This window comes from Corythoichthys intestinalis, chromosome 22 (assembly GCF_030265065.1).
Source record: "Corythoichthys intestinalis isolate RoL2023-P3 chromosome 22, ASM3026506v1, whole genome shotgun sequence".
Classification (NCBI taxonomy): Eukaryota; Metazoa; Chordata; class Actinopteri; order Syngnathiformes; family Syngnathidae; genus Corythoichthys; species Corythoichthys intestinalis.
Genome location: NC_080416.1, coordinates 13,334,168 through 14,454,420, shown reverse-complemented (window position 1 = coordinate 14,454,420; position 1,120,253 = coordinate 13,334,168). Strand labels below are relative to the sequence as shown.

Genomic DNA, 1,120,253 nt, shown 5'->3' with positions numbered 1-1,120,253 from the left:
TCCATTTGGACAAGGAGTGGTTTGCAGTGAATGATCTCTGTAATGACGCATATCCCGAACAAAGAAGTCTGAATTGTGTCACTTGAAGAATGTGGCGTAAATCCATCCTTTGTTGCCATAATCACAAAACAAACGCCGGAACCCCCAAAAACTGTGGAGCCTGGCAGCCTTGTTAGCGCAGCGCTGTTAGCTGCTTGGAGGAAAAAATAGCTTGAGTCCAAAGTTCACCTTTAAAAAGTCAAAAAAATTGCGAAATCCTATCATGTAAAAAAAATGGTTACAAAAAAATTCATGCGTTGGAAGTAAAGTTGTAGATTTTTGTTGTTCTGCGGGCGGTCAAAATGGTTATGTTTACATTTTGAAAATGTAGCAAAGAAATGAAGTGACGGGGAGAGACTGGAGGGCTTCTTTTTTAGATGTTGGATGTCTTGATTCTGCCAACCCTTTTGTCTGTAAAGGTCGCTGTCCAAGTTGTGGGATGTTGCGATTCTGTTGTTTTCTTAATTTTTTTGCGTCGATAAAATTCACATGAATGGCATTTCACGTTAACGTTTACATTCAGGCCTTTGAGCGTTTTAGCAAAAAGTGGTGGCGTCGCTTTACATTTCATTGCGAAGGGACGACACAAATGTAGCTTAGCATGCAGCCAACGGTACGATCGCGACAAGAAGGGAGCTTCAAAAGGCCAATTTGGTCCAAAACATGCATGGGCAAGTGTACATTTAAGCGTTTTTTGTTAGTAGAATTTTTTGTCTCTGTCCTTTAGTTTAATATAAAATGGGATTTTTGTTTTTTAAGGTAGTTTACTGTCATGTCTTATTTTATTCTGTTACCTTTCCGTATGCTATTTGTTAGGTTTGCAAAAATGGTATCTCGTTTATTTTGTTTTTTTGTTTGTTTTGGACGGCCAAGAAAGTTTGTTATGCAGCTAAACTTGAAAAAAAAATATTATTGATAATGATAATAATTAATAAAAGTAACAAATATACTGAAATTGTCTTGTCTGATTTTTTTCCTTGCTGTTACTCTATTTTCCATCAACAGCCATTCATCCAGAGGTGGGTACTAACGCGTAACATTTACTCCATGACATTTACTTAACTTTTTGAGAAAAATGTAGTACTTCTCAGAGTAGTTTTCCAACATAATACTTTTTACTTGAGTAGATTTGTGAAGAATCACTACTTTTACCTCGCTACATTTTTCCTCTTTATTCTAAATATTAGATTTGACTTTATTTGTGCCAGAGATGCCGCATCACAACAATAACCATATGCTCCATTATACCAATCAAAGGTAAGAATATTTTTTCTTTCCACTAGAGGGCGCGCATGCTCTTTGGATGGGTGATTTTAAAAAAATGTTTTGTCTTTTTTCAAATAAGAAAATTATATTTCAGTCAAAATTCGATCGCTCGACTGTGCATAAAGGAGGGAAAAAGGAATCAAAACAGTTCCAAAAGTGGTTCAAAAAACTGTTCTCAGCATGGTAATTTGGTCCCAAAAAACTAATGGTTGACATTGTTATCTCATTATGTATATAAAATGATTACTAATGCTTTACAATTAAAGGACGGGTGATGTTTCAGGTGTTGTTCTGGTCTGAATTTGACGATTTTTGTGTAATGTTTTTGGCCTAAAATGGTCACGTAATAGGTTATAGTACAGTATAATAATAATAGTTCATATAGATAAGGTTGTGCTGAGGAAAAAAAACTTTTAAGCTATTACGATGTTACTCATTACTTGAGTGTTCTTTTCAACTCATACTTTTTTTTTACCTGTTCTTGAATAAATTTTTGGATGGCTACTTTTTATTTTTGAGTAAAATTATTTGGAAGTAACGCTACTCTTACTAGAGTAAAAAATTTGGCTACTCTACCCATAGACTTCTTAATGTATTGACGGGTCAGAACGGCCATGCACTGCGACTCGCATTCAAGTCGGGGGCTGCCCACATCAAGAGGAGCTATTCACAAACCCACGCACACAGCGATTTAATGCCAGAATTTTGTTGCAAAAGTACGAAAGCTTTACCGCATACAAACTGGAAGGATTATCTCAGGAGTGATTTGTTCGAGGATTCAAGGTAATTATTATATGTTTCATACCATGCATGCATTTTGAAACGTTGTGAAGAAAATTAATGGGATTAGACACTACTGCATTGGCATCATAGTTCGCAATATTTACGTAAAATAAATGCTATACCTGCCCGTTTTTTTTTTTTTTTTTTTGCTGTTAACCCAAAATCGTGACTGTTTTACATCCATATCTCTAAAGAATTCGGGGATTTAAGCATTTATTCACAAGAATTTTCACCAGAAAAGCTCTCTTTACGTCAGGCGGCTGCTAGCTACATTCACTAACAAACTAGCATTGTACTTCGACATAGTTACATAAAATAAATGCAAACTGCACGTTTTGGGTTTTTTTTTTTTTTTTTTTACTTTTGACCAAGAATCGAGACTGTTTTACGTCCATATCTATAAAGAATTCAGGGATTTAAGCATTTATTCACAAGAATTTTCACCGGAAAACCTCTGTTTACGTCAGGCAGCCGCTAGCTACATTCACTAACAGAGTAGCATTGTACTTCGACATAGTTACGTAAAATAAATGCTAACTGCACTTTTTTTTTTTTTTTTTTTGTTTTTGCTTTTAACCAAGAATCGAGACTGTTTTACGTCCATATCTATAAAGAATTCAGGGATTTCAACTTTTATTCACAAGAACTTTCACCGGAAAAGCTCTGTTAACGTCAGGCGGCCACTAGCTACATTCACTAACAAACTAGCATTGTACTTCGACATAGTTACGTAAAATAAATGCTAACTGCACGTTTTTTTGCTTTTAATCAAGAATCGAGACTGTTTTACGTCCATATCTACAAAGAATTCAGGGATTTAAACATATATTCACAAGAATTTTCACCGGAAAAGCTCTGTTAACGTCAGGCGGCCGCTAGCTACATTCACTAACAAACTAGCATTGTACTTCGACATAGTTACGTAAAATAAATGCTAACTGCACGTTTTTTTGCTTTTAACCAAGAATCGAGACTGTTTTACGTCCATATCTATAAAGAATTCAGGGATTTAAGCATTTATTCACAAGAATTTTCACCCGAAAAGCTCTGTTAACGTCAGGCGGCCGCTAGCTACATTCACTAACAAACTAGCATTGTACTTCGATATAGTTACATAAAATAAAACAAATGCTAACTGCACGTTTTTTTGCTTTTAGCCAAGAATCGAGACTGTTTTACGTCCATATCTATTAAGAATTCAGGGATTTAAACATTTATTCACCAGAATTTTCACCGGAAAAGCTCTGTTAACGTCAGGCGGCCGCTAGCTACATTCACTAACAAACTAGCATTGTACTTCGACATAGTTACATAAAATAAATGCTAACTGCACGTTTTTTGCTTTTAACCAAAAATCAAGACTGTTTTACGTCCATATCTATTAAGAATTCAGGGATTTAAGCATTTATTCACAAGAATTTTCACCGGAAAAGTTCTGTTAACGTCAGGCGGCCGCTAGCTACATTCACTAACAAACTAGCATTGTACTTCGACATAGTTACGTAAAATAAATGCTAACTGCATGTTTTTTTTTTCTTTTTTGCTTTTAACCAAGAATCGAGACTGTTTAACGTCCATGTCTATAAAAAATTCAGGGATTTAAGAATTTATTCACAAGAATTTTCAACGAAAAAAGCTCTTTCTCATTCCACTCGGTCAGCTGTGACGTCCTCGCCAACAATGCAGGCCGCCTATTTATCGGATCCGCCCCCTGTCAATACTCTATGAAGTCTATGCTCTACCCACCTCTGCATTCATCATAAGCTGTAAAAGTACTTTGGTCACTTGATGGTTTGTCTTCTTTTCCAGACTTGAGCTTCTCAGAAAATAGAGAGAAAATGGCAACGCACTGTAAATCTGAAGGCTAGGTCCTGCTTGAACAAAAATGTTTGTGGTGATCTTCCAGCTTGCGCCACAAAAATAAGATTCAAAGGTAACAACGGATTATCGTCATTTTTGTTTGTCTTTTAATAAAATGGCTGCCATTGAAAGACTTCTTAAGCTCCAAGGCTTCCCAGTTGATGCTCCAATAGATTCTCATTGAAGACTCCCAAGTTTATTTGGATCTCCACCAAAAATGTAAGTAGCTCTTGATCTTTCAGTCGCATTTCATCTTTGAATTAATGATTCAACCGTTTCTTAGCGAGGCACTAGCAAACATGAAAGTGCACCTGTAGAGCCTGTAACAGAATTGACCATGTTGTTAGGAACGCTACATGCTGAGGTAAGAGAGATGAAAGTCGTATCGGTTTTTGCGCTTTCATGTTAGCTAGCAGGCTACTTCTGGCAAAAGTGTTTGTTAGCTCATGGCTAATTCGGAGTAGCTTCCCCCCGCATAATTAACCAAACAACCCCTTAAATGTAATTCTTTTAGACTTTCAAATTGTTCCGACACACTTTCCCCCGTAATAAAAGCACTTCTATCTCGAGTGAACCCCTGCCTAACCTCAATCTTCTTCACAGTCGCTCAATCATTCTCACTTTCCCCGCACGTCTCCCCCCGCGGGGGTCAGGAACTTTGACAATCAGCGTTACCGGAGCCATCTTAATCTTGTGTTTAGCATTATCAATTTATCTGTGTGTTTATTATATGAACATTGATTAGAGTTTATTAACTCGGCGCCTTGAGTGAAATTAAGAGGCAGTAGGGTATCGTTTGTGTGTGTGTGTGTGATGATGATGATTTAGCACAGATAGAGCTTGTCAGAGTGGAATACTAAGCAGCCTGGTGCCTTTGTACAGAGGTCATCACAAACTCATGGATCGGCACCTAATTATGAGCACAAGCAGCAAATTAATAAGTAACGTAAATAATAATGTTACTGTTGGAAAAAACAACAGGGAGGGCTGTCTGGGAATTATCATGTTTCAGTGCCATTGACGGCCAGAGATGTTTTTCAGAGTCGATGGCAACCAATGAGTTAATAAAAGCCGTTACGTGCGCGAAAGTAAATGTAGAAAATTTAGAAAATTTGGATGGATTTTACTTTTGAATTTTTGTTTAGGGCAGTTTGGGAAAGTTTGTTGCTGCCAACATTAGAAAAAATATATATATATAAACAGTGTTGGCCAAAAGTATTGGCACCCCTGCAATTGTGTCAGATAATGCTCAATTTCTCCCCGAAAATGATTGCAATTACAAATGCTTTGGTAGTAATATCTTCATTTATTTTGCTTGCAATGAAAAACACACCTAAGGGAATGAAAAAAAAAAATTATTATCATTTTACTCAAAACTCCAAAAATGGGCCGGACAAAAGTATTGGCACCCTCAGCATAATACATGGTAGCACTACCTTTAGACAAAATAATTGCGAACAACAGCTTCCGGTATCCATCAATAAGATTCTTACAATGCTCTGCTGGAATTAGAGACCATTCTTCTTTGGCCAACTGCTCCAGGTGAGATTTGAAGGGTGCCTTGCCTTCTCCAAACTGCCATTTTCAGATCTCTCCACGGGTGTTCGATGGGATTCAGGTCTGGACTCATTGCCGGCCACCTTAGAAGTCTTCAGTGCTTTCTCTCAAACCATTTTCTAGTGCTTTTTGAAGTGTTTTGGGTCACTGTCCTGCTGGAAGACTCATGACCTCTGAAGGAGACCCAGCTTTCTCACACTGGGCCCTACATTATGCTGCAAAATTTGTATGTAGTCTTCAGACTCCATAATGCCATGTACACGGTCAAGCAGTCCAGTGCCAGAGGCAGCAAAGCAACCCCAAAACATCAGGGAACCTCCGCAGGGGTGCCAATACTTTTGGCCAGCTCTCCACATTATTGGAGTCAAAAAGTACTTGTAATGTGATTATTTCAGTGTAAATTTAAATCGATAATATATACAGTGTATCACAAAAGTGAGTAATCCCATCGCATTTCTGCCGATATTTACAGTAAGTATATCTTTTCATGGGACAACACTGACAAAATGACACTTTGACACAATGAAAAGTAGTCTGTGTGCAGCTTATATAATAGAGTTAATTTATGTTCCCCTCAAAATAACTCAAAATATGGCCATGAATATCTAAACCCCTGGCAACAAAATTGAGTTCACCCCTTTGAAAAAACGTACATCCCTCAATGTCCAAATTGAGTACTGCTTACCATTTTCCCTTCCAAAACGTCATGTGACTCGTTACAGGAGTGCTGTCAGCTTTGCTGCAGAGATTGAAGAGGTCGGGGGTCAGCCTGTTAGTGCTCAGACCATACGCCGTACTCTACATCAAATTGGTGTGCATGGCTGTCACCCCAGGAGGAAGCCTCTGAAGACGGTACACAAGAAAGCCTGCAAACAGTTTGCTGAAGACATGTCAACACAGCACATGGATTACTGGAACCATGTCCTATGGTCTGATGAGACGGGCGGGCTTTGGACATTTAGGGATGTACGTTTTTTCAAAGGGGTGTACTCACTTTTGTTGCCAGGGGTTTAGATATTAATGGCTATATTTTGAGGGGAAAATAAATGTATTATATAAGTTGCACACAGACTACTTTTTATTGTGTCAAAGTGTCATTTTGTCAGTGTTGTCTCATGAAAAGACAGGCCGTATTTTTTGGACTACAAGTCTCACCTGAGTATTAGTCGCACCAGCCATAAAATGCCCAACGAAGAGAAAAACATATAGGTCGCACCGGAGTATAAGTCGCATTTCTGGGGGGAAATTTACTTGATAAAATCCAACACATAGAACAGACATGTCATCTTGAAAGGTAATTTAATATGAAAATACAATAGAGAACAATATGCTGAATAAGTGTACAGTGCACAGTGCATGAACAACAAAATGCGAATATACTGTCCTCACCAGGACGCTACGGCTCGGTCCGGGCTATACAGCGAACTAAACTCCCAAATGACGATGCTGGACGTTCGTATAATTTGCTGAATCAATTTCGTCCTCGATACCAAACAGGTTCGCATCAACGTAAATAAATGACAATTAGGTGCTGTTACAACAATGACATAAACGGTTAGCATGCGTTCGCTAGCATTAGCACATCATTCAAGCAACCACACAACTGGCTCTATAAGTGTGCGAACGCAGGTGGAAAACACACAACAACAACAGAAAAGATGATACACACAGGCATTGCCTCTGTAGAGATATTTTACAAGCATGAAAGATGAACGTAGGTTTGCAGCCGTGTTTCTCTCTCGCTAACTCGCCCACTCACTCAGAGCCGCGTAGCTGTCCGTCTTCTTCTGGCGTGTGAGCGCTCTTCTTCACGTAAACAAGTGCGAGTGCGCCCCCACGTGGGCGTGAAAGCGCCACAAACTAAAAGCATGCATTTCAATATAAAAAAGTCAATAATACAATTGAACACACATTGCCAAAGGCAGAACGCGAACGTGGCCATAGCTATTAAGAGTTATTCAGATAACTATAGCATATAGAACGTGCTAACAAGTTTACCAAACCATCAGTGTCACTCCAAAACACCAAAATAACATGTGAAATGATATTATAATGTGTTAGTAATTTCACACATAAGTCGCTCCTGAGTATAAGCTGAACTCTGGGGGAAAAAAAAAAACTGCGACTTATAGTCCGAAAAATACTGTACTTAAATATCTGCAGAAATGCGAGGGGTGTACTCACTTTTATTGATACACTGTGTATATATATATATATATATATATATATATATATATATATATATATATATATATATTCTAAATTTTCTAAGTGTGTTTCTCAAAACTTGTGTTACCCTGACTCATTCTATGATGATGCTTAAAACTCAAAACTTGCCATTCATAGACCTGGCTGCCATTGAATGATCAAATTTCCCTGCCATTGACAGCGATGGACGTCCAAACCAATTTGATTGGGGGAACGATCGCTGCCATCCCTCCCAGTTAAAATGGATTGGACGTCCATTGCCTTCACTGTCAGCCAATGAGTTAAAAAGCAACATGTTTTCAAATCTAACTTGCTGTTTCTACATGTTCTAACACTCGGAACGTTAGTAACAGCTCTCAGTATGGCTGCAGAAAGCAAACAAAAATCAATAGCTGCGAATGAGATGACGACAGGTTTTACTTGTGCTCACTCTCCTCTTGGTCCATCCATTATTGAGTATACCTTCAGGTCAAACGACACCCCCTCTCCTCCTTATAGTCTCCACGGTCCACAAGTCTGCGTCTTTGAGCTGTCCTCCATCTTTGTTTCCAACTACTCCTAAAATGGCCGTACAAAATTGATGATAGAATAATGGTTACGGTGTTTATTTCTTTGGAGCGCCTTGCAGCCCGGAAGCTAGTTCGATGTAGAAACTTGGAATTTGGGAGTAGACGTACAAAATTAAAAAAAAGACAAAGCAAGTCTGTGACATTAGCAGCCATTTTAGGTTCAACTTGAAGCACGTACACAAGAAAGAAAATTGTTAATGGCTTTTATTCTTCCAAAAAAATGTTGAAAGAGCATCCACCTTTTAACTGATGGCTCTGTCAGAGATCCCCTATGAGACCACTGACCAGATTAGGGCGTCTATTTCGTTAGCACTCTGAGATAAGTCCAGCTCCTCAGCCCTAAAAAAAAAAACAAATATCGACGGTCTCAGAGCCCATTAAGAGGTCCATGATGGGTGGACACATAATCGATCATCCTTCAGGCCATTTCCCACATTACCGACAAACACTAAAATCGAGACTTACTGTATTGTCATTTACGTATTTTCTGCTCTTCTAAACTTGTTTTTATTGTAACGTAATTTTAATGGCATTTATGTGCATGTAAACAAACCGTGATGGAGAATTTATCAGCTTTCAGGCTTTTTATTATTCCTTAGTCATTAAAAAAATGATTATTTGTATACTGTTTATATTATTAGGTGGGAAATAATTTTACAAAACAACTACTAAACAGAAAAAAAGCTATTTTCATCCTTCTGCTATGAATTGGAATCACTTCATCAATAGTGGACGTCCAATCCATTTGAAGTTGGAGGGATGGCCATTCGCTGCCACCCTCCCAGTTTAAACGGACTGGACTTCTACGGTGGGCAATGGGATCCAGTGAGTTTAATTTTGGGCCATTTCAGGTCATTTCCTCTTGATTTTCAGTCACTTCCTGTTTATTTCGGTGTCGCTTCCTGTTCAGTAACACAATTACTTCCAGTTCAGTAATTTTGTCATTGTGCGTTACTGAAAATTTACTTCTTGTTCAGTAATTTTGTCATTTTGAGTTACTGAACAGGAAGTGTCCCAAAATGAACAGGTCACTTCCCATTGTTTTTGGGTCACTTTTTTCATTTTACAGTTCAGTAACCCAAAATGACAAAGTTACTGAACAGGAAGTAATTATGTCAATTTGGGTTACTGAAAAGGAAGTGACACAAAATCAACAGGTCACTTTCTATTGATTTTGGGTCACTTTTGTCATTTTGGGTTACTGAACAGGAAGTGACCCAAAATCAACAGGACCTTAAATGGCCCAAAATTAAACTCACTGGTTGCCAGTATGACAAAATTCCTGAACAGGAAGTGACCCAAAATCAACAGGAAGTGACCTATAAAAGCACCAAAATCAACAGAGTAACCCATAAAGACATCTGAAAATCAAAAGGAAATGACCTGAAATGGCCCAAAATTAAACTCACTGGTTCCCATTGCCCACCATAGAAGTCCAATCAGTTTGAACTGGGAGGGTGGCAGCGAATGGCCATTCCTCCAACTTCAAATGGATTGGACGTCCACCAGTGATAAAGTGATTCCAATTCACAGCAGAAGGATGAAAATAGCTTGTTTCTCTGTTTAGATCGTTGTTTAGTTTTTCTGTTTTTTCTGTTTGTCTATTAGTTGTTTTGAAATATTATTTCCCACCTAATAATATAAACTGTATACAGATAATCATTATTTTAATGACTAAGGAATAATAAAAAGCCTGAAAGCTTATAAATTTTCTTCTTCTTCGGTAGGTTAACAGGAAGTGACCCAAAATAATTGGGTTTAGTAACCCCAAATCAACAGGAAGTGACCCATTAAGCCACCAAAAATCAAATGAGTTTAATTTTGGGGCATGTCAGGCCATTTCTCGTGATTTTCGGTCACTTTCTGTTGATTTTGGTGCCTTTATAGGTCACTTCTTGTTCGGTAATTTTGTCATTTTGGGTTACTGAACAAGAAGTGGCATTTTTTTGCCATTTTAATTTTTTTGGGGGGTATAAGGCAAAATGGATTTTGGGAATGTGGCACATTTTTGGCCGTCAATGGCATGGACGTGCATGGCCTGCAAAAGTGCCATATAAAAAAATGCCACAAGCCAAAATCCATTTTGCCACATACCCCCAAAAAATGCCACATACCAAAATCCATTTTGCCACATACCCAAAAAAAAAGCCACATACCAAAATCTATATTGCCACATGCCAAAAAAAATGCCACATACCAAAATCTATTTGCCACATGCCTTAGAAATGCCACATGCAAAAATCTATTTTACCACATACCCAAAAAAATGCCACATACCAAAACCTATTTTGCCACATGCCTAAAAAAATGCCACATGCCAAAATCCATTATGCCGCATACTCAAAAAAATATCCACATGTAAAAAAAAAATGCCACATGCCAAAAATCAATTTTGCCACATATTAAGAAAAAAGTGCGACATACCAAAATCCATTTTGCCACATTCCAAAAAAATGCCACATGCTAAAATCCATTTTGCCACATACCAAAATCAATTTTGCCACATACCCAAAAAAATGCCACATACCAAAACCTTTTTTGCCACATGCCTAAAAAAATGCCACATGCCAAAATCCATTTTGCCGCATACTCACAAAAATATCCACACGTAAAAAAAAAAATGCCACATGCCAAAATCAATTTTGCCACATATTAAGAAAAAAGTGCCACATACCAAAATCCATTTTGTCACATGCCAACATCAATTTTGCCACACACCAAAAAAGCCACATGCCAAAATCCATTTTGCCACATACCAAAATCAATTTTGCCACATGGCCCAAAAAATGCCACATGGCAAAATTATTTTGCCACACACAAAAAAAAAGCCACATACCAAAATCCATTTTGCCACATACCAAAAAAATGCCACATGCCAAAATCCACTTTGCCGCATACCAAAAAATGCCACATGCTAAAATTTATTTTGCCACATACCAAAAAAATGCCACATGCCAAAATCCATTTCGCTACATACCAAAATCTATTTTGCCACCCCCCCCCCCCCCCCAAAAAAATGCCACATGGCAAAATGAATTTTGCCACACACCAAAAAAAAAGCCACATGCCAAAATCCATTTTGCCACATACCAAAAAAATGCCACATTTAAGAAAAATGCCATATGCCGAAATACATTTTGCCACTTGGCAGAAAAAAAATGCCACATGGCAAAATCAATTTTGCCACACACCAAATACCACTTTTCTTTCTCGGCCCTGCTGCCCCATTAACCGCGAAAAACTCACAAAAGCCTGTATCATCATTTCGATATATTGTCACACCCCTAACATATACATACATATACAGTGCTGCTCAAAAGTTTGTGAACCCCCTCAACATTTTGGAATTTTCTATTATTTCAACCTGATTTCTTAATCAATCAATTCAGTAGTTTTTTTTTGTTTTTTTAACAGTTGTGTTGTCGAGACTAAATTAAAAAGAGTTTTCATCAACTGATGTAGGTGCAAAATTGAACTGTTTGGTCACAACCAAAACCGCCATGTCTGGCGAAAAGTCAACACTGCATACCACCAAAAGAACCTTCTCCCAACAGTGAAGCATGGAGGTGGGAATGTCAAGATCTGGGCTTGCTTTTCATCCTCAGGACCTGGACAACTCCACATAGTCCAGGGAATCATGAATTCTGAGGAATATTGTCAAATCCTAGAACATAACCTGACGCCATCTGTTTTGAAGTTAAAGCTTGGCAGAAGGTGGATCATGCAACATGATAATGATCCAAAGCATTCCAGCAATACAACCAAGGAATGGCTGAAAAAGAAGAAGATTCGTGTTCTGGACTGGCCCAGTCAAAGTCCTGACCTAAATCCCATTGAAATGCTGTGGCGGGACCTGAAGCGAGCAGTTCATGCCAGACGCCCATCAAACCTCTCTCAACTGACTGCGTTCTGCAAGGAAGAATGGGCAAAAATCCCCCAAAGTAGATGTGAGAGGCTGATTAGTCACTACAGAAACCGTTTGGTTGAGGTAATCTCTGCAAAAGGAGGCGCAATATCCTATCAACTGAAGGGGTTCACATACTTTTGCACACATGATATCTGAGTTTTTCTTAAATCAACCACTTTTGTTAAATAAAGAATGACAATATAACTATTTCTTTTGTTTCAGTCCATTATTTGGAATGTCAGTATTGTGGATTTGGGTATAACTTAACATTTAATAAGGTTATTTTAGTTTTTTTTACAAAAAATCTGACCATCGCTGTGGGGTTCACAAACTTTCGAGCAGCACTGTATGTATACATATGTGTACATATTCAGTTAATTCATTCTATTCTCATTCATTGTATGACACTACTTTGACTCTTGAGTTCTTGGTCATGAATTACACCCTGTCGGGAACAGAACACACGCAGAAACACGTAAGCTCTCTTGCAGACAATCAATAGCTGACACTTCTTCCTAACCTTTAAATATGAGCAAATAAGTCTGCGACACAAGGACACGCACACACAATGCCTCCCTGTAATCAATGGCCATCGACCGAAACTCACACACGCAATTATATGATGGGTCTTGTGCTGTGTAGTCCTAACCTAGATGTGAACAGACACTAACAAACCACTAAGGTTAGACACACAGGCATCGAGGGAGAATATGTCATTTTCCATGATGACGTGGTCCGTTTGACGCCCTGTTTTTTGTATGAAGTGTGTGTTTGTCTCTGTGGCCACAATATGTGTTTGCATGTTTGTGTTTTGACCTTTTGTCAGTGATTAGCATCCACCACATTGAGAATAATCAATTCGCTGTCAATCAGCAGCGTCGACGTGGACGTCACAGACATTTGAATGACTGTGCCATTTGTTTTTATAGGCAGGCATGGTAGCGGGATGGAAACGTGCGCTTCATTACGAATTCCGAGCAAATAAATACTTTGAATATTCATTCCATGTATGCTAATAGGTGAAATTCAGAACTATTAAAATAATAAATAATAGTTTATTTACATTAATGCTATAAAAGTTAAAGCTTTGCCTTTGACAGGTTGAGTAATTGTTGCTCTCGTTTTGGTCATTGTACATTATAGAAATAGGGGTGCTCATCTGGCTCTCATTTGAGCTACGTAATGGATCTATTCTCCTCCTAATGTGTCACAAATTGAAAATCTATTTGCATTACTCATGTCATAAATATCATAAACTGGAGTGTGCATGCGTGTTCGTACTGTACGCCGACATTAAATTTATATTTTATAATTTATTGGCTTGCATCGCCATTGTGCTTGTTCCATAATTAATGCATGGCAGAGGATGTCACCATTAAAGCTTTATTGAATGTTTGAGTCTCAGTGGAGCAATAGCATTGGTTAAGAGGGAAAGGCATGCCATTGGTTCTTTGCAGCCAACCTCCCGCGGGGCTAATACTTGTTTCCCATTTCAAGCGACTGCCAAAGGTGGGAATTGAATAAACCGCTGACACACATTGGAATGTATGCATCCAGCAATGAGAACATTACCTTGTTAACTCATTCACTGCCATTGACAGTGATGGACGTGAATTCCATTTGAACTTGGATGGCAGGCATTGAGTGACTTTTTGGGAAATCCCCCCCCAAAACAAACACTTTCTAGTTCATCACATCAGCAGGACATCACTATTGTGAGCCCTTGCTAGCCTGGCACGCATAGTCAAGGCAACTAATTGGCAGTGACGGACCATCTCTGCCGGCTGTCGTAAATCACTTGTGTTCTTGCTGACACGTGAGACAATTTCTGCCGCTCCGTCAGTCGTACCTGATTCTGCAAAACTTGTGGTCGCAGCGCGGCCCTTAGGCGAGCATTCAAAGAGAGCTAATGGACGTACATGACCCGCGTTTAGTCACCGATGCCCGTCACTCGTCAACGAGCACCCAAATGTCCGTGTTACTTTTCATCCAGGCGCCAAAGCACACTTCACACTTTGCCTATGATGTCGTCAAGCCAGTGGGAGGGAAAAAAATAGACAATGTGGCTTGACAACTTTTTGTCAGGCAGAATACAATCAACGGAATGGAATAATGATGATTTTGTGTTTGAAATGAATACTCCTAAATACTCGTCCTTAGTCCTTAGTTTACGTCCTTAGTCTTACCTGTTGTGGGCAAGTCGAGACGAGTGAGGAGGTTCTGTCGAGTTGAGGTTATGTCAAGTCGAGCTCGTGTCTAGTCGAGTCACGAGGTCGAGTCGAGTTTCGAGGACGTGTCGTGTCGAGTTTCAAGGAGTTTCGAGGTCGTGTCGTGTCGAGTCTCAAGGTCGCGTCGAGTTGAGTGTCGAGGTCGTGTCGAGTCGAGTCTCGAGGTCGAGTTGAGCCGAGTCACAGGTTCACCATTGTTCCCCAACCTATCCACAAAGCACTCAGGTTTATCTTTGAGGAAAACCTAACTATCAATGTAAGTCAATGTAAAAAAATAACTACGCAGTATGGTCTCCCAAATTTTTTGAGTCAGCTTGTCGAGTCTCGAGGTATTGCCTCCTGAGTCAAGTCTTGTCTTGAGTTATTGCCTCAAGAGTTGAGTCGAGTCTCGATTCTCGGTCCCTCCCGGCTCAAGCGAGTCAAGTCAGTCTGCTTTTTTTTTTCTTCAAATCCGAGTCATCAAAATTGCAATTCGAGTCGACTTTCCGAGTCCGATCCCTTGTGACTGGAGTCCAATTGTCTGCTGTCAATCTAAGTCAGTGTAAAAAAAAAACTATGCAGTATAGTCTCATAAGTTTTTCGAGTCAGCTTATTGAGTCTTGAGTTATTGCCTCACGAGTCGAGTCGAGTCTCGAGTTATTGCCTCACGAATTGAGTCTCGAGATATTGCCTCACAAGTCGAGCTGAGTCTGGAGTTATTGCCTCACAAGTCGAGCCAAGTCTCGAGTTATTGCCTTACAAGTCGAGTTGAGTCTCGAGTTATTGCCTCACAAGTCGAGTCAAGTCTCAATTATTGCCTGACGAGTCGAGTCTCAAGTTATTGCCTCACGAGTCGAGTCTCAAGTTATTGCCTCACGAGTCGAGTCTCGAGTTATTACCTCACGAGTCGAGTCGAGTATCGAGTTATTGCCTCACAAGTCGAGTCTCATCTTGAGTTATTGCCTCACAAGTCTTGTCGAGTCTCGAGTTATTGCCTAACAAGTTGAGTCTCGTCTCGAGTTATTGCTTCTCAAGTCGAGCCGGGTCTCGAGTTATTGCCTCACGAGTCGAGTCTCATCTCGAGTTATTGCTTCTCAAGTCGAGCCGGGTCTCGAGTTATTTCCTCACGAGTCTAGTCTCGAGTGACGGTCCCTCCTGGCTCTAGCAAGTCAAGTCAGAGTCTGCTTATTTTTTTTCCTCAAGTCCGAGTCGAATTGCGGGCCATCAAATTTGCGAGTCGACTCTACTCTATTTCTTTTGACTCGAGTCCAATTGTCTGCTTACAGCCCTAGAGTATATATTTACACAGTATATTCCCCACAGCGCCATCTGCTGAATCTCACCCCTCATTTTAGCAATCATTGGCACTAATAAACACATAGGTTGGCCTAACAATCCTCAACTGGCGCCCCAACATATATTCCCATTGCCCCCGAGGATTCCGGAGCTGCTGTATAATCACAGGTGCACACGCTCAGCTCGCCGCCCATAAAAATCCTGCTTTAATCATCTCCCCTACCTCGCTCCAACTGTGGCAAACAAGCGCTCGCAGCCCACGTGGCCTTTTTCCTTTCCCTTTTCCCTGCCCTCGTTAAATATGAAACATCCGAGGGAGCCGTAACGCACGAGGACAAGGCTGCTCTTGCGTTCCAGGAAGGAATCCGCAACACCTTTACGAAGGTAGCATAACCGGGCCACCGTTCAAATAAATCCAACACAAAGGCGTAACACTTTTTGAGACGAAATCCTCCGTAAGCCGACGGCACCGCGCCTCGGCCGCGTGTCAGACACCTGAGCAATAGAGCTGTCGGAGCAATTAAAAGCGGCTTAAATGGAAATATTAATTATGTCAGGGACCGGCGGCCTAAAGATTGGCCTTTTTCCAGGCAGCTGCGATAATGAGGTCTAAAATTCACAGTTTCTGGTGTATTAGCAACGTGACACTTCTCGGCAATGAGATAGACCCATTACACCAAAGTGCCGGAAAGGACAAGTTCTACTGCAAAAACGAGGACTCATTTGGGTGATAATTGCAACTAATTCAGGAGAAAATGTTGTAAAAATGTCAGCTAATTTGGTTGAGACTCTTACAAAAATGTTGACTGATTGGTGGTTGGACAAAATAATTGAAACACCTTAAAATATCAACAAAAACTAATCTAATATGGTGTAGGTCCATCTTTTGCAGCAATTACAGCCTCAATTCTCCGAGGTATTGATTCCTACAACTTGTGAATTGTTTCCAAAGGAATTTTAAGCCATTCTTCAGTTCGAATACACTCTAACTCTTTTAGAGACGATGGCAGTGGAAATCGACGTCTTAATTTATTCCTTAAAACTGACTATAGATGCTCAATAATGTCTAGGTCTGGGGATTGTGCTGACCATACGAGATGCTCAACTTGATTAGAATGTTCCTCTTGCCATTCTTTAACAATTATGTTCAATGAATATAATGCCAAAATGTTTGGTGTTTCAATTATTTTGTCCAACCCATGTAAATTCACTAATTACACCGAAATCTGCATTTTTGGAGGGCGTGCCGTTGCATCATTGATGGTATCTTTGCATGTAATGCAAAAGCTACCATTGATAGTAATCAATTATTTTTTTTCAAAGGAGTTTATTTGGCGCAACCCCCAGCCAAAATCGTTTGATCCACAGTAACATTTACTGACCACCACAATGTTTTTTATTCATTTCTTTTAGTGTTTCTGAATGCTACAGAGTTGCTGTTTTGAACTAATTCATTATTTTTTTCAAGCTTCTTATCTGAGTTTTTTCTACATGATAAAATGTCTGAGTGAGTGCTCGTCCGAGACTGGTGATTCCATACTTTTTGCTAGGGGTTGTATGAGGTATAGATATCCGGGACCTATTTACAGACACTATTTTTTTCATTGTGGCGTAGTTTCAAAGTTTAAAATATGCGAGTGAATCATTTTATGAAGTTGTTTTTCTTTTTTTTTTAAACTAAATATTAGACATAAATATTAGACATCAATTAATGATTCTAAGCTAAAAATGATAGACATTTCGATTAATAAATATAGGGTTTGGGTTAAACAAACAAAAGCGGTTGTGCAGTGTCTGTAAACGGGGGTTATCAGGGTAAAACGGACAAAATAAAAGTAGTTCTGGGGCTCAATGCGCCATTAACTGCTATGGCAGCGTATGGACATATTGTTCTATCAAACACAACAGTTCTTTTGGCTTAAAATACAGCATATTGTTTTAAAGAGGGGTGCAAGAGCAGAAACTGCTTTTTCAGCCTTGTCTGCGTTCTCGGCCATATATATATATATATATATATATATATATATATATATATATATATATATATATATATATATATATATATATATATATATATATATTAAAATTTTTAATCTAGTTAATCACAACTGAAAATTTAATTAATCGTAATTAATCGCAATTTAAACCATTTCTAATATATGCCATATTTTTCCGAAAATTCGAAAATTATTGTTGGAATGGAAAGATAAGACAAAAGACGGATATGTATATATATTCAACATACTGTACATAAGTACTGTATTTTTTTATTATAACAATAAATCCACAAGATGGCATTAACATTATCAACATTCTTCTTGTGAAAGGGATCCACAAGAAAGACTTGTAGTTCTTAAAAGATAAATGTTAGTACAAGTTATAATTAATGTTTTTGTTTTAATAAACTTTGTAAAATTTTCTTTAAAAAAAACAACAACTAGATACACTAAATACACCCCAAGATGTCAATGGCGAGTTTCAAATTAAATTAGAAATCAAGCCAAATAGTTTGTTTTGTCCCTCGACTGACGCCGTAGTTTCCTTTTCCTGGTCCATCCATTGTAATTCACGTCATTTGAGTGCTGGCTTCACAACGTACTTGACCTCTGATAGTTTGTATATTGTGAATAAATATTGCCATCCAATATATTTGTTGAACTAAACGAAATGTTTAAATAGAGTTTGACCAAAGTCTTGAGTAAGTTTTATGTGTATGTTGCGTAGCTATTTTGATTGGGAATGCCAGTTCTCTTTGCAGTTGTTTAACTGTGTGAGAATAGGGCCTCATTAATACAGGTTGAAGTGCTTTTCTTTTTGTGATTATTTTTTTTGAGAGATATTATTTTTGTTGTGCTTCCACTAAATGATACTTATGTTTGTTGTGAAGGAGTTGCCGAAGATTATGCCAATAAACGGCGCGGTCCAAAGAACGCCTGTGTCCACTCACCTTTTGTAATATTCTGATACGGAATTATCCGAGGCACCTTGAAGTGCACGCGGCGCCAAAATGTTGTTTACTCACATGATGCAGGAGTGAGTTAGAGTTATGGCCTGCGGAGAGCCGTAAGCTGTGTAAATGTTGAACCTGAATGTGCGAATAAAGAAACAAAGTGCCAGCATTTCGCGTGTGGTATACCTTTGTTAAGAAAAAGCACAAAACAAGACACCTTTCTCTGCCTCTTAGCTCTCAAGTGCGTCATTGTAATCTGTTTGAGGCAATGCATGAGCGGGTCATTCCGCACGTGCGTTAAAAGCGTTAAATATTTTAACGTGATTAATCAAAAAAAATTAATTACCACCCGTTAACACGTTAAATTTGACAGCCCTAATATATATACTATTTTGCGCTATTGGTCAATTGTATACAACCTGTTTTGACCATAGTTTGTGGAAAGGCCAAAATCACCTATGACCATACCTGCTGTTTGTGTTAAATTGTCAAATATAAAACTACTCGGTCTCATCTTTTAAAACAAATACTATCAAGCTTCAAAACGGTTCGTAGAGCATGTTTGGTTGTCAATGGCATGAATATTACAAATTTTGACAAAAGATTATGGTATTTTTTTTAGTCTTTTGGGTTCAAAAATCTTGATTATAATTGGTCAGTGAAGAAAACAACAATTTGGACATGATGGTAATGGTGTCCTGAAAAAAAATGGGACCACATTAGGCCATTGTGAACATTTTTTTCTAATATAAAGGCAACATCAAAGGCATGCAAATTCGGACAAAATAGGCTCAGGTGTTAAAGAGTTAAAATCACAGCAGAATGATGACGAGAACCACATGATAGGATGTCTATCATAGTCAATGGCAATTTAAGTTGCGGTCCTCACCAAGAAAAAGGAACAAAGCGAGTGAGACTTTGAGCCCTCCCTCCAGGCAGTCCTAAAATCACATCACTGATCCTAAATACATTCAAGTGTCCCCCCGCAGATGCTTGTCCAAATGAACACATCCTTCTTTGTAAGCACCACTCTTAATTGACCGCCATTTGACCAGGAGGGAGCAATGTGCCGTGTATAACAGAGAAGTGGTGTAGGTGGGGTCATGACCAGTCCCAATGGAGTTCCTCTTTTGCATGATAACACAGCAAGCACACACACCTCCAATTATTTAAGGGTCAAGTTACAACATTGTGTCAAGAGGTCAGATAAAGATCAGAGTGAGACTTCCAGGCCGAGGTAGATCAAAGATCCGCCCCGCACGGCTTCAACTTTTGGTGTTTAACTTCGAAATACTTTATCCCTGACTACAATGGATTGGGCCAGAAGGGAAAAACACAGAAAACTGAAAACACATTTATGTTTGGGAAGAGAAAATATGAGAATCGGGGGAAATGGTAAACGTTTTGTACATTTGTTTTGCTTTTACAGTTTGCAAAAGTGTTTTAGGTTATTAGTTTTGCACCTTTTTGCTTCTCAGCCAACATGACTTCATTAAGGATCATGTATCAGCGTCATTGTTGATGCTAGATGTCCAATCCAATTCGACTGTGGGGGCGGGAGCAATCATATGGGCCCACATCTGTTTACTGTATAGTGGGGCAAATAAGTATTTAGTCAACCACTAATTGTGCAAGTTCTCCCACTTGAAAATATTAGAGAGGCCTGTAATTGTCAACATGGGTAAACCTCAACCATGAGAGACAGAATGTGGGGAAAAAACAACAGAAAATCACATTGTTTGATTTTTAAAGAATTTATTTGCAAATCATGGTGGAAAATAAGTATTTGGTCAATATCAAAAGTTCATCTCAATACTTTGTTATGTACCCTTTGTTGGCAATAACGGAGGCTTACGTTTTCTGTAACTCTTCACAAGCTTTTCACACACTGTTGCTGGTATTTTGGCCCATTCCTCCATAAAGATCTCCTCTAGAGCAGTGATATTTTGGGGCTGTCGTTGGGGAACACGGGCATTCAACTCCCTCCACAGTTTTTCTGTGGGGTTGAGATCTGGAAACTGGCTAGGCCACTCCAGGACCTTGAAATGCTTCTTACGAAGTACTCCTTTGTTGCCCTGGCTGTGTGTTTTGGATTATTGTCATGCTGAAAGACCCAGCCACGTCTCATCTTCAATACCCTTGCTGATGGAAGGAGAGTTTCACTCAAAATCTCTCGATACATGGCCCCATTCATTCTTTCCTTTACACAGATCAGTCGTCTTGGACCCTTTGCAGAAAAACAGCCCCAAAGCATGATGTTTCCACCCCCATGCTTCACAGTGGGTATGGTGTTCTTCGGATGCAATTCAGTATTCTTTCTCCTCAAAACATGAGAACCTGTGTTTCTACTAAAAAGATCTACTTTGGTTTCATCTGATCATAACACATTCTCCCAGTCCTCTTCTGGATCATCCAAATGCTCTCTAGGGAACTGCCAACGGGCCTGGACATGTACTGGCTTCAGCAGGGGGACACGTCTGGCAGTGCAGGATTTGAGTCCCTGGCGGCGCATTGTGTTACTGATTTGCCTGGTATACCAGACTCACCGCTGTTCCAGCGATTGAGTCTGGCGACCGTCCGGCGGATCAAATTCCAAGGGTGGAACAAGCCACAGCAAACAGACAGTGGAGTGGACCAATCAGCGACGGGCAGACGTGACTTTGTTAAAGCAACAAGTAATTAGCGTGAGCGGAGAATGGAGAAGTTTATTCAACATGGCTAGCGTGAGCCATGTTGACTGTTGTCAATGACTTGTTTCGATGTGTTTTTGGTCATTTAAAACTGGTTTTACTGTGGATTGGAACATATTCTCGGCTCTCCCGTTCGCCATCTGTGTTGTTGTAGAGACGACTTTCGGCGCGCAAGAGTGACGTTACTCGTTAAGAACACGTCACGCAAATAAACGAATCTGATTGGACGGTTGATTTTGTACCTTGCTCGAGAGGCCGTTAATGGGCTGGGTCCCAGACTATTTCTCACAGTGTTTGAAAAATACAGGGAGAATAGTCTGGCCGTGCCAGGCAAGTTACTCATAGTAGCCTTTGATACGAAGCCTTCTTACGAAGCCACTCCTTTGTTGCCCTGGCTGTGTGTTTGGGATAATTGTCATGCTGAAAGACCCAGCCACATCACATTTTCAATGCCGTTGCTGATGGAAGGTGATTTTCACTCAAAATCTCTCGATACAAGTCCCCATTCATTTTTTCCTTTACACAGATCAGTCGTCCTGGTCCCTTTGCAGAAAAACAGCCCAGAAGCATGATGTTTCAACCCAATGCTTCACAGTAGGTATGGTGTTCTTCGGATGCAATTCAGTATTCTTTCGCCTCCAAACACGAGAACCTGTGTTTCTACCAAAAAGTTCTATCTTGTTTTCATCTGACCATAACACATTCTCCCAGTCCTCTTCTGGATCATCGAAATGCTCTCTAGCAAACCACAGATGGGCCTGGACGTATACTGGCTTCAGCAGGGGGACACGTCTGGCAGTGCAGGATTTGAGTCCCTGGCGGCGCATTGTGTTACTGATAGTAGCCTTTGTTACTGTGGTCCCAGCTCTCTGTAGGTCATTAACTAGGTCCACCCGTGTAGTTCTGGGATTTTTGCTCAAAGTTCTTGTTATCATTTTGACGCCACGGGGTGAGATCTTGCATGGAGCCCCGGATCGAGGGAGATTATCAGTGGTCTTGTATGTCTTCCATTTTCTAATAATTGCACCCACAGTTGATTTCTTTACACCAAGCGTTTTACCTGTTGCAGATTCAGTCTTCCCAGCCTGGTGCAGGTCTACAATTTTGTCTCTGGTGTCCTTCGACAGCTCTTTGGTCTTGGCCATAGTGGAGTTTGGAGTGTGACTGACTGAGGTTGTGGACAGGTGTCTTTTATACAGATAATGAGTTAAAACAGGTGCCATTAATACAGGTAACGAGTGGAGCCTCGTTAGACCTCGTTTGAAGACCTAGACCTCTTTGACAGCCAGAAATCTTGCTTGTTTGTAGGAGACCAAATACTTGTTTTCCACTCTAATTTGGAAATAAATTCTTTAACAATCAAACAATTTGATTTTCTTTTCTTTTTTTCCACATTCTGTCTCTCAGGTTGAGGTTGACAATTAGAGGCCTCTCTAATCTTTTTAAGTAGGAGAACTTGCACAATTGGTGGTTGACTAAATACTTATTTGCCCCACTGTATGTGTCTCATACCGACATGGGCATACATATTCAGCATCCGACTTCCAACTTTAGTTTTATATACGAGTACACTATTTATCCTCAATAGTTTGACAACTACTGGTAAGCCAAAACTACTAAAGTTGTAGGATATTTATCCTCAGCAAGAAGCTGAAATGATTGCTTTTCCTTTCCCCCACTTTCAAATACAGTATGTGTAAACATATGGACTTTAGCGGCCTTCGCCATCACTGAAGGAGTAAATGGTGCTGAATGTGCATTCCGATAGCCTTGCTTACCTTTGAATAAAAAGACTTTCTAATGGTTTTGGTCTTGGCCAAGGTAAGTCCACGCTCGACTGCACGCTCACCATAAGTGGTAAATGTATGTGTATGAGACACACATTGAAAGGACAAATAAACAATTTCCAGGCATTTCTGATGATGCAGCATAAACTGGAATTCATATATTGGTATTTAGATATGATGCAAATTAACAAATACCGCAATTTTCGGACTATAAGCCGCTACTTTTCCCCCTCATTTTGAATCCTATGGCTTATAGTCCAGTATGGTTTATTTGTTGATTTATTTGAGCTCATAGGTAACTCATTATTTGACAGTGGCGTGTGTCATGTCATAATTATGATATTCTTACGACGCCGCTGTCAAATAAAGCGTTACCGGTTAATCTTTTGGTAAATATAGTAATATACTAAATAAATATCCAATAATACAGTGAGAACAGCTGCGGTTTATAGGCTGGTGCGGCTTACCTATGGACAAAGGCTGTTTACGTATCAAATTTGGTGGGTGGCGGCTAATAGTCAGGTGCAATTTATAGTCCGAAAATTGAGGTAATCTACAGTATTTCCACCTATGGAATTCAGTGCTGTGCGATATGGAAAAAACATCTATCATGAATCGGGCCATTCTGTCATTATTGAAATACCACTGATATAATCATTTTTAAATTAATTAGATTAATTAATTTTAATTAGACCCCATCATCAGTTGACAAGACAGCTCCCACAGACATTGCGCCACGCCTTCCCGTAGGAGGCCGACCCTATCAGAACGTTGAGTTGGCTTTCACTGTGATAAACTGCGCTCTAACACCGGATTTAGGTGGAAATAGGACGTAGGTTTTACTGCATACAAGCAGTTTGGAGTGTCTCAAGAGTGATTTGGTCGAGGATTCGAGGTAATACTATAACTTTTGCTTGAAATGTTTAGGTAAAATGAATGGTAACTTCCTGTTTTTTGGCTTTTAACCAAGAATCTAGACTGTTTTACGTTCATATCTATAGAAATTCCACTATTTAAGCATTTATTTACAAGAATTTTCAACTGAAAAAGCTCGTTTCGTGACGGCTGCCATGTTGGATTACACAATACCGTAACTTTTGCTTGAAATATTTACGTAAAATGAACGATAACTGTCTGTTTTTTGCTTTTAACCAAGAATCTAGACTGTTTTACGTTCACATCTATAGAAATTCTGCAATTTAAGCATTTATTTACAAGAATTTTAAACTTAAAAAGCTTTGTTTCGTGACGGCCGCCCTGTTGGATTAGACAATACCGTAACTTTTGCTTGAAATATTTACGTAAAATGAACGATAACTGCCCATTTTTTACTTTTGACCAAGAATCTAGATTGTTATACGTTCATATCTATAGAAATTCCACTATTTAAGCAATTATTTCCAAGAATTTCCAACTGAAAAAGCTGTTTCATGACGGCCGCCATGTTGGATTACACAATACCGTAACTTTTGCTTGAAATATTTACGTAAAATGAACGATAACTGCCCGTTTTTTACTTTTGACCAAGAATCTAGATTGTTATACGTTCATATCTATAGAAATTCCGCGATTTAGGCATTTATTTACAAGAATTTTCAACTTAAAAAGCTCTTTGTTTTGTGACGCCGTCTTGTTGTATTTTGTATCTCTACACAATAGCGGAAATTAACGTAAGGAGGTTGTTATGGTATATAGAAAAATCAATTTTTTAAAAATTAAAATGATTTTGTATGCTTTACTCAAGTATTACCGGTGCGTTTCTGATGTGAAAATTGAGTGATTTATTTGCTGTTGAAAACTTGCTATTTGCTGTTTTGGGCAAAAACCTATATGAAGTGTTAAATATTGCTATTGATCCTGGAAATATAGGTGTTTATCTCTGCATTTGGTGATTTTTGTGCATCTAGCGTAAAATTTTAGAATTTTATAGCCATTTTAAGTTTTGTTATACTTCGAAAAATATTAGTTCGGATTTTATTAGTGAACGATTTTGAATTTTTTGATGTCGCTGCTCATGGAGACTCATATATGCCTAAGTTAGGTTCCTGTTTTGGTTAAAGGCCACTAGTGGCTTTGGTTTTGAAATTATTTGATTTTTACGTTTTTGAAATTGGCAGATCCCAATATGGATCGGCCCCGTGTCCCGTCAACTGATAGTGAAGTCTATGTTGGGGAAGAATTACACAACAATTATACTGACCTGCCACAAATGTTAAATGAATCAAGTAGTGCTGCGATCTAAAACTATCCAGTGTAAACATTCATGCTCAGATGTAAAGATATCCTAATTATTAGTTAGCTTAATGCCATTAAAAATGAATTAATTTTGTTATCGGGACAAATTGTGTTGTCTGTGATCCTTGTGGATTTATATGTGTTGCTATTTTCAACTAATGAATGGAGTTTGGTAGATTTTGAGGCCAGTTGGTGGTACGTCAGCACAAATTTGGCCCCATCTGCTGATGAAGATGTGCATTTCAGGAACAGGACGATATATGGCGATCATGACGATAGATATGTAAAATGTCGATAGACAATGTAATATCGGTTTGGCTATTTATCTCCGCATACTTTACTGCACTACAGGCAAGGGTGTTTATTTACTTGACTGAAGATATCTAAAAGTGAGGGAGGTCTTTAAAGCGATAGACCCTGGGTTACGACATTCTCGACTCTCGTCCGCCACATGTCTCCCTCCTCCAACACACCTAACTCAAATAATCAGGATCGTTGTCAGGCTCCTGCAGAGCTTGCTGATGAGCTGATCATTTGATTCAGGTGTGTTAAAGGAAGGAGACATGGGAAAAAAAGCTAGATAGGGGCACTCCAGGACTGGAGTTGGATACCCTTGCACTAAGGTTAATTGAAGATTTACGTGATGCGCAACTTTTTTTGCATGGATTTGTTTTTTTTTTTTTTTTTTCCTGTTGTCATTGTACATATCTTATCTTGGGACTATATTGTTAATAATAACTGTTTACAAGTTAAATTATTAAGTTTGATTACACACCTACTCAGGTCGCTTTGTTTTCTACTAAGGAAGTAGAGTCCGATGGAGCAAGCAACGGTGTAGCATAAGCAGCTCGTTCTCATCTAAGTTGCTGAAATTCAACTTTAAATAAGCCTTATAAGTCACATCGACCAGTTTGTCCACTCACAGGCCAAAGTGGTCTGTGGTTTAAACGTCGAAACTACAGCAAACATCAGTTAAACAAGAACTCTTGTCTCCAATTGTGAACAAGCCTGCATACCCAGTGTACCTTTTTGACCATCCAACAGCATTGATGGTAAGTACAGTATCTTATTTTTTATGTTATTAATCTGATGTATAAGACATGTTTTTGATAGTTGCAGTAAGGAAAATAAGTATTTGAACAGTTAGTTCTCCCACTTAGAAAAGATGGGCGGGTTTGAAATTTTCATCGTAGGTGCTTGTCCACTTTGAAAGACGATCTAAAAAAAAATATCCCGAAATCACAGTGTATGATTTTTTTAAAAGCAATTTATTTGTATTATACTGCTGCAAATAAGTATTTGAACACCTGAGAAAATTAATGTTAATATTACAAGGTACAGTAGCCTTTTATTACAAATACAGAAGTCAAACATTCCTGTAACTTTTCACCAGTTTTGCACATAAGCGGATTTTAAGGGGGGGGGGGCAGGCAGCCCCAGTGGCCGAAAAGTGTCATTGCATGAAATTGACTTTCCTATATATATAAAAGTTGTAAAGCAATAAAACTGCAACAAAAATGAATGAAATGAACAAACGTATTTTTATGATTCGTCAAAATTATTGTTCGAACAGATCATGTAACTATCACCTTAGACGGTCATGTACTTTGCTCCTAAAAAAAAAAAAAAAAAAATAGGGGAGGGCAATTTTATTTCTAAAATGATTTTTTTTCTTTGATTGAAAATATTTGAAGCAACTTTTTTTGGGATTGAATTATTTAGACACAAATGCCCTACCCATAATATGGCCCAAACACAAAAAGGATTGCTTCAGTCAAATAAAACTTTTTAAATGAAAAATTAAGTGTTCAAATGCAAATTTTTCAATTTCAAATATTTTTTCATATTCAAAAACATTTTATGATTGGAATTTTTCTTTTTTCGATTGAAGTGATTTTTCTTTTTGGAAATATACATTTTTTTGAAGCAACTTACTGTTTGATTGAATAATAAAGACAAAAACGTCCTAGCCAAAATGTGACCCAAACACAAATCAACAGTACTTCAATCAAAAAAGTTTGTTCAATCCCCCCCCCAGAAATTCAAAGAAAAATAGCTTTCACATGCATTTTTTTTGACTTTCAAATTTATTTTTGCGCTCACTTTTTTTTTTTTTTTTTTTTTGATTGATTGATTGGAGCAACTTTTTACTACTGAAGCAACTTTTTTTAATTGAATAATAAAGAGATAAATGAACCTTCATATGGCTCCGCCCAGGGGATACTATTTTTGACTGGGGTAACTACATTGGCACAACACCGGCGGGTGTACCAGATTCAATGGTTGATGATCTTGGTGAAAAATATTGCCTAAGCAGCCTGAGTTAAAATTCCCCTCAAGAATGATGGGAAACAAAAACCGCTCATTGTCAACTTATTATTATAAATATTCTTGTAAGTTAATTTTATTGCTGACACTGTGTTTCGGGGTCATCAACATGTTGTGCCCCCCCGCCCCAAAAGTCAAACTCCACCTATGGTTTTGCACAGACTGCAGCAGGGATTTTGCACCACTGGTCCACATCGATCTTCTCTACATCAATCAGGTTTCTGGGCTGTCACTGAGAAACACTGAGTTTAAGCTTCCTCCAAAGATTTTCTATTGGGTTTAGGTCTGGAGACTGGTTAGGCCCCTCCGGAACCTTGATATGCTTTTTAGGAAGCCGCTCCTTGGTCATTCTGGCTGTCTGCATCAGGCCGTTGTCATGTTGGAAGACCCAGTCACTGCCCATTTACAATGTTCTAATTGAGGGAAGGAGGTTATGCCCCAAAATCCCACGATACATGGCCCTGGTCATCCTCTCCTTAATACAGTACAGTCGTACAGTCCCATGTGCAGAAAAGCAACCCCAAAGCATGCTACCATACCCCACGCTTCACAGTAGGGATGGTGTTCTTGGGATGGTACTATTTGTTCTTCTTCCTCCAAACACTATTAGTGAAATTAAGACTAAAAAGTTCAATTTTGAACCCATATGACCACATGACTTTCTCCCATGACTCCTCTAGATCGTCCAGATGGTCATTGGCAAACTTAAAACGGGCAAGGACATGTGCTGGTTTAAGAATGGGAACCCTCCATTCCAAGCAAGATTTTAAACCATGACGTCTTAGTGTATTATCAACAGTAACCTTGGAAATAGTGGACCCAGTTCCTTTCAGGTCATTGACCAGCTCTTCCTGTGTAGTTCTTGGCTGGTTCCTCACAGTTCTTAGGATCAATGAGACCCTACGAGGTAAATCTTGCATGGAGCCCTGGTCCAAGGGAGATGGAAGGTCATGTTTAGCTTCTTCCATTTTCTAATAATTTCTCCAACGGTGGATCTTATATCACCAAGATGCTTTGCAATGGCCCCGTAACCCTTTCTAGCCTTGTAGAGTTCTACAATTCCGTCTCTGGTGTCGTTGGACAGCTCTTTGGTCTCAACCATGTTAGTAAATGGAGTATTTCTGTAAGTGGGAGAACTTGCAAAATTGCAGAGTGTTGTAATATACTTATTTTGCTCACTGTATTTTGAGATTAGGGGTACTTATTATCGTATTGGCCAGAATATAAGACGGTGTTTTTTGCACTGAAATAACACTGAAAAAGAGGGGGTCGTCTTATATTCGCGGTCTAGACATTATACCCATTCACGACACTAGATGGCGCCAGATATCATTGAAGCGATGTTCTGTCATGACAGATCTCTGCTACTCTCCCCATTCACGACGCTAGATGGCGCCAGATATCATTGAAGCGATGTTCTGTCATGACAGATCTCAGCTACTCTGAAGTTTAACCAGTGTGCATTATTTTATTGCAATGTTTTTCCTTAATCAGATTTGTTTCAAGACTACAGTTACAGTTAGACTTCACTTTGATGGTTAATGCAGTTATTGCAATTTTGTTGTTTTATCACAATAGATTGGTTTATTTACATTTCAAAAACCAGAAGCCATTCGAATACGAATGTGATTGCACTTTAGTTTACATATTTAAATGTTCAGATATTAACATTTGAATGAGGCAAAATAACATTAGTTTTCTCTCAAATATATTGTTATAATTTCTTTCGGGCGTACTGTAATTATTTTCTGTATAAAAATTAATTTGGTGTTCAAAAAGTCTTTTTTCAAACTTAAGTCTTGAAAAAGAGGTCTTATAATCAGGGCCATCTTATATTTGGGCCAATACGGAAATTCTGATTCACGCGGAAATTCAAATTATGTCACCAGCGTAGCAACGGGACTCATCCGTAACCCGGGGACTTGAGCATGGAAACATACAAGAGTGTTGAGCGTTTGAATAAATTATGTTCACAACAATGTGGAGCTTTCACATTCATGTGGAGCATGACAAGTTGAGATCATATTAAGTGTTCACAGTTTTGTAGAGTGTTCACAACAATGTAAAGCATTGGCAATGATATATAAATATTAGGGCTGCCAAACGATTAAAATTTTGAATAGAGTTAATTACAGCTTTAAAATTAATCGCAATTTAAACCATCTATAAAATATGCCATATTTTTCTGTAAATTATTGTTGGAATGGAAAGATAAGACACAAGACGGATATATACATTCAACATACGGTACATAAGTACTGTATTTGTTTATTATAACAATAAATCAACAACATGGCATTAACATTATTAACATTCTGTTAGTGATCCATGGATAGAAAGACTTGTAGTTCTTAAAAGATAAATGTTAGTACAAGTTATAGAAATTTTATATTAAAACCCCTCTTAATGTTTTCGTTTTAATAAAATTTGTAAAATTTTCAATCAAAAAATAAACTAGTAGCCCGCCATTGTTGTCAATAATTACACAATACTCATGGGTGCTTCAGTCCATAAAATCAGTCGCACCCAAGCGCCAGCAGAGGGCGACAAAACTCCAAAAAACACAGGTAACAAGTTGGCATTGCACTGTGCTGTCATTTTAATCTGTTTGAGCGGGGCATGTGCGTTAATTGCGTCAAATATTTTAACGTGATTAATTTAACAAAAATAATTACCGCCCAGTAACGCGATAATTTTGACAGCCCTTATAAATATTCACAGCAATTCAGAGCATTCAGAGCAATCTGAAGCAATAGCGCACATTAAATAACTTGTGGACAGTTGAACAGCATTGAAAATTGTAACTTCATCGTTAACATTATGCTGGAAATTATTTACACAATGCTCTATGTCGCCACTCTTGCTGCTGTTTTGGTTGGCGACGGAATAGAAATGAGCTCAGTTGGTCAGACTTGAATAGTTTATGCTCTAAAATAAATAACAGCTTGTTTGTATGTGAAAAGCCCCAATTTGTAGGTTTATTTTGCTAAGTTGACTGTGCGACTTAGCTTTTGGTTCTTTTCTTCGAGTTCCTCCCGCCGCCAAGGAGAGCATAAAAGCACCGTATCACTTTAAAACGTCCGTCTGAACATTTGCTTGATGTCCACCGAGCGCCTGTTCTCTGGGCAGCATTTGTTGAATAATTCATCGCGTCTATCAGTCAAGCATTTTGGTAAATATTACGCAGCGGCAGTTCTGTCATTGAACAGAATGATGCACACAATATCCATTTGTTGCCAGCGCCGCATCATAATCACCTCATCTTCCGGCCCCTACACCGAGAGGCGAGTTGTCCCAGCGCCGTGCAGGCTGCTATTTGTTGTTTAATAGCGCAGTTCTCAGCGAATCATCAGTATTCTTATGCATGAGGCCTTTTGCTGCTGTGCTGATGACCTCCGCCTCTTATTACACCCTCTGCTGCATTTGTGTTGGTTGACGTCGACATTTTTTAGAACCCATACATATACAGTATATCTAATAAAGTATTTCCAATTGTTTGAATTTGAAAAAAAAATATCTTTAACAAATCTTGAGTTGTACTTAGCTCGCCAAAAGGATCATACCAGATACCCAGATCTCGCAGTAAATTATATATTTTGCTCTTAAAAGGAAATGTTTGTTCTCAAAGACAACACACGTAAGACACTGAAACGCGTGACCGTGTTCAATAATGCACAACACGCCATCTTTTCCCCCGAGCTGTCCATCCAAAGTAACGTTGCTGATTGTTTCGTCTGCACAATGCGAGACAACAAGATGTCCTCACATGGCTTGTTTTGGCAAGTGCTTAGAGACTATTATTTATGAAAGAGCTGTGTTGTCTCTGATCTGCTTTCAAACACAAAATAACTCCTAAGCGATGCACGTGTGAATAAATTTCCTTGACCGATGTATTATTTTACTATTTAGAAGGTTGAATACTTTTATAATTGCCTATCTATTTCACAATATGGAGGCTAATACATAGACACCACCATCAGTTGACAAGACAGCTCCCACAGACATTTGCGCCACGCCTTCCCGTAGGGGGCCGACCCAGGCAGAAAGTTGAGTTGGCTTTCACTGTGATAAACTCACACGCTGCGTTCTAACGCCGGATTTAGGTGGAAATAGGACGAAGATTTTACTGCATACAAGCATAAAATTAGTGTAACTTTGGCTTGAAATATTTACGTAAAATGAATGATAACTGCCTGTTTTTTGCTTTTAACCAAGGATCTAGACCAGGGGCGTTACCGGGGGGGGGGGGGGCAGTGCCCACCCACGAACACTCCCTTCCCACCCAAAGAAAACTGGATGTAGTACTGACGGCAGTCTGGGCAACACGTATGGTATCCCATTCATATAGAACTGATGTGTTCTAAGTTTTAACCGTTGTGTTGTCCCAAAGGCTTCCAGTATTGGTCACCCAATCTTGATAATTCGTCGTAGAATTTACTAAAAGTAATTTTTAAGGACAGAAAATGCATGAAAATCATCACTTGAAATTGCGAGGTGGTAGTAACAGTGTTTGTCGTTTATGTTTGCTTTCTTGGAAAACAGCTTCTGAGTCATTTAAATGCAATATTGCAGCATGTGTCACTGACAGATAACTAGCAAATGAGATGCCTGCTGAATTCCTCAGACCATGATTTTCATCTTGCCTTCGTCCTATGCAGTTGTCATGTATGTATGTGTGTACTCATATATTATCAAACAGTCTCAGCGGAATATGTGGACTTGGGTCATATGGAAATGTCCGCATGTTTGTGTCATACCAAGAGGTTAGTTGGAGGTCCACACACAAGGGAGCTTCTGCTGGTGAAAGTAGCACGTGTGCATCATTAAAAACAATCTGACAGGAAGAGGAAGGAAAGGTCAGAGAAGTCCAGGGCTAAGAAAAGAGCGGTTGAGATTATCTTGAAATCTGAAGAATTTTTATTTGGCTCAGTCCTCTTACTATTCTCACAAAGGAAAGTGACTATCTTGGGAGGAAGAAATCATTTGTTTTGGTGCATACCAGGAAATTACTTTTCATTTCGGGTCACAAGATCCAGAAGATGCCGCTGACGTACATGCTGCCACCTATGGGATTAAATTAAAACAGTCTTTAGTTCTTTCTTTTTCCCCCCCCTTTAAACCTGTCTTGTTCAGCCTCTACTGGGAATCTGAGTGTCCTTATGGTCTGAACAGTTTTAATGTATCACATGGGAGTGTGATATACACCTATTTTGGTTATTTATTATTTTGTTTATTAGGAGAAAACGGCGTGCAGGAAGGGATTATGAGGGAATAGAAAATAGAAGTCAAGAGAAGAACAAACAACAACAAGAAATACGTTAAACGCCGACACTACCTATGAATATATTGTGCGATTGTTATCGATTTGTATTTCTCGTGGACACCATGTGGGGGGCCTGATGACCGAGGAGGAGGGGTGAGTCAGAAAGAGATATGGTTAGGCGCGGTGGACCACACACAAATCAGCAATATGAGGTGTGGAACTTTATTATATGAATGACATATAAGTGTGGGTATCTTGACATCCTATTCGGTGATGCCTAATCGCTAATCCTGACATCGACAATTTCTCTACTTGAGGGTATATAATTGCACCCAGTCATGCGTGAATCCCATCAGACGTGTGACAGTCTTGCAGGGAAGTAGAAGGGCGCACGGGGGCCAGCCCAGGGCCACGGCCCCTCCCCAGCCAATCGGGGCGGGTGATAAGCTAGCGCGGCCCATCCCTCCTCCCGCAGCTCCAGCAAAAAAATGCCACCGTAATTGCCCCGGGACACCAGACCATCTGCGCCCCCAGTAACTGGCCTTCAGGGAAAGGATGAGATGCACCACCGTGCCCAACACCCGCAACCCCCCAACCGACACGGCACACTGCGGGACCCTCACAGTCCACTAGGCCCGGGGCAGGACAGGATCCGCACCCTCAGGGTGCGATACCCCGTCTTTTAAAACCTGTCCTGTTCAGCTGTTTGAGACGGAGAATGGAAGTTTAAGTGCCCGGTTGGTCTGAAAAGTTTTAATGTTTCACATTGAGAGTCTGACATATTCCCATTGTGATCATTCAACATATCTCGTTTATTATGACAAAGCAGCGAACAGGAAAGGGTTATGGGGGAACAGAAGAAAAGAAACACAAACTACAACAAGAAATGCATTGAACGTCTAACCTAACTACTAATATGTTGGTGTCAACCGGAAATACATCTAGCTGATGATAGCACCATGTGGGGGGCCTGTTTACCAGGGAAAGAGGGGGATGGGGGTGGGGGACTCTATAAGCTAAATGATTGAAAGGGGTAAAGTGAACACAAATCAGTTCTGTGATCTAGAACCCAGTAATCGTGTGAATCCCTTGTGAGTGTAAGCCCATTGGTGACCGACCCTACGCCGCCCAATCGCCAATCCCGGGACCCCCCACCCGAGCGCGCACCATCACATCCATCCGCATGCGAGCACCACTAGGCGCGCGACAGCCACGCAGACAAGCGGAGACGCTATGCGGGCACCAACCCAGGGCCACGGCGCCCACCCAGCCAGCCCTTGGGGGGTTCAGCGCAGCCCATCCCTCCTCCCGCAGCCCAGCAAAGGAGCCATTGTCCCCTTCCCTTCCCCGGGATCCATGGTGGTCCCCCGGGCCACCCGCGCACTCATCAGCCGGCCTTCAGGGATGGCAAGAGGGGACGCACCACAAACCCTACGCCCACCTCCACCCCCACCTGCCCACGAGCCACAGCCGCAGCAACCCCAACCGGCACAGCACGCCATGGGACCCCCAGCTGCCCTCCAAGCCCAGTGCAGAGCAGGTGCAATACCTCTCTGACCCACCGGCACTCAGCCAGCAACCTGCGCTTGGGCCCAAGGAGGATACCCGGGTAGAAAAAAAATGATGAAGACGGAAGCAGGAGAGTGCCGGGAAGCCGCCCCAGGGCGGGGCGGAACCAGAGCTCTGACCCCCTGCCCCCGCAACCAGCAGCCCAGGCGAAGAGGAGGCCCTACCCCGGGAGCCACGCCATGCACAACAGGAAAGTGTAGGACCTACCTACTGCCCTATTACTGAGGCTGCCAGGTCCCCTATTGCCATTACCCAGCACCGTGATGGGATTGTGCGGGGAGGGTAGTGCTGTGTATCTATTAGAATAGGCTAGCCAGGCTTAGGGCAGTGGGAGTGCCGCATTGAAGTTCTTCCCAGCCGAACACCCCATCGCCCCTCGTCGTAGCTCCCCCGTGGAGTATAATGTATGTGGTGCGGGACTGGCGGGGCCAGCGGCAGGGAGGCAACTGTCATGATACCTCATGCATCCTCAGTGTATGATGCATAACAAATCAAGGGGGGGCCGGCCCAGGACTGTAACACCCCGTTCCAGCTCTCCCCGAAGACCTGAATGAGTGTAGGTGCCCAAGGTGAAAGATATATACAGCGCAAAGTGAAGAGTGCATGAGTACGAAATGGATTGGAAATGAACGCAAAATTCCAAATCCAAGATTATGCAATTTATCTGTAAGATTTCTTCGTCCACTGTCTGTGGTACTTCTGTGCTCACCTTATACCTACTCAAAAATTCCCAAACATAAAGTTTGAGTTTCCTGCCGAGTGACAACAGCAGGGAAAGTTTCTCAAGTAGTCAAGTCTTGGCTCTCAACGTCAGAACAAGTTCCTGGAGAAGTTGTCAATCGTAGAAATCCTTTGTTGGAGTGAAAAGTTCCGGTCTTCAGTCCCAACCACCCCCTTCTTGTTGAATGTACTGCAGAACCACCAATGTCATTGTCTCTGTTAATTCTGACTTACTCCTCTATGGATTAGTCACATATTCCTTAATGTGAACATCAGTAGTAGGTAACCAAGGTCATGCCACTACAAGTTCCCGGCACAATCAAGGTTTGTCGTTTATCACATCAAGATGTCTATTGATTTTTGGATGACATCTGGGCACGTTCACCTGTGACATTCTTGATGTCGAGTCAATTGTCTTCGTTCTAACAGGAAATCCTGCATGTGAGAGGCTTATTGATTTCGATACTGATCAGAGCCAGGATTATTCATTTTCAATTACGTTTCTGCCAATTGTAAAGATGCAAAAATTTCTCAACTTTTTTGCTTCTCACCCCATTTGTCCATTTGGTTATCAATAGAAATGTGATTTTTTTTTTTTTTTTCTTTTTGTCATTTTTGACGTCAGAAGGCAAACTACGAAGCGGTTCTATCTCTAGGGGGAAAAAGGGAGCACTGAAATGCAAACGGTCGTCACGGGAATCAGGCGGTGAGATGAAAGCACAGCAGAACAAAAGGGAACATGTTTGAAATTCCCATGATTATTCCGCATACAGAATGACTGGAACGGCTCATCCATACATGCATATGTTAACAGAGCTCAGTGCTTTAGTAGGGCACTGCATACATTGGATCAGAAACGCATTTAGCAACATACAAGGCAGTACTTGGATTGATGCTAGTTACCTCTTTTTGCATGAAAGTTCATCTAAAGTTCTGTGAGTATACACAAAATTACTGAAACGCGGTAAGACGTTTCAAGGTAACAAAATTAAACCTTCGTATTAGTCCTGACAGAACAGGTAACCGGCGATGCATCGTGACATCATTTGACATGAAGTTTTGACTCTCAAAAGCATAATTTGAAATTTCAGAAATTGTCCCTCATCTTTTGTATGAACAAATCAGTCTGGATGAGGACATTGCTATGCAATACTCTTGCGAAATCTTAACGAGCACACTTTCTGTTCCCGCCTCATTAAGACATATTAGTGTCATCAGAACACCCAAAGCGGACGAATTTAGTCTCTTAGTCCTAGCAGTCAGGTCACCACTAACATACCAAAGATTCGGACGAAAATGGAAGTATTCAGAGACCCCGAGGCTCATTACAGCATATTAGTACCTTTGTCATGTTTGGGGAAATAGACGGTCAGAACCTGTTTGGATCCTCACCTGTGGTTTTAGGGGTATTATAACACCTGTACCCTGAACTCTTGCCCTGTTGCATTTGGATTTCTCTTTTTTTGTGAAAACTATGCTCAAATGTTTGCTAAAAAAAATAATCTATTTACATTTTTGGTGATCTAAGTTGTCCGATCGATCGATCGAAAATGTCTTGCACTCATCCAGAGTCTTTAGTTTTGGCTTAAAATAGGGCTATCAAATTTGTCACGTTAACAGTGGTAATTAATTTTTCAAAAATTAATCACGTTTACATATTTCACGCAATTACCGCATGCGCTGCACGACCCACTCACACATTGTCGCGTTCAATCTAAAATGGCGCCGTTTTATCTATATATAGAGGTAAAAGGCAGCGTAAAATGAGTAGAGTGAATTTTGGCAGTCTTTGGAGCCTTTTTTTTTAATTGACTAAAGCCTTAAAATCCCTCTCACAACAATTAAAAACATCGTGAGAAGCAATGAGGGGAAGAAAGGTAGTGGGCTTTTTCTTAACACCCTATGTTATTTCCCAACGGAGAGAAGATATAGCAATTGGTGCCACTACGCACAGTCATGGTTGCACTTCCCATCATGCATTTGGGCAGAACGGTTAAATGGCTACAGTATCATTTACTGAAAGCTCAACAAATACACTAGATGGCAATATTTAGTCACAATATACAAAGTCACATTTATCCTTTAAGAATTACAAGTCTTTCTATCCGTGGATCCCTCTCACAGAAAGAATGTTAGTAATGTAAATGCCATCTTGAGGATTTATTGTCATAATAAACAAATACAGTACTTATGTAATGTATATATTCGTCCGAGTTTTATTCATTTTTTTCTTAATGTATTGCCAAAATGTATATGATCGGGAAAAATTATCGGGAATGATTGGAATTGAATCGGGAGCAAAAAACAAAAAGCAATCAGATCGGGAAATATCGGGATCGGCAGATACTCAAACTAAAACGATTGGGATCGGATTGGGAGCAAAAAAACATGATCGGAACAACCCTAGTTGTTAGTGGATAAACGGAATTCAGAAGTGCTCGCAGTTAGAGCTGAAATTTAAAGAGGAATCGTTTAATTTTGCCAGCTCTAAGCATGATGTTTTGCTCGGTCTATTTTTAATGTGCCACATCACACTGACGTCACTTGCGTAGAAGGGAGAGGCGGCGGATATATTTGATTTCGCCCACACATTAACTCATTTGTTCCCAAAAACGTATAAATACGTGCTATTTTTAATTGTTTCAGTGTCCCAAATGCGTATTTATACGTCTTTTACGTTTTTTTTCATAAGAGACATCTCTGGGTTCTGATTCAACTGAGCTCAAAGCAAAATCCATTTTAAAGCAATAAAACTGGCCACTGGAGGGAAGTAGCACATTTGGTAGGACCCGCAACCCATTTCAATGGCAACGAACGGCCGGGCAGCACGGCGGAAGGATGCCAGGCGGCGGACGGCTGCGCGGAACAACAGAGAGGACGCCCGTGATGCCAGGCACTGGACGACCGAGCAAAACGACCGGGACCACCAGTGCAGCGGATGAATTCGTTGAGTCTGTACTGCTTGCCGAGCAGACCCCGCTGAGACTCAAAAAAATCCATCTTTATGCGACAGGCGGCGATGAGGGCAAAGTTTACGTCGCTGTCTCGGCAACAACGGCGTCATCTCTGTTAGTTATTTGTAAATAAATTGTTATTTTGCTATCAAAAGCTCTATTTGTCTTGTTGTTTGTTATTTTGTAAAAGGAAAACATTATTCAGATGCTTAGAACGTAACTAAAGCAAAAAATAGCGGTGTTAAGTCAAAAGTTATGTTTGAAATGTATGCTTTCACAAAAAGCTCAATTTCTCTGTTTTTTCATCAGAAATTAGAAAATTGCTCAAACTAAGCTATTTTCTAATGCTGATTCCTAAAGAAGGGAAAAAGATATGAACTAACTTTTTTTCCTGCTGAAAGAAGAGAGTAATCTTTTTTTGGTGGGTTCCATGTTTATAAAGCAATAGAACAGAAATGTCTGTGGGCCTTGCAAAATCAGTCAAAATACGGCTGGGAGTGAAGGGCCTTGCTCCAGTGAAAATGGCTGGGAGTGAATGAGTTAATATAGAGGTAACGACGAAGAAGCTGACGAAAGCGAAAAGAAAGGCACCAAGAAAAAGCAGAAATGTCAAAAGTGTGGCAGCATTTCAAGCTCGAGGCAAAGGCGAACACTGTTTCATGTATTCACTGTAAGACAGCGCTTGCATACCACTATACCCACCCGGCCCCGCCTACCTGCGACCCCGCTGACGCGTCTGCTTTCCATATGATTAGGGTATACATTGAAACACAGCAGTCTTGATTATTTTTGCTGATAGACCATGCATCACAGCACACGAAAACGTTGATGGATTTTGCCTCTACCGAGACATCTAAGGGGCTCCGTGACCGAGAGAATGCTGCCTTACCTTAATTTTGTCACTTAAAAGCAGATGTCCAGATTGTCGATCATCCCACCAGTGTTCTCAGATTTATCAGACTTATCAGATGTTGTTACCGAAGCTTGCTTCCCGGTGAATAAGCAACACGGAAAATGAATTTATCTATTAAACTTAGTTTGATTGCTGGCTATACGTATCATTTTCTGCGTCCAGAAAATGGACGCAGAACAGATTGTAATGACACCTTATTTTGTACATTGAGATCTAAGATGTGGACACAGGCTTTCAGATTCGTAGCTCGGACCACACCGTTTATTGGCATAAGATTCAGCAACTCCTCCTTCACATCATACAATTGAAGATAAGTGTCATATAGTGAAAATACAACAAAAATAATATTTATATCCTCAAAAAATAATGTTCACAAAAAGAAAAGTGCTTCAATCTGTATTAATGAGGCCCTATTCACACACAGTTAAACAACAATGGAAAGAGAACTGGTATGCTCAATCAAAATAGATATGCAAAATACACATAAAACTTACTCAGACTTTGGTCGAACTGGGAGCCATTATCAGGAGTCTTTCATTTAAAACATACAATTGAACATATGGCACATTTGGCTTACGGGCGCCTGCACTGAGCCTTCAAAGGAAAACTATGGCAACAATCAAGGGACAAAACGCACTCATTGGCTTGATCTCTGATTAATTTAAAACTCTCCACTGACACCTTGTGGCTTATTAAAATCACTATCTTGCAAAGGTAAAGAGTGACACTGTGGAGGTACAGCAGCTTGGCCATGTGACGTCAACAACAATGTCCACCTACTAATTTTTTTGGTTTAAAATTTTACAAATTTTATTAAAACACAAACATTATGAGGGTTTTTGATTTCACATTATTATAATTCGTACTAACATTTGTTTTAAGAACTACATTTCTTTCTATCCGTGGTTCCCTTTAACTGATGTGTGTTATCAAGCATAATGAAATTTTTAGGTAAGAAATAATTGTTTTAATAAGATCTTAATTTTTTTTGAGTGAAAGCAGTGATTTTTTTTTTTTTTCTAGTCACATCTTATATGGAATTGTTGGCTGTTTTCAACAATATACATCTAAAATAAAGACATTGATTGTCTAAAAATGGTTCAATATTAATTGAAAAGTCTCATGTATATTTATAATTGCTCTTGACCTAATAAAAAAAAAGTTTTGTCCGATTAATCGATGGAATTTTCAGTAGAATATTCGATTACTCAAACCTTGATAGCTGCAGCCCTATTCGCAGTTGTCTATAATTGTGTGAGTTGACTGTAGTTCTTCCCAGGGTTGAACTCAGGTCCTGAAATATGAGTCACTTGTCTCGTTCACTTCGGCCATTTAAGGTAGTGTGTCATCGATCAATGCAAGATGGGTGGTTAGAGGATCACAATCAGAGTGTAGTTGAAGATCTCATGCTCTCTCCTTGCCCCTGAATTTGCTGTGGTTAGGTAGCAGTATAATACCAAAACTAAATAAACAATAGCACTATGGTGTAATACTGATTAGCATGTTTGCTTACAGTCAGGTTTGGCTCAGGTTTCAATATCCATTGGAGAACTCAAAATCCCATCTTAAAAAATGTTCCAAAGTAGTCAACAAGAGACTCAGAAAGTTGAGGAATGGCCAAGAGCACTTGGAAGAAAAATTCCACACATGACAGGTTTGATTACAAACAACTCTGTGTAATAATTAATTATAAAAGGAGCATTTAGGCTAAGGATGGAGTGAACTTTACCACTTTGTGAACAACTGCATGCGGAAAAACATGTTTTTCAAAATACAATTAAAATGAATCCATCATCTTTAAAATAATAAAACGATTGCAATTACCCAAACAAGACAAGAAAGATGCACTCTGAAGCTGTTCCCACTAATGAAGCCAAATGACTACGCAAGGGTTAATAAGGTGCACCAAGGTGTGTTTGGATATAAAATATGCAGTTCCCGATGGCGTCAAATGAGACCCGGCTCTATCTCCTTCCTTTATCGTCATCATTTGACTACATTTCTGCCACAAGTCATCCTGTGTCTAATTGCGTCCCCAAGAGGGGTTCACCTCATAGGTCACTGGAAAGTGGGATGATTATCTTTTTCCCCCCTACTATTCTGTCATCATCTTTCATTTCTCTGCAGCTCTTTTTTTCTGATTATATTTGTCGGCTCCCTTCCTCGCTCATCCCTCGTTCTCCAGTGTTCTCTTTCCAAACCGTCCTTACCTTTTTTTCATACCCTTCCATCTTCCATTAATCACGATATCATTCTCCTATAGAAAATGTAGTTAAGAGACAGATGACTGCAATCAGCTATGGTTCACCATGGGGTCACTCAATACATACAGTATATACAGTCTGGTGTGTTTGTGTGTGCATGTGTGGTTGTGCTTTATATGTAGGCTATGATTGACGTGTTCTTTCATGAGAGGTGCAATGCAGACTTTTCACACATTGGCTGCCATTGACTGCGACAGAGGTCCAATCGATTTATACTAAGAGTGGCTGGCAGCGAATTATCACCGTCAATTTTAGTTCACATATGCTATATTTTCCTTGGTTATGTATGCTTTTGACCTGAAAAGGCTACGCGTCCTTTATAAAATAACTGTATATTTAGTGATCGTAGACCTAGTGTATAAAATTTCAAAGAATTTAGTTACATTATACATATATACATACATACATACATACTTTTTTTTTTCCCTCTATAGTCCAGTGCGGCTTATTTATTGATTTATATTTTAACAGGTCTTTTCTAGGGCTGTTAAACGATTGCATCCATCCATCATCTTCTGCTTGCTCCGGGGTCGGGTCGCGGGGGCAGCAGCTTTAGCAGGGAAGCCCAGACTTCCCTCTCCCCAGCCACTTCAACCAGCTCCTCCGGCGGGATCCCAAGGTGTTCCCAGGCCAACCTAGAGACAGTCTCGCCAGCATGTCTTCCTCGGGGCCTCCCGCCAGCGGGACATGCCCGGAATACCTCTCCAGGGAGGCGTCCACGAGGCACCCTAACCAGATGCCCGAGCCACCTCAGCTGGCTCCTCTCAACGCAGAGGAGTAGCGGCTCGACGCAGAGTCCCTCCCGGATGACCAAGCTTCTCACCCTATCTCTAAGGGAGAGCCCGGACACCCTGCGGCGAAAACTCATTTCGGCCGCTTGTATCCAGGATCTTGTCCTTTCGGTCATGACCCACAGCTCCTGACCATAGGTTAGGTTAGGAACGTAGATCGACTGGTAAATCGAGAGCTTCGCCTTTCGGCTCAGCTTCTTCAACACTACGGACCGGTGCAGCGTCCGTATTACTGCAGACGCTGAACCGATCCGCCTCTTACCCTCACTCGTGAACAAGACCCCAAGATACTTGAACTCCTCCACTTGGGGCAGGATCTCATCCCTGACCCAGAGAGGGCACTCCACCCTTTTCCGACTGAGGACCATTATGTTAAACGATTAGAATTTTTAATCGAATTAATTACTCGTAATTAATTGCAATTCAAACCATCTCTAAAATGTGCCATATTTGTCTGTAAATTATTGTTGGAATGGAAAGATACTGTAAGACACAAGACGGATATACAGTATGCATTTGACATACTGTACATAAGTACTGTATTTGTTTATTATAACAATAAATCTACAGGATGGCATTAACATTAATAACATTCTTTCTGTTAAAGGGATCAACAGATTGAAGGACTTGTAGTTCTTAAAAGATAAATGTTAGTACAAGTTATAGTAATTCTACATTAAAACCCCTCTGTGTTTTCGTTTTTTCAGTCAAAAAATAAACTGGTAGCTCGCCACTGTTGACGTCGCCAAGCGGTGACGTCACATGGGCTCCCTGCCGTTCTTCCACAGTATCTTTAACTACGTAAGGTAGTGATTGAAATACACCACAAGGTGTCAATGGCGAGTTTTAAATTACTTAGAAATCAAACCAATGAGTGTGTTTTGTCCCTCGACTGGCGCCGTAGTTCCGTTTACTGGTACTTCACGGTCATTTGAGTGCTTACCTCATAACGTACGAAACCTCTGATAGTTTGTATATTGTGACTAAATATTGCCATCCAGTGTATTTGTTGAGCTAAACGAATGTTTGAATAGTTTGTCCAAAGTCTGAGTAAGTTTTATATGTACTTTGCATAGCTACTTTTTTCTTTTTGTGAACATTATTTTTTTGAGGAATAGGCATATTATTTTTGTTGTGTTTTCACTGAATTATACTTAATGTTTGTTGTGAAGGAGTTGCTGAAGCTTATGCCAATAAATGGCACGGTCCAATGAAGGCCTGTGTCCACTCGCCTTTCTCTGCCTTTTAGCTGTCAAAGTGTAAAAAACAGCGTCATTGTAATCTGTTTGAGGCAATGCATGACCGGGTCATTCCCCGCATGCGTTAAATGCGTCAAATATTTTAACGTGATGAATTTAAAAAATTTATTACCGACCATTAAAGCCATAATTTTCACAGCACTAAGCTTTTAATGTAATATCGTATCACACAACTTTTACACCTGCCACGTATTATATAGCCCAGTGAAGTTTTCATAATGAAGGGAGGAGTTTCTTTTCACGTATTTACCGTTCGACTGTTTGTATTACTCCAACACACTTAATGTAATCATTCAGGGAATACTATCTTTTCTCGTATTTACTGTTTGTATTACTCGTACTCAATATAAAATAAATAGCATTTATGTCATAGTTTAAGGAAAACAAGCAGAATATATTTGAGATAGGGCATAAGAGATACATGACACCTTCTGATCACGGAAGCCCAACGCGTGCGTCATGCAGCTGACTGAGCAAGATTGACACTGACAACCAAGTGATAGGCAAGACATCTACAAGCCCACGTCTGTAACACCAAATTCTGCAATCAGTTCTTCAGGACAGTCCAGAACAAACGGCGGCGTGTCCTATAAGGAACACCGGCCCGATATCCCACTAATAACACGACCGATAAGACTCCAAGCACCCCTTTGACGTTGAGGCGGGTCAAATCTCTCAGTCCGGTTGCCTCAGTAACGGTGACTCAGCAACTGTTATGCACGAACTAAACAGCCCAAATTGCAATAGAAGATAATCCTAAACAACGCCCAAACACACCTGTCTTCCTGCCCATAGCCCGCCCCGCGAGAGCCTTCAAAAAGACTAAATGTTTAACTAATCGTTGTCATTTTTTCCTCTGGAAACTTTTGTTAACTTGTGTGTTAACTTGTCTGGGTCTGTCACTGTTTTGCCTTGCCGTTTGATCGCTGTCGACCTGAATAAAACTCGTTTCGAAGCCTTCTTCCAGCTTTCAAAATGGAGTCAGTGCAAGGGGTTAAGACTAAGGTGAATGCGTGGAGTTTGGCCTTTTGGCCGGGTTGTTGGGTTACCGCTGGCCAGGGTCATTGGAGCAGCACCAACGCGGGTCCGACTGTTCGGCTGGCGTGATTCCGGCAATCTGGCTAAAAGGTCAGATACCTTCAATAGGAAAAAAATAGTTTTTTTTGTGAAAAGTTGGTGGGGCTTTATAGTCCAAAAGTTATGTTAATTCAAAAGAATATATGTTTGTAAATACAATATGTTCCACAGGAATCTATTATAATTTCTATCCTAAATTAATAGATTTAGTGTGTAGGCAGTAACTTTAAAGAAAGGTTTATCTCATATCTACAGTGAGGAGCAGAAGTATTTGCACCCTTTGTGATTTTGCAAGTGCATCCACTTAGAAAATAGGTAGAGGTCTGAAATTTCAATCATAGATGCATTTCCACTTAGAGACATAAAACTCCGGAACTCACACTGTATGATTATTCAGTAAGTTATAATTTTTTGGGGTTCATAAGTATTTGTACCCCTGAGAAAATCGGTGCTAATTTTTAATGCCTTTGTTTGCAATCATAGAGGTCAAATGATTTCCGTAGTTCTTCCCATGGTTTTCAAATATGGAAACTGGGAATTTGGCCAATTTCTCCACACAAATCTTCCCAAGATCTGTCAGGTTTCGGGGCTGTCGTTGAGAAACGCAAAGTTTCAGCTCAATCCATTTTCTATTGGCTTGAAGTCTGGAAACTGGCGAAGCCACTCCATAACCTTGATATGCTTTTTCACCAGCCACTTCTTGGTCAGCTTGGCTGTGTGCTTCGGATCATTGTCATGTTGGAAGATCCAGCTTTATTTCAAGATATTTCACAGTGGGGATGGTGTTCTTTGGATTGCATTCATCCTTCTTTTTTCCTCCACACACGGCGGGTAAAGTTTGCACCAAAAAGTTCCATTTTGGTCTCATCTGACCACATGATTTTCTCCCATGATGCCCCTGCATTATTCAGATGGTCCCTGGCAAACTTCAGATGGGCCTTCACGTGTACTGGCTTCAACAGGGGAATCTTCTGAGCAATTCATGATTTTACACCATTGCACCGTAATGTTCTTCTGACAGTAGCTTTTGAAACTGTGTATTCAGCTCTCTTCTGGTCATTTAACAGCTCCTGCTGTGTAGTTCTAGGCTGAGCCCTCACTTTTCTTATCATGAGTGATGCCCAACGAAGAGATTTTACATGGAGCCTCAGTCCAAGGTAGATAATCAGTGATGTTTAGCCTTTTCCATTTTCTAACAATTGCTGCAACTGTTGATTTCACCAAGCTGCTTTCTAATTGTCCCATAGCCTTTTCCAGCTTTGTGGAGCTCAACAATATTTCTCTGGTGCCTTTTGAAAGCAGTTTGGTCTTGCCCATGGTAGTAGTTGGAGTATGACTGACTGTGGGGTGCACAGGTGACAATAATGAGCTCAAATGGGTGGTGGGTGGGTTGTTGCTCATGGGGTAAAGGTGGACTTTTTTTATAGGGTAGACTGACAACTCTTTGAGTGTCATAATTATTGCTGATTCTCAGGAGTACAAATATTTATGAACCCCAGTAAATTACATTAAAATAAATACATTATTTTTGAAAAATCATACAATGTGATTTCTGGATTATTATTATTATTTTTAGATCATGTCTCTATGAGTGGAAATGCATCTATGATAGAAATTTCAGACCTCTACCTATCTTCTAAGTGGGTGCAAATACTTCTACTCCACACTGTATTTTGTTTTGGTGTCCCACAAGGCTCTATTCCAACCCCCAACTACAAACCTAAAGGTGTTGGAATGCAGTATTTTAAAATATTTCAATTTTTACTAGTGATAAACAGTGAATTAAAGTTTCCAAATATATCTCAGGTGTCCGAATGGCACACAAAATTAGAGTGATGATGATGATAAGAAAGAACAAGGGAGCAGGTGATGTCCCAGTAGATCTGAAAAGAAGGATTGATGAGACGGAAAGCGCAAGCAAGGTCACAAGTAGTTGAGTGAAAACCAGTTAGATATGTGGAAGCCAGCTAGAGAGATGAAAGGGCTACAGGCTGCGAGTAGTGCGGGCTTACAAACAAGGTTTGCAGCTGAAATGGATGATGTGACGCTATCAGGCCAAATGTGGCCTATTTGAGCGTAGATGAAGTAATTTTGTGCAGCACCACACTTCATGACGAAAAGCGCTACAACACGAAGGGCCAGTGGAGATAATGGGAAATAAGATATTTCATCTGCACCACAAACAGGTATAAAGACAAATGGATAGATGTATGTGGTTTGGTGTAATGGACTCCCTTTGCCAGCGGCATATAATATTCTGGTGAAGGATTTGTTGAAATATGTAAGTTTTTTTGCAGCTCAAAAGTGGTAGCAGTGTAGCCTTTTTATCATTAGTTTTAATATACTTTATGAAGTTCTCAAAGAAACGTGAAGCTAAATTCAATCACTTGTTTTCCCCTCCAATTGCTTGGATTGATGAATGCAAATTGCCTTTATTCGCCACCTTATTCAGCTGGTTTTCATGTTTGGAATAAGAGCTAGAAATGGAAGGGGTAAAGTCCTGAAAGGATGGCGTTAGAAAGCTGAAGTAAGATGGGAGTAGTGTGGTTAAAAATGCACCTGAATGTGAACGTGAGGAGAGAGGGGATGACATGACGCATACTGTATGTCAGCGGCGTAATTGAAAGCTGCAGAGCTGAAATGCGGAACAGAAGGAAAGAGTGGATGGAAGAGAAGGCGCAAGGTCATACGTGCCGGGCTTGCTGGTGTCATGTGTCAGTGTGGAGGTGGCAGTAGGGAGGGGTAATAAGGAGAGAGAAAATGTCACATGCAAATTATGCATTGTAATGTAACTTAATGAAAAAATTCTCACAGGCCAGAGAGGTTTTAATATGGTAAAAATATGCAATTGCTAAAAAAAAGCAAAAAAACAATGAGTGATGCTGAAGTCTGGTGTATTTGTCTGAAAATAGCAAGAAATATAAGCGGGGTCTAATGTTTCATAGGAATCTAACAAATCAAGCATGTATTTTGGTCCAAGCCCATTAAGTGTTTTCTAGACAAGCAGTAGTATTTTATAGTCTATCCTTTGACTCACTGGAAGCCAGTGTAACGATTTCAAAACTAGTGTAATGCGGTCCAGTTTCCTTGTATTTGTGAGGACTCTGGCTGCAGCATTCTGTACTAGCTGCAGCTTCCTGACTGATTTTTTAAAAATCAAGACCTGTAAATATACCGCTGCAATAGTCCAATCTGATGAAAATGAATGCATGCATAACTTTTTCCGTGTCTTGTTGAGTCAGAAGCCCCTTAATTCTGGCTATATTTTTAAGGCGGTAATAAGCAGATTTAGTGACGGACTTTAGATGGCTATCAAATTTTAGGTCTGAGTCAATAATTACGGCAAGGTTTCTGACTTGATTTGTAGCTGTAAGTGACATTGTGCTAAGGTGCCTGCTTATCTTTGACCTTTCCTTTTTTGGCCCAAAAATGATCACTTCTGTCTTTTCCACATTTAACTGGAGAAAATTCTGGCACATCCATTCATTAATTTGATGGATGCATTTTCTTAGGGAGACTAAGGGACTATAATCATGTGAGGACACAGAAATGTAGAGTTGTGTGTCATCTGCATAGGTGTGATAGATGTCATACTGTTCTTTAATATGAGCTAGGGGAAGCAGATAGATGTTAAATAAGAGTGGTCCAAGAATTGACCCTTGAGGGACTCCACACGTGAATTTGGTTCGTTCTGACTGATGGTTTCCGATTGACACAAAGAAATCCCTGTCATGTAAATAAGATGTGAAGAACAGTGTCAGTAAGCCCTACCCACTGTTCCAATCTGCTGTTAGTAGTATGTTGTGATCAACCGTGTCGAATGCGGCGCTGAGATCCAATAGTAGCAGAACAGATGATTTGCCTGCATCGGTATTCCGACGAATATCATTTAGGACTTTGATAAGCACGGTCTCGGTGCTGTGTTGTGGCCGAAATCCAGACTGAAATGAGTTAAAAAGATTGTTTTGCATCATAAAAACCTGGATCTGTTCGAACATAACCCTCTCGATAATTTCCCCCAGGAATGTCAGATTTGATATAGGCCTATAATTACTAAAGGTTGAGGCATCCAGATTACCCGTAGGTTTTTTTTAGAAGAGGTTTTATTACTCCAGTTTTTAGTCTGTGGAAACGCTCCTGTTTGGAGAGAAGTATTTATAATCGGAAGTACGTCTGGGGCGATGCAATGAAAAACAGTTTTGAAAAAGTTTGAAGGAAGGATGTCAAGGCAGCATGTTGTGGGCTTTTTGTGACACAATTTCAGTTAAAATGGCATAGTCCAAGAGAATAAACTAAGATTGCTGTGGGGACATTTTGGGAGGCATTTAGTGTAACAATTGTTAATCTGGAGTTGCACACAGTCTGTCTTATCTTTAGTACTTTGTGTGTTAAGAATGATGCGAAATCATTACATGACACCTCAGATACCAATTCCTGAGGTACTGATGCTTGTGGGTTTGTCAGTTTGTCGACAACAGAAAATAGTGTGATGGTATTGTTGGTGTTTCTGCTAATGATCTCTGGAAAAATATGACTGTCTCGCATTTTTCAGTTCCTGGTCCTCGTCCATACACGAGGTTGAGACATTTGCTCCCACAAAGAAGAGGAAAGAGTTGCAAGCCTGTGCCACATTTGTTGGTTGTGAAGCATCCACAGAGGCAACACCTGTATATAACACCTTTTGTAATGTTTATTGCGAATTTTCAATTGTGGTCGAATACCTGGGGCGAGTTGATGTGATTGTTTTTGATGATGTGCGGACGCTAACTTATACATAATTGCTTGTGTTGATTCTTATTGCTGTATCAGCAGCTAGTTATAAACGCAAATTTATTTGCTGTTATTGGAGATGAAACTGATTTAATTTCATTTTCGTTTTAGTGTCGTTCTGCAAGTGTTGATGTCATGAGCAACTGAATAAAGTCAGCAAACCACACGATGTCTGACATCGTCATTTCGGAGCTTAGCTCGCTGTCTAGCTAGGACTTAGCGCCAACATCTTGGTGAGGACCGTACAATGACTTATAATACATGTTTTTGGATAGATATTATGAGATTTAGGGGATATTTAGGGGTACTTAAAGGGTTAATTCTGACTTGCGCAGAAATTCGGGCTATTTCGCCATCGTAGAAACAGAACCCATTCGTAACCTGGGGACTACCTGTATTATAGATGTTCTAGTATCATAGGATCATAGTATCACAGTATCAGTTTGACATAACCCTTCTAAATGTCAAGAAAAATGTTTTCGCTTGAAAACTACAGCATTTACCGAGTACGTTGCTAATGTAATTTAATGTGCTTTGACTCCATACTTGTTTTGAGGGTGCCTACATTTTGTGTGTTTAGTAACTGACCTAGAAACATTCATCATCTAGTATAAAGTTACTTCTAGTTAGTTTGCTGATTACATTATTATCAAAGTAACCAAGTTACTTTAAAAGTAATCTATTGGTTACTTTTGACCATTTTTTGTCCCTTTGCTGCCTCAACATACGAATGACAACAGAAGAATGTCAACACATGTAATTGACTTTCTGATAATTTTTTTAAAGCGGAAGATCAGAATTTTTCACATAAGTTTAACCAGTTTGCATTATTTTATTGCAATGTTTTTCCTGGTTCAGATTTGTTTCAAGACTACAGTTACAGTTAGACTTCACTTTGATGGTTAATGCAGTTATTGCAATTTTGTTGTTTTATCACAATAGATTGGTATATTTACATTTCATAAACCAGAAGCCATTCATTTATGAATGTGATTGCACTTTGGTTTACATATTTAAATGTTCAGATATTAAGATTTGAATTAGGCAAAATAACATCTGTTTTCTCTCAAATATGTTATAATCATTTGTTTCAGATGTACTGTAATTATCTTCTGGATAAAAAATAATTTGGTATTCAAAAAGTCATTTTTTTCAAACTTGAGTCTTGAAAAAGAGGGGGTCATCTTATAATCAGGGATATCTTATATTCGGGCCAAATAGGTACTTGTTTAGAAAAATTAACACGTTAGATTGCTCGTTACTGAAAGAAAGCAAGGGCGTAGGGTTGGTCTCAACATTGGTAGGGACAACATAACGATATAACCCACATGTATACTTTTTCCTGGGGACGGGACATTAATAAAACCAAACACATTATTGAACAGGCTACATTTCTCACGAATAATAACTGATAGGCTAAATGATCAATGCAAAATAAATCTGTATTGACATACGTTCATATGTATTGGTTCAGGTGATAAAATGTTCAATTCAAACATTTGTTTTCAAAAACTACTAAAGAAACATTTTGAAGTGAAAGTCCCTTTATTTAAAATAAATAAATTAATTAATTAAAGAAAAAAACGGGGAGCTATCCAAGAATGGGTCCACTTGTACTCTTGTACTCAGACTGAAGCCACTGCATTGCACTCCCGTAATGCACATAATGCAAACAATGATCGAAATGAGGGGCGGCGAGCTTGACTTTGTTGTTCCTTGGGAAGGCTGGCCTGACCGCAGTAGTTTTGCAGGTTAGCAGGTTCACACAGTTTAATGTTATGCTAATTCTGATGCAGGTCGGACTTTCAGTAGCAAAATTAGTAGAGATGTCCCGATCGATCGGCGTCCCGATCGATCGTGGCCGATCACGTCATTTTCAAAGTATCGGAATCGGCAAAAAAAATATCGACCATGTCTTTTTTTAATAATATATATGTTTTTTAATTAAATCGTTTTCTAAATTTATTTAAAGTTACAGACATATGTTACACTCAACCAGAGTCTTTAGTTTAGGCATAAGGTACCAATAACGGCGGTAATTAATTTTTAAAAAATGTATCACGTTAAATATTTAACGCAATTAATGCATGCGTTGCACGACCAACTCACGGATTGTCACGCTTAATCTGTAATGGCGCCGTTTTACTCATTTAGAGATATAAAAGGCAGCGTAAAATGAGTAGAGTGAATTTTGGCAGCCTTTGGATCCTTTATAATCGGTTAAAGCCTTACAATCCCTCTCCCTACGATTAGAAATATCATGGGAAGCAATGTGGAGAAGCAAGGTAGCAATTGATCTTTTTCTTAACCCCTTATGTTATTTCCCAACGCAGAGAAGATATATGAATTGGTAGCACTACGCACAGTCATGGGTCCACTTCCCATCATGCATTTTGGTTGAATGGCTGCAGTATCATTTACTGAAAGCTCATCAAATACACTAGATGGCAATATTTAGTCACAATATACAAAGTCACAAGTCTTTCTATCCTTGGATCCCTCTCACAGAAAGAATGTTAATAATGTAAATGCCATCTTGAGGATTTATTGTCATAATAAACAAATACAGTACTTATGTACTGTATGTTGAATGTATATATTTGTCCGAGTTTTATTCATTTTTTTCTTAATGCATTGTCAAAATGTATATGATCGGGAAAAATTATCGGGAATGATTAGAATTGAATTGGGAGCAAAAAAAAAAAAAAAAGCAATCGGATCGGGAAATACTATAACTAAAACGATCGGGATTGGATCGGGAGCAAAAAAATATGATCGGAACAACCCTAAAAATGAGTGTTTTCCACACCTCCACAATATTGACGCCTTTTTACATTACTTACAGTGGCTGCTGCTGGCCAAAAAAATGTCTAATATCCCTCATCTTTGAAGGGGGCGGAGGAGGAGAATTTGAGCATCCTGAAAAGTTAGTGTTTTGTCCCTACCATCCCTATGCAAACCTACACCTTTGAAAGAAAGTAATCAGATGACAATAACGAGTTAGTTAGTAACGCGTTAGTGACAACATTGTTTACTTATCTGTGCCTACCTTCATGAATTGATTCAAAAAAATACGGAATCGCATAGAACAACAGGGCGACTGCTCTCTCATCAACTCAATTTGCGTCAAATGACTCGCCACATGCTGCACGCGCTGAAGACACATTTACCGAGGTGATAATGTAGTTTTGGTTCACCGGGAGGACACGCTTTTGGAGATAGTTAAGGGAGAGAAGAGATGAAGAACGAACCTCAGTTCCTGCCTTTTTTTTCTCCCCCATTCCAACCCTGTGACCCTTCACGGCTCTCGCTCATCTCATCGTCTGCATTAAATGTTAAACAACATACATTAGTAAAGATGGTTGAATGATCCTGAACGTGATGAGGACGCGAGATCATGACCGACGGGGCCGCAAGGTTCATTTTCTTTTGATTTGCGAATTAAATGTCACAGTTCTCCACTCTGAATGCTACTTGGATGCAATTTCTCAAGTATTCTTCCAAAAAACATGAGGTTGCGCCCTCACAGATGCGGCAACATGAATGAACAAAAAGACAACACATTAAATCAAAGATACTGACTACAATATCGCTTAAGTCAGCATTTATGGGATGCGTTATTTTCCAAAGAGGCTTGCTTGATATGGACATCAATCACTGAACAAGCGGTTAAGCTGCTTAAATCCCCGCGAGCACGTTGCATCTCAGCGGAGCGAGTTAGACGACTTTGTCAAAGCTCGCGCGCATCCAATAAGCAACAAAGTGCGCGTTTGCCTGATTGTTTGTCCTCCGGAATTCCTCCTTTGTTCCAAAGTTGAACTGACAAGGCATGCGAGGAGAGCTTAGCGGGGCTACATGCTGCTAATTATCAGGTTAAAGCTTTTAATTTGAGGGTTTTAGTAGCAGGGCTTTTAGTGATCAAAAGCATTATTATCAGGCTTGTGCTGTCGAGTTGCTGCAGTGGTTGTTAATTGTGAGCAGAGAACATACAGTCATGACCTGCGAGATAATTGCTGCCAGTTATTCGGAGTGATATGAATTTTCCTTTACTGTCAGGTAACAAGGTGTCACGGGGGCGCACTCAGTCATTGTCACACGCTCACAACTTTAGTGCACCTGAGTGGCATAATAAGCTTAATGATTATAATACTAAACTGCAATGATGGAGGCGTTTTTGTTTCTAATAACAGACAGAAGGCTATGAATTTATAGACAAGTTTCCGAGGAACAGTGGGGCAAATAAGTATTTAGTCAACCACCGATTTTGCAAGTTCTCCAACTTGAAAAGATTAGAGAAGCCTGTAATTGTCAACATGAGTAAACCTCAACCATGAGAGACAGAAAGTGGGGGGAAAAAAAAAAAACAGAAAATCACATTGTTTGATTTTTAAAGAATTTATTTCCAAATTAGAGTGGAAAATAAGTATTTGGTCACCTACAAGCAAGATTTCTGGCTGTCAAAGAGGTCTAACCTCTTCTAACGAGGTCTAACGAGGCTCCATTCGTTACTTGTATTAATGGCACCTGTTTTAACTCATTATCGGTATAAAAGACACCTGTCCACAATCTCAGTAAGTCATAGCCTGGTACTCCAGACTCACCACTGTTCCAGCTATTGAGTCTGGCCACCATTAAGCGGATAAAATTTGCAGGGCGGAGCAAGCCACAGCAAACAGGCAGCAGAGTGGACCAATCAGCGACAGGTGGGACGAGGGACTTGCGCGCGGAAGTAAACATACGAGGAGAGCGGACTTTATTCAACATGGCTAGCGCGAGCCATGTTGACTGTTGTCAATGACTTGCGTCGATGTGTTTTTGGTAATTTAAAACTGATTTTACCGTGGATTGGAACATATTCTCGGCTCTCCTGTTCGCCATCTGTGTCGTTGTGGAGACGACTTCCAACGCGGAAGAGTGACATTGCTCGTTAAGAACATGTCACGCAAATAAACGAATCTGATTTGTCGATTGATTTTGTACTTGCTCAAGAGGCCGTTAATGGGCTGGGTCCCAGACTATTCTATCAGTGTTTGAAAAACACAGGGAGAACAGTCTGGCCGTGCCAGGCAAAGTCCGTCACACTCCAAACTCCACAATGGCCAAGACCAAAGAGCTGTCGACGGACACTAGAGACAAAATTTAGACCTGCACAAGTTTGGGAAGACTGAATCTGCAATAAGTAAAACGCTTGGTGTAAAGAAATCAATTGTGGGAGCAATTGGTAGAAAATGGAAGACATACAAGACCACTGATTATCTCCCTCAATCTGGGGCTCCATGGAAGATCTCACCCCATGGCGTCAAAATGATAACAAGAACGGTGAGCAAAAATCTCAGAACCACACGGGGGGACCTAGTGAATGACCTACAGAGAGCTGGGACCACAGTAACAAAGGCTACTGTCAGTAACACAATGCTCGGCCAGGGACTCAAATCCTGCACTGCCAGACATGTCCCCCTGCTGAAGAAAGTACACGCCCAGGCCCGTCTGCGGTTCGCTAGAGAGCATTTGGATGATCCAGAAGAGGACTGGGAGAATGTGTTATAGTCAGATGAAACCAAAATAGAACTTTTTGGTAGAAACACAGGTTCTCGTGTTTGGAGGAGAAAGAATACTGAATTGCATCCGAAGAACACCATAGCCAATGTGAAGCATGGGGGTGGAAACATCATGCTTTGGGGCTGTTTTTCTGCAAAGGGACCAGGACGACTAATCTGTTTAAAGGAAATGATGAATGGGGCCATGTATCGAGAGATTTTGAGTGAAAATCTCCTTCCATCAGCAAGGGCATTGAAGATGAGACGTGGCTGGGTCTTTCAGCATGAAAATGATCCCAAACACACAGCCAGGGCAACAAAGGAGTGGCTTCGTAAGAAGCATTTCAAGGTCCTGGAGTGGCCTAGCCAGTCTCCAGATCTCAACCCCATAGAAAATCTGTGGAGGGAGTTGAAAGTCCATGTTGCCCAACGACAGCCCCAAAATATTATTGCTCTAGAGAAGATTTGCATCGGGGAATGGGCCAAAATACCAGCAACAGTGTGTGAAAAGCTTGTGAAGAGTTACAGAAAACATTTGGCCTCATTATTGCCAAAAAGGGGTACATAACAAAGTATTGAGATGAACTTTTGGTATTGACCAAATACTTATTTTCCATCATGATTTGCAAATAAATTCTTTAAAAATCAAACAATGTGATTTTCTATTTTTTTTTTCACATTCTGTCTCTCAGGGTTAAGGTTTACCCATGTTGACAATGACAGGCCTCTCTAATATTTTTAAGTGGGAAAACTTGCACAATTAGTGGTTGACTAAATATTTATTTGCCCCACTGTACTTACGCTTTACAAACGCATTTCTGCTCGCGACTTCCGTTTTATACTTTCTCCATCGAAAAAAACAGTGGAACTAGCGTGAAATTACCGTATTGGCCCATATATAAGACGGTGTTTTTTGCATTGAAATAAGACTGAAAAAGTGGGAGTTGTCTTATATTCGGGGTCTAGACATTATACCCATTCACGATGCTAGATGGCGCCAGATATCACTGAAGCGAATGCTGAACTTGAGGAGTAATGTTCTGTCATAACAGACCTCAGCTACTCAAGTTTAACCAGTTTGCATTATTTTATTGCAATGTTTTCCTTATTCTGATGTTTTAAGACTACAGTTACAGTTAGACCTCACTTTGATGGATTGCAATTTTGTTGTTTTATCACAATAAATTGGTTTATTTACATTTAAAAAACCAGAAGCCATTCATCTACGAATGTGATTGCACTTTAGTTTACTTATTTAAATGTTCAGATATTAAGATTTGAATGAGGCAAAATAACATGCTTTTTCTCTGAAATATATTGCTCTAATCATTTGTTTCAGATGTACTGTAATTATTTTCTGTATAAAAATTAATGTTGTGTTCAAAAAGTCTTTTTTCAAGCTTGAGTCTTGAAAAAGAAGGGGTCGTCTTATAATCAGGGCCGTCCATCTTCCATCATTACGACATCTGAGGACAACATGTTCATGAAGGCAGATGTGGAATCAAGCCTCTGCCACCACAAAGACCCAGTGTTTATGTAGCCATGTTGCTGCTGGTGTTATGGAAGGTATGTTCTTCCTATCCCTGCATTTTTATGTGTCTGGTGCTCAAAAAATACTAAAGCAAAAATCTTGCGCATGAAACGACTTATGTCTTTGATATTGATATTACGATGATGATTGTAATTATGTTGATGTTTAATATTATTTACTACAACTACTGTACTGCTGTGGCTGCAACAAATGCTATCTGCTGCTAGCCTGTTGCTAATCAGTACGTGTAGGATAGCACAATTATTTTATGTATAAATGCAAATGTTTAAGGATTTTTATTCAATTGTTTACAGGTGGAAAACGCTGTTAGGCAAGGGAAAACAACTTGATGTGCCTCACAATAACACTGTTCGTTGATGAAGATCTATCGAGACTACGTGCGTTCAACTTTGATGATGGAAGGCTCGACTTATGCTCCACCTTTGTTAATATTTTTCTAATAATTCTATAAATTCTGATTTATTGACCTGTTTTGCACATGCACCAATCGTTTCAAATAAAACAAGAAATTGAATCATGCTGTCCGGGTCAGTCCTTCTGCAATCGACAACTGTAATATTGTAATTTACCTCATTTTGGTCACTTGCTGGCATATCAATCTACACATCACGTTAACACAGGCTGCACAGGCTGTTATAATTTTGTCCACGAATGATCAATAAAGTGATAAGAACAAACATACTATCTTTTAGGTAGATCCATAGTTTTAAAGCACATCCTTAACTCATTGTATGCAGCTGGTTTCGATTTAAGGTGGATGGCGAGGTAGATCTACACTGGCGCATTGGTCACTGATCAAAACATTCCACTTCCTACCATATCCTAGTACAGTATATAGGCGCTTCCAGGAGTTCATGCACAGCACAGAAAGTCTCGGAGTCTCATCTACGTCGTGCTGAATCCATTTTTGGAGTTTCCGTGGGTTCCTCTGGTTTGATTTTGCAATTTTAACTTTAACAACACAATGCTTGCTTCAACCGCACATCATGATGTTTTGTCTAAACTGGAATTTCGGAGCAGAAATGGCGCCGCCCATGTTTCGCTCAGGAAACTTGTTTATAGCAGTGTTTCTTATTTGACTATATTTGTGATAGGAGTGGGAGCCTCTGGGTACCTCGCGATATGATTTGCGATACAAGGCTCACGATATTGTTGATCGCACCATACAACAATTATCGATACATCGGTCAGGAAATCATTCTAGAATATTCTACAAAACAACTGATAAATAGAAAAGCAAGCTTTTTTTAATCCATCTGCCGTGAATTGGAAGCGGTGTTCGTTCATTCTCACTTTGAACGGATTGTACGTCTATTGCCGCGAGTGGCAGCCAATGCCAGGCAATGAGTTAATTTCGGTGCATTTCATGTCAGTTCTGTTCGGGCCAGACGGGGAAACGATGACAGCTGTGCACCATCATCATCAGCCGCCTTCTTTAAACCTCCTCGTCGTTGCCACTCGACCAACTCTTTTGGCATCCAGCATTCAGGTATTCCCAGTGTTTGGAATAACGCCGGTTTAAATAACGCTGTTACATAATGGCGTTATTTTTTCAGTTACTGGGTAATCTAACTATTTTTTCCGCCGTTACAACGCAGTTACCGTTACTGACGGTCAAAAGCGGTGCGTTACTTTGAATAAGTTGAAGAAACTACCAGCCGTAGCGAGTCTGCTCTGTTTATTTGTCATCCAAGACTTAGGGTGCGTTCAGGTTCATGGCAATGAAAATAGTAAGCACACATAGCCTACCTTTGCAAGAACGATGGAGTTGCCGTTTGATACGGTCATAATGTGCAGGTCCTGCACCCATCCGCAGCAAAACTGTTCGTAGCTTTGTAATTTCGGAATTGCTGATGAGTTTATTAAAATGCACCAAACAATAAATACAGCAGAATGTCCATTTTGCGTAATTGTGGAAGCCCGTCGACATCTTTACTCCATTTGTCTTCGGCTTGCTTGTAAGGGTCAACATTGTTCACATCCTTAAGTTTGAACACATATCTGTTCTTCGCCTTAGTAACAAGTTCGTCTCTTTATCGAACTGGCAAGTTAAAGTTTAATGTCCCACGAGCCAGACCTGCTTCCAATACGGGTGCGTTGTTGTCAAATTCTCACGTGATCCCCCATTCTGTGACGTAAACGCTCGAGCCTAATAGTGCACGTACTTCAGAGCCGGTGTTTTTGCACACAAACCGGAACAGCGCGTGCGGCAAACACACATACGCAAAACAGATGCAGAGGGATATGATGGCAGAGCATTCAGAGGAAAATTTCTCCCTTACGAGGTGGAGATATAAACACTATTTCAAGTTGGTTGAAATTAAAGGAAAGAATGAGCATGTAAAGTATAATTTATGTCCCGGAGCAAAGGTTTTGTCGATATCTGTGGTAAGCAATTCAAATCTGTTTATTTTTTGTTGCACTTCAAGTGTAGGATAAATCTGTTGCTGGTGAGGTGCAATAAATATTACAAGGTTCTATAACACAACTACCTGTCTGTTCTTCTTTATTCAACTGACTCGAATACTGCTCAGAAAATTTCAAATTCTTTGACATACAACAATTTCTTTTTAAAGTAACGGTAATAGTTACTTTCCCTGGTAACTAGTTACTTTTACGGTAGAGTAATTCAGTTACTAACTCAGTTACTTTTTGGAAGAAGTAGTGAGTAACTATAACTAATTACTAGGGTTGTTCCGCTCATGTTTTTTTGCTCCTGATCCGATCCCGCTCGTTTTAGTTTGACTATCTGACGATCCCGATATTTCCCGATCCGATTGCTTTTTTTTTTCTGCTCCCGATTCAATTCCAATTTTTCCCGATAATTTTTCCCGATCATATACATTTTGGCAATACATTAAGAAAAAAATGAATAAAACTCGGACGTATATATACATTCAACATACACTACATAAGTACTGTATTTGTTTATTATGACAATAAATGCTCAAGGTGGCATTTACATTATTAACATTCTTTCTGTGAGAGGGATCCACGGATAGAAAGACTTGTGACTTTGTATATTGTGACTAAATATTGCCATCTAGTGTATTTGTTGAGCTTTCAGTAAATGATACTGTAGCCATGCCCAAATGCATGATGGGAATTGGAACCATGACTGTGCATAGTGCTACCAATTGATATATCTTCTCTGCGTTGGGAAATAACATAAGGTGTTAAGAAAAAGATCAATTGTTTCCTTGCTTCCCCACATTGCTTCCCATGATATTTCTAATCGTAGGGAGAGGGATTGTAAGGCTTTAACCAATTAAAAAAAGGCTCCAAAGGCTGCCAAAATTCACTCTACTCATTTTACGCTGCCTTTTATCTCTCTATATATGTAAAACGGCGCCATTACAGATTGAGCGCGACAATGCGTGAGTGGGTCGTGCCGTGCATGCATTAATTGCGTTAAATATTTTAACGTGATACATTTTTTTAAAAATTAATTACCGCCGTTGTCGGGATAAATTTGATAACCCTACCTTAAGCCTAAACTAAAGACTCTGGATGAGTGTAACATATTATTTCTGTAACGTTAAATACAGTTAGAAAACGATTTCATTTAAAAATATATATATATATTAAAAAAAGGCATGGCCGATATTTTTTTGCCGATTCCGATACTTTGAAAATGACGTGATCGGACCCGATTGATCTGGACATCTCTACTAATTACTTTTTTAAAGTAACGTGCCCAACACTGCGTATTCCGCCATTTGTATCCTACCCGGGTAATCTGACTTCTTGTTTCGTCCCAGGATTCCCAGTGTCTGACCCCTTATCTGTACACGTTGATGGACTGACCTCAATTTTTTTTTTTTCAAGATGTAGTATGTGAAAGAAACTTGTAATCAAGTTATGATCCAAATTCCTTCTTCCTTGGTTCACTGAGCCAGCTTTGGAGACGTCCCAATTTGAAGCAATATGTGAGACACTAATACAGTATCTGTTTTTCAGCATTAATTCGTAAGCACATCAGAAGCAATTCATTTTACGTACATACAGCATACAAGCCTCTATAGATCCCCAAAACAATATCACCAACCCGCTGTACCGCACTCACGCCCACGCGGAGCTGCCGAACATTAGTCAGTCTGGTGATATGCGGCGTCCGGGCGTCGCAGTGCTCTGACTGAAGATTTTTGGTGTTTTTAGCTGTGTGCTGTTACCCGGACGACCGGCTGGCCGGCTTGCCGTGGAGAGTTAAAGACCACTCAGTGCTCGCGGGAAAATAGATTGCCTTCCCATCGCTTCACCTGTGTCTGCCTCGGTACACCGGGGCCTGCTGTAGACCTTTATTTGTCCCCCAGGGCCAATTCATTTTTCTCTCTTAGCAATAAAAGCGGTCAGCTCCACACTCACGCACGAAAAAGACGGAGGCAGCAACAAGCACGCTCGAAGATGGTGGCGGGTGCAAAAGAATTTATTAGTTTTGACAGATGGTTGTCTGAGACGAGAAGCACGGTGCAGGAACTTGAATTCAAAGTGCAAAGGATCATGGGTACTGTCAGATGAAATGATACTCAAAACAAAAAAATGTTGTTTTTTTTTCCTACTAGGGAACAGGTAGTTTGTTTAATTCTTCACATGTAGATTTGTGTTGACTGCCGTTGACGGTGATAGACGTCAAATCCTTTGAGCAGAACTACATAAAATGACTGCGATTTGCATTAGTGCGAGTCCGCTCATTAAAACCCAATTTGGATTAAGCTGTGTAGAGCATTTGAGATATAAAACTCCCTGAAATGATTAAGAATCATGAAAAATGGATTTTTAATTGAGGCGGCTATCCCCTGATGGTGAATGCCGATAGAATGGTTCACTTTGAAATCTAATCAGAATATAGAGGTGTTCATTTTAATGTTGACACCATCATAATAAGTTGCCTTTCAGACTTAATTATCACAAGGAAGTTATTTTTCAATATAACATACAGTATTTACTGTATTAACTCATTCGATGCCATTGTTCCCAGTTCAAATGGATTCAGGGGCGCTAGAAGTCACTCAAAGTAGGGTTGTGCTGAGGATTTTTTTTTTTTTTTTTAGTTTTTCCCATCCAAAAACAGCCATTGAATATTTCCCATCCAAAAACAGCCATTTTTGGTCCAAATTTTCACCATGGCAGTACACAGGCATGCTGGATAGTTTACGGACTACTACCAAGCTACCGCAAAAACAGCGTTCTAGTTCACCTACAGTGTGTGTTGGAGTTTTTGTCTTGGAAATAAAAGCGCCCGTGTATTACAATGCAAATCCCCGCAGCTAGACGACGCAATGACATACAAACACATTTGAAAAGTAAAAGGGCCTTCAGTCCCAGGACAACTCGAGCTACCAACTGCGCTACGGCCACCCACCCATGAGGCTGTGATGTGATGTGATGGATGTTCCCGTGGGGGGTCCCGGTGCTGGGATTGGCGGTGGGGCGGTGTAGGGTCGGTCGCCAACGGGCTTACACTCACAAGGGATTCATACGATTACTGGGTTCTAGATCACAGAGCTGATTTGTGTACACTCTACCCCTTTTATTCACTTAGCTTATAGACTCCCCCACCCCATCCCCCTCTTTCCCTGGTCAACAGGCCCCCCACATGGTGTCAACTGGAAATACATTTAGCTGATGATAGCACCAACATATTAGTAGTTAATGTAGACGTTCAATTTATTTCTTATTGTTGTGTTTCTTTTCTTTCTTGTGTTTCTTTTCATCTATTCCCCCATAACCCCTTACTGTTCGCTGTTTTGTCATAAAAAACGAGGTATATTGAATGATCACAATGGGAGCTGGTCATACTCTCAATGTGAAACATTAAAACTGTTCAGACCACATGGGCACTTCCATTCTACATGTCAAACAGCTGAACAGGACAGTTTGAAAAAAAAAAAAAAAAGTAAAGGGCCAATTAGCCTCGGTTATAAATTGCACACGAAAATCCAACAGCGCTCAGCATAGCGACAGCTCAAAAGCAACAATAAATAATAATATGGCTACAATGCATGCATGTCTTACCATAGGCGGAGTTTGACTTTTGGGGCAGGGGGAGGCACAACATGTTGATGACCCCGAAACGCAGTGTCAGCAATAAAATTAACATAAAAGAATAGTTGAAAATGAAGGTTTGTTTCCCGTCATTCTTGAGTGGAATTGTAAATCAGGCTGCTTAGGACAGCTATACTTGAATATGGTATTCCCAACGGTGTCGTGCCAATGTAGTTACCTCCGTCAAAAATTGTATCCCCTGAGCGGAGCCTCTGTGCTGCACTGATTTGCGTGTTTTGATGAGTTATCTACAACGTTTTAAAACATGGCCCATTTCTGTCAGTTAACGTAACATACGTACTGAACAGTTAAAAAAAGGCTATGTTTCACTGTTTTACTCGTAGGATGACCTATAACTGTTATTACTGTAATTTAAATCCTGTATGCAGTTTCTCCAGTTTAATAAACATCTATGTCAAAAATATAGAACTGTGGTTCTTTTGTGGCTTCAATTAATTAAGTTGACATAACTCATAACTAATGTGTGTGTGTGTGCGCAATCTCGAGGCCAGGGGGTAACTACATTGGCAAGACACCGGTGGTAGCGCTGTTGAACAATTAGTGTCTTTAGTTGGGCAAACTGAAACATACATTTTTGGCGGTGCTCTCTGGTGTTTCATGGTCCACTTTTTCAATTCTTGAAAGCTCAGGTTTGAAAAAATTACGTATATCCATCTTACCTCTTTGGTCCTCGGGTGGTTTTGGCTAAGCAAAGCAAATGACCGTCTCAGGTGCTAGTCACATGATTTGTTTGAAAAATAAATTAAATTTAATTAAAATTAATAATAATAATTATTATTAATTATAAAAAATTATTTTTGTTTATTTCAATTTTTTTTTTCTTTTATTGTTTTACAACTCCTATAGACAACATTTCACCGGAAAACTCAAATTTTAAAATCATGTTTAGGAAAGTCAATTACATGCAATGACACTTTTCGGCCACCAGAGAGGGGGGGGTCCCCCGCCTCCCCCTTAAACTCTGCGTATGTGTCTTACCTATTTGACGACACCAAAGGACGATCATCTTCATTTTCAACCGCAACTGAATTTTCCATAATTTCGCTTTTTTTGGAAAGAAAAAAAAATTGCTAATTCATTTTTGTGCCATGCTAACACTTCGCTTGTCAACAGTGTACTTTTCTGTTGCAATAGTGCCTTATTCAAGGTGTCAGGTGGTGTTATTGACAAAAAAATCTTTTTCAACATATCCTTCTAATCCCCAAAAGTTTTGGCAGATTCCTTTTTTTTTTTTCTTTTTTTTTTTTTTTTTAATTTCCTCCCCAACACTAGGGGGTGCTGCAACACCCTCAGCACCCCACTTCCTACACTACTGAATGGATTGGACATCTATCGGTGTCAATGGCAATGAAACAGTTAAGTGTGACCTCGCAAAATATTTTTCAAATATCTCGAACTAATTGAAAATCCAGAGAAAATGATCAAAAAGTTTTAGTCTTAATAAAATGTCAAAGATCAGCTTCACTTCATAATACTAAACTTCATAAAACACATTTTTTTATGGTTGCCGTTTATGAGATCGTAATTCTAATCGTCTGGACCTTCAAAGTAACAGGAACAAAGCTTCCAACGAGTGGATTTATTAAAAAAAGACTACTGCATATTTTTATTGCTCTTTCATACCTACCTCAAATGACCACATATAGCTCATATATCCTGGTAAAAATTTTACAATGGTTCGACCCCCAAACTCCTACTAGGCATTTGTCCCAATTGGAAGCTATGTTCTCTAATTTCAGTATCAAAGTTTAATCATCACTTCGACCATTTGCCGTGAAAAAGAGATTGCGGGGGCCCTATTTGCAGCGTTTGATGTATAAGTGTACTTCTGCCCTCCTCCCTCCTCTTCTCCCGCTGCCTGCTTCTGGCCTTGGACTGCCTTTCACAGCTCCAACCGTGCGCGGATTAGGGCTGGCTGAGCGGTCATACTATGAGAAGTCTAATCCATCATTAAGAGACAAGAGGAGTTTGGCGGGATTTGAGAGAAGACGACCTGAAATGTAGCGTGACGTGCCGAGAGCGACATGCAAATGTGCCGCACGCACGTTTGTCGCGACGGATGTGAATGAGGGTTGGACTGATACATGTTGTTATCATTAACTACCAGAGGTGGGTAGCTAAGTGTTACATTTACAGTGGGGCAAATAAGTATTAAGTCAACCACTAATTGTGCAAGTTCTCCCACTTGAAAATATTAGAGAGATCTGTAATTGTCAACATGGGTAAACTTCAACCATGAGAGACAGAATGTGGGGGAAAAACAACAGAAAATCACATTGTTTGATTTTTAAAGAATTTATTTGCAAATCATGGTGTAAAAAAAGTATTTGGTCAATACCAAAAGTTCATCTCAATGCTTTGTTATGTACCCTTTGTTGGCAATAATGGAGGCCAAACGTTTTCTGTAACTCTTCACAAGCTTTTCACACACTGTTGCTGGTATTTTGGCCCATTCCTCCATGCAGATCTCCTCTAGAGCAGTGATGTTTTGGGGCTGTCGTTGGGCAACTCGGACTTTTATCTCCCTCCTCAGATTTTTTATGGGGTTGAGATCTGGAAACTGGCTAAGCCACTCCAGGACCTTGAAATGCCTCTTACAAAGCCACTCCTTTATTGCCCTGGCCGTGTGTTTGGGATCATTGTCATGCTGAAAAACCCAGCCACATCTCATCTTCAATGCTCTTGCTGATGGAAGGAGATTTTCACTCAAAATCTCTCGATACATCGCTCCATTCATTCTTTCCTTTACACAGATCAGTCGTCCTGGTCCCTTTGCATAAAAACAGCCCCAAAGCACGATGTTTCCACCCCCACGCTTCATAGTGGGTATGGTGTTCTTTGGATGCAATTCAGTATTCTTTCTCCTCCAAACACGAGAACCTGTGTTTCTACTAAAAAGTTCTATTTTGGTTTCATCTGACCAAAACACATTCTGGGATTTTTGCTCACCGTTCTTGTTATCATTTTGATGCCACGGGGTGAGATCTGGCACGGAGCCCCAGATCGAGAGAGATTATCAGTGGTCTTGTATGTCTTCCATTTTCTAATAATTGCTGCCACAGTTGATTTCTTTACGCCAAGCGTTTTACCTATTGCAGATTCAGTCTTCCCAGCCTGGTGCAGGTCTACAATTTTGTCTCTGGTGTCCTTCGACAGCTCTTTGGTCTTGGCCATAGTGGAGTTTGGAGTGTGACTTACTGAGGTTGTGGACAGATGTCTTTTATACTGATAATGAGTTAAAACAGGTGCCATTAATACAGGTATCGAGTGGAGCCTCGTTAGACCTCGTTAGACCTCGTTTGAAGAAGTTATACCTCTTTGACAGCCAGAAATCTTGCTCGTTTGTAGGTGACCACATATTTATTTTCCACTCTAATTTGTAAATAATTTCTTGAAAAATCAAACAATGTGATTTTCTGTTTTTTTTTTGCACATTCTGTCTCTCATGGTTGAGGTTTACCCATGTTAACAATTACAGGCCTCTCTAATCTTTTCAAGTAGCAAAATTGGCGGTTGACTAAATACTTATTTGCCCCACTGTAGATGACATCCGTTAAACTTACTTGAGTAACTTTTTGAGAAAAATGTATTACGTTGAGTTGTTTTACTGAGCCATACTTTTTACTTTTACTAGAGTATACAGTGTATCACAAAACTGAGCACACCCCTCGCATTTCTGCAGATATTTAAGCAAACAGTTTGCTGAAGACATGTCACCAAAACACATAGATTACTGGAACCATGTCCTATGGTCTGATGAATCGGGCGGGCTTTCTTGTGTACAGTCTTCAGAAGAGGCTTCCTCCTGGGGTGACAGCCATGCACACCAATTTGATGTAGAGTACGGCGTATGATCTGAGCACAAACAGGCTGACCCCCCACCTCTTCAATCTCTGCAGCAATGCTGACAGCACTCCTGTAACGAGTCACATGACATTTTGGAGGGAAAATGACAAGCAGTACTCAATTTGGACATTTAGGGATGTACGTAGTTTCTAAGGGGTGTACACACTTTTTTTGCCAGGGGTTTGGATATTAATGGCTATATTTTGAGGGGAAAATAAATGAACTCTATTATATAAGCTGCACACAGACTACTTTTCATTGTGTCAAAGTGTCCTTTTGTCAGTGTTGTCCCATGAAAAGATATACTTAAAAACCTGCAGAAATGCAAAATTTCTGCAGAAATGCGAGGGGTGTACTCACTATTGTGATACCCAGTATTTGTGAAGAAGAAACACTACTTTTACTACACTTACTTTTCCGCTAAACTAGTTGTTAATTTTTTCCCCCTATTTATTCTACATAATAAATTTTACATTTCACCTTTCTGCTAGTTTCACCAGTGAGACGTCGCAATAATAATCGTGTGACTCCATTATACCAATGAGACTCAAGCTTGCCGTTCTATGATCACGCCAGCCTGTTTAATCACATGGCATCTTGAAAGCACCGTAAAAATTATTTTACATAGAGCACTGCCGTCAACATGACTCAAAAGCGCATATTTTAACCTCTCTCCCAGGTTTTATTTGGCACCGATTGACCACAGGAAACCAGAGATATAATCCTTTTAGTTTCTTAATTGGAATTAGGTTTTCTCCAGAAGAAATCACTTATGCTCTTTGGACGAATGATGCTTTATTTCTGTATTTTTTGTCTCTTGACAGAATTCAATGAATTTTCTTTTCTTTTTTTTTTTTTTTTGTATTTCTTTGGCTTAGTGTCGTTATGTAGTAGGTTATAGTCTTCTTCAAAGTATAATAATAATTCATATAGATAACTTTGGTATTTTTTTCGCTGCACATTGTTAAAAAAGCAAAAACAAAAACAAAACATAAGCACTGACGTTACTCGTTACTTGAGTATTCTTTTTTATTTGTATTGAGTCCATTTTTTGGATGACTGTTTTACTTAGGTAATATTATTTTGAAGTAACGCAACTCTTACTTTATTGTAAAATTTTTGGGTACTCTACCCACCTCTGTTAACTACTCTGTATTAAGTCATTGGCTGTCATTGACGGCGATAGACGTCCAGTCATCTGAAGTGGGAGGGCTGACAATGAGTGATCAAGTTTCAGTGTCATTGATGGTTAATGGCAGGCATTGAGTTAACCTTTTAAAGTACACTAACACAATCTAGATTTATTTTTCAGTTCCATCTGTGTGCTAGTCTAGACCTGCCAAAATTAATCAACAACTAATCTGTTTAACTAGACTACTACAGTGTTGTTGATAATGGCGTTAGAATATAACGGCGTTACTAACAGCGTTATTTTTTCAGTAGTGGGTAATCTAATTAATTACTTTTCTCATCTTGGCAACGCCGTTACCGTTACTGAGGCGGGTAAGGAGTGCGTTACTCTGCGTTACTATGTTCGTTGACATGAGAAAAGCCTGAGAGAGACGGACTCATGGAGACGAGAGAGCAGAGCCAGGAGTGGGGATGCCGTTGCAAACGCGATGCTAGGTGGCTCCAATAATACCTGACTGTAGCCCATAGCCGACAAATTACGCCCACATAATGCTACGGTAGAAATCCTATATTGTACAACCAGATGCAAATGACAGACACAGTGGAATTGGCAACATATCTAAAGAACTAGATGCGTCAGTAAACGGCCGCCATCTTAAAGCAGTAGACCTCTTAGGAAAGCTCTGTTGTAGAGAACCTTCCTAGCGAACCTAAGTAGCCTTTTATCTAGAATGCTCCTAAATCGGCAAAATCTTGACTTAAATCTATCTTTAAATAATGAAACAGTTACTTACACATGTCGAAAGTAGACAGAAGGGAACTAATGCAATAACAGGAGCCATTTTAACAACTTTAACGGTTGATTCAGAACATTAAATGACTTCCACACATAGCAAACGTTACTATCTACTGTAGTTACCCCAATATCCGCAATACCCCTGTGTCTAGTTAAGTTTAGGGTAAAGAATTGGGCTAGAGCCAATTGTCCCAAAAACCCTTTAAACTTCGCATTGTGTGACCTGTTTTTTTTTTTTTTCCTCAAAAAAAAGAGAAAATTATCACCAGTTACTTTGCTAAGTAACTAATTACTTTTACTTTCAGGTAACTGAGTTACTAACGCAATTACTTTTTGGGAGAAGTAATTTGTAACTGTAATTAATTACTTTTTTGAAGTAAGATTAACAACACTGCTACTGAATATTCCATAAAAAAAAAAATAATAATAATAATATATATATATATATATATATATATATATATATGTTTCTTAAATAATAACAGAAAAATACATAAACTAATTTTTAAAAATGATTTAAAACAACATTGATATATATTTTTTCACCTGACGTTTCAATGAGTTTGTCAAAACATGAATTATATATGTATATATATATATATATATATATATATGTACACCTGTGTCAGAAGTAATAAGGAAAAAAATCCGATAATTAATCAACTTTAATTTATTCCTCATTTGGAGACATTGCTTACCTAATAATTGTCCGAATTCTCTTGTTTTCTTAACACTAAATAATAATTAATTAATATTAATTAAATAAATAAAAAAAGTAATTATATATATATATATATATAAATTATAATAAATAAAAAAATAAAATTAATGAAATGAAATAAAATTTAAATAAAATCATTTCTGTCGTCTTTGGTTAAAGCAGAATAGTTATAATTGTAATTAATCAAAATGAGATATTTGCAAACAAGTCATTTATTTAGTCATTTATAGTCTAACTTTTCTCAGAGCAGTTTTGCAAAATTATGCAGTTATGCAAATTCCAATTCATATTTACTGCTAAAATGTAAAGCCCAGAGTATATAACCATAAATAATGTGATTTATATAGGAGCCAACCAGTCAACTAATAGATTATATGACGAACAAAATAATCATTTATGATAGATAGCCTTACCATGTAATTAGCAAATCCCAGTTCTTAACATGTATTTTGATCTCGAGTTTAATGCATGAACTCTCAATAAATGATATTTTGCAAAAACACCACTGTTGTAAAGAACATAAGTTTTTCGCCAAGGAAGAGCTGTTCCATTAGCTTTTCTTTTTATAGGAATAATAAACCGCCAATGCCATTTTGAGACTTGTTTATGGGCCGCAAACTCCACAAAGGTTGGAAGGATTTTGGAAGCCCATTCTCCACCCTTGCAGTGTTTCACCATGTTTTGTGTGCGTGTGTGTGCACACGCTTGTGTCTTTGGGGCGTCCGTGAGAGGATTGCGCATGTGAGCTGTGTCACATTGTGGCCTTTAGAGAAAGGTCGGTCCGTTTGGAAGAGGAATAGAAAGATCACGCCATGACAGACACACATGAAGCATCCACTGTGACATAGATACAAAACAAAGAAACAGGAAATTGTTAACCTTTATCTATACAGGATGTGTACGTCTATATAAGTACAGAGCATCTTGGGGAAAGCCATGATTCAGTGTTCTGCCTGTACACGTGTTTGAAATGCCATTTTGTAATATTGACGTCCTTTCCATTGCAACATATGTAACTGTCTGACCTGTTATCAATCACTAATAATTGCATTAGACCGGGGGTGTCAAATGTATGGCCCGCAGGCCCGAAGCGGGCTCTGTCAATTCAAGCACTTTTTAGGAACTTTCAATACCAATTTCCCAGGTTTTCCAGTAACTTTTGAACAATATCTCAATGTTTTTTTTTGTTTTTTACAATGAAGCAGAAATAAAAATATTAACGTCACATCATTTTCATATATATATGTATTTTTTATTTAAATCGTTTTCTAATTGTATTTAACGTTACAGACAAAATGTCTTACACTCATCCAGAGTAGTTTTGGCTTAAAGTAGGGCTATCAAATTTATTGCGTTAACGGCGGTAAATAATTGTTTTTAAATTAATCACGTTAAATAATTAACGCATGCGCTGCACAACCCACTCACGCATTGTCGCGGTCAATCTATAAAGACGCCGTTTTACCAATAGATAGCGCTATAAGGCAGCGTATAATGAGTAGAGAGAATTTTGACAGCCTTTGGAGCCATTTTTTATGTGGCTAAAGCCTTACAATACCCCTCTCAGCAATTAAAATTAACGTGGGAGACAATGTGGGGAAGAAAGGTAGTAGTTGATCAGTTTCTCAACACCCTATGTTCTTTCCCAACGCAGAGAAGATATATCAATTAGTGCCCCTACGCACAGTCATGGTTGCACTTCCCATCAAGCATTTGGGCAGAAGTTAAATGGCTGCAGTGTCATTTACTGTAAGCTCAACAAATACACTAGATGGCAATATTTAGTCATAATATACAAAGTCACATTTATCCTTTAAGAATTACAAGTCTTTCTATCTGTGGATCCCTCTCACAGAAAGAATGTTAATAATGTAAATGCCAGCTTGAGGATTTATTGTCATGATAAACAAATACAGTACTTATGTACTGAATGATGAATGTATATATTCGTCCGATTTTTATTCATTTTTTTCTGATTGCATTGCCAAAATGTTAATGATCGGGAAACATTATCGGGAATGATTGGAATTGAATCGGGAGCAAAAACAAAAAACAAAAAAAGCAATCGGATCGGGAAATATCGGGATCGGCAGATACTCAAACTAAAACAATCGGATCGGGAGCAAAAAAACATGATCGGAACAACCCTAAAAAATATGGTACCTTCTCACAAGTACGCAAATGTCTTCCAAAATGTTCTATGACCCAGCTCAAGAATGTTTTTGGGAAAGGGAGACAAGGTGGTGAGAACACATTAGCCATGTTTACATGCTGACTTTTATTCATACCGATTCAAATCATTCCGAATGGAAATTTCACATTAGCTGTTTACATGTCACTTCATCTATTCCGATCCAGCGTTTACATGTGACTGCCTTTATTCCGAAAGGACGTTTGACAACTGCCGTCTGACATGCGCAGATTAATCAAAACAAACCGTCACGTTGCAAAACATGGAGATCGATCATCAGATCAGCTGCTGTTTTAACTTTTCGAGTGGAAACAAAACTTCAGAATGATACGCCGTTCATTTAAAAAGTTGTGTGGGTGCGCTGTGCGTGTGCTTGAAAGCCATGTTGCAAGTGACGTTACTTACGTCACCAAGTGACGTCACCACGTCAGTACGGAGCATGCGCAGAAAGAACGCAACCAGACACCATTCCGCTTCCCTGTTTACATGATATAATTTTACTTCTAATCGGTTTGGGAAAAGGAATATTCCACCCCTGTGAATCGGAATGAAATTCCATTCGGTTTGGGCCTGTTCATTCTGAATGAGGTGTTTATATGGAACACATTTATTCGGTTTGAACAAATATTCCGATTGTAATTGGAATATTTGGCTCCATGTAAACGTGGCAATTGAGAACCTAACACTTCCAAGGATTTTCAAGGGCATTTCTCGAAATTCAAGCATTTTTATAAATCTCGGGAGCACAACGGTGAAATCCAGGCATTTTTCGAGGATTTCAAGGACCTGTGCGAACCCCGTGTATGTAAAAAATCCCATTGGTGCTGCAAAGTCATGATCGAGGGCGTACAGTACCGCACTTGGCTCACTTACGTGTCCGCAGTTACATTCGTTCGTCTGCCGTGTTCCAGTCAAAATGGATTGGACGTCTAGCACCGTCAATGGCAGCCAATGTGTTGACAAGGACGTGACCAAAAACCAACAGGAAGTAGCCTGGAAATGCCCGACAAAGCAACAGTAACTGATCCAAAATTTAAAGAATGTGTGCCTGTAAGTATCTTAAAATGAAATGGAAGCGACCCAACATTAACTCATTTCCAACCTTTGACAACACTAGACGTCCAATTCACTTATACTGGAAGGACATGCTGTGAATACTCATTTCAAGTGCCATTGACGGCGCTCAACATCCAATCGAATCGTTTGTCCCCTCCCAGTAAAAATGGACTGGACGTTGAGCGCCGTCAATAGCAGCCAGTGAGTTCACTTTTTGGCTAAGAAATAAACTAGTCCGGCCCAGATGAGATCTAATTGCCATTAATGTAGCCCGCGAACCAAAATAAGTTTGACACCACTGCATTAGACCCTTGGACAGATATGACCTACATTAAAAATGATGAAATCCTTTTTCTTGTATGTATTTTTTACAGTGGCACTTACAGATGATATTGGATGATCATGTTTCAGTGCCATTTACGGCGATACACGTCCAATCCATTTGAACTGGGAGGGATAACAGCAATCCTGTCAGAGGCAGAAATCATGGGTGTGTGACATCACCCGTGCCTGGGTCTCTACGGCTAGGTCAGGGGTCGGCAACCAAAGATGTTGAAAAAGCCATATTGGACCAAAAGCAAAAAAAACAAATATAAGTGGAGCCGCAAAAAAATTTAAGCCTTATATAAGCCTTGCAGTGAAGGCAACATATGCTGTATGTATATTATCTATATTGGCCTACTATCAAAATGACTGAATTGGCTACAAATACATAATGAGCCTTCTTGATTAAATTTTTAAATTTATATTAAAAAAAAAAAATCTCTTCAGTGCATTTTAAGTTCTATGTCAAGTAAATTTCCCCCAAAAATGCAACTTACTCTCCGGTGCGACTCATGTTTTTTTTCCCACTTCATTGCGCATTGTTGGGCTGGTGCAAAATAGTCCGAAAAATACGGTATCTCACTGGACCCAGTTCAAATGAATCGGACATCTATCTCCGTCAATGGCTACCGATGAGGAAAAGAAGACTTTTTAAGTGCAGAAAAAACTGTCAAATGTTTGTTTTTCGTGGTTTTTTTGTTTTGTTTTGTTTTTTTAAACTTTAAACAAAAAGTGCAATTGCAAATCTCCCTGGTCAAGCGAGATAATATTCCCTTCCGGTTCTTTTTTTGCTCAGATATGAAGTTGACCGGTTGTTGTCACATGGAAATATTTCAATAATCCATTGCCACCTCCCCCTCCCCCTAACTTCTCCGTACTGCTTCTTCCTCATTAATAGTCTCCTCTTTTGCTACATCACTCCATTCCAGCTCATTTCTTAGTCAGATGGGGCTTTGCGAGGCAGAAGGTCACAGAAATATCTCTCTTGCATACATACAATCCTTCTCGCGTTTTTATTCACTCTTGGATTTCCCCATTTTAAGAAAAAAAAATTTTTTTACACACCCTCATACATACATGATTGAATGTCCATTTCTATCCACCCCTTTGTCTCAACGGTGTTCTGTCCTGGATGGATTGGATTGCGCATTTTTATTTTCATGGAGTACAGAGGAACACGCTGCAGTGCCCTTGAGCAAAGCATTGGCCATTTTATAATGCTCTGAAACATTTTAGTCAAAATTTTTATTACGCCTCTTTTATGTAAATTCAAAATCATGCATAAATTTACACTGTTTAAAAAGTGCACTGTTTCCTGTTTTACTTTGAAATCCGCTCTGCCCACACAGTTTTCAATTTTACTTCCTATCATCAATTTAATTCCTTTCACCTGCTTGACACTTCTAATGACTGCAAGTCAACCAAGTTAGTTTTCTAAACGTTTTTTGGCTTTATTGATGGATTTAAGTGCTATAAATAATATTTTTTTTTCTTTCTCTTTAGTTTTAAAGCTAAGCATCCATTTCTTCACTCTGCAATCGAGGACATTGTGTCAACTAAAAACTGGGAGGTAAGAACTTAGCAGTATTTGATGTTCATACTATTTTTTTTTTTAAATTAGATATACAAGCTAATCAACACTTGTAAACTGTAACAACTGTACACTATCATTGAAGTTATTGTTTATATTATTTTGTTTTACTAACCCAAAAGACATATATTTTTTAATGATTTATTTTCCCATATTGAAAATACAAAATGGTAATTTGAGGTTTTGTTTGAAGTTTAATTAATTTTGTGAGGTTTTTTTTTTTTTTCCCCTACCAAAATTTTCCACTAGAATAATGTCTACGTTAACTCATTGGCTTCAGTTGACGTCAAATTTATTTTGACTCGTCTAGCGACTTCAACGGTGCTCAAATATGAACATTCAAAGCTAGCCCTGCCAGTTTAAATGAATTGGACGTTCATCGTTGTCAACGGCATGCCATTATGGAGGACCAAGAGTGCAAAAATTAAATAAATACACAATTATTAAAAGGGTCATTTAAAATGCTTGTATTTCAATATTTATTTCATTTAAATATTTGTTTTTCAATTTTTATTTAAATTTATATTTCAATTTATATTTAAATATGTTATTTCCATTTTTATTCAACATTTGTTTATTTCAACAGTTATTTCAATATTTATTTCACTTTATATTTCATTCTTGTACTTTTGTTCCCCTTGTACAGCATGAAATAATTTTATATGTAATTAGCTCATAAAACTCATCAAAATTATTTAAATAAATCATGAAATAAATATTCAAATCAATAAATGCTGAAATAAAATATAAAATATAAATATTTATTGGAATAATTAATAAATGTTGAAATAAAAATAGAAAAAAAATTGAAATATTTTATATACATTGAAAAATAAAAACAAACAAATAAATGAAAATGTGAATAAATATAAATTGAAATAATTAAATATTTAAATACATTTCTAAATAAATACATATTGCAACAGAAGCATTTTAATGAAACATTTAATGGTTTATTAAATTAAGTTTTGCACTTGTGGTCCTCCATATGCAATGAGTTATTTTTTAAAATTTTATTATTTATTTATTTATTTTTTTAAATAAGAATGCTTTATGATGTTTTGTTGATGTGTTTACAGAAATATTGCACTGAAATATTTTCCTTTTCTGTGAGGAAGACACTGTACGCCACAATGCAAAAAAAAAAGTAATTTTTCCATTTATGAACAGCTTGTTTTTCATTTCAATAGTCGTATCGTAGAATATCGTGGATTAATTTCCTCAGCCATTAATCAATATTTGTTGTATCGTGATATTTCGCTTGCCTTGAGCTGTAGGGACCTGGAAAAAAAGTCAGTTATGACATGAATGGCTGTTAATGAGTTAAAAATATACACAAATTACATCATTAAAATACTTTAATTTCATATTGTTATTAGCTCATGTAAAGTTTAACAGAAAACATCCCACAGAGCTGGAAAAAACACACTTTCATAAAGTATAACCCGAATAGTTGCATCATATTTTTCCACAAATTTAGTATGGCATTCGGACTTTGTTTCAGAGACATTGGAATTCTCTACAACTTTGTCTCCCGGGGAGTAAACAATGACTTGGATGCTACCAGATGCAGACAGAGTAAATATACATAGACAACGAGTAAATATGTTTTCCGATGATGCAATAAACCGTGGGAGTTGCGTTTGCTGCCTGGCTTCACTTTCCCTCCCGCACATGGACGGATCTGCAGCGGCCCGCTGCCGTCTCTGTAACTGAAAGCTGATTATTATTATTATTATGAGAAGCGAGGCCCCGCGGTGATTTCTCAATACGCTTTTTGCGCAATATTGTTTATTCGATGTCGTTGCCACCACTCGTTAGCAAACATTTTTGTCGCTTTTGAATTTTTCACATAGGTTATCCGGTCGCTCGGTCATTGAAACTTATCTGCATAAATTACCTTTGACCTATAGGTATACCCGGATTGGCCCGAATATAAGACGGCCCTGATTATAAGACGACCCCCCTCTTTTTCAAGACTCAAGTTTGTAAAAACTTTTTGAACACCAAATTTTTTATACAGAAAATAATTACAGTACATCCAAAACAAATGATTATAACAATATATTTGAGAGAAAAAGCATGCCATTTTGCCTCATTCAAATATTAATATCTGAATATTTAAATATGTAAAGTGCAATCACTTTCGTAAATGAATAACTTCTGGTTTTTGAACTCTAAATAAACCAATCAATTGTGATAAAACAACAAAATTGCAATAACTGCATTAACCATCAAAGTGAAGTCTAACTGTAGTCTTGAAACAAATCTGAATAAGGAAAAACACTGAAATAAAAAAATGCAAACTGGTTAAACTTGAGAGAAGCTGAGATTTGTCATGACAGAACGTCGCTTCAATGATATCTGGCGCCATCTAGCGTCGTGAATGGGTATAACGTCTAGACCGCGAATATAAGACGACCCCCTCTTTTTCAGTCTTATTTCAATGCAAAAAACACCGCCTTATATTCGGGCCAATACGGTACAACGTTGTAAGATTAGTCACCAATTCGTAAGGGCATACGTCACTATTTGTAAGATTGCCAATGGCCTCGGGTTGACAGGTTTGGGTTGGGGTTTTGCTGTTTGAAAAAAATATTTTTTTTCTAAAACGCCCTCCTGTTCAAAGGTTTTCTTTCCCCAGAAAATTGAGATTTTAAGCTTTCAAATGATGTATCACACATGCATATAGGACAATTTTGAAATGTGGCCAAATTGGGGGTCCCAAAGCCGAACTTCGTCACCTGAGTGTTTTTCGCCATATACCGTTTTGACCTGAATATAAGACTGTTTTTTGCATTGAAATAAGACTGAAAAAGAGGGAGTCTTATATTCGCGGTCTAGACGTTAAACCCATTCACGACGCTAGATGGCGCCAGATATTATTGAAGCTGCGTTCTGTTAGCCTGTACTCCAGAGTCACCGCTGTTCCAGCTATTGAGTCTGGCCACCATTAAGCGGATAAAATTTCCAGGGCGGAGCAAGCCACAGCAAACAGACGGCGGAGTGGACCAATCAGCGATGGGCGGGACGAAGGACTTGCGCGCGGAAGTAAACATACTTATCTCTCAATAGAAGCATTTTAATGAGACATTTAATGATTTATTCATTTTACTCGCGGAGTTTATTCAACATTGCTAGCTCGAGACAGACTGTTGTCAATGGCTTGTGTCGCTGTGTTTTTTGGTAATTTAAAACTTATTTTACCGTGGATTGGAACATATTCTCGGCTCTCCTGTTCGCCATCTGTGTTGTTGTGGAGAAGACTTCCGATGCGGAGGAGTGACGTTGCTCGTTAAGAACACGTCACGCAAATAAACGAATCTGATTTGTCGATTGATTTTGTACTTGCTTGAGAGGCCGTTAATGGGCTGGGTCCCAGACTATTCTCTCAGTGTTTGAAAATCACAGGGTGAACAGTCTGGCCTTGCCAGGCAAGCGTTCTGTCATGACAGATCTCGGCTTATCTCAAGTTTAAGCAGTTTGCAATTTTTTTATTTCAATGTTTTCCTGATTCAGATTTGTTTCAAGACTACAGTTACAGTTAGACTTTGATGGTTAATGCAGTAATTGCAATTTTGTTGTTTTATCACAATACATTGGTTTATTTACATGTCAAAAACCAGAAGCCATTCATTTACGAATGTGATTGCACTTTGGTTTACATATTTAAATGTTCAGATATTAAGATTTGATATTTGCGTTCTGCCAACAACTCCTATTTAAAGGAGACATACAGTATTTTCCAACATGCTGTTTTCCTCCTACAACACTATGTCCACCTTTTTTAAAAAAAAAAATAAAAAATAAAAAAAAGGTCTCTGAAGAAATCGAGCTTGTTTGAATCTCCTGCCGAGACCAGAGTGACCATCAGGTCACCAACTACAGTCATCCCCCTTTTATGTCATACTGTGCTGCAAATCCCAGTTTTTCACAGAGTGTACATTATGTTCCAGGAACATCCACCATAGGTGAAAATCCACAATACAGCAAGACAAAAACATTTTTAACACCCTTCCCACATGTTTGTACTTAAGGCACACTTTTTAAAATATTCCAGCGCACCTGTTCTCACTCTCGTTCGCACAGTTCTCCAAATAAGAAGCAAAGTGTCCTTGCTGTGATCTGTATATATGGCAAATTATGCCTACATTTCAGGGACAGTGGTCACTAATGTGGACAGCTGTTCAAAATTTGACACTTAAGACCTTCATGGCTTTTTAGGACAAGTGACTGTTTTTCTAATTATAAATGAATTTATAAATTTATACAATGTTAATAAAAAAAAAAATCAAATTAAAATGAATGGAAAACAAACCAAATACCAATAAATCGTTTGTAAAAAGTGTCACTTTCTAACAAAACAAAAAGAACCAAGTCTATTGTAGACATGTGTCGTTTACCTGTTTTGGGGTATACAATGGTAAGAAAACGTCAAGGTTTCAAAGCAGAAAAAATTTTGCGTCAAACCGTCCCTAAGGTATTAGCTGTTTTTTTATGTTCCAAAAATGCAATGAGAAATACCTCGCTCACAGCTGCAATGCTCAACCCTCCCTCACCGGTTGTTGCTCAGTGTCAATGAGTCAGCTGTGCTACACGATGGCTGGAGGAGGTGAAACTCCTGAACTTTTTCCCCCTATCAAAGAAAATCACTGGTATGGGAATACTTCGGCAACAGAAACATAACAGACGGCCGCGGCTTGGAGGAGGGCCAACCAACATGTGAAACATGTTTGCGGAGGATGGCTGCCTAGGAGGCAAGACCTCCAACATGATTTCGCATTTATACAAAATTAAAGCTTAGTAAAAAAATGAAGGTTTCGCACCAGCTACGAGAGTTAACTCGAGCGTGTTTAGTGTCTAGCGGTGGTAAAACATTCAGTGTTTTTTTTTTTTTTCTCCTCTGGCAACTGTCTGTGTTGAGAAATGGAGTTTGTGTATAATGTAAACATGATATGAGTCATACACACGTGCTTTTTATGAAAAATAATTCAATTAACCCAGATATAGCAATGTATAAAATGTGTTACTTTGAGATACCGTGAAGCTGTGACATTTTGGCATAAGGTTATCATACTGTTAGAATATCATACCAGCCATGCCTAGTCGAGTGTCTAGGTTAGCTCACCAGCTGCCATCGACACAGCTAGACACCCAATTTATTTTGACCGGATTAGACATCTAGCTCCGTCAATGGTACTGAAACTAGATCATTCAGAACAAGGCTTGTGGGCATCTACTCGTCACCTCATGTTCATTTTGAGTCATTTGGGGACATTCTTGAGTCACTTCCATTTCAGTAACCCGAAATCGATAGCAAGTGGCAGGAAATGCCCCAAAATCGACAGGAAGTGACCGGAAATCTACAGGAAATGATGTGAAATGCCCCTAAATGAACTCCTTGCCTGGCATTGATTGCCACTGCGTTCATTCGCTGCCATCCCTCCCACTTCAAACGGATTGGATTTACTGGTAACACTTTATAATAACTATCCGTTTTACTAGTTAATAGATCATTAGTAAACTGTTGATAAATGATTTATTGTTGATTTGTGAAGTGTTTTTTAAGCATTTACAGGATGTTCCAATATGGTTGACCCCATTCTAAATGCCCAAGCTAGTTGATGGATCTTAATAAAACTATATACACTTTACGTTGAAGGTCATAAGTTTTACTGGTTAAATATACAAAGAAAAGTAAAGTACAAATATTTATTGGTTCTATGGCAGATTTTCATAAATGTGCACCATGAGCGCTGCCTGCAAAATGCCTTACCGAAATGGCTTTTCTTTTGAAGTGAACGGCATTTCTTAATCTGAAAAGATAGAAATGCCAAACGTTACACACAAAAACTCGAAACGTTTCTACACAAACTGTGTTTCAGGTTAAGAACACCCTGTAAATGCTTAACAAACTGTTAACAAATACTTCACAAATCAACAATAAATCATTTCTCAACAGTTTACAAATGATCTATTAACTTGTAAAAGGGATAGTTATTATAAAGTGTTACCGATGTACTCATTCCAGTTCACAGTAGAAGGATATCAATAACTTATTTTTCTGTTTACTAGTTTTATCGTAGAATGATTTCCTGACCAATGTATCGATAATTGTTGTATCGCCATATTGTGAGATCGTTATCGTAAGCCTTGTATCGCAAATCGCATCATATCGTGAGGTACCCAGAGGTTCCCACGCCTACTAGACGTCCAATCCATTTTGACTTGGAGGGGTGAATGAATGAGCCTTCGTTCGCCCTTTTACAGTCAAAAGGAATTGGACGTCTATCATTATCAGTGGCAGCCAAAGAGTTAATATTTATAGCTGAGATTTTTCCAATGACTTTTAGAACTTGGACTTTTTATTTTTTGTTTTATCTGCTATTTCTTTGCCTTTTATTGACAAAAAAGTTTGTGCAAACTCAGCTGATTTGCATCCGCCACTCACTTTGGTGTCACCGCCGTCCTAATCTTCATGACGACAAGTGACGTCCGACTATGTGCGTGAAAGTGACCTGCTTTGATCAGACAAGGGTCTCATTCTTCTGTTTGCTGACATAGCCTCCCGCCTATGTTGCTATTGTGTACTCCTTGACATGCGACACAATGTAATGTAAATAAATCATCTGATAGCATGGATGATTCCCTCCATTTCGTATGCTGAAGCTAAATAATAGATAAATGAACGAGATAGGGGAGGTAGTTGTTGTCACAACAAGGTGATAGGTTCTTCATGCCCCTGATCTGACTTCTAGGTATTGGAAACCTTGTTTCAAGATCAGGTTAAAGGAGCCACTTATTTTGAACGATAGGTTAATAATTTTCTTTGAAAATTTTTTTTTTTTTTTTTTTTTTGCATGAGTCTTTCGCATTTGACCTTTTAGCCAAATGTTCATGTTTTTGAACGACTATCTCACTCCGAGAACACTAACTTTGATAACTTGAAGAAACGCTCTAACGACAAGTAGACTATATAATTTGAGAACAGAAACAAATAACGAGAACAACAATGAAAACTGTCAGGCAAAAACGGAGGAAAAAACTGGGCCCAGGGTCCCATTCTCGCTGCACGCCTCTCGGCATCCTGAGAAGTGACAGAAATCTAATGGAAATGTTCAGTGTTTTTGAAGGTTCCAGGAGGCAGATCGGAGGGGCTTTCAGGGCAATGCCCAGGGGTATTGCCAGTCTTGGATTAGGTAAAACTAGGGATGTCCCTGATCTGATCACGTGATCGGAAATCGGGCTGATCGGGCCATATTTCAGATGATAGTAATCGTTTGAAAAAGATTGGGTTTAGAATTTAAAAGAATTTTTTTTACGCTTAAAAAGTAACAAAATAATCCAGAAATACAAGGGCAATGCAAAAATAAACAAAATATATACGGCGGAAAACACTCAGGTGACTTGAAGTTCCGCTCTGAGACCCCCAATTCGGCCAAATTTCAAAATTGTCCGATATGCATGTGTGATACATCAATGGAAAGCTTAAAATCTCAATTTTCTGGGGGAAGAAAAGTTTTGAACAGGAGAGCATTTAAAGAAAAAATAAAATAAAAATTTAAACTGCAAAACACTATCTGGAGGTGAGAGCACGCCAGAGCAGAATTAGACGCCATGACTTTAACGAGATATTATCGCGTACTTACCTCGTTTCGATGCAAAAACTCCATGTAGCATGAATCACTGAGCGTAAAGATTCAATTCTGAATGGCCACAGCTGGATTTTTGGGGGATTTTATGGGTGAAACATGGTAATATAACAAGGGTCGCGATGCAGAAATCGCAGACATCAATGAGTGGTCGAGATTTTTTCATATATTTACCCTTTTAAATGTTTTTTTTTTTTTTTTTTTTTCTTTCTTTCGATCAATTATTTATCATCTAACATATCGGAGAAAATGCCACAGTAACAAAAAAATACAATTAAGCGATAGTTACGAGGTAGATATCCGTGACATTTAAACAGACCCCATTTTTTTCATTGTGACGTTATTTGTTTAAAAGTTTAAAATATGCGAGTGAATAATTTTTTAGTCGTTTTTTTTTTTTTTTTTTCAAACGAAATATTAGACATCAAATGATGATTCTAAGCCAAAATGACATTTTTGAATAATATATATAATTACTTACCTTCGTTTTATGGCTGGGTTGAAACAAAAGCGGTTGCGCAATGTCTGTAAATGGGGGTTTCCAGGGTAAAACGGACAAATTAAAAATAGTTTGGGGGCTTAATGCGCCATGAATCTGCTATGGCAGCATATAGACATATTGTTCTAACACAACAGTTGTTTTGGCTTAAAATACACTAGTTTCTTTTAAAGAGTGCAAGAGCAGAAAATGCTTTTTCAGTCTTGTCTGTGTTTTCCGACATATGTTTTATAGTTCGCAACACTCCCGGAAAAATTGGTATATCAAATACTGTAAACAGTACAGTACTGTGACTTTTTTTTCAAGGGTTAAAAAAAACTAAAACTGAAAATAAACTTTTTTCAGTGTCAGATCGGACTCTGTATCGGCAAATTCTCAAAATCGGGTGACTTGAACTCGGGTGCAAAAATGTGTGATTGGGACATCCCTAGGTAAAAGTTTGCCGCAACTGCTGTCGGGGCGTCACTGATTAACTTCTTTCAGCGTCAGCCAGGAGTGGGAGGCTCGGTGCACGGCGTCAGCTTAGAACTATTTGTACGTCCGTTATCATGTGGCGAGGGTGTGATGAGGATTGGCAACTATCTGCGTACTGGCCTGTTCAAATCACTTTAGGCTAGGTTCATACCGCAGGTCTTAATGCATGAATCTGATTTTTTCGTATTTTTTCCGACTCGAGTGAGGAATTAACTTGACAGTCTGAACGGGACAATTTGCATAGAAGTGGACCATTTCAAATCCGATCTGAGTCACTTTCGTATGTGGTTTAAATCTGACCTGGGCCACATTTTTCCAGAATGTGGTGGAGGTCTGAACTGTCAAGTCTCTCAAATCGGAATATATACAGCAATTACGTCAGCAAAGAGCGAGAGCGGCAGGCAAGACGGTAGCGATGTAGCTTTCATTAGCGTTAGCGCCTAGCTTGAACTCGTCTTTTACTACACAGGAGGCGGGCTTGACCACAGTCATTAAAGAAAAAATACAATGACGAAAAGGACAAGCCTAATGATGCTCGGTTTTTTACCGTGCGCCAAATGAGAAATATTTCAGTATTGCTTACATGGCCGAGTCATGGAGGCACAGTGCGAAGTTATTTGTTTTGATGCTTCTGCGCATGCGGGTCAGTTTGCTCAGCTCGTGTCAGACTGCGAATTAGTGCGCATGCGTAATACTTGAACGGGCTCAATGGACAAAGGCAGTCTGAATGGGCACGCCAAAAAAGCATATGACATTGTGTATTGAGACCTGCAGTATGAACCTAGCCTTAGTCATTAATACATTGTCTGCCCACACAAATATTCTCATGCACTGATATTTTAGATGTATTACATTTTTGGTTACATTATAGTTGAAATAGCTTTATTTTATACTAAAACAATAGCAGGCATGTCTACAATTAGCCTTTTGCATGTTAGCAAAAATATCATTCAGTTGTAATAACGTTTTTGCGACATCATTGTGACATCAAGAAAAGCCTGTTTTGAGGACGTGGTTATGAAAATGAGCTATTAGCCATCACTCATCCACCTGGAAATAATGTCGAGTATGGCTTTCAAACAAGGCAAAGTTCACAGGGAAATACTTACCCGTGCATACTTCCAACCCCGAAAAATCTGACAAATATCATGCCTGTATTTATTTTTAGATAGTCCAATTAATCAAGTGTTACATTTTAATTTTTGGCCTTACTGATTTTCAACACACAATACCGTGATCCCTGGCTACTTCTCGACTCAACTTTCGCACCCTCAGTGCATTTAGGATTTGAGTTAACTTTTTATTGCCGAATATATCACATTTGATACACCTAATGATTGTGAGACTAATTCAGAATTTTGAAATTTTTTTTCAGAAAAAAAAGATGGATGCAAGTCAAAACATGCATCTGTAGGTTCCATGAGAAAAAAAGGATTTAGCAAGGGGTTATAGATATTAGAGCGCTTATTACACATATTCGTTTTGACCTTTCTTTTTACAAATTTGAAAAAAGTTTCATTAGGACCTTATTTTTCAAATTTTTGGATTCTCTGATAATTGCTTCATGTTGCAGGTTTTTAAGGGTTAAGTATCTTGTTATATGAATAAAATGGCTCTAAAAACATGTTTATGTACACTTTACATCTACATATGTACAGTAGATACACTTGCACATGTATCATAAAGAGATGATGAATGTACATTATATATATTTTTACATGTAATTTATATTTTGTATGTTTCAAACCAATGTTCTAATGATAAAATATGCATTTATAGTTTTTTATATGCACAATAGCACATATTGAAATTTTATACACAAAAAATGTATGTTACAAATGTGTGTGTGTGTGTGGGGGGGGGGGGGGGGGGGCGGTTGACGGTACTTCGTGGTTTTTCAATTTCTTTGATCGGCTCATGTCCCCATTAACAGCGATAATCAAGGGATCACTGTATGTGACAAAGAAGGATTAGAACCTTTTTTGATTGTAAATAATGTAAAAAAAATTTTTACATCTACTGGTCATCATTTGCCACATAGTCCTATAAATACGAATTTTCATTAGTACTACTTCAGCTTTGACGTCAAACTCTCCATCGAGTTTAGCATGTTGTCATCTTCTCCGGAGTATCTTCCCATGAAGACGATATGGAACTAATTGCCGCAGTGGTGCTGAGGCACAAGCGTTGCGTGCCGTAGCCTAGCAACAAGCGACTCTGCCGTTTCCTCAATGTGCACTCAAACTATTTTTCCAGAGATTGCTTCTTAAATGTTGTCTCTTCACCCAAAAAGTCTGAATGCAAATCGCAGTAGCGTATCATCGTGCGTGTCTGTGTATTCTTGGCGCGGCCGAGCGGTGCAGCTAATTGGCTTCAGCTGAGAGAAGCGAGACAATAGCTTGGGATGCGCACAAATGTTGTCACAAAGTCACCCAGACACACGGCTACGTCTTAACTTTGGGGTGTCGCTCCACTGGGTCCAAACAATTGCAATTGATGATTTGATTCACTAGAGGCAGAATCTATTGTCACTTCATGATTCCGTTGCAATTCTAAGGGCTAGGATTCAATTTGTTCACTGAATATCAATACATCTTGATGTGCCTTTCTATTTTCTTTTTGTTGAGTACTACCGTAATTTTCGGACTATAACACGCTCCTTTTTTTCCCCTTGTTTTGAATCCTGTGGCTTATAGTGAAGTGTGGCTTATTTGTTGATTTTTTTTGTTTGTTTTTTTTTGTTTGGGTTAATGGGCAACACTTTGACAGCGGCGTCATAACACTGCCATAAGAACGTCAATAATGATATGACACTATGATGGGCATGAATGAATGCTTATGATCTAAGTCATTATGTGTCATCGGGCAAATTATGTCACTAACTCCATTTGTCCAGCTCTGATATTTTACATCCATTCAAAAGTTAATTTGCTGGATGACACGAAATTACATCTGTTATAAACATTCATTAATGCACACGGCATTGTCATGTCATAATCATGATGATGTTATGACAATCGCATGGCGCCACTGTAAAAAAGTGTTATCAAATACAATAACTAGAAATTAATGATACAACTGGAACAGTAATTGAAGAATTGGCACATAACATGAATTTTGGTTAAGTACATCTGTAGTGCTGCAATGCATGCTAGGAAGCATGTTAGACGGCAAGAGTGTTGACAGCAGGTGTCAGCAGAGGTTGACTGTCTCACCCAAGGGAGCAGTAATGGCCAAATGAAGCTTCCTGAAGCAATGACGCTTTGCAGCCAATTGGTTCAAAGCTTCATGGTGGTTCATTTGTTCTTATGGCAGTCTTATGATGCTGCTGTCAAATACAGTATTATCGGTTTATATCTTTTGGTGTAAAGACCCCATACCACAGTGAGGACAGCTGCATCTTATAGTCCAGTGCGGCTTATCTACGAACAAATGCCGTTTTCGTATCAAATATGGTGGGTGGCGGCCTATAGTCTGGAAATTACGGTAACTTTTAAAACTGTATTTTGTATGTTTTTGCTCTGTTGAATAGGCCAACTGTGTGTAAACTGGAAGCACTTCTTATGTCGAACTACTACCTTTTTTTTTTTTCTTATCCAGGTTTTGGACCAGTGATGGCTGTTTTTTGGGGAAATTGGCAGAGTCAAACTTGGCAGCAACTACACAAGACTATACGTCCTACACTACCAAAGCCTTAAGACGGTATTTGATTTTTAAAATTTTTTTTTTTTTAATTCCCCCTTTTATTATAATAACTCATAGGCTGTCATTGATGGAGCTAGACGTCCAACCCATTAGACTGGGAGAGGGTGGCAGCAAATGACCGCTACTGGACATCCCAGTCAAAATGGATTAGACATCTAGCGGCATCAACGGCACTTAGAGGTCGACTCGTATGGGGTTTTCAAATACCGATTAAAATAAATAAATAAATCAGCCGATCGCCAATGTCTAAAGCCGATTTTTTTTTTAAGCACATTGATTATGATATTATTATACAAGTTGAAAAACTCATTAGATAAATGTCTATTTTAGAAGTTAAGTGTTTCTTCCGCAACTTCCTTTTTCCAGTGGTGGTGCAACATCACAATGGTGTACCGCAAGCAACACGTCACTTTTGCTCATTAATATTCATGACGTTAGCAATTGTTACTAGGCGGGTCAACCTCTCGTCTGTCCCTAATAGTAAATGCGTGGAAATAATGTACGAACAAGATGTTTACTGAGCTAAAACTTTCAATTCTGTACAAAAATGATGTCCCTGGTGCCAAATTAACTGGTAAAGATGTGGAAGAACATACAAATGTTCAGTTAGAGATGTACTGAGTGTCGAGGGCTGAAAAAGACTGGAAAAAGTCGTTTTTTATGGACACCTTTTTCTTGTGTGCAGTGCCTTACGCCACTGACAGTGACATTCTCCTGTTTCAACAATCTATCCATTACCACCATATGCCCTGTCTTTCTTATGTATTATATCCACTGGTTGTCTTGCGTCTGACTGTTCTCGGGGGCAATTTACATTGCTATTTTTGTGTAGCGATCGCAAATGCTACTCAGTGACAGCCAACGAACACTTTTAATTTTTTCATTAATAACAAATCTTAATTTATTTACACTTCCAGACACAAACAGCACGGCAAAACGCCACACTAATAAATAAGTAAAAATATCAAAATGACTGACCTCTTAATCTTCTGTAGGACCATGCCCCGCAACAGAAGGTTTTATCCATATGAAATGTTAATGGTTTCACCTTACTGGGTCAAACTGGTCTTTTGGACGTCCGCGCAAGTTGATCCATTCGTCACATTTTTTCCTCAGTTTTTGGTTTCGGGAAATGTACGAAGAAAACATCCTTCATATGTCGTAATTTCTAGAGTCGTTTCTACAAGTTCAATAGCTACAGTCTTTCATCCGCATGTTCTTTTTTGAAAGATTACCGGAGAAAACAAGCAGAAATAACATGGATTGTATGCGAGGGCGTGTCTATAATGACCCACTTCCACGTTACGATGGCGACATCACGGTCTAAAAATAGCATTTGTGTGGTAGACTTATGACAAAGATCATCAACCAACATGTTCATAATCATCATGTCAGTTTATATCGACCTTTTCATTCAGTGTGTTTCCAGTTTATAGTAAATTACTTTGTACATCTCAAAACATTGTTTCACTGCAACCTTGTGAACCAAAGACCCTCTTTAGTAATTGCATTACTCGGGCTCTATGACAGTGTAATCACACATTCAGTGAATCTATTCACACATCAGTATTGGATTTTGCATTGTGATAGTTTTGATTTAAACAGATTCACTTAATAGGTCTGATTCACTCAGGAGTAGATATATGTGTGGTAGATGAGTTGATTGCTTTTGTTGAAGTAATTCCAATACATAGTACTCATATATAATAGTAATAAGCACCTTTATTTCAGAGCATCCATTCCCTCTTTAGCTCTGGAATACAAGTTATCACAAAATTAATGAAAAATGTACCAAGATCAGAAGGAATCTGCTTTCTTTTGACAATGTTTGTGCCACTTTATTTGCATTTGCAATTTTTGTTGCACTCATTTTCAACCCCCCTGTGTTTCGTGTTTGTCTGGGGCTGAAGGAGATGGTTGGCTTCATCTCTGTGAAACCAGAAGGGCATGCTCAAGCACCTGTAGTCAGAAACTAATTCCAAACACACGCTCACGCGCGGTCTTGATCTGGTACCGCAGCCTCTCAGGCACTCTTTGGCGCGAGGTGGTGGCAGAGGAGGAAGAGAAAGTGAGCAAGCTTGCAAGAAGTGAATTTGTAGTTGAAGTGTTTTTCTTGGTTTCCTCCAGCGGGCTTCACTCTCCATCACACACGGACACATTAAAACACACACACACATACAGTTGTAAACAGTCTTTCTATTTCTCACACACACAGAAGTCATCGGGTGGAAATGACTTTGAGATTGTCTTTCCACAAACATTTCCACTGGTGCAGAAAGCAAACATTTGTCAGGGGGGTCAAGATCCAGTTGGGTTTATTTATTGTAAATTCAACTTTTTTTTTTTTCCTATGGCCAATGATAAACATTTAACTTTTGGTGATGAAATTTAGTTAACTGTATGACACAGTAAAGACTTCCCAATGAAACGTAAAAAGGGAATTTGCTTATGAATTATGTTTATAATGATAGACGTCACAATATTGGGCCTCTAGCACCGTCAATGGCAGTCAATGAGTTAATATGAAAGAAAGCACTCAGTAATATTTATTGCAGAAACAAACTAACAAGTATGCATAATTTGTTTTTGTAGATAAGGAATATATTTTGAGTATTGTTATTCGTATTATGTAAATGCTTTTTATTAAGGATCGATTCCGATCTGTTCATGTGATCGGAAATCAGTCCCGATTACGTCTTTTTCCAGGGATCGGATTCAGGTGAAAAATCGAGATTTGTATTTATTTAGGTTTATTTTTAAGATTTACAAAGCAACAAATTAATCGATGTACAAGGATATTATCAAAAGAAACATTCTTTTTTTTGTACTACGCAACATGGCAACACAGAAGAAAGTGAAGTTGACACCACCTGTAAGATAATGTTGTACTAGCTTACAGTAAGATAGCATCGTGCAAGAGCGCTCATTTCTGTAATATGGAAATATTATACATTTGGATGTGGCCCCCACCCCATCGCCTTAATACATTGCTCCGGTATTAGATCAGTACTTAAAATTGGCAGATCATCAAAATCGGATGACTCTGAGGCAAATTCGGATGTAAAAATATGATTGAGACAAACGTATTTATTACTTCCAATTTCCCTACTACAGTGGTACCTCTACATGCGAATTGAATTTATTCCAGGACCTGGTTTGTAAGTCGAAATGGTCGTATGTCGAGCAGGATTTTTCTATTAGAATACATTGTAATTCCATTAATTTGTTCCATTGCCCAAACACTTAAATGGTAAATGGTGTTATACTTATATAGCGCTTTTCCACCTTTCAAGGCGCTCAAAGCGCTTTACACGATCTCGCCATCTACCTACTGGTGACTTAAGCTAAATCCTTAATAAATATTGCTGGTAAATTTACAAATAGCAATTACACATACCAAAACAATTAAATTATAAATACAAATTGGAATAATAATGTAACGAATCGGGTTCTAATGTGGATGTTGTGTTTTGCATGCTGTTCCTGAACGCACTGTGTGACTGACGAGACAGAAGTGCGGTAGAAGGGGGAAGTTTTTACTTTTTTTTTCCTGTTGTAAATAGCCAAGTTGTGTTGCACAAGTTCTGCAAAAAATTATTAAAAACTTGATGAAGCTGGTGACTTCCTTGCCGATGTCACAATAATAATAATAAGTAATCGGAACTAAAAAAAAAAAAAAAAGCATTTTTGTCACATTAAGTTACTGGCAAACGGAGGTCAGAGGAGACTGGCCATATTGCCGAGCTAGTTCACTCACATGCACAAAAAGCAATGGTAAGCATTACCTTTTTCCTTTGGTCACCGCTTGCACTAACCTTCTTGAAACCCATGTTGATTTCTCTCACAAGAAAATCTGCCGTGCGTCCGTCTTGCGGGAAAACAATGAAATTGCGAGGCTGTCATAAACAATTGTATTTTGAAGGGGAAACGATATCGTCATCGCACACACCATATAACTGTTTGCATTAGTCTAACACATATATAGTCTAACACATACATATGGTACAGGTTTTCGTAGGCACCGTCTAACTGTTTGCATTAGGCTAACACACGTAATATAATTAATCAGGAAATGTGTATCATTTTCATATTTGCGGTAGGACTACACTACTAATATAAAATAAATAGCACACCATAGTTTAATGAGAAGAAATAGAGATACACAATGCCGTCTTATCATGAGTGACGCACATACTCGGGGAATCTGCTCTCAGCAAACTCCAAGGACAAAGCGTTTTGTCCTGGAACAAGCACCACCAGCCCGGACAGCGAAGTGGATAGCGGGCGTCCCAAATCCGCGCACGAACCTAAACCGCCCAGGGCCGGCCACAGCGGGGGCGGCCCCAAAGCAACGCCCAGAAACGCCTTCGACAAGACCCGCGTCAGCAAAGACGTTAAAAAGACTGAACACTGATAACAATTTGTCGCTCCTCGGAAACATTTCCTATGTAACCGTTGTGACACGACCCTGGATCCAGCCTCTGTACCTCCGTCGTCTGTTTTTGCCTTGTTCTTTAGACCTCTGTGAATCATTAAATTGTCAACCTGTTTTCCGGTGAGCCTTCTTTAGACTTTTTGGAGCTTGGAGTCAGAACAAAGGGGTAACACAGGAACGCGCGGAGTTTGGCTTCCTCCTGGCCTGGCTCCGCTCGGAGGGGTCGGGTGGCGGAGCACATTTCCGTTCTGTTGCCGGCCTCCCCGTGCGCTTCTGGGCCGGGAGGTCCAAATTCCTTCAATTTCAAGCATGTTGTCATATGTCGGGACAAATGAGGAGTAAAATTTTACTTCTGATGTCGAAACGATCGTATGTCGATGTGATTGTATGTCAAGGTACCACTGTATACCGTTATGTTAGAATTATTCAACTCCCATGGCAGTACTGTTTGAGAAAGTCTGATTTCATGTTATTTTTGTAATCATTTCATAATCCACTCAAATAAGGACTTAAGTGTAATAGAGACAAAATGGATTTGTCGATTTTACGAGTCTTAATTTGATCTGACTCTAAATAAGAAAAATAAAATACTACTACCCAACACTGCAGCGGAGGTTAAATTATTCTGAACACAACTGTATGTGATTATTGAGCTAGATGACTTTGAGAAATTAGCTGGTTGTTTTAAAGTGCCTATGACAGCAAAAAGCATGTTTATTTTATATTTTACGCGATATTTTATGCCCCTGAATGAAATGGACCGCTTGGATGTGTGTGGAAGCAATCGATTTATATATTCAATTTTTTGAATCCCGCACCATGAAAATGAATAATTTCCTGTATTGAGGAGGAATGTGAATGAATGTGACATCACCCGGGTCAGCATGTCACAATAAAACACAGGTGTCAAACAGATTCCAGAAAGGGCCAAGTGGGTGCAGGTTTGCTTTCCAACCAATGAAGAGGACACCTTTTCACCAATTAGATCTTTTACACGTGTAATCAGTTAAACTTTGTCAGGTGCTGCTTGTTTCAGCAGGAAGTTCATTGGTTAAACTCTCTGCGCGTTATCGGTTGGAACAAAATCCAGCACCCACTTGGCCCTTTCTGGAATCTGTTTGACACCTGTGCAATGAAGCATGCTTTATAGCATCCAGATGGACTGCGGATTAGCTGATTTTGCGAATTAATTCGTTTTTTTTTTTTTAATCACGTCAGCCAAATGTGCTGCAGGGTTTTGTTGCTGCACAAAGGAGAGGCTGGGGAGCCTTTTTTGGTTTCAAAAAGTTCCCGTTCACCCCGAGATTGGCCAAAAAAGTCTGACAACTGTGGGACCATTGGACTTGCGAGGAAGTGAGTAAACATTCTTTCGTATTAAATCAAATACTGGGATCATGGCACACGTTTAAATAAGGAGGTGGCTAGCATTTTGTGGCTGACAATGCACCTTGTCTACCGAGAATACCACTCGGCCGACGACCGGCGGCTTGTCGCACATCCCCCTCTGTCCTCTTTGCGTGCCCGCCAGGACAGCGTTATACTTGGCTTTTGCTCATCTGGTTCTCCATATTGTCTAGACTTCCAGCCCCCTCGGCGCTTTTCGTGTGCCCAGCAATAGACCACGATCCTCTGATTGGGCTCGGGCAGCTACGCATTCCCCCGATGCCGCTCGGCGAAGACAATCGACAACCCCGCAGTGTGATATGATCCGGGGTAGTTTTGCATGATTTTTAGCTTCGAAAGGCGAGAATAAGACTTTGAAACGCCGCTCCAAAGGCGAGAATAAGACTTTGAAACGCCGCTCGGTTCGGGTTAACATGTCTGCTAGTTGTCACACCTCCTGGTTTGTTTACGCTCTCCGAAGCCGGGCAGGGAAATGACAAAAGCCGGACTAACTCCAGTGGCATAAAATATCGTTCGGGAGGTGCAAGTATTCGTCAGTTTTGACCATTATGGAGTAATTTTGCCACGTCGTACTGAATAACAGCATTTTAAATATTTCATATTCCATTTAACCCAAGACTGTTATTTTTAATGACCATACCATTTATTTAGCTATTGGGGAAAAATACTTAGATAAAAAGAATATCCTGTAAAAATATTGGAGTAGAGAGACTGAAACAATGAAATTTTGCTGCTCTTTGTCGCATTTACTCGTTCTGAATAATTCCCCCTCAATGAGCTGAATTCTAAATCATGAAATCGTGACTCTGCTCACGTCATCCTCCAGCTGGGGACGCTAGAGCGCTATAATGACAGGTGGGGCTAAGCGGCAGATTAAAAGAATGATTTCTCGTCATCTGCGGATTGCTAAATTGTAGTCGAATTCTCAAAATATGATTCTTATTCACAGAATAATGCACTTGATTTTTTAAAATGCTGTCACAGGCACTTTACATGTTGTGTGATTCTCTATTAGTTTGACCGTGAACTTCAAATGTTTCCTCTCGAGTTGCCGCAAATAATTGGCCAACTAATTTAACTCAAACCCTTTCGTCATGTCACTTGTATCTGTCACAGTAATTCCAGTCTGTCACCGCGCCTTGGCGTTTTTCTGGTTTCTGATTGGCAGAAATATGCTTTTAGTGCATCAGACGTTTGAAAAATGACTAAAGTGCTATTCAGCACATATATGAGCATCCCAGGGACGTGAATTTCAATTCACATTTGAGTGCGTCATGTTTGTGCTCATTCATAAAAGCGGCGTGCAAATGAATGTGATCAATACCTGATCCACTTTAGGCATTGATCAGGACTGCTTCTCCAACCTGCGGGTTGAGCACTAATCCCTCCATATAAATCTGCCAGACCCAGACTGTGGAAATCAGCGCTTGATGAGCCCGCACCGGGGTCTTCACGGGTTAATATAGATGACTGCATTCTGATTAGTTCTAAGGGCGATATATTCAGGGCTGTAAAACTGGAGCTGTCCACTCTACTAGTGAAATACACTACAACGGCGTCTTTGACATTAACATGCTGTTGCTTACCATGTCCTGGACATGTTAGTATTGAGCGGGGCTGCTTGGTTTTGATGCCACCTGATACGAAGCTCAACTGCAGCCTTATCATGGATAGCTTTAGTTTGGTGCAGCAGGGCACTCTACTCTGGCCTGACATTCAGATCTGCTTACAGAATGACAAGTACATATTCACTTTAAATGCAGCATTAAACCAATATACTGCCTGCAAGATTGTGTGCGTGTTTGTGTGTTTGAGGTATTACTGCAGACATGCTCGGAAGGTTCTTGAGTCTGTTGCCTAAATCCTGCAGAAATGGATAAAACAAGTGGGAGGAGGAGAGTGAGGGTGGGGGAAAGAAGTGACAATGTTCAAAGTGAAGACGAGAGAGAGGTGTTTTTAGCGGAATTAAATTGTTCCTCGGGGTGACTTGGGCTCTCCGCTCCAACCTAATGGTGATGGATGGTACTCGGCTGTGAAACAATGCAACGTGCGGCGATGCATGGCACTCGCAATGTACTCCTGTGGCCCTATAGATGGCTTTTAATGCACACTTTGTGATGATGGGAGTGGAGAGAAGGAGCGTTGTTAGACAATAAGTCAAAGAAAGGAGCCGCTATGTTTTCATGGCACCCTAGATGCGGATAAATCTCGGTGCATATAGTATGCATACATCTGCCAATTATTGTAATTGAATGCTATAATAAGGCACCCTGTTGAGTTGGAATATTATGTAACCCAGGATACCATGCTTTGGGTAGCTTAGTTAGACATGAATTAATCTATTCATCCATTCTTTTTCACATTCGTCCTCATTAGGATGAAGCATATCCAAGCTGATTTGTTTTAACAGGGAGGAATGACAGTGTATGATTATCAGTGCCATTGACGGCAATAAACGCCTGTCATTTTGACGTCATTTTGACCGGGAGAGGCTGATGGCGAGTAATCGTGCCAACCCTCCCAATCAAAATGGGTCCAATTTCTGTTACGGTTAAAATCGGCGAATTAATTGACATCCTAAAGTTTTAGCCAGTCAGGCGCATAAATACAATACAAAGACATCGATTCACACTCACATTTGCTAGGAATGTAAATCATAACTTGTAATACCAATTATTTGAACAACAATACAATATTTGCCAATATCACAATCTGCCAGGATTCGATTTGATTAAATGGATCGATTTAACACAGTATGTGTGGAAGAATTTTTTGCAACTGAATCTCATTGCTGACAAAGTTTTGCCTTCATATTCAAACACCGATGGAACAGAATTACTTCCATAAATAAGCTTCACCTGTCGCAATAAATATATAAAGCTGTTGAAGCAATCTGACGTTTTAGCCAGATTGACGGAATCCTGCCAGCTGAATCGCCGGAACCGCGCCAGCGCAATTCCAATGACCCGGGCCATAGGAAAACCAACAACCCGGCCAAAAGGCCAAACCCCGCGCGTTCATCTTTGTCTTTACCCCTTGTATTGACTTCATTTTAAAAGCTGCAAAAAGGCTTCGAAACATAACTTTACAATTTATTTTAAGTCGGCAGCAATCATACAGCACAGAGAGGCCCAGGCGAGGAGGTAAACTGAATCCAGGGTCATCATATCACACGTCAACAAAAGATTGCCGAGAAAAATAACAATTAGTTAAAAATGTCTTTTCAAGGCTCTGGTGAGGTGGGCTGTAGTCGGGAAGAAGGGTGTGTTTGGCCGTTGTTTAGGATTAGTGTCTGTTGGACAGTAAAATTCAGGCGTTACTGTTGTCAGGGCAGCAAGAGTTAAGGATTTTGCCATCCTCAGCACCACGTGAGTGCTGAGTGTTGACTTCTCGGTCGCGGGTTCCTCCGTATCAAATGTTCCTTGTGGCAAGACAAGATACCCCACCATTTTTTCTGGACTTTCCAGAAGAGCTGGTTGCGGGATTTGGTGGTGCAGACGTGGGTTTGTAGATATCTTGCCTATCACCTGCTTGTCAGCGTCAATCTTGCTCAGTCAGCTGCATGACGTGCGCGCTGGGCTTCCGTGGTCAGAAGGCATCCTGTATCTGTTCTGCCCTTATCTGCCCGTTGTCTATCAAGTCCAACTGTTCATAATATCAAATACCGTTTTGGCCCGAATATAAGACAGCGTTTTTTGCATTGAAATAACACTGAAAAAGTGGGGGTCGTCTTATACTCGCGGTCTAGACATTATCCCCATTCACGACGGTAGGTGGCGCCAGATATCATTGAGGCGATGTTCTGTGATTAGAGATCTCAGCTACTCTCAAGTTTAACCAGTTTGTATTATTTTATTGCAATGTTTTTCCTTATTCAGATTTGTTTCAAGGCTACAGTTAGACTTCACTTTGATGGTTAATGCAGTAATTGAAATTTTGTTGTTTTATCACAATAGATTGGTTTATTTACATTTCAAAAACCAGAAGCCATTAACGATTGTGATTGCACTTTAGTTTACAGTTAAACGTTCAGATAATAAGATTTGAATGAAGCAAAATAACATGCTTTTTCTCTCAAATATATTCATTTGTTTCAGATGTACTGTAATTTTCTGTATAAAAAATTTGATGTTCAAAAAGTATTTTTTTCAAAATTGAGTCCTGAAAAAGAGCGGGTCGTCTTATAATCAGGGCTGTCTTATATTCGGGCCAATACGGTATATTCTGTTTGTTTTTCTTAAACGATGACATAAATGCTATTTATTGGGTGTGTTAGAGTAATACAAACAGTAAATATGAGGAAAATATACTATTCTTTGAATGATTATATTAAGTGTGTTACAGTAATACAAACAGTCGAACAGTAAATACGAGAAAAAATACTACCTTCAAAGTTTTTGACAATTTTGTATCTGAAACATTTCAGAACCATGAAACAAAACATATCAATGATGCTTTGCTTAACCAATTGTGTATCATTACAACCCTGATATTCACACCATCACTCCGTGGGAACTGCTGTGCAAACTAGTCCATGGTGTGCTGTTCACAACCAAGAATCCTTACACAGTATATCAGGGCTGCCATAAACTTAAGATCCTGTCTGTAGTTGATAAAGGTTTTATGGTGGTGACTTTTTAAGCCCTCATTCACATGATTTCCTATGGGGAAGATACTTGGAAGCCAACCAGCGTAGTGGAACAGATTGTGTTTGGCAATCATAACGGTTCAAATGTCATAAACCTAGGACCATTAGATGTCAAGATTATGTTGAAATGTAGGTTTACATATGTTTCGGACTGCTCAATACCATTCAGCAATAACTGTACATATTCGACACTTATGTCACTATTTGTCTGCCTAGTTACCTGTACAGCTCTTCTTCTGCTTGGCTCTTTATCTCCCCTCCTAATTCTCTCTCACCAGCGCGCCAATTCTCCCTCAAACTTGCCCTCGTTTGCTCTCATCAGTACCTCAGACTCTCGTTGACATTTTTCCCATAATCCTTCACGACCAGGAAGTTAAGCCCTGCGGGGGTTGGGCTGACATTTAGGAACTGCTCTCCGAGCTGGATAGCTGAACTCTGGATTTTCACACAGACACACACACACATGCAGTGAACACCATGTCTAGGTATAGACTTAATCCGCTGTTTAAATGTGGACTCATAGCAGAGTTGTGCTCGGAATGCATTCTTTTTGAATTGGTGGGATAGTAGACATGCGAGTCGTTTATTGGCTAAAGTCAGCTGGGAAAGATGATTATGACACGTTTTTGCGCTTGACATTGTCGCCAAAATTTGTGGTTTGCGTTCACTTGATGAAAGTGCAGAAGTTGTCAAGTGTAGCTTTGGTCTGTTCGGAAAAGTCGTGACTACCACATGTGGATTTTAGATGAATGAAATCTGTCGTAGGACTTTGCCCCAAATTTTCGGATGCTTCTATGACTGGTCGCCACCTGCCAATCATTCTTCTCACTGCCTTGCACACTGCACGACAGACTACACCCAGCGGAGCTAGAAAAGTGAGTTAAAATCGTTCTTGATATGGGTGTAATTTGCTCAGTGTTGGCCCATCTTAATTAAAACCAAAGTTTTAAGCCTTTTTGGGCTTGATGGATTCCCTCGCGTCTTACCTCTTTCTCTCTGCCTTTCTTATTGATTCTTCCATCCGTCCAGAATCCCAACAGCTTTCTGCTTTTACTTGTAAAGGTTTATTAGAAGCCTTTCTAAGCGTGTGTGTTTGTGTGTTTCATCCCTGATTATCTCCCTGCCCATCGTTCCCCGACTTCCTGATAACAGCCTGCGGTCATGAAAAGTTTTACAGATGCGAGTTGGCAGATATTGTTGGTGGGGTTTCCGCATGTGTGTACTGCGTAAGTGTGTATGCCTTTGCGCTGGCAGACCTTGAGACCCGTCGGCAAGTCAGTGTGTCAAAAGAGGACACTGGCATCCTGCCTAACCCCTCATATCCCCACATCTCCAACACATACAGAATTAGCAATGGCTCGCAAGCTAATTGGACCATCTCACGCGGAAGCAGCAGAGCAGTCAGCTCGCCCCTGCTGCACCTGCGCTGCCTTTTTGCCGGCGGTCATGCCCTGCATTGTTAGCCTGCAATGTCACTCAGTTGGAGGCCTCTCTGTGTTCACGCGCGCCATCGATCTTTGGAAACCACAAAATGGGGTCCGGATGCTTGAAACTGAGGATTTGCTGGTCAAACTGTGCCCTCCATGCCGTTTTGACGCTGGATGGACGGCAGGGAAGATGATGTTTGTACCCTGAAAGCACCGCGTAGATTTGATTTGTTTTGGCATTTCCCCTCCAAAATATATAAATCTATAAAAATAGGAGTGCACTAATGCCTACTGTTGGCAATCTTGTTCCTTATTTGATGGTCTGCAATATGCACTTCTAATCCAGTTTTTCCCCCTACCTTTACTTTAGCCAAGATGCGTGTATTTTAGAATAATGGGTTAGACCATGGGTGCCCAAGTCCGTTCTTCGTGAGCAACTTTCCAGCTTGTTTTCCATGGCTGCGTTTCAATAACAGTTTGAGTCGCCCTTGCTCACTTGCCCTAGGCCAGGGGTCGGCAACCCGTGTTTTGAGAGCCGCATGTGGCTCTTTAGCGCTGCCCTAGTGGCTCCCTGGAGCATTTTCAAAAATGTTTGAAAATGGACAAAGATGGTTGAGGGAAATATGTAACGCTTGCTAAGGGGCAGTTTAAACGGTGACTGTCCGAGAAGACGAAACATTTTGAATTTGCATACAGTATATATGGTTCCGTCTCCATTCGAACAATGTCGCAATTCCACAGGAAAACGATGTAGTATTCATGCCAGGCCCTAGGGGGCAGTGCAGATTTACAAGGCGACAGCGAATGATGCACTTTGACCTACTCAGCCCGGAAGACAACATGACCGCCCTCTCCAAGCAATGGCATTTTCTTTTGTTCAAAAAGGCACAAAAATGGAAACATTCAACATATTTAAATTTTAAAATACTATTAAAACAGCAAATTAAAGCCAACGTTCCGCCATTAGCTTTTTTTTTTATGTTTAGTCGCACCGCTGCGCTTGCCCAATGTGACGTGTACGAGTGCTGACGTTATCGGCGCGGGTCCCACACGGCAGGAGCTTTTCATATTCATGCGGAGCCAGCCCCCCTCAAGCCCCCGTAATCGAATTCTTCCACTTTGGAGGCAGGATTCAGAATTTTTCATCTTCGCCGACACCATATGCATGCAAGGCGATTCGGCTACTCAGTCAGTGTGTCTTCGTGTTGCAGAGTCGCCATGTAAACTGCCCCTAAGTTTAAGCTTGTCAGCGAAAATAACACAGGAGCCTTAACGTTTTCCACCTCATTTATTTCTCTTTCCGCTACCACACCAATGCAAAACAACTACGATATACACTGGCGGCTATGCAGTCCATCAACCGGAGCGTCGCGCTGGCGCACCAGTACACAAAGAAGAGCCCGGCGTTGGCACGTAAATTACTGTGCCGATGACAGCCCCGGTGATGCTACAATATATTTGGTTTTGATATGGTTTCTGTAAGAGGACAAAAATGACACATTCTTAACGTTTTCCAATGCTGCAAAAATGTGTAGAGTAAATATTTCAACATTTCTGTCAATGAAGATTTGTGTCATAGCCTGCGACATACGTTTCTATCAGCAGGGCGGGATGCTATAACGTTAGATTGCCGCCTCTATTCTGAGCCAGCAATAATGGATTTTGAGCACAGAAAACACCCCTCCTGCTCTCGCTCAATTTCTGCACACCTGTGCTGCCTCTATTCTGAGCGAGCAGTAATGAATTTTTAGCACACCTCCTAAACTCGCTTAATTTCTCGACTTCTGCGCTCGTCAGATTTGTTTTTCTCTGCGCGTTCAGTTGAGCACACGCTACTAACGTGTCACGAAGCCAACCAATCAGAGAGCTAGCAGAAGTACACTGATTGGCTGTTTGTCCTCCAATCAGATCGCTTGTTACATTTGCCCGGAAAAGGCAAGGAGGATGGACGACTTCAACGGGAGAAGGGTGACGTCATCGAAAAAACGTACGACAGTATTTATTATCATAATTATTCTTATCACTAAAGTAGATGAGACAGTATCATCACTAAAGTACTGCCACAGACGGTCTTTTTTTTTTTTTTTTTTTTTTTTTTTCACAACAATGATGAATTTTACAATTGGAAAGGAGTTTGGAATAACATCCAAACACCGTGCTGGCTCCTTTATTCATTTTCTTCTTCTTTGGTGGTAAATAGACAGCAGCTAACTATATTTGAGCTTCATTATCACCACCACATGGACATATTTTCAGTGCACCACTTGTGGGATATAGGGTGCTCTGACGTGACCATCGTTGTTGACTCGATCACTAAGCCCTAAAAGGGTCTTGATCTTTTTCCACTGCAGCAGAGCTCCACGAGACATGGTCACCTGAAGTCCCTGTGTCAACCAGAACAGTTCGTTGAATTCTGTCTAGAAATGGCCTCCATGGTCGATTTAGTGCCCAGAAACCAGCATTAAACAAAAGACAATTAAAAAAAACGTATGGCATTTGCCAAGGCCCATATTCTGTCAAAAGGATGGACGCTGGAAAAGTGGCAAAAGAAGGGATTTTTCAGATGAATCTTCCATTGAATTACACCACAGTCGCCGCAAATATTGCAGGAGACCTACTGGAGTCCGCATGGATCCGAGATTCACTCAGAAAACTGAAGTTTGGTGGTGGCAAAATCATGGTCTGGGGTTACATCCAGTATGGGGGTGTGCGAGAGATCTGCAGGGTGGAAGGCAACATAGTCTGAAATATCAACAAATCTTAGCTGCCTCTTACATTCCTAACCATAAAAAAGGACAAATTCTGCAGCAGGATGGTGCTCCATCGCATACGTCAATCTCTACCTCAAAGTTCCTCAAGGCAAAGAAGATCAAGATCCTCCAGGACTGGCCAGCCCAGTCACGAGACATGAACAGGATGAAATAAGAAGCATGCAAGACGAAACCCAAGAATGATGATGAACTCTGGGAGGCATGCAAGACTGCTTTCTTTGATGTTCCTGATGACTTTATCAATAAATTGTGTGAATCCTTGCCGAACCGCATGGATGCAGTCCTTCAAGCCCATGGAAGTCGTACAAAATATTAAATTTTGATTTCACAGCACCACTTCTTAATTCGCTTATGTTATGTAACATATTTTGTATTTGAAGTACATTTTGTTCAATTTTCCCCACTACTTTCAGTAGACACAAATTTGACAAAATTTCGACAATTTTTGTCTTGCCAAAATTTGACCTTTATGATCTTTTTTCAGTGAAACATAATTTTGTACATTCAACATCAATTGGGAGGATCTTAGCTTTCATATGAGCCATCTTTGAAACCAATTGAATAATTAAAAGTCAGGTTATTAGCAATTGTTTCTACAAAATGGATAAGCGATAAGACTTGTCAGGGACTGTATATATTAAAAAAAAAAAAAAAAAAAAAAAAATTCTTGTACTGTTTCCGTGAAATTTGTAAATTGGTAAAAATCTACTTTGCCGACGTGAGGGTGTGTAAAACCAATATAAAGCTGATGAGGTCTTCCTTTTTTGAACCAATGTGCAAAATCTACCCGGCTCCCTAGGTCGGAGCGACATGTCAGCTCGCCCCACTTCTCGGCACCGAAGAATGCTGGGAACACGTTGAGTCGTTTCGTTCTAACTGCTGCTTCAAGCCTTTTTTTCTTGTCGCCCTCATCATCCACTGTTCCCATGTTGAAATTTGCTCCGCTAAAGAAACGGGACAAATGAAATGAGTTGTGTCGCTTTGAAGAAAAGCCTGAGCAGCATTCTAAGCGAATTCATAATGGTCGATACAAGATCACTTTAAGTTGATTTAAATCAAATCTATTCAATGGTACTCATGAAATTGATTTTTTTTTTCTCTGAAAGATAAAAAAGGGGATGAGTGAGGCTACGCTAGGATGCCAGCCAAGCAGTGTTTAAAATGCAGCAGCAGGAGCCTCTACAAAAAATGATTTTTTCAGCTGTTTTAGGTGGAATTTTAAATATTTTCCAGCTCATGAATGGTAGTATGTAAAATTTCTCTTCACTGACTTAGACATTAGGTTCATCTTAATCAGTGGTTCTAAAAATACGGTGAAAATACCATTCTTGATATACAGGCTCCCTCTAGTGCAGAAGGGTCAAACATATGGCACCTGGGCCAGAACCAGGCCAGCAACCAGTTCCAATCAGGCCCTGTTTTTCATTTCTATTTGAGAAAACTGAATTAATATTCTATATGACATGAATGATGATTAAATTTTGACGTTTTCAATTGAGTTTTTAGGGATTTTAACATAAAATCATGGTTGAACTTCAGTTTTAAAGTTGTTTGAATGTGGAAAAATAGTCCCAAACATGGCTTTTATTCAGGTTCACCCCTACTTTAACATCATGTGACACTTGCCTGGTGATGTGACCTTCTTGTATAAATGAGACAATTGCCTCGAGGGCTAGAAAATGCATAGTCATCACTGTCCTCTTTATCATGTCTGTTTTGTTTACGTCGCTTGCCTTCTCCTCGCATATGGCTTTTTCTCAACTTGTTCTGTCACATTTTCTCTACCGGTCGTCAACTTCTCAATCTTGCTGGCGGGCGAGCAGATGGCAGTGATCCATATTAACAAGGTTAAGGCAGCGGATTCCTAACAGGGAAGGACTAATATACATACAGAAACCGAAAAAGTGGCTCGATGCAAGAAAGAGGATTATCAACATGCTCACTGCTCCGTTGGACAACGTCTGCAAAGTTCATACTTAAGAGAAACGTCTAGCTTTCAACTTTCTTCTAAAACCATTTAGTTGTATGGCATAATCATCATACAGCTGTGCTCGACAACTCTGTCTTCTGAGTTGTTCTCCCGGCGCTTATCAATATGTTGGAGTGATTGTAAAACTCTGACAGGAACAATGTGTAATGGTTTCTGGAACAGTCGTTACTTTTATCTTCCATTAACTGATGTGATAAGGCGAAAGAGCCAAATTTTTTGCTATTTATTGCCTTGTCGACGGCAGACCAGAATAACTTCACTTGGTGCTAAAGTAGACAATGTGGAGCAAATCATCTTGTTTCACTCATGACCCCTTCATTCCAGCCAGTGAGTTAATTGCAATGGATACAAGCCACTTGATTATGGACATCTATGGCTTAAGCTCTTGATGTTTAATTTACATTTGACAAATGTACAGTGGTACCTCTACTTATGAAATTCATTCATTCCAGGACCTTGTTTGTAAGTCGAAATAGTCGTATGTCGAGCAGGATTTTCCCATAAGAACACTTTATAATTCAATAAATTCATTCCACAGCCTGAAAAACTACACTAAATCCTTAATAAATACTGTTGGTACTACTACTAATGGCAATTACACATAGCACAACAAATAAATTATAAATAAAAATAGCAATAATGATAGCAATAATTCCTGTAATAATGTAACGAATCGGGTTCTAATGTGGCATGTGTGCTGTACCTGGGCGCACCACGTGGCTGATGTAACAGAGCGAGAAAGTTGCGGTAGAGATTTTACTTTCTTTTAACATTCTGTTGTTGTTGGCGTCAATTGTATGGGTTTAGAACAAAAACAAAAGCAACCACCTCCATGGCAATTAGGGTAGTACAAGAAATCACAAATGCATTGGATGAAAAAAGAAAACAGTAATTTACTAATTTAGATATTTCTGCGTCCATACAACAAAAAAAATGGCCTTTTACGTGTTTTATTTTATATAACATTTCAATCTAAAAATGACGATCAGATAGCCGGCAAGACGTGCCTCCGTGCTGAGACAAAACATCGGCATTCACCCTGAATAAGTTGTGATTTTATATAGAAAAATGCAAATTCTGCTTTTGTTGAGTAAAATTAAGATGATTCTGCATGCTTTCCTCAAGTATTAAGTTTCAGATGTGAAAATCGAGTGATTAGCTTTTAAAAACAAAAATTTAAGTTGCTATTTTGGGCAAAAACTTATGATAACTATTGCTATTGATCCTGAAAATATAGGTGATTACCTCTGCATGTGGTGATTTTTGTGCATCGAGCCCAAAATTTGAAAATTTTATAACCATTTTAAGTTTTGCTTTACTTATGTATATTTAAAAAAAAAAAAAAAAAAAAAAAAAAAGAATCGGGATTTTATTAGGGAACAACTTTGAATTTTTTTATGTCGCTGCTCATGGAGCCTCATAAATGCCCGAGGGAGGTGCCTGTTATGGTTTTAGGTCGCTAGCGGCTTTTCCGAGTCAGTTCAACTTTTGTTGTCTTTTGTGGAAACTAAAACTAAGTTTGGCGGGGGTAGAAATGTGTACAAACTATTTGGATGGTTTAGCATCCAGCAAACTGTAGAATTGCTGATGTAAGCGATTACTGACTACTTTATGAGGGGCAGCTAAAAAACAAACAAGTTGTGTTGGCTTCCATCTGTCAGTTTTGTCTTGAAGTACTTTTAATCTCAATATCAGGAAACCGTTCGGGGTTTTCAAGCACTGCAATGCCCGTAAAGGAAAGATAAAAATCGAGGCCGATTCGTTTATACCCTCTAACTGGATGTCCTTGAAATAGAAAATTTAGTTGATTGGTTGGCCCAAAGTCTGGATAAAATGAACACAACAGATCTTTATTTTTTTCCTGTTCTCATTTAATTAAGGTGCTCTTGCTAAGTTTTATAGTCGGAATGGAAAGCCCACGGCACCCTTGGAATTGAATTGATGGAACCATAGCGACTGAGATCTCTAATGCCTGGACCCCGTCGCTAGGATTTACAGTGCAGTCCCTTGGGGAGTGAATAAATAAAGTCCCGCGTGTCCTTTGGATCTGGTATGTTATACTGTACACTATTGACCCAAGTTGTTTTCCTGGGATTTGGCTAAACCGCAGTCCCCATTATCTAATCAAAGCGTGGGTCAATACTTTCATCATGAGATTAGACACCGACTCAGTGTTGTAGAGGTTTTCTTGTGCAGTTATTTTTACAAAACGTACAGGATCACTTCCTTAATAGCAAATGGTTACATTATCTTATTGTTGTATAGAATAATGGGTGCCCACATTCAGTGTCTTGAAAGTTTCACTATACCAAATTCTGAGTATCTTTCAGAGATTGTTTGTCTATTGTGTCATTTTGTATGTCAATTCATTTGCATTTCTTCGTTGTTGTTTTAACCTTTCGATGAGTGCTGCAACTAATGATTGTTTTTATAATAATTGCGATACATGTAACTTTTTTCAATTACCTTTACAATTTAGTGTAAAGTTGCTTTAGGCATGTTGTACATTAAGTAACAAAGACCGGAGGACTATTTATTAAGAAATATTTTATTAAATCTTCCTGACTTAACTGCAGCCTACAACCGTACTGTTTTAAGTACATAAAACCTGTTAGTTTTTTTGTATATGGCGGAAAACACAGACAAGACTGACAAAGCAGTTTCTGGTCTTGCGCTCATCTTTAAAAGAAACTGCTGTCTTTTAAGCCAAAACAACTGTTGTATTTGATAGAGCAATATGTCTATTTGCTGCAATTGCAGATTCCTGAGCTTTAAGCCCCCAAACTATTTATTTGTCCATTTTACCCTGGAAACTCCTGTTTACAGACATCGCGCAACCGCTTTTGTTTCAACCCAGCCATAAAACGAAGGTAATTAATTATATTTCTTATTCAAAATACCTGTCATTTTTAGCTTTGAATCATTAATTGATGTCTAATATTTTGTAAAAAAAAAAAAAAAAAAAAAAAAAAAAAGACTTTAAAAAAATTATTCACTCGCATATTTTAAACTTTTAAACAAATTACGCCACAATAACAAAAATGGTGTCTGTAAAAAAAAGTCACGGATATCTACCTCATAACTGTCGGTTAATTGTATTTCCCCCCCCCCCAAAAAAAAAAATTGGAAAAAAAAAAAAAAATTTTTTAAAGGGTAAATAAATGAAAAAGAAAATCTAGACCACTCCTTGATGTCTGCGATTTCTGCATCGCGACCCTTGTTATGTTACCATGTTTCACCCATAAAATCCCCCAAAAATCCAGCTGTGGCTATTCACAGCTGTGTCTTGACACTCGGTGATACATGCTACATGGATTTTTTGGATTGAAACAAGGTAGGTACGCGATATTGCGTTAAAATCATGGCGTCTTTAACTCTGCTCTTGCGTGCTCTCACCTCCAGATAGGGTTTTGCTGTTTAAGAATTTTTTTTTTTAAATGCCCTCCTGTTTAAAAAATTTCTTCCCCCAGAAAAATGAGATTTTAAGCTTTCCAATGATATATCACACATGCATATACGACAATTTTGAAATTTGGCCAAAATGGAGGTCTCAGAGCGGAACTTCAAGTCACCTGAGTGTTTTCCGCCATATACATATATTTAATAAATGTTCTGAGTATAAACCAAGAATATTTCAATCTCCAAATCAGACCAAAGTCCTGTTGATACAAATTAAAGTGCTGCTGATTGACATTTTGTTTTTCTTGTGGGCAAAGTGCTTATATAGTCTCAACGACTCATTTGTTTCCTTTTAACAAACTAAACAACAAAATCTAATAAGGAGGATGCCGTATAATGAATCCGTTTTCTTTATCAAACAGCTTTTCATAAATACAATCCAAATTCAAAGCACATTCTTGTATGACAGTTTACAGTTTGAATGGGAGTTCTATTCAATCCCTGCTGACCGCCAGAGGTGGTGCTGTAAGCACTGAATGATCCCTTCACGCATGCGCAGTGCGAGTAATAATACCAAAGTAGTCACCTGTGACCCCAGGTTGACCCCCAGCAAAGGTATAAGTTCCGGTGTCAACTGAGTTCTAGTCTTTTTTTTCTTCTGGCTGTTTGTGTCGCATATAGCATTGTTGACTGTGTGTCGGAGCTGCGAATTTGCCCTCCTCAGGCGGTGTCACTTTGTTAGCAATCAGGATATGTTGAGCTTTTTGTTTTGTTTATTTTCTCCTTGGAACTGCTGACAGCTCATGCCGGTGCAGCTTCGTTCGTGACCCCCCCCTCCCGCCTAGTGGCGTTGGAGTTGGGTGAGTGATACCGGCTGGCTCACCGCTTGCAGGGCTGCCGGCGTGTGTTCTAGCGTCGACGCTATCAAACGCTTTTTCTGTTACCGCTTTGCTTGACCTTTTATCTGTGCCGGGGGTCAACCTGGGGTCACAGGTGACTTCTTTGGTATTATTACCCGCAATGCGCATGCGCGACGGAATCATTCAGTGCTTACAGCACCGCCCCTGGTGGTAATTCGGGATTCATAGAACCGTAGTTGTCTGCGTAACTTTCGTTTATATTGAAAGGAGACTATAAGCAGTTATATGAATGGGTTTATGTGTGTGGTTTTGGGTATAAAAAGAAATGAGATCGCTTTGCTCTCTCGCAATAACTCAAGTTCTAATATGCTTCTACAAAATGGATGCCTAAGACACTATGGCTACGTTCATACTACAGGTCTTAATGCACGAATCTGATTTTTTTTCGTGTTTTTCCGACTCGAGTGAGGCATTAACTTGAAGGTCTGAACGTGACAAGTCGCATAGAACTGGACCATTTCAAATCCGATCTGGGTCACTTTCGTATGTGGTTCAAATCCAATCTGGGCCACATTTTTTCAGACTGTCGCGGCGGTCTGTACTGTCCATTCTCTCAAATCGGAATTCATGCAGCAATTACGTCATCAAAAAGCGAGAGAGACGCTACGGTAGCGGTGTAGCTGTGCGTCATTAGCGCCTAGCTTGCCTTGAACACGGCTTTTAAGGAAGGGTCGGACTTGACAACAGTCATAAAAAAAATAATAATACATGGGTTGAGGATAAGCCTGAGAATGATTGGTTTTCTGTCTGCTCCATATAAGCAATATTTCAACATTGCTTACACGGCCGAGAGTCGGGGCAAACTGCCCGTATGTGTGTGTGTGACATGCACGGACAGTGCGTGCATGCTATCGATCCATATACTTAGAATATAAGACTAAACTGGGATTATTTATGTCTGTTATTTGTGTCCTCTTTATAAAAAGCAAAATATGATATCCCTGGAATGACTGATGACAGCCAGCATGTGGTCATTTGTTTTGACGCTTCTGCGCATGCGGGTCGTCTTGCTCAGCGCGTGTCGGACTGTGAATTAGTGCGCATGCGTAATACTTGAACGGTCTCAGTGGACAAAGGCAGTCTGAACGGGCCCGCCAAAAAAAGATATGATAAAAAATCGGATTTGTGCATTAAGACCTGTAGTATGAACGTAGCCTAATTAGCATAATCGCGAACTAGCTTAGCGCTCCGTGCTTAGATGTAACATCTCGTCATCAAAGACAATCTGCTTCATTTACTCTGATGAAGGCACACTAGATCTAACAAAACAAAAGACGATCTAACTTATCAATTTTACTGGATTGATTCAGCAACCCAACCTGAGTGCAGCAGTGAACTCTCTTGCTTTAATCACAGGCGCGCGTGCGTAACCTCTTTACACCCAACCAAGGACCCAAATGGAACTGCTCATAGCTGCATGCAAAAATCAATTCTCAAATTAGTTGACAGTTAATTTAATAATCGATTTAATCGATCATTTGTTACAGCCTTTCATTTTAACTCGCTGAACTCTAGAAGGACGAAAAGAGCCACAGAAGGCAAGCAGCTCGAGTGCCTCAAGTCATTGTTTTCTGAAGAAAAAAAAAAAAAAACCTCTTAAGCATAGTAAACTATTTTGCTCACTGCCTGCAGTCTTTAAACGATAGGATGTAGGGGTGAATTATGTACAAAATATGTCTGGACAGTGGCCAATCTGGCACCCAGAAATGCTGCTGCTGATGTAGCTGCAGGAAGAGGCCATTGTAAGGCAGGGCCAGGAGTTACAGCCCGGTGGCGGGTTGACAGCGCTGTCACAGAAATAACGTTGAAGGACATCGCCCCGCACAGCGCAGATTTTTGCTAATGTTCTTTGCTCCGGCGCTGCCAGCAAAGCCCGGGCTCGCTCCAAATTTCCGGGCTTCCGGGCTCCCATTTGCGCGCCTGTTTGACGCTGCCAGCCCTGCAGTAGACTGAGCGGTCACACAAAGAAGGAATAAGGGCTGCAACAATGCGATAGAACATTATTTCGTACGGAAACGCGGGAGAGCTGCCTTGAGATGACAAGCCTTTCCTTAAAACAGAAAAGTGCATGCGTTAATCCATTTTTCTCTTTACCTGCTCCTTTAGAAATTTACCCTTCACTTTAATAATTTTTTTACCCCCCCCCTCATACACACACAATGTTAATCTCTTTTACAGACAAGGATAGACACACGCACATAAAAACTTCAAGATAAGTATGCCCCTTCCCCAAAAGCTGAAATTGCTCTCAGCTGGGAGCAGCTTACTCTGAGGATGTCGCATGTCGACAGTGCGAAACCGATAAAATTCCATTCCGTTGAATTCCCCAGCCAGCTCCTTTCTTTTTCCAACAGGAGTCACAATAGATGTTCTTCATTTCCAGCACTAATATTTGTCTACTCACCTTGTGTGCCAAACAGTGAGGCATGAGATAAGGCACCACTGAAAGCCCGTGGACGACCGTGATGTCCTTGATGAGTCCAGTTGGGAGGTAGTCAGATATCTCCTCGTGCACTGTAACGATTCAGTCAAAGGCTACAGCTACACTAGGATGAATAATTTTATACAGAGTACTTCACAACTAGCATAAAAAAATAATGACTTTAGATTTTGAGTAAATCCAACTGATTTAGTTCCCATCAGAAGTAGGGTTGTTCCGATCATGTTTTTTTGCTCCCGATCGTTTTAGTTTGAGTATCTGCCGATCCCGATATTTCCCGATCCGATTGCTTTTTTTGCTCCCGAATCAATTCCAATCATTCCCGATAAATTCCCGATGAATAAAACTCGGACGAATATATACATTCAACATACAGTACATAAGTACTGCATTTGTTTATTATGACAATAAATCCTCAAGATGGCATTTACATTATTAACATTCTTTCTGTGAGAGGGATCCACGGATAGAAAGACTTGTAATTCATAAAGGATAAATGTGACTTTGTATATTGTGACTAAGTATTGCCATCTAGTGTATTTGTTGAGCTTTCAGTAACTGATACTGCAGCCATTAAACCCAAATGCAAGATTGGAAGTAAAACCGTGAGTGTGCGTAGGGGCACCAATTGATATATCTTCTCTCCGTTGGGAAAGAGCATAGGGTGTTAAGAAAAGGATCAGCTACCACCTTTCTTCCTCACATTGCCTCCCACTTTAATTTTAATTCTTGAGAGAGGGAATGTAAGGCTTTAGCCAAATAAAAAAAGGCTCCAAAGGCTGTCAAAATTCTCTCTACTCATTATACGCTGCATTTAGCTCTTTATATTGTTAAAACGGCACCTTTATAGATTGAACGCAACAATGCGTGAGTGGGTTGTGCAGTGCATGCGTTAATTATTTAACGTGATTAATTAAGAAAAAATAATAACCGCCGTTAACGCAATAAATTTGATAGCCCTACTTTAAGCCAAATCTACTCTGAATGAGTGTAAGACATTTTGTCTGTAACGTTATATACAATTAGAAAACGATTTAAATAAAAAAAAAAATATATATAAAATAAAGGCATATCCGATATTTTTTTGCCGATTCCGATACTTTGAAAATTACGTGATCTTACCCGATCGATCGGCATCCTGATCGATTGGGACATCTTTAATTATAACGCCTAAACCCTTGCATTTTTTTCCCCCGTTGCTATTAAGTCAGTGGCTGCCACTGACGACGATGGATGTCAGATCCAGTTTGACCAGGAGGGTTGGCGAGTCCAATTGGATTTGATGTCTATCACCGTCAATGGAAATGAAACATGATCACTGAATGCCAGTATTCACAGTTAACTCATTCACTCCCCGCCATTTTCACCGGAGCAAGGCCCGTTCCCGGCCGTTTTACTGGATTTTGACTGATTTTGCAAGACCCATAGAAAACTGTTCTACTATAAACATGGAACCCACCAAAGAAAGATTACTCTCTTCTTTCAGCAGGAAAAAAAATTCATCTCTTTTTCCATTCTTTAGAAATCAGCAACAATTCAAACATTGACTTTAACACAGCTATTTTTTTGCTTTCGTTTCATCCCAAACATCTCAATAAAGTTTTCCTTTTACAAAATAACATGAACAACAGGACAAATAGACCTTTGATAGCAAAGTAACAATATTTACACATAACTGAGAAATGACGCTGTTGTGGCGGCGACAGCTGTGGTAAACTTTTCCCTCATCGCCGCCTGTCTCATAAAAATTGATTTTTTTTTTTTTTTAGTCTTTCTTTTGTGGTGACCACTGCCTTATGGCAGAGTTTGCCTGGGGAACTTGTGTTCCTGGGAGGGAATGGGTTTGGCCGTGTGCGTTTCCGTGCGGGACACTGCAGGGTGCAGGGGATGCGAGCGGCCGAGCACGGTGGCGTGGGCTTTGCTCGGCGAGCAGCACGGACTCAACGGCACAGTCCGTTGCACTGGTGGCCCGGTCGTCCTGCTCGGTCATCTGCCGCCTGGCATCCTGGGTGTCCTCCCGGTTGTTCTGCTCGGTCGTCCGCCGCCTGGCATCCTGGACGTCCATTCGGTCGTCTTGCGCTGGTGCCCCGGTCGTTTGTTCCGTTGAAACGGGTTACGGGTCTTACCAAATGCACTACTGCCCTCCAGTGGCCAATTTTATTGCTTTAAAATGGATTTTCAGCTTTGTGCGTTGGAGCAAAGTCGAATCAGAACCCAGAGATGTCACTTATGGAAAAAAAAAAAAAAAAAAAACGTAAAAGAGGTTTAAATACGTCTTTGGGACACTGAAACAATTAAAAATGGAACCTATTTATATGTTTTTGGGAGCAAATGAGTTATAAAGGATTTCATGACTGTCAATGGCAGTGAATGAGTTGAGAAAATTTACCTGTGTATTACAATCCCTCGAAGCAGTTCTAACGAAACTACACTTTAATGGAGAAATATGTCTTGTAGAAATAGGCATGTGCCGGTATGACATTCTGACAGTATGATAACCTTAAGCCAGGGGTCGGCAACCCAAAATGTTGAAAGAGCCTTATTGGACCAAAAAAAAAAACAAAAAAACATGTCTGGAGCTGCAAAAAATTAAAAGCCTTAAATAAGCCTAATAATGAAGGCAACACATGCTGTATGTATCTGTACTAGCTATATTAGCCTACTATCAAAATGACAGTCGGTTAAAAATACATAATGAGCCTTCATGATTTAATGTTTATTATGTTCTGTTGATGAATGTCTCCTTCATGTACTTACCATCTGTGAACGGTTTTCCACGCTTTATTATCTCCCGAGTATCAACAAAACATGCAGCAGTAGTGGAGTTTGGCGATGCAATCCAATTTTTTAATTTTGCGCTCCTCTTTCTTCAGAAGTAATGGAATCACACTTTTTCCTCTCACACCCAACAGGATACTCGGCTGCCGCTTTACAATAGCTACCTGCCTGGCATCCCACTCTGCTGATAGAAACGTGTGTCGCAGGCTATGACGCAAATCTTTGTCGACAGAAATGTTGAAATTTAATATATATTCTATACATTTTTACAGCATTGGAAAACGTTAAGAATGTTTGTGTCATTTTTGTCCTCCTACAGAAACCATGTCAAAACAAAAAATATATTTTCCTCGACCATATTTTTTTATTATCAAACATTTTCGAAAATGCTCTCGGTAGCCATTAGGGCAGCGCTAAAGGGCTGCATGCGGCTTTCAAAACACAGGTTGCCGACCCCAGCCTTAAACCAAAATATCACGGTATCACGGTATTTCAATTAGAGCTTTAAAAATGTTTTACTTAAAAATGGGATTGAAAAAACGTTTTTTCCATTGAACAGGATTTTTATTTTTCAAAACATTAGTACATTGGAACACTTAAAATAATAATCTAAAAAAAATATTCTGAATAAAATCAAAATAAATGCATTAGTATATACGTAAGCCTAAACCTAGCGCCACAACTCATATTACCATCAGAACAAAAATAATTGAATTATTTTCCATGAAAAGCACATGGTTACATGTTGGTTGGCCCTGCTCCTCCATTCCGCGGCCGTCTGTAACTTTTCTGAAGCCGAAGTATTCCCATACCAGCGACTTTGTTTTTTTCAATGGGGGGGGGAAAGTTCAGGGGTTTCACCTCCTCCAGCCATCATGTAGCACAACTGACTCACTGACACTGACCAACAACCGATGGCGGTCGGTTGAGCCTTGCAGCTGCAAGCGAGGGATTTCTCCCTGCATTTTTTGGGACATGAAAAATATTTAATAACGTATGGTATGACGGAATTTTTTTCGAGGTTTTCAAACCGTGATGTTTTCATACCACGGTATAGCTTGAAAACCGGTAATCGGCACACCCCTATGTAGAAATAACATTTGAGAAAGTAAGATTTTCATGATTCAAAGAATAGAGATGTAAAACAAAGTCCACCATGATGTGTACTCGAGACTTTTGGTCAGCTAGAATAAGCATTTTTATTGATTATGGCACCCTTAGTTCCCCATGAATCTCAAATTTTTTCTCCTATTGAGAGACGAAAAGGCTTGTTTTACAAGTATTTAAATGACATGATAAAAGATTCTTACATGATGTGCTTAAGATTATTTCCAGGTTTTTAAATAAGGTGTGATACTAAATCTTGGTGGAAGACTACGCTTTTGATCACCAACACAAACATGGCTCAACCTTGAAACTTTTTTTTTGTAACATTCAGTTCTTTATTCGAAGCTGAGAGCCAGATGCTGGGTTAATTGAGTAGGCAAATGCCCTCGCCACATTATAAACTGACTGGAATACATCTAAGGAGATTTTAATGGTGCAAATTATCACTGTCAATCGGGGGGATAATGAGGCGTGAATATTGGGAATCTGCAGAATTTGAATCAATTGTGTTACAGTGGAACAAATGAATATAGGAGTAATTATCTAAATGGCCACTTTTCATTCAAGTGTCACTGACACTGAAAATGGGCATTATGAATAGCGTGTGCGCATCACAATCAAGGAATGATGAATGAATGAATGAATTCTTTCAGTGAGAACGAGCAGCTATATTGATCTATAACCCAAAGTGATATACAGTGGGGCAAATAAGTATTTAGTCAACCACTAATTGTGCAAGTTCTCCCACTTGAAAATATTAGCGAGGCCTGTAATTGTCAACATGGGTAAACCTCAACCATGAGACAGAATGTGGGAAAAAAAACAAAAACAGAAAATAACATTTTGATTTTTAAAGAATTTATTTGCAAATCATGGTGGAAAATAAGTATTTGGTCAATACCAAAAGTTCATCTCAGTACTTTGTTATGTAGCCTTTGTTGGCAATAACGGAGGCCAAACGTTTTCTGTAACTCTTCACAAACTTTTCACACACTGTTGCTGGTATTTTGGCCCATTCTTCCATGGAGATATCCTCTACAGCAGTGATGTTTTGGGGCTGTCGTTGGGCAACACGGACTTTCAACTCCCTCCACAGATTTTCTACGGGGTTGAGATCTGGAGACTGGCTAGGCCACTCCAGGACCTTGAAATGCTTCTTACGAAGCCACTCCTTTGTTGCCCTAGTTGTGTGCTTGGGATCATTGTCATGCTGAAAGACCCAGCCAAGTCTCATCTTCAATGCCCTTGCTGATGGTAGGAGATTTTCACTCAAAATCTCTCGATACATGGCCCCATTCATTCTTTCCTTTACACAGATCAGTCGTCCTGGTCCCTTTGCAGAAAGATGGCTCCAAAGCATGTTTCCACCCCCATGTTTCACAGTGGGTATGGTGTTCTTCGGATGCAATTCAGTATTCTTTCTCCGCCAAACATGAGAACCTGTGTTTCTACCAAAAAGTTGTATTTTGGTTTTATTTGACCATAACACATTCTCCCAGTCCTCTTCTGGATCATTCAAATGCTCTCTAGCGAACCGCAGACGGGCCTGGACGTGTGTGGCTTCAGCAGGGGCACACGTCTGGCAGTGCAGGATTTGAGTCCCTGGCGGTGCATTGTGTTACTGATAGTAGCCTTTGTTACTATGGTCCCAGCTCTCTGTAGGTCATTCACTAGGTCCCCCCATGTGGTTCTGGGATTTTTGCTCACCGTTCTTATCATTTTGATGCCACGGGGTGAGATCTTGCATGGAGCCCCAGATCGAGGGAGATTATCAGTGATGTTGTGTGTCTTCCATTTTCTAATAATTGCTCCCACAGTTGATTTCTTTACACCAAGCGTTTTACCTATTGCAGATTCAGTCTTCCCAGCCTGGTGCAGGTCTACAATTTTGTCTCTGGTGTCCTTCGACAGCTCTTTGGTCTTGGCTATAGTGGAGTTTGGAGTGTGACTGACTGACTGAGATCGTGGACAGGTGTCTTTTATACCGATAATGAGTTAAAACGGGTGCCATTATTACAGGTACGAGTGGAGCCTCGTTAGACCTCGTTAGAAGAAGTTAGACCTTTTGATAGCCAGGATTCTTGCTTGTTTGTAGGTGACCAAATACTTGTTTTCCACTCTAATTTGGAAATCTTTAAAAATCAAACAATGTGATTTTTTTTTTTTTTTTTTTTTTTTTCCACATTCCGTCTCTCATGGTGGGGGTTTACCCATGTTGACAATTTCAGGCCTCTCTAATCTTTTTCAAGAAGAAAACTTGCACAATTGGTGGTTGACTAAATACTTATTTGCCCCACTGTAGCACCCCCATCTACAAGGATACGTCACTCTTTACAATGAGTAACCTGTTTTTCCACAGACAAGCTAGGTGAGATCCACACAACGTCTATGTGAACAAACAGCTTTAAAAAGTAAAAATAAATAAATAAACCTATCCTTGTATAATCAAGGGAGGTGTGTATTTTCCTGCTTGGAAAGCTGCTTCCCTTCTTTTAAATATAATTATTATTATTGCCGGCTGTTGCAGGGTCTCCAGAACAACAAGAAAATATTTTCTGGACCTAGTCGTTTTTCCATTAGAGTAAGTGATTCAATTCTAGGACACGCATTAAACAAATGACAAACACACTTTTTGTATGTGTATGAAACCCACACAGCGAGAGTCAAGTACATTTTATTTCAGTGATGAGTATTGTATTTGGGCTTTGCCCTAAGGGATGTGAGCACTGTCATCTACAATCGGCATTTTCAACTTGGCACCTGCTGTTTTTATGTGAAAACAGCACTTTAGGTAAAGAAATGACGGGCCTGTTAGTTCACGAACCACCGATTTGTGCGCCTCATGTACATATTTCATCCTCCTTTATGGCTTGTTGCACTCCAAGATTAAAAGTCAGGACCATTCTTGTGCGAGAAGCCATTAGATACAATGTACAATCAGCAACTCCAATTGCCTTGCAGAGTTCCTATTGCACCCTTCATGTCCGCGTAGCGTGGCAATTTGCTACCGCCTAATGCTGCACGTCATACTTTGAAATTCTACATCGGCCATTTCAAAAATAAATAAACGGGACGCAGTGCTTTCTGCACCTTCTGCATCTTGACTTAGCGGTCATCTTTTACTGTATATAATCTAATCTGCTTTCTTGCAAATGACACCATTCAAATTGATCCGGAGCAGCAGAATTGTTTGGTGAAATGTTAAGAGTGGGAATAAAAAGCTTTTCTCTTCTCTCGGTGTCCTTTGAGGGAAAATATCGGAGGGGTTCTGTTGAAGATTGTGGAAGAACTTATGCCTAAATATTAGAGATGTGATAGAAAATTCGGCCGAAAATAGCTACAGATGCATTATCGGCAAAGGCGTAGGTTTGCGTAGGGACATAACACTATCAACTTTTCAGGATGCTCAAACTGTCGCCACCAACTTTTAAGCAACCTTAATGGCATAAAATAATGAGTCCAGTTTTATAGGTAATTTTGTGTAATTTTGTCTTCCAAATTGCTGTAAAGATAAAATGTACCCTACCATTATTAAGTAAATTATTTTCATTATGTTAAGACTTACATTTACCACTTTTCACTTGCTGAAAGTGCCGGTGTTCTGACAAATTTTGCTCCCCATTAAAAAATGCAACTCTGTGGTTCTGCGCATGCGCGTAATGTTAAAAATGGCCGCGAATGCAGCGGTTCCAAAGTAAACACTACAAACTTTCTTTAAACGTGAGTAAATATTTTTCTTTAATCTCAGACACATCCTGCCATGTTAGCCGCACACAACAACTGTACGCTGCTCTCTCACTGTTAACGTCTTCGCTGTGTCGTTAAGCATTAATTTATGCATATTCATGTTGCACATGTATGTTTATGATGTAACCTGTTTATTTAGCACCTTTGGATAACATTCAGAGTCCAACTGAATGTAAAAGAGGGCTTATTCACCACTACAACAGCTTTGGTTGCAAAATCTGATGAGGGAGCAAAATTTGTCAGAACACCGGTCTATTTTTTCTCCAAATGGACGTTTGATTGGCTGATGACTTGCATTTATTTAAAATGTATTTTCTACATTATTTGAAATATTTGCAGCCTATGCAGACATTTTTTCAGAGAATCATACATTAATCATAGTTGAGGTAAAAAGTATGTACGCAAGAATGTTAACGTCATTTATGTTCAAATATTGCAATTTAGCAATTTAAATTTGCTAATAAAATCACAACATTTATTCTAGAAGTTTTCAAAATGTTTAAGTAGTTTTTAAAAACAAAGGTTTGAATCGGTGTATCACCTGACCAATACACATGACAGCTGGTATTAGTTAGGCTAAATGATCAATGCTAAATCTATCTATTAATTAGTTTCATATTTGTGACAAATATAGCCCTGACCCCCTGTTCACCCAATTTGTTTGGTCTTTTTAATGTCCCGTCCCAAGCAAAAAGTGTACAAGCAGGATGTGCTGTTATAGACCGTCCCTACCAATGTTAAGACCAAACCTTCGCCCTTGATTATCTGTTTTCAGTTTTGAAGACCCAAAGTTTACCACTGAACAGTGTGAAGGACCTTAGTCCTCTTGTGATGTCATCAAAACATGGCGAGAAGCAACACGCTGGCTGACGCTATCGCGCTAACACTACTGGCTCACAGTCAACTTGTCCGCGGTTTGGAAAATACTTCCAAACTGCAGATTGTTGATCTGTTGACCACATTAGTCACGTAGCATATTTAAACTACTCTTATTTGATATTGATGTTTAAGTATTTTCTTAAGCATCTTTAGTATGTTCTGTCTGTATGCATCTAAACAAAACATGCTGAAAATGCACGGTAGTACTTTGTGTGTCAAATTCCCCTCTTGTCGGACGTTTCACCGGTAGCACATTTTGGCAGAATGCCGTTTTTTCCCCTAACATTGTCTCATCCTGTCTTTCCTGTTCATTTTGGTTTTGCTACGCGTTTTGTGAAATATCGACAGTGCTGTCATGCTCATTAATGTTCATCTCGATTTCAAATTGAAAGGGTTGAACAGATTACATGTTTATGTCGCTAGAATCATACTCTGGAAAATCGACAGTGTAACCATGTGACGTCACTACCCTGCGACGTCAACAACAATGGCGACCTGCTAGTCAAACTAATTTTACAAATTGTACAAAAAAGGAAAACATCAAGAGGGGTTTCAAAATCAAATTATCTTAACTCACAATAACATTTATCTTTTAAAAACGACAAGTCTTTCTCAGAGGCGTCGCGTCCCATTAGGGAAACCAGGCAATTGCCTAGGGCCCCCAGCCAGCAGGGGCCCCCAGAGGGCCAACAGATTTAGCACACACAGCTTTACTGCACTGTCGCAGCGACAATTGTAGGGAGTGTTTCAATACCATTGAATCATTTGGCAGATTATCTAACGATACTGTTATCAATTCCAATCAGCACTAACCAAGTCACGTAAATTATACATGTTTAAGAAAGTCCAATCAGTTATTAATACCACATGATTTTTTTAAAAGAGTGACTCACCAAATCGTCTATGGAGAGTCCTTGCCGGGTTGTTTTACGTTGATTTTCACAGGTGACCTCATTATTCATGTAACTACTTAAAGAAATTGTGATTTTTTTTTCCAAAAAAGTCTATTAATGGGTCTATCGTATTCCTCGTCGAATACGCTATAAGGAAAATATAACATATATGCATCTAAAATAATTCTAAATGATTTTATTAGCAATTTTAAAACTTTTAGCAAGGTTCCTTGGGTATGCGTACGTTCCCATAGCAACCAGTCCTGTTATTGTCCTACGTCACAAGCGAGGGAGCGAGAATAGGCTTAAGGTGCCCATTTCGAGCAGAGGACGGCCACCTGTTAAAATGTGTCATTATGTGTGCGTCCATGAGCGAATGTAAGTACATCCTTATGAGTCAGTGTGTAAAGTGCTTAGTTTTCGCCACTTTTATGGCCAAGATGACCGCACGTGCACGCAGAGCACACTCACACCCCCCACCCCGACCTTTGTGTTCATTACATACATACTGCGCGAGTATGTATGTGTGTCACGTGACTTACATACATACTGCGCGAGTATGTATGTGTGTCACGTGACTTACATACATACTGAGCGAGTATGCATGTGTGCCACGTGACTTAGAGTGAGAGTGGGTCTGGCCTTTTTTTAATTGGCAAAATGAAGAGAAGTTATCCTTCTGGAAGCGAAAAAAGGGGAAAAAAAAAAGCAGAAGAGAAAAGAAAGCAAGACAGCGGTGAGTCTACTATGTTACTGTAGTTTTATGCCCAAATGTAGTAGAAGCACTGCAGACTAGTAGTAGTATTTTTATGTCCTAAACCAATTAACTGCCTTGACTTGTTGTGACTAGCTTGTTAGCGTTTGCTAACAGCATTGTAGCATGCTAGCGTTTCTTCATACATAAAGATGTTACCTAGAACATAAAATCAGTGTTCAGAATCAACATACACACACATTTTCATCTGGGAATTTTTTCAGAAGGTGTCAGTCTCCCCCAGGGCAGCTGTGGTTACAATAGAAGCTTACATCCACTGAGTGTGGAGTGAATGAATAATGCAATGGGGGGGGGGGCACTTTGAGTGTCCTAAAAAGCGCTCTATGAGAGCGAGGGGTTATTAGACTTTTATTAAATATGCTATAGCTCCAAGTCCAACTGTCCCCCTTGCTTGCACACGCTCGAAGGGCCCCATGTTGCCTGGGGCCCCCAGGGACCCTTGCTACACCTCTGGACTCTTTCTATCTGTGGATCCCTTTAAAGAAAGACACAGCAAACACATTGTCGAGATTTAGGACCAGATAACACAATTCAATATTTTTTTCTCATTGCATAATGGATAACAAGGTAAAACGACATGTTCCCACAAACCTTATGATGCTTTGCATTGAAATTTTACTTTGAGATCAAGATTCATCCCAAGTAAAATGATAAATTTAACAACCCAATTCTGAACTGCAGACTGCTGAAGGAAAATGGTAGCTTCCATCTGCTCAAAAAGATAAGTGTACACGTTTTATTTTGTAATATTTCCCTGGATTTTTTTCCTGACACATTCCATACCTCATCTTGTCATTGGCTACGTTTGTTGACATGCCGCCCCAATCATTTTGCGTCGTACGCTCCGCCACAACCAATCACACTCCATTTCCAACCACAGCAAGAACCCACACGTCCTGTACACACATGGAAACTAAGCGATGTTTTATTCAGAACAATACAGAAGGCAACAGAAAATGCAAATGGAGAACTTTCCCGCCCCGCCGCCAAACACATCTTGCATACTGTGAAATGGATCGTTTTGTAATGAGACTTTGTAAGTGTGCGCTACTTGTTTTGCCTTTGCATGGCATTATTCAAATGGAGAGTACTCTGTGGGTATTCAGGGGAACTTTGTTTTAAAGGACTTCGCGTGGTCTTTAATTTAAAAAATGTGCGTGCATTGGCAAGCAGGCATGGCAGAGTTTTTCCTCGATGTGTATATGAGAGGAATGCTTCAAACTATCACTTGTCGCACTGACTTTCCAAACCTGTAGCGTGAATGGCCATTGATACTTCTTTCAGTATCGACCATAGCTTTGGATTATTGTATGTTTAGTCCAAATTGTACTAGTCCTTCTGAAAAAAATAGTATATTGGATATTTTCTGTAATGTACTGATAAACATTAGACTTTCATATATTTCAGATTCATTACACACAACTGAAGTAGTTCAAGCCTTTTATTGTTTTAATATTGATTTTTGCAAAAAACAAGAAAAACTAAAAATCACTCTCTAAAAAATTAGCATATTTCATCTGACCAATACAAAAGTGTTTTTTAATACAATAAAAGTCAACCTTCAATTAATTATATCAGCTATGCACTCAATACTTGGTCGGGAATCCTTTTGCAGAAATGACTGCTTCAATGCGGCATGGCATGGAGGCAATCAGCCTGTGGCACTGCTGAGGTGTTATGGAGGCCCAGGATGCTTCGATAGCGGCCTTAAGGTCATCCACAGTGTTGGGTCTGGTGTCTCCCGACTTCCTCTTCACAATATCCCACAGATTCTCTATGGGGTTCAGGTCTGAAGAGTTGGCAGGCCAATTCAGCACAGTAATGTCAGTAAACCATTTACCAGACTCAGTCCACTGTTTCTGCAGGTCCCCCAAGGTCTGGAATCGGCCCTTCTCCACAATCTTTCTCAGGGTGCGGTCACCTCTTCTGGTTTTGCAGCGTTTCCTGCCACACTTTTTCCTTCCCACAGACTTTCCACTGAGGTGTCTTGATACAGCACTCTGGGAACAGCCTATTCGCTCAGAAATTTCTTTATGTGTGTTAGCCTCTTCCTTGAGGGTGTTAATGATGGCCTTCTGGACAGCAGTCAGGTCGGCAGTCTTGCCCATGATTGCGGTTTTGAGTAATGAACCAGGCTGGGAGTTTTTAAAAGCCTCAGGAATCTTTTGCAAGGGTTTTGAGTTAATTTGTTGATTCAGATGATTAGGTTAGTAGCTTCTTTAGAGTATCTTTTCATGATATGCTAATTTTTTGGGATAGGGATTTTTTTTTTTTTTTGCCAAAATCATCAGTATTAAAACAATAAAAAGCTTGAACTACTTCAGTTGTGTGTAATGAATTTAAAATATATGAAAGTCTCATGTTTATCAGTACATTACAGAAAATAATTAACTTTATCACAATATGCTATTTTTTAGGACCTGTATTTGTCTATAGGGCTTCTCAGATAAACTTTAAAATATTCAGTAACTAATTAGCAGTAAATAAACCAAGTTTTAGTCCATCCAACATCTTCAACAGGTCACCAATTCAATGCCTGTCAAATCTTACTTTTCGTGCCAGCGAATAATGCGAACACTATTTTCCATATTTAATCACAGCCATCTTTTTATGTTTCGTACTGGAGACTTTTTCTATTTTATTTCTCGTCCCAGTTCGTAATTACCTGCCAGCGAGGAGATGATGATTTTCACGGCACTGGTTTGTCTGTGAACACGGGAACACTAAAGGTTTTCGATTTATCATTCTGTCATTCGTTGAAGTGGTAATTTATCATCCTCAGATCAGGTTTTTCTTCTTTTGAGTTAAATCAGGTCAAGGTCAAGGTTGCAATGATTTAAAGCCAAAGAAATATAACAGCCATGACGAAAAAGTAAACATCACAGTATCATAAGTGGCCTCATTAAGTGTTCGTGCGTCTACTTATACTTTTAAATGTATTAACTCATTGGCTGCCATTGACATTGATAGACAATCAATCCATCTGAAGTGGGAGGGCTTTGTTCATTTCCTGCCAGCTCCCTGATTCAAATGGATTGGATGTCGACTACAAACTAATTTAAAATTTAAAACAGATGTAAAGAGCCACATGATTGGAAATCCATCGTCAATGGCAGTGAAAAAGTTAACATGATAAAACTAGATTCTACTTCGTGACTGCTTTGAGCAAGAAGCAGTGATTGACGGAAACGGACAACAAAAATAAAAAAAATATATCCGATGGTAAATTTAGGGCTTTGATATAACTTAGCTTAGATTTTTAATTAAAATTCACCAGAGAGGGGAAAAAAAATATTGCATTAGCCAACCCAAAATAACATCAAGAGTGAACTCCAGTTTAGGCGAGCTAGGAAAGCATGCTGAAATTCTGAGGCGTCAATCACAGCACCACTTCCTGTCAGCTGTCACATGACATATTCATCAGCAACCACAGCTGTGCATGAATTTAGAGGGGATTATTTTGACTTTAGTCTGTATTTTACCCGCCGTCCACTGTGCTTGCTGTCTTTGGAGTTGCCGCATGAGCTCATATACAGTGGAGAAAATAAGTATAAGTAAAGCTATTTTGCAAGATCTCCCGCATAGAAATCATGGAGGAGTCTGAAATTTTCATCGCAGGTGCATGTCCACTGTGTGAAAATCTAAAAAGAAAATCCAGAAATCACATTGCATAATTTTTTAACAATTTATTTGTGTGATACAGCTGCAAATACGTATTTGAACATGTATCCGCCTATTAAAAGTCCACATCCACTCCATGTATTCTTGAATTAGATGCACTTGTTTGAGGTCGATAGCAGCATAAAGACACCTGTCCACCGCATACAATCAGTAAGACTCAAACTTGTAACATGACCAAGACCAAAGAGATGGCCAAAGAAAGCAGAGACAAAATTGTTCTCCTCCACTAAGCTGGAAAGGGGTACGGAGCAGTTGCCAAGCAGATTGGTGAAAAAAAGGTCCACTTTTGGAGCAATCATTAGAAAATTGAAGAAGCTAAACATGACAGTCAATCTCAATCGGAGTGGAGCGCCATGTAAAATATCACCTCGTGGGGTCTTAATGATACTAAGAAAGGTGAGGAATCAGCCCAGAACTACACAAAAGGAGTTGGTCAATGACCTGAAAAGACCTGGGACCACCGTTTCCAATGTTACTGTAGATAATACACCAAGATGTCATGGTTTGAAATCATGCATGGCACTGAAGATTCGCCTGCTGAAACCAGCACACGTCAAGGCCTGTCTTGAGTTTGCCTATGACTATTTAAATGATGCCGATGAGTCATAGGAGTAAGTTTTGTGCTCAGATGAGAGTAAAATAGAACTTTTTGGTCATAATTCCACGAACCATTCTTGGAAAAAGAATGATGAGTACCATTCCAAGAACACCATCCCTACTGTGAAGCATGGGGGTGGTAGCATCATGCTTTGGGGATGTTTTTTTTAAATATGGGACTAGACGACTGCACTGTATTAAGGAGAGGATGACCAGGCCCATGTATTGTGAGATTTTGGGGAATAATCTCCTTCCCTCAGTTTAGCATTGAAAATAGGTTGTGACTGGGTCTTCGAACATGACAAATGCCCAAAGCAGACTGCCAGAAAAACAAAGTAGTGGCTTCCTAAAGAATATATCCAGGTTCTGGAGGGGCCTAGCCAGTCTCCAGACCTAAACCCAATGGAAAACCCTTGGAAGGAGCTCAGTGTTTTTTCAACGACAACCCAGAAACCTGACTGATGGGTGGGCCAAGGTCCCTCCTGCAGTGTGTGCAAACCTGGTGAAAAACAACAGGAAACGTTTCACCTATATAATTGAAAACAAAGGCTATTGTACCAAATATTAACATTTGTTATCTCAGGTGTTAAAATACTTATTTGCAGCTGTATCACACAAATAAATCGTTAAAAAATTCATGCATTGTGATTTCTGGATTTTTCTTTTGAGATTTTCTCTCACAGTGGACATGGACCTACAATGAAAATTTCTGACTCCTCTGTGATTTCTAAGTGGGAGAACTTGCAAAATAGCAGGGTGTTCAAGTACTTATTTTCGTCACTTTAGCTGCTAGGTGTTGTGGTGTTTCAAGAGTTTACCTGTAATCTAATTCAAGGAATATCTCTTTTGTATCTGAAATGTGATATATAATGAATTTCCAAGATCTTACATTTGTTAAAACCATTTATCTCTGTGATTCTCCATCAAGATTGCCAAATTACAACCTCCCTTTCAAGATAAAAGGTTTCCCTTGAAAAATTCCATGTATATTTTCATATTAGAACAGTTGAGCTAGAACCTGCACAATCTGTCTACACAATTCTAAATACATTTCTAATGTGGATACTAGAACGCAAGCACGTTAGCAACAGTTTCTGTTACAAGAAGACCTGGAAACTAAACCTAGAGGTCTCCCCCAGTTAAGTAAACACTTAAATTCCATGTATATTTTCATATTAGAACAGTTGAGCTAGAACCTGCACAATCTGTCTACACAATTCTAAATACATTTCTAATGTGGGTACTAGAACGCAAGCACGTTAGCAACAGTTTCTGTTACAAGAAGACCTGGAAACTAAACCTAGAGGTCTCCCCCAGTTAAGTAAACACTTAAACCCGGCCAGAGTCATGGAAAGTAATGTAACCACTAGTAATGCTTTAGGCCTTTCGTGTGGCCCGATCTAATCTAAGGGGCCAAGAACTGAGCAGAAGAGCTGCTTGAAGTGTTGGCTTCAATGTCAGCCTCTCTGGTGTACCAACCCCTGCCCTCCCTTCAAGTACTGGCAACAGCTTTGTTCAGTCAGTGAAGGCTGGTTCAGAGGTTCTTTGCGAGGGCTTAGCGGCAGAATAGCGGTTCAAAAACATCTACCCGGAGGAAAGGAACAGTCGAGATAAAATCTCTTCTTTGTCGTGCAGATTTATCCCAGACTGAGCGCGGTTTAACATCGGTATGGTTTCCCTGTGCGTCTTAAGTACAGCTCCCTTGACGTACTACATCTTCGACTGCTTCTACCTACACGTGCTCTGATTCCGACGTGTGAGTAATCCATCTCTTACATTGCTTGATCTCTTTCACGGTCACTAGAAATCAAAGTAAAATCCTTTTTTTTTTACATAGATATGAAATTAACTGCAACTATTTCCTTTTCTATTAAGCCTAATTTGACCTCTTTCACCATGATTAACTGACACACTTTTATCTTCAGTGTCTACAGTTCCATGTGTACTAGTTGAGATATAAACTACTGCAATAGTTATGATCTCTGTTCATGGATCATCAAAACTAACAAGCTGATTGCGTTAATCAGGAAAAATAGTAAGGAAGAAGCACTAATTATAGATCATGGATATTGTATATTTCGCTATGTAAAGCAGATAGTACAGCAGGATAGCAGTTTCTACGATAATTGTAGCTCAATAAAATGCCAGCATCCTGTGTAAGAATCACATTACCACAAAATAGCAAACTGTATATGCCAACAGTATCAGTTCCCTCCATTTCCTCCCTGTATTGTCTACAATATTATGCCAGGTTAAATCCCTTAGAATGGATTATGGCTTTCAAGATTGACTTCTGAATTAGGTGATAGATGCTGTGTTACGCCAACCTGGCAGCATAAGCGGGGAGGCGAGGCCGAACTGTCAGTGTTTGCTCGGTCGGAACAAGCTACAAAGGATTTGCCGGCAACACCGTACAAATTCTTTTCTATTCCAAGATGAAAGGTTCACGACCTCCCTGAGGGAAGGCCACAAAATGATGCACCCACCGGTTAGGACTCAAAAGAACCGTTGTAACCTCACAGGCCAGCAAATGGACACCAGACATGGACAATTTGGGCCCATAGGCCTGCTGACAAAAGTCTTAGGCTCACTTTCTGGTTCTTTGTGCTTTTTGGCTGGATTACAGAAGGCGGATGGCTACATAGGTTTTGTCAGTTACCGGTAGTCGAACCTGGCTACCGCGCCACTTTGTCTTCACTTATTTAGCTCAATTGTCAGTTTGTTTTCCCCCCCAAACTGTTCTCTTAACACTCTTCCTGCCTAAGAGGAGATACTGTGACATTATTTCTAAGCTACCAATGGCTGCCTTCATGTAGAAACATGCTCACCCCAACCTAGCAGTATGCATGTACTGGTCCTTCTCCAAAAATTAGCACATTTTGATAAAGTTCATTATTTTCTGTATTGTACTGATAAACATTAGACTTTCATATATTTTAGATTCATTACACACAACTGAAGTAGTTCAAGCCTTTTATTGTTTTAATATGGATGATTTTAGCAAAAAGTCAAGAAAAAACAATCGCTCTCAAAAAAATTGCATATCATGAAAAGGTACTCTAAAGAAGCTGCTAACCTAATCATCTGAATCAACGAATTAACTCAAAACCCCTTCGAAAGATTCCTGAGGCTTTTAAAAACTCCCAGCCTGGTTCATTACTCAAAACCGCATTCATGGGCAAGACTGCCGACCTGACTGCTGTTCAGAAGGCCATCATTGACACCTTCAAGCAAGAGGCTAAGACACAGAAAAAAATTTCTGAGCAAATAGGCTGTTCCCAGAGTTCTGTATCATGGCAATTCAGTGGGAAGTCTGTGGGAAGGAAAAAGTGTGGCAGGAAACGCTGCACAACCAGAAGAGGTGACCGCACCCTGATCAAGATTGTGAGAAGGGCCGATTCCAGACCTTGGGGGACCTGCAGAAACAGTGGACTGAGTCTGGAGTAGAAACATCCAGAGCCACCGTGCACAGGCGTGTGCTGGAAATGGGCTAAAGGTGCCGCATTCCCCAGGTCAAGCCACTTTTGAACCTGAAACAGCGGCAGAAGCGCCTGACCTGGGCTACAGAGAAGCAGCACTGGACTGTTGATCAGTGGTCCAAAGTACTTTTTTCAGATGAAAGCAAATTTTGCATGTCATTCGGAAATCAAGGTGCCATAGTTTGGAGGAAGACTGGGGAGAAGGATATGCCAAAATTTCTAAAGTCCAGTGTCAAGTACCCACAGTCAGTGATGGTCTGGGGTGCCATGTCAGCTGGTGTTGGTCTACTGTGTTTTATCAAGGGCAGGGTCAGTGCAGCTAGCTATCAGGAGATTTTGGAGCACTTGATGCTTCCATCTGCTGAAAAGCTTTATGGAGATTTCATTTTTCAGCATGACCTGGCACCTGCTCACAGTGCCAAAACCACTGGTAAATGGTTTACTGAACATGGCATTACTGTGGCCTGCCAACTCTCCTGACCTGAACCCCATAGAGAATCCGTGGGGTATTGTGAAGAGGAAGTTGAGGGACACCAGACCCAACACGGTGGACAAGCTTAAGGCCGCTATCGAAGCATCCTGGGCCTCCATAACACCTCAGCAGTGCCACAGGCTGATTACCTCCATAACACGCTGCATTGAAGCAGTCATTTCCGCAAAAGGATTCCCGACCAAGTATTGAGTGCATAGCTGATCTAATTGATTGAAGGTTGACTTTTTTGTATTAAAAAACACTTTTGTATTGGTCGGCTGAAATGTGCTCATTTTTTGAGATCGGGATTTTTGGTTTTTCTTGACTTTTTTTTGCCAAAATCATCCATATTAAAACAATAAAAGGCTTGAACTACTTCAGTTGTGTGTAATGAATTTTCTGTCATCGGTCTTTTCGGGCAAATTATTCCATATTTTGTGACTGTCAATGATTCTTTCTTTGGCCAAAATATTTGAAAGTAATTTTTAATCAGTACATTACAGAAAATAATGAACTTTATCACAATATGCTAATTTTTTGAGAAGGACTAGTATCTTGTTAATCCTTTTCCTGCTGACCTCTACCTGCTGCATTCAATAAATGCTTCAAGATAAGGCGAAAAATGTCGCTTAGAATTGTACCGTTAGCTTTAATTTCCACATGATTCATAATCACTTCTCCCAGTGAGCTTTCTTAACATCTTTGCGATTTGGAGCTGAGACTGCAGTATATCTTGTTCTGATGTCTATGTTGAATGCAAGCTAAATTTGTCAATATTGCTCATCATTTGACGCTTTTAAAGATTACATAAGGGTGTATTTATTATGATTGGAGATGATTTTGACCTGATTTTGAATAAGTGTGCCCAAATTGTTTTCATTATCAAAGCGTTAAATTGAACCATTCCAAACACACATACATGCACCCGCTTTAACCTCACTACAGCCACACACAAAAAGGCTTCTTATTTACGAGGCTACAGCTGTCAGCTTGTACGTTTGAGCAGGATTAACGGCCCACTGCTACCGAAGGGGTGAGATGTAGATGAACTGCTACAAATTATTTCCTGGATTAAGTGGTTGAACCTTTAGATTGGAAACCCCCCAAATCCATTGGAGAGGGTCTGCTCCTCTAAGTCTTTTCACTGTTATCTCACCGCTTGCGATTGAGGATAAGGTGGTGGTGGTGGGGTTTTTTTGCTTCCACAGGCAATATGTGAGACTTAAAAGTAAAGTGCGATAAACTGGATTGGAAGGGGCAGACCAGAATGGAGAGAAACTCGGAGAACACTGTAATAATTCAGTCTAGAATAGCTGCACTGAACGTTGTATTACTTCTTTATTGGAAATGATGAGAAACACACTTACTTACCTACTTAATACTTTCATTTCCCAAGGATTGTTCGTGTCGATTTCATAAAAGCCCACAATTCTAAAATACACATTAGGCGGCCAATATATAACATCTAAAATCATATGAACTATATGCAAATCAATTTTTAAACTTGCACGGACATAAACCAACAACTTTGCAATGAAAAGTGTGCAGTAGACCGACTGAACGGCCTTTAGAAAAAATGTTAATGTCGCAAATCTTTCAACAGAAGATATTTGTCAAATTTCTTATCTGGACCCTCAAGGTTCCTCCATTACATCATAGAGGTCTGGCAGTGACAGAATATATTTGTCAGGAAAGCAGTGTCTGCTCCAGAGACAATTTGTAGGATTTCATCTGAAATGTAATATTTTGTAGTTTGTAGAAATGGATGTCAACTTTTTGGACTTGAGGGTTGTTGTATCCCGGCCTGTTATGGACCAAAATAAAGAAATTAGAACTGGGGAAAACAAGCGAATATCTTAAATAATGGATTGTTCTAGTTTTGATGCAGCCAACTAGTATTCTGTCTGAAGAATAGGGGTGTGCCATTTCAGGCACCTCAAGATTCGATTCGATTATGATTCAGGGTGCTACGATTCGATCATTGGACAATGATCACGCCATCACGGTATTGACGATGGTCAAGATTATCAATGCATCATACATTATTAATAAAGTAGCCAAACATTTTTTCCCAATATTTATTTAAAATATCCCAATGATTCAACAGGAACGATGGAAAGATGCCCATACAACAAAAAGCTGCCCTTAAGCTGCTTGATTTAATTTTTTTGACAAGAAAGTGAAAAAACATTAACCATTTTAAAGGCAGTACTTATTTCTCAGTACGCCTATACAACACAAAGTTGCCCTTAAGTTGCACTTTTTCACAAGAAGGTGCAAAAACATTAGTTGTTTCATAGGCAGTACTTACAGTGGGGCAAATAAGTATTTAGTCAACCACTAATTGTGCAAGTTCTCCCACTTGAAAATATTAAAGAGGCCTGTAATTGTCAACATGGGTAAACCTCAAACATGAGAGACAGAATGTGGGAAAAAAAGAGAAAATCACATTGTTTGATTTTTTTTTTTTAAATAATGTATTTGCAAATCATGGTGGAAAATAAGTATTTGGTCAATATCAAAAGTTCATCTCAATACTTTGTTATGTACCCTTTGTTGGCAATAACAGAGGCCAAATGTTTTCTGTACTTCTTCACAAGGTTTTCACACACTGTTGCTGGTGTTTTGGCCCATTCCTCCATGCAGATCTCCTCTAGAGCAGTGATGTTTTGGGGATATCGTTGGGCAACACGAATTTCCAACTCCCTCCACAGATTTTCTATGGGGTTGAGATCTGGAGACTGGCTAGGCCACTCCAGGACCTTGAAATGCTTCTTACGAAGCCACTCCTTTGTTGCCCTGGCTGTGTGTTTGGGATCATTGTCATGCTCAAAATTGTCACTCAAAATCTAATGATACATGGCCCCATTCATTCTTTCCTTTACACAGATCAGTCGTCCTGGTCCCTTTGCAGAAAAACAGTCCCCATGCTTCACAGTGGGTATGGTGTTCTTCGGATGCAATTCAGTATTCTTTCTCCTCCAAACACCAGAACTTGTGTTACTACTAAAATGTTCTATTTTGGTTTCATCTGACCATAACACATTCTCCCAGTCCTCTTCTGGATCATCCAAATGCTCTCTAGTGAACCGCAGACGGGCCTGGACGTGTACTGGTTTCAGCAGGGGGACATGTCTGGCAGTGCAGGATTTGAGTCCCCGGCGGCGCATTGTGTTACTGACAGTAGCCTTTGTTATTGTGGTCCCAGCTCTCTGTAGGTCACTCACTAGGGCACCTCGTGTGGTTCTGGGATTTTTGCTCACTGTTCTTATCATTTTGACGCCACGGGGTGAGATCTTGCATGGAGCCCCAGATCGAGGGAGATTGTCACTGGTCTTTTATGTCTTTCATTTTCTAATAATTGCTCCCACAGTTGATTTCTTTACACCAAGCGTTTTACCTATTGCAGATTCAGTCTTCCCAGCCTGGTGCAGGTCTACAATTTTGTCTCTGGTGTCGTTCGACAGCTCTTTGGTCTTGGCCATAGTGGAGTTTGGAGTGTGACTGACAGAGGGTTGTGGACAGGTCTTTTATACCAATAGAGCTAAAAAAGGCGTCATTAATACAGGTAACGAGTGGAGCCTCTTTAGAAGAAGTTGGAACTCTTTGACAGCCAGAAATCTTGCTTGTTTGTCGGTGACCAATTACTTTTTTTCCACTCTAATTTGGAAATCTTTAAAAATCAAACAATGTAATTTTTTTCCCCACATTGTCTCTCATGGTTGAGGTTTACCCATGTTGACAATTACAGGCCTCTCTAATCTTTTCAAGTAGGAGAACTTGCACAATTGGTGGTTGACTAAATACTTATTTGCCCCACTGTATTTCTCTCAACAATACAATAATATTTACACTGGTGGAATGAATTCCACATTTTCTGGAAACAAACCAAGTGCCTTTAGAAATAATACTTCTTTTAACCAATATACTTTGTTTTCACAGATTTCTGTACTATTTTGCATGTTTGTAGTGTTACCGCTGTACTTAATCCTGGTTTGCCACGTTCTGCATCTAGAGTAACTTTGTACACCACCAAAGAACGCATAAATGGACATGGAAATGCACGTTAGCGAATTAACTAATTAGCATAGCGCTCGGCGCAAACTAATAACATCTCAAAAACAACAACCATAAAGGCTAAACATTACAAGAGGGTTCGTGTACTCACCTCACATGGGACTTAGCAACACATTAGGGACATTTTCAATTAACACGACTTGAATCTACTGCTGGACAACTGAAAGGCAAGGAGCAACGTACTATCTCTCTTCCCCTTTCGCTCTAAGAAATAACTTGCGCACAAAAGAGGACCCAATGCGCGGCCGCCGGGTTCCTGCCTGTCTCATACACAATTTTTTTCCCCGAGTTTTTTGAACAGGAGTAAATCTCTCGCTCAGTAACTTCCGCTGCAGCCATCCTCACCTTGTACGTCCCTTAAGGTGTCCGGGCGGCAGACGTGCCTTGAATTTTGTACCGTTAGCTGCGGCTGTCATTATGTTATTAGGGAAAATCGTTTTTGAAAATTTATGAATCTTAGTCGAATTGTCACGTGTCGAATCTCAATGAATCTAATAATCAATGTATTGGCACACCGCTACTAAAGAACAATAACCCATGAAGCCATGGTGCGAATGGTGTTGGAATTGACTTGAAAACATTCTACAAAGTTCTCCTCCAAACTGCATGTCATGTAACCCATGTCCAAGTTTTACAGTCAGGATACCGAGCATAATGACATCCCAACCCTGTACCTTATCAAATCACGTCTGTCTATCTTCTATCATGCTAGCTCGGTTGATATCGTCTCGACGCGTGAAAGCAATCACTCAAACCTGCGTGTGTGTATGTGTGTTGGCAGTAGCCGCCGGCATCTTGTTGAAAAGTCAATGACGTTGCTTCTATGTGCAATGAGCCTCTCCGCAAAGACACAGACACACACCCCAACAATCTGTCTCCCGACGTACCCTCCCCGCAAGCGACAATGGTTGTAAACAGGCAGCTGGGGACAAACAAACATTGTCAGCCCTGTTGTGTGTGTTCGTTGGAGGGTGTGAGCATGAATGTGCGTGTTTACAAAATGGGAACCAGAATTCCCGTCGACACCCTGCAGCCCCCCCAAGCATTGCAGCTTCTTGTCTATTAGCTTATTGGTGGCTGACCCATGATGTTGTCGTTCAAAGGAGGCTGGACTTGCAAGCCACCTGAGCATGGAACGATCTGGAATTTCAGAACCATCTTTCTCTGGCTTTCGTTTCATGCGCCACAACTTAATTTGCTTAATGCAGAGCTGGCCTATGAACCAGTGGGCTGCCTTTGTTGAAAAATCTGGCAAAAGCCCAATAAGACTCTTTTATGCACTGTTACTCGTTTTTCTGGCAGTCTTGCCTTGTGTCCGAGTGCACATAACTCGATGAGTGTCAACAGAGAGGTCGGTGTAAACCACAAATTGCTTGTATATGCAATGCGAAAGAAAAGCCTTTGTCATGGCAGCTCGCTTGTCTTTTAGTATTGTGCGGTGAAATGTTTGTTTCGAAGGTGAACTTTGTAATGACCCTATCTCTCTGATCATGTCTTATAGCATAAACATGGAGACAATTTTGCTTTAAGCTGGCGCAATTGTTGAAATTGTTTGTGAGGTAGAAATTGTAAATGGAAATGGAACTTTATGGCTCTTCGTCATTGGCCATGCCCTTCAAATACTGCGGTTCCAGAGCTGGTTCTGACAAGGTCCTGTCAGCACCCTGCTGTGAGCAAAGTGGAAAATCTGCTGTTCATCACTTGAAGGCAACCTTGTCTGTCACAAATGTTTTAAATTTTATTAGAATCTACGAATGGATAGCAGAGTGGATTTCCAGCAGCACGTCTAGCGTTCTACTATAGATCCATTGCTATTCTTCTATGATTTGAATCCATTTGCGTGTTCTCGCTTGCGTTTTTCCCAAGACACGCCTGATCCCTTCCCTCCTACATTTGTGTGTGGGTTGTTTGCTAGTACAGACTGCGAATGACCGACTAATCCATGGTGTGAACCAACTTCAATCGGCACCACCCGACCTGTAATTCTAATAAGGACTAGCAATGTAGTATAAAGATGGACAGAGTCCAGGATCTTGTCACACAAGTCTTTTTCTATTATTCACAACCATGTAGAGCCCCCCAGCAGGTTCTTTGTCTCTCGTGTATTTAAAGTAAGGTTCACTTCAGTGGGTGGCTAAGCTAGAAGAGCGCTCACACCTGGAGCACATTCTCTAACAGCTATGCTAACACATAGGCAGCTTTTTTCTCCTCCCGTGTCACAACAATTTTTGGAAAGCCCGTGAAAAACAAGAAAACAACCATCACTGCTGCTCTGCATCCACGATCCAGCGGTTGTCAAGAAACGCGGCAGGTTTTAAACGCCTTCCACTGGTGCCATTTCACATTTGCTTTTGTCACCGGTCCAATGCCTCATAGCAGGGAGTGTTTTTGCATTTCCCTCTCTTTTTATAAAGGATCTTGTTTCTCTTGTCGCCACAGTAGAAGTCTCTACATTTTCAGCTAGGTTATGTGATGCAGGGTGCGACTTAATAATTTCACACATATGTCAGTTCTGAGTTTAACACATTATTATACAATTTCAAATTTTATTTTGGTGTTTTCGAGTGACACTGATGGTTTGGTAAACTTGTTAGTGTTAGCATGTTCTTTATGCTATAGTTAGCTGAATAACTTTTAATAGCTATGTTAACATACCGGCCACGTTCGCGTTCTACCTTTGGCAATGTGTGTTCAATTGTATTGACTTTTTTATATTGAAGTGCATGCTTTTAGTTTGTGCCGCTTTCACGCCCAAGTAGGGGCGCACTTGCACTTGTTTACGCGAAGAAGAGCGCTCACACGCCAGAAGACTGACAGCTACGCAGCGTCTGAGCGAGTGGGAGAGTTGGAGAGAGAGAAAAACAAGGCTGTGAACCTACTTTCATTGTTTATGCTTGTAAAATATCTCTACAGAGGTAACACCTGTATGTATCATTTCTGTTGTTGTTGTGTTTTGCACCCGCGATCGGACACTTAGAGCCAGTTGTGTGGTTGTTTGTATGTGCTAATGCTAGTGTGAACGCATGCTAACAGTTTGTGTCATTGCTGTAATAGCAGCTAATTATCATTTATTTATGTTGATGCGAACCTTTTTGGTCTCGAGGACGAAATCGATTTGTTTTATTTCTATTTTTAGCTTCACTCTTCAAATGATGGCGTCATAACGACAGCCAAGATAAAGTCAGCAAAGTATACGGACGTCCAGCGTCGTCATTTGGGAGTTTAGCTCGCTGGAGAGCCAGGACCGAGCCATAGCGTCCTGGTGAGGACAGTACATTCGAATTTTTTTGTTCACGCATCATGTAACATTATCATACTGTGCATTTATTCAGCATGTTGGTCTCTATTGTATTTATTTTAAATTGCCTTTCAAGATGACATATCTGTCCTATGTTTGGATTTTATCAAGTAAATTTCCCCCTAAAATGCGACTTATACGCCAGTCCGACTTGTTTTTTTTTCCTCTTTGCATTTTATGGCTGGCGCGACTTATACTCAGGTGCGACTGATAGTCAAAAAAATATGGTATATTTGTTGTCACCTTTAGTGCAGTCCTGTGATTTTCTCTTTTCATGAAACGTAAAACATGAATATTTTCACTCATTTGAACAAAAATTGGCTTTGAATCTTATGTGACCTAAAAATGATATAAATTTTCTTTAAGCAGCCCATACTTGGTGCTTTGGAGGTTATTGGCGTCTCACTGAAAGCATGGCGAAACCTTTGACTTGATCGCCACTTTGTCAGGACTTGCTGCTTTGTGAAACCACACTCCAGATAAACAAACTACATGACTACAGTGTAGAACAGATGAGGAATGAGTTACTCTTCTCGTGATAGAGGTAAGATCGGGCCTAAAAAATCCAGCCCGGCCCGAGCTTAATAATTGACATTTTGGGCCCGACTTTCGGGCCGGGTCTAGTTCAGACTCCGGTTTACGAGCTTAACTCGACTCGAGGTGCTCTTATGACAGCAAAGCGCCACATTCGTTACATTCAGCGAAGCAGAGAAAAGTTTATGTGGCATCTTTAAAGATCAATTTAAAGCCTTTCCACATCCCACTCTTACCGGTGCATGTTTGTCTTTTCAATTCCCCCGCCTATAGTTTGTTTTTAACTTCTTGCGGCTCCATATCAAAATACCCGGTCAAAAATATGTAATGGATGCGGAGGGGAAGATTAAAAAGAGGGTGGGGCCACGGCGTTTACGTGTGCAGGGCATGCCCGTTTACGTGCGCGGAGCATGTGCTGGCTCTGCGGCTTCTGTTTGCATTTACCATACAGCGCCTTCTTTGTTTTATCCAAATAATTTGTCATAACAATTATTCCTTAGTTTAACATCCATACATCATTTTAGTATACATAATATATACTGTAAATATAGTAGGGCTGTCAAATTTATCGGGTTAACGGGCGATAATTAATTTTTTAAATTAATCATGTTAAAATATTTGACACAATTAACGCATGCACGGAATGACGCTCATGCGATGCCTCAAAGTCCAGGGGTGGGCAAATTAATTCCACAAAGGGCCGAAGTGGGTGCGGGTTTTTGTTGCAACCCATTAAGAGGACACCTTTTCACCAATCTGCTGTTTTACAAGTGCAATCAGTCGATTGCAGTCAGGTGCTTCTCATTTCTGCTGGAACCGCATTGGTTAAACTATCTGTGCTGGGTCAGTTGGAACAAAGACCAGGACCCACTGCGGCCCTCGAGGACCGTTTTGCCCACCCCTGCCTCAAACAGTTTACAATGACGCTGTTTTAGCACATTTAGAGTGAAAAGGCCGCAAAATGAGAGTGAACACAGGCGTTCATTGGGCCGCACCTTTTATAGGCTTAAGCTTTGGCAGCCACTACTAACAGTCATGGTTGCCCAACTTCCCATCATGCATTTGGGCGGAGCAGGAGACGATATTTTTCTTAACAGGCGCAATTGATCACAACGCAGAACATATTGTCTACCATTTGCAGCCACAACTGCAAGTCATGGTTGCCCAACTTCCCATCATGCATTTGGGTGGAGCAGGAGACGTTCTTTATCTTAAATTTGAGTATAAGTTATAGTAAGTTTATATTATCTTTTAAGAACTACAAGTCTTTCCGTGGATCCCTTTAACAGAAAGAATGTTAATAACGTTAATGCCATCTTGTGGATTTATTGTTATGATAAAAAAATACAGCACTTATTTACAGTATGTTGAATGTTTTTGTCAGTCTTCTTCTTTCCATTCCAACAATTTACAGAAAAATATGGCTATTTTAGAGATGGTTTGAAGTGCGATTAATTACGATTAATTTTTAAAATGTAATTTACGCGATTAAAAATTTTAATCGTTTGACAGCCCTAAAATATATATTTATTAAAAAAAAAAAAAAAAAAGTTGGCGAGAGAGAAGCCCCGCCCGGCCCGACCCAAACGTAATAATTGACATCATGGGCCCGACCCGGCCCGATGGGCTTAAGATCTTACCTCTATCTGGTGATCCTCTGTTGAATCCCATTAAATATCTCCTAAACCCCAAACTAGATAAAGGCTGGATAAACCGATGCTCTTCAAGCGAAACATTTAAATGCGTCAAAACTTGAAAAAGCTTGTTTGCCCCAAGGTAAGCAATGTTCTTCTATTATCCATTAATGAATAATTTGTTGTTGTTACATTATGCTACTAATTTGAGACCTTGTAAAGATCCTTGGTGTTTATAAACTTGCCTACCTACCAAGGTTAGCTACCTGCCCCTGACTGCAACATTTGCATGTGTCTATTAAATTGGGTTGTAAAAGAAGCAGTTTTCCTCCCTAATTGTTTAATGTCGCTCTGCTAGCTGTTCCTTCTTGATTAGATTTGAATTTTGTTGTGGTATACTTTAAAAGCTGTGCAAAAAGCTTGGTGGTCTTCATCACCGTTGTCTGGCAAGCTTGGTCATATTATCAATCGTCACTACCAGTTTTCATTTTACAGTGGTAAAGTGACTTTTTTTTCCCCCCTTGAGGCTTTACCTGCCGCAGGTTTCACTTTGGCTCTGATTCCAGAAAATGAAATCGACTTTAAGGCAATAAGAAAATAAATGTTCCATCTTGACCGCTACAAACCCAAGCGGTTGTTTGACTCGAGTGGGAAGGCATCAAACCAAAGCTGATCGCCGGTATCAGAGCAATTGCAAACCTAATGGCGGCAAATAAATGGGCTGTTGGAGGAGTAGAGTTCATAAATTTAAACTCATTTGATGCAGCGGTGTTGCACTCTGCAGGCTAACAGCTTCTGTCAGTAGCATCACTTTAAACAAGTTTGCCGCACTGAAGCACAATCATAAAATGCAGCGTCCATGGAGATCTTTATCAGACATGTTTTTTTTTTTTTGCTAGACTCTCCATTCAAGTCCCAAATCCTCATGTCCGTCCTCTCGCTTTCATTCTTCGTCTCCTCCTTATTCTGTTTTAATTGCCTCGTTCCTTCCTGCCTACCTCGTCCCCACTCCTCGTCTCATCTGATATTCTTCACCCGAACTCGATGTCTGCAACCTCCCTTCTCGCCAATCTCCCTCCAGCGCCTCTTTACTCTCCTCTCCTTCGTCTTTCCTCCTCTTTCTCTCTCCCTCTCTAAGGACGTGAACCTCACACATGGCTTATTGATTTCTTTGAGCAGGAACAAGCAGACTTTATAGGGAGAAAAGGGGGGGGGGGGGATCAGTCTAAGACTAAGGAAAAATTAGTAGTGGAGGTGTACATGTCTTATTTTTTTGCATACAGATGATGAAGCAGAAAGATACAGTGCAGATAGTGCTAAGATCAGGTTGTTGCGGGGAGGCATGCAAAGGGAGAGGGAGTGCGCCTGTAGATGGCAGAAGAGGGCTACATGAAGCTGACACACGCTTACGCCCATTAACCCACTCACATTTATGTCGATACACCTGTTTGGATATTCCTTGATGAAATTCTCTCATTTGTGTCAGTCAGTGTAGCATGCGTGCATAGATTACACCAAAAAATGCATGCATTACTGCATAAATGAATTAATCAAAAGCAGAGGCATCAATAATGTATCCCTAAAATGATTACTCCAGGGAGAGAAATCGACTGTTAACTTGATTGGTTTAACCAATGATGCCTGCGAGTGATCATTCTAGCCGTCTTTCTGAACTCAATTCAACCGTTGATCAATCATGTGCCTATTTACCTTTTTTACTAAATTACCTGCCTAGCTCAGTCTTTTAGTTCACGTTAAGTACAGATGCTGCATGCATTGAATGGTTTAAAAGTATCACTATCCCGTGTATTCAGGCGAAAGATTGAGTATTTTTTGCAATTTTAATTCCAATTTCTGTCCTGTAAGAGCACAGCTATCTGGATAAGTTTTTAATCCAAGTCTTTAATTCATTGCCTGCCAATGACAATAATAGACGCTCAATGAACATTCGCTCATTTGGCGCCGAACCTACCAGTTAAAAGGAATTGAACATTTACTAGTGATACACTAAAGGCAGCCACATGACTAATATCAATAGTAGCCAATGAGATAAAATCTCACAATATAACCGTCATTTTCAGACTTCAAGGCGCACCTGACTATAAGCCAGCACCCATCAAATTTGACACGAAAATGGCATTTGTTCATAAATAAGCCACACTGGAATATAAGCAGTAGCTGTCCTCACTGTATTATGGGATATTTACATCAAAAGATATGAACCGATAAAACTTTATTTGACCGTGGCATCTGAAGGGAATAGTTACCTTTCTCGCACACACACCATATAACTGTTTGCATTACTCTAACACACTTAATAAAATCAATCAGAGAATAGTATTGTTTCTCATATGTACTGTAGGATTGTTTGTACTACTCTAACACACCTAATATAAAATAGCACACCATAGTTTGATGAAAAGAAGCAGAATAGATACACAACGCCATTTATCACAGAAGCCCAACGTGTGCGTCACGAGCAATATTGACACACCAACTCTCGCAATCAGTTCTCCCGGCCACTCCAAGGACAAAGAGCAGGGCGGTCTGTCCTAAAACAAGTAGCATCTTGCCCAGCCAGGATAACAAGTTGATAGTGGGCGCTTGGGACGTCAAGACTGGCGTCTGTTGCAACCAGGTCCCAGCCACAAAGGATGACACACGAACCTAACCGGCCACAGAGGGATGATCCCAAGACAACACCCAGCCACACCTTCGGCCCGGCCCACTCCACCGCAGCTTTCAAAAAGACCGGACACTGAGATAACAAACGGTTGCTGCTTGGAAACATTTCTATATATCCTTGTTTTGGATCCAGCAGGGTCCCTCCGTCATCTGTTTTTGCCTTGTTTTTTGACCATTGTCGACGAATAAATTGTCAACCTGTTTTCGGTGAGCCTTCTTCAAACTTATGGAACATGGAGTCAGTACAAAGAGTTAACACAAGAGGTGAACGCGCGGAATTTTGGATCCTCCCGGTTGACTTGCGGAGTGGTCTCAGCGGAGCACCGTTTCCGTGCGGCTTGGCCGGGAGGTTGAATTTCTTCACATCACAAGACTAAGATCAAATAACCCACCATTAAGCTTTAAACCAATTGGCTCCAAAGCTTTATTGCTTGAAAAAGCTTCATTTGGCGATCGCTGCTTCTTTGGGGGCGACAATCAACCTCAGCTGCCACCTGCTGTCAGCACTGTTGTCATCCAACATGCCTCCTAGCATGCACTGCAGCGCTACAGATGTAAATAACAATTAGAATTCATTAGATGAATGTTTGATTTTTCAGACAATTGTTTTATGTTGTTTCAATTACCTGACATGTTTCGGCGGACACTTCCATCTTCATCAGAGAGTCACTGGTGTTGGTGTGATGCGTCTTTATCAGCTGATGGATGAAGGCGTGACTCTCACGCCAATTGTCTGTGATAAAAGAAAAATTCAACTAATCTATAAATGTAGACAAAATGAACTGAATACAATGATCATAACTCATTTTCTGTGCCAGTTCTTTCTTCAGTTACTGTTGCAGTTGTTTGATTGATTGTGAGTTATGGTATTTGATAACTTTCTTTACAGTGGCACCAAAAAGCTCATAAGACCATCATTATTATGACATGACATTGGCATCAGCATTAATGAATGCTTATGACAGATATTTTGTGTTAACCAGCAAATTATCTCACTTTTGAATGGATGTAAAAGATTCCGAGCTAGACATACTGTAAATGGACTTAGTGACATAATTTGCCAGATTAATGACGTCTGTCATAAGCATTCATTAATGCCCATGATCGTGTCATGTCATAATTGTGAAGGTCTTATTTCAGTCTAATGACGCCGCCGTCAAAGTGTAATCTATTAGTCCAAATAAATCAACAAATAAGCCGCACTGGACTTTATGCCGCAGGATTCAAAACGAGGGGGAAAAAGTAGAGGTTTTTGGTCTGAAAATTACGGTGACTCCACTCTAAAACAAATTGTCATCACTAAACTACGAGACCGCAAAAAGGCATGCTTAAAATGTCTATACGCCAACCTCGCAGGAGGAAACTGACCACATGCCACGAAGCAAGTAACGGATGGTTGGTGATGTCTTCTGATTCGACAGCCTCCTCGCGGGCTAAGATGCAAAATTGATGTGTGCGAAAAGACAGATACCCCAAACAACAATACTGCATCATTAAATAAATCATTTTAAAAGATACCTCCGCTTTCTAGAGTTATACTAGCAAGAGGCATATTGCATTTGTTACCATTTGTAACTTTCAAGCACTGTGTTTTGTGCAATACTAACACTGAAAAGCCACTTCTGATTAGGTGGAATTACTTTCTGCATACTCACTTTAAAAATGTATGTTCTCCGGGGACAAAATACTGTAGAAGCTAAAATTGAAGGTGTTTTGCAATTTCAATAAAAAGCCAGTTAAATATGACATTAGAAAGTGTTTTCTTGCCCTGTCAGAAAATGTATCAATCTCTTATTTGACCCAAACTTGTGTCCTAAAATGTTACATCTTTGGAGGGATATACACATATATATATATATATATATATATATATATATATATATATATATCAGGGGTCGCGTTAACCGGAAATTTTCTGTCGTTGACCGGTTTTTTAAAACGGTGACGGAAAAAACTGAAGTCCGTCAGTCATTTTGACAGGTTGCAATTCACACCCCAGACCACAGGGTGGCGAGTTAGCATATTATTTAGCTATTGTCTCTCTTAATGCATGACGTCGTTGGCTATTCTGTCAGAATATTGTAGCGTAACCGGGGTCTGGCGGCGGCACCGTGATTGACACATCAACGCGAGGTTCTTATTGGTGTGCCAGCGCGTCATCCAATTGATGGACAAGATTGCCGCCTGTGTATAGACCCCAATCACATGACGTCACAACTCCGCCCCCCTGACCGGAGCCGCCATATTGTGTGACAGCCCGTCATGTTTATACATTACCGCTACGTACATGCCTCCTATTACGGCGTGTTTTTCTGCTCGTTAATATTAATAATCAAAATGGTGAAGGCGTGTGTGGCGGTTGGTTGCTGTAACAGAGAAGATAGACGGAGAGACTTGAAGTTCTACCGTATTCTGAGAGACGCGAAGATGAGAGCGAGATGGACTGCTGTAATTCGACAAGAAATCTGGGCACCAAACGATCACCACAGACTATGTAGTAGTCTTTTTATATCTGGTAAGATGCATTTAATATATATTTAGAAGATTTTGGGCTGACAACCACAATTAAGATCATTGTGTGACGTTGGTGATTGGGGTCTATATCGTTGCCTCCTTTTCTTTGGGGGCGGAGTTGTTGGCGGTAAGCAGAGTAAAAAGGGAGAAAAATACCACGACTTCCGTGTCTAATTTTTCGCCGCCAAGCAAGCGTTACAATATTAATTAAAAATGAATGAAAACTAAATACTATTGAATATGTCATCATTATCATTTTAAAAATTTAAGTGATGGGTAAAAATAGACTATGACCGGATTTTTATGACCCTGTCAGTCAAAATGACAGACAACGAAAATGTCTAGCGCAACCTCTGAGATATATATATATATATATATATATATATAAGTTGTACATCTACATATGAAGTTAATTCGTTCCAGGGCCTTGTTTGTAATTAGAAATGGTTGTACGTCGAGCAGGATTTTCCCATAAGAGTACATTATAATTCCATGCATTCATTCCACAGCCCAAAAATCTAGACTAAATCCTTAATAAATGGTGCTGGTACTATTGCAAATAGCAATTACACAGAGCATAACAAATATGAATGAAAATCTGAATAATATAATAATAATAATACCTGTAATGTAACGAATCGGGTTCTAATGTAGCGGATGTGTTTTGCGTGGTGTAACTGAACACACCGCGTGGCTGACTTGACATAGTGAGAGAAGGACTTTTAACTTTCACTTTGTTCAGCTGCGGTGGACAGTAAGCATGTTGTGTTGCACAAGTTCGGAAATGATGGAAAAACATGACACAGCTGGCGATTTTTTTTTTTTGGCGATGTTACCACAATAAATATCATTTAACTTATAAAGACTGGTGAAAAGAGGTCAGCGGAGGACCGTCGAGATTGTAGATATTCTACGGTCGCATTGTTGAATCAGTTCACGGACGAGCGCACCAGGCTCATATTTTTCTATCATTTCAATGGTAAGCCTCACCTTTTTTGACACCTGCACTAACATTCTTGGAACTCAAGTTGATTTCTCTTGCAAGTAAATCCGCCGAGCGTCCGTCTTGCGCGAATACTAAGAAACTGCGGCGCTGTCATAAATCGTCGCATTTCGAGCATGTCGTCGGATGTAGAAACAAATGGCGAGTCAAATTTTATGTCGAAATGATCGTGTGTTGAGGTACCACTTCATATGGCGGAAAACACAGACAAGGCTGAAAAAGCAGTTTCTGCTCTCACACCCCTCTATAAAATAATAAACTGCTGTATTTTAAGCCAAAAGAAGTGTTGTGTGTGATAGAACAATATGTCTATATGCTGCCATAGCAGATTCATGGCTCATTAAGTCCCCTAACTGTATTTAATTTGTCCGTTTTACCTTGAAAACCTCCGTTTACAGAACTGCTTTTGTTTCAACGATACGTATATTTATTTTTCGAAATGTCTGTCATTTTTAGCTTAGAATTAATTGATGTCTAATATGTCATTTAAAAAAAACTTGCATATTTTAGTTTTAAACAAATTACGTCACAATGAAAAAATTGGCATCTGTAAAAAAGTTGAGGTTGATATCCATGACTATCACTTGTATTTTTTTTTTGTTACTGTCACATTTTCCCCAATATTTTAGATGATAAATAATCGATCCAAACAAGAAAAGAAAAAAAAAAAGTTTAAAGGGTAAATACGTATATGAAAATGAAAATCTCGATTTCTCCTTGACGTCTGCGATTTCTGCATCGCGACCCTTGTTATATTACTATGTTTCACCCATAAAATCCCGGAAAAATCCAGCTGTGTCCATTCACATCTGTGTCTTGACACTGGATGATACACGCTATATGGAGTTTTTGGATCGAAACAAGGGAAGTACGCGATAATATCTCGTAAAAATCATGGCGTCTTTATTTCTGCTCTCGCGTGCTTTCACCTCTAGTTAGGGTTTTGCTGTTTAAAAAAAAAAAATAAATAAAAAATTAAATGGCCTGCGATTGGCTGGCAACCAGTTCAGGGTGTCCCCTGCCTACTGCCCGTAGTTAGCTGGGATAGGCTCCAGCACCTCCGTGACCCTTGTGGGGAAAAGCGGCATGGAAAATGAATGAATGAATGAATAAATGGCCTCCTGTTCAAAAATTCACCCCCCCCCCAAATTGATGTTTTAAGCTTTCCAATGATGGATCTCACGTACAAATCGGACAATTTTGAAATTTGGACAAATTTGGGGTCTCAGAGCAGAACTTCAAGTCACTTGTGTTTTCCGCCATATATATTCTTTCAGAATAATGTAAAATTTGCTCAATTATTCAATATTAATAGACAGTTCAAATGGATTGGACGTGTGTCGCTGTAAATGGCAATTAATTCTTGAAAGAAAATCCAGTTATCCGGTCTCTTCATCATTCTGCTGTGAATTTAAATGAGTTTGCCACGAGTAGATGTCAAATCCATTTGAACTGGGAGGGAAGGCAGTGAATGAGCATTCGTTAAAATGTATCTGACGTCTATCGCGATCTATGGTAGTCAATTAACACATTTTTAGTGGCATTTTTTTTTTTTTTTTTTTTTTGGGCCAAATCTTTCTAAATTCAAATGTTGAATTTTCATCAACTATATGACCTTTAATCGTGATCTAATCACTTCTATTTAAGTGATGCGATCAATTTACAATACAGCACTTGTACTGTCTGACTGTACATGCGAGAATTGCCGCATCACTTCCACTGCCAATCCTCTGGCCAGAAGTCACACCCACGCAGGCGGCTGGGGAGCTTCATTTGCCACCAACTCTTAAACTCCTTCCTCTTTTGACTTCATTCCACGAGACGAGCAGCACAGAGGAGGAGGAGGATAGTGGAGTGATTCGTGCGAGCTCCATCCGTTCATAGAACCAGCGTCCCCCTTACCCCCACCCCTGTGTTCGCGCCGGAGCGGTTTTAATCACGGAGCCGCTCGGGCTGTGACTCGCGTGCAACTGACGCGCGTGACTTACGACGCGGCAGCTTCCGAGGAGCACTTGAAGGCAACATCTCGCACCAGTCAGGCAGCCCGCCTCACTCGCAGGAGGAAGACGAGGCAGAAGGATGGAGCGGGATACGTCTCCCCTGTTTTGTGACTAAAGGGATTTTTCCCATTTTTTTAAAAATCCCGGTGGACAACTTGAACACCTCACAGCAAGACTGATCATTTTACTCTTTTTTTTTTTTTTTTTGGCCCAGGAAAGAGTGAGGCTGAATCTTTTTGTGAGACAGCAGGGATCAGGATGCAACAATTCCAGCATCCGCACTCTAGGAGAAAAGAGTAAGAGAAGCTGTGAGAGGCTGAAAACAGGGGGGGAAAGGATCTATTCATTCTTTTTGAGGGAAAGAAGGGGGAATACTAACCATCCAGGGAGCTCGGATGCATCCCAGTGGAGGAAAAATGTGGATTTGACACATCAAGTCTTCCTCAACATTGATGGCTGATTTAGAAGTCACTTCTCCTCTCGCCGTCGAGCGCCATTTGATGGATTTATTTAGTCTATGTTAGACGGAGGAGGAGGAGGAAGGAGAAAACTCAAGCACCCCCTACCCTCACCCTCATCCTCTCTCCCTCCCTCCCCCCTCTCCTCCCTTCCCGTGTTCTGGATGTGAAGCAGCATGCGGCCCGGTGAGAGCTCAGAGGGCTCGCGCTCACCTCGCCGCGGAGGATGCGTCGGAGCCCGCAGTAGCGGCACGGAACGCCGTCTGACGGGAGAAGGAGGAGGACGGCGACAGATGAGCATGACGGTCGGAGTGATGACGGCGCGTCGTCTCCTGTGGATCGTCGTCCTCGGCTCGCTCTGCACGCACGCGCAAGGTACAGCCGGGGACAGACGCACACTCATGCAGGGTCGTGGCACTGGTTGATCCCCCCCACCCGCTTTCCATCCCTCCCTTCCTCATTTCTTTGCTGCTTCTTTAATGTGCATGCATGGAGTGTTGAATAGGAATTGGTGAAGAGCTATTGAGCTGTAGCTTCTTCTTTGCTCGTTTTCTGCCTCCCTCCGTCCAAGCCTTCGCCTCAATACAGCCATTGAGCCGGTAGCCAATAAATATTCTTGCGGTAGCTCTTGGGCTGTGGCAAAGTGAACGTGAGCTGATTATTCCAAATTCTGCTTGTGCTAGTGTGTGTGTGTTGTTTATAGCAATCATCTCCCAGCCTTCCTTACGCAGCACTTTCCCCCGTAGATAAAGCTCAACCTATTTTAGCCCAAATTTGTTATATAATGAACAGGGTGCCCCCCCCCCCCCCAGCCTTCTGTCCTACACCTTCTTTTCCCAAGTGAAATCAAATGTTCGACTATTCGCTGCGTCGCATCACACTGCCACTTCTGATCATCCAAACTCATCACTACATAATGGGGAAGATGTGTCGATATTAGGAGAGAGGGTGTAAGAATGGACCAGCACCTTGGACCGACTTTCAGAACTTGCCAGTTGCGGGTGAGAGAGTCTGAAAAGGAGGGGCTTGTACAGCAAGTGGGTAGCTAAAGGATGGACGCCGCTGAGGAGAGTTTGTCACTGTCACGGCCAAGTGGAGGGCGACGCCGTTTGGAGGCTGACTGAGCCAAAAAAACAGATGGATTTTTGCTCGACAAAAGAGCAAAATCGACTCACCCACTCGTGCTCAGAAATCATGAAAAGACTCCACTATATCGGACTGAGTTCGTTAAATTCCAAACATGATTTTCAGTTCATTTTAACTAATCTTGAAGGTTATTTAAAGGTAGTGGAATTTTCTTGGAAAGGTGAGCCAAGAGTATTTTTATCAAGTAGATGTAAAACCTCAGTGGCAGTGAAGCAGTTCCTCAGCCTACTTGAGACTTGTACCTCAAGGTTTGCTCTTGACAGTGTGAGAGCGAGACGGAGCAAAGAAACGTGGCATCTAATTTGAAACCTTCCGATCTCGTCCTCTCCAAGTTGACTGGGAAGAGGAAGAGAAGCGAAAACCTTGGAGCACATTAAAATGAAGATGAATAAAATGTCAAAGGTAAATGGAGAACTTGGCGAGGCAGCCAAGCAAGTAAAACCCATTAACATTCGGAACAAAGAAAAGGTAAATAATGAAAGCGTTTGATTCTTGATGACATTTGCTGACATTTTGGGCAGACTGTGGCTTAGAGCACAAAACCTGGACCAATTTTGGCAAAGGTAAATGAATGTAACGGATAGGCAATTATATGGAGCTGCATTTCTCTTCCGAACCACAATAGGGGCAGTCATGCAGACCTTCCCTCAAGGCCAAACAATCCGAATTTGGATGAGAACAGCAATGTTCCCTTAACAGGTGTCTGTGTGTTTGGCTTTTTATTCTCACTGTCACACAAGAATATACATTGTGGAATAATTTGTCTATTCCTGATCAACTCTGTTGATGTTCGAGTTCTAAGATTAAATAGTTTTGCCTACACAGTACACAGTATTTGCCTTTGTACAGGTAGTCCCCGGGTTCCGATCGACATGAACCCAATTTCGACATGTCAGAATGAACCCTTCAAGTACCCCTAAATCCCTGCTAAATCTCAAAATAACAATCCAAAAACATGTATTATACATCATATTATTAAATAATGTAAATTACCGTATTGGCCCTTTTTTGCATTGAAATAAGACTGAAAAAGTGGGTGTCCTCTTATATTCGCGGTCTAGAAATTATATCCATTCACGACGCTAGATGGCGCCAGATATCACTGAGGCGATGTTCTGTCGTGACATTTCTCAGCTACTCTCAAGTTTAACCAGTTTGCATTTTTTTATTGGAATGTTTTTCCTTATTCAGATTTATTTCAAGACTAGTTACAGTTACACTTCACTTTGATGGTTAATGTAGTTAATGCAATTTTGTTTATTTAAATGTTCAGATATTAGAATTTGAATGAGGCAAAATAACATGTTTTCTCTCAAATATATTGTTATAATAATTTGTTTCAGATGTATTGTAATTATTTTCTGTATAAAAATTTGGTGTTCAAAAAGTCTTTTTTTTTTTTTTTTTTTCCAAACTTGAGTCTTGAAAAAGAGGGGGTCGTCTTATAATCAGGGCCGTCTTATATTCAGGCCAATACGGTACTTCCCTCTGGTAACATCGATCACACCATACTTCTTACAGCTGACATTTATTATTTTGTCACAGTCAAACTATGAACACACAATTACAAAATACAATCATGACAAAGAGCGTACAATAATGCTATAAAGCAGGGTTCCCAAACCACCGGGCCGGGGACCGGTCTGTGGCGCATTTGTTACCGGGCCGCAGAGAAATAATAAATTTGTTAATGACCACAATCCGGCATGCGCCTCTTGATACATCAATATGCTTGTCTACTCTATTGACTAATCCGAGTAGATTTGTGTACATTCCCCTCAAGTGGTTGGCTACCATTACTGGGGTGTTTGCACAACTATAGCAGCCCAGCGTCAGTCAATGTAAACAGCAACGTTAGCTGCTGTTGGCTGTGTACTGCAGGCAGCACACCTCAGCAATGGCAGACGGGGTCATTCCGGTAGTTTTCCTTGGCCTTTAGCTTGTCCTCGATAATGATGTAGGCGCATCTGATTTGTTCCCGGAAATAATAAGCCCACACGTTAGCGAAAATGACTGAAAAACAGACGTCTTTGGACAGCTTTTTTACGGGGAGAAGGCCACCTGCTGAGCGAGATGAGCCTACAACCAAGTCCATTCTGCATAATGTGAGGCTAAAAGCTATTAAAAAAAGGTTGATTCAGTGTAAGGTGAGTTACTTCCCTGCACTCAATGCTTGGTTTTAGCCCAGTCATGTTATTTTATATTTACCATAATTTTCTGCAAAACACTGCTGGTCTGTCAAAAAAAAAAAAAAAAAAAAAGCCCACATAACACCGGTCCATGGTGCAAAAAAGGTTGGGTACCACTGCGTATAAAGTAGATCAACGGAGACTTATTTGCTTACAAAAACATATCTCAATGGCTGCACAATAATAACAAGGGAAGTAAGGTCCAAATCTTTTCAACAATTCAACATGGAAAACGGCAGCTATGAGTGGCACCAGTCCAACGGTGAAAATGAGCGCTGCTCAATAAGCTAACGGGCTAACGGGAGGCATCACCAAGTCTGCGCCGTTCATGGTTTCTCTGCCTTGAAATGTTAACTGGCATTCACCCTCACTTCCCAAAGTGAAAGCAACTCTCGAGACTCACAGAATAGTAGCGCTGGAGTGATGTCAAACAAGTCCGAGTGCAACAAAGAAAAGCGGGACGCACATATGGTATGATATACCAGATAAGCATTGCAATTAGAGATCAAATTTAGATCTAGATTAATTAGGCCTATTATATGACAAATAATATACTGTACTTACTATCAATACTGAGAGGTGGCTGACAAGACACTGTTACGCTACAAAAATAGAAAAACAAGACAAAATGGCGTTGTGAAGTTGAAATCACATGAGTTATAATACATCATAAAACAGGGACTACGTGTATTTGTTTGATTTCGAAAAGCATTTACATTGAGATTTTTCATCTGCAAGGGAAATTCTAAATTATTGTAAATATGTCCTTCTGAATAGACAGAATTTTGTCGTTTAAAATTCACTTTTTTCCTCTCGCCTGGCCTTCTTTCAATCTCCAACCCCTCCAGAGGCTTAATTTACACAACGCTACATCGCCTTTGCACACCAGGAAGTCCAACTCCAGTTTACACGTATTTTTCACCATCTACACTCCTTTAACTCATTCCCCTCTTGTCCAAAGAAGCCAAAACCCGATATAAAAGGATAATTTACCTCAGACTGTTGGCCTTAGCTACCTACCGACGAATTGGTCTCTAGTAAATGACAAAACGATTAAAACCGGCGGTTCAAAATGAGTATTTCAATCCATAACAACGAGGCGTGAAAATATAACGCTTTGTTCTTTGAGAACCTGGCCCGATTGCAGTTTAGCCTTCATCCTTGGGCGGGTAATTGAATGCAGGTTTCTCAGTGTTAAATTGGACGAGCTGTCAGTTGTGGTGAAGCGCTTGTGGAGGCTGCCTTTTATGTAAGTCATCGGCAAATATGGAAGACTGATGATGAATCATAGATTGATGTCGTCCATCAGCATGCCATTGCTCATCATTTCCCTTTTTTATTTCATTGGTTTGTAGCGTAGCATCTAGGTAATGGATTGTATTCTGGTGTAAAATTATGGATTATAACTTGACACGAGCAAAACATGATCATATTTTTGTGTTTTCGCATACACACTCGCACACATAAGCATACACCTAATTCGGTGGCTTATGGGCTTCTTGCTATGAGAGGGAGATCATATACTGTAAATAGTGATGCTGTGCCGAGGAAGAAGAGACACATGGCGCAGAGAAGGGATTTGGGGGATAGTGAAGCAGCGTGCCTGAGGAGGGCTGCGTAATATACTGGCGTGTGAATGTAGCGGCCAGCGAGGAGGCATTTGTAATATTAACGTCTGCCTCAATGCTTGTCATGGATACTCTTAAATCAGCAAGACGATTCTTGCTTTTTGACTGATGAATTATCACTTAAAAGTCGAAAGTTGACGCATGAAAAGAGGGATAGATGGGGATTGATTAATAATTGCAGCAGAGCAACCTGTCACATCCTTTCAAATCTCTGGCCTTCTTACCTCCACCTTGAAGGGTTTGATTCTATTGGAAGTGAAGTTAAAGACCATTTGAAGATTGAAAGATATGCTGATTTGCATCAGACGTTCAGCTTTAAGTGCACTATTGGGTTAAATCCTCGACAGAAAGGAATACGTTAGTCCAGACATGTGTGTTTTTCAGTGGTAAGCATGGAAGAGGCCTTGTTTTTAGCAGAGGTGGGTAGAGTAGACAAAATTTTTACTCAAGTAAGAGTAGCGTTACTTCAAAATACCGTATTGGCCTGAATATAAGACGGTGTTTTTTGCATTGACAGAAGACTGAAAAAGAGGGGGTCGTCTTATATTCACGGTCTAGACATTACACCTGTTAACGACGCTAGATGGCGCCATATATCATTGAAGCGATGTTCTGTCATGACAGATCTCAGCTACTCTCAAGTTTAACCAGTTTGCATTATTTTATTGCAATGTTTTTCCTTATTCAGATTTGTTTCAAGACTACAGTTACAGTTAGACTTCACTTTGATGGCTAATGCAGTTATTGCAATTTTGTTGTTTTATCACAATAGATTGGTTTATTTACATTTCAAAAACCAGAAGCCATTCATTTACGAATGCGATTGCACTTTAGTTTACATATTTAAATGTTACGATATTAAGATTTGAATGAGACAAAATAAAATGCTTTTTCTCTCAAATATGTTGTTATAATCATTTGTTTCGGATGTACAGTAATTATTTTCTGTATAAAAATTTGGTGTTCAAAAAGTCTTTTTTCAAACTTGTCTTGAAAAAGAGGGGGTCGTCTTATAATCAGGGCCGTCTTATATTCGGGCCAATACGGTAATATTACTCAAGTTAAAGTAGTCGTCCAAAAAATTTACTCAAGTACAAGTAAAATAGTATTTGGTGAAAAGAATACTCAAGTGATGAGTAACATTGTAACTGCTTATATTTTTTTGTTTTTTTAAACAATGGTATTTTCTGAGCACAGAGCAGTTATCAATATGTCCTGTTGTTATAATGATACTGTACAATAACCCATTATTCAACCACATTAAGCCAAAGAAATACAGACAAAAACAAAAAAAAATTGAATTCCGCCGAGAGAAAAAAAATTACATAAATGAAGCATTATTCATCCAAAGAGCATGACTGCCCTCTGGTGGAGAAAATAGTTCTTAATTTGAATAGCCAGGGGTTCCTTCATAATTACAAATTTGAAAATAAAAGGATCATATTTCCGGGTTTCCGTGTTCAGTTGGTGCTAAATAAAAACTAGGAGAGAGGTAAAATAGCACTTTCGAGTCATGTTGAGAGCAGCGCGCTTTATCAAATACTTCATTTTTTTACGGTGCTTTAAAGACACATGATTTAACAGGGTGGCGGGAAGACAGAACGGGAAACTTGCATCTAATTGGTACAATGGAGTCATGTGATTATTGTTGCGATGTCTCATTGGTGAAATAGGTAGAGCTACCCTGGTAATAGACCGGGTACGTATCTACTCTTGGCATTGCTGGCAACAACAAAAAAAATCTAATATGTAGAATAAAGAGGAAAAATGTAATGACCGTTGTGTAGCCCAAAGTAGGGGAGTAAGAGTAGCATTTCTTCTTCACAAATCTACTCAAGTAAAAGTAAAAAGTATAGCTTAGTAAAACTAGTCTTGGAAGTACATTTTTCTCAAAAAGTTACTCAAGTAAATATAAGGGAGTACATGTAACACGTTACTAGCCACCTCTGGTCTCTACCCTCTTGTCTGTGAAATTCTAGTTTGTAAATTACAGTGATAACTAAAAGATACCTGTGGGGGTCCCTATTGCATCACTTTGGATTTGAGATTGGCACAGCTTTTGAGTAGCAGATATGGAATAGGTGTTTTTTTGTGGCGATTAGGAGAGGCAAGTTTTAAATGTTCACACCTGAACAGAGTATTTATACGCATGTTATGAACAAATATGTGTTTCTATAGACACAAAAGATTTTGTGAATAAAGAATAGCATCTGACAAATGTCACTGAAATGTCAGTGACATCATACTTGATCCATGCCGCGTAGCTCACATTGTTCTAGGTTGTATATCTGAAAAGACAAAAGACTTTTCTTGCTTTTATTTTATAGCTTGAGGTGTTACAAAAGCAGAAATCTACAGTGTGTTTCTACTGTTGATTAATAAAGAATGGGAAAAGTTGGAAACAAACTTTTTATTTTCCTGGTGAGTGGGAGTCTACTCATTCTTTTGGTATGTTCAGTGCTTACAGTATATTGTCACAGAACACAATATTCTTTAGGTTTTGAAAGATCAGTCAACTTGCTCCAATAAAGCTGGCAAATAGGGGACCTCTGCCAAGAAAACAGCTTGCAGTGAATAAGTCGGTGGATTTATCAACGTTGAGGAACCAAAAGGGATCCCTTATTTCTCTTAACGACATTTGTGAAATTAACTTAACCTGCTCGTTGTCAGCTTTATTTTAATAGATGCGATATGCTGATGGAGAACATTTTTGCTAAATTGATATATTCCACATGAACACCTGCACACGTTGTAATTCTCTTATTGGATTAGGATCTTGCCAGATATAGATCTAAATTAAATTAGCCCCTGTGGCCTTTAAAATGAATCATATTTCCTAGGAATCTTTGGATGATAACTTCCTTTGATATCAGTGATAAGAGAGCATGGTTCCTGGATTTAGTGCATTTGATATCCATTGGAGTTACTGTGCCAGTATTCCTCTTTCTGTATGTTGTCTTTATCTGTGTCAGTGAGGAAGATGGATACTTACAACCTGGCCTTGTCTTGTTGCTTTACCCTCTGAAAAAAGCAGTTTATCACTGCGTGTTCTTTTGTTTATGTAGGACACGAGGATCTAGTGGCACATTAAACATTACGAATCGCGATTGCAGGTAGTCCCCGGGTTACGAACGAGTTCCGTTCCTAGGCTGGCGATGTAACCCGAATTTCCCCGTAAGTCAGAATTAATCATTTAAGTACCCTGAAATACCCACTAAACCTGGAAATAACTGTCCAAAAACATGTATTATATGACATATTAATAAGATAAAGTGAAAATACGATACCGTTAGGTTCTTTGTGTTAAATGCCATTATACTGTATTCAATGACTATTCAGGCTTAAAAAAAAAAAAGTTTCTGGCCTATTAAGCGCACTTGTTTATAAGCCACAATGGCCAAATTTCACAAAATTTTAGAAATCCACATATATGTCATACCTGACTATAAGCCGCAAGTGTCCATTTCTTAACATTGGAGATTTACATAGATGTTAGACACAAATAATTGATTAAAAATATATATATATTAACCAAATAAACATGCATCAACATCACCAACACGTGTTGTCTCAATGCTTAAAAACTAACTTTAAAAAACAGGTCGCCATATTTGCAAAGATATTTACCTTGCCTTCTAAACTTGAAGTGAATGAAATCCTCTTAAAAAAGGTTAACAGCTAGCGCTAACCCTTACACAGCAGCTTTGTTGTAGCATACAATAAAGTCCTCCGAGTGCCAGTTGAAAACCGATAATCAACACTAGCATCGCGTTATCTTGTCGTAGCAAATAGTGGCTGCCCATCAATTTCAAATTGTTATTTTGTAGCAGCTTATCAGATCGACCCATATACATCTGTAAAATCCTGAGTTTTTGAGTAAGTCTAACAAACTTATGGCAAGTTTTATCGGTGCTAGTGCAGCGGCTGAGAGCTATGTCATAGCAAAATTTGGAAAGCCATTTTTAAAATGTTTTATTTTCCAATTTCGTTATTTTTAACAAGAAAATATGAAGCCCTAAATGAGCCTCTTCCTTATAAAAGTCGCAGGGTAGAAATGGTGAGAAAAAAGTCGCGGCTTATGGTTCGAAAAATACAGCATTCGGGCTTTATTCTCGAGTGAGTCACCTTGCTGAGAGATAAAGGCGCTGTGGAAAGAGGAGGGAGGCATGAGAGGGGCGATATCATGGCCGTTAAGGTCACCGGCATTGCCTCTCTTAACGTGAGCCTGCCGTCCGAACTCAAGTAAACTGCTCGAGACTCGCAAGAAGAGTCTGTGCCGGGCGAGAAGCAGCAACGGCATCTTGAGAACAAGGAAGTGGGACCTGACACCGTCATGAATGGCAGGATGGTGGTGATGCTGCTGAGGGAGAAGAATTCTGGAATGGCGAAAACTAGATACTGTTTACATGACTAAAAAAAAGACTGGAGACAGAATGGCGGACGAGACTCCGGCGTCGTAAAGTCGGAATCATGCAAGTCGGGTACGACGTAACTCCTGGACTACCTGTCTTCTTAAAACGATTGGAATTTTGGACTGATGTTACAAAAGATATACGGTGATCCCTCGCAACTTCGTGCCCTCAGACCATCGCGGATTGTTTTTCCCCCAATTAAAAAAAATATATATATACAGGCGAGCTTTTCTGAGCCAATCATGTAGGCTCACACTCCCGTCTTCCCTCTCTCTGCTCTTTGTTGGTCAGGCAGTGAGTGCACTGGAGTTGTTAGTTAACAATGATTGACAGATGTTGATGTTTTTTTATCTTGCCAGAGAAGCGAGCTTTAAAGTGCCGCTTCAATCATCGTTTAACTTGTTAAACAGTTGCTGTGGCAACTCATTGTGTGTCAGTGAACAGCTGGAGCGGATTTGAGTGGACTTAATGAAGCATTTAATCAAGCCAAGCATTTTCCAGCTTTATTCTTGTTTAAAAACAATTCGGTGGGACAGTAACATGTTTAAAACCCATAATAATTATTACATTTGAAGTGGTTAAAAACCATTTATCAAAATATATACCGTATTTTTCGGACTATAAGTCGCAGTTTTTTTTTCATAGTTTGACAGAGGGAGCGTCCTATACTCCGGAGCGACTTATGTGTGAAATTATTAACACATTATTATATCATTGTTGCTTGTTAGCATGTTCTGTATGCTATAGTTATCTCATTAATTATGTTACATGAAATACCAGGCAGGTTCTCAGTTCGTTGTTTATGCGTCATGTAATGTTAGCATACCGTACACATATTCAGCCTGTTGATCTCTATTTTATTTTTATTTTAGATTGCTTTTAAAGATGACATATCTGTTCTTGGTAGTGGATTCTATCAAATCAATTTCCCCCCAAATTGCGACTTATACTCCGGTGCGGCTTATAAATGTTTTTTCCTTTTCATTGCACATTTTTTTGGCTGGTGCGATTTATACTCAGGTGCGACTTAGTCTTTTTTTGGGGGGGAGCACTACGCTGTTTTTCCACTTATTGCGGTGGGTTCTTGTCCCCATTAACCGTGAATAACGAGGAATCACTGTATTTCAACGTGCGAAAACCAAAATGGCTGACTTCCTGTGCTTCTACAAAAGTGAGATGAAGCCACATTGAATCCAAGGATTCAAAAGCTAGCTTTTTAGTCATTCATTTGCACGGTTTTCGTTTGCCTTCAAGGACATTTGCTGTCTGCCAGAGTGTTGGTATGAATACAATTAGTATAATGCTAATTCCTCATAAATGAATGAAAAAAAGGACGGCGGGGCTTCCCGCAGGAGCCATCATGAAATATGGCAACTTCTCCGAGTGGACAGGAATGGGGTCGACAAGAGTCCAAAGTATGAATCTTGATTTTTTTTTTAACGTCACATTGTCAAAATCGACTTGATTAGTCCAGAGTTCTTGTCTGCTTGAGAAGAATAGTGCAATAACTTCTGCCAGGAAAACTGATAGAATTAGGAATCCAAGAATTTTTTTTTCTTTCCCCACCAAATATTTTAAAATGCGACATATAATTGTTCAGTAGGAATCTGAATGGCAAAATTCCTGTTGCCTGCCATTGACGGCATTCATTCACTGCCATCCCTCCCCCTTCAAATGGATTGGTTATCTCCTACTGACAAACTAATTTAAATCAAAAGAAGTATGAAAGAGCCACATGATTGGATGTATTTTATATTCAATGTCAATGAAGGAGTCCATTTCACTGAAGTTATACATGACACTAACATTTTGTCTGTGGGCGCTCACACAATATGAAAATAATAAAATATCTCAAAATATTCAGGTCGCGTCAAGATAGCACATCCCCGCGGGCGTGACCTCAAACTTTCCCATACATGACAAACTCAGCGATGGGAAATTAACATGGACAGTTTCATATCCAGCTGGTTCCATCTCTTGAGGTATTTTGGGTTCCTAACTCAGAACCACTGCTGAAATGTGGTGGACGATGCATGAAGAAAGTGGGGAGCCGAGATGGATGGACGCGTGAAGGGCAGCGTCGGTCAAAGGTTCGATCCCCGCTGACAGCTGGAGTGTGTCGCTGTCAGGGTGTCCTTGAGTAAGACGCCTACGGACTTAATGATGGCGTGCTCACCCTTTTATCCAGCACACTTGGGGAAATACATGACAAGAATTTGTACAAGACAAAGTTCAGACTTGAAACTTTAAAGTGCCTATCACACCAAAATGCATGTTTATTTCATATTTCACGTGGTATTTTATGCTCCAGAATGAAATAGAGCGCTTAGATGTGTGTGGAAGCGATCATTTTATCAGTTTTTGATCAGTTTTGGAATCACGAGCCATGAAAATGAGTGAGTTTCGGCTCCGGTCTCTGTTGAGGACGAACGCGAATGTGACGTCACCCGGGTCAGCATCTGACAATACATCATTGCTTTATAGCATGCAGATGGACTGCGGATTCATCTGGTTTTACGGATTAATAAGTTTATTTTTTGCATCACGGCAGCCAAATGTGCTGCAGGGATTTGTTGCTGCACCAGGGAGAGGCGTGTGAGCCTTTTTGGGTTTCAAAAAGTTCCCGTTCACTCAGAGATTGGCCAAAACAAATCTGACAATTGCGGATTAATAAGTTTATTTTTCGCATCACGGCAGCCAAATGTGCTGCAGGGATTTGTTGCTGCGCCAGGGAGAGGCGTGTGAGCCTTTTTGGGTTTCAAAAAGTTCCCGTTCACTCAGAGATTGGCCAAAACAAATCTGACAATTGCGGATTTAATAAGTTTATTTTTCGCATCACGGCAGCCAAATGTGCTGCAGGGATTTGTTGCTGCACCAGGGAGAGGCGTGTGACCCTTTTTGGGTTTCAAAAAGTTCCCGTTCACTCAGAGATTGGCCAAAAGAAATCTGACATCTGTGGGACCATTCGACTTACGAGGATGTGAGTAAACATCGTATTTTGTATTATTTCAAATACTGGGCTCACAGCACACGTTTTAATATGGAGATGGCTTGCATATTGTGGCTGAGAATGCTCCTTGTCCACCGAGAATGCCACTCTGCCGACACCCGGCGGCTTGTTGCACACCCACCTCGGTCCTTCGTGTGCCCGCCGGGAGAGCGCTATACTCGGCTTATTGCCCTCTCCGCATGCCCGGTGTTCTGTCAAATTTTCCACCCCATCAGAAACAACTTTGTGTTAAAAATGGCCGCGAATACAGCAATTACAAAGTAAACACTACAAACTTTCTTTACATAAAGGACTATTTACATACGTTTGATCATGGACGGACATGTAGGAAAGTTCTCCTCTGACACATCCTGCCATGTAAGATGCACAACTGCACGCCGCTCTCTCACTGTTTACGTCTTCGCCAGGTCGTTAAGCATTAATTTATGCCATATTCATGTTGATCATGTGGCAGTTAAGCGCTCCTCCGACGTCAGCTGGGTTGTCCGGCATTCATTCTCCTGCTGCTTCCCCGGCAAACAAGCTCTCCAGCCCGCGGCAGGGGAATGACGAGCTGTAACCATGACCCTGCCGACATCATCCTCCTGTTGGGGATGCTAGAGCGCTATAATGACAGGCAGGGGTTAAACGTGAGATTAAAAGACTCATTTCTCGTCATATGTGCTTTGCCAAATTTTTGTGTATACCGTAATTTCCCGAATATAACGCGCACTTTTTGTTCCCCAAAATAAACTTGTAAAATCATGGTGCGCATTATACACGGGTACAGGGATGGAGACAGAAATATACAGTATATACATATATATATAAAGACCGATTAAAAAAAAAAAAAAAAAAAAAAATTATTGACACGGCCATGTATTGTTGAATAAACATATGCGGCGATCCATTGCCAACCATTATGGTACGTGACGTCACCATTTTGTTTCGGTAATGCTTCACTCTGATTGGTCGAATGATTTAGTCTGTGTTAAATTCTGCTTTTTTTCACTCTTCATAAAGCACAGAAATTAATTTCTTGAAGTCATTTATGTCAACGTTTATTGCAGCTCCGCAACTCGGACCATAACAAACGTAACACAACACAGACTTCCTGTGTCCGTCAATAATATCTGTCCCTCGGGAAACTCAAACCCAAATAACAATAATTCCTATTGTTACAGTTTAGCGTACAGCGATGCGCTTTCCGATTTCCGACGTAAATCCTCACTTTCATTTTACCGTATCAATCCATGGAAGAAACATTTATTCATCATGATGAAACGAGCAAGTTATTTAAAAGAAAAGTCACATCTGTTTTGTTTTCTCCTGGATTCTGGTAAGTTGAAGAAGTTGTCAGATCATATTCTTACGTTACATATTGTCAGTTTACGGTAATGTTTTGAACTACCAATGTGCTATGCGGGTGCTGTGTTTCACCAGTCAGTAAAATGACATTTCTGTATCTGTACACGAGCTCTGTTTTCTTGTATTCTTCTATTTATTGGTGCTAAAATTAGGGTGCGCGTTATAAACGGGTACAATAATTTCCCCTAGATTTTACAAGTAAATTTGGGATGCGCGTTATACACGGGTGCACCTTATATTTGGGAAATTACGGTAGTCGAATAGTCTCAAAATATGATTCTAATTCACATAATAATGCGATTTAAGATTTTTATCCTGTCATAGGTACTTTAAAGAAACTGCATGCAGTATTATTGTGATCATTGATTGCGAAAACATTGACCCAACAGTACTAGTCCTCCAGCCTTTCTGAATTACATTAGTAAAAGCTAAACCACATACGAACTGATTTCTCATGTTTTTTGCTGCGACAAAATGTTCTGCAAATAATCCCAATCCAACAGTTAAAATCATCCAAAAGGAATAAGTAGAGCCAACTTGGTGTGCATCCTCTACTGGTCATGCTGCTATCTTGTTGGCTGCGAGTGAGTGTCTCGGGAATGCTTCCTTCTGCGAGTGATGGCGTATTTTCTTCCTGGCTTTTCTTTTTCTCCTGCCTTTGGAGACGTTTTGTGTTCCTATGCCATGCGCCTCTGTATATATGTGTGTGCGCCCTGCATTTCCAGCGCACACTCATTCCCCCCGCAGGCTCTGTCAGGCTGTTTGGAGGTGCACTCAGCTCACAGCTTGAGGCTGCTGCTGTCACCTTCTTACCTAACATCCCCTTGCCTTCTTTTGGATGGGATTTTAACCCATCTGAGTCAGGACACAGGGATGAATAGTCCTTTTATAATAAGATTAGGAGTGAACTGTGAACAATTGTTTTGGCAGGAGTTCAATGAAATGGTCGCATGTGTCTGATAAATACAGGTGATGGTTATATAATTAATAATGCTTATTATCTCCAGAATTTTATGTAGTCAGTTGCATTTGTCTGTGTGTCAGTTTGTTTTCCTGTTAACTCGAGAACAAATAAAGGGATAATCACATTTGCAGGATAGGTGATATGAAACGAAAAAGGTGATTCAATTTTGGGGGAATGAAATCAAAGGTCACAGAGGTCAGAAAAGGCATTTTGAGGTAACTGATTAGCCTGTTTAACTCAAATACACAACTGAGGTTTTGTATTTGGCTGCTTAGGCTGAGTTCTGCTCTCTGAGTGCTTCTCGAGTTTTTATTGTATTGAACTATAGTTGATACATTTAAAATTTTGACCGTTTTATTTTCAGTCAATGTGGGACTAGTGATTTTTTTTTTTTTTTTTTAATTTGTCAAATGGCTATACAGTGGTACCTTTACATAATGAATTAAATCCATTCCAGGACTTGTTTTGAAAGTTGAAATGGTACATACCTTATACTAGTAAGTATAATATAAAAATGCATTATAATTCGATTAATTTGTTCCACAGCCTAAAAACCTACGCTAATCCTTCCTAAATGCTTGTGGTACCATTACATATAGCAAAACAAATAAATTGTAAAGACATATCAGGATGATAATAAAAATGTAAAGAATCAGGTTCTAATGTAGCGGTTGTGTTTTGCACGCTGTTCCTGAACGCATTTTGTGACATCTGAGTGAGAGGTGTTAAAGTGGGAAGTTTTTACTTTTCATGTTGTTTTGGCTACGGTGGACAGACGTCTTGTGTTGCACAAGTTCTGAAATATTAAAAACCTGACATTTCCTTGTCACTTTGAAAGACTGGACTGCCTAGATCATAGACATTCCATATTATTGTCGAGCCAGTTCACTGACGCGCACACCTCGAACATATTTTTCATCATTTCCATCTCAATTTCAATGCTAAGCGTCACCTTTTTCCTTTTTTTCATCACCTGCACTAATCTTGAGACACATGTTGATTTCTCTCCAGTGTTTTTTTTGGCAGCTATTTTAATTTTTGTCTGTCTTTTGGACGAAAATATCAATTAGTCTTAGTCATATTTTCGTAATTTTAAAATAATTTAGTCTTTGTTTAGTTTTAGTCAACAAAAACTCAAATTTCGTCCAGTTTTATTCGACAATTCTAAAAATATTTTCATCAATAAACTTCAAGATTTAGTCCACGAATAAATAAATGAAAGGATTCCAACAATTTCGAATGAACATGACAGACGAGCACATAACTGTAGAGTCTACAAGGACATTAGAACTTTCATGATGATAATACACAGCAGGAAAACAGCACTAATTCGCAATTAATTAAACTCATCTGGATGCCACAAACTGTTTACGGAACTGTAAAATGTTTTCCAAGAGTTTAAGAAGACAGTCACTGCGCTAAATGCTAACGTGAATGCTAATGCAAATGCTATGCTAACGCTACAGGTTAGTTTAGTGCAGGGGTGGGCAAACTATTCCACAAAGGGTCGCAGTGGGTGCGGGTTTTTGTTGCAACCCATTAAGAGGATACCTTTTCACCAATCTGATGTTTTACAAGTGCAATCAGTCGATTGCAGTCAGGTGCTTCTCATTTCTGCTGAAACCGCATTGGTTAAACTATCTGTGCTGGGTCAGTTGGAACAAAGACCAGGACCCACTGCGGCCCTCGAGGACCGGTTTGCCCACCCCTGGTTTAGTGTGTGATGATCACTCAGCACAAACCTTTAAAGGCTAACGCAACATGGCATATCTAGACAAGATTAGAAAGCAAAACTTACCAAGAAGCATCTGACACACAAGTTTCACAAGAGGAGCCCGGAATGGGCACAGGATTACTCACCTGCTCATGAGTAAGCGTGTGTGTGGGGCGGATCAGCTTTACGTCACATGAGTAACATGACCAAACACTGCAAAATGCATGCGAACTAAACATAAAATAAGAATATATGGACGGAAGCTATGGCAAATTTTCATCTCGTTCTCATGTCGTCAGACGACAACTGGCATCCATCTCGTTATGTTTTAGTCTCCCGAGACACAACCATCATCGCTGACGAAAACAACAGTTTCTCTCGGTTTTTCTCTTGTGGGAAAATAATGAAATTGCGCCACTGTCAAAAATCGTATTTCAACTATGTCATCGTACGTCGAGACAAATGATGAGTCAAATTTTTCGTCAGATCGTATGTCGAGGTACCACTTTAAACGTGTAGAAATGAAACTGGTAGGACTGTACATTCATAAATATGAATACCCACTTGATCTTATTAAAGGTATCACTTTTCCAACATATCTTAGTTTGAATCCCATTGTACAGTACTCAATATTTCTGCATTCTTCAACTTCCACCCACTAGAATTTTTGACTGTCACCACATCCTTTGCTCCATTTTACTCATCCAGTTTTGATGAAAAAAGTGCCAAAATGGCTTCCTACTACATGAATGTAGCTGAAGTGCTTTTCGGTCACTGGAATTTTATTTATTTTTTTACATTACCTTTCATAGAGCTATTGCCAATATTTAACATTTTATATTAGTTGAAAAACACACCATTACCATAGCAGATGGCCATTACACGCTTAATACCTTACTTTGGGAATATCTGGCATATACAAACATTTCATCATTCAAGTATGTAAAATATCCAATATTTGGCTGCAAAACAGGCTCAGCTAACAACCAGAAGGTCAGACAATTGTGTTATTAACATAAATGAACAGCTGCTTGGTTATGACCTAAATGCTATTCTTGGCATTTGTTTGTATGCATAGACGTTGCAAAAGCTGCTTTCGAGCACCACTGGCCTTTTTTTTTTTTTCTTTGTCCCTCGCTATGTTGTCACCCTTCACGCTCACCGTCCCCCCTCACCTGCTTGCTTGTGGGTCAGCGGGTCAGACAGCGAGCAGATGCTTTCACGGCTTGACTCCAGCCAATACCATGGCACGCTTACTTCTGTATGCTCATTTCACACACAAGCAATGTGTTGCAGCGCTTTTACATAGGAGTCAAAGCTAATTATTTTAACAACATATTGTGGGCTTTTCCATCACAATTTCTGCCTCTGGGCTTGTTTCCTCAAACAATTGACATCACTGAAATCTGTTTGTCTTTGTTTTTCCTTGTCAAACAGATACAACAGATGGACTCAAATGCATTAAATCAGTCACAGAAGATCCAAATTGAGTAATTTATTCACAAAACATTGGTGACTGAGAGTCTTGTGCAGCCAATGGGAATGGGAAGAAAAGCAGTAAGCGCTGATGTACCAATGTTAGGGCCATTCACTCGAGCCACCTTGAAATTTGGGCCCTAAAATGTGAAATAATAACAAACAAAATATTCAATATTCCTGCCTTGTGCATAAATGCCTGAAAAAGCCTCTCTAAATTCCCCCCCGAATATTAATTCAAGATAAAATTGGTTGGCTTTGCTGCAAAAAAAGTATATTATTCCACTTGGTGCAGTAGACATCCCTGGATAAATCAAGAAATACTAAATGTCAAAGCTACTTTGGCGTCGCTGCCGCAGTCTAGCAGAAGTAATTTACTGTAAATTCTCAAACACAACACAGGAAATAAAAAGGCCGCTGTGTCTGCTCGTCACAATCCCAAATACCTGGTCGCGGCTCAGCTCAAATGAGTTTGCCGGATCAAAAGACGGCGGGGCGATAAGAAGGGAGAGAAATAAAAGGATTTGAGTTCGACTCAGAATGCATTCAAGCGGGCCGGGCAATGGACTCTGCTGGTGTCACCTGGGCCACATCTTCAACTTCGCTACACTTTATCACTGCTCTGTGCTCTCGGAACACTTTGCGCTTCATCCCTTTTTTTTCTTCTCCATTAATTCACATTGCTTTGAGTTGACTTTTAAAAATGGTTTTAAAAAAAAAAGTTCTCAAACTTAGTTTTGTTTAGTTTTCAGTTGACGGGACACAGGGCTCGGGGCCGATCCGCAGGGGGCCTATTTTATAAAACATCTAAAATTCAAATATTTTCAAAACCAAAGCCGTTATCGACCTAAAAGCAAAACGGGCACTTCCCTTAGCAATATATGAGTCTCCATGAGCAGCGACATCAAAAAATTCAAAGTCGTTCCCCATAAAATCCTGAATATTTTTTATATACAAGTATAACAAAACTTAAAATGGCAATAAAATTCTCAAATTTTACTCTAGATGCACAAAAATCACTAAATGCAGAGATAATCACCTATAATTTCAGGATCAATAGCAATATTTAATATTGCATATAGATTTTTGCCCAAAATAGCTTAATTTAATTAATATAAAGTTTTCAACAGCTAATAAATCAATGTTCACATCAGAAACTTAATACTTGAGGAAAGCATGCAGAATCATCATTTTGCTCAAGAAAAGCAACATTTGCATTTTTCTATATACAATCACAATTTATTTAGGTTGAATTCCCCTATTGTGTAGAGATACAAAATCCAGCATGGCGGCGGTCACAAAACAAAGAGCTTTTTCTGTTGAATATTCTTGTAAACAACGCTTAAATCGTGGAATTTCTACAGATATGAACGTAAAACGGTCTAGAGTCTTGGTTAAAGGCGAAAAAACGGGCAGTTAGCGTTCATTTTACGTAAATATTTCAAGAAAATGTTACAGTATTGTGTAGTCCAACATGGCAGGCATCACAAAACGAAGAGCTTTTTAAGTTGAAAATTCTTGTAAAAAATGCTTAAATTGTGAAATTTCTATAGATATGAATGTAAAACAGTCTAGTCTTGTTTAAAGGTGAAAAAACGGGCAGTTATTGTTCATTTTACTTAAATATTTCAAGCAAAAGTTACGGTATTGTGTAATACAACATGGCGGCCGTCACTTTTTAATTTGAAAATTCTCGTAAATAATGCTTAAATCGCAATCGGGATACACTAATTTTATTGATTTTTTTTTTTTCACATTTCCAAGTGGTGCTATTTTTAATATAAGAATGACCTTGAATCCTCGACCAAATCACTCTTGAGACACTCCTTCCTGCTTGTATCCAGTAAAACATTCGTCCCATTTCCACCTAAATCCGGCGTTAGAACGCAGCGTGTGTAACTTTGAGCTTATCACAGTGAAAGCCAACTCAACGCTCTGCCTGGGTCGGCCCCCTACGGGAAGGCGAGGCGCAATGTTTGTGGGAGCTGTTTTGTCAAATGTTGGTGGAGTCAATGCGGCAGCCTTTTTAATTTTAAAAACAGACACATTTTCAGAATAAAAAATCTTGTGTGATTTCACTACTTTCCAACTATTAATATCTAAGCAATTAGTTTTCCATAATCAGTTCCTGCTTGTCCCAAAAGTAAAATGCTATAGTCACTATTCCGTGCTACTTTATTGGTTTGTTTGTCTCTGGGCTCTTGCTTAGAAGCAATTTCATTAAAGGTACCTCTCAATAGACCGCATGCTGGAGCTCATCGTGATCATCTCAACAGAACACAATTTCGGGGACAATTCAGTGAATAAAATGCTTCCTGTGTGCGTCACAATTGCTATAGTTGACTTCAATTGGGGACCTGGATGTGAGTAAATACACCCGCAGTGTCATTCCCTGAGAAAAGGAGCAATGCGGGAAAGATTCTGCAAAAAAGCAAACTAAAACTGCCATTGTGAGATGTTTCTTTAGCGAGTCATCATTGAGTTTAATAGCTTGAAATGTGTTAATTGTTGACAGGGGAATTAATTGATTCACACTCTTGTTAAAAAATGGGAATTAGCACACCACTTATTACAGAGGTGCCAAGTCTTGTTGTGGATTTTTTTTTTCTTTCTTTAATGAATGCATTTATTTTGACAGTTTGTGTTGTGCTATAAAAATGGTTAGGTGATGTGAAAACCGGCAGAGAATTAACATTTTTTCATTCGCTGCAATTCAAGTAGATTGGACTATCACTTTTAAAGGGATCCACGGACAGAAATACTTGTAGCTCTTATAAGATAAACATTATTGAGTTAAAATAATTTGTTATGAATTTGATGTTTTTGTACAAGTTGTAAAATTTAATTAGTACCGTATTTTTCGGAGTATAAATCAATTTTTTTCATAGTTTGGCAGAGGGTGCGTCTCGTACTCTGGAGCGATGTATGTGTGATTATTTACGGTCGGGTTGGGCCGACTTCTCTCTCGCTAACTTTTTAAAAAATATATATTCATATATTTATCCTAAAACAATGTATAGATGTTAAATAAAATAAATAATTTGGATAAAACAGAGAAGGCGCTCTGCATGCCTGCACACGTGAAACAAGTGGCCCCGCTCTTTTCAATCTTCCCCTCCCACCCTGGCACCCTCTGCGAGCATCCTGGTATTTCCTTTTCGATATGGAGCAGCGAGGAGTGAAAAACTAAAGACAGGGGAACTGAAAAGCAAACAACTGCGGAAGGAGTAGGATATGGACAGGATTCAAAATGATTGTTGAAGATGCTATACAGAAACCTGTGTCGGCTTCGCTGAATGTAAACAATGTGGCGCTTTGGTCTCATACGAGAAATATATCTAACACTTTTCCAGCGTTATTTTGTTGTTTAAATGCATTTATAATCATCATAAAAATATGTAGACTATTTAAACATTGAGAAAACAAAATGCAACCATGCATCGCATCCCCACATTTCCTCCTTCTCCTGAGTCCTCACAAATAAAACATAAAATTTGTCTTTTTTTTCGGGCTAGTGCCTACAAATAAAACATGCAATGTCGGGTTTTTTTGGCCCCGGGCAAGCAAATCAAGTTAATTGATCGGGCTCGGGCCGCATCGGGCTTTAATACCCAAGCCGGTCGGGTCGGGCTGGATTTTTAAGGCCTGATCTAACTCCTAGTGTCATGTAATGTTAGCATACCGTGCACCTATTCAGCCTGTTGTTCTCTACTGTATTTTAAATTGCCTTTCAAGATGTCATGTCTGTTCTTGGTGCTGGATTCGATCAAATAAATTTCCCCCCAAAAATGTGACTTATACTTCAGTGCCACTCATGTTTTTTTTCCTTTTCATTACACATTTTTTGGCTGGTGCGACTTAAACTCAGGTGCGACTTATAGTCCAAAAATACGGTAGATCAGATTGTTGTTGACGTAGCAAGGCGGTGACGTCACATGGTTATGCTGCCGGGCTTCCAGAGTATGACTTACTTACTTTGAATAAATTGAAGAAACTACCAGCCGTAGCGAGTCTACTCTGCTCTGATTATTTGTCATCCATTGGGGTGCGTTCAGGTTCATGGCAATGAAAGTGGTAAACACACATAGCCTACCTTTGCAAGAACGATGGAGTTGCCGTTTGATACGGTCATAATGTGCAGGTCCTGCACCCATCCGCAGCAAAACTGTTCGTAGCTTTGTAATTTCGGAATCGCTGTTTGAATGAGTTTAGTAACATACACCAAACAATAAATACAGCAGAATGTCCATTTCACGTTATTGTGGAAGCCCGTCAACATCTTTACTCCATTTGTCTTCGGTTTGCTCGTTAGGGTCAACATTGTTCACATCCTTAAGTTTGATCACATATCTGTTTCTCTTTATCGAACTGACAAGTTCAAGTTTAATTTCCCGCAAGCCAGACCTGCTTCCAATATGGCTGCGTTGTTGTCAAATCTCACGTGATCCCCCATTCTGTGATGTAAACCCTCGAGCCTAATAGCGCACGTACTTCAGAGCCGGTGTTTTCACACACAAACCGAAACAGCACGTGCGGCAAACACACACACGCAAAACAGATGCAGAGGTATATGATGGCAGAGCATTCAGAGGAAAATTTGTCCTTTATGAGGTGGAGATATAAACACTATTTCAAGTTGGTCGAAATTAAAGGAAAGAACGTGCATGTAAGGTGTAATTTATGTCCCGGGGCAAAGGTTTTGTCGACATCTGTGGTAAGCAATTCAAATCTGTTTATTTTTGTTGCACTTCAAGTGTAGGATAAATCTGTTGCTGGTGAGGTGCTATAAATATTACAAGGTTCTATAACACAACTGCCTGTCTGTTCTTCTCTATTCAACTGACTTGAATAATGCTCAGAAAATTTCAAATTCTTTGACATACAACAAATGTTTTTAAAGTAACGGAAATAGTTACTTTCCCTGGTAACTAGTTACTTTCACTATAGAGTAATTCAGTTTCTAACTGTTACGTTTTGGAAGAAGTAGTGAGTAACTATAACTAATTACTTTTTTAAAGTAACGTGCCCAATACTGCCAATTAGCATGTTAGCAAAAATACAATTTTCCTTCATGTACTATAATGTATATATCACGTCTGTTTCAGTAGAGGCGTAACACATGCCTTACTTCACTAGTTCATCTCGTACGAGCAAGAAATCTCCCTGTAATTACAACCTTAGCAGCCCTGACATTTCTTTTTCTTTCTTAACACCAGACTCCCCCAGGTAAGTGCGTGTGCGAGTCAGACAGCCCTTTTGTCTTATGGGGATGAAACAGCTGGTTGCGCCTTGCTAATTAACTCAAAAACCACATGATTACTGTTCGCTGGTGGTGTGCTGGAGCTGACAGAGGGAGGGAGCATTAGGAAGCCCAAAGAAAGGATTGCCGAAGAGGGACACTTCACTCGGACGGATGTTTATTTACTGCTCAGCCTCTAATAGTACGTTAAAAAAAGTACTGTGGTTTGAAATTACTGTGGAGTCGGTTTTAGATGCCATTGTCACCTTACCTGTCGCGATTTATCAAAGGCAAGATACTGTTTTAATATTCAACACTGGTTAAAACTTTTTTCGTAATGTTCCCAAGACGTAATTCAGTGACGCTATTAAGAAGTTTGACAGTCGTCCCCGCAGTTAATTGAAGTTTTATGACTCTGACAGCAGACATTTTGAAATCACTAAACTTTTGGTTTTACTGTCGGTAAACGAGTGCATTTAAAAGAAAGCCTTCCGTTTATTTGTATTTAAAGCAGGATAGACAATTGTTAAGCTTAACATGACGGACATAAAAATGCAAGCTGTTGTTCATGTACAGCTCCCGAGATAGACTTCAGACACATTGTCTTTCAGTCTTTCAACATAGTGCATAAAGAAGATGGATGGAACTCAAAACAAGATGACAAACCAACAAATGGAGCATAATTAAGACTGTTTGAGATGTTTGTTTTTCCATAACTGACAATCCAATTATGTGTGGCAATTTTGTTGTGTCCCTCAAAGCTGCTACATAATGGGGGGGGGGGGGATGTTTTTCTACAAAGCACAGACAATCATTTCTAGCAACAAAGCGACAAACATGAGGCTGTCAACCAGGAAGAACACCAGAACGTTGAATGCGTTGTTGTTTCTCCGCAGGCGAAAGGCCACCCCTGCCACGACGCTACATTCAGCGAGCGCGTGTTCGTGCGCGCGATTCTGACAAACATGTAACGTCGGGTTTATCTGACTGGCTCGCCTTGGTCGACCTTACAAGCTTCTAGAAGTCTGTCTTGAAAGGTCACGTAAATCAGTTGGGATATGAACACACTACATGACTTCTACACGCTCCAACATGTTTTATATCATGCTGTACACATACGGTCTAACAATACTTTCGATTGCTGAACATAGTTTAATTTTATTTATTGGTACAGTTTTTTTTGCATGCCCACTGTGACAAGATGCTCCATATTATGGCCACATACATAAATTAGGTCCCATAAGACCCAGTGTGAAAGTGTTTTCCAATCATTGTTGGATTCCTCTCATTTTAAAAAGGTGCAACCGTGAAAAAAATAAACCCTGTTACTGTAAAATACTGTCAGCTGCGGTTGCCACAATTAGACCATTTAAAAAAAAAAAAAAAGGAAAAATGTAAAATATCTTAATTTTCCGACTGTAAGCCGCTACTTTTTTCCCTCACTTTGAAAGCTGCGGCTTATAGTCCAGTGCGGCAACACTTAATTTGACAGCAGCGTCATAAGACTGTCATAAGACCGTCATAATTGTGACATGACACTATCATGGGCATTAATGAATGCTTATGACAGATGTCATTTAGTATCATCCGGCAAATTTTGTCACTTAACTATATTTATGTCCAGCTCGGCTCTTTTACATCTATTCAAAAGTGAGATAATTTGTGGATGACACAAAACGACATCTGTCATAAGCGTTCATTAATGCTCATGGCAGTGTCATGTCATAATTATGATGGTCTTATGACAGTTTTATGGTCCCATTGTCAAATAGTGTTACAGAATACGAGAGCTAGTGATTAATGAAACAACTGGAAGACTAAAGAAATAATTAACACAGAACATGACTTTTGATTATTCACATCTGTAGCGTTGCAATGCATTCTAGGAAGCATGTTGGATGAGAACAGTGTTGACGGCAGGTGGCAGTAGAGGTTGGTTGTCCCCCCCCCCCCCAAGGGAGCAGTGATGACCAAATGAAGCTTCTTGAAACAATGGCGCTCTGCATCCATTTGGTTCAAAGCTTCATGGTGATTAAATGTCATGATTATGATGGTCCTATGACAGTTTTATGGCACCAATGTCAAATAAAGTGGTGCGGAATATCAGAGCTAGCGATTAATGAAACTGGAAGATTAACTGAAGAAATAATTAAGAACATGAATTTTGATTATCTACATCTGTAGTGTTGCAATGCATGCTAGGAGGCATGTTGGATGACAACAGTGTTGAAAGTAGGTGGCAGCAGAAGTTGACTCTCCCCCAAAGGAGCAGTGATGGCCAAATGAAGCTTCTTGAAGCAATGACGCTTTTCAGCCATTTAGTTCAAAGCTTTATGGTGGTTAACAGTTAATATCTTTTAGTGTAATTATTGCTCAGCCTTCACCGCGTACAGACACACTCTGAGCGTGGATTGTGTACAGTTTTGATGTATGTTCCATGCCTGAATTTGCGTCTTTAGTTGTATGGGGGACGGGAAACTGATAAGCATATGCTTCATCTCATCCGCCTTTGTCTTCTTCTTCGGTTCCTTCGGGCAAATCATATCACATTTTGTAATTGTCAATGATTATCAATGATACCGATGATGATGACAATAAAATTCCATTCCATTCCATTATCCCAAAACACAGTGAGGACGGCTGCGGCTTATAGTCCAGTGTGGTTTATCTAAGAACAAATGCTATTTTCGTGTTAAATTTGGTGGGTGGCGGCTAATAATCAAGTGCGCCTTATAGTCCGAAAATTACGGTACACATAAAAACGGTATAGTGATTCAGTCTCTAAATATTTCAGTAGATTTTTGCTGTATTTTGGTTTTTAAACTGTGAATCATGGTCGTAGAAGATTTTAAGATTATTACGCTTCATTCAATAGTTTAATTAAACCAGTCTTGATGGTAGTTGCTGCATGTATTTTACTGTTTACTCGTTTTAATGTTCTTTTTTGAACTGTGTATGTTGTGGAGTTTTGTTTTTAATTGCTTGTGTACAACAGTCATTCCAGTAAGTGCCCTGGCCATTATGTGTGAAATTACAAGTAGTGTAAATCTCCATTTTAATGATGATACGATTCAATATCGGTTATTGGACAAACAATACCAATACCAATGCCGATCCTATGGATTCCGTCCGGATTCAATTCAACGGCTTTTGCTCGAATAAATACATGTATTGTTCACATTTACCTCAAATACAAGATGTTTTTGAACAGAAATATTTCAGATATTTGAATGAAAATCATTGTTTTTGACAAAACGTCTGGAATATGACCATGTTCATCCATTTTTTTTTGTGTGTGTTTTAATTGATTGGCTTGTTCAAATTGCTGTATTGGATTGATGCATGGTTACGCATGGTTACGCACAGAGTAATTACTCAAATTAATTGTTTTGCAAAATATTGGTTTTAAATACTGCTGTTAAATGACCTCATTAATGGCTGTCATCGATTGCGTGTTCATTTGCTGCTAGCCTATCACTGTCAATGGCACTGAAACATAAAAATTCACTGCCAGCTCTCCTAGTTGAAAGGGTTCATTCTAGGGCTGCAGCTATCGAATATTTTAGTAATCGAGTAATCGACTGAAGATTCTATCGATTAATCGAGTAATCGGATAAAACAAATATATTTTTAGGTGAAGAGCAATTATAAATATACATGAGAAAACAAGACATTTCATCTAATCTTGAACCATTTTCAGTCAATCAATGTCTTTATTTTCGATGTATATTGTAGCTAGAATTAAAAAAAAAAAAAAAAGACTAATTCACTGCTTTCACTCAAAAAGCTTTTAGATCTTATTTAAAAAAAAAATATATATATATATAATATATATATATATATATATATATATATATATATATAATTACCTAAAAATGCCGTTACGCTTGATAACACACATCACTTAAAAGTTAGGATTTTTTCCCACGTGTTTCAATTGAATTTCTCTTTGTGTCAAGCCATTTTTAAGTTCTAGTTAAGTTTTAAGTTAGTCTAAACTGTAAGTCCTGATAGGATTTTGAGTTTTTGCAGTGTTTAAAATAAATGTATGATACAGGCTGTACTGGAGCACATTAGGGACCAGTGCTACTTGGTGTTTTATCCAGCAATGACTACTGAGCTAAAATTGATAGTTAGCATGATTAAGTTTTTATTTTACACCCTCATCACTCCACAATGCTATGTTATGTTAAAGCCCGTATGTAAGACACGTTAGCCACGCAACGACAGTGGTCATAATTAATTGAAACCTAGTCCTCCGCAGGGCTAACTTTACGTGAGCTAGTAGCGACAGTAACGTTAATCTTATATATTAGCGCTTAGCGCTCTTTATTAGCGCTTAGCGCTGTACTGCTTTAAGATGGCGGCTGTTTGATAACGCTGCCCAGACGCGGCCGAGTCTGTCATTGCGCATCTAGTTCAACATACATGTGATCTTTATGAGACGCATCAGACGCTAGCTGTTACCAACTTAGCATCGTGCGGGCTAGTATTTGGCAACGTCAGCGTCGTTTGTGGCGGCTGTCAGCTGCAGTAAGTTTTTTTTTCCCCTTCTTCCTCTCCGCACGTGACAGCGCGTTGTCCCGCATTAAAAGTAGTCCGAGCAAAATGTGATGCTTAGAGCTGTCAAAATAAACGATTACTCGAGGTGAATAAAATTACTCGGATCAGTTTTTAAACTCGAGTTACTCGAGTTGCTCGAGTACTCGTTTCAGCTCTAGTTCATTCATATAGTGTCCACTGTCGTCATTTTCAGCGAATTAGTTAGTTGCTATATTGATGGACTGAAAAACAATGTTGTGACATACTCCCTGATTATGACTGCGAATAATACGCAGCCATATATTATCTCATGAATGTCAGCCTCATGGCATAATAATATCGAGTCATAAAGCCAATAAAACGCCTCCAAATTCTTCAGATGTTATGATTGAAGGAGAATAATCGTCCTTGACGTGCTTTTTTTTTTTTTTCTTCACGAGTCTGCTGTAGTCTTAGCAGCTGGCTATTTAGATGTGTGTATAATGGTGTCGTCACGGCGAGTTGATTTTCATGTCAGACAGCGGCGTTCTTTTCTCCACTCAATTACTTCACGTGCCCACGGGGCGTCACGGCCCGGCAACAGAGTGGCTGTCGGGTAACCTGATTGCCGGTTTGATTCCCACAATTGTCCAAGTGTCTCAGAGGAAATATTGAACTCCCCAGTCGATCCCAGTACCATGTCATCATTTTAAATCCCTCCATTGTGGCCGCACTCATTTTTTCCCTCCATTCTGTAGCATCTCCCCCTTGTGATTTGTAGCCCTAGAACTGTTTTTGTAATTCCTTTCTTTCCCTTCCACACTAAAGCTCTTTAATTGCCACTTTGGCCCGACTTTGACACAACACAATTGCTCACAATAACAATAATGTCAAGTCAATGAAAACCCACCCCAAAAAATACCAGCGCTCTGCATCATTTTTCAGGCTTGAGCTATGTCACTGGAGACTTAAGGAAACTGCTGAACTAGAACCATTTCCTAACACAAACAAGCAATTGTATACAAAAGACTGTTTTAAAATTGTGTTTTCCACAGAGTAGAACAATCATTCAAAAAGCTTAATTAGTGCGCGGAACACCTGACTTGTCGTGTCTTGAATAAATCAAGTACAATTTCGCTAAACAAGGGGAGTCAAGTAAGATTGATGATGATAAACACATTTAATGCGGTTGTAAGGAATAATAAAGGAGTAGTGAGGAGTCATTTATTTTTCAAGTCAGTTTGGTGAATATAATTCAACAGAGGTGAATGTAAAGTGGCTTTGTCTTGGTGTTTTGAGGTTTTCCAGCATGTGGTTCATACTGCAAGGTTGTACTGTTTCTCTCATTGCAGATTTCAGGGTTAGAAGACAATGTATACTTCATTCATGTACGATTTTTCTTTTAAGTTCTGAGAAATATCATACTGATTTCAACTAAAATGACACGAGGAAAAGCCCACCTTTATTCCTAGCGATTCTAGTTGTGACGTCACGGCGAAATTGATAATCATCCCTAGCTTTCTAGTGCTTGGCTACCTAGTACATGTTGACTGAATGGTCACATGGCAACAACACAAAATAACACCGATGGACTGCATGCTAGCTTACTACAAAAATGTGATGCTTATTCTTGTTCTGACATCAACTTCTGTTTGGATAAGGCGAAGGCAGCTGAGAAAAGATTAATTAGCATCTACTTTTCACGTTTTTTGATGGATTTGTGTCAAAAAGTATGGTCTATCATTTTAAAGTAAGAGCGAAGTTGTGTCTCAATATTGGTAGGGACCATGTCATAGTTTGATTTTTGTGGCAGGGGGGGCAAAAAGGTTTATGACACCGAAACACGGTGTCAGAATTAACTGACAAGATATATGCTCGGATAGTAGCTTAGCCCATGCTAACACATACAGGTATCCCAGCTGTGCGTGTGTGAGCGTGTGCATTTTTCTGTCTTACTTAGTGGAGAAGTACCGCATCTGTTTTGACTGAATTTTCCAGCTAGGAACATTTATAATAATACGTTGAAAATGAGTGGGGTTTTTGTTTGTTTGTGTGTTTCCAATCATTTTTTACGGTTAACGTCTTCAGTGGAGCAAACTGAAATGCCCACCATACCGGCGGTGCTTTCTGGCATTTCATGGTCCACATCTTCAATCCTTGGTTCTCGCTCAGTAGTTGTTGTGGCTTTTGAAAGCTTAGGTTTGAAAAAAATTACCTATATCCATCATACCTCTCTACTCAGGTGTTTTTTTGGGGGGGGCTAAGCAAAGCAAATGACTAAGGTGCTAGTCACATGATCTGTTTGAAAAATAACTGACCCATTATTGAGCCATAATAAAAAATAGTGCTGTCAAATTTATCGCGTTAACGGGCGTAATTACAATTTTTAATCACGTTAAAATATTTGACACATTTAACGCATGCACGGAATCACCCCCTCATGCATTGCCTCAAACAAATTATCACGCCGTTTTTACACATTGAGAGCTAAAAGGCCATGAAATGCGAGTGGACATTCTTTTAATGGCATTAGCTTTGGCAACTCTTTCACAACACGCATAACTATTGTGGCGAGCGACGTGGGGACGAAAGACAGGAGATTATCTTTTTCTAAACACACGTTATTGAACACAACGCAGAACATATACTATTTGCAGCCACCACTGACAGTCATGGTTGCCCAACTTCCCATCATGCATTTGGGCGGAATAGTTAAGTCGCTACAGTATCATTTAGTGAAAGCACAACAAAAATAATATCCCTATCTCTCAAATTAATGTTCACAAAAAGAAAAGCGCTCAATGCAAAGAGAACTGGCATTCCCAATCAAAATTGCGATGCAATGTACACATCAAACTTACTCAGACTTTGACTTGGCTAGATCTCTAATTAATTTAAAACTCTCCATTGTCACCTTGTGGTGTATTTCAATCACTACCTTACGTAGTTAAAGACACTGTGGAAGAACGGCAGAGAGCCGATGTGACGCCCTGCTCGGCGACGTCAACAATGGCGAGCTATTACTTTTTTTTTAGATTGAAAATTTTTACAAATTTTATTAAAATGAAAACATTAAGAGGGGTTTTAATATAAAATTACTATAACTTGTACTTACAATTGTCCTTTAAGAATTGCAAGTCTTTCTATCCGTGGATCCCTTTAACAGAAAGAATGTTAATAATGTTAATGCCATTTTGTGGATTTGTTATAATAGAGTACTTATGTACACGATATTGATGTATATGTCCGTCTTGTGTCTTATCTTTCACTTCCAACAATAATTTACAGAAAAATATGGCATATTTTAGAGATGGTTTGAATTGTGATTAATTACGATTATTAATTTTTAAGCTGTGATTAAGTTGAATAAAAAATTTTCGTTTGACAGCCTTAATAAAAAATTTTTGTTGTTTTGTTTACAACTTTTATAGAAAACATTTTTCCAGCAAAGTCTTAATTTTAAATTCATTTATTGGAAAGTCAATTATATGCAATGACATTTTAGGCTATCATAGGGGGCTATGCCCCCCGCCCTCAATCTTTGCGTATAGACGATAAAACATTACAACCTGCATGTACACTTTTTGCTGGGGACGGGACATTAATAAGACCAAACAGACTGTATGAATGGGGATCAGGGCTACATTTCTCATGAATTTGAACGTAATTAATAGGCTAAATAATCAAAGCAAAATAAATCTGTATTGACTTATACCAACTTTCATATCTATTGGTTCAGGTGATACACCGTTCGATTCAAACCTTATATTTTCAAAAACTAAAACATTTAGAAAAAAAAAACAGAATAAATGTCTGGATTTTATTAGCAAATTTAAATTGCAATATTTGAATATAAATTAACATACACCATGAATACAAACTGAACCCTAACCCTAAAAATCTCTTAACTATGCTAAAAAATAACACCACTCAACATTGTGCAAGTAGAGAATTTAATTCTAACTGAAAAACGTATAGGGAATAACAAAAATAAATAAAAACGGAGCCTTCTTTCCTCTACTGCTTTTGTCCACAAGCAGAGCCAAACTCAACAAAAAATTGACCGCATACTGTAAATAAAATAGAAATCAAAATTGGGAAGAAAGGGGGTAAACCTCGGTTCATTCCATTTCTTACAGTTTGAGTAACGTTAACAGTAGAAAACACATTGAGGAGGACATTTGTCGGTAAGCAGCTTCTTACTCGAGTTTTGCAGGTTAGCAAATTCACACAGTTTGATGTTATGCTGACTCTGATGCAGGTTGGACTTTCAGTCGCAAAATTAGTAGTGTTTTCCCCACATCCACAACATTTTTACATTGCTTACGGTGGCAGCTGCTGCTGGCCGAAAAAAATAAAAATAAAAACCTTCTCTTCAAAGGGTGCGGAGGAGGCAGCATGTTGTCGACATGTTATATTTCCGTCCGGACTGAGTGAGTGTGTGTGTGTGTTTGGGGGTTGCGAGGGAGGGGGTTGACTCAACAGCCAATCAAACGTGCGTTTGATGGGAAAAAAATGGACCGGCACATTCAGTAAGTGAAGAGGGGTAAAATGTATTATTATTATTATTATAGGGTCAAGTTCTATCCTTACAACATATGGTAAGACAATCTAAATGACCTATATAATTGAGGTTATTCTATAATGCAAATAAGGTTGCTTAAAACTTGGTGGAGACAATTTGAGCATCGTGAAAAGTTGGTAGTGTCATGTCCCTATGCAAGCCTACGCCCTTGTTTTAAAGTTACTTCATTCACTGGCATTGACCGTAGACGTCCAATCCATTTTGATCTGAGTGGGCTCGCAGCGATCTCAGTCGTTGAGTTATAATACAGTACTTGTGAGTCAGTAGGCAGCCACTTTATCATTTGTGCGGCACAAACGGCATTTGCCTTATGGGTATGCCACTCCTCTTGTTTTTTTATCTCATTGTGCACTCTGATGGCTTTCAAAAGTTCTGTGATGAAATATTGTATTTTACTTCTTATAACACTCATACTTTCCTTTAACTGGCCTTGTCTACTCCCACGCCACTTAGCGATCGCCTACACAGAATGCCTTTCAACAATCCCTAGACACTTGGGGACCCTGAACTTTTATTCCGGCGAGGTTTGCACATGTAGGAGGAGAGCTGAGAAAGCTTTTTTTTTTTTTTTTTTTTTTTTTTTTTTTTTTTTTTTTTGCTGTGGTCAAACTCCAAACACCTTCTGCAAAGCAACAAGTCTCCCTTTCGGATGCTTAAATCGACCTGCGGTTTCATTGATCTGCGGAGTGCTGACTTGAAATGTTAGAATAACCGTGTTATTTTAGGACTTGCCCTTGCAATCAGATACTCACTGTGCCAAAGCTTGGGATGTAAGGCTCTATTTACACTCTGCTGTTTGAAGTATCTGATTTTAATTGAGTTGCATGTCAGTAAACTGGAACAATATGTAAGTAAATATGAATAAGTCAAGAATGAATTACATGTTATGATTTATTTAATTGGCCCCGACTCTTTTCCTTATTGGATTAAAGATAACCCTGACGTGATTCTGCTGACTGCCGTCAGCAATGATTTGCCTTATTTAATAATCCATACGCCTAATGAACCGTTTTCACACATACTGTAGCTACATATGAGAACCAGTGCATCAAGCTGTCTGAGTAAATAACTCTTGAGTCATATCGACTTATGGTAAACACAAACTACTATGAGCCAAATTAATATAGTCGGTCATATTGCAGTTCATACCTTTGTTTGATATAGAATATTTTTCATTGTACTACAAATACTTAAAAATAGAAAAAAAATTGTACTGTAGCTCTCAAAGATTCCAAGAATCTCTACGAGTACATATAAACTCCATTTTCTTTCACTCCCATGGCGCACGTCTGAATTGTGAAAAATTATCTTTTGAACCACATTGAAGTAAATCTAATCTAAGAGCTGCTAAAACAGGGCCGCTCCTGACCAATTTGGTGCCCTCGGCAACGTATTTGTTGGCACCCCCCCGTATTTTCACCACATATATTTAAATACTCACACTGAAAAAGCACGTTATCTCTTTGTAATTTATTATATAAAAAAAGACAACGAACAAGTGCAGAAATTAAAAAAAAAAATGCTCTAATAACTATTCAAAAGCACCAATAAAAACACTTAACAAATGCATTAAATAAATTACAATTGTTATTACAATATGATTAACACCCACCCACACGAACCTATATAAAGACACAGAGAACACTTTAAAATGCAACTTTTTTTTTTCACCTTGACCTATAACTAGGGTTGTTCGATCGTTTTAGTTTGAGTATCTGCCGATCCCGATATTTCCCGATCCAATTGCTTTTTTTTGCCCCCGATTCAATTCCAATCATTCCCGATCATTTTTCCCGATCATATACATTTTGGCAATGCATTAAGAAAAAAATTTATAAAACTCGGACGAATATATACATTCAACATACAGTACATAAGTACTGTATTTGTTTATTATGACAATAAATCCTCAAGATGGCATTTACATTATTAACATTCTTTCTGTGAGAGGGATCCACAGATAGAAAGACTTGTGACTGTATATTGTGACTAAATATTGCCATCTAGTGTATTTGTTGAGCTTTCAGTAAATGATACTGCAGCCATTCAACCCAAATGCATGATGGGAAGTGGACCCATGACTCTGCGTAGTGCTACCAATTGATATATCTTCTCTGCATTGGGAAATACCATAAGGTGTTAAGATAAAGATCATTTACTACCTTGCTTCCCCACATTGCTTCCCATGATATTTCTAATTGTAGGGAGAGAGATTGTAAGGCTTTAGCCAGTTTAAAAAAGGCTCCAAAAGCAGACAAAATTCACTCATTTCATGCTGCCTTTTAGCTCTCTATATAGGTAAAACAGCGTCATTACAGATTGAGCGCGACAATGCGTGAGTGGGTTGTGCAGCGCATGCATTAATTGCGTTAAATATTTCAACGTGATACAATATTTTAAAAATTACCGCTGTTATTGGGATAAATTTGATAACCCTACCTTAAGCATAAACAAAAGACTCTGGATGAGTGTAAAATATTATGTCTGTAACGTTAAATACAATTAGACAACGATTTAATTAAAAATAATCTATATATATTAAAAAAAGGCATGGCCGATATTTTTTTGCCGATTCCGATACTTTGAAAATGACGTGATCGGAGCCGATCGATGCCGATCGATCGGGACATCTCTATAATAAATGTTTGCATTTATATCCGTGGACTTTTTAGTCCCCCATACCACATAACTTATTAATTGCATATTTAATGGTGTATTTATCTAAATAACCTTAGCACTTTTAGGCAAGCCAAATTTATTTGAAAAGCACAATTTAACACAAGGTGTAAAAGTGGTTCACATCACATGAAAATAAGCAAAACAATTTTAGTCCCCCATAGACTTGGTCCAAATTTCTCAAACATTGGAGGGGGTGTAAGTTTAACTGAAACTAATCAACAGCTGGCTGAATACTGAAAATATTTCTAAAACCACAGCCTGGGTAATGATACAGTACAATTTTGCTTTAGCACTAAGTCATAAAAACTCTTTGTAAATAACCGCTAGCTTGCAGTTGCGCTAATTCTGCGTGCTTATGCTGTTGAAAAAAAATCACAACAAACCTCAATTTTTCTTCACGTTTATGCTCTCTTCTTTCTTCTGACCCGGAAGGCTTTTGTGTTTTCATGAAGTTGACTTGTCACTGTAACGTCGCTCAATTGCGGAGGCTAAAAATAGCACCTTCAGGTAGCTCGCTGGCCTGTTGGGTGGTGAGCGAGACTAGAGTCTGTGGTGAAATTATCGCATCACAGGAAAAAGTGAAACGGGCAGAAGGCACACTAGAAAAATGATTTAATTATTATTTAAAGACTTATTATTAATGTTTTCTTTGTTCTTTTGTTTTATTGTTTTTTATAATTTTTTGAATACTGCAATCATCAAATATTATTAGAATATTTTTCTTGACGCCCTTTTGGATGCTGCTGTGCCCTTAGGCAGTTGCCTAGCTTGCCTTATGGGTGGCACGGGTCTGTACTAAAATCATGCAATTTTTATGTACATAATTATCCCTGTCATTTTCAAAGAGTCAACACAATTGGAGAAAGACTGTAAAGAACCATAAACACTCCGTCTGGAACAGATTCATAGAATTGTGAGAATGGACATATCGGTTACTTTTTTGATGGAGTGCTTGTAGTTGAATTTGGAAACCTCCCTAGCGGTTGAACTTCTGACAGCTGCAGGGAAGCAGTAGTACCTGGACACTGATATCTGTGAATAGAGCTCCGCTAATGTATAGTGATCCCTTGGCTAAGCCCTTTATCGCAGCAATTAGTGAGGTGCCTCTTAATGGCTGGAGGAGGATAGGGCTTTAAGAACTGTTGAGAAGCTGGAATGGAGTGTATATGAGTTGGCAAATAAGGCTAGGTTCATACCGCAGGTCTTAATGCACAAATCCAATTTTTTGTGTTTTTCTGACTTAGTCAGGCATTAACTTGACGGTCTTAACGGGACAGGTCGCATAGAAGTGGACCATTTCAAATCCAATCTTAGGTCACTTTCGTATGTGGTTAAAATGTGATCTGGGCCACATTTTTCCGGAATGTGGCTGCGGTCTGAACTGTCAAGTCCCCCAAATCGGAATTCTTGCAGCAATTACATCAGCAAAGAGCGAGAGAGACAGGGCGCTAGGTTAGCGATGGAGTTGTGCATTAGCGTTAGCGCTTAGCTTGAATGCAGCTCTTAGGGAAGAGGCGAGCTTGACAACAGTCATAAAAAAAAAATGAGGGGATATCTGTGCTCCAAATGAGCAGTGTTGGGAATAATGCCGTTATAAATAACGCCGTTACATAACGGCGTTATTTATTCAGTAACGGGGTAATCTAACTATTTTTTCTGCCGTTACAACGCCGTTACCGTTCCTGACGGTAAAAAGCGGTGCGTTACTTACTCTGAATAAATTGAAGAAACTACCAGCCGTAGCGAGTCTACTCTGCTCTGTTTATTTGTCATCCAAGACTTGGGGTGCGTTCAGGTTCTAGAATAGCTAACGTGTTTTGTTTTGTGCTTTTTCTTAGCAAAGATATACCACACAGGACGTGCTGGCACTCGGTTTCTTTAATAGCACCTATAACTCCAACATTAAACACAAACATACGGCTCTCGGCAGGCCGTGTCTCTAACTCACTCCCGCATCATGTGAGCAAAACAATATTGGCGCCGTGTGCACTTTAGGGTGCCTCGGATAATTCTGTATCAGAATATTACAGCACGTACTTCTTATGACTCCAGGCTGTTTGTCCCTGCTCATTCAATTAGACAATGCTTTCCAAAGCTTGCTAACGTTTCTGTTTTTGCTACACCTGAATGCTAGCCTCGTTCCCATCCCCCACTGTCAGCCAGCAAGAATGCTGCTTCCATCTTGAGGATGGCAGACGCTTTGAGGGTGACGGGAGGAGTAGGGGGATGAGGCTACCTGAATGCACCACCTGGATAGATGTGATGGAAGTGATTGTGATTGGCTGAGGGTTAGTCATGTGTCATGGTAAGCCAATCAGACCCGGTGTTTTCACACACAAACCGGAACAGCGCGTGCGGCAAACACACACACGCAAAACAGATGCAGAGGGATATGATGGCGGAGCATTCAGAGGAAAATTTGTCCTTTACGAGGTGGCGATATAAACACTATTTCAAGTCAAAATACTTGAAGTACAGTAGGCTATGTCTACTTGACCAGTTGTCTCAGGTTGTGAGAGTTAGATTTAATTGATTAAACTAACTTTATATTGTTTACTGCTGATTGTTATTATATTGTTTACTGTTTATTTTTGTTGCACTTCAAGTGTAGGATAAATTTGTTGCTGGTGAGGTGCAATAAATATTACAAGGTTCTATAACACAACTACCTGTCTGTTCATCTCTATTCAACTGACTCTGATACTGCTCAGAAAATTTCAAATTCTTTGACATACAACAACTTCTTTTTAAAGTAACGGAAATAATTACTTTCCCTGGTAACTAGTTACTTTTACTATCGAGTAATTCAGTTACTAACTCAGTTACTTTTTGGTAGAAGTAGTGAGTAACAATAATTACTTTTTTTAAAGTAACGTGCCCAACACTGCAAATGAGCAATATTTCAAGATTGCTTACACGGCCGAGAGTTGGGGCAAACTGTCCGTAAAGGTGTGTGTCATGTGTGAATTTTGCATTAAGACCTGAAGTATGAACCTAGCCTCAATGATATGTCTCCCTGATATAGCAAAAAATACTTTTCACTAGGTTGTGATTTTTTCGATTGGGTACTGTAGTAAGCGAATCGATCCTGTTTTATTCAGCTGTTAACAGCATGGCAATGTAACTTTTTTTGTTGCTGACTATTATGGATTCGCCAAGTCTCTCTGATCTCTTAAGTAGCATATTAAGCTCCAGCATTGGAGTCGCCCCTCAATCAGTTGCTGACAGTGGCGACGCCAAAAATCCAAACAGGCTTTTGGTGTTTTGGCCTCAGGCCGTTTCGACATGGCCAAACTGGTATCTGTCCATTTGAGAGATACTGTAGCTTCGATGCCTTGTGAGCTGTGACAGGATGACAGTTTAATCCATCCACGCAAGTGACACAACAGTGATGACTCATGCGAGGGCAAGCAACTTTGAAGAGGATATGGATGCATTGCTGTATTAACCAGACAGTCATGATGTGTTAGGTAAAACCCAAGGGGGCATATTGACAAAATAGAGAGCTGATAAGGTGTTTTAATTTTTAAATCTGATTGCGCATATGCGTGAACTTATACATGCTGTAGCCCACCCAATGGAGGACCTTTTGTTGGGACAACACAAAATCAATGACATTTTGATACAATGTAAAACTCTGTTTACAGCCTATACAACAGAGTTAATGTACGGTCCCTTCACAGTAACTCAATGCGCAGCTTTAAAATGTCAAAGCTACTAGAAGGATCTCCCCCAGTGAAAATGTCTGAATTGGGTCCAATTAGCCATATTCCCAGCCACTGTGACTTGTGGCTTGTTAGTGTTACAAGGTCTCAGGTGTGAATGGGGAGCAGGTGTGTTAAATTTTTATATTTGCTCTCACTCACTTTAACAATGGCTACATTTACATGCATCTAGGGCTGCAGCTATGGATTTTTGTTTGTAGTCGATTAATCTATCAACTAGTTAGTTGGAATAATCGCGTAATCGACTCAGGAACATATAAAGCGTTACAGAATAAATTTTAGGAGATGTAAAACAATGGCTTGCTGAGATTGCACTTTCAAAAGAGCATTAAATGGGAGCACAAAATAAAATTTCTGAGTTTCTTCAAACTATGCATTGTAGTGGTGTGTGAAATTTCCGATTCTTAGATTATTCGGGATACAGCCGTGGAAGATTCGAGAACGATTCACAAACATCCAAATTCCGATTATTGAAATATGCCAAGTAAAGCAGAACTAAAACACAGTTCGCGCGGTCTTCGGGACGCAATGAGGAATGGACCGAGAGTAAACATGCTTAACTCACGGCTCTGGCTCAACTCATGCCGCGAGCTAAAAAAACAGTAATACCTGACTGCGGCCGACAGCCGCTTCAAACTCCGCCCACATAATGCTACGGTAGATATCACATGTATAAAGAACTAGATTTGAAATTACAGACTCTGCGGCGTTAGCAGCACATGTATAGAAAATTAGTTGCGAAATGACAGACTCGCCGGTGTTAGTAAACAGCCACCAGCTTAAAGCAGTAGACCTCTCCGGAAGGTTCTTGTAGCGAACCTTCCAAGCAAACCTAATGAACTTTTTATCTAAAATACTCCTAAATCTGCAAATCTTGACTTGAATCTATCTTTAAATGATGAAACAGTTTTAAAACTTGTCAAAAGTTGACAGAAGGAAAATTATGGAATAACTGGAGCAACAACTTTAACGGTTCATTAAATTAATTGAATGTAGTTTAAAACTGCTGATACAGAATGGGGACTTGAGTATTTTATTTACTGTTTTGAACTGTTAACTTGATACTGAAATATTAGTTTATTTAAGCCTAAGAGAATTTTTGTACAATTTTTGTAACTAATGTATGAAATAGGGTTGTTCCGATCATGTTTTTTGCTCCCGATCCGATCCCGATCGTTTTAGTGTGAGTATCTGCCGATCCCGATATTTCCCGATCCGATTGCTTTTTTTTTTTTTTTTTGCTCCAGATTCAATTACAATCATTCCCGATAATTTTTCCTGATCATATACATTTTGGTAATGCATTAAGAAAAAAATGAATAAGACTCGGACGAATATATACTGTACATTCAACATACAGTACATAAGTACTGTATTTGTTTATTATGAAAATAAATCCTCAAGATGGCATTTACATTATTAATTCTTTCTGTGAGAGGGATCCACGGATAGAAAGACTTGTAATTCTTAAAGGATAAATGTGACTTTGTATATTGTGACTAAATATTGGCATCTAGTGGATTTGTTCAGCTTTCAGTAAATGATACTGTAGCCATTTAACTGTTCTGTCCAAATGCATGATGGGAAGTGCAACCATGACTGTGCGTAGTGGTACCAATTGATATGTCTTCTCTGCGTTGGGAAATAACATAGGGTGTTAAGAAAAAGATCAATTACTACCTTTCTTCCCCACATTGTTTCCCACGATATTTCTAATCATAGGGAGAGGGATTGTAAGGCTTTAGCCAATTAAAAAAAGGCTCCAAAGGCTGCCAAAATTCATTCTACTCATTTTACGCTGCCTTTTATAGGTAAAACGGCGCTATTGCAGATTGAACGCGACAATGCGTGAGTGGGTCGTGCAGCGCATGCGTTAATCATGTTAAATATTTTAACGTGATAAAATTTTTAAAAAATTAATTACTGCCGTTAACGGGATAAATTGATAACCCTACCTGAAGCCTAAACTAAAGACTCTGGATGAGTGTAACATATTATGTCTGTAACATTAAATACAATTAAAAAATGATTTAATTAAAAATATTCCGTATATATATTAAAAAAAGGCATGTCCGATATTTTTTTGCCGATTCCGATACTTTGAAAATGACGTGATCGGGACATCTCTAGTATGAAACATTAAAAGCAGCTAATAACGGGGGGGGGGGGTGCATCAATAATCGATTTATAATAGAATCGTAGCCTCTGAATCGTAATCAAATCGTTAGGTGCTTCCCACCTCTAATGCATAGTGTAGTTACTTCACTTAGCATAGCATTCCATAGTTCGCTAGCATAAATGCTAGAAAATGCTAACTTTTTTTTTTAACAATTCTCTTAGCAAATCGTTCAAACACATGTTCCTACAAAAAATAGTGAAATACTAGTATACCCATAAACTAAATTACGAATGCATAAAAAATTAGCTTATGTTGGTCTTAACAGGGAGCAGCTGTTATGTCATATTCACTGTTGCCACCAGAGAGCAGTGTATCCACTTAAATCAGTAAAAACCAAATGCAAACACTTTCAAAACGAATCATTACTACGCCACTCGAATTAAACGAATACTCAAAGCAACACCATTTAATTTGAAGCTTTTTCTAATCTAATTCTAATTAATCGATTAATCGTTGCAGCACTAAATGCATCCAATGACCCTTTCATGATTGGACAGTAATCCGGTTACTGAGGTTTTTAGGGGTGCCACATTTTTGTTATTATCCTATATATATTATTTATTGAGATGAATGAGATGAGTCGAAGCATTGAGGCATTTTGTCTGTGTAAAACATCAGTGTGTTGCCGAAATCCCATTGTTTTCAAAGCAATGAGCTGCATTCGGCTAAGAGACAATGTTTTCAAAACATAACATCACATTGCTGTTAGCGCATGCAAACTTTCACCAGTGTGTTACTATAGTAAGAGTTTATAAGCGTGTTTACTCCTGATGTCGCAAAGCTCTAATGTGCTGTCTACAATCTGACAAAGTCTATGCAAATTGTCCTAAGGGACGCACTGTCTCGCTCTCTCGCACACATAAACACACATTTGTTTTTACACACCACTTCTTGAATGCAAGTCATCCTGAATGAAACGTATTTGGATGTGCACAATGGGACGACCAAAGCAGCCATTTGGTTTAAAAATGTAGGTGACTCTCAGGCAACTTGCCCTCAGGATAATTTTGCAGGAAAATAAGGCTACGTTCACAACGGAGGACATGAATTGGATTAACAGGCAGTGTGAACGTAGCCTAAGTGAAATATCACACAGCATGATTTTTTTTTTCCAGTAGGGAAAATATCCTCAACAATTTAGGATAAAACATATTTCTTGCTGTAATCGTGTTTCTTCCATGAATGGTATACCGTAATTTTCCCGAATATAACGCACACTTTTTTCCCCCCAAAATCAACTTGTAAAATCATGGTGTGCATTATAAACGGGTACATGGATGGAGACAGAAATATATATATATGGCGGAAAACACTCAGGTGACTTGAAGTACCGCTCTGAGACCCCCAATTTAGCCAACTTTCAAAATTGTCCGATATGCATGTGTGATACATCATTGGAAAGCTTAAAATCTCAATTTTCTTGGGGAAGAAAAATTTTGAACAGGAGGGCATTTTTAAAAAATATATATTTATTAAACAGCAAATCCCTATCTGGAGGTGAGAGCACGCGAGAGCAGAATTACAGACGCCATGACTTTAACGAGATATTACCGCGTACTTGTTTCGATCCAAAAACTCAATGTAGCATGTATCACTGTGTGTCAGGACACAGAGGTGAATGGCCACAGCTGGATTTTTGGGGGATTTTATGGGTGAAACATGGTAATATAACAAGGGTCGCGATGCAGAAATTCCAGACATTAGGGGTGGTCGACATTCTTTTTCCATATAAAATATATATATATAAAAAAAAAAAAAGTTTAAAAGGGTAACTTTTAAACCTTTTTTTTTTTTTTAAATATTTTTTTCTTTGTTTGGATCGATTTTTATCATCTAACATATCAGAGAAAATGCGACAGTAACAAAAAATTACAATTAAGCGATAGTTATGAGGTAGATATCCGTGACTTCTTTTACAGAACGCCAATTTTTTAATTGTGACATAATTTGTTTAAAAGTTTAAAATATGTGAGTGAATAATTTTTTTAAGTGTTTTTTTTTTTTTTTTTTAAACGAAATATGAGACATTAATTAATGATTCTAAGTTAAAAACGACGGACATCTTGAATAATAAATATAATTAATTACCTTTGTTTTATGGCTGGGTTGAAACAAAAGCGGTTGCGCGACGTCTGTAAACGGGTTTTCAGGGTAAATTGGACAAAATCAAAAATAGTTCAAGGGCTTAATGCGCCAAGTATCTGCTATGGCAGCATATAGACATATTGTTCTATCAAAAACAACAGTTGTATTAGCCTAAACTACAGCAGTTTCTTTTAAAGAAACAGAAACTGCTTTTTCAGTCTTGTCTGTGTTTTCCGCCATACATACATATATATATATTATATATATATATATATATATATATAATATATATATATATTAGAGATGTCCGATCACGTCATTTTCAAAGTATCGGAATCGGCAAAAAAATATCGGACATGCCTTTTTTAAATATATATATTTTTTAATTAAACTGTTTTCTAATTGTATTAACGTTACAGACAAAATGTCTTACACTCATCCAGAGTCTTTAGTTTTGGCTTAAAGTAGGGTTATCAAATTTATCACGTTAACGGCGGTAATTAATTTATTTTTTTTAATTAATCATGTTAAAGTATTTAGCAATCAACGCATGCGCTGCACGACTCACTCACGCAATGTCGCGTTCAATCTATAATGGCACCGTTTTACCTATACATAGAGCTAAAAGGCAGCATAAAATGAGTAGAGTGAGTTTTGGCAGCCTTTAGAGCCTTTTTTTAATTGGCTAAAGCCTTACAATCACTCTCTCAACAATTAGAACTATTGTGGGAAGCACTTTGGGGAAGAAAGGTAGTACTTGATCTTTTTCTTAACACCCTATGTTATTTCCTAAGGCAGAGAAGATATATCAGTTGGTGCCACTTTGCACAGTCATGGTTGCACTTCCCATCATGCATTTGGGCAGAACAGATGGCTACAGTATCATTTACTGAAAGGTCAACAAATACACAAGATGGCAATATTTAGTCACAATATACAAAGTCACATTTATCCTTTAAGAATTACAAGTCTTTCTATCCGTGGATCCCTCTCATAGAAAGAATGTTAATGTAAATGCCATCTTGAGGATTTATTGTCATAATAAACAAATACAGTACTTATGTACTGTATGTTGAATGTATATATTCGTCCGAGTTTTATTCATTTTTTTCTTAATGCATTGCCAAAATGTATATGATCGGGAAAAATTATCGGGAATGATTTGAATTGAATCGGGAGCAAAAAAAAGCAATCAGATCGAGAAATATCGGGATCGGCAGATACTCAAACTAAAATGATCGGGATCGGATCGGGAGCAAAAAAACATGATCAGAACAACCCTAATATATAAACAGATTTTTTTTTTAATTGACACGGCGATCCGTTGCCGACCATTACGGTACGTGACGTCACCATTTTGTTTCTGTAATACTTCACTCTTTTTGGCCGAATGATTTCGTCTGTGTTAAATTCTGCTTTTTTCACTCTTCATAAAGCACAGAATTTACTTTCTTGAACTCATTTGAGTGACTGTTTATTGCAGCTCCGCAACTCGGACCATAACGACGTAACAACACAGACTTCCTGTGTGTGTCCGTCAACTATATCTGTCCCTCGGGAAACTCAAACCCAAATCACAATAGTTCCTATTGTTACTGTCGTGTCGACAGCGATGAGCTCTCTCGGATTTCCGACTTACGTTCTCACTTTCATTTTACCGTATCAATCCATGGAAGAAACATTTATTTATCATGATGAAACGAGCAAGTTATACAGCAGCCTTTAAAAGAAGTCACATCTGTTTTGTTTTCTCCTAGATTCTGGTAAATTGGAGAAGTTGTCAAATCATATTATTACCTTAAATATTGTCAGTTTAAAGTAATGTTTTGAACTACCAATATGCTATGCTTGTGCTGTGTCTCACTAGTCAGTAAAATGACATTTGTGTATCTGTACACGAGCTTTGTTTTCTTGTATTCTTCTATTTATTGGTGCTAAAATTGGGGTGCGCGTTATAAACGGGTACAATAATTTTCCCTAGATTTTACAAATAAATTTGGGGTGCGCATTATAAACGGGTGCGCCTTACATTCGGGAAATTACGGTAGTTTTTTTGAGAGAGAACTGAATTCTAAATAAGAAAATAATGGCTTAACAGATTCCAATTACGTCAAAGACACCATTTTTGGACTCAGGTAAAATCTCAGGTACATATGCAAATGCAGCAAATTTGAATGTTATCCAAAATAGCGACAGGGCGCCCAAACAAATCTGCAGCAGATGACTATGCATCAGGGGGAGAAAAACTGTGGCATAAATAGGGGATGCAGAGATGGTGAACAAGGGTCGTCCATGGAAAGTAAGGGGAAATGGAGAACGAGCAAAAAAAGACAATAATAGAGTGGCAGGGGGAGACAGAATGGCTCTTATCAGTGTGTTGCAGGAGGCCGAAAGACGCAACTGGGGAGTGTATGCGTGCGTGTGTGTGCAAAAGTGTTAATGAATTGACTTTGGTCAAGTTTAAAAAGTGGAAAGTCCAGCAGACGGACGCAGCGAGAGCCATCGGGTCCACCGTTGTCCTCCTTATCGGTAGGTGTGTTTATACGGTGCAAATGGCAGGTGTATTTTACGTGGTCGCGCATTTGTCAACATCCGTCTGGCATGTTTGCGATGAAGATTGGGGGCCTGGAGGAGATTCAAAGTCAGACAGCCCCAAAAAAATCGATAGACTTCTCTCTGAAGACTTCTGTTGCACTTTGCATCAAATGAGCCAATAAAGCCAGTAACAACGCATGAAAAGCCTGCCCATCAATGACCGCCTGTTCAACCTCTTATTTCATTCGACGAACAGTGTTTTGTTTGATGGTATCTGCTCAAGTAGGAACTCATTAATTTATACTTCCTATGATAAATGCCATGAGCGTGATTAATGAGCAAAATACGTACATATGCGCATACAGTGCGGGGAAAAAAAGTATTTAGTCAGCCACCAATTGTGCAAGGTCTCCCACTTAAAAAGATGATAGGCCTGTAATTTTTATTAGAGATGTCCCGATCGATCGATCGGGTCCGATCACGTCATTTTCAAAGTATCGGAATCGGCAAAAAAATATCGGCCATGCCTTTTTTTAATATATATACTGTATATTTTTTTAATTAAATCGTTTTCTAATTGTATTTAACGTTACAAACATATGTTACACTCATCCAGAGTCTTTAGGTTAGGCTTAAGGTAGGGTTATCAAATTTATCCCAATAACGGCGGTAATTAATGGAAGTCAAAGTGCCCGGGTTGTCTGAACAGTTTTAATGTTTCACATTGAGAGTCTGATATACTCCCATTGTGATCATTCAAAATATCTTTTTATTATGACAAAGCAGCGAACACGAAGGGCTTATGGGGGACAGAAGAAAAGCAACACAGAAGAAAGAAAAGAAACACATACACAAACAACAACAAGAAATACATCTAGACTAATTATTAATATGCTAATGCTATCGTCAGCGAGATGTATTTCCGGTTTACACCATGTGGGGGTCTATTGGCCAGTGAAAGAGGGGGACGGGGGTGGAGGTGTTTATAAGCTAAGTGATTGAAAGAGAGTGTACAAAAATCAGCTAGATGCAAAATAACAGACTCGGTGGCGTTAGCAGCACATGTACAGAAAGCTAGATGCGGGCGTTAGTAAACGGTCGCCATCTTAAAGCAGTAGACTTCCCTGCAAAGCTGTTGTAGCGAACCCTTCAAGCGAACCTAATTAAGTTTTTATCTAAAATACTCCTAAATCGGCAAAATATTGACTTGAATCTATCTTTAAAATAGTTTTAAAACTTTCACATGTCGAAAGTAGACGGAAGGAAAATTATGGAATAACGGGAGCAATTTGAACAACTTTAACGGTTAATTCACAACATTAAATTAATTGAATGTACTTTAAAGCTGCTGATACAGAATGGGGATTTGAGTATATTATTTGTTTTTAACTGTTAACTTGATACTGAAATAGTCGATAATTTAAGCCTTCAAGGTTTTTATTTTATTTTATTTTATTTATTTATTTATTTTTTTACAGTTTTTGTAACTAACGTTTGATTTATAATGTAATCGTAGCCTCTGAATCGTAATCAGTAATCGAATGATTAGGTGCCCAAAGATTCCCACCTCTAGAAGGTATGGTGTTCTTTGGATACAATTCAGCATTCTTAAATTGCCTTTCTACCAAAAAGTTGTATTTTTTGTTTCATCCGACCATATGACATTCTCCCAGTCCTCTTCTGGATCATCCAAATGCCCTCTAGCAAACGTGGATGTGAACTGGCTTGGACATGTATTACTTAAGCAGGGGGACACATCTGGCACTGCAGGATTTGAGTCCCTGATGGCACACTGTGTTATTGATAGTAGCCTTTGTTACTCTGGTCCAAGCTGTCCCCTGGTCATTCACGAGGGCCACTGTGTGGTTCTGGGATTTTTGCTCACTGTTCTTGTGATCATTTTGACCTCAGGGTGAGCTCTTTCCTAGAGCCCCAGATTGAGGGAGATTATCAGTGGTTTTGTATGTTTTCCATTTTCTAATAATTGCTCCCACAGTTGATTTCTTCATACCAAACTGCTCACCTATTGGAGATTGTCTTCCAAGTGAGATTTAGGTCTACAACTTTGTTTTGGTGTGTCCTTTGACAGTTCTTTGGTCTTGGCCATAGTGGAGACTGAAGTGTGACTGTTGGAATTTGTGGACAGGTGTCTTTTATACTGAGAATGACTTCAAACACGTGCGAGTAATACAGGTAACAAGTGAGCACAGAGGAGTCTCTTAAAAACATTACAGTTCTGTGCTTGTTAATAGTGACCAAATACTTATTTTCCACCATAATTTGCAAAAAAAATTCTTGAAAAATCAGTGATTTTCTGGCTTTTTCCCCCTCATTTTCTCTCTTTGTCGCTGACTTTTTTGTCCCACTGTATGTGGTGTGGGAGTGTTTAAGATAGGACTATGAATGGTTAAAAATCAAATTGATGCACACATAAACAGGAGTTCGGGTCTTTCTGGGGACTTCACATCTAATTAGGGTTTAGTGAAAGAAGAGAAAGTAACTGTCATCTAGGATCATTTGAATACCAGCTCGCGGGAAAATTGTTACCAAACACACCTATTTCATAAATGTGCAATGCCAAAAGCCTTCATGTCAATCAAAAGAAACATATCCCCGGGCTTAAATCAAGTGTGGGTGTGAGCTTGTTTCTTTTTAATAAGGTTATCTAGATTGACAGGGGACTTTTAAAAATAAGTCTGCTCACGCCAATTGCATGCAAGTCAATCAATTGGGAGAACACCACTCTGGGAATATTCCATGTATGAAACCTTCAGAGATTTGAAGATACACATGGGGCTGTTTCTGTTACTTATCCAGACATTTTAGGAATCCAAATTCCAAGGTTCTGCCGTATTTCTGCACTTCTGGTTTCTGTAAAAGTAGTCCATATATGTATAAATGCAAGGGGGTTAATTTGTGCCGGATCCTGCTGGAACAAGATCTGGCACCTGTTGATTTTGTCCCGGGACTTATTTAGGCAGATCCACTTGTGTTTTGAAAATAATAATGTTTATAAAAAATATATAAAATATGCACAAATTCATTTAGAGAACAAATCCCAAGAATTGCATGTTGCATCTTTATAGAAAATTAACATCATTTGAAAGAGTCGGAGATTTGTTGATGCACTTAAAAGCTGGACCAACAAATCACGCCCCTGACATAAAAAAAAAAAAAATAAATAATAATAATAATAATAATAATAAAAAATACTTTGGAAATGTGCAGCATCTGGAGATCAAACGGTATTTCAACATGTCAAAAAGACAGTTCAATTTACTGTCTTTTTCCAAAAAGAAGGAAGATGATGCTGTGCAGAGTAGAGCCTAAATACTTGTAAATTGTTATAACATTTATACCATGTATATTATCTGAAACTGAGGCTTGTAAGTCCCACAGCATGGCAAGTGGGCATCTGCGTGTTGTTTTCAGCACCATTTTCTGCGTATGTTCCGGGACCTGGGCCCGTCTTGTTATCCCTGCGCTGTCATATGTAATTTGCGTTCCGGCACCTTATGATTTACTAAGCACTGCGTAAATGTGTATGATTTTCATTATAGTTGTCTGCTAATGACTTTTTAACAGATAAACGATATCCCAATATTGTCCAACTCCAAAAATCTGATACCGATATCAAACCGGTACAGCTATGTGGGGTCATGGACTTAACATATTGTATTGTAATTGTAATTGTATTGTGATGCCCCACTGGATGTTTGAGTTTGATTTTTTTAATTGTATTTTATATTTTTGTACAATAATAACAATATTATTGTAATTATTTGAATTTTTAGTTTAGATTTTTAGTTATATTAAAATAATATTGGCCCAAAACCGATAATAAAAAACCTATGTTGACAATATCCAATACCATTTTAAAATGTTTTAATCAGATATTATTGGCTACCTGATAATATTGAACAACTCTAATTTTCATGATAGCTTTTTTTTTTGCCTATTTGAAAGTCACCACAATCATCTTTTTTATTACTGTACAAAAACTGCAGTTTTCAAATATGTCCAAGAACATTTTGCTTGCTGGAAAGAACAATTAGGGCAATTTTTATTCATTTCTTGTAAGTTCTTATGAAGACATTTCCTGCAGGTAAGTACCTGTTGGAATGTAATGTAAGGTATGCATTATTCAAGGAATAGCATATATCTGCTTTTGAAAATGGGTTACTATGGAGACAATAATTCTGTTATCATTGCATTTAATTTCACTGCTAAATGGTCTAATGACCCAGTAAAGTGCTTGTTTCGCGACTTCTGCTTTGTTGGCCTTTAAAATTAGAAAGGGGCCCAATGATATACGCATTTTACTGATTTACACGAACAGTTATGTATGCATCGTAAAAGCATTTTCAATCACAAACAAACACATTAGGGTCTATGTGCATACTGTGCTGTACATGGCCATAATTGTACTCTAGCGTCATGTGCCCTGCGGAGGTCAATAGTGTCTGTGTGGGACTAAAACCTGATGTCAATGGGGTGCGTTCACACTCTCTTAACCACCGACAACTCCACTTATACCACCCGCCTTTTGATGAGCTCTCACACGTGCATGCATAGAGCTAATTATTGTCGGCTTATGTAGCACTGCTTCACAATTGCCTGGTTTTCTTTATCAGGAAACGTGAAGACAAAAAGGCCTGTTTAATTGGAGTAACCTCTTGATTATTGTAATTTTGATTCAAATACATTGATTTTTTTTTTTCCCCCAAGGTGCTTTTTATGTATTTTTGTGGTGTGGTATGGCAGGAAAATAAAACTAAATTGGGATAATGCATGCCAATAGAGTATTTTAAACTATGTTTTGCTACCATACGATGTCAATGACGATCTGTCTTGTATTTAGTCGTGTCTATGCCAATTTTTACTTCACTGACTGCTCCCTTCCCTCGTGTGTACTCTTGCAATATGCTTGAATGACTTACTTGATCCATCCCTTTATCCCTCACTCATCTCTGAATCTTGCTGCCTATTTACATCATCGGTCCAAACGATGTTCACATCACTCATGTTGCTTTTGATCCCCCCCAAAAAATAAAATAAAATTACAACGAGTATCGGAGAGGAAAGCTCACCCGGCAGACCTCGCCTCGGATAAGACGACCTCCGTATGTATAACACGAAAGGATTTTTCTCACGCAGAGACGCTAGGCTGCCCTGAAGGTTGCTGCAGTTAAAGAAGTGGGCTCACTAGGTGGCTGGTGAAAGGGAAGCACTTCAGGTCTAAAAAAAAAAATAAATAAATAAAAAATTACTGTTTTCACAGCTAGCAATATTATTTTCCTGCATTTCGGTGTGCTCTTGATACTATGTATTGTCTTTTGGATATTGTAGGTATTTTCATAAATCATAATGGAAAAATAAGCTACACTGGTGAGCATCGAAACAATTAGCCTTTACTCTGTCGATTGTTTTTAGCACTGTTGTCACAGCTATTCTTATTTTATCATCCAACTACCGTTTATGAAAGCTTTATGTGCACATAAAAATATTTTTGTGTGGGCTTGTTGCCTATCGGAAAGACATCCCATTCAGTTCATACATGTGTAAGAAATGTAGGAGTTTTTACAAAATTGTCATTGTCAAAAAAAGCTATTTTTCTGCTTGAGTTACCCAAAGATGTGAATGTGAGGTCTTCAATCAATCTCAATCTGTTCTTGGTACTAAAAATTTGGCCGAATTCCATTTGACTCGTGATAGTCCTTTCTAGTCATTCCAAATTGGTACTTTAACATTGGACATGTCTGGACAGGTCAAAGTGGATTCTTCCAAAAATTCCAATTCAATTTTGGCGAGCTTTGACGTTCAGAGGCAAAATTAGGAACCCAATGTGATCTGTAAGGTTTATTACAAATGTGGCTTTAACTTTAATAAAGCACTTTAAAAAATGTTGTTTTTGGCAGCCCTTTCAATTTTGGTCTCAGTATGTCTTTTGGGTGAAAATACTTGTATTAGTCATATGTTAGTCATTTCAAAATGTGTTCATCTTTGTCCAATTTTAGTCAAAAACTACTCAAAATGCTTTTGTCTGTAAAATTCAAACATTTTAGTCCGATAATAAAGGTTTCCAACAATTTTGAATGAACATTGACAGAAAGCACATACAAGGACATCTCCAACTTCGTGGAACCACACACTCAGGAGGAAAATGGTACATCATTTTCAATTAGTTAAACCCAACTGGACGTCACGAACTGTAGGTTAAAAAAAACATTTAAAAAATCAGAGTTCAAGAGGATGTTCGCCACTAATGTTTACACTAACGCGAATGCTATGCTAATGCTACGAGTTACATTTCGTTGTGATGATCACACAGTGCAGACCTGTAAGGGCGAAATCAACTTTGCATAATCTTTGTCAGAAACAAATCTTACCATGTGTTTCAAAACTAGCAAAATTGAGTTCAGCCTAGCTTGAAGAGCACCCTAACACCAGTGAGGATGGGGGTGCGAGGGGAGTGGGCGCGGCACAACTGACATGAGTGACACGGCCCAGACACTGCTACGATCAAGGCTGACGTACTGCACGTACAATACGAAAATGTCACGCATTGTTAACATATGACGGAAACTAGACGGAAAACTGGCATTTGTCTCATTATGTTCTATGGGCCAAGACGCAACAATTGTTGCGGAATGGCCTCACCTTTATATCGTGACAGTGAAAACGGAAGGCGAAGACGCAAACCGCTGCTACTAAACATAAAAACAGCAAACGTGGCGGAACGTCTGCTTTAATTTACTGTTTTTATAATTTTTGAAAGAAAACTGCCATTGCTTGGTGTGGGCGGGTATGTTGTCTTCTGGCCTGAGGAGGTAGTTCGTGTCAATGAAGTGCATCATTGGCTGTCACCTTTTAAATCTCGACTGTCCCATAGAGCCTGACATGAATACTACATCGTTTTCACGCGGAATTGCGACATCGTTCGAATGGAGACGGAACCATATACCGTATCTTTCGGATTATAAGTCGGTTTTTTTTCATAGTTTGGCTGGGGGTGCGACTTATACTCAGGAGCGACTTGTGTGAAATTATTAACACATTATGATATCATTTCACATGTTTTGGGGTGTTTTGGAGTGACACTGATGGTTTGATAAACTTGCTAGCACGTTCTTAATGCTAGTTATGTCAATAACTCTTAATAGCTATGGCCACGCTCACGTTCTGCCTTTGGCAATGTGTGTTCAATTGTATTATTGACTTTTTGATATTGAAATGCATGCTTTTAGTTTGTGGCGCTTTCACGCTCACGTGGAGGCGCACTCGCACTTATTTTCGTGAAGAAGAGCGCTCACACGCCAGAAGAAGACGGACAGCTATGCAGCTCTGAGTGAGTGGGCGAGTTAGCGAGAGAGAACCACAGCTGCGAACCTACGTTCATTGTTGGTGCTTGTAAAATATCTCTACAGAGGCAACGCCTGTGTCTATCTTTTCTGTTGTTGTGTTTTCCACCCGCGATCGGACACTTAGAGCCAGTTGTGTGGTTGTTTGAACGATGTGCTAATGCTAGCGAACGCATGCTAACCGTTTGTGTCATTGCTGTAATAGCACCTAATTATCATTTATTTACGTTGATGCGAACCTGTTTGGTATCGAGAACGAAATTGATTCGGCAAATTATATGGATGTCCAGCATCGTCATTTGGTAGTTTAGCTCGCTGTATAGCCAGGACCGAGCCGTAGTGTCCTGGGGAGGACGGTAAATTCGCATTTCGTTTTTCATGCGCTGTACTCTTATTCAGCATGTTGTTCTCCATTGTATTTTTATATTGACTTGCCTTTCAAGATGACATATCTGTTCTATGTGTTGGATTTTATTTTTAAGTAAATTTCCCTCAAAAATGCGACTTAAATATTTTTTTCTCTTCGTTGGGCATTTTATGGCTGATGCGACTTATACAGTGGTACCTCTACATACGAAGTTAATCCGTTCCAGGACCTTATTTGTAAGTCGAAATGGTCGTATGTCGAGCAGGATTTTCCCATAGGAATACATTATAATTCCATTAATTCGTTCCACAGCCCAAAAACCTTCACTGAATCCTTAAAAAATACTGCTGGTACTATTACAAATGGCAATTACACATAGCAAAGCAAATAAATTATAAATCAAAATCGGAATAATAAAAATAATAATAATAATAATTCCTGTATTAATGTAACGAATCGGGTTCTAATGTGGCGGACGTTTTTTGCTGACCCTGAACGCACCGCGAGGCTCACGTGCCAGAGACAGACCGGTGAGCTTGAGTTTCACTTTCACTTTGAATGTTTTCTTGAGAACACCTCAATTGCGGCAGACAGAAGGTGTTTTGTTTTGAATAAGTTGTGAAATAAATGATAAAAACGTGGCGAAGTTGGCGATTTCTCTGGAGATGTTACCACAAAAGGAATTGTCAGCTTAACTTATAAAGACTGGCGAACGATGGTCATAGGAGGACCGTGGAGATGTATTTTTGAGCCATTTCACGGATGCCCACCCTACGCTCATATTTTTCTGTCATTTGCATCTTCATTTAGAAGGTAAGCGTCAACTTTTTCCTTGTTTCACCACCTGTACCAACCTTTTCTGAAACCAGTGTTGATTTGTCACACAAGAAAATCCGCCGTGCATTCGTCTGCAGTGCTGCCATTGTCGTCGTATTTCGAGCATGTCGTCGGATGTAGAAACAAATGGCGAGTCAAATTTTACGTCGGATGTCGAAAAGTTCGTGTGTCGAAGCGATCGTATGTAGAGGTACCACTGTACTCAGGTGCGACTCGTAGTCCGAAAAATATGGTAAATGCAAACATCTCTCAAACTCTCCCAAGAACACGTTTTTAGCTCATCATCGTCACACCTTCATGAAACAATGTTCGTCGACGAAATATTTTCGTTATCGTCATCGCTGACGAAAACAACAATGCACTAAAATACGTATATCTTTGCAAACACATGCTCAAAGCTTCTTACTAAATAAAATCAAGGTTGATGTATGGAAAAACCCCATGGTAGATGTCGCTAAAAGCTTTCATTTGTTCAGATTACAAGCTCATCCAATAAACATGAATTTGTTGGGGAAAGCCTTGCATTTTCAACGCGTTTCACTGGATTTTAATCGAGTCAACAAAAGCAAAACGTTTTGATTAACAGCATGAGTGAATTTTATTACCATTCTAATTAGCCATACGCGACCCTATAAGGATCATATACAAAATGAGGGACCTCTGCAGCTGTGCTGGACCAATGGTGCAGTTCCTTGCATATGTGTGTGTGTTTCTGTTGAACCCTCAGGTATCAGCTAGCCTAGTTTTAGGTGATGCACACACACACTTGAGATAGCATCCACCTCCTGAGGGCCAATGTTTCGCTGACCACATGAGTTGTTTTCCTTTCATGTAAGGAGTGTGTGTCTTGGCCGTGTGCTATTTTTGTTTTGTTTGTACACGCTTATGTGGCTCCTATATAGCCACAAAAAGTGACTTGCAACGAAAAAAATAGTCGCCAACGCAATAAAGTTGGAGGTTTTTTTTCTTGCGTACAAACAAAAGTATGTTTCATCTCTGCATCGTGTTTGTTTCACTTGGCCTTTTGCTGCACTGTATTTGCGTTTCCGCCTTTGCGTGCCTTCAAAGTGAAACGCTGCCCCCTCTCTCATTATTTGCGAGCCTGTGTGCGCATGCTTTAAACAAAGAAATATGGCCGGCGAGTCAGTCCCGCTGACCTCACGCGGTTATGCCTCTTCTCAATTCATTTTTTGGCAGAGCAGAAACGCCGACATGTCCACGCCCACGCACACGCATTTTTGATTTAGCGAGAACACTATAAGCCCCTTGGTAAATATTCATTGACTTTCCGATTTACATGGAGGGCCGGAGTTTGGGTGGTTAGGAGGAGGCACCGTGTGACTGTTTGTTGATGCTTGTCAGGGAGCACTCTTGACTTTTATTTGTATTACTGAGTAGGGATTGCAGAAATGTGATGAACGAGTGGAAGTACTGTATTTTGGTAGCAGCTGGTGGTGGTTATTAACACAAATGCAGATGGCTTGAATACTTCAAATAGGTGGAAGCTTTATTTCAAAGCCCAGCCAACGCATCCTTTCACAAACCATCCTCCCACCGGCTCATTTATCACATAACACTTTATAGAACACCCGTTTAACTCATGGTCTGCCATTGACGGTGCTAGATGTCCAATTCATTTTAACTGGGAGATCTGACCTCAAAGTCAAAATGGATAGAACATCTATCGCTGTCCATGGCACTGAAAGATGATTATTCACTGTTGGCTGTTCCAATGAAAATGATTCTAATTGTCTATATTTCTGCCAGTGACAGCAATTGAGGTTCTACCAATGTACCTATACCTCTATAAATAAATTTGACCTAAACCAACTGCTTATTCCACAAACGGTCTGTCATAAACCAACACATCTACCCACAAACCAATCTATTCATAGACCATTCATTTACCTGTATCCTTATAATTAGTTATCTGATATTTAGACATATGCCGATTCATGATTTAAAGTCACACCGTGGCATGAAATCGTCACGGTTCCATCCGTCTGTCCGTCCGTCCACCGGCCCGCCCGCTCGCTCGCTTGTTCTGGGGTCGGAAGCCCAGACATCCCTCTCCCCAGCCCCTTCAACCAGCTCCTCCGGCGGGATCCCAAAGCGTTCCTAGGCCAGCCTAGAGACGTAGTCTCTCCAGCCAGTCCTGGGTCGTCCCCGGGGCCTCCCGCCGGTGGGACATGCCCGGAACACCTCTCCAGGGAGGCGTCCAGGAAGCATCGAAACCAGATGCAGGAGCCACCTCAGCTGGCCTCTCTCTACGCGTAGGAGTAGCGGCTCGACGCTGAGTCCCTCCTGGATGACCGAGCTTCTCACCCTATCTCTAAGGGACACCCCGGACACCCTGCGGAGGAAACTTATTTCGGCCGCTTGTATCCGGGATCTTGTTCTTTCGGTCACGACCCACAGCTCGTGACTATAGGTGAGGGTAGGAAAGTAGATCGACTGGTAAATTGAGAGCTTTGCCTTTCAGCTCAGCTCCTTCTTTACCACTACGGACCGGTGCAGAGTCCGCATTACTCCAAACGCTGCATCGATCCGCCTGTCAATCTCCTGCTCCCTCCTACCGTCACTCGTGAACAAGACCCACTTGGGGCAGGATCTCATCCCCGACCCGGAGAGGGCACTCCACCCTTTTCTGACTGAGGACCATGGTCTCTGATTTGGAGGTGCTGATTTTCATCCCAACTGCTTCACACTCAGCTGCCAACCGCTCCAGTGAGAGTTTGAGGTCACGGCTTGATGAAGCCAACAGCACTACATCATCTGCAAAAAGCAGAGATTCAATGCTGAGGTCACCAAACCGGACCCCCTCAACGCTTCGGCTGCGCCTCGAAATTCTGTCCATAAAAATTATGAACAGAATGGTTGACAAAGGGCAGCGTTGGCGGAGTCCAACCCTCATTGGGAACGAATTCGACTTACTGGCGGCAATGCGGACTCTAACACCGCAAAAAAATTCCGGCATAGCGTCCTTACGGTATTAGTTATTTATAATGTCCCAAAAAGGCAGGGAGAAATCCCTTGCTTGCAGTTGCAAAGCTCAGCACTCCCCCACCGGTTGTTGCTCAATGTCAGTGAATCAGCAATGGTACACGATGGCTGGAGGAGGTGAAACTCCTGAACTTTTTCCCCCCATCGAAAGAAACGAAATCGCTGGTATGGGAATAGCTACGCAGCTTAGAGGATGAGGGCCAACTGACATATAAAACATGTTTGTGGAGGGTGGCTGCTGAGGGGGCAATACCTCCAATATGATTTCGCATTCATACAAAATTAAAGGTTAGTAAACACTGTCATGAATGTTTCCCACCAGCTACGAGAGTTACCTCCAGCGTGTTTAGTGTGTCTAGCGGTGGGAAAACCTAATGTTTTTTGTCTCTCTGGCAACTGTCTGTGTTGAGAAAGAGTGTGTGTGTATCATGTAAACATGATACAAGCCATACATACGTGTTTAATGGAAGACATTTTTTTGTTATGATGGTAATAATGTTGAGCTGTGGCTGTGGGTTTAGGCTAACCTAAAGGACTGCATTAATTTTATTAATCACGTGGCGTCTTTAAAGCCCCGTAAAAAAATGTAGTATTTGACATAGAGCACTGCCTTCAACATGACTCGAAAGCACCGATTTAAAACAGTTTTTATTTGGCACCGATTGACCACAGAAAACCGGAGATATGATCCTTTTAATTTTATGATTTTAACTATAAATAAACTACAGTATTCACTATTCAAACTAGGAACTATTTTCTCCACTAGAGGGCAGGGCACTCATGCTATTTGGATAGGACAAATGAATAATGCTTCATTTCTGTCTGTTTTTTTTCTCTCTCTTGCCGGAATTCAATGATTTATTAAATTTTTAAATTTGTTTTCCTTTGGCTTAATATGGTGATGTAATGAGTTATTGTACAGTATCATTATAACAGCAGTTCATATGGATTGTGCTGAGAGAAAAAAAAATACCAAAAATTTAACATTGTTTAAAAAAATAAAATAAATAAAAAGCAAACAAAAATAAGCAGTTACTCACAATGTTACTCATTACTTGAGTATTGTTTTCACTGGATACTTTCTGACCTGTACTTGAGTAGAATTTTTGGATGACTACTTTTACTTGAGTAATATTATTTTGAAGTCACGCTACTCTTACTCAAGTAAAATTTTTGGCTACTCTACCCACCTCTGATTAGCCATAATATATTAAGTCCAGGACCGCATCTATCTGTTTTGGTTTGATATCGGTATCAGATTTTTGGAGTTGGACAATATCAGGATGTCGGTTATCATTAAAAAGTCATTATGGGACAACACTAGTAAGTCCACCCAACCAGTTTCTCCTTTCGCTCACTGAAAAACAACCCACCCTCAACCAAATCACCATTTCAGCAAAACATTCATCCGTTTAACCAACCAAACAACAAATAATTTTTAGTTGTTAAAGGTGTTAAAATCCTTGAGGATCTGTTATTTTTTTTGCTTATTTTTTTCCACCACCCACGCATATCTCATTATTTTTTAGCATGTCCAATTACTGCAGATGGCTTTCTTCCTTACTATATGCTGCCATTGCTGCTTAGTAGGCCTCCAATTATTCACCAGCTTCGCTCTCCATGACCTCGATTCACAAGTCGCTTCCCATGCCCTCGCTGTTGCTTGCCAGGTGGCGCTGTTAGCACTTTGCAGCTAATGCGTGTCGACTTACATGTTTTCTCTGTGCGTGATTGTGTGCATATCTTGTTTATAGTGTGAATGTGTGTGTGTGGGAGACCTTCCGACCACCGCCACCGCTCTTTTTTTTACCTCTCTCTCTGTCCTCAATATCTAGGCATTTGATATTTCTTCTTTTCCCTTTCCATTTTTGTCTCTTTTTACCCCATATGTGCGTCACTCTCACCAGGTGTATTTTGTGTTGCGCTCGAGGCTAGTGTACGTGCATTTGTGTGTGTTGGGGTAGAGCGAGAGAGAGAGAGCGCGAGGATGCCCTACTTCCAGCAGTAAAAACTACAGGAGGGGGAGAAAATAAACTGCAATCAAGGCAATAACAATAAAATCCTGATGCGGGAAACTGTAAAGAAAATAAAAGGTTTCGCGCCTTTGAGTGTGCGTCAATGAGTGCGGTTGTAATCATAATTATGAAGGACGAGCGCACCTCCTCCCCTCCAATCCTCCTTTTACTCCTACGGCGTCACCAACGCAGCTGCAGAATCACTCGAAAGACAGCCAGCGACTTCAATGACGTTCATCGTACGATACGGAGGTTCTTTTGAGGTTATGGCGCTCAAATCTCACCGATCCATCCCGGCTGGAAAGCAGAGAAATTCCCTCCAGCTGTCACATCAAACGTAGCAGTTAAAGAAGGAAATGAAATGACATCTGACGAAGGGAAAGGAAAATTAACAGCACGACTGAGGATGAGTCGATCACGTTTATCGTGATTCATTTGTTACGCATGGTTCAAAGGGGAGCCCCGTCTCACTACTCGAAGGAATTAGAACTGGCCAATCAGTGACAGTTTTAATTAAATAGTCGGCTTGTTGTCCAATCACCCAGGGGGTCGTTTGGCCTTGTCCGCGGCTTTGGTTGAGCCAACTTGTGGTTGACTCGTAATGAGCCGACAAAGGATGAGATAAGCTTGGGTGTATAGTGGACACCGCAAATGGCAAGACGCTAAGAAACATTGAAGGAGGAAAACAACTGTTGTGGGTTGGATTTCACAGCGATTTCCTATTCTTTTCATCACATCAAAAAATTCTTCCTGAGACAAAAACGTGAGGAGACTTGTGCTCTTTAGGCGAAGACGTCGAGCCAACAAAAACACTGTCGCGCCTGTGCCATCGTCATCATACTGCGACACCCAAATTGAAACATAATTAACAATAGGCCAGTAGAGAGGAATACTGAAGCATGACCGGAAAGATTACGACCAATAGGGCTTATGGCGCAACATTTAAAAGCAGAAAGAATTAGGGAAAATTTTTCCGTTAAGGTATTTTGGAACCTGAAAACTTTTTCGAGACGCCGTAAGTAGAGGTACCACTGTACAGTGATCCCTCAATTATCCCTATTAATGGGGACAAGATCCGACGGCGTAAAATGAAAAACAACAAATATTTTTATGATACATTTTTTAGTGTACAGCAGACATGTCCAAAGTCCAGCCCGGCGGCCAAATGCGGCCCGTGGTCAAATTTCATCCGGCCCCCAGCCTCTGCCATAAAATCAATAACGTCTGGCCCGCACACAGACTTAATGAATTGGTCAGCAGTACTGCTACCAGCATATGAAGTAGCTTACACACTTAATGCAGCTCCTCATTTACCCACTAAAAGGCAGCAGCACTCTAAGCAACATTATTATTATTAGCATGTGACCCTTCCAATTTTCTAAAGTGGCGACAATCAACAAAAAAAAAGTTGACTGCGACGGCTGACACCTCAAGGATAGGTGGGAATTGGACTATTTCTTCACTAAAATACGCAACAACTGTGTCTGCATCATTTGCAAAGAGACAGTCGCCATTTATAAGGAGTTCAATGTGAGGCGATATTACCAAACAAGACACGCTGACATGTACGACAAGATTACAGGGAAGAAACGCAGCGAGAAATTGAAGCAACTTGAAGCTACTTTAATTTCACAGCAGTGGTATTTCGCAAGAGCCTGAGTCGAAAGAGAACGCCACAGAGGCTAGTTGCGAGATTGTTGAAATTATTAATTTAAAACAATAATAAAGCAAATCTGACACACAGAATGGCTTGCTGAAATTTGCTTAAATATATTGTTATACGCAAAGGACATCAGCCAAGGTCGTCCCCCCACATTTTTACTACAACAAATCGTGCCCCCTTTGCAAAAAGTTTGGACACCCCTGGTGTACAGTGATCCCTCGCTACTTCCTGCTTCAAATTTCGCTCTATCCTTCGCGGATTTTTTTCAATTTAAAAACAAATAGAGATGAGCTGTCCCAAGCTGATCGCGTAGTCTCACTCTCCCTTCCTCCCTCCCTTCCCCCTTCTTTGATGGTCAGGCAGTGTACTAGAGTTGTTTATTGAAGTTAACGATGATTGACAGATAGTTAAGCTTTGATCTTGCCAGAGACACTGGTAAACCGAGACTTAAAAGCACCGTATGCGTCAACATCGTTTAACTTGTGAAACAGTTGCTGTGGCAACTCATTGTAAGTGATCAGCTTGAGCAGATTTGGGTGGACTCACTCAATGAAGCATTTAATGAAGAAGCATTTTTCAACTTTTTTAAAATTGGATTGGGCGGCTACATTTTTTTCTCGTTTAAGAATTATTTGGTGGAACAGTAACGTGTTTAAAACTTGTATGCAGTAATAATTGCATTTGAAGTGCTTGAAAAACATTTATTAATATATATATATATATATATATATATATATATATACAAACATTTTTTTTTTTATTTGAGGGGAAAAAAAGTGAAAAACATGTAGTATGTGTCGCTTTCCAATGATAAAACTGAATACATACATTAAACACATACACAATTTATTTTTTCCAAGGGGGCTACTTCGCGGTTTTTCACTTATCGCGGCGGGAGGGATCACTGTATGTGTAATTACTCATGATTACTCCGATACCAGTATCAGTATCAGCAGGGGGGGCCGATCTGGCACGAAATGGGCGTATCAGTATCGGCGAGTACCAACAAACAGGGCGCCGATACCATTTACCGGTCAAGTGCCGATGCCATTTACCGGTCTAGTATTAGAACGCTTGACCGCAGCCTTTTTTCTCCTGACGCTCACTAAACTCTGTTGTTGTGTGATCTCACGTGATCACTTTGCATGGCCTGCTCCAGACCAATGTGAGTGGGCCAATCGCCGCTCTTAACCAATGCCGGGGCAGCTTTTTTATATGGAGGAAAAACAAACCAGGAGAAATGGTGGCGGTCTGGAAATATTTTCACATAGAAATTCCGTCGATTGCAATCAATGGCTGCATGCAAGATTTGAAAGTTTCGCGAGGTGGACTTAAATCGGCCAGTTTCAATCTCGATCCTGATAAAACAATTGAAGACGAAACATGTGAAAGAACACAAAGAGTTTGAGGCTGCAACAGCAGGACAGCTGTCCAGAGGAAGGGGGCTGCACCGGAGCAACAACCCCTGGTCAGTTCACTTCATCTACTTTACTTTTATTGTCTTTTACTGAAAGAAATTTTTATTATTTTATTTAATTATATATATATATATATTAAATATTAAATATTTATATATATATTTAATTATTTTGAGACCTGTTTCCAATAGTGGCTAAGTGTGTGTTGCTGCTGGTGCACAGAGAGGGAGGCTAATGAAGAGACAGGATGCTGTGGTCAATTATTATTATAATTTTATGAAAGTTTTATGAAGGTTTGTTGCAGTGTGAGCAATTTATTTATTCCTTCATGTCTTGATGATGCTCCCAAGTGTAGGCATACAGTGGTATGAAAAAGTATCTGAACCTTTTGGAATTTCTCAAATTTCTGCATAAAATCACCATCAAATGTGATCAAATCTTTGTCAAAATCCCAACGGTGTCTGATTTAACTATGACCACCCAAATATTTATAGGTTTTCATATTTTAATGAGGATAGCATGCAAACAATGACAGAAGGCGGAGCAAATAAGTAAATGAACCCTCTGCCTATGGAGACTTAAAGAGCAATTGAAACAAATTTTTACCAAAGAATTTCAGTCAGGTGTGTGCCCAATCACTGATGAGTGGTTTAAAGCTGCCCTGCCTACTATAAAACACACACCTGGTAAGAATTGTCTTGATGAGAAGCCTGATGTCTGATGTGCATCATGGCTCTGTCAAAAGAGCTGTCTGAAGACCTGCGATCAAGGATTGTTGATTGTTATAAAGCTGGGAAAGGATACAAAACCACCTCTAAAAGTCTGGATGTTCATCAATCGACAGAGAAGTTGTCTACAAATAGAGAGAGACTGTGGCACTGTTGCTTCTCTCCCAAGGAGTAGCCATCCACCAAAGATGACACCGAGTTCAGCGCAGAATACAAAGAGAGGTAAAATTGAACCCTAGAGTGTCTACTAAACTTATAGAAATCACTGGCACAGTCCAATATCTGTGCACACATCAACTATATGTAAAACTATGGCCAAGAATGGTGTTCATGGGAGGACTCCACGGAGGAAGCCACATCTGTCTAAAAAAATTGTTTCTGGTTTAATGTTCGCAAAACGTTTAAGCAGACACTGGCTTTTCATCTGTGTGATTTTGACAAATATCAGGTCACATTTGATGGTGATTTTATGCAGAAATGTGAGAAATTCCAAAAGGTTCAGGTGCTTTTTCATACCACTGTATAATGTTCGAAAAATGACTGTCAAAATTTAGCATTGCTCGACTTTGTGCCATTCTAGCTTTAATGATATTTATGTAGTTGCAAACTGGAATAGATAAGCTTCTATTCTGAGGACACTTAGTTTTAAATTATGACCAGTGTGAGTATGTGGTTTCCCAGGGTGCAACATACCTTCTCCACTGTGTTAGATGATGTAACCCTGAGAAATAACTGTGATATGAAGGGAGCTCACATATCCTAGCATATCAACTTGTTTATTCCTTGAGTTCCATCATCTCCTAGTTCAGCGTTTTCATCATTTTTCCCCCCTAACTTGGACCACTCCTCGCAATGTCTGCTCCCCTTTTCAGTTCATTTATCTCCCCTGTTTCTTCTGTTAGTCACCTCATAAAGCTTTTCATTTTCTCTCAACGTCATTACTTCTTTGTCGCCTCCTTCGCGTTCCACCTCTCTCGGAGATGCAGGCGGAGAGATTGAGAGAAAGATGAGCTTGAAAAGAGGTTGAAAACCAGGCAAAGGGTAGATCTAAGGCTTTGGTGGCAGGCGGGCGGTGAGGGCATTAAAGAGGAGGAGGGAGTGGGACGGAAACGTGAGAAGGCGATCAAAGGAAAGAGGACTCAGGAGAGTAGCTGAATTAAATAGGAGGATTCAATCGAATTAGCATTGAATGGAAACACGGAAAAGATGGTGTGGTCCTCGGTGGAGCATATGTGAATTGACTGGTTCATAAAAGCGAGTGTCTGTAGTCAACAAAGTCTACACTACCTGGCCACGACAATGTTGCATCACCTTCAAGCTTCCCGCTTCCACATTTTTGAGAACATTTTGAAAGATGTTTCTTTGTTGGTGTTTTTAAAGGGATCCACGGATAGAAAGACTTGTACAGTTGTTCTTAAGAGATAAACGTTATTATGAGTTAAAATAATTTGATATGAAAACCCCTCTTGATGGTTCATTTTTATACAGTTTGTATAATTAGTTTAGTAGCTCGCCATTGTTGTTAACGTCGATGGGCGGTGACGTCACATGGTTAAGCTGCTGGGCTTCCAGAGTATAACTCTAACGACATGTATTCTGTTCAACTCTTTCAATTTGAACCCGAGAGGAACATTAATGAGCACGACAGCACTGTCGATATTTAACAAAACGAGCAGCAAAAGCAAAATGAACAGGAAAGACGGGATGAGACGAGACAGAAGTTGGGCAAAAAAAACGCTTTTCTGCCAAAATTTGCTATAACGGCGAAACGTCTGCAAGATTAGAATTTGACACCCAAAGTACTACCGTGCGCTTTCAGCTTTTGTTTGGATGCATACAGACAGAACATACTAAAGATGCCTTAAGAAAATACCTAAATATAGTAATATCAAATAAGGGTGGGTAAAATTCACTACCTGATTAATGTGGTCAACAGATTAACAATCTGCTTTAAAGCTACCACAAGAAAACACAATGCTTAAAAGTATGAGAAGGAAACACATGCAGAAAGTATTTTGAGGCCATGAAAAGGTAATAAAAGACTCAAAAACACAAGTAGTAAGTACTCGCCACTGTTAACCGATGTGCGCATGTGTTGGACATCTCGCCGCGTAAAAGGAATTTCAGTAACCCGGTAGTGTTCATCTCGTGACAGTGACAAAGTCAACACCCCGAGCGTCCATTGCGCGCATAAAATATGGCGCCAACCGTAGGTCAAAAAATGTACTAAATATTAGATTTTTAAATTAATATGAATATTTTATGTGTTTCTGATAGCATATTTCACTAAAAGAGAACAATTGTGGGTTATTAGAGCCTACAAATCTTTGAGTCCGAGGTTCCCTTTAATGCTTTTGATGTAGTCACAAGAAGTTACCAATTGATTACTCAAATCACAAGAAAATGACTATAATCTGATGCAGTGGGGTTTACTACACTTCTGTCCTTTTTGTGATTGTATTTACTGTAAGTAATCAACATTTGAGTCGGTAACTTCTGTTTATACAGTACATGTATGTTTAAAATATTTTGGAGTTCCAGGACTGCAATGGAAAATGTGTGCATCCTTTCACAGACAATTAGGGGAAAAAAACAAAACATCTATACATTTGGCTGACCTTATCGTCCAGGCTGAATGCCAAGCAAACAGGCAATTTTGGAATATGTTGTTCGTAGAGATGTGACCGAAAATCTGGCCGAAAATAACTAAAAATGTCGTATCGTTTTTTTCTTCAACCTGTACTGTTCAGCTGCTAGACACAGAGAATGGAAATCTGAGTGTCCGAGTGGTCTGAACAGTTTTAGTTTTAGGGGAAAAGAAGAAAAAGGAGAGAAAGTACAAACAACCACAAGAAATACTTTGAACGCCCACACCAACTATGAATATGTTGGTGCTATCGTCAGCTAGTTGTATTTCCAGTTGACACCATGTGGGGGGTCGAGAGGGATGGTGGTGTCTAAAAGATAAGTCTGGGAGGGGTGGAATGTATACAAATCAGCAATGTAGTCTAGAACCCAGTATTTGTGTGAATCCCTTTTAAGTGTGAGTATGTTGACATCCTATTCTATGCTGTCTCATCGCTAATCCTGACACCGACATTTTCTACTTGAGTGTGTCTAATAGCACCTAGTCATGCGTGAATCCCATTAGACATGTGATAGTCCCGCAAATGAGTGGAGGTGCCGCCCCAGATCCATGGCCCTTCCTCAGCCAAATTATTATCAGTTTTCGGTTATGAAGACCGAAAGTTTACCAGCAAATAGTGTGAAGAACCCTCGTCCTTTTGTGTTGACGTCATCAGAACACTGCGAGAAGCAACACGCTATCGCACTAACACTACTGGCTCACAGCCAACATGTCCGTGGTTTGGAAAATACCTCCAAGTAGAAGTATGTTTGTTGGTACGATAACCGCCGATAGCTGTCAGCGCCGAATATTTGGTCACACTTCTACCGACAATGGATTTTCAGCTATTTTTAGTCAATAGTTGTCAACACCGAATTTTCGGTCACATCTCTAGTTTAGTTCCTAGTTAATGGGTCAAACGTTGAAGTGAAAGTTTTTATTTATTTGGGAAATATATTTAAACATAAAATGTTTAATAAAATACAGAGGTCATATTTCAATTTGACACGATCCGAAAAGCGTCTGGTATCGGTGGAACGGCTCACATTTCGTTTTGATTCTTGACCTAATCAAAGTTTAACGACAGAGCACAATTGTAGTCTGTGGTACATACCTGCAGAATTGGTTGTTGGATCTCATTCAGTTATGCAGGTGTGTTCACCGATAAGTTTATGCACCAAAACTACGTGAAAATCCTCCATAGCCTCCTCCGTGTCCCCGCTTTCATAAACACAGCAGGTGACACTTCTTAAATCTGCAGACGATAATGCTGGCAAGAGCTCCCGTGTCGCACAGACGCCACATTTTGCTTGAACCCTGTCGGGCTGTTGCGCATCCTGAATTCACTGGCAGCTGCCGCGCCTTTGCTGGCCAACTTTGCAATGCCGAGGTAGCTGGCAGAGCAACAGTTAGAAAGAAAAAAAAAAAGTACTGTCGATGTTTGCCAAGCTTTTATTTGGTGACGTCTGCAAAAAACTCCCACTGCGCTTCCTTAAGATGCAACACTTTTACTATTGACAAGTGGGTATTAATTAAGCGTGGTGAGGGACTCTACTTGACAATTTAGGGATTGACTGCACCAGCTCACTTATAGTGAGAATTAGCAAGAGATGATCAGGATCGTCCAGTGTATGAGAGCTGTAGCTTTCTCTTAACACACTTTACATCACTCGTTAATCGCTCAGGATAATCATTTCGCCACCTGACATCCAGTCCTTGGCCAACTTTGATCATAAGGGAGAATCCACTCGCAAATTAGGCTCACTTATCGCTATGTACCTCTCTTCAGGCAAAACTGGAAAATGAACGGGCCGTCAGCTTCACCGCCAGAATTTGCCGAACAAAGCGAAAGCATTCATCTCTCGCAGCGAAAGGGAACGTTCCCGCTGGCAAGCTCGTCGGCAGCCAAAGGAAGAACGACCTTTTGTACTGGCTGTTTCCCCGAGGGGTGCACACACAAATACCTGTGACTGAAAACAGTCTCCAATGTGAAGATGCTGTAGATCGCTTGATGACTTTTGGGATCACTGGTCCCCGCGGCGATCAGATAGGTGTATGTTCTCAGTATTTTGCACATTATGTGTGCGGAACCTTCAGCCAAATCAGCCTAACTTTTTGATACCTTTGCTGTTTTTCAAAGCACCTTTCCTAATTAAGCTTTTTAACAACTTTAAATGTACAAGAGTCCATTACTATTCATGAATAGCAAGACAGGAAATGGGTCCAAGAGATAAAGGGATTGGTAGGGAACAGGAAACGAGAGTAGTAGTGACTAGAGCATGAATTATTTTGGAAATCCTGCGGGATTCCTACGGGAAGGGAGTCAAAATTTTATGAATCCTGTGATTGGGACGGGATGGGAATATTAATCAACGAGAGGGAGCGGGAACACATGAATGGATGAAGATTTTCACCTGTGTTAAGTAATCTAGAGGACCGAAGTGTCCATTGTTTTACTGGGTGACACACAAAAAAAGAAATGGTCATCACCTAAACTTGAATAACTTTTGAACAATTCATCCTTTTTATTTTTTGGATTTACCAAGAAGAATTAATGCTCTAAGAGTCTGCCAAATTTGACCTTAGAGGTGCCATGGACTACTGAGTAAAAGACATTTATAGTTGAGGCATGTTTTTGGCTGAAGTCTATCCTCGCGGCTTAATTGCCATTCAAAGAACGGTTCAGATGTCCTGAATTTCCTGCCCACTCAATGATCAACAGATTGGTCAACAAGTTCAGAACCCATGGGACTGCGCATGACATCACTGGTAAAGACACTAACAGACAATCGCACTCTGTATGACCGCGGAAGGGTCATCGATAACTTTGCCAGCCAGATCCAAATGTGCCTGAAGCTCCGAGGAGCTCATTTGGAGCACATTTTTTGACCGCCAGTGGAACAAACTTTTGTAGTACAGACTTGAAACTTGGAGATGTCTGCTACATAGGCTTGACCTAATGTCGCTCAAGTTTTGTGTCAATCTAAATAAAATTTGGGAAGTTATTCTATTTTTGGTGAGGACCGTCTATTTTTTTGTGTAACCCTGTAGTTTTATTTTCGTGGACCAAAACTATCTCGACTTGCGTTGGCACGTCAAAAGAACTACTCATTCTTTTATCCCAAGTTTCCAACGTTTCGACTTCGGCTGCTATATTTGCGCGAAGTCAACGTGGCAAACGGTGGAGATGAAAACCTAGGCGAGAACTACACTTGAAACTCGGAAATAATAATCCATCGGTTATACGAGAGTTGTTAGAAAACTTCTTGAGGGTGGAATGTTAAGGAGGGATGGGCTGCGCTGGCTCATTTCTCATTTCTGGCTCATTGATTTTTTTTTTTTTTTTTTGTCTTAATGTGGTTATGTAATGGGTTATTGTACAGTATCATTATAACAAGTTCATGTAGATAACCTTGTGCTCAGTATTCATCGAATACTTTTTTACTTGAGTACATTTTTTGGACGACTACTTTTTACTTGAGTAGTAGTATTATGAAGTAACGCTACTCTTAAGGCTGAGTTATGCTTCTGCGGCAGACTTACGCCGTCAATGCAGACCCTATTTACGACCCTCCGTAAATTATTTTATTAATTCATTATTTTATTGCAATGTTTTTCCTTATTCAGATTTGTTTCAAGACTACAGTTAGTTAGACTTCACTTTGATGGTTAATGCAGTTATTGCAATTTTGTTGTTTTATCACAATAGATTGGTTTATTTACATTTCAAAAACCAGAAGCCATTCATTTACAAATGTGATTGCACTTGAGTTTACATATTTAAATGTTAAGACATTAAGATTTGAATGAGGCAAAATAACATGCTTTTTCTCTCAAATATATTGTTATAATCATTTGTTTCAGATGTACTGTAATTATTTTATGTATAAAAATTAATTTTGTGTTCAAAAAGTCTTTTTTTTTCCAAACTTGAGTCTTTAAAAAGAGGGGTCGTCTTATAATCAGGGCCGTCTTATATTTGGGCCAATACGGTAAATAGGTTTAGAAAAAAAAGTAAGAGTGGGAGTAATTTTGACCGGGAGTGGGATGGGATTGGGAGTCATTCTCCTGTAGTCAGTCGGGATGGGATTTACTTTTTGACTCCTCCCCGAGATTGGAATGGAATGGGAATTTTTCTCTGAGAGCTGGAGGGAATGGGATTGAAAATCCACTCCTGATTCATGCTCTAGTAGTGATGAAATGGGGCCATCGATGAAGAGGACGTAGACAATTGGCTTTTTGTGCAATGGCCGCCGCAGTTCTAACATGTCTAAATTAAATGAGAAAATGTCACTGGCTGTCGAGGGAACGTGTGGACGATAGGTGAAAACTCAACCATAGTTGGCGTGAGAGACCGACTCAATTGGGAAATGTCAGCAACATCTTCTGCACTAATTGGCAACCGAATAGTTGACGGCTGTTTTGATGTTAAATAAACCCTCATTGGACGATGGGTTAAAAGAGCAATCTGATTGGACACATCCTAATTGCTCAGTAAAAGCGAAGACTTGCAGGGAGAGTTAATTCTGTTTGACATTTGTAGGAAAATAGTCTAATTGGAAAATAACATTTCTTTATTAATTGTTATAAATGTGATCAAAATATCTACTTTAGCAAACCGCCAATTTCCAATAACGTTACAAAAGCAAGGAAAGAAGCACTCACACTTTGTTTGCTTAAAAGCCTTCACAGCACCTTCCAATTAATGTCAAACCGCTGATTATTAATTACATCGCCGACTGAATCGTTAATGAAATGGAGCTTGTTGTAAATTAGCCCACTCACGGTCTCTGAACATTTACAAAGACTTTTTTTGTTGTTGTTTTAAAAGGATTGATCATTTTAATGTTCACCTCAGCCTTTTGTACTACGGGCGAGGCTATTTTTAGCCTCCATTAGAGGCTTTTTCGCTTTAAGCCTTCTGGGGAAACAAACGCAGATGAATCGTCGAAATTAAGCATCCGCTTCAATTACAAACGGTCTGAGATGTCCTTAATGCTTTTTTATTTCCCGTTGTTATTTATCTGCGTACCATCACAGTGCAGTTTAACTCAACGTTTATTTGGTCAACATACACAATAATTTCCGGCAACCAGGGAAAATGCCACATTGCACACAGGCATATAGTAGCCTTCCCTGGAATAAACACCTTATTTTCTTCCATTGAGACAAATAATGGCAACTGGTCCTTTCTGCACTTATAATACCCATTAAAAAATATTGCCCAAGGTCTCAAAATCCTTCCTAAAAATAGCTTTGGGCACCTCTCAAGATGTTAACTCGATGCTAACCCTTGACATTTATCTGTATGAGTGACTCACGCTGGCGAAAAAGACACACACATACACATTTTAAGAAAACACACGAACATGGTCTTTGCAAGGCCTTGTGGTTTTAACGCAAGCTGTCAGCTCTGCCACATTGTTGTGACTCGTTACACGGGATATCGCCGCCAGCGTGTCTTCTTGTGTGTATCTTTGTGGAGAAAAATAACACTTTTGTATACATACTGTAGTATTGTGTGTGTGTGCTATGCATATCTGACAGGATCAAACAACACAAATATGTTTTGGCAACATGTCAAATGTATAAAATCAAAACGCAGCGCATGGGGTTGAGCGTGTTTGCTCTTTTCATCATTTGTGCTTGGGTGAAGAGTGAACCCCCAAAAAAAAAAAAAAGCAGTTTGGACACTTCCATGTCTGGCATACTGTACACGTTCGGGTGCCTGAAGGCCGATTAAATCAGATTTCTTTCAAAGAGAATTTAAGTCGGTGTGCACAAAATCTCGAGGCGTTCAAACAAACGTTCCAATAATCGGCCCCCATCTTTGTCCTCCTCCGTGTTCCCTTTTCCAGCTTCCCGTCGTTTCTCCATCTGCTCGCGCCACAATCTGATCCAGGTCTTTCCCCGTAACCACCTCTTCTTTGCAGTTGATAATAAAAAACTGAATAGAATATCACCCGGCCCCTCCAGGCGAGTCGTCATCTGATGCGTGGTGATGCTTTTGTGGGCGACGTGTTTAGGGTTGACACGGGCTGATGCTGGAGATTCTGAAAGATGCTTGAGTTGTGATGCTCTAATTTCAAGATTTGCAAAGATACAGCTTGCCATCAGAATGTGCTTCACACAAGAAATTCCACTTATTCTTTTCTTTATGCAATCAATGGAACATATTATGGGAAAATGACTTTTTAATTGCTTGTGTGCACCTAATTTGCGCTCTTGAGTCGGTAAGCACTTTTTATCGGAAAACGTGTTATGAAATAGTAGAGTAGTAGTGGTAACGCATTACATGTACTCGTAACTTTCTTAAAAAATGTATTTTTGAGTAGTTTTACCACGCCATACTTTTTACTTGAGTAGAATCTAAAAAAGAAATGCTACTCTTACTCCGCTACTTTGGGATTTAATAGTCGCTACTTTTCTCTATTTTTACCAGCGATGTGGCTCACCCAGTCTCACCAGTCAGACACAGCAACAATAATCAAATGACTCCATTATACCAATTAGAGGTAACAATACAGATACATTACCATACACAACACATGCTTGCAGGCCAGCTTATGATCATGTCGGTGTTCTAACATCACAACAAGTGGCGTCTTTAAAGCGGCGTACAAAAAAAATAAAAGTATTTCAGATAGAGCGCTACCGTCAAAAATTAAGTGCGCATTTCAAATTTAGTTTTTATTTGGCACCGATAGACCACAGAAAAGCAAAGCAAGTTTTTGTTTCATGTTGGAAAATGTGTTTATCCACCTGAGCAGGGATGCCTGTCCGTGGCGCTTTTGCTACTGGGCTACAGAGGAAAAAATAAATCATTTATTAACGACTGCAATCTGGCATGTGCCTCTTGACACATCAATATGCCTGTCTACTCTATTGACTAATCCAAGTAGGGATTTGTCTTCGTCACCCTCTTGTAGTTGGCCACCATGTCTGGGGTGTTTGCACACCTATAACAGCCCAGTGTCAGTCAAAGTAAACAGTAATGTTAGCTGCTAATGGCTGTGTACTGTGAGCAGCACACCTCAGCAATGACGGAAGGGCTACTTTCGGTCGTTTTTATTTTTGGCATCTAGCATCAATTTTTAAATCTTTTTTATATATGTGTACTTGTCCTCGATAATGATGTAGGCGCTTCAGATTGGTTCCTGCAAAAAATAAGCCCACACATTAGCGAAGATGACTGTCGTTGGACAGCCACCTGCTGAACCAGATGAGAAGCATACAACCAAGTCCATTCTGCACAATATGTGGCTAAAAGCTAGAGAATGAGGCAACAAAAGCGAATGCACTGAGAGCATCATACCTCGTGGCGAACCGTACTGGTAAAGCCAAGAAACCTTTCACGATTGGAGAAGAACTCATTATGCCTGCGACCAAGAATATTTGCCATCAAGTTTTAGGAGATGCCACTGTTAAAAAAGATTTATTCAGTGTATGGTGAGTTACGAGCATTAAGTGCAGGGAAAATGTTTTTAGCCCTGTCGAGTTATTTTATTTTATTTTATTTTTTTATTTACTGTAACTTTTTGCAACACATTGCCGGTCTGTGAGAAAAGGCCCACTTCACACCGGTCCATGGTGCAAAAATTTGGGGACCACTGCCCTAGAGGACAGGCATGCTCTTAGGAGGGGTGATTTTCATGTCTATTTTTTCAGTCGGAGTTTAATGATTCTGGTATATTTTTGGCCTAATATGGTCATTTAATACGTTATAGTATAATAGTGATGGTTCGTATAGAAGACCTTATGCTGAGAAAAAAACAATGCTATCATTTTATGAGACATTATAAGGAATCACGCAGTACTTGAGTAGTTTTTTCATGGAATGATTTTTTCCTTGGGTATATTTTTTGGATGACTACTTTTACTTGAGGAATTTTATTTTGAAGTAACACTACTCTTGAGTACAATTTTTGTCTACTCTACCCACCTCTGTAAAATAGCCATGATGATTTTTAACAGGAAAAATGCATTTTGTCTAACGAGCCTTTGAGATTCTGAACTCATTGGCTGCCTTTGGCAGCTAAATCTGACCAATCGGGCTACAGTCGTGAATTGCGAGGGTTAATTGCTCCCCCATTAAAATGGATTGTACATCTATTCTTGTAAAAGGCAGTGAATAATACCACCTCCACATAGTTGTCAATCCATTACTAAAATATGCTAACCCGGTTTTAGTCATGATTATTGTACATACATAGGTGAAAATAATAACTTCCGTTTCTGCTTCTGAAGTCATTATTTCTTTTCCCTCATTCACACTTTTAGTACAAACCCACTTGTTACAATATGACATACTGTACATACAATTATATACAGTAGGTGACATATGGGTAGACATCCCATTAACATTTTGCCTTCCTAGTAGTAAGTGAGTTGTCTTATTATCCCATTCTTTGCAAAATGCTGTCTGAAGTGGAATTTCTGTTTGGAAGACTTATTGGCATACACCGATAGGGTTGTGATTGCTTGCGAGTAAATATGCTTAATCAGCCATATTTCCTGTTGTGTGCTTCCATATTGCACCATTTACAAGAATAGAAGACTTGACCCGAGTTGCCCGTTGGTGTTTGGCGACATCACAGACTGCATTTAGTCTCTCGGAGATGACAGTAATGGATGCAGTGGTCCATATCGCTCACTGCCACCCGTTTGGTCCACCTCACTCTATCTGTGTGCAAATTTTTTTCTCACTGACGGGGCCCAAAATTTCAGCTTCTAAACCGGCAATCGTCACACTCGGTCTGCCTCTCCTTTCTCCGTCAATTGCACCCATTTACACGTCTAGCACCTCGTGCCGCCGCGGGCAACATAGCATGCGCTCTCCTGTTATGTAGCTTGATGTGAAATGTGTGTGTGTGTCTGTGTGAGGAATCTGAAATTAAAGCTGCTCGTGTGTATCCAAACTCACTCTCACACCCTATCTGATAATTGCATTAAGTCTCTATTTGAATATACGCTCATCACGCAGTGTAATTCTGCCCGTTCCGCCGTGTCCTCGCATGTAATTGAAATGAGTGCGTAATGAATGCATATCGGAATTAGAAGACCCTCACTTCATTGACTTTACTGGCAATGCCATAGAAAACACCGACCTCAAATGCTCTCTTTAAAGTAATATTATTTGGCTATGCAATTTAATGTCAAGATGAGTTTATATTTCTTCACCAATTGGAGCGAAAATATGGTGAAAAGCAAATTTTCAATAGTCCATTTAAGGTTTTCAGACAAATGTCATTCGAGCCAACATTTTTTAAGTTACTTTCACAAAATAGTCATGTTTACAATATAGGGAATCCTGAATTCGCTTATGAATTGCCATACTGACTGTATTTTGGGGGGGTCGGTGGTGCGTCCCCTATTGCCATCCCTGAAGGCCGGTTGATGGGTGCGCAGGTGGCCAAGGGGACCACCCTGGATCCCGGGGGGGGTTGATGGCTCCTTTGCTTGGATGCGGGAGGAGGGATGGGCTGCGCTGAACCCCCCCGCCCCCACCACCCTCCCTCCCCAGGCTGGTTGGGTGGGGGCCGTGGCCCTGGTTTGGCGCCCGCGTGGCGTCTCCGCTCGTCTGGGTGACTGTCGCAAGCCTGGTGGGGCTCGCGTGCGGCTGGATGTGTTCGGGTGCGTTCAGGTTGGGGTCCCGGTGCCGGGATTGGCAGCGTTGGGTCGGTCGCCAACAGTCTTACACTCACTAGGAATTCACACGATTACTGGGTTCTAGATCACAGAGCTGATTTGTGTACACTCTACCACTTTCAATCATTTAGCTTATAGACTCCCCCACCCCTGTCCCCCCTTCTCCCTGGTCAACAGGCCCCCCACATGGTGTCAACCGGAAATACATCTCGCTGACGATAGCACCAACCTATTAGTAGTTAGTCTAGACCAGGGGTGCCCAATCCCGGTGCTTGAGAGCCCCTATCCAGCTTGTTTCCGTGTCTCCCTCCTTTAACACACTGGAATCAAATGATCAGCTCATCAGCAAGCTCTGAAGCAGCCTGATAACGATCCTGATCAGTTGACTCAGGTGTGTTATAGGAGGGAGACATGGAAAACAAGCTGGATAGGGGTTCTTGAGGACCGGGATTGGGCACCCCTGGTCTAGACGTTCAATGTATTTCTTGTTGTAGTTTGTTTGTTTTCTTTGTGTTTCTTTTTGTCTGTTCCCCCATAACCCCTCCCTGTTCGCTGCTTTGTCATAATAAACGAGGTATGTTGAATGATCACAATGGGAGTATGTCATACTCTCAATGTGAAACATTAAAACTGTTCAGACCATCCGGGCACTTAGACATCCCTTCTCCGTGTCAAACAGCTGAACAGGACAGGTTTAAAAAAAAAAAAAAAAAAAAAAGAGTATGGATTATAAGCTGCCGGTGTGGCTTATTTGTTTATTTATTTGGGTCAATAGGTAGCTTTATTTGACAGCAGCATCAAAAAACTACCATAAGCCCGTCATACTTATGAAATGACACTATCATGGCCATTAATGAATGCTTATGAGGGTTGTCATTTAGTGTCATTTGGCAAATCTTTTACATCCATTTGCCGGCTGACACAAAATGACATCTGTCATAAGCATTTATTAGTGCTCATGGCAATGTCATCTATTGTTATGATGGTCTTATGACATTTTTATGGCACCACTGTCAAATAAAGAGTTACCAAATACCCGAACTAGCAATGAATGAAACAATTAGAACAGTAACTGAATAAATAAATGGCACAGGACATGAATTTTGATTGTAATTGACATCTGTAGCGCTGCAATGCATGCTAGGAGGCATGTTGGACGATAATAGTGTTGACAACAGTTGGAAGAAGAGGTCAACTGTCTCCCCCAAGGGAGCAGTGATGGCAAAGTTTTTTGAAGCAATGAAGCTTTGCAGCCATTTGATTCAAAGCTTCATGTGGTTCATTTGGTCTTATGACAGTCTTATGATGCCGCTGTCAAATAAAGTGTTACCGTTTGATATTTTTTAGTGTAAATATCCCATGATACAGTGAGACAGCTGCATCTTATACTCCAGTGCGGCTTGTCTATGAACAAATACCGTTTTTGTGTCAAATTTGGTGAGTGACGGCTTATAGTGAAGTGCGCCATATCGTCCGAAATTTACGTTAATAACTAGCAGTACTGCACGGTGTTGCTCGGGTTTGTGTAACGTGAACGCACTACAACCGAATGGCAGGTAAAACATACTTTCCTTAGAGATGCAGCTGTAATGTATTAATAGTAAAAGGACAACATAAAGGGGTTAATGCACAATGGCTTTTCCATCACTGTGTATAGTATTGTGGCGAGCAAAGTGGAGAAGAATGAGAGCGAAAGTTTGTTTCATACTTGCTGCTGTTTCACACTGCCCTTTATTGATCAGAAAACACCAGAATATAATTAAGGCAACCACCACTCTCAATCAAGGATGCCACAACTACCCATGAACCATTGCATTGTAACACAAAATAGAACGGTCGCTACAGTATTGAATATCGAGCCGAAGTGAATCCTTTGGTAATATTCCGGAAAATTGCACATTTTCTTTTTAAATCCAGTGTCTTGTTGTGGAGTACTCAATGCCACAACGTATCATCACATTTAAATTTGTAAAAGAAGCATAAAGTTTGAAAGCCAACTGCGACATTGCAATCACAAGAGATTCATCTTTTGTTCCAAAGAAAGCGTTGTCGCCCCCACAATCAGGGATTTTCTCAGCAAAAATTTGGAGTTTTGAATTTTCCGCATTTAATGGAGGCCTACAGAGATCAACGTATCTTAGAACACTCCCAGAAACATAAAGCACTGTGTAAAATTTCGACAAAATCCGCCCAGCTATTTCGGAATCCATAGGGAACAAACACCCACACAAAGACAAACAAAATAATAAAATCATAATAATGCAAATATCTTTTTTTGTTTTACTTTTTTATATTCCAAAACTCTTGTTACTCAATGTGTTGTTGACATTGGCGTGACAAATAATCCCATTATCTCATTTTCCAAAGGCTTTGGTTAATTGGCATCAGTGGAAAAGTTGAACGTGTAATTGAGAGACATTCATTAGCATTAGCTCCTCAAAGGGGGGGACTTGGTGACACACGCCTGATGTTGGAATCTTACCTCATTAGTTTTTTTAAAGTATTTTTTTCATTCTTGTTTTTACAGCTACTTTTAAACCAGCTAAATTGCACTTTTTTCTGTAGATGTTCCATAGGTGCATTAAGGCATCAAACAAACAAGGTCAAATGGCTCCCGGCCCATGTTCAGGCAAAATTGTACATACAGTGGGGCAAATAAGTATTTAGTCAAGCACTAGTTGTGCAAGTTCTCCCACTTGAAAATATTACAGAGGCCTGTAATTGTCAACATGTGTAAACCTCAACCATGGGAGACAGAATGTGGGGAGGAAAAAAAAAAAAACCCAGAAAATCACATTGTTTGATTTTTAAAGAATTTATTTGCAAATCATGGTGGAAAATAAGTATTTGGTCATGCCAAAAATTTATCTCATTACTTTGTTATGTACCCTTGTTGGCAATAATGGAGGCCAAACGTTTTCTTTAACCCTTCACAAGCTTTTCACAGACTGTTACTGGTATTTTTGTCCCATTCCTCCATGCAGATCTCCTTTAGAGCAGTGATGTTTTGGGGCTGTCATTGGGCAACACGGACTTTCAACTCCTTCCACAGATTTTCTATGGGGTTGAGATCTGGAGACTGGCTAGGCCACTCAAGGACCTTGAAATGCTTCTTACGAAGCCACTCCTTTGTTGCCCTGGCTGTGTGTTTGGGATCATTGTCATGCTGAAAGACCCAGCCATGTCTCATCTTCAATGCCCTTGCTGATGGAAGGAGATTTTCACTCAAAATTTCTTGATACATGGCCCCATTCATTCTTTCCTTTACACAGATCAGTCGTCCTGGTCGGGTGAGAAGCTCGGTCATCCGGGAGGGGCTTGGTGTCGAGCCGCTATTCCTCCGCATTGAGAGGAGCCAGTTGAGGTGGCTTGGGCATCTGGTTCGGATGCCTCCTGGACCCCTCCCTGGAGAGGTGTTCCGGGCATGTCCCACCGGCGGGAGGCCCCGGGGTCGACCCAGGACACGCTGGAGAGACTATGTCGCTCGGCTGGCCTGGGAACGCCTTGGAATCCCGCCGGAGGAGCTGGCTGAAGTGGCTGGGGAAAGGGAAGTCTGGGCTTCCCTGCTAAAGCTGCTGCCCCCGCGACCCGACCCCGGAATAAGCGGAAGATAATGGATGGATGGATGGTCGTCCTGGTCCCTTTGCAGAAAAACAGCCCCAAAACATGCTTCACATTGGGTATGGTGTTTTTCGGATGCAATTCAGTATTCTTTCTCCTCCAAACACGAGAACGTGTGTTTCTACCAAAAAGTTCTATTTTGGTTTCATCTGACCATAACACATTCTCTCAGTCCTCTTCTGGATCATCCAAATGCTCTCTAGCGAACCGCAGACGGGCCTGGACGTGTACTGGCTTCAGCAGGGGGACACGTCTGGCAGTCCAGGATTTGAGTCCCTGGCGGCGCATTGTGTTACTGATAGTAGCCTATGTTACTGTAGTCCCAGCTCTCTGTAGGTCATTCACTAGGTCCCCCCGTGTGGTTCTGGGGTTTTTGCTTACCGTTCTTGTTATCAATTTGACACCACGGGGTGAGATTTCTTACATTTTCTAAAAATTGCTCCCACAGTTGATTTCTTTACACCAAGCGTTTTACCTTTTGCAGATTTAGTCTTCCCAGACTGGTGCAAGTCTACAATTTTGTGTCTGGTGTCCTTTGACAGCTCTTTGGTCTTGGCCATATCAGTTTGGAGTGTGACTGATTGTGGACAGGTGTCTTTTTTCCCGATAATGAGTTAAAACAGGTGTCATTAATACAGGTAACGAATGGAGCCTCATCAGACCTTGTTAGAAGAAGTTAGACCTCTTTGACAGCCAGAAATCTTGCTTGTTTGTAGGTGACCAAATACTTATTTTCCACTCTAATTTGGAAGTAAATTCTTTAAAAAGTCAAACAATGTGATATTCTGTTTTTTTTTTCACATTTTGTCTCTCATAGTTGAGGTTTACCCATGTTGACAATTACAGGCCTCTCTAATACTTTCAAATAGGAGAACTTACACAATGGGTGGTCGACTAAATACTTATTTGCCCCACTTTGTTTGTTTTTAGTATATGCTACTGCCATGCACTCTCAACCTTAATCATTTTCATGTTCTTGGAAAAGCACATCTATCTCAAAATTGTGACCTCTATTCTGATCGAAGCTATAAATCCAGCAAAGTACTTTTCAGTACACTTGGAGGTTTAGTTTCCAGCTGAGCAAGCAGCTTCTTATGGGCCGGGTCTCTGCAGAATGCTCGGCGTACTGAGAACAGGTGTTATCCGCAGGTGGGCTTTTTGACGTGATTAGGTTAAGTATGCAAATTGGCTAATTAAACAAATAATCATCCCATCATTTTATCGTGTAAGCCATCATGGTCAGTGCGCAGCACAGTCCAAGTTCTCATTTGAGGTTTTTAAACGGCTGAGGAAGGAAGAAATGATGAGGGAACAGAGGTGCGTCGAAAATGATGGATGGGATCAAGCGTTGATGAATGTTAGGAATGAACGGATGTGTAGATTAGGCCAGCACAGTTTTTGCGAATCTTCTTTTCCATCCCCCCAAAATCTGACACAATTCTCACAAACTAACCTTTTCTCTCCCGCCGATGTGACATCTCGCTCTCTTCGCCGTTCTACGGTTAATTAAAATGTCACAGGGCGTGTGAACAGCTTCCCCGCTGATTCTACATTTAAACGAACACCCACATGCAGGAGCGCTTTCTTCCAGGTTTAGTTGTAAAAATAGCCCAATATTTGGTTGTGCTAATAGGATGTTACACACATGGATATAATGATGAAAATAATCTAGAAAAGGTCATCTTTTTTTAAAAAAAAGCAGTCACATTTAGGCGCAAACGTTTTGATGTGAATCTTCACAAAGGTTAATCTATATTAAGACTAAAGTGGTCCTTCAACATACGATCGCTTTGACACATGTTCGTTTCGACATCCGACGTCAAATTCGACTCGCCATTTGTTTCTACATCCAACGACATGCTCGAAATATGTCAATTTATGACAGCGCTGCAGTTTCTTTGTTTTCCTGCAAGACAAACGCACGGCGGATTTTCTTGTGAGAGAAATCAGTGCAGGTGGTGGAAAAAGGTAACGTTTACAATCGAATTGAAGATTGAAATGATAGAAAAATATGAGCGTGGTGTGCACGGTCCTCCTCCGACTTTCGTTTGCCAGTATTTATAAGTTAAGACAATTATTATTGTGGTTAGGCTTAGGCCATCTAAGGCACCCCAAGATTCAGGGTGCTACAATTCGGTATTGGCGATTATCGCGATTATCGATGCATCAAACGTTAATTTATAAAGTAGCCAAACAACTTTATGTCCATTATTTGTTTAAAATATCCTCATGATTCAACAGAAAATATGAAAACATGCCCACAACAAGGTGCCTTTAGAAATAAAGACTTCTTTTAACCAATACAGTATATGTTGTTTTCACAGATTTCTGTACTATTTCGTATGTTTGTAGTGTTACCGCTGTACTTAATCCTAGTTTAGTTTTACACATTCTGCATCTGTAGTAACCTTTGTACACCACCAAACAACTCGCAAATGGACATGGAAAAAAATACACGTTAGCCAATTTGCTAATTAGCATAGGGCTAGTCGCTAACTAGTAACATCTCAAACACAACAACAATGAAGGTTAATCAGTACATGAGGGTTCGTGTACTCACCTCTTAGACACACACAGGATTTAGCAACAAACTACGGACATTTTCCAATTAACACTTGAACCTACCCGGAGCTTGCCTGTCTCATACACAAATTTATTTTTGAGTCTTTTGTACAGGAGTAAATCTTTCACTCAGTAACTTCAGCTGCTGCCATCCTCACCTTGTGCATCCCATAAGGTGTTCGGTCAGCAGAGGTGTCTTCAATTTCTGCTAGCAGCGATTGTCATTAAATTATTAGGGAAAATCATCGATTTTGAACATTAATGAATCATCATGTGTAGAATCTCAATGAATCTAATAATCTATTTATTGGCATACCGCTAACTGTAGTAACATTGCCAAAGAAATCGCCAGCTTCGTCAGGTTTTTAATTATTTATTTCAGAACTTGTGCAACACAACACGCCTACTGTCCACCGCTGTTGACGCCAGCAACAAAACTAAAAGACAAAGTAAAATGTCTACCGCACCTTTCTCGCTCTGTGACATCAGGCTCGCAGTGCGTTCAGGTACACGTTCGCCACATTAAAACCCGATTCGTTACATTATTATGGTTTTATTCTGATTTTTATTCATAATTTATTTGTTTTGCTATGTACAATTGCCAGTTTAACCAGCAGTTTTGTGGAACGAAGTAATGGAATTATAATGTATTCTAATGGGAAAATCCTGCTCGACATACGACAATATCGACTTGAAAACCAGGTCCTGGAACGAATTAACTTTGCATGTAGAGGTACTACTGTATTTGGAATTGCTAGCTAGATTAATACTTCATGATCTTGACATTTTTTTGATACATAATACAATTTTGCAGATAACTGCTGAAGACATATGAATTAAAACATGAGCACTTTAGAGCACCTTGTTGTTTTGTGATGGGATCATAGGCAGATTTTAAGGGGGGGACCAGGCCCCCCCTGGTGTCCGAAAAGTGTCATTGCATGTAATTGACTTTCCTATATATATAAAAACTGTACAGCAATAAAACTGCAACAAAACTGAATGAAATAAACAAAAAATATATTTTTATAATGGGTCAAAATTATTTTTCGAACAGATCATGTGACTAGCACATTAGACGGTCATTTGCTTTGCATATAATTTTCATTAAAAAAAAAAAAAAAATTATATATATATATATATATATATATATATATATATATATATATATATATATTAGGGGAAGGCAATTTTATTTTTCAAGTGATTTTTTTCTTTGATTGAAAATATATATATATTTTTTTTACCGAAGCATCTTTTTTAGGGATTGAATGATTGAAACACAAATGTCCTACCCTTAATATAGCCCAAACACAAAAAGGATTGCTTCAGTCAGACACTTTTTCAATGAAAAATTAAGTGTTCAATGCAATTTTTCAATCTCAAATATTTTTTCGCATTCAAAAACTTTTTCTATGATTGAATTTTTTTTTTTTGTGATTTCTCTCTTTAAACATATATATTTTTAAGCAATTTATTTTTGATTGAATACTAAAGACAAAAATGCCCTAGCCAAAATATGACCCAAACACAAATCAACATTACTTCAATCCAAAAAAAAAAAAAAAAAAACGACTTTAATCCAAAAAAATAAAAGAAAAATAAAAAAAATAAAAGAAAAATAGCTTTCACATGCATTTGTTTTGCTTTGTTTTTTTTTTTTTTTTTTCAAATTTATTTTTACATTCAAACACATTTTTTAATTGAAGCAATTTTTATTGGGTTGAAAATATATATTTTGATTGAATAATGAAGACACAAATCTACCTCCATATGGCTCCTCCCAAGTGATACAATTTTCGATGGTGGTAACTACATTGGCACGACACCGGCGGGCGTATCATATTCAATGGATGACGATCTTGGCGAAAAGTATTGCCTAAGCAGCCTGATTTAGAATTCCCCTCAAGAACGATGGGAAACAAAAAACGCTCATTGTCAACTTATTATAAATAATCTTGTAAGTTAATTTTATTCCTGATACTGCGTTTCGGGATCCTCAACATGTTGTGCCCCCCCTGCCCCAAAAGTCAAACCCCGCCTATGAATGGGATACAACGTATATTCCAGCCACTGGAGGCTTCAACTCATTGACTGCCATTTATGGTGATAAACGTCTAAATCAATTTGACTGGGATTGCTGCTAGACTCTCCCAGTCAAATGGATTTAGACATCTTTCACCGTCAATGGCAGCATATGATTAAAATTTAGATACATTTGAGCGCTGTGTGGAAATTGCTTGGCTTTGTATTGAACCAAAGCACTTTGAGTTAATGCAACGTTGAAATGATGTAGACAGCACACATCAAGTCCTCAATTACATAGCTGCCCTCTCTCGTTAACCTCTCTCACTCCCGCTAGTTTCTTACCTCTTCACGCCCACAACATTGTGCGAGCTCCTCGTTTCCGCCGCTACCGATTTCAGCCCTGCTTCATGTCACAAATGACAACAACTGTTACTGTGCTATAATCACCAACCAGCCGGGCCCTCTGCTCGGTCTACTCGTCAACATGCATGTTGTATGTGTTGCCGCTTTGGAGGGGGAAAAAAAACAAATCTTTCCACACACTTGTCACTTTCTATAAATTTCTCTCCTCACATCGCCTACTTGTTTTTCCGGCTCTCTCACTCTCTTTTTAATACCATTATTGGAACCATCAGCCAGAGTGGTGGCATTTACTGGCCCTGATGCTAGCCCACTCAGACAGGCTAACACGCACACGCGCGCACACGCGAATACGGGCGGGCTGCCCACTGCGTGCTAAGCTAATGAGATTGGCGAAGCGCCACGTTGCCAATATCAGCAGCACCAACCCCACCACATACACACATTTTTTCCTCCCTCTCAAATGGGCACAAAGAGATTTACGCCTTGAGACGCGAAATGGGAAGAACTCAAAAGACATGGGTGTCATGCTTGGAGTACAAAAAGAAGGATGTGTTGTCTGCTAGATATGAAACAGGCAGATGGGAGGAAAAATGGCAGCAAATGTAACAACCTGGCAACAGTTTATATCACGTGGAATGCAGGCGAGTAGATGATTGACGTTACTGGGAGTTTTATCATTATGTTGTGCGGATATAAATTGGGGTTAATTATTGGATTCAAGGTCAGAATAAGTATCATAAATTGGTAATTACCTGATCACGAGGTCTAATTCGTATTACTATTATGGTAGCGTACTTGAATTTACTAGTTGGCTGCAACCAGCAAAGACTAAGCGCCTGTTCAAATGACAACAATGATGGGGGGGGAAACATGAAAAACCATCTGTCAATGGCGGAAAACACTCAGGTGACTTGAAGTTCCGCTCTGAGGCCCCCAATTTGGCCAACTTTCAAAATCGTCCGATATGCATGTGTGATACATCATTGGAAAGTTTAAAATCTGTATTTTCTGCGGGAAGAAAAATTTTGAACAGGAGGTGTTTAAAAAAAAAAAAAAAAAAAAAAATTATACAGCGAAACACTATCTGGAAGCGAAAGCACGTGAGAGCAGAATTACAGACGCCACAATTTTATATTTTACAATGAGATATTTTCGTGTACTTGTTTCGATCCAAAATCTTCACGTAGCATGCATCACTGAGTGTCAAGACACAGCTGTGAATGGCCACAGCTGGATTTTTGGAGGATTTTATGGGTGATACATGGTAATATAACAATGGTCGCGATGCAGAAATCGCAGACATCAAAGAGTGGTCGAGAGTTTCTTTTTCATATATTTACTCTTTTAAACGTTTTTTTTTTTTTCAGTTTTTCTTTGTTTGGATCGATTATTTATCTAACATATCGGAGAAAATGCGACAGTAACAAAAAAAAAAAAAAAAATACAAGTAAGCGATAGTTATGAGGTAGACATCCGCGACTTTTTTACAGACACCATTTTTTTCATTGTGACGTCATTTGTTTAAAAGTTTAAAACGTACGAGTGAATAATTTTTTAAAGACGTTCTTTTTTTTTTTTTTAAACGAAATATTAGACATCAAATAATGATTCTGAGCTCAAAATTAGACATTTTGATTAAATATAATTACCTTCTTTTAATGGCTGGGTTGAAACAAAAGTGGTTGCGCGACGTCTGTAAATAGGGGTTTTCAGGGTAAAACGGGCAAAGTAGAAATAGTTCGGGGGCTTCCTGCGCCATGAATCTGCTATGGCAGCATATAGACATGTATTTCTATCTAACACAACAGTTCTTTTGGCTTAAAATACAGCAGTTTCTTTTAAAGAGGAGCGCAAGAGCCGAAAATGCTTTTTCAGTCTTGTCTGTGTTGTCCGCCATTTGTATTTGTGTGAACAAAGTTTAAAAAAAAAAAAAAAAAAGGTGCACTTCCTGCTTTAACCGTGTGCTCTTACATTCATAGAATGCATGCGCAAACCGAACAATCCTCTATCAACCCAATGCGCTCCACTCAGCAGTATATGTGGGGCATGGAACAGATTATTAATCAATGTAGAGTACCTTTTACAATCCGATCTAAAATACAATACAATCCGATTGGCTCAGGTGTTTGTATAAAACATTTTTAATCGTATTGGCTTTTTAATCGGATTATAAATAGGATTGTTGGACCCATTTAAATAAACGTACCCATTGACGTAGAAAGACGTCCAAACAATTTAATCTGGGAGCCAATGAGTTTAAAATGTCACCAAACTCAACTGTTTGAGTTCAAGATGCCCTCATATTCTTTTCCATCCACGTGAACATCTGTTTGTGCCCATGTTATAATTTCATAAACGCATATGTTCCAGATGGATGAAGCTGTGAGCAAATTGTTTCATTTTTAACCTTTTTTCCCTGCGTTCCTTTTTCTTTCAATTCTTCAAATATACTCCCTTTTCTTCTTTGTGCTTGAAAGTACAGTACAAGTGTTTTAAATTGTTAATGATGTGGCAGAGAGCCGTGTGACGCTAAAAGTTTAATTGCGAGCGAAACACCCAAAACCGCAAACATCTGAAGAAAACCCAAATGTTGTGTGGTCTTGGTTCTTTGTTGTCTAAAAACATGTCATTCAACATTCATCTGTGCAATCAAATTTGCCCAAAAAATAATCCTAATTCTTAAATGAAGTTTACCGGCTTTTACTTTTTTCCATCAGTTCCATGCAGTCGTTTATCATTCATGGAATGACGAAGGGCATCAATATTTTACTGTGTGAAGGGTTGGGGCGTTAAGGGAGGATGCTGCAAAACTGACAGGATATTGTTCAATTTGGGCCGCAAGACTCACAAATGAGTCCCAACATTTTAAAATTTGCATAAATTCATCTTTGGTAAAAACAGCTGGGTATATATTCAAGGTCTTCTTGTTTTGTCAGTTATTTGCATTTGTTTGATATTGCATTAAGTGCACTTTTGATATATTTGCAGCTGAGTAGAATAGCAGGCGCGAGAGGCTAAATGGAGTTGCTGTCCATGGTCCTGAAGTAAGGTTGTGCTGTGCAAATTTACAAAGCAAATTTTGCCCTTGAATTAAAGGGCAGTTCGAGGCAAATTGATGAGTCAAAGTGTAAAAATGTAAAATAATAAGTGAAATATTTAGATGGGGCTTTGCATTTTTTTGTTTTTTTTGTTTTTTTGGAATGGCGCTTCTTCGGCGCGCCGCGCACCCAAATCGTTAGACCGACAGTCACCTTTCAAATGTCAAAATGGCTGGAATTTGCGCGTGACGCAGGCAATTTTTCGAACGACCCCCAAAATTTTCAATTCGACCGTAAAAAATTTTTTGATAAAAATCACATTTCTCAAAACGCTACTTGTCCTCCAATTTTTGACCGAATCGCTTAATTTACACATTAAAAATTCCAGGACGGTAAGTTGCATAAATACAGAATTTGGCAAAAATGTAGGGTTCCCCCAAAAGCTGTCTCATTTATTTCTAATGGGATGCCATTGACAACCATGTACCGTAATTTTCGCACTATAAGGCGCACCTGACAATAAGCTGCCACCCACAAAATGTGACACGAAAACAGCATTTGTTAATGGATAAGCCGCACTGGACTATAAGCCGCAGCTGTCCTCACTGTATTATGGGATATTTACACCAAAAGATATTAACCGGTAACACTTCATTATACAGCGGCATCATACGACGGTAAGAAGACCAGATAAACCACCATGAAGCTTTGAACCAATTGGCTCCAAAGCTTCATTGCTTCAAGAAGCTTCATTTGGTCATCACTGGTCCCTTGGGGGGAGACAGTCAACCTCTTCTGCCACCTTATGTCAACACTGTTGTTGCCCAACATGCCTCCTAGCATGCATTGCAGCACAACAGATGTAAGTAACAATCAAAATTCAAGTTCTGTGCTAATTATTTATTCAGTTGCTGTTCCAGTTGTTTCATTATTTTTAGTTATAGTATTTGGTAACATTTTATTTTAGAGTGGCGTCATTAGACTGTCATTAGACAATCATAATTATGACATGAGCATGAATGAATGTTTATAACAGATGTCATTTAGTGTTATTCGGCAAATTATCTCCATTTTGAATGGATGTAAAAGCTCCAAACTGGACATAACTGGAGTTATTAATTCAATTTAACATAATTTGCTGCGTGACACTTAATAACATCTGTCATAAGCATTCAGTAATGACTTTAATAGTGTCCTGTCATAATTATGACAGTCTTATGATGCCACTGTCAAATAAAGTTTTACCAAATACCATAACAAGCAGTTAATGAAACAACTGGAACAGTAACTGAATAGATAATTAGCACAGAACATGAGTTTTGATTATGTCTCTAGTGCTGCAATGCATGCTAGGAGGCATGTGTTAACCTATTAAGCCTATTAACCCAAATAAATCAACAAACAAACAGCACTGGACTATAAGCCGCAGGATTCAAAATGAAGGAAACAGCCCATTGACATTTTGTGACCTGATATCAACAGAACGTGTCCCCAAATCCCCCAAAGTGACCTGCTATCAACAGAGAGTGCCTTCAAAATGTCCCTAAATCAACAGGAAGTGACCTGATAACAGGATGTGTCCCCCAAATGTCCCTAAGTTTACAGCAAGTAACCTGATATCAACTGGACATGTCCCCAAATCAACGGGAAGTGACCTGATACCAACTGAATATGTCCCCCAACTGGATATCAACAGGACATGTCCCCCAAATGTCCCTAAATTAACAGGAAGTGAACTGATATCAACAGGACGTGTCCCTGAAATGTCCCCCAAATCAACAGGAAGTGACCTGATAGATCCGTATCCACCAATTTCTCCAGATATTGCAGTTTCTAGCTTTTTTTAAAAAAAAAATATTTAACCTGTTTACATCAATCAGACTAATTAGCTTTTCCACTTTTCCCATCTCAACAGCAACAAAGTACACATGAATTGTAATCAATGCTCTGAAATGTAAAACCAAAATGCGCGTGTTTTTGAACCTATAATTAGAACAAAAGCTTCCGCCTGCATAAACTATTTCTAATTATATACTTATGTGGCGACAACTCCAAACTTGATTAGCAAAAAGCGACTCTCGGAGGTGCTTTGAAACTCAACATGTCTCCTCAATATGCGTCCGGTAATTACTGTGTTTCTTAAATAAGACTCGCACATAAACATAATAGGCTACTCTGCAACAAAGGTTAAGCATGTGCCAAATCCCTCATGTCTCAGCAAACCCTGATTTACGACTTTGTGTTTTCGTTCCCATGCAGGATGTTTGCATGCGGAGGTGACATTTGTTCCGACAATAATTCAAGCTACTTGACATTTATCATGCTAACACACCCCAACACTAGTAAAAGCAAAACGGTGTGACCTTATATTTATATTGAAGACTTGCCGAGCGCGGAACTGAACACTATTTTTGCAAAGCTCGTTTGGACATTTTAAAAGAGACATTCATCGACATGCAAATGACGCTAACAAACTCTGAATGATCCCTCATCCAGAAACACATTTTCCTCCAATTTTATTCAATTTATACACCTCCATCATCGTCTTGTTGTGTTGGCAAGTGAAAAGGATAATTAGGTTGAAATGCTCTCTGCATAATCTACTTCTTACTTTCCCCCCCCCCCTCTTTTTCTATTCACTGTGATTTAATATCTAGTTCTGCTGCATGAAAAACTGGCAATGAGCTGAAAGAACGTGGAAAAAAGACCGGGAATGGTTTCCAAAAAAGTCTTAGCACTTGCCAGATTAGATGCTCGCACAGTTATGATAGTTCAAATTGACTCAGAAGCAGTGAAAAAGGAAAACAATTTGTCTGTGTTATTGTGATTTCCCATTACTGTGTAATGGTAATGTATGTTATTTGATAATAAGCGATTTTAAAGGGAAATTATTAGGGTTGTTCCGATCATGTTTTTTTGCTCCCGATCTGATCCCGATCGTTTTAATTTGAGTATCTGCCGATCCCGATATTTCCCGATCAGATTGCTTTTTTTTTTGCTCCCGATTCAGTTCCAATCATTCCCGATAATTTTTCCCGATCATATACATTTTGGCAATGCATTAAGAAAAAAAATGAATAAACCTCGGAAGAATATATTCATTCAACATACAGTGCATAAGTTTGTATTTGTTTATTTTGACAATAAATCCTCAAGATGGCATTTACATGATTAACATTCTTTCTGCGAGAGGGATCCACGGATAGAAAGACTTGTGACTTTGTATATTGTGACTAAATATTGCCATCTAGTGTATTTGTTGAGCTTTCAGTAAATGATACTGTAGCCATGGCCAAATGCATGATGGGAAGTGGAACCATGACTGTGCGTAGTGCTACCAATTGATATATCTTCTCTGCGTTAGAAATAACTTAAGTTGTTAAGAAAAAAATCAATTGCTACCTTGCTTCCCCACATTGCTTCCCATGATATTTCTGATCATAGGGAAAGGGATTGTAAGGCTTTAGCTAATTAATAAAAGGCTCCAAAGACTGCCAAAATTCACTCTACTCATTATATGCTGCCTTTTATCTCTCTATATTTGTAAAACCGCGCCATTACAGATTGAGCGCGGCAATCCGTAAGTGGGTCGTGCAGCGCATGCATTAATTGCGTTAAATATTTTAACGTGATACATTTAAAAAAAAATTAATTACTGCTGTTATCGGGATAAATTTGATAACCCTACCTTAAACCTAAAGACTAAAGGATGAGTGTAACATATTATTTTTGTTATGTTAAATACAATTAGAAAACGATTTAATTAAATATATATATATTAAAAAAAAGGCATGGCCGATATTTTTTTGCCGATACCTTGAATTGCGTGCCCGCTTGTGCAGTCCGTTTTTTCACCTCTTTTATCAACACCATTGTCGTTTGGGGGCTTTTTGAAGAAACTTGGGACACTCAGTTGCCTTGACATTTTTCAAAAGAAGGGCAACGACGTCATGCAGCAAGAGAGACAATAGCTAATTAATATGCTCATTCGCCACCCTGTGGTCTGGGGTGTGAATTGCAACCTGTCAAAATGACAGAAGGACTTCAGTTTTTTCCGTCACAGTTTTAAAAAATCGGTCAACGACGGAAAATATTCGGTTAACGCGACCCCTGTTCTGGACTCCAAAGGCCATCCCAGTATCTTGCTTTAATTGGTGTGCCACATCGACTCCATTGGCAGCCATTGATTTATCAATACATACATGTGCATAACAATGGTACCGCTACAGTGACTGATTACCGAGTCGAGACCGGCAATAGATTCTTTCAAGGTGATGATTAATCTATAAGAAGCCAAGCCCTGAAGACGAGCGTGTCTCACCAATTAGTTATGACATGGACACGCTTGATGAGTCGGGGGGTGCGGTAATGAAAACGAACAATTCGGCGGACAGAATGGGATTGAGTTACCTCTGGCCGTCGGAAGCTCATTACACAGATGGGAGAAATCTTTGATGTTATTGATCTCGGACAGAAAAGGAATCAGGATTTTTACCCATGACGCTTTTGCAGTGAGAACAGAAGCATTGAGTTATGTTTGTTGAGTCAAATCCCCAGATTTGGAAATAGTGACCCGTGAAATGACGATTTTCTATAGTGTTTACCCTTTTTGTTGTCATTGTGATTAAAGACAATTTATTACCTTTTCGTGCGCAAAGGGGGCCCTAATCCCTAACTGTGGAATGCCTTAGATACATGAAAATGTGAATCTATATTTGTCAAGTGTGTTACAAACAGGAACATCGAAAAGAAAAGTTACATACATGAGGAAGAAAGTAAAAATTTAGGTGGAACGCAGCGGTGGATGCCAAACGATGATCCTATGGACAAGGGACGCAGTGTGGGATTAGGAAAAAGCACCTCAACACATAAGCAACATAAACAGTTAATAAACTTAAAGAATATTATTTGTAGGAGGTAGATATTTAAAAAAATGTCGGTCTCAGACAGGAGTGTCAAACTCATCTTTGTTGTGGTCCTTTTCACAGCTATAGTTTCTTTTTTATGTCAATTATGCAGCCAACCCATATAAATATTTTTAACTCGTTGGCTTCCATTGGATGGCTAGCGCCGTCAATGGCACTGAAATGGAAGCATTTACAGCCAGTCTTGCTAAAGTTGTTCTTCAAAAGCACACAATAAGGAGAGTTAAAAATCACATTTTTATATTTTTGGCCCAATCAAAGTGTTTGGACGTCTAGCGCCATCAATGGCAGCCAAATGAGGATTGCCAGAATAACTCGATATATGACTATAAGCCTCTACTTTATTTACTTATTTATTTACCGTATTGGCCCGAATATAATACGACCCCCTCTTTTTCAAGACTCAAGTTTGAAAAAAGACTTTTTGAACATCAAATTAATTTTTATACAGAAAATATTTACAATACATCCGAAACAAATTATTATAACAATATATTTGAGAGAAAAAGCATGTTATTTTGCCTCACTCAAATCTGAACATTTAAATATGTAAACTAAAGTGCAATCACATTCGTAAATGAATGGCTTCTGATTTTTGAAATGTAAAAAAAACCACTCTATTGTGATAAAACAACAAAATTGCAATAACTGCATTAACCTTCAAAGTGAAGTCTTACAGTAACTGTCGTCTTGAAACAAATCTGAATAAGGAAAAACACTGCAGTAAAATAATGCAAACTGGTTAAACTTGAGAGTAGCTGAGATCTGTCATGACAGAACATCGCTTCAATGATATCTGGCTCCATCTAGCGTCGTGAATGGGTATAATGTCTAGACCATGAATATAAGACAACCCCATCGTTTCAGTCTTATTTCAATGCAAAAAACACTGTCTTATATTCGGGCCAATACGGTATTTATTTTTAAACCTGTCCTGTTCAGATGCTTGGACATGGAGAACAGAAATCTGAGTGTCCTTATGGTAGAACAGTTTTAATGTCAAACATGGGAGTTTGATATACTCCCACTGTGGTTGTTCATTGTGTTATATTCATTAGGAGAAGCAGCGAACGGGGAGGGAATATAGGGGGACGGAAAGGAAGGAAGCAGACAGAAGAGAGGAAGATCAAACAACAAAAACATTTTTACATGCTTATGCTACCTATGAACATACAAAGGACTATTTTTCTCATGGTTAGTCTTAAGACTTTTTAAACGATTAGTCAACTAGTCTAATAATCTTTTAAAGAACTTTTTTTTTTTTTTTTTTAATCACAAAAACATTTTGGAACACTTAAATTCTTAAAGTACAAATAAACACATCAATAACAATCAGAAATAAACCATGAGGTCGAATGCTGATAGCATTAACTAGTGCAAAAGAATGGAATGTAAACTGATTCAGAACGCTGTGACTTTTTCCAACAGGATTCAAAACAATTCTCTTTTTGTGGTATTTCTATATTGTTCTCAGCATTAGAGTGAGCACCAGCAGAGTAGATAAAGAAATGTCACGTATCACTGACATGATGCACATTGATAAGACTCTACAATGGAGTATTAGGGCCGAATAAATAATAAAAAAAAAAAAAAAAAAAAAGGGGGGGGGGGGGTTAAAGTCGTAATATTGCTACGAGAAACAAGTCGCATTATTATGTAGGAGTAATATAGCTGTGAGCCGCGACACACTTTACATACATGTACCTACGCTGCGAGCTACGACGAAGCATTAGTATAAACTCTTCTCCTGATTATGATTTGATGTAGATGAAGCAAAATAAGGATCGCCTTATTTGTAAAACAGACTCTAAAACACAAGATGCTTTTAATATTGTTGATTTTAACGGATGCGGCAACACGCTGCGTAAAGCACGTAGCTGCCTATTCAGCTACATTAGCCCCTAATACTCTGTCGTACGACCCACTGAAAGGCAACTTCAATCAAAAATGTCGTTATATGGACTTACGATCGGCCAGCTTGTTGTCTCCTGTCGTCTTCCAAAATTTTACCTGGGTGACTGCGCTTCAGGTCTTCATTCACGGCCGAGGTACTGCTGTGGTATTCCAGCTTAGCATTGTAGAGACTGCACACGACAGTGTACCCTGCTTTGTTTAGTTGAAATAAGTCCATGGTTAGGTCACTCTGGTGTACTTTTTTGGCTTTGTGCCGCTTTCCCCACTTGAATCCCGAGCGTCCACCATTCTCAACTTTCCCCGCATATATTTTATCCAACCCTTATTAACCGTCAACATGATGATGTGCTGGATGTATTTACATCATCGATGATGTCGACTAGTCAGGACAGCTCTAGAACATAGTGGGGCTATCTTTAGCTAAGATTATTTACCCGTGGACACCATGTGGGAGACCTGATAATTGAGGAAAAAGAGGAGGTCTGGCAAGTCAAAGAGGACGGTGGTTCGGTGGGTAGAGTGTCCACAAAACAGCAAAGTGAGGAGTGGAACCCAGTATTATGTGCATCACATGTAAGTGTGGATATGTTCACATCCTTTTCTATGCTACCTGATCACTAATCCTGGCACCGAAAATCTCTCCACCTGAGTGTAATTGCACCGACTCCAACATGTGATATTCTTTACTTTTTCCATCCACTTTAAACTATGTGGCACAATTGTTTTAGTTTACTTTTTTTTTTAAACAAAATAAGATAAAACAAAAATACTAAATATTCTACGATGAATCTAGACCTTACTGAAAGATTTAAAAAATCTGGATCCCGGGCCTTGAGTTTGACATCTGTGGTCTGGTAAAATAATTGCCATTGGTTATACACCTTGTTGATAATCTGTTTATTGAGATTTTGTGGGTGCACCAATTCTTACTTTGTGCTTGCACACCCATTAATTTGTGTTTTGTGTTCACTTTTTTTTAGGGTTCGCTAATTTCGTCTGCATGTGAAATGGAATGTGTTGTTTGAAAAGTATTGAAAGGGACTTTGTTAGGGTATGCCAACTCTTTTTGGGACGCCAACAAGGGAAGAAGCAGGTTTGTTCTTGTTACCTGGTTGTTTTGCCGAAAAACACCTATGGATCCCTATTCTCTTATGTGTCCAATAGCTTCTGATTTTTGGACTCTAAATAGGATTGGTTTTGGCTTTTTTCCCCTCTCTATTTTTGTGTACGTCCTTAGTGTCCTCCTGCATTTGCTCTTTATTAAAGCCATACTTGTTTTTTTGGAGAGGCTATTGACTAAATTCAATGAAATGTTAAAGCCATAAACATATTTTGAGGAATATATGGAAATGGAGTCTGGTTTGTGCTGCAGACCTCTCCAGTCAAAACAAATAGTCATCTGAGCATTAGATCGGAGCGTCATTGGGTGGAAACTAAATCTAATATTGGCCTGTAAAGTGGTCCGCTTTATGAGGTTTGCTTCTTTCCCGCTGAGCATAACCATGCATGCTGAGTGTGTGTGCGGATGTATTTGACAGCCAGCTCTTTTCCACTTTTATTTTCAAATGACAAAAAAAAAGGGGCAAGAGCAGGAAGGGAATCTAATCATTTGTCTCAGACATAGCTCTGTTTTATTTTTTCCACCAACAGTGAAATTAAATGTACAGTTGTGACTTGTCAATTAGTTTAGATGTTGACTTTTCTATTGTATTGCTTCAAATACATTGATCTTCAATCACATCTTGAAGCCTGAATAAAAGACTCGCTATAATCAACAGGCGGTCAGTCGGTCCACACTTCGAACTCTGTCACCTCACGATATATCCTAAATATAAAGCGGGTAATGCTAGCTGACAAACAGTCTTAAATCCTCACATCAGCTGTTAGTGCATTCTAAAAATTCCTTCCTGTAACAATGGGAAGACAATATACTTTCATGTCTGCTTCCAGGATGAAACCAAGACAAATGTTGGTCGATCAATAATCTTTTTATTATGAAAACTGTCATTCTTCATGTCACGGACACAACCTTGTAATCATCTTCCGTCTCCCACTGGCACTAGCTTTCCTATACACTCACCAAATCACTGACAGTGTCTTGTACTTATTGACCAGGGGTGTCAAACTCACCACATTGTAGCTATAGTTTCCTTCGGAGGGCCATTATTTTGGCAACTCTTATGAATGTTTAAACGGTTGGCTGCCCCTCCAAGTTAAAATGGATTGGACGTCAATGGCAGTGAAATTTGGTTTTCCACGACTGTGATAGTCAGTCTTTAAATGATTCAGTCTTAAAAACTGTCTAAAACCTCTTTTTTGAGCATTTTAGTAGCAAATATTTTCCTATTTTACATTATTTAAATAAAATAAAAAAATCAGTACTGTTTTATTTCTTTTATCTTTTAATAAAAATGATCTTTTTATTGAAAAAGTAAATATTCTGATTTCTGGAGTCCTTGATGTAGATTTTATATACAGTGGTACCTCAACATACGATCGCTTAGACACAGTGTTGGGCCCGTTACTTTAAAAAAGTAATTATAGTTACTCACTACTTCTTCCAAAAAGTAACTGAGTTGGTAACTGAATTACTCTATAATAAAAGTAGCTAGTTACCAGGGAAATTAATTATTTCCGTAGCTTTAAAAAGTTGTTGTATGTCAAAGAATTTGACATTTTCTGAGCAGTATTCGAGTCAGTTGAATAGAGAACAGACAGGTCGATGTGTTATAGACCCTACTCACCTACGTCACAAAATGATGTGTCGCTGTATCCGCCATATTGTCCGTATTTTTTAGACTTATTCTCATTGTTTTCAATTAGTCGTGCAAGTTATAGAGCAATTCATGGAAGCCCCGGTGTTATCTGACGCTGTAAACTCATTGGATGCGTTGCATAAAAGGCGTTATGTGGAAAAGCTTCAGTTTATCCATTCGCCAGATCCATATTTGATGCTTAAATCGGTTTTTCGACCCGCTGTCTTCGCCGTCTTTGCCTGACATCTGCTAGCTACCCTGATATTTACAACTATCTTGTCCACACAAAATCAGCCTATTCTCACGAAAGTTTTTATAAACTTTAAGAGCTTGGAGGCTTATAAATACTTCGTTGCTGGTTGGGTGAAACAGGTCCTCGTCCACGAAAATTCGGCAGGAATGTATCGTGTGCTCGAGAAGGTGAGTTACGAAATGTTCAATTCAAAATCTTTTGTTCTTGCTAACATCCACTGTCAAGTCTAATGTATTTCATGTCATTTGTCAATGGAGCTAGGGCTTTTAATGTTTATATGGTTTAGCGATAGCACTCTCACTACATACATATATAATATGTAATAAATATGAAGTGCGATAGCACTACTCCAGATTGTCCCTAGTTGAATTTATTTTTTGGCTTTTGACCTCAATAGTGAAACTGTAAATTAATTGTATGATAACTGTCTGATTATCCCCTTATAATTATGTTTTCAGGTAGTTCATTCACAACGTCTGAGTGTATGTTGTCGGCGATTATCCTAGCGATGATCTTAATTGTGGTTGTCAGCCCAAAACCCTCTAAATATATATTAAATGCATCTTACCAGATATAAAATGACTACTACATAATCTGTGGTAGTCGTGTGGAGCCCAGTTTTCTCGTCGAATTGCAGCAGTCAATCTCGGTCTCCTCTCCGGGTCTCTCGGAATACGGTAAAACTTCAAGTCTCTCCGTCTATCTTCTCTGTTTTTGCAACCGACCGCCACACACGACTTCACCATTTTGATTATTAATGTTAACGAGCAAAAAAACACGCCATAATATGAGGAATTTACGAAGCGCTAATGCATTAACATGACGAGTATACGTACAACATGGCGCGGGGGCGTGGCTGTGACATCACGTGAGTAGGGTCTATAGAACCTTGTAATATTTATTGCACCTCACCAGCAACAGATTTATCCTACACTTGAGTGCAACAAAAATAAACAGTAAACAATATAATAACACTCAGCAGTAAACAATATAAAGTGAGTTTAATCAATTAAATCTAACTCTCACAACTTGAGACAACTGGTCAGGTAAACATAGCCTACTGTATTTCAAGTATTTTGACTTGAAATAGTGTTTATCTGCACCTCGTAAAGGACAAATTTTCCTCTGAATGCTCTGCCATCATATCCCTCTGCATCTGTTTTGCGTGTGTGTGTTTGTCGCACGCGCTGTTCCGGTTTGTGTGTGAAAACACCAGCTCTGATTGGCTTACCATGACACATGACTCTAACCCTCAGCCAATCATAATCACTTCCATCGCCTCTATCCAGGTGGTGCATTCAGGTAGCCTCGTCCCCCTACTCCTCCCGCCACCCTCAAAGCGTCTGCCGTCCTCAAGATGGAAGCAGCATTCTTGCTGGCTGACAGCGGGGGATGGGAATGAGGCTAGCATTCAGGTGTAGCAAAAACAGAAACGTTAGCAAGCTTTGGAAAGCATTGTCTAACTGAAAGAGTAGGGACAAACAGCCTGGAGTCATAAGAAGTACGTGCTGTAATATTCTGATACAGAATTATCCGAGGCACCCTAAAGTGCACATGGCGCCAATATTGTTTTGCTCACATGATGCGGGAGTGAGTTAGAGACGCGGCCTGCCGAGAGCCGTACATTTGTGTTAATGTTGAAGTTATATGTGCTATTAAAGAGTGCCAGCACGTCCTGTGTGGTATATCTTTGCTAAGAAAAAGCACAAAACAAAACGTGCGCTATTCTCGAACCTGAACGCACCCCAAATAAACAGAGCAGAGTAGACTCGCTACGGCTGGTAGTTTTTTCAATTCATTCAGAGTAAGTAACGCACCGCTTTTGACCGTCAGTAACGGTAACGGCGGCGTAACGGCGGAAAAAAGTTAATTACCCCGTTACTGATAAAAATAACAACGTTATTTATAACGGCGTTATTCCCAACACTGCTTAGACACTCGATCTTTTCGACAGCCGACATAAAATTCAACTTGCCATTTGGTTCTACATTTGACGACATGCTCGAAATATGCTGGTTTATGACAGCGCAGCTGTCTGACGCATGTGGATTTTCTTTTGAGAGAAATCAACACGGGTTTCAAGAGGGTTAGTACAGTTGGTGAAAAAGATGACGCTTACCATTGAAATGAGGATGGAAATAATAGAAAAATATAAGCGTGTTGTGCGCATCCGTGAAATGGCTGAACAATACGGTTCCTACGATCTTAACGGTCCTCCTCCGACCTCCGTTCGCCAGTATTCATAAGTTAAGGTGACAATTATTATTGAAGTAACATCGCCAAAGAAATCGTCCGCTTCCTCAGGTTTTTAATCATTTATTTCAGAACTTGTGCAACAAAACGTGCCAACTGTCCGCCGCAGTTGACGCCAACAACAAAACATTAAAAGAGATATTAAAATGTGTACCACACCTTTCTCACTCTGTCACGTCAGCCACGTGGTGCGTTCAGGTACAGCACACAAAACACGTCCGCCACATTAAAACCCGATTTGTTACATTATTACAGGAATTATTATTATTCTAATTTTAATTTATAATTTATTAGTTTTGCTATGTTTAATTGCCATTTGTAATAGTAAGATCAGTGTAGGTTTTCGGGCTGTGGAATGAATTAATGGAATTATAATGTATTCTTTTGGGAAAATTGGGTATTATAAGTCTGACTTTTATAATTTATTTGTTTTGCTATGTGTAATTACCATTTGTAATAGACCAGCAGTATTTATTACGGATTTAGTGTAGGTTTTTGGGCTGTGGAACGAATTAATGGAATTATAATATATTCTTACGGGAAAATCCTGCTCGAAATACGACCATTTCGACTTCCAAAGAAGGTCCTGGAACGAAATAACTTCATATGTAGAGGTACTTACAGGAATTATTATTATTCCAATTTTAATTCATAATTTATTAGTTTTGCTATGTTTAATTGCCATTTGTAATAGTAAGAGGAGTGTAGGTTTTCGGGCTGTGGAATGAATTAATAGAAATGTTAATGTATTTTTTGGGGAAAATTGGGAATTATAATTCTGATTTTTATTATTTATTTGTTTTGCTATGTGTAATTACCATTTGTAATAGTACCAGCAGTATTTATTACAGATTTAGTGTAGGTTTTTAGGCTGTGAAACGAATTAATGGAATTATAATGTATTCTTACGGGAAAATCCTGCTAGACATACGACCATTTCGACTTACAAACAAGGTCCTGGAACGAATTAACTTCATAAGTAGAGGTGCCACTGTAATTCAAAATTTTAGGGAGAGACATGAAACAAACACGTCAACAATTGTAACTATTTTTTTCTTTTTTGTATATTTGATTTATTTACCTTAGTTTTTGGATTTTAAGCCACTAGTTTTTTTGTTTTTTTTTGCCTATATATATCTCTCCGGCTTAATTTTTTTTCAAAAAGTAAAAAAAAAAGTGACCTCAGGTAACATACCGTTTTGCCGTACTATAAATAAAGTATAATTGCACGTCCACTCAGTGGGTGGCAGTGGCGCTCTCAGTGTGCGCAGTATTTTTGAACCAAACAAGCACACAGCAAAGAGCACTGGAGAAATGAAGAGCTGAGACGAGGACAAATGACGAAGTGTGTTACGTTTGGCTTTTGGCTTTGACTTTTAATACAGTGGGAGACGAGGATTGATCAGTCTGTTTACTGTGTCTAAAAATGTTTGCAGCGGACAGCAGGAAGGCAAACCAATTAAGACGCCACTTATAGACATTAGAGCCCAATCACATTGATAAGCCGCTTGATTTTTTTTTCAGCGAAAACGTGCCGAATATTGCCAACAATCGTCCCGCTTAGTCAGTGTGACATCAGTAAACCAGCGAGCACTGTTAGCATCATAATAAGATGGCATGCAAAGTTACTCATTGCAAAATAACCCCACACTATAGCAAAGGAGCTGATACTGCCTGCAGCAAAAATAAAAAATTGTCCGTCTGTCCAATGTCGTTTTTGATCTTTTTTTGTTTTTTTTGGGGGGGGGGCAAATTGTTTGGCATATTGTCCTCATGAGTTAATGTTGCTAATCAATTTGAATTTATTATTATTTATTGATTTTATTAAATGTTTTTTTCAGTATCAAATGTTCAAAAAATGTACCTTTGAGTGTAAAAAAATAAAATAAATAAATAAAAATATTCAGGCAAATTGATGCGCTTTCTTTTCTGTTGAAAACAAAACAATGTCAATAAAGTTGATCTTTATTGTAGGTTGATCCATATTGTTGTCTTTCTTATTAAAAAGGACAATGTTATACAGAGGTGTACTTTTAATTTATAGACAAATTATACTATTTAGAGTGGGGGCGGGGGGAGGGGGGTGTCAAAACTTTTGTCTTCCTGTAGTAACAAAAAATTAACTGAGAAGCGCTGATTTAGATCCAAGAACAACGTAGACCTTTTATGCCAACGTATGGTAACCGTTTAAGATGATAAAAAACGTAACCGTACAATGACTTCCTTTTAGCATTTCCACTGATGTCTGTTAAGCTGATGACGGTCTTAAAAAATAATGGAGACAAAATGTAATTTTGAATCATGGAATCATTAAACCCTTCCTGGTGCAAAATAGGAAGAGCAAAAAAAAAAAAAAACTGACTTGGATCCAGCATATTTAGGACAGCGGGGATTGTTGTATTTCTAATGACTGTTCAGCTCCTAATGGAGCCTCCTTTTGTTTTTTAAGCAAGGCTCTGTCTCCGAACAGCGTAATGAGAGCAAGTGTGTGTTTGCGTGTGTGTGTGCAAGTCATTAAAGCAGCTTCTAGGCCTGCCATTAAAGAAGAGACAAATGGGTAGGGAAGATTGTGGGTTTTAATACCTTTGTTTATTTGAAAGTGCACTTTTTGGGGGTAAATAACCACTTGGATGAACCATACACCAACCTCAGCTTGAAGCTCCCATAGACGCCGAAGAGGGAGCTACTGCTAAGTTGTCCAGACAGATGTTAGGAGATTCAATATTAAGAAGCACAGTAAAAGGAATAATTTCATGCTTTGATTGAGTCACGCGGTGTCCCAACATGGCACCAGCTTGCTTGGCTACCCCACTTTGCGTTCCTTTTTCATTTCCAAGACTTTTGGGCTGTTTAAAAGAAAATAGGTCGACTATGCCATATAATATTCATTTTTTAAAAAGTGGTTAGATTGTTATTTCTTTCTTATTAAATTAGCTGAAAATGGAGAAAAAAAAAAATTGAAATTACTATATATTTTTTCTCCGATTATCGTTATAAGTCAGTTGCAAATGGGATTCAAGTCATCAACTGTTTGTGAATATTTTTTTTTTTTTAAATGAACACTTTTAGTACACTCCACTTAATAAAAGGTATGCTTCAGGATGATACAAATGTTTTCAATAGGGTTTAGTTCTGGTAAGGTTTTCATGCCATATTTTATCATTTTTGCTTTAACCAAGTTTGTCTCATAAATGTACATATAGATATGTGCCGGTATAAGTTTCTGATGGTATGATAACTAGGGTTGTTCCGATCATGTTTTTTTGCTCCCGATCCGATCCCGATGGTTTGAGTTTGAGTATCTGCCGATCCCGATATTTCCCGATCCGATTGCTTTTTTTTGCTCCCGATTCAATTCCAATCATTCCCGATAATTTTTCCCGATGATATACATTTTGGCAATGCATTAAGCAAAAAAATGAATACAACTCGGATGAATTTATACATTCAACATACTGTACATAAGTACTGTATTTGTTTATTATGACAATAAATCCTCAAGATGGCATTTACATTATTAACATTCTTTCTGTGAGAGGGATCCACGGATAGGAAGGCTTGTGACTTTGTATATTGTGACTAAATATTGCCATCTAGTGTATTTGTTGAGCTTTCACTAAATGATACTGAAGGCCATGCCCAAATGCATGATGGGAAGTGGAACCATGACTGTGCGTAGTGCTACCAATTGATATATATTCTCTGCGTTGGGAAATAGCACAAGGTGTTAAGAAAAAGATCATTTGCTACCTTGCTTCCCCACATTGCTTCCCATGATATTTCTAATCATAGGGAGAGGGATTGTAAGGCTTTAGCCAATTAAAATAAGGCTCCAAAGGCTGCCAAAATTCACTCTACTCATTTTACACTGCCTTTTAGCTCTCTATATAGGCAAAACGGCGCCATTACAGATTGAGCGCGACAATGCGTGAGTGGGGTCGTGCAGCGCATGCATTAATTGCGTTAATTATTTTAACGTGATACATTTTTTAAAAAATTACCGCCGTTATTGGGATAAATTTGATAACCCTACCTTAAGCCTAAACTAAAGACTCTGGAAAAGTGTAACATATTATGTCTGTAACGTTAAATACAATTAGAAAACGATTAAATTTAAAAATATATATATATATTAAAAAAAGGCATGGCCGCTATTTTTTTGCCGATTCCGATACTTTGAAAATGACGTGATTGGACCCGATCGATCGGCATCTCTAATTATAACCTTTAGCAAAAATATCACGGTATCACAATATTGCAATTACAGTGATCCCTCGCTACTTGACGCTTCAAACTTCACACCCTCAGTCTATCGCTGATTTTTTTTTCAGTTTAAAAAAATATATAATACTAATCAGGTGAGCTGTCCCAAGCCGAGAGCCCGCTCACACCCTCCCTCCCTCTCCCTGCTCTTTGTTCGTCAGAGAGTGAACTGGAATTGCTTATTAGCGTAAACAATGATTGACAGACGGTTAAGCTTTGATCTTGCCAGTGACTCGACTTTGAAAGCGCCTCATGCCTCATGTTTAACTTGCTAAACTGTTGCTGTGGCAACTCATTGTGTGTAAGTGAACAGCTGGAGCGGATTTGAGTGGACACTCAATGAAGCATTTAATGAAGACTAGCATTTTTTTTTTTTTTTTTTTAACTCTTTTTATATGGATTGGGCGTCTACTTTTTTTTCTTGTTTAGAAATAATTCTGTGGCACAGTAACATGTTTAAAAATTATTACATTTAAAGTGCTTAAAAACATTTATTAAAATGCATATATGTATGTTTTTTTGTTTTAAATATACTTTGAGGAAAATGGTAAAAAAAAAAAAAAACATCTCTACAGTGGTAGATCTGAATAAATACAATGAACAACAAAAAAGTATGGGTGCTACTTTGCGGTTTTTCACTTATGGCAGCGGGTTCTGGTCCCCGTTAACCGCGAAAAACGAGGGATCACTGTATAGCTCGAAAATGTGTTACTTTGAGATATCTAGGTAAAAAAAAAAAAATTCCATTGAGCAGAATTTTTATTTTTCAAAACATTTTCAAATTGGAACATAAGTATAATGTTAAAATATATATTTTTTAAAAATAACAAAAACATTCTGAATAAAATTTCAATAAATGCAATTCTTTAGGTGAGCGTAAACCCACAGTTTTGAAATTGTGATGTTTTCATTTCCTACCTTGAAACTGGTAAACAACACATGTCCAAGTACTGTACATATACTGTATATTTTCGGAGGTTTAAAATAAATAAATAAATAAATAAATAAATAAAAGATCGCTGAAGTAACATGTGTTTATCTACCATTGATTCGCTCTATTAAAGTAGCAAAAAATGCTACTTTTCCAGCAATGTTTGAGGGTATAAGAGTTCTTGAGTGTGATGCAACAACAACAACAAAAAAAAAGACCATGGCTACTTACAATCACTTGGGTTTCCTCGGTGATAAGTTGTCAACATTCCTAAAGATAAAAAACAAAAACAAAAACAAAAAAACACTTGAGTAATCAAAAGTCCCCCTTCGCGCTGTCTTGTCGATGTTGGTCATGCGGAATGTTCCTTTGCGAGGCAATCGTTAAGCAGTGTACCATAAAAAAACATTTCAACATGAACATAAGAGCTGCATGAATCTGGGCCAAGATGTTCGACCAATGAAATCAATCAAAAACTCAAGACTAGGCGATTGCTGTCCTATATAATTCGACTTTTAAAAACAAAACAAAATAAACACTTTCGTTCAAACGTGCTTAACAATGACCGGAAGTTCCTTTAAGTTGACCCACTTTTACAGAAACCACAGAACAAAAAGTTAAAAAATTAAGCATTTCTCCACCCGCCATTACCAAAAAGGCCAGCATTCTGATAAAAGCGCCCATTATGGCTTATTATTATTCAAATAGTGCATTTGCTCACTTTGTGTCTGGTTTCCATTAGCCCTAAATGGTAATTTGACTCTATTAGGATATCTCTTCAATTCGATGATGTGGAATTGAACAGAATGGCTGGATGATACGCAAATGAAGACTGCGTAAAAAGACTTTAGTTGAATTAAGACAGACAACTATAGGCTTACAGTGGGGCAAATAAGTATTTATTCAACCACCAATTGTGCAAGTTCTCCTACTTGAAAAGATTAGAGAGGCCTGTAATTGTGAACATGGGTAAACCTCAACCATGAGAGACAGAAGGTGAAGAAGAAAAAAAAAACAGAAAATCACATTGTTTGATTTTTAAAGAATTTATTTCCAAATTAGAGTGGAAAATAAGTATTTGGTCACCTACAAACAAGCAAGATTTCTTTTAACGAGGTCTAACGAGGCTCTACTCATTACCTGTATTAATGGCACCTTTTTTAACTCATTTTCGGAATAAAAGACACCTGTCCACAAACTCAGTCAGTCACACTCCACTATGGCCAAGCCCAAAGAGCTGTTGAAGCACACCAGAGACAAAATTGTAGACCTGCACCAGGCTGCGAAGACTTAATCTGCAATAGGTATAACGCTTGGTGGAAGAAATCACCTGTGGGAGCAATTATTAGAAAATGGAAAACATACAAGACCACTGATAATCTCCCTCGATCAGGGGCTCCATGCAAGATCTCACCCCGTGGCGTCAAAATAATAACAAGAACGGTGAGCAAAAATCCCAGAACCACACGAGGGGACCTAGTGAATGACCTACAGAGAGCTGGGACAACAGTAGCAAAGGCTACTATCAGTAGCACAATGCGCCGCCAGGGACTCAAATCCTGCACTGCCAGACGTGTCCCCCTGCTGAAGCCAGTGCACGTCCAGGCCCGTCTGGAGTTCGCTAGAGAGCATTTGGATGATCCAGAAGAGGACTGGGAGAATGTGTTATGGTCAGATGAAACCAAAATAGAACTTTTTAGTAGATACACAGGTTCCCGTGTTTGGAGGAGAAAGAATACTGAATTACATCCGAAGAACACCATACCCACTGTGAAGCATGGGGGTGGAAACATGCTTTGGGGCTGTTTTTCTGCAAAGGGACCAGGACGACTGATCTGTGTAAAGGAAAGAATGTATGGGGCCATGTATCGAGAGATTTTGAGTGAAAATCTCCTTCCATCAGCAAGGGCATTGAAGATGAGACGTGGCTGAGTCTTTCAGCATCACAATGTTCCCAAACACACAGCCAGGGCAACAAAGGAGTGGCTTCGTAAGAAGCATTTCAAGGTCCTGGAGTGGCCTAGCCAGTCTCCAGATCTCGACCCCATAGAAAATCTGTGGAGGGAGTTGAAAGTCTGTGTTGCCCAACGACAGCCCCAAAACATCACTGCTCTAGAGGAGATCTGCATGGAGAAATGGGCCAAAATACCAGCAACAGTGTGTGAAAAGCTTGTGAAGAGTTACAGAAAACGTTTGACCTCCGTTATTGCCAACAAAGGGTACATAACAAAGTATTGAGATGAACTTTTGGTATTGACCAAATACTCATTTTCCACCATGATTTGCAAATAAATTCTGTAAAAATCAAACAATGTGATTTTCTGGGTGTTTTTTCCACATTCTGTCTCTCATGGTGTTTTGAAACAATTCCGATACTGCTTATGATCAATCACAGTATCAATGAAAATGAATAGTAGCGAGGCTGATACCCAATCACCAGGCTACAATGAGTTAATTTGTCTGTTATATCCAATCAGACAAGCATTCTTTGAGTAGACACTGCTTATAATCAATTACAGTATCAAATAATATAATAGTCACAACTCATAATCAATTGCTATGACTTATTATTAACTTCAGGATCGCAGATCGTCGGCGACTTACATGGACAGCAAACAATAACACTTCACTGCGTTAAACAAGCGGCACATTTTATTTAACCCACAGTATAAAGTGTACAAGCAAACAAGCAACAATTGTATTTCAGCTCATAGATTACATGCAATAACATAAATCTCATTACCGTGTGCTGGAAGGACGGAGAGCCGGGCGTCCTCGGTAAAGCGAGCAAAGAAATACCAAGGCTGGGCGTCCGCGCACGTGAACCCACAGCAGACTCTGATTGTACTTGTCTCCGTCGCTTCTTTATAGCAAGTACCGCGCCCCGTAACTTCCCCTCCCGTTCGAGTTTCACGCGGCTTTTGAGAATATTTGGATCTCCCTTAGATGTTTCGCACGGCCTACGGCCTTCGAGAATCCTTACTCCCTTTTTGGTAGCCAACTGGACGAGGTGACCTTACTCCCTTTTTGCATTCCGATTCGCGCGGAAAACATGTTATGTTCCTTATTTTGCGGTATCGGCGGTACCTTGCTCTCCTTTTCGCATGAGTCAGCTTGATAAGGTTGAAAACAACACATTCCGATTTATGTTACCTTGCAGCTTGATGTCAGTTGATGAGGTTAAAAACAACATTCCTTTATATAAGGCTTTGGGGCCTTGTCTTACACATGGTTAAGGTTCACCCATGTTGACAGTTCCAGGCCTCTCTAATATTTTCAAGTAGGAGAATTTGCACATTTAGTGGTTGACTAAATACTTATTTGCCCCACTGTATGTGTCTGCCTGATAGAATGCAAAATGTTTACATTCCTAGTCATTTCAACATTCTATTATTGCTGCAAAAATGATCACAAAATGCTCACAATAACAAAACTGTCCTCGGAGAAATGATCTGTTCCCTTTTTCGACTGTATTTGTTCAGCACGTTCACCTAATCAATAGCAATGTGATGTTCCGACAGGCATAGCCCTGGGACGCTACTGGGATCATGAGGTTCCTTGGAAATGTTGATGATCACTGTGTGTGTTCGGGCAATTAACAGCTATCTTTTTATGGAAGCACCGCAATTACTTCCTCATTTAAATGCATTATGGGTCACGTGGGCCAGCCAACCAATTAGTAAGTTTCTTCTCAGGTCACATGAGTTATGGGGCCAATAAGGTGCATTTTTATTGGACTCTTAGATTACAGTCCTGATTCACAATTTCAACTTTCCTGCCTCAATCTACTGTTCCCCTCAATCTCATTCCGTCTACTGTTCTCTTGTTTTTCCCCTTCTCTTTGCCCCTCATTTTTATTCACATCCCCTTTCGCTCACCGGTGACTGACAGCCCTAGAAATTGATTTTCAGCCTGGTGTGTTCCCTCTGTCTCGCTCTCTCTCTAGGCATTTCCCTTATTTAGCTTCCACCACTCCAGGGTATAGTCGAGACCACGGGTTTTGACGGGAGACGTCTAATTCTTGGGCTGACGAGCGCTCTGTGACAAACCCCGGCGGCGACGGGCAGCTTTTGGTTCCACATTGGCTTTTGCGACTGTTGCTTGTTTTTTCATCTGGATTGGCTTTTGACACTTATGATTTTATCCTTGATAAAAAACAAACAAAAAACAAAAACGGGAGATCATTAAATTAAACCTTCAGAAATTACTCTGATCCAAACCCCAATGAGACAATTTAAGCGTCTTTGTGTGGCTTGAAAAGCGCTCTCAAACCTGTCAAGTTGTACGGTTTTGGCGTAATTTGTAAAAGTGAACACTGATTTGTGAATGTGTACGCCATGCGTTCAAAATCAGTACGCTTTTCGTGCATTACGTTTTTTTTCTCTGTTCTGATTTTGTGATTGATTTTGAGATAATGCACGGAATTGGTCTGTAGCCGTTTGCTCGCGAGAATTGTGCGTTGAGCTTAGCGTCTGCTTTTTCCCGATTATGTGACTGCTCTTGCACTTCCGCTTTCCGCCACTATTTCGTGACTCGTAGTCTACAAAGTTGATACAAACATGATAAAAATATGTATGAACCAGCTTGTAAGAAAAGAAAAACTGTTGCCCACGGACGCCATTTACCAGAATGGGAGACACAAACTGGTGAATACGTTGGATGCATAAAAGCTTCTTCGAAAGGACCACAGTATTCATTTTGCGTGCTGTGTGGAATAAACATCAAAATTCCGGCATCAGGATTCTACGATCTCAGAAAGCACTTTCAGACAAAAGGTCATACAGATGCAGTCTGCAGAATGTAAAGCTACAAGCCTATCAATGAACAATTTTTACCGCAAAAAAACAAACCACGCACTTATCGGATGCTGTAACGAAAGTGGAGGTTTTATTCTGCCAGTTTGTTACCGAACACAATTTGCCTGCAACTTATTGCTGATCACTTCTCAGAATTAGCAAAAGAAATGTTCCCTGACTCAACGATTGCATCGGTTAGTTAATTTTATCAATTGACCTTTTTAATTTCGTCTACCAAAATATTGTTCTGCACTGTAATTATACTCAAGCTTATGAAAGCGTATGAAAAACGCATAAATATAGTTTCTTGGATTTCTCTAGTTTTAAATGTTTTAATAAAATAATAATATAGTTAAAATCTAATAATCATGGTGTAGCTGAAAAAATATTGATTGTTCTTTGATTGCACCTGTTTATGTGACAACATTACCAATAAATTAGTATTTTAAAAATGTAGTTTGATTTTTGTTTCAGATTGCGCGCTATATAAAACGTAATATTAGTCACAATTTTGTATGGGCATAAGTCACTATTTTTAAGATTGTCAACGGCCTCGGGTTGACAATGACAATGGCTCTAGAAATAAAATAAATGTACTGTGATCCCTCGCTGCTTCATGCTTCAAACTTCGTGCCCACAGTCCATTGCAGATTTTTTTTTTCGATTTAAAAAAATTAAAAAATACAGATGAGCTGTCCCGAGCCGATCGCATAGTCTTACTCTCGCGCCCCCCTCCCTCCCTCCCTGCTCTTTGTTCGCCAGGCACTGCGGCACTAACCTGGAACTCCAGACTCACCCAGCTCCTTATTGGCCTCTCGAGCTCGAACGAAATTGTCCATGCAATCAGATTTGTTTATTTGCATGACGTGTTCTTAATGAGCAATGTCACTCATGCGCATCGGAAGTCGTCTTCGAAACAACATAGATGGCGAATGGGAGAGCCGAGAATATGTTCCTATCTGCGTTAAGACCAGTTTTAAATGACCAAAAACACATTGAATCACTTAAACCAGCAGTCTGTCTCACGCTAGTCATGTTGAATAAACTTCTCTGTTCTTCGCTCTCCTCATATGTTTACGTCCTCGCGCAACAGTTTCTTGTCGCTTTACCAACATCACGCCTGCCCGTCACTGATTGGTCCACTCCGCTGTCTGGAACAGCAGTGATCTGGAGTTCCAGGCTACTGCGGCACTGCACTGGAGTTCCTTATAAAAGTTAATGATGTTGACAGATGTTTGTGTTTGATATTGCTAGAGTCACGAGTGTCAAAAGCGCCGCATGCGTCAATCATCGTTGAACTTGTTAAACAGTTGCTGTGGCAACTCATTGTGTGTAAGTGACATGATTTGAGTAGACTCACTCAATGAAGTGCTGCCTTGGAACAGACAGGGTCTCTGAGCGCATGCGCGGGCGGGGTGATAAGGAAGCAACCGCTGGAATGAATGTCTGAGGTGACGTTCGAGGCAGCCGGACGTGTTGTGTTCACGGCAGTTAATGCCACATGTTAAAAGTGACCCTGAGTAGTTTGTAATTTCCACATGTCACTCCAAGAGTCACAGCCAAGGGACGTAACAGAAGCATTTGATAAAGCCAAGCATTTTTCTATTACAGTGCTTTATTCTTGTTTAAAAATAATTCGGTGAGACAGTAACATGTTTGAAACTTATTATAATTATTACATTTGAAGTGCTTAAAAGCCATTTATTAAAATAAATATGGTGGAAAACCCAGACAAGGCTGAAAAAGCCGTTTCTGCTCTTGCACCCCTCTTTAAAATAAACTGCTGTATTTTAAGCCAAAAGACCTGTTGTGTTCAATAGAACCATATACCTATATGCTGCCAAAGCAGATTCATGGTGCATTAAGCCCCCGAACTATTTCTAATTTGTCCGTTTTACCCTGAAAACCCGTTTACAGACGTTGCGCAACCACTTTTGTTTCAATCCAGCCATTAAAAGAACGTGAGTAATTATAATTATTAATTAAAATGTCTGTCATTTTTAGCTTAGAATTATTACCACTAATTGATGTCTGATATTTCGCTTAAAAAAAAGACTACACATTTATTCACTCGCACATTTTAAACCTTTAAATAAATTACGTCACAATGAAAAAAATGGCGTCTGTAAAAATGTCACGGATATCTACCACATAACTACTGATTAATTGTATTTTTTTTGTTTCTGACGCATTTTCCCCAATATGTTAGATGATAAATTAAACAAACACAAGAAAAATTGGAAATGTTGAAATGAACATCTCGACCACTCTTTGATGTCTGCGATTTCTGCATCACGACCCTTGTTATATTACCATATTTCACCCATAAAATCCCCCCAAAATCCGGCTGTGGCCATTCACATCTGTGTCTTGACACTCGATGATACATGCTACATAGAGTTTTTGGATCTAAACAAGGTAAGCCGCGATATCTCGTTAAAATCATGGCGTCTTTCATTCTGCTCTCGCATGCTCTCGCCTCCAGTTAGTTTTGCTGTTTAATTTTTTTTTTTTTTTTTAAATGCCCTCCTGTTTAAAAGCCCCCCCCCCCCACACCCCCACACCCCCACAGAAAATAGAGATGTTAAGATTTTCAATGATGTATCACACGTCCATATAGGACAATTTTGAAATTTGGTCAAATTGGGGGTCTCAGATTGTCTGGCTCTGCCAAACTATTCTCCCTGTATTTTTCAAACACTGAGAGAAATAGTCTGGGAACCATCCCATTAACGGCCTTTTCGAGCAGGTACAAAATCAATCGACAAATCAGATTCGTTTATTTGCGTGACGTGTTCTTCACGAGCAACGTCACTCTTGCGCGTCGAAAGTCGTCTCCACAACACAGATGGTCAACGGGATAACCGAGAACATGTTCCAATCCGCGGTAAATTCTGTTTTAAATGACCAAAACCACATCGACACGAGTCAATGACAATAGTCTGTCTCGCGCTAGCCATGTTAAATAAACTCCGCTCTCTTCGTATGTTTACTTCCGCGCGCAAGTCCCTCGTGCTTCCGTCGTCAGTTAATAACGTCACGTCTGCCCGTCGCTGATTGGTCCACTCCGCTGTCTGTTTGCTGTGGCTTGCTCCGCCCTGGAAATTGTATCCGTGGGAATGGTGGCCAGACTCAATAGCTGGAACAGCGTTGAGTCTGGTGTACCAGGCAAGGTCTCAGAGCGGAACTTCAAGTCACCTGAGTGTTTTCCACCACATACATAAATACATTTATGTATTGTTTTAATTATACTTTGGGGAAAAAAAGTGAAAAAACATGTCTTGTATCTCTTTCCAATGGTAAGTCTGAATATATAAATTTAATACACTCACACACACGCAAAAAAAAAGTGCTACTTTGTGGTTTCTCACTCATCGTGGCGGATTTTGGTCCCCATTAACAGCTACAAACGAGGGATCCCTGTATTAATGTCCCTTTGAAGTCAGTCTGCTGGTAAATAAGAGATGGACAAACAAAGTGAATGCATTGTAGTCGTTACAGTGGTTGAACAATGCCTGGTTTCATCCCCAAATGAGCTTATTGATCACAGGATTACTACCTACTGTGGAAAATGACAGGCCCCGTAATCGATTTCCCTGCTGGATGTGTATGCATTGTGACAGTCCTAAAGCATTTGCTTCGCCTTGCTGTCACGGTTTTCGTCGCTGGCATTAAGTGCTGCCGGCGATGTCTTAGCTTGTAGCTGCGTCCCATCGAGGATGGTGGGATAGCGGGTAAATTTCTGCTCATCTTTGGCAAATTCACTCTAACAGTATTCACATTTTCTAAGGAATAGTCCATTGAATGATCACTGTTTGATGAAAAGCATGTACAGCCCGCTATTTATTGGTAATGGAAAACGAGCCATACTGCAAATAGTGGAAGTTTGTTTAGAAACCTGCTGCTACTTTCTCCCTCCATGAGGTAATTCAGTCAAAACTGAGTTTATTGGATCAATGGTTGTTTTCGAGGTAAATATCCTTTTTTTTTTTTGTGATGAAACGCTGTCAACTATAATTAAAATGCTGAAAATAATTCCTCAAAATAACTCCTCAAGGCACTGCCAGCTAACCTGCTGAATCACATTTTACTTCCATCTCAAGGCAACTGACGCTGGCAGTCGCATTCGTGCGCCAAGTACATTTTGAATCCTACACACGCGCTTTTGATGTTTTAACTCAAATAACGTTTTTCTTCACTGCTCTTCACCTATATGTGTTAAGTCGCCAGTATCTGAGCTCCTCCATATGACTTTATTGCCATGGAAGTCATTAAATCCACTCAGTTCACACAGAAAGATTTCCTTCTCTTGGCTTCTTTTCTCTTAGTGTGTTTTTTTTTTTTTTTCCTGCTGAGCGGACAGGCTCTTTTCCGGCAAAGTCTGATTCCTCATTAGCACTGTTGCATTGGAATATATTCCTGCTGCAACCCTTAGACAGTTTTCCAATTAGTGTCTTTGTATAAATTCTCTCGGCATATTCTCGTAGATGTCATGATAGACTAAAGCACCGCAGACAAATCCATTAAGTGAGTATATTTAATTGCCATTGACAGCGATAGACGTCTAACCAATTTTAACTGGGAGTGATCATTCACTGCCAGACTCTGTCGAACGAATGTGGCGGGAAAACACTGACAAGACTGAAAAAGCAGTTTTTGCTTTTGCACTCCTCTTTAAAAGAAACTGCTGTATTGTAAGCCAAAACAACTGTTGTGTTTGATAGAACAATATGTCTATATGCTGCCATAGCAGATTCATGGCGCATTAAGGCCCCGAACTATTTTTAATTTGTCCGTTTTACCCTGGAAACCCCTGTTTACGGACGTCGCGCAACCGCTTTGGTTTCAACCTAGCCATTAAAAGAAGGTAAGTAATCGTATTGTTCGAAATGCCTGTCATTTTTAGCTTGGAATTATTAACTGATGTTTAATATTTAGTTAAAAAAAACAACTTTAAAAAATTATTCACTCGTTTATTTCAAACTTTTAAACAAATTACGTCACAATGAAAAAATTAGCGTCTGTAAAAAGTCACTATCTACCTCATAACTATCACTTAATTGTATTATTATTTTTTTTTTGTTACTGTCGAATTTTCACCAATGTTTTAGATGATAAATAATCGATCCAAACAAAGAAAAAAAAAAATTAAGGGTAACAATATGAAAATGAAAATCTCGACCAGTCCTTGATGTCTGCGATTTCTGCATCGCGACCCTTGTTATATTATCATGTTTCACCCATAAAATCCCCCAAAAATCCGGTCTTGGCCATTCACAGCTGTCTTGACACTCAGTGATTAATGCTACATTAGGGTGACCATATTTTGATTTCCAAAAAAGAGGACACTCAGCCCGGCCTTAAGACTTGAATTTTACTCGAAATTCACTCACTGATGCCTATATCGCTTTAATATATTTAAAGTGTGCCCCTTCACTCTGGATGGAAAAATGCCATTTGGAAAAAAAAAATAATAATGACGAAAATATATACCGTAATTTTCGGACTATAAGCCGCTACTTTTTTCCTTCACTTTGATACCCGTGGCTTATAGTCAAGTGCGGCTTGTTTGTTGATTTATTTGGGTTAATATGTAACATTTTATTTGACAGTGGTGTCATAAGACTGTCATAAGATCGTCATAAATGTGTCATGACACTATCATGGGCATTAATAAATGCTTGTAACAGATATCATTTAGTATCATCTGGCAAATGATGTCACTAACTTCATTTAGGTCCAGCTTGGATCTTCATCCATTCAAAAGTGAAATAATTGGCCGGTTAACACTAAATGACATCTGCATTCATTAATGCTTTTGACAGTGCCATGTCAAAATTATGATTGTCTAATGACAGTCTTATGTCACCACTGTCAAATAAAGTGTTACCAAATACCATAAATAGCAATTAATGAAAAAACTGGAACAGTAACTAAAGAAATGTTTAGCACAGAAGGATTTTTTACATTTTTTTTACTGATAAAGATGATTTTTGTACTTTTTTTGATTATTTACATCTGTAGCACTGCAGTGTATGCTAGGAGGCATGTTGGACAACAACAGTGTTGACAGCAGGGGGCAGCAGAGATTGCCTGTCTCCCCCCAAGGCAGCAGTGATGGCCAAATAAAGTTTCTTGAAGCGTTGAAGCTTTGCAGTCAATTGGTTCAAAGTTTCAAGGTGGTTAATTTGGTCTTATGACAGTCGTATAATGCCGCTGTCAAATAAAGTGTTACCGGTTCAAATCTTTTGGTGTAAATATCCCACAATACAGTGAAAACTGCTGCGGCTTATAGTCCAGTGCGGCCTATCTATGAACAAATTTTGTTTTCGTGCCAAATTTGGTGGGCGGCGGCTTATAGTCAGGTGCGTCTTATTGTGCGAAAATTAGGGATATATATATATATATATATATATATATATAAATATAAAATGCAGACCCATGGAAATGTTGTCCAGTCAGTACACATACACACAGTAGGCTATGTGCCAACTAAACATTTTTATAAATTACTATCACGACAATTGTCCTTGAAAAATTGTTATTCCCATTCAATTGATATTTTCGTTCAATGTTTTAGATTGCACACAAACAATAACTGAAATAAACTGACAAACTATTCAACCAGCATGTTTCCAAATGTAGCAGTTCAAAACTACGTTTCCCATAATGTCTAGCGTGTTTTAGCTTACTGATAGCTAGCTGAGGCAAAAATCAAACTTTGCTACAAAAGTTTACAATCATCGGCAGCGCAATGATGCAACACCAAACGGGATTTTATAGTCAAAGCTCCGACAGAAGTCAACAGTTGCCATTATATACGTATTTATCGTAAAAAAATTAACTACTGGCCAGGCGTTGTGACCAAATCGTCAACCCAGTAGATGGCGGTAATGCCTCATGATAGGGGTAAACTGCCGACAAAAACAAGAAGAACTACTCCTTCCCTCCCTACTACTAGGAGCCATGTCATCACAGGCAGGCGCTGCCATCCAGCGGCCGGAGGGATTCTCTTCAAATTGGTCCCGTGAAAAATCATAAAAACCCGACATTTTTATGAATTTATAAAACTCGCCCGGACGACGAGGACACTACGTGAAAGTAGGACTTGTCCGGGCAAAAGAGGACGATTGGTCACCCTATGCTACATTGAGTTTTTGGATTGAAAAGAGGTAATTACACGATAATATCTCGTTAAAATCGTGGCGTCTTCTGCTCTCGCGTGCTCTCACCAGTTAGGGTTTTGCTGTTTAAATTTTTTTTTTTTTTTTTTAAATGCCCTCCTGTTCAAAATGTTTCTTCCCCTGAACATTGAGATTTTAAGCTTTCCAATGATGTATCACACGTGCATATCGGACAATTTTGAAATTTGGCCAAATTGGTTGTCTCATAGCGGAACTTCAAGTAACTTGAGTGTTTTGCACCATATACTGACCTCATATCCATGCACGATAATGATGCTTTGTGCCGAAATTTTGTCATGAAATGTTTTCACTACACGATCGGGTTAACAATTGGCATAAACCACCCCTCTCATTTGGAATAAGTCTTGACCAGAATGGGCTGGGTCCATGAAGCATTTTTATTCTGATCAGGCTTTTAATCCGAATAAAAATGTCTATGTAAATGTAGTCAATGTTTCTTTTGGGGTAGGGGCCATCATGCGGAGAGATGGAAAGTTGGCAAACAAGGTGGATTGAGGTTAGCGATGAAACGACGCGATGAGTGATGGGTTCAAACGGTCGAGGACAATTATATTCTCTGTGTGGTTATTTGTAGCAGTGTGCGTCGTTTATTTTGGTTTTTACTGTTTGTGTGCGTGTGTTGAGTAGTGCTGTCAGTTTCGGTCTAGCAGTCAGCATAATTAGAAATCTCTTTTACCGCTGTGTCCTCTTCATGCTCTCTCTCACAGGCTTTCTTTCTCCCTCCCGACTTCCCACCACTCCTCGCACTGAGTGATGACTTTTAAACCCCCCCCCCCTCCTCCCTTTCTCCCATAGTGACAAACGTCACAAGAGGGTCTGAGGGAGGAAAAAAAACAGTCCTTTTCTCTGTTTGCTCTGCGGTCCGTCTGTCCCCTATTCACCCACCGATCCGATTTAATGACTCCACTTCATCTCAGACCAAGACATCCTCTAATCTATTAAGTTCGGATGAAGCTGATGGACTTGTCAGCGAAACCGCCCGAGCGTTACCTTAAACACAGCGAGGGGAAAAGGGGGGGGACGAGTATCGGCTGCTGCTGTCTACTTTTTGATGCTATTAGGGCTGAGTACAGCCTGGTTCAAATATCCGCTTTGAACTGGTATTTACCTTTCTTCGGACGACTGAATGGTTTCGGGGGGGCTCCTCCCAATCAACATGAAAGAGGCTGTCAAACGATTAAAATTTTTAATCGAGTTCGTCACAGCTTAAAATTTAATTAATCGTAATTAATCGCAATTCAAACCATCTCTAAAATAAGCCATATTTTTCGTAAATTATTGTTGGAATGCAAAGATAAGTAAAGTTGTGATTAAAAATACACCACAAGATGTCAATGGCGAGTTTTAAATTAGAGCTCTAGCCAAGGCAAAGTCTGAGTAAGTTTGATGTGTTTTTTGCATAACTATTTTGATTGGGAATGCCAGTTCTCTTTCTATTGAGCGCTTTTCTTTTTGTGAAGATTTTTTTTTTTTTTGAGAGATTGGAATATTATTTTTGTTGTGCTTTCACTAAATGATACTGTAGCGACTTTTCCACCCAAATGCATGATGGGAAGTTGGGCAACCATGACTGTCAGTGGTGGCTGCAAATGTTGTAGACTACAGCAGGGGTCCCCAAACTTCTCGCTGTGAGGGCCACATAACTTTTCCCTTCTCTGATGAGGGGCCGGGGTCAGTTTGTAACAGAAAAAGTGTGACGGTTGCAGGAGTGCCTAAATGTAAAGTTTTTCAGAAATCCACACTCAAATAACCCTTTCTGGATTCTTCACGGAACAAAAGTAAATAAAATAAAAAATAATAATATAATAATAATAAAAACACTATTAATTAGTTAATAACCAAATAAACCTCTCTTGAGTTCTTCACAGAAAAGGCCAGTAAATAAATAATACTATTGAGAAAAAAAACAATTTTAAATGCTCTCTGGTATTGTTCAGGGGGCCGGACCAAATGTGGAGGCTGTATTTGGCCCGCGGGCCGTAGTTTGGGGACCCCTGGCCTACAGTATGTTCTGTGTTATGTTCAATTATGCATTTTAAGAAAGTCTCCTGCTCCGCCCAAATGCATGCTGGGAAGTTGTGCAACCATGACTGTCAATAGTGGCTGCAAATGGGATACAATGTTGTCCGCGTTGCGTTCAATTAAGCGTGCTATGAAAAAGTCTCCCGCTCGGCCCAAATGCATGATGGGAAGTTGGGCAACCATGACTGTCAGTAGTGGCTGCAAATGGGATACATTGTTGTCTGCGTTGTGTTCAATTAAGCGTGTTAAGAAAAAGATCGTCTCCTGATTCGACCAAATGCATGCTGGGAAGCTGGGCAACCATGACTATCAGTAGTGGACGAAATGGTATACAATATGTTCTGTGTTGTATTCAATTAAGCATGTTAAGAAAAAGATCTGATCGTCAATGATCGCCTGTGTCCACTCGCAAATCGTTGCCTTTTCGCTCCCGCTGTGCTTAAATGGTGTCATTGTAAACTGTTTGAGGCAGCGCATGAACGGGTCATTCCGTGCACACCTTAACTGCGTCAAATGTTGTAAAGTGATTAATTAAAAATATTAATTACCGCCCGTTAATGCAATAAATTTGACAGCCCTAAATTAATGATTGGTCACAAGAACACATGCACAAAATTCTCAATTTACTATACGTTTGAGTGCTCTTATGTTGATGAAATTCAACTCTCGACTTTGCTCAAATGACAGCCAATCGAAAGCATGTATCCTAGACGGATAAATTGCCAAGCTTTTTTGTCTTATGTGGGCGGAGTACAGTGTTGCAGTTTGATGGATTCACCGTGAAAAAGCGGGCGAGAAGGCCCGTTCATCACTGCTCACAGCTTTAACTCTTGTACCTTGTTCTTGAAATATTGTCCATTTCAATAAGATAAAATATGAGGTGCACCTCTGAGAAGAATAGAATCATGTTCAAAATGTCTATCTGAGTGAAATGAAACAAGGCTCGCATTATACGGAAAAAGTTTTCAGTATCAAATCAGCAGACTGCAGCGTTTCCGAACAAGTTCACTCAAGCAAAGAAAGTCTTACTCTGACAAGTCTTTAAATGTTGATGCCTGAATTTCCATTTAACACTTTCAGTACCATTGACGATGCTAGACGTCCTATTGCGTGGCGTCCAATTATACTTCTGCTGCAAATTGAAATGAGTTTGTCACTAGTAGATGTCCAATCCATTTGAAGTGGTAGGGTGACAGTGAATGAAAATGTGTTAAAAATATATATATATATAAATAAATACAAATTAAAATGTTTTGAAATAATTTATTCTGATTTTCCAATTTTTTGTTGTATATTTCAATGTAATTATTTTACAGTATATATGCTCATGTACTTACAGTGTATCACAAAAGTGAATACACCCCTCGCATTTCTGCAGATATGTAAGTATATCTTTTCATAGGACAACACTGACAAAATGACACAATGTAGTCTGTGTGTAGTCACCTCTTCAATCTCTGCAGCAATGCTGACAGCACTCCTGTAACGACTCACATGACATTTTGGAAGGAAAATGACAAGCAGTACTCAATTTGGACATTCAGGGATGTACGTAGTTCCCATGTTGTGTACTTACGTTTGTTGCCAGGGGTTTAGATATTAATGGCTATATTTTGAGTTGTTTTGAGGGGAAAATAAATTAGCTCTATTATATAAGCTGCACAGACTGCCGTACTTTTCATTGTGTCAAAGTGTCATTTTGTCAGTGTTGTCCCATGAAAAAATATACTTTAAAGCGGGAGCAAAACTGAGTTAAATTGTACTTTATTCAAGAATTTAACAAAGAACTCACATTAATCATAATCCACAAAACACTCATCGGCTAGGTTCATACTGCAGATCTTAATGCCCGAATCAGATTTTTTTGTGTTTTTCTGACTCGGGTGAGGCATTAACTCGACGATCTGAACGGGACGAGTCGCATTGAAGTGGACCATTTCAAATCCGATCTGGGTAACTTTCATATGTGGTTTAATTCCGATCTGGGCCACATTTTTCCAGAATGTGGCGGTGGTCTGAACTGTCAAGTCTCCCAAATCTGAATTCATGCAGTAATTACGCCAGCAAAGATTGAGAATAGCACGCAAGACGGCAATGATGTAGCTGTTCATTACCGTTAGCGCCTAGCTTGAACTCTGCTTTTACTACGCAGGAGGCGGGCTTGACTGCAGTCACAAAATAAATTTTAAAAAATACAATGAAGAAAAGGATAAGCCTGATAATGCTTGGTTCTTACTGTGCACCAAATGAGCAATATTTCATTAATGCTTACACGCCGAGTTGGGGAAAACTGTCACACACACATAAGGCTTATGTGTGTGCGTCGGGCACGCACAGTGCGCAGTTATTTGTTTTGATGGTTTTTCGCATGTGGGTCAGTTTGCTCAGCGCGTGTCAGAATGCAAATTAGTGCGCATGCGTAATACTTGAATGGGCTCTATGGACAAAGGCAGTCTGAACGAGCACGCCAAAAAAACGGATATGAAAAAAAAATTGGAATTGTGCAATAAGACTTGCAGTATGAACATAGTTCATCTTCTGTATCCGTATTGAACTGCTAGGCTCTGTTTCCATCCAACACAGCAGCTCAACTTTTTTTAGGCAGCATCTTCCTCTTAAAAATCACTATAGGTGGCAGTTTCGCTTTGTTTCGCGTAGGTGATAGCCGTGAGTTTGATTTGGGCTTCGGAAGCGTGTCTCTTCACAGTAGACGTCATTTCCGAGGGTCCTTTGCCAAACCAATGTTGTTTAGCCTAACGCACACACTAAAACATTACAGCTACTGGGGGCACGCCCCCTATCACATGCAGCCTTCTCTCTTTAAGGTTCTCATGCGGCTCTCAATTACGTCTGCCTTTTCAAAGATTGCTCAAGTCGAACAAACACATTTTGGTACTCAGTCCACACAATAGGTGCCCCACATGTTTAGGCCCACCGTCCATTTGGAGAAAATTTTTGACTTTTACGTGCACCTTATGGACATGAAAAACAGTATATTTTTTAATGTCAATTTTGGCATCAAGAGGGTTGAAGGAAGTGGTTTTGCATTTTTCTTCCCACCTATTTCCACTGAAAAGAATGCAACGTTTTCCCGCAAAAAATGTTTCTGATAACATAAACAGCAATAAGACTGAACATGTTCTTCTGTTCCCAGGTTTTATCTACACTTGCGGCGGCACCCTGAAGGGCCGAAACGGCAGCATCGAGTCACCGGGGTTCCCCTACGGCTACCCCAACGGGGCCAACTGCACCTGGGTCATCGTGGGGGAGGAAGGTAGTCGCATCCAGCTCATCTTCTTGTCCTTTGCCATCGAAGAGGAGTACGACTTTTTGTCCTTGTATGACGGACACCCTCACCCGGCCAACTTCAGAACCAGGTAGGCCGACACTCAGCCATGCTTGGAAGATTTTGTATCACTGCGTCAAGATAACAAGTAGTGAACGTAGCTCGGAAAGCTTGAGTGTAAAAACTGAGCAGCTCCACCCAGAAAAGGAGCGCAGATTGTGTTCTAAAAACCTCACCAAGTTCATTGGCAGGGTACGCCAACGATGTAAACTTAGAATCAGATCATAATTCTCAACTTTTTTCAGTTTTAACTTGTTTTTTTGTCAAGAAGTTATGCAAACACCAGTGCGCCACGGCCTCAGGAAATAGGTCTGGAGTTGCGTTGTCAACATGAGTCAGCCGAATCAGCAGTCGACGGGGTCCAAGCAAAGGTACAATTTATTTACTGAGATTAGGCAAGACGTGGTTGTGAGATGAGGGGAAGCGATTTAGGTCATCAAGAGATGCAAATGAGTCCTCCTGATAGTTGCTGGAAAGCAGTCCTCACACCATGGGACGCCTTGGCTCGCATCCGTTAGAAGCCTGACGCAATAAGCATTCGCAATCAAAAATGTGTTTATTGTTCAAACCGTGTGAAGACGCCAACAATGAAACGGTGAATGTGGGATTTGGTTGTGGTTCGGGATGCCCAGGGAGAAGATAGAGCAGTTAAAAGCGAAGCCAAAGTAAGACGTCCTGGGTTGACTCATATTTTTCTGCTCTAACTTGAGTAGTTTTTATACACATAATTTTCACATCCTGCAAATGCAAATGTCAAGTTAATACTGATGTTTTTACATTTTAGTCTACATATGATTTTTTTCCAGGCCTAATTGGTCACTTAACGGCGTGACTAATGTAAGCTTCGAAAGTAAAGAAAAGAGCAAAAAAATAAAGCAGTACCTGCATTAAGAAACACCATTAGAGAGCATTTTTTGAATGGATGTAAATGTCACCACAGGACTTGGTGTGAGGTATACATACGTACAAGTAGTAATCCTGTCCTTTTGTAACTCACCCATACAGTACCAACACTGGACACAGTTTGTTTGAATATCGGAATAAATAAGCAAGACAAACATAGAGCGTTGCCCGATAACGACTTTTTAACCAATATCCCGATATTGTCCAACTCAAAAAATCTGATCAAACAGATACCAACCACGACCAGAGCGGTCGTGGACATATTATGGCTAATTATATTGTAATGTGCCACTGGATGCTTTACTAATGATAAATGTAACAACTTCCAAGGTTTTCCAAATTAACATTCTTTTAAAAATAAGAGCACAACTTCGACTGAAGTTATGGAAAAAGTGCCTATATTGCATCACTGTAGTGCTGCAACAAATACTTGATTAACTCAAGTAATTCAATTAGAAAAAGCTTCGAATCATATTTTGCTGCTTCGAGAATTCGTTTAATTAGAGTGGCGTTGCAATGTTTTTTTTGGAAAGTGTTTGCATTTAGTTTTATTGATTTGCATGGATATACTGCCCTAAAGTGGCAACATTAAATATGACACAACTCATCTAACATGGCTGAATCCATCTGCTCCCTGTTAAAACCAACATGAGGTAAGTTTTTGTTTGAGCTTATTTGTGGGAATAAATGTTTGAACGATTTGTTAAGAGCTTTGTTTAAAAAAAAAAAAAAAAAAAATGCTTTTTATAGCATTTAAGCTAGCGGACCTTTGCTATGCAAGTTAGCCAATTGTTCTTTTGTTGTACTTAGATCCACATTGTTTTTTTGTTTTGTTTTTTCTGTTTGGGGCTAAGCGCAGGTATTTTAATTTATTTTTAAGTGCATATATTTCTCTTGTGAGATAAAAGTTTCATTCTACATCGTCACTCAGGTATTTTATTTTGTATTCACATTAATGCTCTTTTGAAAGTGCAATCTTAGTGAGCCAAAATACATACGATTGCAAGCATAAACACTTGTTTCATTGTTTTACATCTCCAAAAATTTACACAATAAATGTTTGTAATCCGATTACTCGATTATTCGAACTAATCGATAGATTAATCAATTACGTAAGTAATTGCTTGCTGCAGCCCTACACAACTATATTTATTGTTGAAATCAAAATAGTGCAAACATATTTTTTTGTCTCAAGTAGAAGTGCAAAGTGCCAATAAAGCTGTTATTCTGCCCTCAATGTGATTTTGTGTACACAAATCAACAGTTAGCGAACAAATCAGGCTATGAAGAGAAGTCAGACGCTGGAGTAAAGTTGAATCTGTGATCATCTCTTGACCAGAGCGCTGATTATTTTTTTTTCTTTTGTAAAACTGCAAGCAACAAAAAAATGTGTCAATAATATGAAATGAAGTCACAAAATAAAGCAAAGTATACACCTCATGTCAGTTTGAACACCAACTAGTAGTACAGCTTGCAAGCAACGAAATAATGTAACCTCATTTTACCACAAGTGAATACAATCCCCCCCCCCCCGAAATATACACATCTCCACTATGCTGCACAACGCTCATTAATATAAAACAAATGAAAAATATAACATACAAGTGATAGTTGTAAGGCAAATAATGTGGCAAGAACTGCAATGCTACACTAGCTGCAGACGTTACCTTGTCCATTTAGCTTTCTCTTCGCAATGAGCTCACGCTGACATATAAGTATGTCAGCAGAAAGTGTTGGAACTTATGAAAAGTAATTACACATAAATGCCAGTGGGGGACAAAAACAGCAGAAACACATGCAGGCGATAAGTAGACATGACAGTGCTGCCATATGCATATTGGCTCAAAACCAATAATGAAAAAAACAATGTGAGATTATCATTTTAAAATGCTTTTACTAGCTGATATTATCAGCTACCCGATAAATATCTGACAACTCTACAAATATTAAAAATGTAGACGTCAATAAAGGATTTGTCGTCAGTGACAGCCAATGAGTTACGTGTGTAACTGTACATATGTTAGTGTTGTGTTTGTGTCAGCAACATACCCAGTTGCCGTACTAAAAAATACCAAGAAAGGGGCAGGAAGTCTTAACTCCCTCCCACTGTAATCCGTAAACAAATACATTGAAGCTCAGTCTCTGGCTCACAGACATCTTGGCATGTGATATGTTTTTGGCGGTACATCAAACTAGCAGCCAAAGCATTAACAAATGCCATCTGTGGTTTTGGCACAATAATTGCGACTGTAAGAAATACTTTTTTTTGTCTGTATTTCCTAAACTTCCAATGTCCAAGGATAACAGTTATAATTGAAATATTAGCATTAAAATGAATGTTAAAACCAGTGTTACAAATAACTGCGTTACAGTATAACGGCATTTATAATGGCGTTATTTTTTTCAGTAGTGAGAAATGTAATTTATTACTTTTCCTATCTTTGCAACGCCTTACAGTTACCGTGGATGGTAAGCGGCGCGTTGCCGCGTTACTACACACAGCTCACAACTGCCTGGAAGAGAAGAGCAGAGAGAGAGTGGGAGGAGAGATGGGGGTCATGTTGCTGTTGCAAATGCGATGTTTATTGGCTCAGAGCATTAGCGTAGCATATTCGTTAGTATTAGCGTTTAGTGAGATGAGCGTCGTTTTATACTTTCAGGCAACTTTATTTATTTATTTTTATACATACAGTCCATGGTGTCCAGGTGAGTAAAATTAATTGAAAATAATGTACTGTTTTGCTGCTGTTTGTGGATTATCACCACCAAATTGGTTATGTACGGAGCCCCCTGGGTGCCAGGGTAGAAAAAAAATAAAAAATCATAGCTAATCTGTACCCACAGTTTACTAATCTGTACCCACAGTTTAGCAATCTGTACCCACAGATTACTAAACTGTACCAACAGTATACTAATCTGTACCTACAGATTACTAAACTATAACCACAGATTACTAATCTGTACCCGCAGTTTAGCAATGACCCGGAAACTGTAGTCGGGGGGACCTGCAGAAACAGTGGACTGAGTCTGGAGTGCAAACATCTATAGACACCGTGCACAGGCGTGTGCTGGAAATGGGTTACAGATGCCGCATTCCCCAGGTCAAGCCACTTTTAAACATGAAACAGCGGCAGAAGCACCTGACCTGGCCAGCACTGGTCTGTTGCTCAGTGGTCCAAAGTACTTTTTTCAAATGAAAGCAAATTTTGCATGTCATACGGAAATCAAGGTGCCAGAGTTTGGCGGGAGACTGGGGCGAAGGAAATGCCAAAATGCCTGAAGTCTAGTGTCAAGTACCCACAGTCAGTGATGGTCTAGGGTGCCATGTGAGCTGCTGGTGTTGTTATCAAGGGCAGGGTCTGCTGAAAAGCTTTATGGAGATGAAGATATCATTTTTCAGAACGACCTGGCACCTGCTCACAGTGCCAAAACCATTGGTAAATGGTTTACTGACCATGGCATTAGTGTGCTCAATTGACCTGCCAACTCTCCTGACCTGAACGCCATAGAGAATCATTTGGATATTGTGAAGAGGAAGTTGAGAGACACCAGACCCAACACTGTGGATGAGCTTAAGGCCGCTTTTCAAAACATCCTGGGCCTCCATAACACCTCAGCAGTACCACAGGCTGATTGCCTCCATGCCACGCCGCATTGAAGCAGTCGTCTTTGCAAAAGGATTCCCGACCAAGTATTGAGTGCATAGCTGATATAATTGATTGAAGGTTGACTTTTTTTGTATGAAAAAACACTTTTTATGTATTGGTCGGATGAAATATGCTCATTTTTTGAGATAGGGATTTTTGTTTTTTCTTGACTTTTTTGCCAAAATCAATCTTAAAACAGTAAAAGGCTTGAACTAGTTCAGTTGTGTGTAATGAATCTAAAATATATGAAAGTCTAATGTTTATCAGTACATTACAGAAAATAATTCACTTTATCACAATATGCAAATTTTTTTGAGAAGGACTAGTATATTTCCTAAACAGTGTTGTTAACAACGGCGTTGGAGTATAACAGCGTTATTTTTGTCAGTAATGAGTAATCCAAATAATTACTTTTCCCATCTTTCCAATGCCGTTACCGGTACTGAAGATGGGAAAGCGTGCGTTACTACAATTTTGTTAAATGACGAGAGATGTCTGAGAGACACGGAGAGAGCAGAGTGGGAGAGGGGAGGAGGGAAGGAGGTTTTGACACCGTTGGAAATCTTGGTGGCTCGGAGAATTAGCATAGCATTCGTGTTCTCGCTAGCATTAGCATTTAGCGTGGCAAGCGTCATCCTAAACTCTCGGGCAACTTTTTTTTTTTTTTTTTTTTTTTTTTTACATACAGTTCGTGGCATTCAGGTGGGTTCAATGAATTGAAAATAATGGACTGTTTTCCTGTTGAGTGTGCATTATCATCACCAAGTGGGCGTTATCCTTGTAGATGCTACAATATAATAATTGATTGTCATTTGCCCTAAACTTTTCTTGAATGACGTATCCATAAACCATGTGATTTTTTTTTTTTTTTTTAATCAAAACGACGAGAGCAAAGATAGAAGAGGGAAGAGATTCAACGGCACACACAAGTCAAGGATCAGCACGTACCTCGGTACAGGGGTCATGGTTTGGTGCGGGTTCAGTACAACAGAAAAAACAAAAAGGCTTTTTTTTGACAGCATTTGAAAGTTAAAGTTTGTATACCATTACACACATATATAGGTGCAATTTAAGAAAATATAAAAAGAGGTACCCATGTTTTTTTGGGCAGGGGGATGAAAAAGATGTTCAATATACCGTAATTTCCCAGATATAAGGTGCACCCGTGTATAACGCGTACCCCAAATTTACTTGTAAAATCTAGGAAAAATTATTGTACCCGTGTATAACACGCACCCTAATTTTAGCACCAATAAATAGAAGAATACAAGAAAACAGAGCTCGTGTACAGATACAGAAATGTCATTTTACTGACTGGTGAAACACAGCACAAGCATAGCACATTGGTAGTTCAAAACATTACCGTAAACTGACATTATGTTCGGTAATAATATGATTTGACAACTTCTCCAACTTACCAGAATCCAGGCGAAAACAAAACAGATGTGGCTTTTCTTTTAAAGGCTGTTGTATAACCTGCTCATTTCATCATGATAAATAAATGTTTCTTCCATGGATAGATAAGGTAAAATAAAGTGAGGCTAGAAGTCGGAAAACCGAAAGCGCGCATCGCTGTAGACTAACAAGAGGAACTATTGTTATTTGGGTGTGAGTTTCCCGAGGGACAGATATAGTTAACGGACACAGAAAGTCTGTGTTGTGTTACATTAGTTACGGTCCAAGTTGCGGAGCTGCAATAAACGTTGACTCAAATGAGTTCAAGAAACTAAATTCTGCGCTGTATGAAGAGTGAAAAACGCAGAATTTAACAGACTAAATCATTTGACCGATCAGAGTGAAGTATTACCGCGTAACGAGTTATAACAGAATTCACCGGTGGAACGTAATGGTCGGCAACGGATCGCCACATACGTTATTGAACACAACATGGCCGTGTCAATAAAAAAAAAAAAAGGTCTTTATATGTATATATATATATATATATATATATATATATACATACAGTATATTTATATTTTTGTCTCCATCCCTGTACCCGTTTATAATGCGCACCATTATTTCACAAGTTGATTTTGGGGGAAAAAAAGTGCGCGTTATATTCGGGAAATTACGGTAATCAGTTCATATAAACATATTTGATGTGAAAGACGTTATAGAATTGATCATGTAATAACATGTAGAACAAGTAAAGTTACTTTGCCGAGAAACTAATTACTTTTACGTTGAGGTAACTGTTAGTAAATCACTTTTTTGGAGAAGTACTTTGTAATTGTAACTGATCACTTTTTTAAAGTAAGATTAACCACACTCATCAGCGCGACATGTATTCACTTCAAACACTGCAATTTGTTGTAATTACAAGTTTTCATAATGAACTAAAGGGCACCTCGCTTGTGCCGCATGTTCCGTAGAGCAGTTCCAAGTTGGCCTGCTGACAGCCGTTGGTATTATGTGAAAATCTGCCTGGCCCACTGCACGGCAACATTGAGCCACTTTGACAAACACTCATTCAAGGACGTGGCAATTCAGGCTCGTTATGTTTGTTTTTGTGATGTTTTTGGTGTGGAAGTTGGGAAAAGTTACATAGAGTTAGCCATGCATGTATTCATGTGATTCTAGGGGAAAAGTTGCACATTCGAGCCTCTCGTGGGATTGACAGACGGGACGATGCTTCCTCTCAGGTTTCATGCTAATTCAGCCTGACACATTTGCATAAAGTTTCCCGCATTTTCTTCTTTTTTTGTATCTTCTCCTGAAGTCTTCCTGTTTGTGATTTGATTGAACCAGAGACCCGTATTTTGACCGCACACGGAATTACTTGGCAAGAAATTGATCACAAATTGATCTTTGGAAGGATTTTGGCCTGTAAAAAACGAGTTAACCACTGTGTGAAGTGGCTTCAAACCAAATAGTGAAACCATCCTTAAAAAATTGTATCATTTTGGCTTTCATACTCTCAAAAGCAGAGAACATTTTTCAAAAAATTGGCAACCTAACTCAGGTGATCACAAGGCTGTTAATGTTCAGGGAAACTAATTTGAAGGTTTTTTTTAATTTTTAAACAATATCTTTTTATGACTCACACCAGCATTTTAGGAAAAAAATAACCCTGGTCATGGTTCAGTTCACCTTTGGTATGTCAAGGAAACTTCTTATCTTTTGTGCACTTTAATGGCATTTTAAAATTAGAAGAAAAAAAGCACCAGCCATGAACTGACAAGCAGGGCTGTAAAGTTTGAGCGCTTTATTCGCAATTGTGACTAGAAATAATTTGATGCAAGTTAAGAAAATACAATGGGAGCACGAGTGCGAGCACTGATTTGACCCCTTTAATTCGTATTTTGCTCCTGTAAAATATGAGAGATTTAAAGATGTCTTGATGTCTTTTTTTAGCTTACAATTAACCATTAGTTAATTTAGAGCTGACAATTCAGGCTCCCTTTTTCCAAAAACAAACAAACAAACAAACAAAAAAAAAACCTTGTGAATATTCTCCTAATTTCAGTGGTCCTCAATCAAAGTTTGAATCTTACTTGAAATATATTTACCGTATTAGCCCGAATATGAGACGGCCCTGATTATAAGACGACCCCCTCTCTTTCAAGACTCAAGTTTGAAAAAATATTTTTTGAACACCAAATTAATTTTTATACAGAAAATAATTACAGTACATCTGAAACAAATGATTATTACAATATATTTGAGAGAAAAAGCATGTTATTTTGCCTCATTCGAATCTTAATATCTGAACATTTAAATATGTAAACTAAAGTGCAATCACATTCGAAAATGAATGGCGCTGGTTTTTGAAATGTAATTAAAGCATCTATTGTGATCGATTGAAATCTATTGGGATAAAACAATAAAATTGCAAGAACTGCATTAACTATCAAAGTGAAGTCTAACTGTAACTGTAGTCTTGAAACAAATCTGAATAAGGAAAAACTGCAATAAAATAATGCAAACTGGTTAAACTATGGCTGAGATCTGTCATGACTAGGGCTGTCAAACAATTAAAATTTTTAATCGAGTTAATTACAGCTTAAAAATTAATTAATCGTAATTAATCGCAATTAATCACAATTCAAACCATCTATAAAATATGCCATATGTTTCTGTAAATTATTTTTGGAAAGGAAAGACAAGACAAGATGGATATATACATTCAACATACGGTACATAAGGACTGTATTTGTTTATTATAACAATAAATCAACAAGATGGCATTAACATTAACATTCTGTTAAAGCGATCCATTGATAGAAAGACTTGTAGTTCTGAAAAGAAACATTTTAGTACAATTTATAGAAATTTTATATTAAAACCCCTCTTAATGTTTTCGTTTGAAATTTGTAAAATTTTCAATCAAAAAATAAACTTGTGGCCCGCCATTGTTGATGTCAATAATTACTTACACAATGCTCATGGATGGCTGAAGCCTATAAAATCAGTCGCACCCAAGCGCCAGCAGAGGGCGGCAAAACTCCATAAAACACAATTAACAAGTGGTGTTTCACTGTACCGTCATTTAAATCTGTCTGAGTGGGTAATCTGCGTTAATTACGTCAAATACTTTAACGTGATTAATTTAAAAAATTAATTAACACCCGTTAACGCGATAATTTTGACAGCCCTAGTCATGACAGAACATCGCTTCAATGATATCTGGCGCCATCTAGCGTCGTGAATGGGGAGAGTCGATGAGATCTGTCATAACAGAACATCGCTTCAATGATATCTGGTGTCATCTAGCGTCGTAAATGGGTATAATGTCTAGACGGCGAATATAAGACGACCCTCTCTTTTTTAATCTTATTTCAATGCAAAAAACAGTCATATTCGGGCCAATACGGTATATAATCAGTGTTGTCACAGATTACTTGAAAAAGTAATTTAATTACTGATTACTCCTCAAAAAAGTAATCTAGTTACTTTACTGATTACTTTGTTATCAAAGTAACTAAGTTACTTTAAAAGTAATTTGTCAGTTACTTTTCCCAATTTTTCTCCCGTTTGATGCCTCAACAGAAAAATTTCATCGCATGTAATTGAATTTTTTGATAAGGCTTTATCTTCGAGTTAGCAGGGGTTTAGTTAGCCGATGGAGTTGATTTCAACCACCATTGACTTGCGCTAGCTCAGCCACTCCGGAGCCCTGAAACTAACAAATAACTGACAAACTGCACGAAATTTGTTCAAAACAACTCCAACGACTAATTAAACCCCTGCTAACTCGAAGATTAAGCCTAATGTCAAAAATTCTGAGCTCCCTCTTTAAAATAAAGACCTAGCCGTTAAAATGCTGTTTTTAAAAGTTGTAAAGCAATAAAACAAACAACAAAAACAAATGAAATGAACAAGAATCCTACAAAGTATTGCATAATGCATGCAGTATAGGCCAAAAGTTTGGAGACACCTCAATGGTGGATACTTTGAAGAATGTAGAATATAAAACCTGTTTTCAAGTACATAATTCCTCATGTTCATTCATAGTTTTGACATTTTCAGTGAGAATTTACAATAGTAGTAAAAATATATAAAAAGCACAAATGATGAGGCGTGTCCAAACGTTTGACTTTTGACTCGCTCTTTTGCCGCCCCCCCCCCCCCCCCACACACACACACACAAAGTCACACTCCGCCTATAGTTCCAAACTATAAAATGTACGTAAAGGCTGGTTACAAACTGTAAAAGTGCTGGCTGTCTCGTTACCCGATGGCTTTGTTTTGATTTTTGTCGCGTTGTGCTGTAATTCCAAGTGGTTCCTTGAATTAGATGTAGAGTTATTAGCGGTCGACTGCCCTTTTGAGCCAGCGCAAAGTTTGAGATATTTTTGGTCATCTTTATTGGAGAGAAATGTGAAGTCATGGCTGTATGTCCAATAAGCAAATGCAGCCGTTTGTGCTTCTTTTCCTACGTCTTCCACTGTAAGCATCCTGAGAGGTAGCCAGTTGTTTTTTGGCCGCCAACAGCGCTCATAGCATGGTAATACACGTGACCCGTTTTTTCCCCCGATGAGAAAACGTGACATCCGATGTCACTGCCAAACTCAAGAGCAATATTTTCTATTCAGATTCTCATCGTACATGATTACAGTATTCTTTATTCTACATACATCATGAGGAAAAAAAATGGTAACGCACAGACACTAAGGAAACACACTTTAATCAGATTACTGGCTTCGAAAAATGAACGCGTTAGATTACTCGTTACTGATCGAAAGTAATCAGATTACAATAACGCGTTACTTAGTAACGCGTTACTGAAAACACTTTATATAATATATATGTAATAATAAAATTGATGCAAATGATTTAGTCTAACAAACCGAATCTGGCCCCTGATCCTCGAGTTTGACACCTGTGCATCAAAACAACAATTTCAAAAAAGCTATTTGTCCATTTCGTTTCATCTAATGGTTTCATTACAACAAATGTGAGCGTTAGACACAGTTTGAAACTCCTGCTGTGTGAATGTCTTATCAGCGTGTGTGTTTGCGTGCACATGTTTGCGTGCTGTAACTGGTCATATTTTTTTCTCAGCACCAACTCGATACATAAGAGGCTAATCTTAGGGGTCCTCAATGCAAACCGCGGCTTCTGTTTAGCGTCTGATTGGCTTCGATCCTTCGCGTCTCAGGCGGGAATCTTTGGAAATGTGTTTACGGCGTCTGGTATGAGTGTCAGCATACGTATTTGCGAGATAATAATGCAGGGTTTATAGCAAAATATGGCTGAGCAGAGGTTTGTGAAAAATGCAGGAGGCAAATAATCAAATGTCATTACTAAATACAATGAAGAAAAGTAAATAAAAATATAGTCAAAGATCTTAATCTGAGAGACAATTACTCAATAACTTTCACTAATTGATATATTACTATAACTCTCAGACTACAAGTCTCTACTTTTTACTCATCATCTAAATATCCCATTCTAGTAGGATGGCCCGGCGTTGCTCGGTTTTGAGTAACTTGAATAAAATACAAAAAAATCGCAGCTAAAACATACTTTCCTTAGAGATGCCACTGTAATGTAGTAATGGTAAAAGGAGACCATAAAGGGGTTAACGCGCAATCACTTTTCAAGCACTGTGTGCAGTATTGGTGCGAGCGACATGAAGAACGAGAACTTTGTTGAACAGAAAGCACAAGACGGGGGCGGACGTGTTTCCACCCTGCTGCTTTCTGCTATCTTCGTCAGTCTTGTCTGTCTGGTTATTTTTTTTTTGGTATTTTTTTTAGGGCTGTCAAAATTATCGCGTTAACGGGCGGTAATTAATTTTTTAAATTAATCACGTTAAAATATTTGACGCAATTAACGCACATGCCCCTCTCAAACAGATTAAAATGACAGCACAGTGTCATGTCCACTTGTTACTTGCGTTTTTTTGTCTCCCTCTGCTGGCGCTTTGGTGCGGCTGATTTTATGGGTTTAAGCACCATGAGAATTGTGTACCGTAATTATTGACATCAACAATGGCGAGCTACTAGTTTATTATTTGAAAATTTTACAAATTTTATTAAAACGAAAACATTTAGAGGGGTTTTAATATAAAATTTCTATAACTTGTACTAACATTTATCTTTTAAGGACTACAAGTCTTTCTATCCATGGGTCGCTTGAACAGAATGTTTATGTTAATGCCTTCTTGTTGATTTATTGTTATAATAAACAAATACAGTACTTATGTACAGTATGTTGAATGTATATATCCGTCTTGTCTTATCTTTCCAATCCAACAATAATCTACAGAAAAATATGGCGTATTTTATAGATGGTTTGAATTGCGATTAATTACGATTAATTAATTTTTAAGCTGTGATTAACTTGATTAATAATTTTAATCGTTTGACAGCCCTAATTTTTTTGTATTTCCTCTGTGGATCAACTGTGCTGGTCTCTCATACAAAATGAAACGAAAATGGATCTGATTAGTTGGTTTCTCAGCGCAATTCACAAGATTTTTTTCAACAAGACACGGTGCACCAGAAGAGCCGTCTTGCCCAGACGGGACCTTTGCCGCTGGATATGTGAGAGATTCATGGGATGACTGGAAGCTAGCGTGTCTTACTGTCTTATCTGTGGAAGATATCGAGGATATGGAAACGGCAGCTTTCAAGGACATCAACAAAGTCATCACCGATCAAATGGTGCGATTGAAGTTATTGGAAGACCGTGTCGAGGCTCTGCTCGAGAACTGTCTCCGTGGACTCACGGTTCGGTGCGAGGAAGGATGGAGAAAAGTGGATGCTACCTTGCGCCAGGTGACGGAACTGTCTGGGCAGGTGACTGAACTGTCGAGGCAGCCCCCGACTATTGGCAATGACTTAAGGGACCGCGAGGAGCGCCAATTTGACTGAAGACCAACCGTATTTGGCCATTTTAAATTCTTATTCGGCTTAATTTGATTATAATTTTCCTTTACCTTTCTCGAACACCCTTACCCCACCCCTCCCTTCTCCTAGAGAGAGCCGCGCAGAAGGCCCTATCTCTTGCTCTTGATCTCTTCCCAAGGCTGGTCGCAGGGCCCTGCGACTCTTATTTTGTCTACAGACACTGATACACTTGTGCATACACACACTCACACACAACCTTGCCCCCCCCAGTCCGCCACCGCCTTTTTCTTACTATCTTTTCTTACTATCACTGAACCTCCCCCCTCCAGCCATGAATGGTAGTTCTCCTGTTTTTCATACAAAAAAATCCCTCCACATGACCTGTGCGTCGTGTCATACCCATGCTATGTTGTATGATATATGTGTGTCTACTTGTAACTTGGTCTGTAATTTCTGAAGACGAGAGAGAAGTCGTGGCGCAGAACAAACAAATGGAATTTCATTGCATCTGTTGTCATCTTGTGAGATCTGGTGTCAATGACAAATAAATCTCTGAATCTGAATCTGAACGGCAACCACCACTCTGTCATGGTTTCCAACACTACCCATGAGCCATTGCGGGCGTAACACATAATAAATAACAGTCGCTACAGCATGAATATCCAGCTGAAATGAATCTCATAGTAATATTCCGGAAAATTGCACATTTTTTACTTTTAAATCCAGCGTCTTGTTGTGGATTACTCAAAGCCACAACACATCACCACAGCACATTTGAATTTGTACATGAAACCGTAACGTTTGAAAGCCATCTGCGACATTACAATCGCAAGGGACAGGTCTTTTGCACAAAATATGGCATTGTTGCCTCCACAATCAGTGATTTTCTATGCTAATTTTTGGAGTTTTGAATTTTCTGCACTAAATGGAGGCCTACAGAAATCGTAGCCATCTCAGAATAAATTTTTGTCAAAATCTACCCAGCCCCGGCAACCCAAAATGTTGAAGTAGCCACATTGGACAAAAAAAAAAAACTAAACAAAAACCAAATACGTATGTCTAGAGCCGCAAAAATTAAAAGCCTTATATAAGCTTTAGAATACAGCATGTGTTGCCTTTATCATATCTATATTCGCTATATTAATGGTAAATGGACGGTAATTATTGCACATTTATAGCCTACTATCATAAAAAATGACTAAGTTGGCTACAAATACTGTACATAATGAACCTTCATGATTAAATGTTTATTTTTCCTGCAGTGCACCCTTTAGAGAATAATGCACCACGTGACTTCATTAAAATGCTAATGAAATAGAAGAATGTGTCATGTTTACAGGTGTACACAAACCATATTAAAACAAAAGATATATTTCCCTGCCCCCATAGTTTTCCATTTTAAAAAAATGTATGAAAAAGCTCCAGGGAGCGACTACAGCAGCGCTAAAGAGCCGTGGGTTGCTGACCCCCGACCCAGCCGTTTCGGAGGGAACAAACACTCACATACACCCCCACACACAAAGTTCCATTTATATATATAAGTGCGGTTTATAGTAAGTTGCACTCTATAGAGCGGAAATTTAGGTTGATTGTAGGCATGTGCCGGTATGAGATTCTGACGGTATAATCACCTTAAGCAAAAATAACACGGTTTCACGGTATCACAATATTGAAATTACAGCTCTAAAATGTGTTACTTTGAGATATCTAGGTTTATTAAAAAAATAAATAAATAAATAAAAACATACCGTAATTTTCGCACTATAAGCCGCACCTGACTATAAGTCGCCACCCACAAAATTTGACACGAAAACAAGATTTGTTGACAGATAAGCCGTAACGGACTATAAGCCGCAGCTGTCCTCACTGTATTATGGGATATTTACCCTAAAAGATATTAACCTGTAACACTTGATTTGACAGCGGCATCATACGACTGTCATAAGACCAAAGGAACCACCATGGAGCTATGACCTAATTGGCTGCAAAGCTTTATTGCTTTAAGAAGCTTCATTTGGCCATCACTGCTCTCTTGGGGGAGAGAGTCAACCTCTGCTGCCACCTGCTGTCAACACTGTTGTTGTCCAACATGCCTCCTAGCATGCATTGCAGCACTACAGATGTAAATAACAATCAGAATTTATGTTCAGTGCTAATAATTTAGATGTTTTTGTGTTATCCGGCAAATTATCTCACTTTTGAATGGATGTAAAAAGATCCGAGCTGGAAATATATGGAGTTAGTGACATAATTTGCCGGATGACACTTAATAACATCTGTCATAAGCATTCAGTAATGCCCATGATAGTGTCATGTCATAATTATGACGGTCTTATGACGCCGCGGTCAAATAAAGTGTTACCTATTAACCCAAATACATAAAAAAATAAGCCGCACTGGACTATAAGCTGCAGGATTCAAAATGAAGGAAAAAAGTAACGGTTTATAGTCCGAAAATTAAGGTAAGTATAATGTTAAGTTAAAATAAATAGAAAGAAATTTAAAAAATAACTTATGTATTCTAAATTGAAATAAATGCAGTCCTTTAGGTCAGCCTTAAATCAACAGCCACAGCGCAACATTATTACCATCATAACAAAAATAATTGAATAATTTTCCATAAAAAGCACATGTGTATGACTCGTATCATGTTTATACACACACTCTTTCTCAACATAGACAAGTTGCCAGAGAGAAAAAAAAAATGTTTTACAACCACTTGACACACTAAACACAATGGAGTTAACTTGTAGCTGGTGGTGTTTACTAACCTTTAGTTTTGTATGAATGCAAAATTATATTGGAGGTATTGCCTCCTCGGCAGCTACCCTCCGGAAACATGTTTTCCATGTCGGTTAGCCCTCCTCCTCTTAGCGCGGACTTTTCTGTAGCCGAAGTATTCCCATACCAGCGATTTTGTATTCTTCGATGAGGGGGAAAAGTTCAGGAGTTTCACCTCCTCCAGCCATCGTGTAGCACAGCTGACTCCGACACAGAGCAACAACCGGTGGGTGAGGGTTAAGCCTTGCAGCTGCAAGCGAGGGATTTCTCCCTGCATTTTGGGACCAAAAAAATGGCTAAAACCATAGGGACGGTATGATGGGAAAATGTTTGTGGTTTTAAAACCGTGATGTTTTCATACCACGGTATACCTTGAAACTGGTGATCAGCACATGTCTAGCTGATTGTCGACTAAAGCCTGAGTTATGCTCCCGCGACTACGGCGTCATTTGACATTCGATGGTTCTCCGGCCAGGTGACACGTTGCTCTGTAATTTACCGCCAAGCCACTAGAGGGGTGTTGTGTTATGTGTGTACGGTTTTGGGGCATGCTTGTTGACTTCCTCTTGTCTAGTTTAACGGAGAAAAAAATAAACAATGCAAGATGGAACACTTGAATGTGGATCTTCAGCTCATCAACATTGAAAAAATGTTGATCCTACAAATGTTGAGGCGCAGGCGACGCAGAAGACCGTTTCGAGGCGGTCTGTCCAACTTTTGATGCCGCATAGAGTTCGTCTAGCCTCGGGTGAAAACCAGCTAGCTGTGGCGGCTAACTTCAAACTGGCGTCAAGCACTGCGTCCAGCGTTTTGTCCGAGGTCTGCAAAGCCCTCCAGCCTGATTTGTTTGCCGTTTCCTACAACCAGCCAGTGTGAAGCCATAGCAGATTTTTGGCATCTATGGAACTTCCCAAACTGCGATGGAAGCCTTGATGTTAACGTTCGCATAAAAAGCACCGAGGCACTCTTGATCAGTGATGATGTATCGTGTGTGAACTGTCTGTTATTGAAAAGATCAAAACAACTCTTTTGACACCAAACCTGTGCTTTATTCTTCATATACTTGAAGTGTGACACGTAAATAAGTCACTGACTCACAGCAAACATATGTACACAATAAATGATGAAGTGTACTAACCAAAAATACGACATAAGTGATAAAAAGCTGGCAGTTTTCATCATTTGATGGCGCATAGAGTTAGTCTAGCCTCGGGTGAAAACCAGCTAGCTGTGGCGGCTAGTTTCAAACTGGCGTCGAGCACTGCGTCCAGCGTTTTGTCCGAGGTCTGCAAAGCCCTCCAGCCCGATTTGTTTGCCGTGTCCTACAACCAGCCAGTGTGAAGCCATAGCAGATTTCTGGCGTCTATGGAACTTCCCAAACTGCGTTGGAAGCCTTGATGTTAACGTTAGCATAAAAAGCACCGAGGCACTCTAAATCAGTGATCATGTATCGTGTGTGAACTGTCTGTCATTGAAAATTAAAGATCAAAACAACTCTTTTGACACCAAAACTGTGCTTTATTCTTCATATACTTGAAGTGTGACACGTAAATAAGTCACAGACTCACAGCAAACATATCTACACAATAAATGATGAAGTGCACCAACCAAAAATACGACATAAGTGATAAAAAGCTGGCAGTTTTTGGCTGACTGGGTCACCGCTTCGTAGGCCTGTCGCGATAACAAATTTTAGTGTGCGATAATTTATCTCATAAATTATTACGATATACGATATTATTGCGCCCCCCACCCTCCCAATTTTTTTTAAAAAAAACAATTTACAATGACACAGTGAAAATACAGTATACCGGTATATTAATAGATCAAGTACACCCGTATAAACGTGATAAATATTTACTCTTAAATTCAAAAATACTTGACTACTATAAGGAATCACAAATAAAAACAATAGACCATGCCTTTTAAGTAAAAGACAACAATATTAATACCGCACAGAAACAGAATAAATGTGTTTTTAAAGAAAAAAAGAAAATTGCACTTAATAACGTAAGCATTTAGGCAAATGAAAACTTTTCCCCTCATAGCTTCTGCAATGGTGTTCCATAGGGATGCAACATTACAGTTAAGTCACGGTTCGGTATGATTTTCGATACTGGGGACATAATTTTCGATCCGATTCAATACATTTAATGCTTTTTTTTTTTTGCCAACGAGCAAAAATTAAATTGCCATCATATAAACATGCATTTTAGTGCATAATATTTATGTGCTTACTTATAAAAGTGCTGAGAACAATCTTTACTGTTTGTAAAGTGAGGCGGGGCACACTGTTGATTGCTACAGCTCTCTTAGCAGCTAGGTTTACTACATGAGCAAGATATCCTATTTGTGGTCCGAATCCATCAGTGTCACGTACTGAATTAATAATATTTGCACCATTATCCTTAGTAACTGGTATGGATTGATTTGGCCTTCTTAACTTCCATTCAATCATGGCGGTTTATAATTAATCGATGTACTTTTTGGACTACGTGTCCCATAATCACTCTGGGCTCACGTAGCCAATGGCATGGAACATAGCACATCTAGTTTGCCATTTCATGATATCTAGTGTGCGCGCGCATTAAAAAAGTTAGCAAATGCCACAAAAGTCACATCTGCTCATTACTGCACAACACCAGCATATGACAATCGACTTTCAGAAACAGGAAAAGCAACAATGTTTTGGCAGACTTCTTTGTAAATATCCGGTGTTGGGCCGAAAAATAGCCGCCCCGCGTGAAATGGCACCCCTGACGGGAGCGCCCACACGTCAACAACACCGGCGCGCTGGAGATGGTCCGCAGTCAAACCGAAGCACTGACACGGCCAGTAGGTTATACGTTGAACAATAGGACATAACGGGAACGATTGGCTCCGGCGCTATTTTTTGCCAGACCTGGAACGAAGATGCATTTTGCAGAGTTGGTAATAAGGAATCCGAACTTTTAACAGCACGTCTGCCGCACGCGCGCACGCACGTGCACGCGAGGCGATAAATCGCAGCGGAAAAATTACCGCCTTCATTTTTATTAATCGTGCGATAAATGGAATTATTGCATATTGCGACAGGCTTACCGCTTCGTGTGGATTCCGAACACGCACGTCTCGGTGGTTCTTCCATTTTTTTATTCAATAGCTGACCTTGCCATTTGGCAAACTTTATGATGTCTTGACGAGACTTGCTCTTCGATGATACTCCCATCGGCTTGGTCTATTTTTGCGTGTAGAAAAATATTTTACAATGGCGGTGATTTCGCGCTGAACCGGAAACAACAGTCTGAGCGAACCAATCACAGTCCCTTTCCGCCACGTCATATGCGTTAACGTGACGCTAGGGTTTGAAAAATCAATAGGACCGCGTCAGGCTAGGGAGCAGGGTCGTAAATCGGGTGTTCCTTGACGGCGCAGGTCTGACGTCGAAGTATAACTCGGCCTTTATCATGCCATATTTCTGACTCATTGCCTGCCATTGAAAACAATCGACATCCAATTCATTAAAACTGGAAGGAATGTCTATACCATTGAATGTGTGACTAAAATTTAGAATATTTTAGTCGCTTAGACGATGAAAAAGTTGCACATTCAAAGTTTGCAGTTTTGAAGTCATCAAGAAGCTGTTTACTGAATCCATGTCGTTTCTTTGCAAAATAGCTCATTTACGCAAGTCAGCGTCGCAGAAAGTCTGCTTTGTTAATAATTCACCTCAAGAATTTACTGCGGGAAGCATTTTGAACTTGATTTAACTGTGTCATTCGCTTTTGAAAGCGCACCTCTGCTTGTCGTCAGTTCATTATTGTCGTCGTGAGTCACTCTGCGAATTCATTGTGGTGGTATGCGATCCACCTGGCAATGAGGAGTACAATTGAGGTCAGAACAGGGGGAAAAAAATAAACAGGAGGAACTTCGGCGCACGGAGAAAAGCAATCAATGCGAGGGAATATATGCCGGAGTGTAGGGCATATGTCTTTAGGTGGGTCAGCGGGTGAACGACAAGGTTACAGGGGCTAAAGATGAGATTGTCGGAGAGGGGAGAGGCCGAGGAGTTTGCTGCACTCGGCTACTAAGTTAAAGTGTCGTGATGTGTGTCTTCAATTACATTTCGTTGGCTGAACTTCCATTTTGGAAGGGGAAAAAAAAGGCATTTGAAAGAATTATTGTATTTGGGGTGAAGAAGGTGAGCTGAGTTTAGGCTGCTTGTCTAAAGTGATTTATTATTAGCATTTTCACTCAATGGACTCCTAATGGGAATATAATGTTTGCGGTTCATTTCGATTTCAAGCCTCTGCATTGTTCGGGGCTTCAGTTGCCGCAGTCTAATGAGAGCCAATACAAGAACGGAAAGTTCCACCTTTGCTAATGACATAATGCTCTCTTTGTCTTTATTATTAGATGGAACCTGGAGGTTTTGTCATATATTGCACTTCAGTGTTGTTAAACACAAACAAAGCTTTGATTTCAGCTTGGGTTGGACATTTTGTCATGTTGTAATTTTGGTGTCTGTGTATTTTGCATAGTTACAGCGAGTTTGCATTGGCTTTAATGTTTCAGTGTCATTGACGGCGATATATGTTCAGACCTTTTTGTCCATTCCATTTGAACTGGACTGATCCTCAACGCAGAATACTTTCAGCTGTGAGATGTTTGAGGGGTTTCTTGCATGTACAGCCCGTTTCAAGTCACTCCACAGCATATCAACGGGATTAAGATCTGGGATTTGACTCGGCCATTCCAGGACTCTCCATTTCTTCCTTTTCAGCCAGTCCTTGATGGGTTTATTGGTATGTTTTGGGTCATTGCCATGTTGCAGTGTCCAGTTTTGCTTCAGCTTTAATTTTTTTCACAGATGATCTCACATGTTCCTCAAGAACCCTCTGATAAACGTTAGAATTCATGTTGAATTCTATGACGGTGAGCTGGCCAGGTCCTGCTGAAAGAAAGCATCCCCAAACCATTACACTTCCACCTCCATGCTTCACAGTTGGTATGAGGTTCTTTTCCTGTAATGCTGTATTGGGTTTACGCCAGACGTGTCCTCTGTTCTGGTGTCCAAATAATTCAATTTTAGAGTCATCTGTCCAAAGTACATTATTCCAGAAGTCCTGGTCTGTGTCTGCATTCACTCTGGCAAACTTCAGTCTGGCCTTCATGTGCTTCTTGGAGAGCAAATGTTTCCTCCATGCACACCTCCCATGAAGGTTAAACTTGTGAAGTCTCTTTCTGATTGTCGAGGCATGCACTTTCACATCAACATTAGCAAAAGCCTGCTGTAGGTCCCGTGATGACATTTTAGGGTTTTTGGAGACTTCTTTTAGCATCTTGCAGTGTGATCTATGGATGAACTTGCGTGGACGGTCAGACCTGGGCATGTTTATCTTTATTTTATCAGGCAGTCTCATTGAGATATCTCTTTTACAAGAGAGGCCTGAGCACAAAGAAACATTCACAAATATCAAACAACACGAAATACACTAACGGAAACAGTTACAGTAATCAGTGAAAACATCAGACAAAAGAGATTTAAAATCACCAAGATGAATGATAGACTGTAGTTTTTTTGGTTTTTTTTTAACTCTGTAGTTTAAAAGTGGTTTGCAATTCGTTCCATTTAAGAGGAGCATAGTAGCGAAAGCCAGTTCTGCCAACATTAGTGCGAGTGGATGGAATGTTTAGGGTTAAGTAGTTGGATGAGTGTGTTTTGTAGTTACTGGATTTGAATGACAGCAGAGATGTGAGGTAGTTCGGAAGTGTGTACAGTAAAGCCTTATAGATGATGTACAGATGTTGGCACTTGTTTTGAATGTCCTCCACTTGTAGACTATTTTCCGGACAGTGGAGTGGCTGATTTTATATTCTTTTGAGATCTTTTGAAATCCCTTACCAGACTCATAAGCGTCTACAAACTTCTTTCTGAAGGCCTGAGACAGCTCCTTTGATATCACTATGGTGTTTTCTCTCACTTAAACAGTCAGGGGCACACCAAACTAAATGTGAGGTTTACATCAGACAAGCCTCCTTCAAAACACTGTGTAATGATGTTCTAATCGTGGGCACCTGATGTGATACCCCTCTGTGTGATTTTAGCCCTTTTAAGTGGGATTGGATTTGTGGGTGTCCGAATTTATTCCTCAACAGAAATTGCATTTATTTAAAATTAAATTTTTCAGAAAGTTACACAAAATCTTTTTAAGTTTTAATTGTTTAAGTTCTATTACTTGAATCTCTCAAGTTTTTTAAATTGATATCAAATATCCATAAGACCAAATATGTTAGAAAATACACGGGCTTCCATTGGGTGTCCAAATTTTTTAGGGTGTCCTAATTTTTGTTACCTTTTTCTCCACTGTTACAAATCGGAAAAATTGTCTCCACTGAATTAAACCAAGTTCTTTCCTCTTGGATGCACATGAGAAGAATGAGTCTTGTTTATCTCTTTAAGTTGAATAACTAAGCAGTGCCTCACACCCCAATTTCATAGGGAATCATCAAAATGGTCATCAAACTTTGGTGCCGTATGCTGCCCACATTAGAAAGTGGAGGGGAAGCAGCTGGACACTTCTGCTTGGCCCATATGTCTACTCGACATGCTCTTCACTGGGCCATCCATGGAGTTCACCAAATTAAAATGCCTGACTCTCGAGGTCTTGGAAACTTTTTTTTTTTTTTTTTTTTTACTCGGTGCATCCTATTGAAATAGAATTATCCACACGATTTTGGTGAAACTAGTTTTCGGGTGGCATTCTGCCCCGCCAACTTTACAATTGCGGAAGCTTATTTGACTTTTGGGATACCCTACATTTCATATTTCCACCTCAGGCTTTTTTTTGGCACCATCTCTGTCAACCTCAATGTTATACTGGTGACAGTTTAAATACTATATTTTATTTTAGTGTGCTGCTAAGTCAAATTGGTGATCATTTTGCAAGCACACCACAAGACCCTTTGTGTTCCATGCCGCCATCCAAGGTGGTTCTTATGTGTTCCGGTCTTGACCTGCTTTGTTGTGTGTAATCTTCTGCAGTGCCCTCTTTACACTTCATAAGTCACTCTCTTATTTTCCTCTGCAGGAGGACACGCAGAGGTCAATCAGATAGAAGTAACACAGTACACAATGTATATGAAAACAACACATTGGAAGGGATAAATACAAAAAGGTCATGAAAACACTTTTGATGTCGGGTCAATATATTTGGGGGTAATGCGTGCGGTGTGTATGTAGCGGTATACTTAATGTGTGTGTGTGGAGTTCTAATGGAGGTGTGTTTACCCCCGAGGTTGTCATATTTCATCTCCTGCCGCATCAGTTCTGCCCTGCAGGAGGGTAAGAGGTGTGTGTGTTTGTGCCTGTGTTTGTTTGTGCCATTATTGTGTTTGTGTATTCGGGCTCAAAGACCCACATAACTTTGCCTATGGGTTACAAAGATGGAAGAGAAGAGATAAGGAGCTGCTTTATTTTTATGTGTATTCTTTTGCTGCACTTATTTGACCGGCGTCATCCCTTTTGTCGAGAAGCGGAAAACACACAAATCAATTGTATCGCTTTATGGGATGATGAACCATATTTGAGAGAAGCAGACCCGGCTGCAGAAAGAAATTACAGAGGGGGCATTATTTTTTTGGGGGGGGGGGGGCACTTCTTCAACGTACAGTTGTGGTCAAAAGTTTACATACACTTCTGAAGAACATAATGTCATGGCTCTCTTGAGTTTCCAGTTATTTCTACAACTCTGATTTTTCTCTGATAGAGTGATTGGAACAGATACTTCTTTGTCACAAAAAACATTCATGAAGTTTGGTTCTTTTATGACTTTATTATGGGTGAACAGAAAAAAGTGATCAAATCTGCTGGGTCAAAAATATACATACAGCAGCGCTAATATTTGGTAACATGTCCCTTGGCCATTTTCACTTCAATTAGGCGCTTTTGGTAGCCATCCACAAGCTTCTGGCAAGCTTCTGGTTGAATCTTTGATCACTCCTCTTGACAGAATTGGTGCAGTTCAGTTGAATTTGATGGCTTTCTGACATGGACTTGTTTCTTCAGCATTGTCCACAAGTTCTCAATGGGGTTTAAGTCAGGACTTTGGGAAGTCCATTCGAAAACCTTAATTCTAGCCTGATTTAGCCATTCCATTACCACTTTTGATGTGTGTTTGGGGTCATTGTCCTGTTGGAACACCCAACTGCGCCCAAGACCCAATCTTGGGGCTGATGACGTTAGGTTATCTTGAAGAATTTGAAGGTAATCTTCCTTCTTCATTATCCCATTTACTCTCTGTAAAGCACCAGTTACATTGGCAGCAAAACAGCCCCACAGCATAATACTACCACCACCGTGCTTGACGGTAGGCATGGTGTACTTGGGGTTTGAGGCGTCACCTTTTCTCCTCCAAACATATTGCTGGGCATTGTGGCCAAACAGCTCGATTTTTGTTTCGTCTGACCACAGAACTTTCCTCTAGAAGGTCTTATCTTTGTCCATGTGATCAGCAGCAAACTTCAGTCGAGCCTTAAGGTGCCGCTTTTGGAGCAAGGGCTTCCTTCTTGCATGGCAGCCGCTCAGTCCATGGAGATGCAAAACACGCTTGACTGTGGACACTGACACCTGTGTTCCAGCAGCTTCTAATTCTTGGCAGATCTGCTTTTTGGTGATTCTCAGTTGAATCTTCACCTTCCTGACCAATTTTCTCTCAGCAGCAGGTGATAGCTTGCGTTTTCTTCCTGATCGTGGCAGTGACAAAACAGTGCCATGCACTTTATACTTACAAACAATTATTTGCACTGTTGCTCTTGGGACCTGCAGCTGCTTTGAAATGGCTCCAAGTGACTTTCCTGACTTGTTCAAGTCAATGATTGTTCAAGTCAATAATCACTCACAAGAAATTGCTAATTCATGTTGCTGTATGTGTATTTTTGACCCAGCAGATTTGATCACTTTTTCTTAGGGCTGTCAAAATTATCGCGTTAACGGGTGTTAATTAATTTTTTAAATTAATCATGTTAAAATATTTGACGCAATTAACGCACTAGGCCCGCTCAGACAGATTTAAATGTCAGTACAGTGAAAGGCCAACTTGTTAATTGTGTTTTATGGAGTTTTTCCGCCCTCTGCTGGCGATTGGGTGTGACTTGCATATGTTATGTGGCGTAATGTCGCCCTCTGCTGGCGATTCAGTGCAGCTGATTATTTGGGTTTCGGCACGCTTTTCTGACGTGATTATATGTCGACGCGAACTCACACTAATAGACAGTGCTATTCAGACCAGCTAACGTCCGCGTCCAGTATTCAGTGGCAGTTCTCATAGCCCCATCACACTGTTTGTGTCTAATACATGCATCGCTTGTGAGTTATATTCCTCCTTTGTTTATATTCATGAGCATTAGATAGTTATTGATGATGTGTATTTGAATTTGTTCACATATATGGTGAAATGCAGTTACATTGTTAGATGCTTGTGAGCTAATTGGCTAGTGCTACTGCTCAAATGGACACGTGTGTGTACATTTTATGTTATTTTGTGATTTATGCAAGTAATTGACACATTGCCTTGTTATTTTCAGTTTTACAAAAATACAAGAAACGTGCTCCTGTCAAAAAGAGATGACTTCAGTAAAGCCCATGCAACTTTGCCACACCGTCTGATTTCTTTTTGGAACTTATGTTCGCTATCTGTCAATTTGTGTACTCACACACATTGAGGACAGAATAGGGCTACTAGTTTATTTTTTGATTGAAAATTTTACAAATTTTATTAAAACGAAAACATTAAGAGGCGTTTTAATATAACATTTCTATAACTTGTACTAATATTCATCTTTTAAGAACTACAAGTCTTTCTATCCATGGATCACTTTAACAGAATGTTAATAATGTTAATGCCATCTTGTTGATTTATTGTTATAATAAACAAATACAGTCCTTATGTACCGTATGTTGAATGTATATATCCATCTTGTCTTATCTTTCCATTCCAACAATAATTTACAGAAAATTATGGCATATTTTATAGATGGTTTGAATTGCGATTAATTGCGATTAATTACGATTAATTAATTTTTAAGCTGTAATTAACTTGATTAAAAATTTTAATCGTTTGACAGCCCTACTTTTTCTGTTAACCCATAATATAGTCATAAAAGAAGCAAACTTCATGAATGTTTTTTGTGACAAAGAAGTATCTGTTCCAATCACTCTATCGGAGAAAAATCAGAGTTGTAGAAATAACTGGAAACTCAAGAGAGCCATGACATTATGTTCTTCACAAGTGTATGTAAACTTTTTACCACAACTGTAAATTTAGCCTGAACAGTGGCGTTATTACCCGTACATTACGACATCAGTGCACTAAAATATTTTCTGTCACTGAAGTCACAAGTGGTAGTTCATCGTAAAATCTATAAGACAAACGAAAACATACCTGTAAACCCAAGGCCGTTGGCAATCGTACAAATAGTGACGTGCGCCCTTACAAATTGGTGACTAATCTTACAGTGTTGTATATAGCAAGGGTGTAGGTTTGCATAGGGACGGTTGGGACAAAACACTACCAACTTTTCAGGATGCTCATATTGTCCCCACCAACTTTTAAGCAACTTTATTTGCATCATGTAATGACTTCAGTTATGTAGGTCATTTATATTGTCTTATGTTTTAATTGTTGTAATTGACCCCACCCTTATTAACTGAATTATTTTCCATTATGTTTAGGTTTACATGTACATCTTTTCACTTGCTAAATGTGCTGGTCCATTTTTTTCCACCTAAACGCACATTTGATTGACTGATGACTTGACCCTCACACACATACACATTAGATATTAGAGATATGAGAAGGTTTTTATTATTTTTTTTCAGCCAGCAGCAGCCATTTTTAGAAATGTAAAAAGACATCATTGTTTTGGAAGTGGGGAACACTCCATTAATTTTGCTTCTGTAGGTCCGACCTGCATCAGTGTTAGCATAACAATAAACTGTGTGAACTTGCTAACCTGCAAAACTCAAGTAGGAAGTTGCTTCGAGAGACATGTCCAGCTCTTTGTTTTTTCTACTGATAACATTAAATAAACTGTGAGAAATGTAGTGAACTCTGCTGGAAACTATGGAACTAGAAAAACGTTAGCAAGAAGCTGCTTAGAGAGAGAGGGGTGCTGCATAACCTCGTATGTAGCTCACACAACACAACATACACACAACAATCATAATTATGTACATTAAAAAAAAGTGTTTTGGGGGGGGGGGTTGCTGCGAGCTACCCACACTAGCTTTGCGATTGAGTGGTTGATCATGATCGACGTCATGAGCACCCCTGATTTAGCGTATCAATTAATTAGGTTCATATGCGTAAAAAATGTAGCCCTGAGCCCCGTTCACCCAATCTGTTTGGTCTTATTAATGTCCCATCCCAAGCAAAAAATGTACATAAAGGTTATGCTGTAATATCGTCCCTACCAATCTTGAGACCAAACCTACGCCCTTGGTACTGTATATACTGTAGCATGCAATATGAAACAAAAATAAAACTCAATTTTTAAAATAATATGAATTTATTGGTATTATTGTAACATATAACCTGGTGCAATCAAAGAACAATCAATATCTTCAGCTACATCATGATTACTAAAATTTAAGTGACTTTTGTTATAATTGTATGTAGCACTTTTGGCAATTTCTATGATGTCTTGATGGTTGCACTTCATGGACCTTCAGCTCGCAATTCAGTTTGACTTGAAGGTAGTTCGTTAGTGTGTCCAATTATAAATTAAAAAGGTCAATTGATAAAATTAACTTATCGATGCAATCTTTGAGTCAGGGAACATTTCTTTTACAAATTCTGAGAAGTGATCAGCTATAGTTGCAGGCAAATTGTGTTCGGCAAAAAATTTGGCAGAATGAAATCTCCGCTTTCGTCAGTTTTCATTCTGCCGACTTCATCTTTATGACCAGTGTTGTTAATCTTACTTTTAAAAAGTAATTAATTAGTTACAAATTACTTCTACCCAAAAATAATTGAGTTATCAACTCAGTTACCTGATGGTAAGAGTAATTAGTTACTTGTCAAAGTAACTGGTGTTACCTTTCATGTTTTTTTTTTCCCATTTAAAAAAAAAAACAAAACAAAAAAAAAACAGTAACCTTTGCTATGTTTGGAAATCATTTAATGTTGTGAATCAACTGTTAAAGGTAAAATTGCTACAGTTTTTGCATTAGTTCCCTTCTATCTACATTTGACATGTTAAAGTTTTAAAACTGTTTCATCATTTAATGATAGATTCAAGTCAAGATTTTGCCGATTTAGGAGTATTTTAGATAAAAACTTAAGTTTCCTAGGAAGGTTAACTACAACAGAGCCTTTCTACTGCTTCAAAATGGCGGCTGTTTATTAACGCCGCCGTCTGTCATTTTGCATGTAGTTCTATAACCGTGTGAGGCGTCTAGGCGTAGATTGTAGCCTGTCGGCTACAGTCAGGAAATATTGGAGCCGCCTAGCATCGCATTTGCTACAGCGTCACAACACTCTTCTCTCCTAGTGTCTCGGACTTTTCTCGCGTCATTCAACCAACGTAGTAACGCATTGTAACGCACATTGTCTCTTTGCCGAAACGGTGACAAAATCTGAACGGAGAAAAAAAAAACGTACTGCACAAAAAATGTACAGATTTTGAACGTACGGCATACACATTTAATAATCAGTGCTCACTTGTACAAATTACGCCGAAACCATGCAACTTGACAGGTATGCGAAAAACAGTGGTGCATTTCTGTGTGCATTTATTCATCTAAAGTGCTTCAGCGTAAACATAACATGCACTGATAAACATGAGCACCCAATGGCCGGCTACTCGGCCCGCCCCCCTTATGATGTGAATATAAGCCAACTCATGAATCTAAATATGAAGTGCCACTGCATTTTCTACTGCCGTATTTTTCAGACTATAAGTCTTTTTTTTTTTTCATAGTTTGGTCAGGGGTGCGACTTGCATCTTATGTGTGAAATTATTAACACATTTTTATATTATTTCACAATTTAAAAAGTAATTGAATTGTTTTCTATAAAAAGCACGTATGTATGACTCGTATCATGTTTACATTATACACACACTCTTAACACAGACAGTTGCCAGAGAGAAAAAAAAAAACTCTGTTTTACCACGGCTAGACACACTAAACACACTAGAGTTAATTCTCGTAGTTGGTGGGAAACGTTCATGACAGTGTTTACTAACCTTTAATTTTGTATATATGCGAAATCATGTTGGAGGTATTGCCTCGTCGGCAGCCACCCTCCGCAAACATGTTTTACATGTCAGTTGGCCCTCCTCCTCTGAGCCGCAGCCGTCTGTATCTTTTCCGTAGCCGAAGTATTCCCATACAGTGAAATTGTTTTTGTCAATGGGGGAAAAAGTTAAGGTGTTTCAGCTCTTCTAGCCTTCATGTAGCACAGCTGACTCACTGACACTGAGGAACAACCGGTGGAGTAGGGTGGAGCCTTGCAGCTACAAGCGAGGGATTTCTCCCTGCATTTTTGGGTCATAAAACTAGCCACTACCATAGGGACAGTATGGTGGAAAATTTTTGCGGTTTTGAAACCTTGACGTTTTCAGGCCATGGTATACCTTGAAAACGGTAATCGGCACAAGTCTAATACCGATATTGTCCAACTCCAAAATTCCGATACAGATATATACGGCCATGCACTTAACGTGTTATTGCTAATTGTATTGTGATGCCCCATTGGATGCTATTATACTGATAAATGTAACAACTTCAAAGTTTTCCCAAATAAACATTCTGTGAAAATCAAGAAAACAAATACAACTAAAATTTTTGAAAATCAATTTCCCATATGAATAATATGAATTGAAATGAGCCAAAATGTCCATCATTAAATAAAAGGAATCATTTACAATTAAATCACGTTTACAGTAGTTAACTCAAAAAAAGCCACTGAGGGGCGACCAAAGCCTCACAAATACAGGCAGGCAATTATAGGACATGCCAATGCAATGACAATTTCCAAGATATATTTTGCTGGGCTTTTCCAAAGATTTTTGTATTTTATTACTTTTCTAGTTTTAGTTCTAGACTATTTCTTTCTGGTAACGCTGTCGTTATATGTAATGAGTTTATAATTCATTATTTTTCAATCACTTATTGTTTATTTAATTTTAGCACCATGAATGCAAATGATCTGCTCACATAACAAATCCCAAGCATCTTAGTTTGGAGACATCTAATGGTCAGTTCACGTAGCTGCTGTGCTAAACTTTGACCAGCCCTTTTCAGAAGGGACTGAAGGCTTCTACATTCCCTTTGAAGGTAATATACATATTGGCCCAAACCCGATAATGAGAAATTGATACCAATATTATCCGATATCAATTAAAAATTTATCGGCCGATATTCTTGGACAACTCTAGTTAGCATACCGTACACTTATTCAGCCTGATGTTTTCTATTCTATTTTTTTTTCAAATTGATTTTCAAGATGACATGTCTGTTCTTGGTGTTGGATTTCATCGAATATATTTCCCCCAAAATTGCGACTTATACTCAGTTGCAACTTATAGTCCGAAAAATATGCACATTGTTTTTTTTTTTTTTTGTTTTGTTTTTTGTTGGGTTTTTTTTTTTTTTTTTTTTGTGTTTGTTTTGCAATGACAGAAATGACTGAAATGAGAATCTATGGCCACTAGATATTAATATTTTAGAGAGAAAATGGTGATGCACAGTAAATCAGATGGTTGTAAGTAGCTCTTTTGTTGAAAGGAGAAATTCCAATATTTAATTGGTTTTCTTAATGTTTGCATACAAAATATCCTGTGGGCTTTAAAGTATCAGTCAAGATTAGTAATAGACAGTGAGTTACAAGGTGAACTGAGGAGAGCTGTCCAAATCAGCTGAAGCAAAACATTGATTTGTTGTAATTGGCCAGCAGGAAGATGCAGCTGAATTTTATTTAAGGGGAATGTGTTTGAAATCTTTACGGGAAGTTTCTAAGCTGCTCACGTCCATTTAGGAAATTACTTTCTTCGTGAAGTGTTTTCTTTGAGTGTGCAGCCTCTAGTCTGGGATTTCCCAGCTTTTGCTGTAGAAATGAGATATTTCAGCTTTTGCATTGTGTGTGTAGAACTTATCACTTGGCTTCCATTATCTTCTATCATTCTGTGCAGAGTCTCTGTTGGCACCTGTAATGCACTCCTTCATCTCCCCTCTCTATTATTACACATGTTTCGACTCATTTTGTCAACGTCATTTATTCGTGCCCGATAAACGGCCCTCAGTTCGTTCAACCACAGATTACAATTGTAATCGCGGAAGAACGGCATACATCGTTCAAAGAGTCAAAGGCGTATCGAGTCATTGTCATCCTTTTTAACGTTTATTGGGAATTGATTTCGGGTTGGTGTTGCCGTGGAGACTGTAGTTTCTCATTATTCATTGGTATCTTGACTTTTGCAATGGGTAGAATCTGGTTTTGGAAATCAATTATGCTCTCATGACCATCGCAATAGGTCTATTGTCAAAAAAGTCTTAAAAAGGGATGGTTTTATTTGTTTATTACTTGAGTCAACCTCAAATTATATTAGCGCTTGCGTTATGTGAGATGTTTTTTTAAACTTTAGCGACTGAATAATTTCATACTTCTAAGGCATGTGCCGGTTACCAGTTTCAAGGTTTATCGTGATATGAAAACCTCACGGTTTCAAAATCACTAAAATTTTCCATCATACCATAGTACGGTATTAGCCATTTTTTTATGTCCCAAAAATGCAGAGAGAAATCTGTGGCTTGGACCAGCAGCACTCACCCCTCCCCCTCCGGTTGTTGCTCTGTCCTATGTCTGTCAGTGACACTACACCTTACCCCCCACCCACACCCCCAATAACACAAAGTCAATAGTATGGGAGTACTTCGGCTACCAAAAAGAGGTAAGTAAACGCTGTCATGAACATTTCCCACCAGCTGCTAGAGTTCATTTCAGCGTGTTTAGTGTGTCTAGCAATGGTAAAACAAATACATTACGTAAGCTTGTTAACGAGGCAGATAACGTGGCTAGTTAGCATGCCAAGAAGGCTAACTAGTTTCCTCTCTACCATTAGCCTACTTTTGTAAACTCTTCCACCATTGTAAACATCCGTTCAAAATAACATTTTCAGAATACAGCCTTTGTTTTTTCTCTCTGGCGACTTTCTGCGTTGAGGGAGGGTGAGAGTGTGTATAATGTGTAAATAATGATACGAGTCATACACACGCACTCCGTCTTACTCTCGCTCTCCATTAATATTCAACTAATTAGTATTAATAGTAGTAGTGGTATGTTTTACATAAAGTCAATTTGATCATATATTGTGCAAGTCCAGTTCTATATTCTGTTGTTTTCGTCAATGATGACTATCACTAAAATATTTCGTCGATGAACACTTCGGAGACTAAAACATAAAGAAACGAATGCCAGTTTTTATCTGACGAAACAAGAACGAGACGAAAATGCGCCATAGTTTTCGTCACATGCTCACAATGTGTGACATTTTTATGTGCAGTTAGCCTCCATCGTATAAGTGTTTGTCAGTCATGTGACGTGCTGCCCCCCAACTCACCAGTGTAATCTCCAGTCTTCCCATTGCTTGTTATGAAACACACACGGTAAGATTTCTTTTCTTATCTTGGCAAGAGAGAATATGCAATGTTGCTTTAGCCTCTGTCCTGGGTGATGAATATTCACTAAATGTAACTCATAGCGTTAGCATAGCATTGCATTTACCATTAGGCTAATGCTAGCGACTCGCCTCCTCTCGGACACCTTTTTTTTTTAAACATACAGTTCGTGGCATTCGGTGGATATATTAATTGTAAATAATGTTTTCCTGCTGAGTGTATTAACACCAAGTTTGTGTTACATTTGTTGTTGCTGGCAGAAGCTCCAATATGATATCATCTGTCAATGTTCATTCGAAATATTTGGAAACCTTCATTTTTTAGTTTTACAGACGAAAACACTGAATATACATAAACTAAACCTAGACAAAATTGGTCTGAGTTTTCATCAACAAAAAATAAACGAAGACAAAGACATTTTGAAATGACTAAAATATGACTAAGACTAACAAGTATTATTGTCCAAAAGTCTAAGACAAAAATCAAAAGGGCTGCCAAAAACAACACTTGTTCTAATGTTGAGCAACTTGAGCTATGGCATTAGTCTATAAATTCTATTGATTTCAATTTTATTTAAAATGTTTCTGTTATTTATTTTTTATTTATAAATTTTAACATTATATTCATGTTGGTGATCCAATTTGCAAATATATTGTGAAAAATCCTTTTAAATGGACATTTTTGTTGTTGTTTTTTTAACCCATACATCTAAAAATAACACATTTTAGAGCTATAATTGCAATACCGTGATACCGTGGTATTTTTGCATAAGGTTATCATACCATCAAAATCTCAAATCGGCCCTTACCTACAGTACTGTATATATACTGTATATATATATATATATATATATGTACTGTACTTCTAAGTAAAAAAAAAAATAAAGAATTAGATGCGGAATGTGTTGAATGAAAATATAAAACTGTCAATGTACGTACAGTTAAAAGATATTCACAGTGTTTTTGTTTTGTTCCCTGTATTTTGCTGACAAGCGTGTGATCTACAGTGAGGCGTTGTGATTGTAAAAAGCCTGCCTCAAAAAACGGAAATTAGGAATTATGTTTCTCTAATAAAAGTGCATAATGTTGTTCGCACCGAATCATGAATGGCAGATCTTAAGAGTTTTTGGCAGTGCTCGCCGTACATTTGAAGGGCAAAGATAAGTACCCACTGTTCAGCTTTCATAAATATGTATCGCCAACTTTACATAATGGAGCGAGGAACAGGAAAACACTTGTTGGATGCCCTGTTGTACAACTTCTGTCTCTACGACAGGAATCTATGACGTTTTTAAGTGATGAATCCGGGCTACCTTGTGTCAGATCCCCGACGGGATTGTGTTCTTGAACGGGATCGTTTTGGATTGCGGGCCAGTGAGAGCCAGCGCGCCAGTATGCCTTGGATGACTTTCCCCGTCTGGTAAATATACTTGCCAGTGTGTCTTTTTGTCAGAGTGTGCATGTGTGTGGAGCGTCCCAGTAATCCCAGCGGCTAAACTGGTAATCCCCTCAAGCTGCCCATTAGCCTGGAGACGCTCAAAGCCCCCTTGTGGGTCGTCACCTAGGTGTCAGGCGTGCTCTTTCCCTGGGGAGGGATCACTTTGATGAGCCACAGAGCTGGCTTCTACCCTCGTCCTTACTGGAGGGATGAGCGCAGATGTTTTGGGGAGCCTCCTGACAATTGCAGGTGGGGGTCGGACCAAGGTCAGGCAGAAAATAGGTGACAAGGAGGCAACGGGAAAACCATGTTTTGCCAATTTAACATCTTTCCGCAAATTACTTTATTGAACGTTCGCTGATTCGTTACACGAGGGCTGCAGTATTCGACTGAAATTTCTATCGATTGATCGAGTAATTGGATAAAGCATATTTTGGGTAAAGAGCAATTATAAACATACGTGACAAAACACACAATTGACCTAATATTGAACCATTCTCAGACAACCATTGTCTTTATTTTTGATATAGCGGAAAACACAGACAAGACTGAAAAAGCAGTTTCTGCTTTTGCACTCCTCTTTAAAAGAAACTGCTGTATTTTAAGCCAAAACAACCGTTGTGTTTGATGGAACAATATGTCTGTATGCTGCCATACCAGATTCATGGCGCATTAAGCCCCCGAACTATTTTTAATTTGTCCGTTTTACCCTGAAAACCCCCGTTTACAGACGTCGCGCAACCGCTTTTGTTTCCACCCAGCCATAAAACGAAGGTAATTAATTATATTTAATATTGAAAATGTCTGTCATTTTTAGCGTAGAATCATTAATTGATGTCTCATATTTCGTTTAAAAAAAAAAAAAGACTGAGTGAAAAAAATTTTCACTCACGTTTTAAACTTTTAAACAAATGATGTCACAATGGAAAAAAATGGCGTCTGTAAAAAAGTAATCTACCTCATAGCTACCGCTTTATTGTTTTTTTGTTTTTTTTTGTTACTCTCGCATTTTCTCCGATATGTTAGATGATGAATAATCGATTCAAACAAAGAAAAATTGGGGGAAAAAAAATAAACGTTTAAAAGGGTAAACATATGAAAAACAAAACCTCGACCACTGTTTGATGTCTGCGATTTCGGCATCCCTATTTTTAATTTGTCCGTTTTACCCTGAAAACCCCCGTTTACAGACGTCGCGCAACCGCTTTTGTTTCCACCTAGCTATAAAACGAAGGTAATTAATTATATTTAATATTGAAAATGTCTGTCATTTTTAGCTTAGAATCATTAATTGATGTCTCATATTTGGTTAAAAAAAAAAAAGACTGAGTGGAAAAAAATTTTCACTCACGTTTTAAACTTCTAAACCAGTGCTTCTCAATTATTCTCTGTTACGCCCCCCCAAGGAAGACGTAAATGTTTCGCGTCCCCCAAACTCTATCACCACTGTAAATAGTATCATTTGTCTATAATATTACTATTATAAGTACGCCTCTGCCTCACATTGTATCCTTTTTTTCTATTACAGAAAATAACCGAGATCAACTTATAAAGTATAACTTTATTAACATTGTTTTGTTTGTAACAGAAAAGACTTAACACGCATCAATTTGCCTGAATTAAAAAAAAAAAAAAAAAAAGTCACATCCAAACTGGAAAAATACACTCAAGGTACATTTTTGACCATTTGATACTGAAAAATAAAATCAGTAAATAATAACAAATTCAAATTGATTAGAAACATTAACTCATGTTGACAATATGCCAAAAAATTTGACCGAAAAAAAAAACTGAATAGAACAGGGGTGGCCATTACGTCGATCGTGATCGACCAGTCGATCGCAACGCTAGTGTGGGTAGCTCGCAGCATCAAAAAAAAAAAAAAAAAAAAAAAAAAAATTTTTTTTTTTTTTTTTTTTTTAAAATGTACATAATTAATTATGTTTTGTGAGCAAACATAATTTACCGTCCATTTTTTATTTATATTTTTTTAAACGTACACAGTTATTTGTGTTTTGTGAGCAACATAACGCCGTATGTTGCTCTTAAGGTAGATCGCGGGAGGTTGTCTCATTTAAAAGTAGATCTTGGAGCAAAAAACTTTGAGCACCCCTGGAATAGAAGAAGGGAAAAAAAAAAAAAAAAGTGTCTTTGGACAGAAGGACAGTTTGTCTTTAAGTGGCATCTTAATTGATTTGGCTTCTGGCTGTCCGCTATAATCATTTTTAGACACAGTAAACAGTGGTCTTTCCTGATCTACCATTGTATTAAATGTCAAAGCCAAAAGGCAAACGGCCCGCAAAAAGCGCATTCTCGGTGGCCGAGGGAGAACCGTAGGTGAGGGCGGCCGTCGTGACAATCCCAAGCCGAAAATGGCACTTCTCGGGCGGACACGTGAGAACCGGAGAAGACAGTGGGTCGCTGCATGAGTCCGGCCGGAAAAAGGCTTTCGAAAACATGAGTCTCTTCCGTGTGCTCTTGCTTATTTCAAAAACACTGCGCGCACTTTGAAAATGAGAGCGTCACTGCCACCCACTGAGTGGATGTGCAAGTACACTTTATTCTAGTACGGCAAAACAAAAAAAACAAAAAAAAAGTGTTCCCCGAGGTCACACGCGCCACCCCTGGCATCTGGGGCGCCCCACTTTTTGAGAAGTAGTGTTTTAAACAAATGATGTCACAATGGAAAAAAATGGCGTCTCTAAAAAATTAATCTACCTCATAACTACAGCTTAATTGTATGTGTTTTTTTAATGACGCATTTTCTCCGATATGTTAGATGATGAATAATCGATTCAATGAAAGAAAAATTGGGGGGGGGGGGGGGGGGGGTTAAACGTTTAAAAGGGTAAACATATGAAAAACAAAAACTCGACCACTGTTTGATGTCTGCGATTTCGGCATCGCGACCCTTGTCATATTACCATGTTTCACTAATAAAATCCCCCAAAAAATCCAGCTGTGGCCATTCACAGCTGTATCTTGACAATCAGTGATACATGCTACATGGAGCTTTTGGATCGAAACATGGTAAGTACTTGATAATATCTCGTTAAAGTCATGGCGTCTGTAATTCTGCTCTCACGTGCTCTCACGTCCAGATAGGGTTTTGCTGTTTAAAAAACATTTTTTTAAATGCCTTCCTGTTCAAAAATTTTCTTCCCTCAGAAAATTGAGATTTTAAGCTTTCCAATTATGTATCACACATGCATATCGATAATTTTGAAAGTTGGCCAAATTGGGGGTCTCAGAGCGGAACTTCAAGTCATCTGAGTGTTTTTCGCCATATACAATGTTGAAAACAGCCAACAATTGCATCTCAGATGTGACTAGAAAAGAAAAAACAACAACAAATTCACTGCTTTCACTCAAAAAAGAAGAAAAAAAAAAACTGGCCTAAAAATGTCATTACACTTGATAATACTTAAGATAAACTTTTCTTCTGGTACGTACGTGACGCCAGTGCATTGTCCCCATTAAAAGTAGTCCGGGCAAAACGTGATGCGTGATGGCAAAATTAAACAATTCCTCGAGGCGAATAAAATTACTCAGATCACATTTCAAACTCGGTTTACTCGAGAATTCGTTTCAGCTCTATTGCCAATCGTCCCGCTTCAAATAGATCAGACAATGAGTTAATAGACATAAAGCATTGGAGGAATACACACAATAACGACATAAAAGTAGGATAAAAAACCTGTAAAAATGGAAAATTAAATTGAAAAATACAACTGCAAATTTGAAATTCCTAAAAAAAACAACTACAAAAAAGTAGTAAAAAAAAAAAAAACCCTGTAAAAATGGAAAATTAAATTGAAAAATATAACTGCAAATTAGAAATTCCTAAAAAAAAAATCATAGAAAGATGAGAAATACAGGTAAATATAGAACAGTAAATATAATCTTTGTCTATAGGTATTTTAAATAATAAAATAGTAATTAATAAATACCTTTTCAAAAAATATTTATTTTTCAAAATATTTTAAATGTTTAATTTTTGATTAATTTTCTATTTCAAGTTGTTGGTTTTACTCAGGATTTTAAAAACTTTTTTTTTTTTTAATCATGAGCTTTTTGTTAATTTTAGGATATAATTATATATATATATATATATTTTTTTTGTAACAGAGTTTTTTTTATATGTATTTATTAAATGTAAATTCAGGTGTCAACGGGTTACCTCAAGTTCATTTTTACCTCAAAACTGCAAATTTGTCTCTACAAGAGGCAGCTCTTGGTTAAAATGTAAATACATTTCCATATTTTGGGGGTAACAGGCTGTCAGGGTCTATCACTGTTAGTTTGTAATCTTGCCAAAAGACGAACATCAGAAAGGTGGAAAAACGGATTTTCCACATTTTTTTATACGGAAGAATCAGGATTTTTTTCCTTTCTCCATTCAACGTTTGGTTCAGCGTTCTTTTCTCTAGCCTCACGCCCACCCGACTTCCCACCGGGTGTTTAGCGGTGAGCCGCGTGGGCAGGGATCGACGCGCCTGTCTCGTTATTGAAAGACAACTGCGTTCAAGCCCGAGGTTCTCCCGCATTGATGTTGATGTGAAATTCTTTCCTCAGAGTGTGACTCACAACTACGGGGTGACTCAATCGTACGGAGAGGTTGCGCCATTCTTTACTGTCCACCATCTTAACCAAGAAATCTATTCAATGCTTCTTTTATGGTCTTTTAGTTTTGGATGTTCAGTTTCTCCGAGGACGAGCATTGGGTAACTCTGTTTAAAAGATAAAAGCTAATTTTGCTTCAAAAACGACATCCAAAGCACTTCCACTTCAACATTATGTATTTGATATCCCTTCCTGCCTGCTGTTGCTTTAATTCACTTCTCTTCAATGGCTGCAGACTCAATAATTTAAACGACACCAAAAATGCAATTGTTCTGTCAATGTGACATTTTAAAAGAGGTTGTCGCCGCCTACAGCTTTGCTTTTATTTTTCTGCCTTCGAAGTTTTCGCCAATTTGATTTCGGCAGAACTTAATTGCGTCACGTCGTCCTGTTTGAATTTCATTTGTTCCTGTTGGCCATCATTTTACATATCTTTGTATACTGAGCCTTAAATAGTCACCGTGCTGTAATTAGCTTGGCTAGGAGAAATAAACACATCCTTCAAATAGACATTTTCATCAGGGATATGAAAACTAATATGTAGCAAAGTTGAACTTCCTTCCTAAATTACAGGTGTTTTTTGAGAATGGGCGAATCAATCCCAAAGTTTTTTTGAGATTCCCCTTGTATTTTATAGATACAAGCAGTAAGGAGCGGCATTCCCCGGGTTTGTGTAACGTGAACGCAATACAACCGAATCCCAGATAAAACATTTTCCTTAGAGATGCAACTGTAATGTAGTTATTAGAGATGTCCCGATCGATCGGGGTCCGATCACGTCATTTTCAAAGTATCGGAATCGGCAAAAAAATACCGGCCATGCCTTTTTTTAATATATATATATTTTTTTGAATTAAATCGTTTTCTAATTGTATTTAACGTTACAGACATAATATGTTACACTCATCCAGAGTCTTTAGTTTGGGCTTAAGGTAGGGTTATCAGATTTATCCCAATAACTGTGGTAATTTAGAAAAAAAATGTATCACATTAAATATTTTTTTTGACGCAATTAATGCATGTGCTGCACGAACCACTCACGCATTGTCGCGCTCAATCTGTAGTAGCGCCGTTTTACCTATGTAGAGAGATAAAACGCAGCGTAAAATGAGTAGAGAGAATTTTGGCAGCCTTTGGAGCCTTTTTTAAATTGGCTATAGCCTTACAATCCCTCTCCCTACGATTAGAAATATCATGGGAAGCAATGTGCTTTATGAAGAGTGAAAAAAGCAGAATTTAACACAGACGAAATCATTCCACCAATCAGAGTGAAGTATGACTGTGTAACGAGTTATAACAGACTTCACTGGCGGAACTTATGTTGGCACGTTGTATGGTTCCCGGGGGGAGGTATTTTGTTGAGGGAACAGCCGGAAAGATAGTTATATTCCGCGAGTTGCATGTGAGATAGACTTTGCTACTAGAGATGTCCCGATCGATCGGTATCCTGATCGATCGGGCCCGATCACGTCATTTTCACAGTATCGGAATCGGCAAATAAATATCGGACATGCCGTTTTTTAATATATATATATATATATATTAATTAAATCGTTTTCTAATTGTATTTAATGTTACAGACAAAATGTCTTACACTCATCCAGAGTCTTTAGTTTTGGCTTAAACTAGGGCTATCATGTCGCGTTCAGTCAAAAATGGCACCGTTTTACGTATGCATAGAGTTAAAAGGCAACGTTAAATGAGTAGAGAGAATTTTGGCAGCCTTTGGAGCCTTTTTTAAATTGGCTAAAGCCTTACAATCCCTCTCCCTACGATTAGAAATATCATGGGAAGCAATGTGGCAATTGATCTTTTTTCTCAACACCTTATGTTATTTCCCAATGCAGAGAAGATATATCAATTGGTAGCACTATGCACAGTCATGGTTCCACTTCCCATAATGCATTTGGGCATGGCCACAGTATCATTTACTGCAAGCTCAACAAATACACTAGATGGCAGTATTTAGTCCCAATATACAAAGTCACATTTATCCTTTAAGAATTACAAGTCTTTCTATCTGTGGATCCCTCTCACAGAAAGAATGTTGATAATGTAAATGCCATCTTGAGGATTTATTGTCATAATAAACAAATACAGTACTTATGTACTGTATGTTAAATGTATATATGCGTCCGAGTTTTATTCATTTTTTTCTTGATGCATTGCCAACATGTATATGATCGGGAAAAATTATCGGGAATGATTGGATTTGAATCAGGAGCAAAAAAAAGCAATCGGAACTGGAAATATCGGGATCGGCAGATACTCAAACTAAAACGATCGGGATCGAATCGGGAGCAAAAAAAACATAATCGGAACAACCCTAGTAGTTATAGTAAAAAGACACCATAAAGGGGTTAATGCACAATCACTATTCCATTACTGTGTACAGTATTGTGGAGAAGAAAGAGAGAGATTTTTTTTGTTTCACACTTGCTGCTCCTATGCCCCATACACCTCACAACCCCAAGAGGCTGCACCTTTATTGAAGAGACAACACCAGAAGGTAACAACGGCAACCACCACACTGTCATGGTTGCCACAACTACCCATGAACTATTGCGGGCGTAACACATAATAAATGACAGTCGCTACGGTATGAATATCCAGTGGAAGTCGATCCCTTAGCGATATTCTAGAAAAGTGTACATTTTTAGCGTTTTGCTGTGGTGTACTCAAACCCATTAGACTTAATCTTCGAGTTAGCGGGGTTTAATTAGTGGGTGGATTTGATTTCAACACATTCTATGCAATTTGTCAGTTATTTTGTCAGTTTTTAAGTTTCAGGGCTCCGGAGTGGCTAAGCTAGCGCGAGGCAATGGTGGTTGAAATCAACTCCATTGACTGATTAAACCGCCGCTAACTCGATGAGTAAGCCTTATGTGAAAAATTCTGATACAGTGCCCTCCATAATTATTGACACCCCTGAAAAAGATTTTTTTTAGCTTCTAATATATATATTTTTTTAATTCAAATAATATGGGACCTTAATGGAAAAAAAGAGAAAAATCCAACCTTCTATACAAGTGCACTCATTCAGTGGGGAAAAAAGGTCAATCTTGGTCTCATCTGACCAAAACACACGATCCCAGTTGAAGCCTAGGACCGTGTGTATTTTTGTGTGCGACCAAGATTGAGATTTTTGGCAACAAACACTCTAAGTGGGTCTGGCGTGCCACGAAAGATGCGCATGCTGAAAAGCACCTCATACCCACTGTGAAGTATGGGGGTGGGTCAGTGATGCTGTGGGGCTGTTTCGCTTCCAAAGGCCCTGGGAACCTTGTTAGGATGCATGGCATCATGAATGCTTTGAAATACCAGGACATTTTAAATCAAAATCTGTTGCCCTCTGCCCGAAAGCTGAATATGGGTCATCACTGGGTCCTTCAGCAAGACAATGACCCTAAACATATGGCCAAATCTACACAGAAATGGTTCACCAGACACAAAATCAAGCTTCTTCCATGGCCATCTCAGTCCCCAGACCTTGTTTTTTTGGCAAAAGGGGGTTGTACAAAGTATAAACACCAGGGGTGCTAATAATCGTGACACACATTATTTGATGTCAAATAATTTTTTCTTTTTGTGAGATTTTTTCCCCACTGAATGAATGCACTTGTATTGAAGGTTGGATTTTTCTATTTTTTTTCCATTAAGGTCCCATATTATTTGAATAAAAAAAAAATATTAGAAGCTAAAAAAACACATCTTTTTCAGGGATGCCAATAATTATCTTTAAATTTAATTATCAGTAAGTCAATTATACACGATGACATTTTTCAGTTGTCATTCTTATGTTGAGGCGGCTTAGGGAGAAAAACTGGTAAAAAGTAACTGACTTACTTTTAAAGTAACGTAGTTACTTTGATAATGAACTAATCAGTAAAGTAACTAGATTACTTTTTTGAGGTTTAATCAGTGATTAAAATTTTCCAAGTAATCTGTGACAACACTGTTCTTAACTTAGATTGTTTCTTTTCCAATTGCAGTGTCCCTTTTTGAACCCTATGCTACTAAATCCTGGAAAGGGTAAAGCGTCCCTAATGCTGCCCTCATTAGCAGGGAGAGGTTTTTAGTAAAACATCGCTCTTAAAGCATCGTTAATCGCTCAGGTGTGCGCACATATTTACGAGGACGACCGTGTTTAAAGATTTTGTGTCGGCGGCCTAATGACGTTGAAACGCTGCCACGGCTCGGGCGACCAACGGTGGCAAAACAGCGGAACGGTACCGACGTGTGTTCTTCTCTGCTCTGGTGCTCGGCTCCATTATCCTCGCAGACACAAATACAAGAATTCAATTAAAAAGAGTGTGTAGTGACCTTAGCACACGGACACAGCGCCTTTGTTGACGTATCAATTAATCACCGTCTGTCACTTGACCATTATAGACTGTGTTTCCTCACTAGACCGTGGCCTCCTTTCGTAGTTTGTTGTGTGTGTTTGTGTTTACTTTGTAAAGACTATTGTTATCCCCAATCTCTTAAAATGTTGTTAGCGCCACACTAATAAGTCTCTTCAGGTCTTTATGCATGCAAGTGTTTACGCTGTGCAACACTGAATGTCAGCTTCGTGTTTTTAAACATTAAAGCAGGATGACAGAATGTGGTTGAAATGCCTCGGTTGAAAGGAAACAAACAGTAATATACACAGTAGTACAAAATAATAGCATAAGACATTTGAGCAACCACTCTGTGCAAATATTGAACGGCAAAAAGAAGCGCTGATGTTGTTTTTATACAGTGACATTGCTGGGGACCAAATGATGACTAGACAAAATTTGAAGGAAGCAGAATTATTGTATCAATACATTTCTGCTAGTAGTGGGCACCTATGAATCCAAAGAGGGACCTTCACCGTGAACAGAAGACATTTGGTCAAGCACTGACCTTGTGGAGTTATTAGTTTCATGTTTTATGGCTAAGCATCGCACATTCTCTCCGCCCACACACAATGGCGCAAACTCAAATCTTTTGCAGTTTAGTGTCCATCTGTCTAGTTTACATGGTCCAACTTGGTAGTGATCAGACACAAGTTCATCTCTGAAGCACCTCTCAAAATGGACAACATGACACTGAAATGGCAGACTTCCTGTGTTTTTTTTCACAATTTTTGTTGGTTTTCATTATGTAATACCCTGAAAATTGCAATGGATTTACACCAAGATGAACGACGGCAACATTTTTTTTTTTCTGCAGTAGAGCAAAACGACTGCTACATTGAAACTATAGGCTCCACAATCCACTTTGATAAGTGAAGGGACTCTCTGGCTTTATGCCTGATTTCCCCACTCGCTCGTTACATTTTTACAACATTGTCAATGTATTGTTTGCTTGTAATGTGCAAACGTTCACATGCCCATTCATGCTCACAGTTTATGGTTTACGCCATTATGGGGGTTTACGGTCAGTCAGAAACAAGAAATGTCAGCATAATGTAAATTCGCTGTAAAACATCAACAACAAAAAAATGCATTTCATAGAGACTAACTGTAGCTTTACGTACAAATCCGGTGTGAACTTATAAATGTTAATTTGAGAGTAGAGAGTACTGCAAGGAATATTGTTTTAATCAAAAGCTCAAGGCAATAATACACTTAAAGTGCCTGCAACAGCATTAAAAAACAAACCTTAAATAGCATTATTACCGTAATTTCTGGACTATTGGGCGCCCCTGATTACAAGCCTCACCCAGTACATTTTTAAAGGAAAAACCATTTTGTACATACAACAGCCTCTCCTGCCTATAGACCCTACCCACGGACGTCACAAAACCACGTGCTCGCTGTATGGTTCCGCCCACTTGTCCGTCATTTTGTCTCTGTATTAGCATTGGTTTCAATTGATCGAGGAATTTAAAATGCATTTCATGGAAGACCCGGTGCTTTCTGATGCCGTAAACTCACTGGATGTGTTGCATAAAAGGCGTTATGTGGAAAAGCTTCGTTCTATACAGTCGCCAGATCCATATTTGATGCCCAAATCGATGTTTTTCGACCCACTGTCTTCGCCCTGTCTGCCTGACATCTGCTACGCTGATATTTACAATTATCTTGTCCACACAAAATCAGCCTATTCTCACGAAAATTTGAAAACTTCAAGAGCTTGGAGGCTTATAAATACTTCGTTGCTGGTTGGGTGAAACAGGTCCTCGTCCACGAAAATTCGGCAGGAATCTATCTTGTGCTTGGAAAGGTGAGTTACGAAATTTTCAATTCAAAATCTTTTGTTATTGCTAACATCCACTGTCAAGTCTAATGTATTTCATGTCGTTTGTCAATGGAGTTAAGGCTTTTAATGTTTATATGGTTTAGCGATAGCACTCTCACTACATACATACGTGTATGTTGTCGGCGATTAGCCTAGCAATGATCTTAATTGTGGTTATTTGTCAGCCCAAAACCCTCTAAGTATATCTTAAATGCATCTTACCAGATATAAATAGTCTGTGGTGATTTTTTGATGCCCAGTTTTCACGTCGAATTGCAGCCGTCCATTTCGCTCTCCTCTTTGGATCCCTCGGAATACGGTAAAACTTCAAGTCTCTCCTTCCATCTTCTCTGTTAGTGCAACCAACAGCCACACACGCCTTCACCATTTTGATTATTAATGTTAAGGGGCAGAAAAACACGCCGTAAATAGGAGGAATGTACGTAGCCGTAACAGGTTAACACTATGTTTTGACGGACAATTGGGCGGTACCATTCAGGAGAGCGGAGTTGTGACGTCACGTGGGTAGGGTCTATAAGCCGCGTGTGCCCACTTAGTAAAATGAGACATTGACAAAGAAATACAGCTTTCAAACGTTTAATAACACACCTTAACTTTTCATTCCAAACAGCGCCGGCAAACACGGCAGTTATATAGCAGCGGCACGGAAGTTGCATAGCATCAGCATGGTGGTGCAGCACTAATTGTGCTAGTTAATAAAAACATAAAAGTCTTTGTTAGCAATCTTCATCTTCCTCCTGTGCATTCAAACCATGAAAGTCTTCACCCTCAGTGTCGGATATGAAGACGCTCAGATGCACTTCGTGACGCACGCACCTACTCAGTCTGTCCTTCGCGTCGCCTTCAATGTCTCCCATAATGAGGCATATTCACTCCCAGCCTGTGCCGTCCTCCTCGCAGCGGACTGGCCCCTCAAAGCCCGTTGGTGATGGCGGACTCTTTCACAGCGCTTCACGCTGCCAGGCTCCCCCGGCAGACTTGTACAAAAGCTGCTTTTCGCATGCGGCGAGTCTTGGCAAACGATCTCTCGCCGCTCGTCATCAAAGCGTCTCATACAACTCGGATGGCCAATTTAATTTCTTCTAGCATTTTCCATGATGCAGGTCTGCCAATTCTACTCATGCACAAAGACGAGGGTTCGCCACCTCTATTCATACACAACGCACAAAGTTAAACTACCGGTAGTAGTGCAAACTAGCGCCTTCCTCGACACATATATTCCACATGTCTCACTCCCACATTCCATGCTCGAGTGCCCCTGGCGGCCGTCAGAAAAATACACAAATTGCATCATTGCACACGCGGCAGGACCCAAAATGAGAGAAAAAAGTAGTGGCTTGTAGTCCGGAAATTACGGTATGTGAATTAGAATCATATTTTGAGACGATTCGACTATGCACAACAGTTTGGCAAAGCGCAGATTACGGGAAATTAGTCTTAATTTGCCGTTTAACCCTGCCTGTCATTATAGCGCTCTCGTTTCCCCAGCTGGAGGATGACGTCAGCAGGGTCACGATTTCATCTGATTTAGAATTCAGCCCATTGAGGGGAATTATTCAGAGGAAAATGCGACGAAGAAAGCAGCAAAATGTCATTGTTTCAATCTCTCTACTCCAATATTTTTACATGATCTTCTCTTTTTTTCTAAGTATTTTTCCCCAATTGCTAAATAAATGGTATGGTCATGAGAAATAACAATTTTGTGCTAAATGGAATATGAAATATTCAAAATAATATTTATTCAGTACGACATGGCAAAATTACTCCATAATGGTCAAAACTATCGAATTCTTGCATCTCCTGAACGATATTTCATGGCCCCAGAGTTAGTCAGGCTTTTGTCATTTTCCTGTCCCGGCTTTGGAGAGCATAAACAAACCAGGAGGCGTGACCGCTTAGCCGACATGCTAACCCGAACAGAGCGGCATTTCAAAGCTTTATTCTTGCCTTTCGAAGCGACACACAAAACCACCCCGGATCATGTCACGCGGCCGCGGAGTTGTCGATTGTCTTCACTGATCGGGAACTCCTCCGGCGGTGAGCAAGTTACAGCTCGTCGTTCCCCCGCTGCGGGCAGGAGAGCTCGTTTGCTGGGGAAGCAGCTGAAGAATGACCACCGGACAAACCGGCCGACGTCGGAGGAACGTGGAGCTGCCTGAGCCCAAACCGAGGATAGAGGTCTATTGCCATGCACACGAAGAGGGCAGAGAGGGCTTGAAGTCTGGACGAGATGGAGAACCGCGCGAGCATAAGCCTAGTATAGCGCTCTCCCGGCGAGCACGCGACGAAGACCCATGGGGCTGCGACAAGCCACCGGTCGTCGGGCGAGTGGCATTCTCTGAGGACAAGGATTATTGTCACCCACAAAATGCAAGCCAACTCCGTATTAAAACCTGTGCCATGGTCCCATTATTTGCCATAACACAAAACACAATGTTTACGCACTTCCTCGTAAGTCCAATGGTCCCACAGTTGTTGGACTTGCTTTGGCCAATCTCGCGGTGGGGGTTTTTGAAACCCATAAAGGCTCACACACCTCTCCCTGGTGCAGCAACAAAACCCTGCAGCACATTTGGCTGGCGCGATGTGAAAAATAAACGAATTAATCTGCAAAATCAGCTGAATTTTCAGTCCATCTGTATGCTATAAAGCAATGCTGTCTTGTGGGATGCTGACCCGGGTGACGTCACATTCGCATTCCTCCTCAAAACAGGAAGTTATTCATTTTCATAGCGCGGGATTCAAAAAATTGAATATATGAATCGATCGCTTCCACACACATCCAAGCGGTCCATTTCATTCAGGAGCATAAAATACAGCGTAAAATATGAAATAAACATGCTTTTTGCTGTCATAGGCACTTTAAAACATAGACATGACATGTCAAAAATTAAGCTGTCAAAAAAAAAAAAAAAGTTTCACAACAAACTTTTGGTTTTAGTGAATTAAAATAAAATTTAGGCCGACAATAAACATGGTTAAAATGTAGTTGTAATCAGGCAAGGCCACCTTTCATAAGGTAATTCAAAGGGCTATATCTCACATGAAAAGCAGCAAGACACAATTAATGAAATGCAAATAAAAGTATGAAAGAATACATAAAAGTCACATTAAAGTTTGTAGGGATGTCCCGATCGCATGTTTCTGCCTCCGAGTCCCACTCCGATACTGCAAAAAAGGGGAAAAAGGACATTTTTTTATTCTCAAATATAATAATTATGATAAAAATGTTACTGTCCCACCGAATTATTTTTAAACCAGAATAACGTACAAAAAAACTTTATTCGATACTTCATTGAGTGAGTCCACTAAAATTCGCTCAGGCTCCTAAGAACACTTAAGCTAGGTTCATTCCGCAGGTCTTAATGCACAATCCGATTTTTTTTTGGTGTTTTTCCGACTTCAGTGAGGCATTGAGTTGACTGTCTGAACGTGACAAGTCGCATAGAAGTGGACCATTTCAAATCCGATCTGGGTCACTTTCGTTTGTGGTTTAAATCCGATCCGTGCCACGTGTTTCCAGAATGGAGCGGCGGTCTGAACTGTCAAGTCTCCCGAATCGGAATTCATACAGCAATTACGTTAAGAGCCCGCAAGACTGCAGCGATGTAGCTCTTCAATAGTGTTAGCGCCTAGCTTGAACTTTGCTTTTACTACGCAGGAGGCTGGCTTGACCACAGTCATAAAAAAAATACAATGAAGAAAAGGATAAGCCTATAATGCTCTGTTTCTTTCTCTTCGCCAAATTAGCAATATTTCAGTATTGCTTACAGGGCCGAGTTGGGGCAAACTGACGCACATACATAACCCTGATGTGTGTGCGTCATGCACACACAGTGCGTAGTTATTTGTTTTGATGCTTTTGCGCATACGGTCAGTTTGCTCTGCGTGTGTCAGACTGTGAATTAGTGCGCATGCGTAATACTTGAATGGGCTCAATGGACATGGGCAGTCTGAACGGGCACGCAAATAAAACAGATATGACAAAAAAACAGAGTTGTACGTTAAGTAAGTATGAACCTAGCCTTAGATAGAACACGCTTGTGTTTAACAAGCTCAGCGATGATTGACAGATGCGGCGTCTTTCAAGACAGCGCTCCCAGGCTTCTCTGGCAACATCAAAACTTCCACAGCTGTCACTCATTGTTAACTTTAACAAGCAGCAAACTGCAATGCACTGGTGAGCAAGAAAAGCAGCTGGAGGGAGAGTGAAGGCTGTACACGCATGAAGTAGAAAAACATATTTCTTTAATAAAAACCCTATCCTTTTCAGCTGATTCAGATACTCTGAAAAATGGCGCGATCGGCCTGATTTTCGATCAGGTGATCGGATCGGTACATCTCATAAAACTTTGGTTATTGGGAGACGATTGTGAGAGAATTTTATTCATGCTTAAAACACAACCATCATACATCATGTTTTGTATGCTTTTGTTATACTTGCATGAGAACATTGTAGCATAGAGCATCATTGTTATAATAACCTGTTTGAGTGTGGCTTCCCATAGCCTTCACTATTGTAGACTATATCACAATATGCCCAAATATGGACTGTTATGTTCCTGTCTTTTACAATATGCCCTGAATGAATACAATGGGTGACTGTGGCTTATCAGACTGAGCTCATCATTGTTCTAGCCAGAGCCGATGTTCAAGGTCATAACTTCAGGTGTTTTTTTCCCTACTGGAGATGTTTTTCTTTGGAAAACCACCAGAGTTTATACTTATAAGTAGGGTTGTTCCCATCATGTTTTTTTACTCCCGATCCGATCCTGATCATTTTAGTTTGAGTATCTGCCAATCCCGATATTTCCCGATCCGATTGCTTTTTTTTTTGCTCCCGATTCAATTCCAATCATTCCCGATAATTTTTCCCGATCACATACATATTGGCAATGCATTAAGAAAAAAAAGAATACAACTCGGACGAATATATACATTCAACATACAGCACATAAGTACTGTATTTGTTTATTATGACAATAAATCCTCAAGATGGCATTTACATTATTAACATTCTTTCTGTGAGAGGGATCCACGGATAGAAAGACTTGTGACTTTGTATATTGTGACTAAATGTTGCCATCTAGTGTATTTGTTGAGCTTTAAGTAAATGATACTGTAGCCATGCCCAAATGAATGATGGGAAGTGGAACCATGACTGTGCGTAGTGCTACCAATTGATATATCTTCTCTGCGTTGGGAAATAACATAAGGTGTTAAGAAAAAGATCAATTGCTACCTTGCTTCCCCACATTGCGTCCCATGATATTTCTAATCGTAGGGAGAGAGATTGTAAGGCTTTAGCCAATTAAAAAAAAGGCTACAAAGGCTGCCAAAATTCACTTTACTCATTTTACACTGCCTTTTATCTCTCGATATAGGTAAAACGGCGCCATTACAGATTGAGCGCGACAATGAGTGAGTGGGTCGTGCAGTGCATGCATTAATTGTGTTAAATATTTTAACGTGATACATTTTTTTTAAAAATAATTACTGCCGTTATCGGGATAAATTTGATAACCCTACCTTAAGCCTAAACTAAAGACTCTGGATGAGTGTAACATGTCTGTAAAGTTAAATACAATTAGAAAACGATTTAATTAAAAAATATATAAATATATATTAAAAAAAGGCATGGCCGATATTTTTTTGCCGATTCCGATACTTTGAAAATTACGTGATCGGACCCGATTGATCGGCATCTCGATCGGGACATTTCTACTTATAAGTTTCACTTTCGTTTTCATAGGTATCGTTTCACAGTAAGCATCCTTGGGTAACGCCCTTTCAACAGGAAAAATGTCCAGCCTCTATTGTACTTCTGGGTGATCACAGCTCCTCACTGAATCACATCATTTTGTACCCTTGATATATCATGTTTATAAAGTCTTCAAAGCAGGCAATCTTTGGTTGGTCGTATTCATTTCTCTAATCGAGCTATTGAGGTAACACTTGTCTTGGAGTTCAAAATTTCTCTGACAACAATGAAATGTAAAATGTATTTCTATTTTTTTTTTCGTCTTGGTTGCCACTATTCCAGAAAGTCTTGCTTAACAAAAGATAAATGGCAAGGGATTCAGTGCTTTGTATCCCTCTGGATTCTCAGTCTTCATTTTAATCCATTTTAATCCATGTGCCAAAACATTTTTGAAGGCTTCATTACCTCATTTTCTAGCCTGTCAACACACAGAGCTTGCTTAGTCCTTGAAAATCACCTGTATGTAGCAATAATAAATCTCTAGTCTAAGTCCGGATGTTAATTTTAAAAAATTAACCTCCTTCTTCATTTGATGATGATAGACCTTCCATCATGTGGCTCTTTTTATCCTTCTGCTGCGAACTGAAATGAGTACGTCTAGCAGTCTCAATGGTAGCCAATGAGTTAAACTCATTTTAGACTGATAAAATATGTATGGCCATTACACCGGTTCCCATCTGTGCCAAAGCAAACCTTTGTTGAACCGACAGACTTTGGTCCAAAGACATGTTGCATGTATCTTGGCTTCGATTGAAAAGAGCACTTTTCCCAACAATATTGCCTCATTCACTGCTGTGATGATAGCGATATCCATCACATCTGTTCCCAATCCCCCAGTAGGCGTGCGATCGGGCTGATATCATACGAGGGTTAAGGCCAAAACCCATCACAGGCGTCACTCCCGTAATCATCCGATCATTCAGTTACCCCTGGAGAGCGTGGCGGCTGTAGGACGGGAGCACGGCCATGCGTTTTATTCCTTTTAATTCGCCACCTGTCTGTCCGCGACGCGCTGCGAATGTCACTGGTTTTATTTAATCGGCGTATTAATGGTGTGTTTCGCAAACAGCAAGCCCCACAGAACAGGCCCGGCTGGCAAAGGTGGCAAAAGTATCATGCTGTGTACTCAGCAGAAATACTGATATCGGGGAATTTGTCAAAGCCAAAAACTTGTGTTTTTTTAGGGTAGCGGAAAACATTACACATTCACTACGAATCATTCTCGGAGCCAACAAGCTGAAAAGATTCTGGTGATTTAATGCAAACTCATGTTACCACAAGCAGGGTTTAGATATAGACATTTTTGTGGTTTTCATTCCAGTTGAAGATCTCTGCTCATTTGTCTCCATCATTGCTTCTCAATTATTTTCTGTTAAGCCCCCTCAGGAAAAACTACCAGTGAATGTTTCGCGCCCCCCCAAACTATCTGCCGCCACTGTAAATAGTATAATTTGTCTATAATATTACTATAAGCACACCTCTGCATAACATTGTTTCCTTGTTAACAGTGAACAAAAAAAAAAAAAAAAGATCAACTTACAATAAAGTATGACTTTATTAACATTGTTTTTGCAACAGAAAAGCCTTAAAGCGCATCGATTTGCCTGAATAAAAAAAAAATATATATATACACTCAAGGTACATTTTTTGACTATTTAAAACTGAAAAATTAAAGATTTTAATAAAATCAATAAATTATAATTCAGATAAATTAGCAACATTAACTCAGAGCAAGATATGCCACACAAAAATTAATTTAAAAAAAACAACTGTCATTGAACAGAATGACAGTTTTTATTTTTCCAGCACTTGCTTCATCCAGCATGACCCAGATCATGTCTAATGGTGCAGGCATTATCAGCCCGGTAACACTTTATAATAAATATCCGTTATAACTACTTAATAGATCATTAGTAAACTGTCAATAAGTGATTTATTATTGAGTTTCTTTGCTAAAGCAATCTCCGCCGTGAACTGCCATATGTAACACCATCACCCAATATTTATTTACATGCAATATTCTAGGTGTAATACTTACCCACGTGCAATATTCAATGCCTTCACTGTCCAACTGCTGCTATTTCACTTCTATTCACACATATTCCATGTGCAATACTTACTTACCTGCAATATTAACGTGCAATATTCAATGCCTTCACTGTCAAACTGCTGCTACTTCACTTCGATTATTATTTATCTTATACACACTTTAAACTTATATGTATTTCGATATTATACTTGCAAGTCACGTTTACGATTTTAACTTATCCTGCAATGTAAATGGAGGTACTCCACATTTTCATTGTACAACTGTAAAATGAAAATAAAGGGCTATTGTATTTTATTCGATTCTACTAAGTGTTTGTTAAAAGTTTGTTAAGCAGTTATAATGATGCTTATAGAAAGTTAATATAGTATCAATAAACTTATGTTTAATGAGTAATAAATGACTTGTAAACTCTATTTCAATGATTTATACCTACACCTTTAATTAGTAATACGTCATTAACAAGCTGTTAATAACTTGCTAACTAATGACTTACGTATCATTTGATAGTCTATTTATGTTATTGGGACATTATTCTTAAGTTGCAGTTGTTCTTCATTTACTAACAATTAAGAAATGAGGAGTAGTTGTAACTTTAAACCGGTCATAAATAACTAGTAAACTGTTCATGATTTATTGTTCATCTATTAATTTTAACAGTTTGTCAAGCATTTATAATTATGCTTATAGTTAATATATCATCAATACACTGATGGTTAAACTGAATGTCAATGATTTATACCTACACCTTAAATTGGTAATATAACTATCATTTTATTGATGATATATGAACTATCTATAAGCAAAATTATAAATGCTTGACAAACTGTTAACACTCAGCAAATCAACAAAAAAATCATTTATTAACAGTTAACTAATGATCTATTAACTAGTTATCACAAATAGTTATTATAATGTAGCACTCACAAAGCTGGACGATTGTTGGCAATATTTGGCACATTTTCGCTCGCAAAAATTCAAGCTGTTTATCAATGTGATTGAGGTCTAATATCTTTAAGTGACGTCTTCATTGATTTCGCTTCACGCTGTCCGCTGCAAACATTTTTGGACACAGTAAACATCCTGGTCTTTCCTAGTCTCCCACTGTATTAAAAGTGAATTCAAACGCTACGTACACTTTGTCATATTTCCTCGTCTTAGCTTCCTGAGACTTCAGATATCCTGCTCTTTGTTGTGGGCTTTTGTTTAATGCAGAAATCTGCGCAAACTCTGAAAATGTGAGCACCACTGCCACCCATTGAGAGGATGTGCAATTACACGTTATTCTAGTATGGCAAAAAAGTATGTTCTGCGAGGTCACATGCGCACCCTTTGGCATCGATTTGCGCCCCACTGTTTGAGATGTACTGTACTGGTCTACATGAATTTAGGTCACTTTAAGAAAATTCACAACATTTCATGATTAAATAATTTCCTTTTATTGTATTTCTTAACTGCTTTTCAATGTCAAAATAGGTCAAATTTGAACAGTATAGGGTAAATAAGGACATGGATGTTGAATATCTTGCTTGTCCGAGTCAGTTGCCATCATCATTAATGCTTCCCGGTTACAGTTCTTCCATCTGGCTGCTGTCCCTTTTATTTCCATGAAAAGACCCCTAATTTTATAGTAATCAAGATCTCAACTACATTTGACCTACCTGTCATTTTTAAAAATGTATCTGTCATTAGTGGCACATGTTAACAAATTTACTGTTTTTATATATAGTAAGGGTTGGAGACAGACACCATTTTTATATGCAAGGAATTATAATCCTATATTCTAAATTGGGTCTCTTGGCACCGTTAAGCCTCATCTAAAATGGTGAAAAACTGTTTAATGCTCCCCGCAATTTAGTAAAACATCATTCTCAGTTTTTGCACGTTTTCAGCAATTATTTTTGAACATAATGAATTCACTTTACCGTAATTGTACTTTTCTTGTTCCCTCTATTGGTACCTAAGTTTTCCTCATGGAAAAAAGTCTTTTTGTGTCTTAAAAAAGCGCGACACTGCATCCCCGAGTGGTGTATTGCGCCGGTATATAGTGGGAGTTGAGGTAGTTGCGGCGTGGCCATTCATCACGCTCAATGTTGTAAAAGCGTCCACTCCGATTTGCTCCACTTTGCGCCACGCTGCCGCCTGAAACCGGACTTGGAAGGACATCCTAAGTAAAAGTGATTCATGACGCCGAGCCGGGGAATATATATGGCCACCTTCCTGATTAAGCTATCTGCCATTTCCAAGGTCAATGTTTACATTTCCATGCAGCATTTTAGATTGGAATGCTGTCTCCAGCTTGGATTTAGTGTTTAGTTTTAAGACATCAACAGCATCCTCTGAAATGTAACACATTTCCTCGTGATGTGCATCTGTGTCATGTGTAAAGACGTGGAAAAAGGGCCTTTGGGTGCATGTGTGTGCGTGTGTCTATACATGGGCGGGCCCGATGTTTAGCGCCACTGTGTTGTCGGCGACAAGTCAAAGAGGTAGTTATTACCGCAGGCGATGTGCACTTGACTGAAGACAGACACAAACACAAAGGATTACAAGTCTGCATCGGATTTTTTTTTTTTTTTTTTGGGTGGGAAGGCTCCAATGGAAAACTCATCTTGAAAGCTTGCAGAGTACGGGGGTGTGACGAAATATCAAAATGGTGATATATCTTAATACTTTGTATCCTAAACGGTTATCGACAGTGTTGTTAATCATTCACTCCCAGCCATTTTCGCCACCGGCCGTTTTACTGGATTTTGACTGATTTTGCAAGGCCCACAGAATTTTTTTTTTCTTTTTAACCTGTCCTGCTCAGCTGTTTGACACGGAGAATGGAAGTCTAAGTGCCCGGATAGTCTGAACAGTTTTAATGTTTCACATTGAGAGTCTGACATACTCCCTTTGTGATCATTCAACATACCTCATTTATTATAACAAAACAGCGAACGGGAAGGGTTTATGGGGGAACAGAAGAAAAGAAACACAGCAGAAGAAAGAGAAGAAACACAACAACAAGAAATACATTGAACGCCTAACTACACTAACTACTAATGTTGGTGCTATCGTCAGCTAAATGTATTTCCGGTTGACACCATGTGGGGGGGCTGTTGACCAGGGAAAGAGGGGGAGGAAGGTGGGGGAGTCTATAAGCTAAGTGATAGAAAGGGGTAGAGTGTACACAAATCATCTCTGTGATTTAGAACCCAGTAATCGTGTGAATCCCTAGTGAGTGTAAGCCCGTTGGCGACCGACCCTACGCCGCCCCACCACCAATCCCGGCACCAGGACCCCCCGCCCGAGCGCGCCCAAAAACATCCAGCCGCACGCGGGCCCTGCCGGGCACGCAGCAGCCACGCAGACGAGCGGAGACGCCACGCGGGCGCCGACACAGGGCCACAGCCCCCATCCAGCCAGCCCGGGAAGGGAGGGCGGGCCCTGAGGGAGTAGGGCAGCGCGGCCCATCCCTCTTCCTGCAGCCAAGCAAAGGAGCCCTCAAGCCTCCCCCCCCAGAATCCAGGGTGGTCCCCCAGGCCACCCGTGCGCCCATCTACCGGCCCTCGGTGATGGCAAGAGGGGACGTACCACCAACCCCACGCCCGTCCCCAAGCCCGTCCACCCACCTGGGCCACGAACCGCCGCCGCAGCCCCCCAGCCGACACAGCACACCAGGAGGCCCCCAGTGGCCCACCAAGCCCAGGGCAGGGCAGGGCAGGGCAGGTTCCCCCGCCGTAGCAGGCAACATCCAGCCGATACGCTGCCCAGGCAGCAATCCGCTGCGGAGCACAGGGCGGATACCCAGTTAGAGAAGAGAGGGGAAGGCGAAAGCAGGAGAATACCGAGGAGCCACCGTGGGGCGACGCGAGACCGGAGCCCACAGAAATTTCTGTTCTATGGCTATATAAACATTGAACCCACCAAAAGAAAGATTAAACTCTATTCTTTCAGCAGAAAAAAAAGTCCATAAAGCAGTTGTAAAGCATTCTAAATTACACACGTTCATTCTCAGTTTACTGTATCTGTGGATTGCAGTAATAAATAAAAAGGATGCCATATTTCGGTCTAAGAAAAACAAAGTTACGTTTCACTGGGCAAGGGCATTTCACCCTGATTCTTCCTGTGCTTTTGCCTGCATGTCGGGCATCTCAGGCGGCCACGACAGCTGCACAACATGGCGGTAGGATCAATCGCTTTACTTTCATCCAAACATGCTTGAAAACAACCATAATGGGTCGGCGCCAACAGCCGGAGGGGTTCACGCTCGTCACGCTGCCTTAAAGTGCCTCATTTCGGCCATTAAAACCTAAAGTTAAGTTTCACCAGGATAAAGTCAATAGAGCTGGCGGCATTGGGAGCGTGTCGCGCGGTCTTGAATTCCAAACTATGGGATGCTAGAAGGGCCATAACTTATCGAGCAAAGGGGGTTTGCGTTAATGGTGTTATTAACGGGTTTAACTGACAGCTTCATTAGAAACGTATATTACGACTGGCACAAACGTCAGGTCGGCCCGCCGGGAAGTCTCCTGGTTCTCTTGATTACCCACTCCGGGCCTGGTCACTGCCTATTTATTTGGGGAGATTCCTGGGTCATTTCCTGTTCCGTAACCGAAAATCAACAGGAGGTGACCCAGAAATGGCCCAAAAACAACAGGAAGTAACCTAGAAAGGCCCCAAAATCAAGAGGAAGTGACTGAAAATGAACAGCAAATGACCTGAAATTCCAACAAAATAAAACTCATTAGTTGCTATTGACTGCTATTGAAGTCCAATCCATTTGAAGTGGTTCAAATCACTAATTGGCATCCAACCCATTTGAAGTGGTTCAAATGGATTGGATGCCAATTAGTGATAAACTCATTCCAATTCACAACATAAGGATGAAAGACCTTATTTTACTGGTTGTTGTAGATTACCGATTACCGGTTTCAAGGTAAACCGTGGTATGAAAACGTCACGGTTTCAAAACCGCAAAAATTTCCCATCATACCGTCTCTACGGTATTAGTTTTTTTGTTTTTTTTATGTCCCAAAATGCAGGGAGAAATCCCTCACTTGCAGCTGCAAGGCTCAACCCTCCTCACCAGTTGTTGGTCAGTCTCAGTGAATCAGTTGTGCTACATGATGGCTGGAGGAGGTGAAACTCCTGAACTTTTTCACCCCATCGAAGAAAACGAAATCGCTGGTATGTGAATACTTCGGCTACAGAAAAGTTAGACGGCCGCGGCTTAGAAGAGAGCCAAACGACATGTAAAACATGTTTGCGGAGGGTGGCTGCTGAGGAGGTAATACCTCCAATATAATTTTGCATTTACCGTATTTTTCGGACTAGAAGTCACGATTTTTTTTTCATATTTTGGCTGGGGGTGCGACTTGTACTCAGGAGCGACTTATGTGTGAAATTATTAACACATTATGATATAATTTCACATGTTATTTTGGTGTTTTGGAGTGACACTGATGGTTTTGTAAACTTCTTAGCATGTTCTTATGCTATAGTTAGCTGAATAACTCTTGATAGCTACGGCCACGTTCGCGTTCTGCCTTTGGCAATGTATGTTCAATTGTATTATTGACTTTTTTATTTTGAAGTGGATGCATTTAGTTTGTGGCGATTTCACGCCCACGTGGGTGCACTTGCACTTGTTTACGTGAAGAAGAGCGCTCACACGCCAGAAGAAGACCGACAGCTACGAACCTCTGAGTGGGCGAGTTTGCAAGAGAGAAACACGGCTGCGAACCTACGTTCATTGTTTATGCTTGTAAAATATCTCTACAGAAGCAACGTCTGTGTGTATCATCTTTTCTGTTGTTGTTGTGTGTTTTCCACCCGCGATCGGACACTTAGAGTGTCAGTTGTGTGTTTGTTTGTACGATGCGCTAATGCTAGCGAACGCATGCTAACCGTTTGTGTCATGTCATTGCTGTAAAAGCACCGAATTATCATTCATTTACGTCGACGCGAACCTGTTTGGTATCGAGGACGAAATTGATTCAGCAAATTATACGGACGTCCAGCATCGTCATTTGGGAGTTTAGCCCGCTGATTAGCCAGGACCGAGTCGTGGCGTCCTGGTGAGGACCGTATATTCGCATTTTGTTGTTCATGCACTGTACACTGTACACTTATTCAGCATGTTGTTCTCTATTGTATTTTTATATTAAATTGCCTTTCAAGATGACATGTCTGTTCTATATGTTGGATTTTATCGAGTAATTTCCCCCAAAAAATGCGACTTATACTCCGGTGCGACCTATATATGTTTTTGTTTTCTCTTCGTTGGACATTTTATGGCAGTGTGACTTACACTCAGGTGCGACTTGTAGTCTGAAAAATACGGTATACAAAATTAAAGGTTAGTAAACACTGTCATGAATTTTCCCACCAGCTACCAGAGTTAACTCCAGCATGTTTAGAGTGTTTAGCGGTGGTAAAACATGTTTTTTTTTTTCTCTCTGGCAACTGTCTGTGTTGAGAAAGGCAGTGTGTATCATGTAAGCATAATACGACTCATTCACATGTGCTTTTTTTGGAAAATAATTCAATTATTTTTGTTCTGAGGGTAATAATGTTGAGCTGTGGCTGTGGGTTTATTCTCACCCTAAAAGACTGCATTTATCTATAATTTTATTTCAAATATTTCAGTTTTTTTTTTTTTTTTTTTTTCTCGATTTTAACTTAACATTATACTTATTTTCCAGTTTGCTCATGTTTTGAAAAATAAAAATCCTGCTCAATGGAAAAAGTTTAATTTTTTAACCCAGATATCTCAAGGTAACACATTTTAGAGCTCTAATTGCAATACCGTGAAACCGTGATATTTTTGCTTAAGGTTATCATCCCTTCGGAATCTCATACCGGCACATGAATATCGTAGAATAATTTCCTGACTAATGTTTGGATAATTGTTGAATCGCCATATCATGAGATCGTCATAATCGTGAGTCATGAACAGTGATCCTGTCCTTTTCAAATGAACGGTTACCGTATGTTCAAAAAATATATTCTTAGCACTACCGGTGAATCAGGCATTGTCACTCTACCATATTATCAGAATGTCTTGGACCATCATGGCTATCTTTTGTCCAATTTTCTCCAACATTCCCCTGTAGTCGTGTGGTATATGACAGTCTTTCACTACTGTCAAGTTTGTGACCTCCCACGTGTGTCTGGCACGCGTGTTTAATCCCTCGCCATCATATTTCTTCTCTTGCGCGCTCCCTCTTTCTCTCAGCACCACATCTAATCTCCGCTTTCCTCCCTCTGGCTCGTATATCTCTCTAACGACTGTACCTTTAAGTCGCTGTCAGCCCTGACACCTCCCCTTTGAATGCCAGCGGAGGCATGCAATCTGTCTCTGCCTATCTGCCCAACACAGGTGTGTGTGTGTGTGCACCAGCATGCATGTCCATTTGTGTTAGTACCCGTTCCTTATGTGTGAGCGTGTGTGTCCCTTTCATTGCATGTGCTGATGTGTGTACCCTTCCCTATGCCGTCAAGTGTAATAGAAAGCGATGGGATAGCCTGAAGCCTAAACAAGCTTTAGCTCTGGGAGTGGGGGGTCAGTAGTCACTATCTATCTGGCTTGTCTAAACGAGAGAGGGTGGTTGCGGGAAAGGCGAAGGTACACAACATTCATTATTAAATAGTGCAGTGTTTACGGATGTTGTTGAAAATACCGTTAGGAAAATCAAGTTTCCTCACGGAGGCTCGTTGCAAAAATCCGAGTGGGGGAGGGAGGGAATGGTGTCGCACCTGTTGATACTTTCAGGATGTTGCATGCTTGTGTTATTTCAGCACGGCAAAAGAGCAAATATATAAAAGTCAATGGGAGTATCGTGTCATGATAGTTTAGCATTAGTCTGCTTTGAAATCTAGTGGATGAAGGGCATTGTTTTCCATGTAGAACTACTGTGGAGGCTTTAAGTCACTGAAATGTCATAAAATTATTTCATGAATGTTCTACCTTACCAGAGGTGGGTAGAGTATAGAGGTGCACGATAATTATCGGTCCGATAATTATGACGATAATTATGAGGAATTATGACATCAGCCCAATAACTGCAATAACATTATACAGTATATTATCAGGCCCATTTTCACCGGAGCAAGGGTTGCTCCCGGCCGTTTTACTGGATTTTGACTGATTTTGGAAGGCCCACAGAAAATTCTGTTCTATGCTAAATAAACCCACCAAAAGAAAGATTAGACTCTTCCTTCAGCAGAAAAAAATGTAAGTTCATATCTTTTTCCATTCTTTACAAATCAACATTAGAAAATAGCTTAGTTTGAGCATTTTTCCAATTTCTGATGAAAAAACGAAGAAATTGAGCTCTTTGTGAACGCATACATTTCAAACATAACTTTGACTTTAACACAGCTATTTTTTGCTTTAGTTACATCCCAAACATCTGAATAATGTTTTCCTTTTACGAAAAAACATAAACAACAAGACAAATAGAGCTTTTGATAGCAAAATAACAATTTATTTAGACATAACTAACTGAAAGATGACGTTGTGTTGGCCGCGACAGCTGGTTAAACTTTTCCCTCATCGCCGCCTGTTTATAAAATATGAATTTTTTTGAGTCTCTGCGGGCTCTGCTCGCGAGCAGCAGGGACTGTACGACATCTAGTGGTTCTGGTCGTTCTGCTCGGTCGTCCTGGCATCCCTGGCGTTTTACCGGTTGTTCTGCTCGGACGTCCGCCGCCTGTCGTCCATTCGGTCATCTTCCGCTCTCTCCCAGGCTTTGCGGCTTGGCCGTTGGTTGCCGTTGGATAGGGTTGCAGGTCTTACCAAATGCGTTACTGCCCTCCAGTGGTCAGTTTTATTGCTTTAAAATGGGTTTTGAGCTTTGTGCATTCTATCTGAGATACATGGGAACCTACAGATGCCAATTGTGGAAAAAAAAAAAAAATGCAAAAGAATAAGTTTTTGGGACACTGAAGCAATTAAAAATAGAACGTATTTATACGTTTTTGGGAGTAAATGAGTTAATAATATTTTTGGCACGGTGTCTGATTGGGATGTGAGCGTTTGTTTCCATTCCTGTTTTGCCAGTGTGCAAAGTTTTGTTCGTGTTCTAGAGGCTGTATTTTTCCTTCAATGAGTTAAAAACCTTACTATGGCAATTAGCAAATGTTTGCATTTTACAGTGTTATGTTTACAAGTTCTTGAGAGGCCTTTTGGTTATTGATAGGCTTGCTGATCTATAATTGCCAGAAAGTTGTTTCATGGACCAAGACGACAAAAGTCTCCTCTCCGGTTGCACCGAATGTTTGATCTGCTGACAAAGCACAATACATTTTGGGTTTATGTTTGTTTTAGATCAGTGCTCATTGTTCAGGGGAACACATCGTCAATGATATTGATTGATTGATTGATTGATTGATTGATTGATTGATTGATTGATTGATTGATTGATTGATTGATTGATTGATTGATTGATTGATTGTGATAATCACCTATAGTTTCAGGATCAATAGCAATTTTTAACATATTTAAGTTTTTGACCAAAATAGCAACTTTTTTTTTTTTTTTATTTACTGCAAGTTTTTAACAGCTAATAACTCACTCAATTTAACATCAGAAACTTAATACTTGAGGAAAACATGCAGAATCAATTATAAATACTATGTAAATAGATTATTAATAAATTCTATATCCAATCACAACTTATTATAGAATAGAATAGCCCTTTATTATCATTATACACTATACACTGTTAGCGAATGAGGCTAGCGGCCGCCTGGCATAACAGGAGCTTTTCTGGCAAAAATTATTGTGAATAAATGCTTAAATCGCCAAGTTCTTCATAGATATGGACGTAAAACAGTCTCGATTCTTGGTCAAAAGCAAAGAAACCGTGCAGTATCGTTTATTTTACGTATATTGACAAAGCACCATGCTACTATGTTAGCGAATGAGGCTAGCGGCTGCCTGGCATAAAAAGAGCTTTTCTGGCAAAAATTCTTGTGATTAAAGGCTTAAATCCCCAAATTCTTCAACGATATGAACATAAAACAGTCTCGATTATTGGTTAAAAGCAAAGAAACCGTGCAGTTAGCGTTTATTTTACGTCTATTGACAAAGTACCATGCTACTATGTTAGCGAATGAGGCTAGCAGCTGCTTGGCGTAACCAGAGCTTTTGTGGTGAAAATTCTTGTGAATAAATGCTTAAATCCCTAAATTGTTTATAGATATGAACGTAAATCAGTCTCGATTCTTGGTTAAAAGTAAACTATGAGGCTAGTCAGTTACGAAAATTAGCTGCCTCCATGTATAAACAAAAAAGAAAATTCCTGTGAATAAATGCTTCAATCAAGCATCCATGGTACGAAAAATATAATATTTACCTTGAATCCTCGAACAAATCACTCCTGAGACAATCCTAAAACGTTCGTAATTAAATCCAACATGAGCGTGTGCAGTCTTCGGCTATTATTAAATGAAGCTCGGCAAAGAATGACGAAGTGACACGTCAATATTGATGATGGCTATGATAAGAGTTGTTGGGTTGCGGGATATTGTCGGGTAGCCGATAATATCAGCTGATCAAAGAGTTTTAAAATTATATCGGATAATAGTGACATCGGTTTTTCATTGAAGTTTATGGGCCAACATGCATGTTGCCTTAAAAGTGAATGTACAAACCTTCTGCCTTTTTACAAGTGATGGTCACAGCTTAGCACAGCAGTTATGCATATTGACCATTAGATTTCTCCAAACCCAGAGTGTAGGTTTGGTCTTAACATTGGTAGGGACGATATAACAGCATAATCTGCATGTATGTACACTTTTTGCTGCGGCCGGGATATTAAAAAGACTAAACAGATTGGGGGAATGGGTCAGGGCTACATTAACCTAATTGATTGATAGGCTAAACGATCAATGCAAAATAAATTTGTATTGACTTGTATTTTCATGTGTATTGCCACAGGTGATGAACAGTTCAATTCGAACCTTTGTTTTCAAAAACTAAGAAAGAAACATTTTGGAAACGTCCATAATGAATGTCTGAATTTTATTAGCAAATTTAAAATGAAACATTTGAACATAAATTACAATACATACACACTTGTTAATCATCTCTTCACTGTCCAGGAATGCACAAAATAAACATTTGTCTTAAGACCACTCAAAATTGTCTAGATAAATAAATATACGTGGAAAAAAAACTTCTCAGTCAGGGTATAACAAAAATAAATTAAGTGGAGCCTTCTTCCAGGTAAAACACTACTGCTTTTGTCTACAAGCACAGCTAAACCCAACAAAAAAATGAAAACTTTTTACCTCGACTATGATTAATGTATTATTATCTGAAAAAAATGTCTGCATAGGCTGCAAATAAAAATATTTTTAAATAGATCATGTAGAAAAGAAAGGAATACATTTTAAATAAATGCAAGTCATCAGCCAATCAAACGGAGGGAAAAAATAGACCGTCACATTCAGCAAGTGAAAAGGGGTAAGTCTGAGTGTAATGAAAATAATTCACCTAGTAATGGTATGGTTAATTCTATCCTTACAATATATGAGATGACAATCTAAATTACCTATATAACTGAAGTCATTATATACAGTAATGCAAATAAATTTGATTAAAAGTTGGTGGGGACAGTTTGAGCATCCTGAAAAGTTGATAGTGTTATGTCCCTACCGTCCCTATGCAAACCTACGCCCTTGGTATAGATCCCAATCAAGTGACGTCACAACTCCGTCCCCCTGACTGGTGCCGCCATATTGTCCGTCAGCTCATCGTGTTTACATATTACTGCTACGTACATTCCTCCTATTACTCCGTGTTTTTCTGCTTGTCTAAGGAATCGCCGCCTAGTACACGAACCCAAATACCTTCCTGACAATCGTTAACAATGATTAATCAAAATGGTGAAGGGATGTGTTGCGGTTGGTTGCAGTAACAGAGAAGATAAACGATTATTTTAGTAATTGCTGTGTGCCCATTGTTAAAAGGGCAAATCTCGAAAGCAGCACGGTTTGTTTATCTCGGTCGGCGTTTGTGTCGACAGCCGTTAGACAGCGGCGAAAACGTCAATATGATGCCAACACGATCGCAGACATCATCAGACAGAGACTATGAAGCTCGTCGCCACGGTCACGCAGCTAGAAGGTGAGCGCAACAACAGGTGTTGTGCCGAAAAATAGCCGCCCTGCGTGAAATGTCCCCCCTGACAGGAGCACCCACACGGAAACAACTTTGTTGTACTGTGAATATGTATTATTTTACTCTGCTTGAACTAATAAATTTCATACCTGTGTGATTGTCATTGGGATATGGTCGTGAAAACCTTTAGACTAATACATTTCTGTTTAAATATGGTTATGTGGCCCAGTCCACGATTTGTTACTAAAATACATTACTCATATTTTGTATAATTTAATTATTTAAAACTGATCTTACAGTCGTAAATCCATTACTATAATGCGTCCATGAAAACATTTCAATAAAGCGTTATAAATAAGCGCTCCCGGCAGGGGGAACATTTCACGCGGGGCAGCTATTTTTCGGCACACACCGGCCCGTTGTCGATCAAATATCATTTTACATTCGTGACAACGGGGACGCTCAGCTGACCAAATGTTGGTTTATATTCGGGCCAGTGCTGATTATGGGTACCCGACTTCTCATCGTGACATAAACTGGAGTATGATTGGAAATTTTGTGGTCTCAGGACGAGCTCTGACGCACGGGACCGGACCGGACGGGAGGAAACATCGGTTTGGGCATCAAATATGGATCTGGCGACTGGATCGACCGAAGCTTTTTCAAATAACGGCTTTTATGCAACTCATCCAATGAGTTTACAGCGTCTGAAAGCACCGGGGCTTCCATAATTTCCAAGGGAATCCACCTTTACAAACTACGATCATTGACAATACGACACACAATGACAGACAATATGGCGGCACAATACAGCGATCACGCTATTGTGTGACGTTGGTGATTGGGGTCTGTCTATTGGTCTGACATTGGAGTTGGGCAATATTGGTCATCGGTTAAAAAGTCATGATCAGACAACTGTAATATAAATGCTCATTTTGCGAAAATTTTTACTTTTTTCAGTGGCAATTTTTTTTTTAATGTAAAAGTAAAAGTATCATTTTTGAAGAGGCATTTCTTCCATTGTAATCTCTGGTGGTTGCCATTTTGTCCAACGAACTCACCCTCGGCTTTGATGCGGATATGCGAATGGCATGTGATCAAAACCGAAAACCGTATTTTTCTGAAGAATGTGTAAAATGTTAGTTTGTTTTCCTTGCTAGACCATAGAAAATGCATCGCCAGAGAAGTAACGGCTGTCTGGGTGTTTAACTTGCATCACTACTTGTCAGTCTGAGTCACAGCATGTTCCCCCCTAAACCTTTGGGGCTGACAGCGAGGTTAATGCTGTCCGACCCCCCCGTCGAAGTGCCTCGCTTCCTGGTTGGGGGAGCTTCGCTCTGCCGAATCCCGAATGTGGCGGATTGAACAGTACAATGGAATGACTCGTTCAGTGCCATTGGCGATGATAGACGTAGAATTATGTGGTTCTTTTCCGTCTTGCGCTGTGAATTTTAGATGACTTTATTACTAGTAAATGCCCAATCCAGTTGAACTGGGAGGGTTGGCAGCGAATGAACCTCCCAATTCAAATGGATTAGACGTTTATCACTATCAATGGAAGCTAATGAGCCAAAAGCATGTCTTCAAGAACTCTCGACTCTTAGCTTCTCTATGATCATTTTTTTAATTATTGATTTAAAAATTTCATGTTTATGTTGTTTATTGTGACTAATCAATGACTGTTTTACAAATGACTCTAGTGCCTATTGACTACACAAACTGAAAAGTGACTTTGTGTATGTGAACGCACATGTCACTCATACTAGTGCTGTTAATCAATCACGATTTCAGACCCTCAGACATGACTGGAGAACATAAATCAAGATGCAAAGACCATCAAGGAGATGACGTATCTTTTCAAAGCACGAAAAATGGTCTCGTTTTGAACAGATAATTACAAGAGATTCATCGCCTTTTCCTCAGTGCCTAAACGAGAATAAAAAATGAAAGAAAATAAATGCCCTTGACTCTCCAGCCAACCTGAACAATTATGACCTCTGGACCTCCCCTCCTCCTAAGTGTGCGCGCGTGTGCGCGAGCGCTTGTGTCAAACAGAGTTTATCTGATGATTATGTGAATGCTAACGAGATGCCGCATGATGAAACGTCGCGAAATAACAGAAGCAGACGTTTGTGAGCTCAGATAAAAACACCATTAATGGCCTCAACGAGGGAAGCCTGTGTGTTTGTGGAGCTGGTGAATTAATGTGAGGCGATTGGAAAGACGTTCGAATGAAGTGGATTGTCGTGATAATTATATTGTTAAAAAAAAAAAAAAAATCCACAATCGGTAGGAGATTAGAATAGATTTGAACATGTCGTTAAATAGCAATTAACAGCATCACAAGTGGAATAGTCATGGTTATTAACCAATCAATATGTTCTTAAGCAAAATAACATTACTAAATACAGACGTGTTGTATGGTTCTTAGAGGAAAGCTTGAAATATTGGGTGTCGTGGAGGACCTATACTCAGAGGCGGTGCTTGCGGACAGGCAACCATGGCAGTTGCTTGGGGCCCCTGCCAATAAAGGGACCTCTGAGCGCTGCAAAATGTACTTTACATAAACGACAAGAACTGGCCGTTTGAAATTATTTCCCCGGTGGGCCCCGTGGTCAAATAAGCCGACCCCAAAATTAGCGCACCTGCGTAATCCAAGCATGACGGTAAACGCAGCGAGCGACAAGGCAATTGACTTCCCTGTACTCTTAAAAAAATCTCAACACTCAAAAATATATAACACCATCATTGTCATCATTTAAAATTGAAATAAAGTTGCCTGATCTTAAAATTGCTCCATCTACATGTTCGCTGTCACGTCAGTACAATACAGTGATCCCTCGCTACTTCGCGCTTTAAACTTGGCGCCCTCAGTCCATCGCAGATTTTTTTTCAATCAAAAAAAAAAAAAATGAATAAATACAAATGAACAGTCCCGAGCTGATCACGAAGACTCACTCTCCCTCTTGCTGCTCTTTGTTGGTCAGGCAGTGCACTGGAATTGTATATTAAAGTTAACACTGATTGACAGAGGTTAATGTTTGATCTTGCCATAGATGCCTGGAAGTTGAAGCTTCGACGCGCTACATGTGTCAATCATCGATTACCTTGTTAAACACTCGCTGTGGCAACTCATTGTCTGTAAGTGAGTGGATTTGAGTGGACTCACTCAATGAGGCATTTAATAAATACAAGCATTTTTCTACTTTATTGTTGTTGAAAAACAATTAGTTGGGACAATAACATGTTTAAAGGTTATCGTAATTATTAAATTTGAAGTGCTTAACTCATTTGCTCCCAAAAACGTATAAATGTGTTCTATTTTTAATTGTTTCAGTGTCCCAAAGATGTATTAGTACATCTTTCACGTTTTTTTTTTTTTTTTTCACAAGAGACGTCTCTGGGCTCTGATTCAACTTAACTCCAAAGCACAACGCTGAAAATCCATTTTAAAGCAATAAAACCGGCCACTGGAGGGCAGTAGCGCATTTGGTAAGAACTGCAACCTGGTTCAACGGAATGAACGGCTGGCTGCACAGCCAGGGCGCTGCCGGAAGACGACCGAATGGACGCCCAGGATGCCAGGCGGCGGACGACCGAGCAGAACAACTGGGAGGACGCCCGGGATGCCAGGCGCTGAGCGACCGAGCAGAACGACCGGGACTAATAGTGCAGCGGGCAATGCCGTTGAGTCCGTGCTGCTCGCCGAGCAGAGACAGGCGCCGATGAGGGAAAATGTTACCCCTGCTGTCGCGGCCACAACAGCGTCATCTCTCAGTTAGTGATGTGTAAATAAATTGTTACTTTGCTATCAAAAGCTCTGTTTGTCTTGTTGTTTGTTATTTTGTAAAAGGAAAACATTATTCAGATGTTTGGGATGTAATTAAAGCAAAAAATAGCTAGTTAAAGTCAAAGTTATGTTTGAAATGTATGCAATCAGAAGCTCAATTTCTGTTTTTTTCATCAGAAATTGGAAAATTGCTCAAACTAAGCTATTTTCTAATGCTGATTTCTAAAGAATGGAAACAAATATGAACTTACTTGTTTTTCCTGCTGAAAGAAGAGAGTCTAATCTTTCTTTTTGTGGGTTATATATTTATATAGCAATAGAACAGAATTTTCTGTGGGCCTTGCAAAATTAGTCAAAATCCAGTATAACGGCCGGGAGCGAAGGGGGTTGCACCGGTGAAAATGGCTGGGAGTGAATGAGTTAATAGGCCTGACAATATATATAATGTTTTTGGAGTTATTGGGCTGACGTCATAATTCCTACTATCGGACCGATAATTATTGGACCGATAATTATCGTGCACCTCTATACACTACTCACCTCTGGTAAGGGAGAATATTCATGAAATAATTTTATGACATTTCAGTGACTTAAAGCCTCCAGTGAAAAAACATTCATTAAAATATTGATATGTTTTTTGTTGTTGTTTTTTTTTAAATTATTATACTTTGGTGGAGTAAAAACATGTTATATGTATCTTTCCAATGCTAAATCTGAATAAATACATTGAACAAAAAAAAAAAAAAAAAAAAAAAATTGTGAGCGGGGAGGGCGATACTTCATGGTTTTTCACTTATGGCGGCGGGTTCTGGCCCCCATTAACCGCGAAAAATGAGGGATCACTATTGTGCGAGTAACGGAATTTTTTACTAGATGGTGGATTACAGTTCTCGTTTTTGTGGCACTATAAATCCACAAATCTGAAAAAGTACTGGCTAAGGTTTGTGATTATTAGTACTGGACCTTTCTGATTACTCCCATACTCAAAACTGCATTTTTACTGTACCAATATTTTGAAAATTTGAATTAAATGTCCTAAATGTAGACTTTAAACTGGTTACTGGTTACAGTTCTCATTTTTGTGGAACTGTAAATCCACAATTCTGATTAAGTTCTGGCCAAATTAGCTGTGGACCTCTCTGTGTTGCTGGAGGGATGGCTTCCAATACCATCCATGAAGTGGGCTGGTCTTTCAATCACTCCTATGCCACTCCACCCACCCCTGATTGGACCCCGTGTATTTCGCCTGCTAACTTTTTCTTTTGGTATGGCCTTATACATTGTTTACTTATTTTTTGCGTATTTATATGTACAAAAAACAGATTTTTGCCATGTGCACTATTGGGGTGGGCGTCCTCCCAAGATGCCATAGCAACGCCACTACCTGTACTCTACACATTTTCACATCTTATGTTGTCACAGGCAAGATGGGCTATGACAATGCCAACAGTTGCATTCTTCACTCAAGGACGCCACTTAGCAGTTCAATCATCATGTCACAACGTTAGAATGCAAAAAAAACAGCCGTAAAACCCTAACCCTAACCTGCCATGTAAACTTATTTAACGACATAGACGCTTTTTTAAAATTTTCTTAAGTGCCTCTTCTCATAACACTGGAAGTCCTGGTTTTTCGGGGGGGGGGGGGGGGGGGGGCGCTATGGCTTTGTCAAAGAATAGACCACACAAACAAGCAATTCAGTAGACCACCACCCCTACACACTCCTTTGGAGACGCTGCCTAGGTGTGAAGGGGGGGTTTAGCTCTGGATAGCTGCAATTAGCATCTTGAATATTTACCAATTCATGGCTCCCTTAGCTTTTTCAAACATGGAGAAACATGGAGATGGCCACTCGACGTGTTGTACAATATGATCGACATGGCAGCACTGAATGCATGTGTAAAATTTCAAATTCTTTGACACACAACAACTTTTTAAAGTAACGGAAATAGTTACTTTCCCTGGTAACTAGTTACTTTTACTATAGAGTAATCCTGTTACTAACTCGGTTACTTTTTGGAAGAAGTAGTGAGTAACTATAACTAATTACTTTTTTAAAGTAACGTGCCCAACACTATTTATCAGGAATGCACCGGAAGGCAAGAGAGATGGGTGGACTTCTTGGAGGGTCTTGCAAAGGAATTGGCTCACTCTCATGTGGGCGCAAAGAAGGCGCAGAAGGAAAAATTGCTTCAGCAACAACCTCCAACACCGAGCCCCTGGAAAAGGGCAAAGTGTCATATGTCACCACATAAAAAAATGTTTTGGTTTGTTTTTTATTACACAGTCCCTTGTACTGTAGGCAAACTGCAGCTTTTGGAATATGTTAAAAGGTTGTCCGCCCGATTGCCTGCCTGAGCGGTCTTCTGTCCGACAAAGCCAAGGCAGCCCTGCCCAGCAAACACTCAAGGTGCTAATTGGAGCAATCCAACCCTGTGGTTTTGCGAATATCCTGATTAGGGTCAGAGGACCCTTCTCCGGATACAAAAGGGATTTTTATCAACTGATCCATCCTTGGTAGATCTAGTGTTTGAATTAATGTGACAGTTTTGACAAATAAAGGCCACCTATATAATATACCCTGAAATAGTGTGTGTAATGTCATTATCCAATAGCCCTTACTGTCCAATAGCACATCATAGACAAGTGGTACAGTTTGTCCTTTCTTCCAAACACGTGATCTCAACGCGAACTGATTTATGTTTGCTCTAAGTGGGGGCAACGTTAGTGCGAACCGGGTGGACTCTGGACGAGATTTATTGGGTTGCATTCAAGGAAAGAAAACTTAACCCCCAAGAGGAAGACCGGAAGAAATGAAGTGACTTGTAAATCGAAATACTTGTTGGGAAGGGCGAAGTTCAGAGCTGTTTTAAGTCTGGAAGGGCCCTATTAATGTTTCTGCGCCCACATTTCTTTGTCTTTCACATAGATCTTATTCATATTTCATATAATGAAAAGAAAAATCAATTCCAAACATCCCCTCCAGCTATAAAGTGACATTCAGACACGAGTAAAAGGAAGAGAAAAGGAGGCTCACAATCGCATTAGTGGTACTGCATTGCTTGCATCTGTGGCTGTGCATTCACAGTATGCACAGAATTCATGGCTAGCTGGGCGCATAGCTCTCCCTTTAATCATCAGTTATTTATCATGGATTGTGCAAAGAATTTTAATTGATCAAATGAGTCACATTCAGCAGAACACATGTATTTACTGTATATTTAGTGATATATATATGTATGTATATACAGTGGGGCAAATAAGTATTTAGTCAACCACTAATTTTGCAAGTTCTCCCAGTTGAAAATATTAGAGAGGCCTGTAATTGTCAACATGGGTAAACCTCAACCATGAGAGACAGAATGTGAAAAAAAATACCCAGAAAATCACATTGTTTGATTTTTAAAGAATTTATTTGCAAATCATGGTGGAAAAGAAGTATTTGGTCAATACCAAAAGTTCATCTCAATACTTTGTTATGTACCCTTTGTTGGCAATAACGGAGGCCAAACGTTTTCTGTAACTCTTCACAAGCTTTTCACACACTGTAGCTGGTATTTTGGCCCATTCCTCCATGTAGATCTCCTCTAGAGTAGTGATGTTTTGGGGCTGTTGTTGGGCAACACAGACTTTCAACTTCCCCACAAATTTTCTATGGGGTTGAGATCTGGGGACTGGCTAGGCCACTCCAGGACCTTGAAATGCTTCTTACAAAGCCACTCCTTTCTTGCTCTGGCTGTGTGTTTGGGATCATTGTCATGCTGAAAGACCCAGCCACATCTTATCTTCAATGTCCTTGCTGATGGAAGGAGATTTTCACTCAAAATTCACTGGCCCCATTCATTCTTTCTTATACACAGACGAGTGGTCCTGGTCCCTTTGCAGAAAAACAGCCCCAAAGCATGATGATTTTTGCACCCCCATGCTTCACAGTGGGTATGGTGTTCTTCGAATGCAATTTAGTATTCTTTCTCCTCCAAACAGGAGAACCTGTGTTTCTACCAAAAAGTTATATTTTGGTTTCATCTGACCATAACATATTCTCCCACTCCTCTTCTGGATCATCCAAATACTCTCTAGCAAACCGCAGACAGGCCTGGACGTGTACTGGCTTCAGCAGAGGGACACGTCTGGCAGTGCAGGATTTGAATCCCTGGCGGCGCATTGTGTTACTGATAGTAGCCTTTGTTACTGTGGTCCCAGCTCTCTGTAGGTCATTTACTAGGTCCCCCTGTGTGGTTCTGGGATTTTTGCTCACCTTTCTTGTTATCATTTTGAGGCCACCGGATGACATCTTGCATGGAGCCCCATATCAAGGGAGATTATCAGTGGTCTTGTATGTCTTCCATTTTCTAATAATTGCTCCCACAGTTGATTTCTTTTCACCAAGCGTTTTACCTATTGCAGATTCAGTCTTCCCAGCCTAGTGCAGGTCTACAATTTTGTCTCTGGTGTCCTTCGACAGCTCTTTGGTCTTGGCCATAGTGGAGTTCGGAGTGTGACTGACTGATGTTGTGGGCAGGTGTCTTTTATACCGATAACGAGTTAAAACAGGTGCCATTAATACAGGTAACGAGTGGAGCCTCGTTAGACCTCGTTAGAAGAAGTTAGACCTCTTTGACAGCCAGAAATCTTGCTTGTTTGTAGGTGACCAAATACTTATTTTCCACTTTAATTTGGAAATAAATTCTTTAAAAATCAAACAATGTGATTTTCTGTTTTTTCCCACATTCTGTCTCTCATGGTTGAGGTTTACCCATGTTGAGAATTACAGGCCTCGCTAATCTTTTCAAGTAGGAGAAATTGCACAATTGGTGGTTGACTAAATACTTATTTGCCCCACTGCATGTATATACTTTTACATCCAAATGAGCCTTTTTTTTAATGCAAAAAACATGATTGATATTGCAAAAAACACCCCAAACTATATAATCACATATTCGGTATCGCATGATATAATCGGACGTACCTTGCAAAACAATGTCGTAGCTAAACGTGTGCTGCTATGATATGGCTACAATAAAAATGAAAAGTGTGCCTTTAAACAAGCGGAGGGTGCTGGACGATTTCAGCACGACACGTAAAAGATAGAGGAGACACTTACTCTTGTTTGTTGAGGCATCAAATAAATAGACTGGGGGTATAAAAGATGAAAAGGCGTATTGAGGAGTGCGACGGGTGCAAGGATAGGTCAGCAGCTTCAAAGTAAACAGACACTACATGTTGTAAAGTAAATGTTTTAAAATCGCTCTTTGGAGATACTTCAACACAAGTGCTTTTTGGATTATGATCTGTGTTGGCCATCTTTGGCCAGTAAAAAACAACAAACTTCTTTGACCGGAGACTGTCACAAATGACATATTTTACTTTTAAATTTGTTCATATCATGTCTACTTTTGTCTACTGTTTCTGTTTTTATCTTGATTTTTTTTTTTTATTTGGTGGACTGACATGATTTATTAACATTTTCCTCTTATTCATGAGATTTTATAATTTTTTTCAGTTATATGTATTATAATTTTTGTGATTTTGTGATTTAAACATCTCGTGTATAATTTGACAAAATGATGACATTTCATTGTATTTTCATTAGGGGTGTCAAACGATTAAAATTTTTAATCGAGTTAATTACAGCTTAAAAATTAATTAATCGTAATTAATCGCAATTAATCGCAATTCAAACCATCTATAAAATATGCCATATTTTTCTGTAAATTGTTGTTGGAATGGAAAGATGAGACACAAGATGGATATATACATTCAACATACGGTACATAAGTACTGTATTTGTTTATTATAACAATAAATCAACAAGATGGCATTACCATTATTAACATTCTGTTAAAGTGATCCATGAATAGAAAGACTTGTAGTTCTTAAAAGATAAATGTTAGTACAAGTTATAGAAATTTTATATTAAAACCCCTTTTAATTTTTTCGTTTTAATGAAATTTGTAAAATTTTCAATCAAAAAATAAACTAGTTGCCCGCAATTGTTGATGCCAATAATTACTTACACAATGCTCATGGGTGCTGAAGCCTATAAAATCAGTCGCACCCAAGCGCCAGCAAAGGGCGACAAAACTCCAAAAAACACAACAAGTACACATTTCACTGTGCTGTCATTTTAATGTTTGAGAGGTGCATGTGCGTTAATTGCATCAAATATTTTAACGTGATTAATTTTTAAAAATACCGCCCGTTAACGCAATAATTTTGACAGCCCTAATTTTCATGTATTTTATTCTACCGTTTTTTTCTGTTTTCAATTTACCGTTGTCTATTATTGAAAAATATTTCATTTTATTCTCATTTTTGTTATTTTCCAAGTGCTTTTTGGGGGGATGTTTTTACTTTCTCTTTTTATGTTGTTGTTGTACAAGTTTTAAATAAATGATTAAAAACCTGACAAAGCTGGCGACTAATAAATCATAAATAAAAATCATAATAATACAGTATATTAATAATTCCTGTAATAATATAATGAATCTGGTTCTAATGTGGCGGATGTGTTTTGCGTGCTGTACCTGAACCCACTGCATGACTGAGGTGACAGTGAGATAGGTGCAGTAGTGATTTTACTCTTTCAATGTTGTTGCTGACGTCAACTGGGGTGGACAGCAGCAGTGCTGTGTTGCACAAGTTCTGAAATAAATGATTAAAAACCTGACAAAGCTGGCGACTTTCTTTCCGCTGTTACACTAATAATAATTGTCACCTTAACTTATAAAGACTGGCGAACGGAGGTCTGAGGAGGGTCGTCAAGATCGTAGACATATACCAGCCATATTGTCGAGCCAGTTGACTGACACGCACATCACGCTCATATTTTTCTATCATTTCCATTTCAATTTCAATGCTAAGCGTCACGTTTTTTCTTTTTTCACCACCTACACTAACCTTCTTGGGACCCGTGTTGATTTCTGTCACAAGGAAATTGTGACGCAGTCATAATTCTTCGTATTTCAAGCATGTCATCATATGTCGAGACAAATAGGGCTGCAGCTATCGATTATTTTAGTCGTCGATTAATCGATGAACTAGTTAGTTCGAGTAATCGAATAAGGAAAATAAAAAATTAAAATACCCGAACCAAGCCTGAAATGGCATAAGAAAATAATTAATAAATGAGGATCTAAGTACAACAAAAGAACAACTGGCTAACTTTCATATCAAAATCCGCTAGCTAAAATGCTAAAAGTTGCTAACACTTTTTTTTGTTACAATGCCCCTAACAAATGGTTCAATCAAATATTCCCACAAAAAAAACTGCTAAATGTACCTGTAAACTAAATTATGAATGCATTAAAAAAAAAAAAAAAAACACTAGCTCAAACAAAAACTTATGTTGGTCTTAACAGAGAGAAGCTGGATTCAGCGATGTGAAATGAGTTATGTCATATTCACTGTTGCCACTAGGGGGCAGTGTAGCCACCCAAATAGATAAAACTAAATGCAAACACTTTCAAAACAAACCATTACAACACCCCTTTAAATAAACGAGTATAGGGCTGCAGCTATCGATTATTTTAGTTGTCGATTAATCAATGAACTAGTTAGTTCGAATAATCAAGTAATCGGATGAGGAATATACACAAAATACTTGAGCTGGGCCTCAAAAGGTATAAAAAATAAATAAATAAATAAATATGGATCTACGTACAACAAAAGAATTGGCTAACTTACATAGCAAAGTTCCGCTAACTTAAATGCTATAAATGCTTTTTTTTTTTTTTTTTACAATGCTCTTAACAAATGGTTCAGAAACATTCCCACAAAAAAAAACATAAACCAGCTAAATATACCTATAAACTAAATCACAAATGCATTGAAAAAAACATTAGCTCAAACAAAAACATGGCTTATGTTGGTCTTAACCTGGAGCAGCTGGATTCAGTCATGTGAAATGAAGCAGAATAGAGGGCAGTGTATCCATCCAAATCAATAAAACTAAATGCAAACAATTTCAAAATAAACTATTACAACGCCACTTTAATTAAACAAATACTCAAAGCAGCAAAATTAATTTGAATCTTTTTTTCTAATCGAATACTCGAGTTAATCGATTAATCGTCGCAGCATTAGAGTACTCGAAACAGTTAAATTGAATTTGAATCTTTTTTTCTAATCAAATGACTTTAGTTAATCGATTAATCGTTGCAGCACTTGTCAAATTGTAAGTAGGATGTCAAAAGAATCGTATGTTAAAGTACCACTGTTAAATATTTCAAATAAAATACCTTATTTTCATTTATATTTTTATAAATTATTATTATTTATTTATTTTTTTTTAGACAACTGCTGTTTCATTATTTGAAATTACTCTATTTATGTAAGTATTGATGTTCATGCCCTGCAACTGACTGGTGACTAGTTCATGGTGTAGTCTACCTTTTGCCAAAGTCAACTGGGATAGGCAACCCTGAACAGGAAAAACACATTTAACCCTTAAATACCTGCAACATTAAGCAATTATCAGAGAATCCCAAAATTTGAAAAATAAAGTCTTAATGAAACCTTTTTTTTTTTCAAATTTATAAAAAGAAAAGTCAAAATGAATATGTATAATAAGCGCTCTGATATCTGTAACCCTTGCTAAATCCTGTTTATTTTTCTCATGGAACCTGCAGATGCATGTGTTGACTTGCATCCATCTTTTTTTTTTTTCCCCATAAAGAATTGTCAAACTTCTGAATTAGTCTCAAAATCATGAAATTTTAGGTGTATCAAATGTGATACGTTTGGCAATAAAGGGTTGAAAAATGAATTGGTGGTCATTTCATTCATATTATTTTCAACTGGCAACCTTATTAAATCTTATTGTGTGTCAGTTCCCAGCTTTATTGGGATGCACCATTACTCACTACCTAAACCCAGCCAGTTTGCAACTACCTTTGAGGAGAAAATCCAGTGTTGCCTTTGTGGCCCTCCTAGTTGTTTTCCTGTTTCTATATCAAACAACACTCTGGGTTCACATCTCTATTGGCTTTAATCTTGTGGCATGATTTATTGAAGAGCTCCTCACCCACTGGTGGCTTTTATTGCCATCTCACTCCCCCCAGCCTGGCTCTCTTCCTCCTTTTTTAAAATTTAAATGTATTTTCAAATAATGGAGAGGTTTTGTTATGACATACCCCGAAGGCTTGAATATGAGAAACAAACACAAAAAGTGGTGTAATCAAACTACCCAAGTATACATAGGGAATATGATTTCCTAGAAACATATTTATGTGTGCAGCTATTATTGTTCAAAACCACTCTTTGTGCTTTCCAGAGTTCTGATGATGGGAAAAAAAATACTGTGTGTTTCATTTTATCTCCTAATTTGAATTTTGATCATTTAGCATTCATGCTCACAAATGATATAAGCACTTTGTTTATTTATGCGCCTGCTTTTTTTTTTGTCCCTGCAGACTAACTGGATTCCAGATGCCTCCTCCGGTCACAAGCACTGGGAATGTTTTCTCTCTGAGACTGACGAGCGACTTTGCCGTCTCCGCACACGGCTTCAAGCTCACCTACGAAGGTCAGAATATGTCAACGCATTGCCACTCAAATGTGTGTGTTTGTGCGTGTGTTTACTGCAAAACTGCTGAAAAAACACGAGGCCTCAATATTGGCAAGACCTTCCAGCAAATGTTGTTTTTCATTCAACATTGTGTTCAAGTTGTTGAAAAATAAATCAAAATACAGTGAGGAAAATAAGTATATGAACACCCAGCGATTTTGCAAATTCTCCCACTTAAAAATAATGGGCGGGTTTAAAATTTTTATGGCAGGTTCTTGTCCACTGTGAGGGACAATCTACATTAAAAAAATCCAGAAATCACAATGTATGATTTTTGTTAACGGTTTATTTGTATTACTGTATACTGCAGCAAATAAGTATCTGAACACCTGAGAAAATCAATGTTAATATTTGGCACAGTAGTTGATTACAATTACAGAGGTCAAATGTTTCCTGTAACCTTTCACCAGGTTTGCACAGACTGCAGTAGGGATTTTGCACCACTTCTCCACACAGGTCTCCTCTAGATCTGTCAGGTTTCCGGGCTGTCACTGAGAAATATTTTCTATTGGGTTTAGGTCTGGAGACTGGCTAGACCCCTCCAGAACCTTGATATGCATTTTACAAAGCCACTCCTAGGTTATTCTGGCTGTCTGCTTCGGGCCATTGTCATACTGGAAAACCCAATCACGACCCATTTTCAATGCTCTAACTGAGGGAAGGCGGTTATTCCTCAAAATCTCAGGATACATTGCCCTGGTCATTTTCTGAATCCAGTGCAGTCATCTAGTCCCAAATGCAGAAAAACACCCACAAAGCATGATGCTACCACTCCTATGCTTCACAGTGGGGATGGTGTTCTTAGGATGGTACTCATCATTCTTCTTCCTCCAAACACCATGAGTGGGATTAAGACCAAAAAGTTCCATTTTGATCTCATATGACCACATGACTTTCTCCCATGACTTCTTTGGTCATCCAAATGGTCATTTGTAAACTCAAAACAGGCCTGGACATCTGCTGGTTTAAGCAGGGGGAACCTTCAGTGCCATGCATGATTTTAAACCATGACGTCTTGGTGCATTACCAACAGTAACCTTAGAAATGGTGGTCCCAGCTCCTTTCAGGTCATTGACAAGCTTCTATTTAATTCTTGGCTGACTCCTCACCATTCCTAGGATCATTGAGACCCTACGAGGTAGATCTTGCATGGAGTCCCAGTCCGAGGTAGATTGACAGTCATGTTTTCCATTTCCTAATACAGTAATTGCTTTCCTGGCGCGGCCAGACTGTTCTCCCTGTATTTCTAAAACACCGTGAGAAGAGTCTGGGACCCAGCTCCTTATTGGCCTCTCGAGCCAGAACGAAATCATCCGTGCAATCAGATTCGTTATTTCCGTGAAGTGTTCTTAACGAGCAACGTCACTCTTGCGCGTTGGAAGTCGTCTCCACAACAACACAGATGGCGAACGATAGAGCCGAGAATATGTTCCAATCCGCGGTAAATTCAGTTTTAAATGACCAAAAACACATCGAGTCGCTAAAACTAACAGTCTATCTCAAGTTAGCCATGTTGAATAAACTTCTCTATTCTTCCCTCTTCTCGTATGTTTATTTCGAAGCGCTAGAGTTTCTTGTCGCTTTACAAACATCACGTCTGCCCGTCGCTGATTGGTCCATTCCTCTGTCTGTTTGCTGTGGCTTGCTCCACCCTTGAAATTTGATCCGTGGAACAGTCACCAGACTCTATCGCTGGAACAATGGTGAGTCTGGAATTCCAGCCAAAATAATTCTCCAATGCTGGATCTTAACATCACCAAGCTGCTTGGCAATTGCCCCGTAACCCTGTCCAGCCTTGTAGAGGCCTACAATTTTGTCTCTGGTGTCTTTGGACAGCTTTTTGGCCTTGACCATGTTAGGAATTGGAGTCTTCCTGATCGCATGGGGTGGACAGGTGTTTATTTGCAGCTAACCGCCTCAAACTGTTCAAAAAGTCTTAATCAAAATGTACACCTCCATTCCACTTATTCGTTGGACTTTTTAAAGGCGACTAACAGGTCTTTGAGGCTAACAATTCTATTCAATTCAATTTTATTTGTATAGCCCTAAATCACAACAAGGTTGTCTCAAAGGGCTTTGCAGAGGCAATATGATACACAATCAGAATCAGCAAATGAAGCAACAAAGATGAATAAATAAAATTCAAGTCCTGGGCATCCCCCATCCTTAGACCCTCCATGTCGGCAAGGAAAAACTCCAAAAACTCCAGAGTCTTTGGGAGAAAATGAGAAACCTTGGGAAGTACCACAGTCAGGTGAGATCCACTCCCAGGACGGATAGACAGGAAGCACCATGACTGAATTTTTCTGCATCGTTTTTTGATAAAATATTTCTAATTTTGGCTATGTTGCGCAGGTGAAAGAAGGCCGTTCTGCAGGTTTGTTTAATGTGAGCTTTAAATGATAAGTCAGGGTCGAATAGAACTCCTAGGTTTTTAACTGTGGTGCTGGAGGCTACACTTACATTGTCCAGAGTGACTATCTGGGCAGCTAAAGAGTCTCTCGCACTTTTCGGGCCTATTAAAAGGACTTCTATCTTTTCAGGGTTAAGTAGAAGATAGTTAATGCTCATCCAGGTATTTATACCTCGGACGCAGGTGCTTAGTTTGTCCACTTGCCTGATCTACTCAGGTTTAATTGATAAATACAGTTGTGTGTCGTCAGCGTAACAATGAAAGTTAATGCTATGTTTTCTGATATTACCTAGAGGAAGCATATACAGCGTAAACAAAATGGGCCCGAGGACCGATTCTTGCGGCACACCATAACTAACTCTAACGTACAGTGATGATTGCTGGTTTTCATTGACAAACTGGTACCTATTAGATAAATATAATTTAAACCAGCAGAGGGCTGCTCCTCTAACGCCTATGTCACAATTCTAGCTAATAGACAGGTGTTCAAATACTTATTTGCAGCAGTGTAATACAAATAAATTGTTAAAAAAACATACACTGTGATTTCTGTATTTTTTTTCCTTTAGATTGTCTCTCACAGTGGACAAGCACCTACCATGAAAATTTCAAACCCGCCCATCATTTCTAAGTAGAACAACTTGAAAAATCACAGGGTGTTCAAATACTTATTTTCCTCACCGTACTTTTTGGATATTCTGTACCTCAAAATGAAGTTTCAACTGTGACCCATAAGACATCGTGTTCACGTTCCACCATATCTTTGTAAAAGCTTCCAATGTTTCTCTTTGAGGGTCTTGAAGAAAAGTTCTCCAGGAATTTGACATGTTCAGTTTTCAGCTTGTCACGCGTGACACTTTAATTCCTTTCCCACGGCGAGCGGCTGTCAAGACTAGCCTGCATAGTGAATGATCGAGTCGGATGGTAAGAGTGCACTAGTCTGACCCAAAAGTGGGACATTGTCATGAAGAACCCACTTACTAAGAAATCGTTTGAGGTTTTGAAGCATGCACTACCCGACTTTGACTGATCAAAACTTCTAAGTGAGAATATTATAAATCATTTTGACTTAATGATGCTTTGCAATGGACTTGTACCTCAGTTATTGGTTTACGAAAGTTATATTGGGTGTGAGTTTATGGCAATTATTAGATTTCTAATACGAAGTGTTGATTAGAGGTGTGAAAATATTGCGAAAACGTGATATATTGCGATACTTTGTAGCCCAAAAGGTTATCGATATGCTCCCACCAAGAATCGATATATCATTTCAAAAAGGTGTCACTGTTTAAAAAAAAAATAGGAACCAATCGGTTGCTACCAAAAATTTCCATTAGAATAGCGTCTACGTTAGCTATAATCATTAATATTAATAAGCTAGCTAAAAATGAAAGAACCTCCGAGACAAGTATGTGTGTGTTCGGAAGCGAATGGCCACACGAAGCGGTGATACAGTTGGCCAAAAACTGACAGCTTTTATCACTGTCGTATTTTTTGGTCATTTATTGTGTACATGTGTTTGCTGTGAGTCTGACTTATTTACATTTTACTCTTCAAGTATATGCAGAATAAAACACAGGTTTGGTGTCAACAGAGTTGTTTTGATGTTTAATTTTCAAAAACAGACAGTTCACACACTATACAAGCATCATCACTGATTGAGAGTGCCTCAGTGCTTTTTATGATAACGTGTTTACCATCAAGGCTTCCAACGCAGTTTAGGAAGTTCCATAGCTGCCAGAAATATGCTATGGCTTCCCACTGGCTGGTTATAGGACACTGCAAAAAAAAATACGACAAAACGCTGGACAACGCAGCATGCTGGCTTCCACCCCCTGATGCTAGAATTCGTAATGTGACTGCCAGTCTCTGTGCGGCATCAACAGTCGAACAGACCACCTCCGCAACTGTCTTCTGCGTCTCAACATTCGTATGATCAACATTTGTTTTTCAATGTTGATGAGTTGAAGATCCGCATTCAAGCGTTCCATCTCCTTTGACATTGTTGTGTCACTGGAAAAAAAATGAAAGGAAGTCGACCAAGTCCCCCAAAACCGTACAAACAAAACGCCGCACCCCTCTAGCGGCTTGGCAGTGAATTACAGAGCATCTTGTCATAGAACTATCGAATGCTCATTGACGCCGTGGTCGCTACGCCGTCATAACTCAGGCTTGAATCTAGTCTTTAACACTCGAAACAAGATAAAGAAAAGTATCCGACTAGAAAATTAGAAAAATAAATCTGATCAAGATGTGAAAAATTTGCAATGTCGACATCCAATTTATTTTGATTGGATTGGACGTCTAGCGCCGTCGATGGCATTCAGTTTTTTGGCCATTTACAGGTCACTTCCTGTTCCTTTTAGGGCAATTACAGGCTACTTCCTGTTGGTTTTTAGTTACTTCTTATTCATGTTGGAACATTCTCGAGTCACTTCCTTTTCAGTAGCCCAAAATGACCTGTAAATGCCCCATAATCTACAGGAAATGACCCGTAACTCACCCAAAAGGAAAAGGAAGTGACTGAAAATCAACAGGAAATGACGTGAAATGCCCCAAAATGAACACATTGCCTGGCGTTGACTGCTACTCATGGCCAACAAACATCGTTCATTCGCTGCCATCTCTCCCAGTTCAAACGGATTGGAGTTCTACTTGTGATACTCTTTCCAATTCACAGTAGAAGGATAAAAATTTAGAAATTGTTTCTCTGTTCATTACTGAGTTTGATAAGAAATCATTTAAGTAGGGTTGTTCCGATCATGTTTTTTTGCTCCCGATCCCGATCGTTTTAGTTTGAGTATCTGCCGATCCCGATATTTCCCGTTCCGATTGCTTTTTTTTTGCTCCCGATTCAATTCCAATCATTCCCTATAATTTTTCCCGATCATATACATTTTGGCAATGCATTAAGAAAAAAATGAATAAAACTCGGACGAATATATACATTCAACATACAGTACATATGTACTGTATTTGCTTTTATGACAATAAATCCTCAAGATTGCATTTACATTATTAACATTGTTTCTGTGAGAGGGATCCACGGATAGAAAGACCTGTGACTTTGTATATTGTGACTAAATATTGCCATCTAGTGTATTTGTTGAGCTTTCAGTAAATGATACTGAAGGCCATGCCCAATGCATGATGGGAAGTGGAACCATGACAAGCGAAACCACAACTGTGCGTAGTGCTACCAATTCATATATCTTCTCTGCGATGGAATATAATTTAAGGTGTTAAGAAAAAAATCAATTGCTACCTAACTTCCTCACATTGCTTCCCATGATATATCTAATCGTAGAAAGAGGAATTGTAAGGTTATAGTCAATTAAAATAAGGCTCCAAAGACTGCCAAAATTCACACTACTCATTTACGCTGGCTTTAAGCTCTCAATATTGGCAAAACGGCGCCATTACAGATGGAGCACGACAATGCGTGAGTGGGTCGTGCAGTGCATGCATTAATTGCGTGAAATATTTTAACGTGATACATTTATAAAAACATTAATTACCGCCGATGTTGGGATAAATTTGATAACCCTACCTTAAGCCTAAACTAAAGACTCTGGATAAGTGTAACATATTATGTATGTAACGATAAAAACAATTAGAAAACGACTTAATTTAAAAAAATATATATAATATTAAAAAAAGGCATGGCCGATATTTTTTTGCCGATTCCGATACTTTAAAAAAATGACGTGATCGGACCCGATCGATCGGCATCCCGATCAATCAGGACATCTCTAATTTTAAGATATTCTAATAATCTATCAATAATTGTTTTATCGCCATATCGTGAGGTCATCTTTATCGTGGGCCTTGTATCGCAAATTGTATCGTATCGTGAGCTACCCTAATGTTGATAATGTGCTGTTCAATCAGGGTCTACTTTTTTAAAATGATGGTCACATTTTATTTCTCATCTTATTATCTATTTCTCAAACACATTTAAACAAGACTACCACAAATTCACTGAGATGTTTTATTAAAAACCTCGCCCTCCCGGATGCCCCATGTAGGTACCAGCCACACTTCCTCCAACAGGGAATACGTCAGAACGAGTAATGTGTTGATGTGCAACGGGAAGTGTTTGCTCTCGCAGAGAACTTCCCAGGGAGTCGTCTGAAGATTCCTCCGTTGTTTATTCATGCGTTTGCCGCCATATGCAGCATCCCATAATGTTCACCGAGGAGTGCCACACACGTGCCGAATGATCCAACATGGATTATTTTTGGCAGGTTCATTTCCACAGCATGTAATCCCCCCTGTTATCCGCCCGCTGGACGCATTTCAGATATAATTTGCCACTTTGACATGTAATGTCTGACACGTTGTGTTTCTAGCATGTTAAAATAATGATAAACCTGTTTGACAAAATAATGCATTCTTTTTTTTATTGTAAAGCTTTTTTGAGTGGTATGTTGTGGCACTTTTCCAGCAAATAGATACAATTCATGCCATTTACAGCTATGTATTTTCTTACATTTCAAACTAATTTTAGCAAAAAGAAGAAAAAAAAGCTACGTACTGCAGTCAAGGCTTGTTCAGTTGTTTTCATTGCTAAAATAATATTTATAATGAAACTATGTGACCTTTCAATGAGGGAAGCTCAAATTGTGTCCGCCTGTGGGTGCTTTGTGACAGTGGAGGGGCTCAGCGGCACACGCTGCTCGGGAGCGAAAGAAACCAGGGTGCCAGAAGTAAATTCTTCAAACATAAGCCACTACAATAGAAAAAAAACATCAGACACCAGCTCGATTTTTTTACTAGTTGTTTTCAACAAAAACAAGTGTGGCTAGGATGATTATGAAAATCTCGGGTTCAACTCAGAACAACGGAATGAAAATTGAAAAATGCCTCCTACTGATGTTAACACGACAAGATCACTGATTCGCTAATTGTCAATCAATAAGGGATTCAACTTCAGACAGAACATTCACTCATTTATCGGAGAACCAGAATGTCCGGGCCACTGCTCATAGATCCCCAGAGACGCACGGTGTCTGATTGGCAGGATAAACCCAGCCTTTAGCCAATGACTGGTCTCGTTTCACTGTAGTGGAACAATGTACTCGCAAGGAGAAGCACAGCGTCCACACTGTTTAATAGGGGTCGGAATCTTTTGGTATCTCACGATACGATTTGCGATACAAAGCTCACGATAATGATGATCTCAAAATGTGCCAATACAAGGATTATCGATAAATTGGTCAGGAAATCATTCAAGGATATTCTACAAAACAATTAATAAGCAGAAAAACAAGCTGTCTTCATCCTTCTGCTGTAGGTTTATCACTAATAGACATCCAATCCATTTGAACTGGGAGAGTGGCAACAAATGAACCCCTCCCACTTCAAAAAGGCCCCTCCCACTTCTATGGCCGTCAGTGGCAGCCATTGGCCATTTCAGGTTGTTACCTGTTGCATAGACTTCATAATGATATTGACGGGACACTGGACCGATTATTAGGGGCCCTGCATTGTTGACATGGCCATCAAAGCTGACCAAGTGGAATCACAGACAGAGCTTTTTTCGTTGAAAATTCTTGTGAATAAATGCTTAAATCCCCGAATTCTCTATAGATATGGGTGCAAAACAGTCTCGATTTTTGGTTAAGAGCAAAAAAAAAAAAAAATTGTGCAGTTAGCGTTTATTTTACGCAAATATGTCGAAGTACGTTGTTAGTCTGTTAATCAATGCGGCGGCCGCCTTATGTAAACAGAGCTTTCCCGGTAAAAATTATTTGAATAAATGCTGAAATCCCTGAATTCTCTATAGATATGGACGCTAATCAATCTCAATCTCAGTCTCGAATCTTGGTTAAAAGAGCAAAAAAAAAAACGGGCAGCTAGCATTTATGTAAATATGTCGAAGGATGATGCTAGTCTGTTAGACAATGTGGCGGCAGCCTTACAACAAAGAGCATTTGCGTTGAAAATTCGTGACTAAACGAAAAATATAATAATTATCTTGAATCCTCGAACAAATCAATCTTGAGACAATCCTTCCTGTTTGTATGCTGTACAGCTTTCGTATTTTTTCAACTTAAATCCGGCGTTGGATCGCTGCATGTGTGCTACGACCGACTGCGAATAACTGAAGCGGATTGTGGGATGGCCCGCTACTTGAAGGCGTGGCGCAGTGAAGGTGGAATATGACCCGTCAATATTATTATAAAGTATATGCCTGTTGATTATCAGTCACTTCCTATTGATTTTGGGGCATTTTATGGGCTACCTACTGTTGATTTTGGGTTACAGAACAGGAAGTGACCTGGGAATCCCCCAAATGATTAGGCAATGACTGGAACTCAACAGGAAGTAACTTGTAAATGCCCTAAAATTAACAAAAAATGACCTGTAAATGCCCCAAAAATCGAAAGGGTGACTGCTCTGGTTTTGAATGAACAAACGTTCCAATTTTCTCCTGATTAGTCAGCCAACTAGTTTTATGATTCATCGACTAATCTAATAATTTTCTTTTTGTTTGTACTAATTTACCAATGAATGTTTTTTTCACGCTTATTAATTCACAAAACCAGTTTGGAACACTTAAATTCTTTATTAAAGTACAAATAATCATGGAAATAACATTAATCACAAACAATGAGGTTAAATGCTGATAGCATTTACTAGTGCAAAAGAATGGAAAGTAAACAGATTCAGAACACTGACTTTGCCTTTTCAACACTATTGAAAACAATTATTTAAAAAATTCTAGCATTATTATTATTGTATAATACTATATATAATAGTAGTATAATATAATCCTTATTCCGTTGCCAATCATATTTGTCATAAAGAATGTCATTTGAAAGCTATTCTTAGTGTAGAATCTGTATTCTGTAGTATGTACCCTACATATTATAATATTAATCCTGAAGTATGTGGGATTCACTCCAGAAATCATTATTTATATGACGAACATGACGTGCTTTTATTTTGAAATGTTCACCGGAGGTACGTTCGCTAAACCGCTAACCGAAAGCTTTACACTCCGTAAAAAAACATTCTTCGCCATTGCTTGTGGTGTCACCAATAGATTTAATTTTTTTCGTCAGCAAATGCTGTTAACCAGCTGTTGAGTGTTATTGTATGACTGATTGGAACTGTACTGCATTGTTTCGCCATAGGGTGTGCTGTCGTGTATTTTATGTATGGTGTGAAGAAGAAGAAGAAAGTTAAAAGAGGCATTAGCGTCCCTCACTGCACTTTGGCTCTCAAGGAGAGCACGTTTGTTCAAGTGTTCGAAATAAACGATAGCAGACGTGCAAAGTAGCAAGTGAGCTGTAAAAATAGCGAGCTTAGTGGAGTGAAAAACGCGGGGAAGCTAACTGAAGCTAACGAACAGCTTAAGCGGAGCTAAGCGAAGCTAAACGCTGCTAAATGAAGCTAAGCAACTGATACTCAGTCCGTCGTCGTGGAACAGTCCATTTTGAGCGTGTGTGTGGGGGAGAAATAATATAAATGCAGCATTCAAATGGCTTTCTTTTTTGTTTTATTTGTTTGTTTGGTATGCTGACATAATTATACATGATGAATAGTTCGGGGTGCTGCTGGCTCCGGTGGCCCAAGCTCTTGCTCGGTGGGGCAAGGGCAGCTAGTTGGGGGCCCCCTACTGGTTTGGGGCCTAAGGAGATCGCCTACTTCACCTGAATAGTAGGTCCGCCTATGAACATGAGTTGAACATACAAGAACGTCAATTCAACTGGGCACATACTGAATAATATCACAATTCTCTCACCCTGGCTTGAATAAAAACATAGCAGATGAGTTGAGATTGTGGTTAAAGAGCACGTAGGTGGTCTCTATCCGACATACCCCCCAGTGCTGACGCTGCCATTGGAGGTTATCGGGGCATGTGATCAGAGCGCTGCTCTATACCAAGCACCCCAAAGGGTTTCGCTTCCTATCTGGCCAGGAAACGCCTCAGGCACTTTTCAGCCAGGGGAGCGTCCCTCCATGCTGACATGGGGGAGACCCTTCCATTGTTTCCTTCGACACATATACTTCTGGATGAAAACTGATAGCGACGATTTTCTTGCTTTGATGTCATTGTGGGATATCGACACACAAGCCCCTCATTTTTTCCTGTGAAGACCGCCAGACCATCACTAATTCATATGGCAGCACGCATGCACGCTGTATTAGTATGTATGTGTGTGTGAGGCAGAAAGAAAGGGAGTGATGTATTATTTAGGATCATGTCAGAGGCGGTTTGATATTGTGCTGATGAGAAGGAATCACAGATGATTGCACACACTCGCACATACACACCACGTTGGAGAATTATTCTTTTTGTTTCCGCTGTCCTCTTTCACCTTGTTCACTTAAGTCCATTTGAATGAATGTAACAGTGACTAACCTAGACAGTTAATAAAATACAGAATATACAGTATTGTAACAGGCATGCCAAAAGAAAAAAAAAAAAAGCACCTTGTAAATTTGGGCTCAATATTATGATTGACATATCCTACACAGTGTTGTTTTTGGCAGCCGTTTTAATTTTTGTCTTTTTTGGACGAAAAAAACGTATTAGTCTTAGTTATATTTTAGTCATATCAAAATGTGTTCATCTTCTAGTTTTAGGGGCCGTTTACATGGTGACGCTGTCATACCAAGATGCAACAATTGTTTTGCGGAATGGCCTCGACTTTATATGGTGAAAGTGAAAACGGAACGCAAAGACGCAAACTGGAGATGTCCCGATCACGTCATTTTTAAAGTATCGGAATTGGCAAAAAAATATCGGCCATGCCTTTTTTTTAATATATCTACAGGGGTGCACATCATTTTTTTGCCCAGGTTCTCAGAAGAGGACCTGCAGATGTGACTTGGTCCTCATTGAGCTTGAGAGCCGATCCACCTGATGCGATAAAATTATGACAAGCTTTACTTAGAGCCAATTACCTTTAAATAATTATATAAACAATTATTGCTTGATTAACATCAACTGGCACAACAAAATTGCCATTACTCTGAAGTGAAATGTAAAGAAATAAACATAAAGGACATTATGCGGCTCCCACATTAACTCCAAGCCTTTGTAAAAGTGGGATGTCCTCCTCATAAGAGCTCATTGAATGTGAATGTATATATTCGTCCGAGTTTTATTCATTTTTTTTCTTAATGCATTGCCAAAATGTATATGATCGGGAAAAATTATCGGCAATGATTGGAATTGAATCGGGAGCAAAAAAAAGTAATCGGATCGGGAAATATCAGGATCGTCAGATACTCAAACTAAAACGATTGGGATCAGATCGGGAGCAAAAAAACATGATCGGAACAACCCTAACGCAAACCTTTGATTCCGGGCTCCAAAGTGGAAGGATTTGATTGCGGGGCTTGCTCCGCAACCAAGCTCTCGCGCCGATGACGTCAGTACTCGCACACATTACTTTGGGCGTGTGCAGCACTGCGACTCAGCATTAAAAACAGCAAACAAGGCGGAATGTCAGCTTTAACTTACTGTTTTTTTAAAATATTTTTAATTTAAATATGTTTAATGTTAGCATTTTTGTGCCTTTTGGAGAAAAAGAAATATTGCATTGGTTGGAGTGGGCGGGTATGTTGTCTTCTGGGCTGAGGAGGTTGATTGTGTCAAGGAAGTGCATAACTGGCTGTTGCCTGGTAAATCTGCACTGCCCCCTGGGGCCTGGCATAAATACAACATCGTTGCAAAAATGAAATTTGTCATATTCTCGACCGTCACCATGTAAACGGCCCCTAAAACCCGAGTTATGCTCCTGCGTTGCGGTGATGGCGAAGTGACTACGGCGTCAATGAGCATTCGATAGTTCTGCGGTGAGGGAATGCGTTGCTCTGTAATTCACCGCCAAGCCACTAGAGGGGTATTATGTTTGTACGGTTTTGGGGGCATGCTCGTTGTCTTCCTCTAGTCTAGTTTAACGAAGAAAAAAAATAAACAATGCAAGATGTCACGCTTGAATGCGAATCTTCAGCTCATCAACATTGAATAAATGTTGATCATACACATGTTGAGGCGTAGAGCGACGCAGAAGATGGTTTCGAGGCGGTTTGTCCAACTTTATGCCGCACAGAGAGTTCAAGCCTCGGGTGGAAACCAGCAAGCTGTGGCGGCTAGCTTCAAACTGGTGTCGAGCACTGCGTCCAGCGTTCTGTCCGAGGTCTGCAAAGCCCTCCAGCCCGATTCGTTTGCTGTGTCCTACAAGCAGCCGGTGTGAAGCCATAGCAGATCTCTGGCGGCTATGGAACTTCACAAATTGCGTTGGAAGCCTTGATGTTAACGTTATCATAAAAGCACCAAGGCACTCTCAATCAGTGATGATGTATCGAGTGTGAACTGTCTGTTGTGGAAAATTAAACATCAAAACAACTCTTTTGACACCAAACCTGTGCATTATTCTTCATATACTTGAAGTGTGACACGTAAATAAGTCACAGACTCACAGCAAACATACGTACACAATAAATGATGAAGTGCACCTAACAAAATACGACATAAAGTGATAAAAGGCTGGCAGTTTTTGGCCGACTGGGTCACCGCTCGTGTGCCCATTCGATTCCGAACACACACATACTTGTCTCGGTGGTTCTTCCATTTTTTTTTAAATTCAATCGGGGCTGATCTCCAGCCCGTATTTTCAGCAATCTTCTCCCACGAATTGCTTGCAATTTGGCAGTCTTCATAATGTCTTGACGACACATTGTAGAAGTTATCGCACATTGTAGAACTTATCGTACTTGGTCTTCGTTGATACTCTCGTCGGCTTGGTCCATTTTTGCGTGTAGCAAAATCAAGTATGACAATGGCGCTGATTTCACGCTGAACCGGAAACAACAGTCTGAGCGGACCAATCGCAGTCCATTTCCGCCAAGTCACAAGCGTTGACGCAACGCGAAGTCAGAAAATTGAGAAGGAGCGAGGAGAGAGGCTACGGCGGAGGGTCGTAAATCTGGTCTTCCTTGAAGGCGCAGGTCTGACGCGGAAGCATAACTCGGCCTTTAGTCGACAAAATCTCATAAAAATTGTCTAGTTTTAGTCAAGTTACTCAAAATGTTTGTAAAATTCAAAAGTTTTAGTCAAAAAATAAAGGTGTCCAACAATTTTGAATGAACATAGACTAGCACATATTGGAGCGTCTACAAGGCCAACGCCAACTTCTTGATGTTAATGCACACTCAGTAGAATAAGCAGCACATTATTTTCAATGGCGTACCGCACGCAGGCTATTTTTAGACCGTGACGTCGCATCGTAAAGAGGAAGTAAAGCCGAAGTTGGACATTATAGACCCGCCCTCGCATAGACGCAATGTAATTTGTGCTACTTTTCTCCGGTAATCTTTCAAAAACAAACATGCCGATCACGCATTGCTTTTTTTGGAACTTGTAGAAACGACTCTAGAAATTACGACACATGAAGGATGTTTTCTTCATACATTTCCGGAAACCAAAAACTCGGGAGGAAAAAATGTGAAGACCGAATCAAGTTGCGCGAACTTTTAACACCAGCTCGGTGAATCCGTTCACATTTCATATGCAGTAAACGTTATGTTGGGTTGGCATGGTCTTTCAGAGGACAAAGAGGTAAGCCATTTTTATATTTTTAACTTATTTTTTTTTAGCGTGACGTTGTGCCGTACTGCTTCTGTCTGACAATGAATGACCTGAAAAGAATTACAATGGTATCTGACTGCCACTGTTACCGTTTCTGTTAATATATACATTATATATATATATATATATATATATATATATATATATATAAACAACCTTAGTAAGGGGGAAGTGTAAATAAATTATAGAATTAAGATGTGTTATCAATGAAAAAATTAAAAGTGTTCTTTGGCTGTCACTGAGTAGCATTTGCGATCGCTACACAAAGCTAACTAAATTACCCCCAAGAACGGTAAGAGGACAACCAGAGGATACATAAGAAAGACAGAGCTGATGGTAAAAGATAGCTTGTTGAAACAGGAGAATGTCACTGTCAGTCGCGTCGATAAAAAAGCTAAAGCTATGCTTAGGTCGGCTCGTTTTTTTCGTCTTTTTCAGCCTTCAACACTCAAGCCGTCTCTTTAACTGAACATTTTTAAGTTCTTCCACGTCTTTGCCAGTGAATTTGGCACCAGGCACATCATTTTCGTAGAGAATTGGTAGGTTTAGCTCTGTAAACACCTCCTTCGTACACGATTTCAATTCATTTCCTATTAGGGACAAACGGTGGCTTTTCCCTACTTAGCAACAGTAGCTAATGTCATGAATATTAATGAGCGGAAGTGACGTGTTGCTTGCGGTACGCCATTCAACCCACCTAGAAGCCGCAAACTGTATGTACAAAAAAAAAAAAAAAGAGGATGCTCACCACGCTAATGTTATGCTAATGCTTACACAAATGCTATGCTAACGCTACAAGTTACATTTATTGTGTGATTAGCAGTCAGCACAGACCTTTAAAGGCTAAAGCAACACTGCATATTCTCTCTTGCCATGATAAGAAAACAAATATTACCATGTGTTTCCAAACAAGCAAGATTGAGCACAGGCAGCCTAGCTTGAAACACATCCTAAACGCCGGTGAGGAGAATGAAGGAGAGAGCACATCTCACATGAGTGACACGACCCAAACACTGCTACGACGCAAGCTGACGTACCATATGAAAATGTCACGCATTGTGAACATTATAATAATACATTTTATTTGTAGAGCGCTTTTCACGACACGCAAATACCCTTCACAAGAGAGATGGGAACACAATAGCTCAACAACAATAACAAAACAATGTTAAATTTAAAAGCAAACTCAAAGTAAATAAAAATTTAAAAGGTGAAGATAAAACCGAGATAAGGATTGTGGTGGGTAATAAAAAGTAAACAGGTGTGTTTAGAGTCTGGATTTGAAAAGTGAAACGGTAGGTATAGTGCAAAGATCGAGGGGGTAGGGAGTTCAAGAGCTGGGGGCCACAGTGACTAAAAGTTCTGGAACCGAAGATGGCGAGACCGACACGGGGGACCGAAAGGTAGAGGATAGAGAAGGAGTGACGTGAACGGGGGGACGGTTAATACAGATGAGATAGCATAGGTAGGGAGGGGCTAGGCCATGGACTGCTTTAAAGGTAATGACAAGGATCTTGTAGTTGATTCTTTGTTTAACTGGGAGCCAGTGAAGTTGACGGAGGATGAGGGTGATGTGGTGTGTGATTGGGGTCGGAGTGATGAGGCGTGCTGCTGAGTTTTGGCAGAGCTGCGCTTTCTGGAGGGACTTATTTGGGAGACCGAAGAGCAGTGAGTCAAGTAATCGAGCCGGGAAGTGACTAGACTACAGACAAGAGTGGAAGCATTATGGTGGGTGAGAGAAGGGAGGGTGCGAGAAATATTGCGAAGGTGGTAGGCTGATCTGGTGATGGCATTGATATTGGAGCATATGACAGAAACCACGTCGCATTTTTATCTAATTTTCTCATCAGACGAACAGTGGCATTCGTGTCGTTATGTTCTAATCTGCTAAACCACGTTTTTAGCTCGTCACGTCATCGTCATGAAAAACTGTTTGTCGACAAAATATTTTTGTTATTGTTATTGTTGAAGACAACAACATTGATCCTAAAATTAATCCGCATATTACAGGAATCAAGTTTCTTGAAAGTAGAAGCATATTTTCCGGAATAAAAGGTACATTATGGGATTAAAGTTGTCAATTTGAAATCCATTTTCTATACATGTTTAAGTTTGACCTTGACCTCATCATATTAAAACTTTGAATGGGAATACGACGTTTTTGTAAATATTGCTTTTGTAAAAAAGGTTGAGAATACAAATAGTAACACACAATCTATTTAACTGGTAAAAGTGAAGGGAGGAAAAAGGTACATTCAAGAATCCGGCAAGATGAAGAAAAATGTTTCCATTAGCTTTTCTTCAACTTCTTTGCGGGTGAGTTAGGGGTAAATAGAGTTCACCAACTCACTACCAGGATGCTGTATTAGTAGCATGGCTAAAAATGTTTGTGAGCGGCCAGTCTGAACTCAAAACATCAAAGATTAAAAGCATCCTCGGTGTGTATTTTTAAGTGTGGTGTCATGTTCCTCTTGCAAGCGTGATCAAATCGTGTTATCAGTTGTGGTGACAATGCTTGAGTGTGTGCTGACAAAGACACTCAGTCATATAATGGATATGGTCCTTTCACTGACGGGAGGCACAAAAACGGCGATTGCTTTTGTTTGCAGACCAAAAAAGAAAGAGGCAAATGCCTCTGATGTTTTTGGGACTTTTGTTCCTGAGAAGATCGCTTTGTCTGTTTGAAATTCAGTTTGGAATTCATTTCTCAATGCAAATAAGCATCTTTTCTTAGGGAGATGAAAGAAAGCGGGAGGCTCAGTCAGCCAAAAACTCTTGTAAAAGTATTAATATTGGATCTTATTGTCAAGGAATTTGCATGCGACCTTGCCTTGGCAAATGTGGCCGAGTAAATAAAACTGAATTATACATAGCCAGTGATGGCGACCTTCCTATAATTGAGCATGTAGCCCTGCTTTACTGGCATCCTTGACCTTCTCTGTTTATTGTAAAACTTAATTGACGAGTTAATGTGATCATATAGAGCTGATGGACAAAGGTGAGCGATGCAGTCACAAGTGGACATCATAAGATGCTTTGTTATTTTGATTTGGCCTGGAACGTGATCTGTGGCCTTTAAAGTCTAATTAGTGTTAGTACGGGCACTTCATGCCATCATAAAACAGTCATTAACTCTATCGACTGTTTTAATTATAGTTTTGACATTAATAACTATCTTATGATGACAACGTTACCCTTTTATTTGAGGGTGACCCGGTCCCTCTGTAAATATAGAAACAGCAAGTAATTGAAAAGCATTACACTACACAGATGAAAAATAAATCGTACAGATGCCACAAAATGGGTGGAACAACACAGTTTTGTAAAAACAAAGCTCCTCAATTCACTGCAACATGGCTTCCTGGGGGAAAAAAAACGGAACTGAACTTTGGTCTTTGCACAAAAACAGCTAATAAGGGTCATTTTTTTTCCTGTAAGTAACAGAATGATTTGTTCATTCCATTAGAACCAGCAGGAGCTAGCAGTGATTGTTCATCTATTATTCTAATGACAATGAATGAAAGTAAATATATTAACTAGGGTTGTTGTCCGATCATGTTTTTTTGCTCCTGATCCGATCCCGATTATTTTAGTTTGAGTATCTCCCGATCCCGATATTTCCCGATCCGATTGCTTTTTTTTTTTTTTTTTTTGCTCCCGATTCAATTCCAATCATTCCCGATCATTTTTCCCAATCATATACATTTTGGCAATGCATTAAGATAAAAATGAATAAAACTCGAATATATACTTTCAACATACAGTACATAAGTACTGTATTTGTTTATTATGACAGTAAATCCTCAAGATGGCATTTACATTATTAACATTCTTTCTGTGAGAGGGATCCACGGATAGAAAGATTTGTAATTCTTAAAGGATTAATGTGACTTTGTATATTGTGACTAAATATTGTCATATTTCAGTAAATGATACTGTAGCCATTTAACTGTTCTGCCCAAATGCATGATGGGAAGTGCAACCATGACTGTGCAAAGTGGCACCAATTGATATATCTTCTCTGCGTTGGGAAATAACATAGGGTGTTAAGAAAAAGGTCAACTACTACCTTTCTTCACCACATTGCTTCCCACGATATTTCTAATTGTTGAGAGAGGAATTGTAAGGCTTTAGCCAATTAAAAATAGGCTCTAAAGGCTGCCAAAATTCACTCTACTCATTTTACGCTGCCTTTTAGCTCTATATATAGGTAAAACGGCGCCATTATAGATTGAACGCGAAATTGCGTGAGTGGGTCGTGCAGCCCATGCGTTGATTGCGTTAAATACTTTAACGTGATTAATTTTTAAAAAATTAATTACCGCAGTTACCGCGATAAATTTGATAACCCTACTTTAAACCAAAACTAAAGACTCTGGATGAGTGTAAGACATTTTGACTGTAGCGTTAATCCAAATAGAAAACGATTTAATTAAAAATATATATATATATTTAAAAAGGCATGTCCGATATTTTTTTGCCGATTCCGATACTTTGTAAATGACGTGATCGGACCCAATCGATCTTTTTTTAGTCACATTTGAGATGAAATTGTTGGCTGTTTTCAACAATGTACATCGAAAATAAAGACATTGATTGACTGAAAATGGTTCAATATTACATGAAATGTCTTGTTTTCTCATCTATATGTATAATTGCTCTTTACCTAAAAAAAAAAAAAAAAATGTTTTATCGATTACTCGATTAATTGATAGAATTTTCAGTCGATTACTTGATTACTAACATATTCGATAGTTGCAGCCCTAGTTTTGATACTTGATTACAAGCTTTAAAAAAATAAAAGTTCTTCCTTAACTTCTTTCTTTCCTCTTTTAGAAAAAGGTTTGGTGTTATCTACTGTAAGTACTGACAATCATTTGGGGTGAGAAGTTTGAAGTATGCAGTGCAACAAAATCTGACTAATATACAAAATATGAACGTATTGGTTGGATTGCATGTATGGGTTTCACAGTACACCGGGTTGAAATGGTGGGCCAAAAATATGAGCCCCTTTGCATTATTTTGCTTAGGGCCCCCAAATGCCTGGGCCAGCCCTGGAAGGGGGGGGGGGGGGGACAGGTGTGTATGTCAGGGGTGGGTCAAGTCATTAGCCAATCAAATGTGCATTTGAGGGGGTGGGGGGAATGGACCGGCACATTCAAGTGAAAAGGGGTTAATGTAGGTTTGAACATACAAAATTAAACTAATTAACTTAACCCTATATTGCCAAATGCATCACATTTGATACAGCTAAAATTTCATGATTTTGAGACTAATTCCAAATTTTGACATTTCTTTTTGGGGAAAAAAAAAAATGATGGATGCAAGTCAACACATGCATCTGCAGGTTCCATGAGAAAAAAAAAAAACTGGATTTAGCAAGGGTTATAGATATCAGAGCGCTTATTACACATATTCATTTTGACTTTTTACAAATTTGAAAGAAAGGTTTCATTAGGACCTTATTTTTCAAATTTTGGGATTCTCTGATAATTGCTTCATGTTGTTGGTATTTAAGGGTTAATAATGGTCGGGTCAATTCTATCCTTACAACATCAGACAATCTAAATGACCTGAATAACTGAACTCAGTTTATAATGCATATAAGATTGCTTAAATGTTGGTGGGGACAATTTCAGCATCCTGAAAAGTTGGTAGTGTTATGTTCCTACCATCCCTATGCAAACCTACGCCCTTGGATAGGACGTCCACTCGTGATAAAGTCAATTGACAGAAGAAGGATGAAAAGAGCTACATGATTGGATGTGAAATGTTGCATTTAAATAACTAGAATTCAATCTGAGAACATTGATCTATGATGCTAGATTTTTTTGTGTGTGACAGATATAGGCTACACATAAAGTTGTCCCACAAATGGAGGCTGACTCTTTGTCACTCTAACAGCCAGCGTTCCCCAAAGATGAAGTGACTGCTCATTCTTCAGTACAGTAACATGCATATCCTACTCTACAAGTTTAAGTACCAGCATCTTGTTTTATTTCTTACCACCCCCTCTTTGTTTCACATCTATTTCTTTCATAGCTTATTTTACCGCACTGTTACATGCGGCGCACTGGCAAGCACGCATGAGGCCGCGCACGTACCCGCGACTGCGGCGCGGGTCATGCATTTCAAATGAGGGAGAAAATGTCAGCACTGTCCCTGGAGACAAAATGGGGGGTGTAAAGCTCTGGATTCGAATGCGGAGGTGTGTGTCCGTAAATGCATGAACGCCGCATATTCCTCATGTTAATCCCTCCAGGTGGAAAGTATACTTTAAAGTTATACCACAAGAACACAGAATCCCTTTGGTTTGATATAGTTTTGTATTCTCGAGATTCAGCATCAGCAGATCTTTAACTGCACAGGCAATTCAGTTCAAGTCGGTGCAGCTTTGTTGGGCCAGCTTTGATGTATTTTGACAAAAAAAACTAAAATGCTCCTTCAGTATCTCGCCAAAGTTTTATAACTGAGCGGTGCAGTACTGACAGTATGTGTAAAAGTGTGACAGAGTAATAATGTCTTTACAGTAAATGGATCTCGCCCTGACAGGACGCTGATGATGTCTCATGTCCAAAGAAATGATAAAAATCCAATTTGTGTAAGCCGGTGAGAAACGTCCCCAAAATGTTGCAAAACTTGGTTATCGGTTTGACACCTTGGTATTTTTAATTAAAGTGTAGCGAGCGGCACAAATAAAAGTTTGATGTACGGCAGATGACGTATTGACCTCACACCTGAATGATGTTCACTACTTTTTCATGAAGGAATCAAAGCCAATGTGAATATGATTTATTGATGCCAAATTTAATTCTTCTGATAATATTAAAGATTTACGGTGGGATGAAAAAGTATCTGAACCTTTTGGAATTTCCCACATTTCTGCATTAAATCACCATCAAATGTGAGCTGATCTTTGTCAAAATCACACAGAGGAAAAAACTGTCTGCTTTAACTGAAACCACCCAAACATTTATAGGTTTTCATATTTCAATGAGGATAGCAAGCAGACAAAGACAGAAGAGGGAAAAATAAGTATGTGAACTCTCTGCCTAAGGAGACTTAACGACCAATTCAAACAAATTTTTACCATACATTTTAAGTCAGGTGTGTGCCCAATCACTGATGAGTTGTTTAAACCGGCCCTGCCCACTTTGAAACACACAGCGGGTAAGAATTGTCTTGATGAGAAGCATTGTCTGTTCAAAACAGCTGTCTGAAGACCTGCGATCAAGGATTGTTGATTTGTATAAAGCTGGGTAAGGATACAAAACCATCTCTAAAAGTCTGGATGTTCATAAATCGACAGTCAGAGAAGTTGTCTTCAAATGGAGAGAGTTTGGCACTGTTGCTTCTCTCCCAAGGAGTGGCCATCCACCAATGATGATGCCAAGAGTTCAGCGCAGGTACTCAGAGAGGTTAAAAAAACCCTAGAGTGTCTGCTAAAGACTTACAGAAATCATTGGCACAGTCCAATATCAATGTGCACACATCAACTACTTGTAAAGTAGAACGGTGTTAATGGGATGACTCTACGGAGGAAGCCACTGCTGTCTAAAAAAAAAAAAACATTGTTGCTCGTTTAATGTTCGCAAAAAGGCACTTAAACACTCCACAGAGGTCTTGGAAAAATATTTTGGTCGACTGATGAAACCAAAGTTGAATTGTTCGGGAGTAACCCGCAAAGTCATGTGTGGAGGAAAAATGGAACAGCTCACCAACATCAACACCTAATCCCCATCGTGAAGCATGGTGGAGGGAGCATCATGATTTGTGGCTGTTTTGCTGCCTTGGGGCCTGGACAACTTGCAATCATTAATGGAAGAATGAATTCAAAAGTTTATCAGGATGTTTTGCGGGAAAACCTGAAGCCGTCTGTCAGGCAGTTGAAGCTAAAAAGAGGATGGATGCTGCAACAAGACAATGATCCAAAACACAGAAGTAAATCAACTTCAGAATGGTTTCAGAAGAAAAAAATACACATTCTGGAGTGGCCAAGTAAAAGTCAAGACTTGAACCCCATTGAGATGCTGTTGCATGACCTAAAGACAGCGAATCATGTCAGACATCTGAGGAATCTGACTGAACTCCAGCAGTTTTGTAAAGAATAATGGGCCAAGATTAGTCCTGATCGATGTGCCAGATTTTTTCCCCCCTTGAAAACTTATGTTTGTGTGGTTTTAGTTAAAGCAGACACTGTTTTTTCATCTGTGTGTTTTTGACAATGATCAGATCACATTTGATTGTAATATTATGCAAAAATGTGAGAAATTCCAAAAGATTCAGACTTTTTTCATACCACTGTACTTAGAATTAATGTGTTTTTCTGTGTCCTGACATGTGCTGGCCGATCTAGTTAAATCTTTTGTGGTCCTCTCATTTTTCGCAATTGATTTTTTTAATGGAAATCATGAATAGATGCTTTGATTGCATGGATGATGTCATAACTTGAATGTTTGCAAACATCACTCCACTTTGGCTTGAGTTTTTTTTTTTTTCATTATCACATTTAAATGTCACTGTAATGACATTTTTGAGTCATTTCACTCGTGTCGTGACTCCCTCTAAAAACTTTCATTCATAATACAGCCATGAATGACCTAAATATAGAATATGATTGCAGTATTGACCTATGAATGTAATGTTTATCGGGTTTAGAGAATGTGGACTTGCATGCAAGCATGTATTTGTCACTCAGCTCTTCAGGGGTAGTAGCTGTAACGTTAGATTTAATAAGTCACACTGCAGAAAGCGCGCCTATTAGATACCCCACACAGATTGACACGCACATTCCGAAGCTAGCCAAGCAGCACGTGGAATAATGGTGTTAGCACACACACAAAAATACCGTATTCCCTCAAATAGTGACCCCTACTTTAATACACAATGACAGCAAGTTGTATCATAATGTCTGAATAACAGGAAAATTGTTGCTTGAAGATGAATGCAGCATGCACAATCTGTAACAAAGCAGCTGGTGTCATACTTGAAATAAACATGAGCGTCCTCGTGACTACAATCATTACTTGGAACAAGTAATATGAAAATAACCTTGGGCTACAAGCCATATGCTGCTTTACCAAGACATTATCTGATCACAAGTAGCAGGCTGCGCTCGTAAAATTCCATGTAATAAACCAGTGTTATGTAACATCAAGTGATAGATCACCACCTCAATAGACTCCAGGCAACTATTTGCATAAAACTAGTACTTGAACTTGTGATAAATTCTTTACCAAAGTTGAACTTCTATGGGAGAAAACACCGACATGCAGGGCATGTCTCGACAGGATCTAATGTGTACATGGCGTACTGCTTAATGATTCATACATCACTTAGCAGCATTAACCTTGCAAAGGCCTCCCCCACTTGTCGGCACACTTGCTGTCACTTCTTTTGAGGACAAGTCAAAGAGCCATCTGAAATGGCTGCTGAAGAGGAGGGGAGGAAATCACCCTGCGGCGACCCCTAGAGGCATCATTGTTCGTTACTTCCTTCACATTGGGTGGCTAGACTCCTTCAAAGTTGGAGGTTCTTGTTAGAGAACTTCAGAAAAGGTTAAAAAGTTTGTGTCTTTCACAAGTCGGTAAATATTGAGCAACGCTGGGTGGAAATGCTGACAGCTTCCTGTTGAAATGCAAAGAAAACAGGGTTTGGTCAATAACGTCAATGAAAAAAGTTGAGCCTGAGGTGTAGGACTAGCAATTCGGACCACTTCCTGGATCATGGAGACCATAATAGCAGCTGGATGCCTCAGGGTTTTTTGGGCTATAAAGAAATACCAGAAAGGTGTCAAATGACCCCGATACCATCCTGACTACTTGGCTTTTTCAAACAATAGACCACCAGAACAAGCAATCAAGCATCCTAGGTGTGAAGTGGGGGTTTCGCTCTGGATAGCTGCAATCAGCATCTTGAATATTTGCAAATCCAGGTGCAGTTTACATGGCGACTCTGTGACACAAACACGCAATGACTGAGTAGCAGACTCGCCTCGCGTGCATATGGTGTCAGCGAAGACAAAAAAATTCTGAATCCTGCCTCCAAAGTGGAAGAATCCGATTGCGGGGGGTTTATGGGGGCTTCCTCGGCATGCATATCAAAGGCTCCTGCGGCACGAGACCACGCCATTAGCGTCAGCACTCGTACACGTCACATTGGGCATGCGCAGCGGTGCTACTAAACATTAAAAACAGCAAATATGGTGGAATGTTGGCTTTAATGTACTACTGTTTAAATAATATTTTTAAATCAAATATATTGAACGTTTCAATTTTTGTGCCTTTTTGAACAAATGAAAAATGACATTGCTTCGAGTGGGCGGGCATATTTTTTTTCCGGGCTGAGGGAGCTTGGTGGGGTCAAAGTGCATCTTTCTCTGTCGCCCTGTAAATCTGCACTGCCCCCAGGGCCTGTCATGAATACTACACCGTTTTCATGCGGAATTGCGACATTGTTCAAATGGAGACGCAAATGCAAATGCAAATTTGAAATTTTTCGTATTTTCTGAGAGTCACCATGTAAACGCCCCCCCAGACTTGTTAACTCCTGGGTTAGTGTAAAAATGATGATAAGGCCATGTGGCATGAAACTAAGACAACATCCAGAACTGTAGAAAATTGAGTGTTAGAACATATGGGACAAATCCCATCAATCACCTTTACTTTTTCTTGACAAGTCCAACATTCAGTTGTCAAGGTTCACAGTTTATTATGTTGAAGCACACAATGACCAAACTTTCCACAGCAGCTCAAACAGCTGTTTTCTCACTGAAAATACAAGTACATACGTAGGCAAGCTGCAGCTTTTGGAATATGTAAAAAGGTTGTCCGCCTGACTGTCTGCCTGAGCGGTCCAATGTCCAACAAAACCAAGGCAGCCCTGTCCTGCAGACACACAAGATGCTAATTGGAGCAATCCAACCCTGTGGTTTTGCGAATGTGAATGGGAATGACTAAGGAGGACCTCCGTGCTCACAAAAGATATGCTGTTTAGGGTCACATGACCCTTCTCAGGTTATAAAAGTGATTTGTATCAACTGATCCACCCTTGGTAGTTCTAGTGATAAGCAAGAATGGAATACAGCAGTAGTGGGAACCTCTTGGTACCTCACAATACGATACGATTAGCGATACAACGCTTACGATAACGATGATGTTACGTCCCAAGGACGGCTCGCGAAGGGTGTAACATAAAACAAGTCACACAAGTTTACAAGTGGCACAAATTTATTTACACAGTCAAACTCACAATGAACAATATATACAAAATGGGAATGAAACGCGACTTCAGGATAAGCCCAGGCCAAAACAACAAACAAAAGGAATCTACTCTTAAACCCCACCCGCTAACTAAACCCTGATCGTGAAAAAGAACAAAGAAAAGACAGCCACTAACCTAGCTTCTTACACTAAATAAAACAGGGAAAAACAGGTTGAACAAAAATGGCAGCTTACCCCTACTGCTTCAGTGCTCTTATTTACAGTGGTGAACAAAAACGATCCAGTAATGAATAAACACAAAAGACCTCATTGAAAAAGCGTGAGTGTATCAAACTAGCGATCAAGCACACGAGAGTGAATGGCGAGCAAACGGCTGGCGAGGAGGACCGCGGCACGAATGCTGTCAAATGCAACCTCAGCTGTCAGTTGACAGCTTCTGACTTTTCAAGCTTGGCGCCCTTTTTCGTGGCCAATCAGCAGCGGCGACGTCATCTGTCCGTCCGGCGTCGATCAGCTTTCGTCACAGTGGGAGGGGAAGCAGTCGGCTGGCAGAGGCGACGGTCAGCTGACTGAAAGAATCTCAAAAAACAGTAATTAAACGGCCAGGGCCGTCACAGATGATCTCACGATATGGCGATACAATGAATAATACATTGGTCAGGAAATCATTCTATAAAACTAATAAACAGAAAAACAAGCTATTTTCATCCTTCTGCTGTAAGTTTATCACTAGTAGACTTCCAGTCCATTTGAACTGGGACGGTGGCAGCGAATGAACCCCTCCCACTTTAAAACGGGCCCCTCCCACTTCTATGGCCGTCAGTAGCAGCCAATGCCAGGTAACAAGGTCGTTTTGGGCCATTCAGGTTGATTTTCTGTCACTTCATATTGATTTTGGGGCATTTTATGGGTCACTTCCTGTTGATTTTGTGTTACAGAAAAGGAAGTGACCTGGGAATGAATAGGCAGTGACTCAAACTCAACAGGAAGTGACCTGTAAATGCCCTAAAATGAACAGAAAGTTACCTGTAAATGCCCCGAAAATCGGAAAGAGTTACTGTGAATGCTCCGGTTTCGAATAAACGAACGTTCATTCTCCCTTCCTAATGGATTGGGCGTCAAGTGCCGTCAATGGCAGCCATTGAGTCAACTGAGACACTATTACTGTGGAAGATTTAGGTAGCAACTTGTTGGTAACTTTTTCTTTTTAAAAACATTGACACTTTTTTAAAAAGATATCTATATTCTTGGCATGGGCATATGGATAAACTTTTGAGATGCAAAGTATCAGGATAATATCACCATTTGAATATTTTGTTACACCCCTACAATACAGTGGAGGGAGCTGAATGACCTTGACTTTGCATTCAAAAGACCAGATACAAGATGAGACCAATCTGCCTGTAGAAAGCATCAATAAAGACAGGAATTCTGATCAATCGGTCCTGCTTTACGGAGACACGGGAAATCTGATCAATCAGTCTCGCTGTACGGAGGGGATAAAACCAATACGAGTAAGTGTCTTGTCATGGCTCGTTTAGCAAAGTTCTCTGCAGCAGTAGCTGATCAGTCTTTTGGTAAATTTGTCGGCAATGTGAATTAATCAGATGAATTGTACATTTCGGGTTTCTTGACCAGAGATAATGATGGTAGGTTATGATTGTTAAATTGGGGAATTTATACTGTTGTTGTTGCTCTTTTCATCTCTCGTGGCTTACCTCATTGACTCCCACATATTTAAATCATGTCGGCTTTAAATCCTTGTCTTGACAGGGGAAAAAAATCAACAGAATAATAATCTGATGTGCTGCTTGCTAATGGTATCTTCCATTTTTTTCTCCATTGCTTTAAGACCTTAAAGGGGAAGTCCAGATTTTTTTTACATTAGGCTTAATTTTCGAATTAGCGGGATTTTAGTCGGTGGAGTTAGTTTTCAACTAATGCAATGCAGTTTTCTAGTTATTTGTTAGTTGTTTTAGGGCTCCGGTGTGGTTAAGCTAGTGTGAGTCAATGGTGCATGCTAGCATGCCAATAAAAAACAATATTTACAAAACTACCGTATTGGCCCTGTCAGGGAAATTCAACTTTGAACTCATAGACAAGTGTCAACTCGATAGCTCGATGAGAAATGAATCACATTCAACCAAGGATTGTCTTTGCAGGTTTTATGTACAAGACAAGAGCTCTTGGGTACAGACGCGGAATAACGCACAAAGTGCCTCTCCGCATGTGGACAAATAGAGAGATACAGGGCATGCCTCTATTTATGGGTTGACACAATAGAAACGAAATCGAAACTTAGTAAAAACATCTCAAGTTACAGAAAAACATCTCTCATAGGGGAAAACCACCTTAAGCTATCACCTTGAATCACCAGCTGTGGCCAGGAAGAAGTTTCATAAGCCACAGTTGCCACATTGTATTCATTCAGGGCATATTGGAAAACAACAAATAAATAACAGTCCATATTTGGGCATATTGACTCCGTCTACAATTGTCAAGGCCATGAGAAGGCCCACAGATTACAACAGGCCCGAATATAAGATTGGTGTTTTTTGCATTGAAATAAGACTGAAAAATAGGGGGTCGTCTTATATTCGCGGTCCAGACATTATACCCATTCACGACGCTAGATGGCGCCATATCATTGAAGCAATGTTCTGTCATGACAGATCTCAGCTACTCTCAAGTTAAACCAGTTTGCATTATTTTATTGCATTGTTTTTCCTTATTCGGATTTGTTTCAAGACTACAGTTACAGTTAGACTTCACTTTGATGGTTAAGGCAGTTATTGCAATTTTGTTGTTTTATGACAATAGATTGGTTTATTTACATTTCAAAAACCAGAAGCCAATCATTTACGAATGTGATTGCACTTTAATTTACATATTTAAATGTTCAGATATTAAGATTTGAATGAGGCAAAATAACATGCTTTTTCTCTCAAATATATTGTTATAATCATTTGTTTCGGATGTACTGTATTTTCTGTATGAAAATTAATTTGGTGTTCAAAAAGTCTTTTTTCAAACTTGAGTCTTGAAAAAGAGGGAGTCGTCATATAATCAGGGCCGTCTTATATTCGGGCCAATACGGTAATTGTTCAAACACAGCCATGTTATGGTCAAAAAGTAAACAGTATACTGCGTCAGGGTGATTGATTTGGGGAATGAGGAGTCCCTTTCGTTCCCACCAGAAAATTAGGGGGTGGAAAAAAACGTTGTGTTATCACTCCGCCCTGCTTGCCTAGACAGCCTGTTCCCTGCAGAGTTGCTGGATTACAAATGCTCGCACAAAAATTTTTCACATGCAATCATAACTTTTAATAACTTTATCCTGAAATCATAGCCAACTCCATGGGTGATTCTCATGCGTGGATATTTTTTTTTTTTTGTTTGTTTTTTTAATGCTAGCAAGCACTATTGACTCGCGCTAGCTTAGCCACTCCGGAGCCCTGCATCTAACAAATAACAAACTGAGCGTAATTTGTTGGAACCAACTTCACCGACTAATTAAACGCCAGCTAACTCGAAAATTAAGCCTGATGTCAAACACACTGAAATTCCACACAATGTGCATGCAAAGTATGATTCCTGCCAATTTTTCTGTTGCTATCCCAAGGAGAGAAGATATTATGAGGCTCACTTGAGTCAAGGCTGAGCTGCAGCACATCATTTTCATGGGACTGAACATCATAGTGACAATTGCTGATGGAATCCTGATGGCAAAGTGAGGAAGACATCGAAATACAAAAGAAGAAGGAGAGCGTGGATGCGCATGTGTGTAGTGAGCAAAGAAATGCAGTGTGCTATTGATCAGCCCACAAGGGCCACATTCATTTACTCAGCTCTGTTCAATGTCACACATGGCATCTGATCTTCTTTTGGAAATTTCTTTCTCTGTCTCCCTGCCTCTCCGTGGCGTTCAGTCGCTTAATAGATATTGATTCAGTTTTAGGGGCATACTGTAGCTTTCGATCTGCCTTCGCCAAAGTCGTCTGCCTCTGCACTCTCTGTGAGGTGACGCCATCATTTCCAGATGGCTCGCCTTTCAAAGTGCGTGTGTGTGCATGTCGCACACATAACGATTTCCTATTGGTCGCCAGCTCCCTCACTCCCTCTGGGCCTAACGACCTGTTATTGATCGAGCCAATTAGCATTCACGCCTTTTAATTAATACTGGAGCCTGATATTCACGGGTGCACAGGAGTAGTTTGAATTCAAGCAAAAGGGAATACAGGAAAATATGCTCTTTCATGGACAGCCTTTTGAGCATTTGTTCTTAATATTCAGATTAAGCTACGTGTACTGTATTAGTAGTACACACTAGAAACACGATCCGCACCTAGTAGAACTACTGTTTCTTAAAAGTGACAGCCTTTTAACAAGCTTACATTATAGTATTTGTTTTACCCATAGAATTCATAATTGTATTGACAGATCACATCCGTCAGCTAGAGTCCGCTTCAGTTATTCGCAGTCGGTCGCAGTTAGTCAACACATGCAGCGATCTAACGCTGGATATAGGTTGAAAAAAATACGAAAGCTGTACCGTATACAAACAACAGCTACGGACTAGCATCATTCTTCGACATATTTACGCGCATAAAAACAGGAAGGATTGTCTCAGGAGTGATTTGTTCGAGGATTCAAGGTAATTATTATAATTTTGAAATGTTGTGAAAAAACAATCAATGGGAGAAATTAACCGCTACGGACTAGCATCCTTCTTTGGCATATTTACGTAAAATAAATGCTAACTGCCCGGTTTTTGCTCTTTTAGCAAAGAATTGCGACTGTTTAGAATTCGGAGATTTAAGCATTTATTCACAAGAATTGTCAACGTAAAAAGCTCTTTGTTGTAAGATTGCTGCCACATTGACTAACAGACTAGCATCGTACTTCGACATATTTACGTAAAATAAATGCTGCACAGGTTTTTTTTTTTTTTTTTGCTTTTAACCAAGAATCAAGAACGTTTAACGTCCATATCTATAAAGAATTCAGGGACTTAAACATTTATTCACAAGAATTTTTACCAAAAAAGCTCTGTTTACATATGGCGGCTGCCACATTGACTATCAGACTAGCATCGTACTTGGACATGTTTACGAAAATAAATGTTAACTGCATGTTTTTTTTTGCTTTTAACCAAGAATCGAAACTGTTTTATGTCCATATCTATAAAGAATTCAGGGATTTAAGCATTTATTCACAAGAATTTTCACCGCTCAAAGCTTTGTTTACATATGGCGGCCTCCACATTGACTGACGGACTGGCATCTTACTTCGACATGTTTACGTAAAATAAATGTTAATTGCACGTTTTTTTTTTTTTTTTTTTGCTTTTAAACAGGAATCGAAAATTTTACGTCCGTATGTATGAAGAATTCAGGGATTTAGGCATTTAATCACAAAAATCTTTACCAGAAAAGCTCTGTTTACATATGGCGACTGCTATATTGACTAACAGACTGGCATCGTACTTCGACATATTTACGTAAAATAACTGCTCACTGCCCATTTCTTTGCTCTTTTAGCAAAGAATCGAGACTGTTTTACGTCCATATCTATAAAGAATTCAGGGATTTAAGCATTTATTCACAAGAATTTTCAATGAAAAAGCTCTTTGTCTGTGACTAGCATCTTACTTCGACATGTTTACGTAAGATAAATGTTAACTGCACTTTTTTTTTTTTTTTTTGCTTTTAACCAAGAATCGAAACTGTTTTATGTCCATAACTATAAAGAATTCAGGAATTTAAACATTTATTCACAAGAATTTTCACCGGAAAATCTGTTTACATATGGCAGCTGCCACATTGACTAACAGACTGGCATCTTACTTCAACATGTTTACGTAAAATAAATGTTAACTGCACGTTTGTTTTGCTTTTAATCAAGAATCGAGACAGTTTTACATCCGTATGTATGAAGAATTCATGGATTTAGGCATTTATTTAGAAGAATTTTCACCAGAAAAGCCCTGTTTGCATATGGCGGCCGCCATTTTGACTAACAGACTGGCATCGTTGTTCAACATATTTACGTAAAATAACTGCTAACTGCCCATTTCCTTGCTCTTTTAGCTGTTTTACGTCCATATCTATAAAGAATTCAGGGATTTAAGCATTTATTCACAAGAATTTTCAACGAAAAAAGCTCTTTGTCTGTGATTCCACTCGGTCAGCTTTGACAGCCACGACAACAATGCAGGCCCCTATTAATCGGCCCCGCGCCCTGTCAATATCATTATGAAGTCTATTGTTTTACCATTGCTAGACACACGAAATACGCTGGAGTAAACTCTCATAGCAGGTGGGAAACGTTCATGACAGCGTTTACTTAAATTTTGTGTAAAGTGACGGATGGTCACATGAATGCCAAATTATGGTAAACGTGTTACCTGCACGTCGGATGTCCTTCCTCTTCTAAGCCGCGGCCGTCTGTTTCTTTTCGGTAGCCGAAATACTCCCATACTAGATTTTTTTTAAGGGGGTTTTGAAAAAGCTCAGGTGTAGTTTTGACAGCGAGAGTAGTGTCACCAACACCCCGGAGGGCGAAGGGTAAGCGCTGCCGCTCCATGCCATTTCTCGCTGCATTTTTTGACATAAAAAAACAGCTACAGTACTACAGTAAGGCAAGGCAAGGCAAGGCAAGGCAAATTTATTTATATAGCGCAATTCAAAGTGCTTTACATCACATGAAGATCATAAAAATCACATTTAAATCAATACAACGTAAAAACCAAGACAATCAAAATCGATAATAAAATTATACATAAAAATCGCATTTAATAACAAATAGAATAAAAATAAATAAATAAAAATTAAACAAGAACTACTACTACTAATAATAATTGAAATCAGCAATGGAGATAAGCACAAGAGGAATAGAAAGAAAGTAGATTGAAATATATAGACAGTTATGGATATGCAGTGCTAAACAAAAGCGTTTTTAGCCCGGATTAAAAGAGCTAACAGTTTGAGCATACTTCAGACGTTCGGGTAACTTGTTCCAGAGGTGAGGAGCATAATGTCTAAATGCTGCCTCACCCTGCTTGGTTCTTGTTCTTGGAACATGCAGAAGACCGGTTCCAGACGACCTTAGGGGTCTAGATGTCTCATAGCAATCTAACAAATCAAGCATGTATTTTGGTCCAAGGCCATTAAGTGTTTTGTAGACGAGCTATAATATTTTATAGTCTATCCTTTGACTCACTGGAAGCCAGTGTAGCGATTTCAAAACTGGTGTAATGTGGTCCAGCTTCCTTGTATTTGTGAGGACTCTGGCTGCAGCATTCTGTACTAGCTGCAGCTTCCTGACTGATTTTTTATCAAGAACCTTAAATATACCATTGCAATAGTCCAATCTGCTGAAAATGAATGCATGCATAAGTTTTCCATGTCTTGTTGAGTCAGAAGCCCCTTAATTCTGGTTATATTTTTTAGGTGTAATAAGCGGATATAGTGACGGACTGTAGATGGCTATCAAATTTTAAGTCTGAGTCAATAATTACGCCAAGGTTTCTTACTTGATTTGTAGCTGTAAGTGACATTGAGCTAAGTTGCCTGCTTATCTTTGACCTTTCCTTTTTTGGCCCAAAAATGATCACCTCTGTCTTCTCCTTTAACTGGAGAAAATTCTGGCACATCCATTCATTGGTTTGATGAATGCATTTTCTCAGGGAGACTAAGGGACTATAATCATGTGGGGACACAGAAATGTACAGTTGTGTGTCATCTGCATAGGCGTGATAGGAGATGTCATACTGTTCCATTATCTGAGCTAAGGGAAGCATATAGATGTTAAATAAGAGTGGTCCAAGAATTGACCCTTGAGGGACTCCACACGTGAATTTGGTTTGTTCTGACTGATGGTTTCCGATTGACACAAAGAAATCCCTATCATGTAAAAAGGATGTGAACCACTGAAGTATAGTGTCAGTAAGCCCTACCCACTGTTCCAATCTGCTGAGTAGTATGTTGTGATCAACCGTGTCGAATGCGGCGCTGAGATCCAAGGTATGACGGAAAATTTTTGTGGGATTGAAACCGTAACATTTTCATACCACGGTAAACTTTGAAACCGGCACATGCCTAGAAGTTAATCATTTTAAAGAAGCCATTTTAGGGCAAATTAATGTGGCCGCAACATGGCGACAAAATTTGACCATGCTGCGAACTCAATTTGTTAAAGGGGGCACTACAGCCCCACTCACAACATTGACGTGTGTGAAGGATGCATCAATGGTATTGATCCTCCCAGCTAGGAGAGGAACACGCACTTTTCTTGTACACATGCACATGGGCTCATTGCGCACAAGCAGCACAGCAAACTGGAGGTGAAGGGCCTCTAATTGGCCCATCTCATGTAGCCGTGCGAGCGGTCCGTCGACTGTCATTATGTGCTCATTCACTTACAGACAGAGGAAAATCAAATGGAAGCCGACGCTTCGGCCCGACGTCTCGGCATGTGTGGTCCCGCTCGGCGAAAATGAGCTAATTGCATCGTACGGCGGCGCCGTCATGGAAACGATCGACTCGTTCCCAGCCGTCACTCACGTGTCGTCTAATAGCCTTACGAAAATATGATTGGATGATTGGCTGTCACTCAGGCACCATTATTGATTCATGTCCAGTTGTTTGGAACAGGTAGCATAGATCCGTGGCAATTCTAGTGATTACAAATGGTAATGAGGTCGAGAAATATTATTTTCTTAATGTGCAGCGTTATACAGTGCCTTGCAAAAGTATTCGGCCCCCTTGAACCTTGCAACCTTTCGCCACATTTCAGGCTTCAAACATAAAGATATAAAATTTTAATTTTTTGTCAAGAATCAACAACAAGTGGGACACAATCGTGAAGTGGAACAAAATTTATTGGATAATTTAAACTTTTTTAACAAATACAAAACTGAAAAGTGGGCCGTGCAATATTATTCGGCCCCCTTGTGTTAATACTTTGTAGCGCCACCTTTTGCTCCAATTACAGCTGCAAGTCGCTTGGGGTATGTTTCTATCAGTTTTGCACATCGAGAGACTGACATTCTTGCCCATTCTTCCTTGCAAAACAGCTCGAGCTCAGTGAGGTTGGATGGAGAGTGTTCGTGCACAGCAGTCTTCAGCTCTTTCCACAGATTCTCGATTGGATTCAGGTCTGGACTTTGACTTGGCCATTCTAACACCTGGATACCTTTATTTTTGAACCATTCCATTGTAGGTTTGGCTTTATGTTTTGGATCATTGTCCTGTTGGAAGATAAATCTCCGTCCCAGTCTCAGGTCTTGTGCAGATACAAACAGGTTTTCTTCCAGAATGTTCCTCTATTTGGCTGCATCCATCTTCCCGTCAATTTTAACCATCTTCCCTGTCCCTGCTGAAGAAAAGCAGGCCCAAACCATGATGCTGCCACCACCATGTTTGACAGTGGGGATGGTGTGTTCAGGGTGATGAGCTGTGTTGCTTTTACGCCAAACATATCGTTTTGCATTGTGGCCAAAAAGTTCAATTTTGGTTTCATCTGACCAGAGCACCTTCTTCCACATGTTTGGTGTGTCTCCCAGGTGGCTTGTGGCAAACTTTAAACGAGACTTTTTATGGATATCTTTGAGAAATGGCTTTCTTCTTGTCACTCTTCCATAAAGGCCAGATTTGTGCAGTGTACGACTGATTGTTGTCCTATGGACAGACTCTCCCACCTCAGCTGTAGATCTCTGCAGGTCATCCAGAGTGATCATGGGCCTCTTGGCTGCATCCCTGATCAGTTTTCTCCTTGTTTGAGAAGAAAGTTTGGAAGGACGGCCGGGTCTTGGTAGGTTTGCAGTGGTCTGATGCTCCTTCCATTTCAATATGATGGCTTGCACAGTGCTCCTTGAGATGTTTAAAGCTTGGGAAATCTTTTTGTATCCAAATCCGGCTTTAAACGTCTTCACAACAGTATCTCGGACCTGCCTGGTGTGTTCCTTGGTTTTCATAATGCTCTCTGCACTTTAAACAGAACCCTGAGACTATCACAGAGCAGGTGCATTTATACGGAGACTTGATTACACACATTTGGATTCTATTTATCATCATCGGTCATTTAGGACAACATTGGACCATTCAGAGATCCTCACTGAACTTCTGGAGTGAGTTTGCTGCACTGAAAGTAAAGGGGCCAAATAATATTGCACGCCCCACTTTTCAGTTTTTTATTTGTTAAAAAAGTTTAAATTATCCAATAAATGTTGTTCCAATTCATGATTGTGTCCCACTTGTTGTTGATTCTTGACAAAAAAAATAAATTTCATATCTTTGTTTGAAGCCTGAAATGTGGCGAAAGTTTGCAAGATTCAAGGGGGCCGAATACTTTTGCAAGGCACTGTATTTTGTATTTTTACGATGGGACACTGTTCTTTATGAAACAGTAACATCAGCAGGAATATAATGTTATTCTAATTTTTCAATCACTAAAATACATATTGAATTAGAATGCTTGTTTTTGATTTATTAGTGTCAGTGTTGTCAATCTTGTTTTTAAAAAAAAGTAATTGTGAGAATTGCAAAAAAGCCTTTTTGTTTTTCCTGTTTTACTGAACCATGACTTGTGTGTATCCCTATGTATATTTTTTCAATATGCAGATGAGACTCCGAATCTCCTGTCTTTGCTCTAGTTGTTTGGCTTAAGAAACATTCATGAATACGTCATTGAAGAAAAGATTAGGGCAAGTGACGATTTTTGATAATAAAAAATAAATCTATTATTGTTATGTCTACAAGGACAACGCCGACCTTGTGATGATAATGTACACTCAGCAGGAAAAGAGTACATTATTTTCAATTAATTGTACCCAACTGGACGCCAAAAACTGTATGTTAAAAAAAAAAAAAAAAAAAAAAAAACAGTACAAGTTTAAAATAACGCTCGTCATGCGAAATGCTAACGAAAACGTGAATGCTGTGCTAACACTCGGAGCCACCTAGCCAATCATCATCGCGTTTGCAACGGCGTCACCACCTTTCCCTCCTCCCCCCACCCGCTCTACTCTCTCCCAGGAATTTTTGACAAAGTCAGACAACTCGCACTTCATTCAACCAAATTGTAGTAATGCGCCACTTCACATCTTCAGTAACGGTCACGGCGTTGCAAAGATGGGGAAAAATAATTAATTTGATAATTAAACTCAAACTGAAAAAAATAACGCCGTTATACTGTTATGCCATTATCAACAACACTGATTAACATCAATATTGTTTATATTAAAATGTAAAAATATTACAAACTGTATTATAATCAAATTAATTAGCCTAAAATTTCCTAATTACTTTAAAAAATATATTTTTGTTGTTTTTCCAAATGTAACTTCATTATTCCATATTATTTGCAGCAAAATAAAACCAGCATTGGTTAAAATAAAAATAGAGTATTTATGGTTTCAATTTTTATATATACTTAGTTAAAATTATTTACCATGACATTGACTTATTTTTTTCTGTCATGAATGAGCCATAATCACATTTCAACAAAATTCCTTTTTTTTTTGTTTTTTTGCCGCATCATATATACAGCAGAGCATTTTAAAGTATTGACTTTTAATATAATACTTACTTTAATACATAAAAAGAATAATCATAGAATATCAATCATATTCAGTGCCGACTCGAACATCAATGAAATGTTAATAATGAATGAGTCGTAATGGCAAAATTCAATCATAATGTAATTCCGTTTGTTTGGCCTCACCAGAGGTCTTTGAAAAAAACGAGCCTATTTTTTAAGCCGTTTTATGCAACATGTCTTTGCAACAGCGTCGTGAACACGAGCCTGTTCTTTATCTGGTGGTCCAGAATGAAGCTCAAGTCACGTGGAGTTGCTTCTCAACTTCTTAGCTCACCCTGTGACTAATTGTTCACATGGCGAGCACACAACATCAAGGCAGCAAGATTTTAGTTGCTGCGGGGAGGAAAGTGCGTTTATTGTGTAGAAGAAGAAAAAAAACTGTGAGGCGTTCTCTGTCTGTCGAATCCTTTAACGTTTGATCTCCACAAGCATTATGTAAACTCATCCTTACAGCCAGCACATGTTCTTGGTTGCAACTTCTCCACCACATCCCCTCTTTTTGTTGATGCCTCCATAAATAATGCTAATTGCATTTAAGTGCTGAGTGGCCGTGATTGTTGCTTTATTAAAAAAAGTTCATCACTGTTTTGTAAGGTTGCGCCGGAGCTTTGTTTATGAAAATTAGTTGCTGACAACCCGCGTTTCCAAAAAGCTTCTTTGAACTTTATTCTCTAACGTGGCGGGTTAAGTGTATGTTGATTGGAACAGAACATGGAAAACATGGAAACAAAACAATGAAATATAGAATTTAAAATCAGGTTTTTATGGCCCGTGTTTTAATTTTTGTGCGGAATTTGTCTCATTTCCATTGTTGCTTTTATCTTGTCACTTAGAAGCAACTGAGCCACAAGCATGTGCACAGTCCAGCCACCATTGTTTGGCATTAAAAGAATTTGCTACTGAGCGTAGTTTTGAATGACAGCTCTGCCGATACTTTAATAAAAGTGATGGGAGGCAGACGTCTTCCTGCTGTCAATGCTGCTAATATATCACAAATATTGGAGCCGAAAGCACTAAATGTTAGGTCTTTTTAGAGGAGGAAGTTTGCCAATTGCTGAAAAAATTTCCCTGGCAGAACTTTTCGGTCTGTTTTTATCATTTATTAATTTTATACCCATGCAAAAGAGGGTTGATTCAACTATTGAAATCTCACATTTCGATCATCCAATCTGATCTTTCTATAAAATGTAGTATGACTACAGTAGAATCAAGGGCGTAGATTTGGTCTCAACTACAGCTGAAACAAATACTCGAGCAACTCGAGTAACTCAAGTTTAAAAACTGATGCGAGTAGTTTTATTCACCTCGAGGAATCGTTTAATTTTGCCAGCTCGAAGCATCATGTTTTACCCAGACTACTTTTAATGCGGGACAACGCGCTGACGTTACGTGCGTAGAGGAAGAAGCAATTCAAAAACAAAAAAAATTACTGCAGCCGACAGCCGCTACAAACTACACCGACGTTGCTAAAAACTACGCCTGTATGATGCTAGTGTTGTAGCAGGTAGTGCCCGATGTGTCTCATAGATCGCATGCATTTAGGACTAGACTAGGACTAGGACTCGGCAGCGTCTGGGCAGCATTAGTAAACAGCCGCCATCTTTAAGCAGTAGACTTCTCATTGCTAATAAATATAACGTTACTGTCACTCGCTTACGTAACGTTAGCACTTCGGAGGGCTAGGTTTCTATTGATTATGACCACTGTCGATGCGTGGCGAACGTGTCTTACATACAGGCTTTATTTAATCTGTAAATTAAAACATAATAAAGCTAACTGTCAGTTTTAGCTCAGTAGTCATTGCTAAATAAAACACCAAGTAGCACTGGTCCCTAATGTGCTCCAATACAGCAGGTATCATACATTTATTTTGAACACTACAAAACCTCAAAATCATATCAGTACTTAAAGTTTAGACTAACTTAAAACTTAACTAGAACTTAAAAAAAGCTTGACACAAATGGAAATTAAATTGAAACACGTGGGAAAAACACGTAGCTTTCAAGTGATGTGTGTTATCGAGCGCAATTACATTTTTACGTTGGAAATGTTTTTTTTTTTTTCTAAGATCTAGACATTTTTTTAGTTAAAGCAGTGAATTTTTTTTTCTAGTCACATGTGAGATGCAATTGTTGGCTGTTTTCAACAATGTACAAAATGTAGAAAATAAAGACATTGATTGACTGAAAATGGTTCAATATTGGATTAAATGTCTTTTTCTCTCATGTAAATTTATAATTGCTCTTTACCTAAAAAAAAAATGTTTTATCCGATTACTCGATTAATCGATAGAATTTTCAGTCGATTACTCGATTACTAAAATATTCGATAGCTGCAGCCCTAGTCTCAACATTGGTAGGGACAACATAACAGCATAACCTGCACGTACACTTTTTTTCTGAGGACTGGACATTAATAAGACCAAACAGATTGGGTAAACGGGGGTCAGAGCTACATTTCTCACAAATATGAACCTAATTAATTGAGAGGCTAAATGATCAATACAAAATAATTGTATGGACTTACGAATCTTTGTTTTCAAAAACAACAAAAGAAACATTTTGAAAACCTCCACAATACATGTCTGGATTTAATTAGCAAATTTGCATTACAATATTTGAACATAACTCAAATTAAATACAAAATGAATACAATCTTGGTGATAATTTCAACTACCCAGGTTTGCAAAAACATTCACATTTGTGTTAAGACCACTCAATATTGTTGAAAAATTAATATAACCTATATATAAATCAAATATAACTGAAAAAAGCTCTTAGTCAGGGAAAAACAACAACAAAAATCAGCCTTCCTCCCAGTAATACTTTACTGCTTTTGTCCACAAGCACAGCCAAACTCAACAAAAAAATGAAAGCTCCTTTAGGGTGCTTTAAAACCACATAAATAAAAATCAAAATTGGGGAGAAAGGGATAAACCTCGGTTCACTACATAATTCCAATCATTTAATTCTAATCATTCCCAATAATTTTTCCTGATTATATACATTTTGGCAATGCATTAAGAAAAAAATGAATAAAACGCGGACGAATATATACATTCAACATACAGTACATAAGTACTGTTTTTGTTTATTATGAGAATAAATCCTCAAGATGGCATTTACATTATTAACATTCTTTCTGTGAGAGGGATCCACAGATAGAAAGACTTGTGACTTTGTATATTGTGACTAAACATTGCCATCTAGTGTATTTGTTGAGCTTTCAGTAAATGATACTGTAGGGATGGGAAGTGGAACTATGACTGTTCGTAGTGCTACCAATTGATATATCTTCTCTGCGTTAGGAAATAATATAAGGTCTTAAGATAAAGATCAATTGCTACCTTGCTTCCCCACATTGCTTCCCATGATATTTCTAATCGTAGGGAAAGGGATTGTAAGGCTTTAGCCAATTAAAATAAGGCTCCAAAGGCTGCCAAAATTCACTCTACTCATTTTACGCTGCCTTTTATCTCTCTATATAGGTTACACGGCGACAGATTGTACAGATTGAGCACGACAATGCGTGAGTGGGTCGTGCAACGCATGTATTGACTGCATTAAATACTTTAACGTGATACATTTTTAAAAAATTAATTACCGCCGTTATCGAGATAAATTTGATAACCCTACCTTAAGCCTAAACTAAAGACTCTGGATGAGTGTAACATAGTATGTCTGTAACGTTAAATACAATTAGAAAACGATTGAATTAAAAAATATATATATATTAAAAAAAGGCATGGCCGATATTTTTTTGCTGATTCTGATACTTTGAAAATGACGTGATCGGACTCGATCGGGACATCTCTAATTTTAATTATTATAAAGCTATTATATATAGTAGTACGGTACAATAACAATTCTAGATTTTTTTTTTTAAGAATTGTTTTGAATAATGTTGGAAAGGCAACGTCAGTGTTCTGAATCTGTTTACATTCCATTCTTTTGCAGTAGTAAATGCTATCAACATTTGACCTCATTGTTTGTGTGATTAATTATTAATTACATGTTTATTTGTACTTTAATAAAGAATCTAAGTGTTTTTGTGAAGTCAGAAGCGTCAACAAAAATTTCATCGCTAAGTTAGTATTAATCGACTAATCGTAAAAATAATCGGCTGACTAATCGGGAGAAAATTAGTCGTTTGGGACAGCCCTACCGGAACATATTTCCGCCACACCCTTCTCGCCTTTTTAACCCCTGACCCATTTTCATGCCTGAAGAACACATGATCAAGCTCAATTACGATTGATTGGCTACCATCTACACCAATAGACATCATTCCATTTGAACTCCCTTTTCAGCCCTCCATGTTCAAATGGATTGAACTTCTATTAGTGACAAACTCACTATATATACACATCAGACGGATGAGCTACAGTGGGGCAAATAAGTATTTAGTCAACCACTAATTGTCCAAGTTCTCCCACTTGAAAATATTAGAGAGGCCTGTAATTGTCAACATGGGTTAACTTCAACCATGAGAGACAGAATGTGGGGGAAAAAAAACAGAAAATCACATTGTTTGATTTTTAAGTAATTTATCTGCAAATAATGGTGGAAAATAAGTATTTGGTCTATACCAAAAGTTCATCTCAATACTTTGTTATGTACCCTTTGTTGGCAATAACGGAGGCCAAACGTTTTCTATAACTCTTCACAAGCTTTTCACACACTGTTGCTGGTATTTCGGTCCATTCCTCTAGAGCAGTGATGTTTTGGGGCTGTCATTGGGCAACACGGACTTTCAACTCCTTCCTCACCTCGTGGCGTTAAAATGATAACAAGAACGGGGAGAAAAAATCCCAGAACCACACGGGGGGACCTAGTGCATGACCTACAGAGAGATGGGACCACAGTAACAAAGGCTACTATCAGTAACACAATGCGCCACCAGGTACTCAAATCCTGCACTGCCAGACGTTTTCCCCTGCTGAAGAAAGTACACGTCCAGGCCCGTCTGCGGTTCGCTAGAGAGCATTTGGATGATCCAGAAGAGGACTGGGAGAATGTGTCAGATAAAACCAACATAGAACTTTTTGATAGAAACACAGGTTCTCTTGTTTGGAGGAAGAATAATACTGAATTGTACCACACCCACTGTGAAGCATGGGGGTGGAAACATCATGCTTTGGGGCTGTTTTCCTGCAAAGGGACCAGGACGACAGATCTGTGTAAAGGAAAGAATGAATGGGGCCATGTATCGAAAGATTTTGAGTGAAAATCTCCTTCCATCAGCAAGGGCATTGAAGATGAGATGTGGCTGGGTCTTTCAGCATGACAATGATCCCAATCACACAGCCAGGGCAACAAAGGAGTGGCTTTGTAAGAAGCATTTCAAGGTCCTGGAGTGGCCTAGCCAGTCTCCAGGTCTCAACCCCATAGAAAATCTGCCGAGGGAGTTGAAAGTCCGTGTTGCCCAACGACAGCCCCAAAACATCACTGCTCTAGAGAAGATCTGCATGGAGGAATGGGCCAAAATACCAGCAACAGTGTGTGTGAAAAGCTTGTGAAGAGTTACAAAAAACGTTTGGCCTCCGTTATTGCCAACAAAGGGTACATAACAAAGTATTGAGATGAAGTTTTGGTATTGACCAAATACTTATTTTCCACCATGATTTGCAAATAAATTATTTAAAAATCAAACAATGTAATTTTCCGGGGTTTTTTTTCCACATTCTGTCTCTCATGGTTGACAATTACAGGCCTCTGTAATACTGTATTTTCAAGTGGGAGAACTTGCACAATTAGTGGTTGACTAAATACTTATTTGCCCCACTGTACATGATTAGAGGTCAAAACGTGTTTATCACACAACCATAGAGGCAAATTTTGGTTACATCAACAGGATATCTGAATGTTATAATTATTTCATATAAATGTTACGATAATGTATTCGCACATTTGGAGTGACGGAGAGGGTCTGAGAGGTCGCGAAGGGCCAGGTGCTCGTGAAAGCCTTTGAAAGTGAGAAGGAGTGCTTTGAACTTGTAGCATGGAGGGATGAGAAGGCAGTGAAGGCACTTGGGGGGGACAGGAGGGGTATGCCTCTGGAGTGGAAATGTGTGAGTGAGTTGTGAATATATTCCAGTTCACTGAGGAATTTTTCTTTTTTTTTGCTTGCGCCTTAAACCTTTGACAGCCCCAGAAAAACAGGAGTTAGGTACAAATATGGCCAACTTTTTAAAGAAATACAGAGTTCAAAGGTGTTCGGATTCACTGTTTTTTCACAACTTGGCTACAAATATGAACCTTCATCTTTGGCGCTCACTGTAGTGCTGATTTTTATCTCACTATTTTTTTAGGTGTTTTTACAGCCTACAAGCCTGAAAATTGAGTTTCACTGCTTCAGAATAGCTCTAAATCCAGTAAAATGTCCCTTTGCATGCAAAAGAGGTTTTAAATCCAATAAAATGATTTAACTGAAGGACTACAAATTGAAAAATTACATTAAAATAAGAGTGATCTTCAGCAGGTTATGTATGTAACACACCGAAAAACATTTATTCCTGTAAGAAGATTGAGTCAAAGAACAGGTGAGGAGATGAACACCCCTCATTTGAACGTTCCTCCAAATCTGATAGATTTTACGGAAAATGCTTCCGAATGGATTTTCTGCCGGATTCATCCGTCACACGTGTTAAATGGATCTTTCATGCGTTCTTTGCGCTTTTCTTTGCATATCTGCTCAGTTGAGGGGGAAAAAAAGTCGACTCATCTTTAATCCAAGTTGGTGCTGACAGAGGAGGAAAACTTCTCAAGTCATTGAATCCCCTGCTCTTCTTCCTCGTGTCATCCATCACGCTAAAATCTTGGAAAGGCATTGAGCACCATTCTTAGTTTTCTTCCACCGTTCCTTTATTATTTTTTTCCTCATAACTGTAATTGCTTACCCAGGGAGAAGTAAAAGTACAGGTAAACGCTTGCCCGAGTTTGTTTGGTGGGGGTTAGCCAAGTGTAGCCAGGCCACTCCGCATCTATGTGCGTGTGACGAATGCAGATCGCCCTACAGATGGGCCATAAAAGCAGCAGCTTGTAATGAAGCGACTGAGACCGGAATGATGGTTATGGCGGACCAGAGGGGTGCGGGGGAGACGAGGGGTGAGGAAGAGAGAGGCGAGATGGAAAGACGGAGCGAGTAATTAGGGAGGAAGAAAAGGTGAGGATAAATAATTGAGGGCGCGCGGCAGTAAACCAGCGCCAAAGAGTCTGGCGGACGAATAAAGTGTTGTGATGGAGCTGTGAAATGTTCACAAAATCAAGCGGATAGATCAAAGATAGTGTTAATTCCACATTGTACATTAATGCAGCATTTTTTTCCACGTGGTTTTTAAAGCAGTCATTTTTTTAACAGTATACAATAGGGCTGATTTTTAAAGTATTTATTTCCAAATTCAAGTGGAAAATAAGTACTTCGTCACCTACAAACAAGCAAGATTTCTGGCTGTCAAAGAGGTCTAACTTCTTCTAACGAGGTTTAACGAGGCTCCACTCGTTACCTGTATTAAAGGCACCTGTTTTAACTCATTATCAGTATAAAAGACACCTGTCCACAAGCTCAGTCAGTCATACTCCAAACTCCACTATGGCCAAGACAAAAGAGCTGTCGAAGGACACCAGAGACAAAATTGTAGACCTGCACCAGGCTGGGAAGACTGAATCTGCAATAGGTAAAACGCTTGGTGTAAAGAAATCAAATGTGGGAGCAATTATTAGAAAATGGAAGACATACAAGATCACTGATAATCTCGATCTGGGGCTCCATGCAAGATCTCACCCTGTGGTGTCAAAATGAGCATTTGGATAATACAGAAGAGGACTGCGAGAATGTGTTATGGTCAGATGAATCCAAAATAGAACTTTTTGGTAGAAACACAGGTTCTCGTGTTTGGAGGAGAAAGAATAATGAATTGCATCCGAAAAACACCATACCCACTGTGAAGCATGGGGGTGGAAACATCATGCTTTGGGGCTGTTTTTCTGCATAGGGACCAGGACGACTGATCTGTGTACAGGAAAGAATGAATGGGGCCATGTATCGAGAGATTTTGAGTGAAAATCTCCTTCCATCAGCAAGAGCATTGAAGATGAGACGTGGCTGGGTCTTTCAGCATGACAATGATCCCAAACACACAGCCAGGGCAACAAAGGAGTGGCTTCGTAAGAAGCATTTCAAGGTCCTGGAGTGGCCTAGCCAGTCTCCAGATCTCAACCCCATAGAAAATCTGTGGAGGGAGTTGAAAGTCCATGTTGCCCAACGACAGCCCCAAAACATCACTGCTCTAGAGGAAATCTGCATGGAGGAATGGGTCAAAATACCAGCAATAGTGTATCAAAAGCTTGTGAAGAGTTACAGAAAATGTTTGGCCTCGATTATTGCCAACAAAGGGTAGATAACAAGGTATTGAGATGAACTTTTGGTATTGACCAAATACTTATTTTCCACCATGATTTGCAAATAAATTCTTTAAAGATCAAACGGTGTGGTTCTGTTTTTTTTTTCCACATTCTGTCTCTCATGGTTGAGGTTTACCCATGTTGACAGTTACAGGTCTCGCTAATATTTTCAAGTGGGAGAACTTGCCCAATTAGTGGTTGACTAAATACTTATTTGCTCCACTGTACGTAGTACTTTAACGCTTTGCAAGCAATGACAGTGTAAATTTTAAAATTAGTTAATTTGAGATAGACAGTTCTAAATGTAACAGACTGTACTGTGATGTGACACATTATAAACAAACAATTTCCATCGATTGTCTAATGTAGGTTACAATACAATATAACTGAGAGTGCTATGCCTGCCTGCTAAGCAACAAAACAGAATAACAAAACATCCTGTGCCTGCCCCCTCCATATCCTTGGGGTTATCAAGCCCTCAAACGGTGATGCGCCTAGATATTTTGACAGCAAAGTCATTTATAACGTCAGGGAAATTCAGTTTTTGAGCAAGCTAACGCTCAATGGAGAGCATGTTGTTACCGGGATGCATTATAATTACTGTAATTTTCGGACTTTTAGGCTCGCCTGGCCGTAAGCCCCAACCCACCAAATTTGACACAAAAATGGCATTTGTTCATAAATAAGACTTTTCTTACTGCATTATAGGATATTTACACCAAAAATAAAAAATAAAAAAATAAAATAACGGGTAACTCTTCATTTGACAGCGGCATTATAAGGCTGTCATAAGACCTAATGAACCACCACGAAGCTTTGAACCAATTGGCTGCAAAGCTTCATTGATTCAAGAAGCTTCATTTGGCCACTGCTCCCTTGGGGGAGACAGTCAAGCTCTGCTGCCACCTACGGTCAACACTGTTGTTGTCCAACATGCCTCCTAGCTTGCATTGCAGCGCTGCAGTTGCAAATAACAATCATATTTCATGTTTGTGCAAATTATTTCTTCAGTTACTCTTCCAGTTGTTTAATTAATTGCTATTTATGGTATTTGGGAACACTTTATTTGACAGTGGCGCCATTAGACATAATTATGACACGACTCTGCCATGTAAAAGATCTGAGCTGGACATTAATAGAAGTCCCAGGGAATTCTGGGGTATGGACATTTGTATTGGAAAAGGCCAAATGTGTCACATCTCGGAAGTCTTGTTAATGTTCAGATCCTTTTATTTTGGTAGGGGCGTGCCTTCTTGAGTTAACTTTACTTCCTGCTCTTGCCAATCAGGCTGATCGTTTCCACCTATGACCCTCTGTATGAATAGTCTGCGTCTAACCTTGCCCGGTGTCAGTTTGTCTGCTATCCTGCCACGTCCTACGCCACATCCTTGTGTAAGCCCTTTTTTGACAACGATTGATGTTTCTGAACCAATACCTTTTGTTTTTTGTGGAATTTCCTCTGTTGATTGGTGTCCAGCTGTTGCTGTGATTTTTCATTATCTTCCTTTTAATTAACCTTATTAATTGAAATATAAGAATTTGTTAGAACTGAACAACTGTACTTTTGGGTCCTTTGGTGTACCCTTGTCAAAATGGACCTCTGCTGGGCATTCTAGGGGTAATGGAGTTAGTGACATAATTTGCTGCTGTCAAATAAAGCGTTACCTATTAACCATAATCAATCAACAAATAAGCCGCACTAGACTATAAGCCGCATGATTCAAAATGACGGAACAGAGCAGCTTATCGTCTTATAGTCCGAAAATTGCTGTGATAATCAAGATAATTGTTTTGGCCCAAATCGTACCACCCTAATTTATGATGAACTGTTTTGCTCCTACTGACATCTGCTCTAAGATATGCAGCATAATTAACAGGAAGAAGAGGTAGGGGGTCCCCAACTAATACAGCAAAATCTCAGTTTTTGTATGCCCTAGTTTTCATCTGATTCAACCATTTTTATTTCATCTATTACTTTTCGTTTCTTGAAGTAGAGGCAGGGGCGGACTGGTAATCTGTAGCTTCTGGAGGATCACAGAACGGCCGGTGCTCTGGACGGCCGGTGGCCGCCACACATACATCACTGTTTTTATCCCCCCCATCCTCTATGATTATCTACAGTTCGCATCCAATCCGACAGGTGGCAGCAATGCGCCTGGCTGTTAACCGTCAATCTGCTAGGAGGAGAACGAAGAAGTGAGCCAGTGCCACAAGGCACTGTGACTCTTAAAGACTTGTTGTGGCCCACGAAGGGAAAGGATAGAGCAACAAGAGCTTTGGCGGACTTTCTAGTTGCCACCGGGCTGAGATGGAATGAACAGGGTTACTTGTTAGGTACCGTATTGGCCCGAATATAAGACGGTGTTTTTTGCATTGAAATAAGACTGAAAAAGTGTAGGTCGCCTTAAATTTAGGGTCTAGACGTTATACCCATTCACGACGCTAGATGGCGCCAAATTATCATTGAAGTGAATGCTGAATTTGACTCCCCATGCAATTGCATTGCAATTTTGTTGTTTTATCACAATAAATTGATTTATTTACATTTCAAAAACCAGAAGCCATTCATTTACGAATGTGATTGCACTTTAGTTTACATATTTAAATGTTCAAACTAGGGCTGTAAAAATTATTGCGTTAACGGGCGTTAATTTTTTTTTTTAATTAATCACGTTAAAATATTTGACGCAATTAACACACATGCCCCGCTCTGACAGATTAAAATGACAGCGAAGTGCAATGTCCACTTGTTACTTGTTTTTTGGTGGTTTGTCGCCCTCTGCTGGCGCTTGGGTGCGACTGATTTTATGGGCTTCAGCACCCATGAGCATTGTGTAATTATTGACATCAACAATGGCGGGCTACGAGTTTTTTGATTGAAAATTTTACAAATTTTATTAAAACGAAAACATTAAGAGGGGTTTTAATATAAAATTTCTATAACTTGTACTAACATTTATCTTTTAAGAACTGCAAGTCTTTCTATCCATGGATCGCTTTAACAGTGTTAATAATGTTAATGCCATTTTGTTGATTTATTGTTATAATAAACAAATACAGTACTTATGTACCGTATGTTGAATGTATATATCCATCTTGTCTTATCTTTCCATTCCAACAATAATTTATAGAAAAATATGGCATATTTTATTGATGGTTTGAATTGTGATTAATTACTATTAATTAATTTTTAAGATGTAATTTGACAGCCCTAGTACAGACATTAAGATTTGAATTAGGAATTGGATATGAATAGGAATGGAATATGGGTAATAATTAATAATTGTTACTCTATTAACTATGTATTTACAGTATATACTATACTAGTTTTTTTTTAAATAATATGATTATTATGGAATATGAATGGGAATATCATGAATATATAAAAATTAAATTGGTGGTCAAAAAGTCTTTTTTCAAACTTGAGTCATGAAAAAGAGGGGGTCGTCTTATAATCAGGGCCGTCTTATTTTCGGGCCAATACGGTATATTGGCAATTGTTATCCACCAGGTAGCTACAGTTTAAATGAAATAAATGGCAATTAAAGGGCTAGTGCCAGCTAGTCCATGTCCCCGTTTGCAATCGTGTCAAGTTACAGTATGCTAGTCCTACTATCCCTCTCCTAAGAAAAAAATATTTTAGCTGTAAAACAATGTATGCACCCGCAGCAGCAATATTAATTCAGAAGAAATATAACAACATATGAATAAAATGAATGGTTTTACTTTAAAGTTTGGGTAGTTAAATTGATATGATTTATATTCTTAATCATTTATATATCATTTTGTTTTCTGGTTAATACTTTCCAATGAAAGTTATGTATACAGGATTTGTCTTGAAATGTTTATTGTATTTTCATTGAAATTTATTATTTGTGTGGCAAGATTAATTATGGCATAAACAATGAAGTCATTTTATAGACACAGGGGATAGGTGTTATTATAATCAATTGGATAACTAGAACTTGCTTTAAAAAATCAATTCTTTCATTTGTTCATTCAGGTTGATCATAGAGCTAGGGCAGAAGACGAATCCAACTCCAGTTCAGCCTTGCAGTACTTTGAGCGCCCCAAGTCAGACAGTCACAGTCTAGACACATTTTGTTCATTTTTCTCTCAAAGTGCATGAAATTGATGCATTTTACAGTAAAATGTAAAAAATAAATTCTCCCGGGGGGGCATGCCCCTGGATCTCCCTAGAGGGTCTGTGTTTCCCTTCGTACAGCGATTCTTGTGGGCTGGGCTGAGTCAAAGTCCAGGGCTGCTTTTTAGTCCCAGTCCGCCCCTGAGTAGAGGTGACACAATGTTGGAGCATATCATGGTACTGCACTGAAATCGCCTAACACTAAATTGAAACTTGCCTATACAGTATATTATATATACTGTATATATACTATATACCAGGGGTCATGAATAAAAAATCCTCTGGGTCCGAAATTTAAAAATTACAACAATCTTGGGTCCGGAAATATTTTTAATGCTTCTTTTTCTCCCCAAAATACAAACAGATCTTTACGTGGCCATGCTGATAATTACAACATTCAAAAATGTAAATAAAATATAAAAAAAATACATTTATAGTAAGTAATAAATAACATTTAATAATAATTAATTAGTAATAAATAATGAAGCGATCATATTGAGCCCTTAATTCCGCTATTTTTTGAGAACGGATGGCAGAGTTCATAGGCCTCAAATATACTTTTTGCATGTATTACCCTCTCATACTTTTAACCATTGTGGTTTTTTGTGTTAGCTTTGAAGCAGTTGACCACATTAGTCACATAGCGTATTTAAACTGTCCTTATTTGGTATGACTGCATTTAAGTATTTTCTTAAGGCATTTTTTAGTACGTTCTGCCTGTATGCATCCAAACAAAACAAGTTTAGCGCGCACGGTAGTACTTTGGGTGTCAAATTCGACTAATGTAGGACGTTTCGCCGATGTAGCAGATTTTGGCAGAGCTCCGTCTCTGAACACATGAGGCATAGCAGTCTTGTGCTGCCGTCAGGTAAAATGAACAAAAATAAGTTGGTCTACTCCTCCTTAAACACTCTGTTTTGAGCACGCCATTTGCCGTACCTTTTCGCCTCTTCCTCCAACTTCATTCGGCTCAGTTTTTGACTGTCACTCCCCGGAGTCTGGATAGTGAGTGTGAGGCATGCTGATCTGAAAATAACTTCAAATGCTTCACTCCCATCGGCTGGCTCACGCGTGTCACCGCTAAGGTTTTTGTTTGTTGCCCACTTCCGTTGTGCAAACCCGCAGAAAAAAATGATTTTTGTTGTTGCAACGTTTATTAGTCCGGACAGCTTGAGATCCGTTCCAGATGGCTTGGTGGTCCGGAACCGGACCGAGGTTCGCGGTTCCGTGACCTCTGCTATATACTATATATTATATATATAAAAATTAAAAAAAAACACTAAAAATTGTTAAAAAATCTGCGATACAGTGAGCACACAGTTGCAATCAGGGTATGTAATTAAAAAAAGATGAAAAGAATGCGGCCGTGTGAGCGCTATTAAATGTGTCTGTGATTGGACGACAAACCGCCACAAGCATCCTGACAACCAACGTAAAATCAATAGGCCAACAGGTCGCAACCCACAATGATGGATGACCCTGCATGTGTGTCTGTTGAGATAAGGGGATTGGCGAAGGATCCACTGTGAAGGCATTCAGTGAAAAAACTCCAAAAAGAAGCTGGATGTGAACTAATTACTGTATATAAAAGTATGTTCATTTTCTTTTTTTCTTAGCAGTTTTTCTCCAACCGAGACTCGTTTGGAGGCAAATTTATCCCGCCATTAAGTCGATTACATTCTCGTTTTCTTCTTTCCAAAAAAGTTAGAAGCGCGGCGGCCCTCATTAGTGAAGTAATGGATACTATTCATATCAAGGAAGCTTTTTTCCGGAAAGGAGAATGGACGTCTCGGGCGAGTGATAAGCGTCTCCTTGGCAACAATTGCGAGGCATCTCAGCGCTAAATGAGCGATCTAGAAGTCGTTAATTCACGTGATGACGATCAATCGCCGCCGCCTACCGGCCCCACGTCTGGAGGGTGTCTACACTAACATCTATTACTGTGTAATTAAACATCTGCTAGATAATTATTAACCATTGACATGTACGTACATTTATAATATTGAACAAAACATATTCATTATAGCACACCCCTCGTTAGAGTGCTTTAGAACAATTGTTAATTATTGAGAGGCATTGAAATTAAAACTACAGATGATATGGCAAGTCAGTTTAATAAACTAGACAATAGAATATAATACAGGTAGTCCTTGAGTTACGAATGCGTTGCGTTCCTACGTAAGCCACGTAAGTTGGAACTAACCCTTTAATTACCCCTAAATCTCAAAATAACTACCCAAAAGTCCAAAGTATAAACAAGTTTCCTGAGCAAAATATGGTCGAGGCCATCTTGTACAATGTCTGCCTCGAACTTCCGGTTCAGAAAAAACAACATGAATTACGATTGAAGTAAGCAATGAGTTGACAAAATGAAAACTGCACAATTAAAGCAGAGGAACTCACGGAATCTCCTAAAATCGATTGAGCATGACGTAGATGGGATTGGATGATTGTTCTTATCACTTTGTTGATCATTCGTGGACAAAATTATAACAACCTTGTCAGCCTGTGTTGATGTGAGGTATAGATTGATAAGCCGGCCACTTGAGTGACCAAAATGAGGGAAAATTACGAATTATATTACATTTGCCGAATACAGAATGACTGACACGGATTTTGTTGTTACAAGGAAAAACTACAAGGTCGGTATTGTACGTATAAACAAAAATAGTATGTCATTCTGTTTTATTACTGATATTTCAGATTACAGACATTAATATATTATCGCAAGAAAACATTTGGACAACATGATTCCATTTCTTGTTTTATCTAAAACGATTGGTGCATCTGCAAAACAGGTCAATAAATCACAATTTATAAAAATATTGGGAAAATATCATACGAGAATGTGATATCAGACAGCAGAGCTCCAGAATGGCTTGAAAGCCTCGCCGAACTTTCACCCGACATTATGCAGCCCTTCGGCGGCATCCAGATGGGCATCCAATAGCGCTCCAATAGCGTATCTTAAAGTTGCTGCATTTAAAAAGCTTGTTGTTGGATCTCGTGATTGAGCTGACGGTCCGCCGCGAGGCGGGCCACCGTCTCCAGCCCCAGCCTCTCGGCCGCCCCCGAGTAGAACGCACGTAGTCTCAATAAATGTCCATCAATGTACAGTAAGTGTTGATTTGAGCAGTGTTGTTAATCTTTAAAAAGGAGTTAATTACAATTACAAATTACTTCTCTCATAAAGTAAGAGTTAGTAACTCAGTTACGTGAATGTAAAAGTAGTTACATGGCAAAGTAACTAGTGTTACCTTTCATGTTTTTTTTTTTTAATCCCACCCCCCCAAAAAACATAGTAACCTTTGCAATGTTTAGAAATCATTTAATGTTGTGAATCAACCATTAAAGTTATTAAAATTGCTCCCGTTATTGCATTAGTTGGCTTCCTTCTACTTTCGACATGTGAAAGTTTTAAAACTGTTTCATCATTTAAAGATAGATTCAAGTCAAGATTATGCCGATTTAGGAGTATTTTAGATAATAAGTTACTCAGGTTCGCCTTCCTGAGAAGTCTGTTTTAAGATGGCTGCTGTTTACTAATGCCGGTGTCTAGTTCTAGTAGACACATCTAGATATCTAACGTAGCATCATGTGGGCGTAGTTTGTAGGCTATCGGCTACAGTCTGGTATTATTGGAGCCACCTAGCATTGCGTTTGCAACGCTCCTGCTCTGCTCTCTTGTCTTCGTGAGTCCGTGTCTCTGACTTTTCCTGCGTCATTCAACCAACGTAGTAACGCATAGTAACACAAGCACACACAATAGTATTTTTGTTGTGCTTTCTCTAAATGATACTGTAGCGACTTGGCTGTTCCGCCAAATGCATGATTGGAAGTTGGGCAACCATGACTGTCAGTAATGGCTGCAAATGGTATACAATATGTTCTGCGTTGTGTTCAATTCAGCGTGTTAAGAAAAAGATCGTTTCTTGCTCCGCCCAATGCATTATGGGAAGTTGGGCAACCATGACTGTTAGTGGTGGCTGCCAAAGGTTAAGCCAATAAAAGGCGCAGTCCAATGAACACCTGTGTCCACTTGTATTTTTCTGCCTTTTTACTGTCAATCTGCTAAAACGTCGTCATTGTAAACTGTTTGAGGCAGCGCATGAATGGCTCATTCCGTGCATGCGTTAATTGTGTCAAATATTTTAACACGATTAATTAAATTAATTACCGCCCGTTAAAGCGATAAATTTGACAGCCCTAAAACGAACCAAAAGCGACAAAAAAAATTATGCTTTGACATAATTGGGGCATTTACACGTACTGATCAGCAACAGGCTAGCAGCAGATACCAAGTTGTAGTAAATAATATTAAAGGTCATCATAATTGCAATCATCATTGTAATAACAATATCGAAGGCAAGAAGTCGTTTCATGCGCAAGATTTTAGCTTGAGTATTTTTTGAGCACCGGACACATGAAAATGCAGGGATACCTTCCAGAACACAGCGGCAACATAAACACCCGGTCTTTGTTGTGGCACAAGCTTGGTTCCACATCTGCCTTCATGAACATGTTGCCCTCCCGTCACGATGATGGCAGATGGATGCGGTATTTTTAAATTGTCTTTTTTAAGGGATTTTGATGAATAATGTTACTCCAGCTCCACTGTTGTTTTGAATGGAGAAATTCTAAAACGGAAGTTGCTGGCAGACATAAGGAAGTAAAGCAGAAGTACCTCGGAAACTTTTCTATTGTGTTTTGTTTATTGATAGAGGATACACTGCCCTCTGGTGGCAGCATTGGGTCTGGGACCGTCGCCTTGTTTGACTGAGGAGCTCACTCGTCTAACATTGATAAAGGACTGGTGGGACTGGTTTGGCCACATAAGGCTGTAAGTTGTTTCAGCTAATACACGTTTGTGTGTGCATTTGACATTAAGTTTAGAACTACAGTTTGTGATGTTATGTGTGAGCGATTTGCTATGAGAATTGTAAATATTTTAGCCTTCGTACCATTTAACCTAGCGGGCTTTTGTTAGGCAAATTAGGCTAAGCTACCAAATTTGCATATTGATCAGACTAGATGGACATTTGATCACCATTTGTTTTGTGTCAAGTCTTTTATTTTTAAAATGTGTGTCGTTTTGACAAAAGTGAAGGAAGTCAAAAGCTTCAAAAAGCCCAATTGCCCCATTTGCTGTCTGTCAAACTGAACAACTTAATGTTAACTGAGGACATAACACGTCATTTACATAAAGAAATGTAAAACATAAGTGCTGTGATGTACAATAAGATACTGTTTATGCGAGTTAAAAAAAAAAAAAAAAAAAAAAAAAGCCGAATCACGTAAGTCGAGTACGTCATAACCCAGGGACTATCTGTACTGCAAAACAAGAAGTGCCACTCCTCCATATTGAGTTAAGGCTTCAAGCCAGGATTGGCCATACTAGTCTTGCTTGCCGCAACATATTTGCATCAAGATGATGCCGATGGCTGCGAGTGCCTGGGTGATAAGTACAAGCCATACGCTTAACCACTCAGCTGCCCCCAAAAGAGTTTCAAAAAATCACCAAGCATCCTCTTTTCTTTCCCCAACAAAACCCATCTGTCTCCCTCCAAGTTGCTGCCTCAATCATCCCCCCACCGCCCTTCCTCCCTAAATCCTATCTGTCTGCACACTTTCATCATTGTATCAATCACGCTGAAAGTGTAAGAGCAGAGCTGGTCCCCATTCTCCCATCAGCCTCCTGCTTTATGGCTCGTAGCATCATCCCTCCCTTTCCCTCCTACTGCTTTCTCTCTGATGCACAAATACAGTAAGTGTGTATACAGTACACATCTGTCAACGGCATATGAAACTTTAAATGCATCTTGAGGGAGAAACGTCATTAACCTCAAACTCGGGGCGGTGCTGCTGACTATTTACATCTGATTTGGATATATATGTTTTTTTTTTGTGGTGGGAAATGTAAAACTGTGCATTGGAGTATTTGTATAGTGCATTGCTTCTCAGTTATTTTCTGTTACGCCCCCCCCAGGAAGATGTAAACGTTCTGCACCCCCCCAACTCTCTGCCGCCAATAAATTTACTGTAGTATAATGTCTATAAAATGCTAATTATAATAAGCACACCTCTGCATAAAATTGTGTCCTTTTAATATTAAAGTAGAAAAATGTAAAAAAAAAAAATAATAAATAAATAAAAATAACACATCCATAGTGTAAAAATAGACTCAAGTTACATTTTTGACCATTTGACACTGAAAAATAAAATCAATAAATAATCTTAAATTCAAATCGATTAGCAACATTAACTCAAAAGGACAATATGTCAAACTATTAGACTGAAAAAAAAAATACAACAAAAACGACAGTGTCATTGGACAGAGAGAGGGTTTTTATTTTTGCTGCAGAAAGTATCAGCTCCTTTGCTGTGGTGTTGGGTTATTTTGCATTGAGCAACTTAGTATGCCTCCTTATGTGATTCTGACAGTGTTAGCTGGTTTACTGATGTATACTGACAAAGCGGGACGATTGTTGACAATATTCTGCACGTTTTTGCTGAAAAAAAATAAAAATAAAAAAAGAATTCTTGCTGTCCGCTGCAAACATTTTAAGACAAAGTAAACAGACTGGTCTTTTATCGTCTCCCACTGTACTGTCAAAGCCATAAGCCAAATGCTACATATGCTTCATCATATTTCTAGGTCTTAGGTTTTCATATCTCCAGTGCTCTTTGCTCTATGCTCTTGTTTGGTTCAAAAATACTGCGCACATGCTGAAAATTAGAGCGCCACTTCTACCCACTTAGTGGATGTGCAATTACACTTTATTCTAGTACGGCACAAAAGTATGTTCCCCAAGGTCACTTGCGCCACCCCCAGCATCGCTCTGCGCCCCCTCTGGGGGGGCCCGCCCCACTATTTGAGAAGTAGTGGTATTGTGCAACATAACATAAAAATTCAGTGTGTCTCCTGTTTTTTTTTTTTTTACTTAAGTAAAAGTACAAGTATCTAAAAAATAAATTAACCCCTCATCAGACACGCATTTTTTCTGCTGGGCAAAAAAAAAAAAAAAATCTGCGCTGAATTTTACTCCTACTCAAACACCAGAACAAAGTGCAATTTTTTGGTTGGGGATATTTCATGCTTTTATTGGTTATTTTTAATGTTAATGTATTTTTTTTAAATGACAAATGAGCACTTTACGTTATCCTTTTTGAAGTTGCGTTTGGTCGGCCATTTTCAAAGAGCCAAAATTAGCAAGGAGGGCGTGCCAAACATCATTTTGATTTGGATGGGTAAAGTTTCATCCAATCATCTCCTAAAAGTGGCAATAGCAACTAAATTCAGTGTATTTATTGGTTTAGATACGCGAACACGCCATGTCCTTCAACAGCATGCTTCGGTCTGAAGGGGTTAAGTAAAAGTACAAAAGTATTTGCTTTAAAAATTACAAGTAAAAAAAAAAAAAAAAAAAATTCTCCTGATGCAAAAATGTGTGTATATATATATATATATATATATACTGCACATTAAAATGTCCCGATTGATCACGTCATTTTCAAAGTATCGGAATCGGCAAAAAAATATCGAACATGCCTTTTTTAATATATATATATATATATTTTTTTTTTTTTTGTTTGTTTGTTTGTTTTCTAATTGTATTTAACGTTACAGACAAATTGTCTTACACTCACTTAAAATGAGTAGAGAGAATTTTGGCAGCCTTAGAAGCCTTTTTTTTTGATTGGCTAAAGCCTTACAATCCCTCTCTCAAAGATTAGAAATATCATGGGAAGCAATGGGCGAAGAAAGGTAGTAGTTGATTTTTTTCTTAACACCCTATTACATTTCCCAACGCTGAGAAGATATATCAATTGGTACCATTACGCACAGTCATGGTTGCACGTCACATCATGCATTTGGGCAGAAGTTAAATGGCTGCAGTATCATTTACTGAAAGCTCATAAAAATCCACTAGATGGCAATATTTAGTCACAACATACAAAGTCACATTATCCTTTAAGAATCACAAGTCTTTCTATCCGTGGATCCCTCTCACAGAAAGAATGTTAATAATGTAAATGCTATCTTGAGGATTTATTGTCATAATAAACAAATACAGTACTTGTGTACTGTATGTTGAATGTATATATCCATTCGTCCGAGTTTTATTTATTTTTTTCTTAATGCATTGCCAAAATGCATATGATCGGGAAAAATTATCGGGAATGATTGGAATTGAATCGGGAGCAAAAAAAAAAAAAAAAGCAATCAGATCGGGAAATATCGGGATCGGCAGATACTCAAACTAAAACGATCGGGATCGGATCAGGAGCAAAAAAACATGATCGGAACAACCCTAACTGTATATGTATAATATCTTAGCCAATATTCATAGGAAGAACCAGAAAATTTATATACTGCTCAATTTTATTCAAAACTGTGCAAAACGGAAAAAATGGGCAATAAAATTGACTGTACTGTAAACGGAAGCTTAACAAGCTGACAGAAACTCCAGACTGTAGCTTAATGGAGGATTGCAAGCGACTATCAGGTGCATATCCCACTTACTGTACAAGAGTGTGCAGCACTCATCTGATGCCGCGCTGCTCTTTGTTGGTTTTTATTGTTTTATGGAATTTCTCATCATCATTGGTATCATTGACAATCATTTCAATTAGAAAATGTGATTAAGGAACCGAAGAAGACCACAAAGGCGGACGAGATAAAGCATATGCTTATCAGTTTCCCATCCCCCATACTACTAAAGACGCACATTCAGGCATGGAACATACATCAGAGAGTGCTTCAGAGTGCGTCTGTACGCGTTGGAGGCTGAGCAGCGATTTATTGGTCAATATCTTGTTCACCTGCCTAATCTTGCATGTACTGATGTTGCTGCCTCTAGTGCTCAGTTACGGTATTGGTTCACGGGGCTTATCGATTGCGCCGGAGGAATGAATGATGAAAACGAATCTATCAATCCAGAGTGAGAAAAAAAAACTTGTGTTTAGGCATGTGCCGGTATCAGATTCTGACGGTATGATAACCTTGAGCAAAAATATCACGGTTTCACAGTGTCACGGTATTGCAATTACAGCTCTAAAATGTTTTATTTTGAGATTTCTGGGTTACAAAAAAAACACACTTTTCCATTGAACAAGATTTTTATTTTTTTTAAAAAAAAACATATTAGCAAATTGGAATATAAGTGTAATGTTCAGTTAAATTAAAAAAAAATAATAATAAATAAATGAAATATTCTCAATAAAATTGGCATAATAATTAGCCATGTTGTCTGCCTCGTTAACAAGCCGGACACACTACACACGCTGGAGTTAGAGCTCGTAGCTTGTGCAAAATGTTCATGACACGTTTACTAACCTTTAATTTTGTATAAATACGAAATAATATTGGAGAAATTCTTTTCTGGTAGCCACCCTTCTCAGAGATGTTTTACATGTCGGTTGGCCCACCTAAGCGGCGACTGTCTGTAACTTTCCTTTTCTCGAAGTATTCCCATACCAGCTACTTTGTTTTCTTGGTTGGGGGGAAAAGTTCAGGTGTTTCATCTCCTCCAGCAAACGCGCAGCACAGCTGAATCACTGACACTGAGCAACAACTTGAAGGGGGACGGTGAGCCCTGCATTTTTGCGACATAAAAATAGCTATTTACTGTAGGAGCGGTATTACAGAAATTTTTTGCGGTTTTGAAACCTTGACGTTTTCATACCACGGTATATCTTGAAACCGGTAACCAGCACATGCCTACGTGTAATGCAGGCGACAATTTGAAAAGTAGTGGAGTAAAAAAATCTACCACTTCATATTTGTACTCAACTAAAGTAAAGATACATAAAAATATACTTAAGTACAGTTACATTCCAATGCATGTACAAACTTTAGCTTTCCCGAAATAGTGATGGTTTCGGGAATACTAACATGTCACCTAACGGCAGTAATATACTAGAACTGTTTATAAACGCTGTATTTTTCATCATTACGTGTGCCCGGAGCACAATGTCATAGTTTGATATAACATTTTTAAATTCAGCCGCCACTGCAACCTTAAGTTGTGTATCTGACAACCATTTGGACCTACTTTTCACCCCTTTTCATTCCCTTCTCATTTTCCCATCTTGATGACATCTGACATCTTTGACTTTCGTTGAGGGAGTCTGCTTTTTATAATGGTGCCTTTTCTCAGGAGACCATTTGCTTTCAACATGTCTTGCACCTTGACAGAGCTGAAATACTTGTCAAGGGGGGAGAAGAAGTCAGTTCCGTCCCAGCGCTTGCGCTTTCCTCGGCGACTGAATGTAAAAACTTCAATAACATCTCCTGGCATCGGGCCGTTCCGACCGCAGAGCACACAAATGCTCTCGCAGGACGCGGTGGTCTGTGCTGGCAGAAACCGTGGTACACGACGGTGGCACATGGAGGCAAACATCTGCTCATCTTCACGGTTCTTGTCTTCTGTTGGCAGGCTGTGAAAGTATCACTTCCCACAGGGCTTTGTGGATGGCGCTCATCATAACAATCAAAAATGAAATTGCTACTTACCATTATAATCTTACTGCATAGCACCAGAATGTACTTGGTTTATAATAGCATTAAGTGTAAACATAGGCCAGAAATGTCTCCAGATTGTTCAGTTTTTACCAATTACGGTGTAGATTTGAACCTGTTAAGTTTCATTTCTTTAAGCTTGTTCTCACTCTCATCGCATACATGTTGGATGGAGTCTAATTGCTATTGTAGTCTAGATTAAAATTGCTAATGTAGTCCAGATTAAAATTGCTGGAATTCAGCATTTTTTGAGAAATTATAAGCGTACTCCTATGCACGCGAAAGCCAATGCACCGCCTGTTAATTTGTAACATCTTACGCCAGTTCTGCTCTCTTCTGAGTTCCTCTTCAGTCATAAACCACTTGCTAATTGAAATCTATAAGCTTTCCAGTGGGATACATTGTGCTCGTATACGATCATAAATCTGCAGCTGCAGAGATGCTTTACCCACTTAAACTGAGTCCCTCTCTCTCCATCTCTCCCCGCAGAGCTTCACAGTACATCCTGCGGGAACCCCGGCGTCCCCCCCAAAGCAGTGCTAAGCAGCGGCGGACGCTTCGCCGTGGGGGAAAGCGTGCGCTATAGCTGCGTGTCCGGCTACGTACTGGACGGGCACGCCACGCTTACCTGCGTGCTCAATGCCGGGAACACGGCCGTGTGGGACTTCCCCGCGCCCGTCTGTCGAGGTACAAGCCACCCAGCATGCTTGTGTATGCGCTCCTGCGGTTTTATTGAATGCATGAATTATAGTAGAAATGCCTGCCACATGCATGTGAGTGTGTGTCCTTGAGTGTGTGCGGATGAAGGGATTTTGGATTCTTGTTACCTCATCCACCCATTTTGCCAATGTTTTGGGAAGTACACACACAAACCACATGTCCAGTTTGTTTGGCAATACATCCCTTTTTTTTTTTTTTTTTTTTTTTACGAGATTGTCCTCAGTTGTGGCAATCGGGAAATTAAACAATACATGAATCAACCCCTAACCCTCACATCAAAACCCAAACCATAATCCCTTTAATTTTCTAAACCTTAATTTAAATCCCAAACGGCGACCTATGACCCCAGACATAGTGATTCCCCAATCTCGACCTCTAACCTGTACAAATATATAAAGTGTACAACAGTGTCGTTTTCGTCAACGATGACTATAACAAAAATATTTCGTCAACAATTTTTCATGGCAATGACGTGACGATGATGAGCTAACAACATGTCTTGGGAGCAGAGGCGTAGCAAGGGTCCCCGGGGGCCCCAGGCAACAAGCAACATGGGGCCCTTCAAGCGTGTGCAGGTCAGGGGAACAGTTGGACTTGGAGCAAATTGCAAATTGCTCCAAATCCAATCGGATCCAACGTCATTTTCAAAGTACCGGAATCGGCAAAAAAATATCGGACATGCCTTTTTTAAATATATATATATATATTTGAATTAAATCGTTTTCTAATTGTACTAACGTTACAGACAAAATGTCTAACACTCATCCAGAGCCTTTAGTTTTGGCTTAAAGTAGGGTTATCAAATTTATCGCGTTAACGGCGGTAATTAGTTTTTATTTAATTTAATCACGTGAAAGTATTTAACGCAATCAACGCATGTGATGCACGACCCACTCACGCAATGTCGCGTTCAATCTATAATGGCGCCGTTTTACCTGTATATGGAACTAAAAGGCAGCATAAATTGAGTCGAGTGAATTTTGGCAGCCTTTAGAGCCTTTTTTTTAATTGGCTAAAGCCTTACAATACCTCTCTTAACAATTAGAAATATCGTGGGAAGCAATGTGGGGAAGAAAGGTAGTAGTTTATCTTTTTCTTAACACCCTATATCAGGGGTGGGCAAACCGGTCCTCGAGGGCTGCAGTGGGTCCTGGTCTTTGTTCCAACTGACCCAGCACAGATAGTTTAACCAATGTGGTTACAGCAGAAATGAGAAGCACCTGACTGCAATCAACTGATTGCAGTTGTAAAACAGCAGATTGGTGAAAAAGTGTCCTCTTAATGGGTTGCAACAAAAACCCGCACCCACTGCGGCCCTTTGTGGAATAGTTTGCCCACCCCTGCCCTGTATTATTTCCCAACGCAGAGAAGATATATCAATTGGCGCCACTTTGCACAGTCATGGTTGCACTTCCCATCATGCATTTGGGCAGAACAGTTAAATGGCTACAGTATCATTTACTGAAAGCTCAACAAATACACTAGATGGCAATATTTAGTCACGATATACAAAGTCACATCTGTCCTTTAAGAATTACAAGTCTTTCTATCCGTGGATCCCTCTCACAGAATGAATGTTAATGTAAATGCCATCTTGAGGATTTATTGTCATCATAAACAAATACAGTACTTATGTACTGTATGTTGAATGTATATATTCGTCCGAGTTTTATTCATTTTTTTCTCAATGCATTGCCAAAATATATGAGCGGGAAAAATTATCGGGAATGATTGGAATTGAATCGGGAGCAAAAAAAAACAAAAAACAATCGGATCGGGAAATATCTGGATCGGCAGATACTCAAACTAAAACGATCGGGATCGGATCGGAAGAGAAAAACATGATTGGAACAACCCTAATAGTAACGCATGCCTTTACATCCTTAGTAACGGTAACAGCGTTGCAAAGATGAGAAAAGTAATTAATTAGATTTCTCACTACTGAAAAAAATAATGCAGTTACTATCGCCGTTATACTCTAAAGCCGTTATTACCAACACTGCAAAAAGACACTATTTTCGAGTTGATGATAATAGGGGACAAAGCACGTCCTTTGAAAGCTCAATAAGTAAATATGTACTTTTGTTTCTGAATACCAGACGATTCCGTTTTTCAAGGGACAGTTGACAACCCTATGTCCAGGTGAGTTTATTGAATTGAAAACAGTGTACTGTTTTCCTGCTGAGTGTGTATTATCATCATGAAGATGCAGATGTCCTTGTAGACGCTACAATTATGTGCTCATCTTTCAATGTGCATTCCAAACTGTTGGAAACCTTTTCTTTCTTTTTTTTTTTTTTTTTTTTATGGACTAAAACTTTTTAAGTTAACAGATGAAGACATTTTGCGTAATTGTCGAATAAGACTAGACGAAGACAAACACATTTTGCAATGATTACAATATGACAAAGACTAATAAGTAAGGTTGTTCCGATCATATTTTTTTGCTCCCGATCCGATCCGAATCGTTTTAGCTTGAGTATCTGCCGATCCCGATATTTCCCGATCCGATTGCTTTTTTTTTTTGCTCCCGATTCAGTACCAATAATTCCCGATAATTTTTCCCGATCATATACATTTTGGCAATGCATTAAGAAAAAAAAAGAATAAAACTCGGACGAATATATACATTCAACATACAGTACATAAGTACTGTATTTGTTTATTATGACAATAAATCCTCAAGATGGCATTTACATTAGTAACATTCTTTCTGTGAGAGGGATCCATGGATAGAAAGACTTGTGACTTTGTATATTGTGACTAAATATTGCCATCTAGTGTATTTGTTGAGCTTTCAGTAAATGATACTGTAGCCATGCCCAAATGCATGATGGGAAGTGGAACCATGACTGTGCGTAGTGCTACCAATTGATATATCTTTTCTGCGTTGGGAAATAACATAAGGTGTTAAGAAAAAGATCAATTGCTACCTTGCTTCCCCACATTGCTTCCCACGATATTTCTGATCGTAGGGAGAGGGATTTTAAGGCTTTAGCCAATTAAATAAAAGGCTCCAAAGGCTGCCAAAATTCACTCTTCTCATCGAACGCTACCTTTTATCTCTCCATATAGGTAAAACGGCACCATTACAGATTGTGCGCGACAATGCGTGAGTGGGTCGTGCAGCGCATGCATTAATTGCGTTAAATATTTTGACGTGATACATTTTTAAAAAAATTAATTACCGCCGTTATCGGGATAAATTTGATAACCCTACCTTAAGCCTAAACTACTCTGGATGAGTGTAACATATTATGTCTGTAACGTTAAATACAATTATAAAACAATTTAATTGAACAATATATATATATATTTTAAAAAGGCGTGGCCGATATTTTTTTGCCGATTCCGATACTTTGAAAATGACGTGATCGGACCCGATCGATCGCGACATCTCTACTAAGTATTTTCGCCGAAAAGACTAAAACTAAGACGAAAATTAAAGGGGCTGCTAAAAACAAAACTGGTGTACAAAATGGAAGCCATTATTTTTATGTGAAATTCTCCTGGGGCATCAAGTATCCTCACATTCATTAATTGTTATTTTTGGATCAAATGCATGAGTCAACAACTATACATAAAAAGTTGAAGGCAGTTCTTCCTGCATTCATGCTGTGCCACCTCACTACCAAGTTTTGCCAACACAAAGCGACAGTCACACACAAACAACACCTCTTTAGAATGTGATTAAAAGCGACTGTTGAGTGAGAGGCGTCAAACCAAATGCTCTCGATGAGTCACCAGACAGTGCTTCGACACAAACGGGACCCGAACGTGGTTTCCGTGACAGAATCGCAGCGTGAAACACATTCATATTCCCGTTTACAACATCCACCAGACCCCACCTTTCCTCGAAATGAATCCGTTAATTGCTCTCATTTATCCAAGAACACAGTGGGTGTCAATCACAGACACGCGTTGCTAGTCTCGGTGGTTTTACGGCAATAGCGGGGGGTCCGGTGGAATTGCATGATCAAAGACTCCAAACTGCCAAGACGTCGCTGGTGGCAGAGCCGCTTGAACTCGACAAACACGTACAAAGAGGATCTCTGCGTGTTTGAAAACTCACGCAGTTTTCCCTCTTGTAATGGAAGAAAACGTAAATGTCATACACAGTGGTTTAAAACAGAAATCCCAGAATGTACATAACTCACTTTTGGATGTCTTATTCAGAAGTATTTCAACTTTATGTTGTATAGAAGTATTTATATGCACAACTGATTATTAGTATTTCAACAGTATGTCAAGTCTGCATGGGGATGGAATGGGAAGGGACATGCTGGGAAGTAGGAAAAGCCACTTGTCATTGGCGGATTAGTAATGTCTCTGTCACTCTTGTCAGGGAGGCTAAGAGGGGTTAAGCCACCACCGTGAACGCGGGGCAGCAGGCTGCAGGCTTTTTCCAAAATGTTGACATAAACTAAATTCAAGTTATGACCAGTGCAACCCGGGTTATTCATTTCAGTTTAAGTATCTGCACCATGTTTTTTGTGTGTGGGTGCTTGGAACAGTTCAAGGTTTGATTTTGTTCAAGTATACAGTTTCAAATCCACTACATTTATAATAAATGTTTGGCTCAGGCCATTAGAATCGGTCACTATTATCCTTTTAATGTCGGCTATAGGACTCCAGTGCCTCTCGTTAGTCACTTTTTTCAGTACACAAAGGCCGACTGCTCTATAAAGTCCCCGACTCTGGTTCTGGCTGTGGATGTGGTTGCCATGGCGCCGGGTACTAATGAGATGATGTGCGGCAGCTGGATTCCTTTCACACAACCTGTTCATCAAATGGACACTCACAACCTGCTGCTGCTTCTATATTCTTATATACCGTATTGGCCTGAATGTAAGACGGTGTTTTTTGCATTGAAATAAGACTGACCAAGTGGGGGTCATCTTATATTCGCGGTCTCGACATTATACCCATTCACGACGCTAGGTGGCGCCAGATATCATTGAAGCGATGATCTGTCATGACAGATCTCAGCTACTAGTGTAACCAGTTTGCATTATTTTATTGCAATGTTTTTCCTTATTCAGATTTGTTTCAAGAGTTCACTTTGATTGTTAATGCAGTTATTGAAATTTTGTTGTTTTATCACAGAAAATTGTAGGGTTGTTCCGATCATGTTTTTTTTTTTGCTCCCGATCCGATCCCGATCGTTTTAGTTTGAGTATCTACCGATCCCGATATTTCCCGATCTGATTGTTTTTTTGTTTTTTTGCTCCCGATTCAATTCCAATCATTCCCGATAATTTTTCCCGATCATATACATTTTGGCAATGCATTAAGAAAAAAAATGAATAAAACTCAGACGAATGTATACATTCAACATAAATCCTCAAGATGGCATTTACATTATTAACATTCTTTCTGTGAGAGGGATCCACGGATAGAATGACTTGTGACTTTGTATATTGTGACTAAATATTGCCATCTAGTGTATTTGTTGAGTTTCAGTAAATTATACTGCAGCCATTCAACCCAAATGCATGACGGGAAGTGGACCCATGACTGTGCGTAGTGCTACCAATGGATATATCTTCTCTGCGTTGGGAAATAACTTAGGGTGTTAAGAAAAAGATCAATTGCTACCTTGCTTTCCCCACATTGCTTCCCATGATATGTCTAATCGCGGGGAGAGGGATTGTAAGGCTTTAGCCTATTAAGAAAAAGGCTCCAAAGGCTGCCAAAATGCACTCTACTCATTTTACGCTGTCTTATCTCTCTCTAAATGGGTAAAACGGCGCCTTTACAGTTTGAGCGCGGAAATGCGTGAGTGGGTCATGCAATGCATGCATTAGTTGTGTTAAATATTTAACGTGATACATTTTTTAAATTAATTACCGCCGTTATCAGTACCTTAAGCCTAAAGACTCTGGATGAGTGTATGTCTGTAACGTTAAATACATTTAGAAAACGATTTAATTAAAAAATGGCATGGCCGATATTTTTTTGCCGATTCCGATACTTTGAAAATGACATGATCGGACCCGATCGATCGGCTGGTTTATTTACATTTCAGAAGCCATTCATTTGCGAATGTGATTGCATTTTAGTTTACAAATTTAAATGTTCAGATATTAAGATTTGAATGAGGCAAAATAACATGCTTTTTATCTCAAATATGTTATCATTTGTTTGCTGTCATTATTTTATGTATGAAAAAAAAAAAAAAAATTGTTGTTCAAAAAGTCTTTCTTTTTCCAAACTTCAGTCTTGAAAAAGAGGGGGTCGCCTTATAATCAGGGCCGTCTTATATTCGGGTCAATACGGTGTATGGTTAGGGCTGCAGCTATTGATTATTTTAGGAGTCGATTAATCTATTAACTAGTTAGTTTGAATAATTGATTCATCGGATTAAGAACATTTAAAGCGTTGCAGATTTAATTTTAGGAGATGTAAAAAAGGCTTGCTAAAATTGCAATTTCAGAAGAGCATTAAATGTGAATACCAAATAAAGGTCCTGAGTGTTTCTTCAAACTACGCAGAATTACTTTCATTTAAAAATAAAGTAACTGAGCTTAGCCTCAAACGGTATGAAAATAAATAAATGAACATCTAAGTACAACAAAAGAACAAAAGGCTAACTTGCATAGGAAAAATCCGCTAGCTTAAACACTATAAAATGTTAACTTTTTTTTTTTACAATGCTCTCAAATCGCTCAAACACAAATTCCCACAAAAAACAGCTAAATATACCTACGAACTAAATTACGAATACATTAAAAAAACATATTAGCTCATACAAAAACTTACCTTACATTGGTCTGAACAGGGAGCAGCTGGATTCAGCCATATGAAAGGAGTTATGTCATATCCACTGTTGCGACTAGAGGGCAGTGTATCCACCCAAATCAATAACATTAAATGCAAACACTTTCAAAACAAACCATTACAACACCACTCAAGAAGCTTTTTTCTTATCAAATTACTAAAGTTAATCGATTCATCTTTGCAGCACTATATATAATATACCGTATTTTCCCACTTTTACCTGAAAAAAGTCACAATTGTGGATGGGAAATAAAGAAAAATGTTTAGAATACATTTTTTTAAGGTGTGTAACTATTATTGTGCATTAATAAAATATTTTACGGAATAATTTTGGAAACCTTCAATTGCTTACATATACAGTGCCTTGCAAAAGTATTCGGCCACCTTGAACCTTGCAACCTTTCGCCACATTTCAGGCTTCAAACATAAAGATATAAAATTTGAATTTTTTGTCAAGAATCAACAACAAGTGGGACACAATCGTGAAGTGGAACAAAATTTATTGGATAATTTAAACTTTAACAAATAAAAAACTGAAAAGTGGGGCGTGCAATATTATTCGGCCCCCTTGCGTTAATACTTTGTAGCACCACCTTTTGCTCCAATTACAGCTGCAAGTCGCTTGGGGTATGTTTCTATCAGTTTTGCACATCGAGATACTGACATTCTTGCCCATTCTTCCTTGCAAAACAGCTCGAGCTCAGCGAGGTTGGATGGAGAGTGTTTGTGAACAGCAGTCTTCAGTTCTTTCCACAGATTCTCGATTGGATTTAGGTCTGGACTTTGACTTGGCCATTCTAACACCTGGATACGTTTATTTTTGAACCATTCCATTGTAGATTTGGCTTTATGTTTTGGATCATTGTCCTGTTGGAAGATAAATCTCCGTCCCAGTCTCAGGTCTTGTGCAGATACAAACAGGTTTTCTTCCAGAATGTTCCTATATTTGGCTGCATCCATCTTCCCGTCAATTTTAACCATCTTCCCTGTCCCTGCTGAAGAAAAGCAGGCCCAAACCATGATGCTGCCACCACCATGTTTGACAGTAGGGATGGTGTGTTCAGGGTGATGAGCTGTGTTGCTTTTATGCCAAATATATCGTTTTGCATTGTGGCCAAAAAGTTCAATTTTGGTTTCATCTGACCAGAGCACCTTCTTCCACATGTTTGGTGTGTCTCCCAGGTGGCTTGTGTCAAACTTTAAACAAGACTTTTTATGGATATCTTTGAGAAATGGCTTTCTTCTTGCCACTCTTCCATAAAGGCCAGATTTGTGCAGTGTACGACTGATTGTTGTCCTATGGACAGACTCTCCCACCTCAGCTGTAGATCTCTGCAGTTCATCCAGAGTGATCATGGGCCTATTGGCTGCATCTCTGATCAGTTTTCTCCTTGTTTGAGAAGAAAGTTTGGAAGGACGGCCGGGTCTTGGTAGATTTGCAGTGGTCTGATGCTCCTTCCATTTCAATATGATGGCTTGCACAGTGCTCCTTGAGATGTTTAAAGCTTGGGAAATCTTTTTGTATCCAAATCCGGCTTTAAACTTCTTCACAACAGTATCTCGGACCTGCCTGGTGTGTTCCTTGGTTTTCATAATGCTCTCTGCACTTTAAACAGAACCCTGAGACTATCACAGAGCAGGTGCATTTATACGGAGACTTGATTACACACAGGTGGATTCTATTTATCATCATCGGTCATTCAGGACAACATTGGATCATTCAGAGATCCTCACTGAACTTCTGGAGTGAGTTTGCTGCACTGAAAGTAAAGGGGCCGAATAATATTGCACGCCCCACTTTTCAGTTTTTTATTTGTTAAAAAAGTTTAAATTATCCAATAAATGTTGTTCCACTTCACGATTGTGTCCCACTTGTTGTTGATTCTTGACAAAAAAATTAAATTTCATATCTTTATGTTTGAAGCCTGAAATGTGGCGAAAGGTTGCAAGATTCAAGGGGGCCGAATACTTTTGCAAGGCACTGTAAATAATTGGGTCTCTGAAGTGAGTAGCCACACATCCCAAGTATTCATAAAAACATAATACATACTTGCAGTTGGCACGGAAGTAGCGCACAAAAGAAGTATAATTTCTCGAGAAAATTGCACAATTTTTGCTAAACAAAGCATAATCACAATAATGAAGGGTACTAAAAGACTGTTTTAAAAGGCTGAAGTGCACTTGCTCCATCCTACCACTCTGGGCTGAACCTGTTTGGTACATTCACAAGCTCCTCCGTGGTCTTCCAGGTCTAATTATTGCTTTGCTAATGGCTCCTTGTGGATGTAAAGCTCTGCTGAGCCAAGCAGCTGGAAGAGATGAATACACGCCACCTGCCAACCGAATGTGGAGTTCGAGTTCACACACACACGCATAGTACATATACAGTCGATTTACAGATTAAAGGATCTATACTTTTATAATGAAATGGAACTTTGTATGTGTATTCGTTCCCTATGGACTATAAAACGGCTGGGTGGATTTTGACGAAATTTCACACAGTTGTACTGTAGGTGTCTGAGAGTATTCTTAGATTGGTTTGTCTTCTGTACGTCTCTATTTAGTGTGGAATTTTAATTCGAAAATTCAACAATTAGAATAGAAAATGCGGTCTGGTCTACTTTATAAATTATAGTTTTGTGGACTTCCCGATTTATTTTAAGACATTTGAGGCATATACCGAATCGGCCTGAATATAAGGCGGCCCTGATTACAAGACGACTCCATCTTTTTCAAGACTCAAGTTTGAATCGAGACTTTTTGAACACCAAATTAATTTTTATACAGAAAATAATTACAGTACATCTGAAACAAATGATTATAACAATATATTTGAGAGAAAAAGCATGTTATTTTGCCTCATTCAAATCTTAATATCTGAACATTTAAATATGTAAACTAAAGTGCAATCACATTCATAAATGAATGGCTTCTGGTTTTTGAAATGTAAATAAACCAATCTATTGTGATAAAACAACAAAATTGCAATAACTGCATTAACCATCAAAGTGAGGTCTAACTAACTGTAGTCCTGAAACAAATCTGAATAAGGAAAAACATTGCAATAAAATAATGCAAACTGGTTAAAGTAGTAGCTGATATGTCATGTCAGAACATCGCCTCAACGATATCTGGCGCCATCTAGCGTCGTGAATGGGGAGAGTAGCTGAGATCTGTCATAACAGAATATCGCTTCAATGATATCTGGCGTCATCTAGTGTCGCGAATATAAAACTACCCCCTCTTTTTCAATCTTATTTCAATGCAATAAACACAGTCTTATATTCGGGCCAATATGGTAATCGAATGTTAAAACCTGAAAACAGAGAGAAAGAAACTGCGTCCGAATTGTTCTTCTACTACTACTTTCTGCACGACAAGTGAGAATAAGTGCAGCCATTGTAATTTTTTACCCTATGCGGTCACTCACATGTTCAAAGAAAATTTCTTTAAAATCTTTCAAATCAAAGATAATTACGAAAGGGTGTTCGAATATGTCTCTATTATGTTCTGACAAGCTCTCCAATGTGTTATCTCCCCGTAGTCTTGCCCGATTCTTTCCATTTTACTGCCTTTCTTCGTCGCGCTCATTTTTTATCAGATATTCAATTCCCGTTTAACGCGACATAAACTGTAATATCCTGCTCACATTGTTGAATATTAATAAAGGCCTCCCCCTTAATAGACTCTTACCCGACCGCTATTTGTGGAAATACGGCAAAAACAACAGCTAATTCTTTCCTTTTAAGTTGATTTACTTGTCATGTATCCTTGGAGTAAACAATATGCTATTGTGACTCCTTTGCTCTGCTGCTCGTTTTTTTCCCAATGGTTTTATTTATGTGGCAGGTAGATAGCGAGCCGAGTTCATTTATAAGAACAATTTAAGTGCATGTGGAATTGTGTTGAAAAGTCCATTATTCACACTAATCACACTCCCTTCCACCCCACCTGCCCCTCCTCTCCGTCTTCTTGCCTCGTCTCCCGCAGATCAATGTAGTGTCTTGTAGTGACACTTGAAGTGGTCTTATCTCTCCCCTGCAGACCTGCTCACTGCTTCCTACTCCACAACCACGACACACGCACTGTTCTCATCCCACCACATGCACACGCAATCCACATCTCCACATATTTTGTTTCCCAGCTCATCCTCTCTAATGTCCTAGCTTCTCATTACCGGCACGGCGGATGCCGTCTTAGCAATCGTGGGGAGGGATAACGTTGAGATTAAGCTCTCTGGATCCCGTAATTATGTTGAAGCCCTTGGAAGTCGAACATATTGACCTGCACTTTGTTCGTGTCTTTAAATGAATTCAATCGTTTAAGTAATAGGGAATATAGCTTTAAATACCGAACAGGTTAAGCTGTTGGAAATCAGGCGGTTGGGTCATGAATTGAAAAATGTGTTTTTTTTTAACTGTCCTTAGATTTTGCTTTTGAAGAACTTTTTAGCCAGACTGGCTTTAAATGCTCATTTTACAATGCCATTGACGGCGCTAGGCATGTGCCGGTATGAGATTTTGACGGTATGATAACCTTGAGCAAAAATACTGCGGTTTCACTGTGTTCAGTGTTGTTAATAGCGGCGTTAGAATACAACGGCGTTACTAACGGCATTATTTTTTTTCAGTAGTAAGTAATCTAATTATGGTAATTTTCGGACTATAAGCCGCTACTTTTTTCCTTCATTTTGAATTCTGCGGCTTATTTGAAGATATTTTTTGGGTTAACCCTTTAACACCGAACGTGTCGGCAGCGACGCGTTTACGCATATCGTCTTTGAAGCTTCGTCACGCTGTAATTACGTCACCCACGTGCCGCTGGTTGGTTTCATTTGAAAGTGCGGAAGTTGATGTTCACACCAGTTTTTATTTGAAGTCAATCGACCAAGAAAAACGGGAGATAATGTCATTTGAATTTTATATTTTTATTACACTCATAAATATGCATGAAAACGCTGCATGGACCATGTATCTATCTCCATATTTCCATCATTTCTTGTCCTTTTTCAAAACCGAATGCAGCACAAAAGACTACATATCCCAAGAGGCGTTGTGATGTCAAGAAGGACGAACCGAATGTGATCATTTTTAATAAATTTCCGAGCGAGGCGCCAACTAATGAAAGGGAGGCATGCCAAGCAAGCAACGGCCGGTTGGTTTGTGCGAGCGACTTTGAAACGTGCAGAATGAATCTCGCCAAATAGAAGTGACAGCAGCGCGCAAACGGCGAAAGAGTAGGCTGTGAGACGTTGTGTGTGACGCAGCTCCGTGACCTGTTCAAGAAGAAGCTTTATTGAGTGCGCAAAAATAAATAAATAAATAAAAAAAACTTCATTGGGTCGCATCCCTGAAAAATTTGAATTGAACTGAACTACTTGTCAATATTTTTTAAAATACTTTTTACAGTGTTGTATATATTTTTTCTTCACTATAATCTTTTCAATTTTATGTAGATGTGTGTTCGAGAAGCTTGATCGCATGAACGTATATACTTTTGATAAGGTAATGTGTACAACACCTAACTTCACAAAGAGATATCCTCCAAACCCTTTTTGTGTTAGATGATGTATATAATATTTTTTCTCACTATTTTGCACTGTATATAACCTGTTTTGACCATAGTATGTGTAAAACCAAAAACGCCTATGACCATACCTGCTGTTTGTGTTGAATTGTCATACATAAAACTATTCAATCTTATTTTTTTCTATTGAATGTTTATCCTAACAAGTTGAATAAATATTATCAAGCTTCAAAACGGTTGGTCGAGCATGTTTGGTTGTCAATGGGACATCAACATTGCAAATTTTGAAAAACGATTTCGGGATTTTTTTGTCTTTTTGGGTCCAAAATGTGGATTATAATTGGTCAGTGAAGAAAACAACAGTTTGGACATGAAGTTCAAGGTGTCCTGAAAAAAGGGACCCAACTTGGCCATTGTAAACATTTTTTTCTTTGAAATATAAAGGCAACATCAAATGCATGCAAATTCGGCCAAAATAGGGTTAGGTGTTAAAGGGTTAATAGGTATCAATTTATTACAAAGCGCCATCATAACATTGTCATAAGAACGTCATTCATACTTATGACATGACAGTATCATGGGCATTACTGAATGCTTATGTTGTGAAGTGACATCCTGCAAATTGTCAATAACTCCATTTATGTCCAGCTTGGATCTTTTACATCCATACAAAAAGTGAGATAATTTGCCGGATACCACTACATGACATCTGTTATAAGCATTCATAAATGCTCATGACCATGTCATGTCATAATTATGACAGTCTTATGGCACCACTGTCTAATAAAGTGTTAACAAATACCATAACTAGCAATTAATGAAACAACTGGAACAGTAACTGAAGAAATTATTAGTACAGAACATGAATTTTGATTGTTATTTACATCTGTAGCGCTGCAATGCATGCTCGGAGGCATGTTGGACAACAACATTGTTGACAGCAGGTGGCAGCAGGGGTTGAATGTTTGACAGTGATGGCCAAATTAAGCTTCTTGAAGCAATGAAGCTTTGCAGCCAACTGGTTCAAAGTAATTGGTATGACGCTGATGTCAAATAGAGTATTACTGGTTAATATCATTTTCGTGTAAATATCCCATAATACATACTTAATGACATACATACATACATACTACAGGACAGCTGCGGCTTATAGTCCAGTGCGGCTTATCTATGAACAAATGCCGTTTTCCTGCCAAATTTGGTGGGGGGCGGCTTATAGTCAGGTGCGCCTTATAGTGCGAAAATTAGGGTAATTGATTTTTCATCTTGGCAACGCCGTTACCGTCACTGAGGATGGAAAGGTGTGCGTTACTATGCATTGCTATATTGGTTGAATGACGCGATTAAAGTCTGAGGGAGACGGACGCACCGAGACGACAGAGCAGAGCAGGAGTGGGGAGGAGGCAAAAAAGTTGTGACGCCGAGCAAACGCGATGCTAGGTGGCTCCAATAATTCCTCACTGTAGCCGACAGCCTACAAACTACCCCCACATGATATGGTAGATATGGTAGATATCACATATATATCGAACTAGATGCGAAATGAGACACGGGGGCTTCAGCAACATGTATAGTATAGGAACTAGATGCATTAGTAAACAGCCGCCATCTGAAAACAGTAGACTTCTTAGGAAGGCTCTGTTGTAGAGCCTTCCTAGCAAACCTAAGTAACTTTTTATCTAAAATACTCCGAAATCAGCAAAATCTTGACTTAATCCATATTTAAATGATGAAACGGTTTGAAAATGTACACATGTCCAAAGTAGACAGAAGGGAACTAATGCAATAATGGGAGCAATTTTTTACGGTTGATTTAGGGTAAAGGGTAAATTAGGGTAAAGAATTGGGCTAGAGCCAATTGTCCCAAAAACCTTTTACACTTCACGTAAGTTTTTTTTTGGTTTTTTTTTTTTTTTGAAAGAAAAAAAAACATGAAAATTATCACTAGTTACTTTGCCAAGTAACTAATTACTCTTACATTCATGTAACTGAGTTACTAACGCAATTACTTTTTGGGAGAAGTAATTTGTAACTATAATAAATTTTTTAAAGTAAGATTAACAACACTGGTTACGGTACTGCAATTATAGCTCTAAAATGTTCTATTTTGAGATGTATGGGTTAAAAGAAAAAACATGTTTCCATTGAACAAGCTTTTTATTTTTCAAAACATTTGCAAATTGGCAGATGTTTACAATGGTGGAAGACTTTACAAAAGTAGGCTAATGGTAGAGAGGAAACTTGTTAGTTATCTTGGCATGGTAACTAGCCACATTATCTGCCTCGTTAAGAAATTTATGTTATAGTATTTGTTTTACCATTGCTAAACACACTAAACCAGCTTGAGAGAACTCTCGTAGCTGGTGGGAAATGTTATTGACAGTATCTACTTACCTTAAATTTTGAGTAAAGTGCTGGATGATGATCACGTAAATGTGAAATCATGTTGGAGGTGTTGCCTGCACATCGGCTGACCTTCCTCCTCTAAGCGACAGCTGTCTGTTTCTTTTCGGTAGCCGAAGTACTCCCATACTAGCAACTTTGTCCATTTTTGAGGGGGAGGAAAGCTCAGGTGTAGTTTCAACACCTTCCGCCATTATGTCTATTCTAGAGCACAATGACAGACACAGGAAAGAGCAACAAATGGAAGGGGAGGGGTGCGCGCTGCCATTCCAAGCCACGGATTTCTCGCTACATTTTTGGGACATCAAAAATAGCTAACACCGTAACTATGGTATGATGGAAAATTTTAACGGATTTGAAACTGTGACGTTTTCATACCACAGTAAACCTTGAAACTGGTAACCGGCACATGCCTAGACGGCGCCAGACATACAGTCCGTTTGGACTGGGAAATTGGTTAAACATGTTGAGAACAGAGGCAATTGCTCTAAGACTGCAAGGGAAGCTCAGCTTCCTCTAAAATAGAGGTTGAGAACCTATGTCTCGTGAGCCATATCAGGCTCTTTTGATGAGTGCATCTGGCTCTGCGCCAACCTGTAATTTTAAATGTGGAACCGGCCGGCTCGTTTGACATGAATGAGCTGTAATTAGCTGATGGTCCATTCACACTTTTTTCTTGGACCGTCAAATATACAACGGAATAATATGCTTAAATTCAGTGCCAATTATTGGTCATCCCGTCGCGGATTGCACGGAGATGGGCGTTAGTACAGAGCTCATCTCGTACGTTAAGTCTCCGCTCAGCCAGCAACGGGGCTGGCCCCTCCCAACTCAATGCTGAGCGAACTGGAGTATATAAATAATGCGTAGGGGAAAATTAAACCACGAAAGGGAACTGCGTGGTACCTCAAGTCACAGAGGTGTGAGATCAGTTTCACTTTCATTCAACCGTCAAAATTATCGCCACTTCCAGGAGAGCGAGACTCACAAAACGACTGCCCCGAGAGGCTCCACCTGTCTCAGTCACCATTATTTACAACTTCCCTTGTTGCGGTCTCCACTTCGAGGAAATACACGCAGCGCCACACATATTTCTATTTGTTATTTTCCAAGTGTTGAGTGCACAACGGAGCAACGATTGTAACATCCCAAGTAACAATGTCAGACTTTCGTTGTTGTTTTCTAAAGATTTTTTTCAATGACAACTCGGCAACTGCTAGTAAAAGCCGAGAGTGCCTCACTCTCGCTCCCGCATAATGCGTTTGAATGCAAAAAAAAAAAAAAAAAAAACGATTACAAAACCGACGCGTACAAGCTGTCTGCGGAATATATATATATAAACACACTGTATGGCTCTCGCGGAATCATATTTTAAAATATTTTGGGTGTTTTGGCTCTCTTGGTCAAAAATGTTCCTGACCCGTGCCCTAAAATGTCAAAAAAAAAAAAGTGATCAAATGCATACTGTTGTATGTAGATGCCATTGCCGAAATATGTGCTACAACGTGCTCAACTTTTGTTCAGAATCAGCTTTTTTATCACTGGTTACAACGCGGCTTACTTTTCATTCGTGCAGTTTCACAGTCGATTAAACAGCGTGGAAGCTTTGCATCTCCAGAGTTGAAAGTGCCTTGTTCTATTACTGCAAAACGAAACGAGTGATTGGCTAAAGGCTGGTTTTATCCCGCTCATCGGACACTGTGCATCTCTGGAGGTCTATTGACAGTGGGTGGGGCTTGGCTTGCCCGGATGCTCTGTTTTTCTACATGATGAATGGATGATATGTCTGAGGCTTAATCCCTTTTTGATTGACAGCTAAATGAGCGAATCAGCGATAGTTGTTAAACATCCGCGGGAAGACTTTTTCAATTTTCATTCCGTTGTTCTGAGACTTAATCATCCTACCGACACTTTCTTTTTTAAAAACGAGTAGCGAAAAGTTGAGCTTCTTTTTCTCGTATTTTGTTTTCATTTGTAGCTGCTTGTGTTTGTAGACTGATTTCTGGCAGTCTAGTTTCTTTCCCTACAAAGCAGCGGGTGCCGTAGAGCACTTCCGCCATCACAAAGCACTCACAGGCGGAGTACCACGTCCTTGAAATACCAGCATCCGCCATTGGTTGAGAAGTCATACATTGCCTTCTTTCGGTCTGTTCAAGTTGGAACCATCTTGAACTCTGTCAGTCACGGCCATTTTCCTGAAAGACTGATCCTTAAAAACTCAAGTATTTTGTCATTTTCTATTTGAACCGGGAAATTGATTGGACATCTAGCGCTATTAATGACAGCCAATAAGTTGAATGACTAAAAGCACACTCAAACACAGCTTTAAGAAGCAAACATTGAAGTGAAAGTTTCTGAGGTGTTTGTCAATCATAGCACAGAATTTCCTGTTCGTGTTCCCCCCTTGCCCCCCTACATTGAAGTTATAAATTGCCACAGGATTATAGGAAAAGTATGTCTCAATGGACCTCTCCCCGGTCATGAAAAGTGTCTCCGTCTTCTTAATCCACCCCAGTTCCTCATTTTTTTGTATAAAAAAATGTAAAATGTTTTCTGTTAAGCTTGCCTTTCTATCACTTTGCATGTTTGTATTTGGTAAACAAATGTTTATAGAGGCCCCAAGGCTGTCATGATGGTGGCAAAAAAAAAAACTGTTCATATTTAAATGGCACTTAAATCCCCCCCAAACTGCCTCCAGTTGCTCATTTGTCAATCCAAAATATACAGCTTGAAAAACTCGTTTTGTTTTAAAAGGAAGACATGCTGGATGGACATCAATAATCGGAAACAAACACATTTTGCCAATAAACACAATTATATTTACACAGTAACAACTAGAGTGAAAGCTTACAACCAATTAAGCGTCTTTTTAGCGTCATGGCGCTGGAGCGCAGACTGCGCGAGCACGTTCCCGTTAAAAAGCTGTTCATTTATTGATACGACCCACTTGTTTGTTTATTTATGAAGATGCGCGTGGCGACAAGCTTGTAAAAGCACACAAGTGCGGCATGTGTACGCACCACAATGATGGGGGTCGGCTGGAGTGGTTTAAATGGAGCGCGACGCCACCTGATGCTGCTAACTCAAAATCGCTGTTCGTTTAATATTGCCGTTTTTAGACTTGATTAAACACTAATTAAGGTCCTATTCCATATAAATAATGTTGTTTACACCATAGGCAAGAAACTAGAATCACTTTAAAGCATTAGGGAAGACAGTCATTCATTTAATAGTGTTATTTAAGTGATCAGTAATCATTCATAACTACTTTAACTATACTGTACACCACAGCAATCTCTTAAATACTATGAATAAAGCCTCATTTTTGGGACACAAATTGTTTTTGTCTGGCCAAAAACCTCTTAAGTATTTTCAATCATATTTTTTGTTTTAAGCAAATCAGAAAATTAAAATTAAACTAACACAATTGTACATTCATTAAATACAGTGGTAGCTATACTTATGAAATGAATTGATTCTGGAAGTAGTTTTGTAAAATGAAAATTCCATAAGTAGAGACATGTTTTTCATGTAAATGCCATCATCTGTTCCAAGCCACCCAAAAATTCTGCCATAAATCTTTTATAAAGCATGAAAACGCATCAAAACATGTTACAATTAGATTATTGCTCAAAAACAATGAAATGAGAGTTGTGCCTAATGTGAAAAAACAAAAAAACAAAGGATAATACACTCATGTAAAGCTGCCGGAACACTTCATGGCCCACAGACATATCCCTCTTAGCCAATTGGATGTCAGGAAGATGCTAGGCAATAGCCAATTGAAAGTATGTTACATCCAGTGTACTCTAGGAGCTACAAGTAGCAGCCCATACTGTATTTTTGCCTTTCGTATCCTGAAATTTCATTTGTAACACGAGGCAATATTTTCCCGTTGAGGCATTTAACCTGAGAATTCTTATGTAAAGACGTTCGTGAGTAGAGGTAGCACTGTATTATAATTACACTAAAACTACAGTACTGTATTTTTAACTTTATGATGTATCAAAAAACTCATTATTTTTATTTTCATCTGTTTTATTTATGTATTTATTTATTTTACCTGTCCTGTTCAGCTGTTTGACACGGAGAATGGAAGTCTGAGTGTCCGGTTGGTCTGAGCAGTTTTAGTTTTTCACATTGAAATATGACCTACTCCCATTGTGATCATTCAATATATTTCATTTATTAAGACAAAACAGCAAACACAGAGGGTTATGGGGGAACAGAAGAAAAAAAGGAGAGACAGAAGAAACACAAACAACAACAAGAAATATATCGAACGCCTACACTAACTATGAATATGTTAGTGTTATCGTCAGCTAAATGTATATCCGGTTGACACCATGTAGGGGGCCTGTTAACCAGGGAAAGGGGGGGGGTTCTAGAAGATAAGTGATTGGGTGGGTTGGAGTGTACACAAATCAGCCCTGCGATCTAGAACCCAATAATCGTGTGAATCCCTGGTGAGTGTGAGCCTGTTGGCAACCCACCCTACGCCGCCCAATCACCAATCCCGGCACCGAGGTCCCCAGCCAAGCTCGCCCAATCACATCCAGCCATGCGCGAATCACATTAAACATGTGATAGCCACGCAGACGAGCCGAGAATCCGGAGGAAGGGAGCAGCGCAGCCCAGCTCATCCCTCCTCTCGCAGCCCAGCAAAGAGGCCATCGTCACCCCTCAGGTGACCACCCACGCCCCTCATCAACCAACCTTCAGGGATGGGAAGAGGGGATGCACCACCAACCCTCACACCCACCCATGTCCGCCCACTCGGCCCACGAGCCACAGCCGCAGCCCCCAACCGGCAAGGGACCCCCAGCGGCCCACCAAGCCCAGGGCAGGGCTTTTATTTATTTAATGATTTACTTCTGTGATTGGTTGACAAACAATTGGCAACTTACTGCACATAGTTAGCCGGGATGAGCTCAAGCACCCCCGCGGCCCTCATGAGGATACGTGGAATGGAAGATGAATGAATTAATGCTATGTCTTTTGCGTTATTTGGAGGGGAAAGCATTAAAAACAAAACAAAGAAATTAGGTCAATTTGTAATGTGTAAAATTCTATGTACATTTGCTTCACAACATTCCTAGACTACTAGTTTTTTTCCAGATATTCTCTGCGAAAAGCCCTCGTTAATTACTGCCTCATAAAAATGTTTACTATTGCTTACAAATGTCACAAGAGGGTGTCAAAGCACTACATTTGTATTAGACTGAAGCTCCACCCCTCACTTCAACATAGTGAAATAAATAATATGTTTAACAATCTTAAGGCCAAATTATGCTTCCGCGTCAAACGTGCGCTGTCAAAGAAGACCTGATTTACGACCTGATGTGCACTTCCAGAATTTTGTGACTTTGCGTCTCGTCGACCCATATGACATTGCGGAAATGCACTGTGATTGGTCCGCTCAGACTGTTGTTTCCGGTTCAGCGTGCGACATCACCGCCATTGTCAAACATGATTTTGCTGAACGCCAAGCCGACGAGAGCAACGAAGCAACGAAGAGCAAGTACGAAAACTTCTACTATGTCTCGTCAAGACATTGTGAAGATTGCCAAATGGCGAGCAATTTGTGGGAAGACAGTGCTGAAAATACAGGGCTGGAGGTCAGCCAGCGAATGGATAAAAAAATGGAAGGACCACCAAGAGTGTGTGTTCGGAATCGAATGGCCACATGAAGCTGTGACCCAATCGGCCAAAAACTGCCAGCTTTTTATCACTTATATTTTTGGTCGATGCACTTCATCATTTATTGTGTACATATGTTTGCTGTGAGTCTGTGACTTATTTAAGTGTCACACTTTAAGTATATGAAGAATAAAGCACAGGTTTGGTGTCAAAAGAGTTGTTTTGATGTTTAATTTTCAACAACAGACAGTTCACACTCGATACATCATCACTGATTGAGAGTGCTTTTATGATAACGTTAACGTCAAGGCTTCCAACGCAGGTTGGGAAGTTCCATAGCTGCCAGAAATCTGCTATGGCCTCCCACTGGCTGGTTGCAGGACACGGCAAACAAATCGGGCTGGGGGGCTTTGCAGACCTCGGACAAAACTCTGGACGCAGTGCTCGACGCCAGTTTGAAGCTAGCCTCCACAGCTTGCTGGTTTCCACCCGAAGCTAGAACTCTCTGTGCGGCATCAAAAGTCGGACAGACCGCCTCGAAACAGTCTTCTGCGTCGCCTGTACCTCAACATTTGTATGATCAACATTTATTCAATGTTAATTAGCTGAAGATCCATATTCAAGCGTTCCATCTTGCGTTGTTTATTTTTTCTCCGTTAAACTAGAGGAAGTCGACAAGCGTGCCCCAAAACCGTACAAACACAATGCCACACCCCTCTAGTGGCTTGGCGATGAATTACAGAGCAAGGCGTTCCCTCATGGCAGAACTATCTAATGCTCACTGTAGTCACTTGGCCATCACAGCAACGAAGGAGCATAACTCAGGCTTTAGCGTGAGTAACGATTTTCTGTGTGGATAATTATTATAGTAATTCAATCTTCTGGTCAAGCATTAACATCATCATGACAGTTAAAAATTTTTGAAAACACTTTCTTTAACAGTGGGCTCATAAAACTGTAATAAGACACACTGTCATAAGCGTTAATTAATGCTTATGATAGATGTCCTTAAACTTCATTCAGCAAATTATGTCACTTTTGACTGGATATAAGATGCAGACTTGGCATAAATGGAGTTAGTGACATAATTTGCCAGTTGAAACTTAATGACATCTGTCAAGACAGTGTCCTGTCATATTTATGACACTCTTACAACAGTCTTATGAACCCACTGTCAAATAAAATGCAAGCAAAATTTCTAAATATATTCAAAACACAAAAATGAAGCCAGAGTTGATCACGCGACTGTTTTGAAACTCGGGCTGACTCCATTGTGCGGTGGCGTGTGCAGAAGGCTTATGTCAGGTGCGCTTTACTTAATTCTAATGTGATTGGATTAAAAAAATGTGTTTACCGTGATGGCTCCTTCCCTGCGTCGGGCATGCTGACGCTGCACCAGGAATGCGGACACAAAACGCGCACTCCCGCACACACAATGTTTTGATTCACGCTCTAACACACAAACTCACTCACACGCAAGCTCAAGCAGAGTATAGTAGCACTGCTGGAGTCAGCAGGGACTCATTTAGCCGCTAAATGATTCAGGATGTTCACTCTCCATGTGTGTGTCTAGTGTGAATACAAATGTGTGTAAGCAGTCACAAGGCAAGGACAACAAGACAATGTAATGAGAATTATGACAATTTAAGGAAGGGAAGATTTGAAGTGTGTTGGGTCAAGAGTCAGGCTGTTTTTGTCAGCCCTTTTAATTTTTGTCTTAGTCTTGTGGACGAAAAATTTAGTCAAAATGTTTTCATAAGTAAAGTTGAAGTTTTAGTCCAAAAATAAAGGTTTCCAACAATTTTGAATGAATATAGACAGGCGAGCACATACTGTGTAGAGTATACAAGGACAACTACAACTTTGTGACGATAATAAGTAGGGTTGTTGTTGTTTTTTGCTCCCGATCCGATCCCGATCATTTTAGTTTGAGTACCTGCCGATCCCGATATTTCCCGATCCGATTGCTTTTTTTTTTTTGCTCCCGATTTAATTCCAATCATACCCGATAATTTTTCCCGATCATATACATTTTGGCAATGCATTAAGAAAAAAATGAATAAAACTCGGACGAATATATACATTCAACATACAGTACGTAAGTACTGTATTTGTTTATTATGACAATAAATCCTCAAGATGGCATTTACATTAACATTCTTTCTGTGAGAGGGATCCACGGATAGAAAGACTTGTAATTCTTAAAGGATAAATGTGACTTTGTATATTGTGACTAAATATTGCCATCTAGAGTATTTGTTGAGCTTTCAGTAAATGATACTGTAGCCATTTAACTGTTCTGCCCAAATGCATAATGGGAAGTGCAACCATGACTGTGCGTAGTGGCACCAATTGATATATCTTCTCTGCGTTGGGAAATAACATAGGGTGTTAAGAAAAAGATCAACTACTACCTTTCTTCCCCCCGTTGCGACCCACGATATTTCTAATTGTTGAGAGAGGGACTGTAAGGCTTTAGCCAATTAAAAAAAGGCTTCAAAGGCTGCCAAAATTCACTCTACTCATTTTACGCTGCCTTTTAGCTCTATATATAGGTAAAACGGCGCCATTATAGATTGAACGCGACAATGCGTGAGTGGGTCGTGCAGCGCATGCGTTAATTGCGTTAAATATTTTAACGCGATTAATTTTTTAAAAAATTAATTACCGCCGTTAACGCGATAAATTTGATAGCCCTACTTTAAGCCAAAATTAAAGACTCTGGATGAGTGTAAGACATTTTGTCTGTAACGTTAAATACAAATAGAAAACAATTTAATTAAAAAATATATTTAAAAAAAAAACAAATGTCCAATATTTTTTTGCCAATTCCGATACTTTGAAAATGATGTGATCGCTTTAAGAGAATGTTAATAATGTTAATGCCATCTTGTTGATTTATTGTCTTAATAAACAAATACAGTACTTATGTACTGTATGTTGAATGTATAGATCCATCTTGTGTCTTTCCATTCCAACAATAATTTACAGAAAAATATGGCATGTATTATAGATGGTTTGAATTGCGATTAATTACGATTAATTTTTAAGCTGTAATTAACTCGATTAAAAATTTTAATCGTTTGACAGCCCTAGTATTAACGTATAGAACATGAAAAGTAACGTTAGTTACTTTGCCGAGTAGCTAATTACTGTTACGTTGAGGTAACTGAGTTACTGACTCAATTACTTTTAGGGCGAAGTCATTTATAAACTGTAATTAATTTTTTTGTATTAAGATTAGTTGAAATCGATGCTAACGCTTTCGTGCAAATTCTGCAATGATGGCAGAGCAACAAAAGAGACAAAAAGTTTTGTCTGAGCAGGAAAAAGAAAGGGAGGCAACCACGATATACAGAATAAACATTGGCCCGGCTTTAACTCGCTGGCGTGACACCCCCGTGGGGTCAGGGGGTAAGCCACACGGTTGGTAACTGTCATATGCTATTGTTTAGCCTCAACTGGATTAATTACCTTACTACTTTTCATCCTTTACACAGCCGCTGGAATTGTTTAATCCATCTGCAGGCGACCATCATGATTTTATGACATTATGCAGGTGTGTGCTGGTTCTCATGGGAAACGCAGTTCTGGTCCTTGTGGGAAACGCAGTCTTTCTTGAGGCAAAACATTACCGCTTTTGTCCACCGGTGCCGCTAAAATCGACCAAAACTGAAAAGTTAACAAGTGTTGCTTTAATGTACATTATGAAAATGTCGCACATTATGAACAAATGACAGAAACTGTCGCGTTTTTAGCTTGTCATCGTCATGAAAAAATTGTTCGTCGACGAAATACATTCGGTATCGTCATTGTTGACGAAAACAACACTGGTTAAAGGTTAGCTTTTGTGTTTGGGGTTGGATAAAAGTAAGATTTACTCTCCAATATGTTGAGTGTGGAAACAAATGAGGGAAGGCAGTGTATCCGGCCTTACAATAACAAACAAGGACATGAAGATGAACCAAATTTCAATCTGTCACCATGTCCTTCATGTCATGTCCACCATCTATCTGGTTTCCATAATGGAAATGTGGAAACCTAGATGGATGGAAACATTTTTCCACCCAGACATGTCTTTGACAAAGCAACAATTGAGGCCACAGCAGCTAACTCCTCTACAAATATAAAGCCATAAAAATAGAGGTGCGGTGATAAGATTCATGCAGGAGAAAGATAACAAAGAGGGAACATGAAAAGCTTTTGGGAAGCGTTGAAATGGAAAAAGTTACCATTCACCGATAGTGTAAACTTTTTGCGCTAAGTCCCACAGAGAGTAAATAATTGGCGCTCCATGTACTGGCATTACAACGACATTCAAATACAGCAACATCGTAGGTCCTAATTTTAATCAAACATGAAATAGCAGTTGGTAAAAACACCGTATTGGCCAGAATATAAGACAGCCCTGATTATAAGATGACCCCTCTTTTTCAAGACTCAAGTTTGAATTAAGACTTTTTGAACATCAAATTAATTTTTATACAGAAAATGATTACAGTAAATCCGAAACAAATGATTATAACAATATATTTAAGAGAAAAAGCATGCTATTTTTCTTCATTCAAATCTTCATATCAGAACATTTAAATTTGTAAACTAAAGTGCAATCACATTCGTAAATGAATGGCTTTTGGTTTTTGAAATGTAAATAAACCACCACCACTCTACTGTGATAAAACAACAAAATTGCAATAACTGCATTAACCATCAAAGTGAAGTCTAACTGTAACTGTAGTCTTGAAACAAATCTGAATAAAGAAAAACATTGCTATTAAATAATGCAAACTGGTTAAACTTGAGAGTAGCGGAGATCTGTCATGACAGAACATCGCTTCAATGATATCTGGCGCCATCTAGCGTCGTGAATGGGGAGAGTAGCTGAGATCTGTCATGACAGAACATTGCTTCAATGATATCTGGCGCCATCTAGCATTGCCAAAGGGTACAATGTCTAGACCGCGAATATAAGACGACCCCCTCTTTTTCAGTCTTATTTCAATATAAAAAAAAAAAACACTGTCTTATATTCGGGCCAATACAGTAAATAAATCGATAATAATAAATCAATGAAGTGTTGTAGTGCCATTGACGATGATAGACGTCTAATTGAAAAAAACAAATTAAAACTCTTTAAATGATATTATCACTAGTTCAAGTGAGAGGGTTGCCACCCTGCCAGCTCAAATAGATTGGACGTCAAGCCCATCAATAGCAGCCAATGAGTTAAACAGTAATCACCACGAATTTGAAGACCTAAAAAAATATATATTTAAAGGAAAAAATGGCTTATGCAGTTCTGCTATTAGATTTACGTCTAGACAGATAAATTACTTTAAATTGCTAATTCCTTTCATCGTGTGTGGGCGAATTTTGATTATTCTCTCTTGACCAGACAACTTGTGTCCAATGTCTGATGTCGATTTTGTAATATGGCCAATTCCTCTTAAAGATAGTAACTACTAATATGTCATGCATTACATATTTAAGAAGTGACACTGCTTTTCTGTAGTTGCGACACGGCAGCCTCCCCTGCAGCACACCTCAGTGGCTTTTAAAATGTGTGACAGTTTAATGCTCGCTAAGCGTGTCTGGCCTGCCAAACACACACCTACACCACACACGCACGCAAGCAAGTAGACTCACGCACACAGCCTGAGGTGGTGTGTAACAGGAGATTTCAAGGGGGACGGCAGGATAGACAGTTTAATCTGACAATGAGAGGGAGGCGAGGTGAGCAAGTACACTGAAAGATATTGTGGGGGGAACAGGGGGCCAAAGGTTATGATTAGGATGTGTCAGGGAGAAGCACTGACGGTGAAAAACTTAATCAGGGTTTCACTTAAGAGAGCTTTCCAAGTGTGTGCAACACAAGCTATATTTTCGGAGGACTATGATGGCAATAGACATCAAATCCTTTTAACTGGGAGGGATGGCAGCAATTATGATTTCTCAGGGTTCCCGCGGGTCCTTAAAACATCTTCAAATGTCTTAGATTTAATGGAAACTGGCAGTAAATATCAAATTTCCAGAAGATGCGTTTAATGCAAGGGAGTTCGCCGCAGTTTGCCGTAAAACTTCTAATAGTGTGTTGTTGTTTTATTTATATCTTTGCACAAAATACGAAATCTGACTTGAGTTGTCGCCATGACGCCATTTTCTGATTGTTCGCAGTCGAAATGAGCGGGAATATGCAGAGAAGGGGAAGTGGGAGTTTTATCAAAAATGGATGGAAGATGGTTTATTTAAAGGGATCCACGGATAGAAAGACTTGTAGCTCTTGAAAGATAAGTGTGTCATTGTCAGTTAAAATAATTTGATATTGAAACCCCTCTTGATGTTTTCGTTATTATGCAATTTTTAAAATTCGTTTAATCAATAGGTCACCATTGTTGTTGACCTCGCAGGGCTCTGACGTCATAAACATGTCATCTGTTCAACCCTTTCAATTTGAACCCGAGATGAACATCAATGAGCATGAAAGCACTGCCGATATTGCACAAAACGAGCAGCAAAAGCAAAATGAACAGGAAAGACGGGTTGAGACTAGACGAGAGGAGGAAAAAACAAACGGTCAAAATGTGCCGCACCGGCTTTCAGCTTTAGTTTAGTTTAAATCAGTGCTTCTCAATTATTTTCTGTTACGCCCCCCCAAGGAAGACGTAAATGTTTCGCGCCCCCCCAACTCTCTGCCACCACTGTAAATAGTATCATTTGTCTATAATATTACTATTATAAATACGCCTCAGCCTAACATTGTGTCCTTTTTATTTCTATTAAAGAAAAAAAGTAACATAGATCAACTTATAATAAAGTATAACTTTATTAACATTGTTTTGCTTGTAACAGAAAAGACTTAACGCGCATCAATTTGCCTGAAGTTAAAAAAAAAAAAAAAAAAAAAAAAGTCACATCCAAACTGTAAAAATACACTCAAGGTACATTTTTGACCACTTGATACTGAAAAATAAATGTAATAAAATCAGTAAATGATAACAAATTCAAATTGATTAGAAACATTTACTCTTCAGGACAACATGCCAAAAATTTTGACCGAAAAAACCAAAACTGAATAGAAGGGGGGGAAAAAAGTGTCTTTGGACAGAAGGAAATGTTTTATTTTCGCTGATTCACCACAGTGCTCACTGGTTTACTGATATAACACTGACAAAGCGGGACGATTGTGACAATTGGCAATATTCGGCACGTTTTCGCTGAAAAACAATCAAGCGGCTTATCAATGAGATTGAGGTCTAATGTCATTAAGTGGCGTCTTAACTGATTTGGCTTCAGACTCTCCCCAATAATCATTTTTAGACTCAGTAAACAGTGGTCTTTCCTCATTTCCCACTATATTAAAAGTCAAAGCAAAAGGCAAACGGCCCGAAAAAAAGCGCATTCTCGGCGGCCAAGGGAGAACCGTAGGTGAGGGCGGTGGTCGTGACGATCCCAAGCCGAAAACGGCACTTCTCGGCCGGACACGTGAGAACCGGAGAAGACAGTGGGTCGCTGCGTGAGTCCAGCTCCACATGAGTCTCTTCCGTGTGCTCTTGCTTACTTCAAAAATACTGCACGCACTTTGAAAATGAGAGCGCCACTGCCACCCACGGAGTGGATGTGCAAGTACACTTTATTCTAGTACGGCAAAAAAAAAAAAAAAAAGCATGTTCCCCGAGGTCACTCGCGCCACCCCTGGCATCGCTCTGCACCCCACCATTTGAGAAGTACTGGTTTAAATGCATACAGACAGAACATACTAAAGATACAGTGCCTTGCAAAAGTATTCGGCCCCCTTGAACCTTGCAACCTTTCGCCACATTTCAGGCTTCAAACATAAAGATATGAAATTTAATTTTTTTGTCAAGAATCAACAACAAGTGGGACACAATTGTGAAGTGGAACAACATTTATTGGATAATTTAAACTTTTTTAACAAATAAAAAACTGAAAATTGGGGCGTGCAATATTATTCGGCCCCTTTACTTTCAGTGCAGCAAACTCACTCCAGAAGTTCAGTGAGGATCTCTGAATGATCCAATGTTGTCCTAAATGACCGATGATGATAAATAGAATCCACCTGTGTGTAATCAAGTCTCCGTATAAATGCACCTGCTCTGTGATAGTCTCAGGGTTCTGTTTAAAGTGCAGAGAGCATTATGAAAACCAAGGAACACACCAGGCAGGTCCGAAATACTGTTGTGGAGAAGTTTAAAGCCGGATTTGGATACAAAAAGATTTCCCAAGCTTTAAACATCTCAAGGAGCACCGTGCAAGCCATCATATTGAAATGGAAGGAGCGTCAGACCACTGCAAAACTACCTAGACCCGGCCGTCCTTCCAAACTTTCTTCTCAAACAAGGAGAAAACTGATCAGAGATGCAGCCAAGAGGCCCATGATCACTCTGGATGAACTGCAGAGATCTACAGCTGAGGTGGGAGAGTCTGTCTATAGGATAACAATCAGTCGTACACTGCACAAATCTGGCCTTTATGGAAGAGTGGCAAGAAGAAAGCCATTTCTCAAAGATATCCATAAAAAGTCTCGTTTAAAGTTTGCCACAAGCCACCTGGGAGACACACCAAACATGTGGAAGAAGGTGCTCTGGTCAGATGAAACCAAAATTGAACTTTTTGGCCACAATGCAAAACGATATGTTTGGCGTAAAAGCAACACAGCTCATCACCCTGAACACACCATCCCCACTGTCAAACATGGTGGTGGCAGCATCATGGTTTGGGCCTGCTTTTCTTCAGCAGGGACAGGGAAGATGGTTAAAATTGACGGGAAAATGGATGCAGCCAAATACAGGAACATTCTGGAAGAAAACCTGTTGGTATCTGCATAAGACCTGAGACTGGGACGGAGATTTATCTTCCAACAGGACAATGATCCAAAACATAAAGCCAAATCTACAATGGAATGGTTCAAAAATAAACGTATCCAGGTGTCAGAATGGCCAAGTCAAAGTCCAGACCTGAATCCAATCGAGAATCTGTGGAAAGAGCTGTAGACTGCTGTTTACAAACACTCTCCATCCAACCTCACTGAGCTCGAGGTGTTTTGCAAGGAAGAATGGGCAAGAATGTCAGTCTCTCGATGTGCAAAACTGATAGAAACATACCCTAAGCGACTTGCAGCTGTAATTGGAGCAAAAGGTGGCGCTACAAAGTATTAACGCAAGGGGGCCGAATAATATTGCACGCCCCACTTTTCAGTTTTTTATTTGTTAAAAAAGTTTAAATTATCCAATAAATTTTGTTCCACTTCACGATTGTGTCCCACTTGTTGTTGATTCTTGACAAAAAATTTAAATTTTATATCTTTATGTTTGAAGCCTGAAATGTGGCGAAAGGTTGCAAGGTTCAAGGGGGCCGAATACTTTTGCAAGGCACTGTACCTGAAGAAAATACTTAAACGTAGTAATATCAAATAAGGGTGGTTTAAATATGCTACGTGACTAATGTTGTCAACAGATCAACACTCTGCTTTAAAGCTAACAAAAGAAAACACAATGCTTAAAAGCATGAGACATCCAATTCATTCTGGCTGGAGTTGACGTCTAGCGCTGTCAATGGCACTGAAACTAGTGTATTCACAGCCAGTCTTTTGTGGGCATTACAGGTCATTTTCTGTTCATTTTAGGGCATTTACAAGTTTATTCGGTGATATTCTTGAGTCATTTTCTTTCAGTAATCCCAAATCAACAGGAAGTGACCTGTAAAAGCTCCAAAATCAACAGGAAGGGACCTGAAAATCAGCAGGGCCAAGAACGAAAAGTGGTATTTGCCATATGGCAAAACGGATTTTGCCATGAGGCTTTTTTTTTTTTTTTTTTTTGCCATGTGCCAAAGTGGATTTTTCTATGTGAAATGTTTTTGCTTTGTGGCATTTTTTTTCCATGTAGCAAAATTGAATATGGGATGTGTTTTTTTTTTTTTTTTTTTTTTTTTTTTTTTTTTTTAATTTTGACATGTGCCATTTTTGGGGCGGTATGTGGCAAAATGGGTGCGCTGTAATGTAAAGTGTATGGTCAAAAATAACTACGTTTTTCTGCCATTCAAAAGGAATGGAAAATTTAGATGTGCACAGCCGGCAATGGCATAGCCTGACTTGGGTGCCAGTTGAATGTCAGTGCACTGTAACGTATATGGTAAAAAAAATCGCAGCCACATGTTTTTTCTGACATTTAATATGAATGGAAAATTTGGACCTGCATAGCCGTCAATGGCATAGCCTTACTTGGGTGCCAATTAAATGTCAATGCGCTCTAATGATAAGTGTATCATCAAAAATAACAGCCAAACGTTGTTCTGCCATTTAAGATGAATGGAAAATTTAAATGTCATGGTCGTGCCCCAAAAAAATGCCACAAACCAAAAAAAAAAAAACCCGACAAACCGAAATCCATTTTGCCACATACCAATAAAAAAATGCCACATGGCAAAATACATTTTGCCACATGGTAAATACCACTTTTGGTTCCCGCTGTCTCTCCCAAAAATTCCTCAAAAGGGAAAGAATTTAGGGCTGCAGATATCAATTATTTTAGTAGTCGATCAATCGATGAACTAGTTAATTCAAATAATCGAGTAATCGGATAAGGAACATGAAAAATTAAAATACCTGAGCTGAGCCTCAAACGGGATAAAAAAAATAAATATAATAAAAAAATTAAAATGAGGATCTATGTACAACAAAAGAATAGTTGGCTAACTTACATAGCAAAAGTCTGCTAGCTTAAATGATATAAAATGCTAGCTTTTTTTTTTTTTTTTTTTTTTACAATGCTCTTAACAAACACATAATTCCACAAAAAACAGCTAAATATGCCTATATACCAAATTATGAATGCATAAAAAACATTAGCTCAAACAAAAACTTGGCTTACGTTGGTCTTAACAAGGAGCAGTTCCATTCAGCCATGTGAAATGAGGCAGACCAGAGGGCAGTGTATCCACCCTAATCAATAAAACTAAAAGCAAACACTTTCAAAATAAACCATTACAACGCCACTTTTAATTGAACGAATACTCGAAGCAATAGAATGTAATTTGAATATTTTTTTTCTAATCGAATACTCGAGTTAATCGATTAATCGTTGCAGCACTAAAAACTGACTGAAAATTAGCTCGTTGCCTGGCATTGCCTGCCACTGACGGCCATAGACGTCCAATCCTTTTGAAGTGGGAGGAATGGCAGCGCTGTCACCCTCCCAGTTCAAATGGATTGGACGTCTACGAGTGATAAACTCACAGCAGAAAGTTGGAAAAACTTTTCAAAGGGTGCAATAACCCTGTTATTACAGTCAAGTTAAGTAAAATCTCCCATCTTCATCACCTAATGATGAACTTAAAGCACCTCTATGCATGAGTGAAGGTTGCCTCCATATATTTATTTAGCATGCAGACTTTTCACCACCCCTGTGGAGGGAGACCCTCGCTGATTGACAGCTCTATTCCCGGTTGTCATGGCAATGATGATAGATGTGTGTTGTTGTTTTGTCAGGGTGGAGGTGAGGGGGTTTACCGCCGAGACCGCTGTTGTGGCGCTACATGCGCATGCATAATGAGTTTATAGCATAAAGAGACGAGGCGACACGGTGAGACGACATGTTGCCGGTGTGGTATACAAATGCCGATCAGATGGAAATTTCCGTTAAGTAGGACGATTTAAATGGGTGATGCTCACTGCAGGTACCTTGCAGGTATAGAGTGTGTGTGTAGTTAAGGTGGTAGAGGGGGTGGTGTGAATTTTTAAGTCTTTGGTATTGAAATTAAAGAGAAGTCTAAGGATATGTTTTATGTGGTGGGTTTGGCTTTGGTGTTGGGTTTGTGGTAAGGTTTGTGTTGATGTTTAAATTATGAGTTGTTGCTGTGTAACGGTTTTCCCAATTAAATGAATAGAAAAGCCTTTAACCTTTACAAACCTGCCCCCTACCCTAATGCTTTTCTAATTGTAATTTTGTTTTCAATAAGGCAAATTACCCTATAATATTGAAATAATGAATTTCAACTGAGAGTTGCCCGATAATGACTTTTTAATCGATATTCTGATATTGTCCAACTCCAAAAATCCGATACGGATATATGCAGTCGTGGACTTAACATATTACGGCTAGTTTATTGTGATGCCTCACTGGATGCTTTAATTATGATAAAGGTAACAACTTCAAGGTTTTCCAAATAAACTATCTTTGAAAATTAAGAGAAGAACTTCAACTAACGTTCTGGAAAAAGTGCCTATAGACCCTACTCACCTACGTCACAAAATGGGCGTGTCGCTGTTTCCGGCCGCCATATTGTACCTCTTTTTCAGACCTATTCTCATTGTTTTCAATTAGTCGAGCAAGTTATAGAGCAATTCATGGAAGCCCCGGTGTTATCTGACGCTGTAAACTCATTGGATCCGTTGCATAAAAGGCGTTACGTGGAAAAGCTTCAGTTTATCCATTCGCCAGATCCGTATTTGATGCCTAAATCGATGTTTTTCGACCCGCTGGCTTCGCCTGACATCCTGATATTTACATCCTGATATTTACAACTATCTTGTCCACACAAAATCAGCCTATTCTCACGAAAGTTTGAAAAACTTTAAGAGCTTGGAGGCTTATAAATGCTACGTTGCTGGTTGGGTGAAACAGGTCCTCGTACACGAAAATTCGGCAGGAATCTTGTGCTCGGAAGGTGAGTTACGAAATTTTCAATTCAAAATCTTTTGTTCTTGCTAACATCCACTGTCAAATCTAATGTATTTCATATCATTTGTCAATGGAGCTAGGGCTTTTAATGTTTATATGGTTTAGCGATAGCACTCTCACTGTATACATATATAATACGTAATAAATATGAAGTGCGAAAGCACTACTCCAGATTGTCCCTAGTTGAATTTATTTTTTGGCTTTTGACCTCAATAGTGAAATTGTAAATTAATTGTATGACAACTGTCTGATTATCCCCTTATAATTATGTTTTCAGGTAGTTCATTCACAACGTCTGAGTGTATGTTGTCGGCGATTAGCCTAGCAATGATCTTAATTGTGGTTCTCAGCCCAAAACCCTCTAAATATATATTACCAGATATAAAATGACTACTACGTAATCTGTGGTAGTCGTTTGGAGCCCAGTTTTCTCGTCGAATTGCAGCAGTCAATCTCGGTCTCCTCTTCGGGTCTCTCGGAATACGGTAAAAATTCAAGTCTCTCCGTCTATCTTCTGTTTTTGCAACCGACCGCCACACACGACTTCACCATTTTGATTATTAATGTTAACGAGCAGAAAAACACGCCATAATAGGAGGAATTTACGAAGCGCTAATGCATTAACATGACTAGTATCCGGACAACATGGCGCGGGGGCGTGGCTGTGACGTCATGTGAGTAGGGTCTATATTGCACTGCTATATACTGTATATATTTTTTAATCAAAACATTGTGGTACCTCTACATACGAAGTTAATTCATTCCAGGACCTTGTTTGTAAGTCGAAATGGTCGTATGCCGAGCAGGATTTTCCCATAAGAATACATTATAATTCCATTAATTTGTTCCACAGCCGAAAAACCTACACTACATCTTTCATAAATACTGCTAGTACTATTACAAATGGCAATTACACATAGGAAAACAAATAAATTATCAATAAAAAACACAATAATATAATAATAAATAATTCCTGTAATAATGTAACAAATTGGGTTCTAAATGTGGCAGACATGTTTTGCGTGCTGTACCTGAACACACCGCATCGCTGATGTGACAGAGTGAGAGAGAGATGCAGTTGAGAGTTTACTTTCATTTTCAATGTTATATTGAGAACACAGTCAACTGCAGTGGATAGTTGGCGTGTTGTGTTGGACAAGTTCTGAAATAAATGATAAAAACCGGACAAAGCTGGTGATTTCTTTGGCGATGTCACCACAATAATAATTGTCACCTTAACTCATAAAAACTGGCGAACAGAGGTTGGAGGAGGACTGTGGAGATCGTAGACATTCTGCAGCTGTATTGTTGAGCAAGTTCATGGATGGGCACCCCACGCTCATATTTTGCTATTATTTGCATCCTCATTTCAATTGTAAGCATCCCCTTTTTCCTTGTTTCACCACCCGTACCAACCTTTTTGAAACCTGTGTTGATTTCTCTCACGAGAAAAACCGCCGCGTGTCCGTCTGCGGCGCTGTCATGTCGTCGTATTCCAAGCATGTCGTCGGATGTAGAAACAAATGGCTAGTCAAATTTTACGTCCGATGTCGAAAAGATCGTGTGTCGAAGCGATCGTATGTCGAAGTACCAGTGTTGTGCAAACAGTTTTTTTTTTAGATCAAGTGCAAAGTGCCAATAAGGCCCTTAATCTGTCATCAGTGTTTGTGGGGGTACACAAATGGACAGATACCGAACAAATTGGCTCTAAAGAGAAGTCAGACGCTGGAATTAGTTGAACTGGCTTTAATGTGGTCATCTTTCTCTTGACAAGAGCACGGATACTTTATTGTAAAACTGAAAACAACAAAACATTGTGTCAATAATTTGAAATAGTCACGAAATACAGCAAATTATACATCACATATCAATTTGAATAGCAACTGGTGGTACACCTTGCAAGTAAAGAAATAATGTAACCACATTTCACCACAAATGCAAAGAAAATGAAATATACACATTTCCAATATACTACACAACACTCATGAATATAAAACAACGGAAGAATATAAAACTTACAAGCTATGCTTGTATAAGGCACAAACAATGTGGTGAAATGACAAGAACTGCTGTTGTATAGTGGCTGCAGACATTCGCTCATCCATTAAGCTCACTCTATTCGCAATGACTTCGCATGGACATATGATGACGCCAGTAGAAAGTGCTGGAACTTATTCAAACTACCGTAATTTTCGGAGTATAAACCGCTACTTTTTTTCCCTCATTTTGAATCCTGTGGCTTATAGTCCAGTGCAGTTTATCTGCTGATTTGTTTTGGTTAATAAGTAACATTTTATTTTACAAAAGCGCCATAAGACTGCCATAAGATAGCCACAGATATGACATGACACTGTCATTGGCATTAATGTTTATGACAGATGTCATTAAGTTTCACCTGGAAAATTTTGTCACTAACTCCATCTATGTCCAGCTCAGATCTTTTACATCTGTTCAAAAGTGAGATAATTTGCCAGATGACACAAAATGACATCTGTCATATGCATTCATTAATGCTCATGGCAGTGTCATGCCACAATTATGATAGTCTTATGGCACCACTGTCAAATAAAGTGTTAAGAATCACCATAACTAGCGATTAATGAAACAACTGGGACAGTAACTGAAGAAATAATTAGCACAGAACATGAATTTTGATTGTTATTTACATCTGTAGCGCTGCAATGCATACTAGGAGGCATGTTGGAGGACAACAGTGTTGACAGCAGGTGTAGTAGTGATGGCCAAATGAAGCTTCTTCAAGCAATGAAAGCCAATTGGTTCAAAGCTTCATGGTGGTTATTTTGGTGTTATGACAGTCTTACGATACCACTATCAAATAAAGTGTTACTGGTTAATATGTTTTCCGAAATTTCCAGGTTTGCGGTGAATCAGTAACAGGCACACTTTTGCTCAATAGACTGTTTATTGATTAGAAAATGCTGAATAAATGAGATTTATTGATTACAATCCCACAAGAGCAAGCAACAAGTAACAAAAACAAGCAAAAACAATGGTAACGTGACGCTAGATTTGAGTTTGTCAATCCCAGAATCCCCGCTTTATCGTTACAGCACAACTATGTTGTCCCTTAGCAATGAAAATCGCTTACCGTGACAAAATGAGTGGGAAGCCAGCAACACTCCAGTAAAGCGGCAAAAGGACAAAGCTGGGCGATCCGTACGCTTAATCCACCAGCGGACTTCACGGGTCGCCCGGAAACGTCCGCTTTTGTAAGCACGCACCCCTCGGAGGCAGAGAGGCCAACTTCCGCCCCCGAGCGGCGCGGCCCCGTCCAATGACAAACATTAAAGCTACTTTTGGTTCAGCCCCCTTGAAAAAGGACTTCTCACATGGGACAAATGAGCTGTGCTGCAACAGATGCAACAAATGGTAAATATTATGGGTGCAAAACAAGTTATCTCGTGAAATTCCCTCTTAGCTATGGAACTCAGGCGCTTACTATGGTGCAAAACAAGTTATCTTGTGAGATTCCCTACTCATGCGTTTCCTAACTATGGGAACAAGGTGAAACACAATAGATGTTGTTACAATCTACGTCACAGAAGCAATCATACATCACAAAGGCATAATGTAATATTTTCCCCCATCTATCTTTTGGTGAAAATATCTCATTATACAGTGAGGACAGCTGCAGCTCATAGTCCAGTGTGGCTTATCGTTGAACAAATCTCGTGTACGTGTCAAATTTGGTGTGTGGCGGCTAATGGTCAGATGCGCCTGATAGTCCAAAAACTAAGGTAATTTCACCTAAGCGCCAGCAAGGGGCAACAAAACACCAGAAACAGGCAATAAGTGGACATGACAGCACTGCCATATGCATATTGGCCTCAAACCAACAATGTAAAATCAATGTCGATACCATTTCAAAATGATTTTATTTGCCGATGTTAGCGGCTACCGGATAATATCGGAAAACTCTAGTTTATTTTGGTTTTGATGAATTTACCACTCTATAATATTGTACTAATGAGTTTCAACTGGGAGTTATATAAAACAGTTTCTCTATCTGCCAACTTATCATAAGGCTGCATGGTTCATGATGTCGCATTGAGTATTTTTATGCATGTCGAGCCTTGGTGGCATTTCCGGTAAAATGGAGATTTCAAGTAAGCCTCACCTCTCATTTTCTACCGTCTGTTGTGACAGGGTACCTATTTATATAACATTTTTTCCCCAATTCTCATGTGGCCTTGTCTGACATCATATATTCAGGAGTTGAAGTGCACATTTTCTCTGCTATTATGATTATTTTCTCATTTCCTATTCCGCCCTAGAATGGGAGTGGATAAGTGCAACACTCATGCCCTTTATGCACATATTCATTCATTTATATTCATTTCCCATGGACCGCCAACATGGGCAAGAAAATGTAACCATACAAATGCACATTCCCCAAGTAGACGTAAATGTGTATATTTGTTTGGATTGGCCGTTTAGCTCAACTAGCATGAACATGCAACAATACACTACGATATGATGTGACACGACAACAATACACACACTGTTAAAGGTTAGTGTCTTGTTTGTGAATTGCGAGTCACCGTGCATGAGTAGTTCATCCACAGTGAGGCAGGCAATCATGCTGTTCACCTATGCATGGCATAGAGATATGACATATTGTATTTCCAGGGAATCGGCTGTGTGGAGCATTATCTCTTCCCTGAAGGGAAGCTGCCCCCGTGAAGTAAAAATTTACGACGTCAAGTTGATTAAAAATTGGAAAAAACACATGCTTTCTCTTTTGTACCGTATTGGCCCAAATATAAAAAGGCCCTGATTATAAGACGATCCCCTCTTTTTCAAGACTCAAGTTTGAAAAAAACTTTTTGAACACCAAATTAATTTTTATACAGAAAATAATTACAGTACATCCGAAACAAAGGATTATAAAAGCATGTTATTTTGCCTCATTCAAATCTTAATATCTGAACATTTAAATATGTAAACTAAAGTGCAATCACATTCGTAAATGAATGGCTGCTGGTTTTTGAAATGTAAACAAACTCGGGCTGTCAAACGATTAAAATTTTTGATCGAGTTAATCACAGCTTAAAAATTAATTAATCATAATTAATCGCAATTCAAACCATCTATAAAATATGCCATATTTTTCTGTAAATTATTGATGGAATAGAAAGATAAGACACAAGACGGATATATATATATTCAACATACGGTACATAAGTACTGTATTTGTTTATTAAGACAATAAATCAACAAGATGGCATTAACATTATTAACATTCTCTTAAAGCGATCCATGGATGGAAAGACTTGTAGTTCTTAAAAGATAAATGTTAGTACAAGTTATAGAAGTTTATATTAAAACCCCTCTTAATGTTTTCGTTTTATTAAAATATGTAAAAATTTTCAATCAAAAAATAAACTAGTAGCTCGCCATTGTTGATGCCAACAATTACACCATGCTCACTCATTGTGCTGAAGCCCATAAAATAATTTGGACCCAAGCGCCAGCAGAGGGTGCCAAACACCCAAAAACAAGTAACAAGCGGACTGCTGTCATTTTAATCTGTCTGAGTCAAATATTTTAACTAAAGATGTCCCGATCGATCGGGATGCCGATCACGTCATTTTCAAAGTATCGGAATCGGCAAAAAAATATCGGACATGCCTTTTATATATATATATATATATATATATATATTTTTTTTTTTTTTTTAATTTAAATCGTTTTCTAATTGTATATAACGTTACAGACAAAATGTTTTACACTGATCCCGAGTAGTTTTGGCTAAAAGTAGGGCTATCAAATTTATTGCATTAACGGCGGTAATTTTTTTTTCTTAATTAATCACATTAAGTAATTAACGCATGCGCTGCACGACCCACTCATGCATTGTCGCGTTCAATCTATAAAGGCACCGTTTTACTAATATATAGAACTAAACGCAGGGTATAATCAGTAGAGAGAATTTTGACAGCCTTTGTAGCCTTTTTTTATTTGGCTAAAACCTTACATTCCCTCTCTCAGCAATTAAAATTATCGTGGGAGGCAATGAGGGGAAGAAAGGCAGTAGTTGATCAATTTTTTAACACCCTATGTTCTTTCCCAACGCAGAGAAGATATATCAATTGGTGCCCCTACGCACAGTCATGGTTGCACTTCCCATTATGCATTTGGGTTGAATGGCTGCAGTATCATTTACTGAAAGCTCAACAAATACACTAGATGGCAATATTTAGTCACAATATACAAATTCACATTTATCCTTTAAGAATTACAAGTCTTTCTATCCGTGGATCCCTCTCACAGAAAGAATGTTAATAATGTAAATGCCATCTTGAGGATTTATTGTCATAATAAACAAATACAGTACTTATGTACTGTATGTTGAATGTATATATTCGTCCGAGTTTTATTCATTTTTTTTCTTAATGCATTGCCAAAATGTATATGATCGGGAAAAATTATCGGGAATGATTGGAATTGAATCGGGAGCAAAAAAAAAACATTATCGGAACAACCCTCATTTTAACGTGAAAAATTAATTACCGCCCGTTAACGCGATCATTTTGACAGCCTTAAAATAAACCAATCTATTGTGATAAAACAACAAAATTGCAATAACTGCATTAACCATCAAAGTGAAGTTTAACTGTAACTGTAGTCTTGAAACAAATCTGAATAAAGAAAAACATTACAATAAAATAATGCAAACTGGTTAAACTAAAAACAGTAGCTGAGATCTGTCATGACAGAACATTGCTTGCTTCAATGATATCTGGCGCCATCTAGCGTCGTGAATGGGTAGAGTAGCTGAGATCTATCATGACAGAACAACGCTTCAATGATATCTGGCGCCATCTAGCGTCGTGAATGGGTATAATATCTATATCGCAAATATAAGACAACCCCCTCTTTTTCAGTTTTATTTCAAAGCAAAAAACACTGTCTTATATTCGGGCCAATAAGGTATGTTTGATTTAATGGACCAAAAATATTTTACAAAATACTCTATACAACCTCTGGGCAGTAGTTGATAAAGTACTCAAGTTTTCTCTCTTGTAAAATACACGGTTTTGTGATTAAACGTGAATTTCACATCATCAAACGGGGCAGCATCATGTCCGTACAAGGGAGGTCGAAAAATTTCGATCTGCTGCAGGCCATGAATATTTTAAGGGTACACGTATTGAATATTAGAAGTGTGAGTCGTGTTGCATTTCCCCCCCGCTGACCGCTTTGGCGTCATCAATAATTCAGAACACACAGACGTGAGCGCAGGCCTGGCTGCTAACACCCTAGCAGATCACGCCGGGTCAAAGTCTGTGCACACATCATGTTGAAAATGGGGCTTGAGTAGCGAGGTAGCAAGAAGATGGAGACAGATTTAGAAAATGGAAAAGCTAGATGAATACAATCAGCATTTCAATCGTGACTCAGCTGCATGAGTGGGACATGGTGGGCGTTTTACATATGGGAATAAAATGATAAAGAGAAAATAAAGGATTTAAAGGTTGTCCTCATATTTTCTAGCACTTAGCGTTGTGATTATTTGAGGGACCTTGACAGACAATGGACAAACAAATCATTAATCTGGGAGGAATGGCTGTAATTGCTCATGTTTCAGTGCCACTGACAGCGCTAGATGTCCAATGGCAGCTAGGGAGTTCGTTGCAGTGTTTTTTCGTCAACGATGACGTAAGACTTCATAATGATATTGATGGGACACATTCCCCAGACACTGCGCCACGCCTTCAAGTAGGGGGCTGTCTCACACGCCGCATCAGGGGGTCGAAGTGGGTCGCAGTTATTTTCAAACATGCAGCGATCCAATGCCGGATTTAGGTTGAAAAAGTGCGAAAGCTGTACTGCATGCAAACAGGAAGGATAGTTTCAGGAGTGATTTGTTCAAGGATTCAAGGTAATTATTATGCATGCATGCATGCATTTTGAAACGCTGTGAAAAAAATCAATGGGAGAAATTGTCCGCTATGGTATTGGCGTCATAACTCCCAGTATTTACGAAAAATAAATGCTAACTGCCCGGTTCTTTGCTCTTTTAACAAAGAATAGACTGTTTTACGTCCATATCTATAAGGAATACAGGGATTTATGCATTTATTCGCAAGAATATTCAATGTAAAAAGCTCTTTGTGGTGATAAGGCGGCGCCACAGTGGTTTAAAGACGAGTAGCACATTCGACAAGTTTACGTAAAATAAATGCTAACCGCCAGTTTTTTTTTTTTTTTTTGCTTTTAACCAAGAATCGAGACTGTTTTACATCCATATCCATAAAGAATTCAGGAATTTAAGCATTTATTCACAAGAATTTTCAACGTAAAAAGCTCTTTGTGTTTCCAATCGGTCAGCTTTGATGGAGATAACCCCCCTATTAATCTGCCCTGTGTCCTGTCAACATATTATGAAGTCTATGGATGATGATAATGAAAATATTTCATCAACGAACAATTTTTCATGAAAATGACGTCACGATGACGTGCTGAAAACATGTCTTGGGAGACTATAACATAACGAGATGCATGCCAGTTGTTGTATGACGACACGAAAATGAGATGAAAATTCGCCATAGTTTCTGTCATAAAATTACAAGGTGTGATATTTTCCAATTGTGTGTGTAGTTAGAACGCATTTAGCAGGGTTCGGTTGTGTCACTCATGTGACTAACTGCACCGCCCAACACACACACTTACTTACCGGCAGGCATTCCAGGCTTATTTTTTGAAACATATGTGCCAGGTGCTGCTTGGTAAGTTTTGCTTTCTTATCTTGCCTAGATATGCCATGCATAGGCGGAGTTTGACTTTTGGGGCAGGGGAGGCACAACATGTTGATGACCCCGAAACGCAGTGTCAGTAATAAAATTAATTTACAATAATATTTATAATAATTAGTTGACAATGAGTTGTTTTTTGTTTCCCATCATTCTTGAGGGGAATTCTAAATCAGACTGCTTAGGCAATACTTTTTGCCAAGATCGTCATCCATTGAATATGGTACGCCTGCCGGTGTCGTGCCAATGTAGTTACCCCAGTCAAAAATTGTATCCACTGGGCAGAGCCATATGGAAGTAGATTTGTGTCTTTATTATTCAATCAAAAAAAAGTTGCTTCAATCAAAATATATATTTTCAACCCAAAAAAAGTCGCTTCAATTAAAAAAAAAAAAAAAAAAAAAAAAAGGGTTTGAATGCAAAAGTAAATTTGAAAGGGGAAAAAAAATGCATGCAAAAGCTATTTTTCTTTGACTTTTTTTTTTTTTGAAGTCAAGTTTTTTTTTTTTTTTTCATTCATTCATTTTCCATGCCGCTTTTCCTCACGAGGGTCGCGGAGGTGCGTGAGCCTATCCTAGCTAACTACGGGCAGTAGGCAGGGTACTTTTGATTGAAGTAATGTTGATTTGTGTTTGGGCCACATTTTTTGCTCGGACATTTATGTCATTATTCAATCAAAAAATAAGTTGCTTCAAAAAAATATATATTTTTAAAAAGAAAAATCACTTCAGTCAAAAAAAGAAGAAAATCAATGATGGTAAAAATATTTGAATGCGAAAAATTTGAACACGTTTGAACACTTAATTTTTCATCGAAAAAGTTTTCTTTGATTGAAGCAATCCTTTTTGTGTTTGGGCCATATTATGGGTAGGACATTTGTGTCTAGATCATTTAATCCCCCAAAAACTTGCTTCAATCAAAAAAAAATATTTTCAATCAAAGAAAAAAAATAATTTGAAAAATATATATAAATATATATTTTTTCTAACTTGCTAAACACATGACCTGTTCAAAAAATAATTTTGACCCATTATAAAAATATATTTTTTGTTCATTTCATTCATTTTTGTTGCAGTTTTATTGCTTTACAACTTTTATATATATATATATATATATATATATAGGAAAGTCAGTTACATGCAATGACACTATTCGTCCACCAGGGGGGGGCCTGTCCCCCTTAAAATCCGCTTATGTTGCCATGTTACTTTAGCCTTTAAATGTCTGTGCTGAGTGATTGTTACACACTAAACTAACTTGTAGCGTTAGCATAGCGTTCGCATTAGCATTTAGTGTGGTGATTGTCTTCTTAAACTCTTGGAAAACATTTTACATACAGTTCGTGGCATCCAAGATTGTTTAATTAATTGCAAATAATGTGCTGTTTTCTGGCTGAGTGTGTATTATCATCATGAAAATGGTGATGTCGTTGTAGACTCTACAGTTATGCGCTCGTCTGTCATGTTCATTCGAAATTGTTGGAAACCTATTTATTTATTGGTGGACTAAAACTATCGATTTTTATAGACATTTTGAAAATTGTCGACTAAAACGAGACAAAATTTGTGTTTTCGTTGACTAAAACTACATGACTAGATGACTAAGACTAATAAGTATATTCGACAAATGACTAAAACGAAAATTAAAATGGCTGCCAAAAACGACACTGGTAAGTGTCTTTATTGCTTTTACTTAAGCAAAACTGTGCAGGTGTCTTCTTCAGGTTAAGTCATCGCTTACTATGGTTTCCATCCTATTTGCATTCTCATCTGTTTTGTCACTTGTGGATCGTCAACAACATCTTGCAAGTAAACATCAAGGCTGCTAAGCACACACCATCTGGGATTCCGATCTTTAATTTACCTCATCAAACAATCTTCAATCCTCATTCTTATTGTCTCGATCTGCATCGCTGTTATTTATCTGTCTTGCCATCTCCCCTTTGTCTTCACAATAATCCCCCCACTCGGCCTCTCATCACCGTCTTGATCTTCTCCGTCTCTACCCAATATCCATCAGTCTTGCTTTTCGTTCACCCTCCGGTTGCCCACACGCCCACTCTCTTCCACTGTGACTTCTAATTGGTTTTGCCTTGCCTCAAGCTCCCCACTTTTTTTTGTTTTTTAAATCGTCAGACTCTGTCTTTTTCCGCTTCTACTTCTAGCAATGCACAAAAGTTTGCTTCGAGTAGAGCCATGTCCTCCATTTGGATTTGCTGTAAAAGCTCCCATGATGCTCCAGTGAAGATGACTTTGTTACCGGACGATCCTTGAGTTGACAGATAAACAACCACAACAGTTATAACATTACTAAGGCTCTATTCAATTTCTGTTTCAGCTTGTTCATGACCATTTTTTTTGGTAGAGAGTAGCTCTACTTTATGCATCATTCACTTGCTCCGGGAAGCATTGGCGGATGCTGGTCTTTCAATGAGGGGTCAGTAGGGAAAGAAACTACACTGCCAGAAGTCAAGTCTCCAAACACAAGCAGCTACAATAGAAAAAAAAAAGAACACCAGAAATAAGCTCGATTTTTCGCTAGTTTTTAACAAAGCAAGGGTCGCTAGTATGACTATGAAAGTCTCCGGTTCAAATCAGAACAACGGAATGAAAATTGAAAAATGCCTCAGGCGGATGTTAATACGTCAATATCAGTGATTCGCCCATGGCGCTGTCAATCAAAAAGGGATTCAGCCTCGAACAGATTATGATAATAATAATTAGAGATGTCCCGATTGATCGGGATGTGATCACGTCATTTTTAAAATAGCGGAATCTCAAAAAAATATCGGCCATGCCTTTTTTTATTTTTTTTTTATTTTTTTTAAATTAAATCGTTTTCTAATTGTATTTAACGTTACAGACATAATATGTTACACTCATCCAGAGTCTTTAGTTTAGGCTTAAGGTAGAGTTATCAAATTTATCCCGATAACGGTAATTTAAAAAAAAAAAAAAATGTATCACGTTAAAATATTTAACGCAATTAATGCATGCGCTGCGCGACCCACTCACGCATTGGCGCGCTCAATCTGTAATGGCGCCGTTTTACCTATATAGAGAGATAAAAGGCAGTGTTAAATGAGTAGAGTGAATTTTGGCAGCCTTTTTTTAATTGACTAAAGCCTTACAATCCCTCTCCCTACAATTAGAAATACTATGGGAAGCAATGTGAGGAAGCAAGGTAGCAATTGATCTTTTTCTTAACACCTTATGTTATTTCCCAACGCAGAGAAGATATATCAATTGGTAGCACTACGCACAGTCATGGTTCCATTTCCCATCATGCATTTGGGCATGGCTACAGTATCATTTACTGAAAGCTCAACAAATACACTAGATGGCAATAGTTAGTCACAATATACAAAGTCACAAGTCTTTCTGTCCGTGGATTCCTCTCACAGAATGTTAATAATGTAAATGCCATCTTGAGGATTTATTGTCATAATAAACAAATACAGTAATTATGTACTGTACGTTGAATGTATATATTCGTCCGAGTTTTATTCATTTTTTTTCTTAATGCATTGCCAAAATGTATATGATCGGGAAAAATGATTGGGAATGATTGGAATTGAATCGGGAGCAAAAAAAAAAAACAATTGGATCGGGAAATATCGGGATCGGCAGATACTCAAACTAAAACGATCGGAATCGGATGGGGAGCAAAAAAAAAACATGATCGGAACAACCCTAATAATAATAATACATTCCATTTCTAGAGTGCTTTTCAAGCCACACAAAGACGCTTCACAAGATACATGGAATCACGGTACGATGAAAACAATCATTAAAAAAAAATGTTAAAAGGATAAAAGATTAAAAGCACAATAAAGAGAAGTAAAGATATAACAGAGCTAGGGGTTATGGTGGGTAAGAAAGAGTGAACAGGTGTGTATTGAGTCTGGATTTGAAAAGTGATAGGGTAGATATACAGCGAAGATCAGAGAGTAGGGAGTTCCAGAGCTGGGGGGCACACTGACTAAAAGCTCTGGACCAAAGGTGGAGAGGCAGACACGGGGGACAGAAAGGGGGACGATAGTGGAATAGCGAAGTGGACGGGGTGGATTGTTTCAACAGAGTAGATTGCAAAGGTAGTGAGGGGCCAAGCCATGGAGTGTTTTGAAGGTGATGATGAGGATCTTGTAATTGATTCTTTGTTTGACGGGAAGCCAGTGAAGTTGCCGGAGGATGGGGGTGATGTGGTGTGTTGCGGGGCTCCGAGTGATGAGGCGTGCTACTGAGTTCTGGAGGAGCTGCAGTTTTGGGAGGGACTTGTTAGGGAGACCAAAGAGCAGTGAGTTGCAGTAATCGAGCCGGAAGGTTATTAGACTACAGACCAGGGTGGAAGCGATATGGCGGGTGAGAAGAGAAATGTTGCGAAGGTGGAAATAGGCTGATCTGGTGATGCTGTTGATATGTGACAGGAAGGAGAGCGTGCTGTCGAGGATAACACCCAGACTCTTAACCTGAGTCGAAGGAGAAAATGGTATTGCTGATGGTAATAGAGAATTTATGGACATGAGAGAGCATTGCGGTGGTTCCAACTAGGAGGACTTCTGATTTTGAACTGTTGAGTAGGAGGAAGGTAGAGGAGAACCAAGAGTTAATATCATCTAAGCAAAGGGTGAGGGAGGAAGGTGGGAGGGAGGCGGTGGGTTTTGAGGAGATGTAGAGCTGGGTGTCATCCGCGTAACAGTGGAAATGAATGTTGTGTGTGCGGAAGATGGAACCGAGGGGGAGAATGTAAATGATAAAAAGGAGCGGCCCCAGGACAGAACCCTGGGGCACGCCGGCGGAGACAGGGAATTGGATTTAGGGGGGCCATATTTGATGAATTGTGTGTGGTTGGACAGGTAGGAAGTGAACCAGGAAAGGGGTGTGTGGGTGATACCAAGGGAGGAGAGTCTGTTGAGAAGGATTGTGTGGGAAATGGTGTCGAAAGCGGCAGTGAGATCGAGGAGGACAAGGATTGATAGTAAACCAGAGTTGGGTGCTTATCCAATCATCATGCAGAGAACCAGAGCGTCCGGTCAGCCGAGCCCCGCCCTCTTCCAATTGACCCCCAGAGATGCACAGTGTCCGATGTGCGGGATAAACCCAGCCTTTAGCTAATGACTCGTCTCGTTTCGCTGTAGTGTAACAATGTACAATGGTACCTCTACATACGAATTTAATGAGTTCCAGGACCTGGTTTGTGAGTCGAAATGGTTGTATGTCGAGCAGGATTTTCCCATAAGAAAACATTGTAATTTGATTAATTCGTTCCACCGCCAAAAAACCCATGGCAAATCCTGAACTCATTTGCTCCCAAAAAAAAGGAAAAATACGGTCTATTTTTAATAAACAACAAATAACAACAACAGCAAAACAAATAGGTGCAGTAGAGTGGGAAGTCTTTACTTTTTTCATGTTGTTGGCGTCGGCTATGGCGGACAGTAGCCGCCAAACAATTGCACAAACCCTAAAAACCCGACAAAGCTGGTGACTTCATTGCCGGCGTTACAATAATAATAATCATAAATTAATGATGATTTCACAACACTGCAGGTGTGCGCTGGTCCTCATGGGAAACGCAGTCTTCCTTAACGCAAAACACTACCACTTTTGTCCACCGACGTCACTAAAATTGACCAAAACTGAACAGTTACTATGTGTTGCTTTATTTGCCTCTTTCGGGAACTAGGATTACATGAAATTGATAAGGGATGAAAAGTTGACACAAAACATAAAAAACAAAAAGTGTTGAAGCTAGATAGAATGAAATCCAGTTCACCCAAGTTCTTAGATTGAATCCGTCAGTCTCATAAACAACAAAAAAATTTATGAGTGTCTTGACTTTGCAGAATTAAACTCTGGTGCATTGTCTTGTCTTTGTTAAAATAAAACAATCATCGTAGCGTGTCTGAATCCTGACAGGCTGTAAAAAAAATAATGATACAATAATGAAGCTAAAAGAGGTTTGTTTTCTTCCTGACACTTTGGTCAGGTTCAATAAACTTGTCAAAAAAATGGGCAAATGCATTCATTTTTGCTCTGATTTGCTGTCACTTCCGCGCTTTCAATTCCGCCCGTGCACGACCAAACGGATGAGACGTTTTAAAGTTGACCTTGTTTTGTATTTTTGTGGCTGATCACTCTTTTCTCTGTCCATCATCTAATTGTGTTTCATCCCAGTCTTGTCAGGATTACAGCCTTGTACGACTTGTTTGCAATCCCGCCAAAATGATTATCCGATGGTGAACGTTAAGGCGACTTCAATATTCTTTGCTCGAAAAAGGACCGGCCTTGTAGTTAATTGGAGGTTTGTTGTGTTTTAAACTCGAAAAACCTTGAACAATTTGTTCCCTGGCAAAAGTATTTTAGTTGCATTTCCAAAGCAAGGTTAGCCATATCGATGTTGTTTTCGTGCCGATACAAATTACACTATTTGAAATTAAAGACAGACTGTTACATGTTACAGTGGGGCAAATAAGTATTTAGTCAACCACTAATTGTGCAAGTTCTCCCACTTGAAAATATTAGAGGCCTGGAATTGTCAACATGGGTAAACCTCAACCATGAGAGACAGAATGTGGAAAAAAAAAAAACAGAAAATCACATTGTTTGATTTTTAAAGAATTTATTTGCAAATCATGACAGAAAATAAGTATTTGGTCAATACCAAAAGTTCATCTCAATACTTTGTTTTGTACCCTTTGTTGGCAGTAACGGAGGCCAAACGTTTTCTGTAACTCTTCACAAGCTTTTCACACGCTGTTGCTGGTACACAGATCAGTCGTCCTGGTCCCTTTGAAGAAAAACAGCCCCATTGCTTCACAGTGGGTATGGTGTTCTTCGGATGCAATTCAGTATTCTTTGTTCTCCAAACACGAGAACCCGTGTTTCTCCCAAAAAGTTCAATTTTGGTTTCATCTGACCATAACACATTCTCCCAGTCCTCTTCTGGATCATCCAAATGCTCTCTAGCGAACCGCAGACAGGCCTGGATGTGTACTTTCTTCAGCAGGGGGACACGTCTGGCAGTGCAGGATTTGAGTCCCTGGCGGCGCATTGTTACTGATAGTAACCTTTGGTACTGTGGTCGCAGCTCTCTGTAGGTCATTCACTAGGTCCCCCCGTTGGTTCTGGGATTTTTGCTCACCGTTCTTGTTATCATTTTGACGCAACGGGGTGAGATCTTGCATGGAGCCCCAGATCGAGGGAGATTATCACTGGTCTTGTATGTCTTCCGTTTTCTAATAATTGCTTCCACAGTTGATTTCTTTACACCAAGCGCTTTACCTATTGCAGATTGTCTTCCCAGCCTGGTGCAGGTCAACAATTTTGACTCTGGTGTACATCGACAGCTCTTTGGTCTTGGCCATTGTGGAGTTTGGAGTGTGACTGACTGAGGTTGTGGACAGGTGTCTTTTATACCAATAATGAGTTAAAACAGGTGCCATTAATACAGGTAACGAGTGGAGCCTCGTTAGAAGAGGTTAGACCTCTTTGACACACAGAAATCTTGCTTGTTTGTAGGTGACCAAATACTCTAATTTGGAAATAATTTTTTTCTTAGTTTTTTTTTTCCACATTCTGTCTCTCATGGTTGAGGTTTATGCTTCTTTGCCCCACTGTAGGTGTGATGCCACTGCGAGGATTTTGACAATTAGAATTGATATCTCCTTTAAGTTGTGAGACACGTGGCATTTATCTATCAAATCCTTTGTGACAGCATCTTATTAAAGGCGGCTGTACGAGCTGACAGCAATCTGCTAAGAATTCTCACGTCGGGAACACGAGTGACACTTCTCACAGTGCGGCGTCCTAATTTTTTCCTAAGCGCTTTCTTGTCGCGCGTGACCTTTTTTTTGATGCGCCGAACGCTTTCTTCGTTTTCTTCACACGCGCTAAAAGTTAATGGGACCCCGGGGATATTACTTGTAACAACCCATAATGCGTCGTGTGGTGATTAACGTTTTGTTCTTTGTGATTTCTCTTTTAGTGTAAGCTTCACGCACTGGACACTAACCACCTGCTTGGTAATGCGAGATCCCAAATGAGACATTTTAATCAAAAATGTTTCAAAGACCTCGACCAAGAAACTAATTAATCTATGGCTTTACTGTCAGGCTCAACAAAGTGACGCAGAGCCATTGAAGGATGATTGTCGTCCAATCATGCAGCTCTTTTCATTCATTTTTCACTAATGGACGTCCAATACATTAGAACTGGAGGGGGGGCTGGCAGCCTATGGATTGGACGACATTGGCCGTCAATGGCAGCCATTGATTTAAAATAGAAAAAAAGGACAAGGTAAAGAAATAGACAAATTCAAATTAAACCTTCATTCAAAGAAATACAAAAATAGTCAATATAAAAATGACTTTCTTTTTATTGAGTAGTTTTGTTTTAAATATTTTATAAAACATCTTACTAAATCAAATGAATGCATACAGTGCTGACCAAAAGTATTGGCACCCCTGCAATTCTGTCAGATCATGCTCAATTTCTCCCAGAAAATGATTGCAATTGAAAATGCTTTGGTCGTAATATCTTCATTTATTTTGCTTGCAATTGAAAAACACAACAGAGAATGAATGAAAAAAAAATTAAATCATTTTACACAAAACTCCAAAAATAGGCTGGACAAAAGTATTGGCACCCTCAGCCTAATACTTGGTAGCACAACCTTAAGACAAAATAACTGCAAACAACCGCTTCCGGTCTCCATCAATGAGATTCTTACAATGCTCTGCTGGAATTTTAGACAATTCTTCTTTGGCCAACTGCTCCAGGTTTCTGAGGTTTGAAGGGTGCCTTCTCTAAACTTGCATTTTCAGACCACCCAAGGTGTTCTATGGGATTAAGGTCTGGACTCATTGTTGGCCACTTTAGAAGTCTCCAGTGCTTTCTCTCAAACCATTTTCTAGTGCTTTTTGAAGTGTGTTTTGGGTCGTTGTCCTGCTGGAAGACCCATGACCTCTTAGGGTGTCCCAGCGTTCTCACACTGGTCCGACATTATGCTGCAAAATTTACTGGTAGTCTTCAGGCTTCATAATGCCATGCAGACAGTCAAGCAGTCCAGTGCCAGAGGCACTAAAGCAACCCCAAAACATCAGGGAACCTCTGCCATGTTTGACTGTAGGGACCGTATTATTTTCTTTAAGGCCTCATTTTTTTCCTGTAAACTCTGTTGATGCCTTTTCCCAAAAAGCTTTACTTTTGTCTCATCTGACCAGAGAACATTCTTCCAAAACGTTTTTGGCTTTCTTCGGTAGGTTTTGGCAAACTCCAGCCTGGATTTTTTCTGTCTCTGTGTCAAAAATGGGGTGTTCCTGGGTATCCTACCATACAGTCCCTTTTCATTCAGACGCTGACGGATAGTATGATGTTGACACTGTTGTACACTCGGACTGCAAGACAGCTTAAACTTGTTTGGATGTTAGTCGAGGTTTTTTATCCACCATCCGCACAATCTTTCGTTGAAATCTCTTGTCAATTTTTCTTTTCCATCCACATCTAGGGAGGTTAGCCACAGTGCCATGGGCTTTACACTTATTGATGACAGTGTACACGGTAGACACAGGAACATTCAGGTCTTTGGAGATGGACTTGTAGCCTTGAGATTGCCCATGCTTACTTAGAATTTTGCTTCTCAATTTCTCAGACAGTTCTGGTCTTCTTTCTTTTCTCCATGCTCAATGTGGTACACACAAGGACATAGGACAGAGGTTGAGTCAACTTTAATCCATTTTAACTGGCTGTAAGTGTGATCTCGTTAATGCCACCACCTGTTATATGCAACAGGTAAGTAACAGGTGCTGTTAATTACAGAAGCATCACATGATTTTTCAAAGGATGCCAATACTTTTGTCCGGCCCATTTTTGCAGTTTTTTTGGAAAATGATCATTTTTTTATTTTTTTTTTCCATTGAAAGTAAAATAAATGGAGATATTACTACCAAAGCATTTGTAATTGCTGGATTACTGGATTTCAAATACAATTACAAATAGCAATTGCACATAGCATAACAAATAAATTCTCAATAAATAGGACATAAAAAAGTGTTTTTGTTGCCACCCTTTTCACACATACCTGAACACCGTTAAAACTCCGGGATTTAAACAGGTAGCCCTTATGTGTGAAAGCAATTTTCCGGGTCAACTGACACGAAGATGACGCGGACATTTAACAAGTTGTGTCTTAGTATAATGTCTGGGACTTTCCCTGGATGCGGTATGTGTCAAAGCAGGCGTTAAATTCCCGAGTCAAAACGCGATGGTTGATGAGGTAAATATCGATGGTTGATGACGTAAATATCATGGCGGGCCGATCATCATTTTCCTTCTTCGCAGTAAGACAAAAAAATGGTAAACAAACATCGCAATTATCAGCATGGCAAACTGAAAATAGCAAAAAATAACTGAATACATAAAGACATTTAATTACTACTGGATTGTAGAGACACGAGGAATAGAGTTCCATCTTTGTAAATGTGGTATATTTTGTCTCTGATGCCGACCATAAATGACGTAATGTCCGGGTTATAAAATAGCAACAGGTGCCCTCCCCGCACAGAGAGTGCTGAGTCGGCAACACGGGACAAGTCTTGAAAGTGTCCAACCCGCGTTATTCCCGGGATATCTCTCCATGCTTGAAAGCAATGACATGGGTAAATCCCGTGTCAATTTACATGGGAATTTACCGGGATATAAGTCTGAAAGGGGCTTAATTATACAGACTGAGGACCGTCAAAATCGTAGACATATTACGACCATATTGTCTAGCCAGTTTATTCACATGCACACCACGCTCATATTTTTCTATGATTTCTTTCTTCATTTCAATGGTAAGCATCACCTTCCTTTGTTCACCACCACTCCTACCTTCACTAATCTTCTTGGGACCCATGATGATTTGGCACAAGGAAATCCGACGTGCTGCCGTCTTGCGGGAAAACAATGAAATTGTAACACTGTCATAAGTTGTCGAATTGCAAGCATTTCGTCATATGTAGCGAAATGATGAGTAAAATTTTGGAATGGAATGGAATTTTATTGTCATCATCATCGGTATCATTGACAATCATTGACAATTACAAAATGTGATATGATTTGCCCGAAAGAACCGAAGAAGAAGACAAAGGCGGACGGGATGAAGCATATGCTTATCAGTTTCCCGTCCCTCATACAACTAAAGACGCACATTCAGGCATGGAACATACATCAAAACTGTACAATAACACAATCAACAATCTGAGTTTAGTAACTTAGCGTCCAGTCAAGCAGCTCAATTAATTTCAGGGCGTACAAGGTTATGGCTTAGTCATGTCCCTGACATTTTTGCATCTGTTTGCTGTGGAACATTTTGTTGTGGCTATGTGTGTGGCAAAAGTGATTATGTGTTATCACAGCTGGTGTGAGTCAAATTTTACATCGTATGTCGAACAAATCTTATGGCGATGCATTCTTAGGTCGATGTACCACTGAGTAGTTAAAATAATTATATCAAGGAAATGAATAAAAAAATAATATTGAAAAATACATTTAATCGTAAAATTGATATCAAATACAAATAGTTATTCAAAAAAAAATACCTACATAAACTCCTTTTAAAAAAGGTATTCCATTAAAAAGGCTATTTGTTTAACAGGACTTTGTAAAATGTGTATTTTATTAAAGTAATTTTTGATATCCTTCATTGTGTGAATAATTCATCATTACATTTAACATATGACATTTTGGTCATAGTAGTATTAAATTAGCTGTGTTCAACTTTTTTATGTTTTATTTGAGTGTGTTTAAGTGAGAAGGTTCTGAAAGTGAATGCTGCCATGAGCAGAACTGCAACCGATCTTGTCGAAGCTGCAATGCGTTTAACTCCCAGCACGCTGTTATTTGTTTAAGATGTCACAGATGACATTTAGCACTCACCGATAACAGGGGTCTCTCTTTCGCCCTCTAACTCATGCTTTATCATCCCCATATACACACACTAAACACACACACACTATTAGACATGTGAATAATAGTGAGCGATATTTGCAGGAAGAATGAGCAAAAGCGACAATAAATCACAACTTCAGGAGTTTGTCGTCTGGCTTGATCATTTAGAAACTCTGCGCAACGCCCAAATGAGAAAACAGGGGGGCACTTGATTAATTCATCTTGATCCCCCTCCGGAGTTAGACAGACGCCGTCTTGTCTCTATTGCTTTGTTTACCCTTAACTCGTGCACCGCCTCTTATCGTTCCTTTTGGCTGAGATAATTTCCAAAACAGTAGGGGTGGTATTCGCTCAACGACGCAGAGAAAAATGAAGCACCAGGACGCACGCAAAATGATTGATTTTTCAACCGCAATCGCTCTCATCGGATCGTTTACTCGAGGGGAACATGCCAGCTCGTAGCAAAAAGGTTCCAGCAAGGATTGTTTCTTGCTGTGAGTGTTAATCACTGTCTTGTTTCATGTGGAGAAGACTCATCAGTTGTAACATAAAACGTCCAAAGATTGTGATCACCTCTCTTAAAAAAAAATAAAAGTGCAATGTGTCTCCTGCCAAAGAAGAACTGGCTTAAGGGTGATTTATGCTTCTGCGTTTCGGTGACGGCAGACACAGATTTGCTACGCCGTAGCCTGACGTATGCCTCCAAACAATCCTGACTACACATCACGTCAACGCGTCGTGACTTGAATGTCAAAGGTAGGGGTGGGAACCTCTTGGTAACTCACGATACGATATGCTATACGATACAAAGCTCACGATAACGATGATTTCCCTATATGGCGATACAACAAATATTACAGGAAATCATTCTACAAAACAATGAACAAACAGAAAAACAAGCCATTTTCAACCTCCTGCTATGAATTGGAATTAGTTTATCACTAGTAGATGTCCAATCTGCATGAGATGAGATCCCTCCCACTTCAAACGAATTGGACGTCTATAGTGATCAAGGGCAACCAGTGAGTTTAATTTGGGTGCATTTCAGGCCAGTTGCCGTTGATTTTTGGTGACTACGTGTTGATTTTGGGGCATTTATGGGTCACCTCCGGTTTTTGTGACCTGAAAATGCCCTAAAATGAATGAAAAGGGACCTGTAAGCGCCCCAACGATATATTGATTCTTGGCAAGCGCAGATCGATAACCTTTTGAGATCACGATATATCACCATTTCGATTAGGGTTGTTCCGATCATGTCTTTTTTGCTCCCGATCCGATCCCGATTGTTTTAGAGTATCTGCCGATCCCGATATTTCCCGATCCGATTGTTTTTTTTTTTTTTTTTTTTTGCTCCCGATTCAATTCCAATCATTCCCGATAATTTTTCCCGATCATATACATTTTGGCAATGCATTAAGAAAAAAATACTCGGACGAATATATACATTCAACATAAAGTACATAAGTACTGTATTTGTTTGATATGACAATAAATCCTCAAGATGGCATTTACATTATTAACATTCTTTCTGTGAGAGGGATCCACGGATAGAAAGACTTGTAATTCTTAAAGGATAAATGTGACTTTGTATATTGTGACTAAATATTGCCATCTAGTGTATTTGTTGAGCTTTCAGTAAATGATACTTTAGCCATTTAACTGTTCTGCCCAAATGCATGATGTGAAGTGCAACCATGACTGTGCATAGTGGTACCAATTGATATATCTTCTCTGCGTTGGGAAATAACATAGGGTGTTAAGAAAAAGATCAATTACTACCTTTCTTCCCCACATTGCTTTCCACGATAATTCTAATCGTAGGTAGAGGGATTGTAAGGCTTTAGCCAATTAAAAAAAGGCTCCAAAGGCTGTCAAAATTCTCTCTACTTATTATACGCTGCCTTTTAGCACTATCTATAGGTAAAACGGCGTCTTTATAGATAGAATACAGCAATGCGTGAGTGGGCCATGCAGCGCATGCGTTAATTACTTAACGTGATTAATTTTTAAAAATTAATTACCGCCGTTAACGCAATAAATTTGATAGCCCTACTTTAAGCCAAAACTACTCTGGATGAGTGTAAGACATTTTGTCTGTAACGTTAAATACAATTAGAAAACTATTTAAAAAAAAAAAATATATATATATATATATATATATATATATATATATAACCCGGTCGATCGGCGATCAATCGGGACATCTTTAATTTCGATATTGTCACACCCCTAGTCAAAGGAGTGTGATTGGTCCGCCCAGAGCGTTGTTTCCGGTTCAACTCAACAACACCGCCATTTTCAAACATTATTGAGCTACATGCATAAATAAACCAAGCCGAACAGCCTCGACATTTGTATTAACAATTCAATAGTGATTACCTGCTGCTCCAAATACACGCGTTCTGCCACTGTTGCCATTGCTGTGTATGACCAGATATAGACACATTCAGCAGGCAATGCGCCACACATTCAAGTAGGGGGCCATCCCACACGCCGCTTCAGTTATTCGCAGTTGGATTTAGGTTGAAAAAATATGAAAGCTGTAATGCATAAAAACAGGAAGGATTGTCTCAGGAGTGATTTGTTCGAGGAGTCATGGTAATGATTATATTTTTCGATAACATGCATGCATCTTGAAATGTTGTGAAAAAAATCAATGGGAGAAATTAGCCGCTATGGCATTGGCGTCACAGTTCGCAATATTTACGTAAAATAAATGCTAACTGCACGCTTTTTTTTTTTCTTTGCTTCAAACCGAGAATCGAGACTGTTTTACATCCGTATTTATAAAGAATTCAGGGATTTAAGCATTTATTCACAAGAATTTTTAACAGAAAAAGCTTTTTGTTTACATAAGGCCGCCGCTACATTTGCTTACAGACTAGCATCAAAGTTCGCAATATTTACGTAAAATAAATGCTAACTGCACATTTTTTTTGCTTTTAACCATGAATCGAGAATGTTTTACATCCATGTCTATAAAGAATTCTGAGATTTAAGCATTTATTCACAAGAATTTTCAACGGAAAAAGCTCTTTGTTTACATTAGGCCGCCTCTACAATTGCTTACTGACTAGCAGCATGGTTCGCAATATATACATAAAATAAATGCTTACTGCACTTTTTTTTTTTTTTTTTTTTTGCCTTTAACCAAGAATCGAGACTGTTTTACGTCGATATCTATAAAGAATTCAGAGATTCAAGCATTTCGTCACAAGAATTTTCAACGGGAAAATCTCTTTGTCTGTGATTCCACTCGGTCAGCTTTGACGGCCACGCCAACAATGCAGGCCCCCCTATTAATCTGCCCCGCATCCCATGTCCCGTCAATACATTATGAAGTGGACCAGAAGAATCAGATCAAATCAAAAATCTAATTTATTTCTATGGCCCTTGACAAAAACTCGAAAGGTCCTCAAAGTGATTTACAGCAACGATATACAACATGATAAATAAAAGGCAGGAAAGTATTTACAATGACATTGAGGGGGAAAAAAAAAAACATTGCGTTAAAATTTTGAAAAGCAGACAAAACAGTAAAACAGCTCAAATCAAAAACATTAAAACCCTTAAGAAATTAAACTAGCCTACTTACCCTTGTCTGGAGAAAGGCCACATCTAAAAAAGTGGGTCCTTAAAAATGCCTAGATTCATAATAGTGCGGATTTCAGCGGCTAGGCTATTCCACAACCTGGGGGTAGCAACTGTAAAAGATCAGTCACCCAACTGTTTAAGTCCCGATCTTGCAACTTGCAGAAGAAGCTGGCCAGTAGAACAAAGAGCCTAGCCTGAGTTACAGAGGGTTAAAATCTCTGACAAATAAGAAGGAGCATGGCCATTAGTAGAATTAAAAAAACAAAGAGTAAAAGATTGACATTAATTCTAAAACGAACTGGAAGCCAGTGGACCAATGATAGCATGGGGATAATATGTTTACGTCAGGGTGTACCGTTTAAAAATTGAGCAGCAGCATTATGGACAAGTTGCAGACGAGAAATACAGGACTTGGGAAGATCAACATAAAGTGCATTGCAGTCGTCCAGTCTTGAGCTTATAAAGACATGAATTGCTTTTTCAAGATTGTGGCGAAGAAGAAAAGGCTTCACTTTGGCCAAGAGACGGAGCTGGGAAAAACCTGCTCTTACGACAGAACTAATCTGTTTTTCAAAGTTGAGCCTGCCATCGAATATCACTCCAAGATTTTAAACGTGTGTCCTAAAGCAGGGAGCTAGAGAGCCATGTGCCAAAAGTTAAAATATTCCGTTTTGCTCTCTTTAAGATATAAAACGCTCTGTGCTAGCTCCTGCTTCACATTGGAAATGCACTCCATCAATTTTGTGAGAGCAGTTTGTTCGTTGGGTCTCGGGCAAGCACAGCTGCAGGTAATCGGCATAAAAATGAAAAGATATTAAAATGTTTTTTTTTATAATTGATCCTAAAGGTAGCAAATAAAGTGCAAACAGAACAGGCTCTAAAAAAGAGCCTTGTGGCACCCCACAAGCCAGAGAAGTTTGTAAGGAGGAAAATTCTCCAATCATTAAAAGATCCTATGTTGTAGGTACAATTTAGACCATTTCCACGGATACCTATGAAGAGCTCTAAATGAGATACAAGGACTCTGAAGTTCCTGAGAAAACTAAAGGAATTCGACGAGTGCCCCAAAACCATACAAGGACAAAACCATACCCCTGTAGTGGCTTGGCAGTGAATTACGGAGCAAGGCATTCCCTTGATTTAGAACTTTGAATGCTCAATGAGAACGTAGGGTCTATGTCGTCGCTCCGCCGTCACTGCAACGCAGAAGCATAAATCAGCCTTTAGGCCTACACAACAGCACGTCAGCAGTTAAGTCAACATTGTTAGCTAATTTGAATCAACCACACCACCTCACCCCGTTCCGCCACCTCTCAGTGTAATGGCATCCGGATTTTATCTGACTAGGAAATTGAATGTAATCAGGGGTCAAACGCTTATACAGTCGGAATTAAAAACACCATCCATCATGGACGTTGTCACGCGTCTCCTCCCGTATGATGGAGCGTTCCATCGTTCGTGTGCCCTAATTGGGCTAAATGTCGGGCAAGTTAGTTGAGTGGCAGACAGCAGCTGCTCCTTGATTTGTGGACAGATGGTGGGCGGCGCTGAAGGTCACCGTGCCGACTCTGTTTATGTGCCAGCGTGGCGGCTACGCTGTCACTTTTTCCGATGATATATAGAGCTGCCGAATGAGGGAGGGCAACCGCTACAGTTCTTCACACGATTAAACGTGTGAAAAATAAAACACTGACTGATAATAAAAGACTCCGGTCAAGTTAAATTAAATAGTTATTTATAAATGTCATCTGGCTTCAAACAACAGTGGACACCTGGCTCAAGATGGGCATAACAATCATGAAGCGTTTTATTAGTGAGGATACGTTACAGAATCATGTGTGAAAATGTATTTGTATAGCGACTGTGTTTTCCAACAAAAACAAAACAATGTAGTGAACACTAAATCCTCGGAACATAATTCACCCACGGAACTAACGTGGGGGATGTTGTTTTCACGCGGTTTCCGGCAAAGAGATTTACGAGAGGCACGAGCGCATGACACAACACGAACTCAACTCACCGAGGGACAAGACTTACCAACATCATCCTCTACAGTGGTAACTTGGGATGGGAATTGATATGATTTTTACGATTCCGATTCTATTATCAATATTACTTAACGATTCGATTCCTATTGATTCTCTTATCGATTCTGATTTGGACTAACGAGACCATGGGTGGAAAGATGTTGATGTATTTATATGTGTGTGGAAGAAGACTGGAATGTGTCGGCATATGTGTGGTTCCTGAAAGAAAGAAAATTACATCATATTAGTGATGATGTAATAAACAATGCAAATTGACTGTAAAGCAGTCAATGACACACATACATGACTCGCACAGTATAATGAACACAAAGGTGGGGGGCGTGAGTGCGCGCGCACAACCCGGAAGCACGCTGCGTGCACATGCGGTCATCTTGGCCATAAAAGTGGTGAAAACTAAGCACTTTACAGTCATATGGATGTACAAAATCATCTTAAGATGCTAAAGTAACACATTCCCTCTTAACACAAATGTGCAACGCGAATATAATTTAACAGCGCTCTCCTCGAAGCAGCGAGGACGAGCGGGAGCAACTAGCCGACGAAACAGTAAAAACAGGGAACGGTCGCGCTGATAACGGCTGTAATTTATCATAAGATATGGCATGAAGAGGAAATACTTACATTTGTTCATGGACGCACACAGATTAACAGGTTGCCACACTCTGCTCAAAATGTGCACCTTACGCCTATTCACGGTCCCAGAATACGTAGTGCGTATGACGTAGGAGAATAACAGGAAGTAACTGACCGGTTACTATGGGAACGAACGCATACCCAAAGAACCTTTCTAACAGGAGTTTTAAAATTGCTAATTAAATCGTTTAGGATTATTTTAGATGCATATGTTTTATTATAGTGTATTCGACGAGCAGTGGCGCCTCCAGAAATTTTTCATAGGGGTGGCCAGATGGGGCCACTAGAAATCTTGGGGTGGCACACCAAAACTAAAAACCATCATTTCAGGTTTTCATTATATTATTGCAGTAAAAAGGTCAGGGGAAAACTATCAGAAAGACTTAAGGACACGGCTACTGATATACTTTGGTCTATTGTGTAATATTTGATGTTACTAATGATGATAAGCGGGGTGGCCAGTGGGGTGGCTAACAAATTTATAGGGGTGGCCACCCACCCCCTGGTGGCGCCACTGTCGACGAGGAATACGATAGACCCATTAATAGTAGACTCATGAATAATGACCTTGCCTGTGAAAATCAATGCAAAATCACTCGGCGATGACTCTTCAGATTATACTTGGTGAGTGGTCACTCTTTGAGTAATAATGTAGTCTTACTTGCTGATTCGACTGTGTGTAACATGCGTACAATTATGTGTCGTAATTCGTGCTAGTTGTAATTGATAAGAGAATCGTTAGATAAACTGCCAAACGATTCCATGGAATTGAAACACACGGAACCGGTTCTCGATTCCCATCCCGCGTGGTGACCCCGACCTGCCTCACTGAAGTCTGAGGCATTTTACGAACATTAAACGTGATAGCGGACACTAGCTTTCTCGAGCTATCGTCGTTTAATGAGTCTTCTGCAGCCCCGTGGTTTGTGTGCATTGGGGGCGCATTTCACCCTTCGTGGTGTTTCAGATACCATGCGCTTCTACCATGTGGCAACTGCACTCGGGTACTCAACGGTGGTCAAAGCTCAGCGCTTCGTTGTCTTTCCGCCGAAAGAGGACAAGTATACGGGGCACTTTTTCAGGCTCTTTGAACTGTCGTCAAAAGCGCCCGAGGTGCCCGTCATGAGAGCCCTACTACCCGAGGTTCCCACCGACAATGGCGGCGCATCCGCCCCGGTTCCTTGCAGTCGTAATTTCATCTCAGTGCCTGCGCCGCCACAAGCCACTCATGCTCTGGCACTTCCTGACGCCGACGTTCTCGTCTCGCCTCCAGTGCTGCTATTGCTCACCTCGGCTCCGCCGCTTCTCGACGATGCCACCATCGCACCGGTTTCTGACCTTATCGACGCTGCTGCGCCCGTTTCTGGCCTTCTCAAAGCCGCCACGCCTTGTCCCTGGGCTTCTTGAAGCTGCTGTGCCCGTCCCTGGCTTTCTCGATGACACTCCGTCCATAATTCACCCACCAACTAATGTGGAGGATGTTGTGTTCTGGAGAAGAACTCTTTGTCGCGCGGGGTTTCCAGCAGGGAGAGAACACGAGTGCACGGCAACACGAACTCAACTCACCGAGCGGCAAGACTCGCCAACATCATCCCCTACAAGAAAATTCACACAGTTCAAGAAATTTAGCATAAGCATTATGCTAATTAAAAACTACAAACTAGTGCTAAAGCAACAGCAGTTCTAGCATGAAGGAGTTCGTATCAATACGTAGCACCTACTTTGATGTAATCAGAAAGTAAACCTAATAAAAATCGGTAGAGAAATACATTGTATTTTATGGGTATGATGCCCAACCCTTCTAATATGGCCGCCATCTAAAACAACAGTTCTAGTATGAAGAAATCTGTATTAATAGAACTTGCGTTGACGTTATCAGAAAGTAAACCTAATAAAAATCGGTAGAGAAATGCATTGTATCTGATGGGTATGATGCCGTTGTAGGCTCACTATCCTATTCCCCTCACTATCCACTCGCTCTCGCTATATGATTGGCCGAAGAGTCGAAATGCTCTCCCGTGATTGGCCGAAGAGTCGAAATGCTCTCCCGTGAAATGCCTGTTTAAAAATGTTCCCGTTGTTACTTCTTGCGTTCGCTTAAAAGTGCTCATTTAAAAAGGAAAATCGATGGATGATACTACAAACAGAGCGTATTATTAACAAATGCTAAAGTTGTATATTCATATAGCGAGAATAAGGAACCTCAAGGAACCTCACTGACAAACGCAGGCCCCCGCGAGTGGATAGTGAGGGGAATAGGATAGTGAGCCTACACCGTACCCATTCTAATATGGCCGCCATGAAGAAATCTGTATTAATAGAACCTACGTTGACGTTATCAGAAAGTAAACCGGTACAAACCGGTAACACTTAATAATAACTATCCCTTTTACTAGTTAATAGATCATTAGTAAACTGTTGATAAATGATTTATCGTTGATTTGTGAAGTATTTGTTAACAGTTTGTCAAGCATTTAGAGGGTGTTCTTAACCTGAAACAGTTTGTGTAGAAACGTTTCAAGTTTTTGTTTGGAACATTTGGCATTTCTATCTTTTCAGGTTAAGAAATGCCATTCACTTCAAAAGAAAAGGCATTTTGATAAGGCATTTTGCAGGCAGCGCTCATGTCATTTATGAAAATCTGCCATGGAACCAACAAATATTTGTACTTTGTATATTTAACCAATAAAACTTATGACCTTCAACATAAAGTGTATATAGTTTTATTAAGATCCATCAACTAGCAAGGGCATTTAGAATGGGGTCAACCATATTGGAACACCCTGTAAATGCTTAACAAACTGTTAACAACTACTTCACAAATCATTTATCAGCAGTTTACTATGATCTATTCATTCATTCATTCATTTTCCATGCCGCTTATTCCTCACGAGGGTCGCGGAGGTGCTGGAGCCTATCCCAGCTAACAACGGGCAGTAGGCAGAGGACACCCTGAACTGGTTGCCAGCCAATCGCAGGGCACAAGGAGACACACAACCATTCACGCACACACTCATACCTACGGACAATTTAGAGTGTTCAATCAGCCTACTATGATCTATTAACTAGTAAAACGGATAGTTATTATAAAGTCTTACCAGTAAACCTAGTAAAAATCGGTAGAAAAATACATTGTATTTTATGGATATGATGCCCAACCCTTCTAATATGACTGCCTTCTAAAACAACAACAGTTCTAGTATGAAGAAATCTTTATCAATAGAACCTACGTTGACGTTATCAGAAAGTAAACCTAATAAAAATCAGTAGAGAAATGCATTGTATTTGATGGGTATGATGCCTACGCCATTCTAATATGGCCGCCATCTAAAACATGTTGTTTATTCTTCAAACCAAGATGGCGGATAGTTGCGGAAATACAGTACACGGACAATAGTCATCTTTTGGGGAGTGGGAGGGACTTATGTTGAAAATATTTGATCCTGGTATAACCGTGCATGTTACACCATGTGTTTATTTCATGGTCATGACATACGAGGATTTTTTGGGGGGTGATTAGGTGGAGGGAGTAGAAGGCCAGATGGTGTCAGATGGCATCAGGTTCCTAGCGGTATCAGTCCAACTGGAAACCGATTCCCCCTGAAGGAGAAAAGAGAGGCAGACGTCTTTCCAGGAAGTCACGATGGGCAGTATTGCAGGGCTTCAAGGAGATGTTTTTGAAAAATATTGCAGTGAAGCTTGTTTATTAAAACGCAGAAAGGTAAAGTTGGGATTTTTGTATTTTAACGGCAGCAGATTCAGTGGGGATGACTAGATAATTAATATTTATATTAGGTAAAGAACAAAAATTAAAATGACTGATATGGAGATATTCACTCCGGATTTGTATTGCACATATGGAATCCGTTTAATTATTCCCAGCAGGTACACTGAGATGCGAGCGCCACAACTTGAGAATGACTGATAGTTATACATGGAGCAGTACCACACACTATGGATGGAGAGTTTGATGGATGACTGTGTGGATGTAGATAAGAGAGCAGTCAGGGTATGGATGGATGCAGCTTCAAGTCCGGGAGGGGAGGAATAAAAGCAGATGATGTAGACGGGCAGTAATCCCTTCACGCTGACAGCGGCTGATTGAAGCCGCTGTGTTTTGGGCAATATGTGTGCCGGGGGATCGGCAATACGGCTTTCACCGTGGGAGCGATGCAAACAAGAGTGGGAGTTATAGCATTTGGAGTGAGGTGTGGAGAGGTGAAAAGAAAAAATGTATTAAAAGCAATCAGCAACAAGAAGAGCAGATCTCCAGGAAGTATGCAGCAAGACGGAGAGGGATAAAGAAGGAATACTCAAATGACTGGGATATTGATGACAGCGCAGCGGGGGGTTTATGGTAAACGCATGAGAGGATAAGCAGGCTAAGAAGCAGGGATCAAAGCCCTCAATACAGCGAGTGGGGCTATGACTTGGAAGAAAACACCTGTGCGGAGAATTCCTCTGAAATTTATTGTTTTTCATTGATGGCCTGATCTTGATAAGAATACGTGAGCAGTGTCTTCCAATTATTTTAGGTGAAACTGGAATTTGAAAACAAAACCCAAATGATCATGGATAGGAAGCACAATAAACGGAGTGACTACTCTTTAGAACCTTGTGAAACACTGACGCTGTCACCACATATAAAAGTCAGTTAGCTGAGGTCACAACGATTGCCCCTTTTTTGTGGCGCAACCACGCATCTGACTCTGCTAGAACATTAATTGTCGCTGATAAAGTCTACTTTGTATAGGGAACGTTCATGACTAAAGGCTGATTTATGCTTCTGTGTTGCGAGGACGGTGGAGCGTAGGCTTAGACCATACGCCGCCGTTGCGCATTCGAAATTCTGCATCAAGGGAACGTGTTGCTCTGTAATTCACCGCCATGCCACTAGAGGAGTGTGGCTTTGTACGGTTTTGGGGGACTCTTAGGCAATGTTCATACTACAGGTCTTAATGCACGAATCCGATTTTTTTCGTGTTTTTCCGACTCGAGTGAGGCATTAACTTGACGGTCTGAACGTGACAAGTCGCATAGAACTGGACCATTTCAAATCCGATCTGGGCCACATTTTCCAGACTGTCGCGGCGGTCTGTACTGTCCACTCTCCCAAATCGGATTTCATGCAGCAATTACATCATCAAATAGCGAGAGGGACGCTACGGTAGCGGTGCAGCTGTGCGTTATTAGCGCCTAGCTTGCAGTGAACACGGCTTTTGGGAAAGGGCTGGGCTTGACAAGTCATAAAAAAAATAAAAATGGGTTGAGGATAAGCCTGAGAATGCTCAGTTTTCTCTCTGCTCCAAGTGAGCAACATTTGAACATTGCCTAGACCAGGGGTTCCCAACCTATTCCACTAAGGCACACTGTGGGTGCAGGATTTCATTCTTACCAAACAAGATGACAACACTTTTTCCCCAATCTGGTGTTTTACAAGTGCAATCAGTTGATTGCAGTCAGGTGTGGCTTGTTTTAGCAGAAGCCTCATTGGTTCAACTGTCTCTGCTGGATCGGCTGGAACAAAAACCAGGACCCACAGTGTGCCTTGAGGACTGGGTTGAAAACCCCTGGCCTAGACGGCCGAGAGCCGGGGCAAATTACATGTATGTGTGTGTGACATGCACGGACAGTGCGTGCATGCTATCGATCCATATAAACTTTGAATATAAGCCTAAACAGGGATTATTTATGTCTGTTATTTGTGTCCTCCTTTTGAAAAGCAAAATATGATATCCCTGGAATGGCGGATGACGTGTGTCATTTGTTTTGATGCTTCTGCGCATGCGGGTCTTCTTGCTCAGCACGTGTCGGACTGCGAATTAGTGCACATGCGTAATACTTGAACGGTCTCAATGGACAAAGGCAATCTGAACGGGCATGCCAAAAAAACGGATATTACGAAAAATCGGATTCGTGCATTAAGACCTACACGACTAAGGCTAGGTTCATACTACAGGTCTTAATGCACGAATCCGATTTTTTCGTGTTTTTCCGACTCGAGTCAGGCATTAACTTGATGGTCTGAACGGGACAAGTCGCTTAGAACTCGATCATTTCAAATCCGATCTGAGTCACTTTCGTATATAGTTTCGGCGGTCTGAACTGTCAAGCCTCCCAAATCGGAATTCATGCAGCAATTACGTCAGCAAAGAGCAAGAGGCACGGAGGACGGCAGCCATGAAGGCATTAGCGCCTAGCTTGAACTCTGCTTTTAAGCACGAAGCGGGCTTGACCACAGTCATAAAAAAATAAAAGATAAGCCTTACAATTTTCGATTTTCATTCTGTGCGCCGAATGAGCGATATTTCATTACTGCACACATGGCCGAGTCGAGGCAAACTGACGCATCCATGTTATTTCACGCACACACGTCAAGGCTCATGTGTGTGCGTGTATGCATCCTATCAGTCCATATAAAGTTTGAATATAAGACTAAACGTGGACTATTAATGTCATTTGCGTCCTCGTTTTGGAAATCAAAATATGATCACTCTGGAATTACATACAGCTAGCATGTGCAATTAGTTTTGATGCTTCTGCGCATGTGGGTCTCTTTCCTGAGCGCATCTTGAACTGCGAATTAGTGCGCATGCATGATACCTGAATCGTCTCAATGGACAAAGGCAGTATAAACGGGCACGCCAAAAAAAACAGATATGTCAAAAAATCAGATTTGTGCATTAAGACCTGTAGTATGAACCTAACCTTATTACATTCCTTTAGTTTTCCTCCGGACATAGAACATGTGTATTTGCAGCTGCAGCTAATAAATATTGAACAAAAAATGTTGTTAAAACAAATGTTGAAGCATAGGCGACACAGAAGACGTTTGTGAATGTTTGAAAACACTATTTTTGTTGTGCTGGACCGGAAACAACGCTCTGAGCGGACCGATCACAGTCCTTCGGCGTTCACATCATGCACGTCATCAGAAAAAAAATAATTGGAATATTGTCTAATTTCCATATTTGCTTCATCACCGCTAGACATACTAAACACACTGGAGTTAACTCTTGTAGCTGGTGGGAAACAGTCATAACAGCGTTAACTAACGTTTAATTTTGTATAAAGCGAAGGGGTGGTGACATAAATGCAAAATCACATTGGAGGTATTACCTCCTCTGGCAGCCATGTTTTACATGTCGGTTCGCCCTCTTCCTGTCAACTGCAGCCGTCTGTAACTTCTGTAGCCGAAGTATTTCCATACCAACGACTGTTTTCTTCGATGGGGGAAAGGTTCATGTGTTTCACCTCTTCCAGCCATCGTGTAGCACAGCTGACTCACTGAGCAACAACCGGAATAGAAGCGAGGGATTTCTACCTTTGGGACATAAAAATAGCTAATACCGTAGGAATGGTATGATGGAAAATATTAGTGGTTTTGAAACAGTGGCGTTTTTATACCACGGTATACTTTGAAACCAGTAAGTGGGACATGTGTACCGTTGACGTGACACGTAGTTAGGATTTTTTGGAGTTGCACGTCAGGCTACGGCGTAGGGTCGTAAATCAGTTCTGGGTTAACAGCGTAGGTCTGCCGTCCCCACTAATTAGCCTTCAGTTTACACTCTCTCTGGAACATAACCACACAACCCTGTGGTGCCATCATGTCAGTCAACTGAAACACTAGTCAACGTTAAAGATGTCATCTCAACTTCATGCGACACATATTAATTATTACACATTAAACTTATCTGAGATTTTTTGTCCGATGGTTCCACTAGAATCCAACATGTACTGTATTTACCCAACAAAGTTGTGTCTGATCTACGGCTACCAAGGAGTGTTTTGGGGCCAAACGACAAGTTCAGATGTTAGCGCTCAGGCGAGGGTGCAGATCTGGTGTGACTGCGGGAAAAGGTAAAAGAAAGGGCAAGAATCTAGCCTGCTGATGTGATGTGAAACGACACGCATTCACACACACAACCCACCATCTTGTGGGTCAGTGCTTGTAACAGAAGTTCAGCCTCCCCATGTCGTTGTGCGCAATGAAAAGACATTGCTAAAGCACAACTCTAGGGGAGGTGACTTGTTGATACATTAACTCCTTTTGGCCTCTGCTATGAAACCACAGTGGAAAAGTCAGTCCAACCAGCGTCCATGTTCCCTCCCTGTATTGTATATGATACCACAAACATTGCAATACCTATGGGAAAGTTTCCTACAACAGTCTGTCCATACAGAACACAACGGGAGTCGGTGTTGGTGTCAGACACTTTTCTCACCTTCTGCAAAATGCCAGGTTGCACTCCCACTGACACACAGCTATTCCAAGCAACTTGGTACCCCGAGGTGTGAAAGCAGCTTACAAAAGTCTATAATTTAAAGTTGTCTTTAAGAAGACAGGCTATCAACACGTACCAAGGTGGTTGAAAATGACACTCCTGTCTCAATCTCGACTCAAAATAACTTTGTAATCACAACCCTGACCTTTTTCCCTTTAACAACACAATCCGCTTTTATAAGACGCTGACAAATTTAGGCAGTACCTGTCAAGTACTGAGCCCATTTGAGCTCTGCTACTAACCAGAATAGTAATGATTACTGACACAATTCTGTATGTCCGAAATAAGATGGCATGAAACCTTGCAGGACCCTTTGAGCAAATACAGTGGGGCAAATAAGTATTTAGTCAACCTCTAACTGTGCAAGTTCTCCCACTTGAAAATATTAGAAAGGCCTGTAATTGTCAACATGGGTAAACCTCAACCATGAGAGACAAAATGTGGAAAAAAAACCTCAGAAAATCACATTGTTTGATTTTTAAAGAATTTATTTGCAAATCATGGTGGAAAATAAGTATCTGGTCAATACCAAAAGTTCATCTCAATGTTGCTGGTATTTTGGCCCATTCTTCCATGCAGATCTGCTCTAGAGCAGTGATGTTTTGGGGCTGTCATTGGGCAACACGGACTTTCAACTCCCTCCACAGATTTTCTATGGGGTTGAGATCTGGAGACTGGCTAGGTCAGTCTAGGACCTTGAAATGCTTCTTACGAAGCCACTCCTTTGTTGCCCTGGCTGTGTGTTTGGGATCATTGTCATGCTGAAAGACCCAGCCTCGTCTCATCTTCAATGCCCTTTGCGATGGAAGGAGATTTTCACTCAAAATCTCTTGATACATGGCCCTATTCATTCTTTCCTTTACTCAGATCAGTCGTCCTGGTCCCTTTGCAGAAAAACAGCCCCAAAGTATGATGTTTCCACCCCTATCATTCACAGTGGGTATGGTGTTCTTCGGATGCAATTCAGTATTCTTTCTCCTCCAAACACGAGAACCTGTGTTTCTACCCAAAAGTTCTATTTTGGTTTCATCTGACCATAACACATTCTCCCAGTCCTCGTCTGGATCATCCAAATGCTCTCTAGCGAACCGCAGACGGGCCTGGACGTGTACTGGCTTCAGCAGGGGGACACGACTGGCAGTGCAGGATTTGAGTCCCATTGTGTTACTGATAGTAGCCTTTGTTACTGTGGTCCCAGCTCTCTGAAGGTCATTGACTAGGTCCCCCCGTGTGGTTCTGGGATTTTTGCTCACCGTTCTTATCATTTTGACGCCACAGGGTGAGATCTTGCATGGAGCCCCAGATCGAGGGAGATTATCAGTGGTCTCGTATGTCTTCCATTTTCTAATAATTGCTCCCACAGTTGATTTCTTTACACCAAGCGTTTTACCTATTGCAGATTAAGTCTTCCCAGCCTGGTGCAGGTCTACAATTTTGTCTCTGGTGTCCTTCGACAGCTCTTTGGTCTTGGCCATAGTGGAGTTTGGAGTGTAACTGACCGAGGTTGTGGACAGGTATATTTTATATCGATAATGAGTTAAAACAGGTGCCATTGATACAGGTAACGAGTGGAGCCCCGTTAGACCTCGTTAGAAGTCAGACCTCTTTGACAGCCAGAAATTTTGCTTGTTTGTAGGTGACCAAATACTTATTTTCCACTCTAATTTGGAAATAAAATCTTTAAAAACCAAACAATGTGATTTTCTGTTTTTCCCACATTCATTCTCTCATGGTTGAGGTTTACCCATGTTGACAATTACGGGCCTTTCTAATCTTTTCAAGTAGGAGAACTTGCACAATTGCTGGTTGATTAAATACTTATTTGCCCAACTGTATACACCAAAGCTCGTATTCCTCATTGTTGCTTGTAACACGTATTAATTTGGACTTGTTGGTAGACAACAAGGCTACAATAAATGCCTGCTCCAACATCATTTAGCATATTTTAGATTGGATTACTGCAAGTCTACATTACATTTGACACAAGCTAAGATTGGAACCTAATGTTTAAATCATGCTTTTTTTATGTGTTCTTCCTTCCATCCTGTGTTTTGCTTTGTTTTTTCCCGACCTTCCGGTGTGATCCCTGCATCTATTCCTGGCTCTTTCTGTGCTGTACTTCCTGTCTGCTGTGCGTGTGTGTGTACGTCTGATCTGTCTGTGTTTTCGCTTTTTGGGGGGAAGGTAGGAAAGGGGTTGGGGCACTGACACCCTCTACCCTGTGGGCACCTTAGGGGGTATGTGCCTTACTGTCACTGCATCAATCAGCGATTACGGTTTGGCATTTGTTTCATCTAGTAAATGTCAAAATTGCACTTTCTGGTGTCTGTGTCTGTTGTCTACCAGAATTGCCTCCTTTTTATGTACTGTGCATCTATAAATTATTCTGATATAATTTATATTGTTGAAAATGTTTTCATTGTATCTTTTTCCATTGGGAGACCAATTTTAGCAACAACTGCTAACATTCAACAACTGATTTCCCAGTGGAGCGAAAAGGTCCAATGGCGTCAAATGTTTCTCCCCCACCCCGTCTTCTGTATAAATTATATGTTTATAATTTATGCCGTGCACAGCGCCGATCCATGTGTCTTTATCTGTTACACAGCAAATCAGTCAATAGTTGCAGTCCTTGTCAGAAGTCAATTTAGAGAGTCACATGACATTGGGTGTCGCCCACAGGAACTGCAGCCTAACTCCTCCAATCTTACCCCAAATACTTGAGATGATCAATATTCATAATGTTACTTTTCTTTGGACAAAATTATCATTAACAACAATTGGCAACTCCATTTCTAACAGAAGCCATAAAATGTGGAAATGACTAAGAGTCAGCTCGTATTGGGAGAGAGAAGGCGGGGCGTTGGGCTGTCTTGCCTGCTTGGTGTAGTGGAAATCAGTTTTCCATTCCATTTTTTTCCCCTGAATTGACCCAACCTTTCCAAAAAAAAAAATAGTCCGCCCTTCAGTCCCTCCTCCTCTCCCTAACCCAGGTTTTTCTATTTGTCACTTTGATTTGATTGACAGCTGAGGACACATGTGGGGGCACTGTGCGGGGCGGCAGTGGGGTGGTGACCAGTCCCGGTTACCCCGGCAACTATGGTAACCAGGCCGACTGTACTTGGATCCTATTGGCCGAACCCGGAGACACCATCTCTGTCGTCTTTACAGACTTCCACACTGAGGAGAAGTATGACTATCTGGAGGTGGAAGGATCTGAGCCCCCGACCATCTGGTGAGTGACACTTACTGTTTTGAAAAGTGTTCAGTAAGATGATTATGAAGTGATGTTTTTTTTCTTCAATTGAATGTGTTGTCTGCATTGCAATGTGAGAGTGGTCAACTGAGGCCATGTCTACACCTAGCAGGTTTTTGAATCTGAGGATCCAGCTCTAATGATGGCGCCACAAACGCAGAATTCACACATCTTCACTTTAGACAGTTTTTAAGAACCCTTGTTTTCAATGCCCAAAATGTGCGTGTGGATGATAGGCGGAACCATAGAAAAGTTCTTCTTTTTGCCAAATGCCCTTCTACTTGAAGTCATGGCCTGAGTTGATTTGTTGTGATGATTAGTGATATCATTTGACAGAAAATAAGTGTTGTTCCTGATCAGCTTTTAATGGGCAAGAAACATTTGTTGTTTTTGTTGAATTGTTGCTAGCTGATCTGTCCTGCTACCACGAACAACTTTTGTCTATGGTTCAAAGCCTAAGCTATTTTGCTAATGTCACCTTGCATCAAGTGTATTACCCTATATGGCGGGGGGCATGGGTTTGTAATGCTACGCACATGAAAGGATATAATATAGGAGTTTTTAATGGGTCAAAGAAAAGACGTAGAATTTTTTTTTTTTTTAAAGGGAACCACGGAAAGAAAGACTTGTAGTTCTTAAAAGATAAACGTTAGTATGAAATAAAATCATTTGATTTTAAAACCGCTCTTGTTGGTTTCGTTTTTTATGCAATTTGTAAAATTAGTTTAACTCGTATGTCGCCATTGTTGTTGACGTCACAGGGCGGTGACGTCACTGGACTACCTTGCCGAACTTCCAGAGTACGACTAGCGACATAAACACGTCAACTATTCAGGCCTTTCAATTTGAACCCCAGAGGACAGGACTGACTTTCACAAAATGAGTAGCAAAAGCAAAATTATCAGGAAAGACAGATAAGATGTGACGAGAGCAGGACAAAACCGGTCTTCTGCCAAAATGTGCTACACTGGCGAAACGTCTTACAAGAGGCAAATATGACGCCCAAATTACTGCCGTGTGCTTTCAGCCTCTTTTGTTTAGATGCATACAGGCAGGACATACTAAAAATGGCTTAAGAAAATACCGTTTTGGCCCGAATATAAGACTGTGTTTTTTTGCATTGAAATAAGACTGAAAAAGTGGGGGTCATCTTATAATCACGGTCTAAACATTATACCCATTCACGACGCTAGATGGCGCCAGATATCATTGAAGCGAATGCTGAACTTGAGGAATAATGTTCTGTCATGACAGATCTCAGCTACTCTCAAGTTTAACCAGTTTGCTTTACTTTATTGCAATATTTTTCCTTATTCAGATTTGTTTCAAAACTACAGTTACAGTTAGATTTCACTTTGATGGTTAATGCAGTTATTGCCATTTTGTTGTTTTATCACAATAGATTGGTTTATTTACATTTCAAAAACCAGAAGCCATTCATTTACGAATGTGATTGCACTTTAGTTGACATATTTAAATGTTCAGATATTAAGATTTGAATGAGGCAAAATAACATGCTTTTCTCTCTCAAATATATTGTTATAATCATTTGTTTCAGATATACTGTAATTATTTTCTGTATAAAAATTAATTTGCTGTTCAAAAAGTGTTTTTTCAAACTTGAGTCTTGAAAAAGAGGGGGTCGTCTTATAATCAGGGCCGTCTTATATTCGGGCCAATACGGTACTTAAACGTAGTAATATCAAATAAGCGCGATTTAAATATGTTACGTGGCTATTGTGGTCCACAGATCACAATTTGCTTCAAAGCCACCACAAGAAAACACAATGCTTAGAAGTATGAGAGGGAAACACATGCAAAAAGTATTTTGAGGCAATGAAAAGGTAATAAGAGACTTAATAAAAACACAAATTGTAGGTACTCACCGCTTTTAACCGATGTGTGCATGTGTTGGACGTCTTGCCGCGTAAAAAAACAAGGCAAGCAACGAAGTCATCAAGAATACTGTCAAATGGCAGCAAGTCAATATCTCTGCAACCTGCCTAGGATCTGTTTAAAGACACTGCTGATAAGCTGGAATTGGATGCAGGTACAATGTCAGGAACTCATCCCACAGCTCTGTAACAAAACAATCTGACCAGCAGCAGAATGTGACAAAATCATGCCAGTATTCATACTAGCTTCAATGCTAGCTAGCACAGCTATTCTCCCGGTCCTACGTCATCACGCCGAGCGTCCATTGCGCACATAAAACATGGCGCCCTCCGTAGGTCAAAACATTTACTAAATATTGTAGATTTTTAAATCAATGGCAATATTTCATGTTTCTAATAACATATTTTAGTAAAAGAGAACAATTGTGGTTTATTATAGCCTACAAGTCTTTCAGTCTGATGTTCCCTTTAATTTCCACACTTTTCTTTAAACAATGCATGATTTAACAATTTATTGAAAAGTTTTATGGAGCACCCTCTTTCAGCTCATAAACACACTTAGCTCCACTTGCCACAGATTGAAAATTGCGAGATTACATCGCTGTTTTCAGAATATAACTCTGTCATGCACCATAGATATACTGTACTGCACAGAAAATAAAAATATTCCAATCCAGACTTTAATGACAGAGGTCGGACATATGCTGTAATGAATCGCCTCACATATTTTACTTTTAAACTTGCAAAACCATTTGGCTCCACCTTTTAATTACAAATGACAAGGGTGTAATGACTTGCATTTATACGTTTAATGCTGTATCGACCTGTGCACCATTTCTAATGAGCTGCAAATGTGTCACACTGTCTTCTTAATTTCAGTAATAAAAGGGTCGAATTACGAATACAATTTGAGAAAAATGAGGTTGAAAGGCGTCAAGCCAAGTAATAAGAGTAGACCCACAAAAACATCTCAAGAAGCTATTTCCAAAATTGGGTCTTCACTGACAAGCTTGTGTTCAAGATTGTGCCAGATTGCGTCCAAATTTGAACCATGTTTACTAGACACTCAACACGTAAATGAAGTTGTCATTGGGATTTCCACCAAGTTCTCACCACATGTACTTGACAGATGGCTCCAATAAATTATAAAACTTACGCTTTCACCATTGCGTGTTGTTGCAACATAGCAGCAAAATTTCCTCCCAAAGCACCAAAAACTTGAGTTTCTGGTCACCCTAAATAGTGCAGCGACAGTGGGGCAAATAAGTATTTAGTCAACCACCAATTGTGCTACTTGAAAATATTAGAAAGGCCTGTAATTGTCAACATGGGTAAACCTCAACCATGAGAGCTAGAATGTGGAAAAAAAAACAGAAAATCACATTGTTTGATTTTTAAAGATTTCCAAATTAGAGTGGAAAATAAGTATTTGGTCATCTACAAACAATCAAGATTTCTGGCTGTCAAAGAGGTCTAACTTCTTCTAACGATGTCTAATGAGGCTCCACTCGTTACCTGTATTAATGGCACCTGTTTTAACCAGTGTTGTTAATCTTACTGAAAAAAAGTAATTAATTATAGTTACAAATTACTTCTCCCAAAAAGTAATTGCGTTAGTAACTCAATTACCTGAATGTAAGAGTAATTAGTTACTTGGCAAAGTAATTGGTGATAATTACTTTTTTTTTTCCCCTCAAAAAAAAAAAAAAAAAAAAAAACATTGGCCACACTATGTGAAGTTTTTTATGAAGGTTTTTGGTACAATTGGCCCGAGCCCAATTCTTTACCCTAATTTACCCTTTACACTGGATCAACTGTTAAAAGTTGTTGAAATTGCTCCCATTATTGCATTTCTTCCCTTCTCTCGACTTTCGACATATGAAAGTTTTAAAACTGTTTCATCATTTAAAGATAGATTCAAGTCAAGATTTTGCCGATTTAGAAGTATTTTAGATAAAAAGTTATTTAGGTTCGCTAGGAAGGTTCTCTGCAACAGAGCCGTCCTAAAAAGTCTACTGCTTTAAGATGGCGGCTGTCTACTAATGCATTTAGTGCCATGCAGTGTTGTTAATCTTACTGAAAAAAAGTAATTAATTACAGTTACAAATTACTTCTCCCAAAAAGTAATTGCGTTAGTAACTCAGTTACCTGAATGTAAGAGTAATTAGTTACTTGGCAAAGTAACTAGTGATATTTTTTTTTCTCAAAAAAAAAACAAAAAAAACCACACAGGTCACACAATGTGAAGCTTAAAATGTTTGGGGGACAATTGGCCCAAGCCCAATTCTTTACCCTCCACTTAACTAGACACAAGGGTATTGCGATAACTAGCTAGTAACCTTTGCTATGTGTGGAAGTCATTTAAAGTTGTGAATCAATCGTTAAAGTTGTTAAAATTTCTCCCGTTATTGCATTAGTTGCCTTCTGTCTACTTTAAACATGTGTAAGTTTTAAAACTGTTTCATAATTTAAAGATAGATTTAAGTTAAGATTTTGCCGATTTAGGAGCATTTTAGATTTTAAAAAATTACTTAGGTTCGCTAGGAAGGATCTCTACATCAGGGCCTTCCTGAGAGGTCTACTGCTTTAAGATGGCGGCTGTTTACAAACGCATGTAGTCCTTAAAACATGTTGGCAGTGCAGCAGTGTCTGTTATGTGCATCTAGTTCTATAATATGATATCTACCGTGTCATGTGGGCGTAGTTTGTCGGCTATGGCTGCAGTCAGGTATTATTGGAGCCACCTAGCATCGCGGTTGGAACGGCGTCTTCCCCACTCCTGCTCTGCTCTCGTCCCCGTGAGTCCGTTTCTCTCAGACTTTTTTTTATTCAACCAACTTAGTAACGCATAGTAACGCACGCCTTTCCCGCCTCAGTAACGGTAACGGCGTTGCCAAGATGAGAAAAGTAATTAATTAGATTACTCATTACTGAAAAAAATAACGCCGTTAGTAACGCCGTTATATTGTAACGCCGTTATTAACAACACTGGTTTTAACTCATCAGTATAAAGAACACTTGTCCAAAAGCTGAGTCAGTCACACTCCAAACTCCACTATGGCCAAGACCAAAGAGCTGTCGATGGACACCAGAGACAAAATTGTAGACCTGCTCCAGGCTGGGAAGACTGAATCTGCAATAGGTAAAACGCTTGGTGTAAAGAAATCAACTGTGGGAGCAATTATTCGAAAATGGAAGACATACAAGACCACTGATAATCTCCCTCGATCTGGGGCTCCATGCAAGATCTTACCCCGTGGCGTCAAAATGATAACAAGAACGGTGAGCAAAAATCCCAGACCCACATGGGGGGACCTAGTGAATGACCTACAGAGAGCTGGGGTCACAGTAACAGAGGCTATTATCAGTAACACAATGTGCCGCCAGGGACTCAAATCCTGCACTGCCAGACGTGTTCCCCTTCTAAAGCCAGTACACGTCCAGGCCCGTCTGCGGTTCGCTAAAGAGCATTTGGATGTTCCAGAAGAGGACTGGGAGAATTATGGTCAGATGAAACCAAAATAGAACTTTTTGGTAGAAACACAGGTTCTCGTGTTTGGAGGAGAAAGAATACGGAATTGCATCCGAAGACCACCATACCCACTGTGAAGCATGGGGGTGGAAACATCATGCTTTGAGGCTGTTTTTCTGCAAGGGGACCAGGACGACTGATCTGTGTAAAGGAAAATGAATGGGGCCATGTATCGAGAGATTTTGAGTGAAAATCTCCTTCCATCAGCAACGGCATTGAAAATGTGACGTGGCTGGGTCTTTCAGCATGACAGTGATCCCAAACACACAGCCAGGGCAACAAAGGAGTGGCTTCGTAAGAAGCATTTCAAGGTCATGGAGTGGCCTAGCCAGTCTCCAGATCTCAACCCCATAGAAAATCTGTGGAGGGAGTTGAAAGTCTGTGTTGCCCAACGACAGCCCCAAAACATCACTGGTCTAGAGGAGATCTGCATGGAGGAATGGGCCAAAATACCAGCAACAGTGTGTGAAAAGCTTGTGAAGAGTTACAGAAAACGTTTGGCCTCCGTTATTGCCAACAAAGGGTACATAACAAAGTATTGAGATGAACTTTTGGTATTGACCACTTATTTTCCACCATGATTTGCAAATAAATTCTTTAAAAAAAAAAAAATGTGATTTTCTCCCCCCCCCCCCCCCCAGGCGCCCCCCCCCCCCCCACCCATTGTCTCTCATGATTTGAGGTTTACCCATGTTGACAATTCCAGGCCTCTCTAATGTTTTCAAGTGGGAAAACTTGCACAATTAGTGGTTGACTAAATACTTACTTGCCCCACTGTATAATTTACTTCATGCTTAAGCTAACCTGCTTGAATCAAATAGCTGTATTCTTCCCCAAATATAACATTAACAACTCCTGGCACCCACCTTGCAGCTATTTACCCCATGTTAGCCTTCTAACGGACGCAATCCACCATTGCAGAACATTGGTTTCCCAATAGACGATGAGTCACGCCAACTATGTCAAAGTGCACACCCATCTTGCGGAATGGACTCCGGCGCAGACCCTTAATCCCCTGTTGCATTTATTTTGCAAATATGAACTATTCAACCCAATCCCAGACGGGGGCTCGATTGAGATGTGAGAGTTTTTGCAAAGGGAGTAAACTAACAGGGTTTCCCCGGAGATATCAGAAAAGTAGTGCATCCAGTCTTCTGTTTAACATGAATAGTGCTCACTACTGTGTTTTTCAAAAGTATGACCTAAATCATGTCAACGTTACATTTTATCTCCGCAAACCCGTTTTTTAGGTCAATGGAATTATGACTAAATTGAAATATTGCTAAATGTGACTGGGGTTCACAGCTAGACACTATTAATCTAGTTGAGGAGGTCTGTGTAATACAAAAATCAAACATTGGCCCCCTTGGGAAGCAAAACAAAGCAGACAACATTGTGGAAAGATCTCGCATTACAATCTACTCGTGGGCTAATTAATGATATCCTCTCCACATAATGGCCGATCATCTCTTTGTACTGGGAACTCATTTAAAACATGTGGTTTAGACTCCATGCTGGAAGTATTTTGCAAGTTTGTGTACATGTTGTTGTATGTTCTGCTGTTTTGGTCAGTAAAATTTGAAATGCATTCAGCACTCAACTCTATTTCATTGACATTCTCCACATATATGTTTTCGTATATCAGCGGTGATTGCTCTAAGACTGCAAGGGAAGCTCAGCTTCACCTAAAATGTCAAATAATAAGTGATCATTTGCATACTGCTGTGTGTACATGTCGTTGATGAAATATGCACGAAAACAATGCACTCAACTTTTGTTCAGAATCAGCTTCACTATCATCGGTTACGACGCGGCTTATTTTTCGTTCATTCGCAGTTTCATAGTCCTAGCTTTATCAAGATCAGTTGGTATCTACCTTCTGGGGATCTGACCTTCTAGCCAGATTGCCGGAATCACGCCAGTGCAATTCCAACGACCCATGGCAGCAAAACCATAGGCGGAGTTTGACTTTTGGGGCAGGGGGGCACAACATGTTGATGACCCCAAAACGCAGTGTCAGCAATAAAATGAACTTACAAGAATATTTATAATAATAAGTTGAAAATGAGCGTTTTTTTGTTTCCCATCATTCTTGAGGGGAATTCTAAATCAGGCTGCTTAGGACAGCTATACTTTTTGCCAAGATTGTCATCCATTGAATATTGTACGCCCGCCGGTGCCGTGCCAATGTAGTTACCCCAGTCAAAATTGTATCACCTGGGCGGAGCCATATGGAGGTTTATTTGTGTCTTCATTATTCTATCAAAAAAAAAACAAGTTCAATCAAGATATATATTTTCAATTTAAAAAAAAGTCACTTCAATCAAAAAAAATGTGTTTGGATGCAAAAATTAATTTGAAACTCAAAAAAATGCATTTGACAGCTATTTTTCTTTGGATTTTTTTTTTTTTTTTTTTTCTTGATTGAAGTTAATTTTTTTTGGGTTGAAGCAACTTTTTTGATTGAAGTAATTTTGTTTTGCGTTTGGGCCACATTTTGGCGAGGACATTTGTGTCTTTATTATTCAATCAAAAAATAAGTTGCTTCAAACAAAAAATATATATATTTCAAAAGAAAAATCACTTCAATCTGAAAAAGAAAAATTTCAACCATAGAAAAAAAGCTTTTGAATACGAAAAAATATTTGACACTCAAACGTTTGCATCTGAACGCTTAATTTTTCATTAAAAAAATGTTTTTTATTTTAACAATCCTTTATGTGTGATTTTTGTGTCTAAATCATTCAAGCCCCCAAAAAGTTGCTTCAGTCAAAAAAAAATTCAAACGAAGAAAAAAAAACATTTGAAAAGTAAAATTGCCCTCCCCTAATTTTTTTTTTTTTTGAAAATAATATGCAAAGCAAATGACCGTCTAAAGTGCTCATCACATGATCAGTTCGAAAAATTGTTTTGACCCATTATATAAATCGTTTTTTGTTCATTTCATTCTTTTTTGTTGTTGTTTGTTTTATTGCTTTACAACTTTATATATATACAGTGGGGAGAACAAGTATTTGATACACTGCCAATGGGTTTTCCCATTGGCAGTGTATCAAATACTTGTTCTCCCCACTGTATGTATATACAGTATATATATATATATATATATATATAGGAAAGTCAATTACATGCAATGACAATTTTCAGCCACCGGGGGGCCTGGATCCCCTGCCCCCCCCTTGAACTCCGCTTATGAGAAAAACCCAACAACCCGGCCAAAAGGCCAAACTCCACGCGTTCACCTTAGTTTTAATCCCTTGTACTGACTCCATTTTAAAAGCTTGGAGAAGGCTTCGAAACACAAGTTGACAATTTATTGCAAGTCGACAGCAATCAGACAACAAGGCAAAACGGCAAATCGACCCAGGCAAGGAGGAAGGCTAGATCCAGAGTCATCCTCAACAAAAGATTTCCTAGAAAGACTGCGCTAGCTAAAGAATTCAGTCTTTTGAATGTTCTGGTGAGGCAGGCTGTGGTCCGGGAGAAGGGTGTGTTTGGGTGTTGTTGAGGGTAATTTTCTGTTGTAGGTTGGGCTGATGAGTTCGTGCGTCATTGTTGCCAAGGCAACCAGAGTTGGAGATTTTGACAGCCTCAGTGCTGAGTGTTGTAATTCTCAGATGTGGAGTAGTCTTGTTATCAGGCATTCCTTGTGGCAATACAGGACGTCCCGCCATTGTTCTGGACTGTCCATTGTTGGCCCCCAGTAGAGCTGGTGGCAGGATTTGGTGGTCCAGACATGGGTTTGTAGATGTCTTAGTCATCACCTGCTTGTCTTGTTCCATTAGCGTCAATCTCGCTCAGTCAGCTGCATGATGGCTCGTTGGACATCCGTAGTCACCAGGCATCCTGTATCTCTTATGCCATTATCTGCCCGTTGTCTTGGCGCTGCAAATTCTAATCACCCCAAGTCCAATTACTCATAATATCAAATATATTCTACTTGATTTTCTTAAACTACGGTTTAAATGCTGTTTTATATTGGGTGTGTTAGAGTAATTCAAACAGCAAATACAGGAAAGGATACTATTCCCTTCAACCTACTGAATTCAGAGAAGGATCATCTGAACCTAACCCCAGTCAGATATCGGTTGTGAGTGTTGATTTCTACATTAGTCCTTCACATTCGTAAGAGCACCTTAGTTGATACCCTAGTTGAAACATTTTACTATTTGTAATTTTCTATTTTAATTCCTATTTAATTGTAGCTATCCAGAGTTGTCAGGGTCATAATTGTAGCTATCCAGAGTTGTCAGGGTCATCTGACTCCATTCTGGTCAGTTCTGTAGGCCAAAAACAGGGTTTTGCAGAGTTAAGCAGTGTGGACGCTGTGCATCTCCCTAGTTGAGAGTGCATTGTTCCACTACTGTGAAACGAGCAGAGTCATTGGCTAAAGGCTGGGTTTGTCCCACCTATCAGACGCTGTGCATCTCTGGGGGTCTATGGCAAGTGGGTGGGGCTCAGCTGGCCCTGACGCTCTGGTTCTCTGCATGATAATTGGATCATCTGTCTGAGACTGAATCCCTTTTTGATTGACAGCGAAATGAGTGAATCTTGTTGTTTAATATCTGCGGGAAGAATTTTTCAAATTTCATTCCGTTGTTCTGAGGTGAATCGGAGACTTTCCTTATCATCTTAGCGGCACTTTCTTGGTTAAAAGTGACTAGCGAAAAATGGAGCTTCTATTTCTGGTGGGGTTTTTTTTCTATTCTTTTGTAGCTGCTTGTCTTTGTTGACTGATTTCTGTCACTCTAGTTTCTTTCCCAACCAATCACCGGGTTCTCCACTGTCACAAAGCACTCACAGGCAGACACTTTGAGCTTCCCCTTCCTGAAAGACCATCATCCGTCACTTTTCTATATGTAGTATTGCTGTCTTTTCTATTACTATCTTCAGGATTCTGATTGGCTAAAACTACCTCATGGATAGGCTGGAAGCGCCACCTGTTGCTTTGGCAACCTGCCAAAGGAAACCCACTTGTATACCACCGGTGTGTACAGAGACACAAACAAAAGTGGTATTCACAAAGGGGATGCACATGAATTATATCATGCCCCTGCACATGAATGCTAATGCTGTATGTCCCTAAAAGCTGTTTTCAGGCCATTATGCCCCCTCGCCCACAAATAAATTACACACTAATAGCCCGAGCAGTGATTAGATCCACATTGGTTACGGCAATGGCTGATCAATACCCTAATTTGCCAAAAATCGACGAGCAGTCAGGGGCTATGAAATATTGTTATGAGTGAACCATTTGACAATGCACAAAAGAATTTCCTATTTTCTAGAATGGAAATCTTCCAGGGCAGGCTGTTAGATGGGCTCATCTGTCTTCAGACTTAGCGAAGCAACATCTCATGGCCCGAGGTTAACTATGTAATCCCTGTTTAAGTAACTGTATACAATTGTGTGTCTTTGTTTAAGAGGTAGGTCATGTTTAGTTTAAGTGGGAAAGCAGCTGCCTTGTGAGTCAGAAGACCTTGTGTACTTGTGTTCCGGCTACTTAAGCACCTCATGTACAGTATGCGTGTAAGCAGATGCTGGCATCATGTAATGAATCTTTCGTGTGACTGCCGTCCACATGTGCTAGAATTAGTTGTTCGTCCTTTGCGGCTCCTCTGTAAAAACTGCTGAGGCCTCATGTTGACGAAGCTGACTGTGCTCTTGTTATCGCTCAGTCTGGAATTATTTGAGGATTCAGCCCCTGAAGCTCATCTCACTCAGGAACGTGACATTCGGACCTGCAAAAAAGTTTTAAGAACTTGTGCACCAACAGCAACATGCATTTTGAAGTGGCAATTTTTAAAAGTAATTTCAGTCCTTCAAAACTTTCCTAGAGATAGTTTGTCCATCTGTTACCAAAAATTGAACCACATACAATATATTTATATTTGGGTCAGGCTAAATCATGAGAAAACTTGAAAAGCCATTTTGGATTGACGTCATTTCTTGGGTTCCTTTGACATTAGGTTTTTTTTTCTACTACTTGCTAAGAAATCTAAATCATGTTTGGGAGATGAATAAGAAACTTTGACCTGCAGAAATGGTCTTTTTACTCAAGCAAAAGTAGTTATCCAAAAATGTACTCAAGTACAAGTAAAAAGTATTTGGTGAAAAGTAGAGATGTCCCAATCGATCGGGTCCGATCACGTCATTTTCAAAGTATCGGAATCGGCAAAAAAATATCGGCCATGGCTTTTTTTAATATATATATATTTTTTTAATTAAATTGTTTTCTAATTGTATTTAACGTTACAGACATAATATGTTACACTCATCCAGAATCTTTAGTTTAGGCTTAAGATAGAGTTATCAAATTTATCCCGATAACAGCGATAATTAATTTTTTTATAAATGTATCACATGAAAATATTTAACGCAATTAATGCATGCTGCACGACCCACTCACGCATTGTCGCGGTCAATCTGTAATGGCGCCGTTTTACCTTTATAGAGAGATAATAGACAGCGTAAAATGAGTAGAGTGAATTTTGGCAGCCTTTGGTGCCTTTTTTTAATTGGCTAAAGCCTTACAATTCCTCTCCCTGTGATCAGAAATATCATGGGAAGCAATGTGGGGAAGCAAGGTAGCAATTGATCTTTTTAACACCTTATGTTGTTTCCTAACGCAGAGAAGATATATCAATTGGTAGCACTACACACAGTCATGGTTCCACTTCCCATCATGCATTAGGGTTGAATGGCTGCAGAATAATTTACTGAAAGCTCAACAAATACACTAGATGGCAATATTTAGTCACAATATACAAAGTCACAAGTCTTTCTATCCGTGGATCCCTCTCACAGAAAGAATGTTAATAATGTAAATGCCATCTTGAGGATTTATTGTCATAATAAACAAATACAGTACTTATGTACTGTATGTTGAATGTACAGTATATATTTGTCCGAGTTTTATTCATTTTTTTCTTAATGCATTGCCAAAATGTATACGATCGGGAAAAATTATCGGGAATGATTGGAATATAATCGGGAGCAAAACAAGCAGTCGGATCGGGAAATATCGGGATCGGCAGATACTCAAACTAAAACGATCGGGATCGGATCGGGAGCAAAAAAACATGATCAGAACAACCCTAGTGAAAAGAATACTCAAGTAATGAGTAACATTGTGAATAACTGCTCACATTTTTGGTATTTTTTTTCTGAGCACAAAGTGTTGTTATAATGATGCTGAACAATAATTAATAACACAACCACATTAAGCCAAAGAAGTACAAAAACATAATGATAATTCCCACGAGAGAAAAAAAAAAAAAAACAGAAATGAAGCATTATTCGTACAAAGAGCATGAGTCCCCTCTGGTGGAGAAAATAGTTCCTAGTAGGAATAGTGAATAGTTCCTTCATAATTAACATTATGCAGTTAAAAGGATCATATTTCTGGTTTTCCGTGGTCAATCGGTGACAAATAAAACCTGGGAGAGAGGTTAAAATCCGCACTTTCAAGTCATGTTGAGAGCAGCGCTGTATGTCAAATACTTCCTTTTTTACAGTGCTTTAAAGACACCACATGATTGAACAGGCTGGTGTTAACATAGAACGGCAAGTTTGCGTCTGATTGGTATAATAGTCATGTGATTATTGTTGCAACGTATCATTGGTGAAATTGGTAGAGCTACTCTTGGCATCACTGGCAAAATAAATAAATCTATATGTAAAATAAATAGGGAACAGTTTTATGACTCTTGTGTTGCCCAAAGTAGCGGAGTAAGAGTTGTGTTTTTTCTTCACAAATCTACTCAAGTAAAAAGTATAGCTTTATAAAACTACTCTTAGAAATACATTATTCCCAGAAACTTACTCAAATAAATATAACGGAGTACATGTAATGTGATACTACCCACCTCTGGTTCAATCCACTAGTTGGCAGTAATGTAAGGAGCTGGTTTGCCAACAGAAGAAAAAGATGGAGGTGGGCCATGTGTCAAGCGGTCGCCGCTCGGCCAGAGGCGGGGTCGGCCCCTCCCGACTCAATGCCGAGCGAACTGGAGTATATGAAAAATGCATAGGGGAAAATTAAACCACGACAGGGAACCGCAAGTCTCAAAGGTGCGATATCTTTCAATTCTGTGACTGTCAAATTGTCGCCACTTCCAGGAGAGTGAGACTCTGAGAGACGCTTGGAGAGGCTCCGCCTGTCTCGGCCACTGTAACACACACGTCCCCCTGCTCGTGACCATGCTCTCCCTCCAGTGTGATGCTAACGAAAGAAACTGTACTCACAAAACGAAATCGGACAAGCTGGCAAAAGAACATAAAATATACAGTGTATATATATATATATATATATATATATATATATATACTGTATATACACATACACACGCATACTGTATGGCTCTCGTGGAATCACATTTTAAAATATGTTGGGTGTTTTGGCTCGCTCGGTCCATGTTACAGCTGGGTCTCCCTAAAAAACATTCCCATGTTAACCTAATTTCTAAGCAGTGTACTGGTTGATGTCAAAACCGATAGGGAATAATTTGATTCATAAGTTTGCATTTTAGTGCATTTATTATGAAAGTATTTATCAGTATAACAGTGAAAATTAGAGTAAAATCTTGCACGTCAATTAACAGTGTGCGCCCCTGACAAGGGCGTAAGTTCCGTCTCAATATTGCTAGGGACGATATAAAAGCATGACCTGCATGTACACTGTTTTCTGGGGATGGGACCTTAATAAGACCAAACAGATTGGGTGAACGAGCTACATTTCTCACGAATATGAACCTAATTAATTGATAGGCTAAATGATTAATGCAAAAAATAATCTGTATTGATTTATGCTAGCTTTCACACTGCAAATTTACAGTATAATGTCTTTTTTTTTTTTTTTTTTTTTTTTTTTTTTTGTTTAGATTTAGATTTTTCCTAAATCTAGTCGAATAATTTTCTCTATCTTGTTTTGAGTGTTAAAGGCTAGTTAAGATTGACGCGTCAGATTCTTCCACTTTAGGTAAATATTACTACAGTATTTGTTATTAAGCCCATACATCTAAAAGTAAGTCATTTTTCACGTAAATCGAGGAAAAAATGCTTTCCAATAATGTCTTCAACAAAATCTATTCCAGAAATAAGAACATTTCTAACAAACAAGTTTTTTTTAAGATTAAATATACAAACTTTTTGCTTAAAATAAGTCTGTTAAGCTTATTTTCAGCTAGCTATTTTACTTCACCAAATATAAGTGGGTAAAATTTCTTGAAGCCCTGGCAGATAATTTCACTTATTTCTAGTAGATTTACACTGAAAACAAGGGATGTTTTTTAAGTGGGGTTTTGCAGTGCATATGTATTGGTTTAGGTCAGGGTTCACTAAATGTGGACCTCGGTGCCACTTTTCCTGTCGTGTTTTCCATGTCTCCCTCCTCCAACACACCTGAATCAAAATAATCAGGATCATTATCAGGCTTCTGGAGAGGTTGCTGATGTTATAATCATCTGATTCAGGTGTGTTAGGGGAGAGAGATGTGGAAAACATGACAGGAAAAGTGGCACCGAGGTCCGGATTCAGTGAACCCTGGTTTAGGTGGTACACTGTTCGATTCAACCTTTGTTTTCAAAAACTACTCAAGAACCATTTTGAAAACTTCCCGAATAAGTGTCTGGATTTTATAAGCAAATTTAAATCGCAATATCCGAACACAAATTATATTAACAATCGTAAACAAGAAATACAAACTTGTTAAACATCTCTTAACCATCCAGGAATGCAAAAAAATAATCGGTTCTGCGCATGTGTGTAATGTTAAAATTGCCATGAATGCATCGGTTCCAAAGTCAACATTACAAACTTTCGATAAAGGAATATTTAATTACGTTTGAACATGGACGGACATGTACAAAAGTTCTCCTCAGACACATCTTGCCTTGTGACTGCACACAACTCAACTGCACGCAGCTCTCTCACCGCTGATGTGTTCGCCGTTGTCTTTAAGCATTTATTTATGCCATATTCATGTTGCACGTGTATGTTTATGATGTAAATTGTTTATTGAAAAATGTGACAGAACACCGGCTGTGAATGCATGTGTGTGTGTGTGTGTTTGGGGTAAGTCGTCAGCCAATCAAACTTGTGTTTGAGGGAAAAAATGGAATGGCCCATTTAACAAGTCAAAAAGGGGTCCATGTAAGTCTGAACTTTTTTAAAGTACTGTAATTCGCTTGATAATGGTAGGGTTAAGTCTATCCCTACTACATGGGAAGACAATCTAAATTACCTATATAATTAGTCATTATATAATGCAAATAAGGATGCTTAAAAGTTGGTGGGGACAATTTCAGCACCCCGAAAAGTAGTGTTATGTCCCTACCGTCCCTATGCAAACCTACACCCTTGGCCCCTGAATCTTCTGCTTGTGCCCCTGAAATTTTAAGTTAGGGGCCACTGTGCTCTTAGTAAAAAATGTTAGTCTGGAGCCCTGAGTGAGCATTGAGGCGTCAAAGAGTGAGAAAGCGTGGGTGGCACCTATGAAATATCTTGTGACTAACAAAACCAAAGAAAAAAAAATCGTAAGATCTTACAAGTCACACGACCTTTTTTGTTGTCGTCATCGTCGCAGGCTTTTCTCAAAACTGGGTCACTTCGCACTTAAAGCTCTTTATTTACCGATTTCAACTGCCGTAGAGGAAATCCAAGGCAGAAGCTGTAATGCTCATTTTCCGGCGCCAATTAACAGGCAGAGTTAATGGCCACCGATGCTAGTACCGCAACCGTCTACAAGGGTTAGGTGTTTATCAGAGAACAACAGTCTTTTGCACACACAAACGGCCTATTTACATCCCCACACTTGATCTGGCAGCCTCCCTCTCATGCTTGTCTAATCAGTATGCAGTGAGAGGGTACTCATGCCTGCGAGAGGAGTATATCAATATGAGCTAAGTGCCTGTAATCCGAGCCTAACATTACACACACACACAAACACATGCACGCAGACGCACAAATGCAAGTGCTGCATTTTGTTGTTCCACAATCAGTTGCCCTTGAAAGTGCGTCCTGTCTATCTGTTATCTGCCAGGAAGTAGCCCGCTGTTTAGTGATCTTTATGCGTGACTACTTGACAGCCCATCACCTTCCGTGACGCTGCTGTCTCGCCACAACCGTCAGGCCCTGATCATGTTTTTTTTTTTTTTTTTTTCTTTTTAAGATTTGTTATTAACATCCCTAGAAATGAGCAGTGACAGGTTGTCACCGAAGCGTGAGTCGTATGGTGACGCGTTAGGCATCAGGAAGTCAGATTTACGGTGGGTGGCAAGAGATGTGCTGCTTGCAGAGGATGTTCTAAAGTTGGTTGACTGGAAAGTTGTGCGGGCTATGTTTTACTTATCACACACGAAGTAGAATTCTGTCAATTTTTTTTCATGATGATGACGTTATGATGACGACTTCAAAATGTGGCTTAGGAAACTAGAGCATAATGAGACGAATGCCAGTTTTCGTCTGACGAGACGACAATAGTACGAAAATGCAACATCGTTTCTGTCATACGTTCATAATGTGTGACATTTTCATATTGTACATGGAGTACGTCAGCTTGCATCGAAGCAGTTTTAGGGTCGTATCACTCATGATAGATGTGCCTACTGGAGTTTAGGATGTGTCTTAGGCTAGGCTGCGCTCCATCTTGCTTGTGTAAACCTTGTGTAACTTGTGTGTTTGAGCAATTTTCCAATTTCTGATGAAAAAAACAGAGAAATTGAGCTTTTTGTGAAAGCATACATTTCAAACATAACTTTGACTTTAACACGGCTATTTTTCGCTTATGTGACATCCCAAACATCTGAATGTTTTTTTTTCTACAAAATAACAAACAAGACAAATAGAGCTTTTGATCGCAAAGTAACAATTTATTTACACATAACTAAACTATTGAACTGTTGAACTATTTGCGCACATAACAACGGGGAAGGCTGAGTAATCTGATGAGTCGTTAAAGATCGGTCTCACTTTTTTCATCATCTTCATCGTTTGTTTCAACCTCGGGTTAAGGAGTGGCGCAGCGTGAGCGCCGCAGAACAAGTGTGGAACCTGACGCTGTTGTGGATGTCACCATGTGTCTCATCAAGATAGATTTTTTTTTAATCCTTCTTTGACGATGGTTTTGTTTTCTTTTCAAAACACTCCTCCAGTGTCGTTTTGCTTTTTTTTTTTTTCCGATCGTTCTCCACATTTTTCTCAAATTCTCACGCGTCTTCACAAGTCCCTCCAACTTCCGTTTCCTGATTATTTTTCTTCATTTCCTTTCTTGGCCCGATATGAGTTCTTACCAAATGCGCTACTGACCTCCAGTGGCTAGTTTTATTGCTTTAAAATGGGTTTTTAGCTTTGTGCATTGTACCTTAGATACATCAGAACCGACAGATGTCTTTTATTAAAAAACAAAACAAAAAAGAAAAGAAAAAAAACGCAAAGATGTATAAATACATTTTTGGGACACTGAAGCAATTAAAAATAGAACATATTTATACATTTTTGGGAGCAAATGAGTTAAAGGTTTGTGCTGAGTGTTCAACAGACGCTAAATGTCACTTCTAGCATTAGCGTAGCTCTTAAAATACTGGCCAGTCGAAAGCAGAGCCACTTGGCTTTTCTGGTCAGTAACTCTTGAGCATGTTAAATGCTCGGACAATTTTTTTATTTTTACATACAGTTCGTTGCTTCTAGGTAGGTTTAATTGAAAATGTACTGCTTTTCCTGGTACGTGTGTATTATCACAAAGTTGGTGTTGTCCTTGTAGATGCTTCAATATGGGCTCATCTGTCTATGTTCATTCGACATTGTTGGAAAGCTTTATTTTTGGACTAAAACTTTTGAAATTTACAGACAAAAACATTTTGAGTAATTGTCGACTAAAACTAGACGATGACAAAAAACATTTCAAAATGATTAAAAATATGATTAAGACTAATAAGTATTTTTGTCCAGAAGACTAAGGCCATGACGACACGTGGCAGGGTATTTGGCAAAAAGAAGAACTTTTGTACGGTTTGGCCTATCATACACATGCACACGCACATATAAACGAGGGTTCTTGAAAACTGCGTCCAAAGTGAAGATGTGCGAATTCAGCATTTTTGGCGCCATCATGTGCAGACTGACACCCGAATTAGAAGACTAAAGTGTACAACCTTGGGCATTGTGTGGAGGACCACAGATCTGGAATGAACTTGACGAAATACTAGAGGAGTTCCAAAAAATTGATTATTACATGCATTGTGATTCGACACGTGACGATTCAATTACGATTCATAAAGGTTAAAAAAAACTGATTTTCCCACATAACTTTATGACAGCCGCTCCTAGCAGAACGAAATTCAAGACACGTCTGCCGCCTGGACACCTTTAACAGACGCACACACGACTTTATGATGGGATGCTGCCAGTAACTGAGTGAGAGATTTACTCCTTTTCAAAAGACTGGAAAATAAATTTGTGCATGAGACAGGCAGTCAAAGGTTGCGCTTCTGTACGACCTCACAGTTATTTTTTTAGAGTGAGAGGGGAAGAGAGATAGTTCGTTGCTCATTGTCTTTCAGATGTCCAGCTGTAGTTTCAAGTCATGTCAATTAAAAAATGTCCTGAGTGTGTTGCTAAGACCCGTGTGCGTCTATAAGAGGTGAGTACACGAACCCTCTTGTACTGTTTAGCCTTTATTGTTGTTGTTTTTGAGGTGTTAATATTTAGCGCCGAGCGCTAAGCTAATTAGCTAATTCGCTAATGTGTATTTATTTCATATACAGAACGTGTAAAACCATGATTAAGTACAGCGGTAACACTACAAACATCCGAAATAGTACAGAAATCTGTGAAAACAAAGTATATTGGTTTAAAGAAGTCTTATTTCTAAAGACACTTTGTTTCAGGAAAATGTGGAATTTATTCCACCTGTGTAAATTTTGATTGTAATGTTGAGAGAAATAAGTTCTCCCTTTAAAATGGTTAATGTTTTTGCACTTTCTTGTAAAAATAAATAAATAAAAAAGCAGCTTAAAGGCAGCTTTTTGTTGTATGGGTATGTTTCCATTGTTCCTGTTGAATCCTTGGATATTTTAAATAAATAATGGACAAAAATTTGTTTGTCCACTTTATGAATTAGTAATGTGCAATGCATCGATAATCATGATAACCATGATCATCGTCAATACCATGATCATCGTTCAAGAATCGAATTGTTGCCCCTGAATCGTAATCGAATCGAATCGTGGGGTGCCTAACATGGCACACCCCTATGAAATACTGTCACACTCCATCTCCATTTTTAATAAAGACTCAAAACTCATCTCTTAGCAATGTATGTTTAATATGCTGATTCTATGAATAACATTACAAAGGTATGTCATATCAAATCCAATGTAACCAGAATGTTGAAATTTTCTATAGTTAATTGTATGTATGTGTGTGGGTGTGTGTACGAGTATGCTATCCAGCCGGGGCCCTACTAAAAGCTTTAAATAGCTTCTTTGGAGTGTCCTTTTCGCGCATCTTAATAGATGAATTGTTTGAATGATGTGTGAATAAATTGAAAAACAAATGCTATGAAAACCTTACTAAGTGCGACAACCTGTCCGTACATCACACACAGGGGTGAAAGTGGTTAGAATTTCTTGCCGGAACTCTCTGTCAAGAAGGCGGCCACGGAGCCAGTTTTTTTTTTTTTTTTTTTTTTTGTGGGGGGTGTTGAACCTCCTAAAACCACTGAAATGCAGATAAAACTGCTTTTGGAACAGTTATTCCTATAACACATACAAACAAAACATCATTTTCATTCAAAATAGTATTTTTTCAATTATTTGCAAAATAAGTCAACAAAAACAGAAGTAACCCCAAACTCCATCTAATTCCCCCCCTACATTTCCTAAATGCAAATACTCAATGTTAACTAGTTAATAACATTGGATGTACATTAAAATTGAAGCTAAAGTAAACGTTTTTTTTTTTTTTTTTTTTTTTTTTTTTTTTTTAAATAAAGATATAACTAACATACAGTACAGGCTAAAAGTTTGGACACAACTAATTCAATGCAACACAAATGAAGGTCCCTAAACCACTGTTAAAGCAATTAATTACACTAATCAACCCTGAAAAGGCATACCTGTGAAGTCAAATACCATTCTAGGTGACTCCCTCTTGAAGCTCATCAAGAGAATAGCAAGAGTGTACAAAAAGTAATTGGAGCAAAAGGAGGCTACTTTAAAGATGCAACAATATTATACATGTTTTTAGTTATTTCACCTGTTTTTACTAAGTAGGCTACATAGTTCCACGCATGTTCATTCATACTTCTTTTACATTCAGTGAGAATTTACAATGACACTTGAGAGTCTAAATAAATGATGGACCGTAGATCAAATAAACAAGCCTCCTCAACTCTTTCCTTTCTCGTAAAGAGCTGATCAATTTTCTGTTGCATTGCTGTTTTTTATTGCATCCATTCACCAAGCGTTTTTTTTTTTTTTTTTTTTTACATAGTGTCCTGTCTTCACTAAATGTTAATTTGTTTAGGTTGACAGACAGCAAAACGAGGCAATAGTGGATTTTTTAATTTGAAGCTTTTACTTCTTCACTTCACTACTTGACAAATGTTAAAGCTGCAACACACACATGCACTCATGTTCAAAAGGACACACATAAAACAATAAACATTTTACACAAAACAAGCTGTGATCATACGTTGCTCCAGTACAATCAATATGTAAATTTAGTAAATCAAATTAGCCCAGTCTGCATAATTGTCCGCTTGCTTAGATGCTACGAATGCTAACGTATTCACACTTCTCTCACAGCAAATCGCTAAACATAACCAAGCAAACAGTATCTCCAAATTTAACCACAAATGCCAACACCAACATACATTAACTGCAACAACTTACAGCTTCAAGTGGGCCGAACCAGAGTAAGTAGCTGTCCCTTAGCCATGTTAGAAACATCTGCTTCTCTGTCATAAAAGGCAATAGTTCAGACACACCCAACTCCGCCACCGGAGCGCATCATTTGACAAAATACAATACTTTAAACAAACATTCACACATAGTATTTTGACAGTTGCCGTTATATTTTCGGGATCAAAGTACCGTCGAAACGGCGTTCCGGGTCGAAAACTCATGCCGGTACGGAGATCCGGCTCGTTCCGGTCCACTTTCACCCCTGATCACACATGAGACCAATGTTTACATTTGGAGTAAATTAGGTCCTTTTTTTTGCTTCCATTTATTTACAAACTCTTGCAGTGCTTCATATCATAGAACACATGCGAAGTATTGGGGTATTATTGGCAATTATTTTCACGCATTGTTATGAATGTACTTAAAAATGAATGAATACGGTTGGCTGTGGAAGCTTTTTTTCTCTACAAACGTGTTGGTGTGGACGTAATTATTTTGAATGTATTGTTTTAGTTGTATTAGAGCAGGTTTCTCAGCCTGAGACGAATATAAAAATTAAAAGGGCTGCCAAAAACAACACGGCATTGTTCAAGTCACTCCCCTGATGTAAACCCTTTTGAGCATGTAGTTCTGGCTGCTAAAGATGAGGCAAACAATAGAAAGTTGCTTAAATGAAAGTGAAGCAAAGCGTGCCAAATTTCGTAACATCAATCAATGATGATGTACCACTTTCAGGACTTGTAGCTGCACCTTCCAGTACTTTTTTTGTCCGGTGTAAGCAAAATAACCTGCGAACTGGCACATAAGTCACTTTATATTCTCCTCTAACCCCAAAAATGAACTACTGCAGAACACATCTGTCAATCGGGAGTCACTTGGGAATCCATTAGCAGACTATTGGCCAAATCATTGTAAACAGGCGGAGGCTGAGACCATTTCCCCGGCGAGTTCGGGGCTCCGGGCGACCTTCACATTTACCGAACTCACCTTCTGCCTTGTCGGGAGGGCAATAGTGGAGACCATTATGTAGTAATGCGGGAGGTGATGCATACGGGAGGAAGAGGTGCAGAATAGGCGTCCCCTGGGAGCAAGCTCAAGGCAAAAGGACGCATGAGCCGGCGAGAAAACCGTCAAACATGGAACCCGAGAATACCGCAATTAGATTACAAGCGTGTAAGCAATTAAGTGTTAATCCGCCACCCTGCGACTTGAATGTAGCTTCTGTACAGGATTAGCACGTGTGAAATTAGGCACAGAATGGCTGCAAACGCGGCCCATATTCTACTAGGGCTACTGTCTTTCTGGATTAGCTATTAATCTGGCAAGCAATGTAAACATGAAGCATCAATTGGAAGGTTTGACATGTTGCCTATAGGCTAGCACATAAATACCTCTTATGCTAAATTGTTTTGAAATGGAGCATTAAAATGAATCCGCTTCTGATATGCTTCAAAACATCTTAATCAAATTGCGCCACCGAAAAAAAAAGAGGACTCAAAGTCAGGTGTATAATTAGATTAGTGTTTGCTAATTTGATTGTTCTGTGTATGCAAAAAAAAAAAAAAAAAAGACACTGAGAAAGAAAATGAAACAAAATAGGTCACTCTTACGAAAGAACTTTTTGTTGTTTTTCCTGAAATCTTACTGAATTAAGAGGGCACTCCACTCAAACAACAGACTAATGATAAGAAAATTTGTGCAAGAAAGTGAAAGATGAGCTGTTTTTTTTTCCTGAAGTGTCACTGATGAGTGATTCTGATTTAATTAAATCACTTTTATAAAAATACTATTTTAACTCTAATGAACTGCTAAGGAAGGCCCATAATCAGCTTTGTAATTATTATTTAAATAAATGATTTTTAAAATGCTGAAATCAAAACATCCGAATCTGCAAATACTGCAATTTGAGATAAGGGAGAAAAAGAATGTTGGTATATTTGGACGCTTCTGTTTTTTAAGAATCCTGCCAAGACACTTCTAATGCGTCTCTTTTGCATACAGTTGGAACTGTCTCGGTGGAATAATTATTGCATTCAGCAATTAAACACAAATAAATAGAACTTCTCTTGGCCCCATGATAACAACAAACATCACTTCTACCTTTAAGTTTTTCCTAAGATTTTGGAATCCGGTCCAGGAATAATTGATATATCTGTGCTTGGTAGTTACTGTTGTATGCTACTTTGGATGGGAGGGTTCTATATATATGTGGAACATTTACAACAACATGACCTTAGTCTATGTAAAACTCTTTGAATCTGGCTTAGCATTTTTTTTTCTTTGCATGAATGCTCATTTGCCCATCCCGGTCCAAATAAATAGAACGTCTCGTGCTGTCAATGGTGCTGAAAAATGAGCATTCACAGCCAGTCCTCCCAGTTTTAATGAATTGGCCATTGTCAGAGGTGCATGAAATATTCACTATTTTTAGTTAAATAAAAGTATCTAAGAAAACATTTATTCAAGTAAAATCATATATATATATATCTACAGGGTGGGGCAGAGCAACTTGCTTATTTAAATTTGGCGCCCTGAAGTGATGGTTGCTCTGAGGATGGTAGTGATGGACTTATCTGAGAGGGTGGGGCTTAAAGTTTGGTTCTTAATGCGCGTTATTTTGTGATTATTTTTCAGGAACCCCAGTGAGCATCATGGAGTGGGCGAAATTGGAACGCGCTTTCGCTGTTGAGACGATTAAGCGACATCTTGAAAAAAAATGCCTCAAGTGAAAGCGCGTTCCAACTTTGTCCACTCCATGATGCTCGCTGGGGTTCCTGAAAAATGAACACAAAATAAATAATGCACATTAAGAACCAAACTTTTGCCCCACCTTCTCAAATAAGTCCATCCCTACCATCGTTAGAGCAACCATCGCTTCAGGGCGCCAAATTTAAATAAGCAAGTTGCTCTGCCCCACCCTGTACAGTATATACATACATACATTAGGGCTGTCAAAATTAGCGCGTTAACGGGCGGTAATTAATTTTTTAAATTAATCATGTTAAAATATTTGACATAATTAATGCACATGCCCCGCTCAAACAGATTAAAATGACAGCACAGTGCAATGTCCACTTGTAACTTGTGTTTTTTTTTGGGAGTTTTGTCACCCTCTGCTGGCGCTTGGGTGCAACTGATTTTCTGGGCTTCAGCACACATGAGCATTGTGTAATTATTGACATCAACAATGGCGGGCTACTAGTTTATTTTTTTTATTGAAAATTTTACAAATTATATCAAAACGAAAACATTAAGAGGGCTTTTAATATAAGATTTCTATAACTTGTACTAACATTTATCTTTTAAGAACTACAAGTCTTTCTATCCATGGATCGCTTTAACAGAATGTTAATAATGTAAATGCCATCTTGTTGATTTATTGTTATAATAAACGAATACAATACTTATGTACCGTATGTTGAATGTATATATCCTTCTTGTCTTCTTTCCATTCCAACAATAATTTACAGAAAAATATGGCATATTTTATAGATGGTTTGAATTGCGGTTAATTACGATCAATTAATTTTTAAGCTGTAATTAACTCGATTAAAAATGTTAATCGTTTGACAGCCCTAACATACATACAGTACATCCAGAGATCTGAGTCAATATTCAAAGAAAACCAAAAATTCATTGACTGCTCAATTTTATTTAAAACTGTGCAGAATGGAAAAAAACAAGCAATAACATTGACTGCACTGTAAACAGAAGCTCAACAATCTCAAAAACTACAAAACTTAGCTTAATGGCAGATTGCAAGCAACTATCAGGTGCATACTGCCACATACTGTACAAGAGATTGGTGTTTTTTACTGGTCAATATCTTGTTCACCTGCCTAATCTTGCTTGTAATCGTGTTGCTGCCTCTAGTGCTCAGTTACGGTATAGTTGCACGGGGCTTATCGATTGCGCCAGAGGCAGGAAAAGGAAACTATCAATTCACAATGAAAACAAAAGTAACGTGTAATGCAAGCGACAATTTGAAAAGTAGTGGAGTAAAAAGTACAGATATCTGCTCTATAATGTAGTGAAATATGAGTAAAAATGACCACTTAATATTAAAAAATGTACTTAAGTACAGTAATGAAGTACATTTACTTCGTTACATTCCACCACTGGCTATTGTTGTCGATAGTAGGCAATGAGGTAAGAAAATGGGGTAAAAGAAGTGAGTCCGTTTTTTGGGGGGTTTTTTTACACCATAAAACGGGGGTCCCCAAACTACGGCCCGCCTCCACATTTGGTCCGGCCCCCTGAACAATACCAGAGAGCATTTTAATTTTTTTTTTTTTTTTTTTCCTCAATAGTGTTATTTATTTGCTGGCCTTTTTCTGTAAAGAACTCAGAGATGGTTATTTGGTTATTATCCATTTAATTAATAGTGTTATTAGAGATGTCCTGATCGATCGGCATCCCGATCGATCGGGTCCGATCACGTCATTTTCAAAGTATTTGAATCGGCAAAAAAATATCGGCCATGCCTTTTTTTAATATATATATATATATATATATATATATATATAAATTAAATCGTATTCTAATTGTATTTAATGTTACAGACATAATATGTTACACTTATCCAGAGTCTTTAGTTTAGGCTGAAGGTAGGGTTATCAAACTTATCCCAATAACGGCGGTAATTAATTTTTAAAAAAATGTATCACGTTAAAATATTTAACGTAATTAATGCATGCGCTGCACGACCCACTCACGCATTGTCACGCTCCATCTGTAATGGCGCCGTTTTGCCTATATAGAGAGCGAAAAGGCAGCGTAAAATGAGTAGAGTTAATTTTGGAAGACTTTGGAGCCTTTTTTTAATTGGCTAAAGCCTTACAATCCCTCTCCCTTCGATTAGAAATATCATGGGAAGCAATGTGGGGAAGCAAGGCAGCAATTGGTCTTTTTTTTAACACCTAATGTTATTTCCCAACGCAGAGAAGATATATCAATTGTTAGCACTACGCACAGTCATGGTTCCACTTCCCATCATGCATTTGGGCATGGCCTTCAGTATCATTTACTGAAAGCTCAACAAATACTAGATGGCAATATTTAGTCACAATTTACAAAGTCACAAGTCTTTCTATCCGTGGATCCCTCTCACAGAAAGAATGTTAATAATGTAAATGCCATCTTGAGGATTTATTGTCATAATAAACAAATACAGTACTAATGTACTGTATGTTGTATATATTCGTCCGAGTTTTATTCATTTTTTTCTTAATGCATTGCCAAAATGTAAATGATCGGGAAAAATTATCGGGAATGATTGGAATTTAATCGGGAGCACAAAAAAAAAGCAATCGGATCGGGAAATATCGGGATCTGCAGATACGCAAACTAAAACGATCGGGATCGGATCGGGAGCAAAAAAAACATGATCGGAACAACCCTAGTTATTATTATTTATTATTATTATATTATTATTTTTATTTTATTTACTTTTTTTCCGTGAAGAATCCAGAAAGGGTTATTAGATTGTGGCTTTCTGAAAAACAATATTTTTTTACATGTAGGCACTCCTGCAATCGTCACACTTTTTTTGTTACAAACTGACCCTGCCCCTCATCAGAGAAGGGAAAAGTTATGTGGCCCTCACAGGAAAAAGTTTGGGGACCCTGCCTTAAAACAACAAAAAAGTGTAATGAGTCATTTCAGATTGAAATTTAAAGTTAACTCAATGGCAGCCAATAAGTTAAATACAACAACACTTGGCGTGATTCTAGTGTAAGCTGGCAAACCACTCCTATAACTGTTAGCGTTGTTATCAATTCCCATTAGAAATCATGTGGGCAGTACTGTTTTACGTCGTCAGCTAGCTTCAGGCCGATGAGGCGAGACGGCGAAGGGAGATGCATTTAGATGAGATAACGGGGGTCCGCTGGTGTGAGTCGAGGTCCCGTTGCGAGCGCTGATTACCCTCTGCCCACTTGAGATTGATGGCAAGAGACACACACACATACACACCAGTCTGATGTCTCTGAAAACTGATTGATGATGATTCCACCTAGACTACATCCAGCCCTGCGGCATACTTCCACTGAGTGCGTATTCTTATAGGTGTGTGTGCACGTGCACGCGTGGGTATAGCGGTTCCCACCTGTCTTAATTAGCGAAGGCTATTAAGACAGATTGCCTGATTAAATAGCATTCTCCCTCCTGTCTAATGAGCGTTCGCACAGTGCAAACACACGTGCTACACGTGTTCCATGTAGTTTGGCTGTGTGCTGTTGCCGTAGTTGTGTTCAGCTGCAGACAGTGCGGCCAAGCAGAGGTCATTATTTAATGAATGACAGGTAAAGCAATCCAATTGTTGAAAAACATGATTTCAAATAAAGCTAGTACACAGTATATTGACCTGAATTTGTAGTTGAGAAATAGCTCTCAAAACTTACAGCATTTTTCAAATCCATTAACTTTTATATATTTTTCCAAATGGGATGTAAATTGGCAGATCCGTGCAGATTTTTTTGGGACCCGCCGCTGGCCAGGTGGGTCCCTTGTGATGTTCGTGTGACCTGCCAGGATGGCTTATACTTTCTGTCGCTTCCAATGCTAATTTCTTGAATTTTATCATCAAAAATTGCCTCTTAACTGTGCTATATTTAAAGTATTCCCTCTTATGTATTTTGAACAACTATTTGTTCACACTCTGTTTTTTCTATGTATATTTGAGCTCAAAACAAAGCCACATAGACATATGCAAACTGTTTGACTTTCTGTAATTACTTGAATTTGATCATTAAGGGAAGCTCGGACTTAGCTCTAATAAGCCACAATTGTTCTCGTTTACTAAAATATGTTATTAGAAACACATAAAATATTGTCATTGATTTAAAAATCTATAATATTTAGTACATGTTTTGACCTGCGGAGGGCGCCATATTTTATGCGCACAATGGACGCTTGGGGTGCTGACCTAGTTCGTCACTGTCATTAGACGAACACTACAGGTTTACTGCAATTCCTTCTATGGAGCGACACGTCCAACACATGCGCTCATCCTTTAAAAGCGGCGAGTACATGCTATGTGTGTTTATTGAGTCTTTTATTACCTTTTTATTGCCTCAAAATACTTTTTGCGTGTGTTTCCCTCTCATACTTTCAAGCATTGTTTTCCTGTGGTAGCTTTAAAGCAGATTGTTGATTTGTTGACCAAATTAGTCACGTAGCATATTTAAACCACCCTTATTTGATATTACTACATTGAAGTATTTTCTTATCGCTTCTTCAGTATGTTCTGTCGGTATGCATCCAAACAAAACAAGCTGAAAGCACACGGTAGTACTTTGGCTGTCTAATTCGCCTCGTTTAGGACATTTCGCCGGTGTAGAACATTTTAGCAGAACACGTTTTTTCCCCGTACTCTCGTCTCGTGTCATCCCGTCTTTCCTGTTCATTTTGGTTTTGCTGGTCGTTTATCGACAGTACTGTTATGCTCAAAGGGTTGAACAGATGACATGTTAATGTCGCTAAAGTACTCGGGAAGCCCGTCAGCGTAACCATATGACGTCACCGCCCTGCGAAGTTAACAACAATGGCAACCTACTAGTTAAACTAATTTTAGAAATTGTATAAAAACGAAAACATCAAGAGGGGTTTCACAATTGTTTTAACTCATAACAGTGGTGTTTCCAGGATGCCAGGTGTGGGTGGGCATTAATCTTAAAGAGAAAAAAAAAAAAAAAGGGGGGGGGGGCAAAAAAAAAAAGCTACAATGCTCAAGTAGGTCGAAATCCAGCGTAGGGCTACTGCACCTTGAAACATGTTTTGTTTTCTCCTTTAGATAACTGTTGTTGTGATTTGGTCTAAACAAATAAAAGTTTGATTTGATTTGATTTGACTTAGAACACATCCATAACTGAACAGTATAGACATGCAGGTGACAATATTTTTTTTTAGGTAAGCTATCGCGGTTCCTCGGTTTTAATATTATTATTATTATAGTTATTCTTTGTTCAGGCAGGTCAAGACAGGTGCAATCTTTCATACCGTGTAAAGACACATTCCAAATACACCATCTAGCGCCCCCTATCAGTCATTCTTTGTCCTGCCGATGCTTTGAGCCTTACTTTGACCCCCTCAGAGTGCTTCAAAACTGACCAAACTCAATGCCAGGTGAACACTTGTGAAAATTTTAAAATAAATTTAAAAAATAAATAAATAAATAAAATTCAAAATGTGCGTAAATGTGTGTAGCGCCCCCTAGGAACAAACCCAACATTGCATTTAATTTTTTTTTTTTTTTTCCGGTGCCCAGACTGCAGTAATACATCCACTTTTATTTGGGTGGGCAGAGCGTGTCCATGGGTGGGCACTGCCCCCCCCCCCCCCCCCCCCCCGTAATGCCCCTGACTCATAATAACCTTTATCTTTTAAGAACTACAAGTCTTTCTATCTGTGGATCCCTTGAAAGCATGTGGGCCACTTAATCGAAACCCCACTTGGATAAATTTCTCCAATTCAAGGACATTCAAGATCATACGGTAAAAAAAAAAAAAAAAAATGTCCAACTGTTTGCTCAGTGTTCATAAGTTAATTTTCATCCCCCTGAATTTGAGTACAGTGAGTTTTACATCATGTTAGTTGTTTATTACCCAAGCTGAGTTTTTCTTTGATCTTATTTTCTGTTAACTTAAGCCGCACTGTAGGAACGATCCGCAGTTACTTGAACCTTTTAGGGAACGGTGACTTCATTTTGCATGTTCGCACAGGTAGGAACTCTAGTTCCGAGAACAAATTTATTTCCTACTCTGAGGTAGGGACTTTCACTGGGGCCGTGGGAACTCAATTACGTAGCCGTTTGATGATTTGCTGAAATCTGCAGCTATGCCCCTTCAGTATTCATGCGTCTCGAGGACCCGCCATCTTTAAAAACACTACCCTGTACTATAATCTGTGTGCTTTTCCAGTCTCGTCGTTAAATGCTGAATTTTCTCTACGATGGAAACTATTCTCTTCAAACTTGCAAGAATTGATGCTGTCTTCATTTCGTTCTTTTCCGTTCAGCTTAGTTTTTGTGGTTTTATTTTTCCAGAAGTGGGTATAGCGAGTAATAAGGGTGTAACGGTACATGTATTTGTATTGAACCATTTCATTACGTGGTGCTCGGTTCGGAACAGTGGCGTACCGAACGGGTTTCTGACGTAATGTAACCCTTACTTTTTCGAGGCTGTGAGTCGATCGGATTACGGATTCTTTGTGTAGATTAAATTTAGTCCGTCTTTTCTACTATAATGATGACCAACACGGTAGGACAGTATAACCCAGAAACGTCAACGGCGCGACAACGTGACCACCGGAAGAACGCAGTTAAACGCGGTTGTTAAAGTCAATCAGCCAATGCAAACCAGTCGCAGTGCAGCCGCGTGTTAGACGTGTCCCAGAAGTGGCTCAAGACGACGCACGCGAAAAGAACGGCAGAGTTTATTATTTGACGCGAGACGCGACCCTCCTGCATCAATACTACTACTGGTAGCTAGGATCGGGCAGTCACTCGTGTAAAAATACGGTGGACCCGTATGCAATCGTAACCTACTTTTTGAGTCCATCAGATCTCTTGAGTGGTAGATCGGGGCACAGTTGACTTGTCTTTGTTAATTTACTGTTGTCTTCTCTGCTATAATAATAACCAACACGGCCCCGTGTTCAATACAAAACCCTCCTACCACAACAAAACAAGTAGGAACTAACTAAAGTTATACAACATAAAATATACAATATATATGAATACTACATCACATTTGTAAAATATAAACACATAATAAAATCAATAATAGCCCATTTAAATAAATTGAAATGAGCTAAAACACCTGTAAGTAAATAATAAGAATAATACACAAATCCTGCTTACACAATTTATTAATTTCTGTGTGGCACTTTAACATGAGAAAATCCACCAATAAAGCTTTTGAAAACCGTTCATAAGAGAAAAAAAAAGATTCATTGAGGCATTTCATTTGTAAAATACATGTTTAAATCTTTGTCATTAGGATTGCTTTTTTCTTTAGTACAGGACTTTTTTCTTTTCTTTCAGAAAGAAAGCTGACCAATACGCGGGGTCTGAAAGGCAAATTGTTGTTTGATTATCTTTAAATACCCGCTACTTTTTGAGCAGAATTCTAGCTTTGTATAGGCAAATGTTCCTATTGTTGAAAGCACAAAGGTGTGTAATAAACAACTAGCACATTTATATTTTGTATTTTGTTTTCTTACTGTACCGAAAATGAACCGAACTGTGACCTCAAAACCGAGGTACGTACCGAACCGAGTTTTTTGTGTACCGTGACACCACTAGCGAGTTAAATGCGTCACTGGTGTGGACTACAATGTCACAGCAGTTCGTATCAGGTTTGGTACCCGTGTGCGAACACGACTGCCTGGCGAAAGATAGTTCCTATAACTACTGGAGAGGCCTATAATTATAGAAACTAAGTACTCAGGTTCCTACAGCCTGAAAGCGGCTTATGTTGCATATTAGTCCAGCTTTCAAGTACTCAATTAGTTCTCTTACATTGTTTGAGTTCTCAACTCAACCAGTTGTGAAACAATGTCTTGTATGATGTTCTTTTCTCTTAATAATATATTGAAGTTCTTGTTTCAAACTATGTCGTGTCCAAATGTAGTCCACCTACGCTTTCTGAGACGTTACCAAGCTTGTCTTCTGTGACGGCCCCGAAGTGTTTTAATACCCGTCGCTGTACCTAGGGAGAGAGTGTCTTTGCAAACGCAAGCCGTGAGTGCAGATTAATGATTTAATAATGCTTTTGTCCTCATGGCGGAAATGAAGACTCCACTTAGGGTCTGCTCTTGTTTGGTTGTATAGCCGTGCTGTGCCATTTTGTGACTGTTGACTTGATGGTGTCTTAAGATTTTATACACTAAAACAAATGGCCAATAAAAAGTAAAACTTGATGCTGAGTTTCTTTGCCTGATTTCCAATTAACTTAGTTTTATTAATGAACTTGACTTTATTTAGCTGAGTTTCAGGTATCTTTGCCTCATTCCTCTTCACCCTCGCTATAGATTTATGCTTTAATTCCTCTTTTAATATTAAGGGGCTTAAATATGCACACTCTGACTTTTAATGATGCGCTGCAGGTAATAATGTGAAAATGAAGCGATGGCACCTTGTTTTAAATATGGAGTACATTTGTTGGCTACTCGTCACAATTAGAACTCGGGATGCGCAACAAGTGGTAGCGTTAATTCATCAAAAGAACACATTAGTCCCCTGGTAGTCTGGTTGCGTTCTTTGTTTTTCATTATAAATTTAGATTAAACAGTTTTTACAGCCGGTGTCGGAGTCATTTAAGCAGCAATCGCATGCTTCTTACTGAATAATTCAGTTGTGTTTTAATGCTTATTTCTGCTATTTTTAGTAGGAACATGTACGGTAAACAGTAGAGTTGAACAATAATGTATTTTTAACCGATACCCTGATATTGTCCAACTCCAAAAATCCGATACCGACATCAAAGCAATACAAATATATGCGATCGTTTTATTGCTAATTGTGATTAGGACTGCAGCTATCAATTATTTTGGGGAATTATTGTATTATATTTATCGATTAATCTATCAACTAGTTAGTCTGAATATTCGGAGAATTAATTTAAGGACAACAAAAGAACAATTGGCTAACTTGCATAATAAAAGTCCACTAGCTTAAATGCTATAAAATGCTAGCGTTTTTGTTTTGTTTTGTTTTTTTGTTTTTTTACAATGCTCTTAACAGATCATTCAAACACATATTCAAACAAGAAACATCATAATATACCTTTAAACCAAATTACGAATGCATAAATAAACATATTAGCTTAAGCAAAAACTTACCTAATGGTGGTCTTAACAGGAAGCAACAGGATCCAGCAATGTTAAATGTGTTATGTCATATTCACTGTTGCCACTAGAGGGAAGTCTATCCACCTAAATCAATAAAACTAAATGCAAAAACTTTCAAAACAAACCATTACAGCGCCACTCTAATTAAATGAAGAAGCAGCAAAATTTGATTCGAACCTTTTTTCTAATCGAATTACTAGGGTTACTCGATTAATTGTTGCAGCACTAATTGTGATGCCCCAATGGATGCTTTAATAATGATAAATGGAGCAACTTGAGGGTTTCCAAATAAAATAAACATTCTTTGAAAATTAAGAGAACAAACTGAAGTTATACAAAATAAAAGTCCCATATAAATAATATAAATTGAAATGAGCCAAAATGTCCATAATGAAATCACATTTACAGTACTTTTCCCAAGGAGCCACTAGGGGGAGCATTTAAAGCATTACAAATAGAAGCAGAAATCTTAAAACATACCTATGCAATGTCAATTCCCAAGATGCATTTTAGCTGGGCTTTTGCACAGATTTTTGTATTTTATTACCTTTGTAGTTTTTATTAGTGACTATTCCTTTCGTGTAATGCAGTAGTTATAGGTGACGAGTTTGTAATTCATTGTTTTTCAATTGTTTATTGTTCATTTAATTTTTGCACCATGAATGCAAATAGTCTGCTTGCATAACAAATCCCAAGCATTTTATATCGAAGAAATTTTTCGGTCAATAGGCATAATTGCTATGCTAACCTGTGACTGGCTCCTTGAATATAGTTAGAAGGCTTCTAGGTTGGATTTGACGAGAAATTCAATTTTGGCCCAAGTCTGATAATAAAAACCGTTGTTGGGATTATCTGAAATCGTCTGAAAATGATTTAATTGGCCACTATTGCAGGCCACCTGTTATCATCGGACAACTCTAGATTGCAGTCATCTGAATTATACATCAAAATTTACAAACATCAATATCCTGTAGTGTAAAAGTGTGTCCAACAATTTTTGCCTATAACATCGTATTCATTTATAGTGAAAACTTTCTGGGTAATGAAGTCAGTATGCATCTCGCCTAATGCAACATTCCCATATGCTTGCTAAAAGTTAACAAACATGACCATGAATGGAGCTAGTTTGCAGAGAAACTGCTGATAGTTAGTTTCGCCTCAGATAATCATGAACTTTTCTGACCACGGAAAATCCCAGATCCAGCCTGTCTAGTTTCTATGTGTCAATGTATAACTGCCCATGCAGCAAGGTTTATGACCTATTTTGCAAGAATTACAAGAGAAGGACTAACCACCAAATTTTCCACTCACCTCCAAATCTGTATATAAAGGACACTGAACACTTTGAAACTGAAACTGCGCAGTAATGATCTCTTGCCTCCAGTCTTTATTATCAATCCAGTCCAGCCGTCTCACCTGAATTGAAAACGAACATGCGGAGGACCTGAAAGACTGCCTCCAACAGTAATGATATTTTTATCAAATAAATAAGAAAACATTATTTTTTTCCCTTTGAGTTATATTTACTTATTCCTTTATTTTTTTGGCAAGCATCTCAGGCTGCCCAAGCGTGATTCCTAGTGTTGATTCAACTTTAAAAAATCGCCTATATTTACATTTAGTGTAGGTTGTTGTGGAGGTGGCGTCAGCTGGAGCGCAAACGGCACAAGCCACTGTGATATTCGCTGGGTCAATTCTTCCTAAGTGTGCAGCGGGGGAAATGTGAACCATGAATACCAATGATCATCTGCTCCTTCATTTAGTGCCATGGAGACACTGCATATAATAATGATACTAATATAATAATGATGATAATCAGAATGATTGTGCTCCCACAGCGGGAGAGCCATACAATCAGACAATCAAGGCTCTGTATGTTCAATAATCCAGGATTTACAGGATTGTGATCAGATAATCATATTTTGAGAGGTGGTGAAACAGCATGTGGCTCATTACTTAAGGTTGTTCCACACAGTTTATTTATGGTGTAAGCCTGCAAACCCATTCTCGCAAGGAATAAACAATGCCGTTTGGTGTTGGTGACAATAGTATTGAATCTAAGGCTGCAACAACTAATTCATTCAATCGTATAATAAACTAGTTGCAAACTAATTTGATTATCGATTTTTGCCGGCAGCTATGAGCAGTCCCGTATGGATCTTTGTGTGTAACATGAGTGCGTGCGCCAGTGATAAGGGAAAGAGAGAGAGTTCACTGCTACACTCAGGTTGGGGTGCTGAATCAGTAATACTGTACTGTTGTACGAAGTGTCGAGAGTTGGATTGTCTTTTGTGTTGTTAGATTCAGTGTGCCTCGGTCAGGGGTGAGTAAATTAAGCCAATTGTTTGTATTCTTTGTTGATAAGACATTACTACTTGGCATGGAACGCTAAGCTAGTTAGCGTTTATGCTAATCAGTGTCTTAAGTGTCTGTTTTTATATGTTTTGGAGAAGCATATTAGCCCTTGAGTTATTGTTATATAGTAAAGTTGTCTTATTTCTTTTTATAAAGAAAACCACACTCATAAACCCAGAAGAGTCTCATTTCAACACAAGCTCCCATTCAAACTATAAATTGTGGTTTGAACTGGTGTGGTTTGAAGTTGGATTTAAGATTATATTTATGAACAACTGGTTGATGAAGAAAACCTCCTTATATGATTTTTTTGGGTTTGGTTAGAGAAAAGAATATAAATGAGTCAGAGACACAAATTATATCAGAGCTTTTCCCACAAGATGATAAATGTTTATTTATTTATTTATTTATTTTCAATGAACAGGCCTTTTCCGTAGTCAGTCAACATATTATCACAAATCTTGTGAAAATATTTCATAAACGTTGAAAAGTTACCTAGTGTTGCTTTAAAACGGTACAGTTGTAGACTACTATTAAGTCAGGAAGCTGCAATAAAATATAATTTTTGAAGGAAATAGTCATCCATTTTGTCTTCACTGTTACATACAACATGCCTAAAACAACTTCAAGTTAAATTGTGAAGGTAATTGAAATACAGTGACATTTATCTGATTAATCGATTATAAAAATAGTCATTACTTGCAACCCTAATTGAAACGTATCTTTTTTTTTTTCTTTTTTTTTTGTGTGTCTTTCAGGTTGTCGGGAACCAATGTGCCATCGCCGATTGTTAGTAATAAAAACTGGCTTAGGCTACATTTTGTCACCGATAACAACCACCGATACCGCGGTTTCAGCGCACACTATCAAGGTGAGTGAGCAATGTGATTGTTTTTGAAAAGGTATGACTGCACCATTTCTATTGTGACTAAAACAGCAAAACCGAACCAAATACTGTCAGTGTGGGGGGAAAAAAAGAGAATTCACATTATTGTTGGCTTTCATATGTATCAGTATCACAAAACGTATATTTTTGTTGTAGTTGATATTGTGTGGGCATAGCAAAAGGCTATTCCAATGCCTCTCCCATTCAATCTTCAGAGATAAGCTTGTTGAATCATTTTTATGATTAAAGTATAAGCAGCACAAACAGTGCATCACGTTATAAATCCCTCTTTCAAATTTACAGCCTGCCGACTATCATCATGTTTGATGCGTGCATTATTAATGTCTTCAAGCAGCATTAGCATGTCCCCGTCCTCGTCGGTTTTATTAAAAAAATAAAATTGCACTAATTTGTACCCAGATGGTCTCAATGTAAAGTCATTTATTATTTTTTTTCTTAATTATAATGATTCCCTAAAGTGATGGTGTCGTATATGGTGAGTTATAAACGCATATGGTGTCTCACATATCCGTCAGATTTTAATTAATTTGATTCTAACCAGCGGTGGTTCTGCTAATGATTTCGATCCAAACAAAATGGCATATTATTGATTGCTTTAACTTTATTTATTTGTTTATTTTTACTAAACTACAGTTCAAAATTTGCCTGGACTGTTTTATTTCTTTTTTATCTGTATTTCACCATATCCAGCTGACTGACAAGTTGACCGCCTCCCCTTGGGATCAGCTTAATTGATCCTGATTGATCGCCTAATTCTGTTTTAAAAGGTTAATCAGGGTTGTTAATGAAGGGTTGCGGTTGGAAAAAGTTCCTTGATTAATCAGCCTCTGGTTCCCTAATGACCTAACGAGAGCTGTCAGTCATCCCCGCTGCAAAAATATTGGGATTATTGATTATTGGCCTTATGCTCACTAGCTTCTTTATCACAATACTTAAAAAACAAAACCGCATTCTGTGTGCTTTTCTTGAATAAATGATACTTGAACATTCGTAATTTCCATTGTCTTGTCCATCGGTCCTTCCGTGCTAATAGTAGAGGTTATTTTAGTTAAGCAGCACGCCAACAAAACGATTCAATTTTTTTCCCGCCTCGCCCGGAGAGACAACGTGAGCAAATGTGCTTTGGCAGGCAGGCGTCGCTTCCCTAAGACGCTTGTTCCGAGACCTCCCAGGGAGGCTTTGGCACTGCTAGCTAGATGGTCAGACTTTCTTTGCGTGACTATCTCAGTGTGTGTGAGTGTTTTTGCCGAGCCACAGGAGGTCGGCCAATTGGCTCACATAACCATCTAATTGTGCCTCGGCTCCCCAAATTGTGAAGCGGTGAATTAGACAAGACTGGGGAAAAGATGACGTTCGGCCAAGCTCACTTGGCTTTGTCTTAATATTTACCCTGCTGTTGTCAACTAGGGTATAATGAGCATACAGTATGCATGCATGTGGGGGTGTGATGGATGTTTATACAGTTTGTGTCGAACAGCTCGCAGCCACAGTGTTGTAATTCTAAATAGCGTCAGTCTGTTTGTCGAATTCTGTGCTCAGTTGATGAGAAGACATTACACAAGCACCTTTGTTCACTGGTCACCATAATTGCGGGGATGCTTTGTGTTTACAGCACACGCACTTTGATTGATGGTCACTGTTCCAACTTCCAAACATTTCAAAAATTCTAAATTTCTCCCCTATTGTTTACAATTGCGGCAAAAAACACAGCATTTTTGACTGATAAAGCCCAATGAATTCCTAATAACTTGGGTTGTTCCGATCATGTTTTTTTGCTTCCGATCCGATCCCAATCGTTTTAGTTTAAATTAGGACTGTCAAAATTATCGCGTTAACGCGCGGTAATTAATTTTTTAAATTAATCACGTTAAAATATTTGACACAATTAACGCAGATGTCCCGCTCAGACAGTATTCTGCCTTTTGGTAAGTTTTACAGCAAGGTTTTTTGTGCTGTCTAACAGCGAACTCTTGTGGTCGCTTTGTGACATGGTTTATTGCTTTCTTGCCATTTCAATATGGCTGCACGACGTCTCGGGCTGACGCCTACGTTGTAATGTTGTGCTTATATGATCCTTGGACAAGATTTGTCCGTAAGTATGGTTGTTGTAAAGAATGTACATATTATGTTAGTAAGCGAAATGTTATATTTTTTGTATGAGACGCTTTTTGTTTATGTTTAGTGAACCTGTATAGCGTGCTAAGCTAACGCTGTTGCTAATGCAATGCTTGTATACTTTTTTTTGTAGTTTCACTACGGTCTAAAGAGGACAGTGGTTTGAGGCCATTTTATTAATAAATCAGATGAAAAAGGATTAAGTCTGATTATTAAGGCGTCGTTCACTAGCTGTCTAGCTTTGGAAAAAGTAGACGCTTCGGAGTGAGGACAGCATAGACAGATTTAAATGACAGTAGAGTGAAATGCCCACTACAGTCTTTATGTACCGTATGTTGAATGTTTATATCCATCTTGTGTCTTATTGTTCCATTCCAACAAATTATTTTACAGAATATATATATAATTTACAGAAAAATATGGCATATTTTATAGATGGTTTGAATTGCGATTAATTGCAATTAATTACGATTAATTAATTTTTAAGCTGTAATTAACTCGATTAAAAATTTTAATCATTTGACAGCCCTAGTTTAAATATCTGCCGATCCCGATATTTCCCGATCTGATTGCTTTTTTTGCTCCCGATTCAATTCCAATCATTCCCGATAATTTTTTCCGATCATATACATTTTGGCAATGCATTAAAAAAAAAAAAATCCTCAAGATGGCATTTACATTATTAATATTCTTTCTGTGGGAGGGATCCACAGATAGAAAGACTTGTGACTTTGTAAATTGTGACTAAATATTGCCATCTAGTGGATTTTTATGAGCTTTCAGTAAATGATAATTCAGGCATATAACTTCTGCACAAATGCATGATGGGAAGTGGAACCATGACTGTGCGTAGTGCTACCAATTGATATATCTTCTCTGCGTTGGGGACCAACTCAAGTTGTAAAGACAAAGATCAAGTGCTGCCCTGCTTCCCCACGTTGCTTCCCACGATATTTCTAATCGTAAGGATTGTAAGGCTTTATCCAATTAAAAAAAGGCTGCAGAGTCTGCCAAAATTCACCCTACCCGCTACACGCTGCCTGGTATCTCTCTATTTGGGGGAAACGGTGCAATTACAGATTGAGCGCGACAATGCGAGAGTAGGTCGTGCAGTGCATGCATTAATTGCATTAAATATTCTAACGTGATTCCTTTTTAAACAAATTAATTACCGCCGTTATCAGGATATATTTGATAACCCTACCTTAAGCCTAAACTAAAGACTCTGGATGAGTGTAACATATTATGTTTGTAACGTTAAATACAATTAGAAAACGATTTAACTTAAAAATATATATATTTAAAAAAAGGCACGGGCGATATTTTTTTGCCGATTCCGATACTTTGAAAATGACGTGATCGGACATCTTTACTAATAACAAAAACATTCAAATCGAATCCTATATATGGCGTTAAAACACAGACAAGGCTGAAAAAGCATTTTCTGCTCTTGCACCCCTCTTTAAAATAAACTGCTGTATTTTAAGCCTTTAAGAACTGTTGTGTTTGATAGAACAATATGTCTATATGCTGCCATAGCAGTTTCATGGCACATAATGCCCCCAGACTATTTTTAATTTGTCTGTTTTACCCTGGAGACCCCCGTTTATAGACACCACGCAACCGCTATTGTTTCAACCCAGCCATTAAAAGAAGGTAAATAATTGTATATCTTATTTGAAATGTCCATCATTTTTTTAGCTTAGAATCAATATTTGATGTCTAATATTTCGTTCAAAAAAATTTGTAAAAAATGACTAAAAAATTCAAGGCTTCAAGGCTGAATACAAAAAATAGTGTTCTGTTCTCACATTTATATGTTCCCTTTATGCATATGGAGCCTTTTGTTCTGAGTATCTCACATTCACAATCTTTAATCATAATTGGAAAAAAAAAAATTTAAAAGCCCACTGCAAAAACTATCATATTTATGGTATTTGGAATTTAACCGCTAAAATTCCCCTGGAAATGTTTTTTCTTTGCACAGATGAAAATCAAGCCAAATCAAAAACTGTATGCAGTACAGTTATCATTAACTGTTCAGCTAACTCCCCATTTAGCCGTGTTTATTTATGAAATAAAACACAGGGCTAAATTAAATCTACATTTACTCACACACCAATTTCCTTTATTATTGTACATCCACCCACATCTCTTAGTGCATGCATATTGATTATCAAAGACTTGAGTAGACAAAGGGGGGTAATCTTGAAGTGCTCGTTATTTATTATGTAACAGCATAGTTGTCCGAAACCTTTTTTTTTTAAAATGAGAAACTCAAAGGTTTCAAAAGATGATTTGACCTCTTTTTAAGGTGTCAAAAAATGTCATCCCCCAGAAAACAGATGCTAAGCTTTCCAATGATGTGTCACGCATGCTTATAGGACAATTTTGAAATTTGGGGAAATTGGGGGTCTTAGAGCGGAACCTAATGTCACCTGACTGTTTTCCGCCATATATATACTTTTGAAATCCAATTCACATAATTTACACAAAAAAACATTCATAAAATTGAATATGTTCCACCAAAATTTGCCCCAAAATGTGCATGAAGTGATCTGTAACTACCCAAAATTAACTCTTTGACGATTGATATCAAATCAAGGGCGTAGGTTTGCATCCGGACATAACACGAGGAACTTTTCAGGATGCTCAAATTGTTCCCACCAAATTTTAAGCCACCTTATTTGCATTATAAAATGAGTTCCGTTATATGGGTAAATTAAATTGTCTTCTTATATGTGGTAAAGATGGAATAGACCCTACCCTTCTTAAGTCAATTATTTGCAATTATGTTTAGACTTAGATTTATCCCTTTTCATTTACTGAATGTGCCAGTCCATTTTTTCCCCCCTCAAAGGCACGTTTGATTGGCTGATGACTTGACCACCCCTCCCCCTCGGACCCCTCCTTCAGCTACACACACATAGACACACTCTCACCCACACAACCCCACCGAAAAATACAACATGCCGCCTCCTTTACCCCCTTCGAAAAGAGGGATATTAGTTTTTTTCGGCCAGCACAAACCACTGTAAGTAATGTAAAAAGACGTCAATGTTTGTCCTACTAAATGTCCGACTAGGATCAGAGTTAGCATAGCATTAATCTGTGTGAACCTGCCAACTTGCAAAACTACTACGGTCAAGCCAGCCTGTACAAGGAACAACAAAGTCAAGCTCAGTGTTGTTAATAACGCCGTTACAATATAACGGCGTTACTAACGGCGTTATTTTTTTCAGTAGTGGGTAATCTAATTAATTACTTTTCTCATCTTGGCAACGCCGTTACCGTTACTGAGGACGGAAAGGCATGCGTTACTATGCGTTATTATATTGGTCGAAAAGTCTGAGGGAGACGGACTCACCGAGACGACAAAGCAGAGCAGGAGTTGGAAGGAGGCAAGAAAGTTGTGACGCCGAGCAAACGCGATGCTAGGTAGCTCCAATAATACCTGTTGTAGCCGATAGCGTACAAACTACGCCCGAATGTTATGGTAGATATGGTAGACATGGTAGATATCACATGTACTGTATATAGATATAACTAGATGCAAAATGACAGACACGGCACTAGATGCATTAGTAAACAGCCGCCATCTTAAAGCAGTAGACCTTTTATTACGGCTCTGTTGTAGAGAACCTTCCTAGCGAACCTAAGTAACTTTTTATCTCAAATACTTCTAAATCGGCAAAATCTTGACTTGAATCTATCTTTAAAGTATGACACAGTTTTAAAACTTTCATATGTCGAAAGTAGAGAGAAGGGAACTAATGCAATAATGGGAGCAATTTTAACAACTTTTAATAGTTGATTCAGGGTAAAGGGTAAATTAGGGTAAAGAATTGGGCTCAGGCCAGTTGTACCAAAAACCTTCACAAAAAACTTTACATAGTGTGGCTAATGTTTTTGTTGTTGTTGTTTTTTTTTTTGAGGGGAAAAAAAAAGTATTTATCACCAATTACTTTGCCAAGTAATTAATTACTCATACATTCAGGTAATTGAGTTACTAACGCAATTACTTTTTGGGAGAAGTAATTTGTAACTATAATTAATTACTTTTTTTCAGTAAGATTAACAACACTGGTCAAGCTCGCCATCCCACATTTAGATGATTGTTTGCATTATGTGCATTACCGTAATGCAAAGCTGTGGCTTCTGAGTCCCAAGAATGGGTCCACTTCAGAGGGACACTGACATGAACATGAACTGACATGGAAAAAAAAAAAAAATAAATCTTTGAAATTAAATCACACATCAGAATATCAGGGGAGTATTTTGGTTCGAGTCTTGGGGTAATCTAGGATGTCTCAGATGTAGATCGGTGCTTGGATACCTCAGATTTTTTTTAATGAATTTTTTTCCCAAATCACCTTTATATTGCAATACTTTAGTTTGAGTCTAGGGGTGCTCCAGTGTCCCCCACAAGTGGACCCATTCTTGGATAGTTCCCATTTTTTTTTAAATAAAGGGACTTGCACTTCAAAGTGTTTCTTTAGTAGTTTTTGAAAACAAAGAACAATGAATCACCTGAACCAATTCACATTAAAGTTAGTAGTAGTAGTCTGTAGTTCCACAGAATTATGCTGTTGTATCTACAAAGTAGCAATGAAATCCTTACAAAAACAATATGATAATGATAAATGGGATATTTTTATTGCCATGAAAAGAGTAAAAGCCCTTAGGATCATGTAGTGCAGCTTGTACAGCCACCATTCCATCACCAGCTCCAAATAAGCAAAGTGAATAATGTGCTCTTAGGCCTTGGCCTTGTCAATTACTATTCCATCTACAATATAAGGCCCAGATCCCTTTGAATAATAGCCTCCATTCAGACAGCCTTAATAATGCGCTGCGCGGGGGTCCTTGACACGCATGTCACATGCTACCCAAGGCATGGAGCGTGGAGCAGGTTACACGCCTTGCTTGGTGTCCTTCGGCCAGCTCTGGTCATATGTCACACGAGAGAAAGCGTGAAAAACATGGCCCTCCCACCGCGGTGAAGAGATTAAAGTAACTTTCAGGAACAACAGTTATTTAACTCATTGGCTGCCATTGATTGCAATAGACGATAATTGAAATTATTCAGAAGGAATACGTAAATACAAGAGTTGGGATTTTAATGCATTAATAAGGATTAGTTACAAAATATTTAACGTTAAAAGTAGGGTTGTCAAACGATTAAAATTTTTAATCGAGTTAATAACAGCTTAAAAATTAATTAATCGCAATTCAAACCATCTATAAACTATGCCATATTTTTCTGTAAATTATTGTTGGAATGGAAAGATAAGACACAAAACGGATATATACATTCAACATACTGTACAAAAGTACTGTATTTGTTTCTTATAACAATAAATCAGCAAGATGGCATTAACATTAACATTCTGTTAAAAGCGATCTATCCATGGATAGAAAGACTTGTAGTTCTTAAAAGATAAATGTTAGTCCAAGTTATAACAATTTTATATTAAAACCCCTCTTAATGTTTTCGTTTTAATAAAATTTGTAAAATTTTCAATCAAAAAATAAACTAGTCGCTCGCCACTGTTGATGTCAACAATTACACAATTCTCATGGTGCTGAACCCATGAAATCAGTCGCACCCAGCAGAGGGCGACAAAACTAAACAAAAACTAAATGAAACAACAAAACAAAAGTAACAAGTGCATATGACCCTGTGCTGTCATTTTAATATGTTTGAGCGGGGCATGTGCTTTAATTGTTTCAAATATTTTAACGTGATTAATTTAAAAAATTAATTACCGCCCGTTGAATTTTGACAGCCCTAGTTAAAAGAGATTTTTATTTTAATTGCAAGTTTTGTTTCAATTAAGGAACCTTTAAACAAAACCACTTTTGTCAGTGACACAAACATTACCTCGCCTGATGGCTACAGAAAGAGAAATTTGATTAAATTAATCTAAAAATGTTATGACGTACGCAACATACGTGATTTTGACTTTACGACGTGGAGTCTCGCCCGCCATTTTATCACCAGTCACAATCTTTTTTTAAATTTTATTAATATGACACTTATTACCATAATTTTTGGACTATAAGGCGCTACTTTTTTTCTTCATTTTGAATCATGAGGTTTATAGTCCAGTGCGACTTATTTGTTGATTTATTTGGGTTAATAGGTTACACTTTATTTGACTGAGGCGTCATAAGACTGTCATAAGACCGTCATAATTATGACATGACACTATCATGGGCATTACTGAATGCTTATGACAGATGTCATTAAGTGTCATCCGGAAAATTATGTCACTAACTCCATTTATGTCCAGCTCGGATCTTTTACATCCATTCAAAAGTGAGATAATTTGTTGGATAACACAAAATGACAACTATTATAATCATTCATTAATGCTCATGACAATGTCATTTCACAATTATGATGGTCTAATGACAGTCTTATGGCACTACTATCAAATAAAGTGTTACCAAATACCATAACTAGCAATTAATGAAACAACTGGAGCAGTAACTGAAGAAATAATTAGCATGGAACATGAATATTGATTGTTATTTATATCTGTAGCGCTGCAATGAATGCTAGGAGGGATGTTGGACAACAACAGTGTTGGCAACAAGTGGATGCAAAGGTTGACTGTCTCCCCCAAGGGAGCAGTGATGGCCAAATGAAGCTTCTTGAAGCAATGAAGCGTTTTCAGCCAATTGGTTCAAAGCTTCATGGTGGTTCATTTGGTCAAATGACAGTCGTATGATGCCGCTGTCAAATAGTTTTTTTTTACCGGTTAATATCATTTGGTGTAAATTTCCCATAATAAAGTGGACATCTGCGGCTTATAGTCCAGTGCGGCTTATCGATGAAGAAATGCCATTTTCTTGTCAAATTTGGTTGGTGGCGGCTTTTAGTCAGGTGTGCCATATAGTCCGAAAATTTCGGTACATGTTTTTACAATACATTCTATTTTGAGATTTAGGGGTACTTAAAGGGTTAATGGCGACTTATGCGGAAATTCAGGTTGCGTCGCCAGCGTAAGAACTGAGCCCGTTGGTAACCCGGGGTCTACCTGTGTGTATATGTATCGAAGAAGAATATATGTTTTATGCTATTTTTTGTCTCTCTCTCTTCCCCCCCCAACCCCCCCCCCCCCCCCATCTCATTGTGTTAAAATGGCTCATAGACTTCATAATGATATTGACGGGACACTGTGCGCGGGGCCGATTAAGAGGGAGCCTGCATTGTTGGCGTGGCTGTCAAAGCTGACGAGTGGACTCACAGACAAAGAGCTATTTTTGATGAAAATGCTTGTGAAGAAATGCTTAAATCCCTGAATTTTTTATAGATATGGACGTAAAACTGTCTCCATTCTTAATTAAGAGCAAAACAAAAAGAAAAAAATCGTGCTGTTAGCATTTATTTTATGTAAATATCTCAAAGTACGATGCTCGTCTGTTAGTCAATGTGGCGACCGCCGTATGTAAACATAGCTTTTCTGATAGTAAAAATTCTTGTGAATAAATACTTAATTTAAATCCCTGAATTCTTTATAGATATGAATGTAAAGGTCTCGATTCTTTGTTAAAAGAGCAAAAAAACGGGCAGTTAGCATGTATTTTAAGTAAATATGTCGAAGTATGACACCAATGCCATAGCAGTTAATTTTCAGGACGTTTCAAAATGCATGCATGGTACAAAAAGTATAATAATTACCTTGAATCCTTGAACAAATCCCTCCCGAGACAATCCTTCCTGTTTGTATACGGCACTCATAGTTCATAGCATTCGTGTTTTTCAACCGAAATCCGGCGTTGGATCCCTGCATGTGTTGTGACCGATTGCGAATAACTGAAGCGGACTGTAGGAAAGCCCCGTACTTGAAGGCGTTGCGCAGTTGCTGATGGAAATGACCCGTCAATACAATTATGAAGTCTATGATAGATTTTCTACTTCTTTTACTTTTTTGTCCTAGTAATTGTTTTTCCTATTAAAAAGCAAATAATCGCATACTAAAATCCATTCAATTTTTTTACAAAAAGTAAATATTTGGGACTAATCTTGCTTGACAATTAAAATGTAATTAAGCAAAAATAATTAATTACAAAGCCTCTAATTAACTCATTGGTTGTCATTGACTGCACTAGATATCATGGTACTAAAATATGAGCATTCACAGCCGGTCTTCCCACTTAAAATCAGTTGGTGTCAATAGCAGTCAATAAATCAATGAAATTATTTTTATAATCGAGTCCCACAACAATTACCTCGTTATATTTTTCAGCTATTAAATTCAAGTAGTTTCTCTAGTTAGCCACTAGCTAGCGTTAACATGGGAGGAAAGATATCCGACCAAGTCCATCAGTCATGTTACATTTCTTTTCTAGCTTTTACATCTCACTATGTCACCATTGTGATTGAATAAGAGTGATTTTGCACACCCCGTTTCTTGTTTCTTTAAAGCAATTGTGTTTTCGCTGCTTAGATGTTCGCATATTAGTATTTGAAGCCTCAAGGCAATTACACAGAAGGGGAAAAAAGCTATTAAGCGTGGATTAATTACAGCATAGGTTTGATCTTTTATTCATGTCCGGAACCCATCCAAGCGAATGCACCATCAACTGTGTATGAAGATGCATTATTCGCAGGCTATGGTGGCGGCTGTGGCTCTTACTCATTCCCACCGGTAAAGGGAATGAAGGAACATGAATTCCATTAAAGTCAGGAGAAGCAGCCCTGCTGCAAATTGTCAACAGGCTCACAGTAATAAACGATGACACAAATGATACAGTTCAGGTTCCCTCGAAATAGGTCAACTTCTGTCATTACCGTTGGCCGGAGTTATTCGTTTGAGAGGTGCGAGTGGGTGAATCACACAGCGGGGAGCTGAAGAGTTTTGAGGAACTGCTCGTTGTGCAAAAATACAAGTGAGGCTGGTTAGTTTTGAGAACCTAACACAGGAGTCAGGCAGTCTTGGTTAAAGATGCCAAATTTGGCATACAACGGCTGTCTGGAAGTGTTCGGCCTTCCGGGTAGTCCCAAACTTGCTTTATGACTGTGATACTTGGGTTGCATGTATGGAGGACCAAATGAGTCGACATGAAATATATAAACATATTTTTAAAAAATACTTCAATGTGTATTTTAGTTGCTATTGCCATGTCTGGGAGATGATTGGACGAAACTTTACCCATCGAAATCAAATCATGAGATTTAGCACGCCGTCTTTGCTATTTTTGACTCTTTAAAAATGGCTGAGACAAAACGTAACTTCAAAACGGCAAACAGTAAGTGCTCATATCTTATCAAAAAACACATTAACATTAAAAAATATCCAATAAAAGGATGAAATATCCCCGACTAAAAAATTAAACTTTGATCTGGTGTTTGAGTAGAGTAAAAATCAGAGATTTTTTTTTTTTTTTGCCCACCAGTAAAAAATGTGGGTCTACTCTGAAAGTGTTAGTGAAATAATTATTAAACATTAAATGGAATAGTATTTTAAGACATACAAAACACAATTAATGACCGTTTTATTGGGAGATGATTGGATGAAACTTTACCCATCGAAATCAAATCATGAGATTTAGCACGCCGTCTTTGCTATTTTTGACTCTTTAAAAATGGCTGAGACAAAACGTAACTTCAAAAAGGCAAACGTAAGTGCTCATATCTTATCAAAAAACACATTAACATTAAAAAATATCCAATAAAAGGATGAAATATCCCCGACTAAAAAATTAAACTTTGATCTGGTGTTTGAGTAGAGTAAAAATCGGCGATTTTTTTTTTTTTTGCCCACCAGTAAAAAATGTGGGTCTACTCTGAAAGTGTTAGTGAAATAATTATTAAACATTAAATGAAATAGTATTTTAATACATACAAAACACAATTAATGACAGTTTTATTGGGAGATGATTGGATGAAACTTTACCCATCGAAATCATATCATGAGATTTAGCACGCCGTCTTTGCTATTTTTGACTCTTTAAAAATGGCTGAGACAAAACGTAACTTCAAAAAGGCAAACGTAAGTGCTCATATCTTATCAAAAACACATTAACGTTAAAAAATATCCAATAAAAGGACGAAATATCCCCGACTAAAAAATTAAACTTTGATCTGGTGTTTGAGTAGAGTAAAAATCATCGATTTTTTTTTCTTTTTTTTTTCTGCCCAACAGTAAAAAATGTGGGTCTACTCTGAAAGTGTTAGTGAAATAATTATTAAACATTAAATGGAATAGTATTTTAAGACATACAAAACACAATTAATGACAGTTTTATTCATTTAAATCCAAATTTAATTAGTTAAAACAGTGTATTTATTGGTTTAGAGATGCGAACGCGTCATGTCCTTTAGTAGCATGCTCATGTTAATTATATCACTATTTAATTATTTCATGGACATGTGTTGCAGCACTTCATGAATTTTCCCTGTCAGACGCCCCCATCAATGTCAGTAGGCGGGGTGTGTTCTTGGTCAGCAGGTCCCACTTTCACGTAATCAGCAAGGTCCAAAATATTTTGAACAAACTCCAGAGAAAGTTGACACCACCATCTTTGTTTGTCAAGTACGATCAGTTCTGTCCACTGGGGGCAGTATAAGCCATATCTATGCGCACATTAGTTGCAATTTCGTTACGTTGGTCAATACAAATCCATGAAAGTCACAAATTAGCATGGATCACTGCCTGACATAACACACTAAACCAGTGCTTCTCAATTATTTTCTGTTACACCGCCCAGGAAGACGTAAACGTTTCGCGCCACCAAATATCTGCTGCCACTGTAAATAGTATCATTTGTCTATAAAATTATTATTATTAAAAGTGCATAACATTGTCCTTTTTAATATTAAAGAAAAAAATATATAGATTAACTTACAATAAAGTATAACTTTATTATAATTGTTTTGTTTGTAACATAAACGACTCAAAGCACATCAATTTGCCTGAATTTAAAAAAAAAAAAAAAAAAAAGTCACATCCAAACTGTAAAAATACATACAAGGTACATTTTTGGACCATTTTATCTTGCAAAATAAACTTTAATAAAATTAATAACTAATAATAAATTTAAATTAATTAGCAACATTAACTCATGAGGACAAAATGCCAAACAATTTGATTGATAAAAGAAATATTAATAGAACAAAAATGACAGTGTCATTGGACAGAGGGCAGACAATTTTTATTTTTGCTGCAGGCAGTATCAGCTCCTTTGCTATGGTGTGGGTGTTACTTTGCATTGAGCAACTTGGTATGCCACTTTATATGATCCTAACAGCACTTGCTGGTTAAATGATGTAACTCTGACAAAGCGGGACAGTTGTTGGCAATATTTTGCTGGAAAAAAAAAAATCAAGCGGCTCATCAATGTGATTGTGTCTAATGTCTTTAAGTGACATCTTAATTGGTTTGCCTTCCTGCTGTTCGGAGCAAACATTTTTAGACACAATAAACAGACTAGTCTTTCCTCGTCTCCCACTGTATCAAAAGTTAATGCCAAAAGCCAAACGGCACATACGCTTCGTCATATTTTGTCATCTTAGCTCTATATGTATCCAATGCTCTTTGCTGTGTGCTCTTGTTTGGTTAAAAATACTGTGCACACTCTGAAAATGAGAGCGCCATTGCCACCCACTGAGTGGATGTGCAATTACAATTTATTCTCGTACGGCAAAAAAATTCCCGAGGTCACATGTGCCACCTCCGGCATCGCTCTGCGCCCCACTATTTGACAAGTACAGGATTAGACTTAGATCAGCATTAGTCCCGCCCATTGACTTTGATGTGTGAGTTTGACAGATAAGTCAATAAAGTGATGCAACATGTGTCAATGAGATAATTCGTTAAATAGGGAAATACCCTATTGGCCCGAATATAAGACTGTGTTTTTTGCATTGAAATAAGACTGAAATAGAGTGGGCCGTCTTATATTCGCGGTCTAGACATTATACCCATTCACGACGCTAGATGGCGCCAGATATCATTGAAGCGATGTTCTGTCATGACAGATCTCAGCTACTCTCCCCATTCACGATGCTAGATGGTGCCAGATATCTTTGAAGCGATGATCTGTCATGACAGATCTCAGCTACTCTCAAGTTTAACCAGTTTGCATTATTTTATTGCAGTGTTTTTCCTTATTCAGATTGGTTTCAAGACTACAGTTACTTTTAGACTTCACTTTGATGGTTAATGCAGTTATTGCAATTTTGTTGTTTTATCACAATAGATTGGTTTATTTACATTTCAAAAACCAGAAGCCATTCATTTACGAATGTGATTGCACTTTAGTTTCCATATTTAAATGTTCAGATATTAAGATTTGAATGAGGCAAAATAACATGCTTTTTCTGTCAAATATATTGTCATCATCATTTGTTTCGGATGTACTGTAATTATTTTCTGTATAAAAATTAATTTGGTGTTCAAAAAGTCTTGATTCAAACTTGAGTCTTGATAAAAGAGGGGGTCGTCTTATAATCAGGGCCGTCTTATATTCGGGCCAATACGGTAATTGAATTTACATTAAATGAACTAGTATTATAATTAATGACACATTTAATTCCCATTTTAATTGATTATTGGCAGATTTGAGTATTTAAAGCTGTATTAATATATTTTATTCTGTCCCATTTGGTCTTCCATATACAATACATTGACTCGAATCTTAGATGCTGACTGCAGTCTAATTTTGTGAGTGAAGACGTCAGAGCTCTTGAAGTCAAGATGTCACAGAGCAAGTAATGAGTCCCTGAAAAATATTGTTTGGCCTTCTACATATTTATACCCAGTGCCAATGGTCGCTGTGTATATTTATGAATGTGAAATTTTGACCTGACATTCCCTATAAAATCTTTTAAACAATGTCGTACACCTGTTCATATGCAAAGGTAAAATTAAATGTTTTGTTTAACAACGGTTTAACAACATTCATATCATGAAACATGAAGGTTTAACAGCATGAGCGGAACTAAAAACGTGGGAGAGATTCCGGCGATGTTCTCGTTCTACCTGTAAACGCGTCGATTTTAAAAGTACCAACTTTAACCTCGCTGAATTCCCGCATGTCTGAACCTGTTAGGTGGACTTAAAAGACTGCTGAAAGCTGATGCGCATTCAAGAGTAAATGTGGTGTGCAGTCAGATGCAAACACTTGGAGAGTCTTATGAGGATGCATAAAGAGTACATGAGTGTCCTTGTGGTATATGTTGTGCTAAATACTGCATACTTACTAATAGTGGCTTAGAAGAGTCATCAAAATGTACTTGGTGTGTCTGGTGCTTTCATCCCACACGTAAGTGCGAGGCAGGACCGATCGCATTTTCTACCCGAAGGCGAAAGCCACCAATCACTCGTCTTGCTTCCCGTCAACTCTCCACATGACCTATTCATGAGTTTCTATGTCTGCGGGGTGTTACGATCGACTCTTAATGAACGGGCGACGGTGCGATCTGTCAGCCCGACGCCATGGCAACCGACCACGACGACTATCAGTCAGGCAAATAAGAAAAAAAAAAAAAAAAATGACAAAAGAATTGCGAGTGCTATTAGCAAAACATTATTCAACTGTACGATATCCTCCAGGGGATAGGTGACAGTATTGGATTTTGTTGAAAGCATGGTCCTCGATAGGTTGACTCCTATCACTGACCTTTTTTTGTGTTAACACATATGTAACATGACGAGATTTTACTGTTGTATATCACTAACCTAAACTAAGTAATAGCCATAGTTAGATGGGGCTTTGCAAGGCAAAGGCTCATATAGTAAAATCCTCTTTTTTAACCTGTCCTGTTCAGCTGCTTGACACGGAGAATGGAGATCTGAGTGTCCCAATTCGTCTGAATAGTTTTAATGTGTATCACATGGGAGTATGACATAGAGTGAGGAAAACAAGTATTTGATACAATACCGATTTTGCTGGTTTTCCCACTTGCAAGCCATGTAGAGGTCTGTAATTTGTATCATAAGTTCTCTTCAACTGTGAGGGACGGAATCTAATACAAAAATCCAGAAAATCACATTGTATAATTTTTAAATAATACATTTGTATTTAACTGCATGAAATAAGTATTTGATACATTACCAACTAGTAAATATTTCGGCTCTTAGTTCTTTTTTAAGAACCCCTCCTGTTCTCCACTCATTACCGGAAGTAACTGCACCTGTTTCAACTTGTTACCTGTATAAAAGACACCTGTTCACATGCTCAAACAAACTAACTCCATCCTCTCCACAATGGCCAAGACCAAAGAGCTGTGTAAGGACATCAGGGATAAAATAATAGACCTGCACAAGGCTGGGATGGGCTACAGGAAAATAAGCAAGCAGCTGGGTGAGAAGGTAACAACTGTTGGAGCGATTATTAGAAAATGGAAGAAGTTCAAGTTGACGGTCAGTCTGTCTCGTTCTGGGGCTCCATGCAAGATCTCACCTCGTGGGGCATCACTGATCATGAGGAAGGTGAGGGATCAGCCCAGAACTACACGGCAGGACCTGGTCAATGACCTGAAGAGAGCTGGAACCACAGTCTCGAAGAAAACCATCGGAAACACATTACGCCGTCATGGATTAAAATCCTACAGCGCACGCAAGGTCCCGTTGCTGAAGCCAGTGCATGTCCAGACACGTCTGAAGTTTGCCACTGACCATCTGGATGATCCAGAGGGGCAATGGGAGAAGGTCATGTGGTCGAATGAGACCAAAATTGAACTTTTTGGTCTAAACTCGGCTCGTCGTGTTTGGAGGGAAAAAGAAGGATGAGTACAACCCCAAGAACACCATCCCAACCGTGAAACATGGAGGAGGAAACATTTTTTTGTAGCTGCTTCTCTGCCAAGGGTACAGGACGACTGCACCGTATTGAGGGGAGGATGGATGGGGCTATGTATCGCCAGATCTTGGCTGACAACCTCCTTCCTTCAGTGAGAGCCCTGAAGATGGGTCGTGGCTGGGTCTTCCAGCATGACAATGACCCAAAGCACACAGCCCAGGCAACTAAAGAGTGGCTCCGTAAGAATCATCTTAAGGTCCTGGAGTTGCCTAGCCAGTCACCAGATCTGAACCCGATAGAAAATCTATGGAGGGAGCTAAAAGTCCGTGTTGCCCGGCAGCAGCCCCGAAACCTGAAGGCTCTGGAGAAGATCTGCATGGAGGAGTGGGCCAAAATCCCTGCTGCAGTGTGTGCAAACCTTGTCAAGGACTACAGGAAACGTTTGGTATCTGTAATAGCAAACAAAGGTTTCTGTATCAATATTAAGTTCGATTTTTGTGATCAATTTTTTTGTATCAAATACTTATTTCATGCAATTAAATGCAAATGTATTATTTAAAAATCATACAACGTGGTTTTCTGTTTTTTTGTATTAGATTCCGTCCCTCACAGTTGAAGAGAACTTAAGATACAAATTATAGACCTCTACATGCTTTGCAAGTGGGAAAACCAGCAAAATCGGCAGTGTATCAAATACTTGTTTTCCCCACTGTACTTCCATTGTGATCATTCAACGTACCTCGTTTATTAGGAAAAAGCAGCGAACAGGAAGGGGTCATGGGTGAACCGAAGAAAAGAAGGAGAGAGACAGACAGAATAAGCACAAACAACAGCAAGAAATACATTGAACGCCTACACTAACTATGAATATGTCGGCGTTATCGTCAGCTAGTTGTATTTCCGGTTGACACCATGTGGGGGGCCTGATAACCAAGGAAAGGGGAGGGGTCTTGGAGCTAAGTGAATGGGAGGGGTGGAGTGTACATAAATCAGCCATGTGGTCTAGAACCCAGTATTTGTGTGAAAAACCTTGTATGTTGGCGTCCTATTCCATGCTGTCTCATCGCTAATCCTGACACCGAGGTTTTTTACTTGAGTGTGTCTAATTTCACCTCATCGTGCTTGAATCCCATCTAACATGGGATACTCCCGCAGAATTTTTCGAACGACCCTCCAAAATTCTCCGTTGGCCCGTAAACACAGCTTTTTTGGGGGGGAAAATGGGTCACACTTTATAATAACTATCCGTTTTACTAGTTAATAGATCATTAGTAAACTGTTGATAAATGATTTATTGTTGATTTGTGAAGTATTTGTTAACAGTTTGTTAAGCATTTACAGGGTGTTCCAATAGGGTTGACCCCATTCTAAATGCCCATGCTAGCTGATGGATCTTAATAAAACTATATACAATTTATGTTGAAGGTCATACGTTTTATTGGTTAAATATACAAAGAAAAGTGCAAATATTTGTTGGTTCTATGGCAGATTTTCATAAATGTGCAACATGAGCGCTGCCTGCAAAATGCCTTTTCTTTTGAAGTGAACGGCATTTCTTAACCTGAAAAGATAGAAATGCCAAACGTTACACACAAAAACTTGAAACGTTTCTACACAAACTGTGTTTCAGTTTAAGAACACCCTTTAAATGCTTAACAAACTGTTAACAAATACTTCACAAATCAACAATAAATCATTTATCAACAGTTTACTAATGATCTATTAACTAGTAAAACGATAGTTATTATAAAGTGTTACCAAAAAAATGTTTTCAAAACGCTACTTGTCCTACAGTTTTTTTACCAATTTACACATCAAAAATTCCAGGACGGTTAGGGGCATAAAAGTTGTATACAGAATTAGGCAAAAATTTACAGTTCCCCCAAAATGCGACAAAAACGCCATTCATTTCTAATGGGATGCCACTGACAGCCATGTATGTCCAAATGCGTAAACGTTCGCCGCTGACACGTCCGGTGTTAATGGTTTTTAAAAAAAAAAAATAATAATAATTTGTGTAAGGCTCTGAAATCTCAAACAAATTAACTGATCTGAAAAGAAAATGAGAACATAATGCCATCCATCAAGGCACATACACCCCCAAAAAAACGAGAACAATGTTACATTTGAAAGATTTCAAGTATTTTTCAAATAGGGAGTTACTTTTCAATCACCCTGTAAATGCCCTGTTATCAACATTCGTTATCATAGAATATAATGTTCAAACTTCAAATCTTTTTTTGGGTTACTCCAACTGTGGGTTTAAAAATAAAACGCTGAATGATGTGACTAAAGTTTAATTAGCAAGTATAATGTTTAGTTGGCAGCTGCCAGTAACTTTTAAGAACTGAAAATACCTTTAGCCAGAAATACATCAATGTGACTATATTAGATATGATTGACACACTGTTTTGAATATTTCAAAATGTCAGATGTCCTTTAAACTACATGGCGACCACAAGCAAAAAGTATGTTTTTTGTTATTGCTGTTATTCCATGCCCAATGGGGGGGGATTAACATCAGCGGATGTCATCCTTCATTGCATTAACTGCTTTTTGTCATTGATATTAATTTCTAATATTTACTTTAGTTACAATGTACCTGATTTACATGTTTTTGACTTCACGACAGTCTCGTCCGTCTCCAGTCGTTTTTTTGTATTTGTTGTTGTTGTCGTGTAAACAGTTCCTTATTGTACTTCACTGTATCTTATTTTTTATTAACTTAACTTTATTAATATGACTGTTCTGCCCTTTGGCGAAATATTTATTTGATTATAATGTTGACTTTTGTTTTGTGACGCATGCTTTTATTTTGGTGCCGTAAGCGTAGAGAAGGTAGTACTTCCGCACGCGAGTAAGAGCACATATACACATGAAAAAGAACATATTTGCGCACACGAAGAAGTCGCACAGCCGAGTGAGCGAGAGGGGGGAAGATTACAGTTTAGCTCACTGTCTAGATAGGATTTAGCTCCAATGTCTTGGCGAGGACCAGTGTTATTTTTGGCAGCCATTTTAATTTTCGTCTTAGTCTGTTAGGATTCTCGGAATGGAGGGGATCTTTATGCAGACACAGGCACGGTGTGGCAATAAACCAAAATGTTTTATTGTGTCCAACACAAAAGCAGTGGAACTCGATGATCGGGGTCGTCGAGTGGGCGTGAGGTGATGAAGCTCGGGAAGGAAGGCAGGCATGAAATCCGACAAGGGGCGCGCAAAAAACAGGACCTGGGACGAGAGCAAAAATGTCGTGAGCCGGTGATCAGAGCAATAAGAGAAGAATGCGAGATACAACTGACTTAGCAAACAGACACGTTGATCGGGCAACGAAGTGGCGGCGTCCACTGCTTTTAAAGAGGGCTGATTATCATCGCCATCACCTGTGGCCGCTCCACCCGTCTGACGTCCACACTGTAATCAGAATAAAAACACTCACACCTGCCAGAGGTGGGCCAGGGCTTAGGAAGGAGGAGCACAGGCCCTAACATAGTCTTTTGAACGAAAATACTTTTTATAGTCTAAGTCATATTTTAGTCATTTCAAAATGTGTTCGTCTTCGTCTAGTTTTAGTCAACGAAGCAGTTGTATATAATGTGCTATTTTCCTGCTGAGTGTGTATTATCACCATGAAAGTGGTGATGTCCTTGTAGACTGTACGTTTATGTGCTTGTCTGTCATGTTCACAATTGTTGGAAACATGTTTATTTATTTATTAATGGACTAAAACTTGAAGTTTCTAGACAAGGGGTGCCCAATCCCGGTCCTCGAGAGCCCCTATCCAGCTTGTTTTCGATGTTTCCCTCCTCTAACACAATGTTCAAAAATCCCATGCAGCCAAAACAATATTGCACCAAACATATTAACAAAAAAAAAAAAAAAAAAAAAAAATCAGCGCCGAAAAGACCAATGTGATATCCCTCTGCCCTGCTTGCCCAGGCAGCCTGTTCTCTGCAAAGCAGCTGAATTACTAATGTTGCTGTTCATACTATTGTTATTGACATGCAATGGTAAGTTTGAATAACTTTATCCTGAAAACCTAGCCAACACTATTGATTGCATGCGTCATTGATGATTATCCTGTGTGCATATGTTATCCTATTGGCTTGCTAGGAGGGGAGTATTGACTTGTGTTAGCTTAGCCACTCCGGAGCTCTGAAAATGATAAAAAACTAACAAACTGTATCGATTTTTTTAAAAACAACTCCACTGACTAATTAACCCCCCCCCCTCAAAGATTTAGTCAGATGTCAAAAATTCCGAACCTCCCCTTTAAGCGTGTGTGTGGTGCGAGGGGGGGGGGGGGGGCGCAGCACGTCGCATGAGTAACACGACCAAACACCACTAAATGCGTTCTAACTACACATAGAATAAGAAAATATAACATTGTGAATTTATGAGGGAAACTATGGAGAATTTTCATCTCGTTTACGTGTTGTCAGACAACAACTGGCATCCATCCCCTTATGTTTTAGTCTCCCAAGAAACGTTTTCAGCGCGTCAACGTGACGCCATCGTCATGAAAAAAACTGTTCGTTGATTAAATATTTTCGTCATCGTTGACGAAAACAACACTGGTGAGGACAATACAATGGCGTATACCGTATTGGCCCGAATATAAAACGGCCCTGATTATAAGACGACCCCATCTTTTTCAAGATTCAAGTTTGAAAAAAGACTTTTTGACCAAATTAGTTTTTATACAGAAAATAATTACAGTACATCTGAAACAAATGATTATAACAACATATTTGAGAGAAAAAGCATGTTATTTGCCTCATTCAAATCTTAATATCTGAACTAGGGCTGTCAAACGACTAAAATTTTTAATCGAGTTAATTACAGCTTAAAAATTAATCGTAATTAATCGCAATTAATCGCAATTCAAACCATCTATAAAATATGCCACATTTTTCTGTAAATTAATTTTGGAATGGAAAGATAAGACACAAGACGGATATATACATTCAACATATGGTACATAAGGACTGTATTTGTTTATTATATCAATAAATCAAGATGGCATTAACATTATTAACATTCTGTTAAAGCAATCCATGGATAGAGGTTGCTCATGGGTGCTGAAGCCTATAAAATCAGTCGCACCCAAGCGCCAGCAGAGGGCGGCAAAACTCCATAAAACACAACAAGTGAGCATTTCACTGTACTGTCATTTAAATCAGTCTGAGCGGGGCATCTGCGTTAATTGCGTCAAATATTTTAACGTGATTAATTTAAAAAAGTAATCAACGCCCGTTAACGCGATAATTTTGACAGCCCTAATCTGAACATTTAAAAATGTCAACTTAAGTGCAAAAAGGTAAATGAATGGCTTTTGGTTTTTGAAATGTAAATAAACCAATCTATTGTGATAAAACTGCATCAACCATCAAAGTGAAGTCTAACTGTAACTGTAGTCTTGAAACAAATCTGAATAAGGAAAAACACTGCAATAAAATAATGCAAACTGGTTAAACTTTAGACTAGCTGAGGTTTGTCATGACAGAACATCACTTCAATGATATCTGTCGCCATCTAGCATCGTAAAGGGGTATAATGTCTAGACCGCGAATATAAGACGACCCCCACTTTTTCAGTCTTATTTCAATGCAAAAAACACCGTCTTATATTTGGGCCTAAATGGTAATATAAGTTTAGGATAGTTATTTTGAGATTTAGGGGTTTTTTAGGGGTACATAAAGGGTTAATTCCGATCTACGTGGAAATTTGGGTTACGTCGCCAGTGTAGGAACAGAACTCGTTTGTAACCTGGGAACTACCTGTATTTCTTTAACATTTTAATTGCAACTGTTTTTTTTTTTCCCAACTCTTGTTTGTGAAGTCCTTTGGGATCTTTTGATGTAAACTTCAGTTGACTATTGCACTAAACTTTCAGTAGCAATGATTACAAGATAGTCATTAAACTAATCACTCTCAATGACAAAATGTAATTAGCGCACATTAGTTCTCAGTGGCTCCAATTAAATTGGATATATATTTCCTAAGCTATAGCAGCTCGTACTTGCTATCCTCACGTGGCCACGTTAAAACATGCAATAAGCCCAAATGCTTTGGGTTAGAAAGTACGTTTGGTTAACTGCCTAAGTTCCTTGGAGAACTGGGAGATATAATCATAACAGAGCTGTGGTATTAAAAAGTGACTTTCCTCCAAATAAAAAAAAATGTTTTTAGCCCTCTGGGTGTCTGCTTGCCATTACTTGCTTTAAATGTGTTCTATTAATAAGTGAAAATTTACCTAAATTGTTCTTAAAAAGCACCGAGCTAATATTAGACCACTGAACAGCTTCTTAGTAAATGTGGCTTGACAAATCTTGTATTAAAGGTGACATTTGCTCTAATTCAAGCTGCTTTTTGTTCATTTCTTTGTTTGAGATCAAACATTTCATCCTATAAATGCAACTTAGTTCAATACATCTGGCCCTCCATCTGCAGCGGGAACACCACCATGGGGATGTTTAACTTTGATGCATATTCACGCAGGTTTTAAGATACACACTAAACAGCCAATGAATTAGCTCAGGCGGATACAAATTTAACTATTTTGCAGATGAATGCGTGCGGCAAATTGGACATTTTCTTACGATGAAGTGAAGGCGCTTATCTAACGGCGCCATATTTCTTGTCGCACTTAAAGGCGCCTTTCGGTAATTCACGATAATAGCTCTCGGTGTCAGACGCATCATTGGCTTTACGCATCACAAACGTCGGAGAGGCGATGGACCAGAATGAATACTTGATTCTAATTGGCCGGCTTTTGGTGGAATAACGTCTGTTCAATGTAAGGGGGGCAATTTACAAAGACAATTTTAATTCTCACTGATCAAATACTTTTGTGCCAAATGAATTTTCTGTTGTGGTTGCATTTGTTATTGTTTTATGTTTGTATTTTATGGTGCTAAATCAAGGCTAAAAGTATTGTAATCTGAAAAAAAGAAACAAAGAAAAACGTGTGAAACTTTTTTTTTTTCTTGAATCTTTCAAAAGCTAAAAAAAAAAAAATTTTTTTTCAAATACAAAGCTTCAGGTTCAACTTTTTGGTTTCGGTTATCTAATTTTCACCTTCAGATTTTTTTTTTTTTTTTTTTAACTTTCAGATCTTTATTTTTCAGTTTCATTTTTTTTCCACATTCATGATTTTTTTTCCAGTTTCAAAACTTTTGGCCATGTTCTGGCGTGTTGGCTTGTGAGAGACAGCCTATCAAAGCATCCCTGAATTATTCTGCCTTCAAAAAACATGGGTACTTTAATGGATTATGACGCCACACTCTCTCCACTTTATTTTCTTGATACCTGTAGCATAGACTTCACTATCAGGTGACGGGACACGGGGCTCGGGGCCGAACTGTAGGAGGCCTGTTTTCAAAAACTTAAAATAGAAATGTTTTCAAAACCAAAGCCGCTGGCGGCTGAGTCTCCATGAGCAGTGACGTATAAAAATTCAAAGTCGTTCCCTAATAAAATCCCGATTATTTTTTTATACAAGTATAACAAATCGTAAAATTGCTCTAAAAATGTTACGCTAGATGCACAAAATCACCAAATGCGGAGATAGTCACCTATTTTTACAGGATCAATAGCAATATATAATATTCGTTTTTGCTCAGAATAGCAACTTTTTTTTTTAATCTAGTGCAAGTTTTCAACAGCTAATAAATCACTCAATTTTCACATCAGAAACTTAATACTTGAAGAAAGCATGCAGAATCATCTTTATTTTACTCAGCAAAAGCAAAATTTGCATTTTTCTATATCCAATCACAATCTATTTAGGTCCAATTCAGCTATTGTGTAGATATACAAAATCCAACATGTCGGCCGTCACAAAACAAAGAGCTTTTTAAGTTGAAAATTCTTACAAATAAATGCTTAAATCGTGAATTTCTATAGATATGAATGTGAAACAATCTAAATTCTTGGTTAAAACCAAAAAATGGGCAGTTAGAATTCATTTTACGAAAATATTCCAAGCCAAAGTTACGGTATTGTTTAATCCAACATACCTTGCAGCACGGAACAGAGCTTTTTAAGTTGAAAATTAGTGTACATAAATGCTTAAATCAAATCGCAGAATTTCTGTAGATATGAATGTAAAACAGTCTAGACCAGACTGGTCCAAAGTCCGGCCCGGGGGCCAAATGGGGCCCGTGGTCAAATTTCATCCGGCCCCCAGCCTCTGTCATAAAATCAATAACATCTGGCCCGCACACAGACTTAATTGGTCAGCAGTACTGCTAACAGCATATGAAGTAGCTTACACACTAAATTCTGCTCCTTATTTACCCACTAAAAGGCAGCAGCACTCTCAGCAACATTACCCCGTATGACCCTTCATTCCAATTTTCTAAAATGGCGACAATCAACAACAAAAAAGTTGACTGCGACGGCCGACGCTTCAAGAATAGGTGGAAATTGGACTATTTTTTTTCACTAAAATACGCAACAACTGTGTCTGCCTCATTTGCAAAGAGACAGTCGCCGTTTTGGAAGAGTTCAATGTGAGGCGATATTAACAAGACACGCTGACATGTACGACAAGATTACAGGGAAGATACGCAGCGAGAAATTGAAGCAACTTGAAGCTAGTTTAATTTCGCAGCAGCAGTAAATCGCAAGAGCCCGAGAGTCAAAAGAGAACGCCGCAAAGGCTAATTGCGAGATTGTTGAAATTATTAATTTAAAAAAATAATAAAGCAAATGTAACACATAGAATGGCTTGCTAAAATTTGCTTAAATATATTGTTCTAGGTAAAGGACGTCAGCCAAGGTCGGCCCTCCACAATTTTACCACACCAAATCTGGCCCCTTTTGCAAAAGTTTGGACACCCCTGGTCTAGACTCTTGGTTAAGAGCAAAAAATCGAGTAGTTATTCATTTTACGTAGTTATTTCAAGCTAAAGTTAGGTTAATTTTTCCCATTCATTTCATTGTATTCACAACGTTTCAAAGTGCATGCATGGTGTGAAAAACATAATAATAACCTTGACTTAATTACCTTTACTCTTGAGACACTCCTGCGTGCTTGTATGCAGTAAAACCTTTGTCCTATTTCCATCTAAATCCGGCGTTAGAAAGCAGCTTGTGTTTGAGTTTATCACAGTGAATAGTGACAGCCACCTCAACCCTCAAGTGTGGCGTCATAACTTCATCACAGGCTGTCTCTCACAAGCCAGCACGCCTCTTGTCGAGGCCACGCCCTCTCCGCCAGACCCGGCCAAAAGTTTTGAAACTGAAAAAAAATAAATGAATAAATAAATCTACAAGCGAGAAAAAGACCTGAAAGTGAAAAATATATTTGAATGTGAAAAAATATAAGATTTGAAAGTGGGAAACAAATGTGAAGGTGAAAATTAGATGACAAAAAACCAAAAAGTTACTATTTGAACCTAAAAATATCAACTTTGTAACTGATTTTTTTTTTTCGCTTTTTGCTCTTCAAGAAAAAAACTTCAGTTTCACATTATTTTTCCCCAATTGTTTCTCTTTTTCCTCAGATTACAATACTTTCAGCCTTGATTAAGCACCATATATTTTAACTCTTATTTTGCATTTACACTAGACTCGTGAGCCACTCCAGCAAAACCAGACACTTAGTGCAACTATTGGCAGCTATTCTTTAAATGAGCTGTTCAAAACTGCAAATATTAATGACTGGAATTGGCAAGTAGTTCATATTTTCGCTTCCAAATTTGAGGAAATTCTTGAGCAGAAAATCTAAGAAAATAGCCAGACAAGATTTCAAAAACAATACGATGCAAGTGAATCTTTCTGAGGTGAGAGTTTGTTCATAAATAATTCTAGAATTGTAAAAAAAGATACCTCACGTTTTTACTCTGTATTAGATGTTTGCTTTTGGTGCAATGGCTCATGAACTGTATACCGTAATTTTGGGACTAAAAGCTGCTACTTTTTTTCCTTATTTTGAATCCTGCGGCTTATAGTCCAGTGCGGCTTATTTGTTGATTTGTTTGGGTTAATAGGTAACACTTTTTTTTGACAGCGACGTCATAAGACTGTCACAAGACCGTCATAATTATGTCATTTATCATGGGCATTACTGAATGCTTATGACAGATGTCATTAAGTGTCATCCGGCAAATTATGTCACTAACTCCATTTATCTCCAGCTCTGATCTTTTTACATCCATTCAAAGGTGAGATAATTTGTCGGATGACAATAAAAGACATATGTTATCAGCATTCACACTAGAAGTCCCTGAGAATTCTGGTACTCCTATTAGTCAAAACAATGGCCAATATGGCCTCTCCCCCGGAAAACCCAGAGGTGGCAAAAATGACCCAAGTGCTTTTGAATTTGCAAGTCGTTGTCGGACAGACAACAGCCGTTCATATGGAAATGCAACCACTAGACATACATTAACTTCAGACACAATGACCACAATCCATTCTCCGTGCCCCTGATTCAGTCCTTCTAAACTATAGACACAATTCCTGCTTTTCACTCAAATTGCAGTTCTAAAACGCTTTTTTTTTTCTTCTTCAAAACAATGTACACATTTGGGCCATTCTTTCTGTCGTTATGTGTGGAGTATAGGAGAAGTGAATTAAAAAAATGTGTAAAAAGTGTCAAACTTCATAAATAAATGTAATTAAATAAATGTAGCTTGACTTGAACTGACACAAACTATCACGAGTCATGGAGGAGAGGCCAAATCGGCCATTGCTAGGGAATATTAGGAGTGTTTGTCTTGGGAAAGGCCAAGTCGGCCTGCTGGGTTTTATAGTGTTAATGCTCATGACAGTGTCATCTTATAATTATAATTGTTTTATGATAGTCTTATGGTGTCAATGTCAAATAAAGAGTTAACAAATACCCTAACTAGCAATTAATGAAACAAATGGAACAGTAACTGAATAAATATTTAACACAGAACACGAATTTTGATATTTACATCTGTTGTGCTTCAAAGCTACATTTCATTTGATTGTTGGGTTTTCAAATGAGAAACTAGGCTGCCAAGAGTCAGGCAGGGTTATGCGGAGATTGTTGTTGTCGTTGTGACTCACATCTTCAAATCTCTGCAAGTCGAACTTACCCAACGCAAGCGCCAATTTTCTCGACCTGCTTTTGTTCGTTTTGAGAATGTGGCGGCAGGGCACCCTGACATGAAATTGATGTTATTTATTTTGGCCTCTCATTGTCTGCTGAGCTTGCCACTCTACCCTCTCACAGCACTGCGAGGGGAGAAGAAGCTGCCGCTTTTTTCCCCCCCTTTCCCATTCCTTGCTTGTCTCCTGCTTTAATATTATGATTCTTATTCGCACCTCTTTATCCAATCTGCTCTGATTTCTTTCTTCTCTGTGTGTTTTGTTCTCCTCTGCAGTGAAGCGCTCAGTAGATTTTAAGTCGCGGGGCGTTAAATTGTTCCCTGGCAAAGACTCCGGCGGCAAGTTTTCAATCTGTGAGTTCCCATCTTAATGTCACTGTGGCTAATGAACTAACGTGTGCTGATGGCCTTGCTTTTTCTTTTTCTCTTTCTTCTTTTTGCCAAGTTTCTGCCTCTTTAAAAACAGCTTTTCAACACTTTTTGTGCCTCAGATCACTTAAATTTATAGTGGTTTATATGAACCCTATTTTGCCGAAGCACATATTTGTTGAAAATCGTTTTGAGAGTGTATTATTTTGCTTGAAATGTTTTGCTTCTTTGCAGATATTTTGGATCAAAGTCTCAATTTATGCATGTCTTCTAATCATGAACTCGATCATGTTTTCGTTGGTTCTCTATTGACTCTTTTTTTAAGTACTGCTTTGCACTCCCTGTTGCCTGCTCACTTCCCCTCGCATGATGCATTTTTGTTTAAGTACAACCAATTCTGTCCACTGGGGGCAGTTTAAGCCAAATCTATGTGCACATTAGTTGCAATTTCGTTAAATTGGTCCATTTAAATCTGTGAAAGTCACAAATTAGCATAGATCACTGTCTGACATAACACATGAAACAAGTACATATTACAATGCCACAAGGTGGCGGCAAAACACTCCATGGAGCCCCCGTATCTCACTTCAACTTTGGCACTAAAAGGCTATGAGATTGTGCCAAATAAATCCAGCGGTGTTTTGAGATACAGTGCTGGCCAAAAGAATTGGCACCCCTGCAATTCTGTCAGATAATGCTCAATTTCTCGCAGAAAATGATTGCAATTACAAATGTTTTGGTAGTAATATCTTCATTTATTTTGCTTGCAATGAAAAACCACAAAAGAGAATGGAGCAAAAAAAGATTTTTGAATTTTACACGAAATTCCAAAAATGGGCCGCACAAAAGTATTGGCACCCTTTGAAATATCATGTGATGTTTCTCTAATTTGTGGAATTAACAGCACATTTTACTTACCTGTGGCACATAACAAGTGGTGACAATAACTAAATCACACGTGCAGCCAGTTAAAATGGATTAAAGTTGACTGAACCTCTATCCTGTGTCCTTGTGTGTACCACATTGAGCATTGAGAAAAGAAAGAAGACCAAAGAACCGTCTGAGGACTTGAGAAGCAAAATTGTGAGGACGCATGGGTAATCGCAAGGCTACAAGTCTATCTCCAAAGACCTGGATGTTCCTGTGTCTACCGCACGCAGTGTCATCAATAAGTGTAAAGCCCATGGCACTGTGGCTAACCTCCCTAGATGTGGACAGAAAAGAAAAATTGACAAGAGATTTCAAGAAAAGATTGTGCGAATGGTGGATGAAGAACCTCGATTAACATCCAAACAAGTTCAAGCTGTCTTGCAGTCCGAGGGTACAACAGTGTCAACCTGTACTATCCATCGGTGTCTGATAAAAAAGGGACTCTATGGTAGGATACCCAGGAAGACCCCACTTCTGATCCAGAAACATAAAAAGCCAGGCTGTAGTTTGCCAAAACTTACCTGAGAAAGCCAAAAACGTTTTGGAAGAATGTTCTCTGGTCACATGAGACAAAAGTAGAGGTTTTTGGGAAAAGGCATCAACATAGAGTTTACAGGGGAAAAAACATGGCCTTTAAAGAAAAGAACACTGTCCCCACAGTCAAACATGGCTGAGGTTCCCTGATGTTTTGGGGTTGCTTTGCTGCCTCTGGCACTGGACTGCTTGACTGTGTGCATGGCATTATGAAGTCTGAAGACTACCAACAAATTTTGCAGCATAATGTAGGGCCCAGTGTGAGAAAGCTGGGTCTCCCTCAGATATCATGGGTCTTCCAGCAGGACAATGACTCAAAACACACTTCAAAAAGCACTAGAAAATGGTTTGAGAGAAAGCACTGGAGACTTCTAAAGTGGCCAGCAATGAGTCCAGACCTGAATCCTATAGAACACCTGTGGAGCGATCTGAAAATGGCAGTTTGGCAAAGGCACCCTTCAAATCTCAGAGACCTGGAGCAGTTGGCTAAAGAAGAATGGTCTAAAATTCCAGCAGAGCATTTTAAGAAACTCATTGATGGATACCGGTAGCGGTTGTTCGCAGTTATTTTGTCTAAAGGTTGTGTTACCAGGTGTTAGGCTGAGGGTGCCAATATTTTTGTCCAGCCCATTTTTGGAGTTTTGCGTAAAATGATAATGATTTAAATATTTTTTTTTCATTCTATTTTGTGTTTTTTCATTGCAATCAAAATAAACTAAGATATTACTACCAACGCATTTGAATTGCAATCATTTTCTGGGAGAAATGAGCATTATCTCACAGAATTGCCAGGGTACCAATACTTTTGGCCAGCACTGTACAAGCGCATTTACTAATGAATTACATTGCAGACCAGTGGCGGCAAATGTCATAACATCAGAGAACTATCAAATCACATTGTGTTTTTTCCCGTGGAAGGACGACAACACTTAATTAGGCGCTTTTAAGGACCCCACTTGAATTCTTGACAAACAGGATCCACTTCCATATTGTTACTGCTAGTTTTTTCCCCTATATTCAAATCTCTCTATTCATGTTTTTTTTTTGGCATACAAGCTGGGCTAATCATATACTGGGGAGAAATGATTACACTGTGGGCTGCTAATAGGTCAAATTCCATTTGACTAAAGCAGGTAAAGTGAAAATAGAAATGGTGATACGATACCATCCAGGGAGAAAGCCACTTGGACACTTAAAAACGAGCGTGACATTTTCTTTTTGTTAGCGAGCTCCCAGTCATTGAAGCTGTCAGAGGCCATTTTAATCACACCTAATTTAGAGTGCTTTCACACACTATTTCTTTTCCCACTACCTTCCTGCTCTCTTACCCAGACATGCTGTTTTAAGACATCTTTTTCTAACGACGACGACGTGTGCTGTTAATTTTGCCCTTTCACTTCACCGACACTCAATTTGGCTTTTGTGGTCATGCGTGGACAGTGACGGTGAATGACAGCTTCCAAAGGCATGCACATTATTCCGGATACATGATTACAAGAAGACATCGTGTACGCGCCCCTTTACCTTTTCTCCTATTTGCATTCAGAGTCCTGTCTGGCATGATCTATTCAGGAACCCAATATTTCCTTCAAAAGCAGAGGACTGTCATCAAATGGAAAATATATTCAGCTATGTAGTTTGAGAAATAAACACAGACGTACTGTATTTTGGCAAATAGCAGCCTGAGGCAGATACTTACTCAACTGCAGGTGGGCAGGCATCTATTAGTCACGGGGATGAATTTATTTGCACAATATTACTAGCATATTGCATTTTATCGCAAGTGAAAATGAACATTAAAACTAAATCAAAGGGAGGAATAAAATTAAACATTATGGACAGACCTCTCGTCATTCAGACATAACGTGTTTTTTCAAAGGTGCTGCTGCTTTTGTTACATCTACAATAGGGCTGCAACTCACGATAATTTTAATAATCGATTACTCGGCCAATTAATTAATCTATTAACTCATTTGCTCCCAAAAACGTATAAATACGTTCTATTTTTAATTGTTTGTGTCCCAAAAACGTATTTATACGTCTTTTACGTTTTTTGGGGGGGGTTTTTTGACAAGAGGCATCTCTAGGTTCTGTTGCACCTAAACTGCAATGCACAATGCTGAAAACACATAATTCATAATTCATTTTGTTTTGCTATTTGATATTTTTATAATTATAATATATATAATAATATATATAATAATAATAATAATATATATATTAGGGCTGTCAAACGATTACAATTTTTAATCGAGTTAATTACAGCTTAAAAATTAATTCATCATAATGAATCGCAATTAATCGCAATTCAAACCATCTATAAAATATGCCATATTTTTCTGTAAATTAGTGTTGGAATGGAAAGATAAGACACAAGATGGATATATACATTCAACATACGGTACATAAGGACTATTTGTTTATTATAACAATAAATCAACAAGATGGCATTAACATTATTAACATTCTGTTAAAGCAATCCATGGATAGAAAGACTTGTAGTTCTTAAAAGAAAAATGTTAGTACAAGTTATAGAAATTTTAAAACTCCTCTTAATGTTTTCGTTTTCATAAAATTTGTCAAATTTTCAATCAAAAAAATAAACTAGTGGCCCGCCATTGTTGATGTCAAAAATTACTTACACAATGCTGATGGGTGCTGAAGCCTATAAAATCAGTCGCACCCAAGCGCCAGCAGAGGGCGGCAAAACTCCTTAAAACACAACAAGTGAGCGTTTCACTGTGTACTGTCATTTAAATCTCTCTGAGCGGGGCATCTGCGTTAATTGCGTCAAATATTTTTTACAAATTAATTAACGCCCGTTAACGCAATAATTTTGACAGCCCTAATATATATATATATATATATATATATATATATATATATATATATATATATATATATATATATATTGAATAATTTAGTAATTGCTATTAATAATTGTACCTCCACTATTAAGGATTTAGCGTAGGTGTTTGGGTTTTGGAACGAATTAACCAAATTATAATGTATTCTTATGGGAATAAACTTGACCTTTCCGACTTAGAAACCAGGTCCTGAAATGTATTATAATTGTAGAGGTACCACTGTATCCATAAAGTCTGATATTTTCTTTCACTTCCGCTTTTTAAATTTTAAATGTCAAATCTGACGTTTAATTTGTTTTATGTTTTATTTCAATTTTTTTTATGTTCAATCTAGAGCTGGCCTCAGCTGCTGTTGTTTTTTTTATAAATTACGTTGATTTTATAAAATTATAATTTACTTTACTTTTGAAGTCCATGCACCCTTTTATTTGTGACAATAATTGAGAAAAAACTTGTTCCAACATACTTTTGACCTACAATTTGAAACAAAGTAGGCAGGGGAAAAAAAGAAACAACCCATCTGTGTTTGCACAGTTGTTCACACTCCATGCAGTAACTGCAAATTTGGCTGTGAATCAACCAATCACATTCACACTTACGTTAAATGGGAGCAGCATACACAATAAAGTTCCCCTGTTCTCGTAGAAAAAGCTTGCATTTGAACAGTGGTGTGTACTTTTTTTTTTTAATATGCAAGCTATATCTCACAATCATATCAAAGCTATTTATAAGCCAAAGCATAGACTGTGAGAATCAATTGGTTAAATTTTTCCCATGGTGGCACACCTTTCCTAATAATTACGCTATGCACTTGTTTAAAAATCATACAGTGGGGCAAATAAGTATTTAGTCAACCACTAATTGTGCAAGCTCTCCCACTTGAAAATATTAGAGAGGCCTGTAATTGTCAACATGGGTAAACCTCAACCATGAGAGACAGAATGTAGATAAAAAAAAAACCCAGAAAATCAGATTGTTTGATTTTTAAAGGATTTATTTGCAAATCATGGTGGGAAATAAGTATTTGGTCAATACCAAAAGTTCATCTCAATACTTTGTTATGTACCATTTGTTGGCAATAACTAAGGCCAAACATTTTCTGTAACTCTTCACAAGCTTTTCACACACTGTTGCTGGTATTTTGGCCCATTCCTCTATGCAGATCACCTCTAGAGCAGTGATGTTATGGGGCTGTCGTTGGGCAACACGGACTTTCAACTCCCTCCACAGATTTTCTATGGGGTTGAGATCTAGAGACTGGCTAGGCCACTTCAGGACCTTGAAATGTTTCTTACGAAGCCACTCTTTTGTTGCCCTGGCTGTGTGTTTGGGATCATTGTCATGCTGAAAGACCCAGCCATGTCTCATCTTCAATGCCCTTGCTGATGGAAGGAGATTTTCACTCAAAATGTCTCGATACATGGCCCCATTCATTCTTTCCTTTGCACAGATCTGTTGTTCTGGTCCCTTTCCAAAAAAAAAAAAAAAAACACCAAAGATTGATGTTTCCACCCCCATGCTTCACAGTGGTTATGGTGTTCTTCGGATGCAATTCAGGATTCTTTCTCCTCCAAACACGAGAACCTGTGTTTCTACCAAAAAGTTCTATTTTGGTTTCATCTGACCATAACACATTCCCCCATTCCTCTTCTGGATCATCCAAATGCTCTGTAGCGAACCGCAGAGGGGCCTGGACGTGTACCTTCTTCAGCATGGGGACACGTCTTTCAGTGCAGGATTTGAGTCCCTAGCGGCACATTGTGTTTCTGAAAGTAGCCTTTGTTACTGTGGTCCCTGCTCTCTGTAGGTCATTCACTAGGTCCCCCCGTGTGGTTCATGGATTTTTGCTAACCGTTCTTGTTATAATTTTGACGCCACGGGGTGAGATCTTGCATGGAGTCCCAGATCGAGGGAGATTATCAGTGCTCTTGTATGTCTTCCATTTTCTAATAATTGCTCCCATGGTTGATTTCTTTACACCAAGCGTTTTACCTATTGCAGATTCAGTTTTCCCAGCCTGGTGCAGGTCTACAATTTTGTCTGTGGTGTACTTCGACAGCTCTTTGGTCTTGGCCCCAGTGGAGTTTGGAGTGTGACTGACTGAGGTTGTGGACAGGTGCCTTTTATACCGATAATGAGTTAAAACAGGTGCCATTAATACAGGTAACGAGTGGAGCCTCGTTAGACCTCGTTAGAAGAAGTTAGACCTCTTTGACAGCCAGAAATCTTGCTTGTTTGTAGGTGACCAAATACTTATTTTCCACTCTAATTTGGAAATAAATTCTTTAAAAATCAAACAATGTGATTTTCTGTTTTTTTTTCCACATTCTGTCTCTCATTGACAATTAGCCTACAGGCCTCTCTAATCTTTTCAAGTAGGAAAACTTGCACAATTGGTGGTTGACTAAAAACTTATTTGCCCCACTTTATAACTTAAATTATTATTGCTATACGGACAAGTTATGGCTCACAGACCAAGTCTAGTCACAGATGTCAATGATTTCTCCATTGATTAGCGCAACTGTGTTGTTAATTTTCTCCTTTCTGACTGGTTTAGCAACCAAAGCGAGCGTGCACGCATATCGGACGTATCTCGCGAGTTTCTGTTACGTGACGTAGTTTCCGCGCCCCCTCTGGGGTGCGCCATTCAAATAGTCCAGATGGTCAAATTAGCCGCTCCAGCAAAGCAACAAACTAGCCTGTCGGCAAAACAACACACACGCATCCGCCGCAACCTGCTGAGTGTACGCTGATGTGTTTGTTAGCTGGCCACACCACCTCAAACAGAAGCTAAACAAAGAAATGCCTGCTCATTATGTAAATATAAATGTCGACGCCGCAATGCTAAGTATTTGGAACATGGACCGTCTACCGGCCAAATTAGCAGGATGATCGCTATGCCAATAAGGAGTGCAACTGATGTGAATGTCAGCGGTATGGCAGATAATTGGGCAAATGGCAAACAATAATCTATCCTAGAATGTTAGTTATTAAGTCGCAGGATGTAGCAAAATCGGCAGTGTCATATCAGGAGCTGGGTTGCTGAATTGTCCAATATTCAGAAACAAAAGTACGCATCCTGTTTTGAGCTTTCAAGCGACATGCTTTGTCTCGTAATATCATCAAAGTTAAAAAAAAGTGTCTTATTTGAAGAACAAACGAATATTACTTATAGTATGGTGCTTTATGCGAATATGAAGGGAAACGCATTACCTGCGTCTCCTGCTTTTTGACCAATGAGCTGACGGAACAATGACATTTAAAAAATCCCTCTCATCTCATGGGTCGAGGTACTGACGCTTGCCATGATGAAAACGGAAGACCCTATAAGAGATAAGAGGTGTGAGTGAAGCTTGAGTAAAAAGGATTTTCAAAATGGTGAAACAGTGGTACCGAATTCAATTTGTTCAAGGACCTAGTTTGGAAGTCAAAATGATCGTATGTCGATTAATTCACTCCACAGCCAAAAAAACCTATGCTAAATCCTTAATAAATACTGCTGGTACATTTGCAAATTGCAATTATACATAGCAGAACAAAAAAATTGGGGGCTGTCAAAATTATTGCATTAACGGGCGGTAATCAATTTTTTAAATTAATCACGTTAAAATATTTGACGCATTTAACGCACATGCCCCACTCAAACAGATTAAAATGACAGCACAGTGTAATGTCCACTTGTTACTTGTGTTTTTGTAATTACTGATATCAGCAATGGCGAGCTACTAGTTTATTTTTTTAATTAAAAATTTTAAAAATTTTATTAAAACGAAAACATTAAGAGAGGTTTTAATATAAAATTTCTATAACTTGTACGAACATTTATCTTTTAAGAACTACAAGTCTTTCTTTCCACGGATCGCTTTAACAGGATGTTAATAATGTTAATGCCATCTTGTGGATTTAATGTTATAATAAACAAATACAGTACTTATGTACTGTATGTTGAATGTATCTATCCGTCTTGTGTCATAGTATCTTTCCATTCCAACGATAATTTACAGAAAAATATGGAATATTTTATAGATGTCCCCAAATGACCTCATATGACCAGGACACGCCCCTCAAATGTCCCCAAATGAGCTGATATTACAAGGACACGCCCCCAAATGACCTTATAATGACCAGGACACGCCCTCCAAATGTCCCCAATGACCTGTTATGACCAGAACACGCCCCCCCAATGACCTTATATGACCAGGATACGCCCCCCCCAAATGTCCCTAATGACCTGTATGACCAGAACACGCCCCCCAAATGTCCCCAAATTACCTGATATGACCTGGACATGTCCCCGAAATGTCCCCAAATAAACAGGAAGTGACCTGTTATTGTCCCCATATTGTCCCCAAACCAACATGGGCGGGGCTAAGATCTGTATCTCCACACAGCAAAGACTCAGAGTAATTTCTCCGGAAATTGCAGTTTCTATTTTCAAATAAAAATCTTTATTTCTAACATTGTCAATGTTTTGACTACATTTTCTATTCATTTTGCGACTCATTTGAAAAGTAAAATTGTGACTTTTGAAAACACAAAATTATGTGGGTGACCCCAAACTTTTAAATGGCAGTGTACATAATTAACGTTTGACTAAAATTATTATAATATTATAATTAGTAATCAAAATCTTCTTTTCACATACAAGAACATAATTAAATGGTGACGGTTATTGGGTAGGCCGGCTCTACCAAAGAATTTCCCTTATTTTTTTTTTAGCTTTTCCATTATTCGAAATGATATTGAAACCCTCCGTTTGGCTATTTGGCTAACGTAACACTTTGTTTGAATGTTGAGCGATGTCCATAATGGCCTTAGTAGTGCAACTTTACCATTACTGTTTCGAGTACAAAATCATGCATAAAATCCTTCAGGAAAAGGTAAAAACTATGGACTGAAATAAGTGTTTTCACACTGAAAAGTAACACTGTCAAGATGAGAGCTGAAGGTATGAATACATTGTTAATTCTTTTCAAAACAACACCATCTCATTTTGACAGTCACTTCAGAGAGAACGGAACCACTTGAGGTGCTCAAACGGTGACAACACAACAAACCGACATGACGGCACCACCAGTGGCACCTTGTTGTTACGCCGCTGCAGCGTTGTCTTTACCACTTCTTGTTTGAATCAATGTCGCATTCTCACAGCTGTGTTTCATCAGTTTTGCAGCAAGAATACATGTTTTTGGAGGGACAGGGTTCATTTTTTCCTCATGAAGTTTTGGCAAGTAAAGTTACTTCGGGGGTTTCCTGCCAACGCGGCAGGGTGTCAGAAGACCAAAAAACAGAAGCCTTAATCTGACATTGATTCAATAACAATATCTTGACAAGTCATTGAAGCAAATTTAATTGCTGATGGTTATTGATAATTTTAGCGAGGAAATGTTATTTGAACCAACGTATAATTAGGACGACTTGTTTGCTTCCCAACATTAGTAGAACATTCCTGAAGAGAGAATGCGTGTTGCTGTACGAGAGCGCAAAGACAACACACCATGGGGTTGTTACTTATTCACACAGTGATATTCCAAAAAGTTTAAAACGGGAAATAAAACAAGTTTTGCTCTTTAATCTCTTATGCTTGCTATGACGCAGAGAACAGCACTCTCCATGCGGACCATTTTTATTAAAAACTTGAAAAATTTTGCGTTTAATTTTTCATGGCCAAAGCTACCTGTTGCCATACTTTGGAAGTTTTCCATTTGTTTTATTCTTTTTAGGCTGTATAAGTTAATATATGCCAACACTATTGTTGAGAAGAATTAGAAGTACACCCAGTAGAATACAAACTTGCATTAAAGTTAAAGTATGACTGCTGTGTAGTCATCGAAAGTAACTCTTATGTATTTGCAATCTTCATTAAAACTTTCATGCACGAATTATGACTTTATTTTTTTTACCCTTACATGGGACTCAGAAACACATTGATGGTGCTGGAAAAACGATCATTCGACCCTTCCAGTCAAAATGAATTCGAAATCTAGGGCCGTCAATGGCATTGAAATATGAGCATTCATAAGTAGTCTTCCTAGTTTAAATGAATTGGACATCTATTGCCATAAATGGCATGCAATATACTAGTTTATATGATATATTGGGGATGTCCCCAATCTGATCACGTGGTCTGAAATCGAGCTGATTTTTTTTCAGAGAATTGGAATTGGGTGAAAAGGATCAGATTTTTGATTTAATAAAAAACTTATTTTGCTGGCTAGAGTCGCCGGTGTTAAGAGCCAGTTGACATTTTACAGTACAATACTGCCACCTTGTGGCCATACTAATTTATTGCATCCATTGTGTGACCAGAAGTGGGTTCTAACGTGTTACATTTACTCCGTTACATTTACTTGAGTAACTTTTTCAGAAAATGAACCCCAGTGGTTCGGTGAGCAAGTATAAGGGGTTCGGCATAGGACCTGCAGGGCCGTATTGTCATACATTGACTAAATCTAAGCAAAGTGGCATGTTACATTAGGTTTTTGATAGACTGGCCCAAATTTTCAGGCTTTATTCCATTTCTGTAAACTGTTTTTTCTCTATCTGATGGGAAGAAAAAATGTTTTTCTCATTGGAAGGTTGACTTGCACTTGGTATGAAGAAGTATAACAGACTGATGGGCAGAATGGACTCAAATTTTGACCTGTTTAAAAACATCCTGTCGAAATGAGTAGGAAGTTGAACAGGAATCTGCTTAGATATTAGCTGAGATGTATTGGTTTTTAATGTATTTATTTTTATTTTTTTAATTCCGAAGGGTTCCTTGAAGGCAGATGTGAAACTCTTGGTGTTTGGTTCCTTGAGCAAGGTTAAGAAACCACTGTACTTAGCCATACTATTTACTTAAGTAGAATTGTGAAAAAGAAACGCTACTCTTAACCTGCGACTCTGTGTTAAACTATTCGTTACGTTTCTCCTCTTTATTCTGCATATTAGATTTTACTTTTTTGGGCCAGTGACGCCAACAGTAGCGTTACCAGTTTCACCAATGAGACGTGGCAACACTAATCACATGACTCCTTTATACCAATCAGACTCAAGCTTGCCATTGTATGATCACACTGGCTTTTTCAATCATGTGGCATGTTTAAAGCACCGTAAAAAATTAAGTATTTAATATAGAGCGCTGCTCTCAACATGACTTGAAAATGTGGATTTTAAAATCCCTCCCAGATTTTATATGGCACCGATTGACCCCGGAAAACCGGAGATATGATCCTTTAAATTTTATACTAGGAACTATGAAGGCGCTACCGTAATTTGCGGACTATAAGCCACTAATTTTTTTCCCCTCATTTGGAACCTTGCGGCATGTAGTCCAGCGTAGCTTATTAGCTGATTTATTTGGGTTAATAGGTAACAATTTATTTGACAGCGGCGTCATAAGACTGCCATATGACCGTAATAATTATGACATTACATTATTATGGGCATTAGATCTTTTAGATCCATTCAAAAGGAAGATAATTTGCCAGATGATACAAAATGACATCAGTCATAGGCGTTCATTAATGTTCATGGCAGTGTCATGTCATAATTATGATGGTTCTTTTGACAGTCTTATGGCGCCGCTGTCAAAAAGTGTCACCAAATTTCATAACTAGCAATTAATGAAACAACAAGAACAGTAACTGGAGAAATAATTAGCACAAACATGAACTTTATTATTTACAACTATAGCGCTGCAATGCATGCTAGGAGGCATGTTGGGCGACAAAAGTGATGAAAGCAGATGGTAGCAGAGGTTGACTGTCTCCCCCACGAAAAGAGTAACGGCCAAATGAAGCATCTTGAAGCAATTGAGCTTTGCAGCCAATTGGTTCAAGGCTTCATTGTGCTTCATTTTTTTTTTTCGGTATCGAGTCGACACTCGGCAGATTCTCAGAATCAAGTGACATCCCTAATATTTATCAGTTTTCTTATAATTGCCCATCTTCCATCTGCCATTCATGTAAACATTTTTTGTTTGTTTACTGAACTGCTGTGCCGCGCATGACCTTCTAAACTTTTTTTTTTTTTTTTTTCGAGCTAGCTGCTTCCCAACTCTTGACGTGTGTTCCCATATGTCCTTATAGTAAATGAAGGTGGCGTGCGACAGGCGTCCAATTCCTGTCCCGACCCGGGTGAGCCAGAGAACGGAAAACGCCATGGCAATGACTTCAGGTACCAAAACACTGTTGATATATTACCTGAAACTTTCAGTTTTTTTCTTTTAACTAAGCTTATTTCGTCATATTTTTACCCAGCATTGGAAGTGTGGTGCAGTTCAGCTGCGATGAAGACTACGTCCTCCAAGGTAGCAAAAGCATCAGCTGTCAGCGAGTGGCTGAAGTTTTTGCAGCATGGAGTGACCACAGGCCCGTCTGCAAAGGTAAAAATTAACCATAACTGCACACAAATGTAATATTGTTTCCGAGTAGTCCGAAATAAAACACAATATTAACCCAACTTAGTTTTTTTTTTTTTTTTTTAAACCACTCTCAGTACTTTAAATCAAATAGCTTCAAAGTTACATGATATATTTATGTTTTGACATTCAAGAGTTGTGTTAGCATCACAACACTCTTGGCGATTCCAGTTTGACACTTGGTGGTTTTTGGGGGGCTCCGGCACACATACAGAAGCAGATCGAGACGAAGACTGAGCTCGTCCGTCGCTTTAAATGCCAGAGTCGTTTGTCAACGTTGGCCTGGTTGAAGGCTTCACACTCGGGGCGAGAGACTTTAAAGATATAAGGCAAAATTTATGGGGTGCGTGTCCCATTGTGGAGGAATGAAAGGAGCTATTTCATCACTTGACTAATAACAATTCAGCTGAATACTCAAAGCATTGACGTAAGCATAATTTAGGTGATTTTTTTCTGAAACTTTTTCAGCTAGTTACCACTTTCAACATTGCCAGCTAAATAGACAATGCACTCAAATCTCATATTTTTCGGACTATAAGTCGCAGTATTTTTTCGTCGTTTGCCTGGGGGTGCGACTTATACTCTGGAGCGACTTATGTATGAAATTATTAACACATTATTTCATCATTTCACATGGTTTTTTGGTGTTTTGGATTGATATCGGTGGTTTGGTAAACTTGTTAGCATGTTCCTTATGCTATAGTTATCTGAATAACTCTTAATAGCTATGTTATGTTAACATACCGGCCACATTCGCATTTCGTTGTTCATGCATCATCTAACATTAATTTATCATACTGTACACTTATCCAGCATGTTGTTCTCTATTGTATTTTTATTTTAAATTGCCTTTCAAGATGACATATCTGTTCTATGTGTTGGATTTTATCAAGTAAATTTCCCCTCAAAATGCGACTTATATGTTTTTTTTTCCTATTGTTGGGCATTTTATGGCGGGCGCGACTCATACTCAGGTGCGACTTAAAGTCCAAAAAATATGGTAATACAAAAGTTCACATTTTAACTTGGAGACAGGAAAAGATTTCGAAGCTGGTCAAGAGAACCATGATTTTTTAATATTTTTTTCCTTTAATACACGAATTATGGCTTCTTGAATATTTATATTAGGTTTGTATAGGACTGGTCTCAAACCTGCAGCACAGGGGCCAATTCTGGTCCATGGGACAATTTTTGCAGGCCCACTTTGGCAATTGCAGTACAGTATTAGTGTTGCCTGCACATACTAGTTTACCATGAGAAATTAAAGAATATGTAATTTAGAAAAAAAATAAAATATCCTTTTTCGGGAAAAAAATTAAACGATAATATTTAAAGCAACACTTGGTAACTTTTCAACCATTATAAAATATTTTCATCACATTTATAATAATATGTCGACTGAAAAATAATTGAATTACACCAGTTTTATATCTTGAGGGGGGTCTGTATTAGGGTTGGGCATCGTTTGAAAATGAACGATTCCGGTTCCATGTTTAGATTCTGGTTCCGAACGATTCTCGATTCTGATTCTTTTCAGATATTTTTAACTTGTATATGAATATCAGTCTTTGAACTCAAATGTGATGGTTTCTTTCCACAGGAGTGCACTTTCACAAAGATCTTTATTTTTCAAAAGCTCACGTAGAAAACATTTACTTGTATTCTTTTGCCATACATATACCTTAGCTGGGAACTACAACAAAGCATTAGTATAAATTTTCTATTGATTATAATTTGATGTAGATGAGGCAAAATAATAAGATTTCCTTATTTGTAAAACCGATTCTATTGTGTTTACAGACACATGCAATGTTTATGTTGTGACAATACCAGTTAGGCCAGTGTGTGGCGCTTTAGGAGTGTGTAAGTATAATGCGGAGAAGAAGAGATCAGGGCGTCTGGCTAGGATGCTTTGTGATGTGATGCTATGTTTTCACTGCTACGACTTCATTAAAAAAGTAACCGAATGCGTCGTATGGCTGCTTCTTTCTAAATAAGCAACACAACAGATTCCAAAACAAAAATCCTTTTAATGCTGTTGATTTTAACGGAGGCGTCTACTGCTTTAAGATGGCAGCTGTTTACCAACGCCGCCAAGTCTTTTATTTTGCATCTAATTATATATAGGCTACATGTGATATCGACCATAACCCGACGTAATAATATGATTTATTCTCATATTATTCTATCCATCCATCATAGACGTAGACTGCATAGACGTAATGTATTGTTTTACTTACCTGGTTCTGACGGTGCAGTGTGTCAACTACGTAGCACTCAGCTAGCTATGCACTTCGCACTTGTATTCCATGAAGCCGGTCGTGCAAATGTTGGACTGAGCTGACTGATCTTTTTTTTTTTTTTTTTTGTAAAATCAAGCCAAACTTTTGAGCGCCGCCGTACCGTGTCCATGGTTGCTATCAACTTGCAATGCACAAACACGTGCTTCTTCTGGCTTCTTCGTGGTTTTCGGCAGCATTTTTTTCCGCATGACGATCAGGGCATCGAGACATGGAATCGAAATTTAAAAATTCGAACGGTTCCGGGAGAACTGGAGTGTTAGAACCGTATCCCATGGATGCTCGGTGCCCAACCCTACTCTGTATCGCTTTCACTGGTTTCACTAATTAACTTTGAGGAGGGTGGCAGGAGCACACAAAAAAGACTACAAATGTGCTGACTGCTTTACGGCATACGCCACTTCCCCATTATTCAGTCGATGCAAACGCTTTCGCGCACAGTTGCTAACCGTCATATGCTATTTTTTTAGCCAAAACCGCAATTATTATATTATTATTATTATCGATGTAAACATTATGATTATTACAGTTGTTGTTAGCGAAGTGACTGCATTCCTTTTTGCATTTTGGAGTGAAATGGGGGTGGGACACAAAAAAGCTCAGCTTTTTCCCACTCGTTTTTGAGCTCCACATGTATGTATTGTTATTATTTCTGTTACAATCCTCATTACTGTTTCATTTTTATTTTTTTCCATACTTGTTTTTTTTTTTTTTTTTTTTAATGTTATTACTATTCATCCCTCACACAGGCGCTGGCGACTGGTAGATTGATTTTTGATTGATCAATGATTTTACGACACTGCAAGTGTGCGCTGGTCCTCATGGGAAAAACAGTCTTCCTGAAGGCAAAGCACTACCGCTTTTGTCCACTGGCGCCGCTAAAATTGATCAAAACTGAAAAGCTACCAAGTGTTTCTTTAAATAGTAATAAATGAATTAAAAAATAATAGTTCTGGTGTTTTACCTCTGGGAATTTTAAGTATTTTTTTTTTGTTTTGTTTTATACATTTTTTTTTTTTTTTTTTGGTAACCTCACGTAACATAACAGTTTGGCTGCCAATGACAGCTGTAAGTGTTTCCAGTATAAATTTTCCTCTTTTACTAACTACCACAACACATATTCTGTGACCTGGTGCTAGCTGCTAATGATAACGTTTGAATAGATATCCACTGTAGTGACCGCTGTCCTTGAAATACCAAATACAGAACATGTGTACTTTTGATTTTTCTACCAGAATGCAAGTCATCTTACATTCTTGCACACCACACGGCAAAGTTGGCATCCTTTGAACTAGTGTTAGCATCTGTTCACTGACTTCTCTAATACAATGTCCTCATAAACAGAGTTAATATTAGTCTTTTCAAAAGTGCAGCCGTCACCCTTGGTTTCGGTTGACTACAAAACAATCAACCTTATTATTACAGTCATTATTAGAGATATTACCCTTCATGATTTCTAACAATTGGCAATTTAAGATGGTTAACGCCTGTTAGGGAATCATCATGACCAAAGATGAAATAATGAGCATTTAAACCATCAAGCCATCAAGTGTAGGGCGTGACGATTGGTTAAGCGTCCTCAAGCAGAGAAAGTCACCCAGTTAAAGAACGTTATGTAAGTGTGATTTGTTTGCAATGAAGGAGCAGCTTTATGAGCAAGTGCACAGCGGGTAACTTTTGTTTGACATGACAAAGTGCTCCTTGCTGCTCGGCAGTTGTTGCTTAGTAACAAGGCCAATATGTGTTTGGCCTAGCCATGTGACATACATCAGGGGAACGATATACTCCAGGTAACGCTTAACCGCATATAACGTTAATAGCCATGCTTATTCATAATAGGTGTGACCTGTGTTTATCATGATTATATATAATATACTGTATATTGTGTAAGACCGGTCCAACAGTGCAACTAAAGTCATACACTTACTAGGCCTGCACAATATATCATTTAAACATCGCCGTCGTGATGTGCGCATGCGCAATAGTCCCATCACAGGATGTGCGATTATATACAGTGTATACATATATATATATATATATGGATGTAAGGGCTGTCAAACGATTAAAATTTTTAATCGAATTAATTACAGCTTAAAAATTAATTAATCGCAATTAATCGCAATGCAAACCACCTATAAAATATGCCATATTTTTCTGTAAATTATTGTTGGAATGGAAAGATAAGACACACGATGGATATATACATTCAACATACGGTACATAAGGACTGTATTTGTTTACTATAACAATAAATCAACAAGATGGCATTAACATTATTAACATTCTGTTAAAGCAATCCATGGATAGAAAGACTTGTAGTTCTTAGAAGAAAAATATTAGTACAAGTTATAGAAATTTTATATTAAAACCCCTCTTAATGTTTTCGTTTTAATAAAATTTGTAAAATTTTCAATCAAAAAATAAACTAGTAGCCCGCCATTGTTGATGTCAATAATTACTTACACAGTGCTCATGGGTGCTGAAGCCTATAAAATCAGTCGCACCCAAGCGCCAGCAGAGGGCGGCAAAACTCCATAAAACACAATTAACAAGTGAGTGTTTCACTGTACCATCATTTAAATGTATCTGAGCGGGGCATCTGCGTTAATTGCGTCAAATATTTTAACGTGATTAATTAAAAAAAATAAATAAATAACGCCCGTTAATGCGATAATTTTGACAGCCCTAATATATACGTATATATATATATATATATATATATAATTTTTATAAATAAAATACTATTAAAGTATCACAATTTTCTGACTATAAGCCGCGACTTTTTTCCCTCATTTTGAATCCTGCGGGTTATATCGTCCAGTGCGGCTTATTTGTTGATTTATTTGGGTTAATATGTCAAACTTTGAAAAAGATTGCAATAAAACCACCATAATTATGACATGACACTATAATAGGCATTAATGAATGTTTAAGACTGCTTAGTTGATTTTTTCCCCTTTTATCACAGACAAACATTTTGGTTTTATTTACCTGACATGTTTCGGCGTGTAAGACAGATGTCATTAAATGTCATCTTGCAAATTATGTCAGGAACTTTATGTCCAGTTTGGATCTTGTACATCCATTCAAAAGTGAGATAATTTGCCGGATGACACAAAATGACATATGTCATAAACATTCAATAATGCTCATTGCAGTGTCATTTCGTAATTATGATGGTCTTATATGAAGGGAATAGTTACCTTTCTCGCACATACCATATAACTGTTTGCATTACTCTAACACACTTAATATGATCAATCAGGGAATAGTATTGTTTCTCATATGTACTGTAGGATTGTTTGTACTACTCTAACACACCTAAAATAAATAGCACACCATAGTTTAATGAAACTATGAAACTATTTAGATTCCTGGAATGTCTGGCATGAATCGCTGTCTTTAGGTCATGCCACAGCATATCAATGGGGTTCAAGTCTGGACTTTGACTTGGCCACTCCAGAATGTGTATTTTGTTCTTCTGAAACCATTCTGAAGTTAACTTACTTCTGTGTTTTCGATCATTGTCTTGTAGTGGCATCCATCCTCTTTTTAGCTTCAACTGTCTGACAGACGGCCTCGGGTTTTCCTGCAAAACATCCTGATAAATCTTTGAATTCATTCTTCCATTAATGATTGCAAGGTGTCCAGGCCCTAAGGTAGCAAAACAGCCCCAAATCATGATGTTCCCTCCGCCCTGCTTCACGGTGGGGATGAGGTGTTGATGTTGGTGAGCTGTTCCATTTTGCCTCCACACATGACGTTGTCCGTTACTCCTAAACAATTCAACTTTGGTTCCATCAGTCCACAAAATATTTTGCCAAACCTTCTGCGGATTGTCCAAGTGCCTTTTTGCGAACATTAAACGAGCAACAATGTTTTTTTTAGACAGTCCTCCGTGGAGTCATCCCATGAACACCATTCTTGACCATTGTATTACATATAGTTGATGTGTGCACAGAGATATTGGAGTGTGCCAGTAGTTTCTGTAAGTCTTTAGCAGAGACTCTAGGGTTCTTTTTTACCTCTGAGTATTCTGCGCTTGGTGTCATCTTTGGTGGACGTCCACTCCTTGGGAGAGAAGCAACATGCCAAACTCTCTCCATTTGTAGACAACTTCTCTGACTGTTGATTGATGAACATCCAGAATTTTGGAAATGGTTTTGTATCCTTTCCCAGCTTTATACAAATCAACAATCCTTGATCGCAGGCCTTCAGAAAGCTCTTTTGACCGAGCCATGAACCACATCAGACAATGCTTCTCCTCAAGACAATTCTTATCTGGTGTGTGTTTTATAGTGGACAGGGCAGCTTTAAACCACTCATCAGTGATTTAGCACACACCTGACTTAAATTGTTCTATAAAAATTGCTTTTAATTGCTCATTAAGTCTCCTTAGGCAGATGGTTTACTTATTTTCCCCTTTCTGTCAATGTTTGCATGCTATCCTCATTAAAATATGAAAACCTATTAATATTTGGGTCGTTTTAGTTGAAGCAGACACTGTTTTTACATCTGTGTGATTTTGACTAAGATCAGATCACATTTGATGGTCGTTTTATGCAGAAATGTGACAAATTCCAAAAGGTTCAGATACTTTTCATACCCGTTTTTCCATAACCTAATAGAGTATATATGCTGTAAAGTGTTTTTTTCCCCTTCATTTTCTTCAAAAGCAGCAGTATTGCTACAAATCCCATAAACCTTAGTATATCGGCGTTGCTTGAAGGACAACGTATTTGTAACTCTGACAAGAAAAATGCGAACTTACAGGTATTTGAACTACAGGCAAGATCATTCCTTCCCGAGTAAGCGTAAACATTGCAAAATAAAGCCCCTCTAGCTTGAAATGGGATGTTTTGGTGGCTTAGTTGAAGAGCATTGTGTGGAATATTGAGTGTACTCTGCTTGTCACAAAAAAAAAGAACCCCCTTCAGGTGAGAAACTTTCATATCCGACATTGGAAATATTAAAAAAAAAAAAAAAAAAAAACTATCCAGGTGTGATGCTAATAGACTCTTTGTGATTGGCTCATACATCTAGCAAGCAGGCTTGTCGAGATTAAGCCGCCATCCGAAACATCGAGCAGCTTCGCCAACTACTCCATTATACTGCAAACGCATGTAATTCCTTTCGGCAATTTTAGCCGAGGCGAGGCAGGCTTAAGTTGGTGCAAACACGACAGCATCTGCAAAAAAAGGGGGGAGGGCGGATTGTGGGCGGATTACTCTGTCAACGCAGGTACCGTCATGGCGGGCTGCTGTGAATGTAAATGTCGCATCAGCTCTTCTTTGTCACAAAAGAAGCTGAATGGAGCCAAACAGGGATTTTATCTTCAAGACTGTTATACTACAAAAGATGTTTTTTCGCTTCACCCTTACACATATTGTTTTTGTTTTAATTTACTCCGTTTACAGAACATTGTTTCACTCACATCGGAGTCAGAAAATCCATACAATCATCCATGTAAAGCGTCAGTAAATGTAAATCACTATAAACTGTGTACAGTGTTCTTTTTTGTGGGTTGTATGGCACTGAATATAATAAGTATAGTATAAAAAAATCCACAATTGACATCTGCACTAATACAAAAATCAATAAGTACATGACACTCACTCACTTAACAAGATTGTCAAAAGCAATCCAATGGAATACCACAAGAGGACGTAAAAGCACATTTCTATTGCTTTGGTATGAGGAATATCGTATTTTTCGGACTATAAATCGCAGTTTTTTTCATAGCTTGGCTGGGAGTGCGACTTATACTCATGAGCGACTTATGTGTGAAATTATTAACACAATATTATATCATTTCACATGTTATTTTGGTGTTTTGGAGTGACACTGATGGTTTGGTAAATGTGTTAACTTGTTCTTTATGCTATAGTTATCTGTATAACTCTTAATAGCTATGTTACGTTAACATACCGGCCACGTTCGCATTTTGTTGTTCATGCATCATGTAACATTATCATACTGTACACTTATTCAGCATGTTGTTCTCGATTGTATTTTTATTTTAAATTGCAGGATGACATACAGTGCCCTTCATATTTATTGGCACCCCTGAAAAAGATGTGTTTTTTTAGCTTCTAATATATATATATTTTTTAATTCAAATAAGATGGGAGCTTAATGGTAAAAAAAAAGAGAAAAATCCAACCTTCAATACAAGTGCATTCATTCAGTGGGGAAAAAATCCCACATAAAGAAAAAAATATTTGACATCAAATAATGTGTGTCACAATTATTAGCACCCCTGGTGTTAATACATTGTACAACCCCCTTTTGCCAACAAAACAAGGTCTGGGGATTGAGATGGCCATGGGAGGAGCTCGATTTTGTGTCTGGTGAACCATTTCTGTGTAGATTTGGCCATATGTTTAGGGTCATTGTCTTGCTGAAAGACCCAGTGACGACCCATCTTCAGCCTTCGGGCAGAAGGCAACAGATTTTGATTTAAAATGTCCTGGTATTTCAAAGCATTCATGATGCCATGCACCCTAAAAAGGTTCCCAGGGCCTTTGGAAGTAAAACAGCATCACTGACCCACCCCCATACTTCACAGTGGGTATGAGGTGCTTTTCAGCATGCACATCTTTCGCGGCATGCCAGACCCACTTAGAGTGTTTGTTGCCAAAAAGCTCAATCTTGGTCTCATCTGACCAAAGCACATGGTCCCAGCTGAAGCCTGGGACCGTGTGTATTTTTGTGTGAGAAAGCACCTCATGCCCACTGTGAAGTATGGGGGTGGGTCAGTGATGCTGTTTCGCTTCCAAAGGCCCTGGGAACCTTGTTAGGGTGCATGGCATCATGAATGCTTTGAAATACCAAGACATTACAAATCAAAATCTGTTGCCCTTTGCCCGAAAGCTGAAGATTGGTCGTCACTGGGTCTTTCAGCAAGACAATGACCCTAAACATATGGCCAAATCTACACAGAAATGGTTCACCAGACACAAAATCGAGCTCCTCCCATGGCCATCTCAATCCCCAGACCTTGATTTGTTGGCAAAAGGGGGTAGTACAATGTGTTAACACCAGGGGTGCTAATAATTGTGACACATATTATTTGATGTCAAATATTTTTTTCTTTATGTGGGATTTTTTCCCCCACTGAATGAATACGCTTGTATTGAAGGTTGGATTTTTCTTTTTTCTCCATTATATATATTAGAAGCTAAAAAACACATCTTTTTCAGGGGTGCCAATAATTATGGATGGCACTGTGTCTGTTCTGTGTGTCGGATTTTATCAAGTAAATTTCCCCAAAAAATGCGACTTATACTCCGGTGCGACTTAAATGATTTTTTTCCCTTTTCGTTAGGCATTTTATGGCTGGTGTGACTTATACTCAGGTGCGACTTATAGTCTGAAAAATACGTTACATCACGTGGCGGAATTCCTGAATAAATTGTGCAATAAAAGTGCTATAACAGATCAGGATCGACCTGTTGTAACCACTAGAAGGGAGAAATCTGCCATTTATCAACACGCTCACCCTGTTCAAACATGCTATTAACATTGGCCGTAATCACTCTGCAGACCCTCCCAGTTCAAATGGATTCGACATCTATCGCCGTCAAGGGCGGCCAATGACTTTAATTCAGCATGTGTGAACATATGTGCTTTTATCACACAAGTAAACCAGAATAAATGAGGAGAAATAGCATTAGAACAAGAGCTTATTATTTAATAGCGTTGAAACTCAATGAGAATAAAAGGGCAGATTGTCCTTCTGTACAATACAACAACATTTTTTGGAGGCAGAAAGACAAACGTAGCGAGTGTCCATGTGGCATCTTGATGAATAGGCAGATGGCGAGGCCAGCTAGCCAAAACTCTGTGCGCGTGCGCCCGTATACACTTCAGGGGTATATTTAGTCGATTTCCTTCAATTTCCTGCCTGAATGAAGGATGCCTTATTGTACATGTGTAAAAAGAAGTGAATCACTCTCTCTTTAGACAGTTTTTTGGTGGGCGCCGAGCCATTTACAGTGGGCCGCCGGGACACCTTGCCAGCTTAATGATGTCATCAATCAGCCGCCGAGCCTATTGGTCCATCCCTACTTATGTCGGCGTGCTGCTTCAAAGTGCTCGTTTGGGAGTACCTAGCATAGAAAATAAAAGTTTAAGATATTGGAGGAGAAACTTTTTCATCATTCAGAGACGAGCTCAAAAAGCGTATGTTTTTTTTCACTCATTTTTCAAAATGAAGCTTAACCTTGGACGCCTGAATTTAAATTGAACTCTTTCACTGCTATTGATGATGCTAGATGTCCATTCATGTGGCGTCCAGTCATCCTTCTACTGTGAATTGAAATGAGTTTGTAACTAGTAGACGTCCAATCAATTTGAAATGTGAGGGTGGCAACACATTTCAAATAGTAAACAAATATATATTAAGCCATTGACTTCACTATCAGTTGACAGGGCACGGGACCGCTCCATAAGGGGGCCTAGTTTCAAAATTTTAAAATTCAAATATTTTCAACCAAAGCCTTTAGCGATCTAAAACCAAAACAGGCACCTCCTTTAGGCATATATGAGTTTCTATAAGCAGCAACATCAAAAAATTCAAATTTTTTTCCTAATAAAATCACGATTATTTTTTTATACAGTGGGGAGAACAAGTATTTGATACACAGTCAATGGGAAAACCCATTGGCAGTGTATCAAATACTTGTTCTCCCCACTGTATACTGTGAGTACAGTTTAACAAAACTTAAAATGGCTACAAAATTATCAGATTTTACGCTACACATCACCAAATGCAGAGATAAACACCTATATTTTCAGGATCAATAGCAATATTTACCATATGACGTTTTTTTTCCCCGAAATAGCGACTTTTTTTTTTTTTTTTTACTCAGTGGAATTTTGCCATAAGTTTTCATCAACTAATAAATCACTCAATTTTCACATCAGAAACTCAATACTTGAGAAAAGCATGCAGAATAATTTTAATTTTACTCAAAAAAGCACATGTTGCATTTTTCTATATACAAATCTCAACTTATTTTGGTTGAATTCCGATGCCGATTGCCAGCTATATGGCCCTCGTCATTTTTAGATTGAAATTTTACATAATATGTAACACGTAAAAAACATTTTTTTTTTTTTTTTTGTATTGTTGTAGAAAAGCCTGAATTACTACGGTAGTTTTTTGCTAGACAAAAAAAAAACAAAAAACAGGCAGTTGGCCAAAAATACCTGATTATTTGAATGTCAAGCTACCATAATGTGTATGGATACAAAATCCAACGTGGCGGCCATCACAATACAAAGAGGTTTTTAAGTAAAAATTTGTGTAAATAAATGCGTAATGTCTAGATTCTTGGTTTAAAGCTAAAAACCTGGCAGTCATCATTCATTTTACGTAAATATTTCAAGCTAAAGTTACGCTAATTTTTTTCATTTATTTTTTATCGCTAACCCTATAATAATGTGCTTAAAATTTCACAGATAAGTCGCTCCAGAGTATAAGTCGCACCCCCAGCCAAACTATGGAGAGAAAAAAAAAAACAAAAAAAAAAACTGCGGCCTACAGTCCGAAAAATACGGTACATACAAGCTACTAGTGTTGATTAAAATAAAATACTAAATATAGCTAAATTGAAAAATACAGCTCAAACTTTGTCCTATCTCTCAAAATGAAAAAAAAAAAAAAAAATTAAAACAGAAAATAAATAAATAAATATATGTACTTGTACTGTATTCCCGCAATGCTTTCTGACGTATATTTATTAAATGCAAATTCATGCATCAAGGGATTAAGACTGTTGTTCCCATAATTAGGACACCTTAAGGTTTTTTTTTATTTTGTCCTAAAAATAAAAGTTGCCCTCTAGCGCATTGCCTAAAAATTAAGCTGTGCATACCTGCTGGGCATACTTTTTATAGCCTTAAAAATGAGATACTCCCTCCCTAAATAATGCATTCACTTTAATTACACTAAATGTAATTGCGGATGACAAAATTCCCATTCTAAAAGAACATTATCCCATTGATTATTCATGTCCTTTAACACCCAGAACACACAAAAATGGACCACAGCAACACTTGTCATTCATTTCATCCACAGTTCTGTCCAAAAAAAACCTGTATGAACAAAACATTGCAGTTGTGGTACCATGAAAAAACATGGTACTGTTGAATGATTGATTGTTATGCCCACCACTGGAAGTAAGAAATGGCCCCTTAAACCAGGAGACTCACCGACCTTGACTCCAAATCAGCTCTGAGACAAGTTCATACTCAGGAAGTGTGTTTGGCGTCCTTGGTGTTGCTGTGCTCCATGTGGATTAAATACACTTCCCTGTTGAGAGGTGAGGGGTGCGGGGATTCAAGGACCACCCGCTAACCTCCAAGGCCGGATCCCTAGGTGAGACCATGTGGACCTTGATTTTTTTCGCTAACGTTGAAAAAACCATGAGGGAAATTTGACAAAAAACCATAAGTGGAGTTTAAGGGGGGGGGGGGGGCAGGCCCCCCTCCCCCTTGGTGGCCGAAAAGTGTCATAGCATGTAATTGACTTTCCTGTATATGATTTTAAAATTACGTTTTCCGGTAAAATATTGTCTATAAAAGTTTTAAAGCAATCAAACCAAAAAACAAAAATGAATGAAATCAGCAAAAAAATTAATTTTCAAACAGATCGTGTGACTAGCAGCTTAGATGATCATTTGCTTTGCTTAGCCAAAACCATCCAAGGACCGAAGAGGCAAGTTGGATGTACGTAATTTTTTCAAACCTAAGATTTCAAAAGCGACAACAACAACTCAGCAAGAACCAAAGATTGAAAATGTGGACCAAATGGTTAGTGGAGTTTCAATTTGCCCCACTAAAGACAGTGTCTTGCCAATGTAGTTACCCCCGTCAAAAATGGTATCCCCTGGCCGCAGGAGCGCACACACACATTAGTTAAGAGTTATGTCGACTTAAACAATTAATTAAAGCCAGAAAAGTTATTTATAGTTAGTTATAACTGTTATTACTATTATTATTAAATATATGTTACAGGTAGGGCTGTCAAACGATTAAAATTTTTAATCGAGTTAATTACAGCTTAAAAATTAATCGTAATTAATCACAATTAATCACAATTCAAACCATCTCTAAAATATGCCATATTTTTCTGTAAATTATTGTTGGAATGGAAAGATAAGACACACGGCGGATATATACATACAACATACTGTACATAAGTACTGTATTTGTTTATTGTAACAATAAATCCACAAATGGCATTAACATTCTTTCTGTTAAAGTGATCCACGGATAGAAAGACTTGTAGTTCTTAAACGATAAATGTTATAGTTACAAGTTATAGTAATTTTATATTAAAACCCCTCTTCATGTTTTCGTTTTAATAAAATTTGTAAAATTTTCAATCAAACGTAGAGTTAATATAATAATAATAAGAATAAAAATAACAATAATAAAAATAGAGTGACCAAAGTTTTACGTGTATTTTGCATAGCTATTTTAATATGGAATGCCAGTTCATTTTGCATTGTTGTTTAACTGTGTGTCAGAATAGGGCCTCATTAATATAGACTGAAGTGCTGTTCTTTTTGTGAACATTTTTTTTTTTTTTTTTTTGGAGAGATAGGAATATTATTTTTGTTGTGCTTTCACTAAACGATACTTACAGTGGGGAGAACAAGTATTTGATACACTGCCAAAGGGTTTTCCCATTGGCAGTGTATCAAAAACTTGTTTTCCCCACTGTATGTTTGTTGTGAAGGAGTTGCCAATAAACGGCGCGGTCCAAAGAACGCCTGTGTCCACTCGCCTTTAGTGTAAAACATATATCTGTACATATCTTACCCAAAATACAACAAGAGACACATAATTGCCACTAAAAGAAAGAAAACTTACCGAAATATGTGTGGAGCACAAAGCAACAGCATAAACATCTCACAACTACTAATTCTCCCACGTTTAGAAGAAATAACATGAGTATGGAACGGCGCTGCCCCCAAGCGGCCGGTGGCATTCTCTTCACTCTTAATGTCCATAAACGGCCTCATTGTAATCTTTGAGGCAATATGCAAGATGGTCATTCACCCAAGCGCCAGCAGAGGGCGGCAAAACTCCATAACAACAAGTGAGCGTTTCACTGTACTGTCATTTAAATATGTCTGAGCGGGACATCTGAGTTAATCGCGTCAAATATTTTAACGTGATTAATTTAAAAAATTAATTAACGTCCGTTAACGCGATAATTTTGACAGCCCTAGTTACAGGTTATCCTACAAGTAAAACAGTAAAACATTGCCTTTTTTTACATTCAGAATGTATGTTACTTTATACCATGGGCCATGTTTTAAAACGTCATAGAAAAAAAAGCAAGCAAAAGCAAGCAGCGCAGCGACTCCGCCCAGGGGATACAATTTTTGACGGGGAGTAACTACATTGGCACAACACTGGTGGGCGTACCATATTCAATGGATGACAATCTTGGCGAAAAGTATTGCTGTCCTAAGCAGCCGGATTTAGAATTCCCCTCAAGAATGGTGGGAAACAAAAAACAAACAAAAACGCTAATTTTCAACTTATTATTATAAATATTCTTGTAAGTTAATTTTATTAATGACACATGTTGTGCCCCTCCTGCCCTAAAAGTCAAAAAACATGTCGACACAAAGTTTGTTCAAAATCGATTTAATGGCAGTCAATGAGTGAACTTGTCTACAAACTTGGGATTCGCAGGCCTAGACATACGTGCACACCTTCCCTTGGAAAAGAGTAAAAGATACAGTTATGAGCCTGTGATAATTCTTTCCCTGCCGTTGCTATGGCAGCACAGTGTCCAATCACCTTACGGCGCATGCCGACGGTGGACCATCCGTTCAGGCCGTCTTGATTGAGCTGTCAAAGTACACGCATGCGCCTTTTGTCGCATGCAGATACACTGTCACGCACATACAGTACACACCTCTGCTTGCACATACATGTCGGTATGCATGGATTATGGCGAGAAGGTTAAGGGAAGATGTATGGAGAATGAGAGGAACAGGGGCCATATGAGATGATGCTGGGGCCACCATGGCACACTTGGGGGCTTTAGATCGTCTCTATAAATCGTCTCTTACATGTCCCGTGGAGCAATTCATGGACACATTCCAAGAAAGGAAAAAACACAGTGGGATGATTCTGTACACTCATATAAGCATCTCATAGTCGAGTACAGGGGTCTGGAACTTTTTTGACCGAAAGAGCCATGCTGTCTTTATATATTCTGTTGCCAAATTGTCCGAGTCCGTTTTGTGAGCACTGTTTTTTTTTTTTTTTGTAAGTGCATTTGAATGCATCAGTGGGATCACGGGTACGCTTGGCTTTTATTATCAGTCGCAGAGTTGTAATTGAAATAAATCTTAGAAAACTACAACAAAAGCCTGCCTTGGTCACTTGGGATGTTACGATTGTTGCTGAGTTGCGACTTCACCACTTGGAAAATAACAAATTGAAATATGGTATGGCGCTGCGTATATTGCCTGGAAGAGGAAACCCCAACAGACAGGTGGAGCCTCTTAGGGCAGCCGTATCGAGAGTCTCGCCCTCCTTGAAGTGATAACAATTTTGAAAGGTGAAAAAGTCATGAAAGTGAAACTGATCGCATGCCTCATGTCAGGGAAAACGCGGGCAGGTGGTGTGGACCCAAATGCAGGGAAACAAAAGTTAGCCAGGGAGGTGGTGGTGATCTGAAAAAACGTTTTAATAATAACTAACAAAACACAAAATACAACCAAAAGTACTGGGGATCAAAAAGGCAAGGTTCAAACAAAACTTACTTTACCGGAGGGTTTAGAACACGAGGGCTTGGACAGGATCTTGACTTTGACACAGACAATGACGCAACAAGGAGTGAAAAGAAACTGGGAGCTTATATACACACAGAGACGAGGGGTAATGATACAAGAGGAACAGATGGGCTACACAAAGGGATGCAGGGTGGCGAAACACTAGGAGCAGGAACAACAGGTGAAATCAATGGGCAATCACATGAACACACAAGGAGGGAACCAACACAAAAACGAACACCTCTGTGATTACGCAGTTCACTTTCGTGGTTTAATTTTCCCCTACGCATTTTTTATATACTCCAGTTTGCTCGGCGTTGAGTTGGGAGGGGCCACTGCTGGCTGAGCGACGGCTTGGACCCTTCGCCGTCATTGTGCATTCTAGTGCTGCAAAGATTAATCGATGAACTCGAGTAATTTGATTAGAACAAAGATTCAAATTCAATTTTGCTGCTTCGAGTATTCTTTTAATTAAAGTGGCGTTGTAATGGTTTGTTTTGAAAATGTTTGCATTTAGTTTTACTGATTTGGGTGGAAACGTTTCCCTCTAGTGGAAACAGTGAATATGACATAACTCATTTCATGTGACTGAATCCAGCTGCTTCCTGTTAAGACCAACATAAGCTAGGTTGTTGTTTGTGCCGTTTTTTTTTTTTTTTTTTTTTTTTTTTTTTTTTTTTTTTAATGCATTCGTAATTTAGTTTGTAGGTATATTTACCTGTTTTTTTGTGGGAATATTGGTTTGAACCATTTGTGAAGAGCATTGTAAAAAAAAAAGTTAGCATTTTATAGCATTTAAGCTAGCGGACTTTTGTTGTGTAAATTAGCCAGTTGTGCTTTTGTTGAACTTAGGTCCTCATTCATTGATTATTTTTTATTTTTTTATTTTTTTTTTTTAAATACTGTTTGAGTCTCAGCTCAGTTATTAAAATTTTTTATGTTCCTCATCCGATTACTCGATTATTCGAACTAACTAGCTCATCGATTAATCGACTACTAAAATAATCGATAGTTGCAGCCCTAGTGCATTGGAAGTTATGCATCAAGGGAACGCGTTGCTTTGTAATTCACCGCCATTCCACTAGCGGGGTGTGCTTTATCTTTGTACGGTTTTGGGGGACTCTTGTCAAATTCCTTTAGTTTTCCTTCGGTCATTGACAGGAATGGCAACGGAGATGGAACGTGTATTTGCAGCTGCAGCTAATCAATATTGAACAACAAATGTTGGTAATACAAATGTTGAAGCGTAGGCAACACAAAAGACGTTTGCGAATGTTGTGCTGAACCGGAAACAACGAGCTGAGCGGACCAGTCACAGTCTTACGTGACGCGGAGTCAGGATTTTTTGGACGTGTACGTCAGGCTACGGCGTAGGGTCGTAAATCGGATCTGCGTTAATAGCATAGGTCCGCCCTCACCGCTACGCAGAATCATAAATCAGCCTTTAACGTACGAGATGAGCTCTGTACTACGTGCTATGAATCAAAGGATATTATTGTGACGTACATTTGAAGGTCCAAAAGCAATGTGCGAATCAGCTCATCACAGCTCGTTCATGTCAAACGAGCCGGCCGGTTCCACGTTTAAAATTATGGATTGGCGGTGAGCCAGATGCACTCATCAAGAGCCTGATATGGCTCACGAGACAGGTTTCTGACCCCTGCTCTGGTATTTATTTAGAAATGTGTCATGTGAAACTTAGTATTCATACTATTATTACATGTACAAACAATTACATTTCATGTTTGTTGTTATTACTGTCTTGTTGCTATGGGAAAATTATGCCAACACCCACTTTAAAAAATCTGACTCAATTTGCATGCTGTAAAACATGGTTGGAAGTATTTGCTGACCAAAAATAGCAAAAAATAATATGGAGATGTGATAGAAATAAAATCTGAAAAAATGTTGGACACCTGAGGACAAAAACAGATTTGATTTGAACTTTGATTTTATAACTTAATCATTACTGCGGAACACTTTTTTTGTCACCTGAGGAATCTGGTTGGGCACTGCCCTATCCACCTGTAATGCAAAATTTACCAACTTCCCTAGTTATTTTAAATATAGTATATTTTGAGAGATTTGCATTACAAAAGTGTTTTTCTTTTTTTTTTTGTATGTCGCGTCTGTTTTACTAGTCGCGCTCCATCCGAACAAACTAATTAAGGAACAAACGTCGCTACAAACCAAGCAGAAAATTACCTCCCGACTCTGCGCCGGGCGACCCAAGGACGATGCGAGCTGCGCTTCTCGATTGTCACAGGGAACGCCGCTTAAATGAGAGTTTATTTGGTGTGTTAACGACTAGCGGGTGTCATTTTCACACTGGCTTTTTATGTCGTGCCGCGATGAATTAAAACGTGGAAATGATTGTGCATTAACTGTCAATTATAAACTGAACTCAACCACTATAATGCAATCCGCCCATCTTTTTTTTTTTTTTTTTTTTTTTTTTTTTTTTTTTTTTTTAACAGACGTCCTTATTAGGGTTCTGGTTGAGCTGGAGCATATTACAGCAGTGAGATTTTAAAGAAATATCCTGAAAGAAATATACTGTTTTTAATATTTTATTTTATTTTTTTAGTTCATTAACTTGTTGTAGGTAGGTAGTTATAGCTAAGGTAGTTGATCCGTAAATCTCTCCATGGATACGTGGAGTTAATTGCCGCTTAGAGTGTCCCCATCAGTCAATAGTGAGACTGCAGTTAATCCTGTTGTATTCTGCAGCCGATAGTCTCCAATTAAGTGGGACTAGCTGTGGAGATGTCTTTGACCATATCGATAGCTTCTAGCTGACCTATGTCTTTGTTTGCGCTGCGATATTTGAAAATCTGAAAATCTGCCCTTGCTCTGGTTTCACAGTCAAGACATGCGGTAGTAATCTCCAGGGACCGTCGGGGACCTTTACATCACCCAACTTCCCCATTCAGTATGAGAGCAATGCGCAGTGTGTTTGGATAATCACCGCATCGAACCCGAATAAGGTAGGTCTGACTTTCCCTTTATATTTCTATTTTTACAGTGGGGCAAATAAGTATTTAGTCAACCACCAATTGTGCAAGTTCTCCTACTTGAAAAGATTAGAGAGGCCTGTAATTGTCAACATGGGTAAACTTCAACCATGAGAGACAAAATGTGGAAAAAAACCCAGAAAATCACATTGTTTGATTTTTAAAGAATGTATTTCCAAATTAGAGTGGAAAATAAGTATTTGGTCACCTACAAACAAGCAAGATTTCTGGCTGTCAAAGAAGTCTAACTTCTTCTAACGAGGTCTAAAGAGGCTCAGATCATTACCTGTATTAATGGCACCTCTTTTAACTCATTTTTGTTATAAAAGACACCTGTCCACAACCTCAGTCAGTCACACTCCAAACTGCACTATGGCCAAGACTAAAGAGCTGTCGAAGGACACCAGAGACAAGATTGTAGACCTGCACCAGGCATGCATCACAAAACAAAAGTCAACATTATAATCAAATATACATTTCTCCAAAGGGCTGATCCCTCATATTAATGAAATAAAGTTAAAAATAAGATTCTGCAAGGTACAGTAAGGTACCGTTTACGCGATTAAAAAAAAAAAAAACCAAAACAAAACAAAGAAAAACGACTGGAGACAAAATGGCGGAGGAGAATCTGACGTCGTTAAGTCGAAATCACGTAAGCCTGAGTTATACTCCAGCATTGCGGTGACGGCGCAGCGACTACGGCTTCAAATCGACATTCGATGGTTCTCCAGCCAGGTGATGCGTTGCTCTGTAATTCACCGCCAAGCCACTAAAGGGGGGGGGCGCGTTATGTTTGTACGGTTTTGGGGCATGCTTGTTGATTTCCTCTTGTCTAGTTTAACGGAGACAAAATAAACAATGCAAGATGGAACGCTTGAATGTGGATCTTCAGCTCATCAACATTGAATAAATGTTGATCATACAAATGTTAGGACGCAGGCGACGCAGAAGACTGTTTCGACTATCAGTCCAACTTTTGATGTGCACAGAGAGTTCTAGCCTCGGGTGGAAACCAGCTAACTGTGGCGGCTAGCTTCAAATTGGCGTCTAACACTGCGTCCAGCGTTTTGTCCGAGGTCTGCAAAGCCCTCCAACCCGATTTGCTTGCCGTATCCTACAACCAGCCAGTGGGAAGCCATAGCAGATTTCTGGCGTCTATGGAACTTCCCAAACTGCGTTGGAAGCTTTGATGTTAACGTTAGCATAAAATCACCAAGGCACTCTCAATCAATGATGTATCGCGTGTGAACTGTCTGTTGTTGAAAATTAAACATCAAAACAACTCTTTTGACACCAAACCTGTGCTTTATTCTTCATATACTTGAAGTGTGACACGTAAATAAGTCACAGACTCACAGCAAACATATGTACACAATAATTGATGAAGTGCACCAACCAAAAATACGACATAAAATGATTAAAAGCTGGCAGTTTTTGGCCGTCTGGGTCATTGCTTTGTGTGGCCACTCGATTCCGAACACACACATACTTGTCTCGTGGTTCATCCATTTTTTTAAATTATTCAATCGCTGGCTGATCTCCAGCTCCGTATTTTCAGCAATCTCCTCCCACAAATTGCTTGCCATTTCACAATCTTCATAATGTCTCGACGAGACATTGTAGACGTTGTCGTACTTGCTCTTCATTGATACTTTTGTCGGCTTGGTCCACTTTTCCATGTAGAAAAATAATGTTCGACCATGCCGGTGATTTCACGCTCAACCGGAAACAACAGTCTGAGTGGACCAATCATAGTCGATTTCCTGTCGCGACGCGAAGTCAGGAAAAAAAGGAAGGAGCCAGAGAGGCTACGGCAGAGGGTTGTAAATCGGGTCTTCCTTGATGGCGCAGGTCTGACGCGGAAGCATAACTCGGTCGTAAGTTGTAACCCTGGGGCTACTTGTATCTTCACCTATTGGAGCATTATCGCCACCTACTGTTCCGGCGTACAGATGTCTGTTGTCACCCAAAACTCACTTTTGCGTTGTCAACTGTTTACCGGGGTAACACACCTGGCACGTCTACGGCGCGTCAGCGATGCTGGCACGTCAACGCACCTGTGACGCTCGCCATCAATTTCCATCTGACACGTTTTACAAGCAGAGCGTCTGTGGAGCGACTCAATTGGTTAACGCGAGGATTGCAAGATTGCACGAGAGTAGCGGGTATTTGAAGATAATGTAAGCAGGATTTGTGTATTATTATCATTTAATGACAGGTGTTTTGGCTCATTTTATTGGGAACACTTTACAATAAGGGTCCCTTAATTAACATTAGTTAATGCATTTTTAGACAGTAACCCATGTTTAAGTAACATGACGATGATTCATTTAATCCCTTATCTAACATTTATTAATATATTAATTAACATGAGTTAATGCATTAGTTAATGCATTTTAAGACAATAACTAATGTAAGTAACATTACAATTATTAATATAATTGCTTATCTAACATTTATTAATATATTATTTAACATGAGTTAATGCATTAGTTAATGCATAACCAGACAGTAACTAATAGTTTGGTAAAATTAAAAATATACTGTATATAGGCCTATATAGGGTTAGGGTTAACTTAAGCATTTATAATTTCTTAGTTAAGGGACACATGTGCTGCACTTTACAATAAGGGTCCAAAAAGCATTCCGTAATGGTTAATAAAGGTTAAGGGGGGGTAACTTAAGCATTTATAATTTCTTAGTTAAATGACACATGTGCGACACTTTACAATAAGGGTCCAAAAAGCATTCAGTAATGGTTAATAAAGGTTAAGAGTGGGGAACTTAAGCATTTATCATTTCATAGTTAAGGGATACGCGTGCTACACTTTACAATAAGGGTCCAAAAACATTCAGTAATGGTTAATTAAGGTTAAGTAATACTTAACTAAGAAATTATAAATGCTAAGTTAACAGACCCGAACCCTAAACCAATATGGGCCTATATTTTTTTTTAATTTTACCAAACCATTAGTTACTGTCTGGTTATGCATTAACTAATGCATTAGCTAATGCATTAACTAATGCATTAGCTAATGCATTAACTCATGTTAATTTATTAATAAATGCTAGATAAGCAATTATATTAATTATTGTAATGTTAATTAAACATTAGTTATTGTCTCAAAATGCATTAACTAATGTTAATTAAGGGACCCTTATTGTAAAGTGTTACCATTTTACTTATATGGGCTATTATTATTTTTATTAAGTACTTATGTTTCCCAAATGTTGATGTAGTCTTCATTTATATTCTATATTTTGCGTTGTATAATTTTAGTTCCTATGTGAATATTAGTTCCTACTCGTTGTGGTATGTCAGGTTTTGTATTGTACATGTGAGGACTGGTGCGCACTGCGCCGAGATTAAAAGCAGAGTTGATACTGTCCTGCTGTGTTTGTTATTATTATATCAGAGAAGACAGCAGTAAATCAACAACAACAAGTAAACTCTGACCCGAGCTACCCAAAGCCTCAAGATCTGATGAACTCAAAAAGTAAGGGTTACAAGAATAATACAACAACCATTTGCCTCTCAGACCCCATGTATTGGTCGGCTTGCTTTCTGAAAGTAAGAAGAAAAAACAGTGCTAAAGAGAAAAACCTTGCCAATGACAAAGATTTTAACTAAAGATCGATCGGGTCCGATCACGTCATTTTCAATGTATCGGAATCGGCAAAAAAATATCGGACATGCCTTTTTTTAATATACTGTATATATATACTTTTTTATTTAAATCGTTTTGTAATTGTATTTAACGTTAGACAAAATGTCACTCATCCAGAGTAGTTTTGGCTTAAAGTAGAGCTATCAAATTGATTGCGTTAACGGCGGTAATTAAGTTCTTATAATTAATCACGTTAAGCAATTAACGCATGCGCTGCACGACCCACTCATGCATTGACGCGTTCAATCTATAAAGACGCCGTTTTACCTATAGATAGTGCTTAAAGGCAGCGTATAATGAGTAGAGAGAATTTTGACAACCTTTGGAGGCGTTTATATGTGGCTAAAGCCTTACAATACCTCTCTCAGCAATTAAAAATAACGTGGGAGGCAATGTGGGGAAGAAAGGTAGTAGTTGATCATTTTCTTAACACCCTATATTCTTTCCCAACGCAGAGAAGATATATCAATTTGTGCCCCTGCACACAGTCATGGTTCACTTCCCATCATGCATTTGGGCAGAAGTTAAATGGCTGCAGTATCATTTACTGAAAGCTCAACAAATACACTAGATGGCAATATTTAGTCACAATATACAAAGTCACATTTATCCTTTAAGAATTACAAGTCTTTCTATCCGTGGATCCCTCTCACAGAAAGAATGTTAATAATGTAAATGCCATCTTGAGGATTTATTGTCATAATAAACAAATACAGTACTAATGTACTGTATGTTGAATGTATATATTCGTCTGAGTTTTATTCATTTTTTTCTTAATGCATTGCTAAAATGTATATGACCGGGAAAATTTATCGGGAATGATTGGATTTGAATCGGGAGCAAAAAAAAAACCCAATCGGATCGGGAAATATCAGGATCGGCAGATACTCAAACTAAAACGATCGGGATCAGATCGGGAGCAAAAAAACATGATCGGAACAACCCTAATTTTAACATGTATCTTACAAATGAAATGCCTCAATGTTTTTTTTTCCCCAAAAGCTTTATTGATGGATTTTCTCAAGTAAAAGCGACACACATAAATTAATCCATTTAATTGCATATTATTTTGAAAATCAACCGGATCCACTGTATTTTTACACGAGTGACTTCCAATCTGCCTGATCCTACCTTGTAGTGTTGACGCAGGAGCGTCTCATCTCACGTCAAATAATAAACCGCCATTCTTTTTGCGTACGACGTGTTGAACAGCTTCTCGGACGGGTCTAAAAGGCGGTCGCACTGCTGCTGGTGTACATTGGCTGATTGACTTAAATGATTTCACTGCGTTGACGCGGCGCGTTGTCGCCTGGTGTACTACCGGGGTAAACGGCAATCTCCACTCTGCAAGGCGTTTTCAAATGTATTTTCAGTCGTCCCCGTGTAAACGATACAGCTCTGTGGAAAAGGTTTTGCGTTGTAACCCCGTTGCCGCGTAAACGGCCCCTTAGGTACTACAATTTTTACCTGCCACTTAAGACTTTTTTGTCTCATCTAACCTGCCCAACATTTGTTACATATATTGGTAGTACTGCATTGGCCCGAATATAAGATGGTGATTTTTGCATTGAAATAGGATTGAGAAAGTTGGGATCGTCTTATATTCGTGGTCTAGATGTTATACCCATTTACAACGCTAGATGGCGCCAGATACCATTGAAGCGATGTTCTGTCATGACAGATCTCAGCTACTCTCAAGTTTAACCAGTTTGCGTTACTTTATTTCAATAATTTTCCTTATTCAAATTTGTTTCAAGACTATAGTTACAGTTAGACTTAACTTTGTTGGTTAATGCAGTTATTGCAATTTTGCTGTTTTATCACAATAGATCGGTTTATTTATATTTCAAAAACCAGATGCCATTCATTCACGAATGTGATTGCACTTTAGTTTCCATATTTAAATGTTCAGATATTAAGATTTGAATGAGGCAAAATAACATGCTTTTTCTCTCAAATATAATTTCATAATCATTTGTTTCAGATGTACTGTAATTATTTTCTGTATAAAAATTAATGTGGTGTTCAAAAAGTCTTTCTTCAAACTTGAGTCTTGAAAAGGAGGGGGTTGTCTTATAATCAGTGCCGTCTTATATTCGGGCCAATACGGTATATGTGTAATTTCTGAAGGATTCCCAGTGATTTAATTTCAACCTGTGCAATCTTTGGCATATTATTCTTGCTTTAAAGTGATCCTCTAACTTGAATACATGTAGGCTCTTATAAACCACAATTGTTCTCTTGTACTAAAATATGTTGTTAGAAACACATAAAATGTTAAATCAATGGCAATATTTTATAATATTTAGTCCATATTTTGACCGTTAGTTGGCGCCTTGGCTCGCAGTGATGACGTCATTCGGATCTTTCCAAATGTGTCGCGTGTTCAACAATTGCTTATTGCTGCCTAAACTCGCGAAGTAAAATGCCACGATGTGCTGCTTTTGGATGCAATATCCAGTCAAATGGAAACAAGGGGAGTGAAATGAGTGGTCAAGGTGGAATTATTATTTTTAGTGAATAAATGTGCATAAGTGGAAGCTTCTCCCCCTTTTTGGTTCCTGTATGCACGTATCCTACCCACCACGCGTTAAACTGGCGCCCGAACATTTTTCCTGGATCCTCAGTCAAGTAAGGGATCTGTCTATTTTCTGGATCCGACGGTCCCACCGCGTCTGCAATGTTGGTTTCGGATCTGTCCATTTTTTTTATTCGTCGGTCCCACGGCTGCTTCTCGGATCAGTCTATTTTGTGGAATCGACGGCCTGATCGCGGCTGCAACATTGCCATTGGTCTAATTCCTGGATCTTTGAGTGAGTAAAAAATGTGAATTTTCATTACTATAGCTATCTTTTTGTTGACTATTCTTCGTGGGAGTTTTCCCCAAATCATACTAAATAATTAAAGCACTATGGCACGCTACAGTGACGACAGTGACTCCGACGTGGACCTTACAACAATGTGGAGTTCGTCAGGGAATGCGTGTTTGCGTACTGCTGAGCTCCAGAGTGAAGAGTGGTCAAGGTGGAAATATTATTTTTTGTGAATAAATCTGCATAAGTGGAAGCTTCTCCCCTTTTTGGTACCTTTTATACATGTGTCCTACCTACCATGCGTTGCAATGTACAAGACATGGATTACACAAGGTGTGCTCTTTGGCCTGTACTGTATGTAAAGCACACGACAGCTCTGGATGCTAACAATCTACATAATTATATTGGGATAAGTTTGAAAACGCAATATGCTTACCTTGAATATCTGCTAATAAAACCGGACAGCATACACTCTCGCTCCCAACCGGACTTCCCAACAGGACTCTCTCGCATCACCAGTTTTGCCCAACTTTTGTCTTATCAGGTATTTGCTGCACGCATTTTTCCCTGAAGCTCGTCTTGTGAACGACCGACAGTGCTGTCCTGCTCTACACTTTTCAGATCTGGTTCAACTGACAACATGTTGGGAAAGCTAACGAGTGAAACGCTGGAATTTCGGCAACGGGCCCGGTGACGTCACGCACTGCGACGTAACAAGAATGGTGACCTATCACCTAAAATAATTTTACAAACTTTATTAAAACAAAAACATTAAGAGGGGTTTTAATATCAAATTATTATAACACATACTAACATTTATCTTTTAAGAATTGTCTTAAAAATAGAGGATCCCTTTAAGCTGCTTAGCATTTGTTGGATTTTTGATAGTCTTACATTAACCTGGGCAACTTTCCAGGGATTTATGATAATGTCATTGTGGTACGCACAACTCCTTGAAATCTTTATGCGAGTCTTACTTTAACCTGTGCAACCTTTGTGGCTGTCTTATTTCAACCAGTGCAGCTTTTATGTGGGAGTTATGGTCTTATTTCATATATTGAACGCAACTGATGCAGAAGAACAATACTGGTAGCTTGTCTGTCCATGTTAACATCCACTGTAACTTTAATGCACGTACAAGCATGTACACGCTTAGTTTGCTGACACATTATCAATAATTGAAAATGTCACTCGATAATAATTGACATGGATTATGCAGAGGTCATATACCATCGAGTTTGATTGTGATTGGTCGGTTTGCCTTGGTTTAACGGAGAGCTGCAATTGGTCAGTTTTAAGTACTGAGAGTAATTTCATTGCTGTTCACGTGGCGGGTATGTGGCCATGTTGCCATTATATTGCAACTTTTTTGTAGCGTAAAGTAACTGCCTTTAAGTCTCCTGTTTGACATGGGTGTTCACCGGTGTGCTTTATAGCCCATAATTACTCATTTCACATATAGTTTAATGCTCCACATTATGCCATAAAACATGCCAGACAGCTCGCAACATTACAAGTGCAGTATTCCTTTCTGTCACATTGGATTAAAGTGCCATAAACTCACATGAAATCTAACTTGAAGCTGATAACTTTTGTTTGACATTCCTTGACCATGCTTTGATGGTTTGTATCGGAATTATTTTTAGTTATGTATTTATCAAGAAAAGGTATTGTGAATATTCTCAATAGAAAAAGATAACCCGGGCATAACTTGACTAATGGTTTCATCACGAGCTGTCATTGCGTTTCTGTGTGTGAATGACAATAAAAATGGTATTAAAAAAAAGTTTTAATACAATCCCCGAGCAGCTGACGATAAGGGATGAAGCGTGAGTGACAAATCCTTTAATTTAACTCTTAATATCCTTCTTTCTTCATTTATTTTTTTATACCCTGACAGTTTTCCCTTTTTCATATTCATAAATGACTTATGCGAATAGGCACGTGAATTAAAGATTTATTATGTAAAAATGCAATATGTTAATGTCGCGTGTTGCTCATAGATTTTGTATCGCTGCCGTCAGTCAAGTGTCATCACTTTCCCGTCGGGGCTCAATTCACAGATTTGGGAAAGCTTTTAACGCCATGGAACATCAGTCAATCAAATGGGACGGATGATTATATGGCGTGTTGTACATAATGAAAGTTGAGATACAATACAGTAACTTTTGAAGGAGATAGTACCTTTTCTCGTAGGCACTGTCTAGCTGTTTGCATTACTCTAACACTTAATATAATCAATCAGGGAATAGTCTCATTTCTCATTTACTGTTTGACCGTTTGTATTACTCTAACACACCTAATATAAAATAAATAGCACTTATACCATAGTTTAAGGAAAACAAGCAGAATATAGGGCATAATAAACAACGCCTTCTTATCGTGGAAGCTCCGCGCGTGTGTCATTCAACTGACTGAGCAAGATTGATGCACCAACTTCCGCAATCAGTTCTTCCGGACAGTCCAGAAAAAATGGCGGGACGCCCTGTCCCGACACAAGGAAAACCAACGGCCGATATCCAACTGATAACACAACTGACAAGACTCCAAGAGCCCCTTTGACGCTAAGGTGGAAAAATCCACAACACTCGTTGCCCTGACAACTGTAACTCCCGAATCCTCCTGTCCAATCCACAAACAGAACAATAACTCTTAAAACGCCCAAACACACTCCTCTTCCTGCCTACAGCCCGCCCAGGGAGATCCTTCAAAAGACTGAATGTTTAAGTAATCGTGGTCATTTTTTTTCGGGAATCTTTTGTTTACTTCTGATATAGTGACCTTGGAACGAGTTTGCCTCCCCGCCTGAGTTTTTCTGTTTCGCCTTGCCGTTTTGATCTGTGTCGACCTGAATAAATCGCCAACTTGTTTTCGGTGAGCCTTCTTTAAACCTTTCAAAATGGAGTTAATACAAAGGGTTAAGACTAAGGTGAACGCGCGGAGTTTGCCCTTCTGGCCGGATTGCTGGGGTCTCGCCGGCCTGGATCGTTGGATCTGCGCCAGAGCGGGTCCGGCGGTTCGGCTGGCGTGATTCCGGCGGTCTGGCTAGAGGGTCAGATTCCTTCACTTTTAATAGGAATTAAAGCACAAAGACAATCAGAGCCGATACAGTACATACTTAATAAACTGTTCATATATCCATTGTGGTAATTTACATTATTAGGACATAATTTTATATATTTAGTTGTTGTTCTTTTTAGCTTTTTATTTATTATTGTCTTTTTTATATATTTGGGAGACCTTTACATGTATCATTTGCTATTTACAGTGAGGAAAATAAGTATTTGAATACCCTGCGAAGTTCTCCCACTTAGAAATGATGGGCGGGTTTGAAATTTTCATTGTCAGTGCTTGTCCATTGTGAGAGACAATCTACAAACAAAAATACAGAAATAACAGTGTATATATATTTTTTTAACAATTTATTTGTATTGTACTGCTGCAAATAAGTAGTTGAACACCTGAGAAAATAAATGTTAATATTTAATGAATGAATGAATGGTTTACAACCTTGATATGTTTTATACGAAGCCACTCCTTGGTTATTCTGGCTGTCTGCTTCGGGCCACTGTCATGTTGGAAGACACAGTCACGACCCATTTTCAATGCGCTCACTGAGGGAAGGAGGTTATTCCCCAAAATCTCACAATATATGGTCCTGGTCATCCTCTCCTTAATAAAGTGCAGTCGTTAGTCCCCTATGCAGAAAAACACCCCCAAAACATGTTGCTACTACCCCCCATGCCTCACAGTAGGGATGGTGTTCTCGGGATCATACTCATCGTTCTTCTTCCTCCAAACACTATGAGTGGAAAACTAATATGTTCCATTTTGACCTCATATGACCACATGACTTTCTTCCATAACTCCTCTGGATCATCCAAATGGTCATTGGCAAGCTTAAAATGGGCCTGGACATGTGCTGGTTTAAGCAGGGGAACCTTCCGTGTCATGCATAATTTTAAACCATGACGTTTTAGTGTATTGCCAACAGTAACCTTGGAAATTGTGGTCCCAGCTCCTTTCAGGTCATTGACCAGCTCCTCCCGTGTAGTTCTTTGCTGACTCCTCACCATTTTGAGGATCATTGAGACCATATGAGGTAGATCTTGCATTGAGCCCCAGTCTGAGGGAGATGGACAGTCAGGTTTAGCTTCTTCCATCTTCCTAATAATTGCTCCAACAGTGGATCTTACATCAACGAGCTGCTTGGCAATTGCCCCGTAACCCTGTCCAGCCTTGTAGAGGTCTAAAATTCTGTCTCTGGTGTCTTTGGACAGCTCTTTGGTCTTGACCATATTAAGAATTGGCCTGTCCAGCCTTGTAGAGGTCTACAATTCTGTCTCTGGTGTCTTTGGACAGCACTTTGGTCTTGACCTTGTTAGGAATTGGAGTCTTCCTGATTGTATGGGGTGGACAGGTGTTTATATACAGCTAACCACATCAAACAGTGCAGTACTGCATTTTTTTAATTGTCTCTCACAGTGGACAAGCACATACCATGAAAATTTCAAACCCGCCCATTATTTCTAAGAGGGAGAACTTCATAATCACAGGGTGTTCAAATATACTTATTTTCCTCAATTTAGCCTACTAGTATATGTAATATAGCTACAGTATATTGTAGCTTTACAAACCGTATTTTTCGGACTACAAGTCGCACCTGTGTATAAGTCGCACCAGCCATAAAATGCTCAACGAAGAGAAAAAAAACATATACAAGTCGCAGGAAAGTCGCATTTTTGGGGAAAATTTACTTGATAAAATCCAACACATAGAACAGACATGTGTTCTTGAAAGGCAATTTAATATAAAAATACAATAGGGAACAACATGCCGAATAAGTGAACAGTGCATAAAACAACGAATTGCGAATATACTGTCCTCACCAGGACACTACGGCTCGGTCCTGGCTATTTAGCGGGCTAAACTCCCAAATGACGATGCTGGATGTCTGTATAATTTGCTGAATCAATTTCGTCCTCGATACCAAACAGGTTCGCATCGACGTAAATAAATAATAATTAGGTGCTTTTACAGAAATGACATGACACAAACGGTTAGCATGTGTTCGCTAGTATTAGCGCATCGTTCAAACAACCACACAACTGGCTCTAAGTGTCCGATCACGGGTGGAAAACACACAACAACAACAGAAAAGATGATACACACAGGCGTTGTCTCTGTAGAGATATTTTACAAGCATAAACAATGAACATAGGTTCGCAGCCGTGTTTCTCTCTCGCTAACTCGCCCACTCAGTCAGAGCTACGTAGCTGTCGTAAACAAGTGCAAGTGCGCCCCCACTTGGGCGTGAAAGTGCCACAAACTAAAAGTATGCATTTCAATATAAAAAAAAGTCAATAATACAATTGAACACACATTGCCAAAGGCAGAACGCAAACGTGGCCATAGCTATTAAGTTATTCAGATAACTATAGCATAAAAAACATGCTAACAAGTTTACCAAACCTTCAGTGTCACTCCAAAACACCAAAATAACATGTGAAATGATATCATAATGTGTTAATAATTTCACATATAAGTCGCTTCTGAGTATAAGTCCCACCTCCAGCCAAACTGTGAAAAAAAAACTGTGACTTATAGTCCGAAAAATACGGTACTCTATATTGGGGTAAATAAACGCAAAATGTTTTATTTGTATATATATATTTTTTATTTTTACTATTTTTTTTTTACTTACTTTGCGGTTTCTTAACTATGGAAGTCCAATCCAATTTGACTAGGAGGCACTGAAACATGAGCATTCACAGCTAGTCCTCCTCGTTTAAAATAATTGGACATCTATCATTGTGATTGGCAGGCTAAGAGTTTTCTATGATCATATTTTTAATCCTGAAAAGTTGACAAAACCACCCCCTAATTATCTTCAAAATGCATTTCAAGTGGCAAAACAGCAAATTTAGTGTTTTTAATCCAACTGGAGCAAGTTGAATAGCTAAAAGCATACATGCAATGACTTGCTCTTTAATGAGCACACTGATGGGTGAAGGAGGAGCAGCTTGTCGAGGATATCGCATCTCCTGAGAAGGAAATTTTATTTTAAAAAAATGAACTCAAGCTTGATCCGAGGAAGAGAAAAGAGAAAGGAGGTGGTCGAGATTCACACTGTGCATGGGAATTGTCCCCATTGAATCCTTTTATATTTCTTCATGAACCCATTCAATGGCATTGAAAGAAGGGTTTTCCACTCACGTATCTGTTCCTGAGGATGAGGAGCAGCTTTTTTCCCCCACACCGACCTGTCTTCTCTTGTTTCTTTCCCTGCTTTCTCTCTCCCCCTGGCTCGGGTTAGGTGTTAATGGTCTTCTATGGCTCTCTGACGTTATTGCTTCATTTAGTTTGAGCGGAATGAGCCTTTAGAGCCAATTCATTCCCCCTCTTCTCATTTAACCTTGGGGATGGCTGGGCAGCAAGGCCGTTAGCGAAGCCGCCTCCTTCCTCTTCGTTCTTTTTCATCCTCCGCCTCACTCACGCTCGGGTTCTCACTCATTTATTTTTTTTCATTTACTCCACTCATGGCCCCTCATCTGCCCCCGCCGGCCGTCGCTGTCGGAACGCGGCGAGCCTCGACCACGCGGCCGCTATCTTGAATATTCACTTAACGCTGTAAGTGAAGAGAGTACTCTTTGGACTTAAAAAGGGGGAATTTGCAGTGTTACAACTGCTTGCAAGTTTGAGTTTGACTTTAGCCTTGCCTGAAAAAGAGTTACGCAATGTACACCGTAAACAAGATGACATTAGCCATGACTTATGACTGATAATTTAGTATGAGCAGTAAATAAGAGCAATTAAGTTTTAGTAGTAGTTTAAGTTGGTGTTTTTCAACCTTTTCTGAGTCGCGGCACGTTTTTACATTGGAAAAATTCTCACGGCACACCACAAACCAAAAATGTTTCAAAATTACTTTCTGTACAGTATATAATTTGTATAACTCAGTTTAATCCAGGATCTGCACACTTGCTGCATTCATGAAGTAAAACAAAAGTTTAAATGTTGAAAAAAAAAGAAAAAAAATTGCACGTCCTGCGATGCTACTATTGTGGATCCGCACATTGTGATGGCGATGTTCAAACGATATATTTTGCTGGCTTAGCTGAAAGCATTTACTAGCGCGAAAGAATTGAATGTAAACAGATTCAGAACACTGACTTCGCCTTTCCAACATTATACAAAACTGAAAAAAATGTCAAGCATTATTATCATAATATACTAGTACTACTATATATAAGAGTATTATAATAATTGTAATATTAATTGCAATCATATTTTTTAAAAAGGGTGTCATTTTAAAGTTATTATTAGTGTAAAATCTGAATTCTGTAGTATTATAGTATTTACATATTATAATTCTGAAGTATGTGGGATTAACTCCAGAAATCGTTATTTATATGACAAACGTGACGTGCTTTTATTTTGAAATGTTCACCGTAAATACATTCGCTAAACCACTAACAACTTTACACTCCGTAAAAAGCACTTTTCGTCATTGCTTGTGTTGTCCCTGATAGATTTTTTTTTTTAGGGCTGTCAAACGATTAAAATTTTTAATCGAGTTAATTACAGCTTAAAAATTAATTAATCGTAATTAATCGCAATTAATCGCAATTCAAACCATCTATAAAATATGCCATATTTTTCTGTAAATTATTGTTGGAATGGAAAGATAAGACACAAGACGGATATATACATTCAACATGCGGTACATAAGGACTGTATTTGTTTATTATAACTATAAATCAACAAGACGGCATTAACATTATTAACATTCTGTTAAAGCGATCCATGGATAGAAAGACTTGTAGTTCTTAAAAGACAAGTTATAGAAATTCTATATAAAAACCCCTCTTCATGTTTTCGTTTTAATAAAATTTGTATAATTTTCAATCAAAAAATAAACTAGTAGCCCGCCATTGTTGATGTCAATAATTACTTACACAATGCTCATGGGTGCTGAAGCCTATAAAATCAGTCGCACCCAAGCGCCAGCAGAGGGCAGCAAAACTCCGAAAAACACAACAAGTACACCTTTCACTGTGCTCTCATTTTAATCTGTTTGAGCGGGGCATTTGTGCGTTAATTGCGTCAAATATTTTAACGGGATTAATTTAAAAAATTAATTACCGCTCGTTAACGCGATAATTTTGACAGCCCTAGTTACTGATAGTAGCCTTTGTTACTGTGGTCCCAGCTCTCTGTAGGTCATTCATTAGGTCCCCCCATGTGGTTCTGGGATTTTTGCTCCCTGTTCTTGTTATTATTTTGACGCCACGGGGTGAGATCTTGCATGGAGCCCCAGATCGAAGGAGATAATCAATGGTCTTTTATGTCTTTCATTTTCTAATAATTGTTCCCACAGTTGATTTCTTTACACCAGGGGTGTCCAAACGTTTTGCAAAGGGGGCCAGATTTGGTGTGGTAAAAATGTGGTGGGGCTGACCTTGGCTGATGTCCTTTACGTAGAACAATATATTCAAGCAAATTTTAGCAAGCCATTCTGTGTGTCACATTTGCTTTATTATTTTTTTAAATAATAATTTCATTAATCTCGCAACTAGCCTTTGTTGCGTTCACTTTCGACTCTCAGGCTCTTGCGAAATATTGCTGCTGTGAAATTAAACTAGCTTCAAGTTGCTTCAATTCACTTCGCTGCGTATCTTCCCTGTAAATTTGTCGTACATGTCAGTGAGTCTGGTTTGGTAATATCGCCTCACATTGAACTCTTTAAAAACAGTGACTGTCTCTGCAAATGAGGCAGACACAGTTGTTGCGTATTTCAGCGAAGAAATAGTCCAATTTCCACCTATCCTTTAAGCGTCGGCCGTCGCAGTCAACTTTTTTGTTGTTGTTGATTGTCGTCATTTTAGAAAATTGGAAGTAAAGGGTCACACAGGATAATGTTGCTTAGAGTGCTGCTGCTTTTTAGTGGGTAAATTTAGTGTGTAAGCTAGTTCATATGCTGGTAGCAGTACTGCTGACCAATTTATTAAGTCTGTGTGCGGGCAAGACGTTATTGATTTTTTGACAGGTGCTGGGGGCCTGATGAATTTTGACCACGGGCCGCATTTGGCCCCACGGGCCGGACTTTGGACATCTGCTTTACACCAAGTGTTTTACCTATTGCAGATTCAGTTTTCCCAGCCTGGTGCAGGTCTACAATTTTGTCTCTAGTGTCCTTCGACAGCTCTTTGGTCTTGGCCATAGTGGAGTTTGGAGTGTGGGACTGACTGAGGCTGTGGACAGGTGTCTTTTATACAGATAATGAGTTAAAACAGGTGCCATCAATACAGGTAAAGAGTGGAGCCTCGTTAGACCTCGTTAAAAGAAGTTAGACCTCTTTGACAGCCAGAAATCTTGCTTTTTTGTAGGTGACCAAACACTTATTTTCCATCATGATTTGCAAATAAATTCTTTAAAAATCAGAAAATGTGATTTTCTGTTTTTTTCCCCCACATTCTGTCTCTCATGGTTGAGGTTTACCCATGTTGACAAATACAGGCCTCTCTAATCTTTTCAAGTAGGAGAACTTGCACAATTGGTGGTTGACTCAATACTTATTTGCCCCACTGTAGTTTAAGTCGGTGTTTTTCAACCTTTTCTGAGTCACGGCACGTTTTTACATTGGAAAAAATCGCGCGGCACACCACAAACCAAAAACGTTCCAAAATTACTTTCGGTACAGTCTATTTATTTGTCTCAATATTTATACTTACTCAGTGTGAAACTTGAGCCTGTTTAAATGAACCCAAAGCTGAAATCCTGGCAGGAATCTTCATCAACAGCTCTGTCTCTGTTTTTATTTTTTTATAGTAGTTAGGCTTGAAAAGCTCATTATCAATCAGCAATTATCAGACAGGGGGATTTTAGCAATGTCTTTAACAGCATCAGGGCCGAGCAGCTCGCTGACAATAGCTTTGCAGGCAGGTAGTATTAAGGTCTCTGCCTCAGTGTGGGAGTTTGGATTTAACAACAGCTTCAGCAACAAGGTAACTGGCTTTGGGGGCGTTCTCATTTACCTTTGCAGGTTTTCTCTAAAAAGTTGCCTGTTTCTCTTTTTTTTTCCACAAAGGCGAACAAAATAGTCCATCGACCAGTTTTAAAGCGACAGGTGTTTCGTTTTGGGATGACTTTTAGGATAGCTTCTCGTGTCGCGTTCAAGAACTGCTCAGATTTGAAACCGTCAGCCACCTTGCTGCCCTTGACAATGTTTTAGAATAAAACACAGGGGAGGATTAACTGCCGTCACAAATGGATAAAATGGAAAGGACATTCTAGTGAATGTTGACTCTTGACGAGTACAGTCGACGTGCTAGGGTCCACATTGTCGTGGACAGCAAGGTAGCTGATGGCTAGAAATCCGAGCAGTTCTTGAACACGACATGAGCAATTATACCTCGCTCATCTGCACACGACCGCAACTTTCTACCTCCTTCCTTCTATCTGCAACTCCACTCAACGACGTAAAAAAAAAATAAAAGTACAAATGCGATATTGGATAATTTCTCGCGGCACACTTGACGATAGTGTGCCGACACCTTAACAGTCATATGCTATTGTTTAGCCATAACTGGATTCATTACCTTATTACTATTCATCCTTCACACAGCCGCTGAAAACAGAAATGTTGTTTAATCCATCTGCAGTTACTGGGAGATTGATTTTTGATTGATTAGTGATTTTACGACACTGCGCGGGTGTGCGCCAGTCCTCATGGGAAACAGTCTTCCTATAGGCAAAACACTACCGCATTAGTTCGCCAGCGTCGCCAAAACCAACCAAAAATAATAATAATAAAAGTGACCAAGTCTTGCTTCAAGACCTGCAGGATGAACATAGCCTCAGATAATGAGACAAAAAAAGGAAGACCATGACATATGGCACGTGTAGTACTTTGCTTCACAGTTACTACAGTAGGAGACGAATAAAGACTATCGAAAAATATTGGCAGCAGACAACTTCTATCGCTTGTGAATGAGTTGGAAAACATTTTACAACATTTTGACTGATATTTAGGTTGCACATTAGATAATTAATTCACTCGATCTCTTTCCTAACCTGCTTTAAATCACCAATTCTACCACCCGAGCCATCCCCATCTTATTTTTTTTTGCCTCCACGATCGCAGACGCCGGTTCATCATGCAGAAATCCAATTCTACCGGCTCATTGGCCAGTGGCCGCAGACGGATTGGCGAGAAACGGGAGCGCGGTGACCAATTAGAACGGTTACAGCAGTGGCGTTTGACGGACGGCGTGGCGAGAGACAGGTTCTCGCATGGCCACTGACCAATTAGAAGGCTGGAGGAATGTACACACATCCGCTATAGCGAAAAGAATTACAATACGTCTGAGCTACATATTTCTCGCAGGATATTATGAACCCCCCTTCGCAAGCTGCCCGCCGTCTCGGCACACCGCGGTTATGTTCTCGCCGTGTTTAATGCTGTGTGAACTGTGCTGATGTGGCCTCATGGGTAGTTGCATAAAATGGCTTTATGGCTGCACGTCCATCACACCAACATCTAGTAAAGGACGCCACTTTACTAGGATTTGCATCTTTAATTTCAACAGTCTTGGACTCAGGCATATGTTGCCTTAGTACAACTATATACCATCTATTTAAGATAATTAATTATATTGCTGACCATAAGCGGATTTTAAGGGGGAGCCAGGGGGACCAGCCCCCCCCAGGTGGCCGAAAAGTGTCATTGCATGAAATTGACTTTCCTATATATATTAAAGTTGTAAAGCAATAAAACTGCAACAAAACTGAATGAAATGAGCTAAAATATTTTTATGATGGGTCAAAATTATTTTTCGAACAGATCATGTGACTAGCACCTTAGATGGTCATTTGCTTCGCATATACCCCCCCCCCCAAAAAAAAAAAAAAAAAAAAAAAAAATAGGAGAGGGCAATTTTATTTTTTAAATGATTTTTTTTCTTTGATTGAAAATGTATATATATATATATATATATATATATATATATATATATATATATATATTTTAATAGAAGCAACCTTTCTGGGGGATTTTTCAATGAAAAATTAAGTGTTCAATTGCAAATTTTTAAATCTCAAATATTTTTTTCGCATTCAAAAATGTTTTCTATGGTTGAATTGTTTTCTTTTTTTGATTGAAGTGATTGAAAATATCTATTTTTTGAAGCAACTTATTTTTTTGATTGAATAATAAAGTAATAATAAATTATGTCTTGGCCAAAATGTGGCCCAAACACAAATCAACATTATTTCAATCAAAAAAATTGCTTCAATCACAAAAAAAAAAAAAAAAAATGCTTTCACATGCATTTTTTTTTTTTTGTTTCAAATTTATTTTTGCATTCACTTTTTTTTTTTTTTTTTAATTGAAGCGACTTTTTTTATTGAAGCAACTTTTTTTTGATTGAATAATAAAGACACAAATGTATGGCTCTGCCCAGGGGACACAATTTTTCACTGGGGTAACTACATTGGCACGACACCGGCAGGCGTACCATATTCAATGGATGACGATTTTGGCGAAAAGTAATGCCTAAGCAGCCTGATTTAGAATTCCCCTCAAGAATGATGGGAAACAAAAAACACTCATTGTCAACTTATTATTATAAATATTCTTAAAAGTTAATTTTATTGCTGACACTGCGTTTCGGGGTCATCAATATGTTGTGCCCCCCTGCCCCAAAAGTCAAACTCCGCCTATGCTGCTGACCGAAAGTATTGGCACCCCTGCAATTCTGTCAGATAATGCTCAATTTCACCCAGAAAGTGATTGCAATTACAAATGTTTTGGTAGTGATATCTTCATTTATTTTGCTTGCAATTAAAAAACACAAAAGAGAATGAAAAAAAAAAAACAAAAAACTAATCATTATCATTTCACACAGAACTCCAAAAAAATAAGCTGGTATTAAAGTATTGGCACCCTCAGCCTAATACTTGGTAGCACAACCTTTAGACAAAATAACTGCGAACAACCGCTTCCGGTATCCATCAATGAGTTTCTTTTTTTTTCCCCCATATTTTTATTATTTTTCAAAAAAAAAAAAAAAGGACAAGAACTGAGAATTCAAAACAAGATGACCACGAGGAGGTCATATATTACAACCCAATTAAATAAATAAAAATAAAATAAAGAGAAAAATAATACACATTCACACACACATTCACACAGCTTGCAAAGACAAAATGAAAAATATATCTGTATATAGAAGACGTAATTACATTCTAAGATCTCAGACTGTTAATACAATGTACATGTATATGTCCCATAGTTTTTCAAATTCTTTTTGTTTTCCTTGAGCGATGTAGGTCAGTCTTTCCATTCCTATGTTTTCCGAAAGTTCCTTAATCCATTGTTTTAGCGAGGGAGGTTCCATGTTCTTCCAGTTTAGGGCAACCACTCTTCGTGCATGCAGTAACCCAAAGTCTAACAATTTTCTCAGGTTTTGGGTTATTAATACATCCGTTGGATAAATCCCCAAAACACAAAGTTTGGCCGAAGTAGGTACATTACATTTAAATACAACTGATAAACACTTAGTGATATCTTTCCAAAAGTTCTGAATTTTAGAACATTCCCACACACAGTGTAAGAGCGTACCTTTACAGTCGTTACATTTAGAGCATGTATCGGGAATGTTACCAGACATGTGGTGTAGTATTTCAGGAGTTATGTACATTCTTGTTAACCATTTGTATTGAATCAGTTTTAACCTAGTATTTATTGTATTTTTTTGAGCTCTCAAACAGGCTTCATTCCAATCACTCTCAGCAATATTTTCTTTCAGGTCATTTCTCCAAGCATTCAATTTGTCAACTGATGACTCTTTACAGTTAATAATAAGTAAATTATAGATCTTTGACAATAGACCATTTTTTGGTTGCTTGTGTGTTATTTCCTCGATCGGTGATAGATTGGGAGAATGTGTGGCATCTCCGAAGTTTGTGTAAATGAAATTTCTTACTTGCAAATATTTGAAAAAATGTCTTGAGGGGATTTGATATTTTTCACATAGAGAACTAAATGTAAGCAATATTCCATTTTCATATAAGTCTCCAACTGTTTCAATACCCTTAATTTTCCATAATTTAAAGCCTCCATCCATTCTCCCGGGTGGAAAATTATCATTATTCTGCAAAGGAGAGAAACAAGATATTGTTATAGGGCTATCAACGAGATTGTGCGCCTTGTGCCAGTTAACTATCGTATTATTTAGAAAGGGATTTTTTGTGTCTTTTTTTAGTTTTTTCAGGTTTGCAGAATAAAGATAACTGTGGATTGGTATGTTTGTTGATATTGATTGCTGTTCAATCTTTACCCATGAGGGGGGAGAGTCTGTGTTAAAGTAGTGGGTAGCTGATGTTAATTGAGCAGCCATATAGTACCATCTAAGGTTTGGGAGTTGCAGGCCTCCTCTTTCATAAGGTAAGTAAAGTAATTTGAGTCGAAGTCTTGCTTTTCTCTTATCCCAGATAAAATTTCTAAATATCTTATTCATATTGTCGAAGAAGCTCTGTGGTAATGACAAAGGAATTGTTTGGAAATAATATAAAAATTTGGGTAGTATTGACATCTTTATTGTATTAATCCGTCCCACCATAGAGATGGGTAAAGTTGACCAGCGATTTAACATTTCGGTAGTTTCATCCACCAGAGGGTGATAATTTGACTCGATAAGTTTGTTCAAGTTTGGAGTAATCCTAATACCCAGATATTTAAAGCCATTTGTTGCAATTGTAAATTGGGTATTTATTGGGGGGTTTCTTTGGTCTTCTTCGTTCAGGAACATGAGCATTGATTTATTATTATTGATTCTGTATCCTGTAAAGGTACCAAAGTCCTCCAATAAATTAACCAGGGTTGGGATAGTATTTTTCAATTCAGACAGAAAAAATATTATGTCATCTGCGAATAGAGATATTACATGATTTATTCCTCCTAGAGCGATACCTGATATTCCAGGATGTGTTCTTACTGCCATAGCCAATGGTTCCATCGCCAGAATAAACAAAATAGGGGACAGAGGGCAGCCTTGTCTAGTTGAACGTTGCAAAATGAATGGTTTCGATATATTGGTGTTAGTTAGGACTTGAGCAGCAGGGTTTGTATATAGTAACTTGATCCATTTTACGATTTTTTCCCCTAGTCCGTATCTTGGAAGAAGTTTTAGAAGATAATTCCACTCTATCCTATCAAATGCTTGACATGCATCCACTGCTAACATTGCTGTATCCTTAGCGTTTTGTTTCTCATGCATTATGTTCAGCACTCGCCTAATATTATGATAGCTTTGTCGTTTTTGAACAAAGCCTTGTTGGTCATCCAATATCAATTTTGGAATATATTTTTCTAATCTTCTAGCAAATACTTTACATAATATCTTCATATCACATCCCATTAAACTAATTCCTCTATATGAGGCACATTCCATTTGTGGCTTGTTTGGTTTTAAAATCAATGTAATTGTGGCTAATCTCAATGTATCTGGAAGAGTCCCTGTTCTGAATGATTCGTTGTACATGTCCAGCAGTGGCTGGGTCAACTTATTTTTAAATGTTTTATAGAACTCTATCGGTATTCCGTCTGGCCCTGGTGTTCTCCCACTGTTCAGATTACCAATAGCTTCCAAAATTTCATTTCTTGACAGTGGGCTGTCAAGTATTTTTTTTGTCATCCTCCGATAATGGTTGAAATTGTAATTTATCAAGGAATGTATTTTGAAGACCATCATTTGCCATGCATTCTGATGTATATAGTTTCTTGAGGAATTCTCTAAATTTTTCGTTTATTTCAAAGGGATCATTTGTAATGTGGTTGTTTTCTGATTTTATACTTAGTATGGCTCTATCAGCTTGTTGTTTTTTAATTCTCCAGGCTAACAGTTTGCCTGCTTTTTCACCTTGATCATAAAATGCTTGTTTTGTCCACATTAGTTGTTTTGCCACTTTATCTGTTGAGATTTTGTCATATTTGGCTCTTAAAATAGTTAAACTGTGTAATTTAGTGCGGTCATTACTTTTGTATAGTTCAGTTTCCAATGTCTTTATTTCGTTTTCTAAAGATCTCATCTGTTGGTTTATTTTTTTATTAAGAGAGCTCGTATAGCTAATGATCTCCCCTCTAATGTATGCTTTAAAAGCTTCCCATCTAATATTAGCAGAAGTTTCTTCTTTATTATGTTCAAAGTAGGTTTCAATGGATTTTTCAATATTCTTGATAAACGATTTATCTTTTAATAAATAGGTTTGAAATCTCCACCTATTTGACTTTGTGTCGGTATTGCCCAGTTGTATTTTTATTGATACAGGTGCATGATCACTTATCACAATACTATTATACCAACATTCTTCCACATTTTTTTGTAGTGTATTAGATATTAAAAAATAATCGATACGCGAATGACTTTTAAAGCTACTTGAAAAACATGAATATTGTCTGATAGTTGTGTTTTTAGCCCTCCATATGTCTTGTAATGCAAGGTCATGCATATAATTTTGTAATAACTTTCTAGATTTTATATGTGTGTGATCATTTTCAGTGGACCGGTCTAGTACTGGGTTGAGAGTGCAGTTAAAATCTCCCCCCACAATATATTTTCCATCAAGAGCAGAAACTGTCAGAAAAAGCTTATCAAAGAAAGATGGGGAATCTTCATTAGGGCCATATAGATTGACAAGATTTATTTTTTGTGAATTGATTGTCCCTTGAACAATAATGTATCTTCCCCCTGGATCAACAATAAGTTTAGATTTTTGAAATGGTATTGATTTATGAATCAAGGTGATTACCCCTCTAGCTTGACTAGTAAAGGGAGCATGAAACACCTGACCTGGCCATCTTTTTGTTAACATTTGAATATCTGATGTTGTTAAATGAGACTCTTGTATAAAAACCATTTTTGATTTAATGTCTTTTATTCTGTTCAATATTTTCTTTAATTTTGTAAATTTTCTTATGCCCCTGACATTCCAACTAGTTATTATTACATTGAAATTATTTTCTTGGCTTATTCTGTCCATAAAATGTTTAATTTACATAGAAGAAGAAATAATATAGGGATTTTTTTTTTTTTTTGCAAGTTTACACATTCATCCACACTCTCACACCAACTTAACATATAACAAAAAAGAAACAATCCCTTGCCCAACCCCTGCATTCCATCCAGTGGAATACAAAGCCCACCCAAAGTGAGATAATAAAGTATAGGGATGCTGATCCACAAAACTGGGGAGCAGCTAATCAACGTGGCCCTCTCCAGGTTACAACAAAATGGCTTCCGTACAGCCTCCTAATTTTTATGCATTTCAACCCTTGTTGGTAAAGAAAATAGAAAAATCTCTCAAACATAACTGCTTAGAAGAAGAAAAGAGAAAGGTGTATACAGAGCAAGTCTATACTGCCAAATTTAGAGTCACCTGTTATGTGCATTCATTTGAATGCGTTGGTTCGACTCAACAATCACACGCATCCATCTTCTCAGTCTTCACGAAGATCCATCCTCTCTTGTCAAAAGAAATTGTTTGTAAAATTCCTCGGCTTCCTGTGGTGTAGAGAAAAACCGGAGCTTTCCATGATGGACAACTCTGAGCTGGCATGGGTTGTATCTAAATCCACGAAATACTTCAATCTCAATAAGCTTTTGGATAACTGGTTGAAATCCTTTCCTGAAACGGACAGTCTCGGCGCAGAAGTCCTGGGAGAAGGTCAGTTGTTGTCCTTCGTGCGTGATTTTGAGCTTTCTCGCCTCACGAAATACGAGCTCTTTGTCTTGGAATTTCAAGAAGCGGACAAGAACAGCTCTATTTTGGCCTGGTCTCACTGCCGCAAGTGTACGATGAACCCGGTCGAGTGTGAACGTCTTTTGAGTTGGAAGGTTTAGCCATTTAGGCAGCATTTCGGCGATGAAATCAATTAGTGGCCGACCTGCTTCGGATCCTTCCCGTAGTCCAAAGATACGAAGGTTTTTTCTTCTTCCCCGGTTCTCGAGGTCCTCTGTTTTTTCTTCCAGATGCACAATTCGCTTAAAAGCTTGTTTCAATTGTTTATCCATCTCCTCTTGTGCGGATTCACTCGTGGCAATGCGTACCTCTGCTTGTTCAATGCGGCTCGCATTAGCGGCGACTTCCTGTTTAGTAGCCGTCAGCTTACTTTCCAGAGCAGTGAGTGCAGTTGTTATTTTGGTCAACCCTTGATCAATTCCATCAAGTCTTCCTCCAAATTCACCCCGCATGGACCGGAGTTCAAACAAAATCGCGTCCATACTGGTCGATATCTCCGTGTTGTTTGTAGCTTCCGGCATGGCTGTGTTAGCTTTAGCCATGCTATCGCTACTCGTCGGGAGAGTAGCCGGGGTGATCTTTCGACTCCGGGTGAAGATTTCACACTCTTTCAAAGCTGGTTTTTGCGACATAACCTTTGCGCGTATCAGTTTCAAAAAATGATGGCAGTTTAAAAAGGGTTTTTGTTAGTAATGTTGGAGGTGTGACGGAGCCTCTCTGTTAAGCGTCCATCTTGGTCACGTGACCCCTCTCTTTTGACAATGAGTTTCTTACAATGCTCTGCTGGAATTTTAGACCATTCGTCTTTGGCCAACAGCTCCAGGTCTCTGAGATTTGAAGGGTGCCTTCTCCAAACTGCATTGCTGGCCAATTTGGAAGCCTTTTGTGCTCTCTCTTAATCCATTTTCTAGTGCTGTGTGTTTTGGGTCATTGTCCAGCTAGAAGACCTGTGACTTTTGAGAGAGACCCAGCTTTCTCACACTGGGCCCTACATTATGCTGCAAAATTTGTTGACACTCTTCAGACTTCGTAATGCCATGCACACGGTCAAGCAGTCCAGTGCCAGAGACAGCAAAGCAACCCAATACATCAGGGAACCTCCGCAATGTTTGACTGTGGGGAAAGTGTTCTTTTCTTTGAAGGCCTCGTTTTTTTTTCCTGTAAACTCTATGTTGATGCGTTTTCGGGCGAAAATACGCTGATTGAGTGTAGTCGTCAGGTGTATTATGGGAAGTAATTTGGAATGTAGCAACACAAAAATACCACCATTGGATGCGGAGATATATACTTTTGTGTGAAATCAATAGTCACATAGGCCCTACGACACACCAAATTGAAATTATTCTGAAAAAACCACTAATTGTTGGACTTCTGACCAAAATGAGTATTAAAATTGCAAATAAGATCGTTTAGGATTATTTTAGATGCATATATGTTATAGTTTTCTAATTGAGTATGCGACGAGGAATACGATAGACCCATTAATAGACTTTCTTGGAAAAATCACCATTTCTTTAAGTAGTCTCATGAAAAATGACGTGGACTGTGAAAATCAGTGCATAATCACGCAGTTTTACTTGCTGAATCGAGCAAGTAAAACAGAATTGTTCAATAAATTGCCAAACGATTCCATGGAATTGAAACGCACGGAATTGATTTTCTATAGCAGGGGTGTCCAAACTTTTTGCAAAGGGGGCCAGATTTGGTGTGGTAAAGATGTGGGGGGCCGACCTTGGCTGACGTCCTTTATGTTGAACAATATATTTAAGCAAATTTTAGCGAGCCATTATGTGTGTCACATTTGCTTTATTTTTTTTTTTTTAATTAATAACTTCAACAATCTCGCAACTAGCCTTTGTGGCTAAGCTTCGACTCTCGAGCTCTTGGGAAACACTGCTGCTGTAACATTAAACTAGCTTCAAGTTGCTTCAATTTCTTGCTACGTATCTTCCCTGTAATCTTGTCGTACATGTCAGCGTGTCTTGTTTGGTAAAATCGACATACATTGAACTCTTTAAAACAGCGACTCTCTCTTTGCAAATGAGGCAGACACAGTTGTTGCATATTTTGGTGAAGAAATTGTCCAATTTCCACATATCCTTGGAGCGTCGGCCGTCACAGTCAACTTTCTTTTTTTTGTTGATTGTCGCCATTTTAGAAAATTGGGAGCAAAAGGTCACACGGGGTAATGTTGCTTAGAGTAATGTTGCTTTTTAGTGGGTAAATGAGCAGCAGCATTTAGTATGTAAGCTACCTCATATGCTGGTAGCAGTACTGTTGACCAATTTATTAAGTCTGTGTGCAGGCCAGTCGTTATTGATTTTATGACAGAGGCTGGGGGCCAGATGAAATTTGACCACGGGCCGCATTTGGCCCCCGGGCCGGACTTTGGACATGTCTGATTTAGTGTGTAAACTACTTCATATGCTGGTAGCAGGTACTGCTGACCAATTTATTAAGTCTGTGTGCAGGCCAGATCTTATTTATTTTATGACAGATGCTGGGGGCCAGATGAAATTTCACCACGGGCCGCATTTGGCCCCCGGGCCGGACTTTGAACATGGCTACTCTATAGGAACCAGTTCTCAATTCCCATCCCTACTTATTGATGACACTGCGCACGGTAGACACAGGAACATTCAGGTCTTTGGAGATGGACTTGTAGCCTTGAGATTGCACATGCTTCCTCACAATTTTGCTTCTCAAGTCCTCAGACAGTTCTTTGGTTTTATTTATTTTCTCACTTCTCAATGTGGTACACACAAGGACACAGGACAGAGGTTGAGTCAACTTTAATCCCTTTTAACTGGCTGCAAGTCTGATTTTGTTATTTCCACCTCCTGTTATGTGCCACAGGTAAGTAACAGGTGCTATTAATTACACAGAGTAGCATCACATGATTTTTCAAAGGGTGCCAATACTTTTGTTCGGCTCATTTTTGGAGTTTTGTGTAAAATGATAGTGATTGTTTTTTTTTCCCATTCTCTTTCGTGTATTTTTTCTTGCCAGCAAAATAAATGAAGATATTACCACCAAAGCATTTGTGATTGGAATCATTTTCTGGGAGAAATTAAGCATTATCTTATAGAATTGCAGGTGTGCCAATACTTTTGGACAGCAGTCTACTGTATGTATGACTACTGTTTTTCGACAACCTGTGTGAAAAGAGGCTCGAGATCCAGGTTGACGGTCTGTCTGCTTTGTTTCATGTTGAAATAAAACACTAGACTAATTGCTGGAAGCTATGCCAGAACCCCCCCCCCCCCCCCTCGAAAAAAACACTGGCTGGAGAAAAGCCGATCAATACTATTAACAAGGCAAATTAGCATAGCCGACGCTAAAGCTGGACTGTACGTTGGCATTGAGGTCACGTCAATATCTCTGCTCTTTTAACGGCAGATTTAAGACCGGGAGATGCTTGTGAAGTCCACAAGCGGGATATTGAATCTGGAAATCTGGAAAATTTTCCCTCCAGCAGCCAAGAAGAAGAGAGAGATAGAAAGAAGGAGCAAGCGAGCTCTCAATCTCTCCCCGAGGGTGAACTCAAGTTTGAAATATTCTTACACACTTCTCGGCAAGCATCAAAGATGTGCTCATTATTAGACCGCCCCTCCTCCCCTTCTACGCCCCTAGTGACCGTCATCTTTCTCCTTCTCGTGTTTCCTCTTCTTGTCTCTCTCTGGTCTCACATGAAACAGAAAGTGTTGGTTGAATAATTCCCCATCAGAGTAGTTGAGCTCTGTGCTTCTCCTCACCTTGATGCATTCATCAAATCTTTGGTGCAGGCTAATCCCTGGGAGACTTTATTTTGAGTTTTTTTTTTCTTTTCCTTTTGCATTCAATGATATTCTGCCCTGAACAGAACTAGTGATACACTGTAGATGTCCACAAAAGTGAGTACACCCCTTGCATTTATGTAAATATTTAAAAGGATCCTCTATTTTTAAGACAAGTAATTCTTAAAAGATAAATGTTAGTATGAGTTATAAAAAAATGATATTAAAACCCCTCTTAATGTTTTAGTTTTAATAAAGTTTGTAAAATTATTTTAAGTGATAGGTCGCCATTGTTGTTACGTCGCAGTGCGTGACGTCACTGGTCCCGTTGCCGAAATTACAGCGTGTCACTCGTTTGCTTTCCCAACATATCGTCAGTTCTACCCTTCCTATTTGAACCAGATCTGAAAAGTGAAGAGCAGGACAGCACTGTCGGCCGTTCACAAGACGAGCTTCAGGGAAAAATGTGTGCAGCAAATACCTGATAAGACAAAAGTTGGGCAAAACTGGTGATGCGAGAGAGTGCTGTTCGGAACTCCGGTTGGGAGCGAGAGTGTATGCTGTTTGGAACTCCGGTTTTATTAGCAGATATTCAATGTAAGCATATTGTGTTTTCAAACTTATCCCAGTATAATTATGTAGATTGTTAGCATCCAGAGCTGTCGTGTGCTTTACATACAGTACAGGCCAAAGAGCACACCTTGTGTAATCCATGTCTTGTACATTGTAACGCGTGGTAGCTAGGATACGTGTAAAAGTACCAAAAAGGGGAGAAGCTTCCACTTATGCACATTTATTCACAAAAAATATTTCCACCTTGACCACTCTTCACTCGGGAGCTCAGCAGTACGCAAACACGCGTTCCCTGATGAACTCCAACATTGTTGTAAGGTCCACGTCAGAGTCACTGTCGTCACTGTAGCATGCCATAGTGCTTTAATTATTTAGTATGATTTGGGGAAAACTCCCACGAAGAATAGTCAACAAGAAAGATAGCAATAGTAATCCAAACCCGCGTTTTTTACTCACTCGAAGATCCAGGAATTAGACAGATCCCGTCGCAATGTCGCAGCCGCAATCAGGCCGTCGATTCCACAAAATAGACTGATCCGAAAAGCCGCTGTGGGACCGACGAATCAAAAAAATGGACAGATCAGAAACCAATATTGCAGACGCGGTGAGACCGTTGGATCCAGAAAATAGACGGATCCCTTACTTGACTGAGGATCCAGGAAAAATGTTTGGGCGCCAGTTGTAACGCGTGGTGGGTAGGATATGTGCATACAGGCACCAAAAAGGGGGAGAAGCTTCCACTTATGCACATTTATTCACTAAAAATAATAATTCCACCTTGACCACTCAATTCACTCCCCTTGTTTCCATTTGGCTGGAAATTGCATCCAAAAGCAGCACATCGTGGCATTTTACCTCGCGAGTTTAGGCAGCAATAAGCAATTGTTGAACACGCTACACATTTGGAAAGATCCCAATGACGTCATCACTTCGAGCCCGCAAACCATGGCGCCAACTAACGGTCAAAATATGGACTAAATATTATAAAATATTGCCATTGATATAACATTTTATGTTTCTAATAACATATTTTAGTACAAGAGAACAATTGTGGTTTATTAGAGCCTACATGTATTTAAGTTAGAGGATCATTTATCTTTTCATGGGACAACACTGACAAAATGGGACTTAGACACAATGAAAAGTAGTCTGTGTGCAGCTTATGTAATAGAATTAATTTATTTTCCCCTCAAAATAATTCAAAATACAGCCATTAATATCTAAACCCCTGGCAAAAAAAGTGAGTACACCGTATGGGAACTACCTACATCCCCAAATGTCCAAATTGAGTACTGTTTGTCATTTTCCCTCCAAAATGTCATGTGACTCATTACAGGAGTGCTGTCAGCATTGCTGCAGAGATTGAAGAGGTGGGGGGGTCCTTCCCACCACCATGCTTGACTGTAGGCATGACACATTTATTTTTGTACTCCTCACCTGGTCGCCGCCATACATGCTTGAGACCATCAGAACCAAACAAATTAATCTTTTTCTCATCAGACCATAGGTTCCAGTAATCCATGTGCTTTGTTAACATGTCTTCAGCAAACTTTATGCGGGCTTTCATGTGTACCGTCTTCAGAAGAGGCTTCCTCCTGGGGTGACAGCCATGCACAGTAATTTGATGTAGAGTACGGCGTATGATCTGAGCACAAACAGGCTGACCCCCCACCTCTTCAATCTCTGCAGCAATGCTGACAGTACTCCTGTAACGAGTCACATGACATTTTGGAGGTAAAATGACAAGCAGTACTCAATTTGGACATTTAGGGATGTATGTAGTTCCCATGTGGTGTACTGACTTTTGTTGCCAGGGCTTTAGATATTAATGGCTGTATTTTGAGTTATTTTGAGGGGAAATAAATGAACTCTATTATATAAGCTGCACACAGACTACTTTTCATTCTGTCAAAGTGTCATTTTGTCAGTGTTGTCCCATGAAAAGATATACTTAAATATCTGCAGAAATGCGAGGGGTGTACTCACTTTTGTGATACACTGTACATCAGTCAAATTTATGCCACATTATTTGATTTTAAATTTTATCTGATTTAGGGCTGCAGCTATCGATTGTTTTAGTAGTCAATTAATCGATGAACATAAAAAAAATTAAAATACCTGAGGCTCAAACGATGTGAAAAAAGAACTAAGGATCTATGTACAACAAAAGAACAATTGGCTAACTTACATAGCAAAAGCAAAATGCTATAAAATGCAAATTTTTTTTTTTTGTTTTGTTTGTTTTGTTTTTTAACTATGCTCTTAACAAATGGTTCAGACACATATTCCCACAAAAATTAAAATACCTTTAAACTAAATTACGAATGCTAAAAAAAAAACATTAACTGAAACGAAACCTAGCTTATGTTGGTCTTAACAGGGAGCAGCTGGATTTGGCCAGGTAAAATGAGGCAGACTAGTGGGCATTGTATCTACCCAAATCAATAAAACTAAATGCAAACACTTTCAAAAAAAAAAAAAAACATTACAACGCCACTTTAATTAAATGAATACTCGAGGCAGCAAAATTTATTTCGAATCTTTTTTTTTTAATCGAATACTCGAGTTAATCGATTAATCGTTGCAGCAGTAATCTGATTACAGTAGTACCGTTACTTCCAAGTGCTCTGATTTAAGATACAGTGGTACCTCTACATGCAAAATTAATTTGTTCCAGGACCTTGTTTGTAAGTCGAAATGGTCGTATGTCAAGCAGAATTTTCCCATAAGAATACATTCGTTCCATTAATTCGTCCGAAAACCTACGCAAAATCCTTAATAAATACTGCAGGTACCATTACAAATGGCAACGAATCGGTTCTAACGTGGCGGATTTGTTTTGTGTGTTGTACCTGAACGCACCGCGTGGCTGATGTGACAGTGAGATAGGTGCAGTTTTACTTTCTCTTTTATAAGGGAAGTTCAGAATTTTTGACATCACGCTTAATCTTCAAGTTAGCGAGGGTTTAATATTTCGGTGGAGTTGATTTCAACAAATTTCGTGTAGTTTGTTAGTTATTTGTAAGTTTCAGTGCTCCGGAGTGGCTAAGCTAGCACGAGTCAATTGGGCCGACTTAGCATGGCAATAAAAAAACAACATATGCACACATGAAAATCATCGATGACGCATGCAGTCAATAGTGTCGGCTATGTTTTCAGGAGAAAGTTATTAAAACTTACCATTGCATGTCAATGATTCAAGTATGAACATTTGTAATCCAGTAGCTCTGCAGAGGAGCAGGGCAGAATGATATCACATCGGTTTTTTTCACTGCAGATTTTTTTATGTCGTAGCCAGCAGCAAGTAACCAGTTTATATTGTTCCTCGTTATTCATAGGGAATTTGTGGAAGTTTTCTTTGCCCATTTCCTCTGTCTGTTTCCACAGCCTCTAAATGCACATTTTCCCATGTTGCCGGCAGTCTGTTAACTCAGCAGACTGATACTACATTCGAGTTTCCAACTTCCGATTTGGAAAAATATCATTGGAACTCCTCCACTATTTGATCTCTTATGAGAAGGCAGGTTTGCTGGAGGTGAAAACGTCTTTTGATAGCCAAAATAAAAAAACAACTTGTCACGATCTTTGCTGTTTACATTCGCTTGGAACGCTTTGAGGTCGCAACTTGTACTCTCTGAGCGGCATAAGTCAGACTTCCCAACTTCCTCGAATGCAGCGTGAGCACGAGTGGCGGAAGCACTCGTCTCTATTGTGGTCGTATTAAACATTTAAAAAAAAAAAAAGTCCTGCGGAATGAAATGAATTACGGCAGTTTTTTTGTAACATTGTTTTGGCCGCATGGGTGTTTTGGAACAATGACATGCATTTTGAATTTATTTGACTATGTTGGATCTGTTTGTAGATCTGTCTCGTTTTTTTAATTGGCATACTAAGTAGGCATCATTAACTCGCACGAATTTGTTGAAATCAACTCCACCAACTAATTAAACACCCGCTAACTCAAAGATTTAGCCTAAAGTAAAAAATTCTGAACTTCCGCTTTAATGATCTTATGTTGTTGGGGTCAACTGCGGAGGACAGTAGGCGTGTTGTGTTGCACAAGTTCTGAAATAAATGATTAAAACCGTGACGAAGATGACGATTTCTTTGGTGATGTTACCACAACAATAATTGTCACCTTGACTTATAAAGACTAGCGAACGAAGGTCGGAGGAGGACAGTCAAGATCGCAGACCTACTACGGGCATATTGTCGAGCCAATTTACGGACGCGCAACCCACGCTCATATTTTTCTATTATTTCCATCTTCATTTAAATGGTAAGCGTCACATTTTTACTTCTTTCACCACCTGCACTAACCTTCTCGGAACCCATGTTGATTTCTCTCACAAGAAAATCCGCCATGCGAAGGTCTTGCGGGAAAATAAAGTAACTGCGGCGCAGTCATAAATCGTCGTATTTCTAGCATGTCGTCGGATGTCGAAAAGGTCGCGTGTCGAAGCGATCGTATGTCGAGGTACCACTGTATTTCTGAGTTACAAACTTTATATTGTTTCCTGTCCGCTGCAGGTCATTCAGATTAACTTTGAGGAGTTTGATTTGGAGATCGCTTATGACACGCTGACCATCGGAGATGGAGGAGAAGTGGGTGATCCAACCACCATCTTGCAGGTGTAAGTACTAGCGCTTTATTTCCCGCCGGGAAAAAAACGTATTATGGACAGCGATAATCATCTCATTACAGTTATGAAGATGAGCCTTATATTTCAAATTAGATTGAAATGTAATGTCTTTGTCGCAGTCTGTCTGGCAGCTTTGTCCCCGACCTGATTGTCAGCATGACCCACCAGATGTGGCTCCACTTGCAATCTGATGAGAGTGTTGGATCCATTGGTTTTAAGATCAACTACAAAGGTAAAATGCAAAAGTCTTACGAAATATGATTTTTTTGTGTGTGTTTTACACCTAGCGTATGTACTACTAGCAGTAGGCATAGGCAGTGTTTGACTTTTGGGGAAGGGGGGGCACAACATGTTGATGACCCCAAAACGCAGTGTTGTGTCAAAAAAACTTACAAGACTTTTTATAATAATTTGAAAATTAGCGGGGTTTTTTTTTTTTGTTTCCCATCATTCTTGAGGGGAATTCTAAATCAGGCTGCTTAAGACAGCTGTACATTTCGCCAAGATTGTTATCCATTGAATATTGTACGCCCGCCGGTGTCGTGCCAATGTAGTTACCCCAGTCAAAAATTGTATTGTATTGCGGAGCCATATGGAGGTAGATTTGTATCTTCATATTTTGATCCCAAAAAAAAACAAAACTTTGCTTAAATCAAAATATATATTTTCACTCAAAAAGTCACTTCAATAAAAATGTTTGAATGCAAAAATAAAATTGAAACTCAAAAAAATGAATTTGAAAGCTATTTTTACAATTTGAATTTTTTTTCTTTTGATTGAAGTATTTTTTTTTTTTTTTTGATTGAAGCAACTTTTCTGATTGAAGTCATATTGTTTTGCATTTTGGGTCACATTTTGGCAAGGATATTTGTGTCTATTCAATCAAAAATACGTTGCTTCAAACAAAAAATATATATTTTCAAAAGAAAAATCACTTCAATCAAAATATGAGGAACTTCAATCATAGAAAAAAAGTTTTTGAATGCGAAAAAATATTTCAGACTCCAATATTTGCATTTGAACACTTAATTTTTCATTAAAAAACTTTTCTTTGATTTTACCAATCCTTTTCGTGCTTCGGCCATATTATGGGTAGGACATTTGTGTCTAAATCAGTCAATCCCCAAAAAAGTTGCTTCAATCAAAAAAAAAAAAAAAAAATTCAAACAAAGACAAAATTCATTTGAAAAATAAAATTGCCCTCACCTATTTTAATGTATTATTATTTTTTAAATAATATGCAAAGCAAATGACCGTCTAAGGTTATTCTTGCCACAGATGCCTTGAAGCGGGTACCATTACAAATGGCAACGAATCGGTTCTAACGTGGCGGATTTGTTTTGTGTCAAAGCGCCACATGCGTCAATCATCGTTTAACTTGTTAAACAGTTGCTTTGGCAACTCATTGTATGTAAGTGGGCAGCTTGAGCGGATTTGAGTGGACTCAGAAAAAGAAGCATTTAATAAAGGCAAGCATTTTTCTATTTTATTCTTACTTAAAAATAGTTTGGTGGAACAATAACATGTTTAAAACTTATCAAAATTATTCAATTTGAAATGCTTGAAAACAATTTAAAAAATATATATACATTTTTTTTTCTTTTATACTTTGTTAAAAAAAAAAAAAAAAGTATGAAATACATGTCTCATATGTATCTCTTTCCAGTGCTAGAAGAAGAAATACATTGAACACACAATTTTTTAAAAATTTTGTTTGCTACTTCACGGCTTTTCACACATCATAGTGGGTTCTAGTCCCCATTAACCGTGCAAAATGAGGGATCACTGTACTTTTATACTCGTTGCATAGTGCAATATACACCCAACCAGACGTGGCGCTATATTAATGTCTGTCGTTGTGTTGTACATGAAAGTGTGCAAATGAAGTAAACGAGGAAGTGTTGAATGATTGAAGGCAGCATGTTTTATTTGACAATCCACTGCAATCATTCTACAAATACAACAATACTTTAAGTACATCATGAGGTAAGACTTACACATGGGGTTATACAATTTGTGTCCAAACTTGACTGGGTCCAGGGTTTGTTAAATCGACACATAAGAAACCTCGAATCAGATTAGGATTTTTATGTACCCTGGATGGATTTATCGAGCGGTATGGCCCGGCGTAGCTCGGGTGAAAAAGTGAAAATTGGCATTTCTATGCTAATTTTTTGAGTTTTTTGAAGGGCTACAGAGATCAAACCCCTCTAAGAACACTCACAGACACATAAAGTACAACTGTGTAAAATTTGGTCAAAATTCACCCAGCTGTTTCGACATCCATAAAACACAAACGCACAGACAAATTTGCTTTTAAAGAATTTAAAGATATATCAACCAATTTTTATGTGTACAAGTGAAACTGGTGTTAGGAGCTAGTTCTTAAAACTTTCCAGATTTCGTGAGTTTTCAAGCATGAACTACGACATAAATATAGCCAAAAATATGACGATTATATTCCAAAATGAAGAAGGCTTTTCAAATGATGGTCACCTTCACATCTCTGGCACTAATAAAAACACATTACATATTAAAAGCTGTAAAAAAGTAGATGAAAAACGTGTAAAATGAAATCTCAGATGAGACAGAATTAAAATGTAGAAATGGCGGGAACATCCCCAAGAATTACAGTGTAGTCATGTTTTTATCTCTCTAATATATTACATATTAACCACTTCAAAGAGTAATATCTTCTCAAGCCCAGTATAAGATTTGATGGCTTTATTTGACGACAATTCTACGTTTTTGGGTGCTATTAACACAGCCGAAATCCAAAAATGCAAATTATATGTCTCGCTGGTGGATTCATGCTGCTAATGTAATGTCGCTAGAGAACAAAATATAAATTGTAAGACAGATCCATATTTCAAGTGCTACGTATGGACCGTGCAGCTCGAATGACGAATGGGTATATATATTCATAGTGCGGGCACAAACTCACTGAATCTTTAATGCGTACTTTATGTCAATAATGTTGCTGTGCTGCTTCAAATCTATAGCAGGGGGCATGTGAGCGCGCATTTGTGTGCATGTGCCTTGCAGCTGGCAGCACAGTCCAAGTGTTGCCAGGTGGGTGAACTTAGCGTGAATAATAGATGAAAGGAGACAAGGAGAGGAAAAAAGCGTCAAAATCAGACAGATAGTGAAAGAGAAACACAGGAAAGCAAGAATAAAACAAAAGAACGGAACATAAAAGAGAACTGAAAGAGGTCATTTGCTGGACGACAGAACAAAAGACGAAACAAAACAAAAGCGTGCGAGTGCACTTGAATAGAAGAGTACATCAAGCATTAACGTGTAGTTTACTTCCCTTGCCTTCAAGGGAGGTTTTGTGTTTGGAAGATTGTTTATATGAAAATGGTTTACATCTAAACTTGCATGTAAATGGAACTTTGTCTGTGTGTGTGTGTTAGTTCCTTATGGACTCCGAAACGGCTGGGCAGATTTTGACGAAATTTTACAGTTTTACTTTGTTTCTTGGAGTGTTCTAAAATAGGTTTCATCTCTGTAGACCTCCATTTAGTCAGGAAAAGCGGCATGGAAGATGAATGAATGGATGAATGAAATTCATTAAAAACTCCAAAAGCATAGCATCAGCATAGAAAATGCAACCTAATTGAAGAGGCGACAGCGCCAACTATTGGTCAATGCGACTGCAATGTCAAAGTTGGCTTTCAACCTTAGGTTTCAAGTACAAATTCAAATGTCCTGTGATTATACATTGTGGCTTTGGGTACTCCACAACTTGACGCTGAATTTAAAGGGAAAAAAAAAAAGAAAACTAATTTTCCGGAATACGGTGTTACCTCTATGACTTGGTTCTTGAAGTACTCTTGTATCCTAAGAATTCTAGAGACGGTTTTCCATGTAAATGTCCAAATCTGTTGGGCTGCAGATATTGATTCATTAAGTAATCGATTAATCTATCAATTAGTTATTTCGAATAATCGAGTAATCGAATTAGGAACATGTAATGCGTTGCGGAGTAAATTTTAGGAGATGTAAAACAAAGGCTTGCTAAGATCGAACTTTCAAAAGTGCATTAAATGTGAATACAAAATAAAATTCACAAGTGTTTTTTTTTTCCAGAATTGCACTTTCATTTCACAAGATCAATAAATGCATTTAAAACTAAATTAAAATAATTGAGCGTAGCCTAAACGATGTAAAAAAATCATTAATGAGGAACGAAGTACCATAAAAGAACAATTGGCTAACTTGCATCGCAAATGTCTGCTAGCTTAAATGCTAAAAATGCTCAAGTTTTTGTTTTTTGTTTTTTCAATGCTTTTAACAAATCCTTCAAACACATACGCATATTGCCACAAAAAAAACAACTGATAAATATACTTCAAAACTAAATTACGAATGCATAAACAATCATATTAGCGCAAACAAAAACTTACAACCTGTTGTTGGTCTTGACAGGGAGCAGCTGGATCCAGCTGCTGATATCAGATTAGTTATGTCATATTCACTGTGCCAATAGATGGCAGTGTAGCCACACAAATCAATATAACTAAATGCAAACAGACAGAACAACTGCCACATTATTTAAACAAATTCTCGAAGCAGCAAAATCTGATTTGAAGCTTATTTCTAATTGAATTACTCGAGTTAATCGATTAATAGTTGTAGTGCTACTTCCAAGAAACACTGATATGTCACATTAAAAATTATAATCGGGGTAAAACCAGAATAAAACAACAGCCAAACACATTTCCTCAGCTCACCTAACCTAACCTAACCCTTAATAACTGTGAAGTTCTGTAGGTGTGAAGTAGATTATAGAACATAATGCAAAGGAAAAAAGAAAAGTGAGGCAAAGTCCTCTCTCACGAGATCGATGGTGCCTCTCACCCATCTCACTCTTCGTGACACAAAAATGCGAGAAGACCTGTGCTCTAATGTCCAACTAATGTTGTGAAGCGCACCCTTCCGAGGGGTTTTATCTGCACCTTTCAAACAAAATTCTTGAGCTTCAGCTTTCGGTTTTCGTTTTTTCGGCCAAATGTTTCCAATATTTAGTTTTCGGCTTCAGCCAAGAATTTAGCTTTCGTTCCATCCCTACTTCATTTATTAGGAGAAAGCAGAAAACAGGAAGAGGTTATGGGGGGACATAAAGGAAGGAAGCAGACAGAAGACAAGAAATTCATTATTACACATCTATGCTACTTTTGAAAGTAGTGATGCTATTGTTGGCTAATTACAGTGGTGCAAATAAGCATTTAGTCAACCACTAATTGTGCAAGTATCCCACTTGAAAATATTAGAGAGGCCTGTAATTGTCAACATCGGTAAACCTCAACCATGAGAGACAGAATGTGGAAAACAAACCCAGAAAATCACATTGTTTGATTTTTCAATAATTTATTTGCAAATCTAGGTGGAAAATAAGTATTTGGTCAATACCAAAAGTTCATCTCAATACTTTGTTATGTACCCTTTGTTGGCAATAACGGAGTCCAAATGTTTTCTGTTCTCTTCACAAGCTTTTCACACACTTTTGCTGGTGTTTTGGCCCATTCCTCCATGCAGATCTTCTCTAGAGAGAGCAGTAATGTTTTGGGGCTGTCGTTGGGCAACGCAGACTTTCAATTCCCTCCACATATTTTCTATGGGATTGAGATCTGGACACTGGCTAGGCCACTCCAGGACCTTGAAATGCTTCTTACGAAGCCACTCCTTTGTTGCCCTGGCCGTGTGTTTGGGATCGTTGTCACGCTGTCACGTCTCATCTTCAATGCCCTTGCTGACTAAATGAGATTTTCGCTCAAAATCTCTCGATACATGGCCCCATTCATTCTTTCCTTTCCACAGATCAATCGTCCTGGTCCCTTTGCAGAAAAACAGCCCCAAAGCATGAAGTTTCCACCCCCATGCTTCACAGTGGGTATGGTGTTCTTCGGATGCAATTCAGTATTCTTTCTCCTCCAAACACGAGAACCTGTGTTTCTACCAAAAAGTTCTATTTTGGGTTCATCTGACCATAACACATTCTCCCAGTCCTCTTCTGGATCATCCAAATGCTCTCTAGCGAACAGCAGACGGGCCTGGACGTTTACTGGCTTCAGCAGGGGGACACGTCTGGCAGTGCAGGATTTGAGTCCCTGACAGCGCATTGTGTTACTAATAGTAGCCTTTGTTGCTGTGGTCCCAGCTCTCTGTAGGTCATTCACTAGGTCCCCCCGTGTGGTTCTGGGATTTTTGCTCACTGTTCTTGTTATCATTATGACGCCATGGGGTGAGATCTTGCATGGAGCCCCAGATCGAGGGAGATACTCAGTGGTCTAGTATGTCTTCCGTTTTCTAATAATTGCTCCCACAGTTGATTTCTTTACACCAAGCGTTTTACCTATTGCAGATTCAGTCTTCCCAGCCTGGTGCAGGTCTACAATTTTGTCTCTGGTGTCCTTCCACAGCTCTTTGGTCTTGACCATAGTGGAGTTTGGAGTGTGACTGACGGAGTTGTGGACAGGTGTCTTTTATACTGATAATGAGTTAAAACAGGTTCCAATAATACAGGTAACGAGTGGAGCCTCGTTAGAAGAAGTTAGACCTCTTTGACAGCCAGAAATCTTGCTTGTTTGTAGGTGACCAAATACTTATTTTCCACTCTAATTTGGAAATAAATTGAAACAATCAGATTTTCTGTTTTTTGTTTTTCCACATTCTGTCTCTCATGGTTGAGGTTTACCCGTGTTGACAATTACAGTACATTACATTACATTACAGTACAGTACAATTTTGAATTTTGCCCAAATTGGGGGTCTCAGAGCGGAACTTCAAGTCACCTGAGTGTTTTCCGCCATGTATTTTCCCGGAATATCAGTGGATTCATTTCACCTGGATATTCAAAATGTACACAGTGATGGAAAAGTTATTACGCATGAATCCCTTTATGATGTCCTTTTACTATTACTACATTACTGCTGCCTCTCTAAGGAAAGTATGTTTTATCTGCGATTCGGTTGTATTGCATTCATGTTACACAAACCCAAGCAACACCAGCCCATACTGCTAGTTTTATGATTAATGGGCATGAGATAAAGTCTCAAGGCCTTGACGGCGCTAGACGTCTAATCCATTTGAAGTGGGAGGGTTCGTTCATTCGCTGCCACCCTCCCAGTTCAAATGGTTTAGACGTCTCCTAGTGACAACTGCGTAAAATTCCAAAGTTTTCCGTCTACGTCATCGAATGTGGGCGAAACATGTCTAATTATCGTTTTGAGAATTAGCCATGACAATAGAGAGACATTTGCATCTGCGACACGATTCAATATAGTCACCAAGCGTTTTAATCAAATTTCTTGGACGTGAATTTGTCAAAATACTCTCTACAGACCCACCCAGTTGATTCCGTAAGCCCTCCCTTTGAGGAAGAATATGGTCGCTCAACGTCGACACTGGTTTGTCCCAACTAATAAAAACGATGCCCCGCGATATCATTTTTAATAACGAGGAGGTTCAGTCTGGGAGAGACCAACCGGATCTAATTTAATTTGGCACTCGGCGTATAATTTGGAGGACAACAAATCTTTTATGAGCATTGTTGAGCTCATTAAAAGCCACTTGTCACTCGTAAAACACGCACATTTTTTTTTTTTTTTTAAATCACCCGTGTGAATGTTTTTGGGTCCTTCAGGGGCCCCCCAAAAGTGCAGTAGCGAAGGTCCCTAATTATGATTACCTTAAAAAGAACGCTTTGTGGACCGCGTGAGGCACTGAAATATGAGTTTATAAAATATTCAGTCGTGGCATGACAATAAATTTTGCTTGGTTTACAGTCCATGAGGCTCCCATTTGTGCTGTCGAGGTAACCTGCGAAGGGCGAATGCTTACCTCATCACAAAAGCGGCAACAGGATATGATTTTACATGCATGAATTATTGACTTGTGGTCATAAACTACTAGGAATTGCCAGTGTCACTTAATGTTGTACTACTCAAGACCGGTCATAAATACCTTTTCATAGATCAAATAAAGATAGTAAAAATGGAGAAACACGCTAGACCTGTGGGCCATTAACTCATTTGCTGCCATTCATAGAGAGTGAATGAATGTTTATTACCAGTGTTGTTAACTCATTCACTCCCAGCCATTTTTACCAGTGCAACCTCCTTAGCTCCCGGACGTTTTACTGGATTTTGACTGATTTCGCAAGGCCCACAGAAAATTCTGTTCTGTTGCTATGTAAACATGGAACCCACCAAAGGAAAGATTACTCTCCTCTTTCATCAGGAAAAAAAAGTAAGTTCATATCTCTGAAATCAGCATTAGAAAATACCTTAATTTGAGCAACTTTCCAATTTCTGATTAAAAAAAGAGAAATTTTGTAAAAGCATACATTTGAAACATTGACTTTAACACAGCTATTTCTTGCTTTTGTGACATCCCAAACATCTGAATAATGTTTTCCTTCTACAAAATAACATAAACAACAAGACAAATAGAGCTTTTGATCGCAAAGTAACAATTTATTTACACATAACTAAACTATTGAACTGAGAGATGACGCTGTTGTGGCTGCGACAGCCGGGGTAAACTTTTCCCTCATCACCGCTTGTCTTATTAAGATGGATTTTTTGAGTCTTTCTTTTGTGGTGACCATGCCTGCCTTGTGGCGGAGTTCGCTTGGGGAACTTATGTGGGACATGTTGTGTTCCTGGGGGGGAACTGGTTTGGCTGTGCGCATTTCCACATGAGTCACGGGACACTGGAGGGTCGCGGGGGACGCGAGCGGCCGAGCATGGCGGCGCGGGCTCTGTTAGGCAAGCAGCACGGACTCAACGGTATCATCCGCTGCACTGGTGGCCCCGGTCGTTCTGCTCGGTCGTCCAACGCCTGGCATCCTGGACGTCCTCCTGGTCATCGCACTTGGTCATTCGTCGGTCGCCTGGTGTCCCGGAAGTCCTCCCGATCGTCCTGCTTGGACTTCCCGCGACTGACGTCCTGGACGTCCTCCTGGTCATCCATTCTTCGTCCATTCGGTCGTCTTCCCCCAGCGCCCCGGCTGTGCGGCCCAGCCATTCATTCCGTTGAATCGGGTTGCGGGTCTTACCAAATGCGCTACAACCCTCCAGTGGCCAGTTTTATTGCTTTAAAATGCCTTTTCAGCATTGTGCTTTGGAGTGAAGTTGTATCAGAACCTAGAGATGTCTAAAACGTAAAAGACGTATGAATACGTTTTTGGGACACTGAAACAATTAAAAAGAGAACAGTTTTTAGGATCAAATGAGTTAATAATGGCGTAAGAGTATCATGGCGTTAGAGTATACCGGCGTTACTAATGGCGTTATTTTTGTCAGTAGTGGGTCATCAAAATAATTACTTTTCCCATCTTTGCAACGCTGTTACTGTTACCAAAGGCGTGCGTTACTACGCTTTACTATGTTGGTTAAATGATGTGAGAAATGTCTGAGAGACATGGAGAGAGCAGAGTTGGAAGGGTTTTCTGTTGCAAATGTGATGCTACGTGGCTTGGACCTTGGAGCGTTAGCATAGCATTCACGTTCTCACTAGCATTAGCATTTCGCGTGGCGAGCCTCATCTTAAACTCTAGGCAACTTTTTTTTTTTTTTTTTTTTTAACATACAGTTCGTGGTGTTCAGGTGGGTACAATTAATTGAAAATAATGGACTGTTTACTTTTTGAGTATGCATTATCATCACCAAGTGGGCGTTGTCCTTGTAGATGCTACCTAATATTTTTTTTGTTTTGTTTATTACCAAAAAAAGTCACTTGCCCTAAATTATTCTTGAATACACTATTACACTCTTTTTTTGTTCAAATTTAAAAAAAAAAAAAAAATGTAAAAATGTTGAGGTAAATTAGTTACTAACTCAATTACTTTTTGGGAGAAGTTAGTTGTAACTGTAAGTCCTTTTTTAAAGTAAGATTAACATCACTGTTTTATATTTATTATATAAATATATATAATATATATTATATTTATTTGTTTATTTTGTATTTATTTCGCTTACACTTTATTTGACCTCATCATAAGACAGTCATAATTGTTATAACACTGTCAAGAAGATTGATTAATGCTTAAGACCGATGTCATTAAGTGTCCTAAACTTAAACACAGTTCCTAAACTCTAATCCCAACCAAAGACATTTGAAAAAAAATCTCAATATTGCATCAAAAGTGACATTATCTACTAAATGATACTCAATGACATCTGTCATAAGCGTTCATTCATATTCATGACAGGTGTCATGTCATTATGGCAGTCTAATGACAGAGTTGTGTAACCTTTATTTTTTTAATATATATTTTTTTATTCATTTTCGAATTTTTGAGCTGAATTTTTCAATTTATTTTCTATATTGAGTTTTTTTAACAATACTTTAATGTAAAGTATTTATGTATTCCTCCAATACTGCATGTATTTCTTATTCTTTGGCTGCTGTTGACGTCACTAGAAGCAGTTAGTAGGGGAAGGTGGTAGCAACTGAATGTTGCCAACCTCCCCATTCAGATGGATTGAAAGTCTACAAGCGATAAACTAGTGATACTCTCATTGAAATTGACAGCAGAGGGATAGAAAACATCATCACTGGCGCTGAAAAAGTTCGATGTTCAAGCAAGACCGTGATCACAGGACACTTTTCAGAGCAGCTCAGTGGAAGATGTCGGAATAAATTTTTCAAAAATCCAATACGGAGGTCACCGGCCGGAGAGCAAGCCCGCTGTGTAAGAGTGTAAAAGCATATTTTCTACCCTATGACATTTCCAGATGAGAGAATAGACCCCAATTATTACAGGCAGTCCTGAGATCCGATTTAGGTAGGACTTACCGGCCACAGTTATAATTAAATACTAGGGATGTACAGAAAGCAAAATTCACGGGCAAAACCGAAAACCAAATTTTGAATACTCTTGGCCGAAAAACAGAAAGGTCAAATAATACACATGTATACAAATAATTTTTTCAATTATTTATTTCATTTCATTATTTTCCGATTAATGCTCATTGCCTTGACATTTTGTTGTTGTTGTTGTTTTTTACAATCAGGCGGAAATAAAATATGGTCCCTTCTCACAGGTACGTAAACATCTACCAAAATGTTCTACGACCCCTGAGGCTTGAGAAATTTTGTTTGAAAGATGCAGATTGAAGATTGGGAGTGTGCGTTCCCGGCAGCAGGGGGTAGACTCTGAATGCGTTCTATAGCAGAGTTTCCGGCGTCGTCTTAGCATTCTCTTTGGTGGGCTTCCCGGCCGATGAAATCTTGATAAATGCGCTTTCTTGGAAGTTTGGGATCAGTGTTGTTTTTGGCAACCCTTCTAATTTTAGTCATAGCGTTAGTCTTTTGGATGATAATACTTATTCGTCTTAGTCATCTCAAAACGTGTTTGTATTCGTGTAGTTTTTGTTGACAAAAACTTAAGATTAATTTTGTCTAGTTTTAGTCGACGTTTACTAAAAATGTTTCTGTATGTAATTTTTTTTTTAATTTACTTCAAAAATAAATTAAGGTTTCCAATTATTTCAAATGAACATAGGCAGACAAGCACATATTGTAGCGCCTGCAAAGGCAACGCCGGCTTTGTGATTATACACACTCAGCAGCAAAACTTCATTATTTTCCATTATAGCGCCTGGGCGCCACGCACTGTATGTAAAAATAAGTTTGCCGTTAGCATTGGCCTAATGCTAACGCGAATGCTATGCTAACGCTGCAAGTTACATTTCTTGTGAGAGGATCAATCAGCAAAGATTTTTAAAGGCTAAAGCAACATTGCATATTCTCAGCAAGCACGTCACGAGTGACACAACCAGACACTGCTATATTCAGGCTAACTACACATAAAATGTCACACATTGTGAACATGTGACAGAAACTATTGCGCATTTTCGTCTCGTTCTCGTTATATTTTAGTCTCCCAAAACACGTTTTTAGCTCGTTATTGTCTTGTCATAGTCATGAAAAAAGTGTTTGTTGATGAAATATTTTCATTGTTATTATCGTTGACGAAAACAACACTGGTTGGGACACTGGAAAAATGAGTCTCGAGTCTCCAGTTGCTAAGCTAAATGATATCTAGAAGTACGTTTGAGAGGTACTGCAGTTCAAAACAACAACAAAAAAAAGTGTTCCGTTCTTGCTGAAACTATTAAAGCTCTTTACAAGGCTATTACAATCTCTTGTACTCCTTAAAATAAGAATCGCTCTTTTCTTGTGTAACAAAAGGAATCGATCGAGACCCACGGGAGTGGGCTTAGTCCTCACGACGATGAAGCAGAGCGAAGTCGGTCCCGGACGGATTAAACAGCGACTGACTGACTGGAAAAAATGTGACAAAAAGAGGAAGTGGCCATGCCATAAAGTTATCACACTAAACCACAGCAAATGCACATGTAAAGAATAGAATACAATAGAATAGAATAGAAGAAGCAATGCTGCTTCTCGCCGCTTTTTGATTGCGTCACCAAAGAGGACTACGGTTCTTCACATCATTCGGTGGTAAACTTTAACTGAAAACCGAAAATTTTAGCAATTATCCAATTCTCGGCCACATCTCTACTAAATACCAATGCATTCCACTAAACAGTTAATAGAAGCATGATAAGAGGAAGTTTATTGTCTTGTTTTCGGTGTTTTAAAAGTTTTAAACGTTAAAGTTTCATGAACAGGTGACATTGTCAAAACGATCCCTGTTCTTTCAGACCTGCAAAAATGACTGTAATCTGAAGACAGACTATCAATTTTGGGACAATTACTTTGAACATTACAGAACAGTGAGTGCCAGGTGTTAAACTTCACTTCTGAAGGTTAGAATATCTCACAAAATAGCCACATTGGAACATCCTCTCCTGTCCATATGAACGAAGGGGCTGGCAATGAATGATCTTTTTTCAGTGCAGGAGGAGTTTGAGATGTTAAATTTAACATGGCATTCTCCAGACATTGTCACATGTTTTGTCCCGCCTCGGTGATATATTATTAATAGTGATTGGTAGAGTAGCCAAAAATTTTACTCAAGAGTTCAAGTAAGAGTAAAAGTAGTCATCTAAAAAAATTTACTCAATTACACGTAAAATATTATTTTAAAACAATGGTATTTTTTTCTGAGCACAAACTTATCTATTTAAATTGTTGTTATAATTATATAACCCATTTACATAACCCAAGGGCGTAGGTTTGTATAGGGACGGTAGGGACATAACACTACCAACATTTCAGGACGCTCAAATTGTCCCCACCAACTTTTAAGCAACCTTATTTGCATTATATAATGACTTTATATTATATATATTTTTTTAGAATATCTTCCCAAATATTGTAAGGATAGAATTGACCCTACCATTATTAAGTGATTTGCATTATGTTCAGACTTACATTTACATCTTTTGACTTGCTGAACGTGCCAGTCCATGTTTTTCCCTCAAACGCACGTTTGATTGACTGATGACATGACCCCCCACCCCTCAACACACACACTCACAGCCCTCACAAAAATGCAACATGTCGACAACATGCCACCTCCTCCGCCCCCTGTGAATTTTTTTTTTTTTCCCCGACCACTAGCAGTAGCAGCCACTGTAAGTAATGTAAAAAGAAATCAATGTTGTGGAGATGGGGAACACACTACTAATTTTGGTACTAAAAGTCCGACCACAGAGTTAACATTAAACTGTGTGATTTAGCTAACTTGCAAAATGCAAGTAGGAAGCTGTTAACATTTATTAGACTCACTAAACTTTTTTTTTTTTTTTTTTTTTTTTTTTGTGATCCCTGACTAAGAATTTTTTTTCAGGTTTATTTAATTTATTTATTTAGACACACAATGTTGACTGGTCTTAAGACAAATGTTTATTTTTTTTGCATTCCTGGATAGTTAAGGGATGATTAACGCGTGTATGTTAATATAATTTATGTTCAAATATTGCAGTTTAAATTTGCTACTAAAATCCAGACATTTATTCTGGAAGTTTTCAAAATGTTTTAGTTGTTTTTGAAAACAGAGGTCTGAATCGAACAGTTTATCACCTGAACCAATACACATTTAAGTATAAGTCAATACAGATTTATTTTGCATTGATAATTTAGCCTATCAATTAATTAGGTTCATATTCATGAGAAATGTAGCCCTGACCCCCGTTCACCCAATCTGTTTGGTCATATTAATGTCCCCTCCCCAGCAAAAAGTGAACATGTAGGTTATGCTGTTATACTGTCCCTACCAATGTTGAGACCAAACGTACGCCTTTGACATAACCCCATTAAGCCAAAGAAATAGAAAAAAGTAAATAAATGCAAAAAAATTGTTACATTCCGGCGAGAGAAAAAAGAAAAAAAACAGAAAATGAAGTATTCTTTGTCCAAAGAGCATGACTGCCCTCTAGTGGAGAAAATAGATCCTAGTTCAAATGGTGATTAGTTCCTTCACAGTTACTAATATATTGTGAAATTTTAAAAAATCATATCCCCGGTTTCCGTAATAAATCGTTGCCAAATAAAAACTGGGAGAGAGATCAAAATCCGCGCTTTCAAGTCATGTTGAGGGCAGCGCTCTATATCAAATACTTGATTTTTTTTGCAGTGCTTTATAGACGCCACGTGATTGAACAGGCTGGTATCGTTATAGAATGGCAAGCATGCGTCTGATTAGTATACTGGAGTCATGTGTTTATTGTTGCGACATGTCATTGGTGAAATTGGTAGAGCTTGAAGTCAGTATGCAACTCACCTAATGCAATCATGTCCATAAATGGAGTCGTTTTTCACAGAAAACCGCTTACAGTTGGTTTTGCCTCAGATAATCATGGACTTTTAACTGCTAACCAGCAAGGCTCATAACCTATTTTGCAAGATGAGTTCATCACCAAACAGACACACCTTTTTATCTGTACAGCATATAAGCAACGCCGAGCTCTCTGTTCATTGTGCATTTACATCTCCATGGCTTGTTCTGTAATGAAATGCATCCAGAATTTTTTTTTTAATTAAAACCGCGCAGTATTTATCGCTTGCCTCCAGTTTTTATTTCGCAATCCAGTCTAGCCGTCTCACCTGAATTGAAAAATAACACGTGGAGGACCTGAAGGACTGCCTTCAACAAGCTACTCTTTGCATTGCTGGCAAAAAAGAAAATCTAATATGTAGAATAAAGAGTAAAAATGTAACGACTCTTATGTAGCCCAAAGTAGCGCAGTAAGAGTAGCCTTTTTTCTTCACAAATCTATTCAACTAAAAGTAAAAAGCATGGCTTAGTAAAACTACTCTCAGGAGTACATTTTCTCAAAAAGTTACTCAAGTAAATATAATGAAGAACATGTAACCACCTCTGATTATTACTGCCGAAGTTAGCTGGTGACTGAACTACAAGATGGAAAAACAAAGGCAGGTAAATCCTGTGTTTTTACAGGCCATGTAAAAGCGACTCTTCCCTGTAAACTTTTATGATAGTTTGACTTAATCTCTTAATGCATCCTGGCTTTGCACGTAAAAGCTGGGAAACGAACAAAACGTGCATTTATTGCGTGGAGTAAAAGCTTAGAATGCACAAGTGTTCAATGTTTTTCAGGATGAGCCACCAAATCAATTTCCCAATGGTCACAATAGCAGCCTATGCATTTCCCCCCCCATTTTGTTCTCCTGCCTCTCTTTGCTCAAATCTCATTATCCACCCAAAATCTATTACCTTCCCTCTTGGATCTTTAAGTGCCATTTTATGCCGGTACGCATTGCATGTTGTATTCCTGTGAACAATGCATTTGTGCTTGATGGAATATTATATGAGTGGTGAGGGCGGAGTGGCTGGTGCAATCCCCATATACGCTGATGGGAAAAAATGCACATACTATACATGCGCATTGTAAAATCGCCTTTTTCTGCACACTACACAAACACAATGGGATTGCATGTCGTCCTATGGAACCGTTCCTACAAAAGTCATTTGTTCTCCAGAGTTGTTCGTCGGGTGCTTTGATTGGTAGAGTTGGTGCGTCTCATAAAGACTGTGTCATGACGGAAATTAATGCAATACATCACAAAACACACACACACAGAAGTAAACATATAGAAAAAGCGCATCATTCCCCCTCCCGTCCTGTAAATAACAGTGAAACTGGGAACAGAAGCGCAGCCAAATAGATTCCTACAAATGCCATTCCCTGACTTTTTAAAAAAAGACTCATGGTGACACAGTGGCATTTTACATAGACCTAAATGGAGATCTGTCAAACCTTATCGCTGGACAGGCGACGTTAATTTCTTTGAAAAGCTGCACGGGAAGTGATGGATACGAATTGTTCATCCGTAGACTTCTCTATCAGTTGACGAGACAGCTCCTACAGATATTTGGCCATGGCTTGCTGTAGGAGGGCAGTGTTCTGTCAAATTATGCACCCTGTCAGAAAGTGCAACTCTACATTTCTGCGTATGCGCATTATGTTAAAATGGCCGTGAATGCAGCGGTTCCAAAGTAAACACTACAAACTTTCTTTAAAGAAAGGAATATTTACTTACAGTCCCCTCCATAATTATTGGCACCCCTGGTTAAGATGTGTTTTTTTAGCTTCTAATAATTTTTTTTTTCAAATAATATGGGACCTTCATCGAAAAAAAGGGAAAAATCCAACCTTCAATACAAGTGCATTTATTCAGTGGGGAAAGAATCTCACATAAAGAAATAATTATTTGACATCAAATAATGTGTGTCACAATTATTAGCACCCCTTGTGTTAATACTTTGTACAACCCCCTTTTGCCAACAAAACAAGGTCTGGGGACTGAGATGGCCATGGGAGGAGCTTGATTTTGTGTCTGGTGAACCAACGGTCCCAGTTGAAGCCTGGGACCGTGTGCTTTGGTCAGATGAGACCAAGATTAAGCTTTTTTGCAACACTCTAAGTGGGTCTGGCGTGCCACGAAAGATGCACATGCTGAAAAGCACCTCATACCCACTGTGAAGTATGGGGGTGGGTCAGTTATGCTGTGGGGCTGTTTCGCTTCCAAAGGCCCTGGGAACCTTGTTAGGGTGCATGGCATCATGAATGCTTTGAAATACCAGGACATTTTAAATCAAAATCTGTTGCCCTCTGCCCGAAAGCTGAAGATGGGTCGTCAATGGGTATTTCAGCAAGACAATGACCCTAAACATATGGCCAAATCTACACAGAAATGGTTCACCTGACACAAAATCAAGCTCCTCCCATGGCCATCTCAGTCCCCAGACCTTGTTTTGTTGGCAAAAGGGGGTTGTACAAAGTATTAACACCAGGCGTGCTCATAATTGTGACACACATTATTTGATGTCAAATAATAATTTCTTTATGTGGGATTTTTTCCCCACTGAATAAATGCACTTGTATTGAAGGTTGGATTTTTCTCTTTTTTTCCATTAAGGTCCCATATTATTTGAATTTAAAAAAAATATTAGAAGCTAAACACATCTCAACCGGGGGGGCAATAATTATGGAGGGCACTGTATGTTTGATCATGGACAGAGATGTAGAAAAGTTCTCCTCAGACACATCCTGCCATGTTAGCTACACACAACAGATGCACGCTGCTCTGTCACTGTTAACGTCTTCGCTGTATCATTAACTCGTTCACTCCCAGCCATTTTCACCGGTGCAACCCCCATCGCTCCCAGCCGTTTTACGGGATTTTGACTGATTTTGCAAGGCCCACAGAAACTTCTGTTCTATTGCTATATAAACATGGAGCCCACCAAAAGAAAGATTAGACTCTCTTCTTTCAGCAGGAAAAAAAAGTTAGTTCATATCTTTTTTTCCATTCTTTAGAAATCAGCATTACAAAATAGCTTAGTTTGAGCAATTTTCCAATTTCTGATGAAAAAAACAGAAATTGAGCTTTTTGTAAAATCATACATTTCAAACATAACTTTGACTTTAACACAGCTATTTTTTGCTTTAGTTACATCCCAAACATCCGAATAATGTTTTCCTTTTACAAAATAACATAAACAGCAAGACAAATAGAGCTTTTAATAGCAAAGTAACAATTTATTTACACATAACTAACTGAGAGATGACGTTGTTGTGGCTGTGACGGCCGGGGTAAACTTTTCCCTCATCGCCGCCTGTCTCGGCGAGCAGCACAGACTCAACGGGATCGTCCGCTGCACTGGTGGTCCCGGTCAATCTGCTCGGTCTTCCAGTGCCTGGCATCCTGGGCGTCCTCCTGTTTGTTCTGCTCAGTCGTCCACCACCTGGCATCCTGGACGTCCGTTTGGTCGTCTTCCGCCGGCGCCTTGGCCGTGCGGCCCGGCCATTTGTTCCTTTGAATCGGCTTGCAGGTTGCGGTATAAAGACGTCTTTGGGACACCGAAACAATTAAAAATAGAACGTGTTTATGTTTTTGAGAGCAAATGCATTAAAGTTAATGATGATTGACCGAATTTTAATGTTCGGTCTTGCCACAGTTGCCTTGAAGCCGAAGCTTCAAAGCGCCGCATGCGTCAGTCATCATTTACCTTGTTAAACAGTTGCTTTGGCAACTCATTGTATGTAAGTGGGCAGCTTGAGCCGATTTGAGTGGGCTCACTAAATCTGAGATCTATCTGAGAATTTTATAGCCATTTTAAGTATTGTTATATATATGTTTTATATATATTTTATATATAAAAGATTTTATTAGGGAACGACTTGGAATTTTTGATGACGCTGCTCATGGAGACACATATATGCCTTAGGGAGGTGCCTGTTTTGGTTTTATGTCTCTAGTGGCTTTGGTTTTGAAAATTGTTAAATTTTAAGTTTTTGAAAATAGGCCCCCTATTGAGCGGCCTCGCGCCCCGTCTCCTGTCAACTGATAGTGAAGTCTATGGTTCATCGGTCGCAGCGAATACAGATGCAGTTCTTCTCGTGTCGGGGAGTACACAATAAACTAAACTGTCATTAGCAAATCCGCTGCACAATCTAAAGGTTATGGGTTTGCATTAATTTCATGTTCTGGTTGACTTTCACAGTCTACAAACAAGTTGGCTAGCGCTCCTAGCTATCGTTATAAATTTTCTCTCATCTATTAGTTGGGGATTTAACAAGGAAATGACGAAAATCTGGTCAGTTTTTATGGCCCCTATATCCTCCTCTTTATTGGATTTAGGAATGACTTTGGCCTATGTTGCCTTTGGCAAAAACATTACAATTTTTCTCATCCGTTTGAGCTCACGATCCTCGATAATGTCTGCATTTCTGCGGCTCCCCTTTTTATAACTCAAAAGAAGTGCTATCCTGCCAAAGGTTAAATTTCCCACACAGGCGTGCGCCGCTTTAACAACCAGCGTGGCGGCTTGCCTGTGCAAAGGCGTCTTTGGGTGAGTCACACTCTAAGCGTTTTCCCAACACTGTGTCTTAACGAATGTGAGGTGCGTCACCTCGTTAAAAAGCGAAAACGACAAGACTTTTTTTCTTTTCTAAAGAAGTTCCCCTGAGAGGAGCAAAATCCACAAATGCCTCAGCCCATTTCTGCTCTCCCCTGGTTTGTTTGTGTGTGACTCCCACAGCGTTGTCCCCAAAGATGCTTAAAAGAGACACACTGTGCATTTTTTATCCACAGTTTCAAGCGCTTCCCAGGTAATTTTGTTCCTAAAGCAGAAAGGACCAAAAATAAGAGCTTAACTTAACCTACTCTGTTGTCCTGCTAAAATAAGCAGAGGCAGGCCCTGTCTCGTGTAAATACGTAGCTGTATATCTCGTCCCATACACTACTAGACTAGTGTTTTTTAGGGGTGCATGATATCAATTTTTTAAAACCGATACCGATAACTTCCTGCTGCTCAAAGCCGATACCGATATAGATAACCGATAATAAATATATAATTTTTTAAATGTATAACCTGAGTTTTTGAACACCTGGAGGTTTAAAAAAAAGTGGTTGATTCAGCATAGATTTGCCTTTGATTTCACCAGATTTTTCATAATGACATTAACAAAACAGTGCGTTTCACTTCTGCACTGCCCAACAGCCAACTAAAAATGAATGCTCTTCCATAAACCACAAGGCTTGGTCTTTTCTTGCTTTTATGGGAAGACACTCGTCTTAATATAGTGAAAGTACAACAGAAAAATTCACGTATTCAATACTCAATATACAACAAACTGCACAATACACTTATATACACAACTATTATATCTATAGCATAGCACACTAGCTTGAGCTACTAAAGCATTGGCTGGCTTCTATAACACAACAACTTATGAAGTTCTGTACATATGACCCTTCACCACAGTAGTAAACATGTGTTGCACATCCATATGCTATAGTAAACATGAAATACTTACAGACATGTATTTCCAAGGCGGAAACGTAACAGAAAGCATTCACGATTGTCAATGCTATCGCTAGACACCGCAATGTGTAAGTGAATGAGTTTGTAATGTGAACCAGACTGTAACAAAAAATGGATGCAGCGAATTATTCTGACCAGCAGGTGGGAGCAATGCCCCGCAAATGGTGAACTGATTTCCCATACTAGTGTGTGTGTAAACTGTAAAACCAGCGCAGTACATTTTATCGGTCCTATTAATAATGTTATTGGATTTATCGGGATGACGTCATAATTCCTATTATTGGACCGATAATTATCGTGCACCAGTAGTTTTTCAACCTTTTTTGAGCCAATGCACAGTTTTTCCTGAAAGGGAAGCACAGACAGAAAGTCTTGAAGTTCTTAAAAGAAACATTTTAACATGTCTTATCATAATTTGATATTCAAACCACTCTTAATGTTTTCGTTTTTAATAAAATTTGAAAAATTTGTTTAACTAGTAGGTCACCATTGTTGTTGACAAAGCAAAGCACTCAGGGCGGTGACATCACTGGACAGCGCTGCCTTACTTCCGCACGACAGGAAAAGCACTGTCGATATTTCACAAAACAAGAAGCAAAAGCAATTGAATGAAGGTCTCCAGCGGAATTCGAACCCGCGTTTCCCATGCGACAAACGAGCGCGTAGACAACAGGACTTCCGCAAGACGTTTGAGTCATGATTTTCTTTATAAAGCAATCGCAACACAGATGGGTTGTTTTTCTGTGCAGTAAAACCTGAAATGGAAATGCAACTGAAAATAAAGTGCTGTTGGCTTGACCACGGAATTAGAAAACGTGGCTCACTTAAGACAGCAAGCAGACAACAATAACGTAGTGATTGTGTAAAAGGATTTACTGAACACCATAATTTTTTTTTTTTTTTTTAAACACGCGATTGCGAAAAAGGATACATAAAAAGGGTCCGTGACAATAGGTTGGGATCAATTACAAAAGTTAAAAAGAAAAAGAAAAAGGAAAAAAAAGAGGGAAAACCACGGTGAGAGGCAGACAAACGGAAGAAAAACCAAGGCAAAAATGCAACTAGCAACGCAGGGATATACAAACTGTCAAATGGCAGCAAGTCAATATCTTGGCAAGCCGCTGAGGATCGGTTTAAAGACACTGCTGATGAGCTGGAATTGGATGCAGGTATGGTGTTGGGAACCTATCCCACATCTCTGTACCAAAACAATCTGACCAGCAGCAGAATGTGACAAAATCATAGCAGTCGTCATACTAGCTTCACTTACTCGTAGAGGTGTGCGAATATTCCGATTCTTATTATTATTATTATTCGCAATTCGGCCGTGGAAGATTCGAGAACGATTCACAAACATCCAAATTCCGATTATTGAAATATGTCAAGTAAAACGGAAGTAAAACGGAAGTAAAACACACTCAGGGCGCCGCGCGGTCTTCGGGACGCAATGAGGAACGGAGCGAGAATAGCTAAACATCAATGCTCAACTCACGGCTCTAGCTCAACTCATGCCGCGAGATAAAAAAACAGCAACATACCTGACTTCTGCCGACAGCTGCTACAAAGTACGTCCACATAATGGTACGGTAGATATCATATTTATATAGGACTAGATGCAAATTAGACTCGGTCGCGTTAGCAGCACATGTACAGAAAGCTAGATGAGGGCGTCAGTAAACAGCCGCCGTCATAAAGCAGTAGACTTCCCTGCAAGGTTGTTGTAGCGAACCTTCTAAGCGAACCTAATGAACTTTTTATCTAAAATACTCCTAAAACGGTAAAATATTGACTTGAATCTATCTTTAAAATAGTTTTAAAACTTTCACATGTTGAAAGTAGACAAAAGGGAAATTATGGAACAACTGGGGCAATTTTAACAACTTTAAAGGTTGATTCACAACATTAAATTAATTGAATGTAGTTTAAAGCTGCTGATACAGAATGGGGATTTGAGTATATTATTTATAGTTTTTAACTGTTAACTTGATACTGAAATAGTCGTTTATTTAAGCCTGCAAGGCTTTTTTTTTTGTAATTAATGTACAAAACATTAAAAGCAGCTAATAGCAGGGGGAGGGTAATCAATAATCGATTTATAATCGAATCGTAGCCTCTGAATCGTAATCGTAATCGAATCGTTAGGTGCCCAAAGATTCCCACCTCGCTAGCTACCACAGCTATTCTCCCAGTCCAGACCCGACTACAAGAGGCGAATTTGACACCCAAAGTACTACGCTTTCAGCTTGTTTTGTGTAGATGCATACAGAGAGAACATACTAAAGATACCTTAAGAAAATACTTAATCATATCAAATAAGGGTGGTTTAAATATGCTACATGACTAATGTGGCCAGCATAACAATCTGCTTTAAAACTACCACAAGAAAACATAATGCTTCAAAGTATGAGAGGGAACCACATGCAAAAAGTATTTTGAGGAAATAAAAAGGTAATAAAAACACAAATAGTAAGTCCTCGCTGCTTTTAACCGATGTGCACATGTGTTGGAAGTAAGTCAAAACATGTACTAAATAATATAGCTTTTTAAATCAATGGGAATATTTTATGTGTTTCTAATCACATATTTTCGTAAAAGAGAACAATTGTGGCTTATTAGAGCCTGTAAGTCTTTAAGTCCGACTCAGGTTCCCTTTAAAAAGGATGACAAGTTAACTGGGGGTGACTTAAATTACCAAAAATTGGTCTAACTCACCCCTCACGTAACTGATTGTAACGCAAAAACATCACCAATAGTTCTGTGTCTTTCCAGAAATCGACAAGGAGAGCTGCGGCGATCCCGGGACGCCTCTCTACGGAATCAGGGAAGGCGAAAGCTTCCTAAATGGCGGCATCCTGCGCTTTGAGTGCCAGTTTGGGTTCGAGCTGATCGGCGAGAAAAGCATCTCCTGCCAGGACAACAACCAGTGGTCGGCAAACATCCCTATATGCATTTGTGAGTATTCCCCGACTCTAGTGGCCTGCTGTGATGCTGATAACATTCAATCTGACCGGTCGCCATGGTGACAGAGTTTACCACTGCTCAGAGCAAAAGATGACCGACGATGATGTGGATATACATATTTAACAGAAAGCCGCTCTGTGTATTCCCCACCTCTCCTTCCCAAAGTCCCTTGCATGTCCAACTTCACAGCTCCCTCCGGAACAGTCCTCTCGCCCGACTACCCGGAAGGCTACGGCAACAACATGAACTGCGTGTGGCTTATCCAGTCCGAGCCGGGCTCGCGCATCCACTTGGCATTCAACGACTTCGACCTGGAGGCGCCTTATGATGCGCTCACGGTGAAAGACGGCGAGACGGGTGACGCTGCTGTCGTCGGCAGGTTCTCTGGCGCCGAGAGCCCTTCCCACCTTACGTCCAATACCAACACGCTAAGGCTGGAGTTCCAGGCCGACCACTCCATGTCGGGGAGAGGCTTTAACATCACCTACAGTAGTACGTGTTGGTTCTTCTCTCTTTTGAAACACAAACATTGACGTTGGAGAGTGAGTGATTTCCGCCTGTATTGCAGTAGTCTGACCAAGGGCGTAGGTTCGCATAGGGACGGTAGGGATATAACACGACCAACTTTTTAAGATGCTCAAATTTTCCCGCAAACTTCTATGCAACCTTATTTGCATTAAATAATGAGCTCAGTTACAGTGGGGCAAATAAGTATTTAGTCAACCACTAATTGTGCAAGTTCTCCCACTTGAAAATATTAGAGAGGCCTCTAATTGTCAACATGGGTAAACCTCAACCATGAGAGACAGAATGTGGGAAAAAAAAACAGAAAATCACATTGTTTGATTTTCAAAGAATTCATTTGCAAATCATGGTGGAAAATAATTATTTGGTCAATACCAAAAGTTCATCTCAATACTTTGTTATGTACCCTTTGTTGGCAATAACAGAGGCCAAACGTTTTCTGTAACTTCACAAGCTTTTCACACACTGTTGCTGGTATTTTGGCCCATTCCTCCATGCAGATCTCCTCTAGAGCAAAAATGTTTTGGGGCTGTCGTTGGGCAACATGGACTTTCAACTCCCTCCACGGATTTTCTATGGGGTTGAGATCTGGAGACTGGTTAGGCCACTCCAGGACCTTGAAATGCTTCTTACGAAGCCACTCCTTTGTTGCCCTGGCTATGTGTTTGGGATCATTGTCATGCTGAAAGACCCAGCCATGTGTCATCTTCAATGCCCTTGCTGATGGAAGGAGATTTTCACTCAAAATCTCTCGATACATGGCCCCATTCATTATTTCCTTTACACAGATCAGTCGTCCTGGTCCCTTTGCGGAAAAATAGCCCCAAAGCATGATGTTTCAACCCCCATGCTTCACAGTGGGTATGGTGTTCTTCGGATGCAATTCAGTATTATTTCTCCTCCAAACACAAGAACCTGTGTTTCTACCAAAAAGTTCTATTTTTTTTTTTTTTTTTTTTTGCTCACCGTTCTTGTTATCATTTTGACGCCACGGGGTGAGGTCTTGCATGGAGCCCCAGATCGAGGGAGGTTATCAGTGGTCTTGTATGTCTTCCATTTTCTAATGATTGCTCCCACACTTGATTTCTTTTCACCAAGAGTTTTACCTATTGCAGATTCAGCCTTCCCAGCCTGGTGCAGGTCTACAATTTTGTCTCTGGTGTCTTTCGACAGCTCTTTGGTCTTGGCCATAATGGAGTTTGGAGTGTGACTGACTGAGGTTGTGTACAGGAGTATTTTATACTGATAATGAGTTAAAAAATTGTGCCATTAATAAAGGTAACGAGTGGAGCCTCGTTAGAAGTACTTAGACCTCTTTGACAGCCAGAAATCTTGCTTGCTTGTAGGTGACCAAATACTTATTTTCCACTCTAATTTGGAAATAAATTCTTTAAAAATCAAACAATGTGATTTTCTGTTTTTTTTTTTCCACATTCTGTCTCTCATGGTTGAGGCTTACTCATGTTGACAATTACAGGTCTCTCTAATCTTTTCAAGTACGAGAACTTGCACAATTGGTGGTTGACTAAATACTTATTTGCACCACTGTATATAGGTAATTTAGATTTAGAAGTTTTTTTTCGGCCAGGGCCAGCCAATGTTAGTAATGTAAAAAGACGTCAATGTTGTGAAGGTGGGTAACACACCACAAATTTTGCTACTGAAAGTCCGACCTTGCATCAGAGTTAGCATAACATTAAACAGTGAATTTGCTAACCTGCAAAAGTCGAGTAGGAAGCTGCTTAGAGAAGTGTCGTCCAGTATGTGTTATCTACTTTTAACGTTAATTATGAGAAATGTGAACTGAGCTTTACCCCCTCCTCCCCAAATTTAATTTTTATTTTATTTATTAGGTCTTAAAGCAGCCCAGAGGAGCTTTCATTTTTTTTGTTGAGTTTGGCTGTGCTTGTAGACAAAAGCAGTTGTCTTGTGTTTTACCTGAAGGAAGGCTCCAATTTTTCCCTAACTAACACGTTTTTTCAGTTATACTTAATTCCTTTATTTAGGCATTCAATTTGATTGGTCCTAAGATTAAGTTATGTTCAAATATTGCAATTTAAATTTGCTAATAAAATCCAGATTTATTTTTGTTTTTTAAAATGTGTCTTTAGTCGTTTTTGAAAACAAAGGTTTGAATCGAACGATGTAGCACCTGAACCAATACATATAAAAGTTAGTATATGTCAATACAGATTTATTTTGCATTAATCTTTTGCTGATCAATCAATTAGGTTCATATTCGTGAGAAATGTAGCCCTGAACCTCGTTCACCCAAAAGTGTACATGCAGGTTATGCTGTGATATCGTCCCTACCAATGTTGAGACAAACCTACGCCTTTGAGTCTGACTAATAGTCTTCAACCCTATCACGGCTTTGACGTTATTTCCCAAACATACTGCAGTTTCCTCTGTCATGTTTGCTACATCCAGGTCATAAACACTGGTGTCAGATTTGATTATTTTCTGAGCCGCTGCGCCTCGTCATTTTCTTCCCCTTTTTTGAAACCGGGACTGGACGGCTTGTAATGCGATGAAACGACCATATGCCCTAAGGTGGGCACGCTCGCATGAATTTTATCAGCGGCTCGCTTTGCTTTGCTGGAGTCCACCCGAGCAAGCGAGTAGGCATTTGAGCAAAATCCTAAAAAGGAATAGTTGGGATATAGAACGGGCAGATTACACGGGACATATTTTTCAAGGCCAACGCTTCAAGTCATGATGACAAATTTAATCAAAGTGAAGACGGCTGTAAAATATGAGTTTTATACTCTCTAATTATGTTTGAAACCACAGTCTTTTCAATAACACTCTCAATTTTTTCCGTGTCCCCTTGTAACTTTTCACCCCTAAAGCATTCGGCCACAACGAGTGCCCCGATCCTGGCATTCCAATCAACGCCCGTCGCTTCGGAGACAGCTTCCAGCTGGGTAGCTCCATCTCTGTGGTGTGCGAAGATGGCTTCATCAAAACCCAAGGAAGCGAGACCATCTCATGCCAGCTGGAGAGAGGAAAGGTCATGTGGAGTGGGCCCATCCCCAAATGTGAAGGTAAATTGTTGACTTGGTATTCTTTACACTTTTATTTTTTAAATCTGGGAAAACATAAAACAAAAGTTCTAGTAAGTTTTATAAAGAGATGGGTGGTGATGGGCATTTGAACTCCTATTTTGTTAAAATGATGCAGCCTGTGTTGAGTTTAAGTTGCCAACAGTCCCTTAAAATACTGAATCGTTCCGTATTCAGAAAGAAAACTTTCAATGACGCGCTTTGTCCCATATTATCTTGAACGAACACTGGTATAGTGTCTGTCCGACATTATGTCACGCAATTCTCATATCAATTCAAAATTTGTAACGATCCTTACACGTGTTTTCAGTGGAAATTAACAATTCAGTGGCTGCACTTCTACTCCCATTCAGTAGTTGGCAGCATGCTGCGGCGTTGCCTTGCAGTCTGCTGAATTAACAACAGCATAAGACTAATTCGGTTACAGATTTGTGTACGTCGCCCTCTAGTGGTTGCTCGGATTAGTCATTTTATTAGTCTGAAATTTGGGCTCATTTTGGCTTTGTCTACAAAAATGGAGGCATGGAGTATTTAGTAAGGTTGTTCCGATCATGTTTTTTTGCTCCCGATCGTTTTAGTTTGGGTAATATCGGGATCGGCAGATACTCAATCAGATTGTTTTTTTTGTTGTTCCCGATTCAATTCCAATCATTCCCGATAATTTTTCCCGATCATATACATTTTGGCAATGCATTAAGAAAAACATGAATAAAACTCGGACGAATATATACATTCAACATACAGTACATAAGTACTGTATTTGTATATTATGACAATAAATCCTCAAGATGGCATTTACATTATTAACATTCTTTCTGTGAGAGGGATCCACGGATAGAAAGACTTGTAATTCTTAAAGGATAAATGTGACTTTGTATATTGTGACTAAATATTGCCATCTAGTGTATTTGTTGAGCTTTCAGTAAATGATACTGTAGCCATTTGACTGTTCTGCCCAAAAACAAGATGGGAAGTGCAACCATTGCTGTGCAAAGTGGCACCAATTGATATATCTTCTCTGCGTTGGGAAATAACATAGGGTGTTAAGTAAAAGATCAACTACTACCTTTCTTCCCCACATTGCTTCCCACGATATTTCTAATTGTTGAGAGAGGGATTGTAAGGCTTTAGCCAATTAAAAAAAAAAGGCTCTAAAGGCGCTAAAATTCACTCTTCTCATTTTACGCTGCCTTTTAGCTCTATATACAGGTAAAACGGCGCTATTATAGATTGAACGCGACATTGCGTGAGTGGGTCGTGCAGCACATGCGTTGATTGCGTTAAATACTTTAACGTGATTAAGTTTTAAAAAAGTAATTACCGCCGTTAACGCGATAAATTTGATAACCCTACTTTAAGCCAAAACTAAAGACTCTGGATGAGTGTAAGACATTTTGTCTGTAATGTTAATACAATTAGAAAACGATTTAATTAAAAAATATATATATTTAAAAAAGGCATGTCCGATATTTTTTTGCCGATTCCGATACTTTGAAAATGACGTGATCGGACCCGATTTAGTATTTAGAATCCTGCATTTAAGGTGGTTTGGACTAAAGCAGGTTTGATGTTGTAATGAAAGCCATATTTGTTCAAACATAAAACAAAAACATTTATACTTGAGTGCTGGATGAGGTTTCAGGAATAAATTGATATTTATGCACTGACTGTATATTTATTTTGATTAGTTTTTTTTTCTTAAGTGGAATAAGAATATCGCAGTAATTGTCTTCATGTATCATATCGGGATTAATTGGGATCGAATCGAATCGTGACCTGTGAATCATGAACCGAATCGTATCGACAGATATGAGGCAATGCACACCCCTAAGTGCTTTACAAGAATATCCAGGGAAAGGCATTCCCCCACTTATCCTGCTTTTTGACCAATGAGCTGACGGAACAATGACTATACGAAAGCCCACTTATCTCATTGGTCGATGTACTGTAGCATGCCATAATGATAACGGAAGACAGCATAAGAGCGTGGGAGATACTGTAAGTGGTTTGAATGATAATAGTGGTAATATGAGTTTGAACGATGTGCACTGTTAAAAAAAAAAAACCTTAGCATTTGACGTCATTTAAGCTAGGGGGACTTTTTCTATGCAAGTTAGCCTTTTGTTCTCTTTAAATTATTTTTTAAATGGAAGTTTTTGTATCCCCATTTAATGATCTTTTGAAAGTACACTCTTAATAAGCCTTTGTTTTACATCTCCTAAAATTTATCCTGCAACACATTAAATGTTCCTAATCCGATTACTTGATTGTTTGAACGAACTTGTTGATAGATTAATCGACTGCTAACATAATCGATAGCTTCAGCCCTACTTCCAATAATTGTGTAAAATTTAATGTTGGAAAACGACACGTTTGAGGCTATTTATAGCATATTCAGGAGGATTTGGGATGTGTTTCAGCCAGCCACAACTTTCACAATCCTGAAGTTAAAAGAAGCTCCTCCCAAATGATAGTCAGTTAATAGGATTTCATATGAAATTCAACGCTTGTTAGATTAAAACAAAATTGAATAAAGTGGTTACTAATGCTGACTGTCTGGAATGAAGGCAGACAATTTCTCTGACAATTTAGGAGCATTTCATCCAATATGCACTCCAGTTATGACTCCTTTGTCGTATTTCAGGTCTTTTGAAGGACAAATAAAGATGTTAGAATGATTTTAGGCATTGCAAAACATTTCTAGTGTGGTCTAAAGTGTTATGTGCCCTTGCATAGGTATTTCTAATGACATCATTGTTGACAAATTGAATGAATTCTTTGCTGTCTCACATTCTGGTGTATTAACTCCAAGCTTTTATCAGCTTTTGTTCTTGATTTTGACATTCAGTATCGCTGACTTTTGTCTCGTTGATTTGATGCGGATCTTTTAACTGTGTGCGTTTGTTTCTCACTTGCATAACTGTTCTGAAAACGCGAGTGTAAAGTGAGCAGTTTCAGTTGAAGTCGTTGCTCCGGGCGATGCCGAGATGGATATTTGGATTTGGGCTTTTGTCAGATTGGGTCCATGCCTCACGCGCTCCCCCAGCATGAGTTAGTGTTACGAAATAAAGCAACTCCGCCACGATCCATCTGCCGCCGTGCTGCCACTCAGGTGGGTGGGTAGTTCTGTTCAAATCCAGGAGAGGCTGCCTGGAAATCTGTCCGGCACCGGAGGGATCAAAATAAGCGTCTGTCCACAGTAGCGAATAACAGTTGGAGGGTTCATAGGGAGCGTGTAGAGCTCTCAACTGGGCTTGCAGCTTGGGATAACCTCCTAATTCATAGCTATTGTTCTTGCTCTGCCTCCAGCACCGTGCGGTGGACACTATTCCGCCCCCAATGGAGTGATTCTGTCCCCGGGGTGGCCTGGTTACTACAAGGATTCACTCAGCTGCGAATGGGTGATTGAATCAGAACCAGGGCGATCCATTAAAGTCACCTTTGACAAGTGGGTGGTGTGCTCTATTCCTTTTTAATGCTATGCAAAAAAATAGTACCAAAAATACTGTATATACAAATCCCTTGTTGAAAGTGGATGTCAGCATTCTAAATCTTTCCCGGCAGATTCCAGACAGAACTGGGTTACGACTTCCTGGAGATCCACGACGGCCCCAACCTCTTGTCGCCGCTGGTGGGCTCCTTCAATGGCACACAGGTGCCTCAGTTCCTGTTTAGTAGCACCAACTTCCTCTACCTGCTCTTCACCACTGACAACAGCCGTTCCAATGCCGGCTTCAAGATACTATACGAGAGTAAGTATCAAAACGCAGTGTTTCTGACACAGCCGATAAAAGACAAATTCAATGGAAAAAAATCTACATTTCACCTAGTATATGAGTGTACCGGTGTACAAACTTGAACTTTCAAATGCTGTGAGAAAAAAGCCTTTTTGTTTTTCCTGTTGCACTAAACCCGCACCAAACCGTGACCCCCATACCGAGCTACGTACTGAACTGTGAACTCTGGGTATCGTCACACCTCTGAAATATATACCGTAATTTTCAGACTATAAGCCGTTAATTTTTATTCCTCATTTTGAATCCTGCGGTTTATAGTCCAGTACGGCTTATTTTTTTAAAAATTTATTTGGGTTAATGGGTAACGCTTTATTTGACTGTGGCGTCATAAAACTGCCATAATTATGACATGACACTATCCTGGGCATTACTAAATGCTTATGATAGATGTCATTAAGTGTCGTCCGGCAAATTATGTCACTAACGCCATTTATATCCAGCTTGGAATCTTACATCTATTCAAAACTGAGATAATTTGCCAGATGACACTAAATGACATCTGTTATAAGCATTCATTAATGCTCATGACAATGTCATGTCCTAATTATGAGTGTTTTATGACAGTCTTATGGCACCACTGTCGAATAAAATGTTACCAAATACCATAACTAGCAATTAATGAAACAACTGGAACAGTAACTGAATAAATTAATAACACAGAACATGAATTTTGATTGTTATTTACATCTGTAGTGCTCCAATGCATGCTAGGAGGCATGTTGGACGACAACAGTGTTGACAGCCGGTGGCATCAGAAGTTGACTGTCTCCCCCAAGGGAGCAGTGATGGCCAAATTAAGCTTCTTGAAGCAATGAAGCTTTGCAGCCAATTCGTTCAAAGCTTCAGGGTGGTTCATTTGGTCTTATGACAGTCTTATGATGCTTCTGTCAAATAAAGTGTTACCAGTTAATATCTTTTGGTGTAAATATCCACTAACCAGTGTGGCTTATCTATGAACAAATGTCGTTTTCGAGTCAAATTTGGTGGGTGGTGGCTTATAGTCAGGTGCGCCTTATATCCTGTAAATTGTGGTATATGTTTCTCAATATGCAGGTGAGGCTCTGAATCTCCTGCCTCTTCTGTCTTTGCTCTAGTTTAAAAAAAAAAAACAAAAAAAAAAAAAACACAAGATTCATGGATACGTCTTTCAAGAATGGTTCAGAGCAAATGGCTATTTTTAATAATAAAAAAGAAAAAACTTGAACCCATAAAAGCCGCAATATTAACTCTTCTATCGCCACTGACAATAATAGATGCCCAATTATGTGGCTCTTTTCATCGTTCTGCTTTGAATTTAGTTTGTCACGAGTAGACATCCAATCCAAGTTTCGCTGGCAAACATCCACCTTCAAATGGAATCGATGTCTATCACCATCAGTGTTGTATTTTGCATCCCTTCTAATTATAGTATGTCTTTTCTATGAAAATACTTATCAGTCATAAATACTCATCAGTCATATTTTACGAATTTCAAAATGTGTTTGTCTTCGTCTAGCTTTAGTTATGCATTAGCATATACAATTATATGCAATATAGTAATATATATTATAATATATAATATATTTGCATAGATAATATATTTGCATATACAGTACAATTTGAGCATCCTGAAAAGTTGGCAGTGTTATGTCCCTACCGTCCCTATGCAAACCTAGTATTGATACCCTTGGTATCAATACAATTCAATATTTTTAACAACCCTACCGAAGACATACACCTTACACATACACCTTATTGGCCTGCAAAATCCACATACTGTATAAAACGCACTGGACTATAAGCTGCAGGGTTCAAAGTGATAAAACGCACTGGACTATAAGCTGCAGGGTTCAAAGTGGAGGGAAAAAGTAGCAGCTTTTAGTCCGAAAATTACGGTATTTGTCAATAAAAATATTTTAGAATAATATCAAAAAATTCAGCGATTAATAATACAAACAAAAAAGGAACTTGCATTTAAATATGCGGACATCACATTTTGTTAGGCCACATGTAGGCCACATTGGATACCAAATGTTAATACTGTAGCCAGGGTTTTATGGGGCTACGTTTTAATTACGTACCAAAAAATGGTCACTTGCCTTATAAAGAGTTAATTGTCCACACTTACAAAACTGTTACTCATTAAAACAGAATTACAAAACACAAAACAGTTGGCACAATCAACCTTACAATAACTACTTTCACACAGAACAGCGTTTCATACTGTATGTTGTCACAGAAAAATATGTTAACAAGACAAGCACTTGGAGAGAAATGAGTGACACAATTTAATAACAACTCAGATGCAAGGAGACATTTTGAATACAATCTGGTTGTTGGCTGCTAGGAAGTGTCTATTTATTTCTTAAGGGAAGCCATGTACAAACATGAACAGACAGTTATCTTCTGCCTTGGTGCAGCTGGCTTCCTAATGTGAGACTACAATATCAGAGAGAAATGAGACGGGAACACTGTGACCTTTTTTGTCTTCACACTTAAGCAAATTTCATGTGATGTAATAATCAACAGAATACATTTTGTAAGTGCTAAGTAAAATTTTTCTGGCAGTTTGTCTCAAATGTTTGTGAAGCAAATATTCACAAGTTTGGAAACTGCTTATATACCCTTTCTTATTTTTAAATGCTTACTTAAACTTGTGTTTCAGGCGTGACAGTGGACAGCTACTCCTGCCTAGACCCCGGGATCCCCGTCAACGGGATCCGTTACGGTCACGACTTCTCAATCGGGTCCACTGTGTCATTTGGCTGCGATTCAGGCTATAGGCTGAGTCATGAGGAGCCACTGGTGTGTGAAAAGAACCACTGGTGGAGCCATGCTTTACCCACTTGCGACGGTAAGTAACACAATGCAAGAAAACAAGTTGTACACTAACAATATGGACTTTTTTTTTTATACCTGTCTTGAACACTCAAGCACATGGTGTGTAAGTGCGCTTTCCAACATTGACGACATGTCACACGCATAATGCATTTTCATTATGGTCGCACCCCTCGTAAACTTCGTCAAATCACCTTGTTGTAAATATTCCATATGTTTCAAAGCACTGCACAACTAGTACACTTTTATCATGTTTCTTTGTTACACACTTGTATAAAGCTTTCAATGTCAGCACAGCCATTAAACTTTTACGGTTTCCTAGCATTGCACTTTTCAATATGGTTTCTATACATGAGACACCTTGTAAAACTCAATGCATAGATGCTGCTATCATCAAGTACCTATTCAGTACCGTACTACAGCAAACTTTGAGTGTTTGTCACACCGCTAAACTTCCTGAGCACCTATAATAAATATTCAATGTGTTTTGAATATGCTGAATCTCTAATGAACTTTAAAAGTATTTTTGCTGTAGTAGTTCAGCGAGTTTATATGCACCACACAACCAGTAAGCTTTCAATACATTGCTATGTTTCACACCAGTAGTAAACTTTTAATGTGCCGCACCCCAAGTGAATGGTTATTATATTAATCATCTGTGTTGTACATTTAAAAAAGTGATAGGATGTTTACGCACAGTGCCATGAGTAAACTTTTAAGTCATTTAACTTATTGGCTGCCATTGACGGTGGTAAACATCCAGTGGTTAAAGTGGGATTTGACAGGTGCGGGAGCCCTAAAATTCGGTGTTGGGGCACAGTAGGGAAAATTACGTACACTAGTATGAAAAAGTATCTCAACCTTTTGGAATTTCTCACATTTCTGCATAAAATCACTATTAAATGTGATCTGATCTTCGTCAAAAATCAAACAGATGAAAAAAACTGTCTGCTTTAACTAAAACCACCCAATCATTTATAAATGTTCATATTTAAATGCTGATAGGATGCAAACAATGACAGAAGGGAGAAAATATGTACCGTAATATTCCGAATATAAAGCGCACCCGTGTATAATGCGCGCCCCAAATTTACCTGTAAAATCTAGGGGAAATTATTGTACCGGTGTATAATGCGCACCCTAATTTTAGCACCAATAAATAGAAGAATACAAGAAAACAGAGCTCGTGTACAGATACAGAAATGTCATTTTACTGACTGGTGAAACACAGCACAAGCATAGCACATTGGTAGTTTAAAACATTACCGTAAACTGACAATATGTAACTTCTTCAACGTACCAGAATCCAGGAGAAAACAAAACAGATGTGACTTTTCTTTTAAAAGCTACTGTATAACTTGTTCGTTTCATCATGATGAATAAATGTTTCTTCCATGGATTGATACGGTAAAATAAAAGTGGTGATTTAGGTCGGAAATCAGAAGAGTGCATCGCTGTTGACTAGACTAGACTAGAACTATTGTTATTTGGATTTGAGTTTCATGAGGGACAGATATAGTTGACGGACACAGAAAGTCTGTGTTGTGTTACGTTTGTTACAGTCCGAGTTGCGGAGCTGCAATAAACGTTGACTCAAATGAGTTCAAGAAACTAAATTCTGTGCTTTATGAAGAGTGAAAAAAGCAGAATTTAACACAATCGAAATCATTCGACCAATCAGAGTGAAGTATTACCGTGTAGCGAGTTATAACAGAATTCACTGGCGGAATTCACTCCTTTTACATAGGAAAAAATGTCGCGGCACACCACAAACCAAAAATGTTCCAAAATTACTTCCTGTACAGTATTATTTAAATATCCAAAAATTTCTCAATATTTATTCTAACTGTGTGACTTAAGCCTGTTTAGATGAACACAAAGCCGATATCCTGGCAGGAATTGAAGAAAGACACACACGAAGCTCTTCTTCAATAGCTCTTTGTCACTCTTTTATATTTTTTTATCACAGTTAGGCTTGAAAAGCTCAGAATTATCAGACAGGGAGACTTTAGCAATGTCTTTAACCGCATCAAAGCAGAGCATCTCGCGGACGATAACTTTGCAGGCAGGTAGTATTATTGTCTCTGCCACAGTGTGGGACTTTTTGGATTTAGCAACAAGTTCAGCAACAAGGTAACTGCCTTTGAGGGCTTACCTTTGTAGTTTTTCCCAAAAAAGTTGCCTGTTTCTCTGTGTTTTCACGAAGGCAGACAAAATAGTCCATTGACTTGAAGCGACGGATGTTTCGTTTGGAGATTGCACCATGGTGCTGTTGGATAGCTGCTCGCATCGGATCCAAGAACTGCTCGGCTTTGCTGCAATCCGGCCAACTTGCTGTCCTTGACAATGCGTCGGAATAAAACACGGAGAGGAATGACGGTCGTCACAAGATATGGATAAAATGGAAACGACACTTTCGTATATATCGACACTTAACGAGTCTAATTCAATGATATACAGTAGACTAGCTGGGGTCCACGTTGTTGCAGGCAGCAAGGTGGCTAGAAATCTGAGCAATTCTTGAACGCGACACGAGAAATACTTCCGTCATTTGCACACAACCGAAACCTTCTACCTAGTCCTTCCTTCTGCAACTCCGAGCAAAAACATTAAAAAAGGGGAAAAAAATGCGATATTGGATCATTTCTCGCGGCACACCTGACAATCTCTCATGGCATAGTAGTGTGCAGTGGCACACCGGTTGAAAAACGCTGGTTTAAATGTTAAAAAAAAAAAAGTGAAATCGGATAATCTCTCACGGCACACTAGTGTGCCGCGGTTTACCAGTTGAAAAACGCTGAATTCAAACAAACACAGGTGGTTTGACTGACTCGTTAGATGCTGCGTGTTAAAAAAGGCGGGGCTAGCAAAAGGGTGATGCTGTGCTCTGATTTGTTGAGCATGTCAGCGTTTATTTATGAGAATGCCATGCAGACCTGTGCATGAAAAAATATCTAGTCTGCTAGTCTTTATATACAGTCTATGCGCGCTACTGCCAGTATGATTGGAATTATTTCACTAAGGAGGCGGAGCTTGGCTCAGGAGAGCTCCGGCCCACTTTAACTCCTGTGGATGTCCAATCCCTCCACCCGTCTAGCGCCGTCAACAGTACTGAAATATGAGCATTCACAGCCAATCTTGTCAATGGCAGGCAAAGAGTGCGTGAATAGGGAAGAACATATGCCTTTGATTACATTTCCAAGTGATAGAATACTTTACTAGAGTTACTAGAAACCTGTGATGTTTTTTTTCTTTTCTAATGACTGGAAATAAGCTATTTGATGCCTTGTTCAGAAAACATTGCTTCGAAGCTCTCTCATACATTCCGTGCGTGCTGATTGACGCATTAAAACTCTTTGTCTCGACGTGACACTAATGCGACGTTGAGATTTTCTTTTTTTTCACCGCCCGGGAAAAGAAGCGAGGACAGACTTCGGAGCTGACAGCAGATATTGAAGCTGAACTGGTGAAGGAAAAAAAAAATGGAAGACAATCAGAATCCAAATTTCTCACCCAGCTCAGCATTCAATATTCAGAGCTTCCTGGCAGCAAAGTATAAATAAATAATGTCGCGGTGCATTGCGGGCGTGCGAGCGAGCATCGGAGCACAAGTGTCGGGCCTTTTTGTGTGACGTGGACTCATTCTCACAACTTGCTTCAATTTTTTTTTTTTAGCAGTGCATATTTTGCTGATTGTGTAAAAAAAATCCTATTAAGGGGTCAAGTTGGAACAGGATGCGGCTTGTTTTCAGCATTCTAGTCTAATTCTTGACCCACCACAAGGTCCTTCTTCCGTCTCTTACTTTCCGACCTTATAGCAGAGGCGCAATTGCGGCCAAACTTCTCTGCCGGCATTGCAGTTTTTGAGGCTAATGGTATTTCCGCAAGGGCTTTATTGCCACGACAATGACGGGGCGACTTGTCCGACTGTAAGACAGAGCAAGTGGAGCGAGCCACAATGGAGTCCCGGCCCATATGCCGCATTAGTATGCATAATGCGAGCAACACATCTTTTTCGGATGGGCCCCCGTTTCAACTCGGGAACGTCATCTAATGCATAACAATGCGCGCGGTTCAACGCCGACGGGGTCATCTCGGGGTCATTCCGCCTCGTAAAATAAGTAAATAAAATCACTTTGGCGTGAAATCTACATAAAATGGATTGTAAGCAGTAATGACAAGACGCAAAGTACAATTACACTATTACTGGACCGATTATCTGTATTTATTTTTCTGATTACGTTTTACTCCCGACAGTTGATGAAAGCTATCTATTCTTTCTATTCTTACTTGTGAAAAACGATTTCTTTCATCATCCTTTGCGATGATGCTTCTCAGTGATTTCATAATGGGTGTCATATTTTCACGTACAGTGGTACCTCTACATACGATCGCTTCGACACACGAATTTTTCCGACATCCGACGTAAAATTTAACTCGCCATTTGTTTCAACATCCGACGACATGCTCGAAATACGACGACAATGGCAGCACCGCAGACGAATGCACGGCGGATTTTCTTGTGTGACAAATCAACACTGGTTTCAGAAAAGGTTGGTACAGGTGGTGAAACAAGGAAAAAGTTGACGCTTACCTTCTAAATGAAGATGCAAATGACAGAAAAATATGAGAGTAGGGTGGGGATCCGTGAAATGGCTCAACAATACATCTCCACGGTCCTCCTCCGACCATCGTTCGCCAGTCTTTATAAGTTAAGCTGACAATTCTTATTGTGGTAACATCTCCAGAGAAATCGCCAACTTCGCCACGTTTTTATCATTTATTTCACAACTTATTCAAAACAAAAACACCTTCTGTCTGCCGCAATTGACGGTGTTCTCAAGAAAACATTCAAAGTGAAAGTGAAACTCAAGCTCACCGCTCTGGCACGTCAGCCCCCGCGGTGCGTTCAGGGTCAGCAAAAAACGTCCGCCACATTAGAACCCGATTCGTTACATTAATACAGGAATTATTATTATTATTATGATTTTGATTTATAATTTATTTGTTTTGCTATGTGTAATTGCCATTTGTAATAGTACCAGCAGTATTTTTTAAGGATTTAGTGAAGGTTTTTGGGCTGTGGAACGAATTAATGGAATTATAATGTATTCCTATGGGAAAATCCTGCTCGACATACGACCATTTCGACTTACAAACAAGGTCCTGGAACGGATTAACTTCGTATGTAGAGGTACCACTGTATTTGTATTTGTATTACACCTTATAATCTCTGACCCTGTTTGAGTTTTTGGTCGGGGGGGCACAACATGTTGATGACCCCGAAACGCAATGTCAGCAATAAAATTAACGAGCAGGAATATTCATAATAATAAGTTGACAATAAAGATGTCCCGATCACGTCATTTTACAAATTATCGGAATCGGCAAAAAAATATTGTACATGCCTTTTTTTAATATAAATATATATTTTTTTTAATTAAATCGTTTTCTAATTGTATTTGACGTTACAGACAAAATGTCTTACACTCATCCAGTCTTTAGTTTTGGCTTAAAGTTAGGACTATCTAATTTATCGCGTTAACGGCGGTAATTAATTTTTTTAGATTAATCACGTTAAAATATTTAATGCAATTAACGCATGCGCTGCACGACCTAGTGACGCATTGTCGCGTTCAATCTATAATGGTGCCGTTTTACCTATATATAGAGCTAAAAGGCAGCGTAAAATGAGTAGAGTGAATTTTGGCAGTCTTTGGAGCCTTTTTTTAATTGGCTAAAGCCTAACAATCCCTCTCTCAACAATTAGAAATATCGTGGGAAGCACTGTGGGGAAGCAAGGTAGTAGTTACCGTAATTTCCCGAATATAACGCACACTTTTTTTCCCCAAAATCAACTGGTAAACTCATGGTGCGCATTATAAACGGGTACATGGATAGAGACAGAAATATATATGTATTACATATATATATAAACCGATTTTTTTTCATTGACACGGCCACGTTGTGTTGAAGAAACGTATGCGGCCACCCGTTGCCGACCATTACGGTACGTGACGTCACCGTTTTGTTTCGGTAATACTTCACTCTAATCGGCCGAATGATTTCGTCTGTGTTAAATTCTGCTTTTTTCACTCTTCATAAAGCACAGAATTTAGTTTCTTGAACTCATTTGAGTCGACGTTTATTGCAGCTCCGCAATTCGGACCATAACAAACACTTCCTGTGTCCGTCAACTATATCGGTCCCTCAGGAAACTCAAACCCAAATAACAATAGTTCCTTTTGTTACTGTCGTGCTGACAGCTATGAGCTCTCACGGATTTCCGACTTACGTTCTCACTTTCATTTTACCGTATCAATCCATGGAAGAAACATTTATTCATCATGAGGAAACGAGCAAGTTATACAGCAGCCTTTATAAGAAAAGTCACATCTGTTTTGTTTTCTCCTAGATTCTGGTAAGTTGGAGAAGTTGTCAAATCATATTATTACCGTAAATATTGTCAGTTCACGTTAATGTTTTGAACTACCAATGTGCTATGCTTGAGCTGTGTTTCACCAGTCAGTAAAATGACATCTCTGTATCTGTACACAAGCTCTGTTTTCTTGTATTCTTCTATTTATTGGTGCTAAAATTAGGGTGCGCGTTATAAACGGGTATAATAATTTTCCCTAGATTTTACAAGTAAATTTGGGGTGCGCATTATACACGGGTGCGCCTTATATTCGGGAAATTACGGTAATCATTTTCTTAATATCCTATGCTATTTCTCAACGCAGAGAAGATATATCAATTGGTGCCACTACGCATAGTCATGGTTGCACTTCCCGTCATGCATTTGGCTGAACATTTAAATGGCTACAGTATCCTTTACTGAAAGCTCAACAAATACACTAGATGGCAATATTTAGTCACAATATACAAAGTCACATTTATCCTTTAAGAATTACAAGTCTTTCTATCCGGGGATCCCTCTCACAGAAAGAATGTGAATAATGTAAATGGCATCTTGAGGGTTTATTGTCATAATAAACAAATACAGTACTTATGTATTGAATGTTGCCAAAATATATATGATCGGGAAAAATTATCGGGAATGTTTGGAATTGAATCGGGAGCAAAAAAAAAAAAAAAAGCAATCGGATCGGGAAATATCGGGATCGGTAGATACTCAAACTAAAACGATCGGGGGCAAAAAAACATGATCAGAGCAACCCTAGTTGACAATGAGCGTTTTTTTGTTTCCCATCATTCTTGATGGGAATTCTAAATCAGGGCGCTTGGGCAATACTTTTCGGCAAGATCGTCATCCATTGAATACAGTACACCCGCCGGTGTCGTGCCAATATAGTTACCCCAGTCAAAAATGGTATCCCCTGGGCGGAGCCATATGGAGGTAGATTTGTGTCTTTATTATTCAATTGAAAAAAAGTTGTGTCAATCAAAATATATATTTTTAATTAAAAAAAAGTCGCTTCAATCAAAAAAAAAACAAAAAAAATGTTTCCAAACATAAATTTGAAACTCAAAAAAAGCATCTGAAAGCTATTTTTCCTTGATTTTTTTTTTTTTTTTTTATTGAAACAACTTTTTTGATTGAAGTAATGTTGATATGTGTTTGGGCCGCATTTTGGCAACTCATTGTGTGTAAGTGAGCAGCTGGAGCGGATTTGAGTGGACTCTCAATGAAGCATTTAATAAAAACAAGCATTTTTTTTTTACATTTTTAAAATGGATTGGGCCTCTTTTTTTCTTGTTTAAAAATTCTGTGGGACAGTAACATGTTTGAAACGTATCATAATTATTACATTTAAAGGAAAAAAAACACGTCTCATATGGATCTCTTTCCAATGATGGATTTCAATAAATACAATGAACAAAAAAAAAAAAAAAAAAAAAAAAAAAATGAGGGGGTGCTACTTCGCTGTTTTTCACTTATCGCGGCGGGTTCTGGTCCTCATTAACCATGAAAAATGAGGGATCACTGTATATATATATATATATATATATATATATATACGGTATATATACACAGTATGTATATACATCTTGAGACTGTTCGTGTTCAATTCTCGGGTCAAACTTATTGGTTGTTGAAGGCTTAGAATGCTTAGGTTTAAAGCAGTTCTAAGTATCCATCTTGCCTCCTCAGGTGTAGTTTTGGCTAAGCAAAACAAAGGACCGTCTCTAAGGTGCTAATGACATGATCTGTTAAAAAAAAATGTTTGACCCATTATGAAATAGTTGGTAGGATTCCTGTTTATTTAATGCAATTTTTGATGTTTGTTTTATTGCTTTAACTTTTATAGACAACATTTTAAAGGCTAGGTCTTTTTTTTTAAAGGGGAAGTTCAAAATTTTTCACATCAGGCTTAATCTTTGAGTAAGCGGGCGTTTAATTCATCGGCGGAGTTGATTTCAACATATTTCATGGAGTTTGTCAGTCGTTTGCTAGCTCTAGGGCTCCGGAGTGGCTAAGTTAGCATGAATTAATGGTTCCTGCTTAACATGCCTATAAAAAAACAATATTAGCAGACCTAACATAGTCAAATAAATTCAAAATGCAGATCATTGTTTGAAATACCCATGCGGCCAAAACAATGTCACACCAAATTGTTGTAATTCATTTCATTCTACAGGACTTTTTTTTTTTTTTAAACGTAATACGACCACAATAGAGAGGACTGCTTCGGCCACTCGTGCTCAGTCTGCTGGAGAGTACTTTTCATACCCACAAAAAAAAAAAAAAATTGCGGTGAAAAAAAAAAAGTTATATCACTCCGCCCTGCTTGCCTAGACAGCCTATTCCCTGCAGAGCTGCTGGATTAGAAATGTTGCTTTTCATACTACAGTTATTGAAATGTAATGGTAATAACTTGATCCTGAAAATATAGCCAATATTTTTGATTGCATGGGTCATCTGTGATTCTCATGCGTGCATTTGTTGTTTTTTTATTGGTATGCTAAGCAGTCACCATTGACTCATGCTAGCTAAGGTACTCCGGAACTAATTAAACCCCCGCTAACTCGAAGATTAAGCGTTATGTCAAAAATTCTGAATTTCCCTTTTATATTAATTTATAGGAAGGCCAATTACAATTTCTGCCTATGTTCATATCGAATTGTTAGTGATCCTTTCCATACCTGTGATCAAATGTTTTGAGACACGTCACCATTCAGTAGGTTGAGAAAGTGTCTCAAAACATTTGACCGCTGCTGTACATGAATGTATTTGCCTTACCCCTAGTTATGTTTTAATTTGTTTACCCTTAATTAATTGAATGTTAATGATGGTGTGGCTACCCTTCTCGCCCCATGTAAACATTGAGAATACTTTTTGTATGCATCACACACATAGGAAACATTCCATTTATTTCTGTGTACCGCATCCCAAGTAAAGTTTTAATGTTCTATCTTGTTAGTAAATATATAGGCCTCATCTCATCCCATCTGCAGTTGAGTGAATAAACTTCATCCGCTAGTAAAAATCTTGTGCATGCCAGCTGTTTTAGCAATAAATAAGTCTCACGCATGAATCTCACATCTGCGCAGCTCTCTGTGGCGGCGACGTCCGAGGTCCTTGGGGCACCATTTTGAGTCCCGGCTATCCTGATAGCTACCCCTCATCGCTCAACTGCACCTGGACCGTGGAAGTCAGTCACGGAAAAGGCAAGATTCGAGCAAATGTTTCGTGTTGCCACACAAACTACACACAAAAAAACAAGAGTTATCTTTGTTTCCGCCAGGCGTCCAGTTTCAGTTCAACTCATTCCACCTGGAAGACCAGCACGACTACCTCCTGGTCACGGAAAACGGAAGTTTCATGCAACCCCTGGCTCGCCTGACCGGCAACGAGTTGCCTAGCAACATCAACGCTGGTCTCTATGGCAACTTCAAAGCCCAATTACGATTCATCTCCGACTTCTCCATTTCCTACGAAGGGTTCAACATAACATTCACGGGTAAACGCTCCTAATGGATACCGTTAGTAGCAACGGATCATACCCATCCCACATTGAAAGCTGTTCCAACACAGAATTTTTTGCAGTTTGAGTTATTGAGCTTTAGAGTGAAATTCTGGAATATGTATGTTCAGAAGTTTAGACTTGGTCAAATTATGCTTAAAGCACTAGGTAACTTTTCAACCTTTATAAAATATTTTCATAACATTTGTGATATGTTAACCGACAACTTGTTGAATGACACCTCTTTTATATCTTGAGGGGGTCTGCATTTCTTTCAACGGCATTAATTAACTTTGAGGACACACACAAAAAAGACTACGAATGTGCTTACTGCTTTACGGCATAGGTCACTTCCTCTTTTCCTCATTCATTTTGAAGATGGAAGTCGATGCGTACGATTTCGTGCGAATTCTGCAGATATGGCAGAGCAACAAGAGACAAAAAGTTTTGGCTGAGGAGGAAAAAAGGGAGGCTACCGGGATATACAGAATACACATTAAATCGGTTTTCAGCAGTGACAAGTTCATGTAGGGTGTGGGGATTAGTCACACTAAGCCACAAATTGCTAACCATCATATGCTATTGTTTAGCCACAACTGGATTCATTCCCTTATTACTATTCCATACCTGTCAACCCCTGGCCGTTGGCAGTCTTACAAATAGCGACGTATGCCCTTACAAATTGGTGACTAATCTTACAACATTGTATATAGCGTGCAATATGAAACAAAAATAAAACTTAATTATTTAAATAATATGAATTTATTGGTAATATTGTAACATATAACCTGGTGCACTCAAAGAACAATCACTATCTTCAGCTACATCATGATTACTAAAATTTAACATTGACCTTTGTTATAATTAGAGCTGAAACGAATACTCGAGCAACTCGAGTAACTCGAGTTTAAAAACTGATCTGAGTAATTTTATTCACCTCGAGTAATCGTTTATTTTGACTGCTCTAAGCATCACGTTTTGCTCGGACTACTTTTAATGCGGGACAACGCGCTGATGTCACGTGCGTAGAGGAAGAAGTTAAAAAAAAAAAAAAAAAAAAAAACTTACTGCAGCCGACAGCCGCTACAAACGACGCCGAGGTAGCTAAATACTAGCCCGCACGATGCTTCGTTGGTAGCAGGTAGCCTCTGATGAGTCTCATAGAGATCACATGTATGTTGAACTAGATGCGAAATGACATCCTCGGCCGCGTCTGGGCAGCGTTAGTAAACAGCCGCCATCTTAAAGCAGTAGAGCGCTAAGTGCTAATAAAGGTCGTAAGCGCCAATAAATAAGATTATCATTACTGTCACTAGCTCACGTAACGTTAGCCCTGTGGAGGGCCAGGTTTAATTATTAATTATTATTATTTAATAATTATGACCACTTTCGATGCGTGGCTAACGTGTCTTACATACAGGCTTTTTAACATAACATAGCTTTGTGGAGTGATGAGGGTGTAAAATAAAAACTCAATAATGCTAACTATCAATTTTAGCTCTGTAGTCATTGCTGGATAAAACACCAAGTAACACTGGTCCCTAATGTGCTCCAATACAGCCTGTATCATAGATTTATTTTGAACACTGCAAAAACTAAATCCTATCAGGACTTACATTTTCGACTAACTTAAAACTTAACTAGAACTTAAAAATGGCTTGACACAAATAGAAATTGAAACACGTGGGAAAAAATCCTAACTTTTAAGTGATGTGTGTTATCAAGCGTAACGGCATTTTTACACACACACACACACATATATATATATATGTATATATATATATATTTTTTTTTTTATAAGATATAAAGGTTTTTTGAGTGAAAGCAGTGAATGTCTTTTTTTTTTTTTTTTTTTTTTTTTTAATTCTAGTTACATCTGAGATGCAATTGTTGGCTGTTTTCAACAATATACATCGAAAATAAAGACATTGATTGACTGAAAATGGTTCAGGATTAGATAAAATGTCTTGTTTTCTCATATATTTATAATTGCTCTTCACCTAAAAATATATTTGTTTTATCCGATTACTCGATTAATCGATAGAATTTTCAGTCGATTACTCGATTACTAAAATATTCGATAGCTGCAGCCCTAGTTTTAATTGTATGTAGCACTTTTGGCCATTTTTATCATGCCTTGATGGCTGCACTTCATGGCACTTCAGCTCGCAATTCAGTTTGACTTGAAGGTAATTCGTTAGTGTGTCCAATATAAATTAAAAAGGTCAACTGATAAAATTGACTTACCGATGCAATCTTTGAGTCAGGGAACATTTGTTTTGCTAATTCTGAGAAGTGATCAGCAATAGTTGCAGGCAAATTGTGTTCGGCAACAAATTGGCAGAATGAAATCTCCGCTTTCGTCACTTTTCATTCTGCAGACTTCATCATTATGACCAGTTTTGTTAATCTTACTTTTAAAAAGTAATTAATTAGTTATAAATTACTTCTCCCAAAAGGTAATTCAGTTAGTAACTCAGTTACCTGAAGGTAAGAGTAATTAGTTACTTGGCAAAGTAACTGGTGTTACCTTTCATGTTTTTTTTTTCATTTAAAAAAACAAAAACAAAAAAACATAGTAACCTTTGCTATTTTTGGAAGTCATTTAATGTTGTGAATCAACTGTTAAAGTTGTTAAAATTGCTCCCGTTTTTGCATTAGTTGCCCTCTGTCTACTTTCGACATGGTAAAGTTTGAAAACTGTTTCATCATTTAAAGATAGATTCAAGTTAAGATCTCTCCGATTTAGGAGTATTTTAGATAAAAAGTTACTTAAGTTCGTTCGGAAAGTTCACTACAACATAGCCTTTCTGAGAAGTCTACTGCTTCAAAATGGCGGCTGTTTATTAACGCCGCCGTCTGTCATTTCGCATGTAGTTCTATAAGCATTTGATATCTAGGCGTAGATTGTTGGCTGTCGGCTAGTCAGGAAATATTGGAGCCGCCTAGCATTGCGTTTGCTACAGAGTCACAACACTCTTCCCTCTCAATTTCGCTGACTTTTCTCGCGTCATTCAACCAACGTAGTAACGCATCGTAATGCACATTGTCTCGTTCCCGAAACGGTGACAAAACCCAAACGGAGAAAAAAAAACGTAATGCACAAAAAACGTACAGATTTTGAACGTACAACGTACACATTTAAAAATCAGTGCTCACTTGTGCAAATTACGCCGAAACCGTACAACTTGACAGGTATACTATTCATCCTTCACAAGCCCGCTAGAAACAGAAATGTCTTTTAATCCATTTGCAGGCGACCAGGATATTGATTTTTGATTGATTGATGATTTTACAACACTGTGGCTGTGCGCTGGTCCTCATGGGAAATGCACTCTTTCTTAAAGTGATCCACGGATAGAAAAGCTTGTAGTTCTTAAAAGATATACGTTATAATGAGTTAAAATAATTTGATATTGGAACCCATCTTGGTGTTTTCATTTTTATACAATTTGTAAAATTTTTGTTTACGTCGCAGGGCGGTGACGTCACATGGTTACACTGCCGAACTTCCAGAGTAGGATTCGAGCGACATAAACATGTAATCTGTTCAACCCTTTCAATTTGAAAAATTTAAAAATGGTGTTCTGCCAAAATGTGCTACACTGGCAAAACGTCTTACAAGAGGCAAATTTGAGACCCAAAGTACTACCGTGCACTTTCAGCTTGTTTTGTTCAGATGCATACAGAAAGAACATACTGATGATGCCCTAAAAAACACTTAAACGTAGTAATTAGGGTTGTTCCGAACATGTTTTTTTGCTCCTGATCCAATCACGATAGTTTGTTTGAGTATCTGCCGATCCCGATGTTTCCCGATCTGATTCCTTTTTTTTGCTCCCGATTCAATTCCAATCATTCCCGATAATTTTTCCCGATCACATACATTTTGGCAATGCATTAAGAAAAAAATGAATAAAACTCGGACGAATATATACATTCAACATACAGCACATAAGTACTGTATTTGTTTATTATGAAAATAAATCCTCAAGATGGCATTTACATTATTAACATTTTTTCTGTGAGAGGGATCCACGGACTTGTGACTTTGTATATTGTGACTAAATATTGCCATTTATTGTATTTGTTGAGCTTTCAGTAAATGATACTGTAGCCATGCCCAAATGCATGATGGGAAGTGGAACCATGACTGTGCATAGTGCTACCAATTGATGTATCTTCTCTGCGTTGGGAAATAATATAAGGTGTTAAGGAAAAGATTAATTGCTACCTTTCTTCCCCACATTGCTTCCCATGCTATTTCTAATCGTAGGGAGAGGGAATGTAAGGCTTTAGCCAATTAAAAAAAGGCTCCAAAGGCTGCCAAAATTCACTCGACTCATTATACGCTGCCTTTTATCTCTTTATATAGGTAAAACGGCGCCATCACAGATTGAGCGCGATAATGAGTGGGTCGTGCAGGGCATGCATTAATTGCGTTAAATATTTGAACGTGATACATTTTATAAAAAATTAATTAATTATCTTGGGATAAATTTGACTCTGGATGAGTGTAACATATTATATTTGTAACATTAAATACAATTAGAAAATGATTTAATGAAAAAAAAAAAAAAAAAATTAAAGAAAGGCATGGCCGATATTTTTTTGCCGATTCCGATACTTTGAAAATGACGTGATCGGACCCTCTACGTGACTAATGTGGTCAACAGATCAACAATCTGCTTTAAAGCTACCACAAGAAAACACAATGCTTAAAAGAATGAGGGGGAAACACATGCAAAAATATTCTAATAGCATATTTTAGTGAAAGAGAACAATCGTGGCTAATTAGAACTTATAAGTCTTTGGTCCGAGTTTCCCTTTAAGACAAAACACTACCGCTTTTGTCCACCGGCGTCTCTAAAATCTACCAAAACTGAAAAGTTACATAATGTTGCTTTAACTGTAAGTGCTACGAAGCCCAATACAGTAACAATAGATTGGAGAAGCACACCGTCAACACACAATGAAATAGAAATGGCGTATGAAGTGCATTTATACTGAAATCATGTTGATCTTGCTTCAATTTAAACATTTTTTTACACTCTGTATGAAAACTGGGCCTATTTAAATAAACACAAAGCGATTATATTTCAAGCATTGCAGCAGGTGGATGGTGGTCCCACACAGTGGAATTTTTGAAATGTTCTCTGTATTTAATTATGCCATCGCCTTAGTTGCCACTAAATTACTGACTTTTTAAGAAAGAGCCTGTTGCTGTACAAAAAAAAAAAAAAAAAAATACCCCAGGAAATAAGTATGCTAAGAAGTTCTAAACCAGCAGTCAGAAAAACACTTAATAGCAGAAAGTGTATTCTTTTTAAAAATAAGTTTCCTGTGATGTTTGAATAGTGGTAGTCACCCGCTGAAAGCTGGTTGGTCTTATTGAACTGATGCTGAGGGTGACTCATAAGTTTCTTTCATAGCAAGCAACGACAAATCGATTTGGATTTCAAGCTAATGTTGTGCCCAAAAAAACTCCATAATTGAGTCTGCAGGATACAATTTTAAGGTTTCACGGCAGCCATTAGTTTGATAGCATTTTTTGACAATAGTGCACCGCTGGTAGTGACAACTTTAAATACACCTGCTCCCTATTGCACAGCTACTTTTCCAACTGTTGCAAGTCAATTTTGGCGTTATGCTTTCATTTCAGAAAAAAAGGGTCTGAGTACTTTGGAGCAAACAATGCCGCATGACAGGCTTGTTGAAAACCCAAATGTGTTTATACTTTGGCTTACAGTTGGGTACAAACGGTGCTACAACTCCGTAGATGGGATTCAAAACTAATAAGAAAGTAAAAAGGACTTTTTACGCACGTTTATAACAAAAAAACCATGCGGATGAACTAATAAATAACCAAAATACAAAGCCCTAAATGGGTGACAGAAGCATAAATTATCCATCTTTTATTTTGCTACTGTCCTCATTTGCTCAGTGGGTAAAATGCAGCCAATACCAGCTAACTTTGGATGAGAGGTGGAGTACACCTTGGAATGGTCGCAAGCCAACTGCAGAGATGATCCAAATGCAGTTTAATTAGGTCCGGAGTGACTTTCACAACATATTGCAGTATTGTACATATGAATTATGTGGCTTGATGTTCGTCATTTTGATTCAAAGCGTATGTTAACACAGAAAAAAACAGTGATGTACTTGAGTTTTCAGTTTAACTGCTCGCCAGGACGTCGTCATCAACAATGTTAAGAACTATTCATGGGCCTTGATTGCCTAAATCTCAACCTTCACTGTAAGGCATTTTCTCGCCTTCCAGATGGTGTCAAGCGAATGCTTCACATGTTTTGCACTTGTGCTGTCAGAAGGCATCTGACTCAAAATTTATGAATGCGTTGTCATGTGGTGCCTTCCTGTTACAGTGGTACCTCTACATATGAAGTTATTTTGTTCCAGGACCTTGTTTGCTAGTCGAAATGGTCGTATTTCGAGCAGGATTTTCCCATTTGAAACCATTATGATGCCATTTATTCGTTCCACAAAACCGACACTAAATTCTTAATAAATACTGCTGGTACTATTACAAATGTCAATTACACATAGCAAAAAAATAAATAAATTTTGCGTGCTGTCCCTAAATCCACGGCGTGGCTGATGTGACAGTGGGATACAGTCAGTGAAAAAATTAGGACACCCCAATAAATATTCAGTTCATTTTTTATAAGAAATGTTGACATATCAGTGTCTGTTTTTGTTTTTATTTATCTCTGGAAAAAAGTGATTTTAATTCCAGGTTAACAACAAAAAATAACATTGTTTTACTCATTAAACCATTTATCCTGTAAATACAAAAATGCATATTCTAATTGAGGAAAAAGTTGGGACACGCTACCACCTAATTGCTAGTGTTACCCCCTTTAGCTGAAATAACTTTGTAGCCATCTACCAGTCTTTGACATCGGTCTGAAGAAAGTTTGCCCCACTTCTCAATACAGAATACTTTCAGCTGTGAGATGTTTTTTTGTTGAGATGTTGTTTTTTCTGAATGCCTCAGACAGCTCCTTTGATCTCACATTGGTGTTTTCTCTCACTTCAACAATCAGGGGCACACAAAATAATGTGAGGTTTAAATAAGGGAAGCCTGGGTAATGAAGGAGATAGTACCTTTTCTGGTAGGCACTGTTTGCTTTACTCTGACACACATAATATATTTAATCAGGGAATAGTATCATTTCTCGTATTTACTGTTTGACTGTTTGTATTACTCTAACACACCCAATATAAAATAAATAGCACTTTTACCATAGTTTGAGGAAAACAAGCAGCATATAGGGCATAAAAGATACACGGCGCCTTCTTATCACGGAAGCCCATCGTGTGCGTCATGAGCAAGATTGACACAGCAACTATCGCAATCAGTTCTCCCGGACAGTCCAGAACAAATGGAGGGACGCTCTGTCCTAACACAAGGAGCACCTGAGAATGCCCGATATCCAACTGATAACACAACTGACAAGACTTCAAGAGCCCCTTTGAAGCTGAGGTGAAAAATCCACAACTCTCATTGCCCAGACAACAGTAACTCCCAAATCCTCCTGTCCAATCCACAAACAGGCAGTAATCCTAAACACACCCTTCTTCCTGCCCAAAGCCTACCCCGCGAGAGCCTTCAAAAGACTGAATGTTTAACTAACGTGGTTATTTTTATTTTTTTTGTTCTAATCATGTGCACCTGATGTGATATACCCCTGTGTGTAATTTTAGCCATTTTAAGTGGGATTGAATGTGGGTGTGTCCGAATTTATTCCTCAACAGAAATTGCATTTATTTAAAATTACATTTTACAGAAAGTTAAAAAAAAAAAAATTCAGTTTCAATTGTTTAGTTCTATTACTTTAATCTCTCAAGATTGGTTAAATTGATTTTAAATATTCATATGACCAAATATTATTAGAAAACACACAGGCTTCCATAGGGTGTTCTAATTTTTTCAAATAAGTGTAGGTGCGGTAGAGATTTTACTTTCTCTTTTAATGTTCTGTTGCTGTTGGTGTCAACTGCGGCGGCAGTAGCCGTGTTTTGTTGGACAAGTTCTGAAATAAATGATTAAAAACCTGACGAAGCTGGCAATTTCTTTGGCGATTGTTACCACAATAATAATTGTCACCTTAACTGGCGAACGGAGGAGCACTGTTGAGATCGTAGACATTCTACGGCCGTATTTTCGAGCCAGTTCACGGACCACTGACCACGCTCATATTTTTCTATCATTTCCATCTTCCTTTCAATGGTAAGCGTCACCTTTCTCCTTTTTTCGCCACCTGCACTAACCTTCTTGGAACCCATGTTGATTTCTCACACAAGAAAATCCGCCGCGCATCCGTCTTGAGGGGAAAAAAAAGAAACTGCAGCGCTGTCATAAATTGCCGTATTTGGAGCATGTCGTCAGATGTAGAAACAAGTGGCCGGTCAAATTTTATGTCGGATGTCGAAAAAATTGTGTGTCGAAGCGATCGTATGTTGAGGTACCACTGTATTTAAAGGGGGGGGTAATTGTTTTTAAGTCAGTTTTTTTCCCCCCACAGAATACACGCTGGAGCCATGCGAGGATCCAGGAATGCCGCGCTTCGGCCGGAGAAACGGTTACAGCTTCGGCATCGGCGACACGCTGTCTTTCTCCTGTAATATGGGTTACCGCCTTGAGGGGGCGCCTGAACTTATCTGCTTGGGTGGAGGCCGCAGGATGTGGAGTGCGCCGCTGCCGAGATGCGTCGGTATGTGCACAGTCATAGTTGACATCCTTGCATATGTGTGGGTTACATTGTATTTATTACCAAGTTTACGGACGAGTTCCGTTCTTGCACTGACTATGTAACTCGGATTTTCTTGTAAGTCTGAATTTACCCTTTAAGTACCTTTTAACAACCTCCAAATGAAAAACAAACTATGCTAAAACATGTATTTTACGTCATATTAAGGAAATTAACTAAAAATAAAAAATGGTGCGGTAACACCAATGGCGTTGTATCGTAAAGCAGAAGTAAATCAAGAGCGGGACATTATAGACCCGCCCTCGCATAGAAACAATGTTAATTCTGCTACTTTTCTCCGGTAAGCTTTCAAAAACGAACATGCTGATCACACGTTGCTTTTTTGGAACATGTAGAAACGACTCTAGACATTACAGCATATGGAGGATGTTTCTTCATACGTTTCCCGAAACCAAAACCCGGAGGAAAAATGTCAAGAATTAATCAACTTGCGCGAACATTTTAACGCTAGCTAGGTGAAGCCAGGGTGAAGCCATTCACATTTCATATGCTGTAAACATTTTGTTGGGTTTGTACGGTCTTTCAGAGGACAAAGAGGTAAGCCATTTTGATATTTTTAACTTATTTTTTAGCGTGACGTTGTACCGTGCTGCTTCTGTCCGACAATGAATGACCTGAAAAGAATTAAACTGGTATCTGACTGCCAGTTACCGTTTCTGTTGTAAAAAAACAACTTTAGTCAGGGGGAAATGTAAATAAATTATAGAATTAAGATTTGTTATCAATGAAAAAAATTAAAAGTGTTCGTTGGCTCTCACTGACGAGCATTTGCGATCGCTACGCAAAACTAACTAAATTACCCCCAAGAATGGTCAGAGACGTAGGACAACCACAGGATATAATATATAAGAAAGACAGGGCTGGTGGTAAAGTATAGCTTGTTTAAAACAGCAGAATGTCATTGTCAGTGGCGTCGATAAAAAAGCTAAGGCTACGCTTAGGTCGGCTCATTTATTTTTTTTTTTCGTCTTTTTCAGACCTCGACACTCAAGCCATCTCTTTAACTGAACATTTTTATGTTCTTCCACATCTTTGCCAGTGAATTTGGCACCAGGGACATTTATAGGTTTAGCTCTGTAAACCTCTTCTTCGTACACGATTTCCATTCATTTCCTATTAGGAACAAATGGGCGCGTGTCCCCCCTTAGCAACAGTAGATAAAATGAGCGGAAGTGACGTGTTCCTTGCGGTACGCCATTACACCAGCGTCTTTCAAATGGCATTTATTAATTTGTCACCATCAAACGTTGAACACACAATTAGAAAATAAAATACAATCATGACAAAGAGCGCACAATAATGCTATAAAGTAAATCATTGGAGACATATTTGCTTACAAAAACATATCTCAATGGCTGCACAATAATACTGAGAGAAATAAGTCAAAATCTTGGGAAATTCAACAAGGGAAACGGCAGCTTTTAGTGGCACTGGTCCGGCGTTGAAAATGAACGCAGCTCAATAAGCTAGCGGGCTAACAGCGAGCTAACGGGTGGGCATCGCTGGCCAAGTAGCAGGCTAATAGCCAGCTAAAGGGGGGGGGGGGGGGGGGGCATCGCTGAGCCTGTGCCGTGTACCATTTCTCTGCCTTCTTGAAATGTTAACTGACATTCAACCCCGCTTCCCAAAGTGAAAGCAACACTCAAAACTAACAGAAAGCAGCACTGGCTAATAAGTCCGAGTACAGCAAAGGGAAGCAGACCTCACATATACTGTGTGGCATAGTAAAATACCGGATATGCATAGCTATTACTGTAGAAAGCAACCATTTAGATTAATCAGACCTAATAAAAAAACTAAAATAAATGACAAATAATAAACTGTACTTACCATCAATGCTGAGAGGTGGCAGATGAGACACTGTTACGCAACTTAAAAATTAAAAACAAAAAATGACGACAGGCGTCGTAAAGTCTAAATCACGTACAGTGGTGCAAATAAGTATTTAGTCAACCACCAATTGTGCAAGTTCTCCTTCTTGAAAAGATTAGAGAGGCCTGTAATTGTCAACATGGATAAACCTCAACCATGTGAGACAGAATGTGGGGAAAAAAAACAGAAAATCACAGTTTGATTTTTAAAAATAATTTATTTCCAAATTAGAGTGGAAAATAAGTATTTGGTCACCTACAAACAAGCAAGATTTCTGGCTGTCAAAGAGGTCTAACTTCTAACGAGGTCTAACGAGGCTCCACTCGTTACCTGTATTAATGGCACCTGTGTTAACTCATTATCGGTATTAGACACCTGTCCACAACCTCAGTCAGTCACACTCCAAACTCCACTATGGCCAAGACCAAAGAGCTGTGGAAGGACACCAGAGACTAAACTGTAGACCTGCATCAGGCTGGGAAGACTGAATCTGCAATAGGTAAAACGCTTGGTGTAAAGAAATCAACTGTGGGAGCAATTATTAGAAAATGGAAGACATACAAGACCACTGATAATCTCCCTCGATCTGGGGCTCCATGCAAGATCTCACCCCGTGGCGTCGAAATGATGAACGATGAGCAAAAATCCCAGAACCACACTGGGGATCTAAAGAATGACCTACAGACAGCTGGAACCACAGTAACAAAGGCTACTATCAGTAACACAATGCGCCGCCAGGGACTCAAATCCTGCACTGCCAGACGTGTCCCCCTGCTGAAGCCAGTACACGTCCAGGCCCGTCTGTGGTTCGCTAGGGAGCATTTGAATGATTCAGAAGAAGGCTGGGAGAATGTGTTATGGTCAGATGAAACCAAATTAGAACTTTTTGGTAGAAACACAGGTTCTCGTGTTTGGAGGAGAAAGAATACTGAATTGCATCCGAAGAACACCATACCCACTGTGAAGCATGGAGGTGGAAACATCATGCTTTGGGGCTGTTTATCTGCAAAGGGACCAGGACGACTGATCTGTGTAAAGGAAAGAATGAATGGGGCCATGTATCGAGAGATTTTGAGTGAAAATCTCTTTCCATTAGCAAGGGCATTGAAGGTGAGACGTGGCTGGCTCTTTCAGCATGACAATGATCCCAAACACACAGCCAGGGCAACAAAGGAGTGGCTTCGTAAGAAGCATTTCAAGGTCCTGGAGTGGCCTAGCCAGTCTCCAGATCTCAACCCCATACAAAATCTGTGGAGGGAGTTGACAGTTCGTGTTACCCAACGACAGCCCCAAAACATCACTGCTCTAGAGGAGATCTGCATGGAGGAATGGGCCAAAATACCAGCAACAGTGCGTGAAAAGCTTGTGAAGAGTTACAGAAAATGTCTGGCTTCCGTTATTGCCAACAAAGGGTACATAATAAAGTATTGAGATGAACTTTTGGTATTGACCAAATACTTATTTTCCATCATGATTTGCAAATAAATTCATTAAAAATCAAACAATGTAATTTTCTGTTTTTTTTTTTCACATTCTGTCTCTCATGGTTGAGGTTTACCCATGTTGACAATTACAGGCCTCGCTAATATTTTCAAGTGGGAGAACTTGCACAATTAGTGGTTGACTAAATACTTATTTGCCCCACTGTAAATCAGGTACGTTGCAATCCTGAAACTACCTGTATTATGAAAACCTAAAAAAACGGAGGCTTTTGTAACAAAACATATTACCAATGGGTGTTGTTAATCATTTTGCCAATTTGCACGGTTACCTGATTTTGCATTTTTTTGCTATTTCTTTCAAAACATACAACATCAAACCGGTTTAGTTTTCAGTTATTTACTTTGATTCCTAATCCGGACACTCAAAGGACCTTTCCGATTTTCTCGCTAACTTGGCTAACAATCATAACTCACTCATTTCCAGCGAGCTGCTCAATTTTGCACTCCGATCATTTTACTCGACTAAGCCGTGGCTCTGCTGTTAAGCGTGATAACTTAATTTGAGGCACATTAGATTTAGTTTGAACGCTCTCTGCATTCACACAAAGACTTGCCATGTTTGATTGAACTGATTCAGCTCCACGCGATTTAATGCAACCATGCGCTTACCAGTGCAAGTGCAGTGTTTAGTGGAAAATCGAGGAAAAAAAAAAACAACGATGCGAGTCTTGCTTTGTGAGATTTGTGCGAGGCGGCGGACCGTTTGCAGGCACATTGCTTGGCCTTGGGCAGCTCATGGAGCGAACCAGAACATGCAGCTTTAATAGGCTCGAACAAAAAGTAAGATGCAGTTCACGGCATGTTATGGTTAGGAGTTTTGACTATCCGAGTACAGAAGACATCTTAACATCACCCGACATCTATTTTAATGAAGTAAAAGTCTCTTCACACCGGCTCTCCTGGACGGAATCCAACATGTGTGTTTGTTCTTGCCGCCTCCGCAGCAATGGCGGAGCCTGTTTACTTTTTTGGATGCATTTCGCGTTCACGTTCAACCTTGAGACCCAATCCGGGCGATGTCTATTGGTAGGGATTATGGCGTATGTTCTCGGAGCAAACACGATGAATGTTGGCTGTAGATCAGTGAAGATAGGCTGCCAAAGCAGCACTCAGAAAATCTGTCTTGGAGATAAAGGTAACAAGGAAAAAAAGCAGTCTTGCCTCGACAAGGGATCAGCAAAATGGGAGCATGTGTTTACGTATAACAAGCACATGTAATTTGAAGAACATTGTGCAAGCATGAAAGAGAAATCAGATTACCACGTATATAATACTGTGTTGGCTCATTTCTGTGTTGTATATTTATGCGTGCAGAAGACATATATCCAAGAATATGGATCATAACAACATTTTGGATTAATACTGGAAATTACGATGAGAGCTGTTTCGTTGTCCCTAAAAGATATCAATGGGGCGGGTAGAAGCTAAATGCTGTATTATGAACAAAAAAAAAAACAGACAACAAAGGGGTAAAAATATAAAATAAATAATTAAATAAATTAAAAAGTGGTGGACAACAAAGGAAAAATATACTAAATGCCAATTTGGATGTCTGTTACTGATGAAAGACATTACAAAATGGCAGTATAATCGGATAGCAAAAATAAATTAAAAAAAAAAACACGAAATGCAAATGTACATTCTCAAAATCAAGTATTGCAGAGGAAAAAAAATCTTAAAAAAAAAAAAATCACATAGTTGCTGTAGAAAAAAAAATAACAGTGTAACAATAAGCGGCACATAATTGTATAAAATGATGAAACTGTAAAAAAAAAAAAATTGTGGTTACTAGGGTTGTTCCGATTTTTTTTGCTCCCGATCCGATCCCGATCGTTTTAGTTTGAGTATCTGCTGATCCCGATATTTCCCGATCCGATTGCTTTTTTTTAATATTTTTTTTTTGCTCCCGATTCAATTCCAATCTTTCCCGATAATTTTTCCCGATCATATACATTTTGGCAATGCATTAAGAAAAAAATGAATAAAACTTGGACGAATATATACATTCAACATACAGTACGTGAGTACTGTATTTGTTTATTATGACAATAAATCCTCAAGATGGCATTTACATTATTAACATACTTTCTGTGAGAAGGATCCACGGATAGAAAGACTTGTAATTCTTAAAGGATAACTGTGACTTTTTATATTGTGACTAAATATCGCCATCTAGTGTATTTGTTGAGCTTTCAGTAAATGATACTGTAGCCATTTAACTGTTCCGCCCAAGTGCATGATGGGAAGTGCAACCATGACTGTGCGTAGTGGCACCGATTGATATATCTTCTCTGCGTTGGGGAATAAATTAGGGTGTTAAGAAAAAGATCGACTACTACCTTTCCTCCCCAAATTGCTTCCCACGATATTTCTAATTGTAGAGAGAGGAATTGTAAGGCTTTAGCCAATTAAAGGCTCCAAAGACTGCCAAAATTCACTCTACTCATTTTACGCTGCCTTTTAGCTCTATATATATATATATATAGGTAAAACGGCGTCATTATAGATTGAACGAAACAATGCGTGAGTGGGTCGTGCAGGGCATGCGTTAATTGCATTAAATATTTTAACGTGATTAATTTTTTTAAAAAATTAATTACCGCCGTTAACGCGATAAATTTGATAGCCCTACTTTAAGCCAAAGCTAAAGACTCTGGATGAGTGTAAGACATTTTGTCTGTAGCGTTAAATACAATTAGAAAACGATTTAATTAAAAAAAATATATATATATATATATATATATATATATTTAAAAAAAGGCATGTCCGATATTTTTTTGCCGATTCCGATACTTTGAAAATGACGTGATCGGACCCGATCGATCGGGACATCTTTAGTGGTTACCTATGCAGATAATGGAATGTAATCGAATAGCTCCGGTTACTGACCACTAGAGGCAGCAACACGACTACACACAAGATTAGGCAGGTGAACAAGATATTGACCAATAAAAACCACCACACTCTTGTACAGTAGGTGGCAGTATGCACCTGATAGTTGCTAGCAATTTGCTATTAAGCTAAGTTTTGGAGTTTTTGAGCTCGTTAAGCTTCTGTTTACAGTGCAGTAAATTTTATTTCTTGTTTTTTTTCCCATTAATCCCTGTATTGAAGAAATCGGACTTATAGCCAGATTGCAGCAATTATGCAGCCAAACCACCGGAACCATGCTAGCGTAATTCCAATGACCCCCGGGCCGGCGGAATTTCAACAACCCGGCCAAAAGGCCAAACTCCACGCGTTCACCTTAGTCTTAACTCCTTGTTCTGACTCCATTTTAAAAGCTGGAAAGAGGCATCGAAACACAAGTTGACAATTTATTCCAAGTCGGTAGCAATAATACAGAACATAGAGAGAGACCCAGGCGAGGAGGCAAGCTGGCTCCAGGGTCATCATATCACAAGTCAACAAAAGATTCCCTAGAAAAAAATGACAACGATTAGTTAAACATTGTCTTTTAAAGGCTCTGGTGAGGCGGGCTGTGGCCCGGATGAAGGGTGTGTTTGGGCGTTGTTTAGAACTATTGTCTGTTTCTGGATTGGACAGGAAAATTCGGGCGTTGCTGTTGTTAGGGCAACGAGTTATGGATTTTGCCATCCTCAGCGCCATGTAAGTGCTGAATGTTCACTTCTCGGTCGCGTGGTCCTCCGTATTAGATGTTCCTTGTGGCAAGACTAGATGTCCCGCCATTTGTTCTGGACTGTCCGGGGAGAGTTGATTGCTGGATTTGGTCAATCAGTGTCAATCTTGCTCAGTCAGCTGCATAACGCGCGCGTTGGGCTTTCTTGGTAAGAAGGCGTCCTGTATCTTTCTGTTCTTATCTGCCCGTAGTCTGGGCGCTGCCAGTTCTAATCATTACAAGTCCAACTGTTTATAATATCAAATATATTCTGCTTGACTAGGATATAAATGCTATTGATTTTATACACAGTAAATACGAGAAAAGATACTATACCCTTCAGTATGCATGTATATATATATATTTCATTTTTGTATCAGGAGAAAAAACTTTTACTTTTTATTTGTAAGGTACATTTTAAAGGTTCTCTACAACAGAAACTTCCTGAGAAGGCTACTGCTTTAAGATGGCGGCTGTTTACGAACTCATCTCGTTCTTTATTATACATGTTGCTAATGCAGCCGTGTCTGTCATTTGCATCGAGTTCTGTATATATGTGATATCTACCGAAGTATCATGTGGGCGTGGTTTGTAGACAGTTGACAGTCAGGTATTATTGGAGCCACCTAGCATAGTAGCATCGCGTTTGCAATGGCGTCACCCTCCCCTGCCTCTTCCCCACTCCTGCTCTGCTCTCTCGTCTCCGTGAGTCTGTCTTTCTCAGACTTTTCTCGCGTCAGTCAACCAACATAGTAACGCACACCTTTCTTTCCCCCCTCAGTAACGGTAACGGCTTTGCCAAGATGAGAAAAGTAATTAATTAGATTACTCACTACTGAAGAAAATAACGCCGTTAGTAACGCTGTTATATTCTAACGCCGTTATTAACAACACTGTTAACAACCAATGCCAGATAATACCGGAAAAAAAAGAATGACTGAATGATGAACGATTAAAAGACAGAATAACAATTCAATGACTCACAATATGTTTGTTAACTATGTCTTTTAGCAAAATTTCAGGATATTGAACTCATATAAGGGACAGTCCCAATAAGAAGCAAAAAAAATTTAACTTGCAATTATACATTTAATATTAGCGGCTAAGTTAAAACAAAAGGCGTCGTTTTGAAGCAGTTGCTGCTTTTCTGTGCCAGTTTATCGCCTTCCTGTCGCGATGGATAATGCAAAGTGGCGGCATTGCGTGCCGGTTTTCATCTGCCGTAGAGCGTTTGCGTCGCTAAATTTAGTTCCTGTTGCATTGTTGCACGGTGGCGGAGTCAAGTAATCACATCTCTGATGTAGCATTGCTTTTATTCACCTCCTTGTGTTGTTGTTTTTCTGAGCATTTAATAAAGTGGAATAGAAACAATTGAATCTTTTTGGAGCAATTTTAGAAAGACGAGCATGACAGATTTGTCTGGGTCGTCGATGTTTGTATTTCCCAAATAGGTCAAGCAGAGGGAAGTGGTGTGTTTGTAGACAGCATTAAAAGTTCCGGTTTTCTTTCTCCCCCTCTATTGTGCCCTGCGATTTTTCCACACATTATCTTCCATTTAGCTAAGGTGTGAGGGAGAATAAATGGGAAAGAAAAAGGGAAAATAGTGAGAATGATTGAAGTATGTGAGGGATAAAGAGCATTATTCATAAGGGAGGAGAGAAGGAGCCCGAGAGGTTGGGTAGAGAGGTAATTTTCTAAATGGAAAGCTGTCGCAACGTGATTTATTGACGATATGACAGCTGTAATACGACTATTACACAAGTAGCGACACAGAGGCGGGGTTTTGGTGGGTATGTGCGACTACATGTATTAACATGACATGTTGATGCAAGGCAGAGAGTAGGATGGGGGATGTATGTTATCCCCCTAGAATGGGAATATGCAGGTAATTTACTCATCGGAATTGCAGTGGTGTCTCATTTTCTCACAATGGAGGTAAATTGCTGACGGCACAGCACTTAAGCCTGGTTATTAAATTAGGTGCACACAAATTCACATTAGGATCGCTCAGCCATTTGAGGGCGGGTTAGTGATCAGAATCAGAGTGAAAAAGTAAATGGATTGAAATATGATCATAAATAGTGCATATTCGGGATTTATATTTGTCGATTGAGATTTGTCACTTTATTCGTTTTTTTTGTGCACATGCCAAGAAAAAAACAATATTTATGGACTGGTAGCATCACTATTTTTTTCACTCACTGGTAGGGTTGGGCATCGAGCATCGATCCGGGACTAACCCTCCGGCTCTCCCGGAACCATTCGAATTTTTAAAATTTGGTTTCAAGTTTCGATGCCCTGACCGCCAACTGAAAAAAATAGCGGCCGAACACCACGAAGAAGAAGCCACATGAAGACTAGCTCCGTTATGAGCAAATCATTTGAAGTGGCTAATTTAGCTTAGCACACAAACATGTTGCTGCGCTTCACATACGTAAATGACAACACAGTAACAGAATAAACACACCAAAACTTGCAAACTCACAGATTTTGTTTTATCAAGGGTTGCTAACGATGTGTAGGGCAGAGGAGGTGTGTATTGTCTGTACACTATCAAGGATTCTTTTGTAATATGTTCTTTTTGCCTGCTGCTTCCAGTAAGTCTCCACTAGTGGGAGCCAAGCGCACATAGCAAAACCATAGACTTCATAATGTATTGACGGGACACAGGGAGCGGGACTGATAAATAGGGGGCCTGCATTGCTGGCGAGGCCGTCAAAGCTGACCGAGAGGAATCACAGACAAAGAGTTTTTTTTGTTGAAAATTCTTGTGAATAAATACTTAAATCTCCGAATTTTTTATAGATATGGACGTAAAACAGTGTCAATTCTTGGTTAAAAGCACACACACACAAAAAAACGTGCAGTTAGCATTTATTTTATGTAAATATGTCGGAGTACAATGCTAGTCTGTTGGTAAATGTAGGTAGCGGCCGCCTGATGTAAACCGAGCTTTTCCGGTGAAAATTCTTGTAAATAAATACTTCAATCCCTGAATTCCTTATATAAACTGAGGTAAAACAGTCTCAATTATTGGTTAAAAGCAAAAATAAAACAAAAAACGTGCAGTTAGCATTTGTTTTAGTAAATATGTCGAAGTACAATACTAGTCTGTTAGTGAATGTAGCTAGCGGCCACCTGATGCAAACAGAGCTTCTCCGGTGAAAATTCTTGTGAATAAATGCTTAAATACCCGAATTCTTTACAGATATGGACGTAAAACAGTCTTAGTTCTTGGTTAAAAGCAAAAAAAAAAGGGCAGTTAATATTTATTTTACGTGAATATATCGAAGTACAATGCTAGTCTGTTAGTTAATGTAGCTAGAGGCCGCCTGATGTAAACAGAGCTTTTTTCTTTGAAAATTCTTGTGGATAAATGCCTAAATATCTGAATTCTTTATAGATATGGACATAAAACAGTCTTGATTCTGTGTTAAAAGCAAACGAAAACGTGCAGTAAGCATTTACTTTACGTAAATATGTCGGAGTGTATTGCTAGTTTGTTAGTGAATGTAGCTCGTGGCCGCCTGATGAAAATTGAGCTTTTCCGGTGAAAATTCTTGTGAATAAATGCTTAAAAACCTGAATTCTTTATAGATATTGACATAAAACAGTCTTGATTCTTGTTTAAAAGCAACAACAAAAAAGTGCAGTTACCATTTATTTTACATAAATATTGCGAACTTGGATACCAATGCAATAGCGGCTAATTTCTCCCATTGACTTTTATCACAAAATGCATGCATGGTACGAAAAATATTAATGATTACCTTGAATCCTGGACCAAATCATTCCTTCTGTTTGTATGCGGTACAGCTTTCGTACTTTTCAACAGAAATCCGTCGTGAGATCACTGCGTGCGTGTGTTTGTGAATAGCTCCTCTTGATGTGGGCGGCCCCCTACCTGAATGCGAGTCGCAGTGCAAGACCGATTTGACCTGTCAATTCATGATGAAGTCTCTGGCAAAACCAAAGAAAAACTGTAGAGCCCGGAGTTACAATAGTGACAACTTGTGGGCGGATGAACGATATACTAGTATCAGTTTAGAAAGAAATCAAACTTAAAAAGTAGTCAAGGGACCGAACACTCCCCACCCGCAGCCCTTAACTAACTTGTAGAAATACCACCTAAAACAAACGATGCAATACAATAAATACCTGCAGTATAAGACACTCTAAAGCATAGGCAAAAGAATATGTGTAAATGTTTTCTCAGTGTGCTTTTGAAAAATAAACATCTTTGTGAAAATGCACTCCTGTGGAAAGAAACGTCATCATATTCATGTTCAAAGACTGATATTTATATACAAGTTAAAAATAGCCCTGTAACAAATTAAAAGCAAAGTTAATTGAAAGTTCATATAATTAAAAAAAAAAATGATGGAGAAGAAATTAATATAAACTATAAAAGAATCGGAATTGAGAATCGTTTGGAACCGGAATCGAAACGTGGAATCGGAACCGTTCAAATTCAAACGATGCCCAACCCTACTCACTGGTACAAAAAAAGTAGTAAAAGCCAGAGAAAAGCACCCCAAGGTAATCCTTGAAACCCTTTTTTTTTTCATTAGCTGAGTGTGGTTCCTCTGTCATGAACAACGAAGGCATCCTACTCTCTCCAAACTATCCGATGAACTACGACAACAACCACGAGTGCATCTACAGCATCCAGGTAAATAGCGGCTAAGGATAATTTGTGAAAAGGCCTTGGGTTTTAGTTGTGCTAATTAGTGTAAGTAGCTGCAAATGTCAGAAAGACTGGCCCTAACAAGACATTTTGACAGAAGACAAATTGCTGATTGGTATGCAGGACTGTTGTTTGGTCTGAAATATGACCATGTTATCGTAGAAATTTGTTTATTGCTTGTTAGGCTTATTAGAAGAATCTTTATGATCTTGTTGCTGTCATGCGGAGGACTGAAAACCTTAAAAAGAGCATTTTCTATCTCGATGGTGTGACTACAGTTACAAATTAAGCATTTTGAGATAAAACCATGATCATAACGCTCACCTTTGATGTTTAATTCCGCACTGCTGATTAGGTTCAAGCCGGGAAAGGCATCAACATCTCTGCGCGGACGTTCCACCTCGCCCAGGGAGACATACTCAAGGTATTGACTCCATTTCATTCATGTCAAACATTAAAACTGTTGTTTTTTGGCAGCCCTTTTAATTTTCTTTTTAGTCTTTTGTACGAAAATACTTTTAGTCATATTTAGTTATTGTGTTTGTCTTTGTCTAGTTTTAGTCGACAATTACACATTGTTTTCGTCGGTACAATTCAAAAGTTTTAGTCGAAAAATAAATACAGTAATTTCACGACCATAGGACGCCCCGCTTTAAAAGGTGCAAGCTCATTTTCGGGTGATTTTTTTTTTTTATTTAACAAAAACACAAGGCACACCGCATTATTAGCCGCATGCAAAACATATGCTAGCATGCACGCTAGCAGGCGTGCTAGTCTATTTTAAGGGATCCACGGATAGATAGACTTGTAGTTTTTTTAAAGATAAACGTTATTATGAGTTCAAATAAATTGAAATTGAAACCCCTCTTGTTGTTTTTTGTTTTATACAATTTGTAAAATTAGTTTAACTAGTCGGTCGCCGTTGTTGTTGACGTCACAGGGTGGTGCGCTGGTTACGCTGCTGGATTTCTAGAGTATAACTCTAGCGACATAAAATTGTCATCTGTTCAACTCTTTCAATATGAACCCGAGAGTAACATTAATGAGCATGACAGTACTGTCAATATTTCCCAAAATGAGCAGCAAAAGCAAAATGAACAGGAAAGACGGGATGAGACGAGAGTAGCAAAAAAAAAAAGTGTTCTGCCAAAATGTGCTACACCGGCAAAACGTCTACAAGAGGCGAATTTTACAATCAAAGTACTATCGTGCGCTTTCAACTTTTTTAGTTTAGATGCATACATACAGAACATACTAAAGATGCCTTGAGAAAATACTTAAATGTAGTAAAATCAAATAAGGTTGGTTTAAATATGCTATGTGACTAATGTGGACAACAGATCAACAATCTGCTTTAAGCTACCACAAGAAAACACAATGCTTAAAAGTATGAGAAGGGAAACAAATGAATAGAAGTATTTTGAGGCAATAAAAAGGTAATAAAAGCCTAATAGTAAGTACTCGCCACTTTTAACCGATGAGCGCATGTGTTGGCGTCTCACCGCATAGAAGAAATTGAAGTAACCCGGTCGTATTTGTCGAGTGACAGTGACAATCTATGTCATCACCCCGAGCGTCCATTGCGCGCTTAAAACATGGCGCCCTCCACAGGTCAAAACATGTACTATATTTTATAGATTTTTAAATCAAGTATTTTATGTGTTTCTAATAACATATTTTAACACAACAATTGTGCAGAACAGAACAATTGTGGCTTATTAGAGCCTACAAGTCTTCCGAGGTTCCCTTTAAAAAGGCAACTGGAGCACAACTGAGTTCAGTTGTATTTTATTAAAGAATTTGACAGAGTATTCACATATATCTTAATCAATCCACTTATCCATCAAAGTCCTCATCTTCTTTATCTGAATTCAACAGCTGGGCTAAGTTTCCATCAAACACAGCAAGTTCCCTTCTCAATGTTGTTTAGCCAAACGCACACACTCGAACTTTATAGTTACTGTGGACACGCTTCTTATCACACGCAAACAATTTTTTTCCCCAAAAAAATTGCTGACAGAAACACATTTTGGTACTCAATTTTTTTACTTTTAGGTGCGCCATATGGTCGTGAAAATACGGAAAATAAAGGTGTCCAACAATTTGGAATGAACATTGATGGACGAGCACATAGTTAGTCTACGAGGACATCACCATCTTTGTTATGATAATACACACTCTGCAGGAAAACAGTACATTATTTTCAATGAATTAAGCCCACCTGGATGCCACGAACTGTATGTTAAAAAGAAAAGTTGTCCAAGAGTTTAACACGATGCTCTCCATGCTAAATGCTAATGCAAACACTGTGCTAGCGCTACAAGTTACATTAAGTGTGTGATGATCACTCAGCACAGACCTTTAAAGACTAAAGCAAAATGGCATATCGAACTAATATAAGAAAACAAATCTTAGAATGTGTTTTCAAAACAAGCAAGTCTGAAGCCTGGAGAGGACACCGGTGAGTGAAGGCTGATTTATGCTTCTGCGTAGCAGTGACGGCGGACCTACGCCATTAACACAGACACGATTTACGACCCTACGCCGTAGCCTGACGTGCGCCTACACATAATGTCAATGCGCAAGACGTGAAAGTCGAAGGACTGTGATTGGTCCGCTCAGAACGTTGTTTCTGGTTCAGCACAATAACACAAATGTTATCAAACATTCGCAAACGTCTTCTGTGTTACCTACGCTTCAACATTTGTATTAACAAGTCATTGCTGCTGATGACCGGAGGAAAACTAGAATTCGACAAAAGTCCCCCAAAACCGTACAAAGACAAAGCCACACCCCTCTAGTGGCATGGCGGTGAATTACAGAGAGATGCAGAACTTCGAATGTGCAATGACGGTATAGGGTTTATGACGTCGTGCACTGTCACTGGAAAGTAGAAGCATAAATCAGCACGTCACTTGAATGACACGACCAAACACTGCTACGATGCAGGCTAACTACACACATGATAAGAAAATGGTACACATTGTGAATTTATGACGGAAACTATGGTGGATTATCATCTCGTTCTTGTCTCATCAGACGGAAACTGACATTTGTCTCTTCATGTTTTAGTCTCCCAAAACACTTTTTTAGCTTGTCGACGTTGCGTCATTGCCATGAAAAATTGTTCTTCAACAAATATTTTTGTCATCATCATCATTAACGAAAACAACGCTGCCTTAAAATGATCATTTGTTCTTAGTCATCTGTGCTTGTTTCTAAAATCAGATTCACGACGGCAAAGACAACACAGCCCACGTCCTGGGAGCGTTCACGGGCACGTCCATGCTGGGCTTGACGCTCATCTCCACTTCTAACCACCTCTGGCTGGAGTTTTACAGCGACACGGAAGCCACGGGGGAAGGGTTCAAACTGGTCTACTCCAGTAAGTTCATGCGGGGCTCAGATGCCTCGATAATTGACACGCGTCTCAAGGGGGACATGTACGACGGTTTAACTCAGCTTTGTGTCCTCATAAATTGCAAGACCGGTACAGACGACATAGTATGAAAGATCGATGGTGGCAGGAGTACTCAGGGTGACAAATGTTGGAAAGTGGCGACACCACTTATTTTATCAGGTCACATCAGGTAACATTTTGTGGTATCTATTCGTAAACAGTGTTGTTCATAACGGTGTTGCTAACGGCGTTATTTTCTTCAGTAGTGAGTAATCTAATTAGTTACTTTTCTCATCTTGGCAACGCCGTTACCGTTACTGAGGCAGGAAAGGCGTGCGTTACCATGCGTTACGATGTTGGTTCACTGATGCGGGAAAAGTCTGAAAAAGACGGACTCACGGAGACGAGAGAGCAGAGCAGGAGTGGGAAGGAAGCAAGGGAGTGTGACGCCGTTGCAAATGCGATGCTACTATGCTAGGTGGCTCCAATAATACCTGACTGTACCCGATAGCCTACAAACTACGCCCACATGATGCTCCGGTAGATATCACATATATACAGAACTAGATGCAAATGACAGACACGGCGACATTAGCAACATGTATAATAAAGAACTAGATGCAACAGTCGCCATCTTAAAGCGGTAGACTTCTCAGGAAGGCTCTGTTGTAGAGAACCTTCCTAGCGAACCTAAGTAACTTTTTATCTGAAATGCTCCTAAATTGGCAAATCTTAACTTAAATCTATCTTTAAATGGTGAAACAGTTTTAAAACTTACACATGTCGAAAATTGACAGAAGGGAACTAATGCCATAACGGGAGCAATTTTAACAACTTTAACGGTTGATTCACAACATTAAAGGGTATGACAACACCTGGGGAAATGCTAATATTCCATCATTTATCCATAAACGCATGCCTTTTGGATTCATATCATGCCACTTCGTGTAATTACACACATCGCAACACCAAAAAAATGATAGAAATTAGGATCGATTGTCAAGCTAAAAGGACCCGCCCCCGAGATCCCGGAAATCTAGCATATTGTGTGCGTGACGTCACTACAAGGCAACAACCGGCTCAGTGCTTAGTACTGAATGGCGGCGATGATGGCGGACAATTTTGTTTCTAGTTGCAGCGACGAATCCGACGTAACATACATTCTTCTAATGGTGACGAGGAGAGTTATGAACCTTTCTTTGGTGTTTTGGATTACCAATTTGAGCCCAAACGAAAGCCAATGCAGCCTAATGAAAGGATCATTGAGGTGAGCAATCACACTGATGAAACACCGGCAACAACAGATTGTGTGGGAAACACCAAATGGTTTGTTTTGCATTTCTTTTTGCGAAGCTGATACACCGTGACCGCAAAATAAAGTAATGTATAGAATAATTATCATTTATTGTGCTATCATTGGTTTTCGCTCTGCCAACCGACACAAATATAAATGGGATTAGAGGATTTGTTCTATATATTTTACGAGCGATAATTTATACATGTGTCCAGTCCTATATCCAATGCGTGATATGTTTTTTTTTATTATCAAATAGTACTCACTCTGGCCATTTTCCTCCTTTGCTTTGCCTGGGGTGGTGAGGTGATCTCATCAGAGCCAGTCATCGTCCTCTTTCTTGATATCTCGGGACATTTAGGTGGCTGCGCGTGTAGGTGGGCACCGCATCTGCTTTCAGCAGCAATTTCTTAGCAAAACCTGATTTTAATTTGTCCATAGTTCGTATAGCTTTCAGCAGTAAAATGTGCACCACACAAAACCGTGCCAGAGGCTGGGTCTGCAAAATTAGCCCTCTTAGCACTGACGAACTTTACTCGTTGTCTGCGTAGTCCAGCTCTTTTTCTCGCGTTCGGGAACTCATGGGTACTACATTGAGACAGATGGCTATTTGTACACCACATAGCATGACAGGTTTGAACCATTTTAGCGATTTTTTGATGAAACACGAACGCAACTCTCCTGCACCTGCCTCGACCTATTGTTTCCTTGTTATGTTGCCATTCGGCTGTTTCCGGAATACTTTCGGAAATGTTCGTAATGTTCGATCTATTTTCGATAATTGCTCATGAATGTGATTTATTTTTTTGTTAACTTTATTAATATTTGTTATCTTGCCACATAGTGGTTCTATTGATATCTCACAGCCCCTTAGTGTTTTAATACCCTTTAAATGACTTCCACACATAGCAAAGATTACTATGTAGTTATCGCAACATCAGCAATACCCCTGTGTCTAGTTAGGTTTAGGGGAAAGAATTGGGCTAGGGCCAATTGTCCCAAAAACCCTTTAACCTTCACATTGTGTGACCTGTTTTTTTAAAACATGAAAATTATCACCAAGTACTTTGCCAAGTAACTAATTTCTCTTACATTCAGGTAACTGAGTTACTAACGCAATTTCTTTTTGGGAGACTTTTTCATACTTTTTTCATAATTTGTAACTATAATTAATTACTTTTAGAAAGATGAAAAAGATGAAAAAGATTACTTTTTGTAAGATGAACAACACTGTTAGTAAAACACTATGTATACATTACATCTCCCTTTACTCTTTTCAGCATGTGTATTCCTTGCTCTTTTGGGTTTAAGTCTGGAAATTTATGTTTGGTAATATATTGCATTTATCAGATGTTCATCTGTTGCAATACGTTCACAAGCCTAAATACCCGTTTAAATTATTCTCTTCATGATGCAGCTTATCTTCAAGGTAATGCAGTAGATCCTGGCTCGGGTTTTGCAAGGATGAACATTATTTGTGTACCGCTTCATATCCTGCTCTCAAAATGGTTACGCACAAATAAACAGGAATCTTCTTAGTATTACCATGGAAACAGCTTAGAGAGCCTGTAAAACATTAAATGAGGAAGGATGTATCTCAGACCCTGGTTTATTAAATCCTGATGAGAAGAGCTGCCAAATCTGATACCTAAAAACAATGGCCACGCTAATGCTGTTTTCTTGTTTTTCCTCCGACGCAGGTTTTGAGTTGTCTCACTGCGAGGACCCGGGCGTGCCACAGTTTGGCTTCAAGGTCAACGACCAAGGACATTTCTCCGGCAGCAGCATCACTTACCGATGCGAGCCCGGTTACACACTACACGGGGCCACCACGCTCAAGTGCATGACGGGCGAGAGAAGAGCCTGGGATAACCCTCTTCCTTCCTGTATCGGTGTGTTACCATGGCAACCTGTTGATGCAACTTTTTATCTCCAGTACTGATGGGTTTTGCGCTCTGCAGTGCTTTTTACCTCCAGCGAGTGAATCTTTTATTCATACTGAATAGCATCAATGCCACCAGGAGCCAATATGCGGAATTGGTAGTAAGCGAAGTTTTATTTACAGGTGGCTTGTGGTTTTCCCTGGATATTATCATCCACTCTAAAAAGCAGATTCATTCCAGAGATCTTATCAACTTCTTCCCCAAGCCGATCCATTTGTTTCTTTGCAGTTTTTCGATCCGATAAAGCAAATAAAAAATGGTTTTAGTTATCTCTCTTCAAGTACATAGAATTGTTTTTTCGAGAAGCCTCGTTTCTCCGACTCGAGTCACGAGCGCATTTTAATCATTCTCGGGAGAACCTCAAGGCATTTCTGAGAAACAAAACAATGCAACCGACGTGAATGTAAATTACATTCAAGCAGCGTTAGTTTTAAGGAGGGCCAGGTGTGGGGCTGAATTCAAGGGTCCTCAATATTTCATTAAAATACAATTGCATTTTTTTTTTTCGATTCAGTTCTCAAGGTTTTTACCCGAAGGTAACAAAGCATTCAATAGTGATACAAGAAAATACGATTCTTTTGCACTCAGTTGAGATATGAATCTTGGCAGCATAAATAGAAAACAAGCACATGAAATTGCGTATCCTTAGATTACAATCAGAATTTTCCCAATTGGGGATGAAAAAATAAGATAACTTTTTTTTTTTTTTTCTTTTAAACCTGTCCTGTTCAGCTTCTTGACACGGAGAATAGGAATCTGAGTGTCCGATTGGTCTGACCAGTTTTATTGTATCACATGGGAGTATGACATACTCCCATTGTGATCATTCAACGTGCCTCATTTATTAGGAGAAAGCAGCAAACAGGAAGGGGGTTATGGGGGGACAGAAGAAAAGAGAAAAGGAGAGAGAAGAAGCAAAAACAACAACAAGAAATATAGTGGTATGAAAAAGTATCTAAACCTTTTGGAATTTCTCACATTCCTGCATAAAATCATCAAATGTGATCTGATCCATGTCAAAATCACACAGATGAAAAAACTGCTTTTAACTAAAACCACCCAAACATTTATAGGTTTTCATATTTTAATGAGGATATCATGCACACAATGACAGAAGGCGGAAAAATAAGTGAACCTTCTGCATGAGGAGACTTAAAGAGCAATTGAAACCAATTTGTACCAAACATTATACACTCACCGGCCACTTTAAGGTAAACCTGTCCAACTGCTCGTTAACACTTAATTTCTAATCAGCCAATCACATGGCGGCAACTCAGTGCACATGGTTTAAGACAATCTCTTGCAGTTCAAATCGAGCATCAGTATGGGGAAGAAAGGTGATTTGAGTGACTTTGAACGTGGCATGGTTGTTGGTACCAGAAGGGCTGGTCTGAGTATTTCAGAAACTGCTGATTTTCACGCACAACCATCTCTAGGGTTTACAGAGAATGGTCCGAAAAAGAAAAAATATCCAGTGAGCGGCAGGTCTGTGGGCGGAAATGCCTTGTTGATGTCAGAGGAGAATGGCCAGACTGGTTCGAGCTGATAGAAAGGCAACAGTGACTCAAATAACCACCCGTTACAACCAAGGTAGGCAGAAGAGCATCTCTGAACGCACAGTACGTCGAACTCTGAGGCAGATGGGCTACAGCAGCAGAAGACCACGCCGGGTGCCACTCCTTTCAGCTAAGAGCAAGAAACTGAGGCTACAATTTGCACAAGCTCATCGAAATTGGACAATAGAAGATTGGAAAAATGTTGCCTGGTCTGATGCGTCTCGATTTCTGCTGCGACATTCGGATGGTAGGGTCAGAATTTGGCGTCAACAACATGAAACCATGGATCCATCCTGCCTTGTTTCAACGGTTCAGGCTGGTGGTGGTGGTGTAATGGTGTGGGGAATATTTTCTTGGCACTCTTTGGGCCCCTTGGTACCAATTCAGCATCGTTGGAATGCCACAGCCTACCTGAGTATTGTTGCTGACCATGTCCATCCCTTTATGACCAGAATGTACCCAACTTCTGATGGCTACTTCCAGCAGGATAATGCGCCATGTCATAAAGCTGAAATCATCTCAGACTGGTTTCTTGAACATGACAATGAGTTCACTGTGTTCAAATGGCCTCCACAGTCACCAGATCTCAATCCAATAGAGCATCTTTGGGGTGTGGTGGAACGGGAGATTCGCATCATGGATGTTCAGCCGACAAATCTGCACCAACTGTGTGATGCCATCATGTCAATATGGACCAAACTCTCTGAGGAATGCTTCCAGCACCTTGTTGAATCTCTGCCACGAAGAATTGAGGCAGTTCTGAAGGCAAAAGGGGGTCAAACCCGTTAGTAGCATGGTGTACCTAATAAAGTGGCCGGTGAGTGTAAGTCAGGTGTGTGCCAAATCACTGATGAGTGGTTTAAAGTTGCCCTGCCCACTATAAAACACACACCTGGTAAGAATGATCTTGATGAGAACCATTGTCTGATGTGCATAATGGCTCGGTCAAAAGAGCTGTCTGAGGACATGCGATCAAGGGTTGTTGATTTGTATAAAGCTGGGAAAGGATACAAAACCATCTCTAAAAGTTTGGATGTTCATCACTCAACAGTTAGAGAAGTTGTCTACAAATGGAGAGAGTTTGGCACTGTTGCTTCTCTCCCAAGGAGTGGATGACTCCAAGAGTTAAGCGCAGAATACTCAGAGAGGTTTTAAAAAAAAAAAAAAAAAAAAAAAAGAAGGAACCGTAAAGTCTAATATAACAGTATGTATATATACAGTCCAATATCTCTGTGCACACATCAACTATATGTAAAACTATGGTCAAGGCCATGGGAAGACTCCACGGAGGAAGACACTGCTGTCTAAAAAAAAAAAAGGCATTGTTGTTCGTTTAATGTTCGCAAAAGGGCACTTGGACACTACACAGAAGTTTTGGCAAAATATTTTGTGGACTGATGAAACCAAAGTTGAATTATTTGGGAGTAACAGACAACGTCATGTGTAAAGGAAAAATGGAACAGCTCACCAACATCAACACCTCATCCCCACTGTGAAGCATGGTGAAGGAAGCATCATGATTTGGGGCTGTTTTGCTCACTCAGTGGGGGCCTGGGCAATTTGCAATCGTGGAAGAATGAATTCAAAAGTTTATGAGAATGTTTTGCAGGAAAACCTGAGGCTGTCTGTCAGACAGTTGAAGCTAAAAAGAGGATGGATGCTGCAACAAGACAAAGATACAAAACACAGAAGAAAATCAACTTCAGAATGGTTTCAGAAGAACAAAATACATGTTCTGGAGTGGCCAAATCAAAGTTCAGACTTGAACCACATTGAAATGCTGTGGCATGACTTAAAGACAGCAATTCATGCCAGACATCCTAGGAATCTGACTGAACTACAGCAGTTTTGTAGAGAAGAATGGGCCAAGATTAGTCCTGATCGATGTGCCAGACTGATCTGCAGCTGCATGAAGTGTCTAGTTGAAGTTATTGCTGCAAAGGAGGGGCACAAAATATTAAATGTGATGGCTCACTTACTTATTTTCCCCCTTCTGTCATTGTTTGCATACTATCCTCTTTAAAATATGAAAACCTATAAATGTTTGAGTGGTTTTAATTAAAGCAGACACTGGTTTTTCACATTTTGACAAAGATCAGATCACATTTGATGGTGATTTTATGCAGAAATGCGAGAAATTCCAAAATGTTCAGATACTTTTTCATACCACTGTACATTGAACGCCTACACTAGCGATTAATATGTTGGTGCTATCGCTAGCTAGTTGTATTTCCAGTTGACACCATGTGGGGGGCCTGATGACCAGAGAGAAGGTGGGGGGGTCAGAAAGATAAGTGATTAGGAGGGGTGAAATGTACACAAATCAGTCATGTGAGGTGTAGAACCCAGTATTTGTGTGAATTCCTTGTTAGTGTAGATATGTTGGCATCCTATTCTATGCTGCCTGATCGCTAATCTTTACACCGAGTTTTTCCACTTGAGTGTGTCTAAGGCTAGGTTCATACTACAGGTCTTAATGCATGAATCCGTTTTTTTCGTGTTTTTCCGACTCGAGTCAGGCATTAACTTGACGGTCTGAACGGGACATGTCGCATAGAAGTGGACCATTTCAAATCCGATCTGAGTCACTTTAGTATGTGGTTCAAATCCGATCTGGGCCACATTTTTTCAGAACATGACTGGCGGTCTGAGCTGTCAAACTCCCAAATCGGAATTCGTGCAGCAATTACGTCAGCAAAAAGAGGCAGGGAGGACGCCAGCCATTTAGGCATTAGCGCCTAGCTTGAACTCTGCTTTTAAGCATGAAGCGGGCTTGACCACAGTCATAAAAAAATAAAACGAAGGAAAGAATAAGCCTTACAATTTTCAATTTCCATTTTGTGCGCCAAATGAGCAATATTTCATTATTGCACACATGGCCGAGTCGGGGCAAACTGACGCACCCATGTCATTTCACGCACACACGTCAAAGCTCATGCGTGTGCGTGTATGTGTTCTATCAGTCCATTGAAACTTTGAATATAAGACTAAACGGGGATTATTAATGTCTGTTATTTGTGTCCTTTTTTTGGAAATCAAAATATGATCAATCTGGAATGACAAACAGCTAGCATGTGTAATTTGTTTTGATGCTTCTGCGCATGCTGGGTCTCTTTGCTGAGCGCATCTCGGACTTTGAATGGCGTACCGTACGCAGGCTATTTTTAGACCGTGACGTCGCATCGTAAAGCGGAAGTAAAGCCGAAGTGGGACATTATAGATCCGCCCTCGCATTGACACAACGTAATTAGTGCCACTTTTCTCCGGTAATCTTTCAAAAACGAACATGCCGACCACGCATTGCTTTTTTTGGAACTTGTAGAAACGACTCTAGACATTACGACACATAAAGGATGTTTTCTTCATACGTTTCCGGAAACCAAAAACTCGGGAGGAAAAAATGTGAAGACCGAATCAACTTGCGCGGACTTTAACACCAGCTCGGCGAATCCATTCACGTTTCATATGCCGTAAACATTATGTTGGGTTGGCATGGTCGATCAGAGGACAAAGAGGTAAGCCATTTTTATATTTTTAACTTATTTTTTTAGTGTAACGCTGTGCCGTACTGCTTCTGTCTGACAATGAATGACCTGAAAAGAATTACAATGGTATCTGACTGCCACTGTTACCGTTTCTGTTATTTATATATATGTCTGACTGCCCCTGTTACCGTTTCTGTTATATATATAAAAAAACAACTTTAGTAAGGGGGAAGTGTAAATAAATTATCGGATTAAGATGTGTTATCAATGAAAAAATTAAAAGTGTTCGTTGGCTGTCACTGAGTAGCATTTGCGATCGCTACACAAAGCTAACTAAATTACCCCCAAGAGCGGTAAGAGACGTAGGACAACCAGAGGGATATATAAGAAAGACAGGGCTGATGATAAAGGATAGCTTGTTGAAACAGGAGAATGTCATTGTCAGTCGCGTCTATAAAAAAGCTAAAGCTATGCTTAGGTCGGCTCGTTTTTTTCGTCTTTTTCAGCCTTCGACACTAAAGCCATCTCTTTAACTGAACATTTTTATGTTCTTCCACATCTTTGCCAGTCAATTTGGCACCAGGCACTTCATTTTCGGACAGAATTGGTAGGTTTAGCTCTGTAAACATCTCCTTCGTACACGATTTCCATTCATTTCCTATTAGGGACAAACGGTGGCTTGTCCCTACTTAGCAACAGTAGCTAATGTCATGAATATTAATGAGCGGAAGTGACGTGTTGCTTGCGGTACGCCATTAGTGCGCATGCGTGATACTTGAACGGTCTCAATGGACAAAGGCAGTCTGAACCGGCACGCCAAAAAAATAGATATGGCAAAAATTCGGATTCGTGCATTAAGACCTGTAGTATGAACTTAGCCTTATTGCTACCTCGGCTCGGTAGCCGCCCCAGGTCCACGGCCCTTCCCCAGCCATTGGGGTGGAGGGGGTGGTTGAGCCAGCGCAACCCGTCCCGCACTCAGTTGAGATATGAATCTTGGCGGCATAAAGAGAAAACAAGCGCATGAAATTGTGTATCCTTAGATTGCAATCAGAGTTTTTCCAAATGGGGATTGAAAAATAAAAACACATCAAATATCTGCCCAAGTGGTTAAAGCCTGAACCGATTAATTGGATCTACTGGGTCATTAAAATATGCTAGTATATAATGCACAACATATATGGTACGCTAGGGATGTGATCAAACATGAATTTTAGGGTATATGGTGTTTTTTTTTAATCATTGTTAGATGGTCTTGAATACTACTTAAAGAATGTGTTTCTATATTTCATGTGGTACCACATGGGCCATTAATATATGTAACTCGACACTCACACCGTCAGACAAAGGCAATGTAAATCCACTTATATGTACCAAGCTGCTCCACTGCAGTCATGTTAAGTCATCCCCTTCGTGTTTTGGGTTGAGGGTACTCGACTTCGGGTTAAATTGCTGAAAGCGAGAACAAAGATCGAGGTGACAGCTAAGATGGCTGTGAATGTCTTGAAAACAGATGGCTGCAATAAGCAGAACAGCAGACGTAAAAGTTTCAAGAACCTTCCCCCATCCGCTGGCCCTCAACGCTCTTGATTTGAAATTCAGCTTAATAAGCCTCCCTCCCTTCTCACTATCAATAATGGAACGCTCATAAAACCCAGGGCCGATATTCTATGACTTTATTTTTTTTAGCAGGCGCGTACTACGACCGAACCTAACCCCCCCGTCTTGATGTTATATTGCTTTTTTTGTGTGTGTTATTACCCTTTTCTGTCTTTACCACTCAGAAACCTTCGATTCTCTAACTTTTTTGTGTTTTTTTTTCTCAAAAGGGGAGAGGACTTTTAAAATTGCTCCTCATATTCAAGCTAATATATTCCAGTGAGGAAGAGATGCCGCCGGGGAAAAGAAACGCAGGCACAGAGGAGAAGCAGAGAGGGAATAGAGATTGCGGAAATATACTGTATAACTGTGACAGACAAAGATTGAGGGAGGCAATTTGTATTTTGCGGGCTGCTTTTCTGTGTTGCTTTCCTCCTGGAGGAACATGGACTTGTGTTTTCTATAATCTGAAAATTCTAAATTGTCAGTGTCTCCACTCTCATTTCTGCCTTGTTTAGTGGGCACGATTTTCTAAAAACAGAGACATAATTGCTCAAGCAGGAAAACATTTCATACTCCAACAAAAATCAATGCGATAGGAACCTGGAAGTTTTTACAGATGATTAAATAAACTCCCGCATTCAGTGAATAAGCACGTCTACGGAAATTGCTGTTTTTTGCCATTCTGATTTACGTTATGTGATACAATTCTTATATCTTCTGTGTTAGCTGAGTGCGGTGGACGTTTCAAGGGTGAAACCACGGGAAGAATCCTTTCTCCAGGATACCCGTTTCCCTATGATAATAACCTGCGATGCACCTGGACAATTGAGGTGGACTCTGGAAACATTGTTAGGTAATGAAGAACTGCGGCGTTCAATGCTCTCCCGCAGGATACAGTTTTAATTTGCGTTTTCCGCAGCTTACAATTCCTGGCGTTTGACACCGAAGCTAGCCACGACATGCTGCGGGTTTGGGATGGACCGCCCACCAATGAAATGTCTCTGGCGGAACTCAGCGGGTCACTGTTACCCGAAGGCATTCACTCCACTCTCAACACTGTCACTGTTCAATTCGAGACGGACTTTTACATCAGCAAGTCAGGATTTGCCATCCAGTTTTCCAGTGAGTACTTCCCCCTGCCCTTCGAGTATCCCCAGTGGGGAGCATATTTCTGTCAGATTTGAACAGAAGTCACTTACTTTAACGGATGCGCCTGTTCCCGTGTAGGCTCGGTAGCAACTGCCTGCAGGGACCCAGGGGTGCCGATGAACGGCACCCGTAGCGGCGACGGCCGGGAACCGGGGGATTCGGTGTCTTTTCAGTGCGACCCGGGATACGAGCTCCAGGGAGACGACAAGATAACCTGCATACAAGTCGACAACAGATACTACTGGCAGCCCAGCCCACCTGTCTGCATTGGTGAGAAGTCAGGCCTTCAAACAGGAGATGTCAGGGAAAATGATGATTGATTATCTGTCTTTCAGCTCCCTGTGGAGGCAACCTGACCGGCTCCAGTGGCTTCATTCTGTCCCCAAACTTTCCACATCCCTACCCGCACTCCAAGGACTGTGACTGGCTCATCGCCGTCAATCCCGATTATGTTCTGTCGCTCGCTTTCATCAGGTACTGATTTTTCTGGAAAAAGTTCAGCCATCTTTTATTTTATCGGTGTAGTTTATGGGTACCCTTTGAAGAGCGCAAATAAAGCAAAAGTGCAAGTTTAAAGATCAGCAAAGTCAAAGAGATTCATACCTTAGCTATAATAATTCCATAACCTGAGCTCACCTCTTCTAAATCTCCACCTGGCAGTTTCAACATTGAGCCAAACTACGACTTCCTCTACATCTACGACGGTCCGGACAGCAACAGCCCTCTGATCGGCAGTTTCCAAGACAGCAAACTACCGGAGAGGATCGAGAGCAGTTCCAATACCATGCACTTGGCTTTCCGTAGTGACGGATCTGTGTCTTACGCTGGCTTTCACCTGGAATACAAAGGTAAAACTATCTACTAATTATACTAGAATTTTAGCAGAACGTTGAGTAGAGTGTGCTAATTTTTCATCTTGCTTGCTCACTGTCTAGCCAAGTTGAGGGAGTCATGTTTTGACCCGGGAGTAGTCCTAAATGGAACCAGACTGGGATCAGACTATAAATTGGGCTCTACTGTAACCTTCTACTGTGAGGCTGGATACGTTCTACAGGTAAATGTTTGAAGTGAAGAGGTTGGATGAATACATACAGTACATTGATGGTTGGTTTCAATGTTTTGTCTTCCTTCTCAGGGTTACTCTACTCTAACCTGCAGTATGGGCGATGATGGCAGACCTGGATGGAATAGGGCATTGCCAAGTTGTCAGGGTATGCTCCACGATTGTATTCAACACCCACCAAAAGAGATATTACTTGATATTACATATTACATACAGATATGTTTTAGCGTTGCCTGCAACCTCATATCCATGCCGTTTCTAGCTCCCTGTGGAAGTCGCTCCACAGGATCAGAGGGAACCGTTTTGTCACCAAACTTCCCTCGAAACTACACAAGTGGACAAACCTGCGTCTACTCCATAGCTGTGCCTCGAGAGTTTGGTGAGTAACTGAGAACATCATCTAGTACAATGGTACCTTGACATACGATCTTTTCATAAAATTTGACTCGCCATTTGTTTCTACATCTGACAAAATTCTCGAAATACGACGATTAATGACAGCGCTGCGGTTTCTTTGTTTTCCCGCAAGACTGACGCACAGCAGATTTACTTGTGAGAGAAATCAACATGGGTTCCAAGAATGTTAGTGCATGTGGATGGTAATGATCCAAAAATATGAGCGTAGTGTGCATGTCCGTGAACTGGCTCGATAATGTCTAGTAGAATGTCTACGATCTCGATGGTCTTCCTCCGACTTTTGCCAGCTTTTATAAGTTAAAGTGACAATTATTATTGCGGTAATATCGCCAAAAATCGCCAGCTTCGTGTGGTTTTGAATCCTTTATTTCAGAACTTGTGCAACACAACATGCCTACTGTCCGTAGCAGCTGAATATGTAAAGTGAAAGTAAAAAGTCCTCTCTCACTCTTTCAAGTCAGTCACGCGGTGCGTTCAGGTACACCACGTAAAACACAACCGGCACATTAGAACCCGATTCGTTATATTATTACAGGTATTACAGTATTGGCCCGAATTTAAGACGGCCTTGATTATCAGACGACCCCCTCTTTCTCAAGACTCAAGTTTGAAAAAAGACCTTTTGAACACCAAATTAATTTTTATACAGAAAATAATTACAGAACATCTGAAACAAATGATTATAACAATATATTTGAGAGAAAAAGCATGTTATTTTGCCTCATTCAAATCTTAATATCTGAACATTTAAATATGTAAACTGAAGTGCAATCACATTAGTAAATGAATGGCTTCTGGTTTTTGAAATGTAAATGAACCAATCTATTGTGATAAAACAACAAAATTGCAATAACTGCATTAACCATCAAAGTGAAGTCTAACTAGTCTTGAAACAAATCTGAATAAGGAAAAACATTGCAATGAAATAATGCAAACTGGTTAAACTTGAGAGTAGCTGAGATCTGTCATGACAGACCATCGCTTCAATGATATCTGGCGCCATCTAGCGTCGTGAATGGGTATAACGTGGACAGCGAATATAAGCCGACCCCCACTTTTTCAGTCTTAAATCAATGCAAAAACACCGTCTTATATTCGGGCCAATACGGTATTATGATTATTACCATTATTAAATTTCTATTATATTTTTTTTGTATTCCTAATTTTATTGTTTTGCTTTGTGTAATTGCTATTTGCAATGGTACCAGCTAAGCCTGAACGATATATCGTTTAAACATCACCATTGCGATGTGCATGTGCACGATAGTCCCATCGCAAGCATGTGCGATAGTTCCTCTCAGTCACTGCGGCACTTGCTTATTAAAGTTATGGATGGCCAAAGAAGCAGACTTCACACGGGCATTTGTCAATCATCGTTTAACTTATTAAACTGTTTCTCCAAGGAAGCCGCGCTGGAAAGAATGTGTGTGCGTGTGGAGACGTTGGAGACATATAAATGCCAGAAGTGATCATGAGGAGTTTGAAATTTCTACATGTCACTCCAACCGTAACAGCTAAGGTAGATAAACAGAAGCATTTAATAAAGCCAAGGATTTTGCTACTACTACTACTCTTGTTCAAAAGGATATGTTTACAACTGATCATAATTTTGAAATATGACGTGCTTAAAAACCATTTTATATACATTTTTTAAATCACTTTGGGGGAAAAAGTGAGAAAAAACATGTCTTGTATGTATCTCTTTCCAATGCTAAATCTGAATAAATACATTGAGCACAAAAAACACACACAAAAAAAAAAAAAAAAAAATTGTGGGGGTGCGCTACTTTGCTGTTTTTCACTTATCGCGGCGGGTTCTGGTCCCCATCAACCGCGAAAAACGAGGGATCACTGTACACTGTGGTGATGGTGAGTCATCCAAAGTCTTTCCAAACAGTTATTCAAGTCATCAAGTGAAAATTTATTTTAAAAAATATATAATTATTTTTTAATATCACAATATTATATCGCAAACCCCAAAAAAATCGCAACAATAGTTTTTTCCAATATCGTTCAGGCCTCGTACCAGCAGCATTTATTAAGGATTTATTGTAGGTTTTCGGGACCATAGACATACGACCATTTCGACTTACGAACGAATTAACTTTGTATGTACAGGGTACCCGCGGGTTATTAAAAGTATTAAAAAAGCATTGAATTTTGTTTTCCATTATTAAAAGTATTAAAAGTATTAAATTAGCTGTCATAAGTCTGGAATTTTTTCACCGTGGTTTTAATTTTCAAGAACATCTCAGTCCAACCTAAATTATATCCGTGTCGAAGTTTTTTTTTTTTTTTTTTTTTAATCCATACCGAAGATGACGCGTAGAATTTTTATGATGCACTGCACTACAAATCATAATGCACCTCGTGCGTGCGCGCTGTTAGCATCATTAGCATCAACATCACAACAGCAGGCAATCGCACAGTACTGTGTTCTAACGTAAGGAACTGCTCAGATGCCTTAGTTGTTATGTTCAACGAAAGCCTCAACAAGACAGCCAAGTCCAAACAGTTGGACCAGCATGTGAGGTATTGGATCGGCGACCAAGTCACATCCAGATACTTTACTTTGGGTCGCAGTTTATGGGTCATGCGAAGGCAGTGGACCTGCTTAACATTTCAAAGTAAGTTGCCAATTTCTCCAATTAAAATGTGTTAGATGCAATAATGTATTTCTGCACGGTTTGTCTTTCGAATGAATGTGAATTTCGCAGTTTTAACTCAAGAGTTAGCCATGTTCAATGGGGTATTGGCAGGTGCACTATCCTTAGCATGGATAAACCGGAGTCGTAGATCCACCATCACCCTCAGATACACAACACGGTTGACACTATTATTGGAACGAGTGCGGGGTAACGTTGATCTGAATAACATGGCATGGTGATAGGCAAATTTTAATGTAGGTGATAGTAAAACACCTCCTGGTATATTTAAATGTTTTTCTTGATTGAATAAGAGTATGGATTTTCTCTATCTGATTAAAAGAAATGTCTTCAAAAATAGTGTAAAATCCATTTTATCCTGGGGGGAAAAAAATCTGAAAGACCTTATATTTAAATGTGTTTTAATTGTATCTTCAGTAAATGTGCATTCTTTTGTCAAACACACTTGGTAACTGAGGTTAAATTTGATGTTCAGTGCTTTATTTTTTTAATATGATTTAATATTATCTAAATAATGGGTGCGAGAAAAGTTAATTTTCAGTTGAAATGGCATTAAAAAAGGTCTTAAAAGTCTTGAATTTAGCTTTATCAATCCTGGGGGGACCCTGTATGTAGAGGTACCACCGTATACCGTATTGCATTCCTGAAAATGCCATTAATTAGTCATGTGATGCCAATTTTTCTTCCCTCCATTAAACCTGTTTTTAATGAGATCATTTCAGACTACCCCAGATCAAAACTTTGAATGCTTTAACCTTTGCGGATAAAAGCCGTGGGGATTTAATATCTGATCAAAAGATTCGAGCTAGCCAGTCATTTAATTCCAGGTCAGGGTTAATCAGTGAAGTGTTGCTGAAAGCTGAGGCAGGTTTCTCTCTGATATGGTCAGGTTTTGTTTTAGAACTCTGCTGTTACAAGTAGCAGCACTTTCTTCCATTTTTGGCTCATTGCGGCTTAACTAATTGGGCCAACATGTGTCACTTATGCTCTCCAGCAAACCTTGTGGCAACACCTTCAATCAACCTATGGATTCCCATGAGGTTTTTCCACGTTATTGTCATTTTCTAAAGTACAGTTGTGGTCAAAAGTTTACATACACTTGTGAAGAACATAATGTCATGGCTCTCTTGAGTTTCCAGTTATTTCTACAACTCTGATTTTTCTCTGATAGAGTGATTGGAACAGATACTTCTTTGTCACAAAAAACATTCATGAAGTTTGGTTCTTTTATGACTTTATTATGGGTAAACAGAAAAAAGTGATCAAATCTGCTGGGTCAAAAATATACATACAGCAGCGCTAATATTTGGTAACATGTCCCTTGGCCATTTTCACTTCATTTAGGCGCTTTTGGTAGCCATCCACAAGCTTCTGGCAAGCTTCTGGTTGAATCTTTGACCACTCCTCTTGACAGAATTGGTGCAGTTTAGTTAAATTTGATTGCTTTCTGACATGGACTTGTTTCTTCAGCATTGTCCACAAGTTCTCAATGGGGTTTAAGTCAGGACTTTGGGAAGGCCATTCGAAAACCTTAATTCTAGCCTGATTTAGCCATTCCATTACCCCTTTTGATGTGGGTTTGGGGTCATTGTCCTGTTGGAACACCCAACTGCGCCCAAGACCCAATCTTCGGGCTGATGACGTTAGATTATCTTGAAGAATTTGAAGGTAATCCTCCTTCTTCATTATCCCATTTACTCTCTGTAAAGCACCAGTTCCATTGGAAGCAAAACAGCCCCACAGCATAATACTACCACCACCGTGTTTGATGGTAGGCATGGTGTACTTGGGGTTAAAGGCCTCACCTTTTCTCCCCCAACATATTGCTGGGCATTGTGGCCAAACAGCTCGATTTTTGTTTCGTCTGGCCACAGAACTTTTCTCCAGAAGGTCTTATCTTTGTCCATGTGATTAGCAGCAAACTTCAGTCGAGCCTTAAGGTGCCGCTTTAGGAGTAAGGGCTTCCTTCTTGCACGGCAGCCTCTCAGTCCGTGGAGATGCAAAACACGCTTGACTGTGGACACTGACACCTGTGTTCCAGCAGCTTCTAATTCTTGGCAGATCTGCTTTTTGGTGATTCTCGGTTGAATCTTCACCCTCCTGACCAATTTTCTCTCAGCAGCAGGTGATAGCTTGCGTTTTCTTCCTGATCGTGGCAGTGACAAAACAGTGCCATGCACTTTATACTTACAAACAATTGTTTGCACTGTTGCTCTTGGGACCTGCAGCTGCTTTGAAATGGCTCCAAGTGACTTTCAAGTCAATGATTCGCTTTTTCAGATCCATGTATGTATATTTTTGACCCAGCAGATTTGATCACTTTTTCTGTTAACCCATAACAAAGTCATAAAAGAACCAAACTTCATGAATGTTTTTTGTGACAAAGAAGTATCTGTTCCAATCACTCTATCGGAGAAAAATCAGAGTTGTAGAAATAACTGGAAACTCAAGAGAGCCATGACATTATGTTCTTCACAAGTGTATGTAAACTTTTGACCACAACTGTAAATTCTCCAAAGCTGCACCTGGTCAAGTGTCAATTTGATCAACTTATATTTCCAAATTGAGATGAATGACAATTGAAGCTACAAGCACCGTTTTTGACGCAGAGTGCACGAACTTTAAGGCACCGCTGTATAAATCGCAATATGTTGTCTGATAGCATATTAGCTAAACGGCTCTGACTTGCAGTCAGTAATTATTTCAGACGGGGTCCAATTGTGCCCGGCGGCGGCGTGTAAAAATAGCGCCTCCTTCCCGAAACCGTCAGTGATCGCCCGTCTTATTCCATTTAGCGAACACGTTCGTCTCTGCAAAGGCGCATTTGATTGAGAGGAGCTAGCATTTGCTCGGCCTTCATATTGAAAGCAATCGGCCCGATCCGCCCCCCCAGCAGCTTGTTTTTGTTGTTGCTGTCGGCACTAGTGAAAAAGAAAAAAGAACCGCCTGCAATTTGTGCTCTAGAAGGTTATTCCTTGAAATGATGACACCCCGCACTTAAAATGAATGGAAATGTTCATTGACTTCTCATCTTTCATACATAGAACTTTGGTCAGTTGGCCTTCCCTTTTTATTTGTTGATGGCGATTAGGCAAACAGTTCAAGTTTTTTTCCATTTCGTGCATCGACCAGCCTTTCAAATAAGGAGTTCATTTTTCATGGGAACAATTCAATAAAGCCCAAACCCTTTTTTTATCCAAGGAGTTTCTTTTTATGATTGCTGATTTCCCCCCATATTTGTCAATGCACCTGCTCACAAATCAGCTAAAGCGCTATCGAATGGAAAAAAATTCAACTATGTAGCAGGGGCAGGGGTGCCGTATAGGGGTGAAAAGTGATATCCAAATACGTTGGACTATTCTTCAAAATAAGACACCATCTCCCTTTAACCACACTTCTTACCTTGTACAAAACCTTGTTTGAGCCCCATATCAACTACTGTAACATCATATGGTGCAACACGTTCTCCAGTCACCTAAAGAAATTAGAAACTCTACAAAAGAAGATAGTACGGGCCATGTCCTGGGCTAGTTTCAATGCTCCCACCCACTCCTTGTTTTATAGTTTACGCCTTCTCCGACTCACTGGTTTGAACACATTTCATAACGCATGTACAATGTTCAAAATTGTAAATAATATGAATAGCAGACTGTCTGAGCTCATTCCAGTCTGGACTCCTCTCCATACTCATAACACCAGAAACAAAGACCTCATCAGTGGAAAAAAGAGAAGACTTGTTAGCACCAGCCTGAGCATTACAACTAGAGGCCCCCAGATTTGGAATGAGCTCGACGAAAATCTAAAAGTGTTGAAATCCATCTCCATCTTTAAAAATAGGCTAAAAAGTATTCTGATCAGTAAATATAACAATTCCAACATACCTAGGTTATAAATTGTCTTCTAGGGAAGTATTTCTTTTTTTTTTTTTTTTTTTTTTTTTTTTTGTGTGTGTGTGGGTGGGCGTGTGTGAGTGTGTGTGTGTATATATATCGAGTTATTGTACATTATTATGTTTTTGTATGAGAACAGTGTAAAAAAACTGCAACTCACCCTTCTGCTCATTTGACAATGATCTGATAATGTTTCTTGTGATTGTCTTAATGTATACAGGCTCCTGACTATAAGCTTTTAGTAGCTTCTTAAGGAGACCTGACTCACACATAATCTTGGCTCAGCACTGAGATATGATGTACACTTTGTAAATATGTGTGTGTGAATAAAGTGAAATTGAAATTGAAATTGATTAAGGGCCCATGCCCTGTTGGGGCCCACAATGAAAATTAGAACATTAGGTAATCATTTCCAAATGTAAATATTATTCATGATAATTTTAATAGGAATGAAATGTAGGGTTTGTTTTTCTTGTTTTGTTTTTGGCAAAAAGTAAACGCCCAGAGAGCATATGTAACCCCCCCCCCCCCCCAACCCCTATATTTTCATTAAATGGTTTGGTCCGCCCTTCCTTTGATCAGACCGGGAGCAGCGGTGCACATTTACACCAGTCTCAATGACTCGGGGTTTAAAAATTTTAATCGTTTGACAGCCCTAATTATATTATATTATATTATATTATATTATATTATATTATATTATATTATATTATATTATATTATATTATATTATATTATATTATATTATATTATATTATATTATATTATATTATATTATATTATATTATATTATATTATATTATATTTCATTACATTACATCGCATTACATTACATTTTTATTTTATTTACTTTTGTTCCGTGAAGAATCCAGAAAGGGATATTTGATTGTGGCTTTCTGAAAAACAATACATTTTTACATTTAGGCACTTCTGCAATTGTCACACTTTTTCTGTTACAAACTGACCCCGGCCCCTCATCAGAAAAGGGAAAAGTTTGGGGACCCCTGCCCTATACGCTGTGTTTACATAAATATATTTTCATCTTAAATTAATGCAGAAAATGCACAAATTAGAGTGTAAATATTCACCAGAATGCAGGAAATTACGTAGTTGATACTCTAAATATGTGTGTGTGTCCCGGCACTGGTGGTGGGGCCCATAGTGATATCTTTTCATGGGGCCCAAAATCCCTGGCAGCGCCCCTGTGCAGGGGAGCTTTATTCTGATAGAAAACTAGTGTATCACACATTATTATGGATTCTGCTATGGATTTGAAATCTTTTACGAAAAGGTTGGTCCAATGCCAACTCTTTGTGAGCATTATTCAAACATGAAATGAGCTTCTCCATCAAAGCGGAGCCATTGTATTAGCAAAATTGCGCTTTGACTATTCTTTCATAGTCCTTTTTAAAAGCAAGACCTGTGACTTTATTTTCCAACCAAACATAGAGATGATGCATGACCATGTTTCAGTGCCATTGATGGTGAGAGAGGTAGAAGCCAGCAGCGAATAACCGCTGCCAACCCTCCCAGTCAAAATGGATTGGATTCCTATCGCCGTCAATGGCAGTGAATTATAGGGGTGTGACAAAATATCGGAATGGTGATAAATCTTGATACTTTGTATCCCAAAAGGTTATCGATATACTCCTGCCAAGAATGGAGATATCGTTTTAAAAATGTGTCTATTTTTTTTTTTTTTTTTTTGTAATTTTTTTTAAAGGAACCAACAAGTTGCTACCAAAATCTTCCACCATAATAGTGTCTCAGTTAACTCATTCACTCCCAGCCATTTTTACCGGAGCAAGGCCCTTCGCTCCCGGCCGTTTTACTGGATTTTGACTGATTTTGCAAGGCCCACAGAAGTTTCTGTTCTATTGTTATCTAAACATGGAACCCACCAAAAGAAAGATTAGACTCTTCTTTCAGCAGAACAAAAAGTTAATATCTTTTTCCATTCTTTAGAAATCAGCATTAGGAAATAGCTTAGTTTGAGCAATTTTCCAATTTCTGATGAAAAAACGGAGAAATTGAGCAAACATTTCAAACATAACTTTGACTTATACACAGCTATTTTTTGCTTTAGTTACATCCCAAACATCTGAATAATGTTTTACTTTTACAAAATAAGATAAAAGGACAAATAGAGCTTTTGATAGCAAAGTAACAATTTATTTACACATACCTAAATGAAAGATGACGCTGTTCTGGCCGCTACAGCCGGTTAAACTTTTCCCTCATCGCCGTCTGTCTCATAAAGATGAATTTTTTTGAGTCTCTGCGGGCCCTGGTCGCGAGCAGCACGGACTCAAAGGCATCATCCGCTGCACTAGTGGTCCTGGTCGTTCTGCTCGGTCGTCCAGCGCCTGGCATCCCGGGCGTCCTACCGGTTGTTCTGCTCGGTCGTCCGCCACCTGGCATCCATTCGGTCGTTTTCCGCCGGCCCCCGGCCGTGCTGTTCGAATCGGGTTGCAGGTCTTACCAAATGCGCTACTGCCCTCCAGTGGCCAGTTTTATTGCTTTAAAATGGATTTTCAGCTTTTTGCTTTGGAACTAAATTGAATCACGACCCAGAGATGTCTTTTTTTTTGGAAAAAAAAAAAAAAACGTAAAAGATGGATTAATACGTCTTTAGGACACTGAAACAATTAAAAATAGAACAGGGAGCAAATGAATGAACTCTAAGGCTGCATTGACAGTGCTTGACGCCCAGTCCATTTAGACTGGGAACGTTTGTTCATTCGAAACCAGAGCATTCACAGTCATTCTGTCCAATTTTCAGGGCACTTACAGGTCACTTGCTGTTCATTTTAGGACATTTACAGGTCATTTCCTGTTGATTTTGAGTCACTGCCTATTCATTTGGGTGATTCCCGGGTCACTTCCTGTTCGGTAACTCAAAATCAACAGGAAGTAACTGAAAATCAACAGGTAAATGACCTTAAATGGCCCAAAATTACCTCATTGCCTGGCATTGGCTGTCACTGACGGTCATAGACGTTCAATCCATTTAAATTGGGAGGGTGGCAGCGAATGAACGAATGTTCATTCGCTGCCACCCTCCCAATTCAAATGGATTGGACGTCTACTAGTGATTAAACTCATTCCAATTCACAGCAGAAGCTTGTTTTTCTGTTTATTAGTTGTTTGTAGAATATCCTAGAATTATTTCCTCACCAATGTATCGTCATACCGTCATTATCGTGAGCGTTGTATCGCAAATCGTATCATGAGGTAACAAGAAGTTCCCACTCCTAGTGAATTAGTTAAAAATGTGTGACATAGCATGATCTCACGGTCCACAAGTGTTGCTACAATATTGCACTCCTCCTCATGTATCATTACTGATGTCGCTGCAGCCCTGCCGCAACGCATACAGCGTTAGATTTTCCAGGTATTATATTGGTGTCCCGGGTGTAATTCCCATTCCACTGCGGCACCTTTCATCATCTACCAAGGTGGAGAAGAAGTGCTGTCCATTTGGATGTTAGCTGGTAATTAACGACCAAGTGCCAGCGGCTCCCCGTGGCTCAGATTGATTTTAAAACCGACGTTAAGCCTCCTGATGGCTCTATTGGGCCAGCATGGATTGTGATGCAAGATTCACGGGGTATCGCGTATATTCTTGTAAAGGTGAAAGCTCTAATAGGAATGTTGGTTTGGTGGTTTTGAGGCATCGTTGTGTCCAGGAACATTGTTGAAGTGAGGGGCGGAGCTTCATTGCAACAAGACATACTGTAGCCATGTTGTGTTGTGAAGCTTTGCTGTGAGCCATTTTCTGTGTAGGCAATTATAAACCTTTTCGCAGTGGACTTGGTCGGTTCAAGTGCCATGACTTTTTGATACAACAATTTCATTCATTCAAATTTAATACAGGTAGTCCCCAGGTTACGACGTACTGGATTTACACGATTTCGACTTTACGATGCCGGAGTCTCGCCGGCTGTTTTGTCTCCAGTGGTTTTTTTTGTTTTGTTGCATAAACAGTACCTTATTGTACCTCACAGTATCTTATTTTTTACTTTATTAATGAGTTGTTCAGCTTTAAAGGCGGCAAACAAAGCAATTGTGCTTTTTTAAGCATTTTACTTCCTTCACTTTTGACAATTTGTAAAGCTGTAACACATATATGTACACTTATGTTCAAAACGACACACATTTGACAATAAACACTTGACACAAAACAACTGCTGTTCAAACGTCCATCTAGTTTGATAGATATGTAAATTTAGTGGATTAAGTTCGCCTAATTTGCCTAGCTAGCTTAAATGCTACGAATGCTAATGTATTTACAATTCTAACAGCAAATTGCTCACACATAACTCCACAAACTGTAGCTCTAAACTTCATTACAAATGCATACGCAAACATATATTAGCTGAAACAACTTACAGCCTGATGTGGGCCAAGCCGAAGCGCAGCTATCCTTTATCCATGTAAGACATCTGAGTCTGCTCCTCAGTCATACAAAGCGACAGTCCAGCCAGACCCAACGCTGCCACCAGAGAGCAGTGTGTCCTCCATCATTATGGTTATGGTGTTATGGTGTTATACTTATATAGCGCTTTTTCCACCTTTCAAGGCGCTCAAAGCGCTTTACACTATCTTGCCATCCACCTACTGGTGATTATAAGTATAAGTATTTAGGGGTACTTAAAGGGTTACTACCAACATACGTGGAAATGCGGGTTACGTCGCCAGCGTAGGAACGGAACTCCCTGTAGTTGACTATTGTAATAAAAGCACCCAACTCTAGATATAGCTAAAATCAAACTATTAAGAGACTAACAGTTTGATTTAAGTTAGAATTAGAGTTGTCCAATAAAGACTTTTCAACCGATAACAGATATCCCGGTAATGTCCAACTCAAAAATCCGATACCGATATCAAACCAATACCTACATATGCGGTGGACTTAACATATTATAATTTTATTATGATGCCCCACTGGATGCTTTAACGATGATAAATGTAACAACTTTGAGATTTTCCAAGTAGTCATTCTGTAAAAAATAAGAGAAAGAAGAAAAAAAGATAAAAGTACCTATAGTGCATAAGTATATTTATTGTTGAAATCAAAATAGTGCAAAAATCCTTTTTTTTTTTAATCAATTGCAAGTGCAAAGGGCTGATAAGAACCTGCCATATGCATATTGGCCCAAAACCGATCATGAAAAACCGATGTCGATATTATCCTATATCATTTCAAATTGCTTTTTTATGGCCAACAGTATCGGCTATCCGCTAATATCTGAAACCCGATAATATCTACAACTCTACTCAACTCTAGTTAAAATTATTAGCTAAATTTAGATGAACAACTTCAATCTTGTGAAACAGACTTTATTCTTTCAGAATTGCAACTTGTCATCATACTTCAATTTTATATTGGCTATTTGAAATATGTTTATGTAGCCCTTATTTTTTGTATATATACACACATATACAGTATATATATATATATATCCTAAGACAGCTCTTTTGACTGAGCCATGACGCACATCAGAAAATGCCTCTCTTCAAGACAATTCTTACCAGCTGTGTGTTTTATTGTGGGCAGAGCAGCTTTAAACTACTCATCAGTGATTGGGCACACACCTGACTTAAATTGTTTGGTAAAAATGGATTTCAAGCGCTCTTTAAGTCTCTAGGCAGAGGGTTCACTTACTTATTTTCCCCCTTCTGTCATTGTTTGAATGCTATCCTCATTAAAATATGAAAACCTATAAATGTTATGTAGTTTTAGTTAAAGCAGACAGTTTTTTCATCTGTGTGATTTTGACAGATCAGATCACATTTGATGGTGATTTTATGCAGAAATGTGAGCAATTCCAAAAGTTTCAGATACTTTTTCATACCGCTGTATATGGCTTTATACAGAGAAAGTGGTTCAAATCTGAATACTCAAATTTTAATAAACCTAACTATTTTGTATAATCATGAATGTTTTCTTGTAAACTTACAATTTTGTAATCTAAAACACCTTGGTCACAATATTTCGTATTCATCATTAAATTCAAGAGGATGTATAAAACTCTCAATTCTCATATTGTAAAATTACCCATGGAAAACAAACCAAAAAAAAGCGTACATGAACAATAACGACAACTAACAATATCATGCTTGATAATAATAGCAATAATAAAGTACTTTTTGTAGTTATTTTACTGTTATTACATTAATTAGAATACTATTTATATCATTGCTGAATGATTAAATGACATTCCGCAAAATGTCTTTTTGCAAACATGACATTTGTCGTGTATTTAAAAAAAAAAAAAAAAAATCTCAAAAAGCTGAAAAGTTTCATCCTCTAGGGAAAATTGTCTATCCCTCTTCATACTAAAGCATGGAATTATACCCAAAATTGTGTGGTGCCGCTGTAAGCGCAGATGAAAACAGCGTGACATTTATTTGGTGATCTCCAAGCTTGCCGGCAATGAAATTTTTCCTCCCAGGTTTATTTACGCCCGCGGATTTGGACACGTAATAACGTGATTACCTTCTCTTTTCACTTGCCCTTTCCCGTCAATCCCTCGCTCATCCCCCTTTCAGTCCTCTTCGGTCAGTTTGTGCTCTTCCAAACATCTCTAAACGACGTGGTGGAGATCTACGATGGGCCCACTCAGCAGAGCACGCTGCTGTCATCTCTCTCCGGGTCCCACTCTGGTAAGGACTGATGGATGAGTCTGCTGATGGATAAAAACGTGTAGGTGAGGGCAGGCCGGTGTATGGTTCGGAAACGAATGAAATGTTATCTCGTTGCAGGAGAGTCGCTACCGCTCAGTTCGGGCAATCAGATCACCGTTAAGTTTACGACAGTGGGATCGGAAACGGCAAAAGGCTTCCATTTTGTCTACCAAGGTCAGCCTGTCAAATAAAAGCACGCAGTCAATGACCTTATCATGCGTTTTTATCGTTAGATTACTCAATCGATACAAAATAACGGCATTGTCTTCTTTCCGTTTACCAGCTGTGCCGCGGACGAGCTCGACACAGTGCAGCTCAGTTCCGGAGCCGCGTTTTGGCCACCGTTTGGGTAATGACTTTGCGGTGGGTTCATTGGTCCAGTTCGAGTGCAACCCCGGCTACGTCTTGCATGGCTCCACCGCCATTCGCTGCGAGAGCGTTCCCGACAACTTGGCGCAGTGGAATGACAGCCTGCCCACTTGTGTCGGTAACTATGCAATCCTATCAAGTTAACTCACTGACTGGCATTGATGGTAGGGATGCCCCGATCCAAGTTTTTGCACTTCCGATCCGATACAGATACTGGCCGATACCGATACCGACCTATCTGAGCATGTGTTAAAGTTTAAAGTTATTTAGCCTCCTTACTTAGTTGTCAGACTCATGTTGAAAAAGGTTTTAGTACTCTTGATAACAACTAGCCAGCTGAATTAGGTGAGTTTGAATAACACACAACGGTTGGTAACAAGAAACTGACCTGTTTATTCAGTGATGAACACAAAACATTATAAATAACAAACAGAAATGGCATAGTCAGTCAGTAAAACGTGCAAATAATATTGTAAACTGTCTTAAAAAAGACAAACACACCAAGCACCTCAGTGGAAAATCCCACAAATCCCCCAAGCTATTAGATGCTTTTAATGTTTCGTGCATTAGTTACAAAAATTGTATAAAAAGCCTCTCAGGTTTAAATAAACGACTATTTCAGTATCAAGTTAACATTTTAAAACAGTAAATAAAATACTCAAGTCCCCATTCTGTATCAGCAGCTTTAAAGTACATTCAATTCATTTAATTTTGCGAATCAACTGTTAAAGTTGTTAAAATTGCTCCCGTTATTCCATAATTTCCCTTCTGTCTACTTTCGACATGTGAAAGTTTTAAAACTGTTTTGAAGATAGATTCAAGTCAAGATTTTGCCGATTTAAGAGTATTTTAGATAAAAAGTTAATTAGGTTTGCTTGGAAGGTTCACAACAGCCTACTAGGGAAGTCTTCTGCTTTAAGATGGCGGCGGTTTACTAACGCATCTGGTTTTCAATACTTCAATGTTGCTAACGCAGTCGAGTCTGTTGTGTAGCATGTGGTTCTATATACATATGATATCTATTATCTCCAGTAAAACGACGTTGACGTAGTTTGTAGCGGCTGTCAGCATCAGTCAAGTATTCTTATTCAAGTGTTTTTTTATCCAGCGGCATGAGTTGAGCTAAAGCCGTGAGTTGAGCATTGGCATTACCCGGGTCTAAGACAAGTTATGTTTACTTTCGGGACGCAATGCGGTCAGTTTCTCAATGCGTCCCGAAGACGGCGCTGTGTATTAGTTCCGCTTTACTTGACATATTTCAATAATCGGAATTTGGATGTTTGTGAATCGTTCTCGAATCTTCCACGGCCGAATGTGTGCGTCGTTACTCACGTGAGATAATGGCTCGTCATCCAGAATGAATTCTTCGGCAATGACTCTTGTTATTCCCTGGGCTTTGGGACTGTCGAGTGCCAGTTTTTCACGCATAGCAAAAGTTTCTGCCAGTGTTAGTTGCGTAGGACCTTTCTTTTTGTCTTCGATTTTCTTAACATACTCCTCATATTGTTTGTGGTGGTATTCCGCTAAATGCTTGATTAGGTTGGTTGTATTAAAACTTCTTACAGCTTTACCACTATGCTTGACTTTATTGTGGCATATGTTGCTCTCTGCCTCTTCGTCTTTGTCGTCCTTTAAGGTGAAATGATCCCACACAGCTGACATTTTTACCGATAAAGTCTCTCGGTAAATTGGGAGACGGTAATGTAAATGTAGTGTGTTGAAGGTGTGCCGTAAAATGCGGACCGGATTTTAGGGAAACCGAAGCAAAAACTGGAATGGATTATGAAAATCAGTGCGCTGGAAAACCCAGACCGGACTTAAAAAAAAAACAAAAAAAACTGGATCGGACGTCTGGATCGGAATTTTTCCCGTGTTCCGATCCGATACCGATGCACATTTTTTTGCCCATATCGGCGTCTGATCCGATCCAAATATCGGATCGGGACATCTCTAATTGATGGTGATTGGCGTTCAATGCCAATTGAATTGAAAGAGTATCAAAGTACCATATTTTTCGAAGCATAAGTCGCATCAGCCCAAATAAAAAAAATGTGACATATAATCCAGAAAATAAGGTAGTCAATGTAAGTAGCACCCTATCGATAAAGCCAGTTTTACTAGTTTGTATTGCGCTTGAGTGTTAGTTATAAGCATGCATTTTCTCCTCTTCTCAGTTCCCTGCGGGGGTGTGCTGAGTTCCCGTCACGGCACCATCTTGTCGCCCGGCTACCCGGAACCATACGATAACAACCAGAATTGCGTGTGGAAGGTGTCGGTCCCAGAAGGCGCAGGAATCCAGGTAACTGACCTCGCGTATCATTGACTTAAAAGCTGAGCAAGCGGGGACGCCGGGAGGAGATAAGAGATTATTAGGCAGGACGGACGGATGGATGGATGGACGGACAGATAGTAAGGGAGGGTGCATCCCGACATGAGGCGATAGAATCTCATGCTAAAGAGATAACAGCTGATTGCGAGGGAAGCGGAGGCACCCTCAAGACAATGCGGAGATAACTATGCCTTTCACGCGCGACAAACCAGCTCAGAGCTGGAGACGTTGCCTGGAGCACTTTACCACTCTTTCTTTCTGTTATTTTATGATTGTCTATGTTGTAGTGGTAAAGTTTAAATAGTATTTTTTGGGGGGAGAGGCAAACTTGCATCACAGTTTCGTTGTCCAGTGAACCCCAAATTATCGCATGCCATACTGATTTGCTGATCATCTGCGTTGACTTTATTGCAGTGATTCAATGTACTTTTTGCAAAAATACCATATTGGCCCAAATATACGACGGCCCTGATTATAAAACGACCCCGTCTTTTTCAAGACTCAAGTTTGAAAAAAGACTTTTTGAACACCAAATTGTATACAGAAAATAATTACAGTACAGCCAGGGGTGAAAGTGGGCCAGAACGGTCAGGAACGCAGTTCCGGTATAAGATTCAGGGCCAGAATGTTGTTCCGGTATAAGATTCAGGGCCGGAATGCTGTTCCGGTACACGATGCTTTGATTCCGAAAATATGACGGCAACTGTCAAAACGCTATGTAAAAAAAAAAAAAAAAAAAAATGCTAAGTGTAAGTATGCTGAGTGAGCATGGTGTAATTATTGACATCAATAATGGTGAGCTATTAGTTTATTTTTTGATTGAAAATTTATACAAATTTTATTATAACGAAAACATTAAGAGGGGTTTTAATATAAAAGTTGTATAACTTGTACTAACATTTATCTTTTAAGAACTACAAGTCTTTCTATCCATGGATCGCTTTAAGAGATTAATAATGTTAATGCCATCTTGTTGATTTATTGTTATAATAAACTAATACAGTACTTATGTACCGTATGTTGAATGTCCAATCCAACTTGTGTCTTAGCTTTCCATTCCAACAATAATTTATAGAAAAATATGGCATGTTTTATATATGGTTTGAATTGCGATTAATCACGATTAATTAATTTTTAAGCTGTAATTAACTCGATTAAAAAATTTTTTGACAGCCCTAAAATGTTTACATTAACTTCAATTTTATTATACATCCTATGTTCTTAAGTAGTTAAATTGAGATTTGGCATTTAGTATGTGAGGAAATGAGGGAAAATAAAAATTAGGAAATGGAGGTTGGGGTTATTGGTGTTTTTGTTAACTTTTATTTTGCATATCATTGAAAAAATACAATTTCTAGAGAAAATCAGCTTTTGTATGTGTTATAGAAATAACTGTGCTAAATCAGGTGTCTTTGCATTTCAGTAGTTTAAGAGGTTTAACCCCCCCCCCCCCCCAAAAATAATTAAAAAAAAACTTGAAAGAAAATAAATAAATAAATAAATAAATAACATTTCTGGCTCCGTGGCGACCTTCACGTCGGAGAGTTCCGGCAAGAAATTCTAGCCACTTTCACCCCTGAGTACAGCTGAAACAAATGATTATAACAATATATTTGACAGAAAAAGCATGTTATTTTGCCTCATTCAAATCTTAATATCTGAACACTTAAATATGTAATCTAAAGTGCAATCACATTCGTAAATGAATGCCTTCTGGTTTTTGAAATGTAAATAAACCAATCTATTGTGATAAAACAACAAAATTGCAATAACTGCATTAACCATCAAAGTGAGATCTAACTGTAACTGTAGTCTTGAAACAAATCTGAATAAGGAAAAACATTGCAATAAAATAATGCAAACTGGTTCAACTTGAGAGTAGCTGAGATCCGTCATGACAGAACATTACTCCTCGTTACGCATTCGCTTAATTGATATCTGGCGCCATCTAGCCTCGTGAATGGGTATAATGTCTAGACCCCGAATATAAGATGACTCTCACTTTTTCAGTCTGATTTCAATTTTATTAATGCTCGGTTGAATAATTTGTTTAGCAGTCAAGAAGTGACTTCGAAATGCAATTATGACTTTGAATAAAGCATTTACAATTTCCGTACGCTTAGATGACGTGTCCTGAATCCTGCGTGTTCTCCTGTGTAGTGTCGCACTGAATGCCCGCCTTCAGGGTGCGCGCTGTTGTGATGTCACATGTCGACCGTTAAATTTAAGATTTTTAGCGCGTCTGGTCTGCACGGTCCGCCCCGGGCCGGTGCGTAACTTATCATTTAAACTGTCAGATTGATGATCCGGGGCGCATCTGGCGCACTGACATTCAGCGGGCGTGATTGCTATGTGAATCTGGCGAGCTGAAGCTGGATCCGGCACGGCACCTGGTATTGCCTCACAAGTTGAGTCTAGTCTCAGACCCTCCCAATCTAGTCCGAGATGGTTTTGCGTTTTTTTTTCTTCAAGTTCGAGTCAAGTTGCGAGCCATCAAATTAGCGACTCGCGTCAACTCGAGTCCAATTGTCTGGAATAAAGCATTATTCCATTTTCTGTTCAGGTTCAGGTCGTGAGTTTTGCTACCGAGCACAACTGGGACTCTTTGGATTTCTATGATGGAGCAGATAACCATGCACCGAGGTTGGGCAGCTACTCAGGTAAGACGCTTAATCTTTCACGGCATTGTTTGCTCGAAGTTTTCTTTGTTAGTACAGGAATAGGAACAAGAGTTGACACATATGTGTCACATATGGCGTTGACCCTATTACAGCTGGATCAGCTACAAACGATAAATGCATTGCCTTTGTTCACACCATGCAACACAATCGGCTATTGTTGTCTTTAATGATGTGTTATAAATATGTAACAGTGCAGTGTTGGACGGCGCGGAAATACGGGGTGAATAAAAAATCTAGGACATACAGTAGATAATGAGTGTCATTAGCCACATCATGAATTGACTAATAGTCCAATGTTGCTGTCAATGTCGTTCATATTTTTGTAAAATAATGATTTTATTTCTATGACACATTCATAACAAGATGAAGGTTAGAATATCACAACTTTTGTTGCAGCTTTACTCCTCTAAGAATTCATTGCAGAGTTAATTCATTCCCGTACTCTATATTCGTCTCATAAAAATTGCAGCCTGTGCCAAATTTCTTCTACACCTGCATTCATTTTTTTAGTAAGTCAAGAGCACTTCAAATTTATGGCTCTTAATAAAATGCTCTCAAAATACTCATTATTTATTGGAAAACTCACTCCGTTAATTACGCTGCGTCATCCATTATTCAACGAGGAAGGAGGAAAAAAAATCTTTATATATTAATAATGTTTCTGTCATGATAATAAATGAGCTTTCCTGTGGAATGGGAAAAGGAACAGCAGGGAGGCTAATTAATTCCTCTCAATCCTGCAAGCCAATCACATCCATCAGCCGCCTAGAACAACAGTAACAACAACAACAAAAATACAGGGATGCCCTCATATTTAACTGTCAAAACCGGTTGAAAATATCACAGAGCAATCCGAACACGGACGCGTGGCAGTGACATTTTAGCACTGAGTAGCTTAGCGCAGGTTAGCGTTCCGGAACTTGAAAGGAAGTCACAAAGTAGAAACACGTTGAACTGTGACAGCTTGGCGTTTTCTTACTTCGCAACTAGGTCAAGCTGACATTTCGGCTTTCAAATGAAACATAGGCCTTGAATTAGAAAAAAAATATCTTCTTGCATCTTCCTCCAAAACAGATCGGGGAAGCAGCAGGAGCGAATGTTTGTTGTGTTGTCTTTGAGATGATTCTCAGTGTGACCAGGTGTCTTTTTTTTCTGCTTTTCTCTTTTTCAGGCACTACCATCCCCCCACTGCTCAACAGCACGTCCAACAACCTCTATCTCAGCTTCAGCTCAGACATCAGCGTCTCTGCCGCTGGCTTTCACTTGGAATATACAGGTATCAGCCCAAAAAGTTATTTTTTTGTACAGAATAGTTGAAACAAGTTCGTGAAAACTAGATTTGTTCAGTAATGACTTTTTAACCGATATCCCGATATTGTCCAACTCCAAAAATCCGATACCGATATACACGGTCGTAGATATTATGGCTAATTGTATTGTGATGCCCCACTGGATGCTTTAATAATGATAAATGTAACAACTTCAATGTTTTCCAAAAAAATAAGAGAACAATTTCAACTGAAGTTATAGGGAAAGGTCCCTATATTGCACCACTATATTAATTCATTTTCCGAGCCATTTCTCCTCACAAGGGTCTTTATTGCTGAAATCAAAACATTGCAAACATCAGTTTTTTTGGAGCAAGTGCAAAGTGCCATATGGGCACTTATTCTGTCTTCACTGTGTACGTGTGGGTACACAAATCGACAGATAGCGAACAAATCAGGCTCTAAAGAGAAGTCAGACGCTGGAGTCAAGTTCAGTTGACTTTACTGTGGTCATCTTTCTCTTGACAAGAGCACTGATACTTTTTTGTAAAACTAAAAACAAAAAAGTATTATGAAAAAGTCACAAAAATAGCAAAGAGTATGTCACGTGTCAATTTGAATAGCAACTGGTTGTGCAGTCCCCAATATATGAACCTATTTTTAATTTCTCACATTTCTGCATAAAATTACCATCAAATGTGATCTGATCTTTGTCAAAATCACACAGATGAAAATACAATGAATGCAGACATTTATAGATTTTTATGTTTTAATGAGAATAGCATGCAAACAATGACAGAAGGTGGGAAATAAGTGAACCCTCTGCCTAAGGAGACTAAAAGTGCAATTGAAACCAATTTTTAACAAACAAGTCATGTGTGTGCCCAATCACTAATGAATGGTGTAAAGCTGCCCTGTCCACTACAAAACACACCTGGTAAGAAATGTCTTGATAAGAAGCATTGTCTGATATGCATCATGGCTCGGTCAAAAGAGCTGTCTGAAGACCTACGATCAAGGATTGTTGATTTGTCTAAAGCTGGGAAAAGATACAAAACCTTTTCTAAAAGTCTGGATGTTCATCTATAGACAGTCAGAGAAGTTGTCTACAAATGGAGAGAGTTTGGCACTGTTGCTTCTCTCTCAAGGAGTGGCCCTCCACCAAAGATGACACCAGGAGTTCAGCGCAGAATACTCAGAGAGGTAAAAAAGAACCCTAGAGTGTCTGCTAAAGACAGAAATCACTGACACAGTCCAATATCTCTGTGCACACAATCAACTATATGTAAAACTATGGCCAAGAGCGGCGTTCATTGGGAGGGGGGGGGACTCCACGGAGGAAGCCACTGCTGTCTAAACTCGATTTGGGGCTGTTTTGCTACTTCAGGGCCTGGACAACTTGCAATCATTAACGGAAGAATGAATTCAAAAGTTTATCAGGATGTTTTGCAGGAAAACCTGAGGCCGTCTGTCAGACAGTTGAAGCTAAAAAGAAGATGGATGCTACAACAAGACAATGATCCAAAATGCAGAAGTAAATGAACTTCAGAATGGTTTCATAAGAACAAAATACACGTTCTGGTGTGGCCAAGTCAAAGTCTAGACTTGAACCCTTCTGAGATGCTGTGGCATGACTTAAAGACAGCGATTCATGCCAGACATCTCAGGAATCTGACTGAACTACAGCAGTTTTGGAAAGAAGAATGGGCCAAGATTAGTCCCGTTTGATGTGCCAGACTGATCTGCAGCAACAGGAAGCGTCTGGTTGAAGTTATTGCTGCAAAAGGGGCGCCACAAAATATTAAATGTGATGGTTGAATTCTTATTTTTCCCCTTCTGTCATTGTTTACATACTATCCTCATTAAAATATGCAAACATGTAAATGTTTGGGTGGTTTTAGTTAAAGCAGAGTTTTTTTCATCTGTGTGATTTTGACAAAGATCAGATCACATTTGATGGTGATTTTATGCAGAAATGTAAGAAATCCCAAAAGGTTCAGATACTTTTTCATATTTTACCACTGTAACAGACGTTGCTTGTATAAGGCACAAACAAAATGGTGAGATGGCAAGAACTGCTATGGTAGATTAGTTGCAGACGTTAGCTTGTCACTTTAGCTGTCTCTATTCGCAATGAGCTCGCGTCGACATATCATTACGTCAGAAGAAAGTGCTGGAATTTTTCAAAACTAATTACACCTAAGCACCAGCAGTGGGCGTCAAATCACCAGAAACACAAGCAGGCAATAAGTGGAGATGAAAGCACTGCCATATGCATATTGGCCCAAAACCGATAATGACAAACAGATGTTGATATTATCTGATATCATTTTTAAATGCTTTTATCGGCTGATATTCTCTGCTACCCGATAATATCGGACAACTCTCGTGGAAACTTGGAGGAAAAAGTAGCAGCAAAACAGGCCAAAATCCAGAGGTCGATTGAAGTACTGTATTCACGTTTCCCTCTTAATGTGACTTTCTCCCAATATGACTTTTTTTTTGTACATGAAAAACTCCACTTTTGTTAAGAAAATGTGTGATTCTATGGCTGGTTTTTTTCCAACTTTTGTCTTGAAAAATTATATTTGACTATGCATTTGTTCTCACACTGTCACATCACATTGATGTTTTTTTTTTTTTTTTCTGTCTGCACAAAAAATTAATTATAAAATTTTGCAACCGTAGTTAAAAAAAATAGAGGAATATTTCACAGCCAAAAATTTCCTTGCAGTGTCTTTCACATAAAAATATCAACTTTTTGTCGTAAAATGTTTTTTTTTTTTTTTTTCGTTTAAATTATGCCTTTTCTCATAAAATGGAAAAAGTTCTCCTGTTTTTTTATGTCACCTTGTTTTCACACACAACGTTATCATTTAATTAAGGGAAAAAATATTAGACTCAAATATTTTATGAAGCCACACATTTAAGCAAGCAGCTTTTTTATTATCAAACAATGATTTCATGTGCATAAATTATTTTCATGCACAGAAAAATGACCTTTTTCTTACAAGACTTCCCAGTAATTTGCATAAATTGTTATTTTCAGCGATTGGTCTGGAGTCCTGTCCTGAGCCCCAGACACCAAACTACGGAATAAGACAAGGGGATCGTTTTATGGTGGGCGACGTGGTGCAATTCTCCTGCGAACAAGGATACTCACTTCAGGTAAGGCCACCAGTAATTGTTCTTTCAATTCCCCTTCTTTATCTTCCCAATAGTGAAATTCATTCTCCTGAACTAACTTCTTTATTCACATAAAACGAAGACATCATCCGCATAACTCTCCTCCTTTAACAAAACGAGATTTATTAGAGACGATACGTTTTTGCGCTTCTTCTTGCCAACAAGGCTATTCTCTTCAGGTGAGACCACACGCTCATTATTGAAGAAAAAGAGAGCACATTAAAACTCTCAGTTATTAAAAAAAATGTTTTAAAGCGTCTCCGCTCATTCTTCCTTTTATTAATCCCCTCGGCGGCACAAAGCAAAAGTACTTAAACAAGCGAATCATACACACTCGCCATAATGAATAATGCATGGAATAATACATGTCTAGCTCTTCTCTGTGGGTGAGAGAAATTGTTTCAAATGTCATTAATAAGGTTGACTACACTTTCAAAGTGGATTATTAATCATTTTTTAAAATCATTTTAGGGGAACGCACACATAACCTGCATGCCAGGACCTGTTCGCAGATGGAACTACCCAGTGCCTCTTTGCCTTGGTAAGTAAGACTTGCCGGAAATGGTGAATTGCAATACTTAACCCTATTTGGCCATAGCTGTCATTGTTGCTACATGAATTTTGAATGAATTTTACCAAAGTGATATTTTTTTCCCATTTAAAAAACATGGATGTACAGTGATCCCTCGTTAATGGGGACCAGAACCCGCTGCGATAAGTGAAAAACCGCTACAACAACCGAAAAAAAAAAAAAAATATATATATATATATATATATATATATACATATATATATATATATATTTACAGTGCCTTGCAAAAGTATTCGGCCCCCTTGAACCTTGCAACCTTTCGCCAAATTTCAGGCTTCAAGCATGAAGATATAAAATTTTAATTTTTTGTCAAGAATCAACAACAAGTGGGACACAATCGTGAAGTGGAACAACATTTATTGGATAATTTAAACTTTTTTAACATATAAAAAACTGAAAAGTGGGGCGTGCAATATTATTCGGCCCCCTTGCGTTAATACTTTGTAGCGCCACCTTTTGCTCCAATTACAGCTGCAAGTCGCTTGGGGTATGTTTCTATCAGTTTTGCACATCGGGAGACTGACATTCTTGCCCATTCTTCCTTGCAAAACAGCTCGAGCTCAGTGAGGTTGGATGGAGAGTGTTTGTGAACAGCAGTCTTCAGCTCTTTCCACAGATTCTCGATTGGATTCAGGTCTGGACTTTGACTTGGCCATTCTAACACCTGGATACGTTTATTTTTCAACCATTCCATTGTAGATTTGGCTTTATGTTTTGGATCATTGTCCTGTTGGAAGATAAATCTCTGTCCCAGTCTCAGGTCTTGTGCAGATACCAACAGGTTTTCTTCCAGAATGTTCCTGTATTTGGCTGCATCCATCTTCCCGTCAATTTTAACCATCGTCCCTGTCCCTGCTGAAGAAAAGCAGGCCCAAACCATGATGCTGCCACCACCATGTTTGTCAGTGGGGATGCTGTGTTCAGGGTGATGAGCTGTGTTGCTTTTACGCCAAACATATGGTTTTGCATTGTGGCCAAAAAGTTCAATTTTGGTTTCATCTGACCAGAGCACCTTCTTCCACATGTTTGATGTGTCTCCCAGGTGGCTTGTGGCAAACTTTAAACGAGACTTTTTATGGATATCTTTGAGAAATGGCTTTCTTCTTGCCACTCTTCCATAAAGGCCAGATTTGTGCAGTGTACGACTGATTGTTGTCCTATGGACAGACTCTCCCACCTCAGCTGTAGATCTCTGCAGTTCATCCAGAGTGATCATGGGCCTCTTGGCTGCATCTCTGATCAGTTTTCTCCTTGTTTGAGAAGAAAGTTCGGAAGGACGGCCGGGTCTTGGTAGATTTGCAGTGGTCTGATGCTCCTTCCATTTCAATATGATGGCTTGCACAGTGCTCCTTGAGATGTTTAAAGCTTGGGAAATCTTTTTGTATCCAAATCCGGCTTTAAACTTCTCCACAACAGTATCTCGGACCTGCCTGGTGTGTTCCTTGGTTTTCATAATGCTCTCTGCACTTTAAACAGAACCCTGAGACTATCACAGAGCAGGTGCATTTATACGGAGACTTGATTACACACAGGTGGATTCTATTTATCATCATCGGTCATTTAGGACAACATTGGATCATTCAGAGATCCTCACTGAACTTCTGGAGTGAGTTTGCTGCACTGAAAGTAAAGGGGCCGAATAATATTGCACGCCCCACTTTTCAGTTTTTTATTTGTTAAAAAAGTTTAAATTATCCAATAAATGTTGTTCCACTCCACGATTGTGTCCCACTTGTTGTTGATTCTTGACAAAAAAATTAAATTTCATATCTTTATGTTTGAAGCCTGAAATGTGGCGAAAGGTTGCAAGATTCAAGGGGGCCGAATACTTTTGCAAGGCACTGTATATATATATATATATATATATATATATATATATAAAGACTTGATTTTTCACAATTTTTTACCCCAAGGTATAATAAAAATAAATACATTTTTAAAAATGTACCGTCATTTTCGGATTATATACCGCTACTCTTTTCCTCCATTATGAATCCTGGGGCTTATAGTCCAGTGTGGCTTGAGATAATTTGCCCGATAACACGAACTGACATCTGTTATAAGCATCCAACATCCATTAATGCTCACGACAGTGTCATGTCATAATAATGATTGTCTAATGACACTCCTATGGCGCCAATGTCAAATAAAGTGTTACCAAATACCATAACTAGCAATTAATGAAACAACTGGAACAGTAACTGAAGAAATAATTAGCACAGAACATGAATTTTCATTGTTATTTACATCTGCATTGTTGCAGTGCATGCTAGGAGGCATGTTGGACAAGAACAGTGTTGACAGGAGGTGGCAATAGAGGTTGACTGTGTCCCCCAAGGGAGCAATGATGGCCAAATAAAGCTTCTTGAGGCAATGAAGCTTTGCAGCCAATTGGTTCAAAGCTTCATGGTGGTTCATTTGGTCTTAAAGTGCTACCAGTTAATATATTTTTGTATGAATATCCCATAATACAGTGAGGACAGCTGTGGCTTATAGTCCAGTATGGCTTATTTATGGACAAAAGTTGTTTTTGTGCCAAATTTGGTGGGTGGCGGCTAATATATATATATATATATATATATATATATATATATATATATATATATATATATATATATATATATATATATATTGATAAAAAAATTTTAAGCACTTCAAATGCAATAATTATGATAAGTTTTAAACATGTTACCGTGCCACCGAATTATTTTTAAACAAGAAAAAAGCAGAAAAATGCTTGGCTTTATTTAATGCTTCATTGAGTGAGTCCATTCAAATCCGCTCAAGCTGCTCACTTACACACAATGAGTTGCCACAGCAACTGTTTAACAAGTTAATAGATGATTGACGTATGCGACGCTTTGAAGTTCGCTTCTCTGGCAAGATCAAACATCAGCGTCTGTCAATCATTGTTAACTTTAATAAGCAACTCCAGTGCACTCAATGCCTGACTAACAAAGATCAGGGAGAGAGGGAGAGGGAGACTACGCGATCGGCTGGGGACAGCACATCTGTAATTTTTTTTTTTTTTTTTTTTTTTTTTAAATTGAAAAAAAATCCACGATGGACTGAGGGCGCAAAGTTTGAAGCATAAAGTAGCGAGGGATCACTGTATTATATAAATATGCTACAATTTTCTTTCTGCAAGTTCTAAGGTCGAGACACCAGGTTGTTGAATAGCCTTTCTCCTGAAATCCGCACCATTGCTAATCTAAGCCTTTTTAAATTGTGGCTAAAGACTAAGACCAAAGACTTTTTTTTAGAATTTTAATGTGTTAGGATTTGTTGTGTTTTATTGTTTCATTTGCTTTCCTTTTAGAGCAACAGTTTTTTTCCCACCTCCACTGTATTTGATCATGAACTTTGCTTTGTTCTAAAGCACTTTGAGGGCCTCTCAGGTTTTTGTAAAGGGTTATAAAATATATTTGATTTGATTTTGAGTTGAAATATTATATATGAAATTTTTGTTTGTTTCTAGGGATCATTAAAGGCTCCAATGTTAAAGAATTTTAATTTGCTGTCAGTTATTTAGTGGTTTTGGATGGAAGGGTTAAAACAAAATAAATGCCTCACCTCAAATCAACGTCGATACACCGTATTTAGAAAATATATAAATGTTATTTGTGTTATAGTAGGTTGGTATATACGTATGTGTGTGTGTACGTGTATATATATATATATATATATATATATATATATATACAGTGATACCTCAGCTCACGAACATAATTGGTTCCCAGAAAGTGTGTGTAAGGTGAAAAGTTCGTCTTCCGAACATTTATTTCCCATAAGAAACCATTAAAATGAGAATAATCCGTTCCCAGGTCCCCATAAAACATAATTTTCTACTAAATAAGCCTTAAAACTACACAAAAATATACCTTATTTTCTTTAATGTCTTCTTAGGCTTAACACTAGCCTGTGGTGGGGTCTTTTTCGGTCCCATAATAGCAAAAGTACACTCAATATGGTCCAAAATGTCTATCAAACACAAACAACGTCCGCACTCAACGAAAGGGAGGGGACGAACTGGGACGCCGTGAGCGTGCGTCAGCTTCTCGTCGCGCTGTTCAACCGCGTGGTTTGGTTCGTCCGCCGAAAACTAGCTCGTCAGCAGAGACTATATGCTCGCGAATTTAATGTTCTTGAGGCGAAAAGTTTGTGAGCTGAAGCGTTCGTGAGCTGAGGTATCACTGTGTATATATATACATATATATTTTTTTTTTAATGTCTGTTTTTGTAATATTTTAACTGTCTTTTTAAAATTAAAAATTGCTACTTTTTTTCGTCGTAAAACTTCAACTCTATCATCGGTATGTTTCATTCTTTCTCAACTGATAGGATTTGATCAGTTCTCTGTTTGATCAATTTAACCCATTTCAACCCACCGTTCACAATCGTGACTAAAAAAAATGATAATATACACTGTACATTTTGCACTATAAGATAAGACATTAGACTGTAAACTCCATAAATAAGCCACAAATTAGCAGTTTATAGTCCGCGAATTGCAGTAGATATATACAGGGTGATTCAAAAAGAAAGCGCCGAAATCATCACGCATTTATTCATTTTAAAATCATTGAATTAGGTTGAATTAGCGGTAATTTGATACAGGAATTATCCATGTTTAACTTGTTTAATTTCAATTTGTCTTTGTCGGGAAATCACTTGTTTATTTACGCTCAAAATGGTAATTCCACAGTAGAAGTCGTTTTGTGTGCTAGAGTTTGCGTGTATCCTGAAGTGCGTTCGTGAGGAATTTTCATATCAGCCTTATGTTTTCCATGCCGCTGGTGGTGGTCACATTGAGCACTTGTAAAGCATTAAATTAAAACTTGACGTTATATACAACACTTGTATCCAGCTAGTTATTGTTTTTTTTACACATATATTGATTACAGATCACATTCACTGCCATTGACAGCGATGAAAATCCATTTCAACTGGGATGGCTGGCATTAAGTGTTCATGTTTTCAGTGCTTTTGATGGTAACACACGCGATGACTGCAACCCCCCCAGTCAAAAGGTCCCATTGTCACCGTCAATGACAGCCACAATTTGGAATAATATGGGGTAACCCCATATATTTATGACCATCTCTACTGAAATGTGTAATGCATAAGATGTAGACGCCAACATAGACCAGTAAAATAAAAATAGTGCCCTCTGCTGGCACCTTAGACTCATTGTTGTTGTCAAAAAGTTTTATATTCACTGTATAGCTGCCAATAAAAAAAAAAAATTGTAAAAGACATAAAAATATGTCCAAGCCACAGAATTCTAGAAAAACCTATTGTACTGCACATTTTTTGGCACTGAATAAGTTAAGAATACTAGGACTACATGGTAAGTCCTCCAATTTCTGCAAAAGGCACAGAACAAGACGTTTGCCAATTAACATTCTCGATCTAAGGAGCATGTTTACTGTTCGTGTTGTTTGACTGTCCATTTTCAGCTTTTGAATAATGCAAGTAACATCAGTGGAGCAATGCCCGACGTGATTAGCTCTCAGTGTGAGTGAATTTTAAAGGCTGCGGGGGGAAATGAGTGCTCTTGGTCAGCGTGATTGCCCATGAGCTGCCACTGATGCATCTAAATTGGATGTTTATCTTTGACCTTGCGCTGCAAATTAATTGGATAGCGCGCCGTGCCGCTTTTTTTGCGCGAGTGTGACAGGGAATCTATTAAAGACTCCATTTGCCGTTCAAAAAAACAATGCGAAAAACATCTCAAAAGGTCCCTCGTGTTATTATTTTTTATTTTGCGTTGTGCGTCTACAGCTCAGTGCGGTGGGGCCCTGACGGATGTAAGCGGTGTGATTCTAAGCCCTGGTTACCCTGGCAACTACCCCAGCGGATTAGACTGCACTTGGACCGTCAACTTACCTGTCGGCTTCGGTAAGAAATGTGTGGGCATTTTATTCGTTCTTCTTCCATCTAGTAGTGAATGGAGCTTAATATTGGCTGCCATTGAACGAAGTACACGTCCAATCCATTTTAACTGGGAGGGCTGGCAGCGAAAGATCGCTGTCGCCGCTCCTAGTAAAAATGGATTAGACGTCTATCGCCGTCAACGAGTTAAACTGCATATCGAACAAATGCTTCCCACAGGCCACAATTGACTGATTGTCTCCATGTGACATTCCTAAGGCTTGTTACTAAAGCTCATTAAGTTTTGTTTTGTATTTGCGTAGGCATCCATCTGCAATTTGTCAATTTCTCCACGGAAGCCATCCATGACTACCTGGAGATCCGTAGCGGTAGCCTGGAGACAGGCTCGGTCATCGACCGCTTTAGTGGGCCGCTGGTTCCTAAAGCTTTGTTCAGCACCACCCACCAGACCAGCTTCTTTTTCCACAGCGACTACTCGCAGAACAAGCCTGGCTTTCACATTACTTTTCAGGGTAAGATGTTATGCAGTTAAACGCTCTTAGAAAGTAAGGAACTTGGGGTTTTTTTGTTGTTTTTTTAAAGAACATTTTTGGTCTGGTTCTCTTAAAATGTTCACACACAGTACCCGTGGAATTTGATTCTACGTCAAAACTTATTTACTCTCACAAAGTTATGTATTTTACAATACTACAATACAATACAATAATTAAATTAAAATAATAATAATGCAATAAAAAATAGTTTCATCTTCAATAACAGCAGGGCCGGCCCAGGCCATTGGGGGGCCCTAAACAAAATAATGCAAAAGGGCCCATATTTTTGGCCCACCATTTCGTCACAGTGTACTGTGAAACCCATACGTGCAATTCAACCCATACGTCCATATTTTGTATATTAATCAGATTTTGTTGCACTGCATACTTCAAACTTATCGCCTCAAATGATTGTCAGTACTTACAGTAGATAGCGCCAAACCTTTTTCTAAAAGAGGACAGAAAGAAGTTAAGTAAGAACTTTAATTTTTTTTAAGCTTGTAAGCAAGTCTCAAAACTCACAAAAGTCAAATAAAGCAAACTGTAGTAAACAAAATAGAACACAAACAATTGCCAGATTGGGGGCCCCCTGGTGGTCAGGGGCCCTAAGCAGCTGCATAGTCTGCGTTTAGGCTGGGCCGGCCCTGAATAACAGCAGTTCAAATTTGTGTTTATAACTAGCCGCTGATCCAGCATGTATCAGTTAGTGTCGGAACATCATCAAAAACAATCACATTAACTCGCCCCAAGTATTTCACCACAATAGCGTACTGCTGAATGCCATTTTTAGACCGCAAGGCTGCGTGACGTCACCATCGTAAACCGGAAGGGGTCAACATAGAAGCACGCTCGCATACAACCCATGCAAGTACTTCTTGTTTTCTGCCGGTAATCTTTCATAAAATAACATGCCGAGTAAACACTGCTGCTATGGAACTTGTACAAACGACTCTAGACATTACGACCGTCCACATATGAAGGATGTTTTCTTCATGCGTTTGCCAAAGCCAAAAACTCAGAGAGGAAAAAATGTGAACAATGGATCAACTTGTACGGACGTCCAAAAAAACAATTTAACGCCAGCTAGCTGAAGCCATTCACCTTCATATGCAGTAAACATTTCGTTGGGGGCCATAGTCCTACAGGTTACAATCCTTATCCGTTGCCTGCCACGAAGAGGTAAGCCATTTTGATATTTGTACTTATTTTTTAGCGTGGCGTTTTGCCGTGCTGCTTCTGTCGACAATGTATGACCTGAAAAAAAGTAATATTTTATTTACATATCACAACTGTCATGGAGGCCTATTTTTGTAAAATACGGATATTTAAATAAATTAGCCATGTTTGTTGTTCTTTTTGTAGTAAGCCTGTTTCTGCTCACTTTTTCTGTTGTAGAGAAACAACTTTATTAAGGGGGAAGTGTAAATTTAAATAATAGAATTAAGATTTTTCAATAATGAAATAATTAAGGGTGTTCGTTGGCTGTCATCGAGTACCATTTGCGATCGCTACACAAAAATAGCAATATAAAACACTCCCAAGAACGGTCGTAAAGAGACGTAAGACAACCAGAGGATATAAAATATAAGAAAGACAGGGCATATGGTGGTAAAGCATAGCTTGTTCAAACAGGAGAATGTAATTGTCAGTGGCGTAAGGCAATTAACACAAGAAAAAGGTATCGATAAAAAAGGTCGGCAGGTCGACGCTTTTTCCTGTCTTTTTCAGCTTTCACACTCAAGCCATCTCTTTAACTAAACATTTTCTATGTTCTTCCACATCTTTACCAGTGAATTTGGCACCGGGGACCTCTTTTTCGGACAGAATTTCTAGGTTTAGCCCTGTAAACAGCTTGTTCGTACACTATTTATGTGCATCTAGCACAGTACTTCTCAAATAGTGGGGCGCGCCCCCCTGGGGGGGCGCAGAGCGATGCCAGGGGGGGCGCATGTGACCTCGGGGAACATGTTTTTTTTTTTTTTTTTTTTTTTTTTGCCGCACTGGAATAAAGTGTACTTGCACATCCACTCAGTAGGTGGCAGTGGCGCTCTCATTTTCGGAGTGCGCGCAGTATTTTTGAACTAAGGAAGAGCACTCAGCACACACAGACAACAGATATGAAGAGCAGTGTGCCACCGCCGTTTTCCGACCGGACTCACTCACGCAGCGACCCACTGTCTTGTCCGGTTCTCACGTCGCCGCCCGAGAAGTGCCATTTTCGGCTTGGGATCGTCACGACGACCGCCCTCAGCTACGGTTCTACCTCGGCCGCCGTGAATGCGCTTTTTTCGTGCCGTTTGCCTTTTAGCTTTGACTTTTAATACAGTGGGTGATGATGAAAGACCACTGTTTACTGTGTCTAAAAATAATTATAGCAGACAGCCAGAAGCCAAATCAATTAAGACGCCACTTAAAGACATTAGACCCCAATCTCATTATTAAGCTGCTTGATTTTTTTCAGTGGAAACGTGCCGAATATTGCCAACAATCGTCCTGCTTATTCAGTGTTATATCAGTAAGCCATTGAGCATTGTTAGCATGCTAATTGCAAAATAACTCCACACCATTGCAAAGGAGGTAAATACTCAGTATTTGATACTGTGAGCAGCAAAAATAAAACTGTCCTATCCAAAGACACTTTTTTTTTTCTTCTTTTATTCAGATTTGTTTTTTCGGTCAAATTTTTTGGCACATTGTCCTCATGAGTGAATGTTTCTAATCAATTTTAATTTGTTATTATTTACTGATTTTATTACATTTTATTTTTCTGTATCAAATGGTCAAAAATGTACCTTGAGTGTATTTTTTAGTTTGGATGTGAATTTTTTTTTTTAAGTCAGGCAAATTGATGCATGTCAAGTCTTCTCTGTTACAAACAAAACAATGTTAATAAAGTTATACTTTATTATAAGTTGATCTATGTTACTTTTGATCTTTATTAGAAAAAAAGGACACAATATTACGCTGATGCGTATTTATAATAGTAATTTTGTAGACAAATGATACTATTTACAGTGGCGGCAGAGAGTTTGGGGGGGCGCGAAACATTTACGTCTTCCTTGGGGGGGCGTGACAGAAAATAATTGAGAAGCACTGATCTAGCATGAGGGACAAATGCTAACTTGACCCTCCCTAGCAATAGTTTCTAACGTCATGAATATTACTGAGCAAAGGCGACGTGTTACGTGCGGTACGCTATTGAAAAAGAACAATAAACAGTACAAAAGGTGTTAGATACAGCTGTTTCCTCTATGGATGTTTCACAAGCAACAAAAGTGCGCGCAGGCTTGCAGCTGGAATCTTTCCCCGCTCTCTCTCACTCGGCTGTCCGACTTCTTCGTGGGAGTAAATACATTTTTCGTGTGTACATGCGCTCTTACTCGCATAGGGAAGTACTACTTCTATGCTTCCTGCGCCAAAATAAAAGCATGCATGACAAAACAAAAGTCAACATTATTTACTACATGTAATAATAATACTACGGCTTTTTGGTCAGAAAATTAAGACCATTGTAATGTCTGGCATTACTGGCATAAAATTGATGACTATAAATTTGATATGTTGTCATTATTGATTATCTATGACTTTATTAATCTGCAAATTTTGTCAAGTAATGTTTCATTTTACGTGAGATTAATTAAATTGACTTTTTTTGGGGGGGGTTTAAAATTTGTTGCAAATTCACACTTTAAAATGACCAAATGAAGTAAAATAACAAATTTACTCAGATTTTTCTCGCAATAATCCAACTGTAAAATATGCCCTTATCTTAAATTTCTGTATTTTTTTTCATATTTAGTTTTTCCAACACCAATGCTCAAAACTGCAGCCAACACCAATTGAATCAATCTCATTGTGACTTCATTTCTGGTCAGCTGAAGGTAAAATAATGAATATTTTCATGCGGAGAATGGAAAATAAGAGGTCGCGACTTTTAAAGAGCTTGCCGGAAATTACGCGCGTAATGATCCACGTCGGGAGGGAAATTCAATGATGACTTTTGTGTTTATTCTCTCTGGCACTGAAGCCACTGGAGTGACATTTTTTTCCCCAAGCGTTTTTTAAATCTGCACAAACAGATTAAATTTGTTCAAGCTTCTCTTCATTAATGTGCAAATTACTGTGTAAAAAATGAAAAAATATGATTGCCAAGCCCATAACAATGTGATTAGAAATACCCAATAATAGGGTGGTGACTTCAGTTTGACGTTGATGTGGAATCAGCATTGAGTGAAGGAGTCACATTAATGTGATTTTTCAGCATTGCTTTTTTTACTGGTTGAAATTGTGCAGGTTTTCTGGATGCTTTTAATGTTCTTAACTGAAATGAAAGGTCAGTGGGGCGGCAGGGTGTCGCCCCCTCCGCGTGGGGATCCTTTCCTGCCTAGTGCCTAGAGGGCCTTGGGGGTCCGCGATTTGCCGCGCCGGTTGGTTGGTGGGTTGTGGCATCGCCTAAGGCTCCGGGCGGTGGGGGCGGACATGGGGGGCAGTGGCGCGTCTCCTCATACCTTCCCTTAGGGCCGGTTAATGGGGTCCCCCAGATGGGATGGCGATGGCCCCTTTGCCCGAGCTGCGGGAAGAGGGGTGGGCCACACTAACAGTAGAAAACACAAACAGAAGGACACTTCTCTCTAAGCAACTTCCTACTCGAGTTTTGGAGGTTAGCAAGTTTACACATTATAATGTTATGCTAACTCTGATGCAGGTCGGAATTTCAGTAGTGAAATTAGTGGTGTGCTTCCCACCTCCACAACATTGCCGTCTTTTTAAATTTCCGTATTGGCCCGGAAATAAGACGGCCCTGATTACAAGACGACCCCCTCTTTTTCAAGACTCAAGTTTGAAAAAAGACTTTTTGAACACCAAATTAATTTTTATACAGAAAATAATTACATTACATCTTAAACAAATGATTATAACAACATATTTGAGAGAAAAAGCATGTTATTTTGCCTCATTCAAATCTTAATATCTGAACATTTAAATATGTAAACTAGGGCTGTCAAAATTATCGCGTTAACGGGCGTTAATTTTTTAAATTAATCACGTTAAAGTATTTGACGCAATTAACGCAGATGCCCCGCTCAGAGAGATTTACAGTAAATGACAGTACAGTGAAACGCTCACTTGTTGTGTTTTATGGAGTTTTGCAGCCCTCTGCTGGCGCTTGGGTGCGACTGATTTTATAGGCTTCAGCATCCATGAGCATTGTGTAAGTAATTATTGACATTAACAATGGCGGGCTACTAGTTTATTTTTTGATTGAAAATTTTACAAATTTTATTAAAACAAAAACATTAAGAGGGGCTTTAACATAACATTTCTCTAACTTGTACTAACATTTTTCTTTTAAGAACTACAAGTCTTTCTATCCATGGATCGCTTTAACATAATGTTATTAATGTTAATGCCATCTTGTTGATTTATTGTTATAATAAACAAATAGTCCTTATGTACCGTATGTTGAATGTACATATCCATCTTGTGTCTTATCTTTCCATTACAACAATAATTTACAGAAAAATATGGCATATTATATAGGTGGTTTGAATTGCGATTAATTGTGATTAAATATGATTAATTTTTAAGCTGTAATTAACTCGATTAAAAATTTTAATCGTTTGACAGCCCTAATGTAAACTAAAGTGCAATCACATTCGTAAATGAATGGCTTCTGGTTTTTGAAATGTAAATAAACCAATCTATTGTGATAAAACAACGAAATTGCAATAAATGCATTAAACATCAAAGTGAAGTGTAACTGTAGTCTTGAAACAAATCTGAATAAGGAAAAACATTGCAATAAAATAATGCAAACTGGTTAAACTTGAGAGTTGCTGTCTGTCATTACAGAACATCGCTTCAATGACATCTGGCGCCATCTAGCATCGTGAATGGGTATAATGTCTAGACCGCAAAGATAAGACGACCCCCACTTTTTCAGTCTGATTTCAATGCAAAAAAACACTGTCTTATATTCGGGCCAATACGGTACTTACAGTGGCTGCTGCTGGCCAAAAAAAACTTCCCTCCTTTTCGAAGGAGGTGGAGGAGGCGGCATGTTGTCCACATGTATTTCTGTAGGGGCTGTGTGAGTGTGAGCGTGCGTGTGTGTCGGGGGTGGGTCAAGTCAGCCGCCAATCAGACATGCGTTGGAGTGTGGGAAAAAATGGACCAGCGCATTCAGCAAATAAAAAGGGATCAATGTAAGTTTGAACGTAATGAAAATAATTCACTTAATAATTCAAGAGTCAATTCTATCCTGACAAAATATGGGAAGACAATCTGAATTACCTATATATCTGAAGTCTATATACAGTATAATGCAAATAAGGTTGCTTAAAATTTGGTGGGGACAACTTGAGCATCCTGAAAAGTTGGTAGTGGTATGTCTCTATTGTCCCTATGCAAACCTACATGCTTGGTTCTAACTTTTCCTATTTTGAAAATTACCTCGTTTTATCTGTTCTACTTGCATGTGGCGTCCATTTATCATACCAAACATGGTCCCATTGACTAACAAGTCTTGCATCTTGTACAGCCTACCAACTCCAGAGTTGCCCGGACCCTCGACCATTCCGTAACGGCATCGTGATCGGCACTGATTTCAGCGTCGGGATGACTGTGTCCTTCGAGTGCCTTCCGGGCTACTCCTTGATCGGTGATGCTTCTTTGACGTGTTTGCACGGGATCAGCCGTAACTGGAACCACCCGCTGCCTCGGTGTGAAGGTAAAATAACATATTTAAAAAAATATGACTCATAAGATAGCTAATGAGTTCATAGAACATTTGGGCAATAACATCAAAATTAATATCCTAAATTCCAATTACCGGGAACCTCATTTTCCAGGGTTACCTGTTTGATATGCACAGCGGTTCACATTCAAAACTGGACGAAGGCAATTTTTATTAGCACTATTTGAAATGGAGAACCATTACAATAAAAAAACGGAAATAACAGCAAACGCAATTAGGGGGAGTGCGTATGACCTGCAGCTTTTCAAAAATAAATAAATAAATACCAAATTTATTAGGAAAGGCACTAAAAGGAGTCTTGTGATAGAACTGCGGTTAACTGCGGAAGAAGAATCATATCACCGATGTCTAATAGACTTAGTTTATTAGGACGTTTATACAAGTACTGTTCTAGTGGCAATTTTGAGGACTTGTGCTTTTACTATATGCCCCTTAATGTGGATTATTCCCTGTTGTGGTGGTAAAACAACACAAATAATACAGTTCAACCCCAATGGGGAGCTGCAAAAACTGAAATAAATATAAACGTTGATGAGGTTGAAGGCAGCGAGTGGCTTGAAAAGTTCAGGAAAGCGTATTACCCAGTGGTCATAACACTAAAATGTGCATAATGTTTGCTATTATCGCCCCTAACAGCTCTTTGTGGAGGAAACATCACCTCACTAAATGGAACTATTTACTCTCCCGGTCACCCTGAGGAATATCCAAACTTTCAGGATTGTGTGTGGAGCGTGAGGGTCCCACCTGGACATGGGATCTACATCAACTTCACAGTACTTAGCACGGAGCCCATATATGACTACATCACTGTATGGTAAGTTGCCATTCAGTTGCGTGGAATCATATTCTGTTCAAAGTTTGGTTGCTTAATATCCACTTTAACTTACTAGTAGTAAATGAGACACTGTATAAAAAGTTTGACTACAACTACCAGAAAATTTGTGAAATGATATGCAACAGAAAATAAGATGACCATGAATTTCACAAAGGTGATACAGCTTTAAATATGACAAGTTTAAATTCCCCAAAGTTGTGCATCTTAAAGGGGACCTCAGACTTAAAGACTTGTAGGCTCTAATAGTCCACAATTGTTCTCTTTTGAAAATTGTCCGATATGCATGTGTGATACATCATTGGAAAGCTTAAAATTTTAATTTTCTGGGGGCAGAAAAATTTTGAACAGGAGGGCATTTTTTGAAAAAAAAAGTTTTTTTTTTAAACGGCAAAACCCTATCTGGAGGTGAGAGCAAGCGAGAGCAGAATTACAGACGCCATGAATTTAACAAAATATTATCATGTATTTTTTTCGATCCAAAAACTCCATGTATCACTGCGTGTGTAGATACAGGTGTGAATGGCCACAGCTGGATTTTTTTTTATTTTATGGGTGAAACATGGTAATATAACAAGGGTCATGATGCAGAAAGCACAGACATCCAGGAGTGGTCAAGATATATATATTTTCATATATTTACCTTTTTAAACGTTTTTTTTTTTTTTTTTTTTTTTTTGTTTGGATCGATTATTTATCATCTAACATATCGGAGAAAATGTGACAGTAACAAAAAAATACAATTAAGCGATAGTTATGAAGTAGATATCCCTAACTTTTTTTACAGACACCATTTTTTTCATTGTGACATCATTTGTTTAAAAGTTTAAAATATCTGAGTGAATATTTTTTTAAAGTACCATAGTTTAAAAAAAATAAAAAATATTAGACATCAATTAATGATTCTGAGCTAAAAATGACAGACATTTTGAATAGTAAATATAATTATTTACCTTCGTGTTATGGCTGGGTTGAAACAAAAGCGGTTGCGCAACGTCTGTAAAACGGACAAATTAAAAATAGTTCAGGGCTTAATGCGCCATGAATCTGCTATGGCAGCATATAGACATATTGTTCTATCAAACACAACAGTTGTTTTGGCTTAAAATACAGCATTTTTTCTTTAAAGAGGAGTGCAAGAGCAGAAACTGCTTTTTCAGTCTTTTCTGTGTTTTCCGCCATTCATAAAATATTGCCGTTGATTTAAAAAATCTATCATATTTAGTACATATCTTGACCTACGGAGGGCGCCATGATTTATGCGCGTAATACACTCGGGGTGATGACATAGTTTGTATCTGTCACTAGACGAACACGACCGGTGTTCTCCAATTCCTTCAATGCGGCGAGACGTCCAACACATGTGCATATTGGTTAAAAGTGGCGAGTACTTACTATTTGTTTTTTTGTTGTTGTTGTTTTTTTAGTCTTTTATTACCTTTTCATTGCCTCAAAATACTTTTTGCATGTTTTTCCCCTCTCATGCTTTTAAGCATTGTGTTATCTTGTGGTAGCTCTAAAGCAGATTGTTGATCTGTTGACCACATTAGTCACATGGCGTATTTAAACAACCCTTATTTGATATTAATATGTTTAAGTATTTTCTTAAGGCATCTTTAGTATGTTCTGTCTGTATGCATCTAAACAAAACAAGCTGAAAACGCACAGTCATACCTTGGGTGTCAAATTCGCCTCTTGTAGACATTTCGCCGGTGTAGCACATTTTAGCAGAACACCGTTTTTGTCATACTCTCGTCCCGTCTCATCCCGTCTTTCCTTTTCATGCTCATTTTGTGAAATATCAACAGTGTTGTCATGCTCATTAACGTTCCTCTCGGGTTCAAATTGAAAGGGTTGAACAGAAGACATGTTTATGTCACTGGGGTCATACTCTGGAAGCCCAGCAATGTAACCCAGTGACGTCACCGCCCTGCGATGTCAACAACAAAGGCGACCTACTAGTTTAACTAATTTTACAAATTGTATAAAAACGAAAACATCAACAGGGGTTTTAATATCAAATTACTTTAACTCATAATGTTTATCTTTAAGGAACGACAAGTCTTCTATCTGTGGATCCCTTTAAAGTAAGACTAATGTAAAAGTCTTTACAGGGGAAAAATAAGACTACCGTATATCCTAAAAAAGATGTGGCTACTATTAATCTCACAAAAGTTGTGCAATGTAAAATATGTTTACTGTAAATGATAGAGCAGTGGCACAGCTTTAGTGCAATTACTGTAAAAAACTGTTGAGCTGTATTAATGTCTTAAAAATTGCACAAATGTTACAAATGCCACCAAAGATTAATAGTATAGAAATGAATAGATGAGAAAAAACTTTGCAAGACGCAGTTTGCATGAGCCCACAACTGCATTTTAAAATACAACCAAAGAAATGGCAAAAAGACTGCAAACACCATAAATTTCACAAAGGCTGTGCAACTAAAGATAAATAGCACAAAAGTGGGCCAGCTTTAACCTTTGAATTCGGTAAAACTCACAAAAAGCTGTACTGGGTATGATGAGACTACCATAAATCCCATAAAAGCTGTTCCTTGTATCAGTGGTGAATCCTTAAATCATCAGTTTTCTGAGCTATACAACCTAAAGATTGGTCAATCTCACTAAAGTTTTTAAGACTTTTAAGGAAGACTTGGTAAATTCAGTTTTGGTCAATTTTAGCAACGCCAGTGGACAAAAGCAGTAGTGGTTTGCCTTAAGGAAGACTGTGTTTCCCATATGGACCAGCGCACACCCGCACTGTGTTGTAAAATCATGATCTCCCGTTCACCTGCAGCTGGATTAAATGACATTTCTGTTTCCAGCAGCTGTATGAAGGATGAATAGTTATAAGGTAATGAATCAAGCTGTGGCTAAACAATAGCATATGATGGTTAGCAATTGTGTGGCCTAGTGTGATTAATCTCGGCCCAATGTTTATTCTTGGGTATCGTTTTGTCCTGGTAGCATTTCTTTCCCTCAGCGGATAAAACTTTTTGTCTCGTTTGATGCTCTGCCATCTTTGCAGAATTTGCGCGAAAGCGTTCGCGTCGACTTCCATCTTTATAATAAATGGGGATTTGAGGAAGTGACGTATTCCGTAAACCAGTCAGCAAATTTGTAGATTTTTTGTGTGGCAGGGTTCCTGACACCCTCCTCAAAGTTAATTAGTGCTGGTGAAAGCGAAACAAAATCCCTTAAGATATAAAAGAGGTGTCATTCAACTAGTTGTCAGTTGACATACCATATTTTTCGGACTATAAGTCGCAGTTTTTTTTCATAGTTTGGCTGGGGGTGTGACTTATACTCTGGAAGCGAATTATGTGTCAAATTATTAACACAGTATTTTATCATTTCACATATTTTGGTGTTTTTGGAGTGACACTGATGGTTTGGTAAACTTGTTAGCATGTTCTTTATGCTATAGTTATCTGAATAACTCTTAATAGCTATGTTACGTTAGCATACTGGCCACGTTCGCATTTCGTTGTTCATGTGTTATGTAACATTATCATACTGTACACTTATTCAGCACGTGTTCTGTATTGTATTTTTATTTTAAATTGCCTTTCAAGATGACATATCTGTTCTATGTGTTGGATTTTATCAAGTAAATTTCCCCCCCCCCAAAATTTTACGCTCAGGACCTGTGCGACTTATGTTTTTTTTCCCTCTTCACTGCACATTTTTGGGCGGGTGCGACTTATACTCAGGTGCGACTTATAGTCCAAAAATACGGTATCATCACAAATGTTACGCATAAATTTTATAAAGGTTGAAAAGTTACCTAGTGTTGCTTTAACACAAGGATTACAATTCTTATAAAAACAGCCGGAATGAAAATTCACTGCTTTATCTTCATTTCCAAGGATGTCCACTTATCACAGGACAGCAAATTGCACAATTGGACGTGCGTTTGAAAGTTAGAAAAGACTAAATTTAGCTCAGATGAAATATTTTTACATCTTAAGTTGACCCTGAAATTTTACCTGGGAGTGTTTCGCTTCTCAAAATTGCATTTTTGCCTGCGAATTGCTGAAATCTCAAAAAGCACTCGCAGCAACATGTCCACCAGCGGGGAGTGCCGTTCGCGGGGTGCGAGTGCCATTTTCACAGCAGCCCACCTCAGGTCCGGAGCCAGATGCCGGCAGTCGAGTTTGACTGCTAATTGGTCTCATACCGGGAGCCATCATATATGCCTAGTGTTCTCTTCACGATATGCATTTGCAGTTTAAAAGCCACAGCGGAGGCCGGCTGAGATGACTCCTAATGTGGATCACAGGAAAAGGGGTGGCGCCCCCCACCACTCCTTCTTGTCATTTGTAATTAGCCTAATCCGAAGTCACTCAAACAGCAGGGGAAAGTGGGATGTCATGATGATGCTTTTTAATTACGGACCATGGGTGCGCTGTTGGTAAATTCCACCCCTGCAGCTCGACGGGAGGTGCTGGCGGTGTTACGCAGCGGGCCTGGTGCTTGACAGATGACTTGCTGTCTGCTAACTGTGCTAATTTAAGCTACATTGGAAAAATGTCTCTCGACACCAATGGTATTTAAGGCCATAGATTGAACCTGAAAATTAAAATGAGCAATTCGGTTCAGGGCACTTCGGCAGTGTTGTTTTTTTGGTAACCATTTTAATTTTCTTCTTAGTAGGGTTGTTCCGATCATGTTTTTTTGCTCCCAATCCGATCGTTTTAGTTTGAGTATCTGCCGATCCGAATATTTCCCGATCCGATTGTTTTTTTGTTTTTTTTTTGCTCTTGATTCAATCCAATCATTCCCGATAATTTTTCCCGATCATATACATTTTGGCAATGCATTAAGAAAAAAATGAATAAAACGAATATATACGTACATTCAACATACATTACATAAGCACTGTATTTGTTTATCATGACAATAAATCCTCAAGATGGCATTTTCATTATGAACATTCTTTCTGTGAGAGGGATCCACGGATAAAAAGAATTGTAATTCTTAAAGGATAAACGTGACTTTGTATATTGTGACTAAATATTGCCATCTAGTGTATTTGTTGAGCTTTCAGTAAATGATACTGTAGCCATTTAACTTCTGCCCAAATGCATGATGGGAAGTGCAACCATGACCGTGCGTCGTGGTACCAATTGATATATCTTCTCTGCGTTGGGAAGTAACATAGGGTGTTAAGAAAAAGATCAACTACTACCTTTCTTCCCCACATTGCTTCCCACGATTATTCTAATCGTTGGGAGAGGGATTGTAAGGCTTTAGTCATTTAAAAAAAAAAGGCTAAAAAAAGGCTCCAAAGGCTGCCAAAATTCTCTCTACTCATTTTATGCTGCCTTTTAGCCCTATATAATGCATGGGTAAAACGGTGCCGTTATAGATTGAATGCGACAATGCGTGAGTGGGTCGTGCAGCGCATGCGTTAATTGCATTAAATATTGTAACGTGATAAATGTAAAAAATATTATTTCTCGCCGTTAACGCGATAAATTTGATAACCCTACTTTAAGCTTAAACTGTAGACTCTGGAAGAGTGTAACACATTATGTCTGTAACGTTAAATACAATTAGAAAACGATTCAATTAAAAATATATATATATATATATTTTAGGGCTGTCAAACGATTAAAATTTTTAATCGAGTTAATTACAGCTTAAAAATTAATTAATCGTAATTAATCGCAATTAATCGCAATTCAAACCATCTATAAAATATGCCATATTTTTCTGTAAATTATTGTTGGAATGGAAAGATAAGACAAGATGGATATATATATTCAACATACGGTACATAAGGACTGTATTTGTTTATTATAACAATAAATCAACAAGATGGCATTAACATTATTAACATTCTGTTAAAGTGATCCATGGATAGAAAGACTTGTAGTTCTTAAAAGATGAATATTAGTACAAGTTATAGAAATGTTATATTAAAACGCCTCTTAATGTTTTCGTTTTAATAAAATTAGTAAAATTTTCAATCAAAAAATAAACTAGTAGCCCTATTCTGTCCTCAATGTGTGTGAGTACACAAATTGACAGATAGCGAACATAAGTTCCAAAAAGAAATCAGACGGTGTGGCAAAGTTGCATGGGCTTTACTGAAGTCATCTCTTTTTGACAGGAGCACGTTTCTTGTATTTTTGTAAAACGGAAAATAACAAGGCAATGTGTCAATAACTTGCATAAATCACAAAATAACATAAAATGTACACACACGTGTCCATTTGAGCAGTAGCACTAGCCAATTAGCTCACAAGCATCTAACAATGTAACTGCATTTCACCATATATGTGAACAAATTCAAATACACATCATCAATAACTATCTAATGCTCATGAATATAAACAAAGGAGGAATATAACTCACAAGCGATGCATGTATTAGACACAAACAGTGTGATGGGGCTATGAGAACTGCCACTGAATACTGGATGCGGACGTTAGCTGGTCTGAATAGCACTGTCTATTAGTGTGAGTTCGCGTCGACATATAATCACGTCAGAAAAGCGCGCCGAAACCCAAATAATCAGCTGCACTGAATCGCCAGCAGAGGGCGACATTACGCCACATAACATATGCAAGTCACACCCAAGCGCCAGCAGAGGGCGAAAAAACTCCATAAAACACAATTAACAAGTTGGCCTTTCACTGTACTGACATTTAAATCTGTCTGAGCGGGCCTAGTGCGTTAATTGCATCAAATATTTTAACGTGATTAATTTAAAAAATTAATTAACGCCCGTTAACGCGATAATTTTGACAGCCCTAATATATTTATTAAAAAAAAAGGCATGTCCGATATTTTTTTGCCGATTCCGATACTTTGAGAATGACGTGATCGGACCCGATCGATCGGGATGCCAATCGATGGGGACATCTCTACTTAGTCTTTTGGACGAAAATACTTATTAGTCTTAGTCATATTTTAGTCATTTCAAAATGCCTTCGTTTTCGTCTAATTTTAGTCGACAATTTTCAAATTGTTTTCCTCTGTAAACTTCAAGTGTTATTTTATGAATAAATAAAAGGTTTCCAACAATTTTGAAGGAACATGACAGACGAACACATAACTGTAGAGTCTACAAGGATATCAACATTTTCATGATGATAATACACACTCAGCAAGAAAACAGCACTTTATTTGCAATAATGGACGCCACGAACTGTATGTAAAATGTTTTCCAAAAGTTTAAGACGACACCGAGTCACCTCGCTAAATGCTAATGCTAACGCGAAGTCCATGCTAATGCTACAAGTTAGTTTAATGCAGTAATTCTCAAATAGTGGGGCCATGCGTTTTTTTGCCATAGGAGAATAGAGTGTACTTGCACACCCACTCAGGAGGTGGCAGTGGCGCTCTCATTTTCAGAGTGTGCGCAGTATTTTTGAACAGAATGAAAGCACACAGAAAAGAATACAGTAGGAAACGAGGAAAGACTAGTCGGTTTACTGTGTGTAAAATGTTTTCAGCGGACAGGGGGAATCCAAATCAATTCAGACGTCACTTAAAGACATTGGACACCGATCACATTGATAAGCCGCTTGATTGTTTTTGAATGAAAACGTGTCGAATATTGCCAGCAATCGTCCCTCTTTGTCAATGTTACAGCAGTAAATCAGCGTGCACAACATGCTCAGTGCAAAATAACCCCACACAACAGCAGAGGAGATGATACTGCCTGCAGCAAAATTAAAAACCGTCCCGCTGTCCAGTGACACTGTCGTGTAATTTCAATTTATTATTATTGATTGATTTTATAAAGTTTTATTTCTAAGTATCAAATGGTCAAAAATGTACGTTGAGTGTATTTTTACAGTTTGGAAATGACTTTTTTTATTCAGGATAATTTATGCGCCTTAACTCTGTTCCAGACAAAACGATGTTTAATAAAGTTATACTTTATTCTAAGTTGATTTATATTAATTTTTTCCTTTAATATAAAATGACAATGTTATGCAGAGGTGTACTTATAATGATTATAGAGACAAATGGTACTATTTACAGTGCCGGCGGAGAGTTAGGGGGGTGTAACAGAAAATAATTGAGAAGCACTGGTTTGGTGTGTGACAGGGACGTTACTGGGGGTGCAGGGTTGGGCAGTGCCCACCCACGGACACGCTGTGCCCACCCAAAGAAAACGTTGTTACCTCCTCTTTCACCTGAAAAAAATAAAAAATACAAACATTTAAAAAATGAAATGAAATGTTGGTTTTGTTCCTAGGGGGCGCTACACATATTTACGCATTAAAAATTTATTTATTTTTTTTACATTTTATCAAAGTTTTCACCAGTGTTCACCTGGCTGTTGAGTTTGGTGAGTTTTGAAGCATTCTGAGGGGGTCAAAGTAGGGCTCAAAGCGTCGGCGGGACAAAGAATGACGCTAAATAGTGGATTTGGAATTTGTCTTTACCCTGTGTCAAAGATTGTACTTGTCTTGACCTGCCTGCAGATTTTGGTGCATTTTGAAGCATTCTAAGGGGGTCAAATTGAACTCAAAGGGGCTGCGTAACAAAGAGTAACTGTAATAATAATGATAAAACCAAGGAACCACAATAGGTTACCGAAAAAAACATTGTCACCTGCATGTCCATACTGTTCAGTTATGGATGCGTTCTAAGTCAAATAAAATCAAATCAACTTTTATTTGTTTAGACCAAATCACAACAACAATTATCTCAAGAAGAAAACAAAACATGTTTTAAAAAGGTGCAGTAGCCCGTTTTTTTTTTTTTTTTTTTTTTTTTTTTTTTTTAGCCCCCCCCCAGGTAAGACTAATGCCCACCCAAACCTGGCATCCTGGTAACACCACTGGTGTGTGATGATCACTCAGCACAGGCCTTTAAAGGCTAAAGCAACATGGCATATCTAGACAAGTACTTACTCACTTACTTACTTACTTAAGTACTTACTCACCAGCTGTAGAGTAAGTGTATGTGTGGGGCGGGGAGGTCCAGGGGGAGGCACAGCACGTCAAATGAGTGACACGACCAAACACTGCTAAATGCATGCTAACTACACATACAATAAGAAAATATCACACATTGTGAATTTATGACGGAAACTACGGCAAATTTTCATCTCGTTCTCGTGTCGTCAGATGACAATTGGCATCCATTTCTTTGTTTTAGTCTCCCAAGACACATTTCCAGCGCGTCATCGTGGTGTCATCGTCAAGAAAAAATTGTTCGTTGACGAAATATTCACGTTATCATCATCGTTGACAAAAACAACACTGCACTTCAGGGTGGTGTTGTGAAAGTCCAAAAATTCAGCAGCATCAAACTTTGTGTAGGATCGATCTTCTAACTGGAACTTATTTAGGCAACATCTCATTTGGAATTGGTCATCAACATAAAATGGCTTCTTTTCTCTTTTCGGGCATGTGTCCTTGACATTTCTCTGTTTAATTATCAAGCAAGTTTAGCAATTTAAACATCCGTCCAGGATTGCTGGCACTCACTCTATCGATTTTCGCTTTTCAAAACAGAACAAACACATTTTCTTTTAACCTTTCAAAATAAGGAGACCACATTTCCCAGGGAAAGTCTGTTCCCAGTCACCCTAAAATGAGTTTTCATCTATTAAAAGATCAAAAGCGTAAAAATATTCTACTTTGTGACATTATAGTCTGAGTCACTGACTGACAACAAAGCCCCAAGCCAAAAATCTACGACAGTCTTTGGCATGTGTTATTCTTTCAAACTAACGACGCGTTAATGAGCTCCAATGTCCCCGAGACGGCGGCGACAGAGCCAATTCCGTTTGAACCGCCGTGTCATCGAGAGACACAAAAAATATGCTAGCTTCCAAGCGAGTTTGTATTTGGAGTTCAGCCTTCAGTTACTGCCAATGAAACATTTTGACGAAGCAAAACTCCCAAGCTTGTTTCACGTTGTAGGAAAGCAACAGTGAAACGTCCATGGGCCTTGTCTCTGCGTATGGTTTTTGGCAGCATCCTCACAAGGGCACTTTGTCTCTATCTTTCATGGTGATGGAGTAGTTCCAGCTTTTTTCTCGTAAATATCATCAAGCCTTTTCTACCTTTTTTTGTCTCGTCCATTTCCTGACAACAAATGACCACTTAATGAGTGCAATAACTTAACCCGAGTGTCTTCTCCCTGAACATTCTATTAAGACTTCACATTACAAGTTTTCTGTATTGTCAACTGCAGGGACGGTCCGGACCAATCGTCTCCTCAGATCGGTCAATTCAGCGGCAACACGGCTCTGGAGTCTGTCTACTCCACCTCCAACATTATTCTCATCAAATTCCACTCTGACTTCTCCGGAGCTGGGTTCTTTGTTTTGAGCTACCACGGTAAGTGATGTTGTTGTTACTGGATGGCTTCGATCTGTTTTGCTGTTGTTGATTTTTCACCTTCATCCTTGTTGGGTTACTTGCGGGTCTGTCTCTTGTAGGGTGAGAGAGTAAAATCATGGGTCTACAAAGAACAATTTAAAGTTAAGGTAGACTGAAACCTCATCAGGTCAGAATTAAATGTGAAAAGCAGTTTTTTAAAGCCGCAACAAAGCCATATAGACCCTACCCACATGACGTCACAACTCCGCTCTCCTGACTGGTGCCGCCCACTTGTCCGTCAACACATCGTGTTGACCTGTTACGGCTACGTACGTTCCTCCTATTTACGGCGTGTTTTTCTGCTCGTTAACATTAATAATCAAAATGGTGAAGGTGATTATCACAGATTATGTAGTAGTCATTTTATATCTGGTAAGATGCATTTAATATATATTTAGAGGGTTTTGGGCTGACAACCACAATTAAGATCATTGCTAGGCTAATCGCCGACAACATACACGTATGTATGTAGTGAGAGTGCTATCGCTAAACCATATAAACATTAAAAGCCCTAGCTCCATTGACAAATGACATGAAATACATTAGACTTGACAGTGGATGTTAGCAAGAACAAAAGATTTTGAATTGAAAATTTCGTAACTCACCTTCCGAGCACAAGATTCCTGCCGAATTTTAGCAACGTAGCATTTATAAGCCTCCAAGCTCTTAAAGTTTTTCAAACTTTCGTGAGAATAGGCTGATTTTGTGTGGACAAGATAGTTGTAAATATCAGGGTCAGGCAGAGACGGCGAAGGCAGCCGGTCAAAAATCATCGATTTAGGCATCAAATATGGATCTGGCGACTGTATAGAACGAAGCTTTTCCACATAACGCCTTTTATGCAACACATCCAGTGAGTTTACGGCATCAGAAAGCACCGGGTCTTCCATGAAATGCATTTTAAATTCCTCGATCAATTGAAACCAATGCTAATACAGAGACAAAATGACGGACAAGTGGGCGGAACCATAAAGCGAGCACGTGGTTTTGTGACGTCGGTGGGTAGGGTATATACAGTGGTACCGCTACATACGAAGTTACAGTGGGGCAAATAAGTATTTAGTCAACCACTAATTGTGCAAGTTCTCCCACTTGAAAATATTAGAGTGGAAAATAAGTATTTGGTCACCTACAAACAAGCAAGATTTCTGGCTGTCAAAGAGGTATAACTTCTTCTAATGAGGTCTAACGAGGCTCCTGTTTTAACTTTGCAAATCATGGTGGAAAATAAGTATTTGGTCAATACCAAAAGTTCATCTCAACACTTTGTTATGTATCCTTTGTTGGCAATAACGGAGGCCAAACGTTTTCTGTAACTCTTCACAAGCTTTTCACACACTGTTGCTGGTATTTTGACCCATTTCTCCATGCAGATCTCCTCTAGAGCAGTGATGTTTTGGGGCTGTCATTGGGTCAACACAGACTTTCAACTCCCTCCACAGATTTTCTAAGGAGTTGAGATCTGGAGACTGGCTAGGCCACTCCAGGACCTTGAAAGGCTTCTTACGAAGCCACTCCTTTGTTGCCCTGGCTGTGTGTTTGGGATCATTGTCATGCTGAAAGACCCAGCCACGTTTCATCTTCAATGCCCTTGCTGATGGAAGGAGATTTTCACTCAAAATCTCTCGATACATGGCCCCATTGATTCTTTCCTTTACACAGATCAGTCGTCCTGGTCTCTTTGCAGAAAAACAGCCCCAAAGCATGATGTTTCCACTCCCAATCTTCACAGTGGGTATGGTGTTCTTCGGATGCAATTTAGTATTCTTTCTCCTCCAAACACAAGAACCTGTGTTTTTACCAAAATGTTCTATTTTGGTTTCATTTGACCATAACACATTCTCCCAGTCCTCTTCTGGATCATCCAAATGCGCTCTAGCGAACCGCAGACAGGCCTGGACGTGTACTTTCCTCAGCAGGGGGACACGTCTGGCAGTGCAGGATTTGAGTGCCTAGCGGCGCATTGTGTTACTGATAGTAGCCTGTGTTACTGTTGTCCCAGCTCTCTGTAGGTCATTCACTGGGCCCCCCCGTGTGGTTCTGGGATTTTTGCTCACCGTTCTTGTTATCATTTTGACGCCACAGGGAGATCTTGCATGGAATCCCAGATCGAGGGAGATTATCAGTGGTCTTGTATGTCTTATATTTTCCAATAATTGCCCCAACAATTGGTTTCTTTACACCAAGCGTTTTATCTATTGCAAATTCAGTCTTCCCAGCCTGGTGCAGTTCTACAATTTTGTCTCTGGTGTCCTTCGACAGCTCTTTGGTCATGGCCATAGTGGAGTTTGGAGTGTGACTGACTGAGTTTGTGGACAGGTGTCTTTTATTCCGATAATGAGTTAAAACAGGTGCCATGAATACAGGTAATGAGTGGAGCCTCATTAAACCTCGTTAGAAGAAGTTAGACCTCTTTGACAGCCAGAAATCTCTCTTGTTTGTAGGTGACCAAATACTTATTTTCCACTGTAATTTGGAAATAAATTCTTTAAAAATCAAACAATATGATTTTCTATTGTTTTTTTTCCACATTCTGTCTCTCATGGTTGAGGTTTACCCATGTTGACAATTACAGGCCTCTGTAATCTTTTCAAGTACACAATTGGTGGTTGACTAAATACTTATTTGCCCTACTGTATTTAGTTCGAGGACCTTGTTTGTAAGTCAAAATGGTCGTATGTCGAGCAGGATTTTCCCATAAGAATACATTATAATTCCACTGATTCGTTCCACAGCCCGAAAACCTACACTAAATCCTTATAAATACTGCTGGTGCCATTACAAATGGCAGTTACACATAGCAAAACAAATAAATTATGACTACAAATCAGAATATAATAATAATTCCTGTAATAATGTAACGAATCAGGTTCTAATGTGGCTGATGCGTTTTGGTTGTGGTTGCGGAACTAAAACACAGCGCTGTCTTCGGGACGCAATGAGGAACGGATCAAGAGTAAACATCATGCTTGTCATTACCCGTTAATGACAATGCTCAACTCACGGCTCGGCTCAACTCATGCCGCTAGATAAAAAAAAAACAACAACAATGGTATCTGACTGCTGCCAATAGCCGCTACAGACTACGTCCACATAATGCTACGGTAGATATCACATGTATAAAGAACTACAGTACATGCAAAATGACAGACTCGGCGGCGTTAGCAACACATGTATAGAAAACTAGATGCAAAATGACAGACTTGCCGGCGTTAGTAAACAGCCGCCATCTTAAAGCAGTAGACTTTCCTGGAAGGCTTTTATAGCGAATCTTCCAAGCAAACTTAATTAACTTTTTATCTAAAATACTCCTTAATTGGTTGAAATCTTGACTTGAATCTATCTTTAAAACAGTTTTAAAACTTTTAACATGTCAAAAGTAGACACAGGGGAAATTCTGGTATAACGGGAGCAATTTTTAAAAACTTTAATAGTTGATTCACAACATTAAACTAATTGAATGTAGTTTAAAGCTGCTGATACAGAATGGGGACTTTATTGACCCTGAGAGGATTTTTTGAACAATTTTTGTAACTAATGTACAAAACATTAGAAGCAGCTAATAGCTTGCGGTGGGGGGGGTGCATCAATAATCGATTTATAATCAAATCGTAGCCTCTGAATCGTAATTGAATCGTTAGGTGCCCAAAGATTCCCACCTTTAGTTAGCACAATAATAATTGTCACCTTAACTTAGAAAGACTGGCAAATGCAGGTCGGAGGAAGGACTGTTGAGATCGTAGACATTCTACGCAAGGGCATAGGTTTGCATAGGGACAGTAGGGACATAACACTACCAACTTTTCAGGATGCTCAAATTGTCCCCACTAACTTTTAAGCAACTTTAGTTGCATTTTATAATGAGTTCAGTTATATAGGTAATTTAGATTGCCTTCCCATATGTTGTAGGGATACAATTGACCCTACCATTATTAAGTGACTTATTTTCATTATGTTCAGACTTATATTTCCCCCTCTTCACTTGCTGAACGTGCTAGTCCATACCCCCCCCACCCAAACATGAGATTGACCCTACCATTATTAAGTGACTTATTTTCATTATGTTCAGACATATATTTCCCCCTCTTCACTTGCTGAACGTGCTAGTCCACCCCCCACCCCCCCCAAACTCATGTTTGATTGGCTGATGACCCATCCCACAGACACGCACTGATCAGACAAAAATACAACATGTCGCCAACATGCCGCATCATCCGCCCCCTTCAAAGAGGAGGGATATTAGAAGTTTTTTTTTTTTCAGCCAGGAACACACCACTAATTTTGCTATGGAAATTTTGGTACAACCTGCATCAGAGTTTGCATAACATTAAACTGTGTGAATTTGCTAACCTGCAAAACTTGAGTAGGAAGCTGCTTCGAGGGAAGTGTCCTCCACTATTTTATGAATTTTCTGCTAACGGTAATTAAACTGTGAGAAATGTAGTGAACCGAGGTTAACCCCCTTCTACCCAATTTTTATTTTTGTTTTGTTTATGTGTTCTTAAAGCAACACTTGGTAACTTTTCAGTTTTGGTCGATTTCAGCAACGCTGGTGGACAAAAGCGGTAGTTTTTTGAAAACTGCGTTGACCATGAGGACCAGCGTGTGAGTGCATAGTGTCTTCGTTACAGAAAATAATTGAGAAGCACTGTTATAACACAATACAGATTTATTTTGCAATTATCCGTTAGCCTATCAGTTACCGTATTGGCCCGAATATAAGACGACCCTGATTATAAGACGACCATCTCTTTTTCAAGACTCAAGTTTGAAAAAAGACTTTTTGAACAACAAATTATTTTTTTATACAGAAAATAATTACAGTACATCCGAAACAAATGATTATAACAATATATTTGAGAGATCACATTCGTAAATGAATGGCTTCTGGCTTTTGAAATGTAAATAAACCAATCTATTGTGATAAAACAACAAAATTGCAATAACTGCATTAACCATCAAAGTGAAGTCTAACTGTAGTCTTGAAACAAATCTGAATAAGGAAAAAAAAAATGCAATAAAATAACGCAAACTAGTTAAACTTGAGAGTAGCAGACATCTGTCATGACAGAACATTGCTTCAATGATATCTGGCGCCATCTGGCGTCGTTAATGGGGAGAGTAGCTGAGATCTCTCATGACAGAACATCGTTTCAATGATATTTGGTGCCATCTAGTGTCGTGAATGGGTATAATGTCTAGACCGCGAATATAAGACGACCCCCTCTTTTTCAATCTTATTTCAATACAAAAACACCATCTTATATTCGGGCCAATACGGTAATTAGATTCACATTCGTGAGAAATGTAGCCCTGACCCCCGTTTACCCAATCTGTTTGGTCCTATATATGTCCCGTCTCCAGCAAAAAGTGTACATGCATGTTATGCTGTTATATCGTCCCTACCAATGTTGAAACCAAACCTACACCCTTGATTCTACGGCCGTATTGTCAAGCCAGTTCACGGACGCGCACACCACGCTCATATTTTTCCATTATTTCCGTCTTCATTTCAATGATAAGCATCGTTTTTTTTCCTTTTTTCACCACCTGCACTAACCTTCTTGGAACCAAGGGCTCAACATTGATAGGGACGATATAACAGCTACATTTCTCAGGAATATGAACGTAATCGATACAAATGCTAAATCAGGGGTGCTCATTAGGCAAGGCAAGGCAAGGCAAATTTATTTATATAGCACAATTCAACACAAGGCAATTCAAAGTGCTTTACATCACATGAAAACCATAAAAATCACATTTAAATCAACACAACGTAAAAACCAAGACAAAAGATCGCATTTAATCACAGAATAAAAATAAATAAATAAAAATAAAACAAAAATAGAAATAAAGCAAAAACTACTACTAATAATAATCATTGAAATCACCAATGGAGATAAGCACAAGAGGAATAGAAGGCAGGTAGATTGAAATATATAGACAGTTATGGATATGCAGTGCTAAACAAAAGCGTTTTTAGCCCTGATTTAAATGAGCATACTTCAGACCTTCGGGTAACTTGTTCCAGAGGTGAGGAGCATAATAACTAAATGCTGCCTCACCCTGCTTGGTTCTTGTTCTTGGAACATGCAGAAGACCCGTTCCAGACGACCTTAAGGGTCTAGATGTCTCATAGGAATCTAACAAGTCAAGCATGTATTTTGGTCCAAGGCCATTAAGTGTTTTGTAGACGAGCAGTAGTATTTTATAGTCTATCCTTTGACTCACTGGAAGCCAGTGTAGCGATTTCAAAACCGGTGTAATGTGGTCCAGCTTCCTTGTATTTGTGAGGACTCTGGCTGCAGCATTCTGTACTAGCTGCAGCTTCCTGACTGATTTTTTATCAAGACCTGTAAATATACCGTTGCAGTAGTCCAATCTGCTGAAAACGAATGCATGCATAAGTTTTTCCATGTCTTGTTGAGTCAGAAGCCCCTTAATTCTGGTTATATTTTTTAGGTGGTAATAAGCGGATTTAGTGACGGACTTTAGATGGCTATCAAATTTTAGGTCTGAGTCAATAATTACGCCAAGGTTTCTGACTTGATTTGTAGCTGTAAGTGACATTGTGCTTAGTTGGCTGCTTATCTTTGACCTTTCCTTTTTTGGCCCAAAAATGATCACCTCTGTTTTCTCCACATTTAACTGGAGAAAATTCTGGCACATCCATTCATTGATTTGATGAATGCATTTACTCAGGGAGACTAAGGGACTATAATCATGTGGGGACACAGAAATGTACAGTTGTGTGTCATCTGCATAGGCGTGATAGGAGATGTCATACTGTTCCATTATCTGAGCTAACGGAAGCATATAGATGTTAAATAAGAGTGGTCCAAGAATTGACCCTTGAGGGACTCCACACGTGAATTTGGTTCGTTCTGACTGATAATTTCCGATTGACACAAAGAAATCCCTATCATGTAAATAGGATGTGAACCACTGAAGAATAGTGTCAGTAAGCCCTACCCACTGTTCCAATCTGCTGAGTAGTATGTTGTGATCAACCGTGTCAAATGCGGCGCTGAGATCCAATAGTAGCAGAACAGATGATTTGCCTGCATCGGTATTCCGACGAATATCATTTAGGACTTTGATAAGCACGGTCTCGGTGCTGTGTTGTGGCCGAAATCCAGACTGAAATGAGTCAAAAAGATTGTTTTGGATCATAAAAGTCTGGATCTGTTCAAACACAACCCTTTCGATAATTTTCCCCAGGAATGTCAGATTTGATATTGGCCTGTAATTACTAATGGTTGAGGCATCCATTACATCACTCACGATCGACTAGTTAACCGCAACGCAAGTATGGATAGCTCGCAGCAGCCTCCCCAAAAAAAGCTATGTACATGAAAAAAAATTGTTAATCATAATTATGTTGTGTGAGCAACATATGAGGTTATGCAGCACCCGTCTCTCTCTAAGCAGGTTCTTACTCACGCTTTTCTGGTTCTATAATTTCCAGCAGAGTTCACTACATTTCTCACAGTTTAATTAACATTAACAGTAGAAAACGCATACAGAAGGACACTTCTCTCTACTACTGAGTTTTGCAGGTTAGCATGTTCACACAGTTTAATGTTATGCTAACTCTGATGCAGGTCTGACTTTCAGTAGCAAAATTAGTGGTGTGTTTCCCACCTCCACAACTTTGGCACCTTTTTAAATTACTTACAGTGGCTACAGCAGGCCGAAAAATACTTTTAATATTCTCGTCTTCGAAGTGGGCAGCATGTATATCTGTGTGAGCGCACAGGTGTGTGTTGGGGGTGGGTCAAGTCATCAGCCAATCAAATGTGCTTTTGAAGGGGAAAAAATGGACTGGCGCATTCAGCAAGTGAAAAGGGGTAAATGTAAGTGTGAGAGAATTTTATTCATGCTTAAAACACCACCTTCATGCATTATATTTGGTATGCTTTTGTTATGCTTGCATGAGAACATTGTAGCATAGAGCGTCATTGTTATATTAAACTGCTTGAGTGTGCCTTCCCATGGCCTTGACGATTGTAGACTGTATTACAATATGCCCAAATATGGACTGTTCCTATGTTTTTCAATATGCCCTGAAAGAATACAAGGGAGGACTGTGGTTTCTTATCATTATTCTAACCGGGACCAGCGCTCAAGATCTCAGCTCAAAGATGTTTTTGTATGGAAAAATACCCAGGTTTGTGAGATGATGAGTTTTGTTTCTTAGTAAGTTTCGTTTCACAGTGGGTTTCGGCACCGCCCTTTCAATAGTATAAATGTCCAGCCTCTATAGTACTTCTTTGTACTTTCTGGGTGATCACAGCTCCTGGCTGGGTCACATCATTTTGTACCCAAGAGCTCTTGTTCATAAAGCCTTTGAAGAAAAGCAATCCACGGTTGGGGTCGTATTCATTTCTCTATTCGAGCTATCGAGGTAACACTTGTCTTGGAGTTCAAATTTGAGCTTCCCTGACAGTAAGTTTGAACATTATGAAAATAGTTCACTTAATAATGGAAGGGTCAATTCTATCCTTACAACATATTTGAAGACAATCTAAATTTCTGTGTAGCTCAACTAATTTATATAAGGTTGGTGGGGGGGAATTTGAGCATCCTGAAATGTTGGTAGTGTTATGTCCCTACCGTCCCTATGCAAACCCATGTTGATTTGTTTTACAAGAAAATCCACCGTGCGTCCGTCGAGCGGGAAAACAAACTACGGCGCTGTCATAAATCGTCATATTTCGAGCATGTTGTCAGATGTAGAAAAAAATAGTCAAATTTTACATTGGATGTTGAAAAGATCGCGTGTCGAAGTGATCGTATGTCAAGGTACCACTGTATTGGTAAATGTTATAAACGTTAAACACCATGTCTATGACTTTCCGTTTTGGTAGAAATTTAGTTTGGCTCAAATGATTGATTTACAAGTTAAATAATTTGTTTACCCCCCTACAATCGAAATGTCCCTCAAACAAGCATTGTTTCACTCACTGCACATCGACTAGTTATATCCTTGACTGCCTACTTAGGCAGAAATCTATTTGGCCTTGATTACTTGTGCTTTTTCTTCGTCTTGCCAACTGAAATCACATTTTCTCCTTCATTGGAAAATGCTCAGACAAATTGTCCCACACTCTGCAGATCAACTTGTCACATCCTTCACTGCCCGTTTAGCTGCAGTTTTTAGTTAGGCCTGAGTTATTTGCACAGGGCTGTAACATAGCCAAAAAGACTTTTTGTGTACTTATGTGAATTCTTGGTTCTTTATGATTGGTAAAATATTGTTAAATATCATGAGTGATTACTTTGGATTGGTGGAAAGTTTCACGTGACAGCACACAAGGGAGAAGTTTATGAAAACGACACGTGACCACCCTTAAAACAGGTTAGCGGACTTACTCACTATCCTCAACCTACCTGAGTAAATCCAAAAAATTGATAGCGACCTCTTCAGTCAGAATAGATTCAGGGCAAAAAGTGCTTCCATTCTCCATCACAGAGCTCCAGTACGCTGATGACAACACATGAGTTGCTCACTTTGAGGTGAACCTTCAAAACGTCGGGAATGCTTTTGTCAGGGCCTACCGACTCCTGGGACTTGACATCAACATCAAGAAAACTCAGATCCTCTACCAGCCAGCCCCTGACACAGCCCTTCAGGCCCACAGTCTATTCAGACGACAACCCACGAGAAAATGTGGATCGCTCCGAGTACCTTTGCAGACTTCTCTCTACGAGCTGTCATGATGCAGGAATGTGGATACTAGCCACTGCAGTGGGTTGTTTCAACCACCATTGACTCATGCTAACTTAGCCACTCCGGAGCCCTGAAACTAACAAATAACTGAAAAACTGTGTGGAATTTTTTTAAATCAACTCCACCGTCAACTCCACCAACTAATTAAACCCCGGCTAAATTGAAGATAAAGCCGAATGTCAAAAATTCTGAACTTCGGGTTAGGGTTTAGGGGTTAACAGCATATCAGTACCAATGTAAAACAATGCAAATTGACTGCACAATTATCAACAACACACAAATGAACTGCACAGTGCAATAAACACAATGGTGGGGGCGGGCGCGATTGCACGTGCACAACCTGGAAGTACGCCGTAGTACACCGTACACAATCAATTTGGCTACAAAAACGTGGTGGCAACTAAGCACTTTACTAGGGTGACCAAACATCCTCTTTTGCCCGGACAAGCCCACTTTTTACGTCCTCTCCGTAGCGTCCGGCCAACTTTTATAAATTCATGAAAATGTCCGGTTTTCATGATTTTTCACGGGACCAATATGAATAGAATCCCTCTGACCGCTGGGTGGCAGTGCCTGCCTGCGTTGAAATGGCTCCTACTAGTTGGGGGAGAATGGGTAGTTCTTGTTTTTTGTTGGCAGTTTACCCCTTGTATCATGGAGCATTATCGCCATCTACTTGGTTGAAGGTTTGGCAAGAGATCAGGCAGTTAGACGTTTAAGAGACGTTTATGCTGTTGTAATTTATAAAAATGTTTAGTTGGCACATAGCCTACTGTGTGTGTGTGTGTATTGACTGGACTATCTTTTTTTTTTTTTTTTATCATTATTTAATTTTTTTGTTTTATTATTTTTAGGAAGAATGAAGCCTGTTGAGTAACCTGTAAACTGTTGAGTAAAAAAATATTGCCATATAGTATATTTTATATACTATATGGCAATATTATTTTTTTCCTATAAAACTGAAATTTTATATCCAGACGGAGGATACTTTAAATATAGTATTTAATTGATATAGGCATCTTTGAGTGAACTTCGAGTAAAATTCAAGCATTTTGAGGCCGGGCCGAGTGTCCTCTTTTTTTGGAAATCAAAATATGGTCACCCTAACTTTACACTCAGTCGGACTTACAACACATTCCAAAATGCTAAACGAACACGTCACCTCACAGCATAAATGTGCAACACATATATGATGTAAACAATGCTCGCCGATGACTACCTGGCTTTGCAACGGCAAAGCTGAAATGGCCATGCGTGTAGCAGCTTCAACCTGTTGCTGGAACCCTCCAAAATGAAGGAAAAATACTCACGTACATTCATGGACGCACACAAATCAACATTTCCTCGCACACCTCAACAGGTAGCTGCACTAGGCTCGAATGTGCAGCTGTCACCTTCACGCGTCCCAAAACACTTAGCGCGTGTGACTCGAGACAAAAACAGGAAGTAACTATGAGCAGTTACCATGGAAACGAACGTGTAGCGGGAACCTTTCTAACATTTTCTATTCAAAATGCTCTTTGTACATGACTACAATATTTTTCATTCCACATACATCATGAGGCAATAACAAAATAGTAACGCACAGACACTAAGGAAATCTTTAATCAGATTGCTGGTTTGGAAAAATGAGCGCGTTAGCATAGACTTCATAACGTATTGACGGGGCGCGGGGCCAATAAACAGTGGGGCTGCATTGTTGGCGAAGCCATCAAAGCTGACCGAGTGGAATCATAGACGAAGAGCTTTTTTTTTTTTAAATTATTGTGAATAAATGCTTAAATCCCCGAATTCTTTATAGATATGGACATAAAACAGTCTCGATTCTTGGTTAAAAGCAAAAAAAAATAAAAAAAAATGTGGAGTTAGCATTTATTCTATGTAAATATGTCAAAGTACAATGCTAGTCTGTTCATGAATGTGGCTAGCGGCCGCCTAATGTAAACAGAGCTTTTCCGGTGAAAATTCTTGTGAATAAATGTTTAAATCCCCAAATTCTTTATAGATATGAACGTAAAACAGTTTCGATTATTGGTTGAAAGCAAAAAAAAATGTGCAGTTAGCATTTATTTTACGTGAATATGTCAAAGTACAATGCTAGTCTGTTAGTGAATGTAGCTAGCGGACGCCTGATGTAAACCGAGCTTTTCCGGTGAAAATTCTTGTGAATAAATGTTTAAATCCCCAAATTCTTTATAGATATGAACGTAAAACAGTTTCGATTATTGGTTGAAAGCAAAAAAAAATGTGCAGTTAGCATTTATTTTACGTGAATATGTCAAAGTACAATGCTAGTCTGTTAGTGAATGTAGCTAGTGGACGCCTGATGTAAAGCGAGCTTTTCCGGCGAAAATTCTTGTGAATAAATGCTTAAATCCCGAATTCTTCATAGATATGGACGTGAAATAGTCTCGATTCTTAGTTAAAAGCAAAAAAAAGGAAAAGTGCAGTTAGCATGAAATTTACGTAAATGTTGCGAACTATGATGCCAATGCAGTAGCGGCTAATTTTTTCCCATTGATTCTTTTCACAACGTTTCATGCATGGTATGAAAAATATAACAATTACCTTGAATCCTCGAACAAATCACTCCTGAGACAATCCTTCCTGTTTGTATGCGGTACAGCTTTCGTACTTTTTCAACAGAAATCCGGCATTAGATCGCTGCGTGCGTGTTTGTGAATAGGCGCAGTGCATGACCGATCTGAATATCTATATATCTCAATACATTATGAAGTCTATGGCGTTAGATGTCTCGTTTACTGAAAAAAAGTAATCAGATTACAATAACACGTTGTTAGTGACGATATCGGAAAGAAAAGCCAACAACTAAAGCATAGCAAACTTGTTGGTCAGGAATAAATTGGGCTTTTTATGGGTGCTGCCTAGCAAATGCTTTTTCTGCATTCAAAACTTTCCTTCGCTTTCTGCAAATCTACTTATTGCAGTATATCACTGGCTTCCCGTAAAAGCTGAAAACTATTTCTTGCTGATTTGCTACTGCCAATTCCTGCCTGTTGCTGTAGTGTTACATTCAATCGAGTTTTTCTTCCATTTGAAATGCCCCATAAACATTGCTTCTCTTTACACAAATCTACTTGTAGTATCCTTGACATCCCGTTCAGGGCACAGTTACTGTTAAGATAGCATTATCATGGTGGGTTTTCTAGCTCAAGGACCATATTCAACATCATTTCAAACTCACAAAGTTTCTCTCTTGAATTTCATTACATTTATCTCGGAGACAAATATGATTCTGGTTTTTTTCTCCTCTTCGTCCTCACAAGTAGCCTTTTGGGGTGGGATTTTTAATTAGACGCAATCATTTCTCGTGACTTTCCTGACTCTGTTTACCCTTCACAGCAGTTTTCACACACACACACACACACACACACACACACACACACACACACACACACTCATCTCATACATATACATGACAATCTTCCGTCCTCCCCTCACAGAGAATGTGTGTCTTTCCAGAGGTTTCTGTTCATCACTCTTCCGTGCATTTTTTCCCCCCACTTTTTATACTTTTTCATACAGATGTCAGGCTCTTAATGAATCATGTTAGCGGTTCACAGCTGTGGGAAACAAGAACAGGCCCATCTGTTGGAGGGTTTTGAGGTTTTTCTTCGAGATGGTTAGTGGATACAAACAGTAGCTAGCGCATAGAAAAGTGAAGGCCGACTTCATTTGTGCAGTGATGTATAACACCAGTCATCAAAAAAGTTTCAATCTTTTTCGAGAAGATAAACCCCAAAGCCATTTTGACTTAACCACATGAAATTTAGTACACCTGTCTATCATGAGTCTATCCACGAGAGAAGCCTCAAAAGACGCAGGAAGCCTGCCGTTATTATTGAAAATAGGTATTTAGGGATCATTTTCTCCATTTTCAGGGATTCGTCAACGGCGAAGTTGTCCTATAAGTTTTCTTCAGCTGCTATCAAATATAAATCCCCAAAGCCACTTGGCAACGTGAAAGTTAATAGCCAGGTCTGTTATGAGTAGAACCACAAAAATGTATCAAGACACCATACTAACAAGGAAATGGGAAGTTTGCTGTTTTTTTAAAGCAACCATTTTAGCGCTGTTTTCTGTTCCCTTGGCTTCAAAAACTTGACCAAGATTTTTTTTCTGATTGTTACCAATTTTGAGCCATGTTTTAAAGACAGATGGGCAATGCTAAATGATGAAAGAATCTGACCTTTTAGCCAGATTGCCAGAATCACGCCAGCTGGCACAGATCCAATGACCAAGGCCGGTGAAACCCCGACAACCAGGCCAAAAGGCCAAACTCAGCGTGTTCACCTTAGTCTTAACCCCTTGTATACAGTCCCTGACAAAAGTCTTGTCGCTTATCCATTTTCCAGACCTACTGGAGCCCGCGTGGATCCGATATTCACTCAAAAAACAGTTTGGTGGTGGCAAAATCATGGTCTGGGTTACATCCAGTATGGGGTTGTGCGAGAGGTCTGCAGGGTGGAAAGCAATATAAATAGACTGAAATATCAACAAATCTTAGGTGCCTCTTACATTCCTAACCAGGAAAGGGACACATTCTGCAGCAGGATGGTGCTCCATCGCATACTTGAATCTCTACCTCAAAGTTCCTCAAGGCAAAGTAGATGAAGATCCTCCAGGACTGGCCAGCGTAGTCACCAGACATAAACATCATTGAGCATGTCGGGTAGGATGAATGAGGGAGCATGGAAGATGAAACCCAAGAATGTTGATGAACTCTGGGAGGCATGCAAGAATGCTTTCTTTGATATTCCTAATGTCTTCATCAATAAATTGTATGAATCCTTGCCGAACCGCATGGATGCAGTCCTTCAAGCCCATGGAAGTCATACAAATTATTAAATTTGGATCTCACAGCACCACTACTTAATTCGCTTATGTTATGTAACATATTTTTGTGTTTGAAGTACATTTATTTGTTCAATTTTCACACTACTTTCTGTAGGCGACAAAACTTTTGTCTTGCCAAAATTTGACCTTTGTATCTTCATTAAATGATAAATCTTTTTTCAGTGAAACAAATATATTTTTGTACATTCAACATCATTTGGGAGGTTCTTAGCTTTCATATGAGTAATTTCTGAAACCAATTGAATAATTAAAAGTCAGGTTATTAGCAATTGTTTCGACAAAATGGATAAGCGACAAGTTTTTTGTCAGGGACTGTATGACTCCATTTTGAAAGCAGGAAAAAGGCTTCGAAACACAAGTTGACAATTTATTCAGGTCGACAGCGATCAAACAGCGAGGCAAAACAGCAACAGACCCAGGCGATGAGGCAGACTGGTTCCAGGGTCACCATATCACAAGTCAACAAAAGGTTCCCGAGAAAAATGACAATGATTAGTTAAGCATTAACCGTAATTTCCCGAATATAAGGCACACCCGTGTATAACGCGCACCCCAAATTTACTTGTAAAATCTAGGGAAAATTATTGTACCCGTTTATAACGCACACCCTAATTTTAGCACCAATAAATAGAAGAAAACAAGAAAACAGAGCTCGTGTACAGATACAGAAATGTCATTTTACTGACTGGTAAAACACAGCACAAGCAAAGCACATTGGTTGTTCAGAACATTACCATAAACTGACGATATGTACGGTAATAATATGATTTGACAACTTCTCCAACTTACCAGAATCTAGGAGAAAACAAAACAGATGTGACTTTTCTTTTAAAGGCTGCTGTATAACTTGCTCGTTTCATCATGATGAATAATTGTTTCTTCCATGGATTGATACGGTAAAATGAAAGTGACAGCGTAAGACGGAAATCCGAGAGCGCTCATTGCTGTCGACACGACAGTAACAATAAGAACTATTGTTATTTGGGTTTGAGTTTCCCGAGGGACAGACATAGTTGACGGACGCACAGGAAGTCTGTTACGTTTGTTATGGTACGAGTTGCGGAGCTGCAATAAACGTTGACTCAAATGAGTTCAAGAAACAAAATTCTGTGTTTATGAAGAGTGAAAAAAGCAGAATTTAACACAGACGAAATCATTCGGCCGATCAGAGTGAAGTATTACCGAAACAAAATGGTGACGTCACGTACCGTAATGGTCGGCAACGGGTCGCCGCATACGTTTCTTCAACACAACGTGGCCGTGTCAGTAAAAAAAAATCGGTTTAAATACAGTGGGGAGAACAAGGATTTGATACACAGTCAATGGGAAAACCCATTGGCAGTGTATCAAATACTTGTTCTCCCCACTGTATATATGTAATATATATATATTTCTCTCTCCATTCCATGTACCCGTTTATAATGCGCCCCATGATTTTACAAGTTGATTTGGGGGAAAAAAAGTGCGCGTTATATTCGGGAAGTTACGATAGTCTTTTAAACGGCTCTGGTGAGGCGGGCCGTGGTCCAGAAGAAGGGTGTGTTCCTTGTTTTGGGACAGGCCGTCCCACCATTTGTTCTGGACTGTCCTGAAGAGCTGATTGTGGGATTTGGTGTTGCAGACGTGGGCTTGTAGATGTCTTGCCTATTACCTGGTTGTCAGCCTCCATCTTGCTCAGTCAGCTGCATGACGCACGCGTTGGGCTTCCGTGGTCGGAAGGCGTCATGTATCTCTTATGCCCTATGTCAAATATATTCTGCTTGTACTATTATATAAATATTATTTATTTTATATTGGTTGTTTTACAGTAATACAAACAGTCCAACAGTAAATACGAGAAAATATACTATTCCCTGATTGATTATATTAAGTGTGTTAGAGTAATACAAACAGTCCAACGGTAAATACGAGAAAAGCTACTATTCCCTTCAATGGCAATCTTTTTAGTTTTGCCTTTGCATGTGGGCAAAGTTAGGCAGCAACGTTTGATGACTAAACACAAAACATAACTATTAACGCTACAAGGTCATCGGTGGGCAGAAGAATTGCTATGAAAATGCATTTTTAAATCATTTGAATCAATGCTCTTATGGATCATGTGCACACACACTGACAATGCATACATAAGTCTGTTTGCTTTTGATATGCACTAGGGCGGCAGATGCTAGTTGGCAGCTCACGTTTTCGTCCTCAATTTCATCCTCACTTACAGCCCTCAGCTTCTCCCTATCTGTATTTTCTCAGCCTCCTGCTCTCTTGCCGGGTTACTAAGTGATCTATGGTCATGCAGTCGTATCGATTACAGCCTCTCAGCCCGGTGGCTGTTGGCTTTTATGATTCAAGACAGGCACTATATTTGTGTGGCCACTCTGGCTTCTTTGCTGACCTAACCACACGATCATAAGGAGTTCAATCGGGAGGTTAAGTAAAGCATAAAGCAAAATAAATGGTGTGTTTGAGTTGTACGATGCCTTCCATGTTCATATATGTTTTCCTCTCCGCTCCCCTTTCCGCCGCTGTGTGTCATCCATCTTCCAGCCTACCAATTAAGGGTCTGCCAGCCCCCTCCGGAGGTGCCCAACGCTGACATGCTGATGGAGGATGGCGAGTTGGAGATAGGTGAGCCGCCCGTCCATCTGTCCGTTCGTTTTCGTCGCCTCCAGACATGTCACTTTGATAGCGGACTGCAAACGAGACACTCTGATGTCCACAGAAGACAATTTATTTTCAAAGGAGAGTTACAAATAACTTGCTTCACCACAGAAGTACGCAAACACAAATTTTATTTTAAAATAAAGCCTGCAACAGATTTAAAAATAAACTATTTCCATATTGTATTTAACTATCACATTATTGTATAAGAAGTCAGCCAATAAAACTGTTCAACTCACAAAAATTAGCTGCTAATGCTAGTAGCTGGTAGTTAACATTTGCAGTCTACATAGAGATTTTTTTTTTTTAGGTTTTTAATGATCAGGGGTCTCCAAAGCAAAACACTCGTTTGATTCATCTGACTTTTCATGTCATATTTTTTTAACAAAAAAAGTCATATATAAAAAACTAGATAAAGGAAAATACAGTAAGGAGCAGAAGTATTTGCATCTCTTGTGATTTTGCAAGTCCACCCACTTAGAAAATAGGTAGGTCTGAAATTTCAATCATAGATGCATTTCAGTTTATAGAGACATATTTAGTGGAGAAGCCTTTGTTTGCAATTACAGAGGTCAGACGCTTTCTGTAGTTCTTCACCAGGTTTTCACATATGGAATCATGGATTTTGGTCTATTCCTCTACACAAATCTTCTCTAAATCTGTCAGGATTCGGGGCTGTCGTTGAGAAACACGAAGTTTCAGCTCCATCCAAAGATATTCTATTGGATTCAGGTCTGGAGACTGGCTAGGCCACTCCAGAACCTTGATATGCTTTTGAAGGTAACTGACCTACGAGCCAGACTGCCAGAATTGCGCCAGCCGAACCGCCAGACCCACGCTGGCGCAGATCGAACGAGCCGGTCCGGCGGGACCCCGGCAATCTGGCCAGATGGGCAAACTCCACGCGTTCACCTTAGTCTTAACTAGGGCTGCCAAAATTACCGCGTTAACGGGCGTTAATTTTTTTTGTATTTAATTAATCAAGTTAAAATATTTGACGCAATTTACGCACATGCCCCGCTCAGATTAAAATGATAGCAGTGTCATGTCCACTTGTTACTTGTGTTTTTTTGTCTCCCTCTGCTGGCGCTTTGGTGCGACTGATTTTATGGGTTGACATCAACAATGGCGAGGTACTAGTTTATTTTTTGATTGAAAATTTTACAAATTTTATTAAAACGAAAACATTAAGAGGGGTTTTAATAGAAAATTTCTATAACTTGTACTAACATTTATCTTTTAAGAACTACAAGTCTTTCTATCCATGGATCGCTTTAACAGAATGTTAATGTTAATGCCATCTTGTTGATTTATTGTTATAATAAACAAATACAGTACTTATGTACCGTATGTTGAATGTATATATACGTCTTGTGTCTTATCTTTCCATTCCAACAATAATTTACAGAAAAATATGGCATATTTTATAGATGGTTTGAATTGCGATTAATTACGATTAATTAATTTTCAAGCTGTGATTAACTCGATTAAAAATTTTAATCGTTTAACAGCCCTAGTCTTAACCCTTTTTATTGACTTCATTTGGAAAGGTTTAAAGAAGGCTCACTGAAAACAAGTTGACAATTTATTCAGGTCGACAGAGATCAAAATGGCAAGGCGAAACAGAAACACTCAGGCGGGAAGGCAAGTCAACAAAAGGTTCCCGAGAAAAATGACAACACTTAGTTAAACATTGTCTTTTGAAGGCTCTCGCGGGGCGGGCCGTGGGCAGGAAGAAGGGTGTGTTTGGGATTATCGTCTGTTTGTGGATTGGACAGGAGGATTCGGGAGTTACTGTTGTCCGGGCAACGAGGATTGTGGATTTTGCAACCTCAGCGTCAAAGGGGCTCTTGGAGTCTTGTCAGTCGTGTTATCAGTTGGATATCGGGTGTTGGTTTTCCTTGTGTCGGGACAGGGCGTCCCTTCATTTGTCCTGGACTGTCCGGGAGAACTGATTGCGAGAGTTGGTGTGTCAGTTGCATGACGCAGGTGCTGGGCTTCCGTGATGAGAAGGCGTTGTTTATCTCTTACGCCCTATATTCTGCTTGTTTAAACTATGGTATAAGTGCTATTTAATTTGGTCGTGTTAGGGTAATACAAACAGTCAAACAGTATATACGAGAAACGATACTATTCCCTGATTGATTATATTAAGTGTGTTAGAGTAATGCAAACAGTTAGACGGTGCCTACGAGAAAAGGTACTATCTCCTTCACGTTTTATGAAGCCAATCCTTGGTTATTCTGGCTGTCTGCTTCGGGCCATTGTCATGTTGGAAGACCCAGTCACGACCCATTTTCAATGCTCTAACTGAGGGAATGAGGTTATTACCCAAAATCTCATAATACATGGTCCCATATGCAGAAAAACACACCAAAACATGATGCTACCACCCCCATGCTTCACAGAAGGGATGGTGTTCTTGGGATAGTACTCATCAATCTTCTTCCTCCAAACACAATAAGAGAAATTAAGACCAAAAAAATTACATTTTGATCATATATGACCACATGATTTTCTCCAAGGACTCCTCTGGATCATCCAAATGGTCATTGGCAGATATAAAATGTACCTGGAAATGTGCTGGTTTAAGCAGGTGAAACCTTCCGTGCCAGGCATGATTTTAAACCATGATGTCTCAGTGTATTACCAACAGTAACCTTGGAAATGGTGGTCCCAGCTCCTTTCAGGTCATTGACGAGCTCCTCTTGTGTAGTTCTTGGCTGATTCTTTACAATTCTTAGGATCATTGAGACCCTACGAGGTAGATCTTGCATGGAGCCCCAGTCCGAGAGAGATTGACAGTCAAGTTTAGCCTCTTCCATTTTCTAATAATTGCTCCAATGGTGGATCTTATACCACCAAGTTGCTTGAAAACAGCCTTGTAGAGGTCTACAGTTCTGTCTCTGGTGTCTTTGGAAGTTCTTTGGTCCTTCTCATGGTAGCAGCTGGATTATTACTGACTGTGGGGTGCAGAGGTGACAATAATGAACTCAAACGGGTGGTGGCTGGGTGGTTACTCATGGGATAAAGGTGGACTTTTTTAAAGGTAGACTGACAACTCTTTGAGTGTTATAATTATTGCTGATTCTCAGGGGTACAAATACTTAGGAACCCCAGTAAATTACAAATAAATTATTTAAAAAATGACAATGTAATTTCTGGATTTTTTTTTTTTTTTTTGGATTATGTCTCTATGAGTGGAAATCCATCTATGATTGAAATTTTAGACCGCTACCTATTTTCTAAGTGGGTGAATTTGCAAACTCATAAGGGGTGCAAATACTTCTGCTCCTCACTGTATAAATGAGTTGGCATATAGCGAGTTAGCAGCTAATATAAGGGTTAAGAGCATACACGAGTAATCGACAAGGGCTTTTTAATCCAAGAGTTGTAGAAAAAAAGAATACTGTTGATGACTTGTGAATTAGCGGCTATGCTAGAGGCTAACAAATGCAGTCCAGGATAAAGAAATTAATTGGAATAAAATTGCCAGTAAGCTAATCGTTCTTGTTCAATGTTAGTGATAAGCAAATAGTAGCTGATAAGGACTGTTTTAATTGACTTTTGGGAGGTAAAAAAAAAGCAAGCCAGTCAGCAGCTATTGATTTCGAGGCTAATGTCCACAGGGCCACAGTACAGGTTCGTACAATATTAGCTTTTTCTAATTCACATTACGTGTAAATAACTAAAAAAAATAATGGCTTCTAGGTGACATCATCAGGTACAGGTGCCATCCTGGATTTTCATTGGTCGGCAGTGACATTCTCACCTGCCGCCTGGGAGAGCGGCTTCAGATGGATTCACCGCCTCCGACGTGCCAAGGTTTCTGCTTTGAATTTGAAATACAGCAAATATGTGAACATTTACATCTAAAACGTTCTCTTGGTTTTTGTTTTGTTTTTACCCTGAAGTCCAATGCCCCGCTCACGACGTGCGATACGACTCGTCGGGTGTCATCCTGAGCCCCGGTTGGCCTGAGAGCTATCCTAACCTGCAGATGTGCTCGTGGAGCATCAGTGTAGAGAAGGGCTACAACGTCACCATCACATTTGAAAGCTTTCACACAGAGAGGGAGTTTGACGTGTTGGAAATATTTGATGGTAAAATATACTAATGAGTTATTGGAACCATGACTGCAATTATTTTAGTTCACTAATACAAACTAACTTTGTTTTTATTCTAAATATTTCCCAAATTTTCAATCTTCCACAACTCAGGTCCATCCGCCAACGACCCAACGTTGGCCACGTTAAGCGGCGACCTTCCAACGCCGTTCAACATCACCACCTCAGGACACCAGTTTCTGGTGCGATGGTCATCAGACCACGGCACCAACAAGAGGGGCTTCAGAATTCGCTATGTTGGTGAGTACCAAAGTATGTATCCCAACTTTATTTTACTACTAATTAGCATTATCGTATTGCATGGAAAATTAGCAAAGAGGCAGACAGAAGGATGAAAACAGGCCCAAAAATGGTTCCTAAGAAATCTTATCATATCTAATTTGTCAAATTTGTGGGTGAATTCAACACAAATACAGAAAATAATGAAAGCCCTGCTCACTTCTGACTGCCTCTCATGCAGTTGAATACTTTGTGTAATGGTCACTCCAATCCAAATGAAGCCTGCTGAGCACAGATGGTGCTGCTTTTTTGACAGTTAAACCAGAACTTTTTTGTCCGTTGAGAACTCGCGCCGTGTAATGGGGTTTTTATTCAAGGAGTTTTTTTGACAGTGAAGGAGAAAATGATAATAATAAGACCTGGATAGTCTCTCCGACCTTCAAGTTTCTGTTCATGTACTTGATGAATGACAGTCTGAGTCAGAGCAGATGTCTGTGACGTTCCTGCTCTGTAACTCTTGTAGTACTGCAGTGTATAGTTAGTTTGAACGGAATTATCACTATAAAATGTCAGATTTTTATGTGGAACTAGAAAATACAATTTCTGGAGAAAATGTAGGGATGCATTGCTCTCTGATTGGTAACTTCCTGTAGATTTTTAGTCATTTCCTTGTTAACTCATGGCTACTGACGCCTCTAGACAATCAATTTTGCCTTAGTTCAGTCAAAACTAAAACTTGTCCCGATGTCCCGATCGATCGGCATCCGATCACGTCATTTTCAAAGTATCGGAATCAGCAAAAAAATATCAGCCACGCCTTTTTTTAAATATATATGTATATTTTAATTGAATCGTTTTCTAAGCATGCACTGCACGACCCACTCACGCATTGTCGTGCTCAATCTGTAATGGTGCCGTTTTACCCATATGGAGAGATAAAAGACAGCGTAAAATGAGTAGAGTGAATTTTGGCAGCCTTTGGAGCCTTTTTTTAATTGGCTAAAGCCTTACAATCCCTTTCCCTACGATTAGAAATATCATGGGAAGCAATGTGAGGAAGCAAGGTAGCAATTGATCTTTTTTCTTAACACCTTATGTTATTTCCCAATGCAGAGAAGATATATCAATTGGTAGCGCTACGCACAGTCATGGTTCTACTTCCCATCATGCATTTGGGCATGGCTACAGTATCATTTACTGAAAGCTCAACAAATACACTAGATGGCAATGTTTAGTCACAATATACAAAGTCACAAGTCTTTCTATCCGTGGATCCCTCTCACAGAAAGAATGTTAATAATGTAAATGCCATCTTGAGGATTTATTGTCATAATAAACAAATTCAGTACTTATGTACTGTATGTTGAATGTATATATTGTCCGAGTTTTATTCATTATTTTCTTAACGCATTTGCAAAATGTATATGATCGGGAAAAATTATCGGGAATGATTGGAATTGAATCGGGAGCAAAAAAAAGCAATCAGATCGGAAAATATCGGGATCGGCAGATACTCAAACTAAAACGATCGGGATCGGATCGGGAGCAAAAAAACATGATCGGAACAACCCTATTTATTATTATTAAAATGGATTGGATGTCTAGCTGGCAGTAAAAATAAGATGAGCATTCACAGCCAGTCCTCCCAGTTTAAATGAATTGGATGTCAACTGTTGTCAATGGTGGGCAATGAGTTAATGTTGGTTTTGGGTCGCTTTCTGCACATTTTGGGACATTCGGGAGTCACTTCCTGTACATATTGGCTAACTTCCATCTCATTGCTGACTTCCTGTAGATTTTAGGCCTTTTCCAGATAACTTACTATTGATGTTGGCAATGGCGCCAACATACATTTGTTGGCCACCCCAATGGTCACCCCACTCGCCAGTCTAATGTCAGATTGTAATAGCTGTGGAATTCAAAATGTTGACCGGACTGTTATGGACTATGCACATTAAACCATTAGTAACATGAAATATAACACAATAAACCAAGTTGTACCTCGACATACAATCGATTCGTCACACGATCTTTTCGACATCCGACGTAAAATTTAACTCGCCATGTTTCTACATCCGGCAACATGCTCGTAATATGATGATTTATGACAGCGCCACAGTTTCTTTCTTTTCCCGCAAGACGGATGTACGACGGATTTCTTGTGACAGAAAATAACATGGGTTCCAAGAATGTTAGTGCACATAGTAAAAAAGTGACACCATTGAAATGAAGATGAAAATGATTATAGGTGTGTGAAATTTCGAAATCTTAGATTATTCGCGATTCGGCCGTGGAAGATTCGAGAACAATTCACAAACATCCAAATTCTGATTATAGAAATATGCCAAGTAAAGCGGAACTAAAACACAGTCAGCGCGGCTCTTTTCGCAAAAACTGGGTACAAATTTTGTGCGCCTTTGAATTTTTTTAATGTGAATTGGATCAAAATTAATTTTAGGACAAAATACATTTTTAAATTTTAAATAATTTCGCTCTTCGACTTCACTAGCAGTTGACGGGACAGATCCATAGGTGGCCTATTTTCAAAAACTTAAAATTCAAATATTTTCAAAACCAAAGCTGCTAGCGACCTAAAACCAAAACAGACACCTCCCTTAGGCATACGTATATGAGTCCCCATGAGCAGCGATATAAAAAAAATTCAAAGTGTTTCCCTTAGAAAATCCTGACAATTTTTTTTATTTTATATATAATTATAACTAAACTAAAATGGCTATAAAATTCTCAAATTTTACACTAGATGCACAAAAATCACCAAATGCACCGACTGTATATTTTCAGGTTCAATAGCAAATGTAACATGTAACTTTTCTCCCGAAATAGCGACTTAGGTTTTTTTTTTTTATTTAGTACAAGTTTTCAACAGCTAATAAATCACTCACTTTTCATATCAGAAACTTGAGGAAAGCATGCAGCATCATCTTAATTTTACTCAACAAAAGCAAAATGTGTATTTTTCTATATACAATCACAACTTAATTTAGGTTTAATTCCGATCTCAGCACGTCTTGCAGGTTATCTGGCCCTCGTCATTTTATGATTGACATGTTATATAAAATAAAACACGTAAAATGCGAAGTTTTTTCTATATGGATACAGAAATGTCTAAATTACTAATTTTTTGGCCAAAAATTACCATATCGTTTCAATGTAAACTTACGCTACTGTGTATGGATATAACATGGTGGCCATCAAAAAACAAAGAGCTTTTTAAGTTGAAAATTCTTGTAAATAAATGCTTACATCACCGGAATTTCTATAGATATGAACATAGAACACTCTAGATTGTTGGTTAAAAGCAAAGAAATGGGCAGTTATCATTAATTTCATGTAAATATTTCGAGCTAAAATTATGCTATTGTATAATCCAATGTGGCGGCTGCCACAAAACAAAGAGCTTTTTAAGTTGAAAGTGCATGCATGTGGCTCTTTTATATAATAATTACCTTGAATCCTCAGCCAAATCACTCTTGAGACAATACTTCTGCTTGAATGCGGTAAAAAATTCGTCCCGTCTCCACCTAAATCCAGCATTTGAATGCAGCATATGTTTATCACTGTCAAAGCCAATTCAGCTCTGCCTGGGATGGCCCCTAACGGGAAGGCGTGGCGCAATGTTAGAGGGAGCTAGCTTGTCATCTGATAGTGAATTCTGTTTTGCTATTGGAAATGAACGGGGCTTTTTTGTCACGACCGTAACATTAGGGGAGAAATCAACAGAGCCTGAATTCTTGGAATGTTTTTCTGTCAAAGTGCGAATATTATACAGCATGTGATGATGTGGAGCGACTCATACCCTGGCCCAATAATTCAGAAAAGTGAAAATTATAAAACATTTAAACAAATCTCTTTGGGGTTGGCTTAGGTTATCATGTTGGTGGGTGAACATCCCTCTTAATACAAACAAATTTCCCCCCAACTGTTTGAACTTGCAACATGCAGAGAGACTCTAGTCCAGAAGTTTACATTTTGATCTGTTTTTTAAGTCTGATGCCCCCTTAGCAGGCTTCACTTTCGACATAGTACAAGTTAAATATTGCTTAAGTTTGAACTCACATAGCCACTGAGGTGAAGTATATTTTAATTGGTAACAACAGGCATGTGACACAAAAACATGCTGATTAACAACTAATCGTTGAGCTCAATTACCTCTGATGAAGAACATGAAAATAAAGGCCTGTTAAACAAGCCCCAAAGGGGGTTGTTTAAAGAACAATATGATCAGACAAGGCCAGCAAAGATCTGATGGGCCAAATGAAAGTCTTACACAATTTAGTGGTTAGCCTATTAGCACTTCTAGAGTGTCACTCTGTTAATGATTAGGTTACAAGCTAGTAGTAATGCTTAACTCATTTCCTCCCATTGACAACAATAGATATACACTCACCGGCCACTATTTTAGGTACACCAAGCTAGTAACGGGTTGGACCCCCTTTTGCCTTCAGAACTGCCTCAATTCTTCGTGGCATAGATTCAACAAGGTGCTGGAAGCATTCCTCAGAGAGTTTGGTCCATATTGACATGATAGCATCACACAGTTGGTGCAGATTTGTCGGCTGAACATCCATGATGCGAATCTCCCGTTCCACCACATCCCAAAGACGCTCTATTGGATTGAGATCTGGTGACTGTGGAGGCCATTTGAGTACAGTGAACTCATTGTCATGTTCAAGAAACCAGTCTGAGATGATTCCAGCTTTATGACATGGCACATTATCCTGCTGAAAGTAGCCATCAGAAGTTGGGTACATTGTGGTCATAAAGGGATGGACATGTTCAGCAACAATACTCAGGTAGGCTGTGGCGTTCCAACGATGCTCAATTGGTACCAAGGGGCCCAAAGAGTGCCAAGAAAATATTCCCCACACCATTACACCACCGCCACCACCAACCTGAACCGTTGATACAAGGCAGGATGGATCCATGCTTTCATGTTGTTGACGCCAAATTCTGACCCTACCATCCGAATGTCGCAGCAGAAATCGAGACTTATCAGACCAGGCAACGTTTTTCCAATCTTCTATTGTCCAATTTCGATGAGCTTGTGCAAATTGTAGCCTCAGTTTCCAGTTCTTAGCTGAAAGGAGTGGCACCTGGCGTGGTCTTCTGCCTCAAAGTTTGACGTACTGTGTGTTCAGAGATGCTCTTCTGTCTACCTTGGTTGTAACGGGTGGTTATTTGAGTCACTGTTGCCTTTCTATCAGCTCGAACCAGTCTGGCCATTCTCCTCTGACCTCTGGCATCAACAAGGCATTTCCGCCCACAGAACTGCCGCTCACTGGATATTTTTTCTTTTTCGGACCATTCTCTGTAAACCCTAGAGATGGTTATGCGTGAAAATCTCTGTAGATCAGCAGTTTCTGAAATACTCAGACCAGCCCTTCTGGCACCAACAACCATGCCACGTTCAAAGTCACTCAAATCACCTTTCTTCCCCATACTGATGCTCGGTTTGAACTGCAGGAGTCTTAAACCACGTCTACATGCCTAAATGCACTGAGTTGCCACCATGTGATTGGCTGATTAGAAATTAAGTGTTAACGAGAAGTTGGAAAGGTGCACCTAATAAAGTGGCCGGTGAGTGTATATAACAAGATAACAATTGTCCAATTCATTTAAACTGGGAAATTGTGCGGTGAATGCTCACCTTTCAGCCAATAGGTTAAAGTAACATGTAATTTATTTAGAACATCTTCCAGGGTGTTATCCTCACGTAACATCAACTCAAAATGTTGCTTCTTTGGAATTTTTCTTTACAGCCCTGTACTGCTCCACGCCGGATTCGCCGCTGCATGGCTCCATCTCGTCGCAGACCGGCGGCCATGTCAACAGCGTGGTGCGCTGGGCATGCGACCGTGGCTATCGCCTGGTCGGTAACGCCACGGCTACCTGTCGTCGCATGCCGCTCGGCCATCACGCGTGGGACTCGCCGGTACCTGCGTGCCAAGGTGAGTTTGTGTGTGCGTGATAACGCTGCCTCTAAATTCAGAATTGCTTGGAAAATGTAAAAAAAATAAGTTTAAAAATCTGCTTTGGAGCAGGGACGTGAACCCTGAAATGGCAGAGGAGCACTGTTTTTATTTGGATGAAAAATAAATGGCAAGATATAAATTCATTAGAAAAGTTAATGAGAACTTAAAATTTAATGAAATGAAACTCAATGAAGTGGAATACAATAAAAATGAAATATTGGTAAAATATAATCCAATCTCTTCTGTGTACATTCCTTCGTAATGAACACTAAAATTAATTAGAATGATGTCGAGTAAAGGAATTAATAACAGAATGACATTAAATTAAATCTTTTTTATGATCAAGCGTTAGTGTCTTAGGAGAGCTACACACATAGATTTGAAAACGACAATGAATTGAAAATAGATAACAATTTCATTTGGTGACGATATAATGAATAGGTTATACTAATAAAACAATATTAGAATGCTTATAATATTGGAACAAGTAAGGAACTATAATTAAATTAAATATCAAGGTATTAATAAATAAGGAATAGCTAAATGGAATAAAAATAAAGCAGAAAGATCAATAAATACACAAGAAAATTGTCACAAAATACCAGAAATATTTCAATATAATAAGGCTTTAAAACTAATATACGAACAGTGTGTTGTTATTAGACAATGAAGAAACTATATATTGTGATGTAACATATACTATATCTACTAAATATCACCTTTCATGAATTAACCTGAGCTCAGAATGCAAACTTTCAATATTGTGCCATCTGTTTTTACACCCTAACTCATCAAATCAACATGCTTGAAAGACATAAACGGTGCATTGAGTCCAGATCTGAAGCACTGTATGTGCGTGCGTCTTTCCGTCCTCCCCAAGCTGTCTCATGCGGAGCCCCCAAGGCGCCGACAAACGGCGGGGTTTTAACAGCCGACTACTCGGTGGGAACGCGAGTCTCCTACTTCTGCAATGACGGCTACAGGCTATCCAGCAAAGAGCTGACGTCTGCCATCTGCCAGCCCGACGGGACGTGGAGCAACCACAACAAGATACCGCGGTGCTCAGGTTGGTATGACCAAACCCCCTGTCGGCGCCACTGCCAGTTATCCTGACACTTTTTTTTCACGTGTTTCTACATTGCAGTGGTTGTGTGCCCAAGCATCGGTTCCTTCTCCTTGGAACACGGCCGCTGGAGGATTGTGAACGGCTCGCACTACGAGTATAGGACTCGAATTGTGTTCACCTGCGACCCGGGTTACTACCGCTTAGGACCTGCTCACATCCAATGCCTTCCTAATGGTGTGTGGAGCTGGAAGAATGAGAGGCCGCATTGTCAAAGTAAGTCATTGTTAGTCAGGAAGTAAAAGTACTTGGTTACTGTACTTAAGTACATTTTTGTGTATCTGTACTTTACTTCAATATAAATATGAAGTGTTATGTGTCACAGTGGTCCGAAAAAGTATTGAACCTTTTGGAATTTCTCACATTTCTGCATAAAATCACCATCGAATGTGATCTGATCTTTGTCAAAATCACACAGATGAAAAAACAGTGTCTGCTTTAACTAAAACCAGCCAAACATTTATAGGTTTTCATATTTTAATGAGTATAGCATGCAAACAATGACAGAAAGGGAGAAATAAGTAAGTGAACCCTCTGCCTAAGGAGACTTAAAGAGAAATTGAAACTAATTTTTACCAAATAATTAAAGTCCGGCGTGTACCCAATCACTGATGAGTGGTTTAAAGCTGCCCTGCCCACTATAAAACACACATCTGGTAAGAAATGTCTTGATGAGAAGCATTGTCTGATGTGCATCATGGATCGGTCAAAAGAGCTGTCTAAACACCTGCGATCAAGGATTGTTTATTTGTATAAAGTTGGGAAAGGATACAAAACATCTCTAAAAGTCTGGATGTTCATCAATCGACAACCAGAGAAGCTGTCTACAAATAGAGTTTGGTTCCCCCAAAGATGACACAAAGAGTACAGCGCAGAATACTCAGGGAGGTAAAAAAGAACCCTAGAGTGTCGGCTAAAGAAACACATACAGAAATCGCTGGCACAGTCCATTATCTCTCTGCACACATCAACTATATGTAAAAATTTGGCCAAGAATGGTGTTCATGGGAGGACTCCTTGGAGGAAGCGACTGCTGTCAAAAAAAAAAAAAAAAAAAAAACATTGTTGCTTGTTTAATGTTTGCAAAAAGGCACTTGGACAATCCACAGAAGTTGTGGCAAAATATTTTGTGGACTGAAGAAACCAAAATTGAATTGTCTGGGAGTAACACACAATGTTACGTGTGGAGGAAAAATAGAACAGCTCACCAAAATCAACACCTCATCCCCACCGTGAAGCATGGTGGAGGGAGCATCATGATTTGGGGCTGTTTTGATGCCTCTGGAGCTGGACAACTTGCAAGATAATGATCCAAAACACAGAGGTAAATCAACTTCAGAATGGTTTCAGAAGAACAAAATACACGTTCTGGAGTGGCCAAATCAAACTCCAGATTTGAACCCCATTGAGATGCTGTGGCATGACCTAAAGACGGCGATTTATGCCACACATCCCAGGAATCTGACTGACCTACAGCAGTTTTGTAGAGAAGAATGGCCCAAGATTAGTCCTGATTGATGTGCCGGACTGATCTGCAGCTCCAGGAAACGTCTGGTTGAAGTTATTGCTGCCAAGGGGGGCTGAGGTCACAAAATATTAAATGTGATGGTCACTTACTTATTTTTCCCCCTTCTGTCATTGTTTGCATACTATCCTCATTAAAATATGAAAACCTGGTCAGCCACACATTATGCCACACGGTTGCTAACCGTCATTTGCTATTATTTAGCCACAACTGGATCTATTACCTCATTACTATTCATCCTTCACACAGCCGCTAGAAAACAGAAATGTCCTTTAATCAATCTGCAGGCAACAGGGAGGTCATGATTTTACGACACTGTGTGGGTGGTCGCTGGTCGTTAGGGATGGGAATTGATATGATTTTTACGATTGCGATTCCATTATCGATATTGCTTAACGATTCGATTCTTTATCAATTCCCTTATCGATTCTAATTTGGACTAATGGACTGTTTGAGGTTCTGGGTTCAATATGTTTTATGGTTCATTCGCCTCGGGGTGTCGGTTAGAACACAAGGAGCGGAGAGTGGCACTTTTAATCCAACTTGGCAACAGGCACAACTATATACAGGCAATGGCACTTGATATGACAATCACGCAATGAGCAGATGAGAGCATGCGTGGAAAGATGTTGATGTATTTTTGTATGTGTGTGGAAGAAGACTGGAATGTGTGGGTATATGTGTGGTTCTGTAAGGAAAGAAAATTGCATCATATTAGTGCTGATGCAATAAACAATGCAAATTGACTGTAAAGCAGTCAATAACACGCTTACATGACTCGCGCAGTATAATGAACACAAAGGTGGGGGGGTGGGAGTGCGCGCGCACAACCCGGAAGGACACGTGTAGTCATCTTGGCCATAAAAGTAACGAAAACTAAGCACTTTACCACAACATCATCTTAAGATGCTAAACTAAACATTCCCTCTTAACACAAATGTGCAACGCGAATATCATTTAAACAACGCTCTCTTCGACGCAGCGAGAACGAGCGGGAGCAACCAGCCAATGTAACAGTAAAAACACGAAACGGTCGTGCTGATAACTGCTCTAACTTATTCATAAGAACTTTATGGCATGAAGGGTAAATACCTACATTCGCTCATGGACGCACACAGATACTTCCTCTAACAGGTGGCCGTCCTCTGCTCGAAATGCGCAACTTACGCCTATTCTCGGTTCCAGAATACGCATGACGTAGGACAATAACAGGAACTAACTGACTGGTTGCTATGGGAATGAACGCATACCCATGGAATCTTTGGAATCTTTCTAACAGGAGTATTAAAATTGCTAATAAAAATGTTTAGGATTATTTTAGATGTATATATGTTATATTTTTCTTATAGAGTATTCGACAAGGAATACGATAGACCCATTAATAGACTTTTTTAGAAAAATCACCATCAGTCGTGGGAAACGCAGTCTTTCTTAAGACAAAACGCTACCGCTTTTGTACACCGGCGTTGCTTTAAGTAATTTTTTGTCTCTGTATCTGTACTTTTTTTCTAAAAAGTGATTACTTCATCCAATACTGTTGTTTGTATTTTTCCTGTAGCAATTTCTTATATCTGATCATCCATTGTCTTTGTCAGTCATCTCCTGCGGCGAGTTACCGTCTCCGCCCAGCGGCAAGAAAATTGGCACTCAGACGACCTTCGGGGCGACGGCCATCTTCGCCTGTGACGCCGGCTTCATGCTGGTGGGCTCAGCCGTCAGGGAGTGCCTGTCATCCGGGCTGTGGAGCGGAACAGAGTCGCGCTGTTTCGGTACGTGAATGTTAACGCTAATTAGCACATCACTTCAGAAGTCGAGAAAACGCTGCCTTTTAAGAGCGAGTTGTCTGTTTCTCGGCCGTCTAATGAGGATGGGTATTAAAAGTAGCTGAGATGACCCTGTCCTGCCTTCATCTGCTACCACAGCTGCTTCCCTCAGGCCTTGACCTCACACAAAAAAATACTCATTTTAGTCTTCCACACAAAAGAAAACCTCAGTGAAACAAGGCACTGACAGATGTTATATGGCATCTGTTAGGTCCCACATAAACAGCATTTGGATTCAATACCAGTATTTTTTTCCACTCCAAAAAAAGGTTTAGCTGAAGATAAATACAATTGGGAAAAAAAGAAAATTGAATATACTTCGAAAGAAAGCACTCCCTTGTCCTTGGTGGTTTACGCTTGTACCGCCTTCTCCAAGAGGCAAAAGCGGGGAGAAAAAATCACTTGAAAGTTTTTTTACGTGATTCAACTTTGAATGTAATGTTTATTTGTAGATTAGAAACTGTGTTCAAGCCAAGTTGACATTCTCCTGACTTCTAATGACTTTCGAAAAATATTTCAGAAACTTTGTTTCACTGCAGCGTTACAAGGTGCAATTTTTTTTTAAGCTTCACCCAGCCCTCAGGTGTTTAATCATGATCAAAACACATTACAAATGATAAGCTATTATATCAAACTGTGTTACATTTTTAATTCTACAAAACCCTTGGAGGTGTGCACGCATCAGTTTGGTAATGCTAATCAGTCGTAATGCTTGGAGTAAAAAAGTAACAAGCACTTTAATTCTCAATACAGTTTGGGAATCTTGCACTGTTGAATTTGCCTAATTTTTTTTTTTTTTTCCCCCAAACTGCACTGCATCCTTCAGATGTCCCGACGGAGTTGGTGGTGATAATTTGTCATGTTTTGATCATGATTAAACATGAGAGGGCTAAGTAGGGTTCGCCCTCTCATGTTTAGTCATGATCAAAACACAAAAATGAACTATTAGTTTTTAAAGCAAACTCCCATTATGCTCTCAAGCTTACCCCCCGGAGGGGTGCTTGCACCATAGTTTAGACTGGATCAAAGGAAATGCTAACTGCTAGGACTCTCATGCTAGATAAATTTATAAATGAACAGTTACTAAACAGAACCATACACTTCATAATGTATTGACATGACACATTCCCCATTCACTGCGTCCCACACTCCGCTTCATTTATTAGCAGACGGTCACAGCGATCTAACGCCGGATTTAGGTTGAAAAAGTACGAAAGCTGTACTGCATTCAAACAGGAAGGATTGTCTCAGGAGTGATTTGTTCGAGGATTCAAGGTAGTTATTATATTTTTCGTACCACGTATGCATTTTGAAACGTTGTGAAAAAAAAAACAATAGGAGAAATTATATTATATTTCACAAACTTTACGTAAAATAACTGCTAACTGCCCGGTTTTTTGCTTTTAAGCATGAATGGAGACTGTTTTACATTATAACTATAAAGATTTCAAGGATTTAAGCATTTATTCACAAGAATTGTCAACGCAAAAAGCTCTTTGTTGTGCTAATGGGGCCACCACAGTGACTTAAAGACTAGCAGGACATTCGACATATTTAAGTAAAATAAATGCTAACTGCCCGTTTTTTGTTTGTTTTTTTGCTTTAAACCGAGAATCGAGACTGTTTTTAAACATTTATTCACAAGATTTTTCAATGGAGAAAGCGCTTTGTTTACATATGGCGGCCGCTAATTTGCTTACTGACTAGCATCATAGTTTGCAATATTTATGTGAAATAAATGCTAACTGCGCGTTTTTTTGTTTTGTTTTGTTTTTGTTTTTTTTTGCTTTTAACCAAGAATCGAGACTGTTTGACATCCATATCTATAAAAAAATTCAGGGATTTAAGCATCTATTCACAAGAATTTTCAACAGAGAAAGCTCTTTGTTTACATATGGCGGCCGCTAATTTGCTTACTGACTAGCATCATAGTTTGCAATATTTATGTAAAATAAATGCTAACTGCACGGTTTTTTGCTTTGAACCAAGAATCAAGACTGTTTTACGTCCATATCATCTATTCACAAGAACTTAACGGCGGAAAAAGCTCTTTATTTACATCTGGCGGCCGCTAATTTGCTTACTGACTAGCGGAATAGTTTAGCAATATTTACGTAAAATAAATGCCAACTGCATGTTTTTTTTTTTTTTTTTGCCTTTAACCAAGATTTGAGACTGTTTTACATTAGAACTAAAGAATTCAAGGATTTAAGCATTTATTCACAAGAATCGTCAACGCAAAAAGCTCTTTGTTGTACTAAGGGGGCCGCCACATTGACTCAAAGACTAGCAGGACATTCGACATATTTATGTAAAATAAATGCTAACTGCCCGTTTTTTGTTTTTGTGGTTTTTTTTTTTTTTTTTTTTTTTTTTTGCTTTAAACCAACAATCGAGACTGTTTTACGTCCATATCTATAAAGAATTCAGGGATTTAAGCATTTATTCTCAAGAATTTACAACAGAGAAAGCTCTTTGTTTACATATGGCAGCAGCTAATTTGCTTACTGACTAGCATCATAGTTTGCAATATTTATTTAAAATAAATGCTAACTGCACGTTTTTTTTGCTTTGAACCAAGAATCAAGACTGTTTTACGTCCATATCATCTATTCACAAGAACTTAATGGAAAAAGCTCTTTATTTACATTTGGCGGCCGCTAATTTGCTTACTGACTAGCGGAATAGTTTGCAATATTTACGTAAAATAAATGCAAACTGCATGTTTTTTTTGCTTTCAACCAAGATTTGAGACTGTTTTACATCCATATATATATATGAAGAATTCAGGGATTTAGGCATTTATTCACAAGAATTTTCAACGGAAAAAGCTCTTTGTCTGTGTTTCCACTCTGTCAGCTTTGACGGAGATAAGCCCCCTATGAATCGGCCCCGTGTCCCGTCAATACATTATGAAGTCTATGACAGAACATATGCCAAATAAAGTGCCAGTCATCTAAACTTACACGTCACGATGATAAAATTTGACATGGAGAGTTTCATCATCTATCATTAGCTGCTGAGTTTATCTCCGAGGGTATCGAATGCGATCACAGGAGTTGGAAAGGACAACAATCTCAATCCAATTAGACAACGAAGTCTTCAAAAGAACATGTGCGACTGCTTTTTTTTTCTTCTTCTTTTGGAGGCAACACAAAGAACCGTGGAACATCTGTGAAAATGCTTGCGGGATAATTGACCATCTGAGCCTTTTTGAACTGATAAATAATTGAGTTTTTTGACAGAATACTAATAGTTTACAAAGATAGAAGGCCTGTTTTCCGCTCTTTGACATTGGATTTTATGCGGTGTGAAAATGGCTCAAAGAGAAGGGTCAGCTTCCAAATTAGAGGTGATTAAGTACACAATGTAATGAGGCTTTGTGGATTGCCGTATTTTCTGGACTATGAGTTGCACTTTCTTTCATAGTTTGCCTGTGGCTGTGACTTACAGACAAGTGCGACTACGTTGTTTTTTTTGTTTTTTTGTTTTTTTTTAATACCAACAGCCAGTTAAGTTGTGATTTTCAGGCTGTATTTATCCAAAAAAATGTTAACAAATTACGTTGAAAGATGCCTATTAAGGCTGTTGTTCTCAATTTTACTATGATTACTTTAATGTTTGGTTTGTTCGTGGTGTCTCATTAATTAAAAAATTGCCCCTCCAAATTGCAGATGTGGGGAGTAACGTGTTACATGTCAGTTACATTTACTTGAGTAACTTTTTAAGAAAATTCTACTTATAAGAGTTTTCCTGAGCCATACTTTTTACTTTTACTTGAGTAGATATGTGAACAAAAAACAATACTCTTACCCCGCTACTTTGGGCTACACAAAAGTCTACATTTTTCCTCTTTATTCTACATACTACTGTATTATATATTTTTTTGCCAGTGATGCCAAGAGTAGTTCAACTAATTTTACCAATGAGACGTAGCAACAATAATCACATGACTCCATTAAACCAATCAGACACAAGCTTGCCATTCTATGATCACGCCAGCCTGTTCAACCACGTGGCGACTTTAAAGTACAGTAAAAGATGAAGTATTTGACATAGAGCGCTGCCTTCAACATGACTCGAAAGCTCGGATTTAAACCTCTTTCTGCGTTTTTATTTGGTACCGATTGACCCCGGAAAACCAGAGATATGATCCTTTTGATTTCATAAAAGTAACTATGAAGGAACTATTCAAACTAGGAACTATTTTCTCCACTAGAGGGCACTCCTGCATTTTGGACGAATAATGCTGCATTTTTTTTTTTTTTTTTTTTTTCCTTTCGCTGGAATTCAATGATGTTTTTTTTGTGTATTTCTTTGGCTTACTGTGGTTATGTAATGGGTTATTGTAAAGTATCATTATAACAACAGTTCATAATTTTAAAAAATACCAAAAAATACCAAATAAAAATTAGCAGTTACTCACAATGTTACTCATTACTTGAGTATTCTTTTCAATGGATACTTTTTTACTTGTACTTGAGTACATTTTTTGGATGACTACTTTTACTTAGTACTTTGAAGTAACGCTACTCGAGTAAAATTTTTGGCTATTCTACCCACCTCTGCCAAAATGCGACTTATACTCCAATGCAACTTACTGAATGTTTTTTTTTTTCCCTCTTCATTTTGAATCCTTTGGCTGGTACGACTTATATTCAGGAGCGACTTAAAGTCCGAAACTATGGTGATTGTTTTTGGATAGTGTTATTTTATTATTATTTATGGATGGTATAATATTTTTTTAAAATTCTAATTCCCGTAGTCTTTAAGTCCACCTGCTTATTTGCCATTTTTAAAACTTTCAAACTATCAACAGTTGCTCATGGGAAGCGGAAGCTGAAATGAGTAGTGTCAGTAAAACAGCCCAAAATCCAAAAGGGGGCGAGGTATATCAACATTTGCTTATAAGCAGAGTGGCCAAACATTTTACTCGAGTAGCGTTACTTCAAAATAATATCATTAAAGCAAAAGTAAAAGTAGTCGTCCAAAAAATGCACTCAAGTTCAAGTAAACAAGTATTTGGTGAAAAGAATACTCAAGTAATGAGTAACATTGTGAGTAACTGCTTATATTTTTGTTGGATTCTTTTTAAAAAAAAAAAAAAAAAAAAAAATGTTTTTTTTTTCTGAGCACAAAGTTGTCTATATGGACTATAGTTATAACGATACTTTGCAATATCCCATTACATAACCACATTAAGCCAAAGAAATACAAAAAACAAAAACAAAAAATCATTGAATTCCGAAGAGAGAAGAAAAAAATTACATAAATGCAGCATTATTCATCCAAAGAGCATGAGTACCCTCTGGCGGAGAAAATAGTTCCTTGTTTGAATAGTGAAGCGTTCCTTCATAATTGCTATTCTGAAATTAAAAGGATCATATCTCCGGTTTTCCAATCGGTGCCAGATAAAAACTGGAAGAGAGGTTAAAATCCGCACTTTTGAGAAATGTTGAGGGCAGTTCTCTGTATTAAATACGTCATTTTTAATGGTGCTTGAAAGACACCACATGATTGAACAGGCTGCCGTGAAGCTAGAACGGCAAGGCAAGGCAAATTTATTTATATAGCACAATTCAACACAAGGCAATTCAAAGTGCTTTACATCACATGAAGATCATAAAAATCACATTTAAATCAATACAACGTAAAAACCAAGACAATCAAAATTGGAAATAAATTTGTACATAAAAATCGCATTTAATCACAAATAGAATAAAAATAAATAAAAATAAAACAAAAACTACTACAACTAATAATAATTGAAATCAGCAATGGAGATAAGCACAAGAGGAATAGAAAGCAAGTAGATTGAAATATATAGACAGTTATGGATATGCAGTGCTAAACAAAAGCGTTTTTAGCCCTGATTTAAAAGAGCTAACAGTTTGAGCATACTTCAGACGTTCAGGTAACTTGTTCCAGAGATGAGGAGCATAATAACTAAATGCTGCCTCTCCCTGCTTGGTTCTTGTTCTTGGAACATGCAGGAGACCGGTTCCAGACGACCTTAGGGGTCTAGATGTCTCATAGGAATCTAACAAATCAAGCATGTATTTTGGTCCAAGGCCATTAAGTGTTTTTTAGACGAGCAGTAGTATTTTATAGTCTATCCTTTGACTCACTGGAAGCCAGTGTAGCGATTTCAAAACTGGTGTAATGTGGTCCAGCTTCCTTGTATTTGTGAGGACTCTGGCTGCAGCATTCTGTACTAGCTGCAGCTTCCTGACTGATTTTTTATCAAGACCCGTAAATATACCGTTGCAATAGTCCAACCTGCTGAAAATGAATGCATGCATAAGTTTTTCCATGTTTTGTTGAGTCAGAAGCCCCATTTTTTAGGTGGTAATAAGCAGATTTAGTGACGGACTTTAGATGGCTATCAAATTTTAGGTCTGAGTCAATAATTACGCCAAGGTTTCTGACTTGATTTGTAGCTGTAAGTGACATTGTGCTAAGTTGCCTGCTTTGACCTTTCCTTTTTTGGCCCAAAAATGATCACCTCTGTCTTCTCCACATTTAACTGGAGAAAATTCTGGCACATCCATTCATTGATTTGATGAATGCATTTACTCAGGGAGACTAAGGGACTATAATCATGTGGGGACACAGAAATGTACAGTTGTGTGTCATCTGCATATGCGTGATAGGAGATGTCATACTGTTCCATTATCTGAGCTAAGGGAAGCATATAGATGTTAAATAAGAGTGGTCCAAGAATTGACCCTTGAAGGACTCCACACGTGAATTTGGTTCGTTCTGACTGATGGTTTCCGATTGACACAAAGAAATTCCTATCATGTAAAATAGGATGTGAACCACTGAAGAATAGTGTCAGTAAGCCCTACCCACTGTGCAAGCTTGCGTCTGATTGGTATATTGAAGTCATGTGATTATTGTTGCGACGTCTCATTGGTGAAATCGGTAATTAATATAGCAGGCATGTCTCTACTCTTAGCTTTGCTGGCAAAAAAAGGTAATAAATGTGTAGACCGAAGTAGCGTTGTAAGAGTAGCTTCGTAAAACTACTCTTAGAAAAACATTGTTTCTCAAAAAGTTACTCAAGTAAATGTAACAGAGTACATGTGATGTGTTACTACCCACCGCTCCTTTCGAGTATTTTAACCAAAAGCGAAAGCTTCTTGCTTTTTTGTAGTTCTACTGATCTCCAAAAGACTAAGATATATGAACATAAGACAATCAAGATAAGAAGTGTTAAACCATGTAATATTTCATTAGTTAGTAACAAACCTTAAAATCACATCTTGCATGGACCGGGAGCTAGTGCAAGTTGGCCAATCAAAATGCCCTTTGCAAACACGCTCTATAGACAACGTCCCGCTTTTGTGAGTTGTTCAGGCAGAGGCGAACAAATGCCGGCTCTACCGTTCCGCTTCAGTGCAAAAGCTAATGGTTTATGTTGGCTTGCTTCCACCAGGAACATACGGTTGCCCTAAAGGGACAAAAGACGTAGTGTTGGCTAAGCACTCACTGAGGTGATTTCTTATGAATACAATCAAGTGTTTCATTCATAAGCTGTTTAGAGTGATACTTTATGTAGTTCGCCACAGGCACCTTTAACTAATAGTCTGCTCTGCTACCCTACAGTCCGTAGGTTCGCCACCCGTGTTCCAAAGCTATTCTTGAATCTGTGTCCACACTGTCACAGCAAATCAGCCTTGAATTTAGTTGAGTTTACCCACTGTGCGTGTGCCGTATTTGTATTGCAGCTGGTCACTGCGGCATCCCAGAGGGCATCATCAATGGCCAAGTGATCGGAGAGAACTTCGGTTACCGTGACACAGTGGTGTACCAGTGCCTTCCCGGCTTCCGGCTGATAGGCTCATCGGTCCGGATCTGTCTCCAGGACAACCAGTGGTCGGGGCAGCTTCCCATCTGCATACGTAAGGAAAAGAGAAACAAATGATGAAGCTCATCAAGCTCCTCGGAGGCTCCGTCTCCATGACAACCTCTTGAGCCGAATGCCGCGAGCTCTTAAGACAACACGCCGCTATGCATACATCGCACCCGCAGCGGAAGCTTCATTATCACATAATGTTCCATCTGTTCTATAAGGAACGTCCTCATGTGGCACTTCACGAATTCACTTCACTACTATATACAATGTGAGCCGTCGTTATACAAAGTACTTGACTTCAGCAAACAACTTCCTTTTCCAGCACTCTTCATTCTGTTCATCAATATCAACTTCAGTGGTCAGAACGCAGCAAATGTATTCTGGTTGTTTAAAGGCGCATACCTCCAATATGGCATATTCTTGTATTGTGAGTGGCGCAGCTGCAGCAGCACAACATTTGTGAGATGTTCCGTAGTGTGTAGTATTCGCAGAGACCTTGTTGATAATATTCAGTCACCCTTGGGAGTGAATCCAAATGCTTGGAAATGCATAGTGGTGATGTAACTACTTGAGGAATTTAAACAGTGCCGTAAACCCTGTAGGATACAGACTGAGCCCTGTAGAGAATAGCAAAAAAATGGGTTAAATTAATTAAAATGATTTCTAGTTGCTTGTGGATGCCACAAGATTCCACCAAAAAGCTTCAAGTCTTGCCTATATTACACAACACTATACATCTAGCATGTACACAATCATGGACCCATGTTGGTAACACTTTACAATAAGGGTCCCTTAATTAACATTAGTTAATGCATTTTTAGACAATAACTCATGTTTAAGTAACATCACAATAATTCATTTAATCCCTTATCTAACATTTATTAATATTGGGGCTGTCAAACTATTAAATTTTTTAATCGAGTTAATTACAGCTTAAAAATTAATTAATCACAATTCAAACCATCTATAAAATATGCTAGTGATGGACGATAATACATTTTTCAACCTATATCGATAACCGATAATTTCCAGCCCCTTCCACCCGATAACCGATAATGTCACGCCGATAATTCTATTCAAACATGTATGTAAAATTTTAAAGTATACAAAGATCAAATGTTACTGTGCAAAAATGTAATTTAGTGAACAAGTAGTAAATTCCAACATCTAAACAATGGCAATGACATTGTGAATTGGTAAGCTTTTGGCAACAATTACTTCGATAGTTAACACCCAAGTTGCACAAAAATGCCTTTAAAAGTAAGCCATTCCTAACATATATCACATTACTACACTGCAAAAACACCTCCTTAAAACTAGCAGAATTGGACAAAACTGTTGATTGTGCACATATGGAGGCTAAATCGAGTATAATAATTATCGGATTGCATTATCGGTTGAATTTCGTTTTATCTGGATTATCTGTGTGACGTCATAATTGCCATTATCGGCCGATAATTATCGGTGACCGATATTATCGTGCATCTCTAAAATATGCCATATTTCTCTGTAAATTATATTGTTGGAATGGAAAGATAAGACACAAGACGGATATATACATTCAACATACGATACATAAGAACTGTATTTGTTTATTTTAACAATAAATCAACAAGATGGCATTAACATTATTAACACTGTTAAAGCGATCCATCGATAGAAAGACTTGTTGCTCTTAAAAGATAAATTTTAGTACAACTTATAGAAATTTTATATTAAAACCCCTGTTAATTTTTTCGTTTTAATAAAATTCGTAAAATTTTCAATCAAAAAAATAAACCGTGTAGCTCGCCATTGTTGATGTCAATAATTACACAATGCCCATGCTGCTCAAACCCATAAAATCAGTCGCACCCAAGCGCCAGGAGAGGGCGACAAAACACAAAAAAACTAGGGCTGTCAAACGATTAAAATTTTTAATCGAGTTAATCACGTCTTAAAAATTAATTAATTGTAATTAATCGCAATTCAAACGATCTATAAAATATGCCATATTTCTCTGTAAATTATTGTTGGAATGGAAAGATAAGACACAAGACAGATATATAAATTCAACATATGGTACATAAGTACTGTATTTGTTTATTATAACAATAAATCAACAAGAGGGCATTAACATTAACATTCTGTTAAAGCGATCCATGGATAGAAAGGCTTGTAGTTCTTAAAAGATGAATGTTAGTACAAGTTATAGAAGTTTTATATTAAAACCCCTCTTAATGTTTTTGTTTTAATAACATTTTTAAAAATTTCAATCAAAAAATAAACTAGTAGCTCGCCATTGTTGATGTCAATAATTACACAATGCTCATGCTGCTCAAACCCATGAAATCAGTCGCACCCAACCGCCAGCAGAGGGCGACAAAACACAAAAAAACAAGTAACAAGTGGACATTACACTGTGCTGTCATTTTAATCTATTTGAGCGGGACATGTGCGTTAAATGCATCAACTTTATTAACGTGATTAATTTTAAAAAATTGATTATCGCCCGTTAACGCGATAATTTTGACAGCCCTAATTAATATATCAATTAATATGAGTTAATGCATTAAGTTAATGCATTTTCAGACGATAACTAATGTTTAAGTAGCATTACAATAATTCATATAATCCCTTATTTAACATTTAGTAATGTATTAATTAACATTAGTTAATGCATTAGTTAATGCATAACCAGACAGTAACTAATAGTTTGGTAAAATTAAAAAAAAAATATATAGGCCTATATAGGGTTAGGGTTTGTTAATTTACACATTTATAATTTCTTAGTTAAGGGACACATGTGCTACACTTTACAATCAGGGTCCAAAAAGCATTCAGTACTGGTTAATTAAGGTTAAGTAATACTTATGAGGTACGTTCACATGAAATAATACCATAATTAAGGTCAGGTTATAATATCTAATATATCTAATACATAACATTAATTCACATTAGTGCATTAATAAATAGTTATTAATGTATACTGATACTAGTAAGTGATTGTGTTATTTTAAAATAAGAAACATTGCTCTGTGAGTCCTTGGGTGCTGCTAACCTCACCTTAAGTATGGTATTATTTCACGTGAACGTACCTCATAAGTATTACTTAACCTTAATTAACCATTACTGAATGTTTTTGGACCCTTATTGTATAGTGTAGCACATGTGTCCCTTAACGAAGAAATTATAAATGCTTAAGTTACCCCCCCCCCCCCCCCCCACACACACCCCTTTAACTTTATTAACCATTACTGAATGTTTTTTGGACCCTTATTGTAAGGTGTAGCATGTGTCCCTTAACTAAGAAACTATAGATGCTTAAGTTAACAAATCCTAACCCAATATAGGCTTATATATATTTTTAATTTTACCAAACCATTAGTTACTGTCTGGTTATGCATTAACTAATGCTTTAACTCATGTTAATTATTAATAAATGTTAGATAAGCATTTATATTAAGTATTGTAATCATACTTAAACAGTTATTAGTTACTGTCTGAAAATGCATTAAGCAATGTTAATTAAGGGACCTTTATTGTAAAGTGTTACCCTCATGTTACATACACAAGTGTTCTAGCGTTCAGATCATAGACTTCACAATCAGCTGACGGGACACAAGGCTCGGGGCCGATCTGGAGGGGGCCTATTTTAAAAAACTTAAAATTCAAGTATTTTCAGAACCAAAGCCAGCGACCTAAAACCAAAACAGGCACCTCCCTTAGGCATACATGCGTCTTCATGAGCAGCGGCATAAAAAAAAATTCGAAGTAGTTCCTTAATAAAATCCTGATTATTTTTATATAAGTATAACAAAACTTAAAATGGCTCAGATTTTCTGCTAGATGCACAAAAATCACTAAATGCAGAGATAACCACCTGTATTTTCAGGATCAATCGCAATATTTAACATATCATACACGTTTTTGCAGAAATAGCAACTTAAATATCATGTGGAGAGATAAAAAAATCCAACATGGTGGCCGTCACAAAACAAATTGCGTTTCAAGTTGAAAATTCTTGTAAATAAAGGCCTAAATCACAGAAATTCTATAGATATAAACGTGACGCAGTCTAGTGTCTTGGTTAAAAGCAAAAAATGGGCAGTTATCGTTCGTTTTACATAAATATTTCAATCAAAATTTACGGTTGTGTAATCCATCATGGCGGCCGTCACAAAACGAAGAGCTTTTTTAAGTTGAAAATTCTTGTTAATAAATGCTTAAATCGCGGAATTTCTATAGATATGAACGTAAAACAATCTAGATTCTTGGTTGAAAGCAAAAAACGGGCAATTATCGTTCATTTATTCATAAATATTTCAAGCTAAATTTGAGGGATTGTGTACTCCAATATGGCGGCTGTCACGAAACAGAGCTTTTTAAGTTGAAAATTCATGTAAATAAATGCTTAAATTGTGGAATTTCAATAGATATGAACGTAAAACAGTCTAGATTCTTGGTTAAAAGCAAAATACGGGCAGTTATCATTCATTTTACATATATATTTCAAGCCAAAGTTACACAAATTTTATCCGTTGATTTTTTTTTTTTTTTTTCTTTTTTCACGTTTAAAAGTGTACGCATAGTGGTATCTGATATAATAATTACCATGAATCCTCGACCAAATCACTCTTGAGACACTCCTGCCTGGTTATATGAAGTAAAACCTTCATCCTGTTTCCACCTAAATCCGGCGTTAGAACACAGCATGTGTTTGAGTTTATCACAGTGAAATCCAGTTCAACGTTCTGCCTACGGGAAGGCGTGACGCAATGTCTGTGGGAGCTATCTTTCCAACTGATGGTGAAAACTATGGTTCAGATATTAAAGCAAACAAATATAATTTTAAAAGTGTTAAAACTGAATGCGTCCTTTCGTCCAACATTTCTATTGAGTTTGTTTATGCGACAAATCTCAAGGCTTAAATCATTTTGCAGTCAAATGATGCCGTAATTACAAAGATAAGCGCATAAACTTGCGAGAATCTGACGATGTCAGATAAAATTTGTATGCTTAAACTTGAGATTTTCTCTGATTAATTAAACAAAAAACACCCCATTCTCTCCCGTCCCTTCTTGTCAGCATTCCTTATTCGTTTCCTTCCCCGTCCCATGATCCCCCCCTCCACTTCCTCTCGCCGACTGTCTCCTCTTGCAAACGTCAGAAATAGCCCCGTCAGCGCTAAAACTTTTTAAGCAGCCCCATTGAATTAAGCTAAGGGATGAATAATTACCACGCCAAACAGCAGGACACTCAAAACCAACTCCGGGGGGTGGCGAGGGACGATATTTCCTGATATGACATCTGTAAATTGCCCGTGGGCCCTCCGCCTTTCTGTACTGATGTAGGAGATGAATGTCCATGAATCAGCGCCATGTCAGCCTTTCTTCTTTCTGTTTTTAACACTCTTCCCAACATCAGCTCTTCATGCAGAATCATTTGTTTTTCATACAGGGCTGGCAGTAAATGATCGTGTTTTAGTGCCATTTATATTGATGACTAGCATTAAAGGGGAAGTTCAGAACTGTTGACATTAGGCTTAATTTTCGAGTTAGCGGGGCTTTAATTAGTCGGTGGTGTTGATTTCAACAAATTCTGTGCAGTTAGTTATTTATCAGTATCAGGTCTCCGGGGTGGCTAAGCGTGCGCGAGTCAATGGGACCGTCCTAGCATGCCAATAAAAAAAAAACATATGCATGCACCAATCAATAGTGTTGGCTATGTTTTCGGGATGAAGTTATTAAAACTTACCAATGCATGTCAGTAACTATAGTATGAACAACAAAAATTTTTAATCTAGCAACTCTGTAGGTAACAGGCTTCAAAGTGGAGTGATATTTTTTCCAAGGGTGTGTTTGTCGTAGAGAGCAGCAAGTATCCACAGTTTGTTTTGTTCGTTGTTCTTCATAGGGAGTTTGTGGAAATTCTCATTTGCCCATTTCTTCCGTTTCCACAGCTTCAAAATCAGTACTTCTCAAATAGTGGGGGCAGGGTGGTGCATGTGACCTCGGGGAAGATACTTTTTGCCATACTAGAGTGTACTTGCACATCCACTCAGTGGGTGGCAGTGGCGCTCTTATTTTCAGAGTGTGTGCAGTATTTTTGAACCAAGCAAGAGCAAAGAGCTATTAAGAGCTGTGCGCCGTTTTCCGGCCGCCGAACACCGGGCTGACGCCGCGACCCACTGTCGTCTCCGGTTCTCACGTGACACGTGTCCGCCCAAGAAGTGCCATTTTCGGCTTGGGATCGTCACGACAACCCCCCTTACTTGCGGTTCTCCACGGGCCGCCGAGAATGCGTTGTTTTCGGGCTGTTTGGTTTTGACTTTTACAACAGTGGGAGACGAGGAAAACCCACTCTGTTTACTGTGTCTAAAAATGTTTGTAGCGAACAGCGGTAAACCAAATCAATTAAAGATATTGGACACCAAACTCATTGATAAGCCACTTGATTGTTTTCAGCTAAAACGTCCCGAATATTGCCAACAATCGTCCCGCTTCGTCAGTGTTACATCAGTAAACCAATGAGCACTGTTAGCATGCTCAGTGCAGAATAACCGCACATCATTGCAAAGGAGCTGATACTGTGAACAGTGAAATAATAAAAACTGTCCCTCTGTCCAATGACACTGTCGTTTTTCTTCTATTCAGTTTTGCTTTTTTGGTCAAATTTTTTGGCATATTGTCCTTATCGAGCTGCAGAAAAAAACTTTGGAGCAAGCGAGATACTTGCCACGTTGTTCTCAGTTTTTATTTCAAATTGCCTTTCAAGATGACATGTCTGTTCTTCGTGTTGGATTTTATCAACTAAATTTCACACCAAAATGCGACTTATATGCCGATACAACTTAAATGTTTTTTTCTCTCTCTCTCTCTCTCTCTCTCTCTCTCTGCATTTTTTGGTTGGTGTGACTTTTAGTCCGAAAAATACGGTTAACTATTGTACTATTTTGTCCTCATTCCGCTTCAGCCATCAGTTGCGGCCACCCGGGCAGCCCAATTTACGGCCGTACGGTGGGGAACGGCTTCAACCTAAATGACGTGGTCAGCTTTGTGTGCAACCGGGGCTACGAGATGGAGGGGCCGGCCCGTGCCCACTGCCAGGCCAACCGCCAGTGGAGCCACCCGCCCCCGACGTGTAAAGGTGGGGAGAAAAGTTGAGTGTAATCAGCCCTAACTGTACGTATGACCAACTTTTTGGGAGAATCCGCTCGTAGACGTCTAGTCTTGTCATTTTTTTAGCCTTCTGATGTGATTTAAATGAGTTTATCACTAGTAGACGTCTAATCCGTTTGAATTGGGAGGGTAGCAGCGAATGAACATCCGCCAACCCTCTCACTTCAAATGGATTAGACGTCTATCATTCTAACTGGCAGCCAATGCTTTAGCTTTTACCTCATGTTTGTCAAGACTTGTTGAATGGGGAGGACGAGTGAGCCTCTCAGGTTAATGCCAAATAACACATGCTTTTGTCTGGTGTGTGCATGTGTGTAGTGGTCAACTGCTCGGATCCGGGCATCCCAGCCAACTCCATCCGCCAAAGCAAAATCGAGCACGGCAACTTTACCTTTGGCACAGTGGTGTTCTACGACTGTAACCCGGGCTACTATCTGTTTGGGTCGCCGGTGCTGAGCTGTCAGCCCACAGGGCAGTGGGACAAGCCGCTGCCTGAATGTATTGGTGAGAGATGACGCAGTTTACTTTTAAAAATTACAACTTTTATGATATTATAATCCAAGAAATGTTGAGTTTTAATTAGGACTTCTCGTAACAGTGCAGCTTTTTAATTGCGTTATATCAACTTTACGATCACACCTTAATGAGTAGATTTTTTCTTCCTCACAACTTCTTAAACAAAATATTTTTACTTGTAGTGTTGGGCGTCTCATTTTTTTTCCCACAAAAAATGTATGTTGTAAAGAAGACACACAAAAGAGATTTTTTTTTTTTTTTCAATGCTTGTTTCTCTTCTCTCTGCATCTCGCCCTATTCTTGCTGTCAGCCCCAATATACAAAGTAATAAATAGAGACCAAATTAATTCTCATGAAATAAGCGATTTAACTTGGAAGTTTTTTTTTCTCAAATGGTATAGCTGTTATTCAATTACAGTGAAGAAAATAGGTATTTGAACACTCTGGTATTTTGCAAGTTCTTCCACTTAGAAATCATGAAGGAGTCTGGAATTTTCTTGGTAGGGGCATGTCCACTTTGAGAGATATAATCTAAAAAGAAAAATCCACAAATAACAATGCATTATTTTTCTTAACAATTTGTGTGATACAGCTGCAAATAAGTATTTGAACACCTGTCTATCAGCTAGAATTCTAACCCTGAAAGACCTGTTAATCCGCCTATTGAAAGTCCACCTCCACTCCATGTATTATCCTGAATCAGATGCACTTGTTTGAGGTCGATAGCAGCATAAAGACACCTGTCCACCCCATACAATCAGTAAGACTCAAACTTGTAACAAGGTCAAGACACCAGAGACAAAATTGTTCACCTCCACAAGACTGGAAAGGGCCACAGAGGAATTGCCAAGCAGTTTGGTGAAAAAGTAAGAAAATGGAAAAAGCTAAACATGACGGTCAATCTCAATCAGAGTGGAGCCCCATGTAAGATACCATATCGTGGGGTTTCAATGATCCAATAAAGGTGAGGAATCAGCCCAAAACTACAAAACAGGAGTAGATCAATGACCCGAAAAGAGCTGGGACCACCGTTTCCATGGTTACTAATGGTAATACACTAAGACGTCATGGTTTGAAATCATGCATGGCATGGAAGGTTCCCCTGCTTAAACCATCACATGTCAAGGCCCGTTTTAAGGTTGCCTATGACCATTTGGATGATGCAGAGGAATAATGGGAGCAAGGTTTGTGGTCAGAGGAGAGTAAAATAGAAGTTTTTGGTCGTAATTCCACTAACCATGTGTCAGGAAAAATCTCGCCTCCCACCCATTGGGGATTAAATCATCAGGCCAGACATCGACTCGAGTATCTACTTTTTACATGCGCATGGAAGAAGGAGAGTAAGGCACTTAGGTGATGCGTTACAAACCAAACTCGTTTATTCTCCTGGCACATCCTCCTTTATAGCGACATGGATACATATTCATGAAACAGATTAAACATTCAAACTTGGCAGTGGTCTATTGGTTGTATTCAAAACAGGTCATTCAGTGAGTTGCCCTCCTCTGCAATCGTCCTGAGTCACATGTCTCCGTCCCCCATTTGGTGTGTGGTGTCAGAATGTTTTATGACAATGTTATCTTTTCAGACTGTGGAATGTGACCTGTGGCAACTTAAAAGCACATAAAGGCAGTGGAACCAAAAATCATACACCAACTCTGACTCATAGTGAAAACATGGGTAACAATTTAATAAAACCACTAACTAGGATAAATGCAATTCCCTTTTTCTTCCCAACACCATGTTTGGAGGAGAAATAATGATCAATACTATTTCAAGAACACCATCCCTACTGTGAAGCATTGGGGTGGTAGCATCATGCCTTGTGGCTTTTTTTCTGCGCATGGGACAGGACGAGTGCACCGTATTAAAGAGAGGATGACTGGGGCCCTGTATTGTGAGATTTTGGGGAACAAACTCATTTCTTCAGTCAAAGCGTTGAAGATGGGTTGTGCCTGAGTCTTCCAACATGACAGTGACCCGAAGCACACAGCCAGGAAAACCAAGGAGTGGCTCTGTAAGAAGCATAACAAGGTACTACCATTGCCTAGCCGGTCTCCAGATCTAAACGTAATAGAAAACCTTTGGAGGGAGCTCAAACTCCGTGTTCCTCAGCGACAGCCCAGAAACCTGACTGATGGGTGGGCCAAGATCCCTCCTGCAGTGTGTGCAAACCTGGTGGAAAAAGTACAGTACAAAAACGTTTGACCTCTGTAATTACATATAAAAGCTACTGTACCAAATATTAACATTCATTTTCCCAGGTGTTGAAACTTGAAATACTTATTTGCAGCTGTATTACGCAAATATATTGTTTTAAAAAAATGATATATTGTGGTTTCTGGATTTTTCTTTTTAAGATTCTCTCTCAAAGTAAACATGCACCTACGATGAAAATTTTAGACTCCTCCATGATTTCTAAGTTGGAGTACTTGCAAAATAGCAGGGTGCCCGAATACTTATTTTCTTCACTGTACATTTGTTTCTGAATGGATCAACTTAAATCTTGTCTAAAAGTGGCAAAAGAGCATTTCGATTTGTTAGGTTTAAAGTGTGTCGCTTCTGGGTTTGCCCATGTTCAAGTTGATGCTGTGCTAAAAAAATGAATGGATTACACTTTCGCAAACATGTAAGCATTTTGAAAAATGGTTTTCGAGCCCCCGTGGGAGCGGCGTACGTAGCTGATAGCAAATATTCTGACCCCTGGTGCTTCTGTTTTCTGCTTAACATCAAAAGGGCAACACAACTCATGTAAATTTATTGCCTGTGCCTCCGTTTTTGTGAGGGAAATGACAAAGCGGTGACACTTGGCATCATTGAAATGTTATCCTCAGTGTCCTGCAGCCATGTTTTTTTGAAACTCCATCAATCAGCTTCTTTACGACCCTCTCTCACTTTCTCACCAGTTGTGGACTGCGGCCACCCCGGCTCGCCTCCGAACGGCGTGCTGAGCGGAGATAAGTTTACGTTCGGTTCGACGGTACGATACTCTTGCCTGGGGGGCCGGCAGCTTAAGGGGGAATCGTCCAGGATGTGTCAGCTCAACGGGATGTGGAGCGCCCCTATGCCCTTCTGCTCTGGTAAATGAACCAATGCACACACAGACCATACATCAGATCAATAAATGGAAATCGGTTAAGTCTTTCAGTGCCATTGACGATGACAGACGTCATATCGTGTGCTTCTTTTCATCCTTCTGCTGGGAATTGAAATGAGTTTCACTAGTAGATGTCTAATCCATTCAAATTGTGAGAGTGGCAGCGAATCGTTCATTTGCTGCCAACCCCTCCCACTTTAAATGGATTGGATGGCTAGCACCATCAATGGCAGCCAATGACGGTTGATTGAAACACATTTTATTTATCTTGTATTCCTTAGAAATGCTCATATTTACTGTATGTATATTTTTTTTAAGTATTAAATTTATTAGGATCATGGAAGCTTCCACTTGGGGAAAATATATACATACAGTATATCCTGTATATACATAAAATAATAAAAATATACAGTACTGTGCAAAAGTTTTAGGCAGGATGCAAAAGTTTTAGGCAGGTGTCCTGCCTAAAACTTTTGCACAGTACTGTATGTATATGTATATATATATATATATATCTCAGCGGAAAACACTCAGGTGACTTGAAGTTCCGCTCTGAGACCCCCAATTTGGCCAAATTTCAAAACTGTCCGATATGCATGTGTGATACATCATTGGAAAGCTTAAAATCTCAACTTTCTGGGGGAAGAAAAATTTTGGACAGAAGAGCATTTAAAGAAAAAAAAAAAAAGTTTTTTAAACAGCACAACCCTATCTGGAGGCGAGAGCACGCGAGAGCAGAATTACAGACGTCATGACCTTAACGAGATATTGTCGCGTACTTAACTTGTTTCAATCCAAAAACTCCATGTAGCATGCATCAATGAGTGTCAAGACACAGTTGTGAATGCCCAGAGCTGGATTTTTTGGGGATTTTATTGGTGAAACATGGCAATATAACAAGGGTCGCGATGTAGAAATCGCAGACATCAAGGAATGATCAAGATGTTCTTTTTCATATATTTACCCTTTTAAACGTTTTTTTTTTTTCTCCAAATTTTCTTTGTTTGGATCAATTATTTATCATCTAACATATGGGGCAAAATGCGACAGTAACAAAAAAAATACAATTTAGCGATAGTTATGAGGTAGATATCCGTGACTTTTTTACAGACGCCATTTTTTTTCATTGTGACGGAATTTGTTTAAAAGTTTAGAATATGCGAGTGAATAATTTTTTTAAGTCGTTTTTGTTTTTTTAAACAAAATATGAGATCAATTAATGATTCTAGGCTAAAAATGACAGACATTTTGAATAATAAATGTAATTATTTACCCTGTTTTCATGGCTGGGTTGAAACAAAAACAGTTGCACGACGTCTGTAAACGGGGGTTAACAGGGTAACACGGGCAAATTAAAAATAGTTTGTGGGCTTAATGCGCCATGAATCTGCTATGGCAGCATATAGACATATTGTTCTATCAAACACAACAGTTTTTTGGGCTTGAAATACAGCAGTTTCTTTTAAAGAGGAGTGCAAGAGCAGAAACTGCTTTTTCAGTCGTGTCTATGTTTTCCGACATATATATATATATATAAATATATATATATATATATATATATATATATATATATATATATATGTATACATATCAGAAAACACTCAGGTGACTTCACAAGTCACAAACTTTACACTGAGACCCCCATTAGGCCAAATTTCAAAATTGTCTTATATGCATGTGTGGTACATCATTGGAAAGCTTAAAATCTCAATTTTCTGGGGGAAGAAAAATTTTGAACAGGAGGACATTTTAAAAAAAGAAAATTAAACAGCAAAATCCTGACTGGAGGTTAGAGCATGAGAAAGCATAATGAAAGACACCATGATTTTAACGAGATATTATCGCGTATTTACCACTTTTTGATCCAAAACCTCCATGTAGCATGTATCACCGAGTGTCAAGACACACTGCTGTGAATGGCCACCGCTGGATTTGGGGGGGATTTTATGGGTGAAACATGGTAATATAACAAGGGTCGCCATGCAGAAATTGCAGACATCAAGGAGTGGTCGAGATTTTTCATTTATTTACCCTTTTAAACTTTTTTTTTTTTTTTCAATTTTTCTTCATTTGGATCGATTATTTATCATCTAAAATATGGAGAAATGCAACAGTAACAAAAAAAAAAACGCAATTAAGCGATACCTATGAGGTAGATATTCGTGACTTATTTACAGACACATTTTTTTTCATTGTAAGGTAATTTGTTTAATTTGTTTACGTGTTTGTTTTTTTTTTATTAAATATTAAACATCAATTAATGATTATAAGCTAAAAATGACGGACATTTTGAATAATATAATTATTTACCTTGTTTTTATGGCTGGTTGAAACAAAAGTAGTTGTGCAGTGTCTGTAAACTGGGGTCTCCAGAGTAAAATGGACAAATTAAAAATAGTTTGGGGCATAATGCAGCATGAAACTGCTATGGCAGCATATAGAGATATTGTTCTAGCAAACACAACAGTTCTTTTGGCTTAAAATACAGCAGTTTATTTTAAAGAGGGGTGCAAGAGCAGAAACTGCTTTTCCAGCCTTGCCTGTGTTTTCCGCCATATACAGGGTGTTCCAAAATGGTTGACCCCATTCTAAATGCCCATATCTCGGAAGCTACTTGATGAATCTTGAAACTAAATGAAACTAAATACACTTTATGTTGAAGGTCATACATTTTATCGGTTAAATTTACAAAGAAAAGTCCAAATATTTGTTGGTTCCATGACAGATTTTCAGAAATGTTCAATATGAGCGTCTGTATTCAAGCTCATGCCAAGCTGGCTATAGCATGTCTTCGTTAACAGTTTCCAGTGCAGCTGTAATTCTCTGTTTTGTTGTTTAGTTGGTGCCTTCTTTGCAAAATTTGTGAAGAAGGCACGCAGCACTGTCTTCGGTGACTGAGTCCGAGCATACTCTAGCACACAAAATGCCTTTTCTTTTGAAGTGAACGGCACTTCTTAACCTGAAACGTTACATGCAAAAACTTTTCCACACAAGCTGTGAAAGTTTGAGGTCATTCCAACAAAAACTGTCAAAATTATTGGCCTACGAAACGGGGTCAAACATTTTGGAACACTCTGTATATCATGCTTTTGGGAGGGGAACAGTCATAATTTAACAATCTTTAACTCGTATTATCAACTGTAAAATGTTCTTTTCATGGTGCCTACAACAGTCCTTTGTATACAAATGTTTGGCCTTGACTACCACCAAATCATGAAAAACTAGATGTGATTCATAACAGAAAATCTTTATACTTTTAATGAAAGTCAAAAGATTTTTGGAGGGAGGATGAGGAAAGGATTACTTTGTCTTTTCACTGGCTTTTCAATGACCCGACATTTCTATGCTCATGCAATAGTACTTAATGCACTTGAATAATGGATGAATATAAATGAACTTGGCACAGATGTGTCCATATTGCTCGTAAAGCAAACAAAAATGCACTCAAGCAAACTGGAAAACAATATATGTTGGAATATAAATCATATCCTGGCCCAAAAATTGAAAAATGTCATCCAGCCAGTGATTTCGTTTTTTATTTAATGGAATTAATGGACTTTTTTTCAGGGAGTGGTCTGAATATTGACTAATGATGTCAATGATAAAGGATAAACAACAGAGTGAACAAGAAGTTTGAACATTCCCTGGGTCTTTTTATTTTTGTGGTTGTTGCATAGACTTCATAATGTATTGACAGGACATGTGGTGCGGGGGGCCTGCATTGTTGGCGAGGCCGTTAAAGCTGACCGAGTGGAATCGCAGACAAAGAGCTTTTTTTGTTGAAAATTCCTGTGTATAAATGCTAAAGCCCTGAATTCTTTATAGATAATACCTGTAAAAGTCACGATTCTTGGTTAAAAGCAACAACAACAAAAACATGCAGTTAGCATTTATTTTATGTAAATATGTCGAAGTACAATGCTAGTCTGTTAGTGAATGTAGCTAGCGGCCGCCTTATGTAAACAGAAATTTTCAGGTGAAAATTCTGTTGAATAAATGCTTAAATCCCCAAATTCGTTATAGATATGGACGTAAAACAGTCTCGATTGTTGGTTAAAAGCAAAAAAAAAAAAAAACGTGCAGTTACCATTTATTTAATGTAAATATGTCGAAGTACAAAGCTAGTCTGTTAGTGAATGTAGCTAGTGGCCGCCTTATGTAAACAGAAATTTTCCGATGAAAATTCTTGTGAATAAATGCTTAATAAATGCTTGCCATAATTTCCGTCACATGTCCACAATGTGTGACATTTGATGTGTGGTTAGCCTGCATCGTAGCGGTGTCTTGTAACTCGTAGCGTTAGCATAGAATTCACATTCACGTTAGCATTACGCTATTGTTAATCGAGAGCGTCCTCTTAAACTTTTTTCTTTTTTTTTTTTTTTTTCGTACAGTTCGTGGCGTCCAGGTGGACATAATTGAAAATAAAGTGTTTCCTGCTGAGGGTGTATTAGCACGTAATAGATTTGTAGATATTTGTACATGATACAATAAGTGCTCGTCTGTCAATGTTCATTCGAAATTGATTTATTTATTTTTGTAGTGAAACTTTCGAATTTTAAAGACAGAAATATTGCGTAAGCGTCGACAAAAACTAGATGAAACTAGTCTTCGTCAACAAACACTGCACGAAGACACACATTTTGAAATGACTACAATATGACGAAGACTAATAAGTATTATCATCCAAAAGACTAGATCAAGACGAAAATTAAAAGGGCTGCCAAAAACAACACTGTTATGAAGTCTATGGTTGTTGTTATTTATTTCAACGTAGTAATGGGGGAATCTAACATTCAGGATATAAAAATAAGAATAAAGTCATAATACCCCCCCCCCCCCCCCCCCAAAAAAAAAAAAAAAAAAAAAGCAGAAATATAATGTCTTGCAAACCAAAATTGATATGTTTAACCTGTGTTGACATATCCAACTAGCTGAGCCTGCTCAAAACCGAGAGGTTAATGGTCAAAACATGAATGTCAAGTAATAATAAAACTAATTAAAGATGTCCCGATCGGGTCCGATCACGTCATTTTCAAAGTATCGGAATCGGTAAAAAAATATCAGACATGCCTTTTTTTAATATATACTGTATTTTGTTTTTTTATTAAATCGTTTTCTAATTGTATTTAACGTTACAGACAAAATGTCTTACACTCATCCAGAGTCTTTAGTTTTGGCTTAAAGTATGGCTATCAAATTTATCGCGTTAACAGCGGTAATTCATTTTTTAAAAATTAATCACGTTAAAATATTTAACGCAATTAACGCATGCGCTGCACGACTCACTCACGCATTTCCGTGTTCAATCAATAATGGCGCCGTTTTACCTATATATAGAGCTAAAAGGCAGCGTAAAATGAGTAGAGTGAATTTTGGCAGTCTTTGGAGCCTTTTTTTAATTGGCTAAAGCCTTACAATCCCTCTCTCAACAATTAGAAATAGCGTGGGAAGCAATGTGGGGAAGCAAGGTAGTAGTTGATCTTTTTCTTAACACCCTATGTTATTTCCCAACTCAGAGAAGATATATCAATTGATGCCACTACGCACGGTCATGGTGGCACTTCCCATCATGCATTTGGGCAGAACAGTTAAATGGCTACAGTATCATTTACTGAAAGCTCAACAAATACACTACATGGCAATATTTAGTCACAATATACAAAGTCACATTTATCCTTTAAGAATTACAAGTCTTTCTATCTGTGGATCCCTCTCACAGAAAGAATGTAAATAATGTAAATGCCATCTTGAGGATTTATTGTCATAATAAACAAATACAGTACTTATGTACTGTACGTTGAATGTATATATTTGTCCGAGTTTTATTCATTTTTTTCTTAATGCATTGCCAAAATGTATATGATCGGGAATGATTGGAATTGAATCGGGAGCAAAAAAAAAAAAAAAGCAATCGGATCGGGAAATATCGGGATCGGCAGATACTCAAACTAAAACGATCGGGATCGGATTGGGAGCAAAAAAAAACATGATCGGAACAACCCTACTAATAAGTATTATCGTCCAAAAGACTAAGATGAAGACGAAAATTAAAAGGGCTGCCAGAAACAATGCTGTTATGAAGTCTATGGTTGTTGTTATTTATTTCAACGTAGTAATGGGGGAACGTAACATACAGGATATGAAAATAAGAATAAAGTCATAATATCCCCCCTCCCAAAAAAAAGCAGAAATATAATGTGTTGCAAACCAAAATTGATATGTTTAACCTGTGTTGACATATCCAACTAGCTGAGCCTGCTCAAAATCTGGAGGTTAATGGTCAAAACATGAATGTCAAGTAATGTACTAATGCAATGGCAGTAATAAAGTGACATTCATCATTGAAATTGTGTGTGTGTGTCTGTGTAATGAGTTTACGTGTATGTGTAAAGAATGTACACACATTTGTCAGGCTGAATTTGCTGACAGTGTAGTTCTCCAAGGACAACACATTGCTCACACACAGAAACAGTAACACACACAACTGTTAGCCTAAAATGCTCTCACACACACCCCTAAAAATAAAAAACCTTCACACAACCAAAAATTTTAAACGGTTGCATCCCATTTAAAGTGAAATGTTTGTTTTTCCACAGGTGACACGGCAGGTTCCTGCGGCGATCCTGGCATCCCATCACACGGATCAAGGGAGCAGACGGATTTCCGCATTCGCTCCAAGGTGCTCTTCAGCTGTACCGAGGGTTACGAACTGATCGGTTCGGCTGAAAGGATGTGCTTCCCCAATGGGACGTGGTCTGGCACGCAGCCCTTCTGTAAACGTACGATAATATACTGAACATCTTATCTGAAAAATATACTCAATTGCACCAGAGAGTTTTCATTTTACTTTGTTTCTTCCCACCATAGGCCGAGTTTGACTTTTGGGCCGGGGGGGCACAACATATTGATGACCCCGAAATGCAGTGTCAGCAATAAAATTGATTTACAAGAATATTTATAATAATAAGTTGAAAATGAGTGGGTTTTTTTTGTTTTGTTTGTTTCCCATCATTCTTGAGGAGAATTCTAAATCAAGCTGCTTAGGACAGCTATACTTTTCACCAAGATCGTCATCCATTGAATATGGTACGACCGCCGGTGTCGTGCCAATGTAGTTACCCCAGTCAAAAATTGTATCCCCTGGGCGGAGCCATATGGAGATAAATTGTGTCTTCATTATTCGATCAAAAAATGTGTTTGAATGCAAAATTAAATTTGAAACTCAAAAAAATGCATCTGAAGGCTATTTTTCTTAGATTTTTTTTTTTTTTTTTTTTTTATTAAAGCAACTTTTTTGTTTTCATTGAAGTAATGTTGTTTTGCGTTTGGGCCACATTTTGGCTGGGACATTTGTGTCTTTATTATTCAATCCAAAAATAAGTTGCTTCAAACAAAAAAATCACTTCAATCAAAAAAACAAACAAAAAAATCAATGATAGAAAAAGTTTTTGAATGCGATAAAATATTTGAGCCTAAAATATTTGCATTTGAGCATTTAATTTTTAATTTCAAATTTTTTCTTTGATTTTAGCAATCCTTTTTGTGTAGGGGCCATATTATGGGTAGGACATTGGTGTCTAAATCATTAAATGCCAAACAAACAAACAAAAAAATTCAAACATAGGTAAACATCAGTCGAAAAATAAAATTGCCCTCCCCGAATTTTTTTTTTTTTTTTAAATAACATGCAAAGGAAATGACCGTCTAAGGTGCTAGTCACATGATCTGTTCGAAAAATTATTTTGACCCATCATAAAAATATCTTTTTTGTTCATTTCATTCATTTTTGTTGTTTCCTTTAATGCTTTACAACTTATATATAAATATATAGGAAAGTCAATTACATGCAATGACACTTTTTGGCTATTAGGGGGGGCCTGGCCCCCCTGCCCCCCCCCTTGCACTCCGCTTATGCTTTCCACTATTATGAATGGCACTGAAATGTTTTTTTTCTCTTTTCTTTTAGCTGTCCAGTGCGGTAATCCCGGTACTCCCAGCAATGGAAGAGTATTCCGTCTGGACGGAACCACATTCTCACACTCAGTCATCTACTCCTGCATGGATGGCTACCTGCTTTTCGGCACCACCACCAGACTGTGTCAGGCCAATGGGACCTGGTCGGGAGCACAGCCCAACTGTACTAGTAAGACTTAAATTTCACTTATATTAAATTTTGTTTAATGGATTACAAAGTGACCATGCAGAATAATGATTTACTGCTTTCAAATTCATCTATTTACGGCTATATATGGCGGAAAACACTCAGGTGACTTGAAGTTCCGCTCTGACACCCCCAATTTGGCCAAATATCAAAAATGTCCTATATGCATGTGTGATACATCATTGGAAAGCTTAAAATCTCAATTTTCTGGGGGAAGAAAAATTTTGAACAGGAGGGCATTTAAAAAAAAAAAAAGAGGAAAAAAAATTAAACCCCTTAACTCTAACTCGGGGTGAGAGCATGAGAGAGCATAATTAAAGACGCAATAATTTTCACGGGATATTATAATCCAAAAACTGTGTAGCATGTTTCACCGAGTGTCAAGACACAGCTGTGAATGGCCACAGCCGAACTTTTGGGGGATTTTATGGGTGAAACACGGTAATATAACAAGGGTCGCAATGCAGAAATCGCAGACATCAATGAGTGGTCGAGTTTTTCTTTTTCAAATATTTACCCTTTTGAACATTTTTTTTAAAATTCTTTTTCTTTTTTTGGATAGATTATCGTCTAAAATATTGGGGAAAATGCGACAGTACCAAAAAAAAAAAATTACAATTAAAGGATAGTGGGTTTCACCCAGCATCCTGAGGCTCTAGACAAAGCGGAAAGAGGGAGGCCGAGGACTAGTGAGCATCAGAACCATGATCCAGGAGGAAACTACATCCCTCCAAGAGTACATCATGAAAATGGCCCCCAGTGATGAGCTGCTCGGTGAATGCCTCTGGTAACAGAAGCCCAATAAGGTGGAGGACCCTGAGGAGCTATCATGGATGGACAAGCCCCTGCATGGTGTGTACCACCGACAAATTGAGGAGGTAGCTGACATGGGAAAAACATACCAGTGGCTGGAAAAGGCCGGACTGAAAGACAACACGGAGGCACTGATCATGGCAGCACAAGAACAGGCCCTTAACACAAGAGCAATAGAGACTGGGGTCTATCACACCAGGCAGGACCCCAGGTGCAGGCTATGCAAAGAGGCCCCTGAGACAGTCCAGCACATCACAGTAGGGTGTAAGATGCTAGCAGGCAAGGCATACATGGAAGGATATAACCAGGTAACAGGCATAGTGTACAGGAACAGCTGTGCCGAGTACGGACTGGAGACCCCAGAGTCAAGGTGGGCGACACCTCCGAAGGTGGTCGAGAACAACCGAGCCAAGATCCTGTGGGACTTCCAGATCCAGCCTGACATAGTGGTGGTGGATAAACATCAAAAGACAGCAGTAGTGATAGATGTAGCAATCCCAAGCGATAGCAACATCAGGAAAAAAGAACATGAAGGAAGAGTTGGAGAAAATGTGGGGAGTGAAGGCAAAGTAGTGCCAGTAGTGATCGGGATACTAGGGGCAGTAACCCCCAAGCTGGGTGCATGGCTCCAACAGATACCAGGAACAACGTCCGACGTCTCCATTCAGAAGAGCGCAATCCTAGGGACAGCTAAGATCCTGCACAGGACCCTCAAGCTCCCAGGCCTCTGGTAGAGGACCCGAGCTTGAAAGGAGAGACCATACCGACTGGATGGGCGAGACGACAATTTTTTTTGTTTGTTTGTTTTTTTTAAATATATATTTTTAAACTAAATATTAGACATAGTTTAGCTTCCCTTCTTTTTATGGCTGGATTGAAACAAAAGCGGTTGCGTGGTGTCTGTAAACTGGGGTCTCCAGGGTAAAACCGACAAATAAAAATAGTTCGGGGGCTTAATGCGCCATGAAACTGCTATGGCAGTATATAGACATATTGTTCCATCAAACACAACAGTTCTTTTGGCTTAAAACACAGCAATTTATTTTAAAGAGGGGTGCAAGAGTAGAAACTGCTTTTTCAGCCTATTCTTTTGCGCTATATATTTTTGCTGGAAAAACAGAATGGAAAACATTTTATTGTTAATTTTATTTGTATTTTTTTATTTAAACAAAAGTTACAAACATGTTACTGTCCCACCACGCCGCGTTCATAATGTGAAGTATTTTCAAACAACAATAACGTACAAAAAATGCTTGTCTTTATGAAATGCTTTATTGATTGCGTCCACTCAAATCCACCCACGCTTTGACGCTCACGCTGCTGAGAACAGCCTGTCACTTACAAAATGAGTTGCTACAGCACACTTATGACTGTGCTGCAATTTTAACAATGATTGACACATTTGTGCCTTTTAATCGTAGAGCTACCAAGCTTTTCTGGCAAGATCAAAGCTACAAACCTGTCAATCATTGTAACCTTTAAGTACCAAACGCAAGATGCACTGAACAGTTTTGCCGCTTTGCTTAGCAGGAGGGAGGGTGTGGCGCTGTACAAGCATCAAGCAGAAAAACAAATAGATTTTTTAAAATTAAAAACACGATACCTTTCACCCTCTTCCCGTACTCTGTTACTCATTTGCTCCCAAGAAGTATAAATACGTTCTATTTTTAATTGTTTTAGTGTCCCAAAACGTATTTATACGTCTTTTACGTTTTTTTTTTTGTTTTGTTTTTTTTCACAAGAGACATCTCTAGGTTTTGATGCAAGTTTGCTCCAAAGCATAATGCTCAAAATCCATTTTAAAGCAATAAAACTGGTCACTGGAGGACAGTAGCGCATTTGGTAAGAACTCATATCGGACCATGAAAGGAAATGAATGAAGAGAAATAGTCAGGAAACGGAAGTTGGAAGAAGTAAGAAGTGTGAGAAAAATGTGAAGAACGATGTAAACACAAGGCACATGCCAGACACAAGTTCCCTAGGTGATTTCTCTTATGAAGTAGTGGTAACTACAAAAGAACTTTGTCTTTATGAGACAGACAGGTGGTGATGGGGGAAAAATTTACCCTGTCTGCCGATACAGCCGCGGCCACAACAGCGTCATCTCTCAGTTCAATAGTTTAGTTATGTGTAAATAAATTGTTACTTTGCTATCAAAAGCTCTATTTGTCTTGTTGTTTATGTTATTTTGTAGAAGGAAAACATTATTCAGATGTTTGGAATGTCACAAAAGCAAAAAATAGTTGTGTTAAAGTCAAAGTTATGTTTGAAATGTATTCTTATACAAAAAGCTCAATTTCTCTGTTTTATCATCAGAAATTGGAAAATTGCTCAAGCTAATCTATTTTCTAATGCTGATATCTAAAGAATGGAAAAAGATATGAACTTACTTTTTTTCCTGTTGAAAGAAGAGAGTCTAATCTTTCTTTTGGTGGTTGTTTATATAGAATAGAATTTTCTGTGGGCCTTGCAAAATCAGTCAAACTCCATAAAATGGCGCAATCGGCCCGATTTATGATCACGTGATCGGATTGGGTCATCACTAATATATACAGGATATGGTAACACTGTGAATAGATTTTTTTTCAACAAATTAAAAATGAAAAATGTTGGCATTATTTTAAAAGAATGTTAAATAGATAAATAAATAGATAAACAAACAGTAATAATAAAATATTAGGGGTGTAACGGTACACAAAAATCTCGGTTCGGTACGTACCTCGGTTTTGAGGTCACGGTTTGGTTCATTTTCGGTACAGTCAGAAAACAAAATGCAAAATATAAATGTGCAAGTTGTTTATTACACACCTTTGTGCTTTCAACAATAGGAACATTAGCCTATACAAAGCTAGAATTCTGCTCAAAAAGTAGCGGGTATTTAAAGATAATTTGCCTTTCAGATCCCGCGTATTGGTCAGCTTTCTTTCTGAAAGAAAGAAGAAAAAAGAAGCCCTGTGCTAAAGAGAAAAGCAATCCCAATGACAAAGATTTTAACATGTATTTTACAAATGAAATGCCTCAATTCATCATTTTTTTCCCATATGAACGGTTTTCAAAAGCTTTATTGGTGAATAATTTTTCAAGTTAAAGAGGCACACAGAAATTAATAAGTTTAATTGTGTAAGCAGGATCTGTGTATTATTCTTATTATTTAATTACAGGTGTTTTAGCTAATTTCAATTTATTTTATTTTAAATGGGCTATTATTTATTTTATTATGTGTTTATATTTTACAAATGTGATGTAGTATTTGTTTATATTGTATATTTTATGTTGTATAACTTTAGTTCCTACTTGTTTTGTTGTGGTAGGAGGGTTTTGTATTGAACACGGGGCCGTGTTGGTTATTATTATAGAAGACAGCAGAGAAGACAACAGTAAATCAACAAAGACAAGTCAACTGTGCCCCGATCTACCACTCAAGAGATCTGATGGACTCAAAAAATGGGTTACTATTGCATATTAGTTTGAAAATCGACCGGATCCACCGTATTTTTACACGAGTGACATCCGCCCGATCCTAGCTATCGGTAGTAGTATACGCAGGAGGGTCGCGTCTCGCGTCAAATAATAAACTCTGCCGTCCTTTTCGCGTGCGTCGTGTTGAGCCGCTTCTGGGACGCGTCTACCACGCGGCCGCACTGCGACTGGTGTGCATCGGCTGATTGACTTTAACGCCCGCGTTTCACTGCATTCTCGCGGCGGCCATGTTGCCGCGTCGTTGACGTTTCTGGGTTATATACTGTCCTGACGTGTTGGTCCTTATTATAATAGAGAAGACGGAGTAAATACTGCGACTCGCAGCCTTGAAAAGTAAGGGTTACGTTACGTCTGAAACTCGTTCGGTATGCCTCCGTTCCGAACCGAGCACCCCGTACCGAAACGGTTCAATCCAAATACATGTACAGTTACACCCTTAATAAAATACACCAAAATAAACTGACATTTGAAAGAAATAACAACTTTAATGGAATTAAACACCAAAAAAAATCTATTAGGTAAACAGTTTAAGGTAAATAAACTTAACTTTGCCAGGGTTCATGAACTCCATCATTTAAACTTAGATGCCTTGAGGTCAAAAGAGCAACTTTTATAGGTTCTCTACAGGAAATATTTCCTATTAAATCTTTTGCTTTGCAGTCATGCCAAGCTCCTGATGTGTAATCATTACCCACCCGCTCAACTTTGCTTTAAATAATTCCCATCTCTGAGTAATGCACCTTTTCTTTCCGCTGCCTCTGATCTTAAAGAATTGGCGCATGTAGACGTGATTGGTGTTTACTTTAGCTAATTGGCTTGATGAACTCAAGGAGAGGGAACAGACGGAAACTGTAACACCGCATCCATAACACGAGAAAACACATATTTATGCCTTATGTCAAGATGTATAGAATAGCTGTAAGTGGCGTAAAACATCATTTCATCAGTGTTGTTCCATTAAACAACCAAATAATGACATGCTTTTGAAGCACGTACGCACTTATCTGTAATACTGTACATGATTGTATGCAAATGTGGTGTAAGATTTTATGAAGATTCAAATTGCCTCTGATGGGACACAAGTTCCCCCATCCCGATGTACAGGAAGATGACAGGACATCTATTAATAGTCATGTCTGCATCCGATGGTGGCCTTAGAGGAATTTCAAATAGCTATTAGGCTATGAAGGACAGGGCTTTATAGGTACAGTCAAGGGAATGTTAATGTGATTCCAAAGAGACTCCCAGGTATCGCTTGACTTCAAGCCACTAAAGGAAATTAGATCCATCCTGATGTAGGTGAAGTGAATGGACAGGGTCCCAATGCTAACCCTGCTCCTAAACCTAACCCTGATCGTCTCAATTCTGCAATTTCGTAGTGATAAACTGCGGCGATCCGGGAGTTCCGGCCAATGGCCTCCGTTACGGCGAAGATTTCACCATCGGCCAGAACGTGACCTTCCAGTGTCAACCCGGTTATAGGATGGAGGAGGACGGTTCGCCTGTTAGGATGTGCACTCAAAATGGCACGTGGAGTGGGAACATGCCCATATGTGCAGGTAATGGTTGCTGCAATATCATAACATTTTCCTGATGCTTTCATTCATGCTCTTTCTTTTTCGTATAGCGGTGACGTGCCCGACTCCCCCTGCTGTTAGCAACGGGGTGTTGCAAGGAAGCGACTTCGAGTGGGGCAGCAGCGTTAGCTACAGCTGCTCTCCGGGCTATGAGCTCTCCTTCCCGGCCGTGCTCACCTGCGTGGCCAACGGCAGCTGGAGCGGGATGCTGCCGCAATGCTTACGTAAGCCTTGACCCACGATGCATTTCACCGGCACACTGAGACTAAATCGCCGTTTTTGTTTTTAACAGCCAAGTTTTGCGGCGATCCCGGCACACTGGTGGGCGGTTCTCGAGAGGGGCGGAGTTTTATCTACCAATCGGAAGTGACCTTCTCCTGTGCCCCGCCTCTAATTCTGGTTGGCACGGCGACCAGGCTCTGCCAAAGTGAAGGAAGCTGGAGCGGCACCCAACCACGCTGTATAGGTACCGATTTTTGTTTCTTATTGAATTTGAATGAGATTGAGACTTAAGGTGTGCATCCAACATTGTTTTTGTTGACCTTTTAGTGAATACAGTAATGCATGAATCTTAATAACAAAAATTTATTGATTTGCATCAGTTGAGGTCGGTTCTGAACTAACATATAATTCATAATGATATGATGTAAGGATTGTCTCAGGAGTAATTCGTTGGCGGATTCAAGGTAAGTATCATATTTTTCATTTTTTTCACAAGAATTTTCAAGGTAAAAAGGTCTTTGTTGTAAGGCTGCCGCCACATTGTCTAACACACTAGCATCGTACTTCAACATATTTACGTAAAATAAATGCTAACTGCACGATTTTTTTTTTTTTTTTTTTTGCTTTTAACCAAGAATGGTCCATATCTATAATGAATTCAGGGGTATTAAGCATTTATTCGCAAGAATTTTCTTTGTCTGTGATTCCACTCAGTCAGCTTTGACGGCCACGCCAACAATGCAGAACCCCTATTAATCGGCCACGCACACCGTCAATATCATTATAAAGTCCATGTAACTGATTAACTCATTGGCTGCCATTGACAACGATAGACGTCGAATCCATTTTGATTGGACACTTATCAACGTCAATGGCTCTAGATCAGTTGAATTGTTGGGAAAATATCCAATTTTCTTGGGATATTACACAATTTTACATTACACTTTATTTCAGTGTGACTTTAGATCCAGTTACAAACCCAGAAATCAACTTTTATCCACTTGCTTTTCAATGTTTCTTAATGCTAAATACATGGATTTTGATTGTTTTGTGTGGGAGTCAGTTAGCCTGTAGACATGTTTAAAATAATGGGAGATATTACTCAAAAAGAAGTTCCGTGCACATAGAAAGTTAAAACATAACTTTTAATTTGCTGTTTTTTTCCTATTTTTTTCTACTTAGAATTTAGTGCAGTACAGGTAGTCACCGATTTACGAACGAGTTCCGTTCTTTTCGCTGGCGACTTAAACCGGATTTTCGCATTAGGCAGACTTTTGGGGCATTAATTTAAATGCCCCAAAACACCCTCTAAATAAAAGAAACACTATCCAAAAACATGTATTATATGTCATTGTACTGTCCTCGCCAAGACGTTAGAGCTAAGTCCTAGCTAGGCAGTGAGCTAAGCTCTGAAATAATGAAGTCTGTGTGGTTTGCTGACTCTATCCAGCTCCTTATGACATCAACACTTGTAGAATGTAACTAAAATTAAAACAGTCTCAAATAACAGCATTTAAACTTGTAAATTTGCATTTACAAGTAGTTGCTGGTACAGCAATAACAAACGATTAGCGTGTATCAGTTAGTGTCCGCACATCATCAAAAACAATCACATAAACTAGCCCCAAGTATTCGACCACAATTGACCACAATAAACAGTACAAAAGTGGTTATATTCAGCCGTCGTCTCTGGATGCTTCACAAGCAACAAATGTGTGCTCAGACTGTCCCGGTATTTGACATAATACAAAACAGGATGTTTACTCACTTCCTCGTAAGCCCAATGGTCCCGCAGTAGTAGGGCTTGTCTCCTCTGTCACTTGACTGCTCTGTGTGTACGTATGTCGGGTGGGCAAGCGCATCTGTACATGCACTCGCTTCCTGCGCCAAAATAAAAGCATGCATCACAATATAAAAGTCAACATTTAAAAAAAATAAAAAATAAGACGCAGGCGTCATAAAGTCGAAATCACGTAAATCGTGTCCGTCGTAAACCATGAACTAACTGGAATCATATTTTTAATCAAGGTGATATACACTCACCGGCTACTTTATTAGGTACACCTGTCCAACTGCTCGTTAACACTTAATTTCTAAACAGCCAATCACATGGCGGCAACTCAGTGCATTTAGGCATGTAGACATGGTTTTAGACAATCTCCTGCAGTTCAAATCGAGCATCGGTATGGGGAAGAAAGGTGATTTGAGTGACTTTGAACGTGGCATGGTTGTTGGTGCCAGAAGGGCTGGTCTGAGTATTTCAGAAACTGCTGATCTACTGGTATTTTCACACACAACCATCGCTAAGGTTTACAGAGAATGGTCCGAAAAAGAAAAAATATCCAGTGAGCGGCAGTTCTGTGGGCGGAAATGCCATGTTGATGCCAGAGGTCAGAGTAGAATGGCCGGACTGGTTCGAGCTGATAGAAAGGCAACAGTGACGCAAATAACCACCCGTTACAACCAAGGTAGGCAGAAGAGCATCTCTGAAGGCACAGTACGTCGAACTTTGAGGCAGATGGGCTACAGCAGCAGAAGACAATGTCGGGTGCCACTCCTTTCAGCTAAGAACTGGAAACTGAGGCTACAATTTGCACAAGCTCATCGAAATTGGACAATAGAAGATTGGAAAAACGTTGCCTGGTCTGATGAGTTTCGATTTCTCCTGCGACATTCGGATGGTAGGGTCAGAATTTGGCGTCAACAACATGAAAGCATGGATCCATCCTGCCTTATATCAACGGTTCAGGCTGGTGGTGGTGGTGTAATGGTGTAGGGAATATTTTCTTGGCACTCTTTGGGACCCTTGGTACCAATTGAGTATCGTTGGAATGCCACAGCGTACCTGAGTATTGTTGCTGACCATGTCCATCCCTTTATGACCACAATGTACCCAACTTCTGATGGCTACTTTCAGCAGGATAATGCGCCATGTCATAAAGCTGGAATCATCTCAGACTGGTTTCTTGAACATGACAATGAGTTCACTGTACTCAAATGGCCTCCACAATCACCAGATCTCAATCCAATAGAGCATCTTTGGGATGTGGTGGAACGGGAGATTCGCATCATGGATGTGCAGCCGACAAATCTGCACCAACTGTGTGATGCCATCATGTCAATATGGACCAAACTCTCTGAGGAATGCTTACGGCACCTTGTTGAATCTATGCCACAAAGAATTGAGGTAGTTCTGAAGGCAAAATGGGGTCCAACCCGTTACTAGCATGGTGTACCCAATAAAGTGGCCGGTGAGTGTATATACTCAAATGAACAGGCGGTTATCTGCCTCATGCAATTGTCTAAACCCCAACCACATTCATTTGGCTTTGTCTCACAGAAAGTGATTATTTATTTCAGAGCGCGTGAGAAACAAGGTCCACTTTCTTCTTCGTACACTGTAGCAAAAGATTATATCAGGTTGTAATTGGCTAGTTGTGTCGTGCGGAAGGTCTCCATTCGTGCTATTCTGGTCTTACTTAAATCGGTAAGTAATAGTTATTTAAAAAGACGAACATTGTTCCTTTGAATGTGTTTAGTCGGCTTCCAGATGACAGCGTGGGTTTGTCGCACATTATTTATGTTTGGCTGCGGATGCTTTCTTTCGACTCGTTTGTTGCTCAGCGGGGAGGCGCTATCGCTTCTAACGGCACTAACTCCGCCGTCTCATATCCCTCTGCCTTAACGATCAGGGCAATTAAGGGCCCACCCACGTGTGGCGTTTAGCAGGCCTTCACTTCGGTTAAGCTGGACGCTGCTCATCAAAGCGCAAGTCACACAGACGGATCAGGAATAATAAGGATGGCCGACTAGCCAGACATGTTGTAAATGATGGCGGTGGGATAAAAGACTGGTCACCGCCTGGGTTTTCTGTAAGGAGGGTCTAATGGCGTTGGCTTTTTTGCACACTGAGTAGGGACAAGGCCCAATACACAGGTACAGACTATTGTGTTGTTTTTTTGCACTGATTTTGGTACAGCTGGCAGTAATGATCAAGTTTCAGTGCCATGGACGGCAATGGATGATACACCCCACCCATTAATGGCAGTCAATGAGTTGATATCAAATATTCCTTGACATTTAGGGTTGTCCCATTCACATATTTTTGCACCTGATTTCGAGTCAGTCACGTCATGTATTAAGGAGTAGGGAGAAAAAGCCCATTCAATTGTAAAATATTTCCATATTTCAGACATTATGACACTTGTATGATGCCATCCTACTGTCAGTGTCCTCATACAGTGAGCATAACATTCTACAGGCGGTGTATTTTGAGATTGTGCTGTGTTGAGATGTTGTGTAGTACAAAACGTACTTTTTTTGTTGTTTTTCTTTTTAAAGTATTCTTGATTTTTTTATTTTTTTTTTTTGCTCTTAAAAAATCAATTACATCTTAAAAATACTTCTCACCGGATTCAGATCCCGTGAAAATGACATGATCAGATCGAGGACATCCCTACAAACAATATGGAGGATCAATAGTGCCAAAATTAACTCTGCCTGCCATTGACAAGAATATACAACCTACTACTTAGGCTATGTGTACACTAGAACGGCTAATGGCTTTAAACATGTAATTAGTTTGACTATATGCAGGGGTGCACATAAGTGGTCCGCATGCGCGCATGCGTACTGGACGTAGACAAACGCGCTGGCCTTCAACGGCTTACATACGCTTTTGCGTACCGATGGCTGACCACTGTATTTGCGGCGGACACGAGAAAATAACTTCTCAAAATGTCGAAGAGGCAGGCCCCACTGAGTAATTATTTCCGTGTTCCCCCACCCCCGTCAAAAGACAGACAGACGACAGAGACGTCACCGGAGCTACCGAAAAAAAAGGACTTTTGCTGAAAAGTAGCTGCAGGAGGTACCATGCCTAGAAGTAAATGATGCTCGCATGGAAATGCGGTACAAAATGTGCCGTAAGAATCCCAATGTCGCTGATAAGAGCAGCGCATTTTATGTAGGGTCAAAGAATTTCAGCCATCCAAACTTTGGGAAGCACGAAAAAAACAGAGAGCATGTGGCAATTAAGCAAACTATCAATGTCAGACAGGACCCCACTCGCCCTATGGACAAGTGGTGGAATAAAGGTAATGAAAACAGCGCCATGCACTGACAAACGTGTTTTTGCTCGCATTTTACAAAGCTAAACATACACGTTCAATGAGGTCTTATGAGGAGGACATCCCACTTTTACAAAGGCTTGGAGTTAATGTGAGAGCCGCATAATGCCCTTTATTTTGAATAGGTGCTTTTATGTTTATTTCTTTACATTTCACTTCAAAGTAATGGCAATTTTGTTGTGCCAGTTGATGTTAATCAAGCATTAATTGTTAATATAATTAATTAAAGTTAATTGGCTCTAAGTAAAGCTTGTCATAATTTTATCGCATCAGGCGGGTCGGCTCTCAAGCTCAATGAGGACCAAGTCACATCTCCAGGTCCTCCTCTGAGAAACTGGGCAAAAAAAATATGTGCACCCCTGACTATATGGCATGTCGGCTGCACTGATGTATATCTTGTCTGGAGATTTTATGCGCATGATTTCACGAACGGCGCCCAAACCGCCTAGTAAAACCAGGCTATCTGTATAATAATAGGATACAACGAAAGTGACGTCACAGATCGCGCTGTTTCTTGCTCCTCTTTTTACAAATGAAAGCGCTTGTAAATTTTACGCTTGAATATGTCCAGAGAAGACATCAAAAAACACTGAAAAATAATAAGCGCCCGGTTCAGAGGTGACCTGCGCGGACGATGACGTCACACACAAGGCTGCTTCCTTGCAGGAGCGTGGTAAAAAATATTGTCTAAATTACATGGCAAGAAAATTATCCCTCCTAGAGTAGACTTGGCCTCAAACTTTACTTTATGTACTTTAAACTGGGAGGACTGGCTGTAAATGCTAATGCTTTCGTGCCATTCAATTCGTTAGACATCCACTGTGTGTGTGTGGTGTGTGTATGGGGGGACAAGTGCAAATTTTTTTGCAGGCCCCTCCAAACAACCAGCCAAGTGGCTGGCAGAGATATTTTAACACTTAAACACTATAATATAGTTCCGCACATCATCTTACCTTTCTGTTTGACCCTCCGCTTCGCCCAACCACGCCTACTTTACACCCGCAAACCACGCCCGTTAGAGGCCTAGGCCCTGCTCCCAGTCAAAACAAATTGGGACGTCTAGCACCTTCATTGGTAGCCAATGAGTTAAAGACATAATTATATAATTAAATATAGAAATAAATAAATATGTCATTAAATATGTTACTATTTAAGTGTTTAATGTTTAAATGTGCATTGAAATTTATAAATGCGTTAAGTACGCTCATATCGAAATAAATATTTAAATAAATCATGGAAAAATTACATGAAAGAAATAATTCCATATTTAAAGTGCCTGTGACATTAAAAAAAAAATCTTAAATAGCATTATAATTTGAATTAGAATCATATTTTGAGACGATTTGACTATCTACAATAATTTGGCAAAGCGCAGATGATGAGAAATTAGTATTTTAATCTGCCGTTTAGACCCGCTTGTCATTATAGCGTTCTAGCGTCCCCAACTGGACGATTTCATCTGATTTAGAATTCAGCCCATCGAGGGGGAAGATTCAGAATGAGGAAAATACAACAGAGAGCACCGAAATGTCATGATTGTTTCAATCTCTCTACCCCACTATTTTTACAGGATATTTTTGTTTAAGTATTTTCCCAAATTGCTGAATAAATGGTATGGTCATGACAAAGAACAGTCTTGTGCTAAATGGAATATGAAATATTAAAAATGCATTTATTCAGTACGACTGAGCAAAATTCTGCATAATGGTCAAAACTGCTGACTTCTTCCTCTCCCGAACGGTATCTTACGCCACTGGAGTTAGTCCAGCTTTTGTCATTTCCCTACCTTGGCTTCGGAGACGGAGGAAAGAGGTAAACAAATCGGGAGGCGTGACAGCTGGCCAACATGCAAAACCGAACCGAGCAGCTTTTCCAAATCTTATTCTCGCCTTTTGAAAATGAAAAGTCACACAAAACTACCCCGACTCACGTCACACACGGCGGCGGGGCTGATTGTCTTCACCGATCGGCCAGCCCCCGCCGGCGAGCAAGTTACGGCTCATCTTTCTGCTGCAGCCACAGCAGGGTGGCAGTGCGCGTTGCCGGGAATGGATGCCGAAAATAGCCCATTCTTGGTGGACAAACTGGCCGACGTCAGAGCGGGGGGCTTCTCGTGGCCAAGGCAAGGAAAGCGCATTCCGGCGGGCATGCGAACAGGACCGAGCAGGCTGGATCGGCCAGCCAAACAAGCCGACGTCGGAGCGGGGGTCAGCTCAGCAAGCCGAGGAAAGCGCATTCTTGGCAGGCATGCGAATAGGACCGAGCGATCGGCCAGCCAAACCGGCCGTCTTCGGAGCGGGTGGCTGCTCGTGGCCAAGCCGAGGAAAGCGCATTCTCAGTGGGCGCGTGGAAGTGACCATGGTGTATGACAAGCCGCCGGTCGTCGGCTGAGTGGCCTTGTCCGTAGACAAAGAGCATTGTCACCCACAAAATGCAAGCCACCTCAAACACGTAGCTTACTCACCTCACAATGGTCCCACAGTTGTCGAACTTCTTTTGGCCATTATCCGCGGTGAACGGGAACTCTCCTTGTTGCAGCAACAAAAGCCTGCAGCACATTGGGCTGGTGTGTTGCGAAAGATAAACGAAATAATCCGCAAAACCAGCTGAATCCGCAGTGCTTCTGTATACTGTAGTATTGGCTGTATACTGAACATGATTATCCCGCTGACGTCACATTCGCATTCATTCATTTTCATTGCTCGGGATTCAAAAAATTAAATAAATATATCGCTTGCTTCCTCACACATCCAAGCGTCCATGTCATTCAGGAGCATAAAATACCACGTGGAATATGAAATCAACATGTTTTTTTCTGTCATAGGCACTTTAATGACATAGTTGATCATTTGTTTAATTATGTATTTACTTGTTGAAATTTGGCACTCTCGCTCCTCCATCGAACAAGAAAGCAGCTAGAAATGAAGACCAAAGTGTCTTACCCAATGTCCTTTTGTTCAAAAGTTCCCTAGATAGCTAAATGTATTTTCCAAAAGTTGTTTTTTCTTGGTAGTTTTACAGTTCATTTGTATATGCTAGCTGAAATGAGGTCAGGAAAGTGCTTGCATATTTAGTCAAAGGCTAAGCACACGCGACACTTGGAGCGCCACTTCACACACGGGCGTGATTTGCGAGCCGAGGCTTCAGCTTGAAGTAGGCGCTGACTCATCACTAAGCTTGAGAAATGCACTTATACACACTCAGACATTTTGTATTCTCTGACGCTCTCGTAGGTGACTCCAAGTAGAATGATGGGACAACTTGATAACGTCTTGACACACGCATGCGCGTTCAAGACACGCACTGCTGCGCAATTTCAATCTTTGCGTTGGGATGATGTAAGGGAGGAGATGGGAGCAGAGGTGAAGGGGAAGAAAAAGCATGTGGATGGGGAGAAAGAGGGGTGAAAGGCTGAAGGATAAGGGGCGGAGGGGATGGAAAGCTATAGAATGATGGAGTAAATGAGGAAATAGGGGAAGAGGGTTGAGGGAGGGGAAAGTAGGATGGAGGAGGAAGGGAAGGATTGGATGGAGAAGAAGAATGATGAGTGAAATATGAATGGGTGTGCCTGAGTAGAGAAAAAAAATTAGGTAAACGGGAAAGACAGTGGCTGGAATGGAAAGAGGGTGAAGAAGCATGCAAAGAAAAACAGGTTAATGAGTAGAGAAGGAGAGTGAGGTGAAGGATTGATGATTGATGCAAGGGAGGACAATGAGTAGAGAAGAGAAGGTAAAAGCAAGAGTTTTAGATGAATCTGTGAGATTTTTTAATGTATGTGAGATGTGTTTTTTGGAGGTGGGGGTGAGATGTTTGGTCAGTGATGAGTGATTGAGTTTTGGGGGAAATATGTGTGAGAGTTTTAAAGAAGGTCTTTTTTGTGGGAGGTTTTTGATGGAGTTTATTTTCCAGTGGGGTGTTTGGCTGAATTTTTGAGTTTATTTTAGATTTTTTTATTTTATTTTGTGAGCATATTTGTAACCATTTTTTTCCCAAAGACTACCCATCTTTGGTCGTTGAAAGTTTTTGTTTTTCCTCTGAGTCTCTTTGGTGAGTGTAAGATGAATATGATTTTTGGCCGACACGTCCTAACTCTCTCCTCTTTTGCGTTTTCTAACATCCAGTTTTTGCGGTAAAGCTCTGCTGCCCCCTGCTGCAGTTCTACTAGTGAATGGCAGCCACTGTTGCTATGACAACAGCGGGCCAGTGTAGAGGGCCGGGGGCGTAACTCCTCTGCTCCGTTTTTTTGCAGAGCCTACCAGGACGAGTTGCGACAACCCAGGAACGCCAAGATACGGATCCCTGAACCGCACCTTTGGGTTTAAGGTAATATTGTGAACTCCTGTGTAGAGAAATTATAGCATCACTTTAAAGAAATTTAAAAAAGACTCATGCATAGTTTTTTCTAAATAGAGGCAAACAAATATGTTTGCTTCAAGTTGTCTATTTCTCCTCAAAATGTTGTTGGAACTCAACTCCATGTTAAAGGCAGCTAAATGAAAGAAATGCTGTAGAGACCAAAAATATCATTTAACTCTCAAATAGACACGAGAAAACATCCACACTCACATTCATCTTTCTTGGTTTCTCACAAACACCTCTCATTAAATGTCTTGAGGCTCTGTGCGAAAGGGTCTCAGTTTGTCTTATCATATCCCAGGTGGGCAGTGTCGTGTCCTTCCAGTGCCAGCCTGGTCATCTGATCCAAGGCTCCTCCTCCAGGACTTGCCAGCCAGACCTGAGATGGAGCGGGACGCAACCGGAGTGTATACGTAAGCGTCCTGTCTGGTGCCATCTTGTCAGTCTGAACCTCCATAGACTTCACTATCACTTGACAGGACACGGGGCTTGGGCCGATCCGTAGGGGGGCAATTTTTAAAAACTTAAAATTCAAATATTTTCCAAACCAAAGCCACTAGCGACCTAAAACCAAGACAGGCACCTCCCTTAGGCATAGGGCTGGGCGATATGGCCTTAAGTACGTATCACGATAAAGTGAGCAGATTTACCTCGATAGCGATAAATGACGATAAATCCGCCCAAGCGGACTGTTATATAATTTGAAAATTTGAATCAATGCATGGAATACAAATTAACCGTTTCTCGTTAAATTTATTTAGCAGCTTTCAATTTAACAATTGCACATGCAGTGTAAACATTAAGTGTTTAAAAAAATCTTGTAAACAATAAGAATTCTAGTGTGAACATTTATAACAGCTTGTACGACTTGAAAAATGTACTACATTATAAAAATCAAAATGACTGTGCAAACATGTCATTCTAACACAAATGACTTGAAGCTTTAACAGTTCACTTCAGACAACTTATTGGTAATGGCTGCTGTGACATAATTATTCAACACAAGTGTTTACGTCAAGGTTTCAGTTTTTTTTTTTTTTTTTTTTCCCTGAAACATTTTTTAATACATGCAGCCCCCCACACAGACACAACCAAATTAAAGCTGTATTGCTCTGATGCCAATGAAATATTTAAGGTTTTATGATGGCAGAATAAAGCAAACACATACAGAAAAATAGCTGTGGCCCTTAAACTGTCATATTATATATAGGCTTCACTGTTGGATTATACTTTATGCTGAGTGCTTTACCATCATGAAAGCTTTCAGAGAAATCACACAGAGATGCCAAATAACGCGACATAATGATTGCTACATGAAGTCCGTGCCCAGTCCACTCATTAATTTCAGCCGTTTCGACAAGGTTAGAGCCGCTATACGACTCTTTCACGTTCATTTGTAGCCGCTGTTAGCCACTAGCATTAGCCTGTGGCTTGGCTACCAGAAGAAAGCACTGAAAGCATCCTCTCCTGAAATCGTGAGAACCAGGGAGTACAGCGGGTAAAAGCCCGTCTGGAACCCGCCAAGAGTTTACTTAATGTCGGGTGAAAGTTTGGCAAAGCTAACTTAAGCCCGACTCCATCCTGTTTACTTGTAGCGTTAGCCGCTGGCGTTAGCCTACCGGGCTTCTATTTGTTTGGCTTCCTGAAAACCACTTGACTCCATACGTAAGCACACTGTCTGCTTTCTTAAAGGGGAATGAACATAGCCGAACAACACAGAGTCAAAGCGGGATGAAAAAACTATATTTTCTTGTTTTATTAAATTACCGAATTTGCCGGTATGGTCGAAATTTGTGACGGTAAATTTTCGGTTTACCGCCCTGCTCTTCTTAGGCATATATGAGTCTTCATAGAAAATTCATTGCAAAGTTAATTGAAAGTTCATCTAATTTGAAAAATGAGAAGTTATGAAATTAATAGAAACTATGCAATTTTTTGACCCTGCCTATCAAAAGAATCGGAATCGAGAATCGTTTGGAATCGAAACGTTGAATCGGGATTGGAACCAGAACCATTCAAATTCAAACGATGCCCAACCCTACTCATATCTAAATAAATCATGGAAAATTACATGAAAGAAATAATTACATATTTACTGACACATTTGGTCATTTGTTTCATTATGTATTTACTTGTCGAAATTTGCCACTCTCGCTCCTCCATAGAATAAGAAAGCAGCCAGAAATGAAGAAAAATATGTGAGCTGCGAAATCAAAAAATCCAAAGTCGTTCCCTAATAAAATCCCGGTTCATTATTTTTTTATATAAGTATAACAAAACTTAAAATGGCTATAAAATCTCAAATTTTGTGCTAGATGCACAAAAATCACCAAATGCAGAGATAATCGTCTATATTTTCAGGATACATAGCAATATTTAACATAACATATATAAGTTTTTGCCCAAAATAGCAACTTAATTTTTTTTTTAATTTAGTGCGCAAGTTTTCAACAGCAATAAATCACTCAATTTTCATGCAAAATCATCTTAATTTTACTCAGCAAAAGCAAAATTAGCATTTTCTATATACAATCACAACTTATTTAGATTGAATTCCGATGTTACTAATGCCTCAGCACGGAGACACGTCTTGCCGGTTATCTGGCCCTCGTCGTTTTTAGATTGAAATGTTAAATAAAATACAACACGTAAAAGGCTAAATTTTTTTGTATGGAAGCATAAATGTCTAAACCTTTTTCCCCAAAAAACGGGCAGTTGGCCGAAAATGACCTGATCATTTGAATGTAAACGTACGCAACTGTGTATGGATACAACATGGTGGCCATCGCAAAACAACGAGCTTTTAAGTTGAAAATTATTGTAAATAAATGCACACATCCCGCAATTTCTATAGATATGAACATAGAACAGTCTAGATTCTTGGTTAAAAGCTAAAAAAAAAAACCGGCCAGTTATCGTTCATATTACGTAAATAATTTGGGCTAAAATTACGCTGTTGTGTAAATCCAATGTGGCAGCAATCATGAAACAAAGAGCTTTTTAAGTTGAAAATTCCTTGTAAATAAATGCGTACGTCCCTGAATTTCTATAGATATAAAGTCTAAATTCTTCTTTAATAGCAAAAAACTGGGCAATTTTAAGCTAGAGTTAGGCCAATTTTTTCCTTGCATTTTTTTCACGTTTCAATGAGCACGCATGGGGCTATTTTATATAATAATTACCTTGAATCCTCGACCAAATCACTCTTGAGACACTCCTGCCTGCTTGTATGCAGTAAAACCTTCAACCTTTTTCCACCCAAATCCGGCATTGAACGCAGCGTGTGTTTGAGTTTATCACAGTGAAAGCCAAATGCTCTACCTGGGTCGGCCTCCAACGGGAAGGTGTGTCGCAATGTTTGTGGGAGCTGTTTTGTCAACTGATGGTGAAGTCTATGGAACCTCTTTACTATTTGAGCCAACTAGTACTCATAGTTTACTTCCTACCGCAGCTCACGCTTGCAAGCAACCCGAGAGCGTGCTCCACGTGGACGTAGTGGGCATGGACCTGGTGGGCTTTGGCTACACACTGGTTTATAGCTGCCAGCCCGGCTACTTCCTGGCCGGAGGGTCCGAGCACAGGGTCTGCAAGAGTGACGGCACCTGGACTGGAAAAATGCCCATATGTCGCGGTAAAAAAAACAACACTGAAATCATACGATAATTGTGTGAAGCATGAGTTCAAGTGTTCAAAAATAATTGAAAATAAAATTCAAAAACTCAAAATTCAAGTGAACACGACAATGAAATAATAATACAAATACATGTAGTTTTAAAAAATCACAGTTAAAAAACAAGCAAAAAAGACTAAACATTAGTATTCGTGGCATTTTCATCGGGCTGGTCTATAACGATCCAATTTGTTGACTTTTTCCAGGGCTGAATGAGCAATTAGTGCAAATCATGTGACCAGCACTGAATTCAAATTTTCTGCCTTCCGCATCAATGGGACATTAAGCCGACATCTGGCACAGTATCGTATTCTCTACCGATTTCCATGTCATCAGTGTGCACCGCGCGGCTAATGGAGCCAAATGTGTATTCATATATTTTGTATGCTTGCAGCTGGAGAAAAAAAGAAAGCCGCTAAACCAGCAATGGGAACTCCGAGCCCCAAACTGAACGGTTAGTATCGCAATCGGTTCTTTCTAGCCCAAAAGACACCATAACGGCAGCCAAGTGTGACCGCTGCTTCCTTGTCTCCCGGCTTTGTTTGTTATACTGTATTAATTTCTCAAAAGGTCACCATTTTGGCGAGGAGCAAAACGCTTGGAAATGTGAAGTCACAGCTGTAACAAATGTTTCCATTCGTTGCCAACTGCCAGCATTATCTGCTGCATAATACCCAGCTATTTACATCAACAGTACATCACGCTACATTGAATTGAGTTCACTCAGGGCTACCTTTTACTATGATACAGCGACAGTATATGACCAACATAAAATATACCTTATCTACAAGTACTTGGAGTGGGCTACATTTTATTGATCAATCCATACTCAACTTTATTAATAGAGCACTTTAAAAACAACCACAGCCGAAACAAAGTGCTCTACATAAATACAAATGTAACATCAGACATAAATCAATTAAAGACAAAACAATCCCTATAACCAGGGTAGAGTCTCATGTTGAGGTGGAGGAATAATGCATTCATATTTTATTTTATTTTCCTCATTTTGCTTTATTTATGGTATATACAGTCATGTGAAAAAATTAGGACATCCTACGGAAGCCTGTGTGTTTTCTAACATATTTAGTCATATGGATATTTGATACCAATTTTAACGATCTTGAGAGATTCAATTAATAGAACTAAACAATTAAAACTGGGGCAAAAAAATATATTTTTTTATAACTTTCTGTAAAATTTAATTTTAAATAAATTCAATTTCTGTTGAGGAATAAATCAGGACACCCCACCCACATTCAATCACACTTAAAATGGCTAAAATCACACACAGGGGTATCACATCAGGTGCACATGATTAGGGCATCATTAAACAATGTTTTGAAGGAAGCTTGACTTATTTAAACCTCACATTTAGTTTGGTGTGCCCCTGACTGTTGAAGTGAGAGAAAACACCATGGTGAGATCAAATAGGCTGAGGCCTTCATTAAGAAGATTGTAGACACTTATGAGTCTTTTAAGGGATGTCAAAAGATCTCGAAAAAATATAAAATCAACCATTCCACTGTCTGGAAAATAATCTAAAAAATCAAACAATGTGAGTTTCTGTTTTTTTTTTTTTTTTTTTTTTTTTGTTTGTTTGTTTTTCCATATTGTGTCCCTCATGGTTGAGGTTTACCGATGTTGACAACTAGAGGCCTCTCTAATCTTTTCAAGTAGGAGAACTTGCACAATTGGTGGTTGACTAAATACTTATATGCCCCACTGTATATCAACAAAAATGCATATTCTAACTGAGGAAAAAGTTAGGACACCCACAACCTTATAGCTAGTGTTACCCCCTTTGGCTGAAATAAATTTATTGAGATGCTTTTTGTAGCCAACTACCAGTCTTTTACATCAGTCTGAAGAAGGTTTGCCCCACCTCATCAACACAAAATACTTTCAACAGTGACTGACTGTTTAAGTGAGAGAAAACAGCATGGTGAGATCAAAGGAGCTGTCTGAGGCCTTCAGAAAGAAGATTGTAGATGTTTCTGAATCTGGTAAGGGATTTCAAAAGATGTCAAAAGAATATAACATCCACCATTCCACTGTCCGGAAAATAGTCTACAAGTGTAGGACATTCAAAACAATGCCAACATGCCCAGGTCTGGCCGTCCAAGCAAGTTCACCCAGAGAGCAGACCTCAAGATGCTAAAAGAAGTCACCAAAAACTCTAAAATGGGATGGGACCATGGGACCTTCAGCAGGCTCTTGCTACTGTTGATGTGAAAGTGCATGCCTCTACAATCAGAAAGAGACTTCACAAGTTTAACCTTCATGGGAAGCATGCAAGGAGGAAACTTTTCCTCTCCAAGAAGAACATGAAGCCAACACTGAAGTTTGCTAAAGTGAACATAGACAAAGACTAGGACTTCTGGAATAATGTTCTTTGGACAGATGAATAAAAAATTTAATTATTTGGACACCGGAACAGAAGAAATGATTGGCGCAAAACCAACACAGCATTCCAGGAAAACAACCTCATACCAACTGTGAAGCATGGAGGTGGAAGTGTCATGGTTTGGGGATGCTTTGCTGCAGCAGGACCTGACCAGCTCACCATTGTAGAATCCAACAGGATTTCTTTTTGGTTTCAGAGGGTGCTTGAGGAACATTTGAGATAGTCTGTGAAAGAAATTAAAGCTGAAGCGAAATTTGACAATGACAACTTGACAACCTGTAACATGACAATGACCCAAAACATAACAGTAAATTCACCAAGGACTGGCTAAAAAGGAAGAAATGGAAAGTCCTGGAATGGCCGAGTCCAAGTCGAGATCTTATCCCATTAAAATGCTGTCGGGTGACTTGAAACGTGCTGTACATGCAAGAAACCCCTCAATCATCTCACAACTGAAAGTATTCTGTGTTGAGGAGTGGGGCAAACTTTCTTCAGACCGATGTCAAAGACTGGTAGATGGCTACAAAAGGCAGCTCACTGAAGTTATTTCAGCCAAAGGGGGTAACACTAGCTAGTAGGTGGTAGGGTGTCCTAACTTAGAGATAAAGAAAAACAAGATCAGACATTGATATTTTAACATTTCTTATTAAAGAACTGAATATTTAATGGAGTGTCCTAATTTTTCACATGACTGCAGTGGGGCAAATGAGTATTTAGCCAACCACCAATTGTGCAAGTTCTCCTACTTGAAAAGATTAGAGAGACCTGTAATTGTCAACATGGGTAAACCTCAACCATGAGAGACATAAAAAACAGAAAATCACATTGTTTGATTTTTAAAGAATTTATTTCCAAATTAGAGTGGAAAATAAGTACTTGGTCACCTATAAACAAGCAAGATTTCTGGCTGTCAAAGAGGTCTAACTTCTTCTAACGAGGCTCCACTCGTTACCTGTATTAATGGCACCTGTTTTAACTCATTATCGGTATAAAATACACCTGTCCACAAACTCGCTCAATCACACACCAAACTTCACTATGGCCAAGACCATAGAGCTGTCAAAGGACACCAGAGACAAAATTGTAGGCCGGCACCAGGCTGGGAAGACTGAATCTGCAATAGGTAAACCGCTTGGTGTAAAGAAATCAACTGTGGGAGCAATTATTAGAAAATGGAACACATACAAGACCACTGATAATCTTCCTCGATCTGGGGCTCCATGCAAGATCTCACCCCGTGGCGTCAAAATGATAACAAGAACGGTGAGCAAAAATCCCAGAACCACACGGGAGGACCTAGTGAATGACAGAGAGCTAGGACCACAGTAACTAAGGCTCAGTAACACAATGCGCCGCCAGGGACTCAAATCCTGCACTACTAGACGCGTCCCCCTACTGAGGAAAGTACAAGTCCAGGCCCGTCTGCGGTTCGCTAGAGAGCATTTGGATGATCCAGAAGAGGACTGGGAAAATGTGTTATGGTCAGATGAAACCAAAATAGAACTTTTTGGTAGAAACCAAGGCTCTCGTGTTTAGAGGAGAAAGAATACTGAATTGCATCCGAAGAACACCATACCCACTGTGAATGATGGGGGTGGAAACATCATGCTTTGGGGGTGTTTTTCTGCGAAGGGACCAGGACGACTGATTTGTGTAAAGGAAAGAATGAATGGGGCCATGTATTGAAAGATTTTGAGTGAAAATCTCCTTCCATCAGCAAGGGCATTGAAGATGAGACATGGCTGGGTCTTTCAGCATGACAGTGATCCCAAACACATAGCCAGGGTAAACAAAGGAGTGGCTTCGTAAGAAGCACTTCAAGGTCCTGGAGTGGCCTAGCCAGTCTCCAGATCTCAACCCCATAGAAAATCTGGGGAGGGAGTTGAAAGTCCGTGTTGCCCAACAACAGCCCCAAAACATCACTGCTCTAGAGGAGATCTGCATGGAGGAATGGGCCAAAATACCAGCAACAGTGTGCGAAAAGCTTGTGAATTGTTACAGAAAACGTTTGGCCTCAGTTATTGCCAACAAAGGGTACATAACAAAGTATTGAGATGAACTTTTGGTATTGACCAAATACTTATTTTCCACCATGATTTGCAAATAAATTCTTTAAAAATCAAAAAATGGGATTTTCTGTTTTTGTTGTTGTTTTTTTTTCTTCCACATTCTGTCTCTCATGGTTGATGTTTACCAATGTTGACAATTACAGGCCTCTCTAATATTTTCAGGCAGGAGAACTTGCACAATTAGTGGTTGACTAAATACTTATTTTCCCCACTGTATGTGGAAATGAGTCTCTGAATTCCTTTTACAGAGACTTTAATGATCCACTAATGGACTTTTTGGTTTCCATGCCAACTCTGTCCTTTATCTAGTATTGACATTTCGACTGTAAGTCTCTCACAAACAGTGGTCAATCTTCATTCCTCGCTTTATATTTAACATAGGAACTAGTTTCGAACAGCATTCAAAAGATTTAATGTTGATGCACTTAACTAACAAATAACTAAAATGGAGTTAGCCGATTCTTGTTGTAAGCGGCTCGTATTGAATGACATATATTATGTTTTATTCATCCCTCCTGTTCCATAGTTCCTGATGATGTATTCGCCCCCAACTATATCTGGAAAGGCTCGTACAATTACAGGGGCAGGAAGCAGCCCATGACACTAAGCATCACCAGCTTTAACGCCAGCACGGGCCGAGTCAACGTCACTCTGAACAACGGCAACATGGAGCTGCTGCTATCAGGCATGTAGCACACGCTGCTGCTGGCTATAGGACACATTACAAACTCTACTCTATTGTAACATGAAGGAATGTGTTCCGTTTGATATGAGAGAACATGCAGGTTGTGTTGCATATTAATCAGTGACATTCAGAAAAGGGTGCCTTCTCTTCTTTTGGGAGTTTCTTCTTCATTAAATTCATAATTATGCATTTTAAATAAATACATGAAGTTAGACGAAGGAACATAATTTTATAAATGGTTAAAAATGTATTTCGCTACGACACGGAATAACATACAAATGATAAAACTTGATTTTAATTCTTTTCTGTTGTGTTTTTCTATTATCTCCTCTTGCAGGTCTTTATAAGACTTCTGAAGCACGTCTGCTGTTGCTGATGTACCACGTCAACTACGTGCAGCAGGGAAATCAACTCAAAGACTCTACTATCTCTCCCGCCAAAATCATCGAAGACTCGTGGACCATGGATGGATTTGTAAGTGTCAGTGTGAAAACTGAAGAAATCAAGGGCGTAGGTTTGCATAGGGACAGTAGGGACATAACACTGGCAACTTTTCAGACTGCTTAAATTGTCCCTACCACCTTTTCAGCAACCTTATTTGCAAATAATAATGAGTTCAATTATATAGATAATTTTGTGTAATTTTGTCTTCCCAAATGATGTAAGGATAGAATTGACCCTACCATTGTTAAGTGAATTATTTTCATTATGCTATTGTTAAGACATACATTCTCCCAAGGGTGTAGGTTTGCATAGGGACGGTAGGTACATAACACTACCAACTTTTCAGGATGCCCAAATTGTCCCCACCAACTTTTGAGCAACTTTAATTGCATTATATTATGACTTCAGGTATATAGGTAATTTAGATTGTCTACCCATATGTTGTGAGGATATAAATGGCCCTACCATTATTAGGTAAATTACAGTACTTTCATTATGGTCAGAGTTTTCACTTGCTGAATTTACCGGTCCATTTTTTTCCCTCAAACACATGTTTCATTGACTGATGACTCCTCCGCACCCTTCGAAGACGAGGGATATTAGAATTTTTTTTCCCCGCCAGCAGCAGCCACCGTGAGAAATGTAAAAAGACACCAATGTTGTGAAGGTGGGGAACACACCACTATTTAGTCCACTGAAAGTCCGACCTGCATCAGAGTTAGCGTGACATTAATCTGAATTTTTCGAATAAACTCATTCCAATTCACAGCAAGTGTGAAAGTTCGTATAAGACAATACAGATTTATTTTGCATAATTATGACATGACACTATCATGGGCATTACTGAATGCTTATGACGGATATCATTAAGTGTCATCCGGCAAATTATGTTACTAACTCCATTTATGTCCAGCTCGGCTCTTTTACATCCATTCCAAAGTGAGATAATTTGCCGGATAACACTAAATGACATCTGTTATAAGCATTCAGTAAGGCTCGTGTCGGTATCATGTCAAAATTATGATTGTCTAATGACAGTCTTATGGCGCCACTGTCAAATACAGTGTTACCAAATAGCATAACTAGCAATTAATGAAACAACTGGAACAGTAACTGTATAAACAATTAGCACATATGAATTTTGATTGATATTTATATCTGGAGCAGGGATGTCCCGATACCAAAATTATGAGTTCGATACCGATACCTGACTAAATACCTCGATACCCGATACTAAACGATACCACGCAAAAAACCTAAAACATCAGGGAAAAAATACTGGAATAGAGAGGACAAAACTTGGAACTGAAAACTTCTTTTATTGAAGTTCACTCTGGTAGTAACATTTTTATTTTGAACAATGTTAAACTGTCACATCTCCAGTGTGACATCAGACCGCTAAATGGTGCTATTATCCTGGTTCCTACTTTTTTAGTTGTACTGAAAATGCTATAGGCAAATCTTAGATCACCTCATATAAGTAACAATAACTGTGTTCCAAAGTAAACTGTTCAAAGTTATAAACAACAACTGCTACGTGTCTGTGCCTGTGGGATGGATAAATTACATTCAATACATTATGCAAATATTTTATTTTATTTTTCAGTTTGATATCATTGTTTTCTAAATCTAATTTACCAAATGAAAAGGTTTGTCTAAAAATAGAAAATGAGAAATGTTCTCAGTAAAGTGCAGAACTCTCCCAAGGTGTATTGAGTCATTTGTGTAAGCCAGCCTACATTAATAGCCTACATTTGTTTGTGAAAATATTAAACATTACATTAAACATAAATCTAGCATTAATGATTAGATGTTAATGAAGCTTAAACCCAGGAGGATTATTAACCCACATAGGCTACAACACACACACACACACACACCCACACACACACACACACACACACACACTACAGTTAATGTTTAGGCTACTAAAGTAGACTGGCTTGGGACTGGCAGTATAGTGGTGGTTTATGATGTGTGTATTTTTTTCTAAACATTTAGGCGTTTTTGCCAATGAATTAGTATGACATTAATATAATTTGATTATTGAAAATATTAGGATGTTCATCAGAGTAGCCTACTGCATACCAAACGCTATGGCAAATGAGGGCCATAAATCTTTTACATGGCATGCAGTATTCTGATGTTGGCTAAACTTTTTGATCTTTGATAGGCTACTTTACTTGACTCATATGCTCCTTGGTGGAGATTCCGTGTTCTGTGAGCACATTGCGTTTATTGCCTCGTGTTTCACTGACACACGAGTAGGCTATTGTGGGACAAATACTCGTTGGGACTTATTTGAAGGCATGTTGTGTGTTGTTATCGTTCACATTCGCTACCTGTCGTTCTTTGAATTCTTGGTACAAATCGGGATGGTTGTCCGCAAGATGTTTCGCCAAGTTGGATGTGTTGGAACCTTTCGCTTGTGTGGCGTTATGGCATCTTTTACACATGGGCTTTGATGTGTCCGCCGCGTTTCCTTCTTCGTCGGCACGGTAAGCGAAGTACCTCCATATTTCGCTTCGTGCGTCTTCTTTCTCAACGAGCCTTGGCTGGTTTTGCAGCCCGCTAGTTGTAGGCTGCGGCTCTGTAGGAGCTGCCGTCATTTTTCCTCGTATCTTTCCCCGAGCTGAACTGCTGCTATGAGCTGCTGCTTTGCTGTGAGGGGCGAGGGGAGGGGTGGGGGAAGTCGGTCCGCCCACACAGGAGCAGAGCACAGTCAGAGCGAGTGAGTGCAACGCTGCTGCTGCCTGCTGCACAGCACACACACACAACATTCTCCGACGCTCGAAACACATGACATTTTTTTGTCGGTACTAAAATGAGGTAATATAGTACCGTTTTTTGAAAGCAAGTACCGCAATACTATACTGATACCGGTATATCGTACAACCCTGATCTGGAGCAGAGGTTGCGCTAGACTTTTTCGTTGTCTGTCATTTTGACTGACAGGGTCATAAAAATCCGGTGATAATCTATTTTTACCTGTCACTTAAATTTTTAAAATGACTATATCTTGATGCAGTCACTTTATGTATATACACAATAATACAATAATATTTTATAATATAAAGTAACTAACATTAGTGCAGTCATGGATTACAGTAAGCAGGCCAGTGCTGTGTTTCCATATATATTTTTATTATATTATGTATATACAGGATATATATATATTTTTTTTTTTCCCCCAAGTGGGTCCATGATCCTAATACATTTAATAATAATAGAAATATTATATAATTCCATTATATATGAATATATATATTTTTAATTTATTATTATTATTATTATTAAATAAAAATGCACGTTGATACGACACACAAAGGCAACTTTTTTTTGTTTTTAAATCGTTAGAAAGTTGTATGGACTTACAATCCGCTTGCGTGTTGTTTCCTGTTGTCTTCCGAAATACACCTGGGTGACGGCGCGTCAAGTGTTCGTCCATAGCCGACGTGCTACCGTGGTATGCGAGCTTAGCTTAGCAAAAAGAGTACACACAGTGGTGGCACCCTCCATATTTTCTTTGAAATAATTTCAGGCTCTGGCTAGTCTGGTCCGCTTTTTTGGCTTTATGCCGTTTTCAACATGTTACCAATTCTGCCCATCCTGGTAATTGGCGGTGTTTCAACTGCTCGCCGCAGTGAGGAGTGAACCGGAGATTCACTTGATTCGTTGTCATCCTTCATCCTCCAGTGCATCAGTCCCTCTTTTTTGACCTCTTTTATCAACACCATCATCATTTTGGGGCTTTTTGAAGAAACTTCGGACACTCAGTTGCCTTGACATTTTTCCGAGTAAGGCCAACGACGTCACGCATCAAGAGAGACAATAGCTAATTAATATGCTGATTCGCCACCCTGTGGTCTGGGGTGTGAATTGCAACCTGTCAAAATGACGGATGGACTTCAGTTTTTTCCGTCACCGTTTTAAAAAAAACGGTCAACGACGGAAAATATTCGGTTAACGCGACCCCTGATCTGGAGTTATGTAATGCATGCTAGGAGGCATGTTGGACAACAACAGTTTTGACAACAAGTGGCAGCAGAGGTTGACTGTCTCCCTCAAGGGAGCAGTGATGGCCAAATGAAGCTTTTTGAAGCAATGAAGCTTTGCAGCTACTTGTTTCAAAGCTTCATGGTGGTTCATTTGGTCTTATGACAGTCGTATGATGCCCCTGTCAAATAAAGTGTTACCGGTTAATATCTTTTGGTGTAAATATTCCATAATACAGTGAGGAAAGCTGCGGCTTATAGTCCAGTGCGGCTTATCTATGAACAAATGCCGTTTTCATGTCACATTTGGTGGGTGGCAGCTTATAGTCAGGTGAGCCTTATAGTGCGAAAATTAGAGTGCATGCAGGTTATGCTATTATACCGCCTCTACCAATGTTGAGACCAAACCTACGCCCTTGGAAGAAATATTGATTACAATAACTTTCCACTGGTACCATACAACCACATCATTTTTCCTTAAATGTTTTTTTTCTTTGCAGGTTTCGGCCGAACCTGATGGTTCCAGTTACGTGTTCCAGGGTTTCATTCAGGGAAAAGACTATGGACAGTTTGGACTCCAGCGACTTGGTAATTGTTCTCTCCGAATAACTGGATGAGGCAAACAGTGCCGATCGTAAAGATGGACTTTATGCAGGTCTCAACATGTCGGAGAGTCAGAATTCGCATCCACCTCAGCTGGGCACCAACAGCAGCTCGGTGGCCATTGCAATCCTGGTGCCTTTCTTCGCGCTCATCTTTACAGGCTTCGGCTTTTATCTCTACAAACAAAGGTATGTATCATAGAAATATGCCATTGACATGCAGTCATCTGAAAAAATTAGGACACCCCATTAAATATTCAGTTCTTTATTAAGAAATGTTTGCGTATCAATGTCTGATCTTGTTTTTCTTTATCACTGGAAAAGAGTGATTTATTGTAGGTAAACAACAAAAATTAAGTGTTTTACTCATTAAACCAAAATATCAACAAAGATGCATATTCTAACTGAGGAAAAAGTTAGGACACCGTACCACCTAATAGATAGCGTTATGCCATTTGGCTGAAATAACTTCAGTGAGACGCTTTTTGTAGCCATCTACCAGTCTTTGACATCGGTCTGAAGAAAGTTTGCCCCACACCTCAATGCAGAATACCTTCAACAGTGAGATGATTGAGGGGTTTCATGCATGTATAGCCCGTTTCATATCACCCCACAGCATCTCAATGGGATTAAGATCTGGGCTTTGACTCTGCATAATCTCACATGTTCCTTAAGCACCATCTGATACAGGATAGAATTCATGGCGGATTCTATGTTTGTGAGACGGCCAGGTCCTGCTGCATCAAAGCATCCCCAAACCATGACATTTCCACCTCAGTTTGTATGAGGTTATTTTCCTGGAATGCTGGATTGGGTTTACGCCAAACATGTCCTCTGTTCTGGTGTCCAAATAATTCAATTTTAAAGATTCATCTGTCCAAAGAACATCATGACAGAAGTTCTGGTCTTTGTCTACGTTCACCCTGGCAAACTTCAGTCTGGCCTTCATGTTCTTGTTGGAGAGCAAAGGTTTCCTCCTTGCACACCTACCATGAATGTTCAATTTGTGTAGTCTATTTCTGATTGTAGAGGCATGCACTTTCACATCAACTGTAGCAAGAGCCTGCTGTAGGTCCCGTGATGACATTTTAGGGTTTTTGGAGACTTATTTTAGCATCTGCTCTCGGGGTTAACTTGCTTGGACAGCCAGACCTGGGCATGTTGGCAGTTGTTTTGAATGTCCTACACTTGTAGACTATTTTCCCGACAGTGGAATGGCGGATTTTATATTCTTTTGACATCTTTTGAAATTCCTTACCAGATTCATGAGCATCTACAATCTTCTTTCTGAAGGCCTCAGACAACTCCTTTGATCTCACCATGCTGTTTTCTCTCACTTCAACAGTCAGTCATTGTTGAAAGTAGGGTTGTTCCGATCATGTTTTTTTGCTCCCGATCCGATCCCGATCGTTTTAGTTTGAGTATCTGCCGATCCCGATATTTCCCGATCCGATTGCTTTTTTTTTTGCTCCCGATTCAATTCCAATCAGACCCGATAATTTTTCCCGATCATATACATTTTGGCAATGCATTAAGAAAAAAATGAATAAAACTCGGACGAATATATACATTCAACATACAGTACATAAGTACTGTATTTGTTTATTATGACAATAAATCCTCAAGATGGCATTTACATTATTAACATTCTTTCTGTGAGAGGGATCCACGGATAGAAAGACTTGTAATTCTTAAAGGATAAATGTGTCTTTGTATATTGTGACTAAATATTGCCATCTAGTGTATTTTTTGAGCTTTCAGTAAATGATACTGTAGCCATTTAACTGTTCTGCCCAAATGCATGATGGGAAGTGCAACCATTACTGTGCGTAGTAGCACCAAATGATATATCTTCTCTGCGTTGGGGGGTAAAATAGCGTGAAAAGATCAACCACTACCGTTCTTCCCCACATTGCTTCCCACAATGTTTCTAATTGTTGAGAGAGGGTTTTTAAGGCTTTAGCCAATTAAAAAGAGGCTCCAAAGACTGCCAAAATTCTCTCTACTCATTTAACACTGCCTGTTAGCTCTACATACAGGTAAAACGGCGCCATTATAGATTGAACGCGACAATGTGTGAGTGGGTCGTGCAGCGCATGCGTTAATTGCATTAAATATTTTAACGTGATTAATTTTAAAAAATTAATTACCGCCGTTTACGTGATAAATTTGATAGCCCTACTTTAAGCCAAAACTAAAGACTCTGGATGAATGTAAGACATTTTGTCTGTAACGTTAAATACAATTAGAAAACGATTTAATTATAAATAATATATATTTATTTTTAAAAAAGGCATGTCCGATATTTTTTTTGCCGATTCCAATACTTTGAAAATGACGTGATCGGATCGATCGGGACATCTTTAGTTGAAAGCATTCTGCGTTGAGGAGTGGGCAAACTTTCTTCAGACTGATGTCAAAGACTGGTAGATGGCTACAAAAAGCATCTCAATGAAGTGATTTCAGCCAAAGGGGGTAACACTAGCTCTAAAGGTGGTGGGTGTCCTAACTTTTTCCTCAGTTAGAATATGCATTTTTATTTATATATTTGGTTTAATGAGTAAAACAAGTTATATTTTGTTGTTTACCTGCAATTAAATCACTTTCTTTTCCAGCATTAAAGAAAAACAAGATCAGACATTGATATGTGAACATTTCTTAATTAAGAACTGAATATTTAATTGGGTGTCCTAATTTTTTCACATGACTGTATGTGGTATGTGATATATGTATGATCAAACTCTCATATCAGAAACTTTGACGTCAACTTTTGAATCCTAGGACAATTCTCTAACCTATGTATCTTCTGCCAAAACGTGATTACTTTGCCAATATCTTCAGATCGATTCAACAGTTTCGTTCAGTCGTTGTCGCTCATGAGCCATACGTTTTCTTTGTCACGAAGGACCACACCCAAGACCCAGTACACGGGCTGCTCGGTCCACGAGAACAACAACGGGCAGGCCGCCTTCGAGAACCCCATGTACAACACCAACGCCAAAGCGGTGGAGGGGAAGGCGGTCCGCTTCGATCCGAATCTCAACACGGTCTGCACTATGGTCTGAGGATCCACGACAGACAGGAACCGGAAGAGTAAACACTTCCCGGCATTCAGACTGGCCTTAGCTGCCCAGTCTGGAATCTCTGATTGCAGAGAGTAGCAAAAGTTTTTATAACACAGGGAGAAAAAAAAACTCATAAATAAAAGAAGGGATGAGGGCAGCCCTGGAGACGTCGTCCTTAATCCTGAGTGAACGGCTGATTAAAGTCAAAAGGGAGCCCTGGCCCCAGTGGAGCAGATGAGAGGAGGAGGAAGGCTGACTTACCGAATGCTTAAACCGCTCCTTTCCCATTCCGGTGGACGGAAAGGCTGAGGAGATGCAGACAACCCCAAACTGAACTGGAAGTCGATTAAGCGAATCGTCTAGGGAGAAGCTTCAAATCCCCTCGCAGCTAATCAGAGCAAACCTGAAAGTCGGAGCTGTTTTCAGAATAGCGGATGTTCCTGATTCAGTGAATTCCAAAAGACTCCGATGCGAGGTGGACTGACAAAAAGAGCGAGAGACCTACATCCTGCCTCTGGCACTAAAGCACATCGGACGGAAAATGCTTCCTGTCTGTACCAGAGAACCGGAAGAACGGGACACTTTATCGGGATCGGCCTAGACAGCAACCGCGGTTGGCTTGAAAGACCAACGCTGTCGGAACTTAACCAGAAGCAGGGTTTGCCACCCCGCAAATGTGGACCGCCGCCACGGTTCCACTATAATCCTGCACTCTGCGAGTGCTTTCTCCTTTATTTGTTACTATTTGCAGAATCTTCTGATTTGTAAATCTATTGCGAATATATATAAAAATATATATTCGGGAGTGGTCACACTTATATTTTTGTGCTATATATTTGCCATGAGAGCGAGGCCAAGACAGATCACAGCAGCGGAATTTAAAATATGGGTTTTCCGAAAAACACATTTGTTTTTTAAATGCATTAATTTTCCTTCGTAGAATGTGAAATCGCACATGTTTATCGCTTTGTGGTCGTGGAAATGAAAGGTTCTGTGATATTTGATGCAAAAGAGTTACATTTGCGGTGGATTATAGATACACGAACACCTTTTACGCAGGCCTTCGAAGCTAATTTGTGCCCCAAAAAAGCCTATATTGAGCAAATTTATCATGAACAATTGGATGCCTGGTGGATTACAGTGCGATTTTCTCCGACCGTGCATTTCAAGAAATACAAGCCTTATTATTTCTGTCTGATGTTCCTGGTTCAGTTGCGGTTATTTCCCGTCAAACATACACTCGGCAGGTTGAGGAAACCACGCGTAACAGTCTCAGTTCCTCCTAATTGTCTTAACAATTGCCACAAGCAGGGGTCCCGTTAAGCGAATATTTTCCGTCGTTGACCGTTTTTTTTTAAAACAGTGACAGAAAAAACTGAAGTCCGTTCGTCATTTTGACAGGTTGCAATTCACACCCAGACCACAGGGTGGCGAGTGAGCATATTAATTAGCTATTCTCTCTCTTAATGCATGACGTCGTTGGCTATTCTGTCAGAATATTGTAGCGTCACCGGGGTCTGGCGGCGGCACCGTGATTGACACATCAACGCGAGGTTCTTATTGGTGCACCCGGTGTGCCAGCGCGTCATCCAATTGGTGGACTAGATTGCCGCCTGTGTATAGACCCCAATCACATGACGTCACAACTCCGCCCCCCTGACTGGAGCCGCCATATTGTGTGTCAGCTCGTCGTGTTTACACATTACCTCTACGTACATGCCTCCTATTACGGCGTGTTTTTCTGCTCGTTAACATTAATAATCAAAATGGTGAAGGCGTGTGTGGCGGTTGGTTGCAGTAACAGAGAAGATAGACGGAGAGACTTGAAGTTCTACCGTATTCTGAGAGACCCGAAGAGGAGAGCGAGATGGACTGCAGTAATTTGACAAGAAATCTGGGCACCAAACGATCACCACAGACTATGTAGTAGTCATTTTATATCTGGTAAGATGCATTTAATATATATTTAGAAGATTTTGGGCTGACAACCACAATTAAGATCATTGTGTGACGTTGGTGATTGGGGTCTATATAGTTGCCTCTTTTTCTTTGGGGGCGGTGTTGTTGTTTTGTTGGTGGTGTTGTCGGTAAGCAGAGTAAAAAGAGGGAGAAAAATACCACGACTTCCGTGTCTAATTTTTCACCGCCAAGCAAGCGTTACAATATTAATTCAAAATGAATGAAAACTAAATACTATTGAATATGTCATCATTATCATTTTAAAAATTTAAGTGACGGGTAAAAATAGATTATGACCGGATTTTTATGACCCTGTCAGTCAAAATGACAGACAACGAAAATGTCTAGCGCAACCTCTGGCCACAAGTCCTACTTGTTTGGGAAAATTGGTCCGTAAACACAATGTTTTTTTAGCCTGTCATCAGTGCTGTAGTTTGTATTTTTTTTTCTTTAAAATGTTGCCAAAACGACCTGGACAAGTGATGTTTACAGTTGATTTCAATCACCCTCATTTGGGCAGTCTTTGAGTGATTGTTGTCGTGTCTATGTTGTTGTTGTTGTTGTCATGGTTTTGGTTGTTTTCACAATGAATATGACACAGTGCCTACCCCCAAAAAAAATTTTTAAAAAAACAAAAAATTGGGAGGGAACCCAAAACACACACCTCTCCCACATTCAATGGCATTTTTCTTCCCCCAAGCCACAAGCTTTTCCTAGTGACTGCAAACAAGATTGAACGGAAGACTCAAGTACGCCCCTTCTTCGCCTCCCCCGACAGACACTGGAAATATTCCTTGTTGTTAATAAGAAAAGAAAAAGAAACTACAGAAAATACATAACTAAAAACAAGTGTTTTGTACAGAAATATATTTTTATGATGAGATTATTTGTAAAATGTAATGAATCTATTATGTAAATTTTCAATGCAATGTAAGATTAAAAAAGGCTACTCTCTTTTGTAATTATTGTCTTTGTCTGCTGGGACATTGGGTTGGGGTGTGACAGCGTCTGAGTACTTTAAAGTTTTTCTTTCAGGTCAAAGGGTGACAAAAATGAATTTTTACAAATGCACATGAGGATGAAAACACTGTCACGATCTCAAACTTTAGCCTGTTCATTTTCTTTAAGGATGATTGTATCAGCAAAAATAACTTTTTAAAAAATAATTTTTGTGGGTTGCTGTTCAGACTTGACTATTTAACTTAGGGTGGCCACACATTGATTTGCAAGAAGAGGACACTCTGGTAGGCCTTGAGATACCTAAATTTTGCTCTAAGTTCACTCATAGATGCCTTATCACGTTAATATATTTGAAAGTGTGCTTCCTCTGTCTGGATAGGAAAATTGTTTTATGTATTTTTTTTTTTTTTAATTGATTTTTTTTTTTTAATCCACCACCATATAATAGTCAGCAACGTCATCATTACACAGAAGTTCTTCGAAAAACTAATGGGTAAATATTTTCTGAATATAATGCAAACCCATGGAAGTATAGTACAGTCAATACACACACGCAGTAGGCTGTGTGACAACCATAAGAGGAGTTTCAGGGGGGGTCAGGGCGGCCAGCCCCCCAAACCCCCCGGTGGCCGAAAAGTGTCATTGCATGTAATTGACTTTCCTATATATATATATATATATATATATATATATATATATATATATATATGTATATATATATATATACATATATATAAGTTGTAAAGCAAGAAGAAAACAAAAAGGATATTTTTATAATGGGTCAAAATTATTTTTCGAACAGATCATGTGACTAGTACCTTAGACCAGGGGTCCCCAACCTATTCCACAAAGGCCCACTGTGGGTGCAGGATTTCATTCCTACCAAACAAGATGACAACACTTTTTCCCCAATCTGGTGTTTTACAAGTGCAATCAGTTGATTGCAGTCAGGTGTGGCTTGTTTTAGCAGAAGCCTCATTGGCTCAACTGCCTCTGCTGGATCGGCTGGAACAAAAACCAGGACCCACAGTGGGCCTTGAGGACTGGGTTGGAGACCCCTGCCTTAGACGGTCATATGCCTTGCATATTATTAAAAAAAAATAAAAAATAGGGGAGGGCAATTTTATTTTTCAAATGTCATATTTTTTTATGATTGAAGCAATTTTGGGGGGATTTAATGATTTAGACACAAATGTCCTACCCATAATATGGCCCAAACACAAAAAGGATTGCTAAAATCAAAGAAAACAAAAGCTAATTTTTGAGTCTCAAATATTTTTCCGCATTCAAAAACTTTTATGATTGAAACATTTTTTTTTTTTTTACTTTTGAAAATGTTTTTTGTGTCTGAAGGAACTTATTTTTTGATTGAATAATAAATACACAAATGTCCTAGCCAAAATGTGGCCCAAACACAAAACACCATTACTTTTATCAAAAAAGTTCCTTCAATCAGGAAAAAAAAAAATCAAATAAAAATAGCTTTCAAATGCATTTTTTTTTTTTATTTCAAATTTATTTTTGCATTCATTTTTATAAGTGACTTTTTTGATGATTGAAAATATATTTTTTGATTGAAGCAACTTTTTTTTTGATAAATCTACCTCCATATTGCTCCGCCCAGGGGATACAATTTTTGACTGAGGTAACTACATTGGCACGACACCGGCTGGCATACCATATTCAATGGATGATGATTTTAGTGAAAAGTATAGCTGTCCTGCTAGCAGCCTGATGAAGAATTCCGCTCAAGAATGATGGGAAACAAAAACCAACTTATAATTATAAATATTCTTGTCAGTTAATTTTATTGCTGACACTGCATTTCACGGTCATCAACATGTTGTGCCCCCCCTGCCCCAAAAGTCAAACTCCGCCTATGGTGACAACTAAACATTTTTAAATAATACTATCAATACAATTGTCGTTCACAAATTATTCCCACTCAATTATTAACCTTATGCAATGTTTTAGATTGCACGCAAATACTGAAATAAACTGACAAACAATTCAACCAGCATGTTTCCAAAGCAGCAGTTCAAAAGTACATTTCCCAAAATTCCTAGTGCGGCTTAGCTTACTGACAACTACACTATTAGCGAGCACCTGTAGCCGAGGCAAAAATCGAACATTGCTATAAAAGTTTACAATCATCACAATGCGCAATGATGCGACACCAAACGGGATCTTAGACCACACCAGTACAAAGCTCCAACAGACGTCAAGAGTTGTCAAAAGGTCAATTTAACGAATGTACAAACTGATAGCCTCTGAGTTCCTGGCTTGACGAAGGTTTGTTTGGGAATTACGCCATGATAAAGCCAGTCTGTGACTGCGCACGCATGCGCAAACTGGTATCTGAAGTAGATTAAATGTATTTTTGATTTAATTACTCTTTTGGGTACATGGGCATTTGATTATAAACCTATTGGTCTGAATAAAAGTCTTAACAACTGGACAGGCTCTCTGGGAACACGTCACAGACAGTACAGTACCGTAGTATTCCGTGCAAAGCGTCAGTCAATTTCAACGCAAGCTAGTCGGTCCCGTGTAAAATAAAAAACGGCCATTTTCATGATTTAAAAAAAAAACGCTGCCGGACGCCACGGACAGGATGTAAAAAGCGGATATGTCCGGGCAAAAGAGGATGTTTGGCCACCCTAATTCAGACATGTCCAAAGTCCGGCCCGGGGGCCAAATGCGGCCCGTGGCCAAAGATTCCCTCCGGCCCCCAGCCTCTGTCATAAAATCAATAACGTCTGGCTCGCACACAGACTTAATAAGTTGGTCAGCAGTACTGCTACCAGCTTACACACTAAATGCTGCTCCTCATTTATCCACTAAAAGGAGGCAGCACTCTAAGCAACATTACCCCGTGTGACCCTTTACTCCCAATTTTCTAAAATGGCGACAATAAACAAAAAAAAAAAAAAAAGAAAATTGACTGCGACGGCCGACACTTCAAGGATAGGTGGAAATTGGACTATTCCTTCATTAAAATACGCGACAAAAGTGTCTGCCTCATTTGCAAAGAGACAGTGGCTGTTTTTAAAGAGTTCAATGTGAGGCGATATTACCAAACAAGACACGCTGACATGTACGACAAGATTACAGGGAAGATACGTAGCGAGAAATTGAAGCAACTTGAAGCTAGTTTAATTTTACAGCAGCAGTATTTCAGAGCCCGAAAGTCGAAAGAGAACGCCACAAAGGCTAGTTGCGAGATAGTTAAAATTAGGAATTAAAAATAATAATAAAGCAAATATGGCACACATAATGGCTTGCTAAAATTTACCTAAATATACGTAAAGGACGTTAGCCAAAGTCGCCCCCCCCACACACACACATTTTTACCACATCTGGCCCCCTTTGCAAAAAGTTTGGAGAAAAACTAGTCACAGTTCAATTTTTATTAACTATATAAAAAGAAACTGATGCCATTCAACGGCTGAAAAGACAAAGAACTACTATCTGAGTTTTGCAGAAAGTTTGTTGAAAATATATGCGACAGCAGTATGAATTTGACATTTTGCCTTCTTGCTGTGACAATCATGCTTGTGGTAAAACATTATGGATCAATACGGTTCCTGCTTAGACCAATGGGAATCCTTAAGTTTGTAAAAAAAAAAAAAAAAAAAATATATATATATATATATATATATATATATATATATATATATATATATATATATATATATATATAATAACAATAATAATAATAAATAGATTGAAGGTTGATGTTGCTAGGGTGGGGTGGGGGTCCACCAACTTGACATGTGAGTACTTGCTGTGACAAAGATTTGTTGTGAATGATTTAAAATCAATTGGGCTTCCTTTAATCTAAAGAGCAACATTTGTTGAAAATTATCGTTACCCGGTCATATATGTAAATTTGACAAATTATTTCTGTGACAATCTCTCTATTTATACGTCTTTTATAATTTTATGTTACATTAGGTAGGTCTGATAAAGCTGTCGTAGCGTTTCTCCATCACAGTTTGGTCACTTTTGGCATGTTCAAGACGTTTGCAGACTACTATTTTATTCTAAAGTTATACTGTAACATTTATTTTTAGTATTGTAGAGATATTTAATATTTAATAAGATATAGCAATGCCAATGACAATATTTTATGCATCGGGAAAATAGACTTTTAAAAATATAAACCTTCACAAAACCTGAAGATTGCGTCGCATCGTTATCTACGTCACATCAATGAGTCACTGTTGGATCATTGGGTGCAAACGGAACCAGACAGAACTTTTTTGTCCTCCTGGGAACCACTTTGGCGACGATGAATCCCAGTTTTGTCAAGCCGGCCAAACTGTAAGTCCAAGTTATGTGTAGGTCGTTGTGGTTGTCGTGGTCCAAAATGCCGCTAAAGTGTGTTAATTTGTCACCTGTATTTTCGACAGGTGGTGTCGTGTTATCGTCGCCGTCGCGTTTTGTTTTGTTTGTCCCCAACAAGTCCAAAACATTTTTTAACAAAAGACAAAACATTACGGTGCAGATGCAAAAGTCTATGCTATTGAATGATTTTTTGTGTCTGGAGTCGATCTCGTGAAAATGTAACTTTTTAATGAAGAAAACTTGAATGAAATTCACTTGATAATTGTGGACCACTTTCACGCTTGCTAACATGAGAAAGGCGAGAAGAGCTGACGCAGGAGAATAATAAAATTAACTCTTGGTAAAACGGTTTCTGAATAAAAAGAATTTAGGTCACGATTAGATATAGATGGAAAACTATTAAAATTAATTTTGCCACTGTTGAGTTTCTCGTTTCTGTCAAAAATGACCTTAAATAGCTTCAAGTCGTGCTTCAGTTTGATACTTCTGTTTTACTCTATCTGGCCACGAGATGTCGCTAAAGCACTTGCAATTTTTTTTTTGGTAGTGCTTTATTTTACGGGTTAGTCACAAAAGTCATCAATAAACCTAAAAATAAAAGCTAGTTGAACATTCTGATCCTCAATATCGTTATTATTATTATTATTATTATTATTTTTAAACATTTTTAGTTCATTATTTAAGGGAAAGTGATCGAGGGACCATGAGAGGCCAGGCCAAGCAGATTGAATTATAAAATCAACTGTTCGACTCAATAAACTGTTGTTTTTAATCCATCGTCAGCAATGGATCAATAGGACTCTGTATTTGTTTAAAGTTACCTTTAGTTTTAGGAAATGTGACCATTGTATTTTTTCTCTTTTCTGTTTGGAGCACACAATCTGTAATACGGTCAAGATCCTCTAGATGGAGGCAGCACACCTCCCTAGTTTTCAAACGGTCAGCGCTTCGTATGACAATTCACTATAATGTTTATTGATACAAACACTATTTTAATGGGTTTAATATATAATGTTTATGAACTATATGTCTGGGAGTTATTCTTTTATCTTGAAAAATTAATAAATATGTTCTTAAAGTCAGTAAATGAAGGAAACATTTTAGCAACTTGACCATTTTCAGAAAAATCTGTTACAGCCTACAGGTGTTATTTTTTTTTTTTTTAAATATTTTTTATTTTTTTACATGCTCATCAACAGCAATATCCTCTTAAGAGCAACAGCTTCCTTATAATACAGCCAAGTCTAGTTATTTTGTTAATTATATTTGTGTTTTTTTTTATGCCTAATGCTTTTGTGCATATTTAACAGTGATCTTTAAATTATGTGGATTGTAGGCCTAGCCTCTGTTGTGTCCGTCTTGGCCCTTAGTGGGCAGTGTTGTGCACCAGTAATCGATACGATTTGATGAACAGACATTCAATAGAACATTATTTAAAAACTCCATTTCTGTAATTTGGAACTTTCACTAGGGCTGCAGCTATCGAATATTTTAGTAATCGAGTAATCGACTGAAAATTCTATCGATTAATCGAGTAATCGGATAAAACAAATATATTTTTAGGTGAAGAGCAATTATAAATATACATGAGAAAACAAGACATTTCATCTAATCTTGAACCATTTTCAGTCAATCAATGTCTTTATTTTCGATGTATATTGTTGAAAACAGCCAACAATTGCATCTCAGATGTAACTAGAATAAAAAAAGACTAATTCACTGCTTTCACTCAAAAAACTTTTAGATCTTATTAAAATAAGAAAAAAAAATTATATATATCTGACCTAAAAATGCCGTTACGCTTGATAACACACATCACTTAAAAGTTAGGATTTTTTTCCTACGTGTTTCCATTGAATTTCTATTTGTGTCAAGCCATTTTTAAGTTCTAGTTAAGTTTTAAGTTAGTCTAAACTGTAAGTCCTGATAGGATTTTGAGTTTTTGCAGTGTTCAAAATAAATGTATGATACAGGCTGTATTGGAGCACATTAGGGACCAGTGCTACTTGGTGTTTTATCCAGCAATGACTACTGAGCTAAAATTGACAGTTAGCAATATTGAGTTTTTATTTTACACCCTCATTACTCCACAACGCTATGTTATGTTAAAGCCTGTATGTAAGACACGTTAGCCACACATCGACAGTGGTTATAATTAATAGAAACCTAGCCCTCCGCAGGGCTAACGTTACGTGAGCTTGTGACAGTAACGTTAATCTTATTTATTAGCGCTTAGCGCTCTACTGCTTTAAGATGGCGGCGGTTTACTAACGCTGCCCAGACGCGGCCGAGTCTGTCATTTTGCATCTAGTTCAACATACATGTGATCTCTATGAGACGCATCAGACGCTACCTGCTACCAACTAGCATCGTGCGGGCAAGTATTTAGCAACGTCGGCGTCGTGTGTAGCGGCTGTCTGCTGCAGTAAGTTTTGTTGCTGTTGTTTTTTTGCTTCGTCCTCTACGCACGTAACATCAGCGCGTTGTCCCGCATTAAAAGTAGTCCGAGCAAAACGTGATGCTTAGAGCTGTCAAAATAAACGAATACTCGAGGTGAATAAAATTACTCGGATCAGTTTTTAAACTCGAGTTACTCGAGTTGCTCGAGTATTCGTTTCAGCTCTAAATTTCACTGTACAGAAAGAGATATGGTAACACCCCTGATTCTTTTGTTTCACCAAAAACAATCCAGAAGATGCAAAGTTTCAATTGTTAAGAATAAAAATTACGTTGCAGCATTATTTTTGCCTCGCACACCTCAAGTTTGACACCAGTGCTTTAAATACTCTGTGTCTTCCGATCAGTCAGACGTCTTCCTGCCCGCCACTCGGGAGCTTTTCCCAGATCTCTCCATCTTTTTTCCGTCGTCTCTCGATCAATGGGGGGGCATCGGGCCCTCCGGGACGTTTTATTTCAATAAAGGAGCCAGGCGAGCGAACAGAACGATGTTTTGTAGCAGCCACATTAATTATGCATCCGTTGCGGAAATCAGCCGGCCTTGATCATTTCTTTTTCTTTTTTTTTTTATGATTTATTTATTTCTCTATTTATTGTAGATGGAGTGGGAGAGATTGCTAATTGGCAGCATTGTCATATTAAATCTGGCATCTTTTGATGCGCTATATGTTTCACTATATTTGTATTTATTCATGCTGTTTGTGATGACATCCATGCATATTAATTGTTTATTTTTCAATTGTCAGCTTTGGAAATGGAAAACAATTACATTATATCGGAAATGAGGCACTTTGTACTGTGTTCGTTATCCATACTGGGGAGAGAGAAATCATAGTATCCAAAGAATTAATGAAATATAACTCTCTTGGAAGGATTTGTGTGTAACATAAAATTTAAACTAATCAATGAAAATATTACCAGAAAAACAATCAGACTTTTCAGAGTGAACGTGAAATTTTATAAAAGAAAATGTTAGGAATTAGGAAGGAATTTTGACAATTTTTTTCCTAAAAAATTACATTCAATTCTCATTTAAGATCCTTGGAAAGTTTGTTTTCTATGTTTCATATCATTACATCGACTCCCACAGGCTCCACAAAATGTATTAATTGTGCTTTTAACCTTTAACCGTCCAATTTACTACTGAAATGTGGATTACAACGACAGCCTAAAGGGGGCGCTAAAATTATTGGCCTCCAGAAATTGCAGGTTTGTTGTGTTTGTTTTTCTAAACCATAATGAGCAAAATGCAGGCTATTACCCAGATTGCACAATCCACTACGTTTCTGCATGTGGGTCCATATAGCGGTGCCGAGCGGCCCCCCTCGGCCTTGAAGCCGGTCGGCGTGACCAATCGATGAGCGAGACAAGCTCATCCGTGTCCGACATGGCGCTGCTACCCTGTTTGATTAAATGGCCGCCACATCCTCACCGGGACACAAATCAATGGCGTTGCAGCGCTCTGGAGGGGAGTTCACCTTACATGACTCGTCCCACCATGGCGCCTGCTTGTATTGACCCACAAAGCCATAAGAAGAATGCTGTTTGTCACCAATGTGTCATTTTTCAGCGTGCACTGACATTTTTTTTTGTTTTTCTTACTTTTCAACGTCATAGTTTAGAAAATTTACTTCCTACTTTTGTGAAGTTGCACATCATGACTTGAATTTGTCTGACACGACATGCTAAACATTGCTATAATTTGATTTTATTTCCTGCTGGACAATACAAAAAAATGCAGATGGGTTTCGGTAAAGTTGGTGTTTTTCCCCCACGGTTCTCAAGACAAGCCTGCATCCTGCCAAGTCTGATTGGGTGACGTTATTTGGTATGTTTGGCTGTATAATCGTCCGACTACTTCTGCTTGCTGTCAAAGTGTTGTCGTTTACATATCGTGTCGACAGGGTATTAATTAGATTTCCTTCAAAAATAGTCATGAAATATTTAATTCTTATGATACCTTACTGGTGCTTTATGGTTGTTGAACAGAATTGTTCAAAAAAGTCGACCTTGTAGTTCATGTTTTTTTTTTTTGTGTGTGTGTGTGTGTTTTTTTTCCCCTAGACGGGCGACTCAAGGACAAATTTGTAATGATCTCACTGTTTTTTGTTGTGTTTCCGTAGCAGCGGTGAAGAATGCTGCTTAAAGAGCCCCCTAGTTGGTGCTTCCCATGCCATGCCACAAAATTAAGCGAAACACAGGATAACGTTGTGATATATTGACAGGTTGAATGGTCTCTATTTTCTGTTTTTTCTCTGGAGAAATTTGCAAATAAAACCCATTCTTCTTAAAAGTATATGCCTACAGGCCTCTACTGCAACTGATGATATTAATTTCCGGAGTTTTCATGAAGCCTTTTTTTCTTTAATTTTGTTGCTTGCTTGTTCACTTGAGTTCAGGTCAGGTGATTGAATCGCCCATTGCCTAACATTTAATGTTCAAACTAGGGTTGTTCCGGTCATGTTTTTTTGCTCCCGATCGTTTTAGTTTGAGTATCTGCCGATCCCGATATTTCCCGATCCGATTGCTTTTTTTTTTTTTTTTTGCTCCAGATTCAATTCCAAAAAATGAATAAAACTCCGACTAATATATACATTCAACATACAGTACATACGTTCTGTATTTGTTTATTATGACAATAAAATCCTCAAGATGGCATTTACATTATTAACATTCTTTCTGTGAGAGGGATCCACGGATAGAAAGACTTGTAATTCTTAAAGGATAAATGTGACTTTGTATATTGTGACTAAATATTGCCATCTAGTGTATTTGTTGAGTTTTCAGTAAATGATACTGTAGCCATGCCCAAATGCATGATGGGAAGTGCAACCATGACTGTGCGTAGTGGCACCAATTGATATATCTTCTCTGCGTTGGGAAATAAGCATAGGGTGTTAAGAAAAAGATCAACTACTACCTTTCTTCCCCACATTGCTTCACACGATATTTCTAATTGTTGAGAGAGGGATTGTAAGGCTTTAGCCAATTACAAAAAGGTTCCAAAGACTGCCAAAATTCACTCTGCTCATTTTACGCTGCCTTTTAGCTCTCTATATAGGGGAAACGGCGCCATTATAGATTGAACGCAACAATGCGTGAGTGGGTCGTGCAGCGCATGCTTTAATTGCGTTAAATATTTTAACGTGATTAATTAAAAAAAATTAATTACCGCCGTTAACGCGATAAATTTGATAGCCCTACTTTAAGCCAAAACTAAAGACTCTGGATCAGTGTAAGACATTTTGTCTGTAACGTTAAATACAGTTAGAAAACGATTTAATTAAAAAATATATATTTAAAAAAAGGCATGTCCGATATTTTTTTGCCGATTCCGATACTTTGAAAATGACGTGATCGGACCCGATCGATCGGGACATCATTAGTTCAAACTCTTTGGTTGGAAGTATGCTTCAGGTAATCATTGGCGCTTCTGAAAGTTTAATTGCTCTGTTTTACCAGAATATCAGGCTGCAGCTATCGATTATTTAGGTAATCGATTACTCTATCGATTAGTTCGACTAATTGAGTAATCTGATTGCAAACATTTAATGCCTTACAGAATTAATTTTAGGTGATGTAAAATGGGGGAAAAAAAGTATTTATGCTCCAATAATGTTGGCTTGCTAAGATTACACTTTCAAAAAGGCGAATTCAAAATAAAATTCTTCAAACTATGCAGAATTGCACTGCATTTCATATCAGCAACAAATGCATTTAAAACTATATTAAAATACCTGAGCTTAGCCCTTAACCCAGAGGTGGGCAAACCGGTCCTCGAGGGCCGCAGTGGGTCCTGGTTTTTGTTCCAACTGACCCAGCACAGATAGTATAACCAATGAGGTTTCAGCAGAAATAAGAAGCACCTGACTGCAATTGACTGATTGCACTTGTAAAACAGCAGATTGGTGAAAATGTGTCCTCTTAATGGGTTGCAACAAAAACCCGCACCCACTGCGGCCCTTTGTGGAATAGTTTGCCCACCCCTGCCTTAACCGTATAAAAAAATAAACAAACGAGGATCTAAGTACAACAAAAGAACTTGCATAGCAAATCGTCCAAACACATATTCCCAAAAAAAGATATTGGCTTGAAAACAAAAACCTACAGCCTTTTGTTGGTCGTAACGGAGAGCTGCTGGATTCAGCCATGTTAGATGAGTTATGTCACATTGACTGTCGCCCACTAGAGGGCAGTGTATCCACCCAAATCAATAAAAGTAAATGCAGCACTTTCAAAACCAAATCCTCGAAGCAGCAAAATTTGATTCGAAACTTGTTTTCTAATCGAATTACTCGAATTAATCGATTAATCGTTACAGCACTACTTGAATATTGTTTCACACATTTGTCTGGAAGTAAGCACACTTCTTTATCCATAAAACTCGGTACTCTTCTTCTTCACTGTCATTGTCCAACACCATTTGCTACATTCAACTGCATCACGTTCGGATGTCTGATACGAGACGAGGCAAACGATTGGCGGGCGGTATCGGATCACTCGCGTGCGGGATTTGTTTGACTCGGGTAATTGAAAGTGTTTTAAACTATTACAGCGGGCGCAGGGGCTTGTTTAAGTGTCGAGCTGCCAGTCGGCGAGGCGGGCGGGCCCCGAGAGCGCCGGCCCGTCAAGGCCCGTCAGTCAGTTGCTGGAAAGCCTTAATGGATTTCTCCACGCCGGAGCTCAGAGACACGGACGGGAAAATCAATGCGTTGTCATGTGTGAGTGGGATCCATCAAAAGCAGCCGCACAAGTCAGATGGAATGTTTGTGTGTGTTTGTTCCACTCTGTGATAGACCTGGAAGAGGGGTCTATGACCTTTCAACGTGTTGATCTAACTACATATCAGGAGAAAGGTGCATGTTGCCTTTGAGGAGAATCTAAAATCACAATTTTGCCGATTGTTGTCCCTGAATCATGTAACCTATACAGGGAAAGATTAATTTGACCTCTAAACTTTGAAATGCACCTGTGTCCCACTGTTCAATATTCAAAGTACAGTGGTACAAGGGGTGTGACAAAATATCGAAATGGCGATATATCGTGATACTTTGTATCCCAAAATGTTATCGACATGCTCTTGCCAAGAATCGAGATATTGTTTTAAGGTGTCAATGTTAAAATATAAAAAATAAAAAGGAACCAACAAGTTGCTACCAAAATCTTTCACCATAATAGTGTCTCAGTTAACTCTTAGGCTGCACTGACGGTGCACAACACCCAATCCGTTTAGACTGGGAAAGTTTGTTCATTCGAAACCAGAGCATTCAGTCATTCTCTCCGATTTTCATGGCATTTTCAGGTCACTTGCAGTTCGTTTTAGGGCATTTACAGGTCATTTCCTCTTGAGTTTGAGTCACTGCCTATAGAGCCTACCCACGTACCACTTGCTCGCTGTATGGTTCCGCCCACTTGTCCGTCAAAACATAGTGTTAACCTGTTACGGCTACGTACAGTTCTCCTATTTACGGCGTGTTTTTCTGCTCCTTAACATTAATAATCAAAATGGTGAAGGCGTGAGTGGCTGTTGGTTGCACTAACAGAGAAGATGGAAGGAGAGACCTGAAGTTTTACCGTATTCCGAGGGATCCAAAGAGGAGAGCGAAATGGACGGCTGCAATTCGACGTGAAAACTGGACACCAAAAAATCACCACAGACTATGTAGTAGTCATTTTATATCCGGTAAGATGCATTTAATATATATTTAGAGGGTTTTGGCCTGACAACCACAATTAAGATCATTGCTAGGCTAATCGCCGACAACATACGACATAGTACGACATAGTTTCAAATTCAAGATGTTTGTGACTTCCCTTTCTTCCACCATCGTTATTTTTTGAACAATATTTAGCTGGTACCAAGTGAAAGAAACTGGCCTCGTCTACGGGGCTGACAAATAACCACAATTAAGATCATTGCTAGGCTAATCGCCGACAACATACACGTATGTATGTAGTGAGTGCTATCGCTAAACCATATAAACATTAAAAGCCCTAGCTCCATTGACAAATGACATGAAATACATTAGACTTGACAGTGAATGTTAGCAAGAACAAAAGATTTTGAATTGAAAATTTCGTAACTCACCTTCCGAGCACAAGATTCCTGCCGAATTTTCGTGTACGAGGACCTGTTTCACCCAACCAGCAACGTAGCATTTATAAGCCTCCAAGCTCTTAAAGTTTTTCAAACTTTCGTGAGAATAGGCTGATTTTGTGAGGACAAGATAGTTGTAAATATCAGGGTCAGGCAGAGACGGTGAAGGCAGCCGGTCAAAAATCATCGATCTAGGCATCAAATATGGATCTGGCGACTGTATAGAACGAAGCTTTTCCACATAACGCCTTTTATGCAACAGATCCAGTGAGTTTGCGGCATCAGAAAGCACCGGGTCTTCCATGAAATGCATTTTAAATTCCGCCATCAATTGAAAACAATGCTAATACAGAGTCAAAATGACGGACAAGTGGGCGGAACCATACAGCGAGCACGTGGTACGTGGGTAGGCTCTATTCATTTGGGTGATTCCCAGGTCACTTCCTGTTCTGTAACTCAAAATAAACAGGAAGTGACCCATAAAATACCCCAAAATCAACAGGAAGTAACTGAACATTAACAGTTAAATGACCTTAAATGGCCCAAAATTACCTCATTGCCTGGCATTGGCTGACACTGACGGCCATAGACGTCCAATCTGTTTGAACTGGACAGAGAATGAATTCGCTGCCACCCTCCCAGTTCAAACGGCTTTAACGTCTACTAGTGATAAACTCTATCTAATTCACAGCAGAAGCTTGTTTTTCTGTTTTTTAGTTGTTTGTAGAATATCCTAAAATTATTTCCTGACCAATGTATTGATAATCGTTGTATCGCCATATCGTCAGATCATCGTTATCGTGCGCTTTGCATCTCAAATCGTATCGTATCGTGAGGTACCAAGAGGTTCCCACTCCTAAGTGGTAGCTCGACATACGATCGCTTTGACACACGATCTTTTCGACATCCGACCAAATGCTCGAAATATGACGATTCATGACAGTGTCGCAATTTGTTTTCCCAAAAGACTGATGCACGGCAGATTTTCTTGTGAAAGAAATCAACATGACATGGGTTCCAAGAATGTTAAAGCAGGTAATGAGAAAAGAAAAAAAGGTGAGGCTTACCACTGAAATGAAGATGGAATGATGGAAAAATATGAGCGTGCGGTGCACGTCCATGAACTGCTTGACAGTACTCCGACGACCTCTGTTCGCCAGTCTTTATACGTTAAGGTGACAATTATTATTCTGGTATCGTTGCCAAAGAGATCACCAGCTTTGTCAGGTTTTTAATCATTTAATTCAGAACTTGTGCAACAAAACCCGTGTCGCCAACTGATAGCAACAACAAGACGTGAAAAGAGAAAGTCAACTGCACTCTCTCACACTCTGTGCATTCAGGTACACTACACAAAATACATAATCTATTGCTCTTGTAATTGCTTTTTGCAATAGTAACAGCAGTATTTATTAAGGATTTTGTAAAAAAGCACTGACCTGGTGTGACTAGAAGAAAGGATACCACTGCAGATAGTCCTTTTAGAACAATAATGATGCCCGTACCGAATTAATTAGACCAAAACTTTCTCTTCATCAACGCGTTGCCTTTTTATTTTCTTTCTGTGAGAACGCAGGTCTTAGCTTTCTTCAGGTGGGCAAAATATGCCTGATCATAAAAACAACAAATTGCAAATCGCCACCAGGGGGATCCAAAACACGTAACATGCAAAGAACCTGGCATTTTTAACAGATTAGTGGGCAGTTTACATGGCGACTCTGTGACACGAAGACGCAATGACTGTGTTGCGAAGTTGCCTCGCGTGCATATGGTGTCGGCGAAGACGAAAAATTCTGGATCCTGCCTCCAAAGTGGAAGAATTCGATTGCGGCGGATTGAAGGGGGCTATCTCCGCATGCATATCAAAGGCTCCCGCGGCGCGACACCGCGCCGATAACGTCAGCACTCGTACACGTCACATTTGGCGTGCGCAGCGGTGCTACTCAACATTAAAAACAGCAAGTATGGCGGAATGTCTGCTTTAATTTACTGTTTTAATAATATTTTTAAATTAAATATGTTGAATGTTCCCATTTTTGTGACTTTTTGAACAAAAGAAAAATGCCATCGCTTTGAGTGGGCGGGCATATTTTTTTCCGGGCTGAGGTACTTTGGTGGGGTCAAAGTGCATCATTCGCTGTCGCCTTGTAAATCTGCACTGCCCCCTAGGGCCTGGCATGAATAATACATCGCTTTCATGCGGAATTGCAACATCGTTCGAATGGAGATGGGCCCATATAAATGCAAACATGAAATTGTTCGTCATCTCGGAGAGTCACCACGTAAACGGCTCGTAAATGTAGGTTTTTGGGCTGTGGAACGCATTAATGGAATTATATTGTATTCTTATGGGAAACTCCTGCTCAACATACGAACATTTCGACTTACAAACAAGGTCTTGGAACGAATTAACTTCTTATGTAGAGTTACCATTGTAATGTGTCCAAAGAAGATGATTGCAAATACATTTAGGTCTATGACTCCCCTTCACACACCAGGCGGTTGACCCTCGCAATGTGTGTGCTAATGAAAAATTCATCTTTTTACTGCATTGGTTTCTGACTGAATGTTGTTTCATGCCAAGAAAAACATTTTTTTTAATGTGAAAAATCATGCGATACGACATGGCATTTTTTGATTGGACGGAATCATGACCTCGGAATCACCCAAATGAATAAGCAGTGACTCAAACTCAACAGCAAGTGACCTGTAAATGCCCCGAAAAATCGGACAGAATGACTGAATGCTCTGGTGTCGAATTAGTGCTGCAACGATTAATTGATTAACTCGAGTATTCGATTAGAAGAAAAGAAAAAAAAAGTCCAATTAAATTTTGCTGCTTCGAGTATTCGTTAATTAAAGTGGCGTTGTAATGGTTTGTTTTGAAAGTTTTTACCTTTATTTTCATTGATTTGGGTGGATACACGGCCCTTGATGTTGATTTTTTTTAATGCATTCGTAATTTAGTTTAAAGGTATATTTAGCCATTTTTTGTGGAAATATGTGTCTGAACCATTTGTTAAGAGCATTGTAAAAAAGCGTTAGCATTTTATAGCATTTAAGCTAGCGGACTTTTGCTATGTAAGTTAGTCAATTGTTCTTTTGTTGTACATAGATCTTTTTTTTTTTTTTTTTTAAATACCGTGTGAGGCTCAGCTCAGGTATTTCAATTTTTTATGTTCCTTATCCGATTACTCGATTATTCAAAATAAATAGTTCATCGATTATTTGGCTACTAAAATAATCGATAGCTGCAGCCCTATTTCGAATGAACGAACGTTTCCAGTCTAAATGGATTGGGCGTCGAGCACCAATGGCACCCTTAGAGTTACCTGAGACACTGTTATGGTGGAAGATTTTGGTAGCAACTTGTTGGTCCCTTTTTTTTTTTTTCTTTTAAACACTGACACCTTTTTAAAACGATATCTCGATTCTTGGCAGGAGCATATCGATAACCTTTTGGGATACAAAGTATCACGATATATCACCATTTCAATATTTTATCACACCCCTAATGTTTTTACCGTGCGTATGTAGTTGTGGTACTTGTTTTCACTCCTTGCAAATAAGTCCTTGTCCTAACGCTTGTATCATTAACACAATCATCTATTGAGAGAAGAGGTCTGACGCCCTTCACTGTATTCATTCGACTGCTCTTTGAGTGAATACCTGCCCTTCATCCCCCACCCAGCGTCTGTGATTTCTCGCCCGCACATCCCACTCGCCCACCGCGTCATCTTTTTTTGTGAGTGCCTTTTATCTGCGCCAAACGATGGCATTCGCCGCCGTCACCGCAGTATAACACGAGGCAGACTCACATGTCTGTGTTGAGCTAAACCAGACGACCCTGTGAAAGGAATCAAATCATTCCACCATGTTGAGAGCCAAAGTGGTAATTACTCATAATTGGTGGGCTTCAATTTTTCTCTCTCACTTTTTTTTCTAAATTGGATGATTTCCTTTTTTTTTTTCCCCATCTACTTTTGAAACGATGGCAGATACCTCAGAAGTTTCAGAGAGAAAATTGAAAACAGAGTTCGTTTCACTTGACTTGTGTTACTGTTCGACTGATGACAATCGCACATTGTTTTTGGGTTTTGCATACAACCAGCCTTACATTTTCGTTTTCAGATTACAAGTAAAACAGTAATTTTTACAAAAACTGACACGTGGTTGGCTTCATGTTGAGACTGAATCAACAGGACCTCTGCCGGTTGCAGAGTTGTCCATAAGTATGACCTAATTTTTAGCACAGTTATCTAATAAATTGTCAGGGCGCAAACTGCAACGTGCACTGTGTTTGTTTATCATGCCAATAGAAAATCAACAATGTCTCTGCTACATGTTAGAAAATAGGGCTGAGAACCTCTGGGTACCTTACGGTTCAATTTATGATACAAGACTTACGATAACGGGGATCACATGATATGGTGATACAACAATTAAAAATACATTGTTTAGGTAAGCATTCTATGATATTCTACAAAGTATTGTCATCCATCTGCTATTAATTGGAATGAGTTTTTCACCAGTACACATCCAAGCCGTTTGAACTGGGAGGGTCGCAGCGAATTAACGTTGGTTCATTTGCTGCCATCCCTCCCACTTCAAACAGATTGGACCTCTATAGCTGGCAGTTGCAGCCAATGCCAGGCATGAGTTAAATTGGGGGAATTTCACATCATTTCTTGTTGATTTTGGGTTACTGAAACGAAAGTGACTCAAGATTGTCCCCAAATGAATGGGAAGAGACTCAAAATCAACAGGAAGTAAATGCCCATAAGACTCTGGTTTCAGTGCCATTGACAGCGCTAGACGTCCTATCCAGTCAAAATGAATTGGATGTCTACCGCTGCCAATTGCAGCCAGTGAGTTCACGTAGACACTATTCTAATGGACGATTTTGGGAGCAAACTTTTGGTTTCTTTTTTTTTTTTTTTTAATGGTGACAACTTTCTAAAATGATATATTCTTGGTGGCAGCATATCGATAACCTTTTGGGTTACAAAGTATCACACTACGTCACTTTTTCGATATGTTGTCACACAAGTCTCAAGACTGCTCCTAAATGAGGGCATTCCACCTCTAAAATTTGTCACAACACAAGTAAAATTTTCATCTATTTGAGGGCTGCAGCTATCGAATATTTCAGTAGTCGATTAATCGATAGACTAATTAGTTCGAATAATCGAGTCATCGGATAAGGAACATGAAAAATTAAAATACCTGAGCTGAGCTTCAAACAGTATTTTTTTTTTTTTTTTTTTTTAATGAGGATCTATATACAACAAAAGAACAATTGACTAACTTGCATAGAAAAAGTCCGTTAGCTTAGATGCTATAAAATGCTAGGGTTTTTTTTTTTTTTTTTTTTTTTTTTTTTTTGCAATCCTCTTAACAAACGGTTCAGACACCTATTCTCGCAAAAAAACGACTTAATATACCTATAAACTAAATTATGAATGCATTAAAAACATTAGCTCAAACAAAAACTTAGCTTATGTTGGTCTTAACAGGGAGCAGTTGGATTCATCCATGTGAAAAGACAGACCAGAGGGCAGTGTATCCACCCTAATCACTAAAACTACATGCAAACACTTTCAAAATTAACCAACGCCACTTTAATTAAACGAATACTCGAAGCAACAAAATTTAATTCGAATATTTTTTTCTAATCGAATACTCGAGTTAATCGATTAATCGTTTCAGCTCTAATTTACTTGCATCTCTGCGAGAAGGACTTTTGCAGATTTAATTAAAAAAGCATATTATTATTCTTGACTTTTTTTTTTTTTTTTTTTTTTCTGGTGGCTGACAAATAGGGGTGTGACAAAATTTCGGAATGGTGATATATCATGATACTTTGTATCCCAAAAGGTTATACATATGCTCCTGCCAAGAATCGAGATATTGTTTTAAAAAGGTGTCATTTGGGTGATTCCCAGGTCACTTCCTGTTCTGTAACTCAAAATAAACAGGAAGTGTTCTGTAACTCAAAATAAACAGGAAGTGACCCATAAAATACCCCCAAATCAACAGGAAGTAACTGAAAATCAACAGGTAAATTACCTTAAATGGCCCACAATTACCTCATTGCCTGGCATTGGCTGCCACTGACGGCCATCGATGTTCAATCCGTTGGAAGTGGGAGGGATAGCCACCTTCCTAGTTCAAACGGATTGGACGTCTACTCGTGATAAACTCATTCCAGTTCACAGCAGAAACTTGTTTTCCTGTTTATTAGTTGTAGAACATCCTATAATGATTTTCTGACCAATGTATCGATAATCGTTGTATCGCCATATGGTCAGATCATCGTTATCGTGAGCTTTGTATCGTAAATCGATCGTATCGTGATGTACCAAGAGGTTCCCACTTCTACTGACAAACTTCTACTCCACACTTAGGCCTCATTGTTCGCGGCAATGCGCATAAAACTTGATAAAGCATGGCGTTTATCAGTAATATAGTAAAAAATGAAAACATTGACAGGTTTCCTCCAGCTCACGGAAAGTTGGATTCAAGATTTATTAATGTTGTTTGGAACTGGGACGGACGGGCACAACAGGATGTCACGTAGTGTGATCTAGTCGTATGACATCTGACAAGTGGAGCCGCTTAAACAACATGGAGTATTGGGAAGTGATATCAATTGAATTATCTGTTTTATTCTTACCACAAAATAAACATTTTTATCAATAGACTTGCAAAGTCAAGATTCTTTGATGAATTTCATCATTTTGATAGCGCCATTGTTTAGTTTTGCTTGCGTAAATATTGCAAAAACCTACGAGATCGATGCCATATCACACTCAAAAATCCAAGATGGGACGAATTTTTAAAGTATTAGTATTTAACATTAAAAAAAAAAAAAGCAGGGCTCCAGACTGTGACCAAAATTAGAGCCAGTACGAGTATTTTTTGTTCATCTACTTGCACATGCACGACCAGTAACATTGCAGTTTTTGTATATGGCCTTAAGCACGTGTCACGGTACCTCAATAACGATGAATGACGATAAGTTCGCCCAAGCGGACTGATATATAATTTGAAAATCTGAATCAATGCATGAAATGCAGATTAACCGTTTCTTGTTGATTTATTTACCAGCTTTCAATTTAATATATTTAACAATTGTACATGCAGTCTAAACATTTAGTATATAAAAAATGTATTGTTAAAAATAAGAAGTATGAACATTTAAAATGGCTTGTATGGCTTGAAGAATGTACATTGTCAAAATCAATATGCCTGTGCAAACATGTCATTGTAACACAAATGACTTCCAGCTTGAACAGTACTCTTCAAAAACACAACTTATTGTTCATGGCTGCTGTGACATAATTACTCAACACAAGTGTTTACTTCAAGGTTTCAGTTTTTTTTTTTTTTTTTTTTTTTTGTAATCCCAGTACATTTTTTAATACATGCAAGCACACATGAACCCCTGCACAGACACATACACATTAAAGCTATATTGATCTTCTGCAAATGAAACACTTTTTGATGGCAGTAATGACACAGAATTAAGCACATACAGAAAAATAGCTGGGGCCATTAAAGGGTCATATTATAATTTTCATTGTTGGATTGTACTTTATGCTGAATGCTTTACCATCACAAAAGCTATCAAAGAAATCACACACAGAGATACAAAATAACGTGACATACTAATTGCTAGATGCAGTCGGTGCCCAATTCACTCATTAAGTTCAGCCGTTTTGACAAGGTTAGAGCCGCTATCCGACTCCATCACTGTCATTTGTAACGTTAACCGCTAGCGTTAGCCACTAGCGTTAGCCTGTGGCCTGGCTACCAGTAGAAAGCACCCTCTCCAGAAATCGTGAGAACAAGGGAGGACAGCGGGTGAAAGCCTGTCTGGATGCCGCCAAGAGTCTACTTATAATGTCGGGTGAAAGTTTGACGAATCTCCCTTAAGCCACACTCCATCACGTTTACCTGTAGCGTTAGCTTACCGGGCTTCTGTTTGTTTGGCTTCCTGATAACCATGCGACTCCATACGTAAGCACACTGACTGCTTTCTTATAGGGGAATGAACATAGCCGAACAACACAGAGTCAAAGCGGGATGAAAAGATTATATTTTCTTGTTTTATTAAATTACAGAATTTACCGACATGGTCAAAATGACGTTGGTCATTGTGAAGAATTTCAGTAACTCTAAATTTTTGGTTTACCGCCCTGCTTTAGTGTGGAGCGGGTCAGGGGCTCGACACACGTGAGCCGATAAGCGATGGTGAAATGCGAAAGTCAAAGCCGTTGAGCTGGAAGCCTACACATGGGGCGCGATGCGACTGGAGCGGTAAGCAACCGCAACACGCACCGCCCTCTCCCTGTGGGTCATCGCTAGTCTCTGATTAGCTATGAATTTGCAGTGCATTTTAAAATTTTTGCTCTTTTATGAGGGCCAACAACATTCCATAATGCTGCTTTTTTTTAGAAATGTCCCGAAAATCATGCTGAGAGGTGTCAATATATTTGTTTTTCGTGTGATTTTCGACTAAATTATTCCAAGTAAACAATCTAAAATTGATTGAATTTTAACTCATTATTGAACTTATGGTTTTTTGTTTTTTTTTCCTCCTCAGGCCAATGCTGCTTTGGCTCCATCTTGTGGCATCTGGGAACAATATGAGGTGAGTTGAGGAGCTTCATTTAGATAAAAGTAGCTATTTGTGGTTTCTTTCAAAAACTTTTACGGGTGGTGCATTGTTTGAAAACAAACTACGTATATTTCTACGATAATTCTGTCCTGTTTTTGCTGAACCCAAATGGTGAAAATCACAACGTTATCGTAACCAAACATTACATCGTTTAAACGGCTTTTGGAAAATGGTTCCAAACAAAGTAATCCTGCGTGACCTCGCCTGTAAAATCACATTCTTGTAAAATCAACATTTTCATTTTATTTCACGGGATCTCATGACCCACTTTCAGGCTCACCAGCTGAAAAAATTCCGCCGGCCAATGTCATTCCGATCGGTTTTGACAAACGTAACCGAAGGCTACACAGAATTGCCTTTGGAACCGTGCATCCATGGCAACTTTAAAGAAACTGGCTTCATGTATTTGATAGCCAGCCTGTTTATGTAGGCTCCATATGCTAGGGCTCACTTGTCCCACCCCCCACCCTGTAGGCTTGTTTTGGGGGGCTGGGTGGCGCTGGAGCCCGCAGTGTGGCCTGCCAGCCTCACAGACATCAAACTGGCTTTCTTGGCAGCGTGGCATCGCAGCAGCAATAACACGAGGCCGAGCTGTTATTTTTACAAGCGCTATTACACCGAAACTCAGTATGTGTGTGCAATAACACACTGGGAAAACACAATGTTTACACACGGATCGCTCTACTAGGAGCCCCACCTCCTCCCCTTTTCTACCCACGACACACACTTGGAGGGAGGGGGTCGTGAGGTGGTCCGGCACACAGTAAATCACATGTGACACGGCAGAGGTGCGTCTCTTGACACGCCGCGATGGGGCGGGCAAGGGATAGCTTCTTGAATCAAGGAACGCTGGGACACTCTTTACTTTGATGTCGCGAGCAGCCAATCATTTTTTCCAGTCTAATTGGCACGGATGTAAATTCATCCTGGAAGGAGTCGCAGTGACGTGCGTTCGCCTGGCCGAGTTAACCCCACACGCACTCAAGTGTGACCCGAGGTGCCCGCCGCCACCATCGCTGATGGCCGCCAGTATGCTCCTGTCGCATCTCTATGCCTATAGGTCGTCACCTGTGATGTTTTAGAACTTTTGAAGGAGATTAAAGATTCCCAAACCACGGGGCACATATTACAAATGTACTGTGATGTCAAAATGATACATTCTTTTCACCAGTTCATAAGATAACGTTAAATGTGAGCATTTTCACCACAAAATTAAATTTAAATATTAGAAGAAGCAAAGGAAAAGCATAAAATCGTCCAATGATTAAACGGGAGTTTTCGGCCAAGTCATTTTTAACTTCATTTTTGAAGAAAGTGTGTGTGGCGTAGTGAAAAAGTATGGCTTAGTACCATCTTCACAATTCCTCAGCTTTCAAAGTATCACATAGAGTAGGTATAAACTTTAAAATGGCATGTGTTCACTAAAACCTGTGTTTATTATGGTCTTCCACTGTAACATTTTGCTTAGTTTGAATGGTAAAACTGCTGAACTGTGTTAGAAGTAGGGCTGTCAAACAGTTTAAATTTTTAATCGAGTTAATCACAGCTTAAAAATTAAAAATCACAGCTTAAAAATTAATTAATCGTAATTAATCGCAATTCAAGCCATCTATAAAATATGCCATATTTTTCTGTAAATTATTGTTGGAATGGAAAGATGAGACACAAGACGGATATATACATTCAACATACTGTACATAAGTACTGTATTTGTTTGTTATAACAATAAATCAACAAGATGGCATTAACATTATTAACATTCTGTTAAAACGATCCATGGATAGAAAGACTTGTAGTTCTTAAAGGTAAATGTTAGCACAAGTTATAGAAATTTTATATTAAAACTAGGGCTGTCAAAATTATCGCGTTAACGGGCGGTAATTAATTTTTAAAATTAATCACGTTAAAATATTTGACGCAATTAACGCACATGCCCCGCTCAGACAGATTTAAATGACAGTACAGTGAAATGCCCACTTGTTAATTGTTTTATGTAGTTTTGCTGCCCTCTGCTGGCGCTTGGGTGCGACTGATTTTATAGGCTTCAGCACCCATGAGCATTGTGTAATCAATTATTGACATCAACAATGGCGGGCTACTAGTTTGTTTTTTGATTGAAAATTTTACAAATTTTATTAAAACGAAAACATTAAGAGGGGTTTTAATATAAAATTTCTATAACTTGTACTAACATTTATCTTTTAAGAACTACAGGTCTTTCTATCCATGGATCGCTTTAACAAAGTTAATAATGTTAATGCGATCTTGTTGATTTATTGTTATAATAAACAAATACAGTCCTTATGTACCGCATGTTGAATGTATATATCCATCTTGTCTTATCTTTCCATTCCAACAATAATTTACAAAAAAATATTGCATATTTTATAAATGGTTTGAATTGCGATTAATTGCGATTAATTACGATTAATTAATTTTTAAGCTGTAATTAACTCGATTAAAAATTTTAATCGTTTGACAGCCCTAATTAAAACACCTCCTAATGTTTTCGTTTTAATAAAATTTGTAAAATCTTCAAACAAAAAATTAACTAGTAGCTCGCCATTGTTGATCTCAACAATTACACGATGCTCATGGTGCTGAAACCCATAAAATCAGTCGCACCCAAGCGCCAGCAGAGGGAGACAAAACACCAAAAAACACAAGTAACAAATGGACATGACACTGTGCTGTCATTTTAATCTGTTTGAGCGGGGTTTGTGCGTTAAATGCGTCAAATATTTTAACATGATTAATTCAAAAAATTACCGCCCGTTAACGCGACAATTTTGACAGCCCTAGTTAGAAGCAAAACTAATTATTTAATTAAATACTAAAATGTTTAAAAACAAGCAGTAAGTAAGTGTAATTTAAATGTAATTTAAAGTACACTTGAACTCACGCTGTGCTTTACATAAGCATTCAAAATATATTTACCTTTCAAGCAAGTCTCCAAACTTAAGTTTGTATTTTTTAGGACACACATAACACCCAAACTTGAACGTCTCTCGTGTTTGAGTCCAGGTTGGTGCCGACCATGACTACATCTCCTCAAGGACGGGTTTGTCCACCATACCAGTAGCGATAATGTCCAAATCTTCTATATAAACACAAGCCGTGGCACCGGCTGCCTCGCAAGCGTGCCTTTGAAGTGAAGTAACGACGCGGGGGAAGTTAATTACGTCCCATTATGCAGGCCGGGCGCGACTGCGCGCTTAGCAAAGGCCATGTTTTTCCCTTTAATTAACTGGAAAGCCGAGCAATCGCCTGTCAGGCCGCCGCTAAAAGAGCGGGGAAGAAGCCCTCGGGGCGCTGATGAGAGGCCGCTAGCGACGGCCATGTGCTAATTGCGCTACGTTAGCGTCTTAAACTGCGCTATCACTTGCCACTTTTTTCATCGTCTCGCTCAAATGTGCAAAGGGATATCTTCTGGTAGGGTGCGTCTCCAGGGAGCATAGGAACTAGGGACGAAAAAGCCCTTTTCAACTTAAAAGCAATGCCGGTGCCTTAGCAATGTGAGTTGTTAATTGGGAATTCGAACGGAGGCACCCCATGATCACCCTCAGCTAAGAGGGAAACTTGATTTTTTTTTAATATATTTATTTTTTTCCCCTGAAAGCTTGTTAGCAGCAAGAAGGAAGTAAACACTTTTCTAGAAAGTAGATGATGGGATTCAAAGACAAGCCAAAGTTATGTCTAATAGAAGGGTACTATTTTGGAGTCATGTTGTCCATCTATAAGGACCTTCGATTACACCCAGATTTTTGCTATTTGTGGCCGGTCTGTTCTTGCTATACCGTTTCTACATACAGTAGACACAATTCCATTGTCAATTGCATCACTGTGCATTGCCAAAGGGTGGCGCTAACCACAAACAAAATCAATTCTGTATTGTACAGTAGTTACACAGTCTTACTGTTTATACTTTAGTGGAATACATATGTTATTGTATGTCAAAGCCATATTTTAAATAACTGGCTCCATCTTGCACTTAGACTTGCTCGCACACACTTTCGTGTGCGCATGTGTGTGTATGAGAGTGTTAGGTGGGTTATCAATGACAATGTAGTTGTTATTAATGTCCACTGTGTTGTAATATGTGCTGGGAAGAGGGTCCATCGGCGTCCCACTTCCCCCCCAGTCCCAACGGCCCCCACGCAGGGCTCCAGCTGTCTGGCTCCAGTGTGTAAAAAGATCCAGGCGTTGTCGCTCCTCTTCTACGCTCACAACCTCTTAAAAGAAGACTAAAAAAAATCAATAATAAAGCAGCCAACAAGGTGATAAATGTGTGAGGTAGTTTTTACGATGCAACACATTGATGTGAGGAAAAAGTGTGCTTGCCAAAGGCTCAGGTGTGGCAAATATTTTCTTTATAGCCCATTTCGGCTTGGAACAATGGAAGAAATGGGTTTAATATTTTTACACGTAAATGTTTTGATTTACTGCAGCTTTATTTTCTTCATCACCTTTCCAATTCCTACTTTTATAACTTTCCCCCCAACATTCTTTAATAATGATAATAACAATAATAAAAAATGTTATTTGGAAATTACTTTATATAACAAACAGATCTCAAAGTACATAATGGATCTAAAAACAGTTAAACCAGACAGATCAGCTCAACAAAGCATATTAAAATATTCTTTTTAAGCATCTTTTTAGTCGCACATTTAGGGAGAAAAAAAATGAACCCACTCGTTTTTCTAAAGTCACACTGGGTGCATATTGTGCTATATATGGAACTTGAGAAAATAATGAGAAGTTAACTGAGAAAAAATATTCATCATAAATTAAGCTAATCTTACAGATTGTGTGCAAATATAGAGCAGCTGGCTACTGGATGTTACTAATAGAAAACATCTAAGTTATTTCCGTTTTAGTTACTTTTTATTGAAATAAATAAATAAATAGCATTTTCATTTTAGCTTTTGTGGCAGAAGGTGACATTTTATGATGAGACTGCATTTTCTTGGCATAATAAAGTGAAATTGGCATTTTTGTCTGCACATATTTTGATGGTGAAGGCTAGAATTTTCATGTTAACTTTTTCAATCTTTTAAATGTAGCATTTTTGTGAAAGCATTTCATAACAAATTTGAGCTTGATCTTGACCATTCTTGCAGCAGAAACTAATATTTTCTTGGCAAAAATGGCATTTTCGTGCTAATGTTTTGCTTTTTTGTTGTTGTTGTTCGGGTAAATTTACTTCACGGCATCCTCACATTTTAATGGCCCATAGAAAGACTTCATGTTTGTGTGTTAGATGTTGAAGGGCACTTGATCAATGTTGCGTAAATAATATCTGGATTTGTTCTGTTTTTTTGCTTTTGAAGCCATCCGAAGAGGTCAGCATGGTTGACATCTTTGCGGTTCAAAGCCAAGCCACTTCCATAATGTAGTCGCCGCGACGAAGTGCGGCGCGAGTACGTGTCATCTCAAGTCCAAACACAAGTCAGGTAAGAGAATCAAAGTGGAATCATTTTGACTTTCCATCTGTCTCTCTCTGGCTCTCCCCGCCGTCGGCCACCCTCCCTCGCCGCTCCCGGATGGGTTCCGGCTGTCGAGCGGGTGGCGCTGGTGGCCGGCGTGACGGCTCGGCTGTCTGGTGTCGCGTGCGATCAGGGCGCACGTCGCGCGGCGAGGCCGATCGGAGCTGAGCGCCTCCGCCTCACCGCGGGTCACCTTTCACGGGCAATTAGTGTCGGAGCACGGGGCGCGCTCGCGGCTTGTCGGCCCCGCTTATTGTGACGCTGCGCTCGGCCCGCCGCTCCCCTCTTCCTCCTGCCGTTCCTCGTTGCCTCTCCATCTCCTTGAGTTTTCCCCTGATGTGCTTTTGCCGCTCTCTGGCTAATGGCTGCTGTCTGGCAATATGTTGTCCAACTGTTCAGCTCTGTCTTCATTATACACGCTTGGGCTACAATCATGTAATGCTGTACGTATGCACATTATTCCAATTACGTCTCCCAAAGTTCTCCTTCCCAGGGCTTAACTTTCATGTTTTTTTCCCTACAAAACTTTTGTCACCGCATTTTCATGATGTGTACTCGGTGACTTTGGATTGGAGTGTTAGAAGTTGGAAAAACAACTGAAGTTTACCGACTTGGCCAGTTTTAGATTTCCATTTCATTTCCAAATCACAGACTTAAATGGATTCACGGATAGAAAGACTTGTCGTTCTTAAAAGATACACGTTATTATGATTTAAAATAATTATGATTTTGAAACCCCTCTTGATGTTTTCGTTTTTTATACAATGTGTAAAATTAGTTGAACTAGTAGGTCACCATTGTTGGTGACGTCACATGGTTACGCTGCCATTCTTCCAGAGATGACTCTAGCGACATAAACATGTCATCTGTTCAACTCTTTCAATTGGAACCCTAGAGCAGACACGTCCAAAGTCCGGCCCGGGGGCCAAATGCGGCCCTTGGTCAAATTTCATCCGGGCCCCAGCCTCTGTTGTAAAATCAATAACGTCTGGCCCCCATAATAAAATGGTCAGCAGTACTGCTACCAGCATATGAAGTAGCTTACACACTAAATGCTGCTCCTCATTTACCCACTAAAAGGCAGCAGCACTCTAAGTAACATTACCCCGTGTGACCCTTCCAATTTTCTAAAATGGCGACAGGATAAGTGGAAATTGGACTATTTCTTCACTAAAATACGCAACAACTGTGTCTGCCTCATTTGCAAAGAGACAGTCGCTGTTTTTAAAGAGTTCAATGTAAGGCGATATTACCAAAAAAAAAAAACACATTGACATGTACGACAAGATTACAGGGAAGATTCACAGCGGATTATTGAAGCAACTTGAAGCTAGTTTAATTTCACAGCAGCAGTATTTTGCAAGAGGCCAAGAGTTGAAAGAGAACGCCACAAAGGCTAGTTGCGAGATTGTTGAATTTCAAAAATCTAATCTAATCTAATAAAAAAATACTAAAGCAAATGTGACACACAGAATGGCTGCTAAAATTTGCTTAAATATATTGTTCTACGTAAAGGATGTCAGCCAAGGTCGGCCCCCCACATTTTTACCACACCAAATCTGGCCCCCTTTGCAAAAAGTTTGGACACCCCTGTCCTAGAGGAACATTAATGAGCATGACAGCACTGTCGATATTTTACAAAACGAGCAGCAAAAGCAAAATGAACAGCAAAGACGGGATGAGACGAGAGTTGGGGGAAAAAATGGTGTTCTGCCAAAATGCACTACACCGGCGAAATGTTCTACAAGAGGGGTATTTGACACCCAAAGTACTACCAAGGGCTTTCAGCTTGTGTTTTTTAGATGCATACAGACAGAACATACTAAAGACACCTTAAGAAATACTTAAACGTAGTATTATCAAATAAGGTTGGTTTAAATGTGCTACGTTACTAATGTGGTCAGCAGATCAACAATTTGCTTTAAAGCTACCACAAGAAAACACAATGCTTAAAAGTATGAGAGGGGAAACATGTATAAAAAGTATTTTGAGGCAATGAAAAGGTAATAAAAGACTTAATAAAAACACAAATAGTAATTACTCGCCGCTTTTAACCGATGAGCACACGTATTGGACGTTTCGCCGCGTAGAAGGAATTGCAGTAACCCGATAGTATTCGTCGAATGACAGTGACAATTAACGTCATCACTCCGAGTGTCCATTGCGCGCTTAAACCATGGCGCCCTCCGTAGGTCAAAACATGTTCTAAATATAGATGATATATTAAAGTGCCTATGACAGCAAAAAGCATGTTTTTTTTCATATTTTATTTATATTTTATTTTTATTGTATATTTTTTATATATTTTATGCTCCTGAATGAAATGGACCGCTTGGATCTGTGTGGAAGCGATCACTATATTTATTTAGTTTTTTTAATCCCACGCCATGAAAATGAGTGACTTCTGGCTCTAGTCTCCAGTTGAGAAAGAGGACGCTGTGACGTTTATGGTAGAAGGAGTCCTCTCACTATCCAGCCGTACTGTTGTATGAGAAGGACTAAGGATTCATCTGATTTTGCAGATTAATTCGTTTATTTTTCACATCACGCCAGCCAAACGGCTGCAGAATTTTTTTTTTTTTTGCACCAGGGAGAAGTGAGTAAACATACTGTTTTGTATTATGTCAAATACTGGGATCATTTTAATACGTAGGTAGCTTGCATTTTGTGGCTGACATGCTCCTTCTCCACTCGGCCAACGACATCGGTGGCTTGTCGCACATCCCCCCGCCGGGAGAGCACTATGCTCGGTTTATTGCCCTCTTCATGTGCCAGGTGTTCTGTCAAATTTCCCACCCGATCAGAAATCCGCGAATACAGCGATTACAAAGTAAACACTACAAACTTTCGTTAAATTAAGGACTATTTACTTCCATTTCATCATGGATGGGCAGGTAGAAAAGATCTCCTAAGACACATTCTTTCTGTCATTTTAGCTGCACAACAGCTGCATGCCGCTGTTTGTTTATGTCTTCGCCGTGTAGTAAAGCATTATTTTTCATTATATTCATGTGACCAAGTGGCAGCTACGCGTTCCTCCGATATCGGCCGGTTTGTCCGGCGGTACTCTCCAGCTGTTTCCCCGGCGAGCTATCCTGTCCGTAGTAGCAGGGAGCCAGCTGTAACTTGTTCTCCGCCGGGCGGGTTGCCGATCGGCGAAGACAATCGACAACCCCGCGGCAGTGTGACATGATCCGGGCTAGTTTTATGTGATTTTTCGCTTGGAAAAGCGAAAATAAGACTTTGAGACGTCACTCTGTTCGGGTTAGCATGTCGGCTATCTGTCACGCCTCTTGGTTCGATTACATTCCCCGAAGCCGGGGGGGCGGGGAAATGTCAAAAGCTTGACTAACTGCAGCGGCATAATATAGCATTCGGGAGGTTCGACAATAAAGGTGAAGTCGACAGTTTTGACCATTATGGAGTAATTTTGCCATGTCGTACTGAATAAATGCCTTTTATTATTTTATATTCCATTTCGCACACGGTTGTTATTTGTCATGACCATTCCATTTATTTAGCAATTGGGAAAAATACTTTGATAAAAAGAATATCCTTTCAAAATACTGGAGTAGAGAGACTGAAATAATGACATTTTGCGGCTCTCTTCGTCACATTTTCCTCGTTATGAATAATTCCCCCTCAATGGGCTGCATACTAAATCAGATGAAACCATTCTCCCACTGACGTCATCCACCTGTTGGGGACGCTAGAGCCCTATAATGGCAGGCGTGGCTAGACAGCGGATTAAAACACTAATTTCTCGCCATCTGCGCTTTGCCAAATTGTTGTATATAGTCGAATCGTCTCAAAATATGATTTTAATTCACATAACAATGCTATTTAAGATTTTTTTTTTTTTTTTTTTAATCCTGTCGTACGCACTTTAAATCGATGGCAATATTTCATGTTTCTGAACAATTGTGGCTTATTAGAGCCTACAAGTCTATAAGTCCGAGGTTTCCTTTAAGACCTTAAACTCATTGGCTGCCATTGACTGTGATAGAAATCCAGTCCATTTTGACTGGCAGCTCTTCAAGTCAAAATGTATTGGACGTTAATCACAGTCAACAGCAGCCAACGAGTGAGTGATTTGTAGTCACTGCGGTCTATTTACTAATACTAGTCTTTCAAATATGGATAGTTTTGGTCATTTATCAATGTAAATGATTGGCTTTGGTGTCTAGCAATTTCCAATTCCGAATTTCACATTTTACTCAGCTTTTCCCTTGTGGAGACATAAACTCTTGCTCGACTCTTCATTTGTGCCATTTGAAACTCTCTAACATTTTAAAGCACGTCGATGAATGCTGAATCTCTCAATGGGAATTTTAAAGTTGAGTTCTTTTTATTATACTCATTATAATTCCTCAAGGGGAATTTACATTCTGCTGTATAATTTGAGTTGCACAGCACACGGAAAAGCAGATTAGATTTACACATGCAAGGAGAGATTCAACATCAAGTAGGCAGAAAGCAGATTAGACTATGTATGACAGGATATTTATGCATACAGTAGGCCGGGCGATAAATCGATTTTTATGAAGCTTTTTTTAATTCATATTATTTTCGCGGATTATTTATTTTATTTTATTTTGTAGATGAAAATTCCCAACCAGTTATTACAGTATATAGATGATTTCACGTTTCTTTGTGAAATAATTACTTTATATTTGGGGGCTGACAGTACAATTAGGGTTTGAGGAAAAACATATTTAAGACAAAGGTTTTGCACTTTATTTACATTGCTTTTGTTCATTAATTTAAAAAAAATCACCCTATATAGGGCAAGTGACTATTTTTGGTTGTTTAAAAAAGAAAAAAAACTGGTGTCCACACACATTTTGGGTCATTTAGGCCACAATATTAAATTTGATATACAAGTGGTATAATCTGAATTATATGTGTTTTTCAATTATTATTGTTATATTTTTATTGTTATTAAAACAATTCATATATATATATTTTTTTTACTTCAGTTATGGCCCCTCATAACACTCTAACCCCCTCACACACACACCCCAAAGTATTCAACTCATTCCCTGCCATCGACAAGGATGGACCTCCAAGTCATTTTAACTGGAAAACTGGCTATGATTGCCAATGTTTTGGTGCGGGGGTCAGCAACCCGCGGCTCTAGAGCCGCATGCAGCTCTTTCTGCTGGCTCATTGGAAACATATTTTTACTTTTAATATGGTTTCTAAAGGAGGAGGAAAAGGAGGAAAACATGACAAATTCTTCTAATTCATCCATATTGTAATAAAGTTAAACTTGAGGCAGCTTGAGGCGTCATTGTACAACAGAGTAGTCACGTGGTGCGTCATTCTTTATAGGATTCACTGCAGAGAAAATAAACATTTACCGTATTTTCCACACGAAAAAGCGCATCGTCGTATAAGGTGCACCTTCAATGAGTGGCCTTTTTTTAAAACTGTTTTCATGTATAGGGCGCACTGCATTAGAAGGCACAGTAGAAGTCGTGGTAGTGGTTGGCAATGTGTTAAGCATCCACAAGATGGAGCTGAACTAAACAGAATTAACTAATTTTGATCCACTTATGAGGCACATAGGAGTATAAGGTGCACATTCAATGAATGGCCTACTTTTAATCTGTTTTCATGTCTAGGGCACACTGCATGATAAGGCGCTGTAGTAGTACTAGTTGGTGCTGCGTTATGCATCCACAAGATGGAGGTGAGCTAAATGGAATGTCATGCCATGGTTAATTAATATTAATCCATATATAAGGCACATCGGGTTATAAGTCGCACTGTCGGCTTTTGAGAAAATTGAAGACTTTCTGGTGCGCCTTTATAGTGCGGAAAATGCGGTAATCATGAAGGCTGTTTTTGTAGCCAACTTAGTCATTTAATAGTAGGCTAATATAGCTAATATAGACACATACAGCATGTGTTACCTTCCTTATAAGGCTTTTAATTTTTTTGCGGCTCCAGACATATTAGTTTTTTGTTATTTTTGCTCCAATTTGGCTCTTTCAACATTTTGGGTTGCCGACCCATTTTAGTACCACTGACAGTGCTAGACGTCCAATTCATTTTGACTGACGATATCGCCCAACCTTAACTCATTTGCTTCCAAAAACTATAAATATGTTTTGTTTTTAATTGTTTCAGTGTCCCAAAAACTTATTAATGTCTTTTACGTTTTTTTTTTTTTTTTTTTTGACAAGAGGCATCTTTAGGTTCTGTTGCACCTAAACTGCAATGCACAAAGCTCGAAACTCATTTTAAAACAACAAAACTGGCCACTGTAGGGCAGTAGCGCATTTTGTAAAAACTCATCTCGGGCCAAGAAAGGAAGTGAAGAAAAATCGTCAAGAAACGGAAGTTGGAGGGATCTTGTGAAGACGCGTGAGAATTTGAGAAAAATGTGGAGAACGATCTGAAAAAAAAAAAAAAGGCAAACGACACTGGAGGATTGTTTTGAAAAGAAAACGAAACCATCGTCAATGAAGGATTAAAAAAAATCTATCTTGATGACACAGACGGTGACGGCCACAACAGCGTCAGGTTCCACACACGTTCTGCTAAGCTCACGTTGCATTACTCCTGAGCCCGAGGTTGAAACCAACGATGAAGATGATGAAAAAAGTGAGACCGATCTTGATCCGGACTCATCAGAATACTGGGAGCCTCCTCGTTCAACCGGGAACAGCCGAGAGCCTTCCCTGTTGTTATGTGTGCAAATAGTTCAACAGTTCAGTCGTTCAGTTATTTGTAAATAAATTGTTACTTTGCGATCAAAAGCTCTATTTGTCTTGTTGTTTGTTATTTTGTAGAACAAAAACATTATTCAGATGTTTGGGATGTCACAAAAGCGAAAAATAGCTGTGTTACAGTCAGTTATGTTTGAAATGTATGCTTTTACAAAAAGCTCAATTTCTGTTTTTTCATCAGAAATTGGAAAATTGCTCAAACTAAGCTATTTTCTAATGCTGATTTCTAAAGGATGGAAAAAGATATGAACTAACTTTTTTTTCTGCTGAAAAAAGAGAGTTTTGGCGGGTTCCATGTTTACATATCAATAGAACAGAATTTTCTGTGGGCTTATCAAAATCCAGTAAAACGGCCGGGAGCGAAGGGCCTTGCTCCAGTGAAAATGGTTGGGAGTGAATGCGTCAATGACTGACCATATCGCCCAACCATAACCACAGCGCAATTAGGAAATCATGTACAGTATGTTCATCCAAAGCAAAGTCATTATTATGTACAATGCTAACGTTTTTCCGAAGCTAATGATTGGAGCTTCTAAACCTCAGAGAAGCACAACCAGGTGATTTGTGTTTTTCTTAAACTGGTGTTTGGTTCCAAGACAAGACACACAAAGAAAAGACGCAAATGTGTCAGCGAGCGTGACAATGTCACGTGCAAGTAATCGGAGCCAGCAGCAATAGAGTGTGTGTGTGATTCTTAATATACATTATGACCTCCATACATACATTATCTCGGCCGTGCTCCAATATTTCCGCCGTACACTTTAAACACGGAAGAGGAGAAATCAAGGAAAAGGGCATGCTCATTTACATGTGGGGGGCTTCATTAGATGAAGCTAAGGACGGCGAAGAGAGCAACCTCAGCCACTGTGATGAATCGCTACTGCATCGCCAAGTCGCCTTGTAGTCACCCTTATTTGCATATGCTCTATTTCTGTATATATGTATTATTTACTCGCTTAATAGTGGACACTTACATGTTCGTTTTGGCGTGGAACACACAGGTGAGATTATGATGCAGTTGGATGTTGTAGGAGAATAATAGTTACATTTCCTTCAATACTACTATAATCTATTTCTTGATCATTAAAAAAATTGATTACTGTTTTGGTAGATTTAGTCAAAGGCACATTTCTTACGATATCAGTGGCGAAACCTCTGCTGAATCAAATATGTTTTCTCAACTCTCAACGCTGCTGTTTAAAACCCAACTTTTAATGTTTGATGCAAAAACTGTTTGCGCAAAGCTGGACCAAATTGAACTTGAATCAAGACGCTTCAGCGCTGTAACAGGTGATCAACACTGACGTGAAACTCCACAGCGAAGAGAATTTCCTACCTTTGGGATTATAAACGTATTTTTCTAAAATAGGAAATAAATCCGCTGCTCTTTAAGAAAAATATAAACTGTAAACATGCTGAATAAATCATTTCCCCTCCCTTTCATAAACGCACCCATGGGCAGTTGCGTCTCGGCGGGCCTCCGCCATGTTGTCTTTTTGAAGGCAAACCTGCGCCGTCGGGCCTCGGACGGCCGTTTCATCTGGTCGTCCGGCGCCTGACGAGATCTGACCGGCCCGATCCCAAGTGGGTCCTGCATCCCAGCTGCCAGCCATCACCCCTCATAAAACAAGAGCGGCCCGGATGGCGTCAGATGTTGGATCTCATTGCGGCAATGGGCGTCCTCAGAGGCGTGGGGGTATCGGAGTTAAAACACTGTGATCTGAAACATCCTAAGACTGTTTTGGTTTTTAGGAATTAGTGCTGAAGTTGCTGACGCATACAGTACATGCAGTGTCTCCAATGGAGATAATGTGTCAGAGAGCCGTTCGTTTCTATTTTCATACTTGGAAAAGTCTCGGTTATACAGCAGGTACAGTTCGGATGAGAGGCTGCCAAACATTTTGGATCCACCGTCCAAAGAACAGGCAGTGGGATTCCAAATCTTTAAATAGGCTGTTGGTCTGTGTGGGTAATTCATTTATCAGTAGTCCATCCAATATTCTCAAAACTACTTTGCTCAAGTTCTGTCTTTTTCAGTGTCTTTTTATAAGGCAGTTTTAGTCTTATATAATCGTCAGTTTGTCATATATCCAAATTCAGTAGCGAAGCTGAGCTAAACTCAATTTCCGCTCATTGTAGAATGATTGTTCTCAGTTGTTCTCCCAGTTCAGCAAAGTTTCACAAATGACCTAAATAAAACAACCCTCTTCAGTTTTTTATAGCCTAGTTTCGGTCGTATGGAAACAGCAGGTTGTCTGTCAACATTCAGTGTTGAAACTGAACTTAATTGGTGACAGGAACCTTTCTTGTTTTTATGTTTGGTCATGTTTCAGTAAGAAGGCTGGTCGCGATAACAAATTTTAGTAGGCAATATACTGTCTCATAAATTATTGCCGATATGCGATATTATCAGTTTTTTTAACCAATTCAACCACTAATGTAATGACAACACATCCTAATAAATCACCCGTTCAAATGCAATACATTGTTATTCTTAAATAAAAGACAAACTATAGTCAAAATAATAAATGTTAAAAAAAAAAAAAAAAACATGCATAACGAGTTATTCGAAAGCTAGCTAAGTGCAGAATATGAAATAGATGAAAAACCCAATTAAATTTTTGTTCTCTCCCAATTGGAGTCCATCAAAAGTGTTTACACAGTATTTGATCCAAAATGACTCATCGGCTACGTTCATACTACAGGTCTTAATGCACAAATCCGATTTTTTGTCATATCTGTTTTTTTGGCGTGCCCGTTCAGACTGCCTTTGTCCATTGAGATCCTTCAAGTATTACGCATGCGCACTAATTTGCAGTCCGACACGCGCTGAGCAAGACGACCCGCATGCGCAGAAGCATAAAAACAAATGACCACACATGCTGGCTGCCATCCGTCATTCCTGGGATATCATGTTTTGCTTTTTAAAAAGAGGACACAAATAACAGACATAAATAATCCCAGTTTAGGTTTATATTCAAAGTATATGGATCGATAGCATGCACGCACTGTCCGTGCATGTCACACGCACATACGGGCAGTTTGCCCCGACTAAGCAATGTTGAAATATTGCTTATATGGAGCAGACAGAAAACCGATCATTTTCAGGCTTATCATTAACCCATTTTTATTTTTTTTATGACTGTTGTCAAGTCCGACCCTTCCTAAAAAGCCGTGTTCAAGGCAAGCTAGGCGCTAATGACGCACAGCTGCACTGCTACCAGAGAGTCTCTCTCGCTTTTTGATGACGTATTTGCTGCATGAATTCCGATTTGAGAGACTGGACAGTACAGACCGCCGCGACAGTCTGAGAAATGTGGCCCAGATCGGATTTGAACCACATACGAAAGTGACCCAGATCGGATTTGAAATGGTCCAGTTCTATGCGACTTGTCACGTTCAGACCGTCAAGTTAATGCCTCACTCGAGTCGGAAAAACACGAAAAAATCGGATTCGTGCATCAAGATCTGTAGTATGAACGTAGCCATCTTGTTCTGCACAGAGATAATATAAAGCCAAATTATTGCCAATCAGATTTTTCATAAAGTGTGTTATTTTAAAGCTATTCTTAGTGTAGAATCTGAAGTATGTGAGATTAACTCCATAAATCGTTACTTATGTTGAACATGACGTGCGTTTATTTTGAAATGTTCACCGGAAATACTTTCGGTAAGCCGCTAACCGTAAGCTTTACACTCCGTTAAAAAAAGTACACTTCTCTGTTCGTCATGCATGTGTTGTCAATAATATATATATATATATATATATAATATAATTTTTTTCTGTTTGAAAATGCTGTTTAAACAGCATTTTTTCATGTTGGAAGTGTCACCTTCTAACGCAAGTTTGCGTTTTGGAGAAGACTGCCAATGTTTTATAGCAGGCTAAAGTTCCCTATTAGACTCTATGTAGCAATGGTAACGTATTACAGTGTTTAATATAGATGTATTTCCTTATTTTGTATGTCTGAACTTTAAATTCTATGGTGTGTTGATGACTAATAAACATCTGTGAAAGGAACTGGAGTCTCATATGCCACCAAAACGCACATGTACACGCACGCACAAATTATACATGCACGCACGCATGCAGCGATAAAATGCAGCCGTGAAAATTACCGCCCTCATTTTTATTTACTGTGCAATAAATGGACTTACTGTATATCACAACAGGCTTATCAGTAAATTTGTTGTTTGCCCAACACACAAAGAATCAGATACTGTTGATTATCAGTTTTTCGATCTAGGGATGTCTCGGATTCGATCACGTGATCAGAAATTAGGCCGATCAGGCCATTTTTCAGAGGATCGGAATCGGGTGAAAAGGATCGCATTTTTGATTTAAAGGAAAAAAAAAAAATAGGGCTGTCAAGCGATTAAAATTTTTAATCGAGGAAATCGCAGCTTAAAAATTAATCGTAATTAATCGCAATTCAAACCATCTCTAAAATATACCATATTTTTCTGTAAATTATTGTTGGAATGGAAAGATAAGACACAAGACGGATATATACATTCAACATGCTGTACATAAGTACTGTATTTGTTTATTATAACAATAAATCCACAAGATGGCATTAACATTAACAACATTCTGTCAAAAGGATCCACAGATAGAAAGTCTTGTAGTTCTTAAAAGATAAATGTTAGTACAAGTTATACAAATTTTATATTAAAACCCCTCTTAACTCATTCACTCGCAGCCATTTTCACCGGAGCAAGGCCCTTCGCTCCCGGCCATTTTACTGGATTTTGACTGATTTTGCAAGGCCCACAAAAAATTCTGTTCTATTGCTATATAAACATGGAACCCACCAAAGGAAAGATTAGACTCTCTTCTTTCAGCAGGAAAAAAAAAGTAAGTTCATATCTTTTTCCATTCTTTAGAAATCAGCATTAGAAAATAGCTTAGTTTGAGCAATTTTCCAATTTCTGATGAAAAAACTGAGAAAATGAGCTTTTTGTAAACGCAAAATTTTCAAACATAACTTTGACTTTAACACGGCTATTTTTTGCTTCAGTGACATCCCAAACATCTGAATGTTTTCCTTTTACAAAATAACATGAACAACCAGCCAAATAGAGCTTTTGATAGCAAAGTAACAATTTATTCACACTTACCTGAGAGATGACGTTTGGTGGCTGCGACAGCGGTTAAACTTTTCCCTCATTGCCGACTGTCTCGTAAAGATGGATTTTTTTTTTAGTCTTTTTTTTTTTTTTTTTTTTTTTTTTTTTTTTTTTTTTGTGGTGACCACTGTCTCGTTCGCCTGGGGAACTTATGTTCCTGGGGGGGAACTGGTTTGGCCGTGCGTGTTTCCGTGCAGGACACTCGAGCGTGCGGTGGACCTGAGCAGCAAGCTGCGGAGGTGCTCTGCTAACTTCCCTAATAAAGTTGTACTGTTTGAATTGGGTTTTGCGGTCTTAACAAATGCGCTACTGCCCTCCAGTGGCCAGTTTTATTGCTTTAAAATTGATTTTGAGGCTTGTTTTTTGTTTCGGCAATAGATCGGAAGCTCTAGATGCTTCTTGTACAAAAAAACGCAAAAGACGTATAAATACGTTTGTGGGACAGTTAAGCATTTAAAAATAGAACGTTTTTATACGTTTCTGGGAGCAAATGAGTTAATGTTTTCGTTTTAATAAAATTGGTAAAATTTTCAATCAAAAAATTAAACTAGTAGCTCGCCATTTTTGACGTCGCCGAGCGGGACGTCACAGGGGCTCCCTGCCGTTCTTCCACAGTGTCTTTATAACTACGTAAGGTAATGATTGAAATACAACACAAGGTGTCAATCCCGAGTTTTAAATAAACTTAGAAATCAAGCCAAATAGTGAGTTTTGTCCCTCGACTGACGCCGCAGTTCCCTGTTTACTGGTTCATCCATTGTAATTCACGTCATTTGAGTGCTGGCTTCACAACGTACGAGATCTCTGATAGTTTGTATATTGTGACTAAATATTGCCATCAAAAGTATTTGTTGAACTAAATGAAATGTGTGAATATAGTTTGACCAAAGTCTGAGTAAGTTTTATGTGTATTTTGCATAGCTATTTTGATTGGGAATGCCAGTTCTCTTTTCACTGTTGTTTAACTGTGTGAGAATAGGGCCTCATTAATACAGATTGAAGCGCTTTTCTTTCTGTGAACATTATTATTTTTTTTTTTTAGAGATATTATTTTTGTTGTGCTTTCACTAAATGATACTTATGTTTGTTGTGAAGGAGTTGCCGAAGCTTATGCTAATAAACGGCACGGTCCAATGAACACCAGTGTCCACTCGCTTTTTGTAATATTCTGATCTAGAATTATCCGAGGCACCCTGAAGTACAATGTTGTTCACTCACTTGATGCAGGAGTGAGTTAGAGTTACGGCCTGCAGAGAGCCGTAAGCTGTGTTGATGTTGAAGCTGAATGTGCTAATTAAGAAACAAAGTGTTATACGTTTATTAAGAAAAAGCGCAAAACAAGACACCTTTCTCTGCCTCCTAGCTCTCAAGTGCGTCATTGTAATCTGTTTGAGGCAATGCATGAGCGGGTCATTCCGCGCTTGCTTTAAATATGTCAAATATTTTAACGTGATTAATTTTAAAAAAATGATTAGCGCCTGTTAATGCGATACATTTGACAGGATTAATATATATATAAATAAATATTAAGGCTAAAAAGTAAAAAAAAAATCCAGAAAAACAATGGCATTGCCAAAAGAAACAAAAGTATTCGTTTTATACCCTGCAACACACCCGGAAAAAGCCGAAGAGAAAGAACTGTCCGGGGTGTCCGAGTATTGGAACATGTTTGGAACTTTTGTTGAAATAAAAAGTCATGTATATAGTAAGCCTGAACGATATATCGTTTAAACATCGCCATCGCGATGTGCGCATGCGCGATAGTCCCATCGCAAGGACGTGCGATAGTTTTTTTTTTCCTTTCCAATCCACTCCTTCGCACAGCCTTTCTCACCCCCTTTCCCAGCTCTGTCACTGCGGCACTTGCTTATTAAAGTTAACGATGGCTTTGATCTGGCCAAAGAACCCAGGCAGCAATCTGTCAATCATCGTTTAACTTGTTAAACAGTTTCTGCAAGGAAGCGCGGGCTGGAATGAATGTGTGTGTGTCTGTGGGGGGAGAATGTGGAGACGTTCGAGACATATAAAATAAACGCCAGAAGTCATTATGAAGAGTTTGTAATTTCTACATGTCACTCCAAGAGTCACAGCCATGTTAGGTAAACAGAAACATTTAATAAAGCCAAGCATTTTTCTACTACAGTACTTTATTCTTGTTTAAAAATGATTCAGTGGGACAGTTATGTTTAAAACTGATCATATTTATTACATTCGAAGTGCTTAAAAAGCATTCATGAAAATATATATATATACATATACATTTTTTAAAATTATACTTTGGGGGGAAAAAAGTGAGGAAAAAACATGTCTTATATGTATCTCTTTCCAGTGCTAGGTCTGAATAAATACATTGAGCACACACACAAAAAAAAAAAAAAAAATGGGGAGGGAGGGGGGGGGCGCTACTTCGCTGTTTTTCACTTTAGCGGCGGGTTCTGGTCCCTATTAACTGCGAAAAACGATGGAATACTGTACACTGTGGTCATGATGAGTCATCCAAAGTCTCTCCAAACAGCTATTCAAGTCATCTAGTAAAAATTTCTTTAACAAAATATATATTTTTTTTAATATCGCAATACAATATCACAATATATCGCAAACCCCCCAAAAATCACAGCAATTGTTTTTTCCAATATCGTTCAGGCCTAGTATATAGACTTTTTTTTTCCGTTATTGGATCAGAACTCTGTATCGGAAGATTCCCCAAATCGGGTGACTCTGACTCTATGCCTATTTTAGTTTCTTTAATAAGCCAGTTTTGGTCAAACACAATTTGATACTGTTTTAGTATGTTTGTTCTATCTTGGAACAGCAGTCTACCAAAGTTCACAAATTGTTTCCCACTGTGTTTCTGATCATTTAAATAAGACCATTTTCAGCTTGGCTTTTGCATGCCAGAATCTTCAAAGCTCTTTTAAAGTAAACTAGAGAAACAACAACTAAATAATGCCAATAGCTTTAATTTTTTTGGATGATTTTCTTTTTTTTTTAAAATATATGAAGTTTGGCTTGTTGAAATGCACCGTGCTTTTGAATGATTTAGTAGGAGGGATGGACAACATGCAGGATTAAAGACTTGGGCCAAATTATGTGGTAATTGGTGGGAGTAAAACAGTTTAAATGTGTAATAAGTCTGATTGCTAGTCTTGAGAATGGAAATTAGTGGGAAGTACTAAAACTGTAAGAGGTATTCGACAAAGTTGGAAATTTGAAAACCTGCGTTGGACCAAACGACATGACGTCCTTAACATATTCTTTGCGACACACTAGGATTGTAAGTGGCTATGTTGTGTTTGTGAATCCGACCTGTGACCCCTTACAAGTGTAGCGGAAGGAGGACGAGAAGGCTCATGTTTATTCAGTGGGCGTCGCAGCCCCCGGGACAAATCACCACTCAGGAGTGACTGTCGCCCCCGGAGACTGTAGCAAGCACCTCAGGGTGGGGAGCTATATTGGGAAAATTGCGCTTAATGTGGATTAGCTCAAAATGTAAACAGTAAAAATACACACAGGGGGGGAAAAAATTCCAAACACTTATTATAAACTGCCTGGCTGCCTGCTTCTGTGTTTCGTCTGCTGAACTGCGGCTGAAGTTGTCACCGTTAATGCGGGTTTGTGTTCAATCATGATGTCATCTTCTGAGAGGCGACTGATTGACACATTGAAGAGGCAGCCCGACTGGGGGATAAACTCACCGAAGTTCGTCAGATCTCAGGCAGACGAGCTCATGCTGCTGAGAGTTAGAAAAAACCGTCTGGTCCAGTCAACGCGCTGACAGTGATCGCCAAAGAAGTCTCGTCTCCATTTTTTTCGGGTGTTTGTTTGAATTGTCTTCCCGCAGTCCGCCGGATCAACTACTATTCGTCAAGTGTTTTTCTTGCCGGTGATTTCCCAAAAGGAGCGGAATTTGCGAGAAAGCACTTCAAGTGATATTGACATGTTGTCAAGCTCACGCCTCGATCCCTCCGAGGATGTCGACTGAACCGTTGACGGGCCGGAGCTGCGATCGGGATTTTTTTCCTCTCCCCTTTCTGCCAACTGAGCGATTCCAGCCCGTCTCCCGGAAATGATTAGCCCCAATTTTATTAAACTCCAATCTCCCTTGGTCAAGTCACTTGTCAGGAAAATTCCCTACTGTGTGAGCCACCCTCAGAGATCGCCCATTTCAAAACCAACCATTTGAGCTTGTTTGTTAAGGGTTTTGTTTTGTTTGACTGATATGCTATGGAATCCTCCTTGATTGTTGATCAACAACCGTTGCACTGACCAACTGAAGTTCGCAGTTTGTAATTATGAGGTTTAAGTTTTTCGATTTAGTACTTATAGCAACAAATGAGAGTAGTACCGTTAACCTGAGATACGTCAAATATCTTCCCACTTTTTCTTTTAGATTCTATTTTTCCTTATTTACATTTTGAAGGTTTAAATCTAGCAGAAAAGTAGTTTTAATTAAAATCTGTTTATTTCTGTATTTGTGAGTCCAACTTTGAAACATTTAGACATTACATTAGCCTACGTGTATTCGTTATTGGGCTGTGTGAGATTGATCTGTATCGTAGGCGCCGTTTACAAGGTGGCACTCCGAGAATACGACAAATTTCATGTTTGCATTGAAAGGGTTCTGTCCTGGTTCCGTCTCCATTCGAACGATGTCGCAATTCCGCGTGAAAGCGATGTAGTATTCATGCCGGCCCTAGGGGGCAGTGCAGTTTTCTAAGGAGACAGCCAATGATGCACTTCCTTGACAACAACCTCCTCAGCCTGGAAGACAACATACCCACTGACTCCATGCAATGATGTCCACGGGGTTTTCTCTTTTGCTCCAAAAGCCACAAAAATACGATTATTAAATATATTTCAAATAAAAATTATTGTAAAAAAAGTCTATTAAAGCCGACGTTCCGGGATGTTTGCTGTTTTGAATGTTTAGTAGCAGCGCTGCACATGCCCAAACTGATGTGTGCGAGTGCTGACGTCATCGGAGTGAGAGTTTTCCATTTTTATGGTTGCGGAGCACACCCTGCAATCGTATCGTTCTGCTTTGGAGGCTGGAATCAAAAGTTTGCGTCTTCGTATTCTGTTTTTGCCGTCACCATCTAAAGGCGAGGGCTAGGCATGTGCTGATAACCGGTTTCAAGGTATACCGTGGTTTGAAAACATCAGTTTCAAAACCGCAAAAATTATCAGTCATATCGTCCCTAAGGTATTAGCTATTTTTTTATGGACCGTAAATGCAGGGAGAAATCCCTTGCTTCCAGCTGCAAGGCTCAACCCTCCCCCAGTGGTTGTTGCTCAGTGTCAGTGATTCAGCTGTGCTACATGATGGCTGGAGAAGGTGAAACTCCTGAATTTCCCCCACCCCCCTATTGAAGAAAACGAAATCGTTGGTATGGGAATATTTCAGCTACAGAAAAGTAACAGATGGCCGCGGCTTAGAGGAGAAGGGCCAACCGACAAGTAAAACATGTTACCGGAGGGTGGCTGCTGAGGAGACAATACCACCAATATGATTTGGCATTTATACAAAATTAAAGATGAGTAAACACTAAGGGTGTAACAGTACATGTATTCGTATTGAACCGTTTCGGTACTTGGTGCTTGGCTCGGAACGGACGCGTACCGAACGAGTTTCTGACGTAATGTAAACCTTACTTTTCGAGGCTGTGAGTCGATCGGGTTACAGTTTCTTTGTGTAGATTATATTTACTCCGTCCTCTCTACTATAACGAGGACCAACACAGTAGGACAGTAAGAAACGTCAACGGCGCAACAACGTGGCCGCCGCAAGAACGCAGTGGAACGGGGCAGTTAAAGTCAATCAGCCAATGCACACCAGTGCGGCCGCGTGTTAGACGCGACCCAGAAGCGGCTCAACGCGATGCACGGGAAAAGAACCGCAGAGTTTATTATTTGACGCGAGGCGCGGCCCTCCTGCGTCAGTCCTACTAGCTAGCAAACCGGGCAGACCGGAAGTCACTTGTGTAAAAATACGGTGGATCCGGTCGATTTTACAACAAATATGCAATCATAACCCACTTTTTAAATTCATCAGATCTCTTGAGTGGTAGATCGGGGCACGGTTCACTTGTCTTTGTTGATTTACAGTTGTCATCTGTGCAAAAAAATAATAACCAACACAGCCCCTACAAAACCCTCCTACCACAACAAAACAAGTAGGAACTAATATTCACATAGGAGCTAAACTTATACAACATAAAATATACAATATAAATGAATACTACATCACATTTGTAAAATACAAACACATAATAAAATAAATAATAGCCCATTAAAGTAAATAGAAATGAGCTAAAACACCAGTAATTTGATAATAAGAATAATACAGATCCTGCTTACACAATTAAATTTATTAATTTCTGTGTGGCGCTTTAACTTGAGAAAATCCACCAATAAAGCTTTTGAAAACCGTTCATAAGAAAAAAAAAAAGATTCATTGAGGCATTTCATTTGTAAAATACATGTTAAAATCTTTGTCATTGGGATTGCTTTTCTCTTTAGCACAGGACTTCTTTTTTCTTCTTCCTTTCAGAAAGAAAGCTGACCAATATGCGGGGTCTGAAAGGCAACTTGTTGTTGGATTATTATCTTTAAATACCCGCTACTTTTTGAACAGAATTCTAGCTTTGTATAGGCTAATGTTCCTATTTTTGAAAGCACAAAGGTGTGTAATAAACAACTAGCACATTTATATTTTGCATTTTGTGTTCTTACTGTACCGAAAATGAACCGAACCGTGACCTCAAAACCGAGGTACGTTCCGAACAGAGATTTTTGTGTACTGTTACACCCCTAGTAAACACTATCATGAACATTTCCCACCAGCTACGAGAGTTAACTCCAGCGTGTTTAGTGTGTCTAGCGGTGGTAAAACATGGTTTTTGCTCTCTGACAACTGTCTTTGTTGAGAGAGAGAGAGAGAGTGTGTGTGTGTGTGTGTGTGTGTGTGTGTGTGTGTGTGTGTGTGTGTGTAATGTAAACATGATATCAGTCATACACATGTGCTTTTAATGGAAAACAATTCAATTATTTTTGTTCTGATGATAATGTTAAGCTGTGGCTGTGGCTTTACGCTCACCCAAAGGACTGCAATTATTTTAATTTTATTTAGACAATTTTTTAAACTTAGCATTACTAGTAGGGGTGCACGATATCCATTTTTTGAAACCGATATCGATAACTTCCTGCTCCTGAAGGCCGATACGATAATAGATAATGCATATATAATTTTTCAATGTACTGTATATTCACCTGAGTTTTTGAACACCAGTAGGTCAAAAATACTAATGGTTGAGCATAGATTTGCCTTTGACTAAACCAGAATTTTCATGATGACATGAACATTATAATGAACTAAACAAAGACAAGAACAGTTTTGACTTAAAAAAAAGTGCCCATATTAATTTTTTCAAATAAATATAATTTAGGTCTATCACAATCAATCAGTCAATATCATTGACGATGTGTTCCCCTGAACAATGAGCACTGATCTAAAACAAACAAAAACCCAACAGGTATTGTGCTTTGTCAGCAGATAAAACATTTGGTGCAACAGTAGAGGAGACTTTTGTCGTTTGGTCCATGAAACTTTCTTAACCTGGCAAATATAGAACAGCAAGGCTATCAATAACCAAAAGGCCTCTCAAGAACTTGTAAATATAACACAATAATATGCAAACATTTTCTAATTGCCATAGAAAGGTTTATAACTCAGTGAAGGAAAAATACGGCCTCTAGAACGGTAACAAAACTTTGCATACTGGCAAAACAGGAGTGGAAACGAACGCTCACATCCCAATCTGACACTGTGCCAAAAATATTATCAATAGGCCGATAATATACAATATTATTGGATTTATTGGGATGACGTCATAATTCCTATCATTGGACCGATAATTATCGTGCACCTCTAATTACTAGTATATTTATGTTCCAATTTGCTGATGTTTTGAAAAATTTAAATCCTGTTCAATGGAAAAAAGTTTTTTTTTTTTTTTTTGGGGGGGGGGGGGGGGTTATAACTCAGATACCTTGAAGTAACACATTTTAGAGCTGTAATTGCAATACTGTGGTACCGTAATAATTTTCGTTAAAGTGTATGACAACACCTGGGGAAATGCTAATATTCCATCATTTATCCATCAGCACATGCCTTTTGAATTCATATCATGCCACTTCGTGTAATTACACACATCGCAACACCAAGAAAATGATAGAAATTAGGTCGATTGTCAAGCTAAAAGGACGAGATGCCGGAACTCTAGTATATTGTGTGTGTGACGTCACTTTCGGGAAACAGCCGGCTCAGTGCTTAGTACTGAATGGCGGCGATGATGGCAGACAATTTTGTTTCTATTTGCAGCGACGAACCCGACGAAACGAACATTCTTCTAATGGTGACGAGGAGAGTTATGAACCTTTCTTTGGTGTTTTGGGTTATCAATTTGAGCCCAAACGAAAGCCAATGCAGCCTAATGAAAGGATAATTGAGGGGGGCAATCACACTGATGAAAGCCCGACAACAGTTCGTGTGGGAAACACCAAATGGTATGTTTTGCATTTCGTTTTGTGAAGCTGATACACCGTGACCGCAAAATAATGTATAGAATAATTATCATTTAATATGCTATCATCGATTTCGCTCTGCCAACCGACACAAATATGAATGGGATTAGAGCAGGGGTCCCCAACCTTTTTTGCACCACGGACCGGTGTGATTTGGGTCTTTTTTTCACGGACCGGTGTCCCACTTTTATATTCAGTTGGACTCTCAATGTTATCCAATGGTGCTAAAAAACTATTTACATCACAAACATACATGTGCAACACGGAAATGGCGTAAATTAACGCTTAACGACACGGCGAAGTCGTTAAGTGAGAGGGCTACGTGCAGTTGTTGTGTGCGCCAAACATGGCAAACGTAAGTGAATATTCCTTTCTTTAAAGAAAGTTTGTAGTGTGTACTTAGGAATCGCTGCATTCGCGGTCCCTTTTAACGTTACGCGCATGCCAACTTTGTCAGAACACCGGCAATGTGCGGCAGAAAAATACAGCAAATATAAAATAGCATTTGTTTTTAGCCCCGTCGTGTTAAGTGCAGGGAAAAAATACAACTCATCCGCTGAATCAGTGGGAGGGCTGAGTTTGTTTCGTTGAGACGAGATGGGAGAGTGAGATCAAGCTAGCGATGTTGGAAATTGTAGCACAGTTTTCAGCGCGCTCCAAGCGATGTCGGGATATTCCGAAATGACTTTAATCCAGAACTTCGGTAGAGTTGTTGTCTCAAATGTACGTTTAAGTCGCCGTGATTTGCGATCTCTACAAGCTGATATTCCTGTTCCACAGACATGCTCGAATCACTCGATTTATTCACATACGGGTCACGAATTCACTCCTTCGCAGTTCGTGGGTCTTTAGTGATTGGGAAGTAGCATAAATTTTGTTTTCTTTGAGGTTGTAGGCACATCTTCTGGCTCATCAGGTTCCCGTTTCCCTGTAAAATTGCAAAATTAGCCCTCTTAGCACTGACAAACTTTACTCATCGTCTGCGTAGTCCAGCTCTTTTTCTCGCGTTCGGGAACTCATGGGTACTACATTGCGACAAATGGTTATTTGTAAACCACATAGCATGACAGGTTTGAACCATTTTAGCGATTTTTTGATCAAACACGAACGCAACTCTCGTCGATAAACAACGATGGCACCTGCCTCGACCTTTTGTTTCCTTGTTATGACGTCTCCGCCCCATTCGGCTGTTTCCCGAACACTTTCGGAAATGTTCGTCATTTTCGATCTATTTTCGATAATTGCTCATTAATGTGATTGATTTTTTGTTAACTTTATCAATATTTGTTATCTTGGCACATAACGGTTCTATTGATGTCTCACACCCCCTTTGCGTTTTCATACCCTTTAAGAGACGCCGGGTTGAGATGAAGGCCTGTTTGAGAATCAGATGATACTTTTTGGAGGGTGGGGAAAAAATGGAAAAATATATGGCCTCAAGATGGGGATGCCCAGTCAGACTCCTGCAAGCTTCAGCGGCTGAGGTCATCCTTCAAGCAGTGTGACATGATGGTTTTTGGTCTGATTGCAGACCTCCAATACCCCCTTCCCTTGCCACACACAATTCACATACGGACTTATTCCCCCTTAAAAGGACGTGCACAGATGACTTGCCACGGACCATAAAAAGACCATAAGGGCAATGAGCCACTAAGAAACCATGGCGGAGTGATGGAGGGGTGGCCGGCAGGAAGATGGGAGGAGTTCTGTTTTTCTTTAGGATGGCATCTCTAGCATGTGTGGAAAATGAAGGTGTGATGCCACGTGCATGGCAATGTAAAGAAAATCAATCACATGAACCACATGGTAGCACTTTGCTCCAGCTGTGCCCCCTGAGCAGCAGGTGGTCCAAAGAGATTGCAAAAAAGAGTATTACAAGCATGCTGCATTGGAGAAAACTGGGACATTTTACAACTCTGAAAGTGCAATTGATCCCTTTAAACCTTTAATCTACCATATTTCTACATCTTTTTTAGGAGCTTGAAGATAACAAAAAACCTATTCCCTCATCTTACATGTGAGTACTTCACTTGTGAAAATGCATCATCAAAGTATTTATTATTCTGTTGTAGAAATGACCCCCCCCCCCCCCCCCCCCCACCCCTTCCCTCACAGTATTGCTAGGGGTGCACCTCCGAGCTGTCAAGTGGAATGATTGGTAGGTTGCAGATGAGAGCTGCCACCACGGCACGCTTCGAGAGCCCTCGGGGCGGTACGGATGGCTGCGAAGCCGCCTTACTCAGATTTGTCTTCGCTAACTGCGTTGTTCCTGCCATTAGCATGCTCGGCTCTGAGGGAGGCTGTTTAAATGTTCTCTACCTCTGAACCTTTCCTGTTACTCACTTTGTGTTTTACCTCATTGGCTGCAATTGCCAGCGATAGACGCCCAATCCATTTCAACTAGGTGGGCTAGCTGCATCTTTGTTCACGTCGCAGCACAGGGGAAAAAAGTTGCGACTTATAGTCCGTGGTTTACGGTAATGTGTTTTTCAAGGGACTGTTAGTCCATTAGTCACAGAGCATCACTTCTCGTGTAAAATACCACTAAATTCCTGGGATGTATTTCGAGACAAAAACAGAAGCCGTCGACAAACTGCTCATTTCCCACTGAACGTTGTTTTACTTGCCTCTCTCGCTCTCTCGAGTAGCTTATGCTCATTCAATTAAGCGCTGTTGAGAGGCGAAACTCATTTACGAGAAACGCACTCAATCAGCGCGAGCAACCACTCACCGGGAATCGCAGTGATGCGCATGATCTACCCGATTCCCCTGTTTCAGCTCGGACAGCTCGTGATGCGTCTTATGGACTTTTTGATAGGTCTTTCACTGGGGTTGGCTCGTTTGTTTTTTCTCCCAACCCCCCGTGGCCTCAGCAGGGTGCGGATTGATGCGCGCAAGCATGTCATCCCTCGATAAAAGCCGACCCTGATGCTTTTTAATGCATCATCAAGGCAATGGGGCTGTCCAAGTCGCTTACAAGTTCACCAAATAAACACTGACAATGAAATTAATAATGCATATTGTTTGCGAAGGCCTCAGCTGGGTGATTTGACTGATGTATGCAAAGATGGTAATTTATTGAAAGTAAATTCATGTAATTGTGCAGCGGAACTTGATGAAGCAAAAGAAGGTGTCAGCACGGCTTCCATCATCATCAGAAGAGAGAAATCATTAAAGAGCAAAAACAAATCCGGCTTCAAACGACAGCGCGCAACAAACACTTTATTTTATGGATGTGTTTCATTTAGACCAAAGTTCACTACAGCTCTAATGGTAAATATGTCAGATTTGCTCTTAGTTGTTTGCCGATATGATCGTTTGAGTATATTTATTTTCCGCCCGGTCCGCGGGGATGTAAACACTCACTCCGCACGTATCAAAGTCGTCAGTGTAGATTTAATTTGAGCAGAACCAGCAAAAATGGAGTTGTCATCGTCAAGTCGTGCGGACGTCTTGCTCGGTAAAAATAGTTTACTGCCACTCTGCTGTTTTTTATGATAATTGTGATGTCAGCGAAAGTGACGCATCGTGTAAGTGATTGCTGACTGGTGTCAGAGAGTGACAAAGTGATTTACACTGGGGGATGTTGGCGGAGCGTTTCAAGGTGGATTATCTGCACTTTTTTGTACATTACGTGTTTGAACAATCGATCATATTAGTCATTCTTCTAAAGTCTCATTCCAGTTCTTGACAAAAATAATAACGTGTACATTGTAACACTGAGCAATAATGAGCTGCATAAGTGTAATGTTAGCAAAGGCTTAATGTGATTCCGTACCCTAGGTACTCACGTTAGCCTTATTTAAATGCAGCCAATATTCCAGTAATAAGTCAATATTACCTGTTTTTGGAGTTAATTGATACAGAGTTGCTTCCTTGCAACGTCATCATGTTTTATGCAAATGATGACATCATGATCGCATCATTTCCAGTGTTGTTAATAACGGCGTTATTTTTTTCAGTAGTGAGTAATCTAATTACAGTGGGGCAAATAAGTATTTAGTCAACCTATAATTGTGCAAATTCTCCCACTTGAAAATATTAGAAAGGCCTGTAATTGTCAACATGGGTAAACATCAACCATGAGAGACAGAATGTGAAAAAAAAAAAAATCACATTGTTTGATTTTTAAAGTGATCCTCTAACTTAAATACATGTATGCTCTAATAAACCACAATTGTTCTCTTGTACTGAAATATGTTGATAGAAACACATAAAATGTTAAATCAATGGCAATATTTTATAATATTTAGTCCATATTTTGACCGTTAACTGGCGCCATGGTTTGCGGGCTCGCAGTGATGACGTAGTTGGTATCTTTCCAAATGTGTAGCGTGTTAAACAATTGCTTATTGCTGCCTAAACTCGCCAAGTAACATGCCACGATGTGCAGCTTTTGGATGCAATTTCCAGTCAAATGGAAAAAGGGGAGTGAAGTGAGTGGTCAAGGTGGAATTATTATTTTTAGTGAATAAATGTGCATAAGTGGAAGCTTCTCCCCCTTTTTGGTCCCTGCATGCATGTACCCCACCCACCACGCGTTACAACTGGCGCCTGAACATTTTTCCTGGATCCTCAGTCAAGTAAGGGATCCGTCTATTTTCTGGATCCGACGGTCCCACCACGTCTGCAATATTGGTTTCGGATCTGTCCATTTTTTTGATTCGTCAGTCCCACAGCGGCTTTACGGATCAGTCAATTTTGTGGAATCGACGGCTGCGACATTGCCATGCGATCGGTCTAATTCCTGGATCTTCGAGTGAGTAAAAAACGCGGGTTTGGATTACTATTGCTATCTTTTATGTTGACTATTCTTCGTGGGAGTTTTCCCCAAATCATACTAAATAATTAAAGCACTATGGCACGCTACAGTGACGACAGTGACTCTGACTTGGACCTCACAACAATGTTGGGAGTTCGTCAGGGGACGCGTGTTTGCTTACTGCTGAGCTCCCGAGTGAAGAGTGGTCAAGGTGGAAATATTATTCTTTGTGAATAAATGTGCATAGTGGAAGCTTCTTCCCTTTTTGGTACTTTTATACATGTATCCTAGCTACCACGCGTTACAATGTACAAGACATAGATTACACAAGGTGTGTTCTTTGGCCTGTACTGTATGTAAAGCACACAACAGCTCTGGATGCTAACAATCTACATAATTATATTGGGATAAGTTTGAAAACGCAATATGCTTACCTTGAATATCTGCTAATAAAACCGGACAGCGTACACTCTCGCTCCCAACCGGAGTTCCCAACACAACAGCACTCTCTCGCATCACCAGTTTTGCCCAACTTTTGTCTTATCAGGTATTTGCTGCACGCATTTTTCCCTGAAGCTCGTCTTGTGAACGACCGACAGTGCTGTCCTGCTCTTCACTTTTCAGATCTGGTTCAAATAGGAAGGGTAGAACTGACGACATGTTGGGAAAGCTAACGAGTGACACGCTGGAATTTCGGCTACGGGACCAGTGCGACGTAACAAGAATGGCGACCTATCACTTAAAATAATAAATAAAATAATTTTCCAAACTTTATCAAAACAAAAACATTAAGAGGGGTTTTAATATAAAATTATTATAATTCATACTAACATTTATCTTTTAAGAATTGTCTTAAAAATAGAGGATCCCTTTAAAGAATTTATTTGCAAATCATGGTGGAAAATAAGTATTTGGTCTATACCAAACGTTCATCTCAATACTTTGTTATGTACCCTTTGTTGGCAATAACGGAGGCCAAACGTTTTCTGTAACTCTTCACAAGCTTTTCACACACTTTTGTTGGTATTTTGGCCCATTCCTCCATGCAGATCTCCTCTAGAGCAGTGATGTTTTGGGGCTGTCGTTGGGCAACACGGACTTTCAACTCCCTCCTCACCACGTGGCGTCAAAATGCTAACAAGAATGGGGAGCAAAAATGCCAGAATCACACGGGGGGACTTAGTGAATGACCTACAGAGAGCTGGGACCACAGTTGCAAAGGCTACAATCAGTAACACAATGCGCCGCCAGGGACTCAAATCCTGCACTGCCAGACGTGTCCCCTTGCTGAAGAAAGTACACGTCCAGGCCCGTCTGCGGTTCGCTAGAGAGCATTTGGATGATCCAGAAGAGGACTGGGAGAATGTGTTATGGTCAGATGAAACCAAAATAGAACTTTTTGGTAGAAACACAGGTTCTCTTGTTTGGAGGAAAACAAATACTGAATTGCACCATACCAATAACTTTCACACTGCAAATTTATCATGTCTTAAGCTGATAATTTTTCTTAAATCTAGTTATATAATTTTCGCTGTCTTGTTTTGGGTGTTAAAGACAAGTTAACAGATTAATACGTCATATTATTCCATTTAAGTAAATATGACTATTTGTTCTTATTAAGCCCATACTCTAAAAATCACCAAAATCCAGAAAAATTTGCTTTCGAACAATGTTTTGAACGATATCTTTTCTTGAATTAAGAACATTTCTGACAAACAAACTGTCAAACCTTTGTTTTCAAAAGCTATTAAAGAAGCATTTTTAAAACTTCCAGAATACTTGTCTAGATTTTATTGGCTAATTAAAATTGCAATATTTGAACATAATTTAAATGAACAGACACAATAAATACAAACCTGTTAATCATCTCTTAACTATCCAGGAATGCAAAAAAATACACATTTGTCTTAAGACCACTCAACATTGCCTGTCTAAATAAATAAATATAACTGAAAAAACTTCTTAGCGTATAGCAAAAATAAATAAAAATGCAGCCTGCCTTCAAGTAAAACACTACTGCTGTTGTCCATCAGCACAACCAAACTTAACAAAAATGAAAGCTTGTTTGGGATTCTTCAAGACCACATAAATAAAATAAAAATGAAAATTGGGAAAAAGGCGGTAAACTTCGGTTAGCTACATTTCTCAGTTTAATTAACACTAACCGTAGAAAACTCATAGAGGAGGATATTTCTCTCAAAGCAGCTTCCTACTCGAGTTAGAGAAATTCACACAGATTAATGTTATGCTAACTCTGATGCAGGTCAGATTTTCAGTAGCAAAATTAGTGGTTACTTACAGTGGGTGCTGCTAGTGGACAAAAAACTTCTAATAGTCCTCATCTTCGAAGGGGGCGGAGGCGGCATCTTGTGTTTGTGTCGGGACTCTGGCTGTGATTGCATGTGTGTGTGTGTGTGTGTGTTTGGGTTTGTCAAGTCATCAGCCAATCAAACGTGCGTTTGAGGGGGGAAAAAATGGACTGCCACATTCAGCAAGTGAAAAGGGGTCAATGTAAGTGAACATAATGAGTGTAATTCATTTAATAATGGTAGGGTCAATTTTATCCTTACAACATATGGGAAAACAATCTAAATTACCAGTATAACTGAATCATTATACTGTATAATGCAAATAAGGTTGCTTAAAAGTTGGTGGGGACAATGTAAGCATTCTGAAAAGTTGGTAGTGTTATGTCGCTACGTTCCCTATGCAAACTAAGTTTGAGAACGATAAACCGATACGACCGGATATCCGGTTTTACAGGTGAGAGATACACATGTGTCAATAGTAAAGTTACCATTCGACAGTAATTAGCCATTAAATATTCATTGAACCGATAGTAAAGATAGAATTCAGCTATCGCGAGCACAAGTATCAGCTTCTAATGCCTAGTTCAGTGCATTGCTTAATATGATAATAAGCTTTTACCTCACATGCTGCGATTGTGTCATTCACCACACAGCGCACTTAGGTCGAGACTGCACCCATGATATAATATGGACAAGCACTACTCACAGTCGTGGTTGCCTCAACTTCCCATGCATTTCGGCAGAACCGCTACTAGTCGCCGTCATTACCCGATCCTCACTGGCGTGTCATAACAATGCGAGAGCTAACAAAACCAGTGTAACGCACGGTCCGTAGCGCTTTCTTAAAAGCCCAAAACGAAACTAGTAGTGAAACAAAGCAACATGCTAAAACAATGGACAGTGTGATCACCGACGCCAGCGACGTGCAGCGATTGATTTTCAACACACCCAGGAAAACAAAAGTCGGACTTTGAAGTGATGAAGGCAGCCAGATCTGTTTGCATGGGACAGAACTTGTGTGAAGTGTGGAACGGTACAGAGATCGTGAATTTTTAACCCTGAAAAATAACTCACTACAATGGTGGAAAGGGCGGCATATTGTTTCCACGAAACGCAGTCTACGTAAACATGAACATGTGGATTAGTTAATCTTCCTCAAGAAAAATCTGCCCTTCAAAAAAAGATATGGACAGTGATGAGGAATAAAAAAATGAGGAAGCACAGGCATAAGTGAATGACTTTACTGTGTATAAGGTTAAAGTAATGATTATTGACCTGTCTGTCTAAAATGCCATGTTTTTATTCCCCAAATTATACCAGTCATAAAGCATAATTTATTATTTATTTATGATAACACTAGCAGGTTAAATTCTTTTTGTTCTAGGGCCGCTGCATATAATTAATATTTTTTGTTTGTAAGATGTTTACGTTGAAAGTTTGCACTTAAATTACTTACCTCTTGTGTTAAAAACGCCAAGAAATACAGTAATTGAATTACTGCAATTTATTGTCGGTCACTGGAGTTTTATTTCATTATCAATCCCTTCCAACAAAATGACGGTCATATAGTAAGCCTTATTTTTTTTTTTTTTTATAAAAAAATAAAACCTAACATTGGTATGAAATTTTGTTTACTTTTGCTATATTAGAAATGTGGTCTTTTTTTATATGTTTAAAATAATGCACAAACACACACAACAAATGTATACTAAGGCTGTCAAACGATTAAAATTTTTAATCGAGTTAATTACAGCTTAAAAATTAATCGCAATTAATCGCAATTCAAACCTTCTATTATATGTTCCATATTTTTCTGTAAATTATTTTTGGAATGGAAAGATAAGACACAAGATGGATATATACATTCAACATACGGTACATAAGGACTGTATTTGTTTATTATAACAATAAATAAACAAGATGGCATTAACATTATTAACATACTGTTAAAGCGATCCATGGATAGAAAGACTTGTAGTTCTTAAAAGAAAAATGTTAGTACAATTTATAGAAATTTTATATTAAAACCCCTCTTAATGTTTTCGTTTTAATGAAATTTGTAAAATTTTCAATCAAAAAATAAACTAGTAGCCCGCCATTGTTGATGTCAATAATTACTTAAACGATGCTCATGGGTGCTGAAGCCTATAAAATCAGTCGCATCCAAGCGCCAGCAGAGGGCGGCAAAACTCCATAAAACACAATTAACAAGTGAGCGTTTCACTGTGCCGTCATTTAAATCTGTCTGAGCGGGTAATCTGCGTTAATTGCGTCAAATATTTTAACTTGATTAATTAAAAAAATTAATGCCCGTTAACGCGATAATTTTGACAGCCCTAATACTCTCGTATCGTTTTCACTCTATCCAACCGTATCTTTCTTACACTGTATCGAATCGCTCGCCCTAAAAATTTTTAATCGAATCGTGACCTGTGTATCGAGATACATATCGAATCGGCTTCATGCCAGAGATTCCAAACCCTAATGCAAACCTACGTAAATGTGCAACCTTTCGCTAAATCTCACTATCCCTGGTCCGACAATTAGGTGCAGTATGTTGAAGACATTATTCCTATGTTAGCTGTGTGTACCATCTGTACCACAGTTTCCCCTAAAGTATGTTTTGTTTTACAATCCATAATGTGTCACTGTTAATTGGTTGCCATTGATGGAAACTGATTGGACGTCAATCACCGTCAATAGTACTGAAACATGATTCCCTCTTCTCCAACAGCAACCTCATAAAAAATTGGAACAGCCCTTCAAAAAAGGTGATTTTTCTCCCATGTCATATGCTGTGTTAATGTGCTTTCAAACTTGCCAAACATGGTGTCACGCTTTTCTGACAGAGCCTAGGGAGAGAGTTTATCTCATCATTAATTAAGTATCATATTTCCCTACATGCTGCCTGTGCTTAATTAGGAAAAGGGGAGGGGGTCATTTGGGAGTGCTTATTAACTGGAACAAATTTGTTAAAGGAAAGAGCGCGGGGCGACGACGGCCGCCCCTGGGTTGAGTCGTCCCCGACAAGGTTTTGCCTTTCGTGATTGATAACCGTGCCAGTCGCGACTCTGGGAGACGTGAATGAGTACATAGGAGGGGAAGGAAATCTGTGAGGAAGGACGAGGGCAGCAGGTGGGGGCATGGGAGGAAATGATTGCTGACATATGCTAGCGCTCAAGCTGGATGGAGTTGGACAGAAACTGGGTGGGGAGCGATGGAGATACAAAAACAAAGAAGCGAATACATGGAGGTGGTGTTGGAGATCCATTGAAGTAACATCAGTGTTTTTTTTTTTTCAATGTATGCATTCGTATTTTCATGTCGCTGGATATGATTTGTTAAGGATTCTCGGAAATATTGGCCAAGTTGGGGGCAATGTGTAAGGTGTTTTGATCTAGAAAACAAAACTAACAAAAGTAATGCACAATTTTAATGTTAAAACCCCAATAGTTGACACAGCAGGCTTCATGTTCAAAAGTAAAACATTTATTAATCCAAATCCCCTAAACATTTCAAACCGGTCTGGCAATTTCTCACAAAAAAAGCAAACTCTGCAGTTTGATTGGGTGAAGTGTCAGATGAAAAGAAGTTATGGCATGTAAGTTTGACAGGTGACATTTCAACAGGTAAATTAATTCAAAGAGAGGCGTCGTGAAAGAAGATATTTCAGTCGGTTGTCCAAATACTTCAGGAGATGGCAACAAATTAAATGTCTGAACATTTTTATGGGCAATGTCGCATGCCTACTACCATAATTTCAAAATAAACCCCGCTGACTATTGAGTTATGCTATATATTTAAATGAGAAATCTATTTCCTTGTTATCTTAGTAATCATTCACATTCAATATGCCAAAGTACCCTGGTGCCCATTGTTAATCTCAAATCTAATATTCTGGTATAATAGCAAAGTGGTGCAGTGATTCCCCCGTTCCACCAGATGGAGCTCTGTTGAAAAAAGAAGCCTGCTATGCATGGTTCGTAATGGGCATCACTGACATCAATTGGCAACAACATCGCTCTCAACATCATGATTTCCTTTAATCCGATGCGTCACATGGCCTTGGTGGAGGTCTGATCTCATTTCTTCAGCGTACATCACTTTCCCTAGCCTTTTAAAGTGACGGTAAACTAGTCGGCGTGTTGCTCATGTCATCGATATTCCAAAGTCTGGAGAAAAACAAACTTTATTAGCCACGTCGTCGCCTCAAAACTTCTGAGAGCCATTACACGTTTGAAGGCGGGGGCCCCGACGCGGCTGCGCTTGATTGACAGGGTTGGCCTTGCCTTAATAGACGATAATTGGGCAATTTTGAAGGGTCTCTGAAAAATGACCAAATAATAACACGCGACTTGACTTGAGACTTGTTTTCTCAGATAATTGTGCAAAAAGCATCTGGCGCACCATTAGTTCCATTTTCACATTAGAATAATAATCCTTTGCGCCTAATAGAGTCGCTCAAAATGTCCACCTAGCGCCTGGGTGGTGCAGCAAAGCTGGTGTTAAATACTGTATGAAGGGAATAAACCCACGTCCACCTTTTTGTATCGCGCTGACATTTTCTTGTCTTAGGTTTTCGCATGCGCCCGCTGCCATTTGCACATCTAATGAATCATTATTACGATCAATGAAACACTTGAGCGCATCGCTCTTAATAAATTCCACAACAAAACAGCCCGTCAGCGACTCTCGCCTATCTTCTGATTCTAAATGTCACAACATTACCGCAATTAACACCTTATCAGAAATTAAAATATGATGCAAGACAACGAAAAAAGTGTGTGCATGATGAATGTTTTTATAATAACAATTACTGATGCTAATTGGGCTGCGGGCATTTTTTTTCCTTTGCAAAAAAATAAAGCTACTACTTTATTTTTAATATGAGAGACAATAACAATCCCCAAGGGGTAGTCGCCTTATTGTTCGTCTCTTCCCAATGAGAAATTACACTAATATCGCGTCTCGAATTAAAGGCTAATTAAGACATGTTGTTTCAGACTTTATTGCCGTCCATAAAACTTTGATTAGGCAAACATTAGCCACATTAAGGCTGTAATGGCCGTTGCCCCTGTGATTACCATCCGCAATTTTTATGTACTGTGCCAACTGGTGTGGGGGGCAAAAATGAATAATTTATAAAATGTACAAATGGGAATGTGGCTTTACAAAGCAACAGTGTTTTTGTTTTTAAAATGAATTCAAAACGTCTTTTAAAACTTTGTTACAGTCCCCTAAATATTGAGCCAAAACGATTAAGATCGATGGGCATTTCATCAATAAGAGGGTAATTTCATTGTTACTTTTTTAAATGCGGATCAGTAATCGACTTTTATACAGTACATTGCTGGAACATGTCAACATCTCTATTTGAAGTTTGCGAAAGAGCACTTAGATGTTCCACATCACACCAAAACCAACCATGAAGGAAAGGGCTTGGTGGTATTGGTGTGCTTTTCTGCCTGGATAGCTTACGATCATCAATGAAAAATTCTAAAATTCCTTAAAGTACATTTTAGAACTTGAGGGCAACGGTCCAACAAATCCGACCTTCACGTAGAGGGGCCAGTGGCACGGGAAGTGGTGGGGTGCTGAGGATGCTGCAGCACCACCTGGTGTTGGGGAGAAAGAAAAGTTTTGGTAGATTATTTTTGTCAAAAATACAAATGGGGAAAAAAACACATTGAAACACTAGTGTATTTAATTTTGGGGATTAAATATTCGTTGAAAACATTTTTGTATAAGGGTACCCATGGATAGAAAGACATGAAGTTCTTAAAAGATAAATATTAGTACGAGTTATAATAATTTGATATTAAAACCTCAATGTTCTCGTTTAATAAAATTTGTAAAATTATTTTAACTAGTAAGTCACCGTTGTTGTTGACGTTGCAGGGCGGTGGCATCACATGGGTACGCTGCCGGGCTTGCAGAGTATGACTCTAGCGACATTAACATGTCATCTGTTGAACCCTTTCAATTTGAATCCGAGAGGAACATTAATGAGCATGACAGCTTTGTCGATATTTCACAAAATGAACAGCAAAGGCAAAGTGAACTGTAAGGACGGGATGAGACGAGAAAAGTACTACCGTGCGCTTTAAACTTGTTTTGTTTAGATGCATAAAGACAGAACATACTAAATATGCCTTAAGAAAATAACTCTGCCGGACTTCCACAGTGTCACTCTAACTACATAAACACGTCAACGGTTCTGCCCTTCCAATTTCAACCCGAATAGAACATTAATGAGAAGGACGGCAAAACCAAAATGAACTGGAAAGACTGGATGAGACGAGTAGCGTTTATGTGCAGAGGTTGCGCTAGACTTTTTCGTTGTCTGTCATTTTGACTGACAGTGTCATAAAAATCCGGTCATAATCTGTTTTTACCCGTCACTTACATTTTTAAAATGATAATAATGACATATTCAATAGTATTTAGTTTTCATTCATTTTTAATTAATATTCTGTCCGAACAAGCTTAACAAGAGGCAAACAGACAGCGGAGTGCACCAATCAGCGACGGGCAGACGTGCCGTTAGCAAAGCGACGAGGGCAGGACGAGGGACTTGCGATCGGAAGTAAACATACGAGGAGAGCGGAGTTTATTCAGCATGGCTAGCGCGAGACAGACTGTTGTCAATGACTCGTGTCGATGTGTTTTAGCTCATTTAAAACTGAATTTACCGCGGATTGGAACATATTCTCGGCTCTCCCTTTCGCCATCCGTGTTGTTGTAGAGACGACCTTCGCCGCACAAGAGTGACGTTGCTCGTGAAGAACACGTCACGCAAATAAACAAATCTGATTTGTCGATTGATTTTGTACCTACTCGAGAGGCCGTTAATGGGCTGGGTCCCAGACTTTTCTCTCAGTGTTTGAAAATACAGGGAGCTGTGCCAGGCAAACACTCAGTTGCCTTGACACTAAGTAAGGCCAACGACGTCATGCATCAAGAGAGACAATAGCTAATTAATATGCTCACTCGCCACCCTGTGGTCTGGGGTGTTGCAACCTGTCAAAATGACAGATGGACGTCAATTTTTTCCGTCACCGTTTTAAAAAACCGGTCAACGACGGAAAATATTCGGTTAACGCGATCCCTGAATGTGTGAAGTTCGCTAGTGACAACACTCTCCTGCTCTCGTCACTAGAGCAGGAGAGTGTTTGATGTCAAAAAGTGTTTGCAGATCTTCACGGTCAACTATTGTGTCATCCAACATATTCCAATATCATTATGGAGATGGTTAGCATCAAGAGCTGCCGTGTTTGATTATTTTTGCTGATAGCCCGGGGCCGTGCATCACAACACACAAAAATGGTGATGCAGTTTGCCTCTACCGATACGTCTAATGATGTCTCTTACCTTATTTTTGTTACGTAAAAGCAGATGTCCAGATTGTTGCTCATCCTGCCAGTGTTTCCAGATTTACCAGACTCAACAGATGATGAATGAAGGTGAATAAGCCACACGGAAATCATAAATGTCTTAAACGTAGTTTGATTGCTGGCATTTCGTATCATTTTGTGCCCAACAGATTATAATGACGCCTTATTTTGCACATTGAGCTCTATGAGGCAGAGAAAGGCGAGTGAACACAAGCGTTCAGATTCGTAGCTCGGACAGCGCCATTTATTAGCATAAGCTTTGGCAACTCTTTCACACCCAACATAAGTATCATATCGTGAGAATACAACTAAAATAATAATCATATTGTTGGAGGCAGTCTTTCAGGTCCTCCGCGTGTTCGTTTTCTATTCAGGTGAGACGGCTAGACTGGATTGCTGAATAAAAGACTGGAGGCAAGAGATCATTACTGCGCAGTTTTAATTTCAGAAATATCTGGGTGCATTCAGAAAAAAAAGCTGTGTAGAGAAATGCACACTAAACAGAGAGCTCAGCGTTGCTTATATGCTGTACAGATAAGGAGGTGGGTCTGTTTGGTGATGAACTCATCTTGCAAAATAGGTCATGAGCCTCGCTGGTTGGCAGTTAAAGTCCACGATTATCTGAGGCAAAACTAACTGTTAGTGGTTTTCTGTGAAAACAACTCAATTTATGGACATGATTGCATTAGGCGAGATGCATACTGACTTGAATATCTCTCAAAAAATAATGTTCACAAAAAAAAAAGGAAAAAAAGGGGCTCAGTCTGTATTAATGAGGCCCTATTCTCACATAGTTAAACAACAATGCAAAGAGAACTGGCATTCACAAATTCACAATCAGAATAGATATGCAAAATACACATAAAACTTACTCAGACTTTGGTCAAACTCTAAACATTTTAGCAACTCGTTTACCTCAACAAATACACTGGATAGCAATATTTAGTCATAATATACAAACTATGATGCTGGAAGCTATTATCAGGAGTCTTGTATGTTGTGATGACAACATACAAATGAGGCACAAGGCACAATGGACCCACACTAAAAAGGAAACTATGGCGTCAGTGGAGGGGCAAAACGCACTCATTGGCTTGATCTCTAATTAATTTAAAACTCGCCATTGACACCTTGTGGTGTATTTAAATCACTACCTTACATCGTTAAAGAGTGACACTGTGGAAGTACGGCAGCATACCCATGTGACGTTACCGCCCTGCGACGTCAACAACAATGGTGAGCTCCTAGTTCATTTGTTTGTTTTAAAATTTTAAAAATTATATTAAAATGAAAACTGAAATGAAAGAGGGGTTTTATATCAAATTATTATAACTCGTACTAACATTTATCTTTTATGAACTATATGTCTTTCTATCCGTGGTACCCTTTAATAACATGGTACGGAACTAATACACAGCGCGGTCTTCGGGACGCAGTGAGAAACTGACCGCATTGCGTCCCGAAAGTAAACATAACTTGTCTTAGACCCGGGTAATGCTTTAGCTCAACTCATGTCGCTGGATAAAAACCACAAGAATACCTGACTTCTGCTGACAGCCGCAACAAACTACGTCAACGTCGTTTTACTGGAGATAATAGATATCATATGTATATAGAACCAGGTACTACACGACAGACTCAACTGCGTTAGCAACATTGAAGTATTGAAAACCAGATGCGTTAGTAAACAGCCGGCATCTTAAAGTAGGCTGTCGTGAACCTTCCAAGCGAACCTAATCAACTTTTTTATCTAAAATACTCCTAAATCGGCAAAATCCTGACTTGAATCTATCTTCAAAACAGTTTTAAAACTTTCACATGTCGAAAGTAGACAGAAGGGAAATTATGGAATAACGGGAGCAATTTTAACAACTTTAACAGTTGATTCGCAAAATTAAATGAATTGAATGTAGTTTAAAGCTGCTGATAGAGAATGGGGACTTAAGTATTTTGTTTACTGTTTTAAAATGTTAACTTGATAATGAAATAGTCCTTTTATTTAAACCTGAGAGGCTTTTTATACAATTTTTGTAACTAATGCACGAAACATTAAAAGCATCTAATAACTTGGGGGATTTGTGGGATTTTCCACTGAGGTTGTTGGTGTGTTTTGCTTTTTTAAGACAGTTTGCAATATTATTTGCACGTTTTACTGACTGACTATGCCATTTCTCTTTGTTATTTATAATGTTTTGTGTTTGTCACTGAATAAACAGGTCAGTTTCTTGTTACCAACCGTTGTGTGTTATTCAAACTCCCCTAATTCAGCTGGCTAGTTGTTATCAAGGGTACTAAAACCTTTTTTACCATGAGTCTGACAACTAAGTAAGGAGGCTAAATAACTTTAAACTTTAACACATGCTCAGATAGGTCGGTATCGGATCGGAAGTGCAAAACATTATCAGTGTCGGATCGGAAGTGCAAAAACCTGGATCGGGACATCCCTAGGCAAGACATGCTTGCATTGTAGCGAAATTATTATTTGGTGTTGCTGTTAAGTTTCAGGCGTTGGTTATTTGTGTGCAATTGACCTGTGACCTTTTAGTTTTCAAATATATTTGTGTGTCGTCGCGGTGTCTAGCTGCAGGGATTTGCATTATAATACACGGGCACTTTTATTTCCAATACAAAAACTCCTAACACACACTGTGGGGGAAATAGAATGCTGTCTTTGTAGCAGCCTAGTAGTAGAAGTTAAACTATCCAGCCTGCGTTTGTACTGCCATTGTGCACGCTTTCTATGAAGAAAACGCGCAAGCAGGACAAATTTGGACAAAACGGCTGTTTTTGGATGACAAAAACTAAAAAAGATCCTCAACATCCCCTGCTGTGAGTGACTTCCAGGGCCCCTGAGAGGGGCTGTGTTTTTTTTCCCCCGCCATGTCTTTGGGTGACTATTGCGCAAATGAATAAACTAAGACGATCAAATTTTAAAATTCCTATTGTTAAACTGTCCCTGCAACCACATTGTTGGCCTGCTGCGTGTTCACTTTTTAGACTTTGGTGAATAAAGCAAGACAGCTGGGCACAAAAGCAACCGCGCAACGGCGAGAAAATCATCATTTTTGTCCCGTCTTCGCGCGGCGTTATTAATGGCGCCCGCTCTTCCGGATCACCTGAAAAATGAGTCCAAGGACGAGGATTTGCGTTAGGAGAGGCGTGGCTGTCCATTTTTTTTTCTTTTTGAGAAACGACGCAACTCCCAACAAGGAAGATTAATGGAACTCAGATGGCTTTTAATTAGCGCAGCTGTGCTCATTAATTATCTGTCCGCAACACAAATATTTTTATATTCACCCGCTGTTGATTTATTTGATTTTGTTTGCCGCCGGATTTAGATGAATGGGGCTTTCTTTCAAATTTTGCCAACACGGTACAGAAGAGCCAGACATTGTCCTCGCTTGCTCCTCAGTGTGTTTGTTTCGAGTGGGACATTATTGATGGTCCTCGGCGGTCCCTCTTTCACTTTTTTTTTTTTTTTTTTTTTTGTTAAAATCATACCCATATTGTTGTGTCCTTGGGTCCCTTGAAAGGTGCTATATAAATCTAAGTTATCATTATTGTTATTAACGGTGGGTCAGCGGTTTTGGGGCTTCACTTTAAATAGAGACTGTGTTTTGACAGTCCAGCAACTGACTAACAAATCCATGAGATTAGAAAGAAAATTGACATTTTTCACTAGTTTACTTTTTCAGTTTTTTTTTTTTTTTTTTTTTTTTTTTTTAATATCTGTGAACCAAACCCTTTCAGGGACAATGGCCAGTATTGTAGACAGCTATTTAAAAGTTAAAACATAAGATTCTTTACTAGGCAAGTGACTATTTTTCGGTCATTAAATTAAAAAAACAAAAAAAAAAAAAAAACAAAGGATAATTAATAATAATTTATCAAAAATTGCTAATGGAGTAAAACACAGACAAGACTGAAAAAGCAGTTCCTGCTCTTGCACTCATCTTTAAAATAAACTGCTGTATTATAAGCCAAAACAACTGTTCTGTTTGATAGAGCGACATTCCTATATGCTGCCATAGCAGATTCGTTGTGCATGAAGCCCCCAAAACTATTTTTAATTTGTCCATTTTACCCTGAAAACCCCCGTATACAGACGTCGCGCAACCGCTTTTTTTCAATCCAGCCATAAAACGAAGGTAATTATATTTATTATTCAAAATGTTTGTCATTTTTAGCTTAGAATCATTAATTGATGTCTAATATTTGGTTAAAAAAAAAAAAAAGACTAAAGAAATTATTTACTCGCATATTTTAAACTTTTAAACAAATTACGTCACACTGAAAAAAATGGCGTCTGTAAAAAAGTCACACATCTCTACCTCATAACTATCGCTTAATTTAATTTTTTTTTTTTTTTTTTTTTTTTTTTTGTTACTGTCGCATTTTCTCCGATATGTTAGATGATAAATAATGGATCCAAACAAAGAAAATTTGAAAAAAAAAAGTTTAAAAGGGTAAAAATAGGAAAAAGAAAATCTCGACCATTCCTTGATGTCTGCGAGTTCTGCATCGCGACCCTTGTTATATTACCATGTTTCACCCATAAAATCCCCCAAAAATCTAGCTGTGGCCATTCACAGCTGTGTCTTGACAGTGATACATGCTACATGAATTTTTTTAATTGAAAAATGCTAAGTACGCAATAATATCTTGTTAAAGTCATGGCGTCTGTAATTTTGCTATCGCGTGCTCTCACCTCCAGATAGGGTTTTGCTGTTTAATTATTATTATTATTTTTTTTTTTAAAGGCCCTCCTGTTCAAAAATTTTCTTCCCCCAGAAAATTGAGATTTTAAGCTTTCCAATGATGTATCACACATGCATATAGGACAATTTAGAGTTTGGCAAAATTGGTGGTCTCAGAACCTGGTGGTCAAGTCACCTGAGTGTTTTCCGCCTAATATTTAAGTTTTTCAAAATTAATAATTATTATTGTATTTTTTGTCGTTATGTTCCGCTAATTATAAAGAGATTTATAATTTAATACAATGTTAATAAAAGATAAATTAAAATGAATAAAACCAGAAATACTCTGGTTATTGCTCCAAGTAACACTTTAATGTAGTTGCCCACCCCACCCAATAGTATTTAAAATGAACATCCGACTTAAAGACGTGTAGGCTTTAATGAGCCACAACTAATTTCTTTTATCAAATTATGTTCTTAAAAACACATTAAATTTTGCCATTGATTTAAAAATCTATAATATTTAGTACATGTTTTGACCTACAGAGGGTGCCATGTTTAATGGACACTTGGGGTGATGACGTAGATTCTCACTATCACTCGACGAATACCACCGGGTTATTGCAATTCCTTCTACTCGGCGAGACGTCTAACACATGCGCTCATCGGTTAAAAGCGGCGAGTACTTACTATTTCTGTTTTTATTGGGTCTTTTATTACCTTTTCATTGCCTCAAAATACTTTTTGCGTGTGGTTCCCTCTCATACTTTTAAGCATTGTTTTCTTGTGGTGGCTTTAAAGAAGATTGTTGATCTGTTGACCACATTAGTCACGTAGCAAATTTAAACCACCCTTATATGATATTACTACGTTTAAGTATTTTCTTAAGGCATCTTTAGTATGTTGTTTGTATTGTTTGTAGTAATTTGGGTGTCAATTCACCTCTTGTAGGACGTTTCGCTTGTGTAGCACATTTTGGCAGAAGTTTTTTTTTTCCGACTCTCATCTCATCCTGTCTTTTCTGTTCATTTTGCTTTTGCTGCTCGTTTTGTGAGATATCGACTGTGCTGTCATGCTCATTAATGTTCCACTCGGGTTCAAACTGAAATGGTTGAACAGTTGTTTATGTCGCCTGAGTCATACTCTGGAAGCCCGGCAGTGTAACCATGTGACGTCACCGCCCTGCGACGTCAACAACAATGGTGACCTACTAAACTAATTTTACAAATTGTATAAAAATGAAAACATCAAGAGGGGCTACAATATCAAATTCTTTTGACTCAGAATAAACTTATATCTTTTTATTTTTACAATTCAATTGAATGTGCCATTTTAAATGAAGTAAGGGCATACATGAAAAGTTTGAAAGTATGGCACATGGCTATAAACTGGAGTCACTGGACTTCTATTGACATTGACAATTTACATGATTCTTCCTTTAAAATTAACGAATCCTTCCTGAACAAATATATTGGGCAAACTTTATGTTCCGTTCCACAGATGACTAGATATGGTATGTCCGTGGGTTTTTTGTTTTGAAGTTCATATACTACATATGATTTGCCATTTCTTTTACACCCAATTACATGATTTTGTTGCATTGCTCCAAGATGCTACATAAATATTCCACTTATCTCCAACTGTCATTACTCTCGCTGCTCCCCCTTCCATTACCCTCAACTTTCTCCCGTCCCCGCCTCGGCACATTCTTTGAAACTCTCGTACGAGTCGAACAAGATGGCGAGGACAGAAATTAAAATTTCATTATTTACTGCAGCCGGGGCTTTTTTTCCCCCCCTTCTTTCTTCATGAAGGCAAGGCAATTAGCAATGCGAAGCTCACAGCCCAAGGATATTTATTGCTCCGGCCTCTCCTTGCTTTCTTATCCTGTCGCTTTCATCCTGTTTAGCTGCGTAGCGACGCTCATTAGAGTCATGTTGGACAATTTAGGCCTGCATGTGAAGTTGAGATTGGACACACAGGCGTTAAATCACATTCTGATTGGCTTTCAGCAAATTTAAAAGAGAAGAAGCATTTTTTAGAGGTGTCAATTTGACTAATTTTCCTTTTTTTTTTCATATTTATTTTAAAGTTAGCCAAATGATTGTTTTCATTCTTTTCCCCAAAACTACATAAATAACGCTTTATTGCCAACCTAATGTTCTCCTTTACACATCGCAATTGAAAGTAAACAAAAGTTCCTTTACTGGTTCTTGCCAAATTTTAGCCAAATATTAGTCTCTTTTAATATCTCCAAGACATCAACAATGAAACTACTGTATAAGCTATCAGTTAATGGATTTATAGATTATACCATGCTCTTTGAAGTATGTGTTTGTAGATCCATCGTCAGAAATATATGTTTAAAACACAAGTATCTAATATCATTGAATCAATCATTTGAAGCATTAATTGAAACCCTAACCCTTATTAGAATTTTCCATTTCAAATACATATACGTGTGCGTCTTTTCATTAATTCACTATAGTCCACTTTTCACTTTTATTTTTTCATATACCGTATTGGCCTGAGTATAATAGTGTTTTTTGCATTAAAATAAGACTAAAGAGGGGGTCGTCTTATATTCGAGGTCTAGACGTTATACCCATTCACGACACTAGATGACGCCAGATATCATTGAAGGGATGTTCTGTCATGACAGATCTCAGCCCTTCTCAAGTTTAACCAGTTTGCATTATTTATTGCAATGTTTTTCTTTATTCAGATTTGTTTCAAGACCACAGTTGCAGTTAGACTTCACTTTGATGGTAATTGCAATTTTGTTGTTTTATCATAATAGATTGGTTTATTTACATTTCAAAAACCAGAAGCCATTCATTTACAAATGTGATTGCACTTTAGTTTACATATTTAAATGTTCTAGGGCTGTCCCAAACGACTAATTTTCTCCCGATCAGTCAGCCGACTATTTTTACGATTAGTCGACTAATCTTAGAATTATTTTACTTTTTTTTTTTTTTTTTTTTTTTTTTTTTTTTTTTTTTTTTTACTATTTAGCAATGAAATTTTTGTTGACACTTATCAATTCACAAAAACATTTTGGAACACTTAAATTCTTTATTAAAGTACAAATAAACAGATAAATAACAATAATAACTCGCAAATAAACAATGAGTTCAAATGCTGGTAGAATTGTGCAAAAGAATGGAATGTCAACAGATTCAGAACACTGACTTCACCTTTCCAACATGATTCAAAACAGTTCTTAAAAAATACCTAGCATTAATATTATAGTATACTGTAGTACTATATATAATAGTATTATAATAATTATTAATTGCCAATCAGACTTTTCATAAAGGGTGTCATTTTAAAGGTATTCTTCTTAGTGCAGAATCTGAAGTATGTGGGATTAATTCCAGAAATTGTTATTTATATGACGAACATGACATGCTTTTATTTTGAAAAGGGGAAAAAAGACGACCTACTTTAGCCGGCTATAAAACAGGCAGCCTTCTCCAAATCTTGCAGTTAAAAGGTGACACTTCAAACGTGAAAAATCGCTGGTTAACAGCATTTGCAAAAGGAAAAAAAATCTATTACTGACACCACATGCAATGACAAAAATAGCTTTTTTTGCGGAGTGTAAAGCTTAAATTAGCAGTTTAGCGAATGTACTTCCGGTGCACATTCACCTCAATGTAGCAATGCAAACGTATATAGTGTTTAATATAGAAGAGTTTTCTCCTATTTTGTATGTCTGAACTTTAATTCTACAGCGTGTTGATGAGAGAAAAGAACTGGAGTCTCATATGCCATCAGCACGCACGCACAAAAGTATGCACGAACGCGCGCGCAGCCATAAAACGCAGCCGTGAAAATGTCCGCTCGCATTTTTATTTGCCGTGCGATAAATGGACTCATTGCATATCGCGACAGGCTTAGCAACTTCAATAAAACATGTCATTAGTTAGTTAGATGTGTACCCTCCTTTGTTTCTTTAGAAATACAGTGCCTTGCAAAAGTATTCGGCCCCCTTGAACCTTGCAACCTTTCGCCACATTTCAGGCTTCAAACATAAAGATAAAAAATTTAAATTTTTTGTCAAGAATCAACAACAAGTGGGACACAATCGTGAAGTGGAACAAAATTTATTGGATAATTTCAACTTTTTTAACAAATAAAAAACTGAAAAATGGGGCGTGCAATATTATTCGGCCCCCTTGCGTTAATACTTTGTAGCGCCACCTTTTGCTCCAATTACAGCTGCAAGTCGCTTGGGGTATGTTTCTATCAGTTTTGCACATAGAGAGACTGACATTCTTGCCCATTCTTCCTTGCAAAACAGCTCGAGCTCAGTGAGGTTGGATGGAGAGTGTTTGTGATCAGCAGTCTTCAGCTCTTTCCACAGATTCTCGATTGGATTCAGGTCTGGACTTTGACTTGGCCATTCTAACACCTGGATACCTTTATTTTTGAACCATTCCATTGTAGATTTGGCTTTATGTTTTGGATCATTGTTCTGTTGGAAGATAAATCTCCGTCCCAGTCTCAGGTCTTGTGAAGATACCAACAGGTTTTCTTCCAGAATGTTCCTGTATTTGGCTGCATCCATCTTCCCGTCAATTTTAACCATCTTCCCTGTCCCTGCTGAAGAAAAGCAGGCCCAAACCATGATGCTGCCACCACCATGTTTGACAGTGGGGATGTGTGTTCAGGGTGATGAGCTGCGTTGCTTTTACGCCAAACATATCGTTTTGCATTGTGGCCAAAAAGTTCAATTTTGGTTTCATCTGACCAGAGCACCTTCTTCCACATGTTTGGTGTGTCTCCCAGGTGGCTTGTGGCAAACTTTAAACGAGACTTTTTATGAATATCTTTGAGAAATTGCTTTCTTCTTGCCACCCTTCCATAAAGGCCAGATTTGTGCAGTGTACGACTGATTGTTATCCTATGGACAGACTCTCCCACCTCAGCTGTAGATCTCTGCAGTTCATCCAGAGTGATCATGGGCCTCTTGGCTGCATCTCTGATCAGTTTTCTCCTTGTTTGAGAAGAAAGTTTGGAAGGACGGCCGGGTCTTGGTAGATTTGCAGTGGTCTGATGCTCCTTCCATTTCATTATGATGGCTTGCACAGTGCTCCTTGAGATGTTTAAAGCTTGGTAAATCTTTTTGTATCCAAATCCGGCTTTAAACTTCTCCACAACAGTATCTCGGACCTGCCTGGTGTGTTCCTTGGTTTTCATAATGCTCTCTGCACTTTAAACAGAACCCTGAGACTATCACAGAGCAGGTGCATTTATACGGAGACTTGATTACACACAGGTGGATACTATTTTTCATCATCGGTCATTTAGGACAACATTGGATCATTCAGAGATCCTCACTGAACTTCTGGAGTGAGTTTGCTGCACTGAAAGTAAAGGGGCCGAATTATATTGCACGCCCCACTTTTCAGTTTTTTATTTGTTAAAAAAGTTTAAATTATCCAATAAATGTTGTTCCACTTCACGATTGTGTCCCACTTGTTGTTGATTCTTGACAAAAAAATTAAATTTCATATCTTTATATTTGAAGCCTGAAATGTGGCGAAAGGTTGCAAGATTCAAGGGGCCGAATACTTTTGCAAGGCACTGTAAGTCAATGTTTTGGACTCTGTGCCGCTTTCCCCGCTAGCATACCAAGCGTCCAACATTCTGAACTTTCCACGCATATATTTTTTTAACCCTTCATTAACCGTTGACAGAATGTTGTGCTCGTCGACGGATTTACGTCATCGACTATGTCGACTATGTCGACTAGTTGGGACAGCTCTAAAATGTTCAGATACAGTGGTACCTCTACATACGATCGCTTCGACACACGAACTTTTCGACATCCGACGTAAAATTTGACTCGCCATTTGTTTCTACATCCGACGACATGCTCGAAATACGACGACAATGGCAGCACCGCAGACGAATGCACGGCGGATTTTCTTGTGTGACAAATCAACACAGGTTTCAGAAAAGGTTGGTACAGGTGGTGAAACAAGGAAAAAGTTGACGCTTACCTTCTAAATAAAGATGCAAATGACAGAAAAATATGAGCGTAGGGTGGGCATCCGTGAAATGCCTCAACAATACATCTCCACGGTCCTCCTCCGACCATCGTTCGCCAGTCTTTATAAGTTAAGCTGACAATTCTTATTGTGGTAACATCTCCAGAGAAATCGCCAGCTTCGCCACGTTTTCAGCATTTCTTTCACAAATTATTCAACACAAAACGCCTGCTGTCTGCCGCAATTGACGATGTTCTCAAGAAAGCATTGAAAGCGAAAGTAAACTTTCACCCGCTCCCCTCCCTCTTTGTCACGTCAGCGCCGCGGTGCCTTCAGGTACAGAAAAAAACGTCCACCTTATTAGAACCCGTTTCGTTACACTATTAAAGGAATTATTATTATTATTATATTATTAATCCGATTTTTATTTATTATTTATTTGTTTTGCTATATGTAATTGCCATTTGTAATAGTACCAGCAGTATTTTTTAAGGATTTAGTGCAGGTTTTTGGGCTGTGGAACGAATTAATGGAATTATAATGTATTCCTATGGGAAAATCCTGCTCGACATACGACCATTTCGACTTACAAACAAGCTCCTGGAACGGATTAACTTCGTATGTAGAGGTACCACTGTATTAAGATTTGAATGAGGCAAAATAACATGCTTTTTCTCTCAAATATATTGTTATAATCATTTGTTTCAGATGCACTGTAATTATTTTCTGTATAAAAATTAATTTTGTGTTCAAAAAGTCTTTTTTTCAAACTTGAGTCTTGAAAAAGACGGGGTCATCTTATAATCAGGGCCGTCTTATATTTGGGCCAATAAGGTATTTCATATTCACATTTTAGAATTGTATATGGCGGAAAACACTCAGGTGACTTGAAGTTCCGCTCTGAGACCCCCAATTTGACCAAATTTCAAAATTGTCCAATAGGCCTATGCATTTGTGATACATCATTGTAAAGCTTAAAATCTCAATTTTCTGGGGGAAGAAAAAGGTTGAACAGGAGGGCATTAAAAAAAAAAATAAATAAATAAAAAGTTTTAACACTATAAACATAATTAAAGCATAATTAAAGACACCATGATTTTAACGAGATATTATCGCGTAATTACCTTGTTTCGTTTCAAAAACTCCATGTAGCATGTCTCACGGAGTGCCAAGACGCAGCTGTGAATGGCCACAGCCGGACTTTTGGGGGATTTAATGGTTGAAACACGGTAATATAACAAGGGTTGCCAGGCAGATATTGCAAACATCAAGGAGTGGTCGAGATTCTCTTCTCCAAATATTTATCCTTTTAAAACTTTTTTTGTTTTTGTTTTTCAAATTTTCTTTGTTTGGATCGCTTTTTTTAGGTTTTTGCCCATATCCCCTGCACTTAATCAGCTGAGTGGCTGATGTTTACTGACAACAAAATCCAGCCAGCATATTTTTTCATATTTAACTCTTGCAAAATTTCACCAACGGGAACAACAATTTCCACGTTCCTAGAAATAATACGCAAATAAAGACAAACAAGAGGAAGCCGTCGGCAGATCTGTAGAAACTGAAGAAAATGTGATGTTGTAAAACAACTTTTGGGCTCATCGTGGCGTTCCAAAGCGCTAACATATTGATCACAGAGAATGCAATGTTTTGCTGCAAATAAGAAAAAAACTGTAGGCTTACGAGTGGCGACGGCACCGGGAAACGCTCACGCTGTCGTTCATTAAAATTGCATGGCTTTCCAATAGAAAGCGGATGCTTAACTGGAGGGGAAAAGATGCTTTAACAAGTGTTTTCTCATAATAGCTCTTTAGCATTCCTCCCACTGGTCCGAAAACATTTTTTTCTCATTTGTTGGTGCGTAAACCTCATGGACAGGTGAGGTATCAGCAAAAAACAACATTCTTGTCAAGCTCGCAGGTTTGCGTCGTCAGTAATACGAAGTGATTTCATTATACCGCCGCCGTTTCCCCCACTTTGACTAATAAGTACTTTTCAAACCTTCCCTTCCCATTCGGTGGCGGCGGCGCTCCGGTTCCACTGCGAATTAACCTTCACACACTATCATTACTGTCACTCTCTGGCGGAACTTAACACAGGAGCTCACTTTCTTGCGACGTCTAAGCACTCTACAGTTTCTTTCAATTGCACGCTGTTAAATCAGGCTCCAAACTTTTTCGCGAACAAAAGACAGCAAATATTTTTTTTTTATCCTTTCTGCGTGCTCTTGAGATCCATCAGAATACTTGTAACATACAAGAAGTGGAAGTAAGTCGTGGAAGTCTCGAGCGTTAACCTTTGAGAACAAACTCAAATCTGACATAATTCAGATCTTGTATCGTACCGTACGAACATAAGCGGATTTTAAGGGGGGGGTTGGCTGGTGGCCAGAAAGTATCATTGCATGTAATTGACTTTCCTATATATATATAAGTTGTAAAGGAATAAAACTGCAACAAAAATGAATGAAATGAACAAAAAAAAATATTTTTATTATGGGTCAAAATTATTTTTCGAACAGATCATGTGACTAGCAATTTAGACAGTCATTTGCTTTGGATATACTTAAAAAAAAAAAAAAAATAGGTGAGGGCATTTTTATTTTTCAAATGATTTTTTTCTTTGATTGAAAATGTTTTTGTTTTTGTTTTTTTTTGATTGAAGCGACTTTTTTTGGGATTAAATGACTTGGATACAAATGTCCTACTCATAATATGGCCCGAACACAAAAAGGATTGCTTCAATCAAAGAAAACTTTTTCAATGAAAAATCAAGTGTTCAAATGCAAATTTTTCAATCTCAAATATTTTTTCGCATTCAAATTTTTTTTCCCATGATTGAATTTTTTTTTTTTTTTTTTTTTTTTTTTTTTTTTGATCGAAGTGGTTTTTCTTTTTGGAAAAAAAAAAATTTTTTTTTTTTTTTTTTTTTTTTTTTTTTTTTTTTTTAAGCAAGTTATTTTTTGATTGAATAAAATTAAGACAAAAATGTCCTAGCCAAAATGTGGCCCAAACGCAAATCGACATTACATCAATCAAAAAGTTGCTTCAATTAAAAAAAAAAAAAAAAAAAACACTTTTTTTTGAGTTTCATATTCAAATTTCTGCATTCAAACATTTTATTTTTTTTTGATTGAAGCGAGTTTTTTTTTTTGGTTGAAAATATACTTTTTTATTGAAGCAACTTTTTTTTTGGGTTGAAAAATAAAGACACAAATCTACCTCCATATGGCTCCGCACAGGGGATACAATTTTTGACTGGAGTAACTACATTGGCACGACACCGGCGGGCGTACCATATTCAATGGATGACTATCTTGGTAAAAAGTATTGCCCAAGCAGCCTGATTTAGAATTCTCCTCAAGAATAATGGGAAACAAAAAACGCTCATTGTCAACTTATTATTATAAATATTTTTGTAAGTTAATTTTATTGCTGACACTGCATTTCGGGGTCATCAACATGTTTTGCCCCCCCAGCCCCAAAAGTCAAAACTCCGCCTATGCGTATGAACCTAGTTCAAAAACCTTCTGTAACGATACATGTTATCTGTACATTCTGGATTTGACCGTCTCCCTCCCCCACTTTCCCCAAGCATGTGTCATTACCCGTTCAGCATGACCTCGTCTGTCCCGCCCTGTGGTGACACCGCCCGCCCTTGTTAAGTGGCTGCGGCTCCCCTCGCCCGGTTTACAGGTGAAATCTATTCCCGCGCACAGGCCTCCAGGGTCCGGGCGGACTGTAACAGAATTTTTCTTCGGCCGAGGATAAATGGCCGAGGTGGCGGGACTGGACAGAAAAATCAATGGCTGTTTATACAGACGTGACAGTGGCGGCGCCCGAGCAATTCTGCCGCTTGCCCCCCCCAGTCGAGCCTCTGCACTCGAAGCCCTCCTCTACTCCTGTAAAATGTCCACTCCCCCCATGTGAGGATGCCACCGAGTGCCGAGGCGATCTAGCCATTTTGCTCTCAATTTGTTCACAAAGCATGTTGAGGTCAAGCCCATGCTTTTTTGATAGATCAACTGTCAACGCTACAGTACATATGGCAAACTTGAAATGCAGACACCTGGGAGGGGTTGGCCAGCGGGGGTCATCTGCTCCAGACGGACATTCTTTCTCAACTGGAGAGTTGTGACCTTCAAGTGTAAAGCTGCAGCGTGTTGACAGGTTTTCACGAAAGACGTGTCCTATTAAAATTGTTCACCTCAAAGGACATCTCAAACTCGCATGATGTTTCGACATATTTTTTTTCCTGCTAAAATACAGTTTTGGATGCTATGGCAATGTAATATTTAGTATTCTATGTTAGGGCTTCTATGATTAATCAACTGTTTTTACAATAGATTCTTTCAGTCTCTTCACTGTAGATAGTCTCTGGTGTATGTAGTTCTCGATGAAAGTAGACTTTATCGTGATATATCGAAATGTTATTTATTGAAATCTATTTTTACTTTGGAAATAGTTATTCATTGTTCAACTTTTCTCAAAGGACAGTCTGGTTTAAATGCACATTTCCAGCTAAAATGCTATGACCAAAGTAGCGTAATAAAAAAACATGATTTATATATCCGCTAATGTGTCAACTAGTTGTTCCAAATTCCAAATCATGTGCTTAGTAGGGGTGTGGCAATCTATCAATTTTAGACTTGTCAGGTATTCTCAGGTAGCCGATGATAGCATTTTAAAATGATATCGGATACTATCACATAGTTTTTTTCATGATCGGTTTTGGGCCAATATGCATGTAGCCTTTAAAGTGAATGTAGAAGCCTTTGTACAAGGGTTGGTCACAGCTTTGGACAGCAGCTATGCTTATTGACCATTAAAGTGCATGTGACACGAAAAAGCATGTTTATTTCATAATACACGCGGTATTTTATGCTCCTGAATAATATGGACCGCTTGGATGTGTGTGGAAGCGATCGCTATATTTATTTAGTTTTAAAAAAACTAAATAAATATAGCGATCGCTTCCATCCCGCGCCATGAAAATGAGTGACTTCCGGCTTCGGTCTTGCATTGAGGAGGAGGGCGCTGTGACGTGTACGGTAGAAGACGTCCTCTTTACTATACAGCGCATTGTTGTGTATGAGGACGAAGGATTCAGCTGATTTTGCGGATTAATACGTTTATTTTTCGCATCACGCCAGCCAAACGGCTGCAGAAAAATCATTCTGTATGAGGGAGAGGCGTATGCGCCTTTTTGGAGTTTCAAAAGGTTCCCATTCACCGTGGATATTTACTGTGGGACCATTGGACTTACTAGGAAGTGAGTAAACATCTTGTTTTGTATTATGTCAAATATTAATACAGCGATTACAAAGTAAACACTACAAACTGTCTTTAAATAAAGGACTACTTACGTTTGATCATTGATAGGCATGTAAAAAGCTCTCCTCATGCTCATTAGCAGCACATTAGCTGCACAACAACTGCAGCCGCCCTCCTCCGGGGAACGAACTGTAAATTGCTCTCCGCCGGGCGGTTTGCCAATCCACGAAGACAATCGACAACCCAGTCGTCATGTCAATAAATCCTGGCTAGTTATGTGTGATTTTCCACTTCGAAGACTTTGAAACATCACTCGGTTCGGGTTAGCATGTCGGCTAGCTGTCACGCCTTTTGGTTTGTTTACATTCTCCGAAGCCTGGGAAGGGAAATGACATATGTCCGATTTAGGTGTCATAAAATATCGTTCGGGAGGTGCAACAGTAAAGGTGAAGTCGACAGTTTTGACCATTATAGAGTAATTTTGCCATGTCGTCCTGAATAAATGCATTTTTATTATTTCATATTCCATTTAGCACAAGACTGTTATTTGTCATGACCATGCCATTTATTTAGCAATTGGGGAAAATACTTGGATAAAAAGAATATCCTGTAAAAATATTGAAGTAAAGAGACAGAAACAATGACATTTTGCAGCTCTCTTCGTCGCGTTTTCCTCGTTGTGAATAGTTCCCGCTCGACGGGCTGACTGGTCCTTCTCAAGCCATTTATATAGCTATTGGGGAAAAATACTTGGATAAAAAGAATATCCTGTAAAAATATTGGAGTAGAGAGACAGAAACAATGACATTTTGCGGCTCTCTTTGTCGCGTTTTCCTCGTTCTGAATAATTCCCCCTCAATGGGCTGAATAGTAAAACTGATGAGCCCAGTCTACCGCTGACGTCATCCACCTGTTGGGGACGCTAAAGCCCTATAATGGTAGGCGTGGCTAACCGGCAGATTAAAAGACTAATTTCTCGCCATCTGCGGTTTGCTAAATTGTTGTATATAGTCAAATCGTCTCAAAATATGATTCTAATTCACATAATAATGCCATTTAATACTTTTTTCTCCTGTCGTATGCTCTTTAAATGTCTCCAAACTAAGATGCTTGGGATTTTTTTATGTGAGCTCTATCATTATTAAAGCACCCAGTAGGACATCACAATACAATTAGCCATAATATATCAGTGTTGGTTAGATATCGGATTGTTGGAGTTGGACAATATCTTTTAAAAAGTCATTAATGGACAACTCTAATGATGATATATCACGATACTTTGTATCCCAATAGGTTATAGATTTGCTCCCGCCAAGCATCAATGTATTGTTTGAAAAAGGTTTACCGTATTGGCCCGAATATAGGATGTGTTTTTTTTTTTTTTTTCCCATTGAAAAAAGACTGAAAAAGTGGGGGTCGTCTTATAGTCGCGGTCTAGACATGATACCCATTCGCGACGCTAGATGGCGCCTGGTATCATTGAAGCGATGTTCTGTCATGACTGATCTCAGCTACTCTCAAGTTTAACCAGTTTGCATTATTTTATTGCATTGATGGGATCTGGGACTAATACTCCGGTTCTCCCGGAACCATTCTAATTTTTAAATTTCGATTCCAAGTTTCGATGCCCTACCCGCCGACCTGAAAAAATAGCTGCCGAATACCACGAAGAATAAGCCACATGTAAACTAGCTCCGTTATGAGCAAATCAAATGAAGTGGCTAATTTAGCTTAGCACAAAAACCTGTTGCTTCGCTTCACATAAATGACAAAAAAGTAACAGAACACACACAACGAAATGATATCAGTCCCTCTCTTAAAACATGCAGACTTACAGATTTTGTTTTATCCAGCGTTCCCAAAGATGCGTACCACAGAGGAGGTGTGTAGCGTCTGTACACCGCAAGGATTCTTTTCCAACTAAAGTAAAAAGTTCTTTTTGCCAGCTGGTTCCACTAAGTCACCAGTAGGGGAACTCAAGCGCACACAGTAAAACCAAAGAAAAACTAGAGTCTGGCGTTACAATTGTGATATCTTGTGGACGGATGAACAATATATCAGTTTAGAAAGAAATCTAACTTAAAAAGTAGTCAACTTAAGATCAAGGGACAGAACACTCCCCGCCTGACATCTGTCTTAACTAACTTGTAGAAATACCACATGAAACAAACGATGCAATACAACAAATGCCTGCATGCAGCATAAGACACTCTAAAACATAGGCAAAAGAATATGTGTAAATGTTTTCTCCGTGAGCTGAGAAAAATAAATATCTTTGTCAAAGTGCACTCCTGTGGAAAGAAACTTCATCATATTCAAGTTCAAAGACAGTTAATTATATGCAAGTTAAAAATAACCCTGTGGGCAATTCATAGCAAAGTTAATTGAAAGTTAATATATTTTAGTAATCGAGAAGAAACAATATGAACTATGCCATTTTTTGACCCTGCCTATTAAAAGAACCGGAATCGAGAATCGTTTGGAACCGGAATCGAAACTCGGAATCGTTCATATCAAATGATTCACAACCCTAATTGCCATATCGTATCGTAAGGTGCCCAGAGGTTCCCTGCTCCTTGTGCTTAGAGTGTAACAGGTTTTAGTGGAACCAAAAGAAAAAATATTTTCTAACTGAAAACCATAACATAACGTGTTTCTGTCTCTCTCGCCCACTCGCTCAGATGCTGCATAGCTGTCCGTCTTCCTCTGGCGTATGAGCGCTCTTCTTCGCGTAAACAAGTGCGAGTGCGCCCCCGCCCAAACTAAAAGCATGCATTTCAATATAAAAAAAGTCAATAATACAATTGAACACACATTTCCAAAGGCAGAACGCGAACGTGGCCATGGATATTAAGAGTTATTGAGATAACTATAGCATAAAGAACACGCTAACAAGTTTACCAAACCATCAGTGTCACTACAAAACACCCAAATAACATGTGAAATGATATCATAATGTGTTAATAATTTCACAAATAAGTCACTCCTGAGTATGTCCACCCCCAGCCAAACTATGGGGGGGGACTGACTTATAGTCCGAAAAATACGGTAGATTCAATTTCAACCATCTGCTTGACACAATAACAAAAAAAAAAATTCTCAACGCATTCATTGCCATTGAAATGATCGCTGCCAACCCTCTCAGTCAAAATGGATTGGGAGTTTACCACCGTCAATTGCAGCCAATGAGTTAAAGCCATGTTACCAGTGTATCAACATACCAGCAGCCTTTCAGCGAGCTGGTAAGGCTGTCGAGGGGCAGCCTCGGCGCACTTGTAACTCAAGTTGATTTATGTCCCCTGTCCAAATAAAAACATAAATCAACGCACCTGCCTCACAAGTCACTCTCGCCTCTCGTCCGGGCTGTTGTCGCCCCCACATCGCCCCCCCCTTCCATTGACGGACATGCAATTGATTCCCCTCATTGCGTCAATTTGTCGCCTAATCTGGTGATATGCTGATAAATTTTTACCGCTTTGTCAATTAATTTTCCTGGGAGGCTCGGGCCTGGCAGCGGCGGACACATCAATACCCAGCCAGTGGAAGTACGGCTGACAAAATTAAGTGATAAAATTTATTGCCCCCCTATGCGGCGGTGTGAAAACATAACTAATGAGGGAGGCAATTAGAGTTGCATGTGGTCTCCTTCGGGGGGTGGGGAAAAGACCTCTGTGGTAATTAGACAAGAGGGAGTGAAGGTATCTTGGGGGAAAACGGTCATCTGAAATGGAGGGGCTTCATAAAAATAGTTTGTTCCAGCTTTCCGTCACTGTTGTAAAGGGCAAACAAATGGAAGAGGCCTTTCAAACACGACAATAAGTCACATCTGCACATTTCTCCTTTTTGACAAATGCCTTTAAGACGCGCTCACCACTCATCACTTCTTGCTTTTGCACGTTGAAGGACCGACATAAAATCGTTGTCAGTGCGTCCTTGCCTAATTAGTCCACCACTGACTTTGACGCATGTGTTTTTTTTTTTTTTCATGCGTTGGAATAAATTAAACGTAGATGCTTGTGTCATCATTTTTTTTCCAGAAGGGATGAGAGTTTGTTAGCTGTGTTATTCCCTAAAGCTGGCTCGACGCATCCTGACGTTCACATCAAAAACCGATGTCGTCGTCGAGCTTTATTTTTGCATCCGCAACCGTATGGCGCGATAGAAGATGCCTAGCTCATTTTGTTTGACACGTCGCACTCGCGCTGTCGTTCGCCACTTTGGTTCGCGCTTAAGCGGTTTGTGTCCGGTCTAATGGAAGACGTCGTCCCGTTGGGAATGCCGATCACTGTCTCGCGAGCTCTGCGGTCAGTGATCAAAGGTGCCTGGATGCCGCGGGAAATAAATAAGCATGTCGCCGCAAACATCGCAAGACAAATAATTTGTAGTCTAATAAAGCTCATCGTCATATATGACAACTTATGTCGTGTCTTAAGTAGGATGAACAACTTGTGAGTTTACCTTTATGTTGAACCACCTGAAAGTAGAATAGAATATACTATAGCATGACCAACGTTTTTACGATATCTACCATAATTTTGAACAAAAAAAATATATATACTTTTTTGCCCACTTTAAACCTTGCGTTTTATAGTCTAGTGCGGCTTATCTATGGATTTTTACATGCTAATGAACTGCAAATCTTTGGGTATAAATACCTCATAAACCCCTTTCAGATATACGCTGAACTCTGTTAAATCCCGGGATTTAAACGGGTTGACTTACACTGACATTAACCGGGTTGCGTCTTTGTGTAATGTCCAGGACTTAACCGGGACGCGACATGCATGAAAGCAGCCAGTTAATTCCCGGATCACAAGCAAAGGCTGATGACGCAAATAGGAAGGCGGGATCGTCATTTCCTCTTTCTTCGCATTAAGACGAAAGCGGAAAACAAACATCGCAACTATCAACATGGCAAACTTGAAAGATAGCAAAAATTAACTGGGAAACTGAAGGAATGTGACCTTTTAGCCAGATTGCCGAAGCGCCGGAAACGCGCTCGCGAAAGGCTAAACTCTGCGAGTTCACCTTAGTCTTAACCCCTTGTACTGACTCCATTTTAAAGACCAAATGTGAGGTAATTTCATAAAATGCCAGATAGGGTCACAATTAAAGTAATTAAACATTGTCCAACAAATAAAGCATGAAAAAATAATTTTTATGTTGTATATTTGACAAAATAATCGCGTTTCCGAAGTTCGAGCCTGAAAGGGGACGAACCCAGAAGTGATACGTCACACCGAGAACAGCGATGGCAGCGCTCCATACGGCCGACCTACAAAGCCCTTCAAACAATGATTCAAACGGCGATATGAGCGATAGATCGAGCGCAAGTGAGGAGATCCAAGTTTTTGAAGAGTTGGAGGAAGAGGAGGAGGTTGGAATTTTATGTTGGACCGTGCATGTATTAGCCAGACGCTAATCAGAATGTAAGGGTAGTGGAAGCTTCTCAATGATGACCAAGACGCTCGCTTTTGAACTTGAACATTTACTGCTTGAAAATGCTGCAGTATAACATAAAACAAAGGCATTTGGCCATAACACAGGCTCATTAGCTAGGCTTGCTTTTTTTTTTTCCTTTCAAGAAACACAAAATACAACAGCTCCCTCTGTCGCACTTCAAAATAAAAGCACTTCCTGTCAAATCTCTTGCAGTATATGAACTGTTCAGGAATTAAAAATCAGAATAATTTGAGCTGTGTATTTATCACTTTTCAATGTAAATAATGTAAATAGAAACGTTTTATATTTTAACTATTTCTTTTAGCTGGTTTTACACTGAACTATTATTCACGAAGAATTCAATTATGCATTTCAACCAAACATTTTACAACACAGAATGCAAACAATGTGCCCACACTACCTGACATGGAATGGAGACAAGACCCATCGAGATTACAAGATGGTAAAATAACCACCTACTATTGCCTGGGATGAAAGAAAAGTTTTGACGAATCCCCGATCATGTTGTGGAATGAACAGTAGAAGCTAGCGACGTTAGCTTTTATTTACCTGACATGTTTCGGCGAACACTTCCGCCTTCATCGGAGGGTCCAAAGGCGGAAGTGTTCGCCGAAACATGTCAGGTACATAAACCACCTACTATAGCTTGAGATAAAAGTTTTGACGAATTTATAAGTGTAGGCAAAATGAACTCAATACAACTATGATCGGGGATTGCCACGAGTTAGCTTTGGGCTAACATCGCTAGCTTCTACTGTTCATTCCACAACAGTTGGCAGCTCTGCTTTGACAAAGTCATCAGTCATCTATCCACAAATCACACTTTTTTTTGTAAATCCTTGATCATAAGCAGACCTGTTGAGGAAGCAGGCATCTTCGAAGTGTTTGTAGCAGAAAACACTACTCGATGATGGCATGAAATTCATTCGCTTCGTGCGAACGAAAGATGTCCATTTATGTGCCCTGCTATCCTTTGGCCACTCATACAATGTTTCTTTAGATTGAGAACAATACATCGCCACACACCGCCATGGCATCGTACCGAGAAGCAATGCAACAATACTGTTCTATGGCGAACTTCCCTCGCAGTTCTGTGTGACGTAATTTCCGAAGATTTCCGAAGATTGTCGAAGAAAAGCATTTTTGTTTTCAAGGGCGTTGCTATGGGTTAAACAAAGAATCTGGAAGGGTTGCGTTAAAAAAAAAAAAAAAAAAACTAAAATATGCTTATAATTGTTTAGGCATTGATATTATTCAAAAACATGGTTGGCCAACCTTACTTCACATTTGGTCTTTAAAAGCTGGAAAACATAAGTTGACAATTTATTCCAAGTCGGCAGTCATACAGCACAGAGAGACCCAGGCGAGGAGGCAAATTGGATCCAGGGTCACCATATCACAAGTCAACAAAAGATTCCCGTGAAAAATGACAACGATTAGTTAAACATTGTCTTTTAAAGACTCTGGTGAGGCGGGCTGTGGTCCGGAAGAGGTTGTGTTTGGGTGTTGTTCAGGATTCTTCTCTGTTGTGGATTGGGCTGGATTGTTTCGGGCATTACTGTTGTCAGGGCAGCGAGAGTTGAGGAGTTTGTCACCTAAGCACTTCGTGAGTGCCGAGTTCTCACTCCTTGCAGCCGGGTTCCTCCGTATTCGAGGTGTCTTGCGGCAAGACAAGATGTCCCGCCATTTGTTCTGGACTGTCCAGAAGAGTTGTTTGTGGGATTTGGTGGTGCAGACGTGGTTCTGTAGATGTTTTGCCTATCACCTGCGTGTTGGCTTCAATCTTGCTCAGTCAGCTGCATGACGGGCGTGTTGGGCTTCCGTGTTCAGAAGGTATCCTTTCTCAGTTCCGCCCTTATCTGCCCGTTGTCTTGTGCTGCAAATTCTAATCTTTTCAGGTCCAACTGTTCATAATATCAAATATATTTTTGTTTTTCTGGAACTATGTTATAAATGGTATTTATTTTATATCAGATGTGTAAATATGAGAATAGATAATATTCTCTGATTATATTAAGTGTGTTAGAGTAATACAAACAGTCAAACAATAAGAGAAAAGATACTATTCCCTCCAGAAACATAACGAAATTAAACCAGGATCTGGTTTGTAAGTCGAAATGGTCATATGTCAAGCGGGACTCTCCCATAAAAATACGTTATATTAGCAATTAGATATAGCAAAACAAATACACTCTAAATGCAAATTGGAACAATAATAATAATAATAATAATGTAACGAATCGGGTTCTAATTTGGCCGTTGTGTTTTGTATGATGTTCTTGAATGCACCGTGTGACTGATGAGAAAGAGGGATGTGCGCTAGAGTGGGAAGTTTTTACTTTTTCATGTTGTTAGCGTCGGCTGCGGCGGACAGTAGCCGAGTGGTGTTGTCTCAAATAAATGGTTACAAACCTGACGAAGCTGCCAACATCCTTGCCGATGTTACAATAATAATAATAAATATGAGAGTTGTCCTCTGGAACGTTAATATATTCTGGCCGTATTGCCGAGCAAGTTCACTGACACGCACACCACGCTTGGATCGTTTCCTAACATTTCCTTCTTAGTTTCAACGGTAAGCGTCACCTTTTTCTTTTTTTCTCTTCCTGCTCTCACCTTCTCGGGACCCATGTTAATTTCCCTCGCAAGAAAATCCATTGTGCGTCTGTCTTGCGGGAAAACGATTAAATTGTTACAGTACGACGATTTAAGACAGTGTATTTCGAGCATGTCGTCGTATGTCGAGACAAATGACGAGTCAAATTTTCCGTTGGATGTCAAAAGGATCGGATGTCGATGCGATCGGATGTCGAGGTACCACTGTAATTCACTTCAAAACATGGAATTTTCTCCCAAAAGAGCCTTTCTTTGGCAACTTCATGCAACTAAAATATAGTGTTAGTGATTTACAAACAGATTCCATGTCCAAGCTTGTAAATCAATTCACTTAAGTCAATTTTACCCCCATTTACGGGGATTACCGTGAATTGCTCACTGTTTTTTCACCTTACTTAGGCAGATGGACAAGTTGCAGCTCATAACTCAAACTGATTGTCATGCTTATAGAAAATGACATGACGTGGTTGCGTTACAATTTTGTTTACGGTTAGTTTGTTTTGACGATAACCTCCATTTATCAAATGACACAGAAACCGGATTTATAACTTTCTAACATGAATTCCTATGAGATGGAGCTCCAGTTTGTCTTTATTCTGTCACTTTAATCCCATTCAAACCTGTAATAACTGTACCTATTAATAATGAAATTACATTTGAATACTCATCCTTCATTTGAACAATTTAAACATGAGCGCACTGTGTAACACTCCAGTCCTTTGCTACTAGTGGAAACTTAAGTTTTTATGTGTGGTGGCACCCTGGGGAGCCATTGAAAACAAATGGTGTGTTTTGAAGAAAACTCCTTTTTACGACTCCAACAACCCAGGGAGGCGACTTTTCTCAAGAGTGGAATCGCCATTAGCGCCTTCATTAGGAATGCGGCTCGCCATCGACGCCATTTTTTTTCCCCACTCGCATTAACGTCTTATCTCTTAATTCTGGGCCGCATCCTTCGTGTCCGGCGTAATGAGATCCCTTCATTAAAGAAGCGCGCCGATTCTCCAAGGGGTGCTCCAGCAGGGTGAGGGATCCTGGGGAATGTTTGGACTGTTTGAGGAAATGAAGCTAAAGTCTGTTTGTGCTTGTTTCATAGAACACAAAGTGTCCTAATATGATCATTTGTTTCGAGGAGTGTACAAAGCGGTCTTGGGGTCTCTGTGCTGCACTTAGTGGAGTGCTTAAGGGGGAGTCAGCACATTGTAGTACAGGTGGCAGAGGGTTTGTAGTTTCTTCATGATTTTTGCTCCTGTGGTGTACCTGGAAAAGATATAGTCATTGGCATCCATATTAACTTTAGTAACTACAGTTTGAATAAATGTGGTATCATCATGCATATGGACACACAGCATACGGAGTTGAAATAACCCGAAGAAAGAGAAAACGAAAAAAATCAATGGATCCCACGACTACTGTAGTTTTCGGACTATAAGGCGCACCTGACTATAAGCCACCACCCACCAAATTTGACACGAAAACAACATTTGTACATAGATAAGCCATTCTGGACTACAAACCGCAGCTGTCCTCATTGTATTATGGGGTATTTACACCAAAAGATATTAACTGGTAACACTTTATTTGACTGACAGGGGGTCATAAGACTGTCATAAGACCAAATGAACCACCATGAAGCTTTGAACCAATTGGCTGCAAAGCTTCATTGCTTCAAAAAGCTTCATTTGACCATCACTACTCCCTTGGGGGAGAAAGTCAACCTCTGCTGACACCTGTTGTCAACACTGCTATCATCCAACATGCCTCCTAGCATGTGTTGCAGCGCTACAGATCGAAATAACAATCAAAATTCATGTTCTGTACCAATTATTTATTCAGTTACTGTTCCAGTGGTTTCATTAATTGCTAGTTATGGTATTTGGTAACAGATTATTTGACAGTGGCACCATAAGACTGTCATATGACAATCATAATTATGACATGACACTGTCATGAGCATTAATTAATGCTTATAACAGATGTCATTTATTGTCATCCGGCAAATTATCTCACTTTTGAATGGATGTAAAAGATATAGTTAGTGACATAATTTGCCGGATGACACCTCATGACATCTGTCATAAGCATTCAGTAATGCAAATGATAGTGTCATGTCATAATTATGAAGGTCTTATGACAGTCTTATGACGCCACTGTCAGATAAATGGTTACTAATCAACCCAAATAAATCAACAAGTAAGCTGCACTGGACTATAGGCCCCAGGATTCAAAATAAAGGAAAAAAATACCGAGAATTACGGTAAATTGATTCAATACCAAACTTGAAGGATTCAAAAATTGCATAGCTTCCCAAAATATAAAAATGAAGACACGTGTGCTGGAGCTCCTATGTTTACAGTACGTGTGTCGATAGGACTTGCTTGTGTGTGTGTGTTTTTTTTTTTTTTTACGTGAATTTTATCTTCGAATTAATATGATTGGACACAATATGTTGTTTTGTTGATTTGAATTCACTGGTGCCAAAAAATAAAACGTAATCTGGATTTTTGTGATTTTTTTTTTTTTTTTTTTTTGTAGGCTTGCTGCTGGAATTGGGAGACAAGCAGCTAGTCAACGTTCCACGAGGATTAAGCAGCAGCTGCCATTAAGAGTAGGTGTCTGTTTTAAATATGAATCACCCCTCTTCTAGTTCAAGTTGTTCGCTAAATAATTCAGCGCCGGGGGATGCATTATCGGCTTGATGTAAATGTGATATGAGTGGAAATCGGGACGTGTGACTGAGATGATAATTGAGACGATAATGGAAAAAAAAAAGATGGCACAATTGCAACAAATAGTAATGAAATGCTAAATAAATGATGGCACTAAAACTGCGCGCGACATGCCGGAAGAAGTGGACGAGAGGCAGACAAGAAGTGAAAAGTAGCAGCTGGCCGGGCGGCGGCACGGCCAGACATCTTATTACGAGCGCTTGTGTTGCTCTTAATAATACAACAATCGAACCCCCACCGGATCCGAATGTGTGATGTATGTATTCGACACTCAACTTTTTGCACCTAACATTGTTCACAATGCAAATTCTTCTGGAGGAACTGATTAGAATTTATTATAGAGTAATCATGGTTGACAAAGCAAGAACCCAACTTGTTAACATTGAATGTCCATGACCTTTGATCCCTAAGGGGGCACTGCATAAAAACAGACATTGTGTCAAGTTTCAGAATACTGCATTTCAAATTGTTTTGGGAAATCACGGACGTCTGGGCCAAGGAGAAAAAAGACCATCCATGCTGACTTTGACTCTTATTGTGCAGTGGGTTTGAAGTCAATTGACCTATCGCTAAACCACTCCCCCAGATCAGAAAACCGTGTACTATGTTGTCGTGACTGAAAACCTCTTAAAGAAGAGTCTGAAAACATCTTGAATTGCAAAGACCTGATGGTTAAACGCTGTGCATGGGGTTAAACCTGTCGCAATATGCAATAATTCCATTTATTGCGCGATAAATAAAAATGAAGGTGGTAATTTTTCCGCTGCGATTTATCGCCTCGCGTGCACGTGCGTGCGCGCGTGGGTCAGACGTGCTGTTAAAAGTTCGGATTCCTCGTTACCAACTGGGCAAAATCATCTTTGGTCCAGGTCCGGCAAAAACTAGTGCCGGAGCCAATCGTTCCCATTATATCCTATTGTTCAACGTATACTGGCCGCGTCAGTGCTCTGGAGTGACTGTGGACCATCTATGGCGCGCCGGTGTTGTTGACGTGTGGGCGCTCCCGTCGGGAGTGACATTTCACGCGGGGCGGCTATTTTTCGGCACAACGCCGGATATTTACAACCAAGTCCGGCAAAACATTGTTACCAACTTGGCTGCTACGAACAACCTCACTTTGACAACGAATAACCTCGCTTTGACAACAAACAGCTGCTTCAAACTCGTCCTGTTTATGAAAGTCGATTGTCATATGCTGGTGTTGTGTAGTAATGAGCAGACGTGACTTCAGCGGCGCTTGCTAACTTTTTACACTAGATATCATGAAATGGCAAATTAGATGTGCTACGTCCCATGCCATTGGCTACGTGAGCCCAGAGTGATTTTGGGACACGTAGTCCATATACTACATCGATGAATTCTAAACCGGCATGACTGAATGGAAGTTAAGAAGGCCAAATCAATCCATACCAGTGACTATAGATAATGTAGCAAATATTGTTAATTTAGTACGTGACACAGATGGATTCGGACCACAAATAGGATGTCTTGCTCATGTAGTAAACCTAGCTGCCAAGAGAGGTGTAGCAATCAACAGTGTGTCCTGCCTCAGTTTAAAAACAGTAAAGATTGTTCTCAGCACTTTTATACAAATTTTTTTTCAGATCAGTAAGAAGTAAGCACATAAATATTATGCACTAAAATGCATGTTTATACGATGGCAATTTAATTTTTGCTCGTTAGCAAAAAAAAAAACAAAAAAAAAACGAAACACAAAATATAATTGTTATTTTTTTTTACAGGGCATTAAATGTATTGAATCGGATCGAAAATTGTGTCCCCCGTATCAAAAATCGTACCGAACCATGACTTAACTGTATCGTTGCATCCCTATGGAACACCATTGCAGAAGCTATGACGGGAAAAGTTTTCATTTGCCTAAATGCTTAAGTTATTAAGAGCATTTTTTTTTTTTTCTTAAATACATTTTATTTATTCTATGTTTCTGTGCAGTATCAATATTTTTGTTTTTTACTTAAGAGGCATGGTCTATTGTTTTTAGTTGTGATTTCTTCAATAGTATTTTTGAATTTAAGAGTAAATATTTATCGTCTTTAAATGGGTGTACGTGATCTATTAATATATCCTGTATTCTCACTGTGTTATTGTAAATTGGTCAAAAAAAAATTGGGGGGGTGCAATAATATCACATATCGCAATATTGTATGAGAATAATTATCGCACACTAAAATTTGTTATCGCGACAGGCCTACATGGGGTACCTGTAATTCCGACACCAGGTACCCTGAAAGATTAAGGGGAGGAATTTTTTTGTGCTTCCTCCATAGCATAAAAGAAAGCTCGCCAAATGCAAGCTATGGATGAGGCTCTGTCATCGACTACATAAACAGCTGAATGTCAAGACAATCACATAGGACGCTTATGCTTGCTCAAAGCTAAGTTAATGATCGATTTGTAAAAAAAAAAATAATAATAATAATAATAATGATCATAATAACACTTGATGGCATGTTGTAGAAATGTACACTTAACTATTAAAGTTAGTTTGCAAACATTTGCCTGCCTACTGGTTTACTAGCATGTCACTACAGAAACATAATAAAATATAACAAAGCTGTCAAGACCCCAGCACTTAATAGTCCAAAGTAAACGCAACAAATTTTCTGTAACGAAAGGAATATGAACTTACGTTTGGTCACGAACGCATACGAAGGAAAGTTGTCCACAAACACATTGAGCATATGGCTGCGGTCAACTGGATTGCACGCCGGTCTGTCACCGTAAACGCCGTGAGCATTTACGCTGTATTCATGTTGTGCATGTATGTTTATGATGCAAGTTGTTTATTCAGCACCTCTGGATAATATTGAGAATACAATTGAATGTAAAAGACTGCTAATTTATCGCCACAAAAGCCACAGGAGCAAAATCGGACAGGACACATGACATACCATTACTAAGCAGCTACTGTTATAGTATCTAGATATTTGGCCTGTGGGGTTTTCGTTTTTAAGTTGCGATTGGTAGCATTTCGTCTCGATTATATGAATGGTCTTCTCTCTGTAAAGTTTAATACTATGGTCATATCGATCCACTGTATACTGCAACCCTCTTTGTCTGCTTCTATGTAAACGAAATTCATGAAGGAAGAAAAAAATCATTAAAAAAAAAAAAAAAAAAAAAAAAACAGGTCTATTGCCAGCTGTGGTATTACAAATTCATAAATGTGAACTCCCACCAGCATCCATAAGTCGTTCGTTCACTCAGTCAGAGACTTTATAATATATTGACGGGACATGGGGCGCGGGGCCGATTAATAGGTGGCTTATCTCCGTCAAAGCTGACCAAATGGAAACACAGACAAAGAGTTTTTTACGTTGAAAATTCTTGTGAATAAATGCTTAAATCCCTGAATTCTTTATAGATATGGACATAAAACGGTCTCGATTCTTTGTTAAAAGAGCAAAGAACTGGGCAGTTAGAATTTAGTTTATGTAAATATGTCGAGTGTGCTGCTAGTCTTTAAGCCACTGTAGCGCCACCTTATCACCATAGAGCTTTTTACGTTGAAAATTCTCGTGAATAAATACTTAGCTCCCTGAATTCTTTATAGATAAATGTAAAACAGTGTTGAATCTCTGTTAAAAGCGAAAGAAAAAACAAAAAACGTGCAGTTAGCATTTATTTTACATAAATATTGCAAATTATGACGCCAATGCCGTAGCGGTTAATTTCTCTCATTGATTTTTATAACGTTTCAAAATCCATGCATGGTACGAAAAATATATTTCCCTTGAATCCTCGAACAAATCACTCCCGAGACGATCCTTCCTGTTTGTGTGCGGTAGGCCTGAACGATATTGGAAAAAACTATTGTTACGATTTTTGGGGGGTTTGCGATATAATATTGCGATATTAAAAACATTTTTTTTTTTTTTTTTTTTTTTCCACAAGATGACTTGAATAGCTGTTTGGAAAGACTTTGGGTGACTCACCATGACCACAGTGTACAGTGATCCCTCGTTTTTTGCGGTTAATGGGGACCAGAACCCGCCGCGATGAGTGAAAGACCGCAAAGTAATACACCCCCACGCCCCTAAAATTTGTATTTTATTTTATTATGTGTGCTCAATTATTTATTCAGATTTGGCATTGGACAGAGATACATATTAGACATGTTTTTTTTTCTCATTTTTTCCCCAAAGTATGATTTTAAAAAAATAAAAAATAAAAAAAAAATATATATATATATACATATATATATATATATATATATATATATATATATAATAAGCGGTTTTTAAGCACTTCAAATGTAATAATTATGATCAGTTTTAAACATAACTGTCCAACCAACTAATTTTTGAACAAGAATAAAGTATTGTAGTAGAAAAATGCTTGGCTTTATTAAATGCTTTTGTTTATCTACCTTAGCTGTGACTATTGGAGTGACATGTAGAAATTACGAACACCTCATGATCACTTCTGGCATTTATTTTATATGTCTGGAATGTGTTCTCACACACACACACACACACACACACACACACACACACACACACACACATTCATTCCAGCGCGGCTTCCTTGGAGAAACTGTTTAACAAGTTAAACGATGATTGACACATTGCTGAGCTGTGAAGTCGGCTTCTTTGGCAAGATCAAAGAGAACCACCATTGTTAACTTTAATAAGCAATTGCTGCAGTGACTGTGAGGGACAAAGAGCTGGGAGAGGGAGGGTGTGAGGCTGTGCGCAGAGCAGAAAGCAAGGCGTATGTGGATTAAAAAAAAAAAACTCGCATGTCCTTGCGATGGGACTATCGCGCACACGCACATTGCGATGGTGATATTTAAGCGATATATCGTTCAGGCTTAGTGTGCTGTACAGCTTTCGTACTTTTTCAACCTAAATTCGGCGTTGGATTGCTGCATGTCTTTGAGAATAACTGCGACTTCGACCGACTGAAGCGGAGTGTAGGACGGCCCCCTACTTGAAGGCGTGGCACACAGTGTCTGGGGAATGTGTCCGGTCAATATCATTATAAAGTCTATGAATCAGTCATTGTCACTGCAAGAATTTGACAGAGCCTTGGGTTGTCTGAGTTTTCCAAGGGGGCGTGGCTTAGCGATTATGTCCATTGAGTTAATTTCTTCTGGGGTAAAAGGGTGCAAATCGTTTGCTTGCCACCATCGTCCTCGAGATTATCCGTAAAGATTACGCTGCCCTTTTTGAACACTTTTTTTTGGAAGCGCCCATTTACAATGCATCTCATATGATCAATGAGATTAAACACTTTTGAGTCAGTTGCAGCTGACAAGATGGTGTCATCAGAGAGTGCAAAATGTTCAAGTGTTGTGAGCCGCCTTCATCTGCAAGACGTCGGGACCTAAATGAAGTTGTACAAAAAGCACCGTTTGTGCTAATATGGTTAATTTTTATGACTTGACAAGTATGTAATTATGCGAAGCACTGCCTTTCAGATTTTATCACAGTCAATAAGCGATGTGCCAATTTCATTCCCCTTTCGACATATTTACACAGAAAGATTCCATTTTGGTGAAGGAATTAAGACGCTTTGACGGATGACTCTTAACCAACCGTGGCCCACCGCCCATCACTCTGCCTCTCGACGGACTTTGATCTATGATTACGGGATGTCTCAAGGTAAAAATATGGCCCTTTTTGTCAACTACATAAAGACACATTGGCGTCCCAGTTCAAATGAATTAGATTTCTATCACTGTCAATGGCAGTAAATGTGTGCAAGGTCCTGTGTTCTTGGAAAAAATGGACACAATTTTTGTCTTAAAGTCCATTTCACTGAAATCAAATTCAATGTTTGCCCCCTTCCCAGCCCAGTCATTCCCAGCTGGCTAGCACCATTAACGTGCAATGACATTTGCAAATCCAGTATACATCAAAATGTATACACGACGCTCGAAGCGTTTGACTGGAAGACGAGGCATTATTACATTATCATGCGACTTGTCAATAGTCATGAAAGAGCGGGACGTTCAAGAACAGCCATGCGCGAGGACGCCGCAGCGCCACGCCACGCCGCACCCGATCGCTAACGCCAATCTCCATAATCAGGATGAAACCGCGGTGCGGCGCTTGCCGATGAGTGATTGATTGAATATGAAATAATGAGGGTTTTCCGCTGCTCTGCCGGTCATCTAAAATTCCGCATACAAATCAAATGGAAATTTTATGCAATGAGATGGATTAATGTGACTCTGGCAGCGTTTTAAGGTCCTAATGCACGGCAATAAGCAACATAGGTTGTCTCCGCCAGCACTGACGCTTGTTTGCTGTTGATAGGCCATTTTAGTGCATTACTGTCAAAATAATGCATGTCTGTCTGCGACCATTCCACCAGCTTAACGTGGAACAATTACAACACGGCACTTCTCAAACTATTTTAGTGCTAAAGTGGCACTGGAGACATTGCCAAAAGTTGTTGAATTAAATATTAATACATTGGAGGGGGGTGGGGCAGAACCCTATATATGAAAATTAAATTTTATTGTTTAATGCAATGTATTATTTACCTGTTCTTTTTCATTTTAGCAATGAATTGAATGAATCATATGCATTTATAGAACAATAGTGAAAAAGAATAAAGTATGCTGTATTTAGAAAGTTATTCGCAATGTTCTCACCATCCACACAAATGTAGTTACTTTTAAAAAGGAATTTTTAACTATTTTCCAGTTCAATTTTTGGTGTTAATCCATTATAAATAGTATATGAATGTGAAAAGGAAAACAAATAGGATTGCCACTTAAATTTGTTTAACTTAATTTGATAAGTTCTTCTTCGTTCACATTTTTAAATTTTTTTAATAGTTTTTGTAACACTAATGATTTTACTGTTCGTGACATTATTTTTCATTTAATCGATACATTTCCGTACAAAGGCATATACAGTAGTACCTCTAATTTGTCCTGAAGTAGTTTCTTAACTTGGAAATTCTGTAAATAGAGACTCGTTTTCCATGTAGAAGCCCTAATAAACATCCCAGAATTCAAATATAAATAGTTTATAATGCATGAAAATGCATCAAAACATGTAACAAATGCATGTTGCAATTATATTATTGCACAATAAACATACAATCTGAGTTGGGATTAGGTATGTGCCGGTTACTGGTTCCAAGGTTTACCGTGGTATAAAAATCTCACGGTTTCAAAACCAATAAAATTTTCCACCATACCATAGTACGGTATTAGCTAATTTTTCTGTCACAAAAATGCACCAAGAAATGGAGCGGCAGCGCTCACCCTTCCCCCTCCGGTTGTTGGTCTTTCCTGTGTCTGTCACTGTGCTGTAGAATAGACACAATGGCTGAAAGTGTTGAAACTACACCTGATCTTTTCCCCCCTCAAAAAAGTCGCTAGTATGGGAGTACTTCGGCTACCGAAAAGAAACAGACGGCCGCGGCTTAGAGGAGGAAGGACAGCAGGACCTCCAGCATGATTTCACATTTAATTGACTATCCTCATCATAAAATCAAATTGATATATTGTTTAAGTCCAGTTTTTATTTCTTTTCTTCTTGTTCTAATGTTGAGTAACTTGAGCTGTAGATGTGGGTTTAGTCTATAAGTTCTATTTATTTCAATTTTGATTAAAATATTTGGGTTTTTTTTGTTATTTTATTCATTTATTTTAACATTATATCCATGTTGATGTTCCAATTTACAAATATGTTGTGAAAACTGTTAAAAAAAAAAAAAAATTGTGTTAATCAAAGTTTTTTTTTTTTTTTTTTTTAATTTAATTTTTATTTTTTTAACCCATCTCAAAAGATCACATTTTAAAAGTATAATTGCAATACCATGGTACCGCGGTATTTTTGCTTAACTCATTCACTCCCAGCCATTTTCACCAGTGCAACCCCCTTCGCTCCCGGCCGTTTTACTGGATTTTGACTGATTTTGCAAGGCCCACAGAAAATTCTGTTCTATTGCTATATAAACATGGAACCCACCAAAAGAAAGATTAGACTCTCTTCTTTCAGCAGGAAAAAAAAAGTTAGTTCTTTAGAATTCTTCAGAAAATCAGCATTAGAAAATAGCTTAGTTTGAGCAATTTTCCAATTTCTGATGAAAAAAACAGGGAAATTGAGCTTTTTGTGAAAGCATACATTTCAAACATAACTTTGACTTTAACACAGCTATTTTTTGCTTTAGTAACATCGCAAACATCTGAATAATCTTTTCCTTTTACAAAATAACATAAACAACAAAAGAAATAGAGCTTTTGATAGCAATGTAATAATTTATTTACACATAACTAACTGAGAGATGACGTAGTTGTGGCTGCGACAGCAGGGTAAACTTTTCCCTCATCGCCGCCTGTCTCTGCTCGGCGAGGAGCACAGACTTAACGGTATCGTCCGGTGCACTGGTGGTCCCGGGTGTTCTGCTCGGTCGTCCGCCGCCTGATATCCTGGACGTCCATTCGGTCTTCCTTCGCCGGCGCCCCGGCCGTGCGGCCCGACCATTCGTTCCGTTGATTCGGGGATACGGGTCTTACCAAATGCACTACTGCCCTCCAGTGGCCAGTTTTATTGCTTTAAAATGGATTTTCAGCATTGTACTTTGGAGCTAAGTTGAATCTGAAACCAGAGATGTCTCTTGTGAAAAAAAACGTAAAAGACGTCTTTGGGACACTGAAACAATTAAAAATAGAACATGTTTATACGTTTTTGGGAACAAATGAGTTGAGGTTATCATACCGTCAAAATCTCATACTGGCACATGCCTTGTTGGGATACACACATACACATACAGTAGAGGTCCCTCTTGGCCAATTGGATGCCAGGAATGCTAGGCAATAGCCAATGGCAAAGCAACTATAAGTGTGTTACGTTCGGTCGACTCTAGGAGCTGCGAGTACCAGCCATACTGTATTTTTGCCTTCCGTATCCAGAAATTTCTTTCTTAACAAGAGGCAATATTTTCCCATTGAAGTGTGTCTTAACCTGAAAATGTGGAGACATTCTTCAGTAGAGGTTCCACTGTACTTGAATGGGAACCGTCAAATTTTGTTGTTTCACAATGTTCACTTCTTTGTATACAGTTACAATAAAGACCATTCTATACTATTCTATGCATGGAATGTGAGCAAAATGTTAAATACATGTATTTTTTATATATATTCTGCCATTATTGAAGCCTCAAATATTCTGGCCACTCTGATTAGCATTGAAACAATATTAAGTGGTTGCACACGTCCGCCTGCTTGGTTAATCACAGTGATGTTAAGCTGTATTTACAGATTGTGGCCAGCAAAATAGCATATTAGAAGCCCAATTAACATTTTTGTTGCCTGGGGCAACCTTAGAGTAGATCACATCTGTTTTTTGCTTTTTTTTCTTTCCCAGGCAAGCCAGCGTGCTGCACTGGTGTCCCGTACAGCAAATTTAACTTTAGGACAAAGGAGACACATCCCGTGATTAGCATGCTCATTAATTTGTCGGCTTTCATTTAAATCTCATTTTGAACGCCTCAAACCGTGAGCGCTTAAGCGGAATAATATTGTTGTGATTTCAAAACGGAGCGTCACGCCTCTTCACCAGAGGGCGTGGCCGCCTCGCACTAGCTTATTAGCATGAAAATATACGTGAAATGTGTTGCGATTTAATACACAATCAGTCTTTACAGTCTAGCTTATCACCTCTGTGCTTGAAGTTAATGTACTTTTGAAAGTTGGGAACAAGTTAAAGAATCAATTGTCGGTCATGAATGAATTGTAATAGGAAAGATGAGCAGAAGAGATAGCGACAGGTTTTACTGCTCGTGCTTGAAGGCAAACGACGTGATGGCCATCAAAGCCTGCCGCCCCGGATCAAATCAAGCTGAAGAGATTCACGAACGAGCTGACTATTGATTGACTGTTCGACGTTGACTGGATTTTTCTTAATTTCCTCTCCCTCCACTTCGGTTAAGACCTCCACCTGCCATGAAAGCGTTGCTTGTCCCGTCTTGGCAGCCCACCTAAATGATAGTGAACGTGATTAGCTTTTCACTCTGCCGGATTTCCGAATACTGCTGATGGTTGACGTTTTCGCTCTTGGCTGCCTGATAAAATAGTGATGACAATTGTCTTCTTTGGGATTTTGTCAGCATTAGTCCGAATGATAGAATACATTTGGGGTGGCACAAGGAATACTGTTTATATCTCAAGGAAATAGCTTGGATTCAATTAGTTCAATTTCGAGATTGTGCTTTTTTGTGGTTACAGTGGGGCAAATAAGTACTGTATATAGTCAACCACCAATTGTGCAAGTTCTCCCTTTTGAAAAGATTAGAGAGGCCTGTAATTGTCAACATGGGTAAACCTCAACCATGAGAGACAGAATGTGGAAAAAACAGAAAATCACATTGTTTGATTTTTAAAGAATTTATTTCCAAATTAGAGTGGAAAATAAGTATTTGGTCACCTACAAACAAGCAAGATTTCTGGCTGTCAAAGAGGTCGAACTTCTTCTAACGAGGCTCCACTCGTTACCTGTATTAATGGCATCTGTTTTAACTCATTATTGGTATAAAACACACCTGTCCACAGGTCACACTCCAAACTCCACTATGGCCAAGATCAAAGCCGTCGAAGGACACCAGAGACAAAATTGTAGACCTGCACCAGGCTGGGAAGACTGAATCTGCAATAGGTAAAACGCTTGGTGTAAAGAAATCAACTATGGGAGCAATTATAAGAAAATGGAAGACATACAAGACCACTGAGTATCTCCATCGATCTGTGGCTCCATGCAAGATCTCACCCCGTGGTGTCTAAATGATAACAAGAATGGTGAGCAAAAATCCCAGAACCACACTGGGGGACCTAGTGAATGACCTACAGTAAGCAGGGACCACAGTAACAAAGGCTACTATCAGTAACGCAATGCGCCCCCAGGGACTCAAATCCTGCACTGCCAGACATGTCGCCCTGCTGAGGCCAGTACACATCCAGGCCCGTCTGCGGTTCGATAGAGAGCATTTGGATGATCCAGAAGAGGACTGAGAGAATGTGTTATGGTCAGATGAAACCAAAATAGACCTTTTTGGTAGAAACACAGGTTCTCGTGTTTGGAGGAGAAAGAATACTGAATTGCATCCGAAGAACACCATACCCACTGTGAAGCATTGGGGTGGAAACATCATGCTTTGGTGCTGTTTTACTGCAAATGGACGAGGACGACTGATCTGTGTAAAGGAAAGAATGAATGGGGCCATGTATCGAGAGATTTTGAGTGGAAAAACTCCTTCCATCAGCAAGGGCATTGAAGATGAGACGTGGCTGGGTCTTTCAGCATGACAATGATCCCAAACACACAGCCAGGGCAACAAATGAGTGGCTTCGTAAGAAGCATTTCAAGGTCCTGGAGTGGCCTAGCCAGTCTCCAGATCTCAACCCCATAGAAAATCTGCGGAGGGAGTTGAAAGTCCGTGTTGCCCAACAACAGCCCCAAAACATCACTGCTCTAAAGGAGATCTGCATGGAAGAATGGGCCAAAATACCAGCAGCAGTGTGTGAAAAGCTTGTGAAGAGTTACAGAAAAAGTTTGGCCTCCGTTATTGCCTACAAAGGGTACATAACAACGTATTGAGATGAACTATTAGTATTGACCAAATACTTATTTTCCACCATGATTTGCAAATAAATTCCTTTAAAATCAAACAATGTGATTTTCTGGGTTTTTTCCACATTGTCTCTCATGGTTTACCCATGTCGACAATTATAGGCCTCTCTAATATTTTCAAGTGGGAGAACTTGCACAATTAGTGGTTGACTAAATACTTATTCGCCCCACTGTAGGTAGCAGTTTCATTTGGATTGCATTAATGTTATACAAGTTTCAATTACAAGCAGATAGTCGATCAGTGATGTTTGTGCGTTTCTCACGAGCAAGATTTTGTTTGATACAAGCACACAAAAACTCAAATGTTTGTCAGTTTCGCATCACTGATCTGTCTAGTATACATTACAACACTTTAGTAGCCACTGTAGAAAACCTGTAGGTCAACTGCCCAAAATCAACCTAAAATGGCTAGCTTACTACGTTAGTTTTTTGACATTTGTGTCAAGTTTGTCAACATTTTGTCTTGCCAAACGGTATCACATCAATCAAAATGGTAATGATTTGAGATTTTCCGTTTGGCAAACCCCAGCCAATAGTGCACACTTGTCAGCTTTTATTTTTTTATTGTTGTCTTTTACAGGATGACACACATTAAACCCACAGTAGCGGCTGTAAGTAGTTTGTTGTAAAGTCATATTCACAAAGGAGCTTGTAAACACGAGCCCGCCGCAGCCAGGTCAAACTCATTTCCATTGGGTGCGATGGTGATAAATTTATAAGTCTGAATATAAAGTGGTTCAGTGGAATAGTGTGATGGAGCTACAAAATGGAAAACTTTTTTTTTCTTTGTTGAGTAAGATGTACATAAGTTTTGAGAATAAAGTACATCATCAACTCATTGGCTGGATTGGACGTCGATTGCTATCAGGGCTGTTTTTGTCGACAATAGCCAAAATATTTCTCAACTAACAATTTTTTGATGACGATGACTAGAACATAACGAAATGAATGCAAGTTTTCGTCTGACGACAAGAGAAAGAGATGAAAATTCACCAGTTTCCGTCATAAGTTCACAATGGCTAGGTTCATACTTCAGGTCTTAATGCACAATTCCAATTTTTTGTCATATGTTTTTTTGGCGTGCCCATTCAGACTCCCTTTGTCCATTGAGCCCATTCAACTATTACGCATGCGCACTAATTCGCAGTCCGACACGCGCTGAGCGAACTGACCTGCATGAGCAGAAGAAGCATAACAAATAACTACGCACTGTGCTTGCATGACATCTGTTTGCCCCGACTCGGCCATGTAGGCAATACTGAAATATTGCTCATTTGATGCGCAGTCAGAAACCGAGCATTATCAGGCTTATCTTTTTCTTCATAGTAAAACCGAGTTTAAGCTAGGCGCAAACGCTAATGAACAGCTACATCGCTGCAGTCTTGCGTGCTGCTCTCACTCTTTGCTAGCGTAATTGCTGCAATAATTCCGATTTGGGATACTTGACAGTTCAGACCGCCGCCACATTCTAGAAAAATGTGGCCCAGATCAGATTTAAACCACGTTCGAAAGTGACCCAGATGGGATTTGAAATGGTCCACTTCTATGCGACTTGTTCCGTTCAGACCGTCAAGTTAATGCTTCACTCGAGTCGGAAAAGCACAAAAAAAATCGGATTTATTCAAGACCTCCAGTATGAACCCTAGCCAATGTGTCACATTTTCTTATTTTCGTATGTGGAGTTGCCATGCATCGTAGAAGAGTTTGATATTGTGTTACTTACAGTGGGGCAAATAAGTATTTAGTCAACCAGTAATTATGTAAGTTCTCCCACTTGAAAATATTTGAGAGGCCTGTAATTGTCAACATGGGTAAACCTCAACCATGAGAGACATAATGTGGAAAAAAAAAAAACAGAAAATCACATTGTTTGATTTTTAAATAATTTATTTGCAAATCATGGTGGAAAATAAGTATTTGGTCGATACCAAAAGTTCATCTCAATACTTTGTTATGTATCCTTTGTTGGCAAAAATAGAGGCCAAACGTTTTCTGTAACTCTTCACAAGCTTTTCACACACTGTTGCTTGTATTTTGGCCCATTCCTTCATGCAGATCTCCTCTAGAGCAGTGATGTTTTGGGGCTGTCGTTGGGCAACACGGACTTTCAACTCCCTCCGCAGATTTTCTGGCTGAAAGACCCAGCCACGTCTCATCTTCTATGCCCTTGCTGATGGAAGATTTTCACTCAAAATCTCTCGATACATGGCCCCATTCATTTTTTCCTTTACACAAATCAGTCGTCCTTGTCCCTTTGCAGAAAAACAGCCCCAAAGCATGATGTTTCCACCCCCATGTTTCACAGTGGGTATGGTGCAATTCAGTATTCTTTTTCCTCCAAACAAGAGAACCTGTGTTTCTACCAAAATGTTCTATTTTGGTTCCATCTGACCACAACACATTCTCCCAGTCCTCTTCTGGATCATCCAAATGCTCTCTAGCGAACCGCAGACAGGCCTGGACGTGTACTTTCTTCAGCAGGGGGACACGTCAGGCAGTGCAGGATTTGAGTCCCTGGCGGTGCATTGTGTTACTAATATTAGCCTTTGTTACTGTGGTCCCAGCTCTCTGTAGGTCATTCACTAGGTCCCCCTGTGTGGTTCTGGAATTTTTGCTCCCCGTTCTTGTTATCATTTTGACGCCACGGGATGAGGAGGGAGTTGAAAGTCCGTGTTGCCCAACGACAGCCCCAAAACATCACTGCTCTAGAGGAGATCTGCATGGAGGAATGGGCCAAAATACAAACAACAGTGCGTGAAAAGCTTGTGAAGAGTTACAGAAAACGTTTGGCCTCCGTTATTGCCAACAAAGGGTACATAACAAAGTATTGAGATGAACTTTTGGTATAGACCAAATACTTATTTTCCACCATGATTTGCAAATAAATTATTTAAAAATCAAACAATGTGATTTTCTGTTTTTTTTTTTCCACATTCTGTCCCTCATGGTTGCGGTTTACCCATGTTGACAATTACAGGCCTCTCTAATATTTTCAAGTGGGAGAACTTGCACAATTAGTGGTTGACTAAATACTTATTTGCCCCACTGTATGTGATGTGCTGATCGTGTATTACCATAACAAAAAAATGGCGATGTCCTTGTAGACTCTACAATTATGTGCTTGTCTTTCGATGTTCGTTTAAAATTGCTGGAAACATGTAGTCATCTATTCACAGACGAAAACATTTGGAGTAATGGTCGACTAAAACCAAATGAAATTTGAGTTTTCTTTGACTAAAACTAGACCGAGACAAACACATTTTGAGATGACTAAAATATGCCTACGACTAACTAATAAGTATTTTCGTCCAAAAGACATAGACGAAAATTAGGGCTGCCAAAATACCACTGATTGCTATCAATGTCACCCAATCAGTAAAGCATCATGAATGAGAATTTGAAAGGAATTGATTTGTTTTACAAAGCCAAAATTCAAGTCTTTAGTTACAGTGCAACTTTTCCCCAACAATCTTAAATTGAAGAGTTTTCAAGAAGTTCTGCATAATTTAAATCTAGTTTTGGTATTTACTGTAAATGACAGCGATGACACATTCCATGAGCACACAAACGGATGTCTGTGATTTCTATGAGTGCAAAACATTTTAAGACGCTCAACAATTTATCAAGCATATCTCCCCGCATGCCAGTCTTCGCCCCAAAGAGCGTCTTGTGATGCTAATTGACGCTTATTGATTAATGTTTTAAATCCGGGCATCCACTTAGCCCCGCCGTCAAGAATTCCCGACGTTTGATTTGCTCTTTCATGCCGTTAAGCGGCGCGCAAATGACAGCCACGCGTCTCCCATTCCTTTTACTCATCGCGTTTCATTATGTTTGGCTAAACCGCCCGCGCCATTAGCGCCGCTAGTATCATAAGTTATGAATGAGGCGCTTGGCACAACACGTCAACACTCGGGGCATCAGCGATGACATGACGAGATGCGCGCTAGTCTCCCTTCAGCGGGACTCGCTACGCGAAAACCCGACCTCTTTACATGCGCGCGCGGCTAATCAGAGCCGAAGTCGATCGGGCTCATCTCGCCATCAGATGGTTTGTTGCTTTCAAGTCCCCATGTGAGGATTAAACACATAAAAGCGAGCTGAGTTCATGCTCTGTCACCATGGCTCTAATGGGATTTACAGATCATTATGTGAGGCTTTAGGGAAGAAAATCCAACAGTCAAGTTTTGACGTTTTTTTTTTTTTTTTTTTTCACATTTATCTCGTTATTAGCAGCACGTCTTGGGATTCATTTGAGTCCTTCAACTTCCTCCTAACATGACTTCATCAGTCAGATGAGGGATGGGCATGAAACGATTGGGAGTCATTGTTAAATTTTGCATTTAAGTATGTGAATCATGGCTGCAAAATCATGGCGTAATGAGCGGAATATTTAGTTCAGTAGGTACAAGATGCTGCATTTTCAGCCTTCTGTTCTCACAGGCATTCATGTTTTTTTCATGCTTGTCTGTATAGCAGAGCCTTGAAAATCTCCACCATTTTTGTCACACTTCCATCATTTTCAATCGATGTTAGAAATCTACAGGAGAAATCAAGCCCCAACGCTAATTGCATTTTCTGCATGAAGTATGATCTTAAGCAGACATTTCCCACTGCTCGCCTGGCTAGGAGTCACCTGCGAAAGCCCCGTCAATCACCGTGACTGGCACTTCTCAAGTCAGCGAGCCTAATTTCTGTCTCTTTTTGATTGGTTTGTCAGCTTTTATCTGGGGACCCCATTTGCTTGGGTTTTTCTTTACCCTGAAAAGGACCTGTCAGTCAAGATGAATGACAGGACTCAGGCCCTGTGTGGGTAAAGGCAATGAAATGATTCCCAGCAGCTTCCTTCTCTGTAATGCAAGGTTGTCATGGTGGCAATAGGATGCACACTTGATTGTCTGTGTAAAGGTTTATTCAGTTACTTGATAAATTGCTCATGTTATTAACTCATGTACATATAGTTTGACCCAGTCCGTTTTTTTCATACTGACAGCAAAACAGCATTTCTTAAATATTCTTTCACCTTGAAATATGATGACCTTTATTAAGGTGACCTGAAATAGGAATTGACGGCAATACATGTCTAATCCATTTTGCCAACCAGTGGGGCAAATAAGTATTTAGTCAACCACTAATTGTGCAAGTTCTCCCACTTGAAAATATTAGAGAGGCCTGTAATTGTCAACATGGGTAAACCTCAACCATGAGAGAAAGAATGTGGAAAACAAACCCAGAAAATCACATTGTTCGATTTTTAAAGAATTTATTTGCAAATCATGGTGGAAAATAAGTATTTGGTCAATACCAAAACTGCATCTCAATACTTTATGTACCCTTTGTAGGCAATAACGGAGGCCAAACGTTTTCTGTAACTCCTCACAAGCTTTTCACACACTGTTGCTGGTATTTTGGCCCATTCCTCCATGCAGATCTCCTCTAGAGCAGTGATGTTTTGGGGCTGTCGTTGGGCAACATGGACTTTCAACTCTCTCCACAGATGTTCTATGGGGTTGAGATCTGGAGACTGGCTAGGCCACTCCAGGACCTTGAAATGCTTCTTACGAAGCTATTCCTTTGTTGCCCTAGCTGTGTGTTTGACATCATTGTCATGCTGGAAGGCCCAGCCACGTCTCATCTTCAATGCCCTTGCTGACGGAAGGAAATTTTCACTCGAAATCTCTCGATACATGGCCCCATTCATTTTTTCCTTTACACAGATCAGTCGTCCTGGTCCCGTTGCAGAAAAACAGCCTTAAAGCACGATGTTTCCACCCCAATGCTTCACAGTGGGTATGGTGTTCTTCGGATGCAATTCAGTATTCTTTCTCCTCCAAACACAAGAAACTGTGTTTCTATCAAAAGTTCTATTTTGGTTTCATCTGACCATAACACATTCTCCTAGTCCTCTTCTGGATCATCCAAATGCTCTCTAGCGAACCGCAGACGGGCCTGGACGAGTACTGGCTTCAGTAGGGGGACATTTCTCGCATTGTAGGATTTGAGTCCCTGGCGGCGCATTGTGTTTCTGATAGTAGCCTTTGTTACTGTGGTCCCAGCTCTCTGTAGGTCATTCACTAGGTCCGCCCGTGTGGTTCTGGGATTTTTGCTCACCGTTCTTATCATTTTAATGCCACGGGGTGAGATCTTGCATGGAGCCCCAGATCGAAGGAGATTATCAGTGGTCTTGTATGTTTTCCATTTTCTAATAATTGATCCCACAGTTGATTTCTTTACACCAAGCGTTTTACCTATTGCATAGTCAGTATTCCCAGCCTGGTGCAGGTCTACAATTTTGTCTCTGGTGTCCTTAGACAGCTCTTTGGTCTTGGCCATAGTGGAGTTTGGAGTGTGGCTGACTGAGTTGTGGACAGGTGTCTTTTATACCGATAATGAGTTAAAACAGGTGCCATTGATACAGGTAACGAGTGGAGCCTCGTTAGACCTCGTTAGAAGAAGTTAGACATCTGACATTCAGAAATCTTGCTTGTTTGTAGGTGACCAAATACTTATTTTCCACTCTAATTTGGAAATAAATTCTTTAAAAATCAAAGTGATTTTCTGATTTTTTTCCCACATTCTGTCTCTCATAGTTGAGGTTTACCCATCTTGACAATTACAGGTCTCTCTCATCTTTTCAAGTAGGAGAACCTGAACAATTGGTGGTTGACTAAATACTTATTTGCCCCACTGTATCATTGGGTTGGATTGGATGTCAATCGCTGTCAATGGCAATGAGTGAGTTAACTTGTTACGTTTAGACAGATGTCGTCATGTGAAATTCTGTTGTGTTTTGAAAACACTGTTACTCAAGATAGCTCCTGAATGGAAGTATTGGGCGCTTAAATTCCGAGTGACTCATAATGGATCATCTCTGAAGTTGTGACTCAGCTGTGCATCGCAGTCACGCGAGGCAGTTTTTTCCAAGTCGCTGCTGGAAGATCACCAAGTCGCCCAGCTGTTCTGCCAAAACAGGAAACTCATACCCATCGTTTGAACTGACAGGTCTGTGATGACCTTTGAATTCCTAAACTAGTTCAAAGACAAGAAGAAGATGCTTTAAGCACAACTGGCTGTTTCCTACATGTGACAATAATCTTCCATATCCTTCATATGCCGGGACTACAGTTGTAATTTTGTTTAAAAAAAAAAAAAAAAAAAAAACATTAAAAAAAAACATGAAGTCTTCAAGAACATGTGGGAAAATGTTTTATGATGTGTTGGCCATAATTCGAAAATGTATGTTTGACACATAAAGACAACACTAAGCTGAAGACCCACACTGAAATCATCCAGCTGTTCTAATAAGTAAAAAATCTCTGTGTTCTGCTGCGTTTTAAAATATTAAGCAAATTATTACTTCCGCCAGTCGGTGAAATCTACTGGTGGGTCTTATTTATTCGGTTTCGTATGTCTGTTTTTCTGGATGTTTGTCTTCAAAATAAATCAAGAACGAATAAAGGGACTATCAAACTTGCAAGATATGGTTATAAAACGGAAGAAGTGATTAGATAGCGTACCGCACGTAACATGTCACCTTTGCTCATTAATATTTATGAGTTTCTTAAAAACTATGTCAAAAATCTGGGGGTCAAATTTGATTCTGATTTTAAATTTGAGAAGCAGATTTCTTGTGTCGTACGGGACTGTTTTTATCAGCTTCGCCAGATTGCTGAGGTGAAATCCATTGTTTCACGCTCTGATTTGGAGAAATTGATTCATGCTTTTGTCATAACGCGGCTGGATTATGGTAATTCTTTCTATGCAGGTGTCGGTCAGGCTGCACTGGCCCGTCTGCAACTTGTACAAAACTCTGCTGCTCAACTTCTAACTAGAATCCGTAGGCGCGAACATATCACCCCGATTTTAGCATCTCTTCACTGGCTCCCAGTATATTACCGGATACATTTTAAGATATTATTATTTGTTTTTAAATGTTTGAATAATCTTGCGTTTATGACCTCATCTTTTATTTATTTTATTTTTTTAATGTGTTTCTTTCATCTTTGAATGGTAACTTATTTTGCTGTTTTATGGTATGTAGAGCACTTTGGACTCCTTTGCAGATCTTTTAAATGTGCTATACAAATAAAGTTGATTGATTGATTGATTGATTGATTGATTGATTGATTGATTGATTGATGACGTTAGCAACTGTTGCTGGGGGGGGGTCAAAATCGTGTTTGTCCCTCATGCTAGATGCATGTAAAAAGTGTAAGAACAACATGTTTTCTCAGCTAAACCTACCAATTCTGTCCGAAAATGATGTCCCTGGTGCCAAATTCACTGGTAAATATGTGGAAGAACATACAAATGTTTAGTTAAAGAGATGGCTTGAATGCAAGTGCTGTAAAAGACGGGAAAAAGTGCCGACCCTATCCAGCGGTAGCTTTTTTTTTATACCTTTTTCTTGCGTGCATTGCCTTACACCACAGACAATGACAGTCTCCTATATGAACAAGCTGTCCTTTACCACCATATGCCCTGTCTTATATTTTATATCCTCTGGTTGTCTTACGTCTCTCTACGACCGTTGTTGGGGGTAATTCATATAACTATTTTTGTGTAGCAATCGCAAATGCTACTCAGTGACAGCCAACGAACACTTTTAATTTTTTCAATAATAACAAATCTTAATTCTATTAATTTATTGGCATTTCCCCCTCACTAAGGTTGTTTCTTTACAACAGAAAAGGTAAAGCTGTTAAATCTAGAGCTTACCTGTAGGCATGAACAGGCTTACTACAAAAAGAGCAAGGCTAAACATGGCTAATTTATTTAAATATCCATATTTTAGAAAAAAATAGGCTTAAATTACTGTTGTGCTATATAAATAGAATTTAATTTTTTTTCAGGTCAATCATCGATAGACAGAATCAGCACTGCAAAAGGCCACGCTAAAAAATAAGTAAAACTTAAAATGGCTTACCTCTTCAGGGCTGGCTGTGGCAGGCAATGGATCAGGATTGTCATCTGTAGGTGAATGGCTTCACCTTGCTGGCGTTAAACTGGTCTTTTGGACGTTTGCAAAAGTTGAGCCATTGTTCATTTTTTCACTCTTAAGTTTTTGGCTTCGGGAAGCGTACGAAGAAAGCATTCTTCATATGTGGACAGTCGTAATGTCTAAAGTCGTTTCTACAAGTTCCATAGCAGCAGCAGCATTTACTCGGCATGTTCGTTTTTGAAAGATTACCAGCAGAAAACAAACAGTACTAGCATGGGTTGTATGCGAGTGCGCATCTATGTTGACCCCCTTCCGGTTCACGATGGTGACGTCACGCAGCCTTGCGGTCTAAAGATAGCATTCATGCGGTACGCTATTTATTGGTAATGAGGTCAAAAGTCACAGAGGTCTGGTTTTCCTAAATCAAAGTGATTCAGCATTATTCTCAAATCATTAAATTAGGGCTGTCAAAATTATCGCGTTAACCCGTGGTAATTAATTTTTTAAATTAATCACGTTAAAATATTTGACGCAATTAACGCACAGGTCCCGCTCAGACAGTATTCTGCCTTTTGGTAAGTTTTACAGCAAGGCTTTTGTGCTGTCTAACAGCGAACTCTTGTGGTCGCTTTGCGACATGGTTTGTTTTCTTGTCAGTTCATTATGGCTGCAGGACGTCTCGGGCTGACGCCTACGTTGTGATGTTGTGCTTATACGATCCTTGGACAAGATTTGTCCGTAAGTATGGTTGTTGTAAAGAATGTACATATTATGTTAGTAAGCGAAATGTTCTATTTTTTGTATGAGACGCTTTTTGTTTATGTTTAGTGAACCTGTATAGCGTGCTAAGCTAACGTTGTTGCTAATGCAATGCTTGTGTACTTTTTTTTGGTAGTTTTACGACGGTCTAAAGAGGACAATGGTTTGAGGCTATTTTATTAATAAATCAGATGAAAAAGGAAGAAGTCTGATTATTAAGGCGTCGTTCACTAGCTGTCTAGCTTTGGAAAAAGTAGACGCTTCGGAGTGAGGACAGCATAGACAGATTTAAATGACAGTAGAGTGAAATGCCCACTACAGTCCTTATGTACCGTATGTTGAATGTACAGTGGGGAGAACAAGTATTTGATACACTGCCAATGGGTTTTCCCATTTACAGTGTATCAAATACTTGTTCTCCCCACTGTATATATCCATCTTGTGTCTTATCTCTCCATTCCAACATTTTACAGAACATATATATATATAATTTACAGAAAAATATGGCATATTTTATAGATGGTTTGAATTGCGATTAATTACGATTAATTAATTTTTAAGCTGTAATTAACTCGATTAAAAATTTTAATCGTTTGGCAGCCTTACATTAAATATTATTCACATTTTTAAACAAGCCCATTAAGTGTTTTCTCTTTCAAAAAGGGAAAGGTTGAAAATTATCATTCCAAATGATTACACTAAAAAGGTGTTCAAGGCATTTAATTGGCTAAAGGTCAAACCCAAAAAAATGCAGTTTTTACTTTTTTATGGCCACAGCAGGTGTAAATACAGCATATCAGTGCCATAAACGGTGCAAATCTGGGACAAACCTGTAATTAATCATTAATACTGATCACAAGGGCCTTTTGACAAAATTTCAAAAAGTTTCAGTTAGGCATGTGCCGGTATGATATTCTGACGGTATGATAAACTTAAGCCAAAATATCACGGTTACACGGTACCGCAATTACTTCTCTAAAATGTGTTACTTTAAGATATCTGGGTTAACTTTTTTCCATTGAACAGGATTTTTATTTTTCAAAACATATTAGCAAATTGGAACATAGGTATAATGTTCAAATAAAATAAAAAATATTCTAAATAAAATTTAAATAAATGCAGTCCTTTCGGTGAGCCTAAAGCCACAGCTCAAAATTATTACCATCAGAACAAAAATAATTGCATTATTTTCCATAAAAAGTACGTGTGTTTGACTCCTATCCTGTTTACATTATACACACTTTCTCAACGCAGACAGTTGCCATAGAAAAATTAACACCATGTTTTACCACCGCTAGACACACTAAACACACTCGAGTTAACTCTTGTAGCTGGTGGGAAATGTTAATGACAGCGTTTACTAACCTTTAATTTTGTATAAATGCGAAATCATATTGGAGGTATTGCCTCCTCGGAAGCCACCTTCCGCAAACATGTTTTACTTGTCGATTGACCCTCCTCTAAGCCGCGGCCGTCTGTAACATTTCTGTAGCCGAAGTATTCCCATACTAGCGATTTCGTTTTCTTCGATGGGGGTAAAAAAAGTTCAAGAGTTTCCCCTCCTCTAGCCATCGTGTAGCACAACTGACTCACTGACACCGAGCAACAACCGGTGGGGGAGGGTTGAGCCTTGCATCTGCGAGGGATTTCTCCATGCATTTTTGGGACATAAAAAAATAGCTCATACCTTAGGGACGGTATGACGGAATTTTTTTGCAGTTTTGAAACCTTGACGTTTACATACCATGGTATACCTTGAAACCGGTAATCCGTACATGTCTAGTTTCAAATGCCAAAGCATCACAATGCTCAGAATGATGTCATCCTTTTGTTCTGACAAATACAATAAGAGACCTAAATAAAAAAAAAAAGAGATTGTTAACAACTTTAAAAGAGTATTTTTGGCAAGTACCGTCTGCGTACTCCATGTGACATCAGTCGCCTGTATGTATTCTTTGTATGTCCGGGCCAGGAAAAACATCCAAGCTCAACTAAATTTGAAGAAATCTGGCCGGCGCCTGACATCAGCCTGTAGGCAAGCACCAGTCACTGGTGCCAGTAACAGACTTAAAAAGGGGAATACTAACACACATGTACTGTATGTACACTGGAAAGGTCACACTGCAGTGGTCCAGATGGGATCTGACAAGAGCTTTGGACCAAGCATCTCTCTTCCCCCTGTAAGCAAGACTGGATTTTTAACAGATGTTCTTGAGGAAGAACCGGTTGGGTGTCAAGAGTCACCTAAGGCCTCTTTATACAGAGAAAGCAACCCTGTGGTATTATTAATGTAAATATAGAGGTCAGGGAGAGGGTAATGCTTCCCCCAGAGCATGAATAGTAAGTCCACCATAGCACTGATATCTTTGTTTTGAGTGCAGCGTTGTGTATCATGAACGTTTTAGCTATAATATAATGTAGGCTGTATTGTTAAACTACCGTACTTTTTGGACTATAAGTCGAACCCTAGTATAAGTCGCACCAGCCATTAAAAGCCCAACAAAGAGGGAAAAAAACATACATAAGTCGCACTTTTGGGGGAAATTTACTTGATAAAATCCAACACATAGAACAGATATGTCATCTTGAAAGGCAATTTAATATAAAAATACAATAGAGAACAACATGCTGAATAAGTGTGCAGTATGATAACGTTACATGATGCATGAACAGCGAAATGCGAAGATATTGTCCTCACCAGGATGCTACGGCTCGGTCCTGGTTATATAGCGAGCTAAACTCCCAAATGACGATGCTGGGCATCCGTATAATTTGCTGACTTTATTCTGGCCGTCGTTATGACACCATAATTTGAAGAGTGAAAATAAAAATAGAAATAATACAAATCAATTTTGTCCTCGATACCAAACAGGTTCTCATCAGTGTAAATAAATGATAATTAGCTGCTATTACAGCAATGACACAAACGGTTAGCATGCGTTCGCTAGCATTAGCACATCGTTTAAACAACCTCACAACTGGCTCTAAGGTATACACAGGTGTTGCCTCTGTAGAGATATTTTACAACCATAAACAATGAACGTAGGTTCCCAGCCGTGTTTCTATCTCTCGCCCACTTGCTCAGACGCTGCGTAGCTGTCAGTCTTCTTCTGGCGTGTGAGCGCTCTTCTTCACGTAAACAAGTGTGAGTGCGCCACCACGTGGGCGTGAAAGTGCCACAAACTAAAAGCATGCATTTCAATATAAAAAACTTAATAATACATTTGAACACACATTGCCAAAGGCAGAACGTGAACGTGGCCATAGCTATTAAGTTATTCAGATAACTATAGCATAAAGAACATGTTAACAAGTTTACCAAACCATCAGTTTCACTCCAAAACACCAAAATATCATGTGAAATGATATCATAATGTGTTAATAACTTCACACATAAGTCGCACCCCCAACCAAACTATGAGGAAAAAAACTGCAGCTTATAGTCCGAAAAATACTGTATATAAGGACTTTAAATCAGTTCAGGTACTTTACCTGGTTTACAACACATATCTTTTTTCAGGTCTTGTTTGGCTAGTAAACCTTTATTAGAAGACGTATTGGAGTGGTGGCAGTAATAATAATAATAATATTGCATTTTATTTATAACGCACTTTACATTTGAAAAATCTCAAAGTGCACATTGGCAAAAAAGAAAATAATAAATAAAATGAAGACTAAGAATAAGAGTAAAAGCAAAACAGACATAAGCACAGATAAAATCAGATACCAATCAGATAAAAGTAAAACAGTCAAATAAAATAAGCTAGAATAAGCTTTTTTAAAAAGGTGAGTTTTTAGTCCTTTTTTAAATGCATCCACCATCTGCGGGGCTCTGAGGTGGTCTGGGAGGGCGTTCCACAGACGGGGAGCAGCAGCTGTAAAGGCCCTGTCTGTCGCCCATAGTCTAGCAGAGTCCTGGGCGGGAGTAGACGGTGCTGTTGGCCTGACCGGGTTCTGGCTGAAGTATGTGATGTGAGGAGTTCGGTGAGGTAGGTGGGGGCTACACCGTGTAGACAGTGATGGGTGTGAAGGAGGATTTTGAATTCAATACGGAATGAATGATGAACGGCAGTGAATGATCATGTTTCAGTGTGATAATTCACTGCCAGAACCCACTGCCAGAACCAACCTAAAGCAGTTAATGCCAGTGAATGAGTTAGGTAAGCTAGGAAATAGGGGTGTGACAAAATATCGAAACGGTGATATATTGTGGTACTTTGTATCCCATAGGGTTATCGATTTGCTCCTGCCAAGAATCGAGATATCGTTTTAAAAAGGTGTCAATGTCTAAAATAAAAATGAACGAACAAGTTGCTACCAAAATCTTTCACCATAATAGTGTCTCAGTTAACTCTAAGGCTGCATTGACGGTGCTCGACGCCCAATCCATTTTTAATTGGGAATGTTCGTTCATTTGAAACCAGAGCATTTACAGTCATTCTGTCCGATTTTTAGGGCATTTACAGGTCACTTGCTGTTCATTTTAAGGCACATACAGGTCATTTTCTATTGAGTTTGAGTCACTGCTTATTCGTTTGGGTGATTCCCAGGTCACTGTTCTGTAGGGGTGTAACGGTACACAAAAATCTCGGTTCGGTACGTACCTCGGTTTTGAGGTTCATTTTCGGTACGGTAAGAAAACAAAATGCAAAATATAAATGTGCTAGTTGTTTATTACACAATTTTGTGCTTTCAACAATAGAAACATTAGCCTATACAAAGCGAGAATTCTGCTCAAAAATAGAAAATACAATATTCTGAAATGTCTTTTGACTTTTTCTTTAAAAAAATATCTGATGTGCAAAATTGAACAGTTGCAACACTGAACAGTTTCAAGTTTCTCATATTAACTTTATGACCACAGCCTCGAAAAGTAAGGGTTATTTAGGGCTGTCAAACGATTAAAATTTTTAATTAAGTTAATCACAGCTTAAAAATTAACTGTGATTAATCGCAATTCAAACCATTTGTAAAATATGCCATATTTTTCTGTAAATTATTTTTGGAATGGAAAGATAAGACACAAGACGGCTATATACATTCAACATAATGTACATAAGTACTGTATTTGTTGATTATAACCATAAAACCACAAGATGGCATTAAACATTTTTTTTCCCTGCAAAAACAAACACACAACAGAGCCTTAGAACATTCGTTCATTTGCTGCCATCCCTTCCACTTCAAATGGATTGGACGGCTACAAGTGATAAACTCCAATTCACAGTAGGAGCTTGTTTTTCTGTTTATTCGTTGTTTGTAGAATATCCTAGAATGATTTCCTGACCAATGTATCTATAATCGTTGTATCGCCATATCGTCAGATATCGTTATCGTGAGCTTTGTATCGCAAATCGTATCGTGAGGTACCAAGAGGTTCCCACTCCTACTAGGAAAGTGTATTTTCACCATTTCTTAATAGAAAGTAATAACGCTCATGTAATTCGGGTAATCTTTACAATTTAACACACAAACCTATTTAGGATCACCCAGTGAGTCCCGTAAGGCAGGGAGGTGAAAGAACAAGCAACAATCTCAGATGCTTTGAGAACCAGACAAAAAATTGTTCCCTGCACCCTTGTTTATACGGTAGTATCAGAGTGGCGGTTTGTTTGTGTGTGGTGCTATCAGTGTAGTCGTCGTGCAGTCTTATCGGTGAGCTTGCACTAGGACGTTCTTCCTCGAGACCCGCCCGCTTGGCGCCCCACAAGGGAGGTTTTTATCTCTGCCGGTGTTCCACATTATTGATGGCGGCGTCCGTATTGACAGGCGCCGCCACGTCAGGAAAGGCAAAATAGGAGTTTGATATGACATACTGTGGCTCTCAGCAGGACCCATAAATAACGTTGACACATTTTTGTATGCATGGAAAGGCCTCTGATTCAGCCTCCCATATAAAATATACTTCTATTATGGAATGTATTTGTCAAGTGGCGGCGTGATGGATGGACTCGTGTTTAGCGCTTGGCAGGTGGATGCGACCCGCCTCGCTGGGGTGGATTCGCTAAGCAAGCGGGGGGCTGGTGGAAGGAGGAGGTTGTCGATGCAATTATTCAACATGAAGGGGGGGAATCATCTCAGCACCTGCTTTCTCTTTCACGTCATGCATTATAGTGACAGCATCCTTTCTTGCTGATCGGAAACTTACTAGCGTACAGTAGATGAGACACAGAGGACAAACACGACACGAGATTGTCTTTGGTTCAAACTCGGCAGGCTGCGAAATTGACTTTTTTACCACGCAAATTCTAGCTATAGTAGTAATTGTCTGATTATGAAAATGAAAAAAGCAACACAGATTTTCTGCAATAAAATTTAGGAGAAAATAGTTTGGAAAAGTTCATGTCAAAACAGTTAAACTGTAAGATTATAAACTAACCATTTTCCGGCACAGGTCGCATAGAAGTGGAGATTTCAAATACGATCTAGTTCACTTTCGTACGTGGTTAAAATCCGATCTGAGCCACATTTTTCCAGAATGTGGCTGCGGTCTGAACTGTCAAGTATCCCAAATTCATGCAGCAATTAGGTCAACAAAGAGCGAGAGAGGCATGGAGGACAGCAGCGATGGAGCTGTGCATTAGCGTTAGCGCCTAGCTTAAACTCTGTTTTTAGGGAGGAGGCGGACTTGACAAGTCATTAAAAAAATTAAGTGGGGAAAAAAGATAAGCCTGAGAATGCTCGGTTTTCTTTGTGCGCCAAATGAGCAATATTTCAATATTGCTTACGTGCCTAAGAGTTGGGGCAAACTGACCGTATCTGTCTGCGTCAAGCACGAAATCTGCGTTCTATCTTGCGTTTTATCAATCCATATAAACTTTGAAAATAAGACTTAACGGGGACTATTTATGTCTAATTTGTGTCCTCTTCTTAGAAATCAAAATTATTTACCCTAGAATGACGTAGATCCAGCATGTGTCGTCATGTTTTGATGACTGTTTTTGGACTGTGAGTTAGTGCACATGCTTATTACGGGCACAGCAAAAATTTGATATGACAAAGTTCAGACCGCAAGTCTTAATGGACAACTCCCTAATTTTTTTTGTGTTTTTCCCTACTCGAATATTTGACGTTCTGAACAGGACAAGTCGCATAGAACTGGACCATTTCAAATCCGATCTGGGTCCCTTTCCAATGTGGTTTAAATCCGATCTGGGCCACATTTTTCCAGAATCCTCTTCTTAAAAATTAAAATTATTTACCCTAGAATGACGTAGATCCAGCATGTGTAGTCATTTGTTTTGATGACTGTTTTCGGACTGTGAGTGCACATGCTAATTACAGGCACAGCAAAAAATGGATGTGACAAAAAAATCCATTAAGACCATTTCAAATCCCTTTCCAATGTGGTTTAAATCCGATCTGAGCCACATTTTTCCAGAATGTGGTGTCGGTCCAAACTGTCAAGTCTCCCAAATCGGAATTCATGCAGCAATTACAGTCGGGCAAATAAGTATTTAGTCAACCACTAATTGTGCAAGTTCTCCCACTTGAAAATATTAGAGAGGCCTGTAATTGTCAACATGGGTAAACTTCAACCATGAGAGACAGAATGTGGAAATAAAAAAACAGAAAATCACATTGTTTGATTTTTAAAGAATTTATTTGCAAATCATGGCGGAAAATATGTATTTGGTCAATACCAAAAGTTCATCTCGATACTTTGTGATGTCCCCCTTGTTGGCAATAATGGAGGCAAAATGTTTTCTGTAACTCTTCACAAGCTTTTCACACACTGTTGCTGGTATTTTGGCCCATTCCTCCATGCAGATCTCCTCTAGAGCAGTGATGTTTTGGGGCTGTCGTTGGGCAACATGGACTTTCAACTCCCTCCACAGATTTTCATTGGGGTTGAGATCTGGAGACTGGCTAGGTCACTCCAGGACCTTGAAATGCTTCTTACGAAGCCACTCCTTTGTTGCCCTGCCTGTGTGTTTGGGATCATTGTCATGCTGAAAGACCCAGCTATGTCTCATCTTCAATGCACTTGCTGATGGAAGGAGATTTTTACTCAAAATCTCTCGATACGTGGCCCCATTCATTCTTTCCTTTACACAGATCAGTCGTCCTGGTCCCTTTGCAGAAAAACAGCCCCAAAGCATGATGTTTCCACCCCCGTGCTTCACAGTGGGTATGGTGTTCTTCGGATGCAATTAAGTATTCTTTCTCCTCCAAACACGAGAACCCGTGTTTCTACCAAAAAGTTCTATTTTGGTTTCATTTGACCATAACACATTCCCCCAGTCCTCTTCTGGATCACCCATCAGGCTTATGGGTGTGCGTAGTATGAACCTAGCCTTAGTAATATCATAAGAAATCTTTTTTTTTAACGCGCAACATTACAAGAATTTCTTGATTTTTCAGCTATCCTGGAACATATTCCCGGTGATAGACAGGTGTTATCCGCCAAAATAAAATGTCTGATCTGTTAATCACTTGCATCCCTTTGCTTTGTGTTTGTTTACCATTCAATTCAAAAGCGCCAAATTTGCCCTTAAGTAAACTTGTAGAGGTACGTGTCACCAATCTGGCGCACCTGGCCTTCCCTCATCCCACCATAATGGGGGCGCTACCATACTGGAAATTGACTTTCCTCACATCTGCTCTTATAATAAATGGGGATTTGTATGGGCAAATAAATGAGCTTTCCATCATCTCAAACGAACAAACGATGGGCAGAATTGAGCCCAAAGATGGAGAACTCCTCCTTATTCACTCATTAAGGCGGCAAATACATCAAAAGATCTTTACAATGATCCTCATTCTCACGCGCTGCCGCTTGGCCGGCCCAATTAGGGGGACAAAGGAGGCGGTAATTACAGATTTTAAAGAAGTAGAATACTGTATGTAATCACATGGATCAAAACACAATTAAAACTTCAGCTCAACCTGTTATCGCCAGCTGATGAGCTTCAACCCCCCAACCCCACCCTCACTTCTCAGATCTTAATACTTGAAATCAGAAGGCGGGTGGGTTGTTTGCCGACGGATGTCTAAAAAAACTACCTCTCGCGCCCAACAGTAAATTAATCGCATCGCTTATTTCGCCGCCCCGCGGACGTTTAATGCGAGCCTTTGGAGACGCCGCTCAAATCTTCTTGCTTTGTAATTGGCTGTCGACTTCAATAATTGATTTGAACAAATGTGAAATGGATGAGAGGGTCTAAGTGTTCTCCATCACACGCTTTCTCGGTTCAGCAAGTTCTCGGGCGACTGCTCGGAGACACCGAGGAGTCGAACGGATTTGTTGATTCTTGGGATTCGATTGCTGAAAAGTCGACGGCATTGGTCATGGCCGTACCTATGTTCGCATCCAATTAATGCGCATAGACAGTATTCTTGGATACCTTTGTTATCACACGTTACATGTTCGTATATGATTTTCATTGGAAGTTAGTCAATGTCTATGGAACTGTGTTATGAAGCAACCAAAACCGATACCGCTACCCTGTGGATAGTAATTTTAGCATTAATTTTGTATTCTTGAAATGACAAAGGATTGACTTATTTTTATTACTTTTATATGGATTTTCACCTTTTAAGGAATTATCTTGTGACTATGTTTTTAGTCGATGAAAAACTGAATATTTTTGTGTTCAGAAGTTGAAATTCAAAACATAGATTTCACTATCAGTTGACGGGGCTCGATGCAGATCCATAGGGGGCCTACTTATTTTCAAAAACGTAAAATTCAAATATTTTCAAGACCAAAGCCGCTAGCGACCTAAAACCAAAATAGGATCCTCCCTTAGGCATATATGAGCCTCCATGAGCAGGGACATAAAAAAATTCAAATTCCCGAATAAAATCCCGATTATTTTTTTATACAAGAATAGCAAATCTTAAAATGGCTAAAAAAATTCTCAAATTTTCCCCTAGTTGCACAAAAATCACCAAATGCAGAGATAATCACCTATATTGTCAGGATCAATAGCAATATTTAATATATCGGTTTTGGCCTGAAAAGCGACAACAACAGCTAATAAGTCACTCAATTTTCACATCAGAAACTTCATACATGAGGAAAGCATGCAGAGTCATGTTATTTTTACTCAACAAAAGCAAAATTAGCATTTTTCTATTTAAAATCACAACTTATTTAGGTTGAATTCCGATGTTACTATTGCCTCAGCATGTCTTGCAGGCTATCTGGCCCTTGTCGTTGTAAGATTGAAATGTTACATAAAATAAAACACATAAAATGCACATATTTTATGTATGGTAGAAATGTCTAAGTTACATTTTTATTTTTTTTTTTGCCAAAAAAAATGGGCAGTTTGCCGAAAATGTATTGTAAGAATTAGGGGTGTCAAACGATTAAAATTTTTAATCGAGTTAATTACAGTTTAAAAATTAATTAATCGTAATTAATCGCAATTCAAACCATCTATAAAATAGGCCATATTTTTCTGTAAATTATTGTTGGAATGGAAAGATAAGACACAAGATGGATATATACATTCAACATACGGTACATAAATACTGTATTTCTTTATTATAACAATAAATCAACAAGATGGCATTACCATTATTAACATTCTGTTAAAGCGATCCATGGATAGAAAGACTTGTAGTTCTTAAAAGATAAATTTTAGTACAAGTTATAGAAATTTTATATTAAAACCCCTCTTCATGTTTTCGTTTTAATAAAATTTGTAACATTTTCAATCAAAAAGTAAACTAGTAGCCTGCCATTGTTGATGTCAATAATTACTTGCACAATGCTCATGGGTGCTGAAGCCTATAAAATCAGTCGCACCCAAGTGCCAGCAGAGGGCGGCAAAACTCCGAAAAACACAGCTTTCACTGTGCTGTCATTTTAATCTATTGAGCAGGGCATTTGTGCGTTAATTGCGTCAAATATTTTAACGGGATTATTTTTAAAAATTAATTACCGCTCGTTAACGCGATAATTTTGACAGCCCTAGTAAGAATGTAAAGTTACGCAGTTGTGTATGGATACATCATGGCGGCCATCACAAAACAAAGAGCTTTTTACATTGAAAATTCTTGTAATTAAATGCGTACATCCCGGAATTTCTATCGATATCAATATAAAACAGTCTAGATTCTTGGTTAAAAGCAAAAAACCGGGCATTTATCATTCATTTTACGTAAATATTTCAAGCTAAAGTTACGCTAGTATTTTTTCCCAGATTCATTTTTTTCACAACCTTCTGAAGTGCATGCGTGGTGCTGTTTTATGTAATAATTACCTTGAATCCTCGACCAAATCACTCTTGAGACACTCCTGCCTGCTTGTATGCAGTAAAACTTTCGTCATTTTCCACCTAAATCCGGCGTTTGAACGCAGCATGTATTTTTGTCGTGTATAGCAGTGAAAGCTGCACGACGCTCTGCCTGGCCCGGCGTCTTAGGGGAACGCGTAGAGCAGTAGGAACGGTGAGAGCTGTCTAGTCAACTGATGGTGACGTCTGTGTTCAAAAATTCTCTAAATTATTAATCAATTACCAAACTAGCTTTTGAATCATCCTGGGAAACTTATTGTATATTTGTCACCCCAGTGTCACACTGAGCAGAAATATACCAAGTGGGAGTCTGCTACAAACTCGATCAGTCTCACAGTTTAACGGCTAATCACCAATGAATTCCTAACAATCAATTAAACAAGATGACATACAACATACTAAAACAGACTCTTTTTATACTCCTCTTCATGTTGTGCTTCCTCCCTTGTATCTCATCCCCACTCGCGCTCCGTATTCCGGCGTATCGCAGCCTCCTTGTCATCACAATGAATTGGATTTGTCCCCTTCAGTGCAAACAACAATAGACGAGCGCCGGGGACCTTCACGGAAAACAAATCGCCGCCTCCCGTCGCCGGCGGGGGAATAGTTGTATACGTGTCTGCGCACATGTGCGCCCGTGTCGCTGATGTGGCTGAGGGCAGCGATGAGGAAGAGGCCCGTGCCACCGAGGCACCCTGGGTCGTTTATTAACATGTCACCCTCGCCTATCTGCGCGGCGAGCCAGACATCCAGACGAATGATGTTCATAATAATAAGGAGCCCCATGGTGACACTATGAGGTCTGCGCGGCTGTCCGTACCGGGTGCTTCTGTTTTATTAGCACTCTATGCAACAGTGGAAGGGATTTTGGATGCGTAGTAGTTACGAATTTTTGCTGGGCTACTGTTACTATCACTCAATAGAATTTTTAAGTCATCGGTTGCCATTGCAGGCAATAGACGTTCAATCGTTCGCTTCTAGCCATTCCCAGTTGAAATGGCTTGGACGTCAATCGCCGAGTCATCTACATCCAAAATTTTAGTGTCAACCTTCAGTCGTGGATACAATTTTAATTTTCTTAACCTTAAAATGGACACTTGGAAACATAATGGCTGTCTTCTCTGCAGTGTTGTTAATCTTACTTTAAAAAAGTAATTGATTACAGTTACAAATTACTTCTGCCAAAAAGTAATTGCTTTAGTAACTCAGTTACCTGAATGTTAGAGTAATTAGTTACTCGGCAAAGTAACTGGTGATAATTTTTATGGTTTTTTTTTTTTTTTTTTTTTTTTTTTTTTCCTAAAAAAAAACAACAACAAAAAAACATGTCACCCTATGTGAAGTTTAAAGGGTTTTTGGGACAATTGGCCCTAGCCCAATTCTTTACCCTAAACTTCTTCATCAGCATCTAGTTCTGTATATATGTGATATCTACCGAAGCATCATGTGGGCGTAGTTTGTAGGCTATCGGCTGGAGTCAGGTATTACTGGAGCCACCTAGCTAGAGCTGGGAATCTTTGGGCACCTAACGATTCGATTACGATAACGATTCAGAGGCTCCGATTCGATTATAAAATGATTTTTTTTTTTTTTTTAATGTTTTGTACGATAGTTCCAAAAATTGTTCAAAAATCCTCTCAGGCTAAACCAAACTACTATTTCAGTATCAAGTTAACATATAACAGTAAACAAATATACAAAAATAACAGTAAATAAAATACTCCAGTCCCCATTCTCTATCAGCAGCTTTAAACTACATTCAATTAATTTAATGTTGTGAATCAACCGTTACAGTTGTTAAAATTGCTCCCGTTATTCCATAATTTCCCTTCTGTCTACTTTTGACATGTCAAAGTTTTAAAACTGTTTCATCATTTAAAGATAGATTCAAGACAAGATTTTGCCGATTTAGGAGTATTTTAGATAAAAAGTTAATTAGGTTCGCTACAAAAGAGCCTTCTAGAAAAGTCTACTGCTTTAAGATGGCAGCTGTTTACTAACGCCGGCAAGTCTGTCATTTCGCATCTCTGTTCAATAATACATGTTCTAACACCGCCGTCGTCTGTCATTTTGCATCTAGTTCTACATATTTATGATATCTCCTATAGCCGTATGTTTGTAGCAACTAGCAACTGGGCATTGTTTGTAGCGGCTGTCGGCCGCATTCAAGTATGATTGTTTTTTTTATCTAGCGGCATGAGTTGAACATGATATTTACTCTCGGTCCGTTCCTCATTACGTCCCAAAGACCGTGCCTACTGTGTTTTACTTCCACTTTACCTGGTATAATTCAATAATCGGAATTTGGATGTTTGTGAATCGTTCTCGAATCTTCCACGGCCGAATCGCGAATAATCTAATAATCGGAAATTTCGCACGCCTCTACACCTAGCATAGTAGCATCGCCTTTGCAACGGCGTCATACTCCATTGTCTCCTCCCCACTCCTGCTCTGCTCTCTCATCTCCGTGAGTCAGTCTTTTTCAGACTTTTCTCACATCAGTCAACCAACATCGTAACGCATAGTAACGTACGCCTTTCCCGCCTCAGTAACGGTAACGTGGTTGCCAAGCTGAGAAAAGTAATTAATTAGATTACCCACTACTGAAGAAAATAACGCCGTTAGTAATGCCGTTATAACGCCGTTATTAACAACACTGCTTCTCTGTCACTGTAAGTTTTGTGTTGCTAAAAAAAAACTTTTCTGAGGCTGAATTTTCAAAGAGATAAGGTTATTTTATCATAATGTCCGTTTTTTTTTCTTTTTTCCTCTCAACCCTGAACGTTTTCCTGTTTAGTAATAATTCATAGCTGGTGTTGCGCATCGGTCACGATGATTTAAGCTAATTCATTCATATAGGTTGTAACATTTTAAATGAGATGCGCTCATGTGCGAGAGAGGTCCAGGATGGTTTCTTTCAGTTGCTTCTATGAATTAATGATCTGGTGCATCATGAATTATGGTGAGGGGGGGCACATTGGCAGGTGGCAATCACGCAATCCGGTAGAGGTTTGGTTTGCAGACTTTTTTGGACACAAGTGAATGTAGCACCAACTTCATCTGTGGTTTTATCTAAAGAGAACAGAAAGACTAAAAAGCAAAAATAATTACCACATTTCCATTTTCAGATGGTATTAACACTGGTATAATGGCGTTTTGTCAAAGTTCACTGCTAATTCACACATAATAGCCCCAATGACGTGGTAGTAATTCAGCCTGAGGAGCCAGCTGTAGACAACTGCGACTGAAGACTTTTTATCACAGGGATTGATTACATAGGAAAGAGAAAAGCCCACAGAACCAGACTTAGTAGAAAATAGGTTTCTTTTTTGGATAATATTTGACCGTTTTAGGCAGAAAGAAGCTGCCCTTTGTCATTTTATTCCAATACTTGCGCAAGTCTTATTTTCTGTTTTGTTTTCTTTTGAAAAACATTTTAAATCCAGCTGTAGTAATCTGTTGTGTAGGCTCATAGTGTCACTATCAGAAAAAATATTAACTTGCCATGCAATGTTTTTAGTCACATTTTAACATTCCATCCATCCATCCATCCATCCATCCATTTTCTACTGCTTGTCCGAGGTCGGGTGACGGAGGCAGCAGCTTCAGCAGGGAAGCCCAGATTTCCCTCTCCCCAGCCACTTCATTCAGCTCTTCTTGGGGGGTCCCAAGGCATTCCCAGGCCAGCAGGAGACATAGTCTCTCAAACGGGTCCTGGGTCGGCCCCGCAGCCTCCTCCCAGTGGGACGTACCCGGAACACCTCACCAGGCAGGTGCTCCGGAGGCATTCTAATCAGATGCCCGAGCCACCTCATCTGACTCCTCTTCTAAGGGAGAGCCCAGACACCCTACGGAGGAAACTAATTTCATCTGGTTGTATCCAGGATCTTGTTCCTTCAGTCACGAGCCACATCTCATGACCATAGAAGAGGATAGGAACGTAGGCTCAGCTCCCTCTTCACCACGACGGACCGATGCAGAGCCCGCATCACTACAGACTCGGCACCGATCCGTCTTTCGATCTCCCGTTTCATTTTTCCGTCACTCATGAACAAGACCCCGAGATACATGAACTTCTCCATTTGAGGAAGGACCTCATCCCTGACCCGGAGAGGGCATTCCACCATCCCCGACTGAGGACCATGGTCTCAGATCTGGAGGTGTTGATTCTCATCCCGACCGTTTCACACTCTGCTGCGAAGCGTTCCAGTCAGAGTTGAAGGTCGCGGCTTGATGAAGCCAACAACACTACATCATCTGCAAAAAGCAGAGATGCAATACTAAGGCTACAAACTGGACCCCCTCAACGCTTCGGCTGTGCCTAGATATTCTGTCCATAAAAGTTATGAGCAGAACCGGTGACATAGGGCAGCCTTGGCAGAGTCCAACCCTCACTGGAAATGGATTCGACTTACAACCAGCTACACAGGCCAAACTCAGCGGTCATTCACTGACCGGACCCTGTGTACCAGGGATTCAGATACCCCATACTCCCAGAGCACCCTCATAGGGCTCCTCGGGGTACAAGGTTGAACGCCTTCTCCCACTACACAAAACACATGTTGACTTGTTGGGCGAACTCCGATGACCCCCCGAGAACCCTGTTGAGAGTATAGAGCCGATTCCCTGTTCCACGGTCCAGACAAAAACCACACTACTCCTCCTGCGTCAGACATTCGACTTCCCGATGGACCCTCCTCTCTACTACCCCTGAGTAGACCTTCCCTTTTCCCTGAGTAATCATCGTTTTGAAGCAGGAGACACAATAGAGCAAGAACAAATGATGATGGCACTAATAGTAATTAGATTTGTGTGAAATTTCCGATTCTCAGATTATTCGATGATTCGGCCGTGGAAGATCTGAGAACGAATCACAAACATCCAAATTCCGATTATTGAAATATGCCAAGTAAAGCGGAACTAAAACACAGTTCGGTCTTCGGGATGAAATGAGGAACGGACTGAGAGTAAACATAATGGTCAACTCATGCCACTAGATTTAAAAATAAAAAATAAAAAAATAAAAAACAAAACAATAATACAGTGGGGCAAATAAGTATTTAGTCAACCACTAATTGTACAAGTTCTCCCACTTGAAAATATTAGAGAGACCTGTAATTGTAAACATGGGTAAACCTCAACCATGAGAGACAGAATGTGGGGGGAAAAAAAAAAGAAAATCACATTGTTTGATTTTTAAAGAATTTATTTGCAAATCATGGTGGAAAGTAAGTATTTAGTCAATACCAAAAGTTCATCTCAATACTTTGTTATGTACCCTTTGTTGGCAATAACGGAGACCAAATGTTTTCTGTAACTCTTCACAAGCTTTACACACACTGTTGCTGGTATTTTGGCCCACTCCTCCATGCACATCTCCTCTAGAGCAGTGATGTTTTGGGGCTGTCGTTAGGCAACACGGACTTTCAACTCCCTCCACAGATTTTCTATGGGGTTGAGATCTGGAGACTGGCTAGGCCACTCCAGGACCTTGAAATGCTTCTTACGAAGCCACTCCTTTGTTGCTGTGTGTTTGGGATCATTGTCATACTGAAAGACCCAGCCACGTCTCATCTTCAATCCCCTTGCTGATGGAAGGAGATTTTCACTCAAAATCTCTCGATGCATGGCCCCATTCATTCTTTCCTTTACACAGATCAGTCGTTCTGGTCCCTTTGCAGAAAAACAGGCCCAAAGCATGATGTTTCCACCCCCATGCGTCACAGTGGGTATGGTGTTCTTTGGATGCAATTCAGTATTCTTTCTCCTCCAAACAAGAGAACCTGTGTTTCTACCAAAAAGTTCTTTTTTGGTTTCATCTGACCATAACACATTCTCCCAGTCCTCTTCTGGATCATCCAAATGCTCTCTAGCGAACCGCAGACGGGCCTGGACGTGTACATTCTTGAGCAAGGGGACACGTCTAGCAGTGCAGGATTTGAGTCCCTGGCGACGCATTGTGTTACTGATAGTAGCCTTTGTTACTGTGGTCCCAGCTCTCTGTAGGTCATTCACTAGGTCCCCCCGTGTGGTTCTGGGATTTTTGCTCTCCTTTCTTGTTGTCATTTTGACGCCACGGGGTGAGATCTTGCATGGAGCCCCAGATCGAGGGAGATTATCCGTGGTCCTGTATGTCTTTCATTTTCTAATAATTGCTCCCACAGTTGATTTCTTTACACTAAGTGTTTTACCTATTTCAAAGTCAGTCTTCCCAGCCTGGTGCAGGTCTACAATTTTGTCTCTGGTGTCCTTCGAAAGCTCTTTGGTCTTGGTCATAGAGGAGTTTGGAGTGTGACTGACTGGGTTTGTAGACATGTGTCTTATATACCGATAATGAGTTAAAACAGGTGCCATTAATACAGGTAACGAGAGGAGCCTCGTTAGACCTCGTTAGAAGAAGTTAGACCTCTTTGACAGCCAGAAATCTTGCTTTTTTTGTAGGTGACAAATACTTATTTTCCACTCTAATGTGGAAATCAATTCTTTAGAAATCAAACAATGTGATTTTCTGTTTTTTTTTTCACATCCTGTCTCTCATGGTTGAGGTTTACCCATGTTGACAATTACAGGCCTCTGTAATCTTTTAGAGTAGGAGAACTTTGAACCAACACTTGGTGGTTGACTAAATACTTATTTGCCCCACTATACCTGACTGCGGCCAACAGCCACCACAATCTACGCCCACATAATGCTACGATAGATATCACACGTATATAGAACAAAATGCGAAATTACAGACTCGCCGTCGTTAGCACATGTATAGAAAACTAGATGCAAAATGACAGCCTCACCGGCGTTAGTAAACAGCCGCCATCTTAAAGCAGTAGACGTCTCTGGAAGGCTGTTGTAGCAAACCTAATAAACTTTTTCTCTAAAATACACCTAAATCGGCAAAATCTTGACTTGAATTTTTAAATGATGAAACAGTTTTAAAACTTTAACATATCGAAAGTAGACAGAAGGGAAATTATGAAATAACCGGAGCAATTTTAACAACTTTAACGGTTGATTCACAACATTAAATTAATTGAATTTAGTTTAAAGCTGCTGATACAGAATGGGTACTTGAGTATTTTATTTACTGTTGACTTGATATTGAAATAGTAGCTTATTTATTTATAATATTTTTATATATTTATATGTAGCTAATAGCTGGGGGTGGCATCAATAATTGATTTATAATCAAATTCGTAGCCTCTGAATCGTAATCAAATTGTTAGGTGCCCCAAGATTCCCACCTCTAATAGTAATAGTACTTTGACAGACTTCTACTAGGAAATTTTGAGCTGCAATGGTAAACCGTATGCTAAGCAGGTAGGCCAAGTTAAAAGATGCCTACGCCAACCAATATGGGCAGAGCATGGCATCAAAGTTTGATTATTTCCAAATTTGCAATTGAAAAATGGGTTACGGAAGCCTGTTAATCACTGCTTGCAACTTTCTTTTTATTCATTGTTTTTGATGCTATTCTAAATGATTCGATACGCAGGCAAGAAAGAACAGATCAAAGACTTTTTCAACCGCTCTTCCCCCGTTTCTCCTTCTAAAGAGGCATTTTGTCCTGGCGCTCACGTTTCGTTTTCAGCCGACTGGCGTTAAATCTATTAGGTAAATAAAGGAGGCCCGCAATGCCGCATTTCCTCGAGGCACCCCGAGTGAATTTAGCGTTCGATTAGCTACCGCCGTTTGCGTCCGACCTGTGCTTATTAGAAAAGATGCCGTTGTAAGCCTTCACCCAAAGCAATAAACTGTACGCGCGTGCAAATGGTGATTATGATAAGTACGCTAATCTCCTCGGCTCATCGGCGCTCTCTTTAGCTGCGGAAATGTGTTCCCTCCCGCATGCTGATAGCATGGAAATACATCGGCAAGTCGAGATGTCAGTACTTTTTAGAGGTGGCGAAAGTGCTCAAACTCAAGCATAGGTAGGTTGTAGAGTAATTGTATTGTAAGTTTAAAGAAATAGTTGTTACTTTAGAACATAATGACTCAAGTACTCCGTGATGGAATTCGCCCCCCCGACCAAGCTGCACGCGGGACCGTGCCAACCGGGAAGGCGGAAATTCCGTGCGTTCTCTTCTTATTTTAACCCTTTGAACTGACTCCATGTTTGAAAAGTTTGAAGAAGACTCACCGAAAACAGGTTGACAATTTATTCGTCGACAATGGTCAAAAACAAGGCAAAAACAGACGACGGAGGGAACAATGCTGAATCCAAAGCAAGGCTACATAGAAAATGTTTCTGAGCAGCAAATCTGTGTTATTTCAGTGTCCAGTGTTTTTTAAGTCCGTGGTGTAGGAGGGCTGGGCCGAAGGTGTGACTGCGTGTTGTTTCGGGACCATCCCTCTGTGGCCGGTCTTGGGCGGTTTTGGTACGTGCTCGGATGGGACGTGGTTACCACAGCGACCGACGCTGGTTTTGACGTCCCAAGCGCCCGCTATCAACTTTGTTATCCGGGCTGGCGCTACTTGTTTTAGGACAAAGGGGAGAACTGATTGCCAGAGTTGGTGCGTCAATTTGCTCGTGACGCACACGTTGTGCTTCTGTGATAAGATGGCGTTGTGTATCTATTCTGTTTCTTTAAACTATGGTGTGCTATTTATTTTACAATAGGTGTGTTAGAGTAGTGTAGTTCTACAGTAAATATGAGAAATGATACTATTCCCTGATTAATTATATTACCTGTGTTCGAGTAATGCAAACAGTTAGACGGTGCCTACGAGAAACAGTACCATTTTTCCATTTCCCCCTCAGGAGCCCCGATAAGGTGATTAACTTTACTGTGTCAAGGCCACTGAGTGAAGTCTGGCTAAACTATAGTTAAATGAATGTGTTAGACCAATGCAAACAATTATATGGTGTGTGCGAGAACGGGACCTATTCCCTTCATCAGAAAGAAAAAAATCCCAATTTTTCTTGAAAAAAAATTAACATTAAAACCATTCTGACAAGTAATTGTTTCACACATTTGCTGCTTTCCATACATGCACTGGATGGACAGGGAGACATCAGAAGGAAGTCTGCCCGGCAACACAGTCTCACTCCACACGAGCCATCAAAGTTTTATGGCGTCTTTCACTCACTAACTTGATTTTTAATAAGCTGTCCGTCAATGCTAATGAGGCGATGAAGTAACCGGAGATGCATTAAGTTATTTTTCCTGACCTTTTAAGCAGTAATTTACTCTTCTCGCTGTCAATCTGCTGTGTCAAGCGCGCAAGGACGCCGGCGCAGCAGTAAATATTGTTTAAGGACTCGACGCTGTCACCTGTAAACACCCATTACATTACTTCATAGCGCTGCTATAAACAAGTCCTCTTTGGGTTTCTAAAGGCTTGATTCACACTGCAAGGTCCATGTGACAGTTCTCCTTTCAAATGCATTTTTAAAAAGAAAAATATCTGCCAATGCAGCCAAACAGCATCTGTAAATTTTAACTGCATCAAAAGCATCAACGTTTAAATACAGTAAATATTCAACAGTGGGGTGTCTATCATTAAAGAAGTGAAATTAATTGAGGTTAACCATGACGCAACCAAGGTCAAATTCAAGCAAAGTAACGTTTAATACAAAATTCTAGGCATCATGAAATATGAAGGTCTGTACTAGGAACGCTTTCGTGCTCTAGGTCAACATTTTTAAATAAGTCAAAATGTTGTTTTTTTTTAAATTGTATTTTAAGCAATTCAAATGTAATACATATGATGTTTCAAATACAGTGGGGCAAATAAGTATTCAGTCAACCACTAATTGTGCAAGTTCTCCCACTTGAAGATATTAGAGAGGCCTGTAATTGTCAACATGTGTAAACCTCAACCATGAGAGACAGAATGTGAAAAAAAAAAACAACATGAAATCACATTGTTTGAGTTTTAAAGAATTTATTTGCAAATCCTGGTGGAAAATAAGTATTTAGTCAGTACCAATAGTTCATCTCAATACTTTGTTATGTACCCTTTGTTGGCAATAACAGAGACCAAACGTTTTCTGTAACTCTTCACAAGCTTTTCACACACTGTTGCTGGTATTTAGGCCCATCCCTCCATGCAGATCTCCTCTAGAGCAGTGATGTTTTGGGGCTGTCGTTGGGCAACACGGACTTTCAACTCCTTCCTCACCCCGTGGCATCAAAATGATAACAAGAACGGTGAGCAAAAATCCCAGAACCACACGGGGGGACCTAGTTAATGACGTACAGAGACCTGAGACCACAGTAACAAAGGCTACTATCAGTAACACAATGCGCCGCCAGGGACTCAAATCCTACACTGCCAGACGTGTCCCCCTGCTGAAGAAAGTCTGCGGTTCGCTAGAGAGCATTTGGATTATCCAGAAGAGGACTGGGAGAATGTGTTATGGTCAGATGAAACCAAAATAGAGCTTTTTGGTAGAAACACAGGTTCTCCTGTTTGGAGGAGAAAGAATACTGAATTGCACCATACCCACTGTAAAGCATAGGGGTGGAAACAACATGCTTTGGGGCTGTTTTTCTGCAAATGGACCCGGACGACTGATCTGTGTAAAGGAAAGAATGAATGGGGCCATGTATCGAGAGATTTTGAGTGAAAATCTCCTTCCATCAGCAAGGGCATTGAAGATGAGACGTGGCTGGGTCTTTCAGCATGACAATGATCCCAAACACACAGCCAGGGCAACAAAGGAGTGGCTTCGTAAGAGGCATTTCAAGGTCCTGGAGTGGCCTAGCCAGTCCCCAGATCTCAACCCTATAGAAAATCTGTGGAGGGAGTTGAAAGTCTGTGTTGCCCAATGACAGCCCCAAAACATCACTGCTCTAGAGGAGATCTGCATGGAAGAATGGGCCAAAATACCAGCAACAGTGTGTGACAAGCTTGTGAAGAGTTACAGAAAATGTTTGGCCTCCGTTATTGCCAACAAAGGGTACATAACAAAGTTTTGAGATGAACTTTTGGTATTGACCAAATACTTATTTTCCGCCATGATTTGCAAATAAATTCTTTAAAGATCAAACATTGTGATTTTCTGGGGGGGGTTTCCCCACATTCTGTCTTTCATGGTTGAGGTTTACCCATGTTGACAATTAGTGGTTGACTAAATACTTATTTGCCCCACTGTATGTTACTGTCCCACCAAATTATTTTTAAACAATAATAAAGCAGAAAAATGCTTGGCTTTATTAAATGCTTCAGTGAGTGAATCCACTCAAATCTGCCCAGGCTGCTAACTTAGACACAATGAATTGCCACAGCAACTGCTTAAAAAGTTAAACGATGATTGACGCCTGCGGCACTTTGATGTTCATATATTAAACGTCTGTCAGTCATCATTAACTTTCATAAGCAACTTTAGTGCACTCACTGCCTGACCAACAAAGAGCAGGGTGAGTGAGACTACGCGATCGGCTCAGGACAGCTCATCTATGTATATACTGTATACATTTTTTTAATTGGAAAAAAAAATCCGCGATGGATTTTGAAGTGGGAAGTAGCGAGGGATTACTGTCATCAGTTTTACAGCACAAATCTTTTTTTTTTGTTTTTTTGAATCACTGACAAATGAGTCAATTATTTGTAAAAATTGAATTGCAATTTTTCACAACCGATATTGGAGGACATTTGATAGCACAAAGGTTCTTTGAGTAAGAATGCAGGCCGCTTGTAGTCCGCATGCTAGATTTTGTGAGCCAACTTTCTTTGTAATGTAATCACAATTTTGTCACCCCTTGTTTACATTTACTTTTAAGATTAAAAACAACCATAGCCTATTGTCTACGCGTCTCTTAAAAAAGACAAAACAAATATCAGATGCATCTGATCTTAATTGGTAACTATAAATCTAAATACAGCCGAAAAAGCCGTTTGTTTTGGTGTCGTGACATTCAGGCACTCCCACAAAGCCCTCGAAACGTTCCTGTTATTGCCTCTGACGCCTTTTGACCAAGGTCAAATAGCGGCCGCCGTTCTGTCCCAAACAATGGAGGACCGTGTGAAAGGAAAGACAACAGCACGCCCAAAATAGATGCGCTTAATTATGCCACGTAATTCAATTTAGATTAATAATTAATGCCTCCTTTCTCCGACTAAATATCTATAATTAATCAACAAGTCCTAGCAAGAGAGCGGGCTAATTGGTTTGAAAACAGCAACCTGAATCCTTAATTTGTGACATCGCTAATTGCGGGCGTAATCAAAGCGCCGCCCTGTGGGATTTGACGAAGAGGTTGTTAAATGGAGGTTAGCGTGATCCTTTCAAAGCGGCGTTGTGACGGCTCCATTTAGGGAGCGGACGACTACGGCCCGTGACACGGAGCATAAATGGCAACAGCCGCGCCGCATTAGCGCGTGTTGATGATAAACGCCCACGATTGATTCAACCGAGGAGTTTTCCCCACTTAAAGTCAGATCGGAACTCTGTGACTCCAGTCTCCTGAGCCTTTGAGGTCACGCCGTTGTTTTGAACACGCACACAGGCTGAAATGCTAGCTTTTAATTGGATCAACCCGTGACGTCGTTGTTAAACTCCACCCATATGAATTTGCTGGCTATGGTAAACTGTTCAATTGTAAGGTGATCATTGAAGATTCCGCGTCACATCCAATGGTGACGTTTAGTTTATGGTGTTTTCCAGAAAATTGAAATTTCCAACTTTAAACTAGTGATGTCATGAAACCTTATTTTTTTGCAATTGGTGCGTGACCTTTGCAATCCTGGCACACCTGCTAACGGAGCTTGCTTAAAGTGCATGCGACACGAAAAAGCATGTTTATTTCATAATACACGCGATATTTTATGCTCCTGAATGATATGGACCGCTTGGATGTGTGTGGAAGCGATCGCTATATTTATTTAATTTTTTGAATCCCGCACCATGAAAATGAGTGACTTCCGGCTTCGGTCTTGCATTAAGGAGGAGGGCGCCGTGACGTGTACGGATGAAGGCGTCCTCTTCACTATATAGCCGTACTGTTGTGAATGAGGACTAAGGATTCAGCTGATTTTGCGGATTAATACCTTTATTTTTCGCATCATGGCAGCCAAACGGCTGCAGAAAAATCTTGCTGTTTGAGGGAGAGGCGTGTGCGCCTTTTTGGAGTTTCAAAAGGTTCCTATTCACTGTTGGATATTGGCCAAAACAAGCCCTACTACTGTGGGACCATTGGACATGTGAGGAAGTGCGTAACATCTTGTTTTGTATTATGTCAAATACGAATACAGCGATTACAAAGTAAACACTACAAACTTTCTTTAAATAAAGGACTACTTACGTTTGATCATTGATAGGCATGTAAAAAGCTCTCCTCATGCACATTAGCTGCACGTTAGCTGCACAACAACTGCAGCCGCCCTCCTCCGGGGAATGAGCTGTAAATTGCTCTCCGCCGGGCGGTTTGCCGATTCGCGAAGACAATCGACAACCCAGTCGTCGTGTCAAATAATCCGGGCTAGTTATGTGTGATTTTCCACTTCAAAGACTTTGAAACATCACTCGGTTCGGGTTAGCATGTCGGCTAGCTGTCACGCCTCTTGGTTTGTTTACATTCTCCGAAGCCGGGGAAGGGAAATGACATATGTCCGATTTAGGTGTCATAAAATATCGTTCGGGAGGTGCGACAGTAAAGGTGAAGTTGACCATTATGGAGTAATTTTGCCATGTCATCCTGAATAAGTGCATTTTTATAATTTCATATTCCATTTAGCACAAGACTGTTATTTGTCATGACCATGCCATTGATTTAGCAATTGGAGAAAATACTTGGATAAAAAGAATATCCTCTAACAATATTGAAGAGACAGAAACAATGACATTATGCAGATCTCTTCGTCGCGTTTTCCTCGTTGTGAATAGTTCCCCCTCGACGGGCTGACTGGTCCTTCTCAAGCCATTTATTTATCTATTGGGGAAAAATACTTGGATAAAAAGAATATCCTGTAAAAATATTGGAGTAGAGAGACTGAAGCAATGACATTTTGCGGCTCTCTTCGTCGCGGTTTCCTCGTTCGGAATAATTCCCCCTCAATGGGCTGTATAGTAAAACCGATGAGCCCAGTCTCCCGCTGACGTCATCCACCTGTTGGGGACGCTTGAGCCCTATAATGGTAGGCGTGGCTAACCGGCAGATTAAAAGACTAATTTCTTGTCATCTGCGCTTTGCTAAATTGTTGTATATCGTCGAATCGTCTCAAAATATGATTCTAATTCACATAATAATGCTATTTAAGACATTTTTTTCCTCCTGTCGTATGCTCTTTAATTGAAACTATTGGCAATTTAAAGTACATTTCTACTTATCAAATTACAGTTACAAACTCATTTTAGTCATTTTAAGTGTATTTTTTCACTATCTTACTGTTAATCATCAAAAATCACTTGGAAGAAGCAAAAGAAAAGACTCACTTGGGCATTTGTCCTGTGTCAAGTGTGCTTGCTTCAAGTTGTTGTTCACCCAGAGTTGACATTTACTGTAAAACTGACACAAAAGAGATGTATTCAATGTACATTAGAGCAACACTAGGTAACTTTTCAGTTTTGGTTGATTTTAGCAACGCCAGTGGACAAAAGTGATAGTGTTTTGCATTAAGGAAGACTGCGTTACCCATGAGGACCAGCGCACACCGCACAGTGTTGTAAAATCATGATCTCCGTGTAGCCTGCAGATGGATTAAATGACATTTGTGTTTCCAGCGTCTGTGTGAAGGATGAGTAATAAATGAGTGAGTGAAAGCTGTGCCAATGTTCATTCTACAGTATCCTGGTAGCGTCCCTTTTTTTTCCTCCTTGGACAAAACTTTTTGTGTCCTTTTTTTTTGCTCTGCCATCTTTGCAGAATTCGCGTGAAAGCGTTCACATCAACTTCAGTTTTTATAATGAATGGGGAAAGGCCATATGCAGAGTTTAAGGGGGGGGGGGGGGGCAGGGACCAAACCAAAATGGATTCAGGTCCATTGTCGTTCATGGGTGTTAACATTCTCAATTTCCTTCTTTGACTAACTACAACAACACATATTCTGGAACCTAAGCTGGCAGTGAAGTTCAGTTCATTAACACTCTGAATGTTTTTACCAAATTCTGATTTGGAGGTGAGTTTCCTCCCACTCCAAGGACTCATCGTACATAGATTTTGGACTGAATCCACATTTCCCCATCACTCGCCCGTGTGCCAATTAAACCTTTTGAAAGTTACATTCCAAAGCAAAAAATAATGACTCGGCGTTCGCTGACTAAGCATTAAGGACGGCGGCTAATGGCGTCGGCAGGAGAGCGGCGTACGTCCCTTTTGTCATTAGCACCCGGCGTGAACCCTCTACCTTCGCGACGCCCTCTGAGTGCACCCACCCGGGCCATCAATCACGCCGATCAATCACCAATGGCTGGCGTGTGTACGCCGGCGACTACGGAGCTGTCGTATGACACTTAAAATCAATTAGAGAAATTAACTCCTTAACCCTCACGCAGAGATGATGGACGACGGGTAAAAGTACTCGAAGACTTCAAGTGGAGACGGTGAGCGGAAGGACAACGGGGTTACAGTGTTCTCCCACTATATCATGGTTCAACCTTTGTGCCTACTCTATATTGTAGATTTATATGACTAATTATGAACATGTTCTTTGTGAATATCTCTAATAAGAGAGCTTCCATGACAGGCGATATCTTTGTTCCCACATGCTAGAGTTGTGAATGGGTAAAAGTTCTCATTTTTGGGTTGTCTTGAGTAGTCCAGGTGCATTGATCAATGGAAAAAATGAAAGTTTAAGATTAAGCATGTGCCAGTATGAGATTCTGATGATATGATAACCTTAAGCCAAAATATCATGGTTTCACGGTATCACGGTATTGCAATTACATCTCTAAAATGTGTTACTTTGAGGAAAAAAAAACCTTTTTCCATTGAACTGGATTGAACGCTAATGCACAGCTCTATTGCTACCGTAGCACCCTATCTCTCTTGCTCTTTGCTAACTTAATTGCTGCATAAATACCGATTGACTTGACAGTTCAGACCGCAGCCACATTCTTGAAAAATGTGGCCCAGATTGGATTTTAACCGCATACGAAAGTGACCTAGATCGGATTTGAAATGGTCCACTTTTATGCGACTTGTTCCGTTCAGACTGTCAAGTTAACCCTTGAGAGTCGAAGGACGCGCCGGCGCGTCCTCAGCGCACGTCGTCTTTGAAGCGCCCTCATGTTTTAATTACGTCACCCACATGCCGTTGGTTGGTCTCGTTTTAAAGTGCGGAAGTTGCGGTTTACTCTCGTTATTATTTGAAGTCAATCGACCAACTAGAACGTGAGATATTGTCATTTAAGTTTTATAGTTTTATTGTCCTCTCAAAAAAACATTAAAACGCTGCATGGATCATTTGTTTATGTCTATATTTCCATCATTTCTAGTCCTTTTTCAAAACGGAAGCTCCATGAAAAAAACACAAATCAAACGAACCCTTTCGAAGTCACAGTGGAAGCACAAAATGCGTTTTTTTTTTTTTTTTATAAATATAACTGCGGTGCGAGGTTCAACCGAACAAGAGGGAGGAGTGTTCTGAAGCAGCGAGGTGGCGAGCGACGGCCAGTTGGATACTCCTGGATCGAGCAGCGACTTTGTGTGACTTTGACAATGAACGGAAAACTAAATTTAGCGCAAGCAATTGTGCTTCTGATCAACTTGAGGAAGAGGATGGTCCAAATTCGTCATCATCGTCTTCTTCGGAAGAGTCCTCGAGTGAAGATAGTGACGGATTTGAACACGTGGGTGACGCCATCGACGAGCAGAGGTAAACCAACTCACTCTTTTTTTTCATGCTGAAAACGTTTCTTTTGAAAGTCTTTTGATATTGCAAGACAAAGTTAATTTTGATGCAATATAAGTGTGTGTTTGTGTATATAATAATAAAATGTGCATATCAGATCAAAGTTGTACGTGCACTGTGTGTATCCAAGGCAGGAAGTTATAATTGTGATGATCTTTCTATATGAAGATTAGGGATGTAGCACATATTCAGCTATGGTATTCTTTCTATTGTCATACATATAGATTTCCATTATTATTTATTGCTGTATATATTTTTATTTTATACTTTATTATTTTCATAAATACTGACTTATTTTCATGTACATTTATAGTGACAATGAGAGTAAAGTGAAATGAAAATGGAAGGGTGGAAAGAGGACCGACACCCCATGGAAGTGTGAGCTGTGTGATGTAGCCGTGTCTAATTCCAGGACGAAACTGCTTTTCGGAGTGGCATGACTGAAAAAAATTTAACTTGTTTATTGTAAATATTTTTGAAAATGCTTTTTTTCCCCCAATGTTATATATATATATTTTTTCCCACATCAATCTTCTCAATTTGTGTATATAAATGTGTGTTCAAGAAGCTTGATTGTGTGTACATAGTTTTCATCAGGCGATGGGCCGCAATACCTAAACTCATAAAGAGATGGCCTCTAAACACTTTTTGTGTTAGATGGTATATATTTTTTCACTGTTCTTCACTGTTAGGTCTGCTGTATATAACCTGTTTTGACTGGAGCATGTATAAAGGCAAAAAACGCCTATGGCTATACCTGTTGTTTATGTTGAATTGTCAACTATAAGACTATTTATTCTAATTTTTTTTGGTTGAATGTTCATCCTAACATGTTGAATAAATATTACAAAGTTTCAAAACGGTTCGTTACGCATGTTTGGTTGTCAATTGGACATCAATATTAAAAATTTTGACAAAACGATTTTGGAATTTTTGGTCTTTTTGGGCCCAAAATGATGATTTATAATTGATCAGTGAAGGAAACAACAATTTGGACATGAAGTTCAAGGTGTCACAAAAAAAGGGACCAAACCAGGCCATCGTAAACAATTCTTTCTTTGAAATATAAAGGCAACTTCAAAGGCATGCAAAATCAGACGAAATAGGCCCAGACCTTAAAGGGTTAATGCCTCACTCGAGTCAGAAAAACACGGGAAAAATTGGTTTTGTGCATTAAGACCTGTGGTATGAACTTAGCCAGAGAGAAGAGAAGACAGAAGAAGAAAAAGAAATGCATTCACTGTGTATATGGCGGAAAACACTCAGGTGACTTAAAGTTCCGCTCTGAGACCCCCAATTTGGCCAACTTTCAAAATTGTCCGATTTGCATGTGTGATACATCATTGGAAAGCTTAAAATCTCAATTTTCTGGAGGGTGAAAAATTATGAACAGGAGGGCTTTTTTTTTTTTTTTTTTTTAATGTTTTTTAAACAGCAAAACCCTATCTGGAGGTGAGAGCACGCGAGAGCAGAGTTACAGACGCCATGACTTTAACGAGATATTATCGCGTACTTACCTTGTTTCGATCCAAAAATTCCATGTAGCATGTATCACTGAGTGTCAAGACACAGCTGTGAATGGCCATAGCTGGATTTTTTGGGGGATTTTATGGGTAAAACATGGTAATATAACAAGGGTCGCGATGCAGAAATCGCAGACATCAAGGAGTGGTTCATATATTTACCCTTTGAAACATTTTTTTCCCTTTTTTTTTTTGTTTGGATTGATTATCATCTAAAATATCAGACAAAATGCGACAGTAACAAAAAAAATACAATTAAGCGATAGTTATGAGGCAGATATCCGTGACTTTTTTTACCGATGCCATTTTTTTCACTGTGGCATAATTTGTTTAAAGTTGAAAATATGTGAATGAATAATTTTTTAAAGTATTATAATAATAATGTGAGACATCAATTAATGATTCTAAGCTAAAAATGACGTATTTATTTATCTTCGTTTTACTGCTGGGTTGAAACAAAAGCGGTTGCGCGACGTCTGTAAAAGGGGGTTTCGGTGGGGTTTAATGTGTCATGAATCTCCTATAGACATATTGTTCTATCAAACACAACAGTTGTTTTGGCTTAAAATACAGCAGTTTCTTTTAAAGAGGAGTGCAAGAGCAGAAACTGCTTTTTCAGTCTTTTCTGTGTTTTCCGCCATATACCATAATTTCTGGACTATAAGGTGCACCTGACTATAAGCTGCCACCCACCAAATTTGACAAGAAAACGGCATTTGTTCATTGATGAGCCGCACTGGACAATAAACCACAACTGTCCTCACTGAATTATGGGATATCTACGCCAAAAGATATTAACCGGTAACACTTAATTTGACAGCGGCATCGTAAGACCAAATGAACCACCATGAAGCTTTGAACCAAGAGATTCAAGAAGCTTCATTTGGCTATCACTGCTCCCTTGGGGGGGACAGTCAACCTCTGTTGCCACCTGCTGTCAACACTGTTGTTGGTACATTATGCCTCCTAGCATGCATTGCAGCGCTACAGATGTAAATAATCAAAATTCATGGTCTGTGCTGATTATTTCTTCAGTTTCTCTCCCAGTTGTGTCATTAAGTGGTATTTGGTAACACTTTATTTGACAGTGGTGCCATAAAACTGTCGTAAGACCATCATAATAATGATTAATGCTCATCATACCATGATGGGCATTAATTAATGCTTATGACAGATGTCAAATTATCTCACTTTTGAATGGATGTATAAGATCTGAGCTGGACACAAATGGAGTGTTGGTGACAAAATTTTCTGGGTGATACTTAATGACATTCATTCAATGATCAATCATCATCATCATAATCATGTCATAATCATGACAGTCTTATGGCAGCTTTATGATGCTACTGTTAAATAAAGTTTTACCTATTAACCCAAATAAATCACTAAATAAGCCACACTAGACTATGAGCCGAAGGATTCAAAATGAGGGGGGAAAGTAGCGGCTTATAGTCCAAAAATTAGAGTACATGCTATTTAATACAAGTCATATTGCTGTCTACTCTAACCGAGGGGACACCATGTGGGGAGCGGATACCTAGTAAATAGAAGAGAAAAGATAGGACAGATAAAAGTGTGTGTACACTGAGTACGCAAACAATATTAGTAATGTGTAGTGGAGGAAAAAAAACGTCAATTTCCAATTCAATGTTGCATCACTCAAATAGTACATAAACGCAGTAATACAAAATTGCCCTAAATCAGTTGAAAAAACAGAATTTAGAGGGGAAAAAAACACACTCCAATATGTACTTTTTTGGCTTTTCCCCATTCAACTTCAACTAAACTGTACAACCGTGACCTCGATGACATGGATTGGATGCTTTCACAGCGTAACGTAACCTGATCAATTCCCTTCATCCCTTCCCAGCCACCTATTTGAGCGTTTCCCCATCACTGCCACCTTGGTCGGGGATCAGATTAGACGCTCCCCAACTTGGCAGACACGGGCGACGGGGCATCGGCGACGCATGTCCGCTCTGATATTTCCCCTCTATCTCGCACCGGCCGATAATACGAAGCCCCCCTAATGAAGCTATTGTGCGGCTGTCCGAAGCCATTGTCTTCCCAACGCGACTTCTCCTTTCTTTCTCGCTCGACACATGCTCCCCTCGGTGATGAGCGCACCTGTAATGGCCACGTCGCTCCTCGTCTGTCCTCCTTGTTTTATCCGCCCGCTTCGCCTCCGCCGCCGCCTTATCGTTCTTCTCAATTCCGGACAGTTTTCCGCTATCTACATAGGCAATTTATTTTTGTTGTTTTCTTCCTTGCTCTGCCGTGCTGTTTGGCTTTATCTTCATAGCGGAGATTGTTACAGTTTAGTGAACTGACAGGAGATGAGCTAAATCAAACCAGTGCACTCGGAGGGAACACTTAATCGGGCAATTTCTTTTGGACAAACTTCAAAATAGTTGTCATTGAGACAAACGTCCTCTATTTTTTTTTCCTCCAATGCTCTGCGTAATCGCCAAGAACTTTTGAATCAGGGCTAGTTTCAAGTTTTGCCACTGCAACCGGTCACCAGTGTTGTTTTTGGCAGCAATTTCCATCTTAGTCCGACAATTACTCAGGTTTTTGTCTGTAAACTTCAAAAGTTTGAGTCCGTGAATAAATAAATGAGTCGGAAAACAGTACATTATTTTCAATTAATTAAACTAGAGCTGTCCAGACTACAGTCCCCGACTAAAGTCTTGTCACTTATCCATTTTGTAGAAACAATTGCCAATAACCTGACTTTCAATTATTCAATTGGTTTCAGAAATGGCTCGTATGAAAGCTAAGACCCTCCCAAATGATGTTGAATGTGCAAAAATATATTTGCTTCACTGAAAAAGATTTATCATTTAATAAAGACATAAAGGTCAAATTTTGGCAAGACAAAAGTTTTGTCGCCTACAGAAAGTAGTGTGAAAATTGTACAAAAAATGTACTTCAAATACAAAAATATGTTGCATAACATAAGCGAATTAAGTAGTGGTGCTGTGAGATCCAAATTTAATATTTTGTATGATTTCCATGGGCTTCGGCAAGGATTCATACAATTTATTGATGAAGTCATCAGGAACATCAAAGAAAGCAGTCTTGCATGCCTCCCAGAGTTCCTCAACATTCTTAGGTTTCGTCTTCCATGGTTCCTCTTTCATTCTGTTCATGTCTTGTGACTGGGCTGGCCACTCCTGGAGGATCTTGATCTTCATTGCCATCAGGAACTTTGAGGTAGAGATTGAAGTATGCGATGGAGCATCATCCTGCTGCAAAATGTGTCCCTTTTTATGATTAGGAATGTAAGAGGCAGCTAAGATTTGTTGATATTTCAGACTATTTATGTTGCCTACAACCCTACAGATCTCTCGCACACCCCATACTGGATGTAATCCCAGACCATTTATACAAAATGGATAAGCGACAAGACTTTTGTCAGGGACTGCAGTCAACGTAGTCGATGTCGATGACATAAATGCGTCGACGAGCACACCATCCTGTCGACGTCTAATAAAGGGTTCGAAAAAATATATATGCGTGGAATGTTGAGAATGGCAGACGCATGGGATTCGAGTCGGGAAAGCGGCACAAAGCCAAAAAGGCACACCAGAGTGACCGAAGCATGGACTTATTTAAACGAAACAGGAAGGTACACTGTCGTGTGCAGTCTCTGACTCTCTGCAATGCCAAACTTGCACACCACGACAGCACGTCGGCCGTGAATGAACACCTTAAGCGCCGTCGCACAGATATAGTTTTGGAAGACGACAGGAGACAATAAACTGGCGGATCGTAAGTCCATATAATGACATTTTTTATTGAAGTTGCCTTTATGTGGGTTGTACAAGTATTAAGGGCTAATGTAGCTGAATAAGCAGCTACGTACTTTATGTTGCGTGTTGCCGCCTCCGTGAAAATCAACAATATTGAAAGCATCTTGTGATTTAGAATGTTTTACAAATAAGGAAATCCTTATTATTTTGCTTCATCTACATCAAATTATAATCAGTAGAAGATACTACAGTCCCTGACAAAAGTCTTGTCGCTTATCCATTTTGGAGAAACAATTGCTAATAATTGCAGAATTTGTCCCTTTTTATGGTTAGGAATGTAAGAGGCAGCTAAGATTTGTTGTTATGTCAGACTATTTATGTTGCCTTCCACCCTGTAGATCTCTTGCACACACCCATACTGGATGTAACCCCAGACCATGATTTTGCCACCACCAAACTTCACTGTTTTGTTGCAAAAGGTGGATTTTTCAGATGAATCTTCCATTGAATTACACCACAGTCGCTGCAAATATTGCAGGAGACCTACTGGAGCCCGCATGGATCCGAGATTCACTCAGAAAACAGTGAAGTTTGGTGGTGGTAAAATCATGGTCTGGGGTTACATCCAGTATTGGAGTGTGCGAAAGATCTGCAGGGTGGAAGGCACCATAAATAGTCTGAAATATCAACTAATCATAGCCGCCTCTTACATTTCTAACCATAAAAAGGGACATATTTTGCAGCAGGATGATGGTCCATCGCATACTTCAATCTCTACCTCAAAGTTCCTCAAGGCAAAGAAGATCAAGATCCTTCAGGACTGGCCAGCCCAGTCACCAGACATGAACAGGATGAAAGAGGAAGCATGGAAGACGAAACCCAAGAGTGTTGATGAACTCTGGGAGGCATGCAAGACTGCTTTCTTTGATGTTCCTGATCACTTCATCAATAAATTGTATGAATCCTTGCCGAAGCCCATGGAAGTCATACAAAATATTAAATTTGGATATCACAGCACCACTACTTAATTCGCTTGTTATGTAACATATTTTTGTATTTAGTGTATTTAAAAGTCTATTTTTAGTTCAATTTTCACACTACTTTCTGTAGGCGACACAACTTTTGTCGTGCCAAAATTTTTACGTCTTCATTAAATGATAAATCTTTTTTTAGTTAAACAAGTATATTTTTGTACATTCAACATCATTTAGGAGGGTCTTAGCTTTCATACGAGCCATTTCTGAAACCAACTGAACAATTAATAGTCAGGTTATTAGCAATTGTTTCTACAAAATGGATAAGCGACAAGATTTTTGTCGGGGACTGTACGTATATGCTATCTAATACAAGTCACATTGCTGTCTACTCAAACCGAGGGGACACCGTGTGGGGAGCGGATACCTAGTAAATGGAAGAGAAAAGATAGGACGGATAAAAGTGTGTGTACACGGAGTACGCAAACAATGTTAGTAATGTGTAGTGGAGAGAGAAATTCTTTTGCACTAGTTGATGCCATCAGCATTTGACCTCATTTTTTATTTGTGATTTATTATTATTATTTATCTGTTTATTTGTACTTAAACAAAGAATTTAAGTGTTCCCAAAAAAATTTTGGGTGGACTAATAATAGTCAACAAAAAATGTAATTGCAAGATTAGTTAAAAAAAAAAAAAAAGTTCATAAAAAAAAAATATTAGTCCAGTTGACTAATCGTTAAAAAAGTCTGCAGGCTAATCGGGACAAAAATAATCGTTTGGGACGGATCTAAAGTAAACTCACCTGGACGCTACGATCTGTATGTAAAAAGTTGTCCAAGAGTTTAGGACGACACTCACCACACTAAACATGAACGCTATGCTAACGCTACAAGTTACATTTAGTGTGTAATGATCAAGCAACACAGACCTTTAAAGGTTAAAGCAACATGGCATATCTAGCCAAGATAAGAAAAAAACTTACCAAGCAGCACCTGAATTGTTTCACAAAAGGCAAGTCCGGAGCCTGAAGAGGACGCCAGTGAGTAAGCATATGTGTGTTTGGGGTGGGGGCGCAGCACGTCACATGAGTGGCACGACCAAACACTGTTATGTATGCTAACTACGCATACGATAAGAAAATGTTACTCATTGTGAACTTTTGTTGGAAACTGGCGAGTTCTCGTGTCGTCAAATGAAAACTGGCATTCGTCTCGTTATTTTGTAGTCGCAAAGAAATATATTTAGCTCGTCATGTCATCATCATGAAGAAATGGTTCGTCGACGAAATATTTTCGGTAGCGTCATCGTTGACGAAAACAACACTGCCAGTCAGTCATCAACAAAAAGAAATATTCTTTCAACTTTCTAGAACATTTTTCCCCCACTCCTAGCATGTGTTTGCAAACACGAGTTGTTTCATAGTGAACTAAAACAATCATAGCATAGAGTGTTTTAGATCTTGGTAGCCAGCATTGTGCTACATTTATTGAAAATGGCAAAGAAAACGAGAACGTGAATCCGTGTCTGACGCGCTCGTCACGGCTCGAACCCACGCCGACGTTTAAATGTCACATTCCGCAGGAGATGTTACACTTTATTTGCACTTCGAAATGCACTAAATGGAAGTCTCTGTGTGTGTGTGACTGCCTTCTTTCATTTCCAATTTCACTGTGCAAACACGACGCTTCTGGAGGAATATCACTTTCCTTGGATTTCAACGTAAATTTTCTCTTTCATGCCAAGATTTCCCCGGCAAGCGAGAGTGATGTGCTAGCAGACAGCGCGCGACGAACGACGAGCGCACCTTTCTTTCCGCCCTCTTGATGCTCGGGAGCCTTTGATGTGCTGAGAGAGGCTGACTCGCGTTGCGGCCTCTACCACCAAATTAGCAGTGGCACCCGCGTTATTTACCGTCCGTATTTCTAAACGATTCACGCTTGTTTGTTTTGGTGTGCTTGCCAGGGCTGCCCCGATTCATTGACTAATGGACTATCAAATTAATCAGCAATTGTTTTGATCGTTGAGTAATTGTTTAGAAACAATTTTGACCCCAAAAAATGTCCAAGTACCTTTTTAGGGTTTTAACCCAATTCAAGTGGATTGGGTCATCGTCCTCGTCCCCCTGTATGTTTTTGAGCCACCTAGCCCATAGCTTGTCATCCCTGGGGAATTTGTGGAGACTGATCGGGGTCCCCTTGGTGGCCTGCTCCTGGTCGACCGCCTTGTTGATCAAGTAGCCCGTCTTGTAGCCCACAATCCAACACTTCTTCCCCATGGTGCTGCACTGAAAGTTTTTAGATTATAATGTTACATTAAATTAATCATGTAAACAAAGAGCTTTTTAAGTTGAAAATTCTTGGAAATAAATGCGTAAATACCGGAATTTTTTTTATAGATATAAACGTAAAACAGTCAAGATTGTTGGTTAAAAGCAAAAAACGTGCAGTTATCATTCATTTTACGTAAATATTTCAAGCTATCACGCTAGTGCAGTGCTTCTCAATTATTTTCTGTTACGCCCCCCCAAGGAAGACGTAAATGTTTCGCGCCCCCCCCCCAACTCTCTGCCGCCACTGTAAATAGTATCATTCGTCTGTATTACTATTATAAGTACGCCTCAGCCTAACATTGTTTCCTTTTTTTTCTATTAAAGAAAAAAAGTAACAGATCAACTTATAATAAAGTATAACTTTTTTAACATTGTGTTGCTTGTAACAGAAAAGACTTAACGCGCATCAATTTGCCTGAAGTAAAAAAAAAAAAAAAAAAAAAAGTCACATCCAAACTGTAAAAATACACTCAAGGTACATTTTTGACCATTTGATACTGAAAAATAAAATGTAATAAAATCAGTAAATAATAACAAATTCAAATTGATTAGAAACATTTACTCTTCAGGACAACATGCCAAAAAATTTGACCGAAAAAAAACAAAACTGAATAGAAGGGGGGAAAAAAGTCTTTGGACAGAAGGAAAGTTTTTATTTTCGCTGATTCACCACAGTGCTCACTGGTTTACTGATATAACACTGACAAAGCGGGACGATTGTGACAATTGGCAATATTCGGCACATTTTCGCTGAAAAACAATCAAGCGGCTTATCAATGAGATTGAGGTCTAATGTCTTTAAGTGGCGTCTTAACTGATTTGGCTTCTCCGCTATAATCATTTTTAGACTCAGTAAACAGTGGTCTTTCCTCATTTCCCACTATATTAAAAGTCAAAGGCAAACGGCCCGAAAAAAGCGCATTCTCGGCGGCCGAGGGAGAACCGTAGGTGAGGGCGGTGGTCGTGACGATCCCAAGCCGAAAACGGCACTTCTCGGCCGGACACGTGAGAACCGAAGAAGACAGTGGGTCGCTGCGTGAGTCCAGCTCTGCATGAGTCTCTTCCGTGTGCTCTTGCTTACTTCAAAAATACTGCACGCACATTGAAAATGAGAGCGCCACTGCCACCCACGGAGTGGATGTGCAAGTACACTTTATTCTAGTACGGCAAAAAAAAAAAAAAAAAAAAGCATGTTCCCCGAGGTCACTCGCGCCCCCCCTGGCATCGCTCTGCGCCCCCCTGGGGGGGCGCGCCCCACCATTTGAGAAGTACTGCGCTAGTGTGTGATCCAACGTAGCGGCCCTAACAAAACAAAGAGCTTTTGAATTACAAATTCTTGTAAATAAATGTGTAAATACCGGATTTTTTTTTTTTTATAGATATGAACGTAAAACAGTCTAGATTTTTGGTTAAAAGCAAAAAAACGTGCCGTTACCATTCATTTTACGTAAATATTTTGAGCTGTTATGCTAGTGTGTAATCCCAAAGTAGCGGCCGTAGCAAAACAAAGAGCTTTTTAATAAAAAATTCTTGTAAATAAATGCGTGAATACTGGATTTTTTTTTTTTTTTTAATTTAATCGATATGAACGTAAAACAGTCTAGATTGTTGGTTAAAAGCAAACAACAAAAAATTGGCAATTATCATTCATTTTATGTCAAGCTTATGTTAGGCTAATATTTTCCATTCATTTTTTTTTTTCACGTTTCAAAGTGCATGCATGGTGCTATTTTATATAAAAATTACCTTGAATCCTTGACCAAATCGCTCTTAAAACACTCGTGCCAGCTGGTATGCAGTACAGCTTTTGGCCTGTTTCAACCTAAAACCGACGTTAGAACGCAGCGTGTGTTTGAGTTTATCATAGCTCTGCCTGCCTCCTTCGAGAAGGTGTGGCGCAATGTCTGAGGAGCCGTCAACTGATAGTGAAGTCTATGGTTAAAACATTATTTGATTTCTGTAGTCCTGAAAATAGATGATTGTCTTTATAACTAATCAAAATGATTTTGCGCCAATTTTTTTTTTCCCAATAAATAACCTGATGTACCGTAATTTTCACACTGTAAGGCGCACCTGACTATAAGCCACCACCCACCAAATTTGACATGAAAACAACATTTGTTCATAAATAAGCCGCACTACACTATAAGCCGCAGCTGTCCTCACTGTAATGTGAACCAATTGGCTGCAAAGCTTCATTGCTTCAAGAGGCTTCATTTGGCCATCACTGCTCCCTTGGGGGAGACAGTCAACCTCTGCTGCCACCTGCTGTCAACACTTGTTGTCCAACATGCCTCTTAGCATGCATTGCAGTGCTCAGATGTAAATAACAATCAAAATTCATGTTCTGTGCAGAGGTTGCGCTAGACATTTTCGTTGTCTGTCATTTTGACTGACAGGGTCATAAAAATCCGGTCATAGTCTATTTTTACCCGTCACTTAAATTTTTAAAATGATAATGATGACATATTCAATAGTATTTAGTTTTCATTCATTTTTAATTAATATTGTAACGCTTGCTTGGCGGCGAAAAATTAGACACGGAAGTCGTGGTATTTTTCTCCCTTTTTACTCTGCTTACCGCCAACAACTCCGCCCCCAAAGAAAAAGAGGCAACGATATAGACCCCAATCACCATCGTCACACAATGATTTTAATTGTGGTTGTCAGCCCAAAATCTTCTAAATATATATTAAATGCATCTTACCAGATATAAAATGACTACTACATAGTCTGTGGTGATCGTTTGGTGCCCAGATTTCTTGTCGAATTACAGCAGTCCATCTCGCTCTCATCTTCAGGTCTCTCAGAATATGGTAGAACTTCAAGTCTCTCCGTCTATCTTCTCTGTTACAACAACCAACCGCCACACACGCCTTCACCATTTTGATTATTAATATTAACGAGCAGAAAAACACGCCATAATAGGAGGCATGTACGTAGCGGTAATGTGTAAACATGACGAGCTGACACACAATATGGCGGCTCCAGTCAGGGGGGCGGAGTTGTGACGTCATGTGATTGGGGTCTATACACAGGCGGCAATCTTGTCCATCAATTGGATGACGCGCTGGCACACCGGGTGCACCAATAAGGACCTCACGTTGATGTGTCAATCACGGTGCCGCCGCCAGACCCCAGTGACGCTACAATACTCTGACAGAAGAGCCAACGACGTCATGCATTAAGAGAGACAATAGCTAATTAATATGCTAACTCGCCACCCTGTGGTCTGGGGTGTGAATTGCAACCTGTCAAAATGACGGACGGACTTCAGTTTTTTCCGTCACGGTTTTAAAAAATCGGTCAACGACGGAAAATATCCGGTTAACGCGACCCCTGGTTCTGTGCTAATTATTTCTTCAGTTACTGTTCCAGTTGTTTCATTAACTGCTAGTTATGGTATTTGGTAACGCTTTATTTGCGAGTGGCACCATAAGACTGTCATTAGACAATCATAAAAATGACATGAGACTGTCATGGGCATTAATGAATGCTTATAACAGGTGTCAGTTAGTGTTATCCGGCAAATTATCTCACTTTTGAATGGATGTAGGGCTGCAGCTATTGAATATTTTAGTAATCGAGTAATCGGATAAAACAAATATGTTTTTAGGTGAACAGCAATTATAAATACACATGAGAAAACAAGACTTATCATCTAATCTTGAACCATTTTCAGTTAATCAATGTCTTTATTTTCGATGTATATTGTTGAAAACAGCCAACAATTGCATCTCAGATGTAACTAGAATAAAAAAAAAAGACTAATTCACTGCTTTCACTCAAAAAACCTTTAGATCTTCTTAAAAAATATATATATTTATATTACCTAAAAATTCCGTTACGCTTGAAAACACACATCACTTAAAAGTTAGGATTTTTTCCCACGTGTTTCAATTGAATATCTATTTGTGTCAAGCCATTTTAAGTTCTATTAAGTTTTAAGTTAGTCTAAACTGTAAGTCCTGATAAGATTTTGAGTTTTTGCAGTGTTCAAAATAAATGTATGATACAGGCTGTATTGGAGCACACTAGGGACCAGTGCTACTTGGTGTTTTATCCAGCAATGACTACTGAGCTAAAATTGATAGTTAGCATTATTGAGTTTTTATTTTACACCCTCATCACTCCACAACGCTTTGTTATGTTAAAGCCTGTATGTAAGACATGTTAGCCACGCATCGAAAGAAGTCATAATTAATAGAAACCTAGCCCTTCGCAGGGCTAACGTTACGTGAGGTTGTGACAGTAACGTTAATCTTATTTATTAGCGCTTAGCGCTCTACTGCTTTAAGATGGCGGCTGTTTACTAACGCTGCCCAGACATTTCGTATTTAGTTCAACATACATGTGATCTCTATGAGACTCATCAGACGCTACCTGCTACCAACGTAGCATCGTGCGGGCTAGTATTTAGCAACGTTGGCGTCGTTTGTAGCGGCTGTCGGCTGCAGTAAGTTTTTTTTTTTTTTCTGCTTCTTCCTCTACGCACGTGGCATCAGCGCGTTGTACCGCATTAAAAGTAGTCCGAGCAAAACGTGATGCTTAGAACTGTCAAAATAAACGATTACTCGAGGTGAATAAAATTACTCGGATCAGTTTATAAACTTGAGTTGCTCGAGTATTCGTTTCAGCTCTAAATGGATGTGAAAGATCCAAGCTGGACATAAATGGACATCATTTGCCGGATGACACTTCATGACATCTGTCATAAGCATTCAGTAATCCCCATGATAGTGTCATGTAGGGGTGTAACGGCACACAAAAACCTCCGTTTGCTACGTACCTCGGTTTTGAAGTCACGGTTCGGTTCATTTTCGGTACAGTAAGAAAACAAAATGTGAAATATAAATGTGCTAGTTGTTTATTACACACTTTTGTGCTTTCAACAATAGGAACATTAGCCTTTACAAAGCTAGAATTCTGCTCAAAAAGTAGCGGGTATTTAAAGATAATCCAACAACAATTTGCCTTTCAGACCCCGCGTATTGGTCAGCTTTCTTTCTGAAAGAAAGAAAAAAGAAGTCCTGTGCTAAAGAGAAAAGCAATCCCAATGACAAAGATTTTAACATGTATTTTACAAATGAAATGCCTCAATGAAACATTTTTTTTTTTTTTCATGAACGGTTTTCAAAAGCTTTATTGGTGGATTTTCTCAAGTTAAAGCACCACACAGAAATTAATCAATTTAATTGTGTAAGCAGGATGTGTGTATTATTCTTATTATTTAATTACAGTTGTTTTAGCTTATTTTAATTTATTTGATTTAAATGGGCTATTATTTATTTTATTATGTGTTTATATTTTACAAATGTGATGTAGTATTCATTTATATTGTATAGTTTATGTTGTATAACGTTAGTTCCTATGTGAATATTAGTTCAGACTTATTTTGTTGTGGTAGGAGGGTTTTGTATTGAACACGGGGCCGTGTTGGTTATTATTATAGCAGAGAAGACAGCAATAAATCAACAAAGACAAGTCAATTGTGCCCCGATCCACCACTAAAGAGATCTGATGGACTCAAAAAGTAGGTTACGATTGCATATTAGTTTGAAAATCGACTGGATCCACCGTATTTTTACACGACTGACTTCCGGCCCGATCCGAGCTACCGGTAGTAGTATTGACGCAGGAGGGCCGCATCTCGCGTCAAATAATAAACTCTGCCCTTCCTTTCGCGTTCGTCGCGTTGAGCCGCTTCTGGGACGCATCTAACATGAGACCGCACTGCGACTGGTGTGCATTGGCTGATTGACTGTAACGCCCACGTTTCACTGTGTTCTCGCGGCAGCCACGTTGTCGCGCTGTTGACGTTTCTGGGTTATACTGTCCTACCGTGTTGGTCCTCATTGTAGTAGAGAAGACGGAGTAAATATAATCTACACAAAGAAACTGTAACCCGATCGACTCACAGCCTCGAAAAGTAAGTGTTATATTACGTCAGAAACTCGTTCGGTACGCGTCCGTTCCGAACCGAGCACCACGTACCGAAACGGTTCAATACTACTACATGTACCGTTACGTCCTTAGTGTCATGTCATAATTATGACGGTCTTATGATGCTGCTGTCAAATAAAGTGTTACCTATTATCCCAAATAAATCAACAAATAAGCTGCACTGGACTATAAGCCGCAGGATTCAAAATGAAGGAAAAAAGTATCGGCTTATGGTCCGAAAAGTACAGTATATATCGTGAAAACAATCGGTAATTGGTCGAGTATCAAAATAAGATTTTGTGGCAGCTGTAGTTTGCTGAAATAAAAGTTTTTCGACTGGACACTGGCGATTTGCATTTCGGAAAACGACACAACACCGCAATAGCAAAACAAGCATTTGTGGTCTGCTCTATTTGTCAGGTGTGCCTCCTGGTGATGAAACCAAGAGAGAAGCCTCGCACCATTGGAACAGCTGTCCAGCTCTAATCTTTTTATGAGCGATATGCTGTTTTTAATGAAAGCCCCTCGCAGCACTCGGCAATCAGCTCGCCATATCGCGGCTTATATTTCATCCCGCTATTGTGATGTCATCACCGGCCGCGGACATCATACATAATTCCCCCCGCGTTATGACAAACTGCGGCCCCCGGGGTCGGCGCTATATATGAAACGCCTTTTGGGCTCGTCATCAAGTCCGACGCTATTTGCGGCCGGAATAATCGCCCGGCGGCTTGTTGCAGGATTCGTCAAACAATTCAGAGCACATAGATATCACAATAAACAGTGAGGAGGCTTTGATAGCGTTTTATACAGCTGCATTAAGTTTGAGTGAGTGGAATAACAAGGCCGTTTTGTTAGTTTTATTATGCAGCCCGTGTTTTTATCCTTCCATTCCTTCCACATTTCTGAACAGACAAACTTCCTGAAATTCAGTACATTTGCGCTTGACTTTTTCACATTCAAGGCAAAAAATCTAATTTAAGTGAATGAGACCTACAGCATAAATAGTTCCTCATCATGATTACATCATGTCCTTCGCCATGACGTATTTTTACACCACTGGGCAAACAAGTCCCTTGTGCACCGTTTATAAATGCAAGACCACCTACATGGCTGTCTCAAACAAGTACCCCTTAGATTATCTTGGCAATATCTACAGTTGCTTGTATGTTGTATTTACACAAATACAGTGGTACCTCTACATACGAAGTTAATTAGTTCCAGGACCTTGCAATAAATATATTCGCGGTCTAGACATTATACCCATTCACGACGCTAGATGGCGCCAGATATCATTGAAGTGATGTTCTGTCATGACAAATCTTAGCTACTCTTTTTAGTTTGACCAGTTTGCATTATTTTATTGCAATGTTTTTCCTTATTCAGATTTGTTTCAAGACTACAGTTACAGTTAGACTTCACTTTGATGGTTAATGCAGTTATTGCAATTTTGTTGTTTTATCACAATAGATTGGTTTATTTACATTTCAAAAACCAGAAGCCATTCATTTACGAATGTGATTGCACTTTACTTTACATATTTAAAGGTTCAGATTTCTGGCGTCTATGGAACTTCTCAAACTGTGTTGGAAGCCTTGATGTTAACATTATCATAAAAAACACCGAGGCACTCTCAATCAGTGATGATATATCGTGTGTGAACTATCTGTTGTTGAAAATTTGAGATTAAATTAAAGATCAAAACAACCCTTTTGACACCAAACCTGTGCTTTATTCTTCCTATACTTGAAGTGTGACACGTAAAGAAGTCAGACTCACAGCAAACATATGTACACAATAGTTGATGAAGTGCATCAACCAAAAATACGACATAAAGTGATAAAAAGCTGGCAGTTTTTGGCCAACTGGGTCACCGATTCCGAACACGTCTCGGCTTGTTCCATTTTTGTGTCTAGGAAAATGTTTTACAATGGCGGTGATTTCGCGCTGAACTGTAAACAACAGTCTGAGCGAACCAATCACAGTCCATTTCCGTCACGTCATATGCGTTGACGTGAGGCTTGGGTTTGAAAAATCAATAGGACCGCGTCAGACTATGGTGCAGGGTCGTAAATCGGATCTTCCTTGACGGCGCAGGTCTGACGCGGAAGTATAACTCAGCCTTTAGTTAACCCTTTAACACCTAAGCCTATTTTGGCCGAATTTGCATGCATTTGATGTTGCCTTTATATTTCAAAGAAATAATTGTTTACAATGGCCAAATTGCGTCCCTTTTTTCAGGACACCTTGAACTTCATGTCTAAACTGTTGTTTTCTTCACTGACCAATTATAATCCACATTTTGGACCCAAAAAGACAAAAAAATCCCAAAATCTTTTTTCAAAATGTGTAATGTTGACGTCCCATTGACAACCAAACATGTTCGACCAACCGTTTTGAAGCTTGATAATATTTATTCAACTTGTTCGGATAAACATTCAATAGAAAAAAATAAGATTGAATAGTTTTATGTTTGACAATTCACCACAACCAGCAGGTATGGTCATAGGCGTTTTTGGCCTTTACACATACTATGGTCAAAACAGGTTATACAGTGTGCAAAATAGTGAGAAAAAAATGTATATATATCATCTAACACAAAAAGGGTTTGGAAGATATCTCTTTGTGAAGTTAGGTGTTGTACCCATCACCTTATCAAAAGTTTATACGTACTTGCAATCAAGCTTCTCGAACGCACATCTACATAAAAATTGAAAAGATTGTAGTGAAGAAAAATATATATAACATTGAAAAAAAGTATTTTCAAAAATATTGACAAGTAGTTGAATTCAAATTTTTCAGGCATGCGACCCAATAAAGTTTTTTTTTTTTTTTTTGCGCACTCAATAAAGCTTCTTCTTGAACAGGTCATGGAGGGAGCTGCGTCATACACAACGTCACACAGCCTACTCTTTCGCCGTTTGCGCTCTACTGTCACTTCTACTCGCCGAGACGCCGATTCATCAGAGGAAAACAACAACAAATACGACTCATCTTCTTCCTTGAGTTAATGAAATAATGCATTAGCTTGTGCTAAATGTAGTTTTAGATTCATTCTGCACGTTTCAAAGTCGCTCGCTCAAACAAACCGCTCTTGTGCATTTTTCGGCACAACACCGGCCGTTGCTTGCTTCGTATGCCTCCTTTTCAATAGTTGGCGCCTCGCTCGGAAATTTATTAAAAATGATCACATTCAGTTCGTCTTTCCTGACATCACAATGACACTTGGGATAAGTAGTCTCTTGTGCTGCTTTCGGTTTTGAAAAAGGACAAGAAATGATGGAAATATGGAGATGGATACATGGTCCGTGCAGCGTTTTAATGCATATTTATAAGTGCAATAAAACTATAAAACTTAAATGACATTATCTCCCGTTTTTCTTGGCTGATTGACTTCAAATAAAAACTGGTGTGGACATCAACTTCCGCACTTTCAAACGAGACCAACCAGCAGCACGTGGGTGATGTAATTACAGCGTGACGAAGCTTCGAAGACGATATGCGTAAACGCGTCGCTGGCGACACGTTCGGTGTTAAAGGGTTAACTGAGACACTATTATGGTGGAAGATTTTGGTCGCAATTTGTTGGTTCCTTTTTTTTTTTTTTTTTTTTTTTCAAGACATTGACACCTTTTTAAAATGATATCTCGATTCTTGCAGGAGCATATCGATAACCTTTTGGAATACAAAGTATCACGATATATCACCATTTTGTTATTTTGTCACACCCCTAGTTTCATGTGAACAAAAGAAAAAGTAAAAACTGATCTGTTTCATGAAAGCCTCTGTGGTGATCAAGCCTCAACTTCTGCCTACTCACCTATCTTTTCAACCTTATTTGAATTCTTGACTATATTGAATGTCTTTTCCAAGCCATCTTCGCTCATAATCATCTCCAGGATGAATTGAACAGGAATATTTCCAACCTCACTTTTGAACATTTTGGCTGTCTACTATTACGCCTCCACCGTATCTTGCTTCCAAAGGCATTCATCCTCCAATATTTCTATTTTTTTTTAGCACTTGAGTATAATTTGGATACTTTTGATGTCCCGTTTAAGCGGTTATGTTATTTGCATAGGAAGTTGACCGCGGTGATTAATTCCGTCGGACGGTTCCAGGATGATAGTGTCTAGATGTGGATGGGCTGTCATTCTTGGAGACGCGTGTGTGCTCATCTTGCAAAAAATTGTCTTTTGTTCCCCTCAGGAGACACTGAAATTGTCATTGCCAAGCAGCAACTTTATGTTCCCAAGGGAGGGAGCTGAAATACCCTGGGAATCAGGCGTCATTTAGCCCGCCAGAGCCTTTCTCTATGACTGGCAATCAGTTTTTACCTTTCATGTTCCATGTATGCGCTCCTTCCTACCTCAACTGTACAATCGTTCAATCTTTTTGTCCCCTTTGATTTGATGTTGGAGCGTTGTCTGAAGAGGAAAGAATCCCCATTTACTTCTCATTTTGTCTTTCTCAGACCAGCTTTTGTAAAATTCCGATTATGCTAAAATTTCACCATTCCGCTTTGGTGCGACGGCAGCCGCTGTCATTCAAAATATGATGTATTCAACCTTGCTTGGACAAATGCGCCAGTGCAATACTTTCCCCCCCAAACGTGTCGCATTACAAGAGTGAGCAAGTACTGCCGCTATCAGGATGCGATGACTCAATCTTTTGACAAGGCTGGCAGAGGGCTGAAAGAGGACGCCTGACGAGAAGCTGCCACCGCTCGTTAATTCATCGGCAGGACGCGTCGCGTTTTGCCCGTGAGGAACGAGGCGCGCCTCAAAGGTTAGGGCTGGATTGGCATCACATTAGCTGATACTTCCCAGGAAAAAAAAAAAGTTGACACATTGATGAAGCAAATCTTTCGTCAAGATGCTAGAGTTTCATTTAGTAGTCGGGGTGAAAAAAGACTTCATTTGTTGGTGAAATATTGGTCCTTAAATGTCAGCATTCATCCTGTGGGACACTGTACCAAAAGGGTTATTAGGTGGGCGGTGGCATTGCAATTTTTATGGTAACTATGGCAACACTAGCAGCACTTTCACCTAAAAAAAAAAAAAAGCCTTTTTGAACTGGGATGGCTGACAGTGAATTATCCATTGAATGATTGCTGCAAGCCTTTCAAGTTCAAATGACAATTTAACATCAAAATTTGCAGTGGTATGAAAAAGTATCTGAACTTTTTGGAATTTCTCACATTTCTGCATAAAATCACCATCAAATGTGATCCGATCTTTGTCAAAATCACACAGATGAAAAAACTGTCTGCTTTAACTAAAACCACACAAACATTTATAGGTTTTCCTATTTTAATGAGGATAGTATGCAAACTAGAGATGTCCCGATCGATCGTTCGGGTCCGATCACGTCATTTACAAAGTATCGGAATCGGCAAAAAAATATCGGCCATGGCTTTTTTTAATATATATATTTCTTTATTAATTAAATAATTTTCTCATTGTATTTAACGTTACAGACATAATATGTTACACTCATCCAGAGTCTTTAGTTTAGGCTTAAGGTAGGGTTATCAAAAATATCCCGATAAAGGTGGCAATTAATTTATTAAAAAATGTGTCACGTTAAAATATTCAATGCAATTAATGCATGCGCCGCACGACCCTCTCACTCATTGTCGCGCTCAATCTGTAATGACGCCGTTTTACCTATATAAAGAGATAAAAGGCAGCGCAAAATGAGTAGAGTGAAGTTTGCCAGCCTTTGGAGCCTCCCTATGATTAGAAATATCATGGGAAGCAATGTGGGGAAGCAAGTTGGCAATTGATCTTTGTCTTAACACCTTAAGTTATTTCCCAAAGCAGAGAAGATATATCCATTGGTAGCACGACGCACAGTCATGGGTCCACTTCCCATCATGCATTTGGGATGGCCACCGTATCATTTACTGAAAGCTCAACAAATACACTAGATGGCAATATTTAGTCACAATATACAAAGTCACGCACGAGTCTTTCTATCTGTGGATCCCTCTCACAGAAAGAATGTTAATAATGTAAATGCCATATTGAGGATTTATTGTCATAATAAATACAGTACTCATGTACTGTATGTTGAATGTATATATTTGTCCGAGTTTTATTCATTTTTTTCATAATGCATTGCCAAAATGTATATGATCGGGAAAAATTATCGGGAATGATTGGAATTGAATCGGGAGCAAAAAAAAAAAAAAAAAAAAAAATCCAATCGGGAAATATCGGGATCGGCAGATACCCAAACTAAAACGATCTGGATCGGATCGGGAGCAAAAAAACATGATCGGAACAATCCTAATGCAAACGATGACGGAAGTGGGGGAAAATGAATAAGTAAATTATCACATTTAATATTTTTGTGCCCCTCTCCCTTTGGCAGAAATAACTTCAACCGGACGCTTCCTTCAGCTGCAGATCAGTCTGGCATATCAATCAGGACTAATCTTGACCCCATTCTTTTCTACAAAACTGTTGTAGTTAAGTCAAATTCCCAGGATGTATGGCATGAATCACTGTCTTTAGGTCATGCCACAGAATCTCAATGGGGTTCAAGTCTGGACTTTGACTTGGCCACACTAGAACGTGTATTTTGTTCTTCTGAAACCATTCTGAAGTTGATTTACTTCTGTTTTGGATCATTGTCTTGTTGCAGCATTCATCCGCTTTTTAGCTTCAACTGTCGGACAGACGGCCTCAGGTTTTCCTGCAAAACATCCTGATGAACTTTTGAATTCCTCTTTCCATCAATGATTGCAAGTTATCCAGGCCCTGAGGCAGCAAAACAGCCCCAAAACATGATAATCTCTCCACCGTGCCTAACGGTGGGGATGAGGTGTTGATGTTTGTGAGCTGTTCCATTTTACCTCCACACATGACGTTGTGTGTTACTCCCAAACAATTCAACTTAGGTTTCATCAGTCCACAAAATATTTTGCTAAAACTTTTGTGGAGTGTCCAAGCGCCTTTTTGCGAACATTAAACGAGCAACGATGTTTTTCTTAGACACCATTCTTGGCCATAGTTACATATAGCTGATGTGTGCACAGAGATATCGGACTGTGCCAGTGATTTCTGTAAGTCTTTAGCAGACACTCTAGGGTTCTTTTTTACCTCTGAGTATCCTGCGCTTAACTCTTGGCGTCATCTTTTGTGGACGGCCACTCCTTGGGAGAGGAGCAACAGTGCCAAACTCTCTCCATTTGTAGGCAACTTCTTTGACTGTCGATTGATAAACATCCAGACTTTTAAAGATGGTTTTGTATCCTTTCCCAACTTAATGCAAATAAACAATCCTTGATCGCAGGTTTTCAGACAGGTCTTTTGACCGAGCCATGATGCACATCAGGCAATGCTTCTCATCAAGACAATTCTTACCAGGTGTGTGTTTTATAGTGGGCAGGGCAGCTTTAAACCACTCATCAGTATTTGGGCAGACACCTGATTTAAATGGTTTGGTAAAAAATGGTTTCAATTGCTCTTTAACAGGGCTGTCAAAATTATCGCGTTAACGCGCGGTAATTAATTTTTTAAATTAATCACGTTAAAATATTTGACGCAATTAACGCACATGTCCCGCTCAGACAGTATTCTGCCTTTTGGTAAGTTTTACAGCAAGGTTTTTTGTGCTGTAACAGCGAACTCTTGTGGTCGCTTTGCGACATGGTTTATTTTTTTCTTGCCAGTTCAATATGGCTGCACGACGTCTCGGGCTGACGCCTACGTTGTAATGTTGTGCTTATATGATCCTTGGACAAGATTTGTCCGTAAGTATGGTTGTTGTAAAGAATGTACATATTATGTTAGTAAGCGAAATGTTCTATTTTTTGTATGAGACGCTTTTTGTTTGTTTAGTGAACCTGTATAGCGTGCTAAGCTAACGTTGTTGCTAATGCAATGCTTGTGTACTTTTTTTTTTTTTTGTAGTTTTATGACGGTCTAAAGAGGACAATGGTTTGAGGCTATTTTATTAATAAATCAGATGAAAAAGGAAGAAGTTTGATTATTAAGGCGTCATTCACTAGCTGTCTAGCTTTGGAAAAAGTACACGCTTTGGAGTGAGGACAGCATAGACAGATTTAAATGACAGTAGAGTGAAATGCCCACTACAGTCCTTATGTACCGTATGTTAAATGTACCGTATATATCCATCTTGTGTCTTATCTTTCCATTCCAACAATTTATTTTACAGAATATACTGGACTGTCTCAGGAAATTAGAATACACAATATTCTAATTTTCTGAGACAGTCCTGTACATTAATCCACCATTTAAAGCAGGGGTGTCCAAACTTTTTGCAAAGGGGACCAGATTTGGCGTGGTAAAAATGTGGGGGGCCGACCTTGGCTGACGTCCTTTACATAGAACAATATACAGGACTGTCTCAGAAAATTAGAATATTGTGTATTCTAATTTTCTGAGACAGTCCAGTATATATAATTTACAGAAAAATATGGCATATTTTATAGATGGTTTGAATTGCGATTAATTGCGATTAATTACGATTAATTAATTTTTAAGCTGTAATTAACTCGATTAAAAATTTTAATCGTTTGACAGCCCTACTCTTTAAGTCTCCTTAGGCATAGGGTTCACTTACTTATTTTACCCCCTTCTGTCATTGTTTGCATGCTATCCTCATTAAAAATATGAAAACCTATAAACTCTTATAAAGAGTTTTAATTATCCACGAGACACAAGACTGGATGTCTATCATTCCTAAAAAGAGTTTCTAAAAAAAATTTTTTTTTTTTTAATTTATGTCATATCGAAAATGGTATTGAGTATTTTTTTGGGTATAAATATCAACTTGAAAATATTATATTATCACGACAACAGTAGTCTTTAGGTGTGACTATTCCTGTGGCTTATATCCAGTGCGGCTTATATATGAACAAATAGTTTACTTGTCAAATTTAGTGGGTGCGGCTTTTAGTCCGGCGCGGCTTATCTATGAACAAATGCCGTTTTCCAGTCAAATTTGTGGGGTGCTCTTATAGTCCGAAAATTACGGTAATTACAGTATTGTCAGTATGTGTAGTGGTAGTTGGCAAAAGAACTCATTTTGAATTTGAATTTGAATAAAATATTTTCATCACATTTGTGATGATATGTCAACTGACTAGTTGAATGACACCTCTTATATATCTTAAAGGCGTCTGTATCGCTTTCACCGGCACAAATTAACTTTGAGGAGGGTGGCAGGAACCCTGCCACACAAAAAAAACTACGATTGTGCTGACTGCTTTACGGCATATGTCACTTCCCCCTTCCCCCATTCGATTATAAAGACGGAAGTCGATGCAAACGCTTTTGCGCCAATTTTGCAAAGATGGCAGCACTATAAAGGAGATAAAAAGTTTTGTCCGACAAGGGGGAAAAAAAGGGAGCCTACCATAATACTCGAGAATAAATATTGGCCCGTCTTTCACTTGCAGGCTTGACGACCCCTCAACCGAACTCATCAACACTGACGAGTTCGGGTGGGGTGGGTGGTTTAGCCACACTAATCAACACTGTTGCTAACCGTCATTTGTTTAGCCACAACTGGATTCATCATTACCTTACCTTCCTCATTATTATTCATCCTTCACACAGCCGCTGGAAACAGAAATGTCGTTTAATCCATCTGCATGCCCACCGGGAGATTGATTTTTGATTGATTGATGATTTTACGACACTATGCGGGTGTGCGCTGGTCCTCATGGGAAATGCAGTCTTTCTTAAGGCAAAAAACTACCGCTTTTGTCCACCGGCGTCGCTAAAATCGACTAAAACTGAAAAGTTACATAGTGTTGCTTTAAATCATTAGAAATCAACTTTTAAGAGTTATTGGAGGCCATAACCAGTTTATTTGTTTTAAACATTTGCAGTACTCTTTTATTATTTATTTATTTATTTATAATTATATAAAACAAATACAAAAATTATAAAAATATATATTTTGTATAGTTAGTGTATTTTTTTATTTAATGACCAAAAATAGTCATAAGCCCTCTAAAGGGTTAAAAACAATAGACCTTCAATCCGTTTTGACTGGGAAGATTGGCAACGATCATTCAATGCAGACATTATTAATTATAACATATTTAATAAGGCTTAAAAACAGCATTTGACTTCAATAGATGTCCAATCCTGATTGCGCCAAAATCGATTGGACATCTGTCGTCATCAATGGTAGCCAATGAGTTAATAACATTTTTAGCTTTCAACAACTACACACAATAATAGCATAGGAAAAGGAAAAACAATATTATAACGTGTTCATTTTACGTTCCATTCAAGGTCACACAATGGACTCGAGCGCGTCGTCGTCGCTTATCTCACCCGAATCCTTGCATCGAAGACGACAGAGAGAAAATGGTTGCGCGCAATGTATGTACAGTGAGACGCACACAGATACACACTCATCTCCTGGCTAGGAGATAGAGATAACCCCGGAAAAGCGCACACACACACATCATAAGTAGTTCACTTTATCAGCAGCAAAGGAGAGCTGGCAAGCCATCGCTTCGCCATTGTTAATCGCTCTCTCTCGTCGTCATCCATCTTTTTTCCTCCTCCCTTTCCTCGCTCACTCTTTTCTTTGAAGCCCACAATTTAATAACCTCAAGTGCTGTCAGAGGAGGCGTTGAAAAATGGCTTCTATAAAACATAACGGCCTTAATCAGAGTGTGCCTAGGATTCTCCCCGCCGCCGCTGATTTACCCCCCCAACACACACACCTTCTCCCCCCCACGATGATCCCCGCCTCTAATGAATTAATGTTGAAATATGCAGGGCCTCAGTAGTCATTAGATGCGCGCCGGCAGACGTGATTTAAGATGGCGGCCTTTTATAAGCGGCAAGACGGAGCAGGTTGGGCCACGCCGGACAGCCATCGTCTTGACCGACCTGAGTCTCGGGTGATTTGCATGTCTGCCGGCCTGTTGTCTTATTTCTGATTCTTTTCACGCACGTTAGTGATTTATAGACTTTTAGTTGTGACGTTGCATGGCTTTAATATCCCTGGAATGTTTGCATTTATACCTCTGCCAGTAGGTGAAACCTATAGAAGATGGAGGTTATGTATTCAGTTCTGTATGTCTGTTTGTTTGTGTTCAAAATAACTCAAAAACGAATACTGTATTTTTTGGACTATAAGTCGCACCTGAGTATAAGTTGCACCAGCCATAAAATGCCCAACGAAGAAAAAAACATATATAAGTCGAACCGGAGATTAAGTCGCATTTTGGGGAAAATTTACTTGATCAAATCCAACACATAGAACAGATATGTCATCTTGAAAGGCAATTTAAAATAAAAAATACAGTAGAGAACAACATGCTGAATAAGTGTACAGTATGATAATGTTATATGATGCATGAACAACCAAATGCGAACGTGGCCGGTATGTTACCTAGAGGCGTGCGAAATTTCCGATTCATAGATTATTCGCGATTCGGCCGTGGAAGATTCGAGAACGATTCATAAACATCCAAATTCCGATTATTGGATTATACCAGGTGAAGCAGAAATAAAACACAGTCAGCGCGGTCTTTGGGACGCCGCGGACTTCGGGACGCAATGAGGAACGGACCGAGAGTAAATATCTTGTTCAACTCATGCCGCTAGATAAAAAACAAAACAAACAAAACAATCATACCTGGCTGCGGCCGACAGCCGCTACAAACAGCGACGGGTTGCTAGTTGCTACAAACATACGGCAACATATAGCTATGGTAGATATCACACATTGTAGAACTAGATGTGAAATGACAGTAACGACAGTGTTGGAACATATACAAAGAACTAGATGCGAAATGACAGACTTGCCGCCATCTTAAAGCAGTAGACTTCTCTTGAAAGCTCTGTTGGAGCGAACCTAATTATTTTTTTATCTAAAATATCCCTAAATCGGCAAAATCTTGACTTTAATCTATCTTTAAATGATGAAACAGTTTTAAAACTTTGACATGTCGGAAGTTGACGGATGGGAAATTATGGAATAACGGGAACAATTTTAACAATTTTAACAACTTTAACGCTTGATGCACAACATTAAATTAATTGAACGTAGTTTAAAGCTTTTGATACAGAATGGGGACTTGAGTATTTTATTTACTGTTTTTAACTGTTAACTTGATACTAAAATAGTTTAGTTTAGCCTGAGAGGATTTTTGAACAATTATGAAACTAGTGTACAAAACATTAAAAGTGTGGTGGGGTGCATCAATAATCGATTTATAATCGAATCGGAGCCTCTGAATCGTAATCGTAATCAAACCGTTAGGTGCTCAAAGATTCCCAGCTCTAATGTTACCGTAACATAGCTATTAAGAGTTATTCATAAAGAACATGCTAACAGGTTTACCAAACCATCATTGTCACTCCAAAACAGCAAAATAACATGTGAACTGATATAATAATTAGGGATGTCAAACGATTAAAATTTTTAATCGCGTTAATCACAGCTTAAAAATTAATTAATCGTAATTAATTGCAATTCAAACCATCTCTAAAATATGCCATATTTTTCTGTAAATTATTGTTGGAATTCAAAGATAAGACACAAGACGGATATATACATTCAACATACTGTACATAGGTACTGTATTTGTTTGTTGTAACAATAAATCAACAAGATGGCATTAACATTAACATTCTGTTAAAGCATTCCATGGATAGAAAGACTTGTAGTTCTTAAAAGATAAATGTTAGTACAAGTTATTGAAATTTTCTATTAAAACCCCTCTTTATGTTTTCGTTTTAATAAAATTTGTAAAATTTTCAATCAAAAAATAAACTAGTAGCTCGCCATATTTGATGCCAATAATTACACAATGGTACTGTAACCCATAAAATCAGCAGAGGGTGGCAAAACACCAAAAAACAGGTAACAAGTGGACATGACACTGTGCTGCCATTTTAATCTGTTTGAGCAGGGCATGTGCATTAATTGCGTCAAATATTTTAAAGTGATTCATTTAAAAAATTGATTACCGCCCGTTAACGCGATAATTTTGACAGTCCTAATAATAATGTGTTAATAATTTCACACATAAGTCGCTCCTGAGTGAGTATAAGTCGCACCCCCAGCCAAACTGAAAAAAAACTCCGACTTATAGTCCATAAAATATGGTAAATGGATTATTAACAAACTCGGTGACTTTAAATAAAATGGCATGTCGCCAATTCGATCACGTTATCGGAAATTGGGCCGATCGTGCCAATTTTCAGAGGATTGAGATCGGGTGAAAAGTATCGTGTTTTTTTATTCAAAAAATATATACCCTATTTTTCGGCACCTGAGTATAAATCGCACCAGCCAAAAAATGCGCAATGAAAAGGTAAAAAAACATGTATAAGTCGCACCGGAGTATAAGTCGCATTTTTAGGGGGAAATTTATTTGATAGAATCCAGCACCAAGAACAGACATGTCATCTTGAAAGGCAATTTAAAATACAATAGAGAACAACAGGCTGAATAGATGTACTGTATGCTAACATTACATGACGCTAGAAGTTAGATAGGGCCTAAAAAATCCAGCCCGTCCCGACCGGCCCGCGTCCTATCAATTAACTTGATTTGCTTGCCCGAGCCCGAAAAAACCCGAAATTTTGTGTTTTATTTGTAGGCACGTGCCCGAAAAAAAAACAAAATTTTCTGTTTTATTAGTGAGGACTCAGGAGAGGGAGGAAATGCGGGGATGTGATTAGGGCTGCAGCTATCGATTATTTTAGTCGTCGATTAATCGATGAACTAGTTAGTTCGAATAATCGAGTAATCTGATAAGGAACATGAAAAATTAAAACACCCGAGCTAAGCCTCGAACTGTATATATTTAAAAAAATGAGGATCTTTGTACAACAAAAGGGCAACTGACTAACTTGCATAGCAAAAGTTCCGTGAGCTTAAATGCTATAAAATGCTAACGTTTCATTAACAATGCTCTTAACAAATGGTTCAGACACATATTCCCACAAAAACGGCTAAATATACCAATAAACTAAATTACGAATGAATTAAAAACAAACATTATTTTAAACAAAAACTTAGCTCATGTTGGTCTTAACAGGGAGCAGTTAGATTTAGCCATGAAAAATGAGGCAGACCAGAGGGCAGTGCATTGACCCAAATCAGTAAAACTCAATGCAAACACTTTCAAAATAAACCATTATAAAGCCACTTTGATTAAACGAATACTCGAAGCAGCAAAATTTAATCTTTTTTTCTAATCGAATACTCGAGTTAATCGAGTAATCGTTGCAGCACTAGATGCGATCCATGGTTGCGTTTTGTATGATCACATTTGTGACGATGCCGGTGCATACATGCATAATGATGACAAATTAAAGCCTGTCTTTTTTAACGAATTCTCCCAGTTAAACAAAAGTGTAAGATGGATATTCAATAAACATTTATATCTTTTATATTTGCTTGTCTGTTCTAACAGGCGGATAGTGTATATGACATTTATTTTAATTTCCTCGAGTTGGCAGAAAAAAAACGCAAGTTTTCTCAATTTTTAAATAGTCTACATATATTTATGATCATTATAAATGCATTTACAGAACGAAATAACACAGGAAAAGTTTGTTAAATATATTTCTCGTATGAGACCAAAGCGCCACATGTGTTTTTATTCAGCGAAGCCGACACAGGTTTCCATATAGCATTTTCAGCAATCATTTTGAATCCTTTCCATATCCCACTTCTACCGTAGTTGTTTGCATTTCAATTCCCGTCTTTAGTTTGTTTCTCACTCCTATAACCGCTCCATATCGAAAAGGATGCTCGTGGAGGGCGCCAGGGAAGATTGAAAAGAGAGCGGGACCACTGACTTTTCTCTTTCTGACAAGATAGCTGGTTGAGTCCAGCCAAAAATGATGGTCTTGACTCACCTGACTGTAGATGTACCTGAACCAAGGGTGATTGCTCAGTACATGCTTAACTGTGTTGTTGTTTTTCTGATTGTTTTTTTGCTTTGCTCATGCATCACAAGGTGATAAGTTGAGACTTGTCCTTTATCTACTGCCTCAATGCAGCCTGGTTCGGATGGGCGTTCATCATCACGCGCGCCTGCCACGCCCTTTGACCTGCGGTAACGTAGTCCTCAACTGTTGAAGCCTGACTTTTATGCAGTGTTGGGTTAAAGCGATGAGTTCAGCAGAAGGCATCTTTCTTCCAGGTATCAGCAGATGTGGAGATATTTTGAAGGAAATAGGTGGTTTCTTGAAAGGCTGACTTACAATTCGGGAAACAACTAGTGACCTAGCACGGACAGATATTTGGGTTGGATTGCAGGATAAATGCCAAAAATGAAGGACTCTGTTTTGAGACTAGTTGAATTCCAATTGTGGTGGTCAACCATGCCGTAGTTCTAAATGTACATTTTTGAAAACGGCCAGCAATTGCATCTCAGATGTGACTAGAAAAAAAAATTCACTGGTTTTACTCAAAAAACAAGATTTTGTAAAAAAAAAAATTTTTTTTTAATCATTATGCTTGATAACGCACGTCATTTAAAAGTTTGGTGTTTTTCACATGTGTTTCAATTGAATTTCCATTTGTGTCAAGCTACCGTAATTTCCCGAATATAAGGCGCACCCGTGTATAACGCGCACCCCAAATTTACTTGTAAAATCTAGGGGAAATTATTGTACCCGTGTATGACTTGCACCCTAATTTTAGCACCAATAAATAGAACAATACAAGAAAACAGAGCTCGTGTACAGATACAGAAATGTCATTTTACTGACTGGTGAAACACAGCACAAGCATAGCACATTGGTAGTTTAAAACATTACTGTAAACTGACAATATGTACGGTAATAATATGATCTGACAACTTCTTCAACTTACCAGAATCCAGGAAAAAACAAAACAAATGTCTTTTCTTTTAAAGGCTGCTGTATAACTTGCTCGTTTCATCATGATGAATAAATGTTTCTTCCATGGATTGCTACGGTAAAATAAAAGTGCTGAATTAGGTCGGAAATCAGAAGAGCGCATCGCTGTTGACTAGAATGTAACAATAGGAACTATTGTTATTTGGATTTGAGTTTCCCGAGGGACAGATATAGTTGACGGACACAGAAAGTCTATGTTGTGTTACGTTTGTTACGGTCCGAGTTGCGGAGCTGCAATAAACGTTGACTCAAATGAGTTCAATAGATTCTGTGCTTTATGAAGAGTGAAAAAAGCAGAAATTAACACAGACAAAATCATTTGACCAATCAGAGTGGAGTATTACAGTGTAATGAGTTATAACAGAATTCACCGGCGGAACTTATGTTGGCACGTTGTATAGTTCCCGGGGGGAGATATTTTGTTGAGGGAACAGCCGGAAACATAGTTATATTCCGCGGGTTGCATGTGAGACAGACATTGCTACCGTATTTTGTTGCAGCCTAAATGTCAATAAAGCAACGCGGATTAGCTCCGTTGTTTGATATTTCGCCTCCGACTCCTTCCCTAGCTCGCCACGACCGAAACAAAATGGTGACGTCACGTACCGTAATGGTCGGCAACGGACATCTTGGAGCCCCAGATCGAGGGAGATTATCAGTGGTCTTGTATGTCTTCCATTTTCTAATAATTGCTCCCATAGTTGATTTCTTTACACCAAGTGTTTTACCTATTGCAGATTCAGTCTTCCCAACCTGGTGCAGGTTTACAATTTTGTCTCTGGTGTCCCTCGACAGCTCTTTGGTCTTGGCCATAGTGGAGTTCAGAGTGTGACTGACTGAGGTTGTGGACAGGTGTCTTTTATACTGATAATGAGTTAAAACTGGTGCCATTAATACAGGTAACGAGTGAAGCCTCGTTAGACCTCGTTAGAAGAAGTTAGACCTCTTTGACAGCCAGGAATCTGCCTTGTTTGTAGGTGACCAAATACTTATTTTCCACTCTAATTTGGAAATTAATTCTTTAAAAATCCAACAATGTGATTTTCTGATTTTTTTCCCACATTCTGTCTCATGGTTGAGCTTTAGCCATGTTGACAATCACAGGCCTATCTAATCTTTTCAAGTAGGAAAACTTGCACAATTAGTGGTAGACTAATTACTTATTTGCCCCACGTTTTGTTAGCTAGCTATCGCTGTCAATGACACTGTAACTGGATTTTTCACTGTCAGCTCTACTAGTCTAAACCGATTGGACATTGGGCAATCTCTGAAGCTTAAACACAGACATCACCGTCAAACATTTTTCCGACATTTTGTTTAAAAAAAAAAATGCACATCAAAGTGTTCCTATAACTTTCACAAAACATTTTTTTGACAATTTTTCATTACTGTCGGGAGGTTCTGTAATCCATTTCCTTTGAGACGCCCGTGTGAAGTTGTGATCACACAATTTACAGGCGTTGGCTACGATGGCGGCCGAAATTAATTAATAAATATAAGGCCTACACCACATTGCTGCTGTTCATCAGCGGGAGGTAAAAATAGCTCTCATTATCACAGGTAAATTAACACTTTCATTTTTGTGTCAAAAAATTAATTGTATCCCTTAACAGCTACTCCCATGAGAATGTGAAAGAAGGGAATGGGGAATGTAAAAAGACAAAAAAAAAATGCGGACCACCAGGAGTGCTAATTGATGCTTTCAAAGACTTGCGTCAGTGTTGGTGTCTTTCCGCGCCGCCGTACGAGTGTCCCGCAGCGACACGATGCAGGTAGCGAACCTCCACTACAAATGTGCGGATGTCAAGTGTTGATCTAGGCATTCCGATGGAGAACTTTTCATCTTCACTTAACCAGGCGGGTTGACCGCCGAAGGAGCGGCGCAGTCGTTTTTAGTCAGACAGTGTGATGAGTGGCATTTTCCCTCGCTTAGTCGCTTGTTGGGTATGAATGTCGACTTCAAAAAAGACACGACAAGCTCAAGTCAACAAGCGAGGCGGGAGACACAACAGTGGGAACAAAGACGAGATGATGCGTCGTAGCGGAAGATTTGATTATACTCATTAGTCTGTCTGTTTTTCAGGAGGGCTAACAAGTACAAGTGTGCAAAATTTCCAATTCTTAGATTATTCGTGATTCGGCCGTGGAAGATTCAAGAACGATTCACAAACATCCAAGTTCCGATTATTGAATTATACCAGGTAAAACAGAAGTAAAACACAGTCAGCGCGGTCTTTGGGACGCAATGAGGAACGGACCGAGAGTAAATATCATGTTCAACTCATGCCGCTAGATAAAAAAAAAAAACAATCATACCTGACTGCGGCCGACAGCCGCTACAAACAACGCTCAGTTGCTAGTTGCTACAATATACGGCTAAAGTAGATATCAGGGTTGTTCCGATCATGTTTTTTTTCTCCCGATCCGATCCCGATCGTTTTAGTTTGAGTATCTGCCGATCCTGATATTTTCCGATCCGATTGCTTTTTTTTTTGCTCCCGATTCAATTCCAATCATTCCCGATAATTTTTCCCGATCATATACATTTTGGCAATGCATTAAGAAAAAAATGAATAAAACTCGGACGAATATATACATTCAACATACAGTACATAAGTACTGTATTTGTTTATTATGACAATAAATCCTCAATATGACATTTACATTATTAACATTCTTTCTGTGAGAGGGATCCACGGATAGACAGACTTGTGACTTTGTATATTGTGATTAAATGTTGCCATCTAGTGTATTTGTTGAGCTTTCAGTAAATGATACTGCAGCCACTCAACCCAAATGCATGATGGGAAGTGGACCCATGACTGTGTGTAGTGCTACCAATAGATATATCTTCTCTGCGTTGGGAAAGAAAATAAGGTGTTAAGACATAGATCAGTTGCTACCTTGCTTCCCATTGCATCCAATAATATTTCTTTAATCTTGGGGAGAGGGATTGTAAGGCATTTGCAAATTTAAAAAATGCTTCAAAGGCTGCCATTATTCACACTTCTCATTTTATGTTGCCTTTTATCTCTCTGTATAGGTAAAACAGCGCCATTACCGATTGAGTTCGACAATGCATGAGTAGGTCGTGCGGCGCATGTATTAAGTGCGTTAAATATTTTAACGTGATACGTTTTTTAATAAATTAATTGCCTCCACTATCGGGATAAATTTGATAACCCTACTTTAAGCCTAAAGACTCTGGATGAGTGTAACATATTATGTCAGTAACGTTAAATACAATTAGAAAACGATTTAATAACAAAATATATATATATATTAAAAAATGGCATGGCCGATATTTTTTTACCGATTCCGATACTTTGAAAATGACGTGATCGGCATCCCAATCGATCGGAACATCTGTAGTAGATATCATATGTATGTAGAACTAGATGCAAAATGAGAGACGACGGCGGTGTTAGAACATGTATTATTGAACAGATATGCGAAATGACAGACTTTCCGGCGTTAGTAAACAGCCACCATCTTAAAGCAGTACTAAAGCAGTGACTTCTCTCGAAGGCTCTGTTATAGCGAACCTAATTAACTTTTTATCTAAAATGCTCCTAAATCGGCAGAATCTTGTCTTGAATCTATCTTTAAATGATTAAAATAGTTTTAAAACTTTGACAAAAGTAGACAGAAGGGAATTTATGGAATAACGGGAGCAATTTTAACAACTGTAACAGTTGATTCACAACATTAAATTAATTGAATGTAGTTTAAAGCTGCTGATACAGAATGGGGACTGGAGTATTTTATTTACTGTTATTTTTGTATATTTGTTTACTGTTATATGTTAACTTGTGTTGGGTCTAAAACACCTTCTTCAATTTAGCTGTTGACCCAGAGTGAAGTGACAAAGGCAGGACACAAGGAGGCAGGAGACAGAGAGTAGACTTTTACCAGACTGCAGTTTTGGGGAGAGTCGGAGAGCGAAACGTGCCAAATCGGAATCTCACCGAGGTCTCTCTCAGTTCTTGGTGTTCTGTCTAAACCGGAAGTCCGTAGCAGAAAATGTCAAAGATGGCGCCGCCCATGCTTCGCTCAGGCAACTTGTCTATAGGACAACTCAATGTTATACTTAAATATAGGAAACCATCGTTTTGACTGTGGCATTTAACATAATAGTAGATTTCGGTTTCACATTCACCCTTTTTGTGTGTGATAGTCCAACATTCGAATAAACGTGAATCATACCAAATAAAAGTCATCATCAATTTGTTTGTGTTCTACCATCAAGGCTTTTTTTTTCAAGTTCCAAATTCAGCTAAATTCTCATGACACATCCTCACGTCGGAGAGAGTATTTGCCCACTTTGCCGTGACATGAATGACACGGCGAGTTAATGTATCACTCCGTGCCCGTAGCCAACCCACTGATGAATACCACTGCATTAGCCGGGCCATTAGCACGTTTAAGCCGCCTGTAATGCCCGAGTGCTAGTGACACCTTTGGGTCCCCGCTCCACTTAAGCGGCGCGTCAAAGTGACGGGTCTGACACGCCAGGTGACGCAATGCCACTATGGCCGTCAGCGGAGACCTGAGTGGGCTTCCGTCACCTGGAAGAAGATCAGGTTGTAATAGTAAAAATGGTGTTTTTCTTTGTGTGGGTTGATATCCAATCCAGATCAAAGTTTGAGTTAAGTGCTCTAGTTTACGGAAACCTGGTTTTACGCTTTTTTTTTTTTTTTTTCCTCAGCGAAATCCAATGTCCAAATCTAGTTGAGCATAACTACATTAACAATATTTGTCTCTTTGTACAGTTGTGGTCAAAAGTTTACATACACTTGTGAAGAACATAATGTCATGGCTCTCTTGAGTTTCCAGTTATTTCTACAACTCTGATTTTTCTCTGATAGAGTGATTGGAACAGATACTTCTTTGTCACAAAAAACATTCATGAAGTTTGGTTCTTTTATGACTTTATTAAGGGTGAACAGAAAAAAGTGATCAAATCTGCTGGGTCAAAAATATACATACGGCAGCGCTAATATTTGGTAACATGTCCCTTGGCCATTTTCACTTCAATTAGGCGCTTTTGGTAGCCATCCACAAGCTTCTGGTTGAATCTTTGACCACTCCTCTTGACAGAATTGGTGCAGTTCAGTTAAATTTGATGGCTTTCTGACATGGACTTGTTTCTTCAGCATTGTCCACAAGTTCTCAATGGGGTTTAAGTCAGGACTTTGGGAAGGCCAATCGAAAACCTTAATTGTAGCCTGATTTAGCCATTCCATTACCACTTTTGATGTGTGTTTGGGGTCATTGTCCTGTTGGAACACCCAACTGCGCCCAAGACCCAATCTTCGGGCTGATGACGTTAGGTTATCTTGAAGAATTTGAAGGTAATCCTCCTTCTTCATTATCCCATTTACACTCTGTAAAGCACCAGTTCCATTGTCAGCAAAACAGCCCCACAGCATAATACTACCAGCACCGTGCTTGACGGTAGGCATGGTGTACTTGGGGTTAAAGGCCTCACCATTTCTCCTCCAAACATATTGCTGGGCATTGTGGCCAAACAGCTTGATTTTTGTTTCGTCTGGCCACAGAACTTTCCTCCAGAAGGTCTTATCTTTGTCCATGTGATCAGCGGCAAACTTCAGTCGAGCCTTAAGGTGCCGCTTTTGGAGCAAGGGCTTCCTTCTTGCACGGCAGCCTCTCAGTCCATGGAGATGCAAAACACGCTTGACTGTGGACACGGACACCTGTGTTCCAGCAGCTTCTAATTCTTGGCAGATCTGCTTTTTGTTGATTCTCGGTTGAATCTTTACCCTCCTGACCAATTTTCTCTCAGCAGCAGGTGATAGCTTGCGTTTTCTTCCTGATCGTGGAAGTGACAAAACAGTGCCATGCACTTTATACTTACAAACAATTGTTTGCACTGTTGCTCTTGGGACCTGCAGCTGCTTTGAAATTGCTCCAAGTGATGTTCTTGACTTGTTCAAGTCAATGATTCGCTTTTTCAGATCCATGTATGCATATTTTTGACCCAGCAGATTTGATCACTTTTTCTGTTAACCCATAATAAAGTCATAAAAGAACCAAACTTCATGAATGTTTTTTGTGACAAAGAAGTATCTGTTCCAATCACTCTATCGGAGAAAAATCAGAGTTGTAGAAATAACTGGAAACTCAAGAGAGCCATGACATTATGTTCTTCACAAGTGTATGTAAACTTTTGACCACAACTGTAAATGTGGGAAATTGTTCACATTGGCAGCAGGAAAGAAAGTCCACCAACAGTTTTATGAGTGACTTCCAACTGTTTCCAACATTGAAATTCCAGTAACCCAACTTGTGCACCAATCCAGTAACCCAACTTGTGCACCACTGGTCAGATAATGAGTTTTCATGATGTTCCAACTTTTAAAGCCAGATGTTGCGTCCTGCAAATTTGATATAGAGGGAAAACCCTGACAAGCGCTGCATGTAATGATTGACATCTAAGCCTCTTGCATGAAAGCCAAGTAAACCAATGTTGAAAAGGGTGGTGGTGGTGTCCAAATCTCTTGCTATGGGGAACTGAACTGCTTGAGAAAAGTGACTTTTCACAGTCAGAGTATCACAAACGGCATGAAGTGCTTCTTCCCCTTGGCTCAATGTACTTGGCACTCCCAGTTGACGGTAAATGTGGTCATTTGATGAGCTAAGTTTGGCCACACGAGCCCTTACGGCCGCATTAAATGAGGGGAGCGGGCAGAATGATGGCTGCACATCCGTCACTTTAATCGCCCGCTTCATTATTCAGTGGATGGCCGCCACCTGCTCATACATGAAGGCTGTCAATGGCAATGACGCCGATGAGAACTCTCCAGGTCGAGTTTGAGGGAGCGGCTTTATTCCTCGGCTTAGCAGGAGCCTCGGTTTTTTTTTTTCCTAAGAAGAAATTAATTGCATCCCCGTTGGTCCGATTTATCTTTGGAGATGAGATCATTATTTTGTCTTGTTCGAGTAGCGTCATTATGATGAAAATCCCAGGGAAGAGTTTTCACGAGAGGTTGAAGGGTGAAGCCATTTTATGATCTGTTATGTTTCTTTGCAGAGCTTGTTGGGTCTGGATTGGGAAGTTATCAATGAATATACAGCTGTGATTACAAACAGACATAACAATTAATGATTTATTTTTAAATCACCTATAGTGCAGTACAAATTCCATCATAGCCAACAAGCCGTCTGTCAGTTGATTACAGTATTGGCCCGAATATAAGAGGGCCCTGATTATAAGACGACCCCCTCTTTTTTATGACTCAAGTTTGACAAACCTTTTTGAACACCAAATTAATTTTTATACAGAAAAATAAATACAGTACATCTGAAACAAATGATTATAACAATATATTTGAGGGAAAAAGCATGTTATTTTGCCTCATTCAAATCTTGCAAAGGATTTGAGTCCCTGGCGGCCCATTGTGTTACTGATAGTAGCCTTTGTTACTGTGGTCCCAGCTCTCTGTAGGTCATTCACTAGGTCCCCCCGTGTGGTTCTGGGATCATTTTGACGCCACGGTGTGAGATCTTGCATATAGCCCCAGCTCGAGGGAAATGTTTAATAATTGCTCCCACAGTTGATTTCTTTACAGCAAGCGTTTTACCTATTGCAGATTCAGTTTTCCCAGTCTGGTGCAGGTCTACAATTTTGTCTCTGGTTCCCTTCGACAGCTCTGTGGTCTTGGCCATAGTGGAGTTTGGAGTGTGACTGACTGAGGTTGTGGACAGGTGTCTTTTATACCGATAATGACTTAAAACAGGTGCCATTATTACACGTAACAAGTGGAGCCTCGTTTTAGACCTCGCTAGAAGAAGTTAGACCTCTTTGACAGCCAGAAATCTTGCTTGTAGGTGACCAAATACTTATTTTCCACTCTAATTTGGAAATAAATTCTTTAAAAATCAAACAATGTGATTTTCTGTTTTTTTTCCACATTCTGTCTCATGGTTGAGCTTCACCCATGTTGACAATTACAGGCCTCTGTAATCTTTTCAAGTAGGAGAACTTTCACAATTGGTGGTTGACTAAATACTTATTTGCCCCACTGTAGTTTAATGTGTAAAAGGGCAGCTTTGTAAATTGTTATCTGCTAAAAGTACCCATGTCGGTACTGTACTGATAGATACAAAGTTCAAGTTAATGGCTATTCCAGTGAAATTTGGGTTTTAAATTCTTAACAGTCCACCCTCATTTTAGCCCTGTCGTACTGTTGTCGATGTTCTATATCCGGTAGTAGCATGAAGAAGGTACACGACTAGTTGTAAGTGCTGATACACACACACACTTACGCACACACACACGATAAGAGAGAATAAGCTGTCAGCAGCCTGTGTTTGCGCGTCCTCTACATTCTTCACATTAGCACAGAGGGAACAATGCGTCTCGTGTGGCAGGTGGCCATAGTTCATAATGTGCTGATGCTGACCAAGTGTCACTTTGATCCATGGCGTCTGCGGAGCGAGGGGGGGATACCGCCACATCCGCCGCCACCGCAAGTCCTGCATGCTAACGTGAGCGCTCATACAGGGTGAAGCCGGCAGACGCAATACAGATGAGGACCGCCGCGTCGGGCCTGATGGCTGGAGAGAAGTGACTTGCGGGGATGGAAGGTTTTAGGAGAGGCAAGCAGGTGTTGCGCTTGTACAGTGGTATGAAAAAGTATCTGTACCTTTTGGAATTTCTCACATTTCTGCATAAAATCACCATCAAATGTGATCTGACCTTTGTCAATATCACACAGATGAACAAACAGTGTCTGCTTTAAGTAAAACCACCTAAAAAATCATAAGTTTTCATATTTTAATGAGGATCAGATGCAAACAATGACAGAAGGGGGGAAAAATAAGTGAACCATCACATTTAATATTTTGTGCCCCCCTCCCTTTGGCAGCAATAACTTCAACCAAACGCTTCCTGTAGTTGCAGATCAGTCTGGCACATTGATTACGACTAATCTTGGCCCATTCTTCTCTACAAAACTGTTGTAGTTCAGTCAGATTTGTGGGATGTCAGGCATGAATCACTGTCTTTAGGTCATGCCACAGCATCTCAATGGGGTTCAAGTCCGGAATTTGACTTTGCCACTCCAGAACGTGTGTTTTGTTCTCCTGAAAGCATTCTGAAGTTGATTTACTTCCGTATTTTGGATCATTGTCTTGTTGCAGCATTCATGTTCTATTTAGCTTCAACTGTCTGACAGACGGCCTCAGGTTTTCCTGCAAAACATCCTGATAAACCTTTGAATTCATTCTGCCATTATTGATTGGAAGGTTTCCAGGCCCTGAGGAAGCAAAACGGACCCAAATCACGATGCTCCCTCCACCATACTTCACGGTGGGGGTGAGGTGTTGATGTTTGTGAGCGGTTCCATTTTTCCTCCACACATGACGTTGTGTGTTACTCCCAAACAATTAAACTTTGGTTTCATCAATCCACAAAATATTTTGCCAAAACTTCTGTCGAGTGTCCAAGTGCCTTTTTGCGAACATTAAACGAGCAGTAATGTTTTTTTTAGACAGCAGTGGCTTCGTCCGTGGAGTCCTCCCATGAACACCATTCTTGGCCATAGTTACATATAGTTGATGTGTGCACAGAGATATTGGACTGATATTGGATTAACTCAGGTATTCAGTTAGAAAAAGATATTCAAATTAAAGTAGTGTTGTAATGGTTTATTTTGAAAGTGTTTGCATTTAGTTTTATTGACTAGGATACACTGCCCTCTGGTCTGCCTCATTTCACAAGGCTGAATCCAACTGCTCCCTGTTAAGACCAACAAGTTTTTGTTTGCGCTAATGTTTTTTAATGCATTTGTAATTTAGTTTACAGGTATATTTAGCCGTTTTTTGTGGAAATGTGTCTGAACCATTTGTTAAGAGCATTGTAAAAAAAAAAAAAAAAAAGTTAGCATTTTATAGCATTTAAGCTAGCAGACTTTTGCTATGTAAGTTAGCCAATTATTCTTTTGTTGTACTTAGATCCTCATTTATTTATTTATTTTTTAATACCGTTTGAGGCTCTGCTCAGGTATTTTAATTTTTCATGTTCCTTATCTGATTACTCGACTATTCGAACTAACTAGTTCATCGATTAATCGACTACTAAAATAATCGATAGCTGCAGCTCTAGTGCCAGTGATTTCTGTAAGTCTTTAGCAGACACTCTACTGTTCTTTTGTACCTCTCTGAGTATTCTGCGCTGAACTCTTGGCGTCATCCTTGGTGGACGAGCATTCCTTGAGAGAGAAGCAACAGTGCCAAACTCTCTTCATTTGTAGACAACTTCTCTGACTGTCGATTGATGAACATCCAGACTTTTAGAGAGGGTTCTGTATCCCTTCCCAGCTTTATACAAATCAACCATCCTTGATCGCAGGTCTTCAGACAGCTCTTTTGGCCAAGCCATGATGCATGTCAGACAATTCTTCTCATCAAGACAGTTCTTACCAGGTGTGTGTTGTATAGTGGGCAAGGCATATAGTGGGCAACTTATCAGCGATTGGGCACACACTTGACTTAAAATGTTTGGTAAACACTGGTTTCAATTGCTCTTTAAGTCTCCTTGGGCAGACGGTTCACTTACTTCATTTTCCTTCCTTTTGTCATTGTTTGCATGCTATCCTCATTAAAACATGAAAACCTTTAAATGTTTTGGTAGTTATAGTTAAAACAGGCACTGTTTTTTCATCTGTGTGATTTTGACAAAGATCAGATCACATTTGATGGTGATTTTATGCAGATATGTGAGAAATTCCAAAAGGTTCAGATACGTTTTTACACCACTGTACATCTTGCAAGGACTTATTGTTCTAGATGTTCTGTTCCCAAAATAAACAAAAATGAGGGTATTTTGCTAATTGGCTGCTATTGACGGTAATCGACGTCCCATCCATTTTGGCTGGGAGGCCTCGCAGCAATCATTCACTGCTAGTCAAAGGGGACGGGCCAAAATGGTCTATCACTGTCAGTAGCGATGAACGGGTTATACAGTACAGTGTACACACACATTTTGAAGTACCGTATTTGAATATAAGACGGCCCTGATTATAAGACGACCCCCTCTTTTTCAAGACTCAAGTTTGAAAAAAAGACTTTGAACACCAAATTATTTTTTTATACATAAAATAATTACAGTACATCTGAAACAAATTGCCTCATTCAAATCTTAATATCTGAACATTTAAATAAGTGCAATCACATTCGTAAATGAATGGCTTCTGGTTTTTGAAATGTAAATAAACCAATCTATTGTGATAAAACAACAAAATTGCAATAACTGCATTAACCATCAAAGTGAGGTCTAACTGTAATTGTAGTCTTGAAACAAATCTGAATAAGGAAAAACATTGCAATAAAATAATGCAAACTGGTTAAACTTGAGAATAGCTGAGAACTGTCATGACAGAACATTACTCCTCAAGTTCAGCATTCGTTTCAATGATATCTGGCGCCATCTAGCGTCGTGAATGGGTCTAATGTCTAAATCACGAATATAAGACGACTCCCTCTTTTTCAGTCTTATTTCACTGCAAAAAAAACGTTTTATAATCGGGCCAATCGGGTAGTTAATGTTAATATGCAATAGTTCCCAGCCTTTTGTCTGTTTAAACCCACCTTAAACAGTTCTTGAACGCCCAGTCACGTCCCAAAACCCTCCTACACGTTAAATTATCGAATCGCATTAAAAACTAAAGTAATTTTTTTATCGACTCTTGTCAATATTTCAGTCTTAGTGATCAAATGAGATGGTATTCTTTGTTAGTTCTTCGGTTGGGCCTTTAATTGGTGTTCCCGACTCAAATCAAGACAGGATTCCGATACATTTTTAATAAAGACGAGTGCCATAAACCCGGTATGCCTATGTAATCCTGCTTTGTAAACCACGCTAAAGATTTACAAATCCCAGTAGACTTCCACGTTCTTACAAAAAGCAAGAATTCTCTTGATTTTGAATTATACCTTAACACAAGGTTAGAAGATTCTTCTCTTCTTGGTCAGCAGTCTTCCGGCCTTCCACAAACCATGATTTTGATTAAATTAAAGTATGTATAATGGATATTTTCAAGTCTAGTAAGAGCAGCGTAATCCTAGTTGTGTGATGCCGCCGCATATAAAATCAAGTTGGCAGGGATGTGTACATAGTTGTTTACACACACACACACACACACACACACACACCTCAAGGCAGGTTGTGCAGTCGACAGTGAACATGATCAAAGCGCAGCAAAACACACAAACACAATCACACACACACATACGTCCAATTTCCATATTCAACAAACTGTCACGTCCACAAACACGCTCCTTTGCGTTTGTTTGTTTGAAAGGCATACGCATTGTGACACTGTGACAACGTATTCATGTCACCTAAACAATGCATGTGATAGAACAGCATGTCGGCGGCTGCGTGAAGATGTTCGCTCAGTGAAGTTAACAGCGTTTAAAGGCGGCAAAACGCCGTCGTTTGTCAGCCAGACGTCGCTCGGCATCATTGTTTGTATTGGAGGAAGACGCCACAAATGTGACGGCGGACCAGCTCTGAAATATCAGCGGAATGTTCTGGGAGTGTCCGCTATACCACACTTTAGCGCTTTCTCCTGGATTTATTGCACGGGGAAGAAGAGAAAGCACCCCCAGCGCCAAGCGATCTGTCATCTCAACATTATCGGCCAAACACAGCGCCTTCCATACGGCGCTACAAGGGCCAGGCCAAATTGCTATTTTTATGGGACATGATAAAGGAAATGCTTCCTTATGTTCACTTCCTTTTTTTTTTTTTTTTTTACCTCCCCTGATGTTGGCGCTGGAAGCAATTTGGCACCATGTGACGCTCGCTGGGGGAGGGGACAAATATATGTATTTTGTGTTAACTCACTGGAAGGGCTGGCAGTGAATGGTCACGTTTCATTGCAATGGACGACGATAGATGTCCAATCCGTTTGAACTAGGAGAGGCTTGCAGGGAATGATCGCCTCGCTATTTTATCGGAGACCAACAATAAGTGTTATGCATTATTTTATTCATAATGAAAATGGAGAACCTCGTGCTAAATAGGCGTTTGTTAACATAACATGTTTACAGTTATTCAGATTAGGGCTCTCCCAAATGATTATTTTTCCTGCCAATTAGTCAGCAGACTTTTAACGATGAGTCGCCTAATCCAATTATTATTATTATTATTATTTTCTTGATTTACAAAAACATTTTGGAACACTTAAATTCTTTATTAAAGTACATTTAACACATAAATAACAATAAATCGTAAACAATGAGGTCAAATGCTGATAGCATTAACTAGTGCAAAGGAATGGAATGTTGACAGATTCATAACACTAACTTGGCCTTTCCAACATGATTCAAAACAATACTTAAAAAAAAACAAATTAAATTATCTAGCATTAATATTATAGTATAATAGTGTAATGTTATTACCGTATTTTTCGGACTATAGTTCGCAGTTTTTTTCATAGTTTGGCTTGGAGCGCGACTTATACTCAGGAGCGACTTATGTGTGAAATTATTAACACATTATGATACCATTTCACATGTTATTTTGGTGTTTTGGAGTGACACAGATGGTTTGGTAAACTTGTTAGCATGTTCTTTATGCTATAGTTATCTGAATAACTCTTAATAGCTATGGTCACGTTCATGTTCTGCCTTTGGCAATGTGTGTTCAATCGTATTATTGACTTTTTTTTATATTGAAATTAGGGCTGTCAAAATTATCGTGTTAACGGGCGTTAATTAATTTTTTTAATTAATCACGTTAAAATATTTGACGCAATTAACGCAGATGTCCCGCTCAGACAGATTTAAATGACGGTACAGTGAAACGCTCACTTGTTAATTGTGTTTTATGGAGTTTTGCCGCCCTCTGCTGGCGCTTGGGTGCGACTGATTTTATAGGCTTCAGCACCCATGAGCATTGTGTAAGTAATTATTGACATCAACAATGGCGGGCTACTAGTTTATTTTTTGATTCAAAATTTTACAAATTTTATTAAAACGAAAACATTAAGAGGGGTTTTAAGATCAAATTTGTAAAAAACTTGTACTAACATTTTTCTTTTAAGAACTACAAGTCTTTCTATCCGTGGATCGCTTTAACAGAATGTTAATAATGTTAATGCCATCTTGTTGATTTATTGCTATAATAAACAAATACAGTCCTTATGTACCGTATGTTGAATGTATATATCCATCTTTTGTCTTATGTTTCCATTCCAACAATAATTTACAGAAAAATATGGCATATTTTATAGATGGTTTGAATTGCGATTAATTGCGATTAATTACAATTAGTTAATTTTTAGGCTGTAATTAACTCGATTAAAATTTTTAATCGGTTGACAGCCCTAATTGAAATGCATGCTTTTAGTTTGTGGCGCTTTCACGCCCACGTGGGGGCGCACTTGCACTTGTTTACGTGAAGAAGAGCGCTCACACGCCAGAAGAAGACCGACAGGTACGTAGCTCTGAGTGAGTGGGCGAGTTCGCGAGAGAAACACTGCTGCGAACCTACGTTCATTGTTTATGCTTGTAAAATATCTCTACAGAGGCAACGGCTGTGTGTATCATCTTTTCTGTTGTTGTTGTTGTGTGTTTTCCACCCGCGATCGGACAGATAGAGCCAGTTGTGTGGTTGTTTGAAAGATGCGCTAATGCTAGCGAAAGCATGCTAACCGTTTGTGTCATGTCATTGCTGTAAAAGCACCTAATTATCATTTATTTACGTCGATGCATACCTGTTTGGTATCGAGGACGAAAATGATTCAGTAAATTATACGGACGTCCAACATCGTCATTTGGGAGTTTAGCACGCTGAATAGCCAGGACTGAGCCGTAGCGTCCTGGCGAGGACCGTATATATGCATTTCGTTGTTCATTGTACTCACTGTACACTTATTCAGCATGTTGTTCTCTATTGTATTTTATATTAAATTGCCTTTCAAGATGACATGTCTGTTCTATGTGTTGGATTTTATCAAGTAAATTTCCCCCAAAAATGCGACTTATACTCAGGTGCGACTTGTAGTCCGAAAATACGGTACTATAATTCTACATTGCCAATCAGATTTTTCATAAAGGGTGTCATTTGAAAGCTATACTTAGTGTAGAATCTGAATTCTGAAGTATGTGGGATTCACTTCAGAAATCGTTATTTATATGTTGAACATGACATGCTTTTATTTTGAAATGGTCACCGGAAGTACGTTCGCTAAACAGCTAACTTCAGCTTTACACTCCGCAAAAAAAAACACTTTTTGTCATTGCAAATGTTGTTAGTAATAGATTTTTTAATTTTTTTTTTTCCGTTTTTTTCATTTGAAAATGCTGTTAACCAGCGATTTTTCATGTTTGAACTGTCACCTTTTAACTGCATGTTTGCGTTTTGGAGAAGATTGCCAATTTTTTATAGCAGGCTAAAGTGGTTAGTAGGTTGTTTTTTTTCCCCATTAGCCATAATGTAGCAACGCTAACGTTTACAGCGTTTGATATACATAGATGTGTTTCCTTATTTTGTATGCCTGAACTTTAATTCTACGGCGTGTTGATGATCAATAAAAATCTGCGAAAGGAACTGGAGTCTCATATGCCATCAACATGCACGTGTGCACGCACAAATGCATGCACGCATTTTGGCGATAAAACGCAGCTGTGAAAATTACCGCCCTCATTTTTATTTACCGTGCGATAAATGGAGTTAATGGATATCGCGAAAGGCTTAGCAACTTCAATAAAAAACGTCTTTAGTTAGTTAGGCTTGCGATCTGCCAGCTTGTTGTCTCTTGTCGTCTTCCAAAATTACAAGCTTGGCATTAAAGAGACGGGACACAACAGTGTACCCTCCTTTGTTTCGTTGAAATAAGTCAACGTTTTGGCCACTCTGGTGTGCTTTTTTGACTTTGTGCCATTTTCCCCACTTGCATTCCGATCGTCCGCCATTCTCAACTTTCCATGCATATAAATTTTTAACACTTCATTAACCGTTGGCGGGATGTTGCGCTCGTGGACGCATTTACGTCATTGATGATGTCGACTATGTCGACTAGTCGGGCCAGCTCTAATTCAGATAACTTTCAAAACGCTTGATCTAAAAAGTCTTCAGCTTCAGTATCACTTTTAAACAAGTCTGGAAGCACTTCTTGCAGCTGTCATTATGTGGAAAAAGTCACACCTGAGTATAAGTCGCAGGACCAGACAAACTGTGTGGGGGGGAAGTGTGACTTATAGCCCGGAAAATATGATAATTCACACTCCAAGTTCTATTGATAAAGTTGTACGGAATAAAAAGTAAGCAAGAGCAAGAAATAAAATGCAAAAAAGCCAAAGCTATTACCAAGTTCCGACTGCAAAAGACAAGTCGGTGTTGACCTCATCTGTCTGTTTTTTATTCCCCCTCCTCCTTCTCTTCCTCTTCTTCTTGTTTCCTCTCCTTCAATCCTTCCTTCGGCGTGCCTGACAGGCAAACTGACAGGCCCTCAAACCGCCGGCGAGAAAGCGAGCATTAATTAAGTCATTGCCGGACTGTAATTTCCTTGAGAAGTTAAAAAAAAAAAAAGGAGGAAAAAAAAAAACTCACGCACGCGAAAAGGTTACCAAGACCTTTTCTGTGTCAGAATTACCATGTGTCATGAATATTAATGCGCTTAATGAAGACAACCTTTGCTTCATCAAGAATGTTCCAGTAGCAGGTGCCAAGCTGATAAACTCACTCGCTGATGGCTGTTTTATTTCATTTTATTTTCACTTTTTTATTTTCATGTCAGATCCTCAGAGTGAGTTATTCAAATCAAGCAAGCAAATATCTTGGATACTCATTTCTGGCTTGCTTTTTGCAATCACTGTGGTCTTCGGAATCTGAAGGAATTATTATAAAACTTGAATATTTTTCAGGTGGTTCTATTATCTTTATTTGGATGACATCTTTGAATATAACTATTACAGTAGTAGGTCAACATAGGGCTGTTTACAAAAATTCCTCGAACACAGTAACTCCGTTTTTAAACACAGGTCACCGTGTCATCTGCGAAGCTTTTCCATCCGTCGTGGCTCAGCTGTCCTCGCGCTCCATCCCCTTCCTCCTCCTGCCTATTATTCCTGTTGCATAATAGAGATGCTGAAACATTGACAGAACTCATTTACCGCGAGATTATTACATCCAGACGCACGCTCGCACTGGAGAAGCGCTCGAAGAATGTAATTTGAGGAGCCTCTCCAATTGTTCTTTTCCATGTAACCGTCTTTCCACAAAGCTGGATTCTTGTGAGCATCTGCTTCCTGAAATGGGATGGCTCCTCTTATTATGCTGCCAAATCACACTAAATCAGGGATTCCCAAATTGTGCTGCGGGCACCCCAGGGGGTGTGCGACTGCCTTCTGGGGTGATTTGAAAAGTGTTAAAGCTGTCTTGTATAATAATTACACATTTCAATTTTTCTTTCACCTCTGATTGGGGAAATGTTATTTTTGCGGGTGAGTATGGAATGCAGAGGTGCGCCAGCTAGCTTGTTTGCTAGATAGCAAATTAGGTGAGCAACTTCTCAATCACAAGATTGAGTGCTGTATTAACATCAGTGTTGTCAATAACAGCGTAGCATAACTACATTTTTAACGGCGTTAAACGGCGTTTTCATTAGAGTGTAGGGCTGCAGCTATCGAATACTTTAGTAATCAAGTATTCGACTAATATTTCTACCGAGTAATCGGATAATACATTTTTTTAGGTAAAGAACAATTAAAATAAATATGCATTTCTCCTAATATTGAACCTTTTTCAGACAATTAATGTCTTTATTTTTTATGTACAGTGTTGAAAACAGCCGACAATTGCATTTTAGATGTGACTAGGGGAAAAAAAAAAAAAAATTCACTGGTTTCACTCAAAAAACTTACTCATAAAATTAAAAAAAAAAGTATTATATCTTGCCTAAAAATTTTATTACACTTGATCACACATTTAAAAGTTAGGTGTTTTTCCCACATTTCAATTGAATTTCCATTTGTGTTAAGCTATTTTTAAGTTCTAGATAAGTTTTAAAAGTCTAAATTGTAAGTCCTGATAGGATTTTGAGTCTTTGAAGTGTTCAAAATAAATGTTTGATACCTGCTGTATTGGAGCATATTAGGCACCAGTGCTACTTGGTGTTTTATCCATCAATGACTACTGAGCTAAAATTAACAGTTAGCTTTATTATGTTTTTATTTTACACCCTCATCACTCTACTGCGCTGTGTTTTTACAACAACAAATTCACTGCTTTCGCTCAAAAAACTTCTCGATCTTATTAAAAAAAAAAAAATCTTATTTCTTACTTAAAAACGCTCGATAACACACATCACGTAAAAGTTTGGCGTTTTTTATCAATTGAATTTCCATTTGTGTTGAGCTATTTTCAAGTTCTAGTTAAGTTTTACGTTTATTTCTAAATTGTTAGTCCTGATAGGATTTTGAGTTTTTGCAGTGTTCAAAATAGATGTATGATACCTGTTGTATACCTTTACATTAGGCACCAGTGCTACTTGTTTTATCCATCAATAACTACTGAGCTCAAATTGACAAGCTATCATTATTATGTTTTATATTACACCCTCATCACTTTACAGTGCTGTCTTCTTCACAGATTAAATAAAGCATGTATGAAAGGCACGTTAGCCACGCATCGACAGTATAGTCATGATTAATAGAAACCTAGGGCTAATGTTACGTTAGCAAGGTACAGTAGCGTTAATCTCACTTAATATCGCTACATTACCTTCATTTTACCTTGTCCCGGGTATCGCAGGGGCTAGGCAGTCGGGTCGCGCGTTGGCGCCAAATCTGGGTTTCAGGGGCGGTCATCGGTCGCATGGTCCAGCCGGGGTGTGGAACCATTGGGGGGGCCGCGGTTAGCCAGGGCCGAGCGAGGATATCGCGCTGTATTACAGTTAATACATGATACCGTTTTCGCCTTGGTCCCCAGCTTGAAATGCTTCCACACTTTTTAAATTTCCTGCCTTTTCTTGGTGCATTTCTTTTGGCCTTCGTCGGCTTCTTTGTAGTTATCTCTATATCCATGCATGGTTTGAATCAAATAAATCAGCCGCCGCCGCCGTTTCTTCCGGTACGTACGTGACGTCAGCGCGTTGTCCTGCATTAAAAGTTGTCCGGGCAAAACGTGATGCTCAGAGCTGGCAAAATTAAACAACTCCTCAAGGAGAATGTAATTACTCGGATAAAAAACCTTGAGTGATTTGAGTATTCGTTTCAGCTCTAGTAGTGAGTAAAATAATTACTTTTCCCATCTTTGCAACGCCATTACCGTTACTTAGAATGTGAAGGGGCGCGTTACTACAATTTGGTAGAATGACGCGCGAGTTGTCTGATTTTGTCACAGCTACCTGGAAGACAGCAGAGTGGGAAGGAAGGGGTTGGTGACACCGGTTCTAACGCAAAGCGTTAGCATAGCATTTGCGTTCTCGTTATCATTAGCATTTAAGCGTGGCGATCGTCATCTTAAACTTTCGGGCAACTTTTATTTTACGTTGCATCCAGGTGGGTATAATTAATTGAAAAAATAAAGTTCTGTTTTCCTGCTGAGTGTGCATTATCATAACCAACTTGGTGTTGTCTTTGTAGAAGCTACAAAATAATAATAATAATTTGTGTGGTTGGTTATTTCATTACCAGCAATAGTCACTTGTCCTAAACTTTTCTTGAATGACTTATCCATGAACCTTGTTTGTTGTTTTTTTAACGAAAACAACTAGAGCAAAGACAGATCTATATACACTCACCGGCAACTATATTAGGTACACCTGTCCAACTGCTCGTTAACACTTAATTTCTAATCGGCCAATCACATGGCGGCAACTCAGTGCATTTAGGCATGCAGACATGGTTTAAGAAAATCTCCTGCAGTTCAAACCGAGCATCAGTATGGGGAAGAAAGGTGATTTGAGTGACTTTGAACGTGGCATGGTTTTTGGTGCCAGAAGGGCTGGTCTGAGTATTTCAGAAACTGCTGATGTACTGGGATTTTCACGCACAACCATCTCTAGGGATTACAGAGAATGGTCCGGAAAAAAAAAACATTTCAGTGAGCGGCAGTTCTGTGGGTGGAAATGCCTTGTTGATGCCAGAGATCAAAGGAGAATTGCCAGACTGGTTCGAGCTGATAGAAAGGCAACAGTGACTCAAATAACCACCCGTTACAACCAAGGTAGGCAGAAGAGCATCTATATGGACCAAACTCTATGAGGAATGCTTCCAGCACCTTTTTGAATCTATGCCACGAAGAATTGAGGCAGTTCTGAAGGCAAAAGGGGGTCCAACCCGTTGCTAGCATAGTGTACCTAATAAAGTGGCTGGTGAGTGTATATTAGGGGTGTGACGATACACACAAGTCATGGTTCGGTACGTACCGTATATTTGATGTGAAAGATGTTATAGAATGTATCATGTAATAATGTGTAGAACATGAAAAGCTTTGCTGAATAACTTTTTGGGAGAAGTAATTTTTAACTGTAACTATTTACTTTTTTAAAGAAAGATTAACAGCACTGCTTAACATGACATGACATGTGATTGAATTCACTCCCAAAAACGAGATCTAACTTCATGACTGTCGTGAATGTCAATCTAAAAGGAGGGTGGGTCATAGGCTAAAGGAGCTCTCAGATTTTTTTCTCCGCTAAAGCTCAACTGGTTTACCTGTACGTTAATCAAAAGAAAAATCCAATAGCATGGAAAGAAGGATGAGGCACCACTGGTTTAGAAGTTCTGGTAAAGACCTCAAAGGGTACACTAGCTAGGTGTGTCAAGTGCACTTAAGTAGTGGTCTGAATACAATTTTAACATTTTTTTTTTTTTAACTTCCATAGGTTGTATGTGAATAACCTGGGAGTTGCAGCAATCGATCAGGTTGTTGAAATCGGTTAAACCCTAAAATGTTTTGGTAAAACCGCACCAAGTCCAACGAAATGACCAACCTAGATGTCTTGTCTTGTCTTATCTATCATTCCGGCTGCATTGTGAGGAAGTCGGTCCATCCTCTTGAGACAAAAGACCACACACACACACGCATACACATAGACGAGAGCTGTGAGGTGCGCTGTCATGCACCTCTCATTAATTCCGAGCTGTCAGCGCGCTCCCCCCTACCGTATCGGCCCCCGGAAAGGTGACAGCTTTCCGATGACTGACAAAGGCTCTTTAGGTGATACCGAGGATCTCCCCGCAGCAAACGCCGGCTTGTGTAAAGTGCCCCTCAAATGTCACTTTTGCCGCCCAGAGACGCGCACGCCCACGGGAAGAAAAGGAACACACACACACAAAAAGAGACCGCTCTCAAGTCGTCAAGCATGTGTGACATCCCGAGGCTGCGAGTGTCACCGAGGCATCAGCTCTTAAAGCTTTTAACATCCGAGAGAGGTGGCGTTGTTTGACAGTGCTATTGGTGGATGCTATTGTTGCGTGTCATTTTTTTTCTCTCCATACTCCCCAAGTGCTTTGGATTCACTTGTTTTTTTTTTTGTTTTTTTTTTTTTTACTAAGAGATGTATAAAACAGAGGCAAACTTTCCCTCGGTGTCCGTTCAACTGTCACAGCGACAACGAGCCATTTTTCGGTGTCAGACAGGACCGGGTCAGGTAGAAAGAAAATATATGGTTTGCCTCGTATTGACATCTCTCGCATCACCACCATTTTGTTACCTGAGCTGCTCATAACATATATTTGAAAAGGATTTGTAATCTTCAAACAACTCGAGTTTTAGCTGTGAAAAAAACACTATGATCCAGGAGGTTATACTACAATTTTGTCAAGATTTCAAATCATTTTTCTCTATGAGAAAAAACAAGTGTTTTTTTGTGTGTGGGGGTTTAAGGTAATGGATCACAATTGGGTCCACTACAAGTGGACTATAACATACATGATATGTATGGTAAGAACCTCAGGATATTTAACTCATTCACTGCCATTGACCTTAATAGACATCCAGCCATTTTGACTGGAAGGCAAGGGCGTAGGTTTGCATGGGGACGGTAGGGACATAACACTACCAACTTTTCAGGGTGCTCAAATTGTCCCCACCAACTTTTAAGCAATTATATCATGGTTTCAGTTATATAGGTAATTTAGTCACCCCATATGTTGTAAAGATACAAAAGAACCTATCATTATTAAGTGAATTATTTTCATTATGTTCAGACTTACATACATCCCTTTTCACTTGCTGAATGTGCCAGTCCACTCCCCCCTCTAACGCACATTTGATCAGCTGATAACTTGACCCACCCTTCCGCCACACACACACATACACACAGTCACACCGTCTCGACAGATTCATGTCAACAACATGTTGCCTCCTCCGTCCCTTTTCGAAGAAGAGAGATATAAGATGATTTTTTTTCAGCCAGTAGCAACCACTGTAAGTCATGTAAAAATTCATCAATGTTGTGGAGGTGGGGGAAACACTGCTAATTGGGCTACTGAGAGTCCGACCGGCATCAGGGATAGCATAACATTAAACTGTGTGAATTTACTAAGCTGCAAACCACTGCGGTCAGGCCAGCTTCAATAAGGAGCAACGAAGTCAAGCTAGCCGTCCCTCTTTTGGATCATTGTTTGCATTATGTGCATTACGGTAATGCAACGCGGTGGCTTCAGGGTTCAAGTCCCTTTATTTAAAAAAATAATAATAATAAAACTGGGAGAGTCCACTTCAGGGGGACACTGTAATGAACATGAATTGACATGGGGAAAAAATTGAAATGAAATGAAACTCTCATGTACTCTCATGAAATTTCATGAGAGTACTTTGGTTCGAGTCTTAGGGTAGTCTAGTACAGTGTTTTTCAACCGGTATGCCGCAAGAGATCGTCAGGTGTGCCACGAGAAATTAGCTAACGTCGCATTCATATCCAGTATATATAATATACACTCACCGGCCACTTTATTAGGTACACCTGTCCAACTGCTCGTTAACACTTAAGTTCTAATCAGCCAATCACATGGCGGCAACTCAGTGCATTTAGGCATGTAGACATGGTTTAAGACAATCTCCTGCAGTTCAAACGGACCATCAGTATGGGGAAGAAAGGTGATTTGAGTGACTTTGAACGTGGCATGGTTGGTGGTGCCAGAAAGGCTGGTCTGAGTATTTCAGAAAATGCTTATCTACTGGGACTTTTACGCACAACCATCTCTAGGGTTTACAGACAATGGTCCGAAAACGAAAAAATATCCAGTGAGCCGCAGTTCTGTGGGTGGAAATGCCTTGTTGATGCCAGAGGTCAGAGGAGAATGGCCAGACTGGTTCGAGCTGATAGAAATGCAACAGTGACTCAAATAACCACCCGTTACAACCAAGGTAGGCAGAAGAGCATCTCTGAACGCACAGTACGTCGAACTTTAAGGCAGAAGACCACGCCGGGTGCCACTCCTTTCAGCTAAAAACAGGAAACTGAGGCTACAATTTGCACAAGCTCATCGAAATTGGACAATAGAAGATTGGAAAAACGTTGCCTGGTCTGATGAGTCTCGATTTCTGCTCCGACATTTGGATGGTAGGGTCAGAATTTGGCGTCAACAACATGAAAGCATGGATCCATCCTGCCTTGTATCAACGGTTCAGCCTGGTGGTGGTGGTGTAATGGTGTGGGGAATATTTTCTTGGCACTCTTTGGGCCCCTTGGTACCAATTGAGCATCGTTGAAACGCCACAGCCTAACAGTATTGTTGCTGACCATGTCCATTCCTTTATGACCACAATGTACCCAACTTCTGATGGCTACTTTCAGCAGGATAATGCGCCATGTCATAAAGCTGGAATCATCTCAGACTGGTTTCTTGAACATGACAATGAGTTCACTGTCCTCAAATGGCCTCCACAGTCACCAGATCTCAATCCAATAGAGCATCTTTGAGATTTTGTGGAACGGGAGATTCGCATCATGGATGTGCAGCCAACAAATCTGCACCAACTGTGTGATGCCATCATTTCAATATGGACCAAACTCTCTGAGTAATGCTTCCAGCACCTTGTTGAATCTATGCAGTTCTGATTTAGGCACTTCTGAAGGCAAAAGGGGGTCCAACCCATTGCTAGCATGGTGTACCTAATAAAGTGGCCGGTGAGTGTATATTTGTAATGTCTGTAACTGTGTGCGGGTCCTTGAACGCGCCATCAGACTGCAGAGTGGTGACGTAGCGGGAAGCAAGCAAAGAGGGAGGGAGAACGACGTGTGAGCGAAGTTAGCGGTCCCATGTTGCTGATGCCGCTGTTATTTTGTTTATTATTTTCCATGTGGGAAATTCATCACCGACTCCTCTCCTTTTTATTTCCCCATTCGGGGCTATTACAATATATATTTTTTTTTATGTCGTCGGGCGGAGTTGCAGTAGGACGGAAGGAAGGATTAGGTAGAAAGTTCTCGGTCGTGTGCAGATGAGCCAAGTACTGCATGCGGTGCGTTCAAAAACTGCTCGGATTTGTAGCCAACAACGACCTTGCTGTCCTCGACAATGTGGATGGATCCCAGCACGTCTACTGCACATCATTTGGTTAGACTCGTCATGTGTCGATATACTCGAAAGTGTCCTTTCTATTTTATCCAAATGTGACGACCGTCAATCCTCCCCCTGTGTTTCATACCTACACATTGTTGAGAACAGCAAGGGGGCTAATGGCTAAAAATCCGAGCAGTTCTTGAACGCGACACGAGCAACTCTCCATTCCAACAGCGCCATGGTAGCAAGCAAGCAAGCAAGCAAGCTTAAACGTCATCTCCAAACGAAACACCGGTCGCTTCAAAACAAGTCGATGGACTATTTTGTTCGCCTTCGTGAAAACACAGAGAAACAGGCAACTTTTTTGATTAAAAACTACGAAGGTAAATGAGAAAGCCCTCAAAGCCAGTTACCTTGTTGCTAAACCTAAAAAGTCCCAACCCCGTGACAGACATTAATTAATACTACATGCCTGCAAAGCCATTGTCTGCGAAATGCTCGGCCTGATGTAGTTAAAGACATTGCTCAAGTCCCCCTGTCTGATAAGCCTAACTGCTATCAAAAAAAATATATAATAATAATAAAAATAGAGGAAGACTGAGAGCTGTTGAAGAACAAGAATATCGACTTTGAGTTCATCTAAACAGGCTCAAGGTTCACACTGAGTAAGTATACATACTGAGAAATTATTATATAATTAAATATACAGAAAATTATTTTCGAACATTTTTGGTTTGTGTTGTGCAGGGAGATTTTTTCCAATGTAAAAATGTGCCGTGAGTCAAAAAACGTTGAAAAACACTGGTCTAGTATGCCCAGAAGTGGACCCATTCTTGGATAACGCCCCGTTTTTTTAATAGACTTGCACTCAAAATGTTTTAGTAGTTTTTGAAAACAAAGGTTTGCATCGAACGTTGTATCACCTGAGCCAATACACATGAAAGTTAGTTTAAGTCAATACTGATTTATTTTGCATTGATCATTTAGCCTATCTATTAATTAGGTTCATATTTGTGAGAAATGTAGCCCTGACCCTTTTCGCCAAATCTGTTTCGTCTTATAATACCGATGGATCGGGTCCGATCACGTCATTTTCAAAGTGTCGGAACCGGCAAAAAAATATCGGACATGCATTTTTTAATAGATGTGTATATATATATATATATATATATATATATTAATTAAATTGTTTTCTAATTGTATATAACGTTACAGACAAAATGTCTTACACTCATCCAGAGTCTATAGTTTTGGCTTAAAGTAGGCCTATCAAATTTATCGCTTTAACGGTGGTAATAACATCAAAATATTTAACGCAATAAATGCATGCGCTGTACTACCCACTCACGCATTGTCGCGTTCGATCTTTAATGGCATCGTTTTACTTATACATATAGCTAAAAGGCTATGTAAAATGAGTAGAGAGAATCTTGGCAGCCTTTGAAGCCTTTTTTTAAATGGCTAAAGCCTTACAATCCCTCTCTCAACAATTAGGAATATCGTTGGAAGCAATGTAGGGAAGAAAGGTAGTAGTTGATCTTTTTCTTAACACCTTATGTTATTTCCCAACGCAAAGATATATGAATTGGTACCACTACGCACAGTCATGGCTGCACTTCCCATCATGCATTTGGGCAGAAGTTAAATGGCTACAGTATTATTTACTGAAAGCTCAACAAATACACTAGATGGCAATATTTAGTCACAATATACAAAGTCACATTTATCCTTTAAGAATTACAAGTCTTTCTATCCGTGGATCCCTTTCACAGAAAGAATGTTAATAATGTAAATGCCATCTTGAGGATTTATTGTCATAATAAACAAATACAGTACTTATGTACTGTATGTTGAATGTATATATTCGTCCGAGTTTTATTCATTTTTTTCTTAATGCATTGCCAAAATGTATATGATCGGGAAAAATTATCCGGAATAATTGGAATTGAATCGGGAGCAAAAAAAACAAAAAAAACAATCGGATCGGGAAATATCGGGATCGGCAGATACTCAAACTAAAACGATCGGATCAAGAGCAAAAATCGGAACAACCCTATTAATAACAAAACATAACAAAAAGTGTACATGCAGGTTATGCTGTTATATCATCCCGACCGATGTTGAGACCAAACCTACCCCCTTGCTGGACGGGGCAAATGAGCAGTCTCTGTCAAAACAGATTAGGCGTCTATCGCCGTCAATGTTAGCCAATGAGTTATATTCTTTTTGATAATAGAAATCCTCCTTCAGTTTTTAGCACTCTGGCAGTGTGAAAATGGAGCACAATGGCGGAATTAATTTGGCAACTTACTCCAGAAGTTCACAGTGCGTGAAAACCTTAATATGCATGGCCTTCACCTTTACGCGCTCATAAAAACGCACCCAGTTGTCCTTAATTCTTTTATAATATGTAATTTATTAAGAGCAGCGTATGTTAATCATGGCCTACGTTGGTGAGGTTTAAAAAAAAAAAATAAAAGTGTGGCCGCGGAAAGGTCAATAATATTGTTTAATGCGGCTTTAATGATTTGCATTTTTTAACACCTATTTTAAATGGTTATTTGCGGCCAATAAAACCAGACTGCTTCTTGTTAATCTCTTGTGAAATACAGTCATATTCAATGCAGGCATGCACTGAATTAATGCGGATTCAAATATGATGCTTGATTTATTGTTTTCTACACGTCTCTTCGTGGAGCTGGAGTGTGAAAATATGTATTTTTATTTCCAGTTTAGGCCACTTATCCTGTGTGAAGGAAGAAGGATTGGAAGGAAATGATGATGTCATCACCCCAGGGCAACTCTCATCTTGCCCCAATCCCCTGACAAGCAGTGGCTTGGTGAGACAATGACATTTCTGGTCTGTCCTCTTGATTCTGTTGCCATTAGACTTTTATAAAAGATACATTGTTTAAAGTGCATGTGACACGAAAAAGCATGTTTATTTAATAATGCACGCAGTATTTTATGCTCCTGAATGATATGAACCGCTTGGATGTGTGTGGAAGCGATCGCTGTATTTATTTAGTTTTTTTAATCCCACGCCATGAAAATGAGTGACTTCCGACTTCGGTCTTGCATTGTGGAGGAGGGCGCTGTGACGTGTACGGTTGAAGGCGTCCTCTTCACTCTACAGCCGTACTGTACTTACTGTGTATACAGTAAGGACTAAGGATTCAGCTGATTTTGCGGATTAATACGTTTATTTTTCACATCACGCCAGCCAAACGGCTGCAGAAAAATCTTGCTTTATGAGGGAGAGGCGTATGCGCCTTTTTGGAGTTTCAAAAGGTTCCCATTCACCGTGGATATTGGCCAAAACACAAGCCCTACTACTGTGGGACCATTGGATTTACGAGGAAGTGAGTAAACATCTTGTTTTGTATTATGTCAAATACGGATACAGCGATTACAAAGTAAACACTACAAACTTTCTATAAATAAAGGACTACTTACGTTTGATCATTGATGGGCATGTAAAAAGCTCTCCTCATGCACATTAGCTGCACGTTAGCTGCACAACAACTGCAGCCGCCCTCCTCCGGGGAACTAGCGATAAATTGCTCTCCGCCGGGCGATTTGCCGGTCCGCGAAGACAATCGACAACCCAGTCGTCATGTCAAATAATCCGGGCTAGTTATGTGTGATTTTCCGCTTCGAAGACTTTGAAACATCACTCGGTTCGGGTAAGCATGTCGGCTAGCTGTCACGTCTCTTGGTTTGTTTACTTTCTCCGAAGCCGGGGAAGGGAAATGACATATGTCTGATTTAGGTGTCATAAAATATCGTTCGGGAGGTGCGACAGTAAAGGTAAAGTCGACAGTTTTGACCATTATGGAGTAATTTTGCCACGTCGTCCTGAATAAGTGCATTTTTATTATTTCATATTCCATTTAGCACAAGACTTATTTGTCATGACCATGTCATTTATTTAGTAATTGGGGAAAATACTTGGATAAAAAGAATATCCTGTAAAAATATTGAAGTAAAGAGACAGAAACAATGACATTTTGCAGCTCTCTTTGTCACGTTTTAAAAGTTGTGAATACTTCCCCCTCGACGGGCTGAGTGGTCCTTCTCAAGCCATTTATTTAGCTATTGTGGAAAAATACTTGAATAAAAAGAATATCCTGTAAAAATATTGGAGTAGAGAGACTGAAACAATGACATTTTGCGGCTCTCTTCGTCGCGTTTTCCTCGTTCTGAATAATTCCCCCTCAATGGGCTGCATACTAAATTAGATGAAATCGTGACTCCGCTGACGTCATCCACCTGTTGGGGACGCTAGAGCCCTATAATGGTAGGCGTGGCTAACCGGCAGATTAAAGGACTAATTTCTTGTCATCTGCGCTTTGCTAAATTGTTGTATATAGTCGAATTGTCTCAAAATATGATTCACATAATAATGCTATTTAAGACTTTTTTTCTCCTGTCGTGTGCTCTTTAAAGGGAACAACGGACGGAAAAAACTTGTAGTTCTTAAAAGATAAATTTAGAACGAGTTATAATAATTTGATATTCAGACCCGTCTTAATGTTTTCGTTTATATAAAATTTGAAAAATTACTTTAACATAGTTAAAAACTATTAGTTTAACATAGTTAAAAACAATAGTAGGTCGCCAATGTTATTGACCATGCAATGCGACGCAGTATTTTTTTTTTGGCAGCCCTTTTAATTTTCGTCTTAGTCTGTAGGACGATATTATTAGTCTTAGTCATATTTTAGTCATCTCAAAATGTGTTTGTTTTCATCTAGTTTTAGTTGACGTTCACTCGACGTTTACTAAAAATGATTTTTTTTAAATAATCGTTTCCAACCATTTTGAATGAACATTGACAGACGAGAACATATTGTAGCGTCTACAAGGACAACGTCAACTTGGTGATAATACACACTCAGCAGGTAAACAGTACATTATTTTCAATGACTTATACCCACCTGGACGCCACGAGCCTAATAGCCTAATGCTAACGCTACTAGTTACATTTAGTGTGTGATGATCACTCAGCACAGACCTTTAAAAGTGAAAGCAGCATTGCATATTCTCTATGGCCAAGACAAGAAAACAAATCCTGCCATGTGTGCAAGCAAGCCTTGAGACTGGAGGGCACTGCACTGGTGAGTGGGTGGGAGGGGGCACAGCACATCACAAGAGTGACACAAGCAGACACTGCTACGATGCAGGCTAACTACACATAAATGTCACACATTGTGAACATGTGACGGAAAGCATTGCGCATTTTCGTCTCGTCAGAGGAAAACTGGCACTAGGCTCATTATATTTTAGTCTCTCAAAACCGTTTTTAGCTCGTTATCGTCTTGTCATCATCATGAAAAAAGTGTTTTCGTTGACAAAATATTTCCGTTATCATCATCGTTGAAGAAAAAAAAACTGATGCATTGACGTCACTGGGCAGCGATGCATCAGTTCTGCCCTTCCAATTTGAACACCAATCGGAAAAGTGATGAGCAGCACAGCACTGTCGATATTTCACAAAGAACAGCAGCAAACACAATGAAATGGAAGTCTCCAGCAGGATTTGATCCTGCATTTCCCGTGCGACAGACGAGCACTTAGACCACAGGACTGTACTGTACTCACCTGATATTAGTCATGATTTTCCTTATAAAGTAATCGCAACCCACATGCGCTGTCCGTCTGAGTGGGAAAACCTGAAAGGAAAACTTAACTGAAAAGAAAGCGCGGCTAGCTTGACCATGGAACTAAAAAACACGGCTCATTTCAGACAGCAAGCAGACAACAAGAACATAGGGATTGCGTAAAAGGGTTTATTGAACACACACAAAAACACGCGATCGCGAAAAGAGAGACACAAAAAGGGTCTGTGACAGGAGGTCGGGATCAATTTAAAAAAGAAAAAAAAAAAAAAGAGGGAAAACAGTGTTGAGAGGCAGACAAACAAAAAAACAAGGCAATGATGCCACTAACAACGAAGGGATATACAAACTGTCAAATGCCAGCAAGTCAATACAAGCCGCCTAGGATCGGTTTAAAGACACTGCTGATGAGCTTGAATAGGATGCAGGTAGGACGTTCGGGAAAAAAAGTGCAGCTAGCTTGACCACGGAACTAAAAACTCAGCTCACTTCAGACAGCAAGCAGACAACAAGAACATAGTGATTGCATAAAAAGGTTTGTTGAACACAGACAAAACCACGCGATCGCGAAAAGGGAGACACAAAAATGGTCTGTGACAGGAGGTAGGGATCATTTAACACAATAAAAGAGGGAAAACCGTGTTTAGAGGCGGTTTTCCCTCCCAATACAAACTGTCAAATGGCAGCAAGTCAATACAAGCCGCATCGGATCGGTTTAAAGACACTGCTGATGAGCTTGAATTGGATGCAGGTAGGACGTTCGGGGAAAAAAAGTGCGGCTAGCTTGACCACGGAACTAAAAACTCAGCTCACTTCAGACAGCAAGCAGACACTGACAACTAAGCGATATACAAACTGACAAATGGCAGCAAGTCAATACAAGCCGCCTAGGATCGGTTTAACCCTTTAACACCGAACGTGTCGGTAGCGACGCGTTTACGCATATCGTCTTTGAAGCTTCGTCACGCTGTAATTACGTCACCCACTTGCCACTGGTTGGTCTCATTTGAAAGTGCGGAAGTTGATGCTCACACCAGTTTTTATTTGAAGTCAATCGACCAAGAAAAACGGGAGATAATGTCATTTGAATTTTATATTTTTATTGCACTCATAAATATGCATTAAAACGCTGCATGGACCATGTATCCATCTCCATATTTCCATCATTTCTTGTCCTATTTCAAAACCGCACGCAGCACAAAAGACTATATATCCCAAGAGCCGTTGTGATGTGAACCGAATGTGGACATTTTTAATAAATTTCCGAGCGAGGCGCCAACTAAGGAAAAGGAGGCATGCTGACGCAAGCAACGGCCAGTTTGAGCGAGCGACTTTGAAACGTGCAGAATGAATCTAAAACTAAATTTAGTGCAAGCTAATGCATTATTTCATTAACTCAAGGAAGAAGATGAGCCATATTTGTCGTTGTTTTCCTGGGATGAGACGGCGTCTCGGCGAGTAGAAGTGACAGGCTGACAGCAGCGCGCAAACGGCGAAAGAGTAGGCTGTGTGACGTTGTGTGTGACGCAGCTCCGTGACATGCTCATGCAGAAGCTTTATTGAGTTGGCAAAAAAAAAAAAACTTTATCGGGTCGTATGCCAGAAAGATTTGAATTGAACTGAACTACTTGTCAATATTTTTGAAAATACTTTTTTTCAATGTTATATATATTTTTTCTTCACTATAATCTTTTCAATTTTTATAAAGATGAGTGTTCAAGAAGCTTGGTTGCATGTACGTATATACTTTAGATAAGGTGATGGGTATAATACCTAACTTCACAAAGAGATATCCTCCAAACCCTTTATGTGTTAGATGAAATATATATTATTTTTTTTCTCACTATTTTGCACTGTATATAACCCGTTTTGACCATAGTATGTGTAAAGGCCAAAAACGCCTATGACCATACTTACTGTTTGTGTTGAATTGTCTAACATAAAACTATACAATCTTATTTTTTTCTATTGAATGTTTATCCTAACAAGTAGGATAAATATTATCAAGCTTCAAAACGTTTGGTCGAGCATGTTGGGTTGTCAATGGGACATCAACACTACACATTCTGAAAAAAATATTTTGGGATTTTTTTTGTCTTTTTGGGTCCAAAATGTCGATTATAATTGGTCAGTGAAGAAAACAGTTTGGACATGAAGTTCAAGGTGTCCTGAAAAAAGGGACCCAACTTGGCCATTGTAAACATTTTTTTCTTTGAAATATAAAGGCAACATTAAATGCATGCAAATTCGGCCAAAATAGGCTTAGGTGTTAAAGGGTTAAAGACACTGCTGATGAGCTTGAATTGGACTCAGGTAGGACGTTAGTAACTCATCCCACATCTCTGTAACAAAACAATCTGACCAGCAGCAGAATGTGACAAAATCATGGCAGTCATCATACTAGCTTCGCTTGCTAGCTCGCACAGCTTTTCTCCCTGTTCAGGCCAACCGCGTCATCACTCCCAGTGTGGATTGCACGTATAAAATATGGTGCCCTCCGTAAGTCAAAACATGTACTAAATATTCTAGATTTTTAAATCAGTGGCAATAATATACCGTATTGGCCCGAATATAAGACTGAAAAAGTGGGAGTCGTCTTATACTGTATTCCGGGTCTAGACAATATACCCATTCACGACGCTAGATGGCGCCAGATATCTTTGAAGCGATGCTCTGTCATGGAAGATCTCAGCTACTCTCAAGTTTTTCCAGTTTGCATTATTTTATTGCAATGTTTTTCCTTATTTAGATTTGTTTCAAGACTACACAGTTAGACCTCACTTTGATGGTTAATGCAGTTATTGCAATTTTGTTGTTTTAGCACAATAGATTGGTTTATTTACATTTCAAAAACCAGAAGCCATTCATTTACGAATGTGATTGCACTTCAGTTTACATATTTAAATGTTCAGATGTTAAGATTTGAATGAGGCAAAAGAACATGCTTTTTCTCTCAAATATATTGTTATAATCATTTGTTTCAGATGTGATGTAATCATTTTCTGTATAAAAATTAATTTGGTGTTCAAAAAGTCTTTTTTTTTTTTTCAAACTTGAGTCTTGAAAAGGGGGGTCGTCTTATAATCAGGGCCGTCTTATATTCGGGCCAATACTGTATGTGTTTCTAATAACATTTTACAGAACAATTGTGGCTTATTAGAGTCTTTAAGTCCGAGTATCCCTTGAAATGTTGCATTTACAAACCTTTTGCATTGTCGGTGACGTCCCTTCATCTGGTCGTTGCAGCATCATGTCATGTTTTCTAGACGCCATAGCATTTTTCAACTTGCCTGAACTATCTTCTGTATAAGCAAAATGTTTCTTCTCCCAACAACTCCTTTATTTCCTAACAAGCTGCAGACCAGCGTGAAATGTTGAAAGGCGCCGCGAGAGTACAGCGTACAGAAATTTCTGTGGCTTCCGGCAAATGCACAGACTGCTGCCTGTTCCCGTCACCTTTAAAATAACTGCATAAGCCAGCACTTTTTTTGAAATTATAAAAGCCTATTTTGTTTAAACTAACTCGCCACTAGTGCGTAGCCTACGCGTGAAACCGTAAATCTGCTGACTATGTAGGCGTATTGTACCATGTGGTTTTGCTGAATAACAATAAATGTTCCTTGTTAACTCATTGACGTAAATAGACGTCCATTTCAAATGGACTGGACGTCTATCACATACCTGTCAACCCAAGGCGGTTAGCAATCTTACAAATATTGACGTATGGCCTTACAAATTGGTGACTAATCTTACAACGTTGTATATAGCGTGCAATTTGAAACAAAAATAAAACTCAATTTTTAAAATAATATGAATTTATTGGTAATATTGTAACATATAACCTGGTGCAATCAAAAAACAATATATTCAGCTACATCATGATTACTAAAATTTAACAGTGACCTTTGTTGCAATTCAGTTTGACTTGAAGGTAGTTAGTGTGTCCAATATAAATTAAAAAGGTCAATTGATAAAATTAACTTACCCATGCAATCTTTGAGTCAGGGAACATTTCTTTTGCTAATTCTGAGAAGTGATCAGCAATAGTTGCGGGTATATTGTGTACGGCAACAAATTGGCAGAATGAAATCTCCGCTTTCATTCTGCAGACTTCATCTTTATGACCAGTGTTGTTCTTTACTTTTAAAAAGTAATTAATTAGTTACAAATTACTTCTCTCAAAAAGTTATTGAGTTAGTAACTCAGTTACCTGAAGTTAAGAGTAATTAGTTACTTGGCAAAGTAACTGGTGTTACCTTTCATGCTTTTTTTTTTTTCATTAAAAAAAATCATAGTAACCTTTGTTATGTTTGGAAATCGTTTATTATTGTGAATCAACTGTTAAAGTTGTAAAAATTGCTGCTGTTTTTGCGTTAGTTCCCTTCCGTCTACTTTCGACATGTTAAAGTTTTAAAACTTATTCATCATTTAACGATAGATTCAAGTCAAGGTTTTGCTGATTTAGGGGTATTTTAGATAAAAATTTACTTAAGTTCGCTAGGAAGGTTCACTACAACAGAGCCTTTCTGAGAAGTCTACAGCTTCAAAATGGCGGCTGTTTATTAACGCCGCCGTCTGTCATTTCGCATGTAGTTCATGAGCGTGTGATATCTAGGCTTAGATTGTAGGCTGTCGGCTACAGCCAGGAAATATTGGAGCCACCTAGCCTAGCATCGCGTTTGCTACAGCGTCAAAACAAACACTCTTATTTTTTATTTTTATTTATTTATTTATTTATTTTCCCTTCAGGCATGACAAATCCAAACAAACATACAGCATTTATATGTGTTTACAATTAATTCAACCTGAAAAGAAAAGGGCTGACGGGAGAAGCCGAAGCTTATTGAAACCCATCTCCAGTATACCATATAGGACGCAGAAAATATCGAATATAAATTTTTGACATTCAGATTTCGTAGTGATTACAAGGTTGTTGTTTTTTTAATATAATAACCATCCCCTCTGATTGTTCATTTTCCCAATAGTCCTAGTCCATTGTCGATCGTGGCAATGTGCTCGTTATGTTGATTAGTAGATCCAGTAGATTAGGTCATAATTCAGTAGTTAGTTTATTCAGTTGATTCGATCCAGAAGATAGGGAATAGCTGAGGACCGATTATAGGCCGTGTACGCCACCCCCTTTTGTCGACTTAATCCTTGTCGCAGTTTTCATTGCTTGCTGACTCCCGACGAACATTCATCTCAAGGTTGCGCAGCTTCTTAGTAGGTTGCATCGCCATTCCGGTTGTGGACTCATGGCCTTCTTCTCTCTGTGTCTCTGACTTTTCTTGCGTAATTCAACCAACGTAGTAACGCATCGTAAGGCACATTGTGTCGTTGCCGAAACGGTGACAAAATCCGACAAAATAAACGTAATGCACGAAAAACATACAGATTTTGAACGTAAGGCGTACTCGGTGCTCACTAAGGGTGTAACAGTACATGTATTTGTATTGAACCGTTTCAGTACGGGGTGCCGGTTCGGAACGGAGGCGTACTGAACGAGTTTCTGATGTAATGTGACCCTTACTTTTCGAGGCTGCAAGTCGCAGTATTTACTCCGTCTTCTCTACTATAATGAGGACCAACACGGTACGACAGTATAACCCAGAAACGTCAATGGCGGGACAACGTGGCCGCCGCGAGAACGCAGTGAAACGCGGGCGTTAAAGTCAATCAGCCAATGCACACCAGTCGCATTGCGGCCGCGTGTAAGACACGTCCCAGAAGCGGCTCAACACGACGTCCCAGAAGCGGCTCAACACGACGCACGCGAAAAGAACAGAGTTTATTATTTGACGCGAGACGCGACCCTCCTGCGTCAATACTACTACCGGTAGCTAGGATTGGGCAGACCGGAAGTCACTCGTGTAAAAATACGGTGGATCCGGTCGATTTTCACACTGGTATGCAATCGTAACCCACTTTTTGGGTACATCAGATCTCTTGAGTGGTAGATCGGGGCATAGTTGACTTGTCTTTGTTGATTTACTGCTGTCTTCTCTGCTGTAATAATAACCAACACGGCCCTGTGTTCAATACAAAACCCTCCTACCACAACAAAACAAGTAGGAACTAATATTCACATAGGAACTAAAGTTATACAACATAAAATATACAATATAAATGAATACTACATCACATTTGTAAAATATAAACACATAATAAAATAAATAATAGCCCATTTAAAATAGAATAAATTGAAATTAGCTAAAACACCTGTAATTAAATAATAAGAATAATACACAGATCCTGCTTACACAACTAAATTTATTAATTTCTGTGAGGCGCTTTACCTCGAGAAAATCCACCAACAAAGCTTTTGAAAACCGTTCCTAAGAAAAAAGATGATTCATTGAGGCATTTCATTTGTAAAATACATGTTAGAATCTTTGTCATTGGGATTGCTTTTCTCTTTAGCACAGGGCTTCTTTTTTCTTCTTTCTTTCAGAAAGAAAGCTGACCAATACGTGGGGTCTGAACGGCAAATTGTTGTTGGATTATCTTTAAATACCCGTTACTTTTTGAGCAGAATTCTAGCTTTGTTAAGGCTAATGTTCCTATTGTTGAAAGCGCAAAGGTGTGTAATAAACAACTAGCACATTTATATTTTGCATTTTGTTTTCTTACTGTACCGAAAATGAACCGAACCGTGACCTCAAAACCGAGGTACGTACCAAACCGAGATTTTTGTGTACCGTTACACCCCTGGTAATGCACGAAAAACATACAGATTTTGAACTTCAGGCGTATACATTTAAAAATCAGTGCTCACTTGTACGAATTACGCCGAAACCGTACAATTTGACAAGTAGGCTATCGACATAATGGCAGTGAACTAATTGAAGAACAAGCACTTGTTTTCTTGCACTCCAGTCTTATCATCTAAAAGCCATTTGCCACCAAATAAACTATCAATTAATAATAATGTTGCGACCAAACAGTTTGTTTTGCTCTTCAGATATCCACAATCACTCTGCAAGAAATGTTCTCTTCATACTCATCAGTAATCAAAGCCTTAATTGATTACGACTCAACGAGAGTGAGCCGTAAAAAAAGATGTTATCACTTAGTCTTGTTCAGATTGAAAGCGTCATCAGCGAGCGTCTCCTTGAGTGCACATGACACCTCGCTCATTTCGCTGGTGGCTACATGACTGATGTGTGATGTGATGACTCCGTTTCGCTCTTTTTTTTTTTTTTTTCTTTTTTGACGTGTTTGAAGGCTCGCCCGTTTGTGAAGTTTAGTGACGGGCATGCCAGCGAGCGCTTTAGCGAGATAAGTCGTTTGACACGCGCACATCACAGCCACATCTTGTGTGTCCACACCGCGCTTTTTTTTCTTCTTCACTTTTCAGCTGTCACAACTGACGCTGACACGCTGTGAAAAGCTGTCAAAACTAAAAATAATGTTAAATTGATCTCAAGCCGCTCTTTTATAAAAAAAATATATATTAATTTGCTACTTAAGAAGCAAAAAGAATTCCCCCTTTTTAGCACGGCAGAGTTGATTAGAGCAATTAGATGTATCCTCCAGAGTGAAGGCCGCATTGAAGGAAGTCATTGAACGCAACACGAAAAACATTATGGCTGACAGGAGAGTTTGTCGCTTTGAGACATGCCCACACACGCGCATGCAAATGTTCTCATATATCTTGACATATTATACACCATTTAAAATGTTTGGCTTATTCACTGCGATTGATGGTGATGGACGTCCAAACCATTTGAACTCAAGGTAGGTCCAGCGATACACAAACTTCAGACACACACACTAGAACGCAGTGAGTGGTCATAGAATTGTGCTAATTGGACCAAGTCTGTAAACATAAAAAGACTGTTAAACATTGTCCAATTAAAACAGTGTCAGTGTGTTTAATTGACTCAAATAGTGACAAAACACTCAAATTGGGCAAAATATCACATTCCATACTGTAGACTCAACTGTATATAGATTTTTTTTTTTTTTAAACACTGAGAACTTTTCTCTAATTGGTGTCCATGAAAGTGAAAGCATGATTGGACGCAATTATTTTTCAGGCACTGAACAGGACATGAGAACTTTTAGCAGATAGGAATTCTCATTAAGAGACCTTTTCAGTGTGGGTTGGCCTTTCTTTGCGTTTCTTGTGTGTGTGTGTGACACACATATGGGGGCGATCCCCATGGCCAAACATCCCCCCTCTTCCTTCTTCTGTGTGTGACCACTTGTCACTGGATGTTTATGGTCCATTGTTTGCGGTGCTGATGATCACTGTCACTGGCTGCTTCCATTACCAACAAGTCCTCTGATGGATGAGTACCCCCTTTACCCTCATTCCACAGCCCCCCACTCACACCAGCGTCCTTGACCACCAAGGCTGTGAACCATAAGTTTATATCCTTTCAAGTAGTACTTCCAATGTCACTCATTTGCATCCAATATTATTTACTGCCATTAGTGCCAATGGCTAAAATACTTGTCACCAAGTATCCAAACAATCATGACATTTTCATCAAACCTTCTTTAACCAATTTGGCTGCCACTGACGGCGCTAGACGTCCAATCACTTTTGCCCGAGGTCAGCCAGAATGAGCTCCAGCACCCTGCGACCCTGACAAGCGAGGTTGAAATTGGGTGGTTGACAAAGTCCGTACACAGGCATAGACTTTACGATCAGTTGACGGGAAATGGGGTGCAGGGCCGCTGCATAAGGGGCCTATTTTCAAAAACATAAAATTCAAATATTTTCAGAATCAAAGCCGCTAGCGACCTAAACAGGCACCTCCCTTAGGCATATATACTCAGGGGTTAATTTGTGCCGGATTTTCCCGGGACAAGATCCGGCACCTCTTGATTTTGGCCTCCCTGTGTTTCGGGACTTATTTGGGCAGATCCGGCACCTCTCGTGTATAGAAAAAATAATAATAATAGTATTGTGGCGAACTAGAACAGGAGTCTGAGGAGGAGTCTCGAAGCACAGAGCCAAGCCGCGTTGTTTTATTGACATTGAAACTGCACAAAATAACAACGCATGTTAAGCCTGAACGATATATCGTTTAAACATCATCATCGCGATGTGCGCGTGCGCGATAGTCCCATCGCAAGCATGTGCGATAGTTGTTGTTTTTTTTTTTAATCCATTTACGCCTTGCTTTCTACTCTGCGCACAGCTTCACACCCTCCCTTTCCCAGCCCTATGTTCCTCTCAGTCACTTGCTTATTAAAGTTAACGATGACTTTGATCTGGCCAAAGAAGCAGACTTCACACAGGCATATGTCAATCATCGTTTAACTTGTTAAAAAGCTTCTGCAAGGAAGCCGCGCTGGAATGAATGTATGTGTGTGGAGACGTTGGAGACATATAAATGACAGAAGTGATCATGAGGAGTTTGAAACTTCTACATGTCACTCCAATGGTCACAGCTAAGGTAGATAAACAGAAGCATTTAATAAAGCCAAGCATTTATCTACTACAGTACTTTATTATTGTTCAAAAATGATTTGTTTGGACAGTTATGTTTAAAACTGATCATAAGTTTGACATTTGAAGTGCTTAAAAACCATTTTATATACATTTTTTAAATCACTTTGGGGGAAAAGTGAGAAAAAAACATGCCTTATCTGTATCTCTTTCCAATGCTAAATCTGAATAAATACATTGAGCACAAAAAACACACACACAAAAAAAAAAAAGAAAATGGGGGGGGGGTCCTGGGGCGGGGTGCGCTACTTCGCGGTTTTTCACTTATCGCGGCGGGTTCTGGTCGCCATTAACCACGAAAAACGAGGGATCACTGTACACTGTGGTGATGGTGAGTCATCCAGTCTTTCCAAACAGCTATTCAAGTTATCAAGTGAAAATTTCTTTAACGAAAAATATATATATATTTTTTTGATATCGCAATATAATATCGCAATATATCGCAAACCCCCAAAAAATCGCAACAATCGTTTTTTCCAATATCGTTCAGGCTTAACGCACGTCCCACTTGCATGCACTTGCGGGAGAAGACTGTTTTACTTCCGACTTTTCCTTTAACAGAACCCTTCCCCCTGGGAACTACACAACTTGCCAATATTAGTTCTGCAGGTGAAATTTGTTAAAACTCGCTATATTATAAAAACGTTTTTTAAAAAATGTATAAAACAAAATAATAATATGCATAAATCCATTTACAGAACAAATCCCAAAAATTGCATGTTGTTTATAAAAATTTGTCATTTGAAAGAGTCGGAGATTTGTTGATGCACTGAAAAGCTGGACTAACAAATCACGCCCATGACATAAAAAGCAAAACAAAAAAAATTTGGAAATTTGCAGCATCTGGGGAGCAAGGAGCCAGGATCAAACGGTATTTTAACATGCCAAAAAGGCAGTTGCATTTACTGTCTTTTTTCAAAAAGAAGGAAGATGGTTAAAAACGAGTCAGAAAAACAGCAACTGGTGATGAGGGCAGCTGCAGTGATCATGCTAACGGGCAGGACCGGTGTTCTGCCAAAATATCCTACATCGGCGAAACGTCCTACATTAGTCGAATTTGACACCTAAAGTACTACCGTGCGCTCTAAACTTGTTTTGTTTAGATGCGTACAGGAATAAGGTCCTAAAAAATGCCTGCAGAAAATACTTAAATGTAGTTATATCAAATAAGGACGGTTTAAACACGCTACGTGACTAATGTGGTCAACTGCTTCAAAGCTAACACAAAAAAACACAATGGTTAAAAGTATGAGAGGGTAATACATGCAAAAAGTATCTTTGAGGCTGTGAAAAGGTTCTAAATAACTAAATAAAAACAAAAATAGTGAGTAATCGCCGCCTCTAACCGATGTGCGCATGCGTGTGAATGCATGCGCAAGCGCCCTGAGCATTGTGTAGGACGTTTCGCCGCGTAGTAAGGAATGGCCGAACACCGGTTGCAGCAGGAGGCTAGCGCAGCAGCAGCTAGCCAGGTTCACGGACAGCCAGCCAAGCCGGGGCAGGAGGCTGCTACCGTGGCAGCAGCTGGTCAGGTTCAGCGCCGCCTGGAATGGGGGCCAGCTACAGCGCCAGCAGTCAGCCAGGTGGACAACAGGCCAGTACCCTTATGGGAAATTTGGTATGGGCTGCACAATTTGTAGGAAGCAGGTGGGAACTTGGGGGCCAGAGAAGACAGGGGGATGAAAACTTGCAAAAAGAATGGAAATGGAATGGAAAGAAGAGCGATCCGACATTTACTTGCGGGGCGGGAATTGCTCCACAGTGGTGCTTCACGTCACACACAGGCACACCAGAGCTCGATCAATTCATTCCACAAGCGTTCGGAATACATTAATTGCAAAACCGAAAAGGCGCGGTTCATAAAGGCGTATTGAACCGATAGGCGAACCGTACGGTTCGTCTTTGAACCGCAAACCGTTGCACCGCTAGTAATAACTCACTTTTTCTGGTTTAGATTGTTTCAAAAATAAACTTTCTCTGCAAAAACTCATCCAAAACCAGCTGATTACATCCAGCAACTGTCAGGACTTTTGTGACATTTTTCAGACACCTACCTCTGCGCTGATTAAATGGCAAATTAACTGATCACCCAAATAATTGTCAGTCGCAGGCGTAATTAACATTTTGCCCAAAAATTTGACACACACACACTTTCACACAAACATCCCTGACCTAATTGCTCAGTCTGACTGCGCTAATTAATCACACCTGACTCAACACGGTGACAAGGTTAGCCAAGTGACGCGTTGTCACTGGGAAAAAATTCAGTTTCTCAATCTTTCGATGACAAAAATAAATAAAAAAAACAGTAGCCAATGGGTCTATTTTTATCTGAGTGGAAGTAAGACAAGAAGTAGTAGAAGAAGGCGGGTTCGGGCTGGGTCATGATGCGCCATTAATCAAAAAGAATGACATGGCTGTCTCCCGTGACAACCGGTCGAGAGTCAGATCCTCCTCCCACCTCTCGAGGCGCCGCAGAACCAACTTTATTAATCAAGCCTGCGCCCGTTAATTGTCACCCGTAAATTCCGCCATTTGGATTTTTTAATAATCTTGGTGGCGCAGAGCTAACAATCTGCCCGCTGATTGGAGTTTTATTGAGAAGTGAGGGGGAGACGGCCGACTGACACAAATAGCTTTCTCGTCACCTCCCGTTGGATGACAGTTATGAAATACAATTATGATAGGCCGCGGCTGCTTAAGGATTCACCGGGCGCACCCTCGCCTGCCGAATGGGGGTGGCGGCGTTTGGGGGTCTACTGCGAGTCTCCGCTGATAAGACATCTCCTTTAACAAGCACTTCAGTTCTCCTTCTAAAACTACATTTACACACCATGCTTCAAGTGACATATTTTGCATTTGATTTGGGGGTTGGGAAGCGCCAAGTTTGTCAGAACCTTGAAGGGTGTGTGCGACATTAAAAGTTTGGAAATGAATGGACTAGAGAAGTGGTGTCAAACTGGAGGCCGGGGGCCCGCCGCATCATTTTGTGTGGAAAGGCGAAAGTAAATCCTGTGTCATAGACTTCACTATCAGGTGACGAGACAGCTCCAACAGACATTGCGGACAATGCACCAGTGTAAGATGTGCTTTAATGCTTTTGCACACTAACAGTATTTACAATAATTATAACCAATTATGTGTGTTTAAAACTAGGTGTTATGATTCATGTAACAGTCTATTCGCTTGTGCTTTAGTGCTTACACAATGAAAAGAGTAAGGTTTCTGTTTTCAGTAAACGTCACCATAATGTTTCATTCTGGTCTCTGTTCTCAGTAAATGATACCAAAACAGCAAAACGAAACTCACACATGTGCAATGAATGCTCTCCCACTTGTCAATAAAAGACGCGGCCCCCAGGAAGGAGGCTGAGATGGGCTTGTTTTGAGCAGACGTGGTGTGCTGTCAGCCTTCTCCCTGGTGGCCACCAGTGTTAAATTTTTATCTTCGTCTCAAGTCTGATCTTTCCTCCGTCCTTTCCTAGGTCTTTTTGTTTTCTTAGTTCAAGTATTAAGTTTAGACCTAACAACCAACAAACAACGCACAAATGGACATGGGAATGAATGTTAGTGAATTCACTAATTAGTTTAGCGCTTAGCGCTAACTGTTAACATCTCAAAGACAATAATAAAGGCTAAACAGTACAAGAGGGTTCATGTACTCACCTCTTATAGACGCACACAGGACTTAGCTACACACTCAGGACTAGGGATGGGAATCGAAATCCGATTCCAATTCCGAACCGGTTCCTAGTGTTTCGAGGCCTCGACATCACAATGAAAAAGCCTTGACGATCCCTTTAACGATTCCTAAAGACGCATATTGCGTCGTGACTGTCTTGTTGTCCAGACGCATCAAACTAGCATGGCGCCAAGAACCACCCGCTCCAAAGTTTGGCTACACTTCACCAGGAAAGAGGGTGAAAATGAAAGGTTACGATGGTTTAGCACGAGCATTGCAGCCGTAAACATAACAATGACAGCACGTAGGTTCAAACGCTCGAAAATGTGTCTTCACTTCACGAGGAAAAATTACAACAAAACTAATTGCAGTCATTGCAAGGTGGAGATAACTGCATCGGGAGGGAAGGTGGAGATAACTGAATCGGGAGGGAATAGACTGCACTGTCCTCACCAAGGCAGCTATAGAGCTAGCTAAACTCCGAAATGACTATACAGAAGACGCTGGTATAATTTGCTGACTTTATTCAACCATCACTTGAAGAGTGAAACTAAAAATAGAAATGAAACAAATCAATTTCGTCCCCAATAACAAACAGGTTTGCATCAACGTAAAACAGCCATGATTAGCTGCTAATAACAAAATGGTTAGCATGCGTTCGCTAGCATTAGCACATCGTTCAAACCACTACACAACTGGATTTAAGTGTCCGATCGCGAGTGGAAACACACAACAACAACACAAAAGATGATACATACAGGCGTTGCCTCTGTAGATATTTTACAAACATTAACAAAGAACGTAGGGTCGTTGCAGTGCTTTCCTCTCTCACTAATTCGCTTGGATGCGGCATTTCTTCTTCTTCACGTGAGCGCGTTCTTCTTCGCGTGAGGAAGCGCAAGGGCGCCCCCACTTGAGCGTGAAAGCACCATAAAAATTAAAAGGCGTGCATTTCAATATACTGGTAAATAATACACTTTAACAGGGGTCCCCAAACTACGGCCCGCCCCGACATTTGGTCCGACCCCTTGAACAATACCAGAGAGCATTTTGATTTTTTTTTTTTCTTTTTCTCAATAGTCTTATTTATTTTCTGGCCTTTTTCTGTGAAGAACTCAGAGAGGGTTGTTTGGTTATTATCTATTTGATTGATACTGTTTTTAATATTTATTATTATAATATTATTATTTTTATTTTATTTAGTTTTGTTCCGTGAAGAATCCAGAAAGGGTTATTTGATTGTGGCTTTCTGAAAAACAATATTTTTTTACAGTTAGGCACTCCTGCAATCGTCACACTTTTTCTGTTACAAAGTGACCCCGGCCCCTATCAGAGAAGGGAAAAGTTATGTGGCCCTCACAGGAAAAAGTTTGGGGACCCCTGCAAGTTTAACACATATTGCCAACGGCAGACCAACGACCTATATGCCAATATATACCAATATTTTTTATTTCTATTAGAAAAATGTTTCAGTAAAATGTTACACATTTTTGTGCATTTGCCACTTATTGCCACAGTTAATATTGAGGCTTTGGGCCTCTTTTGACCTCGTTGTGAGTTTGTAAGGTTGTGACTTCTGATTAAACAAACTCGATGCCAATCAAAACGTTTGTTCTTCTTTTCCCCCAAATTAGAATCGATAAGAGAATCGATAAAGAATTGAATCGTTAAGCAATATCGATAATGGAATCGGAATCGTAAAAATCCTATCAATTCCCATCCCTACTCAGGACATTTATCAATTGACATGACTTGAAGCTACTGCTGGACAACTGAAAGACAAGGAGCAATGAACTATCTCTCTTCCCCACTCGCTCTAAAAAAATAAGACAGAAGAGGACCCAAAGCGCGACCGCCGGGTGCCTGCCTATCTCGTACACAAATTTATTTTCGAGTCTTTTGAACAGGAGTAAATCTCTGGTTCAGTAACTTCAGCTGCATCCATCATAACGTTGTGCGTGCGTCCGTAAAAGGTGTCCGGGCGGCTGACGTGTCTTGAATTTCGTTCCACTACTAGCAGCTGTCATAAAGTTAGTAGGGGAAATCATCGTTTTTGAACATTTATCAATCGTAACCGAATCGTCTCGTGTCGAATCTCAATAATCGATTTTTTTGGTACACCGCTAGTTTGCACACGTTTTCATAAGTTAAAAAGTAATACTTTTTCCTGACAGATGCTCATTTTTATCGCTTATCTTGGGTTTTTTAAAGCCGACCAGTTATTTTTCAAAAGTACAAAAATTCATAAACACTTAACCTCAACCTTATCTGTTGCTGTCTATGGCACTGAAACATGATCATTCATTGCAAGCCCTCCGAGATCAAACGGTTTAAAATATCTATCACCTTCGATGGCAGTAGGTGAGTTAAGAACAAAAGCTTTGGAGAGACCAAATATAAAGTTCTCGTCTGTGTCGATTCACCAAGTTTAAAGCTGAGAAGACCCTCACACAAATCCTTGATCCCGTAACGAGCATATTTAACAATGATGGCTATATATTTCCCCCTTTTTTACTCTCCTTGCAATTAAAGAGTCGCCGTGTGTAATTTAATTCTTCTTTTCAAGTGCGAGCTCCCCCGAGACGTGGCCTGTAGCTGCGCCATCATCGCTCTTGGTGATTATCATTAATGAATGTCGCCCAGGACCATCCCTCAATGTGACTCGCCGAGGAAACACGGGCCCTAATTAAGGGTTCCTATTCATAAATATACGCCTGCAACCACGCGCATGCTCCTTTTAATGTCAGGAAAGAGCGGTTTTAACTGCACTTTTTTTTTTATTATGGTGACAGCCGGCAGCGAGGGATCTGTGCAATTTGAGATTTGCAGATTTTGGAATTGCAAAGGATTAGGATGCGCTAATTTGACACTTAATAGAGACGGTAAATCAGAATGTCACGCATGCAGGAAGTAGTTTATGTTTGAATCCCACTTGTACAATGGAGTGGTTTACAATGAGGGATTTTTGTCCCTTGAAGGCCACTATACTCTACTGGGAATGGTATTATTAATACAGAAATCCAGTGTCTCACATTTTGTCTCAGCCGGTATTGTGAAAAATGAGTCAAGTACCTTAAAGGTCACTATTTAAACGAACTAACTCGTAGTTTGATCTACACAGCGGAATACATGATAAAACGTCTTTTATTCCTTCAACTAGAAAGCCGAGAGCTGAGCCATTTGGTTTTTCTACCTAGTAACCCTACAGGATAGCCATATGGAGAAAAGAACTTTAGCTAAAAGCCCACTTTAGCACTGAGCATTGGCTTTTGCTTGGTAAAAGACAATTACTGTCAAAAACTGACTGATTGATTTTTTAGGAAAACGTCTGTTCAATTTAGTCCTCAGGAAATGATAGTCAATCACTCAATCAAAGTGATCAAAGTCTTGGAATTAGTAGAGTGACACAAGCAAGTGACAGTAAAATGAAGAAATATATTAGTTGATTTTTTTATTTTATCCCAGACAATGTGTTTTAGGTTTTTATTTACCTGACATAATTCGGCGACTACCGTAATTTCCCGAACATAATGCGTGTTTTTTTTTCCCCAAAATCTACTTGTAAAATCATGGGTGCGCATTATACACGGGTACAGGGATGGAGACAGAAATATATATATATATATATATATATATATATATATATACACACACACACACAGTACTGTGCAAAAGCTTTAGGCAGGACACCTGCCTATAACTTTTGCACAGTACTGTATTTATATTTTTTTAATTATTAAATTTATTAGGATCATGGAAGCTTCCACTTGGGGAAAATATATACATACAGTATATCCTGTATATACATTCATTCATTCATTCATTTTCCATGCCGCTTTTCCTCACGAGGGTCACGGAGGTGCTGGAGCCTATCCCAGCTAACTCGGGGCAGTAGGCAGGGGACACCCTGAACTGGTTGCCAGCCAATTGCAGGGCACAAGGAGACATACAACCATTCACGCGCACACTCATACCTACGGACAATTTAGAGTGTTCAATCAGCCTACCATGCATGTTTTTGGGATGTGGGAGGAAACCGGAGTTCCCGGAGGAAACCCACGCAGGCACGGGGAGAACATGCAAACTCCACACAGGAAGGCCGAAGCCCGGGATTGAACCCTTGATCTTAGAACTGTGAGGCAGACGTGCTAACCACTCAGCCACCGTGCCGCCCTCTGTATATACATAATATAATAAAAATATACAGTACTGTGCAAAAGTTACAAGTAACTTTTGCACAGTACTGTATATATATGGCGGAAAACACAGACAACACTGAAAAAGCAGTTTCTGCTCTTGCACTCCCCTTTAAAAGAAACTGCAGTATTTTAGGCCAAAACAACTATTGTGTTTGATAGAACAATATGTCTATTAGGGCTGCAGCTATCAAATATTTTAGTAATCGAGTAATCGACTGAAAATTCTATCAATTAATCGAGTAATCGGATTTTTTTAGGTAAAGAGCAATTATAAATATACTTGAGAAAAAAAGACATTTAATCCTATATTGAACCATTTTCAGTCAATTAATATCTTTATTTTCGATGTACATTGTTGAAAACAGCCAACAATTGCATCTAAGATGTGACTAGAAAAAAATATTCACTGCTTTCACTCAAAAAACTTCTAGATCTTATTAAAAAAAAAACATATCTTTTACCTAGTAATTACGCTTGATGACACACATCACTTGAAAGCTACGTGTTTTTCTCACGTGTTTCAATTTAATTTCCATTTGTGTCAAGCTATTTTTAAGTTCTAGTTAAGTTTTAAAATAGTCTAAACTGTAAGTACTGATAGGATTTTGAGTTTTTGCAGTGTTCAAAATAAATGTATGATACCTGCTGTATTGGAGCACATTAGGGACCAGTGCTACTTTCTGTTTTATTCAGCAATGACTACTGAGCTGAAACTGACAGTTAGCTTTATTATGTTTTACTTTTACACCCTCATCACTCTACAGCGCTGTGTTTTTTCACATAAAATAAAGCCTGTATGTAAGACACGTTAGCCACGCATCGACAGTGGTCATAATCAATAGAAACCTAGCCCTCCAAAGGGCTAACGTTACGTTATTATTACGGTTTATTATGAAAGTGTTTGATCTGCCTCATTTCACATGGCTGAATCCACCTGCTCCCTGTTAAGACCAACGTAAACCAAGTTTTTGTTTAAGCTAATGTTTTTAAATGCATTTGTGATTTAGTTTGTTGGTACATTGCCAGAACCATTTGTTAAGAGCATTGTAAAAAAAAAAAAATTTTTTTTTAAAGCATTTTATAGCATTTAAGCTAACGGACTTTTGCAATGTAAGTTAGCCAATTGTTCTTTTGTTGTACTTAGATCCTTATTTATTAATTTTTTATACCGTTTGAGGCTCAGCTCAGGTATTTTAATTTTTTATGTTCTTTATCCGATTACTCGATTATTCAAACTAACTAGTCCATCGATTAATCGACTACTCAAATAATCGATAGCTGCAGCCCTACTGAACAGCACTGTCGATATCTCACAAAACAAGCAGCAAATGAAAGTCTTCAGCGTGATTCGTACCCGCTTTTCCCATGCGACAAACGAGTGCGTAGACCACAGGACTATACTTCCGCGTGCTGTTAGTCATGATTTTCCTTATAAAGCAATCGCAACCCACATGCGTTTTCTGTCTGTGCAGTAAAACCTGAAAGGGAAACACAACTGAAAAGAAAGTGCAGGTGGCTTGACCACGGAATTAGAAAACGCAGCTCACTTCAGACAGCAAGCAGACCACGGAATTAGAAAACGCAGCTCACTTCAGACAGCAAGCAGACAACAATAACATAGGGATTGCGTAAAAGGGTTTACTGAACACGCACAAAAAAAAAAAAAACGCGATCGCAAAAAAGGAGACAAATAAAGGGTCCTTGACAGTAGGTCAGGATCACATTTAAAACATTTAAAAAAAAAATTTTTTTTTTTAAACCTGAGGGAAAGCCGCGATGAGAGGCAGACAAACGAAAAAAACAAAGCCAATGATGCAACTAGCAACGAAGGGATATACAGCAAGTCAATATATTTGCAAGCCGCCTATGATTGGTTTAAAGACACTACTGATGAGCTGTTATTAAATGCAGGTACGACGTTTGGAACTCATCCCACATCTCTGTAACAAAACAATCTGACCAGCAGCGGAATATGACAAAATCATGCACAGCTATTCTCCCAGTCCAGCCCAACCGCGTCATCACCCCCAGCTTGCATTATGCGCATAAAACATGGCGCCCTCCTTAGGTCAAAACATGTACAAATGTACTATATTTATAGATTTTTAAATCAATGGCAATATATGTGTTTCTAATAACATATTTTAGTAAAAGAGAACAATTGTGGCTTATTAGAGCCAAGTCTGAGGTTCCCTTTAACACTCAAATTGCAATTCTAAAACACACTTTTTTCTAAACACTACACACAATTCTCTTGCATGTGGGCCAGTTTTTTTCTGTTGTTGTGAATGAAGTAATGGAGCAATTTGTTGAACAAAGGAGACTAATTGTAGACAGCGATTGTCAGATATTCCCTCAGATTAGAGCAATTTGTTTAACAATGAAGGCTAATCGCCAGCAGAGTCATCATTTTGGAATATGATCGCCAAAAGCCTCTGCTCGAGGCCTTATCGATATACAGTGGGGCAAATAAGTATTTAGTCAACCACTAATTCTGCAAGTTCTCCCACTTGAAAATATTAGAGAGGCCTGTAATTGTCAACATGGGTAAACCTCAACCATGAGAGACAGAATGTGGAAAAAAAACAGAAAGTCACGTTGTTTGATTTTTAAAGAATTTATTTGCAAATCATGGTGGAAAATAAGTATTTGGTCAATACCAAAAGTTCATCTCAATACTTTGTTATGTACCCTTTGTTGCCAATAACGGAGGCAAAATGTTTTCTGTAACTCTTCACAAGCTTTTCACACACTGTTGCTGGTATTTTGGCCCATTCCTCCATGCAGATCTCCTCTAGAGCAGTGTTGTTTTGGGGCTGTTGTTGGGCAACACGGACTTTCAACTCCCTCCACATATTTTCTATGGGGTTGAGATCTGAAGACTGGCTAGGCCACTCCAGGACCTTGAAATGCTTCTTACGAAGCCACTCCTTTATTGCCCTGGCTGTGTGTTTGGGATCATTGTCATGCTGAAAGACCCAGACACGTCTCATCTTCAATGCCCTTGCTGATGGAAGGAGATTTTCACTCCAAATCTCTCGATACATGGCTCCATTCATTTTTTCCTTTACACAAATCAGTCGTCCTGGTCCCTTTGCAGAAAAACAGCCCCAAAGCGTGATGTTTCCACCTCGATGCTTCACAGTGTGTATGGTGTTCTTCGGCTGCAATTCAGCATTCTTTCTCCTCCAAACACGAGAACCTGTGTTTCTACCAAAAAGTTCTACTTTGGTTTCATCTGACCATAACACATTCTCCCAGTCCTCTTCTGGATCATCCAACGAACCGCAAACGGGCCTGGACGTGTTTTTCTTCAGCAGGGGGAGACGTCTGGCAGTGCAGGATTTGATTCGATGGCGGCGCATTGTGTTACTGATAGTAGCCTTTGTTACTGTGGTCCCAGCTCTCTGTAGGTCATTCACTAGGTCCCCCCGTGTGCTTCTGGGATTTCTGCTCACCGTTCTTGTTATCATTTTGACGGCACGATATGAGATCTTGCATGGAGCCCCAGATCGAGGGAGATTATCAGTGGTCTTGTATGTCTTCCATTTTCTAATAATTGCTCCCACAGATGATTTTTTTACACCAAGCGAAGAGTGAAGAGTTACAGAAAACGTTTGGCCTCCGTTATTGCCAACAAAGGGTACATAAAAAAGTATTGAGATGAACTTTTGGTATTGACCAAATACTTATTTTCCACCATGATTTGTAAATAAATTCTTTAGAAATCAAACAGTGTGATTTTCTGTTTTTTTTTTTTCCACATTCTGTCTCTCATGGTTGAGGTTTACTCATGTTGACAATTACGGGCCTCTCGAATATTTTCAAATAGGAGAACTGGTGGTTGACTAAATACTTATTTGCCCCACTGTAGCAAAAAATCCTGTAACACTGTATATGTGGGCTACATGGGCTGAGCTAATAACTCAGGCAAACTACTCTTCAGATATGTTCTAATACTGACAACTTGAAACTTGTAAATAGTTTGAGTTATTGAACATAGTCTTTTTGAATGCCTTCTGTTCCTTCAAGGTACCTATACTCTCCGTGGAGGATGGCACGCTTTGTATACAAGGCGGTAATTTTGGAGAGATATTAAAACTATACAATATTTTACTCAAAATTAAACGCGTATCGATAAAAGAGCACGTTTGACTTGTTATGCAAGGTTTGAACTAATAACAATAGCCAATTAACCGCATCACCAAATTGTCCTAAATTGCTGTCGTCAACCTGGACGAAACCTTGACAAGGAATTTGGAAGTATACCTTAAAAGTGTTGTTGCATAACCATAATTTTTTGGAGGGAGGCGTTGTCATACACCAAAACGCATCATCTGGCATGCATAGTTGTCTTTTATTTATTTTATTTTTCAAGAATGTGTCCCATTCTGCTCCCACTTAGCGGCTGAGAAATGCTAATTGGAGCGCACGTGTCAAAGCAAACAAAAAAACGAAGAAGGCGGCGACGCGAGCGGGGTGTGTGTCAAGTGAGGCGCCGATTATTTTCAAACGAGGAATGTGTCGCTTGATGAAGTCGAGGGAACTCAAACTGTTTTGGGGTAGTTGTTTTTGTTGTTTTCTGAATTATTTGTTTATCTGAACATTTGGAAAAGTGCACTGAAAATTTTTTGGCATACTTGCACAGTCAAGTTATTGAAGAGAAATTTTAAAGCAAACAGTGGTAATTAGATAGCTTTTTGACTCAAATGTCAATATCTTATATACTAAAGTTTATTTCATTTATTCTCCCCAAAATATTATAACATATGAATGAGGCATTTGGCATCCACTTTACCTCAAATTTGACAGCAACCATTCCTATTTATAACCGTAGCTTTAAAATTACTGCACACACGCATACATGTGGTCTTCGATCTCACACAAAAATGTGATTATGGCTTGCAACTTTTCACCACTTGTTTAAACAAAAAAGCCAAAACTGACAAAAAAGGGTGTGTGAGGATTACAAAGGTTTAATTGCATTGTCAAAAGTACCGAAACGTGTCATATTTCTCCAAGCCGGCACACGTGAAAGCAGTCACACTATTTTAATTACGTCCACTTATCTGATAGATGAGTGCAGATAGACCAGAGCTCTTGTCAAACTTTGTCTTTATTAATATTTTTTTCAAGACATATATGTATCCTTAGAGTCAGCCTGTCAATCTGATAGCAGCCATCAGTGATTGGAGATTAGCGGCGTTATTTTTGGAAGTCTGCTCACAAAAGTTGGAAGTGGGGAGAAAAAAAAAAAAAAAGAAATACACGGAGGTCTTAAATATGTGCCATGCAAACTGATTTATTCATGAACGTTAAGAGGTAGGCGTTACATTTTTGTCATCATCATTTGGCCCATTAACTTTGCCGTGACTATTGGTGATAAATACTTAATAATATTAAAAACATCCTCTGAGAAGCCACCTACTTCTACCACCCAAAGCACATCAGGCGGTTATTAACAATAATTCAAATATTGTACATAAAATTGAAAAAATCATGAGTAACAGTTCAAAAAAATTGAATTATGAATTCTAGATGAACTAGGACATACAGTAATATATGTATGTATTGGAAAAAAAACTAAAAATAAGAAAAACAATAATGTAGAAATTAAACTGAAATAAAACTACTAAATGCATCTCATTGAAAAATACAAAATTGTGCCTTGAAAATCACAACAAACATTCAGATAAAATACAACTGTGTAAATACAAAATACTGCAAAAAGAATCCATCTTAAAATATTAAATTAATATAAGATTTAAAAATTTAGTAGTTAAAAAAAAATAATCTCACTGTCTCTCACCTGGGTTTCTTGAAATATATCCATGTTGCTGCTAATTAGAAAAAGGCTTTAATTTTATTATTGTGTGTAAATATGCTATCAATGGTCAAAACTTGAGGTATATCACTACTGTCTTTTCAAAAATTTTAGTGCTTGCATACCTGCTTTTTGGGGAAAGGCATGAGTAGAACTGCTGATACCTGCAAAACAAAATTATTAATTACTTGATTTGAGAGGCCACACGCACATTATTCAATACAGGCACATTTCGAGCCTTCTCTCGGGACCCCATGACCCCCCCTGCTGGCCTTGGATAGACTCCTCTAACACAACCTTCAAATCCTTTAGATTTATAATATTCATTTTTGTCACTTGAACTCAACGTGCTGAAATATAACCTTACTGAAAGGCATTCCTCATAATTAGATGATATAATTTTAGTATGTTTTTATCATATTGCTATTTTTTTATGCAGTTTAATACATTCAGTTTCAGTTCACCTTATTACATTTCAGAAAGAAACTATATCTTGATTTTGTCAATCTTATAATTAGATGTGAACTAAGGAAATTAATATATTTATTATAAAAATCAGGCCAAAATTGGGATTTGATGCCTCATTCAAAAGAAACTGTTTGCGTGTGTAGGTGTGTACATTTGTGTGTTTATACTGTATATATGAAATTGTGTTTAAAGTTTTTAATTGGAAAAAAAACACACACAAATATCATTAATCTATTCAAGATCAAACTCAAGGATTATGAATGTAATTCACAGTTTATATTTACATATGTATATTAAAAAGAATACATTCAAAGCAGACTAATTTCCTTTTTAAATATTTTCTGCTTCATTTTAAAACTGTGAAGGTGCCCTATTTTCAAATATGTTCCAATCAAAGACTTGTATTCAATATCACTCTCACTTGACAGTAAAAATCATGATTAGAATTGTGTTAGTGACTCTTTCAAAAAGTAAAAAAATATATATATTATTATAAATCCACTCATAACAATGTACCCTTTTGAAGCTCTTACTCAAGAGAAAATGTTTAGGCACCTCAATGAAAATGTAGTAAAAGTGCTCTTTATCTGTTTTTTTTTTTTTTTTTAATTCAATGAAAATGTAGTAAAAGTGCTCTTTATCTGTTTTTTTTTTTTTAATTCTATGTTCCAAACAAACAATTTGTCCATTAAAGTCTTTTTAAAGGACATTCATTAAAAATCTTGAAAATTTAAATTTTGTAATTGCGACTAAAACAAGGTTCCTTTTTGTGTCACTCATGATTGAAATTATATAAAATGCCCTTTTAAGAATAAAAAAGTCTCTATTTCTTCAACAATAAGGAGTCATCCTGTGCGAGATAATGCCCCCCCTCTCGAAGTGACGTCACCGCTCTCCGTCAATCAGCGTTGCAGGCTGCAGTGACAGACGCCGACGGACACGTGTTGTGTTCCGAGGGCGGTCCTTTCGCCCGCGCTCATTAGTAAGCCTTATGTCTTGTGTAGCCACGGCGAGCACTCACCGCCAGGTTCCTCCGTCCGTCTGTCCGCCGCGTGATAATAATCCCGTTTGGGGAAGCCGTCCTCCTAAATGTTCGTCCCCCGTCGAGGCATTAGCGATGTAACCCCACCGCTGTTTGCTGGCTTTTATAAACACTTTGCTAACGCTTGAGAACGGCTGGCTAATGTAGCCCCCCCTACTCCTTGTGGTGGTTGATCAGGGGAGCCCCTCCCCACCGCGTGAAGCCGCCAAAGAAAGGTGGAAACAATCCATTCACCATCTCGTTTCTGACACTCTCCAAAGAATTCCTTACTTCTAGACTTATGTGTAGAAAGAAATCCAGGGCGGAGAGCTTTTAAAATCCTCTTGGAAAGAGAAAGAAATGTTACTTTTTGTACGGGAGGAGTTTGAGATTGTTGTAACACTTTCTGGGCCCGTTTGAATGCTACGGTGGGCCATTTATAGTTCACATACCGCAGCTAGCACACCATCACTTTACTATACGCCAACTAGTGCAGACTCCCAACATATTGACCCCTTTAAGAAATGTCAATATCTATCTATTTTTGTGTTTATTTTTGGTATTCATTTTATTTATCTAAAATCTTTTTAGCTCAGATTATTCTATTTTTACTGTTTCTTCTATTTTTATTTTTAATATTGTTGTTCACCAAAATCTGGGAAACAAGTGAGCTTTATATACGCGCTACTTGAGTTAAATCTTCCACTGCTATTGACGGCAAAAGACGTCCAATCCATTTGAACTAAGAAGATTGACAGCGAATAATCTAGGGCTGCAGCTATCGATTATTTTAGTAGTCGATTAATCTATCAACTAGTTAGTTCGAATAATCGAGTAATCGGATTAGGAACATTTAATGCGTTGCAGAATACATTTTAGGAGATGTGAAGCAAAGGCTTGCTATGATTGCACTTTCAAAAGAGCGTTAAATGCGAATACAAAATAAAATTCCTGATTGTTTCTTCTTACTATGCAGTATTGCACTTTCATTTAAAAAATAAATTAAAAATACCTGAGCTTTGCCTCAAACGTTATTAAAAAAAAAAAAAGAAAAGAAAAATGGGAGGCTCTAAGTACAACAAAAGAACAATTGGCTAACTTGCTTAGCAAAAGTCTGCTAGCTTAAATGCTATAAAATGCTAACTCTTTATGTTACAATGAAACAATGAAAGTCTTGCTACGATTGCACTTTCAAAAGAGCATTAAATGTGAATACAAAATAAAATTTCTGATTGTTTCATCAAAATATGCAGAATTGCACTTTCATATGAAAATGAATTAAAATACCTTAGCTTAGCCTCAAACAGTATTATAAAAGCAAACCAGGATCTACGTACAACAAAAGAACAATTGGCTAACTTGCATAGCAAAAGTCTGCTAGCTTAAACGCTATAAAATGCTAACTTTTTTTTTTTTTTTTTTTACAATGCCCGAAACAAATCGTTCAAATACATATTCCCACAAAAAATAGCTAAATATACCTATAAAAGAAATTACGAATGCATTTTAAAAAAACAGCTCAAACAAAAATTTACCTTATGTTGGTCTTAGCAGGGAGCAGCTTGACTCAACCATGTTAAATGGGTTATGTGGTTTGTTAGTTTTTAATTTGATTAATGGCCAGACTCCTTTTTATTTATCGGAGGTTTTAACCCTCCGTAACTCTGGCAGGGCTCTTCGGCCAGCTTCTTTTGCAAGTCCCGAGGTTGAGATTTAAACAGTAGGGAGACTGATCTTTTGCATTTGCTGCCCCCAGGTTGTGGAATAGCCTATACCCTGAAATCCGCACCATTACGAATCTAGGCTTTTTTTAATCTCTGTTAAAGACACACTTTTTTAGACTCACTTTTTTCCCCCAGACTAGGGTAGCCTGGTTTTATTTCTTAATAATGTTTTTGCATTTTATCTGTTTTATTTTTTTATTTGCTGTTTAGACTTTAATCAAGATGCATAGTTTTTTTTTTTGTTTTGTTTTTTTTTTCCTTAATGTCATAGTATAGTACTTTCCTTTTATTCACCATGGACCACGTTGTTGTAAAGCGCTTTGAGGACCTTTCGGGTTTTTCTAAAGGGCTACAGAAATAAATGTGATTGATTGATGTGGTATTCACTGTTGCCACTGGAGGGCAGTGTATCCGTCCAAATCAATAAAACTAAATGCAAACACTTTCAAAACAAACCATCACAACGCCACACGAATTAAACAAATACTCGAAGCAGCAAAATTTGATTCGAACTTTTTTTCTAATCGAATTACCCAGCTAATCGTTGCATAGAATAATCATGTTTCAGTTTCATTGATGGCAATAGATGTCTGAATACAACTCCTGTTCAATCACCACTTCAAATGCAATCGACACGTACCGCCATCAATGGCAGTAAATGAATTAAACTGTCTTTTTCACTGAAAATTTTTCAAAATATGAAATTTTCCCAAACTTTCCCATGATTTGCAATTAGCTTGAAGTTATTTCTGCCCAGTCGTGAAGCTCACTTTTTTCCTTTTAGACCAGACCCATGTCCAAAGTGTGGCCCGGGGGCCAAATGCGGCCCGTGGTCAAATTTCATCCGGCCCCCAGCCTGTGTTATAAACTCAATAATGTCTGGCCCGCACACAGACCTAATAAATTGGTCAGCAGTACTGCTACCAGCATATGAAGTAGCTTACACACTAAATGCTGCTCCTCATTTACCCACTAAAAGGCAGCAGCACTCTAACCAACATTACCCCGCGTGACCCTTTACTCCCAATTTTCTAAAATGGCGACAATCAACAACAACAAAAAAGAAAGTTGACTGTGACGGCCGGCGCTTCATGGATAGGTGGAAATTGGACTATTTCTTCACTAAAATACGCAAAAACTGTGTCGGACTCATTTGCAAAGAGACAGTCGCTGTTTTTAAAGAGTTCAATGTGAGGCGATATTACTAAACAAGACAAGCTGACATGTACGACAAGATTACAGGGAAGATACGTAGCGAGAAATTGAAGCAATATGAAGCTAGTTTAATTTTACAGCATTAGTATTTCGCAAGAGGCCGAGAGTCGAAAGAGAATGCCACAAAGGCTAGTTGCGAGATTGGTGAAATTATTACCGTATTTTTCGGACTATAAGTCGCACCAGCCATAAAATGCCCAACGAAGAGGAAAAAAACACATATAAGTTGCACCGGAGTATATGTTGCATTTTTGGAGGAAATTTACTTGATAAAATCCAACGCATAGAACAGATATGTCATCTTGAAAGGCAATTTAAAATAAAAATGCAATTGAGGACAACATGCTGAATAAGTGTACAGTATGATAATGTTACATCATACATGAACAAGAAAATGCAAACATTGCCGGTATGTTAACGTAACATATATAAAGAGCTATTCAGATAACTGTAGCATAAAGAACATGCTAACAAGTTTACCAAACAATAAGTGTTACTCCAAAACACCAAAATAACATGTGAAATGATATAATAATGTGTTAATAATTTCACACATAAGTCGCTCCAGAGTATAAACCGCACCCCCAGCCAAACTATGAAGAAAAACTGCGACTTATAGCCCGAAAAATACGGTAATTTAAATTTAAAAAAAAAAAAAAACGCAAATGTGACACACAGAATGGCTTGCTAAAATTTGCTTAAATAGATTGTTCTACATAAAGGACGTCAGCCAAGGTCGGCCCCCCACATTTTTACCACACCAAATCTGGCCCCCTTTGCAAAAAGTTTGGACACCCCTGAATTAAACTGTCTTTTCCTGAGATAAGTAATGAGGCTGCACTGAAAATTTTTCAAAATATGAAATTTCTCCCAACCTTCCCATGATTAGCAATTAGCTTGCAGTCATTTCTGCCCAATCGTGAAGCTCATTTTTTCCCTTTTAGATGGATAAAAATGTATAATAACAGAATGCATGTATTCTTATTTACTACCATTTTTTTTCGGTTTTGTTTCATATTTTCTGTTGTTTTATGCAAATCATCATATTTGGAAACATGGGAATCACCCTTGCTCTAGTGCCAGATGTCTTCAGGGCAACTTTGGAATTTAGTGCATGTCTCTTTATTTTGTGCTCTGGAACTTTTATGGACATCATGAGGTAGTGACAGAAAATGCCCTCTAATTCTGTAATGACCCATTTGGATTTAAAAAAAAAAAAAAAAAAAAAAACGTATTGCATTTCGAGATGGATCATGGAATATGGCCCTTAGAGCACTTTGGCCCTATTGGGTGGAGGGAAAAAAAACTTCGCAATGGTGCCACCACTGACTCGGGTGTGTGTGGATGGGTGGGTGGGTGTTGATGTCAAAGTGACGCCGACTGGTAAACACTCGTCGGCGGATTGACGGACAGGTGGGCTCCGGCTTGTCAGGGTGACGCGTCTTGAAGGGGTGGAGTAAAAAAGCAGCGGAGAGGCCGGCCCCGGCTGCGTTGCGTGTGTCCGTCCATCAGTGCGAGCCGCGCCATCATCCTCCTCATCGCAGCCGCCACCGCGGAGGAGCTCTCGCTTCTTCTTCTTCTTCGTCTTTGTTTGTTTTTGAAACCGCCAACAATCATATTGACGGAGAGTCCGCGCGCGCGCGCCTGGGAGTCTCGCGGGCTCGCGCACGCCCAATGACTGACACGCCGAGCGAGCGCGGTCTCTAAACGTGTCACTCTCTGCTTTTTCCTCGTCGCTCCCACAGAGTGTCACGGAAGCTCCCACGGCCCACAGCGGCAAAGCCCCCCTGCGGTCCCCCCACGAGAGTTCCGAACTGCTCCGCCGTACTTTTAGGGCCGCGAAGGTAGGAAATAGTCCCGTAAAAAGAGGGACTTGGATCGGAGGTGGGGGGGCCTCGCTTCCCTTCCCCGAACCACCTCCGGTACATCCATACGGAACCTCCGGCAACTTCGTGGACCTTCTCTCTCCGTTTTTGCGGAAATACTCACCACGAGTAATGAGTTAAAAAGCGTCCGTTTTTTTCTTGTCAAGCACCTAGGAAACGCGAAGCAAGGATCTACGACAGGACTCCCGGGACTCGCCACCGCTTTTTGTTTTTTAATTTTTTATTTTTGGTTGAGCAGTTCGGAGTCTCTGCATGAAAAGTCCAGCAGCGGCAGCATGCCGAGGAGGAAGCAGCAAGCACCGCGGCGCTCATCAGGTACGTCCCGGTGCTGTAAACAAACACCCTCTAACGCGCCACGCGCACTCTAATTGACGTGAATTGAACACACAGAGATGTTCGATTATTTCAAAGTCTAGAGTAGATGAATACAACAGTATTTTAAAATGATTTTGGAGACTTTTTAAAGAACACAAATACTTGTAGGGGGGCTCATTTGCTTTGTTTTTGTTTTTTTATCAAACCATGTTAAAAATTTTGTTTGCATCATACTTGAATTTATTGCAAAAAAAAACTATTATAAAAAAAGTTGAATCTAGACATCTATCTACACTGAAACTGAAGAGGCATTTTGAATTAAAGATGTCTTCAACATTTGCAGATAACCATGACCTTGATGACTGAGAAACCAATTAGTAACTCATAATTACCCCTAAATTTGTGTTAATAGTAACAATAACTCCTATCGTTTGCATTTCCTAATTAACAGGAAGTTTTCTGTTTTTCATGTTGCCTTGCTCAAGCAAGTTCCTCCAATTTAAGTGTATTATGTTTTAACGTGTCAAATCCTTTGAAGTATGAGTATAAAAAAGCACCCCTAAAAAAAAGAGCAAAAGTGTCTTATTTTCAGCTCTCTCTGGCATTGCCAGCCTCGATTTGATGCTTGATTGATCGCCCGTCACGCCGCCCCTTTCATCTATTCATTGGCAATAAACATCAAGCAAATTGTTGGCCACGCATGCGCCCAGCAGTTGGACTCTTTTTGTTTTTTGTTTTCTATTTTTTGGGGGGAGGTGAGGGAACCCCACCTGACAAATTGAACGAAAACTTCTCAAACGTGATGAATGCAACGTGATTAATCCCGCTGCCCCTAAAAAAGAGGAGGGTGGGGGGTTGCTCGGGGTTTGTGGGGTGTAAGAAGAGGAGGAGGAGGAGGGTGCTGGGGCGTATCGAGATCACAGGGGAAGAAAAAGCCGGAAAAGCAGCCTCTTAACGCTGTGACCTGACCTTTGTGTTCGGGAGGTGTCCGACGAGCAGGAGTCGCGACCCGATTTGTAAATTTATGAAGAAGAACCATGCAAGAATTGACCACTAAATACCTTCGGACAAGGTGGTTACAACGACAAGATTACTCAAAATATGACCTTGAGTTAATGGAGAAAATAACATTTTGGTGTAACAAAGAGGATTTTTCCATGCGTTTACTTTAGTTGATCTGACAATTATGCAGAAAACTTGCAAACTTGGAAAACTGTGACTTACTTTTTATGTTGTAAGTAGACGTTTACAGAGTTGCATTTGGGTGTCTGTGTGTCTGATTAACCTTCTTGACTCTAGCGTGCCACCAAATTGCTACATCAGTGCTAACGGATGCTCCAATGAGTAAATCTGCCATTCACGAACAACACAGGAAAGATTCAACATTGTCCCGACTGCGCGCTATCGCACAACATCCCTACTTTAGATTATCACGTGACATCAGCAGCAGCGTATAGTGTGACGTATAAAATCTTTGCCAGTTTTTGTTCACATTTTTAAGTGACGAAAGTATGAATCTTAATGAATGTATTGTAGTATTAGGCTTTGTTATTCAGATATGGAATATTCGTACCTTGACGTACTGCGTCATTATCTCTTTATTCAGTTGCAATATCGTCACACTTGATAGTGTGATTCTATTGTAATGTCTATGCAGACGAAAGTGACTCATAAGGTTGGTTGGCAAAAATGTGTTGCATTGATGCAATCATGTAATTTGGGGTGGGGTGCTGAATCCAAATTTTACTTTATGTATCTGTGTAAGATCAATTTGTTGTTGTTTTTTTGGAGGACTTAAACAAAAAAACAGGAGGAGACCAACAATAGGGAAAGTTTGACATGTGATTGACTGCACTGCTACCTAAGTGCCCCATTATGTGAAAATTTGTCAATTACGACAAGCTAACCTTGACATGGTTCAGAAACGCAGCTAAAAATAAAAATAAAAAAATAACAGTAGTCACGCCCATTAATTTTTGATATGATAGCTTATGATATTTATTCAGATAAACTGATCTTTGATTATGAATATCTGAGACATACCTTCAGCATTTACATAGTTATGGTGATGTATTATAAATAGCGCTGTCAAAATTATCGCATTAACGGGCGGTAATTAATTTTTCTAATTAATCACGTTAAAATACTTGACGCAGTTTACATGCCCCGCTCAAACATTAAAATGACAGCAAAGTGTCATTTCCACTTGTTACTTGTGTTTTTTGGTGTTTTGTCGCCCTCTGCTGGTGCTTGGGTGCGACTGATTTTATGGGTTTCAGCACCATAATTATTATTGACATCAACAATGGCGAGCTTCTAGTTTATTTTTTGATTGAAAATTTTACAAACTTTATTAAAACGAAAACACTAAGAGGGGTTTTAATATAAAATTTCTATAACTTGTAGTAACATTTATCTTGTAACAACTACAAGTCTTTCTATCCATGGATCGCTTTAACAGAATGTTAATAATGTTAATGCCATATCCGTCTTGTGTCTTATCTTTCCATTCCAACAATAATTTACAGAAAAATATGGCATATTTTGTAGATGATTTGGATTGCGAATAATTACAATTAATTAATTTTTAAGCTGTGATTAACTCGATTAAAAATGTTATTCTTTTGACAGCCCTAATTATAAACTGTCATCAAAATCGTATAATCACCCTATCGTTACACATAGATATTGTTGGAACAATATTGAGTTCTGAGAGTCATTTCATCCTTTCAAAGTCACTCAGACGTTGATTGCCGGGACTTTTCAGGCCTTCGTAAGTTGCCAGCAAGAGGCTCTCCCCTGTGTGATTGACAACCAAATGGCGGCGGAAGCCGTTTGAAGTCCACAACGCGATGACCAAAGCCGAGCCAACGGAATGCTAAGCAGGCGTCGGCGAGGAAATGTGAGGTTAAGCAGACTTAATCAAGGTTGCGGACGCGGACACTTTGAACTGGTCGTGGTTGTAATGTCTAATTGACAGCGGGCTTCGCTGATGGATTTGCTGCCGTTTGAAGAGCATGCCGCAAAAGAAGGGCGTCTCGGTGGCAAGTTGAAGCCTTTGACCGTTGTGGTTACCTCCGCCAAGGAGCGTATGTTTTCACTCGATTTGTTTGTGTGCAACTTTATGTCTAGCTTTGATGTGTCACGCCGGATTTCTTAGATTTTACCCACGTTCATGTCACAACTGTGTACATGGCGATCAGAAAACGATGTTGACAAACTAGGTTTAGGATGGATCCGTTTTATCATGAACAAATCTCGAGTCAGGGAGTTAGGAAACAGATTTTTGTTCAAATGGAGAGAGCAGTGTGACTGTGTCCAGCCAATCGGCAATCAATGGTAATGGAAGGAAGATGTTTAGTTAATTGGCTGCCATTGACAGAGCTAGACGTCCAATTCATTTCGACTGGGAGGGGCGAATGAACATTCATTCATTAAGTTCATCAGTGGCACTGAAAGATGAGCATTTCCAAACAGTCCTCTGAGTTTAATGAATTGGATGTCTGTTGTTGTCAATGGCAGGCAATGAGTTAATAAAATGAAAAGTAATGTATGTACGGCAAGCATTAAAATGATGTATAATCCATAAATTGTTGTTTAAAAAGTGGCCAAAAAGTCATCAAAAAGTATTATTTAAGACTAAAATTGAACTAACTAACCAAGCTTTTGGGGTCTTTTTATATTTTTTAACAGATCATACTACTAATCATTCAGTCCATAATCAAGACCATTTTGCTTCAGAATTATTTTTGTTCAAATATAATCACAGATCAACATAATGTAAGTAGTTAACAATATTTTGTCATATTTCATTAAATACTTTCTTGTTGTGCTGCAGTTGCCCTACCAAATTTTCATTTCCCAAAAACCCAGATACGATTCATTGGCCTGTACAAAACGTGCTTCTCAGATTGAACATTGCACACTCGTTCATTCCACAAAAGGTTTTGTTGTCTACCGAGTGACCGACACACATCCAGCGCATCTAAGCTTCCAACGCAACCGTCCCTCATGGGAGCTTGTTTACATCCCCAGCCAAATATCTCCAGATTTGTCCCCTGAGGAGTAAAAGAAAAAGCAGCCTCGGCTCCTTGGAGGGAAAGAGGGAACATTTCAATGGCTCCTTGTGTGTGTTTGTGTGTACGCCGCTTCCAATAGGCTCTGTTTCATCAGTCACAGGGATGCTTTTACACCCTTTAATGGCACTTGGGCCTATCTCCTTTATATGGCCACTGACAATACATCAGTGTTCCCTCATCTGGAACCACATTAGTGCATCTGTTAGTTTTGGCGACAAAGTTTAAAGCTGTGCCATTTAAGTACAATACCTGTTATTTTTTATTTCTTTTTTGGCTGCAGTCATTTGTCCTTTTTGTACGGTGGCCGAGAGGTGTCAGGCGAAATGCAAAATCCAAACACTTTGCAAATAGAAAAAACACGAACCCCAATTGCAAATGCTTTGCAAAAGAAAAAAAGCACCAATGCAAACTGCCACAACACGATCCCCAATTCCTAAAGCGCGATCGCAAATTGGCAAAAGCACAAACCACAATTGCAACAACACGACAGCAAATGGCTCCCAGCACAAATGCAAATTGCCACAACACAATCCCCAATTCCTAAAGCACGGTTTCAAATTGGCAAAAGCTCGGACGCCAATTGCCACAACACGACAGCAAATGGCTCGCAAGACAATTGCAAAGACGATGACCCAGAAGTTAAACAATAAATAATAAAAAAGACGACACTTTGTATATTGCTTTATGTGCTTTGTGACCATCTCTACGGGCCTCCGTAAAGTTGTTAGGACACCCCTCTGTTATTGAGAGAGTTGGTACGCTTCATTAAAATAACATAACAGAGGACGAGAGTTAGTACATTAGCATAATATAACAGAGGGGTGTCCTAACAACTAGCACGAACGTAGCATAAACAAATGGCACCACTTCGGAACCATTTTGCAGTAAATTGGGGGCTTAGAGGGACGTCATCACTCGAAATTAATATCTCAAGCCCCCCGATTTACTGCAAAATGGACCCGAATTTCTTTGCGCTACGCTCGTGCTAGCCTTGTTAGTAGAGATGTGGTCCGATCACGTCATTTTCAAAGTATCGGAATCGGCAAAAAAAATCGGACGTGCCTTTTTTTTGATATATATATATATTTTTTAATTAAATCGTTTTCTAATTGTATTTAACGTTACAGACATAATATGTTACACTCACCCAGAGTCTTTAGTTTAGGCTTAAGGTAGGGTTATCAAATTTATCCCGTTAATGGCAGTAATTAATTTTTTCAAAATTAACACAATTAATGCATGCGCTGCACGACCCACTCACGCATTGTCGCGTTCAATCTGTAATGGTGCCGTTTTACCTATTTATAGAGCTAAAAGGCAGCATAAAATGAGTAGAGTGAATTTTGGCAGCCTTTGAAACATTTTTTTAATTGGTTAAAGCCTTACAATTCCTCTCCCTACAATTAGAAATATTGTGGGAAACAATGTGGGGAAGAAAGGTAGTAATTAATCATTTTCTTAACACCCTATGTTATTTCCCAACGCAGAGAAGATATATCAATTGGTACCACTCCGCACAGTCATGGGTGCACTTCCCATCATGCATTTGGGCACAACAGTTAAATGGCTACAGTATCATTTACTGAAAGCTCAACAAATACACTACATGGCAATATTTAGTCACAATATACAAAGTCACATTTATCCTTTAAGAATTACAAGTCTTTCTATCTGTGGATCCCTCTCACAGAAAGAATGTTAATAATGTAAATGCCATCTTGAGGATTTATTGTCATAATAAACAAATACAGTACTTATGTACTGTATGTTGAATGTATATATTCGTCCGACTTTTATTCATTTTTTTCTTAATGCATTGCCAAAATGTATATGATCGGGAAAAATTATCGGGAATGATTGGAATTGAATCGGGAGCACAAAAAAAAACCAATCGGATCGGGAAATATCGGGATCGGCAGATACTCAAACTAAAACGATCAGGATCGAGAGCAAAAAAACATGATCGGAACAATCCTACTTCTTAAGACACCCCTCTGTTATTGAGAGAGTTGGTACGCTCCATTCGCTGCGGGAGCTAAGCTAAGAAAAAGCTACGAGTGACGTCCCCACTCGAAATTAATATCTCAATAAAGGCATAATACTGTATCTACAAAACCGTTGCAGCACAAACGATTAACATCATTTTTATATAAATTTGCTTCCTAGGGAAGGGGGGGGGGGGGAGGACAACTTTACGGAGGCCCGTAGAGGTGGTCACAAAGCACATATAGCAATATACAAAGTGTCGTCTTGTTTATTATTTATCGTCTTTGCAATTGTCTTGCGAGCCGTTTGCGGTCGTGCTGCGAGCCATTTGATGTCGTGTTGTGGCAAATGGCGTTCGTTCTTTTGCCAATTTGCAATCGCGCTTTAGGAATTTGGGATTGTGTTGTGGCAATTTGCATTCGTGCTGCGAGCCATTTGCTGTCGTGTTGTGGCAACTGGGGTTTGTGCTTTTGCCAATTTGCGACCGCGCTTTAGGAATTGGGGATCGTGTTGTGGCAGTTTGCATTCGTGCTTTTTTTTTTTTTTTTTGTTTGTTTGTTTTTTTTTTTTTTTGCAAAGCATTTGCAATTGGGGTTCGTACTTTTTCTATTTGCAAAGTGTTTGGACTTTGCAATTCGCCTGACACTTCTCGGCCACCGTATTTTTGGGAAGACGTACTTTACGTGCAGTGAATGATCATGTTTGAGTGTCAATGATGTCTGTGGTCGTCAATGGCAGTGAATGAGTGAACTGTGCCCACTGCTCCGTTTTTGTTCAAAGTCAAAAAAGGCATCACGAGTCTGGCTTTTCCCAGCCACAATATCTTAAATCAAAGTGCTCCACTCTTTGTAATGAACGTGTCTACTAATCACTCAACGTGGCAGAGTAATTACACAATGACACAGATTGTGTTGCAGTCACGGGGGGGAAAAGACGACTAGCAACGGTCCCGGCGCACTCTGGGATGGCAACAGATCGTAGGGAGTGGCTTGTCATTTCTGAGTGAAGCGCTAGTAATATGAAGTGCAACCCAGTTTGAATGTATAGTACGCTCCTACGAGTAACTACTTTGTGGACTAAACAGCTTTGGTCATGACAAATCGACATATCCATGTTTGATGGTTGACCATTTTGTACTGCGCAGATGGCACGCTTAATTCAGACCTAATACGGAATGATAAATTATATGTCTGATTAATAGTCTGTCTTTTGTCTATTGTTGGTATAATTGAGGTTATGTTGTGCCATCACTGTCTTGGAAGCAATGGCGATATTGGCTGGAGTATTATTAGTTAAGGCAGCAAAGTAGCAATATACATGATGAATAGACATATTCATGTATGAGCTTTCACCATTGTTCCAATTTTAGATAATTTAGTCCATCCAATGTTTGTACAGTGGTACCTCGACATCCGATCGATTAGACACACGATCTTTTCGACATCCGACGTAAACTTCGACTCGCCATTTGTTTCTACATCCGACGACATGTTCGAAATACGCCATTTTATGACAGTGCAGCAGTTTCTTTGTTTTCCCGCAAGACAGACGCACGGATTTTCTTGTTAGAGAAATCAACATGTTTCCAAGAATGTTAGTACAGGTGGTGAAAAAAGGGAAAATGGACGCTTACCATGGAAATGATAGAAAAATATGAGCGTGGTGTGAGCGTCCGTGAACTGGCTCGAAGGTCCTCCTCCGACCTCAGTTCACGAGTCTTTATAAGTTAAGGTGACAATTATTATGGTTGTAACATCGCCAAAGAAATCGCCAGCTTCGTTAGTTTCTTAATCATTTATTTCAGAACTTGTGCAACACAACACTCCTACTGTCTGCCGCAGCTGTCGCCGACTACAGAACATGAAAGTGAAAGTAAAAACTCTAATGGAACTCTGTCACGTCAGCCACGCGGTGCGTTCAGGTACACCATGCAAAACACATACCCCACATTAGAACCCGATTCGTTACATTATTACTTACCTGTCAAGTTGTACGGTTTCGGCGTAATTTGTACAAGTGAGCACTGATTTTTAAATGTGTACGCGGTACGTTCAGAATCTGTACGTTTTTCGTACATTACTTTTTTTTTTTCTCCGTTCGGATTTTGTCACCGTTTCGGCAACGAGACAATGTGCATTACTACGCTGGTTGAATGACGTGAGAAAAGTCAGAAACACTGAGAGAGAAGAGTGTTGTGACGCTGTAGCAAACGCAATGCTAGGCTAGGTGGCTCCAATCTTTCCTGACTGTAGCCGACAGCCTACAATCTACGCCTCGATATCAAATGCTTATGCGAAATGACAGACGGCGGTGTTAATAAACAGTCGCCATTTTGAAGCGGTAGACTTCTCAGAAAGGCTCTGATTTGGTGAATCTTCCTAGCAGCTTAAGTTACTTTTAATCTAAAATACTCCTAAATCGGCAAAATCTTGACTTCAATCTATCTTTAAATGATGAAACAGTTTTAAAACTTTAACATGTCGATAGTAGACAGAAGGGAACTAATGCAAAAACGGTAGCAATTTTAACAACTTTAACAGATGATTCACAACATTAAACGATTTCCAAACATAGCAAAGGTTACTATATTTTATTTGTTTATTTATTTATTTATTTAAATGGGGGGGGGGGCATGAAGAGTAACACCAGTTACTTTGCCAAGTAACTAATGACTCTTACCTTCAGGTAACTGAGTTACTAACTCAATTACTTTTTGGGAGACGTAATTTGTAACTAATTACTTTTTAAAAGTATGATTAACAACACTGGTCATAAAGATGAAGTCTGCAGAATGAAAAGTGACGAAAGCGGAGATTTCATTCTGCCAATTTGTTGCCGAACACAATTTGCCTGCAACTATTGCTGATCACGTCTCAGATTTGGCGAAAGAAATGTTCCCCGACTCAAAGATTGCATCTAGGAGTGGGAACCTCTTGGTACCTCACGATACGATACGATTTGCGATACAAAGTTCACGATAACGATGATCTGACGATATGGCAATACAACGATTATCGATACATTTGTAGAATATCCCAGAATGATTTTCAGACCAACAACTAATAAAAAGAAAAACAAGCTTCTGCTGTGAATTGGAATGAGTTTATCACTAGTAGACGTCCAATCCGTTTGAACTGGGAGGGTGGCAGCGAATGAACATTCGTTCATTCGCTGCCATCCCTCCCACTTCAAACGGATTGAACGTCTATGGCCGTCAGTGGCAGCCAATGCCAGGCAATGAGGTAATTTTGGGCAATTTAAGGTCATTTACGTGTTGATTTTCAGTTACATCCTGTTGATTTTGGGGTATTTTACGGGTCACCTTCTGTTTATTTTGAGTTACAGAACAGGAAGTGACCTGGGAATCACCCAAATGAATAGGCAGTGACTCAAACTCAACAGGAAATGACCTGTAAATGCGATGAAAATCGGACAGAATGACAGTGAATGCTGTGGTTTCGAATGAACGAACGTTCCCAGTCTAAATGGATTCGGCGTCGTGCACCGTCAATGCTGCCTAAGAGTTAACCGAGACACTATTATGGTGGAAGATTTTGGTAGCAACTTGTTGGTTCCTTTTCATTATTTTTTTTTTTTTGACATTGACACCTTTTTAAAACGATATCTTGATTCTTGGCAGGAGCATATCAATAACCTTTTGTGATACAAAGTACCACGATATATCACAATTTCGATATTTTGTCCCACCCGTAATTGCATCAGTAAGTTAATTTTATCAATTGACCTTTTTAATTTATAATTGGACACACTAATGAACTACCTTCAAGTCAAACTGAATTGCGAGCTGAAGTGCAGCCATCAAGACATGATAGAAATTGCCAGAAGTGCTACATGCAGTTATAACAAAAGTCAGTTAAATTTTAGTAATCATGATGTAGCTGAAGATATTGATTTTTTGATTGCACCAGTTTATATTTTACAATATTACCAATAAATTCATATTATTTTAAAAATTTTATTTTATTTTTGTTTCATATTCCATGCTGTGTACAACGTTGTAAGATTAGTCACCAATTTGTAAGGGCATACGTCACTATTTGTAAGACTGCCAACGGCCTTGGGTTGACAGATATGTTATTACAGGTATTATTATTATTACTATTAAGAATTTATTTGTTTTGGTTTGTGTAATTGTTATTTGCAAAAGTACCAGCAATATTTAGTAAGGTTTAGTGTAGGTTTTCAGGCTGTGGAATGAATTAAAGGAATTATAATGTGTTCTTATGGGGAAATCCTGCTCTACATACGACCATTTCGACTTACAAACAAGGTCCTGGAACAAATTATCTTCATATGTAGAGGTACAACCGTACTTCAGATAGCTTTGAACTCGTTAGCTGCCATTGACAACGATAGAATGATCGCTGCCAGCCCTCCCAGTCAAACGAATTGGACGTCAATCTCCATCAATGGCATCTACTGAATTTAACGCCGTTGTTAGCTTGTGTGGCCTTGTAGCACATGGCAGCTGTCAGCCAAAAAAGCCTGCAAGCCTCATGCTATTAGCACCTCGCCGACACTCCTATCTGGATGCCATCCGATAAAGCATTTAATGACATTTGTCAGCGTGTGCTGCAGGAGAAAATGTATGAAGAAAAATCAATCTGAGGAAGTCCGAGACGCATCAAGCTGTATCATTTAGTGAAAACCCCGCGCTGAAGTGAGATACCGTATTTACGATTGCTACCTGTTCATGAGGGACACGTTTATTTTTCTTGCATCTGGCACGTCGTTTCTTGGCGGTGGTTACAGTGGGACATGAATGTAGACGAGCAAAAATGAAAACAAGTCAAATATTGCTGAAATTTGGCGGGCCAGCCAGGCGACGACATAAAGGCATCAAGTCCCGCCGCGAGGTAAATTTATCCATGACTTTAATGAGGTTGAGGGGGAAACAGGAAAGCCTGGCTTTCCACTCGAGTAGCACAAAAGAATCCCTGACAAGGGAATCAGGTCCATTTTCTCACTTTTTTTTTTTTTTTTTAAACAAGAACAAAACTTTGAAGCATAAATACGCCCTGCAGGTAGAATTTCTTCATTAATCAAGCCCAGCTTCTGATTTCAATTTCCTCTTTAAAGACATGAAAAGACAACTGAAATGAGTCACAGCCACGTGAGCTCATTTCACATTTTTAGTCGTACAGGTTCCAGTGTGTGGGACACAAAGGAAGGAAAAGAGGGAGAAAAAGATGAGTCATGATTTACGGAGGACTTTATGGGTTTGTCATGACGGCTGCTTTGCTTGCAGCAGTTTTACACCATTGGCGTTTTTTACGATTGTTGTCCACTTTCGCCATTGTGTTTGCATCACAACGTGTGTCCTTGTGCGATTTGTGCTCACACTTGGTTTATTGCCGCCTAAATTGTTTTCACTTAGTTTTATTACTGGATTTTTTTGGGGGAGGAGGACAATCCAAAAGCAACCAATTTAAACCTGGAAGCCTTTTTTTTTTTTTTTTTTTTTTTTTGTACTTTTATAGGGCTGCAGCTATCGAATATTTTAGTAATCGAGTAATCTACTGAGAATTCTATCGATTAATCGAGTAATCGGATAAAACATTTTTTTAGCTAAAGAGCAATTATAAATACACCTGAGAAACAAAGACATTTATTCCAATATTGAACCATTTTCAGTCAATCAATGTCTTTATTTTCGATGTACATTGTTGAAAAGAGCCAACAATTGCATCTCAGATGTGACTAGAAAAAAAAATCACTGCTCTCACTCCAAAAACTTTTAAATCTTTAAAAAAAAACATATTTCTTACCTATAAATGTAATTACGCTTGATAACACACATCACTTGAAAGCTACGTGTTTTTCTCACCTTTTTTAATTGAATTTCCATTTGTGTCGAGCTATTTTTAAGTTCAAGTTAAGTTTTAAGTTAGTCTAAACTGTAAGTACTGATAGGATTTTGAGTTTTTGCAATGTTGAAAATAAATGTATGATACCTGCTGTATTGGAGCACATTTTACAAAATACCATGAACAACCAGACAAATAGAGCTTTTGATAGCTGAGTAACAATTTATTTACACATGACAACTGAGAGATGACGCTTTGTCGCCGAGATGATGTCGTTGTCGCCACGCCACTTTTCCCTCATCATTGTCTGTCTCACAAAGATGGATTATTTTTGCGTCTCTGCGGGGTCTGCTCGGTGAGCCGCTGCACTGGGGGTCCCTCTCGTTATGCTTGGTCGTCCATCGCCTGGCTTCCCAGGCGTCCTCTCGGTTGTTTTGTTCGGTCGGCGCGCCGCCTGGCATCATGCCGCCAGCGCTCTGACCGTGCTGCCCGGCCGTTCATTGCTGTTGAATCGGGTTGTGGGTTTTATAAAATGCACTACTGCCCTCCAGTGCCCAGTTTTATTGCTTTAAAATGGGTTTGGGGCCTTGTTTTTTGTTTCTCAGATCTTAAGCTATAGATGCTTCTTGTAAAAAAAAAAAAAAACGCAAAAGACGTATAAATACGTTTTGGGGACAATGAAGCATTTAAAAATATAACTTATTTATATGTTTCTGGGAGCAAATGAGTTAAAGAGCTGCCATCTTAAAGCAGTAGACTTCACAGTCTATATAGCCTATATACGTAAGTAGCTATGTACTTGTTTACGTAGGGCGTTGCCGCCACCGGTAAAGTCAACAGTATTAAAAGATAATCAAATTATAATCGATAGAAGAATTAACACTAATGCTTCATTGTAGCTCCCAGCTAAGGTACATGTATGTAAATTGCGTACGTTCTCACAGCTACTTCACCCTTACGTAATATTTGCCACTTTTTCTCGCTTTCTTACATTTCTGCGTTCAAGCTTCATTTACATCCAGTGAACGTGTGTTCTCCACTGCTGGAGACACTATCTGTCTAGAACGCCCATGCTTACTGCCTGAGAAGGCATATAATCATTTTCCTCAACTAAAACTGCTTTTGATTTTATACTGTACCCGCTGCTAATCTGGACTGGGTTTTACAAGTTGTTTGTTTGTTTGTTTGTTTGATATTCTGCGCCAGGTTAGCCCATTAGTGGGAGCTCAGTAACATGTAAAAATGCCTGCAGCATAAGACACTCTGAAACATAGGCAAAAGAATGTTTAAATGTTTTCTCTGTGAGCTTTTGAAAAATAAACATCTTTGTGAAAGTGCACTCCTGTGGAAAGAAATATTCGTCATTTTCAAGTTGAAAGACTGATATTTATATACAAGTTAAAAATAGTCCTGTGAGAAATTCATAGTTAATTAAAAGTTCATGTAATTTGAAAAATAATCCAGAAGTTAAGAAATTATTGTAAACTATGCAATTTTTTGACCCTGTCTATTAAAAGAATCTGAATCGAGAATCATTTGGAACCGGAATCGAGAGGTGGAATCGGAACAGTTCAAGTTCAAACGATGCCCAACCCAAGTCACAATGCTTTATTTCAATATTTTCTCTTTGCTTTAGTTTGTCCTCAAGCTTCTCTGGAATAAAATGTTCCTCATGACTGACTTTATGAACTTCCATCGATTGCTAGCATAGTTTTGGCTCGTGGGTTTAACTCGCCATGATTTTTGCCGATTCCAGGCGAGGATCGTTGTAGTGGGAAATATTTATTTTTAAAAAGTACTGCATAATAAAGTTACCACAGGTTTTATTATTTGTTTATAGCTCGAGGCAACTTTTTCTCTGAGTAGAAAAGCCTGGCTTACCTGAAGTGGCCCCGACCAGCCCTGAACATCTGGGCAGGCGAGCCAGTAGACGCCAGACGACAAAATGAGCGTGTCAGGCGGGGCAGCGGTCGTCCCGTGTGAACGAAAGCTATCGAAAGTGACAGACGAACAGCACTCGCAGCTGTGACTGCCACAGTGGCTGTGACAGGTGTCAATTAAGAAGTACTACCACGGAGGCAACTGATGTCTTTTTGGGGTTTTTTTTCTGTCCGTGTTCCGCGGCAAGCTGCCTTTTTGGAGAAATAACACTTTACCCTTGTCAGCGTCGCTTGCACCTGGCTGCCACAGCCCAGCTGGATGACAACACAAATCGATAGCCAGCTTGTTAGCATTTTTTCGTTGGTTATTGACTCACACACGACGCTACCTCCCCATGTGTTACTAGTTGCCGGTATTGTTTTTTAAAGCTAGAAAGGCTGGTATTTTGAAGAAAAATAGATTCGTGTAACATCTAAGTTACCTTTTATCTCCAAAGGTATACATTTAAATCATCATCTTCCAGCAGTCGTGGTTTCTTAGTTTATATATTTATGCAGTCAGAAGGATAGAGAGTGACTCTTGACACCCCACAAGTTGTTTTTAACGGTTTTGTGAGGCTGTGATCATCTCATGAGATCAAACATGTCAATGGGACACGTCCGCCCGCCTGTAAGGAAAAGCAGAAAATGCTAATTTGCCTGAAGAGTGAAACCCTCAATTTCCCATCTGATTTACGTCCCGACACTTCGGTCATGAGCTTTAGCGTCAGTGACTGAAAGAATGAGATCGTGCGGATGAAGCGAGCCGCCGCCTCCTCCTGGAAGGCGACCGGCCCGGGACGCCCATTCGTTTCCCATCAGGCTCTGTTGCTCTCTCCCTCAGCTGCTTGTACAAGTCATCATTTTGACAGCATGCTCACTTGTCTTGCTGCAGTGTTTTGTTAAAAAAAAAACAAAAAAACAAATGTGCAGCTGTCCATAATGCCAACCAACATTGGCAGAATAAAATACTCACTTCTTTCCAATTTTTCCCCCGTGTAAGTTAATTGATATGCTGTTAAGACATTTCAGCTCCAAAAAAATTGTAGCTCTAAAATGTGCTATTTTGAGATGTATGGGTTAAAAAAAGTTTTCCATTGAACAGGATTTTATTTGTAAATTGGCAGATGTTTTCAATGGCGGAAGACTTTACAAAAGTAGGCTAATGGTAGAGAGGAAACTACTTAGCCGTCTTTGCATGGTAACTAGCCACGAATTCTCGTAGCTGGTGGGAAACGTTCATGACAGCGTTGACTTACCTTAAATTTCGTGTAAAGTGACGGATGAGGATCACTTGAATGTGAAATCATGTTGGAGGTGTTGCCTGCATGTCGTCCTCCTCTAAGCCGCTGCCGTCTGTTTATTTTCAGCAGCCGAAATACTCCCATACATGCGACTTTTTTTATTTTTGAGGGGGGGGAAAGCTCAGTTGTAGTGTCACTGAAAGACACAGGACAGAGCAACAACTGTAAGGGGATGGGTGAGCACTGCCGCTCCAAGCCACAAATTTCTCGCTACATTTTTAGGACCTCAAAAATGATTTATACCGTAACTCGGAACATTTCAGTGGTTTTGAAACCGTTACGTTTTCATACCACGGTAAACCTTGAAACCGGTAACCGGCACATCTAGTTACAGTATAGACCGGCGGTCAGCAACCCGCGGCTCTTTAGCGCTGCCCTAGTATCTCCCTGGAGCTTTTTCAAAAATGTTTGAAAGTGGAAAAAGATGGGGGAGGGAAAAATATTTGTTTTTTAATGTGGTTTCTGTAGGTTGACAAACATGACAAAAACATCCTTCTAATTGTTTGATATTCTAATGAGGTTAAACTTGAGGCGGCATCATACAACTGAGTGACGTGATGCGTCATTCTCTATAGGATGCACTGTAAGGAAAATAAACATTTAATCATGAAGGTTCATTATGTATTTTTGGCCACCTTAGTCATTACGATAGTAGGCTAATTAGTGCTGCAAAGATTAATCGATTAATTTGAGTAATTCGATTAGAAAAAAGACTGTGATTAAATTTTGCTGCTTCGAGTATTCGTTTAATTAAAGTGGCGTTGTATTGGTTTGTTTTGAAAGTGTACATTTAGTTTTATTGATTTGGATGGATACACTGCGCTCTAGTGGCGACCCTGAATATTTATTATATTCAATATTTCACATGGCTGATGCTAATGCTTTTTTAATGCATTCGTAATTTAGTTTATTGGTATATTTAGCCGTTATTTGTTGGAATAGACCCTACTCACCAACGTCACAGAATGACGTGCCGCTGTATCCGGCCGCCATATTGTCCGTCAATATTTATCCGTATTCTCAATGGTTTCAATTTGTCGTGCAATTTATAGTGCAATTCATGGAAGCCCCAGTGCTTTCAGACGCTGTAAACTCATTGGATGCGTTGCATAAAAGGCGTTATGTGGAAAAGCTTCAGTCTATCCATTCGCCAGATCCATATTTGATGCCTAAATCGATATTTTTCGACCCGCTGTCTTCGCCTCTATGCCTGACATCTGCTACCCTAATATCTACAACTATCTTGTCCACACAAAATCAGCCTATTCTCACGAAAGTTTGAAAAACTGTAAGAGCAGCACTCTAAGCAACATTACCTCGTGTGACCCTTTACTTCCAATTTTCTAAAATGGCGACAATCAAAAAAAAAAAAGTTGACTGCGATGGCCGACGCTTCAAGGATAGGTGGATATTGGACTATTTCTTCAATAAAACACGCAACAACTGTGTCTGCCTCATTTGCAAAGAGACAGTCACTGTATTCAAAGAGTTCGATGTGACACAATATTACCAAACAAGAGACGCTGACATGTACGACAACATTACAGGGAAGATACGCAGCGAGAAATTATAGCAACTTGAAGCTAGTTTAATTTCACAGCAGCAGTATTTCGCAAGAGCCCGAGTGTCGAAAGAGAACGCCACAAAGACGAGATTGTTGAAATTATGAATTTAAAAAATTATAAAGCAAATGTGACACACAGAAGGGCTTGCTAAAATTTGTTTAAACATATTGTTCTATGTAAATCAGCCAAGGTAGCCGCCTGCATTTTTACCACACCAAATCTGGCCCCCTTTGCAAAAGGTTTGGACACACCTGTTTAACTTATTTCACTTGGTACCAGCTAAATATTATTAAAAAAATAATGATGGTGGAAGAAATAAGTGTCTTGAATTTGAAACTGTATGTTGTCGGCGATTAGCCTCGCAATGATCTTAATTGTGGTTGTCAGCCCAAAACCCTCTAAATATATATTAAATGCATCTTACCAAATATAAAATGACTACTCCATAATCTGTAGTGATCGTTTGGTGCCCAGTTTTCTCGTCGAATTGCAGCAGTCCATCTCGCTCTCCTCTCCGGGTCTCTCGGAATACGGTAGAACTTCAAGTCTCTCCGTCTATCTTCTCTGTTATTGCTACCAACCGCCACACACGCCTTCACCATTTTGATTATTAATGTTAACGAGCAGAAAAACACGCCATAATAGGAGGAATTTACGTAGCGGTAGTGCTTAAACCCGACGAGCTGACGGACAATATGGCGCGGAGGCGTGGTTGTGACGTCATGTGAGTAGGGTCTATATACAGTGCCTTGCAAAAGTATTCGGCCCCCTTGAATCTTGCAACTTTTCGCCACATTTCAGGCTTCAAACATAAAGATATGAAATTTAATTTTTTTGTCAAGAATCAACAAGTGGGACACAATCGTGAAGTGGAACAACATTTACTGGATAATTTAAACTTTTTTAACAAATAAAAAACTGAAAAGTGGGGCGTGCAATATTATTCGGCCCCTTTACTTTCAGTGCAGCAAACTCACTCCAGAAGTTCAGTGAGGATCTCTGAATGATCCAATGTTGTCCTAAATGACCGATGATGATAAATCGAATCCACCTGTGTGTAATCAAGTCTCCGTATAAATGCACCTGCTCTGTGATAGTCTCAGGGTTCTGTTTAAAGTGCAGAGAGCATTATGAAAACCAAGGAACACACCAGGCAGGTCCGAGATACTGTTGTGGAGAAGTTTAAAGCCGGATTTGGATACAAAAAGATTTCCCAAGCTTTAAACATCTCAAGGACCACTGTGCAAGCCATCATATTGAAATGGAAGGAGCATCAGACCACTGCAAATCTACCAAGACCCGGCCGTCCTTCCAAACTTTCTTCTCAAACAAGGAGAAAACTGATCAGAGATGCAGCCAAGAGGCCCATGATCACTCTGGATGAACTGCAGAGATCTACAGCTGAGATGGGAGAGTCTGTCCATAGGACAACAATCAGTCGTACACTGCACAAATCTGGCCTTTATGGAAGAGTGGCAAGAAGAAAGCCATTTCTCAAAGATATTCATAAAAAGTCTCGTTTAAAGTTTGCCACAAGCCACCTGGGAGACACACCAAACATGTGGAAGAAGGTGCTCTGGTCAGATGAAACCAAAATTGAACTTTTTGGCCACAATGCAAAACGATATGTTTGGCGTAAAAGCAACACAGCTCATCACCCTGAACACACCATCCCCACTGTCAAACATGGTGGTGGCAGCATCATGGTTTGGGCCTGCTTATCTTCAGCAGGGACAGGGAAGATGGTTAAAATTGATGGGAAGATGGATGCAGCCAAATACAGGAACATTCTGGAAGAAAACCTGTTGGTATCTGCACAAGACCTGAGACTGGGACGGAGATTTATCTTCCAACAGGACAATGATCCAAAACATAAAGCCAAATCTACAATGGAATGGTTCAAAAATAAACGTATCCAGGTGTTAGAATGGCCAAGTCAAAGTCCAGACCTGAATCCAATTGAGAATCTGTGGAAAGAGCTGAAGACTGCTGTTCACAAACACTCTCCATCCAACCTCACTGAGCTCGAGCTGTTTTGCAAGGAAGAATGGGCAAGAATGTCAGTCTCTCGGTGTGCAAAACTGATAGAAACATACCCCAAGTGACTTGCAGCTGTAATTGGAGCAAAAGGTGGCGCTACAAAGTATTAACGCAAGGGGGCCGAATAATATTGCACGCCCCACTTTTCAGTTTTTTATTTGTTAAAAAAGTTTAAATTATCCAATAAATTTTGTTCCACTTCACGATTGTGTCCCACTTGTTGTTGATTCTTGACAAAAAATTTAAATTTTATATCTTTATTTTTGAAGCCTGAAATGTGGCGAAAGGTTGCAAGGTTCAAGGGGGCCGAATACTTTTGCAAGGCACTGTATGTTTGAACCATTTGTGAAAAGCATTGTGAAAAAAAATGTTAGCATTTTATAGCCTTTAAGGTAGTGGACTTTTGCTATGTAAGTTAGCCAATTGTTCTTTTAGATTCTCATTTACTTATTTTTATACTCGGGTATTTTATTTTCGATGTTCCTTATCTCGATTATTCAACCTAACTAGTTCAGCGATTAATAGACTACTAAAATAATCGATAGCTGCAGCCCTAAGGCTAATATGGATACATACTGCATGTGTTGCCTTCATTGTAAGGCTCATATAAGGCTTTTAATTTTTTTGCGGTTCCAGACATAATTTGTTTTTTTTGTCTAATATGGCTCTTTCAACGTTTTTGGTTGCCTACCCCTGGTTTAGACAAATCAGTGACCGCACTACCTGCTAAAACCTCTGGGGGATGTTGTTCCAGACGATCTAAGGTCCTACAATAAATACTTGCTACAAATGTGAAATTAACCCATATTACAAAGAACGGCAGTATCTTCAATGGATGTGTTTAGGTTTTTAATGCCAGTGTGTTTTCGAGTTCGAGTCCTCAATCTTAACAAGTGTGAACGTCACAGGCAGACGACGCTCTTTTGAAGTCAAAAACTCATGACTGTCACATATTTTCCGAAAGGCTATTTCCCTTTTTGCCAGGCAATAAAACATGTCACTCGCTGAGAGAATCAAAGCATATTTCTGCGAGCAGCATTCACGTAAAAGGGAAGCCATTGATCGCCATTTGCCGGAGGTTACACCAAAGTCACCACTTTGTAGTCTCCTGCTTCACCGCATTGAGAGCTGCTCGAACCTTAAGATCCCTTGTCTGTTTGATGAAGAGCTGCCACTACATGCCTCGCCCCCCTTAAAAAGTTGAAATCTTTGTCTCAGACTTACTACAGGGCTGAAGCGGGGGGTCCTAAGCCAGGCTCTGTACCACTAAGTCGTCTGACTGAACAAACAGCAGGACACCTCTTTACCTTTGTTTCCAATTTATATTATATCATACATCATTGTATCATGCGCTATTTTTACAATGAAAAAAAGCCACTAAAGAAGCAAGTCTGGTAGTAAAATTACAATGACATAATTAGCATATCAATGCGTCTGCTAATTTGATGTAATGACATCTTAGAACATCGAATCAAAGGAGTCACTTTGAAATGACTCGCTAATTAACAGGAATTGGGTAGTCGCTGATTAACGGCATCATTTTCGCCACTTCTTTGCTGGAATTCGATGCATGCAATTATCCGGGGCTTTTGAAGGAATGTAATCTTGGGAGAATTTGTTGGTACAATAGCAACTATATTTCAAATGCATTTAAACTGGGAGTGAATGTTCATGTGTCTTTATCGTCAGTGACAGCCATTGAGTTAATTGTGCTATTTGGTTTGATATAACATAGCCATTTGGCGTTTGTTTTTAAAAATAACTCAATATAGCAAACATAGTATCTATTCCTTAATAGACATGTGCCGATTACCGGTTTGAAGGTATGCTGTTTTATGAAAACGTCAAGGATTCAAAACCGCAAGAATTTTCTGTCATACCATCCATATGGTATTAGCTCATTTTTATGTCCCAAAAATGGAGGGAGAAATCCCTCGCTTGCAGCTGCAAGGCTCAACCCTCCCCCGTCGGTTGTTGCTCAGTGTCAGTGAGTCAGATGTGCTACACGATGGCTGGAGGAGGTGAAACTCCTGAACTTTTTCCCCCATCAAAGAAAGTGAAATTGCTGGTATGGGAATACTTCAGCTACAGAAAAGTTAGCTGGAGGAGGAGGAGGGCCAATCGACATGTAAAACATGTTTGCGGAGGGTGGCTGCCGAGGAGGCAATACCTGATTTTTCATTTATACAAAATTAAAGGTTAGTCAACACTAGAGGTGGGAATCTTAGGGCACCTAACGATTCGATTACGATTATGATTCAGAGGTTACCATTCGATTATAAATTGATTATTGATGCCGCGACCCCCCCCAATCAACCGTTAAAAGTTGTTAAAATTGCTCCTGTTATTCCATAATTGTACTTATGTCTACTTTCGAAATGTTTTAAAAATGTATCCTCATTTAAAGATACATTCAAGTCAAGATTTTGACGATTTAGGAGTATTAGATAAAAAGTTAATTAGGTTCTCTACAACAGAGCCTTCCATAGAAGTCGACTGCTTTGAAATGGTGGCTGTTTACTAACGCTGGCAAGTCTGTCGTTTCGCATCTAGTTCTCTATACATGTTCTAACGCCGCCGTCGTCTATCATTTCGCATCTAGTTCTATATATATGTGATATCTACCGTAGCGTTATGTCGTATGTTTGTAGCGGCTGTCGGCCACAGTCAGGTATAATTGTTTTTTTTATCTAGCGGCATGAGTTGAACATGATATTTACTAGAGGCGTGCGAAATTTCCGATTCTGAGATTATTCGCGATTCGGCCGTGGAAGATTCGAGAACGATTCGCAAACATCCAAATTCCAATTATTGAATTATACCAGGTAAAGCAGACCTAAAACACAGTCAGCGCAGTCTTCGGGACGCAATGAGGAACGGACCGAGAGTAAATATCATGTTCTGCTTCAAACAACGCCCAGTTGCTAGTTGCTACAAACATACGGCTATAATAGATATCACATATATGTAGAACTAGATGCAAAATGACAGACGACGGCGACGGTGGAACATGTAAAAAGAACTAGATGCAAAATGACAGACTTCCCGTTTAGTAGTTGCCACGTTGTTAACAGCCGCCATCTTGAAGCAGTAGAATTCTCTAGAAGGCTCTGTTGTCGCTAACCTAATTAACTTTTTATCTAATATACTCCCTAAATCGACAAAATCTTAACTTGAATCCATCTTTAAATGATGAAACAGTTTTAAAACTTTGACATGTCAAAAGTAGACAGAAGGGAAATTATGGAATAACGGGAGAATTTTAACAACTTTAACGGTTGATTCACATCATTAAATTAATTGAATGTAGTTTAAAGCTGCTGATACAGAATGGGACTTGAGTGTTTTATTTACTGTTTTAAACTGTTAACATGATACTGAAATATTAGTTTGGTTTAGCCTGAGAGGATTTTTGAACAATTTTGAAACTAATATACAAAACATTAAAAGCGCGGGGGGTTGTGGTAACATCAATAATCGATTTATAATCGAATCGGCGCCTCTGAATCGTAATCGAATCGTTAGGTGCCAAAAGATTCCCACCTCTAATATTTACTCTCAGTCCATTTCTCATTGCTTCCCGAAAACCGTGCTGACTGTGTTTTAGTTCCGCTTGACCTGGTGTTATTAAATAATCGGAATTTGGATGTTTGTGAATCGTTCTCGAATCTTCCACGGCCGAATCGCGAATGATCTAAGAATCGGAAATTTCGGGCACCTCGGTCATGAACGTTTCCCATCAGCTACGAGCGTGTTTAGTGTGTTTAGCGGGGGTAAAACGTGGTGGGTTTTTTTTCTCTCTGGCAACTGTCTGTGTTGAGAAAGAGAGTGTATGAATAATGTAAACATGATACGAGTCATACACACGCGCTATTTATGGAAAATACTTTAATTATTATTGTTGTGGTAATAATACAGTTGAGCTGTGGCTGTGAGTTTAGGCTCAACTAAAGGAATGTGTTTATTTTAATTTTATTTGGAATATTTTGTTTTTTTTTTTAATTTGAACCTAACATTATACTTATGTTGCAATTTGCTCATATTTTTTGAAAATTAGAAATCCAAATCAATTGAATTTTTTTTTTTTTTTTCCTAACCCAGATATTCCAAAGTAACACATTTTAAAGCTGTAATTGCGATACCGTGAAACCATGATATTTTGGCTTAAGGTTATCATACCGTCATAATATCATACCGGCACATGCCTACCCTGGATCTTTGGATCTTTCATATACAGTACAAACTGTGAGGGCCTAGAGGGTCTAAGTCTTAGAAGCAATAGCAGGGCAAGAGAAGAGTGACAGCAGACAAGAAAGAATGAGAGGAGGAGGGGGCAGCAATGGAAAAAGAGCGACAGAAAGAAGTGAAAGAAAAATGACTGGAGCGATCGGCGAAATAAAGCGAGCAGCCAGAAAGTATGGAGGCAAATGGCGAGGGTGGCTGGGGGGCAGCCATGGAAGGAGGGGGAGTGAAAGCATTTGGATGTCGGAGCAGAGAAAGAGAGGGGAGGATGTCACCCATGGCTGCCACTCATCACTCACAGCCTAATGACGCTGTTTTTTTCTCCTCCCCTCGACAGTCTCCCCTCCTCCCTCTTCCCGCCGTGGGAGAGAGGACGCTATGAGAGGAGTTTAGTAGGAGGGAGCTCAGCCCGACCGAATAGGGTCACTCAGAGTTCACGACTTCCAGGTGGGGCTCTCCTCGACCAATGGTGCTTCGGTTTAAACTGTAAGAACGGGGACGTTGATGCTTTACGTGACATTTTCTAGTCAAGAAGTGAGTTTTTTTGAAACAATCCTTGTTGTTGAAACAGTTGAAGAGGTGTACTATGCATGCCAGGCTATGTAGTCGGCGGAAAGTGTCGGTTTGGAGTTTGACTTAGTGCCATGATCTGACGTTTTGCTTTGGTAACAGTTTAGCTAAAAAGTTATTTCTTCTTCATATGTTGGAAAGTTTCATTTAAACACACGTGGAGGCAAAATATCTGTAATAAAACATCTAGAATTTGACAAGCTTAGTCATCCTCCACTTTATTTTTAAAACGGCAAATTCATTTGCATGTCTGAATGTTTTGGAAAACATCAAGACAATGCCTGATGTTCTGTTTGTGATTCATGATAAGTTTGAGATGCTTCACGTGAAAAAACGAATAATATTTGACCACAAAAACAATGGTCATGGAAGGGTTACTATAGTAATGAACAAATGTTTTGGTTGAGTGAAAAAACACATCATTCGTTCTGCAAAAAGAAAAAAAATTGCTGTAATAAAATACCTTTTGTTGATAAGAAAACTGAAGGGATGGCAGATTTACGTGCTGATACATCACAAACGTATCAGAGAAGTGTCATTGGTTTTCGTGTGGTTGTCGTGATGGTCTCCATATGAACGTCAGCTTTTTGAATGGATTGGCAAAATGATTAATTTGAACAAATTGGCTACCATTGACTGCGACCTCCCAGTTCAAATGGATTGACGTCTATCACCACTAATAGCACTGACTGAGTTACCCTCACATTCAGGGACCCAAATTTCGGAACTAATGGTTGAAACGAACCCAACACGTAAAAAATGGTTTGCCACCTGGAAAGGACTCGCCTCTTGTTGTTTGTTCGATGAGTCTTGATGTGTAGAAAACAGTTCCTTCTGGGATTGGCAAACTTCCCATGTTTTAGATGTTTCACGTGAAAAATCGAACAATGGCTGATCACAAAAACACTGGTCACGGAAAGTTTTCTATAATCGTGAACAAATGTTTTGGTTGAGTGAAAAAACTAGGGCTGTCCCAAACGACTAATTTTCTCCCGATTAGTCAGCCGACTATTTTTACGATTAGTCGACTAATCTTATAATAATTTTTTTTTTTTTTTTTTTTTTACTAATTTAGCAATGACATTTTTTTTTGACACTTGTCAATTCACAAAAACATTTTGGAACACTTAAATTTTTGATTAAAGTACAAATAAACAGATAACAATTATAAATCACAAATTAACAATGAGTTCAAATGCTGATAGAATTAACTTGTGCAAAAGAATGGAATGTAAACAGATTCAGAACACTGACTTCACCTTTCCAAAATGATTCAAAACAATTCTTAAAAAAATACCTAGCATTAATATTATAGTATACTTTAGTACTATATATAATAGTATTATAATAATTATTCATTGCCAATCAGAATTTTCATAAAGGGTGTCATTTTAAAGGTATTCTTAGTGTAGAATCTGAAGTATGTGGGATTAACGCCAGAAATCGTTATTTACGTATATGACGAACATTACATGCTTTTATTGTGAAATGTTCACCGGAAGTACGTTCGCTAAACCGCTAATTTTAGCTTTACACTCCGCAAAAAAGCACTTTTTGTCATTGCATGTGTTGTCAGTCATAGATTTTTTTTTCCTTTTGCAAATGCTGTTAACCAGCGATTTTTCATGTTTGAAGTGTCACCTTTTAACTGCAAGTTTTGGAGAAGGCTGCCTGTTTTATAGCCGGCTAAAGTAGGTCGTCTTTTTTCCCCATTCACTTCAAAGTAGCAATGCTAACGTATATAGTGTTTAATATAGATGTGTTTTCTTATTTTGTATGTCTGAACTTTAATTCTACAGCGTGTTGATGAGAGAAAACCATCAGCACGCACGCGCGCGCAGCGATAAAGCACAACCGGGAAAATGACCGCCCTCATTTTTATTTACCACGCGATAAATGGACTTATTGCATATCGCGACAGGCTTAGCAACTTCAATAAAACATGTCATTAGGTTGTTAGACGGACTTACAATGTCCTGTTATCATTCACTGCCGACGTGCAGTCAAGCTTGGCATTGAAGAGACAGGAGACAACAGTGTACCCTCCTCTGTTTATTTAAAAATAAGTCAATGTTTTGGACTTTGGTGCGCTTTTTTGGCTTTGTGCCGCTTTCCCCGCTTGCATACCAAGCGTGCGACATTCTGAACTTTCCACGCATATATTTTTTTAACCCTTCTTTAGCCGTCGACGGATTTACGTCATCGATGACGTCGACCATGTCGACTAGTCGGGACAGCTCTAGAAAAAACACGTCATTCGTTCTGCAAAAAGAACAATTGCTGTAATAAAAAACCTTTTGTTGATAAGAAAACTGCAGGGATGGCAGATTTACGTGCTGATACATCACAAACATATCAGAGAAGTGTCATTGGTTTTCGTGTGTTTGTCGTGATAGTCTCCATATGAACGTTTGAACAAATTGGCTACCATTGACTGCAGGGGTGTGACAAAATATCGAAATGGTGATATATCGTGATACTTTGTATCCCACAAGGTTATCGATATGCTCCTGCCAAGAATCGAGATACCGTTTTAAAAAGGTGTCAATATCTAAAAAACAAAATAAAAATCTTCCACCATAATAGAGTCTCAGTTAGGCATGTGGCGGTTACCGTTTTCACGGTTTACCGTGGTGTGAAAACGTCGCGGTTTCAAAACCACTAAAATTTTCTGTGAGACCGTAGTACGGTATTCGCTATTTTTCATGTGTTAAAAATGCAGCCAGAAGTGGCGTGGCGCAGTAGCGCTCACCCCCTCCCGTTTGTTGCGGTGTGTGAAAATGACACTATTGACTAGACAGACAGCGCATCCAAAAACAAATACTCCAAACATAAGACGTTCTTTTCTTCAATTTATTGAGCTCTCAAATCGTGGTAAGTGGAATATACAAAATGAATACATTTAAAACGTGCAATTGTGTTTTCCCTTGTGTGAGTAGCTTCAACAGATTAGCACCATAAAAAAGTTCGCCAAAAACAACACATTTTCCTTTCAAATTCGATATACAAACTAACTAAAAGCTTACAAAGACGAATGTTAGCTTAGACTTAGCTGGGAGAGCAACTTCGTCGAGTGTTACAGCCGCAGAGTGAGAAAACAAGCTTGATTCGCTTGAATGAAGGGGAAATGGGATAGCGTCAAAGATCGTTAATTACGAAAGATGATCTTGCCCTAAGCAGAAATCCACGTTTGCTGGATCAAGGGGAGGTCTCACTCCCAATGTTTTTAGATAAAACCTTTCCACAAAAATATTTACATTTTAACTAACTTTTACATTTTTAACTAACTTATTAACTTATGAATTCTTTGTTCTTTTTAACACACAGGCATGACATCATGTAGACTAGAGTTGACACAGTGGCTGAAAATGGTGAAACTTAACTTGAGCTTTTCCACCCTCAAAAAAAAGTCATGCAGTATAGATTTTTAAACATTTTATTCAGAAGTGTTTTTACTTTTTTATGAAAATTATTTTGTTCTTGCTCTAATCTTGAGCAACTTGAGCTGTGACTGTGGGTATAGTCTGTTATATTTTAATTTAATTTAAAATATTAGGTTTTTTTTATTGATTATTTATTTTAACAATATATTCATGTTCCAATTTTCAACTATGTTCTGAAAAAAAAAATCCTGTTCAATGGAAAAAAGTTTGTTTTTGTTTTTTTTTTTAACCCATACATCTCAAAATAATTTTGGACAAACATTTTGGAGCTATAATTGCAATACCGTGATACCGTTAAACCACGGTATTTTTGCTCACGGTTATCGTACCGTCAAAATCTCATACCGGCACATGCCTAGTCTCAGTTAACTCTAAGGCTGCATTGACGGTGCACGACGCCCAGTCCATTTAGACTGGGTTTTCAGGGCATTTACAGGTCACTTGCGGTTCATTTTAGGGCATTTATATTCATTTGGGTGATTCCCAGGTCACTTCCTGTTCTGTAACTCAAAATCAACAGGAAGTGACCCATAAAATACCCCAAAATCAACAGGAAGTAACTGAACATCAACAGGTAAATGGCCCAAAATTAACTCATTGCCTGGCATTGGCTACCACTGACGGCCATAGACGTTCAATCCATTTGAACTGGGAGGGTGGCAGCGAATGATTCGTTCATTCGCTGCCACCCCTCCCACTTCAAACGGATTGAACGTCTACTAGTGATAAACTCATTCCAATTCACAGCAGAAGCTTGTTTTTCTGTTTATTAGTTGTTGGTCTGGAAATCATTCTAGGATAGTCTACAAATGTATCGGTAATTGTTGTATCGTCAGATCATCGTTATCGTGAGCTTTGTATCGCAAATCGTATCGTGAGGTACCAAGAGGTTCCCACTCCTAATTGACTGCGCTAGACTGACTGAGTTACCCTCACATTCAGAGACCCAAATTTCGGAACCAATGGTTGAAACGAACCCAACACGTAAAAAATGGTTTGGCACCTGCAAAGGACACACCTCTTGTTGTTGTTTGTTGGATGAGTGTTGATGTGTAGAAAACACTTCCTTCTGGGATTGGCAAACTTCCCATCCCAAGCTTGTGCGTGTCTGTTTGTGTGCGTGCGTGTTTGTCAGCTCCACTTGTCCAAGCCGTTTCTGGGAAGCGTCAGCCGTTTAGAACTCAAACGGCCTGTTTTTTTTTTCTCTCTCTCTCCACACCACCTCCTCCTCGCTCTCCTCCTCGCACCAAATTTGGGGAACAGCTGGGGCGGCCATGACGATGATTTGTCTCCCTCTGCCCGTCCGCTTGACAGCTTTCAGAGCACGCACATGCTCGTACGCCGTCGCTAATAAGCACACACACGGCGATACACACTGGAAGACACGTAGCCCTAAACCGAGGCCATGTTTTTTCTGGCCGCTGCCTAAACACGCCATTTCCTTTAAAGCCGGAGCAGCCATACATCAGAGTGGGGCCTCCCGGCCCGGATGGCAGGGGCTGACAGAATGACACGTGTCATTTATCAAACGAGGGGGCGCCAGGCAGGGGTTGGGGGTCTCAGACGGGATGCGTGACAAAGCCCCACAACCAGACCGGTGCGTCATGGGATACTTGCCTACAGTCCATAAACTTAAATGGGTCAAGAAGTTTAAAAAAAAAAAAAAATTGGTGAGCCAGGGATGTTTTCATGACCGAAATCTGAAACTCGACAATAAAAGCCTTGAACAAACTGCAAACACATTTAGAATAATTTAAACACATTTCAAATCATTCTTTAAGATGGAGGTTGATGATTGGAAGATATTTAGATCGATCTATGTGATCGCTTGTGTCATATTTTAATCGATCAGATACGTATATACAGTGATACCTCGCGACTTTGCGCTTCAAACTTCACGCCCTCAGTCCATCGCGGATTTTTTTTTTCCATTGAAAAAAAAAAAAGATAATAAAAAGGGTCCGTTTGCATCAGACGTGTCCAAAGTCCGGCCCGTGGTCAAATTTCATCTGGCCCCCAACCTCTGTCATAAAATAAATAACGTCTGGCCCGCACACAGACGTAATAATTTGGTCAGCAATACTGCTGTCAGCATATGAAGTAGCTTACACACTAAATGCTGCTACTCATTTACCCACTAAAAGGCAGCAGCATTCTAAACAACATTACCCCGTGTGACCGCTTACTTCCAATTTTCTAAAATGGTGACAATAAACAAAAGAAAAGAAAGTTGACTGCTACGGCCGTCGCTTCATGGGTAGGTGGAAATTGGACTATTTCTTCACTAAAATACGCCACAACTGTGTCTGCCTCATTTGCAAAGAGACAGTCGCTGTTTTTAAAGAGTTCAATGTGAGGCGATATTACCAGACAAGACACGCTGACATGTACGACAACATTACAGGGAAGATACGCAGCGAGAAATTGAAGCAACGTGAAGGTAGTTTAATTTCACAGCAGCAGTATTTCGCAAGAGCCCGGGAGTCAAAAGAGAACGCCACAAAGGCTAGTTGCGACATTGTTGAAATTATTAATTAAAGAAATAATAATGCAAACGTGACACACAGAATGGCTTGCTAAAATTTGCTTTAATATATTGTTCTACATAAAGGACGTCAGCCAAGGTCTGCCCCCCTCCCCCCCCACACTATTTTACCACACCAAATCTGGCCCCCTTTGCAAAAAGTTTGGACACCCCTGGTTTACATGGTGACTTTCAGAGAAGACGACAAATTTCATGTTTGCATTTATATGGTTCCGTCTCCATTCGAACAATGTCGCAATTCCGCATGAAAACGGTGTAGTATTCATGCCAGGCCCTAGGGGGCAGTGCAGATTTACAAGGCGACAGCAAATTATGCACTTTGACCTCCTCAGCCCGGAAGGAAACATGCCCACCCACTCGAAGCAATGGCATTTTTTTTTTTGTTCAAAAAGGCACAAAAATGGGAAAATTCAACCTATTTAAGTTAAAAATATTATAAAACCAGTAAATTAAAGCCGACGTTCCGCTATATTTGCTGTTTTTAATGTTTAGTGGCACCGCTGCGTGCGCCCAATGTGACGTGTGCGAGTGCTGACGTTATCGGGATGGTCCCGCGCCGCAGGAGCTTTTGATATGCATGCAGAGCAAGCCCCCCTCAACCCCCCGCAATCGAATTCTTCCACTTTGAATGCAGGATTCCAAGGTTTGCGTCTTTGCCTTCCGTCTTTGCCGACACCATACGAACGCGAGGCCACTCCGCAACACAGTCATTGCGTCTTCGTGTCGCAGAGTCGCCATGTAAACTGCCCCAAAAACAGATGAGCAGTCCCGGGCCGATCGCATAGTGTCACTCTACCTCCCTCTCCCTGCTCTTTGTTGGTCAGGCAGCGAGTGCACTGGTGTTGCTCATTAAGGTAAACGACGATTGGATTGACAGACATTTAATGTTTGAAGTTCGGGTTCCTGGGAAGACCAAAGCACCGCATGCGTCAATCATCGTTTAACTTGTTAAACAGTTGCTACGGCAACTAAGTCTAGGTTTATACTACAGGTCTTAATGCATGAATCCGATTTTTTCGTGTTTTTCCGAGTCGAGTGAGGCATTAACTTGACAGTCTGAATGGGACAAGCCTCATAGAAGTGGACCATTTCAAATCCGATCTGAGTCACTTTCGTATGTGGTTTAAAATGTGCAAATGAATAATTTTTTTGTTATTTTTTTTAAACTAAGTGTTATACATCAATGAACAATTCTAAGCTAAAAATGACAGACATTTCGAATAATAAATATAATCAATTAGCTTTTTTTTATGGCTGGGTTGAAACAAAAGCGATTGCGCGGTGTCTGTAAACGGGTGTCTACAGGGTAAAACGGACAAATTAGAAATAGTTTGGGGACTTAATGCGCCATGAAACTGCTATGGCAGCATATACAGAGGGGTGCAAGAGCAGAAACTGCTTTTTCAGCCTTGTCTGTGTTTTCCGCCATATACGTATATATATATATATATATATATATATATATATATATATATATATATATATATATATATATATATATATATATATATATATATATGAGGGGGCCCCTTCTTCACGGTTTTTCACTTATCGCGGCAGGTTCTGGTCCCTATTAAACGCGAAAAATGAGGAATCACTGTTGTAGAAAACTGACAAACAACAGTCGCATAAATAATACTAATGAAAGAAATCAAGATCGTATGATATGAAAAAAAAAAGCTCAGATCGCCCAACCCTTTTATACCATATCACTTTGAAGAAATGAAGAACACTGAAGGAAATTGAACTGTTTCTTTTGGTGGTCCAAAACAATGTAACGACCACCCATTGCGCATTAGATAAGTCTACATTTTTAAAACCCTCCTCCAAAATCCTTTTTTTTTCATTAGCTTTTAACACATCTTGCGTTTATGCCATTGAAACTACAACCACAAACTAGCCTGCAAACTGTCACACAAATGACACACTCCTGTTGTTTACCTGATTCACTGCCATTGACGGCGGGAAACGTCCGATCCATATGAGTTAGGAGGGCTGCATCGCTGCCAGCCTCTCTCAGTTCAAATGGAATGGACGTCTCTCGCCGTCAACTGCAGCCAATGAGTTGATCTAGCGCTCTCAAACCCATTACTATGTTCTCTTTGCATGCAACGCCGCCGCAGTCCCACCATACGCCTCTCTTCCTCCTTCATCACGTCCGCTTCTGTGATCTCCCCGACCATCCCCCACCCTCCCTATGGTCTCCTTTTTCAAGCGCCTGTTCATTTGTCTTCATAAGCCTAATTTATTCGCTCGGCCCGCAGATGCGCGGTGACACACATCAGTCTCCCTCCCACGCCGCATGACGCACGCTCTCTGAGCACACACCTGACCTCCCAAAACACACACGCAGGGGGGCGTGGCCTCACATTCTGGGCCCCTTGAAGAGAGCAACTTTTAATATTGAACTTTCAAAGCATTTCAACTGAAGTTTTATTTGATGTTTTTTCACATTCCAAAACTTCTTTCAACGCCCCTGCACACACTTGTATTACCTCATAGCACTCACCCTCTTCATACACTCAAAACCCTCCGAACGCCTCCTCTTTTAGCATTCCTGCAGATGGAGTTATGTTGTGTGTGAGTGAAAGAGATAGAGGGCACTTTGGGCAGGGGAGGGTTTTTTTTTCTGGCGTTTTCCACACCCGCGCAGCCGTTGGTTGTCTGTCCGCAGTCGGATATTGTGCTCTGTTGAAGGATGGCTTCCTCTCTTCCTGCCTCGCTCCGGCTGGGAGGCTTCTTTGAGCCAACACACACATAAACACTCACATGCACACACGTCTGGTTGCATACAGACACAATTAGCTGGACATGGCTACTTGTATGGGCTCTTCCAGTACATCATTTACTCCTCAATCCTAAAAAAATCTTCAGAAGTACTCTAAATGTTTTTGTTTTGTCAACAATTAGTGGTTCTCAAACTCATTTTTATTGTGGACCACATCATAGCAATGCTTTTCCTATGAGCCCCTTTAAAATATTATAAATACGAGGGATGTTCTTTTGCACCCGAGTCATCTGCTTTTGAGAATCTGCCAATACCAAGTCCCAATCCGATACTGACGTATTTATTTATTTTGAACAAAAGTTCTAAACATGTTACTGTACTGTACTTTTTTATAAATTAAAACCCCGATCCTTTTCACCCAATTCAGATCTTCTGAAAAGTGGCCCGATCGGCTCGGATTTCCGATCACGTAATCTGATCAAGGACATCCCTAAAGAATACACAAGAAAAACTGAAATATTATAGAGGTGTGACAAAATATCGAAATAGTGATATATCGTGATACTTTGTATCCCAAAAGGTTATCGATATGCCCCTGCCAAGAATCAAGATATCGTTTTAAAAAGGTGTCTAAAAAAATAAATAAAAAGGAATTAACAAGTTGCTAGCAAGATCTTCCACCATAATAGTGTCTCGGTTAACTCTAAGGCTGCATTGACGGCGCACGACGCCCAATCTATTTAGACTGGGAACATTCGTTCATTCGAAACCAGAGCATTCACAGTCATTCTGTCTGATTTTCAGGGCATTTACAGGTGACTTGCGGTTCATTTTAGGGCATTTACAGATAATTTCCTGTTGAGTTTGAGTCATTGCCTATACATTTGGGTGATTCCCAGGTCACGTCCTGCTCTGTAACTCAAAATAAACGGGAAGTGACCCATAAAATACCCCCAAATCAACAGGAAGTAACTGAAAATCAACAGTTAAATGACCTTAAATGGCCCAAAATTACCTCATTGCCTGGCATTGGCTGCCACTGACGGCCTTAGACGTTCAATCCATTTGATCTGGGAGGGATGGCAGTGAATGAACGAATGTTAAAAAAAGATGGGAAAAAAAATCTATCTTGATGAGACAGACAGGCGGTGATGAGGGAAAATTTTACCCCATCTGCCAATACAGCCGCGGGCACAACAGCATCATCTCTAAGTTCAATAGTTTAGTTATGTGTAAATAAATTGTTACTTTGCTATCAAAGCTCTATTTGTCTTGTTTTTTTATGTTGTTTTGTAGCAGGAAAAAATTATTCAGATGTTTGGGATGTCACAAAAGCAAAAAATAGCTGTCTTAAAGTCAGTTATGTTTGAAATGTATTTATGTATTTCTCTATTTTTTTAATCAGAAATTGGAAAATCCCTCAAACTAAGCTATTTTCTAATGCTGTTATCTAAAGAATGGAAAAAGATATGAACTTTTTTTCCTGCTGAAAGAAGAGAGTCTAATCTTTCTTTTGGTGGGTTCCATGTTTATATAGCAATAGATATAAATATAAAACAGAATGTTTTGTGGGCCTTGCAAAATCAGTCAAAATCCAGTAAAACGGCCGGGAGCAAAGGGGGTTGCTCCGGTGAAAATGGCTGGGAGTGAATGAGTTAATTACGGTTTTAAATTACATAACTTGCATAACTCACCGTCCATCCTCATAGCTTCTGCTTTGGCCTTCTATGCAGATTCCTTTTTAAAGTTGTCCTTTATAAAAAAAATTGCTGTGTCGTAAATCGCTTCGTGTGTTTACACCTCCATGATGAATCGTTCATCGTCCAGCTTCGCTAGTGTTTAAACCCTGAATAAGCACCTGGCCTGTTTAATCCAGGCCTGGCTCCGCCCATTTTGACAGTTGCGTCACCGGCAAAAATAGAAAATTGCCCAAACCATCTGGCAAGTCCCGGCACGGCGGAGCTTGTCGGAAGTCAATCCGTAGTGCATAAGCAGCCGGTATAATTTGAACAATATGATAGAATGGAAATGGATTGGCTCCACCCACTATATCTTGGTGGATCTGTACCACACACGCATCCGGTATAATTTGGCGTTAAGAAACAACGCACCAATGTCACACAACATGTAATCTTCAAGATTTTGTTTTCACCTGCCGGTCGCTTAACCCAAGATGGCGGTCAGCTAAAACGCTACAAAAGACGCTACACCAGACGATGATAGTCCAATCGATTGGCATCGAGTCATCCTTCTGCTGTGAATTTGAGTATGTCAGTAGTCTATGTCAGATCTACAGTATTTGGCGTGTTAGGGCAGTTTTCTCGTGGGTCCTTAAAATGTCTTAAATTTAAAATCCGAATAATCAAGGTATTAAATTGTCTTTAATGGAAAATTGCAGTATGTATTTAATTTCCAGACAATGCGTTTAATGCCAGTGAAATCGCTGTAGTATGCTGTAAAACTTCTAATGGTTTTTATTTGTTTTATTATTGGTTGTGCTCTAAATACGAGGGTTTTGGAATAATATGTTATACGGAAAATTGTCCGCAACCTCAGCGACTTGAGTTGTCGCCATGACGCCATTTCCTGGTTATTTGCGGTTGTATGTGTGAGTGAGAATATGCAGAGATACTTTTGAGAATCTGCTAATACCGAGTCCCCATCCAATACAGGAAAAAAAGTTTTTTTCAATAAATCTTCAACGTGTTACTATCCCACCGTGCCACATTCATAATGTGAATTATTTTTAAACAAGAATAATGTGGAAAAAATGTGTGTCTTTATTAAATGCTTCATTGAGTGAGTCCACTCAAATCCTCTCACGCTTTGATTGTCACGCTGCTTAGAAAAGCCTCTCCATTACACAATGAGTTGGCACAGCACACTACCGCTATTGTGTAACAAGCTAAACGATGATTGACACTAGGGCTGCATCTATCGATTATTTTAGTTGTCGATTAATCGATTAACAAGTTAGTTCGAATAATCGAGTAATCGGATAAGGAACTTAAAAAAATTAAAATACCTGAGCTGAGCCTCAAACGGTATTAAAAAAAAATGAATAAATGAGGATCTTTGTACAACAAAAGAACAACTGGCTAACTTACATAGCAAAAGTACGCTAGCTTATATGCTAGAAAATGCTAACTTTTTTTTTTCTCAATGCTCTTAACAAATGGTTCAGACACATATTCCCACAAAAACAGCTGAATATACCTATAAACTAAATAACGAATGCAGTTTAAAAAAAAAAAAAAAAAAAAAAAAAAACGATCTCAAACAAAAACTTGGCTAATGTTGGTCTTAACAGGGAGTAGCTTGATTCAGCCATGTGAAATGATCCACCCAAATCAATAAAACTTTCAAAACAAACCATTACAACGCCTCTTTAATTAAACGAATACTCGAAGCATCAATTTAACTCGAATCGTTTTCAAAATGAATACTCGAGTTAATCAATTTAATTGTTGCAGCACTAATTGACAGACCTATGCCCTTGATCGTAGAGCTACAGAGACTTCACACACCAGATAAAAGCTACAAACCTGTCAATCATAGTTAACTTTAAGTAACAAACGCTAGCCGCCTGCTTACCAAGAAAATCAGCAGGAGGGAGAGTGAGAGGCTGAACAATCATTAACCAGAAAAACAAATATATATAGATTATTTTTTAAATTAAAAACCCGATCCTTTTCACAGGGAGATACACAACATCAATGCACATGATTTGCTTTCGATATCTTGACTTTGTTTTGATTTGTTAAGATGTGCAGGTATTTTGACAATCACACAACTGCTCCCCATATCAGAATAATTTTGTGTTATTGTCTGGAGTAGCTTAACTGGATGAATGTTGAAACAACAGCAGTGAAAACTTCACTTAATGGAACGTCGGCCTTCAGCAGCACTTTGTCACCGAGTTAAAAAAAATAGTTGGCGAAGCATAAAGGATAATGGCTTTCACGGTGCACAATTGGCGGAATTTCCCCGGTGACACATGCGGTTGAAAGCGCTGAAATATTTGGGGACGTCTCGGTCGTCCTGAGTAGACTTCCACCCGGAGGCTTTTTGTGGTTCTAATTAATTTCCCTGAAGTCACTTTTATGGTTTTTCATGATCTTTTTTTCCTTTTTATTTTCTCGTTTTAATGTCCCTGAGAAGAAAAAGTCATGTGTCATACTTGTATTTTAGCAGTTATTCAATGTCCTTATTTCAAGGTGCATAATAATAAATAGGGACGTGTCCTAGTTTACGAGTTGATTTAGTTTCCGGGAGCTTTAAATTCATCACATTTACACCAATTCAGTGCAAGATTAATGTGTTAAACTCAACATTACGTGACCTTAATGTTGTGCGGAGCCTATAAAACTATTTTTGTTTTAGTTCTCCACTAGCAAATCGGGGGGAAAAAAACACAATTTCAAAATCAGACATGAGGGCAAGCGGAGTGACAGCATGTTCATTTCTCTGTCATTTGTTTGTGACATTGTTTTGTAGTCAACCTAGCTGAGTTATTTTATTTATCCCATTCCTACACGACTGCCATTTATATAAATCACAAAAGTGGTGATTTATTGATATGTTGTAAACTCTTGAATTGAGATATGAGCTTCCGAGTTATATATATTTTTTAGTGCTGCAACGATTAATCAATTAACTCGAGTAAGTCAATTAGAACAAAGATTCGAATTAAATTTTGCTGCTTCGAATATTCATTTAATCAAAGTGGCGTTGTAATGGTTTGTTTTGAAAGTTTTTACATTTAGTTTTATTGATTTGGGTGGATACACTGCCCTCTTGTGGCAACAGTGAATATGACATAACTCATTTCACATGGCTGAATCAAGCTTCTCCCTTAAGGCAAACATAAGATAAGTTTTTGTTTGCGCAAGTGTTGTTTTCGTCAACAATGACGATGACGAAAATATTTCGTCGACGAACTATTTCTTAATGACAATGACGAGACTATAACGAGCTAAAAACCTGTCTTGGGAGACTAAAACATAACGAGACGACTGCCAGTTTTCGTCTGACGAGACGAGAACGAGACGAAATTGCAATATAGTTTCCGTCAAATGTTCACAATGTTTAACATTTTTTATGTGTAGTTAGCCTGCAACATAGCAATGTCTGGTTGTGTCACTCATGTGAACTCACCAGTGTCCTCTCCAGGCTTGGTGGTTTTGAAACACACACGGTAAGATTTGTTTTCTTATCTTGGCAAGAGAGAATATGAATGTGCTTTAGCTTTTAAAGGTCTGTGGTGAGTGATCGTCACACACTAAATGTAACTTATAGCGTTAGCATAGCATTCACGTTCGTGTTATCATTAGGCTAATGCTAACAACGAGTGTCCTTTTTAACATTCAGTTCATGGCATCCAGGGAGGTACAATTAATTTAAAATGATGTACTATTTTCCTGCTGAGTGTGTATTATGATCAAGTTTGCGTTGTCCTTGTAGACATTACAATATGTGCGCCTCTGTCCATGTTCATTCAAAACCTGATGGAAACCTTTATTTGTTTGTTTTCGGACTACAACATTTGAATTTTACAGACTAAAATTTTGAGTAAACGTCGAATCAGACTAGACTAATTATTATCGGCCAAAAGACTAAGAAGAAAATTAAAGGGCTGCCAAAAACAACACTGGTTTGAGCTATTGTTTTTTAATGCATTCGTAATTTAGTTTATATTTAGACATTTTTTGTGGGAATATGTGTTTGAGCCATTTGGTGAGAACATTGTTAAAAAACAAAAAACAAAAAAAAGTTTGAATTTTATAGCATTTAAGCTAGCGAACTTTGCTGTGTAACCTAGCCAATTGTTCTTTTTTTTTTTCTTAGATCCTCATTTATTTGTTTATTTATACCATTTGAGGCTCAGCTCAGGTATTTTAATTTTTTTATGTTCCTTATCCGATTACTCGACTATTCAAACTAACTACTTCATCGATTAATCGACTACTAAAATAATCGATAGCTGCAGCCCAATTTTTTATTTTTTTTTCAAGGTCACTTTGCTTCACAAGATTTGATTGTTTTGGCATAAGAAGTAATTATTTTCCTTTCTGTGACCAAGTCCATCTTGAGATGTTAATGCAGTCTTTTTTTTTAGCAAGTATTCTTTTGAGGTGCATATGTGTGCATGTGTGTGGTTTTGCTGCTTTGCTCATCAGTGTTGTCCAAAGCGAGCGTCCTTGACGAAGGCTGATTGATGGCTTATTGTTGAAGCGGACTCAACTAGATACAACTGGTTAGATTTTGGCTCCATGCCATCTCATCATTGTTTTTGTTAGAGTGGATACCTTCTTTGAATGGGTCCTGATACTCAAACTCTGTTAGTTTTATTTTGTTTTTTTGTCAGTTTTTGGTCTTTTTCTTTCCTTCTTCCTTCCTCAGACCATAACTGGTTCCTTTGCGTCAAAAAGTTCCATTTGAATGCCTCTGTTCAGAACGTAGGGACACGCTCACATTTTTTTTCACAGTTTCTATTGTCTTCAAGAGGCGCAGAGCAGTTTTCCCCACCGCGGAAAAAGTTAAAAACTCATCTGTCAATGCTTTTTCCGCTCTCCATTGTCCATGCTGATGTCAGTGATTTATGGTAATTATCCATCTTTTGGGGGTCATCCGTCAAGCCTCTTGTTGCTAGGCGATGGGAGCAGATGTTGTTTAGTCAAGAAGATGGTCCGGGGCAGCGCAGGTGAACTCGGACTGTGTGCGAGAGGGGTGGCAGAGATGTCAAGATGGTGCATTCTTAACCTTCAACCATACAACTGCTTTCTGCTTTTCAAAAACTATGCTTAACAGCATCCATTGGCAGTAAATTGCAGCCAGATATTTAATGGATGTATTTTTAAGACTTTTCCTATGCGCGTTACCTCCCTTCTGTGATTGGCTGGAAGTTAATTATGTTATTGCTTCTAGACATGTGCCGAGAACCGGTTTTGATGGTATGCCATGGTATGAAAACCTTTTCCATCATACAGTCCCTACTAGAGGTGGGAATCTTTGGGCACCTAATGATTCGATTACGATTCAGAGGTTCCGATTCGATAATAAATCGATTATTGATGCACCACACACCCCCCAACCCCCCGCTTTTAACTTTTTGTACACTAGTTCCAACATTGTTTAGCCTGATAATATTTTTGAACAAACTACTACAGTAATGGCTATTTCTTTATGCCCCCAAAGTGCAGGGAGAAATCTCTCACTTGCAGCTGCAAGCCTCAACCCTCTCTCACCGGTTGTTGCTCAGTGTCAGTGAGTCAGCTGTGCACGATGGCTGGAGGTGAAACTCCTGAACTTCCCCCCCCCATCAAAGAAAACGAAATCGCTGGTGTGGGAATACTTTTGTTGCAGACGGCCGCAGCTTAGCGGAGGAGGGCCAATCAACATGTAAAACATGTTTGCGGAGGGTGGATGCCAAGGAGGCAATATCTCCAGTATGATTTTGCATTTATACTAGTTTAAAGGTTAGTAAACACTGTCATGAATGTTTCCCACCAGATACAAGAGTTAACTCCAGTGTGCTTAGTGTGTCTAGCGGTGGTAAAACGTGGTGTTTTTTTTCTCTCTGGCAACTGACTGTGTTGAGAAAGAGTGTATAATGTAAACATGATACGAGTCATACGCACCTGCTCTTTATGGAAAATAATTCAATTATTTTTGTTCTGATGGTAATAATGTTAAGCTTGTAACGGTCACTTCTGTGATCCTCTTTCTTCCTTTGGACCTCCACCACACGGTGGAGCCTCTTTATGTTGTATGTTTACTTTCTTCTTCAGTTGCTACCTACTTTTTGGGGAGTCAAGTGTGATCATGTGTGCATGGTCCGTTGCACTCCCGAGTGACGAGTGGTTGAGCTGGATTTATATATTTTTGTCTATTGAAAGTGCATAAGTGGACGTCTACTCCCTTTTTTACCTTTTATGCACTCATCCTGCCCTGCCACGCGTTACAAGCTGTGGCTGTGGGTTTAGACTCACCTGAAGGACTACATTTATTTTAATTGTATTTAGAACATTTCAGGGAGTATTTATTTTTAAGTGTATTAGTGTTTAATATTTCAGTACTGTGAAACCATGATATTTTGGCTTAAGGTTATCATACCGTCAGAATCTCATACCGGGGGGGACATGCCTAATTGCTTACTTACACCAAGTGATGTGTCTATTTTAACGTTGTTGTAAAGTGCTACTTTGCAGCATTTTAACTCATGAGAAATGAATGTCTATATGTGTTTTCTATTGAATACAAAAGTGTTCTCTGACCTACATGGAGTCAGCTGAGCCAATGTCTCACTGTGGCATCAGTTTTAATTAGCATTAGTAATGCTTTATGTGCTCTTTGCCTCAAAAAACAAACCAGATGGTTCGGAATGCCTATGCAGTACAAGAGCATGTTTGTTGTTCCAACCTTCTAGTGTGTGTTTCTGTGTGTGTACACATGGAGGTGGGGGTTGTGAGTGTGATGAGCTAATGGTTGTTGTTTAATCTAAGAACAAACGCTCGCTTGACAGTGCGGGGAAGTGTCGATTTTGCCATTAAAGCTCATCAGAAGCAGTTAGACGATAATTCGATTAAGAGGAGAAAGTAAAAATTCGCCTTGACCAATTTGTTCAATTTGCGAAATCACCAACTTTCTTGTATTTCGATTCCTGCAATGGAATGTATTGAAATGGCAGTTGTATAGTAATTTGCAAGAGAGGGTAGAACTGTGACGAACAGTTTTACAACCAATCAGTAATAAAATATATTACTTACCGTATTTTTCGGACTACAAGTCGCTCCTGAGTATAAGTCGATCCAGCCATAAAATGCCCAACGAAGAGAAAAAAAACATATACAAGTCGCACCGGAGTATAAGTCGATTTTTGGGGGGAAATTTACTTGATAAAATCCAACACATAGAACAGACATGTCATCTTGAAAGGCAATTTAATATAAAAATACAATAGAGAACAACATGCTAAATAAATGTACAGTGTACAGTGTATGAACAACGAAATGTGAATATACTGTCCTACATTAAGGCTCGGTCGTGGCTATACAGCGAACTCCCAAAAGACAATGCTGGACGTCCGTATAATTTGCTGAATCAATTTGGTCCTCGATAGAAAACAGGTTCGCATCAACGTAAATAAATGATAATTAGGTACTATTAGTAATAAGTAACAGGTTAGCATGCGTTCGCTATCATTAGCACATCGTTCAAAAAAACCACACAACTGGCTCTAAGTGTCCGATCGCGGGTGGAAAAGACACAACAACAACAGAAAAGATGATACACGCAGGCGTTGCCTCTGTAGAGATGATTTAAAAGCAGAAACAATGAAAGTAGGTTCGCAGCGGTCTATTCTCTCTAGCTAACGCGCCCACTCAACTCACTCAGAGCTACGTAGCTGTCCGTCTTCTTCTGGCGTGTCACGTAAACAAGCGCGAGTGCGCCCTCACGTGGGCGTGAAAGCGCCACAAACTAAATGCAGCCATTTCAAGATAAAAAAGTCAATAATACAATTGAACATACACAGCCAAAGGCAGAACACGAACGTGGCCATAGCTATAAAGAGTTATTTAGATAACTATAGCATAAGAACATGCTAACAACTTCACAAAACCATCAGTGTCACTGCAAAACACCAAAATAACATGTGAAATTATATCATAATGTGTTAATAATTCCACACATAAGTCGCTCCTGAGTATAAGTCGCACCCCCAGCCAAAATATGAAAAAAACGCGACTTATAGTCCGAAAAATACGGTACTTACTTTATATGACAAATCCCTAAATTTGGACTGAATCATTTTGCCACTTTCCCAAAATTTGACTTCGTTTTTTTTTTTTTTTTTTTGGTGTATGTGTAGGGATATCGCGATCACATATTTTTGTACCTGAGTCCAAGTCATCTGATTTTCCCAATCCGAAATGTCAGCAATCTATAAAAGAGAAAAAGAAAAAAACATAACAATCCAATAGTGCAGCAGCAAACGTCAATAAATTAGTTTAGTCGTTTAGTGATTTAATTAGTTCAGCTTAACTTAAAAAAAAAAAAAAAAAAACTAAAAGTAAGCTTACAAAAATAATACATTCTAAATACCGTAATTTTCGGAATATAAACCGCTACTTTTTTCCTTCATTTTGAATCCAGCGGTTTATAATCTAGTGCAATTTATTTGTTGATTTATTTTGGTTAATAGGTAAAACTTTATTTAACAGCATTGTTATAAGACTGTCATAACTATGACATGACACTATCATGGGCATTACTAAATGCTTATGACAGATGTCATTAAGTGTCATCCGGCAAATTATGTCACTAACTCCATTTGTGTCCAGCTCAGATCTTTTACATCCATTGAAAAGTGAGATAATTTGCTGGATAACTTTAAATGAATAAATCTGTTATAAGCATTCATTAATGCTCATGACAGTCTCATGTCATAATTATGATTGTGATAGTCTTATGGCGTCACGCTGAAATAAAGTGTTACCAAATACCATAACTCGCAATTAATGAGACAACTGGAACAGTAATTGAAGAAATAATAAGAGAACATAGAACATGAATTTTGATTGTTATTTACATCTGTAGCGCTGCAGTGCATGCTAGGAGGCATGTTGGACAACAAAAGTGTTGACAGCAGGTGGCAGCAGAGGTTGACTGTCTCCACCAAGGGAGCAGTGATGGCCAAATGAAGCTTCTTGAAGCTATGAAGTTTTGCAGCCAATTGGTTCAAAGCTTCATGGTGGTTCATTTGGTCTTATGACAGTCGTATGATGCCATTGTCAAATAAAGTGTTACCGGTTAACATCTTTCAGTGCAAATATCCCATAATACAATGAGGACAGCTGCAGCTTATAGTCCAGTGTGGCTTATTGTGTAAAAATTACGGTACATAATTTTTTTTCTTACCCAAAAATGTCAAAAGCAGGCCCGATTTCCGAACACCCGATCGTATCTTGAGTTTATTATATTAATATATATACTAGAGCTGTCCATTTTATTGTGTTAACGGGCGGTAATTAATTTTTTTAAATAATCACGTTAAAATATTTGCCGCAATTAACGCATGCACGGAATGACCCGTTCATGCGTTGCCTCGAATAGTTTACGATGAAGCCGTTTTAGCACATTGAGAGCGAAAAAGCGAGTTGTGCGAGTGGGCTCAGGCGTTCATTGGACCGTGCCTTTTATTAGCTTAATCTCTGGCAGCCACTACTAACAGTCATGGTTGCCAAACTTCCCTTCATGCATTTGGGCAAAGCAAGAGACGATCTTTTTCTTAACACGCCTAATTCAACACGACGCAGAACATACTGTATACCATTTGCAGTGCAGCCACCACTAACAGTCATGGTTGCCCAACGTCCCATCATGCATTTGGGCGTAGTGGGAGACGTTCTTTTTTCTTAACACGCCTAATTGAACACAACGCAGAACATACTGTGTACCATTTGCAGCCACAACTGACAGTCATGGTTGCCCAACGTCCCATCATGCATTTTGGCGGAGCAGGAGACATTCTTTTTCTTAACTCGCCTAATTTAACAAACGCAGAACATACTGTATACCATTTGCAGCCACCACTGACAGTCATAGTTGCCCAACTTCCCATCATGGATTTGGGCAGAACAGTTAATTTGCTACAGTATCATTTAGTGAAAGCACAACAAAAATAATATTATCTCTCAAAAAAAAATAATGTTCACAATCAGAAAAGAGACGTGGCTGAAAACGAAATTATTAAGAGGGGTTTTAATATAAAATTACTATAACTTATACTCAAATTTATCTTTTAAGAACTACAAGTCTTTCTATCCGAAAGATAGAAACAGAAAGAATGTTAATAATGTTAATGCCATCTTGTGGATTTATTGTTATAATAAACAAATACAGTACTTATGTACAGTATGTTGAATGTTTGTCTGTCTTGTCTTTCCATTTCAATAATAATTTACCAAAAAAATTGCATATTTTAGAAATGGTTTTAATTGCGATTAATTTTTGAGCTGTGATTAACTCAATTTAAAATTTTAATCGTTTGACAGCCCTAATATATACATATATATTTACATTTTTTAAAAAACGAAGCCTATAAAGGTAACCGCTAACCGCTATTTTAGCATGTTTTGCCCTATACAGGGTTCTCCACCATTGTCTTAGATGACATTGACATCAAGATATTGTGCAGCTGTACCTAAAAGGGCGTCCCACGAAGAAGCGAGACTTTGTGACATGCTCTGAGTTGGCATAATTGCCTCTCCTGCGCATATAGGACGCGGGAAGTAATAATGTCATTTTATTTACAGCCTCTACCTCCCCGCAGGTCAGTGACACACACTGATCAGGCCTGTCCAAAGCCATCAGAGGTGAGTGGCAGCGAATGGAGGTCCTGGTGACAAAGCGAAACGGGATCGAGGGGAAATACGGGCTGCCCGCTGCGGAGGGGGCTCGCTAAACGGCGCCGGGCTGGGGGTTGGACTGAAACGCGGCGGGTAAATCAGCGGGGGTGAAAGCTGGCGGAATTGGACATTAGCACTGCAAATGAGAGGCGATATTGCTCTCTTGCTTGAGACGACATGAATAAATGAAGATGCGTTACAGGGGAAGGTGTTTGTATGCGTGTGTGTGCGCGTGCAGGGAAAGTTGATTGTTTTTGTCGCCTTGACACATCAAGTTTGATGTATGGCAAGTGCTACTTCATTTTGTAGTAAAGCAATTTAGACGTTTACAAGTAACTCGGTCATTTTCAAAAAATTGTGCAGTGCAGTTGCCGTTGTGTTCAAAAGTATTTGGACAAAGGCTTTTTTTGTGTTCTTATTTCAATACTTGTATATCCTTTATAAACAGTGCCGTTGATGACGGAAGACATTAGACCGGACATTTATCGCCGTCAATGGCAGCAAATGAGTTCGTCTTGGAACGTTGGTGTATGTATGAGCAGTACATTATGATTTAGCGGATCTCACACATTTCCCTGCCCTGAGGCTGGCATGTTGTTCTTTGTTGTGAGGGAGTGTTATGGTGTCCCACTGTGGTGTCACCTGTCTACAGCAGGAAATCCTGGACTGTATACAACAATAGTGACAGGCTGCAGTCCAAACATACACAGATGGCCTTGCTATTTCATTACACACACACTTAATACAGAGCATTTGTGGGATAATTCCATGTGAATGTATTATCATGTTTTAGTTAGAGAATGTAGACTGTACGAAAAAAGATGGCGCTAAACATGCCAAGTCTTAAAGAGATAGGCATCAACTAGTAGAAATTCCCTTCATGTGAAAGACGGTTGCTCAAAGTATTTAAGTTGGCAAAATGAAGATTTTTTTTTTTTAAATGAAGAAAATAATATTTAAACATGAAAAAATACACTGTTTACAAGCACAGGTGCATACCCTCGCATTTCTGCAGATATTTAAGTATATCTTTTCATGGGACAACACTGACAAAATGACACTTTGACACAATGAAAAGTAGTTTGTGTGCATCTTATATAATAGAGTTAATTTATTTTCCCCTCAAAATAACAGAAAATACAGCCATTAATATTTAAACCCCTGGCAACAAAAGTGAGTACACCCCTTAGAAACTACGTACATCCCTAAATGTCCAAATCGAGTGCTGCTTGTCATTTTCCCTCCAACATGTCATGTGACTCGTTACAGGAGTGCCGTCAGCATTGCTGCAGAGATTGAAGAGGTGGGGGGTCAGCCTGTTAGTGCTCAGACCATACACTACACTCTACATCAAATTGATGTGCATGGCTGTCACCCCAGGAGGAAGCCTCTTCTGAAGACGGTACACAAGAAAGCCCGCCCGTCTCATTAGACCAGAGGACATGGTTCCAGTAATCCATGTGCTTAGTTGACATGTCTTCAGCAAACTGTTTGCGGGCTTACTTGTGTACCGTCTTCAGAAGAGGCTTCCTCCTGGGGTGACAGCCATGCACACTAATTTGATGTAGCGTGCGGCGTATGGTCTGAGCACTAACAGGCTGACACCCAACCTCTTCAATCTCTGCAGCAATCCTGACAGCACTCCTGTAACGAGTCACGTGACATTTTGGAGGGAAAATGACAGGCTGTACTCAATTTGGAAATTTAGGGATGTACGTAGTTTCTAAGGGTTGTACTCATTTTTGTTACCAGGGGTTTAGATATTAATGGCTATATTTTGAGGGGAAAATAAATTAACTCTGATTATATAAACTGTACACATACTACTTTTCATTGTGTCAAAGTGTCATTTTGTCAGTGTTGTCCCATGAAAAGATAGACTTTTAATATCTGCAGAAGTGCGTGGGGTGTACTCACTTTTGTTATACACTGTAGGTATGTTCCGTTATTAGATTCTGACGGTATGATCATCTTAACCAAAAATGTCATGGTATTGCAATTACAGCTCTAAAATGTGTTACTTTGAGATCTCTGTTTAAAAAAAAAATCTTTTGAACTTTTTTGAACATGATTTTTGTTTTTCAAAACATTAGCAAATTGGAACATTATTATAATGGGTTAAAAGTAATTTTTAAAAAAAAAACAAACTCATATATCCTAAATAAAATTAAAATAAATGCAGTCCTTTAGGTGAGCTTAAACCCAAAGATACAGCTCAATATTATTACTATCAGAACAAAATTAATTATTTTCCATAAAAAGCACGTGTGTATGACTCGTATCATGTTTGCATTATACAAACACACTCTTTCTCAACACAGACAGTTCCCAGAGAGAGAAAAAAAACACGTGTCTTACCACCACTTGACACACTAAACACACTGGAGTTAACTCTCATAGCTGGTGGGAAACATTCATTACAGTGTTTACTAACATTTAGTTTTGTATAAATGCGGTATCATATTAGAGGTATTGCCTCCTCGGCAGCCACCCTCCACAAACATGTTTTGTATGTCTTTGACCCTCTTCCTCTAACACACAGCCGTCTATAACTTTTCTGTAGCCAAAGTACTCCCGTACCAGCGATTTCGTTTTCTTCGGAGGGGAAAAAACTTTCACCTCCTCCAGCCATCATGTAGCACAGCTGACTCACTGACACTGAGCAACAACCAGTGGAGGAGGGTTGAGCCTTGCAGCTGCAAGCAAGGGATTTCTCTCTGCATTTTTGGGACATAAAAAGTAGCTAATACCGTAGGGCAGCGGTGCTCAATGTTTTTTGCTCCAAGATCTACTTTTAAATGAGACAACCTCCCGCGATCTACCTTAAGAGAGGAGTGTGAACTAAAAAAGAAAAAAAATTTAAATGTACAGTTACAGTAATTATGTTTTGTGAGCAACATATGAGGTTATGTTGCTCACAAAGCACAACTGTGTACATTTAAAAAATATATAAATTTAAAAAATGGACGGTAAATTATGTTTGCTCACATAACATAATTAACTATGTACATTAAAAGAAAAAAAAAGTTTTTTTTTTTTTTTTTTTTTTTTTTTTTTTTTTTTTTTTTGATGCCGCGAGCTACCCACACTAGCGTTGCGATCGACTGGTCGATCGCGATCGACGTAATGGGCACCCCTGCCGTAGGGACTGTAAAACGGAAATTTTTTTGCAGTTCTGAAATCGTAAAATTTTCATACCACGGTATACCTTGAAACCGGTAATGTGACAATGGGTATTAATGACATCAATAGGAAATCCGGGCAGTGTGGGATACTCACATTTGATTGACTAAAATAGTTCCAGCATTGATAAAATGTCTGCTCCATGTCGGACGGCCACTTCCTGGAAATACTGGCTTAAAATGTGTTTTTTTCCAATTTATTGAACAAAAAAGGTGCGATCTCTCCCTTTAACTAGTCATCAAGGATATGTCATATTTCATATGCTGAGGCAGTTTTCTAACATTAAACATGTTCTCTTTAAAATGAGACCTGGATACTGCTGTACTTGAGATTCTGTTGGCTGTTGTTAAACTTCATTCCCACATCCTCCCCAAGTGGGCTTTGTACATTTTTGACTGACAACCACAACAGACACCTCCATTTTAATCCCCCCCTCGGCCCTCCTCCCTCGCCGTCTTTTGTTCCGCCCGAAAGCAGCAGCGTCAGCATCTTTTCCCCATCTCTGATTGCCTTATTAGCCGGAGGTGGCACTCGCAGCTTTTTTGTCGTACACAGATGGTAGAGCGGAGGTTGTTTGGGGTTTTTTTATCGTTCCGTGCCCCTCCTACCCTTCTCCGCGCACATACACACAAACTCCTGAAATGTGCCTTTTTTTCCCCAGCTTGTTTGTTGCGCTGTCAGCTCAGCTTTGTCTTTACTTGAACTCGCCACCTCGGACGTGAATGGCTTCTACCGCGCGTTTTAATTCTAAGCTCCGATGAGAAGATTTTCAATGGACCGAATTTTATGAATGGCCCAAGTAGAGTGTAATTATAATGGTTTATTTTTAAGACAAAAACGGATGTGTGCTGAGTCTTTCTGCCTTCAGTATGCGCAGAACTAGAAGGGGGGGGGGGTGCAACTGTTGAACCTCCAGCTTTTCCCAGGCAGCTGTGACTGGCACCTCACACACATCAGGTATTATGTCCACTCCTATTATGGGATGGAGTGCAACACGCTGTTTGAAGCTGACAGCACATCTGCCTCCTCGCTGGAGACTCATTCTGGCACCTCAGACAAGCATCTTACCCGAGATGGGTTTGGGGGAAGGAGGGAAAGCAAAAGGATAGGGGGTTGCCTTTTTTATATTCGACCCTCTTTTTTTTTTTTTTTTTTTGCCTCCCCTCCTGGAAATATTTAGTTTCTTTACAATGTCGCTTCATTTTCAGTCAGGCGTCTTTCAAAGCGCGACCAGGCTGTCATGTCCGCTGGCGTTTTTCCCTCGTCTCACGCTGGGAAGACTTCCACCGCCGCTGCCAAGTCCACTCCTCCCTGCCAGCCGTGGCTTGGCGAGGTGCACGGAACTGGCATGCGCTTCGGTCCTCGCGCTATCTCCATTACTTTGGAAGGCCGAATTGTGTGCGAGCGTCCAGTCAAATTGAGGGATTGTGTCACTTTTCCCATGAGAGGCGGTACTTTTGTAAAATAGTGGATGGTGTTATTTGAGTTGTAAACCCATTTTTCAATCCATCTTTTTTCTTGTCCGACTGCTAAACTTGCTAAACTCATTCACTGCCATTGACAGTGATAAACTTTAAATCCATTTTAACTAGCATTGCTGTCATTAAATAATCAGGTTTCAGTGCCATTGACACCGATAGACTTCCATTCTTTTTTATAAGTGGAGAACAATCACTGCAAGCCCCTCCCAGTCAAAAAGGATTATATGTCTAACGCCGTCAATGGCAGACAAACAATTATCTTAGGAAATAACTAGGGCTGTCAAACGATTAAAATTTTTAACCGAGTTAATTACAGTTTAAAAATTAATTAATCATAATTAATCGCAATTAATCGCAATTCAAACCATCAATAAAATATGCCATATTTTTCTGTAAATTATTGTTGGAAAGATAAGACACAAGATGGATATATACATTCAACATACGGTACATAAGGACTGTATTTGTTTATTATAACAATAAATCAACAAGATGGCATTAACCTTATTAACATTCTGTTAAAGCGATCCATGGATAGAAAGACTTGTAGTTCTTAAAAGAAAAATGTTAGTACAAGTTATAGAAATTTTATATTAAAACCCCCTCTTAATGTTTTCGTTTTAATAAAATTTGTAAAATTTTCAATCAAAAAATAAACTAGTAGCCCGCCATTGTTGATGTCAATAATTACTTACACAATGCTCATGGGTGCTGAAGCCTATAAAATCAGTCGCACCCAAGCACCAGCAGAGAGCGGCAAAACTCCATAAAACACAATTAACAAGAGAGTGTTTCACTGTACTGTCATTTAAATCTGAGCGGGGCATCTGCGTTAATTGCGTCAAATATTTTAACGTGATTAATTTTAAAAATTAATTAACGCCCGTTAACGCGATACTTTTGACAGCCCTTGAAATAACATTAGCTGTACATTTATATAAAGATAACAAGCTGATGTATTCTGCTTTCAGCAATGAAAGTGTGAAAAGCTACATTTATTTTCACTATTCTAGGGGGACTATAAAATTGGAAATTGTCTCATCCTGCCAACTGAAAAAGAGCCTTTCAAGACTTTGTTGCCTGATTAGGATGATTTTCACGGTCGTAATAGTGGTACTGAGGGAAACCATAACTATGATGTGATCCAGGAAAATGAGTTTGACACCCCTGGATTGTTCTGTTCACTACCTTAAAATTGATAATAAAGACTGTACTTTTATGCTTGGAATTAACACAACATTCTGTTTGTTTCCAGCTTACGGTCCCGAGGACGAGTTTGGATCGGACAAGGCCGATGAAGAAGAACCCCTTCAGGATGACGGCCTTTCTATGGACGGCCAGGATACAGACTACATGTTCAACGACGACGAAGATGTCAGAGACCGCTTCAGCTGCCAGAACTCACCTCTCAGCAACGGCACAAACCAGGATGCCGGCTACGCCTCACCGCTCAGCGCAACCAGCGACCACCTGGGAGACCTCAAAACGCCGCCGTTATTCAGCGACGCTCGGCAAAACCTTCAGGAGAAGCCGCAGGAGAGCCCCGAGCCTCTCAACGGCCTCTCACTGCAGGACAGTTTGGCCAAAATGAAAGCCGTTTATGCAAACTTGATCTCTGACGCCTCATGGTCGAACCTCGCTTTGGACATGCTAAAAGGTAAACAAGACGATGACGTTACTGTGAATAAGAACAACAAAAGTGAACACGAGACCAACGGAATCCTAAACAACCATAGCCAAGCGAGCATCCCATCAAAGACTAAATTGACCAGCACCTGCTCTAGCACTAATACAACTACCAGCAGTACCGCCGCATCTCGAACCACGTCCAACAACACCGGTGTCAACTCGGGGTTGGCCTACGACTGGCACCAGGCAGCTTTGGCTAAAACCCTGCAGCATACGCCGTATCAGCTTCTTCCAGAACCAAGCCTCTTCAGTACCGTGCAGCTCTACAGGCAAAACAACAAGCTGTACGGACCAGTGTTCACAGGTGCCAGTAAGTTCAGGTGCAAGGACTGCAGCGCGGCCTATGACACTCTAGTGGGTCTGACCATCCACATGAACGAGACAGGCCACTACCGCGACGACAATAAAGACACAGAGGATGATAGGGGCAAGAAGTGGTCCAAGCCCCGCAAACGGTCTCTCCTGGAAATGGAGGGAAAGGAAGATGCCCAGAAGGTTCTTAAATGCATGTACTGCGGCCACTCGTTTGAGTCCCTGCAGGACCTCAGTGTCCACATGATCAAAACGAAACACTATCAGAAAGTGCCTCTGAAAGAACCAATGCCAGCACTCACCTCCAAGCTCGTCCCACCGACCAAAAAAAGAGCCTTTCAAGACTTGATTTCGCCAACTTCTCCTGACCCCGTGTCTTCCAGTGTCCCACTCGGAGAGACCACCAAAGACCAGAGGATGACCAATCCCTACGTCACTCCCAACAACCGCTACGGTTACCAGAACGGCGCCAGTTACACATGGCAGTTCGAGGCACGCAAGGCTCAAATCCTCAAGTGCATGGAGTGTGGCAGTTCACACGATACCTTGCAACAACTCACAGCGCACATGATGGTCACGGGGCACTTTCTCAAAGTCACCAACTCGGCTTCTAAGAAGGGGAAGCAGCTCGTATTTGATCCCACTAGTGAAGAAAAATTTCAGTCCATTCCGTTGCCACCGACGACAACCAAGCTCCCGGCTTCCAACGGGAAGTCACAAGCTGACTCCCCTTTGCCGCCAGCTAGCCCCGAGGAGGAGAATAAAGATGGAGAGGATGAAGAAGCAGATGAAGAAGCTGCAATGACAGTAGAACCAGATAAAAAGATTAAGGAAGAGAAGGAAGATCCTCCTGAGAAGTCGGATAAAGCCGAAAAGGCTAAGTCCTACCAGTATCTCACAGAGGAAGACTTGGAGGAGGCGCCTAAAGGGGGACTGGACATATTGAAATCGTTAGCAAATACAGTTTCTAGCGCAATCAGCAAGGCACAAACGGGCACGCCAACATGGGGCGGTTACCCCAGTATTCACGCTGCCTACCAGCTACAGAGTTCTCTCAAATCCACTCTGCCTTCTTGCACGCAGGTTCAGCCTTTATTCAGCAGTAACTCTATTAAGATTGTGCCCTCTGACATGGCGCCCAGCAGCCCATCGTCACCGCCGAGCAACAAAAATAACGTGCAAGCCATGGAGAAATTGGTGGAGAAGGTAACTGGGAAAAGCTCAATGAAGATCGAAAAAGAAGAGAAGTTGAGGTCTGAGAAGTCGCCATCGCCAGCGACGAACAAGCAGGTTTCCCCTAATCCAGATAAGACAGTCATAGACAAAACTGAGTATAAAGTCAAAGAAAGTAGAAAAGTTGCACAGATCAAGGAAGAGGCATCTTCACCCAAAAAGGTTGTTAATGACAACTGCAACAACCTGAGCATTATCACCGACCACTCCTCTGAGCTGCCCCTCGTCAACCCCCTCAGTGCCCTGCAGTCCATCATGAACACTCACTTGGGCAAAGCTTCCAAGGTGACCGCACCCTTCAGCGACCCTTTTGCCGCACTCTACAAGCTCAACGGCAAGTCTTCTCAAATGAAGCCAGTCGAGCCTGCGATTGAGTACCAAAATGATGACCAGCCCATGGATTTGACCAAGTCAAGGAGCACTAACGGAGCCCCGGTGAGCTGTACCACACCAAACCGACAACTGGGATCCAAAAGTGCATCCCTTTCATCCTCTCCACCACTCCGGGAGAATGCTTTAATGGACATATCGGACATGGTGAAGAATCTGACGGGCCGCTTGACGCCCAAGTCCACGACTCCATCCTCAATCTCGGACAAATCCGACGTTGACGGAGGAACCTTTGAGGACAGTCTGGAGGAGCTCTCACCTATCCAGAGGCGAAAGGGCCGACAGTCCAACTGGAACCCGCAGCACCTCCTGATCCTTCAGGCGCAATTCGTCTCAAGCCTGCGAGAAACCCCTGAGGGGAAATTCGTCATCAGTGACCTAGGACCCCAAGAGCGGGTGCACATCTGCAAATTCACTGGTCTCTCCATGACCACCATCTCGCATTGGCTGGCCAATGTGAAGTACCAGCTAAAGCGGACTGGTGGCACCAAGTTCCTCAAGAACATGGACTCGGGCCAGCCGCTGTTTCTCTGCGGCGACTGCGCCTCACAGTTCAGAACTCCTTCCTCCTACATCCGCCACTTGGAGTCCCACCTGGGCTTCACCCTGCAAGACCTCTCGAAGCTTTCCATAGACTTCCTGGAGCAACAGGTTGTCGGCAGGACGGACGAAAAGACTCTGGTCCCGTCTGAGTTCAGGGAACACGACGACAGCGACAGCGGGTCGCTGAATCAGTGCAAACTGTGCAGTCGGACCTTCGTGACCAAGCACGCCATCAAACTGCACCTTTGCAAGACGCACGGCAAATCCCCCGAGGACCACTTGATTTTTGTCAAAGATTTTGACAAGCAGTGACGTTTGGCCAGGAACGGGACTACCATTGCACTAGAATGCCCAGCTTCAATCTGTCCAGAGTGCCACAACTGTACAAAGCGTCATCGCCGCACACATGTTAGATTTACCGAATGACGTATCGTTCGTTCTTTCCATTTCTAATTGGTCATTGTTAATAGAAATTACGGGAAAAGTGACTTATTTTGAAGAAATGGCAATAGAAAATAGGAAATGAGTTCATACGTATGAGACGTCCAACATTCGTTTACTCGCTGACACCCTCCGAATTCCAATAGATTGGATGTCTTGCACCATCAATGGCAGGCAATGAGTTCAGTAGGGCTGCAGCTATCGATTATTTTACTAGTCGATTAATCGATGAACTAGTTGGTTCGAATAATCGAGTAATCGGATAAGAAACATGAAAAATAAAATTACCTGAGCTGAGCCTCAAACGGTATTAAAAAAAAAAAAAAAAGATCTATGTACAACAAAATAGAAATTGGCTAATTTACATAACAAAAGTCCGCTAGCTTAAATGCTATAAAATGCTGATGTTTTTTTTTTTTTTTTTACAATGCTCTTAACAAATGGTTGAGACACATATTCCCACAAAAATAGCCAAATATACCTATAAACCAAATTACGAATGCATTAAAAAACATGAACTCAAACAAAAACTTAGCTTATGTTGGTCTTAACAGGGAGCAGTTGGAATCAGCCATGTGAAAAGTGTATCCACCCTAATCAATAAAACTTAATGCAAACACTTTCAAACCCTAACCCATTACAACGCCACTTTAATTAAACGAATACTCGAAGCAACAAAATTTAATTCGAATATTTTTTTCTAGTCGAATACTCGAGTTAATCGATTAATCGTTGCAGCACTAGAGTTAAGCTCATTAAGTATGTGAGACTTAAGGTTATCTTAGAATACCGTGTTGGCACGAGTATAAGACGGCCCAGATTATAAGACGACCCCCTGTTTTTCAAGACTCAAGTTTGAAAAGAAGACATTTTGAACACCAAATTAATTTTTATACAGAAAATAATTACAGTACATCCGAAACAAATGATTGTAACAATATATTTGAGAGAAAAAGCATGTTATTTTGCCTCATTCAAATCTTAATATCTGAAGATTTAAATATTAGGGCTGTCAAACGATTAAAATTTTTAATCGCGTTAATTACAGCTTAAAAATTAATTGCAATTCAAACCATCTATAAAATATGCCATATTTTTCTGTAAATTATTGTTGGAATGGAAAGATACAAGACGGTTATATACATTCAACATACGGTACATAAGTACTGTATTTGTTTATTATAACAATAAATCAACAAGATGGCATTAAATAAAAAGATAAATGTTAGTACAAGTTATAGAAATTTTAAATTAAAACCCCTCTTATTGTTTTCGTTTTAATAAAATTTGTAAAATTTTCAATCAAAAAAATAAATGATGTCAATAATTACACAATGCTCATGTGGTGCTGAAACCCATAAAATCAGTTGCACCCAAGCGCCAGCAGGCGACAAAACTCCAAAAAGCACAACAAGTGCACATGACACTGTGCTGTCATTTTAATCTGTATGAGCAGGGCATTTGTTTTAATTGCGTCAAATATTTTAACGTGATTAGGGTTGTTCCGATCATGTTTTTTTGGTCCCGATCCGATCCCGATCGTTTTAGTTTGAGTATCTGCCGATCCCGATATTTCCCGATCCGATTGCTTTTTTTTGCTCCCGATTCAATTCCAATCATACCCGATAATTTTTCCCGATCATATACATTTTGGCAATGCATTAAGAAAAACATGAATAAAACTCGGACGAATATATACATTCAACATACAGTACATAAGTACTGTATTTGTTTATTATGAAAATAAATCCTCAAGATAGCATTTACATTATTAACATTCTTTCTGTGAGAGGGATCCACGGATAGAAAGACTTGTGACTTTGTATATTGTGACTAAATATTGCCATCTAGTGTATTTGTTGAGCTTTCAGTAAATGATACTGCAGCCATTCAACCCAAATGCATGATGGGAAGTGGAACCATGACTGTGCGTAGTGCTACCAATTCATGTATCTTCTCTGCGTTGGGAAATAATATACGGTGTTAAGAAAAAGATCAATTGCTACCTTGCTTCCCCACATTGCTTCCCATGATATTTTGTAATCGTAGGGAGAGGGATTGTAAGGCTTTAGCCGATTAAAAAAAGGCTCCAAAGGCTTCCAAAATTCACTCTACTCATTTTACACTGCCTTTTATCTCTCTAAATGGGTAAAATGGCACCATTACAGATTGAGTGCGACAATGCGTGAGTGGGTCGTGCAACGCATGCATTAATTGCGTTAAATATTTAACGTGATACATTTTTAAAAAATTAATTACCGCCGTTATCGGGATAAATTTGGTAACCCTACCTTAAGCCTAAACTAAAGACTCTGGATGAGTGTAACATATTATGTCTGTAACGTTAAATACAATTAGAAAAGTCGTGAAACTGAAAATAAGGAAAAACATTGCAATAAAATAATACACACTGGTTAAACTTGAGAGTAGCTGAGCTCTGTCATGACAGAACATCGCTTCAATGATATCTGGCACCATCTAGTGCCGTGAATGGGTATAACTTCTAGACCGCAAATAGAAGACGACCATCTGTTTTTCAGTCTTATATTCGGGCCAATATGGTATATCAAAATGCATGTATAGTTATAAGCTGCTGTTTTTTTCTGCCCAGATGGCTATATGCTTTTTCAGATCTCAATTTTAGATATTTTTGTCTGTTAGTCTATGCTCATACCGCATGTCAATTCCAATTACTTAGTCCATAGTCCATATGTGACATGTATGAACATTCCAATTCCCATCTTTTCACATTGGCCTCTTTCATATGTGGATATAAATCAGATATGTATCCAATGCTCCACTGCACTATGAACCAAAAAGGCTTAAACGCCTCTCCCTGGTGCAGGAACAAAAGTCTGCAGCACACTGGGCTGGCGTTATGCGAAAAATAAACGAAATAATGAACTCTTATCCGTACACATTTGAACTATACGCCATTAGCAAATGAAATATGTCGCCACTGTTCGAGAAAGCCGACAAGATATAGTGCAAAAATACCACGTGCTAGCAGACTTTTAAAAAAAAAAAAAAAAAAAAATGTTGGTTCCAGTAGCGTAAAATGCTCAAAAATTGCTACAAAAGCATGACTGCTGAAAGCTCCCGAAGAGACCATATTTGCTTCTATAAACACTGCAACGCGACAGTGTCGCGTACGTCTGTGCAATATGGACGACTACACAAAAATATCGGAATTAACAAAAAATCCGAATTGGGCATCACGCCCTGCGGTGTGAACATAGCGTTAGATTAACAGTTTAATTTCTAATTGCTAATGTGAAGAACGAACGATACACAGCTATTTACGCCACATAGTGTAATTACTCATTCATGCATTATGGCCATACAAGCGGGATTTGAGTGTGGATGGGCCTTGCACTCTTCCAAAGCTAAAATGTTTCGAGGTGATGTAAATTGTACCAAAATGGCGCCGCGACCGCGTCGTCGCCGAGCGATCACAGCTCTCGTTCGCACACTGCATCTTTTATGAGCCTTTGGGAATCGTCCATCTGTTGTTTTAAAACTGGACCGGCGCTCCCCTATTTCTGTCACGGTCAACTCGCGTATTATTTATGAGATGGTTTGTGCATGTTTTAATGTGAAGCGGCGGGCAAATGAGAAGACCTTCATTTTTCTTTAAATTGACAGCCATTTAAATGAAGGTGAACCAGTTGAAGGATGCTCTAAAATTGGTAATGAAGCTATTTAAACATGAGGAAGAGAATAATGGCATGGCTGTTTAAAGAAAACAGCTACATAAAATATCAATTTTGAATAGTTTGAACATGTACAGTATTCGCATTAGTCGGGTAACCATTGTAAAATGAATGAAGTTACTGTATGAATAATCAGCAAGCATATGCACGCCGGCATATCTTGCTCGTTACAGTTCCAGATTATTTGTACTGTGTGAATTTTTATAATGTTATTTTCTAGACAAAGAAGGCTGAAAGTGTACAAAGTTTTGTTTTCATTCAAATGTGGTTTACACAAAAGCACTCGTAACAACAACAAAGACTGAAGTTAAACTCGATGTTTTGCTGAAGTTTAGCCCGTTTATTTGCAATGATGTTCATTTTTGTCTTTGGTTGTAAAATAAATACCACGGTTTAAACTGATTTCGTGTGGTGTCCTATATTTTGGGAGTTTGGCTTAAAAAGAGCATATTTGAAGTACCAAGGGAAGAAATTTGTGTGAACTAAAGCAGCGTTTTTCAACCTTTTATGACCCACAGCACACTTTTTTCGTCAAAAAAAAATCCTAAGGCACGCCACCAGCAAAATTTGAAAAAAAAAAAAAGTGAAAATGAATTTCTGTAAAATATTATCAATAAAAAGTTGTGTACTGAATAGGATTCAAACAAACACAAACACATTTTATAATCATATTTTTACTCGGTGTGACACCTGGGCTTCTGTATTGGAGTAGGTATCACACCTAGGGGTGGGAACCTCTTAGTACCTCACGATACGATTTGCGATATAATGGTCAGGAAATCATTCTAGGTTGTTCTACAAAACAACAGAAAAACGAGCTATCTTCATCCATTTGCTGCAAGTTTATCTCTAGTAGTTGAACTGGGAGTGGCAGCAAATGAACCCCTACCACTTCAAACGGGCCCCTCCCGCTTCTATGGACATTAGAGGCACAAAATGCCAGGCAACGGCATAATTTTGGGCATTTTCAGGTAATTACCTGTTGGTTATTAGTCACTTCCTGTTGATTTGGGGGTGTTTTATTGGTCACTACCTGCTGATTTTGCGTGGCAGAACAGTAAGTAACCCCGAAATGAATATGCAGTGACTCAAACTCAACACGAAGTGAGCTGTAAATTCCCTAAAATGAACAGAAAGTGACCTGTAAATGCCCTGGAAATCGTAAAGAATGACTGATTGATCCAGTTTCGAATAACCGAATGTTCATTCGCCCCTCCCAGTGGAAATGGATTGGGCGTCAAGTGCCGTCAATGGCAGCTATAGAGACACTATTTGAAGATTTTGGTAGCAGTCTGTTGGTTCCTTTTTTTTTTTTTTTTTTTTTAAATCTCGATTCTGAGCATGTGCATATCTATAACCTTTTAAAATGCAGAGTATCACAATATATGACCATTTTGATATTTTGTCACACCCCTAATCACACCATCCCTGTTGAAAGCTAATCATGCTGGCGTAAATTCCAGTGAAAGACAGCTTTTGCTTACTGCCTTACACCAGACACTCTCTGACTGTTTCCTTTTGACCACAATTCAGTTAATTTTATCCAGTTCTGAGTTAACCTCTTTCATTTTAAAATTCTTTACCGTCACTGTCATCGTTATAGTTTTGCTAACTCGCCACTACCGCTAGCCTAGGGTGACCAAACGTCCTCTTTTGCCCGGACATGTCCTACTTTCAGGTAGTATCCTCGTCATCCGGACGAGATTTATAAATTTATAAAAATGTCCGGTTTTTATGATTTTTCACAGGACCAATTTGAAGAGAATCCCTCCGGCCGCTGGGCGGCAGCAGTTGACATGGCTCCTACTAGAAGGGAGGGAAGGAGTACTTCTTGTTTTTGTTGGCAGTTTACCCCTATCATGAGGCATTACTGCAATCTACTGGGTTGACGATTTGGCCACAACGCCTGACCAGTTGTTAAGTTTTTTCATGATAAATATGTATATAATGGCAACTGTTGACTTCTGTCGGAGCTCTGACTGTAAAATCCCGTTTGGTGTCGCATCGTTACGCTGCCGATGATTGTAAACTTTTATAGCAAAGTTTGATTTTTGCCTCAGCTAACTATCAGTAAGCGAAACCACGCTAGGCATTATGGGAAATTTCGTTTTGAACTGCTACGTTTGGAAACATGCTGGTTGAATAGTTTGTCAGTTTTTTTCGGTTATAGTTTGTGTGCAATCTAGAGCATTGAATGGGAATAACAATTTGTCAATGACAATTGTCGTTATAGTAATTTATAAAAAAATTTTAGTTGGCACATAGCCTACTGTGTGTATGTGTATTGACTGGACTACATTTCCATGGGTCTGCATTATATATACATAGTATATATATATATATATATATATATATATATATATATATATATATATATATATATATTTTTTTTCCAAAATGCATTTTTCCATCCAGAGTGAGGGGGCACACTTTAAATATATTAAAGTGATATAGCCATCTTTGAGTGAACTATGGTCACCCTACGCTAGCCCCAACACCGCTCTTACCTCATATGCATCACTAAATAAGGTACTTAGCTACAGTAGGGCAAATAAGTATTTAGTCAACCACTAATTGTGCAAGTTCTCCCACTTGAAAATATTATAGAGGCCTGTAATTGTCAACATGGGTAAACTTCAACCATGAAAGGCAGAATGTGGAAAAAAAGAAAAAAAAGAAAATCACATTGATTTTTAAAGAATTTATTTGCAAATCATGGTGGAAAATAAGTATTTGGTCAATACCAAAAGTTCATCTCAACACTTTGTTATGTACCCTTTGTTGGCAATGACGGAGGCCAAACGTTTTCTGTAACTCTTCACAAGCTTTTCACACACAGTTGCTGGTATTTTGGCCCATTCCTCCATGCAGATCTCCTCTAGAGCAGTGATGTTTTGGGGCTGTCGTTGAGCAACACGGACTTTTAACTCCCTCCACAGATTTTCTATGGGGTTGAGATCTAGAGACTGGCTAGGCCACTCCAGGACCTTGAAATGCTTCTTACGAAGCCACTCCTTTGTTGCCCTGGCTGTGTGTTTGGGATCATTGTCATGCTGAAAGACCCAGCCACGTCTCATCTTCAATGCCCTTGCTGATGAAAGGAGATTTTCACTCAAAATCTCTCGATACATGGCCCCATTCATTATTTCCTTTACACAGATCAATTGTCCTGGTCTCTTTGCAGAAAAACAGCCCCAAAGCATGATGTTTCCACCCCCATGCTTCACAGTGGGTATGGTGTTCTTCGGATGCAATTCAGTATTCTTTCTCCTCCAAACACGAGAACCTGTGTGTCTACCAAAAAGTTCTATTTTGGTGTCATCTGACCATAACACATTCTCCCAGTCCTCTTCTGGATCATCCAAATGCTGTCTAGCGAACCGCAGATGGGCCTGGACGTGTACTTTCTTCAGCAGGGGGGCACGTCTGGCAGTGCAGGATTTGAGTCCCTGGCGGCCCATTGTGTTACTGATAGAAGCCTTTGTTACTGTGGTCCCAGCTCTCTGTAGGTCATTCACTAGGTCCCCCCCGTGTGGTTCTGGGATTTCTGCTCACCATTCTTGTTATTATTTTGACGCCACGGGGCGAGATCTTACATGGAGCCCCAGATCGAGGGAGATTATCAGTGGTCTTGTATGTCTTCCATTTTCTAATAATTGCTCCCACAGTTGATTTCTTTACATCAAGCGTTTTACCTATTTCAGATTGTCTTCCCAGTCTGGTGCAGGTCTACAATTTTGTCTCTGGTGTCTTTCGACAGCTCTTTGGTCTTGGCCATAGCGTAGTTTGGAGTGTGACTGACTGAGGTTGCGGACAGGTGTCTTTTATACCGATAATGAGTTAAAACAAGTGCCATTAATACAGGTAATGAGTGGAGCCTCGTTAGAAGAAGTTAGACCTCTTTGGCAGCCAGAAATCTTGCTTGTTTGTAGGTGACCAAATACTTATTGTTAGAGGCAGGAATTTGAGCACTATTTGTATTGGTGTGCAAAGGGTTAATGAGTGTGTGTGCGTGGGGTGGGTGTGTCACTGTCACTCTGTCACCTGATTAATACCACCTGTGACTACCTGGGAAAGTTTGATTGAGGTAGAAAGAGAGGAGGCAGGGTGCCAATTTTCTGTTGACCGCAAACGCCAGCTTTCCATACGCAGCATTTCATCTGGTATTCCATCCGATCGTATTAGATTCGCCCTATACGCTCATATTTGATAGTTTATGTTCGGTTCACTTTAAGTTTTACACGATCACGGTGACGGTGCAC

At 39.2% G+C, this 1,120,253-nt stretch overlaps 2 protein-coding genes and 1 long non-coding RNA gene across 9 annotated transcripts; 2 read left to right on the top strand and 1 right to left on the bottom strand.

Annotated features, from left to right (window-relative positions):
* Nucleotides 1-145,812: 145,812 nt before the first annotated feature.
* csmd3b (CUB and Sushi multiple domains 3b) lies at nucleotides 145,813-829,886 on the top strand. 4 transcript variants are annotated; one of them, XM_057827418.1, is made up of 72 exons: nucleotides 145,813-146,823; nucleotides 267,633-267,855; nucleotides 345,533-345,645; nucleotides 406,092-406,289; nucleotides 477,667-477,874; nucleotides 514,191-514,303; nucleotides 542,575-542,652; nucleotides 555,074-555,161; nucleotides 555,245-555,369; nucleotides 574,379-574,500; nucleotides 607,690-607,793; nucleotides 607,922-608,034; nucleotides 630,847-631,029; nucleotides 631,204-631,530; nucleotides 634,416-634,610; nucleotides 637,938-638,076; nucleotides 638,193-638,380; nucleotides 641,070-641,258; nucleotides 650,759-650,875; nucleotides 650,953-651,168; nucleotides 659,718-659,906; nucleotides 671,528-671,628; nucleotides 671,999-672,067; nucleotides 674,872-675,028; nucleotides 678,038-678,229; nucleotides 685,650-685,776; nucleotides 685,843-686,045; nucleotides 686,151-686,342; nucleotides 686,408-686,546; nucleotides 686,733-686,920; nucleotides 687,008-687,126; nucleotides 687,208-687,283; nucleotides 687,398-687,514; nucleotides 700,664-700,777; nucleotides 700,877-700,972; nucleotides 701,082-701,285; nucleotides 703,342-703,466; nucleotides 706,060-706,156; nucleotides 707,349-707,453; nucleotides 710,495-710,613; nucleotides 711,103-711,172; nucleotides 717,008-717,124; nucleotides 717,421-717,630; nucleotides 724,193-724,381; nucleotides 725,045-725,222; nucleotides 735,413-735,558; nucleotides 752,750-752,830; nucleotides 756,575-756,688; nucleotides 756,778-756,966; nucleotides 757,084-757,230; nucleotides 762,990-763,178; nucleotides 764,083-764,268; nucleotides 764,347-764,541; nucleotides 767,446-767,619; nucleotides 775,407-775,580; nucleotides 782,489-782,662; nucleotides 783,013-783,198; nucleotides 786,117-786,290; nucleotides 792,907-793,089; nucleotides 794,277-794,453; nucleotides 800,144-800,323; nucleotides 800,392-800,565; nucleotides 800,634-800,807; nucleotides 809,942-810,015; nucleotides 810,350-810,461; nucleotides 813,500-813,679; nucleotides 814,113-814,172; nucleotides 818,721-818,879; nucleotides 819,217-819,353; nucleotides 823,819-823,906; nucleotides 823,974-824,109; nucleotides 826,826-829,886. In XM_057827418.1, exons 1-72 carry the CDS (start codon nucleotides 146,625-146,627, stop codon nucleotides 826,983-826,985), a joined length of 10,854 nt encoding a protein of 3,617 aa, XP_057683401.1. In that variant the 5' UTR covers nucleotides 145,813-146,624; the 3' UTR covers nucleotides 826,986-829,886. The 4 variants fall into 4 exon arrangements, with proteins under 4 accessions (XP_057683401.1, XP_057683400.1, XP_057683403.1 ...); XM_057827417.1 differs by having other exon boundaries at nucleotides 757,084-757,242; XM_057827420.1 differs by lacking the exon at nucleotides 542,575-542,652.
* A 4,320-nt stretch (nucleotides 829,887-834,206) lies between these two features.
* On the top strand, nucleotides 834,207-1,115,405 carry LOC130910532 (teashirt homolog 1-like). 4 transcript variants are annotated; one of them, XM_057827928.1, is made up of 8 exons: nucleotides 851,046-851,130; nucleotides 851,417-851,464; nucleotides 856,825-856,947; nucleotides 918,479-918,551; nucleotides 924,177-924,299; nucleotides 1,025,662-1,025,770; nucleotides 1,058,271-1,058,347; nucleotides 1,108,926-1,115,405. In XM_057827928.1, exons 7-8 carry the CDS (start codon nucleotides 1,058,308-1,058,310, stop codon nucleotides 1,112,147-1,112,149), a joined length of 3,264 nt encoding a protein of 1,087 aa, XP_057683911.1. In that variant the 5' UTR covers nucleotides 851,046-851,130; nucleotides 851,417-851,464; nucleotides 856,825-856,947; nucleotides 918,479-918,551; nucleotides 924,177-924,299; nucleotides 1,025,662-1,025,770; nucleotides 1,058,271-1,058,307; the 3' UTR covers nucleotides 1,112,150-1,115,405. The 4 variants fall into 4 exon arrangements, with proteins under 4 accessions (XP_057683912.1, XP_057683911.1, XP_057683910.1 ...); XM_057827929.1 differs by lacking the exons at nucleotides 851,046-851,130; nucleotides 1,058,271-1,058,347 and adding an exon at nucleotides 834,207-834,230; XM_057827927.1 differs by lacking the exons at nucleotides 851,046-851,130; nucleotides 851,417-851,464; nucleotides 856,825-856,947; ... (1 more) ...; nucleotides 924,177-924,299; nucleotides 1,025,662-1,025,770 and having other exon boundaries at nucleotides 1,057,559-1,058,347.
* On the bottom strand, nucleotides 1,051,568-1,053,845 carry LOC130910533 (uncharacterized). Its single transcript, XR_009061872.1, has 3 exons — nucleotides 1,053,208-1,053,845; nucleotides 1,051,844-1,051,882; nucleotides 1,051,568-1,051,734 (listed from the first exon to the last, which is right to left on the bottom strand). It is a non-coding gene; the product is annotated as an uncharacterized LOC130910533 (long non-coding RNA).
* Nucleotides 1,115,406-1,120,253: the final 4,848 nt, after the last annotated feature.

Excerpts from the sequence above, each read along its gene's own strand:
- LOC130910532 (XM_057827928.1), top strand. The coding sequence starts at position 1,058,308 with ATGCCGAGGAGGAAGCAGCAAGCACCGCGGCGCTCATCAG. Across the intron at positions 1,058,348-1,108,925 it reads AGCACCGCGGCGCTCATCAG|CTTACGGTCCCGAGGACGAG; the intron begins GTACGTCCCGGT and ends GTTTGTTTCCAG.
- csmd3b (XM_057827417.1), top strand. The coding sequence starts at position 146,625 with ATGCGGCCCGGTGAGAGCTCAGAGGGCTCGCGCTCACCTCGCCGCGGA. Across the intron at positions 651,169-659,717 it reads GTTCAACATAACATTCACGG|AATACACGCTGGAGCCATGC; the intron begins GTAAACGCTCCT and ends TTCCCCCCACAG. Across the intron at positions 724,382-725,044 it reads CCCGCTGCCTCGGTGTGAAG|CTCTTTGTGGAGGAAACATC; the intron begins GTAAAATAACAT and ends CGCCCCTAACAG.